Consider the following 1,142,916-nt stretch of genomic DNA (forward strand, 5'->3'; position numbering starts at 1 on the left):
GACACAACTGAGAGACTAAACTGAACTGAAATATCAGTAGATGTGACCCACCTAAACAAAAGCTCTTTGGAGTTTTTAGCAAATTTGAAGTGTTTTTAAAGGGGCCCTGGGGCTTCCCTGGTGGTTCAGATGGTAAAGAATCCACCTGCAATGCAGGAGACACAGGTTCAATCCCTGGATCAGGATGATCCCCTCGAGAGAAAAATGGCAACCCACTCCAGTATTCCTGTCTGGAGAATTCTATAGGCAGAGTAGCCTGGCAGAATACAGTCCATGGGGTTGCAAAGAATGGGACATGACTGAGCAACTCACACATACACACACAAAAGGGGCCCTGAGACCAAAAGGTTTGAGAACTTAGTACCTGTCAGAAGACAGGTCTGGGGGGTGGGGGGTGGGGGGCTGAGAAAGTGCAAAGGTGAGAGTGGGTGAAGGAAGAGTTAAGGAGGAGAGCATTGTGAGTCTTGTCTGGGAGATAGGATTCCTTGACTGGGAGGAAAAGGGCAGAGAGGCAGTACCATGCAGTCTCTTCATTTAGTTTGTGACCTGTTCTAAACACAGCGGTCTGCATCACAATTTCTGGAAGGAGATCTCAAGAATCAAGCCAGTAGCGTCTCCACTCCTAAAACTAGGAAAGACAATCGCTGGTTGTTAAATGAGGAACACTGAAGCTGCTCCTTTTTTCTCCAACAAGAGTGCGAGAAACATTTTTTGAGATCTAGATTGTGTTTGCTTTGCCAGATAATACAAGATTTGTTATTACTGGGTTTTGCATTGTTAATAAATTTTCTCACCGTTTGGAATACCATTTCCAGGAAAAAAAATCTAAAAGGGGTCAAAACGGTAGGGGACAGAAAGACTAAATATCCCTTCAAAGAAATTCATCTTAAATCTTAGTATTTACCTGCTATGCACTAAGCATTGTGCTACAGAGTACGTTGCAGTAGCGAGGAAGCAGCCTTGAATTAGGGATGAGAAATACTGTTTCAAAACATTCGTTTGTTACACTCTTTTGGATAATTTAACCTGAGTCGCGTTTTCTTATCTATAAAATATGTATAATAAAACTTATCTCACAAGGTTGTTAGGGATTAAAAAGAGATAATCAATGTCAATTGGACAGCACGGAGCATGGTAGGTCTTCCTTCAACAGCCTGGAGAGTGCGTGTAAAGGCCAGTGATAATCTACTAAGGGAGATAAGACGTGTAGATAAACACTTTAAAAATACAAGGCGGGAGGTCTGACGTGCCAGAGTCACAACAAATATATGTGGAAAGTGCTACGGTGATGGAGTCACACTTGTTGGGATGGGGGAAGATGCTCAGGGAAATGACGGATTGCCTAGTGAACCCCTCTCCCAGCAGCACTTGCCGGCCCCCAAGGTCGGCTCAGGCTGAGCATCCCAGGCCCAGCTCCAACTCCCCCGCGGGATGGTCACACCGCTTCCACACCAGTCTGGAAGTGCTGGGTACTCCAGCCTTGCCCAGCTTATTCCCGGGCACCTTGAGCGTGGGCGTCCGGCCCCAGGTCCCCGGCAGCATCCACAGCGACCCGGCGGCCCGGGTCCCCGCACTAACCTGCACCCACCTACTCCGGGCTCCGCGCCGGTATTAAGTGGAGGTAGGGAGGGGTAGGGAAGAGCAACTCGCAAGTTCCCAGCTTCTGGGACACCGACCCTCCTCGCTCAGGCGGCCACCCCCCGCCTCCCAGCTCGCCCTCACACCACCCCGCGTGAAGCTGCCCAGAGGCCTCAGGCGGCGGCGGAGCTCCGAAGCCGGCCCCCTCCAACCCCACCACCTCAGCCCCACTCCTTCCCCCCAGCCGGGGGAACCCGGCGGCTGGCGTTCTCGCGCTCACTCATCGATTGGCGCTGCCTTGCTCCTCCGGCTCCCGTCGCGGGGAACGCGGCCCCGGAGACGGAGAAAGTCCGGCGGGGGGAGAGGGGGCGGGGACCAAGGCAGGCGGGCCAGGGGATCGCCGATCGCACGGATGGGCGCGGGTGCCGGCTCGCGCTGTCTGGCGGGTGGCGGCGGGCGCGGGTCAGCCTGTGCGGCGTGAGGCGAGGCCGGAGTCGCGCGTCTGCCGCCCGCTCGCCTCGCCTCGCCTCGCCTCGCTCCGGTGCCGGCTACCCCTGCCCCCGGGAGGGGTGTCCCGCGGAGGCGGAGGGCTCTCGCGCGGACCCCGGGAGGGTGGGGCGGGGGGAGCCGGCGGGGGCTGAGGAGGGGGCCGGAGGGAGGGAGCGCGCGCGGGCGGCGGCGGCGGCGGCCCGGCCCCTCCCCCTCCCGCCGCCGCGGAGAGCGCAGGGAGCCGCCGGGGGCTCGGCGGCGGCGGCGGCTTCTGGCCCCGGCTCCTCCTCCTCCTCGCTCCCTCCATCTGCCGTGGTTATGGCCCGTCGCTGGAACACAAAAGAGTCTCCGCGGTGGAGGTCTGCGCTGGTCTTGCTTTTCCTCGCCGGGGTGTACGGTAAGTGTCCGCGTTTCCGCTTCCCCCTCAACCCCTCTGACAAAAAAAAAAAAAAAGCTGGGGCGACCCGGATCCCCGAGGCCTCCAGGACAGGGGCTCTCCGAGGAGTCGGCTAGAGAACCCGGCTGCCGACGGGACAAAAGACCCGGCGAGGGGTGGATGCAGCGGGAGAGGTGTCCCCCCCCGACACGGAGATGCTGTGGGTCTGCTCGTCCGCCTCCAGACCCTCGGGGGTGTTGCAGAGCGGCTTGCGCGTCCCGGAGCTGGGGGGAGCCCCCCAACCCCCCGAGAAGCTCGAGGGTGGCGGGCAGACTTCCGATCCGGGCTGGAGGGCCCCGGCTTCGGCTCCTTGGGAACTCGTCACCCCTTGCACACTCTACACACGACAAAGATGTACGGTGTGGGGTAGAGAGAAAGGGAGGTCGTCCCCCGCCGCCGGCCGGGACGGTCCAGCCCCCCTCGACCCTCCCGGGGCCAGGAAGTTCTGTCCGCAGTGCAATTCCCACCGCACTGACTCCCCGCCTTCCCCAGCTCGCTGGTGAAGCAGCCCGCTATTTTCTTTCCATCCCTGCACCTCGGGGGCCGAGGCTCTGCTGATCCCCGGGCATGCAAGATCCTGCCCCTTACTCTGGAGCAACGCGCGGGAGAGGGCCAGAAAATAGTTTCCATCCAGTTCTCCCTCAGTCTCTCCCTCTTGGGGCGTACATGTCTGTGCTGACTCCCGGTTCGTTTGTCGCCTCATCCATCGTTGTCCGCTAATGTCACTGTTGCTTTATTCCAGTCGGTGGGTTATTATTACGTATATATGCCTTTGAGGTTAAGAGAAGGCTGAGGCTATGAGCGAGGACCAAGCTTTATGTATTACACAAGGGTCAGAACAAGAGCTACATGGAATTCACTGGAAAGAACATTCATTGCTTAATAGACTTTGAGTTCCACTTCTGACTTGACTGTTCTTAGTTCCTTCAGTTAAAAAACACTGAATCGTTGTTTCAGAGAACACCGTTAACCTTTACTTTGGGCAGTTGTGGTTTGATTTCTTCAGAGGGAAATAATTGGAAGTTGCCATTCTTAGATAAATTTTACTTCTAAAAATTGCCACAAACGTTTAATTCCACCCATGTAATTTACAAGGGAGCATTATCTCTTTTGAAAGCACTTATCTATAGGATTGAATGTGACCGTAACTTTTAAAAACCTGAGAAATGACAGGAAATGAAGAATTTAGTGAACTGAAATGGACCTTTACTAACAACCAAGAAATTGTAGTTTTCCTGTACTGTTCACAATGCATCGCTGCTCCCTGAGCTGGTTAATATATTATTATTTTTGTTTGGGGGGAGTTGGTCCACATTTGATGTGGTCATTGCCAATGGTGTGCTTATTTGTGACCAGAAAACCCAGTGCAAAACTTTTGATTGTTAGTTGCATCAAGTGGCTGTGATCCCTACTTGCCTGGTGACTTGTGGGTTTGGGTCTACACCAGAGATCAATAAGCTATTTTGTGTTTCTTCTAGCCTGAAGGTGGGTGTAGTTCTGCACTGGGTTTGGTGTAATGGTCCAGGAGAGAGAAGAAAGAGAGAGGCATCGTCAGTGTGATTAAGAGTGTCCAGCTTTGTCCTCCACTGTAATCAGAATTGAGGCAGTGTTGTCTGATCAAAATGGATAAACAAACAGGTTCTTTTAGCTCTGCTTTCATTAAAAGCTATGCCATTAGTATTTGAACGAAAAGTCTTTTGGCCTTTAGGGATAAGAGGCTGTGAGCCCCATAATTTTGTCTTGGTGCACAAGAATGACTTTATAGTAGGTGCTTATCAGATATTTATGTTTGGGGAATTTGTGTTTAGTGAGAAATTGTTAGTAGACAAAGACTGAAGCTCCTTTTTCCAACAATGTGGCATCAGATTATAAAACTAGCGAGTGATTATGCGAAGGGTTGATATACCAAGCTACACAGCAAGTTTCAAAGTATAAAGAAAAAGGAGGTAGTGAGCCAGGCGGAACACTAAACTATAAGCAGAGATTAAAGGAGCCCTTCACGCCTTCATTGCAGTTGGGGAAAATCTCTTTATTGCTACACTTTTTGTCCTCTTCTGTCTCTTCAGTCCTCTGTGGATTTGTATTAGAGGAAAAAAGCTGAAACAGTAGCGTGGGAGGGGGTGTGCATTCATATAGTAGTGAGGTTTTACTTGTGTGTCCAGTCATTGTGACGAGTAGTGGATGCATCCTGAGAAGTACCTGTTCTGAGCCTATGGAACAAATACACCCTGTAGTTTATGGAGCTATCCCTTGTCTACATCAAAACATGTGTTTTCAAAAAAGTGGCTTCAAAAATAATGAGAAACCTCTGTTAATGCAACTGAATATTTGGAGTAACGCCTAACTTAGACCCAGTGTGTTGGGAGGGGCAGGGGTGGAATACAGGTGGATTGGCTATTGGGGCAGTTCCAATACTTGCTCTTCACAGAGTGACTCTTTCTTGTCTATTAAAATGTAGTCGTAAATGGCTCCAGGTTGTGCCATGAATCTTTGAAACATTTCAAATGCCTTAAAAAATTATCTGTGTTTTGGTGTTTAGTTTCTTCACATGACCAATTTCATGGACCCTGTAACTATTAAATGTGACTGTTTTAGTGGAATAGTATGACTGTTTCCCTTCCAAGTTACTTTTCTGAATGCCCACGCCTCATTTGAAACTCTTGATTATGATATGGAATACAGTTAATGTTTTATAGGAGTAGTTGTTCAAAGACCGATAATTATCTTCACGAGCTGCTGTATCTTAACTGCACTGAATGTCCCTGGCAGGAGAAGGTAAAGGTTGACCTCTGCCGTTGGAAGTTTGTAGGAATAAGAACAGTTAGTGAGGGCAGCTGTGAGCTTTGCTGGGCACTGTGTTGTTCAGTCGCTCAGTCGTGTCCAACTCTTTGCAGCCCCACGGACTGCAGCATCCCAGGCTTCCCTGTCCTTTACTGTCTCCCAGATTTGCTCAAACTCATGTGCATTGAATTGGTGATGCCATCCAACCGTCTAATCCTCTGTCTCCCTCTTCTTCTGCTTTCTATCTTTCCCAGCTTCAGAGTCTTTTCCAGTGAGTCGGCTTTTTACTCTGTTAGGCTGCCTGTGAGAAGGTATTTTCTCCATATCTCACATGGGGACATCTGACTGTTAGAATGCATGGAGGTTTCCCTGACTGTCTCCTGGTCAATACAATCTAGCCATAATTTGGTAACTGTGGCAGTTCCATTACTTTTCCTTTTCCACTTCTGTTTGTCTCCCAGATCAATGTTTTCTAATCTTTTTTTCCCCCTACTCAAACCTAAAATAAAAATAAAACCATAAAATACCTAAAATATTGCATTTTTTATTACTCCCAGAACAAAACAAAGTTCATGAAATAATACTTGTTGGTACCACCTGAGATTCTCGCTGATGTTTTCTAGTCTATTCCACCTCCCTTCTGTCCTGCTTCCTTTCTTCATTTACTGGCTTGGACCCACTTATAGAATACAATTCTTAGTTTGTAAAATTCTGCCCTGTGAGAAGCCTTAAAATGTAACTTAAAGTGTTTGTTGTATTTGTATATCATTTTACGGTAGCCTTGAAGAGTTGTAGGTGGTTAAGTCTTCAGTTACTTGCTCCTAGAACCTTTGAGAGCAGTGAGAACTCTTCCTAATGTATACTGACTGACTTGTGACAAAATGTTATCTTTAAACTGATTTTCAGCTCATTGTAGTCAAAAGTTCTTTCTGTACGCACTGCTGTTCTAGATGTTGTGGGAACATAACATATCTTGCAGTTTATGTCCAATGGGTGAGTCTTTCCCAGTGAATTTTATGAAACTTTCTGCAGCATTTTATAAATTTCCAGTTTAAGGATAGATGAGAAGTTCCAATTTTAGAAAGATTGTAGAAATAACTAGAACATAAGAAAAAAAATCTAAACTGGTTTCCAGTTACTTCTAAGAAAGTCAAGCTTGATTACATAAAATGTTGAATAAAACTAAATTAATTGCTTAATACTGTTTTTGTTTCTCTGAAGTGTTTTTATATTTGGGGTTTCTTTGTTGTTTATTCTTTTGTCATATCAGTGAATTTACAGTTAAAAGAATGAAAGGGAAAAAGGAAATGAAAGGCAAAGATACATTTAATATAGACAAGATTTATGTAGATTTAAATAGAAAATGTTTTATTTTAGAATGAGTTCTAATCCTGTTCCAGCTGCAAGTCTTTATAGGTAATTGAAGGTTGTTCTAAGCTTAGGAGTTGAGGTTGAATTAATGATTTCCAATTTCTCAGATTACTTTTCCTTCCAGTTTCTTAATTTCTCTTCATTTTCTCCTCACCCCACCCTGCCCTTTGTGACAGGGGTGAGTAAGATGTATCCAACTTAATCCTCATTTTCTGAGGTGCAAGACTAGATCCTACAAATACAGGTTACCGGTCTGTCTGTTCAAATGCATGTCATTAGTCTTTTTAAGTAGGTGCAACGGTAGATGTATATGTAGATAGATTGTCTGTCTGTCTCTTTAGTTTCAATACAGAATTAGCTTAGGGAGTTCTTATTCTCTAAACTATAGAAGGAAGGGAAGGAAACTAACGTCTACTAAATTAAGTTCAGATACTGTGCTTGGTCTTCATTCAATGCCCGTTAATCTTCCTTAGGTATCATTTAGAAATCCTACAAGGTATTATTTCTTTTTTTTTTAGTAGAGTCTCAGAGAGGTTGTGCCTTGTCTAAGCTCATACGACTAGGAAACAATAGAACCAAGAGTGAAGCTTAATCCTGTCTGTCTCTTCACTCACTCATTCATTTAGCAAATATTCGTGGAGTACTTACTTGCAGTAGGTAAGACACGACAACCTGGTGAACATGGTTTCTGTCCTCGTGGAGCTTATAGTCTAGTGAATAACTTGTGTGCTCTTCAACAAAAGCAAACAAGGGTCAGAGACAGTGAATAACAGACACAGAGTAGTTAGAGGAAGGCTTCATTGTAGAGACTAGGAGACATGAAGGATAGCTAACCATGTTATGATTGGGATAGGAGAGTTTTGCACAGGGAAACAACCCATGAAAGATCCAGACCTGGAAAAGAGCTGATGTGGAAGAGCTGTGCAAGAGCTGGTGTGTTTCAGGTAAAGAAACAAAATCAGTAGCTGGAACACGGTGGTCGTAAGAGTGATGAGGTGAGTCTAGATTCTCAGGCCGGAGCTCAGGGTGTTGGAAACCAACATAGAGAGTTTGGGCTTGTTTTAAGTGTAACTTACTGACACAGTTTAAGTGACATAATGTGATTTATGTTTTGAAGCAGTCGCTTTTGCCACTGTGTGAATTGTTGAGAAGTAGGCAAGGGCAGAGGAAGGATGATAGGTTTTGGCTGAGAGACGCAGGAGCTTGGACTGAGGTGGTAGCGGTGGATAGAAGGAAGAGTATGGATCGCCTTTCGATAAGGAAGAAAGGGGTACTTTCTCTCTTGCCGAAAGAGGGAAGGGGTCCATAGGTTTGGAGGTAGGATGATGGAGAATTAACAGAACATGAGATCATCTGGTGAGAGTGAAGAAAAGAGCTGAGAGGTTGAGGGTCATTTCTGTTTCCATAATTCAGTAAATCAGTGTAGACCCTAGGAAGTTATGTTTCTGTTTTTTAATCTAGAAAAGAGAAGGCTAAAAACATCCAGTGCAAGAAGGTATATTGTGAATAGTCGTGCAACACAGACCCTGGGAGTGGGCTTAGATTAAAGTTAAAAGGGGAGAAGCTTAAGAAGTCTTCTATGGAGAACTCAGTTCTAAGGAGTGTCACTTTTGTTGATGAAGTAAGTACAGAACAAAACTTCCTACAGTGTTTTAAAAGTGTTTCAGGCAGAAAATAAAGGGCAGAACAAATGTTAGATTTCAAGGTCTTTTTGCCCAAGTTTAATGCTTTCTACTAAGTGATCAATTAAAGATTGTTGTTTATCTTAGGAGAGTCAAGAATACATTGGTGGATCAGATAACTTAAGAGTTTTTGGAAAAATAAAATTACCTTTTACCTTCCCCTCCCTAGACTGAATAGTTTATTTACAGAAGATATAACTTTAGAAGGTTCTACAGCTTCAAAATAATTGAAACCTACTGAATAGTTTGTTAGTTCTTGAATATTTGATAACTGAGACCAAATAGTTTTCTTCTTCTTGAATATTTGATAACTCATTTCCCTGCTAGTATTACTTTGGTAAAGACATGAAATTGTTGTGCATTCGTGTTTTCACCACTGCGTAAAAGTAACTTGATACTTACCTTGAATACACTTCCATTTCAGTTTTTAGAGCTGGGACGTGGTGCTAATCTTTTCATGTTAAATGGAGCACAGTGGGATGTGTCATAGTTGGAATGTACCATTCAAATGTAATTAGCTGACTTAATTCATTGATTGTTAAGCTATCTTTTAGGTTTTAGTAAGTTGGAGAAGACATGAATCTTTTTGTCTGGCATATTCTGAAATAGAATTCAGATTCTTGGATTTATTATTGCCTGTTCCAATGACACCAAAACCTTTTAAAGAGAGTTAGAATACAGAAGTCCTTTGCAAAAAGATGCCTCGTTTAAATCCTCAAAATAACTCTGAGGTGGGTATGATTAGAAGAAACTGAAGCTTTGAGAACAGTGATTTTGCCTAAGGTTCACATCTCTTTACTGCTATTCTTTTTACATAGAGACCCGTTATCCTTTAATCTCCATTATTGTAACAGTCCTGGCTAGTCTTGAGTCTTATCCTGATTCACTCATATCACACAGAGCAGCCACAGAGGGACTCTTCTAAAGTGAGGATATGATTACATAACTTTCTTGCTTAAAACCTACTAGTAGTTCCCTTTTCTTAAAATAGGAGCATCACTAGGCCCTTCAGGACCCAGCAGATTCTCCCTTTGTTGTCTCCTGTTGCTTCCTTACTGAGCACTCACTGAACGCGGGTCTCTGTCTCCTGGCCTTTGCACACACTGCTCTTTGCCTGGTTTTATCCGCCTTCCTCCACCACTTTCTTCTCTACACGGACTACTGCTATCCTTCGGCTTGCTTTTTGGTGTTCTCTCCTTTAGGAGATCTCTCCTGGTTGCTCCAAACTAGGTGCCCGTTACCTAAGCTTCTCAGATTGTTCTTAATATATGCAAATTTGGTATTTTCCTGTTTTACTTCTCTGTATTTCCCCCTGGAGCAGCGCTGCCTAACAGATGTATCATGTGAGCTTCAAGTGTAAGTCATACACATGGTTTTAAACTTTCTACTATCAACATTAAAAAAAAAAAGGAGATCAATGTTAATGTATTTAATAGATCTAAAATATTTTGATGTGTAATTGATATAAAATTATTAATGAGATATTCTGCATTATGTTTTTCATACTAAGTCTTTACAATCTAGTGTAAATTTTATTCTTATAGCTCATCTCAATTAGATTAACCACATTCAAATGCTTAATAGCCACTTTGAAAACAGTATCTATTATAAACAAGCCCTGTGATCCAGCAGTTCTGCTCCTGATATAAACTCAATAGATTCAAGGATGTCACGTGCATCAGAAGACATGTTCGAGGATATTCATAGCATCCTTACTTGTTTTAATTCCAGACTAGAAACAGCCCATATGTCCATCAGCAATAGAATGGATGAATAAATTATGGTATGCAGTATATTCACATAAGGGAAAACTGTACACCAGCAGTTTAAACTTTTCAGACTTGGGGCTCCACAATTATTTTATTTTTTAACATGGGGTGGGCAGGGGAGATGTCCTTGCTGCTGCTGCTCTTGGCTCCCACTCCCACCTGTAAGTAAAGTCACTCAGTCGTGTCTGACTCTTTGCGACCCAATGGACTATAGCTCCCATCCATGGGATTTTCCAGGCAAGAATACTGGAGTAGATTGCCATTTCCTTCTCCAGAGTATCTTCCTGACCCAGGGATCGAACCCAGATCTCCCACATTGTAGGCAGACATTTTACCGTCTGCGCCACCAGGGAAGTTCTCCACTCCCACCTGAGGGCTCCACAATTACTGAGGACTCAAAGAATATTTTTTATATGACAGAAATAGATGTTTTTAAATAATATGATAAAGTTGAAAAAGAAACCCCATTACGTGTGACCTTAAGTGGCATACGATTTAAAAATATGTAAAATGACAACTAAAATTTCTCCTAAAAAAGTTAAATAAGAAGAATGGCGTTGCTATACATTTTTGCAAATCACTGTAATGTCTGGCTTAATAGAAGACAGCTGATTTCTCATGTCTGCCTCTGCAGTCAAGTCTGTTGTGACATGTTTTGCTTGAGGTATAGGAAGAATAGCTGGCTTCACATAGATAACTGTGTGAGAAGAATTTTAGTAGCTTTTTCAGATAAATGTGAATATTCTTTGATGCTGCACCAAGACTTGAGAAGTAGTAGCTTTTTAAAGTTTAGTTGCAGTGTGGAATCTGAAATCAAATTAGTGAACTCTCTGTGTTCTGTTAAACTCTGAAAGGGTCTTGAAAATTTCCAAGAGTCCACTGACTGCACTTTGAGAACAGCTTGCTCTCATTACAAGAACAAGTAGAAAAAAACAAAGTTTTAAAAAGAAGGAAAAGAACCAAATCACTGCTGCAGGTAGGGTGGGTTAATTTCACATGTTGATTAAAAGAAGGTAAACACACGATTATGGCTCCTGTATGATTGCAGTGGTAGAAGTTAGACTAATGTAGGAGAGTAGTTGCCTCTTGGAGTTGGGCAGAGGTGGGTAGTGATTGAGATGGGTACCAAGGAAGCTTCTGGGGTGCTGCCTAAATTTATTTCTTGACCTATATGGTGGTTTACACAGATGCAGGTTTTTTAGATCATAACTCATGGAACTATAAAGTTGCAGTTTATACTTTTTTTTATGTATATTTCAAATAAAAGTTATTCATATCTTAAAAAATAGAGTAATGCTATATAATAATATCCATAGAAGATTTTCTGGTAAGGTAGATTCTCTTTAGTGTTTGCATTTAGTTTTTGTTCTTTTTTGTTTGATTTTCCCCCCATGTGTTTGATAATTAAAAACAATTTTGAAACTCTGAAAAATTTCATATATATTCAAAAGTAGAGCACTAGTATAATTAACCTGATATACCCAACATCCAGCTTCAACAAATTATCATTATATGGCCAGTCTTGTTTTATGCCCTCCTCCACCTACTCCCTAAACCCAAATGATTTTGAAGCAGATCCCAAATATCTAGTCTTAATAATATTTCAGTATGTATCTAAGATGTGGAGGCTCCCAAATTCGGTAAAAATCTTAGGCCCAATACTACTAACTAATTAAAGAGTTCACAATTCCTGTCAGTACATGTCTAGCAATATGGTCTTCCCAGGTGGTGCTAGTGGTAAAGAACCTGCCTGACAGTTTAGGAGACATAAGAGACTTGGTTCGATCCCTGGGTTGGGAAGATCCCCTGGAGGAGGTGATAGCAACCCACTCCAGTATTCTTGCCTGGAGAATCCTCATGGACAGAGGAGCCTAGCAGGATATAATCCATAGCGTCACAAAGAGTCAGACATGACTGAAGCAATTGAGCATGCACACACATGTCTAGCCATATATGTAGATTGCTCTAGTTGTAATATCAACATAAAGTTTCAGAAACCGTTTGAATCAGGATGCAAAGAAGGTCCTTACTCTGTGGTTGAGATCTGTTCAGTCTTTAGTGTTAATGGTTCCCATCCCCCACCTTTTTTCCAAAACATTAAACGTGATGTTTGCTATAGGTTTTTTATAAACTCTTAATCAAATTGGAGCTACTACATGAGTTCCTATATAAAATAAGTTTCTGGGAATAGACATTTAATTTTGGCACTTAAGAGTTGTTATTTCTGAAATGATCTTAAGTTATTTATAAGGGCCAGAAATTATACCTAACAATACAGGACAGTACTTGAATAAATGAATTTGTTTATCCATGAATGGAGTAAATTACATTCATGTGAACTACTGAGGTTCAATAGTTTAATGTTGAACTCCTTTTGCATTTATGAGATAGACCAGGACAAGTTGGTAATGGTGTATTATCTTTTAATCTGCTGGAATACATTTACTAATTTTTTAAGGCTTTGTGTTTGTATCTATGAAGTCAGTTTATAGTTACTGCCAACTTTCTAACTCCCTCCACCCCTTTTCTTTCTCCTGTAAGCTGACTTTCTCTCTCCTCTGGCCATTTTTCATTTTTTCACATCTGTTAATCTATTCTTTTAGATCCACTTATAACAGATTACACCTTTTAAAATTGATTTCAGCTGTCAGGAACAGTGTGGTGTTTCAGTTGCAATTAGGGAGGAAGAATAAGAGTTTACGACCTGTATAGCTACAGTTACAATAAGAAAGCAAAAATGAACAACCGTGTTCTGCTGACAGGAGAAATGTTTTTATTCCTAGTGCAGATAGACTTTTGTTTTACTAAGCAATAGAGATGAGCCTGTGAGAGGTCAGCCTCTTCTTATGAATGAGCCTTATGACCAAAGAAGCAAGTAAGATACTTTGTTGGAGATGGACTGGTTCCACAAGAAGAAGAATTCCACCTGAAGGTGGGGGTCTGTGGAGTAAAATGGAGATGCTGAATGAAGACTGAGCTCAAATCCAGGGATAGGACCACTGTGTTCTGCCAGAGGGGCACTTCTAGTCTGTTGGGGATGATTATACTTTAAGACCAGACTTATTTGCTCAAAAGGTAACAGCCATAGAACTGTGTAAGCCATGACCTTGTGTCCCTCACGTGATTACTTGTACGTAAGAGTATCCACGCTGGTACCGAGGGTGGAAGATGGAATGAGAGCCTACTGTTTGTGCTGCTCTAGTAGAATCACCGCACAGACTTTAGGTTGTAATGTCAGTGAGTAAGTCTAAAGTGCAGGTCTTTTAAAACTCCCTGAAATCATCTTCAGGTATACTATACATGTTTTACAATATTGGGTGCTGAATAGCATACTTTCCTTAAGTGCAAAACATCCAGTTTTCTCTCTGGCACTGGTACAGAAGTTTTTTGAGCACCAGATGAAATGGTTGTATTTAGAGGCCGTGTGAAAAATGTGAGTGAATGTAGGTAAAATTGCATAAATTCAGTCTGAAGTGGATTCAGCTCCACATTACTTTTCCCACTACGTTACAACAAGGAACTGAGTGCTTGACTTGATTGAAGTATGTGGGTGTGTTACAGAGAATTCAAAATAAGATACATAATTTATTCCCACTTTTTATTTATTTTGTTTACTTTTTTAAAAAAATTATTCTTTTGTTTCCCTGACCTAAGTAGGGGGCTAGCTACAACAGAATTTTAAATAATAGAAGTTATTTTTTTTATAAGTTCTTTTTAGAACTGTACTCTGCAACTATAAGGGCATGGTACTTCTGGAGAATATATTTTTTCAGTTTCTACCTCTTTGAGTCAATTTTGTTAAAAATACTAGGTCATATTTTCCTAGAATATTATAATTTCAACTCTATTTCCATATTTGCCTTAAAGTTATAAGTAATGTGCTCTCAAAAATATTTTCTATGTGTGTCCTGGCTTTCTTTTTTGTCCTTTAGTTTTTTATCTTTGTCTTTTTATTCTAGAATTTAAAGATTCTTCAATTTAGTCTTCTCACTTGTAACTTTCTACAGTATAGTTGTTTATAATATAGAAATGTCTAATTCCTCAGCTTAGTCTTAAAAGTTAAACTTGTCTGGTCATACATATGTAAAATAGTTGCCTTTACAAATCATCTTTCCTGTTTACAATGTGATGGTTTTTTTTCAGTTAGCTGTGAAACTGATTTTTGTCTTTTCCACTCTCCCACAAAAGGTAGAGACTTTCTACTGTCTACCTTTCCCCTTCTCCTGCTTGCACCCCTGCTCCTGAGAAGATGGTAAGAACTGTATGTAGGTCCTTTTCTTAGAAACTAATCCACATATGCACATTCATAGAAAATGTCGTATGTGATATTATGTGATTCCAGAACTCCTTAAAGCTTGTTCATGACCCCCAATAGCATTGTTCTTGAACCAGCTGCATTGGTACCATCTAAGAGGCTTGTTATAAATGCAGAATCTCAGGCCCTGCCCTAGATACTGAATTAGACTCTCCATTTTAACAAGATCCCCAGGTAATTTCTTTTATATTCAGGTTTGAAAAGCACTGTTGCAGGAGATTAAAGACTTCTATAGTGTTGTGATATGGTCTATATTGATGGTTTTATTCTTGATATCTGTGAGCTTGGAAATACACACATGCACACACACACACATGTATCTAGATTCTACTTACGAGAGATATCATATGGTATTTGTCTTTGTCTGACCTCTTTCACTTAACATAATGCCGCCCATGTTTCATTAAAGGCAATATTTCATTTTTTCTTGCTGAATAATATTCTGTCATATATATCACAATTTCTTTATCCATTTATTTATTGATAGATATTTAGATGTTTCCATAGCTTGAATATTGTAGATACTGCAGTGAACATAGTAAGTAGTTCATATATATTTTAGAGTTAGTGTTTTCACTTTTTTCAGATAAATGCCCAGAAATGGAATTGAGTAGATCATATGGTAGTTCTAATTTTAACTTTTTGAGGAACCTCCATACTGTTTTCCATAGTGTGCACTAAATTACATTTCTACCAACACCACACTAGAGATTTCTTTCTCCACTTTCTCACCTACATGTGTTATTTCTAGTCTTTTTGATAATAATAATGCTGATGGGTATGCGGTGTATCTCAATGTGGTTTTTTATTTGCATTTCTCTGATGATTAATGAGGTTAAGTATCTTGTCATGTACCTCTTGGCCATCTGTATAAAATATCTACTCAAATTCTCTGCCCATTTTGTAATCTGAGTGTTTGGAGTTTTTGTTGTTGTTGTTGAGTTGTTTGAGCTTTTTATATATTTTGGATATTGGCACCTTATCAAATATGTCAGAGAAGGCAATGGCACCCCACTCCAGAACTCTTGCTTGAAAAATCCCATGGACGGAGGAGCCTATTAGGCTGCAATCCATGGGGTCGCTAAGAGTCGAACACAACTGAGCGACTTCACTTTCACTTTTCACTTTCATGCATTGGAGAAGGAAATGGCAGCCCACTCCAGAGTTCTTGCCTGGAGAATCCCAGGGACGGGGGATCCTGGTGGGCTGCCATCTATGGAGTCGCACAGAGTCGGAAACGACTGAAGTGACTTAGCATATCAAATATGTATTTGCAAATATTTTCTCCCATTCAGTAGGTTCCTTTTTCATTTTATTGATGATTTCCTTTGCTGTGCAGAAGCTTTTAATTTGATATAGTCCTACTTCTTTATTTTTGCTTTTGTTACTTTTCCTTTGGTGCAAGATTAAAAAAATTGTCACCAAGATGTGTCAAGGAGCTTAGTGCCTGTATTTTCTTCTAGAAGTTTTATGGTTTCAGGTCTTATCTTCAAATCTTTAATTCATTTTTGCATATAGTGTAGGGATAGAGGTCCATTTTCATTTTTTTGCATGTGGCTGTTCAGTTTTCCCAACACCTTGATTGAAGAGACTGTCCTTTTCCCATTGTATATTATTGGCTCTTTTGTTGCAAATTAATTGATTGTACACGCATGGGTTTATTTCTGGGCTCTATTTCATTCCATTGATCCATGTGTCTGTTTTAATTAATATATCTTTGTAATATAGTTTGAAATCAGGGAATGTGATGCCTCCAGCTTTGTTCTTCTTTCTGAATATTAGAGTTTTCTTTTAGATATTGTGTCTGGCATGTCATCAGAAGTATTTTAAAAAGAATTGTATCTTGATTAACTAAATTGTACATAGCTAGTTAAAGTAAGAGTATGTTGAAACAGTCACAAAACAATACAATATTTGAATAGCAAGCTCTGCTATATGAACTAGTAGGAGACAAGGAGGGAAAGATTTATAAAGTCGGTATATATTTGTAACAATAGCAAACATATAGCAGTTACTGCATACCAGGCAATATTCTAATCACTGTGTTTGTATATGTATGCACATACACTCACTCACTTCTCATAACAGCCCTGTCAGCTTAGATGCTATTATTTTTTGCATTTCACATATAAGGAACCAGAGACACAGAGAACTATTTCAGCAAGATCACATAATTAATAAGTAGAAGAGCTTGGATTTGAACCCAGGTAGTATAGCTCAAGAGTTGGTGCTCTTAACCTTTACACTATGCTGCTGCTTTGGAGTTCTACTCTGAGACTTCCCTAAATTCAATGCAGTTTGTATACAAACCGATTAATTCCTGATATATTTGCTTTTTTAAATTTATTACTAGAACTCATCTGTTTGTGATGCTTATAGATGAGCCACAGATGCCAGATCATTAGTGTTTTCTGAATTAATTTAAGTTTGCTATTAATTGAGATCACTAAATGGCAAGATGTTGGATTATTGGATTTTATGCCTATACCCTCAAGGTTTGTTGTGAGCATATTAAATAACTTATGCAAATACTTTCTATATACAATATTAATTTTATTTCTTCCTCAGTAGATGGACAAGAGATAATTTATAGAAATAGTAATTGGATGGCTATTAAAATTAGAAACAAAAATTAACTTCACAGAGAAGTACAAATAAATACCACATGCTAATTTAGTAAATATGTAAAATTCAGAGTGTTCTGTCAAGTGTTCAAAATGTTCAATACATAAGTGTTCAAATGTTCAAGACATAAAAATCAAAATGTGTTTAGGGTGCAAGGAAATCAGCATTCATACTTGACTGGCAGAAATGGTATCTTTGGCTGATGAGTTTATTGGTATTACTTGACATATATCATGGGCTTTTCCATATCACTTTTTCTTCATAGACTATTTCCCTAATGTTGAATGTTAGATTGTTTACAGTTTTGTTCACATTTATAAATACTGTAATTGACATGCTTTAAATTTATCTTAATTTTTAAATTATTTTCTTAATGGTTAAGCCATAAAAGTAGAATTATTGGGTCAAAGGTTGTAGTATTTTCAAAGTTCTCATTAAAAATAGTACCTGATTGTTACTGAGTTTTTACCATATGCTAACCATGGCTGAACCATGGCTGAGCACTGAAGAATTGATGCTTTTGAACTGTGCTGTTGGAGAAGACTCTTGAGAGACCCTTGGACTGCAAGGAGATCCAACCAGTCCATCCTAAAGGAAATCAGTCCTGAATATTCATTGGAAGGACTGATGTTGAAGCTGAAACTCCAATACTTTGGCCCCCTGATGCGAAGAGCTGACTCATTGAAAAGACCCTGATGCTGGGAAAGATCGAAGGCAGGAGGAGAAGGGGATGACAGAGGATGAGATGGTTGGATGGCATCACTGGCTCTATGGGCATGAGTTTGAGTAAACTCTGGGAGTTGGTGATGGACAGGGAGGCCTGGCGTCCTGCAGTCCACGGGGTCGCAAAGAATTAGACACGACTGAGAACTGAACTGACTGACTGAACCATGGCTTTTAATGCCATAGATGTAAAATTATTTAATCTTTATACTAATACTATAAGATGGACCCAATTTTAACTCCATTTTATAGAAAACTCAGCCATAGAGGAATTAAATAATTTCTTAAAGTCAACCAATTAGAGATAGGGTTTGTTTTCCCAGAAGGAGTATACTACTTTAAGCTTCTGCCCATGAATTTAAGATTATATTTTTTTATTATCAGTGAAACGTTGTAATACCAGCAGAGTAGCATTGGACCACGACTAGAATTCTATCATGGTAAATAATTCCTAACTGAAAGGATCCAGGGATTATGGAAGAGTGGCTGATTTCATCCTGGGGCAGAAAATGCCAAGAGATGAGCCTGGGACGTTCTGTATATCAAAAAAGCAAGAAAACTCTCAAAGACTAGTTAGTGGTTCATGCTAAAAGGACACAGGGACCAATGTAAAGACACTCCATTGACCAAAGATGAGCGAACTTAAGTATCAAAAAGAGTAATAAAGACAGCTGATTGAATATAGAAAACTCCTTGGTTCATAACAACAGACTCGTAATAAGACACACACCAGTACAAGTTACCAGATACCAGAGGTAATAAATAGGGCGTTAACTCCATACTCTGAAAATAAGCAATTATAAGCAAAGAATTAAGCGTTTGTCCTCCCTTTTTTTCTGTATGAACAGTTTCAGGGTAAGCGAATAGCATTCGTTGAGGGAAAGTTCTTTATAAAAATTGAGCTAATGAATGTGTAAAGAATGGCAGGATTAGAAAATCATTTTTCCACCCTAATGAAATAATATATTCAGGCTGTGATCATCAGTAAATGCAGCTATTAGACAAATGTCATGTGGGAACGTTACAGTGGAAGCATCAGGCTGCCCTACCTGGACCTGTTGATTAATCTCAGACTGATGAGAAGTCTGTAGGCAGACAGTGTGAGCAAATAGCACCCTCTCTGAAGGAGAATTCCAGCCAAAAATGTTGAACCTGCGTGAAATCAGGCTTCTGCAGCAGGGGTTAGCAAATTATGGCCTTTGAGCCAAATCCAGCCCACTGCATGTTTTTTGTTTTTGTTTTTTTCATAATGTTTTATTGAAATACAGCCACTCTGATGCGTTTAAGTCTTGTCTTCGGCTCCTTTCCTGCTGTAGTGACAGAGTTGAGTAGTTGTGACAAAGACTGTATGGCCACAGAGCCTAAAAATACTTATCTCGCCCTCCTTACAGAAAAAGTTGTCTGGCGCTTGAGGTAGATGAACAAAGTTAAGTGACACCAAAAGGAAGTGACACCACAGAATATGAGCCTGTAGCAGGACAACTGATCCGGTTTCTGTAACAAGTCAGTGGCATGGAAAGTAAGGGAGTATCACTGTGGGTTAAGAGACTGAAACACACTCACAAATGAAATGTGGAGATGTTTGGATCCTGCTCGAAATAAGCCAGCAGTAAGAATACATTAATGAGACAGCCAGGGAAACCGGATTATGACCTGGCTGTATTCAGTGATAACAAGAATTATTATTAATTTTGTTAAAATAAGAGCATGGTAGTTGGTAAGAGACTGTTTATATTTTTAGAAATGCATATTGATGTATCAGATCAGATCAGTCGCTCAGTCGTGTCCGACTCTTTGCGACCCCGTGAATCGCAGCACGTCAGGCCTCCCTGTCCATCACCAACTCCCAGAGTTCACTGAGACTCACGTCCATCGAGTCAGCGATGCCATCCAGCCATCTCATCCTCTGTCGTCCCTTTCTCCTCCTGCCCCCAATTCCTCCCAGCATCAGAGTCTTTTCCAATGAGTCAACTCTTCGCATGAGGTGGCCAGAGTACTGGAGTTTCAGCTTTAGCATCATTCCTTCCAAAGGAATCCTAGGGCTCATCTCCTTCAGAATGAACTGGTTGGATCTCCTTGCAGTCCAAGGGACTCTCAAGAGTCTTCTGCAACACCACAGTTCAAAAGCATCAATTCTTTGGCACTCAGCCTTCTTCACAGTAGAAGTGAAATGATATATGGAATATATTTCAACATACTTCCCAAAAAGAAGAAAGGAAGTACCAAAAGAAACTCAAACTCAAGACTCTTTCATATCAAGACTCATATACTTTCTACCATATCATCATGCTATAATATACTTTCTATAATAGATTTTAGTATATGGTCTTCTGGGTTGCTTTTAACGACTACTGACCTGTCTTTTTCTAAATTCCCTCATCTCTTGGAATCCTTATCAATATAAGTGCAACTTGATTTTCTCCTATTCCATTATATCTATAGACATCAGTAACCAAGGAACAAGAATAGATATATTTACATTGCATAATTGTTTAAAGATACGTAAAAAGAATAATCTTCCAATTCATATAGGATACGTCTATGGGAAAATGCCTAGTTGACAGGATAAACTGCAAGTTACTATTTTAAGATTCTGTGAAAGAATAGATAAGTTATGAGATGAGCTCTGGTAGATGTGGGTGAGAAGCTAGACACTTGCTCAGAGGAAAAAAGAGAATTCTTTAAATATATCTATTAGATTGATGGTCTCTGAGCTGTTAAGAACTCAGGAGTCATTGGAGATCAAAAATGGTAAAAGCATCATCATGCTTTTGACTTGATGTCCTCTCTTGCCGACCTGCAATTTGCTAATGCTAATAGAGTCCTTTACAATCTGAAGACAGAAGCTGCTCAAGAGCTTTGAGTAGTCATTTGCTAATATTTTCCATTTTGAAGTACAGTTATAAGAAATAGCTTTCTAAAGCCTGTTGTCCAAGTGGACAGTTACATCCAAAATCTCTCTTTCCTTTCATCTCTTTCTAACTTCATTCACAATGAAAAAAAAAATGCCTGTCTTCCGCAATATTTCTTTGTCCTTTTCCTTCTTTACTCTTACTCTCTGAGCAAACTACAACATGAAAACCAAATGGCTATTTGTACAAGGGGTGTTCCATGCTTAATTTCAAAATCTGGAATTTTGATTCTTTAGATGAATAGCTACTGAAATTTCACTCTGTCAGAAACTAAGAGATAGGTTTTGGGAAATAGGAAGCAGGGAGAAAGAGTGAAAAAGAAAGAAAAAGAAGAAAGAAAGGAGGGATAAGACTTTCTTCGCCTCAGGACACTCAAAATTTTGGGTGTAAGATGTGCTCATAGTTCAATATCAAGATATCCTGTGAAAACATCAAGAAGGACTCCTAACTCGCCTGAGATGGATGGAGTTCTGTTTGCAGAATGGAGTTGAAGGAGTCTATAATACCTTTGGAAAAGGCATATCTGATATGAATCTTCAGTGAAACTGTTGATATGTGCTGGTGGCAGTGTGCTGGACTGTTGGGCAGAGACTGCATCATGTTCAAAACTATCAGTTTCCGAAACTGTATATATTTAAGCTGTGTCGAAACCAGAATTTCTATGTATGAAGTAAAAGCAGACCAAGGGTATTAAAAGTTAAGGGTGAAGAGATACAGAAAAGCCAGATGATAGTGGGCCTCAGAGGCTGCGTAATACATACAAGGAGTTGAACCAGTTACAGATTTATAAGCTGAAGATTCATGTTAGATATGCCTTTTCCAAAGATCTCTAGTAGCACTATGAAGAATGGATCAGAGGCTGCAAGACCAGAAGTACAAAGCTTGCAAGCTAATTCATTTATTCATACATTCAGCAAATATTTATCAAATGTCTGCTGTGAGCCAGGCATTATCCTGCACTTCTGTTCTTGTGGAGCTTAGGTTTAATGCAGTGAAACTAGAAAGAAGTATCAGTGACAGAAAGGAAGGAATCATGAGAACTGACTATATAGTGCAAAGGGAAAGAAAGATTTGGTGAAGAAGAAATCCAGGTTTCTCTGGACAGTGGGAGATGTTATCATTCACCCAGGTAAGGAATACCAGAGAAGAAGATTGAAGGCAGATAAAAAAGAGTTCCATCTCAGACATAGTGAATTTGAGATAGCTAGGTAATATTAAGGTAGTACTGAATTCCTGTTTAGTGGGAAGTTAAAAGACAACTTTTAGGGTGAAAATAATAACAGCAGCTCCTTCATAGGGTGGTTATGAAGATTAAATGTGCTGAAGCGTGGAAATTGCTTAGACCATCATCTGGCACGTATTCCAAACTCATTAGTTGCTGCTGTTTTTATTTTAAGAGTAAGGCCTTTGAGCTAGACAAATCTGCCTAAATCCTGGCAGTGCTACTAACCAGTTGTGTGGCTTTGAGCAAGTCTTTTAACCTCTTTTGAATCTAAATTTCTCTGCATGTAACATGGCATAGTATCTATTTTACACTGATGCTGTAAAGATCAGTAATAGTATATGAAAAGCAACAACCGCAGTGACTGACAGTAAGTGTCCAGTGAATGTTGGGGGAGGTTGGTGTCAAGAATTTGCACCTCAAGAAAATGATTCTTATTATGGGTAAAATTTTGAGAGAGAGCAGTGTGGAGGACTCAAACCTTTAAACATACATGCTGAAGAGTTTCTAGAAAAGGAAAGGATACTATGTCAAAAGATCTCTGAGGGATTAGGGAGATAATTTACTAAGAGTATTTATTGGTCAAGGAAGTTCTTTGAAGGCTCAGAGAGAATAAAGGACTAATGTAGTTTTTGAGCGAATTAGAGATAGAGCTCAATGAAGCTTTTTTATAAAGTTATACTCCAGTAATAAATATCCAATTAAGATGAAACCATGACTATATTGTGACATAATTCCTTGTGATTACATGATTTTCTCCAATATCAGGAAACTGGGTCCAGTGCTGATGTTTTTGAGGATTGTGTTTAATTACAAAACGTAGATCTTTCGTAATCTTTGCCACATGAGTTTCAGACATGCACTGAGGGTAAAAACTAGCAGGTTCAGGAGCAAATGATGGGTATGGAAGCTCCATTAAAGTAGACTGTTTCAAAGAGTTTTTGACTGAGAAAGTAAAGACCAGGATAGGAAAGAAGAAACAAGAAGATGTACTGGCAAAAAAAGTTTTTCTTTTATGGATGAGAATAAATCAAGAGGAAACAAATGAACTAGCGAGCAGGATCTTAAGGGGAAGGAAAGAAATGGGGCTAATGAGATTGCAGGATCCACTATCTGCTTTTAGGCTAACTGTTCCTTTGGGTTCTTTGGATCCCATGATAGAGCCTCTGATAAACTTGAGAACAATCTTCCCTCCCAGTGAAATGTTCTCTGGCTTTAGACATTGCTAGGAGAAACAAATCACCTGCCATCTCATCCTTCATAGATAATTGTTCTTTAGTTGCCAAATCATGTCCGACTCTGCGACGCTATGGTTGTAGCCCACTAGGCTCCTGTGTCCGCGAGATTTCCCAGACAGGAATACTGGAGTAGGTTGCCATTTCCTTCTCCAGGGGATCTTCCTGACCCAGGGATTGAACCCATGTCTCCTGCATTGGCAGGCGGATTCTTTACCACTGAGCCACCAGGGAGGTCCCTCATAAATAATAAAGATAGGAAAAAGAACAGTGTGGTCATTTGATGTGGAAAAACAAAAAAACAGCTGGTGAATATCAAGAAAAACCTAAGTCTACAAATAGTATCCCCAATGATTTTAACAATTTAGTGATTTCTTTTAAATGTTGTTAAAAGTATACTTTAAAAATTTAGATGGTTACTGGTTTTAAAATTCTGCTTCCTGTATAATTTTCCTTTAAAAGGCTCTTTTCCTGCAATCTGATACAAATACATTAAGAATCATTTATCTTTGTTATCATTGCAGAAGCAACGCTGTTTCTATTTGTGTGCTTTAGTCTGTGCATAAATGCCATAGTGCTGTTAGTGACATCAGCAAGAATAAGAAAAGTTGCAGGCACATATCCATCTTCTAATTACTGAATCTCATATATAAGAACATTTTTCAAAGTGACCTGTTGCTATGGAAGAGAACAATGAATATATTTCAGGTAGTTCTTGTACTGTTTTGTCAATAATATTAAGAAAAAAGATACCATCTGTAATTGTTTTTAATTATTTTTATGAAGAAAAAACTTGAAACCATAACTGTAGAATTTTATGTTGTATTAATTTTTTTCAGAAGGTAACATTTTAGTTCATAGTATCAATACACATGAGTTAAAATACAAAAGTAATATATGCTTTAATAAGTCAAACATTATAGAAATGTATCAAGAATGAAAGCCAATTATCTCTGTCCCCCCTTCTTTCTACTTTGGGGCTGCGGTTAAGGGAGTAAAGTAATCACTGTTAGTAGGTTTTCTTTGTATCTTAACATACATTTTTCTCGGCATATAACTTGGACTCACAAAATGCACCAGAGGTCACAATTTCAAGTGTTGACAAAGACCAAGAAAGTAACACAAGTTAACTTAGACGGTGTAGGATCAATGCCAGATGGCAATAGAAAGTAATGGGGTTGTTGGGTATCTTAAAAAAAAAAAATGCATACTTCTACTGAAGGAAACAAGGTCAGTAGATTTGTATGCATGAATACTTGTAGACAGTTACAATTTTTTCTTCAAGGGAAGTCAATAAAATTCAGTATTTTTTAATTAAAACTCTATTTTTAACATTGGAATTAATGTAGTCCTGGCTGTGAGTCTCTTTCTACCATCTACTGGTTTAAAGAAACTTGCACAGTTTACCTGAGCTGAGTCAGTTTCCTCATCCTTAATATGGGGATAACAGTATCCTTAAAGTTTTAGGAGGAAGGTTACATAGTGTATTGGGTTCAGTGCAATGCCTAATACTTAGAAATGATGACCTTCTAAATGCCTGTGACCATACATTGTCTGGGTGTAGAGTGTAGAAAAGGGATTCACCAGAGAGCCTATTAGGGTAATGGAGATGTGATCCATTGATCGTGGTAGTGATTGCAGTACCATATATGCTTGTTAGAACTCATCGAACTATATACTTTGGAATTAGTGAATCTTTTATGTGTAAATTATGCTCAACAAAGTTGCTTTTAAAAATATAACTGCCTTTCCCTTCTGTCTATACTTCCAACTTCATCAACTATTAAAATAGAGTTGACATCAAAAATCCAACATTTTTATCAATATTTTATTTTATATTTGTCCCTTCCCAACTCCATTCATAGGCCATCCCCACATTGCAAAAGATTTTTCCTGTTGGAAAATCAGGAAGAAAGAAAGAAAAAACACCTTTATTTGTTGCACTTTACTCCTGTACTAAGGTGACCATGTACTGGATTTATCTGTCTGGGTACTGTGCTTGATATATCATTTGAGTAAAACAAACCACTAGGCACTTTGCAGAAGCATTATAATGTAATCAACAAACTACATAGTTCAGTAATAAAATATGAAGTTTAGTAAACCAAGAAGAAAAATTAGAAGCAAAAGCAATATACTTGTCTCCTTAAATGCGAGTAAAATACCTAAGTAGCAGCACACAGTGTGTATGTGAATGTATATATATCCTTTAAAAACTCATCCCAAGTCATTCTTTGAGGCCAGTACTTCCTTGATACCAGAAAAAGGAAACTACAGACCAACTTTCCTTACTTATGTAGATGCAAAAGTCTTCTTAACAAAGTGCTCGTGAACCAAATCCAGCAATGTATAAATAGAATTGTAAACTGTTACCAAATGAATTCTTCCCAGGAATGTGAGGTTCAACATAGGACGATCCATGTGATATACCATGTTGATAGAATAAAGGACAAAAATCACAGAGTCATCTCAGTAGACACAAGCAATTGACACTAACCATACCATTTTATAATAAAAATACTAAGAAAAATTAGAAATGAAAAGGAACTTCCTCAGCCTGAAAAACAGCATTTATGAAAAACCCACAGCTAACATCATACTTAACAGTAAAAGACTGAAATATTCTCTCTAAGACCAGGAGCAAGACAAAGATGTTCATCTGCTCTCACTACTTCTGTTCATCGTCATATTGGAGGTTCTAGGCAGGAGAAATAGGCAAGGGAAAAAGGCATCTTAATTAGAAGGGAAGAAGTAAAGCTATCTCTGTCTATAGATATGACATACTTGTGTATAAAAATCCTAAGGAATTCATAAATGCCCATGAGAGCTAATAAATTCAGCAAGATTGCAGAATATAAGAAAAATGATTCTTACACACTAGCAATGAACAGTTGAAAATCAACTTAAGAAAATTTGATTAGCAATAGCATGAAGAATAATAAAATACTTCAGAATAAATGTAACAAAATGTAAAACTAATACCCAGAAACTACCAAATATTGTGGGAAAAATTAAAGAATATCTAGTAAATGGAAAAGGTTACTTTTCATTCCAGTCCCAAGGAAGGGGAATGCCAGAGAATGTTCAAACTACTGCATAATTGGACTCATTTCACATGCTAGCAAAGTAATGCTCAAAATTCTCTAAGCTAGGCTTCAACAGTACGTGAACCAGGAACAGCCAGATGTTCAAGCTGGATTTAGAAAAGGCAGAGGAGCCAGAGATCAAAGTGCCAACATACTTTGGATCATAGAAAAAGCAAGAGAATTCCAGAAGAATATCTACTTCTGCTTCACTGACAATGTAAAGCCTTTGACTGTGTGGATCACAGCAAACTGGAAAATTCTTAAAGAGATGGGAATGCCACACCACCTTACCTGCCTCCTGAGAAATCTGTATGCAGATCAAGAAGCAACAGTTAGAAGTGGACATGGAACAATGGACTGGTTCAAAATGGGGAAAACAGTATGTAAAGGCTGTATATTGTCACCCTGCTTATTTAACTTATATACAGAGTTCATCATGTGAAATGCTGGGCTGGATAAAGCACAAGCTGGAACCAAGATTACTGGGAAAAATATCAATAACCTCAGATATGCAGATGACACCACCCTTATGGCAGAAAGCAAAGAGGAACTAAAGAGTCTTTTGATGAAAATTAAAGAGGAGAGTCAAAAAGCTGGCTTCCAATTCAACATTCAAAAGATGAAGGTCATGGCATCTGGTCCCATCACTTCATGGCAAATAGACGGGGAAACGATGGGAACACTGACAGACTTTATTTTCTTGGGCTCCAAAATCATGTGGACAGTGACTGTAGCTGTGAAATTAAAAGATGCTTGCTCCTTGGATGAAATGACAAACCTAGACAGCATACTAAAAAGCAGAAACATCAGTTTGCTGACCAAGGTCCGTATAGTCAAAGGTATGGTTTTTCCAGTAGTCATGTATGGATGTGAGAGTTGAACCATAAAGAAGGTTGAGTGCCCAAGAATTGATGCTTTTGAACTATGGTATTGAAGAAGACTCTTGAGAGCCCCTTGGACTGCAAGGAGATCCAGCCAGTCCATCCTAAAGGAAATCAATCCTGAGTATTCACTGGAAGGACTGATGCTGAAGCTGAAGCTCCAAAACCACCTGATGTGAAGAGCCAACTCATTGGAAATGACCCTTTTGCTGAGAAAGATTGAAGACAGGAGGAGAAGGGGATGACAGAGGATGAGATGGTTGCCTGGCATCCCCGACTCAATGACTTGAGTTTGAGCAAACTCCAGGGGATGATGAAGGACTGGGAAGCCTGGTATGTTGCAGTCCATGGGGTCACAAAGAATTGGATGCGACTGAGTGATTGAACAACAAGTACATGGAAAGACGTCCATCATATTTATGTATCTGAAGAATTAATCTTGTTAGGAATTAGTATTCTTTATACTCCCCAAGTTGATCTACAGATTCAACACAATCTATATTAAAATTTCAACTGTCTTTACAGAATTGACAAGCTGATTTTAAAATTCATTTAGAGGAAATTGTCTGTTGGTCCAGTGGTTTGGACTCTGCACTTTCATTGCTGAGGGCTGGGTTCAATCCCTGGTTGGGGAACTAAGATTCTACAAACTGTATGACATGGCCAAATAAATTAATTAAATTATTGATAAATTGATTTAGATATTCAAGTGATTCAGAATAGCCAAAATAATCTCAAAAAAGAACAAAATTGGAATACTCATACTTCCCAATTTCAGAAGCTACAGTATCAATACAGTGTCAAGCTACAGTAATGAAAAGTGTGTGGTACTAGCATAAGGATATATATTTTAGATATTTTAGATCAATGGTACAGAATTGAAAATCCAGCAGTAAATAATTTATAGCCAACTGACATTTAACACAAGTGCCAGGATAGTTCACTGGGGAAAAATAATATTTTCATCCAGTTGTGAGATAGCTGGTTATCCACATGCAAAAGAACGAATGTGACCCTTTTTTTACACTGTACACAACAGTTAACTCAAAATATACCAGAGACCAAATATAAGTGCTAAAACTGTGACATGCTTAGAAATAAACAGAAGTAAATCTATGTGATCTTGAATTACAAAATGGATTCTTGGATAGGACTCTAGAACACTAGCAACAACAACAAAAATAGACTAATTGGATTGTCTCAAAATCAGAAAATACCTATACTTCAAACACTTATTTCAACATCAAAAAACATCTTTACATCAGGAAAGTGGAAAATTAAACTACAGAATGGGAGAAAATATTTGTGAATCACATATCTGATAAGGGATTAATATGCACAATATGTAAAAACTCTCACAACTCAACAAAAACAAAAACACAATTCAGCTAATTAAGAAATGGGCAAAGGATTTGAATAGATGTTTTTCCAAAGAATATATTCACATCCCCAATAAACACATGAAAAGAACCTCAACATCATTACTCATTAGGGAAATGTAAGTGAAACCACAGTGAGATACCACTTCACACCCACCAGAATTAACTGTAATAAAAAGACAATAAAAAACTATTGTTGAGGATATGGGGAAATTGGGACCGTTACACATGGCTGTTGGGAATGTAAAATTGAACAGCCATTTGGAAAAAAGTTCAGCATTTGCTCAGAAAGATAAGCATAGAGTTTTCAAAAAGACCCAGCAATTCCACTCTATGAATATACTCAGGAGAATTGAAAACATTTCTGCACACAAGCTTGTATATATATCCATAGCAAAATTCACAAAAAGTAGATGTCTACCAGCTGATGAATGGATTAGCCCAATGTGATTTATCCATATAATGGAATACTATTGGGCCATAAAAAAGAATGAACTACTGATTTGTGGCACAACATGGATTACCCATGAAAACGTTATGCATGATGAAAGGAACCAGAGACATAAGATGACATATTATACGGTTCCATTTATATGAAATGTTTGGAATAGGAAAACCCCATAGAGACAAAAACTAGATTAGTTAATGAAGCGGCTGGAAGAAAACAAAAAGAGAAATAACTGTTAATAGGTACGCATTTTCTTTGAGGTTGATGGAAACATTCAGGTATGAGATAGTGATGGCTGCACAACTTTTTGAATATAATTTTAAAAACCACGGATGGTACACTTTAAACGATGAATTACATGTTGTGTGAACTATATGTCAGTAAATCTCATTGGAAATACAGGTTCTTGTTTTTCGTGGATTTCTGAATCCATTCAAACCTTCATATTTACTCTTGTGAAACAAAGTAGTCACAGGTAGAAGTCACAGGTAGGAACCTTTGAACCCATATAATCTTTAACTGAGTCCCTTTCTAGTTTGTTTTGTGAGTTCTTACATCAATGTTTGAAGCTGTTTTACAATAAAGATTATTTCCATCTGCATGAACATGGTCACTGAGGTACTCAGCAGTGGGATTCATAACTGTCTTGCATGTTCTTTCAGGGATATGAGTCATCCTCTGAATACAGGTAACTTGTTGTTCTTTGACTAATAGTTCATCATGCCCTTATTTGAAGATATTTCCAGCATAAAATCTTACTAACATAATATAGGAAGCCTAAACAATGAATTCCCAAATGTCTTTTAATGTGCTTTGAAAATTAGAATGTTTATTTCCATAAAAAATAATGTTGTAAATGATCATTATTATTATTTTAAGTAGCAGGTAGGTTCAGGCCAGTTCATAAAAGTCTATTAAATCCATAATGAATGCCTACAATTAAAAAGCTATAGAAATAATAGTTTTAGAATACCAGTAATTAAATAAAGCAGGAAAATAAGCTCTGTCTCCAAGGGATTTCTTAACCTTTTTTTGCACAAAACATCTCATTATAGATATTCGTTACACACTATGGAGCCTGTTTTCAAAAGAATGTTCTGAATTTTTTATACACTTTTAAGGCATTCACAAACATCTTTGTTTAGCCATGACCTGGGAAAAGTGTGTTTATTAGTCTGCTTGGACTGCCTTATCAAAATACCAGAGACTGGGTAGCTTAAACAACACAAATTTATTTTCTTACAGTTCTGGACACTAGAAGTCCAAGGTCAAAGTGCTGTCAGGGTTGGTTTCTGATGAGGTTCCTGTTCCTGGCTTGCAGTGTCCATCTCACTGTGTCCTCACATGGTCTGTTCTCTTTGCACAAATAAAGAGATATCTGATATCTCTTCTTAAAGAAACAGTCTTATCAGATTAGGTCCCCACCCTTGTGACTTCCTTTAACCTTAATTATCCCCTTCAAGGCCATATCTCCAAATATAGTCACATTGGGCATTTGGGCTTCAACATACTAATTTTGAGTGGCACATTTCAGTCTGTAACAGTGTACTTTCTCTACACCTTATTTGACCAGGTAGAAATGACTATTAAAATCACTTAAAAAAAAAATTGAGATTGGGAGACTTCCCTGGTGGTCCAATGGTTATGAATCCACCTGCCAGTGCAGGGGACATGGATTTAACCCCTAGTCTGGGAAGCTCTCGCATGCCATGAGGCAGCTAAAACCATGTACCACCACTGCTGAGCCTGCGCCCTAGAGCCCACACATCCTGGAGCCCATGCTCTGCAGTAAGAGAAGCCACCGTAGTGAGAAGCCCACACACCAGAACAAAGAGTAGCCCCCCACTCACCACTAGAGAAAGCCCACAGGCAGCAATGAAGGCCCAGGGCAGCCATAAATAAATAATATTTTAAAAAAATTAGATTAGGCAGAATCAGAGCTTAAGACCTAAATACTCTAAAGTAATTTAGACCAAAAAAAGTGCCTCCACAACATGAAAATCTGGAAAGAAAGTCTGGGGAGATTATTAAGATCTCAAAAATTTCTGGTTATTGAAGTCACAAACTCCCAAAAAGGAATGAATGGTAGAAAAAACAGGAAATTAAGTGATTCCTCAATGACTTGACTAATTAAGAACATGTTCCCAAGATAAAAAGGATATTTAATAACCAAAAGTAAAAGCATTATTAGTAATATAGAGAAAACACAGATTGAGTTCAGCAAAAATACCTAGGACAACAAAGCAGCCTTTTAAACATTTCTTTGTAGAATAAAGAATAACAGAATATAAGTCTGTTACTTTGACAGATGGTGTAATACTGGTGATGTTTATGTCCCCTCTGTCAAATATACTACTCTTCACACTGAAAGGGTAAGAGTAATTGTATGTGAGAGTCTTCTTGAAGGACACAGGTACAAAGATTATAGGAGTTCATCCAGAGACTCTAAATGACTTAATGAGTTCTGACTCAGGTGGTAAAATACTTACAGGGAATGAGAGAAGGAAAGAAAGATCTGATGATTGGAAAACAGAACTGCAGTTCTGATTTTCCAAAATGGGGTAAGAAGGATGAGAGTTCCCCAAACCAGCAGTTACTGATAATGGCTTTAGGGAAGATCATAGAAAATATAAGAATACCTGGGAAAAGAAATCTACAAGCCATATGAATTTGGTTAGAACAGTGTTACCAGAACCTTATTTTCTTTACAGATTGGTAGTAGAAATGTCAGAGGCAAGTGTTATTCACTTCTACAAGGGCATAACAAATTCTCCTATACCCTTTGCACAATTTAGAAAAATTGGATCTGGGTACGAGAACAACATCTAATACAATAATCATCCTAACTAGAAACAACTACTTCTTTTAAATTCTCATGGTTGGCTTTTTGCATCCTTTATGAATAACACACACAAAAAACGAATTTGAAAAGGAATGAAGATAGTTTAAGAGACTTATGGACAGCATCAAGCAGACTGATATATACATTATTAAATTGTGAAAAGAGAAAGAGAATCTTAAAAGCAGCAAGACAAAACTTGTTACATGCAAGCAAATCCTCATAAGACTATTAGCAGAAACTTTGCAGGCCAAAAGGGAGTAGCATGCTATATTCAGAGTGCTGAAAGAAAGAAAAAAAAAAGCAACTGCCAACCACGAATAGTTTACCTTGCAAAGTTGTTCTTCAGAATTAAAGGAGGGATAAAGAGTTTTCTAGAGAAACAAAAGCTGAAGGACTTCACCACTCTACCACCTCACAAGAAATGTTAAAAGGAACTTCTCCAAGTTGAAATGAAAGGATGCTAATTAGGAACAAGAAAAGATAATAGTATAAATCTCACTGGTAAAGGTAAATATATAGTTAAATTCAGAATACTCAAATGTTGTATTGGTGATTAGTAAATCACTTATAACTCCAGTATGAAGGTTTAAAAGCAAAAGTATTAAAAGTAACTGTGACTAAAATAATTTATCATGAATACTCAGGGTGAATAGATACAAATTGTGACATCAAAAATATAAAATGGGGAAGTAAAAATGTAGAGCTTTGATATGCATTGAAAGTTAACGGCTTAAAATAGACTGTTATAAGATAGGTAAGTCTCAAAAGAACCACAAAGCAAAAACCTATGGTAGCTACACAAAAGAAAACTTATCAGACCACCACGGAAGATCATCAGATCACAAAGAAGAAAGTAAGAGAAGAAAAAAGGAACAAAGAAATTATTGAAAAAACTAGAAAACAGTTATCAAAATGGTATTAGTAAGTCCACTTTGGATTTCTTTCTCTTTTTGTTGGTTAGAACTACCTATTGTCTCATGTCTGAACTTTTGTAATTTTCTTTCCAACTTTTTCAGAGATGGGACAGCAGGCAATATAAAACTGTGATCTCTGAGAAATAAAGATCTCTGGGAAACAAAAAGAGTTCTTGTATTGCATTAGCTTTCTACCTGGAGAAAGCTGGTCCATTATCCATTGCTTCATCAGGACCAGCAGCAGGAGTTCTGTGTTTGAGGTTTTAAAAATCTGTCTTTGTTGCTATTAAAAATTGTATCTTATCTATCTTCTGACTGGCTGTTGCTTGTTTCTATAAAGATGTTTTATTTTTGTATGCTTATTTTATATCTTCCTACTTTACTAATTTATCATATTTTTTTATAATTTTGCTCTTGACCTTCTTGGGTTTTTCAAGTACATATACAATCATATCAGATACAGATAGATGTCATTTTACCTCTTCTTTCCCAGTCCTTATGCCTGTAATTGTCTTTTTTTGTGTAATTGCACTGGGTTAATATGGCTAATATTGTGGGTACTCCTATCTTCCATTCCCATTTTTAGTAGAAAAGCCTCCAAAGCTTCCTACCTGAGTAAGAAGCTTGCTAATTTTATTTTGGTTTTATATTGTTTGCTTCTGTTTCATATATTTTAAATTATTTTCTCAGTAGATAATCAACTCTGGTGGCAAAGACTATGCCTTTTACTTACATATCATCAACCTACTGTTCATTCGTTTATTTGATTAGATTTGGACCAAGTATCTCCTATTGTGTGTTGGGTTCTGTGCTAGTCACTGGGTTATAAAACAGAACAAACCCAGCTATGTCCCAGCACCCACCCACCTTCCCCCACCTAGATTAAGGTCACACGTTAGACACTGCACAGATAATACAATGTGATAAGTTTTCAGAAAGTGACAGTACTATGCTGCTGCTGCTAAGTCGCTTCAGTCGTGTCTGACTGTGCAACCCCATAGACGCCAGCTCCCCTGTCCCTGGGATTCTCCAGGCAAGAACACTGGAGTGGGTTGCCATTTCCTTCTCCAGTGCATGAAAGGGAAAAGTGAAAGTGAAGTTGCTCAGTTGTGTCTGGCTCTTCGAGACCCCATGGAATGCAGCCTACCAGGCTCCTCCGTCCATGGGATTTTCCAGGCAACAGTACTGGAGTGGGGTGCCATTGCCTTCTCCGGACAGTACTATGGGAGCCTGTTAACAGAATGACCTAACCTAGTATGAGGGAATCAGGAGCTACCTTCCTAAAAAAATAATATGTTAAAGTCCAAAGGCAAAAGACACAACTGACTCTTTTCTAAGTGAAATCTAATATTTCTGGAAAGAAGAGATAGAGTGGAAAAGTGAATCATAAGAGAGGAAACTTTTGGAGTAGTTGGGAAGGCTCATACTTTGGAGAGTTTGGTAAGCCCTATTTACAATTTTGAAATTTTTCTTTAGGTAGAATAGAAATGATGTTTGCTTTGGATGTATACATATATATGTATGTACATATTTTCATGTTTGATACTTCTTCTCACTGCACAGTGAAAACAAGATTGTAGGATGCTGATCATATAAGTGACTTGTAACTGCTACTCATAAACTTTTAAACCAGTGATCTTCCATACAAATTGGAGTAGTTGTGGCAGGTGGGTTTTAATTCTGAAAGTTAAGAAATTAAGTACTGTTTCTTTTGCAAGTAGGTATATTCACGTCCACATTCTTTTTGTTTTTTAAGTAAGGAGCACAAACTTTTTAATGACTTTGAATTTGAATTTTTAATCCATCCAATTACTTGCTATAAGCTGGTTTTCTTGCCTTAAAGTGAAGTGCTTTTTTTAAGGATAAGTTGAGGGAAGCCTTGTGAGGTCCTTAAGGTGTGTCTGGCATGTATCTATCACATCTTAGCAGTATTTATTAGCTATTTTTTTAAAGAACTTTAGTTCTTAAAAGAATAAGAATAAACAGGAAGAAAGATACAAAGCAACAAGGATGGAGAGACCATAAATTAAGACATTCTCTAAATGATAATATTCTGTTTATGCAGGTGAGTAAATCTTAGGAGAAATTGTGTAATTAAGGTTCATGAATAAAATAAATAGTAAAACTAAGGTTTGATTCCACAGAGTCTGATTCCAGAGCTCAAATTCATCACCCTGTGGTCTTTTTTCCTAAAACAGTACGTGTCTCTTTTAGAAGATTCTCTCTCGTATTGCAGACATTACAGAACCATATTTTACCTTGGTAAGAAGAATTATAAGTGGGACCAATTGTCTTTGGAATTTGGTCAATCAGATCAGATCAGTCGCTCAGTCATGTCAGACTCTTTATGACCCCATGAATCGCAGCACGCCAGGCCTCCCTGTCCATCACCAACTCCCGGAGTTCACTCAGACTCATGTCCATCGAGTCAATGATGCCATCCAGCCATCTCATCCTCTGTCGTCCCCTTCTCCTCTTGCCCCCAATCCCTCCCAGCATCAGAGTCTTTTCCAGTGAGTCAACTCTTCTCATGAGGTGGCCAAAGTACTGGAGTTTCAGCTTCAGCATCATTCCTTCCAAAGAAATCCCAGGGCTGATCTCCTTCAGAATGAACTGGTTGGATCTTCTTGCAGTCCAAGGGACTCTCAACAGTCTTCTCCAACACCACAGTTCAAAAGTATCAATTCTTCGGCGCTCAGCCTTCTTCACAGTCCACCTCTCACATCCATACATGACCACAGGAAAAACCACAGCCTTGACTAGACGAACCTTTGTTGGCAAAGTAATGTCTCTGCTTTTGAATATGCTATCTAGGTTGGTCATAACTTTCTTTCCAAGGAGTAAGCGTCTTTTAATTTCATGGCTGCAGTCACCATCTGTAGTGATTTTGGAGCCCAGAAAAATAAAGTCTGACACTGTTTCCACTGTTTCCCCATCTATTTCCCATGAAGTGATGGGACCGGATGCCATGATCTTCGTTTTCTAAATGTTGAACTTTAAGCCAACTTTTTCACTCTCCACTTTCACTTTCATCAAAGTGAAAGGCTTTTTAGTTCCTCTTCACTTTCTGCCATATGGGTGATGTCATCTACATATCTGAGGTTATTGATATTTCTCCCAGCAATCTTGATTCCAGCTTGTGTTTCTTCCAGTCCAGCGTTTCTCATGATGTACTCGGCATATAAGTTAAATAAGCAGGGTGACAGTATACAGCCTTGACGAACTCCTTTTCCTATTTGGAACCAGTCTGTTGTTCCATGTCCAGTTCTAACTGTTGCTTCCTGACCTGCATACAAATTTCTCAAGAGGCAGATCGGGTGGTCTGGTATTCCCATCTCTTTCAGAATTTCCCACAGTTTATTGTGATCCACACAGTCAAAGGCTTTTGCATAGTCAATAAAGCAGAAATAGATGCCTTTCTGGAACTCTCTTGCTTTTTCCATGATCCAGCGGATGTTGGCAATTTGATGTCTGGTTCCTCTGCCTTTTCTAATACCAGCTTGAATATCAGGAAGTTCACGGTTCACATAGGAATGAAAAAAAATTAAGTCTTAAAAATTATTTCCTTAAGTGATGATAAAACTTTTTCTTGTTTTCTAGAAGTTCTAGCTAATTAGCTGGTCCACTAACTAATAATTAGTCAGTTGCTAGGTGGCCCAGTAATAAAGAATCCACCTGCCAATGCAGGAGGTGCAAGAGACACCAGTTCAATCGGTGGGTCAGGAATAGCCCCTGGAGGAGGAAATGGCAACCCACTCCAGTATTCTCTGGAAAATTCCATGGACAGAGGAGCCTGGCGGGCTACAGTCCATGGGATCGCACAGAGTTGGACATGACAGAGCATGTGCACACATACGTATACAATGTATGGCTATAGAAGTAATGGTTTACCAGACTGTGTATTATTGCAGTATATAGCAACTTTAAAGGGTGACTTACGTGAGAATATCTTGCATGGTCGCACTGTAGTTGCAATGAGGAGGTAGTGTGTGTACGACCTCAAATGTATGGGGTTTTCTTGTCTTGGGTATTGGGGGCTGGGCATTAGGGGAAATATAATGAACTTTGTACTAACAAAGCAATTTGGGGCAGTGCTCTCAGCTTATAAGGTGTGTTTTGTAAGTGGCATTTTTGTAAAAATGGCAAGTATACCTCAATTAAGCAGCCCACTTATTTCATGTGATCCTTAGAGTAGGAAATATCTAGTATAATGTAATCCTCAAAAAAGGGCTAGTTATTTGATGTTACCAGAAATTATAATCTTTTTTTAGCTTTTAAATAGGATTATTTTTAAATTAGAGTAAATTTATGGGAAGTTGGTAGTATCATGTTTTATGACTTAAAAGTATTGTTATGTTGGTTTTGAAAATCAATAATACTTCTGAAATTATAATATTTCATACAATATTTATAAGATTTGTTTATTTAGAATGATGGGAAATGAACTATATGTATTCTCTTCTATTTTTTTGATAATATTAATAAGTTTTTTTAAAAGGAATCTGTGCCTGTTGTAGTAAATTCGGTCAATGCTGAAGTATACAAAGCAGGTCTTCCTCTTTAATTTCAGTTTGTGTATACCCTTAGACACACACACATATATATGTATACGTGTATATATATATACACACACATGCATTCATGTATCTTATGCTTATATAAACATATGCATTAACTATATAAAAATTAAAATTAGATCATATTCTAATGTTATTCTGAAGCATATTTAACTTAGTGGGTGTATCGTTTCATGAGAGTACCTGTAGAATTAGGCTTCCGTTGTAGCTCAGTTGGTAAAGAATCTGCCTGCAATGCAGGAAACCCAGGTTTGATTTCTGGTTTGGAAGATCCCCTGGAGAAGGAAATGGCAACCCGCTTCAATATTCTTGCCTGGAGAATCCCATGGACAGAGGAGCCTGGCAGGCTACTGTCCATGGAGTCCCAAGAGTTGGACATGACTTAGCGACTAAACCACCACCACATACAGAGTTAATTTGGTTTATTGAATATTTTATTGTAAGGCTGTTTTTAATTTGTTCATTTACATGCTAATGGGGGTATAGATTAAATTCTCTTTTTTTCTACTAAAAGAATTCTCCTAAACCCTGTAAGATAGGTATTATCTGCTCTGTTTTAAAGATGAAATTAAGACACAAAGAGGTTACGTAACTTGCCCTAAATTGCACAGCAAGTAAATATTGGAGCTGGTGTTAGAATCCTGGCAATCTAGTCCAGAACCCACAGTCTTGAATACTACATTGTTACTGTTTTCCTTCTGCTTGTCTTTATTCTGTTTACTGAATTAGAATAAAAATTTAATGTATAAAATATATCTAATATTAAGACTCTCCTGAGGATAATTTAATATTCTACCTTAAGGGTATTTGAATCTTAGGGTCATAGATTACACAGCTTTAATTTGGAGTTGTAGCTACTTTAGAAGTAGAAGGTTTAAACCCTACTTCTCAAATATTAATGTGCATTCAAATCACTGGAGCAGGGGAATGATCTTGTTAAAATGTAAATTCTCATTCAGTAATCTGGGGTAGGGCCTGAGACTCTGCCTTTCTAATAATAAGTTCCCTGTAATGCCAGTATTGCTGATCTTCTTATACATAGCAAAGATTTAGGCAATTTATACTGACCTTTAGCAAATGTAGTTAGTTGTTTATTGAATCTCTTTCTTATTTACTGTTTTGTTTATGCTACCAATTTTCATAAGTTGTACACATTAAAGAAATAATGTAGGAGCTTTCTAGTAGTTTCATTTCTGTGTCTGTATCATTTAATATTGCTGGGAAAAATGTGGCTTCTGTGGTACTAATGTTCAATACTTATATAAATAACTGATCCGATTTATTTGTGTACTAAATACAACTTACACACCTATGCCACCATTTCCACTGGATCATTTTTAATGGAGGGAAATATAATATCTCTTTTCATTTTGAAGGCTGTAGTTGAACTAAGAAGGTTGTTTTATCACTATTCTTCTTCAGTAATAAAAATATATTATACATAGCTATAAAAATGAATTTCTGTTCAGTGCTGTGTGTCTGGCACTGTTGTTGTTCATTTGCTAGATCACGTCTCACTCTTTGCAGCCCCGTGGAGTGTAGCATAACAGGCTTCTCTGTCCTCACTATCTCCTGGAGTTTGCTCAAGCTCACATCCGTTGAGTTGGTGATGCCATTTAACCATCTAATTATCTGCTCCCCCTTCTCTTTTTGCCTTCAGTCTTTCCCAGCATCAGGGTCTTTTCCATTGAGTCAGCTCTTTGCATCAAATGGCCAAAGTATTGGGCCTTTAGCATCAGTCCTTCCAGTGAATATTCAGGGTTGATTTCCTTTAGAATTGACTGGTTTGATCTCCTTGCAGTCCACGGGACTCTCAAGAGTCTTCTCCAACACCACAGTTCAAAAGCATCAATTCTTTGGTGCTCAGCCTTCTTCACAGTCCAACTCTCACATCCATACATGACCACAGGAAAAACCATAGCCTTGACTAGACGAACCTTTGTTGGCAAAGTAATGTCTCTGCTTTTGAATATGCTATCTAGGTTGGTCATAACTTTCCTTCCAAGGAGTAAGCATCTTTTAATTTCATAGCTGCAATCACCATCTGCCGTGATTTTGGAGCCCAAAAAAATAAAGTCTCTCACTGTTTCCCCGTCTATTTGCCATGAAGTGACCAGACCAGATGCCATGATCTTGGTTTTCTGAATGCTGAGTTCTAAGCCAACTTTTTCACTTTCCTCTTTCACGTTCATCAAGAGACTCTTTAGTTCTTCTTCACTTTCTGCCAAAAGGGTGGTGTCATCTGCATATCTGAGGTTATTGATATTTCTCCCAGCAGTCTTGATTCCAGCTTGTGCTGCCTCCAGCCCAGCATTTCTCATGATGTACTCTGCATATAAGTTAAATAAGCAGGGTGATAATATACAGCCTTGACGTACTCCTATTCCTATTTGGAGCCAGTCTGTTGTTCCATGTCCAGTTCGAACTGTTGCTTCCTGACCTGCATATAGGTTTCTCAAGAGGCAGGTCAGGTGGTCTGGTATTCCCATCTCTTTCAGAATTGTCCACAGTTTGTTGTGATCCACATAGTCAAAGGCTTTGGCATAGTCAGTAAAGCAGAAGTAGATGTTTTTCTGGAACTATCTTGCTTTTTCGATGATCCAGCGGTTGTTGGCAATTTGATCTCTGGTTCCTCTGCCTTTTCTAAAACTAGCTTGAATATCTGGAAGTTCACAGTTCACGTATTGTTGAAGCCTGGTTTGGAGAATTTTGAGCATAGCTTGTGCAGTAGTTTAAGCATTCTTTGGCATTGCCTTTCTTTGGGATTGGAATGAAAACTGACCTTTTCCAGTCCTGTGGCCATTGCTGAGTTTTCTAAATTTGCTGGCATATTGAGTTTAGCACTTTCACAGCATCATCTTCCAGGATTTGAAATAACTCAACTGGAATTCCATCACATCCACTAGCTTTGTTCGTAGTGATGCTTTCTAAGGCCCACTTGACTTCACATTCCAGGATGTCTGGCTCTAGGTGAGTGATCACAACATCGTGATTATCTGGGTCGTGAAGATCCCCCTTAGTGCCTTGGGGGATGCTAAGCAGTAATCAAGCAACCACAGAAATGTGGTGGTTTAAAAGATAAACTATTAATTATAATATTTGCTATTATCTTCATTCTTTGAACCCGCAAAGAGAATTCTGCTTTTGCCATTGAAGTTTCTCCCACCTAGCTTCTTCTGAATGTGCCCTGCATTAGGGAGAATGCTTTATCAGCTGGAAATTGACCTAATGCATAGACAAAGACAAAACTTTGGAACTAAACATGAGCAACTTGTACAAGAAAAGTAGAGGTAGATGGAAATCTTTCATAATACTGCTAAATTAAATTTTTAAGAATAATACCTGAGGGACACTGTTTACTCATTTAAAGTAGTAAATAGTTTCTACTTTAAAAGGAGTCTTTTTTAAACACTGTTTTTCTAGCTGACACTTGGTAACTAATTTCAGTTATTTGAATGCTTCCATGTGCCCACTTTGTGGTAGGAGGTATAGAAAATCAGGGGCTACCAATATAGGATAATATTATGTCTCTACTCTAAAGACGATTGATTGATTGAAGGTTGCTCAGTCTTGTCCAACTCTTTGTGACCCCATGGATTATACAGTCCATGGAATTCTCCAGGCCAGAATATTGGAGTGGGTACCCTTTTTCTTGTCCAGGGGATCTTCCCAACCCAGGGATAGAACCCAGGTCTCCTGCATTGCAGGCGGATTCTTTACCATTTGAGCCACAGGGGAAGCCCCTAAAGACAGAGTTGTTGATAAGAAAATGTTGACAGATTTAGAAGACAGTGCAATGCAAGACCTTTTTTTTTTTAGGTACCAACATGTGTGACTATAGCAATGAGCACATTGTGAACTGATTAAGCATGATTTTAGAGAAATGCTGTTCTAAAAACTTTATGATTGTCCCTTTTCTAGTAATAGTACTAAGTTCTCTTTTGACTGTTCACTTGATAGAAAATTCTTTCTTGTATTAATCACATCTATATATTTGGCCTTTACATTACACTACCTTGTTGTGATTTCCAAAACATTTTGTTGTTATTACTAAGATTATGATTTGGGGCTTTATAGTATTGTTTTGAAGATTATTATGAGACTTTAATTTAGTTTCTGAATATTATAAGTAGCTCTAAGTACCTGTTTTTCTGTTAGAGGGAGAATCTGAAAAATTTTTTTAAATTTTATCTTGGAAATTAGTTTATTCATTATGTTTAATTTTAGGAAATCGTGCTCTTGCAGAACATTCTGAAAATGTGCATATTTCAGGAGTGTCAACTGGTAAGTCATTTTTTGTAATGTTTAAATTTCATGCATGACTTATATGGTAAATATTGAAGGCCACCTGGTATCTTATGAAGTGATATTTGGCTATAAAAATTATTACTGCTTTTTGCAGCATGTAATAAGGAAAGAACTGGAACATGGAGAAATTCTCACAAGATAAAATTGATACTTGCATGCCTGTGGATTGATTATATTTTTCCAGACGGACTGCATAATTATTTTTCTGTACAAACATTGAACCAAGAGAAAAGTTAGCTCAAGTTGAATTTGTGTTTTCTTTCCATACAAAGTTATATGAAATGAAATTTATTAAAATGTAATTTTGAATGCTGTTCATAGCATCGGAGCCTTAGAAATTAGCATTTTTGCCTGATGTTTTAGATGAAATGCTACTATACATGAAACTGTAGTACTTGAATGCACAATTTATATGTTACTAAGAAGCACCCCAACAACATTTTTGCATCTATGAGATTCAGAAACTTGCTAAGGTAAATGCATTTTCCCCACTCATTTAAATGCTTTTATTAATTAATAATTACTTAAGGGCCCATAACTATTAAACTGTTCATTCTTAAATATACAAATGAACAATAAGGGCAAAGAACTATATTCAATATCTTCTAATAAACTAATAGAAAGTAATCTATCACCTAAAATTAACACAGCATTGTAAATCAACTGTAATTCAGTTAATTTTTTTTTTCATTCTTAGGTGAGTTCTACAACTTTGATACCATTTTTACCTTATCAAGTACAGTTACTTGGAAAGCAAAATCTTTGATTTTCACATAAACTGAAATAGAGTTTACTATTATTCCCTATATTCTTAATGAGTTTTGTGTAGTTAAAAAAATTGCACTTGGTGTGTTTGTCAGTGTACTTCTTGATTTCTTCATGTTTTCTTACAATTCTGTGGTTTTTTGTTTCTCATTAAGCAAAACTGAAGGTTTCCTCTTTTGTTTTAGATCTGATTTTATATTTAAAAAGTTAATAGACTTAACAAGTAGTCAAGGAGTTAGCCTGTGCCAGGCCAAACAGATTGACAGGTCTGGTTTCCTGAAAGTGAAAATAGGTGCCTTTGCAGCCTATGTTAATTATTTTACAGTGTGTTTCCCCATTTTCATATGCTTTCAGATATTATACAGTTGTGTATATCAAGTTAAAAAAGGTTTATTTAGGGTTGACCTTAATTTTCTCCCTTTTTCTACTTTGGATATCTACTGAGAATTGTGATGACTTTTCCAAGTTGTCACTATGAAGTAAGAAATTGTTTACGAATGTTTAATTTACACAGCCAAATGATTATTATCTAATTCAGTGATTTTCAGATTTTTTGGTCTCAGGACCCCTTGTAAACTTTTAACAATATCAGGGATTATATGTATTAGTCTACTCAGGCAGCTACCATAACAAAATACCATAGGCTGAGTGGCTTAAATAATAGATACTTAGTTTCTCACAGTCTAGAGGCTAGAAGTCCAAGGTCAGGGGCTGGTGGTGTAGTTTTCTGATAAGACCTTTCTTCCTGACTTGCCGGTGGTGCCTTCTCACTGTGTCCTCACATGACATTTCCTGTGTGTGCTCTCGGAGAAAGTGAGGTACTCTGGTGTCTCCCTCTTCTTTATAAGGACCCTAGTCCTATGGGATTAGGGTCCCATCCTTATGAGTTACAGCCTGGCTTCCAAATACAGTCACATTTGAGGGTTAGGACTTCAGCAAATGAGTTTGGAAAGGATGCAATTCATCCCATAACAAGGACTTATGTTTATATAGGCTATAGCTACTGATATTTACTGTATTGGAAATTAAAACTGAGAAATTGTTTAAAAACTTCTTCATTTACTTGCATATGAAAGTAGTAAATCCATGGCATCTTTACATCAATAACATAATTTTACTAAAAATGCATTTTCCAAAACAAGAACATCAGTAAGAAGAATGGTATTGCTTTACAGTTTTGCAAACTTTTTAAAGATTGGCTTATAAAGGAGTACCTGGATTCTGACATCTGTGCACTCAGCCTTTTGTAACGTGTTGCTTTGTTTGACAATATGAAGACAATCCAGCAGTACACCAATGTGTAATTTGAAAAGAGAGGAGTATTTCCATAACTTTTTTCGGATAATTGTGAAGATTCTTCTTTGATATAATGCCAGAACTCAACAAGTGGTGGTTTCTTAAAGGTTAGTTGCAAATGGGATCTGAAACCGCATCAGTGAACTTTTGTTCCCTGTTTTACAAAAATCCAGTGACCATTCTTTCCCTTTAAAGGGGTTTTTTCCCACCATGCATGATTTTGTAATATGAAGTAGATACTTGAAAATATTGGTTGGCTGAGTTATGTGGATTTATAACATAGGTTTATTTTCTCTAAAAATCTAAAATTAAGGTGTTAGCAGAGTTGGTTTCTTCTGAGGCCCCTTTCTTTGGTTTGTAGATGGCTGTCTTCTATCTGTATCTTCTCATGGTCCTCACTCTGTGTATCTGTGTCCTGATCTCTCCTTATTGGGACACCCATCACATTAGATAGGGCCCACCCATGAGACTTCATTTTAATTTAGTTGCCTCTTTAAAGATCTTGTCTCAAAATTCAGCCACATTCTGAGGTACTGGCAGTTCAGACTTTAACATAGGAGTCTTAGGGGTGACACAGTTCAGTCTGTAACAAAATGAGTGTTTGAATTAAATGTATTTATATATCAATAAATTAATTTCAGAGTCCAGTGAAACCTTATTAATGGCTTATTGTTTTTCCTGAAAGTTTGTCTTATAAAGTCTTTCTTTTGTGGAAAGAGAAGATTAAGATGAAGTGTATCCCAATCATATCATTAAAAATATAAATGGATGCTCTCTTAAAACGTGATTTTGGATGTACAGATTCATTGCAGTTTTTCTTTAGTCAGTATGGAGCTATAGAAGGTGTAATGCTTGGTATAGTATAAGCCTTCTGAATTCCTTGTATACCTAGTTGAAATGAGAGCCCTTTTATTGCTCTTATAAATGGGAAATTAGCTTTTGGAAGAATCTCTAAATGTAGGACTTGCTCTTTCTTGGGATCAGCAAACAGCAAAAGTGATGAGGTGGCTCAGTGTTCTGTGGAGCTGCCTGCTTCTGCTCTTCACCTGCTCTTTTCACCTCTGCTGCTTTATTTGACAGTGCTTAGCACCTTAGCTCATTCATTCTTTACTTTCTGGAAATTTTAATGACATTTTTTTAAGAATTTTAACTTAATGTGCTCTAGTATTTTCAGGTAATTTATTACCCAGATCAGGACACTTTGAAAGCAAAAGGGTACACTGTTTTCAATATGCTGATACCACAAGCAAACCAGAACTATCCTAGACAATTTGGAATGTACAGTCACCCTAACTGTAATGAATTAAATTCATTCAGCTTGTATTAAACACCTGATATGTACCTTGTGCCAAGAAGGATGGGAGTAAATAAAAATATTCCTTCCCAACTGAGCAGGCTCATCTGCTGCTCAAGCCAAGGCCTCCTCTGTCTACTCTTGCAGGTTCCAGGATCCTGAGCACTGCCACCACCAAAGTCTCCTTTGACCACACTTGAGGCCCATGTGGCCCGTCCATGCCAAAGCCTCCTCCAGAATCTACCCTGGGCACCCCAGCATGAGAGCAGAAGCTGCCAATGCTGGTGGGGCCGAATGCTAAAACATGGGGTTAGGAAAGTGACTCTAGGGAGAGGACTGCTGTTGGCTATGCAGAGACAACATGAAGCGATGGGAAAATCTGGACAGACGAATCACAAGTAGGGGCTTCCCGGGTGATGATAATGGTAAAGAATCCGCCTGCCAATTCAAGAGACATAAGAGACCCGGATTCGATCCCTGGGTCAGGAAGATCCCCTGGAGGAGAAAATGGCAACCTGGTCCTGTATTCTTGCCTGAAAAATCCCATGGACAGAAGAGCCCTGTGGGCTACAGTCCATGGGGTCACAAAGGCTCTACATAACAGAGCACACACATAGGCATAAGCAGTCACAAGTAATGGAATTGAAACTGTGATTAAAAATCTTCCAGGAAACAAAAGTTCAGAACCAGATGGCTTTATAGGTGAATTCTGTCAAACATTTAGAGACGAGCTAACACCTATCCTTCTCAAACAATTCCAAAAAATTGCAGAGGGATAAATACTCCCAACCTCATTGTACGAGGCCACCATCACTCTGATACCAAAACCAGACAAAGATACCACAAAAAAAGAAAATTACAGGGCAATATCACTGATAAACATAGATGCAAAAATCCTTAACAAAATACTAGCAAACCAAACCTAACAACATGTTAAAAGGATCATAATAATGATCAAGTGGGATTTATCCCAGGAGTACAAGGATTATTCAGTGCCTGCAAACGAATCAATGTGATACACCATATTAACAAATTGAATAAAAAACATATATTCTTCTCAGTAGATGCAGAAAAAGCTTTTGACAGAATTCATCATCCATTTATGATAAAAAAAAAAAAAAAAAACTCTCCAGAAAGTGAGCATATAGGGAACCTATTTCAGTATAATAAAGGGCATATATGACAAAACCACAGCAGACATTCTCAGTGGTGAAAGCATTTCCTCTAAGATCAGGAACAAGACAAGTATATCCAGTCTCACTACTTTCATTCAACATAGTTGTGGAATTTGTAGCAACAGCAATCAGAGAAGAAAAATAAAAGGAATCCAGTTTGGAAAAGAAGAAGTAAAACTCTCACTTTTTGCAGATGGCCTGATACTATACATAAAAAGTCCTAAAGATGCCAATAGAAGACTGAGCGACTTCACTTTGACTTTTCACTTTCATACATTGGAGAAGGAAATGGCACCCTACTCCAGTGTTCTTGCCTGGAGAATCCCAGGGATGGGGGAGCCTGGTGGGCTGCCGTCTATGGGGTCGCACAGAGTCGGACACGACTGAAGCGACTTAGCAGCAGCAGCAGAGCTCATCAATGAATTTGGTAAAGTTGTAGGATACAAAATTAATACTCAGAAATCTCTTACATTCTTACACACTAACAATGAAAGATCGGAAAGAGAAATTAAGGAAACTATACCATTTACCATGCAACAACAAAAAAAGAATAAAATACCTAGGAGTAAACCTACCTAAGGAGGCAAAAGAGCTATCTTCAAAGAGTTGGACATGACTGAACAACTTTCACTTTCAAAAGACTAAGTTATTCATGAAAGAAATCAAAGATGACACAAGCAGATGGAGAAAAATACCATGTTCTTGGATTGGAAGAATTGGATTGTGAAATTGACTATACCACCCAAAGCAATCTGCAGATTCAGTGTAATGCCTGTCAAATCACCAAGGACGTTTTTCACAGAATTAGGACCAAAAATTTTTACAATTTGTATAGAAACACAAAAGACCTCAAATAGCCAATGCAGTCCTTTTTTTAAAAAAGATTTATTTTATATTTTGGCTGTGGTGGGTCCTTGCTGCTGCACTCGGACTTCTCTAGCTGCTTCCAGCGGGAACTGTCTGCGGCAGTGCTTGGGCTTCTCACTGTGGTGGCCTTGCTTGTTGTGGAGCGCAGGCTCTAGGCACACAGGTTCAGTAGTTGTGGCAGATGGGCTCAGTTGCACAGCAGCATGTGGGATCTTCCTGGATCAGGGACCAAACTGGTGATATTCGTTTCATTGCAAGGTGGATTCTTAACCACTGGACCATCAGGGAAGCCCGGCCGAGGCAGTCTTGAGAAAGTAAAGCAGAGCTGGAGCAATCAGGCTCCCTGACGTTACGCTATACTACAAAGCTACAGTAATCAAGGCTGCATGATACTAGCACAAAAACAGAAATATAGATGAATGGAACAAGATAGAAAGCTCAGAAATAACCCATGCATCTGTGGTCACCTAATCTGTGACAAAGGAGGCAAGAATATGCAATGGAGAAAAGACAGTCTCTTCAATAAGTGGTGCTGGGAAACTGGACAGGTACATGTAAAAGAATGCAATTAGAACATTCCCTAACACCATACACAAAAATAAGTTCAAAATGGATTAAATATCTATATGTAAGGCTAGATAACTAAAAAATTCTTAGAAGAAAACATAGGCAGAACAGGCTATGAGATAAATCACAGCAAGATCTTTTTTGACCCACCTCCTAGAGTAATGAAACAAAGAGAAACAATTCGGATTTAATGAAACTTAGAAGCCTTTGCACAGCAAGATAAACCATAAACAAAATGAAAAGACAACCCTCAGAACTGGAGAAAATATTTGCAGATGAAGCAACAAAGGATTAATCTAACAGCTCATGCAGCTTGATATCAAAAAAACAACCCAATCAAAAATGAGAAGACCTAAATAGATACTTCTTCAAAGAAGACATACAGATAGATGGCCAACAAACACATGAAAAGGTGTTCAGCATCACCAATTATTAGAGAAATGTAAATCAAAACTACAGTGAGGTATCACCTCACACCATTTAGAATGACCACCATCAAAAAATTCACAAACAGTAAATGCTGGAGATGGTGTAGAGGAAAGGGAACCCTCTTTCACTGTTGGTGGGAATGTAAATTGATACAGCCACTATGGAGAGAAGTATGGAGGGTCCTTAAACTAAAAAGTAGAACTACCATGTGACCCAGCAATCCCACTCCTAGGCATATACCTGGAGAAAACCATAATTCCAAAGGACACATGCACCTTAGTGTTCACTGTAGCACTGTTTACAACAGCCAAGACATGGAAACCACCTAAACGTCCATCCACAGAAGAATGTATAAAGATGAGGCACATATATACTACTGAATATTACCCAGCCATAAAAGGAATGAAATGATGCAGTTTACAGAGATGTGGAGAGACCTAGAGACTGTCGTATAGAGTGAAGTAAATTAGAACAGGAACAACAATTATCGTATAATACTATTTATATGTGGAATATAGAAAAACAATGCAGGTGAACTTATTTGTAAAGCAGAAATAGAGATGCAGAAGTAGAGAATGGATATATGGATACATATGGACATATGGACAGGAAAGGAGGGGTAGGGTAAATTAGGAAAATGGGATTGACACATACACTAAATATGTATAAATCAGGTAACTAATGAGAACCTACTGTATAGCACATGGAACTCTACTCAATGCTCTGTGGTAAATAGGAAGGAAATCCAAAAAAGAGGGGAGATACATGTATATATCGGCTATATATTTATGTATAGCTGATTCACTTTGCTATATAGCAGAAACTAACACAACACTGTACAACAACTATACTCTAATAAAATTAATTTTAAAAATATTCCTGTCTCAACTTACCATAGAATTGAGAAGATAGACATGTGATAAGTGCACCTGTAGTATGTTCTTAATGTAGTAAATCCTGTGGTAAATAATGACCACGTTAAGGTTGATCATGAATTTATAAAAAACCTAGTTACAATGTCTGGTGAGAGGTAAATGATTTAATATTTTTCTTTACTTAGTTGTGAGTAATACTAAGTACTTAGTTTTGTTTATTCATATGAATTTTTATGGAAATTAGTAATTTATGATTAATAATATAGCTTGGGTTCTTAGGCCTCAGATAATTTATTTCTATTTCTAGCATTCTGGTCATTTTCATCTTCCTTTTCCTCAAATCTTTGCTAAGAGATATGTTTTTATCCTTTTGCTGGTTCTTATGCTATAGGAAATGTCACGAGAAAATGGGAGTTAGCAAAAAGTATATATCTAATGGTTGTATAATGGAAAAGAATGATTGGATAAAGTGTTATTTTTTGTATGCTTGCTTTCTTTAGAATTTTTTACATGATTTCATACATAAATCATGAAATTTTATCACAGAAATTGTAAGTAATTTAATTGTATATAAGAAAGTAGGAAGGCTATTTTAATATTCTTTTTTTAAAATGCCTAAGTTAAATGCCTCCTGTTCTGTTTTGAATGTCTAAGTTTGTAAAATGGCTAATTTATTGTTCATCTCCTACATAGAATGAAACATTTTTTAGATCAGATTGACTTATACATATTAAATATATTTGATTTTTAATATGTATCTATTTTGAATTTTACTATATAATCTATATGTATTTGAATCAGAATAATTCTAGGTGCACTCACCTATAATGGAAAAGAATCTAGAAAAGAATATATATATATGTATATATCTATATATACACACACACATATATACATATATAACTGAATCATTTTGCTGGACACCTGAAACTTAACATCATAAATCAACTGTACTTCAATTTTTTTAAAAAAGAATATTTCTAGATGTAATTTGATTATGTCCTCATTGCTCTTAATTACTTCCAAATCATTTTTTTGTTTTCATAAATTCTGTTAATACATTATGTAAATTACATTAAATATTTATAAAAATTGGAAAAAGAGCAGATAGATTACAAAAATCACCCACTAACCTTGTATTCCTAGTAACTAATAATATTATAATTTATTTCATTTATACTCTGTGTATACCTTTAAAAATAATTGTATTTGCATTTGGATTATAAGTAACTGTGTGTCCTGCCTTTTCTATTTAACATTGTATAGAATACATTTTTTTCATAGTTATTATTTTAATACCTATATAGTAAAGTTTCCATCCTCTGGCTATATTGTAATGTTCTTAAACATACCATTGGGCTTTTTCCCAATGGGTTCTCCCTAGTCTGGATTATGTTGCAAGGAACAATTTAATATATATTTAGCCCTTTTTTAAATTTCTGAGATTATTTCTTTGGCATAGATTTCTAGAATTGGAATTACTCTATCAAAGGTCATAAAGAATTTAATGACTCTGAAAACTTTCTGACAGATTGCTTTCAGAAAGGATTGTACTAATTTACAGAGCTACCCCCAAGAAAGGAGAGCACTTAAACTGCATATAGTCATGCTTTTCCTGTTTAACTTGTTTCCTACCTTGTTTCTATTAAAGTCCCAACCTTTTATTTTCCCCAGACTGTTCAGAAATGTAACTGTTTACTTCTTTTCAGGTTCATGGCTCAGAGTTGTGACATTGCAAAGAATAAAAGAATGAGATTGGCTTTGTTTAATGGTTAAGCAGAAACTACCCTGAAATTTAAGACTTTCTGGTTGCTAATAGGTGCAGATGTTAGAACAAGTGCTTTCTGAGCTAGAAAGTTTTTATTTATGAAATTTAATAAGTTATTCCCAGTTCACCAATGATACAGCTGCTGAATGTTCCTACCTTATAACATCTGTAGCTAAAAGCTCTCAGGTTAGCCCAGTCTTGAATCTTCTTTATATTTGACTTCAAATCTTTGTCAGACAAGGCTGATGTTTCAGAAAGCAGAGAAAGAGAGTTATCTACTTAGGAAGTTTCTTTCCTAATACGTATTCATATTAATTGAATTACCAGAGTATAGAAAATAGTAGCTGTTACCTGTTATTCTTCCTATGTTCTGTCAGAATTTTTATTTTATTAAAATCATCACCCTTTCTTGTTTTTGTGTTTTTTCATTTTACAGTTCCTATTCTTGTCCTCAATGGCCCAGCATCCTATAAGTCTTTTAAAACTAATAATTTAGTTGTAGGCCTTTTAAAGTAGGAGATATTTTCCTTTTTTTTTTTAATTTTTTAAAAAAATTAAAATGTGGACCATTTTTAAAGTCTGTATTGAATTCGTTACATATTGCTTATGTTCTGATTTTTTGGTTGTGAGGCATTTGGGATCTTAGCTCTCTGACCAGGGGTTGAACCCATGCCCCCTGTCTTGGAAGGTGAAATCTTAATCACTGGACTGCCAGGAAAGTCCCTAGGAGATATTATTTCTAAGTTGCAATAATTTGCTTACAAATTATTGAGCAACATTTTACAATAGCATGAAGCACTGTAGTAAAATAGCTTTAGTTTTATCCAGTTTTAGGTTGAATACTACAATATGGTATATTGAAGTTTCCCTGGAAGAACATCTTGGTTTAGTAATACTTTTATTGTCCTAGAATTTTCAGATCTTACCCAAAAAAAGTCTGAAAGGAAATGAAGCTTAAACTATAATTTTTTTTAAATTTAATTTTATTTTTAAACTTTACAGTATTGTATTAGTTTTGCCAAATATCGAAATGAATCCGCCACAGGTATACCCGCGTTCCCCATCCTGAACCCTCCTCCCTCCTCCCTCCCCTACCCTCCCTCTGGGTCGTCCCAGTGCACCAGCCCCAAGCATCCAGTACCGTGCATTAAACTATAATTATTTGATAGCAGTTCACAGTTGTTTTTTAAATATAGAAAAGTTACACGAATAAAACAACAGGTACAAGTGGTTCTTTGTACCTTTCTTGTTATTTTAATGTTATTTTTAATTATTCAGTTAAATACCTGGACCTCTTGCTAAACTTATGAAAAAGAATTTCACCAGTTCTTTTGAGTAATACAGTATCTTTTATTCATGTTGCAAATGTCAGGGGGAAGGAAAGTTTATGAATTTTATAGTTTTTAGGATTTCAAAATATAAAAACACAACTTTGTGTGAACCCAAGGAACTGTCCTTCGAAGAAAGTGAGTGGAGAATACAAGACAGTATATTAAACAAAAAAAAAAATTAGTTCAGGAAACAACACCACATTAGTTTTTAGGATTTCAAAATATAAAAACAGAACTTAGTATGAACACAAGGAACTGTGCTTCAAATGAAGAAAGTGAGGTGAGTGGAGAATACAAAACAGAGTACATTTCAAAAACAAAAACATACCAGTTTCGTTTAGTTTATAAACAATGACTATACAAACATTGCCTGCCTTCAGAGAGTTTATTTTTGAAACACTTGAGCTTTTGGAGTAGAGCATTCCCTGTTAATTTTAGCAAAGATATAATGGTAGTATTATAATGTTTATATACTTTTATATGTAATATTATATGCTGCATAATTAAATCTACTATAACTTTTTATACAATAATATATTTTATGTGAAGCATTTACCTAATCATAACATTTCATGTGTTATAAATGTCAAATGTTTACTGAACAATTATGTTTATAGCAAGATTATTATATCTTATAATTGTATGTTCTTAATAAAGTCAACAGCAGAACATTAAATGTAGCAGTACCATAGACAGAACAGGGTGTAATGTGACAGAGTATGCAGTGTGTAGATGGCAGAAGTGATCATCTACTCAAGTGAGCAGGCAGGCCAGCTCTGCTGAAGGTAAAAAACAAGTTGCATTCAAACATTTGACATTTTCTTTTCTACTCTGTTAACTTTGAGAATAATTTTTTTTAAACTTTGACAGTAATTATTCAGTGTGTTGTTCATTAAGTCATGTCTGATTCTTTGTGACCTCTTGGACTGCTGCATTCCAGGCTTCCCTGTCCACTACTCTCTCCCAGAGTTTGCTCAGATTCATGTCCATTGAGTTAGTGTTGCTGTCTAACCATCACATCATTTGGCTCCTTCTCCTTCTGCCTTCAATCTTTCCCAGTATCAGGGTCTTTTCCAGTGAGTCAGCTCTTTGTATCAGGTGGCCAGAGTATTGGAGCTTCAGCATCAGTCCTTCCAATGAATATTCAGGGTTGATTTCCTATAAGATTGACTGATTTGATCTCCTGTGGTCCGAGGAACTCTCAAGAGTCTTCTTCAGCACCACAATTTGAAAGCATCAATTCTTTGGCTTTCAGCCTTCTTTATTGTCCAACTCTTGCATCCTTACTTGAATACTGGAAAAGCCATAGCTTTGACTGTACAAACCTTTGTCAGCAAAGTGATGTCTCTACTTTTTAATAAGCTCTCTAGGTTTGTCATGGCTTTCCTTCCAAAGAGCAAGCCTCTTTTAATTTTATGGGTGCAGTCACCATCCTCAGGGATTTTGGAGACCTGAGATCATGTTAATTATTTGTACTTTTGCTAAGGCATGGATTTGAAGATACTGTGCATCTGTTGTGCAAAAGCCAGTCACTTAGCAGATGAGCAGCGTTAATTAACAGACCCATATGGGACTTCCCTGATGGCACAGTGGTAAAGAATCCACTGCCAATAAAAGAGACACAGTTTTGATCCCTGGGTCGGGAAGAGAAAAAAATGGCAACCCACTCCAGTATTCCTGCCTGGGAAATCCATGGACAAAGGAGCCTGGCTGGCTGCAGTTCATGGGGTCGCAAGAGTCGGATATGACTTAGCAACTAAACAACAACAAACAGATTGAAACAAGTTGGGTGATTTAATCTTAAGCTGCAGTGATAGAAATATAATATCCAGAACATAGTCCGTCAAACTCTTTATTCCTCCCTTAAACATAGTCTGAATATTAGGTTTATTTCAGGATGTCACCCTTGACAGAGGACACCAAGACTGGAATACTCTCAGAAGATGTGTTATACTAAAAACTGAATCAAGGCTGATAGCAATGACTTATAAAATGGTGAACCTCAAGGCCAGTTTATCTTTGCTCTGGTGCTAATTCCTGCATTTCTTCTATGTTTCCAGCAAGAATCACAGTAAACTTCAAAAATTAGTAGTTTTTCCCATTCTGGAAATACAAGTAGTAGCTTGCTTAGCATTTTATTCATCTAGAGTGCTTAAATTTAGAAAATGTGAGTAACGTATCAATCGTTTTTATACCCTTCCAGGAAAAAATTGCCCTTTTATGGCCTTTTTAAAAAGGTATAAAAGGTTGAATCTTCTGTATTCATTTTATCTTATGCTTTGCCAGCAAAATTCAAAATTATTCTTGCCCTTAGAAATTTTAGGATAAAAATAGTTAGGTAGTTCCATTAAGAGTACTCTGCTGATCTTATACTCATATTGTGCTGTAACCCTCTTAGAACTAAGAAGACTGTATTTTTTTTTTTAATTTTCCTTCTGTATTTTCCCACATTTTGTACCTATTTTAACTCTTTAAAATGTATTTTACTGCCATGTAACCCCTGATTATTATTTGTTTGTTCTGGACATTGTTGTCACTGTTGTTTAGTCACTAAGTCTTTTGCGATGCCATGGACTATAGTCTCCCAGGCTCCTCTGTCCATGAGATTTCCCAGGCAAGAAGACTGGAGTGGGTTGCCATTCCCTTCAGGGGATCTTCCCAACCCAGGGATCAAACCTGGGTCTCCCATATTGCAGGCAGATTCTTTATCACTGAGTCACCTGGGAAGCCCTGGACAGTAGTGACCTTTAAGAAGCCAAGAAGTTAATGCCTTGAATAGAGCTAAAGACCAAGTGAATATTTTGGTCCTTGAAAAAATCATTAAGAATTACAGGAATAAGTTTATTGCTGTATCCATTCTTAAGTATCTGCTCTAATGTAGAGGAATGAATATCCAGTTATTATTCATTCTGGATATAGGATATCCTGGGTATAGGAGTTCCTGCTTTCAAAGATATGTGTGATTCCCAAGTCTAAGAGTAATGAGAGAGTATCCTAAGTGTGAGTGATAGATTAATATAAAGTTTTCTGCTTATACTGATTCTTACATTTTAAATAATTAAAAAGCTTTCCCATGTTAGACTACTAAACATTGCTATTAGAGTGCTAGTAATTATTTCCCTAAAGGGAAAAGGTTAATTTGCTGACCTCTCAAAAAAATTAGAATGAAATGCAAAGTAATTCTAAGGGGTACTACTTACATCCAACCTGTCTCCTTCCAGCTCAGTCCATCCTCAGAATGTTGACTCTTCTGAGTTTCGTTACGACAGAGCTCAGGTATTAAAGGAGTCTGGACAACAAAGGTCAAAAAAATCAAGACGCTAAGTGTGAGCAACAAACCCCGTCAAGTTGCAGAAGTGGACTTTCAAACTGAGTTTCTTCCTGACCAGGGTTTCTGTGTTCCCTATTGAGTTGCAAAGCTGAGCTGTGTCCTTCCAGGGGGCATCCTGCCAAAGGGCCATCTTGTGCTTACATGTCATTCATCTTGCAGATTCTGACACTCAATGGGTTACTTGCCCTGTGTTTTCAGCAATCCATGGTCTTCATGCTCGACATGCTTGCTTTCTAAACTCTGCCTATTTGTCCAATATGAAGAATCTATAAGAACACAACCACTTTCCATTAGTTGTCCAGCCTTCTCTGGTTTCCTCTTCTCTACTTCTCTTTCCTTTGAAATACCTCCCTCAGCATTCACTGCCTACCCTTACTGCTTCTATTCTGCCCCATATCCTAATCAGCTTACCTGGAGTTAATGTATATATGTACATACTATTATTAAAAGAACTTCTAGAATCCTATTTAATTCCAAAGAGACTAGGAAGCAGTTTTGTCCTGCCTGCAGTCCCTGTATAGATTTGTAGCCAATAGGAATCAGTCTTTAGAAACTTTAAGTATACCCTCTTTATCTGTGCTATCATAGATTCTGTACCTTTTTCTCCATGTAAATATAGGACCAAGACATATTTTTTTACCAAATGAGACCACTTTTATGTTTATTGAAATTCTATTGAGGCCTGTTCCCCCCCATCCCCTGGTAATATTTCCAGGTGGCATAGGGAGCTCCCTAGTGGGCAGTAGTGTGTCCTGGCAACCCAAAATTCCACATGCTGCTACTAATGTAATACCTGGTGCAGCAAAATAAATAAATATTTAAAAAGAAAAGAGTGCCACTCTATAGCCTACTACCTGGACATTTAATTTTTTGTGACTTTAGGAAAATTACTTAATTTCTCTGTACCTCCATTTTATAGTCATTGGTTAAATAGAGCTAATAATAGTAAAAATTAAATGTGAAAAGACATGAGAAGAAGAAGTACCTGATAGGAGTAACATTATCAGTAGCCAGGGGACCTACAGACCTGACCACACACTCCGCACTCTGAGTATATTCACAGATCTTGAATTTATGAACCATAAGCTTCTGATGAGTGACGAAAATCTCATTTTTAGCACTTTTCACCGTACTGTAACTTTTCAAACTGGTGCCCTTCTTTTAAATTAACAGTGGACCCGTTGGCATTTGGTTTCCAGGCTAAATCATCTAAGTATACACTTTAATTTTCCATGTCTGCCATGTTTTGCACGATTCACTTATTAAACCTCAGGATCATTCATAGGTTCATCACACATGACCATTCAACAGTCACCATTTGCTTGTGAATTTTTTTACTTTGGAGATGGTATTTTTTTAAGTTCATTTGTTTCCATTGGAATCAAACCCTTTTTATTTGTATTTTCAACATGTGGAATTGCTTTTGTATTCAACAGCCATAATGAAGTTAATATTTATGGAGCACTCTATGCACTGAAAAAATGAGATGGCCAAATGATAGTGAGCACCATTGACTATAACTACTTTGAAACAGAGTGAGCGTGCTTTTGTTTTATACTGAAACTTGATCAAGTAAAATTTTACAAGTAGAAGAGTTTCTGTACTTGCTTTTTAGCTGATCTCTTTGCTGCACCAGTTTGCCTTCCCACAGGTTGTATACAGCAAGGTAATGTTACCCAGTATTTGTATCATATCACTTCTTTTAGCAGTAGCATACCTTGCCTTAGCTAGTATCTATAGAATTGAGTCACTAAATTCTTTTAATTTGGAATGTGCTCTTTATTCTGATTGTTCTCACTTCTGTTCAGTGAAAGAAACCCTTTGTTAACAAACAAACTTGACTTACATAAGGCCCAAAAGTGGGCCTTTGTTTCTGTTTAATAATACCCTATGCCTTATGACACATTGTTTATAAATACACACTATGTCATGTGGGACTATATTGTCTTGTATGCAAGGTCTTCCCAGGTGGCTCAGTGGTAAAGAATCTGCCTGCCAATGCAGGAAAAGTGGGTTCGATCCCTGGGTCGAGAAGATCCCCTGGAGAAGGAAATGGCAGTGTACTCCAGTGTTCTTGCCTGGGAAATCCCATGGACAGAGGAGCCTGGCAGGCTGCAGTTCATGGGGGTCTCAAAGAGTTGAACAGGCTGAGCAACTGAACAGAAATACGTCTTGTATGCTCTCATAACTATTTATATGCTTCTTGAATTCAGTTAATAATCATAATTCATTTTTACAAAGCTTCAGTGTCCATGAGAACATTAATTTTCTTCATTTTCTTTTGTGTTTTTCGTATGTATCTCATGTACTTAAGGTGGCCAGTAAGCACAGCTGATTTTTACTTGAATTTCAGCTTTGTAATTTGTTAAAACAAAAGGCACAAAGATTTCATATCACCTTTAGTCACAAAGCGCCAAAACCCCTTGTCAGTTTTGAAAAGAAACCCCATTCTTCATCTGTGGAACAGGAAATTGTACTTTTTCCCTTACAAGTAGAACTGTAAATTTCTTTCCGTGTGTCTTTTTTTCAGGTCTTAAAAACCATAAAATATTTTGAAATCGTCCTCTTCTCTCCCATGTGGCCTCTAAAATAGTGGTTGTTTGCACAGTTTCTATTCTATAAATGGTTACTTTAAAGATAATAGGTATGGTGTACAAATCTAATTTTAAAATCATAGTTACCTGCTTTTTCTGTGGGATTATTGAACTAGTATCAGAATAAGCATGAAGAAGTCTTGAGTGTTTCTCAGTTAGTTTTGCCCTGTTTTCTCAATTCTACAGTGAGATCTTTGTATTTTAAAACTAGAAATTATCAAAATTTTATTAAGAATGCCATCAAAGAATCTCTACCTATTTACTTTTCAGTTAATTCTCCTTCTCTTAATTGAAAACATATGCAATCAATTAAAAAGTGTATTCTTTAATTTAGCCTTTAATGCCTTTTAACCACTAGCATTGTGATAATGCTATTTTCTTTTTTCATTCCAAATGTCCAAATGAAATAGGCTTTAGGGGAACTAATCAGATAACCAGAGGCTTCCCTGGCGGCTCAGACGATAAGAGTCTACCTGTGGTGCAGGACCTGGGTTCAATCCCTGGTGAAGAAAATGGCAACTCACTCCAGTATTCTTGCCTGGAAAATCCCATGAACAGGGGACCCTGGCGGGCTACAGTCCATGGGATCACAAAGAGTTGGACACGAATGAGTGACTAACACTTACTCTAATCACTGCATTCTATGAAGAAGACGCTCTGGGAGTTGAAAGTTGCTAACTTTTTGAATGAACATTTGGAAATCTTAATTTGGGAGCTTCTATTTTGAGTTATGGGAAATCTATCAAAACGAGAGATATATATTATCATCACCCAAAATACTTGAATACTTGTTTATATCTGAAGATACTGACTAGAGTAAATTAAATAGATTTTTTTTAAGGTATTTCTGTTCTGAGAACAAAAACTTGACACTGATTATTCAGTTCAGTTCAGTCTCGTCTGACTCTTTGCGACCCCATGAATCGCAGCAGGCCAGACCTCCCTGTCCATCACCAACTCCCAGAGTTCATTCAGACTCGTGTCTGTCGAGATGGTGATGCCATCCAGCCATCTCATCCTCTGTCGTCCCCTTCTCCTCCTGCCCACAATCCCTCCCAGCATCAGGGTCTTTTCAAATGAGTCAGCTTTACACATTAGGTGGCCAAAGTACTGGAGTTTCAGCTCCAGCATAAGTCCTTCCAATGAACACCCAGGACTGATTTCCTTTAGGATGGACAGGTTGGATCTCCTTACAGTCCAAGGGACTCTCAAGAGTCTTCTCCAGCACCCCAGTTCACAAGCATCAATTCTTCGGCTCTCAGCTTTCTTCACATCCAGTCTCACATCCATACATGACCACTGGAAAAACCATAGCCTTGACTAGACAGACCTTTGTTGGCAAAGTAATGTCTCTGCTTTTGAATATGCTATTTAGGTTGGTCATAACTTTCCTTCCAAGGAGCAAGCGTCTTTTAATTTCGTAGCTGCAGTCACCATATGCAGTGATTTTGGAGCCCCCCAAAATAAAGTCTCTCACTGTTTCCACTGTTTCCCCATCTATTTGCCATGAAGTGATGGGACCAGATGCCATGATCTTAGCTTTCTGAATGTTGAACTTTAAGCCAACTTTTTCACTCTCCTCTTTCACTTTCATCAAGAGGCTTTTGAGTTCCTCTTCACTTTCTGCCATAAGGGTGGTATCATCTGCATATCTGAGGTTATTGATATTTCTCCTGGCAATCTTGATTCCAGCTTGTGTTTCTTCTAGCCTGGCGTTTCTCATAATGTACTCTGGATATAAGTTAAATAAGCAGGGTGACAGTATACAGCCTTGACGTACTCCTTTTCCTATTTGGAACCAGTCTGTTGTTCCATGTCCAGTTCTAACTGTTGCTTCCTGACCTGCATACAGATTTCTCAAGAGGCAGGTCAGGTGGTCTGGTATTCCCATCTCTTTCAGAATTTTCCACAGTTTATTGTGATCCACACAGTCAAAGGCTTTGGCATAGTCAATAAAGCAGAAATAGATGTTTTTCTGGAATTCTCTTGCTTTTTCTATGATCCAACAGATGTTGGCAGTTTGATCTCTGGTTCCTCTGCCTTTTCTAAAACCAGCTTGAACATCTGGAAGTTCACGGTTCACTTATTGCTGAAGCCTGGCTTGGAGAATTTTCAGCATTACTTTACTAGCATGTGAGATGAGTGTAATTGTGCGGTAGTTTGAGCATTCTCTGGCATTACCTTTCTTTGGGATTGGAATGAAAACTGATGTTTTCCAGTCCCGTGGCCACTGCTGAGTTTTCCAAATTTGCTGGCATATTGAGTGCAGCACTTTCACAGCATCATCTTTCAGGATTTGAAACAGCTCAACTGGAATACCATCACCTCCACTAGCTTTGTACATAGTGATACTTTCTAAGGCCCACTTGACTTCACATTCCAGGATGTCTGGCTCTAGGTCAGTGATCACACCATCGTGATTATCTGGGTCATGAAGATTTTTTTGTACAGTTCTTCTGTGTATTCTTGCCATCTCTTCTTAATATCTTCTGCTTCTGTTAGGTCCATACCATTTCTGTCCTTTATCGAGCCCATCTTTGCATGAAATGTTCCCTTGGTATCTCTGATTTTCTTGAAGAGATCTCTAATCTTTCCCATTCTGTTGTTTGCCTCTACTTCTTTGCATTGATTGCTGAGGAAGCCTTTCTTATCTCTCCTTGCTATTCTTTGGAACTCTGCATTCAGATGCTTATATCTTTCCTTTCCTCCTTTGCTTTTCGCTTCTCTTCTTTTCACAGCTATTTGTAAGGCCTCCTCAGACAGTCATATCGCTTTTTTGCATTTCTTTTCCATGGGGATGGTCTTAATCCCTGTCTCCTGTACAATGTCACAAACCTCAGTCCATAGTTCATCAGGCACTCTATCAGATCTAGTCTCTTAAATCTATTTCTCACTTCCACTGTATAATCATAAGGGATTTGATTTAGGTCATACCTGAATGGTCTAGGGTTTTCCCTACTTTCTTCAATTTGTCTGAATTTGGCAGTAAGGAGTTCATGATCTGAGCCACAGTCAGCTCCTGGTCTTGTTTTTGCTGACTGTATAGAGCTTCTCCATCTTTGGCTGCAAAGAATATAATCTGATATCGGTGTTGACCATCTGGTGATGTCCATGTGTAGTCTTCTCTTGTGTTGTTGGAAGAGGGTGTTTGTTATGACCAGTGCGTTCTCTTGGCAAAACTCTATTAGCCTTTGCCCTGCTTCATTCTGTACTCCAAGGTCAAATTTGCCTGTTATTCCAGGTGTTTCTTGACTTCCTACTTTTGCATTCCAGTCCCCTATAATGAAAAGGACATCTTTTTGGGGTGTTAGTTCTAAAACATCTTGTAGGTCTTCATAGAACCGTTCAACTTCAGCTTCTTCAGCGTTACTGGTTGGGGCATAGGCTTGGAGTACCGTGATGTTGAATGGTTTGCCTTGGAAACAAACAGAGATCATTGTGTCATTTTTGAGATTGTATCCAGGTACTGCATTTTGGACTCTTCTGTTGTATTAAGAGACATATTAAGAAAGCAAAATGAACAAAGGCTAAAACATAGTCATTCTTGGCCCAAATGCCATGTGTGTGTTGCTGGAAAATCTCATATTCTGCAAAACTGAACACTAAACTAACAGGGCTTATGAGAAAGGTAGTTTTGGTACAGATTGCTTACAACTACATAACTCTGTAAGTACAGCCCTAACAAATAAAATGTTGCTCCAAATGCCAGGACAAATATCTCCTGACAGTTACACCTAGACTCGGTCCATACTTTGCAGCCACATACTCTGAAGTTCAGACTTCCTCCTTGAAGATACGTGCTTCTTCTAATGGAGACCAGTTTAATCAAAACTAAAAACATAATTCAGAGATACCCTTCATCAATTAAGGTGTTCTGTTTTATTTTGATAGTGGGGAAAGGTGTTCACATCTCCATCTATACTTGCTGCCTCCCAAGATGTCTTAATACAGAGGAAAGTCTAGCAGTTCTTTTTTTTTTTTTTTTTAATTGAAGGCTAATTACTTTACAGTATTGTATTGGTTTTGCCATACATCAACATGACTCTGCCACGGGTGTACATGTGTTCCCCATCCTGAACCCCCCTCCCACTTCCCTCCCCATACCATCCCTCTGGGTCATCCCAGTGCACCAGCCCCAAGCATCCTGTATCCTGCATCGAACCTGGACTGGTGATTCGTTTCTTATATGATATTATACATGTTTCAGTGCCATTCTCCCAAATCATCCCACCTTTCCCTCTCCCACAGAGTCTAAAAGACTGTTCTATACATTTGTGTCTTTTTTGCTGTCTCGCATACAGGGTTATCGTTACCATCTTTCTAAATTGCATATATATGCGTTAGTATACTGTATTGGTGTTTTTCTTTCTGGCTTACTTCACTCTGTATAGCAGTTCTTTAAAACAGTAAAAGTAAGCACTTCTTGCAATAAAAGAAGTTACTTGCTAGGGGTTTTCTCCTGCTCCTGGTTACTTGACATCATTCACATGCTGGGAATAAGATCTTTCACAACTTTGCATTATACTGATGAGATTTCTCTGTTTGCCAGTTATATATATACTAACTCTATTGAAGAAATAATCAGATATTAGCTAAAATAACTGTGTAAGCAATAGAGATGATATGGGTAGAAAAAAATGGAAGTAAAAGAAGATTAGGTTTGGTACATTGTAGATTGGAATATAGTCAAAAATCTAGAAAGACGTTTAAACTAGCAGAACTGTATACAAATTTTGTTTAAAACAAACAAACAAAAATTCATTCCCTAAAGCAACATTTTGTGAGTGTATATCCCAACTCATGTCAGATACCCAGTTAGTTATGGCATAATTTTACATTCTTTCCAGAACATGATAGTGCCCAGCATACATTAAATGAACAATCACTGCCCTCTTTCACATTTAGCCTGGCCACCGCCTTAATAATCATTTCAGTATGACATTCCAGGCATTACTGCCAACCAGTCTGCTTTGGTCGATCATGTGATGTTATGTATCAGCAGGTTGCTGTAATCCAAACAGTGGGCTAATCTCCTTACCAAAATAGTTGTATTTATTTCTTGCAGCACTGTTATGTGGTAGGTAGTGTTTTAATCCCCATTTACAAGTGAGGAAGTAGATGCTAAAGTACTATCAAATTGATTGTGATAGTAAGTCACCTCAAATCTTATATGTAAAAGGGTAAAATATAAAATGAACAATAGTATAAACATAGCAAAATAAGAAAACAATGAGATTACAGTTGATGGTAGATACTTAAACTGACGTGTTATGATAAGTTGGGAATGAGAAGTCATTATAAGATACTGAAAAATAATGGAAAAGTAGAAGACTCTGAAAGCCAGTTGGAAGATTGGGACAGACATATAGGAGACAGAGTAGGCCTTTTAAGAGGTGATGAAGGCAGCCTCAGGTTGTGACTTTGAGATTTCTAGTTTTAGTTGCTGTGAGTTTTATTTCCTACACTTAAGAAGTCAGTGAGATTGCCTGTGATATTCTTAAAGTAAGTCTACTTTTTACTTGAATTAGGTGAAATGACTATTGTTTTTCCCAAATATCTACGATATCTATGATAATAACAATTCAGAATTTAAAATCAAGAGAAGGATTTGAGAAACGCACAGTTCTGATGATATTGAATTTGTGATGTCCAGTGGACCTTTGATTATGCAGAGTCTCTGGGTTAGAGATTTTTTAACTTGTCAACTGTAGATCGTAAGTGGAGATGTAGGCATGAATGAGATCTCCCATAGAGAGAGAGAAGAGCATAAAACTTTGGAATGAACCATGACATCAGTATATCAGGAGCTGGCTGAGGAAGAAGGATCCAGTCTGAGAACAGTCCCAGAAGAGTCTGAATTAGGAGAACTAAAAGAGTGATGTCAGCAAAGTCAAGGAAGTACGGGACCAAGAGGAAAAAGATCACTGTCAGGTGGCCTAAAGAAATCAGGTACCATGGAGAGTGAGGGGACATTTGATTCGGTGGTGGCCTTTGCTTGCTAACACAGTTTTGATGGGGTTAAGGTAAGAATATGAAAATGTGATCTCAGTGGGTCAAAAAGACAGTGCAAAGTGATGCAGCAAAAAAATTTACCAATGCATCCTGATAAGTATCAGAAATACAGTAGAAATATGTTATGATGATGAAAGAGGGGCATGATTTAGGGCTGAAATAGGCCTTAGAGATTATTCAAATAGCAACTGCTTATTTTAACACATGAGGAAACCAAGTCTTTAAAAGGTTTAGTCGTTTATACCATGGCAGAGCCCATAGTGGCAGATAGAACGGATGGCACCTTAGTCTTCTGATTCCAAACCTACCGGTATATATAGGCAAACTCTAAGCTCAAAAGGGAGGGGGATTTTCTTTTGATTTCTAATGTTTGTCGTATTCTTTGAGCATTTAAATGTGTTCTTCCTCATACATAGAAAGGGATAAATTGTGGTTGTGCTAGAGTATATTAATCTGCATGTCCAGTGTATTATATGTATAAAGATGTTGGTAAAAAGCCACTGGCTGAATCTAAAACAAAATGCCAGACTCAGTCATGTTGCAAAATTTAATCAAAATATATATTCATAGCCAATTAAGAGAGAAAATTTAATTTGTGGTCAGGTAGAAATATTAAATAATGTTATAGAAGTATTAAGTGAATTAGAATGTTAAATACTGAATATTAAAATAACTGCTCTTATTTATGAATGTTGTGTCTATCCTTTGTCAGTTGTATGAAAATAAAATATTCACAACAGTATTTTTGAGCATCCATGCCAGATCATAATTTCTTTAGTTTTTGGTATAAGAGCACCACCTATGGGTTTCTCAGGTATTTGAGGGAAAACTTTTTAAGCGTAATCTGATAAAAATGTAATAAAATTCTTTCCTGTTTTGCTCTATAACTAGTCTCTCCAGCTCAGTTTATTTAAAGGTTAGGAGTTATTTGCTTTATCATAGGTTATTCCCACCTGGTTTTTGGATGTGTCCCAGAACTGTTAGATCAGCTGATAAGTATTTGAGTACTTACATGCCATTACAGTGTTAGTTTAACGTAAAATTGTATTATTCTCTTTAACGTAAATGAATCTTTTCATGAAAATGAACAGTTTACAATATCCTGGGGGAGACATGATAATAGTTTTTGCTAGTTTATTTGTATGTTTGTATCTTCATGAACTTAAGAATTTCTTCAATATACTGCTACAAAATGCTTTGGCAAGAGAGTGAAGAAAGGAAAAAGGGCTTATAAATGACTTAGAGCATCTTTTCATTAATTGCTGAGATGATAACTCATTAGAACAAGGATGGAAACAAAATTCTGGCACTTCAGTATTCAGTCAGTTCAGTTCAGTTGCTCAGTCGTGTCCAACTCTTTGTGACCCCATGGACTGCAGCACGCCAGTCTTTGCTGTCCATCACCAACTCCCAGAACTTGCTCAAACTCAACGTCCATTGAATTGGTGATTCATTCCAACCATATCTCATTCTCTGTAGTCCCCTTCTCCTACCGCCTTCAATCTTACCCAGCATCAGGGTCTTTTCCAAGGAGTCACTTCTTCACATCAAGTGGCCAAAGTATCGGAGTTTCAGCATCAGTCCTTCCAATGAATATTTTGGACTGATTTCCTTTAGGATGGACTGGTTGGATCTCCTTGCAGTCCAAGGGACTCTCAAGAGTCCTGTCCAACACCACAGTTAAAAAACATCAATTCTTGGGTGCTCAGCTTTCTTTATAGTCCAACTCTCACAATCCATTCATGACTACTGGAAAAACCATAACTTTGACTAGATGGACCTTTGTTGGCAAAGTAATATCTCTGCTTTTTAATGTGCCGTCTAGGTTGGTCATAACTTTCCTTCCAAGGAGTAAGCATCTTTTAATTTCATGGCTGCGGTCATCATCTGTGGTGATTTGGGAGCCCCCAAAAATAAAGTCTGTCACTGTTTCCATTTTTTCCCCATCTGTTTGCCATGAAGTGATTGGACCAGATGCCATGATCTTAGTTTTCTGAATGTTGAGTTTAAAGCCTGCTTTTTCACTCTCTTCTTTCACTTTCATCAAGAGGCTCTTTAGTTCTTCTTCACTTTCTGTCATTAGGGTGGTGTCATCTGCACGTCTGAGGTTATTGATATCTCTCCAGGCAAACTTGATTCCAGCTTGTGCTTCCTCCAGCCCAGCATTTCTCATGATGTACTCTGCATATAAGTTAAATAAGCAGGGTCACAATACACAGCCTTGACATACTCCTTTTCCTATTTGGAACCAGTCTGTTGTTCCATGTCCAGTTCTAACTGTTGCTTCTTGACCTGCACACAGATTTTTCAAGAGACAGGCAGGTGGTCTGGTATTGCCATCTCTTTCAGAATTTTCCACAGTTTATTGTGATCCACACAGTCAAAGGCTTTGGCATAGTCAATAAAGCAGAAGTAGATGTTTTTCTGGAACTCTCTTTCTTTTTTGATGATCCAGTGGATGTTGGCAGTTTGATCTCTGGTTCCTCTGGCTTTTCTAAAACCACCTTGAACATCTGGAAGTTCACGGTTCCCATACTGTTGAAGCCTGGCTTGGAGAATTTTCAGCATTACTTTGCTTGCGTGTGAGATGAGTGCAGTTGTGCAGTAGTTTGAACATTCTTTGGCATTGCCTTCTTTGGATTGGAATGAAAACTGACCTTTTCCAGTCCTGTGGCCACTGCTGAGTTTTCCAAATTTGCTGGCATATTGAGTGCAGCATTTTCACAGCATCATCTTTGAGGATTTGAAATAGCTCAACTGGAATTCCATCACCTCCACTAGCTTTGTTTGCAGTGATGCTTCCTAAAGCCCACTTGACTTCACATTCAAGGATGTCTGGCTCTAGATGAGTGATCACACCATCATGATTATCTAGGTCATGAAGATCTTTTCTGTATAGTTCTGACTATTCTTACCACCTCTTAATAGCTTCTGCTTCTGTTAGGTCCATACCATTTCTGTCGTTTATTGTGCCCATCTTTGCATTAAATGTTCCCTTCAGTTCAGTTCAGTCGCTCAGTCATGTCCGACTCTTTGCAACCCCATGAATTGCAGCACACCAGGCCTCCCTGTCCATCACCAACTCCTGGAGTTCACTCAAACTCACATCCATCGAGTCAGTGATGCCATCCAGCCATCTCATCCTCTGTCGTCCCCTTCTCCTCCTGCCCCCAATCCCTCCCAGCATCAGAGTCTTTTCCAGTGAGTCAACTCTTCGCATGAGGTGACCAAAGTACTGGAGTTTCAGCTTTAGCATCATTCCTTCCAAAGAAATCCCAGGGCTGATCTCTTTTAGAATGGACTGGTTGGATCTGCTTGCAGTCCAAGGGACTCTCAAGAGTCTTCTCTAGCACCACAGTTCAAAAGCATCAATTCTTTGGCGCTCAGCTTTCTTCACAGTCCAACTCTCATATCCATACATGACTACTGGAAAAACCATAGCCTTGACTAGACGAACCTTTGTTGGCAAAGTAATGTCTCTGCTTGGTATCTTTAATTTTCTTGAAAAGATCAGTAGTCTTTTCCATTCTGTTGTTTTTCTCTGTTTCATTGCACTGATCACTGAGGAAGACTTTCTTATCTTTCCTCGGTATTCTTTGGAACTCTGCATTCAAATGGGTATACCTTTCCTTTTTGCCTTTGCCTTTCACTTCTCTTCTTTTCTCAGCTGTTTGTAAGGCCTCCTCAGACAACCATTTTGCCTTTTTGCGTTTCTTTTTCTTGGGGATGATCTTGATCATTGCCTCCTATACAGTGTCACAAACCTCCGTCCATAGTTCTTCAGGCACTCTATCAAATCTAATCCTTTAAATCTATTTCTCACTTCCAGTGTATAATCATAAGGGATTTGATTTAGGTCATACCTGAATGGTCTAGTGGTTTTCCCTGCTGCTGCTGCTAAGTCACTTCAGTCGTGTCCGACTCTGTGTGACCCCATAGGCGACAGCCCACCAGGCTCCTCCATCCCTGGGATTCTCCAGGCAAGAATACTGGAGGGGGTTGCCATTTCCTCCTCCAATGCATGAAAGTGAAAAGTGAAAGTGAAGTCACTCAGTCGTGTCCGACTCAGAGCGACCCCAGGGACCTGCAGCCTACCAGGCTCCTCCGTCCATGGGATTTTCCAGGCAAGAGTACTGGAGTGGGGTGCCATTCAATTTAGTCTGAATTTGGCAATAAAGAGTTCATGATCTGAGCCAGAATCAGCTCCCAGTTTTGTTTTTGCCGGCTGTGTAGAGCTTCTCCATCTTTGGCTGCAAAGAATATAATCAGTCTGATTTTGGTATTGACCATCTTGTGATGTCCATGTTTAGAATCTTCTCTTGTTGTTGTTGGAAGGTGTTTGCTATGACCAGTGTGTTCTCTTGGCAAAACTCTGTTATAGCCTTTGCCCCGCTTCATTTTGTATTCCAAGGCCAAATTTGCCTGTTACTCCAGATATCTCTTGACTTCTTGATTTTGCATTCTAGTCCCCTGTAATGAAAAGGACATCTTTTTTGGGTGTTAGTTCTAGAAGGTCTTGTAGGTCTTCATAGAACCGTTCAGCTTCTTCAGCATTACTGGTTGGGGAAAAGACTTGGATTACTGTGATATTGAATGGTTTGCCTTGCTTTATTAATACTTCAGTGTTAATAAGCCCCAAATAGAATCGCATTTGGATAAACACAGTCTTTTTGTAAAATACCAAAGTATTTTTTTGGTAAGGGGAAAGCAAAAACAAGTGGAAACTGTGTGTGTGGGCAATAAGATGTATGCTAGATTATTATATATATATTATTATATATATATTAATTAATATATATATAATATATCAATGTATTGTATACCTGTATTTTCATGCCATGAATCTCTGTGTTCGAAAAGTGATTAAAAACAAGATCCCTTTGGCAGTGTACCCTAATTTCAAACTAGATGCATTTTAGGCATGAACCTGCAGAGGTTTAAAACCTTGATTGCATGTTTTCTGCAGGGAATGGCTAATTCTATTGAAATAAGTATTGACTCTCTGAGCAATATAGTTTGCCATATGTTGACCATTATGGATAAAAACTTTGTAAAATTACTCCTTAGCAAGCATACTTAACCTAAATTGAACAGACCATAACCTCTATTACATAGACACACCAAAAAAAATGGTCATTTTGGCAGCTACTTTCCCCACTTGTAATTTGCTCCTTTTTATCTGCTCTTACTTTAAAAATTAGATAGTCTGGTCTGTCAGAGTTGTATCAAATAAGAGATTCCAAGATTTTAAATTTTACTGAAGGTTTAAACATTGATTGCATTTTTCTTTTTTTTGGCCTGTGACTCTTGAGGGAGACTAAATTCTGGGATTATTAGCTGAATTCTGGATTGTTAAAATGTGAACTGTGAGCGTTCAAGATAATGAAGGGAGAATCAGTTCAGTTCAGTCGCTCAGTCGTGTCCAGTACTTTGCGACCCCGTAGACTGCAGCACGTCAGGCTTCCCTTGTCCATCATCGACTCCTGGAGCTTGCTCAAACTCATGTCCCTCACGTCAGTGATGCCATCCAACCATCTCATCCTCTGTCGTCCCCTTCTCTCCTGCCTTCAATCTTTCCCAGCATCAGGGTCTTTTCCAGGGAGTCAGTTCTTCACATCATGTGGCCAAAGTATTGGAGTTTCAACTTCAGCATCAGTCCTTCCAATGAATATTTGACTGATTTCCTTTAGGATAGACTGGTTGGATATCCTTGCAGTCCAAGGGACTCTCAAGAGTCTTCTCCAACACCACAGTTCAAAAGCGTCAATTCTTAGGTGCTCAGCTTTCTTTATAGTCCAACTCTCACAATCCATACATGGCTACTGGAAAAACCATAGCTTTGACTAGACGGACCTTTGTTGTCAAAGTAATGTCTCTGCTTTTTAATATGCTATCTAGGTTGGTCAAAACTTTTCTTCCCAGGAGGAAGCATCTTTCAATTTCACAGCTGCAGTCACCATCTGCAGTGATTTTGGAGCCCCCCAAAATAAAATCTATCACTGTTTCCATTGTTTCCCCATCTATTTGCCATGAAGTGATGGAACTTGATGCCATGATCTTCGTTTTCTGAATGTTGAGTTTTAAGCCAACTTTTTCACTCTCCTCTTTCACTTTCATCAAGAGGCTCTTTAGATCTTCTTCGTTTTCTTACGTAAGTGTGGTGTCATCTGCCTATCTGTGGTTATTGATATTTCTCCCAGCAATCTTGATTCCAGCTTGTTTTTCATCCAGCCAGGCATTTTGTATGATGTACTCTGTATATAAGTTAAATAAGCGGGGTGACAGTATCATGCAGGCAAAGTGCTGGTAGTAGTTTGAATTTATTCTCCGTTTCTTCTAAGATATTTAGATATCTAACCACATAATGATAACTTTAATCACTATTTCAAGCCTTTATTTTTAAAATAATTTAGGAATCATTTATGACTTTGTAATAAAGTTTGGAAGTATTCCTGGAATGAATTAAAGAACTACTTTGAAGTAATGTTTTGCTGCTTTTATCTAATCATCTACCCACTTTAACAACTCAGCATCTTACTGTTGTGTTTATATGTGCTTTCCTTTAATTATTTTGTTCAGAAGACTATATTTATATGATTTTTTTAAGTATCCAAAAAGTAGTTCAGTAAAGCTGATTTTTAGGTAGTTATAATAAATAAATTTAAAAGGTGAATCTTGGGAAAAAGATAGATGGATGGATGTACCAGTTGATCTCCATGGCTAAAGCTAGCAGTCTTGACTCTTAAATTGTGTGCAGAGATCCAAATTGAAAAGTTCACACCTCCGCAAGACTTTATACTTGATTAGGATAAGATAATTTGACTAAAAGGAAAGAAAACAATCTAATTAGAATAATGAAAGTTTTTAAGGTTGGCCATACCGTATTTATTGTATATGATTTGACATCTGATATGTTTCTTTTTAATAAATACTAATTTACTTAATGCTTTATTTAAAATACAACAGTTTTCTAAGATTGCTTTGATTATCTTCCAGCCTGTGGAGAAACTCCAGAACAGATTCGAGCACCGAGTGGAATAATCACGAGCCCAGGCTGGCCTTCTGAATATCCTGCCAGAATCAACTGTAGCTGGTTCATAAGGGCAAACCCAGGGGAAATCATTACTATAAGGTAATTTTGATACCTCCTTGTATTATTGTTTGATGTTTTATTACAAAATATAAATCCGCTTTCCAAATATCATCACTCAACATGCAGTATAAAAAGATGATTTTTAGAAAATAAATTGTATTTATCATTACCGTCTTGAGGGGAAGAATAACGGCCCATTCTTCCCCTTCTGTTAGGGCATGTGTTTTGAATATTTTCTAATGGTGATAATGAATTTGTGCTGAGCCATCCATATTCTTCTAGGCAATTTTTTAACAAAAGCTACATATCTGCAGAATAGTTTATTAGAGTCAAGAATAGAATCTTGGGCAATGAGACAAATAAACAGACTTACTATAATTCACTTGGATATCTAGCCCATAATCTTGGTCTTGAAAGTAGAGTCCTCTACCTTAGTGAATTAAAACATAGTTGTAGGCTATGCCTCTGTATATGTTACGTGTGTATAAAACTTGACGTAAGCTAATGATGGATAAATACTGTGTCTAGAAAAAGCTCATTTTTCATAACAGTGAGACAATAGATCATTTGTTAAGAATACAAAATGAAATATAATCCTAGGGAAAATAACCGTAAATTCTAAATCCTAAGAATAAATAAGATGTAAATAAGGAAGATTAAGAGTATTTTAAAGACATTTAAAATTGTAGAGAAAAACTGTGGGAATAAGATACTAAGGAGGAAATACCCAGTAGAACCAGTTATTGCTTGCTTAAGGAAATTATATTGGGGTTATTAGAGGAAAAAATTTGCCTGAAAGGGAGAAAAAAGTGCACCTAAACAGAGAACTATAACACAATTAAGAATGCCGTTTCGATCACAGAAGTATTACAAAGGCATCTTTGACAGTCTTTCATTATTTACATTTTTATGGATGAGAATCATGGAACATTAGATTTAAAAGAGACCTCGTAGATCATAGACACATATCCCTTCATTTTTACATTTTCAAAAAAGTGGGATTCTAAATTAAGCCTATGTTTGAACGTTTCCGTCTTCCTTTTTTATATTTATTAACTCATGAGGACCAGTCACGTGAGGAACACAGTTATTGTCTGTCCCCTTTTTTCTGTGGAAGCCATAAAACAGCAACATATGGTATGTTTTCCTTTGGTTCCTCTCTGCCCTGAGCCATAGCTTCTGGAACACTGAAGCTGAGCATCGGTGGAAGCAGTAACACTCCTCTGTGAGAAATACGATTCCCTTGCCTGATGCATGGGTGGGATGTGCCATGAAAGTTATCCTTCTGCAACTGTACCAACATTGGAATCTGAACAATATGTCTGTTTTCTGCTACTTACAGTATGACTTAAGTACAAATGTGTTTCCAAAGTAACATTTTACCATAGGGGTTCCAAATATTTTTTAAACATGAAACTAGCATTTTTAGAGATTTTTCTTCTTTTAACCTAAAATTTCAACCGCAAATTAAATTTGCAGCCTACCAGCTCAGTTCTGTAAAACTTGGCAATTCTTGCCAGCACAGAGGAGATGACATGGAGTACTGCCATCTGGTTCTGATCATGTGTTGGATCCTTGAGATGTCACAAAGCTACACTAAAAATCAAGCACAGTATTGAAATGCAGAGTATTAGAGGTGAGCCCAACACACCTAAAGGAAGATTTCCTAAATTCTGAACTGAGTTAACAAATTTGCATTTACACAGCCAGTCTCATAAAATAAGAAAGTAATTTTAGTAATTGTCCTAGTTCTTACTGAAACCATTATCATGATAATAACAAACTTTTAAAGATGACATATTGACATAATATGCAAAGAAAGTCAAGTTTCACTTGTGAATATTGGTGTAATATCTTAAAAAATAGTTCAAAAGAAATTTATACCATGATCAAATGAAGTTCATTTAAACACACAATTTAGTCAGTATTAGGAAACATTAAATTCATTTACCATATTAAGTCAGAGAAAAGGTATATGATTATCTAGACACAGGTTTTAAAACTTTTTGGTAAAATGAAAAACAACATGCATTCCTGAGTTTAAAATAATTAAAATATAGATAAAAGAAACTAAAATTACATGCTATAAACAAATAATACTTAGAACTCTCCTTGTAAAACTGGTTAAACTATTTAACCAGTTTATACGCATTTTTATCCTTTCCCTGGAAATCTGCTAGAATTCACAAAGGCCACCTTATCCTCTGTCTACCTTATCCACAGAGGATTGGATTCTGGTTCCCTGCTTGAAGCCAAGGACTAGGGTCAGGATATTTTGTTTAAGAAAGGAGACTGAAGAAGACTTCTACTAACCACTGCTTGAACTCTCATGGAGCTGAGAGCTTAGAAAGATAGGATGACATACCATAATAAATGAGAATTTAACTAAGTCCCTTACTGATTCTGTGACACGATTGTAATACTGCTCTGAACTGCCACGTTAGGGCTGGTTTTAGAAAGGAGACCTAAACAGAGGAAGTTACAGAGCAGATGCTGTGGGGGAATATAGGGGGAAAAAAATTAAAAACAGCACCAAAAATCCTCCTCAGAAGCTTGCAACCCCCAAATTTCTAGAATGTATGAAAAAATTTAATATTAATCAAAACAGCCAACAAAATCAAACTGTTAGTCACTCAATTGTGTCCAACTCTTTGTGACCCTATGGACTATAGCCCGTCAGGCTCCTCTGTCCATGGAATTCTCCAGGCAAGAATACTGGAGTGGGTAGCCATTCCCTTCTCACAGGGATCGAACCTGCATCTCCCGCATTGCCGGCAGATTCTTTGCCATCTCAGCCACCAGGGAAGCAACTTGGAACACAGATTTACTACAGACGTTTTACACTTTAATATACTGGAGTTTTTTTTCCTTAACCTTCTTTATGCCATGAGCACTTTGGTAGTTTGGTGAAACCTATAAATCCATTCCCAGAATATTTTTAAATGTATAGAATAAAACACATAGCATTACAAAAGAAACCAGTTATTCCTGAAACACAGCTATCAGATATTTTTACAAATACATATATGTTTATTAACAATTAGTGAGCAAGCCATGCTTTTAACAGTTACTATAATTTTAAAGTGGTTTTGAGTGTAAGTAGTTACTCTAGATATCTACTAAAACTGAAATGTAATATGAAATTTTCTATGATTTCTACTGGTGACAGTGTGAGAAGCATTATAAAAACTATTCATAGTATGTTTATTTTCTTTTTTTTTAATTTTATTTTATTTTTAAACTTTACAATATTGTATTAGTTTTGCCAAATATCGAAATGAATCCGCCACAGGTATACCTGTGTTCCCCATCCTGAACCCTCCTCCCTCCTCCCTCCCCATATCCTCCCTCTGGGTCGTCCCAGTGCACCAGCCCCAAGCATCCAGTATCGTGCATCGAACCTGGACTGGCGACTCGTTTCATACATGATTTTTTACATGTTTCAATGCCATTCTCCCAAATCTCCCCACCCTCTCCCTCTCCCACAGAGTCCATAAGACTGATCTATACACCAGTGTCTCTTTTGCTGTCTCGTACACAGGGTTATTGTTACCATCTTTCTAAATTCCATATATATGCGTTAGTATACTGTATTGGTGTTTTTCTTTCTGGCTTACTTCACTCTGTATAATAGGTTCCAGTTTCATCCATCTCATTAGAACTGATTCAAATGTATTCTTTTTAATGGCTGAGTAATACTCCATTGTGTATATGTACCGCAGCTTTCTTATCCATTCATTATGTTTATTTTCATAAGTAAAGCAATGTTAATGAAATGTTAAATTTCAGTTACAGATGGGTGAAAATAAAATTGTCGATTTTTCTACAGAATTTGAGAATTTGAAAGGGGATTAGAAACACTGAATACTTATAGTTGGACTTAATTAGACCAAAGCGTCCCTGGTGGCTCAGTGGTAAAGAATCCACCTACCAATGCAGGAGACGTGGGTTTCATCCCTGGATCAGAAAGATCCTCTGGAGAAGGGACTAGCAACCTGTTCCAGTATTCTTGCCTGGGAAATCCCATGGACAGAGAAGCCTGGCAGACTATAGTCCATGGAGTTGTAAAAGAATGGGACATGACATAGCAGCTAAACAACAACAACAAAGACCAAAGCAGAGGGAAAGAAACTTTTTTTAAAAACCTATTAATATAGGAGAATATAGGAAAAGAGGAAAATGAGAAAACCCTATCCCCACCCCAAATAGAATTTAAAAAAAAAACAAATCTCACTTAACATTTAGAAGATAGACTATCCAGTCAGGTTTATTGGTTGGTTAACTGGTATGATCCTTCTCTAATGGGCTTTAGGAACATACCTAAAAGAGTACCAATACAGAAAATCTAAATAATGAAGATAGGAAAAGATAAGCTACGAAATACTGATCAGAAGAGAGCTAGTGTAGGAGGGTTAATCAGTTGTAATTGACTTCAAAACAAAATATTAATAACAAATGGAAGATAGAATCATGGTTAGATGTTCTGTACCTAATAACGCAGCCTGAAACCAAGCAAAAGCAAACTGTAGGGAATTACCAAGCAGATAATCTGACCACGTTTTCCTAGTCCACAATTACAGTGGAAGTTTGTAAACATATTTATCTGAATTTAAACAGGAAAACTGTAAGTAAAAATAGAGAAAATTTGATACTGATCCAGTAGACACATATATCACATATGTGTGTGATTTTTATACCTATCTAAGTGGATAGAGAATGCACATTCCTTTTAATGACATGTGCAACATTTATTTAAAAATTGATTATACATTAAATAACAAAGGAATTCTCGATGTATTTCCAGACTACATCATTCAGATTGTGTTCTCTGACCATAACACAGTTATATTGGAAAACAACAATTAAAAAGCCCATATGTTCAGAAACATATTCCTAAATAACAACTGCACCAAAGATGGAAGGCACAATGGAACTCAAAATATTTTTAAATAGCTGTAATGAAAATATTAGATATTAAAACTGTTGAACTACGTTGAAACAGCAGTTAGTGAAAAATTTACAACTTTAGTGCATTGAATTAAAAATAAATGCATGGAGAGTAAAGTGGAAAATATATTAGCTCAGCATTTTCTCAAGAGTTTAGAATAAAAACTACAGGGTAATCTTTATTTACCAGAAAATAATTAAACAGAAAAAATGAATTAAAATTAAACAGAAAAAAATCTTTATTTATTAGAAGATAATTAAACAGAAAAAAAACAAAAAACTGGTTTTCTGAAAAACTGAGTAAAATAAACAAAGACAGATCTCAAGGAAAGAGATCTGTATCTTTTTTTTAAAAAAAGATACAAAAATGTCTATAGTTATAAATACAATAATAGAGATTTTAAGTCACAAAGGAATATCATGAATGGTTTATATTGATACTTTTATAAATTAGATGAAGTGAATCATTTCTGAAAGTGTGTTACCAAATTGATTCAAGAAGAATTAGAAAACTAACTAATGTAATAGTCATTAAAGAAATTAAATCAACAGTCAAAATAAGATTTTACACCCAGATAATTTTACAGGCAATACCAAATAAATAGAGAAAGAAATTTTCTTAACTTGCTAAAAGGTATCTGTTCAAAAATTTTAAAAATCAAACTTTTAATATTGAAGTTAAACACAAAGGACCAAAACAAGGTTACATACTTTCACTGCTTGTACTTGAACCCTCAATCAATACCACACTCCAACAAATAGAGATTCGTGATATAAAAAAATGAAAAGGAAGACGTAAAACTCTCATTTGCCAGTATTACACTTACCTACAAAGAAAATCCAAACAAATTTAAAGACCATAGATACCAAAATTTAAACAGTTGTTTGAAAGTACTATGTGAAGCTTTGCCATGATAAATTTTACTTTCAAGGGCAAATGACTTCTAAGAAAATTTAAATTATCAAAATTGACTAATTGAAAGTTTAGGAAAAGCTGATTAAACCAAAAAGCATGAAGAAATTGAAAATCTCTACCCTAAGTCATCTTTACTGTGAAGAAGCACAAGGCGCAGATTTGTAAACAATCTGTTACATAAACTATTACAAAGCATAAAAAAAGAAAAACTGAAAACTGTTTCTCCTTATAAATGTGTTTTAAGCACTCTAAATAAATATTGGAAAACAAAATCCTCATAGTGTATACATGAAGAGACAACTACTGATTATTTCTTTTGTTCTAGGTCAGGTCCCTGATTTCATGAATCTGAAACATTTTAGTTGATTAAAAGTTGGGAGTTCCCTGGTGGCTTAGTGGTTAGAATTCCAGGCTTTCCCTGCCATGACCCAGGTTCAATCCCTGGTCAAGGAACTGAGATTCCACAAGCCACCATAAACATTAGGGGTATATATATCTTTTCTAATTAATGTTTTGTTTTCTTCCATAAATATCTAGGAGTGACATTGCTAGGTCGTATGGTAGGTCTATTTTTAGTTTCTTGAGGAACCTCCATACTGTTTGCCGTGTGGTTCCACCTACAGTGCACAAAGGCGGTTCCCTTTTTCCCACATCCTGACCAACACGGCTTTGACAGTAACCACCTTGACAGATGTGAGGCGGTATCTTATTGTGGTTTTGTGTTGCATTTCCCTGATGATTAGAAATGTTGAGCATCTTTTCATAAGCCTGTTGGCCATCGGTGTATCTCCTTTGGAAAAATGTCTGTTCAAATCCTCTGCCCATACTTTAATTGGGTTGTTTTTTTGATATTGAGTTGTATGAGTTCTTTGTGTATTTTGGATAATTAACCCCTTATTGGACATGTCATTTGCAAATATCTTCTCCCATTCAGCACAGCCACTGTGGAAAACAGCACGTAAGTTCTTCAAAAAATGAAAAACAGAACTACCACACGACCCTGCAGTTCCACTCTTCTTACCCAAAGAAAATGAAAAAAATAATTTGAATAGATAAATGCATCCCAGTGTTCATAGCAACATTTATTTACAGTAGCCAAGACATGAAATACAGATAAATAGATAAAAATGATGTTGGGGTGTGTGTATGGTCGTGGAATATTTCTCAGCCATAAAAAATAATGAAATTTTGCCATTTCCAACAGTGTGGATAGACCTACAGGATATTATGCTTAGTGAAATAAGTCAGACAGAGAAAGACACATACTGTATAGGGTATAAGGTATTTTTTCACACACATTCAGTGGAATTGTGAGTTGGTATAAACATTTTCTCAATGCCACCATCAACTTTAAAGTGGAATTGTATGCTTGGATCTAACAATTCTACTTGTAGAAAAAGCTGTCCTACAGAAATACTTGCTTATGTGTGTATGGAGAGAACATGTATGAGAATTCCTTAAAGTATTGTTCATAATAGTGAAAAACTGGAAGCAGTCAAAGTGTCAGCCTTTGTTCTAGTTACTCAGAATATTTAAAGAGGAAATAGCCTGGTGTAATAATCCTTGGATAATTAACTTTATCATCACTTGGCTTAAGGCAGAGGCAAGGAATCTCATTTTTTGGCTAATTTTTTATGTGCTTCTTATTTGTTCTGTCCTCTGCGTACATGCTCGGTTCCTCAGCCATGTCTGACTTTTTGTGACCACGTGGATTATAGCCCATCAGGCTCCTCTGTCCGTTCTTACCAGCCAAGAATAGTGGAGTGGGTTGCCATTTCCTCCTCTAGGGGATCTTCCCAACCCAGGAATCAAACCCACGTCTCTAGCATCTCCAGCATTGACAGGTGGATTCTTTACCACAGAGCCACTTGGGAAGCCCCTTTCTGTCCTTTATTTGTGCCCGTGTTTTACAAACTATAAAATAACATTTGGCTATAAATCATTTATGTAGAAAAGTATTCCCAAACTCAGGGACTTGTCACTGAAGTTTTTTGTTTGTTCGTTTTTGACTTCTTTATTTGGCTCAGGTTGGTGCTATTTGCTCTCCTGAAAATGTAACCTATAAACTTTTTATTACGCAAGCAGATTAACCAGTCTAATCTAAGGGAAGGCTGACTTCCTCTGTGTCCTTCAGTTCATTGAATATGGAGTGGTGTTTCTGGTCCAAACAGAGAACAATTTAGAGTATTAGAAATTAGAAGTGGTCCTTCCTAAAGACGCACAGGGAGAAGAAAAAGGTGCCGTGCCAACTATCTCCTGTTTTTTTAGCATTATTTTGGAACTTTGTGTTACTTATGAAGAAGTATTATTCTGGAATCTGGGAAAGAGATATAAATATTAGGAACAGAGAAGTATTATTGTTATTATTTTTTGATGATACAGTTGTGTACTAAGAAGAGCCAGGAGAATCAGTGGATATTTAGAGGCTTATAATAAAGTTCTCGGTTATTTTGATTTTTTTTAATGAAATTTTTTTCCAAAATTTCCTTTCAACAGCCTTTTCTGACTTTTTATTTGTAGTTTTCAGGATTTTGATATTCAAGGCTCCAGAAGATGCAGTTTGGACTGGTTGACAATAGAAACATACAAGAATATTGAAAGCTACAGAGCCTGTGGTTCCACAATCCCACCACCGTACATTTCTTCCCAAGACCACGTCTGGATCAGGTTCCATTCCGATGACAGTATCTCTAGGAAGGGTTTCAGGCTGGCATACTTTTCAGGTGTGTTTTTATATAAGAAGAAAGGTTTGGAACAGAATTCTATCATATTAACTCCTCAATCACTTCAGGACTTGCCTTCTAAACAACGTCCATTTTACTGTGACTAAATACCAAGACAGCTGAGATTGCAGAATTCGAGGCAAAAGGTTCAGGTGCCCTAGAGTTAGGTCTCCAAAAGGCATTTTGTATAATCCTAATGGAATGGTTAATTTTACACACTAAAGTCAGTCTTTTTAAATATTTTGAATATATTTATTTTAAAAGAAACTTTTTTCCCCTCAAGTGTTCACCCGTATCCTGCATGTTATTTCAGAATGTATTTTTGTGTGTTACCATTATCTTTACACCTTCAAAGAAAAGACACAATCAATTTTACTTTCATAGTTTGTAGTATCAGAAGTCTTCTTTTGCTGGTTCTTAAACTTTATCTGAATAGTGTGACCAGATCATAAAAATATGAAGAACTCAGAGCATTAGAGTCCCGTAAATTTTTGCTGAAAATAACTTTATATTTTTCTGAAATTAACATGGTCACCTTTAGCAACATATGCTACTTTTTCTCTTTTTTATTAAAAGCACATCTTTGTAATAATTACTTTGATTCTGAAGCATTTTCTGTCACCTGTTTGCCAGAAAATAAGTTGTTGATGGAGAGGAAAGCCTTGGGCTGACATCATCAGTGTGGACTGTAGGATGCTAATGTTTAGTTTTCTTTCCCTGTCTCATTCTTGATATATATTTAGGATAGTCTACTAAACAATTAGAATTCTATGAACATTTCAGTTCTTTTCTCTCTCCTTCCCCCTACTCTTGAGTCTAGATAATGGACTTGCAAGATATTGCGTATATGTACATAAATATATATAAATAACTAAAAAAGAATATTAAAATGGATTTGAAAAGGTGATTATTATGGAGGAGTTTTTCTTAATTTCAAAACGTTTATTCAGTAGGGTATTTAAAATTCTTACGCATATATACTACTGGCGCATATATCTTACATCACTTTACTAAATGTTCTGTAGCAAAGCAGCTTCTGCAAAAACAGAATCAGTCCTTTATCTTTAGGTCAGCTGTAGAGATCTTCATGGAACAAATCATAAGTATTATTTAATTAAAAGTTTTAGTAATCAGTAAGCCAGTATTAATTAAATTTTTTGCTTAAGCCAGCTATCACCTGAGCTAATTAACCTTTACGATAAAAATACCACTTGCTGTTACATATCCTTTAAAGAATATGTTTTTTTTCCCTCCTTACCTCTCCATCTCCCTCCTCTCACTGACCTCCCAGGGAAATCTGAAGAACCAAACTGTGCTTGTGACCAGTTTCGCTGTGGAAATGGAAAGTGTATACCAGCAGCCTGGAAATGCAACAACATGGATGAATGTGGAGACAGTTCTGATGAAGAGATCTGTGCCAGAGAAGCGAATCCTCCAACATCTGCCTCCTTCCAGCCCTGTGCTTACAACCAGTTCCAGTGTCTGTCTCGGTTTACCAAAGTCTACACCTGCCTTCCCGAGTCTTTAAAATGCGATGGCAACATTGACTGCCTTGACCTCGGAGATGAGATCGACTGTGATGTGCCCACTTGTGGGCAGTGGTTAAAATATTTTTATGGTACTTTTAATTCTCCCAATTATCCAGACTTTTATCCTCCCGGAAGCAATTGCACCTGGTTAATAGACACTGGTGATCACCGCAAAGTCATCTTACGCTTCACAGACTTTAAACTTGATGGTACTGGTTATGGTGATTATGTCAAAATATACGATGGATTAGAGGAGAATCCGCACAAGCTTCTGCGTGTGTTGACTGCTTTTGATTCTCACGCGCCTCTCACTGTAGTGTCTTCTTCTGGACAGATAAGGGTCCATTTCTGCGCCGATAAAGTCAACGCGGCCAGGGGCTTTAATGCTACTTACCAGGTAGATGGCTTCTGTCTGCCGTGGGAGATCCCCTGCGGAGGGAACTGGGGCTGCTACACCGAGCAGCAGCGCTGTGATGGCTACTGGCATTGCCCAAACGGGCGGGACGAGATCAACTGTACCGTATGCCAGAAGGAGGAGTTCCCGTGTTCCCGGAACGGCGTCTGCTACCCTCGCTCCGATCGCTGCAACTACCAGAACCACTGCCCAAATGGCTCTGATGAAAAAAACTGCTTCTTTTGCCAGCCAGGAAATTTTCATTGTAAAAACAACCGATGTGTGTTTGAAAGCTGGGTGTGTGACTCTCAGGACGACTGCGGCGACGGCAGCGACGAGGAGAACTGCCCGGTAATCGTGCCAACCCGGGTCATCACCGCCGCCGTCATCGGGAGCCTCATCTGCGGCCTGCTGCTGGTCATTGCCTTGGGGTGCACCTGTAAGCTTTATTCTCTGAGAATGTTTGAACGAAGGTCAGTATCAAGACAGAGCTATGGTGTTGCATGCTCTGTACAGTAAAAACATGGCCCAGATATTTACAACACATTTTTTAAGGAGATGAGCAATATATTTTTGTTACACTATTGGAGACAGAGCTACCTATTGTCTGTGATTTATAAAATTACTATGAAAAGCATATGACTCAGAAGGTTAATAAGCACATTAAAAAAAACAAACACTTAAGAGTTAATGAGGTGAGAAAAGGCAGTCTGTAGTGTTTTCAGATTAACGTGTTTTATAGGAATTTTGCAAGCTGAAATTCTTGGTCATGGTGCTTTAACCTGAGTTTTTATAAATATTAATTCAACAATTCCAGACATTTGAGAGCCTTCTATGTTCAAAGCAGTATATGGGTGAATAGAGCGATGAGTAGGAGTAATCTCACAGGCAGTTTACAGTTAGAAGGAAGGAACTGGTGGGTAGGATTAAATGACAAAACATATAAATGCTGTAAGAGCTATAAAATAAAGTGGTATAAAAGTCAGAGAACCTCAGTTAAGTAAGAAATGGTTCAGCGTGAAAGGGTGGCCCTCAGGGAGAGCCGTCTTCCACGTGGCAGAGGAGAAACCTGGAGAAGTTGATGGCAGAGAGGTCTTCTAGAAAGCTCCTGTGGAGACCATGACCGTCAGCCCCAGAAGAGTTGCAAGTAATACATACAACAAAGAAGTCACATACCAGACAGCCAAGAACAGATGCACAGTATCAAAACAACCATATGCTTCTTACTTGGCATAAGTGGCCAGAAATGTTTTTCTACATTGCAACATGAAACCAAGTAAGCAACATAAAGAGTGATAAAGAACCCACCTGCAGTGCAGGACATGTAAGAGACCTGGGTTTGATCCCTGGGTAGGAAAATCCCCTGGAGGAGGGTGTGGCAGCCCACTCCAGTATTCTTGCCTGGAGAAGCCCCATGGACTGAGGAGCATGGAGGATTACAGTCCATAGAGTCGCAAAGAGTCGGACACGACTGAAGGGACTTAGCGCGTGCACACGCGCGCGCACACACACACACACACAGAAGACCAGAGGTCTTGAGTTTAAGAACAGGTTATTACACACACACACACACACACACACACACACACACACAGGTCTTGAGTTTAAGAACAGGTTATTCCAGAATGGGTTTTGGCAACTCATTTCACTGTTTTCCTTACCTAAAAGGTAAATGTGTTGGACTTGACGAATAAAGTATCTTCTAAGAATATTCACATACTTTCACCTCAAGCCCCTCTGATCTCAGAAGGGTAAAGATCTAGTAGTTTTATCTTTTACAGGGATATTTAATATATTAAAACTTAGTGATCCAGGCCCCTAGTGTAAAACCACATGAGGCTGGACTGTCCGCTTCATCTCTGTGTTCCCAGTGTAGGGTAGTATAAATACCAAATGTTGACTGATTCTGCTTTACAAATGAACAAATATATTAAAATTCAGATTGTTTTAATTGTTGATAATTAAAGAATTACTGTTTTGGCTTGCCCCCCCTTTTTTTTTTTTTTTAAACTCCTTTCATCCCTCTGTTTGTCTCAAAGATCATTTGAAACACAGTTGTCCAGAGTGGAAGCAGAATTGTTAAGAAGAGAAGCTCCTCCCTCTTATGGACAATTGATCGCTCAGGGTTTAATTCCACCAGTGGAAGATTTTCCTGTTTGTTCACCTAATCAGGTATGTTAAACTTTGTGATTTCTGTTTCAGTACCTCTTAAAATGAAGTCTATACTTATATGTAATGGTGAAGGACCCTCGATTGTGTCAGAATTTTTGCAGTTGAGTCAAGAATTAAATAAATGGAAGATTTGAAATTATATGGTTGACTCTGAACAGTGTGGGGGTTAGGGGCGTCAGTGCTCCATGCAGGTGAAAATTCACATGTAACTTTATAGTTGAGCTTCCCAGGTGGCCCAGTGGTAAAGAATCCACCTGCCAATGCAGGAGATGCAGTTCGATCCCTGGGTTGGGAAGATGCCCTGGAGAAGGAAATGGCAACCCACTCCAGCATTCTTGCCTGAGAAATCCCATGGACAGAGGAGCCTGGTGGGCTACAATCCATGGGGTCACAAAAGAACTGGACATAACTGAGCAACTAAACAACTCTATAGTCAGCCTTCTGTCTAGAGTTCAGTGTCCACAAATTCAACCAGCTATAGATGGTGTGGTGCTGTAGTATTTGCCATTGAAAAAAAATCCGTAAATAAGTGCACCTGGGCAAGCCCATGTTTTTCATGGGTTTACTCTAGTTGTTTCCTTATATTTTAACAAATTCAAAAGTATAGTTTTCATTCTTTACTTCTTATTTGGTTACGTGATTCTTAAGCATTTTAATGTTTGCTGCTGCTGCTAAGTCACTTCAGTCATGTCCGACTCTGTGCGACCCCATAGACGGCAGCCCACCAGGCTCCCCATCCCTGGGATTCTCCAGGCAAGAACACTGGAGTGGGTTGCCATTTCTTTCTCCAGTGCATGAAAGTGGAAAGTGAAAGTGAAGTCGCTCAGTCGTGCCTGACCCTCAGCGACCCCATGGACTGCAGCCTTCCAGGCTCCTCTGTCAGTGGGATTTTCCAGGCAAGAGTACTGGAGTGGGGTGCCATTGCCTTCTCCGATTTTAATGTTTAGGATGTGCTTAGTCACTCAGTCTTGTCTGACTCTTTTCGACCCCATAGACTGTAACCCACCAGGCTTCCCTGTCCATGGGGTTCTCCATGCAAGAATAGTGGAGAGGGTTGCCAGGAGATCTTCTCCAGGAGATCTTCCCTACCCAGGAATCGAACCCGTGTCTCTTATATTTCCTGTATTGGCAAGTGGGTTCTTTACCACTAGCGCCACCTGGGATGCCCTGATGTTTAGAATAATTTAGTACACTGAAATTCAAAAGTAAAGTCTGACAACTTATTTTTTACTTGAACTATTTCAAAGATTTAAGATAAATACTAAAGTTGATATGCTTAGAAATACGTTAGTAACATGCAAGATTAAAATAAGTCATTGAAATGAAGTTAATATTTCTACCTGCCTTGAGAGAAAACCTCTTCACAGCTGAATTTTACAGTGCTTAAAAATCCATATCATTTTCTTTAAATAGTGACTCATTCTTTGTTTTAATTTTTTTAGTTTATTTGGAGTATACCCAGTTAACAATGTTATGAAAGTTTCAGGTGGATGGCAAAGGGATTCAACCATATATATTTATGTATCCATTCTCCCCCAAACTCCCCTCCCATATAGTCATTCTTTATTAATGTTGCTGAATTCTTTAAATTTTTGTTAGCAATTTTTTATTGAAGTGTAGTTTATTTACAGTGTTGTCTTAGTTTCCAGTATACAGCAAAGTGATTCAGTTATATACATAGTTATATACATTCTTTTTCATATTTTTTTCTGTAATAGGTTATTACAAGATGTTGAATGTAGTTCCTGGCAATTGCTTTTTAAATTTCTTTTTCAATTCTTAAAGTTGTGCCAGGGTTCATAAGGCCATAAAGGTTTATACATTTAAAATGTAAATTCATCATGAAATAATTCTAAAAATTGTTCCCAGTATCAGAATTAAGAAAAATTGTTGGACATTGTTTTCCCAGTGATTGAAAGTGAAAGTCACTCAGTTGTGTCTTACTCTTTGCAGCTCCATGGGATAGTCCATGGAATTCTCCAGGCCAGAATACTTGAGTGGGTAGCTGTTTCCTTCTCCAGCGGATCTTCCCAACCTAGGGATCAAACCCAGGTCTCCTGCTTTGCAGGCGGCTTCTTTCCCAGCTGAGCCACCAGGGAAGCCCAGTGATTAATTCCATTCAAAATGAACGTCCATTTCCTTTTTGGTAAATGAGATTTCTGATTGCAATCTGTCACCTTATTTGAGTCTTTTTAGGAAATCTTTGTGAGAATTTATAGTTTTAAAACATTTCTCTGGATATAATTTGCTAAGTAAATAATTCAGAATTTCCACTGGTTAAAATTCTGTGTGCAACATAGGAAGAACCTACATTGTGGCTTTTTCATAATATATTGTTGGTCCTGCCATGGGGAAGGGTTCTTTTTAGGGAGGAATTCAGAGAATGGTTAATTCCATGCACGCCCGTCTACCATCTGTCACCCACCACCAGTATACCTTGAGGGTACCTTCAAGAGTTTGGTCAACTGTGAGTTACAAGGAGCATAGTCCACATATGATAGCCCTCACTTCTAACACCAATTATAATAATTGTAAGTTCAAGGGCTCCCAAAACCATCCTCAGGTTGATAATTCACTAGAAAGCCTCAGAGCTCATTGAAAGCTGTTACATACCATGGTGTAACTTTTATTGCTGGGAAAGGACCCAAATTAAATCAGCCTCAGGAGAATACCAAGCATTAACCCTTCCAATTGTCTTTTCCCCATAATGTCAGGACAGTGTAACTCTCTCAACACCAGTGAATGGCAATATGCATGAAACATTGCCATCCAGGGAAGCTCACCCAAACCTGGTGTCCAAGGATTTTATAGGAGCTCCATCACATAGGCACAGTTCATCGCACACGTGACTGATCCCGGTCTCTAGCCCTTCAGAGATTGACTGATTCTGCTGATTGAAAGCCCTCACCCTGCATCACGTTTGTGTGGCTCAGAGCCTCCACCTGAAACACACTGTTACTCTCTGGCTGGCCCAAGGCTCCACGCAATGACACTTCCATCAAGGGTGACATTCCAGGGATTGAGATCTCTTCCCAGAAGTAAAGGGCAAAGGTCAGACTTCACTTAGGGTAAAATTTCATTAACTCCCCATAACAGCTTTCCTCTTGGATTATAATTTACCCTGAGAATTTTGATTCAAAAAAGTTTTAAAATAAAACATGTTTGTAAACTAGATTTTATTCAGTTAATGAGATTAAATTCTCAAGTTTGAAACTTTTGTTAATAAAGTATCAAGTATCTATATTAGTTCTTAAAAAGAATTATTTTCTGAATTACCATCTCATTCAAAATAGCGATCCTTTCTGAGGCATGCTTTCTTTCTTCTTCTTCATAAACTGAAGAAGTATATGAAATTATTCCTAAAACAATCATGAGATCCCCTTGTAGAACTGAATGGGCAGTCATTTAATTAAACAGACTTTGAAATGAGTAGAGAACTTCATCTCACTGTGGCAGACTATATTGTTAAAGTTGGATTTGAAGTGTGCTGAAGGCGTTGTGGATCTCAGCTGCCTAAGAGGGGAGGATAGCTGAAGAGCCTGTATTCCTTGCTGGATTTAATGACAGTGCTCACACAAAGCCTTAGAACTTGAGCCAGATGAGGAGAACCAGATCTGTGGAGTTCATAGGGATGTGAACCACTTTTGGTTTATATTCATAATTGGTGAAAAATCTTACTGGCATACTAAATCTATATATGCTGATATTCAGATTTCTTATTGACAATCTGTTCTTTATTAAGGCAAGACTATGAGATATTCCTTTGATAGTAGCTTCTTAGCTTTCTGTGAATTATATTTCAGGAATTATGTTCAAAAAGTCTATATGGAAATCACAAATAAATGCAGTACCAGTCACAGAGAGAGATGGAGAACATACTATCACATTTTCTTACTCTCTTCCCTTCTTTTCTTCTGTGAGGAGGAGGGGCAAGAGTCATTCATTTTGGCAGATAGAAGCTGCCATTTGAAAGGGAGTATATCAACTTACCATTGTTTCTTGGATATACTATGTTTTAAAAATACTAAATGCCAGATTGATGAAAGCTGTGTTTGTTCCAAGTTTGATTACTCCTTTTTATAACCACTAGATGGAGCTTAAAGACTATTTTTATAACAGTAGCTTGTTGGGTTTTTGTGTTTTTTTAAGTAATTGATAGTCATTCATCTACAAAAAAAGTAAGTTTTTCTTTCAGTTGAACAATATGGTCACCTCCCAAATGCACTAGTTAAAAATCATCAGTTTTCAAAGAATAAGGTTATAATTTATGTTTAACATGACAATAAGACTTAAATCTTTTAAGACTGAGAAGAAACCTAAATGTATCAGATACCATTGACTAGTGCTATAAACAAATTATTTTCTTTGACTTTCTGTTTTCTGTGCTGCATTACAAATATAATAATTCCTCTGTTTATGGTAATATAAATAAATTCTCAGTATCTACTCATCCAACAAATCCTTGGTTTTGACCTTGTAAATCAAGTCTGATTTGTTCTCTTCTACACAGATAAACAGCCTGGTTTTCACACTCCTGTAAGTCATTTAGAGAATTATGGTAGAGATTTTTCTGTGCTCCTAGCTAAAGAAGTATCAAATAATTTCATTTTCATCTTTGGTACATTTCTAGGATTGGATTACTGTGTGAAGTTTTAAAACAAAATTGCTGTTGTGATTGACATTATCATTTTAAAGTTCATATATAAAGTATCAAGAAAATCTTAAACACAGTGAACAGTGGTTCCAGTTATAGGTTAGTTTCTGGAGTGGGATGAACCTGTATTAATGAGAGAATTTAATTTATCTTTCATAGACCCTAACAATGAGTAATAGAATTTTTACCCACAACACAGTTTTAATACCTTGTTTTCAGCTGTCTTAAGATTTTTTTTTTTTTTTTGCAGGCATCTGTTTTGGAAAACCTGAGACTGGCTGTACGGTCTCAGCTTGGATTTACTTCCATCAGACTCCCTATGGCAGGCAGATCCAGCAACATCTGGAATCGTATTTTTAATTTTGCAAGGTCACGCCATTCAGGGTCATTGGCTCTGGTCTCAGCAGATGGAGATGAGGTTGTCCCTAGCCAGAGTACCAGCAGAGAACCTGAAAGAAATCATACTCACAGAAGTCTGTTTTCCGTGGAGTCTGACGACACAGACACAGAAAATGAGAGAAGAGATACGGCAGGAGCATCGGGTGGGGTTACAGCTCCTTTGCCCCAAAAAGTCCCTCCCACGACAGCTGTAGAAGCAACGGTGGGAGCAAGTGGAAGTTCCTCCACTCAGAGCGCCCGAGGGGGTCACACAGAGACCGGACGGGATGTGACCAGCGTGGAACCCCCCAGTGTGAGTCCAGCACGGCACCAGCTCACAAGTGCGCTAAGTCGAATGACTCAGGGGCTACGCTGGGTACGTTTTACATTAGGGCGATCAAGCTCTTCGAATCAGAACCAGAGCCCTTTGAGACAGCTTGATAATGGGGTAAATGGAAGAGAAGAAGATGATGATGTCGAAATGCTAATTCCAGTTTCTGAAGGAGCTTCAGACTTTGATGTGAATGACTGCTCCAGACCGCTTCTTGATCTTGCCTCCGATCAAGGGCAAGGGTTCAGACAACCATATAGTGGAACAAATCCTGGAGTGAGGCCAAGTAGTCGTGATGGCCCTTGTGAGCGCTGTGGTATCGTCCACACTGCCCAGATCCCGGACTCTTGCTTAGAAGCAACGCTGAAAACTGAAACGAGTGATGATGAAGCTTTGTTACTTTGTTAGGTACGGATCCCATCAGGGAGCTTGGGTACAAGTTGGAGCAATATCCATTCATTGTTTTGTAACTTTACAATTAAACTAGTTTTCATTTAAAAAGAAAAAAAAAGATGCAGGGTGATTTCTTATTATCATATGTTAGCCTGCATGGTTAAATTAAACAACTGTAACTCTATGAACTTTAGAGTTTACTATTTTAGCAGCTAAAAATGCATTATGTATTCAGATTGTTCAGTAATGTTTTTCCATTTGTTTCTAATTGTTTTCATTCTGGTACTGTGGTTAGCAGTAGAGATATGGCTGCTGAAACTCATTTGACTGTCAGTTTATCTATCCTATGTTAAAATATTTCTTTGTTCAGAATAATACCTTCTTTTAATTAAACCCTTTATGCTTTTGCCAACACATCTCGTAAGTTAATATACTAGATGTTAAGATTGTTGATATAAAAAGTAAAAATTCCTTATCCTCATCTATTTTTATTTATATAACATTTGTCTAAGCATTATTGTATTTCATCATAACATGAGCTTGTCAAAGGGAAAAAAAAACTTTGTCTAAAATTTTTTCTCTCATGTTTGACATGCAATGATGTGAAATTTAGATAGTTAGATAAATTAATGGCAAAAAACAAAACTCTTTTATAGGTTTTCTAATGTTGACTTTAATATTCTAATATGGTACAGACCAAATGGTAAAAATCCCAAGTCATTTCTTTTTCATCTCTATTTAAGGACACATTAAGCAGATGAAGATATTCTACTATGCATTAAATCTTGAACTTGATGTGTACAAAAACTGTACAAGATAAGTTCCACCTGGTAATGTCTTTCCCTGATACAGGGTTACGCTTGTATTGGACCTAGGGATTTGCACTAAAAATCATATTAAGGTCTCAGATGAGTTTAGTGCAGAAGCACTATCACTTTAAATACTATTCTTTGCTATCATGATGACTATATTTCCATAGCTTTTTGGGGGGTTGAGGGGGCATTTTTATTACAACTTGAGGTTGCTTTGCTGGTTTCATATTTATTTGTTGTATTTAAAGACTGCATTCTTGTAAGAAAGTGATTTTTTTCAATATATTTTATTCATGAGGGGAGGATCATGCTACATGAAAAGCAAATTAAGAAGTCATTCAGATCACCTCCCTTTTTAAAGTAAAGTGAATTGCAAAACCCCGCATATTTTTTTATTGTCAGTTCCCATTTATTTATTTTTTAGCTGTCTGTTTTAGTAGCTTAATGATTGAGTATGAAAAATGTATTTGTGTGTGATTATTGCTATTTATTAAATTTTAAATACTTTGCTGAATGTCATTTTAAAGCATGTTTGCGGTCTTGTGTATTTGTCGTGTTATGCTGTCAGGAAGAACTGACTGAAATGTTTTAATATGTATCAAAAATTAAAATTACTTTTTTTGTATTGCCTTGAGGTACTTTTTAACTTGAAGTTGCTGTTTATTTTTATTTGGTGTGTATACAAATTCAGGCCATGAAATATGCAGTATGTCTAGAAGAAAAATTAAAGGGAGATAGTCTTTCTTAACTCTCTTATCATAAAGTAGTAGCTTATACCAGTTCTCAAGGGTAAAAATCCCTAAGGATCTGAATATTATTTTGCCCTTGAAAAAATTGATGTATCTTAGAAGATTCAGTAACTCTAGCAGTTCTCTTTTTATATTATTTTCAGACATTTTAAACTCCTATGCAATATTTTACTGTCAGAATTTGGGTTACCAAATTAACCTTGTTTGGGTCCTACTAATGATATACTATTATGTATAGGTTTTTTGTTTTTGTTTTCTGGCATGTGTTTTTAATTTCTTTGTTTAAATTAACTAATACATCTTCTTGGTTTAAACATTAAAAAAATCAAGTCTGTCTCCTACTCCTGACACTCATCTTTTAGTTCCCTTTCAAAGAAAAAGGTACAAACACTACATTCTTGTATACCCCCCAGAAATACCATAAACATACATAAATGTATCCATGTGTATAAATGCTATATGATATAATATAAATTGTAACATACTATGCATTCTCTTCTGCACTTATTTTCAAAGGCAAGGTATATCTACTACTGTTTGAAGGTTAAAAGTAAAGTTGGGTATTTCTGTTTTTTGACTTTTCACGTTTAAACACTTGATCTTGTCTTGAATTTAAGGCTCCACTTTTTTTTTCCTAGGTAACTACCTAATTACTGCAAGACTGTTTATTAAATCTGTCCTTTCCTCACTTTTGCAAATGACCCTTTTATCACATTGCAGATTTTCATATTGTGTGGATATGTTTCTAGACTCCCATTCCATTCTCTTCAACTGACCTGCCCTTTCTTTTTTTGTACCAGTCTTCCACTGTTTTAATAACTGTAATTTTTAAGTATTCCAATATTCTTGCTTATTCTTCCAGTTGAACTTTAGAACCAACTCTTGTGTTCCACCAAACAAACCCATAGGACTTTTTTTTTTTTTTTTTTTGACAGTTTTATAGATCAGCTTGGGGAAATTTGACATCATTATCATGTTAAAAATTCTGTCTAAACCATCCAAAAATGGCTCCCATTTGTTCAAGTCTTTTTGTTGTTTCCTTTGAAGATGCTTCACGTTTTACTTTACTGAGATCTTGTAATGTTCTTCAAGAGTTCTAAGAAATTTTATTATTTTTGTTACCATTATTAAGGAAGTCCTTTTGATTTATAATTTAGTCTTATTTTAGTATATACAAAAGGTAAAATGTTTTCTACTCAGCTACCAGACTCTGATTTTCTTATGGTTTCTAATAGTACTTCACTTAATATTTTTGTGTTTTCCATTTATACAGTCATGTCTTCCAGTTTGCATACCTCTTTTTATGTCTTGCTTGCATTGTCTAGTATTTCTAGAATAATGTTAAAATATATTGGCTACAATGAACTGGGTTGAGATATATACATTTAGTTAATCATATTAAGGAGTATCTGTTGACCCCTGTTTTTTAAAAAAATTAGTCAAGGTTGCATGTTGAATTTTATCACATGCCTTTTCATTTTCTATGGAGATGATATTATGATTTTTCTCCTTTGACCTTTTAATATGAATTTTATTAATATATTTTGTACCATCCTTAAATTCCTGAAATAAACTCTACTTGACCATATGTATTACTCTTTCAATGTATTTCCAGATTATTCCATATTTTATTTAGATTTGCATCTGTATTCATCAGTGCAATTAGTCATGTGTGTGTGTGTGCATGCACCTTTGAGCACTACCTTTAAGAAGCTTTGTTATTGATTTTATGCTGGTAAATTGGAAATATTTTTCTTTCTCCTGAGTTCTGGAACAGTTTGCATAACAATGGAATTTTCCTTAAGATTTCAGTGAAATTACCTGGTGCTGGTCAATGTTTGGCAAATAGCTCTTTAACAGCTCTTTTGGTATTTATGGTAACTGGTGTGTGTAGTTTCTGTGTCTTAGCTAGGACCATCAACCATCCATATTGTCCAGGTTTTCAAGTTCATTTCCCAGTGGTGAGCAGAGTTACCCCTTCCTCTTTTGTGTGTGTGGCTCTTTCCCCTGAGTATGTATTATGCTTGCTCCCTTATTTTCTTAATTAAGATAGCTAGTAGTTGGCCTAATTTGCTGTTTTTGTTTGCTTGTTTCACCCCAAGTGGTATGCTTTGAGTGTCTCTTTTATTATTTTTCTGTTTTCCAATTAATTGATTTCCTTAAATAAATGTCCTACTTTTTGCTTTCCTTATTTTGTTGTTGTTTTTTTAACTCCTTGTTAGCATTCAATTTAATCGTTTTTATATTTTCTTAATTATTAATATGAGATTTAATTCTGTTCAGTCACTCAGTGTGTCCAACTCTTTGCAACCCCATGAACTGCAGCACACCAGGCCTCCCTGTCCATCACGAACTACCAGAGTTTACCTAAACTCATGGCCATTAAGTCGATGATGCCATCCAGCCATCTCATCCTCTGTTGTCCCCTTTTCCTCCTGCCCTCAATCTTTCCCAGCATCAGGGTCTTTTCAGATGAGTCAGCTCTTCGCATGAGGTGGCCAAAGTATTGGAGTTTCAGCTTCAGCATCAGTCCTTCCAATGAACACCCAGGACTGATCTCCTTTAGGATGGACTGGTTGGATCTCCTTGCAATCCAAGGGACTCTCAAGGGTCTTCTCCAACACCACAGTTCAAAAGCATCAATTCTTCTGCACTCAGCCTTCTTTATAGTCCAACTCTCACATCCATACATGACTACTGGAAAATCCATAGCCCTGACTAGATGGACCTTTGTTGACAAAGTAATGTCTGCTTTTTAATGTGCTGTCTAGATTGGTCATAACTTAATTCTGAGCACTGCTTAAATAGGCCAAAACACTTAGGTGTATTAGTGTTGTCATTACTTTTATATTCCAGGTGTTCTGTTTTTATTTCCTCCTTAACCCACAAGTTGTATAAAAGAAGCCTTGTTTCCTTTTTTTGCTATGTATTGTTTTTTGTTTTACCAAATAATAGCAGATTCGGTGTGGGTATTGGTACTGTTTTCTGATTGCTTTATTCTCTTTTTTTTTTTTTTGGCATCAGAATCAGAGAATGTTATGTGTATTATATTTACTGTGGGGAGTTTATTATCTTTCCTTAACTTTTAATATCCAGGATCATTTTTTTTGACGTATATTCCCTGTTTACAGGATGTAGATTTTATTAGATATTACTCAGTATATCATGTACCATTTAGATCTTCTCCCCTGTACTCTGTCTTATCAGTCTGTCCGTCAGAGCTCCAGTGTTGGTATGAAGGAAGAGGGGCAACCACAGGGCTGTGTCACACAGGCTCAGAGGTCGCAGCCCCGCCTGAGCTCATGTCACTCACTAGGACTGAGAACATAAGCACGTGATGAGGGGAGTCTTCCAGCAAGACGTTGGGGTTTCAGCTGCTACTACTGCTTACCACTGTCATCCACTGTTAAGCTGGAAATAAGTGCATACGACGTTTAGAATAAAGGGAAAAAGAGCAGAGTGAATTCACTAGGTGTTCATTGAGTCTCTACCACAGACCCAGCGATGCTGCGGTGACCTGCCTGCTGCTCGCCACTCAAGTTGCTTGGCCATTCCCTCACCCTTCCTCCTGAGTTCCAGGGAGAAAAGGACTGCAGCCTGACCCATTTTACTCAAGTGGGCCCCTGTTTAAAAACTGATGGACATCTCTGCACAAGCTTCTTAGGACCTACTCTCAGAAGGGCCAAAATAACACTTCTACCGTATTCTGTTGGTCAAACAAACCACTAAAACCAACCCAGATTCCACAGAAAGACAAATAGACTCCACTCCATAGTAGACATAGCCAAGAATGTGTGACATCTGTAATCCATCTCAGGAGAGTACCTGATGTGTAAGAAACACCAAATTGCCAGAATTAATATCAAGCAGAAAAACAGTGCTACAGTCCCAGTAAGGGTCACTTGTGAACTTCCCTGGTGGTCTAGTGGTTGGGAGTCTGCCAGTGCCAGGGACACACTTCTGATCCCTGGTCCAGGAAGATCCCACATGCTGCAGGGCAACTAAGCCCACTCACCACAACTACTGAGCCCACACACCACCACTACTGAATCCAGTGCTCCAAAACAAGCCACTGCAGTGAGTGAGACGCCCACACTCCGAAACCCAGAGTAGCCTCCCCTCACTGCAACTAGAGAAAGCCCATGTGCAGCACAGAACACCCAGGGCATCCAAGAATAAATAATGTTTTAAAAAAACATTTGCTAAAAGGATATCACATTAACTCATCTCCTCTGTCATATGTCAAGTACATTAATTGTGCATATCTTGGTTATTAGAAATACAACAATTAGCCTTAGTATATTTGGATGAGAAATCACAGCACTGGTGCAAATTTAGATAAGCACATTTAGGCAGTATGAATGTTAATGTTATTAATATTTTTCAACTAAGTTTATATGTTATTGTAACCTATGGCTTCCTTCATAGCTCAGTCGGTAAAGATTCCACCTGCAATGCAGGAGACCTGGGTTCAGTTCCTGGGTTGGGAAGATCCCCTGGAGAAGGAAATTGCAACCCACCCCAGTATTCTTGCCTGGAGAATTCCATAAACAGAGGAGCCTGGCGGGCTACAGTCCATGGACTCGCAAGAGTCTATAACATATTTTTTTATTTTTAGAGGCAATGTTGTGGATAAAAACAGCCACATTGCCTGCCCTACTCCTTCCTATCATGCAATCTTCAGTAAGTCCCTTAATCGCTCTGCACTTTAGATCTTCATCTATCAATGGGGATGACGGGCCTCTTGGAATATTACTGTATGTAAAGCTCTTGAAGCAGTGCCTGGCTCATCGTAAGGACTACATCTTTGCTGTTACTGTCATTGAATGTTAAACAGAAAACATCTCTGAAGCTTGAATTAGATGAGATCTTGTATGTGAAAGGTCCAGAAATACTCATGGTTTCTGAAGATCATGAAGATGTGCTTCCTGGGTGCTTCTGAGGGCAACCACTTCCCCTGGGATCATGAACGTGAACCAGCAACCCAGAATAAACATCAGAATGGGAGCAAGAAAAGGGGAAAAGAAACCGTAGCAGCCCATTTGTGATGAGTTCAAGGGAGTTCCAAGACCCAAGAGACAGGACCTTGCTGAGCCTGGGATCTGAGGAAATTGCCATAGTGACTGAATCTGGAGAAGGGTCTTCAGGGGTCTCCTAGAACAGCAGTAATTTTAGATCACTTAGTCCCCTGTAGAAAGGATAATTAGTGGCTTCCCTGATGGCTCAGGTGGTAGAGAATCTGCAATGCAGGAGACCCAGGTTTGATCCCTGGGTCCCTCCTCCCTGGAGGAGGGCATGGCAACCCACTTCAGTATTCTTGCCTGGAGAATCCCATGGACAGAGGAGCATGGCAGGCTACAGTCCATGGGGGTCACAGAGAATCAGACACGACTGAGCAACTAACTCTTTCACTTCACTTTCAGTCCCCTCACTGGAGCAAATGTGTGTACTCAACATCCAGAAGGAGAGAAGCCTCCTTCTGAGGGTTTGGGGAAAGAATAAAACAGGCCACTTGTCTCTGAGCAACTGCACCAGCCTTGGCCTGACTCCTTTGACTTCCTGTTCCATGAAGCAAGTGTGGTAGGAGTCTCACTCACCCATGGAGAATGACATTCCTAACTCCCCGACAGGTTCTGAAGTTGAGAATAACAACAGTGGTTGGGAAGATTATGTGAGACAATGTATGTAAAAGCCAGTTAGAATAGTGACTGTGAAGTGCAGTGTGAGTGCTCCACAAACAATAAAGGAGGCTACATGATCATGTCTTCCAGCACCAGCTGTTTATATCTTGGACTTTCCTATAAGCTTTTGTTTGAAAAAAGTGGTTTGAGAATTAATAAACTTTGGAAACCAGTGCTAGAACATGACAAGAGTAATTTGCCCTAATTTAGGGCACGCATGGTTTGTTGTTATCGTTCAGTCACTAAGTCATGCCCAACTCTTTGCAACCCCGTGGACTACAGCACACCAGGCTTCCCTGTCCTTCACTGTCTCCCAGAGTTTGCTCAGATTCATGTCCACTGAGTCACTGAAATATCTAACACATCATCCTCTGCCACCCCCTTCTCCTTTTGCCTTCAACCTTTCCCAGCATCAGGGTCTTTTCCAGTGAGTTGGCTCTTTACATCAGGTGGCCAAAGTATTGGAACTTCAGCTTCAGCATCAATCCTTCCAATGAATATTCAGGGTTGATTTCCTTTAGGATTGTCTGGTTTGATCTGCTTGCTGTCCAAGGGAATCTCAAGAGTCTTCTCCAACATCACAATTTGAAAGCATCAGTTCTTTGGCACTCAGCCTTCTTTGTGGTCCAACTCTCACATCTGTACATGACTACTAGAAAAACCACAGTTTTGACTGTAAGGACCTTTGTCAGCAAAGTAATGTTTCTGCTTTTTAATACGCTGTCTAGGTTTGTCATTGGTTTTCTTCCAAGAAGCAAGTGTCTTTTAATTTCATGACTGCAGTCACCGTCCACAGTGATATTGGAGTCCAAGAAAAGAAAATCTGTCGCTGCTTCCAATTTTTCTCCATCTATTTGCCATGAATTGATAGGACCAGATGCCATGATCTTAGGTTTTGAATGCTGAGTTTCAAGCCAGCTTTTTCACTCTTCTCTTTCACTTTCATCAAGAGACTCTTTAGTTCCTCTTTGCTTTCTGCCATTAGGATGGTGTCATCTGCATATCTGAGGTTATTGATATTTCTCCCAGCAACCTTTATTCCAGCTTGTGCTTCATCCAGCCCAGCGTTTCTCATGATGTACTCTGCATATAAGTTGAATAAGCAGGGTGACAATATACAGCCTTGATGTACTCCTTTCCCAATTTTGAACCAGTCCATTGTTGTATGTTCAGTCCTGCCTATTGCCTCTTAACCTGCATATGTGCCTTGGAAGGAATACTCCCATGTGCTCACAAGAGGCTAAAACCCAAAGAAGCTTAATATCCTCCCAGAAAGGAACATGTAAGCTTTACTAAGGGAAAATAATAGAGTGTAATGGGAAAGCATGGGCTTTGGAGTCAGACGCATTACAGTTTGAATCCTGGTTCTGCTACTTTAGATGTTTTAGAACTGAATGAATCACTTGATCTCACTAAATCTTATTGTATCATCTGGAACGTGGGATAACATACATGCTTAAGGATTAAATGAAAGAAATAAGAGGTTGAAGTAAATTTTAATTGTCATTATTACAGATTCATTATCCAAATTAAAATGATCTTTTTTCCCAAACTCCCCTCCACTGAGTGTTATGCATTTTGTATATTAGTAGAGTTTTAAGAGCATATTTCATATAGTAAGAAATATGTCCTGTTTTTCTTGATTACATGGCTATATCTCAATGAAAGGTAGATTCACTAAACAAAAGAGTGACATTTTAGCATAGACTTCTTTATTATAAAAAAGGCCAAAATTATGAACTTCCATTGAACCCAGACCAAGCAATATATGGTTACATGCTGTGGACTTAGAACATGTGTTGAGCAAGTATAAATAAAAGAAATACAAAGAAGCTATTTCTATTCAAAAATTATGGTAACATATTAAGCAATTTTCAAAAACTTTTCTCCATTTCACTACAGTACCAAATTTTATTTGAATATTTATATTTCTCTCATAGGACCTCTATACCTAGGTCAGGAAGATCCCCTGGAGGAGGGCATGGCAACCCACTCCAGTATTCTTGCCAGGAGAATCCCATGGACAGAAGAGCCTGGCGGGCTACAGTCCATAGGGTCACAATGAGTCAGACTTAGCTGAAGCGACTTAGCACTCACAAGCTATTACTCTACGAATAATCTTACTTATTTTTCAGAAAAGTAGTTGTTTTATTAAATTAGAGACAAAATGTATCATCTTCATCTACTTAGCAGTATAATGAAGTGGTTGGGGGTACCATTGGCTTTGAGATCTGAGTAACTAACTATATTACTTTGGCAATGAATCTCTCTGAGCCATAGTTTTTACATCTGTAAGACAGCAGTAATATTCCTACCTCATGGAGTTCTGTAGAGATGAGATGTCGTATACAAGGGCCTTGCCTAGCCCAGCGCCCAGTGTATTAAAATTCAACAAATAGTCCATAAATATTTGTACACTCAGTAATCATGCTCAAGCTATATGCTCTTTAAATCATAATGTGAAAACTTGATTTAATGTGAAGACTATATTTGATAACTCTAGAAAGTCATCATTTCGTAATATGAAATTGTACATTACAGATGTCCACCAAGGATGCATTAGTCATATTCAAGAGAACAAGGTAACAAGCTGTTTGCCCTTCCAACTTTAAAGGATAACAGCTGTCCATAACAGAGATAAAAGCTCACCAGGAATGGCTTGAAAGAAGTGAAAGTGTTAGGCACTCAGTGGTGTCCGACTCCTTGTGACCCCCTGGACTGTAGCCCACCAGTCTCCTCTGTCCATGAATTCTCCAGGCAGGAATATGGGTTGCCATTCCCATCTCTAGGACATCTTCCCAACCCAGGGATTGAACACAGATCTCCCACATTGCAGCTGTATTCTTTCTCATCTGAGTCACCTGGGAAGGAGTGGCTTACTGTTTATTTGTAGCAAATTACTGAGCAGACCAAAGAAATAGTTGGGCTTTACAAGAAACCACCTTAGTGGTTTATTTCAGCATTACAGTTATTTATTTTTCAACAGATAATTGAATACTTGCTTTCATAACACTCAAATGAACTTTGAATTCTTATTGATACAAACCAAGTACTAAAAAGTCCTGCATAGAGTCTTGCATGTGATGTTGACAAGGTGAAATGAAGTTAGTGAACTCCTTATGCACCGCTGTGGTCTGTGATAGGTCTTGGAATACAAAGATAAATACCATGCGGTTTTCATTTTCTAGAAACTCACAGATTAGTGCCCTTAGGTACACAGTTATGCAAGAGATAGGTAGTTGGTATTATCCTTGACCTTAAACCACATTTTCACTGTTTGCCTTGGCTGATGCTCAATATCTCTCACTGAAAAACAGTAACTTTTCTCCTGAGATGTCTTTAAGATAAATAAAAGTTTTAATAGAAGGGAGATTTCACCATACAACATAATTTCCCTTCCAGTTACATCAGAGAAATAAAGTATAAAACAAGATGGCACAGACAGGACAGACACAGAAAGGTTCTATTTCAGAGGGCATGGGCCTGGGTGGGACTGCCGTTGTTGTTCAGTCACTAAGTCATGTCCGACTCTTTGCGACCCCATGGACTGCAGGACACCAGGCTCCCCTGTCCTTCACCATCTCCTGGAGTTGGCTCAAACCCATGTCCATTGAGTCAGTGATACCATCCACCCATCTCACCCTCTGTCGCCCCTTCTCCTGGGTGGAACATGTGCAGGTAAAAGGAGCTGCCCCTTGACTACTGTCTCTCTGTATCTCATGCTCTTCCTTGAACCCTGATTCCTTCAACATCCAGGGCATCAGTCCATCTACGTAACTGGAGACAGTGTCCTGAGGACTCCAGAACAGAACCTACTATCCCTGCTTCAGCCTCAACTGAGGTCACGCCCAGGACCCCCCAGGATTCCTCAGAAAGTTGAGGTAAATGCTAGTAAGGGTCGCCTTGAATTTCTTTAGCTTTAGACCTTGACAGCATCAAGAGCAGGGCATAGGAATAGTTTTATACTAAGTTGCAGAACCAAAGACCGTAAACTTTCCAGAAGATACCCTGCAGCTTACTTTGTTTTCAAGTCTCAAGTCAACAAAATACAAAGGACTGAAAGCAGATCCTTGTTGCCAGGGGCCAAGGCTGGTGAGAGGACTCACCAGCAAACAAGCCGCTGGAAACTTTTTGGGGTGATGGAAATATTTTCTATCTTGATTGTGGTGCATGGTCACATGAGTGCCTGTCTCTCTCAGAATTCATAGCACTGTACACTTTAAAAGATGGATTTTACTCTCTATGCTGTATTGTTTGTTAAGAAAATAAATATATGAAGTGCAACATTCAAACCCTATTTGGTCTATGTAGCAAAGTCCAAATACCTTTTAAAAATTATTTCCTCTTGCTTCTTAAAAAGACTTTGTCAAAATGAAATTTCAAAGACAGTGATTTCTACACCCTCGTGTTCATTGCAGCATTGTTTATAATAGTCAAGACACAGAAGTCAAGACATCAACACACGAATGGATAGAACAGTTTGGCATATACTTGTCATCGTTGTTCAGCTGCTAAGTCTGACTCTTTGTAACCCGTGTGTATGTGTGTGTGTGTCATATACTAAGTCTGACTCTTTGTGACCTCTTATGCGCGTGTGTGTGGCATATATATACTCAATGTATAAAAAATGAATAAGCAGTAACGTCAATCAAATAGAATTGGGAAACCAGAGAGGGAGCTCTCACATCCTGCGCTGATAGCAGAGCCTGGGGCAGTAAAGACTCCTCTCCTTTCAAGAACTCAGCCAGTGAAAAGCCATGGACTCTTGGTTTACTGAATCCAACTTCCTTTTCTTGTCTACAAAAGCATTCTCCTTCCCTTACCCTGCGAGACTTGCCTGTGGCTCACCATGGTTGGAGACTCAAATTGCAATCCTTTTTGATCCCAAATAAACCCGTCTCTGGTAGAGAAACATCTGACAGCCTATTTGTTACAGGACAACAAATGGAATTTTTTTTTTTTTTAAGTCTCTCAGTCATGTCCAACTCTTCTGTCCATGAAATTCTTCAGGCAAGAATACTGGCATGGGTTGCCATTCTCCTCTACAGGGGATCTTCCCAACCCAGAGCTTGAACTCAGGTCTCCCATATTGCAGGCTGATTCTTCACTGTCTGAGCCACCAGGGAAGTGGCAACAAATGGAACTGTATTCCATGACATGAAAAAGAAGGAAATCCTGCCATTTGCAACACAATGAATGGACTGTGAGGATATTATGCTAAGTAAAACAGGTCAGAGAAAGACAAACACTGCATGATATCATTCATAGGTAGAATCTAACGAAGCATCTCACAGAAACAGAAAACAGATGGGTGGCTGCCATGAGCAGGGCTGCAAATGCGGGAAGACAGTCAAAAGGTACAAACTTCCAGTTACAAGATGAATAAGTTCTGGGGACAATGTACATTAACTATAGCATGGTGACCACGGTTAACAATACTGTACTGTGCACTTGAAAGTTGCTAAGAGAGTTCATTTTAAATGTTCTCACCATATACACATACACAAAGCTGTAATGGGGAGGTGATTGCTGCGTTAACTCACTTTATTGTGGTAAACATTCTGCAACATGTACATACATCAAATCATTCTGTGTAGCCCTTAAACTTATACAATGGTTATATGTCAATTATATTTCAATAAAGCTGGAAAAAATTCTCCTCAAGATCAGTATTGTGGATCTCACATTTTAAAAAGCAAAGCTATGGGGCTTCTCTGGTGGTCTAGTGGTAAAGAATACACATCAAAATTCAGGGGACATGGGTTTGATCCCGGTCTGGGAAGACCCCACATGCCGAGGGGCTACTAAGCCCATGTGCCACAACGACTGAGCTCACGCCCCACAATTACTGAAGCCTGCACCCTGAGAGCCTGTGTTCTACAACAAAAGAAGCCACCGAAATGAGAAGCCCGAGCACCGCAAGGAACAGTAGCCCCCTCTCGCCGCAACCAGAGAACGCCAGAGCAGCAGTGGCCACCCAGCACAATCAAACATAAATAAATAAACCTTTTTTAAAGTGAAACTATTAATAAGAAGAAAATGCTAGAATAGAAATGAAACCTTTGGTTAAAAATAACATCTGATGAGCACAGTGCTACAGACTTTACATGACCTACGTAATTTAAAGTATACAGCCCTTATGGGTTGCTACCACTATTCCAAAAAAAAAATCAAGAGGCATAGAATTAAGAAGGTAACCAAGAATCCACAGATGACAGATGATAAAGCCAGAACTCAAATCTAGAGCAGTCTGGCTCCAAAGTACAAGGTTTTTAACCTTACTTTATTATATTCTTTCCTGGTGGCTCAGATGGTAAAGAATCTTCCTGCAATGCAGGAGACCCAGCTTTAATCCCTGGGTCAGGAAGATCCTCTGGAGAAGGAAATGGGAACCCACTCCAGTGTTCTTGCCTGGAGAATCCCATGGACAGAGGAGCCTGACGGGCTACAATCCATGGGGTCACAAAGAGTCAGACACGACTGAGCAACTAACACACACTCATATTCTTTCTAATCAAGGGGGCACTTCCTTTATTTCCTTAAGTATTATAATATTGCTGAAAAATATTTTGCTAAGAAAGCTCAAAATAACTGGGAAGCCATAGCACTGTATGAGTGAGGTCAAAGGGCAGGAGTTTCTGGATGTATATATTAGTGTTGCTGGCAAAAGGGCAGAAGAAACCTCTGAGCTGTGGCATCTTTTTGTTCAAGGGGGACAATGATAGACACTGACATTGGCTGAATTATGTGCCCCAGAGATACCTGGATGTCCTTCTAGTCCCTGGAATGTTGCTTTCTATGGTAAAAGGGACTTTACAGAGGTGGCCAAGTGAAGGATTTACTGAAATGGAAAGATTATCCTGGATTATCTCAGTGGCACGTCCTGCAAGTTTCCCCCCAGGGCAGGTCAATGTTGGTGTGTTGGACCTGGACCCCCCACATTTCTTACCTTGTTAGAGGAAGGAGCTTTTTATTCAAGCTCATGCTATTAGCTATCTGAGGAAAAACGGATGACTCCCCAATATTTAGCTAACAGTCTGAATGAGCTTTGTAGCCCGCAGTCAGAAGTGCTAGAGGTGTAAAGAGTGATGGATGTGGGAATTTTATGATGGTAGGAGTCAATGCTCCTCTGTTTGTGTAACCTGAAGCCCAAGTGTGGCCAGGATTTGAACTTGGCATTAGATTTGGTCTCACATGAGTAAATTGTGTGTGTGCTTGGTTGCTCAGTCGTGTCCAACTCTTTGTGACCCCCTGGACTGTACCCTGCCAGGGTCCTCTGTCTGTGGGATTCTGCAGATAAGATTACTGGAGTGGGTTGCCATATCCTTCTCCAGGGGATCTTCCTGACCCAGGGACTGAACCCGAGTCTCCCGTGTCTCCTGCATTGCAGGCATATTCTTTACCCGCTGAGCCATCGAGGAAACCCAGGTTCCAGAATGAGAGGTTTACCTCAAGCATTTACAGTTCAGTTCAGTTCAGTCATTTTACCTCAAAAACTCCATTTGTTAAAGGGGAAAATAGTACTTACCTCAAAGAGGTGTTGTGGAGGACAAAGTAAAATAATGCATGTGAAGCCTTTGGCCCAGGACTAACTTGATTCCAGTACTCAGGAAACCTCAGCTTCCTCTTCTGGTATTTCCTCCCTCTGCCCAGGAGGTTCAAGGAAGAGCTCCCTCTAGAGGTGAGCAGTGGTCAGCTCTCTTTCTCTGGCCCTGCAGAGTCAGGGGACCACACCAGCTGTCATGCCTGTTACTGCTGAACAGAGAAAGATGTTGTCCCTGCTTACCACCAAAAGTTCCCACCAATAACCTACATCTGGATTTACACTCTGTATGTGGAACTCTTTCCAAGAAGATCCCCGCTGCCTCAGTAGAGGCCCCAGAAATAAAGTGAAGTCGCTCAGTCGTGTCCGACTCTTTGAGACCCCATGGACTGTAGCCCACCAGGCTCCTCCAACCATGGGATTCTCCAGGCAAGAGTACTGGAGTGGGTTGCCATTTCCTTCTCCAGGGGGATGTTCCCAACCCAGGGATCGAACCCGGGTCTCCCGCATTGTAGGCAGACGCTTTACCGTCTGAGCCACCAAAATCCCACTAATTACCATTAAAAATTATGACTCTTCTTGAATGGAATGATCAACACTTGAATCACTATGCTAAATGGTAAAGGTGAACACTCCTCTCTGAATGAAAATCTTTTACAAAGCAATACCAAAAGCATAAGACAACTTCCAGTTACTACCAAGGGCTGAAAGAATAATTCACCACCTGATTAAAGTACACATGCTGAAGACACAAACACTATCGGTTAAGTATAGTCTTAAATATACATGCAAAAACCTGACTAATTTTCATACAGTGTTGAAAAAGGTCTTTCAACATCACCTTATTTTAAGACACGGGTTTTGTAAATATGGTTATTATTGAGGTCTCCGTCTCTTTGGGAAATAAAGGATCAACATATTTTTTAGAAAGAACAAATATGTAAATCACAATAATAAAACTATAATATTCATCTATAATATGGCTTCCTTGAACCTTTAAAACAATTTTTTCCTGAAAAAATTAATCTGAAACATGCTGAAGTACATGTTTTCAACATATACTGATCTTTATCATGAATTAAATCCTTCCATTGTAACTGTGATCCACAGAGTCAAAGGCTTTGGTATAGTCAATAAAGCAGAAATAGATGCTTTTCTGGAACTCTCTTGCTTTTTCTATGATCCAGCGGATGTTGGCAATTTGATCTCTGGTTCCTCTGCCTTTTCTAAAACCAGCTTGAACATCAGGAAGTTCATGGTTCACATATTGCTGAAGCCTGGCTTGGAGAATTTTGAGCATTACTTTACTAGCGTGTAAGATGAGTGCAATTGTGCGGTAGTCTGAGCATTCTTTGGCACTGCCTTTCTTTGGGATTGGAATGAAAACTGACCTTTTCCAGTCCTGTGGCCACTGCTGAGTTTTCCAAATTTGCTGGCATATTGAGTGCAGCACTTTCACAGCATCATCTTTGAGGATTTGAAATAGCTCAACTGGAATTCCATCACCTCCACTAGCTTTGTTCGTAGTGATGCTCTCTAAGGCCCACTTGACTTCACATTCCAGGATGTCTGGCTCTAGGTCAGTGATCACATCATCGTGATTATCTGGGTCATGAAGATCTTTTTTGTACAGTTCTTCTGTGTATTCTTGCCATCTCTTCTTAATATCTTCTGCTTCTGTTAGGTCCATACCATTTCTGTCCTTTATCGAGCCCATCTTTGCATGAAATGTTCCTTTGGTATCTCTGATTTTCTTGAAGAAAATTCTGAAAGAGATGGGAATACCAGACCACCTGATCTGCCTCTTGAGAAATTTGTATGCAGATCAGGAAGCAACAGTTAGAACTGGACATGGAACAACAGACTGCTTCCAAATAGGAAAAGGAGTTCGTCAAGGCTGTATATTGTCACCCTGTTTATTTAACTTACATGCAGAGTACATCATGAGAAACGCTGGACTGGAAGAAACACAAGCTGGAATCAAGATTGCTGGGAGAAATATCAATCACGTCAGATATGCAGATGACACCACCCTTATGGCAGAAAGTGAAGAGGAACTCAAAAGCCTCTTGATGAAAGTGAAAGTGGAGAGTGAAAAAGTTGGCTTATAGCTCAACATTCAGAAAACAAAGATCATGGCATCCGGTCCCATCACTGCATGGGAAATAGATGGGGAAACAGTGGAAACAGTGTCAGATTTTATTTTTCTGGGCTCCAAAATCACTACAGATGGTGACTGCAGCCATGAAATTAAAAGGCACTTACTTATTGGAAGGAAAGTTATGACCAACCTAGATAGCATATTCAAAAGCAGAGACATTACTTTGCCAACAAAGGTTCGTCTAGTCAAGGCTATGGTTTTTCCTGTGGTCTTGTATGGATGTGAGAGTTGGACTGTGAAGAAGGCTGAGCGCCGAAGAATTGATGCTTTTGAACTGTGGTGTTAGAGAAGACTCTTGAGAGTCCCTTGGACTGCAAGGAGATCCAACCAGTCCATTCTGAAGGAGATCAGCCCTGTGATTTGTTTGGAAGGAATGATGCTAAAGCTGAAACTCCAGTACTTTGGCCACCTCATGCGAAGAGTTGACTCGTTGGAAAAGACTCTGATGCTGGGAGGGATTGGGGGCAGGAGGAAAAGGGGACGACAGAAGATGAGATGGCTGGATGGCATCACTGACTCAATGGACGTGAGTCTGAGTGAACTCCGGGAGTTGGTGATGGACAGGGAGGTCTGGCGTGCTGCGATTCATGGGGTCACAAAGAGTTGGACACTACTGATCGACTGATCTGATCTGATTGTAACTATACTTCTAAGGCAGACATTTCAGGAATGGTATGCAACAAATTCTATTAGAAATAAAGATGATATTCAATGAATAATAAGCCATTATCCTTAAGATCTGATTAATTTTTAGTGCCTTTTTTATCCTGACACTTTTCACTGGGAGTTCAGTAGTAAATTCTAGAGCATACGGATGTCCATAAAGACTGAACTTGTTTGTTGATCTTGGTTAGCTATTCCATAAATTCCTACAGACTTTAAACATCATCAAATATTCTGCTGTGAGACATTGAGAGGTATCATCCACCAGGCTGGTATCTGAAAGGTGGATAAAGAAATGATCTTCCTGATTCAGATTCAAGAGGGTCATCAGTGAATGTTTCTGCATTAAAAATAAAGCAGCCCCAAATCTAGAAGGCAAGTGCTTCTTGGTCTGCTATTCACTTACCTAGACCTGAGAAGAGTTTAACTCAGACCTATCCCTGACACTCTCTGGATGGGTGACTTGTCCCTGTTCGCAGAATCACAGGACTGTAACAGTACATGTAGTAGTAGTAAAGTTGCTCAGTCATGTCCGATTCTTTGTGACCCCAGGGACTGTAACCCACCAGGCTGCTCTGTCCATGGGGTTTCTCAGGCAAGAATACTAGAGTGGGTAGCCATTCCCTTCTCCAGGGGATCTTCCCGACCCAGAGATTGAACCTGGGTCTCCTGCTTTGCAGGCAGATTCTTTACTGTCTGAGTCACCAGGGAAGCCTAACAAGCTCTTGTCAACCTAGCTCCTCATGTTTCATTTGAGGAGCCTGAGAGGGACTTGTCCAGACTCACACCAGAAGCTGGCATCAGAGCTGGACTAGACTCCTGATTCCCTTCCATGCCACCTACCTGCCTTTCTATCACTGATTCAGGTTTAACCTCATTCCCCTGCCAGGGACTTTGATACCAGTGAGGGCCAGGCGACCAGGGCTGCCCACAGCTCCCAGCAGGGGCATACTGGAGATGCCCAGCTCTGCCCCACTCTCTCCTTGTTCACTCTGGCTCACACACCCTCATCATCTCCTCTTTCTGCCCCATGGACAACTTTTCCTCGAGCTGGAAACAACTCCCTGAAACCCCCTCATAGCCACAAGGGCCTGGAGCAGGAGTGAAGATGGCTCAGAAGAACAGGGAAAGCAAACTCAGGTCCTCCAGGGTTGTGGAGGACTTAAATATGCCTGAACCTGGAAGGTTTGTTTCCCCCAAAACCTGAGCTGCTCAGAAAAGGAAGTCACTCTTTGCTGCTCGGCCTTTCTATCCCTTGAGACCATCAGTCAGAACTGGGAAAGCCTTCTGACTGCTCTCACCTACACACTGGAGAAGATCCTGATGTTGGAAAGACTGAAGGCAAGAGAAGAAGGAGAGAACAGAGGATGAGATGGCTAGATGGCATCACCGACTCAATGGACTTGAACTTGCACAAACTCTGGGCGATGCTGAGGGACAGGGAGGCCTGGCGTGCTGCCATCCATGGGGTCGCAAAGAGTCGGACATGACTGAGCGACTGAATAAGAACGTGTTTCTCTGGGTTAAGCATCCACAATCCTTGTAACCAACCCTCCTTTAAAGTGAGTCTTCTGAGGAGTAATGGTTCCTCAAACACACTTTAGTATATTAGCCAGTAAAACCGATTCTCTAGCAAGAAGAAGGCAAAACAGCAGGAATCTTGCTTCCTGCCGTCCTCCAGTGACAATGCCATCAAGTCTGGGGTTGCTGTTTCCTGTCCACTGCGGCCCACAGGTCTGGGTGTGGAGGTGGCTGAGTAGGGCAGAGAAAAGGGAGGTAAGGGGTCTCTGGACAAGCTTCCCTTCTGAGAACACTGGCTCAGACTCAGCCTCCACCAGGCAAGATGGCGGATACGGTCCGGCATCTGGACAGTGGTGAGCAGGAGGGGGCTGCAAGCTGGCTTTTCTCCTTAAACTCACCCTCCCTTCTGTGCAGTCAGTGGCTCTCTATGAGCTATTTCCCCCTGCTTCAGTGACATTCTACAAACCCTCTTTTCTGATACAAGTTTGAGTTAATTAAATGTGGAGAGTTTGCGTTGGGTTGTGTTACAGGGCGCTTTGTGGTATCAAGTGTCTGAGATAAAGAAACCTTTGAAGTCATTCATCTGAGTAGTTTCATAAAGGATGTCACAACCACCCTGACACCAACCAATCTTATCTTCCTAGATTGTTGTTATGTGGGTAGCTTGGTGGAGTTTCATTATATTTATAATCATTCTTTTCACCTTTCCACAATGGCCTTTTGATAAAAATTGCATTACCTTCTTGGATTTCTTGTTCCTGGCTTGACTGCCAAAATCTATGGCACTCTATTGATGTTTCCTAATTTTTAATCATTTTGAGGTGTGTGTAATCTGAGACTTGAGGTAATCTTGCATTCCATTATTAAAAATGCCATCTCCGAGGTCACATGTGACTACTTAGTGCCCAGACTCGAAGGGTCTTCCCTTTCTCTGTCAGCTGATGGTTGAAAATGACAAAAGATCCAAAGAAAACCCGCTGAAGCAAACACTGGAGAGTCTGAAAGAGGGGTCATCAGACATGGTTGGCTTCAGGAGTGCCAGCATGTCATGAGAACCGGCCCCTCTCCATCTCTCCTTCCTGTTGTCTGTGCTGGCTTTGTTCATGGGACTACTCCCTGTTGTAGTTGACTCCCTCCAGGATTCAAGTCCAGCAGGAAAGAAAAAGCTTCCCCTCTGCTCAGCAAAAACAAGTTAGGATCTGCTCTCACTGAGCAGATTAGTTAAGTTAATCTTCTTGGGACCCACGTCATCTCTGAGCACATCACTGTGGCTGCGATGACTTCCTGCCGTGATCGGGAGCACTGAGGTAAGTAGATCAGTCCCAGAGCCTGAGGCGCCATCAGTTCCACCAAGACAAGTGTTCTGAGAATGCACGTGGAGGATTTCCCGCCAAAGAAACTCCACTGACTACCGGCAGAAGGAGGATGAGAATAGACGGCAGAACAGCGCGCGTCCACCACTCTCCACCACTTCCTTTACGAGGGCACTTGATCTTGGTGCCCTTGAAAAATCCCACATTGCTGTCTTTCCTCACACAGGGCTCCTTGGACTCCCTTCTCTCTGACTGTCCCTCTTTGGTCCCCTCTTCCTGCTCCTCCCCTGAGAATAAAGGGCTGGTCCACGATTGTCCAACCCTAACCCCTCAGCTTAACCACATGGGGGTCAGACTCAGCTTGCCATCATCTCCTCTGTGCCTTTACCTAGCTTGTTCCTTCACCTAGAAAGCCACCCCTCTCCCCACTCCTCCTCTCTCCATTCATGTCCTCTATGCTAGAGTTCAGGCTTCCCTGGTAGCTCAGCTGGTAAAGAGTCTGCTTGCAATGTAGGGTCCCCAGTTCAATTTCTGGGTCAGGAAGATCCCCTAGAGAAGGAATAGGCTACCCACTGTAGTATTCTTGGGCTTCCCTGGAGGCTCAGATGGTAAAGAATCCGCCTGCAACACGGGAGACCTGGTTTTGATCCCTGGGTTGGGAAGAGCCCCTGGAGGAGGGCATGGCAACCCACTCTAGTATTCTTAACTGGAGAATCCCCATGAACAGAGGAACCTGGTGGGCTACAGCCCATGGGGTCACAAAGAGTCAGACACGACTGAGCGACTAAGCACAGCACAACACATGCCCGAAGTCAAATACTCTTTGTGAATCTTCCATCTCTAATTTTCAAGGCAGAAATAAACTCTCCCTTTCCTCTAAACTCATATATTTACCCTCTCTCAAAAGTAGAAACTTCTGGTTTATGTAGTTATAAATTGAAATATGTATGTGTGTTACTGTTGTCTCTTAGTTCCCTGAGGGTGAGGATGTCATTTATCGTTGTTCCTCACATAATTAAGAATATTTAAAATGAAATCCAGATCAAGTGGCTCTTCCGGGCATGGGTATTTTCACTGTTGCAGAGATGTCTGTCTATCTGTTTCCCTTCCTCCCTCCTTCTGCCTCTGTCTGTGTTTTGGTACACACACATTTTTCATAAAGAGAAGAGATGAGGTGAATTTCTTTCCCCAGAGTGCCTTTTCTTATAAAGGAAAACAAATATCCCTCACCTTTAAAACTACCTCTATGAAAAGGAAACCCTCCTACACTCCATGAAAAGGAAACTCTCCTTACATTCCTACACTCGGGAGGAATGTAAACTGGTACTGTCACTATGGGGAACAGTATGGAGGCTCCTTGAAAAACTAAAAATATAGCTACCATATGACCCGGCAATCCCACTCCTGGGCATACAGCCAGAGAAAACCATAATTCAAAAAGATAGATGTACCCCAATTCATTGCAACACTATTTACAACAGCCAGGGCATGGAAGCCACCTAAACGTCCACCACAGAAAAATGGATAAAGAAGATGTGGTATATACATATATACAGTGGAATATTACTCAGCCATAAAAAAGAATGCAGCAATATGGATGGATCTAGAGATTGTCATACTGAGTGAAGTCAGAGAAAGACAAACATATGGTATCACTAATATGTGGAATCTAAAAAAAATGATACAAATGAACTCATTCAGTTCAGTTCAGTCGCTCAGTTGTGTCCGACCCTTTGTGACCCCATGAATTGCAGCACGCCAGGCCTCCCTGTCCATCACCAACTCCCGGAGTTCACTCAAACTCATGTCCATCGAGTCAGTGATGCCATCCAGCCATCTCATCCTCTGTCATCCCCTTTTCCTCCTGCCCCCAATTCCTCCCAGCATCAGAGTCTTTTCCAGTGAGTCAACTCTTCACATGAGGTGGCCAAAGTACTGGAGTTTCAGCTTTAGCATCAGTCCTTCCAATGAACACCCAGGACTGATCTCCTTTAGAATGGGACTGGTTGGATCTCCTTGCGGTCCAAGGGACTCTCAAGAGTCTTCTCCAACACCACAGTTCAAAAGCATCAATTCTTTGGCGCTCAGCCTTCTTCACAGTCCAACTCTCACATCCATATATGACCACTGGAAAAACCATAGCCTTGACTAGACAGACCTTTGTTGGCAAAGTAATGTCTCTGCTTCTTAATATGCCATCTAGGTTGGTTATAACTTTCCTTCAAAGAAGTAAGTGTCTTTTAATTTCATGGCTGCAATCACCATCTGCAGTGATTTTGGAGCTCAGAAAAATAAAGTCTGACACTGTTTCCACTGTTTTCCCCATCTATTTCCTATGAAGTGATGGTGGGAATACTAGACCACCTGACCTGCCTCTTGAGAAACCTAAATGCAGGTCAGGAAGCAACAGTTAGAACTGGACATGGAACAACAGACTGGTTCCAAATAGGAAAAGGAGTTCGTCAAGGCTGTATATTGTTACCTTGCTTATTTAACTTATATGCAGAGTACATCATGAGAAATGCTGGGCTGGAAGAAGCACAGGCTGAAATCAAGATTGCTGGGAGAAATATCAATCACCTCAGATATGCAGATGACACCACCCTTATGGCAGAAAGTGAAGAGGAACTCAAAAGCCTCTTGATGAAAGTGAAAGTGGAGAGTGAAAAAGTTGGCTTAAAGCTCAACATTCAGAAAACGAAGATCATGGCATCTGGTCCCATCACTTCATGGGAAATAGATGGGGAAACAGTGGAAACAGTGTCAGACTTTATTTTTGGGGGCTCCAGAATCCCTGCAGATGGTGATTGCAGCCATGAACTTATTAACAAAACAGAAAGTGACTCACAGAAAATAACAGAGTTACCAAAGTGGGGAGGGAGGATCAGGAGACTGGGATTAACATATACACCTATTATATATAAAACAGACAACCAAGAAGAACCTATTGTACGGCACAGGGAACTCTACTCAGTACTGTGTAATAACCTATATGGGAACAGAATCTAAAAGTGTGGATACATGTATAACACTCACTTCAATGTAGACCAGAAACTAACACAATATTGTAAATATCTTATACTCCAATAAAAGTTCATATAAATATCAGTTCAGTTCAGTTCAGTTCAGTCCCTCAGTCGTGTCCGACTCTTTGCAACCCCATGAATTGCAGCACGCCAGGCCTCCTTGTCCATCACCAACTCCCGGAGTTCACTCAGACTCACGTCCATTGAGTCAGTGATGCCATCCAGCCATCTCATCCTCTGTCATCCCCTTCTCCTCCTGCCCCCAATCCCTCCCAGCATCAGAGTCTTTTCCAGTGAGTCAACTCTTTGCATGAGGTGGCCAAAGTACTGGAGTTTCAGCTTTAGCATCATTCCTTCCAAAGAACACCCAGGGCTGATCTCCTTCAGAATGGACTGGTTGGATCTCCTTGCAGTCAAGGGACTCTCAAGAGTCTTCTCCAACACCACAGTTCAAAAGCATCAATTCTTCGGCGCTCAGCCTTCTTCACAGTCCAACTCTCACATCCATGCATGACCACAGCAAAAACCATAGCCGAACTATGACTATGACTAGACGGACCTTTGTTGGCAAAGTAATGTTTATATGAGTTAATATAAATAACTTTTATATTAAAAGAAGTACCCAATAAAAGTTCACATGAATAAACTTTTAAAAATAAATTAATAAAACTACCTTCAAGGTGTTTCCCTTCTAATGACCAAGACCAACACATACACCAGGATTCAGAGCCCAGAGTCTGAGTTGCACTGACTTTTGGTTGCAACACCATCCTTTGGGCGCAGGCCCGGCCCCGGGTTGGCTGGCGGGACTGTGGTTGGAGATGGATACGCCCCTTCTCCCCGCCCCACCCCGCCCCGCGGCCGAGTTGATAAACCTGGACGCGGGGCCCTGGGGCTGTCCCCAGTCACCGAGGAGGAGCGCGCCCCTCGCCATGGCTGCGCGGTCGCTCCTCCTGATCCGCGGGGGGTGCGTCGTCAACGACGACTCCTCGCAGGAGGCCGACGTGCTGGTGGAGGACGGCGTGGTGCAGGCGGTGGGGCGCCACGTGCTGCCGCCCGGGGACGCGCCAGCCGGGCTGCGGGTCCTCGACGCCGCCGGCAAGCTGGTCCTGCCCGGCGGCATCGACACGCACACACACATGCAGTTCCCCTTCATGGGCTCGCGCTCCGTGGACGACTTCCATCTGGGCACCAAGGTACCCGGCCCCCGCGCGCCCTTACACCCTGGACGTCCGCCCAGCTCTCGGCTGCCTCTCCGGCGGTCCCCGGACCCCGAGGAGCGCGCCGGGGCGACCCCGCAGGATGTCGGCCCCCAAGCTGAGCTCCCTTCTGGGTGGTCCTCCTCGGGGTGGCGGGGTGGGGGGGGGGTGCATCAGCTCAGCTTCGGCCGAGCCAGACACCCTTCTGATCCTCTCTTTGGATAATCTGACTCGTTTAAAGCAACCTATTCCCTCACCCTTGTTTCTCTACTCCTCTCCCCCGAACCCCTCCTTTTCGCTGGGTGTTCTGTGAAACTCCGAAATTCCTCCTTAATATCTTAGACTCTTTGTAGTCGACGCTCTCAGCCAAAACCAAATGAAAAATCCATTCACCCAGTAGTTACCGCCTTGACTCAAAAGTTAGCAGCGCACGGCAGGTGATGGTGATGAGCCCACGACATTCACAATTTTTACTGCCACCCGCCAGCCAGCAGAAAAAGTATTCATGCAAGGCCGACGAGGGTTTCCAAGAACGCTGTTGTAGAAACGGTCTCCCAGCGCTAGCTCTCCACCTGACCCCATCCCTTCTCCGACCTGCTTGCCTGGGGACATCAAATTCAGACCCTGATTCTTGGTGATTGAGCGCCTGTGGCTTTCACAGCAGGGTCGAAGGATCAGATTATAGATCTCCCCAGGTGAGGGAGGCCTGGGTTTCTCTAGACACAAAGGCCTAAAGACTCAGCCTATGAAAATAACTTAAACGAAGGAAAAAAAAAAAAAATCAGAAGATGAACAGGGCAGCTTACAGGAACCTGAAGTTAAAACTGCACGCAGCTACTTTGGCTGGAGCCTGACCTGCACCCTTCTCGAGGCTCCCGTTGGGGCTGTGGTGGGAGAGCTGGCTCCTTGGAAAATTCAAGTAGCGGTGTCCTGAAGGTCTGAGCTCTCTGTAGGGGTTCTTTCTCGTTGACTGTGCTGTGATGTGTATGAAGCAAATCCGGCCGTTAGTCCAAATACAGGCTGTGCAGTTTCAAAGCAGTTATGAGGATTTATCCATTACCCTACCGATTTCTAACAGCTTTACTCTCTCTACACCTCTCTTCCTCCACGTTCCCAATCCTCTATGATTGACCAAAATGTTTAAGAAAAAAAGAACTATCTGACCCAGGTCTGGGGCAGGCTGCTGCCGCCAACATTTGCAAAGCTTCCTCCTAGTTACTAATTATCAGGACAATGGTCAAGGTCTTTTATAGGAAAGATCAGTATCTGTTAAAGAGTATTCACTTCTCTTTTGCCAAAATGTGAAATTTGCTAAACTTCAACAACTTTATGTTGACATGTAAAATACATTTTTTTCAGATATCCAAGCAATTCACGATTGTAGAAAGTTGGGGGAAAAAAATAGAAAAGTAGAAAGAGGAACAGTATTACCCAGAATCTCTCACTCAGTGACAATGTTTTGGTTTAATGTCTTTATGATTTTCATATGCTTTATTTTACATAACTGAGGTGGTGGTGTGCATGTGTGTATAAGTGCGTGTACCTGTATATAGAAATCATGCACCCTGTTGTATTAAGTTATCATACGTGCACTTTCTGTTGTCACGGACTCACCATTCACTCGGTGCATTGCTGATGGCAGGGCATTTCATTGACACCTCCATTTATCAAATAGGGAGCTGCTGTTGCTGATCATCAGTCAGTCACCAGGCCCACTAGCATCATTCCCCTTCGTTATTTCCCTTTCTCTCATCCTAGATGAAGCAGCCAAGAAGGGTTAGGATGCTGTGGGAAAGGGACGTTCCTTCTCTCTCAAGATGATTGGTGCATGCCCAAAGATCCAGGGAGGTGGTTCGCAGTTTTCTGCATGTTCTTGTCCATTCTGGGATTCCAGTTTGGAGAGGTTTACGATTCCATTACGGTAAAGAATCCGTACAATTCTGTACTGAAAACAGTACAAACTGTTTTTCAGACAAATATAAAGGTAGAGGTACATTCTGAAAAAATACAGGGATTAAATGAACACATACATACTGAACATATAAAGTTGAATTACAGATAAGTATGTGGGAAATAAATAAATGTCATTATCTCCAAGAAAAAAAAAAAAAGAATCCGCCTGCAATGTGGGAGACCTGGGTTCGAAAGATCCCTTGAAGAAGGGAAAGGCTACCCACTCCAGTATTCTGGCCCAGAGAATGCCATGGACTGTATAGTCCATGGGGTCGCAAAGAGTCGGACATGACTGAGCGACTTGCACTTTCACTTCACTTCACACTTCCATACTTAGAAGACAGCTTTTTGTAGCATACTATTTAAAGAACTTACTGGTTGATTCTTTAGGTGTTTCTCACTTATAGAGTATAGTGAAGTTGCTCAATCATGTCCGACTCTTTGCGACCCCATGGACTGTAGCCTACCAGGCTTCTCCGTCCATGGGATTCTCCAGGCAAGAATACTGGAGTGGGTTACCATTTCCTTCTTCAGGAGATCTTCCCGACCCAGGGATCAAACCCGGGTCTCCCACATTGGAGACAGACGCTTTAACCTCTGAGCCACCAGGGAAAAACATTAAAGGAAAACATGTTTTTCATGAGCTTAGAATTGCAGCAGAAAATGATATGGTCAGAGATAAGGTCAAAGACTGAGCAAAGACTAAATGCATGTTGAACATTAAACAGTACTCACAAAAGGGCAAAGTTGCAAAAGTTTACTTTGAAATCGGTTGGTTGGATCCCAGGAGATATTCACCCTCCCACCCCCACTCCCTAAACAGATGAGACTTCATAACAGGGAACCAGACAGGTAAATAGAGATAAACATGAGCATTAAAGTATTGGCCTGAGTTCTGAAAGAAGGCCATTATGAAGTTATTTTGTCCTCTTTTCTAGAGTCTTCACGATAATTCCCAACGCAGGGTTCGTGGTTTTGGGTTTGGGGAAATAGGGACAAAGAAGTCTTTTGTAAATGCTGGTCATATTTTATACTAAACTTGAAAGACATGAGTACTGTTGAGCAGCCTTTGCTTCATCAATCTGTGCTATGTTTTAGGCACCTTGCTAAGCTGTGCTTTGTCTTCCAACAATCCCAGGTGCCAGTGTCTACCCTTTGCAATTAACGAAGCTGAAATGTAAGTCACGTGGCCATGGTTGCACACCTAGTAAGTGGCAGAGTGGTTCTTCAAATTCAGGACCGCCTGCTTTCAATACTAGGTTCTCATCCTTTCTGAAATGATGACTTTAAAAAAAAAAATCTAAGGTTTAGATTCACCAAAGTGGCAGTAGGTAGATGAAAAACCTATATAAGTAAGGGGTATGTTACTGTGAGATGTCTTTTGTCAAAGACAGAGCAAAGTCAACCTTAAGATATACAGTAGCCTTTCACCTTCCCAGTGCTGCAGGCAGTTAAGGTTGTCAAAATAAATATACACTGCAGGGAGTGGGTTTGTGAGACATTTGTACCTGCATTTATAGCCACATCATCTCTAAGGGTACAGAAATGGGTACCTTAAGTACAGAAAGCCATAAAGTAAGAATGATATATCATGCTTTCAGGAGATGGGCCCCAAAAGGTTAGACCAAAGTGTGCTTCCTGCAAGCACCAGGCTGATCATTTATAATATCTGACAAACAGAAGGGATACTGTTTGTGGTGTTCTACGTATTGATCACTAGGTTGTGATGGAGCCAAATTTAAAAACTGAAATATAGGTCAACCAAAGGTTACATATGTTGGAAATCTAATTCATGTCAGAGGTAGGTTTAAAGCTTATAATTGATTTACTTAATTACAGGTAAAAGCCTTCCATCCGATATAACTAATGGTAATGGCATTCTGCTTTAAAGAAATCACATTTCATTTTGTTATTCTGTACTAGATATACAGTAGTCTTCCAATAATTTAATATTTGTTGTGAAAGACAATGGGATTCTTTATTCAAATGGGTATTGTAAATTAGATAAACTTGAAGGAATTATGACTGCTTTTACAACATCCTGTGATAAGAAAGTGAATTAAAAGAACTCAGTCAGTTTTCAAATATATATATATTTGTATTCAGACATAGACACAGCTTGGAGTGGGTGGACTCACATTAAAAACCTGGCAGCATCAGTGGCTGGCAAAAACATCATTTTTTTTTTAATTGAGAGAATGCAGAATACCTTTTATGTGAAGGACAAAAAGTCCTCAAAATGATCAAGAGAGAAAATTATACTTTGCTCTGGAACTTTTTGGTAAAATGCCATGATGGTGATTACTTATAATAAGGGAGTGGAAGGTATATGATTAAGCACACATTTATGGTTGTATTTATAGAGCTTCCTCACCTTGTAGAAGAGCTGTGATTCAGAGAGTTTGGTTGCAAACCAAACCTCTTTTCTGTTGCCTCTCTTTTGGAGCGCCAGGATGGGTTTCAGAAGCTGTGCGGGCAAGTCAGTTCCTCTCTTGGTGTTGTCAATCCTTCCTTATCTGTAAAACAAAGCAATAATAGTGAGAACATCTTTGATTAAAAAAAAATTTTAAGTAATGAAAAATATATATTCATCATTCAGGAAAAGGCTGGAAATTATAGTCGCTTAATATATATGAGTTGAATGAAGAAACTGCTCTTTTAAAAAAAAATAAAAGGAAAATACAGAAGAGTATAAAGAAAAATATAGCTAGATCGCCTACAGTTTCAACACTTTCCTTTCAGATTTTTCTTTTCTGGGAGGGACAGATGAACTTTTTGCCTTGTACTAAATTATGCCTTTGAAATCAGCCTTATTCATGAAACCTTTCCCCAGGATCTTCACTGTTGTCAGAGAATATGATTTCTGTGTCCTGTTGTCTTGTCCAAGACTGAGTCCCAGATCTTTCTCTCTGGTCTTATATGTCTTCTGCATCAGGCTTCCATTTCTGCCCGTCTGAATATGTCCCATAAGCGCCTCAGACTTCAAGTCCTCAAATTTATCCTTCTCTTCTAGTGCTTGCCCCATTTTTCTTCCTATCTTTCCCCTACTGTTAACAACTCCACTCTCACCTTGTTCGTGTTGGACATTTTGGTGGTATCCAGCTTTTTTTGGCTTGTGTATAACAATGTAACGTAATTCATTGCTCAGATGCTTGATAATTGACGTGGAAATCACCCCACAGGGTGAAATGCCTGGGCCAGCATTGGATCCATCTTAAAAGAGTCTAACACAGACATCCAGATTGCCTTTCAGTTTATGCCCCAGTCCCCACCCACCTCTGCAGCAGCCTCCTAATTCCCGTTTCACTGCATCCTAGCTAATTGTGGATGTTGACTTTTAAAAAATTGATGCTAATTTAATAGGAAAAGCATAGAATTTCTTACTGTTTTTAAACAAGCATTTCTTTAATTGCTGGTAGCAATGGCACCCCACTCCAGTACTCTTGCCTGGAAAATTCATGGACAGAGGAGCCTGGTAGGCTGCAGTCCATGGGGTTGCTAAGAGTTGGGAACGACTGAGCGACTTCACTTTCACTTTTCACTTTCATGCATTGGAGAAGGAAATGGCAACCCACTCCAGTGTTCTTGCCTGGAGAATCCCAGGGACGGCGAAGCCTGGTGGGCTGCCGTCTCTGGGGTCGCACAGAGTCGGACATGACTGAAGCGACTTAGCAGCAGCAGCAGCAAGGATGAGCTTTGAACATTCTTGTGTTAATAACTTCCATGTTCCAGCTGTAAAAGTGTGTAATTCTATGATTTCCATCAGTGGCTATTTACTGATTACACATTTAATCTTTGTACTAATCAGAAAACAAAAATAAAACCATCTCAAAGATTAATTTGAAGCCACTCAGTATGAAGTAGGGCTTTGGCTCTATTGAGGGTGTTGTGTGTTAGGAAGCCTTTCACTGAATTTTATAGACTCTGGGACTTGCCTTCTTTCAGTTTTCATATTTGTGTTTTGCATGCTTTTCACTTCCACTTGTTTTCTCCTTCATTTATCTGGACCTCATGTCTTCAGGCTCTGACAGAGGTAGTCAGGAATCATGGTTTCCTTGATACTGCTATCAGGAAGGAAAAGTTTTCCTCTAACCACTTATGTTTAGTTTGGTGGGTAGCTCAGTCAGTAAAGAATCTGCCAGCAGTACAGGAGACCCAAGTTTGATCCCTGGGTTGGAACGATCCCCTGGAGAAGGAAACCAAGGCAAACCACTCCAGTATTCCTGCCTGGAAAATCCCACGGACAGTGGAGCCTGGTGGGCTGCAGTCCATGGAATCGCAAGAGTCAGACATGACTTAGTGACTAAAACCACCCTCTCAAAATAAACTGACAAAAGATAGATTTGAAAGAGAAAAGATAGATTTTTAAAATTCATGTACATTCAGGCCAAGTTCACAGAAAAATGTGATTCAAGAAGGCAAGTTAGAATTAGGGGCTTCCATATCACTTTGGGGCTTCCCCATGGCTTAGTGGTAAAGAATCCGTCTGCCAGTGCAGGAGACACAGGAGATGCAGTTTCGATCCCTGGGTCGGAAAGACCACCGGGAGGAGGAAGTGGCAACCCACTCGTATTCCAGCCTGAAAACCTCCATGGACAGAGGAGCATGGCCCGCTAGAGTCCAAAAGGTCACAAAGAGTCAGAAATGACTGAGCACAGGCACGCCTATCACCTTAACATGGGAAGGGCACCTATGAGAAAACAAATGGCTTTTAGGAGAGACTGACAGGCTCTTAGGAGAATAGATGGAGATACGATATTTCACGACAAGATCTATTTAGTGTGGTGCAAGCTTCTAGTCTCAGGTAGTAAGAGTCATCTTCCTGGAAGGGGATTTATGACAATTCAATTCTTTTTTGAAAGGCTCTGCTTTCAGGCAGATAAAGGAGTTCAGGGAGAAAAAAAAGGCATCTATTCTCAGATGCCTTCAGCTCAAAATGATTTTTATGCCACAATGGCATATTCTGGACCTCATCACTGCCATTTAATATGGAATAACCTTAAGTGATGGATTTTTAAAGTTCATAATTAGGTTCCATGAATTCAGGCAACAAATAGTTCTTGGAAACCCCCTAAGTGCCAGGCATTATGGTTGGGGTTATAGAGATGAAACCGTGATCTTTGTTCTCAATGGCAGACAGACTGGAGGTATATGGAGCTCTAATTTTTCCTGGCTTTGGTAATAAATTATATGCAGTGAACTTTTGGATGTGTAGGCTTAACTTGAATTTTGTGTGACTGTTTTTGAGTGAACACTTGCAATCTGGCATTTTCCCTTGTGCTTAGTAACCAGTCATAATTGCTGACATCACTGGGCTACATTTCTGATAAGTGAGCTTCAGCACCTGCCCAGAGCCTTCCCCTCAACACTGCTTTGTCCTCTTCTTTTCAGTTGTCAAGTAGCAATCGAGGAAGGACACCTAACTTTTTCTGTTACATTTCATTGCCTCCAATAGAGAAATTGTGTTACAGTGATAGTAGTCATGAGTTCTGAGTCCTGAGGATCTGTTTACCCATAAATGCTTAAAATAAAATGAAGCAAATCATAATCTTAAAAAAAAACAAACAGGAAATTATTGGAGGCATAGATATAAAAATAGACTGTAATTCTGTTTCGTTAAAAGTCCTATTTAACACTGATTAAGTAACTCAGCAATGGCCACAGGACTGGAAAAGGTCAGTTTTCATTCCAATCCCAAAGAAAGGCAATGCCAAAGAATGCTCAAACTACCACTCATCTCACACGCTAGTAAAGTAATGCTCAAAAATCTCCGAGCCAGGCTTCAGCAATATGTGAACCATGAACTTCCTGATGTTCAAGCTGGATTTAGATAAGGCAGAGGAACCAGAGATCAAATTGCCAACATCTGCTGCATCATGGAAAAAGCAAGAGAGTTCCAGAAAAACATCTATTTCTGCTTTATTGACTATGCCAAAGCCTTTGACTGTGTGGATCACAATAAACTGTGGAAAATTCTGAAAGAGATGGGAATACCAGACCACCTGATCTGCCTCTTGAGAAATTTGTATGCAGGTCAGGAAGCAACAGTTAGAACTGGACATGGAACAACAGACTGTTTCCAAATAGGAAAAGGAGTTTGTTAAGGCTGTATATTGTCACCCTGTTTATTTAACTTATATGCAGAGTACATCATGAGAAATGCTGGACTGGAAGAAACACAAGCTGGAATCAAGATTGCCAGGAGAAATATCAATCACCTCAGATATGAAGATGACACCACCCTTATGGCAGAAAGTGAAGAGGAACTCAAAAGCCTCTTGATGAAAGTGAAAGTGGAGAGTGAAAAAGTTGGCTTAAAGCTCAACATTCAGAAAACGAAGATCATGGCATCTGGTCCGGTCACTTCATGGGAAATAGATGGGGAAACAGTGGAAACAGTGTCAGACTTTATTTTTCTGGGCTCCAAAATCACTACAGATGGTGACTGCAGCCATGAAATTAAAAGGCACTTACTTATTGGAAGGAAAGTTATGACCAACCTAGATAACATATTCAAAAGCAGAGACATTACTTTGCCAACAAAGGTCCGTCTAGTCAAGGCTATGGTTTTTCCTGTGGCCATGTATGGATGTGAGAGTTGGACTGTGAAGAAGGCTGAGCGCCGAAGAATTGATGCTTTTGAACTGTGGTGTTGGAGAAGACTCTTGAGAGTCCCTTGGACTGCAAGGAGATCCAACCAGTCCATTCTGAAGGAGATCAGCCCTGGGATTTCTTTGGAAGGAATGATGCTAAAGCTGAAACTCCAGTACTTTGGCCACCTCATGCGAAGAGTTGACTCATTGGACAAGACTCTGATGCTGGGAGGGATTGGGGGCAAGAGGAGAAGGGGACGACAGAGGATGAGATGGCTGGATGGCATCACTGACTCGATGGATGTGAGTCTGAGTGAACTCCAGGAGTTGGTGATGGACAGGGAGGCCTGGCGTGCTGCGATTCATGGGGTCGCAGAGTCGGACACGACTGAGCGACTGATCTGATCTGATCTGAAGTAATAGGCTTGGGACAAAACTGAGCATTCAGCTTTCAAATGTGCTTAGAGTCTACATTCCATGTTAACATTTCATAGAAGGATCTTGAAAACAACCCAGCCAGGGCTAGCAATTTTTTTGAGAAATGGAATTGTGCATGAATATGCAATCTGCACAGCTTTCCCACTTTGCTATTGGAGAAGTGAATCATCTTAATTATTCTACCTCATAATTTCTGGGAGAAATTCATTGGTCTCTCTTCCTTTCTCCCTTAAACATTTAAAGAATATTTATGTACTATAACAGGCATGAGGCATATGGTGATGAAACTACATCAACTAAATAAAAAAAATCTCTGGAGGATGGGATAAAAGTTCCCTAAAGCAGACCAGTAGGCAGCCAGGGCTAAGATCATGGAACTGGGGACTTCCCTGACAATCCAGTGGTTAAGACTTCATCTTTCAATGCAGGGGATGCAGGTTTGATCCCTAATCAGGGAGCTAAGATTCCACATGCCTCACAGTCAAAAACCCAAAACATAAAACAGAAGCAATATTGTAACAAATTCAGTAAAGACTTTAAAAATGGTCCACATTAAAAAAAAAAAATTCTTAAGAAAAAAAGTCACTGGATTAGAGAAGGGACAAGGAGAAAAGAATGTGGGTGACTTGACTCTCTGATATGGAAAGGAACTCAGATCATGCAGAGCTTTATGAAGCTGTGTGATAACTGTTTTCCTTCATCCTAACAGTACAGGGAAGTCAATAAAAGATGGAAAGTGGCTAGCGTGACTGGGGACAAGGTGACAGTACACAAACTAACTGCTCTGGTCTCGTCAAGAGATGCAGGTAGCACTCTGAGCAGGGCTGGAAGTATGGTGACTCAGGGTGTATGTTGGGGAGGGGATACGTTTGCTGACGGATTGGATTTGGTGATACCAGGGAAGAAGAGAGGTAGACATCAAGGGTGCCTCTTGAGTCTGTGGTTTGCCCAGTTGGATGGGTGATGGTGTGATTAATATTTCACACTTGGGGAGGCAAGGAGTATGGCAAGGTACTGTGGGACATTTCTTTTAAAGTATTTTTATTTATTTTAAATTTCATTTATTTATGTTTTATTTTTGGCCTTGGTAGATCTTCGTTGCTTCATTCGGGCTTTCTCTAGTTGTGGTGCGTGGGTTCTCACTATGGTGGCTTCTCTAATTGTGGAGCACCAGCTCTAGAGTGCATGGGCTCTGTTGCCCTTCAGCATGAGGGATCTTCCAGGACCAGGGATCAAACCCATGTAACCGGTACTGGCAGGTGGACTCCCACCCACTGGACCACCAGGGAAGTCCCTGTGGAGGACGTCTTTTTACAAAGCTGGTTATGCTTCTGAAGTTAGAATATAAACTGGAATCATGAAATTTGCTTTCCTAAGTCTTAGTGACTATGAGAAAGTTGAAAATTCAGCCAAGTGTTTTTCTCCCTAAGGCTCAAATGTCCTGTTGGATTTCTTTTTGATTCATTTGGGTTGAGCAAGTCCTGTAATAAATTTTAATGAAACAAAGTCACTTATTCCAAGATGAGCTTAGAAATGAAAATTCAGCAGGCCCATAAAAGAAAACACTTGAGATGCTTTCAATAATTATTTATACTCTAATACAGTCTTAAGTAAAATCTTGTGTTATGTAATATTATAACCCTACTGTTGGTTAGAGTTTATCCCAATTTATGTTCGGTCACAGAAAGGAGATCAAACCAGTCAATCCTAAAGGAAATCAACCCTGAATATTCATTGGAAGGACTGATGCTGAAGCTGAAGCTCCAATACTTTGGCTAGCTAATGTGAATAGCCAACTCTTTGGAAAAGACCCTGATGCTGGGAAAAACTGATTGCAAAAGGAGAAGAGAGAGGCAGAGGATGAGATAGGTAGTATTGCTAACTCAATGAGATAGTATCACTAACTCAATGGACATGAATCTGAGCAAACTCCGGGAGGTGGTGAAGGACAGAGGAATCTGGTGTGCTGCAGTCCATGGGGTCTCAAAGCGTCAGACACGACTTAGAGACTGAACAATAAGGTTTGCACATAAGACAGCAAGTGCATGCTCTTCTCTCCCTAAGAGAAGGTTTTAGACAAATTAGAAGGTTTTCAAGGGAGAACAGCCAAAGTAATGAGGCGCTGAAAGAACTGATTTATGAGCCAAGATTAGAAGAGGTAAATGCATTTTGTTTGGCTAACTGACAAATAAAGGTGAAGTCAATCATCAGTAAGTACAAAGGAAACAATTAGGTTTTGTATGAAAATATGAAAGGAATTTTCTCTTTCCTGGTTTTCCCTCCCCTAAACTCTCTTTATTCTTCAAATGTTGATTCTGGCGAACATGTTGTGAAATGAATGTAAAGCAACTGATGTTAAAAGTAATTCAGTGAATACTGACAATCTACAAAGTGAGCTAGGAATGCAATGTTCTGATGAGTTGATTTGCTGGATAAAGTTAATTATCCTGTGAATAGTAGCTGTGTGGAAGCAAAAAGCATCAAGATAGAGCTTTTCCTTGTAACTCTTTCAGGAGCACATTATTTCAGTGACATTTCTCAAAATGATGAACATGACATGAGCTTAATAAAATTTCATTTCCTTTGTGAATTTACAATTCATAGTTCAATAAGATTTGTTTTGTTTTGGTATGGTCTTGGGTTTCCTAAATGGTTGATTTATTTTACCAACCTGTGCATTTCTCCAAGTAGACTCACTGATGCACTGGGACAATAGGCTGGAAACCGTCACACTGAATTGAAGACTGGGTAAGGGGACAAGGCCTGCATGGGGTTGAGGCACAGAGTAGGCAGAAGGTAAGACCTCCTGGACAAAGCTGCAGCCTCCTCCGTGTTCCCAATGAGAATTGCCAACTGTGTGACCCTGGAGAGCCATTTGACATCTCTGAGCCTCAGTATCCTCAACTGTAAAATAAGAAAAGCAATTTCTATCTCTCAGGACTGTAGCAAGGCATCATTCAATGAGTTAATGTACATAAGATGCTTAACACACAGAGAACAAGATGGCGGAGGAGTAGGTGGACGTGGAGTACATCTCTCTCCACGGATACATCAGGGATACGCCTTCAGACACAGAAGTGCATGCAGAACACCAGCTGAGAGCAGGCAGGAGTACCTGACCAGCGGAAAAGAAGATATAGGACCACACAAAACTCAGTAGGATGAAGGAACTGGGGGGGAAACAGGAGTATTAGCAGGACTGGACCTGCCCTCGGCGGGTGGGGGAACTGAAGCAGGGGTCCTATCCCCACAGCAGGGCAACTGTCTGAGTCAGAGGAGAAACATTTAAGGCTGAGAGTGAAATAGCTGATCTGTGGCAGCCTAAATGGAATGAGAATCAGACGGCTCCTGCCACAGCCATACATACCCCAGACAGGAACACTGGTCTCCCAGAAGGTGCAGCAGCTAGGAGCTGGAGGGATTGTGGAGCAATCCCAGGGTGAGGGCTGCTGTGAACTGCAGAGAGACAGGTTGAGGAGATGTGAGGGAGGAGACTGTGGTGGAAATTGCCAGTGGAGGAAACCCAGGCAGCCATGGAAGCAAGGCGATACTGCTGAGTCATGCATCAGGGGTGGAGCCACCACCATAGCCTCTCTCTTCTCACAGGCCAGCATCAGCAGCTGAACAATAGGGAGGCTGGCCCATCACATGCCTGACACACTGAGCTACAGAGAAGGACCCCACCCAGGATGCCCCTTTAAGTGCCTTAAGAGCCGATCTACAGAGTAGGACCCCAGCCAGGGAGGGGCCCTGTATGTGCCTGATACGCCAAACAACAGAGAAGGACCCCAGACTAGTTCAATTCAGTTCAGTTGCTCAGTTGTGTCCAACTCTTTGCGACCCCATGAACTGCAGCACGCCAGGCTTCCCTGTCCATCACCAACTCCCAGAACTTGCTCAAACTCATGTCCATTGAGTGAGTGATGTCATCCAACCATCTCATCTTCTCTTGTCCCCTTCTACTCCCACCTTCAATCTTTCCCGGCATCAGGGTCTTTCCTAGTGAGTCAGTTCTTCGAATCAGGTGGCCAAAGTATTGGAGCTTCAGCTTCAGCATCAGTCCTTCCAATGAATATTCGGGGTTGATTTCCTTTAGGATAGACTGGTTGGATCTCCTTGCAGTCCAAGGGACTCTCAAGAGTCTTCTCCAACACCGCAGTTCACCAGCATCAATTCTTTGGCGCTCAGCCTTCTTTATAGTCCAACTCTCACATCCATACATGACTACTGGAAAAACCATAGCTTTGACTAGATGGACCTTTGTTGGCAAAGTCATGTCTCTGCTTTTTAATATGCTATCTAGGTTGATCATAGCTTTCCTTCCAAGGAGCAAGCATCTTTTAATTTCATGGCTGCAGTCACCACCTGCAGTGATTTTGGAGCCCCAAAAAATAAAGTCTTTCACGGTTTCCATTGATTTCCCCATCTATTTGCCATGAACTGATGGGACCAGATGCCATGATCTTAGTTTTCTAAATGTTGAGTTTTAAGCCAGCTTTATCACTTTCCTCTTTCACTTTCATCAAGAGGCTCTTTAGTTCTTCTTTGCTTTCTGCCGTAAGGGTGGTGTCATCTGCATATCTGAGGTTATTGATATTTCTCCTGGCAATTTTAATTCCAGCTTGTGCTTCATCCAGCATGGCATTTCTCATGATGTACTCTGCATATAAGTTAAATAAGCAAGGTGACAATATACAGCCTTGATGTACTCCTTTCCTGATTTGGAACCAGTCTGTTGTTCCATGTCTGGTTCTAACTATTGCTTCTTGACCTGCACACAGATTTCTCAAGAGGCAGATCAGGTGGTCTGGTATTCCCAACTCTTGAAGAATTTTCCGAAGTTTGTTTTGATCCACACAGTCAAAGGCTTTGGCATAGTCAATAAGGTGGAAGTAGGTGGTTTTCTGGAACTCTCTTGCTTTTTTGATAATCCAACAGATGCTGGCAATTTGATCTCTGGTTCCTCTGCCTTTTCTAAATCCAGCTTGAACATCTGTAAGTTCACGGTTCATGTACTGTTGAAGCGTGGCTTGGAGAATTTTGAGCATTACTTTACTAGCGTGTGAGATGAGTGCAATTGTGTGGTAGTTTGACCATTCTTTGGCATTGCCTTTCTTTGGGATTGGAATGAAAACTGACCTTTTCCAGTCCTGTGGCCAGTGCTGAGTTTTCCAAATTTGCTGGCATATTGAGTGCAGCACTTTCACAGCATCATCTTTTAGGATTTGAAATAGCTCAACTGGAATTCCATCACCTCCTCTAGCTTTGTTCGTGGTGAAGTTTCCTAAGGCCCACTTGACTTTGCGTTCCAGGATGTCTGGCTCTAGGTGGGTGATCACACCATCATGGTTATCTGGGTCATGCAGATCTTTTTTGTACAGTTCTTCTGTGTATTCTTGCCACCTCTTCTTAATATCTTCTGCTTTTGTTAGGTCCATACCATTTCTGTCCTTTATTGTGCCCATCTTTGCATGAAATGTTCCCTTGGAATCTCTAATTTTCTTGAAGAGATCTCTAGTCTTTCCCATTCTCTTGTTTTCCTCTATTTCTTTGCATTGATCACTGAGGAAGGCTTTCTTATCTCTCCTTGTTACTCTTTGAACTCTGCATTCAAATGGGTATATCTTTCCTTTTCTCCTTTGCCTTTAGCTTCTTTTCTTTTCTCAGTAAGACCTCTTCAGACCACCATTTTGCCTTTTTGCATTTCTTTTTATTGGAAACGGTCTTGATCACTGCCTCCTGTACAATGTCATGAACTTCCATTCATAGTTCTTCAGACACTATCTGTCAAATCTAACCCTTTGAATCTATTTCTCACTTCCATTGTATAATCATAAGGGATTTGATTTAAGTCATACCTGAGTAGTCTGGTAGTTTTCCCTACTTTTTTCAATTTAAGTCTGAATTTTGCAATAAGGAGTTCTTCATCTGAGCCACAGTCAGCTCCCGGTCTTGTTTTTGCTGACTGTATAGAGCTTCTCCATCTTTGGCTGCAAAGAATATAATCAATCTGATTTTGGTGTTGACCATCTGGTGATGTCCATGTGTATAGTGTTCTCGTTTTGTTGGAAGAAGGTGTTTGCTATGACCAGTGCATTCTCTGGCAAAACTGTGTTAGCCTTTGCCCTGCTTCATTTTGTACTCCAAGGCCAAATTTGCCTGTTACTCGAGGTATCTCTTGACTTTCTACTTTTGCATTCCAGTCCCCTATGATGAAAAAGACACCTTTATTGCGTGTTAATTCTAAAAAGTCTTGTAGGTCTTCATAGAACCATTTGATTTCAGCTTCTTCAGCACTCCCCAGGAAAGAGAGCCCTCTAAGTGCCCTCTAAGTGAACAGGTGGAGCTACAGAGAAAAACTGACCAAAGAGGCCTGATCGCCAACTACAAGAGGCTTGAAAAAAGACTCTGATAGGGCCATAACTCCTGCAGCAGAGGCAGTCTCTGTCCCTACACACTTGATGCCGCCAGGGTCCCTGCAAGCCAAGTAGCTGCACCATCTTAACACTCAACTGTCACTGGGGCAGAGCTGCCACTGGCAAAAAATAAGTCTTGCGTCTATGCTCACAGGGTCACTTCAGTCGTGTCTGACTCTGTGACCCTGTAGACTGTGGCCTGCCAGGATTCTCTGTCAGAGAGGGGGGTCTCCAGGCAAGAATACTGGAGCATATTGGCCAGTACTGGTTGCCATTCCCTTCTAGAGCACTATATTTCCTGCTGTGCTAGCCACCAACCCCCTCAGTGCCTGTTGCTGCCAGAACCCCTGTGACACAAGCAGCTGCACCACCTCCACACCTTGCCCTCATAGGGGCAAACCCAAGCCCTCCAGGGCAGCCTCAGGAGCTAAACCCCAGGGGACGACCCACATGTAGAGGTGGAAATAGAACCTCAATTGAAACCCAGAGGTAGAAATAAAACCACAATTGAAACCCAGGGGCCGTGTGTCTAAGGAAAAAGATCTAAAATCTTCCCACCAGCTATACAAGCTGCAAATTAAGTCCACATGATCAACTAAGCAGACTCTGTCTGTGGAATATATAAAAGGCCATTGAGAGCTCCCACAAAAGAAAATGCACTAACGCTGATAGCTGTGGACATTGGAGGCAAGAACACACAGGAGTAGAACCAGATTAGAATCTGTCCCACAGCAGATCCAGAGATCAGTGCAATGTTGGAGGACATCCTAGGGAGAGATCAAGCCCTGAGCATTTGGAGTTGGAACACTGACTCCCAAGACCCTAGACTAGCAAAAGACTACCCGTCGTGAATATCAAATAGTGGGAGCTGACACAAAGGAAACCACTTGAATACAAGACCTGGCATCACCCAACCATGAGTAGCACCCTGTGCAGGATGCCTCATCTAAACAACAAACAAAACAAAGATACAATCCCAATCATCAGCAGACAGGATTACCACCTCACTCAGCCTTGCCCATCAGAGGAAAAACAAACAAAAAAACAAAAACTCAGCACAAATCTTATCCTATACAAAGCTCACACAAACCACTGGACCAACCATAGGAGAGCAGAAACCAAAAGGAAGAAAGAACTCAACTTTCTTCAAGGAAAGAATTCAACTTTCCTTGAAGCCTCAGAAAAGAGGAGACCTCAAACACAATAGCTTAAAAAAAATAATGAAAAGACAGAGAAATACTGCACAAATGAAATAACAAACTAGAAACACAGAAGTCCAAATAAATGAAGAATAAATAGGCAAACTACCTGAAAAAGAATTCAGAATAATGATAGTAAAGATGATTGAAACCTTGAAAACAAAATGGAGAAAATGTAAGAATCAATTTAAAAAGACCTAGAAGAATTAAAGAATAAACATACAAAGACAAACTACACAATTACCGATATTAAAAATACTCTAGAAGGAATCAATAGCAGAATATCTGAAGCAGAAAAATGAATTAGTGAGATGGAAAATAAAATGTTGGAAATAACTTCTGAAGAGCAGAATAAAGTAAAAAGAATGAAAAGAGTTGAGGATAGTCTCAGAGACCTCTGGGACCATATCAAACACATCAACATTCAAATTATAGGGGTTGCAAAAGAAGAAGAGAAAAAGAAAGGGTATGAGAAAATTTTTGAAGAGATTATAGTTGAAAATTTTCCCACATGGAAAAGGAAATAGTCAATCAGATCCAAGGGACACAAAGAGTCCCATACAGGATAAACCCAAGGAGAAACATGCCAAGACACATACTAATCAAACTAACAAAGACTAAACACAAAGAAAGAATATTAAAAGCAGCAAGGGAGAAGCAACAAGTAACATACAAGGGAAACCTCATACACTTAACAGCTTATCTTTCAGCAAAAACTCTGCAGGCTAGAAGGGAATGGCAGGATATATTTACAGTACTGAAAGGGAAAAATCTACCACCAAGATTACTGTACCCGGCAAGAATCTCATTCAAAATTGATGGAGAAATAAAAAGCTTTTCAGACAAGCAAAAGCTAAGAGAATTCAGTACCACCAAACCAGCTTTACAACAAATGTTAAAGGGACTTATATAGTCAAGAAATTTTCTAGTAATGTGCTCTATGTTGGTTTTATACACTCAGTTCAATAAAATGAACAGCGAAAAATAAAAAAAAAAAAAAAAAAAGAAATACAACAGAAGGAAAAAAGATCTACAAAATCAAACCCAAACAATTAAGAAAGTGGCAATAGGAACATATATACCAATAGTTACTTTAAATGTAAATGGATTAAATGCTTCAACCAAAAGACACAGACTGGCTGCTGCTGCTGCTGCTGCTAAGTCGCTTCAGTCGTGTCTGACTCTGTGCGACCCCATGGACTGTAGCCCACCAGGCTTCTCCGTCCATGGGATTCTCCAGGCAAGAACACTGGAATGGGTTGCCATTTCCTTCTCCAGTGCATGAAAGTGGAAAGTGAAAGTGAAGTCGCTCAGTCGTGTCCGACTCTTCGAGACCCCATGGACTGCAGCCCACCAGACTCCCCCGTCCCTGGGATTTTCCAGGCAAGAACACTGGAGTGGGTTGCCATTTCCTTCTCCAACAGACTGGCTGAATGGATACAAAAACAAGACCCATATATATGCTGTCTACAAGAAACCCACTTCAGACCTCAAGACACATATAGACTGAAAGTGAGAGGATGGAAAAATATATTCTATGCAAATGGGAAGCAAAAGAAAGCTGGTCTAGCAATTCTCATATCAGACAAAATAGACCTTAAAACAAAAAAGATTACAAGAGATAAGGAAGGACACTACATAATGATCAAGGGATCAATCCAAGAGGAAGACATAACAATTGTAAATATCTATGCACCCAATGGGAGAAGGCAATGGTACTCCAGTACTCTTGCCTGGAAAATCCCATGGACAGCGGAGCCTGGTGGGCTGCAGTCCATGGGGTCACCAAGAGTCAGACATGACCTAGCGACTTCACTGTCACTTTCACACATTGGAGAAGGAAATTGCAACCCACTCCAGTGTTCTTGCCTGGAGAATCCCAGGGACGGGGGAGCCTGGTGGGCTGCCGTCTCTGGGGTCGCACAGAGTTGGACACGACTGAAGTGACTTAGCAGCAGCAGCATGCACCCAATGTAGGAACACCTCCGTACATAAGACAAACACTAACAGGCATAAAAGGAGAAACTGACAGTAACACAATAATAGTAGGAGACTTTAACACCCCACTCACACCAATGAACCGATCATCAAAACAGAAAATTAATACGGAAACACAAGCCTTAAATGATACCTTAGATGAACTGGATCTCATTGATATCTTCAGGACATTCCATCCAAATGCAGAAGAATACACCTTCTTCTCAAGTGCACATGCAAAATTCTCCAGAATAGACCATATCTTGGGTCACAAATCAAACCTCAGTAAATTTAAGAAAATTGAAATCGTATCAAGCATCTTCTTGACCAGAACACTATGAGACAATTACAAGAAAAAAACTGTAAGAAGCACAAACACATGGAGATTAAACAACACATTTCTAAATAACAAACAGATTACTGAGGAAATCAAAAGGGATATCAAAAAATTTCTAGAAACAATGACAATGAAAACACAACTCAAAACCTATGGGATGCAGCAAAAGCAGTTCTAAGAGGAAAGTTTATAGCAATACAATCCTACCTCAAGAAGCAAGAAAAGCACCAAATAGACAACCTAACTTTACACCTAAAACAACTGGAAAAAGGAGAAGAACAACAAAAACCCCAAAATTAGTAGAAGGAAAGAAATCATAAAGATCCAAGCAGAAATAAATGAAAAAGAAGTGAAAGAAACAATGGTAAAGATTAATAAAACTAAAAGTTGGTTCTTTGAGATGATAAACAAAATTGACAAACCTTTAGCCAGACTCAACAAGAAAAAAAGAGAGAAGAATCAAATCAACAAAATTAGAAATGAAAAAGGAGAGGTTACAACAGACAATGCAGAAATACAAAGGATTATAAGAGATTATTATGATCAACTATATGGCAATAAAATAGATAACCTGGAAGATATGGACAGATTCTTAGAAAAGTTCAATCTTCCAAGAGTGAACCAGGAAGAAATAGAAATTATGAACAACCCAATTACAAGCACTGAAATTGAAGCTGTGATCAAAAATCTCCCCAAAAACAAAAACCAGGACCAGATGGCTTCACAAGAGAATTCTATCAAACATTTAGAGAAGCGCTAATGCCTATCCTTCTAAAACTCTTTCAAAAAATTGCAGAGGAAGGAACACTTTCAAATTCATTCTATGAGGCCACCACCTGGTTTTGATACCAAAACAAGACAAAGACAACACACAAAAAGAAAACTACAGGCCAATATTACTGATGAACATAGATGCAAAAATCCTCAACAAAATTTTAGCAAACAGAATTCAGCAACACATCAAGAAGCTCGTACACCATGATCAAGTTGGGTTTATTCCAGGGATGCAAGAATTCTTCAATATACACAAATCAATCAGTGTGATACACCATATTAACAAATTGAAAGATAAAAGCCAAATGATAATCTCAATAGATGCATAAAAAGCCTTTGACAAAATTCAGCACTCATTTATGATTAAAACTCTTCAAAAAATGGGCATAGAAGGAACCTACCTCAACATAGTAAAGTCCATGTATGATAAGCCTACAGCAAACATTATTCTCAATGGTGAAAACTGAAAGAATCCCCCCTAACGTCAGGAACAAAACAAGGGTGTCCACTCTTGCCACTATTATTCAACATAGTTCTGGGAGTCCTAGCTGTAGCAATCAGAGAAGAAAAAGAAATAAAAGGAATCCAGATTGGAAAAGAAGAAATAAAGCTCTCACTGTTTGCAGATGACATGATCCTGTACATTGAAAACTCTAAAGATAGTATCAGAAAATTACTAGAGCTAACCAGTGAATTTAGCAAAGTTGCAGGATACAAAATCAATACAGAGAAATCACTTGCATTTCTATATATTAACAATGAAAAATCAGAAAGAGAAATTAAGAAATCAGTGCCATTCACCATTGCAACAAAAGAATTAAATATCTAGGAATAAACTTACCTAAGGAGACAAAAGAACTGTACTCAGAAAATTATAAGATAATGAAAGCAATCAAAGATGACATAAACAGATGGAGAGATATTCCATGTTCCTGGGTAGGAAGAATCAACATTGTGAAAATGAATGTACTACCAAACACAATCTACAGATTTAATGTGATCCCTATCAAATTACCAATGGCATTTTTCACAGAACTAGAACAAAAAATGTCACACTTCATATGGAAACACAAAAGACCCTGAGTAGCCAAGACAATCTTGAGAAAGAAGAATGGAGCTGGAGGAATCAACCTTCCTGACTTCAGATTATACTACAAAGCTACAGTCATCAAGACTGTATGGTACTGGCACAAAAACAGAAATATAGACCAATGGAACAAGTTGGAAAGCCCAGAAATAAGCCCATGCACCTATGGGTACCTTATTTTTGAGAAAAGAGGAAAGAATATACAATGGGGGAAAACAGCCTCTTCAATAAATGGTGCTGGGAAAACTGGATAGCTACATGTGAAAGAATGAAATTAGAACACTACCTAACACCATACACAAAGATAAACTCAAAATGGATTAAAGACCTAAATGTAAGATCAGAAACTATACAACTCTTAGAGGAAAACATAGGCAGAACACTCGATGACATAAATCAAAACAAGATAATCAAAGAAAATAATAGCAAATGAAACAACTGACAAAGGATTAATTTCAAAAATATACAAGTGGCTCATACAGCTCAATACCAGAAAAACAAACAACCCAATCAAAAAGTGGGAAAAGACCTAAACAGATATTTCTCTAAAGAAGACATACAGATGGCTAACAAACACATGAAAAGATGCTCAATATCACTCATTATTAGAGAATGCAAATCAAAACTCAATGAGATATTACCTCACACCGGTCAGAATGGCCTTCATCAAAAAGTCTACAAACAATAAATGCTGCAGAGGGTGTGAAGAAAAGGGAATGGTTTTGCATTGTTAGTGGGAATGTAAATTGATACAGTCACTATGGAAGATGGTATGAAGATTCCTTAAAAAACTAGGAATAAAACCACCATATGGCCCAGCAATCCCACTCCTAGGTATCTACCCTGAGGAAACCAAAATTGAAAGAGACATATGTATCCCATTGTTCATTGCAGCACCATTTACAATAGCTAGAACATGGAAGCAACCTGGACATCCATTGGCAAATGAATGGATAAAGAAGTTGTGGTACATATACACAATGGAATACTATTCATCCATAAAAAGGAATGCATTTGAGTCAGTTCTAATGAGGCGGATGAACCTAGAGCCTATTGTACAGAGTGAAGTGAGTCAGAAAATACCATATTCTAATGCATATACACGGAATCTATAAAAATGGTACTAAAGAATTTATTTACAGGGCAGCAATGGACAAACGGACATAGAGAATAGACTTATGGATGTGGGGAGAGGGAAGGAGAGGATGAGATGTATAGAAAGACTAACATGGAAACTTACATTACCATGTGTAAAATAGCCAATGGGAATTTGCTGTATGGCTCAAGAAACTCAAACAGGGGCTCTGTATCAACCTAGAGGGGTGGGATGGGGAGGGAGATGGGAAAGAGGTTCAAAAGGGAGGGGATATATGTATACCTATGGCTGATTCATGTCGAGGTTTAACAGAAAACAGCAAAATTCTGTAAAGCAATTATCCTTCAATAAAAAATAAATTAAAAATAAATAAATAAAAGGGATTTCAGTTCAGTTCAGTTCAGTCACTCAGTCGTGTCTGACTCTTTGCAACCCCATGAACCACAGCACGCCAGGCCTCCCTGTCCAACACCAACTCCCAGAGTCCACCCAAACCCATGTCCATCGAGTCGGTGATGCCATCCAACCATCTCATCCTCTGTCGTCCCCTTCTCCTCCTGCCCCCAATCCCTCCCAGCATCAGGGGCTTTTCCAATGAGTCAGCTCTTCGCATCAGCTGGCCAAAGTATTGGAGTTTCAGCTTCAGCATCAGTCCTTCCAGTGAACACCCAGGACTGATCTCCTTTAGAATGGACTGGTTGGATCTCCTTGCAGTGCAAGGGACTCTCAAGAGTCTTCTCCAACACCACAGTTCACAAGCATCAATTCTTCGGCGCTCAGCTTTCTTCACAGTCCAACTCTCACATCCATACGTGACCACAGGAAAAAACATAGCCTTGACTAGATGGACCTTTGTGGGCAAAGTAGTGTCTCTGCTTTTTAATATGCTGTCTAGGTTGGTAATAACTTTTCTTCCAAGGAGTAAGCGTCTTTTAATTTCATGGCTGCAATCACCATCTGCAGTGATCTTGGAGCCCCCAAAAATAAAGTCAGCCACTGTTTCCACTGTTTCTCCATCTATTTGCCATGAAGTGATGGGACCGGATTTCTAAAAGGGATTTAGAAGACAAAAAAAAAAAAAAGTTGCTTAACCAGGACTGAGTGTTTGAACAAGCTCTTCCTTGAGAGGCAAATACTTAGTGGGAGGTACAGGTCTCCTTCCTACGTCTGAGTGTCCCCTTTAATTGAGATTACAGAATTGCTGCTGTGACACATGGCTCCCTGGACCCAGTGGAAAGAAGGGAGTATTTCAGCTCTTGAAATCGTGTTCATGGATTTGAGATAACTTTGGGCTGCCAAAGGACTCTGGGTGACTAGAGAGACCAAAAGAGGCTCAAGGGACACAGGGAGGGATGCTGATGGTGCCCGACCACTGTTGGCCAGGTCCCAGGGTAGCAGCTAGGATCCTTGTGGCAGATGGATGGATGATGCCCTAGTGGTTTGGGAAAAGACAGATTCTGTTTTCCATCCATTGCCCACTCTGACCCGGGCTGTCCTCTTGCAGGCACTTTGTTCCCATTTTGAGATTTGAGGAAATGGAGGAAAGTGGGAAAGAGAAACAGAACAAGAAGAAATGAAAAAAGACAAATGTCTGCTCCTTTTCAGTTTATTAGGGATGTGAAGCATTTGTGATAAATATGTATTCATGATTAAATTATAGCTAGCCCCAGGAATTTTAATTTGCTGTAGTTTTAATAAAAGTGGCTGTTTGACCATCACATCTTCAGTTTCATAAGAGACTCATCATTAGTTTATATGGCATATATGCATATATGAGTTTGTATCATATTATGTAAAACCTATACTTAATATAATACACCAGGCTTCCCTGGTGGCTCAGATGGTAAAGAATCCTCCTGCAATGTGGGAGACCTGGGTTCATTCCCTGGGTTAGGAAGATCCCCTGCAGAAGGGAACAGCTACCCACTCCAGTATTCTGGCCTAGAGAATTCCATGGTCAGAGGAGCCTGGTGGGCTATAGTCCATGGAATCACAAAGAGTCGGACACGACTGAACACTTTGACTCACACTAAAACCATGTAAAATCTATTTTTTAATCTTTCAAAAGTTAGGCTTTTTTGTAGAAAATATAGCAACTATGGAAAATAAAAGTTAACTAGAGGGAAATGAAGACCCGTAAGCACGCCATCCAGAAACAGCCACTGAAAACGTTTCGTCCTGACTCCGTCCAATTTTGTTCTCTTGCTAAAGGCTGGTATGTTCTGGAGCGTGTTGCTGTGGCTTCTCTCTCTCTCTGGTTATTTCTGCCAACCTCAGGACCCCTCTAGCATCCTCTCCAAGGTCACTGCCACATCCTTCTCCTTTCTTCCTCATGAGTGTCGTTCAGTCTCAGGGCTGTGTCTTTCTCTGTCCACAAACAGAGTGGACATGTGCCCGAGCGCCTCACACGCAGGCTGCTCTCCACGGAACCCATGCTCTCTCCCAGGTGGGCTGCCCTCCTCTGTCCCTCATCCGCCGCGTCAGTCACCCCAGACCCCCATCACCCTTGCAGCCTCCACCGCCCTGCCTTCCTCTGGGAATCACTGCTTCACACATCTTGGTCATCTTTTCAAGTGTATTTATTTTTATCTGGAGGATAATTGCTTTACAATACTGTGTTTCTTTCTGTCATACATCAACACGAATCCGTCGTCCGTGTACATATGTTCCTTCCCTCCTGAACCTCCCTCCCACCTCCCCCTGCTTTTGAAGTACACTTAGTTGATTTACAATGTTATGTCAGTTACAGGTGTACAGCATAGTGAGTCAATGCTTCTGCAGATTACACTCCATTACAGGTTATCACAAGATAATGGCTGTAATTTTCCGTACTGTGCAGTAGATCCTTGTTGCTGCTCTATACATAGTGTTTGTATCTCTCAGCCCTAACCGTCCCTCCCTGGTTCCTGCTCTCCTTAGATAGCCACTAGTTTGTGATCTCTGTGAGTCAGTTTCTGTTTTGAGATACATTCTGCCCTTTACCACTTCTCTGCTGATTCTTCCTCGCAGACCCTTTTCTCAGAACTTCTGCCTGCTCTTGGCTGTTCCCGAGAGCACAGGCTCTGGAACCCAATGCCCTGGGTCCAGTCTAGCCTTTGTCATTCTCTAGCTGTGGGAACTAGGCAGTTATTTCATGGTGCTGGTCTCGGTTTCCTCAACTCTAAAACAGGGTTAATGATATGCCCTGCTGCAGAGCTGCTAAGTTGGTTTAAACACTTCGAACATCAGAATAGTTCCTGGAACATAATAAGTAGTCTCTACCAGTTAGATCTTATTACCATTAGTGGCAGCTTCGAGTGTATGTCCTGATACTAATTCAAATCCTCCTCTGATTGTTTCCCTTGGGATTTTCCAGCAGTCTTTTCCCTCTACCTCTTCTAGCATGCATACTAAGTCATTTCAGTTGTGTCTGACTCTTTGCGACCCTGTGGACTGTAGCCCACCAGGCTCCTCTGTCCATAGGATTCTCCAGACAAGACTAGTGGGTTGCCATGCCCTCCTCCAGGGAAATCTTCCCAAGCCAGGGGTTGAACCTGCATCTCTTATGTCTCTTACATTGGCAGGTGGGTTCTTTACCACTTAACACCACCTGGGAAGCCCATCTTTTCTAGGAGCTTAGCAACGTTAGCTTCCTTTTCACAATCCCTATACTGTGCTGGATCATGGAAAAAGCAAGAGAGTTCCAGAAAAGCATCTATTTCTGCTTTATTGACTATGCCAAAGCCTTTGACTGTGTGGATCACAATAAACTGTGGGAAATTCTGAAAGAGATGGGAATACTAGACCACCTGACCTGCCTCTTGAGAAATTTGTATGCAGGTTAGGAAGCAACAGTTAGAACTGGACATGGGACAACAGACTGGTTCCAAATAGGAAAAGGAGTTCGTCAAGGCTGTATATTGTCACCCTGTTTATTTAACTTATATGCAGAGTACATCATGAGAAACGCTGGACTGGAAGAAACACAAGCTGGAATCAAGATTGCTGGGAGAAATATCAATCACCTCAGATATGCAGATGACACCACCCTTATGGCAGAAAGTGAAGAGGAACTCAAAAGCCTCTTGATGAAAGTGAAAGAGGAGAGTGAAAAAGTTGGCTTAAAGCTCAACATTCAGAAAACGAAGATCATGGCATCCGGTCCCATCACTGCGTGGGAAATAGACGGGGAAACAGTGGAAACAGTGTCAGACTTTATTTTTCTGGGCTTCAAAATCACTGCAGATGGTGACTGCAGCCATGAAATTAAAAAACGCTTACTCCTTGGAAGAAAGGTTATGACCAACCTAGATAGCATATTCAAAAGCAGAGACATTACTTTGCCAACAAAGGTCCGTCTAGTCAAGGCTATGGTTTTTCCTGTGGTCGTGTATGGATGTGAGAGTTGGACTGTGAAGAAGGCTGATCGCCAAAGAATTGATGCTTTTGAACTGTGGTGTTGGAGAAGACTCTTGAGAGTCCCTTGGACTGCAAGGAGATCCAACCAGTCCATTCTGAAGGAGATCAGCCCTGGGATTTCTTTGGAAGGAATGATGTTAAAGCTGAAACTCCAGTACTTTGGCCACCTGATTCGAAGAGTTGACTCATTGGACAAGACTCTGATGCTGGGAGGGATTGGGGGCAAGAGGAGAAGGGGATGACAGAGGATGAGATGGCTGGATGGCATCACTGATTCGATGGATGTGAGTCTGAGTGAACTCTGGGAGTTGGTGATGGACAGGGAGGCCTGGTGTGCTGCAATTCATGGGATTGCAAAGAGTCGGACAGGACTGAGCGACTGATCTGATCTGATACTGTGCTTACTATGAAAGTGTACTTGCTACCTGTTATTACCATCTGATTATTTTATAATTGTTTGTTCATATTTCTGTCTCCCCCTCTAGACTGTTTGACTATTCGTGTGTCTGATCATTTGTGTATCACATAGGGGAGTGATCAGGTGAGCCACTAGGAGTCTAGTTTCTTCCATTCAGTTGCTTAGTCCTTGCTCTGTGTAAGATCAAGGAGTGAGCAATGTCTAAACACAAGAAACTGGTGATGTGCGTTGCTTCCTGGAAGTCAGAATTGGAAGGAAGATTTTTTCATTGCATTGTGCATAACCACCCCTTTCACTCCATGAAATAGCTTACATAGGGTAGACTTCTGGGGGGTAACAATTTTATTAAAATGTAATTCATATACAATGATATTTACTCATTTGGAATGTGCAGTTTAATGTTTTTAGTACATTGACAGAGCTGTGCAAACATCAGCACAATTTTAGAACATTTTTATCTCCCTCAAAAGAAGCCCAGTACCCTTTAGCTCTCCTCCCAACTTTCCCCAACCCCCTTAACCCCAACAAACCACTGGTCTTCCTACTGTCACTGTGATTTATCCCTTTTGGACATTTCATGTAAATGGGATCATAGGCTATGTAACCTTTTGTGACTGGCTTCTTTCACTTAGCATCATGTTTTCAAGGTTCATCCGAGCTGTAGCAGATGTATCAGAATCTTATTCCTTTTTATGGCCAGATAATATTTCATTGTATGAACACACCACCTTTTGTTTATTCATTCAATAGTAGATGGGCATTTGGATGGTTTCCACTTTTTGATTATCATGAATAATGCTGCTCTGATTATCTGCGTACAAGTTTTTGTGTGGACATGTTTTCATTTCTCTTGGGTATATACCTAGAAGTGGAATTGCTAAGTCGTATGTAAACTCTACGAGGAACTGCCAAACTATTGTCCAGAGTGGCTGCGGCATTTTATTTATATTCCCACCAGCACTGTATTTAGTTTCCCACATCCTGCATGTGATGAGACTTTTAATATGGAAAGAATTGTTCTTTAAGCTTGATTTTCTAGTTCAATAGACACGAAAAAGGTATTTTCTTTCAACACTTTAATTAACAGCACTTTCTATTAGAAAAATGCCCTTCATCCTCCAGGGATAACGGTGAGAAGACATTTTAGAAGGAAGAAGGTGAGAAGATTAATCTACATTCAAATAAAAATACAGAGCCTAAGGAATTTTTTCTGGTACTCTCATTATACCCATAGGGATTTCTTAAGAAATGCAAATATGTATTGTTTCACCATGCATAAAGCAATCGTTATCTAAAGATAGAGATAAAAGTACAGAATCCTGTATAAATAGTGAGATTTTTGAGAGCAGAAAGAGTTGGAGTGGGACCGAATGACTTAAGGAAAAAATAAAAATCCACTGAAGTAAGCACAAAAAAAGAGATGGAATACAGCTGGTGTACCTGCTGGAACGTGGGAGCACTCCTGGGAGCACTCTGTGTCTGGGGAGGAAGGCTGTGGGGTGGGGGGTAGGGGAAGGTGGCATGTGGGCATACCTGGGAGAGAAGCTGGTGGCACTCCCTTCTGTGTTGTAACATGACAACATGTAACATTGTTTCCTGGTGATGAGATCAACTAACATATGAAAAGTGGGAAAATGCCTAATTCACAAAGGCTCATTGTGAGTTGAAGCTTATGAAGCACTTACCATGAAGCAAACACCATACTAAGCACTTTATATACATCACCTCAATTTAATCTTCCCAGAGACTCTATGGTTTAGGTAAAATCCTCACTTCACAGGTTAGAAATCAGAGGCACCCGGAGGTTAAGAAGCTGCTGTCTACTTTCCCCTGTTCATTGCAGGATTATTCACAAGTCAAGATATAAATAAATTTACATGTCCATCTATGAATGAGTGGATAAAGGAAATCTGTGTATATACAATGGAATATCATTTAGAAGGAGGGAAATTCTGCCATTTGTGACAACAGAGACGGACCTTGAGGACATTGTGCTGAGTGAAATAATATGAACTCGCTTACATGTGGAATCTAAAAAAAACAAACTCAGAGAACCCAAGGGTAGAATGTGGTTGCCAGGGGCTGAGAAGAGGGTGCGGTGTGGGGAAAGGGGAGCTGTTGATCAAAAGACACAGACTTCAGTTACAAGATGTCTAAGTTCTGAGGACATGATACACAGGGCAATACCGTACAAGGAAGGAGGTACAAATAAACTAACAAAGGAAAGAGAATTTCCCTACTGGTCCAGTGGTAAAGACTCCACCTGCCGATACAGGGAATGCGGGTTTGATCCTTGGTCTGGGAAGAGGCCACATGCTGAGAGGCCACTAAGCCCACGAGCCACCAACTACTGAAGCCCACACACACCTAGAGCCTGGGCTCTGCAGGGAGAGAAGCCATCACAATGAGAAGCCTGTGCAGCGCAGCCAGAGAGCAGCTGCCTCTCTCCAAAACTAGAGGAAGCCCGCCTGCAGCAATGAAGCCCCAGAGCAGCCAAAAATAAATAATAAATAAATTTAATTTTAAAAAGGAAAGGAGGAAGGAGTGAGGGAGTGAAGGAATTACTCGGAGTGTAATGTTGAAGCTGAGCTGTACCCTGGAACCAGTAAACCTGTGTGGTCAGTGCCCTTAACCCACGCGCTAGTATGTCTCTGCCTGTGTGTTCTTCTTCACCTGCATCATTTGAACTGTGGTTGTTGTTCAGTTGCCCAGTCGTGTCTGACTCTTTGCAACCCCATGGACTGCAGCATGCCAGGTCTCCCTGTCCCTCACCATTTCCCGGAGTTTGCCCAGGTTCATGTTCATTGCATCGGTGATGCTGTCCAGCCGTCTCATCCTCTGATGCCTTCTTCTTCTTCTGCCCTTGATCTTTCCCAGCATCAGGGACTTTTCCAATGAGTCATCTGTTCGAATCAGATGACCAAAATACTGGAGCTTCAGCATCAGTCCTTCCAGTGAATATTCAGGGTTGATCTCCCTTAAGATTGACTGGTTTGATCTCCTTGCTGTCCAAGGGACTTTCAGGAGTCTTTTCCAGCACCACAGTTCGAAGGCATCATTTCTTTGGCATTCTGCCTTCCTTACAGTCCAGCTCGCACAACGGTATGTGAGTATTCAACCATTGTTTAAATACAACAGTTAAAAACATACTTAACCATCTTGTAATAAAATCAGTGTCAATAATTAGTCAAAAACATTTGATTTAATAACTTAATAGTTTTTAATCCAGTCATATTGTAACCTAGTATACACCAAAGAGACTATAAGTCTCAAGGCAGATGATTCAGGGCCTTGTAGACCACGTGAAGGTTAAAGGCTATCCCAGGGGCAGTGAGAAGCATTCAGTTTTAAGTCTTGGAGTCAAAAGGTCACACTTGTGCTTTGAAATTTCCTTCTAATTGCAATAAAGGGGTTTGTATTGGAGGACGTAATAGCAAAACTGGGGGCGTAAGGAGCAAGCCGAGGGCTGACACTAAGGCCAGAGCACTGGAGATGGATTAGAGGAGACAGCTGAGGATTAAGGAACGATTCAGGAGTTGCCCGAACAAAGACCAGCTGGGAATCACGTGAGTCTTCTGAGAGTCTGTGTGGAACCCAGTGTCGTTAGAGATACAGTTCTCGAGGCTGATTCTAATGAAGTGGATTTTACAGTGATGAATATAGTTCTCTTGAGAAGAAAAATGTTTGAATCGTCTCCGTTTTTCTATTTTGGCTTTTCTTTACAGCCTCCACTCTCTTTTTTTTGGATCAAAGCCATTTTCATTTCACCAGACATGTCATTCTTTTTGCAGAAGCCCTTCCAGCTCTTTTAATGCTTCAGACTTTAATTTATGGAACATCTATTCATGTCTCTCTAGATCTTTTACACAGGCAGCATCTTTGTGCAAATACCTGGACCCGTCAAATTTGCCCAAATGCTTATAAATGCATGCTGTTCAAGGAGATAAATGACTCAACTGGAAAACCGATGGCTAACCTGTTGAAACTCTCTTTGTCATTTCAGGCTGCCCTGGCAGGAGGCACCACCATGATCATGGATTTTGCTATTCCACACAAAGGCCACTCCCTCATTGAGGCCTTTGACACCTGGCGAAGCTGGGCTGACCCCAAAGTCTGCTGCGATTACAGCCTGCATGTGGCAGTGACGTGGTGGAGTGACCAGGTGAACCATGCAGGGGTCCAATTTCTTCTAGTTAGTCCTTTAATCATTGCTCCGTGCAAAGATCAAGGAACGGGCAACGTCAAAACATAAGAAACCAGTGATGTTGGTTGCTTCCGGGAACTCACAATTGGAGGAAAGACTTTTCATTGCATACTCTTTTTTACCATTTGAGTTTTGAATCCTGTGAAGTATTATCAATTGAGAAAACTAAAAAAAGGAAAAAAAAGCATATGAAGATAATAGGATAAATCCCTTATACTGATTCACAATAGTCTTTCATAGTATTTAAATCATGAATTGTAAATACTTTAAATGCAATTTTTAAAAGTACTTGACTTTTCAACTTCAACATCTCCGGGCACTTTTAAGCAGTCTTTTCCCACAGATTAGACTTCAGTTAGATAAATGTTTTTAATATCTGGAAAGAAACCAAGGAAGGGACAGACCAGGAATGTGTTCCAGGCCTTCTCCCAGCTGTGCACTAAGCTGGTACTCTGTTAATATCAACTCCTGGTCAGATCATTTCAAAATCGAATTTCCACAGTCTTCTGTATCTGCTCATTATTTAGACCATGGCAGAAATGATAACATGACTCAGATAGAAAAGAAAGTTTTGTGAGATGTTAAAATATGCTTATTTTCCCCATGAAAACATGGATGTGTACTTTGGAAGAAACCTTTATCTGTGATTTAAATCAATAGCATGTTTTCCACCTTGGACTTAATTCAGAAATCTTTTTGCTAGAAAGGGCTCATGGGGTGACTTTATTTGAAGTCACCATGTAACTTATGTCCCTGCTTTCTCCCAAAATTTGGGTTGTAGACACTAAGTTAGTATAAAACAAGTAATCAGATAGTTCAGCAAACATAGTAGCAAGGTTTAGAGTCCAGAGAAAAAGTTAATCTTTTTCCAGAAACTGCAAAATTCTGAGTGAGGCATCTGACCTCCGTTGTGCGTTTAAGGTCTTCCTGCCTGCCTTCTTCTCTCCGGCCCCTCCTTCTTTCCCTTCTCCCTTCCTCCTTTCCTCTCACTCTTGTTTTATAAGATAGCGCAAAGGTGAAGATGCTTGCTCGTACCAGCGTTTCTCACATTTTAATATGTACATAATTCACCTGGTGAATACTGGTAAAGTACAGATTATGCTCAATGAGTGTGTTAGTTGGCTAGGACTGCTTTAACCAAGAAAACAAACTGGGTGGGAACAGCTGTCTCACAGTTCAGGAGACGCACAGCCTGAGATCAAGGTGTTGGTGCGGCTGGTCCCTTCTGAGAGCTGTCAGGAATCATCTCTTTCAAGCCTCTCACCAACTTCTGGTGGTTTGCTGGCAATCTCTGGTATTCTTTGATTTGTAGGAACATCACCTGAATCTCTGCCTTTGTCTTCCCATGATGTTCTCTGTGTGTGTGTGTGTGTGTGTGTGGCTAAATTACCCCTTTTTATAAAGACACCAATCATACTGAATTATGGTCCACCCTAGTGACCTCATCTTAATTGATTACTTTGGTAAATGCCCTATTTCCAAATGTTGACCTGAAACAAGGAGACTGCCTGATATTTCTCCAGCAAAGATGGGCATATTTGAGATCAATAGAAGAATTGCAGTTCAGGGTCTACAAACATGTTGAGCCATGTGCAAGTCCCCACAGGGCAAGGGAAGGCGCAGGCTTTCCTAGAGGGGAGAGGGAAGCTGTGAGGCTCCAGTAAACAGAGTCCATGACTTTCATTGTTCTGGTCCTCGCCGAGAAAGAGAACCCTTTCTTCTGCATTGACATGCAGGTATCAGAGCTCCCCCTTCTGGTCTCTTGACTCTACTTAATTGAGTGAGTGAAAATCACTCAGCTGTGCCTGACTTTTTGCAACCCCATGGACTGCCAGAGTCCTTTGTCCAGGGAATTCTCCAGGCCAGAATACTGGAGTGGGTAGCCGTTCCCTTCTCCAGAGGCTCTTCCTAACCCAGAGATCAAACCCAGGTCTCCTGCACTGCAGGCAGATTCTTCACCATCTGAGCCACCTTCTACTTATTAATTTTTTATACAAGTCCAAGGTGGTCCTGGGCTTCCCACGTAGTACTAGTGGTAAAGAACTTGCCTGCCAAGGTAGGCGACAAAAGAGATCCCTGAGTCGGGAAGACTTGTCTGGAGAATCCCATGGACAGAGAAGTCCATAGGGTCCCAAAGAGTTGGATGTGACTGAAGTGACTTAGCATGCATGCACAAGGTCACATTTGGTACTGGGGGCTAGGATTTCAACCTATAAATGTAGGGGGACACAGTCAGCCCATAGCAGTAGGTCTGGGGCAGAGCCTGGGGTTCTGCATTTCTAGTAAGCTCCCAGGTGATGTTGCTGTGGCTGTTCAGGTACCACACTTTTGCAATAGCAAGGCTTAAACTGCTATGCTGGACCGTCGTGTAGTGGGACTCACCCCAGAATGTGGATGTGGGTGACAGCAATGTTTAACAAAGTCATCTGCAGAAAGGCTCTTCTACTCTGGGAGTCATGGGTATTTCACTTGAGCTATGTGAGTTGTAATTGGGAAGCCCGTAGTGTGAGTTTCCTAACAGTCTAAAGCGGTTTTTCCCCACTATAAAAATAATAGACTCACGGTAGAAAATTAGAACTTGTAAAAAAGTGTTTTAAAATGAGGCACATTATACCAAGTTCTACCCTTGCGGTTGTCACTTAATGCATCTTGAAACTCATTCCATCATTTCAGTGATGTTCACTCTCAACATTTGGGTGTTTTCTGCTCCTTTGCATTCATTATTCATCCAACAGGAAGTTTTTGAGTGGCCACTATGGACCAGGCACTGTTCCAGGATATAGCAACAGATAAACTATACAAGCTTAGCTTACATGCATGCTCAGTTGTATCTGACTCTTTGCAACCCCATGGACTGTAGCCTGCCAGGCTCCTCTGTCCACAGGATTTTCCAGGCAAGAGTACTGGAGTGGGTTGCCATTGCCTTCTCCAGGGGATCTTCCCCACCCTGGGATTGACAGATTCTTTACCCCAGAGCCGCCTGGGAAGCCCAAACTGTACAAAGCCGCTCCTCATATGGGGTGGAAATCCTAGAGGAGGAGGCAGGTCATCAACAAGTAAATATATTATATGCCAGCTGATAAAGTGCCATGGAGAAAAGTGAGGAAAATTAGTAAAAGAGTAAACAGTGATGGAAGTGAGTAACTTAACGTGTGATATTGTCATTTTTAAAACTTTGCTCATATAGAAGGAAAAGATTGCTTTGTTTTATTTTGCACTTTTTAATGAGTAGGAAGGTTAACATTTTTTCCATGTTTCTTAGTCATTTGAATTTACTTTTTGAACTGTAAATTTTTCATCTAGAATGTTAGGGTTTTTCAAGTAGAAGCAGCAATAACTCTTAACATTTTTATTAACTAAGCAATAATTCTATCCTTGTTACATATTTTTTATGTTTTATTATATATTTTTGTTCTATGTTATATTTATACGTGTATATTTTTTATGTGTATGTGTGTATTTTTCAACTTGTAGAAATTGAAGCAGTTTTATTTGGTCAAATCTTCTGACTTTTCCTTTGAAGTTATTCATCATTGTTGAGACTAGAAACGGACCTGCAAAGGCAATTACCAAACTAGTTTTGATCCTATCTTGTCTCTTATCATTGGTATGATATTATTGTTTATAAGAAGAAATTCACATCTGGTCTTTGTCCCCATTTCTGGCACAGAGCTCCTAAAACGCTTGGAATTTCCTACATGATGAGGGCAATGAAAAGGTCTAGTATGTTAAGTGAAGTGAAAGGCACTCAGTCGTGTCCAACTCTTTTCGACCCCATGGACTATACAGTCCATGGAATTCTCCAGGCCAGAATACTGGGGTGGGTAGCCTTTCCCTTCTCCAGGGGATCTTCCCAACTCAGGGATCGAACCCAGGTCTTCCGCACTGCAGGCGTATTCTTTACCATCTGAGCTACAAGGAATTAAAGAGGTGATTTTTAGACACCACCTAAGGACAGGGGCGGAGAAGGCAATGGCACCCCACTCCAGTACTCTTGCCTGGAAAATCCCATGGACAGAGGAGCCTGGTGGGCTGTAGTCCATGAGGTCGCTAAGAGTCGGACATGACTAAGTGACTTCCCTTTCACTTTTCACTTTCATGCATTGGAGAAGGAAATGGCAACCCACTCCAGTGTTCTTGTCTGGAGAATCCCAGGGACGGGGGAGTGTGGTAGGAGGCCGTCTATGGGGTCGCACGGAGTCGGACACGACTGAAGCGACTTAGCAGCAGCAGCAGCAAGGACAGGGGCTGATTGACCCAGAAGCCAACTGTGTGATTAGATGGTTGAAAATTTCAGTCCCCCCCAACTGACCTGTGAGGCGGGGAGAGGGGCTGGAGGTTGGGTTAGTTGCCTGTGGCTAATGCTTTAATCAGTCATGCCCGTGTAATGAAGCCTCCACGAAACCTAAAAGGATAGGATTTGGAGAGCTTCAAGGATGTGACCGAGTGGAGGTTTGGGAAGAGCGGTGCTCTCAGAGGACACACAAGCCTCGTGCCCTTCCCCCATTCCTTCACCTATGAAGGACCTCTTCCACCTGATGTTCGTCTGTATCCTTTATCATGTCCTTTTATAGTAAACTGGTGATCCAGTAAGTACAATGCTTCTCTGAGCTCTGTGAACCACTCCAGCAGATTAATTGAACCTGAGGAGGGTGCTGTGGGAAGCCCCGATTTATAGCTGGTTGGTCAGAAGTGCAGGTGACAACCTGGATACCCCGTAAGACTGAACTCTTAACCTGTGGACCATGAGGCAGTCTCCAGGTAGTGTTAAAATTGAGTTAAGTTGTAAGATACCTCCTGGCTGATGTCTGGAGAACTGCTTGGTGCTGTGAAGGAACCCCCAATCTCCCCACTCACACACTGGAATTGGTGATCAGAACGTTTGAGTTGGCAACCCAGAAGGCTCCTGGGGCTTCCCACTGGTTCAGAATCTTTCACCTCCAGGAGCTGCCAGTGGGTCAGTTCACATCTTCCACCACCTCCATCTTCTAACTCATCCTGTGGGGTTCAGATGTGACCCCAAACCTTACTTCACATTAGCTCTGATTCCTTCCAGAGACATGACTGCTTCTGTTGCTGCCAAATGGTTGTCTTTTCATGTTCTAGAATAATTTCTTCCCATCTCAGTACCTGTTTCTCTAGATACTGAGAATTTCATATCTAAGTGTAAAAGTGAGGTATTTGGGGGAGGGGGAGTACTATTAACTCTTTCATGATTTAAAAGCATCATAGCCACAGCAGTTCATCAGATGACGAAGTCTGAGACAAAGTCTGACTTAGGGGAACGATCGAGGCCTTAATTACATTTTTCTGGAGTTCAACTGATGTCCTCATTTTGCTTTGTTTTCTTCTGAATGCAGCACTTTGGAGAATGCTGGTATTGTCTTTAAAGGGTGACATTTTGCTGTGATTGTGGTGCCCTTTTAGGTTAAAGAAGAAATGAAAATCCTTACCCAGGATAAAGGTGTGAACTCCTTCAAGATGTTTATGGCTTATAAAGATGTGTACATGGTGAGGGATGTGGAGCTGTATGAGGCCTTCTCTCGGTGCAAGGAGATTGGAGCCATTGCTCAGGTTCATGCCGAAAACGGAGACCTAGTTGCAGAGGTAGGTAATTGCCGTTCAGAGCTTCCACAGAAGGGAAACTGCCCGTGATTTAAGGGGAAGATGACTGGCCGCAAGTAGGTAAATTCATTCAAAGGACTGGAAGAAAGGAAATCCAGGAACTAATTTTCTGTGACTTGGAAACACTTGACTCCATTTACTTGCTGTCCTTGCTGAGTTTTTTTGGGGTGGTATATGCGCTGGAATGAGGAGTTCCCTTTTTCAGAGCAGCCATTAGATCTCAAACAAGGTTTATTCTAAAAGCACAGATATTTTTCTTTGTGTCCCCAGCACTTTTTTTTTTTTTTTTTCATTTAAAGTATGCTCAAGCTGCTGGTTCAGAAAGCCAAAGTGTGGGCATCAGTGTAATCTGATGACTTAGGCAGAGCATTAGGTAGCTGTTTTAAGCCCCACTCTTTTCAGAAATTGGGTATTAAAATGTGCTCTGGAGGAATCTAGATGGTATTTATTTCTCATATTAACTCCATCATTAATGCCCGAAGGGTATACCATCTGTAAGATTTAAAGAGCTGTCTCTTACCCTTTCTATTGGTTGATCTTTCTCTCTCCCTGGGCTCAGTTCCCATTAAAGTCTGTGAGAAGGTGGCCACATGGCCAGAAGGTGGGGGAAATGATATGAGGAAAGCATGAGGTGTAAGCTCAAACAGACCAGGGTGTAAACTGGACTCTTCCATGTCCTAGCTGTATGACACCGGGCAAGTCAGTTTGACACTCTGTCTTGACTTCCTGACTTTCTTGTAAGGAAGAAATAACACTTTTGGAGAGGAGAAATACAGATCTAATATCATTCTGTGGGTTAGAGGAGAAGGCAGTGAAGAGTATGAATTGGTAAAGAATAGAACTAACTGCATAATAGCATGAGTCATTTCAAGAAGAATCGAATATGGGGGACTGGAATACTTTGTTTTGTTTGTTCTGAACCAAAGTCTTAAATACAGACACTACTTCTTTTCAAAGGGGCTTCCCTGGTAGTTCAGCTGGTAAAGAATCCACCTGGAATGCAGGAGACCCCTGTTTGATTCCTGGGTCTTTTCAAAGAATGTGATTAGAACAGACCTCATATCTTCTTCACCTTTCCAATCAAAATAATTTAATTGTGAAATATGTATATGAAAAGTTAACAACATGCTATCAGAGTACTGGGGTTCCCAGATGGCTCAGTAAAGAGCCCACTTGCCAAGCAGGAAACATGTGTTCTAACCCTTGGTCAGGAAGATCCCCTGGAGAAGGAAATGGCAACCCACTCTAGCATTCTTGCCTGGGAAATCTCATGAACAGAGGAGCCTGGCGGGCTACAGTCCGTGGGGTCACAAAGAGTCAGACACAACTTAGCGACTAAACAGTAACAAATCAGAGTAGTAGATTATTTTTTACCAAAAACACACACTGTATACCCACACGTTCACACACACTTATGCCAAACAGATCTCAAATAAAAAGCTGGCAGTGTATTTATTTCACATAACGATGGAATTTGTCATTAGCAAAGCTTTCTCCCATGTATGTTCCTGCTGCCTTTTCAGGGAGCAAAGAAGATGTTGGCATTGGGGATAACAGGTCCCGAGGGCCATGAGCTGAGCCGTCCAGAAGCGGTGGAGGCAGAAGCCACGCTGAGGGCCGTCACCATAGCCAGCGCCGTGAACTGCCCTCTCTACGTCGTGCACGTGATGAGCAAGTCTGCGGCAAAGGTGGTGGCGGATGCCCGGAGAGATGGTAATGCCTGAACTGTACCCTCCTTACGACTCAGTACTGTTAGCTGAAGAGTAAGGTGAAACAATGGCAACCCCTATGAGAAAGCTGTCCATGCATTTCCATAGTTTTTCTTCCTGCCTTTTTATTAGCATCCTTTCTGTTTTCTCCCAGTCTTGCACAGGTCTGTCTGTTTTTGCCCTCCTTCAGTCACAAGCTCCAACCTTCACACCACTAACTACCAGTTCTCTAGGGCTTTCCAGGTGGCGCTAGTGGTAAAGAACCCACCTGCCAATGCAGGAGACATAAGAGATGTGGGTGCCATCACTGGGCTGGGAAGATCCCCTGGAGGAGGACATGGCCACCCATTCCAGTATTCTTGCCTGGAGAATCCCATGGACAGAGGAGCCTGGTGGGCTACAGCCTATAGGGTTGCACAGAGTCAGAGCAGTTCTCTAGTGAACTTCAAAGAAGCTTTCCTGTCTCTTAGGCACCTCCATTAACACTTCCAATACCTGAATCAGGGTCATGCAAGGCACATAGTAGGTGCTCAACACATTTCTTTTGAACCAAATTAATCTGTCTCATAGCAACTTGGGCATTGGCACAATGGAAATAATCATCCAGATAGTGTTTTTATTATAATTATTTTAAGGTTTTTAATACAAAGGTATTTTTACTCCAAATTGTTTAATTGCCTCACTTCTATAATTTAATATGTGGTGGTGGTTTAGTTGTAATCGTGTCCGACTCTTGCAGTCTCGTGGACTGTAGCCGTTCAGGCTCCTCTGTCCATGGGATTCTCCAGGCAAGAATACTGGAGTGGGTAGCCATTTCCTTCTCCAGGGGATCTTCCCGACCCAGGAATCAAACCCAGGTCTTATGTAATCATTAATCTGCTTTTGGTAAGACTTAAGGAAGGAAATAATTTCATTCATTGGCCAGTACTGGGAAAGGAAGGATGAAAAACAAATAAGATATATTTTATTCAACACTTTAGACACTCCTGGGAGATGGTTGTGGTTTCTCTCACTTTTAGGAAACCAGATAACCAGAAAGAATTGTATAACTCATCCTGGCTGCATTTTTATAATATAGATTTTTAAAACCATGAAAATAGACTTGGCATGTCCATAATTGACACTAGGATAAATTTTGTCAACGTTACTTCTTGCTGCTTGAATTTCACTAAGAATTTTGGGCAAGCTAAATGCACTTTTAAATGCAGTACATCAAATTAAGAGTAACCTCAGTTTCACACAGGAGTTGATAAGATCTGACTACCATCTCTGTCTTCTCTGCACTGGGAGCAGCTCTCCTGAAACAGCCCTTCATTCCCTGAAAATGTACGCTTGTGCCAAGTTTGTCTCCACTCCCTCCCTGATCAGCTTCCCAGGTAGCACTAGTGGTAAAGAACCCACCTGCTAGTGCAGGAGACACAGGAGATGGGGGTTCAATCTCTGGGTCGGGAAGATTCCCTGGAGGAGGAAATGGCAACCCGCTCCAGGATTCTTACCTGGAGAATCCCGTGGATGTGGAGAGAGGAGCGTTGTGGCTACAGTCCATAAGCTTGCAAAGAGTCAGACACGACTAAAGCGACTTAGCACGCAGGCATGCCCTCCTTGATCAGGAGAACCTCTTCACTATTGAGCTGGTCACTGTCTGCAGGGGTACTAAAAAGACCGGCGACACTGACAGCTGAAGGCCACAGTAGCTCAGCAGCCCCATGTTCCCGGACCACTTCACTTATTCCTAGCCACAGTTCCAGACTGGTGCCATTTCAAGGGACATTGACACAGTGGTCAAGTTCATTGCAGCTGGGGCTGCCACAGTAGGGGTGGCTGGCTCCGGGACTGGAATTAGGACTGTGTTTGGGAGTCTCGGGCTTCCCTGGGGGGCTCAGATGGTAAAGAATCTGCTTGTAATGCAGGAGACCCAGGTTTGATCCCTAGGTCAGGAAGATCCCCTGGAGAAGGGAGTAGGAACCCACTCCAGTATTCTTGCCTGGAGAATTCTATGGATAGAAGAGCCCAGTGGGCTGCAGTCCATAGAGTTGCAAAGAGTCGGACACAACTGAGCAACTAACACTTTCTACTTTCCTTTGGGAGCCTCATCATTGGTTATGGGAGGAACCCTTCTCTAAAGCAGCAGCTCTTCTACGCCATTCTGGGCTTTGCCCTGAGGCCATGGGGCTCTTTTTGCCTGATGGGGCCTCTGTCATCCTCTTTGCCATGTGAAGGAGCCATTTCCACCTCCCATAGTTCTTTCTCCCGTGTCTCCTTTTCCTGTACTTCTCCAGGAAGCCAAGGGAAGATGGTTGGCTCAGGGCTTGAAAGAAGGAAGACAAAATAAATACTGTATTCATAAGAAAAGAAGATCTTAGTACCAGCCATTTCTGGTTGCTTTTTTCTGCCATACGTAATTTCAGTATTAAAGAACACAGCACTTCAAAAAGAACCTTTACTTCAATTTTATTAATCGTTATAGCTTTAGATTTTGCCACCAGGTGGCGCTGTTGCTAGCTCTATGAAATTGGTTTTCTCTATTTTCTGGTAAGTGATGTACCAGGTCCTATAGCTTGTCAGTGAGGTCTGTAATGTAAGAATATGATTTAAGAAACAGCAAAATCAGCAGAAATGGTCAATCTTAACCCACAAGCAATCTGTGATTTTGACCATTCTGTCAGGAAATAGTTTCTGGATCCTGAGTACTTTGATTTGGGATAGAATTCCATTAGCCGCAGAATAAGCCTAGGAAATATTTTAGAATGTAAATCATAGGTAGAAAATTATTAAAATTAATTATGAATATCTTAATATTACTTTAAATATAATTTTATATTTTGAACATGTAAAACATTTACCTAGTCCAAAAGTCAAAGTGATACATCAAAAGATGTGTTCTCAGAGATGTCTTGCTTCCTTCCTAGCTTCATCCCACATCCCATAGTTAATTATTTCATTAATTTATTTCTGGGCTACCTTTGCAGTGGTTTTTGTTTTTTTTTTAAAGAACATATGGTTCTTATTTTTCTTTCTCTTCTACTTGAAAGGTAAAATAACACAGTGTTCCCTAACATCCCATAGTTAATTATTTCATTAATTTATTTCTGAGCTACCCTTGCAGTGTTTTTTTTTTTTTTTTTAAAGAACATATGTGTCTTATTTTTCTTTCTCTCCTACTTGAAAGGTAAAATACACAGTGTTCTCGATCTTGTTTTTTCCTATTTGAAAATATGTCCTAAAGGTCAGCCCATGTTAGATATGGAGAGCTTCTTCATTCTTTTTTACAGGTGCAAAGCATGGCACTGTGTTTGTCAACTAGTCTCTAATGATGGATATTTGAGCTGTTTCTGACTTTTAGTTGTTACAGATAAAACCACAGTGATGGCCTTATGCACATGTTATTTCATATATGTGGAAGGTATAGTAGTCTTGTATTACTGCTGTAACACATGATAGCAAGTGTAATAGCTTACAACAGTATAAATTTATTGTCATATAGTTCTGGAGGGTGGAAGTCTGAAATAGGTAACACTGGGCTGAAACCAAGGTGTCAGAGGGCTGTGTTCCTTCTGAACACAGGGGGATACACAGGCTCCAGGGGGATACCCTTCCTTCTCTAGCTTCTAGAGACCACCTATATTTCTTGGTTCCTATCTCCCTTCCTCTTCTTCACAGCCAGCTGTGGTGGGTGGAGAACATTCCTTTGTTCTGATCTCTCTTTAAGGATTCTTGGATTATATTGAATCCACCTGTTTAATCCAGGATACTCTGCCTATCTGAAGATCTTTAAGATCTTTGAAGTCTCTCTGCCATGTACATAACATACTCACAGGTGGTAGAGATTAGGTCATGGACATCTTTGGGGCATCATTATTCTATCTTCCACAACAGGATAGCCTCACTAGAAACGGGACTGCTAGTTCAAATACTTTTTGGACATGGCTAAATCCCTTTGCAAGGTGGTTATAAGTATGAAATACTTAAAATCTCAACCCAAATGCTCTAGTTGAGTCAGACGTACTGTAATAACACTTGTGAAGGTATTCCAACGTGCAGTTGTTAGGGGCAGCAGAGGTCCAGAATAAACTAGCGTGAGAGATTATTCCATCGCTGGCATGTAACTTCTCACAGGTGACCAAGCAGTGTCACACCATTCACATGGTGACCGTGTCAGCCAATCCGAGGGCAGGTCCACGGGGAGTACAGAGTGACAAGAGCTGGTGGGCACAGTGGCCTTTTTCAGTGGATTTATTTACTCCATCCTTATTATCTCACATAATTTCTGAATGTAAAAGAGCAATACACATCTATTCATCATTGTCTTGCTTAAAAAAGGAATGATTCAGCCTTACAGATTTGTAATATGAAGATTTCCTATCAGTAAATCCTTTTGCCAGCCCATTCTGTCATCCAGGGCTTTGCCACTCAGCGTGTGGTCCCTGGAACACAGCATTGACATCCCCTGAGAGCTCGTTAGAGATGCAGATCCTTGGACCTTGTGCCAGATGCACTGAGTTGGAATGTGCCCTTATAACTAGAACCCCAGGTGATTCATATGCATATTAAATGTGAGAATCATTGCTCCCGGAGGCACAAAAGAGATCCAGTTATTAATCGTCTCTATTGTAGTTGCCTAGAAATACAACACTCTCATTATGTTGGATTTTATTGTTATGTTGCCAGCTATATGCCCAGAAGATAGCAACCTGAGGGTGAACGATTATAACAACCAACTTTGTTTGTTGAGTGCTTAATATGCACTTGGCACATATTTCAATATATCTTGTTTCAAGTTTTAGTATATGTTATCTCATTAATACACCCTAACATACGTTATCTTTTCAAATTGTCATAACAATGCTTCAGGCAAAATTTTTCACTGTTTTGTGATTGATGAAATTGAGGATTGGGAAAGTTTGGTAAATTAAGCCCAAGTTCACTTTACTAGTAAGTGCTAAAGCTGGGATTCAAGTCTGTTCAACCCTAAGTCCACATTTTTAATTACTCTTTACTCTGTTCAAGAAGAAATTGGGTTACAGTGTTGGGAAATGCAGATGTCAAGTTTATATTTGATTGGTTTTGCTTATTGGCCTTACATTTTTTAGAAACATATTTAAAATGTTACTATCATTCTGTTATTTATCATTGTTAAAAGAAAAAAAAATGCCAGAAATAGAAATGATGAAGACTGTATTAAGTAAGAAGTAAGCATTCTCTCTCTCAGCTCAGTCTTGGAACTAGAATTTTTTAACCATATCTATTTTTTGTTGGTGGTGGTCTCCTCCAAAATCCTAAGCCCTAAGTTTGTAAGCAGTGACTTATTTTTTGACAGTATAACTTGATTCTAAGTGGTGAAAAAAGAGCAATCTAACTTACATAAATCTAACCCTCCTGAGTTTTGTTAGTAGTAAATGTCACTTCAAATAATGTTACTTAAATTTATGTGTTTTGGCTAATTTTTTGTGTGGGATCTCCTTATCATCTACTAGGTTCAAAAGAAACCGAGAGTCCCAGTATTACCCTCTCTGTCTCCTCCTGACTTCTGTCGGTTCCGTTATTATCTTCACGTGGACGGGAGTTCCAGCGTTTGTAGTCGGCTCTATAACTGGGCTTCCCGGGTGGCGCTAGTGGTAAAGGAGCCACCTGCCAGGGCTGGAGACGTGAGAGACATGGGTTCGATCCCTGGGTCGGAAAGATCCCCTGGAGAAGGGCATGGCAACCCACTCCAGTATTCTTGCCTAGAGAATCCCATGGACAGAGGAGCCTGGCAGGCTACAGGTCATGGGGTCACTAAGAGCTGGACAAGACTGAGCACTTAACACTTTTTCCTGGATTATCTCTGTTTCTTACTGAGTCAATTTTTCAGTGTGTGTGTGTGGTATTTTTTTAAACATCTTGGCCCATCTTTTTATGTTGTTTGTTTTTTCAAGTGTCTGGTGATCCTGGGCTGTCCGTGTTATGACTGGACACTGCAGGTGGTTGAGCAGGGAGCTGGCGTGGACTTCCTCCACTGTTGAGCAAACTCTGCCCCTAGTTGAGAGCACCAGAAATGAGACTATGAGCTTAGTGAGTGTAAATGGGGCATGGTCACTGGTGAGCTTCAGTTTCAGGTGTTGGGGCTTCACTCTGTAGCATCAGCACCACCTTAGGAAGCTTAGTTCCCTGGGCAGAGGTGGGGACAGGGGCCAACTGCCCCATCTCATCCCCTTCCCCATGCTCACTGCCCTCCCTACCCCAGGAAAAATGTCCATCATGACCCTTCTACCCCTTTGAGCTCAGGCTGTTGCTGCCACTACTTCCTGTTATAAGCACTGCAATCCCGTCTGCTTTCTGTCTACCTACAGTCTGTCAGAACCTCTGGTGAGCCATGGTCCCTCTTTTGTTCTCAGCACAGCCCTGTATTTTGTTCATCTGTTGTACATCTTCACCAGCGTTTGATGTGAGCTGGAAAGGAAGAGAGGGGAATACATGTTCAGTGAATCAACTTTCATTCAAAGCCTGCCGTTTCCCTTTGTTCATACCTTGATATTTCCTTTTAGGGTTCAGCACCTGCAATAAAACGTGAAAAGCAGGTTATAGGAAAAAGAATACAGCTTCCCCGTGCACGCCATTGAAAGCTTGAGTTGCCTTTGACAGTTTGCAAGGAATTTCGATTTCGTGTGTATTTCAAGTCTCAGTAATCCAAGTTGAGCAACTAGATCTAGGCTAGTTCCCATCCACTCGTGCAAAAATGAGGCAAGGGGGTCAGAAGGCTGTCCCTAGAGTGTGTTTCTTCCAGAAGTAGAATTCCCCCTCCGTTGTTCCATACCTCCAGTAAAAAGTTGGGTGAACCAGCTGAAATCGTACCTTGCCTAGGAGTTCCCATCTGCCTACTCTCAGATCTCTTTCACTCACTGTTCACTCTTTGTCTAAATGGTACGGGCGTCTGTATATGTCATGTGCTTCAGTGACAGAGGTAAGGTTTGAGTAGCTTTGGTTATCCATGTTCCTTTTTTTTTTTTGCCACATATTGACACATGGGATTATTAATAGTGTTTAAAAATCATTGCTCACCTCTCCTTCCCACCTCCCAGTAGAACATGGATGCACATGAATTTAGTATTTTTCTGGTGCTTTGCTTAGAATGCTGGTGATTTCTCTCTGCAACTTACTTGATGCTCTCTTTGGTGTATATCTGTTATAATTTGTTTACCAATTAAATACTGAAATTTTTAATACTAATTTCTCTATATAACTTGTTTCAATTTGTCTTAATAAAGCATAATTCTGTTTTACATCCATATTCATGTCTTTCAGGTATAAATATGACTCTCACTTGAACTTTTTAATAAAATGTTTTGTTTATACTTCATAAAAAATGAAGTTATTGGATGCCTAATATATGCTTGACACTGCTCTTGGCATTGAATTTGCAAAGATGATTAAGATAATTTTGATTCTCAAGCAGCTTACAATGAACTGGGCTACATTATGGTTGAGTTTTTTTTGTTGTTCGTTTGATTTGATTTTGGTTTGACATTTGTAGAAAGCTTTATTCTTCAGGCTTATTGCTGTAAAACACAAACTTCTCTTCCAGGAAGGTTTAGATGTCTTATTTTCCATTTTATTTAAACTCTACCTTCCCTTCCTCACATATTCCTCTTGTGTTGGGGACTAAGGGGGAGAAAGGGCCACACAGAGGCCTCTCTCTGCCCATGTGTTCATGCTGCCCCCTGCTTTTTGGTGCTGAGTAGAGTGAACCAACAGAGAAGGCAATGGCAGCCCACTCCAGTACTCTTGCCTGGAAAAGCCCATGGGCGGAGGAGCCTGGTGGGCTGCAGTCCATGGGATCGCTAAGAGTCGGACACGACTGAGCAACTTCACTTTCACTTTTCACTTTCATGCTTTGGAGAAGGAAATGGCAACCCACTCCAGTGTTCTTGCCTGGAGAATCCCAGGGACAGGGGAGCGTGGTGGGCTGCCATCTATGGGGTCGCATAGAGTCGGACACGACTGAAGCGACTTAGCAGCAGCAGCAGAGTGAACCAAATCTCACTTCCACAAGTACAATGAGCTGATGCTTGGTAACCGGTGCTTTTCCTAAGAAAAGATGGGTGTATGCCTGAGTCAAGATGGATTTGAATCTCAGACTTCCTTTATTCTTTCCTGAGCATGAGCATCTGAACCCTCCTTGTCCTTTAAATTTAGAACATGGTGTCTAATTGCAAACCAATTCAAGACTGCCCAGTTTATTTTTTTTTTTATTTTTTTTTAAGACTGCCCAGTTTAAAACACTGAAAAATAAAAAAAAGGAGAGAGAGAGAATTGACCATAAGAAAACTAATGTTTGCTGCTGCAATAAAGTACCACAGACTGAGTGGCTTAAACAACAGAAATTAATTTCCTTACCATTCTGGGGGCTAGAAGTTTAAGATCTTCGGCTTGGCGATGTCAGTCCTTTCTGCGGCCACTGAAGGAAGGATGTTCCAGACCTCTCTCCTCAGCTTGTAATGCTTGCCTCTTCCCTGTGTCTTCACCTTGGGTTCCCTCAGTGTGTGTCTGTGTCCATATTTCCTGTTCTCACAAAAACCCCAGTCTTATTAAATGAGTGCTCGCTTCTAATGACCTCATTTTAACCTAATTAGCTCTTTAAAGCATCGTTATCTCCAAATATAGTCACATTCTGAGATACTGGGGGTTAGGACTTTAACATGTGGATTTTGACAAGGGACACAGTTCAGCTCATAACATGAAGTGATTCCAGGATCCCAGGAAGATGCCAAGTACTTTCATATATGTTAATTTATTTGATCCTCACCAAACTGCCACACTAGAGGGACACTACAATCCCATTTTGCAGATGAGCAAAACTGAGACCAAGAGCAATGACTCTTCTTGCACAAGGTCACCAACTAAAATGAACAAAATCAGAATTTGAATCTAGATCTGTGTGATCTACTTTATTATGCCCCTTCTATGTGTTATCCTTCTCAATTATTTTTTTTTTCTTTATAAGTGTAATGTTTTGAATCTGAAGTCCAGTAAGGTTCTACTCTGTCTTTCAAGCTGGGACAAATTTTTTTCATGAAAGTGTTTGGTCTTCTGTTTGGTAACCAATGCTTCCGCTCTTGGGCACCTATGCCAGCTTTTCTGCATCTTTCAACCTTTTCTAAAAGATGCCGTGACTTGATTAAATGCAGCTCCCAAACGTAGACAAGATGTTAACATCTGCTTTCTCACTTGCATTTAATAAACAGTGATTTTATTAGTGTTGTCTGGCCAGGGATGGGGGCAGTGTGGGTTGATCTGACATGTTTCATTATTTAGAAATCTTAAGAATCTCTCAGAGAGTAGAACTCCTTCAACTGGGAGATTGCATCATAAGTGCAGATTCTTTGTTGGTTTTGAGCCAAAGGATGGAGAAAGAAGGAGAGAACATGCATGGGGAGACAGAGTACAACATACTGTGAAGCTTGCTGAGGCAGTGGGAGGACATTAGTGATGGAGATGTACTATCTCCCAAGGGTTGTTGAAACCATCTGCTCTCGAATATAATCAAGAGAGAACAGATCTAAGACTTTTCATTACCAACCTGTTAAGTATAGTAAATCAAACCAGTAAGTGAAATTGGAAAATTGCTTAACCAAGTCCACAGATCTTATGGTTGACTTTTGAAAATATATATGCTTTTTACCAAGAAATGAAAAATAATACTTTTCCCTGCTAACATAGTGCCTACGTGTGGTATGTTATTAGTGTACTAGGGTTCTATAATTCTCATGTACCACTTACTCCTGTGTCATGGATGAATTAGTCTTATTGGGGGTCAATTTTTTTTCTTTCAATTTTTATGTGGTCTATTTTTAAAATCTTTATTAAATTTGTTACAATATTACTTCTGCTTTATGTTTTGGGTTTTTGGCCAATGACTCATATGGGATCTTAACTTCCTGACCAAGGATTGAACCTGTACCCCCTGCATTGGAAAGCAAAGCCTTAACCACTGGGCAGCCAGCGAAGTCCTGAATGTGCTTCTTTATCTGTCAAACCAGTGTTTGGGTTTCCATGAAGGTCAAATAAGATACATGATCTTCAGTCTACATCTGCAAACTCCAGAGAGCTATACATAAGTTATATTTTTTATTACTACTTTATTTTTGGCTCCCAAATAACAGAACCCACCATTATGCTGAATTATCTAGTTTAATTTTTCACTTTATAGATTACCTAGGCCCCTTGTTTTCTTTTCACTGCTTTCCTGCTGTTTAGCCTTTTGAAAGTGTCTTAGAACCATTGTGAAATACAGGGAAGAGTAATTAGGAATTTTTACTTTTTTTAAGTATTTAAAGATACTTAATGGGGAGTCAGTTGAAAATAGCCCTATTAATGGAGAGTTTGTTAAGTGGCATATCACATTTTAAAGGTGCTAAGCCCTTCCAAGGAAATGGCCTGTCATCTGGTTTCAAAACAACCCTGGCAGACTCCTGGTAGATGCTGACACTTTTAATTTTTCCAGAGAGCTATTAAAATTGTAGAACTTTTGGAACTATATTCCCATACCACCTTGATGGGCCAAATGATTGAACAGAACATGTGATAAGAATCTTTCCTCTGTGACGAAGCACCATGAAAAATCCTGAGTTGGCAACTTGTAAAGTTATTGCAGATCAAGTATCTGAGTTTCTCATTGTCTAAACTATCCGTTAAGAGTTCTCTTGGACTAGGAAGTTCTCTTTTACCTGCAAATAAAATACCCTGTCTGTCCTGTTATCTCTCCAATAAATAGTGCATTACCTCTTAGTTTAGGGCTTTCCCAGTGGCTCAGCAGTAAAGAATCTGCCTGCAGTGCAGTACAGGAGACACGGGAGATTTGGGTTTGATCCCTGGTTCAGGAAGATCCCCTGGAAAAGGGAATGGCAACCCACTCCAGTATTTTTGCTTGGAGACTTCCATGTACAGAGGAGCCTAGCAAGCTACAGTCCATGGGGTTGCAAGAGTCAGACACGACCTAGTGACTAAACAACAGAAAGTTCTCAGAGGATAAATTTCATTGACCATGGTTTGATACTGGGTTAGTTAAGAGGCAAAGTTGGTTAGGCTTCAAGCAGCTTTGTTTTCAGGGTTTTTCAAATTCCTAGGCTCACTGGAAGAAAATGGCTTGTTTGGGGGAGAAATGATCTGTGTGATAATAGTATGCTACGCTCCAATTCAGCACGACTCGGGCAGCTGGTGGCCATCCGCTGTCAGGACTCTCTGAGGACATCAGTGGATTTCAGTTGTATATCAGGATTTTAACTAAGGTCTGGCATCTGGTTAACCAGAGTGAAGTAACTGGGATGCCAGCTTCTCTCTTCTCTGTATTCTCCTTCAAGACAGCTTGGATGTGATCAGGTGGATGCCAGAGAATCTATTATAGTGCTGACAAATGCTAATCAGAGATAGGCTTCTGATTTTAAATTTAAATTCACTATGCGCTATTAACTTTTCTAATATTGTGTGCTTTTGATAGTCTCATTTGCATGATTTTATAAATATGCATTTCTGGCTACAATTTTATTATCTGAGTGTTCTTTTATTTAACGTTAAGCTTTTAGAGGAGGTTTTTTTACCTTTAGAGTGTGGAAAGATGATCAATCTATTTGTGGTTGGGCTCTATGTTGTCATTATCATCAGAGTAGTATAGTGCAGAGATTAGGATTGATGGAATGAAAACGCCTGGATTCAGATCCTACTTCCTCCCCCAACTTGTGTTGAGTTGTAGTTTAACTGTACAGAGGTTGTTTAACTCTACAAGCCTTAGCCTTGCCTTTTAAAATTTATTTATTTATTGAAATATAGTTGATTTACAATGTTGTGTTAGTTTCCAGTGTACAGCAAAGTAATTTAGTCATACATACATATATAGTATGTATGTATATTCTTTTTCAGATTCTTTTCCCTTCTAGGTTATTTTAAAATATTAAATATAGTTCCCTGTGTTATACAGTAGGTCCTTGGTGATTATGTATTTTTTATATATACTGGATTGGCCAAAAGGTTCATTCGGGTTTTTCCATAAGCTGTTAGGAAAAACCTGAATGAATCTTTTGGCTAACCCAATGGGAGTGTGCATTTGTTAATCCTAAACTCCTAATGTATCCCTCCTTTGGGAACCCCTAAGTTTTCTATGTCTGTGTATCTATTTCTGTTTTGTAAATAAGTTCATTTGTATCTTTTTTTCTTAAGAGTCCGCACAGAAGCAATATCATGTGGTATTTGTCTTTCTCTGTCTGGTTTACTTCACTTGGTATGATCATCTCTAGGTTCATCCGTGTTGCTACAAATGGTGTGATTTCATTCTTTTCTGTGGCTGAGTAACGCTCCATTGTATGTATGTACCACATCTTCTTCTTTCGTTTGTCAGTGGACACTTATACTGCTGCTATGCTTTGACTGTCGTTAATATCGCTGCAGCGAACATTGGGAATGCATATATCCTTCTGAATTATAGTTTTCTCTAAATATATGCCCAAGACTCTTCCTTTAATGGAGATAATAATAGCATTTTCCAGACAGGGTTTTTGAGAAGATTCCATTAAAATGGCATATATATCAGCCAGCTTTTGCTAGGTTATGCTCCAGTAACAAATTAACCTAAAATATCAATAGCTCAGAGCAGCAAAGATCTGTATTTCATTCATCCATCATCAGTTGGCTCTGCCTCTGCTCCATATTCTCTTCATTCTGAGACACACCTGAAGAAGCAGCTTCCACTGGTCTCATGACAAGACTCATTGTGGCTTTAATAGCTCCTGCCCAGAAGCAGCACGTGGCACTTCTGTTCATATTTAATTGGCCAAAGGAAGTCATGAGGCCAAGCCTAGTATCAGTGAGTGGGTGCAATCATCTACCACAAGCTGCAATGCACATTTACCATAGTAAAGGTTTTACTGACCATAGTAAAGGCTCAGTGAATAGGAGATTTTAGTTTTCAATCTAGAGCCACTGGAGAGGTGAAAGACAAAGGCACATGATGGTTTAGCTAGGACAGGGAGACTGATATTAGGTGTTTGTCAGTCAGATCTCTTAAGAGCAAATGGAGGTGCTGATCACTTCCTTTGAACTTTCCAGGGAAGGTGGTCTACGGAGAACCCATCGCAGCAGGTCTCGGCACGGATGGCACTCACCACTGGGATAGAGAATGGCTCCATGCCGCCCATCACGTTATGGGTCCACCCCTGCGACCAGACCCTTCAACGCCTGACTTCCTCATGAATCTATTGGCTAAGTAATCAATTAGCAGATGACTGTGAAGTGTTTTGCCAAATTAAGATGTTTTTCAAGTCTTAAAATGTGAAGGATTTGAGTATAGGAGGTTGTGTGATACCAACTTCTACTTGACCTGACAGGCCCTGGGAAGTCCTGCAGTTGGGGACCAAAAAGTATTGGCTTCATTACGTTATGATGTGGTGTCAAAATCTCTCCTGACCACAGTGAAATCAGATCATTTTTCCTGAAGTTTTCCTCTGCTTTGATTTTTTTGTTGTCTTTTCTATCTCTTGTTGCTTAGGGCCAGGTCTCTTCCGTATGCCCTATTTTTATCAGACAGAATATTCTTAAGTATTTTCCATGTTGATATAACCCAGGAATTGGATATGCCTGTGGTAGAGATACAAAAGATGATGATCTAGGGAAGAGCCACAGGTAAAAGACAAAATCCTGCCCTCAGAGCAGGTTATCCCCATGAAAGACCATTCAGACCATTTACAGATGCTTTTTGGCATGGGGGGGGGGTGCATTATGATCATTTTTGTTGATGAATACACCATTCGTGGATATTTTGACATTCCCCATTCACAGATACTCAGATCTGAGTTAACAGAGAGCTTTTCCCAATAGACTGTACAAGAGTTCACTTGCCACTTCCTTCCAGCCTTGAAAAGCTGCTCATTCTCCATTGCGGTTTTCTGAGTTTCAGTTGAGAATGGGGTCAGGGTACCAGAGAAAGGTATGGTAGTTTCCTCCTGACATTTTCTATCTCCTCACCCACCCCTGCTCTCATGTGTGTCTCTTTTACAGCGATGACCTAACCACCACAGGGTCTGACAACTGTACTTTCAACAGCTGCCAGAAAGCTCTTGGGAAGGATGATTTTACTAAGATTCCCAATGGAGTGAATGGTGTTGAGGACCGGATGTCGATAATATGGGAAAAAGGCGTGGTGAGTGTCACGGAATTCAGTTTGTTTTGGTGAATTCTTCAATGAGGATCTGGTCTATTTTAGGACCAAAGTTCCAGAAGACTTCATGAGAAGCTTCTTGATTGTTTTCACAGAAGTGGCCACTGGGAATACTGCCGCATCACCACCTCCATGCCATCTCCCCAGATAATAAGGAAAAATACTTTTCTTCTCTGCATAGTTTAGAGGATGCTTTGCACCATGGTGCAGACATCAGAGTATAAGTTTAGATTGGGTACCAAGAGGATTGTTTTTGAAGTCTTTGAAATCTAATAGCCCTTCTATCTGATTTCCATGTTTGTGAATCCCAGTTCCTCATGTGTCACTGATATAAACACTTGGAATGATTGAAAAGACATGAAGGGTTTTTATTACATTTGTACCCCTTTTTCATATAAAAACATAAATGTCCCTTTTAAAGAACTTTTGAATATTATGGTTAAAAAGCTACTGTATGAGGTCACATAAATCATAAATCCAAAGCACAGACATTTTCTTTTAATTTCACAGTTTAGAAATTTCTACCTGAGGATGAAGAATAATCAAATGGCTAAATGTTCATACATGAGCCTATCCAGGTGGCTGACGAGTGTAGTTGTAAAGATCAGCAGTGAAGACTTGCTGGGTAGGACCTGAGGTCCCCAATGTCATGCCATCCTCATCCATCTCTCAGAACCCCTCCCTTCAATGATGTAGTAATCACATCTCTGGACTTTTTTTTTGAGGCAAAGACCCTTTGATAATTAAACAGACCTTAAGGATGCTCTTGCCATATAAGTGTGTATAGGGATAAACTCTCAACATTAAAAAAAATCATTTTAGAAGGATCACATCCCACTGAAATGTGTCCATATTAAAATCTCTTGCAGCAGACTGTCCATGACTGTTGGTTCATGTAGATTTTAGTAGAGCAAAAACTGAACCTCTTGGCTGATTTTTCTTTTTTTAAAAGTCTTGTCACCTGATTTATAGGCCTATCTTATTTTAATTCTGTAGTATTCTATATAATATCTACATGATTATCTTATACATCTTATCTATAAATCTTAGGTCTGCAGTAAATAATCCAGATCGTAAATGTAGCAGGTAGTGGAAGTATAAAGAATTGGAAGTCCTGTTACCAATGTTTAGCTCTTTTCTCTGTGATTCTGGGAAGAATGGGAAAAATTTGTGCAGATGTTTTGTTAAGCTGATAGGTTTTTGAAAAGTTACTTTCAGGCTTCCAAATTTAACCCCATTCATCCCCATCATTATCACAATGATTGTTTAAGATTTATCAGTATTCACAGATGTGTTTGGCCTCACAGTATACAAAATTAGGTGTGGTTCTATTTGGTTCTAAGAGATACAAGTCTCCTGCTTTTATCGATAAGAGATTTTTAGTGTTTTATGATTTATCAGAAAAAGAAATGTATTTTCTTCCTTGAATTGTTTTCCAGCACAGTGGCAAAATGGATGAAAACCGGTTTGTGGCAGTTACCAGCACAAATGCAGCGAAAATCTTTAACCTCTATCCAAGAAAAGGAAGAATAGCTGTGGGCTCAGATGCTGACATTGTGATTTGGGACCCAAAAGCCACAAGGTAAGCCTAAGTTTTTGTATTACTTGGCCTCTCCATGGAGAAAAAGCACTAACTTGCAAAGAAATTATTCATTGGCCTTAATCAGCCATTTCTTCTTCGGTGATTTATTTAGGCAGGCTCAGGTATTATAAGCACAGGGTACAGATTTGACTGTACAAACATTCTTTTGTTCTCTTTGGCATAGAAGATGCAAAAGTTGTGTTGCTTACCTTCTGTGGAAATGCATATGTGTATAAAACCAATGTGAATTTCCCAGTTCAGTGCTGGGCAAGCGCCTGAGTTCACAGGGAGGAAAGGTACAGAGCAATGAAGAAAAGGAAAGGCTTAGTTTAAAAAGGGTTGCATTGAAAACTCGAAATAATTATAGCCTTTTTCAAGCTTTCAGATAGAAAAATTCCAGCACAAAGGATGTCACTTTTAGCCACATTTTCCAGCTCAGTTCATCTTGAGCCTGTCGTTCCCAGTAGACTCCGGCTTTTTTGTTTCCAATTTCCATAATTCTATGTTAGTATGGCAGGTTTGGCCAATTCTACCAACTCAGAAAAGCATTCGGTAGAGACTGAAGCTTTGTTAATTTCTCCTGATAAGATGTTGATGCAGACAACATCTGCATCCTGATCGTGTTTTTCATAAACTCTGCAGCTGTTAATAGAGAAAACCCCACATACTTTCACATTGCACATGTGTGTGCACAAGTGCGTGTCGATGCACATGTGTGTGTGTAAATGGGGATAGGTAAGACCGTCTACTATTACCAAGAGACATTTGTTTAAAGGGTTTATGTGGTGGTAAACAAAAGTCTATGCAAACAAACCCTGTTTTATTGGACTTCAGACACGTGTTTTTAACTAATTGAGGGATTGTGGCAAACCTGCTTGGAGCAAGTCTGTTGGCTCCATTTTCCCAACAGTATTTGCTCAGTTTGTGCCTCTGCATCGTATTTTGGTAATTCTTGCAATATTTCCAGCTCTTTCATTATTATTGTGTTGGTTATGGTGATCAGTGGTCTTTGATGTTACTGTTGTAATTGTTTGGAGATGAGCTGAGCCAGTGTAAGACAATGAATTTGATACATGCTGTGCATGCTCTCACTACTCTACTCGATGGTCATTCGCTTGTATCTCCCCTGCTTCTTGCGCCTCCCATTCCCTGTAACACAACGGCATTGAAATTACGCCAGTTAATAACCCTATCAGTTCAGTCAGTTCAGTTGCTCAGTCGTGTCTGACTCTTTGCGACCCCATGAATCGCAGCACGCCAGGCCTCCCTGTCCCTATAGCAGCCTCTAAGTTTTCAAGGAAAGGGAACAGTTTCATGTCTCTTACTTTAAATCAGAAGCTCAAAATGATTAAGCTTAGTGATGAAGGCACTCTGAAAGCTGAGATAGGCTGAAAGATAGGCCTCATGCATCAAACAGCTAGCCAAGTGGTGAATGCAAAGAAAAAGTTTCTGAAGGAAATTAAGAGTGCTCCTCCAGTGAATACATGAATGATGAGAAAGTGAAACAGCCTTGTTGTTGATATGAAGAAAGTTTTAGTGGTCTGGATAGATGATCAGACCAGCCATAACAGTCCCTTAAACCAAAGCCTAATCCAGAGCTTTGCTGCTGCTGCTAAGTTGCTTCAGTCGTGTCCGACTCTGTTCGACCCCATAGACGGCAGCCCACCAGGCTCCCCCATCCCTGGGATTCTCCAGGCAAGAACACTGGAGTGGGTTGCCATTTCCTTCTCCAATGCGTGAAAGTGAAAAGTGAAAGTGAAGTCGCTCAGTCGTGTCCAACTCTTAGCGACCCCATGGACTGCAGCGTACCAGGCTCCTTCGTCCATGGGATTTTCCGGGCAAGAGTACTGGAGTGGGGTGCCATTGCCTTCTCCAATCCAGAGCTTTACCTCTCTTCAATTCTGTGAAGTCTGAGAGGTGTGAGGAAACTGCAGAAGAATATTCATAGTTTGAAGTTAGCAACGATTTGTTCATGAGGTTTCAGGAAAGAAGTTGTCTCCATCACATAAAAGTGCAAGGTGAGGCAGCACGTGCTGACGTAGAAACCACAGCAAGTTATCCAGAGAATCTAGCAAAAATATTTCGTGAAGGTGGCTACACCCCACAACAGATGGTCAATGTAAATGAAAACACATTATATATTCCTGATATCAGAAGAAGATACCGCCTAGGACTTTCATAGCTAGTGAGAAGTCAATACCTGACTTCAAAGCTACAAAGGGCTAATGCAGCTGGTGACTTTAAGTAGAAGCCAGTGCTCGTTCACCTTCTGAAAATCCTAGGGCCCTTAAAAATTATGCTAAACCTACTCTGCTTCTACTCTATAAATGGACCAACAAAGTCTGGATGACAGTACATCTGTTTGCTGAGTATTTTAAGTCCACTCATGAGACCTGCTTCTCAGAAAAAAAAAAATTCCTTTTGAAATATGACTGCACCTGGTGACCCAAAAGCTCTGATGGAGACTCATGCTGTTTTCATGCCTGCTAATCCAACATCCATTCTGCAGCCCATGGATCAGGAATAATTCCAACTTTCAAGTCTTATTGTTTAAGCAATACATTTGGTGAGACTATAGTTGCCCTAGATAGTGATTCCTCTGATGGATCTGCAAAGTCAGTTGAAAACCTTTTGGAAAGGATTCACCATTCTAGATGCTGTTAAGAACATTTTGATTCATGGGCTGTGGTCAAAATATCAACATTCACAGGAGTTGGGAAGAAGTTGATTCCAACCCTCATGGATGACTTTGAGAGACTCAAGACTTCAGAGGAGAAAGTAACTGTACATGTGGTGGAAATAGCAAGAGAACTAGAATTAGAAGCCTAAGGTTATGAAGTAATTGCTGCAATCTCATGATAAAATTTCATGGATGGAAAGTAGTTTCTCATGAGCAAGCAAAGAGAGTGGTTTCTTGAGATGAAGTTACTACGAAGGTGTTGAAATGACAACAAAGGATTTAGAATATTCTGTAAGCTTAGTTGATAAAGCAGAGGCTGGGTTTGAGAGGATCAACTCCAATTTTGAAAAAAGTTCTGCTGTAAGTAAAATTCAATCAAACAGTCTTGCATGATGCTGCAGAGACATTTTTTTTTTAATGAAAGGAAGAGCCAATCATTGCAGCAAACTTTATTGTTGCCTTATTTGAAGACAATTTCCAGACTTCTCTTGTGGTCCAGTGGTTAAGAATCTAACGCAGGGGACACGGGCTCCGTACCTGGTCAGGGAAGATCCCACAAGCTGTGGGGCAGCTACTGAAGCCTGCACGCCCTGGAGCCCTTGTTGTGCAAGAAGAGAAGCCACCACAAGAAGAAGCTTGCTTGCCTAGAGAAAGTCCTCACAGAGCAGTGAAGATCCAACACAACCAGAAAGAAATAAATAATAACAAAAAAGAAGTTGCCACAGCCACCGAAGCCTTCAGCAACCACCATCCTAATCAGCCTGCAGCCATCCACATCCAAGCAAGACCCTCCATCAGCCAAAAGATTAGGACTTTGCTGAAGGCTCAGATGATGGTTAGGCCTTTTTTAACAATAAAATAATTTTTCATTAAGGTATGCATACTGTTTCTTTAGACATAATGCTATTGCACACTTAATAGACTACAATATGATCATGACTTTTATTTGCCCTGGGAAACCAAAAAAATTCATGTGACTTGCTTCATTGTGATAATCGCTTTATTCCAGTGCTCTGGAAGCAAACCTGCCCTCTCTCCAAGGTATGCCTGTATTCTTCCAGATTCATTATTCATGGAGTCTCCTCTTCAACCACCTATTCGACCCCATTTCTCACATTCTGCAGTTTTCACATTGAAAAAGATGAATAATGATAGTGCAAAAAATTCTGACTGTGGATTAGAGAAAATTCTTAAAGGGTTGGAGAAGTAAGATATAAGTCAAAGAAATCCAAAGAGAGCTAGATCATTTCAGTACATCCTGCCAAGTAAAGATAACATTTCTCTGTGTTTCAAAAGGACATTAAAATAAGAAAAGTTTGTTTGTTTTTTTAAGATTCTGAGAGTCAGAGAAATAGAACCCAGTAGTTCATCTGCCTCCCTGATCACCACAGGCAAAATAGCTGAGAACACCTAAAAATAAAAAAGTATTGCAAAGAATGACACCAGCCAAACTAGATAAATGTAAAATAACCATAGTAATACATATCTTATTTTGGTGTAACACTTTCTTAGGTTATAGAACGTTTTCGCATTTCTTATGTGATTCTAAAAAAAAAACCATCTGAAGTAGGCATAATAATTATTATCAATATCTCATTACAAATGAGAGAGTGGACATTCAGAGACCTTAAATGATATGCCTGGGTCCTGCAGCTTAGCATTGATGACCTAGGATCAGACCTACACAGCAGGCTCTCAGGCTGTGCTGGTTTTCATTATGCTTAGCCTTTAGTTATATACAATAAGCAGACATCAAGAGAGAAGACTCAGAACTAGTAATCAAAGGCCAATATATAACCTTTCCCCAAAAGACACATATATAAAAATGTAAATATTTAATTTTCTGTTATCATTACTGTTATAAAGTGAAGGACAGGTATTATATAAGAAATATTAGAGAACTGATAAAAAAAAAGTGGTAGAGAGAAACTTAAAAGCACAGAGGCTTTTTGGCTTGACCTTAAGTTAGTTATTTTAGGCTAGAAATTAGGGAAATTAAGCAAGTAATATATAGATCTTTAAAAAGAATAAGAACTTAACATCTGGATCATTATAGGCTATTACTCTGAAACAAGTGAATAGGAAAGGAAGGACAAAGAATGTTGTAGAAATCGGTAGCTAACGCTGGTGAGAGAGTGGTCTAAATTTATATAGTCCAAAAACATGACTCAAAGAGACATAATCACAGCCTATAAATATCTTCCAAGCAACAATATATGTGTAAGTAAAGGAAGCGAATTATTCACAACCTGGAGTTCAGGTCGTTTTTCTTTGTCCACTTGTCTAAGGAAGACAGTGCTTTACACCTGAGCTGGTGTCATTCTCAGACATTGTAAGAACCAAGGAGACTCCTAAGGCTGGTACCACGGGAGATAGATATCCCGGAGAAGGGTTAAAGAGAAGATCCACAGGGACTGGCCTGCATATGGCTGTCCACATGGCTAGGAATTAGGACAGTCAACACGCAGAGTGTTTCCATTTCTCTCTTGTCTTTGAGGGGCTTCCTTGGTGACTAGACGGTAAACAATCTGCCTGCAATTTAGGAGACCCAAATTGATCCCAGGGTTGGTGAGGAAAATGGGAAAGATTTTCTTCAGCAAAGATTAAATGAGAGGAAAAGTGAGGAGAACATTATTTCCTCACACTTTTAACTTACTGCAAGTTATCAATAAATAATTGTTGAAAGAATGAATGAACAGAGATGAATAAAGGATAAAGGATTTTCTGAGCAAAGGAGGAGGAACTGGATAACAGGTCTCCTTTTCCTTGTGTCCCCTTTAGTTTGAGGTTGGGAAGCAATTAGCTTTTTAAGCAACTCTTATAATAGGAAAAGAAAATGAAGTTAACAGAGAGCTATCTTCCTGGTTCATGCACGCATTCACTCAGCAAGGAGCGGCGCTGAGAGACAGGCATGAGGGTCAAAGTTATACAAGAGCCAGGCTCTGCCTTCGGGAAGCTGACAGTCTAGGAATGTGTTAAGAATACCGCATGCTAGGCAAAAACAAGGCACCACCGAAGTTCAGAGAAAGAAAGATCCTTCTTGTATTAGTGCAGTCATTGGCAAAAGACCTACAGGCCCACCATCAAGAGAGAGAAAACGAGACTTCTAATCCTGAGTGTGTGTCAGTCGCTCAGTCGTGTCCAACTCTTTGTGACCCCATGGACTGTAGCCTGCCAGACTCCTCTGTCCATGGAATTCTCCAGGCAAGACCCCTGACCTGAAAGTCGGATTAAACATGGAGGTCAGATAAACCGAGGCATGGATAGGAGGGTCTGTCTGGGTGGAGGCAGGTAAGGTTTGGGGTTACAAGGCAGAAAGAACAGGTTCAAGATGTGGAAGGGAGCAGAAGGATGAGGAGGCCGTGGGCTGCCTCTCTTCCAGTTTTAATTTTGTTTATTACAGTTTTAAATAGAGCTCATCTAGTGGGGAAACATTATTTAATTAAATGAACAAATAGATGTATCTATAGGTTTTTTCTTTTCAACATATCCCTTCTTATTTTACATGATTTTATTATTATCTGAAGGCTGGTGATGTGAAAGCTTTCTGTCTAACCACACCATTGGAGATTGGACAGAATTTTCCTTCCAAATTTCCTCAAAAGGTTTTAGCAAAAGCAATCGCCCCACTATGTCAAATGAGAGCAATGTGCATTTCTCCCAAGAGCCTGAAGGGGGAGCGCACAGCCCGCCCTGAGCTAGGGGCCCCAACGAGGCCAATCTAGCTGCTGGTTATGCAAGAACAAGCCAGCCCCTGGAGGATGGATGCACTTGCTAATGATTTTTGGCTTCATGGTACATAGATGTTTTCCTTTCTTTTTTTTTTTTTTTTTAATTCTCATTACTTTTTAATGGCATGTGAGGTAAGTATGCTTGCAACACAATCTGTAACCTTAAAAATGGGTTGCATTAAAGTGACTGAGGGAGATGAGAAAGAAAAGCAGTACACCAAGCTTTTTTTTTTTCTTTTAAACTTGTAAAAAGCCAGATGATTCCAGAGTGAGGAATCTGACATGTGATGATGGATGTTGAGACAGGACTGGCAGTGGGAGTCTGTAGAGACGGTTTGGACATCCTGATGAAAGATTACCTAAGACGTTGCTAGCCTGTAAAAATTTCTGCAAAAATCAAGTGCAATAGCTCTTCTGTGTCATTGCACAATCAAAACAAACTGCATTTCGTGCTTATGGAGCATTCACCTTTTTTGGAAGTAAAAAAGAGTCTGCTGTATGCAGCATGACAGCCCACGGAGCCGGGGTCTATTGCTTGTTACAGAGGTATGTGTCCTAACACGTCACAACTTGAGTCAGAGCTTCAAATTTTGGACACGTTGCCAATCTAAATGTTTGGCCCATTTCTGCAGGATATCTTGGAACTTAGAATCAGGAGCACGAGATCCAGAGTGTGATTTTCATGTGATGTCAAGACAAAATCTTTCAGTATTACGTGGTGAAGACAGAGACCAGTCAAATTGGCCAACTTGTTAAAAACCTTATTAGTGAAGATGGCATGTAAGTTACTTGCAAGCCCATAGCAGCAGCAGTAACTCAGGTTCTGACAATTTAAGACTATCCTATGAGCTTCTGTTCTTCTGTATTCATTAAATAGCACTTAGTTACTATGGCAACTGTCCCTTTTCAGTATTTATGAGCTGCAGGGTATCTCACAGAATCTCAAGCACACAAACACACAGCTAACCCATTGTGTACACTGGAACATTTCATGAAGACTCCTAGCCTGGACTGTGTTTTACAAAGCAGGCATACTTTGCTCACAGTTATTTGTGTGTATTATTTTTTAAATTCAATTATTGCAGGTTTTGACCTTGAATATGCCATTCTTGAAGGCATTGTGCTGTCTTTCCTGCTTAATTTCCTTCCCTTTCTCATTGAAGATAGAGATAAATGAATTTAACTATATTCAGAGAAGAGTAATGACTTGCAGCTTATGAAAGTGCCCTCCTAGATCTAGAGAGGGCCTTGTGTGTGAAAGAAAGCAGGATAAGAATGATGGTTTCATCCTTGGGCAGTGGGGATTGTGGGACTTGGGGAAAAACAAGAAATAGGGAGTAAGGTGCCCTTTGGTAAAGAGTGGTGACTGTGGTTGATTATTACAGCTGTGTCATCAGTGACTATTTCATGGAAGCTACCGGGCATTTCCCCTTGAGGTTGGACATTGTGTACCATTTAACTAATTTGTACACTATGCTTTTCCTTCTCAAAAGGAGTGTCAGCACGCCCACATACTAGCACACATTCACAGACACACAAACACAGCTACCGCGTCTCTGCTTGTAAATGCTGGTCAGCCTGAAGGCTCTGCTTTTAATGCCTGTTTCTAAGACTGTTTATAACTCACGCCTCCTCTAGTCCCCAAACCCACACTATTGCAGCACACATCCTGTGGGTGGAGGGAAGAGGGCCAAGCCTTGTACCAGATGGGCGATGGGAAACGAGGATGATTTACGCCATGATTGTTCACTGGGTTGCCTTGCAGACGTTCACGGGGGCAGCATGGCGTCCGGTGAAGGTCGTGCAGCCTCTGCTTTCGCACAGCTATCCAAGCACCCACAACGTAGTAGATCTACCATAGATTTATAGAGCAATTATGACAGTTCTCTGGCAAATGGTAGCAAAGTATCTTGAGGAATAAATGACTTTTGCTAGTCCACACAAAATCTAGCCTACCTGCTGCGGCAGGAGCAGAACCAGGTTGTAAAGAGAAAGCCTTGGCAGTTCGTTCCTTCTCTGTCTGCCACATACTGGGTATGACCTTGGGAATGTTATTTAGTTTTTCTGAATTTCAGTCTCTTTATTTGTAAAATAGGGATGATGATGATGTCTAATCTCATAGCATTGCTGTGTTTAAGATAGTGTACATAAAATGCTTGGTATAATAAACCAAATAAAAAACAAACTATTTGAAATGCTCTGTACATAATTAATGTTCATAATTAAATGCTGTGTACATAATTAATGTAGTGCCTGGCATGCAGGAGGTGCTCAGTAGTTGTAGGTAGTCAGTGGCAGTAGATGGTCAATTGATTAAATAAGTGGGAGCTAGTGTTAACTATAATTGTGATTCAAAAGCAGACTAAACAGTACTAAAATTATATGAGATCATATACCGTACAGTACTAATATTACATGAAATTATGCTAAAATCATGTGAAAGCTCAATCTCTTGTGTTTCTTACACACCTGCAACTCGCAGCAAAAAGGACTAAAATGAAGATGCTTAGATGGATTCTTTTGGCTAAGATAACCTGATTAAATCAGAACTCATGTGCCCCTAGAGCTGACTCCTTTAAGAGATTATTTGCAGTGAAACAGTTTCAACAAACCACTAAGATCCACTCTGTGACCTTCAGAAGATATTTGCTTTTAAAAAGTTTTGGACTACACGTGAGAAAAGCTAGCTTGCTGATTACATATGGATAAAATTTTCTCTACTATTTATTCCAGTTTGTTTATTTAAACATGTTCTTATGCAACTGAACCTTTCAAGTGAACTAGAAATGATTTCCAAGGACTTCACTACTAATAACTGCATTTTTTTCCAAATTATAAAATAAAAGCAGCTTAGAAACAGATCACAGTAACCCATCTATCACTGATGGTTTGCCTTTGCCAGAGTAAGCACAGTTTATTTTAAGCATTAGGATTTGGGCAAAAAATAAGCACCAAGGGGAGGTGGTTGTATGAAAGGCGTAGTCTTTTCTAACTAAGCACCTGCTATATTTTTCTTCCTACCACACATGTATCATACATTTTTCTGTCTTTGGCATTTGCCTGTCTTATTTACAGCTATATCCCTAGGTACCAAAACAGTGCCAGGAATACATAGCAGTTCAGTAGTTATTTGCTGAGTGACTAAACCAGATATTAATTGTCTTGGGCCAGTGAATAAATGTGACTTTAAATTTTTGGTTGGGCCTTGTTTATCTGTTCCTGAAACAAGTTCAAGATCCAGGTTTTACATTTTCCCATCTGAGTTGGAAAAAAAAGAAAGATCCTTGGCACTTCTGTCTTCTCCTTCCCCAAGGCAGTGCTCGACAAGGATACATTCCAGAGTCAGGGGCCAGTAGCATTGCCAGACCTAGCCTGGCCACGAATGTGGCTGAAGCCAGATTGGATTCTTTTATGGGTTAAATGATTCTGTGTTTTGGTCACAGACTCACCCCTGATTCTGGTTAGTTATCTTAAAAACATGGGCCCTTGGTTATGGAAGGGTCAGGAGACAGAGTGAAAATGGATGGGAGGAAATTTAATATCAGTACCTGCAAAGAATCCCAGGGGTCCTTGTGTTCTTAAAGCACAGCAAAGAGCCATAGCTTCCTACAAAAACCTTTAGAGAAAACATCAGTAACAATGCATTGTTCTCTGTGGAAGATGATCTCAGTGGAAGTCTATTTGGAGGCAGTGAGTCATTTAGGAAGGCAGTCTTTTTTAATGATCTGAGCAAAACTCAACCCCCCTCCCCGCCACACACACAAACCTTAATGTAAGCTGATTTACCTTTTTTTTTTTTTTTTTAAATCTGGGGTCCTCAAAGTGTGGTCCCTGGACCAGCAGCATCAGAATCATCTGGGAATTTACTAGAAATGCAGATTCTCAGGTACCTCCTGGGCCTACTGTCTCAGAAACTGTGTGTGGAGCCCAGCAACCTGTGTTTTCACAAGCCCTCCAGGGATTTCTGATGCTTAGGTTTGAGCAGCACAGGTTCTCATCGTGTATGAGAAGACTTTGGAACTCAAAATCCAGTTAACTCCCCAGAGTTCTTTATAGCCCCATTTGATTATTACTCATTTTAGGGAACTTACTACCTAACCAAACAGCTTAATCTTTCCTGGGAAGGTTTTAATTGTTAGGATGTACTTACTTTGGTTGCATTAAAAAGTACCTCCTTCCAGTTCCTAACATGTTTGGCCTCTGAAGCTACAAGGAATGTGTCTACACTCTCAGATAATAGTCCATTCATTCATTTATTTAATCAAACACTTGAAGAAAGACATTGGCTCCAATAAGTCATCCCATCACCAGCTAAGCATCCTCAGATCCCTCAGTGGATCCTGAGGACCATAATTAGCAGAATCCCAACATCCTGGGCACACCTCTGCTCACCCTTCTCTTGACAGACACCTCTCCATATCCTACAAAGATGCAAGTCCCAGAACTGGATCTGACTCTGCTTGTAATACCACCAGAGCAGGAACTTGTGAAGATGACTGGTTTTATAACTAAGTAAAGAACTCTTCTGGAGAAAGAAATGGCACCCCACTCCAGTACTCTTGCCTGGAAAATCCCATGGATGGAGGAGCCTGGTAGGCTGCAGTCCATGGGGTCGCTAGGAGTCAGACACGACTGAGCAACTTCACTTTCACTTTTCACTTTCATGCATTGGAGAAGGAAATGGCAACCCACTCCAGTGTGTTCTTGCCTGGAGAATCCCAGGGACAGGGGAGCCTGGTGGGCTGCCGTCTATGGGGTCGCACAGAGTTGGACACGACTGAAGCAACTTAGCAGCAAAGAACTCTTCATTACCTTCATGACATTTTTCTAGGATATATTGTGGTGGCCAAAGGTTCATTTGATTTTTTCCATAACATTCTACAGTAAAAGCCAAACTAATCTTTTGGCTGACCCAATACCTTATGAAATTGCCATTTGTAGATTAAGAATATGAAATATGAGCAATTGTATGGAGTTTTAATATCTTATCACATTTATTCAGTCAATAATATAGAAACTTGTGTAGGGCCTTCTCTGGTATTAATATTTATGTTAAGATGATAGGATTATACTGAATGGTTGTTTTTGGTATCACATTCTTAAGTCCACTTGAGCAGATAGTAATTTACAGTGTCCATAATCCTTCAAAGACACAATATTTAACATAAACAAAAGGTACAAAGAACAATGCAATGAACACTTGCATATTAACCTTCCCAAAGCCATCTCTCCCCTCCCCCAGTAAACACCTTGAATCCTGGATTTGATGTTTATTGCTTCCATGCATTTCTTTCTATTTGTGCAGTACATAAATGCATCCCCAAACACAGTATATACACAATATATGTATTCTGTGTACTTTTGGCTTTATATGAATTGTACCACATATGTACAGTGTATTATGTTTATGGTGCTCATCTGTGTTGAAATGTGTAGGTGCTTCACGCATTTCCACTGCTGTATCACATTCTATTTTATGAGTGTAGCGTGATTGATTATATATGTGCCAATGCTGGAGGATGTTTAGGTTGTTTCCAGTCTTTCACTATTTCAGACGCTGTATCCATCCTTGGTACCCTGGGAGAGTTTCTATAGGACATCCATTTGTTTTATATCAAATGCTGTCAGATTTTTGCCAGTAGAAATATATACAATTGCATGATTCTTTGTAAGTAAACACAGAACTTTCCATTTGTCTGTAGTGCATTTTATCTTGTCCCACATTCATTTACTCAGTCATTAAGAATGGCATATTGGACCCCTTTGTTGTTCAGTCGCCAAGTCCTGTCTGACTCCTTGCGACCCCATGGACTGCAGCACGCCAGGCTTCCCTGTCCTCACTGTTTCCCAGAGTTTGCTCAAACTCATGTCCACTGAGTTGGTGATGCCACCCAACCATCTCATCCTCTGCTGCTTCCTTCCCCTCCTGCCCTCAATCTTTCCCCAGCATCAGGGTCTTTTCCAGTGAGTCATGTGTCAAAGACCACAGTAGGCAGCTGAAGACAAAAGTAAGACACAATCCCACTCTTTACTCGGGGGTAGGGGGAGCAGGGCAAAGCTAGTGGAGAGGTGGTGGCTTTTGCTTTTTTTGCTGCAGTTATTGTTTCCTGAACTGCAAGTGTGACATTCCAGGATCAGCCCTCACTAGCAGAGCGGGACAGGATGTGGAGCTGGGGTGTGGGTGGGAGGAAGTGGAGTTAGACAACTTGCGCTCAGGATCATCTCCTGTCCCTTGAGATGACGCAGCAAATATCCACCTTTAGACCTGGCCCTGTACCTATTTTGTTATTCTAACTTCATCCCTCATCCTCTTAGCATTGACCCAGGACACATGCACACAGACATATAACTGTTTCCTATTCATCAGGGACTCTGGTTATAGCCTCACATGCTTTATGCAAACATACATGTTGGTCATGATTTCCCCACTCTCATCACGTATAAACTGAGATTAAATTTGTATTCATATATATACACACATGTATATGTATAGGTTCATGAAGAGCAGGCCGCCCCAGACTTCAAGATCACAGCTTCTTCGCTGGGCTGTAGAGAAGCAGACTGCATGTAATGTCCTCAGTGACAAGTGTGTGCTTGGCCAGCGAGTGACATAGGTCCCTGCAAATCTGCCAGTGCTCTGGGACCGCACTTCCCAGCACATCCTGGTGGCTGGGGGATTCTCTGAACACCAGAGGACAGTTGACGTTTTCCATTTAAAAGGTTTCCTGCGCCTGCAGAAACTCTGCGCCCTCCCAGAAGAGTGGCCAGTGCAAAGCAGAAGCGAGCTGGGGAAGGAGAGTCAGGGTGCATTAGGTTTATTTTGCAGCTGCAGTTGGAGTCACATTAAACCTACTGCCTAATTTCCTTTGTCTAACTTGATTTCTCTTTGGCTGGAAGGCAAATGGATCAATATTGTTTTTTATGCCGAGATTATGTTGCCTGAAGGAAATTTTCCATCAGTTCCCTGTGCCTGCCTTGGGTCCTGTAATTGGGGCTGCATGCTGACCAGGCATCTGGGCACCCCCGGGCATGGACACAAGTCCCATCATCTGCATGGTGCCCACAGAGGGCGGCCTTCTGGAGGGGGTCACAGGAGCGGTGCCTCCAGGCAGAGCTTGCTGTTTGTGCCAGGCCTCTCTGCACATTCTCTGGCCATACGCTAACACAAACAGCTAATTTTATTTTTTCTTTTCTGTGAAGCCCTTTTCCCCTCTACCTTTTCTCTCTTTTCCTATATTTAGAATCCTCTTCGCCTCTCCAAAATTTCTTAAAGGTTGTTTCTTTACATTTCTGTGGTAATATTTTCTTCCTGTCTCCCTTCCCAACCCCGCCTCCAATGTGATTCTGTCCTTTTTTTTGTTTTTGGTCACCAGGGAAGGAAATGTTTATACTACGCTCTGGGTTCTATTCTCCTACCCGGCATTTAAGAAAAACTAAGAGTCTGGAGGCAGAAAAATGAGAAGGCAGTTTAGCCTCACACACAAAATTGGAGCATTCATCTGTGTAGAAGGGTGGCTGAATTCTTTATGCAGTGGAGGTGGGAGAGAAAGATAGTATTGACCAGTTATCTATAAACATGCATGTATTATATGCTCACTCAGTATAAGAAATGGCATTTGTAAACACTGCGGGGGACATAAATATAAGGTGTAACACCTGCCATCTAAAGCTGCATTCTGGTTGGATAGACAAGATATAAACCTAGGAAAGGATAAGGGAGCTCTTGGAAGGGGAAAGTTATAACCTGTCAACACATCAGTTCCAGAAGAGGGCAGGGTCTCGTGCACTTGATTCCTACCAATGGATGGTTCAAATAACTGTCCTGAGTTGAGCACAGAAGATTGAGATGGGCTTGGGAAAGGCGTAGAACTAACTGAATCCTTGCGGGGAGGATCTGGACGAGTAGACAGGGGGCAGTAAAGCCCTCCAGATGAAGAAGTCTGGGCGAACTGAGGGAAAATGGAAATAATTCAATAGGCAATCAAGAGACAGAAGAGGCTGGGCAGAGAGGGGTCAAGAGGGCAAGCAGCTGGAGACAAGATTAGTCCTGAAAACTGCCAAGGGCTTTGAGTGGTGGTTTAAGTCCAGCAGATTTTCTCTTAGGCAGCACGAGCTATTGAATGTCTTTGTGTGAGGATCTGAATTGATCTAAATCTGTGCCTCCCTATTTTTACATGGCATAAGTAGAAAATGGTTATTTGTAGAGTGCGTGGCAGTAAAGAGAAGGGGATCTGGAGACTGGAAGGAGAATACAGCAAAGTCGACTTGTCCTGGTTTGCCCGGAACCGTGCCAGTTTTCCAGTAATGCTGAAAGTCTCACATCCAGACAAAATCCTCAGCCTGGGCCTATGCCAGGACTGCTTGGCACTTGCGAGGATGCTTTTGGTCAAAGGTGACTAGCTTAGGAGCTCTGCCCACACTTGGTCACCCTGGGATCTCAGAGTTTCAATCTTGAATCTGGGCTCATCAGTTGGCAAACCTTGATTAAAGAGCATTTTAGGGTCATGAGTGTACAGGTGAGGTTGGAGTCTGGGAGAACAGTCAGAAGGCTATTGGTGGAGTCTGGCTTGAGTGAATAAGGCCTCAAACAAGTAATGGCAAAGAAAAGGAATGGAGGAAAAGGAATTGATTTAAGATATTTTTCCCTGGGGGACATAAAAGTCTCCTGACAACTTGGAGAAAGACTGAAAATTGAATGAAGTAGAAATGACTTCAAAACAACCGCAGCTTTTTTCATTTATGACCCAAGCATTTATTGAGTGCCATCTGGGTGCAAGACATCATACTCAAAGCTGAGTGAGAAAATGTGTTCCCCTTATGAGCTTAGAGCCTAATTGGACAGATTGAAACAAATCTCTTCATATTTACTATAAAGTAAAAGGTAAGGGTGTGTGGCACAGTAGTTAAGGGTCATGAGATTCAGAGCAAAACTGGGTCACTAGATTCAAATCTCAGATACTAGCTACATGACCTTGGATGAGTTACTCACCTCTTCAGGTCTCAGTTTCCTCTCAAACACAATAATGTAGATATGCGAATCATAGTACCAAGCTCTGGGGCTTGTTGGAGGAGGAGATAATACCTTTCACATGATGTGTGGCATAGGTAAAACTTGAAGCACGTTAATAGCTTTATCGGGCTTCCTTGGTAGCACAGATGGTAAAGAATCTGCCTGCAATATAGGAGACCTGGATTCAGTCCCTGGGTTGGGGAGATCCCCTGGAGGAGGGCATGGCAATCCACTCCAGTATTCTTACCTAGAGAATCCTCAGGGACAGAGGAGCCTGGTGGCGACAGTCTATGGAGTCACAAAGAGTTGGACACGACTGAGAAACTTAAGCACAACACAGCAATAGCTTTATCATTATCACATACAAAGTGATAAGAGATTTCTCAACTAGCAAAGAAGTATCAAAGTAAATGACTTTTATGATTCGAAAACCTATGGGAAATTTAAAAAAAGCTTAGAAGAATCAACAACGGTTTCAGAATTCCAGTTTGTTTCATCAATCATAGTTTCCATCCTGTTTACGAATCCTCTTCTGCACACTTAGTTTGTGATTGGCATGTCACTGGGGTGCAGTTGTTCCTGTGGTTTTTACGAAAAAACCCCCTTAGATGTCACATTGCAAAGCGGTATTAAGCAGCGATGGCTGTCTGACCATGTGGGGTTAGTGTCTCCAGAGAAGGCTGTCTGGGTAATTTCTTTATGTTAGTTATAACTTGGAATACTTTTACAGTTTTTAAGTCTTTCTCTCCCTCTCTCTCTCTTTTTTTTTTTTTTTTTTTGGTTTTAAATCCAAATTTCTGATTATTTCTATTGGCTGAATTACTAACAGCAGAATCACTACATCAAAGAATATATGAATTTAAGGATTCTCTGCATATGTGGTTACCTCCTCACTGTTCCTGACCAACTCTGAGCACAATCTTTTATTTTCTTTGATTTTTGCTACTTTTTTGGGTAAAAATTCTTACCTTTCAGCTACAAATTGCCTATGTTTGAGCACTAAGGAAGTTGAATATTTTTTCATGTTTATTAGCCATTGGGCTTTTTTTTTTCCTTGTAAAGAAATATCCGTTCATGTGCTTTGTATATTTTTCATTGGTAACATATTGTTTGTCTCTTCATTTAAATGGTCTGTCTTATTTTTTGAAAACTCTCCAAGTTTTCTTTTGAGAAATAAAACCTATAGTTACATGAAAGTGCTTTGCATAAACTGTAAAGCCCTATATGCACTTTATTATTATTGAAAGATTGGCCTTGTTCATATGTTAGAGTCATACTTACAATAAAGAGGTCCTTGCAAATTCAGAAATAGGCTTGAGTAGAGTGTGAGCTTTATTCAGGTTGGAATTTTTGTCTGTTTTATTCGCTGCTGTATCCCCAGTGCCTAAAACAGTCCATGGCATGGAGTAGTGATCAATAAATATATGTTAAATGAATGAGTATGAGATAAACACATAGATGGATAGAGATTTTCTACAATGTTCCACCAAGATGACTTCATTTTCTTTTTCGCCTCAAGCTGGAAGCAAATGGAGTTGTGGATAGCTGGCAGGTCAGGACTGTGAAATAGTATTCTTATCATTCTGGACTTAGGAAACTCATTTCTTAGAACCTAACTTTCTTTTTGGTAACATTGTAAGCCTAATTAGTAATTCTACCTCATTTATTTAAGTGATAAACCAGAGACAAGAAGAATTTAATGACCCAAGCATGGCTTTCAGCAATATGATAAAAGACTCAAGTTGTTGCTTTGTTTTTATATAAGAGCATTTCTAATTCCTAAATATATGGCAAGCCTCCTAGTCTTCCCATGCCTCACTTGTTGTTTTCTGGCAATAATGAGAATAAACTGTTCACAAGGTCTAAAAGAAAACATGACAGAATGCCTTAGAATTGATTCATTCTTTGGTCACCTAGTTTGGGGGAAAGGTTTTGCATAGAAATTTATGCTAATGAGTTTAATCTCCTGTAGAGACCTAAATTCAACTACACACAGGTGCCTGGGGCCATCTTCTTTTCTAAAGTTTCTCTGTTCTGTTTTTATCTCTAATTATCCTACCTCAAATTCGTTTTCCTTTTAAGGTGCTTTAGTGTTTCTGGAAGAACATGGGGTAAAATGTGCATTTTGCTCCAGACTTGTTTCCTGGATGGATCACTTACAGTGGGAGGCAGCACATGGTGGTTAAGTGCTTTGTGTTTGAGGCACACAGACTCTTATTTATGATCTTAGATGAGTCACTCAGCTTCCCTGAGCCTCAGTTTATTCATTTACGAGATAAGTATTTTAAAAACCCTGCTCCTGTTGGATTGTGAGGATTAAATAAAATAGTGCATGTAAAGATGCTGGCATAGGGTCTGACAAATAAGCAAGCAGTAAATAGAAGCTGCATCGGAATGTTATTTATCATTGTCATGTTCATCATACATGGCTTGACCATGGCCCCTAAGCCACTGAGGTGCTATTAGTGACTATAAGAAAATCAAGTGAAAATGTCAAAGCAAAAGCCAAGAGAGAGAGATCCCTGTAAGAAAAGATCCCAGAAGTAGCCCATCTAGGATATATCAGTCAGGGTTCAAACAGAGAAATGGAACCACCTGGAAATATAGATATAGATACAGATGTATACACACATGCATGTATACATGTGTATGAGCAATAGATATATGCTCACATGTATATATACATACATGGACTTCCCTGGTGGCTCAGTGGTAAAGAAGCCGCCTGCAATGGAGGAGATATGCATGCGATCCCTGGGTTGGGAAGACTCCCTGGAAAGGGATGTGGCAACCCACTTGAGTATTCTTGCCTGGAAAATCTTGTGGACAGAGGAGCCTGGAGTCAGAGTAGCTGATGGAGGCTGATGAAGACAGAGCAGGAGAACACAGGGGGGCTTCTCACCCCTGGAGATGAGGTGGTAGATCATTTGACCCGCAAACTGGTTGCTGCTTCACTTCCACCCTCTAAAGCCTAGATGCCGTGATAAATTCGGGTGTCTGTTTTAAGATAAAAACACTGAGAGGTTCAGAGATGTTATTCATTAGCTTCAGACACACGGCTGAAAAGGGCAGAGCTGGGATTCAGAGCAGACCTGGTTGGCTTGTGTCTCATCTCTTTGACACTGCAAAGTGACAGCCTCCCTAGAGGGCAGGGAAGGAAGGTGCGCCTGCAGCATAGAAGTTAAGACGTGGTCTCTGGACTGAGACCTCCCTGCACTCAGACCTCTCAGGTTTATAATTTGGCTTCTCCACTTACAGATGGTGAAATCTGGGGTGCGTTACTTAACCTTGGTTTGCTTCAATTTCCTCGTCATCAAATGGGCCTGATTATAATCCCCTAGTCAAAGATTATATGTAGAGTCAGGGCATTAATACAGGTGCATTCTCTGCAACAGTGCCCAGGGCTGTAAGCACCCTGTTGGCAGTTGTTACCCCAGTTTGCTCAAGTCAGCAGGTTTCTGCCCGTCTCTCTGCAGTGGCAGAGCGCTTGTCCGGCCGCCGCTGCCTTCGCTGCTTCACTATGGGTGAGCTGCCCTGAGGCGGCTCGGTGGCGGGCTCAAGCGCTGTCAGTTTCTCCCACAGCATTTTGTGCAACTTTTCAGCATCACCACCTTGGATTCTGAGCCTCGCCTGCTCGAGGAGGACAGAGGTGATGCTGCCGTGACCACAATTAGCCCCAGCGCCTGCTCCTTTGACCCGACAGTGCTCCCTTGAAGCAGCTGCCTTTTAGGTCCGGTCAAGTGGAAACTAGACTACTGTATTGCTAATTGGGACTTTGGGGTTGTGCTCATTCCTCCAAAATGCTCTATTTTTGGAGGGTCAATGAAACGCTCTGGTGCACCCGGACGGAAATAGATGATTAGCTGTCACCAGCATTCTTGCCCAGATGGAAAGCAGATACTCACTGTTGAAAGTCCCAAGTGTTCTAGTAACTTTGTCAATGAGTGAAGATTGTGATGCTCTCATCCTTGGGGCAGGGGGTGCTCATGGATGGTGGGGTGTGATGAAGGAGGGTGGAGAGGGAGGGGGTCAGTCTGCCAGTGTTTATTTCCTGCCCTGCCATATGTACTTCCTGTGCAACTCAAGCAAGTTTCTCAACCTCTCTCAGTCTCGGTGTCCTCAACTGTTCAACAGAGATAATAATCTGGGCTGTTGCGAAATGAGATAAGGCAGTGCACATGGAGGAAACTGGAATATAGTTTAATGGACACTGATCACACCTGGAATTTGCTGGATGGTCACAGTTGAGTCCCCTTCTGCCCACAAGTATTTGGTCACCCTTTTTGTCCTCCTTTGCACTTTTAAAATTATTATTTTCTTTACCCCTTTTCTTTCCTCTCTCTCTTTCTCCCCTGTCCTTCCATTTTTTCTTTCTGCATCTCTATCCCTTGTCAAGATTTTAGGTCTTTTTTATTTGTTTGTTTGTTTGTTTCTTTTTGCTACAGGATGCATTTAGAGCTGGAGAAGGAAATGGCAACCCACTCCAGTACTCTTGCCTGGAAAATCCCAAAGACGGAGGAGCCTGGTAGGCTACCGTCCATGGGGTCGTGAAGAGTCCAACACGACTGAGCGACTTCACTTTCACTTTTCACTTTCATGCATTGGAGAAGGAAATGACAACCCACTCCAGTGTTCTTGCCTGGAGACTCCCAGGGACGGAGGAGCCTGGTGGGCTGCCATCTATGGGGTTGCACAGAGTCGGACACGACTGAAGCAACTTAGCGTCAGCAGCAGCAGCATTTAGAGCAGAGGTCAGTGAACTCTCCTTTTGTAAAGGGCCAGAGAAAAAATATTTTAGGTTTTATGGTTGCTACTATTGTTGCTACCTCTGTTGCTACCATTCAACTCTGCCATTGTGATACAAAAGCAGCCACAAGTAATGTATAACTGAGTGAACATGGCTATGTGCTGCTGCTGCCGCTAAGTCGCTTCAGTCATGTCCGACTCTGTGCGACCCCATAGATGGCAGCCCACCACGCGTCCCCGTCCCTGGGATTCTCCAGGCAAGAACACTGGAGTGGGTTGCCATTTCCTTCTCCAATGCAAGAAAGTGAAAAGTGAAAGTGAAGTCCCTCAGTTGTGTCCGACTCTTAGCAACTCCATGGACTGCAGCCTACCAGGCTGCTCCATCCATGGGATTTTCCAGGCTAGAGTACTGGAGTGGGGTGCCATCGCCTTCTCCAGGCTATGTGCTAGTAAACGTTATTTACAAACACAGGTTGTGGGCCTGATCTGACCTGCAACCTCTGATAGTTTTCCAAGCCCTGATTTAGGCTTTTGGGAGATTACAAACTCTTCTTAAACATCCAAGGTCAGCGCCTTCTCTGGACACCTGGGACTCTGGTTCACACCATGACACCGGGGAAGCCTCTGGTATCTGAGTGGCTCTTGTGGGGTATTATACCACAGCACAGCCTTTAGATAGAATCAAAAAAGTGATGGGGAAATGTTACTTTGTTATTCACAATTCATGTCTAAAAAATTTTAAGAAAATTCCCTTTAGATACTTGGATCATCAGTGACTCCATCCATTCAAAGCTGATTGATGGTGTTTGAGCAGTCAGCATGAGGGAAGACTTGCTAGCCATGGCAGAAATACATAAGCATAGCACTTTGCATAGTTAACGACCAATAGTCTCAGGCTACTTCTGAAAGAATGTGTAGAACCTGCATTGCCATTAAATCAAGCTGCTTTTCATCATTACGTGGAAGCCTTTTTACTTCACAGACTGAAGTTCAAGGTCTAGCTTTGCCACATGCTAGCTGTGTCCTGGAGAATTTAACCTCTTTTGACCTCAGTTTTCTCATCCGTAAAATGGGCGTAATGATAACACATCAATATCATAGACTTACTGCAAGGATTAAATGAGATAATGCTTTCAATGCCTATGACAGAGTAAATCCTAAGTATTTTGGTAATGGTTATTATAGCAGATGACAGTTTTGGAGTTTCTGAGGGCCCCTATTTGAAGGGACTTGGAAATGGAATCATGCGACATTCTATTTGCCTCAGGAATGCTGGCGGCCAGGGGTCCATTCTTAGGTTTGTGGAGTTGGAAATTCCCTCTGGCTTCTTTACACAGTTCACTGGCAGCCACGTCCATGGATCTCTTTCCTGGCTGTAGACTTTGCTCTTCTTCACTAACACATCTCACTCCTGGTTGTCAAGAAGTTATCTTCCAGTGTCATACCACATTCCATCTGCCAGCATTTCTGCTTACTACCTCTTTTTATTCGCTTCAGCAGGGATGGAGGGAAAATAGGTCATCTTTTTCCTTCCAAAAAAAAAGTTGTGAAGTCCCTCTGACATTTCTGTTATCCAGCGTTCTCTTTTTCCATCCCTTTATTAAGAACCCTACTGTCTTCCCTTTATATTCCAGTAAACCTTTTTTTATTCCTAAAATATGTTATTAGAGCTGAATAATTATGTTAATCTTAAGGACCTGGCCTATTCTGATTTTCAGGAAGGATATTATGTGAATTTAACCTAGAGTATTGCTGTGTGGAAAACCTACACAGCTTCCCCAATGACTCAGCTATAAAGAATCCACCCATAATGCAGGAGATGCAGGTTTGATCCCTGGGTGGGGACAATCCCCTGGAGGAGAGCATGACAACCTACTCCAGTACTCTTGCTTAGAGAATCCCATGGACTGAGGAGCCTGGAAGGCTATAGTCCATAGGGTCACAAACAGTCGGACATGGCTGTAGTGACTGAGAGAGCATGAATTGCTGTGTAGAAAAACCACGTCTTTTTCTGCCCAAGTTGCCCCCATAGTTAGGGTATCAGTGTCATCTTGCCAGGAGCAAGGCAGCTTCCCAGGAAGGGTAACAATGTAATTACAAGGCCAAGTCCACCCCTTCACCCCAGAAAGTTATTTCTGACTCAGAACCAATATGCTGAGCCCACAGACAAGCCTTCTGAAAGCTAACAATCAAACCTCAGCAATAAGCACTTACCTGTTTACCATTCATGGGACATGCATCCTAGAATCATGCTAAACTTTTGCTGATTCACATTCAGCTCCTGTTCCTTTGAGACACTAAATTATTTTTAGTTCCCCACTTTCTGAAAACTACTATATAAAACATGAAATATTTATGTTAAGTAGTAATGTCAAAATTAGCTAATAACTTATTTTCAGATAAACAAATATGTATGCAAAGTGCCTTCTGTTTGCTCAGTGCTGTGTGAGGCACAGGGGGTGAAAGATACAGTACCTCCTTCCAAGGTCAACTTGTTGTTGTATTTATTAGTCACTCAGTTGTGTCCGACTCTTTGCGACACCATGGACTGTAGCCCGCCAGGCTCCTCTGTCCATGGGATTCTCCAGGCAAGAATACTGGAGTGGGTTGCCATTTCCTTCTCCAGGGGATCTTCGCAGCCCAGTGATCAAACCCAGATCTCTCCCGAATTGTAGGCAGACTCTTTACCATTTGAGCCACCAGGGAAGCCCAAGGTCAACTTTATAGAGTCTAAATCCAGTGTATCTAACTGCAGTCTTTACCACTATCCATGACCTGTAGAATATAACTCCAAGGACAAAATAGCTGGCTTACCTGATCAGTTTATTTCTGTAAGTCAATGTTTGGGCAGCATTTTTATGATTCTGCATTGAATGTTTTGTCATCCATGGAGCACCAATAGAGTTCCAAGTGATTGTCCAATTTAGATTTAATAACGTGGCTGAAGCAATTCCCATTTTCTCTTCTGTGGGAGGCGGTGCAGAAGTCTGCAGAGAGGATGGAAGATTGATGGGTGCAGTGAGCAGCAACTTTGCTTAATAATGAGAATGCACTTGAAGCAGCACCATTTAGCATTTCCAGAGAAGTGACTGCTTTGCTCCCCATTTATATAACTTGTCACATCCAAGAAATTGACAGAGAAGTGGTTTGAAATGGACAGTTGGAACACACATTAAAAAAAAAAAAAAATCTTCCACTGTGATCAGCTGGAGAATGACCAATCTCAGTTTAAGGAATAGCATCCTAAACCTCTCGTGGCTAAACAGAAAACAGACTTAAGAAACACCAGAAAGTATGGGACAAGCTGCTTCCCATTTGTTTCCTGGTGGAGGAAGAATGTTTTCACTGATTGCATGCTTTGCAAGTAACTTCTCATAGAGCTTTCAAGGGGCTACATTGTCTAGTGGTTAAGAGTCCAACTTCTTATCTCATGTTAGCTACATGAACTTACAAGCTGTGTAACAGAGCATGAGTTACTCACCTTTTTGTGTCATCATCCTTGTCTATTGCACGGGAGAAAAAATAGTATCTACCTCATAGTGTTGTTCAGTCAGTCAGTTTAGTCGCTCAGTCGTGTCCGACTCTTTGCGACCCCATGGACTGCAGCATGCCAGGCTTCCCTGTCCTTCACCAACTCCCAGAGCTTACTCAAACTCATGTCCATTGCGTCGGTGATGCCATCCAACCATCTCATCCTTTGTCGTCCACTTCTCCTCCCACCTTCAATCTTTCCCAGCATCAGGGTCTTTTCAAATGAGTCAGCTCTTTGCATGAGGTGGCCAAAGTATTGGAGTTTCAGCTTCAACATCAGTCCTTCCAATGAATATTCAGAACTGATTTCCTTTAGGATGGACTCCTTGCAGTCCAAAGGACTCTCAAGAGTCTTCTCCAACACCACAGTTCACAAGCATCAATTCTTCGGCACTCAGCCTTCTTATAGTCCAACTCGCACATCCATACATGACTACTGGAAAAACCATAGCTTTGACTAGATAGATGGACCTTTGTTGGCAAAGTAATGTCTCTGCCTTTTAATATGCTGTCTAGGTTGGTCATAACTTTTCTTCCAAGGAGCAAGCATCGTTTAATTTCATGGCTACAGTCACCATCTGCAGTGATTTTGGAGCCCCCAAAAATAAAGTCTGCCACCGTTTCCACTGTTTCCCCATTTATTTGCCATGAAGTGATGGGGACAAGATGCCATAATCTTACTTTTCTGAATGTTGAGCTTTAAGCCAACTTTTTCACTCTCCTCTTTCACTTTCATCAAGAGGCTCTTTGGTTCTTCTTGGGAAGCTTTAAATGGTTAATATCCCTTCATGTTCAATATAGAAGGTGCCAGAACACAGTGTAGACAGATGAGGTGTATATATATATATTTTTTAAATTAATTTTTATTGGAGTATAGTTGATTACAATGTTGTGTTAGTTTCTACTGTACAGCAAAATGAATCAGCCGTACATGTACGAATATCATCTCCCTTTTGGACTTCCTTCCCATTCAGGTCACCACAGTACACTGAGTAGAGTTCCCTACACTATCCAGTACGTTCTCATTCGTTATCTATATTGTACATAGTGTCAATAGTATATAAGTGTCAATAGTATATATGTGTCAATCCCAAACTCCCAATTCTTCCCACCCCCTCCCTTTTTTTGAGATAAGATATTTTTGAAGAAGCCACTAATAGACCTGAGACGATTCTTTTAACTTACTTTTGGTTCTCATGGTAAGAATCTATTCATGCCATGGACGAAGTAGCTGAGTTGGAGAAACGATAAGAAAACACCTACACAAGTGACTTCTCTGGGGTCAGGAAGACCCGCAGTTATTCTCAGGAATTCTCGTCCTCTCTCCAGTGTCCTCTCTGAAAGCACACGGACAGTGTTGCCATCTCCCGCAGGCTTTGCTTCAGTGATTTTCTCATCTGTAGGAGCACGCAGCTCTCTGATAGGAAGCTATTTGCAAAGGGACAGAATGTTTTTCTGTGGCTGTGATGTCAGTGGTATCAAAGTTATTGACTCAGTTGAAAAACAGCTTAATGTTATCTTCAGGGCTTCTGCTTTCCTGTCAGCTCAAGCCTTGGAGATGTGTATAATTGGGACTCGCTAAGACAACCTTGACACCCCTCTGCAGAGAGATGTGCCTATTTGATACAGGCTCAAAGCTCGTTTGACAGAGAGCAGCTTTTCCCTTGGGGCAGGGTGACCACGGAGAATCTGCTAATGAAGAGTCAATGGTCCAGGAACCCAGCCTCACTTCCCAGATGGGAAGACTTTAATCATTCTTATCTTTCCTGTCACCACCGGGACAGACCAAGAGCCTAGCCATCCAATCGATAATCAAAAAGAAGGTATTTCTTATAATTATTCCTCTCCTGAGCTCGCTTGCATATCATTAAGTTGAAAAAATGTTTGATGATGAATTTCACAGCTCTTTGGTTTGACTTACGAATGGAATCAGAGCACCACCCCACATTCACATCTATTCTGTGGACAGATGTGGTGGAAAGTAGCTTCTGATTTCTTTTTGAGTAATAGACCTTTTGAACTGTTCCTCAGACATCTTGGGCTTTTCATTACAGGAATTACTCTCCAAAGGCCAAAGTCTTTATCAGTCAGGGTCTTTGGCTGCAAACCAGAGCAAGTAACTTACACTCAGGTGAGTAAAAATGGTCTGTGGGAAGGTCATGGGGAGCTCATAAATCAAAGGAATAGTCTATGGGCCAGGCTTTGAAAGAGCAGAGCCCAGAACAACCATGGACAGAAGAAGTTGATCTGTGTTCAGTGATGTACCCTCCAATCACTTTTATTTATTGGTTTATTTTGTCATCCTGCCAAAGATTCAAAGTCTTGGGAAACATTGAGTTTTCCCGTCTCTTAGCCAGGGAAGAACAGGGCACCATGTGTAGCCATCTTGCCAGATTAACTCCAGTGGGAGAGAGACATTTCTTTTTTTCTTTTTTTCTTTTTTCTTTGGCCACAGCATGCAGAATCTTAGTTCTCTGACCAGGGATTGAACCCACCACCCCTGCAGTGGACACACTCGGATTCCTAACCACTGAACCACCAGGGAATTCCTGAGAGGGTTTTCTTAAAGAAAAATCGGGGGTGGCTGAAACCACCGGAAGGAAGAGTGAATGTCAAGGGTTGAGACTACAGTGCTTGCTACACTGCATCTCTCGGAATAGGACCACGTGTGGCTGAAATACGCTGCAAAGCTCCCATTTGTCACCTGCTCCAGTTGGTCTCCCAGTGTTGCTGAACCTTAGGATGATGACATGTTCGTCCAATGACTGAATCCCTTTTAGTCAGAGCCCGGGCATGTTGTCCTTGCTTTCTTCTAAGATGGCTAAAAGAAAAAAGTGTATCAGGCAGGGTTCTTCAGCTGCAAGCAAAAGAACTCTAAGCTAGGTGGTTAAACAAAAGAGGAACGTGTTAAAAAAAACTGGTGGCTCAGAGAATCTCCACGAGGGCCAGAAGACCAGGCTGAGAGGATGCGTAGCTGGGACCCATGCCCCAGGTCTCCCACAGGATAGTGGAGAGCCCCAGGGCTGTCCCTGGGCTCAGTTACCATGGATGGTTTGACTGAAGCAGGGCTTGAACCCTAGTGCTAAACCTCTGTCACAGCTGGCCTGAAAAACAGGATTGATCCATCTCTACCTTCACCAACATGGATTCTGTGGCACCTGCTTCCTGAGCCAACAGCTTGCCATGCAAAGACTGGTGTGGGGGCACCATTTTGGAGGAGGCCAGGTCACGTGACGGGGTCAGCTGCAAAGGAGTCTGAGAAGTGTGTTGTGGCTTCTGCCTTAGAGCAGAAGGCCTCTGCCTTGGAGGAAGCATGTTCAAAGGGACAAGCGTCCTTACAAAAGCAATTGTGTGACTTTGAACTTATGCTTATTTCATCAGTGGACCACATCTTTCACGGTGGTAGTTTAGTTGCTAAGTTGTGTCCGACTCTTGTGACCCCATAAACTGTAGCCCGCCAGGCTCCTCTGTCCTTGGAATTCTCCAGTCAAGAATACTGGAGTGGGTTGTCAAGAATACTGGAGTGGGTTGCCATTTCCTTCTCCAAGGGATCTTTCCAACTCAGGAATTGAACCTGGATCTCCTGCACTGCAGGCAGATTCTTTACCAACTGAGCTATGAGGGAAGCATCTCCCATACTACACTGGTAATAAGTAGATTTTAAATACATTTTGTAATAATTTTATAAACCTTGTGATGATACTGTGTTGTATTTTTTTGTTTAAAACAAATATTGAAAATGTACCACAAGTTTTAAAATCTTCTTAAAATGGGGTTACAGATATACCAGTTTACTCAAAAAGAGGCAGTGATTACAACCTCTCAGAGGTTGCTTCAGTATCAAACTGGGCAAGCTCTTGCTGCTGCTGCTGCTAAGTTGCTTCAGTCGTGTCTGACTCTGTGTGACCCCATAGACGGCAGCCCACCAGGCTCCCCCTTCCCTGGGATTCTCAAGGCAAGAACACTGGAGTGGGTTGGGCAAGCTCTTACACAGCTGTATTTCAGTCTTGTTATCCAGGACATGAGGTGATAATACTTATCTATGGACTTGATCATGTTGACAATGTTGGTATTGCTAAGTATTGTTAGGTATTGATAAACAAATGTTTCGCATAACTGGATACAATACAACTAAGAATGATAATTGTAACAATGTTTATTTATTTATTACTAATGAGCTAGTACAGTTCAGAAATGTTAAGTACACAACAGAACTGTAGGACTGGATGTTTACATTCCATTTAAGTCAGCATTCTATTTCCAAAACATACAAAACATAGTAACTGATTTAGATAATGCTAAACCACAGAGGAAAATGCCAAGTTTCACCCTGGGTTATCAGGGTTAGCTTCTAGAGGGACCAGTATTCTTTTTTCTTTCCTTTCCTTTCCTTTTCTTTCCTTTCCTTTTGTTTCTTTTCATTTCATTTCTCTTCTTTTCTTTTTCAGCTTTATTGAGATATAACTGACATGGAACCAGGATTTTTGAGCAGAATCTAGTTAGTGGAAGGTAAAAGAAGTTGGCATGGCAGGGGCAGGGAGAGGGCAGATGTGAGCAGTGAGAAGAGCACCCAGGGAAAGAGAAGATTCAGAAGTGTGAAAGCACAGAAGGAACTGGAGACTCTCAGCTCAGCGGGAAGGAAAAGCTGGGTGAGGAATGACACCCTGTCAGACACCTTCCAATGTGAGAGTGGAAGCACAGAGTTTTGCTGCTGGTGATAATGCCAAGAATTTACATTTTGTGTTAATTGGACCTCATTTACATAATGCCTTATAGCGCATCACTTAGATGTTGCCTAATTGCCCTCTTTCTCTTGCTAACCCCAACACTGAGAAAGTCAAAACCATGACCTTTATTTTGGCTGAGGCAGAGAAATCTGATTTGGTATTTTGCTGCCACAGATCTTTTGCTCTCATATTTACTTGTTTTTTGTGTGTTTGTTTTTCCTAGGCACACAAGCACTTTGTCTTGTATATTTCCTTGGCATTTGTCCACATGATATGTGTTCACCCATGCTTTCTGGGAAGTTAGGAAAACCCAACTTTTTTCCATTTAAATCTTTCCCAGTGTATTCTTAATTCTAGTCTTTCATAGATATGCCATATTCCATTGAGTAATCATTGGAAAATTGTTATGCTTCAGTTTTTCAATAGTTTAGATATTGTAATGGCAATTTTTGTGTATAGAACTTATTTCTTCTGTTAGATTATTTTCCTAACAGCATCTGTAACTCTTAACTTTCTGCTTAGAGAAATAAAGTTTTATAACTTAGGGTTTTCTCTTTCTTGCCTCCCAATCTTGTACGTAAACAACCATTTCAGCATGAATTACTATGCATTTTATTTTCTCTCTACAGCAGCCTTACTAATGCATCAGTCTAGACATGCTTATGTAACATACAACAATATAAGCCCCAGAGCTTCTGCCATCAGTGTAACTGTGAAAAGCAGGAACCCAGTACCAGACTATGGCACTATCAGAGAGACTGTGTTGGTCATAAAAAAGTCACTGTAGCCTGAACGTCTACATCTCCTTTATATTGTTTCCTAGATTTATTTTCTTTAAGTCTGCATCTTTTATCACCAACTCATAACTTATTCATAACTCATTCTATATCTACTAACCCTTTGACTGTTTTATTCATTTCCTTACGTTAATGACATCACTTGCTATTTGATCAGTACTCTTCCCGCCTCCTTAGTGTTTGAAATTATTGTTGTTGTATTTGTACCCACCTGCCAATCATTAGTGATCTTTTAATGTTTCTCTATATGAGGACGTTGATTGCTAAGGACACTGAAAGCCGTTTTTTGGCAGTATACACTGGCCATATGACCCAGCAACGCCACTCATGGGAATATGTAGTAGAGAAGAGCTCACAACAAATATGTACGTGAATCTTTATGACATCTGTATTCATAATCATCAAAAGTTGGAAACAACCAAAATGACCTTCAGAAGGTGAATGGAAAAGCACTCGGTAGTGCATCTGTACAATGGAATGCGTGCATGCTTGTGTGCATGCTAAGTTGCTTCAGTCGTGTCTGACTCTTTGCTACCCTATGGACCATAGTCTGCCAGGCTCCTCTGTCCATGGGATTCTCCAGGCAAGAATACTGGAGTGGGTTGCCATGCTCTCTTCCAGGGAATCTTCCTGACCCAGGGATCAAGCCCACATTTCTTCAGTCTCCTGCATTGGGAGGGGTTTCTTTACCACTAGTGCCACCTGGGAAGCCCATGCAGAGGAATACTACATGGCAATTAAAAAGAAATGAACTCCTGATACACACAACAACTTGGGTGAATCTCAAAACAGTTATGCCAAATGAAAGAAGTCAGATTCAAAAGGTTACCTACTCAATGATTCCATTTATATGACATTCTTGAAAAGAGACAGCTACAGTAACAGGGAATAGATCAGGGTTTTCCAAGAGTTATGGGGGAGGGGAAGTTGTGACTACACAGGAATGGTGTGAGTTATGGGAGGTGATGGGACTGTTTTGTGTCCAAAGTGTTGGGAGGATAAAGCTTCTATCCAGGTGTCAAAATTCACAGAACTACCACTAAAAAAGTAAATTTATTGTAGTTAATTTTAAAAATATAAAAAGGTTGCAGTTTCATCAAAGTAGTCATAGGTATTTTGACAAGTTATATAATCTCTCGAAGTCGCAATTTATTTACTTGTCAAGTGTAGAAAATACTCTCTATCTTGAAGCAGTGCTATAAAGATGAAATAGGATGTCATAAAGTATCCACCTGGCATAAGGAAGCTCCTCTCTTTCTTTTCCATGCTGATATTTCTCATTGGGAGCAGATTCTTTTTTGTGGTTATCATCATCTGGGCTTTTTAAACAGTTATTTGGCTTTTGGGGAACAGACTGGAGCTAGTGAGGGTTTCAAGCAGAAATGTGACCTGATGTGATACTCATTAAAAAAAAAAAAATCATTTGAGCAGCTTTGTGGGGAGGGGTGAGGAGTGCAGAAAGGTAGGAGTTGAAACACGGAGGGAGCTCTCTGGTGGCCTAGTGGTTAGGATTTGGTGGTTTCACTGCAGATGCCCTGGATTCTATCCCTGGTCAGGGAACCATCCCACATGCAGCACAGTACAGACAAAATGCTAAAAAAAAAAAAAAAAATAGAGTGGAAACATGAAGAGGTGTTGAGGTTGTCCAGATGAGAGATGGTTGTGGTGTCACCGAGATGACTCAGTGGGACAACAGAGTGGGAGAAAAGTGGGCAGGTTTGAGATCTTTGGGGGAAGAGGTGGAATCAATAGGCTTGATGATGGTTAAGGATTGAGGAAACATAGTTGGAGGTAGCGTTTATTGAGATGAGAAATTCAAGAGAGGAGCAAATTCAAGTGTGTGGACTGTAGTCATCATGGAAAATCAAGAATTTGTTTGGACGTGTTAAGGAGTGGAAACCCAACAGGTAGTTGGGTACGGGGTTCTGGAACCCAAGACCAGGCCAGTGTGATCCCATTCATTTCCACTGGAAGTGGCTCTGTGAAGTTTCCCAGCTCTGACCCTCCAGATTAGGACTGCAGGGGAGCTGTTAGCTGCTATTCCTTCGACCTAACCTTGGGATTTTTTTTTACAAATCACTTTTGTTTAATCCATTCCTGAGAGCAAGCACTTGTAGAAACTTCAGGTTATGCTTGTATGGTCCAAATCCACTGCTGCCAGATTTTCTTTTTCATTTTCCATTTAATGTGATTTAGGGAAAGGAGACACCCAGCATTTCCAAATATCCAGCCTGGAAGTCATATTGTACATGATTGAGAAGTATTAATAAACTGCTGAGACAGCTGATGAATATGCAAACACGTGACAAAATATGCTAAGGGATTATATGCTAACATATTTTGTTATTTATATTGTGCTCAAATTTCCAGTTTTGCCACAGACAAGGGAAAGAAATTCAAGATATGATTTTCCTTGAAAGCTACCCTTTAACTATTACCTCTGGGAATGGAATGGAATTTGGGGAGAAGTATTGAGGAAGCCTCAACTGTGTCTGCAAAAAGTTAAAATTCTGTAGAGTTGGGTATTGGGTCAGTGTGTTCATCAGACTCATCTATTTGAAATATTTTATAATTAGTATTTTGTTCTTTAAACATATACATAAAAATAACTTAAAATCATAAACATGAGAGACAATGCCCTTCTTCCACCCACTCCACCTCTTTAATCACCATAAAGAGTGATCTACTGGGTTTTTCTCTCAGAAAATGTAATTACTTTGTAATGAAATGTTAATGCTATGTTCTATTCTTAAAGTCACTTGTTCCAGTAATAAAGCTATGGCTTAATAGAGTTGCTAAATTTTCTTCTAAGCCATTCTTTTAATACTTCATACTTGTCAAGTGAGCCAGGCATGATCAGGAGAATCTTTGTTTTTACATCAGGACCATTTCGGCAAAAACTCATCATCAGGCTGTCAACTTCAACATCTTCGAGGGCATGGTTTGCCATGGGGTGCCCGTGGTGACTATTTCAAGAGGCAAAGTGGTATACGAAGCTGGAGTTTTCAGTGTCTCTGCAGGAGATGGGAAGTTTATTCCTCGTAAACCGTTTGCTGAATATATTTACAAACGGATCAAGCAACGGGACCAGGTGAGTTTGGGCCTGCAGGGGCTGGACTGTCACGTGCTCCTGGATGTTGGTGCTGGTATTATCACATACAGTGGGGTAACATATTCCTGGGATGTGAGAAAAAGTTAGGGATACATAGAGCTTTCAAAGAAAAAATCATTACTGGATGGATGCATTTTCCTTTGCAGATTACTGCCTATTCAGGGTTTCCTAATGGACCAAGTCGTGTTTTCCTAGACAAGTTCAGGGCCGCTATGGGCCTTTTGGCAATTGCTGTTAGTCAGGCTCGTCTCACAAGTAGCCATCCAGAAAGATAAAAGTGCCACCGTTTTACACCTGAGAGAAAAATGGGAGGGAAAGTGGGAAAGACTGTGGAGAGCCATCAGACTGCAACTCAAGCCCAACCCCAAGGAATGAGAGAGGGAGAAAAAACAGCGTGAGGAGCATCCTAGAATACCATCTCATACAAACTAACAAAGGTTGAGCAACCTACAGACAGCCCATGAGCCCGTTCCTGCGTCCAGCTACGTGGCGTGCTGTCATTGGCTGGGAGCAGCAGTGGGAGGCGTGGCCTCCCCTATGAACAAAAACATGACATTCAAGCTCAACAACTGCCCCTTGAGAAACTACGCTCCCTGTAGTTGAAGGTCTGCAAGGTGCATCCTGGCTTCCCCGATAGCTCAGTTGGTAAAGAATCAGGCTGTGATGCAGGAGACCCCGGTTCGATTTCTGAGTCAGGAAGATCTGCTGGAGAGGGGATAGGCTACCCACTCCAGTATTCTTGGGCTTCCATGGTGGCTAAGCTGGTAAAGAATCCGCCTGCAATGCGGGAGACCTGGGTTTGATCCCTGGGTTGGGAAGATCCCCTGGAGAAGGGAAAGGCTACCCACCCCAGTATTCTGGCCTGGAGAATTCCATGGACTGTATAGTCCATGGGGTCACAAAGAGTCGCACACGACTGAGCGACTTTCACTTTCACGTTCAAGGTGCATTCACGGCAGGGTTTGGGGTCAAGTAAATATGAATTCTACCTTGACTTCACATTTCCTCGCTGTGTGGCCAAGCTTCTCTGTCGTCCCCGGGCTGCTTCCTCATCTCGAAATCGAGGATAGTGTTTTCTCCCCAGGAGATTGTAAGAGTCAAGTGAGATTGTAAAATATAAGGCACTAGTGGGAGGTCTATAAATATCAGTTCTGTCTCTTTGTTTTCCCCCTTTGATGACTGAATTTATAATAAAGTCTTTGTAATAATCCTGTTGTTACAAGAGAGGTATTAAAAGGTATGTTCTTTTACTATGTCTTGCATTTCCACGTTTGTTTATTTAGGTCATGCAGTGTTTTCAACAATTTTAAAAAGTCATTTCACTAAATACACTAACATATCAAAAATTTCAGATTAAAATCATCTAAACGGCTGGTTTGGAAGTGATGGAAGGCAACCAGTGCCTTCAATCTCACAGGGTAAGACTAGGCTAGAGCTGGGTGACAGAGCCCTGCAGAGGCAGCCTTTATGACTTTCATCTGCAGGCTTCACTCATTAATGTTCCCAACCTGACTACATAACCATTACAGTTTATAACCCTTGGATTAGTTCTAAGGCTTCCTTGTCTTTTTACATTTTAAAATACATTTCTCTTTTTCCAAAGTTCTCTAGCTGTTTTCTGATTCATTTCATTTGGATCTTGTAGTCTCTTTGATTTCTTCCCTAATGTCTTGTGAAATGTTTTTGCTTGTGGATTCTCAGACTTTGTTATAAATAAGATTCATCCTTTCTTCTTCTTTAAAAATCACTTCCTAAAGCTTTGATTTAGTAAACAAGTACTCTGGAATGCTGTAAATTCTCAGAATGTTACAATTCGTCATCTACTGTATTCCAGTCAAAATATTTAAGGTTGCCATTTATTTTGTTAATTTGTAAATGTTGACACTGACAGGTGACAGGTAGGTAGAAACTATAAGGTTTCCATGTATTTCTAAATATCATATGGTAAATTACAGCAATACTAACATTTACTGAGCTCTTACTGAGGCAAAGCACAGTGCTAGGGGGTCTTGTCACTGTAACAATCCTGTGAGTGAGGGAGTATTTATTATTTTCCCCACTTTAAATATTAGGAAACTGAAGCTTCAGGAAATAAAGTTCGTAATGTCATACAGGTCATATATGGCAGGACCAAAACATAAACTCTGGTTGTCTGACTCCAAAAGCTATATGCTTAAGCAATAAACCACATATTGTAAAACATAAAGGTTGACTTAAGTGAGTTAAGTAAGTAAGTGTTAGTCGCTCAGTCATGCCCGACTCTTTGCCACCCCATGGACTGTAGCCCATCAGGCTCCTCTGTCCCTGAGATTTTCCAGGCAAGGATACTAGAGTGGGTTGCCATTTCCTTCTCCAGGGGATCTTCCCAACCCAGGGATCAAACCTGGGTCTCCTGCACTGCAGGCAGATTCTTTACCTACTGAGCTACAAGGGAAGCCCTTAAAGTGAGTTCAGTTCAGTTCAGTTCAGTCGCTCAGTCGTGTCTGACTCTTTTCGACCCCATGAATGGCAGCACGCCAGGCCTCCCTGTCCATCACCAACTCCCGGAGTTCACTCAGACTCACGTCCATCGAGTTGGTGATGCCATCCAGCCATCTCATCCTCTGTCATCCCCTTCTCCTCCTGCCCCCAATCCCTCCCAGCATCAGAGTCTTTTCCAATGAGTCAACTCTTCACATGAGGTGGCCAAAGTTAATGGGAGGTAAATTATTCTGTACTAGGTTTGGGAAAAAATAATTAGAGACATTGATGGAAGCTAGTTCATTCATGACACTCGTAGTAGTAATACAAGGAATAAACAGAAACGTAGACTTAGAAGTGGTAGATCCAACAGAAAAAGTGAAAGGGTTAGTCTCTCAGTCATGTTGGACTCTTTGCGACCCCATGGACTGTAGCTCACCAGGCTCCTCTGTCTGTGGAATGTTCCAGGCAAGAATATTGGAGTGGGTTGCCATTTCCTTCTCCAGGGAATCTTCCTGACCCAGAGATTGAACCCAGGTTTCCTGATAGACTGTATTTAAAAGACTGACTTTGCCTAAGTCTTCCTCCTGTTGGGAAAATGTTTGAGGCAGCCAAGATCACCACATGATTGGCTTTATCAGTTCTCTATTTCAATTGTTGGGTGTTTTGTTGGCAAAATTAATGTCAGCGTCATTTTTTTCAGAGTTCACCATCAGTTTTGTGAGTTAGTTTCTTAATATTTTCTTCTGATCTCAATTTTGAAGGTATTTTAGTCCATGATTGCTTTTACAATAAGTAATAGTTGTCATTATAATATGTTGTTCTGAGTACTTATGATCTGTCAGGCACTGTACTTGGTATAATTAATAGTTTTTATTTTACTTAATCTGAACAGCAAGCCATGTGAGAGATAGCATCATCCCTGTTTTACAGAGTGGAAAATGACTCTCAGCAAAATTAGGTAAAATTTCCCTGGGCTAAGCAGTGAGGAATCATAAGAGCCAGGGTTTGTGATAATGCCTTCCAGATTCTCACTATACCATGGGATTTCAATAGAACAAGAAAAAAGAACATAATTGTGAAACCCAAATCATGGGGAATCCATTATTTTTAAAAGTGTTAATGTGGAGAAAGTATCAAATAAAGTGGATAAAAAGAGGTTTGAAGATTGTGTGGAGATGTTTCAGATCTTTTTTTTAAATCTCCATTAGGCAAAGATAATTTTATAGAAGAAACATATCACACTGAAGGTAAGAAAAAGAGCTGTTAAGAATCCTAGATTTTATGTTCACATGAAGTAATGAGAGCTTTTCCCTTGGTTTTCATTTAAAATGTTCAGACTTCTCCGTGAGTGAGGATAAGAGTTTGAAGGCAAGCAGGAACTGCGCACACCACTTCTCCTGCTCACCTGTTATCCTTCCCAAGAACATTAATCACTCGCCACTCTGGACTCCAAAGCACAGATTGTAGAGAAATGCCAGGGTTTCTCAGTCCCGGAACTCACCTGGTCTCCTGGCTAGAATGTTAGTTCTTTGAAGAACTTACTTTGTTTATGCCCAATACTTGCTATCTAGTAGGTGTTTGATAAATAGACGAATTGCAAATGGAAGGAACAAAGACTATAGTTTCAGAGGCCATGGACAGGAATTTAGATTAATTTGCACAGAAGATTGTCCAGTGCCTTGTCCCAAACAGTGGGGTTATCTGTAAACTTGATTTCTATCGATGATTTTATGACTTAATAAAAAACTTAGTATCATGCTGTGCAGCTGTCACTGTTAACAGATATTAAAAGGAAGTCCAAAGGAGAGAAATGACATTTTAATGTAGTTTGACAGCTTCAGGAAATTGTTACTTTAACATTTAAACAGCGGATCCTTAAGGGAAAAAAATTAGATCAGGAGATGAAATATCAAACTTTATTTGATAAACATAATAATAAAATATATATTTCAATTCAATATAAAAAGTCACGTATGGAAGAGTACTGGGGGATTCAGGGAAATAAAAATAAAAGAGGAAGAAAAAAAGTACATTGTCCCTGGTATCTGTAGGGGTTTTGTTCTCAGAATCGGCAGGTACCAAAATCCACAGATGTTCTAGTCCCTTAGACTGTTGTCCCTTTCTATCTGTGCATTCAACCAATGATGCATATGGGGGCCACTGTAACAGCAACTGAGATGTTCGAGAACATTTTGAAAGAACAAAATCAATTCACATGTGATTCATTCTTTACCCCCCTCCAAAAGCTAGCTCTTTAGACTCAAATGGTTTATTATTTCTAGACTTTTTGTGTGTTTAGAGTGTTACATTTTTTTACCAAAGCTTGGAAGTATAGACATTTTTCCGATCATCCCCTCTTTTCTCAGTAGTAAGCAACCCAATCTCTTTTGTAAAATAAGAGTCATGTGGCATTTTCTGAAGAAGCAGGAATAGCTGCATGGAGTCATGCATGGTTTCAGAATACTGCTGCCCAAGCTTTTAAACTGGCTGTACCTTTGCATCTATACACATAATTTGCCATTTAGATACGATAAAATTGAGTGAATGGCTGATCTAATCTTTGAAATGGGTGTCCTCCATTTCTTAAATGACAGTTTTTCAATGTCTTTCTCAATGTGGTAGCTCAAGGAAAATATTAATAATTGAAGTCATCATCAACTGCCATATAATTCTAATTTTCCCAGATGGATGGCTAGTAATGAATAAAGTAAGTAGATCTCTTCTTACTTACACTTACAAAAGGTGAGCTGTATATTGGAGCCACATGTATGTATCCCACCCCAGCTCCTTATTCAGTGATGTTAGTTTGGTAGCTTGAAATCAGCCATGGTGGGAGCATTTACAGGACAGAAAGAGGCACGTGCATTAAGTCAGGGCTTTAGGAGTGACGAGAGAAAGGGAAGGTGGGTTGTCAACATTTACCAGCAGATCACTGTGTACAGAGACTTTCTAAATGCTTTCTTTTCATATTTCATCTAACCATTTAACACTCAGTAAATATTTGCTGAAAACCAATTAGGTGTTCACGTTGTTCTGGAGAAATAGCTCACAGAGTATTTTGAACATTAAATAGAAACATTTGGTGGATTATAAAACATTATCAAAATGCGAATTTTCATTGTTATAGATCACCTCTATTGAGTCTAGTGATTCACCATCCCTTGGCAAGCTCAGTTCCATAAGGACCTCTGAGAGCCTCAGCGTTCATGAGGTACTGAGTACCTGTCTAAATTCACCAGCCAGGTGTGGATTTTATTCTCAGACAGTCGCTGTTCCAAAGGAACAAATGAACTGCTTGGTGTTAGGTCAGCGTCTGCTTTTGGTATTTGGAAGTTCTGTTGTCTTTATTACTATTTTAATATCTTAGCCTCCATGGTCAGCATTGTATTAGGAACTCCATGGAATTCAAGATTCTTTTCTATGGTCTTGCTCATCAGAAAATCTAGCATCTTGGCATTCCACTCTCTGCAGACAATACAGTTAAATTTTCTATCAACTTTAAGTTTCCTCTTTCCCCTGATCAGCTAACTAAAATGCAGTTATGCAGGTATAATGATTACAATTAATATTTATTCTAGCACTGCATATTGTGATATAATTCTTTTTTGTCTTTCTATTAACTCATCATAGTAACAATCATCATTAAATACTGTGAACTCAAACTGAACTCTCATCTATGTGAGTAAACCACCAGCACCCTGCTGGGTGAGGTGCCATCCGTGTTTCCTGTATTACTTAGGATAGCCTTTCAAACTGTTTTACTCTCAAGCCCTTCTATTTGGTTGTGAATACATCAAGACAGGAAGAACTGCTGGCCTGGGCTGATCATCTAATTTTGACCAGCCTGTAACAGGGCGGAAAGATGCCACCACCCAGGTCAGTCTCCCAAAGCTGTACATTCAGAACCCTAGTCTCTTGAGGTGCTCCTTGAGAAAGGTGTCAAGTGATCATAGATAATGCTACCCTCAGGTGATTCTATCGCCCGATATCATCTACAAAGTTTGAGAAAAAAAAAAGTCCCGCAGTCAAGAAATCTTTCACTTAACAAATGTTTATTAAGCCCCAGATGCTATTTCATCTTCCATGTGTTGGGTATGATACAGGTACAACTAAGACAGCAGTTCCTAGGCTCAAAGAACTGTAATCAGCTATAGTTTGTTGCTGCTTAAGTTCTCATTCTGTTTGAGATGCTAGTTACGCCTCCCTGTGAGGAGGTCATTAGCCATTTGGATAAAGGAGTCTGGGATTTGGGAGAGATTGGGGCTGGACACAAGATTCAGAAATCCTGGCATATATAAGATTTAAAACCACAAGTCTGAGGCCACCAGAGAAGAAAGCAACCTTGAGAAAGAGCTCTGGGGCTGTCAACCTTCAGAGGTTGAGGAGGGTAAGAGCCAGCAAGAGAGCTGAAGAAAGCTGATGGGTGAGGCTGGAAGACAGCCAAGAGAACACAAGAAGAGAAGAGACCTACTTCCTTTATTCAACCCAGAACCCTCTGATGCTTCATCCTGGCCTTTCTGTGAGCTTTATGCTGCATTAACATCCTCTAAGTAATAGGTGTGCCCTTAGTTGGGAGACTTGGGATGGAGTCCTGTCATTACTGTACTCCTCCTGGATACCCGGGAAAGAAACCCGCTTGATTTGGATTCCCACTCCTAGGACAGCCTCTGAAATTATGCCAGATGCTGGTGCCCCTTGGACAGTCTCCAGGACACCCCTAGGGCATGCCCTCTGAGGGCATGCCAGATGCCAGTGCCCATGTCCAGGCTGAGATGGAGACTTGCCGTTTGTCACCAGAGAGAAGCCACATGACTGCTTTTCCTGAGAGCTGCAGTGTCAGTCTACTTGGAAAACAAATGGGCAACTGAGCTCTGGAATAACGCAGGGACAGCTTCACATTCCGCAGCACCGGCACCGTCACCTTTCCATTTCATCAGAGTGAACATCACTGAGGTTCTAAAATGTACACAGAGTACAGTGCCCCGGGCGATAAACAGTACAAAGATGAACGAGACCTGGGTCTAGCATTAAAAGAGATTATGTAACCATGTCCGAGGATAAGAAAAGATGAAAAGGTTGAAAGGACTACAAGGCTTGAGATCAGAACTTTTCTTTGATCCCTGTCCGCTTGTCTATACAGGGGAAGGCTGTGACCTGTGGGGTGGCAGAAAACTCCCCAAAGAAGGTCAGTCTGTGCCGAAGTGGCCGTTGGCCATGGCCATTCTGGTGGGAAACCGGTCCCTGCCCATCCAGAGCCTCAGCGGCAGATGCAGAGGGAAGCTATGTGCAAGTGACACCTGGCCAGTCGGGTCAGAGCTGTTGGATGGGCAGTGTGACCACAGTGACCAGCCAGGCTGAGAGGGGCCTTGTGGCCTTGCTAGTACAGTGACTGAGCAGCTGGAAAGCAGTCTTAAGACAAGTGCAAAGGGCAAGTGCAACCTGGGGAGCAGCTCAGTGGTGAAGCAGAACAAAAGAAGATGAGGGAAACTGAGTCAGCTCTGGCCAGGACAACAGACGCAAAGAAGAGAGAAGCTCAGATGAGGGATCTCTTCCCACCAACACCCTCCACCCTCGGTAGGGACTTGTCAACTATTTACTGAATACTCGTTATGGAGAAACAGAGCAATACACTGTCCCTGAGTCTGCTGGAGGAGGCAGACTATTACACAAAACCAGAAAGTGGTAAGCAAGATACTCTGATGTGGCAGGCAGAGTTAAAGCTTCCTGGGCTGACGATTGTCTGGGCTGAGTTACTGAAGGTCCATTGCAGATATTTAGGTAAAAAAGAGGGTGGGCATGCCACAGTGGGAGAAGACATGTTCCTGGCAGAAAGATGTTAGGAAGGACCCTGATTCACCTGGTTTGAGTCATCCCTGAGCCTGCAATTAGGTCCAGGGAAAGGATCCTTCAAGGGACCAGCAGCCAGCTTGTGGAACAAGCCCTCTCCTGAATGAGGATGGTAGGGCCCAGACTTGACAGCCCCATTTAAATCACCAGTGTTGTCCCTAAGGAGTCCAGGAGAGACCAAAAAGTACAGATGAAAACCACAGACAGAAAGGTTTCAAAGGAACTGTTGTGGGAACCGGGAGGTGGGAAGGGGAGCTGATGAGGAATACACAGCACAAAGGCAGGTGACACGGATTATCTGCCCACCGATGTCATTTTCTCCAAGGGCTGTGAAAAAGCTGATGATTGAACTGAAATATGCCACGGGTTTTGCCAAGTGCAAATAACCACTAGAAAAGAGAAAGACGTGAGACTTTAGATTGTCGGTAAGAGAAAGGTTGAAGGAAGGTGGAAACAAATCCTGGTTTGCTTGGACGGTCCTGGATTATGCCTGTTCATTATGTTTAGTACCCTTTACGCACTCAGAATGTCCCAGTTTAGATGGTAAATTTATGATCACTTTAGTTTCAAGTGTGCTTCCCCAGTGACTCAGGGGTAAAGGACCTGCCTGCAATGCAGGAGACACGGGACACTCGAGTTCAATCCCTGGGTCGGGAAGATCCCCTGGCAAAGGAAATGGCAGCCCACTCCAGTACTCTTGCCTGGAAAATGCCATGCAGAGAGGAGCCAAGAATTGGACAGAACTGAGCACACTCATGTTGCAGGTTGTGCTGCATGTCTTAGGTTTTTATACATACCGCTGGGCTTGGAAAGAACCAGGAGAAGGAAAAGCCTGGAGACTTAAGACCTGAAAGGGAGATTGTGATCAGAGAGTGGGGAATTACGTGAGTGTAAAGTTTCAGGTGTTGATGGGCTCCAAGTAACCATGATGTCCAGGGGCTGGGTGGCAGCCATGAGAGGTTGGTGTTTCATTTCTCTCTGTCGATGTTCAAGGTGATGACAGGATCCAGGGTGAAGGAAGGGACTTAGCTGACAGTGAGCCGAAGTGGAGGTTCAGCAAAGCATTCCATTGGACACAGGAAATGGACAGAGGCATGGACTTGTGTGCAGAGGTCAGGGGTCTTCCTATTCACTGAGTGATCAGCTTGCTTCAAATTCTGCAGCTGTAGGGATGGTCTCCATCTTGTTCTCTGCTTTATCCTCTGTGCCTGGGGCTCGTGTGTACTCAATAAATATCTATTGAATGAATGAAGAAAATGCTTTGTATCTGGGAAATCTCATGTGCCTGGGATGTGGGTTTTATTCCCTCCATTTCATAGGTGAGTAAGTAGGCTCAGAGGGGCTTATTAACTTGCTAGTTTCCTGTAGCCAGTAAATGGCAAAGCTATTATTCAGACTTAGACCTGCCTTTCTCTAAAGCCCACACTGTTGATCACTATCAGATATTAGTTTTGATGGTAAAAATAAGACAAACATACACACATACATACACACATACATATTTATTTGTTAAGAGCTTATTATACACTCGGCATTATTCTAAATGCTTTATTTACATATATTTAATCCTCTCAACATGTAATTCTCATAACCAACTTATAAATTAAGTGCTGTTACCATCCTCAGTTTACAGCTGAAGCACAGTAACGTGCCCAGGCAAGCTGGCTCCAGAGCCCATGCCCTTAATGATGGTGGTTTACAATTCACCTGACCTGTCAGGGAATTTGTTTCCACACTGATGAAGAATATAATTTACTTCTTATGAATCCCTTTGTTTAGATAGTCCTGATTTCAAAACTCTGGTCAAACACTGAATTAACTCTGGCTGAATCCAGGGTCCCGCTACCCAGTTGGCCAGCAGAGAGGTGTAGATCCAGATGGGAAATTCTGTGGAAGGCCCGTTACAAGCAGAGACGATCAGGAAAATGAGGAGACGTACACACAGATTGCTAGAATCTGCTAGAATCTGCCGCAAAATGCTGGAAGTCTTAAGACATGTACAACAAAGAACCCTGGGGACACAGACACCTGGGATTGAAGCCACGAGAAAAGATAAAACATTTGATAAGCCTGTACGGTGGTTATAGAACCCAGTGTGGGAGGGTATGGTAGAGGTCCCAGAGAAAGTTGCGGTGGAAAGAATGGTGTTAGCATGTGTTCCCTGGGCCTTTGTCTGATGCAGTTTAATCCCAGCCAGAGAAAGTGGGCTGACACAGGTACCTGCAGTCGCTGGGAATTTCTGTGAAAGGGTAAAGAGTACGAGGCACATGATAAATTCACTGCCTCGTTTTTGATCTCACAGTTCATTTAGATAGCAGAACTTAGCTTTGAATTCAAAAAGTCAATAAACCACAAGAGAAAAATGAAATGCTCTCTTTCAGACTTGCATACCTACCCCCGTGAAGCGCGAACCCTATAAAGGAGAAGTCATCACATTGACATCCAAAGAAGACTCCACACACGGGACCAGGAAGCAGGCCCAGCCCTGAGCCACGTGCTGTGGGTAAGGGACGGTGGGCACAGCAAGGTTTCCTGCAGCACAACATATGACATTGCTGCTGCTAAGTCACTTCAGTTGTGTCCGACTCTGTGCAACCCCATAGACGGCAGCCCAACAGGCTCCCCTGTCCCTGGGATTCTCCAGGCAAGAACACTGGAGTGGGTTGCCATTTCCTTCTCCAATGCATGAAAGTGAAAAGTGAAAGTGAAGTCGCTCAGTCGTGTCCGACTCTTAGCGACCCCATGGACTGCAGCCTACCAGGCTCCTCCGTCCATGGGATTTTCCAGGCAAGAGTACTGGAGTGGGATGCCATTGCCTTCTCCAACATATGGCCTTAGCCTATCTCTTTTTTCCTGAACGGTTGAAGAGTCCAAGATCAAGGTCAAAGACTTCCAAGTGACTTAAGATTCAAGGATAGTTTGGCCAAAGGGCAGACTGATAAAAGACCTCTTGACGCAGAACACTTGGGTGAGCCTCCCAAGTTGAAGAAGGCCTTGAGCTAGCTGGAGATTTATTCTCTGAGATGTTAGGGAACATTGCACAGAGGCTTGCAAAACCAGATATAAGCAAGAGGCTGGTAACACAGAGGGCCCTGCTGTTGAGGAAGGTTGCTACTACTTAATACCAAGAGTGCAAGTTTATAGTCAAAATGTATAAACTGATTAGGACTTTATCTGGAAGTAATGAATCTTCCTATTGTAAAGGCAACCATTTCTAGAAGCTAGAATGAGTGAAAAATGAATCGAATGTTGCTTTAGGTGTAATTTTTCAGGAAAATTATTTGATAGTATATGATAAGCTTTATTTCACACTTAGTTTTAGAATAATATTACAGATATGGTCATTAAAAAAAAAAATTTGAGTGCTTCATCAGTTTTCTCTTTTTGCATTCAAATCTGTCCTCTTCAAGCACCTATGATCATCATCTTTGTCAATTTTCTTTTTCTTGTTTTTTTTTTTTTAATTATTATTATTTTTTCAGTTGTTTTCTGGTCCCGCTCTGCCAGGTACCTATTTGGTTGGGCTTTGCTGTGATTTAAACATTTCTCTAACATCATTTCTATTGACTTCATGAAATCTACATGTTTTGTTTTGCAACTTCACTAGCCTCCATGTTTTTTTTTCTTTTTATTGTGTAATATAGATTCAGATTTGCAACATGTCACATCAGCAAAAGATTACAGAAGAGGTTGACATGACGGACAGGGAGAGGTGTTTGTGTTAATTAGGGACACTGTCTGTCAAAGGATTCATTTTACATACAAATCCAGTTAGGCATTGCTGGTTTGCACATTATGCTAACCTGTGCTTCCTGACATAAACCCTGAGACTGTGATGGGGTGCTGTGTACTCCCAGCCGTGTTCTCTTTCATTTGAATGTTGTTAAGTCTTTAATAATGCTGTGAAGCCAACAGTTCCAGCTTTGTTGTCATTTCCTGATGATTGGAATTATTCTTCCAATCCAAGAAAATTGTGTTAAAAGTTCAGAGGAAGATTAGCAAGAGGAAGACATTCTGTTGAATGGCGTAACATGCTATTACCAGCATTTGTAGGAGCAAGATTGGTGTTTACTTTGATTATAACATTTCTTGGGGGTTAGGCTTCGGTTCTGCATCTCTTTGTGAGGGAGAATGTTACACTCATTTCCTTTTATTCTGTTCAAAGGTAAAATCAGAGAAAAGGATGCTGCTGTTCCCATCCCAGTTAAATGCTGTCAACCCGTGGAGAAGCAAGCCTTATTTCAACTCCCTAAGATCCTTTTGAAAAAATAATCTCTCTAGGCTTCTTTGATTTCCTTTCAGAAGCAATTGCTGTCTTTCTTACTGTGACTTTGTTGCTGTGTAAGATTGAAGATATAAATGAATATTATTGTGAGATAAAAAGTCAGTGTGAAAATTCATTGACGATACTTTAAAATGTCATCTTTGCTTGTACCAGATTTCTTACTTTGAATTTTTAAAAATCACTTTCCCATTTAAAGTTTTATAATGACTACATTTATTTTAAAATAGCTAACTCTGTGATTTTACATTCTATTGTAATTCACAAGCATTTAGATCTTTAGTATAATTAATAAACATTTAGATCTTCATTTTATATCCTGTTATCCAGTCATGTGTATCTTCTCCTAACTAATGGGATTGGGAGTCTGGGAGGTTGGTTTTGATTCAAAAGCATAATTTCTTGAGAGACATCTGCTTCCAAACTCTTGGAAATCAGATTTCTCAGCAAACCCCATGTAATCAAATAGAATACTCAACCTTAGAATACCTCCAACGCAAATTATCCAATCACACCAATGAACACAGGATTTGAGGGCATTAAATGGAATCGGTGTGGCTGAAAGATGCTACAATGAAACCTTCCCTCCCCATGCTTCCTGGCCTATGCTGTGATCCTTCATGTATGCAGAGAAGCTGAGCTTATATTTCTTCCCCTGGGTAAATAGGCCAAGAGGGATTTTAAAAACATGTCGTAAAATCCAGGCACTTATGTTCTCAAGGCAGGCAAATCTGCCCCAACTTACTCACTTAGATGTGGGATGTATTCACACTTTTGAGAAAGGGTGGTAGAAATCCAGTTTTGTGCTGTTGTTCAGTTGCTAAGTCATGTGCAATTCTTTGCAACCCCATGGACTGCAGCATACCAGGCTCCTCTGTCCTTCTCTATCTCCCAGAGTTTGCTCAAATTCGTGTCCATTGAGTCGGTGATGCTATCTAACCCAGAGAACCATCTCAACCTCTGCCGCCCCTTGTCCTTTTGCCTTCAATCTTCCCCAGCATCAGTTCAGTTCAGTCGCTCAGTCGTGTCCGACTCTTTGCGACCCCATGAATCGCAGCACGCCAGGCCTCCCTGTCCATCACCAACTCCTGGAGCTCACTCAGACTCACGTCCATTGAGTCAGTGATGCCATCCAGCCAACTCATCCTCTGTCGTCCCCTTCTCCTCCTGCCCCCAATCCCTCCCAGCATCAGAGTCTTTTCCAATGAGTCAACTCTTCACATCAGGTGGCCAAAGTACTGGAGTTTCAGCTTTAGCATCATTCCCTCCAAAGAAATCCCAGGGCTGATCTCCTTCAGAATGGACTGGTTGGATCTCCTTGCAGTCCAAGGGACTCTCAAGAGTCTTCTCCAACACCACAGTTCAAAAGCATCAATTCTTCGGCGCTCAGCCTTCTTCACAGTCCAACTCTCACATCCATACATGACCACTGGAAAAACCATAGCCTTGACTAGACGGACCTTTGTTAGCAAAGTAATGTCTCTGCTTTTGAATATGCTATCTAGGTTGGTCATAACTTTCCTTCCAAGGAGTAAGTGTCATTTAATTTCATGGCTGCAGTCACCATCTGCAGTGATTTTGGAGCCCCAAAATATAAAGTCTGGCACTGTTTCCACTGTTTCCCCATCTATTTCCCGTGAAGTGATGGGACCAGATGCCATGATCTTCGTTTTCTGAATGTTGAGTTTTAAGCCAACTTTTTCACTCTCCTCTTTCACCTTCATCAAGAGGCTTTTGAGTTCCTCTTCACTTTCTGCCATAAGGGTGGTGTCATCTGCATATCTGAGGTTATTGATATTTCTCCCGGCAATCTTGATTCCAGCTTGTGCTTCTTCCAGCCCAGCATTTCTCATGATGTACTCTGCATATAAGTTAAATAAGCTGGGTGACAATATACAGCCTTCTTTTCAAATGAGTCAGCTCTTTGCATCAGGTGGCCAAAGTGCTGGAGCTTCAGCTTCAGCATTAGTCCTTCCAATGAATATTCAGGATTGATTTCCTTTAAGATTGACTGGTTTGATCTTGCAGTCCAAGAGACTCTCAAGAGTCTTCTCCGGCACCACAATCCGAAAGCATCAATTCTTCAGCGCTCAGCCTTCTTTATGGTCCAACTATCACATCTGTACATGACTACTGGAAAAACACAGTAGTGTTTTTGATAATATGGATCTTTGTCGGCAAAGTAGTGCTTCTGCTTTTTAATATGTTGTCTAGGTTTGTCATAGCTTTTCTTCCAAGGAGCAAGAATCTTTTAATTTCATGGCTGCAGTCACCATCCACCAAAGAGATTTTGGAGTGCAAGTAAATAAAATCTGTGGCTGCTTCTACTTTTCCCCCTTCTATTTGCCATAGAGCGATGGGACTTCATGCCATGATCTTAGTGTTTTGAATGTTGGGTTTTAAGCCAGCTTTTTCACTCTTCTCTTTCACCCTCAAGAGGCTCTTTAGTTTCTCTTCACTTTCTGTCATTAAAGTGGTATCATCTGCATATCTGAGGTTTCTTGAGGTATCTTGATTTCACCTTGGGATTCATCCAGGCTCACATTTTGTATGATGTACTCTGCATGTAAATTAAATGTACAGCCTTGATGGACTCCTTTCCCAATTTTGAACCAAGCAGTTATTCCATGTAAGGTTCTGCTTGTTTTTGATCTGAGTACAGGTTTCTCAGGAGACAAGTAAGGTGGTCTGGTACTCCCAGCTCTTGAAGAGTTTTCCACAGTTTTTTGTGATCCATAGAGTCAAAGGCTTTAGCATAATCAGTGAAGCAGAAGTAGATGTTTTTCTGAAATTCCCTTTCTTTCTCCATGATCCAACAAACATTAGCAATTGATCTCTGGTTCCTTTGCCTTTTCAAAACCTAGCTCAGACATTTGCAAATTCTTGGCTCACTTACTGCTGAAGCCTATCTTGAAATTAGTAATCATTCTCTGCTCTCCCACAGCAGCATATTGGACACCTTCCAACCCAGGGGCTCATCTTCCAGCATCGTATCTTTTTGCCTTTCATACTGTCCATGGGGTTCTCCAGGCAAGAATACTAGAGTGTGTTGCTGTTTCCTTCTCCAGTGGCCCACGTTTTGTCAGAACTCTTCCCTATGACCTGTTCAGTCTTGGGTGGCCCTGCTTGGCATGGCTCATAGCCTCATTGAGTTATACAAGCCCCTTCACCACAGCAGGCTGTGATCCAGTTTACTCAAACTGTCATTTATCTTGACTGCAGAACAAAAAGGATGATGAACTATTGGGTTGGCCAAAAAGTTTGTTCAGGTTGTTAGTAAAACCGTACAGCTAAAGCTGAATGAACTTTTTGGCCAAACCAGTAAGAATGGATACTTTTGATTTGGGGTGCTGGAGAAGACTCTTGAGAGTCCCCTGGACTGCAAGGAGATCAAACTAGTCTATCCTAAAGGAAATCAACCCTGAACATTCATTGGAAGGACTGATGCTGAAGCTGAGGCTCCAATACTTTGGCCACTTGGTGCGAAGAATCTACTCATTGGAAAAAATCCTGATGCTGGGAAAGATTGAAGGCAAAAGAAGAAGGGGGTGGCAGAGGATGAAGTGGTTAGATAGCATCACTGACTCACTGGACATGAATTTGAGCAAACTTTGGGAGATGGTGGAGGACAGAGGAGCCTGGTGTGCTGCAATCCATGGGGCTGCAAATAGTCAGACACTACTTAGTGACTGAACAACAGCAACAATACATCTACAGAAGAATCACAGGGTTTTTTTTCCTTGGGTGAAAGATACCTTAAAATATCTTACCACTTTTCTTCTCCATGTTGGTTGACAATAAAAAACTGGATAATATGATAACCAAATTCTCTGAAAAGAAAATATTGTTACTTTCTCATCTAGAAGCCAATTTTCACTCATCCTTTAGAATTCAGGTTAAATATCACCCTCACTCAGAGGTTTCCCCAGACCCAACATGGTAGGGTTAGGTCCAATTTCTGACCCTCCATATCAGGGCCACCATGTACCTGATCCCATAGTACCATGAGTGAGTGAGTGAGTGAAGTCACTCAGTCGTGTCCGACTCTTTGCGACCCCGTGGACTGTAGCCCCCCAGGCTCCTCCATCCATGGGATTCTCTAGGCAAGAATACTGGAGTGGGTTGCCATTTCCTTCTCCAGTACCATAGTGCCATAGCTACCTGTTTTACTTGTCAGCCTCCTCCAGGAAACTGAAAACTTGTTCAGGGAAGGACCATCTGGTCCACTGTTACTTCCCCAGCATCTACTAGAGTGTTAACTGTTGGGCATCTGATGGATCATTATTGGAGGACATGAAGGAGTTCCTGCTAAGTTCCTAGATTGATACTGTTAAAGTTAGTGTGAACTTTCTGTTACTTCCCCAGCATCTACTAGAGTGTTAACTGTTGGGCATCTGATGGATCATTATTGGAGGACATGAAGGAGTTCCTGCTAAGTTCCTAGATTGATACTGATGAAGTTAGTGTGAACTTTCAACAAAATAAGGATAAATGTTATGGAGTATTTTAGTGTGGTGGTGGTGATTGATTTAGTCGCTGTTATGTCTGACTCTTGGCAACCCCATGGACTGTAGCCCTCCAAGCTCATCTGTCCATGCGATTTCCAGGCAAGAATAATGGAGTGGGTTTTGTTTCCTCCTCCAGGGGATCTTCCTGACCTAGAGATCGAACCCAAGTCTTTTGCATCTCCTGCAATGGCAGGCAGGTTCTTTACCACCTGAGGGACCAGGGAGGGCTTTAAATGAAGAATACTGATTCATTACTAGTATTTGATGGATTTCTTTGGGAGAATGAAATAACCATAGGATCTGCAACAACAAAATAATTTGAAATGAATGTCAGGATCCCTTTGTTGCTCTCATTAGGTTTTGTCATGATAATGTTTATAGAAACATAGTTCTAAATAATGACATAAGGTGATGGAAAAACATAATGCCATGTTTTTCAGGATTGCTTCTGGTACACAAAATAAGGGTCCCTTACTCACTAAACAGTTACATTCTCAAGTCTTGTCCGAAGACTAGACGGAATTAGTAGCTTTTTTTTTTTCAATATTCACTACTTCCTCTGATAAACAGCATGATATACTGGGATGCAAAAGTATGGGATCTAAACTTCTGTTTCCTAGTTTGAGGACTTAAGCGGTTTTTAAAATTAAAATACAAGATGAATTTATCAAAACATACAAAAGCAAAAAAAAATTGACATAATCACATTTATTTACCTATTATCTGTTTAAAAAATAAAAGTTTCCAGCTGAAGAGCCTGTGTACCTCTCTATTCATTTCCCCTTCCTCCCTGAAGGTAACCAATATCCTGAATCTGGTATTTTACTCCCATGTACAACTTTTGTATCTTTGCTATATATGTATGTATCTCTAAGCATTGTTTTGTATGTAGTTAAATTTCATAAAAGCATTATAGGGACTTCCCTGGTGGTCCAGTGGTGAAGGCTCTGTGCTGCCAATAGAGGGGGTATGAGTTCAATTCCTGATTGGGGAATAAGATCACACATGTTGCTCAGCCAAAAATTTTAAAAAAACATTATATAGGATATATAGGTCTTTTCTAGGCTTTTTTTTTTTTTTAGTATGTATTGTTTGGTTCACGTATTTGGAAGTTATTTGTTCTGATAGGTCTAGCGCTAGCTATTATCCATTTTATTGCTATCCAGTATTTCCTAGTATAACTGCACCCCACAGTCTACTTACCCACACTCCTACTGATAGATATTTAGGCTGTTTCCATTATCTTGCTACCACAAACAACACTGCTCTAAGCATTTTTGTACCGATTTCCTTGTGTTCACTGGACATTTCTCTAAGGTGAATGCCTTGAGCCAGACTGTTGGTTAGATACTGGCAAATTCTTCTTCAATGTGGAAACTTATGCCCTCCATAACAGGCTAAGGGTTTCTGTTCCTCCAGATTCTCACCAACATTAGATATTGTCCAACTTACCAGCTTTGCCAATCAAGAAAGTTATCTTATCCTGTCAAATTTATCTTATTGGAGATTTAATTTGCATTTTCTTGAGTGCTAATGAGGTTGAGTTCCTTTTCATCATGCAGTTTAATTGATCTTACTAAGCATCAGTTCCTTCATTTATAAGATGGAAATAATAGCATCTTCCTAATGCACATGGATGCTGTGAGAATCACAAAGCCCATACTGTGTGGTCAGCACAGGCTAGCTAGGACTACTGCTGATAGGAACATGATGAATTAATAAACAGCTCACTGCCCAGAGACTGCCAGAGTCTCGACTGTTCCCTTTCTGTGGGGAAGCTCACCAGGCTCAGGAGTGCCAGATCCTCTGACAGCTGGAGGAGCATGGAAGCCAAGACTGGAAGGGCGGAGTGAATGGGTACAGGGTGAGGGAATAGCATGGGGCTGGAGAGAACTCTGAGGTCAGCAGGCATGCGGGCCCTGAGGCCTGGACCAGCTGAGAAATCAGCAGAGCTACAAGAGGACACATGGAGGATGAGCAGGGCCTGGCTCTCAAGCGACGCCTGCAGGTCCAGCAGATCCCAGGGCCGGCATCTGCGGCTCCACCTGGGACCCGCTTCTCAGCGTTTTCTCTTCCCCTCTGCCTGTCCACCGTAGGGGAGGCAGCATCCTGTGGGGGAGGGATTGTGGGCCTGTCACAGGCTTTAAAGTCACAGAGCTGGGTTTGAACCAGACGATCTAGATACTTGACCTTCCTGAGGCTGTTTCCCCATTGGTAAAGAGGGAAGAGTTAATAATACTTCCTCACTTGGGGCGCCTTTGAAGGGACTAACTGAGATGATACGGAAGGTGACTTCTGTGCTCTTTGCCCCCCCCCCGTTTTTACTCTTTTATTTGCCTTGTTTCTCATTTACCTGCTGTTGAACCCCCCGAAAGCACAAATAGATTAATTAGATTTCTTTGTATCAAGCCCACTTTCTCCCTCTCCTTCTTTTTGGACAGTATCTATAGACATGTTAAAAGAAAGAAAAAGGCAGTGGGTCTATCATTTACCATTAAACACCTACTGCTTATAGAACACAAACCAAACCCCTCAGTTTTTTGTTTGTTGTTGTTTAATATTTATTATTTGGTCTTAGTTGCAGCCTGTGGGAACTTCAGGTGTAGCCTCTGTGGGTCTAGTTCACTGACCAGGGATCCAAGCTGGGCCCCCTGCATTGGGAACTCAGAGGCCTAGCTACTGAATCGCCAGGGAAGTCCCCCCAAGTCCCTCAGTTTTGGCTGCCACTGTCCCTCAAATGTACAGTGAGTAACACAAAGAAGTGCTCAATGAATTCGTCTCAGGAAAAGAAGACAAAGAAGATGATGGTGATGGAGGAAGAAAAGAGAAATAATTCACAAATGAAGATGAACAGTATAGCAAACCATTATTTGTGTTCAGGGGTCAGGAAGGCATTTATCTCAGGAGCTATCCATAGGATATCAGGGAAGTTTATAAAATTAAAAATGACCAGTTGTGAAATACATTTGCCCACTTTTTAATTTAGCCTATACAATAATCTAGCATGATAAAATAGCTATGTTATATTTACTTTTCAAAGTATTTGCAACTGCGTTGTAATTGTAAGTTCCTCAAGGGCAGGGACGGTTTCTTAACAGCTCGTGCCCCAAACAACACCAATACAATGTTTTACTCAAGGCAGACCTTCACAATGGGCTTGGTGAACAAAAATTAAAGTACTGTGGCTGAGACAATTTAAAGGAAAATGTCTGAGTTTGGAAAGATTTGCTGAAAGACAAGGATTTTAAATCCTGTTGATGAAGACAGTCACACTTGGCAGAGGAGAAAAAGAAGTATGTTCTAGGAAAAGGAACAGTATGGCAAGATCAGAGGTCAGCTCATCCAGGGCCATCCGCCATGGAGGTTCACTGGGGACAGGCCACTGTGGCTCTATGAGCCAACGGAGGTTTCCATAACAAGCTGTTGGAGTTAGGAAGCATTAACAGGGCTTTTTCAAGCATTGCTTTTCATCTTAGAATAGGATGTAATCTCCACAAGAACACAGAACCTTCGGCATTTTCTTTAATGATTTCTATAAACATGCTCAACTGACCATTAATGTAATATTTTTTAAGCCCCTATTGAAACCATGCAGGACCCTCTAGGGCTCCTGGGCGTAGAAGCCTTTCTGTGCTCCCTGTTTCTTGTTTATAGGGAATAGATTCCAGCCCCCATGACGTTTCTTGAGTTGCAAAGGGCAGATTGGAACTGTTGCTCATCAGGGAAGGGGGGGATGCAGAAACAAGGGAGGAGACCACCCGAGCCAGGTTAAAGGAGTATGGGCCCTGCACACACCCTGATCCTTATTAGCAACTCCACCCTTGAACCATTGCTATAAAACTCCGCACCACATCCTCCTGGGTCGGGACACACAGTTTTTGAGGCATGAGACCGTTGTGTTCCCCTCTGCCTGGCCAACAATAACGCTATTACTTTCTAAGATTTGATTTAGGAACAGGTTCACAGATGAAGAGTTTTCAGCATCACTGTTAGGTGTCTAGACCACCATTGGAACTCCCCCATACCTCGTGTTTATGCCCATCCCATTCTCACCTAGTGAGACTCTGATGGTCAAGTCTCCATCTTGACCAGGTACAGCCCCCACAGGGCTGAGTGAGTGCCCACTCCACCCCCTCCAGGGGCATTTCCTCCCATCAGCACCCTGGGAGCTGTCCAAGCTCCACTCACAGCTTTGCAGACAGACATTTGGGAATTATTTATTCTCCACTCCCCCTTCTCTCAGGGCCTGTGTTCTTTTCTTAAGTGGTTTACAATTCTCTGAGTTGCTTTACACCTTATGGCCAGCTTGCCGTCAACTTGCCATAAAGCATTCTCTCGTCTGGGGAATTTTAGTAACAAGACCGCTTGCTTTCTCTTTTCTAAAAGAACACGCTGCACCCCCTCCAATCAATATTTACTGGGTGTAGGTCTGCTGAGAGGGAGAGAGGTTTACAGTGCATTAAGAAGATGTAGACACAGCCCTCAGGGAGCTTATAATGAAACTGTTATGGGGAAAGGAGTCAAAAAGTTACTAAGATTCTTAGGAGTGGATACTATGCCAGTAGTGCTGGGATTTTGAGGGAGTTGTCAAAAAAAAGGAATTTTCTTGCTATGTTTTTTTATTTTTTTTCTTCTCCTCCTCCCTTTTCTCCTCCCCCTCCACCTTCTTATAGGCAACAAAAGAAAAATGAAGGTTTCTGAATCCTAGAATCTACCTTTATGTCACGGATCTAATTAAAGAGGAAAAATTGAAGATATTTCTCTTTATTGAAATTCGTTGGAGGACAATGGTTTAACACTAAGAAGGAAAGATTCTTAGAATAATTTGTGGGGGGATAGGGGTGGTGAAGGCAAAGATTCAGAGCCCCAAAGTTGTGCTTCATGCACCAGAGGGCACCTGACATGGACAAGGAGCCCAGGATTTGGGGTGAAAGGACAGCTTTCATCACAGTGTGCGGTCTGGGGCAAGTCTCTTTCAATCTCAATTTCTTGATCCATAAATGCAAATGGCAATATCTGCCCTGCTTACTTTATTGTGTTGAGCTGAGTGAAACTTGTGGACAATTAAACAGTATGAATGTAATGAGGATAATATGATTATAAACTCAATTTCAGGACCAAAAAGTCAGCTATTCTAGAAGTTGAAAAGTGAAAGTGTTAGTCCCTCAGTCATGTCCGATTCTTTGTGACCCCATGGACTTGTATCTGGCCAGGCTCCTCTGTCCATAGGGATTCTCTAGGCAAGAATACTGGAGTTGGTTGCCTTTTCCTTCTCCAGAGGATCTTCCCAACCAGGGATTGAACCCAGTATCCTGCATTACAGGCATATTCTTTACCATCTGAACTACAAACCAATTCTGAAAGTTGGTTTGTAGTAAAAAAAAAAAAAAAAGACTCAGAATGAGAGAGATTGTAAAGGCCATAGGACACTTAAAAATAAACTGGTGAGATCACTGTCATAACAGAAGGGCACTTTTGAGGGGAGGGTGCTAAGAAAAGGAGAAAATAACTGAGAACTGAACAAGTTTAACAGGGCACAGAGAAGGAGGAGGTGTTGCTGGGTCCCACTGGAGGAAGCTGGAGGTATAGTTCACTGATATGCAGAGCAATTGGGGTTAGGGAAGAGCTTATAATGTGAGCATTTACTATGAGTCATTGTACCGTCCCTATTGAGTGCCACATGCAAAAGCCAGATCCAAAAAGAGGCATGGCAAGTGGAGGCTAGGACGGCATTCAAGAACTCTTGGAGAAGATGCACTGAGCTGGGAGAATCAGGACAGTGAAATGAGGGGGACACTGCAGGCAAGTTCTGAGAAAGCTCAACAGGAGGCCATGGGAGGGAAGAGGTTAGGACAAGCTCGTGGATATCTGAGCCCAAAAGGCTGCCAGGAAGTACAAAGATCTGACGTAAGGATGGAGTTGGAAGCCAAGAAGATCAGTTCAGAAGGAGCTGGAATCCTAGGTGGGGTGACAAGGATGCTACTGGATCTGGAAGGAAGCTTGGCAGACACCCTGGGTTAGGACCAGAGCTGCCAGACACAGAGAGGCTGGATTCCCAGGAACAGGACATGAGGACAGTGGTTAGGTCTTGCTCATCCAGAGACCGCAGTCTCCTTGTGACCTGGAACCACTGCTTCCTCCCTGTAGCCTCACCCGCCCCGCATAGTGCCTGGCCTTCAGACTTGATCAATGTCTGTTGGAATGAACCAATGAATGAAAGACAAATGAGTAAAGTCAAGTTCAAAACACCCAACAAACCATGAATTTTATTCCCCTCTCTGGTGGCTTCGGGCAGCATCTGGCTCTCCTTCTAGTGCCACATAGTTCATGTGGAACCACCCTGTGATCCCTCCTGAGAACTCCTGACCATCTAGCATGTCTCCTTCCCTTCCCTTCACATGGTGTGTGCGCTCGAGATGGCCACGTTCCACTCAGTGGCTTGTCTCCATGGCAACTTGCTCCTTCATGATGCCACACTCGCCCTGCCTCTCATTACCAAGCATTGCCGTATCCTTTTCAGATGTCTAACCCTGGCAGTTCCCAGTGTGTTTACATCCTGTCCGGATATAGAATGTCTTACATTAACAGAACATTGTCTTCTCAGAAAATTAACTTTAAAAATTGCATTTAAACACATTATGGCATGATTTCTTTTTTCCCACTAGAAATAAAAATTTTCTCAACAACTTCTTTGCCAAGAAACAAGTTCCCTTGTCAGCCAGCCATGTTCATTGATTCCTTTCAAAACTTTTTTCTCCATGTGTATTGTAAAGCCCTGGAAAGAGTCTCCAGGAAAAGCATTTGGTTCCTGAAGTAACATATGGCTCTCAAACTCTCACCTACATCGGCAGACTCTTCCTCCTGCTGGTCATTGCCATGGGCAGACCGCAGCGACCTCAGCCTTGGCACTGATGAAAATCTGAACACCATTCCAAGAAAAAGGAGGTACAAAAGTCACAGTGCACGTAATGTTTTTCCCTTTTGTACCTGAGAAGGTCCATTTTTTAAAAAATTTATGTATATATATTTTTAATGTAAGACCACTTCTTCTACCTGTTTTTGGCCATGCTGGGTCTTTGTTGCTGTGTGCAGGCCTTCTCCAGTTGCGGTGCTCCAGCTTCTCGTTGCGGGCTCCAGCTTCTCGTTGCGGGCTCCAGCTTCTCGTTGCAGGTCTCCAGCTTCTCGTTGCGGGTCTCCAGCTTCTCGTTGCGGGTCTCCAGCTTCTCGTTGCGGGCTCCAGCTTCTCGTTGCATTGGCTCCTCTCATTGTGGAGCATGGGTGCTAGGTGTGTGAGCTTCAAGAGCTGAGGCTCAGGGGCTTAGTTCCCTCCCCACACCCACCCCAGCATGTGCAATCTTCCTGGACCAGGGATTGAACCCATGTCCTCTGCACTGGCAGGCGGATTCTTATCCACTCACAGTGCACATTTAATTTCATTTTATTGTGTCCTTTTTATTAGACTGGCCCATTTGTGTCTTAAGGCTCCCGACCTGCTTTCATCACTTTAATGAAGATGGATCTAGCCAATCTGTTCTTAGAATCCATCTCAGTCCCCTCGTAGCACGAGTCTCGACCTCAGTCTCTTTCTCAGCTGTCACCTATATTAAGAAACACTCAGAGGAGACCCACTAATGGTGGTTCAGGATCACATGATCTTTTCTTTTCCAAGGTGGATTTTTACATCTGCAAGGAGAACTGTCTACCACACACCTGCCACATGTTGCCAGTGTGGGTGGGCTTGTCCTTGGTGCAGCAGCTCGTCCTGTTCCTCGAGTGGGGCCTTTCACCACTCCTTGCCTTCCTGCAAGATAACAGATGGATCGCTACACTTGGTGTCTCTCGCTTATAAGGTCCCTCAGCTCAGTGGATTGCTGGGATCTTTCATCTAGAGCTTTTCCTCAACTCCCAGTGAGCCTCTATGTAGCAGACCATTTATTGTGGCTAAGATACAATTCCAAGTTCCATAGAGCAACTTTCCTCTGGCTGTACATCAAAAATTCAATTCTGAAGGACCTACTGTTAGGCACAAGGAACTCAATATTTTTCAATAACTGACATGGGAAAAGAATATATATATATATATATATATATATATATATATATATGAGAATCATTTTGCTTTATGCCCAAAATTAACACAGCATTATAAATCAGCTATACTTCAATAAAAAAAAAAAGAAAAAAATTTAAATTCTGATTTCTCCTAACTTCTTCGTATCTGAATTTAGCAGTAGAATGCATCAGAGGATAATGTAAAGTTTATCCTAAATGTGCACCTAAGCTATGACCCAGTAAGAGATATCTTTAAAAGTGTTGGTTCTGCATACTGTATATACCATACAAGGGGTAATTCCCTAAATGGGAAAGAGATTCTAAACAGAGCAAATGTATGTATATGTACAGTTGATTCATTTTACTGAACAGGAGAACTGAACACAACATTGTAAAGCAACTGTACTCCAATAAAAATTAATTTAAAAGTTTTTAAAGGCTTTAAAATAATAGTGAGCTTGCCTAAGCTCTGTGTGTCTAGCAGATCTGGGCAAGTCAGCTGACCTGGCAAAAGAAGGAAGAGCTGCCCTCTGTTTGGATGAGGTGGGCGTACATTGGTGTGCCCCTCCACCTGGTCAGCTTCCCTACAGATTCTCAACCTGGTCCCTGCCCGCCGTGGAGTCTGCCAGCCCTAGGAGGGGAGGAAAAGCAGGGGCCCTGAGCCCGAGCCCAAGTTCAAGGCCAGAGCTGGGATTGTTAATGGCAGGGGTGAAGGGAAGCCTACAAAGGAACCACAGGACAGGGAGGACCAGAGAACCTAGGTCACAGAAGCTAAGGTCTTGTCCAAAGATTCAGGGACAGAATTTTCATCTATTTTTAGATGAAGTAGCAGGATGTGGAAACCAAAAAAAAACAAAAAAAAATGGTCAGTTCTCCCATACTGCACAATGGTGATGACTTATGCAAAACATCCTCTTTTCCTATTTTTAACTAGATCACAGAAGCTGCGTCAAAGGACTGGCTGCTGACTAATCCTGTTGAGACACCTTTCTCTGAATTGCATAAATGCCATCTACGCTAGAGAACATTCGAGAAGGGGGAGAAAAACTGTTAAAGACTACTGCACACGGGGCATCCTTATAAATAGTCTTCTGAGTGGGATTGAAGTGTTCTGGGCCACAGCTTTCTGGGAGTTGTCTAGGATTTCATGGCTGAATGAGGCAGACATTCAAGGAGAAATCATTCATTTACTTAAGCTGAATTAATGGTCCCATGACTTTCTCACATTCCAAAGTACAGTGACGACTGTTTTTCAGTAGATTACCTGGAGAAGAATGCTGGTTTTTCAGAAAAACTATTATCTTGTGGTATAAATATCCCCACACCAGGAACAGATATTTTATTAGAGAAAAGGAGTCAGGAACGAAAGCAAAGGGTTCTCAGTGCTTTATGGATGAGAACCACGTCATGCCAATGGAGGCCCTTGAACATCAGCAGAGACCTGAGCCATCACGGAAGGCAGCCCTTCTCCACTGTACTGGAGGGGAGATGGCGCTGCTGGAGATGCTGTGGGGACCGGATTCCTCCTGCCTCCCCGGACTCACCACTTCCTCATGCTCAAGCAGACCCCCAGCGGCCAGTCTCTGCATCTCTTTGCCTGGGAGCTTTTTTCATAACTGAGGGAAGTCAGATGTGCCAGGGGATACACACCACCCAGAAGCAGCACCAGCCCACAATCAACAACTGGCAGGACTTGATGTATAAATACCCCAGGCCCTCACCCCTCAGTGGGGTAACCCCTAAGTATGGGGGCTCCAAGCTGCTAACACAAAGAGAAAGTGGGCTGCAGGCTGTGGTTGGTGGATGTTGGCTAGAAGTTAATGTAATAATGTTGGTTTGCTTTCAAGGTATGTATATGAGTCTCTGTGTATATCTGTATGGGGTGTGTGTGTGTATATATATATATGTATACACACACATATATGTATAGACATATTGAGTGTATTAATATATATGTAAGTGTATACATATATACATACAATAAATATTATATATGATGTTTATGTACGTTACCTTCTATTTACAGAAGGTGATACTGTTTTTCTGTTTGCAATGATATTACAAAGTTTCCCTTTAAAATAAACTTATTTAATAAAAAATGCTGGGTTGATTTAAAGCACATGTAAGTACATGATAGAACATGAATTATGCTAATATGATAAAAACTGGGGAAGGCTGTGCATGAATGACTAACGTTAGTCTGGTATCTCCTGCCTCAGATTCTGCTGGTGCTGCAGAAACTGTGGAGAGAAAGGAAAGCTGGCTTCAGGTCACCTGCCTCAGTTTCAAGCAGGGCAACTCTGTGTTTGTTGGGTTGGGAATCAGTAATTTAAAGATTGAATTAGGAATACAAGCTACTAGATATAAAACAGATAAACAACAACAGATAAACTGTGTAGCACAGAATTATAGAATTGTATGCAACATCTGAATTATATCCAACAACAGAATTATATTCAATATTCCATTATAATAACCTATAATGGAATATAACCTGAAAAAAACCTGAATCATTTTGTTGTATACATGAGACTAACACAATATCATAAATCAACTATACTTTAATTTAAAAAATCCAATGTTGGCATTGAATTGTACATCTAAAAACTGTTAAAATGGCAAGTTTTATGTTATGTATATCTTGCCACAATACAAAAATATAACTTTTTTTTAAAAAAGAATGAATTAGAGGAAGGGAGGTTTACTGCTTAAAGGAATATTAGTTGATACGTTTGCAAATTTCAGGAGTCCAGCATTCAGTTGATCAAGAAATTGGAGCCCAGAGAGATTAGATGACATTTCCTAGTTCCCACACAGAGGTTGTGAAGGGTGGGTTGCATTCTCATAACTCCCTCCCATGCTCTTCCCACTGTGCTCACTTCCTGAGGTAGTGGGACTTGAAGGATAGGAGGAAGTGAAAGAGGAGCAAAGACTGGAGAGCGCTTTACAGGTGGGGAGGTCCAAGAGCTCGAAGGTGTGAAGGCGGAATGCAGGTGACTCTTCCCAAGCCAGGTGGGAAGAGCTTTTTGACTGAAGGGAGGGTTGGGGCAGAGGAGGGGTGAGGAATAAGGTGAGGAAATAGGCTAGGATCAGACTGGAGGGGAGCTCAAATGCCTGGAGCTGACTCATTGGAAAAGACCCTGACGCTAGGGAATATTGAAGGCAAAAGAAGAGGGCCGCAGAGGATGAGATGGTTAAATGGTATCCCGGACTCAATGGACATGAAAAAATTTGAGCACACTCTGAGAGATAGCAAAGGACAGGGGAGCCCAGTGTGCCGCAGTCCATGGGGTCACAGAGAGTCGGACATGACTGAGCGACTGAAAAACCAACAAGAAATGCCTGGTGTGTGTAAGTCGCTTAGTTGTGTCTGACTCTTTGAGATCCCATGGACTGTAGCCTGGCAAGCTCCTCTGTCAATGGAATTCTCCAGGCAAGAATACTGGAGTGAGTAGCCATTCCCTTCTCCTGGGGATCTTCCCAATGCTTGGGGAGGAGAATGTTAACTCCCCAGGATTTGTGATCCAAATCTCTGATCTGGGAATTGACAGATCAAAACCAGGCTATAGAATGCAGCATGGTAAAAAGTAACTGTGATCAACTATCGCTTCATGAACATACAATTTACTTAGCCAGTCTATGCCTTAGCTTTTTCATCTATGAAACAGCAACAGCATCAGAAGTTCCCACTTGAGATTTTGGTAAGGATTACTGGAAATTATATACCCCAAACAATGTCTGGTATCTAGTAAGGGCTCAGAAAATAATAGCTACCATGATCTCCGACTATGCCAAAGCCTTTGACTGTGTGTATCACAATAAACTGTGGAAAATTCTGAAAGAGATGGGAATACCAGACCACCTGATCTGCCTCTTGAGAAATTTGTATGCAGATCAGGAAGCAACAGTTAGAACTGGACATGGAACAACAGACTGGTTCCAAATAGGAAAAGGAGTACGTCAAGGCTGTATATTGTCACCCTGTTTATTTAACTTATATGCAGAGTACATCATGAGAAACGCTGGACTGGAAGAAACACAAGCTGGAATCAAGATTGCCGGGAGAAATATCAATAACCTCAGATATGCAGATGACACCACCCTTATGGCAGAAAGTGAAGAGGAACTCAAAAGCCTCTTGATGAAAGTGAAAGAGGAGAGTGAAAAAGTTGGCTTAAAGCTCAACATTCAGAAAACAAAGATCATGGCATCCGGTCCCATCACTTCATGGGAAATAGATGGGGAAACAGTGGAAACAGTATCAGACTTTATTTTTCTGGGCTCCAAAATCACTGCAGATGGTGACTGCAGCCATGAAATTAAATGACACTTACTTCTTTGAAGGAAAGTTATGACCAACCTAGATAGCATATTCAAAAGCAGAGACATTACTTTGCCAACAAAGGTTCATCTAGTCAAGGCTATGGTTTTTCCTGTGGTCATGTATGGATGTGAGAGTTGGACTATGAAGAAGGCTGAGCGCCAAAGAACTGATGCTTTTGAACTGTGGTGTTGGAGAAGACTCTTGAGAGTCCCTTGGACTGCAAGGAGATCCAACCAGTCCATTCTGAAGGAGATCAGCCCTGGGATTTCTTTGGAAGGAATGATGCTAAAGCTGAAACTCCAGTACTTTGGCCACCTGATGTGAAGAGTTGACTCATTGGAAAAGACTCTGATGCTGGGAGGGATTGGGGGCAGGAGGAGAAGGGGACGACAGAGGATGAGATGGCTGGATGGCATCACTGACTCAATGGACGTGAGTCTGAGTGAGCTCCAGGAGTTGGTGATGGACAGGGAGGCCTGGCGTGCTGCAATTCATGGGGTCGCAAAGAATCGGACACGACTGAGCGACTGATCTGATCTGATGATCTCTGAGGGGCTTCCCAGGTGGGGCTGGTGGTAAAGAACCTGCCTGCCAACGCAGAGGACGTAAGAGAAATGGGTTTGATCCCTGGGTTGGGAAGATCCCTTGGAGGAGGGCATGGCAACCCACTCCAGTATTTTTGCCTGGAGAATCCCATGGACAGAGAAGCCTGGTGGGCTACAGTTCCTAGGGTCATTCAAAGTTGGACACAACTGAAGCAACTTAGCATGCACACATGATTTCTGAGGACTGAACTGACTCTAGAGATGGAAGTGCCTTGGCTGAGCTAGCTCATAGCGGAGCCAAAATTAGAAGTCAGATCCTATAATTTCTAATTCAACATTGTATCATATTTTAAAACAGTGGGTTATTTATTTTCTGATACGATTATTTATGTCTGATATGCATTAGCATTTCTACTTGCAAGGCATAGGGCTCTTATTCTTTGTGGGCAGTCACTACAATGGTTTCCTTTTAGAAAAAGAATTTTGATCAATATCTTTCATTCTCTAATTAATATATTACATTTAGAGTGAGTGCACTGTTTGCTTTGAAAAAGCCAGACTTTCCATTTTCAGCCAACTGATGTTGCAGCCTTACTTTAAACCTTATGAAATTATGACATTTAGAATATAATAACTATTCTGATTGTTTCTTTGTGTCTGTGGAGAAAACATTTATTTGACCAAATGCTATCTTTTCCCTCTTTCATCAAATGGATCATACTTACGATCCAAGTGCATCTGTTGTTCTTTATGATTCATTGATCAACCATGAAAGAACAAACAAATCAGATGCTGAAACTTGGGTGGTAGGTTATCAGTGATTCTCTCCAGGAGACTGCAGTCTCCTAAAGAATCATAGACCTGAAGAGATAGCTTCTCACTGAGGAACAAAAGGTTTAAACTTCACAGTGGGAAGCCTCCACTTTTAAGATCTGCATCTAAGAGATGGGCTACCAAGACATCTAACTTTGAAAACCAATAAGGCTCTGTTCACAAGCCCCATGAGGCTATAGGGAGGTGGGCTCTTAAAGGGTTCCTGTCCTGGGATGCACCAGCCTGAAAGCTCAGGGTATAGGGCAGAGACAGAGTGCTTGGACTTTGTGAGAGAGAAGCCCAAGTGCTGATCTTGGAGTTGGTCTGGGGGCAGGCATCTGATCTGACACACATTTGGGGGCCTGCTGGCACTCTGAGGGGGGAAGTTAGGGGTCTGGTGGCCACTGTCTTGGCTCTCACCACCTCTGGACCCTGGGATTCCCCCCGTGGAACTTTTATAGGCATCTGGCTCTCAGTCTTTGCAGCTGCTGTCCAGGGGCCACTCCTTGATTGCCTGGCTCTAATAGGCAGCCAGGCTTGCATGCCTGGATCCCAGGGCAATGTGGCAGTCTGCGAGATGGTTCTTGGTTGGTAGCCACCCGGGGCAGTGCACAGGTGGTGATCTGAGGTGCTCCCCCAAGTCCCACACGAGGCTCTCTGTCTGGGTGGCCTCTTGGCTGGTCCTGGAGCTTTGACCAGAAGGACAGGACCACCCGTAAGGCCCTGTGGATGCAGATGTGCTCTTGGGGCAGGTAGGCTATTGCAAAGCATCTCTGCAGCCTCCCACTGCCTCACTGTAGCTTGTGGATATCTCCCAGACGGAAGTGCATATGGTCATCTAGAGCCCCAGTTTGGGGGGTTGCTGCCCAGGGAACACCTCAAGATGATGGCCAGGGAGACATACCTTTGCAGTCCTGTAGCACTGGTATAGACTTACATGCTTTAAAGTTGCTGCCTGACAGTCTGGCTTCTTAATCACATACCACCACATGGCACGTTGATGCTGTTCAGTCACTAAGTTGTGTCCTACTCTTCATAACCCCATGAACTGCAGCACACCAGGCCTCCCTGTCCTTCATTATCTCCGAGTTTGCTCAAATTCATCTCCACTGAGTCAGTGATGCCATCCAGACTTCTCATCCTCTGTCACTCCTTTCTCCTCTTGCCCTCAATCTTTCCCAGCCTCAGGGTCTTTTCCAATGAATCAGCTCTTTGCATCAGTATTGGAGCTTCAGCTTTAGTGTCAGTCCTTCCAATGAATATTCAAGGTTGATTTCCTTTGGGATTGACTGGTTTGATCTCCTTGCTGTGCAAGGGCCATTCAAGAGTCTTCTCCAGCATGACAGTTGGAAATCATCAATTCTTCCGCCCTCAGCTTTCTTTATAGTCCAACTCTCACATCCATACATGACTACTGGAAAAACCATAGCTTTGACTATACAGACCTTTGTCAGCAAAGTGATGTCTCTGTTTTTTAATACACTGTCTATGTTTGTCATAGCTTTTCTTCCAACGAGCAGCATCTTTCAATTTCGTGGCTGCAATCACCAACTGCAGTGATTTTGGAGCCAAAGAAAGTGAAACCTGAGACTGTTTTCACTTTTTCCCCATCTATTTGCCATGAAGTAATGGGACTGGATGCCATGATCTTCATTTTTGAATGTTGAGTTTTAAGCCAGCTTTTTCACTCTCCTCTTTCACCGTCAAGAGGCCCTTTAGTTCCTCTTCACTTTCTGCCATCAAAGTGATATCATCTGCATATCTGAGGTTGTTGATATTTCTCCCAGCAATCTTGACTTCATTTTGTGAGTCATCCAGCCCAGCATTTCACATGAGATACTCTGCATACTAGTTAAATAAGCACAGTGACAATATACAGCCTTGACATACTTCTTTCCCACTTTTTAACCAGTCCATTGTTCCATGTCCAATTCTAACTATTGCTTCTTGTTCTGCATACAGGTTTCTCAGGAGGCAGGTAAAGTGGTCTGGTATTCCAATCTCTAAGAAATTTCCACAGTTTTCTGTGATCTACTCAGTCAAAGGCTTTACCTTAGTCAATGAAGCAGAAGTAGATGCTTTTATGGAATTCCCTTGCTTTTCCTATGATCCAGCGAATGTTGGCAATTCGATCTTCAGTTCCTCTGACTTTTCTAAATCCAGCTTCTTTATCTGGAAGTTCTTGGTTCTGCTGAAGCCTAGCTTGTAGACTTTTGAGCATAATTTTGCTAGCATGTGAAATGAGTACAATTGTATAGTAATTTGAACATTCTTTGGCATTGCCTTTCTTTGGGATTGGAATTAAAACTGACCTTTCCTGTCCAGTGGCCACTGCTGAGTTTTCCAAATTTGCTGGCATATTGAATGCAGCACTTTAACAGCATCATTTTTTGGGTTTGAAATAGCTCAGCTGGAATTCCATTGCCTCCACTACCTTCGTTTGTAGAATGCTTCCTACTGCCGACTTGACTTCACAGTCCAGGATGTCTGATTTTAGATGGGTGACCACTTCACCATGGTTATCCAGACTACTAAGACCTTTTTTACATAGTTCTTCTGTGTACTCTTGCCACTTCTTCTTAATCTCTTCTTCTGCTGTTAGATCCTTGCCATTTCTGTCTTTATTGTGCCCATCTTTGCATGAAATGAAAACTCTAAATATGAAAAATAATCTTCTACAATCTCACCAGAAATCACTGACTTTTTCATTCACGCCACTCTCTAATCTGTCCAGTTTATTTTCAGAATCTGTAATGACTTTCGTTTTCTTATATGGTGATTTAAAAATACTATATTTGTTCAGTCAAAAAAAAAACCACCTCTCTTAAAAAGTTATGCATGTGCTTACTAAACACAGCATTAGTTTCTAATGTGTATGTCAGTGATAAATTTACGAATATCCTGGATTACCCTCCTTATTTTTTTCTTGTGCTCTCTTGCAATAGTTCCTGGACTGACTTTGCTAACTGGTGCTTGTCAAAATAGATATTTTATATTCACCTCTTCAATTCAAGCTTACTAAACTTCACAGATATAGTGGTTCCAAACCATGATATAGTATAAAGAACAAGCAATTAGCTTGACATTTTATTTAAAAGTACAAAGTTCCAATTTCAAAAGTTTTGCATGCATTTTCCATAATTATATGAGAATCTTTTCAAAGCTGCTTTTTAATCTTTTGAGTTTCCCTGTCTAACTTTGCCAAATACATTGATAGTAGTAATAAATCTTTACAATAATTATTTTTAAACAAATTTGCTTAGATTTTAAGAAAAGTTTAATTTTTGTAAGCAATTTTATAAATATAGAAAGATACTGGGCATTCTTGAAAGCAATGATTTAAAAAGCTGATCTAATAAATTCTCTGGTGTATGAACTTTGATGAATTTATATATGGTGTATGAACTTATATAAATGCACACCACTATATCTTATGTTATCATAAGGCTTAATGATTATGGTCTTAGGGTAACATGAAAGGTTTCTTTTAAGTAGTACCCAACATCTTTAAGCAGAGAAGGCAATGGCAACCCACTCCAGTACTCTTGCCTGGAAAATCCCATGGATGGAGGAACCTGGTAGGCTGCAGTCCATGGGGTCACTAAGAGTCGGACACAACTGAGCAACTTCACTTTCACTTTTCACTGTCATGCATTGGAAAAGGAAATGGCAACCCACTCCATTGTTCTTGCCTGGAGAATCCCAGGGACGGGGGAACCTGTTGGGCTGCCGTCTATGGGGTCGCACAGAGTCGGACACGACTGAAGCGACTTAGTGGCAGCAGCAGCAACATCTTTAAGAGAACAATTAACTGTCTTTACTTGGAGGCAGTGTGAAGGATTGGTGACTAATCATTTTTATCAGAGTGATTAAAGTAAATGAGTTAACCATATCATTAAAACTTATTTTGCCTTAAATGCAACAATAATAATAATTGACCTCAGTGGTCTTTGTCAGTATTACTGACTGGGTGAAAAAGTTAGTGCTTACTTCCTTAGGCATTAGATATTTTTATTTCTTTCTCTTAAGTGAATTAAGACAAAAATGTATGATACGGGAAGATGTAAACATATCCCATATTATAATTTGGATTGACTAGGATCTAACAGAAAAAGCAGCAGATACAGAATCTAAGAGGAAAGACAATATTTAACATCCTCAGTATGACAGTAAAAGAAATGTATTAGTATGAAGATTTTTAGAATTTTTGTATCTTATTGTCAAAGAGAAACACAACTGACAACAAATATGGAGTCAATGAGGGCATCATAATGACACTTATAGCAAAATATGGCCACCAAGTGCAGATTCATGAGATGAGAAAGAGTGATTTAGAACATGTGATACAGTTTATAAGCCATTAAAATTAGAGGTGAAAGGAAGTTGTATTAAATTACTTAGGGCAATATCTTTCTGCCTCTACAAGATTAAGAGAGCGCACTTCACAATAGATGTCTTCAGAAATTTAACTGACCATTCATTTAAATCTAAAGTGGATAAGCTGAAATTTAATAAGCATTTTATGTCCTACATTAGATTGGCCCTAATAAGCAAGTCTGAATCTTGTTTTCAAGAGGAAAATTGCCTTTGATGACCAGCACCTCTTTGCCTGTCTGTCCTTCCAGTAGGGACGAGCTCTTCAGAATAAGGGCAAGCATGCCTAGCGGATAATAACAGCAGGACATTCTCCCCGTGTCTGGCGAACTGTTCAAAGTCATGGTCCATTAGAAACAACAAAGGTAATTTGGTTTCAAGGAAATTGAGACCCCTTTACCAACGCCTCTAGTGCCCTTCTCCTAGAGAAGAGGGGTAAACAGAGCATTCAGTTCAGAGCGTTCGGTGAGGGCAGAAACAGGCACTGTTCCCTGAAGGCACTGCCTGCTCCATGCCCTTGGGACTTAGCAAAAGCTACCACATATTATTGTTTATTGTCTAAGCATACGTCTGTCTTCCTGACTAGACTGAAAGCATCCCAGAGGCAGGGACAAAGGTGAGTTATCTGGGCATCCCCAGCACCTTCTATGTGCCCTGTGCAAATTTTTGCTGTGGATAAAGGTGATATTTTTAGGTAAATAAGTAAGCTAGTTAATTAATAGAATTTAGAAAAGATGAGGATCCAATTTTCTCTAAAAATTGAGTAGTAGTAGTAGTATTTTTAATTTTTCATTAAAGTATAATTGATTTATAATGTGTTCTTTTCTGCCATAGAGCAAAGTGATTCTGTGATATATACACATTCTTTTTAAAATATTCTTTCCCACTATGGTTCAGCTTAGAATACCGAATATACTTCTCTTTGCATACAGTGCGTGTGTGCTAAGTCTCTTCAGTCCTGTCCAACTCTGCGACCCTTTGGACTGCAGCCCGCCAGCCTCCTCTGTCCATGGGATTCTCCAGGCGAGAATACTGGAGTGGGTTGCCACATTCTCCTCCAGGGGATCTTCCTGACTCAGAGATCAAACCCGCGTCTCTACGTCTAAGCTGCAATGGCAGGAGGGTTCTTTAGCACTTGGCCGCCTGGGACGCCTGTGCTGTGCAGCAGGACCTTGCTTATCCATTCTATATAGAAGAGCTTACAGCTGTCACCCCCATCTCCCACTCCTCCCCTCCCCAACGCCCTCTCCCTTGGCAACCACAAATCTCTTCTATCTGTCCTTGAGTCTGCTTCTGTTTTATAGATAGGTTCATTTGAGTCATATTTTAGATTCTACGTAAGAGTGATATCATATTGTATTTGTCTTTCTCTTTCTGACTTACTTCACACAGTATGATAATCTCTAATTGCATCCACGTTACTGCAGATGGCATTATTTTGCTCTTTTTTATGGCTGAGTAGTATTCCATTGTGCTGATATATAGGCACCACATCTTCTTTATCCATTCCTCCGTGGATGGACATTTAGGTTGCTTCCATGTCCTGGCAACTGTAAGCAGTGCTGCTATGAACATAAGGGTGCATATGTCTTGAATTATAGTCTTGTCTGTGTATATGCCCGGGAGTGGGATTGCCAGATCGTGTGGTAATTCTATTTTTAGTTTTCTGAGGAGCCTCCATGCTATTTTCCATAGCAGCAGCATCAACTTTCATTTCCAGCAACAGCGCAGGAGGGTTACCTTTTCTCCACACCCTCTCCAGCATTTGTTATCTGTAGAGTTTTTAATGATGACTATTCTGAACTGTGTGAGGTGGTACCTTATTGTAGTTCTGATTTGCATTTCTCTAATCAACAATATTGAGCATCTTTTCATGTGTCTACTGGCCATCTGTATTTCTTCTTTGGAGAAATGTCTGTTCGGGTCTTCTGCCCATTTTTTGACTGTGTTGTTTGGTTTTTTGTTGTTTGTGTTGTTGAGTTGTATGAACTGTTTGGAAACGAAGTCCTTGTCATTTACAAATATTTTTTCTCATTCTGTAGGCTTTTTGTTTTGGTTATCGTTTCCTTTGCCATGCAAAAGCTTGAAAATTTGATTAGGTCTCATTCGTTTATTCTTGTTTTTATTTCTATTGCCTTGGGAGACTGACCTAAGAAAACATTGGTACAATTTATGTCAGAGAATACTTTGTCTATGATCTCTTCTAAGAATTTTATGGTATCATGTCTTATGTTTAGGCCATTTAGAGTTTATTGTGTGTATGAGTGTATTCTAACTTTAGCAGATGATTTTTTGCCTTAGTTAATGTGGGGCAGATCCCTTCTCTAGGAGAAATAAGTGCCAAATGAGTAAAAAAATCACATATCATATCAATGTATTAATATATATATTTGTTTAGAAAATACAGTAAAGCATAAAATCATTAGAATATTTATAAAATCCAAAACTACAAATTTATCTTCACCACAGGTCTTTTTTGGTCAAAAAGTTATGCTAATTAAATCAACACTTATCAGAGTTTGGGCTCTAGAGCTGGTCCTATGTGCTATTAATAGCTATTACAATTAAAATTGTACCAAAGTTTAATAATTTGAGAAAATTTGGGGTGAAACAAAATTATATGATATTCCTTTATTATAGGGTTTCTCAAAGATCTATTATTAAAGGGTTTCTTTTAATTCTTAAAAATTATGCCAACATGTTTTATGGATCTTCAAGGTTGGAAGGCAGCTGATACGGATTTATTAACATCATTTATCTCTTTTATGAAACAACTAAGGGATTAGTGGTTTGAGGAACACACTTTGGGAAATGCTGACTCAGACAGAATTCTAATGTAGGCTCCTTCTGCTAGAGAAATTTCACCATTGACGACCTGTATTTAAAGAACTGCAATGTAAAACTTCCTGGAATGATGGTTCTCAGCGCTGGCTGACCGTTAGAATCATCTGGGAACTTTAAACATGCGGAAGCCAAGACCCCATCCTAGGCAAGATAAGTCAGGGTTTCTGAGGGTAAGTTTCCCATCGAGAAGATAGAAATAATACTACCAACCTCACAGGATTATCATGAAACATAAATGAGATCATATGTGTAAAATGCCCACTCCAGTGCCCAAAACGAAAGTTGTCTTTGAAAAAAAAAAAAAGTTTCTTTCTAGGGATAATGTAGAATTTCAATTTAAAAATGTAGAAGATACTATGAAAATAGAAAATCACTATTTGGCTGGCACTGTTTTGCCTCCTTGAATGCAAAAACTAAAGGGTAAATGTATGATGAGAAACAGGATGTTTGCCTAGTCTCAAAGGATTTCCTCACGACATACTTATTCATTACAAAGGGAAAAGAGCGACTTCAACAGTGGAAGAATCTGCGGACCCCATCTTCATTAAGCAAAGAAAGGTTGCCTCACTAGTAAGGAGACATGTCAACATGACCTACCCCGATCTCGTGCATTGAGACGAGCATGTCAGCACTTCTGCAGTACCGTTGCCAAAAAATACGTCTCCAGGGTTTCCTTACTAGGAAACATCGGACAAACCCAAATCAAAGGACATTTCACAAAATAACTGGCAGCACTCTTCGGAAGTGTCAAGGTCATGAAATAAAAAGAAAGACACACTAAGGAACTGTCCCCGATCAGACGAGAGTGAGGAACTATGACAAACACGTACAATGCGTGAGGCTGGACTGGATCAAGGACCAGTCCTTGGGACATTAGTGGGATATTAGTGGGACAATTGGTGAAAATCCAATGAGTTTTGTAGAGTCTGCATTTTCCAAACGCTATTACCTGGTTACGACAATTGTGCTGCAGTTATATAAGATGGTAACTTTCGGAGATGAGGGGTGATAGGTAGGTGGAACGTGGTACTATTTTGCAACTTTTTTGTAAGTCTGAAAAATTTTCAAAATGAAAAGTTTTAATACATTTGATGTGTATTTCTTTCCTACTTGGACACTATATAGAAAACAGAATCAGTATTTTTTTTTCTTAGGTATTATAGAGGAAATATGTCTCTGTGCTCTACAGTGTATGTTGAGTATCGTGAAAAAGAGGCCCAAGGTGAACATTGTAACCAGTCTTTCATATGATGTTAATAAATGTGTTCTCTAAATAAATGTGGCTAGCGGATTTGGCAAAGAGGAAAAACCAAAGAGATCCAGGAAAGTAGAGGGTAGGAGAGAGGAGATGGTGGGAAGAAATTGGGAGCTGCTGGAACGGGTTTTGGAAACAGTTCTTGAGTAAGGCTGCAGGAGGCAGACAGACAGTTGTGAGAATAGGAAATAACCATGAAGGATATTAAGGAGGGCAGAGAAGGGACAGAAGCACTGAAAGATATTTTCCTGGCATCATACATGTATTTCTCCTTGATATTCGCTTGTGAGTCTATAGTAGAGATTTTTATTTTTTCTAATTTTTTCCTTTGAATATTAATCTGTGCTGAGACTCATCCTTGAAGGGCCTGGGTTATAGTCCTGTTACACTGACACACAGCCCAGACAGCGTGCCTGGTCTGTGAGACAGACAGCTTAACCGTTTACCTGGGAGCCCTTTATGGAAAAAGTAGCTTGACCCTGCAAACTTAAGCCGCTGAAGGATCCTGCTGGGCAGTTCTCTCTTGCTGGGGATGAGGAAGGGCTGCCATCTGTAGACTTGAGAAGGACTGCTGGCACAGGGTGGATGAAGAGCTGTGTGGGGTCTCTTCTGGGTTGTCTTCACTGGCAATGTCCATTTGTTTCTTCCCAATCATTTTCAAGACTGGAAGCCAGAAATGAATCTGAAAAGACACAAAGTTGGATGAATGAGCATTAGAATTATTTCAGCTGCCACTGACATAAACTTTTCAAAAGACTTTGAAAATGGCCAGAAAAACTTATCCTTAAGGATTGCCTTGGTCTTTCATTGTCTATGAAATATTTTCCGATTCTGTAAGTTGTAGATGGCTGATGGCAACAATGCAAATTATTCTTGTCCATAGGCATGCAAATGAATTTCACCCAGTAGGATACAACTCATCCTCCCATCCACCCTGTTGGAACAAGCCAGTTTTGCATCTATTAAGCAAATTAATTTTGGTCTTCTCAGTGGTTTGTATATATGTGTGTGATTTAAATTGTTCTTTGAATTGGTTGGAATTTCTTATTGTTCCCTTTTTAATTAATAAGCTGAATAAAGTCTTTGACAAGCGTTCATTTTATATGTGTGTGAAAGTCATTATGTCATCATACATATGTATAAATATACATATATCATATAAATATCATCATATATTTTTTAAAAACTTCAATGTTTATTTATGCGGCTGCACCAGGTCTTAATTGCAGCAGGTAAGATCTAGGTCCCTGGGAATCAAACTCGGGTCCCCAGCATTGGAAGCTTGGAGTCTTAGCCACTGGACTACAAGAACAGTCCCTATGTCTTTTAATGCTGGACAATGAGCAAATTCTTTGGAGTTTACCAAGCTGTAGCAGATACTTCCCTTCTGTTCTTTGCTTACTCTGGTAAAATAACTCTGGGCATTGTCCTTTAGCAGCCATTAGAGGAGGCATTCCCAGTAGCTTCTCTTCAATAAGACTGAAAAACTCACTTGGAATCAGCATTTTGAAGGATTATTCTTGCAGAATCTTCTGGAACGACCAGCATTATTGTATAATCTTCTGGACCTAGCCATGTGTGTCTGTTCCCCATCTTCACCCCCTCACCTCCAGGGTTTCCCCACCAGTTGCTGGGGATATAAGCCTTAACGTAAACTTGAAAGAGTGCTTTGAAATTCCATTTGCCCTTGAAGCTCAAAATTTCCCTAGTTACAGGTCACACCCCCATTTCAGCTTTACCTTTGTAAAGTACAGGCTCAGTTTCCCTTTTACTTCTCCCACTGGCCGCTTTGATCTTTTCTTCAGTATCTTTGCGTGGAGGTATCGCATGCGCTCCCTCTGCACGCTCGGGTAGAAGGATGCTGACACCAGGATTTTAAGCTGCATCAGGATGGAGGACAACAGTCCTAGCGTCACTAGTATCACGAGAATGATGCTGAGAGGAATCCAGGTCTTAGATAGAAGGAGCTTCGGTTTAGGGATGCAGGTCGGTTCAAACAGAGATATATTAAAGGAAGAAGCATGGATGATATCTTGAGTCCCTTGTTCCTAAAATGAAAGAATAAAAACATTAAGATCCATGCCATTTTCATACCCTGCCCTAGTCTTTTCTCTGTACTGCTCTGCAGCAGGTAGCATTTATCTTAAAACAGGCAGGGAGCTTTGGTGGAAGGAGCTATTCCAACTCCTTTTATGTGCAACGATTGGAGTAAAGAAGGGAGGAGTTTTCGTTGTAGCTACTGCAGTGTTTTGCAAAGTGGATTTGGGGAAATATCGATTTCTTTGAGAGAAGGATATCAGGTAAGTTTGTTTGCTCTGTCTCGTCTTTAGAGAGAAATGATGCCCACGAGACTGTTGAAGGCTCCGAGAAGAAAGCAGAGAAATTTGTTCACTTCAGCAAATCCTTCTCCTAATGATGTTTGAAAGGATTTTAAAATAATGTGTTATTTTCGTTTTGGCTGCACTGGGCTTTTATTGCTGCGCATGGTTTTCTCTAGTTGTGGCAAATCGGGGCTACTCTCTAGTTGCGATGCCTGGGCTTCTCATCGCAGTGGCTTCGCTTGTTGCAGAGAACAGGCTTTAGGCACTGAGGTTTCAGTAGTTGTGGCACACCTATGGGCTTAATTGCTCTGCAGCATGTGGGATCTTCCAGACCAGGGATCAAACTCATGTCCCCTGCACTGGCAGGCAGATTCTTAACCACTGGACCACCAGGGAAAAGAAAAAAGTGAAAGTCACTCAGTCATGTATGACTCTTTGTGTTCCTTGGACTATGTAGCCTGCCAGGCTCCTTTGTCCATGGAATTCTCCAGGCCAGAATACTGGAGTGGGTAGCCGTTCCCTTCTCCAGGGGATCTTAGCAAACCAGGGATCAAACCCGGGTCTCCTGCACTGCAGGCAGATTCTTCACCATCTGAGCCACCAAGGAAGCCCAGACCACCAGGCAAGTCCTCTTCTAATAATTTCGACCGCATAACCCACGTATGGAACACCTGTTTCTATACTTCAGAGGATGTGGGATTCATGAAAAAATGGTTTTAGCTCAACTGGAAGAGATTTTTTTGTAGCAGAGCCCATCAAGACCCAGTCATAGACTCTGCATCTTGACAAATACCCCGTCAGCAGACCACAAGGTCATAACGATGTGGAGGCATTGAATTATGTTCTCAGTCACCCTTCTAGAGCTTGAAGTGGCAGGGATGGGGTGGAATTATTCTTGATGCAAGGATACTAAAAAGAGTATATTTACTGAAAGTAGTTCTAAAATCCTATTTATAGAGGTCTCAAAATAGGACAATTTCTCATCTCTCTTGGATGCTAGGAGGGGTACATTCCTTCCTGCTTGAAGGCAACAGAATAAACCAGCTGCCCTCATCAAACTGACCCAGAGGGCAGATGACATTGGGCCACCCAGACAAGCCACCAGCAGGAGATGTGTGTGCTGATTCAGCTCTTACTTTTCCCTGACCTGAGAAAGTCACATCATCTCTCAGTGGATCTGTTTTCCAATTTGGTAAAACAGGAATTAATGGACCAGATCCTGCCCACGAATAAACTACTCCCAGTGTAAATTAAGCACCTTGGGGATGGAGCATTAACCTTATAGACTGGAATACTTAGTAAGTTATTATCACCCCAGAGCCCCAGAGCCCTGGGACCCTAAAGCCGGCAATGACTTCTGAAAAGAACCCAACCACACCCAGAGAACACTGTGCACCTTGGATTCACCCCAATACCAGTGAAAAATCTGGAAACCCCAATCCTGGGACTTTAACACAAATGTCAAGTCCAATCTGCAATTTCCCCAGCACTGTAGCTAGGTGGGAGAAAGCCTTCTTGTTGCCTCTCCTTTTCTCTTTTTTAAAAAAGACAGTTTGCCTGAGATTAAGTAGAGAGTTTTCGGTCCCCAGAGCAAAGGCATGCACTCTTTTTAATACCGTTGAAGAAACAAACACATCGATTGAGTCAGTGATGAGAAATCCTGCAATAAAAAAACAGCGGGTGTCCGGTCTGGAAAGAAGTTATTTAGTTTAGGAATCGAACCGAGGATTTTGCAGTTGGGAATCAGGATTGAGTCAACACTTTTGTAAGGGCTTAATAGACGGTAGTGTGGAAGACAAACTCTCAAAATACAGAGCAATGTATTAAATGGTATTCCAATGTTTTAAAATGCGTTTGCCTCTCCCAAGTAAACAATTTGCCAGAATGGCATCAAGTCACAAACAAAAAGATTCGCTCAGGTAGCAGACAGTCCTAAAAAGTTAATGCAGAATGGTGTTGGGCACACAGTATGTTCTCAATAAGTAGCGACCTAGTAGCTACTTTTTTCTTACAGTGCCCAGCCATCCAGCCAGGTCTAGTCACATCTTCTGCCATCTTTCTTCTTTAAATAAATCATATGAAAGTGGGAGGAACCTTGAGCCAGTGTTTCTCCTCTTGCTTGCTGCTGCTGCTGCTAAGTCGCTTCAGTCGTGTCCGACTCTGTGGAACCCCATAGATGGCAGCCCGCCAGGCTCCCCATCCCTGGGATTCTCCAGGCAAGAACACTGGAGTGGCTTGCCATTTCCTTCTCCAATGCGTGAAAGTGAAAAGTGAAAGTGAAGTCTCTCAGTCCTGTCCAATTCTTCACGACCCCATGGACTGCAGCCTACCAGGCTCCTTCGTCCATGCGATTTTCCAGGCAAGAGTACTGGAGTGGGTTGCCATTGCCCTCTCCTCTTGCTTGACTGCTTTGCAAATCTGCCCCACCTGAGGGACCAGAAATCTCCAAGGACATCCAGGAATAAGAGAGGCACTGCCAGTCACGTGGAAGCCAGCCACTGGAGGCACGGTCTCCCAGGCTCCACAGCAGAGTCTGAGAGGAGCCGGAACAGCAGTCTCATACTCACATCTGTCCCAGTGCCCACTGCCCTGTTGTCCTTGTGAGTGTCTGAGTCGGCCTCCCCCTGCCAGATCATGAGGTGCTTGACGGTAGCCCTCACGCTTGAGACATCTTTGCATCCCCAGGACCCCCGCAACAACACCCAAAAATGTATTTGTCAGGACATTGTCACTGGGAAGTTTCTGGGCCTTTTTCAAAAGGCATAGATCACTTCTGTCTCCCACCGTCTCCCCACCCAACCCCCGTCTAAAACAGTGAGAATTCACAAACCAGGCATGGGTTTTGGCTGAGAGAGAAACAGATGAGAGAGGAGCAAAAAGAGAAAGAAAGAGAGGAGCTGGTTAAAAAAGGGACTACGAAGGGGATGGGGTGTGGGGAGGGAGGGAGGGGTTCTTTTACCAGCTGCCCCCCAGGATCCAGCCAGCCTGAAAAATCTTATTTGGCTTCCATCTGAGATGCTGCTTCCATTATCCACTCTGCTCCAGATATCTTGAGCAATAGGGGGTTCTTGTAATTAACTGAAGTCTTCAGGGGAAGGGAATGCTCAGAGTAATCAACTCTGAGAAGCAGCCCAGGAGTGGGAGAGACAGGGGCCAGACAGCACCTGCTGACCAGGAGAAAATGGAGGGAGAGTGTGGACACTGCAGGAGGAAGTGGGGTTTCAGAGGAGGGTTTCCAGGTCCCCTTCTGCCCTTCCCCTCTGAGATTTCCCCCGGCAGAGGCACAACCTCCTGTAGCTCCATAAAGAGGAAAGAGTCGGACACATGGAAACAGTGGACGGTGTTTTCACCAGCCCAGGCTAGTACACACCACCCAGCGTGCATGACTTTCCTACACACGCGCATGTGCAAACACATACAGCCATACACATTGTGTGTGCACATGCACACAGACACATACACGAGACACACAAGTGCACATCCCACCTAGCTCAGCTCCACACTGACTGGGTTTAAAAACAAGTAAGACAAGTATCTGACAGCATGCAGATCCTCTGAAATGTCCAGAATGGGCTCAGTCATGTCTGACTCTTTGTGACCCCGTGGACTGTAGCCCTCCATGCTCCTCTGTCCATGGCAAATATTCCAACCAAGCATACTGGAGTGGGTTGCCATTTCCTACCTTAGGGAATCTTCCCAACCCAGGGATCTAACCCAAGTCTCTTGCATCTCTTGCATTGGTAGGTGGATTCTTTACCACTGTACCTGGAAAGTGGCAAGGGAAGCCCCCTGAAATGTCCACGTAATCATAAACTGCCACAGGGAAAAAATGGAAAAGAGGAAAGGTGGGATGAACAAAAACCATGGTCTTTTTCGTTGGGACACAGCTGCCCCAGGAAACTAACGCAGTGATCAAAGACGTTCAGAACGTTATCATATAACACTGGGGTTTCAACTCAGTTTAACCAACTCATTTGGGGCTCTTCCTACATTCCAGGCTCCATGCCAGGCCCTGAGGATCCAGAAAGGAAATAAAACACTGCCCTTCCTTGGGATGTTCACGATCTTTTGCAAAGAGACAGCGAACAGCGAGGATACCAGGTGAGATGGGCCTGTGAGCACCTACCTGTCTGTGCAGTTTCAAGCGTACCTCGAGCCCTGGCAGGCTTTGGAAATGTTTGCTCATGGAGAAAATGAGCGAGTACAGCAGATAATCTATGGCTGCAAACAGCAGCCAGATATAGAGGTGGGTAAGAACCGGGAGGAAAAACAGGCCCAGGTTCCTCCTGTCTTTAGGAGTCAGCCAGAAAGACGGGATGACGACATACTTCTTCCTTTCCTGCTTATTCAGCGGGAGGACACAAGGCCTCTGTTCACGCCTCTCCCTTTCGTCCAGCTGAACAAAGTGCCTGGTGAGGTAGATGTTCTCAAACTTCCAGCCACAAGGGTCCAAGAATCGCTTCATGAAGAGGCCAGTGCCAAGCAGCACCAGCAGCAGCCCCGTGAGGGCAAGGAGCTGCCGCCCCAGGGAGCACAGCACCTCTGTCGCCATCACCATCTGGTACAAGACACCCAGGGCTTTGTCCGTGGTGTCGTTTAGCTGAGCCTCCAGGGCTTGGCTGGGACTGAAAAGAGAGACCTCCAGGGTCTGGTTCCAGGACACAAGATCATCAAATAGACTCAGGTGAGTGACAAGGCCGTACACCCACCGAATTGCTTCGATATATTTTTTCAAAAGTGGGAAATGGATGGCAAAGCTCTTTGCCCTCAGGTTGCAAGTCATACTGTCCAGGAGCCCTTTAAAGTTGTGAAAGATATTTTCCACGTGTCCGAAGATGACCACCCCTGTGCCCGCAGCGATCAAAGCGTTCCTGCCTTCACGGAGGCCGCACGAGAGGAAGAACAGCAGAATGAAACACCGTGCATGCTTGGAGCAGCACAGCAGAACGCACGTGGCCATCCAGGAGGTGATGAAGACGGTGAGTGAGGACAGGAACCAGTAGAAGGCCCCAGAGAGGAGGCCCACGGAAATGAAAGAGACAAAACAGCAGACACCCGCGTGCTGGGCAAAGGCCATCCATCCAGGGCTTCTTGGAGACACATACGTCCCCCAGAGGCTTAAGAAGATGTTGCCGCCTGAGGTCCAGACACCCATGCTCCCTGTGTCCCTGGAAATGAAAAAGAAATCAGGGTCAGATGCTGCTTTTAAGTGTCCTCTTTCACTTTGCAAAGGGCACGGTGATAGACTGATTGCAAAAAGAATGGCCATAATTCTTTACCCTTCTCAGTCTCCACACTGTTTTCAAACTTAAATTGGGTCCACTCGCCTGAACGTAGTAAAGCTAACCTACTAGCACCAGACTGTGGGGAAGGGAAGTACAGACTTTATCCCAAGGTCCCCAGGGTGGGGCCAAGCAGGAGAATGGGCAGCTTGAGTTCAAAAGGCCCAAACTTGATATAAATGAGCTTATTTATGAACCAGAAATAGACTCACAGACACAGAAGACAAACATGGTTACCAAATAGGATCATGTGGTGAGGGGCGAAGGAGAGAGAAATTAATAGTTTATGATTAACATACACACACTTCATGTGTAAAAATAGATAAAAAATACAGACCTAATGTATAGCACAATTAACTGTATTCCATGTCTTTGTAATACCCTAGGGAAAAGAATCGGAAACTATATATATATATATATATATATATATATGTGCGTTTTCAGTTGTGTCTGACTCTTTGTGACCCCAAGGACCCATCCTACCAGGCTCCTCTGTCCATAGGATTTCCCAGGCAAGAATACTGGAGTGGGTTGCCATTAAATTATGTATATACATACATATATGTATATAACTTAACTTGTATATATATAACTTAATCACTTTGCTATATACCTGAAACTAACACAACATTATAAATTAACTGTCAGTCAGTCAGTTGGAGAAGACTCTTGAGAGTCCCTTGGACTGCAAGGAGATCCAACCAGTCCATCCTAAAGGAGATCAGTCCAGAATATTCACTGGAAGGACTGATGCTGAAGCTGAAACTCCAGTACTTTGGCCACCTGATTCAAAGAGCTGACTCATTTGAAAAGACCCTGATGATGGGAAAGACTGAAGGCAGGAGGAGAAGGGGATGACAGAGGATGAGATGGTTGGATGGCATCACTGACTCAACGGACATGAGTTTGGGTAAGTTGGTGATGGACAGGGAGGCCTGGCGTGCTACAGTCCATGGGGTCGCAAAGAATCAGACATGACTGAGTGACTGAACTGTCAGTCACTCAGTCGTGTCCAATGCTTTGCTGAACCTCAATAAAAAACGTGGTTTTAAAAAAAAGGCCACAACTCCCCAGTGGCTTTTGGGGAAAAGCTGTTAAAGGCAAGATGGGGGAGAGGCTTGCAGGTGCTTGATCAGCTCATGTAGCTCTTAATTGCTTGGTGGTGAGTGTGACATTCTGGGAATGAGCATCATCAACCTGGTTCCAACAACCATCAGGTGGTTCCTGAGGTCCACCTGATGTGGTCAGCCTGCAGTTAACTTCTTTCACCTGATGGAGGTTTTGATGTCTACAAAACAACTCAAGGATATGGTGCTGAATATTATCTATAGCCTGTGAGGAGGAACTAAAGAGCCCTGACTTTGTTTTATGGCTAAACTCATTATTTTGTTTTTCTTGACTGTTTTCCTTCGTTTCTGTAGTTTCTCACTTTTCTGATTAAATTTTCTCTTTGGACTTGGAGAAGGTCTACGAGGGTGAAGCTCTTCTACAGAGTTGGGGCACATGGGGTTGGTTCCTGGGAAGGCCCTGCAGAGTACTGCTCAGTTTCAACGCCTCCTTGCAAGGTGACTTTACTGCTTCTCCCATCAAGAGGTGAGAGAAATAGAATCCAGTGGTGGTGTTTATTTCTCTAGCCCTTGAGTTCTGGATAGCCTTGTGACAGCACTGGCCAGCAGAATGTGGCAGAAGTGACAGTGTGTCTCTTCTGAGTTTATGATTCCCTGCTGCTTCTCTTGGAACCCTGCTACGAACTTGTTGTTAACAAGTCCAAGTGTATTAGCCTCTATTACTGTTAAAGCAAATTTCCACAGCTAGTGGCTTATGAAAGTGTGAAAGTGTCAGTCGCTCAGTCATGTCTGATCCTTTGTGACTCCATGGACTATATATCCTTTGTGACTCCAGGCTCCTCTGTCCATGGAATTCTCCAGGCAAGAATACTGGAGTGGATGGGTTGCCATTCCCTTTTCCAAGGGATCTTCCCAATCCAAGGATTGAACCTGGGTCTCCTGCATTGCAGGCATATTCTTCACTGTCTGAGCCACCAGGGAAGCCCTTGTTAACAAGTCCAGGTGTTCAGTTCAGTTCAGTTCAGTTCAGTCGCTCAGTCGTGTCCGACTTTGCCTCTATTACTGCTATAGCAAATTTCCACAGACTTAATGGTTTATAGCAACACATATTTATTCTCATAACAGTTCTAAATTTCAGAATTCTAAAACTGGTCCAGAAGGCTGGAGTTTCCAGGGGAAAATTCATTCCATTGCCTTTTCCAGTGTATAATGCTGCCTATATTCCTTGGCTCTTGGACTCTCCTCCATCTCAGAGAGAGCAATGATTCATCCTCTTTTCTCTCTGACCTCTGCTTCCATCCTTGTCTTCTCTCAGGACTCTGATCCTCTTGCCTTCCTCTTGTAAGGACCCCTGTCACTATACTGGGGCCACCCAGATAATCCAGGATAATCCCTCCATCTCAAGATCGTTAACTCAAGCACACATGTAGAATCTCTTTTGCCACGAAAAGATAACATAGCCACAGGTTCTAGGTATTAGGACATGGACATCTTTGGTTGGGGCTTGGGGTAGGGGGTCATTCTGCCTGTTATACAGGTTGGACTGCTGAATGACAAGAGGCACATGACCAGTCTGTTACGTCAACTCAGCCGATAGCCAGTGCCTGATATGTGAAGCAGGGTATCACATATCACATACCCACATCACACATCACATAGCCAGTCCTCAGCCCCCAGCTGATCGCAGATACTTGAACAATAATAGGAAATGCTGGTTTACTCTCAGGCCCCAAATTCTGCAGTGCTTTGTTAGGCAGTGGCTGTTCACTGCTAAGAGCAGTGGGACTGTGCCGTGGGTCTTATTAATTGAAACCAACCTTAGGTTGATGGACAGGCTGAAGTTTCCACAAACTGAAGTAAGATCACTTTCAGATAATCATCTATTTTCTTGTGCTCTAATTTTACAAAAAAGAGCAAACTGAAGGCATCCAAATTCAAACGTGGCATTGGACTGAGATCGATGTAGTCATCTCTGTGACACTGTGCCTTCCCTCCCTAGCTCTCACCCTCCAAGTTCAGCTCTCTCCTGAGAATCTTATAAGGAAAATGAGAATAATTTGTCACTGAGTTAATCATCTTTTCTTTTTTCCCAGATCTGGCATAATAAAATGAAGATGCTAAGGGGTTGCTACTGCCCTGACAGTCATGCAGATTTAGGTCCATGAGGCACTCAGAGAGCCTTGGGTTCACTTGGAACAGTATAAAATAAGTTTGAGCTCTCTTGATTGACATGAAAATATCTAATGAGCATTATACCGTATGTATGGAATTTTAATGAAGACATTGATCAATTATTAAATCCTCTCAAATAAATCCCTTTTCACATCAACTATTGTGGGGCTGGATTTATGGAGTAGCTTAATATCATTCCAGCCAGTGAATTACACTTGCCATGTGAGAAAAGTGTCTGTGCATTGGCTGGAGGGCATGACCTGAAATGAGGAAATGACTTTCTTTCTGGGTTCAGGCAGAATGTGGTTAATGTAGGGCAGAAATGAGATGGGGAAATAGGCAGGTTAGGAACAAACCTGTGGAAATTGCTCTAGCAATAATATAGAGGCCTTGCAGCTCTTGGCAAGTAATCTGAACGGGAAAGTTCTGCGCAGAGAAGAGAAACAGGGAGACATTGTGTTGAAGAAGGGGCAGTACCATGTGGGACTGGCCTTCAGGGAGATTCAAGATCCTCCCCACGAGGGTGTTCTAACTCCATCTGAAGGAAAGCGGATGGGAGTAAATGATCATTAGAAGGGTAACCAGCAAAAGAACAGTTCTTTTTCCCCTAAGCTTGCTTCCTTTCAGAACTGGAGGTTGGTTTGGAGGCTGGCAGTGAAAAGTGGCACCCCACTCCACTACTCTTGCCTGGAAAATCCCATGGACGGAGGAGTCTGGTAGGCTGCAGTCCATGAGTTCGCCAAGAGTCGGACACGACTGAGCGACTTCACTTTCACTTTTCACTTTCATGCATTGAAGAAGGAAATGGGGACCCACTCCAGTGTTCTTGCCTGGAGAATCCCAGAGACGGGGAAGTCTGGTGGGCAGCTGTCTATGGGGTCACACAGAGTCAGACACGACTGAAGCAACTTAGCAGCAGCAACAGCAACAATGAACTTTCCCATTCAGATTACATGCCAAGAGCTGTAAGTCCTCTATATTACTGCTGGAGAAATTTCCACAGGCTTGTTCCTAACTTGCCTATTTCCCCATCTCATTTCTGCCCTACATTAACCCCATTCTGCCTGAACCCAGAAAGAGAGTAATTTTCTCATTTCAGGTTGCTCAGTTCATGCCAGTTTGGAGGCTGGAGGACTGATGCTGAAGCTGAAACTCCAATACTTTGGCCACCTGATGTGAAGAACCAACTCATTTGAAAGACCCTGATGCTGGGAAAGGTTGAAGGTGGGAGGAGAAGGGGACAACAGAAGATGAGATGGGTGGATCGCATCACCGACTCAATGGACATGAGTTTGAGTAAACTCTGGGAGCTGGTGATGGACAGGGAGGCCTGGCGTGCTGCAGTCCATGGGGTCTCAAAGAGTTGGACATGACTGAGTGACTGAACTGAACTGAACTGAGTGATCCCATGCTTCCCTGGTGGCTCAGATGGTAAAGAATCAATCTGCAATGCAGGAGACCTGGGTTTGATCCCTGGGTTGGGAAGATGACCTGGAGAAGGGAATGACAACCCACTCCAATATTCTTGCCTGGAGAATCCCATGGACTTCAGAAGAGCCTGGCAGGCGGCAGTCCATGGGATCACAGAGTCAGACATGACTGAACGACTAACACACACACTTTGAGTGCTCCCATGCACCGACTCCATACCCACGCCTCTCTGACCTTCAGAAATCTTGTAGGGCCCCTGTGCTCCTGAACCGTCCCCAGCCTTGCCAGTGTGAGTCAGCCCTGCTTCACTGCTGGGCAGGAGGACTTGATCAGCCAGCAGTAAGCAGGTGGGTAGTTCACACAACGCCCAGCCCCAGTGCCATTGGGAGGTGCCGCCCCTCCTCCTAGGCCTGGCCCCAGTGCCTTCTTTTTTTACGGCTTTGGATTTGACCTCAAACCATTATGTGAGTAATTGGTGCACTAATGGGTATTAATTGTCTTTTGTGCCCTAGGGGCACTTTACAAATAGCCTCTCTGCATCCTCTCTGAAGCTTCTGGGGACAGATGTTCTTTGCATTTCACATAATGGACGCTGAGGCCCAGAGTGCTTCCTGAAATGTGTCAGCGACCACACAGAGCAGGTGGCACAGCGGGATTCAGGCCAGATCTCCCTGTCCCCCTGAACCATGCCCAGATTCTAAGGCTCTGGGCTCTGTTGTGTGACAGGGTGCTCAGTTCACTCCATCTGCTGGAAACTCATCACACTTCCTGTCAGTGATTCTTTAAGACATTGTTTGTATATCACAAACCCATTTCTAACTGCTAATTTTTTTTTTTTTTGCATCAAAATAGTTGACCCTTTCGGCTTTCCTGGTGGCAGAGACAATAAAGAATCTGCCTGCAATGCAGGTGACCTGGGTTCCATCCCTGGGTTGGGAAGATCTGCTGGAGGAGGGTATAGCAACCTACTCAGTGTTCTTGCCTGGAGAATCCCCATGGACAGAGGAGCCTGGTGGGCTGCAGCCCATGGGGTGGCAAAGAGTCGGACACGACTGAGTGACTAAGCACAGCACAGCACAGTTGTCCCTGTAAGCATGTTTCCCAAATCAGCAGATTTTTCTCTACAGCAAATCACAAATCCCAGCTGTTTTATGTTTTCTAATATCCTTTACGAGGTACCCTGTTGCTTGCTTCCTAAAAAATTAATAATGCCTATTTTACATTTGTTTTCCCCTTCTCTTGCCTTTATCCTTGTACAGTTTGTTCTTAATAAAGAGATTTCTCTGCAAGTGAGAAACAGATTTATGGATCCATTAAAATTTTAACATTTGCCAATAAAATCTAATAACAATTATATAAGATATATGCCTGCAATTTTGTCTTGTAAGAGGCACATGTTTTCTTAACAAGCAACAGATCTAATATTATTCCCATTTGTTTTGGGGTTGAAAACAGCACGTCACCAAAAGACACCAAAACTTTCTGCAGCAAGAGACCATATGCCTTCCCTCCTATTTATATTAATATCTCAAGCCACAGGGGAGAGCTTTGGACCACGAGCCCAGGACTGGTCTTCCACTCTGCCCTTCCCATCACTGTTGAATGTGGCCTTGATTTCTTCACCAATCTCTCTTCCTCATTTTCCCTACTTGAATAGAAGACATGCCTGAGCTCCTTCCTGGTGAGGTTTGAGAGGAGCTTTCACAAGCAGGTTAAGATGCCCTGGAGATAAGGTACCCAGTAAATGCAATCCGTTTCTTCTTGTTTCTTTGCTGCCACAGAAAATTGAACCTCTGTTCTCTGAAGCTCTTTAGGCAAGGCTTGAACACCTTGGATGGGAGGCTCAGAGGCAGGAGCTGGACTGCCCCGCCTTCCCAGGACTGACATTTGACACGGTGCCTTTATTAATAGACGTCTGTTCATTTCTATCCTCTGGTCCTGCAGAGGTACAGTCATTCTGTTCATCTTTCTTCCAATGGCCCCAATCCTTTCTTTTTAGAAGAAAAAAAAAAACAGGGAATCAGGATTTGGACAAGCCGGTTGCTTATTTTTTCTCAAAGACTTTTTCAGGCAGATACCAGATTTTTCAACTTTATTTTTAGAGCTGGAAGAAATCTTATAGGTCAGAGTTTCTTAAACTTGAGTATGTTATTGCTGGGGGAGTCATGTCAAAACGCAGATTTTGATCCCAAATGTCTAGAATGGCACCTGAGCCCACATTCCTAACAAGTCTCAGGTGGTGCTGATGCTGCTGATCTGAGGACTGGACATTGGGTCGCGGTCTCTAGAATTCAGCACTGTCTGACAGCACCTTGAGTGACGATGAAATATTCCATACCTGAGCTGTCTGACGTGGTCAGCACTGGCCCTACGTGACGACTGAGCACTTGACCTAGAACTAGTGCAACTGAGAAGTTGCATTCCTAACTTTAGTTTTAATTCATTTAAATTTAAATAGTCTCATGTGGCTGGTGTCTGTGTACTGAACAACACAGCTCTAGATGACTAACACCTGGCCAGCTGGTTTCCACAGATGAGCAAATGAAAATCCAGAGAGGCTGCTGGACTTGCCAAGGCCATTCCAATTCTGGAGGCAGAGGTGGGAGGCAGACCCCAGTTTCCTGCCACAGGGTGACACATTTCCCATTCCATCAACATCTCATTTCTGACTCTTCATGAAGCCCATTTTAAAATCCCTACCAGAGTTCCTAAGCAACAGAGTATCACATTTCCCACATACCAAATTTGCCTTCAGCTGTTACTAAATAAATAATTAGAAAAGAGGAACAAGCAAAATAGTAATAATAATAGATAATATTAATAGTGATCAGGTTGTTACCAACAGTCTGGCCACTGTTATGGCATCTGAATTACATTATTCCCAATCTTCACAGCAGCTATGTATGATTATATTGATACGGTTTGGATGACACAACTCAGGCTCAGAGAGGCTGAATAACTTGCCCAAAGTCACACAGTGAACAAGCAGAAGAAACAGAATTCTATCTCATGTTTAAGTGGTACTGAGGATTCAGGATAGGCAAGCTTCTCAGATTCTCTTTCACATGATCCTTAAAGAGTAGTTTCTAAGTTGAATTGAACTTAAACCCCAAATCCCCAAAACCCCAATCACTCAAGCATCATGAAATGCATATTCAACAACGCGGGTGTACGCTCTCCTTGCCTTGTCATCTACATTGGGTGTCCTCCGCCCTTCTCTGCCAGCACAAACCAGCTGAATGCTCCAGAGCCGACAACGGCATAGTCTGACAATGCTTTTGGACACTGGTCATCAGTTTGCAATCCTTGGCCTTTGGGGAATCCGCACCTGACTTCCTCCTCCTCTCTCTGCTCTGCCTTTCTCCTCCTCTTATCCTGCTTGTTCTCCCGTCATCTGAATTGCCTTTCTCTCTTTTTATCCCCTGAGACATTTTTAAAAATCATGCTGTAGGCCAGATTCCAGTGTCATGCATAAAGGTTTTTCTTTACGCCTTGGGAATATTTATTTCTGCCCAAAGATCTCCAGCCCTATTTCATTCCCTTCTCTTATGCTACTGGATTGAGCACCCCCTCTCCATTGCTTCTTCAGCAGGACCTAAAAGTCTCACCCGATCCCTTTAACCTGTGGTTCCCCTGTATTATGCCTCTATTAGCAACAATGTTTATCTTCTGACTCAGTGTTTCCCCATGACCATGTTCCTGTTCTTTGCTTTTATCAACAGCAATATCCCAAAAATAATGACCATTTTTCTGCCTTTACCCCTAAACTCCAGTTTCACCACACCCTGGGGCCAGAAACCCACAGCTGTAGTCCACAGGAGACTATCACTGAGGACCCATCTCTCTTTCGAGGGATGAAAGTCATTTTTGTGTGGTTGGGTTGCTGTGCTTAGTCGTCGCTCAGTTGGGTCCAACTCTTTGCGACCTTATGGACTATATAGCCCACCAGGCTCCTCTGTCTATGGGGATTCTCCAGGCAAGAATACTGGAGTGAGTTACCATGCCCTCCTCCAGGGGATTTTTCCAACTCAGGGATGGAACCCAGGTCTCCCGCATTATAGGCAGATTCTTTACTGTCTGAGCCAGCAGGTAGGAGGGAACAAGTTAAGAAGCAGGGGCCGTGATGAGAAGCACTTGATCCAAGCAGGGAGCCATGCAGAATGTGCAGTCTGTGTACGCAGCCTGAGCCCACAATTACCTGCTTCCATGCAGAGCTGAACCGTTGCCATGGGAAACAGAAGCAGCCAGGCTCCTCCATCAACCTGCACACGCCAGCAACCACTAGCGCAGAGGTGCATTCTCAATGGATTCGATGGTCTTTCCCAGGGCGTATATGTCAGGAGTCACAGCAAAAGCCCTGGCATGGAGGGCATGGGCTCCCAGCTCCCAGCCCCTAGCCCCAGAGCTCTGTTTACCCACTTTGTTGGGGTGTCAGGGAGATGAACATTCCAGTGTTGTCCTGTGATTCTTTTGGGCCCAGATTAACTCGAGAGGTGCAAGGTATGCATCATTGTTTCAGATACGAGGCCCAATCAATGGCCATGACAAAAACCATTAGAGCCTCTGAAGTGGCCCACCCTGGGAGTCTTCTGGATGGAAGGGTATTGAAGATGTATACATGTCACCAGTGCCATTCTGGGGCTGACAGACAGAAACACACAGGCTCTCTGCTTTTGCAAGTGCCAGAGAAACCGATGCAGGCAATGAGCACCTCAGCGTTGTTCTGTTTCTCCCCTCCTTCCCTGCGTGGGGAGCACTCGCCTGGCCTGATATCACAAGATCTCCAGTAAGGGAGACCAGCTCCATTGGCGCCTGCCCACCAGGCCCACTGCTGACGCACTTTCTCTGCTCCTCTAGCCCGTTCTGCTAATCCCCTGCGGAAACCTAATCTGCACCCATCGGCCTCTCGCTGACTTCAGGGCTTGGTGGGAATCTCATTCTAGAGGCAATCTGGAGAAAGGGCAGAGGAGGCATAGAAAAAACGCGTGAGGCTGGGAGACAGCAGACCTGTGGCCTGGCCTGCTCCCCTGACCTCGCTGGGGACCGCAGAGGTGACGTGGGCTGGCTGAGAAGCTCAGTTCTAAGGCTCCTCTAGCCCACAGTCTCTGGAAGGAAGGCAAAGGAGAGTGGCCGAGCCCGCCCTGGGCGCTGGCATTCTGCAGCCGCCCAGGAGCCCCCAGAGGGGGACATGAGGAGAATGGAGCATTTCTTGTCCTTTCTTTTTTTCTTTTTTTTCAAACTCTTGCAAACTTCATAAATTGGTTGGGAACACACTGTTCTCTGAGCCTGCCAAAATAGCTCGAGCAGCGCCGAGAGGTGGAATGAGTTCCTCATCATTTTGTTTTCATCGCTCTTGCCTTGGGAAAGCCAGCGAACACCTTCCTCTCTGAAAGCAACCTTCACACAAGAAAGGAAAGATTAATGAAAGCTATCGGGATAAACCGAGCAGCGTCTACAGAACAATTCAGTCTGGCTCGGCATTGTCTGTGAGGCCTGGCAGCCCTTTCACAGCCAGTCCTGTTCCTCTCCTGGACCCGAGCCTTGGCTAACAGATCAATTCTTCAAAAGCCCGGGGTGGCGCAAGTCCATGCAGCTGTTCTGTTAAGAAGATGCTCAAGCTCCTGTCCTCCATGAGATGAGGGATTCAGATCCCTCAGACCATTGTTAACAAAAGCTTTCTTTCTGCCATTTCTGTTCATGGGTAAACTGTCAGGGATAGAAACAGGGACTTCAAGTTTCCTCTGGTCTCATCTGTTTATTCCAATTTTCTAATACTTAATTTTTTCTTAAAAAAAAAAAAAACAATTTCAAAGTCAAGATTATTCTGAAAGTTTACTTACAGGTTCCTCTCAGGTTCTCCTCTGGGTGCAGCAAGGCCCTTCCCAAGGGCTCTGAGTCTTGATATACAAGAGGGAAAAAGGAAGCAGAAGTAACAGGAGGGTCACATCGCCATGAATCAACCTCTTTAATTCCCCACAGAAGTGACTAAGTGATTTAATATTAACAAAGGGGTTAACTGATGCAAAGGAACTACTTATTTCTTTCTAGTGTTTTTCTCGGAATAGATGTTGCAGAAATCAGTTCTAGAAAATAATAAAATAGGGTATTTTCAAACACCAGGGAGTGAGTTATGAAAACTTGGATGGTCTCTTGCCTTTTTCCTCTTCTTTCATCACTCATACTCCCTACCTCCATCCCTACCCCAGAGAGGAGACCAAACATTCGCCATCCCCACTCCCATCCACAGATGAAGAGGCAAGAAGGAGCCGCCTCTGTTTTGAATGACCCAAGACACTGTAGAAATCTGTGTCATATGTCTCCATCTTGCTGGGACTTCCCAATGTAGACATTTAGATTCAATTCAAGAGAACCAGCTTGTGGGGTTGCAAGGAATTAGCAAAGCCCAAAACCCTTCCACAAAAGTGCTCTTCTCCTATTCACCAAAACCCGCAATATACCTGTAAGAACTTTTATCTTAAAAATGCACACATTCCAGTCAAAATGCAAGCATTTCTGAGAAGGGTCAATGCAAAGGAAAATCTAAAACAAGTAACTGTATAGCTGGGACATTGAAAACTCATGTCAAGTTCAGTGAAGATACACAAACATTTGATGTTTGGGAAACACAGCTGTCCATCAATAAGCAGTAGGGGATTCAGCAAATTTTGTGAGTAAATTAACATTACAAAAAGCCAGTGAGCCTCACTGGAGAGAGTTGGAGGGGAGTGAGTGAACGCAGGAACAGACAGCTGAATTAGGAGGTAGGACAGTGTATTAGTCAGGGTTCTCCAGAAAAACTGAACCGATAGGCTGTGCGTGTGTGGAAAGAGACAGGTTTATTTTGAGGATCTGACTCACATGATTATGGAGCTGGCACCTCTAAAGTCAGCAGGGTGGGCAAGCAGGCTGGAGACCCAAGGAAGAGTAATGTTGTAGCTGGGGTCCAAAGGTGGGTTGCAGGCTGAATTCTTTCTTCCTTGGAGGACCTCAGTCTTTTCTCTCCTAAGACCTTCAACTGATTGGACAAGGCCCACCCACATCCAAGAGGATAATCTGCTTTGCTCACAGTCTACTGACTTCATTGCCCATCTAGTCTTAAAAAACATCTTCAGAGTAATGTCTGGATTCATGTTTGACCCAATATCTGGGTACTGTGGCCTAGTCAAATTGAAACAGAAAATGAATCATCACAACCAGATTGAGTAATACTAAGGCAAGACAAAAACATAGGGCTCTGCTTGTTCACTTTAGATTGTAAAAGGTGAATGACAGAATTTGGTATCTGGGGGAGAGGGGAAAAAAGGAATCAGTGATGATCAGAGCTTCCCACCTGAGCCAGGTAGAGCATGGAAGCACTGGTTCCTAAGGAATGTGGCTGGAGAAACAAGGTCCCAGACAGATGACCAGATGGAAATATCCATCCTCTGAATGGGCAGGAATGTGGGCCTGGGCACAGGAGGGGACATGAGGCAGAAAGACAGAGCTGAGAGTTAGCCAGATGCCGGGAGCCAGTGTGAGGAACTCCGCCCATGGCAAAGGTCATAAGGAAGGAGGCTCAGCATACGCAAAGGCGGGATTGAGCCTCAGGAGTCCCCCTGGAAATTCTCGAGCATCTACCCCCAAAACCAGAGTCTGCCTACTTTACTGCTTTATGCTCTCACCTACACCTCTGACTTTATGGGGGGACTGTCCCCCACCACCTCCCTCTGAAAAAGAGTTTACTTATAGCTCCAGTTAATAAAGTTCCTGGGCGTGACAAGAGTGTTTCAATCTACAAACTCCTTTGGAAGTCCTCCAGCCTGCCTGAACAGGTTCTTCTAGCCACATGTGATTGTTCATAGCCTCCCAACCGTGAGAGGCATGAGATGTTCTAAACTGTCTAAATACAGATTCCTTTGAGCAGTTAAAAGATTGATTAGAAATTGTATTGGTGAAGGGTTTTTCACTTGTTGGGCCAATGTTTGCTACCAAGTTTCCATATCCCTTACCTACTGTGTCCCTGGGAATGTACTGATTAATATAATTGGTGTAAGTAGTAGCTTTAATGTTTGTAACCTTGGACCCTTGAGTTAATTCTTTTCTTGTTATAGCCCACCACACCTTTGCCCTATAGGAATGCAACTTTATCTAATGTTTTTGGAGTGTGGTGCCTGACTTTAGAATAATCACCTTTAGAGAAAAATAAGTTTTCTGGATAAAGGATCTTAAAATGTCGACAGACCCCCTGGCCAGAAGATGATGTAAATCACCTAAACTTTTGTATATGATAAGTTTGAAAGCCTGGCTTCGATAAGGATCAAGGACTGCTGACCTTCCCCCATTATCCTCTATGCATAACTTACGGTATAAAAACTACTTTGGAAAAATAAAGTGCGGGCCTTGTTCACTGAAACTTGGTCTCCCCATGTCGTTCTTTCTCTCACCTTCTGGCTGAATTCCCATCTGGAACGTGGAGGCTTGTCAAGCCTACTAATTATGCCTGGGCTTCTAAGATCTGACGGGGGAGGCCTTAGTGTCTCCTCTCCTTCCGGAGAATGGGAGGATGCCTGCGGCCTATGTAGGTGACACAAATTCCTTATTTTGGAATTTTATTAGCTTTCCACATAAACCAAGTTATTCAGCCTCTTTTCTCTGCTGAATTTTCCTGCTGAGCTATCCTTATTCTATTACTCTTTATATCTCTCAGATCAGATCAGATCAGATCAGTCACTCAGTCATGTCTGACTCTTTGCGATCCCACGAATTGCAGCACGCCAGGCCTCCCTGTCCATCACCAACTCCTGGAGTTCACTGAGACTCACGTCCATTGAGTCAGTGATGCCATCCAGCCATCTCATCCTCTGTCATCCCCTTCTCCTCCTGCCCCCAGTCCCTCCCAGCATCAGAGTCTTTTCCAATGAGTCAACTCTTCGCATGAGGTGGCCAAAGTATTGGAGTTTCAGCTTTAGCATCATTCCTTCCAAAGAAATCCCAGGGCTGATCTCCTTCAGAATGGACTGGTTGGATCTCCTTGCAGTCCAAGGGACTCTCAAGAGTCTTCTCCAACACCACAGTTCAAAAGCATCAATTCTTCGGCACTCAGCCTTCTTCACAGGCCAACTCTCACATCCATACATGACCACAGGAAAAACCATAGCCTTGACTAGATGAACCTTTGTTGGCAAAGTAATGTCTCTGCTTTTGAATATGCTATCTAGGTTGGTCATAACTTTCCTTCCATGGAGTAAGCGTCTTTTAATTTCATGGCTGCAGTCACCATCTGCAGTGATTTTGGAGCCCAGAAAAAGAAAGTCTGACACTGTTTCCACTGTTTCCCCATCTATTTCCCATGAAGTGATGGGACCGGATGCCATGATCTTTGTTTTCTGAATGTTGAGTTTTAAGCCAACTTCTTCACTCTCCACTTTCACTTTTATCAAGAGGCTTTTGAGTTCCTCTTCACTTTCTGCCATAAGGGTGGTGTCATCTGTATATCTGAGGTTATTGATATTTCTCCTGGCAATCTTGATTCCAGCTTGTGTTTCTTCCAGTCCAGCGTTTCTCATGATGTACTCTGCATATAAGTTAAATAAGCAGGGTGACAATATACAGCCTTGACGTACTCCTTTTCCTATTTGGAACCAGTCTGTTGTTCCATGTCCAGTTCTAACTGTTGCTTCCTGATCTGCATACAAATTTCTCAAGAGGCAGGTCAGGTGGTCTGGTATTCCCATCTCTTTCAGAATTTTCCACATTTTATTGTGATCCACACAGTCAAAGGCTTTGGCATAGTCAATAAAGCAGAAATAGAATCTCTAATTAATATTTAATTTAAGCTATTGTATCCAGTTCGCTGAGGCTGTCTCCACTTCGAATTTCCTGGATCCACCAGGGCTGGACCCCAGCAGCCAGACACAGGCTTGCAGGCTAGGTGGGCTTCTCAAGTGCCACAGTGACAAAGAATCCTCCTGCCAATGCAGGAGATGAAAGAGATGTGGGTTTGACCCCTGGGTTGGAAGGACCCCCTGGAGAAGGAAATGGCAACTCACTTCAGTATTCTTGCCTGGGAAATCCCATGGACAAAGGAGCCTGGTGAGCTACAGTCCATGGGGTCACAAAAATTGGACATGACTGAGCGACTGAGCAACTGAGCATGTGTGTGTGTGCATGCATGTGCGTGTGCGCACACACACGCACACACACACACAGGCTTTCAGGGTAGCACCCAAGCATATGGAAGCGGAGTGAGGATCTCTGTTTGTTGTGTGTTGGGTTACATGGTACCTTCCTGGTACTCAAGGGGCTGGGGCTGCTGCTGAGTCATTAAGCTCATAAAATACACTAGGGAAAGCTTTAGGAACGTGGCTGCCTGCCTCAAGGAGGAGAGGTGAGTGCAGTGGGAAGGGAGGCATTCCAGACAGAGGAGATGGCGCCTGCAAATGCAGGAGGACCAGTGAGAGGACTGCTGAAACTCTGGATGGGACTGAGGTGGAAGACGGTAGGGACAAGCGGCCACAAATGATGCAGGCGAGCCCACTAGGGCCACATCCTTGACAGCCCATCATGTCAGGGGGCCCACTTATTCCTGAAGGAAACGAGAGCCATCGAGGCAAGATGTTTTCATTCAAACAGGAAGGTCCAGACTGCAGCGCGAATGCCTGATTGGGTAATCCAGAAGCGATGTAGGGGCTCCAAGACAGGGATGCGTCAGGGAAGGGAGAATCGGAAGCTGGCTGGAGACTGTGAGGGCAGGAAGACCTTGAGGTCCCAGAAATGGCCCTTCAGTAGAAGGGGTGGGGGCAGGAGCCAGAGGTGAAGAGGGGAGGGGCAAGCCGAAGGTCATCACGTAGTGTTAAGAATGGAACCAGAGAGGTGAGGGCAGTAGTAGAGAGGCAATGATTTTGGTTTTTGGAAGAACAGAGAAAATTCAGCATATCAAGCTCACCAAGGAGATCAGATGTGGGGAAAAGGAAGAAAGCTGATGAGGGTGGTCTCAGCCCTCTTGGGGAAGGAGAAGAGGGGGCCTTCTGCTCAAGGAGGAGGGGAAGAAACAGAGGTTGCTGGCTTGAGCAGAGCAAATGTGGGAGCAGGTGCTGGAAAACGCCCTGGGAGGAGGGGGAGGGCCCCAGCCCCCAGGGGCATCACAGGGAGCCTGGGAGCATAGTTTGGAGAGCTGCCTGGCAATGCCCAAGCTAGGAGTGGGAGAAAACGGCCATCTGGGTTAGACCTTAGAGACTCCTAAAACTGGGTGCAACTTGAGGTTGGGGGCCTGGAATGCAGGTGGATAAGATTCAGCTGTTGCTGCAAAATTTCTTCCTAGTGCATCCATTGAACTTAGAGAATAGAAAAGCTATGCTTAGCTAGGTAGTTCAACCTGATTCGGCTCATATGTTCTTCAGTGGCTTTGAGTCTGCAGTTGGTGGGCTGGACTCTTCGAGAGTGTCTGTACTCCTCAGATAAATGGCTTCAGAACAGCAATGGTATTGATATGCAGAAACCATCTGATTTCAATGCTGGGGCCGACTGGCCACCAGCTAACTTAGACTAGGGCCTGAACTTCCAGGGCCTCTCTAGAATTCTGGTTGGGATGGAACAGTCAGTCACTGCTGAAATGACTGTACAGTCCTAGAGTCAGGATCATCTCCTGTTCTTTCTCCCGAATCAGGAATGTCTGCCCCACAGAGGTGGTTTTCTTTTGGATGAGCCATGAACTCATCAAGTGAACTCCAGGGTTCACTTGAGACTCATGTGAGTCATCCAGCCCCGGGATCCCTCTGCAGAAAGAGAATGTGTTGTGAGGCTGCAGGGTCTGGCATGGACAAGTGCAGTCAGTTTGTTCATTTAGTAGCTTTTAACCTCTTAAAAATTGTGGCAGTCTCTCCTGAACAACCTATTGAGGTAATAAGTTCCATATGTTGAATAAACAGAATTCTGTCCCATGAGGCCAGCTGCACTATCTCGGCTCTAAAACTCTCTCCTTTTCATTTCACAGTGATATTCCCAGGTCTATTTTTACTGCGCTTATCCCAATGATGTCCTTTCTAATTCCAGATCTCAATCATCTCTGCTGTTTCAATACTGGAGTCTTTCAGCATTTAGTACTCGCTTCTGTAAGGACGCTGTTCCTCGGCCTCCACTTCCCACCCCCACCTTTGCCTGATATGTCCTCTCTGGGACCTTTTCTGGCTCCATCTGCTTTTTCTTCTATTCAAGTTCACTTTTTCAAGGGTAACTGGGCTGGGACCTGGGACTCCCCTGATGAAAGAGGCATGATGCTAAAAGCTCACATCTGGCCATTAAGACAGATGCAGGCATAAGGCAGTCTAGACAGAAGGACAATGATGTTATATAGAAAGACCTGCGGGAACCTGGATGAGCAACACTCTCAGGGGTAGAGGGTGGAGTAAGAGAGAGCCAGCAAGAGGAGGATGAGGCTGAGTGCTGCAGTTGGAGAAGTGGGAAGGGAACCAGCAGAGCCACGGTGCCCTGGAGGTGCCAGCGGAGCCCAGATGGATGCCCATGGGGAAACACTCCCCCTTCCCTTTCCCTGACTCCACACAGTCAGACCCTGGATATGGGACCCCACCTCAGCCAACGGGACCCTAGGAGAAATCTGCGAGGAGCTCACAGGAGAGTTTTCCTCTCTCTTAAAAAGACGTATGAAAGAAGAAGTAAGTTCGTCTTTACTAGACCTGGCTGGGCCTGCACGTGACATCTTGAAAAGTTGCATCCATTTTCATAACATGAGGGGAGACAGAGCCAAAGATAGGAGGAATCTATGTCGTCAATATCATCTGCAGCCCCTGAACAAACCCTCGACCCCCTCTGCTCCCAGAGCCCTGATATGAGAGCCCAAACGTATCCCAGTTGTTCAAGCCAGTTTTTAAAAAGTAAACTTTACTTTTTAGGGCAGTTGTAGGTTTACAGCAAAGCTGAGAAGACAGTGCAGAGATTTCTCCTCTATACCTGGTCCCACATACCCCTGACCACCCCCACCGTCACCATCCCACCCCAGAATGGAAAATGTGTTACAACTGATGAATCTACACTGACACGTCACAACCACCCAGAGCCTGCAGGGTGAATTATGAATCACTCTTGGGTCCTGCATTCAATGGGTTTGGACACATGTGTCCACAATAACAGTGAACACTCAGTCAGACAGAACAGTTTCACTGCCCCCAAAATTCTCTGTGTTCTACCTGCTAAGCCCTCTCTCCCTGCAAACCTTTGGTGACCACAGTTCTTTCTATTGTCTCCATAACGTTTTGCCTTTCCACAACGTCATATAGCTATAATCACATAATAGGTCATTTTTCAGATTGGGTTTTTTCTTCACTTAGTATTATATACTTAAGTTTTTTCATCACTTTCCAAGGTCAGGTCACTTTTAACTACTACTTTATTGAGGTATAATGGACATACAACAAACTGCACATATTTAAACTGCATAATTTGGTTAGTTCTGATGTGTGGGGACACCTGTGAAACCATCATCACAGTCAAGATAGTGAACACACCCACTGCCTCCGAAGCTGCCTGGTGCAGCCTGTGAACCCTCCCGCCTTCCCCTCCCCACTCCAGCCCATTCCTAGGCCACCACGGATCTGCTTTCTATCACTATAGTTTGTATTTTCTATAATTTTATAGATGGAACTACACTGTATGTAGTCTTTATTTTTTTGTCTTTTTTCACGCAGTGTAATTATTCTGAGATTTCTCCATGTTGTTGCAGATACCAATAGTTCATTCCTTTTTATTGCTGAGTAGTATTCCACTGAATGGACACACTAGTTTGTTTATCCATAAACTGATTGATGGACACAGGCAGTTTCCACTTGGAGGCTATTAAAAATAAAACTGCTATGAACTTGGGAAAATAAGTCTTTGGATGGACACATGCTTTCATTTCTTTTGGGAAGATACCTAGGAGTGGTATGACTGGATCATATGGTAGGTGTGTGTCTATCTTCCAAGTTTTCTAAAGTGGTTGCACCATTTTACACCCTCTCCAGCAGAGCATGAGGGGTCCAGTGGCTTCATGTCCTCACAAGCATTTGGTAGGGTCAGTCTTTTTCACTCAACCCACTGGTTAAATGAAAAAGAAAACCCAGTGGTGTATCACTGTCGCTTTAATTTGCATTTGTCTAGTGACTCATGACGTGGAGCATCTTTTCATGAACTTGTTTGCCATTCCTATATCTATCTTTGGTGAAGTACCCGTGCCTGTTTCTAATTTATTTTTAATACAACTGCCACAATAACAATTTCTTTCTGTTAAAATACGAATCTTCTTTAAAAAATATGCACATTTATCATAGAAAATCACCCTTAACTTTACCATTCAAAGTAATTGTCTATTCATTTTATACATTTCAAATATTTTTCCAGTTTGCAATTTGCATCTTAATTTCATTTGCAGGTTTATTTTTTAATATATATAGATGTTTAAAATGCTACCACTCTTTGTCACTGAGGCCATAATTATAAAATTCTACTCTCCCCGCAATGTATGTTTGTATGGTTTGCCTATTTAAATATTTAATCTATCTAATACTATTTGACAAGTTATAAACTGGATACTCATACTAGTTTTCTACAGATGTAGCAAATGGCCACAAATCTAGTGGCTTAAAACAATAGAAATGTATTCCCTTATAGTCCTGGAGGTCAGAAGTCTGAAATGGGTTTTAGGGGATTAAAATCAAGGTGTCAGAAGTGCTGTTTTTCTTTCTAGAGGTCCCAGGGAAGAATCTGTTCTTGCTTTTCCAATCGTCTAGAGTCTGCCCTCATTCTTTGGCCAGTGTCTGGGTTGATCTGCAAAGCCAGGAATCACATCATGCCAAACTCTGCTCCCATCCTTACATTTGTTCTTTCATTTTGAGCCTTCTGCCTCCCTTTACAACCCTTGTGACTACACTGGCCCCTCCTGGATAAACCAGTATAATCCTCCAATTTCAAAACCCATGATTCAGTCATATCTGTTTGCCATTGTAAAGCAACACACGCACAACTTCCAGGAATTAGGACACACAACTCCAGGGCGGGAGGCATTATTCTATCGCAGGATCTAATATTGCTTTGTATCCAAATGGTTCACCAGTTAGCTCAATGTTCTTTACTAAATAATCAATCCATAATTCTCTACTGATTAGAAATGTCAGCTTCATCATAAAAGAAATTCATAGGAGAAAACATATATTTATTTCAGAGCTTTCTATTCTGTTCCTCTGGTCATTACAACACATTTTTTCTAACATGGGTATATGGTCCCTATTGGTACAGGTCACATTTCAAACTCCTCTCACAACTCTTGAGATCTCCAGAGCCCACTTCTGCCCCTCTTCTCAGCCTCATTGCTGACCTGGGCTCCAGCCACAGCCAGGGGAGCCTAGTAACATAGTGACCTGTCTATCCTGTAGGTGATACAACTGTATAAGAGTACCGCCTTGTAAAGGGACACCAAAGTGAAAATACAAGATTTACGAGATGTGTAATGATGGAATGCCACCTCACACTCTGTGAAAAATAATGAACTGTATTTTGATGTTTTGCACTTCCCTGGTGGTACAGTGGTAAAGAATCTGCCTGGCAATGCAGCAGACAGGGGCTTGATCCCTGGTCCCCAACTCTTTTGACACCAGGGACTGGTTTCATGGAAGACCTTCTTCCACAGATGGGAGGAGGGCATGGGTTTGGTGCCCCCCACCTTCCACCACTCTCCTCCTGTTACCTGGCCCAGTTCCTACCAGGCCACAGATTGGTCCATGGCCCTAGGGTTGGGGACCCCTGCTATAAAAGGAATAAGCTATCATCTTTGACTTCAAGGCATTCCCAATCTGATGGAAAGCTCAAACACATGAAATGAGAATTTTAGTACAGAGAGAGAGCTCTCGAGAGGAAAACAGCTCACCCACCAGGGTTGCGTACTTGTTTATCTTTTTCGATGTTTCCATTATGCTATCATTTATTAAGAACCACCACACTACTCATTTTGTCAAATAGCAGAATCTGTCAAAATCACAGAGGGTTTTTACTAACATTGGGCTGTAATGATGTCTTATAGTGGTCATTGGTAGAATTACTAATGAATGCCCTGAGCTTACATTGAGAAGCTGCCTGGTGTTTGCTTCCTCAGCCACAGAAGCTGCCTGGGGGCATAACGTCCAGCAGCCAGGATGAGAAATGCTAAGATCACTGTTCCAGTCATTGCAGATACCTCTGCCATTGACCGCCAAGCAAGACGCTCTGTGCTTCTGTTTTTCATTTGCAGTGTGGCAGGATAAAACCAGATGATCTCTAGTGTCATTTTCAGCTTTAAAATTCTATTCTACCAACTCTCACTTATTGCTGATGGGAGTGCAAAATGGTAAAGCTACATTGGAGAGCAGCTTGGCAGTTTCTTACAAAATTAGACATACTCCTACCATATAATCCAGCAAACACAATCCTTGGTATTTACCCAAAGATGTTAAAAACCTAAGTCCACACAAACACCTGCACAAGGATGTTTGCAGCAGCTTAATTCATAATTGCCAAAAACCTGGAGTCAACCAAGATGTCTTTCAGTAGGTGAACAGATAAAAAACCTGTGTTACATCTGGACAATAGAATATTTAGTGTTAAGAAGAAATAAACTATTTAGCCATAAAAAGGCATGCTGCTGCTGCTGCTGCTGCTAGTTAAGTTGCTTCAGTCGTGTTCGACTCTGTGCGACCCCATAGACGGCAACCCACCAGGCTACCCCATCCCTGGGATTCTCCAGGCAAGAACACTGGAGTGGATTGCCATTTCCTTCTCCAATGCATGAAAGTGAAAAGTGAAAGTGAAGTTGTTCAGTCATGTCCAACTCTTTGCGACCCCATGGACTGCAGCCTCCAGGCTGCTCCATCTATGGGATTTGCCAGGCAAGAGTACTGGAGTGGGGTGCCACTGCCTTCTCCGTGAAAAGGCATGAGAGAAGCTCAAATACACACTACTAAGTGAGAGAAGCCACTCTGAAAAGGCTACATACTGTATGATGCCAACTATATGGCATTCTGGAAAAGGCAAAACTATGGGGACAGTAAAAGATCAGTGACTGCCAGGGGTTAAAGAGGAGGGAGGCACGAGTAGGTGGAGCACAAAGAATTTTTAGAACAATGAAGCTATGTGATACTACAATGGTAGATACATGTCAATATGTTCAAACCCACTGAACGTACAACTCCAAGAGTAATTTATAATGGAAACTATGGACTTTGAGTGATCATGATGTATGAACGTAGGTTCATTATTGATTATAACAAATTTTCTCTTCTGGTGGAGAATGTTGTTAGTGGGGGAGGCTGTGCACATTTGAAGGCAGAGGGTATAGGGAAACTCTCTGTATTTTCCATTCAAAAAATGGAAAATAGTTTTGCTGTAAATCTAAAACCATTCTAAAAAAATAAACCCTATTTTTAAAAATTCTGTTATTTCATAATCCCTATTACTGAGAAATCATGAAATAAATGGCTCTGAGTGACATCGAACTTTATGTTTATTTCCCAATATCTTTTCCCTGAACTCATAAGACTTTCAGTCTTGAAGCTCACTGACTTCTGAAAACCTGGTTTCTGCATATAGCAGGATAATTCCCAGATGGAGACAGCAATGAACCCAGTCCCATGGGAGGAGCTGAGGAGCCTTCCCTGCAGAAGGTCAGGACTACAGTCTGTAGAGCAAGCCAGACTGAAGCTGGGCAGAGACTCTGCAAACAGCACTCACGCAGGGTCAACCCTGGCATCTATCACCTCACTGCTGGTTATTCTCCAGCAAGAACCAACCAGCTCTTCAGCACTGGAAATTTACCCTAGACCCAGAAGATCTGGGCTCAAAATGGAAAGTTCACTTAGACAGAAGAGGAACTTTTAGCATAAATACATAAAATAGCAGAGTGGAGAAGCATTTGCCTCTTGAGATTAAAACATAGTTGAATTTAATATGTCATCTTCATATCATGGATCCATAAATAGAAAATGTGCCACCTCTTTATGCACTGAAGTGGAATGATCTCCAAGAAATACTGATTGGAAAAAAAATGAGGAGCAGAATGATATGGTATGCACCATTTGTATAAACAGGGGTAAAAAGAATAGGCGTATTATTTTTATCTATCCCGCTGTCTCTGAAAAGATACACAAGGAACACATTAGCCATGATCGCTCCTGAAGTGAGAAGGACCCTGGGTGGCTGAGGGACAAAGACTGAGGTGTGGGGACTTTTTACTGCACTCCTTTCGTATATTTTGAATTTTGAGTCAAATTCACTACTATTTGAAAAACAAAGAACACAAAACCTCAACAATAATGAAAGTCATCAACCATAAAAGCATTTAATATCTTACACAATTTTACAAATAAAGCTCTGTTAATTATAGAAATATATTTACATAAGTATATGTCAATAACACTAAATACACTGTGAAAATAAGTAAACAATAAAGCAGATTGACTTGCATTTGAAGCCAGTTACTCCCTGGGTGCTCTTGGACAAGTCACTTACCCATTCTGAGCCTCTGTTTTGCTTTGAGCACAGTGATGTCTATTATTGTGCAAATTAGAGAATCTAGTGGACAGTTGGTGCAAGGGCTGGCACTGGGAACCCGCGGGGAGCTGGTGGCTGGGATGTGGATCAGCCCCGGGACCTACTTTCTGTGGGGTGATGGGCAGAGGACCAGAGGGCAACAGAACACAGCCCTCCTGGCATGAGGAAAGCATCTCTGACCAGTGTTCCTACTCTGGGAAGCACTCCTTCTGGTTTCAAAGGCAGCTCTGGCCCAAATGCCTCAGCATAGGTCCGACTGTAGGACCTTCTTAGTCCCTGGCCTTCTCTCAGTCTTGTTCCTGCCAGCCATCAAGGTGATAAACACTTGAAATTTACATGCCCTTAGGCACCTGTCCTGGAGAAGGCAATGGCACTCCCACTCCAGCACTCTTGCCTGGAAAATCCCATGGACGGAGGAGCCTAGTGGGCTGCAGTCCATGGGGTCGCTAGGAGTCGGACACGACTGAGCAACTTCACTTTCACTTTTCACTTTCATGCGTTGGAGAAGGAAATGGCAACCCACTCCAGTGTTCTTGCCTGGAGAATCCCAGGGACGGGGGAGCCTGGTGGGCTGCTGTCTATGGGGTCGCATAGAGTCGGACACAACTGAAGCGACTTAGCAGCAGCAGCAGGCACCTGTCCAATCCAGTCCTGACTGCTTCCTAGCTAGGGTGGGTGGGCAACTGAGAAGCCAGAAGGGTTGCTCAGACCCCCTCCCCATGGCCAAATTTCTCCTTCTTCCCACAGGAGTTGGGGCTCCTTCTTTTCCCAGTCGGACCCTCCCTAGGGCACAAGGCTGCCGGTGCCTTCCCAGCAGTTAGTTCTTCATTCTCCGGAAGGAGAGGGGTCATGAATCAACTCGTGGGTTGTGAGTTAGGGAAGTGGCTTCTTCTTTCTTTAGGTTTGGTCATGGATAAAACTGAGACACCCAAGTCTGAAAGCAGGACAGGAAGGCTAGGCTGCAGGAACTCCAGCCTACCTCGACCTGTGCTGTCCTTCTAGTCCCTAACGCATCTGAAAAAAATCAAACTGCTCACAGATAGAACAAACCAGAGGTTACCGGGTGAGGGGGGGGCAACACAGGGGTGCGCAGTGGGTATCAGATAGGCTCAAGGATGCACTGTACAACACCAAGAACACAGCCAATATTTTGTAATAACTGGAAGTGGAAAGTAACCTTTTAAAACTGAATTAAATTTTTAAAATTAAAAACGTACAAACAAAATTAAGTAAAAGGAAATAAAAGATGGCTTGTTCTCATCTGGTCTCTGTATCCTCCCCCAGGCCTCCCCCTCACAGCCTCTTCCCCAATATAGTTGTTCAATTGAAACCACCAAGCTATTTATCAATAAGCAGTAGGAAGATGGAAATGTCTTAATTTTTCCTTCTCTGTAGCATACCTGACTCACTCAGACTGGCCTCCCTTAGTGCCCTGAAGAGAGCTAGATTTAGAAGAAATATTACTTCAGCTCTCGGAATGGAAAAAAATCTAGCCAGGAGGCAGAGACTCTGGAAAATTGCTAATAAATTGTTATTGCCTGCTATTAAAAGGATCGATAAGATAAGGCCAGAAATAACTGATGGAAGGGACTTGTGCTCTGAGTACTAAGCGGGGAAGTGGTGCCTGGTGGCTCAGCACCTCTCTGGCCGGGCTCAATGCATGCCCCACCTTCTTCACCAGAGCCTTGGGCATCTTCATTTATTGCCTTGGAAATCAGTAGTTACTGATGGAGGTTATGAATAATTAAATCAAATATCACGGGGGGATGGAAGTTCAGGTTTCAGGGAAATTGCCTACTTTATGAGTGTAGCATGGGAAATGCACCAGCATCCTCTTCTGTGATTTGATTTGGGATGTTCTCATGGGACAGAACTGGGGTAGGCAGTGCTTGATCTTTGGGAGGCTTCCCCAGAACAGGAGGAGCCAGGGCATGCCACTGGCTCAGCGTCCCCTGAAGTCCTGCCTGCTGCTCTGCATGCCTGTCCATCTCATGTATCTTCTTCCTTGAGACTTCCCTGCCTTTCTGCAACCTTGGGAGAGGCACTATAGGCCCTACAACAGGACGGATGTGTGGTAGACCAGGCTTCTCTGTGGGACTAACCTCTCTTCCAGCCAGCACACCTCCTCCCAAGATCCAAGAGGATGAATCCATGCATTCAACAGCCCAATTTTTCAGTCACACACATCTTTGTTCATCTTCTCACTTTCTTTTCCCTGGTCACCAAGCGGGCCAGCAGAAAGGCCTGTGGTGGGATTCCAAGGTGCCCCAGGAGCCGTGTTTGCTGGAAGTCCTGCCTGCCCCTTCCCCAATTCTTCCATAGAATTCTCATTCTTTAGAAGCTTCAGAATGCCTTGAACAAACCACATCTTTCGGCAACCACCCTCCCAACACATGGAAGTGTTTGCAGTCTCAAGGATTAGCACAGGGAATCAGCTGTCCCTGCAAACAGCAAGGCCACGAAGTGCAAAGTGAGGGGCCAGGGCTACAGAAGGTGGGTGGTCAGGAGACTCCACAATCCAGAAGTTGCCTGAAGGTAAGCCATCTTTGGGCAAAAAAAAAAAAAAAAATCATTACGTTACGTGTGGCTCTCTTGCTATCTCCCCTTCACTTTCTTTGCCAATACTCTTCAATGTCTTGCTTTTCTGCTCCAGGGAGCTCTGGATAATTTTTTTTTCTTTGCTTTTTCAGGAGGTATCCAGGTTCATGGCCATTACCTTCCCTTTATCCCAAATTCAAACAAGTCCAGCATCCTTTCAGCAGAAGCCCAAGCTCACCAGTGGCCTGGGTGTCACAGGCATAATAGGAAATCATTTCACAGGCATCAGAGAAGCACTGAATGTATGCAGTGGCCTGGACTGGGGGCTCCTGGGTCATCACCTGCTCACATAGCTGTCACTCTCCTTACTGTGTGGGGAGCCTTCCGAGGGCTAGAATTATCCATTGCACAGGGCTGCTCAGCATCCCAGTTCTTGAGCCCAGATCAGGCCCCAAAGTCAGTCTCTGTCCTCTTACCTCACCCTTCCTCAGGGGCCTCAGGAAGATCAGTCTCTTAACAGGGGCAGAGAAGGCTCCAGAAGGGCAGGCTCATGACTTTGGGGCCCAGATCCTTGACCTTTGCTGATAATGGCAAGTAAGACTCACAGGAAAGCCAGGACCTGAGGAGGTTGTAGCTGGGAAGTGACCAACACCAAAGCCTCTGGCAATTCCTTAGATCAGTCTGGGGCTGCCTGGCCTGCCCGGAGCAGTGCTAGTAAACTCCTGATGGAGGGAAAGACAGCCTAAAACAGCCATTCTCCAGGCGATACAACCAGAGACTGACCAGGGAGAGACTCACAGGCAGACACAGGGCCTGGCCTCTCAGATGGAGGAGTCCAGGCCATGAGAGGCCCTATGTGGGGCTGGGAGTCAGGTTGCAGACGTGGATTTCGGATCACACCAAGGCTGAACACAGCCCTCAGGAGACCCACACTCCTGGGGTTCACCAGACCCACCTCAGCTTGCTAGAAGCCAAGTGCAGCCTGGAGCACTGACGTGCCCGCAGACTTCCAGTTGGCATTTCTACACTGTAGAGCAGCCAACTTGGGCAGCCGGCAAAGTGCCAAGAAAACGTTAGGAAAATGCCAGTGGGGATGGGGACAGGGGCTGACAGGGACAGCTGCACATCCTCCTGCCTGGGACCTCATGTGGTGGGGACAGAGGATTGATCCACACATGCCCACAAGCGAGGCCACTGGGCAGTCCCAGGGCACAGGCTCTGGGGTGAGGCTGGTGGCCCTGGCCATTGGGCAGGGGCACAGATCGGTGAGGCGTCTGGTTCCATAAGGGCGGAACTGGTGGCCAGGCATTTCAGGAAGAGGCTCTGTCCTCCATGCTTGGCCTGAAGGCAGCAGCTCATTCTGTGTCTGGAGCAGTTGGGTGCTTCCTTCTCTGAGACCTTTAAAGTAGGCCAGCTTCTCGCTCCTGGAGCGTCTCCAAACTCTGGAGGTTATGAAACAGCCTTACTTCTGTTTTCAGAGATTCGTTGGTGGAATTAACGGCATCACCCAACACTCCACAGCCTGGAATGGCACAGAGTAGCCCCCTGGTAAAAGGGTCATCACCCCAAAGGGCCTTGCAGTCAAGCGTGTCCCTGGGGAGTCGAGCCAATGTCCATGTGAGCCCCTGAAATGCCACTGGCTTGTGGAGTGGCCTTGTCCCAGCAACTGAAACCTTCTGAGGATGAGAAAATTCCTGTGATTTCCTCCCTGCCTGCCTGCCCTGCTCAAATAAGTCATATTCCAGGAGTCACCAGGCCAAGTAGTTTGGAGGGATAAGGCTGGAACCTGTGAAGGAATGGAATGGAATGGAAGCACCCATTGGTCCAAGAGAATCCAGTATGTGGGTACAAAGCACCCAGTGGACGCAGCAGCGATGGCTGCCCCCCTCACACGCTGTGCTGCTGAGATGCAGGGCACACCCTGCTGGGCATTGTGGGAACTGCAGCTACAGCCTATGCATCCAGACAAGCCCCAGGCGAGACTAGTAACAGTAGTAACTAGACACCACTGCTGACAGGCTCTGCACCCCACACTCCTGCAAGCAATTTGTATCTTTATAAACTCACTTTTGGAGAAGACTCTTGAGAGTCCCTTGGACAGCAAGGAGATCAAATCCATCAATCCTAAAGGACATCAACTCTGAATATTCGTTGGAAGGACTGATGCTGAAGCTCCAATATTTTGGTCACTTGATGTGAAGAGCCGACTCACTGGAAAAGACCCTGATGCTGGGAAAGATTGAGGGCAGGAGGAGAAGGGGACAGCAGGAGATAAGATGGTTGAATGGCATCACTGACTCAATGGACATGAGTTTGATCACACTCTGGGAGATAGTGAAGGACAGGGAAGCCTGGCATGCTGCAGGCAGTTCATGGGGCCGGCCCCAAGCAAAGAGGCAGACACAACTTAGCAACTGAACAACAACAAATTCATTTAATGTCAACAACAGGCTTGTACCATTGGTACTTGATCTATAGATGATGAAACTGAGAAGTTAACAGAGAAGTTAAAGAACTTGCCCAAGGTCACATAGCTGGTAAGTGGCAGTTCTGAGATTCAAACCCAAGCAATCCAGCTTGGTTTGAGAAGGTGCTTTTAAGGACTAAACCAAGGTGCCTCTTAAAGACGCAGTGAGCACCATGGTCAACAGAAGCCAAGTGCAGATTCATGGAGGAGCTCGTCTTGGGGACCCAAGTCTGTTCTGTGTACAGAGCACAGGGCTCTGCACCAGTGCAGAAAGACCGCTCCAGAGACCAGATGGCAGGCAGCAGAGCTAAAGGAAGCCTCCTTCTGGGGCTGGGAGGAAAGCGTCCATGGAGTGCAGCTTCCCCCGGATGTTGGGCCCCTCCTGTGCCCTTACATTGACCCTGAGCCCTGTTATTCTGCTCCATACCCCTCAATGGAGATGCACAGGCTCCTGACAAACCGCAAGGCCTGGGGAAGAATAGCAGCAGTTAGAATAATGGATGCCTCACTCCCAATTTGGAGCTACGTAAGCATTAGAATGGAAATTAAGTTGGAGAAGAGAAAGCTCTAATGGACTTCGGGAAATGTTGGTTTTCCTTTTTTTTTTTTCCATTCCAGATTGCCTTTCAGAGAGAAAATTAAACATAAAGCAAATGTACAAGGGAAACGGGACTCTGTTTTCTGATTGGTCGCCCGATGCTCGGGGCCGGGCCTGCCTACTGTCCCGGCCACTTTCTGCAGACAGCTGTGGGTGTTGGGGGGTGAGAAGGGCATAGCTCTACAGAACCAACCTTCAGTGAAGGGAGTGGGGGTGGGACGGCCATAACACATCAGCTGAAGCTATTAGAGCCACTAATGGCTGCCTGGATGAGCCGAGCTCTAAGTGGGGCTTTTATGAACCTGCGGCATCCCAGCGTCCTCCTGCGGAGAAGCGGAAGCCATTACACTAATCACCGCGTCCTCAGCTTGCGGCCCTCCCTGCCCCCGCCTCCGTGCAGTTCCCGGCCTCTTGCACCTGAATTATTCCTGGAGGTGGGAATGCAGAGGTTGGACTCTCATAATTATATTAAGGGCTTTTGACAGGACCAACCTTTCTGTCTTCTATTTCTGTCTTGTTGAAATTCTAGTGCACTGAAATAAATGTGAGGGGAAGGATCCATCAACTCTTTCTGGGCACAAGGACGACAGCCGAGTGTATTGCGTGCCCAGCACTCGCGTCCACGGGGAGATTTATGGCTTGTTCTCCTAACAGGAAGATTGCCCAGACTTAGGTCAGCTGGGGGTGGGAAACCACGTTGTCTCACTTAGACTTAAATTTATTGCATGCAGTTTTATGCCAATATCAAAATATAGTCTGAAAGGGACCCCCAAGGTGTCTCTGACCTAACCTCCTCATTCCTATTTCACGGGCTGGCTCTCTCCTTGCACCCCTGTTCTTGTCTTGACCTAATACTTGGTAGCTTGCCTTGTCAGGTATAAAAGAGTTAGTGCTGCCAAAGTCAAGGCCATTGGCCAGAACCTTCAACTGGCGAGTTGGCCAAGGTTCTGACTGCCTTCCATCCCCAACCACCTGCTTCTCTGATCTCAAGGGAAGTTAACAGCTAGGAGCCTAATGGCCGGCACTGCCAGACTCCTGAAGGGAGCAGTGGAGCTGGGAGGCACGATGCTGAAAGGTCAAGAAAAGCACCCTGGACAAATAGTCACCTGCTCTCGCTGAAGACTCAGATAATAGCAATTATATGCCCTATGCTAGGTGCTGAGTTAAACTCATGGGCATCTCATTTAAGCTTCGTCACAATGCCATGAATGAAGCATTATTAGCCCAGTTTAGAGATGAAGTAGAGGTTCAGAGGGTTTAAATAACTCATCCAGAGTCATATGGAGAGTAAGTTTCATGATTGGAATTGTATTCATAACTCAGTTGTGAACCCAGACTATCTGAAGGCTACACCCTTGGCCCCTGCGTTAAATTGCCAGTTATACACCCAACTGTTAAACAGAAGGGTGGAGGAGCAAGGAGGTGTGAGGCCCACCTTCCCACATCTCTTGGCACCCCCTGGCAAATATCTCTTGGGATCACAGCAAGGAATCACAGCCCCTGACAACTGTACTTCTTGGAGGTCCATCCATTTTAGTTCACATTCCGTGCTAGGTCCTTGATCTGCCCTTCACACATTTTAGTTTGGGAAATGAAACATCATATTTATCTGAGTCTATTAGTCATTTCCAAGAGTTTCATAGTCACATCTAAGAGCTTAATTCCTGGTAAATGCATGAATTCATATTTGGTACTTACTAATCTTTGCCCACAAAGGTCTGTCTAGTAAAGGCTATGGTTTTTCCTGTGGTCATGTATGGATGTGAGAGTTGGACTGTGAAGAAGGCTGAGCGCCGAAGAATTGATGCTTTTGAACTGTGATGTTGGAGAAGACTCTTGAGAGTCCCTTGGACTGCAAGGAGATCCAACCAGTCTATTCTGAAGGAGATCAGCCCTGGGATTTCTCTGGAAGGAATGATGCTAAAGCTGAAACTCCAGTACTTTGGCCACCTCATGCAAAAAGCTGACTCATTAGAAAAGACTCTGATGCTGGGAGGGATTGGGGGCAGGAGGAGAAGGGGACGACAGAGGATGAGATGGCTGGATGGCATCACTGACTCGATGGACGTGAGTCTGAGTGAACTCCAGGAGTTTGTGATGGACAGGGAAGCCTGGTGTGCTGCTATTCATGGGGTCGCAAAGAGTTGGACATGACTGAGCGACTGAACTGAACTGAACTGAACTGAATCAATAGATGCAACATGCCCAGGCCATCACAAGGTATGCTACTGCTCATTCTTGCCTATTAGGACCTGCATCAACCAAGAGTATGCTGGGCTGCAAGGGACAGAAAATTAGACTTACAGAGGTTTATACAAAGAAATATATATTTGTTGCAGACGCCAAGAAGTCTTTGGCAAGGTAGCTGATCAAGTTGATCCACTGATTCAATGATGTCAGGGTCAGCTGCTCTTGGCCTTTCTTACAAGGTTGCCGGATGGTTGATCAATCCCAGCCTTGACCTTGCTGATCTGGAACAAAGGTCAACAGAAAAGTAGGCGTGGGTTTGAATCCCAGCTCTGTCCACTTGGCCTGCCCTTTACCTCTTTGAGCCTGAAATTGTTTCTGGGCAAGGTAAGGATATCCTTTGGTTGCTGGCTACCTGGGGGAACAGGAGGGGGAACTTGAAAAGGACCGAACACAGAGCCAGGTGCAGAGGAAGTACTCAATACACTCAGTGTACTTTGTACCCCTGGCACATTCATCAGGGCTGCCAGGCTGTGATGTGCATGGCTTGAGGCACAGAGGTACTTAATATCTCTTCAGAAAGACAGCTGAGAGATTTCTTTGGAATTCTTTGACAAGGTGCATGCCTTATGAAATGGGACAGCACCACAGGCCCTGGGGCTCAGCCACGGTTGTGGGCCAGTTAAGCAGAGAGGAATGGACGTGGGTGGTCACTCCAGCCCTGCCCTCAGGGGTCCGTGCTGGGAAGTGAAGCTGAGAGTTTCAGGGGTCATTGGCAGCCACACTGGCTCTGAAGCTCCGGCATTACACTTTATAAATCTTCCCACCGTGATCTGGGCCCCCTGTCAGTAAGGGGGGCAGGCAAGCAAGATGGTTTCTCTCTGAATCTTTTTCTGCACACAGATGAATTTTGTTCTATGGGTCAGGTAGGTCTCACTGTCATTCCCTGTGATTTAAAGGAGGAAGCGATGGGGGAAAATAGAGCTTTGCACCATTTAGCCAGAAACAGCAGTTTTATTCCTGGGGCTCAGTGATTTCTGCTGAGAGTTCATGGGATGACTCTTGCTGCCAGGACAGGACATTGGAGGACCCAAGGAGCCACCAGTCCAAGGAACGAGATACAGGTTTTGTTTGCAGGATATAAAGGTTGAATCTGATGCTGTTTTATACCACCGCCTAGAAGCAGTGTTTCTCAACTCACCCATTGTTAGGCCTTGCTTCACCAGCAGTTAAAATGGACATCATTAGTGTCTGCAGTATTTGTATAAGCTAGGAGGAGTTAACAAAGGCCTTCCACCTCTATTTTCCATCCAACATGCCTGTGGACTGGTTGGTAGTATGAATACTGGAAGAAACGAAGAAAGTGGGGTACAAAGAATTATTATAGAATATTCCTAAAGTCAAGTGAGGAAATTGAAGAAAGAGCTCCGACCTAAGTCCTCAGACCAGGTCCTTTACTGTTTTGATTTATTCACTAGCAAGTTTTGCCCCCACGCATGAGTAAGTCACGACTTGTCACCTGTGCGTGCTTTGTCTTCTCCACCTGGGGCCTCACAAACACAGATTCCAGACTCAGCCCTGTGGTGGGCCTGCCACTACTTTGTGACCTTGGCGCCGCACAGCTGCTTTCTGTCATCCAAATAGGGACAGTACCTCCCAGAGGATAATGTCACCAAGCACATAATAGGTGCTCGATAAATGGTGTCATTTGCCATTATTGTGGGCTTCCCTGCTGGCTCAGTTGGTAAAGCCTCTGGACCCATGGACAGAGGAGTCTCATGGGCTACAGTCCATGGTGTCATAAGAGTCATATGCAACTTAGTGACTAAACCACCATCAATTACATGACAGAAATAATACATTATTATCAATAATATCTCTGGAAAGTGAAAGTCACTCAGTCATGTCCGACTATTTGCTACCCTGTGGACCATAGAGTCCATGGAATTCTCCAGGCCAAAATACTGGAGTGGGTATTTCCCTTCTTCAGGGGATCTTCCCAACCCAGGGATCGAACCCAGGTCTCCTGCATTGCAGGTGGATTCCTTACCAGCTGAGCCATAAGGGAAGCCCAAGAATACAGAATACTGGAGTGGGTAGCCTATCCCTTCTTCAGGGGATCCTCCCAACCCAGGGATCGAACCGAGGTCTCCTGCGTTGCAGGTGGATTCTTTACCAACTGAGCTATTGGGGAAGCCCAATAATAATATCTCTAATTCAGTCTTACTTAACTGGAATTAATAACTGTCAACAGGAATGACAGTGTTGTACTTTATGCATTTATTTAAATGAATCTATTTAAATATTAGATAATGACTTCATTTGAATGGAAGCCTCTGAAGTCAGAGATTCTCATAATTCTCTTTGAAGCCCACCCTCTCCCATTTCCTTATCTTCACAGCACCTGTCTTTTACATATTTATCAATTTGATCTAACTTAGGTCACAGACAGTTGAAACTGCTGAGAAGCATATGAATGAATGCAGTCAGTCCAAACAAATATCCACAAGAAAACCCACCAAAAGCTAGGTGAATTCATTCTAACCACTTCCGAGGAGAAAAAAAAAAAAGACCAGGTTGGAAAGCCTAGACCCAGTGGTTTTGATAAAGCCTTTTACTTTGGTCTGCAAGTTTTGCCCTCAGGCAAAGCCTGCAAACATTTCTGGCTGAATCTCTGTACTTCCTGGATTCTACAGCTGTGTCCTATGAAAAGGAAATGGTTTTTCCGACAACCCAATAACCCACCTCCCACTGTTCTGTCTATAGAGTATCAGGCAGGCATGCATTTAGGCAGGCAGGGAGACAGCAAGCAGAAGTGAAGGCATTCCTCTTTAAGGATGTATCTCCTGGAAAATCATAATCAGGTCTTTGGAAGAAACCTCATTGGCACAGATGGTTCTGCCTAAGCCCCGCCAGCCTTTGGAGTGAGAGGTGAGACACACCTAACGTAACAGGACCTTCCACCAAGGTGAATAGGAGGTTGTGTTTCAAGGGGAAAAGATGTTTTAACCCTGAATATTCATATTCAAACCACTGGACTTCCATTGTATTTTTTCCCCCTTCTTCTTCTATTGGATTCATTTTTCTAAGGTCTGCAGCAATTTTCTTGAAAGTGAATTTTTAAAACACTGCACCTTACTTGAGGTCATGGGGCAAGGACTTTTTTTTTTTTTTTTCTAAATTGGATCAACCATTTGGGATTATATTCGTCCATTATATTCATCCCTCTTGCCTCCAGACACCTCTCTCTCTCTCTCTCCCCACTAGCTCTGGGACAGGCCCAGAGACAACCACCCCCATAAGAAGCCATCTCTGGGTCAGCATCACTCCCTAGCACATCTCATTCTCATCTCTCCTTGTCAGTGATGGTGGAGAGATCTCAGGGCTGATACCCAAAGGATGGAAGGCACGGGGTGCATACCAATGCCGGGGTTTGTATCCTGGCTCCCCGCTTAGAGCTGTGTGAGCTTAGGCAAGTTACTTAACCTCTCTGGGCTTCAGCTGCCTAGTTGGTAAAATGAGGAATGAGAATTAGGACAATTAAGAAAAACAAAGCATGCTTCCAACAGTGGCCGGCATGTGGGAAGTACTCAGTGAGTGGTATCTATTATTAGTAGCCATTATTAGCCATAGATTCATAACAATCTCATAGATCTCCTTACATCATCCCAAACACAGATAGTGTGTTTGGGGATTATTACCTGTGGGCACAAGAACTGGGCATTGTACACTACACCATATGTACACACCATATCATGTATACACACTACACAGTGTGGGCATACCACACCATGAGATCTCAGAGAGGAGTTCCCTGAGGTCTAGAGGGACACCTTTGCTTGGCCAAGTGAGGCCAGAAGTGGAGATCAGGCAGCTTCATCCTCAGGCTGAAATTCATTAATTACCTTGAGATGTAAAAATTTTGGCCAGAGAAGAAGCACTCTCGAAATTCAAATCGCATGAAGCTGAGCCCGGGTATGTGTGTTGTGCTTAAATGAAGCAGCTTATGACGTGGGTATTCAATTTCTATAATCTGTTCTAAATTTAATCATGCAAAATGTCAAGTTATCTCACTATTTTGTTTCAGTTAAAAAAAAAGTATTTAGATTTATGGTTGGACGTTACAAGAACTGCTGCTTCATTTCAAATCTTGGCAGGGCCCTCCAAAGCAGCAGTTGACCAAGAAGCCACTTCCTGAGCTGAAGGTCAGTGTGTTGGCCCTGGAATGAATATCAACACATCAATGGTAGGAGCCAAACCCTCTTTCTTGCCATTTTGGGATGGGGGTTGGGTGAAGGCCTTGAGGCTCCAGCTGCTCCTGGCACCACCTAGGCTCCCCATGTGGATCCCTAGCTCTTCCCACAAAGTGCTGCCACAGAGCCCCATGGGGTACGCCTCCAAGACTTGGGATGCTCCATTCCCTTGCACTTGGTCCCTTGGCAAAGGTGTACCCATCTGAAAGGGTTCCCTGGACTCAGTGCTGGGGCCTAAGGGGCAGTACCTGGCTTGGGGATTCCAAGTGACTTTAAAAAAGTAATTAATTAGACCCAGGCCTCCTGCATTGGGAGCTCAGAATCTTAGCTACTGAACCACTAGAGAAGTACCCTGCAACCCAAGTCACTTTTAAATGTCCTTGCATGTCTTGGAATTCAAGAAGTTACCTATCAGGCTCCTCCATCCATGGGGTTTTCCAGGCAAGATTACTGGAGTGGGGTGCCATCGCCTTCTCCACAAGAAGTTACCAGCATAGGTTAAATATGTATCTCCTGGTTGATGTTCCTAGGTATCAAATCGCTTATGATTATACAGTAGAAGTAGGAAATAGATTTAAGGGACTAGATCTGATAGACAGAGTGCCTGATGAACTATGGACAGAGGTTCGTGACATTATACAGGAGACAAGGATCAAGATCATCCCCAAGAAAAAGAAATGCAAAAAAGCAAAATGGCTTTCTGAGGAAGTCTTGCAAATAGCTGTGAAAAGAAGAGAAGTGAAAAACAAAGGAGAAAAGGAAAGATATAATCATTTGAATGCAGAGTTCCAAAGAATAGCAAGGAGAGATAAGAAAGCCTCCTTCAATGATCAGTGCAAAGAAATAGAGGAAAACAATACAATAGGAAAGGCTAGAGATCTCTTCAAGAAAATCAGAGATACCAAGGGAACATTTCATGCAAAGATGGGCTCAATAAAGGACAGAAATTATATGGATCTAACAGAAGCAGAAGATGTTAAGAAGAGGTGGCAAGAATACACAGAAGAACTGTACAAAAAAGATTTTCATGATCCAGATGATCATGATGGTGTGATCATTCACCTAGAGCCAGACATCCTGGAATGTGAAGTCAAGAGGGCCTTAGGAAATATCACCAGCAACAAAGCCAGTGGAGGTGATGGAATTCCAGTTGAGTTATTTCAAATCCTAAAAGATGATGCTGTGAAAGTGCTCCACTCAATATACCAGCAAATTTGGAAAACTCAGCAGTGGCCACAGGACTGGAAAAGGTCAGTTTTCATTCCAATCCCAAAGAAAGGCGATGCCAAAGAATGCTCAGACTACCCCACAATTGCACTCATCTCACATGCTAGTAAAGTAATGCTCAAAATTCCCCAAGCCAAGCTTCAACAGTATATGAACCGTGAACTTCCAGATGTTCAAGCTGGTTTTAGAAAAGACAGAGGAACCTGAGATCAAATTGCCCACATCTGCTGGATCATCAAAAAATCAAGAGAGTTCCAGAAAAACATCTATTTTTGTTTTATTGACTATGCCAAAGCCTTTGACTGTGTGGATCACACATCTCTTCAAGAGATGGGAATATCAGATCATCTGATCTGCCTCCTGAGAAATCTGTATGCAAGTCAGGAAGCAACATTTAGAACTGGACATGGAACAACAGACTGGTTCCAAATAGGAAAAGGGGTACGTCAAGGCTGTATATTGTCACCCTGCTTATTTAACTTATATGCAGAGTACATCATGAGAAACACTGGGCTGGAAGAAGCACAAGCTGGAATCAAGATTGCTGGGAGAAATCAGTAACTTCAGATATGCAGATGACACCACCCTTATGGCAGAAAGTGAAGAAGAACTAAAGAGCCTCTTGATGAAAGTGAAAGAGGAGAGTGAAAAAGTTGGCTTAAAGCTCAACATTCAGAAAACTAAGATCATGGTATCCGGTTGCATCACTTCATGGCAAATACAAGGGAAACAGTGGAAACAGTGGCAGACTTTATTTTTTTTGGGGGGTTCCAAAATCACTGCAGATAGTGACTGCAGCCATGAAATTAAATGACGCTTACTCTTTGGAAGGAAAGTTATGACCAATCTAGACAGCATATTAAAAAGCAGAGACATTACTTTGTCAACAAAGGTCCGTCTAGCCAAGGCTGTGGTTTTTCCAGTGGTCATGTATGGATGTGAGAGTTGGGCTATAAAGAAAGCTGAGCACAGAAGAATTGATGCTTTTGAACTGTGGTGTTGGAGAAGACTCTTGAGAGTCCCTTGGACTGCAAGGAGATCTAACCAGTCCATCCTAAAGGAGATCAGTCCTAAGTGTTTATTGGAAGGACTGATGCTGAAGCTGAAACTCCAATACTCTGTCCACCTGATGCAAAGAGCTGACTCATTTGAAAAGACCCTATTGCTGAGAAAGATTGAAGGTGGGAGGAGAAGGGGACAACAGAGGATGAGATGGTTGGATGGCATCACTGACTCAATGGACATGGGTTTGGGTAAACTCCGGGAGTTGGTGATGGACAGGGAGGCCTGTTGTGATGCAGTCCGTGGTGTCTCAAAGAGTCCGACATGACTGAGCGACTGAACTGAACTCAACAGCCTTTTAGAATATCCCTTTTCCTTATCAAAGGTCTGATAAGAAAATTTCCCGATGGATAAAAATCCTCTTTACATAGACAAAGGAAATGGGACCAGGGAGAACTTTTTATTCATTTTTTAACCAGGTCTGGTTATACCTTCTGTCTGGTATAGATAAACAAACTTATTTACTTTTTTGTAACTTAGAGACAAGAGGGCAAAACTCTGTGGTGTATCTTGAACTTTCAGAGCCTAAGTAAAACTGTTGTCAATCACAAATTGTCAATTGCTCTTGAATCCCAAGAGTTGCACTCAAGGCCACCCTATCTAAAGCCATCCCTGATCAATTGCGGTCTCATTTTCCCATCTTATTTCTCAGCATGTAACTCCCTGATAGTTTTCTTGTTTGCTTATCTTCAGTCTCCAGAGCACAAGATGTCAACCTCAACTGCAGCTGTGTCCACAGATCTGTGTCCAGAGCCCAGAATGGTGAATTGTTCAACACTGAAGGCTCTTTGCTGCATTAACTCCTGTTATGAAAGAGAGACCAGGAAACAAGTGGAGAACCAGACGAGGAAGGAGAGCCCCATGGGGTATGGGAACATCTAGATATCTACAAAGTAAAGGAAGCTGCTTCCAGGAGAAATTCCAGGAGGGAAAGGTCCAGAGCCTGATGACCATGTGGAGGTAGAAGAGGCTAGGAGAGCTGGCTTCCTCCTTTCTCCATCGCTGGACCTACAAAAATAAACAGTAGTTTCAAGTCTCAATGGAACACTTCAATCAAGCTTTTCTTCTGTAAGCTGCTTGATGTTCATATGATCCTCTTTTGCATTCTTGGCTCCCATAGTCTCCGACCAGCTGCTGGAATTCATCTTCCCTTCTGTTCCCATCGCCCCACATCACAGCCACAGATCCTGTGGCTATGCTAGGCAGTGTTGGGAGCATAACAAACTTGATGGTTGCCCATCAGATTAGATCAGATCAGATCAGTCACTCAGTCGTGTCTGACTCTTTGCGACCACATGTATCGCAGCACGCCAGGCCTCCCTGTCCATCACCAACTCTGGGAGTTCACTCAGACTCATGTCCATCGAGTCAGTGATGCCATCCAGCCATCTCATCCTCTGTCGTCCCCTTCTCCTCTTGCCCCCAATCCCTCCCAGCATCAGAGTCTTTTCCAATGAGTCAACTCTTCGCATCAGGTGGCCAAAGTACTGGAGTTTCAGCTTTAGCATCATTCCTTCCAAAGAAATCCCAGGGCTGATCTCCTTCAGAATGGACTGGTTGGATCTCCTTGCAGTCCAAGGGACTCTCAAGAGTCTTCTCCAACACCACAGTTCAAAAGCATCAATTCTTCAGCGCTCAGCCTTCTTCACAGTCCAACTCTCACATCCATACATGACCACAGGAAAAACCATAGCCTTGACTAGATGAACCTTTGTTGGCAAAGTAATGTCTCTGCTTTTGAATATGTTATCTAGGTTGGTCATAATTTTCCTTCCAAGGAGTAAGCGTCATTTAATTTCATGGCTCCAGTCACCATCTGCAGTGATTTTGGAGCCCAGAAAAAGAAAGTCTGACACTGTTTCCACTGTTTCCCCATCTATTTCCCATGAAGTGATGGGACCGGATGCCATGATCTTCATTTTCTGAATGTTGAGCTTTAAGCCAACTTTTTCACTCTCCTCTTTCACCTTCATCAAGAGGCTTTTGAGCTCCTCTTCACTTTCTGCCATAAGGGTGGTGTCATCTGCATATCTGAGGTTATTGATATTTCTCCCGGCAATCTTGATTCCAGCTTGTGTTTCTTCCAGTCCAGCGTTTCTCATGATGTACTCTGCATATAAGTTAAATAAACAGGGTGACAATATACAGCCTTGACATACTCCTTTTCCTATTTGGAACCAGCCTGTTGTTCCATGGCCAGTTTTAACTATTGCTTCCTGACCTGCATACAAATTTCTCAAGAGGGCAGATCAGGTGGTCTGGTATTCCCATCTCTTTCAGAATTTCCCACAGTTTATTGTGATCCACACAGTCAAAGGCTTTGGCATAGTCAATAAAGCAGAAATAGATATTTTTCTGGAACTCTCTTGCTTTTTCCATGATGCAGCAGATGTTGGCAATTTGATCTCTGGTTCCTCTGCCTTTTCTAAAACCAGTTTGAACATCAGGAAGTTCACGGTTCACATATTGCTGAAGCCTGGCTTGGAGAATTTTAAGCATTACTTCACTAGCGTGTGAGATGAGTGCAATTGTGCAGTAGTTTGAGCATTCTTTGGCATTGCCTTTCTTTGGGATTGGAATGAAAACTGACTTTTTCCAGTCCTGTGGCCACTGCTGAGTTTTCCAAATTTGCTGGCATATTGAGTGCAGCACTTGCACAGCATCATCTTTCAGGATTTGGAATAGCTCAACTGGAATTCTGTCATCTCCACTAGCTTTGTTCATAGTGATGCTTTCTAAGGCCCACTTGACTTCACATTCCAGGATGTCTGGCTCTAGGTCAGTGATCACACCCATCGTGATTATCTGTGTCGTGAAGATCTTTTTTGTACAGTTCTTCTGTGTATTCTTGCCATCTCTTCTTAATATCTTCTGCTTCTGTTAGGTCCATACCATTTCTGTCCTTTATCGAGCTCATCTTTGCATGAAATATTCCTTTGGTATCTCTGATTTTCTTGAAGAGATCTCTAGTCTTTCCCATTCTGTTGTTTTCCTCTATTTCTTTGCATTGATCGCTGAAGAAGGCTTTCTTATCTCTTCTTGCTATTCTTTGGAACTCTGCATTCAGATGTTTATATCTTTCCTTTTCTCCTTTGCTTTTCGCTTCTCTTCTTTTCACAGCTATTTGTAAGGCCTCCCCAGACAGCCACTTTGCTTTTTTGCATTTCTTTTCCATGAGGATCGTCTTGATCCCTGTCTCCTGTACAATGTCACGAACCTCATTCCATAGCTCATCAGGCACTCCATCTATCAGATCTAGGCCCTTACATCTGTTTATCACTTCCACTGTATAATCATAAGGGATTTGATTGAGGTCATACCTGAATGGTCTAGTGGTTTTCCCTACTTTCTTCAATTTAAGTCTGAATTTGGCAATAAGGAGTTCATGTTCTGAGCCACAGTCAGCTCCTGGTCTTGTTTTTGCTGACTGTATAGAACTTCTCCATCTTTGGCTGCAAAGAATACAATCAATCTGATTTCGATGTTGACCATCTGGTGATGTCCCTGTATAGAGTCTTCTCTTGTGTTGACAGAATGTGGTCCACTGGAGAAGGAAATGGCAAACCACTTCAGTATTCTTGCCTTGAGAACCTCATGAACAGTATGAAAAGGCAAAATGATAGGATACTGAAAGAGAAACTCCCCAGGTCAGTAGGTGCCCAATATGCTACTGGAGATCAGTGGAGAAATAACTCCAGAAAGAATGAAGGGATGGAGCCAAAGCAAAAAGCTGTGGATGTGACTGGTGATAGAAGCAAGGTCCAAAGCTGTAACGAGCAATATTGCATAGGAACCTGGAATGTCAGGTCCATGAATCAAGGCAAATTGGAAGTGGTCAAACAAGAGATGGCAAGAGTGAATGTCGACATTCTAGGAATCAGCGAACTGAAATGGACTGGAATGGGTGAATTTAACTCAGGTGACCATTATATCTAGTACTGCGGGCAGGAATCCCTCAGAAGAAATGGAGTAGCCATCATGGTCAACAAAAGAGTCCAAAATGCAGTACTTGGATGCAATCTCAAAAACAACAGAATGATCTCTGTTCGTTTCCAAGGCAAACCATTCAATATCACAGTAATCCAAGTCTGTGCCCCAGTCAGTAACGCTGAAGAAGCTGAAGTTGAACGGTTCTATGAAGACCTACAAGACCTTTTAGAACTAACACCCAAAAAAGATGTCCAGGGGACTGGAATGCAAAAGTAGGAAGGCAAGAAACACCTGGAGTAACAGGCAAATTTGGCCTTGGAATACGGAATGAAGCAGGGCAAAGACTAATAGAGTTTTGCCAAGAAAATGCACTGGTCATAGCAAACACCCTCTTCCAACAACACAAGAGAAGACTGTATACATGGACATCACCAGATGGTTGCCCATGCCTGCTACCTAAACTGAGAAGACAGCAACATGGACTTCACATGATTTTTAGAGCTGTAAGTCAAGAAACAGCCCATAGAGGGCAGGAGGGGGTGAGGCCTGAGGACACTGCTCAGGGGCACTGCCAGATACAGACAGAAGGGGCTTTGAGCAGCGGATCGGTCAGCTCAGGCTGCATAACAATACACCACAGCTCCATGGGTTTAACAGCAGAAATTTATTTTTTCAGTTCAGGAGACCAGAAGCTGAGGATCAAGGTAGCACCAGGTTGGCTTCTTCTGAGGCCTCCGTCCTTGGCTCGCAGATGGCCACCTTCTCATGGTGTCCTTGCAAGGTCTTTCCTCTGTGTGTGCACCTCTCTGGTGTTTCTCTGTGTCTCCAAGCTCCCTCATTTCATAAAGACATCAGTCACATTGGATTATAACCCATCCTATTGAAATGGGAATCCGAGTTCTTGTTCTTGGAGCCGAAGAATGAACTTCAAGAACACACAAACACTCACAGTGGCAAATGAATAGGATTTATTAAAGAGAAGGAAAGTACAAACTTCTGAGCATAGAAACTGAAAGGGGGTAAACAGTCCCCCAAAAGGTGGGAATTACAGCAGCTCTATATCTTTACCATGATTAATCTATACAATTTTGGTTGGCTCCTGTCCTTAAAATATGTCATATTTAACCAATCAGTTTAAAGGTCAAGATGCTTAATATCCTTTTGGCTTCTTTTCCTCCTCAGATTAAGTCACCACTCTTTTCTTTGCCCCCTGGCCATGTTTCAGTGGACCAGAAGTATGGGTTTAAGATTAATGATCACCAGTTGTTTTTCCCTCAGGCATATGGAACAGAAGTTAATTACTGCCCTTCCCTGGATCTGAGTGCTAATTATTTATCAGATCAAGGGCACACTCCAGGAATTTGGGACAAAGGGTATACTTTTAGGCTAATTGAAAACAGATCAAGGTCTAAGAGTCCTACACTGACTGCCTAGCAATTCCTACCTCACTATTGACTTCATTTTAACTTAATCACCTGTCTAAAGGCTCTTCTGTCTCTAAATGCAGTCATCTTAAGGAGTATTGCTTGGAGAAGGAAATGGCAATCCACTCCAGTACTATTGCCTGGAAAATCCCATGGACAGAGGAGCCTGGTAGGCTACAGTCCATGGGGTCACAAAGAGTCGGACACGACTGAGTGACTTCACATTCAGGAGTATTGAGGGTTAGGATTCAACATGTGAATTTAGTAAGGACATACTTTAGACCATAATAAGCAGTGTAGGAACATGAAACCATGCTGGGCACCACTGGCCTGGGAGGTTTGTTTGAAAGGATGGGAGATGAAAAGGAAAGATACAGTAGCAATTAGAATCAAGGGTGAGGTCTGGAGTTTAAGACCACCAGTTAGAACTGGGATTATTTTATGGGTTGATTTGTTCCTACTGCCCCTGCCCCCACAACTAAATATCTTGAAATGCTATCCTCTACAACTCCAGAATGTGACCTTTTTTGGTAATCAAGTTAAAATGAGGTTATTAGGATGGGTCCTGTGAAGAAAGCTGAGAGCCGAAGAATTGATGCTTTTGAACTGTGGTGTTGGAGAAGACTCTTGAGAGTCCATTGGACTGCAAGGAGATCCAACCAGTCCATTCTAAAGGAGGTCAGTCCTGGGTGTTCTTTGGAAGGAATGATGCTAAAGCTGAAACTCCAGTACTTTGGCCACCTGATGCGAAGAGTTGACTCACTGGAAAAGACCCTGATGCTGGGAGGGATTGAGGGCAGGAAGAAAAGGGGACGACAGAGGATGAGATGGCTGGATGGCATCACCGACTCGATGGATGTGAGTTTGAGTGAACTCTGGGAGTTGGTGATGGACAGGGAGGCCTGGTGTGCTGTGATTCATGGGGTCGAAAAGAGTCGGACATGACTGAGTGACTGAACTACAACTACTAATCAAATTTGACTGGTGTCCTTATAAAAGGGGAAATTTGAACACAGAGACACACAGAGAAGGAAAACTATGGAAATATGGAGGATTAGAGGGAGTGATCTATGAGTGTACTCAGTCATGAGCGACTCTGTGACTCCATGGACTATAACCTGCCAGACTCCTCTGTAATGGGATTTTCAGGGCAAGAATACTGGAGTGGGTTGCATTTCCTCCTCCAGGGGATCTTCCTGACCCAGGGATTGAACCTGAGTCTCCTGCAGTGGCAGGCAGGTTCTATACCACTGTGCCACCTGGGAATCCAATCTATGAGCTGCTGCTGCTGCTAAGTTGCTTCAGTCATGTCCGACTCTGTGCAACCCCATAGACGGCAGCCCACCAGGCTCCACCACCCCTGGGATTCTCCAGGCAAGAACACTGGAGTGGGTTGCCATTTCCTTCTCCAACGCAAGAAAGTGAAAAGTGAAAGTGAAGTCGCTCAGTTGTGTCTGACTCTTAGCAACCCCATGGACTGCAGCCTACCAGGCTTCTCCATCCATGGGATTTTCCAGGCAGGAGTACTGGAGTGGGTTGCCATTGCCTTCTTCAAATCTATGAGCTAAGGAATGCCAAATATTGTCAGTAAACTACCAGAAGCTGGGAAGAACACAGAAGGATTCCCTTAAAGTTTTCAGAGGGAGCATTAGCTTGTTTTTTTGCCCTCACAATTTAGATATTATTTTTCATAACATCAAGGTTAGATTTTTCAAAATTTGGAATTAAAAAAAAATTTTACTTACCCTTTTTTCTTGTATCTCAGACCTATCGAGGATTCTTTCTCTCTCTCTTTATAGTATAGACTTTAGAATTTCAATTAGTAAGAGTTTGGAGGTCAACTTCCTCAGTGTTTATCTAAAAATGGCTTTATTTTGCCCTTGTTCTTGAGAAGTAGTTCTGTGAAGTATATCTATCTAGCCTGACAGCTGTCTTATTTTAGCATTTTGAAGATACTTTCTTACTATTTTCTAACTTCCATTGTTGCTGCTAAGTCAGCTGTCACTCTAATTATCACTTGTTTGTGGTTATCTTTCCTTTCTCACTGTGGCTGTCCTAAGGACATCATTGCCTCTGATTTCTGCAGTTTTGCTATGATGTGTCTAAGTGCCTTCTTTTGTCCTCCTTCTTTTTAGTTATTCTGTTTGGAGGTCATAGGAATTCCTGAATCTGAGGATTTGTGTCTTTCATAGTATTTGGAAAATGACTTTGTCTCTCTCTCTCTTTTTTATGGGGGAGGAAATGTGCTAATCTAAGCAAAAAACTAAGAACATGTCATCTGGCCCTATCACTTCATGGCAAATAGATGGAGAAGAAATGGAAGCAGTGACAGACTTTAGTTTCTTGGGCTCCAAAATCACTGCAGATGGTAACTGCAGCCATGAGATTAAAAGATTCTTGCTCCTTGGAAGAAAAGCTATGACAAACCTAGACCGCATATTTAAAAAGAGAGACATCACTTTGCCAGCAAAGCTCCATCTGCTCGAAGCTCTGGTTTTTCCAGAAGTCATATATGGATGTGAGAGCTAAACAGTAAGCAAGACTGAACACTGAAGAACTGATGCTTTTGAACTGTGGTGCTGGAGAAGACTCTTGAGAGTCCCTTGGACTGCAAGGAGATCCAACCAGTCAATCCTAAAGGAAATCAACCCTGAATATTCATTGGAAGGACTGATGCTGAAGCTGAAGCTCCAATACTTTGGCTACCTGATGTGAACAGCTGACTCTCTGGAAAAGACACTGATGCTGGGGAAGATTGAAGGCAGGAGAAGGGGACAACAGATAATGAAATGGTTGGATGGCATCATCACCTCAATACACATGAGTTTGCGCAAACTCTGGAAGATAGTAATGGACAGGGAAGTACCGGAGTCCAGCTCTAGCAGCCAGGGATTCAACCTGAAGAGATGGATGATGTCGGTGAGAGAAATGAGGCAGCCTCTCAGTTTTCTTGGACTGCCTATTTATTTCAAGTTTAAGATTCTCTTTTATACTTTTACAAAAACATTAGGTCAGAGGTTTGACATTTTCAGTTCCTCACCCAGATTTATTATCTCCATAAATCATTGTTTCTCTTCAGAGTTCCTGCTTCAGGGATTCTTTAGGAATCAGCTTTACCATCTATTATCTACCTCCTCTAATGTGTCCTATAGTTAACTTGTGATTACATTGTAACTCATGCTACATTCCTCAGTTTACTACTTATCTTCTTAAATCCTGTTTGCCCCTAACATCCTGAGCTCAGTTCAGTTCAGTTCAGTTCAGTCGCTCAGTCGTGTCCGACTCTTTTCGACCCCATGAATTGCAGCACGCCAGGCCTCCCTGTCCATCACAAACTCCCAGAGTTCACTCAGACTAACGTCCTTTGAGTCAGTGATGCCATCCAGCCATCTCATCCTCTGTCGTCCCCTTCTCCTCCTGCCCCCAATCCCTCCCAGCATCAGAGTCTTTTCCAAGGAGTCAACTCTTCACATGAGGTGGCCGAAGTACTGGAGTTTCAGCTTCAGAATCATTCCTTCCAAAGAAATCCCAGGGCTGATCTCCTGAGCTCACTATCTCTTAAAAAGGCTTCTAGCTATAGTGTCTCTAAAAATTCCTAACTTCTATAAGCTCTAGTAAAATACATTAACTTTACAACATTCCTTAAATCTTTAACTTCTAACTGTTTTAATTATTTCTAAGCCCTAAATTCAGTAAACTCCTTTGCCATAAACATTCTCCTCACAAATAGGCTTCAGATAGCAATCCCTCCCATGGCCTCAAGCTACGGCCTATGTGCCCATCCTGGAACACTCTTTTGTAAAATCCTTGAACAAATGTCGGTGATTAATTTTATAAATTATTTTCTGAGCACAGCTGCAGAAGGCTTTGTGCCTTCTCATGCTCCTGTCAAGAACAATAAGCACCTTAATATTCCTTTTCAGTCAACTTAGCCAAGGAGAGGAAAAGACAAGTCAGAATTACAAGGCCTAACTCCTTCATCCCGGGACCGTGCCTGCAGAATGAGGAGAGGGGTCTGGGGCCGTGCCTGCATTTTGTCAGTAATGCCTAATGTGGCTCCCGACAGGGAAGCCTGTCGTGCTGCAGTCCATGGAGTTGCAAAGAGTCGGACATAGCTGAGCAACTGAACCACAAAAACGTGCTATAAATTTTTTATTTTAAAACAGTTTTAGGTTTATAGAAGCACATAGATAGTGTAAAGATAGAAACTGGTACATCTACCCCACACCCAGTTTCCCCTATTAGCATTTTACATTGGTGAGGTACATGCTCAATTGCTTTAAAATCTGCTTCTCATCAGTTCTTTTTGTCCTCTTCTCCTATAACTCTCATGAGATGTACATTGGCATTTTACTCTATCTTAAATGCTCTTAACCATTATTTCATAGTGTCTGTCTCCTTTAATGCCTGTCCTATTGTGTAATTTACTTAGACCTATCTTCCAGCTCACCAATTCTCTCTTCAGCTATGTCCATACTGCTGTTTAGCCCATTGATTAGTATTTTATATTTCATTTATAGTAGTCTTTACTCCTGTAAGTTCTATTTGGATATTTTTCAAATTTTATCTGAATATTATCACTGATTGTTTGCTCTCTTTATTAGTATTTTTAAACCCTACTTGGTTTCTTTAAACATATTGTATTCTACATTTGATAATCCAAATACCTGAAGTCTTTGTCATTCTGGTCTTTATTTTTAATACTAATTTATTCATAAAATATTGTTTCATTTTCTGTTTTGTGATTTTTTTTTCCTTTGTGAAAATATGTATATGCTATAAGTCTATCAATGACAATTAAGGCCTGAGTTGAGACTGAGACTAATGTTCACTTATGCCAAATGGAGGGACTACAGACAAGAATCACCTTAAGTGACAATACTTGGGTTGGGAGAGGAGGTTACTTGTCTTGGTCTGAGATAGACAATTGTCCCTGTTGTCTTTCTCTGAGTGCCATGAAGGGTTTTGTTTTTCTAACTTCCTCTTCTTCAGTGGGTGTAACTCTTTTAAAAACCTATAAATACCTGTGATGGGTTTTGATCTGCCTCCTAGCTTTGAATTCCGTCCCTCTGAACACTGATGTTCTAGATCGGTGGTCCCCAACTTTTTGGCTCCAGGGACTGGTTCCATGGAAGACAGTTTTTCCACGGATTGGGGGAGGTGGGGCAGGGGATGGTTTCAGGATGATTCAAGTGCATTGCATTTACTGTGCACTTTATTTCTATTATTATTACATTGGCTCCACCTTAGATCATCAGGCATTAGATCCTAGAGGTTGGGGACCCCTGTTCTAGACCAGTGCCCCTGGGGTGTTCTTGCTTCTCTATTGTGCTGACTTACCTTCCTGAATTCCTGCAGTTTTGTACCTGGCCACCACCACAATACTCTCTAAACCATACATAATGTATATACCTTATATTTATTATAAAACAGCCCCTGCTGCTACTGCTAAGTCACTTCAGTCGTGTCCGACTCTGTGCGACCCCATAGACGGCAGCCCACCAGGCTCCTCCATCTATGGGATTTTCCAGGCAAGAATACTGGAGTGGGTTGCCATTGCCTTCTCCTAGAAAACAGCCCCTAAAGTATATTTATCATTTATATTATATGTACATATTTGAATAACATATAGCATATGTACATGTTTATGAATGAACACAATTGAGTGGTTATTAATGTTATGCTGAAGAGGATACGGAAGGAGAAGGAAAAAGATGGGTTTACTCATACTAGGGCAGCAATAGCAAAATAAGGGAAACAGTCATTTGTCCCATATATTTACACTCATGATGTAGGAACACCAGTGGGATATGTGTTTTAGCATTTGGCACGTTTTAAGGTAAATAAGAAGAAAAAACTTTCATTAAGAATTCCAAACATGCCAGCAATACTTTTTGGATGTCATGATTTTCACTCAAGGGAGGGGAGAGAAAGGCTGGGAGGATGGCAGGGCAGTTTCTCCCCCACCCCCTACCTCCCGCCCCTCACTGCTCCTGACTTTGCCAGCACTTGAGCCCTGACAGGAAAGTAAAAGAAAGGTGATGTTAGCAACCTCAGGCACGTGACTTCTTAACCCAACACTTCTTAATCCACTCCTTAGCTCTGTTTTCAATCACACTTAGGAAAAGGGGCACGTTTACCTTCGCGGCTCATTATCTGAGCTGCCATTGTTTCTGTTTCTCTCAAAGTTGGTCTCCAGTTCTCAGAATCTCTCTTCTCAACTCTCCTGACAGTCCTTTTCACAAATATATAGACATATTTCTCTAGTTCTTCCTTGGATCTGTGTGCCCAAGTGACCAAGGCAGCACATGACTGCAGAATTGGCTGTCCCTGGAATGGGGTCAGACGATGAGAAAGGAGTGTGCTAAGGCCTCCAGTGCCTGGGGATACAAGGGCATCTTTATGTGCGATCTGAAGTCAGCTTGCCTTTGAATGAGACAGGTCTGAGCCTTCGCTGGTGCTGAAATAAACTCTGTTTACTCCGAGCCCCAAAGGAACACACATTCAGCTCATCTCTGTTGAGAAGACCGCATCCCTGTGACAATCAAAGAGCCTTCACTGCTGGCAATGAATAGGAGGTTCTGTTATGGTGATGATGGTCCAGGACTTTTATCTTCCCTTTGTGGCATCTCAAAGCTGAAACCCTGGTGAACTTTTCCTTTCTTTTTCTAGGTCATAAAGAGGAAACCTGGATTCTAGATGACTGCAAAGAGGTAAAATACCTCAAAAAAATAAAATTCTTTCTGAAAGATTTTAATCAGAGAATGGTGCTATGTTTTGTGAAATCATGTTACAAAATGAATTTTACCAAGATGGAGACACAAATAGACTAACAGCAATAAAAGCACAGGCTTACCTTGAAAGACAAAAAGATAAACCTTACTGGCCAATTGTAAACCTCTATAAATTCTCTGTTTGTTTCATTTTTATCTTTTATTTTACTTTTTTAAAAAAGTTTGTTTATTTGGCTGTGCTGGGTCTTGGTTATCACACTTGGTTTATTTCTGGCCAAAATCTTGGCTTTCTCTGCTCACTGAAGCTGAATAAAAAGTACGGAGACAGAGTTTGGAGGAAGTAGAAAGGTGGCTTTAATTCTCAACCAGCGGAGAGGGGAACATAATAGACTCCTGCCTCAAGAACTGTGCCCCCTGCTTCCATGAGGAGTCTGCTGCTGCTGCTGCTAAGTCGCTCCAGTCGTGTCCGACTCTGTGCGACCCCATAGACGGCAGCCCACCAGGCTCCCCGGTCCCTGGGATTCTCCAGGCAAGAACACTGGAGTGGGTTGCCATTTCCCTCTCCAATGCATGAAAGTGAAAAGTGAAAGTGAAGTCGCTCAGTCGTGTCCAACTCCTAGGGACCCCATGGACTGCAGCCTACCAGGCGCCTCCGTCCATGGGATTTTCCAGGCAAGAGTACTGGAGTGGGGTGCCATGTTAGGAGCAGTTAAAAGTAAAAATAACAGAAATGTTCAGGCCTGCTTCTTGTTCTCTTTATCTTCTTTGTTCTCAGGAAAAGGAAAGAAAAACAAATTCATTCCTCTTTTTTTCCCTGTTCACTATTCAATCTTCCTGCAGTGTGGGGGATCTTTTTAGTTGTGGCTTATGGAATCTATTAGTAGTTCCCTGCTCAGGGACTGAACCCTGGCTCCCTGCATTGGGAACAGAGTCGTAGCCCCTGGGTCATGAGGGAAGTTCCTATGTCATTTTTAAATCTTTTTTTTTTTAGGTTCAGTTCAGTTCAGTTGCTTGGTCTTGTCCGAACCACCTCACTCCAGACCTCCCTGTCCATCACCAACTCCCAGAATCCACCCAAATCCATGTTAGGTTATCTTTTTTAAAATTCACCTCTCTTACTGATTTCCATCTATTTGGATAATATTCTCCAACTTGGTGACTTTTTTTTTTTTTTTAAGACCTTTTTATTTTTTTACCAGAGAGGTTTTTAATTTTGTAAGCTCAAATCTGTCCATCTTTTTCTTTATGCCTCCAGAGTTTTTTGGGTTTTGGTTTTTCTTGTTTAGAAAGGCCTTTCTTACCTCAGGATTACAAAGAGATACTCTAATTATCTAGGTTTTCTTTTTGCACCTTAATCTTTAATCTATCTGGAATTTATTTTTGTGGATGGTGTAAGGATCCAGCTTGACTTTTTTCCCTTTATGAATATCCCTCATTGCTCCTTACTGGCCTATTTGGCTGCCTTGAAAAGATAAGCCTGGGAATGATCAGCCTATTGTATAATCCTGAGGTCAGCGGCAAGAATCTGTTCTGTCCTCACTGCATAAGTGGTGGGGTTATTTTCAAGTAGAAAAAATGCAGGTGAAACCAACCATGGATGTTTAGTTGTAACAAACATGAGTAACTTGCTGTTTTTCTTCCAAAAGATACTCTGACTATAGGACTCTACTGCTTCAAATTCATTTCCTTTCAGTTTCTAAAGGAATTATTATACATTTGCTTTGTGAATTGTGAATGATCATACAAGATAACAGCCCCTCTGCTCAAAATGCTTCAGTTCAGTTCAGTCATTCAGTCGGGTCCAACTTTCAGTGACCCCATGAATCGCAGCACGCCAGGCCTCCCTGTCCATCACCAGCTCCCGGAGTTCACTCAGACTCACGTCCATCGAGTCAGTGATGCCATCCAGCCATCTCATCCTCTGTCGTCCCCTTCTCCTCCTGCCCCCAATCTCTCCCAGCGTCAGAGTCTTTTCCAATGAGTCAACCCTTCACATGAGGTGGCCAAAGTACTGGAGTTTCAACTTTAGCATCATTCCTTCCAAAGAAATCCCAGGGCTGATCTCCTTCAGAATGGACTGGTTGGATCTTAGTCTTATGGAAAAACCAACTGTATATCAATATCTGTATCTATGTAATATAAATATATACACATGCAGCTGAGTTGAATAAGCACTCTAAAGCAGTACATATTAATGCACTATGAGTGATCTAATGAATTCCTGTATCCCCTCCAAGTCCTCGAGAGGGTAGGATGGTGTCACTGTCATTTTCACTTGCCTGGAACAAAGTAGTAGGTAAGTAACTTTAGGTTGAATGGAATTGAAATAGTAGGTAGCATCAGATCTGAGACAAGAGAGAACTTCATGGTTTTAAAGGTCAGAAGATGCTTCCTAGAGGCAATGCTTTGCTAGCCTTATGGATCCAGGAAGATGGAAAAGAGGAAGGAGGGGCTGTCAAGGCCATCTGACCCTGAGTATTCCAGTGGTCATGTATGGATGTGAGAGTTGAACCATAAAGAAAGCTGAGCGCTGAAGAATTGATGCTTTGAACTGTGATGTTGGAGAAGACTCTTCAGAGTCCCTTGGACTGCAAGGAGATCCAACCAGTCCATCCTAAAGGAGATCAGTCCTAAATATTCATTGGAAGGACTGATGCTGAAGCTGAAGCTCCAATACTTTGGCCACCTGATGAGAAGAACTGACTCATTGGCAAGGACCCTGATGCTGGGAAAGATTGAAGGTAGGAGGAGAAGGGGATGACAGAAGATGAGATGGTTGGATGGCATCACCAACTCGATGGACATGAGATTGAGCAAGCTCTGGGAGTTGGTGATGGACAGGGAGGCCTGGCTTGCTGCAGTCTATGGGGTCACAAAGAGTCGGACACAACTGAGCAACTGAACTGAACTGAATTGTCTCCCTTGAAACCAATTTTCACTGTTCTCACATATTAGTTCAGGTTGTCTGGGAGGGAGCTGAAAAGCTGTGAACATGATGTTGATCTCCTTCAATCATCAAATGCTCCCAGAGCCCCATAGCTTTTCAGACCTGTGGAAATAAATTCTCTGGGAGCAACTTCCCCACTGACTCTTCTCTCTGCAGGAGTGACCAGCCAAGCGTGAGGCTCATGGAGGACTCCATCTGTCACAGGGCATTAGCGCTGTGAGTACACATCGTGCTCACTGAGCAGAAGATACAAAACACCCTCCGCCGTCTCGGCACAAGCCTGAGTCTGACCTCTCCTCTCAGAGCCAGATCTAGTGTCAGTCACCCAACAGCAGCAGGCTTTCTGCCCAAGCACAGGAGCAACACAGCTGGCCCTGAAGATGCTGACCCTGCATGTCAGCTCTGAGGGAAGCAAGAAAAAGATGCTGAACACAACAGAATGGACCTCATGCCCTAGGTCAGAGCCCCCTGAATTTGCCCGGGACATTTCCTGGGACAGCAGGACCCTGGGACAGGAGGAGCGTGGCTGTGGTCTAAGCTGGGAGGATACAGGCCCATGCAGACCAATAGGCATCTTTCTCTGCTAATGAGGACCCTGTGCCCAGCCTGTTGGAGCAGGAAGGTGGGAAATGGGACATCCTCCTTGTCTTAATTCAGATCATCATGGCCATGATGGCTGCTCTCCTAAGACCACTGGGGCTGGTCATATTGTTCAGCAGTATCGTTTAAGCTTCTCTTTAAAAAAAAACAAACAAAAAACACCCAGAGCAGGCCCAGGAAAGTCTGCCCTCTGCCCATGGTCACATACGAGAAAGATTGACTTTATACAAATATTTGACCTTCATTTGCTAGAGACACTTCCATGCAAACACGCACACACACGCGCACACATAGCCAGCTACTTAAAATGTTTCTTCTAATACCTGTTTGTTTTTTTTTATGAGAAATTGATCTCAGCTTCAGAGATTCTTTTTTTTATGTAAGTGGTTTTTTATTTATTTATTTGGTTGAGTCTGGTCTGAGTTGTGGCACACAGGATCTTCCTTGCATCATGTGGCATCTTTTGTTGTGTTGCGTGGACTCTCCGGTTGTGGCACATGGGCTTAGTTGCTCTGAGGCATGTGGATCTTAGTTCCCTGACCAGGGGTCGAACCCATGTCTCCTGAAAGATGGATTCTTAACCACTGGGCCACCAGGGAAGCCCCTCTTTCAGAGATTCTGCTTGCCACGGAGCACTCTGGCTCCAAATCTTTCCTTGGCTGATGCTTCTTGTCCTTTGCGGCTTCCCTGGTGGCTCAGATGGTAAAGAATATACCTGCAATGTGGGTGACTCGAGTTTGGTTCCTGGGTTAGGAAGATCCCCTGGAGAAAAATTCTTGCCTGGAAAATTCAGCTTATATGTCACCCCCTTCTGAGAGTCCTTTCCTGTCTAGTCTAGGACATACCCTTCAGCCCAGACTCCCCACCCACCCTGAGACTTCATTTTTGAAGGAAAGGAAGAACTAGATATAATTTATTTCATTTTATCAGAACTAAATATGATTGGAAGTTATCTCTTTCACTCATTCATTCCTCTGCTCACTTGTTTATCAGACGCCTGCCTCCACTCGAAGATAAGCTTCGTGAGAACAGAAAACTTATCTTACTCACTTTCTCCCCAGCTCCTAAAACAGTGTTTGGCAAGAGTAAATGTTCAATAAACATTTGCTGAATGAACAAATGAAAACCTGTCAGACTCCATTTAGCAAAGCAGCTTTGATTTTGCTGCTACCTCAAGCGAACATCTTATTTCCCTTCCTTTTTTTTTCCCCCACAGCTCAGTGCTTTGTCTCCACTTTTGATAACTCCTTCCTCAGTCCGGCTTCATATCTGGCCCCACTGCCTCTGTAAAGCAGATCTTTTGAAGGTCACCTATGTCTCCTTCATGGTCAGACTCAGCGGCCTTTCGATGGCCTCTGCTTATTTGACTAATCTTCAGATTTGGCAGTGAGGACATTTCTTGTGAGGGTTTCCCAGGTGGCTCAGTGGGTAAAGAATCTGCCTGTAACGCAGGAGATGCAGGCAGACTCAGGTTCGATCCCCTGGTCAGGAAGATCCCCTGGAGGAGGACATGGCAACCCACTCCAGTATTCTTGTCTGGAGAATCCCATGGACAGAGGAGCCTGGTGGGCTACAGTCCTTAGAGTCTCAAAGAGTCAGACACAAGTGACTGAGCATGCACGCATACCCCTTCTTGTGATGCTTCTCATGGTAGCCCTGGTAAACTGAGCCCTTGCTCTTCTCTGTGTTTTTATTTTGCCTGCTGTGTATCTGTTCTTCCTGAGTGCTCCTTTACCTTATGTCCTTATGGCTTTGTTTCCCAGTCTCTTTCTTTTTTACATCGTAGGTGGTATCTACTACTCTGTCTTCATCACAGGTCTCAGTTGCGGATAACACGTACAGGAGTCAGAATAGCAGTTCACAGATGGCATTTCTTTTACTCTAGCACATGGATGGTTGTCTTTCTGCATTCTCCTGAGCCCAAGGATGATCATGGGACTCACTTTTGCCAATGAAATGTGAAGGAAAGAAAGGCGCATGTCACTTCCAGGCAGCAGTGTTCTGAACTGGCTCCTGATTGTCCATGTTCCCCTTGCCCAGTCTCTGTGGCCACTGAGAACACCCTAAAATGAAGCCACCATGAAACCACATCCCTGAGTAATTAGAGTGAACAGAGACTCCCTGCTGAATTGCAGGGGCCATGGAGTGTGAGTTATAAATAAGCACTGTTGTTTCAAGTCACTGGGATTTTTAGTGCTGCTTCTTATAGCAACATAACCTGGCCTATCCTGACTAATACAACAACTCAGTCTGACTTTTTGCGGAAGCTCAGTGCCCACTTCTCCAACTGCCTTCAAGATTTCTATCTGCTTTACTTAGAGAAGTATACACCTAAAATATCTGTATTTATAGTCATCATTTTTTTCCCCATCTCTGAAACATCCTTCTTCCCTGATTTTTCTTTTTTGGCTAATGGCACCAATACACTTCTCAAAACTTAAACTTATACAGTCAGTTGCCACGTGTTGTCCATCTTTTATTTACACCCTGCTGTGTTGTTCCCATTGGGCCCTCCCGGGTCTTAACCTTGGCTAGTACACAGCAGGGTCCACGCTAGACAGGCATACTACTGGATCAGTCCATCTCACTGTTTCCATTCTCTTTATAATCAACTCTTTTCCCTTTATCATTGGCTATTCATGAATATAATGAAAGTAAATATCCAGATTGTATTCCTTTGTTCAAAAACTTCAACATGCCACCACTGTCTACTGAATCAACTCTCAGTTCTTGGTCTAGCATTTAGACCCCCTTTTTTCTCACCTCTAATCTGCTCTCTGACTACTCCTTTGCATGGATCTTACATTAGCAATAAAACACTTAACTCACTATAAATGAAATATACTCTGAAGTAGTTTGCCTCTGGTACACTTAGAATTAATTCCCTGCCCTTGCTTTTCTTTCCACATGTCTGTTGAAACCCAAATCCATCTTCAAAATTCTGCTGAGATGCCATTTTCTTCATAGAATCTTCTCTGATCCCTCCAACCAACAGTGACTCTACTCTCTTCTGAACCCTCAGGTACTAGCTTTGCTCAACTTCTTACTGTCACAGTAATTTCGGCAGGATTCTCAGCTCTCCTACAGTTACCTTTCCTCTTTGAACTCACCAAATCCTGAACACCTTTGACTTCCCCACAGAGCACAGTTCCTAACTTTTGTTGTTTTTCCATAAACACTAGTTGAGTGAAGAAGCTCCAGGACATGACCTCAATTCACAGAAAAGTTGTGTGACTAAGCGAAGTGAATGCATGTGGGACTTTCACAATTTGACAAAATGGAGAGCTGTATCAAGTCTAAGCAATAATCAGTGTTATTACTGTTGTCTTTTTGGGTCTGCATCTAATACAAAAATGGGCCATCGCTGGGCTATGAAATTTCATTTGATGTGAATTAGAGAAGTATTGCTGGTGGTAATGACCACCTAAATATTAGAAACATCTGTGGCTCACCATCATTAGCTGTTCCCAGTGTGGTTTATTAAAGAAATACTGTCAGATCCCAACTGTATACTTAAGGCTGTTTATTTATAGCACGGTAAGTACTGGAGAAGTAACTGGAAACCCTCAAATCTCCCTGCTGTCACTTGTTACAGGAAAAAAAAAAATCTTATTAGTGAAATGACTCCTTTATAACCTTCTCCTTGCTCTTGAATATCAGCTTTTCTCCAAACCCATCTGACCCTGGGAATATGGGTGGCATGTGTTGTAAAGTAATGAGTGACCACAGAGCTCGTGACTCTCCAAAGGTGAGAAATACAAATACAGACAACCATGAACATGAACTTGCTCTGCGAACTCTCCACATCAGTGGCTCTTTAAAGTGTAGTCTCCAGACCAGTAGCACCAGCAGCACATGGATCCTTGTTTGAAATTCAGATTCTTGAGCCCATTCTCAGACCTACCAAGTCAGGAACTCTGTCAGTAGGGTCTAGACATTTGTATTTTAACAAAGTCTTCCTGTTAGATGGACACTCAAGTTTGAGAAGCACTGCTCTATACCATGTGTTAAGATCTCAAGTCAAGAGAACTGAGTAAAGTTCATTACTAGCAGGGTAAAAGATGTCTCTGGGTTTTAGATTATCTGTTCTTAATATATTAGGCCTATTACTGCACTGACACAGTTTGTGTGTATGTGTGTGCTTAATGAAAGTATTCATATGAACATTTTTGTGTTTTTTTCATATGAACATTTTTGATGAAAATACTGACATCACAGCCTAACAGATAATCTGAATTGTACATTATGTCACAGTTTTAGCTTGTCTCTTGGGTTAAATAGAGACTTATTCAAAGCAGCTTAAATTGGAGGGAGGAAATTACTGTGAGAAATCAGGTGAAGTGAGTAGGAGGTCCTTTGGATAGTTCAGAAGAGGAGATCTGAAACAGGGTGGAGCCTCACGCAGTCTGTAGCTGGCTGATGGCTCTGAGTTTAAGTTTGGTCAAAGTATCCTGGAAGAGCTGCAATACCACACCATGACTGTGATGCAATTGCAGTCTCATATGTTTGCTTTTTAAAAATCCCACTATCAACTTCCTCTGTTTAATCATGTTTTTTGTGCTCCACAATTGTGGGTTGTAGGGTTAATTCTTTCAGTGTTTTTCTTTTGAGAGAAAGAGTATGACAGGATCAACTTGTCTTTTGGGTCCCAAATTATTCGTCATTTTTGGTGAGAGTCAAATACTTACTTGATAACTTATACTGTACAGACCTAAACCAATCAAAATGGAGAATCAACATATTAGAAAAGATGCCAACCAATTAGAATGAGCACTGACTGTAAACACCTGGCTTGGCCATACCACTGCATACCTGCTGAATGTCAGGCTGAAAAAGAGCTGTTTAGATCTGTCCCTTTCGAATGGACTTTGGTCAGAGCAAAAGGATCAATATAAGCAGAAATTATAGGGATTTTAATGCTCAATAGCATAACCACAGAGCTCAGCACAGTGCCTGGCACATAGTAGACACTCATTAAATGCTTATCAGGGCTTTTAATTTGGAAACTATGCTTCTAAATATTTAAATAATACCTGTACTTAAAATTCAAGCTCTGAGTTAAATATTTTGTTCCTTTCTTACAATTGGCCCTTGAGTCTGCTTATCTATTCCTCTTGCCCTAACCCCTGCCTCACCAACATCGCATGGACCATTTCAACAACCTTCTAGTTCATCTTCTTATCTCTAGAATCTTTCTCTCTGATACAACTTCTATATTCTCTCCAAAGCATCCCTCTGTTGCAACATTTAAGTATTCCAGTCACTTATTCATTCTTCTGTTTGAGGATATGGTAACGAATAGAAAAAGTATAAAGACATACATAAAGATGACAAACAGAAATACAGGATTGTAGTTGCTTCTTGAGGTATAAGAAAGAGTTAGAGAAAGGTTCAATCAGCTAATGTAATTCTTTATATGCTATCAATTTAAAATTAGTTTACATACTTATCCTTATAAAACACAAAAGCATTGATTTTTTTAATTTTATTTTTATTTTTTTATTTTTGGCTACACTGGATCTTGGTTGCTTTGCACAGACTTTCTCTAGTTGCAAAGAATGGAGGCTACTCTTTCTTGCGGTACATAGGCTTCTCAGTTGCAAAGGTTAGTTGCTCCATAGCATATGTACTCTTCCCGGACCAGGGATTGAACCTGTGTCCCCTGCATTGGCAGGCAACTTCTTATCCACTGTGCCACCAGGGAGTTCCAAAAGAGTTGATGTTATTGTGCTATTATTAGTAGTTCTACCATTAAAATCAATAAATAACATTTTAGCTGCAGATTTCTGCTTCTAGTCGTAGAAGTAATGCTGGACTTAACTTCCTTCTAAAAACAACTATAAAACTGAACAATATATATGAAGCAATGCTTTCCAGGTATGAAACAACGCTCAGTGTAGAACTGTGAGCTTGAGAGGAAGAAATTCATGGGCATTCTGGCTTTCTGTCTGGGGATACTTTCCTGGCTCAGCATAAGGAGGTGCAGACCAAGCACAGTTGTCATCCTGCTGAGCTAAGGAGTCAAGGAGCAGCATTCTGGGCTGCTGAAGCAGCTGGAATTTTTGGACAGGATACCTGAGAAAAGGAAGCTGTACAGAGAGGTGACCTTAGAAGTCAGCATGGTAATTCACCTCAGTTCCTTGGCTGAGGACACCACTGTGTACAGAAAGGCTAGACTTTAGAGATCAAATATTTTGAGGAGATTAGCTGAGACATGATGCTGGGAGATGTTGAATTGTAGATCAGCCAGAGTGGAGACTTCTCCTTGAGTAATTCGCACATTCAGTTGTTATTCTAGAAAAATCATGACTTAAGGAGAAGAGTCATGCTCTAAGACTAAACTCAAAACTGAAACAGACCCACCTACCATAGACTGAGACACATCTGATGTGACCCAAAGACTTTACCAGTGACTTAGCAGTAATTTAAATATAAAAAGAAGCACATCTAGGTAGAATGTAATCAAACCACTGAAAAACCAAAAATGAAGAGAAAAGCTTTAAAGCAGTCACATTTTTAAAAATGTGTTTAAAAATCAGGAAGAAGAGTACAAATAATGGCTGACTTCTCACCACAGATAATGGAGGCTGGAAGACAATGGAATGATATCTTAAAGTTCTACAAAACAAAACACAGAATTCCCACAATGTAGTTGTGATGGCAGAAGCTGTAGCTACCATTTTGTAACCAGGAAGTAACCTTGAAGAAAAAAATAGGCCTGTATTTTAAGGCTCCTTTTACTGGGGACTCTGTTACCTATGACAGAGCACAATATCTAATTAATATAGGAAGTAACTTTGGTTGAGCACTTATTATATACTGAGCTTTGTTGAATGTGGTCATTTCTTTTGTCATTTAAACCCCCAAAGCCCAGAAGTGGGCTTTCTATGCCTCTGTTTACAGATGAGTGCACTGAAACAGAAAAGTGAACAGTGAACAGAAAAGCTCGTCTCCTTTATGCAACCTTCCTAAAGAAAATTAACTAGTTCTTCCTCTGTATGCACCTGTCTAATATATATCTTATCTAGCAACTGACATACAGACATAGAAGAAGATATTTGGGGCATTTTAGAGTATCGCTTTGCAGCCTGGAATGGTATCTGATTCACCATGGCATTGCAGGTACCTGAACAGAATTTAATGTATATTTTTTAAAAAGTAAAATCAAGAGAATGCACTGTCTTGCAGTATATTCTCTAGAGTTGTCACTGTTAAGAAGACCCAGTTGTGTAGTGGAGACAAGAACCAGTGGCAATCAGGGGAAAGTTTTACTACTGGGAATCTAAGAACTCAGAAGTTTTTACAATCTTTAGTCTCCCACCAGGACCACTGCTTGCTGATGTCTCAGTGCTTCTTAGACCCTTGAGTTCTATTCTGTTTCTACCAGAGTAATTCATTATATTAACAGAATGTAGGAGAAAAAAAAGCACAGACCTATCTCAGTTGGAAGGAAAAAGGCATCTGACAAAATTTAACATCCATTCACGACAAAAACCCTCAGCAAATTAAGGATAAAAGGAAGCATCCTCAATATGATAAAGAGCACGTGCAACAATCCTACAGCTAACATAGCACTTAATGGGTAAATATTGAATACTCACCCCTGCCAAGACTGGAAGTCTTGGGCAGGCCTTCCAGGAAAGCTTTCAAAATAGAAGTTTCTGCCACCATCACAAAGTAAAGCATTCCTATGAAATCTTATAAGCTGTAAAATGACTTAAAGCAAAGAAGCGATTACCTTAGGACCTATCTTGCTAAGGGATGCACAGAATAAATGGAGGTAAAGCAAGGTGCTCACAGACACAGTTCAAAGCTGTGGCAGCTTGATGCTGAGATGGTGAGTGCAGTTCCTGGGGAAGGAGCTTGGCAGGGTCGCTCTTGCTGCTTGGTGTGCTTACTGACTCTAGAAGTGAAAGTGAAAGTCGCTCAGTTGTTTTCAACCCCATGACTGTACCAGGGAATTCTCAAGGCCAGAAAACTGGAGTGGGTAGCTTTTCCCTTCTGCACAGGATCTTCCCAACTCAGGAATTGAACCCAGATCTCCCACATTACAGGCGGATTCTTTACCAGCTGAGCCACAAGGGAAGCCCAAGAATACTGGAGTGGGTAGTCTATCCCTGCTGCAGTGGATCTTCCCAATCCAGGAATCAAACTAGCGTCTCCTGCATTGCAGGCAGATTCTTTACCAACCTGAGCTATCAGGGAAGCCCACTGACTGTATGAGGGCTGCTGCTGCTAAGTCGCCTCAGTCGTGTCCGACTCTGTGCGATCCCGTAGACAGCAGCCCACCAGGCTCCCCCGTCCCTGGGATTCTCCAGGCAAGAACACTGGAGTGGGTTGCCATTTCCTTCTCCAATGCAGGAAAGTGAAAAGTGAAAGTGAAGTCGCTCAGTCGTGCCCAACTCTTCGAGACCCCATGGACTGCAGCCTACCAGGCTCCTCCATCCATGGGCTTTTCCAGGCAAGAGTACTGGAGTGGGGTGCCATTGTATGAGGGCACTGCAATCAAATGCTGAACACTATTTTTGCTTTCACTAAAAGTGAAAAGAGTACTAATGTAGGTTTTTCCTAAAGGTGAAGTGGTACCAAGTGGAGGACGCCTGTATTTCCCCACCTGACTGTGCCCTTTACTCCTCCTGAAGAACTAGATCTTCGGTTTTGTGAGTTTGGAATTATTTCTCTAACAGTCTTGAGGCACCAAGTTTGTACCTAAAGGTTGACTGCATGGTCAACCTTGAGTGCTCAGCACCTCTCAGAACTCAGAACATTCAGGATCAACCAGTCCTTCCTCTGGCCCCCATGTCCCCACATCATTGGGGATTTGAGGGGCTGCTTTGATTTCTGTTTGGTTAGTTTTGTTTACTATGTTACAAGCAACTTACATAAGCTTCCTGGCTGTTATCATCAGGGCCCCACTGGAGTCTTCAGGGATCCTGATGTTCGTGAGTAGGCACTCAAGAAATCTTTAGTCCATGGCAGCCCATCAGCCAGACTTATGACAGAGGGGAGCCCAGACTCTGGAGGTGAGACCCAGAAAAGAGCCTGACCTACTTCTTGCTTAGGAAGCATCCAGAGAAGCTGCATGAGCAGGAAAGTGAGGATCTGCCCACAGGGATCCTGAGGTCGCCCTGCTCCGATCTAGAGTTATCTTCCAAGAGCCAGGACTTCGCCTCCCATTGCGGATGCTCCGGGACACACAGAGCCAGCCCATATGGAGTGAACTCTCCCAGGGTATTTTTAAAGTCCTAGCTTTTGGATGACTGCCCAGCTCTGCCTGGCCAGCTGCTCCCATCTGAGAAGGCCCTGAGCTACCTTCCTGCTTGAGATTTCTCACTGTTATCTTTCTTGTGTGCAGCCCTGACAGTGGGCTGCTGAATCCATTGGGAGAACCTTCATTTCCAGGAGGGGAATTGGACAAAGTCTGCTGTTAGCTCAGCAGAACTACCTCCAAATCCAGCAGTTAGTGCCCTGAATTTCCAAACAGACCTATTTGTCTCCTTAGGAGCACTTGTAACTTCAGTGAGACTGACCAGCTAAGAATGAAACACTTTTCAAGACATTTTAATTAATTGCTTACACTCACAACAGTTAAGTTGGTGATGGACAGGGAAGCCTGGCATGCTGCAGTCCATGGGGTCGCAAAGAGTTGCAACTGAGCAACTGAATTGAACTGATAATAGTTGAAATTTGCAAGCCCTTATTTTATACTTGCACGGTGCTGTGTGTTCTACATACGTACTCTCATTTAATCCTTATGACAAGCCAAAGCATTGGATAGTTTTACTATTTCTATTTTGCAGCAGTGGGAACTGAGACTCAGAATATAAATGATATTGTCAAGGATGAACACTAAGTGGCAGAACTGGGAACCAGCCAATAGAATGCAATTCTAAAACACAGAAACAAACAAAAACCCCAAAACTAGTTTGTTGAGTAGAAGCTAGTCATTTACACTCTTGGGAGTAAGTCACTATTTCCTTTCATAGTTATCACAGTGAGGAAGGAAGATACTGGTCATGATCAGACAGTGTCCTAGAGCTTTTAACTGATGTATTGAAAGATTCAGAGGATATAAGGATGGTTCCCTGGCAGGTGTGGTAATGGCCAAAGAAGCATGCAAAAACCAAGCAAAAACAAATCATCCTAATATCCCAACAAGAAAAAAGGGAAAGGCAGGTAAAACAGAAATATAAAAACCAAATATATAAGTGAAAAGTCTAATTACAGAGAGATGCCACTGATGAGCTCTGATGAGAAAAGGAAGAGGCAGGCGTCCATCAGTGAGGCAAGGGGCATCTGGGCGAGTATCTGTGGGAAGGGAGGCAGGGGCTGGAATATAGTGAACCGGGAAAAATGCTGATGGTAACAAAAATGGCTCTTTTAGTGCCGGGAGCCAGGGTGAGGAACTCCGCCCGTGGCAAAGGTCATGAGGAAGGAGGCTCGGCATACGCAAAGGCAGGATTGAGCCTCAGGAGTCCCCCTGGAAATTCTCGAGCATCTACCCCCAAAACCAGAGTCTTCCTACTTTCTGCTTTGTGCTCTCACCTACACCTCTGACTTTACGGGGGGCTGTCCCCCACTACCTCTCTCTGAAAAAAGAGTTAACTTACAGCTCCAGTTAATAAAGTTCCTGGGTGTGATAGTGTTTCAACCTACAAACTCCTTTGGAAGTCCTCTAGCCTGCCTGAATAGGTTTTTCCGGCCACATGTGATTGTTCAGAGCCTCCCAACTGTGAGAGGCATGAGATGTTCTAAACTGTCTAAATACAGATTCCTTTGAGCAGTTAAAAGATTGATTAGAAATTGTATTGGTGAAGGGTTTTTCACTTTTTGGGCCAATGTTTGCTGCTAAATTTCCATATCCCTTACCTACTGTGTCCCTGGCAGTGTATTGATTAATATAATTGGTGTAAGTAGTAGCTTTAATGTTTGTAACCTTGGACCCTTAGTTAGTTCTTTTTCTTGTTATAGACCACCACACCTTTGCCCTATAGGAATGCAACTTTATCTAATGCTTTTGGAGTGTGGTGCCTGACTTTAGAATAATCACCTTTAGAGAAAAATAAGTTTCTTAAAATGTTAACAGGCCTCCGGGCCAGAAGATGATGCAAATCACCTAAACTTTTGCATATGATAAGTTTGCAGGAAGAAAGCCTGGCTTACTGCATGACTCTACCCCTTCCCCCATTATCCTCTATGCATAACTTAAGGTATAAAAACTACTTTGGAAAATAAAGTGCGGGCCTTGTTCACCGAAGCTTGGTCTCCCCATGTCGTTCTTTCTCTCATCTTCTGGCTGAATTATTCAGCCTCTTTTCTCCACTAAATTTTCTCACTGAGCTATCCTTATTTGACCACTCTTAATATCTTTAATTACCATTTAAATAAGCTGTTGTTTCCTGATCGCCGATGCCATCTCCCCTTCGAATTCCCTGGATTCACAGGGGCTGGACCCCGGCATTTTAGGGCATTGGGGACAAGGAGTTTTCAAAGACCCACTGCTCAGAGGTAATGGTGGAAATATATGAAAGCATTTTCTAATTCTCTTTTGTTTCTTTTGTCTGAGACTGGGAGAAGAGTCTTTAATGGGAAATGGCAGGACAAAACAAAAACAAAAACAGCTGAAGAACAGGAGCCGATGCCCATGGTAAGGAAAAGAGCTGCCATTAGTGAGTACCTAGTTCACGCCAAGCCCGTATCTACGTTCTCATCAGACTCAAATAATAGCTCAGAGAAGTAGGTACTATAACCAGCAATCCGCTCCTCCTGCCCCATCTCCCCTCCCACCCCATCTCCCCTCCCACCCCTGCGCTTTGCTAGCACCTTGCAGTAGGAAGCACATATAATAAAAGTAGTAAATCTGTATTTCAGCAAGTCATTTGAGAATGGCTCTGTGGATTGCCTGAGGATAAAGGGGGAAGATGCATGGTGGATGACGGTAAGGTGACATGGTCTCATAATTGATTGAACAACTCTGCTGTTAGAGGACCCCAGAGGTTTGCATCTGGATATACCACAATGGCACCCCACTCCAGTCCTCTTGCCTGGAAAATCCCATGGATGGAGGAGCCTGGTAGGCTACAGTCCATGGGGTCGAGAAGAGTCGGACACGACTGAGCGATTTCCCTTTTACTTTTCACTTTCCTGCATTGGAGAAGGAAATGGCAACTCACTCCAGTGTTCTTGCCTGGAGAATCCCAGGGACGGGGGAGCCTGGTGGGCTGCCATCTATGGGGTCACACAGAGTTGGACACGACTGAAGTGACTTAGCAGCAGCAGCAGGGCTTTCCTGGTAGCTCATCTGGTAAAGAATCTACCTGTAATGCAGAAGACCCCGGTCTGATCCCTGGATCAGGAAGATCCCCTGGAAAAGGGATATTCCACCCCAGTATTCTTGCCTGGAAAATTCCATGGACAGAGTCTGGCAGGCTACAGTCCATGGGGTCCCAAAGAGTTGGACAAGACTGAGTGACTAAGCACAGCACAGCACAGCATACTCCTTATCAGATGGGAAACTTTGTTCACATTATTTAAACTCTCTGAGCTGCAGTTTTCTTATCTGCAAAATAAAGATAATAACACAATTTACTTCACAAGGATTGTTAGATTACATATATTAAAGACATCTTATGGCTCAGACAGTAAATAAAGAATCTGCCTGCAATGTGAGAGGCCCAGCTTCAATCCCTGGGTCAGGAAGATCCCCTGGAGAAGGGAATGGCAACTCATTCTAGTATTTTTGCCTGGAGAATCCTAAGGACAGAGGAGCTTGGTGGCTACAGTCCACAGTGTCACAAAGAACTGGACATGACTGAGTGACTAACACATTCGCTTTCTCAACTATAAGGTATTACATGTCAATAACTATTAATATCCAGCAATATTATCAGTAGAGGGTCAAAGCTTTGATCTTGACCCTATTTTAGTCAACATTTAATAATGGAAGAAAACAGAGGAAACACCTTTATCAAATTTTCAGGTAACCCGGAGCAGGCAGTGAAAGAAGATACATTTGATATTCTTAATAATTCAGAGTTTATGCTAAAGTTAGGCTGGAATATTCAACAAACCCAATAAGAGAAAATAACTTATCAGGAATGAACTTTTAGGGACTTCCTTGGTGGTCCAGTGGTTAAGAATCTGCCTGCCAATGCAGGTGACAGGGTTCAATCTCTGGTTAGGGAAGAAAGATTACAGCATCTGGTCCCATCACCTCCACTTACAGCAATTAGAGAAAGCTCGGGCACAGCAATGAAGACCCAGCAGGGTCTTAAATAAATAAAGAAGGTGGCTTCTGTGGTTGGCCAGAAACAAAATTCCACAAGGACAGAATGAGGAAGCTGTTCACTGAAGGAGGGCCTGGGGGAGTTGGTTGAACTCGAGTCCAGTCTGAAAGAGCTGTGTGAGGTGGCTGCATAGAAAAGCAAGAGAATTATAAGCTGTGTTTATACAAGTAGAGGCCATAGTATAGTATCCATACTGTTGAGCCAGTATCCATTTGGGATCCTCTGTTTAACTCTAGAGACCATTTTAAAGGACAAGCACTGATTTCTAGTCAATGAGAAATGGTTGAAAGGATTAGAAGTGCCTGGGAGAGAGGAGTAAATAGTGGTAGTGATAATTATAATCACCATCGCCACAGAATGGTTAATACTTACTGAGTACTTACTGTGTAGAATTAATATCTGTTATCTCATTTAATCCTCTCAAATACTTTGGGAGCTGGGTACCATTATCCTTGTTTCCCCATTTATTAGCTGATAAAGCAGACTTGAGAGGCTAGCAGCTCACCCGAGGTTATATAATTGGAAGTGAAGGAGAATATATTTGAATCCAAGCATTCTTATATAGAGTGGCTTCCCTAGTGGCTGAGTGGTAAAGAATCCACCTGCAATACAGGAGATATGGTCTGGAAAGATCCCCTGGAGAAGGACATGGCAACCCACCGCAGTATTCTTGCCTGAGAAATCCCATGGACAGAGGAGCCTGGTGGGTTACAGTCCATGGGGCTGCAAAAGAGTCAGACATGACTCAGCACGGAGAAGGCAATGGCACCCCACTCCAGTACTCTTGCCTGGAAAATCCCATGGACAGAGGAGCCTGGTGGGCTGCAGTCCATGGGGTTGCTATGAGTCGGACATGACTGAGCGACTTCACTTTCACTTTCATGCATTGGAGAAGGAAATGGCAACCCACTCCAGTATTCTTGCCTGGAGAATCCCAGGGATGGGGGAGCCTGGTGGGCTGCCGTCTATGGGGTCGCACAGAGTCGGACACAACTGAAGCGACTTAGCAGGAGCAGCAGCAGCATGACTCAGCAACTTAAGAACAACAAAATTCTTATCTAGAATGTGTACTTTTAGCCAACTTGTTATGCTGTTTTCTAAGAGCTTGGGAAAATTACAATAGCTAACTTAAAATATTCTGTCATGTGGAATAGAGGTCAGCCCTTGGTTATATAGTTCTAGCATGCATACATGCTGAGTCACTTCAGTTGTGTCTGACTCTTTGTGACCCCATAGACTATAGCCCGCTAGGCTCCTATGTCTGTGGGATTCTCCAGGCCAGAATACTGGAGTAGGTTGCATGCCCTCCTCTGGGGGATCTTCACGACCCAGAAATCTCCTGGGGCTCCTGCCTTGCAGGCAAATTCTTTACTGCTGAGCCACCAGGGAAGCCTGTAGTTCTGGAAGATAATGCTAATACAATAGGAAAGAAACTTTGTATTCTATCACAGGTTAATCACCAAAGGGATGTTGCCTATAAGCTTAAATTATACATAATGGCCCATGTCTGGGAACCCTGCCTCTCAGGTAATAAGCTTTAAGCTGAAAAGCTTTGTTTTGCTCACAAGAAACATCCCGACCAGGCCCACCTGTGAATGACTGCAGGGAGGAAGAAATTAACACATTCCCTGCAGAGGCTGATGGAAACTAGGAAGTGTTTGACTTTACATCCTCCCCTTTTAGTATGTGCCTGTGCTAAGTTGCTTTAGTTGTTTCCAACTCTTTGTGACCCTATGGACTCTAGCCCACCAGGCTTCTCTGTCCATGGGATTCTCCAGGCAAGAATACCAGAGTGGGTTGCTGTGTCCTCCTCCAGGGGATCTTTTAGACCCAGGTTTCAAACCCGAGTCTCTTTATGTCTGTCTTGGGAGGTGGGTTCTTAACCACTAGCCTCAATAAAAGAAGCCCAAGTTCTAACTCAGGCAAGATGGTTGTTGGGGGCATAGGTTCACCATCTTGCGGGTCTGCTGACTCTCTGAATCAAGTCACTATTCCTTGCCCCAACAGCTCGGTCTGTCATATGGCAGGCAGTATGAGCTTGGACTTGGTAACACTGAAGCCCAGCAGGTTTAAAATTCCAGAAGAGAGATTTAGGCTAGGTGTTAGGAAGGGGAGTCTAACTGTTAGAGACTACGTGATGGACTGCATTGCTGAGTTGCTCTCTCCAGTCACTTGTCAAGCAGAGGCTGAATGGCCAGCAGGGATTGGAAAATTTTCAGTTATGGCCCTAGCAGCTGCTGGGACCACTTGTCGTGAGGATCTTCACTCCAAAATTCCCCAAAGTAGCAGTGACTACTCCCATGTTGACACTTGGAGTGAGGAATCATTTGGTTGCTGACAAGCTCCGTTCAGCAGGGTAAGTCACTCCTGTGTGTACAGCTGGGAACTTTATGTTTGGGGTGTTTTTTTCGCTAGTATAAGCCAATTTGTTTTACATCTGAGTGGGGTGTCCTGTTGGAGAGAGGAAATAGTTGTCGGATTTCTACCCGATTTGTGAACCGGTTCGTTTCTCTCTTTGGAGGCTAGCATTTTACGTACGAGATTTGTGTTTTGTGTGTCTTGAATTTCCATCTTTAAAAATGGGGACTGTTTCGGCTGTACCTAAAGTCCTCTGGGGCACTTTTTGGATAAGTGATCTGATTTGCTGCTGTGAGCCCATGGGGAAGAGGGTCTCCACGAGGGGTTTAAGCAGGGTTATCTTGGCATCCTGTGCACCATGTGCTGCTGAGCTTGCTGTGTTAATTATGTAGTTTATGGTCTCCTGTGGTGTTGGTATGTGTAAAATCCCAAGACCAAACGAGGTTTTACTTAGGATTGTCTGTTTGTCCGTTATTGTTTCTCCACTTACAGCCAAATCAGTTGTAATATTTAAAACTTTTACTAATGTCAAATGGAGGAAAGGAACAGAAAAAAAAAAAAGAAACCTGGCGGCTCTTGTCGAAGAGTGGGACATTCCCAGGAAGAAGAAAAAGGTTCCACTTGGTTCCTAAAATCACCAAAAGCTACAAATATAAATAGAAGTATCTTTTCCATAGATATTACTAAAAAGGGTTTAGTCATTCAGAAAGGTGACTTTGATTTGTCCCATCTGTCAGAAACCCAATTTTAACCCCGCTTCTTTAGTAACTGATAGGTTTTTCATTGTTGTACTCAATTCAGAGTTAAACTTTGGAACGGAAACTATGATGTCCTGTGTTTTTTATTTGTTTGTTTGTTTTTATTGGTTACTTTATATATATTTAGGTCCCCTGGTGGCTCAGACGGTAAAGCGTCTGTCTGTGGGAGACCTGGGTTCGATCCCTGGGTCGGGCAGATTCCCTGGAGAAGGAAATGGCAACCCACTCCAGTACTCTTGCCTAGAGAATCCCATGGACGGAGGAGCCTGGTGCAGGCTACTGTCCATGGGGTCGCAAAGAGTTGGACACGACTGAGTGATTTCACTTCACTTCACTTATATATATTTATTTTAGTTTATAAAATGCAAACACAAAACTAGTTCATCTTCAAATATAGATTAATAAACATCTCAGCATCAGGGTATCATGCCTTGCATTTCCTTTGACATTCAATGTCAAATCATAAATGAACTTCTTTTAAGATGACTTTGCCCCTTTATATAACAAAATAGCTATTAAAATGTTTATGTTTTATGAAAATAACAACATATGTTAATGGCAAACAAAAAGATATAAAAATAAGACATGAATATATATTTATATGATATACAATATTTATATGATATATAATGTTTATATGGTATACAATATTATCTTCTATTTGGTATAAAGTTGTGTAAATTTTAAAAATGCTATTAATGTATATCAATCTTATATCTCACATTTTACAATCCAAACTTGGCTTGAACTCCAATTTTTTTTCCCAGTAGAAATGGGAAAAAGATTTTCCCTAGCTAATGGGAAATTCTTTAAAATATTGACATAATCTCTGTATGTTCTTCATTATGAAAATATATTTAGTATTTCCCCTTTGATCTCCACCCCAGCAATTTGATTAAAGCATCATCAGAATCCTAGTCTCCTGTGGTGCATTTTGTGTACTGGTATTGACCCAAGATGGAGAAGGCAATGGCACCCCACTCCAGTACTTTGCCTGGAAAATCCCATGGATGGAGGAGCCTGGTCGGCTACAGTCCATGGGGTCGCTAAGAGTCGGACACGACTGAACAACTTCACTTTCACTTTTCACTTTCATGCCTTGGAGAAGGAAATGGCAACCCACTCCGGTGTTCTTGCCTGGAGAATCCCAGGGATGGGGGAGCCTGGTGGCTGCCGTCTATGGGGTTGCATAGAGTCGGATACGACTGAAGTGACTTAGCAGCATTGACCCAAGAGATTGTGTTTCTGATAGCCTCATTTTAGGTTTCTCTTCACATCTAGAGGATACATAAATACATTTTTTCGATGTAAATATGTTTAAAATGAAAATAGTCAACACTAGCCCTTTCATAAAGTCCAGATCTGTTTGCTTTCATGTTCATACAAAAATATTATGAGAACTCTCCAATACACAGCTAACAAAAAGGGTAATCATAATATCAATGATTCTAGTGCATTAACATAGCAGAAAACCTGTATTTCAATTGGAGTCCTTATCTTTATTTTGTCATCTGTAAAATGAAAGGTTATAGATCTGTCTCTCTGCTCATCTTTCTTCCTCTCATTAATTCTCTCTGCAGCCAACATCTTTAGAGAAAGATGCTCATTAACCGATGAGCATGCCCAAAGAGGAGTCCATAAACTCATTCCAAACTCCCTTGCTGCTAGGAAAAGACATGTTTCATTGACTCTGTCAAGTACATGTGCTCAGTCGCCCAGTCATGTCCAACACTTCTGTGACCTCATGGACTGTGGCCTTCCAGGCTTCTCTGTCCGTGGGAATTCTCCTGACAAGAATATTGGAGTGGGTTGCCATTTCCTTCTCCAGGGGATCTTCTTGCCTTAGGGATCGAGCCTGTATTTCCTGCATTGCAGGTGGATTTTATACTGCTGAGGTACCTGGGAAACCCCTGTCAAGTACACATATGCATAAAAGAAAAATATGGGAAAGAACCTAATGCAGTTTATAAACTTATTTTGTATCAGAATGCTTAGGGCAATCAACTCATGTTTTTATATTTACTACTAGTTTATATCATACTTTCCAAATGCTCAAATTTTGGTACTTTGTGGGAGACAATCTTAAGGGCTTGGAATAAATGATCTGCATCAATAAAAATCTACAGTGACATTTTTTTCAAGAGTAAAAATATGTAGATTTGGAAAAGAAGGTGGAGAAGTATAAAGTATACCTCTATTAAAACGTCTGATCTATTCATCTATGAATAGATGAATTTTTTTGTTCTTCATTGCAGCATTTGTTCTTCATTTTGTTCTTCATTTGGACTCTACTCTTTGTATGGTTGGGGTGTTTTTGCTCGGTTGATTGCTTAGTTTTCACTGCCTTGGCAGTAATTGCAGTTAGCTTAAAAGTTTTTTTTTTTTTTTTTTTCAGTTTTATATTGGAATGGTGTTGATTTACAATGTTGTGTTTCAGATATACAGCAAAGTGATTCAGTTATACATGTATCTCTTCTTTTTCAGATTCTTGTCCCATTTAGGTTACTACAGAGTATTGAGTAGAGTTCCTTGTGGTATGCAATAAGTCCTTGTTGATTATCTATTTTATATACAGTAGTGTGAATATGTTAATCCCTAACTCCTAATTTATCCCTTTCCCCTTTGGTAACCAAAGTTTGTATTTAAAGTCTGAGTCTGTTTCTGTTTTATAAATAAGTTCATTTGTATCATTTTTAAGATTCCACATGTAAGTGGTGTATATGATATTTGTCTTTCTCTGTTGGATTTCGTATGATAATCTCTAGGTGCATGTTGCTGAAATGGCATTATTTCATTTTTTATGTCTGACTGGTATTTCATTGTATGTGTGTACCATATCGTCTCTATCCACTCCTCTGCCGATGGACACTGAGGTTGCTTCTGTGTCCTGGCTATTGTAAATTGTGCTGCAGTGAACACCGGGGTGCATGTATTCACTTTGAATTATGATTTTTTTTCTGGATATGTGCTCAGGAGTATGATTGCTGGATCATATGGTAGCTCTATTTTTAGTTTTTAAAGGAAACTTCATACTGTTCTCCTTAGTGGCTGCTCCAATTTACATTCCCACCAACAGTGTAGGAGGGTTCCCTTCTGTCCACACCGTCTCCAGCATTTATTGTTTGTAGACTTTTTGATGATGGCCATTCTGACTTGTGTGAGGTGATGCCTCATTGTAGTTTGGGTTTGCATTTCTCTAATACTTGACAATGTTGATCATTTTTTTAATGTGCTTTTGACCATCTGTTTGTGTCTTTGGAGAAATGTCTTTAGATTTTCTGCCTACTTTTTTTTAATTGGGTTTTTTTGGTTTATTTTATTTTATTTTTTTTTTTTGGCACTGAGTTGCATGAGCTGTTTGTATATTTTGAATATTAATTCCTTGTTTGCACCGTTTGAAAACATTTTTTCCCACTATGAGTTATCTTTTCCTCTTTTATGGTTTCTTTTGTGCAAAAAGTTTAATTAGGTCCTGTTTGTTTATTTTTGTGTTTATTTACTTTACTCTAGGAACTAGGTCCAAAGAAATATTGCTCCGATTTATGTCAAAGGGTGTTGTGCTTATGTTTTCTTCTTAAGAGTTTTATAGTATCCAGTTTTTTTAATCCATTTTGAGTTTATTTTTGTTTATGGTATTAGAGAAAGTTCTAGTTTAATTCATTTTGTGTAGCTGTTAAGTTTCCCCAGTATTACTTATTGAAGAGACTGTCTTTTCTCCATTGTGTATTCTTGCCTCTTTTGTCATAGATTAATTGATTATAGGTGTATGGGTTTATCTCAGGACTTTCTACCCTGTTCCATTGATCTAGATTTCTGTCTCTGTGCCAGTACCATACTGTTTTTATGGCTGAAGCTTTTAGTATATTCTTAAGTTAGGGAATCTGATTCCTCCTGCTTCATTTTTCTTCCTCAAGATTGCTTTGTTTATTAGGGGTCTTTTGTGTTTCCATACAAATTTTAAGGTTTTAAAAAATATATATACATTTTTTAAAAAACTTAAGTTCTTTTTGTTCTAGTTCTGTGAAAAATGCTATTGGTAATTTGGTACGGATTGCGTTGAATCTGTAGATTGCCTTGGGTAGTATAGTCATTTTGACAATATTAATTCTTCCAATCTAAGAACTTGATATATCTTTCTTTCCATTTATTTGTGTGTTCTTCAATTTTTTCATTAGCATCTTATAGTTTTTGGAGTATGGGTCTTTTGCCTATCTAGGTAGGTTTATTCCTAGGTATTTTATTATTTTTAATGCAATAGTAAGTGAGATTGTTCCCTTAATTTCTCTTTCTTTCATTATTAGCATATAAAAATGCAACAAATTTCTGTATATTAATTTTGCATCCTGCAACTTTACCAAATACATTGATGAGATCTAGTAGTTTTCTGGTACCTTCATTAGGATTTCTGAGTATATATTCATATCATCTACAGTGACAGTTTTACTTCTTTTCCAATTTGGATTTCTTTTATTTCTTTTTCTTTTCTGATTGCTGTGGCTAGGACTATGTTGAATCAAAATGGCAAGAGTGGGCACTTTTGTCCCTTTTCTGATTTTATTTATTTTTTGGCCTCCCCACATGGCTTGTGGAACTTCCTGACCAAAGATCAAACCCATGCCCCTTGCACTGGAAGCATGGAGTCTTAACCACTGGACCACCTGGAAAGTCCTTATTCCTGGTTTTAGAGGAAATGCTTTGAGTTTTTCACTGTTGAGTATGATGTTTGCTGTGAGTTTGCTATATATGGCCTTTATTATATTGAAGTATGGAAAAAGCAAGAGAGTTCCAGAAAAACATCTATTTCTGCTTTATTGACTATGCCAAAGCCTTTGACTGTGTGGATCACAATAAACTGTGGAAAATTCTGAAAGAGATGGGAATACCAGACCACCTGATCTGCCTCTTGAGAAATTTGTATGCAGGTCAGGAAGCAACAGTTAGAACTGGCCATGGAACAACAGGCTGGTTCCAAATAGGAAAAGGAGTACGTCAAGGCTGTATATTGTCACCCTGTTTATTTAACTTATATGCAGAGTACATCATGAGAAACGCTGGACTGGAAGAAACACAAGCTGGAATCAAGATTGCCGGGAGAAATATCAATCACCTCAGATATGCAGTTGACACCACCCTTATGGCAGAAAGTGAAGAGGAACTCAAAACCCTCTTGATGAAAGTGAAAGAGAAGAGAGAAAAAGTTGGCTTAAAGCTCAACATTCAGAAAACAAAGATCATGGCATCTGGTCCCATCACTTCATGGGAAATAGATGGGGAAACAGTGGAAACAGTGTCAGACTTTATTTTCCTGGGCTCCAAAATCACTGCAGATGGTGACTGCACCCATGAAATTAAAAGACACTTACTCCTTGGAAGGAAAGTTATGACCAACCTAGACAGCATATTGAAAAGCAGAGAGATTACTTTGCCAACAAAGGTTTGTCTAGTCAAGGCTTTGGTTTTTCCTGTGGTCATGTATGGATGTGAGAGTTGGCCTGTGAAGAAGGCTGAGCGCCGAAGAATTGATGCTTTTGAACTGTGGTGTTGGAGAAGACTCTTGAGAGTCCCTTGGACTGCAAGGAGATCCAACCAGTCCATTCTGAAGGAGATCAGCCCTGGGATTTCTTTGGAAGGAATGATGCTAAAGCTGAAACTCCAGTACTTTGGCCACCTCATTCGAGGAGTTGACTCATTGGAGAAGACTCTGATGCTGGGAGGGATTGGGGACAGGAGGAGAAGGGGACAACAGAGGATGAGATGGCTGGATGGCATCACTGACTCGATGGACGTGAGTCTGGGTGAACTCCGGGAGTTGGTGATGGACAGGGAGGCCTGGCGTGCTGCAATTCATGGGGTCGCAAAGAGTCGGACACGACTGAGTGACTGAACTGCACTGAACTGATGTTACCTCTATACTTGCTTTCTGGAGAATTTTTTTTTAAATCATAAATGGGTTTTGGATTTTGTCAAAAGTTTTTTCTGCATCTATTGAGATAACCATTTGGGTTTATTCTTCAATTTGTCAATATGGTGTGCTATACTGATTGATTTGTAGATACTGAAAAATCCTTGCATCCTTGGGATAAAGTCCACTTGATCATGGTGTATGATCCTTTTAATGGAATATTGAATTTGGTTTGCTATATTGTGTTGAGGATTTTTTGCATCTATGTTCATCAGTGATATTGGGCTGTAATTTTCTTTTTTGTGTGTTTTGTTTTGTTTTTTTTCCTGATTTTGGTATCAGAGTGATGGTGGCTTCATAGAATGAGTTTGGGAGTGTTCCTTCCTCTGCAAATTTATGAAATAGTTTGAAAAGTTTGGTTGTTAACTCTTCTCCAAATGTTTGATAGAATTTGCCTGTTAAGTCTTCTGGTCCTGGACTTTTGTTTGTTGGGAGTTTTAAAATCACAGTTTCAATTTCAGTACTTGTGCTTGATCTGTTCCTATTTTCTATTTCTTCTTGGTTCAGCCTTGGGAGATTGTAACTTTCTAAGAATTTGTCCCTTTCCTCAAGATTGTCCACTTTATTGACATACAGTTGCTTGCAGTAAGTAGTCTCTTGAGATTCATTTTTGAGTTGTGTTTCTGGGCTCTATAGTGATAGGCAGGTAGGAGTGGTGTGCTCCCACTGAGAAGGAAGCGCCTGAGTGGGCCTTTGCAGCTGCTCAGCAGTGGGTGTGCTCTGTTGTCACCTTTCATCACTGTATGGGCTCACAAAGATGCACTGCCTGCAGCCCTGCCTCCGCCTTAGGAGTGCCGGCATTGGCCCTGGTGTCCGTCAGGCATTGTTTTCATGAGGCCACCAGCACAGACGCACTGAAGTCCAGTTTCAGGACCACAGTAGTCGTGCACTTTGACCTTCTGTGGGAGCTATGGAGGCAGTTTAACCCAAGCCTGGCCCTGCCCCGATGTGGCCCACAGCAGCCAGATTCATCTCAGCTGTGGAAGCGCCTATTGTCCATTCGGATGTCCTGCAGACACTGAATTTACAAAGCCGGTGGCAAAAGCGTGAGATAACGGCTCATGCCGTCGTGAGGAGAGATTTCAGCCCTACTTCCTAAGTCACCTGGCCTTGGGGCTCAGGTGTGATTGCAGCCCCACCTCTGTGCATGGACAGCCTGCTAGCATCTGGGGCCGCCCGGGTGGTGGCTGGGGCAGGGGCACTGGCGCAGGCCTTGGCTGGGGTGCATCCTCCTGGAGGCCGTGGAGGCTGGCAGGTAGAGAAAGAGGCTGCTGGGGGGCTCCTGCCCCTCCCTTCACTTGCCACTTAACAATGGTGCTTTGCTTTTATCATGGGCCTGGCTTCTTCCACGAACACTCCCGGTTGTGACCGCACCATGCTCCAGCTCCTTCAGGCTGTCTCTGTGCCACCCACCCCAGTCCTCCCCACAGGTCTGTCCTGTAAACCATCAGTTCAGCCTCCGCTCACCCCAGCAAACATGTATCTCAGGCTGGGATGCCAAGGGCAGTGGCGTGACTGGCCGTCTATGCAGGTCACCCTCTGTTCTGCCTGCCACAAACCAATCACTGCACTCTCCTCTGAGCCTCTGAAGCCCCCTTCTCTGTCCCGACTGCTCTCCCTGCCAGTGAAGGGGCTTCCTGGGGGGCAGGGACATTTCCGCTTTTTCAGCTCCCTCCCAGGGGCACAGGTCCTATCTCACTTCCTCTTTTTTTTTCCCTTTTGTCCTACCCAGTTCTGTGGGAACTTTCTTGTCCTTTCGGGTATTTGAGGTGTTCTGCTAGTGTTCTGTAGGTGCTCTGGGAGAACTGTTCCATTTGTAGATTATTTCTGATGTATTTGTAGGAGGGAGGTAGCTTCCGTGTCCTTCTCTACCATTTTGATTAAAGCTCCTCCTGAATCTGATTCTCTAAGAGGACAAAGTCATCTTAAAATACTGAACTGCTTTTGGTAATTGTGTTTCATTGTTTAACTTATCTGCATTTGTCATTGAGATCTTTTATTATCATTGGTTAAAACTTTTGATATTTTGACAAACTTCCCCAAAATTAAATTATAAATAAAGTTTATTTGACCTGTAGCTAACTTTGAGGTTTTCCAAGGGGCCCTTGGAACATCTCAAATTATTTCCTTTCTCTCGAGAGGAACATTACTTAGGCTTTTTTAGTATGTTAAATTGAGTGGGAAGCATTGTCAAGTAAGTAGTGATAAAACTTCTTAGATTGTATCATATGGGTAAACATTATTAATGGACACATTCTAGAAATTATAACTCCTAAAATTCTGGTGTATCCTGGTAAATGGTATCCTTCAAAATTTTATTTTATTTTTTTAATTTAAATTTATTTATTTTAATTGGAGGCTAATAACTTTACAATATTGTATTGGTTTTGCCATACATCAACATGAATCCACCATGGGTGTACACATGTTCCCCATCCTGAACCCCCCTCCCTCAACCCTCCCCGTATCCTCCCTCTGGGTCATCCCAGTGCACCAGCCCCAAGCATCCTGTATCCTGCATCAAACCTGGACTGGCGATTCGTTTCTTATATTATACATGTTTCAATGCCATTCTCCCAAATCATCCCACCCTCTCCTTCTCCCACAGAGTCCAAAAGACTGTTCTATACATCTGTGTCTCTTTTGCTGTCTCGCATACAGGGTTATTGTTACCATCTTTCTAAATTCCATACATATGCATTAGTATACTGTATTGGTGTTTTTCTTTCTGGCTTACTTCACTCTGTGTAATAGGCTCCAGTTTCATCCACCTCATTAGAACTGATTCAAATGTATTCTTTTTAACGGCTGAGTAATACTCCATTGTGTATATGTACCACAGCTTTCTTATCCATTCATCTGATGATGGACATCTAGGTTGCTTCCATGTCCTGGCTATTGTAAATAGTGCTGCGATGAGCATTGGGGTACACGTGTCTCTTTCGATTCTGGTTTCCTCGGTGTGTATGCCCAGCAGTGGGATTGCTGTGTCATAAGGCAGTTCTATTTCCAGTTTTTTAAGGAATCTCCACACTGTTCTCCATAGTGGCTGTACTAGTTTGCATTCCCACCAACAGTGTAAGAGGGTTCCCTTTTCTCCACACCCTCTCCAGCATTTATTGCTTGTAGAGTTTTGGATAGCAGCCATTCTGACTGACGTGAAATGGTACCTCATTGTGGTTTTGATTTGCATTTCTCTGATAATGAGTGATGTTGAGCATCTTTTCATGTGTTTGTTAGCCATCTGTATTTCTTCTTTGGAGAAATGTCTATTTAGTTCTTTGGCCCATTTTTGGATTAGTAATTCTGTTGGATTTTGTACATCACAACAGTAACCAAATTTCTTTTCAATTGTACTGTAATATTGGTTGGGATGAAAAAAGCATTCTGCTAATGGTTAGAGATGATCAGTTACTCTTTATGGCTTTACAGTGGCTTTTGATGACTCTGTAGCTATTTTGTGAAGAAGTAGGGAAGAATGATAAAATCCTTTGTGTGCAAGCACTTGTGGGAAAATAAGTACTTCAGGGAAAATAAGAAAAGGGAGGGAATGAAGTGAAGATATGCTTCTTCAGACCTCAACTCCAGCTGAGTTACCCTGCCCAGCTGCTCTGGCCGTTAGGCCAATCTATACATCCCTTCTCCCGTTTTTCATTCTTTTCTAGGCCCAAATGCTGACACTGGAGCTCAGGACTTCCCCTCCTTCTGGGGACAAATTAGAAAATCCTGGGTTAGTTTCTGGGGTGCAGGGACTTATTCTGGTATGGCGATACCATCTAGGACAGGACACGGCACTCAATTTGAGTCAGGAGCCACTTCCAGAGCAGGGCAACTTTCACTGCTGTTGTCTCAAAGGGGGCTAAATGCAAATGACCAGACAGCTAGCTTTTTCAGACTTCTTTAACTGGAAAGATCACAACCTTCCTTTAGAGAGAGGATCTTTTTACACCTGAAGCCCATTGGGCAGTACTCACATCTGGAAGAAATTGGGACCTCAGTGAGGAAAGAATGCCCTTAAAAAGTGAAAGTGTTAGTCGTTCAGTTGTGTCAGATTCTTTGCGACCCCATGGACTGTAGTCTGCCTGGATCCTCTGTCGTTGGGGTTCTCCAGGCAAGAGTACTGGAGTAGGTTGCCACTCCCTTCTCCAGGGGATTTTCCTGACCCAGGGATCAAACCTGGGTGTCCTGCATTGCAGGCGGATTCTTCAGCATCTGCACCATCAGTAGTGCCCTCCTGGAGTACTACTTATTAGTGCATCTTGGCAAGGCAGGGGAAGGAAAGCAAAAGAGATTAAACAGAAGTCAAGAAATTTAGCCAAACAAATGAAGACTTCTCTGAATTTTTGTAAAGGATGTATCAGGCCTACAGACATCATACTAATGTGGATCCTGAAGCCCCTGAAAATATTATAATGATAAATTTGACTTTTTTTTTTCACTCGGGGAAATGTCCCAAATATCAGGAGAATGCTGCAAACATTAGATGATACATTTGGAATGAACAATTCTTAATTGGGAGATGTTGCCTTTAGTGTTCAATAGCGAACAACAACGGAAGAAAGATGATGCAAACAAAACACTTATTTTTGGCAGTGACATTGGAATTTCCTGAAGGAGAGTAACCTGAAGAGAGGTAAGCCATGATTGGGGAAGGAGCAATGTGCTTACTCTAAGGAGGAAGAACATTAGCAAACAAATTGCCCTAGGCTGAAACATAAGAAAGACAGTAAAAGACAGAGCCTCTCACCTCCTAGAAAGAGAGGAACACTTGATGAATGAAGAGGTCCAGGGCCTCCCTTGGACTTGGGCTATTTCCCCACACCCAGAGCCCCAGGTAAACGACAGTAGGGAATCAGCTGCAAGTTTGCTCGGCTGAAGTAGAAGATTGATCATCATCCTGGGAAAAAGCTGGAAGACGGCACCCAATTCTTGAGATCTGGTGATGCTGCCATCGTTGATATGGTTCCCAGCAAGCCCATGTGTGCTGAGAACTTCTCTGATTACCCTCTTCTTCTTGGACGACTTTGGTGGTGGTGACATGAGGAAGATGGTGGCTGTGGGTGTCATTTAAGCAGTGGACAGGAGTATGGGTAGAGCTGGCAAGGGCACCAAGTCTGCCCGGAAAGTTCAGAAGGCTAAATAAATACTATACCTGCCACCCCAGGCTTAATCAGTGCTGGAAGAACAGTCTCAGAACTGTTGGTCTCAATTGGTCATTTAAGTTTCATAGTAAAGGACTGGTTAATGACAACAATGGATTGTAAAACTGTCAGAAAAAGGAGAATGTTTTGTGGACTATTTGTGTGTGGCAGTTTTAAGTCATCAGTTTTAAAAATCAGTATCTTTTAATTAGTTGAAGGCCTTTTTAAGGCAATTCTCCCCTGATTTGGATTAAGGTATAGGAATTATATAAGGCTTCCCTGGTGGCTCAGACAGTAAAGCGTCTGCCTGCAATGTGGGAGACCTGGGATCGATTCCTGGGTTGGGAAGATCCCCTGGAGAAGGAAATGGCAATCCACTCCAGCACTCTTGCCTGGAAAATCCCATGGACGGAGGAGCCTGATAGGCTACAGTCCATGGGGTCGCAGAGTCGGACACAACTGAGCGACTTCACTTCACTAATGGCCCAATTCTAGGAAGCTTGCCTCTCAGGTAATGAACGTTAAGCTAAAAACCTTTGTTTAACTCTCAGGAAACATCCTCCTACCTGTGGACAACTGCATGCAGGAAGAAATCGACACATCCCCTTTGAAGGTTGATGGGAACTAGGAAGTGTTTGACTTTACTCTCTCCCCTTTTACTATAAAAGAAACCTGAGTTCTAACTCAGGAAGATGGTTCTTCAGAAAACAAGTTCACCACCTTCTCAGTCGACTGGTTTTTGAATAAATTTGCTAATCCTTGCCCCAACAACCTGTCTATTTATTGGCCTGTCGTGTGATGAACAGTAGGAGCTCGAACTTGCTAATAGTGAGCCCAGGAAGTATAAAATTCCAAACGGGAGATTTAGGCTAGGTATTTAGGAGGGAGAGTCTAACTGTCAGAGACTATGGAATGGGTTGCTTTGCCGAGTTTCTCTCTCCAGGCACTTGCCAAGCAGAGGTTGGATGGCCACCTCTTATATGAGATTGTTCTCGAAGACTCCTTCAAGATTCTATGATTCCATCAGCCTTGTCCTTGGCCAAATGTATTAATTAGGACTAATGACTTCGAATAGCAGACACCCAACTAATCAACAGCTAGAATGGATGGGCTTTCTTGGAAGAGCAAAGATGCAGCCAGTCTTCAACCATAATGGAACCAGGAACATGGAACCTGCAGGACTCTCTTCAATTCATACCTCCACTTAGCTTTGCTGACTTTCTTTTCTATCAATGCAATTTCCATCATATAACAGAAAACATAGCCACTGATAGCTCTTGGTCTTTTTTTCCATGAAATCTCTGTCACGGGAGATAAGCTGCCTCTTTGGTGTCAAGGCAAAACAAGACAAAAATAACAAATCTTCACAGGCAAGAGTATATACTGACCCCTTTTAGGAGTCTGCACCCTCTATACCACCATCAGTTGAAACCAGGAGAATGGGATTAGTTAGGAAATGGCAGATTTCTTGGGAACTCTGTGGATGGATCAGAAAAGGAGGCATACTGAACAAAATGACACCCTACTCCAAAAGCACAATTACAGGGAGCTGGTGCTCAGGCATTAAGAACATGACAGGTTTAGTCTTTCTGATTCAACCATATGCAAACTATTAACAGAAATTTAAGGACTCCGGAATTATTCATATTGATAACAGCAGTCTTTCCAACAGTATCGGAAAGGGATATTCACTGTTACGGCTGAGTATCTGAGACCTGTAATCGCTTAGTGCTGAGCTGGGTCCTATGCTGGGTACAGAACTATAGGCTATGGTTCCTATATTCAAAGTTTAACAACTGAATGGAATTAGGACCGTGCATTCTGAGAATTATTTTAAACACAATTAAATAGAGGATTCCTGGGTAGGAAATGGCAACCCACTCCAGTATTCTTGCCTGGAAAATTCCATGGACAGAGGAATCTGGCAGGCTACAGTCCATGGGATTGCAAAGAGTCGGACATGACTAAGCATGCTGCTGCTGCTGCTAAGTCGCTTCCGTCGTGTCCGACTCTTTGCAACCCCTAGACGGCAGCCCACCAGGCTTCCCCATCTCTGGGATTCTCCAGGCAAGAATACTGGAGTGGGTTGCCATTTCCTTTTGGAGAAGGAAAAGACTAAGCATGCATGCATGCAAATAGAGGATTAGCCCTTATAGATGATGTCATTTACAAATAGTTCTCACATCAAATTTAGGTTATTCTTCTCAACAAAACTCTCAGTGGTTCAGAAATAGCTTAGGCTGCAGGAATCTGCATTCACTCATTTATTCTTCTGTTCACTCGTATGCATGTCTTATGAACTCACCTTTGCTTTAGCCACACTGTGTAGAGTAAAGAAAATGGTAGAGCTGCAGTTCCTTCTCTCAAGTTCCTTAGCCGCTGTTCTCTGTCTGGAATATTCATCTAACTCCCACTCCCCAGGGCCACCATTACCTTGTGTTTAACTCCTGTCCGTTTTTATAGACAGGAGCCTTCCTTGTGGAGAAGGCAATGGCACCCCACTCCAGTACTCTTGCCTGGAAAATCCCATGGATGGAGGAGCCTGGTGGGCTGCAGTCCATGGGGTTGCTAGGAGTCGGACACAACTGAGCGACTTCACTTTCACTTTTCACTTTCATGCATTGGAGAAGGAAATGGCAACCCACTCCAGTGTTCTTGCCTGGAGAATCCCAGGGACGGGGGAGCCTGGTGGGCTGCCGTCTGTGGGGTCGCACAGAGTCGGACACGACTGAGGCGACTTAGCAGCAGCAGCAGCCTTCCTTGACTCTCTCAACTGGTTAAAACACTGCTGTATATTCCCATAGCTTTTTTGCCCTGGGAAAGGTATCTTATTTGTAATTTTTCACCCAATGTGTGTCTTCTTTATTAGAATGAAAGTTTCATGAGGACAGGGCCATGCTTTTTCTGTTTACTATAATGCCTAAAATTGTGTCTCAAAATAGCTGGACTAAATAGTCATTAACTTGGCAGATATTTATGAAGCACCTTTGTGTACAGCATTGTTTTTGGCATTGAGTATATAAAACAGGGGAGAAAATAGGTACGGTCTCTTTCTTGAAGGAGCTTATAAAATAGTCAAAGTGTAGATTTAATGATGGAATAATGCCTAACTCAAACTCCTTGTGAAAGTCACTCAGTCGTGTCCGACCAGGGACTGAATCCAGGTCTCCCACGTGGCAGGCGGATTCTTTACCATCTGAGGCATCAGGGAAGCCCATAAATATGGGAGTCAGTTGTCACGCCCTCCCCTTTCCCAGATAAAGAACCGATTGCCAGAGAGACTCAGTGACTTAAGTCACATCATACAAAGAATTTGAGTGTCACAAATTGTTTTTGTTCCCTCTTACACACTGCTTCTCAATACACATTTCACAAACCAAAGGTGGATGTGTGAACTTCTATTCATTCGTGCATGGATGTTAGAGACTGTGTGAGTGGAGACAAACATTCAGAGAATGTGTTTTTATGTCAAAGGTTAAGGCACAGGCGGACGGCTTGGTGATTTCTTGGCCAGTTCTCTTGCGCTGGTGATCATGAAGTACTTTATCACTGCTTTTGAACCCTTGGTGTCTAGAGTCGCTGGGAAAATGAAGGTGTTGGTGCCAAGAGCATCCATGTGTTTAGGGTTTAGTTTGGAACTGCTATAAACTCAGTCTTCAGCTGGGAATTGCAGGGAGGGACTAACATGGATCACTTTTGAGAAAGTAGAAGGGCTTTTCAGGAGAAGGCATATAAAAAAGGCAAGGAGAGTTTTAGAATAGGAGTGTATGAATAGCAAAGAAATAGCTCACTAGAGCAGAGAGTATATATTAATGAAAAGATACTTTGGGCTAGGTATGGGGGACTGGGGTTCCTTGGAAATGGAAGAAATGGCTGGTTCAGAGGATGGAGAGAGGACTAAGTTTGGATTGCAGTTGGATTTCTTATTTATCAAGTGAAAGCGTGAGCCTCTCAGTCATAGCTGACTCTTTGAGACCCCATGGACTGTAGCCCGCCAGGCTCCTACATCCATGGGATTCTCCAGGAAAGAATACTGGAGTGGATTACCATTTCCTTCTCCAAGGGATCTTCCCAACTCAGAGACTGAATCCAGGTCTCCTGCATTGCAGGCAGATTCTTTACCATCTGAGCCCCCACGAAAGCCCATTCTAATTAATCAAACTCATTTTGCAGTTTGATGAATCGGCCTAGAAGGTATGGAGAGACCCTCTTCCATTCATATGTGACAGAAGCCAGTCTCTGGACTGGTTGTTATGTCAGTCATAGCTCAGTTGGTAAAGAATCCACCTGCAATGCAGGAGACCTGGATTGATTTCAGGGTCTGGAAGATCCCCTGGAGAAGGAAATGGCAACCCACTCCAGTATTCTTGCCTGGGAAATCCCATGGACAGAGGAGGCTGGTGGGTAACAGTCCATGGGGTCACAAAAGTTGGACACAACTTAGGGACTAAACCACCATATGTCAGGTTACCACGTACAATTCCCCAACTGAAGATGCACCCCACCCTGGTCTCCCACGAAGCTGGACTGACACATCTGTGGAAACACAGCATAGAGCCAACTGTCACCTTGTCATCTCCTCCCAGGGAATGGCAGAGCTTGTACATGATTCTGACCCTGCTGTCAGTGGAGGCCACACTGACTCAGAAACCTCATTCATTTAAATTTGGGAGTTGCCAAGTCACTTCATCAGAAAGCACCTCAATGTGGAATGACCTTTTGAAAAGCAACAAGTTTAATGATGTGAGCTGAAATCCTTTGGCTTTTAAAAGAAGTGCTCTGCTGAGGGCTACATGCTAAGACCAGCGGTCTGCTTCTGTTACGGAGAGGCAGAAGATGATTTCAGTGTCTCTAAGTGATGTGTGGGTTCAGGAAAAGAGCTGCAGCAGGTTTGGGGATGCGTGGGGAGAAGAGAAGTCAGAAGGCCATGCATACAACGTCTGTAAAGAAAATGTTTTATTTAAAGTGTTAAATACCATCACCAGAATGAATTTGAGTTTTACATTAGTTGGTGTTCATCACAGGACTAATCTGCCCTTTTTAGTTTTTTCCAACTGGAATTCCCTTTACTTTTAAAACATATTATGTACAGGGCAGCAATGGTCACTGGCATAGTGCTATTTACATGACTAGGTCACAAGTTGAGGTGCAGACATGTGAAAATTAAAAAAAAAACAAACACCAACTTTAAAATAAATACTGCATAATGACAGGTATGTACAAATATTCCATACAGTCATGTCCTTCTTATTAAAATTAGAAATAATTTATATAGGAATATGCACAAAAGATTATGTGACTGCATCTTCGTATCAGGAAAATGTTAAACGTTTATTCTAAGGGATAGTATAGACGCCATAGGTCTATTAAATCAATTGTTGCTGGTACACAAGTGTCTAAATTATTTCAATAGTTTTATTCATTTATTTCACAACTTTACCTGGGTCCATCGTAGGTCTCAGAATGTCAAGACACAGTCTCGGTGTATTTCATATTGCACCACATAAAGAGAAGGCATTTTTAGTGATACTCATTTTTAACTTTTGCACCATATCAAGCATGATAGTTTTTAATGGTCAGCATTGAATTTAAAAGGAACACAAAAGAGCAATTTTTGTGCATGGCATTAACTTAAACAAATGGTATGTATGTAGATTTCAAAAGTTGTTGCTAGAAGTTAAAATCAATCTATAAGAACATGTTATCAAAGTGTACAGAAAGAAACAGAAACTATGGGTGGCTTATTACATTACTCGGTAACTTTTCCTCTAAATAGGGGAACTTAAGAGAAATTTGACCTTGCAGCACCACCCAATGGTAATAACTGTCTGTAAAACCAAAAGCAGGGGTTTGATTTTAGAGCATTTGTGTGTAGACTTTTGGTGATGGCATCAAAGAACTGTTAACAGGCAGATTGACTTTCTTCGAATTACCTAAAAATTGGAGCTTTAAAATTATCTGTTGCAAATTTATGTTTGCTGTGTTTCTTTAGAAATATAATTTGTGAAAAATTGAGTTTTACTACAGAAAAATGAATTAATAAACTGCCCTGTCTTTCAGGGCTCCAAATTTTTAGCAGTGCTTCTATTCACATAGTAAATGGAAATTGGCTAAAGAAATTGCTTTTAATTAATTAAAAACAAAATCTAAAACCTTCTAGAAATAATACTTTAACCCCTGTATGAATAATGCTGGTGCTAAAAACAAATTTATTAGACATTACAATGGCCACATGATTTTAGGATTTTCCTGTAAACTGAACTTGGAAGGTGAAAATAAAATTACCATGCACTGTACAATAAATTGCAAAAGTTCAAATATCTTCTTTATCAAACACATGCTGACTTACTTTAATGTACTCCCAAGTCATGTTGCAAAATCCTTTTCAACATGCTTGAAATAAAGAAAGCTCTTAAATAGTTTTTTCCCTCCTTGAGAAATTCAGATGTATCTACAGCTCTGAATTGAACATGGGGTATTAAGAGAGTATCAGGTCAAAAAACTTGTCATTTTGTTTTTTAGCATAATGTTCACTCTGGTAGGGAGAAAGAAAATAAAAAGATTAAAAGAGGGAGAAAAGGAAAAGTGAGAGAAAGGAAGAAAGATGTGAACAATTTGCACATGTTGAACTTTGTAAGATTTGTATATTTACCATGGAAATAAATTGAATATATTATACTTATTTGTCACATAAAGAGAATTTTAAGTATTTTCTAGAAAGTATTTTCTTCTGCAATGTCTGCCAAAACACAGACTGTGATTAAAGAATAAACATGGTGTGTCTTTGTATCACCCTGCTGCATTCTCTCCCTTTTTTAAAACCATGCACTAGTGAAATTTATTTTTAAAAATAATATAAATTGTCAAAAATGGCTGATTTTTTTTTTTGCAAGTTGCAGCCCCAAGAAAATAATTTAAATATTCAGCTAATCTGTCCATGCAAAAAAAAGTTTAATTTCATTCAGTACAGTGTAGCCACAGAATTTTGTTTTTCAGAGTCCAACACAACTTGGCATTAGTGAATGACATGCCTGCTGGAGCTCCGAGGTCTGCCACTGCTCACGTCGTCACTTTGGACCGGCTGCTCCTGTCCAGTCCGGGGGAGGGCTGACGTTCTGCCCTAGACCTCGTCTTTGGTCTCTTGCTTTTCACCTGATGCTTCCCAGGACGTCAGTCCTTCACTTATAACATGGCTTAATGGCTGGATAGCTCCATTTCTGTGGCATCACAGGATTTTGGGGGTCAGAGAAATGAAGAAAAAGGAACAATAAAAATATAAAGGTGCCATTGAAAAGGGCTTTTGTTGCATGAAACTGACTGATTCTTTGATATTAATCCATGGCTTCAGATTGGACCAAAACTCGAGTGTTACTGAACCCCAAACCTGATAGTTCTTCATAGCTCCGCTCCTTCACCTGAGGGCCTCCTTTAGGGCACAATGTGTGCAACTTCCTCTGAGAACACAGGATCGCTTTGTATCCCTAGGAACAGGCTCAGAAGACACAACATTAAGCATGCAGTGTTACCAGGGTTTGCGACCTGTGATTTTTTTTTTTTTTTTGTAACGCTGGTTGCTATGACAACAGTTTTACAGCTGCTATGAACGAGAGTAAGAAGGTCCAGTTGAACTTTCCAGAGATGATTGGGAAGCTCTTCTTGTCAGAGGGGCCAAGGTTGGATCTACTAGGGAGGAAGGGGGGAAGAGTTTGAACCAGCCGATCACCATGTTGGATAGCTCCAGTTCATCTAAAAGTATCTGGGCCACTCCCATAAAGGATTTGTGATCCATGCGGCCATAGTCTCCCCAGACAATGATCTGTTGGCAAAATTAAAAGAGCAATGTCAGTACAATCATGTATGTAAGAGCTTGTAAACCAAAATACAATCAATTAATGAAAGCTCAGTTGGCAAAAAATCCACCTGCAATGCAGAAGACCCCGGTTCAATTCCTGGGTCGGGAAGATCCTCTGGAGAAGGGATAGGCTACCCACTCCAGTATTCTTGGGCTTCCTGGTGGCTCAGCTGGTAAAGAATATGCCTGTAATGCAGGGAACCTGGATTTGATCCCTGAGTTGGGAAGATACCCTGGAGAAGGGAATGGCTACCCACTCCAGTATTCTGGCCTGGACAATTCCATACACTGTACAGTCAGTCCATGGGGTCGCAAAGAGTCGGATACGACTGAGCAACTTTCATACAATGTGTTGACATCAAACATCAAGTTATGTAGTTGTATTTAATTACTGGGATAGTTATCTTTACTGGAATTCAAAGGTATAGTCGGAAAACTCTACAGGAGTGTTAGGATCCTAAGCCGTTAAGGAAGATAAGAGCCAATGTGTGATGGGGGTTTACAAGTCTATAGTTCACTTTAAAGGAAACTGTGTTGGCTTTTTTTCATATTTTTTTTCCATTATGGTTTATTACATTCAGCATAGTTCCCTAGTGTGTACAGCTTTATAGCACTGGCCACTGCTTGGAAGTTCCCCAAGAATTTCAGCTGGGGAGAGGACTGGAAGAGAATGTTTGACTCCATGAAGACACCTTCTTAGGTAAGGAATATATAATTCAATAAATACCTGTAAAACCTTTCCTTGGGGACTTTCTTCAAAAGATAATAGTTGCTGGTAAAGGGGTTCCAGCGTTTTTCTTGCCACTTTTGTTTTCTTTTTGGCTATGCAGACTCCATTATCTAATAGATACACCTTTACGTATGGTGCTTGGGAAAGAAAACACACAGGAGAGTTAAGTGATGAGCTCTGGTTACAGAACACCCAACTTGTGGATGACACCTGCCACAGCTTAGTCACAGGTTAAAAGAGCCAGCAGTCAAAAATCACTGGCCTTTCCACATTATGTCAAAATTATTAGATAAACAATAGATAAATTAGATAACAATAGATTAGATATCAGTCATTCAGGTAGTTTTAGGCAGTTAACACAGCCTCTGAGTTGATTACTGTTTTGCCATCAACTGGTTTTATATACTGCTTTTAAAAGAGAAATCCTTCTGGTCCCAAACAATATCCAAGAAAGAGGTCTCACGCAGTTTTTCATGTGTCAATTCATAAATCTAGTTAAACGTTCTCAAAATCAAACTGTTTTACCCGTCCCCATGGAGCATTTATCACTCCAAAGGGCTTATTTATTGATGGTGTGGGTACAAGACAAGGGTGGGATTTGATGTAGTATGTTCAAATTAGCTGGAAAGAGGCAACTAATTATAAATACCATGCATTGATATTTTTCTGACAGACTCTTTATAAAAGCATTTTCATGCATGTACGAACTGCGGTATTCTTTCTAGCAATCAGGTGACTAACTCTGAGACCTTTATGAACACAACTGTCTTACTCAGCACTGCAAAGTTGTACAATAGGCAGCACCGGGTAAAAACGTGAACTTTTTAGGTTAGAGATTCAGAATTACAATTCGTTCAGTGGAGGTGCTGAGGTGAGAAACCAAGTTTCAGAACTGTTCTGTACATCAGGTCTGAAGTTGTCTACATCTCTGCACCAGGCATCTGGAATCTTTGGCATTCCCTATGGCTCTAAGCACCTTGGATTATAATATTTTGGTACAAAATGTGAGATTGCAATAAAAACTTATAATGGTGCCTCTCTATACACTCCAGGAAGTAAGAGTCTTCTAGCTAGAATGTCCTTCGTCTATGGGTTTATGCTATTTTGGGGACCTATATCTATCTATATTTATTCTAATTCCAGAATGCTAAGGATTTCTAAGGAGAATTCTGAAGCTCAGATAAACAGAATAACACAAAATACCAGCTAACAAGAACTTCTTAGGTAATTCATTTTGTGCGACATGTACATAAGTGTGATAGTTTTTATTTTGTAGGGTTTCTACCACATATGTACTTATTAGCTAATGACTTCTCCCCACCAGATCACCCTGACTGGGTGCTCACTCAGGAGAAATGCAAACTACTATAGATAACTGACTCATTTATCAGTACCCTTGGTTATCTAAAAACAAAGTTTTCAGCATCTCTTCAAAAACAAAGTCTCTGAATTGCAAAGTGTAGATGATGAACAGTAACAGAAGAAATCTCTTTTGTTCTTACCTGGCAGTGTCTTGGAACCTGGTTTTACAACAAGGCCACGGGCCCGAATTATTTCCACCTCCAGCTGTCCCTTTTTGTCCATCATTCCTACCTGAATGTCACCTAATAGGGAGTGAGGAAGAAACAAACAGGCCTTAACACACAAAAGCAAATGGAAAAATGCTTGTGTCAGATCTTGGTTTAACCTTGTTGGCTCATTTCCCATGTATTTTCCTACATTCAAATATATTTAAAAATGTATCAGTGATCTCTTACTTTAAAAAGCATATAAATTAAAATGGAAAAAGTTTAAGTTTATGTTGTTAAATATACTCATTCCAGATAATACTCCTAAAGATCTTATGAAATTGGGGAATGTGATTTTTCAATAAGCTAAAAGGGAAACAGCGAATCACATGACAGAAATTCTTACCCATGGCGGGTGTGGCCAGAGTTTGGCGCCCCACTAGCTGGGCAGGGCCAAGGCCATCCAGAAAATCACTGAATTGGCTATCCGAGGCCAAGCGGACACCAGGGAAGATCAGACTAAAAGCAAACAACACAGGATTATTTTGTGTTACCCTCCACTCCTGTTTCCATCTAACCCCTTGCCTGTGGCAGGAGAAGTTGGTATCGCCATTTTGTCACATATTAACTGGATCCCAAGCGCCCCCTGCACCCCCATGGCCCTCCTTCCTTCTCCTCCAGCAGCCCTCGTCCTGCACAGCGCGCACACTTCTGTCTGTGTGCCTTTCTCTTCCTTGTCTGGAGGGCACGAGCTGTGAGTTCTACGTACAGCACTCCTACACGCTGAGCACTTATTCTGTGACTGGCATGAGCATACTGCATCTCTCAGCTGCATTACGAGACAGTCTGTTATGTAATCCATTTTCATCAATGAAGAAAGCCTTCAGATTACTGCCATCAATACCCAAACACACTATTTCTTCCTCCTTAAAGAAATAAAAAATCCCTTTCCCAACACCCTTTCCTCTTCAGCTACAATCTCATTTCTCTCCCTGGAATTTCTTCAAAGAGATGTCTCTATGTACAATCTTTTCACTTTCTTTAACTTCTTTTTTTTTTTTTCCTGCTGCACTGCACAGGCATGTGGGATCTTAGTTCCCGACCAGAGATCAAACCCGTGCCCCCTGCTTTGGAAACTCGATGTCAACCACCGGGCTGCCAGGGAAGTCCCTATCTTCAATTTCTTTCCTCTTATTCTCTAGTGAAACTGTACTCAGTTTTCCCTTGCTCTCTTCCAAGCTTTGTTTTTCTCTACTCCACCAAAACTTCTCTGATCAAGGTTACCTAATAACCAGAGTGGTAAATTTGATTGTTAATACTCTGTACTCGTCTAATTGAACATATTGGTCTCATTTGATCCAAATGATCACTCCCTCTCACTTGAAACACTTTGCTTCCTGAACTCTGTAGTCTTCTGGTTTTCTTCTGTAGCTATTTCACTGTTTCTTTTGCTAGTTCTACCACTAAATATAGCCACTCAATCCTTTGACCTCTTCCCTGTATGGCCCAATTCCCTTGGCAATCTCATCCCATCTCAAGGTTTTAAACATTGTCTGTAGTGACATTACCTTGACTGACATCTCCAGCTTGGGCTTCTCCCTTGGGTCCCAGACCTGTATTCTAACTGCTCTACTTACCTGCTTGAATGTCTAACAGGCAATCAAAACTCAACTTGTCCCACACTGACTCTCAACCCCCAAAACAAACAGAAAACCAAACTCTGTTCTTCTCAAGAGGATTCCTAGCTTAAATGGTAACTTCATTCTTTCAATTGCTCAGCCTTGCAATTGTCTTTCCTTTGGACAGACTGCTAAAGCTGTAATTCCCAGTTATGACTGTATTAGGAGGTAGAAACTTTAAAGGGATGGTTAAGGTTTTCTGGCCTCCAAAATCACTACACATGGTGACTGCAGCCATGAAATTAAAAGACCCTTACTCCTTGGAAGGAAAGTTATGACCAACCTAGATAGCATATTCAAAAGCAGAGACATTACTTTGCCAACAAAGGTCCGTCTAGTCAAAGCTATGGTTTTTCCTGTGGTCATGTATGGATGTGAGAGTTGGACTGTGAAGAAGGCTGAGCGTCAAAGAATTGATGCCTTTGAACTGTGGTGTTGGAGAAGACTCTTGAGAGTCCCTTGGACTGCAAGGAGATCCAACCAGTCCATTCTGAAGGAGATCAGCCCTGGGATTTCTTTGGAAGGAATGATGCTGAAGCTGAAACTCCAGTTCTTTGGCCACCTCATGTGAAGAGTTGACTCATTGGAAAAGACTCTGATGCTGGGAGGGATTAGGGGCAAGAGGAGAAGAGGACGACAGAGGATGAGATGGCTGGATGGCATCACTGACTCGATGGATGTGAGTCTGAGTGAACTCCGGGAGTTGGTGATGGACAGGGAGGCCTGGTGTGCTGCGATTCATGGGGTCACAAAGAGTCCGACACGACTGAGCGACTGATCTGATCTGATGGTTAAATGAGGAGAAGGCAATGGCACCCCACTCCAGTACTCTTGCCTGGAAAATCCCATGGACGGAGGAGCCTGGTAGGCTGCAGTCTATGGGGTCACTCAGAGTTGGACACGACTGAGCGACTTCACTTTCACTTTTCACTTTCATGCATTGGAGAAGGAAATGGCAACCCACTCCAGTATTCTTGCCTGGAGAATCCCAGGGACGGGGGAGCCTGGTGGCTGCCGTCTCAGGGGTCGCACAGAGTCAGACATGACTGAAGTGACTTAGCAGAAGGTTAAATGAGGTCTTAACGGTGGGGCCCTAAGCTAATATGATGGTATCCTTAGAAGAAACGCCAGGGCTACATATGCAGAGGGGAAATACCATGTGAGGACCTTGTGAAAAGGTGGCCATTTAGGGGCCAAGAAGACGAGAGGTCTCAGGAGAAGCTAAACTTGTTGACATCTTGATCTTAAGACTTTCATCCTCCAAAACTATGAGAAAATAAATTTCTGTTGTTTAAGTGGTATTATTTCTGTGTTTTGTTTCTTTTCGTTTTTTTTAACAGTAGCCCTAACAAACTTCCCAGATAGCTCAGTGGGTAAAGAATCTGCCTGCAATGGAGGAGTCTCAAGAGACACAGGTTCGATCCTTGGGTCAGAAGATCCCCTGGAGGAGGGCATGGCAACTCACTCGAGTATTCTTGCCTGGAGAATCCCGTGGACAGAGGAGCCTAGCGCGCTACAGTCCATGGGGTTGCAAAGAGTCAGACACGACTGAGCTCAGCACAACAAACCAATACACAGTCTTTCTCTCACATTCGCATCAAATGCATTATTGAATCTTATTGGTTCTCCTGTCAATACCTCCAGAATTGACCTCGCTAATGCTACCATTCAGGTCCCAGCCATCATTTTCTCCTTCTGTGTTGCCGCGACAGCCTTCTGAACGATCCCCCTGTTGCCACTTCTACTCTCCACTCCCACAGCAACCAGACTGATCTGTTAGAGCTGAAGTCAGATAATGTCAGGTGTCTGCTCACTGTCCTGCATTGGTTTCTCACCCCAATCTGAGTAAAGCAAAGTCCTTGCAATGATATGTAAAGACAACACCAGCCATCCACCGCTGCCCACCATCTCTCTAATTTCTTACCACTTCTGCCTCATTCCCCAGGATGCCCCCCCATTGTGGTTGCCAGGCAAGCTCCTGCCTCAGCACTGCTTCAGCCTGAAATGTTCTTCATATACCCACAAGCTCACTAACTTCCTTCAGATTTTTACTCAGATGTGCCCCTTTCCCTGTCTGTCCTTCATAAAACCCTATCCTTAACCTACCATCTCTCTTCCTACCTTTATCTCCTTAGCACTCACACCACCCAGTCTATTATATATTTTACTAGATTTTCTTACATATGCACTTAAATACATTTTCTAGTTTATTGTCCATCTTATCTGTTAGACTGTGAGTTTGATAAGGGTAGGGTTTTTTTTCTTCTGTGTTTACTACTATATCTCCAGCACTAGAACCATGCCTGCAATACTGTATGTACTTATTAAACTCAATTAATGAATAAAATGAATGATTAAAAAATCAAATAAATAAGTGAATCTTAAAAAATTACATAACTTGCCCAAATTTGTATAGCACCGAAAACAGATAAGCATTTAAGCCTATATGATTCTAAAGCCTATGTCAAACCAGCAACTGAGTTTTGCTCCCTTGTGTGATTTATATCCCCAACTCATGGTGAAGCGCCTAGAACATTAGAAGGTATGGAAATACCTGTTGAGTGAATTTATGTGTATTAACCCCATTTCTCCAATAAGACAATAAGCACCTGGAGTGCAGGGGTCATAGTTCAAACGTTTAAAATCCCTAACAGTATCTAACACAGCACTTTGCAGTGATGAGTGCTCATGCACGTTTCTTTTTTACTTGATTCTCCATCTCTTTTAAAACTTCCTTTATTAATGTCAAATCTGTTTCTTCCCCCAAGCTTAATTCCCAAATATATAATCTGAACATTTTTAATGCTTCCATAAATTATCACACATAACCTTATTTATAGATGTATGAAAACCATATACGTCTCTTGTATTTACATAACTATGCTACGCAAATGATTCCTAAGGCAAAATCATCAACACTCTGCCAGCCGCTCCCATGGCCACACATTTGTGAACTTGACTACACACTACGTTCCCTAAGCATCTGCTGCTCCATAGTGATGACAGATGAGGTCACTAAACCCTCCTTTCCTCTATTAACGTCCTTTACATATCCATCTACAGCTCTGCTGTTGCTAATTACTGTTAATTCGTGGGTGACAGGGCTGTACAATCATTACGAATGCCTTAAAAATACCTCAGACACAGTGGAGTCAAGGGAAAGCTACATGATAATTACATAAAGGAAAGGCTCAGCAAAGTTTGTGGCGTTTCTTTTTTGTTGTTACATTTATCCAAACTGTTACTGGATGGAACTAAGCATGTATCAGTTTTCTATATTTTTTAGTGATAACTGTTAGAGCAAAGATTTTCAAAATTAGCATTGTACATGTGGGCATGGGCACTGGAACTTAAAGTGTTGCTGTGTTTTTATGTGTCATTTCAAGGTAGGGCAAACTTCCATTTGTGACAGCTATATTTTAGTATCTTGCCTTTAAAGTGAAACACTTTATCCCCAAACCTATGTCCACTGATATAAAAAGCCAGGCATGTCACATTTCTCAGTGGCAGGTAAGCAAAAGTTTTCTTCACAGCAAATCAGCCAGTGAAGGTTAAAGCAGTGCCCCGGAGCATGCGAGTTAGCGTCTGTGAAAGCAGAGAGAGGGGGAGAGAAGGAAGACTGCAGCGAGGCGTGGAGGAGACCACTGCTCGGCCAGCATCACTCACTTTCCTTCTGAGCTGTAGCTGTTCATGCTGCCGTCGGTAGATTCTCGGCTCGCTTGTCGAGTCATCCAGTTCCTCATTTCCACAGCCAAGCCTGTTTCTGTACTTCTCTGGACAGTGCTCCGTAGCTTTTTACCTCCGGTTTCTGCAAAGACAGAAAACCAAAGAGGTGATAGTTGTGTCATCACCATCAGGTAACAAATGTAGCAGCCAATGCACTGAGGTTCTCAGATGAAAGAAAAAAAACTGCGTAAATCTAAAGTGCTTTTATGAAGGAGACAGAAAAGGTATTTCAAATCTTGTCTTGTTGAGTGGGATGAAAATTTTCTAAAAAATTGTCAAGAAACACAAAATACCATTGTTTTATTTCCATTTAAAACAGTGTTCAAATAGGTAACAAAAGGAACAAAAAGGTTCAAACTATGTAAAATAAAATAAGCTTTGTTTTCACTGTAATATTTAAATCAAGATTTAATTTATGCCTGTCTTTTTCTTTTTTCTTTCTTTTTGTCATAGTCAAAGAAGTAGGCCTTCACATTATTTCCAAAGAATAGGTGGTGAGTAATCCTCAATTCTACCTTCAACTTTCATAGAAAAACTTGTTTTTGTAGAGTGATGAGTATTAGAAAGTATAGAGTATAAAGAAAGCTACACTAAGGAGACAGCCCTGCCTGAAAACACTTTTCACGTCTGTTGGCAGTTTTCAGAGAGATTCTCATAGGGAATGCAAAACCCAGCATTCCCAAGTGAAAAAAGAGCTTTTAAGCTTTTGGTCATGGATAGTCATGTTCTTAGGGCTTCCCAGGTGGCTCAGTTGGTAAAGAATTCACAGAGACCCAGGTTTGATCCCTGGGTTGGGAAGATGCCCTGGGGAAGGAAATGGCTACCCACTCCAGTATTCTGGCCTGGAGAATCCCATGGACAGAGGAGCCCGGTGGGCTACAGTTCAAGGCATCACAAAAGAGCCAGACACAACCTAGCAACTAAAGTACAATCACCACCAAGTCATGTTCTTAAGGATCTTTAACAGTCTGACTAGGAGCTTTGCTTATGGAAGCCCACTAGGAGGCCAAATAGGAAAGAAGCAGAGTCAAGACCGCAGATGTGACAGATGTGCAAACTGCCATCTGCAGAGGACAGGAGGAAGGAGCTCCTGCTCACAGACGGGGTGGGATTTGAGATGGGCTTAAAAATTGGGCAGATTATGATCCAAGAAACAGCCCCAATTGTCAGAGACCTTACAGGTTAGAATGTGGAGCTGAGAGACAGCTAAAGCTGCAGCAACAGGGGGATGGCTCAAAATACTTAGATTAATTTACTCCCTGTCAGGCCTCACTATTTATCCACATTGACCATACATATCATCAGTATTTTGGGAGATGGTAAGTTCTTTTATTGCCCGGTATTAATAACTTCCTTTTAGATCAATAAATACTTGGTGATATTGCCAGTGACTTGTGGAAATCCTTTCCATCAAACCTCTTGAAATATATGCTCACCATTTTGAAACACTGCTTTAAATTTCATCTGTTCTCCACTTCCAACTTTAATGTACATCAAAATGCTTTAATAAGTACATATAAAACATGTAATGACTGATCTACAACTCAGTTCCATAGATCAGTAGATATGTAGAGTGATCTACAACTGAGGCTGATATTTTAGATAATTGATAGTTAAAACATGTTGTACTGATATGAACTATTAAGAGGAGATACATCACCGTCCATAGATGAGGGAAAGCACATCCTTCCAGAGAAATGATTAGTTAATATGTGTACAAAATGATAAAATGTTAAAATTACTCATTTGCAACCTCCAATGGAATAATTCAAATAAGACATATCAACGGATGCTAATGCCATTAAATAAAAGAATATTAACATAAGCCAAAAAAATCATCCTACAAATTAGTTCTAATCACTAAAGGAGAATACGTATTTTAACACGGGGAAACCTGGCTATCGCCATCTTAATCACGGGAGCCAACTTAGTAGCACTGATAGTGTGGCGATCGCTGTAGCACCTATCAGGTTGATCTGGACAAAAATATACAACCTATTTCTAATCAGGTCTTGGTAACAATCTTCTAAGTTTTCAGAAATAGGAGAGAATAACAAGATAAATGATACACACACACAAAACCAGATAAACCCAGAACATGGGATTTTGTTCAAGAATCACTTAAAATTAATATCATGAAAACTAACAAGGTGGGAAAATTGTCCCAGATTTAAAAATATCACAGGATGTAACCATTAAATGCTATGAGTATACTTTGGTTTCTTAAAAAAAAAAAAAAAAAAAAAGAAAGAAACCCTAAAAGCAATATACTAAAAGGAATTTTAGGACCAGTAGGGGAAATCTGAATATGAATTGGGTATTAGATAGGATAATAAAATCGTTAATTTTCCTAGGTAGATAATGGCATATATTATATAAAATGTCCTTATCATTAGGAGATACATGCTGAAGTATTTAGATCTCAAGTCTTACATTGTTTGCAACTTACTTTCAAACAGTATAGCAAAAAATATGCATATTCATAAAACCAAGAATGAAATGTTAACAACAACAAAAAAAAGGATGGGGATGAAGAGTAGATCTTGACAGTCATACACTCAATATTTATGATTTTATTTGAGAGTGATTCTCAGAATGGCCACATTAAATTGAAGTTAAGTCAAAGACAAATATCATATCACTTATATGTGGAATCTAAAAAAATGGTACAAATGAACTTATTTACAAACAGAAATAGAGTCATTACCAAGGAGGAAGAGGGGGAGGGATAAGTTGGGAGACTGGGATTGCCATATACACACTATTATATATAAAACATAATTAATAAGGACCTACTGTATAGCACAGGGAACTCTACTCAGTACTCTGTAATGACCTATGACAGGGAAAAGAATCTAAAAAAGAGTGGATATATGTACAGTATATATAACTGATTCACTTTGCTATACAGCAGAAATCAACACAACTTAAATTAATCAAAAGAGTAGGAAAACTTTGTACAGGTATGAGGAATCATGAAAGGTGCTGAGCTGGTGTGAGGGAGTCCAGGCCCCTCTGTGGCAGCTGCACTATTCGCTTCCGGTGAAGAATGCCTGAATGAAAAATCACCACCAACTAAGACATACAACTTCAGTGACATCTGAAAATTCAGAATGAGGGTATGCACAGAAAACATGACTTCCTAAAGGCCTCAGAACAAAGCCTTTGCAGTGTCAAAAATCTACTATTTTTCATTTAATGCCTGACTCATCACAGCAAAAGTGACTTGAAAACCTGCTATTATAGGGTAAAGAGAACTAGCCACCATTTGACAAAAAATAACAGTACAATAAGCATGTAATCCTCTTGTTTACAGATTGCTTTTAACGTGTCCTCTTTAGAATTTTCACAATCCCCATTTTACAGATACAGTATCCCAGGGTCCCAGCTGTGACAAAATTCCATGAAGCCATACAGAAAATAACCAACCGAACCAGAGTTTATACACAGTCTCCTGACTCCCAGTTCTCTGCTATTCCCTGATTTGTTGTCAGAATATAACTGATGAGTGGCCTGTAGCGCTGTTCAGGGAGAGGATACTGAGCTGTAAGAATATACGGAAGGCCCTACTAGAAGCAACTGCTGGGATGGAAAGAGCAGAGCACAGTGAAGAGGTTGGGCCCCGGTACACAACTGCTTCTCTGAATCCCTTAGAATCCTTACATTATCATGTACCAGCCGGCTGACATGAAGCAAGCTACTTTTTCTGTGACTCAGCTTTCTTAAACTGTAAATGGCAATGATAATAATAATGCCTACCTCCAGAATTTGCAAGGGTTAAGAAAAATACATTTAAAATGCTTAGGATAGTGCCTGCTATATAGAAAATCTTCAATTAATGATACTTAGTGGCCACAGGACTGGAAAAGGTCAGTTTTCATTCCAGTCCCAAAGAAGGGCAATGCCAAATAATGCTCAAACTACCGCACAATTGCACTCATCTCACACACCAGTAAAGTAATGCTCAGAATTCTCCAAGCTAGTCTTCAGCAAAATGTGAACTGTGAACTTTCAGATGTTCAAGCTGGTTTTAGAAAAGGCAGAGGAACCAGAGATCAAATTGCCAACATCCGCTGGATCATCGAAAAAGCAAGAGAGTTCCAGAAAAACATCTATTTCTGCTTTATTGACTATGCCAAAGCCTTTGACTGTGTGGATCACAATAAACTGTGGAAAATTCTGAAAGAGATGGGAATACCAGAGCACCTGACCTGTCTCTTGAGAAACCTATATGCAGGTCAGGAAGCAACAGTTAGAACTGGACATGGAACAACAGACTGGTTCCAAATAGGAAAAGGAGTTCATCAAGGCTGTACATTGTCACCCTGCTTATTTAACTTCTATGCAGAGTACATCATGAGAAATGCTGGGCTGGAAGAAGCACAAGCTGAAATCAAGATTGCTAGGAGAAATATCAATAACCTCAGATATGCAGATGACACCACCCTTTTATGGCAGAAAGTGAAGAGGAACTTAAAAAGCTTCCTGAAAGTGAAAGAGGAGAGTAAAAAAGTTGGCTTAAAGCTCAACATTCAGAAAACTAATAAGATCAGGGCATCTGGTCCCATCACTTCATGGGAAATAGATGGGGAAACAGTGGAAACAGTATCAGACTTTATTTTTTTTGGCTCCAAAATCACTGCAGATGGTGACTGCAGCCATGAAATTAAAAGACACTTACTCCTTGGAAGGAAAGTTATGACCAACCTAGACAGCACATTAAAAGGCAGAGACATTACTTTGTCAACAAAGATTCGTCTAGTCAAGGCTATGGTTTTTCCAGTGGTCATGTATGGATGTGAGAGTTGGACTGTGAAGAAAGCTGAGCACCGAAGAATTGATGCTTTTGAACTGCAGTGTTGGAGAAGACTCTTGAAAATGCCTTGGACTGCAAGGAGATCCAACCAGTCCATCCTAAATGAGATCAGTCCTGGGTATTCATTGTAAGGACTGATGTTGAAGCTGAAATTCCAATACTTTGGCCACCTGATGCAAAGAGCTGACTCATTTGAAAAGACCCTGATGCTGGGAAAGATGGAGGGCAGGAGAAGAAGGGGAGGACAGAGGATGAGATGATTGGATGGCATCACCGACTCAATGGACATAGGTTTGGGTGGACTCCGGGAATTGGTGATGGACTGGGAGGCCTGGCATGCTGTGGTTCACGGGGTCGCAAAGAGTCAGACACGACTGAGTGACTGAACTGAATGATACTGTCATTAATACTGAGGCTTCCCTGGTGGCTCAGAGGGTAAAGAATCTGCCTGCAATGCAGGAAACCCAGGTTCGATCCCTGGGTCGGTAAGATCCCCTGTAGTAGGGAGTGGCTACCCACTCCAGTATTCTTGCCTGGGGAGTTCCATGGACAGAGGAGCTTGGCAGGCTACAGTCCACGGGATCACAAAGAGTTGGACACAACTGAGCAACTAACACTTTAACTTTTCATAAGTATATATATGGGCTTCTAGACAGGAAATTAGAAAACATGTTTTCCAGGCCAATCTCTACCACGGACTAGCTGGCTCTATGGTCTTCTCTGAGTCATTATCCCCGTTCTGAGTCTCAGATTCCTCATTTATGAAAAAAAGAGGAGGGGGAGGGTGACAGATCATCTCTGATCTCTTAGCTCTGAAGTCTGAGTTTCTATCATTCATTTATGACCATGACCATGATTAACAGCATACACTGAAGAGAAGGCTACTCACTGTCATTTGATGGAATCAAAGAACTCTAGGCATATGCTATGCATTTATAATAGCTTTTTAAAATACGTCTTCCAAATGTACTTTTATCTGATACATTCATAGGCTTATTTTAAAAATAAATGTATTTTTCAATACTGCAAATCCTTTACATCACATTCACAACAAAATTTAACCTAAACCAATTCATTATGATGAATCACATTTAATGTTTCAAATGCTTCATCATGTTATTCATGATGTAGATATAGATATAAAAATCTATATAACAGAGAATGCCTATATAAAATATATTAGGCAGAATTCTAAGATGACTCCTGTGATTGTGCTACCTTACATGGCAAAGGGATTTTGCAAAAGGAAGTAAGGTTACTAGCCAGTTGACCTAAAGATAAGGAGCTTATCTCAGTGGGCCTAACATATCCACATGAACATTTTGAAAGCAGAGTGCCATCTCTGGCTGGTTCCAGAAGAGCCAACCAGGGAGACTTGAAACACAAGAAGGATTCAGTGTTCCTTTGTGTCTCGAAGATGGAGGGGACCATGTGGGAAGGACCTGAGAGTAGCCTTTAGCAGTGCCTAGCTGAAAGGCAAAAAGAAAATGGAGACCTCAGGCCAACACCTGCAGGAGTCTGTTCTCTGCCAGTACTCAGCCCAGCCAACATCCTAACATCAGCCATGTGATGTCCTGGGCAGGAACCCAGCCAGGCCAGACGTGTCCTACAGAACAGTGAACTAGCAAATGGGTACTGTTTTAAGCTGCTAAATGTGTAGTAGTTGTTAATTACAAAATGTAATTCTTTAGATCATTTTTTTAATGGGATATGTATAAAAATAACCTGTTGTGACCACAGGAGTAGACCAATGGAAATTATTTGTAAGAACTCAACAGCCATAATAAGGAAAAATATATATTTTAAAACATATGTAAAAATATATACGAATGTGTACTTTGTCATGTCCGTCTCTTTGCAACCCCGTGGACCGTAGCCCGCCTGACCCCTCTGACCCTGGAATTCTCCAGGCAAGATACTGGAGTGGGTAGCCATTCCCTTCTCTAGGGGATCTTCCTGACCTTGGGATTGAACCCTGGTCTCCTGCATTGCAGGCAGATTCTTTGCCCTCTGAGCCACCAGGGAAGCCCCAGTATTAATAACATTATCCTCTGGAGAAGGGAATGGCTCCCCACTCTGGTATTCTTGCCTGGAGAATTCCAGGGACAGAGGGGCCTGGTGTTACAGTCCACTGGGTGGCAAAGATTTGGACATGATTAAGCACGCATTTGTATGTATATATACATATATACACTGCACAACTGTCGTATACATGTATATGATATGTGTGTGGGAGTTAAAAGATGTTTAAAAATACTCAGGTAGAAAACTATAAAACTAAGGTCCAGATTATGTTGCTGTAGAGCTCTTAAACCATTCACTCTAGTGTTGGGTATTTTAAGACAGTGTATTTGGAGAAGGTACCTGCAGGTAAAAATCATATTCTTGAAGTAAAAAACATCACAAGCAGAAAGCAACACAGGAGATGTCCCTGTTATTCTTCTTCGTGTAGTCTGATGACTCAATTGCTTGGTACCCTCTGAATTCAAAGAAAACCATTTGATTAAATAAACAAACAAAGTTTCAGTTTCCCCTAATAATAGCTGAAAACCAGGAAACCCTTTTCTGGTGACTTGACAACAAAAATCAAAAAGTCCTTTCTGCTGCAGATTTTTAAACTCTTCCAAGCCCCAAAAGGAGGCTCACAGTCAAATGCCTAACAATCTCAGAGTGACTTTCCAAATCCTGTGTCCACAGAACCCATTCCTGCTTCCTCCTATCTGGAAAATCTCACCCCTTTTGGCAGACAGACTTATTTTAGAGTCAGGATTTTCCTGATGTTAATATGGAAAATGATTTATGGAAACAGGTTGAAGACAGATTGATAGATCCTGAAAAATGACTTTAATTTTTGGTTTTGACCACAAGAGTTAATAAGCCTATTTACATATTTTATTGAAATATTTTGCAAGTATAATTTAGAGAATCCATTTGCATTTCATCTAGAGATTTAAAAAATGCATTAAAACATGAGAATTTCTAAAATTACTGATTTATAGAATTTCAAAAGCTATTATAGGGATCCAGTGTATCTTTGTAATTTTATGTACTCCCTTTCTATAAGCAATGAGCAAGTTGAGGTTCAGAGTAGCTACTTTCTCTTTAATAAAAGATTTTTATCTTTAAAAACCAGCAATGATTTCAAATTGCACTTTAGCTGTCTTTTATTAATAACTTCTCTAATTTCTCAAAATTTCAAGTTGCCTCCAGCACTCTGGCTGGCTACTGTTTAGTAACTTCACATTGGTAGATATACCAGGATGTGAAAGAGGCTGGTTTATTTACGCACTTTGCCCAGCAAGACCTCAATATATGGATATTCCTAAGTAGATTACTATACGGTGTATAAAAGCTTGTGCACTCATATTTATGTTTGTTAGGGCTTCTTACTATAATAAACATAATTCAAGTCTCTGAAAGTCTAAGCAAAATAGGGACAAATATCTGACAATTTCTTTTGGGCTAATCCAGGATTTGCATTAACAACTAAAATAAATAGAAATTAATAGAAATTAACCATTGATTTTCAAAATTGTTTCAGAGTTTAACACAAATTCATTCATTTCATCAGCTTTGTCACAACTATTATGAAAGTTAAATATTAATAGCTTCAATACAGTAAGCTACAAGTAGAGGTCACAGTTATGGTAGACATTAGGGCTGTTAAAATATATTCACATTTCTCCCACTTATGAAGTTCAGTGTGGTCATGTGACTTTCTTGGCCAATGAAATGTGAGCAAAACTGGCCCATGTAACTTTAGGGCCAACAGAAGCTTCAAATACAACGATTTGTGAAAAAATGTACACCACGATGAAGAGGGATTTATGTCAATTATGCAATGCTGGTTCAATTTTCAAAAATCAGTTAAGGTAATCCATCATATCAACAGGTTAGAATAAAAATCACATGATATCAATAGGTATTGAAAAAGGATTCAACAAAATCCAGCACCTATTCATCATAAAAAACTCTCAATGATAAGGAGTATCTACAAAAAGCTTACAACTAACATCTTACTTAATAGTGATAAACTTGAGCTTTCAAGATCAGATACAAAGCAAGAATTTTCCTTCTTACTACTCCTTTCAGCATCATACTGGAAGTTCTAGCTAATACTGTAAAAGAATAAAAGGAAATAAAAGGTATATAGATAGAGAAGGAAGAAATAAAACTGTTCTTGTTCACAGATGGCATGATTGTCTATGTAGAAAATCTGAAAAGAATTGACATTAAAAACTCCTGGAACTAGTAAGTGACTGTAGCAAGGGTGCCAAATAAAAGTTTAATATTTAAGTCAACTGCCTTCCTATATACCAGCAATGAACAAGTGGAATTTGAAATTAAAAATATAATACCATTTACATTAGCATCCAAAAAATGGAATACTTAGGTATAATAGCTAACAAAATATGTACACGATCTATATGAGGAAAACTACAAAACACTGATGGGTAACATCAAAGAACAACTAAATAAATGGAGGGATATTTCATATTCCTGGATAGGAAGACGTAATATTGTTGAAATGTCAGGTCTTCGCAACTCGATCGGCAGACTGAATGCAATCCCAATCAAAATCCTAGCAAGTTATTTTGAGATCCTGACAAACTGACTATAAAGTTTACATGGAGAGGCAAAAGACTCAAAGAATAAAGTTGGAGGACTGACACTATCCAACTTCAAGACTTACTATGGTGTTCCAGTAATGGATCAATAAAACAGAATATACAGCCCCCAAATAGACCCACATAAATATAGTCATCTGATATTTGACAAAGGAGCAAAGGATTCGAATACAATGGGGCAGAGACAGTCTCTTCAACGGTGCAGCCAGAAGTACAACTGGATGTCCACATGCAAAAAAACAAAACTAGACACAGACCTTAAACCCTTTACAAAAATTAACTGAATCACAAGCCTAGATGTAAAATGCGAAACTATAAATCTCCTAGAAGATAACATGGGAGAAAGCCTAGATAACTTTGGGTATGGCGATGACTTTTTAGATACAACAATAGCATGATCCATGAAATAAAGAATTGATAAGTTGGATTTCATTAAAATTAAAAAGTTTTGCCTTGCAAAACACTCTGCCAGGAGAATGAGAAGTTAAGCCACAGGCTGAAAGAAATAGTTGCAAAAGACATATCTAATAATAGACTATAGAGAACTCTTAAAACACAACAATAAGAAACCATACAACCTGATTATAAGATGGGCCAAACAGCCTGACATCTCACCAAAGAAGACAAGATACAGATGGCAAATAATCATATGAAAATGTGTTCTAGATCATGTCATCAGGGAAATGCACATTAAAACAACGAGATACCAGGACACACCTACTGTGTGTGTGTTAATTGCTCAGTTGTGTCTGACTCTTTGCAACCCCTTGGACTGTAGCCTGCCAAGCTCCTCTGTCTATGGGATTTTCCAGGCATGAATGTTGGAGTGGGTACCCATTCCCTTCTTCAGAGGATCTTCCTGACCCAAGGATTGAACCTGGATCTCATGCATTGCAGGTGGGTTCTTTACCATCCGAGACACTAGGATTAGAATGGCCAGAATTTAGAACACTGACACCACCAAATGCTGCTGAGGAAATGGAGCAACAGGAACTCTCATTCACTGCAAAATGGAACAGACACTTTGGAAGACAGTTTATGCTTTCTTACAAAACGAAGCGATTACCTCAGAGAATCAGAACACTCAGCTCCCACTTGTTAATGTTGTTAATAATCATTAATCCTGATTTTAGCAAGAAATAAAACAAAGCTTATGACTTTTGCAGTAAGATCATTCTATTTTTTTCCCATAAAAGCGGAGGCTTACCACTTTGGTATTCCTAACACATTGAAGAAATTATAGCTCTCACTCTTACTCTTTTGGGAATTGTCATTTCTATGGTACCTTCTCGTTCCCACTATCTGATGTTGCTATTATGACAAATGAAATTTATTTAGAAAATTGCTCCCCTTGCTTTTTTTAGCTGACAGGTCTGTCCTTGGTCACACATCAGTCCACTGATATTTTTGTGCCTGTTTCTCTCTGAAGAATGGACATGAAATATCATCAACCTCGTCTTAACTCTCAAGTCAGCTATTCTGAGGCAGCATTTTGTGGTGAGAAGAGCATGCCATTTTAGAATCAGATGATATGTGTTCAAGTTTTTATTTGATCATATGCAAACTTGAAATCAGATTTAGCCTATGTCACAGAATAAATGAAATGCAGTGGTATTTAATGAATAGTGATAAATAAGGATTGGATACTGTAATCTATGTGAAAGCGTTTTGAAAGCTGTAAAATGTTATACAAATCCTTCTTTGAAAAATGACTGGAATAATGTGAAATTATCCTAAACTTAAAGGGAGAAAAATATATATAAGTAAGTGGAGTCCTGCCATAGGAAGGAGAGCCTGCTGGCCAAACTGGATTTAGGGGTTGCTTTCTGGACGGGGGAGCCTGGTGGGCTGCCGTCTATGGGGTCACACAGAGTCGGACACGACTGAAGTGACTTAGCAGTAGCAGTTCTCCATGCAAATCCACTGTTTTCAAATGATACCAAGGCAGTTGCCATTAAGTTGAGAACAAAAGAAGTGGGCAGGGCACAGAGGCTGGAAACTATAACAGGATCTTGAGGCTAAAATCTTTGTCCAATGAGGTGTTTGGTTAGAGTCACTTACACTTGAAACTGACTGGAATCAAACAGCCTTCTGAATTTCTGAAGGATCTGTATAGAAAAAAATAATAACCAGTCCATTTATAATACAAAAGGTAACTACTTTTTTTCCTAATCTGTACTAGAGACAAGTGGGCTATGAAGTGGGCTATACCTTCTCTCTAATGCAAACCTTTGTGGCCATAGAGAATAAAGGACAAAGAAACACTTTCTGAAAACAGAAACCAGGGTCCCAGATATGTAAACCAAGAAATGTATTCTACTCTCAATCTTGACCATTCCCTCCAAATGGGATTTGAAAATTCCTGTGGATGACTGATTGCTTTGTGTTTCTTATTCTCTCCTTTAGAAATGAAAATGTTTACTTTGGCTATCCTGTTGCTACCATTTAAACAGGATGTACTGGAGGCAGATAATATGTCTTACAGTTTACAGGTCACTATAACATGAAAAGCCATATGTGTTTATGAGGGAGAGGACTATACATCACTCAAAGATCCTAGACTTCAACCTTCAGGTAAGTGGATTACAGTTTAAGGTTGTCTTTCTTAGAGATTATCTATGTTCTATATGTAAAATTAGAATGTCCACAGATATCTGGTGGCTCACTCTGCTGGAAAAGTTAAAAGCCATACACTTCACCTTAGGTTTCTTCCATAGATTCTTTTACCATTCCTGTCTGTTTATCTTATTGAACAAAGAGGGAAATTACCAAATAACAAGCTAGTATTTTAAAAAACGACCCAGAGGGAGGGTATGGGGAGGGAAGAGGGAGGAGGGTTCAGGATGAGGAGCACAGGTATACCTGTGGCGGATTCATTTCGATGTTTGGCAAAACTAATACAATATTGTAAAGTTTAAAAATAAAATAAAATTAAAAAAAAATAGGTAATTAGGCTGAGCTTAATAGTTTTTGTCCCCCACTGGTAATCATATCACTAGGTGGATATTTGTTAGTGTTTTGGGCTCACCAGCATTTGAATCTTCTTCCTGTGTCTGAGAAGCAACCCATCCTTTAACTGTAGCAGCTAATACTTTCACCTGTCATTTTCTCAACCTGCCTGTCAATGAGGACATGAGCAAATGGCCAAGGTTCTGCTGATCAGACATCATTGCTCCAGACTTACTGAATTTGGAGAGGAAGAACCAAAAAACTTAGTTTTACCGAATCACTGGGCTACTACAGGGCTTTGGAAGGTAGGGGAGCTAAACTGTAGGTAAGAACCAGATTGTGAAAGATTTTGAATGTCAGGCTAAAGGTTTTATTTAGTAGGAGATAGGAATCTACTAAAGTTTTTGTAGAAGGAGTAATGCAAGATTAAGATGATGCTTAAGACAACTGATCTGGGAACAATGAAGTTAGATTTGAGTGGGGAGATCAAGAAATGGAAGAGAGTAGGTTGGGAGATTCAGATGATTTCAAAGATGGACCAATACAGTCCTAAACTATCAAGGTAACAATGAAAATGGGGAGGAAGAAAAGACTGAGGAGCGCTGAGAAGGCAGCATCTCCTTTGTAGAAGGTGCCAGCTGGTGGCACACAGTTAAGCTACGCGTGGGCAACGTTGGCTCAATTATTGTTTAAATGTTTTCACTTAGGCACCAACATTTTAAAATGTAAAGGATTTAAGTAAACTGTCAGATTTATAGCTTCTCTTTGGGAAGAGAAGAATAAATTGCCAACCCTGGGCTGATATTCAACTTGGCATCAATTAGCTAGAACTGAGTATTCACCATTCGTTTTTGGATGGATAAACTTTCTCCAGCTTTTCAGAGTCCCTGCATTTTCCCTTTTGTATAGTATCTGGCCTACTTCACTGATGTATGTTACCTTCCTGGCCTTTGACTTACAGGAATAATAAGAGAACAAGCGATCACTGGAAGAGCTAAAATAAATGTCCCTTTCATTTTAGTCTAATTAGGCATAATCTAAACCTTAAATGATTCTTCAAAACTAGAACTGATATAATCACTTTTGTGTTAGCTTTTTCAACTGGTCAAATAGTATTATACACACTATATATATATATATATATATATATATATATATCACCTTGATATGTGTGTGTGTGTGTGTGTGTGTGTGTGTGTGTGTGTGTATAGCATTAGGTAAATCCCTTCCTCCCCAAATAAACATCATTGCCATATCTGATAGATTATACAGAATGATCTTAGATCAATAATATGGCCTATGAAGACCAGCAGAGAGCACTTGACCATCGTTCTTGGCAGCACTGGGAAGCTGCCACTATGACTTTCTCGTGGGTTTCTTTTATAAGTCATTACACACAACATGTCTCAATAGGGAAGCTTGTCCCCATTTTCTAGCTTTGAATTTAGTGAACCTGCTCAAGGATCATAGCAAATTGAGGTTTAACTTCACTTTTGTATTAAATTTAAACTACTTTAAGGGTATTATTTGGACACTTGGCAGTGAAAGATTTTTAATTTTTGATTAAAATGCAATATTGATAAGCATTGTGAGGGAACTGTTCTTTGATTTACCTTTTTAAATTCCAAAGTCTTTTGCCTCACTTTAGTCCATGGGGTCACAAAGAGTCAGACACAACTTAGTGTGACCTTAGCCGGACACAACTCAGTAACAATAAGCCAAAACATAAATCTAATATAAAAACTGTGCTATTGTTGAATATGATGTGGACTCATGTAAGAAGTGATTTACTATATAGAACCAATCACAATCCAGGGGACATTATATGTATAGTATCCTCTAAGAAAAGATATGTATTAGGACTAGTACTGTCTATTCATGTCCTGTCCCCAACACTGGCATTGTGAAAATACACAAAAGCTATGAACAGTGAATTTTAATAAGTCTAGATCACACATCATAATTTTAAAACAGTGTAAATATAGTGGCTAGCAGTCAGTTACACTGATATTCAGCTTGAAAAGAATGGTAGAACTATATACTGTTGTTATTAATAGTGGAATACCTACAGTGCTAAACATGATGTTTGTATTTAGGAGGATTGTATTTAAGTGTATGAATAATTTTTTGTTCCAATGGAGCTTGAGTAAAGTGCTAAGCTCCATTTTAATCAAATGGGACTGCTTACTAAGAATTAGTACACAGGGAACTATATTCAACATCCTGTGATTAAACCATAATAGAAAAGAATATTAAAGAGAATGTATATATGTGTAACTGAATCACTTTGCTGTACAGCAGAAATTAACACAACGCTGTAAGTCAACTATACTTTAATAAAAAATAAAATTAAAAAATAAATATATCACTTAAGGATTAGAATAAGATAATGTCTTTTACCGATTGTACAGCCTCTTTAAGAGTGGAGGATAATTAAACAGGTCTTCCGAATATAGTCTATTTAGTTCCTTTTATATTAATTCCTCATAGCTTCACTGTCACATGCAAAGACACTTTCCTCAGTTCTTCTGGTGATTTTTAAACTATTCTTATTTCTTGGATGGTTTTCCTGTAACTTAACTTTCAAAACAGTGGCATGTAAAATAAATTTAATAAATTAATTTATTCTGTTAAATAATATTAAGTTGATAGGATCTCTCCTTCTGTAGGATTGCCAAATCAAATTTTAAACAAAGAAGGAAGAAGGCCACAAAATCAAGCAAATCAAATTCGTCACATACTATATGTATGTAATTGAACAAAAATCACTAGCCCAGAAACAAGTAACTTTAAGATATCTTGCAAAACCAGATCTAAAAATATTAGGATATATGCCATTTCCCTACATTACATGACCATAACCATTGCCCCTGGATCTATGGGTGGGAGACTTGCTTCTCCTACATGGAATGGTAACCATTTCAATGGTTTCTTCTTTCTCATAATTATTATAATGTTTAAAAATTCTACAAACAGTAATATCCTATATTGAATTGGTAGACTCAATGTTGGGGCCAAGGGGCTTACATAATGATGCTAATACTTAACTCAGAGAGTTCAAGGATAAATAAACATAATTTAGAAATAGTTAAATAACAAGTAGATGCTATTGTATTACTTTTATTTAAAATAAAACTATTCAGAGATTTGGAGAATAGTTATCTGGAATATATCCAGGGACAAAGAAGCAAAAAAAAAAAAAAAAAAGAAAAGAAAAAAGGAAAGCATACAAAAAAAGTAGTTACAAAGACCAGTTGACAATCTTATTTTATTTTGCTTATACTAATGACCCTTTCCTCCTCACTCAAGTCAGCCCTATTGAGATTTATAATCTGTGGCTAAGTTCCTTAAATATTCAGTCTCAGTTTTCACATGTATAAGTTAATAATAAGTTCCTTGAAGAATTATCATGAAATCAAAGGAATGTGGCAAAGGAGAAGGTGCTCAATAAATGGTAACCACCATAATTGTTGTACTTGATTTTCAAAATATAGCACGTTGCAAGGAAATGCAGTAAAATAATGAAGAAACAATACACAGAATAGTTGGGATTATAAACTTCAGAGCCAGATTATGGGTTTTGATCCCAGCTCCACTTACTGGCTGTGGACTCTGGGCAAACTGCTCTCAAAGGTATGTAAGAGGCACTGAGAGCTATCACTGACACCTGAACCGACGTTTAACCCTCATTTCTCAGGATACCCTTTCTGTGAGTCCTCAGTTAGGCTTTCTTATCATCTTCTTATTGCACTCTGTACTTCACCTTCCTAAGCCCTGTCACAGTTTTAATTACATAGCTATTTCCTATTAATATCTCTCTCCATTAGACTGTGAGTTCTAAGAAGATAGGAAGCATATTCAGCTAATTAAGGACTACCACAGTGACTAACACATCTCAGAGCCTCAGGAAATATTTCTGAATGAATGAATGAGTAAATAGAATATAGTCTCTCCCTAAACATCTCAGCACTTCTTGTGTAAAATAATGCCTGGATGTGCTGTCCAAGAGAGAAATGAGAATATGGAATTGGAAGGCAGAGTACATTTGAGATTAGTTAGCTGTTGCACTATTTCTGAAAAGACCAAAAAAAAAAAAAGAAGAGACTAGCTTTAAAATCAGACTGACTACTGAACTGATCAACTGAAAGAAGTGAAAATGTTAGTCACTCAGTCGTATCTGACTCTTTGTGATCCCAAGGACTGTAGCCTGCCAGGCTCCTCTGCCCATGGAATTCTCCAGGTAATAATACAAGAGTGGGTAGCCATTCCCTTCTCCAGGGGATCTTTCCAACCCAGGGATGATTACTTTAGTTAAATCACACTGGCTGGCAGACCACTGCTCTCTTTTGAAAATCATCTGTTGTGATGGATTTTCTTTATAAATTAGTTTGGTTTCACAGTTATGACTATAATAACTTGGTCCTGAGTAAGCTTATGAGAGTATGTTATCCACATGAATTTTATGTGTCCTGTTGGGGTGTCTCAAGAGAAAAAAATTGCAGAGAAGCACCACTCCAGGCCAGTGATTTCTAACTTTTATAACTCTTCAGGGCATACTGAAAAACCCTCAACAATCTCAGCACTTTCAAGAGTGGAGTAGAGCAGAATCAAAGAAGAAAGTTAGGATTTCTTCTCTTGGCGGTAAAATGACTATAACCCAGTGGAAAGACCTCTAATTTATGGGGAGTGCCTCCTCTCTGGTTACTTGTACAGAACTATATGTTTCATTTTAAAAATGCTGGCTTCCTTATGGAACATTTTGTCTTGGCAACTCAAGAAACCATATTATAGGACAGAAATCTATTCCAATTTCCCATGTGTAGATGTAAGAATTTCCTTTGGGATTAGTCTGTAAGAGTCAAGGTTAAGTCAATGTACTTAAAATTTAGAAAAATTTTCATTTACGTAAGTTTATTTTTTGTCTCAAAAAGGCTTTAGGATGGTATTTTGTTAATCCAATAATTGTAGCTACTACTTAAGAATGATGATAGCTTACCTGAAGCAAAGTCAAGACTGAAGACTTGGTGTAAAAATTCAAATTGAGAAATGAGTTTATAACAATGTGTCTTATTTAAATATGTATCTTTACATACACCTAGATTTGAGTTCTAGTTTCAACACTTACTAGGTATGTGATTGTGGCCAAGTGTATGCAAATAATAAACTCGTATAGCTTAATTTGGGTAAACAGGTTGTGTGATTGACTGGGCTTATATGCTGACTATTACCTACTATCTGGGTAACCTTGGGTAAGTTTCTGAATCTCTCTGCCTAGGTTTCCTCATTTGTTAACTGGGGATTATAAAAGCTCTGTCTCATAAGACTGCTGTGGGCCTAAAAGAGTACGTGAATGTCAGGTTTCTAGAATAGTGCCTGGCTAATAACAAATACTGAAAGTTTTAGCTACAATTATGATCATTCCTTTTACCCAATTTGATTTTCTAATTTCTTGACTTGTTTATATCTCCTGAAATGTTAATCATTTAATAACAGAAAACAAGTAAAACATAAATGTACAAGAACAGTAAAAGATTAGTATGAAAATTAAAAGTTACATTTATATAGAGACGTAGTACCATACCATTAAACCTGTATTAATCTAATGAAAACGGATACTGCAACAATAAGCTAGAAGAAACCTAGACAGCAATAATAGCAAGTTGTTCTGAAAAACACTTTTCAGATGTATTTTTAATCACCATTTTCCACCTCCTGTCCTCCACTGGGAAAAATGGAAAATAATTATTTCTACCTGTTCTCAGAGCAGGTAATTTCTTTCAAATTAGGGCTCACTGCAGATTTACAAATAAGAAGTCATTGATTGTCACAGAATAAAAGCAAAGTAAATCCTAAAATAGAGGTAATATGATGATGATAATAGATCTACCCTGGTATGTGTGCAAAGATGGACAGTTTACAACTAGCTTATTAATAAACTGATAAACAGCATTTCAAATGTTGGGACACTATTATTTAGCAGCCAATTCTTACTTTGATTTACAAATTATGTTTCTAGTATTAGTTGTTAAATCTTATAGGAACGTTTTTCACAAAGAAAACCTATGTTGTGTTATTGAAAACTTTATGAAGGACTTCACATCACTTGGTGAAAAGTTTAAAAGTTGAGTCCCCTTCAGCTGTTTTTCTCATTAGCTCAATTAAAATGGCATCACTCAAACACCAGAGATTGACAACCAATTGTCATAGTATTGTGCCTGCCAACAAAGTTCAAGGGCCCACAGCACAAACCAGCCTTTTGTACCATCAACTTTGACCCGTCCATTATATTACCCCCTTTCCTCATTCGGATCGTGTTTCAAAGCTCTGCTACTGCTTTTTCCTTTACTTTTTGATTATTTCTGTCCTTGAAATCAAATGCTAATACCAAGACGGCGGGAGGAAACGGAAACAAGACCAAGTGGGGTGCACCCAGTAGCGCCACCCTGCCACCCACCCCATCCTCATCCAACTCTCAGGCACTGTTGAAGTCAACTTCACTAGGAAAACCAAGTCAGCGCCTGTGGAGCTCTCCAAACCACCAATCAACAGAACTTCTCGGCCAGCCGGCGCTCTGGGGGTCTCTGGCCCCAGTCACGGACCGAGAGGAGAGGGTAGGAACACTGCTACCTGGAGTTCTCCAAACCCTGCCAACCCTCCAACCACCGACTTCTCGAGACGGGAGATGTACAGGCTGAAACCCCAACTACAGCCTCACCTTCTTCCTCCAGGGAGTTCATACAGGGAAAGTAGCCGGCCAGTGCCTCGAAGGAGGCGGAGAGGCTGCTCCGGCTCTGCGAGCGCTGCATGGAGCGCCCCGCGGCGCCGGCGCCCCCTAAGCCCTGCCGGCCCATCTTGGACGAAGACCCGCTCTTCCCGCGGTACAAGATACGAGGCGTCTTGGCGGCTGGGGCGCGGCGACCGCAGCGCTTCTAGGGCCGCGATGGTGCCGCGGGACCCCAGGGAACTGACCCCTGCCTCCCTGACCTGGTCTGGACCAGACGTGGCTTTCTTGGCTACCGAGGGTCTCCACTCTTTGGGGAGGCGGGGGTCGGGTAAAAGGAAGGGATCCAGGCAGTGGCGAGCGGGGACGCGGTTGCTCGATGGGAAAGTCTGAAGTCTCGCCAGGAGGGAGCTGAGGTTCCCGGAGGCTGTGGCTGCGAGTCAGTCTTGGCGCCCTCCCCTCTCCGGGAGATGCTGCTGATGCTGAGGTCCCCGCCAATCAGCAGCCGGAGGGGGAGGCGGCGGCGGCGGCTGCAGCACCTCGGAGGGCTGGCGGCTTGGAGCGCGCACCTCAGGTTCAGGACAACTGCGACCTCCAGTAGCTCCAGCTGTTTCCGCTTCTCTCCCCACTCCCCGCCCCCAACCGCGTGATGAAGGCCAGAGAAGGGTCGTTAATTAAAACAATAGGTTAGGCATCGCAGATGGGTATTATCTCAAATTTTTGGTAGTCATTTTCCCTCTCCTCGGTCTCACTTAAAATTTATTAACGCTCCTCAAGAATAGACAGGGAATACTGAAATTTTCTCCAAATCATAAAACAAAGGCTCCCCAATTTTCAACATGTTCCATAAAAGCCTACAATTAGCTTTCTCCTTTATCTGCTTTATTAAAAAGATAAAAAGTCAACAGAAGGTAAAAAAGGTTTTTAAAAAAAATCAAAAGCCTGAAAAAGCATCAACACAAAAAAATGGACTGTGATGTTTACCAATTTTGCTTTAATTTTAAGAATTTTTAATGCTTTCCCCCCCTAAATTAATGTGTTACCTATTGTTGCTAAGAATGATAATGAGCACTGTTAGGCTTTCAAAGGTAACATCCTCTTAACATAAACCTGGAAGCAACACAGACATACAGAAACACAACAGTTTGTAAGTGAAATAACATCCCATTCTGCAAATCGCAGATCTCTATTCCAGAACATAGAGCAACCGTAATTCCATTTTGCTGCTGCTGCTGCTGTTAAGTCACTTCAGTTGTGTCTGACCCTGTGCAACCCCACAGACGGCAGCCCACCAGGCTCCCCTTTCCCCGGGATTCTCCAGGCAAGAATACTGGAGTGGGTTGCCATTTCCTTCTCCAAAGCATGAAAGGGAAAAGTGAAAGTGAAGTCACTCAGTGGGAGAAGGCAAAAGACTGTCCTCCTTTTTGTAACCTTAGACAAGCCCCTTGACCTCTCAGTTTCCCCATCTAGGCAGGTGGGAAGACAGGGAACAATGGTGATTCCAGACCTAACCATGTCACAGCTTGATTGCTGGCTGTGTGTTTTAGGGGATTTCAAAAGTGTTTGTAAAATGTAAATTATGCAATCTAAAATGGTTCTTTCATACCATAAGTATTTCCTGATTACTACATATGTACAAGTTCTTTGCTTGATATACTGGGAAATACAAGGAAAGTCACTCAGTCATGTCTGACTCTTTGCGACCCCATGGGCTGTAGCCTACCAGGCTCCTCTGTCCATGGGATTTTCTAGGCAATAGTCCTGGAGTGGATAGCCATTTCCTTCTCCAGGGGATCTTCCCAACCCAGGGATCGAACCTGGGTCTCCCGCATTGTAGACAGACGCTTTACAGTCTGAGCCGCCAGGTAAATACAAATACTCATTCAATTAATAGTAATTGAGCTCCTAGTGTATGTCAGGTACCTTTGTAAATACTGAGGGCATATGGTGATCCAAGCAGATAGAAATCCTTGCTCTCATAGAGCTTATAATCGCGTAGGGGGGAAAAGACGCACACACACAAATCAGTAAATTATATAGTGTTTATATAAGGGGTATAGGACAGCAATTCAAACAATAGTTGTCTGGGTGGATATCATTGACAAAGTGACATCTGAATAGAGGTATAAAGAAGCTGAGAAAGTAAGCCATTTGTATATGCAAGAGAGAGGGTTAGTTTGAGGCAAAGAGAGCCTCCAGGACAAGCTCCCTAAGATATGATGTCCTCATGTGTCCACAGAATAGCAAAGAGGCCAGGGTGGCTGGAGTGGAGTGAGTAGGAAGGAATGGAGGTCAGAGAGATGAGACAGAGAAGGGACAGGTTACACAGGGGTATGCGAACAACTTTGGCTATAGCACATCACAATTTAGACAGTACAAAACAATGCACTCATATAAGAACCCTCTCAAACCTTTCTAAGAATTAGGAAGCTTCCAGGACAACTAAGAGTGCTATCACATGACAACTTTTTGTTGCTTAGACTTAGGATCGGGCTTCCCTGGTGGCTCAGACGGTAAAGAACCCACCTGCAATGCGGGAGACCTGGGTCGATCCCTGGGTTGGGAAGATCCCCTGGAGGAGGGCATGGCAACCCACTCCAGCATTCTTGACTGGAGATTCCCCATGGACAGAAGAGCTTAGTGAGCTACAGTCCATAGGGTTGCAGAGTCAGACACGACTGAGCAACTAAGCACAGCACACAGACTTAGGATCATCCAGGTTTCTTGCTTCTGTTTTTCTGATAGACTTTTTTTGTCCTTCCTGCTACTCTCTTAGTTCAATTTCCTATTCATTATTCACCTTCCTAAAATACCAGTGTTTCAACAGAACACTGATAGAACTAGGAACTCTATGAGTATTTTCTCACACCATATTGCTTTTATTCAGAGATAGAAATGTTTTTAATAAATGAAATTTTCATTAGAAGAATAAAGAGAGTCATAGCATTTTGAAAACTGAAAGGACTATTGGAAGTCATCTAATGCGTTTTTTAAAACTGGGGGTCACAAATTTTTGGTGAATCACAAAAATAACTTACTATTAGAATGAGCCCCATTCTAAAAAATAAAATCAGAGCGCAGTAACTGATACAATGCAGTTTTTGTAACAACAGGAGTATTAGGTCATGAATATGTGTGCATTTCTGTGTGTTTGTGTGTTTACATGTGTGTACTAAGTTGTGATCAAGAGAAATGTTTCAAGGAAGAGGGACTAAGTAGGAAAATCCTAGGAAAATAAATTGGCCAAGGGTGGAAAAGCTTTATTTTGGTATCCAGGACATCATAATGAGAGTTGAAAGTCATTTAGGAAGGGGGTTATCTTGGGTTCCTACCAGTGACACCATAGTGATAGGAAATCTAAGACCTGGATCAGTGGTCACACCAGAGTTGCTTGGGTCCTGCCTTCTCTACATTAATAACCTGGCTCTATGCTCCAAGATGCTGAAGCTGAAGCTCCAATATTTAGGCCACCTGATGCAAAGAGCTGACTCATTGGAACAGACCCTGATGCTAGGAAAGATAGAAAGTAGGAGGAGAAGGGGACCACAGAGGAAGAGATGGCTGGATGGAATCACCAACTTGATGCACATGAGTCTGAGGAAACTCCGGAAGATAGTGAAGGATGGGAAAGCCTGGTGTAACAGTCCATGGGATTGCAAAGAGTCAGACAAGACTGAGCGACTGAACAACGAATGGGCCAAGAAGAGTTTAGTCTGGAATAGCCCAGATGCATCTGTTTTTCCATGAGCATCACTTCTCTCTTGCAGATTCAGAACAAAGTTGTCCTGGGAAGCTTTTTGGTAATTTTTCCTATAGTTGGGATTTGAGAGATATAAGTAAGTCATAGAAGACTGACACAAGGAGAAACAGGAAGTATAAAGAAGAAAGAAGGAAAGCACCTTATTTCAGGGAAGGAAGCATCAAGGAGAAAGAAGACCATCAGCACACAAGTATCAGAGAGAGACAATAACGGCCAGGGACCTCTAGTCTTGAATGATAACATGTGGAATATATGGAACTTATTGAGAACATTCACAATTCTGCTTTTCTGGTCCTATGCTTAAATGTTTTTGTATATAATAAATATATAAATAATATTTCTGGTTTATATGTTTTTAAAAGTTGATTTACTATTCCTTATTCCATTCTGATAATATGTACTACCAACATACCAAAGGAATTTAAAATTTACATAAAAAGTAAACTATTGATAAAAGATTGGAAATGTCATTTCCTCCATACCAGAAAGGACATTCAAATGGCTTTGGATGTAGTTTTCAAATGATGGGCTACTATATTGTTTCATTATGTAAACTAAACCTAATTTCAGAATCATTATAATCTCGGAGAAGGCAATGGCACCCCACTCCAGTACTCTTGCTTGGGAAATCCCATGGATGGAGGAGCAACTTCACTTTCACTTTTCACTTTCATGCATTGGAGAAGGAAATGGCAACCCACTCCAGTGTTCTTGCCTGGAGAATCCCAGGGACGGGGGAGCCTGGTGGGCTGCCGTCTGTGGGGTCGCACAGAGTCGGACACGACTGAAGTGATTTAGCATACTTATAACTTTCTTACTCATCCAAAGATAATCAGAGAAAAAGTGAGTCACAAATTTATATACTAATCACTTTCTAAAAGCAAATTCTGGCCTTGAAAAAAATACCACCAATACATATGAAAATTATATTTTTGAAGAAAAGATATATAGATTGATACAGCTTGCATGTGATATCATAACATTCTATTTGATGAATATGAAACATCACACCAATTATGCCATTTAATTCTTACATTAATCCAGAGTGTCATTATTTCTTTATAGATGAGTTAATGCTCAATAATATTGAGGTTCAATGCCCTATATACTGTATCACAGGTGTCTCACATATACATAAACACAGATGAAACATATGAAACAGAGATGATAGATACAATATGAACTATGTAGTAAATTATTTGGTTCAAAATAAATACTTAAAAATATATTTAAAACTATAATGTTTCTTCTAACAATATACTAATATTAAATCCATATTTGCTCTTTTAATCAAAACATTAATATCACATAGCCATATCAACCCTGAATATTCATTAAAAGAACCGTTGCTGAAATGGGAGCTCCAATACTTTGGTTACCTGATGCAAAGAGCCAACTCAATGGAAAAGACCCCGATGCTCGGAAAGACTGAAGGCAACAAAAAAGGGCAGCAGAGAATGAAATGGTTGTATAGTGTCACCAACTCAATGGACATGAATTTGAGCAAACTCCAGGAGATAGTGGAGGACAGAGGACCCTGGTGTGCTACACTGCATGGGGTTGCAAAGAGTTGGACACCACTTAGCTACGAAGACAACAACAACAACATATGTATTTCCTCTCAATTCTAACGGGACCAGAAAGTTACATGTCATTTATTTTATATATTTATTATTGTATACATTTATTATATGTATCATTTTTTATAATAGTTTCTCCAAAAAAAAAAATCACCAAAATTTTAAAGAGTGTTAAATTAGCTTATTCCTGAAATAGAAGCTTGGTCACTGAAGTGAATGCATAAAGAGGTTATTATGCGAAGTAGTTACATAGTGTCTAGACCAAGGATTAGTTCAACTGGGAACACAGTTGTGCGGTTGGCAGCCTTGCTCTTTTCTATGCTAGAAATGATGTAGGCAATGATGATGAGAATGCAAACTACTAATAAAGGATAGGAAAGAGCAAGTAAGTCATTCTGGAAAGTAGGGAAAAAAACAAGTACTAAGGCCCAGAAATGCATATGCTGAAAAGACACAGAAATAGAATTCTTATTGTTGCTCCGTCACTATTTGGTGTATTCAGTCATCCCAGGAACTGCTGGTTGTTAAAAGAGATAGGAATTACTCAGAATAGGTATAAAGCCACATTGCAGACTGAACTAACCTATTTCTTCTTGATACACCTTTGCTCTTGATAATATAGGACTTCATCTCTACCTCAGTCTTCACGATAGATTTCAATTACCTTTGCCAATGTGGACCATTCCTCTCTGTGACCGCAAAGAATCCTATACCAAATAGGAATATTTGTGCATATATTTTGGTTTGTTTTATTCAAAACTAACTCTCAAAATATTTGCAAACAATGTGACCGACAAGGGATTAATCTCCAAAATATACAAACAGCTCATGCACTTCCAGTATCAAGAAAACAAACAATCCAATAAAAAAAATAGGCAGAAGATCTAAGTAGACATTTCTCCAAACAAGACATACAGATGGCCAAAAAGCACATGAAAAGATGTTCAACATCACTAAGTATTAGAGAAATGCAAATCAGAACTACAGTGAGGCATCACCTCATACCGGTCAGAACGCTGCTGCTGCTGCTGCTGCTGCTGCTGCTGCTTAGTAGCTTCAGTTGTGCCCAACTCTGTGCGACCCTATGGACAGCAGCCCACCAGGCCCCTCTGTCCACGGGATTCTTTAGGCAAGAATACTGGAGTGGGCTGCCATTTTCTTCTCCAACTAGTCAGAATGGCCATCATCAAAAAGTCTACAAACAACAAATGCCGGAGAGGGTGTGGAGAGAAGGGAACCCAATGACACTATTGAAGAGAACGCGAATCAGTGCAGCCACTATGGAGAATACAGAGGTTCCTTAAAAAACTAACATGTGAACCATCAATCCTACTCTTGGGCATGTATTTGGAGAAAACCATAATTCAAAAAGATACGTGTACCTCAGTGTCCACTGCAGCACTGTTTACAATAACCAAGACATGGAAACAACCTGAATGTCCATTGACGGAGAATGGGTAGTAGTATATACATACAAAGGAATAACTCTCAGACAGAAAAGAATGAAATGATGCCACTTGAAGCAACATAGGTAAACCTAGAAATCAATATACTGAGCGAATTAAGTCAAAGAGAGTAAGACAATATCATCTGATATCACTTACATGTGAAATCTAAAAAATTATATAAATGAACTTATTTACAAAACAGAAACAGACTCATAGACTTAGAAAACAAACAGTATTACCAAAGGGAAAGGATGAGGGAGTTTCCCAAAATTAGGAGTTTGGGATTAACATAGACACACTACTATTTATAAAATAGATAACCAACAAGGACCAACTCTACAGCACAGGGAACTCTACTCAGTACTATGTACTAACCTATATGGGACAAGAATCTGAAAAATAATAGATACAGGTATACCTGAATCACTTTGCTGTATACCTGAAACCAATACAACATTGCAAATCAACCCAGGAATCGAACCCGGGCCTCCCACATTGCAGGCAGACGTTTTACCATCTGAGCCACCGGGGAGCCCCTGTAAATCAACTACCTTCCAATATAAAATAAAAATTAAATTAAAAAACCCCAGTTCTCAGAGTCCATACATATATGTGTGCGTGTGTGTACATAGTCCTTTAAGACAATGGTTTCCAAGTTTGAGAAACTTCCTGTGCCAGTATTCTCTTCATTATTCCAACCAATGCTCTGGCTTTGTGATAAATTTAAACAGTCTTCATAGTAACATTCTCAAACATTTGAGAGAAAACAAGAAATATTTCTTACAAATCCCTTGAAATTCTAGATGAACATCATTTAGCTACTTCTCATATCATTATGAGATCAACAGCATCGAGATTTTGTGGGTATAAACATTCTGCACAAATACACAGCAAAATTTAAGAATTTTATGTACATTTCAGGTCCAATGCCAATAACTATACAATATTTATAAACTGTGTGCATTTCAGCAGCTTTATTCATTTATTATTCATTCATTCACTATTCACTTACTCATTACTCATTTATTTCTTAACCACAGTGTGATGAGAACAAATTAGGCATGCATGGAAAATAGAGGGAGTCTCTTAATCACAATGAAGTCTAATTCCTATTTGTTCATGTTTCTTCTTTTTCTTTATTGGCTAAAGCTTCACTTATTTATTTCAACATACATACGAGAAAAGGCTTCTGATTACCATTCAGTTTAACTGAATTGTACATTGATTGTACATCAGCAGTTATACACTGCTTAAACTGGTGATACCATGCTGACATAAAAATGGAAAATGGAACATCTTTCATAGAAATTTGGCTTAACTGTCTGGTTGACTTTTAAATAGGCATTTGGTTTTTCATTACATATTAAGGCATAAAATTTATAACAAAGTTACTTAAAGTTGTTAAAAATCAAAGGCAGTAAAGAAGATGAAGATTATCTTAAAGCAATAAAAATTGCAGGATTTTAAATAGTATATTGCAAAAAAAAAAAAAAGCCCGTGAAAAACATTCATGGTATACAGATCCAGGTCAAACATCACCTAGATTGGGCATAAGTGAATTGCTGCCTGAAGGAAGTTCTATTTGGAGCTCTAGTACATTAGGTAAACAGTTCAGGCTGTGTGCAAAGTGGCGGACGTGGGTACCAAACTAAGCAACTCATCATCAGCTGACTCCCGTTTAAGGCACTCAGTGTTACAGACACCTTGAACGTAACAGTTTGTCTGTCTTGTTGATATGAAATTTCATAATAGGAAGTAACAATACAGATGAAACATGTTTTCCTCCTAAAATCCAATTCAAAATGGTTCCATCTAATATGCTTTAGTTATACTCCCCAAATAAGGTGAGAAGCTCAGATCTAACAAGACAGAGGCCTCAGGAAGAGGTCAATTTGTGGTGTCATACAGAAATTCTCTGAGATACAAGTAATTATAAAGAGGCAAATCAGTATGTGTTCTAGTTACAGGAATATTCTGTGATTCCTTGACCACTGCTTTATAACTTGGATTCTTCTGCTTGGCAACTCTTTCTGTAACTCAACCTAACAGAGTACTGTTTCAGATCTCAACCTCCTTTCCCATACTTGACACCAAATTGAGAAAAGACTTCCAGAGAGGACCCAAAAAGTCTCGATTAACAGCCTAAACAACAATTAAATATGCATATATTTACACACACATATGGGGCTTCCCAGGTGGCACCAGTTGTAAAGAACCCAACTGCCAATGCAGGAGAAGTAAGAGATGTGGGTTCGATCCCTGGGTTGGGAAGATCCCCTGGAGGAGGGCATGGCAACCCACTCCAGTATCCTTGCCTGGAGAATCCCAAGGACAGAGGCACCCAGCGGGCTATGGTCCATAGGGTCACAAAGAGTTGGACACCACAGAAGCTACTTAGCATGCATGCATGCATATATACACATATATATTTAAATTGGCAACACCATTCAAAAAGCCTTTCCAGAAATGTTTATTTGTAGTCCAGCCACCATTTATCAGCATTTGAACATAGAAAAAGTGGTGTAGAATTTCTGAGTTCCTTTATTTTCTGTTCTGCATTACTTTTTGTGTGTGATTATCTGTCATTTGATCTAACATCTAGAAAAAAGGCATTGCTTCATAATTCACTGTTATAAACTATTAATTTCATTTCAAGCAATACTGTATTTCACACTATGAAGGCAGCATTTTATGGGTTCTCTGGATGAGGCAAAAATACAAACTTTATGTCTTAATAAACCTTGTACTGCATCTGAATAAAGACCAAAAGATACATTTTCAAGGACAGTGATCTTAAAAAATGTAATTATTACATATTTTATCACAATTCAAGATAACTGCAATTTTAAACACATATAACATTTTGAGTACTATTTCTAATTTCATTTATTAAAAATGATTCATTTTTGTCCTCAATTTCAGATTATAGGTTAAGATCAGCTGACAAAGGGCACGTTTTCTGGCTTCTGTAACCACTTAGAAGGTGCTTGTCTTCTGGAGACCAGAGTTCTACTAGAAGAACTCTAGCACTGGGAAGTAAATAGAAAGTCACAGCATGAGTGAACAGTCCTCTGTCGACATTGTAAGCCACAGTGTGCTCCTGTACCCTGCAGAACCAGAGCTCCAATCACCCCCTTACTCTTAGGTCTGAGGCCCACCTCCATCCATAGTCTTAGCCCAGCTTTACTCTCAACCTCTCTCATTATTACTCTGACCCTGTGATTACCCCAGACTTACCACACTGTGTCTCCTTTGCTTACGCCTCTCTGCGGACGAACTTCTGACATAAATGACAGGAAGGTAATGTCCCCCTATGAATGAAGGTTCTTTTGGCCTCGATACATTACAGTACTCCTTTTGATATGAGGTCTCATGACAGAGAAAGATCAATTTTTTTTTCCTAATTTTTTTCCATAGTGGAGTATGTTGAGAAAAGTGTAAAACAACATTGGAGACTAAACAGCTCTATGAGACTATTATCAACATGTATTTCTCACTATAATGATCACAATAATTATAAGAGAAATTCTCTACATTATGTTTTCTGTAATGTTCTGAGTGTGCGCCAGTTTAAGAAATTAACAACAATGAAACAATTGTTGATGGTGTATCAAAACTACTATAAGAATCTCTATAAAAACTTTTCCTGTAAATGTCTTGCTTGTACTGGCCTCCATTCATTGTTTGTGTTCCATTTGCAGACTACTGCTTAGGATTTTAATAAGTTTCATGTTAAACACTTATTAGAACTCATTCTTTCAGAGTCATTTTAGAGGGAGCAAGCCCCTATATACTCCTTGAGGTTACTAACATCATCTAGTATAAAAGAAAATAACTTGTTCCAGTTTTTAAGGGACAATCCAAGAAACGGAATAACTACTTTAGTTTACTGAAAACTCCATATGCAGTTCCAAATGCTCAGCTTCTGACATTAATTCCCCATGGTATAGTTTGCCCCAAGTTCTCCATATTACGTTTGTCTAATGCATAATACTTTTCTTTCATACAGTGACTTTCTCTCAAGTATTGCTTTCCAAAACCTATACATTCACGTCTAAAACATATCTGTGTAACTTGTCAGTGCTAGTCCCTATTTCATATGTGCTAAAGCATAAGGAAGATAAAAGGTTACAAATCCCTTAGTGATAGGATCTGGTGACTCCTGGGCAGTTCAACTATAGGTTTAAAACTCTGTTTACATTTCTGCACATGAATAATTGGTCACAAAAATATATGTCAAGGGTTAATGAATATGTTCCTATTAAAAGATAATCTATAGAAAACAGCCTAGTAGAACTAATTGACCACTCAACCATTTGATATTAAACAGTATTAAACAGATATCTATTGCCCGCCACCACACGCATGCACAGTGCTAAGCATGTAAAGTAGTAACAGTATCATTTACTAACTACTGATTACAGCTACTCATCCACTCATGTATTATTTTTCAACTGATAAATATAGAAACGCTAAGGAAATAGGTCAAGTAATGCTATGCAATTAAAAATAAAGACTGACATCATAGACTAGCATGTATTTGGAACATGTGTATGCAGCTCAAAAGCTTTTAACATATGAGCACCAAAGCAAAACAAAGACAGCTTAAGTACTCCTGTTTTGACTAGAGTAATGCTACACTTTCAAGATCATAAGACATTAAGTTTAAAAATTATAGTACTACCACATTCTAAAATACAAGTTTGGAAAAGCACAGTATTCAACAAGATCATGGGCTTCCCTGGTGGGTCAGATAGTAAAGAATCTGCCTGCAGTGTGGGAGACCTGGGTTTGATCCCTGAGTTGGGAAGATCCCCTGAAGGAGGGCATGGCAACCCACTCCAGTATTCTTGCCTGGAGAATCCCATGGACAGAGGAGCCTGGCGGGCTACAGTCCATGGGGTCACAAAGAGTCAGACACAACTGAGCAACAAAGCATAGCACACAGCACAACAAGAACACAGAACCAAAGGGGAAGTCTGGGAATAAATTACTTTGATTATTACACACACATATGCACACACATACACACATACACAAGCATTAAACTGTGGAGACACAAGTGACTCAGAAAGAATAAACTAACAAAAATATAATGAATTGAAAAAAAAATCTAAGAGCAGCGTTCTACCACTCTTACGTCTGAAAGCATTATCTTCTCTTGAATTCCATTATATTCTTAGAGTTTTACTCTCATTTCCCTTGCATCTCCTCATTAACCCTCATGGCTGACTATCAAATTTCTACCTTTAACATCTTTAACACATCCTGGGCCACCTTCTCTCATTATACTTGCTTCTTTTCTTATCGTCCCTCTCTAAATAAATTGACATCAGCCAAATGGCTGCTCAATCAGAAATTTGGACATCCTGTTTTATTCCTTACTTTCCCATACTGTATGTCTCTCTCATCCAATCATCACCAAATTCTATTGATTCTATCTTTAAAATAGACCTCATATCCACCCATTTCGCTAATCCTACTGCAAGCCACTTTCACTCTTACCATCCAGATATTATTCATAAAGCAGCCAGGATTATCTTTTTAAAATTATGTTGGGTCATGTCACTACCCTTCTAAAAACACATCAATGTCTTTTCACTGCAATTACATAAAACACAAACATATAGACTGACCTCCCTCAAGAATTCTATTAACTTCTTCATATCAAATGGTTTTATTTATTACCCAGTAAGACATCCATGTGGTGCCTGGTTTCTGTTATTTACTCCAAAAATCACTGAGTATCTTTCCCTACAGTGATTTTTCTTGTTTCTTTATAGTGATATCCACTACAGAAAGTATTCTGCAATTTAAAATAGACCTTTTCCTCCTTGTTTCTTATACTTCAGTTTAAAGGGAGCTATGTAAAGGTTAGTCAATTCCTACCAAACATTTCCCCAGGTCTCATGAAATGCACTGTATCTCTGGCCAGGAATTCTTCACAGCTGTATCTCAGCTTGGTGATTATTTAACACAACAATAACTTGTTGGAAGAGGATTTTGAAATTTGCACCTGCCTCCCTGAAGAACATGTGACTCATTTATGCAGTGAACTGCTATTACTGATGAGAAAGTACCCCATTCTTAAATAAAAAGCAGTGGCAGTAGGCTCAGAACCTCAGGACCATGATATAGGCCATCAAATATTGCATATTAATATTTAATATTAATATTTAACATTTCATGATTTAATAATATAATTATATTATTTGATCCTATCTACATAGCTATTAGGAATTCATTAGAATGAATTTTAACATTACAAATTTTTAAATTTCATCTCTCTTGTCCCCTCCAATGAAACTTGCCAGTCCCTCTGGGCTAGCTCTGCAGTTGGATGAAGAGGATGGTTATCCACGAGGGAAAGATGATTTGGTCTAGCACTAATGGTCACGCAGGCCCAGCTCTTGAAACTCTACAATGTAGAGTCGTCACCCCTTCTTTTAGGCGCTTGGCAGACATTTCAAGTCTCATGTCAAAACGAAGCCTGATTTTTATTCTGAAACTACAATTAAGTATCTCCTTAAGAAATGTGTAATTTTAGGCAAGTCACTGAATCTCTCTGTCCCTTAATTTCTTTCCTAAAAAGAGGTTAGATAATGTTTATATACTTTTATATACTTCTTTACACTGTTTAATAGAGATGGTCACAGAGCCCCCCCGCCTCCAGCTTTAATAATTTGAAATTTTACTTTCTGCTTTGTTCCATAGAGCACTGAGTCTCCACCCTCCTTCCCTCTTTGCACACTACATCCACTCCTTACTCAGAAGACATGAGGGCACAGTGGTTAATGGTGTGAACTCTGCAATTAGACAGGTTTGGGTATATAACCTAGCTCTTCCAGTTCTTAGCTGTATGACCATGGAGAATCACTTAAACTCTCTATGCTTCGGTCTTCTCATCTGTAAATGAGATATAATAAGAATGTCCTTGTAGGTTGTGAGAATCATCTCAACTAACAGGGAGCAGGAAGCAGAGGATGGGATGGTTAGATAGCATCACCGACTCCATGGACGTGAATTTGAGCACACTCTGGGAAACACTGAAGGGCAGGGAAGCCTGGCGTGCTGCAGTCCATGGGGCTGCAAAGAGTTGGACGCAACTTAGCGACTGAACAACAACAACGAAGCTCATAAATTCCAAATCATCAGCTCCATATTTCTGCTCTTCCAATTAAGACTTCTATTCCTGAAGCACTGCAACCTTTAGGCTGGTTTTAAGATTAAAAGGAACTGGTGAAATATATTTGTCTTTCAGAGATATTTTCATTTTCAAACAAATGCTAAACTAATTCGTGAAACTTCAGGCAGTGCTACAAGGGATTTTTAAAAATACCTAGGCAAACCCAGGAAAGAACTGGTATGTTTTCTCACAGATAAACAAGCCTCTCCTGAGATCTTTCTCTGGGCACAGTTCTATTGAGTATCAGCTTTGTTACAGCTTTTCTCTTCCCCCTAAAAGTGAACCAAGGTCAAATAATTTTTAAAAAAACATCAGGTGTTCTAGAAGCGTTCTACCAGTGGAGGTTGAGGCTTGTTTTTCAGACAGGCATTCTGTATGTTAAAGAACTATCTGTACATATATTTTTCAATATATTCAAATTTCATTAATACTACCTAAGAAATTTACCAGCAACCTCTGTGACGCACTCCTCTGAGGCAGAGGGAGAATGGCACACAGAAATATAACACATCAACCTAACAGCATTGTGTCAGACAAGATGGGCTTTTGATTCAACCGAGCCTGACAAAGCAGTCATCTCAAGGTGACTCATTCCACTTTCAGGATATAAGTGTATCATGTAGTTTGCATTTCCACATGACTGTGATGTGAACATCACAAAGATTATTAAAGTGTCACAAGCATTTACAGAAATTCAGAATTTCACCCTCACATTGTGTACATACAGAGACAGGTCCACAATACAGAACACGGTACAGTACATTTATTTATATTTTAATGTAAGTCCATACGTGAAAACTGCTCAGATTTTATTTTATTCAAGTGGCCAGATGGATTCAGGATAAATTTATGTCCCCAAATGATTCTGCTATGTTTTATCCAGCACTTTCTTGTGGGTGGAGTGAAAGGCAGAGGGTCTTACGCATCAACTACTCCTGCTGTACTGACTATGGAAGAACCTCAAAGACGTGGGAAGTGGCAATTCAAAAGATTCAAACTATTGGTTTTGTGTCTTCCCTTACTCAGTGAGAAGCAGTGATAGCTATTCTCTATTATAAATCACCAAACCAAAAAGGCGAAGTCTGAACTGAATGCTTCAGAAGTAGTTCCGAACAGGTGAATTCTTTCAATCATTTATTTACTGTAATTAAAAGTATAGCTCCTAGTTGCATGAAAAAAACTTGTACAACTTGTACTGAAAATTCAATTGCTATTGCATGGTTGAAAGTTGCTCTATTAACTTAGAACCCATCTGATCATTTAAATAGGTTTCTGCCTTTGGGTCACAATATATTTACAAGACATGATAACAGTTTAAGAAATTTACTATTTAAAAACCCTCTCACACACCTTTTCTAATATAATTGTTTTGAATATAACAGATATACATTACATAATGAAATTTTGTGCTATTAAAACTGTGTAAACTTCCATTCTCAAAATTAATTTGTTTCTGGCAAAAGAACTGGATAATAATATTGTGTGTTACTATCACAATTTTTTTATAGTGTCTAGACCTGATAAATAATTTTGTATTTAGGGGACTGGGAAGAATGATAGTTAACTTTAAGATCTGAAAATATCTTCAGAAGGTTCTTGTATAATTTCTGTCTGCAAGTACAACTTGACATGAAGCAATCAATTATTTTGTTGCTGTTGTTCATTTGTTTAAGTTGTGTCCCACTCTTTGCCACCCCATGGACTGCAGCATGCCAGGCTTCCCTGTCCATCACCAACTCCAGGAGCTTGCTCAAACTCATGTTCATTGAATCAGTGATGCCATCCATCTCATCCTCTGCTGCCCCCTTCTCCTCCTGCCCTCAGTCTTTCCCAGCATCATGGTCTTTTCTAATGAGTTGGCTCTTTGCATCAGTTGATTGGAGCTTCAGCATTAGCCCTTCCAATGAATATTCAGTACTGATTTCCTTTAGGATGGACTGATTTGATCTCCTTGCTTGTTCAAGGGACTCTCAAGAGTCTTCTCCAGACCACAGTTCAAAAGCATCAATTCTTTGGCACTCAGCCTTCTTTACAGTCCAACTCTCACATCCATATATGACTACTGGAAAAACCATAGCTTTGACTATACAGACCTTTGTCAGCAAAGTGATGTCTCTGCTTTTTAATACACTGTCTAGGTTTGTCATAGTTTTTCTTCCAAGGAGCAAGCATCTTTTTATTTCACTACACCAGTTATACTTCTAAATATTTGAAAAGATGCTTCCCAATCTCCTGTACCTCCAGGGTTATGGAAGTCTTAAGAGACACTATCCCTTACATTTCACACCAACCTTGGTCCTAGTAAATTGAAGAAAAAGTATTGTGATTCATATCTCTTATACATAATAGCACTACACAGGTGTTACAGCTGAACTGTGTTCCTGAAAAATTCATGTGTTGACATCCTGCCCCTAGTAGGTCAGCATGTAATTGCATTTGGAGATAAGGTCTTTAGAGAGGTGATTATGTTAAAATGAGGCTGTAATGAAGCAGTTAAACCTAATCCAGTATGAATGGTGTTCTTACAAGAAGAAATTTGGACACACACATTGACACAGGGATGTGTGTGCACTGAGAAAGGACCATGTGAATAGGCAGCAAGAGGCTGCCCTCTACAAGTCAAGAAGAAAGTACTTCCAGTCTTCAGAATTATGAGAAAATAAAAGTCTGTTGTTTAAGTCATGTCATCTGTAGTCTTTTATTATGGCAGTCCTAGGAAAGTAATATACTATCCCTTGAGATAAATTAAGTCCCCTATAATCTTTAGCTTTGCAGTGTTTTCAAAAGCTTTCATTTGTTTTCTAAAAAGTTAAGTTTTACTTAACATTATTTAGATCTATTCTAAATTTTTTAAACCCTTTGTACAATTTTGATGTCCCAATGAGCCAGGTCTCTTAGTATCTTAAAAGTTTAACTGTAAAGTGAATTTCCATAAATCAAATGGTATTTTCTAATTACTCCTGCTGTTTTAACAATTGTATATTTCACGCGATTTAAACAAAGGTATATTATTTACACAGTCTCTTAAAAAAACACACTTGCCAAAAAACTCACACACTCGTCACTACAATTTTTATATACATAAGACTTTTAAGTTTGTTAAGGGCAGAAATTATACTTTATTGATGATATTATTTGAATTCCTACCACAACGATCAAGGCCCAGCACACTGATTTGCTTCTAAGGACACTATTTATATAAATTCTGATAAAGGAGTTGTTCATTACTAACAGACATGCTCTAATTCTTATTTCATTATGTTAAAGAAAAGGGTTAAAATTAAAACTGCTAATACCAGCTCCTGTGGTGAATGTGAATGAATCATCTGACTACTATTACTGTGGATGTGGCTCTTGAAATTGATGTTTTTTCATTAGCATTCCAAATCATTACTTACAAATTAAATTTTTTTTAATATTTAAAATGCTCTACCAAATGCAATTATAACTTATTCAATCCACCAAAGTAAATGGATGCCCTGAAAACATCTTTTATTAGGAAGCAAATAAAAAGTAACATACATTTCTTACTTTCATCATCTGAGGTATTCAGTACTAGAAGCCAAGCTAATTTTTTAAGCACTGAATACATTAAAAATTAACTGTGTCATTTTCTACCTAGTTAATTAAGTATAATAGAAATGTAAAATCTTGCATTTCTACAATGTCTTAATTCAGTATCATCACTTACATGCGTGATGTTGAATTCTTTATACCCCTCCGTTGTTCACTTGCTTTCACAGCCATCTCTTTCTCCTAGATGTCATTAATGACATATATCAAATCGAAGTGAGTTAAAGTTTATTTTGAGACTATTTTGAAAATTTTGTGATAGTTCTAAAAGAATACAGAAACCCTGAGTGTTATTACTAAATTAGAGTTGGAATGCACTGATCTATCCATCTGTTTTGAAATTCTCATAAATTTAAGTATATATTTATGATCTTAAATCTATATCATGAATATATCTATATCTATATATATGGGCAAAAAATATATCTAATTATGTTCTTGAAATCATTTAAAAAATCAATTCTTATGCTAGGATTAAAACTTTGTTTCAGTGTGCATTGGCTAAGATAAATCAACTATAAATGCTGGTACCAACTCAGATTTAAAAGCAGGTACAATAAGCGTTTCTTCTTTTCAGCTTTCTGTTCCTATGCCCTGGCCCCAGCCCTTCTTACTTGTGTCTGGATCTTTCATAATCCATTCATTGGCATTCCTGCTTCCAGTCCCTCTCTTTTAATCCATTCTAAACATTTTTGCCAGGTTGATTTTCCTAAAAATATATTTATTAACAAGTATCTTATTAAGAAAAATAACGAACCAACCCTCAGTGAGTTGATAGGACAAAATGTATTCTACCAATCTTGAAATTCAGGGCTTCCAACCAAAAGAACATTCTAATTTTACTCATTTTCCAGATACATACAGTTTATCAAACTTTGCTATTCTATTTAGTGAGCCCCCAGCATACCTCTGCTTCTCATTTCTTATTTCCTTTCCTGTGGGACTGATGGTAGTGTGTGGAATTCATCTGCTTATCCAAAACCTCCTGTATGCTGTGCCAGAGCTAGATGGTCCTCTGACTATTCCTTTATCTCAGACCTGGAAGCTACTAGATTCCTTGTTCCCTTAGCCTCTAGATGCTCAGCATCATGACAGAGCTTCTAAGCCAACTCTGACTGTTGCAATCTCCAGGTAATTTCTCCTGTCATGCCCCTCTCTCCTTCCTTTTGCCAAGTGGGTCCCAGGTTCACTTCCCTCTTTTAGCAAGCACTTTTTGGACTGTGAGTCAGGGTGCTCAGGAAGAGGATCCAGCTCTTCAGCATCTCCAGGACCAGCCAGTTCAAGTCTCTTTCCTCCCAGGTTCCAGCAGCCTTGTAAAGTCAGAGCCTGTTAAAGCCACTACTGTGTGCTGGTCAGAATGCTCTCTTGCCTCTCTGTTTATATACACTGCCAATCTGTCAGGATTCAGTTTTATTCCACCAGCTCTCTGAATCCCTTGGTCCATAGTAATGCCTTCCTACTCTGAAATCCCTTTATCTCATTCACTCTTTGGGTTCTTATCACAGTCTACCTGCATTGTTGAATTTTTTCTTTTTCAACCACCTACTGCATATCTTTACTTGAAAGTTCTAGAGATATAACAGAACATCCCCAAACACCTCTCCTCCGTCTAACTTTCTAATTCTGTGTTCCTTCTCTTAGCTGGTGACAGGACCATTCATTCACTCAGTCTCTCAGGCAGAAGAGTGGGATCAACTTTGACTTTTCCCTTTTCTTCAAACCCCCATCCATCTCCAATCAATCATCAAGTCCTATTTCAGACCTAAATATCTATAATATGAAACAGATTCTTCTTCATCCCAAGTGAAGAGAAGTGGCTCAGTCGTGTCCAACTCTTTGTGACCCCATGGACTGTAGCCTACCAGGCTCCTCGGTCCATGGAATTTTCCAGGCAAGAGTACTAGAGTGGGTTGCCATTTCCTTCTCCAGGGAATCTTCCCAACCCAGGGATCGAACCAGGGTCTCCCACATTGCAGGCAGATGCTTTATCGTCTGAGCCACCAGGGAAGACCTGTTATATAAAAGACTCCTAATTTGTTGTTCTGGACTTGCCAGGTATCTCAGTGGTAAAAGAGTCTGCCTGCCAGTTCAAGAGCCACAGGAGATGTGGGTTTGACCCCTGGGTCAGGAAGATCCCCTGGAGAAGGAAATGGCTACCAACTCCAGTATTCTTGCGTGGAGAATCCCATGGACAGAGGACCCTGGCGGGCTACAGTCCCTGGGGTCACAAAGAGTTGGACTTGACTGAGCATGCATGCCCACAATTTGCTGTTCTCTCTTCACTCTAAGTACTTTTCAATCTATTTTTTCATGAAGCCAGATGATCTTATTTAAACAGCAAGTTAGTCCATGTCAACGCTCAGCTGAAAACTTTTCAGTGCTTTCCCTTCCCTTGGCCTCTATGGCAGACCTACTCTCCTTTATCTCTTGCTTCCTCCTGCCTCTCACTCCCAGCCCCAGCAGTACTGGACTGGGTGAGCTGCCCTGCACACTCCAGGCTACTTCGTACCTCCCCCGTGTATATGAAGGTAGGATCCCTGGAATTCTTCCTCCTACCTTTTCTCTTTACCTAGACATTTTCTGGGAAGCTACTTATATGTTCAGGTATTTCCTAGGGAACAAGTTCTAATCTTTTGAGGAAGCAAATGCTCCTCTGAGATTCCACAGTATCTGGAATCTACCTCTGCTACACAATATTAAAAGCAATAATTATGTTCATTCACTCATTCAAGTACTTACTGAATACCTATGATGGGTCAGACATCTTTTTGTGCTATGTAATAGGTATTCAATAAATGATTTTTGCTAATGAATGAGTGAATTTGCCCAGCTGAACTTTAAGAGCAACACTGTTATGTTTTATGTATTTGAATTTATTTCCACTTACCCTCATGTCCTTACTCTATGTCTATCATAGTATTTTATATATAGCAGTAGCTTAAGAAACACTTTTTTACATTTATTTTTACATTCAGTCTTAACATAAACATGTTTTTGAGAAAAAATTATCATTGATTACAAAACACCATGAAGATTTTGAAAAAGTATATAATCATACAAGTATAAATAACACACAATAACGTTTGTGAAATATTAACTGCTCATAATTTTGGTAAACTATGGCAAATTTTTGCAGAAAGCTTGCTTGCTCCAAAATGTGAATTTTGGAACCACAGTATCTGAAGATTACAGGGAATCATCTGTAACAAATAAATACAAAAGTAGAATACAGGAGCATTTTGGTAATATGAAAAAAGAAAGCTCTTAAAATATTGCTATCTGTTATGGGAATTTAATCTAAGCAGTCTGGGAAATACTGTAGCTATTGAAAAAGACAATTTAAACATCCTCATAGGCTTTAGGCCCTATGCCTATACTACCTCATGGTTAAGAGTCTAGATTTGAGGGGTTCTAGAGTCTTCCAGATTTTACCCCATCATATTCATAATGAAAAAAATCTTCCAGATGATAGATTGGGAGAACATTTGTGTAATATCTTACACTAAAAATGGAATTAATATCAGATACTCTTGAAAACCAAAATGATAAAGATTACAATCCCAACCAAAAAAAACAGCATAAGTTAGAAACAGACAATTCACGTAAGAGCAAACAAAAAGACTGATGTGCATAACGAGATGTGCAAACTCATTAGTTACGAGAGAAAAGCAATACAACAATGAGAAATCACTCATTGTTAATATCACTAATGCTAATCATCACTCACAGTGATATCAGAAATACTTGTATTAGCATATTAAAGATCAGGAAGTAATGCCAATTCTTGGCATGAATGTTGGGATATAGAGACTTTTATTCACTACTGTTTGGAAAGTAGACTAGGGCAGGAGATCTGGTGAAAAAGTTGGCAGAACCTGGCCAAGTTAATTAAACACACACTGAATAATTTGATAAATCTAGTTCTGGGTATATATAGATATATGTAAAAGAAGTTCTCACCCAGGCTCATAAGGAGACATATATGAGGATATTCATCTCATGTTATTTGTGGTGGCAGGAGTTGGAGTCTATCTGGATGTCCAGCATTGGAAGAACAGAGAGGAAAAATGTGGTAAATGCATACCATGAAGTACTACACGGCAACTAGAAATATAGGAATAAATGTACACACAGGTGCTCTGAAAACCACAATGCTCAATGAGAAAAGTAAAGAGGGAATGCAAATTGAAAATGCACAAACACATATATGTGTCTATAAAACAATAATGCACATTTTATAAGAGCACATACATACATTGAAGGTACACATTAAAACAGCCATTCTAACAGACGGAGGAAGGAGAATAGGATCAGAGGGCATTCAGTAAAGAGAGAGAGGGGAGAGGGAAACCCTTCTCTCAGCGTGGACGTGTATGACCCTTCTCCACCCTGTTTCTCAGTGTTTCCTTGCGTTGCCTCCTTTCAACTAGTCCACAGCATGAGAATAGGTTACATGTCTTTATAGCCAGGTCTTAATCCACATGCTGCTTGGTGCCATGTGTGTGTCTCATTCCTGCTCAGTACCCAGTACTATGCTTGCACACAGTAGGTATTCAAGGAATATTTGTTGAAAGAATGAATGAATGCACAATTTTATGTTGGCTGACCCATGTTACAATAAGAGAAAGAAAGCCAAAAGCTGAACTCACGATCTTGAAAAAAAAATTCACACAGATCTTTTCAGTGTTAAATTCCAGGCTTCATGTCAAGAAAGAAAAGTTCTTAGATTTCGTTCAAGTGAAGTGGATAGAGCAGCAGTTTTATTTTCAATGATACTCATATGTGGCACTGGCTGAACCACTTTCATATTAGGTAATACATTTAAAATGGAGAGAATAAAGATTTTTATCTTCAGCTTTTTTTTAATGTCAGCAAGGTAAAGAGATACTACTGTTCAAATGGCAAGAAATGCCTTTCTCTTTTAAAATTTAAAGCATGCATGTTATAATTTTCCTATCAACACAGGATTTTTATGTTCTTTTATATTGGAATTTCTCAGTGAGTTTTCCTTGAGCATGTAATATAACATTACAACCTGATTCAGAATCACACTTGACATACAAGTATGTGTGTACAATGTATTTTACTTATAACCAAATAATGTATTGCCAAAGAGATACTATAAAGGGCAGAACAAATGACCCTATCCTTTCAGTGCGGGTATTGTTGATCCTTGATTCTTCCACCGGAATTCATAAATGCCCATTCACCACTACCTGCAATTGAAGGAAGTCTTATCTATGAATAAACTTTCCAAACAATCTTTTAACAGCTTCAATACCCTAGCTTCTCTTTTATAGTAAAACTGTATTTTTTTGGCTCATACATATTATAGTGAAAATTTTCATTAGGCTTAATTCTTCTGGGAACAAACATTTTTCTAGGATAACTACTCTTATTGGGAAATGAACACATTTTCCATTTCTAAGATGTAAGATAATTTACTTAAATGGAAGTCTCTCATAGGGCTATGCTGATCAGCTCTAAAGTAACAAGACTGCAATGCACCATTTGATTGCTCATAAACCGATTAAAAAGAGTCAAATATTATAGGTTAAATACTAATTAATGCAAGATAATTTGTACTTAGATAATAGTTTCTTTGGAACTGCTAAAGCATCTAAATAATCTCTTTTGGCTTTTAAGTCATGTGTTATGTTAATACGCTTCCTTCCAAATCTCTCTATATTGTGGTCTTAAGCTCAATTCTTTCTTGGAAAAGCACAGAACTCACTCTAGTATGCATAGTGCCTCACTTAACTAGATCAGCTCTTTACTGATCTGAAAAGCCAGGGTCCTGAGATTGATATATGGGATTCCCAGGTGGCTCAGTGGTAAAGAATCCACCTGCGAATGTAGGAGATGTGGGTTCGATACCTGGGTTGGGAAGATCCCCTGGAGGAGGAAATAGCAACCCACTCCAGTATTCTTGCCTGGAAAATCCCATGGACAGAAGAGTCTGTCTTAGGCTGCAAGGAGTAGCAGCACAGGTTGGCAAAGAGTCAGACATGACTCCGAGACTGAGCAGCACACATGAGACTTATACACATGAAATAGGTAATTAGAAGAGGACTTGCTGCTGTTGCTGCTGCTAAGTCACCCCAGTCGTGTCTGACTCTGTGCGACCCCACGGACTGCAGCCCACCAGGCTCCCCCGTCCCTGGGATTCTCCAGGCAAGAACACTGGAGTGGGTTGCCATTTCCTTCTCCAAGAAGAGGACTTATTTCACTACAAAAAATATCTGTTAGGTAGAGTGTGCTGATTCATAATAATGGAAATTTACAAACAGGTATATTCTGTGCAGAAGCCTAGTCATTGCAAAGGCAGAAGCCAAGTCTTACAAAAGTAAGACTTCAAATGATAGGATTGATTGCCACTGTCTTGAGAAGGCCACCACAAATCCTACAGGAATACAGACTACACTTCACTTTACAGGTTAATTTGTTTAGTATCAAATAATGAAAATTAGATCCTGCTAAAAGAGAGACTCCAAAAAAAGCAGAATGTTTGTAACAAACTCTTTGTCTACTCCGGTTTTTAGAAGTCATAATTAAGAATTGATTGCATATCTTCTGCTTGATTCTATATACTACCACTTTTCCTACTCTTTCCCACCCCAGAAAAGAGAATAAAACATGCTCACAAGCAGGAAAAAGAAAGATTAAATGTAACATTTCTCAAATACTTGAGAAAGTGAGATACCTGAGGTATAGGCTTCTAAAATCACTGCAACTCTCTAGAATAACACAAAATCTGATAACAGCAACTGCTTCTTTCTTGATACTTCTTTGGTGGTTTGAAATAATCTATGAGATGGTAGGACTGTTAACTAGATGCCCCAAAAGTCAGTGTGCTATTAGGCTGCCAAAATATCTGCATAGTCTCAAACCTATAGAGAAGATGATGACATCATTGTCACTGTGCATCAGTGTAGTCACTGCACACTCAGAAACTTACTCACTTTTCAGTGCTAAACTTGAGAAATATAGGCAAACTTGAAATTCACTTGAAGGAGTAGAATCAAAGTACTTGGAGACTTGAATAGTAAAGGCAAAAAGGAGAAAGACTGAAAAGGAAACAGGCAGGATATCAGAACTGTCTTTGAAAATATGGAAAACCATCATATTAGAGTTACATGAGTCTGACGAGTAGAACTAGACCAATGGTTGGAAGCCACGGCAAGTAAAAAACAAGTCACAAAGCTCTCGGAAAGACGAAGTATGTATCCTTAACTTTTAAGTAGTGAATTCCCTGTCCCTGGATGTGGTTAGCATAGTACAATGACCCAGGAAACTGATAAGAGAAGATTCAAGCAACAAATGGGTAGTTGGATTAGATGGTACCTTCCAGTTCTGGCATTGTATGATCTCTAAAGCAAAGTGATGAATGAGTCTTTTATTTGTCTTCAAAGGGAGATTCATATTAAAAACTGGCTTGTTATGAAGCAGGGACCCAAAGCCGCTGCTCTGGGACAACCCAGAGGGACAGGGTGGGGAGGGGAGTTCAGGATGGGGGACACACATGTATACCTGTGGCCGATTCATGTTGATATATGGCAAAAAACATCATAATATTGCAAAACAATTATTCTCCAATTAAAATAAATTACTTTTAAATGGTTTGTTTCATAATTTAATAATTAATAAAAATATACTACCTTGAATTATAATTTTGCACCTATTATTTAGTATTACTTATATATGTGGATATATATACATGTAGAGCATACATTTCTTGCTTTTCATGTTGACATTTAGCCAGGACTTTCCAGAGTTTATGCTAGAAATCAAAGAATGTTATGATTTCATTCTTTTGGACCACTAGGGAAATAATAGGTCCAGTTCAACAATAAGGGGGTACCAGAGGTAACGGGAACACCCTTAGGGAGTACACAATACTGCCATCCCCAGGCCAGGAAGATGGACCAATGACCTTGTGACAAAAGCCCAACAATTTATCCCCCATCAAGACCTAAGCATGTACATGCTGGAATGTTTCTCTAATGCCAAAAGTTTTAAGAGGGAAGATGTTCTTTTCCAGTTCCTTTCTCCCATTTCTACTTCTGAAAACACACTGGAGGCTTCCTTTCCTTTCTTCGATTTTCATAGAAATAGCTATCCTGTAGAATAACTTATAAAAATTCTGGTTGTTTACTGTTCTTAAAATAATTATAAAAAAGCTGATTCACAGTTAACCTTTTGAAAGACAAAAATATAATTTAATTTAGAAAGCAACTAAAGTTAAGGAAGACTGAGCAATTTGTAGACATGGGCAAACCAAAAGAGGAATACTTAGGAAAGGCCAATATTTGTAATTCCCAAGACTAATTATGCTCACTAGCAATCCTATACAACTGTTCTTTTTCTTTTTCCTTTAAGACTGTAAAAGAATGCTTAATTTTAAAATATGATTTGTTTATTGTAGAAAACCTGGAAAATACTGAAAAGCCTAATGAAAAATAACCTTCATACTTTCACTACCTGAATGAAGGAAACTATATTTTGGTATATTATTATTGTTATCTATAATTAAATTTAATGAAAACTGAATCATGCTGTATAATTTTATGCCCTTTTAAAAAATTTACACATTGTGAGCCTTTTCTCAGGCAAACATTGCAAATTCTCATTTGGATATGATATTTCTCCACAATATCCACTGAGATTTTAATTATTTCACACCTCTCAGATTGGGCACATAATATATCTCACTTGATAGATTTTGAGTGTTTCATGCATGGGAAATATATAAATTTTATTTACATTTTGCAACCTAGGACTTCTATAATGCCTGGTACATAATGGATACTAGATATGTTTATTATTTACTCTTTATGAATTGAATACAAAAATCAACCTGAAATGAATACCGAGAATATTGAAGAGTTTTTAGCTCAGGATAGCTCCAGATTAAAAAAAAAAAAAAAAGATAACTACATACTTAGATGACTATACACACATGGAGACACATACCCTCTCTAAACAACTCAAAGTCCTGTATCTTTCATAAAACTTTCCCTGACAAATGGCACCCAAGTTGAAGTCCCCTTTCCGTAACTTTCATTAGCAACCAGTAAGCATTGTTCTATTGAACAGATGTGTTGCTGCTGCTGCGTTTTTCCATTGGTCATGTATGGATGCGAGAGTTGGGCTATGAAGAAAGCTGAGTGCCAAAGAATTGATGCTTTTGAACTGTGGTGTTGGAGAAGACTCCTGAGAGTCTCCTGGACTGCAAGGAGATCCAACCAGTCCATTCTAAAGGAGATCAGCCCTGGGTGTTCTTTGGAAGGAATGATGCTAAAGCTGAAACTCCAGTACTTTGACCACCTCACGCGAAGAGATGACTCATTGGAAAAGACTCTGATGCTGGGAAGGGTTGGGGGCAGAAAGAAAAGGGGACGACAGAAGATGAGATGGCTGGATGGCATTACTGACTCGATGGATGTGAGTTTGAGTGAACTCTGGGAGATGGTGACGGACAGGGAAGCCTGGTGTGCTGCGATTCATGGGGTTGCAGAGAGTCGGACACAACTGAGCGACTGAACTGAACTGAAATAACTGAAGCATTGTTCTATTTAACAGATGTGTTGCTGCTGCTGCAGCTAAGTTGCTTCAGTTGTGTCCAACTCTGTGCGACCCCATAGACGGCAGCCCACCAGGCTCCCCCATCCCTGGGACTCTCCAGGCAAGAACACTGGAGTGGGTTGCCATTTCCTTCTCCAATGCATGAAAGTGAAAAGTGAAAGTGAAGTCACTCAGTCGTGTCCGACTCTTCAAGACCCCATGGACTGCAGCCCACCAGGCTCCTCTGTCCATGGGATTTTCCAGGCAAGAGTACTGGAGTGGGGTGCCATTGCCTTCTCCGAACAGATGTGTTGGCTCTGCCAATACCCATCCTATAAATGATCATTTTTGATGACTCCTAAATCCTTCATACTATATATGCAACCCAACCCAATTCCCTAACTGGGGTATCAACTGCCTCCTAGGTTTTTCCATAGGAATTTCAAAACTCATCATTCCCAAGATGTAAATGGTATTTCTCTTCTTGCCCTCATTCCCTATTTTGATAAATGCTTCTACTATGCTATAGACTAAATTGTGTCCCTCCCTTAGATTCATATGTTGAAGCACCAACCCTCCAGTGTGAAAATACGGAGAGATGGGGCCTTTGGGAGGTAATTAGGTTTAGATGAGAGTGGAGCCCTCACGATGGAGTTAATGCCCTTATAAGAAGGGACAACAGAAAGTGCTTTTTCTCTCTCTCCCAAGCATTGGAGGACATAGTGGGTAGGTAGCAGTCTGCAAGCCAGGCAGTGAGCTCTTGGAGAATCAAATCAGCTGGCACCTTGATCTTGGGACTTCTCCGCCTCCAAAACTGCGAGAAACAAATTTCTCTTGTTTAAGCCACCCAGCCTAGGGTATTTGCTACAGCAGCCTGAGTAGACTACAACAGCTACTAAAGCATTCAGACATCTCAGATATGGAAAACTTTCTAGATTCTCCCTCACATTCACTTATCACATCTAATGTCTGAAGTTTAATGCTATTGTACCAATTTAGATTTCCTAATTTTGATATTATACTACATTTATTGAAGATATTACCACCAGGGGAAGCTGGATGAAGGATATATGAGACACTATACATTATTTTTCAATTTCCATAATTATTTCACAATAAAAAAGTTTTTAAAAAAACCCTTCTGTATCATTTAAACCCCTACTAAGAATTTCTGACAAAGAAGTGTGTGTGATATTGAAAGGTATTCACTGTTAAGGGAAGTGTGTTGGATTCAAGACTGATAAATGTTATCAAAGTGAAGACTTAAAGAATATGTCTGGCCTTACCTTTCACAGAATATCATAATTTCTAAGTAGTAAAAAATACACCTGAAATCTGATTACACTTCACTTCCTTAATTCCTCATAAAATCATTTAAAATAATTCAATCAAAATACAAGAAGGAAAGGAAAACCTTCAGCCAAACCAAATGGATTTCATGCCCCCACATAAAACTTTACGAAGTACACAGTGTTTTTCTTTTAATGTTGAAAGCAAAAGATTCAGTTTTCAAGTAGGTACGTATCTAAATAAAAATAAAGTTAATTCTCTATGCTAGGTTTGAACATAGTGATAGAACAAAAGACTCTAGCTTTGAAAAGTTTCAGTTTCACATACAGCTTTATTTTCTAAGGCTATTTTAACTCTGCATTGATATTTCACTAGCAGCAGGAAACTATTTTCCTGTCACATCACTGTGTTCTTTGAGATTTATTCTTAAACACACTATAGATTATCATCATTATTTTGTTCATATTATAAGCAATGAATAGAAATTCTTACAGTGGAGAGGAATAACAAACCACAGTACCATGTGTCTACATTTTGAATTCTTTTGGAATTTACAAGAACATATATTTTCTACACTTAAATTTCTGCAGAGGTGGCCTGCAGAATTCTGCATAGAGTTGGCCTCATGAAATCTATGAAATTTGAAAAGGCAAGAGTCATATAATGACTTTTGCATGGATTATCCTTTCTCCAAAGGCAAACATTTGACTTCTTGTAAGAGAAAGCATGTTAAAATCCTATAACTTAAGACCTGAGACTAATTATGGCTTTGTTCTATTTCTCAGTCTGTCACTACTGTCTTCTCATCCTTTCTTTTTCTCAAACCTTTTGTGAAAATAGTTCTTCCCTCTATTTTCCTTCAAGATATATTTTCCTTTTAATCATATTCTTTCCTGTACTTTGGAAAAACTAGTTGATTGCTGGAGTCATGCTAGGAGTATGGCCTTCTGAGGCTACAAGACCTTTCTTTTTTGACTCTGACTTGATCCTATAATAAGTAAAAGGACAAGGAGATGGAGTATCATATATTCTGTAATATAGATAATGAAAACTATCTGGCCTTATGTGGAGAAGCTTCCTGCACTACAACTCAGCAAACTGTGAGTAGGTGAGGCCTAAAAAACAAACATGTAGCTGATGGAAAGTATTAAAACAGAGGACCAGAGGTTTGACCATTAACATGAAGGGCCACAAAGAGCCCTTAGAGTTCTGAGACTAGAGTAACGTTGGTAGTCAGTGCTATAGACAAAGAGAATTATTACCACCCCAGCTTTTTCTTCCTCTTCTACTTTCAACCCTGGAAATGCTAGAAATTAGATCCCTGAGAGCAAAGAGTAGTAGAAATATAACTAAGGAGATCTTTAGTAAGGGAGAAAACCACGTCCTTATGTTTAACTTTTAGATGTTGATTACATTTAGGGTTTTAATGATAAATCGCTTTAATGTCTATTTATATCTCATAGCTGAAGGCTCTCTATAAGTATAATGTATAATAATGCAAATAATGCACTATTTGCATTAGTGCATTTGGTTAGGATTTGGGGCTACAGATAACACTGATCTAAGCAAACATAGAAAGAAAGACGACCTTAGGACCTCTGGAAATAACACCTATATATTATTTAGACATTCTAATTCTAATCAGAAAATTTAAAAAACTTAAAATGACAGCCTTGAAAGGTTACAGAGATCAGGGATACTAAAAAATTTATGTATAACCCATTACTAGCAGGAAGGAAAAACATAAAAGTTTAATGAATTATTTTTGTTTACAATAAATATAATTAATTACCAGCTTAAGCAAGATTTTATGCTTTATTCTCAGGGGTTACTGAGTTGAAATTAAGTTCCTGGTGTGAAATGTAAATGTTAACTGGAGAAATTTAAACATATTTTCATTTATTAATATGCATTAAAGAAATAAATATTCATTTTAATATGCATAAAATAAATTTTCATTTATTCATATGCATACATAAGGTAATTAGACTTTACACAAACCAGGGTTAAAGCTAAAAATACTTTACAACTCATCACTCAGAACAGATGCTAACCAGTACTTTTGGTGCACACAAAATGGCAGAAGTAAAACAAAAAACTATTTGACCACAGCTCATGAATTTTCTTTTTTTCTTCTCCACTATGAACTTCTGTGAGAATCTGACTTCTTATCATGCTACGTATGTACATGCCTCTCAACTAAAAAGTCTCTTAAACACAGTACTTTACAGAAGAGGTAGATGAGCCTCGACTGACTTGTTTTTGATTACTTCCAAAATCTATCTTTGATTTGGTAAAAATTTCTAGGAAGTATAGCACTTTATCTTAATTTTTACTGAATCTTTTAGGATTAACCAAAATAAAATAAAATAAAAAGTCATTCAGTAGCAACTACAAGAACATTGAAAATCTGGAAACAGTTCCCAACCTAGATATTGAAGAGAAATCCTAGAGGCTTAGGCCCACAGTCAGTGTGTACTTTCATTCTGATACTATCAGAAATAGCATTTATGACTAATCAAGTAAGACATATCTGTCATACTATCAAAAAAAAATACCAGCTTAGATATGAAATAGGTAAAAAATTATAATAAATCATATTTTATTTCTGGCAGTTTTCTTGCTGGGTGACGAGTAACTCAAATTATATAAAAAATAATTACAAACAAGGTTGAGTATAGATGCTTTAAGAATAATAGTTTCTAAAGACGATAAAATCTTTGCACATGAGAAGCATATAATCTAATTCAGTACAAGCAATCTAAGGATAGTGTAGACGTGATAACCTTGAGAAAACACAGGCCATCAGAAATACTGTCTATCTAAATTTCATGTCATAGCACTGTTATCTTTTTTGTCCATGGTACAGAGAGAACCTGTTTTTAAAAAATCACATTATATACTGTTATCTACATAGTGAGGTAGAATACAGGTTATGACATAAACAGCACATTTTAAAAGTTTCTCTCTTTCCCCTTTCCTTCCTTCCTTCCTTCCATCCCTCCCTTTGGGAAACTTTCTACGTTTTCATAATCTTAGATGAGCCCATACCAAAAGCAAGATACTTCAATCCTAACTAAACCCTGAGGAGACCAAAATTGAAAAAGACACATGTACCCCAATGTTCGTTGCAGTACTATTTACAATAGCTAGAACATGTAAGCAACCTAGATGTCCATCAATAGATGAATGGATAAAGAAGCTGTGGTACATATACACAATGGAATATTACTAAGCCATAAAAGGAATGCATTTGAGACAGTTCTAATGAGGTGGATGAACCTGGAGTCTATTATGCAGAGTGAAGTCAGAAAGAGAAAGATAAATATCGTATATAACGCATATATATGGAATCCAGGGAGATGGTACCGAAGAATCTATTTGCAGGGCAACTATGGAGAAACAGACATAGAGAACAGATTTATGGACATGGGGAGAGGGGAGGAGAGGGTGAGATGTATGAAGAGAGTAACATGGAAACATACATTATGCAAAACAGACAATGGGAATTTGCTGTATGTCTCATGGAACCCAAACAGGGGCCCTGGATCAACCTAGAGGGGTGGGATCAGGAGGGAGGTGGGAGAGAGGTTCAAGAGGGAGGTGACTTATGTATACCTATGGCTGATTCATGTTGACGTTTGACAGAAAACAACAAAATTCTGTAAAGCAATTATCCTTCAACTAAAAAATAAATAAAAAAATAAAAAACAAAAATAGAAATAAAAAAGTAACAATATTTTTCTCCTTAAAGATTCCCATAATGTAAGACTTCTATTGAGTGTTATAGGAAGCTTTACCAAAAAAAAAAAAAAAATGCTGTTTTCATAGTTTTTAGCTCTACTCTAGACTTCAGGAGATATCTGTACTGTCAGAACTTTGACTGCTTACTGCTTTCCCCGAAAGTCCTCCAGTGGTAAAAATACATATAATTAATGAGACTATCAGATATAGACTGTAGATTTAACTCTCTTACACATCATTAACTTGGTTATTGTAAGAGTGGTGGTGTTTGCATGCATGCTTCATTGCTTCAGTCGTGTCCAACTCTTTGTGACCCTATGGACCATAGTCTGCCAATCTCCACTGTCTGTGGGATTCTCCAGGCAAGAATACAGGAATGGGTTGCCATGCCCTCCTCTAGTGGATCCTTCCAACCCAGGGATTGAACCTGTGTCTCTTACGTCTCCTGCTTTGGCAGGAGGGTTCTTTACACTAGTACCACCTGGGAAGCCCATTAGATTAGGTGCCACTTTAGACCAAATCATTCCCAGTTAGATCACTGTACCTGTACTTCATACAAGTCTTTTTCTCTATCATTCATCGCACCTTTCTTCCTCTTACTACACCTCTCATCTCACTTATCAATGCAGCTAGTTCTGTGGTCTCTTCATGGTTCCGTGAAAAGAATGGAGAGACACATAAAACAGCTGAGAAGACTGTTATAGTCCTCAGTCATCAACTTAATGAAAAAATGTAACCAGAGATCTACAACTAGATAATCAAAGAAAAGTTTGTCCTCTGTTTCTTCCATCTCTATGTTTTCTTAGAAACATATGTTGCAATTTAAATTTGGGGATGTTCAGGTATTTTCCACAGTATTCCAAGGAATTAACTCCAAGATATGCTTCATAGACAAAGGGTTGGTCAAAGTGAGTCAGAAAGAAGTTACATATCCTTTCTTTATAAAAGTCACAAAGTATATAAACATAGCCAAGGGAAAAAACATATTAAAACTGTTTAACCCACATTTTCTAAACTTATTTGACCACAAAGCCCTATTTTTCTGCTTAACATCTCTTGGCATCCAGAGACGACTGTTCTGTGGTATACAATTCAGGAAATGCTACTTTGGGTGAAAACATTTTCCATTTTCATACCTGATATTGTCCATTTTTAACCAGTAACACATTTAAATAAACAAAGTTAGAATGCCACAGGCATAGAAACCTTTATTAAATATGCTTCTGATTACTTTTTCCCTTGTTCCTGTCACTTTGTTAATTCACTATTAAAACTTACTTTTTCATGTCTCTGAAAATACTAATAGCTGGAAATAGATCTTATATTGGCAAAAGACCCAATGTCATATCAATACATTAAACAGTGCAATGACCTTAAAAAGCAGTGAATCATAGATAAAAGTTTATGCTTCAAAGAGTTACACCGGATACAGTACAAAGGAAAACTGAATTTTGCTTTTTTTTTTGACAACATGAGTTATGTAAGCTTGGGGTTGGGAAGGAAAAAGTACAGCTTTTTCTATTCCCTCCTCTTTTAAAAAAAGCAGAGAGTCATATTGGTCTATTTTCTAGAGTAGCAGGGAACAAATGCAAAACAATTTCTGAACATATCTTAAGTCAATGCTCCAATTAATCTGTGATAGACCTAAGCAGATGTACCTTGAAAGTGCACCTGGAGGAGATGATTATTTTCAGAAGATGTGAGGTTATATTTAGGAAACCTGAAGAAAAAACTAGTAGGATTAAGCATTAACTAAGAATTAAGTATATGAGAAAAAAGTATTAAAATAAAGCAGAGTTCATTAGGTGGCATGATACAAGATTTAAATCACTATTTAAACCAATAATTTTAACAGAAGAATACCAAAAATAACCAGTTAGGAAATGTAATAGAAAAAAGCCATGGTATTTACAACAGTAATATAAGCTACAAAATGCCTATGAATAATATTAACAAGTTATGTCCAGAAGCTAAATGATGAAAATTATGTAATGTTACTGAAAGACTTAAAAAGAAGCCCTGAATCAATGGAAGGACATCTTATGAGTCTAAATAGGAAGACTCAACATTATAAATATGTCAGTTTGCCCCAAATTAGCCTAAATTTTGAGGCAACTTTAACTTGACAGTTTACCAAGTACAGAAAACAAGGGAGTTTAGATAAGAGAATATTGAAAATGAATAATAATTGTAGTCTTGCCTACAAGTTAGTAAAATGAATTAAAAAGCTAGAATAGTATTGAAAACTACTAGTATTTTAACTACCAACACTGATAGAACAGAGTAGAAAATAATCCAGGAAAAATAAAAAAGGACAATTTGATACATATAAAGGAAAAAAAGGGGGGGAAGGATTTAACAGAAATAAAGTTTGGATTATTCAATGAATTACCTAGGTCCAGCTATTTGGGAAAAAAAAAATGTAGATTTCTAATTTTTTACTGTCTACAAAAGAAATTCCAGATGTATCAAAGATTTGAACTCATAAAAACTTTATACAAACATCTGAGAATAAAAATATAATGATATTTTTACAGTATTGGAGAGGAAAAGGGTTTACTAAATATGATGGCACAAAACTAGGAAAATGGGGAAAAAAACTATGAACAAATATTTCATAGGAAAAAAGAAATAAAAATGGTAAATAAACCAATAAGTGCACTGAAATATTTATCACCAATAGTCAAAGAATACATTCAGTGTTTATCAAATACTGAATAAAATAAAAATGAAAATTTATGCTAAAGTAGCAAAGATAAAAAAACAAACCCTAGTATGACCAAGAATGGGCAAAAATGAGCTCTCTCATACTCTCTTGGACAGGATATAAATAGTGAAATTCTATGGCAAGCAATTTCCAAAATTAATGAGCACACCCCTTTAGCAAGTTATTCTACTTGCAGGAATCACCCTACAGATAAGTTAGACAGCATATTAAAAAGCAGAGACATTACTTCGTCAACAAAGGTCCGTCTAATCAAGGCTATGGTTTTTCTAGTGGTCATGTATGGATGTGAGAGTTCGACTGTGAAGAAAGCCAAACACTGAAGAATTGATGCTTTTGAACTGTGGTGTTGGAGAAGACTCTTGAGAGTCCCTTGGACTGCAAGGAGATCCAACCAGTCCATTCTGAAGGAGATTAGTCCTGGGTGTTCATTGGAAGGACTGATGTTAAAGCTCAAACTCCAATACTCTGTCCACCTGATGCAAAGAGCTGACTCATTTGAAAAGACCCTGATGCTGGGAAAGATTGAGGGGACGACAGAGGATGAGATGGTTGGATGGCACCACTGACTCAATGGACATGGGTTTGGGTAGACTCCAAGAGCTGATGATGGACAGGGAGGCCTGGCGTGCTGCAGTTCATGGGGTCGCAAAGAGTCGGACATGACTGAGCGACTGAACTGAACTGAACTGAAGTTAGACATAGGTTGGATCTGTATAAGGATGTTCACTGTAGCACAGTATAGAAAAAGCCTAAATGTCCCTCAGTAGGTCATGATGTTAAATCTTTGAGGTAAAAGAGTATTTAATAGAACTCCCTGAAAGATAAGAGAAATCTATACACAATGATGTGTGACGATTCCAAAATACATTTTTAAGTGAATAACCCAAAGCAAATTGCAATAGAACCTGGAGAATCCATACTGAAGTATGAACAGATGAAAGTTCAGATGATTAGATTATGCAACAAATTATTAACAGTGTTTGTCTTTTGAGATCAAAGGGAAGGATGTGGTTAAGTGAGGAAGCAACTTTTACTTTCTGTTATAGGTGTTTGTATTATTTTGTTTCTTAAAAAGGAAAAGCATTTTTTAAAAAGATAACACAGAAAAGCAAATATCTTTGATGCATGTTTTCCTGGACAGACAAGGTGATGATTATACTTGGTAGATGTATATTCATCAAAGATTTATAATTTGAAGATAATTTTCTATTATTTTATTATTATTATAAATAATATTATTTATTACATTTTCCTAGCCTATCCACTTACTTCAATGGCTCGGTTTACTTAACAACAAAATAGAAAGTTTTGTGTAATAAGTAATTACTGGTTACAAAAAATTCTGAATAAAATACTATATTTTATTTTATGAGGTGAAAATTGACTCTCCTTTACATTATTATTAATAAAGGCTAGTCAGATTATAGGAGAAATTTATCAGTACAAATCCAGAAAACATCTTCTTAGAATCCACTTCAATAAATATTAAGCACAAGCATGAACTGAGTAATTGCCAGAAGCTTACCATTATATAATAAAAATCCAATTATCTCATCACATTGAGGTCGCATATACACTCAGTATTACCAAACTATTAAAATGTAGGTCTGTTGTCTTTGAAATAAAAAGATAACCAAGAATATTCTGATTCTTAATTAGTAGGAGACATCTACTTTGCTTTTTGTATAGATTAACCTGAGCTGTTTTTATTGTTACGCGCAGCCTCCCCAGATCTCATGACACAACAGCAAAAATAGGAAGGCCATTAGTCACATCAGGACTATGGCTCAACAACCAAGAAAGCCTATTCAGGTAAGTGTCTAATAATTATCACACCATTTATCATGGTATTCCCTGCAAAGACACTAATGCCCTTAATAAAATAAAACCCCAGTTTCCCCAAACCAGCAATATTGTAAGAATTTCCACAGGGAGAGGCACATTTTGAGCACAGTTTCTCTTAGTACCGAAGAGCGTCTTTGAGATTTTCCTGCTAACTGCTATTGCTCGCCACCACACTGAACCTCTGCCAACTCTGTTTAAAGTATGTATGATTGAGTGTCCAGATTTTTCTTAACTCTGAGACATAGTAGAGAGATGACTGGAACAGTTAAATATGACTTCATAAATGCTTGTAATATCAACAACTAAATGTAGATTTTAACATAAAACTAGATAATCGCCTTTATAAAATATGACTCTGTTTCCAGGGTTCTGTGGTAAGCAGAATTTTAAAGATGTCCCACTAAAATTCCTACCCTGTGGTTTTTTAATCAAATATTAGCCTAGGTGCTGATGTTAAAACTAGGAGATTGTCCTGGATCGCCCACATGAACCCAGTGGAATTAAGTGAGCTCTTAAAAGAAGAGAAAGGCAGAAGAGTCATTTATAGAATTATATCAAAGGAGGGACGTGAAGGAGCGATGGGGCAGAAGGTGAGGTCAGAGAGACTCGGAACCTGATACGAACCGGACCAGCTGCTGCTGGCTTTGACAGTGGAAGCAGCTCTTCGCTAACCGAGGAATGCAGACGGCCTCCAAAGTTGAGCATGACCCCATCTGACAGCCAGCAAAGAAATGGGGACTTTGGTCCCACAGCTGCTTGGAATGAAATTTTGCCAACAATTAAAGAACCATGAAAGAAATGAGGCTGAAAGAGCATTCACGCCCAGAGCCAGCAGAAAGAAACAGTCCTGTGAACACCTTGATTTCGGGCTTGTCAGACTCTAAAGCAGGTAACCAGCTGAGCCACACTGTACCTGGACCCTAACGAAAGATCACATTTGAGAATAAATTTGTGCTGTTTTAAGCCTCTAAATTGATGGTAATTTGTTACGGTAGCAACATAAAACTAATATAATCTTCCAGGCTCTAGACCATCTCAGTTTCTTGCCTGCTTCCATGCGGGAGATCCCATCCATCGCTAGAGTTCCTATCTGTAGTTTTTATATCTTCCTTTAAGTCTGGAACCAAGAAAGCAAGGCCCAGAGAGAAACGCATCATGGAGACACAATTACCAAACACTGCCTTGCCTCAGTCTGTTACAACTTTATATGTGTATTCAGTGTGTGGTTCTTCCTTCTTTGCCTGGTAACTAATTTGAAGAGATCTCCTTTAAGCATTATTAGTTTACCTTTACAATCATTTATGTTAGGAAACGTTTTCAGAAGCACTTCATCTTGATTGACATGTAAAAGCTATAAATTGAGCATAAACTTGTGATATTAAACAAAGTTTCAATTTAGTTCTGAAAGAGGATTCACTCCCAGAGCCAGCAGAAAGAAACAGTCCTGTGAACACCTTGACTTCGGTCTTGTCAGACTCTAAAGCAGGTAACCAGCTGAGCCACGTTGTACCTGGACCCTAACGAAAGAACACATTTGAGAATAAATTTGTGCTGTTTCCAGCCTCTAAATTCATGGTAATTTGCCATTTCGATGTACTCCTTCTGAAAACAGCTACTATATAGACAATAGCTATGGATTTAAACAGAAATTTTCCTAGTAAGAAAGGCAACATGATCACATTATTAAACAACTAGTTTTGATCTTTTTGTTATTAATATCATTATGTGACCTTGAGAAAGTCACTTTTTTTTTAGCTTTAGTTTCATAATCACGAAAGGATCTCACGAATAAACATATTATAGTTGACTAACTCATACAATTTTTCTATGCACATGTGGATATTGGCCTTTCATATATCAATATAAATTCACTTGTTGAATTTGTGACATTTCTTACATACACTAAATAACCGTACTGCTTGTAGTTAAGCAAATATGTGTAAAGGTTACTAATGATAAAATAAGAGGAACACATAAAACCACATGCTTTCTGTCCTTTAGTTATTAGTTGAAAAGTATATATAACTTCTATATGGTTCAGAAATATTGAGAAAGTATGGTGCATGTAATATGACTATCACTTAATAATTTGATAAATTTATTTGTTTAAAAATAAAATTATCATCTAATGCTTATGTATCTCTTCATTATGCCTTACCTTGCCTCTCCACAGCTATGGTGAAACTTTACTTTCACTACGGAAATAGTTTCTAAACTTTTACATCAAAGAGGAGAGAATAAATAAACCAATAGCTTGAAGCAGCAGAATTAAAGCCAGAGTTAAGTTCCCATTATGTTACAAAGCCAGGCCAGGACTGGTATAATGGAATACATGGCAAATATGACGATGGTGGTGGTGGTAGGTGTTTAGTGTTATAGTTCAATCAGAGAAAATTTCAAAATTGTCCTTGATTTGGCATGTTATTACAATCAGAAGAAAAATGCTTAAGGAATCTACCTACTACCTTAGTTCTTTGGAAGAGTTTAGAATGCAAGACAGGAAAAGAAGCCAGAGCTGGAGATACAGGTAAGGACATGAATCAACCAGCCAAGAAGCCAGCAGGGAGGGAGCACACGCAGACAGCACAGCTGTAAGCAAGTTAGAGTAACAGATGTGACACTGTGGGGCCCAGGACTCGTGATACTGGTACATTTCCTGTCTCAGAACAAGATGAGAGTGAGAATGAATTTGTCATCCTGAGAAGCTGAACTGGTTTTGGAACACAGCTATGGATTTTATGCCTGTCCCACGACAAAGAGGAATATGCAGCTTGGCTGAGTTCTATTTCCCTTTCAGGGAAAGAAGAGAACATACATTAGTGACTGGCTGCCTCTAGAAACTGTGTCAGAACCTGGATGTATAGAAATTACCGGGTCTACTCAGTGATGCTTCAGATGCTGCTATTTCTTCAAGCTTTACGGAAAGGCTTCCCGGTGTGAAAGCTTTACATGACTAACGATGGCACACTATTCTCTACCTGTTCTTTTTCCTCATATCTCTGTTCTTCAATACCCATACTGAGATACAGTAAGTTTATTGTACCTTAGAGAGATTCAATTTCTGATAATGTGGATAGAGAAGTCTCTGTGTTTGTTACTGCAACTTAAAAGTTACTGAAAAGTTGCTATGGTAAAACCATAATATTTTAGCAGATAACATATCTCCTGCTTAACAACAATGGCAGTTCTTCAAAGGTGAACTTGGGTATGGAACAGAAAGGAGGTTGTATAATCATCTTAGGGGTGATTTTGGAGATAAAGGGTGACTCTGCCTCCTCAAACTTTTCTCTCTGCTTGTTGATGCCTGAACTCTCACCATCACATTTTCACTATTTTGGTTTAAGACTTTCTAATTCTGAATATACAAATACTTGTAAAGGGCTTTTAAGCATTCTGAACTATTATTTTATATCCTAATTAGAATGAGTAGTCAATTATTTCCATTAAAAAAAGAAAAAAGTGAAAGAACCTGGAAATAATTAAGGGGGGGGGGATCAGCTAGAGAAAAGAAGGGAGTCCATTCAAAGAGAATAGAAAGTAGAGACCATTAGTGAAAATTCTCCTGCTTCACAATTTTGAATATGACTTGGACAAGGCATTGTTCCTCTCCTTCCCCTACTATCTCCCTCACCATTGTTTTTATTGCCTCTTTCAGTTTCCTCATATAAAAAAATGAGAGGTAGGGATTATAATCCCCACTTCAAAAAGTAACTATGGGGATCAAAAGAGTTAATGTTAGGAAATGGTTGGTATTCCAGTAAATGTCTGTTACTTTCTTGCTGCTTCTCCTAGCTCTGTTTCACTTGGCTTAAGAAGAAAAGCATTTTCTCTTCAATGAATTTGACAGTAAACAAACAGATATCAAAAGGATGATATATTAACATTATTCCTAAACTTTTTTTTCTAGCCCTATGTGCCTTTTTAAGCCCAGACTCTTTCAACTTGCCATTCAACCTTCATCCCCACAGAGAGATTTCAGGAACTTATTATCAACCATCACAAGGCCTGCTTTAAATTTCACATAGTCAATTCCTTTTTGTCAAACATTTTTGTAATGGCTGAAATATTCCTTTGATGTTACCCATTATCTGTAATAGACAACGCATAATTTAAGAGCCCTAGAATCAGATTCAATTTTTAAAAATTCACAGAAGCTATAGCAGTAAAGATTTTAGGAAAGCAAGAGCTTGTACTTATTTTCTCATTAAAACAATTTTGTTTCACAACAATATATAAACTCATGATCAAATTCATACTAAAACATACTATTACTTCATTTTCATAATCTGATGTTCATTAAGGTAAACAATAGTGGTCAACATTAACCTACAATTATCCACAAAGAACAGAACTTCCCAAACTGCACATATCTGGAAAAGGCATAGTTAACTGCTATGATCATGTCATTTTTCTCAAATGCTGCCAAAATCCAGAGGGAATAATTCTAGGTTACAGGGTAAGAAACAAGATCTTCCAAACAGCATTCTGGACAAAGTGGAGAAATGATAACAAAGGATTTTTGTTATCCACTGCAAAGGATTTTTCTTTTAACATGTGAGTACTGAATTTGTTATATTTGTTTTACAATATTAAATGCATATGCTGTATTAGTCCAAAAAACAAAACGAGAAGATCAGAAGTTAAAGAAAGCACTGTTCAGTGAACCAGAGGCAGAGGTGGTAAGCAGCACAGTTGTTGATTTATGCAGTTGTTGCCAAGTTCCCAAGTTGCTAAGTCACTTCAGTTATGTCTGACTCCTTGTGACCCTATGGACTGTAGACTGCCAGGCCTCTCTGTCCACAGGATTTTCCAGGCAAGAATACTGGAGTGGTGGGTTGCCATTTCCTACTCCATGGGATCTTCCCGACCCAGGGATTGAACCAGCATCTCTTATGTGTCCTGCATTGGCAGCCAGATTCTTTACCCCTAGCGCCACCTGGGAAGCCCAATATGCAGGGCACACGACATGCAGAGCACCCGATAAATATGCTGGGTGGTAAATGTATGGACAATGACAATATTTTGAGGCTATTTTAGCGGAAAACCCCTTTCTCTCACAACAATGGAGCACTGTTTCTTGACTGGATAATCCTGGAGTGATCAGCTTTGCTAGAGTAGAGAACTCTTTTTGGAGTTCAAAAGAACTAAAAATTAAGCAGGAAAAAGAAAATTGGCTCGACTGTTATTTTTAAAGTCTTTTTATATTTGAGATTTTAAAATTATCCAATAAAAATGTTGGGGAGTCTCCTTCTACACTTAGTCATTTCCTCTCTTGTCTTCAGTTACTCCCTTCCCCTTATGTTTTGGGTGTGTGTGTGCAGTCATGTCTGATCTTTGCAACCTATAGCCCATCAGGCTCCTCTGTCCATGGAATTTCCCAGGCAAGAATACTGGAGTGGGTTGCCATTTCCTTCTCCAGCCTTCCCTTTATGTCCAAATATAAAGACTTTTCTCATCTTGGAGGGTAAAATTATACTTGGATTCCCACCTGTAACAAAACTAGAAAAGGGCTTGGTCAACTTTCCCAGTAAAGGACCAAATGGCTTTTTGGATCATATGATTTTCTCTGGCAACCACTCAGCTGAGCGGCTATAGCACAAAGTAACATGGATAATACATAAACAAGTGAACTTGGCTGTATTCCAAAAAAACTTTATATTGAATGAAAAAAGTTATTTATCAAGAAAAAAGCAGCATGGCCAACTTGACCTGTGGTCTATAGTTTGCCAGCCTCTGAACTAGAACTTTTCCCCCTTTGCTTCTTTATAGCTGGTACCTCCAGATTTTACCACTCACTTCCTCTTTAAAGTCCTGATGATCTGGCTTTCTTTAAAAGCTAATATTTATTGAGGATTAAATTAGGTAATGTATTAAAGATGATTAATAGATAACGCATTGAAGATAGTGTGAATGAAGCTCTTAGCATGTGCATGCATGCCTTCTTAGTTGTTCAGTCATGTCTGACTCTTTGCAGCACAATGGACTGTACCCCACCAGACTCTTTTGTCCATGGGATTCTCCAGGCAAGAATACTGGAGTGGGTTGCCATTCTCTTCTCCAAAGGATCTTCCCAACCTAGGGATCGAATCCTGGTCTCCTGCATTGCAGGTGGATTCTTTACCATCTGCATCACCAGGGAAGCCCATGAAGCTCTTAGCACAGTGCCTGGCAAATAGTAAGTACTATTACAGAATTATATTTGTCAAAGTAACCTCATGGTTCTCATTGTCTGTCTCAATAAATAGCAAAACAGCTGTCTATCCAGTTGCTCAAGTCAGATTTTCAGATATTCGCTTTGATTATTCTTACATCTTCACCTCTAACTACCATCTAGTCCTACTGTTCAGTCACTAAAGTCATGTCCATCTCTTTGCAACTCTATGAAATGCAACACCTCAGGCTTCCCTGTCCTTCACTATCTCCTCGAGTTAACTAAACTCATGGCCATCGAGTTAGTGATGCCATCCAACCATCTCATCCTCTGTCTCCCCCTTCTCCTCCTGTCCTCAATCTTTTCCAGCATCAAAGTCTTTTCCAATGAGTCTGCTCTTTGTATCATGTGGCCAAAGTATTGGAGCTCTAGTCACATCCATTCACATCCTCCCTCCCCATTACTCCCTGGTGGTCCAGGCCATTACCTGCCCTGAAAAGTCACTGTAAAGTTCTCCAGCAGCTTCTCCCCACCTCTAGTCTCCCTTTAGCAAAACTGTCAATAGGTTTAGGATAAAATTCAATTTCCTGAACATGACTTTTAAGATATTCCATGATCTGTCCTCTGCTCAACTCTCCATCCTCACATCTCAACTCTATCTCTTTTACTCTATGCTTCAGGCACCCTGATCATAGCTTAGTTCCTTGAGAATGTCATATTCATCTCTGAACACCCTTATGGATTACATTGCCTGACTCTTGCAAATATTAAAGGGCTCCAACTGCTTAGAAAAAAAGTTTAAAAACCAATGCTTGTGTCAAATTAGATCACTGATGTTTCTCTGATGCATACTCTGTTTTCCTGAACTTATACTACTAAATGTTTCTAGGCTTGATATGCACTCCTATATCATTTCATTCATCTTTAAATTCTGGCTCAAATTATAAATCTTTCAAGAAGTCATCCAAAATTTCACTCCAGTCAGAAGTGATCTTTCTGAAATCTTACAGTATTTTTTGCTACTGAAATGTTATATAACATATCTTCCCTAATAGATCTAAAGCTTTTTGAGGATATAGCTGTGATTTATATAATTTTTATACTTTCTGTAATATTTAGTTGTTCATAATACCTGCACAACACTCTTATTTTATCAGAAACACAGTTAATTATATTGACTGAATATTTTAAACATGTAACACTTTTAAAAAGTCAAAGTTTAGCTCTAGTTTAATAGTCTATTTAAAATTTTAGGCAATAGATAAATGCAATGGAATTTTAACTGACCTTAGGATACTAAAATGTCTCACTGGAAACAGAATGAAACTTAATGGGGACTCTGATAAGAACAAAAATCAAATTATACCAAGAACAGATAAAGAAAGGATTAGCAATCATAAAAGACCAAAAAGATACAGCAGATTAAAATTAAATGAACTCTGACAATTCTCTTATTCAAAGTGAATAGTCATGATAGATTTTAGAGTCACACAAATATTCCATAATAAAACCAAAAAAAGCAGTATTTTTATATAACATCTGTATAACTTTTTCCAGCTTGTTTCTAGTCATTAAGATAAATGCAGAATAAATACACCTCCAGGTATATTATTCAAGCATACTAAATATGCTTGAAAGGATTAAAAAGACAAATAGTCCATTACTCAGAGTCAGCGAAGAAATTTTACTGAAGTTAAAAGAGTTTATAACTGAGAATAAGAAGGTTAAATCATATCTAATATAGAAAATGTGAAGCACTTGGTCTTCATCACTATAAAATATAGAATAAAACAAAAAAGATTTGATTGTAAATGGGTTTAAATTCCAGAACATGATTCAAAGAGAGAGCCCTAAGTAGGCTTAAAATTGTACACTGTACTGTATGATTTGGAAGAAATATTATAATTCCTTGATGAAGGAAATAAACCTCAGCTTTCCATTTCAGTTGGAAATAAGAAATGGACTTTTAAATAAGAGTTATAGCTACTTAGTTATACGGTATGCCATCTCTCTCACTGTTCAGAACATCTATCATTTTGTTTCTAAAACGCAGATATTTTCATCTGTGCAAAAGGATTTCACTGTCCTTATTTTGGGGGGAGGAATTTTCAAATGAACACAGCTTCTTACATACTGTTTGTATTTTTTTTAGGGAATCTATTTCAGCATATTGAAGTGAAACTAGCAAATTGTCATTTCCTATAAGATAATTTTACAACTGACCAGTTAGGTGAAGAAGTCAGCCTGGTTGACAGCAAGTCAGAAACCTCTGGTCACACATCTTCCCTTTGACACAGATAGCTCTAGTTTCAGGAGAAATGACCACTGGCAGAGGAAGGAGGAAGGCACCGGGGAGGCTTGTGGTGCTGTTCTACCGTTCGCTCCCACCTTTCCCTTGGAAAGGAGCGTTTGGATGAAAAGTGCTGAAGTAGAACGACTCAGTGATGAGCACATCCACTGCAGGTTTTCTATGGTTTTCTGCGATTATTTCCGTGTCTCCACATATCTCTACTTTTTCTTACTTTCTTGCTGCCTCACCATCAATTTCCTCATCAGTATATTTCCTCCCTCATCCAGACTCCATTATTAGTTATTGTCCCAATCTCATTTTGTAAGCCATCAAGCTTGAAGTAAAAAGCAACGAGTTTCTCACATATTAGAAAAAAATAAAAACTCAAACCCCAAACAAATCACTCTTTGGACTAAAAAATACAGAATTTACATTCTTATGTCAGTACCAAACTTTAATGCATAAGAGATTTATACTGGATCCATTTATCCACTGTTTTGAGTCCAAGCATATATCTAGGTTAAACTGGGATCTACTGCCTCTGTCCCTCAGAATATACACAGATACAAATTCGGATCTTATACAGTTGAAATCATATCACTTTTCAATTTGGCTTTGGTCATTTGGCTTTCAATTTAAAAAATTAATTAATTTATTTTCACTGGAGACTAATTACTTCACAGTATCATGGTGGTTTCTGCCACACATTGACATGAATCAGTCACGGGTGTATATGTGCCTCTCCGTCCCAAACCCACCCTCCCACCACCCTCCCCATCTCATCCCCCTGGGTCATCCCAGTGCACCAGCTTTGAGTGCCCTGTTTCATGCATCAAACTTGGACTGGTCCTCTATTTCACATATGGTAATATACATGTTTCAGTGCTGTTCTCTCTAATCATCCCACCCTCGCCTTCTTTGCCATATGGAGATTATTTGTGGACCATATTTATAGATGCAGAGATGGCTGAATAAACCATACACAAAGGCAGAAGGGCCCTGTACATAAGTGCGTATCATTCAATAGGCATTTGTTGAAGCCCTACTATGTGCGAGAGACAGGGTGGAGGTAAAGATGAGCGAGACTAAGTTAGCATCTCCCATGATACACTTTCATGTTGCATGGTACTTTTCCATCAATAAAACTTTGTAATTTTGACTATTATTTTGTTAAGTCTTGTCTTTCCCACTGGAACATGAAAACCATGCGAGGAGGATCCCAGTTATTCATATAAACTCTGCTGTCTGCCATAGAGAAGAATTTTAATGCATATTTATTAAATAACAATATAAGATACTATAAGACAGTGAAATAGGAGTGTCCGTTTTAAAGAAAGTCATACAATAAAAAGTTAGAAGGACCTGTCTTAGAGCAGCATCAGAGAGGAAATATGGATTCTGTCTTCGTGTTTTTCATTCTATAATGTCTGTTACAGCAAAGAACTTTAAAAGTCCAAGGGGACAGTGAGTCAGCACTCCTACCTTCTTTCACATGTTGCAAAAACAAATGATCCTTACGCCTAGTAGAATTTTACACTGCTTAGCTTAGGGCTGTATTACATTTCTAACAAATACCTGCAACTGTCTCTTTGGAAGTCTTCCAGGTGGGTAATAGGAACAGGACCCACTGAAGGAAAGGCATACTGTAGCTCCACAGATCTATTCAGGGTGTGTGGGAATTTCATTAAAAATGGGCTTTACTTTAAATTACATTTTAATACTGTTTATACTCTGTGTTCAAAAACTATAAAGCACTTAATTTTAATAAAATTAAAAGATTTCTCTTCCTTAATATGTGCTGCTCAGCTTACAATTAGACTCATTATGGTTTAGCTGTTTACTAGGCCTTTACTGATTACTAGGATGTACAATCTAATTATTTGGCTATTTACATCTTCAAATTATGTCCAATTACATTAAATAAAACCTATATTAAATTAAAGTAGTTCCTTGAGAAACCTTTATTGTGAAGAGAACTTTTCCCTCCCCCTAATGAAATGGAGAAGGCAATGGCACCCTATTCCAGTACTCTTGACTGGAAAATCCCATGGACAGAGGAGCCTGGTAGGCTGCAATCCATGGGGTTGCTAAGAGTCGGACACGACTGAGCGACTTCACTTTCACTTTTCACTTTCATGCATTGGAGAAGGAAATGGCAACCCACTCCAGTGCTCTTGCCTGGAGAATCCCAGGGACGGGGGAGCCTGGTGGGCTGCCGTCTATGGGGTCGCACAGAGTCGGACACGACTGAAGCGACTTAGCAGCAGCAGCAGCAGCAATAATATGAAAAGAACTACTTATAAAAACATTATGTTAGCAGTGGGGCCACATAAGAGTGCCGGCTTTGGACTATATCTGTTCTCCATGCAAATTGTAAGTCTCAGTTTTCTAGTATGTGAAATGAGATGATAAATTATACATCTCAGGTTGTGAAAATTAACATGATCAAACTACGCTATTGCTAATTACATTTTTTAAATGATAGACAGACTTTTCTTAATTTTCTATTGGGAAAAAGGCTGACATCTTTAATAACTGGTATGTGTTCTTTGGTCAGATACTATAAATTGTGAAAATTAACTTTTATTTCCCTTTTGCATCAACTCTCAGGAAGCACATAGGATGTAAATAATCATTTAAAAATATTTGCAGTATTTCTTGAATCTCCCCACTTATCTGTCTCCATCCACTATCATCATAGGAAAAATCACCCCTAAAGATGTCCATGCACTGTCCTCTGGAACCTAGAAACACGTCACATTATATTGCAAAAGGCACCCCGAGGATGTAATTAAGGTTAAGGAGCTTAAAACAGAGAGATGTCCTGGATCATCCAAATAGGCTCAGTCTAATTACATGAGCTTTTAAAAGCAGAGAACTTCATCTGGCAGCACATGCAGCTGAATGGGTATGCAGAGAGATAAGAGGCACAGGAAAGATTCAGTGTATGTTGCTGTCTCGACAAGGAAGGGGGTCAAGTGCCAAAGAAAATGGAAACCTTAATCTTACAATGGAAAGGAACTGAATTCTGCCAACAACCTGAATGAACTTAGAAAAACAATCTTCTCCTGAGCCTTTAAATGAAAGCCCAATATTGGTGATACCTTGATTTTGGTCTTGTAAGACACACAGCAAAGAAACCAGCCCAGCTAACCTAGCCTTCTGATAGAATGGTAAATTTCCACTGTTTTAGGTAGCTATGTTCATTTGTGGTAATTTCTTAAGGTAGCAACAGAAACTAATACACCACTAATTAGGCCTGCATCATCTCTGTTCTAAACTAATAAAACTGTCTCTTATTTTTGATCTCAAGTCTTTACTGACAAAATCTTTTCAGCTGATTGTCATGCTATGCTGTGCTTAGTTGCTCAGTCTTGTCTGACTCTGTGATCCCATGGACTGTAGCCCGCCAGGCATCTCTGTCCATGGGGATTCTCTAGGCAAGAACATACAGAGTTGTCATGCCCTCCTCCATGTGATCTTCCCAACCCAGGGATCAAACCCAGGTCTCCCTCAGTGCAGGCGGATTCTTTACCATCTGAGCTGCCAGGGAAGCCTGAGAATACTGGAGTGGGTAGCCTATCCCTTCTCCAGGGGATCTTCCTACCCAGGAATTGAACAGGGGTCTCCTACATTGCAGGCAGATTCTTTACCAGCTGAGCTACCAGGGAAGCCCCTGATTGTCATGACCATGCTTCAAACCCTGCAATAGCTCCCTACTGCCAACTGTATGGTTTAAACTCTTTCGCTTGGCTTTAAGTTTTTTGTAATCTTGCCCCAATCTATATCGCTCATGTAATCTCCCACTATATCAACTACTATTTGCTCTGCTCATACAAAAACTGCATTTTCATAGCTCTGGGTCTAATATTGACCATGTCTGAAATGTACCTGTTTATTTCAGCATCTTCATGAGTTTAAACAACATTAAAAATTCAAGGCTTAGGTCAACTGTTATTTAGCATCAATGTTGAAAGTAATTTTCCATGGCTACACTAATGATTACATGATAATATTAATAATAACAGCTAAACTAATGTTAATAATATTAACAGTTGCAGCCTCCACTTATTGAGAACTTGTTGGACAATATTTTAAGTGCTTTCATAAGTGCTTATAACAACTTCATGAGGTAGGAAGATAGATTCCACTATCTATACAGCTGAGGAAGTAGAGGTTTAAAGAGGGTAAGTGACATGCCCAAGTAGCAGAGATGGGATCCAGTATGTAAAACTTTAAAATCTTTTTCTCCATTCTGCTACATGCCGTTATAGAATATTCTTTGTACCTCTTGCTTGTCTTTATCATGTTCCAACTTGTTTTATATTTATTCAGGCTTACAACTCATTTTTTTTCAACAGATTTTAAGAACAAATAAAAAAGCTATGAGAGAATAGGGACTCCACTTTGTGAAGTTTTATCTTTCACAGTGCCCACTAAGATGCCTTCCTTGCAAAGAGTGATAAAAATGTTTACTTAATGGGAACAGTAAGTAGCATAATAAATGTACAGTAATGTCTGTGGTTTAAGGAAATTATTAAAATACCATAGAATTCATTAGCAAATTTTTAATAATTTGATTAAGAGTATAATATTTATGCTTGGAAAGGGATAATGCAAGATAATTTTCATTTATAGATGTAAATGGATAGTTCCCTAATATCTTTCACAAATTCTGCTATTCTTTCCATAAATAATAACAAAACACTAGAATGTGAGATGAGAAATAAGAAATATTTCACATATATTTAATGATTATTTGTAGCTTTAAAAACTTCACTGCAATAGTTTAACATCTGGAGCAACATAGTTTTAAGTTATTTTATTAATATCTATAACAAAGATGTACTAAATCATTCATTCATTCATTCAAACATGTACTGAGTAGTTACTAGATATCAACTGTTATCTTAGGTACCATAGATATAAAAATGAATGAGATGAGTACCTACCATCAAGGATTTACAATCCAATGGGATTCAGAGAAATTTAAATAAGTTATATACAAAATGTTATTAATACACAAGTGACTTAAGAATCTAAAAACAGGCTTATATTTTTCTGCCATTAAAACAAAATAGTCCAATTAGAGATTGGGTTCCCTGTGTCATACAGCAAATTCCCCCTGCCTGGCTATATATGTTAATGTATAGGTTTCTATGCTACTCTCTTAAATCATCCCACCTCTCTTTTGGACTGTAACCAAAAGTCTGTTCTCTCTGTCTGCATCTCTATTGCTGCCCTATAGATAGGTTCAACACCAGACTGTATCCAAAAGCCTGTTCTCTCTGTCTGCATCTCTATCTCTGCCCTATAGATAGGTTCATCAACACCATCTTTCTAGATTCCATATATATGCATTAATATATGATATTTGTCTTTCTCTTTCTGACTTACTTCACTTTGTATAATAGGTTCTAGGTTAGACCACCTCATTAGAACTGACTCAAATGCATTCCTTTTTATAGGGGAGAATTATCCCACTGTGGATATGTACCATACCTTCTTTATCCATTCATCTGTCAATGGACATCTAGGTTGCTTCCATGTCCTAGCTGCAATGAACATTAGGGTACATGTGTCTTTTTCAGTTATGGTTTCCTCAGGGTATAGGCTCAGTAGTGGGATTGTGGGCCATATGGTAGTTTTATTCCTAGCTTTTTAAGGAATTTCCATACTGTTCTCCATAGTGAATTGTATCAATTTGCATTCCCACCAACAGTGCAAGAGGGTTCCCTTTTCTGCAGACCCTCTCCAGCATTTATTGTTTGTGAACTTTTTGATGATGGCCATTCTGACTGGTATGAAATGATACATCATTGTAGCTTTGATCTGCATTTCTCTAATAATGAGTGATCAGAGCAGAAATAAATGAAAAAGGAATGAAGGAGACAATAGCAAAGATCAATAAAACTAAAAGCTGATTCTTTGAGAAGATAAACAAAATTGACAAACTGTTAACTAGACTCATCAAGAAAAAAGGGAGAAGATTCAAATCAATAAAATAAGAAATGAGGAAGAAGTTACAACAGACAACACAGAAATACAAAGGATCATAAGGACTCCTATGAGCAACTATATGGCAATAAAATGGACAATCTGGAAGAAATGGACAAATTCTTACAAAAGTATAACCTTCCAAAATGGAACCAGGAAGAAACAGAAAACATGAACAGACCAATCACAAACATGGAAATTGAAACGGTAATCAAAAATCTTCCAACAAACAAAATTCCAGGGCCAGATGGCTTCACAAGCAAATTCTACCAAAAGTTTAGAGAAGAGTTAACATATATCCTGCTCAAACTCTTTCAGTAACTTGCAAAGGAAGGAAAACTCCCAAATCCATTCTATGAGGCCACCATTACCCTGATGTCAAAAGCGGACAAGGATACCACAAAATAAGAAAATTACACACCAATGTCACTATCACTGATGAACACGGATGCAAAAATCCTCAACAAAATTCTAGCAAACAGAATCCAACAACAAATTAAAAGGATCATATATCATGATCAAATGGGCTTTATCCCAGGGATGCAAGGATTCTTCAACATATGCAATCAATCGATGTGATACACCATATTAACAAACTGAAAGATAAAAACCATATGATCATCTCAAGAGATACAGAGAAAACTTTTGACAAAATTCAACACCCATTTATGATAAAAACTCTTCAGAAAGTAGGCATAGAAGGACTATACACCAATATAATAAAAGCCATATAGAACAAACCCATAGAAAACATTGTTAATGGTGAAAAACTGAAAGCATTTCCTCTAAAATCAGGAACAAGAAAAGGGTGCCCACTCTCACCACTATTATTTAACATAGTTTTGGAAGAGATTAACTCTTAAAAATTCTCACTCCAGGAAAAAAATTCTGTAACTATATAAGGTGATAGATGTTAACTAGACTTACTGTAGTGATAATCTCACAACATATAAAAAGACTGAATTTCATGTTGTGCACTTGAAACTAATATAATGTTATATGTCAATTATTCTTTGATTTAAAAAAAAATGGGCAAAGGACGCAAATGGACATTTCTACAAAGAAGATATACAAGTAGCCAATAATCTCATGAAAAGATGCTCAATATCACTAATCATTAGGGAAATAGAAATCTAAACTACGGTAGAGACTACTTCACACCCATTACAATGGCTATTATCAAAAAATAACAAGTGTTAATAAGGATGTAGAGAAAATGGAACCCTTGTGTATCAATGGTGGTGATATAAAAGGTGTAGTTGCTATGGAAAACAATATGATGGCTCCTTAAAAAATTAAAAATAGATTTAGCATCAGATCAGATCAGATCAGTCGCTCAGTCGTGTCCGACTCTCTGCAACCCCATGAATCGCAGCACGCCAGGCCTCCCTGTCCATCACCAACTCCCGGAGTTCACCCAGACTCACGTCCATCGAGTCAGTGATGCCATCCAGCCATCTCATCCTCTGTCGTCCCCTTCTCCTCTTGCCCCAATCCCTCCCAGCATCAGAGTCTTTTCCAATGAGTCAACTCTTCACATGAGGTGGCCAAAGTACTGGAGTTTCAGCTTTAGCATCATTCCTTCCAAAGAAATCCCAGGGCTGATCTCCTTCAGAATGGACTGGTTGGATCTCTTTGCAGTCCAAGGGACTCTCAAGACTCTTCTCCAACACCACAGTTCAAAACCATCAATTCTTCGGCACTCAGCCTTCTTCACAGTCCAACTCTCACATCCATACATGACCACAAGAAAAACCATAGCCTTGACTAGACGAATCTTTGTTTGCAAAGTAATGTCTCTGCTTTTGAATATGTTATCTAGGTTGGTCATAATTTTCCTTCCAAGGAGTAAGCGCCTTTTAATTTCATGGCTGCAGTCACCATCTGCAGTGATTTTGGAGCCCAGAAAAATAAAGTCTGACACTGTTTCCACTGTTTCCCCATCTATTTCCACTGTTTCCCCATCTATTTCCCATGAAGTGATGGGTTTGGACCGGATGCCATGATCTTTGTTTTCTGAATGTTGAGCTTTAAGCCAACTTTTTCACTCTCCTCTTTCACTTTCATCAAGAGGCTTTTGAGTTCCTCTTCACTTTCTGCCATAAAAGGGTGGTGTCATCTGCATATCTAAGGTTATTGATATTTCTCCTGGCAATCTTGATTCCAGCTTGTGCTTCTTCCAGTCCAGCGTTTCTCATGATGTTAAATAAACAGGGTGACAATATACAGCCTTGACGTACTCCTTTTCCTATTTGGAACCAGTCTGTTGTTCCATGTCCAGTTCTAACTGTTGCTTCCTGACCTGCATACAAATTTTTCAAGAGGCAGATCAGGTGGTCTGGTCTTCCCATCTCTTGAAGAATTTCCCACAGTTTATTGTGATCCACACAGTCAAAGGCTTTGGCATAGTCAATAAAGCAGAAATAGATGCTTTTCTGGAACTCTTGCTTTTTCCATGATCCAGCGGATGTTGGCAATTTGATCTCTGGTTCCTCTGCCTTTTCTAAAACCAGCTTGAACATCTGGAAGTTCACGGTTCACATATTGCTGAAGCCTGGCTTGGAGAATTTTGAGCATTACTTTACTAGCGTGTGAGATGAGTGCAATTGTGCAGTATTTGAGCATTCTTTGGCATTGCCTTTCTTTGGGATTGGAATGAAAACTGACCTTTGCCAGTCCTGTGGCCACTGCTGAGTTTTCCAAATTTGCTGGCATATTGAGTGCAGCACTTTCACAGCATCATCTTTCAGGATTTGCAATAGCTCAACTGGAATTCCATCATCTCCACTAGCTTTGTTCGTCGTGATGCTTTCTAAGGCCCACTTGACTTCACATTCCAGGATGTCTGGCTCTAGATCAGTGACCACACCATCGTGATTATCTGGGTCGTGAAGGTCTTTTTTGTACAGTTCTTCTGTGTATTCTTGCCATCTCTTCTTAATATCTTCTGCTTCTGTTAGGTCCATACCATTTCTGTCCTTTATTGAGCCCATCTTTGCATGAAATGTTCCTTTGATGTCTTTGATTTTCTTGAAGAGATCTCTAGTCTTTCCCATTCTGTTGTTTTCCTCTATTTCTTTGCATTGATTGCTGAAGAAGGCTTTCTTATCTCTTCTTGCTATTCTTTGGAACTCTGCATTCAGATGTTTATATCTTTCCTTTTCTCCTTTGCTTTTTGCTTCTCTTCTTTTCACAGCTATTTGTAAGGCCTCCCCAGACAGCCATTTTGCTGTTTTGCATTTCTTTTCCATGGGGATGGTCTTGATCCCTGTCTCCTGTACAATGTCACGAACCTCATTCCATAGTTTATCAGGCACTCTATCTATCAGATCTAGGCCCTTAAATCTATTTCTCACTTCCACTGTATAATCATAAGGGATTTGATTGAGGTCATACCTGAATGGTCTAGTGGTTTTCCCTACTTTCTTCAATTTAAGTCTGTATTTGGCTATAAGGAGTTCATGGTCTGAGCCACAGTCAGCTCCTGGTTTTGTTTTTGCTGACTGTATAGAGCTTCTCCATTTTTGGCTGCAAAGAATACAATCAATCTGATTTTGGTGTTGACCATCTGGTGATGTCCATGTATAGAGTCTTCTCTTGTGTTGTTGGAAGAGGGTGTTTGTTATGACCACTGCATTTTCTTGGCAAAACTCTATTAGTCTTTGCCCTGCTTCATTCCATATTCCAAGGCCAAATTTGCCTGTTACTCCAGGTGTTTCTTGACTTCCTACTTTTGCATTCCAGTCCCCTATAATGAAAAGGACATCTTTTTTGGGTGTTAGTTCTAAAAGGTCTTGTGGGTCTTCATAGAACCATTCAACTTCAGCTTCTTCAGTGTTACTGGTTGGGGCATAGACTTGGATTACTGTGATACTGAATGGTTTGCCTTGGAAACGAACAGAGATCATTCTGTCGTTTTTCAGATTGCATCCAAGTACTGCATTTCGGACTCTTTTGTTGACCATGATGACTACTCCATTTCTTCTGAGGGATTCCTGCCCACGGTAGTAGATATAGCGGTCATCTGAGTTAAATTCACCCGTTCCAGTCCATTTCAGTTCACTGATTCCTAGAATGTCGACATTCACTCTTGCCATCTCCTGTTTGACCACTTCCAATTTGCCTTGATTCATGGACCTGACATTCCAGGTTCCTATGCAATATTGCTGTTTATAGCATCGGACCTTGCTTCTATCACCAGTCACATCCACAGCTGGGTATTGTGTTTGCTTTGGCTCCATCCCTTCATTCTTTCTGGAGTTATTTCTCCACTGATCTCCAGTAGCATATTGGGCACCTACTGACCTGGGGAGTTTCTCTTTCAGTATCCTATCATTTTGCCTTTTCATACTGTTCATGGGGTTCTCAAGGCAAGAATACTGAAGTGGTTTGCCATTCCCTTCTCCAGTGGACCACATTCTATCAGATCTCTGCACCGTGACCCGCCCATCTTGGGTTGCCCCACGGGCATGGCTTAGTTTCATTGAGTTAGACAAGGCTGTGGTCCCAGTGTGATTAGATTGACTAGTTTTCTGTGAAAAAAAAAAAAAAAATACAATGGAATATTATCCAGCCTTAAAAAGGAAGGAAATTCTGACATATGCTACAACATTGGCGAACTTGAAGGACATTATGCAAAGTGAAATAAGCCAGTCACAAAAGGACAATCACTATACCATTCCACTTATATTATGTACCTAAAGTCATCAAATTCACAGAGACAGAAAATAGAATGGTGATTGTCAGAAGCTGGGGGAAAAAGCAAATAGGGAATTATTTCAGTTTTACAAGATTAAAAGAGTTCTGGAGATAGATGGTGATAATGGTAGCAAAGCAGTATGAAGGTATTAATGTCACTGAATTTAATGCCATTTAAAAATGGTTAAGTGGTCAATGGTAAATTCTATGTTATGTATATTTTACCACCATTGGGCTTCCCTGGTAGCTCAGCTGGTAAAGAATCCTCCTGCAATGCGGGAGACCCTGGTTCGATTCCTGGGTCAGGAAGATCTCCTGGAGAAGGAACAGGCTACCCACTCCCAGTTTTCTTGGGCTTCCCTGGTGGCTCAGATGGTAAAGAACCCACCTGCAATGTGGGAGACCTGGGTTTGATACCTGGGTTTGGAAGATCCCCTGGCGGAAGGCAAAGCAACCCACTCCAGAATTCTTGCCTGGAGAAGCCCCACCGACAGAGAAGCCTTGTAGGCTACAGTCCATGGAGTCTCAAAGAGTAAGATATGACTGAGCGATTGCTCAGGCAAAAAAATTGAAAGTTAAATTTTGTAGAACAAATGGTACTGCTGAACCTATCTGCAGGGCAGGGATAGAGACACAGACATAGAGAACAGGTTGTGGACACAGTGAGGGGAGATGGTGGGCCGTATTGGGAGAGTAGCGTTTAAACATAAACATTACCATATGTCAAACAGATAGCTAGTGGGAAGCTGCTGTCTAACAGAGAGCTCAACCCTGTGCTCTCTGACAACCTAGAAGGATGGGATGGGTGTGGGGTGGGAGGGAGGCTCAAGAGGGAGGGGACATATATATACTTGTGGCTGATTCACGATGTTGTATGGCAGAAACCAACACAATGTTGTAAAGCAAATATGCTTCAATTAAAAACAAATTTTAAAAAGATATGAAATTCAGTTTAAATTTAAGATATGTTAAATTAATTTCAGTAACAATAAAATTGCTCTTCCGCAGCCACTTGTTGATCCTAGTTTGCTACAGAAGTACTTTAACATAACTTATGCTAATAACAGCTTTCACTTATAAGAAATACTTTGTTTGCCTCATCTGTAACATTTGAACCACTTAAGCTTATTAGCAAATGACAAATAGTGACATGACTTTTAATTAATAATGGCTCGTAGAATTATAAGTGCTAAAGCATTATTATAATTTCAGTGGTGAGAAATATGCCTAAATTTAGTGTTAAAGTCACATTTTTTGTTAGCTTAACATGTTATGTATCCTTTAGTGTTAGTTTGGGATTTCTAATGGCATAAGGAGACAGTACTACTATTTAACATCTACATTATTCTTCATTATTACAAAGTTATCTCTTAATACACTTGTGAATTTAGCAAACATTCACTTAGAATTATTATATACTAGAACAGAGTACATCATGAGAAACGCTGGGCTGGAGGAACAAGCTGGAATCAAGATTGCCGGGAGAGATATCAATAACCTCAAATATGCAGATGACACCACCCTTATGGCAGAAAGTAAAGAAGAACTAAAGAGCCTCTTGATGAAAGTGAAAGAGGAGAGTGAAAAAGTTGGCTTAAAGCTCAACATTCAGAAAACTAATATCATGGAATCTGGTCCCATCACTTCATGGCAAATAGATGGAGAAACAGTGGACACAGTGGCTGACTTAATTTTTCTGGGCTCCAAAATCACTGCAGATGGTGAGTGCAGCCATGAAATTAAAAGACACTTACTCCTTGGAAGGAAAGTTATGACCAACCTAGACAGCATATTAAAAAGCAGAGACATTACTTTGCCAACAAAGATCCGTTTAGTCAAGTCTATGGTTTTTCCAGTGGTCATGTATGGATGTGAGAGTTGGACTATAAAGAAGACTGAGCACTGAAGAATTAATGCTTTTGAACTGTAGTGTTGGAGAAGACTCTTGAGAGTCCCTTGGACTGCAAGGAGATCCAACCAGTCCATCCTAAAGGAGATCAGTTGTGGGTGTCCATTGGAAGGACTGATATTGAAGCTGAAACTGCAATACTTTGGCCACCTGATGTGAAGAGCTGACTCACTGGAAAAGACCCTGATGCTGGGAAAGATTGAGGGCAGGAGGAGAAGGGAATGACAGAGGATGAGATGGTTGGATGGCATCACCGACTCGATGGATATGGGTTTGGGTGGACTCTGGGAGTTGGTGATGGACAGGGAGGCCTGGTGTGCTGTGGTTCATGGGGTCACAAGGAGTTGGACATGACTGAGCGACTGAACTGAACTGAGAACAGAAGTTTTAAGCCTTTTGGAATTACACACTAGACAAGTTGTTTAAAATCTTTAAAATACTACATCCATTTCAGTAAAAAAATTAAAAACAAATATATTTACTTTTTGAATACGTAAAATAATATACAAATATTTTAAAATACTACAATGCAATAAATATTTGTAAGTCATTATTCAAATGGCAAATTAATACTTTATCCTGTCAAGAAAAATGTTTGAAGTAATATTCATTTTAGTTTTTAAAAATACTGGTTTGCTTACAAAACCGTTTCTTCTCTTTCCTGAGCACTCCCTGGACTACATTTCCTAACCTCCCATTTTCCAATATCTTGTGACTGAGTTGCAGCCAATGAAATACAAGCAGAAGTGAGCTCACTATTTCCAGTTCTTGCTCATAAACACTTTCCCACGTGCTGGCTGAATACACAGGGCTCCAAGGCCCTACAAGAGGGTAGAGCCACGAGACGAAAAGAGCCTCCAACTCCGAACGACCACAGGGCAGGCCACTGCCCACTGGGAATAACTGATATTTGGACTGGTATCTGCTCAATGAATAAACTTCTTTTGTATTAAATTTTCACAGTTTATATTTTAAAGCAGCTGGCATTATGTTAGCTAATAAACAGAGCAATTCGAGGGTCTGGTTCCGAATTCAGGTTTCTCATACTTAGTTTTAATAATGTCATAGTTGAAAAAGAAACTTCATAAAGAAACACCGTAGATCATATAAAGTATAAATGTAAAGTTCATCATTAATAATAGTGGCTATAAATCTGTATTTTATTAATTTTCCTGAGAACTTACAATTTTTAGGGACTTGTCAGATCTTAGAGTGTCACTGCATTTGCTTCATCCGCACCTAATGAAAAGCTTGACATAAGGTTAGAATTTTCAGGTCTACCTTTTTCGTGTAGTCGCAGCATTGGTATTATACTCAATTCAGTTTCTTTGCAAGCCTCTTGCAATCTCTGTAAGCCTCTCGCCCACTTTCTCAGGGATAACGGAACTAACACCTCCAAAAAGGCATATGACACCTGACTTACACTCAGACCAACTGAGAAAACTAGGGTAAAGCCATATATTAAGTATGGTAGTGCTTAATTTCTTTTTCTGTCTTTTAGGCTAAAAGACAAAAATTAGTTCCACCATTTTCAGAGAACTTCATCATGAACTCCAAAGAAGTATATGGGCCTTTCATTGGAGATCAGTTTATTTGATATGAGCAGACACTGAGAAGGAGGTACAAAATAAGGAAAAAAAAAACAGTCTAGCCAAGAGATAAACCAATATACAAATGATTACAATTACTAAATGTTACAATTAGAGGAAATAAAAAGTACTACATGAGCTTAGAAATTACTACAAGGTGAAAAGAGTCGAGATCCCTGAGTGGCCACAGGTGATAACAGCTGATCTTTGCTTCAGCTCTGGATCTGAAACCCTCTCACCTACTCAGTATTCCCCAGAAGTATCCCCTCTGTTATTAAAAAGGCAAAAACTCTTCTTTGACTCTATTTCTTCCAAGCTATAGTCCTATTTTTTTATTTTCTTTTTTAAACCAAAATTCTAGAAATTGTTTTTATTTGCACCAACACAGTAGTCATCAGTCATATGTGCCTACTTAAATTAAAATTATACAAATTTAAAATGTATTAGTTAGTCACAGAAGCCACATAGAAAGTGATCAAGAGCCACATGTTGTATTGGATAAAGCAGATGCAGAACTTGCCAAAAAGCTAACAGTTCTATTTAACGGTGCTAGTCTAGACTATAACAGAATAATTAAGAATGAAGAATGAATATACTGCCTGCATTTCAATCCCAACTTTGACCCTCACCAGTTGAGTAAACTTGGGGAACTTACTCTTTTTGCCTACATTAGTTTCCTCATCTGTAAAATGAGGGTAATAGTAATTAATTCTTTCTTCATAACATTGTTGTGTGACTTACATGTAAAGTGCCCCCCAAAACTGCCTAGCACGTGAAAGTGCTCCATAAGTATTAGGTGTTAAAAATTGCTTTAAAGGATCAGTCGCATTTGTTTATTTTTAATTGATTCTATTCACTCATTTTATTTTTGGCTGCACCAGGTCTCTGCTGCTGTGTGCAGGCATCCTCTCATTGCTGAGAACAGGGTCTACTGTGTCGAGGTGTGTGGGCTTCCCACTGAGGTGGTTTCTCTTGCTGTGAAGCAAGGGCTCAGCAGTTGCTGCACACAGGCTCAGGTGCCTGGCGGCATGTGGAATCCTCCTGAACCCACTGGCAGGTCAGGGAAGTCCATGTGTTATAACTTTTATTCTGGAAGTTATTCTCACAGTCTCTACCTCCTCTCTCATTTTTGTTAACCTGCTTAAATCAAGCTTTGTCCTCCACTGCAAGGTTTGTCAAGGTTTGCCAAATTCCTCCATCATGTGAAATCCAATGGTCAACTCCCAGTCTTCACCTTATCTGAATTACCAGAAGCACTTGACAGAGGTGATCATCTTCCTTAAAATAGTTCCTTCCTTTGGTTTCTAAGATACCATATTCTTCTTTTTCATTTTCTTTAATGGCTGCTCTCTCTTTAGTTTCCTTTAATGGACTCTCTTCCTGACTTCTAAATGTTGGTATATAACATGGCTCTGTTTTTATTATAGTTTTCTTCTTGATTCAAATTACACTAAGCAATATTATCTAGTGCCACAGCTTTAAATATTACCTGCTGATTACTCCCAAATTACATGTTTAGCTTGACCTACTAGACTACAGTTGCATATCTAATTAAACATATAACTGTACTTAGATGTTTAATGGGCATCTCAAAATCAACATGTCTAAAATAGAATTCCTGATTCCCCATATGAGGCTGAATTTGCTACTGATAGCTTACATCTGCAAAGTGATTTTTAAGTGCTGAAAGCACTTTCTTATACATTTAAAGTATGATCTTATAAAAACCCTGTTAGGACAGCAGGTGTTAATTCCATATGTCAGATGAACATTCTATGACTCAGATATGTTGGGTAGGTTTTTTTAAGAGGCCATATTTGATATCTTATATAACCCAGGGTAAGCAATAGCAACCAAGTCTCCTTATTCACTCCATGCACTTTCTACAAGGTTGTGATGTTTAGCAAGATATATTTAAGCTTTAAAAATGGCGAGTTTCCATTTAGCAGTCAAAGGATACAAAATAGCACGGGGATAAAAGAGAGATATGAGTTATCTACTATGTGTATGAACCAACATATCTCTATAAATGGTTTCCCCTTCACCAATTATTATTTATGTATGATTACTGATATAATTCAGAATAATTTCAACATTCTTTAGAAAGATACTATTTTGCTGAGCTTTCTACTCTTCAGAAGTCAAGCAAGCAGTCTTTATCTCATCTTGAAAATTCATGCTGGTAAAATGATATTTAATTTTATGATGATAAATATCATTTTAAGAAGCTGAAGGCATTATGTATGATATATCATTCATTAAGTGATAACTCTACAACTTAAGTACATGCAGATTTCCACGAAGAGGCCAGGAAAATCAAAACAAAGGATCTAATGTAAGATCCAGCATCACAAATCCATTCATTGTTTTAGATAATGCTATCATATGATCAAAGTTTAGGTAATAAATTTGAAGATTTCAGTTTTAAACACTGTTAGAGCTTATTACTGTATTTTTAAAGAAAAGACAACATAAAAATCTTACTTGAAACATATACACATAAATACAGAATTTAGAAACCCAATGAAAGTTTGGAGTTCAATAATTACCAAACTATCTCTGTTGGCTATTCTACAGTTAAACTTGGGCTTTAAAGTGAGAGATACTCTGAATTCTATTGTCAATACAGGTCAAAGCTATACAGTGCGCAGATAGGAATAATTACACATTTTAAGATGATAAAAATTTTAACCATTACAATGTCACTGAATATCAATGAAGACCATAACAAAAAGAAACACGTTATTTTCTGCTATGCTATATATGTAAAAAGGGGCTATAGGATATAACAAGGAAAAACTACATTTTTAAAATCTGCCAGTATCACAGTGTTTCTGAAGATAAAAACCAAATCAGTGTATGGTCAACAGAGCTCTATCATTAAATAAAACACTGTCAAGGAAAGATATATGGGATATTAATGCCCAAACTACAAAGAATGAAATTGATCATTGAGAAATACTGACCATTTTCTCTTCAAATCTACATTCTTAGTTTCTGTGACACAGCTCTCTTCTAGTATTTGTTCTTTCTTCATGGTAATATCTCCTTGGTCTTCACCGGCTCCTCTTTCTCTGTCCAGTTCTAAAAAGTTAATCTTGCACAAAGTATTTTCTTCATCTACTGCTCTTTTATCTGTCGTGTTCTTTTTGGGCAATCTCACCCATGTTCATGGTTTCAAGCAACCTCTAAACTTTATGATTCTCACATTTATATCTCTGGTTCTGACATGAGCTTTAGAAGTATGTATTTAAATATGTTCTAGACATTTCTACTTGGATATTACATAGATATCTCAGATTCAAAGTGTCCTAAATTGAAGGACTCACCCTTCTTATCCCAACCTACTCCTTCTTTTATGCTTCCAATATCCATTAATAGCACTATAACCATCCATCCGTGGATGAAAGCCAGAAACATGAGAATCACCTTAGAATCTTCTCTCCTTCACCTCCCCACATCAAACCCATCACTAAATTGTGTGACTGACTGGCCTCAAGGTATGTGGGATCTTAGTTCCTTGGCCAGGGATCAACACTGCACATTCAGTATGGGAAGACAGTCTTAACCACTGGGCCACAGGGAAGTCCCTGACACAGGATTTTGAAGTAATCTGTTTAAGTATATATCTTCTACTAGAGTATAAGCAATTCAGGTTATAAATGATTTCTGAATCATCTGTGTTCTCAATTTGCCTGGCACACAATAAGTGTTCAATATTTATCCAAAACCCTCAAATGAACAGAATTAATTATTTAGTTTAACACCACATATTCTCTAGCTTGTAGTCTTATTAGAGTCTATTTTAGGTTCTTCATTTAAAACAATTAATAGACTTTATTTTTAGAGCAGTTTTAGGTTTACAAATGTAAGTTTTAAATAGAAAAATGCAATAAAGTTCTAACTGCTAGAGAAAGAAACCTCTCAACTTCAAAAGGCCAACATCTATCATTTTAGCACAACACAGTTAATTATGTATGTATAAATATTAGCAATTAAAAAAGTCATTTAGATATGATCTCTCTGTCCATACATTAAATCCCTAATTCTATATTAAAACGCAAAATAACATTTTAAAACACTACGTAAAAAATTAAACTCTAAATTAACATTAAACATAAATTAAAAATTAAACATTAAATAATAATTCTAACATAATCACAGTAAATATAGTAAGTTACAATCAGGATACAGGGAAGCCATCAAAATCTTATTTCAATATAATATTATTATATAAGGCTCAAAATCCAGAGTCACTGGTATAGTTTGTAAAAACAAGATTAGGCGGGTCCAGGAACTAACGTACCCTTAAATTCTTCTGTGTTGCAGATTTATGTCCTGACTTCTCTGTACCAGAACCATAGTATTCAGACATAAATGAGATTTAATCCATTTGCCTATAATTTATTTGCTGTAAAAGAAACACCATATTACATGCTTTTGTTTGTGTGTTAAGTAGAAGATATGCTATTATTTCCCAGATACCAGGGACTGAATGTTTAATTATCAACACCCATTTGAAAAAAGACATTGCTTTGACTCACAAATAAATTCTTAATTGCTAACAGTGGCTTTTCTGAGTTAGGAGGGTGGTATCTAATTTATTTTTGCAGATGTGATTTAGAGACTGAATTTTCGAATAGCAAAGCTTTGAATATCTTCCCCATCAGCAGAAAATTCCTCCACCCCTGCAGCTGGAGAATATTGCTGCTTGAAATGTTAACCGGGAAAGTAAAAACTGCAGTGAGGAAATTGATACAACTGGTAAATGCTGCTTACAAACTGAAAAAGAAGTTAGGTTGTCAGCAATAAAAGAAGTATATTATTCACACAAAATATGTGGTGTCATCTTCATCGTGGTAACTTGCTGGGAGTGGAAATTAACTTGGTGGGTTCCAACTTGAGGAACCTAAAGAAAAGCAAATATTTCACAGATCAGAGCACCTTTGCAAAAGACCAGAAACAAATCAGGGGGACCACAGCTGAGCTCCTCCTTGAGGAGAAAAGATGTGAAGCGCATGTCAAGAACAGTAACCAAGGTTCACTTCCAAGCAGGTTCGCTCATCACTGAAAAACAAAGTCATGGTTATATTTTCAGAAAGGTCCACTAGCTTAAAACGCCCCTTTCCTTCTGGTACTTGTCATCATCCACACATTACTGAGGCCGAATGAGTAAGAGAAAAGATTATGTGTTTTAATTACAACTCAATTAGGAAGTCAACAGTAACATAAAAATGCCTACCCGTTTGGCTGAGCTGAGAAGCACTGCGGCTCTTCCGGGAAAGACCAACGATAGCTACCATTTTGGCCCCAATGCTAGAGCGTCGCTTCTTGCTGCTGGTGCCCAAGGCACCCACTGCGGTGTCCGACTGGCTGCCATCATTCTTCTCCAGCGAGCACATGTCTCCGCTGATGCTGGTGCTCTTGGTCATGTTCTTCCCTGAGATGCCCATTTGTCTGCTTTGCATTTTGGATGTAAAGACACTGTAGGCCCATGGATCATTAAAAGTGATGGCAAGAGCAAAAAGGAAAAGACATAAAAAGGTATTTTAGATGAAATAGCTGGAGTATAATTCAATTATAACATTAATGGGACATGTTTTTAGGATTTAAAATTTTTCAAACACCATGGTCTTGAATGGGTTTTACTATTCAGGGCCAACCTTAACATAAGTATCCAAAATCAGATATGTTTTCATTTCTGCTTTCAAAGAAGACACTGGTATGCATGGCCACAGTGGGGAGAAAAAAAGATCTGTGAAAAATAAGTGGGCTCATTTAAGAGAATACACTGTCTTACAAGTGCAATATGCTTTAAGGCAGTCATATAACAAAAAACAACAACAAAAAGAAGTTTCCAAACCATTCTTCTCTAATTTGCTTTACTACAGCCATCAAAGAGAAATTTGATGACTGGGGAAATTTTACAAAAAGATGGCAAAAATGTCAGCATCTACTGCTGAGTAGCTGTTTAATTTTCTCATTTTATTAATAAGATTTTTCTAAACCTTGTTAAATTTTCTAACAAGGATTGATGTTTTCATTAGTTTTGAATTAAAAATAATTTATTTCACTTTACATTTTCATATTTATTGATATGCCTATATTCCAAAAATGAAGGAAAGATTTTCCTCTTGTATTCATTTGAAAGAAAGAAAAGTCATTCGCAGTTTTCTATACAATATGGTCCAGAGAAGGCAATGGAGAAGTACCCCACTCCAGTGCTCTTGCCTGGAAAATCCCATGGATGGAGGAGCCTAGTGGGCTGCAGTCCATGGGGTCGCTAAGAGTTGGACACGACTGAGCAACTTCACTTTCACTTTTCACTTTCATGCACTGGAGAAGGAAATGGCAACCCACTCCAGTGTTCTTGCCTGGACAATCCCAGGGATGGCGGAGCCTGGTGGGCTGCCGTCTATGGGGTCGCACAGAATCAGACACGACTGAAGCGACTAAGCAGCTTACAATATGGTCAGAAGGCAATAATTTTTAAACAGTTTTTTTCCTCTATCTAGAGTAATATTTACTGAAAAGTAAGGACTAGGAATCAAACCTGGGCACCCCTGGCATGGAGTCCTAACCACTGGACTGCCAGGGAATACCTAACACGTTAGTTTAGGTATTAACCTATGTTCATTTTCTCCAAGTATTTAAGAGGGAAAAGACTCAGTGTGAATTTCTTAAAAAGACAGTAGAGTGTACTATTTTATCATTCATATTAGTTTCAAGAAGAAATGAGGCACAAACAGACCAAGAGATAGCAAGAGAGGAGACAGTGTATACATTTCTATGGTGACACAAACTAATCATCTTCAAGTTCGTTTGATTTTGCTATTTTTCAATAAGCAACTATAGAATAAAGTAGAAAGAGTTTGGAGGTAACAGATGGGCGCTACAATTCCAGCTTTATTGCTACTTAACTGACTTCCTTCAGAAAGTTTATTGCTTCTACTTGATCCTCAGGGTCCTCATTTATAAGAGAATATTTCACTGTAGCTTCTTATTTTAAAGAATAGACATAATAAGATTAAAATAAAAATTCAATAAATAGAAATGACAGCAATTAGGGAATATAGACAATACATAAAATAAGGCTAAAGCCCTTCAACATATATATGTAAATACTTAAAAACATCAAAAAATAATCTTTATGATTATAAATTTTAAGACTTTGGAGAGTCAAATGTCTAAAATGGTTTTCATATAGCCAGCGTTAGGTGGCTATATGCAGGGTGGACTACACTGAGAGTCAGGAAATCTGGATTTGAATTTTGGCTTTACTGACTAATCTTAGGAGAGTTGTTTCCCTTTCTGGAACTTAACTTCCTCATTTAATAAATGAGAAAACTTAAGCACTAAGCAGAGTAGGAGACACATAAGAGCTCCAAAAATTATTCTCTTCCTCCTTCTTATTATCTCCACCACCGCTACCACCATCATCATCCATTAAGCATCAATTAAACATGTTGAACTGCAGTATCTATAAGGTCCCCTTTAATGATGAAACACTTTGCTCCCAGAGTATATCTTGTTTCATGGATTCTGGGCAAATGAACATAGAAATACAACATGATTTTAAGGTATGCCATCATCAGAAAAGGCATGGCATAGTCTAGAAAAGTCAAAGTTCAGTCAACATTAAGGCTTTCAAAATAATATATGTTCCATAGTCACAATAACTAGTACTCTCGTTTTGTAGCAACTTTTATCCCAAGCATACTTTTCTAAAAGAACCACCTACTACTACCTACCAAGGAAGTTAAAGATACACTCTCAAAATATTATACCTTGTGACTTTTGCATTTTAATTCTCATGGTTGGATATTAGGGCATAAAGAACTTAGCCAAAACCAATCAGGATATAAAATACTAACTGAAAAGATAAACAAGTTTATAGATAAATGTTTTACTGATTATTTGGTTTTAAAGAAATGTACTTCTCTTCAATCTAACACCTTTGATAATGCATTATCTACAAGAAGGGTTATTAATAGTTTTGTAAGATGGATCTACTTCTCATCCCCTTAAAACAGAGATCATCAGGATGAGTTTGCGTAGTTGCTCTTCAGTGCCAGGTTTTGAAGGGAGGGTGACTGAGTCTAGGGTATCTCTATTGCTTTCTTCTACTTTCCTCACTTGGCCATCACCTTAAACTATATGCAAACAATACTGCAAGCAAACAAGCTATCAACCAACATATTAAAACTCCTGTGACTCTTTACTTATAAAATATTTCATAGTAAAGAATCTGTAAACATGGGTGATCATTTGGAATACTTAGTGGTTAAGAAAACACAGACCCTATCATTATATTATTACTTTAAAAGAGAACATCTGTAAGGGTCTGGTAACAAGGTAAATTACCAATGTTGCTGGTGGGAGTATCAGTGATGTATCTCTGAAAGGCACCATGACAAAATGTATCAAAAGCGTTTAAAAAACATGCCTATCCTTTAACCTGTCACTTTTACTTTCAGGATTTACCCTAAGGGAAAACAGCAATGATCATAGATTTAGCAAGAATACTATTTACTGCAGAATTGATTGTAATAGTAAAACACATACACACACAAAGGCAAAACCCCCAGAAATGCCCAATGGTAGAGGACGTTTAAATAAGTCACGTTCATCAATAAAATAGAATATACCTTTGAAAATGCTGTTGTAAATAAATATTTATTAACATAAAATATGTTCTTGATATGGGAGAAAGGGTGAGAAAGCAGATATCTGCAGTTTAGGTTTGGCTGGCACACATACCAAATATGGATTCACTCTACCACTAGGGCACACAAGCAAATTCAAATCCCAGAGTGACACAGAGTCACAAAACAGAAAAGAAAAGAAATTCATATAAATAGAAATAAACATATCTTGCTAAACTGGGTAGTTCAGGAAACCTAGATTCACAGATGACTCACTAGCTACCTGCACTAAAGGAATAAAGGGAATGTAAAGAAAAATAAAATATGTTTCAGATGTTTATGTTCTCGGGAAAAGAAGTACAAGTGTATACAGAAAGAAATCTAAAGGATGTACTGTGAACAGTGTAAAGTGGTTTTAATTTTCTCTGGTTGGTATTATGCTTTTTAAAAATGTTTTTTTTTTCTATTTTGTTTTTTCCAAAATGAACATAAAAGTTATCGGTAACCAGAAAAAAAAATTAAAACAATCAGACAAATGAAAAAAGCAAAGCAGGACTAAAACAACTCAATTTGCATAGTTCATTCCATAGGCTAAAGGTACAGCATGGCTTTCAAGCTAATTCCATGAGATTACTACACACTAATACTGGGCACTGATATAGGATGCTCAATTCCAGAAAGAAACAGTGTTTTCACATTCTGAATATGGTTTTATGCATGTTTCTGATTTTTGGCATTGGAAAATAATGAAAAAGTTTATATATGTAGTAGTCTTGAAATATGAAAAATTGTCAGTACAAGCAATTAACTGTAGTTGTTTAAAGTTGTATCCTGAAAGATTTTTTAAAGGGCAAATCTCATATCACCTATAATTAGGAGAAAGGATTTCTTTGGAAGGAATGATGCTAAAGCTGAAACTTCAGTACTTTGGCCACCTGATGCGAAGAGTTGACTCATTGGAAAAGACTCTGATGCTGGGAGGGATTGGGGGCAGGAGGAGAAGGGGACGACAGAGGGTGAGATGGCTGGATGGTGTCACTGACTCGATGGACGTGAGTCTGAGTGAACTCTGGGAGTTGGTGATGGACAGGGAGACCTGGTGTGCTGGGATTCATGGGGTCGCAAAGAGTCGGACACGACTGAGCGACTGAACTGAACTGAATGAAAGGCGATGAAATACTTATAGTCTCCAAAGACTTAATTAGCATATTTAAGGGATTATAGCAGTTACTGATTAAACAAAATGTTTATAGATAAAAACTATTCATTAACAGGTTTAAATGAGTACAACTAAGTAGTTCGGCTGTTAAGATAACAAGCAAACACAGGACAAAGATAAACTCTTGAGTTTGTGAGAGTACAAACATAAGAGTAACATTGTAAATAAAATACACAGTCATGAAAAAAATATTTCATCATATTGAGAGGTGGGAAGGTGATCAGGAGAGAACCTGCCCAAGGAATTAGAGACTGGAGTGACTCAGAATTGTTATGAATGAAGTAGAGAGGGCCTACCAGCTCCCAGAATGGAGTATGAGAACTGCAGCACAGGGGCAGAAAAGACACTGGAATGGGACTATTTATAACATCTTAGGCTAGTAAGTGGTGCTAGAGAAGACTGCTGCTGCTGCTGCTGCTAAGTCACGTTAGTCATGTCCGACTCTGTGTGACCCCATAGATGGCAGCCCACCAGGCTCCCCCGTCCCTGGGATTCTCCAGGCAAGAACACTGGAGTGGGTTGCCATTTCCTTCTCCAGTTCATGAAAGTGAAAGGTGAAAGTGAAGTCGCTCAGTCGTGTCCAACTCTTAGCGACCCCATGGACTGCAGCCTACCAGACTCCTCCGTCCATGGATTTTCCAGGCAAGAGTACTGGAGTGGGTGCCATTGCCTTCTCCGCTAGAGAAGGCTGGGAGGATGTAAAAGTTAGAAGACAACAGGAATAATGATAGAGTAGGAAAAAAACCCCACAGAGATGAGCCAAAATCCCAACCATTATGCAACCTTGAAAGCCTTAATTCTCTTTCTTGTATTCTTGGAGGCATGTGCCAAGAGCTAACTGAATACCCATCACTACAACTCAGACTCGACTGCACCCATTGTGAGTCACTGAGTGGATATCTGGCTTTGGAGTGCCATTTCTTGATTCTGGCATATACCTTGTGGGGAGGGGGAAAGGAGGATAACAAACTCTGCTAAAACCCTGCTCTTCACCTCATCAAGTATTTTTTCTGTATTAAATATTATTTCCTTCCTAAAATGTGGAATTCAAAATGATTATGATCCTACATTATAATTTAATAGACAATATTTCATTTACTCAAATGACCATCTACAATTTTAGGCTAGTGAAATAGTAACCATTTATTCAAATGTTTATTGCATATATATTCCCACAAATGCAGGGATACAAGAATGGTATGACATAGGCTCTTTTAATTAATGTACGCATAGATATATCAGCATGTAAAATGCAAAGATGGCTGCATGAGAATGTTTAGAATTAAGAGTCCAATGACCAGTTCTAATGTCATTAAACCTTAATTAAGTTAGATGATCAAGAAAAGATCTCTCTCTGAGGAGTATAAAAAAACTGAGTTCCTCATGCTAATTCGTTGATTCCTGGAGATGACCAGAATTTGAACATTTGGTATTTTTAACAATAATTCAGGTACTGTATATAAATACATTCTATCAATGCACTATAATGTATCAGTATATTATCTAAGTGTACTTGAGTGTGTGTATTTGTCTATGCTACAAAGTTGATGTCTAGAGTTAGGGAGGAATATTTAGCTAATCAACAGATTGTTTTTTAGTCAAAACATCTTCCTTGACTATATCATTAGTAATGAAACTGTGTTTAATGTTCCTAAGTCTTGGATCTCAGGATAGGAAGCAGTGCCTTGCTGATTAAAGAGCTGATCCTTGCTTATTTGGAACGAGTGGAAATGAGTCCTATCACTTTTGGGCAGAAGCATTTGATTGGTTGTGTTCAACTCCAACTTCCCTTTCCCTCTGCTGCTGGGACTGTGAAAGGCAGAGCCTCTATCGGACTGAGCCCCTGAGTGACTATAATTTTTGTTGATTATGCAACTAAGAATTCAGGTTGTTTATAACAGCAGCACAATTTAATATGTCTTGAATAGCAAAGTCAGGAGAGACTGCCTATGAAAAAATCAATTAGGAGTTTATAGCCTAGCAAATCCCATGGATGGACGAGCCTAGTAGGCTGCAGTCCACAGGGTTGCTGGGAGTCAGACATGACTGAGCAACTTCACTTTCACTTTTCACTTTCATGCATTGGAGAAGGAAATGACAACCCACTCCAGTGTTCTTGCCTGGAGAATCTCAGGGATGGGGGAGCCTGGTGGGCTGCCGTCTATGGGGTCACACAGAGTTGGACACGACTGAAGCAATTTAGCAGCAGAGCAGCAATAGTTCTGGGAAAGGAAATAGGAACTTAGGCTCCATTGCTACTACTAATGGAAAACAAAGCTAATGTAAAAGTTATCTAGAAGGAACCATCTATACAGCTTAGTATCTGGACCTAAGAATAAGATATAATCATAGCTCAAATTGATAAGCATTTATTATATTCCAAATGCTTGTCCAAGTGCTTTCTATGAATTAACTCATGTAATTGTCTTAAAGAGGACTTTCATAGTGGCTCAGGAGGTAAAGAATCTGCCAGCAATGCAGGAGATCCAGGTTTGGTCCCTGGGTCGGGAAGATCCTCTGGAGAAAGCAATGGCAACCCATTCCAGTATTCTTGCCTGGGAAATTCCATAGACAGAGGTACAGTCCATGGGGTTGCAAAGACTCAGGCATAACTGAGAGACTAACATTTTCACTTTCAATTCTCTTAAAGAAGAGAAAATGGAGGCCCTTAGAGAGTATAGTGTTTGCCAAGTGGTACTGATTTAGGAAACAATAATCAACACTGGACCAGTGGAATTTCCTGATGGAGAGGTTCAGTGGAAGAACTAAAGAGCCTCTTGATGAAAGTGAAAGAGGAGAGTGAAAAAGTTGGCTTAAAGCTCAACATTCAGAAAACTAAGATCATGACATCTGGTCCCATCACTTCATGGCAAATAGATGGAGAAACAGTGGAAACAGTGGCTGACTTTATTTTTTGGGCTCCAAAATCACTGCAGATGGTGATTGCAGCCATGAAATTAAAAGACGCTTACTCCTTGGAAGGAAAGTTATGACCAAACGGGACAGCATATTAAAAAGCAGAGATATGACTTTGCCAACAAAGGTCCATCTAGTCAAGGCTATGGTTTTTCCAGTAGTCATATATGGATGTGAGCGTTGGACTATAAAGAAGGCTGAGTCCCAAAGAATTGATGGTTTTGAACTGTGGTGTTGGAGAAGACTCTTGAGAGTCCCTTGGACTGCAAGGAGATCCAACCAGTCCATTCTAAAGGAGATCAGTCCTGGGTGTTCATTGGAAGGACTGATGTTGAAGCTGAAACTCCAATACTCTGTCCATCTGATGCGAAGAGCTGACTCATTTGAAAAGAGCCTGATGCTGGGAAAGACGGAAGGCAGGAGGAGAAGGGGAGGACAGAGGATGAGGTGGTTGGATGGCATCACTGACCTAATGAACATGAGTTTGAGTGGACTCTGGGAATTGGTGATGGACAGGGAGGCCTGGCGTGCTGCAGTCCATGGGGTCGCAAAGAGTCGGACACAACTGAGCGAATGAACTGAACTGAACTGAACTGAGGTTCAGTAGGAGCAGGCGGTACACTCAGGCCAAGTGCTCAAGGGAACAGTCAGGGCTAAACAGAGAGAACCAACAAGTATTTGAACAGGAGAGGACAGATGAAATTAGGATGGCCTAAAAATTAGGATGGAAATGGTCTTTCCATTCTTGAAAGTGAAAGTGAAGTCGCTCAGTCGAGTCGACTTTCCACCCTTCTTGGAGGAGGAAATGGAAACCCACTCCAGTATTCTTGGCTGGAAAATTCCATGGACAGAGCAGCCTGGTAGGCTGCAATCCATGGGGTTACAAAGAGTCAGACATGACTGAACAACTGAGACACGCAAGAACAAAGGCAGGCTAAGAGGGTAGAGAGAGAGAAATGAAAAAGATTGAAATGATAGTCCAAGGATTACTTATATTTAAAGATCAGGAAAAGAAGAGTGACTGAGGTGAATAGAGATGCATTTTTAGAAATAAGAATAATAGTATAGAGTCAAATTCCACAGAAGACAAGAATGAGGTTCAGGAAAGTTGTAGTGGTCAAATGATACAGAGTTAATTACCAGGAACATTTAAGAAAAGCTACAGATTTAGAGGTGTGGAGGACACAAACGACCCTTAAGAAAGCAGCTATTGAAATTCCTTCAAGATGGAGAAATACATGACTTTAAAAACATGAATGTTTGATTTAGAACATTAAATTTTTATGCTGTGAGGAATTCTACTAAAGGGGAATAACAGGAATTCATCTGTGTATCTGTTAAATAAAACTGTCTTACCACAATTTCTAGAGGGTTACCAGAAATGTTTCTTTTACTCATTGGTCCTCTTTTTCCTAACTTAGCAAATGAGGTTAAAGATCATTGTTAAGGTACTTTTAAACTCTGGATTTTTATGACCATAATACCTCCGTTGAAGTGGTTTTTTAAATTAATCTCTTTCAAATTTTCATGGTTCTTTTTTTTTTTTTAATTCAGCTTTGCCTATTGTTCCCCACAATTTTCCTTGATATATATATTTTAAGCAAAAACATGTCTCACTTCACAAGTTTTTAGAATAAATTTCATAATTCTAATCCATCAACTCACCATATATATAAAATCTCCTTTAATTTTTCTATTGGGCTTCCCTCATAGCTCAGTTGGTAAAGAAGTTTTCTATTATTTCATCTGAACTTTTCAGCTAATCTCATTATTTCTATATATAAATCTTTTAGGCAGAAGTATACTTCCCTCTGGCTTATTTTCATGTTAATTTGTTGTTGTTGTTGTTAACCACATGATTACATGGTACTTCTCAATAACAGGAAAAAGAAAAGCTCCATGATAAATTATCAGAAGGGACACTCACTGACCTATTACTTCAAGGATAAATTTACATTTTTTACCATTCTTACTAATGTCAAAGGAACACTAAGAGTTAAAATTTTGTGAAAAAAAGTGAGAACTTGATTTATTCTTGCTAATCATGCAGCTCTATAATCAGTGTATCAAGTTTTGTATTTAACAAATGATGAATATGCTGCACTATTGAAATGATTACAGTACATAAAAATTCACATTATGCTGCTAAAAATAGCACTGAAAGCTAAACTATAATATGAAAGCATTCTTGGACTATAACTAACCTATATAAAATCACTAAATATTGAGTTTCAAAATGTATAAAAATGTATAAAGTGAAGTGAAAGTCGCTCAGTTGTGTCTGACTATTTGCGACCACATGGACTATATAGTCCATAGAATTCTCTAGGCCAGAATGTATAAATGGTTATAAATTAAGAATATTAATTCCTCAGACTTTAAAGTACAAAAGATATTAGTTCCATATTTTGAAAAATAGTGGATACTCTTGAGTTTTTTCTTTTGAAAACTTGATTGCAAATCAAATTCAAGTTAAAAAAAACCTACTTTGTATAATCACATTGCAACATTTCAGAGACTGAGAACATACTTTAAACCTACATCTTGATGAAATTTAATTACTATCTATAAATTCTTATATCTAATTAAAATTAATGTTTCAAGAAAAATCTACCAGATTTTCTAGTAGAAGAATAGAAGAATCTACCAGAATTTCTGGAGTCCTAAAGGATTAAAAAAAAAAGAAAGAAATTCATTCTAGAATTATTTTCAAGAGGCCATATATACATCGTGTTTAGTTGCTCAGTCATGTCCAACTCTTTGTGACCTCATGGACTACAGCCAGCCCACCAGGCTCCTCTGTCCATGGGGATTCTCCAGATAAGAATACTGGAGTGGGTTGCCATGGCCTCCTCTAAGGGATCTTCCCAATCCAGGAATCAAATCCAGGTCTCCTGCATTGCAGGTGGATTCTTTACTTCTGAGCCACCAGGGAAGCCCAAAATATACATTACCTATACATTATACCTTTATATTTTGAAACAAGGATGCCTTGTTGGAAATTGTCTACATTTTCCTTATACTTGTCTGACAATAACTGAGACAAAGAAGTTGTTTCTTGCCCTTTTATCTTTCTGAGCATGTGTGGGAGTCAGGTAAAAAGATTTGTAAAGAACCGGAAATAACTTCCATGTTCCAAGTTCTTGGGATCTGTGGCATTATATATATATATATATATATATACACACACACACACACACACATTTATATATATGTGTGTGTAAATATATATATACACACATTATATAATATATATACATTTGTACAACTTAACACCAACCACAGCAACATATATTACATTATTCTCCTGGTGAGCTTTGCCTTGTTGCAGTAGTAAGGGCTTTCTTCTCAGAAAAGTTAGCCTTTTTCACAGAGAGCAGGGCTCAGGAGACTGGGCTATTGGACGTGGAAATGTCAGTAAAGAGGAGGAGCACATTGTGCTTCCTGAGACAGTGCTCTCGTTAGTTATCAGGTTTGCTTGCTTGCAACAAAATTAGGGTTCTGGTGCGAGCCTGTTCAGTCGCTTCAGTTGTGTCTGATTCTTTGCAACCCTATGGACTGTTCTATAGCCTGCCAGCCTCTTCTGTCCATGGGATTCTTCAGGCAATAATAAAGTGGGTTACCTCCAGAGGATCTTCCCAACCCAGGAATTGAACCCAGGTCTCCTGCATTACAGGTGGATTCTTTTAACACTAAGCCACCAGGGAAGCCCTAGGGTTCTGGGCTTAGAGGTCAAAAAAACAAGGAGCTTGTTCATCAACAGAATGTACCAAAAGGCCAATGATTACAGATATTTAAAAATATCTAAACAGCAAAGCTCCAGGTGAAATTTTTTTGTATTTCTTAGTTCAGTTTTAGTGGATATTAAACAATTAAGGTCTAAACAGAGCGTGTATGTGCATATGTGTATCGATTATGTTCAGTTCAGTTCAGTCGCTCAGTCGTGTCCGACTCTTTGCGACCCCATGAACCGCAGCACGCCAGGCCTTCCTGTCCATCACCAACTCCCAGAGTCCACCCAAACCCATGTCCATTGAGTCGGTGATGCCATCCAACCATCTTATCCTCTGTCGTCCCCTTCTCCTCCTGCCTTCAATCTTTCTCAGCATCAGGGTCTTTTCCAATGAGTTAGCTCTTCTCATAAGGTGGACAAAGTATTGGAGTTTCAGCTTCAGCATCAATCCTTCAATGAATATTTAGGGTTGATTTCCTTTAGGATGGCCTGGTTGGATCTTGCTGTCTAAGGGACTCTCGAGAGTCTTTTCTAGCACCACAGTTCGAAAGCATCAATTCTTTGGCACTGAGCCTTCTTTATGGTCCAACTCTCACATCCAGACATGACTACTGGAAAAAACCATAGCTTTGACTAGACAGACCTTTGTCAACAAAGTAATGTCTCTGCTTTTTAATATGCTGTCTAGGTTTGTCATAGTTTTCCTTCCAAGGAGCAAGCATCTTTTAATTTCATGGCTGCAGTCACCATCTGCTGTGATTTAGGAGCCAAGAAAATAGTCTTTGTTTCCATTGTTCCCCATCTATTTGCCATGAAGTGATGGGACCAGATTCCATGGTCTTAGTTTTTTGAATGTTGAGCTTTAAGACGACAGCTTTTTCATTCTCTCCACCTTCATCAAGAGGCTCTTTGCCCCGAACCATCCTATGGCCTGTACCAGGCAACTAGAGACCACCCCTATAACCCAAAGCCCAGCTTGCAGAAATTATTCAGATTAGCCAATCTTAAACTTTATTCTGCCCTTTCTTATCTTTCTTGCCCCAATAAAGGTTCTGGCCTTGATTTTTCTCTCACTCCTGCCCCTTCTGCCTCCTGACCTTCCCTGTTGCTCTGCATGGTGTAGTATGCCTGCCTTCTTTTTCACGGGACAAAGTTTATTACAAACTTTGTTTTCCTGAGTCCCTCCTGTGTCCCCTCTTGTGGCCATACCTGACTGACCACCACACAGAACAAAGAACAATATGTATGTGTATGTATATAAAATAACCACACTTCTTGTCAAGGACCATGACTTATAGCCCTATTTAATAAATTTAGAAAAACTAATAGAGGGGATATGAAGCAAAACTCTCAGAAGCTTTAATGTGTAAATTACTTTGTAAGTATAGCATGGAATTAGGTTAAGACTTAACTTGCATATTTTAAATCGAATTTAGGCATTTCATGTGGAAAACAAAATACTTTCTATAATAAGTAATTCTTTGTCATTAAAATATAACTTTTGTTGTCTCATTAAATGAATACTGGTAATTTCCCTTTGAAAAAATGCAGTGTTGATACATCTAATGTCTTGAAATGTCCGAGATTATCCCTTTATTCATCCTACAGAAAATTTTCATGTAAAAATGTGCAAATACATGATTTAGTTTAGTATATTTGCTTAGCTTGTGTTTGTGCATGTAGACAATGTTCATCATTACCCAAGTATAAGCTTGCTTTTTACATGTCACTCAGAACTCATGAAGAACAGAAAGACTGTAGTCTGTTTCAGTGATTATAATGACAGTAATATTTTGACAAAATGCCCTGGGTCATATATACTGAATCTTCCTTGGAGCCATTTAGAGGAAAGCCTTCAGATTGTTAGAAATCTAAACTTATCTTTTCTTCTCAGATTTCAAGTCAGTCAGTTCTACAAAGATTGTGAATTTCTGTTCTGGAATGATGTCTTGGTACACACAACGCTAGTCTTTTAAGGCTGTTAGCATTTTTTAGTCTAGTGCGTGGTTTTTAAAGTTTCCCTTCTATTATGAGCAATTTGAAAGACAAAGACTAACATGATTAAACCATGAAGTATTATTTTTAAAAAGAAGCTAAATTTTTCTGAGCTAAAGTATGCTTTAATATTTAGGATATCTAATATAAATGTGAGGCATTAAGTATTGCATCTTTGGCCCCAATGAACAAATTAAAATATACAGTGCGAGTGTCAAAAATAAATCTATGGTTCTCTGAGTATCAGTATTTTATAAATTTCCTTTAGTTGGACTAATCAACAAAATGATTTTTTAGGTTTTTCTACATTTTGTTTGCCAAAAATAAGTTATTTTAAAGAGTTACTGTTCAACAAGCTTCAAAGAAAAACAAATTATATTTAAAATAGGCCTAATTCTTCATACTGGGGTGATGAGGGAGTTCTACTTCTCAGATTCTCTTAAGCTTAGGTCATGGTCTCTCACAGGAAAAGTTTTATACTTGATTCTTAGGTACTTGTACTTCAACAATATTAGTGATTTATTCAAGGCAACAAAATCTGATAAAAATCTGGTAAAATTAAAGAGGTGAAACATACATTTAGGTTCAAAGTCAGACACAGATTTCTATCCTATTTCTGTCATTTAATAGTTCATGACCTTGAGTTTACTTCTTAACTTGTTCTGAGCTGTTTCTCTTCTTTTTATTATATACCCTTCCACTTGAAGCTACATGGGGCAAGAACTTTATTTCTTTTGTTCACTGCTAAAGCTCAGGTTTCAAAATAATGTCCAAGAATCTACACTATAACCTGGGCACATTTGTGCCAAAAGTCCTCACATGAAACATTAGACTATTATCTTCTAAGGTTTGTGTTGAAAACTGACAACAAAAATTAATTTAAGGATATTATGACTTCCACTGTGGTTAGCTACTTTATGAAACTAATACAGTCCCATTTTCTATTGATTTTGAGAAGCCAAAGGCTAGAAAATAACTTACATAATAAATATCTATTCACTATAATGAAATAATAAATGAGAATAGAATTTAAGCAGGTTGTAAATGTTGTCTCAAACATACTTCTCCTGCAGTGTATTTATAGGCTGCTTCTGCTTTCGTGGCTATTTATCTACTATAAGTTTTCTTTAATGAACATAACCTGCCACTTCTCTCAAAATCACAATGGTGATTTTAGATGGTGAATTTGGATGGTGAATAATGAATTGCACATACAAACGCAAATACAAAGTATTTTTTCACCTTAACATTTCTTATAGTATTCAATTAGAAGCATATAAAAAGCTTGATGTATTTTATGTTGCACTGAATATTTATAATATGATTTTGATTTTAAATGTTGAAACCAATAATGTTGTTAATTGCCATTAAGTGGAAACTCTAAATTTTAAATGTAAAAATGTAAATTTAAAATGCATCATTTATTCCATTCTATAGAATTAAAGGCTTTCTTGGTGGTTCAGATAGTAAAGAATCTGCCTGCAATGCAGGAGAGCCGGGTTCGATCCCTGGGTTGGGAAGATCCCCTGGAGAAGGGAACAGCAACCCACTCTAGTATTATTGCCTGGCGAATCCCATGGACAGAGGAGCCTGGAGGGCTACAGTCCATGGTGTTGCAGAGTTGGACATGGCTGAGCGACTTTCACTACTACTATAGGATTAAATCCTTACATTTAAAAATTCTTTTTTTTTTTTTTAATTTTACTTTATTTTTAAACTTTACAATATTGTATTGGTTTTGCCAAATATCGAAATGAATCCACCACAGGTATACATGTGTTCCCCATCCTGAACCCTTCTCCCTCCTCCCTCCCCATACCATCCCTCTGGGTCTTCCCAGTGCACCAGCCCCAAGCATCCAGTATCGTGCATCGAACCTGGACTGGCGACTCGTTTCATATATGATATTATACATGTTTCAATGCCATTCTCCCAACTCATCCCACCCTCTCCCTCTCCCACAGAGTCCAAAAGACTGTTCCACAAATAGAAACTATAAATCTTCAGAATTTTTGCATGATTATGCTATAGAGTAATATACAATGAAACTATTAAATTGCCCAAGATTTATCATTAGTCTTTTAAAGTCAAATTTATATAAATCAACACAATTATGCCATATGTATGTGTGTGTGTGTGTGTATGTGTGTATATATATATATATATATATTTACAAATAGGCACATGTAAAAAGTTTAATGAAAAAAATTATGGTAAATATGACTATGGTAAAAGGATTGTTGATACTAAAAGAGACCAGAACTTTGTAGCAGTTTGAGCTTATTTACTTTTTAAAAAACTATTTTTCTAACAAGTAAGTATTTTTCCTTACCAGGATTTCTTAAGCTGCTCTCTTAGGAGAAACCCAGAGCTTAACTTTGTGTTATTTTGTTGAACTATACTTCCTGAAGTCTCTGGATCTGCACTGCCCAGTACTACTGGCACCAGCACATGTAGCTCATGAACACTTGAAATGTGCCTCCTCCAGATTGTGATGCACTGTGTCATACACACACTGGATACACTGCACACTGTAATATACACAAGGTTTAGAAGCCTTAGTACACTCCCCAAAATAATAAAATATGCATTAATCTTTTTGTGTGTGCTCAGTCGCTCAGTCGTGTTTGTCTCTTTGCCACCCCATGCACTGTAGCTCGCTGGGCTCCTCTGTCCATGGGGATTCTCCAGGCAAGAATATTGGAGTGCGTTGCCATGCCCTCCTCCAGGGGATCTTCCTGACCCAGGTTTCCTGCATTGCAGGTAGATTCTTTAAAGACTGAGCCACCAGGGAAGCCCATTAATCTTTTTCTATAGGTTAAAATTCGATATAAGAATATTTTGGATATACTGGATTAAACAAAATATATGATTAATTTTACCTGCTCCTTTTAATTTTTTAATGTCTATGCAAATATTTAAACTTAGAAATTTGGGCTTACATTATATTTTTCTTAGATGCTGCTGCTCTAGATGACTGATTTAAATGGCATATACAGATTCCAGCAAAATATTTGAAATAAGATGTATTTTCCTATGTAAAGCATTATTTCCTTTTGATATTAATTACTGTTGTGCTGTGAATAGAGTGAACTAATGAAAAACTTTATAAAGGTAATTAAATGCTATCATATACAAAATATTAAGCTTAATACTAAAATTAACAACTATAATATCTGTGCATACTAAATGGTTTCAAGTTGTGTCCAACTCTTTGCGACCCTATGGACCGCAGCCTGCCAGACTCCTCTGTCCATGGGATTCTCCAGGTAAGAATACTGGAGTGGGTTGCCATGCTGTCCTCCAGGGAATCTTCCAAACCCAGGGATCAAACCTGCATCTCTTATATCTCCTGCACTGGAGCCACTTGGGAAGCCCCAACTATATAATGACACTCAAAACAAAATTCATTTGAAAGTGAAAATATAAAGCAGTAAATGAATATTTAACAAGTAAAATTAAAAAGATGAAGCAGACACATGCCCTAAAAATGAACAATCTATTTTTCTATTTTGATACTTATTTGGACATATGTATTTCAACTCTGTTAAGTATAATGATACCTTTCCTTGAACAAAGAATATCTATGATCTGCATATCTAGTAAGAAAAATAACTATCTACTGGGAAGTCAATTTAGTTTACTAGGAGACTCATATTCAAGATGCAGTGCATGACTCATGCTATAACTGAGCTGTCAAAATAGTTTGTGCCTTAGTTGCCCTCTTATGTAAAATGGGGAAAATAATACCCCAACCATATTCAGAAAGTTGCAAAGAGGTTTTTCTATCTACTTTTTTTCTAGCTCATTTCATCAGCTATCCTTATTTTTAAATAATGTAAGACCTTTGATTTCTTCATTTTTTTCTCCAATTATCAACCCCCTCATCTTTACTTACATTTAACTTGACACTATAGCCCATCATTTCAATCACTCTTTTGCAAATACTCTCAACTTTTTTAGTATCCCTCCTCATGTAGCATCCAACTGGCAGAACCTTTTGATGAGTCCTACCATTTGTTTCTTCTGTGCCTACCTCTCAACGCTGCTGCTGCTGCTAAGTCGCTTCAGTCGTGTCCAACTCTGTGCGACCCCATAGACGGCAGCCCAACGGGCTCCCCCGTCCCTGGGATTCTCCAGGCAAGAACACTGGAGTGGGTTGCCATTTCCTTCTCCAATGCATGAAAGTGAAAAGTGAAAGTGAAGTCGCTCAGTCGTGTCCGACTCCTAGCGACCCCGTGGACTGCAGCCTACCAGGCTCCTCCGTCCATGGGATTTGCCAGGCAAGAGTACTGGAGTGGGTTACCATTGCCTTCTCCCTAAACAGCTGAGCACTGTTGAAAAAAAAGCAAAATTCAGTAGGACATATTGGTTCTATAATCCACTGTCACCAGCCTCAAGTTACTCTACACCCCTGCTCCCCACTCTCCACAATAGCCACATTTTTATTAGATGCTGCTGCTCTAGATGACTGGTTTAAAACGGCGTAGACAGATTCCAGCAAAATCTTATAGCGTTTTCTCAGACTTTTATGTCTCCATTATATAAATTATATCACTATTGTTTGCTTTCTTCTAGTGGAACTCAGTCTATTTTTCAGTGTATTTCAGCAGCCCCGGACCTGCTACTTGGCACGAAACAGCTCTAAAAAATAGAATTACCTGAATAAGTGAATTCAATAAATTCATGATATGAATGAATGCTCCTAGTAATGTAGGGATAATTAAATACTAATGTTTAAGCTGCATCTAGTAATTTTCATAAGTCATTTTGGTGCTCAATAAATATTTGCTCATGATAAAGAAAACAAAACTTCATAATAAATGTTTTAGAAATAGAAGTTAACTAATTTGTATATACACTATGTACAAAACACTGGAGTCGATACTATGGCAATTATAAAGAAAAATAAGACACAATATTTGTTCTAAAATCCAGTGTGCTAAGTGAAGCATAGAGACAACATATACCCTAGGCAACAGGGCTTCCCTGGTGGCTCAGACGGTAAAAAATCTGACTGCAGTGCAGGAGATCCAGGTTTGATCATTAGGTTGGGAAGATCCTCTGGAGAAGGAAATGACAACCCACTCGTGTTCTTGCTTGGAGAATTCCATGGACAGAGGAGCCTGGTGGGTACAGTCCATGGGGTCACAAAGAGTAGGACACGACTGAGTGACTAACACTTTCACTCTCATACCCTAGGCAAGTAGGGTATATCAAGTCTGTATCAAGTAAATCCTAAAGACACTAAATAATAAAGAATTTCAGATAATAAGTTAAGCAATGTTACTGATCTCCTCTGTCCATCTGTAAACTTCACAATAGTGCCCCGTCCCACGTCCCATGCAGTTACTGGATGCTGCACCCATTTATGCTTCTATGCTCATACTGAAAGCATTGCACTAATTTGGAGAAGCTTCCTTCTTTCTCCCACTTAAAATAATCCTTGTGCCTTCCATTATATTTAGGTTACATCTTCCACAATGTGTGGATATTCAAAGCATTAAAAGAATCTAGTCTACACTGTTTTGCTTTGCTACTCGGTTGCTTTTTAAAGTAGGGATGTAAGGCATAATCTAAGGAAGAAATTGTATTTGGATCTAGAATGGAATAACACTCAGAATTGCTACATCAGATTACATTTTAGCCCATGGAGCCCAAAACTTTAAAAACAACAAATACATTTTTTCCTTTACAAACTGAAGACGTTTAGCTAGGCTATTTAAAACAGGTGAAAACACTCTAATAAGACATTTAGCCACTCTGCTAAAATGCTACTTAGCCTAGTATTATCAAATAAACAATTTTAATGAAAGAGGGCACAGTTGACTAAATAGTACCACTGTTATGTCAGAGAAAGCTTATTTTTATATCTTAATTCCTCAAAGATTAGAAAATAAAATGACTTATACTTGAGTATTTCAAATGTAACCTTTTGGTAACATTTTGAAAAGCCAATTACTCTTAGAAATGTCCCTGGAAATTGATACTCCAATATCCAACTCACCATCACAGAGGAACTTCTAAATATTCTCCACAAAACAGAATAAACACATTCTTGCCTGTGTTAGCTGCATGATCCTTCTGATCAGATGGTAAGTGTAGAGACAGTAAATTCGGTGCTAGACCATTCCCACTCCTAAAACTGCCACAGCTGGGGATATTCCCAGGTACAACCAATGAGTTGTCATGTCATTAGACTCAGAAGACCTTCCCTGTTTCACTTGTTTTAAACAGAGTGGCTAAATACCTTTTCAATTTATGAATATTTTCTGTGGCTTATAGACTCTTGGGCTAGGTGGACTAAGATGTGTCCTGATGTAGCAATGTGTTAGAGTACTGTAGACTGGATTCAGAGACTCTCCCCTCTTTTCCAACCTGTGAAAGAAAGGCCTGCATATGATAGATATGGGCAGAGTCTGTATCAGTTGGCTACAACTGAATTATCAAGCTAGTCTTTATTCCTAGAAATTTTAAATTAGTAGTACACGACTTTAAATATTGGCATTTCACATATAAGTTTTACCTTTAAAGTTATAGTTAATATTTCTTTTTTATTCTAGCATTTTAGGAAATAATTATCAGTTCTTAGTATGTGTCTCTGCTATACATGATTTGTTAATTTTCATTTACTTGATCTTCAAACAATCCAATGAGGAAACTGTTATTATTACAATTTTATAGATGAGAAAACCGGGCACTGAGAGGCTAAGTAAGTTGTCCAAGGTCTACGCACAGGCAAGATAGTAAGTAGTGGAGCCAGGATTCCCATCCAACTGTCTGATTCCACAACCTTCACTCTTACACATTATACTGTATCCCACACACAGTATTCTTTCCACTCACTTATCCATTCTTTCTAACATTCAGTGAGAACTTACAAGCACTGGGCACTGAGTAGGATACTCAGAAGATCTGTGTTGAATTAACGGTTTTACCTCAAGTTTATTCTACTCTTAGAAATCCTTAGGTGACTTCTGAAGTAACTATAATTTAAATGAAAACAAGTACAACTTTAATTGTACTTTAAGGCAATATTTTGGCAATATTAGCCAAGAACAGACATATTTATAGAAAAAATTAATCTGAAAGAAGTGAATGTTACAAAGAGATAACACAACTAAAATTTTATATATATATACGTATATATGATATTATATGGGGCCTCCCAAGTGGCTCATGGGTAAAGAATCTGCAATGCAGGAGATGCGGGTTCAATTCCTGGGTTGAAAAGATTTCCTGGGTCGGAAAGATTCCCTGGAGAAAGAAATGGCAACCCATTCCAGTATTCTTGCTTGGAGAATCCCATGGACAGAGGAGCTTGGTGGGCTACAATCCATGAGGTCACAAAATAGTTGGACATGACTTAGGACTAACCATATTTTCCTACCTTTTACAAAAGCCACTGAAATAATTTAACTTGTTCTTGATGACTGGGATAATAATTATAAATATCAGTTATTATTCTATGTTTCAGATAATTTGGAATTTAGGGCTGAAGAGGCACTAGCTTCACAGTGATGAAAACAGATTTGAAAATTTGTACTTTTTCTTTGATCCCTTATCTCTGGAGGAAGTGTTGGTATATAAAATCAAAGATGAAAGCAACTTTATCACAGGATGTTTACTGCTTTAAAAAATCATATTTTCACTAATGTCATCAAAGTGCTTTGGATTTTTAGTTCCATTCCAAATATCCTTCTCATACTACTTCAAAAACAACAGCTTCTAACATCTAATATATTGAATGCTTACTCCATGCTAGCCATTGTGTTAAGCACCTCATGTATATTTTATCTCATTTTATATTCATATTGAACTTTAAGGTAGGAAATTACCCCCATGTTGCTGATAAAGAAACTTGATTATTTGGGAAGTAACTTGCTCATGCTGACAAGTTGATGAGTAGTTTTAATTAAAACCCAGGTTTACCTGGTTCTAGAGACCATTTGCTTCAGAACTGTCTTCTATTGCAGGTCTGATGTACCCACCAATAAAGCCTCAGAGCTTCTTCTAAGATCAGTTTATACCCATCACTTGACTTGATTGATTAGCACAATTTCTAGCCATCAAAGAGTGGAAACACACAAGTGAGTTTGGAAATTATGTTTCACTGAAGTTGCAAAAATGTAGAAGAACCAAACATTATTTTCCATTTATGCATTAACTTATTTATTTATTTATTGGTTTGGTCAGTCTTTTATTTTACATTCTGACAGTAATTTCTCAGCTTCCATACTTCTATTATTTTTCAGTAAGTAAAAGTTAGAATGGACTTGCATTTTACCACTTACAGTTAAGATATAAGGAAAATTGACCAAAGAAAATTCCAATTTCTCCCTACTAGAGAGAAAGGAATTTCTGGATCTGCAGGGGTCAAGAGAATACAAAAGTTGGCTTTTTTTTTTGTGGCTGTGACACACAGCCTGTGGGATCTTAGTTCCCTGACCAGGGATTGGAACTAGGCCACACATTGAATGTGACAAGTCCCAACCACTGGACCAGCAGGGAACTCCCTAGAAGTTGGTTTTTATTAGGAAAATACTAGTTTTACTAGTATTTTACTAGTATTTAATACTGAAATAATTTCACTAGTCTACTTCCTAATTTCAAGCACAGAAACACTAAACTGTGCTTCTGAGGAAAATAAATTTTTAATACAAAGAGGGCCAGCAAAGATGAGTCTATTAAAATTTCACTTCTCACAAAGTTGGAAGAGACCCTCAAGATCAACAGCCATTCATTTATTCATCAAATATTTTGGAGCTGTGAATGCTTTTCCTCACAGATATGAAAGATTTTCATTTTTCAATGGTTAAATCTGTGACATTTTGGAAGGTCTAGGATTATAATTTTCTGACACTGGGATTGATGTACATTAAAAAAAAGATAATAAATTCTTATTTGTTTTCAAACTGGAGACACTTGGTTTACTGTCATGGTGGAAGTTGGCCATACTTATACATTATAATAATATCTTTATTCTCTAAGATTGTTCAGGAGATTTCCTGTGTTAATAGAAGCATTATTTGCAATGCCACAACATCCTTTGAAAGCTTTGACTGCTGACATTTTACTCAATTTACATAATTCTGTCTCTTAGTTTGAATAATAATAATGATAACAACAACCACTTATGCACTGTTTTATACATATCAAGTAATTTAAACCTCTTAAAGGATCTATGATGTAAGTACTATTATTATCCCAATTAAAGAAGAGAAGACTGCAAAGTCATAAACCTTGAGGAAGATGAGGAATCACAGCTCAAACAAAGGCAGTATAACCCTAGAGCTTGTGCTGCCTCTCTTGAAGAGATGGAGCTCACCTTCTTAAAATACACATCGCTCAGTCAATTGGCATTTAAAAGTGTTTAGACTTTCTACTTGACCAGAAGTAGAGACACTTTGTTTTCAACTCAATCACTCAGAGGTGATTGGTCTCCTTGTCTTGATTTATATATGTGCATAACCGGTCCTTTATCCAGGGGAGTACAAACTAATTTTAAGGAATGTTTGAATTTCAGTCTTTCCTTTGCTGCCAATTCTCCCCTCTGGGTGTCTGCTGCTGACCGGCTTCCACTGCCTCTGCACTGCGCCTGCAGCTACTCACCACTATCTTTAATTCAATCTCTGCTCCTGTCACTTCTTGGTTTTCATATTCAGTGACAAAGCATTTATAGACATGACCAGTCAGTCAGTGTTCCTTGTTGTCCATGGGTCAAGCTGACAAATCACAGAATGCTGACTGTAATCTTTGTAATCTTTTCAATTTCTTTTCCTGCAGCTTGGACAATCTGCTTCTCTTTTGGCAAGGCTTTTGGGGATAATTCCAGAAACTTGAAGATCCTTCAAGTGAGCCAAACAACAAGGCGAGCAGTAAATTTTGTTCTTGAATGATACTGTTCAATGGAAAAAGCATATGAAGTACACAATTTCCAGATGAATTAGATGAGTAGTTCTTATATTTTAGTTTTTTGCCAGAACCACCTGAAAGAGCTTTTCAGGAATACAATCTGCAGCCTAGTCCTGGAGATTTTAATATATTATTTCTAGCAAGAGAACCAGAACTCGCATTTTAAAGTTTCTCTGGTGATCTAATGCAGTGACCGTACAAACACCACAAAGAAACTCTGGTGTAGGCTAACAAAAAGTAATCTTATAAAATATCTTATTTAGGTAGTTTTGCCCTTTAGATTAGATAGAATTTTATGGTTAAATTCCCAAGTCTATCAGCAAGCAGACTGGATTACTGGATTTCTCCAGCTCAAGTTACTCACATTTTTGGAGCCATCTAACTAAAAGACTTCCTTGGTGGCTCAGATGGTAAAGCATCTGCCTGCAATACAGGAGACCCAAGTTTGATCCCTGGGTTGGGAAGATCTCCTAGAAAAGGAAATGGCAACCCACTCAAGTATTCCTGCCTGGAGAATCCCAGGGACAGAGGAGCCTGGTAGGCTACAGTCCATGGGATCGCCAAGACACGACTGAGAGACTTCACTTCACTTCTCTTCAACTAAAGGACATCTGCCTTATCTTTAATCAGTTCTTCGTATGCCTGGAGTCATGTTAGATGCCTCTTTGTGTTAAATTAGCATACACTTAAGAATCATTTTGGTTTGAAATGCTTGTTTTTCTTTCATGTATGGATATGATTGTATATCATTAAATATTTTTACTCTGGTTGATTTTAAATTTTGAGAAAAATAAAACAGTATTTTTGGTTCACCAGTTGGTATGATTGTACAAGCTTCATTTGGCTGACGGTGGTGGTTTAATCACTAAGTCATGTCTGACTCTTTGCCACCCCATGGACTGTAGCCCGCTAGGCACCTCTCCCCATGGGATTTCTCAGGCATGAATACTGGAGTGGTTTGCCATTTCCTTCCTCAGGGGATCTTCCTGACCCAGGGATCAAACCCTGGTCTCCTGCATAGTAGGCGGTCTTCTACATTGCAGGCGAATTCTTCACTGACTGAGCCACCAAGGAAGCCCAATTTGGTTGATAATTCCACACAAAAGGAGAAATCAACTTTGGAATTTTTTTTCATGTATTTATGTATAAATACTTTATTTGAAAATTAGCTAATTTTACTTTATATATTCTGTGTCTTATTAAATTTTTGACCTTACTATTTTCTTATGTTCCTGGAGTTAAAATAATTTTAACCACAGAAAGCTTTTAATATTTGACCATTTATATTTTGAGCTTTGAAAATAATTTTAAGTTACTATGAAGAAACTTTAGACCTATATATTAAAACTGGTTTAAAAAAAAGTTAACCATCCTATGCAATTTTTTTTTTTCCCCCCATGGAACTGACTTTTATAGTCCAGTTTTTTTTTTTTTGAATTTTTTTTTGAATTTTATTTTATTTTTAAACTTTACATAATTGTATTAGTTTTGCCAAATATCAAAATGAATCCATCACAGGTATATATGTGCTCCCCATCCTGAACCCTCCTCCCTCCTCCCTCCCTGTACCATCCCTCTGGGTCGTCCCAGTGCACTAGCCCCAAGCATCCAGTATCGTGCATTGAACCTGGATTGGCATCTCCTTTCATACATGATATTTTACATGTTTCAATGCCATTCTCCCATTAAAAAGAATACATTTGAATCAGTTCTAATGAGGTGGATGAAACTGGAGCCTATTATACAGAGTGAAGTAAGCCAGAAGGAAAAACACCAATACAGTATACTAACGCATATATATGGAATTTAGAAAGATGATAACAATAACCCTGTGTATGAGACAGCAAAAGTGACGCTGATGTATGCAATTTTTTTTGGTAATCTACCAGTGTTTTACATTTGGCTATATCCTATTCCTATATGAAATGTATTTAAGAAGTAACAGAAAGGTCTAGTTTGCATATCAAATGTTATTTTTTTAAATTAGCTACTATTATGTCTCAGTTTACGGTCCTCTTTCATTTCTATAATAAGAAATTTAGTGTAAATAATACCTGTCATACTCTTCAATTCTAAAGCACTACTTTAAAACTAGAGTAAATTTTTATTTCTAGAGGTTTTTATTTTTTAAATAGGAGAAATGTTGCCCAAGTAGAATGATCTGGGTGGCATTCCTCACTAATCTGTAGGACAGAGATGATTTTTTTGTGACTTAGATTTTTCAAAATTATTGCTTATAATAATTAGAATAAAAACTTTTTAGAGTTATTGAAACATCACAAGGCCCCTTCATTTCCTATGATCCTACATTAAGTAAAATCAAGAAATACACAGGCGCTTCCCTGGTGGTCCAGTGGTTAAGAATCACCTGCCAGTGCAGGAGACATGTGTTCGATCCCTGGTCTGAGAAGATCCCATGTGCCACGGGGCAACTAAGCCCGTGCATCACAACTACCGAGCCCGTGTGCTGCTGAAACCCATGCACCGAGAGCCCGCGCTCCGCAAGAGAAGCCACCGCAATGAGGAGCCCGCACGCCGCAACCAAGAGCAGCCACTGCTCACCACAACTAGAGAAAGCCTCCATGCAGCAACGAAGACCCAGCACAGCCAAAAATAAATACATAAACATAAATAAAATTTTTATAAAAGAAATACACAGTGGAATGAAGGTTAGCATTATAAAATAAACATTTTATAAAAGGTAATTAAATGTATTTTTTCAGATGGCAAAAATCTAGCCACTCCTATATTCAAAATACAATATTTTCTTTGCTTAAAAATGTCATTCTAATTCACTCTAATTTATTGAACAGTTTCGTGAGATAACATTATATAAAAATAATGTGACAACAATGCAAAGGCCTTAACAAATTGAAAATTAAGATATCAAAATATAGTGTCATTTGGTAAATAATATTTTCTTTTCTTTACTCAGCAGTACAAGAAACTTTCTTTAGATTCATGTTTCTTGGCATCCTGAAAGGAAAAGAGTAATTTTTTGATCATTAACTACACTATTCATGAATTATATAGGGTAATAGGAAATTTACTGTCTGAGACCACAGGAAATTTAAATGTCTGCAGAGGAAATAGTTTAAAATAATCTGAAAGTGGTATACTTAATGCCTTATTTTTTATTACTATAGCTTTAAAAACTAAAGTTAAACATGAAGTTAATATTTATTTCAATGACAATAAGTGGATTGTTTCTTGTTTTCTTTTGACAGACTATACGTGTGAATCCAAACAGAAATATGCAAATCCACTCTCCAATTAGCTTCAAGCCAATTTCATGCCTTACTTTTAATAATTCAAAGTTTTACTCTCCATCTGTTAAAAAATACTAACCCTTTAAACTTCCCAACTTTGCTTTCAACAGTCATAGTTACTACATATGTGAACACTGAGGTTTCTGCATTTTCCTTTCCCTTTGCTCCCTATACTGGGGTGTAAGATCACCACTCCATCACCACAAGCTTCAGGGAACTGGACCCTGGAACTCCGTGTGCTCCTGGTTAGAAACCCCAACCGCAGCAAACAGTCTCGCCCCCACTATCAAGATTAATCTCACTAACTCTACTTGTCACAATGTGCTTCCCATTTGTTAAAAATAGAAGTGCTTTACTATGGTTAAATAAAAATGAGTCCCAAACTAGTCTTTTATTAAACATGACAGAATATCAGTCTCAATCAAAATATCTGTCCATATATGCACTGGCTTTTGCTGTTTAAGCAAAAGATACCAGTATGCCACTTTAGCGGACTCTAAGTCACTGTAATTTTTCAGTCACCAACTGTTTTATTTTGAGAAAGACTGAAACAATATGACAGGCAAGAATGGTTAAATTGCCCTTACTCAGCTTCAAACTGGGAGCACTTGATGCAGACATTAATCACGTAGAAACTGATTGCCAGAATAGACATGCTTTATTTGTATTATAAATTCTGTTCCAGAGAGAACACTGAGAAATCAAATTTAGAAGAAAATAAAAATGAATAACGTACCATAATTTTTAACTTAAAAATAGTTTTTTACAATTAACATTTAGACAATCTTACTCTAGTGAATAAGTGAACACTGGGGCATTTAGAACTTATTTGAAAATTTTACTCTTCAAACTTATAGGTAAAGTGCATTTTGCCAAGTGGTTTAACTTCCCTGGTGGCTCAGCCAGTAAAGCGTCTGCCTACAATGTCGGAGACCTGGGTTCAATCCCTGGGTCGGGAAGATCTTCTGGAGAAGGAAATGGCAATCCACTCCAGTATTCTTGCCTGGAAAATCCCATGGCTAGAGGAACCTGGTAGGCTACAGTCCATGGGGTCACACAGAGCTGGACACGACTTCACTTTCACTTCCCTTTTAACTGATACATATATATATACTGATATATATACATACTGTTGCTGCTGCTGCTGCTGCTAAGTTACTTCAGTCGTGTCTGACTCTATGCGACCCCATAGACGGCAGCCTACCAGCCTCCCCCATCCCTGGAATTCTCCAGGCAAGAATAGCATATTCTGTACAGAACTGCAATCCACTTCTACTGTGCTCTTGATATGATTCTAAACAATCTGTAGTCATAATACAAATGTCCCAGTAGAAAATTAATTCAATAATGCAAGAATTCCCTTAAATTAAATATTTAGATATTTAAATGTATATAGACATTAGACAGCCTGCATGGAGCCAGAAATTTGATAACACTATATAGAAATTTCAGATTTCAGTATAAAAGAGGAGACAATATTCCACGTAACCAATTAATAGAAAATTTTAAATATTATTTTGCTCATAGTTACTCTCTGGAAGTTCTGAGATAAATTTTCTTTCAAAAGTGTATATTCCTAGAAAAAATTAAAATTCCATTACCCTAAAACTGTAAACTTGTTTGAAGGTATTATGAAATAGAGAAAATATGCCAATTTACACACTGTATGCTCACATATATCATTTGTATAATTTAAACATTAATATTACAGTGTGATGAACTTTGAATGAAGCTGAATTAAACTTGTGTAAATAAATAGCTGAGTTACTAGCTTAAAAAAAAAAGAAAAAGGAAGAAAGAAGGCAAAGCTGCGAACAGATTACCAAAGCATAGTTATTGATGTTACTCAGTTATTAAATTAACTAAGTTAATTCCAAGTTCATACAATACTTTATTATACTTAGAGTGATTAAGAAAAGGTCTTTATCATTTAAAAAGTAAATCTGAAATGTATATTATGATCCCTGTTTTTATCTGTTAGACCAGGTAGACCAGGTTTATACCTGTTAGAAAGATTAGTCTTTTTTTTTTTAAAGAAATCTTATCTATCTATATAAATAATAATAAATATGATATGCACATTTTGTTTTAGACACACATTTGATCAGAGTTAAAATCAAAATTGACTAAGTCACTTAGTCATGTCTGATTCTTTGAGACTCCATGACCTGTAGCCCACCAGGCTCCTCTGTCCATGAATTTCTCCAGGCAAGAATACTAGAGTGGGTTCCCATGCCCTCTTCCAGGGGATCCCCTCCAGGGATAGAACTAGAATCTCTGTCTCCTGCATTGGCAGGCAGGTTCTTTACCACTAGCGCCACCTGGGTAGCCAGGTAAATTAAACAGTATCTCCTAAATTCCAAAAATTACTACAAGTATCAAATTCAGCCTATCTCACTGTATTCCACATGAACCCTACAGCAATCAAGAATACTTACTTAATTCTGCATTTTAAAGAGCTGCTTTTATTAAAATCATTTTTAGAATTTAACTCTTCAATTTCTAGCAATTGCAATGAAGCTTGATTTACTTTCCCCTTAATCTAGTCATTTATTCATGTATTTTTTTAAATTACAAAACTCAAGTCCCTTTATTCACTTTCTAAAAAAAACACAAACATGAGAATAAAATAAACACACCCCACTTACTAGCCCTTGCAGGATAGGAAGCAGCCCTGGACAGACAGCCTGCAAATGTCTTTCCTTACACTTCAGTCTGCATCTCCTCAGGCATTCCAGGGGCCCGTGTTTTGACCCCTCTTGCAGGGGAAAGGAAGTGGAAACTAAAAAGAGTCACCTACAAGAGGGTCACAGTGACCTTACAGCTATTTGACGATGCTGCTGCCAAGTCACTTCAGTCGTGTCCGACTCTGTGCGACCCCATAGATGGCAGTCCACCAGGCTCCCCCAACCCTGGGATTCTCCAGGCAAGAACACTGGAGTGGGTTGCCATTTCCTTCTCCAATCTAGTCATTTATAAAATAACAAAATACAGTTTTTCACATTGCCAACATCATTTATTTATACTTATTTAGCATTCTATAATTAGCTCCACTCTTGCACACCTAAAATCTTTTACAGAACTTCCTTTTGTATCTGTTATAGGCTTTATAGTATTATAGACAACAAGTCCACATAACTTGCTGTTATTTTGCTTATTAACTAGATGTCCATCGACAGATGAATAGATAGGGAAATTGTGGTACATATATACAATGGGATGTTCAGTTCAGTTCAGTAGCTTTAAAAAAGAACGCATTTAAAAAAAAAAAAACGCATTTTTTTTTATTAGTCAGTTCTAATAAGGTGTATGAGCCTAGAGCCTATTATACAGAGTGAAGTAAGACAAAGAGAAAGACAAATATTGTATACGAACGCATGTGTATGGCATCTAGAAAGATGGTTCTGATGAACCTATTAGCAGGGCAGCAACCGAGACGCAGTCAGAGAGAACAGACCTGTGGACACAGCGCGGGAGGGATAGGTGGGATGAACTGAGAGAGTAGCATGGAAACGTATGCATTATCGTATGTAAAATAGATAGCCAAGGGAATTTGCTGAGTGACACAGGGAGCTCAACCCAGTGCTCTGTGAAAACCTACAGAGGTGGGATGGGGTGGGGAGGAAATGGAAGGGAGGTTCAAAATGAGGGGGACATATGTATACCTATGGCTGGCTCATGTTGATGTATGCCAGAAACCAGCACAGTATTGTAAAGCAATTATCTTCCAAAAAAGATTAAAAATAAAATAAAAATTAATTAATTAGTTTAAAAAAAAAACTGGATTTTCTTCTGAGACTGTTTCCTTATCTTGGATAATGCTGAAAAGAGTCACTTGTCACTTCCTGCCTCAGTTCACTTATTCTAAATGTTTTACTAAAGGGAAATATTATCAAACCACATATTAAAACCACTTTTTTACACTTTTACTGTATATTGTAATCATTTATTTATTTGTCTATCTCTTTGAGGGAAGGAATCAGGTCTTGTTATTCAGTATTTTAGCACAGAATCCAAGATAGAGATGCAGATGATACCATTCTAAGGGCAGAAAATGAAGAGGAACTAAAGAGCCTCTTGATGAGGGTGAAAAAGGAGAGTGAAAAAGCTGGTGTGATTCTCAACATGAAAAAAAATTAAGATCATGGCACCCAGTCCCTTCACTTCATGGAAAACAGAAGGGGGAAAAGTAGAAGCAGTGACAGATTTTCTTTTACTGGGCTCCAAAATCACCGCAGAAGGTGACTGCCGTCACGAAATTAAAAAAATGCTTACTTGAAAGCTATGACAAACCTAGACAGCATATTAAAAAGCAGAGACATCATTTTGCTGACAAAAATCTGTATAGTCAAAGCTATGGTTTTTCCAGTAGTCATGCATGGATATGAGAGTTAGATCATAAAGAAAGCTGAGTGCCAAAGAATTGATGCTTTTGAATTGTGGTGCTGGAGAAGACTCTTTAGTGTCTTGGACAGCAAGGAGATCAAACTCCAGTCAATCTTAAAGGAAATCAACCCAGAATATTCATTGGAAGGACTGATACTGAAGCTAAAGCTCCAATACTTTGGCCACTTGATGTAAAGACTCATTGGAAAAGACCCTGATGGTGGGAAAGATTGAAGGCAAAAAGAGAAGGGGGCAGCAGAGGATGAGATGGTGAGATAGCATCACTGACTCAATGGATATGAATTTGAGCAAACTCTGGGAGATGATGAAGGACAGGGGAGCCTGGTGTGTTGCAGTCCATGGGGTCACAAAGAGTCAGACACGACCTAGGGACTGAACAACAACCGGCATATAGAAGGTGTTCAAAAATATGTGCTGAATAAATGAAGACAATCTAAGGAATAAAATAATTTAAATTCCAAGACCATTAAAGGTCAAACTATGAAACATATCTCATAAAAATTTTCTAGAATCTCTACTACATTACTTTGTGAAATAAAATCTTTTCTATATTTCAGAAATTATTTTCTCCTGTACAAAGCATAAGAACAGTCTACCTTATTTTGAATTGTCATCTGGCAAAGTGTTATAGAAAAGTTGCTATGAAATATGCAGGTCTAAAAGCTAAAAAAAAGTGAGATTTTATAAACTTACTTTTCATCTCCTATCCTTTTCTTTTTCAACCCCTATTATATAACACCTTCTTGTCATGTGCCGGGAATGGTGTCAAAAGCTTTAAGGACATAATTCCATTGAACTTTGATGGCAACCCTGCAAAATTATTATTATTATTACCCCCAGTATATGGGTGATGAAAGTGTTTTTTTTCTTGCCCAAGTTTACATTATTAGGAACTGGCAGAACTAGGATTCAATACAGTTTTGTCTGAATAAAGAGCTAAGTTTTAACCATCATTCTATATTATCTCTCATGTATATTTTTGGAGGACTTTATTATTGCTTATTATAATACCAAAAATAAATTCTGGATGACGATAAGTGATATTATGCTTACTGTGAGTCAGTGTAACATGGCACCAAGTTCTTATTCACAACTTTGGAAAGCAAGCCATCTGAATCCCCAGTGTGCCAGACTGGAAGGCTAAGTCTCTGCACACGACAGGTGCACCATGAAATGTGCACTCATACTCCATGATAAACAGAAATAGTAAAATTAAGTTGGTTAACTTAATTTGAAAAAGTTGGCTTAAAGCTCAACATTCAGAAAACTAAGATAATGGAATCTGGTCTCATCACTTCATGGCAAATAGATGGGGAAACAGTGGAAACAGTGGCTGACTTTATTTTTCTGGGCTCCAAAATCACTGCAGATGGTGACTGAAGCCATGAAATTAAAAGATGCTTACTCCTTGGAAGGAAAGTTATGACCAACCTAGATCGCATATTCAAAAGCAGAGACATTACTTTGTCAACAAAGGTCCGTCTAGCCAAGGCTATGGTTTTTCCAGTGGTTATGTATGGATGTAAGAATTGGACTGTGAAGAAAGCTGAGTGCTGAAGAATTGATGCTTTTGAACTGTGGTGTTGGAGAAGACTCTTGAGAGTCCCTTGGACTCCAAGGATATCTAACCAGTCCCATCCTAAAGGAGATTAGTCTTCGGTGTTCATTAGTAGGACTGATGTTGAAGCTGAAACTCCAACCCTTTGGCCACCTGATGCAAAGAGCTGACTCATTTGAAAAGATTCTGATGCTGGGAAAGATTGAGGGCAGGAAGAGAAGGGGACGACAGAGGATGAGATGGTTGGATGGCATCACCGACTCAATGGACGTGGGTTTGGGTGGACTCGGGAGTTGGTAATGGACAGGGAGTCCTGGTGTGTGTGCTGCGGTTCATGGGGTCGCAGAGAGTTGGACACGACTGAGTAACTGAACTGAAGTTGGTTAACTCTTAGTGTCCTGAAATATGTAGTTGCCTTTAAATAACTTCAGTATTAAGTGCTACATCTCATTCATTCCAATTATTTTGATAGAAAGTCTCAGAAGACTAATTTACAAGTTTCTTATTCTTGAGATCCCCAGATGATAGTCATTTCTCTCATCTTTGCACCTTTCAATAGGATTTTAGAATTTACTTTACACTATTTTTTGGGACACATTAAATTGGTATAAGTTTTTCTAATCTTTAAATACTATCTAATGAATGCTTTTATTTTCTTTTCATGTCTGTCTTCCCCCATTCTTGTTAGACTTTATGCAGGATTTGTATATATAAAAGGGCTTCCCTGGTGGCTCAGCTGGTAAAGGATCTGCCTGCAATGCGGGAGACCTGAGTTTGAGTCCTGGGTTGGGAAGATCCCCTGGAGAAGGGAAAGGCTACCCAGGCTGGAAGAAGCACAAGCTGGAATCAAGATTGCCCAGAGAAATATCAATAACTTCAGATATGCAGGTGACACCACCCTTATGGCAGAAAGCGAAGAAGAACTAAAGAGCCTCTTGATGAAAGTGAAAGAGGAGGGTGAAAAATCTGGCTTAAAACTCAAAATACAGAAAACTAAGATCATGGCATCCAGTCCCATCACTTCATGGCAAATAGATGGGGAAACAATGGAAACAGTGAGAGACTCTATTTTCTTGGGCTCCAAAGTAACTTCAGATGGTGAATGCAGTCCTGAAATTAAAAGACGCCAGCTCCATGGAAGAAAACCTAGACAGCATATTAAAAAGCAGAGACATTACTTTGCTGACAAAGGTCCATCTGGTCAAAGTTATGTTACTGGTCAAAGTTACGTGACAGTAGTCACGTATGGATGTGAGAGTTGGACTATTAAGAAAGCTGAGTGCCAAAGAACTGATGCTTTTGAACTGTGGTGTTGGAGAAGACTCTTGAGAGTCCCTTGGACTGCAAGGAGATCCAACCAGTCCATCCTAAAGGAAATCAGTCCTGAATATTCATTGGAAGGACTGATTCTGAAGCTGAAACTCCAATATTTCGGCCACCTGATGTGAAGAACTGACTCATTGGAAAAGACCCTGATGCTGGGAAAAATTGAAGGTGGGAGGAGAAAGGGATGACAGAAGATGAGATGGTTGGATGGCATCACCGACTCTATGGGCATGAGTTTGAGTAAGCTCTGGGAGCTGGTAAGCCTGGCGTGCTGCAGTCTGTGGGGTTGCAAAGAGTCGGATAAGACTAAGCGACTGAACTGAACTGAACCATATATATAAAATAATGATTCTCATTCATCATATATCAAATCAGTAAACCAACCCACCAACTAAATCTTTTCACACTAGAATACACATGTGTCATAAAACAAATTCCTCTGAGGTAAAAAACTCCACTGATTTCTGAAAGAAGTAAGTTTCTTTCCACTGAAGAAAAAAAGTGACTTCTTGGTCATTTTTGTCAAAGAGAGAGAGGAGCATGTTGGATACTGAACATGCCAGAAGCACTGTGATAGCAGCTCTTCACACCTCAAAACTGTCACTGCTTTATTACAATCTCATTTATTCATACATTCATCCTAAAACTTTTTTGAGTGCATACTATGTGTGAGGGATTGTAGATTTTGAGAAGTAAGACAGCAAAGAGATAAAAATAATAAATACATATCCTTAAGTGGTAACTAATGGTCAACAATCGTAGATTAAGTGGATACATAATTAACTATTTCACAGGGCAGGAAAATGAGCACCCAAGAGAAACTGTTACTGTAAAAGAATATTAGATAAATCATGAAGGAAGAGGAGAGATGGTGTCTCTTGGGTGAATCTGTACTTGACTTCGGAGAAGGCAATGGCACCCCACTCCAGTACTCTTGCCTGGAAAATCCCATGGATGGAGGAGCCTGGTGGGCTGCAGTCCATGGGGTCGCTAAGAGTCAGACATGACTAAGCGACTTCACTTTCACTTTTCACTTGCATGCATTGGAGAAGGAAATGGCAACCCACTCCAGTGTTCTTGCCTGGAGAATCCCAGGGACGGGGGAGCCTGGTGGGCTGCCGTCTATGGGGTCACGCAGAGTAGGACACGACTGAAGCGACTTAGCAGCAGCAGCAGTACTTGACTTGGGTGTTAAAGGATGAGCAGGTACTTTACTCAGAAAGAGAAAGAAACTGCGCTTCAGACATTAGAAGCAATGTGAATTAAAGGAATTATTTGTGAAACAAAGGAATTAAAGCAAGAGCCTTTAAAGAGAAGGGTAAGAGTAAGAGTGAAAAGCTGAAGTCAAGATAACACAAAACATTAAAGATTCCGATTTTGTCATTAAGGTTCTAAGGTCTCAGGCCAGGTGTTTGTGGATTTTCTTTTTTTTGAATTTTGCTTCCTTAAGATTAGATTCATCCTTTCTATATGGAAAATCAGAATCTGAAATGAAGTCTTACTATACTGTTCCACCCCATACTGATAAACTAGCATCTAACAGTGACACTCAACATGGGAATCCTTCGACTTCAAACTTGATCTTCTTTTTGTTATTTCTATAAAAATGTAACTTCTATATGTTAAAATTGTTCATCCTGAGGTATATCTGTGGTTCTATTAGGAGTCATTGGTTAGAATGCTGCATTTAATTTAGAATAACAGTTGTGGATTAATTGTCCTTTTGGCTTGTAAAAATAAATATTGAATATGACAGAAACTACTGCAGCAGTCTTTTCTAATGCTATTATTTTGTATGCTAGAAATCATTTCAATTTAATTATTTCTCTACTTTCACACTAAATTTATTTTACTAACATACAGCCTGTGTGGGTAATATTTTAGAAATAAAGTTAAAAATGGTAGAAATAAAAATGAGTTGAATCCATTACAGGAGACAAGTCTATATAAACATTACTTACCTATAATCAATAGTGGTGATGTCAGAAAACAAAAGTTTAATATGTAAATGAATGTCAATGATTATTTTAAATGTATAGAACCCTAAATTGTTACACTAACCAGAATGAAATTAATTCATCAGTAAAAATGAATCCAGGTAAGAATCTCAGGATAAGATTTCCCATGTTATAATAGGATAGAGTAACCAGTCACCACAGAAATACAAATTAACAGAAATTGCTAAAAATGATTATATAGTACAAAGTCGATTAAATTGTGTGCCTCTTAAAATTTATGTAAGATGTGGGAGTAAATTTTAATTAACACAGATCTCCAATTTCATACCCAAGTACTGAGATGTGGTATTGAATATAACTCTTTATGAGTCAGCTGTGAAGACCACTTGGAAAATATGGTGACAGCAGCAAAAGCAAAAGCCAGGTGGTACTGTTACAAAGCTATGCCCTTACCACCTGTTCCCGGCCCTTTTCATTACCATCTGAACGGAAACCTGGTGCTTTCTTGAGCACTCTGCTTCTGCTGAAATCTTCTCTAGTGAGAAATACTTACCCTTCTTCATAGGTTGTCATATTTCTATCTACTGGCTACTTAAAAAATATATTTCTCTTCTACTTTAAAGTTAAACTTTCTTTGTTAAACTTTCTTTTCTTTTGACTTCTGGCCATGCTGACATATACTAACCGTTTTTTTCCCTTTCTTTCTGTCATCTGATGACCTCGTGGTCACTGACTCATTCACTGAAGTTTTAGAGCTGGCTTAGTTTTCTTTTCAATTCCCCAATTCTCATAGCCATATCAAATATAAGTGTTCATCAAGAAGACCTATCAAATGGCTTTGTAATTCCAAAACTCACATATCTTGTTACCTTCACTTTTATTCTTTTCACCCACTCTCCTACTCACCCCAAATGCTTATGTCTTAGAGTTTGTCAGTTAGTGAAAATAGCTCCACAAGATCTTAAGTTTCAACAGCATGCTCTGCCTGCCCAACACCCTAAACTTCCTTTTTGACTACAAGGCCTAGCGTTCTAATTCTTGGATTTTCTCTGTATTTTCCTAGTCTCTAAGTTCCCATATGGACTTTTCCTCCTCCTTGTCTAACACTGACATTTACACAAGCACCCTCAGTTGCTTTCCACTGCTATTCTCCCAGCAACTCCATCCATCAAAACTCCCACTCCTCCACAAATGCTACAATCTGAATTGTGTTTCCACACTTGGATGGGCTCAGTGCTGCTAGGAATGATCACACTACTCTCCCACGCTGGTGTGTCTTGCAATTGCTGGTCTCCAACTTCTAGATCTGCAGAACTATTCATCAACTTTTAAATTTGTCTTTGGTAAGCTACTTTCTCCTATTTTCTTCAGTGATTATTCCAAATCTTCAAATTAAATCTCAAATTCAACTTCCAAACCCTTATATTCTCGCTTCTTATGTGTTTGAGAACATTAGGGCCAACAGGCAGTGACAACCAACTTCCCAACTCCCTGTCTAATAACTGATCTATTTTATTATCTGTCTTTTTTTCTGGTTTGAGCCAACCCAAAGTCCACCTTTGCTTCTGAACCAAGCCCCTCCTCCACCTCCAGGTTCTTACTCTAGAACCAGTGCCTTTCCTATCTTCAAATGCCCTTTCTCTTCAGACCACATACATGTTCAAATCTCAGATTTCTCCCTTTTGGTGACCCAAAACAGAGACTGGGAAGTCACAGCATGCTCAGATTCCCACACAAAGAAATTTTCCTAAATTTTTATGAAAATAGCTTATTTATGTATTAACTGAGGAATCTATCTATGTATCTATCTAGAGATAGATACAGAGACAGAGAGAGACAGACACAGAGAGGAGAGAATTATTTCAGAGTTTTAGGCTAACAACTAAATTTATGTGAAAAGGATAAATTTGAGGCTGCAAAAAAAAAGGAAAAAGAAAATTATCACCTTTTCTTGAGAACAAACCTGTATTTCATTCAACTTCAGTATTCTGGTGATATTAAAAATGTATACAAGAATTTAAAAAAGAGAGAGATGAAGATTTTATTGAAAAGTAGCTTTTAAGGAGTATTGGAATAGAAAACAAGACATGCTCAACAAACTTAACCCTAAACGAAGTATCACCTGCATTTTATCACCACTATACTCATAATATTTACTGAAGAAGAAACACAGATCTCTCTTTTTTTTTTTTCAGAAGCCAAATGACCATTTTTAAAGTATATTCACATATCATAAAATTCATCCTTTAAGGGTATACAATTCACAAATAAACAACTTCAAAGAATTTGACTACTCATTTTTTATGCTATTAGCATAAGGAGCTCAGATTTAAAGGCTATCATTTTTAAAAGATAAGATTTTCCTGTTAAACTAATCTACTGAACTAATCTCCATAAGAGATAGTAGTGTAGATAATGGAAGTAGATATAGAGTTAGGGAGAAATGGAATACTTCAGAGATAATTAAGTTTTAGGATCAATAAGACATGGTGACTGGAGGGAGGGAATTGTGCTCAGGGAAAGAACTAGTAAAGGGTGATGCTTAGGTTTCTGGTTGAGGCACGTGTGAGGATGCTGCTGCCACATATCGAGAGTACAAATGGGGAGTGGGTTACTAAATGTGGTCACCTGTTCTGTGAGAGGTATGATGAATTCAATTATACATGCTGACTTTGGTACATCCCCAGGACAGATAAGAAGATGGCCAGAAGAGGACTGAAAAGATCTGACAGATAAATAAGAATGGGACCTGGGTTGGAAATACAGATTTGGAAGCCATCAATCCAACCAGTCCATTCTAAAGGAGATCAGCTCTCGGATTTCTTTGGAAGGAATGAGGCTAAAGCTGAAACTCCAGTACTTTGGCCACCTCATGTGAAGAGTTGACTCATTGGAAAAGACTCTGATGCTGGGAGGGATTGGGGGAAGGAGGAGAAGGGGACAACAGAGGATGAGATGGCTGGATGGCATCACTGACTCGATGGACGTGAGTCTGAATGAACTCTGGGAGTTGGTGATGGACAGGGAGGCCTGGCGTGCTGCGATTCATAGGGTCACAAAGAGTCGGACACGACTGAGAGACTGAACTGAACTGCACTGAATACATAGATGCTACTGAAAGTCACAGAATAGAAAGCACCATCAAGATAGAACACGCAAAGGAAAGACAGCCTACTATGGGAGTCTGGAAATTATCAAGGGGCAAAGAGAACGCTCCCAAAGAAGACAGAAATGATCAGAATGATGGATAGAAACCTAAAGGAGTGTACAATCACAAGAGTGCAGAGGAAAAAACATTTCAAGAAGAGAATGTAATAGGGCTGAATTCTAAAGGTGGAAAGGCTAGATGCAATATGAAAGCTCTTATGATTTAGCAGCATATACAATTTGAGACAGTTTTTTAGAACAAAGTTATATAACACAATTGTAATAAAACAGGTATAAGGAAGCAGAGTCTCAAAAAAGAGGAAAAGTAAAAATGTCAGTTATAGGTAATGATTTTAATACAATGTAGTTCAAGAAACTGATTAGAATTATCATGTCTTTGGCCATGAACTTGAACTTCCTGATAGACTAGATAAAGAAAACATACAATGGGCTACATTCTTTTTCAGTGACACAGACACATCTGTTCTTAAAGACAGCTACTCACAATTTTAAAATAAAGTTTTACACAGATTTTTTTTAAATGGATGATGACACAGGAGACAATGCCCTCAGAAATGCTTTTAGAGCTAATGTGTAATTCTATGTGGCTCTTTCTTTTCAAAACATTCCATGAGCATTTCTATTTAATATTGCAGTGATGGTTTCAGCCAGGTCAATTTGACAAGACAAAGAAACAAAAGGCATTCAGATCAGAAAGGAAGACATAAAATTATCTTTAGTCATAGATGACATGACCTCATATAGAACATCCTAAGGTATTAACTAAAAACTTTTAGAGCTAATAAGTGAATATAGCATGGTTGTAGGTTTCAAGATCAAGTTATAAAAATAAATTGTGTTTCTATATACTAGCAATGATTAGGCACAAATGAATTTAATAACAATTTCACTTCAAAAATAAAATATTTGGAATAAATTTAACAAAAGTAGTACAAGGTATGTATCCTGAAAATGATGAAACATCACTGAAAGAAAGTAACATAAGGGAACATCTTTGTGCTCATGGATGAGAAGACAACATTTTCTAAGATGGCAATAATCCCTAAATTGCTCTAATTAAACAATCCCAGTCAAAATCCTAGCTGCTTTTTTTCCCTTCGAAACTGACAAGCTTATCTCAGCATTCATGAGGAAATGTAAGCAACCCAAAAGAGAGGAAGGATACATCATAATCACGTGGTGGGGAGGGATTGTTTTTAAAATGCAAATTCCTGGGCCTTTACAGGATCAAAATTCTAAAAGTTGTAATCAAGCGTTTTTTGTTGTTTTTTTGTTTTAAGTTCCCTTTTCATCACAATCATAAAACAGGATAGATGTTGCTTGGGTGTATAAGATTTTCAGTGGTATTAACTAGAAGATAGCTTCAATGAGAAGAGGAAAACACAAGCCATCAATAATCCATCAGCTGAACAGCATAATCCATCAGTATGCCCTCTGGGAGAGTTAGCACTGAGACATACTTCCAGAAAACAACAAAAACTCAACCTGATCAATGAAGTATTACAAAAGTCACCTAAATTTTGGAATCATCTGCTAGGTGAGAGAAACATATGTTGAGCTGTTTGTTTTACTGGTGGTTAGCCACAGACCCAGTTATTCCTTGAATTCATGATGAAGACAAATCATTAGTATAACAGAAGATGCTTACTTTCCCTTTGCTGTGTATTACACTCATCTAAACGAGGAGTGTGAATCATTCATTCATTTATTTGACAAGTGAAAAAAGCCAGGCAAAGTGGCTAGGGACACGTAACAGAATCAGAATGAGAAAACAAGTATTTTAGATTCCTAATCCATAATTATTTTCATAAAACATACTGTTTGCCCTTTAAAGGTCTATAATATGAGTAAATACGTGGTAACATCAAGTTATATCACATAGTCAGGAAAATGTGTTATCACATTTTAACTCTGATCTATAAGTTAGCAGTAGTAAATATTTCATTAACAATTATTCTGCTTGCCCTTTTAAAGACTATAAGAACTTTTTTTGCTAGATAATTGAGATGGTTTCAGTTCGGTTCGGTTCAGTCACTCAGTCGTGTTCGACTTTTTGCGACCCCATGAATTGCAGCACGCCAGGCCTCCCTGTCCATCACCAACTCCCGGAGTTCACTAAAACTCATATAGAGTTAAGTTAAGTCTTAAGCTCATGGTTTAAGACTCTTAAAAACAGTTATTCATGAATATTTTGAACTGATGCCATCTTTTTCCTTTGAAAACTTTTCCTACCTCAAGAACATTTTCTTCAGAAAGAGAAAATATACATACCACTTATAGACATGCCTGAGAACTCATTTTCTTTTATTTTTGAAACTTTTAATTTATATTTTGGTCTTACAAATGATCATTTAAAATGACTCTTCTGTAAGAATGTAAAGCATAAAAATTTGCTAAATATCAGATAAATACAAATTTTCAAGGTTTTCTGTATAGTCTTCATTAAAACATGAATCTTTGTGTGAATGTTTCACTTTTACCTAAGACCTTGAATCCATTTTACAATAATGAAGCCATAAAGTTTTTACACAACTATAAACTATATCATTTGTATTAAAAGAAAGCTGAGTAATACAAAAATATGAGATCTGAGGAGCAGGCAATCTGTTGAGGTTCAGGATATCTTATTTAGCTATCTACACAAATTTGTAGATAAACGAGTTTCTTGAATTATTTTTTCTTTGGTCTTATATGCCCAGAACAGAATCGGGAGGGATGGATGAGTAATTTGATCACAAAGTTATCAGTGTTGTTAGTTTTGACAATACTGTACTTTTCAATATTTATTTTTCTATCTTCCACTGCAGATTTACTTAAGATCTCCACTTCTTATGCCAAATTCTTTCACCAAATATCCTTGTGAATATATTTATGCTTCTTGATGAAATTTTTTTGGATATGGAGCTATCCTTAAATATCCATCCACACAAGGCTAAGAAATTACTTGACCTTCAGACTTAGAAATTTAGAACTGCTTGATTTCACTTTTATCCCCAGTTCAAAGTACTCTGCCTGAGAAATTTTGTAAATAAACATTGGTTCATTGAATGATTTTTCATTACCTCTGAAAACTTTTTTCTGGGATAGCCTACCACATATATATATGGTACATAATCAGCAAATGTAGATAGCTATAAAATTTAAAGCATATCCAGGTACACAGATGGGAGGAAAAATATTTTAAATGGTAAATCAGATTTTCTAGAAATGATTACTAGACAATCATTAATGATATATGGATATTTAACCAGACCAATCTACCTGTGTGGAAATACAAATAGCTAAATACAAATGTATTATTTATAAGCTACTTTGAAAAATATTATATTCAAATATTTAATGAACTTTTAAAAAATTTACTTTTTGCTATTCATTTTCTACTTGTACATTCAAAAGACTTTAATATGGTAACTATAACACAAACAATATAATTTTGTATCACACAATGAGATCCAATCACTATAATGAAAATAGCAACTACAATGGATTTGGTTCATTGCAGTTATTATGTTAATTTTAAATATACCAGCATTGCTATAGATATTAAACTCTGAATTCAGAAAATAATTTTTCTTTTACAAAACTTGGATTACAAGTAAACATCAATGGTGTACTATAGAATAAGAGTACTTTCAATAATGTTGCAAAAGCATATTAAATTGTTTTTGTCATTTAAATAATCCATGATTATGTTCATCAACTACCAAAACAAAATGTTACTAGCAGTACTCAGACATATTTTCTCTCGGAATAAAGATTGCTCATTTTATTCTGAGATGTGAAAGCTAATTCAGGACCTTAGGCTGCAAAAATTAATTAGTGGCACCAAAATTTTCTCACAAATAACTGCAGTTGATACTTTTTGCCATCTTATAGAATATATGTTCCCTAAAGACATCAGCTGGGAGGGACTGGGGGCAGGAGGAGAAAGGAACGACAGAGGATGAGATGGCTGGATGGCATCACTGACTTGATGGACGTGAGTCTGAGTGAACTCCGGGAGGTGGTGATGGGCAGGGAGGCCTGGCGTGCTGCGATTCATGGGGTCGCAAAGAGTCGGACACGACTGAGCGACTGAACTGAACTGAACTGAACTGAAAGACATCAGCCTGGCCCTGTGTAGTTTCCAGTTCCGCAAGTATTACATAGTTATATTTAAGCAGAGTACAGTGCCTTAAAAGACTCATTGCTAGGACTATACCATCCTTTTCTTTCCTGAATAAAATAATGTGCTTTTATCAAGAAGAAAATGGTGCAGAAATTATTAAAAATCAAGAACTTAAAAATATAACCTCCAAACTTCTACCCACCAAGCCAGATATGCTAACAGAGACTTTGGCAACAGGCACACAGCAAGGGGCTCATATGTTCTGCTTTACACAATTTAAAGAAAGTAAAACACATTAGAGGCCCACATTTTGCTCTGCTTTTTAAAGAAAGGAAACTCTATGTCTCTTTCTAAGGAAATTTTCAAAAACTATTCTCTGTGAATTAATGATGAAATGACCCTATGCCAAATAAGTCAGAAAAATAGTCTTCATTAATAAAGCAATGTAAACAAAGAAAATAGACTTGAAATTACTAGTTCAGATTGGACTCACAAAATATGCCTAACTTAAAACTAACTTTTAGGTTTTGTGTCTGTTACATAGAAACCTTCATAGACCACAGATAGTTAAATATAGCAAACTGAGACAAAAATTGAAGTGTCATAGAATTAGACCACTGAATTGTATACCAAGGGGGTAAACATTTATGATGATTATCTTCTCATTAATTTTGAGTAAAGCATAAATTGAGATTGAATTTATATATAATAAAGCAAAATTTGGCTTGTAATTGGGTGTGCTTATTATGCCAACTTCATAAGAATACAAAATCAAATTCTGAATTGGCCACTAGAAACCCAAATTCCTCCAAACCATACATGCTTTGCCACTCTTAGTCTCAGAGAATTGTAGCTAGGGAAAGCTCATCTCCTCAGGCAGAGAGATGAAGTCTATGTGTGCTTGGGCTGATGCGACTTTCAGTACAGCACTGTGAAGATGGCTTCATACTTATTAATGCATCACGTCATGAAAATGAAAACACACTTGGCTTTATGCCTTGCTGTTATGTTTTTTTCCATTTATCCTCTGTTCAAAGTTCCTTCTCTGGCAGTTTTCCAGCTGAATGAATTTCTAACCCAATATGTTTGCCTTCTAACAAGCCCTGAAGCCTCTATCCTTTCTTTTTAAAGGATCAAAGAACACTGTTCTTCACAATCTTTCTCAGGAATTAAAACTACACTAGAACCCACCAGAAAACTATAAGACAAAGGACTTGCTTTTTTATTCGAGGACAGAATAAAGCTTACATTTTGCTACCTATTTTGCCACTCGTTTTAAAAGTTCATTTCTAGTGCATAATATTTCTTGTAGAGCAGGCCACACTTTCCCAGCCCCTTCAGAACCTCATTTTAAAGATTTTTGACTCTACAAATTGGGAAGATATACAGTATTTCACGCTAAAAAAAATGGAAAGGGAAATTTACTTTAGATTTACCTAGTCAAAAAGGATTAAAAAACCCAATTAAATCATACTGAGAGCTAGTGTATACAAATTGAAGACTGGTTAATAAATCAATCTGTTTGATAGTAACTTGTCAACACATTAATTGGTTGTATTAGAAGCTAAATAGATAAAATGCAAGAAAATAAACCCAATGCAAATGGCAAAATAGGATTAAGAGAAAGGACATAACTAATGGGAAATGTCTATAAAAATAAGCAAATTTTACCTGTCATCATCTTGTGAGAATTGCTTTTGCAAATCCTCTTTATTCCACTGTTCTTTTTCTTTCCCTTGCTCAGGTATATCTGGTGTTTTTTCCTCATCTCCTGATTCTCTGTTTTTCTCCTTATTACACATGTTTGTAATGTCTTTCCCTTTCTCATTCTCATTAGTTCTTTCTTCCTTTACCTCTTCCTCCGCATGAACTATCTCTTCATGCTTATCCCCGTCTTTCCCTCCCTCTTCTAGTCCCTTTGGCCTTTTGAAAGCAACACAAATTGAAGGCATGCAAATAAACACAAAAAAGAAAGAAAATGTTAAGAAAAAAAATACATACAAAATTAAATAGAAAAGTAATGAAAATTACTAAAACATAGGTAAAAATTACATCTTTTAAGCATCGAAAACGTTTTTTCCAGTGTATAACAGAGAAGCACTATGTAAGCAACAGTTAAACCAAAATTGCTTTTTTAAGTTGTGTTTTCCTGTTACAAAGTTGCCTGGAAAAAAGTTGTGGTCTCCCCATTACTGATTTTTGTTTTGTTTTGATCCAATAGGAGTTAAAAAAAAAAAAAAAAACTAATTTAGCTTAGATGCCCATAAAGTCTATAGATGAGGTGATAAATGAAAATTATACTAACATACATTTATAAATTTTTTGGAGAAACTCCCATACATTTATAAAAGTTTCAGGAGGACAAGAGAGCATCCTCCACAAAAAGTAATGTTGTGTTTTCTTAATCATTGAAATGTATTCATCACCTTCCAATATGATTTTTCATATTCCTTAGAATATTAAAAACATTCAAGTCTTCATTTGACCATCCCTTTAATCTCAGTAAAAATACAACAACAGAATTACTTTTTCAATAATAAACATGAAAAATAGCTAATGATACTATTTCAAATAATCTAGCAAGAAAATTATTATAAGTTCTACAAAACTTTTCTGTGTGAAAAAAGTATGAAATGTAGACCAAAATATTAAAAAAAGTAATCACAGAAGTTGTTTGTCTTCATGATATATATTAACCATTTAGAAGGAAAGGATTTTACATTTATCCAAAGAAAAATAAAGATATTCTAAAACATGTTTAGAATTTCCTTCTTAAAGCCCCCTACTCACCTGATTTTCTTGTTTCCTCTTGGCCGTTCTGATTGGACAGACATGTAGCTTGTGCTGCTGAAACGAGAAGCACTACTAGTCCTGGAAACCGCAGATATATCACTTACGTCACTGTCCGAAGATTTAGTGGAAATATTATCTGCCCCTCTATGAGGATCCCATCCCGATCGATACTGTTAACACAGATTGACAAACACGCAGAAGTTGTCAGTATTACCACACAAAGCAATTACTCGCTTCTCCTATTTCAGCACTTTAATTGTCCACAGAGGATACTGCAAAACCCCACTCAGTTGCATATAAAACAAAAGTGAATGGCAATTATCCTAAAAGAAAAATTCAATTTATATGAAACCCTTGTTTTCAGTAAAGTCAATTAGAGCTTTTTCACCACACCCCAATGAAGGCCATTAAAACAGTTTCACAAGAGCAATGGCCTCAGGGAAGAACATTTGGCCAAAATCTGGGAAATAAATATTTGGCTTAATATTAGGAAGCAAATTTTTTTAAATTTTTGAATAAAATTTTTTTAAAAGCATGATGAAGTTGCCACTGTAACTTATGAAAACCAATTTTAATAGCATAAATTTTCTCTTAAATCCATTATGCTTCAGTGAAAACCTAGAGGTAATACAAAATCTAATTATTAAAACACTAACTTTTTAAAGAAAGGCCAAGAGAAAAGAGAAAGTTTAATTTCTGAGTGGTTGCTGGAATTTTGATGAATCCTAGAAATACTAGAAAAAGTCATTATTATTTATGATAATTCAAACTTCCTGGAATTGAAATAATCAGATGATTATCTGGCACAGCCAGGGTACAGGGTGTTCAAATATTCTGGTAGACTGAAAACCAGCATAGAGGCTTTATGTTAATGACATATGGAATGTAAAAAAAGGATAGATTTTGAAGTCTTGAAAACCTGGAGTAAGGAAAACTATTACTAGCTGGGTAAACTTGAGCAATTATTTCACCTTTAAAATCCTGTTTATAAAATAATAGGGAAAATAATGTCTTCCTTGCAGCATTGTTTTGTTCCTTGCGGCACTGTTTTGAAAATCAGAAATAATACATGCCTGGTATATGGCATAATACAAAATAATGCAGCCAGTACCTGATGGCTATTATTGGGCTAAGAGACTATCTGCTAATGGATTTTTCTTTGTTAATATCCACTTAAATATAATGGTAAAAATTCTTACCTGGTGAATTTCTTAATGGAGATTTTTTAAACCACAGATACTGGCAATATTAACAAATCATTACAATGATGCTTATCTTATGCAAACCATTACTGTGACTTGAATAATCATTACCTAATAAATAATCCTATATGGGTAATAATTCACTGAAAATATTAGCTAGATAAAAATATTTTGGTAAAGCAAGTTGAATGGCAATAGTATATAGCATAAATAAATTAATTTAAATTTAAATCTAAATTAATTAGATCAATTCAACTGATCTGTTTCTCCCCCTCAACCCCCCCATCTCTCCCAGTATTCTGTTATATATTTTTGAGTTAATAACTGATCCATTTCTAAATGTAAAATATAAGAATTATTTTGAAGGTCCATAAAATGTTATAATCAAATCCTTTATCTGAAATATATAAATTAGGTAAAATATGGCCTTTCTAAATCCACTCTAACTTTTGACTTTGTTGGAATTCTTGATTATAAAAAAATACAGTAAAATTATTTAAAAAATCATTGTCTTTTTCCCAGGAAATATCTATGTAAATAGAACTATTATATTTGATTTTAAAAGAAAGTCTATTTATTTACAATGCATTTATTTAGAGAACATTCAGTCCATGATATTCTTTTTTCAAACTAAAGTCATTTTAAAATAATGAAAACAATTTACTTTAAATGACAATGTTTTCATCATTGCCCAGAATAACATTTCAATGGATGGATCCAACATTATCTATGTAAGCCAGTGTATTAAACATAAATAAATAAATATATATACACACACATCCACACACAAATAACTAGTATATACTGGCTAGCATAGATAATGCTGGATACACACATATATGGATTTTTTTCCATGAAATTTATTAAAAGTAAATTTGACCTCAAATGGAAGAATTTCATTTTATTTATATGTTTTTGGGATACTTCATATATATTAAAAATGGACAAAGAAACTTTTCAATATTATTAAATTGTTCAATAGATACTATATTATATTGGTGGAACTTTACTTTCTCATTCTTTTAATTTATAATAAAAAAAGAGGAACATACTGCTATTTATATGTTTAAAAATAATTTATCATTGAATAGAAAAGCAATTTTTTTTGTTTTTACTTATGGGATTATTTATTATCAAAGTTCAAATGATAAGCCATAACTTTTAACTCAGGAACTATTAAGGTATAACCATTAAAAGCACATGCTCTGCAATGACATTGAATCACTGGTATGAATCCTGGTTACATAAATTATTAGGTTTGTGATCTTGGGCCAATTGCATCTATGAGTTCCAGCTTTTTATCTGTTAAAATATGGAGAACAATCACACCCAATTCCCAGGTTCCCCGCAAGGATGAAGTAAGATAATGCACATAAAGCACTTAGCGCAACACTGAACACCTAGAAGTGCTTAATAAGTGACAGATGATGACATGGATGATGATGATGGTTACAGAGCAGCTAAACACTGGCTTAGTACCAATTCCAGGAATATATTTACCAAAAGAGTTATCAGGTAAAATACCCAACAGGAAGTTTATTATCTTAAAACTGCTCTAAGCTACAACAAAAATATAACTATTTCTATGTATAAGAGATTCATTTCAGAAAACATATTTATACAGCAGATGAAATATTAAATCAAACGTTCTGACTGACTCTTGGTATGTCCTCAGGCCTCATCTTTCACATTTGGCTGGGTTCACTTATATTCCACCACCTCACAGGGAACTACTGATTCTCAACTTATTTGACTTTTGTATTTTAGTAGTTAGGATTCTGACTTTGCAGCTTCTAGCCTTTGTCTCTTTAGGTCATCAAGGGTTTTGATCCTGATGTTATGATTCATAGGTGCAGACGGGCCAGCCAAAGGCTTGAAAAAAAATTTTTTAAACACATAGGGTATACACAGCACATATCTTTGGCTAAGACCTCTCAGATAATCTAGTTTGCTGAGCTAAAATTTTGGATAAGCAAAATTTAAAGAAAGATAAGATTCCACACACTATAGTTTTATGCCTTTATATAATTCATCACAAGCTACCTTTTGTTATAGGTATGTGTGTCTATTCATATTTAATTTTCAAACCTTCTATTAGAATATGAGCTCTGAAAAGCCAGAATAATATCCTCCTTATCTTTGTAACTCTCTTAGCACCTAAGAGTCAAAGATTTCATTTAAAATCTAAGGTTTAGTTTTTTTAACCAGTAAAATAAGGATAAATCTCATTTTTGGAGTTCTTCTGAGGGGTAAGAGAAATAACATAATCAAAATACCCAACAGCATGCTTAGCACAAAGCAGTTGTTCACTTCCAGCACCTAAAGCAGCAGGTCTAAATAAAAAAACACTGAATGGATTAGTTTAAGTAAAGAAAGACTACAAATTAGCTAAGAGGTCAAGTTTGATGATGACTTTGCTGCCTCAATGAGGCCTGCACCAAATGCATTTCTCTATTCTAGTAACTGAGCATGTTTACCTTTGGGATATAGCTCAGGTTTCTATTACAAATAGACACATGATAAACAGAATAAGAAATTTGGAAAGTAAGAAACAATAGAAAAAAATTTATAAGTAAAACTTCAGAAGGACATATTTTTAATACATTTAGAATATAACATCTTCATGTATACAATTCCCCAAAACACCCAAATCATCAATTATTTGACCTACCACGGGAGTTTACTTTTAAAGTCATCCAATCTTTTTGCTTTTCCAAAAGTATGATAAATGAAAGTTATTTAATTTATATAATTTAAAAGTGAGACAGAAGCAGCCAAATTATTACACCAAGGTAATGAGTTATGAATGTGAATAAGTTCCTTTAGGAAATGGTTGATATTGCTTTGGCACTATACAATAAATAATGTCTTAAATGACTAGCATGTATTAGTTTACAGCTGACAGATGAAAAATAGATGACGTGCTCATCATTATCTTTAATGGAACAAAAACAAAGAAGGTTTCCTGCATAGGATTACAGGATCTCAGCTGAAAACTGTGCTGACTGGAGATCATTAAAGTCTTGGACTACAGTGAAGAAGCTTTTCCTGACAACATTTTGATGTTTTGTACAGTACTATTAAGCAGATCATAAACTAGAAAAATTTACAGGAAATTATTCTCCAGGATGTTCCAGACTCTAGAGTTCTTAAGTGGCCTGGAAAAGTTAATGTTCTCCCTATTTATCTAAATCAGTGGAAAGAAACAGAATATCAGCAGAGCTCTACTGCACGGAAAGTTATTATCAAATTTTTATAATAATATTCCTGAGGAAAAAACCCTCAAATTTCTAAGATGAAATTTTCATTTTCTCCAGTATATTCAAGTTCTTAAATTAGTAATTTCCTTGTTTGTTTTCTCTGCAGCATCTCAGCAACTCATGTCATTTGAGCTTTGTATATGAACTTCTATGAGATTCCTGAAGCATTGCTTGTCTTCAGTTTATTGAATCTCACTGTAAAACTATAATCTCTTGTCTAAAACGCTAGCCTGAGAATTGGTTATGGCAAAATACTGGGAAGCAATAAAGTCCAAGCTTGAAGAAAAATGTTTTAGATCATCAAGAAATATTTGGAGGAATATTCATATCATATTCAGAGATAAAACATGAATAGGTCAAATGGTAGGGAAAAATCGGGGCAAACAAAATCTGTGAAAGAGAAGAGGGAAGCTGAAGTTGTAGGCAGGGCTCTTGATACTGGTCGGGGGATCTAGAGGACACAGGAACAGAGTAGAGGAAATCTTGGCACTGTGGTAAATTAAGCAATCACAAGAGCAAGAAGATGCTCTTATTTGCATCACCTTATTTTCATTTCATGTAATAATTCAGAGTGGATGCTTTTGTTAGTACCACACCTGTAGGTACTCTCTTTTTAAGGAACTATTTCTAGATGTTCTTTTTTCTGTCCAAAGTTCTCATCATTGTCTGATTTGAATGTTGCACTGTGCAAAAATCAGTCAATAGATCATTTTGTTTAGATAGGACTCCTAAAGAAGTTTGTGTGATAAATCCTCTGCTTTGGAGGGAGAAGACAATGAGGAAGGGCCAGAGAAAACTGAGCAATAATTTAAGATTTAACTTTGTAAACAGTACCCTGTAAATGAAATCCCAGCTAGAAAACTCTTAATTTCTTTCAAGAGAATTGGTCATTGCGTTGAGTGCTCCTAAACTACTTTATTCATGCCTTTCTTACACTTTTATCACGTTTCTGTTTCTCCATGTCTCTGTCTCTTTCCTATCTATCTATCTACCTTCTACCTATCATTTTTTCTTGCTAGATTATAAATTCCTTGAGGAGAATTATTGTCATATTGATTTTAGTATTCCCATTATCTAGATCAGTAATGCCTAACTAGAAACTCAATGAATTTTTAATGAATAGAAGTGAATGGAATGGTTATTTTATCTGGGCTATATCCTGAGGTACTGTCTCCAATATAAAGTATCAAATTGGAGTATAAAGTGAAAAAGTCAAAGTGTTAGTTGCTCAGTCACGTCCGACTCTTTGCATCCCTGTGTACTGTAGCCCACCAGGCTCCTTTGTCCATGGGATTCTCCAGGCAATAATCCTGGAGTGGGTTGCCATGTCCTCCTCCAGGGAATCTTCCTGACCCAGGGATCAAACCTGGGTCTTCTGCATTGCAGGCAGATTCTTTACTATCTGAGCCACCAGGGAAGCCCAAGTCAGAGTATAAACTACTGTAATGAGAGCTGAATAGAGTTTAGGCAGTTAATCCTTTCATTCTCTGTAATGGGTATGGATAGGAAGTGGTGTGCTGATACATGTTTAACAATCAGCTATCCAAAAGGGAAAAATTCTGATTTACAGAGTTGGCTGACTTCTGAGAACAAATACTCCCACTATGGCTGATTTCCCCAGGTGGCGCTAGTGGTTAAGAACCTGCCTGACGATGCAGGAGACTTAACCCTGTGTTTGATCCCTGTGTCGGGAAGACCCCCTGGAGAAGGGACTGGCAACCCACTTCAGTATTCTTGCCTGGAGAATCTTATGGGCAGAGGGGCCTGGAGGGTACAGTCCATGGGGTCACAGAGTCAGACACGACTGAAGTGACGTAGCAGGCATGACTGATCTCAAGTTACCAACCAAGTGGTCACTGAATGAGAGGTTGGTGCATACCACCAGGGGTGGGGGTCTAGAAATAAATGCACTTTGTAGGACTCCCAAAGACATGATAGGAGACAAGAAGTTAAGGACAATAAGATATCGTATCTGCAAAGTACTCGTCTTGTGAAAGATGGAATAAGAATAGCTTAAGGTAAAGAAACGCAGTTGTGGACAGAGTAGCCATTAGCTTGGAGGCCAAGACTTACTAAAGAGCCACTACTCTTGGTCTGAAAGAAACTGATAAGTTTCTTGGAGAATTTGTAGAGGAAGAATTAATACTAGTAGTCATGATGACTTTCCCAAAGACTTGGTTCTGTGAGAATTCTGTATCTGTTAGGAATCAGTGTTTCCTTGAGAAACCTCATCCTGTATTTACTTTCGCTGATTCCTCACAATTTTCAGAGATGGAAATGCTAGTTCTGCGATGAAATCCAGGTGTAGAAATCTTATGTGGCTGTACAGCTTGTGCTTTTGCCTTTAACAAATGCATTTACCATTTTCTTTCTCAGGATCCGTAACTCTTCCCCCATTCTAACCTATTATTTATTAGAACTGTTCTCAAAAACAGACATCAAAAATATCCTAATTACCAGCCAGTAGTGTCTCTTTAGTTTTCTTTGTTTTTGATTTTGTTATTACATCTAATGCTATTGAAGTCCAGTCCTCTCTCTTCCTGAAGCTTTTCCATAACGGTTTCTCAAATAATGTCACTCATGGCTTCTCCCCTATCTCTCTATTCATTCTTAATCTCTTTTGCTGGCTTTACTTTTTCTTACTTGATTTTAAATTACACTTTTCAAAAAACGTCAATCTTTAGCCTTCTTTTCTTTTCACTATATATATTCCCACAGAATGATATAATCTATTATCTACTCAGGTAATGATTAAAAATCTTTATCTTTTACCTTTCACTTCTCTCCCAGGCTTCAGACTTGTATTTCCAGATGCTAACAGGACATTTCCCATATGTTGTTTTGTAGGTATATCAAATTTAATGTGGCCAAAACCAAATTTATTCCCTTTCACCCCTAACCAGCTTTTCTTGTATCTTTTATATTCCCTCTATTATTTAATAGGCTCAATAACCAACTAAAACCTAGAAATCTAGTGAGTTATCTTTGACTTCTCTTTGTCCAAAATTCCCCATTCTAATAAATCAGAATGTCTTGATATTTAGGTACTTGGGGCTTATGAATGGATCCTTGTCTTTTTTAAAAAGTTTGTTTATTTTTAATTGGAGGATAATTGCTTTATAATGTTGAATTGGTTTCTGCCACATGAATCAGCCATAGGTATACATATGTCTCCTCCCACACCTTGAACCTCCCTCTCCACCTTCAACTCCTCTAGGTTGTCATAGCACCAGGTTTGAGCTCCCTGCATCATACAGCAAATTCCCACTGGCTATCTATTTTACATATGGTAATGTATCTGACTCAATGCTTCTCCAAGTCCTCAGATTAGAAGCTTGTAAGATCTAGCTAGAATTAATAAATAATCATAAGGAAACTCTTCTTAGCCATCAGAATTTCTGATATCTGTCCTTTGTACATATCTTTAAATATTACATGACTCATTATATAATTTTTTGCAGAATATTTATGTATTTTATTAGGACACAGGATATAGATATTACAGATACTGTAATCTGTAACATCCCAAAAGTTGTAACAGAAATAAGACATGAGAATTTAGCAGTAGGATAATGATCCTGGGAATCGGTAGCAGGAAGAAAAAATTTTTTTAAAGTAATGGATTGGAGATATGAAGCAGGGCTCCCTTTCAAATATTAATTAGGTCCTATCAGGGAGGGAAGTGGGAGGCATAAATTGGGAAACTGGGATACACATATAAACACAACTATATAGAATATATAATTAATAGCCTATTGAATAATACAAGAAACTCTATTTAATACTCTGTAATGATCTATATGGGAACAGAATCTTTAAAAAAGTGTATATATGTGTATATATAACTCACCCACTTTGCTACACAGCGGAAACTAACATAACACTGTAAATCAACTATAAAAGAAAAAAAAGTAAGTAATAAAGTAATTCAAGGTATTTGCCTTTTAAGAGAATCAGACTAAGTAATAGACTGAATAGTACTGAAAAAGCTAAAAGGGCTTGATAATTGCCTTGACTCATCAAATTTAGGCATGAGTGTGTGAGTGAGTGAAGTCGCTCAGTGGTGTCCGACTCTTTGCGACCCCATTGACTGTAGCCCCCCAGGCTCCTCCGTCCATGGGATTCTCCAGGCAAGAATACTGGAGTGGGTTGCCATTTCCTTCTCCAGGGGCTCATCAAATTTAGGCATAGGGCAGATATAATTGCATTCTGTTGAAAATCTGGAAGAGGCCCACTACACGTATTTTTTTCTGTGAGAAGATAGTGAAGGATCACTTGGGTTTGGATGAAGATCATTTTAGATGGAGGCAACAATCAAACACGGGAAGGAATAACAATTATGTCTAGCTTGGACTATACCAATAGCCTCTGGCTGGGACTCCTTAACAAGGACTTAAATGGATCCTTTTCAAATCTGTTGTAATTATACCATCAGAGTTATATGCAAAAAACACAAATTTGTTTGTATTTGTGACTTTTTCAAAAATCTTCAAAGACCATAATTGTAAAGGAGAACATTCTAGATTTTTAACTGAGAGATTTAAAGCTCTCCACAATCTGGTCCCAAGCAATTTTTCCATTCTTACCTTCTAATATGTATCCCATTTTGTTTAATATTACTATTCTAAAGAACTATTAGCTGTTCCTTAAACATAGCTTGTGTTCATATGCTTTTTTTTTAATTAATTTTTTTTTTTTTACTTTACAATATTGTATTGGTTTTGCCGTACATCAACATGAATCTGCTATGGATGTACACGTGTTCCCCATCCTGGACCCCCCTCCCACCTCCCTCCCCGTACCATCCCTCTGGGTCAATGTTCATAGGCTTTTATGTTATAACTTTGCATAAGGACATGTCTGTCCTTCACCTCATATATTATTCTGTAATGTATTCCCAGATTTCTTTAAGCCAAATTAATATTTCTCTTTTTATTCTTCTTTTGCATGGTTTACTTTTATTATATTACTTAATATAACCTATTTTCTATGAGTAATACTTATGTCCATGTGATTCCCTGATTTGATTATGAACTCTTAGATGGGAAGGACTACCCCTGCCTGCCTTTGCCTTTGGAGAAGAAAATGGCAACCCACTCTAGTATTCTTGCCTGGAAAATCCCAGGGACAGAGGAGCTTGGAGGCTATAGTCCATGGGGTCACAGAGGGTCAGACACGACTGAGTGACTGAGCACGCACACATGCCTCTGCCTCTTCTCCCACCCTCTATTTGTGTCATCCTCTCTCTTCTGTTTTTCATTTTTTCCTTCCTTTTTCCCCTCCTTCCATTATTCCTGCCTCCTTCACTTGGTCCTTGATTTTTTAAAAAATTATTATTTACTTGTTTCTCTGATAATTTTTTCTTTTAATGTTGCAAAACCAGAATTCACTTATAGCTGACCAGCTTTAGAAACACCCCAGGTATGCAGTTCAGTAACAGGAAAGAGAAAGTTTCTAAATGTCCCTTGAGATCACAAGATACGTTCAGACATAAAAAAGAGGACTCACACAACCACACTTTAAAAAAATAAAAGCCCAAGAAAGGTATTTGATATTAAAAGCATACTTTTAGTTATTCACACATCACTGATTCATTCAAAAAAAATAACAATATTTTAAAGCTGGAAGTGACCTCAGAGAAGATGTAATATACTTTCCTTATTTTATAGATGAGAAAATTTAGAGACCAAGAAGTCAAATGAATTGACTAAGCTCATAAAACTTGTTAGTATTAGACTTTCTATTTTCATTAAAAAAAAATTTGCGAGCTACAATTTCACATTTAATAGGATACAAGGCAAGCATATTCAGAATCGAACCACTTAAAAAAATTCACATACTGTTTTCTTCTTTAAGTATATACTTTAAAATAAAGATTTTCTTTTCTGAAATTTTGAAAACTATATAAAATGACATGTAAAATCAGAATACAAAGCCAGCATGGAAATACTACAACACTTATAATTTATGTACTTATAACTATACTTCGATGAATTTTAAACAAGTAAAACTTTTAAATAATAAAAAATCACACAAACATATTTTATATCATATTGAAATAACACCTTCACATTCCATTGAAAATTCAAATAATTTTGTTTTTTTTTGGGCAAAAACTGAAAATGGGCTTAAGAAATAACTTGTTCTGTGATGGATTCATTTTGATATTTGGCAAAACTAATACAATTATGTAAAGTTTAAAAATAAAATAAAATTAAAAAAAAAAAAAACCCCAAGAAACTTTTTAGGCAAAAAAAAAAAAGAAATAACTTGTTCTAATGTGACTGAACCCTGAAGACTGTTAACCTTGGGGGGTGAATATGCCTAGTCATGAAAATGACCTGAAAAGGGCCAATCATAAAATCACAGACATTTTCTTTATTAGTACAAAAGTTATATTAAACTGGCGGGTAATGTTTTATCCATCAGAATGGAGTTCAACTGTCAGGTTTTTGTTATTACTCCCATCTCATTTGTTATAATAAATAACAAGAATAGCTACCATTATGGGCATTCCCACATGCCAGGGTGAATTCTGTATACTTTTACATATAACATTTCTACCTCATAAAATTATCACCAGCTAAAAGTTCCTTTTCTTGTATCAGTTACATTCTGAGGTTAGCTACATTATTTTTAGACTGGAGTATTATTTTATTATCTTCAAAAGTGATGAAATAGAAATTATCAAAATTCTATGCTTAGGAAAACATTAGTAAATTAATTTTGCTAATAAATAATATCTGTAATCCTCACAACTGATGAAAAATTATAAATTTTTGTGCTCATGAAGAAAGTTTTTACATAATAAAATTATAGATATGTTCAAATTATAATTAGCCAAATTAAACTGATATTAGAGATATGGAGGATTGCATGCTGCCCTAGCTAACTGAGTGCCTTAATTGAGTAAATGTTTTAAGTCTCACTTCAAACTTAGTTATAATTTATTTCATGTGAAATATGAGATAAAAACATTACACACATAAATTTATTCTCTAAATCATAATTATTACACAATAAGTTAGTTAAAAATTTCAATCATTTGTGAGAATACATTAAGTAAAGAGTCTGACACTGATCAGAGATTACTGAATCAATAAAGGAGACAACAGTAGATAAAGAAAATGAAATATAAAAAAAATCTAGTCCAAATCTAATTTTGAAGATTAGGCTATGAGATTAAATGATTTGCTTAGTTAGTGAGGAAGTTGCCTAAAACCCATGTGTTAATACCTAATGATTTTTTTTCTATGCAGCCTCCAAAGTACATTTACAGATAACAAGGTTCCCTCAATTTGTACAGAGGAAAAAGCTGGGTTGTGAAGAACTCTTGGGCAATTTACCCAATGTCTTAGCGCATAACTGGTAGAATCAAAATTAGAACCCTAGTCTTCCAAATTTTTCTGAGTATTCTTTTTCTATGATTAACTCCAGACAGAAACCAATAATCATATATCCATTAGAAAATTTGTTTTTAACTCTTAGGTAATAACCTATCCACACTCTCTCCAGAAATGTGTTTCTTGTCCCTGCTTTTCCGTGGAGAGTCTACAAAGATGAGTAAACTACATATCCATTCTTAAGAAGTGTATAGTTTAATAAAAAGGTGTGAAAAAAGCATCATATAAGACAGGATATATGTATTTTAAGAAGTGATAAGTGCCATGGTTGGTTCATAAGGTTTATATGTTTTCATATCTCTGTTGTTTTGAATATTCTTCTACTTGTAATTTTTATATGACTATACGTAACCCTTTTAAATTATATGAAATTTGAGTTGGAAAGAATGTTTTTGCCCTATTTGTCACATTTCCTTTTTTCCTTATTTCCCGTATCCTCCTTGATTCTATAGAGCAAGATCTCTCACCCCTTGGTGACCCGTATCTTTCATCCCTTGTATCCCCTGTAGGGCGTCCCGAGTTGTTCACAAGCCAGCAAGCCCGCAGGTCTTATGAAAGCAAAGGCATACATTTCTGTTTTTGCTGAAGGTAAAAGAAAAATGTTTCCCTCTTGTGTTCTTTGGAAATATACTGAAAGAAATTATGCTCTTAGCAATAGCAGCTATTGTCCACAGGTTGACCCTTTTACCAGCAAGTAGCCAGATGCAATTTATTTAAAATTCTTTCTATATTTACTAAAAAAGGGAGAAATAAATGACAGTTCCTTCTGTAATCCTGTAGTGTTCTTTAATACATAAGTTGGTTCTACTCATCTCAAATGACTTCTTCATAATTTAAAAAAAAAATCTATTTTATACTTCCTGAACTGACATGTGGTTTTCCTGGCCTGACATGTGATTAAGCAATAGGGGGTAGCAATTCACAAATAAAATGCAAAGAAAGAGGACACATGTTTAAATGTCTGCCTCAGAAAACATCTAAAATTTAAATGTGGTCTTATAACCAAAGGAAAATATTTTTAAAATGAACGTGCAAACAGAATATTTCATATCCTAGGATGTGAGAAGGTAGTTGGAAAAACAGAGAACAGTGAACACAATTTTAAGAAATCAAAAAGTCTGAAACAAAATAGCTATAGTTTGTTGCCTAAAAACCCATATTTACATTACAATAAAATATGCTTTCATAATGCATTAAGGTAATAAACTAAATATTATTAACTACTTTGTAGAGATATATTGTAACTAAACTGCATATCCTCAAAGTTCATATGTTGTAGTGCTAACTTCTAGTATCTCAGAATGTGACTGTTTTGGAGATAAAGCCTTTAAAGAAGTGATTAAGGTAAAATGAGGTCACACTGGTAGGCCTTAATCCAATATGACTGGAACACAGACACAACAGAAGGATGACCCTATGAGGACATAGCAAGAGGATGGCCATCCCCAACCCAAAGAGAAATAACTTGAAAGAAATCAAACCTGCCAATACTTTAATCTTGGACTTCTAGTCTCCAGACTGTAAGAAATTTAATTTCTGTTGTTTAAACAACCTAGTCTTGACATTTTGTTATGGCAGCCCTATCAAATTAACATAAGATGTAAAGAAAAAAGAAACTTTTACATTCAAAGATTATTCACAGATAAAAATATAAAATTTCTAAATTTCTACTATTAAGTTTTTAACTGTAGGTCTGTTAGATAAAGTGAGGTATATTGGTACCTATAAGATGAGGAAGAAATAAACAGTTGTTACTTCCATCAGTTAAAATATGGAGGAGAGAAATTTTCCTTTGGCTCAGAGCTTTAAGGATGTGTGTGTATGTATAGACATATACACAGAATTAAATTATCTACAAATGTAATTTTATCTCTCTGTTTTTAAAGTTGAAGTACATTCCAGCTGGCTAAAGAGTAGACATGACAAGAATAATAATTTGAGGCAGATCAAAAGTTAACTAACCTGATAAGAATGAGAGAACCCAAATCACTTTTTATGCTTTTTAGATTATCATTAATTTTTACACTTTTCCTTCCTTCCTACTCCCATATTTTTTGGGATTATTTTAGAGATATACTAATCTATATCTAGTATATTGTTGATGGCAACAAATATAGACCTGGGTAAGAGCAAGGTCTCTGTTGAAAATGATTTCTCTTTTTCTCTTTCTTCCCTATCACCATCATCATCATCATCCCACCATCATCATACTATAGCTAACATTTCCTTTTTCCTTAGGGCTTCCCTTGTGGCTCAGCTGGTAAAGAATCTGCCTATAATACAGGAGACCTGGGGTTTGATCCCTGGGTTGGGAAGATCCCCTGGAGAAGGGAAAGGCTTAAGAGTTATACATACAGATTCAATCTTGAAAACAACCCTTTGAGGTAGGTATTATTATTAGCACCCTGTGGTAATTTTGCTAAAGAGTGTGAAGCTAACTTATTGCAAGGTTATGCAGAAATGAGCACAACTAGAGAAAATTGAAAGTAGAATAGACATTTAGAGAAACAGTATATTTTAGTGAAGAAATCCAGGTGCAGCCACTAGCATTCTCCCTGACATCTTCATCAGTAAGTGATAAGATTTCTTGACCTAGTTTGGGATGGAAACTTTAAGTAGGTGATCTTAATTCTGATTTTAAAAAAAATGAAACCATTTTCCTGGACATCTGGCTAGACTAAGCCTAGCAGTTTTTTTTTTTTTTTTTTAATGTGAATCCTACTTCCGTTTATAAAACGGTTGTACAGCTTATTCCAAGAAAGGATACTTCATTACTTCCTGTAAGACACCTTCACTTATTCCTTGAGGACCTCACAGAGTAGAGATTGGGTTACTAAAATCACTCTTAATTAGAATTCTCTTGCTCTATGTATCAGATGATTCCATCTAATGCTGGTACAATGGTGTCTGTTTCATACAAATATCAGGTTCTCTGTGTAGCTTAAGAATCAGTGATGCAGCAACTCTTCCAGTGGGCACCCAGCCCACATCAATTATACTATTGTTGGCCGGTGTCGTGTGCTACCAGAAACTCAACTTTTCCATTTATCTATAAAGAAAAGTTCCCTGTGATTTTATTTTAATCGCTGCTATAAAATTATATCTTTCATTTCTTCACCTTCAATAAATATATGTATTTTCATATATCATCTTAGGGATTTGTATAAGGCTACCTAATCTACATTTTAAAATTTACTTTTTATAAATTTGGCTTTTCAGTTTTCAGATCCATTTATGTCACTGCTGTTACAGAGTATTTCTTTTAAAATACCTATAGCCATATTTCACCCATTAATCAACTTTCCAAGAACCAGTCAGGCTCATTCAAAGTCAACCTTGATAACATCATTTCTGAATTTCAGTAATTTAGTCTGTAATTTCTCATCATATGTTCTGTGCTCTTGTTGTCTATATATCCTTTGAAGATTCATAAATTATTTCTCCTTAAATTTTATTTTTTGGGGGGATCTCTGCTGCTTTAATCTATTTGAGAATAAAGGGAACATTCAATGATATGAGTTACACTAAAATCCTTTTCATTAGTTCAATTATTTCTTTACCATTTCCTTTTGACATTATCATATTCACACCTGGTGTCTATGAAACATTTGTTGTTATTATAAAATAATAATAACAAATATCTTTACCATTTATTAAGCAGTTTACTAAAAGCTAAACCATATATATACATTATCTTATTTCCTCCTAATCATCAACATATAAAATAGATATGAAATAGATCTCAAAGCTTATTTAATAAAGAAACTGAGAAGAGGAGGTTAAACTACCCAAAGTCACCCAGGTGGAGTTTGCTTAACTCCAGGCTGGGTTCTCATCTTGGACACTGACCTCATTTTGATATTAGAGTCTTGAAGTACTCCTGACTCACAAACAACAAACATACAAGAATCACATATATGCCTCTCCTTACCAGCTCCTACCTATCTCCCCTCTTCTGGAGTCCCAACTGTTTGTGTGTTGAAAGTCAAATTAAAACATTTAAGGCTGGCCTTGAATGTGTATTTTCAGTGTTGAGAAGAGAATAAGGTCTAATAAAGGGAACAGCTTAGTTAACAACAACAATTTATTTGCCAAAAATATTTTGCCTTGAACTGTCTGAATTTTTTATATTGATACTGCCTACAACTTCATCTTGTGAGGTTTATTTGTATTTATAGATCTTTTCTTTTTTTTTTAAAGAAACTATCTCTGTGCTATGTAGTTCATATTGTAATGTAAATTACTTTCGTGGGCTTGCTTTCTTCCTAATATGCCTCTTTGAAACCAGTGAAAAGTGTTAGTCACTCAGTTGTGTCCGACTCTTTGTGACCCCATGGACTGTAGCCCACAAGGCTCCTCTCTCCATGGAATTCTCCAGGTGAGAATACTGGAGTGGATAGCTATTCCCTTCTCCAGGGGATCTTTCCGACCTAGGGATTGAACCCAGGTCTCCCACACTGCAGGCAGACTCTTTACTGACTGAGCCACCAGGGAAGACCTGAAATTAGTGCACGTATCTTTAAAAGACAAGAAGCCTGGGAGAAGAGGTGTCAAGTGCCCCATTAGGTACATACAAAGAAGGATAAAAACTCTTTTCCTTTCTTTGCTCCATTGTACCCTGATCCCAGAACACTAAATGGATTAATATGAACTTCTGGTTCGCATCTGAAAAATTCTGGGAAATTTATTGACTATAATACTTGATTTTAGAGAGATAAACACCAAAAAAGAAAATTTTAGTTGCTAAAATAGGGATAAGATACTTTTGTGATAATTTTGTGAGAACATTAGCTCCAAAAGAAAGCATTTTTTCCTACAGGAAAATAAAATTTGATTTCCAAATAAACACAGTATCAATAAACTATAGTTTCCCTGTTGAAATCTTATGGACTACCCTTTAAAAAAAATCCTCTGAGTTCACTTAAAAACACTAAATATGGCTAATTTAAAAAGCAAACATCATATACTTAAATAAGTATATGATGTTTGCTTTTTAAATTAGCCATATTCAAAAGCAGAGACATTACTTTGCCAACAAAGGTTTGTCTGGTCAAGGCTATGGTTTTTCCTGTGGTCATGTATGGATGTGAGAGTTGGACTGTGAAGAAGGCTGAGTGCCGAAGAATTGATGCTTTTGAACTGTGGTGTTGGAGAAGACTCTTGAGAGTCCCTTGGACTGCAAGGAGATCCAACCAGTCCATTCTGAAGGAGATCAGCTCTGGGATTTCTTTGGAAGGAATGATGCTAAAGCTGAAACTCCAGTATTTTGGCCACCTGATGCGAAGAGTTGACTCATTGGAAAAGACTCTGATACTGGGAGGGATTGGGGCCAAGAGGAGAAGGGGACGACAGAGGATGAGATGGCTGGATGGCATCACTGACTCGATGGACATGAGTCTGAGTGAACTCCGGGAGTTGGTGATGGACAGGGAGGCCTGGCGTGCTGCGATTCATGGGGTCGCAAAGAGTCAGACACCACTGAGTGACTGATCTGATCTGATCTGATACACACTGTTTATCAATTATTGCTAATTATTATAATCATATTACTCATGGAAAGGTAGTTGGCTTATGCTGAAGTATAACTCACATTGTTAAATGTAATAAATCACATTCTTCTAAACCAATGGGGAGCAGAGAATGTTGGTTTTAAGTTGATCCTTAAATTTATCTGAGAGTAGAATAGGTGAATCACATTTAAGCTGGGATAAAGAGAATGTAATAGGCATGAAAGGGTGCACAGGCTGGCTGCATAGTTAAATTCTGTTTTGAGGGGGAAAGCCCTGAGAATTCATCCACTGATGAAACAGGAATCATGTCTGCACCTGGATTTGATTAAATATTTAATTAATTAATTAGCTCTTATTAAATATAGGATGTCTACTTACAAATTTCCTAGTATATTTAAAATATACTTAGAAAGACAGTAACTTTAAAGGCACTGTTCTACAGGTACTTTCAAAGTGAATTACTAAGGAGATATTTTATAAATTAGTAATACTTGTTTACAACTATCAGTGCAGAACACTTGAGAAATTCAGGAAGGCAATGCCATTTAAAATATATAGTTTTTTAAAAAACTTCGTTAACAATTATATCTCATCAAAACTTCTTCATAGCTTCACTAGAATTTCAGGAATATAGCTCAGAGGTACAGCACATGCTCCATGGCTTTTGAACTTAATCTGTTATCTCAAAATTGAAAACGAGGTTAGCTACAAATAATACTTTCCATGATTTAATGTGAATTGGTGTAGATTACTTAATCTTTCTATCTATGGCTTAGTTCCCTTCCTTATTACATGATTTTTTCAAGAATGAGTTGTTATATTGAAAAGAATACTGGAGTGGGTAGCCTATCCCTTCTCCAGGGGATCTTCCCAACCTAGGAATTGAACTAGGGTCTCCTGCATTGCAGGTGGATTCCTTACCAGCTGAGCTATCAGGGAATCCCAATATATTGAAGCACATAGGTCAGCAGCAAATATTTAGCTGGTACTTGCTAATCAAACAAGGAAGAAAAGAATGGTAATATAGGGTAAATATCCCTAGTTAAAAAGAGAGGGATGTTGTTGAAAATTTTACTATAAAGAATTGTTAGTATGGAAATGAATAATAACTAAGTCTATACATGCACTTGACTGAAAAAGAATCCTCTGCAATTTTCTCTTTCATCCATGAGGGAGGTAGTCCAAAGTAGGGGTGATAGGCAGACAGATGATCCAGCAAAGACAGTTCCACATCAGGAAATTCAGAGTGGAACAAAATAGAGTCGTGTTTTGGATTCTTTTAAAATCTTAATGATTTGATTGCCTTTTTGGTTAGGCTGAATGCATAACTCCAGCAATTGAAAACAGATTTCTAAGTATTTGACATTCAATAGGTAGGATTCGTTAGAAACTGGAAGAGGGCTTGTAAAGATCAGATCACTTATTCTCAAAGGAAGTCTCCATTTTTAAGTGACTTCATTCCTCATTGTCTTCTGAATAAAACCCTAAAAGAGGAAGTCAGTTACCTAGAAGTAAATTCTATAAGCAGCCTGTCTTAGAGCAGTGATGCTCAAACTATAGTCCACATCAGAATCACTTGGCAGGTTTGCTAAAAGACAAGAACCTCACTCCCAGAGTTTTGTTTAAGCTGTCTATGGGGTCGCACAGAGTCGGACACGACTGAAGCGACTTAGCAGCAGCAGCAGCAGCAGCAGTTCTGGAGCAGGCCAGACAACTGATTTCCAAAAATTCTGAAGTGACGTTGATGCTATTGGTCTGGAGCTACAGTTTGAAAACCACTGCCTTAGCAAATACATAGGAAATTATGTTGCTTAGGATAATTAGTCTTTGCCAAGACTTAAATCTTCTCTAACCTAAAATAATTGGTGTCAAAGTTATAAAACTTTGAGGTCTCAAGCATTAATTTATGAACTGGAATGTAATCAAAACTTGGTTTTCTAAAAATAAATTTTGAGCCACACTTACAGTATTCCTTTGGTTCACTCTCTTGTAATAAATTTGTCAGGTATCCATAACAAGAATCATTGGCATTGCTTCTCAGGACTTATTGTATGAACAATGTAAATCCTATGAGTGATCCAGTTTCTCTTTCTGCCTTTGAGGCTTGTGAGGAAGCTCACAGTCAGAATATAAGCCCCACATGTAGCAGGCATAAAGCATCTTACACTATGCATTTTGTTTACAAGCTTTACTTCTGGTATTACCTTGTTGTGTCTTGACTTCATTTTCCCTTGATACTCATTTCTTCATTGACAATAGTATTATATGTATTTTAAAAATCACCTACATTCCTTCCTGAAGTACAGTGGGATATAAACAAACAAATGAAACAAATGTGTTATGCTATGTTTATGGAAGCTTCAATATCCTATTTTATCAGGACTTCATGCCTGATTTTTAGATTATACAAGATGAATAAATGAGAGATTAGGCATAGCAGATGCCACAAGAGATTATGCCTATTTAGCCCTGCTGCTGCTGCTGCTGCTGCTAAGTCACTTCAGTCATGTTTGACTCTGTGCGACCCCATAGACGGCAGCCCACCAGGCTCCCCCGTCCCTGGGATTCTCCAGGCAAGAACACTGGAGTGGGTTGCCATTTCCTTCTCCAATGCATGAAAGTGAAAAGTGAAAGTGAAGTCGCTCAGTCGTGTCCGACTCTTAGCGACCCCATGGACTGCAGCCTACCAGGCTCCTCCGTCCATGGGATTTTCCAGGCAAGACTGCTGGAGTGGGTTGCCATTGCCTTCTCCGATTTAGCCCTAGACAGATATATTTTTTAAAGTACCTGGAAAGCATAGAAATCAGTTCTGATATCAAGCTCAAAAGGTTAGAGATGTATCTGAAATGTTGTATCATTACAAATCTATTTTCTATGAAATTTACCGAACCTATTTGAAGTTATTCATATTTTCATTTTAGAGGAAAATTTTTAGAAGTTTAGGGCCTGCAAAGCAAAGGCAAGGCTATTTTTTGTTGGTCTTAAATTTACCTTTCTCTTGGCTTTAGGCCTGTGCCATTTCCAGGACGACAGAACGCTGTGATGAATAATCCTGTATTCACCACATGGGTCAATATTCATGTAATTTGGAAAAGAGATTGCTGGTTTGGAACATGATGCTGATGTAAGAATATCTGTCTCCTCTGGGTCATATAATAGAGAAACTAAAAATGTGTGCTGCCTACCATATACACATATCCAGCATAGTCAGTTATGCTTTACTTAATAAATATTATTTTTACTGAAGAATGGGGTATAATTGAGAGAAACTGAACTTTCAGAAGGTAAGGATAAAACAGACCCAAGTACAGAAAAATCCAAACTGCTTTTCCCTAGTACACAGATAAATAGACCACAAATATTACATGACTATAATTATGAGAGTACATAATAACTAAATGTTATGAATAAGCTTTGCTAGTTTCATCTTTTTGTTAAATCTTAAATAGGTACATTAGAGTAAAGTCTTTTCATGACTTTGGGAATGAATAATATGATAAACCTAAAAATGTTTTGAAAATATAAAGGCAATGAAGAACACGAACAATAAAAAGAATACTTTTTTTCCTATCTTGGAAGATTTCATACCTTAATTTATTACCAAAAAGTGGTTCAAAAAGATTCTCACTAAAAAACTTGTTGAATTCCTTACAACATCCCATGAGTATGTATTTTGTTTCAAAAACTTATTAAAAATCAGATCGAATTAAAATACTATAAATAATAACCTCTATATGTAGGAAAACCATAAGATGAAAATAGAAGTTCTTCCTATACATTTTAGAGGGTGTTAGGGCCTTTGTAGGTTTTATAAAATGAAAATTTCTAAAAGATTTGTCCTTTAGATCATTTAAGAGTTCCATTTCCTTAACCTCCTATATTATACAATGATTTTTTTCAAAAATTAAGGCAAATCTTTACCTAAAAGTTGGTATACAAACACATTATAAATTTTAGCATTTAATAATATCATGGGGCCATTGCACTATATGTTCGTTTCTGACTGATCTGCCTTCAGCAGTTTGAGAATCTAACGGTTTCATATGATTGATTATTTCACAACTTTTAAAAAGAAAAATGTCTTGCCTTTGCATGGTAATCTTGTTCCAGTCTGGGATCTGATCCGGCTACCTGTTTGTATTTGTTAATTTTCATTTGGCGATTTCTCTCCTCTATATCCATAGCACCTATCGAGTAGAAAAAAACCCATAAAATTAATGTTCAGTTCTTATTTCTGAGCCCTACTTACAGGATGTACCAAAAAAAAAAAATGGTAGGCTGATATACCACTTTCACTCAAGGTAGTAGTACAAATTAAATGTATTATTTTTAAGATTTATTTAAGTATGCAATTTGGTGAATAAAAGCAGGATTATTAAATATGTAAAATAATTAAATCTGAATAAAGAGTAAAAACTTTTAAACAGAAGAGAACATATCTTCATTAGATAGATAATACTTTCTGGTAAATGTATGTCCAGGAGAATATATTTGACAGCACATAAACATGATAACAGTAATTTTATAAGATTTTTGGTCTGTAATTAATGCATCAAGATTGAAATTATTTACTGGAAATAGGCTGCAAGTCTAATAGTTTCAAACACGATTGTACAATTGCATTTTAAGTTATCAAAAAACCAGCTGATGTATCAAAGCAGGTTGTTCCAGCATCTACGTGAATGTAGCTATCAAGATCTTTGGAACATGGATTTTCTAGAGCTAGAATGAAGAAAGAAGCACTTGGAGTAATACTCTTGAAAACAAACCATGCCAATATAGGCACAAAGTATTACTGAAATCATTTCAGGGGAAAAAAGAATGTGAGGAGAAAATTTGAGATGGTAAGCTTATTACAAGATGAGACTAATGCTGTCTGTAAAAGGTGCTTCCTCAAAACACATCAACTATAGATATCAAGAGGGTTTTTAAAAACTTTGGTTAGAATAAGAACTAAATTCAGTGAACAAATCTTAGCAAACGTGAAAAAGCAAACATGAGAAATGAAAAAACATTTCTCATTAATATGCATAATGGAAAAACAAAATCTCAGTTGTATGCTACAAATCTACAAACTGGGAAAAATAATCATAGTTTAGTAGGTTCAAGTGGTTTTCTCCAATAAAATGTTGCTAGGTAAATTCACAAACACTGAGTCTAGGTAAGACTGTAAACATACACACACTCCTTGCTTAAGATCATAATTGTAAAACTGTACTAAAGACATATGGACCATATTGTGACTATTCAAAAATAGGCATTTTAATACTCATCCTGGAAAAAACCTCACTGTATATTTGATAATTGCAAGCAAAATTTGTAAGTAAAAACTGATAACTAAACTAACATACAAAGGGAAGAAAATGTTTCAAAAAGGATTAAGAAAATCTTGACTAAAAGAATGTACAGAGTTTAGATTACATGACCTCTAAGTAAAAGCGCAAATTGAAGTCATCTAATCAGTGTGAGTCAAATTTTAATAATGATCTGAGTTATTCTGTACCAAATTATAAAATGGGGAATAAAAATATATTAATATAAATTGAGTGATACACAAAATGAAGTGAGTGCTTCCATGATATGTGTTAAATATGGTCAGGTATAAATGTCTATTATTTATTAAAATACAATATTGGAATTGTTTGTACCTCAAGAGATAGTCTCAGATAAATTTGTTTATTTCTCCAAAGTCAAGGGAATGAAAAAGCCATCCGAGCTTCAAAAAATTGTGTGCTAAAAAAATACTAGCTGTAAGTATTTGGGAAGGTTCTTTGAAGTTTTTTGACATTATAGTGGCAAAATAGTATTTTAAATATAAATAGCAACAATAGGCAAAGTTTAAACACATTTTATACACATATATAGAAATACATATACACACATATATATACACATACACATATACATATATGCATTTTCTAATATCAAGACTACTTTCTGGACATCAACCTCCTATGACACGACAGTAAATCCTTCCTGATTACTGGATAATTATGGGATATATACTGACAGGTGTTGGGAAGCTTTTTCTGTAAAGAGCTCAACAGTAAACATCTTAGACTTTGCAGACCATGTGGTCTCTGCTGCACCTCTGACATTGTAATATGAATGCAGATGTAGACAACATATATATTTTATATACACAAAATGTATGTGTATATTCCAATAAAACTTCATTTACAAAATAGGCAATGGGCTGAATTTGGTCCATGGCCACAGCTTGCTGAACCCTGCATTGAAGCATTTTGGTAATTTTGCGATGAAGAGCTTTTTTCCTTAGTAATGGTTTGAAGATTTTGTAGAATCAGGTTTATGGAATATCATATACATTTAACAGATCACTGAGGGAATCTAAGAAGGATATTAATCTGTTTTCACTAAAAGAAAACAAAGATGCAAATAGAGAGAGTAATACAAACATTTAAATATATCAACTAAATTCTAATCTCAAACAAATCTTTCCAATCATCATCTGTATAGTCCTTAAATTGGAAAAATTCGTTAGAGTCTCTTTCCTTTTATTCCTTTTTTTCTGGCTAGGCTCTGGTATTTATTTATTTACATAATTTGTTTATTTTTACTTTGTTAGAGTCTTAACCAACGAAATCTCAAGGGACCATCTTAGTGAATATGCAGTAAACAAACTTGGGTAAGTATACTTTTAACTTAAAATTCTCCCAGGAACCTAGTCTGTAAGAAAAACAGTGTCTCTCTCCAATAGTATTTGAAGTCTTCCACTTCTTTTCTACATTTTTATCAAGCTATTTTCTTAAAGAAAACACTCCACAGATAATAATATCCTTAGAGAAGAAAGTATCCTGAGTAAAGAGAACTACTATAAGGGATTCTTCATCAACAAGATAATTTTTTGTTGTTCATTTTCGCTATGGGAAATAATTCAGAAATCATTGTTTTAAATACCAGTATTTTTTCAATCAAACTCAGTATTTTTTCTTTTTCCCATAAATGAAAAACCATATGGAGGAATCTATGCAAGTAGAGGAATTCTCAGCTGGTGCTAGTGGTAAAGAATCCATTTGCCAATGCAGGAGACATAAGAGACACTGGTTTGATCTTTGGGTTGAGAAGATCCCCTGGAGAGGGCATGGCAACCCACTCCAGTATTCTTGCCTGGAGAATCCCACATACAGAGGAACCTGGCAGGCTACAGTCCATGGGACTGCAAAGAGTCAGACGTGACTGAAGCGACTTAGCACACATGCACGCATGCAAATAGAAGAGTCGCTTACTATCTGGTTAGGGAATAGAATATGTAATTTCTCAACTTTAATGTCCAAGGCTGTACTCTCCAAAGTACATTAAAATTAAATTAACGTGATAAGGCAGATTTCTCTCCATTTCCTTTCTCTCCTTCAAATCTACCCTAAAATTTGAATATACAAGGTCCTGAATATTCTGTAATAATGACTAATCATTTGATTGCAGATATCTCACTTTCCCACCTATTATCAAGAAATATCTTGCTGAAATAGTCTCAAAAATACATTTTGGGAAAGGCTGGTTCATAAGTTTAGAAGGTAAATTTATCTAGTAATCATTGAGTCATATTCTTATATGTGATGACACTATGCTTATTTGCAGAAGACATCTTAGTGGTTTGATATGATTTTGTAATTTAAGTACACTAAAAAACTTAGTCATTATAATGTTCAATATCAAATCAAATACCAATATATTTTCAAATTATAACAAAAGTAGATTAAAAGGTTAATAAGACTATCAGTCTTCCTGGACAAACCCAATTCAACAAAAGTTTGCATATGTTTCTATTTATTAAAAATTATTAAAGATATTACACAGTAATATTCAAATTATCTCAAATTCTTGGTTATAAATTATTAAGTACACTGAGAAAATACTTCTTGTTTCAATGTCTTAATAATATAAGCCATCTAAGAAGTGTACTTATTCTTAAACCAGTAAACTAATTGTTGTGGTTACTTTTAACTTAAAAAGATTGTATTTTCCCAAAAAGTTAAAAAGTCATATTTATAATATTGGTATGGCAATTAAGTTTAAAAAGTTAAAGTTATAGGTGGATTTTGTAATCAGTGATGTATTGAATATGACCAGATTAACCAGCAGCAAGACAGTGGTTGCTTAGGTTTCTATATCTACAGTACCTCTTCAGTGATTTCTATAAGTTAAGTGTTAGTTGCTCAGTCGTGCCTGACTCTTTGCGACCCCATGGACTGCACCCCACCAGGCGCCTCTGTCCATGAGATTTTCCAGGCAAGGATACTGGAGTGGGTTGCCATTTCCTTCTCCAGGGGATCTTCCCAATCCAGGGATTGAACCTGGGTCTCCTGCACTGCAGGCAAATTCTTTACCAACTGACCTACAAGGGAAGCCCAGTGATTTCTGCAGTGCAGTGCAAACAATAGTTTTAAATTTGCTTTTCCAAGTGTGCAGGCACACACACACAGCTGTTGGTGTCCCAAAGCAGCCTCACACATCATACTTCTTTGAAGTAAGGACGTAAGTCTGGCAATACAGCAATCCATAATTAAGCTAAGTAGTGGTCAGAATATTGCAGGACTGCTGACTCAGGGACCCATCATGTATTCTTAAATAAAATACTTAAATCTGGGGATCTTAAGAGGGGAAACTCTTTTAAGTCCAACAGCAAAGCTCAAAGAAAGAAAAATCAAGAAAATAAATTAGAGAACCTATGATTACAACATCAAGGAAGTCTGTGCTGTGCTGTGCTAAGTCACTTTAGTGACGTCTGACTCTTTGTGACCCTATGAACTATAGCCTGCCAAGCTCCTCTGTCCATGGGGATTCTCTAGGCAAGAATACTGGAGTGGGTTGCCATGTCCTCCTCCAGGGGATCTTCTGACCCAGGGATTGAACGCGCATCTCTTATGTCTCCTGCATTGGCAGGCAGGTTCTTTTTTTTTTTTTCAATTTTCAATTCATATTTTATTATGAGGCATTAAAATCTGGTTAGGAATAAATGAAATCAACAAGGAAGAAGGGAAGCAAAAAATGAAATACAAACAGAAACAAAGAAGGGCAGGCAGGTTCTTTACCACTAGCTCCACCTGGAAAACCCCATGGGAGTCAAAGACCATTTAAATACCAACAGTGTGGAAGAGGAACAGCCAAACAAAAGTAGCTTACAGACAACAATGATGACAGTGATAGAAACAACATATTTCAGATGAACAAAGTTAAAAAGGCCAAATTCATGGACTCTCTAAATGCTGCAATTACCATTTAGGCATGTACCAAATTAAGAACAATAAAAAAAGATATAATCAGTGCATGCAGCTGTTTTCTCACTCTGAGGTAACAATGACACAAGAAAAAGCACAGCTATTGGCGTATTTATTTTCTAGATTCAGTAGGCAGACTATAAAACAACTTAATGATGTTTTTCAAAAGTCAGAGGAGTAAGAATAGAAATTGTTAAAATGACTCATGAGATAAATAAGAATATGTAATATTTTGTCATGTTATAATTTTATTTTCAAAGGAGGTGCAATTCAAAAAGAAAGTATTCTCTTTAATTTTATTGAATATTTTAAGTACTTTTTCAATAATCTAGTAACAGAAAAAAATACATTTTAGATTGATAGTAATAAACTAGCTGTTGACAAAAAAATTCATGGTCATTTATATGAGTGTTTTCCAAAGTACCTTATGTATAATATTAAAAGCAAGCTCCTTAAATTTTTGAACCTGAAATTTCACTTCCCAGGATCTTTCTTAAAGAAATAAATCAATGTACAAAGATATACATACATCTTCATTGCACTATTGTTTGGTAATTTTAAAGACTGGGGAAAATAAACTCCAAATGTTCAAAACAGGGGAATAAGTACATGCATTTATGGCATGTCTACAGAATATTATACATTCACAAAAAATTATGTGAATAGTGCATACATCCCTTCACCTATATAAATTATATAAAAGATATTATGAAATCTTAAATGATGGATATTGTACTATAGTTAGTAATTTTAAAAAACATACACTCATGAAAATATATATGCACATAACTGACACAAAAGACAAAGAGATGGAGTGAAAAAGATTTAAGATTTACACATCAGAGTACTTATCAGTTATCATTGGTTACCAGAAGTTAGTATAAGTGCTTTTGGCTTATTTGTGTTAATATATAGTTTATAAAGTATCCACAATGATCATACAAATACAGAAAAAAATATTATTTAAAAACACACAAAATATAATATTTATGTGAACAAAGACAAATTATTCAGTTTGAAAATATTTTGTCATGATTTGATAAAGTGTTTTGGAAATAAATATTAAGTAATTTTTAAAATGCAAATGTGCAATCATTAATTATTTATCTTAGGGACATACACTTCTGTTAAATAAAAGTATGTGGGTGTACTGATTAAAAGTGGTACAAAATAAGATATACTTCCAAATGTAATCAAGTGCACATCCTTCCAACTTTTATGTATATTAATACAAAAAGTGATTTGGCATGTTCTTAAATTTTCCATGTTTTTTTCAAGTGTAGGACCAAGAAACTGTTCAACAAAAACTTAAGTTCACTTTAAAATGATTTCTTCATAATCACTTGTCTGTAATGAATTTTCTCATTTTTTAAATTAAAACATTTATATTAGAGCCTCATAAAAAGTACACTTTTATTAGCCAAATTATTTACTAAAATAAATGTAATGCAGAGAATTAAGAAATATTGGAACAAGTTAAACTGAGAAAAGATTTGGAAATAAATACTGTGAAAAAATTATAAATTACGTACCTAATTATTCTGTACTAGTACTGGGGCAAATGGAAGCATTCTATTTTGAAGTGTAAACAAACATAATCTTAACATGAGTTTTGAGAAACAGTTATTTCCAAGTCAATCAATTTTGAGGATTTCTCCACTGTTGTCACTAGAAGTAACACATTTGCAATGAAAGAAAGTATGATTTGGTTTTGCTTATATTGCATTTACTTATAAAATGATCTTGGCTCCTAGAAATGAAGGAAAACTGAACTTCATAAGTGCCTAAAAGTAACATATGGAATTAAATGAAACATAAGAATCCTAGAAACTTATATAATCGTTGTTCTACTGTGAGGTTCACAGTTATGGGCTATCGTCTCTTGAATTATGTTCTCAACTTTAAAGATCTGTGTTAGATATTTAGGTTACCTGTTACTGTGTATCTGTATGCTGTTTCTCTATTAACTGTCTACCATATTCATTAAATGATACTTCAGAGGAGATGCTCTAGACAAATTTCAAAGACTCCTTTCACTGTAGTCACAAGAAACTGATATTCAAACCACTTTAGGACATATGTGATAAGGAGTGGTTTAGTGAGCTCAGGAAATACAGTATGTCTATTTTCAACATCTAAATTCAGTGAACAGACTTACTGAGATTTTATTATTCAGAGGACTTGGATTTTAGCACCATTTTATGCTTCAACGTGTAAAATCAGGATGTGCATGGAATCAGGGTAGATCAGGGTTTTGACCATGGAGAGTTCAGTGGAGGTAATCACCACAGTGTTGATAAGGCTTGTAACGACCCAGATTTAGGGTAACGAGTTTGTTTGTGTTATATGGGATTGAAGAAAATCTTAAAAACAGCACTAGTTTAAAAGCTAAGAGCCAAGGCTAGGGTTCAAGACTTAATTTCTCAAGCCTTATAACTGTCAGCACTTCATTTCACCTTTCTGGGCATAAAGTTCACCATCTATAAAATAAATAATTTTGGATCAGATAGTCTTTACGATCCTTTCAGCTATATAGCTCTCTGACTGGTTAATTCTGAAGTCAAATAATATTTAAGTGCTTGTTCTTTTATATTGTAATACCTATTTCATCAACGTAGAAAATGTAAAGTGTTCTAAAAATTCTTGCTCTCTTTGCCCTGGCATTGCATTCATTAAAATTTCCTTTACTGAATCTGTGTGTGTGTTTGTGTGTGTGTGTGTGTTTGTGTGTGTGTGTGTGTGTGTGTGTGTGTGTGTATAGTAGCAGGGAGAGGAATGAGATGAAGGAATAAAGGGGGGAAGGAGAAAGGCAAAAAAGGGGGAGGGAGGGAGGCTGGGAAAGAGAGAGAGAATTGAAAAGCTCATTAAACCAAAAATTTTGTACAGAAAATAAAAAGATCATAAGGGCAATCTAATCTAGAAGCATCTTTCAGACTAGCTAAAATGTAACATTTTCTACAGTGTACATTGACATGTTTAGGGGGAAATGTTAGTAATCTAATAACTTAGTTACTTTAAACTTGTTAGTCAATTCCTTTATCTTTGAAAACACAAGATATATTTTAGAGGATAAACTAAATTTTAAAATGTAAGTCCCTCAAAGAAGGAATGTAATGATTATCATTACAATTGCTTTTAACAAAAAGTATAATAACCACTGATAAATGATAAAAACACGAGTCAGATTCATTAGGCTAATAAGGTATACCTTATACGTGTTAAGCACTTTGGAATGTTCTGACTTTTCATTATAGCTAAAATCTACATTATAGATGAGATAACCCACAGGGTAGTAAAGTCATAACACTACCATGAGTATGTCTTGTCCCCATCTTACTGTGTTTTGGTATGACATAATTATCATAGACCACACTGTATCTGACATCTGGAGCCTAATTAACATATCCTTAAAATATACTTCAACTACATCCATTCACATATATCGAAGGATAGCACAGAAGGCTTGAAAGGAGTATAATAAAGAAATTTAAATACTTCTTTACATTTGTTTGCTTAGAAACATATAGAAATTTAAATATACTTAGAAATATTGTGTTAATTTAAGAATCATAAACATATAAAAGTGTCCATCATATAAAAACTGGGATAAGACCTATGCTGGAAAAGAGACCTATGTAATTTTTCTTATGTATATTAGTTTGGAAATTACTAACACCTAAATCTATATGCCCTTGATTGAAATATTTAGATATGTAGATTTTAAATAGTACCCATGCTTGGACATCAAGCTGTATTCTTTCTCCAAAGGTGCTAATAATGATTATTATTGGTCAATGGTGCAAGAATGACTATACAGAGTAATGTCACACAGTATTCAAAGAAATGTATCTTAAATGCCTTCATGAATAGGGACATTTTACGAAATATTCCTGTTTAGTACTGAGAAGAAAGACAATTAAAGTTAGATGAGATCACTCTCAGAAAGAATGAAGAGGCACCAGAAGAGATTAACCTATGTTAATCTCTATGTTAGAGACTAAACTGAATTTCATTCAACTTTCCAAATTACACATGGGAATATCAGTTGCACTGAGGATCCTAAATCAACCCTGAATATTCATTGGAAGGACTGATGCTGAAGCTGAAGCTCCAATACTTTGGCCACCTGATGTGAATAGCCGACTCACTGGAAAAGACCCTGATGCTGGGGAAGACTGAAGGCAGGAGGAGAAGGGGGTGATAAGAGGGTGAGATGGTTGGATGGCATCACCGACTCAATGGGCGTGAGTTTGAGCGAGCTCCGGGAGATGGTGAAGGGCAGGGAGGCCTGGTGTGCTGCACTTCACACTGTCTCAGAGTTGGACACGACCTAGCAACTAAACAACAATCAGCACAGCAGTTTGTGGTAGGACTTTTTTTTTTTTTTTTAATTAGAAAATTTGTAAGATGACTGATTTGGTCTGTTTTCTAAAACTTATAATCTGCAATATTTAGTCATGAAATGACTCTCTCTTTCAACACACCACTCTCAGCTCGTTTAATTCTTTTCTCTTTTCCCAATGTTCTCCCTTTAAAAACGTCTCCTTTTTCTTTTCTAGCTACATCTCCTCTTGGCTAATTTCCTTTTTTGGCAATGCTTCTTCAGGCTATTTCCCTACAAGCCAACCTTAGATTGCAATATGGTAATTTTTAATCTGTAATCTTCTTTTTAGAGATTCCTTCTGGTTCTCTTTGCTATACTTTGAATTGGCCTATCAACCTCCTTTACATTCAGCACAACCTTATAACCTACGAGTAGGTTCTTCCTGTCAGTTGTGTCACATAATTGATTAATCCAATTGTTGTTGCTGTTCAGTTAAGTCACGTCTGACTCTTTGAGACCCCTTGGACTGCAGCACACCAGGCTTCCCTGTCCATCACCAACTCCTGGAGTGTGCTCAAATTCAGGTCCATTGAGTTGGTGATGCTATCTAACCATCTCCAATATTTCTATTTATTGTCATTTTGCTGTCCATTAAACTTTGGCTTTCCCATTATCAGTTCCCTTCTTCATCCCTCCCCTCATTTCCCATACCCCAGCCCTCAACATTTCAAGCAGACTGATAAAAGAAACTATTATCTGTCAAGTAACATTCTTCTCTCCAGTTAAACTATAACCTAATTTACATTCCCTTGGAAATTATCTCTTAATATATTCATGCTAACTTATTCTCTTTTATATGAAACCTATTTACTGCTCATACCAATCCATTTATACTACAATATTTTTTATAGATATTAAACATACAACTTTAAATAAGCAAAGAGGAAGAAAGTTATCTGAATATATGCCTTTTTTCTGAATCTATTTCTGCCAGGTAAAAATCTATGAAAATCTTAAGGCTCTTGGTTTATACTGAAAAAAACTGCCTTTTAGGAAGATTACATTAAACTATGCTACCACTCTTTTACCACACTCTCCCTCGTGGTTATGAAAGAAATAAAATATTTTTATATATTTATTGATCAATGAATTTCCTGTTTAGTAAAATTTCTGTATATGTCTTTTGCCCATTTTTCTATTAGAGCTTTTTGGAATATACAATTTATATTACAATTGATACTATTTGTTTCAAAGTGATTCAGATGTTAAGGCTCTTTATACTGAGTTGCTGCAAATATGTTTCACAATTTGTTGTCTGCCTTTTAATTGGTTTATGCTGATTTTGATATTTTGAAGTTAATACCTGACACATTTTAGTCAGATCTCTCTTTTTAAATTTTTTCATTGCTTTTATTCTTAGAAAGGCATTCTCCCTCCAGAGAGAAACTCTTTATGCTTTCATCAAACATAATTAAGTCCTTAATCACATGCAGTTCATTTTGCTTAATAGGAAGTATAAGCAAGCAGCCCGAAGTCACATCGCTAGTGAGTGACAGACTTGGGTTAGAATTCAGAGATATGTGGGTTCAATGTTCTTGCTGTTTCAATCCAACTCTCTTGCCTCAGAAATGATAAAATTCATTTCTGGTACAGCAGTCCTGATGTGCAAGTCTGTATGACAACAAGCTCCTAAACTGGTAGCCACAAACTAGTAAAAAGACTTTTGCAATGAATACAACAAAAAGAATTAATGCTATCATTCTATCATATCATAGAAAGAATGTCTACACATCAAAATGCATGGGCTTCAATATAGTTGATCTAAAATAAAAATTGCTTTTTAATATGTTATATAATAATAAAATAACAGTTTCACTTACATAGTACTTACTATGTAACAGACAGTTTCTAGGTGCTTTACATAGTGTATATTAACTAATTTCATCATTATGAAAGCACTTTGACATAGTAATGTTATTATCTCCGTTTTATAGGTGAGGTATCTAATAGCAACTTTCTCAGGATCACATATCAAATAAGTAGTGAAACTGATCAGGCAGTCTAGTACTTTGCTCTAATACTTCTTCTCAGACTATTTCTTACAGGAACACTATTCCCCCAATATCAATACTTTTATGAAAGAGAATTAAAGTGACCAACTGGTCTAGGCAAAATTGAATATCATAGTATTAACAGTGCATGAAAACTATTTTGAAAATTTAGCAGTAACATCTTACAATCAGGATTAAGTTTTAAATTTAAAAACAATGCATTCTAACCCCCATTTTAAATATGAAACAGCTGAAACCCAAAGACATTAAATTATGTCTGTAATCACAGCTTACTAGCAAGAATAGGACTAAAACTAAATCTCTTGACTTCTATCTAATAATCTTTCCAGTTTCTTCAACACTACCCACACAAGGAAGAAATGCTCAAGACCACGTTTATCCCATGTTTGGGTATTTTTGTTTCAAGCTCCAAGAACTTTCCTAACTCTATTACTTTATAGTTGAATATTTCTAGGCTTTAAAGAACTAAGTCTAAGTATTATACTCTATCTGTAGTAGTTTTCATACATGATGTGATGTTTTTATACATGTCCATATACATATATTTCATTCGAGACTTTTTGGTTAAAAATCACAATATTACTTAACAAAATGTTAAGCTTAAACTTACATAAAGTATTTCTCAAAGTTACCGTGTCTCTCATAACATCTGTGCTGTCTAACACAGTACTGAAACAGAGTCGACATCATGTGCCTCATTATGAACTGAGTGATTTACATTTTCTGTAAAATTTCACTGTAGTAACTAGAGTTACGTTTTCCCATGACTAATCAATCTTGTAAAATATTTTTTTTTCCCCACGCCTCATGGCTTTCATGATCTTAGGTCCTCCACTAGGGACTGAAATTGTGCCCTTATCAGTCAAAGGGCAGAGTCTTAACTACTGGACTGCCAGGGAACTCCCCAGGATTGAGCAATCTTGAGTGCCTGTGTCTTAGATTTTTGTTAATAATATTATGTCCATTAAAAACAGGATAGGTAGAAACTATCTACAAAATGGATAAAATATGTAAATAAAATGATTGGTAATAAATTGAAAACTTGGGGAAATTTCAAAAACAGTTTATATGTACACTTAGATGTAAACACATATACACGTATGTCAAACTTCCCCTACAATGAATGTTACTTCTCTTACCATTTTAGGATACCACACAAGTAGAACAAAATGTCAAATGTAAGCTCATAGCACTGAAAATATGGTACATATGCCAAGCAAACATCATAAGAATTGAAGAGCAAATTTGAAATAATACATACCAATGAACAATATTCAGAATAACCAGATAAACAAAATGAAAAAGGAACCATTTTCATGCTTAGAATACTATAATTGAAATAATTTAGCTCAGACTTCTCTCCAGAGCTCCAGACCCATATATCCAAACACAGATATTAGATGAATATTCCAGAGAAACCTCAAACTAACCCATCCCCAAACTGAACTCTTTATTTTGCACCCTAAATTTTTGTTCAATTCATATTCCCTGTAAGATAAACTATACCATCACCTATCCAAACATTTCAGTCACCCAAGATTATTATCTTACTTTTTTCTTTTCCTTACAACAATAATGTCCAATTGGTAACTAAGTCTTATAGATTCTACATCTTTAAATAACTTCTCAGGAATCAACTGCCTCTACTGGTACCTTAATTCAGCCAATTTTGATCTCTCAATTGATTTACGCAGTATCCTCATAAATGGTATTTCTGCTTATATAGTTCCAGTCCATTTTTTACCAAGCCTCCAGGTAGTCTTTCTAGAAGCAAATATCTGATTGTGTCCCTCTCTTGCTTTATATGCTTCAGTAACTTACACAAAACTTCAGAAACCCTCCTCTGCCTACTTTTGTCTAAACAAATCTGAAGCCATTCCACCATATTGTTTCCTTTGCCTGATATATTCTGTACACATAAGGTCAACATATTCCTAGCTTTCAGTATTCAACTCAAGGATCACTGCTTCCATGAAGCCTTTCTTGAACTAATACCCACACTTCTCAGGGGGAAATGATAACACTATCCTTTGTGATTCCACTGTAGTCTACATATACATATAAATTATATGTATATATTTCTCATAGCACCTATAATACTATTATGCTTATTTGTTAGACTCATACTAGAAAAAGTCCACAAGGAAAGGGGCTATTTTGTGTGCCCTGTGATTTCCAGCACCTAGAACAGTACCACACAGCAAGTACTCAATAAATGAGTGTTGAATAAATGTTCACTTTTTTCACGAAACTTTGTCTGGCCATCTATTCGAATCAGATTTTATTTGACTTTATACCTTTGTAGAACATATTGTTGAGTCATCCATTTTAGCACATCAACATAGCATGTTACCCACATATTTTAACTCCTCTGTGATACTGACAGCTTGTTTAGGGCATGTATTAGGTCTTTAATGATTTTCCATGTTCTAACACACTGCTGAACTCAAGATAGAAATAAAATACTTTTAGAATTATGTATTAAAAAGTTAAAAATAAGTTTTAAGCCTAAAACAAATTGATGTATGATTAATTTGTTAATTTAACCTACCTGACTATACATAAACATACATATATTTGAATCTGGAGTTAGTTACCCAGTTATGGAAAAAATGTATATATATACTTCTATGACATAAAATCAATAATTTAATTTTATTCATCTAATTGGAGCAGTTGCTGCTAAAAGATGAATATACAACTACCTAAAATAAAAATGCCTGCAGATTTAACATTTTGTTAATATAGGAAAAGAATGAAAAATTAGAAAATAAGTAAAATATAGTAAAAAAAAATTTCTAAGACAAGTTAGATAAATGAAAAATAGCAAAGAAAACAGTAGAAGAGACAGACCTGCATGTCTTCTCCTTGTGGCGTCCACGTCTTCTGTGATCACACCGTGTAATGGACAGACATAGACAAAGGAGACGGGTGTGAGTGGATGTACTCAAAGGTAAAAGTGACACTGAAGGAAAGGGCCTCAAACCATTTTGAGAAAGAATCCTGTGCACAGTTGTAGGGAAGATATAATCAAATACATACCATATTAAAAGAAAAAAAATACGGAAGAACTGATGGTGAACTGGTTAAGCTACTATGGATTAGCAGAATCAGAAAAGTAAAGTTAGTATAGAAATAAAGAGGATTCAAATGTTGACAGTTATTTATGGACAGCCAATCCTGAACAGTGATGCTGAAGAAAGATATCATTAGTAAAAACAACAGTACTTGTAAGGCCATATTGTTTAAGACATTACTAAATCCATTTCAGATCTGTGAAAACGCTTTTAGAATTTTTAGTTATCATTGAAAGGAAATGATTTAATTGAATAATCTTCAAAAAGAGCAATAAAAATAATTTATTTCTATGCCCTTCAAGTTTCCTAAATTTGTCAGTACATATATGAAAATAAAGTATGACCATTAGGGCAATAATTCACAATACTTCAGTACAACATATTATGATAAAAATATCCTGCAGTAACAAATATAATAAAACTCATTATAACAGACTAGCTGAAATAAAAGGCTTTATTTAAATATTATAATTCAAGTTAATATTCAATTACAATAAATTTTCTTTGATCATATTCCCTTATAAGGCTTATTTATTCAGAAAATTCTTACAGACATCACAGAACAGATCATTGATGTTCGCATAGAAATTTGCCCATCCAAATCCAACACCTCCTATAGCAAATATGGCATGTATTTAGGAAACACTTCTTTATCCATTGATAGTGGAAAAGTTCAGAAGACATTTTATACAGTGTTGAAGCAGGAAATGTACGGTAAACTGAGCATTCTAAGAAAATTTTTTTTCAAAGATATTAAAGAGTTAGTATGACTGATACAGATAAACATTATAACACAAAATCAAAATGGCCTATTTTAATTACTTTCTTAGCTTCAAATCAGGTGATACAAATTCTTAAATCAAAACACCACACTCATTTCTGCAATACTTGTATCATGGTTTTTGAGTGATTTATAGAAAAACGTGTTTTATCAAAATATGTTTGGAATATTGATATACTGAAATTATAACTCTTGAGAGAAAGCATTCCTATAACAAATTTATCTTTTTGAATATTGGAAAATGAAAATTTTCCACTAGGAAAGAAGTACTGAGGTAACCAAAGCTTTATGTTTTAAGAGAGAAGAGAAATCCTGGTATGAATTCTAGAGATCTGAAAAAAAAATACACATTTTGAAACAATGTCATTTTGATTACTATGCAAGTACACTTTTGATCCAATCAAAAGTAGACAGTAAATCTCATCACAATTATAATACAAACTAGAGTTTGCAAATAGGATCGACCAATAGAAAAGTATTATCCTCTGAAATACACTCATAAATTATCATGCTATATACCATAGTTTCTTCTGCATCCCAGTCCACCCATTTCTCAAAGTAGATAAAATAGGAAAATATGAGCTATAGTAATACAATGGGTTAATGCTGAGATATATTAATATCATATTTGCATCATTTCCTACAGTAAAAACTTCCCTACATACATATTTACCACACTACTAAAGCAGCTTACACACACGTTAAAATGAAATTAGTATGAATTGGACAAAATAACCGCCTAAGTATATTCCACCTCTAAGAAAATATTTTATTTTTTTGCAGAAAACATAAAAGCAACATAAATAAGTAGAGCTTCTTTTGCTATCTAGCATTTTCCTGTATTTTGAGTATTTTATAATGGCATTAAAGCAATATTTCTCATGTGGTATGGATTCAAAACATTCAAAATTCTTTCTAACCCACTGAAGCATACAGACTTTGAGTGACTTACCCAAAGTCATAAAATAAGCTCAAGGCCAGAACCAGAAATAGAACACAGGTCTCCAACTACAGATCAATTTTCTTTCTACTAGATGCTATATGACCCAATAAAAACATGTGAAATAAAAAGTCAATTAAGAAAAAACTAATTTTTTTCATGGTAACACCTGAACTGGATATTTTATTATATTGTATTAACTAGATGCTTTTAAAAAGAGGTACATGGTACAACTAACTATGCAAGTAATTCACCAATGCTTTTTACTCTTGTGAAGAATATGGTAATACTTAGCACCAACAATTTCATTGTTTTGAGAAAATACTACAAAATTTATACTATAGAAAAGGATGAAATTGAAAGATTTTAACAATGACCTCACTATGAACTGAAAGTGCCTAATAATTCATTTTTCCATTACTTATGTCAACATGATCACTTAATAAATAGATCTTAATCTTACATAAATATCACTTAACTTTAATTAGAAGACCGAATATTAATGTAAATCATAAAATTTCAATGAATAGCTTTCATTTATACCAAATATATTTTTTAAATGTTTGGCTTTCCTGTCTTCTTTGTGGATATAGCTTTAATTATATACTGTTTGTATTAGAATATCCACTTTTGCAAAGAGATGCTTATACTCTATATCCTTTAAACAGCTGTGTCATATTTCAATGGCAATAGCTATAAAAACTTATTTCACATATATTATTATAATAAATTACAGGCTTTTGTGAACCCTGAAGAAGCTAAAAGTACTCCCTTCACTTTTCCTTTAATCCTTACTTTGTGACAAACATTCTACCTTCAGTGCTGTTAATGGCAAGTCTAATCAGAAATCTTTCTAACACTTCATTTAACCAATAACCAGTTAGAGAGATTAAAGACAGTAAAAGTACACCCTCTCTTAGGGATCTATTACTGTCACACCATAGCTGGTTGTGATTAAGTAGATAGATCTATACAGATATAGATAAAATATACACTTACAGCCTTAAGACTTCAAGTGTATATTAGAACTTGCATGTAATTAAAAGTTAATAATAAGTATGAGGGCTTTTTTCTGGAGGAGGAAATGGCAACCCACTCTATGAATTCTATGAATAGCAGAGCCTGGGGGGCTATAGTCCATGGGGTTGCAAAGAGTCAGAAGTGACAAAGCATGCACGCATGAGGGTTTTTTAAAGGTCATAGGAGCCTTAGAATGTTTCCTTTGAGGGAAGGAGAGATATTTTTCAAAATAAAGCCTAAGCAAAGCATCTACTTAGTAGGTATCTCAACAATATAAAGATCAGGAAAGACCTAGAATAAAAAATCAAAATGTTTATCAAAGTTTACAGATTTCAAATTAAAATTTCCCTACTGTGACAAAAATATTGTTGAAAAACTCCTCAATCTAAGTGATTCAAATTTATTTTCTAAACTAGTTATTACTTTCCACAATTTTGCAACAACCTTCAGATTATTGAATATTTACAAAAGTTTCTACCTACCTATTGGAATAAGTGAAGCATGATCTTTTGAAATATTAACATTTTTAAAGTTAACAAAAATATTTATCTTGTTTCTTATTCCTAGCTGTGCCAGTTTTTTTCTGATTCTATCCTTAGAGTCTTACTTGTAATGCAATTTTAAATGCAGAAGAAAAACATGCTTAGAGTACTTTTGAAGGAGTTTAAAATAATTGATTTCCAAACTATAGCATACTACTTATCATAAAAAAGAAAGTCACTTAAGTACAGGCTTGGCCTTATAATTTATCTGTATGTTTAATGAAAATGGAACCAACTTTAAATGAGCAAGTAAACTCATAAGTCATGAAATCTCACATTATTCCAGGAGAATATCCTTGTTAACAATGCTATATTTACATCTGAAGGTATCAGCAGTACTTAATTCTAAAATTCCCATCAGTTGATTTGCATTCTATAAAATATCTACTTAGTTTGTTTTATATCATGTTCTCCTGCCAAAATATATTCATTCTAAAACAATCCAGAAATAATTAGAAATTACCAGCCTGTTAATACTAACCAAGAATACAACCTTGATTCTTTTTCCCAGATAAGATGGATTAGACTAGCATTTAATTAAAGACTAAATTAAAACATTGATTTAGTCTGAAATATATTGTTTCTACTTTTAAGAAAGGTTAGAGTATTCAAGAATGAAAGAAAACAAAAGCACAAATATCAAAATAATCAAGGAAAAATTTTAAGTATGAAATTCACTAACATAACACACTTTTGAATATTTAGTTTGCCTCATGATAAATTTTATAAAGCATAACTCCAAAGGTTGAACTGAGTAAAAAAAAATCCCTGCCTTCACCATAGTTGCAGATCCATAAAAAATACAATATGGAAACTCTATTTTGGAAAAAATTAAAGGTTAATACATTAAATCATATAATGCTAAAACCAGGGGCTTATGAACAGAAAATGTTATAGCAAGTAGTAAAACATAACTTGTTACTTTGAATATTCTCAATTTCCAAAAAATTGTATCATCATACAGTCACCCAGGAAAGTGCTTCATTGCCCTCACTTTTCCAGAAAATCGTAAGCACTTATTTCCAGATAAGATACAGCAAGGTAAGTAGCACTGTCACGTTTCACGGTAATTATACAAAAAGTAGCTAAGTCAATTGTAGGTTTTCCTAGCTACAGCATACCTTCCACTTAGAAAAAGACAAATCAAGGTGGACAATCTTTTTTTATAGTTATCAATTAATCATCACATGTATCAGAAATCATTTATAATTACATCTCAAAGTATTGTAGATTCTGAACTATTTAAGTCCAAGAGTTTTTTATTCTGGAGAAAGAGAAATTTTATCAGTCTAAAACATTCATTAGTATAACTGAAGTTAGCTTTTGCAGCAAACTACTTTTGAATTTAAGTAAAATATGAGATAAAATATTTTATGTAAAACTATGCTCTTTTGCCATATATTATGCTAATTACTAGAAGAACAGATAACTCACAAAGTGAAAATAATAAATTTCAACAGATTAACTTTGTTTTCATCATTTAAAAACAGTATGTTATTGTAGGCATAGTATTCTAGTCTAGAATTGGATTGTTTATTGAGAAAATAAACAACAGATTTTACATGCTCGCGTGTCCTTGATTAGCATTAAGAATGGTTTGTTAACTTTATGGCCTACCCCAAATCTACGACACATTCTACATGAAGAAGATATTTAATGATTTACTCTGAAGATTAAACATAAAACCTAGGTTTTAAAATCATTTATAAAATTCTTGAATTTCATGATCACATCAAAGATACTAATTCAATAAACATCATTATCTTTCCCGGGGATTTTCATCTATATTGCTGTTAGTTAAGGTAGATATACTGAAAATAAATCACACATTTGCTGATATTTCTCTCAGAACAACCTAGTTCAGAGATGTATTTTTATTTAAAGAAGCAGATACTAACCCATATTACTTAAAGTTCATCTAAGTTTTGTTAACCCATTTTCTAGTCTATATCATGCCATTTAGCACTCCAGATCCATAGTCATATTTAAAATAAAAATTTCAAGCAGTGTTTTAATTGTTAGTATACATCCTTAAAATGCAAAATTCCTAGTGTTGTTCTTGTATAAATTTTCGTAAGACAGCAAAAGAAAAAAATAACAATAAATGTGATTGATACATAGCCAACAATGCATCTCAGGTTTGGGTTCAAGCCTTTACAAATTTTTTCTAATGCCACAAGTTTACTACAATAATCCTTTGATGCAAAGTTTTTTAATCAAAGGATTATTGTAGTAAACTTGTGGCATTAGAAAAAATTTGTAAAGGCTTGAACCCAAACCTGAGATGCATTGTTGGCTATGTATCAATCACATTTATTGTTATTTTTTTCTTTTGCTGTCTTACATTTTGCTGTCTTAATGGAAGATGATCTCTTAGATTTTAATGAATAAAAATTATATAGTAAACACTGATCATAATTACTGAAAATTAATATGGTAGATATATTTAAATATAAAGAGTGAATCCAAAGAGGTCTTCTGTGAAGTCCAACTCATAAACAGGCTATTGAAATGCAATTAGGCCCACCTGATAATCAGCCCACTGTTTTCTACCCATCCTATCATTCCAAAGTTTCAATCATTAAAAATATTCTCAACATATTCTACCTTTCTTTCAGAAACAAAAATATTTATGAACAATAGAATTTAACATAGTATTTAATGCCTTAGCATATTGCATACTTACTCATGACATTTAGGGTTTGAATTCCCAGGAATTTCCCAGTATATAGGAAAATGCACAATTACCAAGGTAGGAAAATCTATAAACATTTTAAACCATGACATTAAGGCACTCTAACTGCATTAATTTTTCTCTACTGCATACATAGCTTATACTTAATTAAAGACTTAAGTAATAAAAATATATGCAATATATGAGAATATACAAATTAAAAATATCTAAAGGAAATTTAAGAAATTTCATTTGTGAGGCTTAAAAATATATTTGGCCAAATACTGTATCTTTTCATGATTTTAATATGAAATTAATCATGAAATTTTCATGATTTTTATGTAATTTATTTACATAAATAATATATGGCGACAAAGGTATTCATGATGGCAAGCAAGAGAAATAAATAATAGTTTATGACCAAGGATAATCATATCACACAACACAACAAGAAGATATTTTTACACTAATAATGTTTGTTAAAAAATCATAACAAAATTATAACATAAATCATAATATAAATCATAACATAAAACCAATTTTATACTTTATTTTTTAAAGTCTTCTGAAATATATTAAGCTACTTGTTATTTTCCAAATAAATTGATTATTTACATATTTATTTTAAATTGAAAGATAATGATTTACAATACTGTGATTGGTCTCTGCCATATATCAATATTTTGGTGATTCTTAGATGAAACAAGTGATTCTTAATTGAAGATTTGAAAAAAAGTGTAAGATATTTTTCTTACAACTTTATGAATATATTTAAATTCTCAATATGATTTCAGTTTTGTTTTTTTTTTAATTTTTAGAATTTAATTGTTTCACTAACAGAGAATTCACAGATTAAGCCTTTTGCACAAAGGCATTTTTTCCTTATGGGCTTTCCGGGTGGCTCAGTGGTAAAGTACCTGCCTGCCAATGCAGAAATGCAGGAGACAAGGATTCTGTCCCTGGGTTGGGAAGATCCCCTGGAGGAGGAAATGGCAACTCACTTTGTATTCTTACCTAAAAAATTCCATGGACAGAGGAGCTTGGTGGGCTACAGTCTATGCAGTCACAAAGAGTCGGACACAACACAGCACACATTTTTATCCTTGCCTGCCAGACTTATGTGACACAACACTTCTCAAAACATCCTATTCTCTTTAATAGCACTATCACAATTATAACTAAATCCTTAGTATAATTATTTTTAACTTATGTATTATTGCCAGAATGTAAGCTCTATGAGGGCAATTGCTGCATCTCTCTTGTCTACCCCAGGAACTGAGTGCTTACCATAATGTCAGGTGTACAACAACACAGCAATGAATACTTATTAATAAATTAGTTTTATTTATATATTGATATTTTATTTTAAGCCACATCTGTGGCTTGCAGGATCTTAGTTCCCTAACAGGGATGGAACCCAGACCCTCTGTGGAGTGAGTGAAAGTGAAAGTGAACGGGCGGAGTCCTAAACACTGGGCCGCAGGGAAGTTCCTATATTGACATATTTTAAACTACAGGTTTCAGAGATTTAACACGAACTGAACTTCTGTGTAAAAATACATTAACCTTGTTACTATAAACATAATTTTTAAAGATGATAGTATTATAAAACACCATTAGCATTCTTAAATTTTGAATGAAATTTTCATTGTACTCTCATCCAATTACTGATTAAAAGTAGTGTTGATTATTCAGTTGACTTGTCTCTGCACTTTGCAACTCTTTCTTTTGCTTCTGGTTCAAGTTTTTGTCCTCTCCTACTTAATCATATCTCCCCAGAAAAAGAGAAGAAAGAAAGAAGAAAATAAAATCACTTCATTTCAATTTACTGGTAGAATTAATGGCTTGAAGAGACTATTGAATTCACATATTATGCCATCATTCTGTCTTGTTTGGGTTGCAATAATTTTAGCTTCAGAAGTTGTAAGTAAATCATTACCAATTGATATAATACCTTGATAGCATTTGCAATTAAATATAAGGAATGGCCTACAAAGACAAACTTAAAATATATATATACTGAGCTTTCTAGAGAACTTGTAAAGGGATGTAAGCACTTTTCATTTCATTTGGGTCTGAACAACCAAATATATGTTATTTTTGTGCTTAAGTTAGTCACCGTTTCCCTAAAGAAATAATCTTAATAATAAAATTATTGCTTTTTCCAAAACATGTATAACTAGTTTTCTAAATAAATCTTGAATTGTTTTCACCATTCTAATCTAAACAAGCTCTACACTCTCTAACGTTCACACCAAAGTGAGAAAAACGAGGCACAACAGCACACACATGTTCAAAAAGCATGAAATGCAATGCTTATAGCCTCATGCTTTCAGCTGTTTTCCAAATCCTGACAAACCTGGCTCAGACTGGTGTTTCTTTGTCGGCAATGGTTTGTCATCACTTATTGTACCATTCACCTTTTTCTGCTGGTCTTCCCATGTAACTTCTAATACAAATCAAAAAATATAATCAGAGTTGCCAGACACGTTAGATAATTTGTGTTCTAAAAACCTAAAAATACTTCAGGGATCTAATTTTAAAAAATTAATTTTCCTGTAAATTCTTCCATAAACTCTCAGTAGTATGCAGTTAATGTTTTAAATATAGACATATGACATTTAAAATTGTTTTATAGATTTCAAAATCCAAAGCACTTAAGTTTACTTTCAGGAAATTCTAAATTTTATTTTCAATAAAAGATTATTGAATGTATAAAGAAAATGATTTCAGTGATATATCAAATAAAGTTTTTTAAATACATATTGAATAATATTAATTTGTATTATAAATAAACATTTTGCTAAACATTAGTGTGGTAAACGAAATGTTTATATGGAACTAAAATACAGAGATTTTCATACAAATCAAGAGAAAATCTGTTACATTTAATATACAATAAGATAAAATGGTGATTTATTTACTACCATATTTAGTACTTTCATTAAACAACAGAAAAATACATGTGCTATGGAATATTATCTTAATAAAAATTAGTATCTTAATAAAAAATGAATATTAGGTTGGTATCATTGAATATGCATTATCTGGCTTACCTAAAATCATTTGGAATTATTTGTAGTATAATATAACATTCATTCATTCAAAAAATATTTATTCAGCGCCTACTATAATCCAGGCATGTTTAGCCATTGGTGATATAACAACAACAACAAAAGACAAAAATCCATGGCTTCATGAAATTTATATTCTAGTGGGAGAAATGAATTATAAACAAGATAAATGAGTAAAATATGTTGTGACTTAGATACTGCTAAGTGCTAAGAAGACAAACATGAAGTAGGTAAGAAATAAGGGAACTGTGCAAGGTGTGATGCAAATTTGAATAGTTAGTCAAGGAAATTCTGATTAAGAAGGAAGGTTTTGAGTGAGGAACTTAAGGAAGTAAGGGAGTTATGCCTATGATTATTAAGGGAGGGCACTACAGGTAGAAGAACAGCACACGCAAATGTCCTGAGGTGGAAGAATGTCTGATATGTTCTAGGAAAGCACAGAGGTCTCCTGGCTGGAGTACAGTGAAGAGAAAATGGAAAATCACAGAAGGTGAGGTTAAAGAGGTAGTGAAAAAGGAAGTGGAGGGAGTACGGATCACGTTGGGCCTTGTAGATCATGTTTCAAAAGATTCACTGGTCACTCTTCGATCTTAATCTCATAGTAGCATTCACACTTAAGTATACACACTTGCTTTTCTTTTTACTCACGTTTCTAAAGCTATAAGTCAAGTAGACAGTTACCATCTAAGGACATTTTAACCCCCAGGAGGTTTCACGATGCCATAAATGATCCTCTGGTACTTATTCACCTTTGGCCATAAATAATGGAATACTGGAATGAAATACTAACCTATTTTATAATATTAAGCTAAGGAGATCAGCCCTGGGATTTCTTTGGAAGGAATGATGCTAAAGCTGAAACTCCAGTACTTTGGCCACCTCATGCGAAGAGTTGACTCACTGGAAAAGACTCTGATGCTGGGAGGGATTGGGGGCAGGAGGAGAAGGGGACGACAGAGGATGAGATGGCTGGATGGCATCACTGACTCAATGGACGTGAGTCTGAGTGAACGCCGGGAGTTGGTGATGGACAGGGAGGCCTGGCATGCTGCGATTCATGGGGTCGCAAAGAATCGGACACGACTGAGCGACTGAACTGAACTGAACTGAAGCAAAATATAATCAGGAAGATAAAAAACACTATCAAAAATGAAAAAAAAAATGCTATATTGCAACATCAAATATGGATGATTTTGAGTACACTACTATCTTCATTTACTTATATTGCTAGAATTGACTGCATTAAACATAAGGGTTTTTCAGTTCCTAGACCTGAAATATGTAAATGCTATTTAGTAAAGGCATTTTACTCTGGTCCAGCATAAATCAGCAGGAAATAAACTTCTTGCTTTGAGAGTATTTAATTTGTACTTTGGCATGTAGTTTACCCCCTTGATTTTCTAATTGATAATAATCTGATAAAGATGCAAAATAGCATTCCCAAATAGTAAACAATCTGGATAAAGACGCCATGTTTGAATCAACTGTTAGTGGAAAGAGAAATCTTAAAAGCCTTTTTTAAAGAATAAATTTTCTGATAAATTTCAAGACTAGTTAAATCCTCTTTAGTTAAAAGAACAAAGAAATGATGTCTTCTTAGTCAAAATTAATCTGTGGTTAACACAAAAACAACAGACTAATTTCCCTATGTTGGGGAAAATAATAAACTCATTTATAATACAATATTTCTTGATTTTGAATGACCAGCACTTTTGGTAATCTATCAATATATAAGATTTCACAAGCAATAAAGAGTTGGTTCTAAAATCAAATTTTCTAAAATCCTATACATTTGTCATTTAAAAAGCTATTTCAAATTTCACCATTTGGTAGAGTTTGTGATGTTCCAAAAAAGAATGATATGCTACCTTCTGAAGTAAGACAGTGTGTAGAAGTAGAAATAGCTTGTTTTGAAAATGGTTCAACTTTTCTATATATTGGTAGAAAGCATATTCTGAAGTGTGAAGGAAAATATCCTAACACAAAACAGAGTTAGTTTTTAAACACTTTTTTGAGTTGACAAACATTTTAGTTGAAGAAAATCTATTACATGGAAGTAACAAAAAAAAAATCTCATAACCATCCATTTATAAATACCAGACAATACAACAATGAAAGAAGACTTAGATCAAGGCTATCAATGATTGATAAAGGAGGTACCAGATATGTAACTGGACTAAGGTGGCTTTTCGGAACATTTCTGCCATTAACTAGGTGTATAACCTTAGACAAATTTTATAGCCCCTCTGCCTCTAATGTGTTACCTTCACAGTAAGGAAGTTCAAAGGTTAATGCCAGCTCTAAATTTATAGAGTTGCTCTGTCTTCTTACTACTGATTAGTCAAGATTTTGTGCGAGAGTACTTACACCAGAGACGATAAAATTAAGACACTGAATCTAGAAGATTTTCTAGAAGTTCTAAATGTGACTATTATCAAACCCTATGTTGAAACTCAAATGTCTATTTAAAACAGAACTAGTCATAAAAAGCACTGAACTGACTACCAAATAATTAATTCATCACTCCAGAAACAATGCGAAGTATTAGCCATACCTAGCCCTCTTTGAATTTATTGGTCATATAATTAAAATGAAATACTTAATGTCATTACGAATAAACTATAGAAAATTTCAGGAAAATGTTCAAATTGTTTGAAAAGTGTTTTAGTTACATTAAAGAAAAATAGCAAAAAAGTGCTAAGCATGCAGCCCCTTAAAGATAGTCTTTTCTTTTGAAGGATTATTGAAGTATTGATTATTGAAGTATTGAAGGATTATTGTGGTAATTTAAAAAATAGTCTTCTTAATGTTAAATAATAAAGACCTTAAGATTTAAGTACAAAGTAGTAACCCATGATATTGTACACCTACTACCAAAGAGTAGAGGTGAAAAATCAGAGATGCATAGCAACTTAGTTGATAAGTATGAGTTTGAAAGAATGTCCCATTGCTCAGCTGCAAACTAGAAACCCAATCAAGTAGAGAAAACATTTTTTTCTAGGGGGATAATTGCATCAAGTAAACATTCAGTTATGAATTTAATTTGTAGATGGGGAAGCCTAAAGACTGACTTAATAACTATTAGATGATTTGAAGAAACAACTTACTCATGAAAATTAAACTGTGAGATATTTTTAAGTGATATTTTAAAAACCTACATGTCTACAGAATACCTATATTCCAGCTAGTACAATCCTATATCAAGACAACAATTTAAAGAGCACAAATCCCCATGTTAAAAGACTGTATTTGTATGATACTATGCGTTTCAATGTACTTTCACATTCAGCATCATATCTGATCCTATAAACCACAGAAAGGACATTTTATCAGGTGTTCTCTACAGGTAAGAAAATAAAGAACTGATTAATAAGGATCAGAACTAAATAGTTGCCCAGGTTCACAAACAATTTCACAGGATTTACCTCATTTGATTTTCACAACAGCATATTGGGGATAAAAGATTATTCTCCAAATAGCATATTGGGATATGCTAAGATTTGCTTTTCTCAGATGAACTAACTTGACATAAGGACCTAGAGTCACAAGTTCGGCCCACTATAAAGGCAGGCCCTGAACCAAGGTTCCAAAACTTGTGGTCTTTATGTAGCACTGTCACCTTCCTAAGATTATGCTATTTTCACAAACAAACAGAAGATGGCTATTTGTATTTAGGAAGCCAAAAATGGTGTGTTGTGAAAAATGGCTGAAGTTTGCAGAAAGGTGTGAGGTAGGAGGGGTTCTCTCCCATATTAGATTAATTGAGGCTTTGGTAATCTAAAAGAAATAAAATGAGCAAAAGGGGAAGCAAACAAAAATAAGGAAGAATGGCTACCGTGAAGGAAAGGGAAGATTAGGAAAAGAAATTAGAACATATTTGTTTACAAGTTAAGTAATAGAGGTCACCATATAGTTGCCTACTGAAATACCCTAAACAGTCACAAGTCCTCAGTCTTTCAAATCCATCTTGTTCACTGTCACCAAGCTATTATTCTATAAAACAGATGTAATTGAGTGAAATATATGATAAATTCCTTGCTATTTTAATGTATCCCTCAGTCTCTCCCATTTTATTTTTTGTCAAAGCGTTATTCATCTAAGTTAGCAGGGAATGCTGTCTTTAGGAAATATCTACCAATGCCATTATAAAATCTATTCCTATCTAGATATTATGCAAATTTGGAAATTAAGACATGGGTATTGGTACTCTCTTTACTCTAGAAGCATTTGTGAGAATACAGAGAGCCAGCAAAACGAAGCCTGTCCACACCATCACCCTAAATGCTATCTGATTCCTTGAATACTTATAGAAGCAAGTATCCATTATGAAGACTGTAAAAGTTATTTTATTATTTTTGATTCCTTTGAAACCTGTATTTTTCCCCTCTTCTTCCCATCCTTCCTTCCTGTCTTCCTTTCTTATTTATATGGTTCTCTCTATATGAAATGATGTAGGCAACTATACATTGAGACTCAAAGGAACAAAATATTTTTCCTTACGTCTCATTGTGTATCTTTAGGAACTTGACTGTGAAGGCAGTGTGGTAGAGTTTAGTTGATAATCCCACAGTGAATGGCTCACTAATGGACAATAGTAGGATAGGGCCATTAAGTTTCCCAAAACAGACACAGTTAACAAAACACTAATAACATCATAAACTATAAATTAGGTAAAAACTATTTGAGACTAACAATTTTTTACCCACATCTCCAAAACATTTAGTCTCTGTTAAAGATCCTTACAGGTTAGTTTATTTACAGAAGAGGGAACTGAGGTTCAGAGAAATTACAACAAAAGCCTTGTCAGAGGTCATACGCGTAAGAGTAGAAATGAGTTTAAAACCTGATATATTGACTTCCAGTGGAGATCTCTAAACATTATGAAACTGGAAAAGTCCAAACGGTTTAAGCAATTTTAACTTAGAGAAAAGTATTCTAGACATTTGCATGTTGAGCTTTACATGTGGACTGAACCACGTACAAATGCTGCACAACGTGCACCGATTCATACTGCAATTCAGGGAGTTTCTCTCCTCCTTGTACTGTTGCTTATGCAAATTACGTGACCAAGAACAGCATCAGGGCTACTATTTTCCTCAAAACCACTAAATAATACATATGAAATAATTGGTTCAGATTGATGATCATAATCAGGTTTAGTTTCACCTGAAATCCAAATTTTCAGATTCTTGCTGAAAACACAAGATTATAGCAAGAAATAATAGTACTTACTTTGTGACAAGTATTACTGTAAGCAATTTAAATAAACTAAATTGAGAAGTTAATTTATAGCATATTTACATAGCAAGGAATGTTATTTAGAGTAGAAAGTGAAAGGGAAAGTCGCTCAGTCATGTCTGACTCTTTTCAACCCCATGGACTGTGTATAGTCCATGAAATTCTCCAGGCCAGAATACTGGAGTGGGTAGCCTTTCCCTTCTCCAGGGGGTCTTCCCAACCCAGGGATTAAACCCAGGTCTCCTGCATCGTGGGCAGATTCTTTACCAGCTGAGCCACAAGGGAAACCCAAGAATACTGGAGTGGGTAGCCTATCTCTTCTCCAGCGGACCTTCCCGACCCAGGAATCGAACCGGGGTCTCCTGCATTGCAGGTAGATTCTTTATCAACTGAGCTGTGAGGGAAGCCCATTCACAAGGGGCTACTTCAGGGCAGAGTTTATCATGATCACCCTCCCAAGGTACCAAATACTCATCCACATTTTCCAGCAGCTCTGTCCCCATACTTGACTTTCTCCATTCACAGGCTCTAACTTGTTTCCTTTGAAATTTCTATGTAATAATAACTCAGATCAGTCCCCTCAGGAAAATTTACATTTCAGTGTTCTGGAAATTCTGTTTTATAGTATTAAAATAATCAAGCCATTAAAGAATATCAGAATATGAAGTACTATCACAAGCAGTGGGAAAATATTTTGGCATGAAAACACGCCCAGAACACTTCACAACTTACTTCCTCTGTATGTATCACAATCTTAAGAGACTCTATGTAAGTAATATGTTATAAATTTACCAACTATATTTTATTTGTTTTTATCATCAAATTATTATTGGGAGCTCCCCAAAGCAGGAAATGTATCTTATTGATCATTGCATTCTCAATGACTGCCTAGTACAACAAATTGGAAATAGCAGCTATTGGCTGAGGTGAACTTGACTAATATCTAAAACACACATACACACATGGTTGAAACACGTGCAAGGAAAATGCCATTCATCTGAAAAGGCATGGTATGTGCATGTATAACACAGGGAGTCATGACTAGAAATCTGCTCCTACGTGCACTGAAGAAAGCTAATCCTCTAGATTATGCTCTTTTATCAGTGAAGCAAAGCTGTTTTATCAGATTTATAAGGCTCCTTCCAAATCTAAGCCTTGATTCTAGATCTAGGAACAAAGCTACAGAACACGATACATATCTTGGCAAACTATAGGCAGATGACTCTAGAGAACAAATTAGCTGATCTAGATTTACAAGTCAAAGAATGAGCACAAAGTTTCCCACATATCTTTCATGTATTCTTGCTTGCTCCCCTGACTTTTCCCTTTAGTCCAGATTTTTATTTCCTTTCTTCCCTTTATAGCCAAAGGTGTCTATGTGGTGGTGGTTTAGTTGCAAAATCGGGTCTGACTCTTGCAACCCCATAGACTGTAGCCCACCAGGCTCCCCTGTCCATGGGATTTCTCAGGCAAAAAACCTCCATTTCTTTCTTTTAATCCACTCTAATCATCCTTTTGGCTCAGAGGTAAAGATTCCACCTGCCAATGCGGGGAGCTTCCCAGGTGGTACTAATGGTAAAGAACCTGGCTGCCAATGCAGGAGACATTAGAGAGGCGGGTTTGATCCCTGGGTTGGCAAGATCCCCTGGAGGAGGACACGGCAACCTACTCCACTATTCTTGCCTGGAGAATCCTATGGATAGAGGTGGGGTGGGCTACAGACCATGGGATCGCAAAAGGGTTGGACATGACCTAGCAACTAAACAACGATTGGCCGTTTACCCCTTACAACTCCACCAAAACTTCTCTAAAAAAAGGTTAACACAATGGTCTCCTATTTGCTAAATTGAGTGATTTTACCTTCTTGATAATTCTCTTTGCTTCAAGTACTTTATTTGCACTTAGGACGCTAGAATCCATGGCTTCCCCTCTACCTCTCCTCCTACTCTTTCTAAGTTTCTTGTTTCTTCATCCTTTCAACTTCTAAATAAGAATAGCTCAGTTCATAGTCCTCAGACTTCTTTTAGCTGTCTACACTTGTGATCTCTTGTGATTTCAATGGGCATCATGGTTTTAAGTCTCTCTTTATAAGGATAACTCATAAATCTAAAACTATAGTCTGAATCTCTAAAGTAAAATCCAGAACACATTTCAAACTGCCTATTTGACATCATATCTTACATGTCTAATAACATATCTATCTTATATCTAAAATTGAGCACCTGATATTCCCACCAACTGTACTTTTATCAAGTTTTTCCCTCTACCATTTAATAGAAACTCCATATCCTTCCAACTACTCCGGGCCAATACCTGGATGTTATCACTGCATCTCTCTTACCCCATCAGGTTACTCTGTTGGTTCTATCTTTGCACATCTATCCAGAATGGAACAACTCCTATTACTCTGGTATAAGTTAGCTACCATTACCTCTTTCCTGGGTTATTAGGAATGCCTCCTAGTAGCTCTCCTTTTTTCTAATCTTCATTCTTTCGGGTTATTTTCAACCTAACAATCAAACTGATTTTTTTTTTTTTAAAGAAACAGTTTTTGTGTCACTTTAATAAAAATCTTTCTTTTTCATTCTGTGAAAAGCAAAGTCCTAACAGTGATCAATAGGTCATATATGGGTCACCTCCCCAGCCTTTCTGACCATACCTACCATCATTCTCCACCTTTCTCACTCTGTAGTACTCAGCTGACCTCTTTACTGTTCCTCGAACAAGTCAAACTTGCTCCCATATAGACCCTTCATGCTTGCTGTTCCCTCTGCCAGATACCCTTTTCTTACCTAGACCTTCACAATGGTAATTCAAGTCTCTGCTCAAATATGACATACTTCTCAGAAAAAATTATCAGGAATCATTTACCCTACTCTCTAGAACACTACCTATTCCATTATCCTGATTTATTTTTTCTTTGTAAATGTCAGTATCTGAAATTATATGATACATTATTTATCACTTGCTTCCCCTAATAAATATAAGGACAATGAGGCAAGTACCTTGTTTTATGTGTACACTAGTATATCTCCAGTACTCCCAAAAGGAGACTGGAATATAATAGTTTTATTTGTAGAAAGAATGCATAAATTCTTTGTAGGAAGAATGAATAATGAAAAAAACTAGAAACTCGCCTCTGATTTTGTTCTTTGAGTTTTGTAGTATGATGCTACGGAGAAGGCAATGGCACCCCACTACAGTACTCTTGCCTGGAAAATCCCATGTATGGAGGAGCCTGGTGGGCTGCAGTCCATGGGGTCGCTAAGAGTCAGACACGACTAAGCGACCTCACTTTCACTTTTCACTTTCATGCATTGGAGAAGGAAATGGCAACCCACTCCAGTATTCTTGCCTGGAGAATCCCGGGGACGGGGGAGCCTGGTGGGCTGCCGTCTATGGGGTCGCACAGAGTCAGACACGACTGAAGCGACTTAGCAGTATGATGCTATGGAATAAGCTGTCTCATTTTAACTCACTGGAGGTATGAAAAGCAATGTATCAAAAAGGATTGCCTTTAGGTAAATAATTATTTGAGAAAATTGAAACTAATTTCATGAACCAAAGAATTTGATTTTAATATAGGGTTAATGGAGAAGTTCTGGCTGATCATATATCTCGATAATCTGCAACATACACTACATCTATTCCAAAATGATATGTGGGCCCTTCACACCAAGAGACAGAATAAAGTTAGCTTCATTATTTCTTCCCTTTCCATACTAAATCAGAAGAGAGGATGGTGAAAGTCCATCAATGAGGAACTCAATGCTTGAGCATTTCTAACACACAGTTACAGCTGGAATTCACTATACCTGGAATCAACTATACTCCAACATAAAATAAAAATTAATATATAAAAACAAACAATATTCACAGTCAATTAGAGGTCAGGAAACAAACAAAAAAGTCTGGTGAAAGTATTTCATTAGTTAAAATTCACTGTTTTCTCTTTCTATATAAGTAAAAGAACAAAGTAACAACACTTTAATTTCTATAAATTTCACTGATCCACAAACATGCTTTAGGCAATTAAAAAAACAACCTCCTACCTTGATCTTACTCGTGAACTTTAATATGAGATTCAAAATAAATACTAAATTTGTCTCTCCCAAAAGAAATGCCAATAAGAAATATTAGACACCTAGACCTTAATTATAAGTAGAAGATGAAAAGATTAAACTAAATAAAAATAAGAGTTAGTCTTAAGTAAAATATACAGAGTTTTCATTTTTCAACTTTTCATCAATAACTCTTTCTAGGTCCAACTATATCATGAGTAGGATTGGTCTACATCACAACGGTGAGGTTTTGCAGTCAAGAGGCGTTTTATATAAATGATAAAATAAATAATGAACGTAAGTGACTGAGGTCCCAATAACCATTGTCACTAGAACCTTTACATGTAAGATTGAAAAGCTACAAATTTTAGTTTTAAACCTGTGAAAAATCTACAAATATTATAAATTTGTTTAATATTATTGAACTTATGATTAAGTTCATTTTTACTTTAAAATAGTTTTAAATAGTTCAATTTAAAAAATATTTCTGGATTGAAAACTATGTATGCTGTTTTTCTAAATGCATAATAATACAACCATCACTATTTCCCTCAGAATCTCCTTATTATTGGTCATAATTCCTTATTATGACCAATAAAGTAAAACTTTTTAATGCCATAAATTCAATAAAATAAGATTATACTAGGATCCAATAATAAGGTAGGTACTTCAAAAAAATTTTTGTATTCAGAAATATATTTTTAAAAGAGCAGAAAACGTTGGATAACTTAAGCTGGGACTACACTTGTATTTATACTTATTTAAGTAAAAAAAGCACATTCATGCACATCACAAATGTCAATACAGGATATTTAACATATATTAATGCACTATTAACTTCATATTAGACTTGCCTTTTTTTCCATTATTAGGTGGATTTGGTGTTTCTCCCTCATTGTCTTTATAACATTGAAAACAGACAACAGTGAATAATTAAGGTCATTAACAACCCAAATAAAATCAAGCACACCACAAAAGATGATATCACACACTAGAGAAACAAACCCATGCACTAAATATGACACCTTGCAGTACTGAGCTAAAGAGTAAAGTATACCCTTCTTAGCCTATAATAAAAATAAAATGAAGAATAACAAGTCATTTGATGTTAGGAAGATTACAGTTATGGTTTATTCTAATTTAAGAATGAATATAATTTACTAATTAAGTTGATTTTGAGAATCAAGCATAGGTGACAAACTGGCTCAATGAATGGGTTTCCTTATAATTAAGTTGAAAATAAATAAAAGTAAAATGAACTACTGCTGATGTCTCCAAACTAATGATATCCCAAACAATGACTTTACTGCAAATGCCAATTCTTGAACGGTATTGAAAGACCTTCAGTATTTGTATGGACTAGTTTCAGAAATATAGCAATGGGCAAGCAGGGAAACTTTAACTATACAGCTGAATTAAAATGAAGCTCATTCTTACAGTATTCTCTTAAAAAAGTTATTCCTAAAGCACTTCAGGAAAATGGAAGATGTGTTACATTCTAGTAGTTAGTATCTGATATGTTCAGAACAGACATATTTACACTTTTCTATATCTAGGAATCTAAACTTGCCTTTGTTTTCATGACCAGATTTACACTGATAATTTTTCTCATCTTTATAACATTAAAAATCATTACTAAAAATTAGCAGTTGCAGCTTAAGGGGTTTTCTGCCTTAGACTACAATCACTACTGTAAGAATGCACCCATGAAAACGTATCTTATGCACAATATACGGAGTGGCACTGCTTTCACACAAGATAAAGGAGAGAACAAAAGGCACGTAGAGTCCACACTACTATTCATGAACACAATATACTGCTGAGTTAAATCCTTTCATAAACATTTTGATAAAGCAAAAATTAAGATATGTAAACATAATTGGGGCTTAAAAATACCAAAATGAAGTGTCTTCATTCCATGTAGAAGGAGGACTCTTTGAAGAGAAATTAGGATTGTCAATAAATATTAGAGCAATACTGAGCTGGGATGAAGAGGAACCTACGGTTAATTGTTCATTTTTTTTTTCATTTGGCTTAGTTGCCCCATGGCATGTGGGATCTTAGTTCCCCAAGCAGGCATCAAACCCACATGCCCTACATTGCAAGGCAGATTCTTAATGACTGGATCACCAGGGGAGTCCCTGACCTTATTGTAGAGAAAATTTTATGGATAAATTATGATGGTTTCTAAAAGTTTCAAGAACTAAAATTTTAAAATTTATATTCTTCCCAAATTTACTTGTAATTTACCTCTAAAAAATCAAACTTGTTGAGAGGAGAATCTAGGACTTTAGTGTATCTGCACTCAATGAAACACGTGGCAAAATACAGTGTTTCAGTAGGTACTGCACGAACTGAATGTAAAGCTGGGGTAAAGGATAGGTATAAACCTTGGTCAGATGCATTGTCTATAATTTCACTTTGATTTAAACAACACGGAGAATGTTCAAACAGGTCAATTAAATATTCTGATAAGTTACTTAGCTCATGTAATATCTCTCCATCAATAAAATTAAGTAAGTATTTTAAAATTAGGACTGAACAATCTGTTCTCTATTCCAGATTATAAATCTAGAGCCTAACGTCTTCATGAAATAGAAAAGTCATACTTCTAAAACATTCGATTATTTATTTTAAACACACAGACAGACCTGCTTTGACCTCTTCACCCTGCTTTTCTCCCCCCTGCTCTTCCACATGTCTAGTTTCTTCATTAACTTCTGTATATGCACAAGTAAAGGAAAGGATAAGACCAGACACGTACATTTGTTACTCCTCAATAAAATAAAACAAAAACTTTCAAATTATTCATGATACAATGAGTGATTATAAGGAATTGAATAGATTATTTTTTAACAAGTTTCTGACATGTTAGGGAAACAAGTAAGTATACTGTGGATAAGTTATCATACTGTCTCCTTTTATGATAACTTCGATTTGTAAAAGAAATTGTGGCCCATAAACATCTGTAATACATAACAACTGTAAGAAAGACAAAATACTTCATCTGTAAACGATATATTCTTAGAAAAATAATATAACTTTTCTTCTAGAGAAACAAAAAAATAACATTATAAACTCGTTCTTATTTTTATAAATTGCAGTACATCAAAGTTGGGGGAAATTAAAAATAATAATGTCTTACAGGATTTAGTACATTGTACTTTCTTTATATTGTTTCCATTTTCTCTCTCAGATTTTAACTAATATTGTACCACTGTCAAGACCAACACATATAAGGCTTTTAATTAATTTAATAGATAAATATATTCCAAGTCAAAAGGAATTAAACTAGGACATTCTCATTTTTCAGCTATTGAACAGAATCAGAAGATAAACATGCCATTACTTTGATTCTAAAACAGTCACTGAATTATAATGTCTGACAACTTTTAAAGAGATAATCCAAACATAATTTAATTTAGACCATTAATCAATAGTCAATTTTGCATTATACCTTTACCTTCAGTTAGAAAAGTAGAATATATATAGCCATTAAAGCTAAACTAAATGATACAATCATGTATTTGCTGGAATCTTCATATTAATATTTATGAAAACACTGCTACAATCATCCACACTCTTAAGCAAAAAAAAAAAACCAAACCCTCTCCAAAGCATTTTAATTTATACTGGAAAGAATAAAAGAAGTTTTTTTGCTCTCTTTCATTTATAAAAATGGAAAAGTCACAATTATGGACATTAAAGGAAAACTGTAGTTTTAACACATTCTATACGGCAAAAATCAGACAGTAAACAGAATGTTTGTTGACAAGCTCATTAAAAATGTCAAGTATCAGCTCTAATGTTAGTTTTCTGGTATATTTATTATTACAAAGCATGGAGCACTCATATTTCAAGAGAATATTGCTACTGAAGATATCAAAATTGAATTTAGAAAAAATTATGACATAAACTGTGTTTCTGACTTCATATGATAACAGATGATGCCAAAACTCTATCTTTAAAATTTGTGGGGAGAGGAGACAAATATTCCATATGTATTACAGAACTTCCCTTATGGAAAGTACTTTTAAAACTATATACTCCCATTTTTATGTAAATAATAGAGACTGCAGTAATGCTGCTAAAATATTTTCATCAGGCTGTATAACCATCACAATAGTGCTGAGTTGTTTAAAATTATAGTTCATAGTACATAGCAAATAAAAAGGACCACAAAATAGGAGTTGATAAATCATTCAACTGCAACTAACAAGAATACAGCCTGTTTTGAGTTCTGTAAGGCAATAAAAGTACTGCTGCCCAAATGCAATACACTTAAAAAAGTGTTACCAATAGGTTATAGAAATGTGAGTTTTACTACAAACATATATCGAATGACAAGTTTATTTTAATGGTACTTTCTATACTATTTGAAGTAGCTTTTCAATTTGTAAATAAATATTACATGCATTCATTCAACAAATATTTATTGAGCGCCTATAATGTGCCAGGCATTATTCTACGTGCTGGAGATTCACCAGTAAATAAAATAGCTGACAGTTCTTCAAAGTTACAACATCATCGGCAGAATTCTATAATCAGCAGAGGAATTTTTATTGTCTTGGTAAATGTATGACATTCCATATAGCAAGACTCAATATTTTTCCTCTTGAGTCATAATGTAGCATTGATAACAAAACGGTACATATTTAACTTTATTATACTATAAACAGTCTTGCTATAACATAAAAAAATGATGCAGGAAATATGAAGCACAATCACTATCTAATTAAAAAAACTTCCTTTTCTAGAAAGCCAAATTGAATAATTAAAAAATCATCATAAACACAAAATAAAATATATGATGATAATTATAACTAGACTAGGTGTATATCCTCAATGACATAAACACAGACTGCAATTGACATCTTTGGTTAAAGTCTTCCACAAAATATAAAATTTTATGTCAAAGCAAATTTAAAAAAAAAGCAAAATTTACCTTGTGATTGAAAAGAAGCTAAATTCTTTGTATTCTTACTTGACTGAATCAAAGCAATTTAACTCCTTTGTTTATTTTTGAAGTAAAACAAAAATTGAACACTTTATCAGAATCATAAAACAAAATAATTTTACTGTAATAAAAGTCTATACAGTGAAGGAACATCAATTGCAGTTGGGTTTATTTTTGCTCACATAGCCCCCCAAAAAGGCTATCAGCACAAAACAAACCCTCCTTTATGTACAGACCTTCATAAGGTTCTATCTCCTTGACTCCATTGTCTAGGAAAAACAAAATAAAAACAAAACAAAAAAAGGGAACCAAAGCACAGGGGTTAAAAACAACAGAAATTTCCAAAGGCACAGAATGTATCATCTATTAAAGAGAAGTTAAATGGTGACTTAAATATGCTTGTTGGTTTGTTGGTTTTGGCAATGCACATCCCATTACCAAATAAAGGGACCATTTAAAAAAATGACATTAAAAATCATTATATTCTATCGGCCATGCTTTTAGAGGTCCTTTATCCAAGACTTTATAGACCTTTGGGGGAGTATGTTTATCTGTGTATAAGCAAATAGGGTTTTCTTATGCAAAAATTTGAAAGTATTAAAAATATCAGTACAACATGCATCTTTCTTTGTATATTCATGATTACCTTTTTCTGGCACTCCAGTTTTGAGAAGGATCACCACTGTTGTGCATCAGCTAACCAGTCCTTTGCAGTGTGTGAAAATTGATTTGGCTAGTTACTAATAAACTTTATGTAACTATCAACAATTACATAAACTTAGTTGTAGCAAAGAAATATCATCCAACTGCTTATTTAAGATCATTAAATTTACTTCTTAAAACGCATTTATTAAAATTTGAAAAATGTGCAAGAGCAATGATGATAGGTTGCCTCCAAATATTATAGATTTTAAATGCAAAATATAGAATATTTATACATGTATTTGCAAATATAACTACTAAAAATGCAGCTAAGGTATTCAATTAACAAAAGAAGAAAGCTAATACAAAGGTAGTAAAAAAAAAAATCTTGATTCACCTTAGCTTCCATGTGTATATCCTATATGACACAATTAGAAATAAAACTTACTTCTCTCCAATGTTCCCTTTGGTGGAAGCTGTGGGAGTTGTCGGCCCCTTCGTCCTGCCACTGGAGTACTTGATGGGCTTGTTTGGACAGACCCAGTACGAGGATGAGACCTACAAGATACATCATTAATACTCATTTTCAATAGAATTAGTTAAATATATTTAATATATTTGGTTCATATGATAGCTGTATGGTGCAATTTTAAAGGAGGTTTAGCTGCTGATTAAAAGGTTAGGAAAAGTAGGACAAAATATGGATATTTGAATGATTATCTAAATAGCAGAAGATGTTTATACTGTTATGTAATATGCATACATACACAGATACATGCACACAAAGTCTTACAGTAAAATCCATGGAATTATTAATGTAAACTGAAATTCTATCCATATGAAAGCAAGGAGAGAAGCCTACAGCTCAAAAAATAAAAGATAATGCTTCATATTTCTTTCTACCAGATTTCAAACTCTTTAACACTAACCTCCCTCCCTTGATCCTAAGAGATTTTTACTCAGGCTTATATTAGTTATCCCTTTATTAGAAATTATCTCATGAAACTACAAGCAAAACCCTGAATAATTCAAAATTCAGCTAAAGAAGATACTGGTCAATACATATTAATAGTGATAGAAAGAAACTAAAAATCTAGTTTTAACTACTGTCATTAGGATGATTATCCAAAAGTGATGTCTAATGGACACAAACAATTTCTCATTCTGTAGGAGAAGAACATGATAGCCATGAGGTGTGTTATGTAGGGAATACCCAGGACTCCTGATAAATGAGAAATCACAAAACAAATGTGGTCAGGACAGTTAATAAACAAATTACAATGGTAGCCACACACTATTATATCCACGGAATATAAATAGTGTGCTTACACTGAAAAGGTTAGTGTCGATTGTTATTAGTGATCAGCCAAGGATGACAGAAGAGACCATTTAGCTGCTGGGAAAATAAAATGTGCTGGTGGGGCAAAGGGGAAGTTAGTCTGATTGATTTATCTTTCACCTCGATAAGGCAGGTGAAGGAGGGGCAGATCTTCCAGTCATTAATGAAGGCATCGACCTCATGAGGTTTGTATCAGGACGTTCAGTGGATCTGGAGCGGGTGGTGGTCCGCTCTAGGAGAGGCCGCTGTTCTGTTGATCTGGATCTGTGATATGGCTGTCTATCTGCTGCTTCACAATCCCTGAAACGTTAGTCAAAAAGCAGCTCAGTTGATCTTTAGTGCCTTACTGCTATTTTGTTATGATGCATCAAACTGATTTTGAAAAAGGTAATTGTTTAAGATTATTGAGTATGGAAAAAAAAGTTCTCTTCCCCAACATATGCTGCGTTAATTCTCACTAAACTCCGTAAGAATTCCTAAGGAACCAACATCTGCCTTTAATAGCAATTCCCAGTGAAGATAATAGGATTTGCTCTGTTATAATCAAAACAAAATTATCTGTTTTCCAAAATGAATTCCCTAAATGGAACATGTGAAATATGTGAAGTATTCTATTCAGAAAGAATTCAATGACTTCCCAACATTTGTAAAAGAGTAAAGAAAACCATAAAGGCACTAATTCTCAAGCTGCTAAGGCTGTTTATACTAATAAACAGTATACCAAGTAAAATTTAAAAAGGCTTTCAGCACAATTGTAGTATACTGATACATCTGAACGTTCAAATGACTGAATCCAAATGTTATGAGAAAACAGTGCAACTTTGCAGTCTGTAGCCATATTCAAACATAGTCCACAAGAAAAATCATTCTTCAGGAAACGGGTACACCAACCATTCTACATCGTTTATCTCATCACACTTTAACAATGCCAACCAATGCAATTCAGAATGAGCATTAATTGACTGAAATAATAACAGTCTGAAACAATGTGATTTCTTTGATGAGAAATAAATCCAACATCAAAATTTAAGCCTTCTTTAAAGAAGTATACTTAAGCAAGCTATCAGCACTAGTTTTTGTATCCCTGGAGTCTAGCATAATGCTTTTACATCCAACATGCAATTTGTAAATGTTTCCTAAGATCACCCCACGATCTGCAGAATAGCCCCCAAAACAGTAGTTTTGATTCTAGAACTCCGAAGTATACCTCAAAAAAACTATTACCTCCCCATATAGTTGTAACAACAGTACCGGAAGTGCTTATATATTATAAACACCAAAGAAAGCTTTAGTATCCCTCAAGACTAATGTACTAACGACTTCCACTTTACCTACAAATTCTCTCGATCTTATTTTTGATAATGAAAACTGCAAGTGCTTAAAGAAAAATAATATAAAGGACACAATTTTCCAAATGTAATTCATTACATGGCATACAATTTTGGACCAGCAGATATTAGATTAGGCTTCCCTGACAGCTCAATTGGTAAAGAATCTGCCTGCAATGCAGGAGACCCCAGTTTGATTCCTGGGTTGGGAAGATCTGCTGGAGAAGGGATAGGCTACCCACTCCAGTATTCTTGGGCTTCCCTTGTGGTTCAGCTGGTAAAGAATCCACCTGCAATGCAGGAGACCTAGGTTCAATCCCTGGGTTGGGAAGATCTCCTGGAGAAGGGAAAGGTTACCCACTCCAGTATTCTGGCTTGGAGAATTCCATGGACTATATAGTCCATAGGGTCGCAAAGAGTCGGACATGACTGAGCAACTTTCACTTAGATATTTAGACTTATGACTTTAGGAACTGAATAATAGATTTACTCTATAACATATTTTGTGATTATCTTACACTTTATATTCATATGGTAACATGAAGGCAAAAGATTTTTAAACTAGTTTTATGTTCATGTACTATAATATGATTGATTTCTTAAGATAAGTTTAGTATTTTTATATGTATATCCAAATATGTCAAAAAAGCTGTGTAAATACATACACAATATTCAATTACTTATCAAAGAGAGAAATGAAAAGGCAATTTGACAGGGTAAGAAATCATAATTCTATTTTTTCTTCCTGAAAGACTATTTTAGAGAGAACACTTCTCTTTAGAAATAAAAATGCTCAATGTCTATCAAATGTTGTTAGTATACATATCTTTGTATATCTTCAACACAATATATTTATATACTGCATGCGTGCTAATCCGCTTCAGTCATGTCCGACTCTTTGTGACCCTTGGACTGTAGCCTGCCAGGCTTCTCTGTCCATGGGATTCTCCAGGCAAGAGTACTGGAGTGGGTTGCCATGCCCTCCGCTAGGGGACCTTCCTGATCCAGGGATCGAACTCATGGTTCTATGCCTTCTGCACTGGCAGGCGGGTTCTTTACCATTAGTGCCACCTTGGAAGCCTAAATATATATTAATATGTATCTTAGATTCCTTAAACCTAGTTTTGAAAATACCAATCTTTACATTATTTTCATATTTATTATCTGAAAATAACAATAATTTATTTCATTAAATAACATGTATTATGCAAAATCTAATTTATTCTGATTTCATTAGGCAATTTTTCCAAGTGGAAACTGAAATATTAGAATATACAATTTCACATCTTTGACACTATATTTTAATGATTGAAATATATAATTGTGAGTGAAATCTAGAGAATTATTTCAAATGTGTTGCTACATTCCATGTCCTTAAAAGAATACTATTATCTTTAAAATATTAATAAAGAAGTCACTCTTTAGGAAATATGCCTTAAAAAAAACTCTTTAGTAAAAAGTTGTTTGAAGCTATAATCAGTGTTTTAAATTTTGCTTATATTTTTCTCACCATATTCATCAAAAGTATGAATTATGATTTCCATAAAAAATAAAAATGTTTAATAAGTGAAACATGAAAAGAACCATGGTAGAAGTTAGAAATGTATTGACATGCTCCACCACAATTAAGAAAGGGGAAAATCATCATATTTTAAACTTTGATAACACAGTAGAAGGTCAAGATAAGACTTCTATTTCCACAAATGGCTAAAAATACGTCTTACTAGGTGAGAACTAAGATTATTGCTGAGAAAACTGAAAGCAGCAATGGTTAAGTCTCATATATAATACCCACTTTCATGGTAGGTTTTCTAAGGGATTGAGATATAAAACTCGACAGATCAGATCAGATCAGTCGCTCAGTCGTGTCCGACTCTTTGCGGCCCCATGAATCGCAGCACGCCAGGCCTCCCCGTCCATCACCAACTCCCAAAGTTCACTCAGACTCACGTCCATCGAGTCAGTGATGCCATCCAGCCATCTCATCCTCTGTCGTCCCCTTCTCCTCCTACCCCCAACCCCTCCCAGCATCAGAGTCTTCTCCAATGAGTCAACTCTTCGCATGAGGTGGCCAAAGTACTGGAGCTTCAGCTTTAGCATCATTTCTTCCAAAGAAATCCCAGGGCTGATCTCCTTCAGAATGGACTGGTTGGATCTCCTTGCAGTCCAAGGGTCTCTCAAGAGTCTTCTCCAACACCACAGTTCAAAAGCATCAATTCTTCGGTGCTCAGCCTTCTTCACAGTCCAACTCTCACATCCATACATGACCACTAGAAAAACCATAGACTTGACTAGATGAACCTTTGTTGGCAAGGTAATGTCTCTGCTTTTGAATATGCTATCTAGGTTGGTCATAACTTTCCCTTCAAGGAGTAAGCGTCTTTTAATTTCATGGCTGCAGTCACCATCTGCAGTGATTTAGGAGCCCAGAAAAATAAAGTCTGACACTGTTTCCACTGTTTCCCCATCTATTTCCCATGAAGTGGTGGGACCAGATGCCATGATCTTCGTTTTCTGAATGTTGAGCTTTAAGCCACTTTCACTTTCATCAAGAGGCTTTTGAGTTCCTCTTCACTTTCTGCCATAAGGGTGGTGTCATCTGCATATCTGAGGTTATTGATATTTCTCCCAGTAATCTTGATTCCAGTTTGTGTTTCTTCCAGTCCAGCATTTCTCATGATGTACTCTGTGTATAAGTTAAATAAGCAGGGTGACAATATACAGCCTTGACAAACTCCTTTTCCTATTTGGAACCAGTCTGTTGTTCCATGTCCAGTTCTAACTGTTGCTTCCTGACCTGCATACAAATTTCTCAAGAGGCAGATCAGGTGGTCTGGTATTCCCATTTCTTTCAGAATTTTCCACAGTTTATTGTGATCCACACAGTCAAAGGCTTTGGCATAGTCAATAAAGCAGAAATAGATGTTTTTCTGGAACTCTCTTGCTTTTTCTATGATCCAGCGGATGTTGGCAATTTGATCTCTGATTCCTCTGCCTTTTCTAAAACCAGTTTGAACATCAGGAAGTTCACGGGTCACATATTGCTGAAGCCTGGCTTGGAGAATTTTGAGCATTACTTTACTAGCATGTGAGGTGAGTGCAATAGTGAGTTTTCATTTTATGGTGAAAGTGAAAGTGAAGTCACTCAGTCATGTCCGACTCTTTGCGACTCCACGGAATGCAGCCCACCAGGCTCCTCTGTCCACAGGATTCTCCAGGCAACAGTACCAGAGTGGGTTGCCATTTCCTTCTCCAGAGGATCTTCCTGACTCAGGGATCAAACCCAGGTCTCCTGCATTGTAGGTAGATGATTTACCATCATGTTGAATGACCATTTGCAAGGCATAAAGTATTTTAGTGCCTACCTGGGTTTCTGAATTTGGGGTCTGTATTTCAATATAAATAGTTTCCTTTGTAACCCTACCTATTTATTTTACTTTCTGCATTTCAAAATATTATTTGAAAAAGGGTAGACACAGATTTTACAAGATTGCCCGAAAGCAAGCCATATAAAACACCAGGAAACTCTCACCTGTAAATTTAAATTTTTGTTAGGTTAATAATTTGATTATCTTATAAAAGTGATTTAATATCTGTCATAACTCTATTTTTAGTTTACATTTTCTGGTATATATGCTTAAAATAGTTTAGAGTTTCTTAGAGTTTCTATGTGCCATTTACCTGGATAGATATGGATATAGTTCTGCTTATTTAGTGACTACTATTCTAAACTGCAAGCATTTGCACAGGATCCTCCACAGCTGAAGCTAATTCATGTTGACTGACAGTATTGTAACAAGACCTTGTATTGTATCAAGTCAGCTTTAAAATCATTTAATAGTATGTGCAGATTTTGATTTCTAAGGGGAAAATAATTTTATAATTATCTAGCAAAGTTGTCCATTTTCAATCATTTTCCCACTCATATAGTTGCTCTTAAAATTTTTTTTTAATTTTCAAGTATTTGGCACAGCTGTCTACTTATTTCACCATCCTTGTCACTTATTTCTCCCAGTCTCCAAGTACATGGAGTTATGCAGTGTCACAGAGAAGCATAGGCCAGTGAGCATTTTCTTTCATTTATATTCAACCATTGCAATAATGCAATTCCAGATCAACATAAACTCGATGTAGACTATCTCTTAAGTATGATAAAAAAAAATACCAAGATTACTAAAACAATGAAAAACAAACTGCACAATGCTTCAAAGTATTGTTCAGATATCAATGAAAATTGTCCTAGGACATAACTCAGGCCTTAGAATCTATGTTAAATCAGACAGATTTATTTTATATTTATATTGTAAAGATGTGGTAAGTAAATGTAATAGGGTTTCTTTCTCATAGGCTTACACAAAGTAAAGCTATTTAGGAATTATTTTTCTTCTTTATAAGGAAATAATTTCCTTGTAAGGTCGAAATCCTAATAGTAAAAAAAAAAAAAATTTGGAGATATCTCTGAAGGACAAAAAGTATAATCTCAGATTTGGAGCAAGACATGACTTTCATAAATCTGTATTACATAATATAGCAAGCTGATTAACAGCAGCAGCATTATACTTTTCATTAAACACCTTCAATGTGTAGAGATTTTCTAAGCATTAACTACATAATTGAAGGAAGAAACAAGCACATTGTAGAATTTAAAAATGAGATATAGGGTAATTAATATGTTACATGCTGTATAATATATCAAGTAATTTAAAGCAATTATATAATTAAACTCTATAATTTTCTGGTACATCATATTGTGCGATGTATAAGTTTAACCTTTTAAAACCCAGTTTATATATTTTAGCATTGCTCCCAGAGTTAAGAGAATTGGAAGACCCAAAATACCATGGTAATAAATGAATATTTCTGAATATTTGTATCATGTGTATAAATAGAAATATTTTATTATTTTGGTGGAAGATAGATTAATTTTCCTTGGACATGATAGATTTTTTATATCAGAACATTTCTGTTCAATTAAACATTAAATATGTATGTTAGTTAAAAGTAGATGAGGTTATAAAAAATAACAGTAATATCTAGAGTCAGCCAACTTAATAACAATCTAACATGTAAAAATGGTAATAATACACATATTGATGGGGAAAAAAACAAGACACTTTAATGTAGAAAAACATGTTACTATTACTCATAAACTTATTTTTATCATAAAAATAAAATGGTCCTTTATCTACAGAAGTATTATCATAAAACAGTCATTATTGTAAATAGCAAGAAGAAAAGATTATCACAATTTTCTTAAGAAAACTAGGGACAAATACAATACTGAACAATAAAGATATATTAGTAAACATGCACACGCAAAAACATATAAAATATAAATGTTTGAGGATGTTTTGAGTATTTAAATAAGTATTCATAGTTATAATTCTCACTGTCACTTAATTTTTACTTTAAAAAACAACAGAAACAAAACCACAAACAAGCAAGGTTATTTACTCAGGAACAATTAAACATACAGTGAATTAATACATCTTTAAAATATGTATTTTTAAAGTCTTGAGAGATTATCACGTTCCATCTACAATATTCTTATTGTACTAAATAATTTTATTTTCAGTGGATGGTGAAGTATTAAAAGTGTTTTGTCAACTGTAAGAAATTCAAGCTATTTTGTCAAGGTATTAGCCCTATGGTTTCCTTTCTTAGGTCCTCAAAGAGTCCATAAAATAACAAACTTTTTAAAGATGCATAATGGTCATCTGAGTTAAATTCACCCATTCCAGTCCATTTTAGTTCACTGATTCCTAAAATGTTGATGTTCACTCTTGCCATCTCCCATTTGATTACTTCCAATTCGCTTTGATTCATGGACCTATCATTCCATGTTCCTAAGCAATATTGTTTTTTATAGCATTGGACTTTACTTCCATCACCGGTCACATCCACAACTGGGTGCTGTTTTTGCTTTGGCTCCATCTCTTCTTTCTTTCTGGAGTTATTTCTCCACTGATTTCCAGTAGCATACTGGGCACCTACTGACCTGGGGAGTTCATCTTTCAGTGTCCTATATTTTTCAGTTTTCATATTGTTCATGGGGTTTTCAAAGCAAGAATACTGAAGTGGTTTACCATTCCTTTCTCCAGTGGCCATGTTTTGTCAGAACTCTCCATGACCTGTCCGTCTTGGGTGGCCCTACATGGCATGGCTCATAGCTTCACTGAGTTAGACAAGGCTGTGGTCCACGTGATAAGATTGGTTAGTTTTCTGTGATTGTGGTTTTCAGTCTGTTTGCCCTCTGATGGAGAAGGATAAGAGGCTTATAGAAGCTTCCTGATGGCAGAGACTGACTGAGGGGGAAAGTGGGTCTTGAAAGTTGGACTATAAAGAAAGCTGAGCGCTGAAGAATTGATGCTTTTGAACTGTGGTGTTGGAGAAGACTCCCTTGGACTGCAAGGATATCCAATCAGTCCATCCTAAAGGAAATCAGTCCTGAATTCACTGGAAGGACTGACGCTAAAGCTGAAACTCCAATACTTTGACCACCTGATATGAAGAACTGACTCATTTGAAAAGATCCTGATGTTGGGAAAGATTGAAGGCGGGAGGAGAAGGGGACGGCAGAGGATCAGACGGTTGGATGGCATCACCGACTCAATGGACAGGAGCTTGAATAGGCTCCAGGAGTTGGTGATGGACGGGAGGCCTGGTGTGCTGCAGTCCATGGGGGTCACAAGGAGTCAGACACGAGGTGTGCTGCAGTCCACAGGGGTCACAAAGAGTCCGACACAACTGAGCAACTGAACTGAACTAAAGTTGTATCTCTGAAGAACCAAATTATGAATTGATATTGTTTGATAGGAGTAAATGTGATAAGGCATAGTCCTTACTCGAGAATATCTGAGTGTCGTGTTCAACAGATTCATAGGTCAGCTTTGAACAATTCACTAGCATTCCTTTTGTTTTGCTAGTTTTACATGGATAGTGGAAGTTCCTCATATACACTGGTGCTTGCTGCCCTTCACTGCTACTTCATAATGTTAGTTCAAATCACATAGAATAGTGATTAGAAGACTGATTCATCCCCTCCCAAATACACAGACACACACACAGAACAAGAGGTGTGCACATTTTCAAGCATAATCCTCTTTGTCAGTCATGATATGATGTCTAACAGTCAAAAAAAAAAAAATTACTGGAGACACCAACAAGCAAGAAAAACAAGGCCCACTGTCAAGAAACAAAGCCATCAACAGAGTCAAACTCAGATATCCACAGATGTTGGGACTATCAGGCAGGGAATTTAAAATATTGTATGACTGGTGTGTTAAAGACTATCTTAGAAAAGATGGAGAATATCTCTTGCATGAAAAGCTAGAGAAATATCAGCAGATAGATGAAGACTGTAAGAAATCAAATGGTAGACCTGTGGTGAAGAAGGATGTGATGTGCTGTGGGGTCCTGGGCCTGGCAGACCGTGGGCAGTTGGAGGTGACTTTGGAGTAGCACTTGAAGGGCACAGTGAAGGATCCATCCATTGATGGAGTCCTGCTCACAGATTCACAAAGATTTAACCTGGCTTGCTGTGAGACCTAGTCAGATAAGCAGCCTAGCCCAGCAAGCAGCTAAGCTCACCTCTGACCCCACTGGTATTCCTGTGGTGTGTCTAGAATCAGACAATGGGAGTATCATTATCCAGAAAACATCAGCATCACAATGCTGTTGCACAAAATGACCTCCTGATATTTTGTATCAATCAGTTCTCCAGCAGCCTATCATAGGACTACAGACTGCCTTTGTTAATTATCTTAAAGAGTTTTTAAAGTTCAGTAGTTAGGCCTTTCATTTAATATGCATTGAACATTTTTCTATTAGCTTTAGAGTAAGCACCTTTCAACATTTTATGGGATGACCTATCAAAATATTAATACAAAAAAGATTTTGCTTTGAAGCAACAGGTCTAGATTACTTTGTATATAGAATTTTCTTATGGTCAATAAATCTGGTTGGACAGGAAACACTAATCAAATGGAAATGTCAGAAATTATAGAAATTAGAATATGGCAAAATGTTGGAAAGTTTGAAGTTAGTTTATACAGATCTTAAATGTCTAGTTAAAAGGTTAAGATATGGTTTAATTTTCAATGACTGACCAAAAAGTTCTGAACAAAGGTAATATTTAAGTAATGAATTAAGAAGATGTCTTCAGGGGTAACATATGGAATAAATTAGAGTAGGAAGAAGCTGACTTGTAGAAAAAGGTTGGAAACAGAAGAAGGCATGGATGAGAAAAATAAACCACAATGTACAATATATGGAATTATACAAACATAATTTTAGGGCTAGAAGGAATCTCAGAAATTATTATTTTAAATTCCCTGCCTTATATTCCCAACATCTGTGCATCTCTGAGTTTGACTCTGTTGATTGCTTTGTTTCTTGCTGCTGCTGCTGCTGCTTGACAGTGGGTCAATCTCTCACATTTTTGAAATAAGCAAACTAAAGCTCACAGAAACTTGATAAAAGTCACACAATTTGTTATTTTTTGAGATGGAATTTGAATTGCTCTTTCTTGGTTCTAAAGCCTGTTAACTTCTTTGAAAGCAAGGATAGAGTTTTCCCTACATATAATGCTTGGCAAATCGCCATATGAATTAAGTGAAAGAAATGAATAAAGAAAGAAGCTGACATTCCCAGCTTCTAAAATGAAATGATGATATATTAACAGAAATAGAAGAATTCTTGAGAAGAAGGAGCCTAACTTTAGGTTTGGACCTAAATTTGTGAAGTGTTGCAACGATACTCTTCTATAGATATGTCAGATAAAGAAATCTGATAGTTTGAGAAGTCACTGTATTATATTAATACTCCACTGTTCATTGATTCACTAATTCTTTTAAAGGTATTTATTGTATGCATGTCATGTGTCAGGCATTATACTAGGTATTAGAAGTTCTGGACAAAGTCATAAAGATGACAGAATGTAGGATAACATACGGTCAAGAAGTTGAGAACGTGAGAAGTAGGAATAAAGTGAAGGAAACAGAAGAGCAGTCAAGGGGTAGAACGAGAATCAGGAGAGTTACTGTATTAGACAGGCTAAAAAGATTAATAATGGCAGACACAAGGACATAACAAGGATAAAAGTGTAAAAAGATACAGCAAATGATAACCATGGAAAAAATCATTTAAAACAAATTGCTGGAAATAGATGTCAAACTGTAGAGGGTTAAAGCTTGGTAGCTGATGAAGCGGAGAAGGTGAAGGCACCCCACTCCAGTACTCTTGCCTGGAAAATCCCATGGACGGAGGAGCCTGGTGGGCTGCAGTCCATGGGGTCACAAAGAGTCGGACATGACTGAGAGACTTCCTTTTCACTTTTCACTGTCATGCATTGGAGAAGGAAATGGCAACCCACTCCAGTGTTCTTGCCTGGAGAATCCCAGGGACAGGGGAGCCTGGTGGGCTGCTGTCTATGGGGTCCCACAGAGTCGGACACAACTGAAGCTACTTAGCAGCAGCAGCTGATGAAGAAGCGGGGAAAGCATATGTGAAAATACATAGTCAAGAAACATGACCTAAGTAAGAGAGAGAAATCAACCATTCTATAGGGAGCTTGAAGGTGTGGCAGATTAGAAAGAAGATATACTATTAAGGAGATATCAACATGTCTCTTTAACAACAATTTGAGGAAAAACAAAATGAGTAAAATAAGAAAGACTGAAATGTAAGAGAAATAAGACATAATTAACAGAAGTAAATTTCAGAGAAATTAAGAATAGTTATAGTCAGAAACACAAATAGATTACTTGTAATGTAATAGAAGATCACTTTCCTCTTAGACAGGCTTCTAAGAGGAAAGGAGAAAGTTGGTAACAATGCAAAGAAATTATGGCAAAAAGATGAGGAGGTAGATCAGGAAGTGTGAATTACTTGGATTTGATCAAATTCATTAAGGGTTCTCAGTACTACTTCTCAGGGCATCTACGGGAAAACACTCTGTATTTCACACAAGAATCTCATCCTCCTGTGACTCCACTAGTTTTGTGAGAAAAAAGTGTGAAAGTGTTACTCGTTCAGTCATGTTTGACTCTCTGTGACCCCATGGACTATAGCCCACCAAGCTCCTCTGTTCATGTAATTCTCCAGCCAAAAAAACTGGAGTGGGTAGCCATTCTCTTCTCCAGGGGATCTTCCCAATCTAGGGATTCAACGTGGGTCTCTTGCACTGCAGGCAGATTCTTTACTTTCTGAGTCACCAGGGAAGCCCTTTTTTGAGTTTTGTGAGAATGCTTTCTCTGACTTGGGTCCTCATCATGACCCCAAATACCTTAAGATAAGACCACTCGCTGCCTCTCTCCAAACGTGATGGCATTTCACAGTACTACTCTAGCCCCAAGTCAGACCCTTCCCAGAACCTTACTCCATTCTGGCACCAAAACAACTTAGGATACATTTAGATGTCTCAGGTACATCACTTCTATTTAAGCATCTTATTTGTATAATTCTTAGTATCAAGTACAGAGAAAGCCCAGTTGTCCCTTGACAGCTTCTTCTAAATTCTTCATTTCCTCTATTATCTTCCGTACCATTTTAATTTTCTTTATTCTCTTAGCTGTATTTTCAAGAATCTTCATCTATTGTTAACTAACTTCCTTATGTCATCAGCTTTTCTGCAGAATAGTTTCTGCATATCCCTATCTCAAATAGCACTTAGCTCAACCCTGCAGATTCTCCTTCCAGGGTAACTCTCACCTGCAGAAGTTACTTATTCTTTCACATTTCATAGTCCATGGATTCAGGAGAGACTGGCTCCCTGGAGACACTCTGGCCATGTTCTTCCACTGTAATATACATGTCCTTATTTCTATCAAGGATGCCACTTGGCTGTAAGATCCATTATTAACTCAGGTCGCTAATAACTATCAACTTCCTGTCAATATCCCTTAGTCATTGATTATTTGGGGAATTTTTATCAGCCATTTTCTTTAGATAAATTCTATGGTGATTCCAGGAGATTTCAATGTACATGCAGGAAATCGTTCAATAATCTTGAACCATAATTCTTTGAAATGTCAATAAGCCTCACTTTTCCCCTGCATCAGCACTCCTTTCTGGGGAAATACGGTGAATCTTAGAATCCAGTGAAACTAGTCAAACCCTAAAATACTAAACTCTAATATCAAACTGATGACAATCATTAATTATTTCAGGTGTTTTATAATCTCACTTCCACTTTTCTTGATCTCCATTTGACACTTCATTCCATGAACCTACCAATTTCTGTCAGAATATAGTACCTCTTTACTTTTCTTCCTTCCTTACCCATCTTAGACTCTATGATTGATCATCTGAACCATTTCTATAACAACAGATTCCCTTCTATCCCAAATCTTCCAAACAGTCATCAAAACCCTAAAATTGGTTCAATGCCATAATGATTTTTCTATATTTAGGCAACTGGATATTTCTTAAGCAAAGCATGCATTCATACAGGTTCAGTTCAGTTCAGTTCAGTCGTGTCCGACTCTTTGCAACCCCATGAATCGCAGCACGCCAGGCCTCCCTGTCTATCACCAGCTCCTGGAGTTTACTCAGACTCACATCCATCGAGTCAGTGATGCCATCCAGCCATCTCATCCTCCGTCGTCCCTTTCTCCTCCTGCCCCCAATCCCTCCCAGCATCAGAGTCTTTTCCAATGAGTCAACTCTTCGCATGAGGTGGCCAAAGTACTGGAGTTTCAGCTTTAGCATCATTCCTTCCAAAGAACACCCAGGGTTGATCTCCTTTAGAATGGACTGGTTGGATCTCCTTGCCGTCCAAGGGACTCTCAAGAGTCTTCTCCAACACCACAGTTCAAAAGCATCAATTCCTCGGTGCTCAGCTTTCTTCACAGTCCAACTCTCACATCCATACATGACCACTGGAAAAACCATAGCCTTGACTAGATGGACCTTTGTTGGCAAAGTAATGTCTCTGCTTTTCAATATGCTATCTAGGTTGGTCACAACTTTTCTTCCAAGGAGTAAGTGTCTTTTAATTTCATGGCTGCAGTCACCATCTGCAGTGATTTTGGAGCCCCAAAAGATAAAGTCTGACACTGTTTCCACATCTATTTTTCATGAAGTGATGGGACCAGATGCCATGATCTTTGTTTTCTGAATGTTGAGCTTTAAGCCAACTTTTTCACTCTCCACTTTCACTTTCATCAAGAGGCTTTTCAGTTCCTCTTCACTTTCTGCCATAAGGGTGGTGTCATCTGCATATCTGAGGTGATTGATATTTCTCCCGGCAATCTTGATTCCAGCTTGTGCTTCTTCCAGACCAGCGTTTCTCATGATGTACTCTGTGTATAAGTTAAATAAGCAGGGTGACAATATACAGCCTTGACATACTCCTTTTCCTATTTGGAACCAGTCTGTTGTTCCATGTCCAGTTCTAACTGTTGCTTGCTGACCTGCATACAGGTTTCTCAAGAGACAGGTCAGGTGGTCTGGTATTCCCATCTCTTTCAGAATTTTCCACAGTTTATTGTGATCCTAGGCTTTGGCATAGTCAATAAAGCAGAAGTAGATGTTCTCCTGGAACTCTCTTGCTTTTTCGATGATCCACAGATGTTGGCAATTTGATCTCTGGTTCCTCTGCCTCTTTTAAAACCAGCTTGAACATCTGGAAGTTCACGGTTCACGTATTGCTGAAGCCTGGCTTGGAGAATTTTGAGCATTACTTTACTAGCGTGTGAGATGAGTGCAATTGTGGGGTAGTTTGAGCATTAGCACTTTGCAAATTCATAGTTTCTAACATCTGCTGTGGTGGTATCATTAGCAATTTTTCTACTTATATTTAATCAGTTCCCATCAGTTTTTATACAATGAATATTAAAACTTTCTCATTTTCAATTAAACATCATATTCAACCTTCGGGAATTTGTCTCAAAAATAACCATATAATCTCAATTATAGCAGCAACAAAATTGAGGTTATCAAATATAATTACCTTCGATTAACATCCTTTAAAAATTTACTTAGTTCCAACTCTGTCATCTATTTCCCTCCTGTCTCAATGGTAAATAAGAACTTTTTATATTTAGAAACTCCATCTGTGTGGTTAGCCCCACACACTGCTCTAAGACTTTTCTTCTAGTCATCCTTTCTTTTTCCCTTTTTTCAACCTATTCTTTTTTCCCCAAAGGATTTTTTCCTCCAAGCCTATAACATAAGATGTATTTCTTACTCTGAAAGAAAGAAACCTAGTCTGACATCATATGCCCCTACCCAATATTTCTCCACACTCCTTTGATGTATTTATTATCTTCCAATCACATGATGTATTTATTATCCCCCAATCATGCCTCAGGCCCTGCAATCTGCTTTTCTCCTCTCATCATCTTTCCAAAATCACCTGAGTTGGAATCATCAATGACTTCTTCCTTGACAAATCTAATGGTATTTTTCATATACCTTTACTTTCATTTATTTTTACTGTTGATATTATCTCTTCCTTCTTCAAATTATTTTTTTAAGCTCTGTTCTTCTTACTTTTCTATTCTTCCATCACTATGTCCTTCAGAAGCTTCTCTTTCTCTGTCAATTTTCCATGGCAGAGGAAAACTCCTGGGCCTTCATTTGATGGGTAGTATCTCTGGCTGATTTCACTTTCATTTTTGTAGCTACTTTCCACGAGTAGTAAATTTACTCCTAAATGATTATACATAGCCTAAACTTGTTTAAGCTTTAAAATTATTTAATTTACTTCTTGCTAGAAGCTTCCCCCACCCTTCTCAATAATTCTAAAACCGAACTTGTCTCTCAACTAAACTGATTCCTCTCTGAACAATTCCCCCATCTCTGTTAAGGTACCACATGTACCCAGTTACTCAGCCAATAAAACTGGAATGTTTCTTGACTCTTGGCTTCCCCTCAACATCCAAATCTGATTATTTACCAGGTAATATTGAATTTAATTGATTGGCTCTCATCATTTATCTCTCCAGCCACTACCTTACTTAGTTCAGACTCTCAAAGAGCTTTTGTTGTCCTGCTGCTGCTGCTGCTGCTGCTAAGTCGCTTCAGTCGTGTCTGACTCTGTGCGACCCCATAGATGGCAGCCCACCAGGCTTCCCCGTCCCTGGGATTCTCCAGGCAAGAACACTGGAGTGGGTTGCCATTTCCTAGACCAAGGCAAATACCTCAGTATGTGTTTTTCTTTTTCATACACTTTTCTCTCATCAACCATCCCCATAGTCTCTAGAGTGAATAAATGTACTACAGCCATCCTGAAACTAAAACTCTTCAAAGCGCTTCTATCACAGTCTTAGATCTAAGTTCCTTAACAGAGGATACAAGATTATCCATAATCGGGACTATCTTTATCATTACAGATTCATCCCTTGCTATCCCCTGCCTTGTAGTGAATGCTCCAACAGCACTAAAACACAGTGTTTATTACTCCAGTAATTTTGCTTATGCATACATGCATGCTAAATTGCTTCAGTCGTGTCCGACCCTTTGCAACTCTATGGACTGTAGCCCGCCAGGCTCCTCTGTCCATGGGATTCTCCAGGCAAGAATACTGGAGTGGGTTTCCATGCCCTCCTCCAGGGGATCTTCCCAACCCAGGGATCGAATCTATGTCTCTTTTGTCTCCTGCACTGGCAGGCAGGTTGGGAAGCCCAACTTTGCTCATATATTTCTTTAAAATTTCACCAAGATCCTACCTTACTCTACCTAAATATTTCTAATTCTTCTTTAAGATATAGCCCCCCTATCATCTCCTCCATCACATCTTTATGCAAAATGCCATGTCCACCATCAATGTTAGTAATTCCTTAATATGCTATGTAGCTTTGCATGTGTGCATGCTAAATCACTTCAGTCGTGTCTGATTCTGACTCTTTGTGATTCCATGGACCGTAGCCCACCAGGTTCTTCTGTCCATGGGAGTCTCTAGGCAAGAATACTGGAGTGCACTGCCATGCCCTCCTCCAGGGAATCTTCCCAGTCCAGGGGTTGAACTTGCATCTCTTACATCTCCTGCATTGGTAGGTGGGTTCTTTACCACTTGCACCACCTGGGAAACCCCATGTATAGCTTTAAGTAAAGATAAATACTTGGGGGGAAAGTAAGATATGAGGATAGATTTTAAAATATAAAAGATATATTTATTGAAATAAAGGATATATCTTAGAGGGATATCAGTAAAAGGTAACATGATATCCATTCCAAATATGTTTGTTTAAATTTTGAATGTGTTTTAAAATATGCAATGATCAAAGATAATTTTGCCCTGGTCAGTGTAACTTGTCCAGAGGAAAAAAGTCTTGATCCCTAATATTAGTTAAATATTTGTTCCCTGAAGTGATATAAAAGAAGTTTAGCAAACATTAAGCTTCTATTCATCTGTTCCAAAGAGACAGCATGCTGCTGCTGCTGCTGCTAAGTCGCTTCAGTCGTGTCCGACTCTGTGAGACCTCATAGACGAAAGCCCACCAGGCTCCCCCGTCCCTGGGATTCTCCAGGCAAGAACACTGGAGTGGGTTGCCATTTCCTTCTCCAATGCATGAATGAAAGTGAAAAGTGAAAGTGAAATCGCTCAGTCGTGTCTGACTCTTTGAGACCCCATGGGCTGCAGCCTACCAGGCTCCTCCGTCCATGGGATTTTCCAGGCAAGAGTACTGGAGTGGGGTGCCATTGCCTTCTCCGAAGAGACAGCATACATAATATCTTATTTTACAAATGTGAAGTAGAGAGGCCAGTGGTTCTGATTCTTCACATATTGAGGATGCCATGTTGAGTTAACTATTATACATTTATTCCATTCAGAAAATTCCAGATTTTATATAGCCAAACAGTGGTCCACTTGGAACTATTAACACATATTTATTCACAGAAGGGGAATTCCCAGACCATGACAGTAAATGCCACCTTGAAATACAGACTGGGAAACTGAATGCTTAGAAAGTTGGTGCCAATTTCTTTTTATTCTTTTCACAATCCTCAATAAAGAGGTCACTTTTCCTTTGGATGTTCAGTCATTTTTTTCTTCAGTAGGTAATTAGAGAGAACTTGGATAATTTAGATCAAAACCATCTGTCAAGAGAAAGAGATTACTCCAGACTTGGACTTCGTCAAAAATGTAAAAGAAGAACAATGAAGCAAGGCAACTGAACTGAGGATGTTTCCAAGAAAGGATTCAACCTCCAAATATGTAAGTAAAGTGGAGGCAAATTGGGAAAGGTAAAGGGTGGATAAAAACAGAGTGGATAAAAGAATCAGCGAGTTAAAAGTAACTCAGTGAAAGAATAAGAAAGAACCATGTGTAGTTATTGTCCAAGAGTGAAGCATTTGCAATAACTATAAATGGAAAGTAATCTTTAAAAGTTATATAAAAAATTAATTTAAAAAAAATTTCACAGGTAGAACAGTTTCAAGTGATGATAATATTCAGAGCATGGCCATGGGAGTGAGTAACTAAAGCAGAACTGAGAGTAAAGCTCACTAACTCCAATTTGAGATACTCCAGGAAGTGAGTGGGTGTTAAATAGATCATTCAGGTGAATGCTAACATTGCCAGGAGAAGGAAATGGAAAACTACTCCAGGATTCTTGCCTGAAGAATCCCAAGGACAGAGAAGCCTGGCGGATTACAGTCCATGGGGTTGAGAAGTGTTGGACATGACTGAGTGCACACACACACAACATCATTCAGGTACATGGCAGGAATTATGATAAAGAGGGAGACTAAAGCCACATGCTAAAATCTTCAGTAAATAAAATAGTATAATCAAGAAATCAACAGATGATATCAACATGTAAGGGAAATGCATGGCTGTGTTCAGCTGCAATATGTACAAAAGTACAGGGGTTAAACAAGATGCATTAAACATTATGGTAATAAATCAAGGAGAAGGGATAGCTGACTAGATGAGTTTTTGTATCTTCAATAATCCCCAGAATCTCATAGTGGACTAAAATGGGAATCAGAAGAACTAAGTAACTCAGAAAGTTAGGAGAGAGAAATCAATGATCAAAGTCACTTAAAAAAAAACAAAAAACAAATGAAGGAAATGTTAAGCTGAAAATTCAATACAGTTTTTACTATTTCTGTGGAATACAATAGGAATGCAATAGGCAAGAAGCCTAGAGGTAGATGAAGGAATATTAACTATATATTCTGGTTCTTGGTATGGGTAGTAGATTCCTAAATGTTTATTTTACTACTATGCTTTGAAACATGCAGACATGCTTTTGTATGAATCAAACTAATAATAATAAAAGATAATATTATTGAAAGCAACTAAAGAACTGCATTCTTACAATGTCTATCCAATTTTTCCAGAGTAAGTATACACTAGACTCACAAATTTGAATCATTTAAGTGACAACAAATCTTAGAGTAAGTTATTTGACAATTTGTTTTCTAAAACTGATTTTCCTGTGTTTTCCTTTAATATAAACATCAGTGATATTGTGGGCCCTGACCACAAACTAAATTGTGGTACAAAAGACAATTCAGAAATCTCTCTTTCAAAATAGCCCAGCTAGGCTGAGGTTGAGAAAATGAGTAAGAATATGAAATTGATAATCAACCTAGAGCTGTTCAAGGACTGGCTCTATCTATGTCGGTTCACTGAAAGAATAAATAATATGAAGCAATCTACTTATTGATAACTAAGGAAAACATAGGGCATAAAAAAACTAATGTGATGCATGATTTTAATTTATGTTTAAGTGGAAGGATACCGGCATAAGAATTCCATAGTCAATAATATCTCATTCATGCCACCCACCTTCAAAAAGGTCTTACCCAATTATAAGGATAGGTATATAACTATTTTTCACACTTTTGTAAGATAAATGTATAACCATTGCAGCCAAAAAAGAGTTTGAAAGTAATATACAGCAATAAGAAAGATGACAAACACTAACAATAAAAAAACAAAAGCTATTTAGTATTGAAGCAAAATAATAGAAAAAGAGACTAAGAAATGTAAAGAAAACATAGCAATAACCACTACCGTATAGTAACCTTGAAGGCACTAAATTTCAGATACATGTACAGAAAGACATCACAAAACTTGAATTATTAGGAATTTACTGTTGATACTATCTCTTATGTTTCCTTCCATATTTGTCTAAATGAATTCAATCTTAGTTATTTACCCACTAGTTTCAATTATTTTTTCTAAGCTCTTTCATTATCAACTCTCAATTAACTAAACTAATAGGATAAAAGTGGCCACAAAGAACCCAAATCACTCTGAAACTATAGTGAGAGTGAGTACAGCACATTAATTCCCTATCTGTATAGCTGAACCCACAACCACATTATCATTGCTGTTCTTTTCTCTGCCTACAGGGCCTCAAAATGTTGTCACTGAACTGGCTCAAATCCCTACAGCTATGTTTAGCCTTGAGAAATTGCAAGCTTTAGAGACCTTCTTTCCCTCCTAGATTTCCTTCTGGGAACAACTAGAGAGGTAATCCTCCTTTCTGTTAAATGCCAGGCAATTTATATTTTTCTTCAATACAAGGAGAATGGTGGGAGAGTAGAAAAGAACAAGGATGTTCTCACAAACCCAGTATTCTCCAGGGATCCAGATTCATCTACTATAACCAATGAGTAGATCACAGAAACCCTTGATAAAGTAACTGTAAACCTGAGTTCAGCCTCATAAACCTCTGTTCAATCTAAGCACTTTTCAAAGGCTGATTTGGAGAAAGGTAGAAGTGGGTTGTTATCAACTAGTGCTGTCTGGATATCTGATTATGAACTCTCCAGAGGAAGATGAGCTGTCAACTGTATTAATCTTTAAAAATATTGTTATTCTACTTTTCCGTGTAATGATTCAAAAGTAATTTCTGGTGAATTACATTTTTAGAATCATCACAGAGATGACCCCAGCCCAATACAATTAAATTGTTTATATATGCTTTATTTTCTACTTTTTACAAGGATAATATTTCATCAATAACTACAAACATATATATATATAAAATAGAAGTGAGTTAATATCAATAGACAGGCACATGCAATTCTACAAACAGACTCAATTGTAAGAAAAAAATACCTGCCATCCCTGTGATGATGTTCAACGCTCTGACTGTATCTGGAGCGAGGTAGAGTAAGAAAATGACTGCAAGCATGGCAGAAACAAGAATATAAATGAGACTCAGGAAAGAAATGAAGATGGTATCGTTTAATTTTTAAAAGTGAGATTCAAAAAAGATAAGCAGAGAGCAAGCAAAGCAAATGAAAGTCGTTACTGGAAAGTTTGCTCCTTCTTCCCAATGTCCATTGTAATACGGCAGTGCTAAAGGTTAAAATGGTCTAAATATTCTAAAACAAAACACAACAGAATGTAACGAATTGAGATTTAAACAAATAATATTTAAAAATAAAACCTTATTGATTACCACAAACATCTTCAGCATCATCTATAAAATGTATTATAATATAGATGCTTCCTCATTTTGGGGGAGGAAAGTCAGGGAAAGAAAAATAATAAAATAACCAGAAAGCTTGAGAAGAAAATATTAAAAGAGATAATTTCTAATAGTTATCACACTTAGGGGATTTCATAAGGCAATGATTTCTTTTACAATCATTACTAATTAAAAGTAACTAAAAGAGTTTATAAAAGTTCATTTAGTAGGGAACAAACTGAATACTTCATTTGAATATTGCTTTATTTTAATATTACTTTATTTTGAATACTAATTATTTGAAATTAGTTTATTTGAATATTAATTTTATTTTTTAAATGTACTGGATGCTATTCCATTTTCCAGTCACTGTTCATTACATGCTAGTGATTCTGCTGCACTTCATGCCTCATGACTTACTATAAGCCATCAAAGCAGTACATTTTCATTTTTACCCCTCTGTAGCTGATTCTCTTATTTCCATAGCACTAATATAATTAAAAAAAAATTTTAACCTTTCATGTCAAAACACTTAATTTTGGCAGATTATCATTACGCTTCAGTAAAAAATGGAAACTCACCTTGATCTCTCTCAACATCTCTAAAGAGGACATATACATTTGTATCTTCACTTGTCCTATTCTTCTCCAAAAAAGGAAGAAAATTCCTCTACTTGTAATCCTACTTCCCATATGGCCTTGCTTCATTCATTTTTGTCTCATGCCTTCCCTTCCACAATCACATTTAATTCTCAAAATAAAAACTTCAACAACTTTGCCTTCCTCTCTCTTTTTTCATCAAAAAACATCTTTTAGATGTATCTACAATTCTTGCTATCACATTCTCACTTTTCAGTCATGCTTAAAGTTTACTGTAATTTGACTTCTGCCTCTACTATTCTCTTCAAGGTATTCTGTGAGTTTTATCTGTGAAATTCTAAAAAATCCTTTAATTTCTTCTTGATCTTCATTATGCTCCATTTATCTATGGCTTTAGACACTGATTTTCAACCTCTATTTCTTGACACTCCTCTTGGTTTTTGAAACACTATTCTCTCAGGCTATTACAAATTTGTGTGTGAGCTCAGTCCTGTCTGACTCTTTGCTACCCTATGGAGTGTAGCCCGCCAGGCTGCTCTGTCCATGGAAATTTCCAGGCAAGAATACCGGAGTGGGTTGCATTTCGTCTTCCAGGGGATCTTCCCAACCCAGGGATTGAACCCTTGACTCTTGAGTCTCTTCCATTGGCAGGCGGATTCTTTAATAGTGTCTATTAACACTTAACTATGTGCCACATACTCCATTTAAGTTTTGTCTATGTCTCACTACTCATAACAACCCTTCGAGATAGGGTCTCATATTCCCACAGTCAGAGAAAACTGGTTGTGAGTGCTTGCACACAACTGTAAAGTAAGGAGCACAACTGGCTTTTAAACTCAGGGCTTCCTTTAGCCAAAACACAGGCTCTTAACATGTACACATTGGCCTGGTCTCCTGCCTACTAACTGTTTCCTTATCCATTTCACTTATTGATTCCCTTTCTTTTATTCCTCAGAGGCAGTGGTTTCCCAAGATTTTTCCTTGACTTTCTTCATACTCAAACACATTCTTTCTGGATAATACTATTTGTTTTTATAGTGTAAATTCTCACTTTGGTTTAACCTTGATTTTTCTTTGGGTTTCACATTTCCAGCAGCTTCCTGAGATCTCCACATGGCTGCTTGAGTGTCATGTAAGCATTTCAGAAAAACACATGCTAATTGTGAGATGTGTAAGACATTGGCCAATTTGAACATCTGGAGCTGCAACTGTAAGTAAGACAGCTGGAGAAGTAGCTTTCCAACGTTCTTTTTAAGCAGAAGACCATTTGTTTTTTCATACAAAATTCATGTCAAACCAATATTTAGGAATCCAATAAAATCAGAATGGCACTGTCTACAGAGGGAGGACGAAGCCTAGATCCTGCCCATTTGGCCTCATCCTTACCTCCAAGAGCAGTCCTTCACATATCTTTAGAATCTAGAACCCTATCATTTTAAAGGGCCTCCTAGTAGTTAACTATAATTCTTTAATCCTCTTTGGAATTTAATATAACACTTCAGCTATTTGTTTTCTTGTAATCTCAGTTTCAACTGAGAATTTAAATATTTAATAAACCAAGCTATAAAGTCTCAAAATTTAACTTATCCATTTTCCCTATTTTCTACATTCAACTGATTTATAACCATTGCTCATTCTAATGCCTAAATAACTCAGGTTTATCCCTTGTTTTCCTTTTTTACTGCCACTATCAGTTCAGTTCAGTCACTCAGTCGTGTCCGACTCTTTGCGACCCCATGAATCGCAGCACGCCAGGCCTCCCTGTCCATCACCAACTCCCAGAGTTCACTCAGACTCACGTCCATCAAGTCAGTGATGCCATCCAGCCATCTCATCCTCTGTCGTCCCCTTCTCCTCCTACCCCCAACCCCTCCCAGCATCAGAGTCTTCTCCAATGAGTCAACTCTTCGCATGAGGTGGCCAAAGTACTGGAGCTTCAGCTTTAGCATCAGTCCTTCCAAAGAACACCTAGGGCTGATCTCCTTCAGAATGGACTGGTTGGATCTCCTTGCAGTCCAAGGGACTCTCAGGAGTCTTCTCCAACACCACAGTTCAAAAGCATCAATTCTTCGGCACTCAGCCTTCTTCACAGTCCAACTCTCACATCCATACATGACCACTGGAAAAACCATAGCCTTGACTAGACGGACCTTTGTTGGCAAAGTAATGTCTCTGCTTTTCAATATGCTATCTAGGTTGGCCATAACTTTTCTTCCAAGCAGTAAGCGTCTTTTAATTTCATGGCTGCAGTCACCATCTGCAGTAATTTTGGAGCCCAAAAAGATAAAGTCTGACACCGTTTCCACTGTTTCCCCATCTATTTCCCATGAAGTGATGGGACCAGATGCCATGATCTAGTTTTCTGAATGTTGAGCTTTAAGCCAACTTTTTCACTCTCCACTTTCACTTTCATCATTTCTAAGCTACATTCAATCTTCATCTTCTATTACTTCTCTTTTCCCATACCATGACTTTTTATCTAGGTTCAGCAGACTAAGATTGTCTAAATATATTCCATATTTTCCTGACTTTCAGACTAAGTTCATGCTCAACACTCATGCTCCACACTCTGCCAAGAATGTCCTGTCCATCATTCCCTCTCTGTCTCCACTTCATTGCCTTTCAAAATTCTACTAATTTTTGAAGTCCAACTTCTCTTGGAAGCTCTTTCCAATAAATTCAAGCAGGCCATTTCCTCTCCAATCTGTTCTAATACTATTATGCTTAGGCCTCGTGGTCTTTTACGTTTTATAACTAGTTACTATATTGTATAATTACTTGGTATAATCAATTGGATCACATGCTTATCTAGACCAACATAATGCCTACTCTAAATCTTTGTGCAGAATGCCTAACCCACTCAATAAATATATTTTGAGTTGAACTCAAAGGTAAAGCAGAATTATGATCTTTTCATGTGGAACCTACTGTTTAAAGACAGCAGTCATTCATATAATCCCAGAAACACTCTAGAGCTGTAAACAAAAGATTAAAAACCTATGCAGTATAAGAAATAAGGAAAACAGTATCAAAAAGATTTTTCTGGCTTTACAAAGAGTAGAAAGAATACCCAACAGTAGTGATGTTGGGATTTACTGCATTAAAAAGGAATAGACTGTCTCTGAAAATTACTTAAGGGTAACAAAAATGTGTAAAATTCAAAGCTGTTAAAATTTTCATATTCATAGAGCACATATATATATAATCACCCAACTTTTAATATTTTCCTTGAGAAGCTTATAATTAATTTCATCTCTGTAAAGCCAAAGAAAACACTATACAGGAATCATCATCATCACGCAACAGTGTGTTTTATTTCCCTTTTTGTGATGGTCAATTTTATGTATCAACTTAACTGGCCAAGGGGTGCTCACCTTAAACATTATTTCTGGGAATGTATGTAAAGGTGTCTCAGGATGAGATTCTCATTTGATTCAGTGGAATCAGTACATTGCCCACTCCAGTGTGGGTGGACATCAGGCATGAGCTTGACGTCTCATAGCTCTCTGGCCCTCTGACTGAGATTGATTAATGCACCACTGGCTCACCCGGTTCTCAGGCCTTGTACTCTGACTGAATTATACTACCATTTCACAAGTCTCCAGCATGCAAAAAGCAGACGGTAGATCTTTTCAGGTTGTATAATCATGTGAGCCAATTCCTCATAATAAATCTATCTATCACCTATCTATATATTTATCTATCTATCTATTATCAATCTCTCTCTATCCAGCCTAACAATTCTGTTTCTCTGGAGAACAGTGACTATATGCTTTTCCATAGACATGTTATACCTCTTAACATAATCTGGTCATGATTCCCCTTGGAGTAATAGTATAAAAATGCATCTGTGAATATTACAGTAATTAACCATACTATTTTAGTAAGTCCCCTAAAATTCACCTAAGATACAGAATCATTTGCTGCATCCACTTACAGAAATTTAAAAACATTTTATTTATACTTATCCATTAAAGCATGCTTACTTTTCTCCCCAAATTAATGGACAGTATAAAACCTATGCAATAAATAATGTCCTAAATGTAAATAAGGAGTTAAAGTAAGTTATTTTAAATATTGCATTTAATCCAATTTGTTTGAAAATTTAAAAAAATTGAGCAGAACTTTAACTCATTGTAAAAGAATAAAACAGGAAACCAAAACATGACTCAATTTTTTTTTTTTTTTGGTCTAATCCCCTTCACTTCTTTAAAAAAATTACATTTATTTATTTTTAATTGAAGGATAATTGCTCTACAATATTGTGTTGGTTTTTGCCACAGTTCAACATGAATCAACCATAGGTATACCTATGTTCCCTCCCTTTTGAACCTCCCTCCCACCCCTCTAGGTTGTTACAGAACCCCAGTTTGAGTTACCTGAGTCACAGCAAATTTCCATTGGCTATAAATTTTACATATGGTAATGTACGTATTTCCATGTTATGCTCTTCATACATTCCACCCTCTCCTTCCTCCCACCACATCCGTGTCCATAAGTCTGTTCTCTATGTCTGTGTCTCCATTGCTGCTCTGCAAATAGGTTAAACAGTACTGTCTTTCTAGACTCAATATCTATGCATTGATACACAATATTTGTTTTTATCTTTCTGACTTACTTCACTCTGTATAATAGGCTTAGAACTAACTGAACTGTGTTCCTTTTTATGGCTGAGTAATATACCACTGTATATATGTACCACTGCTTCTTTATCCATTCATCTGTCTATGGACATCTAGGTTGCTTCCATGTTCTAGCTACTGTAAACAGTGCTGCAATGAATATTGGGGTACATGTGTCTTTTTCAATTTTGGTTTCCTCAGGGTATATGCCTAGGAGGGGGATTAGTGGGTCAATGCAGCAATTTCATTGCTTTTATTCCTAGTTTTTTAAGGAATCTCCATACTGTTTTCCATAGTGGCTGCATCAGTTTACATTACCCCCCAACAGTGCAAGAAGGTTCCCTTTTCTCCACACCCTTTCTAGCATTTATTGTTTGTAGATTTTTTTGATGATGGCCATTCTGACTGGTGTGAGGTGATATCTCATTGTAGTTTTGATTTGCATTTCTCTAGTCTGAGCGATGTTGAGCATCTTTTCATGTGTTTACCAGCCATCTGTCTGTCGTCTTTGGAGAAATGTCTGTTTAGGTTTTTGCCCACTTTTTGATTGGGCTGTTTGTTTTTCTGGTATTAAGTTGTATGAGCTGCTTGTATATTTTGGAAATTAATCCATTGCCACAAAATGTGACTAAATTTTAAAAAAAGATTAATAAAGGAACTTATAGATTCTCAAATCCTGATAAAAAATTTGACTATCCAAAGAACTAAAAAAGATTATTGATCTAATTTCCTTACACACTTTGATTCTTACTAAGAAATTTAATTTTTGAAGATAAAACAAAACTATATTTATAATGAATTATCCTTCCATTGTATTTCATTAGCCTGAATATTCCCTTTTCATTTCAGTTCAGTTCAGTCGCTCAGTCATGTCCAATGCTTTGCAACCCCATGTTCCCTTTTAGGAACTACCAGCTACACAAAAAGGACTGTAAAAAAAAGGGAGATAAAAATCTCACTCTTAAGTAATCTGCGGATTTTAAAAGCTAAATTTCCAACAATCTCAATTTAATACCAAACTGTCTTTAACATTGTCATTATTTTGAAACTTTATAGTTCCTAAAATATACTATGATTTAAAAAGTAAAACTTTAATCCTGAAATATAATAAATAAAAAGTTGCATTAATTTGTAGGATGAGTTTTCTTTTTCATTTACTTTCTCTATGTTTTCAAACTTTCAGAGATATATTTCTCTCAAAGCTGATAACTGAAATGGTTTGGTAATTTCTGGTAGCTGACAGCCTGTTAAAGAATAGTGAAACAGCATGTATTTGAAGTATTTCAGAAATTCATATAATAGGGCAAATATGCCCTGTTTTATAAAATATTATAGAATATAAATGCATTAATTGAATGAACAGAAAAAAAAAGTTTATGAAGTAATATATCTTCTGCCAGTATTATTTTTATTCCTTATTAGGCTGAAAGTATACTCTATGGAATTAAATGCAACTAATATATTTCAGTCTCTATGATAGACATAAAAAATGTGTACTGTAAGATACCTATGACATATTATAGAAATAGCATCTAGTACTCTATACTTATTCTAGTAGTAAATTAACTCCTATAATAAATAAGCTCTTGAAATGATTTCTAATACTAAAGTCACATAGTTTGCTCCAGAAAATGATGTTCTTAGTTGTAGTAGTTATCAGGATTTCCCAGAGAAATAATGATACAAAAAAGTAGGAGGAATGAAGATGAAGATGACTATTATATTAATAATTTTTATTTAATATCACTGTATGGAAGTTTCTGAATTACTTGTAATAAACCTTCTTTCTTTTCAAAAGAGAAAAGGAATTTGACTAGTACTAATAAAATGAGATGTGCAGAGAAATGAAGATCCAATCAAAATTCTATGTATAATTCTTCGTATATAATCTATAAGAAAAGGATATCTCTTTCTTACACCATGTAAGTTTAAACAAGTGTGTGTATGCATGTTTAAATCGCTTCAGTCGTGTCTGATTCTTTGTGATGCTAGGGACTGTAGTTCAACAGGCTCCTCTGTCCATGGGGTTCTCCAGGCAAGAATACAGGAGTGGGTTGCCATATCCTCCTTCAGGGGATCTTCCTAACGCAGGGATCAAACATGTCTCTTATGCCTCCTGTGTTGGAAGACGGGTTTTCTACTACTAGCACCACCTGGGAAGCCCAACCAGGTATACAAATTAATGTCATACAGTATCATTTATTGGGGCTTCCCTGGTGGCTCAGACAATAAAGAATTCACCCACAATGTGGGAGACTGGGGTTCCATCCTTGGGTCAGAATATCCCATGGAGAAGGGAATGGCTACCCATACCATATTCTAGCCTGGAGAATTTCATGCACAGAGGAGCCTGGCAAGCCACAGTCCATGGGGTTGTATCATTTATCACCCAACGTGGCCGATGTAAAAGCCATCATCTTTTTTTTTTTTAAGCTATTATCTTTATTCACAATTTTCTAGTATGCCCCTAGTCTTTCATCCTTCTTACTGGGTCTTTCTGATAATATATGTATATTCTGGCTCTGTATCTTTTGTTGTTGCCTAAATAAACATGCTCATTTTTCAAGGTCCAACACATATCCTACATCCTCTACAAGCCACTTTAAAAAAACAACTGAATTGACTGACTTCTCTTTTCTCTGCTTAATTGATGAGCACATTAAAATGTAAATTATTTATAAGCTAAAAGATCCTTTTCAAATGTTAAGAGGTACTTTTTCTGAGTACATACCATTCAATTGGTGGCACTGTTTCACTTAATCTATCCAACAACCCTATAAAGTTGGTATTAATATTCTAATTTTATAGATAAGAAATCAAGTAGATAAGGAAATCAAATCAAAGATATACAGGGATCAAGTAGTAAAAAAATTCTAAATTCAAGCCCAATGCCATTTGGTTCCAAATCCCATGAAAAAGAATACATTTCATGAAATATTCTAGTCCAGTGTGTCAATTCTTACTGACAAGCAAGATTAATGCACTACTCAAAATAACTATATTTTACTTATTATCTCAAAGGAAATTATTTTTTAGGCTTTTAAATCAACAGTATTATTTATCAATTCTATAAAATATAGTTCATGAAAATTCACTGTAGGAGGTTTAGAGTATTCTTACCATCTATTATAAATAGTACATAAAAATAACAATGCCTTCATATGCATTCTATTATGTAAAATCTTTTAGAATATTAGGATAAAACAGAAATTAAGAACCCATTGTTTAATAATGTGATAGACTATTTTCATGGATAATACCATGCTTTTCATTTTTGATTCCTCATGTTAATGAATAATGATTGCAAAAATACTCAAAATTTATATAGAAATGGTTTTATAGGCCTATTTAAATGAAATTCCATTTTATTTATTTCTAAAAGGATTTAAAACAGCTCACAATGAAGAGTAATTATGATCTGGTAATGTACAAGACTCAAAAACAGAAATGAAATCATGTGGATCAATTTCCCCACAAAATCTCTGAATTACTTGAACGTTTTTGCCAAATTAAAAGATTCATAATGTTATAAAGTAAACAATAAAATATGACATTTCAATTATGACTAATTCAAATATTAACTAATACCAAGGATTGAATAGCACTTTTCAGGTCATTAATCTTAGGGCTCTTTGTCTCAAAATATCAATAAAATATTATGTGCTTGTCATGACAGTAACTATTTTTGTTTATAATTCTGGAGGTCAATTTTATTCTGTTCTTCCCTGCAAGATTTAGCCCAGACCATACTGCCTTCAGAGAACATATCTAGTTCATTTTACATAAACTTGGAGGATTTAAAGTCATTTCAGACTTTCCTCCCTGATCATATGCTTAACATGCCTTCAATGTGAACAAGGAGTTTATGAGTCACTACATGAAAAATTTCAAGATATTATCAATTTTTAAAAATTCTACTAGGTAATGAAAAACTCATTCATCCATCCTAATATGATGCATTCCTAATCATTCTAATAGAGTTACCTTTTTCACAATTATTGTACTTGATAAGTATCCATTTTTGTAGGTAACATGCCTATAATTACTTTAAAGATACAAACCCCTATGAAAAAGCCAAATAAATTAAAAATAAATAAAACACTACACTTTTATTTGACACTAAGATATTAATTTATTCACTTCCTATTTCTTCTTAGATCTCAGACACAAAAGCCAATAGCTGATTGACACTATTGAAGACTAAGATATTCCCTATATTTCTTTTGAAAAAGTGTACTCCAACACAATGTTATAAGCATGAACTGAGTTAGAGTTAGACTATATTTGGACAAAACAATTTATAAGTATTGACAAAAAAATTTCATATCAATTGATTGAATCTCCACCCTTCCCCCCAGTGTTTTTACTAAAATCAGTTTAGGATGCATATAAAGAAATTTCTGAGTTCCCTGGCTATTTCATCATAATATTCTCTGAACAGCAAATTAAGCTTTCTATTCTAATCCTTATCTTAAACCCACTTGGTAGTTTTGGGGAAATACCATAGCATTTTTCATTTCATATGTAATCAAATAATGTACTAGAGGATTAATCAATTAGCTTGTTAAAAAAATTATTAGTAATTAATGTATGTACTGAAACATGCCTAAGTATATCACATTTAATAGAGAAAATTCAGAGAAGTCTTCCAAGCACAGCAGTCAACAAGTATAATTCTTTAAGCTGTTTAAAAGGTTTACTGAAAGCCATGAGGAAAAACCTCTTCATGAATCAGTTTTTCTGTCTGTTTAAACAAACCAGACTTGTCTCAACATGACTATATATAAAAAGTCACACTGATTTACCAGATGAATGTAAAAGACTTTAAATCTACAGTCTCATGAAAGTATTTTTCAATATACTAATTGGTTATGATAAAGTAAAAATAACAAAACATCCTGTTTTCCTTATGATTGTCATTATAATTTCATGTGCAAGTTCACTAACTTAACTGGCTTGATTTAACAAAGTACCAAAACTGCAAGAGCAAAATGAATTTTTTTTCTTAGCAAACAAAAGGTTGTTTTTTGTTTCTTTAATTTTTTAAAATGATGTGATAGTCATAAGAATTAATGTAGATGTTGTAAACGAAGCACATGGTTTCAAAAACTAAGAAATACCCAAGTTCAGGATGAAAACATTTTATGGTAATCTTTCTTCCTGTAGGCAGCAATTATAATATGGTCTCACAGTATTTGATTAAATTTACCTGTCTCTGTCTGGAGAATAATGGTCATCCATGACACGGTGTCTATCCATTCGGCTAATTGTATTATAATGTCCTATAGCAGAGCGTGTCCCTCGAAGTCCCTGCTCCACATTTCGACTGAAATAGCAAGATCCATTAAATATCTTAATAAACCATAATCATATATTATACTAAAAAATAAAGTTTTTTAATAAAGACAGTATAAAAAGACAAAAGATCACTGTAATGTCAGCCTCAAGATTTTTGCTTTGTTTTAACTAATTGCACTTCTGGCTAAATCTATAAATTTCACATGGAGATTGACAATAAAATTAGGAGATTGCTGCTGTAACAGGTGTGTGCCTGCTAATTGCTTCATTCCTGTCCAACTCTTTGTGACTTGCATGGACTGTAGCCCTCCAGGCTCCTCTGTCCATGGGATTTTCCAAGCAAAAATACTGGAATGGGTTGCCATTTCTTCCTCCAGGGGATCTTCCTGAGCCAGAGATGGAAGCCGGATCTCTTACCCCTCCTACATCTCCTACATCGGTAGGCAGTACCCACTAGTGCTGCACAGGAAGCCATAAGAGGTCCGGCATAAAATTAAGGCAATATCAATGGGAATGAAGATAGGGATTATGAAAACTATTAATGGATGACTCCCAGGTGTATGGGAGAAGGCAATGGCAACCCTCTCCAGTACTCTTGCCTAGAAAATCCCATGGACAGAGGAGCCTGGTAGGCTGCCGTCTATGGGGTCACGCAGAGCTGGACACGACTGAAGTGACTTAGCAGCAGAAGCAGCAGCCCAGGTGTATAGTAGTGATAATAAAATATGAAATATAGGAGGAAGTATAGATTTGTGTGGAGAAAATGAGTTCAGCATGTTGCTTATAGACAATATATTTGCCATCTTATTTTAGGGATAATAATTGTTTATTTTTTTAATCTAAACTGATATTTTTATAACCGATCAATGACTATTTTTTTAAGCTACCATTCTTGGCCTGGGTTGTTTACTAATCTTACGGGCTTCCCTTGTAGCTCAGTCGGTAAAGAGTCTGCCTGCAATGAAGGAGACCTGGGTTCAGTTCCTGGGTTGGGAAGATCCCCTGGAGGAGAGAATGGCAACCCATTCCAGTATTCTTGCTTGGAGTATCCCATGGACAGAGGAGCCTGGCAGACTACAGTCTATGCAGTCCCAAGAGTTGGACATGACTGAGTGACTAAGCACATTCTTTTCCATACAGGCTTTCTGTTAAGTGCAGGTGAATCTAATCTAAAATCCATGTCTATTTTCTACTGGTGTGTTCAAATATTCATTCTTTGATAAGTCAAGAATTCCTTTTTTTTTTAATGAGAAACGGTTTAATTTACTAAAACTACAAATTTAAAATCTTATTCTCTCTTGCACTTTAAATGTCAGATTACAAATCTTATTATTCTACTGATAAGTCTACCACATTTAAAGTTACTTTTCAGAAGACTTTTAATAATTTTAGTCCCATTTACAATCTTACCTAAATCTTCAAATGTTTTTTTTCAAATATTTTAAACTATGTTTATAAATTTAATGTTAAATTTTCTCTTTAATTAATTGTCTAAATAAACATTTAAGTACTTAATATCCTTCTAATTAAGTTAAATTTATAAATATAGTAAATCTTGTTCTCTTAGACAGTCTAATGCCACGTATAAAATTAAGATGACAACCTAAAATTCTAAGTTTAAATGTCTAAAAATAACTCCATTACTCATTTAAAATAAGTGTTTTAAGATTGTCATTCTAAAGGTTCAAATTGCCTTAAACATTGCAAGTATATAAAATGTGAAATTATGCACATATTTCCTGTTCAGAAACATTATTTCCTTGGTTCTTACTCTAGTAAGCCTTTCTATAACTTAATTGGATTGATTCGGAAACATTTCCATGGTTCTTACTCCATTAAGCATTTCTATAACTTAACTGGATTGATTAGAGTTTTCCTCTAAATATAAGTCCTGGAATTGTAGATTTCCAAACAATTCTTCCCACTGCTCATGCATTTCCTTTTAGTCTTCTCATGATTGTTCTTAACTGTATTGCTCCAACAAATGTTTATTCTTTCCTATTTCTTAAAATGTCAATATCATTCATGAGTACAATTAGTTGGGTCTAACTAGATCTGCTCAATATATATATGAGACTGGAATTTGTATCTTCTTTATGACTATGAACTTAAAATAAAATCATATTTAGGTCATCCAAAGTTACAAAATAGCCCATATTTTGTATTACTCTCATTATATAGGCTATTGACTAGCACATATGTTTTCCCCTAAATAACTTTTTTCTGTAAGAACCTATCTTTATAAATTTCTAATAATATTTTAAGATAAATAGGCTTATAATATCATCCTATAAAATGTTATGCTGTCTTACCTCTGTGGAGGAGGGACACTGGGTGACCAAGATCTAGTCCTTCCTATAACATCTACTCGGTGTGGAGACCCTGACGGCGAACAGTGGTTGGATGACATTACTTGTTCTGGCACTGACAATGTTGAGCTTTGAAGATCCCGACCATTGTGTCGATAATCTAAGGTGGAAATATTAAGATTACAGTTATCCATACACTAAGATTTTTAGTATTTTGTAATTTACTGAAAAACATAAAATGTTAGTGAAAGGCTTTAAATATAGTAAATGTAAAGCATAATGAATAAAGCACAATGCTAACATAAAATAATATTTTATAAACACTTAAACTGAGGAGTGACAAATATTCAAATATTTAGACAGCTACTATGCTCACTTTTTTACACAGTTAGTAATCTTCATTAAAAGAATTAAGCTTATTCTAAAAACATTTTCATCTCTTCATTGACCAGAAGAGCTTCAAATAGTTCTCAACAACTATAAATATTTAGAATAATTAACCTGACAAAAAGTTCCTACTTTGTATAGTGCATGCATGTTCAGTTGCTTAACTCGTGTCCAACTCTTTGCAACCCCATGTACTGTAGCCCACCAGGCTCCTCTGTCTATGGGATTTTCCAGGCAAGAATGGTAAAGTTGGCTCAGTTGGTAAAGAATCTGCCTGTAATGCAGGAGACCCAGGTTCAATCCCTGGTTCGGGAAGATAGCCTGGAGAAGGAAATGGCAACCCACTCCAGTATTCTTGCCTGGAGAATTCCATGGACAGAGGAGCCGGGCAGGCTACAGTCCATGGGACTGCAAAGAGTCGGACATGACTGTGTGACTAACTTTCACTTTCAGGCAAGAATACTGGAGTGGGTGGCCATGCCTTCCTTCAGGTGATCTTCCCAAACCAGGGATCAAACCTGAGTCTCCCGTGCCTTCTGCGTGGGCAAGTTGGTTCTTTACCCACTGAGCAACCTGGGAAGCCCAATTTTTATAGTCTATATAGATACTTCTTTAAGAAATAAACAATATTAGAAAGCATTCTGAATATCACTTGAAATAAACATTTAAACTTTGATTCCAAGTATTTGAAGTTATCTCAAAAATTACACTTGATTTCAAAATAGTAACACAGAGGATATTATACAGCAGTATTTTTTTTCCCTCAATGGATTATTGAATGAATCACCATATAGCAAAAAAAGTTAATAATACTGAGATAAGAAACAATGATGTTTTATGGCGGTAAACAATAATGAGTCCAGGATAAACACTTTGTATTGTGTAGGCTTGCTAAATAATATTCTGCAATAGCAAAGATTATTCCAGAAAGTAGTAACCCAAATAATGAATGATTCCTGAAAAATTTTTTTCAAAAGATATATTCTTTAATAAAATGGAAAAAAAATAACAATCTTTTTTTGTCATTCTGGAAGTAGAAAATAAAAGAACTGAGATATGCCCCAAATGACATCAAGACAAAGAGCTTTAATGACCTGAAGAAAAATATTTGGGTTAAAAAATCTGATGTGGCTAGATATTTAATAAAGAGAAGTTGAAAAGTCAATTAATAAATGAATAGAATACAAGTAGGGGAAAATGCTAACAATCTCCAAGCAAGGTATCATGAGAAATATGACTTTATTAAGATTCAATTCACAAATGATAAAACATGAAAAATATTTTTGTAGTCTTAGTGAATTAATATATTATTCACCTTAGTGCAAAAAATAAAGGCTAAAAGGATTGTATTGAGTTTTTTAAATGCAGTACACTGAAAGCAAGCAAACTGACTCATACTGTATCAAAATTTGTCCAACAAAAATTATCAGTCACTGATGCAATTGTAGCACATCTTACATACAATAGAACATAAATATTTTGTTCATGATAAAATTGGCCATGCTTATGAAATTTGCTAGGCTAATTAACCTTTAAGCAGAAGAGAATCAAACATTTTTATAATAGAGTATATTATATTTAAAAACATTTCCAAAATTTATAAAAAATAGCTACTTAGCTAAATTATTAAATCATCAGACAAATTTCTAGCCATAAGTGAGGCAATATTTTAAAACTACAATATCACAATTTCAAAATGCAGCTGTACCTGATACTTAACATAACAACAGTGTACAAAATTTTTAAAAAGTGCATTCAAATATTTGATACATGTGGCTGTTTGTGATTGTAAAAACTTTTTTACACATTGTTAGTGAAATATAAAGAAGCTTTAGTTATACAGTAACTTATAATGAAATCCTTATTATTTAGTAATTTAAAAATGGAAAATTGGTAAGTACTTATGAGACATCTTTCAGTAAGAATATTCAACCTAACAATCCATACAGATATTCCAGCAACTGGAATCATTCAGTTTAAACTGCCGTAAGGCTGTTTTGGGGCTGGGGGATAAACAGGATAGTTCTTTTGTAACTCATTATATTTATCTGTCTATCTATTTACATGTTCATTGGTAAATAACTTTACAAATGGAAGTGATTATACTTCCTTCTTATTACTATAAAATTCTTACCTGATACTACACCAATTCCATCATCACAGTCATAATCAGAGACCTCACTATCACTTATTCTCTTTGATCCTATGAAGCAAACAATAGCAATAATTAAAATCACTGATCATTTAAGGAGAAGAAAAATCTTCACCAACCTAAAAAGCGAATGAAAGGATTTTGAGGGGAACACTTGAAAATAAAAAACAAGAAGAAAAGTCATCATAAACTCACAAACACTCATTTTCACGTATATTTCATTATGTGAGGATATTATTTTTAAAAGTGTAAGATAAAGTTCCTAAAAGGATTAAAGTTTGAAATACTATTAAACATTAAATAATATGTTAGTGATTTCATGCTAATTGATAAAAATCTATTGAATAAAAAGCCAAGTCAAAAATAGCTCAATCAGTTTTAGATGCTTTTAGACAAATGTACTTAAATCTAGGCAAATTTCTAAGTACAAACAATGTTATAGTCAAGGACGTTCATGTGTCTTTTTCTAATATGCACATGACTAATGAATTAAATACACCCAATTATTTATTTTTCACGTTTATGGAGAGGAAGAATAATTTAAGACATCTTAAACATCCTTCCTTTACTATTACTTTAGTTGTTTCTCTGTTGCTTTAAGAAAGATATGAGAAATAAATCATCCACAAACTAACTTATGCATTGTGAACTGTGTTATATTTTCTAGGAAACAACCTAAGATAGAATAATAATAATTATTATAAATCAATAGTCCTGTGTCTGTTTTCCTGACAAATCTGTAACAAAACTTTAAAAGTTAATCATGCTATGGCAAAAATCACATTAAACTGAATTAAGGAGAGTTTGATTGACTAAATGGCTAAAGCAGATTGCCCTTGCACTTAACTATGACATATATCACATATACAAATAAAAACATTATAATTTTGTAATCTTTTCTGAGAATCTTTTACTAAAGCACTTCTTTTTTTTTCTTGGTATCAGAAAATATTTAACGACAAATGAAGACAGTGTTTCTATTTCAAGAGGATTTGTTTTGTCTGTCTACTTACACAACACATTACTCATTACATAGACGAAACTCTTGAACACATGTATACCTATGGTGGATTCATTTTGATATTTGGCAAAACTAATACAATTATTTAAAGTTTAAAAATAAAATAAAATTAAAAAAAATAAAATAAATGCTTTCCTGTAAGGTTTATAAAACACTGAAAGCTCATGTTGTGTAAAATAGCAATAATTAAACTGTTCAGTCACTGATGCAATTCCTTTCAAGGAATGTCTTCCAACATCTGCAACCGCTCCCTAGAAATACGCTCTCTCTATATTTTGCTTGTTTGTTGTCCTGCCCTCTTGGGAGAGGAAGAGTCTTTTTTTTTTTTTTTTTTGATAGGAACGGCAGTTCTTGTTTTTCTCCTTTTAATGGTTAGGTAGAAAATACCTATCTTTTTTGGTCATGTGGTCCCACTGAATTAACTCACCACTATTTTCCTTACAAATCCATATGTCATAACGTTTTAGACCCAATTGAATCTGAGGCTCTTATTGTTGCTTTGTCGCTAAGTCATGTCCGATTCTTTTGTGACCCCATGGACTGTAGCCCGCTAGGCTCCTCTTTCCATGGGACTTCCCAGGCAAGAACACTGGAGTGGGTTGCCATGTCCTTCTACAGAGGGTCTTATAGCACTGGTTAATATGGAAACCACAGTTATTGACAACATCTCAACAGAATGGTCACAAAAGGAGTTATAGAATCAGGACAGACATTGTAAATAAACTTATGAGAGAGGAAGGATAACACAGATGAGGCTCTGGAGGAGAGAGTTAAGAACTGCTCTGCTGGTAGTAAGATTTCACCTTGTAAATGATCAAGGAAAAAGCAATGATTATTTTAATGCTACTGGTTCAGCATAGAGCATAAAGATTACATAATTTTTGTCTTGGTCAAGGATCAGATCTGCCTCTAATGTAAGATAAGAACGACACCAACATAAGAATGAAGCTCATTTTATTAGCCTTTGTGTGTTGTCCTGTGTGTGTGAGACAGTAGGGGTTGGAGTCGGAGGTAGGGCATACACGTGGCTTGTAAATGCTACTTCCTTTCAACTCTTGATCACTTTCCTGAAGGAAGTCTTGATTTATTTTGATATTAGTCCTACAGAAGTTAAATATATTGCAGTTATGTTCTATGTGGATCTTGTCTTTTCATATTCTGATGAATTCAAGTACTTAAGTTTAATGGCACTGAATATATCAATCTTTTCTTCTAAAACTGTTTTCAGGGTCTCCTTTAAGAAATTTTCTGAGCTTATATACAAGTACAGAGATACTCTTATTTCCTTCTGAAAGTTTAAAAATGTTGCTTTGTGCATTTATATCCTTGTCCATCTTGAAATGAGTTTGTGAATGACAGGAGATATGGATGCAAATTCACTTTTTCAATATGGATAACACATATCTCAGCATTGTTTATTTAATCATCCTCTTTCCACAATGATCTGCAATGTCACTTCTTCTGTTATAAATAAATGTATTCTATCTGCTAGGACTTGTTTGGTTCTCTACTTGTTTTCCTTGTACAAGCTGATTATCTATAAACCAATAACTCACTGTCTTTGTTATTACAATGTTATATATTGAAATGCAAATAATTCACCTAATTATTCATATCTTTGATCTTTCCCCTTCACTCTTTGCTCTTCCATTTAAATTTGAGATTCAGGTTATCAAACTGCACAACAAACATTCTATTGGGATTTTGACTTGATAAATACATTAAATTGAAACATCAATCAGGGAGAAATGACACATTTTACAGCATTGTTTTACAAGCTATGAATATGGCATTCTCTTCATTCAAGTTGCCTTTAGGATCTCTCTTAAATTTTTTAACTTTGGTCATTCAAATTTTCCTTTTTTGTTGGATTTATCCTTTGTATCTTATCATTTCTATTGATTTTAGAAATACTGTTAAAATGATGTTTTCTAACCTAATTGCTCATAAACAGAAATGCAGTTTTATTGTAAAACAATGATAATCAGCCAATTTGTTAAAGTCTCTTTTTCCCTTGTAGTGGTAGTGCACTAACCATGCGTGCATGCTCAGTGGCTAAGTCATGTCCGACTCTGTGACCACATGGACTGTAGCCCACCAGGCTCCTCTGTCCATGAGGTTTTTCCAGCAAGAATACTGGAGTAGGTTGCCATTTCCTCCTCCAGGGGATCTTTCCAACCCATGGGTCGAACATGCATCTCCTGCATGGGCAGGCAGATTCTTTATCACTGAGCCACCTCGGATATCCCTCCCCCCTTATTTTCAATGGTTTTGTTAGTATTTTCTTATGGAGACAATCTTTCTTTCCAGTCCTAAAGCCTTTTCCCTTTTTCTTGTCTTTCTATGCTAGTAAGTTCAATACTGGAAAGAAAAAGAACTTTTACATTTCTTTCTAATTCTGATTTTAAATAGAATTTTTCTAATATTTCTCCATTAAAAGTGATATCTGCTGAATTTACATCCTATCAGATTGAGGAAAATCTTGAAAGTTCAGTGATATTTCATAAATGATTTTCAATTTTTATTTACAATTGATTCTGGCCCATTTCCTTCCTTGTACTAACCTTTCGGCTTAAAATCAAAGTTACACTAGCCCAACTAAATATAGAAAACTAGTCCTATTTTAATCTCTGGGAGATTAATCTGTAGATTAAAAAATTCTGTTCTTTGAAATTTTGATAGAACTTATCTATAAAATTACCATTCCTTTGTGGGAATATTTTAAATTACTAATTCCATTTTGTAGTAGATGTAGAATGATGTATTAATTCAAGGTGTAGTAAATCATATATTTTAAAAGAATTTCTTCACTTTAAGTTTTCAAACTGTTTGCTACAACATTTCTAATTTTATTTTTTAATGTATTTTCTGATATATCAATCATATTATCATTTGAATACTAACTGTACCTTCTTTTTAATCTGCCATAAATTTCATCAGAGGTTTATTTTGTAATTCACTTAAAGGATTAAATTTTGGGCTTCATAATCCTAACTAGAAATTTGTTTCTTGTTTTATTGATTTTTGCTCTTACTTTAAGGCCTTCTTTCCTTGGATTTTTATGACAGAGGACAAGATGGTTGGATGGCATCACTGACTTGATGAACATGAGTTTGAGCAAGCTCCAGAAGTTGGTGATGGACAGGGAAGCCTGACGTGCTGCAGTCCATGCGGTTGCAAAGAGTCGGACAAGACTGAGCAACTGAACTGAACTGATTCTTTTTCCTAAAAAACTGGATGAGTACATTATAATTATCAAGCTTTGAACACTTTGTTAATGTAAGCATTCCCCTGAGTACTTCTTTGCATCACACAAATATTTGTATGTAAATATGCATTAAATTTTCTTCATGGGTCTAGAAGATATTTCCGTATTTGATTAAATTTAAGACACTATTGACTGATTTATCCATGGCAGATGCAGATATAACAGATTTTGAAAAAAATGTTCTTTATAGTATGTGTCTATTTTTAAAATTTATCAAGGGTATGGGTATAATATATCTCTTTCTTTAAAAATTGACATAGTTGATTAGCCTAAATCATATCAATTCTTTGAAATCTGTCAAAAAATGAATTATTGAATAGTATATTAATAATTCTTTAAAATGTTTCTTGTATATAAGAGAGGAATATGAATTCGTTAAATGTTAGGTTCAGAGTTCTTTAACCATGAGATAAATTTGTTAATTCCGTGGTTTATTTTGTATTGTCCCTAAATTTTTGTTTCCTTGACCAATAAATGGTTGAGAGAGAATTATACTGCACTTTCTTTTAATGCTTGTAAATTTGTTGATTTTTCTCTCTAGCTCTAATTAATGGTTACTGAAGCTGTTTCATTTATATATGCAAGTTTTAATTATTTTAATAGACATAAATAATCATTTAAAAAAGTTTAACCTCCATTATGACAAAATGTCTCAGGAAACTAGTAAGAAGGAAACTTCTTAAAACTGGTAAGAGGTGTTTACAAAAAACCTGCAGCTAACATACCCTTAATTATTAAATACTGAATGCATTCCCCCTACAAGGAAGAACAAGCCAGTGATGTCCACTACAATCCCCTTTGATTCAATATTGTACTAGTAAAATACAAGGGAAATAAATGAAAGGCATACAGACTAGAAAGCAAGATGTAACATGGTCATGTAAATTAAAAATCTTAAGGAAACTATAAAAAAGTTATTAAGACTGATTAATCAATGAATTTAGCAAAACTCTAGGATACAAAGTCAACATACAAAAATGATCGATGAAAAATTAAGTAACTTGTTTTCAAAACCACTATCATTCACAAAAATATCCAAACACATGAAATATTTAGGAATACATTTAACATGAAATGTATAAAGCATGTATGGCCCACACCACAGCACACCGCTGAATTAGTTTCATATTGCTGCTGTAACACAGTACCGAACACTGTGAAGTTCCAAACAACAGAAATTTACTGTCTCACAGTTCTGGAGAGTAGAAGTCCAAAATCAGGGTGTCAGCAGGGCCGTGCTCATTCTGATGTTGTGCTCAGTCTCTTCCTAGGGAGGAATACTTCCTGTTTCTTCTGGCTTCTCGTGTTCACCCAAGCTTTGGCATTCTTTCGCTTGGAGCTCCATCACTCCAGTCACACGGTCATTTTCTCCCTGAATGTCTTCAGATTGTCTTCCTCTGTGCATGTCTGTCTCCATGTCCAAATTTCCCCTTTTTATAGGGTCACCAGCTGTATTTGATTAGGGTTTGCCCTTGTGGCCTCAGGAAAACTTGATTACCTCTGTAAAGACTCTATTTCCCCATAAAGTCACAGCTGAAGGTACTGGTTAGGACTTTTAAGAACATATTTGGGGAACACAATTCAGCTCATAACAACTGCTGAAAATTAAAGAAAATTTAAATAAATGAAGAGATTTTTCTGCAAAGTTGGAAACCAGAAGTTGTTAGAGTAACATTCTAAGGGGGCTAAGAGAAAACAAAAATCATTCTTGAATTTTATATAAAGCGAATCTTTCCACCAGGAATGAATAAACAAAAATACATGCAGAGAATCAAAGCCTGTTTCCAGTTCTTCATTGAAAGAACTTCTTAAAACATGTGTACCTAAAAATAGAGAAATTAATCCCAGAAGAAAGGGATGAAAAAAAGGAGAGCAGAGAGAGTTTTAAACAATAAATAGAAATAAACTCTGAATTAACAAAATGTCAGTAATTATAATAATTTCTAATGTACAAGCAGAGGTAAAATCCTGGCAGTAATGTTTTAAATGGTAGGAGTGTGGCTGTGAATCAGACTGATTTTTAAAAAGTTTTGATTTGGTTAGGAAAAAAGGTAGCAATGTTAGTATTACTTTGTTAAGGGCCCATGTTAGGATTTCAATAGTAATACTAAAAGAATAAAGATTAAAAGTAAAAAAGCAAAGTGCACAGAATATGTTAGAAAAAATAATTACCTATATATGTATTTGTTTGTGTATGCATAGAACATCTCTGCAAAAATATAGATACTGGTAACAATGGTTCATTCAGGAAAAGAGAACTAGATATTTGAAAAAATAAGGGCAATAAATTTTTTTTTTACTATACACACTTTTGAATTTATACCCTATGAATATATTAATTAAAATCAGTAGCAAAATTTTACATGTTTAATCTGTAGATGAAAAGCATTTATGTTCTCTATTTGTTGAGAATATGTTCTATTAACTCAAGTTGGTTAACTGTGTAGTTCAAATTTCTGGGAGGTTGTTACTATAACTTTGTTTTTTTAACTTCTCATTTCAATTTTTTCTGATTTTTATAACAGGTGTGACAACCAAGTCAGCTCCTTAGGCTCCTACGGCTTCTTTGGCTCATTTGGCTTCTGCCGCTTTCTGAAGGCCTGTGTCAAGCTCAGTTGCACACAAAAGACACCCGCTTCTTCAGTCAGTCACCCACAAGATCACTGTTAGAGACAGACACTGCTTCTAATTTGCCCTCATAGGTTCTAGTTTTCTTTGATTAACCTGGTTTTCATGCATGCTTTCTTTCCAACCTGACCTATGACCCACCGTAAACTTTGGGACCCCCTACTGGGTGAACTCTACTTTTCGCTAGCTCCACTTTGTGGTCTCTGGCAAATGATTCTACTCAGATTCTTCAATGATATGATTTGCAAATACATCATTATCTTAACAGTGTCCTTTAAAGAAAAAAGACAAAAACTTTTTTTTTTCTTTGAGGAAATCCAATTCATTAGTTTCTTACTTAATGGAACACGATTTTGGGGGTCCTAAGATATCTCTGACTCACCAAAGGTGACAAAGGTTTTTCCTAGGAGTTTTATACTTTTAAGGTTTGTGTGTGTGTGTATGCTCAGTCGTGTCTGACTCTTTCTGACCCCATAGACTGTAGCCCACCAGGCTCCTCTGCCCATGGAATTTTCCAGGCAAGAATACTGGAGTGGGTCACCATTTCCTTCTCCAGGGGATCTTTGTGACCCAGAGATCCTGCATTGGCAAGCAGATTCTTTACCACTGCACCCCCTGGGAGTTCCATAATTCTAAGGTTTACATTGATCTATTCTGAGTAAACCTTATAATGGTGTGAAATGTGGATAGAGGTTCATTTTTAAAATCACTTGACCTTTTGTACCTGGCACTTGATTCAGCACAATTGTTTTTTAAATTCAACCACATTGTTGTATGTATTGTACTTTCCCCCCTGTTATTAATAGTAATCTGCTGTATGAATACTACTTTTTGTCCATTATGAATAATGCTATACACTCATGTACAAGTCTTTGAGTGGATATTCATGTCACCTGCCTGTCAGTGAGTTGCTAGGTTATATGGTAAATTTATTTTTTTTTAATAAACCATCAAACTCTTTTCCAAAGAACTGTACCATTTCATATTTCTAGCAGTAAATATATTAGGGTTTCAACTTCTCAATATCCTTGCCAAATTTGTATTATTCTTCTTTTGTATTTTATTGATTCTAGTTGGTATGAATTTATAATTTCATGTGGTTAAAAACTATATTTCACTAGCAAATAATGATTTGGGGCATCTTTTCATGTGCTTATTTGTCATCTGTACATCTTCTTCCATGAAAACACAATACATATTTTTTTGCCCACTTTTTGATTGCATTATTTGTCTTGTTATTGAATTTTAAGTTTTGTTTATATATTGTGGGTGCAAGTCCTTTGTCAGATATATGATTTGCAAGTGTTTTCTCCAAAATACTTCGGAGTGGCTCATCTTTTTTACCTTCTTAATGGTGTCTTGAAACAAAACATTTTAAAATTTTATGAAGTCAAATTTATTTCTCATTCTTTTATTGATTTTGTTTTTGGTATTGTATTAAAGACATCTCTGCCTAGCCTAAGGTAATATAGATCTCTCCTATGTTTTTTATTAAGAGTTTTATAGTCTTAGCTTATAGTCAGGTCTTTGATACATTTTTAAGTTGATTTTTGTGGATGGTGTGAGATAAGTTCTAAAATAATCTTTTAACATATGGATATTTGATTGTTCCTGCACTATTAGTTATAAAGACAATACTTTTCTCACTGGGCTTCCTTTGCACTCTGTTGAAAATCAGTTGACCATAAATATAAGGGCTTATTTTTAAATTCTAAATTAGATCACATTTATTTGTAGTTTATCATTGGGCCAGCACCATACTATTATTATTACTGAAGCTTTATATAAGATTTCCAAATTTATATTTGTTTTGGCTGTTCAGGATCTTTTGAGTGTCTATATAAATTTTAAGATCATTATACAGAGTGAAGTAAGCCAGAAAGAAAAACACCAATACAGTATACTAATGCATATATATGGAATTTAGAAAGATGGTAACAATAACCCCGTATACGAGACGGCAAAAGAGATGTATAGAACAGTCTTTTGGACTCTGTGGGAGAGGGAGAGGGTGGGATGATTTGGGAGAATGGCATTGAAATGTGTATAATATCATATATGAAACGAGTCACCAGTCCAGGTTTGATGCAGGATACAGGATGCTTGGGGCTGGTGCACTGGGATGACCCAGAGGGATGGTATGGGGAGGGAGGAGGGAGGAGGGTTCAGGATGAGGAACACATGTATACCTGTGGCAGATTCATTTTGATATATGGCAAAACCAATATAATTTTGTAAAATTAAATAAAATAAAATTAAAAAAAAATTTATTCCTAAGGAAAAAAAAAATCAGCTTGATAATTTAAGCAAAAAATATCCTGCTTAGATTTTGATATGGGTTACATTGAATCTAAAACTCAAACTCAGGAAAACTGCCATCTTAATAATACTGAGTCTTACAATCCATGAATGTGAAATATCTCTCAATTTATGTAAATTATCCATTAATTTTTCAACAATTTCTGTGACTTCTTTAGTATGCAAGTTTGCACTTATTTTTGAAATATATTCACAAGTATTTTAATTTATTTATTTTAAAATGAATAAAAATATGCTAAATTTCCTTTACAAAATGTTAATGGCTAGTATAAAAGATCAATTGAATTAAGATATTGTCCAATTATCTAGGAACCTTGCTGACATTGTTTATTAGCTTCCGTAGCTTTCTATGGATTCTTTACAATTTTCTATATACAGCATCATGTTGTTTGTGAATAAAAACAATTTCACTTCTTCCATTGCATTTTGAATGTTTTTTATTTATTTTTCTTGCTTCACTACTATTAACTAGAGTCTCCAATCCATTGCTGAATAGAAATGCTAAGATGAGACATCCTTGCTTTGTTAGGGGAAAAGCATTCAGTCTTTTTCAATTAAAAATGGTGTCAGCTGTAAGTTTTTGTAGGTTCTCTATATCAAATTGAGGACGTTCTCCTCTATTCCAACTTCACTGATAGCTTTTTTCATGAGTTGGTGTTGGATTTTGTCATAGCTACTTCATCTTTTCATAAGATTATATGGTTTTTGTCCTTTTTTCTATTTATATGGTGAATTGATTTTTAGTTAGTAAACCAACTTCACATTACTAGGATAAATCCTTCTCAGTTATAGTGTATAACATTGCTGGATTTGATTTACTAATATTTTGTTGAGGATTTCTTGTTAAGTTCATGGATCTTGACTTCTAGATTTCCTGTGACATATTTGTCTGACTTTGGTATCAGGATAATATTGACCGAATGGAATTAATTGGAAAATAATTCCTTTTCTATTTTTCTCAAAGGGTTTGAGTTGTATTGGTATTTATTTTTACACGTACCATAGAATTCATCATGCTTATCACTGGTAAAGCCACGAAGCCTAGGCGTTTATTTGTGGGGATATCTTCATTACTGATTCAACTTCTTTATATGTTATACATTTATTCAGATTTTTTAATCTGTTTCTGTAATTCATGAATCTACAAATTTTCCCATTTCATCTAGGTTGTTTAATTTCATAGCATAAAAGTGTTCATTATATTCCTATGTGATTCTCCAGAGTATTCCCTTAAAATTCGGTTAAATTAGTAGTGATTCCCAAAGCATTTCAGTAATCTGTGTCATTTTTCTTGGTCAATTTTGTTGAGCTATTCAAAAACCATAGTTAATTCCTTTTTTGTTTTTTAAAAATTAATCTAGTCTAACAATCTCTATAAATTTTCTCTAAGTAACTTGAAGATTTATTATTACATGTTTAAATGTTGAGAATTAGTATTATCTCTTGATCAATTTACCCTTTTATTATTATAAAATAAACATTGTCCCTGGTAATATATTTGCTCTAAAATCAAATTTGTCTAATATAATATAGATAATTCATATTTCTTTTAATTTATATTAGCATGCTATCTTTCCTATCCTTTTCATTAAAACCCCTTGTGTTTTATATTTATAATGGGTTTCTTGTAGGCAGCATATGGCTGGGTCTTAAAATCCAATCTCTGCCTTTTTATTGGGGTATTTTTACTATTTACACTTAATGTGATCATTGACTTTCTTGGCTTATATTGTCAACTTACTATTCATTTTCTATTTGCCCCTTTGTTCCATTTTCCCTCTTTTTCTGTATTCTTTTGGATGAAATGGTTAATTTTCTGGCTTCATTTTCTCTTTTCTCCTGGCTTATTAGCACTAACACTTTATTTTGTGGTTTGAGGGCTTACAGTGAAAGTGAAAGTGAAGTCGCTCAGTCGTGTCCGACTCTTAACGACCCCATGGACTACGGCCCACCAGGGCCCTCTGTCCATGGGATTTTCTAGGCAGGAGTACTGGAGTGGGGTGCCATTGCGTTCTCCAAAATTATTGCAATCTACATTTAATACATACACTCAGTAATCCATAAATACACTACAGTCATACACTTCTATTTCTCCTCTCTTTACCTTTCTGCTGCTATTGTCATATATTTCATATGTACTGCAAACCCTATACTGTATTGCTATTTGTTTAAATAGTCAATTAAACATATTTAAACAAGAAAAAAATCTTATATATTTATCCATGAAGTTACCATTTCTGATATTCCTCTTTGTTTTAAATACATTCATAGTCTGTATCTCTGGTATCATTCTTCTTCTTTTTGATTGTAGAAGGATTAAAGGGCTTTCTTTAACATTTGTTATGGTGCAAGTCTTCTGGTGATGAGCTCTTTCAGCAGTTGTGCGTTTGAAAAGATTTTATTTTGCTTTCATTTTTGTAGGAAATATGAATGGGCATGAATTCTAGATTGACATTTTTTGAGTATTCACACTGTTTCCTATGAAAAATCTGCAGTCATCTTTACCTTTATTTCTCAGTTATGTGTTGAGTTTATTTTCTCTCAATGCTATACGATTTTCTATTTGTGATTAGTTTTAAAGAACATAATTTTAAGGTGCCTTGATATATTATTTATGTTTCTTGTGTTTGGAGTTCAGTGACATTCCTGGATATGTTGGATTATGGGTTTCCATCAAATTGGGCAATTGATCAGCCATTATTTCTTCAAATATCTTTGTGCTTCCCCCTCTCCTCTCCTGTAGGGACTTAGGGACTTAAATTACCTGTGTATTAGATAGCTTCAAAGGTCCATATTGTCAAAGCTATGGTGTTTCCAGTAGTCATGTACAGATGTGAGAGTTGGACCATAAAGGCTGAGTGCCGAAGAATTGATGCTTTTGAACTGTGGTGCTGGGGAAGACTCTTGAGAGTCCCTTGGACTGCAAGGAGATCCAACCAGTCCATCCTAAAGGAGATCAGCCCTGGGTGTTCTTTGGAAGGACTGATGCTGAAGCTGAAACTCCAATACTTTGGCCATCTGATGCAAAGAACTGACTCATTTGAAAAGACCTTGATGCTGGTAAAGACCTTGATGCTCGTAAAGACTGAAGGCAGGAGGAAAAGGGGCTGACAGAGGATGAGATGGTCAGATGGCATCACTGATTCAATGGATATGAGTTTGAGTAAGCTCCAGGAGTTGGTGATGGACAGGGAAGCTTGGTGTGCTGCAGTTCATGGGGTTGCAAAGAGTCGGACACAACTGAGCGACTGAACTGAATTGTTATACCTCTTATTTAATTTTGGTTCATTTATGTCCTTTTAATGATTCTTTTTTTCCTTTTCTACATGCCTGGTAATTTTTAATTGGATGCCAGCCACTGTGAATTTTACATTGTGTGTTGGATGCTTTTATATTCCTTTAAATATTCTTAAGCTTTCTTCTACATGAAGTTTTCATAGAAACACTTCGTTCCTTTCAGTTCGTGCTTTAAAATTTTTTTTAACGTTATACCGTGTTCTATAGCTAACTATTCTTCACTACTGAGGTCAGACATTTCTGCATACTCAACACAATGTCCTGTGAAACTTGATGTTTCCAGACTTACTGGAAAGAAAAAAAAAAAGACCCTATTCTCAGGTATTGTTACCTCTAATCGTTTTGGGTGGTTCTTTCCCCAGCATTGGGTAGATTCCTCCATTCATTCATTCATCAAACTCGTCTGAACACTTGAGAGGGATCTTCTGTGGATCTTTGCGTTACCTCTCTGCATAGTTCTCTCCTTTCCAGTAGTCTGTCTCCCTGAATTCAGCTCCATCGCCCTAACTCAGGGAATCTGTTGGTTCCATCTGGGCCCCTCACCATATGGTGTGTGCAGGAAATTCTCTCAAAGAGAATCAGGCAAGAGCAATTATAGGGTTCAGCTCATCTGAGTTCTCTTAGCAGTAGCCTGATGCCCAGTGTCAAACAGTTGTTTCTTGTACTCGTTCATTTTTGTTGTTTTAAGGTGGGAAGGAAAGTCCAGCCCCTTTTACTCGATTCTGGTTGTAAACAGTAAGTCCTTCTTCATTTACCTCGTTTTCATTTAGGGACTGAAAATTCAGTCCACTATTCCTGTGGTTTTAAATAACTTTTTTTCTAATCTTACTTAAGAAGTTAATTTTTTAAATATAAAAGTTCATTAGACTAAATTTAAAATGTTAACCTTATTAAAATTGTTAAAAACCAAGAAAGAGCTCAGTAACCAGTTAAAAAACTTACCATTAGTTTAAATAGCTTGGCATACACTCTGTGCATGTATGAATTTAAAAGTCATAAAAACCTAAATCTATTAAGTTTTCCTTAAAAGATATGAAAAAGGAGCTAAAATGATGGAAACTACAGCAAACATTTCAGTTTTAATTATATTTTAACATACTTAGAACATTTAACACTATTCCTTCATAAGTCAAAAATATAGCAAATTGCATCCATATATATTCAAAAGTTCTGAAATAGTGCACATGATAACACAATAATACACTAAAACATACTTCATTGATGAAATAATACCATACTAAATGAGACAAGAGCAGACACACTAAAATCACAAATCACTATATTTCCACAAAAGGTTTTTAATACCAAATAATAAAGATGTCAACATGGGAGATACTGGAAAAGCTCTATAGGTAGAAAAAGAAAGCTAGTGACATTTTGTTTAGTAATTTTACATATGCACAATAGCCAGACAAAGCACAAAACAACAAACCAATTAAACTGTGCATATGAATTCATGCATTAAACACTGTGCATGCTAAAATTTACCTGAATTATATGAACATAAGGCTTTATCTGGAAAAAAAATTAAAATGTCAAAATAAATTTAAAACTCTTTATATGCAAAAGGGATATTAAAATCTAATTTCTGCTTCACACTACAGACTCTCATTTAACATTTTCATTTAAAAATTTAAAAGGCCATACTAATCAGAATAAAATAATGAAGGAAGACACATCATATCTAAATTAGTAAAAATTTGAATTATAAATTTTAGTAGGAACTTTGAACACATAAACTATTAGAGGCTAAGAGAGAAGCACAAATTAGAGAAGGTACATAAAATAAAAAAATTAATAATAGGCCTGCTCTGCATACTAATGATTATCAATTCTATTTTATATTATATGGCCATATAACATACCATTAAATGTAAGACATAACTGTTACACACAGAAATTTGGCACACAAGAAGAACTAATAAACTTAAATTGAAGAGATAATAGAGAAACATTATTAATTTTGGAATTTCTGATTTTGGAAAAAATATATCTTAAAACTGATTTCTTTTGTACAAATAAAACTGAAAATTTGTAAACAACAAGCTATTTTGACATTCTCATTCAATAAAAAATATAATTCGTAGAAATCATCACAGTTAAGCTGCTGCTGCTGCTGCTGCTAAGTCGCTTCAGTTGTGTCTGACTCTGTGCGACCCCATAGACAGCAGCCCACCAGGCTCCCCCGTCCCTGAGATTCTCCAGGCAAGAACACTGGAGTGGGTTGCCATTTCCTTCTCCAATGCATGAAAGTGAAAAGTGAACGTGAAGTCGCTCAGTCGTGCCCGACTCTTAGCGACCCCATGGACTGCAGCCTACCAGGCTCCTCCGTCCATGGGATTTTCCAGGCAAAAGTACTGGAGTGGGTTGCCATTGCCTTCTCACAGTTAAGTTAGCAGAATACAAATTTAGTTAGATTCATCTATTTCTAAATATTTACCAAGTTTCAAAAGGTAGCATAATATTAACAAATTGTTTTTACATTTAAAAGAAGAGTAATTTATCATCTGAATATTAAAGGAGTCTATGAACTAACATGCCCCCAAAATACTAATTAGTGAAAAAATGCCATATTATCTGGAAAAAAGTAAATATTTATCCTAACACATCTACGTTGTTAGCTGAAAGTCAATGAATCACAGGAGGACAAAATAATAGGTTCTCTAGTTGTTATGGAATTAGTTTCTAATGTTTAATTAAAATTTTAATGTGAATGACAATTCTAAACTTTACTTAACAGATAGAGAAGTAGTACACTATCCAGTACCATCCATGATTAATCTGTCTCATTGGTAATCTATACATTGCTGGAATTATATATAGTATTTTGAGAAAAAAAACTTTATTCTGGACACTATAAAGGAATTTCATAAAACATAAATATAAAATTGTGGAAATCAGAAAATAGTAGTTAAATAATTTAAGTGTATTAGTTAAATAGTTAAATAATTTAAGTGTATTAACATTTTGTCAAGGGCATATTTTCATAAATGAACAAAAAACTGAATCAAGTAGATTAGGATTTTAAAAAAAATCAACACAAACTCTAATTCATTTTAGAAACACCATTAATCTATCTGGTTTCAAACTTACCTTACAATATTTTCAAAAAAGAAAGACTATATTCGCCATAAATTTTTGTAAGTTTGAAACCAGATGAATTAATAGTGTTTCTCATATGAATTAAAATTTGTGTTGGGTTTTTTTAAAAATCCTAGTTTATGATAATCTTCTCTCAGTTTCTTTCTATTACTTTCATATATCAGCTTGGTTAAATATTTATGTTTCCCAGTCCCTTAACATTTCAAATTTTTTTAATTCTGAAATTAATTGTAGTATACCATATAAGGCCGTGGTGCGCTGGTAAAGGTTAGACAACTATCTCTCTGGTAGAAAAAAAGCCTCGTAACACATGCCTATTTCCATAATGTAAAAACTCCCATACAGCCAGTTTCAAGCTACCAAAGTCACTGCATGTGAAGGGAAGAGATGAATATACAATTGGCTCTATCTCCAGCATACTACTGGAAAAGAATTGTTGACCATACTGAAATTAAAATATAATTGGAAGAAATAATCCCAGAGGACATTACTATGGTAAACAAAGTAAAAAGGCTTATAAAAGATTCTTCAAGATGTTTAAAATTCTTATTATACCACAAAGGAAAAAGACAACTCTGAGAGTAACAGCAATTTTTATCCAAAAAAGAAAGACAAAGAAAATAAGAAGAGATAAAATTCCAACAATTTTCTAAACAAGAAAAAAGGCAGAAGAAAAAGCAGTATTTTAAAAACTGTACAAAAACATATCACAAGTAAATAGCTGATATTTCAAAATTGTCATATAAAGAGGTAATCACAAAGCATGCAGCAAAAAATTGCAGGAAAATCATAAGAGTTAATAAATAAAAATAACATGTTACTTTATAAAAGATTTAATTGCTACAGTGTATGCCTAGCGTTCTGCAGTCCATGGGATTGCAGAGTTGGACACGATTTAGCGAATGAATAACAACAACAAATAAAATTTTAAATTGTAATATGAACTGTTATATAATATTTCCTTAAAACATTGAACATAATTGTAAATCTAACTAAATATCTATATCAAAAAACTATTTCACATGCTGATACAATTAACATTTTCACTGGTTTTAAAATTCTCTGTAGATATCAGTATCACATCAAATACTGTTTATCAGATATTTAGAATGATGATATTTATAACCATACTTATTTGCCATATGCAAAATCATATTAATATATCCAAACCCTAGTATTTATAATGGATATATATTTACTAAAAAATATTTTTGAAATGTTTAGTAAAAAATAAAAATATATTTTTGGAATGTTTTCCCTTCTTCATGTCATTCTGCTGTCTGTGTTCTTCAAAGGTAACTTTGAATCTGAAAATTTTGTTCTTGGGAACAATATCCAGATGTAACAATGAGTCCTTGATAAAACTGAGAGTACCTGCACTGATAATATATAATGCCTTTTTTCTCAAGAACATGATGATGAAAGTATAATTTCATATCCTTTCTCCATCTTGAATCATCTGGACATTATGGGTTAATGACAGATTGAACTGATCTAAGTTTACTAAAGTGAAAGTGAAAATTGCTCAGTCTTGTCAAACTCTTTGCAACCTGGTGGACTGTAGCCTACCAGGCTCCTCTGTCCATGGAATTCTACAGGCAAGAATACTGGGGTGGGTTGCCATTCCCTTCTCCAGGGGATCTTCCAGACCCAGGGATTGAACCTGGCTCACCTGCTTTGCAGGCAAATTCTTTACAGTCTGAGCCACCAGGTGTACTGTGCCCTTCTTTCTTTCAAAGGTATTTGAGAATTGTCTGTGACGCACTCTGCTGTTAAGAGGACCCCTCATAGTTTGTTAAGTCATTTATATCATTATTTCAATTATATACCACTCAGAGATGGTCTTATGTGATTTTCTCTTTTTATTACAATTGGTCTAATAAATATGCCCTTGGGAAGAAAGGAACAATGAAATAATCAGTCCAACTACCAAGAAGTATAAGGCTTAATTCATTTTTAGTTTATAGAAATGCAAGTGATTTCTGTGTATTGATTTTGTATCCTGCAACTTTGCTAAATTTACTGATTAGCTCTAGTAATTTTCTGATACTATCTTTATGGTTTTCTGTGTATAGTATCACGTCATCTGCAAACAGTGAGAGCTTTACTTCTTCTTTCCTGATCTGGATTCCTTTTATTTCTTTTACTTCTCTGATTCCTGTAGCTAGGACTTTCAGAACTACATTAAATAACAGTGGTTAAAGTAGACACCCTTGTCTTGTTCCTAATCTTAGGGGGAATGCTTTCAGTTTTTCACCATTGAGAATAAAGTTTGCTGTAGACTTATCACATAGGGCCTTTACTATGTTGAGGTAGGTTCTTTCTATGCCCATTTTTTGAAGAGTTTTAATCAAAAATGGGTGCTGAATTTTGTCAAAGGCTTTTTCTGCATCTATTGAGATCATCATATGGTTTTTATCTTTCAATTTGTTAATATGGTATATCACATTGATTTGCATATATTGAAGAATCCTTGCACCCTGGAATAAACCCAACTGGGTCATGGTGTATGAACTTTTTGACGTGCTGCTGAATTCTGTTTGCTAAAATTTTGTTGAGGATTTTTGCATCTACGTTCATCGGTGATATTGGCCTGTAGTTTTCTTGTTTTGTGTTGTCTTTGTCTGGTTTTGGTATCAGGGTGATAGTGGCCTCATAGAAAGAGTTTGGAAGTATTCAATGTAAGTTTTCACTGTTAGTATTTAGAATGAAGCATTTTACAAGTTTAAGACAAATAATCAAAGGATTATACTATTTCTTAAAACTGTATAAAGGGCATTACTATAGTCAATACAGAACAAAAGACACTAAAGTTTTCAAACTCCAGCTCTTTCTTCACAAATATTGTAAAATACCTAATATTTTAAATGATTTCAGAGAGTGAATATGAGTGTTTTCTGTCAAGGATATAGCTCCTCTTTTTAAAATTAAAATTTATGTTCATTATTTTAAGAATCACAATTTATAAAAAAGTTTTCAAATAAGGAAAACAGATTAGATGTAAAAATATTGCAAGATACTAATTAAAGCTTACATTTTTATTGCAGATATTTTCATAATAAATAGACAAATAGAGAAAAGCCATTTCCCCCTAATTTTTTCACTGTAATTTACTGCTTTCTCTAATATTTACTACATTTAACTTCCTCCAATTCCAAAATACACATCTACATTTATAAGCAAGATAGACATTTGTTTATACAATACAATGAAGAGAATCCCCTCCCCTCAAAGCACATTTTCCCCTTGTTGTAGCACATCAGGAGAAGTAATAAATCATGTTAAGATGCTATTCCTTTCATTCTTCTACCCTCAGGTTCTATTTAAAAATTAAAATCTCCTAATCCTTAGCCTGGTACACAATGCTTTCTGCAGTAAGTCTCATCATAATAAATTCCCTTATGTCTCTACTTTCCCAAACTTACAGTTCACTTCCCTTACCTCCAGTTATTAAAATTCGACTTAGTCTTTCATATATAGCTAAAATGCTCATCACAACTTACACTATTCTCATATTCCTAAATTACTACACCACTCCACAAAAGCTTACAGTTTTAATTTTATAACCCTCCTTCTTATATATGATTTTAAAAATTATACAAAGTTAGAAATTAATTATTGCAAGACCACATACAGGGATAGAAATTATGTTTTATTATAGACTTTTGTGTTTCTTTGAATTAGGGACATATATCTTTCAGGATGGAAAGCTATGAGAGATGAAGATACTACAGGCTTACTAATGAGATTATGCTAAAAGACAGAAACAAAGAGGAGTGTAGATGGCTAAAAAGAAGGCAAATGCCGCTAAAGGACATGATTTGGCAGAATCTGTAAGGAGACAATGGTTAAAGAGCCTTGTAAATAATAGGAACCCAGGCTCTAAGACTTCTCCAGAGTCCAGTGATATTTTAGGATTCCAGGATAGTAGCTACATGAAGTACCTCAGAAGTTGGATGCTAAGCACCATAGCAACCAGCATTAGTAACAATTTCTATGTGTAGACCTGGTTTCAGAAACCAGTGCACACTGGGACATACCAGTGAACTCAAAGGAATAAAAATTAGTAGGTTTTTCCTGAATGTTGTCCTTTTTTAGGGTTTTCTAGAACCTCGGTTGAGAGTTGACAGTAGGTAAGAAGAAGGAATGACTGCTATTTGACTACAAAAATGGGAACCTAAGAGTCAGATTAAATAAATTTTTTTAAAAAGTGTATTTCACAGACAAGTTTGTAAATAATGGTTTTGCTTGCTACTTAGGTATTATGTATCTTTGGATCAATCACAATGTCAAGCACCATAAGCATAGCAGGTGACTATTTGTTGATGTCATTAAAATAATGTGGATCTTGAAAGAAAGTAAGAAGGGAGAAAAAAGACAAATCAAAATTAAATGATGTATAAAATATTAAGCAAAATTTATAAGAAATTACATGTTAATTTATAAATTATCCCAATAAAAGATAAACTTTTCCAGATGGATTTTAGAAAATAAAGTTTACATTGTTTTCAATAGACAAATCTTAAATACAAGTATACAGAGAGCTGAAAATAAAAGGATTGAGAAAGTTATACCGTACCAAAAAAAAAAAAAAAGCAGCTGCAGCAAGAGTAACATCAAAGCATATCTTAAGGAAAAAGTGTTCCTAAGAGAGGCATTATGTAATGATACAATTATCAATCTATTAGGAAAAAAATATAACAATTCTAGTTTTGTAGGCACCTAATAACATATCCTGAAAATATACATAACAAATAGTGACAAATCACGGGTGGGGATTTTAATATACCTCTCTTAATCACTGATGAAGTAATCAGATGAAAAATCAAGGAAAAAAACCCAGAATATTTGAAAAATGAAGTTAATAAACCCAATAAACAACATATGTTGAACACATACCAAACTATGACAAGATAAACATTCTTTTAAAGAACAATTACCAAAATTGACTACATACTACACCATAAAGCAAACAGTTAATGTTAAAGACTGAAATTATTCAAAGTGAATACTCCTACAAGACGGTTATTATGCTCAATTTCAATGTTTTACAAAATCCTAGAAAATCCCTAAAGTTTGAAAATTTAACAATATATTCCTAAAAAATCCACAGGTAAATGAAAGTACAATAATATATTATCACACCACATTAAAAATTATCTATGTATCCTTCTGAAGAGATGACGAGAAACAAATGAAACTTAAAGGAAAAGTTTCCTATTAAGGAGAACTTAAGTAGGAAAATGGAGAAGGCAGTGGCACCCCACTCCAGTACTCTTGCCTGGAAAATCCCATGGACGGAGGAGCCTGGTAGGCTGCGGTCCATGGGGTCGCTAAGAGTCGGATACTACTGAGCAACTTCACTTTCACTTTTCACTTTCATGCATTGGAGAAGGAAATGGCAACCCACTCCAGTGTTCTTGCCTGGAGAATCCCAGGGATGGGGGAGCCTGGTGGGCTGCCGTCTATGGGATCACACAGGGTCGGACACGACTGAAGTGACTTAGCAGCAGTAAGTAGGAAAAAAAAATAATGGAAAAGAAAAGAAATATACAGCCTAAAAAGTAAACAAACAAAAAGTTTACTGTTTGAAAGACTAGTAGATTGATAGCACATCAGCAAATCTGACCAAGAACAATAAAAGGAAAAGGAACAAATTACCAATATAAGGGAAAAGAGGACATGACTACACACTCAATAGACATTAAATAGACAATAAGATGCTATTATGAACAAATTTAGTGCAAATTTTTTTTCAAAACTGGAGAAATATTCAAATTCCAAGAAGAATCCAACCTAACAAACCTGACACAAGAAAACATAAAATTTTGAATAGTTTTAAATGTAGTACAGAAACTGAAAATGTAATTCAGCACCTACAAAGAAATTGCCAACCCTGGTAACATAAATGGTGAATACTTCTAAACATGTACAGGAAAAAAATACCAATAATATACACATTCTTTCAAGCAACAGAAAATGAGGAAGAATTTATGAAGCCAGAGAAGCGCTGAAATAAAAGCTCAACAAGGATATTACAAAAAAGGAAAATAAAAGACATCAAATAAAGAAAGAAGTAAAATTTCCTAATATTTTGTATGAACCCAGCAGCAGAATATGGATAACAAAAGCAAATAAGTTGTTACAAAAAGAAAGAAACCTCTTCTCCCTTCTCTCTCTCTCAGGAATACAGATGCAAAAATTCTACATATATTAACAAACTGAATCCAGAGACAGATAAAATGATAATGCATCATGAGATACTTGGGTTTATTAAAGGAATGCAAGATAACTTTAACATTTAAAATCAATACAATTTACCAATTAGAACAAGACTATATATCATATATTTATATCCACATACACAGAAAAAAACTGATATAATTCAAATCCATTCATGATTAAAACTTTTCATTCAACCAGGAATTAAATAGAACTTTCGGAATCTCCAAAAGTAGCATAAAAATCTTATGAAAATATCAAGAAATATAAATGTAATATAAATATAAATAATCCAAAAGAAAAATGAGCAGGAAATCTGACTATATTCTCCATAAAAGAAGATATCTAAATAGTCAATTAACCTAAGAAAAGGCTATTAGAGAAATGTAAATTAAAGCCACAGTGAGGTAATACTACACACCCACCTGAATGAGTGAGTGAAAAGAACTAAAAATACCAAATATAAAGTAAGCATATAGGAAAACTCAAACCCTCATTCACTGCTATAAGAAGTATACACTTGGATAGTTTGGGGAAACTGTAACACAATGTCTATAGCAATTGAATATATGTACAGCCTCTTACCTACCTACTCTATTATTAGGTATATCCAGAGCAAAAATGAACACATGTGATTACCAAAAGGCATGTTCAATAAGCACTCTCGGGAACAGTCAAAATCTGAAAGCAAACTGTCAATCAATTGTAGGCTTTTTTAACTAAATAAACAATTTAATTCCCCAAACTAGTGATTTTAACTAAATACCTTCACATTATAACCTTCTTAGAAGGCTGCTAATAAACAATAGAGTATCAAAATTTGTAAATAGTTTAAATCACACTTTAAAGCCAAGATAAGCAATTCCTTTGTATAGTTATTACCTCTGACCAAAGCATAAAACTCACTTAGACAAATAGCTTTCATAACCAACCTAAAAATAAGATATATTGGTGTATATTTATAGAAATAAATTGCATATGGCAATGAAAATGATAAACAACTTCAATTATATGCAACAATATTTATGAGTCATACAACATAGTGGTAAGGGAAAAAGTCACATATTATATATGTGATACAATATATAAATATGTTGTGTAATCTCGTTTCTACAAAATTCATATATGTGTGAGTATTCCATTTATATGAAATTAAAAATAAGTGAAAGTATTCAGTCATATGTTATCTTGACAGTGGGAATAATTACGGGAAGAGAGCAGAAGAGAGGCTGGAAAGATGCAGATGATATTTTATTTCTTGATGTGGATGTTAGGTACATGCTGTGGTTTCTTACTCAAAATTGATCCATGAGTATATTTAAAATTTACACGTTTCTATATGAATTCTATACATCAGTAAAAAGTCTATATAAAGATGTAGAGTTCTAGATTTATGGACACAGCGGAGGAAGGGGAAGGTAGGATGAATTGAGAGAGTAGCACTGAAATATATATATTACCATGTGTAAAACAGATAGCTAACAGGAAGTTGCTATACAATGCAGGGAGTTTAGCCGGGAGCTCTGTGACAACCTAGAGGGGTGGGATGGGGTAGGAGATGGGAGGGAGATTCAGGAAGGAGGGGACATATGTATACCTGTTGCTGATTCATGTTTATGTATGGCAGAAACCGACACAACATTTTAAAGCAATTATCCTCAAATTAAAAATAATAATGTAGAGTTTTGCTTCTTAGAATAATTGGGTAGCTTATATCAAACTAACTCTCCTGTCAGTAATAATTCTAAATTCTGGAAAAATATTTTAATACAAAACTATTCAAAGATACCAGAGAACAAACTCAGGCAGAAATTCGCAATATGAGCCTTGAAATAAAAGAAAGAAAGTGAAAGTCACTCAGCCGTGTCCAACTCTTTGTGACCCCATGGAGTATAGTTCATGGAATTCTCCAGGCCAGAATACTTGAGTGGGTAGCCTATCCCTTCTCCAGGGGATCTTCCCAACCCAGGGATCGAACTGGGGTCTTCTGCGTTGCAGGAGGATTCTTTACCAGCTGAGCTACAGGGAAGCCCAAGAAAAGGATCTATTTAACCAGTTTTCTCTTAAAAGATGGCCTTCCCCATAAGGTTCACTGCAGAGAAATTACAGATCAGCAAAATACCTCAGTCTTACAAGGCTGAGAAGCCAGAGATCAGAATTCAGAATTGTGAGAGCAGCTGTGATTGCACAGAAATCCTGGAATGGAGGGAACCAGAGAAGGAGGAGACGAAAAACTTACACTTAATGGTCCCCAAAATTCTTGCCTAAAATTATAAACTGCAGAGAGAAAAACAAGAAGAAACCTAGCAGAAAGCCACAGTCGAAAGGCTAAACGGTCTGCAAGATTTCAGCAACGCCCTGATGTATAGGAAACGGAGTTTGGAGTTTAAATCTTATTAGTTATAGGTTTTGGCCAAATTTTGAACTCTGTCTAGAGTTCAGAACTTAGACATAAGAACCACAAATTAGACTAAGGATTATAACTTAGAACTATGCAAAGGATCAAAATAGAACAAAAATAAAAATGAAACACATCTTCCATTGATATTAAGTAATACTTTAGTAATTTCACTGTCTGCTAAAATAAAACACAATATTCTTCAAAATTCAGTCTCTAAAGTATATTAAACACAATGTCCAGTAATCTACTACTACAAAACATTAGTAGATATATAAAACATACAGAATGTGATCCCTAAGCAAAGAAAGAAAAAAATATTAATAAGCCCACATAAGACTAAGATGTTGCAATTAGTATACTTTAAAATAAATACTATATAGAGCTTGATGGCTGGATGGCATCACTGACTCAATGGACATGAGTTTGGGTAAACTCTGGGAGTTGGTGATGGACAGGGAGGCCTGGTGTGCTGTGATTCATGGGGTCGCAAAGAGTCAGACACGACTAAGCGACTGAACTGATAGATAGCTTAAAGAATTTATAGTATTATACATATAGATATAAATTATATATTATGTGACATATGTATTTATATCCACATATGTGTATATATAATATAGTCCTATAAATTCTTTAATATATCGACATACACCTACACATGGGCTTCACAGGTGGCTCAGTGGTAAAGAATCTGCCTGCCAATGCAGAAGATGCAGGTTCCATCCCTGGGTGGGGAAGATCCCCTGGAGAAGGAAAGGGCAACCTGCTCCAGTATCTTTGCCTGGGAAATCCCATGGACAGAGGAGCCTGGTGGGCTACAGTCCAAGGGGCTGCAAAGAGTCTGACATGACTTAGAGACTAAGCAAGCACACATCTGCCCACACACATTTGTTTGTACATATATACACACATATAATAAAACAAGGGGAACAGGAAAGATACAGTAACTTCTAAGAAAACCAAATATAAAACTTAAAATGAAAAATGTAATGTATTTAATAAGATAATTCACAGAATTTTTTTTTCTGGAAAATTGAACACTGTAGAATGAAATATCAGTTAACTTGAAGATAGATAAATAAAAATAATCAAAACTGAGGAAGAGAGGAAAAAATTATAAAACAACAACATAGACTCAGTAACCTATGAAAAACCGTCAGAAGATTTTATATATGTAATCCCCATCCAGAAAGGAGAGCAGGGAGGCAACTGGGTACAGAACTGAAAGAAATATTGACCCCACTGCCCCCAAATAGTTGGAATCCTGAAAGACTTTAATTATAAGGTCATGTCTCTTTTCTCTTATACCTTTCAACAATATCGTTTTAGTTCTAGCTCTATGATTTGTTTGCATTCACTTTTCCATGAAGACTTGTGGTCATGAAGGTGAATAAAACTATAGTAGATATAATGCTTTCTTCTTTAAAGAGTAAAAGAGGTTTAACATTTGAGACATCAAAGAGAAGAATCTGGTTATTATGAGAGAAAAATAAGAATGAAGTACCAAATTAAAGAAAACTCTGATTGGATCTTTATGGTTCAAATTGTGATGAGAATAAGATGTTAATAATGTTAATAATGTTATTTGTTAAAAGATATTATTTCTCAAGAACTAAGTAAGTAAAGGAAGATTTTTACCTTAAGATACTATAAAACTTTAAATAAATAAGAGTAAAGAATATAACAATAAAATGTAAATATCAAAATATATTTTCCAATCTCTTTATGTTTCAAGAAAGTTATGAATAGTTTCTCATCAATGAATCAAAAATAAAATGATGTGAATATGTGAGCTATTTTGCCAACCTCATTTCTCTATTGATGCATTTTAATTATTTGAGCTTGTAACTTCAGTCTTGCTGACATATTTTTAAAGATGCTTAGTTAATCACTCTTTGAAATATCTACTGCTCTCTTCCCCCTTCTTTGGTGTTATCAAAATAACAATGTCTGTGAAGGGAGTGGGCAACAGTAGCCCGAAGAAAAAGTGTTGTAAGAAATGTTAATTCCTCATCATTAAAGTTTTGACTCCTGACAGCCTGATTTCATTAGACTTTTGAACAACAAGCATGTAACCATTGCTATAAATTTTCTAAAACACAACATTCTTATTTTGCAACATGCAGGGATACCGGTATAAAAGGTCATCTATTTCAAATACTTTCACCAATCATTTGTGAAATCACTTAAAGCTTACAATCAAAGTTGTCTGGACAGCATCTCAAAAACATTTTTTCAGACTATTTAAACTAACTACAAATGCACGACACAATTATTTTTAGAAGAGCTTTCAGATTTTTAAAAATATATTATTAAATGATAAATTACTAATATCTTCTTAATGAGATACTGCTTTGAATAATCTGAATCTACAAATTTAAAATAGAAAATCATCAGAGGAAAGAACAGAATCCCAACATTACCATTTATTCACTTTAAAGAACAACAAATGTCCAGGTATATTTAATAAATTAATAGCTTCAGAATGCTATTCATAAGCTTCAGAGATTGAATTACCAAAACTTTTATTATGTGGATGTAGGGAATAAATAAGGGGTTATTATACATTTTTGATGGCTAGTTATTCATACATATGTGCATGCGTGCTCAGTCACTTTAGTTGTGTCAGATTCCATGTGACCCTATGGACTATAGCCTGCCAGGCTCCTCTGTCCATATGATTCTCCAGGCAAGAACACTGGAGCAAGTTGCCATGCCCTCCTCCAGAGCATCTTCCCAACCCAAGAATCGAACCCATCTCTCCTGTGTCTCCTGCATTACAGGCAGATTCTTTATCCACTGAGCCACCTGGGAAGCCCATTCATACATGTATGTTCCCTCAAATAAGTTAATCATATGATCCTTGACAATTTAAACATACTTGTAAATAATTTCCATATAAACCTTTCCATGGAGAAAAAAACCTAAAGGAGGTTCTATTCATCAATAAAATCTTAAAATAATTAATATACTTACTTACTAACACCCTAACTTGAACCTGTCATTGATGAGCAACATATACTTAGCCAATGGTAATATCTTTAACTTTCTGACTACCCCTGAGTATTATCTCCTAATCTTCCTTTAACACACCATTTTTACCAATCTTTATGCCTACACATTGCTAATAAATTATAATAAAATTTTAATGTAAAACACCAAATTCAGTCATATATTCAAATATTGAAAATTAATTTTATTAGAAGTTAATTGATAGTGGCGAGACTCATACAGTACAACATGGAGTTATTATTTCACCCAGGGGTTAATTTAATATTATTAATGATTACTTAACAGAAGAGCCATTGTAAGGATGGAAAATATTAATATCTGCAAAATTGATTAAATTAATTTCAAGAATATCCATGATTTATACAGATAACTAGAAAGTCCTCTATTATCATACCTCACATACACTATTCTTAGCTAGGGAGGGAAAAAATGAAAATTATTCATAGATTTAAGAGTTTCAGATACTAAGAGTCATCAAACCTACTCTTTATTACAATAACAACTAGAGTAAATAGAGAAGGGGCCAGTGCTGCAAGAAAGGGCAATAGAAGCTAGCATTAATAGCCTATAAACCTAATCTACAGGAATTAGTACAAAATGAATTATACTAGCAACCTTCATGCAGTAACTCATCAACATACATTGTGATTTAGAGACAATGTACTGAGTAGATTATAGGGTTAGAAAGAGCAGACACTCTAAATTTAGTCAACATAAATTTCATGATAATGTAGTTACAACAAACAATGTTGTGATGACAACTGCAAATAAAGATGTGTCGGTGTTCACTCTGGGGGGAATTGAAAAAAGTGAGTGCTGTAAAATTAGTGTTAAATTAATCCCCTCCAAGGGTAAGAGGTTGTATCTAATGGAAATAAAATTCCAGTAATTAGATTATTTTAAAAAGAAGTTAATACACATCTCTATGCTTTCCTATGACTAATTATTCCATAAAGTCAATGCTTTGCTCTAATTCTCTATTCAACAAACAACCTTCTGATATGTAATTTAGCCCTCTATTCATCAAAAAGGCTGTGATTCATTTATACAAGTTATTTGTTATATGGTCAAGTATCTTTACCATGATTGATGTCATGATGACATAGCATTTATGCTTATAAATTTGTACTTCTGAAATTTAGTTAATCTCAATCAGTTCTCCATTACTTGACAAAAAAGTTGCTAAACGTGAAACTCGATGGCTCCATGAATACTATCCAAAGCCAAAAGCATCCACTTCACCTATCACAAAGATTCATCAGAAAAAAGCAAATAAACCTGAGCTGCAAGATCAACAAACCAACAATGCCATTTTCCATCTTCAATGTGGAAAATATTTCTAAGTTTCCTTTAAGATTCTCTGAATAATCTATTTTATAGTTTGGACTATGCAAAATTCAGGATAAAATGCAAACGCTGATAACAACAACAATAATATCAGTTTATACTCCTGACATTAACTCTTAGAACTGTCCTGTGACGTATTATTTCCATTTTCTAAGTGAAGAAAGTGAAACAGAGAGAGATGACCTACCTCAAGTCATACAATAGTTAAACGAGAGAATTAAAACTTAAAGTTTATCTGAGTAATGTTCATAGACGTGGTTTCAACCACTATGCTATACTTTTATCCTACATATTCCTAAAAAATTTGGCTTAATGAAGGTAGAAATCATAATTTCAGATATCTACAGCTACATGACCAAATTCTACTACATTAACTATTTCATTTCAATATTTTAGATTCTAAGAGGCAAAGTTAAAACACTGTGAAGTTTTAACCCAGTGAAGCAGTGTGTCATACTGCGATACGTGAATACGACATGCATTCAGTTAAGTGTATCAGTTTAAAAGCTTTAAGAACAGCCGTGAAAACACTAATAGATACCTGCTAATACCCATAATGGTATCCTTAAATTCTCTGTCATATATATCATTCAAGATGTTTCAATAAATTTATGAAAAATTTTACTGAAAACTTACTTTGCAACCTCCGTGTTGGGCTCTCTCCATGGAGTTGTCGTCGTGGCATATATGGTGAAGGATGGGGAAGTGGCAATGAAGAAACATCGTGAGTCTGAAGTTTGTACCAATGTGGCTCATCATCTAATAATGCTGTTTCTAATTCAATTAAAATCTACAAAGCCAAGAGACAAAGAATTGTCATATGACAATAATATAGAATTTCTCTTAAATGATTTCATTATAATAGTAATATTGTTAGGTCAAAAGCAAGGTTATGCAATAGAATTGCCCATATGCTTGACACTAGTTAAATATATAAATATTTATAACTTATTGATGTAATAGCTTTATATACCTAAGACATTTATTTTGTAGATTTTCGAACTACTGGAAGCTGTAGGCAGACTCACTACTGCTGCTGCTAAGTCACATCAGTCGTGTCCGACTCTGTGCGACCTTGTAGACGGCAGCCCACCAGGCACCCCCGTCCCTGGGATTCTCCAGGCAAGAACACTGGAGTGGGTTGCCAGTGCCTTCTCCAAGACCCTCTACTAGAGGCTGTTAAATATGACATTGATGAGATGTTTGGATGGCATCACCGACTCAATGGACATGAGTTTGGGTAAACTCCAGGGGTTGGTGATGGACAGGGAGGCCTGACATGCTGCAGTCCATGGGGTTGCAAAGAGTAGGTTGACTAAGCGACTGAACTGAACTGAAAGAGAACTTATTACTAAATGTCGGTAATTATAACTAATATATGTATACTGTTTTACAGTTTAAAAAGCATTTCACTTACATTCATTAGCTTAACCTTTACAAATTCTGAAATGGGGATATAAAAACAAATTAGAAATGCTTACTGTGTGTTAAGAACCATGTCATACATTATCTTAATTCTTGGGTAAAATCTACCAGGTTTGTCTTATTAGTCAACTTTTTACAGATAAGCATACGAAGGTTGAAAAAGATTAAAAAACTTGTTTAAGTCTGCATTGCTGGTAAGTGAAAGATATGCAATATAAATCAAAGACTGTCTTACTTAGAACTTTGTTTAATGTATCATGATACTAAGGATTCAAACAGGAAAGAAAAAAAGAATGGATTTTTAAGTGGCTCAGCAGTAAAGAATCTGCCTGCAATGCAGGAGATGCATGAGACATGGGTTCAATGCCTTGGTTGGGAAGATTCCCTTGGAATAGGAAATGGAACCTGCTCCAGAATTCTTGCCTGGAAAATTCCATGGACAGAGGAGCCTGGCAGGCTACCAGTCTATGGAGTTGCAAAGAGTCGGACACAACTAAGCACCCAACCACATCACATCATCACATATTATAACATGAATATGTAATACATTTGAAAAGGAAATCAGTCCATAGAAATAAATGATTCTTTTTATTATCTTTCAAAGTCATGCAAATACAACAAGGTCTGTGTCTAAGGATATGAGAACTGTTAAATAATAATAAATCGCTATATAGCTATGGGAGGTAAAAACGTTAAACAACTAAGGTATTCTTCATTCTTCCTAAACTGTCCCTAGTCATTTTCAAAATTATAGGCATGTGTTTTAAATGGTTACACACACACACACACACACACATTTAATCCTCACTCTAGCCCTTCTCACTCTACTGAAGAGGAAACTAAAGCGCAAATATATTAAATAACTCGCTCAAGTACCAAAGTCAGGAAGTAGCAGTGTCAGGAATGCACAACCAGGGAGCAGAAGCTAGTCTCTGATTCTAGCAATTATGTTCCCCTTCTTTCCAACTCTTTGATTCCTTAGCTAACAACATTCAGTTGAATATTTCTATGGATTGTTGTTTTACCCATGATATTACCATTTAATTCACTCAGGAAAATCAACCATGCTGAAAAAAGCTGAAAGCAGTTATCTTGGTATGTTAATGGTGGGAGAATTGCCTCTCATCTGTTCCCTTCAATTCATCCTTTACCTTTCAGATAGAAATATTTTCTCAAGTATAAAGGAAATCAGGTCATGCTCTTTCCAACCTGTCATTTGTTCCCATTATCTACAGGATAAAATCCAGCCTCTTAATATGATACATGAATGGATACAATCAGACGTCAGTTTAGCTTTCAAGTCTAATTTCTTACCACGTTCCTTTCAAATTTCAATGCAGTTGTCCAAGAACCCCATAACTCTAGTATCCTGTATTCCCTCTGACTTTGCTAAATTCTAGTTTCTTTGTGGAGCCTTCCCTGGACCACCTACTTCCCCTTCCCTGCACAGCAATTTTGTACTCCTACTGCACTTTCCCATAGCACATCTGTCATGCTACGTTATAATTGTTCATTCTCTTATATGTATTCTAGTGGATTATAAATTCTTTAAAGAGAGGAATATACCTTGTCTGCCTTTGAAACCTCAGTCCCTAAATTTATCCATGGATAAATGATTGAATTACTATTGGTACAACTGGTTTAGTAAACTAAAACGATATACAAATACTATAAAAGCATCAATAAGTTTTTTTCTTAAAACAGCAGCTAAATTCGTTCTGTTAAATTATGTTTACTTTCTCAGGTATTCAAAATATAATATTTTACTGATAGTCATATAAGCAAAAGTATTCCGGATAACATGAATAGTCTAAGCTTTAAAATAGTTCCAGATACCTCTCCTAAAAATTCACTTTCTTCCTCTCGAACTCGAGCTTGATCCCAAAGGGTAATCTCCAGCATCCGTTCCCGAAACTCTCTTCGGTGGACTGGAGAATAAATGAATGTTTGGTTCCATTTGGGTTCCAAAGTTTTCTTCACTGTTTTAGTTCTTCTCTTGTTTTTGTCACTAAGAAGAAAACAAGAATATATGAACTTACATAAACCTTCATTTTAACTTTTTCCCTAAAATGTATTAATTTAAAATTTCGCAGGAAAGAAGTGAAGTTTTCCCATAAATTTGTCATATATTAAAAATATTGTAATCTTCAAAATTACTATTGAAATGTATAAGGCACATCATTATGTAACTTTGATTTAATAACAGACTATTACAATAAATATGAAAATTTTCCATGATAGATAATTAAAAACAGTCTTTCACAAATTCTAAATAAAACCAGACTAAAGAATCTTTAGCTCTCATTTTTTTTTTAACACAGTGCCCTACTAGAAACCTTTAAAATGGAAATCAACCTATTGGCTACATACACTATTACTTTTAATATTTATACATATGCAAATTCTATATACAGTATTTGCAACCAATATACTATTCACTTAAACTACAGAAATTCTTTGTATAATAAATCTAATAAATTGTTATGCTCATGTCTTTATATCCATGCAGTTAAGCAATGAGCAATTGTAATTACATATTCTCAAATTATTTTCTTATATATACACACTTGCTCATTTGACATTTATAGGTCTTTATAAACATAGTAAAATTATTTCTGTGTGAGGTAGCCGCTATAGTCTGGGCTGGAAATGCAAGTTGGCCATCCTGATGGACAGAACTTCCAGTTCAGAGGCTTTCGTACTTTTTTCTGCTGCATATTTCCATCAAATTAATGTTTTTGATTATGCATTCCATTATACACACATATATTTATAAATTATATGCATGTATTACTATACTGTTATACTAATATATTGCATTCATTGGTAAATATACAAAAATAGGAATAAAAAATAGATGAAAATAAAAATACAAACATTTCTTTCTGAACTCCAATAGATTGTTTGATACATTCCCTGGGTACATCCATTCTTTTTGGAGATCACTACTCTAGCTTATTAGGGAGGATCAATGGCTGAATAGGAACAAAGAAAATCATCAAAGAAAGTAATGTTAAGCTATCAGAAGAGGCTATTTGAAGTGAGAAGTGGCAATGAACAGAAAGTAGAACTGTATTAACTTCTTCAAATTCTCTCAGCACAGCACACTTATAAGAGTTTTGGGAAACAGGAAGCAGTTTGAACTAAGAAGGGATAGACTGCCTCTAAATGAGGGAGTCTTTGTGACTCCTCCTAGCTGAAAGCAGAGCTTGCTGTTTAATACAAGGGCTTCCCATGGTGTGAGTGGTAAAGAATCCTCCTGCCAATGAAGGAGATGCAAGAGATTTGACTTAATGAATCAAAAGCATGTATTTAATGTGGCCATTTAAAAGCAATGTGTCTTTATTAATTTCTATGGTTTCCCTAGGAAAATAACTTTGGAAACCCATGTAGGAAATCTTATCTCCATTCAAATTTATGAAAAAGAAGTGGCACTGTAAATTAGAACAACTAAATAATAGAGAAATAATGACAAGGACTATGATTTATGACTGTTACTTCCTCCTTCCAAAACTTTAACAAATATTTGTAAAGCATCTACTTTATATTCTATCCATAAAAGAATGAATTATGATACCCTGTCAGAGATAAAAATTCCTTCCACCAACATCAGAAAGAAAATATTTAGATGGAACCTTGCCATCTAATCCAAGAATGGTTTATAGTGCTTCCTATGACCTGTGGCTTTTCTTCCAAAAAAACAAATAATTCGAACTAAAAGCACAGTCCTTTATTCATGTGTAAAAACTTACGTCAACAGAATAAAGAAGGTTGAGATGATAAAGTAGCTATGTGAGTTAACCAGAGAATTCTGTTTTCCACTATGGATAAAATCCTGACACAATTCTATTAATAAAGTGAGCAGCAAACTTGCCTAAATATTCTTCAAATTCCTGATATCTGACAAGAAAACTCAGCTGAGAGATAATCTGAGAAAAAATTTCAAAACTTTCTCAATTTTTTGCTGTTGAGAAAAGATAAAAATTCTATATTGGGGAATACAAAGGAGTCTTTAAAAGAACTTTCTCATCCATCTGAGCTCTGTCTGCTCAGAAAGTGGGGAGAGGCATGAAAAATAAACTAAAACTAAACAGTCAACAAAAAAACAAATAATCTGAGAGACTTTTATCATCTTCAAAAACAAGAATTTTTCTTCAGAGCTCTGAATAAACAGAAACTTGTTGAAGTGAAGTGAAAGTCGTGTCTGACTCTTGCAACCTCATGGACTATGTCCATGGAATTCTCCAGGCCAGAATACTGGAGTGGGTGGCCTTTCCTTTCTTCAGGGGATCTTCCCAACCCAGGGATTGAACCCAGGTTTCCCACATCGCAGGCAGATTCTTTACCAGCTGAGCCACAAGGGAAGGTGAAGAATATTGGATTGGGTAGCCTATCCCTTCTCCAGTGGATCTTCCCGACCCAGGAATAGAACCGGGTTCTCCTGCATTGCAGGCGGATTCTTTACCAACTGAGCTATGACTTGTTATGTGCTTGCTTAAAATTGTGCATATGTGGGAATGCACAATTTTCTGCAAGTTTTTATGATGGCAATCTAAGGATGCTTAGACTAGTAAACTCACTGCACTCTTAGAAGCAAAGTAACGTGGCCTCCCTGTGAGATGGTAGATAATATGGCTGTGACATCTGTCATCCAACTGAAGTTTTAAGTTGGATTTACCATTTTAGCTATTGCATATCCTCATCTTCCCTTGCAGTTCAAAGTGTATCCCTCCCCAAAAGACAATCTAAGTTGTTACAGAACAATCTTCTCTAAGTAAACTTTATAAGATAAAATCATACAGCAGACAGTTTCTAATAGTTTAGGAGGCTGTGGCAACCTCACATATTTTCTGAATAATTTGTTTTACTAATTTTTTTTCCAAAATATGTATCAAAGTGTAAGGCCTTTGTTAACTGCCTACTTGTTATTTTCTTTGTTGCGGCTATTCTTCAGATGATACTGTGGCATCAATACTGATGACTTTAAGTTAAACCAAATAAGAGAGTGTGCAGAAGTATACAAATACGTTTAAAATCACATCTGTACCTGGCCACTTCCATCCTGAGAAAAATGATCAGACCAGCCCTAGAAACCAGGGATGCAGAACAGCTAGGGAAGGGAAATTAGTGTACTACTTTTTTCCTTTTTCATGATGTTTATTGAATAATTTCTTTCACTTGGCATGTGCTTGAAATTAAGAATGATTAGATGATTTTTGACAAGCTATTTCTCTATCCTGATTTCTCTATTTAAATCAGGGTAGATTAATAACATGCATACTGATCAGCATGGACACAAAGTAAATGACACTTTAGGGAGCTAAATCTTGGCCCAATGGTAGAGATTCCTTGATGATATGGGTAATTAAATATAAAGCATGTTCATTAATTTTACAGAATGTAGAGAAATAATATATTAGTAAGAGAAAGTAGAAATTGTAGAGGAACGTGATGAATATCCTTTAGTACCATTTCCAGCATTTTCTCTCTGTGGTTTATGTTTAAAATGTATTTGATTTAAAGGTGCACAATTTTTAATGAATTTTATAAGTAAAAACATACTTTATTTAAGAAGCAATCCACACAATATAAAATTGATATAGAATAAAATCATCTATATTATAAACATTTGAAATGGGTTTAAAAACAATAGCAAAGCATTTACTGTCACTGTTTTGATTCCTAGGAATCATTATGCCTATGTTAAACTTTATAAGTATCTAACTGGTATGATATTTAAAAATAAATGACACAAAATCAAAACACGCCCTGCTATTAACATTTCTCATCTGTTTTCAAGAATATTTACTTTTGTTTCATATCCTTACCTTCTGTCTGGAAGAAAGTAAATTTTAACATAAGGATTCCTTGGCCTCCCATCTTCCCTGGAAGGGAGGTCTTTTGCTCCCAAAATTGTAACTATTAATTGGTGACCAACCTTGTCAAACCACAGTTTTATCTGAAAAGCAAAAATATTTATTTATCAGCTTAACCATTTACTAATATAACAGAATGCTTACATTCCCAACCTTTGGCCCATTCTCTTATCCTGATATTAGCACAGAATATAAACTTCACTTAGTAAATTGCAGTTAACTTAAAAGGATATGCTATAATAACTTCAATGAATGGAGAGTTTAATTCAGATATTTTACTTTGACAAATCTCTTGAAATTTTTATGATCTAATTTGATAGTTTATTAACATGCACATAATAATTACATTGCTATAATAAGGACTTTATATAGGATTGTTCTCTGTCTACATTTATGCAGGAATAACTGTAGTTCATTTTGGTTCCCCTACAATACTGAATTCAGAATAAGTGCTCAAAATGAACTGAACAGATAAGTTGCTCATACGGCATTCATGGGAATATTTTCAGCAAATGTTTTATGTTATATCACAGCAAAGATCTTTCGAAGATTATAAGTAACTAGGAATTACTAGAAGACTTGTAAACAGACTGCTTAAATTTGTATTTAAAACTATAATAAATTCATCTTTTAAAGTTTTTTATACATAGTCTCTTTTTCATTTGTGAAGTAAATGTATTCATCCTTAGAATAAAAGGGTATATTTTATAATTCAAGATGAGAAAATTAGAATAATTTGCCTATGTCATAATTAAGGATTAGATCTTCACATCCAGCTGTTGAATTCATTAGACTTAACAACTGTCACCTCCCACACACATCTCACACTCCCACACCTAGTTATGATGACTATGATTCTGATTCACATTTGGTTCAGAATTTAGCACATCCCTGGCCACTATCTTCAAATTGAAATTGAATTGGAAATTTGGAGCTTGGGGAAAAGTTTTGTTTACGTAATATGCATATTTTATTTTCAATGGTTTGATTTTTTTCTTTTAATTTGGATGCACAATGTTTGCAGCAGCTTGGAAGACTTAAATATATATCTCATGTCAGTCCTTTCCTCTCCGCTCCAAAGCAGACAGTCAGGGCTGGGCCAAGCTCTAGGATATATACATAAGACCATCCACATAAAAAAATATACAGATAAATATATATATGATATGTTAGCAGTTCAGTTCCAATTTTAACATGGTGTTCTTGAGTCCCTCACTTCATATCCTAAGAGGATGAGAGGCCAAGCAAGAATTTTGAGTCAGAAGACTAATGGCCCAGAAAAGTATATAAAATTATTTATACACTTTTTTTTTGGTTAAATGAAATTAGTCCTCTTATAAGAATAATTATTAGAAATGTTTAAATTTTACAAATGGTACTACTACTCTTTATATTAAGTCCTTATATTTAATGCAGGTATTATTATCTTGAGGCTCTACAACAAAAAGTTTTTTGAATTGACTTGCTAAGTACAGACCCTAGTCAGGTGGTTTTCAAACTGTGGTTCATAAAACTCCTGCCACAGTATCATCTGACTCATCTGTTTAAAAGTTACAAATTCCTGTGGCCCACCTTTCAGCTACAGAACCAGAATGGGGCCCAGAAAATTTGCATTTTAACAAATCCTCAGGTGATTCTCATTTCCATTAAAGCTTGAGAACCACTGCTTTAGACTAGGGAAGCAACAACCTGGAAAAAAGCACCTGATATTTAAGTAAAAAAAAAAAAGAGTTCAGCACCTGAAATTAACTGGAACATTCTAAACTATACTCCAATATAAAATGTTTAGAAATTACTATTAAAAAAAGAAAAAATTCAAGTATTTCTTGCCCGACAATACTAAAACAAAGATATAGATGAGAATAGATGGAAAAAAGAGACATTCAGGCAAAAGATATGAGCGGGAAGAAAAAAGTAGGAAATACAAGTGTTTCATACATGAGATGAAACAGATGTCAGAAAGATTCGAAGTTCCTCTAAGTTTGTGACCAAATCACACTACTTTCTGTATTCTTTATTTTCTATAGCAATAAGAGCTATGGCTTTATTTTCCATGAGGTTAAAAATCCTTCTCGGAGCATCATGACATCAATATTAGACACTTCAAAAAAGAAAAAAACTTCTGAAAGGCTACAAAATTGTTTTCCAATAAACAGTGCATTTAAATAACAAAGAAAAATAATAAGTAGTGTTAGACTAAGTTCATAATTAATTATTGGAGCAAATTACTGATTTCTGTGAGTACTTTTTTAGGGATTAACACTAAACCTTTGTTGTCATCTCCACAGGCAGTATTTTTGCTCTTTTAAAATCATTACAGCTAAATCTCCTCAAGATATATATTTCAAATGCTTGCTAAATAGTATTATTTTTAGATTTTCTTATGCCATGGAAAACCAAAAATATCATTTATTAATAATATTCATTCTTCACACAAACAGATATTAGGTACTAGCTTTCATATTTTCACATTAATACTTTACAGTTTATTAAATTATACTTAACAAATATATACATATTAAAATAATATAGATATGAAACAGGCACACTTTGTACTGATTTTTTGATGAAAATTATATGTTTTAATAAGCTGTCAAACTGGGCATTTGATCAATAGTCCTAATTTTCATTTTATATTATGGGACTTGCATTGAAGTTTTTAATAGATATCCAGCTCACAGTATCAAAACAAAATTATTTTATTTGCTAGATTATTAGTCACATTCCTAAATGTGCTTTTTAAATGAATGGTTGGAATATATCTGTTGATTTCTCAAAATAAAACAAATATATTTCCACAGTTCTAAATATGATATATTTATTTTACGTCATTTTCATTAATAAAAATACTGATATCATTTTACTTGCTTTAATACAATTTTCATGTGCCACTTTTAAGTTTCCCAAGCAGACTCTGAGCAGTCTAAGTAAATATTTTACACTAGATAGTGTTAACTAGAACAACTTCAATTTTTTTTAATTTAAATTAAATTAGCATTATTGAAAACTGATAACAATAACAACAACAACAAAAAAAAAACCCATGCAGCAAAGCAAGGAAAGCATAATACTACTTTTTTAAAAAACACTATATTAACATTACCTTTCCATATAGGGATTTCCTAATGAAAAGTGGCAAAGAACTTGTACCCAAGTATTGCAGTAAAAGCAAATAGAATTATAATTACATAATGTAAACAAAATAAACCCAACACATTTTACTTGGATTGTGATTTTGTTCTATCAAAGTCCTATAGTTTTCGAAAGTTGAACTTTATATATAATATGCAGAAAATTCATATTTTAGATAAGGTACAAATTTATTTGCCAGTCTCCTCAAGGAGTAATTGCTTGGAAAATGCAAGAGAATGTAGATGTTAAGTGATATAATGAATGATTTAAAGAGACAGTAACCTTAGTGTAATAAAAATGTCAACAGTATAAAATCAGCTATTTGTGTCAATATTACAGATATAAGTGGAATCTACATTAAATGCCAACCTGAAACTTCTGAGTTTTAGTATTCAGTCCATATAAAATCACTAACAAAGATTGTCTCTTTAAATTTTTATTGTATTTTAATCCCCATGCAGAATTTTACAAGCTGGCTCATAAAATGATTTGGAAGTCAATAATATGGTTTGGAGCAACATACCAAATAAAGTTTTCCTACTATGCATTTTCCAAAAACATACAAATAAGGGTTAAAACACAATTTTAGATTCTATCAGGCAGACAAGGCCTTTACCTGAACCCTAGGAACAAAAGGCGTTGTTCTTCTACTAAGGCTTTGGCTCTGGTAAGCAAAATTAAAGAAAAAAGCAATAAAACAAAACCAAAAAGGACAACACGCTGGAACTAAAAGACCAAAAGTAAAAAACACATACAACTATCCCTTAAATCCATTTTTCCATGACAATATATACCTAAATTAAGTACTTCAACATAATGAATAATTTTCCCAAAATTATAAAACAGATTAAGAACCATATAAAATCTGAGAAGTTTTAAACCAAATTTTTTAATGTATCAACATAACAGGAATTAAGACTGAATGTAAAACAATATAATCGGGCTCATATATTCTGAAAGAATGAATGTAAACATAAAATACGAGAGTCAAGATATTTCAGATATCATCCTTAAACATGCTACATAGAAAAAAACATGGTCCAGGAAGAAGTTAGATAAAAATACATTAAAGAATTATTAGTGAAAAGTCATCTATAGAAGTAATTATATAACTTTCCAAAGGAATATGGCTGAAAAAAAGTCTAAAAAATATTAGCCAAGTCAGCTTTATCATTTCTTAAAAGAATAAACACAGAAAGATAAAAGTGTGCTGGAACACACTGGATTAATCCGTTGCTTCATACTTTAAGAATCTATACGAGGAACTAGTATTTAACCATCATTTTCAGACATTTACTATGTGCCACCTGAGATAACACTATTTAGAGCTAATCACACTTATTAATGACAATAATAGTTTTCTTTTTATTTATACAATTCTTTATATATTTTCAAGTTTCAATAACAGTTTATTGCAAGTTTATTGCTTAAAACAATGCTAGAAGTAGTTGATGTTATCTCCAGTATGTAGAGGAGGAAACAGAGACATTAAAAAAAAAGCCTAGATGGACTTGTCCAATCTCAAAAAGTAAGACAGTTTTAAAGGTAAATAATAAAGCTCAATTCTGGTTAAAACACTCTTCCAAATTCGTAGAATAAAATCAAATTTCTTTTCTCTTCTAACTTTTTTTTTTTTTTTTTTTCATTTTGAAACAGCTTCCCAAAGATACCACAGCCACTGGGACATTGTGCCTCTATTAAGATGTGCCAACAGTTACAAGAGGAACAAAATCGGATTCAAGTTTCTGGGTTTGGAAATGGGTATCAGGGCATTTACTTTTTGTTCTTTCACCAAGATTCCATCCCATCTCTCACATTTTTCATGCATGTCTCTCGTTTAATTAACAGTTGTGAACAGTTAAATGTTTCAGACGTTTCCACTGCTATACGGAAACAGATAATAAGTACTAGGAAGACTGCTGTCCAGTGTAGCCATCATCAGACAAAAACCTGATGATAGTTTAAGACATAATCTAAAACCCAAAGGAAAGTGAATCTTTAAAGCAGACTTTCATTCAGCCATATGAGTCATCTTTATCTCCGAAAACCAAGACAGTCTCAAATCTCAGTTGTCTTCTCTTTCATGAGGGACGTTTAGATATGGAGTATGTTCCTGGTATCTGTCTGCATAACCCTAAATGGATAATTCTCCAGCCAAAGGGTAAGGGATGTGTGAAATTCACAGAGATTAGCTAGGCATGCTGAAGAAAAGGGCTAACAATACACTCAATTTAGAAATATATCTTACTTTTCTTGCCTTCCCAACTGTCCTACCTGTTGTTGACCAAAAATATCAAGGTAATGAAAGATTTTTGCAAGTAAATATTACTTCAAAACTAAAACATTTACTTTCAAAGAAATAGTCCTTTGAAATAAAGTAATCCTTTAAGGTCAACATTTTTCCATCTTTCAAAATGACCTCAAATGAGCAACTCATAGATTTTTTAAAGCAACTGTCTAAAATCTATGCCAGTTTAAACTTAACCTTTACCCGTAAGCTTATACATTAAACTTGGCTATGTAAATGTATTTTGTTTTGTCAGATTATTTTAAATTCAGATGAGATTAAAATAACATGCATTAACCATTTTAAAGTGTTGATGTATAGCAAAACCAATACAATATTGTAAAGTAATTAGCCTCCAATTAAAATAAATAAGTTTAAATTTAAAAAATAAATAAAGTGAACAATTCAGTGGCATTTAGAGAATCCACAATACTGTGTCACCACCACCTCCTTCAGGTTTCAAAACTTTTTCATCACATCAGAAGAGTCATGTTTCATCACATTCTGTATCTATTAAGTAATCGCTCACCATTTCCCCATTGCCCCAGTTTCTGGCAACCACTAAGCTGCTTTCTATCTCTATAGATTCTGGATATTTCATCAAAAAATGGTGAAGTATTATGCATCTCATTGCAATTTGTGATTAATACGAATTCATTTATTTTAAGCATGAAATGTCTGATAATATCTGTAACAATTCAGATTCATACAAATTAAGAATTTGACTTTGCACACTATGATTTATTTTGCATTTTTAATGTCCCTTCATACTTCATTCTGCACTACCAACTTCAGGACATTCTTCTTACATAATACTTCTAAAATAACAAGGTTGTAACAAAGAAATAGAAAAGATAAAAGCTCAAAGAAAAAATTTTCATTTATAGAAAATTTGAAAACAGCTATTGAATTTCTAAGTAGATATAAAGAATACATACCTATTCTTCAGCTAGTTAGTCCCTTCAAATGGGCATAAAATGGATATGTACAATATTTACAAGCTCATCACTAAAAATGGAGTCAGAAAAATATTAAAACAAAGTAACTTAGGGAAAAACATTGCAGCTATTAGTTAGCCACAGACTCTGAAGTAAAATAATGATTGTCAATAAGAATTAGTGTGTTCCTAGAGATAAAATTCTGAGTCACTTCTCACTTTTGAAATAGTTAAAGGCTATATCTTAATTTAACACTCTATCAAAAAACTAGTCAAAGGCTGAAATTAATTTTAAAATATTGAGACAATTACAGAAGCAATCCTTCAAATAAGGAAACTGCTAAATTACGGAAGACCAAAAATTTAAAAAAGAATCAAAATAAGGGATTGCTGACACTGAAAAGACTAACATAACAGTCCAGGTGTCATAAACCTAAGCTCATACAGATTTTCTCACCAAACACATTAATGGCACTTTCATAGTTATGCTTGAGAATAATAACAAGCTAACAGTACAATTTAAGCATGAAGAAATAAATGGAATAATAGTTTTAAATTCATCAACAATAGCCTTGTGCATGAAAGTTTAAATAATGTGTTTTATATATATATATATAAAAAATATATTTGAGAAAATACCAGTCCATGAACAGACATAAATATATTAGGAAGGAAAGCTCACATAATATACAAATTATCTTGTCAGATATTATATTAGCAGACATTAACAATGTCATAATTTTATAAGTGAGTTATGGACCCAGGTAAAATCTCATCGAAAATCAAAAATACCCAAAGGTAGAACAGAAAGATACAGGAAACATAATGTTGCCTTATGACTTCCTCGGTGTTTCCCTGAAGGATGATATAAGTGGACAAATGTTTTCCCAACCTCTGCATCATTACAGCAAACCAAAAATTGTCTCCAGTTGGCAGAAATGGGGTTAAATATAAAGGAAAATACTATATCCAAAAGGGTATCTTGCTTAGTTTTGCTGCATGAATAGAATGAAGGCAAAATTAAGTTTCATGAAGGTAAAATCCTCTGCTGTATTCTCTCAGCTACTAGTATTATAACTGACAAGGGGATAGAGCTTCACATATATTACTTGAATTGATAACTGTAGTTTAATTTGGCAAAAATATGTTGGAGGAAAGTTTTGGCAAAAGATTTCAAGAATCTTAAACTTTTTTTCTTTCACATTGTAATTTTATATCCAGACAAAAGTTATCCCGACAAAAGAATTTTGTCCTAACAAAATATGCAAGATTTATATTCAAGGATTTCCATGGCATCATTATTTAAAATACTATAAATTAGAAACAAGCAAGATATCCTATAATAGCAAATTAAGTTTAAATGGGGTATTAAATAGTAATTAAAATCATTTTAGGATGTTTTTTTTAATTAAAAGAAAATGTATATGATACATTAAGTAAAAAAAAGCAAGTTTTAAAATAGTATACACAGATTTATTATAGTTCTGTTTAAAATTTTATATGTATGTGAATGATTATGCTTTGGTGGCAAGAATATAGGTGATTTTAATTTTTTATTTATCTGTGCTTTCTTGATTTACTAAAAGAAATATATATCTTATTTATAAACATTATCTTGCTGGAACACACTTCTTCTAGGTCATAAAAAAATGATAAAATGGAACACGTGTTAAATTACAATTATATAGATTTAAACCATCACTTACAAACACAAGTACTATATACATTTGTTTATGTTTTCCCCAAATATTTAACAGTCTTACCTTTCTACCAAATTCACTTTGAACCATGAAGAAAAGTAGTTGAATTTGAAATCTGTCTAAATGCCCACACTATGAACCCTTCGTTCCTAGTTCAATTTCTAACATAAACTTGAGATTTCAAAAGAGGCAGCAACAAAGTGGTACTTACTTATTATGGGAGTCTAACTTTCACTCCCTCATTCTCCAACTGAAGCTAACTAAATACACACACACACTCACACACACACTCACACACACAGATTTAATATATACTGGCATCATCAGCCACCCAGTGCTTTACTTATACATGAAGCTATCTAAGGGAAGCCATGATTAAAAATTAAAAGCTAACATTTACTAACACTTTCTAAAATGGTGGGAAAAAATACACATACACTTGTAACCATAAATGTCAACATTTGTGCTGTCAATGTATGTAAGAGAGTAAGTAGAAAGATGCTACTTATTGTGGAAAATGGAAAAAACACCACTGTCCTCAAATGAAAAAGTTCACTCTGTTTATGAAAGAGAAAGGAAAAGAAAACAATAAGGAGAAGAAATCCATTTTAGTAAGACATTTACAATCTCCTAATAGTATATCGTATTCTGTTATTCTCATATTTGTGATCAAAGTAGTCTCAGAACAGATGTGCCTAATGACTTTTACTGTTATTTCTGCTTATATTTCCTGTATCTTCATCTAATTAATGGAAACTCTTAAGAAAAATAAAATACTTCTCCTTCCCCCAGAAAATAAAAGGACAAAATCGGTACCTAATTTAATAAAGCTAGAAATTGCTTTTAAATTAGACCAAGAATAGTTTTGTTTTAACTATAACAGTAACAATTATCCAAAATTCAATGTCTGAATTTTGAGAATTAAAGAGTTCTTAATAGTCATAAAATTTCAGGTTAGGAACTCATCAGAACTAGTATCAATATTAATCTGTTTGTTTCTAAAATATAAGTGGATAAATTTTAATATTTTTAAATGGTTTAAAACAGAATGACAACTTTAGAAATTAATAAAATGTGAGGGCCTGAATTTGCAACGCTCTTCTAATATGGGTATATGAGGGATAACTTAATTTTTAACTTTTATTATAAAATGTTCAAATTAGGGGTCACTTAATATGAAATCCACATGATATACTCAGTAATCTATTATATATTTCCCAATTTTCTTAGCTGAGTGAAAATCATGACCTTGAATTTTGGAATAATATTACTTACTGAAAAAGGTTTTAGATAGCATTACAAATTCTAATTCTCACCAAATTCCAGAAAAATGTAGCTCTAATAAAGAAAGTATTCTGTTAGATAATTATAATTGAATTTAAATTAATTAAAATTACTAAGAATGACAAAGTTGATGGTAAAAAGCACAATTATATTCTAAATAGGACTTGGTTCACAAAAAAATGGCATCATCTAGTAGAAATACTACTTGCTATCCCAAAAACAGAAATTAATCTAGTGAATACATACTGAAAGTTGTCCAGATAAGAACTGTGGAACATCCCTCAACATGCCAGGACTCATGGGAGATGTAACAGAAATAGAAGGACGATCCATTTTTTGAGATTCGAATGAGCTAGAACCTGAAATGGCAATTATACATAAAGAATAACAACAATGACTCTTCATTAGTATTTAATAATCTTTACCATATATCTTAAGTTATTTTTAATACCTACAAAATTCCATTATATAGACCTTTTTCTTAGCCACAATGTTCTAAATATACTTAAAGGGTTTCTTTAAAAGTGTAAGTGCAGCTTAGGGATTCTTGAAAGACCAAGGGTGAACCATTTTCTGTGCCAATTATAGTAGAGACAGACCTCAGAACCTAGTTACTTCATCTGTTCTGTGTTCTAAACTCATATCTTACAATAATATACTATGGGCTTCCTAGTGGCTCAGACGGTAAAGCGTCTGTCTGCAATGCAGGAGACCTGGGTTCAACCCCTGGGTTGGGAAGATCCCCTGGAGAAGGAAATGGCAGCCCACTTCAGTATTCTTGCCTGGAAAATCCCATGGACCTGGAGCCTGGTAGGCTACCGTCCATGGGGTCGCAAAAAGTCAGACACGACTGAGCGATATTATACAATAATATACTAGGAAATTTTAAAAATAGAAACTTAAGAAGGAAAAACCCAAGCCAAAACTTAAATCAATAAAGCAACTCAAACATGGTCTAAACTTGTAATGCTAAAAACGTAATTACTAGAATGTTAACTGTGAAAAGTTTTCAGCAGTGGTTTCTAACCATATCTGGAAGAATATAATAAATTATATGGGTAAAAAGAAAGTGAGGAGCTATGAGAAAAAGATATAGGAGATCAGGAAAAGCAGAACTTCAATACCTAGAAGTTATATGTATGAGTTTATTTGTATGGAGAGGAATGAACAAATTGCAAAGTGAATAAAATGGAGCTAATGAGATACTGACAGAATTAAATGCCTGGAATTCTGGGCTGCAAATTTTGGCACTAATAAAATATCCATGCTAAATTTTTATGAGTTAGGTAATAAAAACTGCATTTGAGAAAGATGTCTTTACCATTCATTTAAAGTTTCTGAATTGAGCGAGATGAAAAATAGTTAAGAATAAGTGGAATTCAATAAAATATAAAAGAAGAGGAATGACTGGAAAATGGACTGAAAAAGAATTGAGGCAATGTCACAAAATTAGAAAATGAGGACTCAAATTAATTAGATAAGGAAATTTCCAGATTAAGGAAAAGGGGGGAACGTTAAGATTTCAAGGGTTATAACCAGATATGGTCCCCTATGTCTTGTTCTCTGCACAGGACAGAGCAGATATTCCCTGGATGCAGAACTCTGGAGAAGTTCTGTGTGTAAAGGAATGGTTGGAGAAGTTAATTTGGAACCTGTCACAGTGACCCTGCGACACCACAAAGACATCCAAGGGGAAATGTAAAGCAGGTAACAGATGTGCAGATGGGGCCAAATGTCGAGTAGATATTAGTGTTAGAAATTAAAATGCAAACTGTCACCCTAATTGGGGTCCTAAGTGGATAGTATTCACTTCCAGAGAGAATACAGTGTAAAATGAAGGGGGAAACGGTAAGCCTTGGGATCAGAAGTAATGGTGATACCTTCATAGCATTTAGAAGTGGAAAGAATACTGCCTTTATATTAAGAAATAAGCTAAGCTTCAAGTAACAGGAAGACAGACACTTAGAACATATTCTTCAATATTCTTTAAATATCCAGGGCTGTAGGGACAATGATAGATCATTTTGATAATGTAACTTAGGAGTCATGTGGCAATTAAAATTATATGAAGAGAAAAACTTGCTGAGGAACTAAAAATAGAGGTTAAGAAACAGGCCTTGGAGAAAGCTACTCTTCCACTTCTAAAGCAAACAGGATTCAATCTTATTTGAGAAAGGACCCCTGCCCTAACAGAAACAATTTCGGAATTGTAGCCTAGGGGTTTTTCAAATAGCTACAATAATATAAAGGATTCCATACTGCTTATATAATATCTGGGTGATGTAAGTGAATAAAAGTTTTACCTACATCATAGACTGCTGTGAAAATTAGTATAAGTAACAATATCAAGCACAGTTCCAGGCATCCAAAATAGGAGTGATGATGATGATGACATTATATATAATGATAATTATTATCATTATGCTAGCACTTATAATTTTATGTGATCATAATATTATTTTGGATAAAATAATTTAGCAACCAGCCAAAGGTACTAAAGCAAATCTATCATATAATCAAATTTTAAAATTTAGAGCTAAGGCATTCCAAAATGACTTGACCTCTCTGGTAAAGTTTTTCTTTTTTTTTTTTAATTTATACTCATAATTATAATATAAATGTAAAAAAAACCATCTATTTTAATAGTATTCTGTTAATTGACATGTGTATAAAGAATCCAGTCACTTCTCACGACCTTCATTGCAACCACCATGGTCTAAGTTACCGTTGGCTCACCACTCAAATACTGAAATAGCCTTCTCACTCTCTCTCTGCTTTCACTCTGTTTAGTCTATTTTCAACATAGCACCCAGATTGGAAAACATGTTTCTCCCCAAAAACATCCTATGTAGCTCCTGATTTCCCTTAGAGTGAAAGCCAAATTCTTTACAGCGCCTCGTAAAGTCTCTGCAGTTTGGCTGCCCGTGACCTCCCTGTCCTCCCTCCTGCCGTTCTTCCCTTTGCTCACTCTTGCAGCCACAAGTCTTTTTGCTTTTTCTTAAATGCATCTTAGGCTTTCCTGGCTTAGCACCACTGAACCTCTGCCCACTGTACCCGAAAAGCTTTTTCCTCAGATTGCCACTCTGTCCAATCTTGCTCCAATTCTTCCATCTCAATGTGTCTATCCTGATCAACATATTTCAGACTGCAACCCTCCTCTCTTCCTTCACAACATGCCTTTCTATTAATCAGTCAATGAATTGGAAAAAATTTGTTTGCTTAATATCTGAAAGTAGCACTCAAACACAAGTAATTTAAAATGTCTATGTAATTTTTAAATGTCTATATAATATATAAAATTGTAATAATTTTAACTTATATTTGCCTAAGATATTTAATATCTGAAGTAGCACTCAAACACAAGTAATTTAAAATGTCTATATATTTAATGTTATTTCAACTTAAATGTCTATTGTTCCATTACTACTTTGTTAAATCAGAACTATTACCCATTTTCTGAAAATATAAATAAGATATATATGTAATTATTCACTAGATTGTCCTCAAGATTCCCCACACTTACTGAGGATTAGGTTACAAAGCAGTAAATTTTAAAATTAGGTGAAATTTGGGGAGAGGGTGAAATTTTGAGTAGTGAACTTACCTAACTGTGCATTTGAAATATCTTCAGTTTATAGTAATATACCTTACTACAGCTATCTAAAAAATACATGGTAGTTAAGACAGTGTAGTTTAAAAAAATCATCTTAAGATATAGACTCTTGTACTTTTTCCCACAATAACATGAAATAATACTAAATCTTCCATCTTTATACAACTGCAGACTTGACAACAGTACTATTATATGTCTTACTTTGTATTAATAAAGAGTTCATTTGACTCAGATGATGAACGACTTTATTAGTGACATTTTCTACTAAAATAAATGAAACTTACTGGACTCCAGCTGTGTGTGTGTGCTGTCAGGTATTCTAGGTATATCTCTGAAACGACAGAAAAAGAAAAAAAAAAAAACAAGAAATTGTTTAAAAAGTATTAGGAACTACTATTATGACAATTATCAATCTATATTATAACAGGACAATGCAAAATGAACAAAACTGTGTATGAGAGAAGCATTATATAAATAAGGAGAAAAAAGTCATAGCACTCGTAGAACACAATCAAAGTTCGCAGGGCTGACTCCTACTACTTAAAAAAATGAAAAATTACATGCATTTGGAGCAGATTTATGAAAATATACAATTCATTTCCTACGTGTTTTACTATACAATTTTCCATTCAAAAAATTTCTATACTCAAAACAAGGTAAGTTTTAGAAATATATTTTAATTATACTCTACTCTTTACATTGTACCTGCTGTTGTTCAAATCATAACATTGAAATTCAAATAAAAATATCACCAAAATGAAAATTAAAATATTTGGATTGTGACTGAAATTTTTTTAAACATAATAATTCTACTAAGAAAAAAGTAAACATGTTTTTATTGGACTTAACATAATTGCTCTGTATTGCATTTACACCTAAAGTATGTACATTTTTGTTTGAGGTTTGCCAAGGAGAAGGCAATGGCACCCCACTCCAGTACTCCTGCCTGGAAAATCCCATGGACGGAGGAGCCTGGTAGGCTGCAGTCCATGGGGTCGCTAAGAGTCGGACACAACTGCGCGACTTCACTTTCACTTTTCATTTTCATGCATTGGAGAAGGAAATGGCAACCCACTACAGTGTTCTTGCCTGGACAATCACAGGGATGGGTGGGCTGCCGTCTCTGGGGTCGCACAGAGTCAGACACGACTGAAGCAACTTAGCAGCAGCAGCAGCAGCAGCAAGGATGATATACATTAATGGCTAAGCTCATTCAAAAAGTTGCATCAATAATACTTAAATATTAAAAAAAAAAATGTGATTGGAGAATTCCTTAATACCAAGAAACAGATTTGATTAATACCTTAAGGTAATAGTTTAACCATATAGCAAAACTATGAAAAGACAAAATAAAAAATAGATACAATTTCATGTGGTAGATTCATTACTTTTGAAAGGAACATTTCAAAAATTAAGTTACCAATTGAAGTAATTTCCTTCATGAAAATTTCCTTCATGAAGCAATTTCATCATGAAAAACTCATATAAATGACTTAAAAACTAGGCATTAGTATTCTATAAGAAGGAAAAATTTCCAGTTTCTACCCTGGAATACTTTTACACCAGACATTCATTTAATAATTCACTGCCAGTTTATATATTTTTCTATTGCTTTTTTAAGTTATAGGTTTCTCTTTTACATTGGCTTAGAACACAAGCTTCTGTAAAGGAAATACTCCTGTGGTATTTCATGAGTATTTTTAACATAATTAAAAAGTAAACATAATTATTCACTAGATTAAAAAGGATTATATTTAAAATAATAATAAAAATAATAAAATGGTTAATAATAAAATAATTATTTAAAAGCATTATATTTATTGCCAATTTAAAAAAAGTCAAAGAGTAATTGATGTTTGCTTACTTTTTATCTGTTAACTTAAAGATGTTCATTTTTCCTTAAGTGGTTGCCTCCATCTAGAAACAGTGTGCCCTTAACCTATCTCTTATTTTTACATTAAATCTCCGTTTTGGAAAAAACATAAAATGCATAGAATATAGCTGATTCTTGTGCAATGTACAGAACCACAGATTATGAAACTTCTTTTGAGAATAACTGTTACTATAGTCCCCTTCTGCTAATCCTTTAGCTATCTACTGAGTTACTAAGATAATAAAAATTATCTTAAATATTTAAAAAAAAATACAGTCCATGGAATTCTCTAGGCTAGAATACTGGAATGAGTAGTCTTTCCCTTCTCCGGGATCTTCCCAACCTAGGAATTGAACCCAGGTCTCCCACAGTGCAGGCAGATTTTTTTTACCAGCTGAGCAAGAAGGGAAGCCCAAGAATACTGGAGTGGGTAGCCTATCCCCTCTCCAGGGGATCGTCCCAACCCAGGAATCGAACTGGCGTCTCCTACATTGCAGGCGGACTCTTTACCAACTGAGCTATCAGGGAAGCCCTAAGAAAAATTATAAACACCTAAATTTTCTTCCTTTGTAATTAACTATATATTCTAGCATGATCAGATAAAAAGATGTCATTTTTGATAAGGTGTTTTTAGTAAAGGAGAAAAAAGCACTGTCCTCAAAAAATTTAGTTTTATAAAGTAATCAGATATTATTGAATTGCATATTACAAATTGTTTAATAGTAGTCAATTTTATGACTTCCCAGTTGGTGCAGTAGTAAAGAATTCACCTGCCAGCACAGGAGATAGGAGTTTGATCTCTGGGTAGAGAAGATACCCTAGAGGAGGAAATGGCAACCTACTCTAGTATTCTTGCCTGGAAAATCCCATGGACAGAGGAGCCTGGTGAGCTACAGTTCTTAGGGTCACAAGAGTCAGACACAACTGAATGACTGAGCATGCACACACAGTCAAATTTACACATGTGTAAAGTGTTCAGCAAGGAGATGCAACCAGTCCATTCTAAAGGAGATCAGTCCTGGGTGTTCTTTGGAAGGAATGATGCTAAAGCTGAAACTCCAGTACTTTGGCCACCTCATGCGAAGAGCTGACTCATTGGAAAAGACTCTGATGCTGGGCGGGATTGGGGACAGGAGGAAAAGGGAACGACAGAGGTTGAGATGGCTGGATGGCATCACCGACTCGATGGACATGGGTTTGGGTGAACTCTGGGAGTTGGTGATGGACAGGGAGGCCTGGCGTGCTGCAATTCACGAGGTCGCAAAGAGTCAGACACGACTGAGCGACTGAACGGAACTGAACTGAACTGAAAGTACTCAGATTAACTCACCCAATAGGCCTTGAAACAACAAGCTCCACCTGTGGTTCAGGTTTGGATTCCAGGATGATGTTATATACTTCTTCAAATGTGGCTCCTTGTAATAGTCTTCCATTCCACTCTAGTACTTCATCACCTGTGGTGTGTGTCAGCAATGATAATCTTAGAAAGAAAACCTAACTTCACAAAATGCACTCGAAACAAATGCAATCTCAAACTGCAATCAATTTTGTAGAACACAAGCACCGTTATGGAATAAGAAACATACTGAGAACAGCTCCAATGGCATAAAATATGATGACTGGGATGATTAGTAAATTTCACACAAAAGGACAAGGAAAGGCCAGAGGAAAAAATAACGTAAAAGTCATCTCTGTGATTTCTGGAATTGTTTTCAATAGTGTCCTGTCCCTGAATAGTTGTTAGTTGTTCCTGCAAGGGGAAGCAAGTTGGGAACAACCTACGTCTCCAACTTGGTGACATCACTCTTGTCTGTGATTTCTTAATAGAAATTACAATTCTAGAAACTATCATGATCCGTTGCCTCTTTGAAAAATGTATAACTCTGTATTCTATGATCCTCAATATATATGTAGTTGAGCACTTGTCTAATCTCTTTTACGAAAAGTTTAATACTGACCATTCACTGGATCTTCTCCAAGGCATTCAAGGATCTCTTCAATAGTAACCATTATCATAGACATAAGGAGTGACACATTTCAGGAAAAACATATTTATCCATGAAATTTGCTTTCTAAACTATACTGGAAGTGCTTCAAAAGAAATAAGGCTTATGGGAAACAAATTATGCTAATCTGAGATACAGACTAGGAATATCCATCAACAAAAAAATAAGATCAGTAAATATAAAAATCTTTTATCTACTGTGACTCAAGAACTAATAGTTACAACTTTACATTGATGAATAAAAATTAATATATAAGTTAAATGAACTTTTGGTTACAAGTGAAGTCACTTCCAAATGAGACAACTTTTTCATAACAAAGGTCTGTCTAGTCAAGGCTATGGTTTTTCCAGTAGTCATGTATGGATGTGAGAGTTGGACTGTGAAGAAAGCTGAGCACCGAAGAATTGATGCTTTTGAACTGTTTGTGTTGGAAAAGACTCTTGAGAGTCCCTTGGACTGCAAGGAGATCCAACCAGTCCATTCTAAAGGAGATCAGTCCTAGGTGTTCTTTGGAAGGAATGATGCTAAAGCTGAAACTCCAGTACTTTGGCCACCTCATGCGAAGAGTTGACTCATTGGAAAAGACTCTGATGCTGGGAGGGATTGGGGGCAGGAGGAGAAGGGGACGACGGAGGATGAGATGGCTGGATGGCATCACTGACTCGATGGACGTGAGTCTGAGTAAACTCCAGGAGCTGGTGATGGACAGGGAGGCCTGGCGTGCTGCGATTCATGGGGTTGCAGAGAGTTGGACACGACTGAGCGACGGAACTGAACTGAACTGAAGTTTAACAGTTTAAGTGTAAATAACCAAAAATTGAAACCTACCTGGTCTAAGATGTCCTACAGTATCAGCTAAACTTCCTCTTTTAACTTTGGTTATAAATGCGCAGAGCCGACCTGATTCAGTCATCTTTCCTCCTACAACCTGTTTAAAAGAAGAAAATGTTAAAACAGGCATATTGTTCAATTGAACACAGTTGAAGATTCAAGTAAAAAATAACTAGATAATTTGCAAGTTTTGAAACTATAATTTAATATGTTAAAATAATTTTAAAATAATATAGTGTTATTATTAGGAACTGTGTATATGTCAAGGACAGACTCTTTACATACTCCAAATATTTTACAATTTAAGCAATTATTTGTTGAAAATGTTGCATACCTTAGAAACAATTTATAATTTCTGCCTTTATTACAGAATTCTTACTTTTGCCATTTCTAAAAATATGTTACTACACAATACTACATAATTACATATAATTACATTAACATTTCTAACTACAAATTTCTAGTTATAGATGTCAAGTATCATACTACATATTTTGTTACTTTTACTATAATTATGATATCTTCTAAAATTTTTATTAGTTGGTAATCTTTGGGGCACATTGATAACATGCATGATGATGATGGATTTTTCCTGAGAAAATTACAAAATTTACTTAATCTCATCCAAATTAATGTAAACTTTAGACCATCTGCCTCCCAATTTTTCTGTTTCTATTAACACATGTTTCAGAAAAAGAAAAAAACAAAGGTTATCATTAATGCAGTGGAATCATATGTGAAGCTATAAGACTAGTCTCCTAAATTAATGCTTTGATTCTCAGAACTGCCAATCAATCAATATATCAACTTTGTAGCAAGTTATGCAAAAACTAGTAACTAATTTCATTGACTAGATTTTTTTCCCTCTTCTCAATTGACTGAATGACACAGAATTTAAAAATTATTGATTTATCTTACTCCATTTATTTATTCCCCAATTGCAGTGAATAACAGTCAGAGGCAGTTCAGTTAACATTAACTAATTATTCAAATGTTTGGTTCTGAAAATTACATGTATAGATAATATGGGCTGAAATCCCTATGTTAAGATATTAAAACTTTCTTGACTTAATAAATTTTAATAATAATTATACTGACTATAATTATTATTATTGAAATCTCAGAGTGCCAGGCACAATACTAAATGTTTGTATATTGCTTTATTTAATCTTACTAGATAATAATTCTCAGTATTATTATCTCCACTGTACAGATGAAGGATCTGAGGCTAAGAGAAGTTTAGTTGCCTAATGTCACATAGCTAGTAAGTGCTATAAACAGAAGTCAAGCCAAGGCATCCCGACCTCTATACTAAACTGCAGTTCCAACTCTACACTGGGCAGATCTGGATTTAATTCTCACCTTCATCACCATCTTTGAGACTATGAGCAAGTTACAAGACCTTGCTAAGCTTATTTCTTATCTGAGAGTCAGTAAAATGATAAAGTGTTCAGATGAGTACCAGCCACACGGCAACCACCCAATAAATGATGCACAATTTTATTTACAATCAAAATTTTCAAATATCTCTTCCTGGATTCTATACAACTACTTCTGTAGCAATGATTCAATTCTAAAACTCTCTTCGCATTTCAGTTTTTAATTCACTTTACGGATACACAAAAAATCAACAGAGCCTTCTTTGGTGTACTTAAATAATTGTCTGGTATTTTACAGTAAAATACAAATCAGCATTTACATTAAATCTCCTAACATAAGTATTTCTGAGTTTTTAGACTTCAAACTTTATTCTCTTTCTCTCTCTCTCTCTCACACACACACAAAAAAAACACATACATATTTTGCTACGCTAATACAAATTATATTCCTATGTAATACATGTTATATTTCCCACATTTGCACATTTAATAATTGAACAAAGCTATCATTTTAATAGAATATAAACACATACATAGACTTGAAGGACAACTACAGGTAAAATAAGCTTGAGCACTGTATTTAGAATTCAAGTATATAATTCAAGTTCTATTTTCCAAAATTAAATAAATATGTATTATTGTAAAATAATGGCAACTTCTTAAATAACACTTGGAAATGAAAAGTTTTCGAAAAATGAGTGCAAATATTTAGGAATTCTTGAAAATGGAAAAAAAAACACTAAGTTGGTATAGAGTTATTATATCTTTTGCTTTTCTGATAAATCTATAAGGAATATAGAACATCTCACATATTTCATCACATACCTTCAAGCCAAGCATTGCTCCTGAATCTCGAGGTACACTTCCATCTTTTAAACGCTTATTTAATAAAATGCGACCAATTAAACGATCTCCATCTTTAGATGGCTGCCACGTCACAGGGTGCTGATATATTGCATCAATAAACACAAAAATTAATGTTCTTTTATGACAAATGACCCTTTATTGTACAATCTAGCCAAACTTGCGATTTCCAAAGTGTTATGATTACACAAATCAGCTTTCAGTCAAAATATTGATCAAAAATTTAATAAGATGATAAGATTATGCTTATAATCTTATTTTAATATCTCAAGTTTTTTTAAAAAATCAGTTACTTCAAATTCTAACATGCTCTAACACAACACTGAAGTTATACAGTTCTAAAAAAACTGATAAACCTTAAAAATATATGCACACTCTAGTTTAATTATCTACATACTACAGATTAAAAAACCATAGGCAGAAAAGAGACTCTAATTCTATGCAATTGGATTCATTTAAAAATGAGAATTTAATCTTCAAACACTTCTAGAAGACTTTGAAAGACTTTATTACAGTAAAAGTTAAAAGGTCAAGCTAAATTAAAATAGAAAACTGAAGAGGGTTTTCTTGAAATAGGTTTCTAGATAAAAATTATTAAAAATACACAGGGCTAGGTAACTTTCCAAATGAATGCACATGGGAGAAACAGGTCCAATTCAAACATGAGGACAGATTACATTGCTCATTTTTTGGAGATTTCTTGACTCTTTCAGGTTTCTGAACTATTTGATAATTCAATGGTACTGTTAAACACTGTTCAACAACCTTGAAAATATTAGTTTTTCTCAAGCCTTTTCTAAATCATGACACAATTCCATTACATGTTATATGTCAAATAACAAAGTAAATGATTTGTGTAATCACAGTTCCACAGTTATCTAAAAGTTAACATGCACATCTTCATGCAAAATTTAGCAGGCAAAAGACAAGTTCCAGTAAATCACATCTATATGATAAAAAGATTTCAAAAGTTTCACTATACTAAAAGCAAACAATAAATACCAAAGCAGATGGCAATGGCTCTAATACTAATTGACACTACATTAAAATGCTATGACAATAAAACAAAAGAGCAAAATGACAGTGAAAGGGAAAAAAGAAAAACAACTTTTTCTGTGCAAACAGACCCAATTATCTCCCTTTTACCTGGGATTCAAACTGTTAATAATTTAATTTTCATCCCAAGGAAAATATATGCAAGCAGTCAAATAAGCCAATCCAAAAAAAAATTCTTTATATTTGTGGTTTATAATAACATTACCAAGTTCTTTCAAGCGACCATAAACAAAACATTCTATTGTTCCTAATTTTTATTTTCATTTACTTATTTTTTGGTATGCCGTCAAACAACAAAAACAGCAAAGCAAGCAAGAAGTACTTTGGTTGATCGATTTGTTTTGGTTTTGTTTTTCTTTTCTGCACCTTAAGAAATGCTATATTGACCCCTGAAATGCCCTGTCCTTTTATTATGTTCTGTTTGAATGAGTGACAGAGAGCAAACGAAGACCAAATGAGCAGGTTAAAAGGCAGGCTCCACAATCTCAGTACCTTATCACTATGGCTATGCTCCTCATTAAGGGTTGTGCTACTACACGTATCTACCCCAGAGTCCTTAATCTGAGGCTCAGACCATTCCAAATCCTCTTCCAAAGAGTGGCCTCCAAAGTACATCATTTTCTTTTGTCTCTCAGACCTGGTGTTAGAGTCCGACAAAACTGCCTGCTCACTAGTTTTTCTTTTTCCCTTTTGACTGTCCCCTACAGGTGTGGGATAAAAAAAAAAGATACAAAAAGAAAACATGCAAAGGTGTAAATCCAAAAGGAAAAGTGAAATGATAACAGAAATTAGATAGTAAGGCCCCACATGTCTCACCAAAGACATTGGGGATGCCTCACTGCTATGCCAAGACGTATGGTCCAACCAGTTGTGATCCACGTCTCCTGTGAGAGTCAGACAGACAAAAGAGGGAAGTAAAGGAGACGGCGAAAGAAAGGGCAGACAAAGACATAATCAACATTTTAAACTGTGTGATCCCCTCTAGTTTGAAGTACTTTATCTGTAAGCACTCACTATATATACCAAGAGAAAGCTAAGATTTCAAGTGAGTAAACTTATAGAATGCAGAATACTTATGTACTCCAGACAAATCCTACAGAACAAAACTGCTGAAAGAAGAGAAACAGCTACTAATAAACAGGAATATAAAGGAAAAAAATTATATATTCTGAAAAAAAGAAAAAGACTTTCAGCAATGTCTGTTACTCATGCTATTTTTTTGATGCTGGCCTACAGACATGAGTATGTCCTCCAAAGATTAAGATGCATTTTAAAAATTAAACAGTGGATTGCTAATAACCACTATAATGAAAAATTAAGTAATTAAATGTTTCTGGAATATAGTATGATATTCTTTAATGCTGAAACCTCCTAAAAATTTTGATTAAAAAAAAGAATTGGTTACACAAAAGATTAAATCTATATGAAAATGACAAAAGAGGTTCACTCAACTTCTGTTAGTAAATATAAACTTCCCTTAAATATCATGAATTACTTGATATTATTTTGAAGCAATTTTTCAAGTTTTTTTTTCAGAAATCGCATTCGTCTAAAAATAAATTTTCTACTCAAATAATTTTTCAGATAATTTATGTAATTGGCAACTCACAATAAATATCCATTTCTCAAACTTATGTGCTCCTTATTTGTCTTACCTTTGGAAAAGAACTTTTTCAACTATATGTGCACATCTTGTTAAGCTCTATTCATATTTTCATTTATTTAAAAATATTTACTAAACACCTTCATATTGCTGTGCATTGTGCTAAACCTTAAGGTAAGGGGTAAAACAATGAGACATTCAGCAGAATGGAGATAAACATAAATAAATAATCAGTGTCATATAGGATGTGCAAAACACTGTAAGAGTATAATAACAGTTAATTTAGATTTTGGGGTCAGCAAACACCTCTAAAGAAGTGATGTTTGAGAACAGAAATATGCAATCTATAAAGGACAGATAAAGATACAGGCAGATGGAAAGCGGAGGAAAGCATTCCAGGAAGAAGTAACAAGATGGCACTGCACAAAACACCAGTGGAACACCAGTGTGTCTGAACCAAAAAGAATGAGGGCAAATGCGGTGCTGAGACTGCAGAGGCAACACAAATCAGCTTAGAGAGCCCTTCTCACACCACATTAAAGATTATGAATTTCAGTCACTGAAGGATTTTAAGCAAGATGGTGACATGATCTGATTTACATTTTAAAAAGATGAATCTAAGTACTAAAGAGAGATTGGGTTGGAAGACACCATGAGTTAAAAGACAGTTGTAATAACTCACAACGGGCGATTATGACTTGAACATAGGTGATGGTATCAGACATGGTAAGTAAAGAGGAAACTGAGAGATGCTTTAGGGGTATAAATGAGAGTGTTAAGCAAGACAAGCATCAAGGATAACCCTCAGGTTTCTGACATTAATAACTAAATGGAAGTAAAGACCATTTATGAGAAGGAGAAGCATTTTTTAGTGAAGGGAGAGAAAAGAGTTATTTTATTTCATGGAATCTGTAAGATTCAAACACATTAAAATGATAAAATATGCATCTTAGGTATTATTCCAAACACCTATAAGTTATTCAGGAACTCAGTTAAATTATAATAAAGCTTAAAGGGAAAATCTGAGCTGGAGACATAAATTGGGAATTATTAGATCATTTGATCTAGGAATAACTAGATCATTTAGGAAGAGAGGGTAAAATAAGATATGAAGAGGACCCAGAATGAATTCTAATAGAGTTTGATTCGAGATAAAGGAATGAGAGAGACTGAGAAAGACCATGCAAAGATAGAAAAAAGGAGGGAGGCAGAGACAGAGGTCTCCAGACCAAATAAAAACTGAGTTTCTTAAACAGGAGGAGAAAACAGCAATAAAATGATTTCTACATGTCAGGTAAGATAAGGAACTGAAAATTATGCATTTGATTTGGCAACATTAATACCAGGAAGGATGTTAGAAAAAGCACTCTGGATAGAAGGATGAAATTGAAACCAAACTGAAGTAACTGAAGAATCAAAGAAAGATGAAGTAGAAAAATTCTGTGTAGATGACTGGTTCACAAAATCCTTAAAATAACATAATCAACATTGCCCAGGGACTTGTTAAAAATGCAAATTCTTGGGTACCACCTAGATTTAATCAGAAATTCTGTAGGTGTTTTAATAAGAAATTCTGTAGCCTTTGTTTTAACAGTCCACCGGGTGATTATGATCTCACTGTTGGAGAACAACAGGAGACAATTTTTTTGAGAAGTTTATTTGTAAAGAATGATAAAGCTGTACTTTCTAACATGCCCAAAGTTCCACTGGTACAGAAAAAGAACCCATTCTTCAACCTGTAAACTAGAGAAGTGCTTCCCAATCTTTTTCATGGCACAAATAGACAAAGAGTTTACAGCTACCCAAAACCCTGAGCATATCTGAATCTCAGAAAACTTATCACTCTTTCAAAATACATTATTGTTCCACAATAAAGCACTGATAAATCTCTGAATTGGAATAAAGATGGACATCATAAATAATCATTTTTGACCGCTTTATGTGAAGATGTGAGAATTCAGCTTGCAGTCTCACTTCTTCCCCTGTGCCTGCAAACTACCGAAACTGCAGAGAGAGTTTTTCCAAGAAATCAGCCATGTAACCATTTGAAGCTAAACTGAAAATATGTGACTAAAAAAAAACCAAAATTGTCACAAATGGTAAGCCATCAGTAAACATTTCTTACATGAGTAAATATTGGTGTTACTTTAAGAATTAAATAAGGTTATCAGTGCAAAACATATAGAAAATAATCCTCAGGACTGCTAGCATTTAGATAATAATACTTATCACTTACTATTCTTATTTTATTTAGCTTCAAAGGGCACAACTAAGATAATAAAATGTCCTTCCTTTAGTAGCAGTACAAAAATGTACTGTTTAACTTTCTAGCTCTAGAACAAGACATGGAAGACAAGAGGACCAAGTGGAAATTTTAGAATGTTTTGAAAAATGACTGAAATTTAAAAATCAAACGGATGGATTCAACAGCAGAATGGAAAGGACAGAGGAACAACAGTGAACTTGAAAATAGAACAGAAATTACACAATCTGAAAAACAGAGAGAAAATAGTAGAGTAAAAAATAAAATAAACAGAGCCTCAGGGACTTCAGGGTTTATAATCACATAATTAAAATAATGAAAGATTCATGCCATCATAGTTCCACGGGAGGAGAAAGATGGAGTTGGAAAGTATTTGAAGAAACAATGAATGAAAATTTCCCAAATTTGCAAAACATGTAAACCTACTAATTCAAGAAACTCCATAAGCCTCCAAACAAGAAATATGCAAAGAAATTTGTGCAGAGATACATCATAAACAAACTAGAAATTAAAAACAAACTGTTTCGGTTTTTTTTTTTTTTGGAAACCAGCAAGAAAGAAACAACACCTTATATAAAGGGGAAAACCAATTCCAAAGACAGTGATAAATTTTCTCATCAGAAACCTTGAAGGCCGGAAAGAAATGCCACAGCGTTTTTCAATTGTTTAAATAAAAGAATTGTCGACTCTGAACACAAAACATGGTGAAAATATCTTTCAGAAATGAATGAGAAATAAAGACATCCTCAGACAAAAGAAAACGAAGAGAATGTGTCACCAGCAAACTTACCCTAAAAGAATGGCTAAAGGAAGCTGTGGAAACTAAAACAAAACAAAAAGAAGGAACCTGACAATATCAAGAAGGAATAAAAAACACGGTAAGTAAAACTATGGGTAAATACAATAGGCTACCCTCCTCTTTAGTTTTCCAAATCATGTCGATGTTTGAAACAAGAAGTATATATCATCTGATATGCGTTTCAACACACATAGAAGAAATAGGTAAGATAATTACATTATAAGAAGGGAAAGGTAAAAGAAATTAAAGTATGTAAGGCTTCCACTTTTCTCTCTGACTAGTAAAATGTCAACAGCAGCAGGATGTAAGTTACACATATGTAATATGCAGATTCTTTACCAGCTGAGCCACCACGGAAGCCGCATAGTACCTACAGCAACAACTAAATAAAATTCTTTGCAAAGAAATACACTGAAAAACACTACAGATGAATTAAAATGCAATTTTTAAAAAAAGTTTAAATAACCTATAGATAGCAAGAAAAAGAAAATAAAAAACAGACGAAACAGAAAAAAAAAAAGGCAAACAAGAAAAATGCAGACCAATCCCCTCATGAATACAGATAAATCCTTAGCAGAATATTAGCAAATGTAATTCAGCAATATATAAAAAAAAAAAAAATATATATATATATATATATATAAACACTCTGACCAAATGGGACTTTTTGCTGGCATGCAAGGCCGGGTGAATATTAAAAATCAGTGTGAGCTGTCATATAAGTTAAAAAAAAAAATCGTGATCCTATTAATTGATGAAGGAAAAAAAATCAGAATAAGAAAAACAGAAAACAAGAAATGAGGAGAACTTGCTCAAATAAATAAAGGACATCAACCAAAAACTTACAGCTAAAATCATATAGTACTCAAAGGCAAAAGGCAAAGTGCTTTATATGAAGAGAAATTTCATGAAAAAGAATATCTCTATTTGTAATAGTGAAAAAGTGGAAACAAGCAAAATGTCCTTTAATAGGCAAATGGCCATGTCAATGTATGGTGGAACCACTACAATATTGTGAAGTAATTAGCCTCCAGTTAAAATAAATAAATTTATATTTTAAAAAATAATTGTGGTATAACTATACCATGGAATTTTACTTAGTAATAAAGATGAAAAAACTATTGATACATACAACACAGATGCACCTCAAGAGCAATATGCTGAGTGAAAAACAATCACATGCCACATGATTTCATTTATATAATATAAATAATAAAACTGGAGAATGAACTAGTGGTCAGCACAGGGTAGGGCTGGAGGGGGAGGGAGGAAGGTGTTACTGTAAAGGGGCAGCATGAGGAAGATCTCTCTGATGGTATAGTAGCTCTGTAACTTTATAACAGTAGTGCTTACATGAATCCACGTATGTGATAAGATGTCACAAGCCTATACAAATACATTGTTCCAACGTCACTTTCCTGCTTTTGATATTCTATGCACAGTATCATTATAGAAAATGTAACCTTTGGGGAAAACTAGGTAAAGGGCACATGGGATCTCTATGCACTACCTTTGCAACTTTCTGCATACCTATAATTATTTCAAAATTAAAAGTTAAAAATAATGTGTTGCTGCCTTCATAGGTATTGATAATTCCATCACCGGCAGAATTTAAAGAAAAGCTGGAGTACCACATGTCAGCATGATGTAGAAGAGGAATCAGGGTTTTAGAAAGTTACATTAAAAGAGCACTAGGACTTTCCCGGTGGTGCAGCGGATAAGAATTCACCCGCCAATGCAGGGAACACGGGCTCGATCCAGGAGGATTACACACGCCCCAGAGCCACAAGGCACAAGTGCCAGGACTGCTGGGCCTGCACTTCAGAGCCCACGGGCGGCAACTACTGAAGGCCACGCCCCCTAGAGCCAGCGCTCCGCAACGAGAGAAGCCACGCGATGAGCGGCCCGCACACAACAACTACAGCACCCCCCAGCGGCCTTAACTAGAGAAAGACCACGGGTAGCAACAAGGACCCAGTGCAATAAAAAAATAAATAAAAATTTAAAAAGAGAACCAAGTCTTACTGAACTGTAATATTCAATGATTCAGAGTATATCATGAGAAACGCTGGGCTGGAAGAAGCACAAGCTGGAATCAAGATTGCCGGGAGAAACCAAATCATCCCCCCACCCCCCTCCCACAGAGTCCAAAAGACTGTTCTATACATCTGTGTCTCTTTTGCTGTCTCGCATACAGGGTTATCATTACCATCTTTCTAAATTCCATATATATGTGTTAGTATACTGTATTGGTGGTTTTCTTTCTGGCTTACGTCACTCTGTATAATCGGCTCCAGTTTCATCCACCTCATTAGAACTGATTGAAATGTATTCTTTTTAATGGCTGAGTAATACTCCATTGTGTATATGTACCACAGCTTTCTTATCCATTCATCTGCTAATGGACATCTAGGTTGCTTCCATGTCCTGGCTATTATAAACAGTGCTGCTATGAGCATCGGGGTACACGTGTCTCTTTCATTTCTGGTTTCCTCGGTGTGTATGCCCAGCAGTGGGATTGCTGGGTCATAAGGCAGTTCTATTTCCAGTTTTTTAAAGAATCTTCACACTGTTCTCCATAGTGGCTGTACTAGTTTGCATTCCCACCAACAGTGTAAGAGGGTTCTTTGGAAGGATTGATGCTAAAGCTGAAATTCCAATACTTTCGCCACCTCATGCAAAGAGTTGACTCAAATGACTCTGATGCTGGGGGCAGGAGGAGAAGGGGATGACAGAGGATGAGATGGCTGGCATCACCAACTCCATGGACATGAGTTTGGGTGAACTCCGGGTGATGGACAGGGAGGCCTGGCATGCTGCAATTCATGGGGTCGCAAAGAGTCAGACACGACTGAGCGACTGAACTGAACCGAAATATATTTAAATATAAAACCTGATGAAAACTAATCAAAAGATTCACATTGCATGTAAGATTTTCTCCTTCAAATATCTCTACTGCAAAACATAAACTAACCCAATAGTACATGTTTGTGTTGTGTGTGTTTGATGCACAGAGGAAAACAGTTCAGATATCCTATCTGTAATATTTTTCCTACAGTCATTAAATGAATACAAGAGTTTATAAACTGTTTTATGTCACAGTTTTTCATTTGCTTAAGTTAATAAATGTTTTCAATTAAATCACATACTATACAAAGGTAGTCTTCAACATCTTCATTTTAACTTAATCATGTTTATAAAATCACAGCATGTTGTAACATAAAGAGTTTTATAGCTGGAGCCACAAAACCTACATTAAACTATTGGCTCCACTCCTTATTAATTTTATGACTTGGGCAAGTCACACAATACATTAGGCCTCATTTACTCATTTGTATAAAAAGAGATTAATTGTGACATCTTACAGATTGTTGAGAGGCTTAAGTAAGATAATGACTGTGAAAATGCTTGGCAAATTATAGAGTCATCCCAGTGTTGATGATATCATAACCATCTTTATCATTATGAAAGTAAAATAACCATAACTTTCATTCTAAATAGAAAGGGAAATTTATCTATGGCCCTTTTATTTTTCCTCTCATTTTTCTTCTTGTTATTTTACTTTCTTCCTCAGCTTGTCAGGCTATCTGTGTTGGCATTTTCCAACAAGAAACACTGCTTCTGTAAATGTTAATAGGCTTGAGTGATATACAGGTCCTTTAGTCAAATAAGCTTAGAAAACTCTGGATCAAATGTAATTAAATAGATGTTTTGAGTGCAGAATTTTCCCTATAATAATGACAATATACTTCTTTACAAGAATTATGTTAACACACAGCTTCTGCAGACTTAATTGGAACACTAACTTTTCTCACAGGACAAGTGTTACAAGAACTATATTTTGATCCATAATGCTGAAACCATCCGGCAGGGTCATTTTTCCCAAGATAGCCATTAAAATTGGTAAGACTGAAGTTCTTCAAGTCAAGCAAAATTGTCCTTATTAAGGGAGACTAATAGCCCAAGTTATTACAAGGTTATATATATTACAAGGCCGTATATTTTCACCCTGTTTATTTAACTCATATGCAGAATATATCATATGAAATTTTGCTGGGCTGGATGAAGCACAAGCTGGAATCAAGGTTTCCAGGAGAAATATCAATAACCTCAGATATGCAGATAACACCACCCTTATGGCAGAAAGTGAAGAGGAACTAAAGAGCCTCTTGAAGAAGGTGAAATGGGAGAGTGAAAAAACTGGCTTAAAACTCAACATTCAAAAAACGAAGATAATGGCATCTGGTCCCATCACTTCATGGCAAATAGATGGGAAACAATGGAAACAATGAAAGACTTTACTTTCTCGGGCTCCAAAATCACTGAAGATGGTGACTGCAGCCACGAAATTAAAACGACACTTGCTCCTTGGAAGAAAAGCTTTGACAAACCTAGACAGCGTATTAAAAGTAAGAGACATACTTTGCTAACAAAGGTCCATCCAGTCAAAGCTATGGTTTTTCCAGTAGTTACGTACGGGTTTGAGAGTTGGACCATAAAGGCTGATGTCGAAGAACGGATGCTTTTGAACTGTGGTGTTGGAGAAGACTCTCGAGAGTCCCTTGGACTGCAAGATCAAGCCTAAAGGAAATCAATCCTGAACATTCATTAGGACTGATGCTGAAGCTGAAGCTTGAAAATTTTGACCTCCTGATGCGAAGAACCAACTCATTAGAAAAGACCCTGATGCTGGGCAAGATTGAAGGCAGGAGGAGAAGGGGACGACAGAGGATGAAATGGTTGGATGGCATCACCGACTCAATGGACATGAGTTTGAGCAAGCTCTGGGAGATGGTGAAGCACAGGGAATCCTGGTGTGTCACAGTCCATGGGGTCACAAAGAGTCAGACAATGACTGAGCGACTGAACAACAATAGCCCAAGTTAAAAAAAAAAAAAGTTATACACAGAGGATATTATTGAAGGCAATGGTTTTCATGCTGCATGGAGTTACCTCAGAGACAACTATGGGGTGAGTGTGGAGAACTGAGTCTAAGGTGGTGCCCATAACCCCCACCTCATGTCTTTGTACAGGATCTGTGACTTGCTCCTCATCAAGGTGGTGGAATGGCTAAGTGGTGGTATTTCACTCTTATGATATTAGTAAAATATCTGCCTAAAGAGTCAACTTGCTCTAAGACTCCCTTTGCCTATTCAGTGAAGTAAGCAGTCATGATGAAAAACCCACATGGCAAGGAATAGGAGGCAACCTTTAGTAACCACGGGCACCATCTGGGAACTTCAAGCGGCATCCAGTCACAAAGAAATGAATTTTGCCAATGAGTCTCATTGAATCTGAAGTTAGATTCTCCCCTCATCAAGCCTCTAGGAACACAGCCCAGCCAGCAACCTGATTGGAGCTTGAGACCCTAAGAAAAATACTTAGTGAAGCTATGCTGAGACCCCTGAACAACAGAAATTGTAAAGTGGTAAATATGAACTTGAAAGCCACTAATTTTCTGATAGAGTAAATTTTAAATTAGAATAATTTTAACTTGCATCTTATTAATGCAAATCTCATTTAATGTGTTAAATGAGAAGGAAAGGAGAGCAATATAGCTACCAAAAGAAAGCATTATGACCCGACCCAGGGATTGAACCCGGTTTGGTCTGCATTGTAGGTGGATTCTTTACCAGCTGAGCCACCAGGAAAGCCCATCATACATACACTGATGATCTCCAAATCAATGTACCCCAAATCTAACTCCAGATTAGAATATATACTAGGTTATCACCATCTCCATTAGATACATAATAGGAAAATCAAATTTAATATGTATGAAACTGGACAGCTGATCCTCCCTGCCCATCCCCCCAAAACTGTCTGCTGTAATTTCCTTATGTTAATTAATGGCAACTCTTTCCTTCAACTTACTTAGGCAAAGATCTCTGAAGTAATCGTAACTTACTCCTTTCTTACTGTCACACCCACCTGTAAACTACCAGAAAACTCTGGTGGCTGTACTTCCAAAATACATCCAAAATCTGACTACCTCTCTTCACTTCCACTACTACCACATTGGTATGAACAGCCATCACCTCTCATGAGCAATTGGATTAACCACCTACTGCTACTGCTAAGTCACTTCAGTCATGTCTGACTCTGTGCGACCCCACAGACGGCAGCCCACCAGGCTCCCCGGTCCCTGGGATTCTCCAGGCAAGAACACTGGAGTGGGTTGCACTTCCTTCTCCAATGCATGAAAGTGAAAAGTGAAAGCGAAGTCACTCAGTCGTATCCGACTCTTAGCAACCCCATGGACTACGGCCTACCAGGCTCCTCCGTCCATGGGATTTTCCAGGCAAGAGTACTGGAGTGGGGTGCCATTGCCTTCTCCGTAACCACCTAACTGGTCTCCTTAAATTCATCTTTGCTCTTCTCAACTCTGTTTCCAATACAGCATCAAGAGTAATCCTCAAAAGGTAAATCAGATCAAGTCATCTGGCTTCTCAGCTCAGTTAGAATGAAAGCCAAGGTTCTTGAAATGATATACAAAGCCCTACATGATCTGGCCTCTTACTATTTTCAACCTCAGGTAATCTGCCTATTTTTTTGTTTAACTGTTGTAGCCTCTGGTATATGTAGAAGTGCCCGGAGCATAAAAATCAGTTGAATAAATTAGTTGATGAACTGAAATATCAGGTCATCATTTTCACACTTCTTTATGCAGTAGAGTCTCTTTCTAACAGAACTGCCAAATACAAAAGTGACTAAGAGCATAATCTGGTGGAAACAAACTCAGAGATCCCAGATGCTCACCCATGTGCAAGTGCCCTCTGATCCTCTTTAGCAGTTCCAGAAACACTACCACACAAATCTGGTGCTCTATTTGGCATAGTTTTTAAAACACTGAGTCTATTTTCTTTATTTTTAAGAGGAAATAAAAGACCAGAAAATCAAATAACCTTTCTATGATTACAATGGGATCACTGGAAAAGCCTGGAAAAGAAATGGGTGTGTGTATTTTCAACTCATTGTTCCACTATACCACATTGCTTCTCTATTTAAAAAAAAAAAAGGATAATTAATAAATCCATCAACCACACTAGCTCTTGAAAGTCTTATGAATTTCTTAAGGGAAGGAAATGGCTTTTTTCATCTTTGCCCCCCTCCAATGTCAAGTAATGTCTGCTGCTGCTGCTGCTAAGTCGCTTCAGTCGTGTCCGACTCTGTGCGACCCCACAGACGGCAGCCCACCAGGCTCCCCCGTCCCTGGGATTCTCCAGGCAAGAACATTGGAGTGGGTTGCCATTTCCTTCTCCAATGCATGAAAGTGAAAAGTGAAAGTGAAGTCACTCAGTTGTGTCCGACTCTAGCCACCCCATGGACTGCAGCCCACCAGGCTCCTCCATCCATGGGAGTTTCTAGGCAAAAGTACTGGAGTGGGGTGCCATTGCCTTCTCCGTAAGTAATGTCTAGCAAATAGTAAGTGATCCATAAAAACTGTTTTTACTGACATAATGGGTGAAGTCGAATGTGTAGAATGACCACCTGTCCCCATCCAATACCTTCTTTGTTCTGCGGGAAAATTCTATTCAACTTTCTAAACTCAATGCACATAGCAACTCCTTTGTAAAGCCCTTCCTAATAAGTCAAGTTAGAATTATCTCTTCCTTCTCCAAATTATATCAATATCTCATATTTAATTATTTCATATATATCATACAATATTCCTCATTTGCTTACATGCTTATCTCTTGAGCAGAGTCCTACTGTATTATCTTATACATAGCACTTAGCACAGCAACAGGCACACAACAGGCATGAAATACATTTTTTTCATATTGAAGCGTATTTCATATGAAGAGTCCCTTGGACAGCAAGGAGATCATGGGGTCACAAAGAGTCGGACATGACCTCAGCGAATGAACAACAAAAACAATTTACTAAGCATACCTAAAAAGCATTATTATTTTATATATTTATAAATATTTGAATCAGATTTTAATCCATTATTATTATTAAAATTCTACATTAATTTTTTTTTACAAACTATTCCCCCAAACTTTTAATTTACCCTTTTTTCTTTCTAGTTCTACATGCATATGTCATTTTAACATAGCAGACATAACTTTCAATTCAGCTTCTGTTTACAGAAGTTTACATTATTGCCTGGATAGTATTCTTTGTGACCACAGTCTCCATAATTATCCAAATTTCAAATAGATTTCCGTGATATGGTACTTAAATTTAACAACCTGCTTCCCAGGGTGAAAACAAGACTTGTTTTGTAACGTCTGTCTATTTCCATAAACCAAATACTTTCACTTAAGCCAATTTTGACCTACCAATACTAAGTCATTGAATGTGGGAAGAGATGCAAACAATTGGCTTTCACAAGTTGGTACCAAACAACTCCAGCACTTTATTTCTGGACAGGTGGCTTTTTTTTTTTTTTTTCCCAGTTTTGCACTATTATAACCCTTACAATAAATACTTTTGGCAGGCATAATTGGCTCTCTATCCAACAATCACTTTCTGTCCCCTTAGAACTGGGAACTTAAGCCAATCTTGATAATTTCAGCACTACTGTCAATGATTAACTGGGAACTGCGTGAGTAACAATTATGGCCCCAAAACATATGAAGTATACAGAGAAGGCTTCTAGAAAAATTTCCCTCAGTTTCCAAAGGTTATTTGAGTACAGAATGCTTAAAATTGTTATACCCCTCTCATAAAAACAAGGGGACAATACTCAGAACAAAATCTTATTGGATGTTTTTGAATATCATCCATATGAACCTCTCAGAACTGCACTCACTCCTCAAACTGCCCCAAGTGTTGCATATTCAGTGCTCATGGCAGAGTCCTTTATGTAAGAAGTTATGGTCCCTCCCCAGGGGGCAGCTATGTGGAGCCCTCCTGGCTCCTGCCTCAACTAGGTCATCCTTACAGATCTACACCCGCTTCAAACTCCAGTGGGTTTGGAGAAGGTTTACCTGCTCAGAGTTTAATTTCTCTTCCATTATCTTCCTGCCCTTATATCCTCACAGGTATTGTTACTAATTTATCAAGTTCTAACAGTGGTACCGACTGCCAGTGCAGGAGACATGGGTTCAATCTGTGTGTTGGGAAGATTCCTTGAAGCAGGACATGGTGTAGTATTCTTGCCTGGGAAATCCCACGGACAGAGGAACCTGGTGGGCTACAGCCCATGGGATCACAATGAGTCGGACACGACTTAGCAACCAAACAACAACGACAGTGGTCACTATAGCAGTCCCCAGTGGACAGATCTGGCCTCTGGAAGAACTAAGATTCCTTGGCCTGTGGGATTAAGAACTGTCATTATAAGCCTACTGGAAGTCTCTGAAAACACCCTCCCTAACTGGTAAAGATTAAATAAAAAATAAGGATGTAAGATGATTCACCCTTATTTTTTAACACATTAAGTTCCAATTTTATTTCATTTTGTATTTTATTAAAGTATAATTGACTTGCAATACTGTATGAATTTTAGGTGTACAACTTAGGGATTCAATATTTTTATACATTACAAAATGATCAACACAGTAAGTCTAGTTACCATCTGTTGCCATACAAAAAATTATTACAGCTTTTTTTACTTTATTCCACATAGCACTCTATGAAGAAGAAAATTATGTAGTTGAACCCTGCCTGAATTCCAGATTCACAAAATCATGAAAACAGGCAGGGAGGAACTTCTGGCTTAGTGGCTTGAAGTGTCAACTAGTTCCCTCACAAAAGTTCAAGTAGAAGCCAGGATGAAATTGTCAAAAACAACAAATGCATGGCTATGGAAATCAAAGGCTCGTTAAAAAATTGAAAAAAATGCTACAGTTCCAGATAATAACAGAAGCCTTCTCGCCTAGGGCTGCCCCCACAGCCCCCTTCCGGTATAGTATATTTGCCCAGGTGGTCCAGTCGTAAAGAATCCGCAGGTCAATGCAGGAGACGCAAGAGACAGTGTTACGACCTCTGGGTCAGGAAGATCCACTGGCAACCCACTTCAGTATTTGTGCCTGGAGAATCCCATGGACAGAGGAGTCTGGAAGGCTACAGTCCATGGAGTCTCAGAGTCAAACCCAAATGAGCACGCATACACACAAAGGATCAGTAGCTTTAGCAGTGTAAGGCTGGCTGGGAAAGTCAGCAGCTTTGTTACCAGCAGCTTTGCACCTTGATTTGGGGTGGGATAAAAAGTCGTGGCTCTGTCTGCTAAAAGTAGTAAACCCAATAGGAAACAACAAGAGAACCAGCAGCTTTATTAGGTTAAGACTGCAGTCGTATATAATGTGAATGGCAGATAGGGAGACCCTGGAAATAAGACAATCACAGAAAAAAGCTTGATAAAATTCACACATATCACACTGATAAGGAAATTATACCATGTTCTGGGTAGATCTGGAGAGATTCTAGTAGAAAGCAAAATTCAAGCAAGTGACTTGAAAACTGGCTGAACTCTGAATATGTCCCCATACACACACACACAGATTGATTAGCAGAGAGTGAAAGCCTTAAAAGCTGACTATATTGAGCAAAATTTCTGTTCAAATCTCTAGCTGACAATTAGACTATGCAGACACAGGAGTGACCAAAAAGAAGGTAAAACTATTATCACCAGAAAAAAATTCAATGACATACAAAGCACTCAAAGAGGGGGAGAGATTTTGTCAACCAGGAATTCTATATCCAAAGAAATTATTCTGCAAAAATAAAGGTGAAATTTTAAAAATTTCCCAGATTAAAACAAAAGCAAAATAGTCATATGCCTTTTATGCCACAGGATCCAAGTACCTAGCTTAGTGGCTGGAAGTGGTTCCTTAAATTTGCTGAATCAAGCAAATAAAAAGATAATTTGTGGAATTTAGAAAGAGGGTAACAATAACCCTGTGTACGAGACAGCAAAAGAGACACTGATGTATAGAACAGTCTTATGGACTCTGTGGGAGAGGGAGAGGGTGGGAAGATTTGGGAGAATGGCATTGAAACATGTAAAATATCATGTATGAAACAAGATGCCAGTCCAGGTTCGATGCACGATACTGGATGCTTGGGGCTAGTGCACTGGGACGACCCAGAGGGAGGGTATGGGGAGGGAGGAGGGAGGAGGGTTCAGGATGGGGAACACAGGTATACCTGTGGTGGATTCATTTTGATATTTGGCAAAACTAATACAATTATGTAAAGTTTAAAAATAAAATTAAATTAAAATTAAAAAAAAAAAAAAAAAGATGTTCACAACCCAGATAATCACGATGGTGTGATCACTGACCTAGAGCCAGACATCCAGGAATGTGAAGTCAAGTGGGCCTTAGGAAGCATCATTATGAACAAAGCTAATGGAAGTGATGGAATTCCAGCGGAGCTATTTCAAATCCTAAAAGATGATGCTGTGAAAGTGCTGCACTCAATATGTCAGCAAATTTGGAAAACTCAGCAGTGGCCACAGGACTGGAAAAGGTCAGTTTTCATTCCAATCCCAAAGAAAGGCAATGCCAAAGAATGCTCAAACTACTGCACAATTGCACTCATTCCACACGCGAATAAAATAATGCTCAAAATTCTCCAAGCCAGGCTTCAGCAATACGTGAACTGTGAATTTCCAGATGTTCAAGCTGGTTTTTTAAAAGGCAGAGGAACCAGAGATCAAATTGGCAACATCTACTGGATCATGGAAAAAGCAAGAGAGTTCCAGAAAAACATCTATTTCTGCTTTATTGACTATGCCAAAGCCTTTGACTGTGTGGATCACAATAAACTGTGGAAAATTCTGAAAGAGATGGGAATACCAGACCACCTGACCTGCCTCTTGAGAAATCTGTATGCAGGTCAGGAAGTAAAAGTTAGAACTGGACATGGAACAACAGACTGGTTCCAAATAGGAAAAGGAGTATGTCAAGGCTGTATACTGTCACCCTGCTTATTTAACTTATATGCAGAGTACATCATGAGAAACCCTGGGCTGGAAGAAGCACAAGCTGGAATCAAGATTGCCAGGAGAAATATCAAAAACCTCAGATATGCAAATAACACCACCCTTTTGGCAGAAAGTGAAGAGGAACTAAAGAGCCTCTTGATAAAAATGAAAGTGGAGAGTGAAAAAGTTGGCTTAAAGCTCAACATTCAGAAAACTAAGGTCATGGCATCTGGTCCCATCACTTCATGGCAAATAGATGGGGAAACAGTGGAAACAGTGGATGGTTTTATTTTGGGGGGCTCCAAAATCACTGCAGATGGTGATTGCAGCCATGAAATTAAAAGATGCTTACTCCTTGGAAGGAAAGTTGTGACCAACCTAGACAGCATATTAAGAAGCAGAGACATTACTTTGTCAATAAAGATCCATCCAGTCAAGGCTATGGTTTTTCCAGTAGTCATGTGTGGATGTTAGAGCTGGACTATAAAGAAAGCTGAGTGCCAAAGAACTTATGCTTTTGAACTGTGGTACTGGAGAAGACTCTGGAGAGTCCCTTGGACTGCAAGAAGATCCAACCAGTCCATCCTAAAGATCAGTCTTGGGTGTTCATTGGAAGGACTGATGCTGAAGCTGAAACTCCAATACTTTGGTCACCTGATGCGAAGAACTGACTCATTGGAAAAGACCCTGATGCTGGGAAAGATTGAGGGCAGGAGGAGAAGGAGATGACAGAGGATGAGATAATTGGATGGCATCACCAACTCAATGGACATGAGTTTGAGTAAACTCCAGGAGTTGGTGATGTACAGGGAGGCCTGGCATGCTGCGGTTCACAGGGTCGCTAAGAGTCGGACATGACTGAGTGACTGGACTGAACTGAACTGAACTGAATAACATTACTCCTTTGAGAAAATACATAAAGTTTACAATTAGAAACACTTATTTCCTGTTTCCTCAGTAAAATTTAGAGACTCAGGCCCCTTTCATTATCTCAAAGAATAAGATACAAGGCACAAATTTCAGGTCAAAACCTAGATATCCTTAATAAAAAAGCAAAGCGAAATGGTCCCACGGAAAATTACTTTTTTCTTTAAAAAACTCTCAACATATATAGAATAGGATATGCTGAAATAAAGTGGCTTTTACAATCATCTGTAAGAAACTCGACTGAACTGCTGACTCTTTCGACACTGTGTGCACATTCACACATGCACACACATATTTCTGAATATGTTTATTTTGTAAAATATAATCATATCTAAAATGCATTTGGTTTGAAGAGACTGAAATATATTCCATTCATATTCATTTATTCTAAACTTAGAGTTTTAGCAGCCTTGTATTCTCTGTTTTCTTTTTTGATGCTTTTCATCTTACATATCATAACATACATATCACCGTATATATCACAACTTGTTCTTATCATTTTGGTCATTCATTAACGTTCACAATTTTCATACATCTTACTATTTAATTCAACAATCTATTCCATGAATTAATTAAGATAAATATATATTTCAAGATTTGAACAAAAGTATCAGGAGCATCTTAGATTCCTATGTAATGAAACTTTTCCTTATATTTCATTAGATCCTCTGCTGAAAAAAACAACAGTCTTGTACTCTAGGATTCCATGCTGATTGTGTCAGGCTCACTTTATTTGCTCCTGAAAGAGATCTTAATCACACTAAGCTTTACAAAAAGAGACAGAGAATCAGTACAAGGAAGAATGGGGTTAAGAATGGCAATAATTTGAGCTGTCATTTTGCTCTGAAACACAGCTACCCATATCCCAAATAATTTCTCAAGAAGCCCTTCTTATAGATAAATCCTCCAAAGGAAAACAGACAGCTTCAAGCACACACTAACAAAAACAGAAGCCAATCCAATGTACAATTTTCTTAGATGAGTCAGTTAGCATAAATGCAGTCATTTGGATCACAAGTTCTTACACCTGTTCCACAAAGCTGCAATTCTAGGGTGATAAAACAACGCTTTCATAGTTCATGTTTCATACTCTAATACTCTAAATCATTGCTATTTAATATATTTTGGTTTAATGATATAAAGAATGAATGAATGAATCTACTGTATACTTCTTAAAATACTGAAATAGATGCAACTTTTCTGCTATTTCAACCCTTTGTAAGTCAAGCAAAATTGGTTTGTACAGCATTTGTAACACCATTAGGGTATTTGCTCTGATATCTTCTTACCAGTTAAGAGCAATGTCTTTTCCAAAATTGTGTATTTTTCTGTCCATTGAATGAATTTCATTATTAAAATTTTAAAGCCATACTAAATAGAAATATCTAGGCACTATCTACTATATTCTAGTTCAATTTAACAGAGACTTCATTATAAATTAAATGTTACCCTTTACTATTTACCAAACTAATTTCAACAACTAGTCAATAATTTAATTTGCTGTTAATTTTTCATTCAACTAGCTAAACACCCTCTCAAATATCCCACAAACTGAAATTTGAAGAAAATTTTCCCTTAATATATATACCTGACATATTTCTTGGATACTAAGTTTTCCATTAAACATAATCCTTTTTTTTAGGCAAATGTTCAATACACTGTTTTATCCAAAATTAACAAGAAAATATTTTTACAACTAGAAGGAATTACTATCTTAAACATTTTACATGTTGCAATTTATCAAGAAACAAAAACTCTCCTTTATCCTAGTTGTAAATCTACCTTCTGTCTAGTCACTTCACAAATTAACTTTGAGTCAGTTTAGCCTCTTAAACAGCTTATATTTATGTTACATAATTTCAAGTCAGAAATCACCTTCATAATATGTATTTGCAACTTGATTTATCAGCTCATAAAAAGTATACTTTTAGAAAAGACAATGAAACAATTGTGCAATGCTGCACAATATAACAGAATAATTATATACCTATATCTTTGATGTGATTGATTTTTTAAAATTCTGTAGTGAAGTTCTAAGACTCATGTTACAATTGGAATAATTACTTAGCATAAAATTATTTTACCAGTAGATTGAGTGAATATAAAACAAAGTAATAAATCTAAAAAATTTTACTTGTGAAAGTGTTAGTAATAAACACCTAACTGAAGATTTTTAAATCTCCCCATTACTAGACCTTATTAAAAAGAAAAATTTAGTTCACATAGTTAACAATTCCCTTCATGTTTAATTAGTCTCAAATACCATAAGTCAAGATTTTCCTCAAGTTTCTAATGTATATTGCCTATCATTTCAATAGTCTCTTTTCTTTATAAAGACATACAGTAAATTAATTACTTAAAAATTGCAAGAAACTTGAGATGATATAGGGGGATAAATTTCACAATGGATACTGACATCTAAACTCAGATATAAATACATAAAGTTGGTATCTTTGGGGGTTTGCCTTTAATATTTTAAAACACCTATTTCTATCTGGAGGTTTGCAGTCTGTCTTCCCTTCCTCCTATTCTGGTCTGTTCTGTAAATTACCCCACCTTCATATCTACATACACTCTCTCCCAAAAATAAATAAAAGGAAGCAGTTGTGTCACCTTAAAGATTCTAACGACATCAGATATTTCACAATTTATTGCTCAGGAAACTGCCATACGCATTTTTCTTGCATTTACTAACCCAGTCTCTCAAGAATTTACACAGAAGCAAGAGACCTACAACAGTCAAACAAAATCAGTCAGATCAGGACCTGGAAGACAGAGGAAACTAAAACTCTCCACAATTGATCTTAGATAAAAGATCAAACTGCACGTCTTCTCTGCAACTGGACAAATGGTTGACAACATGTAATTTAAAAAAAAGCAAATCCCATACCCACCAAGTGGCTGACCCATAAACTGGAGAACAATAATACCAAAGAAGTTCTCCTACTGTTGTGAAGGTTTGGAAAACCACTTCAGGCTTCCCACCTGGGGACCCGACAAAGGGACTGGGAATCTTCAGGGAATCTGACCTTGAAGCCCAGAGGGATTTGATTACAACACTTCCACAGGACTGGGGGATACAGGGACTCCAGTCGTGGAGGGCACAAACAAAAGCTTGTGCACACCAAGTCTTAGAGAAAAGGAGCAGTGACTCCACAGGAAACTGAGCCAAAACTACCTGCTAGTGTGGGAGGGTCGCCTGTGGTGGCGTGGGCCAGCAGGGGATTGCTGCAGGGATGAGAGGACTGCCAGCAACTGTCTAGAAAGGTCCCTTTTGGTGTAAACACCCTTGGAGATTGCCATTAACCTGACCATAGAGCCCAGGGCTGGCTTGCCTCAGGACATAAAACTACCAAGGAGGGAGCACAACTCCACCCATCAGCAGGTAATTAGATTAAAGCTTTACTGAGCAAGGCCCTGCCCACCAGAGTAGAACCCAGTTTTCCCCACCACCAGTCCCTCCCATCAGGAAGCTTACACAAGCCTCTTAGACTCCTTCATCAGAGGGCAGACAGAAGAAGCAAAAAGAACCACAATCCCACAGTGAATAAAATGAAACCACATTACAGAAAGTTAATTGGGATGAAAGCAGAAAGTTATGACCCAAATGAAGGGACAAGATAAAACCCCAGAAAAACAACTAAATGAAATGGAGACAGGCAACCTTCCAAGACATTACTTTAGCGACAAAGATCTATACAGTCAAAGCTATGGTTTTTCCAGTAGTCATGTATGGATGTTAGAGTTGGACCATAAAGAAAGCTGAGCACAAAGAAGTGATACTTTTGAGCTGTGGTACTGGAGAAGACTCTGGAGAGTCCCTTGGACTGCAAGAAGATCCAACCAGTCCATCCTAAAGGAGATCAGTCCTGGGTGTTCATTGGAAGGACTGATGCTGAAGCTGAAACTCCAATACTTTGGCCACCTGATGCGAAGAACTGACTCATTAGTAAAAAATCCTGATGCTGGGAAAGACTGAAAACAGTAGGAGAAGGTGACAGAGATAGTTGGATGGCATGACCAACTCAATGGACATGAGTTTAAGCAAGCTCCAGGAGTTCGTGATGGACAGGAAAGCTTGGCGTGCTACAGTCCATGGAATCGCAAAGAGTCAGACACAACTGAGTGACTAAACTGAATTGAGTCAACCTTCCAGAAAAAGAATTCAGAATAATGATAGTGAACATGATTCAGGATCTTGGAAAAAGAATGGAGGCAAAGATTGAGAAGATACAAGAAATGTTTACCAAAGATCTACAAGAACTAAAGAAGAAACAGTGATGAATACTACACTAGAAGGAATCCACAGCAGAATAACCAAGGGAGAAGCACAGATAAATGACCTGGGAGACAGAATGGTAGAAATCACTGCCTCAGAACAGAATATAGAAAAAAGAATGAAAAGACATGGAGACAGCCTGAGAGACCTCTGGAACAGCATTAAATGCATGAATATTTGAATTATAGGAGTCCCAGAAGGAGAAGAGAGAGAGAAAGGACCTGAGAAAACATTTGAAGAGTTAGCTGAAAACTTTAGTAAAATAGGAAAGGAAATAATCAACCAAGTCCAGGAAGCACAGATTCCCAGGTAGGATAAACCCAAGGAAGAGTCTACCAAGACACACAGTAATCAAACTGATAAAAATTAAAGACAGAGATAAAATATTAAAAGCAACAAGGGAAAAAAGACAAATAACATACAAGGGAACTCCCATCAGGCTATCAGCTGATTTCTCAACAGAAACTCTATAAGCCAGAAGGGAATGGCATGACATATGTAAAGTGATGAAAGAGAAAAACCTATAACCAAGAATATTCTACCCAGTAAGACTCTCTTTCAGATCTGATGGTGAAATCAAAAGCTTTCCAGACAAGCAAAAGCTAAAGGAAATCAGCATCACCAAACCAGCTTTACAATAAATGCTAAAGGAACTTCTCTAGGCAGAAAAGAAGAGAAGGAAAAGCTCTACCTACAGAAAATAAACCCAAAACAATTAAGAGAACAGTAACAGGATCACATATATTGATAATTACCTTAAAGGCAAATAGGTTCGATGCACCAATCAAAAGACATAGACTGGCTGAGGAAATAAAAAAGTGTGCATCTATGCACTTCCACTTATCACAGCACTCTGCTTGACCCCTCAAATTGTATGTAATTATTTTGTTTGTTTTGTTAGGTTAATCACATTTCCATTATGGCTTGCAATTGTAATTATATTTTTGTCTTGTTACTGATTATGAAAACTGATAAACGTCCTTTATTATTAAACATTTTAATATTATATTATAACATTAAGATTAAAATATATCAAATAAGAAAATGTATTATGCCCACAATACATCAATTAGCCACTGAACACTATTCTTAGACCTTTTTCCAGGTAAGTCTGGTAGAAGAGATGGGAGAGGCAGGAAATACTATGATAAGTGAGTCACAAAATCCTAATAAAAAAGTAGCTTTAAAACATTCTTGGCCATGATCCACAGTAAAAATATATATTTTACACTGTGAGCCTAAAGAACACATGCAACACTAAAATAATACTTTACAGATGTGCAATTCACTTTGATATTTTCTACTCTGTCTTATTCTGGTTTCCCCTTTTTTTTTTAATACCAGTCATGACTCTCTCAATGGATTCTGAAAGGAAGAAGGGAAGGAGAATAACAGGAAGGCCTAGGGATGGAGGATATCCCACAAGGAATAACTAGCAATGTCTGGAGATACTTTGGGTTGTCACATTTGGGTATGGGAATGCTGCTAGCCTCATTGACACTTTTTCCAAAAATAATAAAAAAAGGCTAATGAAGAAAAGTCAAGATACAACACAGTTCAGTCTTTCCCATATTATTCTAGTTTCTCAACAGCTACAATTTCTCCTCATATTGGAGATAATGTCAAATGGGAAAAGGTTATTTTATTTAATTTCCTCCTCCAAAGCTGAATTAAATTATGATTGCCCACTGGAAGAACATGTTGGCAGAAATCATACTCTGAAACAAATTATTAAGATGAGAAAGACTATCTAAAAGTGGTCTACTACTTCAAGTTAGGAGAAAAAAGTGATGTGAATGAGTATAGTTTCTTCTCATGCTTAAGCAGTATTACATAGGATTTTAGTTTAACTCATACATAGCTTTATATTTATGTGAGATATTTATAAGTGTATACTTCAAAATCCTGAAACAAAGCATAAGCCCTTAGAAGAATATTACATATAAAAAGCTTTCAAGAATTGGACCGGTGCATTTGTTTTGCTTTTTCCATCTATGTGGTAAAAGTAAAGGCACTGAGTTAGCAAAAAATAATATAAATAAATAACAAAATCTAAACCAAACTACTATAGATAACAAAACTTATTTTTCTTAGGTATTGTGATACATTCAGGCAAATATGGAATGTGACCAAAATAATGATAATTAGATATACCTTAGGAAGTAATATATTTTCTGGGAAATAAATTTTCTATATGATCTATGATAAAATTAAGATCTACAACTTCTCTATATAGACTTTCATATTTTCATAAACACAATTTTCCTATCATTTATCACTTAAATGCAACTTCTATGAAATAAGGCTTTAACTTGATTTTTTTCACTGTATATTCATTTTCCCCAAGAGATAACATACCTTCACCTTCAGTTTGTAATGCATTCTGCATCTCTCATTTGTTTTTTTATTTTGTTTGTTTCTTTTTTTTTTAATTGGAGGCTAATTACTTTACAATATTGTGGTGGTTTTTGCCATACATTCACATGCCAACCCTGGCATAAGGATTATTTTGAGCTGAAGATAATTGAGAAGAAGCAGATATAAGGAAAGTTCCCTGTCCTCCCCACATAGGCCTAAAAGCAGGACATAAATTCGTAAAGCTGTTCCCCTCTGCCCTCTATACCAGAAAGGACATTATTTCATTACTCTGTATCAGCCCAGAGATGGCTCCAGAAGAATATGCGTAATAAAGTTTACTAGCTAGCCCTTATCTTCCACTGGATTCCCCCTCCAAATTTACCTTCCCACAATTGGCAGCTCTAGAAACTCAAGAAGTCTCTTGCCTTTCTTCTGTCATCTCTTTAAAAACTGTATTGTTCTTTGTTAAGATGCTATATGAACCTAAATTCTAAACACTTCTTTGAGTTTCTTATAGCTGAGTGAGCATATGTATGCAAAATGCGCATGATGATTAATAAACTTGTTTTTCTCTTATTAATCTTTTATCAGCCTAATTCACACAAGAAACTAAAACACACAGATGGAAACAAAATGAGCTGTTTTTTTTCTCCTCTACAACTTTCAGATTGACTTTAGAAATAGGATACTCCAGGCAACCAACTGGGTTATGACTAGAATGTTACTACCCCCAACAATTGTTTGGAAAGAACATGCATCTTTATAGTATTTAGACTTCCCAATAAGGAACATAAAATGAATCTCTACTCACATCTTCTTTTATGGTGCTCAGTGAAGTTGAATAGCTTCCTTCATGTAGGCCTCTCATATTTCTTATTAGTTATTTTAAAATCACATTTTCTGTTTTCAGATCAGATTGGAAACCACCTTTCATTTATATTTCTAAGTAACTATTTTAAGTAATTGTAAGTAATTATGTTAAGCAATTTAAGTAATTATTTTACCATCTAAGTGGCTCAGATGGTAAAGAATCTGCCTGCAAAGCAGGAGACCTGGGTTCGATTCCTGGGTCGGGAAGATCACCTACAGAAGGGCATGGCAACCCACTCCAGTATTCTTGCCTGGAAATTTGCATGGACAGAGCAGCCTGGTGGGCTGCAGTCCATGGAATCACAAAGAGTCGGACCCGACTGAGTAGCTAACACTTTCTTTCACTTTCTTTAGAACAAATTTCAGAAAGATTGAAAAGTCAAAATTTTTTAAAAAATGAAATAATAAAAATATGAGGAGTATACAGTTAAATATTTAACTGATTTGGTGATAAATAAAGAGTTTCTAGGGATAAAAGGACGGAAAAAAATCATGAAATATGCAGTTAGCTATACTAAATTCAGTATTTCCAAATGACCAAAGAAAATTACTAGCTCAACATCAAAATGGGAAATATATTTGGAATATATGACAGCTAAATGAGTAAAATTCTAACCATTTAAAAATATCTCATCAATCAACAAGAGCAAAACCAATTAACATGCAATAGGATCTCGGGCAGAAGCAATAAAAGGAAAGAACAGACAATTCATAGAACAATATAGCAAAACATTCATCTTCACAATCAAAATAAAATGACAAAAAGATAGTATTTTTTGAGGTCTATTCAAATGGCAAAAATTTGGAGCATTAAGACTGAAAACTCAAGCACATCTGACGGAACAGAGTGTTATAATCTTTCTGCAGAGCAGGCTGCTAATCTGAATTAAAAGCTTAAAAGATTCAAAGCACAAATAGGTATCCGTGAAATACTCAGAAAACAGGCAAAAAATTATGTACAAAGGTAGCCATTATAATATCATTTACACTAGCAATTGGAAGCAGCTGCAACGACATCAAGTAGATGAATAATTAGTTTGTGGTTCTTCCTTATGATAGAACACTAATGCAGTCATTTAAAGCATTTCTGAAGAACATCTGAAGGCTTAGAGAAAAGCTAATGATACACGATCAACTGAAAAAAATCAGAATAGAAAATTATATAGTATGATACCAATTTTGTAAATATGCAAAATATATATGAACTGGAAGAGGGAATACAACAAAATGTTAGCAACAGCTATATCTGGCAGAAAGGACTAAGGATAGCTTGTATTTAATTCTTTATACTGAGCAATTTTTCAGATGTTCTGTAATAAACATACTGTTCCTTTTAAAAGGAAACACAAAAGATGTTATTTTTACAACTATAGCTAACAGGCATTTTAAAATTTGCCATCAAGTGATGCAAGAACATTTTCAGAAACAAAAACTAATTTCAAAAAATCAGTAGACTTTTCTTCTATGAAAATTAATTACCAAAGAAATTCACTTTTTATAACTTCAAATTTTATTCACATAATTAGCACCATTAAAGAACTTAAAAACAAAGGTTGTAATACCTATTAAGGGACTACTCAGAAATACAGCCTAAAAGAAAAACTCTTATTAATTACAGGCAAATGTATGATTAGAATATAGTGCTTACCTTTTTCACTCACACTCTCACTTTCAATCTCAACATCATCGCAACTGGTATATTCAGGTGTAGAAGCTAATTCCTCCTCTGAACTGCTCAATGAAACCTGGCGCATTTTACCTCCTTTCTTTGATTTATGAGGCTTTGGTGGTGGAGGTCTCACTGACTCTGACTGGTCAGAACTGAGAGAATCATTCCTTAACATTGTTTCCATTTTTTCCCGTTTCGTTTTCCTTACAGCAGAACTAGGATCTAGGTGGTGTTGTTTCCTTAGTGAGTCAGTACGTCTCACGTCTGGTCTATCAATGGGTATTGGACTCCTCCGGGGGGTAGGAGGACTATGGTTTGTGGTCCTTTGTGGATAAGAACTTGGTCCCTGAGCCTCTCGAGTTCTTTCCATTGAATAAGATCGCTGATTTTCCATGGCAGCTCTACGTTCAGATATAGACCTTTGCCTTGATGGTCGTTCCATCCTTAGCATAGAAATCCTGGAGTCTTCCAATTCAGCATTTGCCAAAGAAACATCACTGTGCCTTCTCTCATGCCTGGCTCGTGACACTTCAGCATGGATACGCATTTGTTCTTCATAGGGCTGTGGCTTGACTGGATAACGGGCCAAATTCGGATCACTTCGATAGCGCGCCTGGTATTCCTCCTCTCTCCTCTGTCTTTCATATTCATCTCTACTCTCCACATCCTCGTCATCTACAATATATTCTTTGGAATGTCTATGACTTCTCCTGTTGGAGTCCCTATAATTTATATGATCAGACTCTTCATAAAACTGAGGTTCAGGTTGAGACCTCCTATCAGCATAATCTGATGGAGATCTAGGCATTGCGCTGTCCGAAGTAGCATACTGTGAATATTCTTCTCTTTCTTCCCTTTGGTCGTATCTTCTGTTCTGATCTCTGGACACTGATGGACTTCTTTTCCTAAATAACCAAAGAAAAAGAATGATAAGAAGAGCAGAATTTAAGCAATTTCACATTTTACTGATTCACTGGAAGGTTGGATGGATAAATTCAAATAGTTCTTTTGCTTCTTTTTTTTTTTTTTTTAATTTTGAAGTCATGCCATAACAAAAGTTTTACTGATACTCATTTTATTCAGTTCAAATAGGAAATTTAAAAGGTACTTTTAATATGCTTCTTCAATGGCATACCCTGTATGGAATATATATATGCCCACAAATCAAATAATCAACATTTCATCTTGCTGCTACAAAATAGCCTTTATTCTAACTTTTTTGCTTGGCTCAATACCCTTATGCTATCTCCCAATTGTTATTCAGAAGCTTAGAAAAATTTCATCTTCTTTTCTCTCTATTCCTGATACTTTGATTTCATAGTTACTTGGAAACATGATGAAGCTAAACTGATTGATCTTTAGTTGTTTGGTCAATAGTCTAGTCAACATTTTTTTACTAAAAAGTTGACTCTTAAAAGTCATTTTTCACTCATTATCTGCCTAGATCATGCTAGTACTGGTTCATCTAAATCTTCATCTTATCATTATATTTCCAACCCTTTACTGCCTTAACTTGAGATAAGCAGTGTAAATAAATACCAACTATGATAATTTATTCATTTCAAAAAGAAATCAGAAAGATTTGCTACGTTCATTCCATCTTCATTAAATTAAGGCTGGCTCCATGACACTTCTGTCTTCTGTATCTATATGTCCTTAGAGCCTCAGAGAAACAGTTGTTCATTCAGTTTTCAACCTGCCCCTCTAACGCCATTCAAGCTGGTAGACCTTGCAATCACACAAATAACTCTTTGTCAACAAAATGTTCATACTGTCCTCTTCTCTGGCACAAACTCAAATAACAGCAATCACTAGACATGAGAAGCAACGGAACTGGAATCGTGAAGATGTCAGGAAAGGTTTAGAATAACTGTTATAGAGATTTTGCCAGGACGCATGAAAGGGTGGGGTCAGTTGCAGTTAAAGACGACAAAGATTAGAGAGCTCAGTTGAGAATTTCTTAGATAATATTTTTTGATCCAAAAGAAAGAGCAGAGAAAGGATACATGTGGAATGACTCAACGTAACAAAATTATCATTCTCGTCTAAAAATCTCTTTTCTATCACCAACCCCCCATATCAGGAATGCAGTCTGTCAATGTATCAGTTAGAGTCTGTTAATAAAAACAAAAGTCACTCTAGGTTTTCCAGAGAGTCAGGGTTTCAATATAGAAATCAAAACTACACAATTGCTGATCCTGCTAACTAATGAAGGTCAGAGACATTAATGTTGTTCTCAGCCTGGAGAACCAAGGACAGGAAACGGCTCTTAGGAAACTTCAGTGAATTCCAAAAGTCTTCAGGAATTTGCCACCAATTATCTCAGCTGATTACCACATTAGGGTAGTCAACTAACAGAAGCTTAATCCAGGAGCCACTAAAACTTTCACATCTGGCCATCTGCCTGCCAGCAACTCTGCTTGACAATAATGGTTTCTATCATCTCTTCTACCTTTCAAACCTCATACATGTGCATTGCTAGGGTTGACTCTAACCTAGAACCATAAAGGGAAAAGTACTATAGTAAATGAAGGAGCTGGCCTGTTGCCTTAAATGTTTTATGGTTAAGCAAGTGTATGTACTTAAAAAAAAAAAAAAAAAAGGACATTCGCTTACATATTTACATATAAAACATTTAGGACTTAATCACAAATCTTTTAGGTTTGTGATTTACATAACACCAGACTCCAATAGTTTAAAATATACAATCAAAACAGAGCACTCAAATTATACAGCATTAACTTACGTAATATCCTATTTATGTGTCTATTCTGCATAATTCATTTTCTTTTTGTCATTATTTTTATACATATGAATAAAGAAAAAATATTCTAGAATGGGAGCAATGTATCATGAAAAGAACACTGGAGTTAAGGGATCTGGGTTTCTTAGTCCTATTTTACTATTAACCAGTTACTCGAACCTTTACAGACATTTAATCTTTGAGCATGTACTTTAAAGTGAGAGATACAGATTATACACATTAACTCAAATATTATTTTAACAAGTATGTATTAGATAAAAACTTAATGCCATGTAGTATAATATAAATTAGGAATACAGAAATGATTAGATGACCCTTTGTTACAAGAAGCTGAGTGATTCTAAAATCCTCTTCCATTTCTTAAGATTATGATCTTATATCAGTACCACAACTTCATCAAGTTAATATGCCTAAATGAAAGTTTAAAGCATTGCAAAAAATAATGATAGTCTTATCAAGATGTAATTAACTTACTAGTGCCAATTTTTAAAATATTCACATCTCATTATCTAGCTACTTATCTACTTACTACACTACAAATATATATACTGAGATAAATGAAAATTTCTCTAGGGAACTCTAAAGAATAAGCAATTAAATAAGCTCTTTCTCAAACTGACCATCTGACCTCCATTAAATGCAGACTTTATGGAATTCAAATACATTTCAGTGTTTAAATAACAAATTGTTCCAACCTAAGTTAATAAATATATCTGTCTCTAAAAATAAGAAAGAATTTTTAAAGTTTCATTTAAAGAGTGCTTAACTAAGTTTTAATTTTATTACAATTAAATGTGTATTGAATAGAAATTTATGTTTCCCCAGCACAAAATACTATTCATTCCATTCATAATTACTTAATTAGCATTCAGTACTGATCATATTTCCCCAGCATACTACTCATTCTACTTTAAATTACCTAATTTTAAGTACTATCCACTAAACCTTAAATTTTAACATACTTTTATATCTCCATTATTTGTTCAATCACTCAATAAATATTTATTTAGTGCTGACTATGGGCCAGTTATGATGCTGGTTGCTGGAAATACAACAGAGAAAAGGCACATAATGTGTCTGCCCTCAAGAAGTTCTTTCTAAGTGGGGAAGACAGTCAGCACACAAACACATTAAGCTAAATTCATATAGTAAGAAGACCTATGGAAGAAAATTGGAACAAGGTAAAATTACAAAAGTGACTGAGGGAAGCGTTCAAGAAAGACAGTCTTTCTAAAAAAGTACATTTGAACTAAGACCTGAATAACATAGTTACACTATGTCTAGCCCGTTCATGTAAAACATAGCTTTGCTGGAAATGTCTTGGGGATTCATTTAGTTGCTACTCTTTCCCGTTGTTTTTTTTTAACTCAAAGCTGTTTTATGAAATATAAATGTACTGAATTCTTCACTGTTATTTTATTAAATCAAGGATTTTCCAGGATAGTTCATCTCTAGATTCCATCTAAAATCAGGCCACTAAGCCTTTTTCACATGCTCCTCCCTTTCAAAAAATTTCAGGCTTCCAAACTGAGTAAATTGGAATTTATTATACTTGGTAAATACCTCATTATATTTTGTCTCATCTCAGTTGAAAGTCAAAAGAAAAAGAAGCAGACTAAATCAGAATGAATGGACATTGGTTTTACAATATTATCAAAATACTTTCATGCCTAAGATTACTAATACAAATTAATCTCTCAAATGTGGGATTTAAGACTATAAGTAAATGAAGTAAAAAGTTGCAGAAAATGTTCACAGAAAATTGGATATTCTGAAGGAAAATAAACTTAGTGATGGTCTTTATCCTTACTGCACTCCTCTAGGTAATCTTACCCATTTCTATCCAGAAATATCTATAATACTGCTTAAATGTTATATTTCAAGAAGACAGGCTCCGTGGATCTAAGGAGGGTGGCACATAATAGGTGCTCAATCTGCTGAATGAAAGAACTGATTGAATACTTGTCTCTTAGGTTATCTCTGCTTTTCATGGCTTGCTCTCTTCTTCAGTACACAAACCCACTGATATGCTAAAACAGTCTAGTTCTTCTCTTTCCCCTACTACTCCCAAGGCAGTAATTATATGTTAATTATTGTATGTTCATTTTGCTTTTGTTGTTGGACTTCAGACTATTGTCTATAAAATGACTTCTTTGGCAAAAATGTATTTTGAGTGCCAATCCCTTTAGAATTAAACATTTAGAACAAGATCTCTTTGGAAATGAGGAATTTCTAGTAATATATTTAACATCATTATGGTTATTATGGGACAGAGACAGGAAGGGAAAAGGAATACTTTATTCCCTTGAGGAGTTAACTTAAATTTCTGAAAGTAAGAAGGGTATAAAGTGAATACAGTGAAACTTTATAATCCAGGAAATATAGATTCTGTTTATTGATAAGAATACTTATTCATTACAGAATTCAATTCTAAAAGAAAGTATATTATTAAGTAGACCTTGCTGCTGCTGCTGCTAAGTCACTTAGCCAGCTATTTAAGTGCTTTTTAAAAATCATACCTTAGGAAAACTAAATTCAATATTAAAGCCAACAATTACTTTGTTCTAGAGATTATGAAATTTGCCTGAAGCATGTGAATCACACTGTGGATGTTGATTTTTCATACTATTTAAGTAAAACTTGAACATTGGTCATGATTTCTGAAATTGGGCTGACTATTGTCAGTTACTTAACATGGAATTGGGTTGTTAAAAATATGCTTTGAGGTAGAGTACCTGAGAGTATTAAAGCCATGCTAGAAGCAGGGCAAGATACTCTAAGAATATTCTTACCAAACAATGAATCTGCTATCAGATATTCCAAAATATTCAAATACTCTGTCAAACAATTTTTACCAATTATATCATTAGAATTATTTCATATATACTTTCTTTAAATTAAAATTGCTGTATTTCTCAGACACTATATTTTTTCAGGGACTGAAGAAAATCCATGAAAATGTAACTACTGTACCTCTAAACTCTGCCTTCACTACTGGCCTTTGTAAGCCGGCCTTAGCATTTATTATTATCAGGTGGCAAACACTGAATAGGAAAAAGAATATAGTGGTAACTTGTACACTTCTCTAGACAATCATAAAGCATTTAACAGTATTTAACCCATAAATTTTAATTCAGAAGAAAGCAACAATTCATCTAAGATGTTATATTTCACTTATTCCTTCAAAGGCCCTGAGAAATTAAAAGGCACAATCCAGTATTATGACTTTTTTAGAATAAAATGTATTTGTGACATCATGCAGTGTTTTAATTTTTACTACTATGCATCAATCTCTATTTTTAATATATAACAATATCAATATCTATTTATATTACTCTGTATTTACCTAATATCTGTTCATCTTACTTCTCTTAACTGAAACTTAAGTTGATACAATTACTTTCTCTTTCACCATATTATAGTGGTCTTAATTAGAACTTGGAGAAGGAAATGGTAACCCACTCCAGTATTCTTACAGAAAATTCCATGGATAGACGAGCCTGGTGGGCTACAGTCCACAGAGTGGCAAAGAGCCAGACATGACCGAGCACACAAGCAATTTAACTGTAACTAGTTTATAGAAAATCATGTGCAGAAATACCTTAAATCTACTTTAATCAGCAGCATTCTTTGTCAACTGCTTTTAATTTTTGTCATCTGAACTAACGAGTCAATCTATCTCTAAATATTCGAGCTATACATTCACACCTGATACTTCATTATAAATGTTAGGCATAATAGTTTGAGCAAGAAACTCTAATTAGTCTCTTTAAAATTCCATGTCTAAAAATCATATTGACTAATAGTAAAACTCCAAATAAAAAGATTTTTCCTCAAATAAAGCCACTTTTAAGAATATCCCAAAGGTAGCTCAATTTATATACTGTATATTAATTCATGATGCTTTTAACATTAGTTTCTATTTTAATATTTATACCCTTTAGCATCCTATGTGGTTTGTGTTACTATACTACCTACAATACTTACTATATATAAATCATGAAGTGGCTGAAAATGTAATCCAGTAAACATTTGAAAACATTTATAAGAACAGTGAAAGATTATACAAAAAACTTAACCTTTAATATTTATAAATTTTTAATTCTGAAAACCTATGGAATTTTTAAGAATCATAGTGACATTGAGAGAAGAATGAAGAACTTGAAGTTACTAATTTCTCTAAATGTAAATCTGTATTATTACAATTAATACTACCTATATGAAAATCTCTTACCCATGTTTTTAGTAGAGATTACTGAATAATTATCACTATATTAGCATAAGAATAGAAATTATATTTGAAGAGTCAATAATCTGAAAAAGTCTCCAACTTTAGAAGCTAAATACAGCATGATAATGCTAAAATAAATTGAAATGATACTTCCTTAATTGAACTACACAATGCTAACCATATAGTTTAAACATAACACTGTAATAAAATTCCAAAATTTGAAGCTGGTAAGGCACATTAAATCAAGGATTTAACAGATGCATACAATCCTGTAAAACATAAAATATGTAGGTTCTATCCCTATAATTCCTACAAAAAAGGAATTTTAACAAATCAAACAATTTATATTCATCATAAAACAAGAAAAAAATCAATCTTTTTTTAGGGTTCACAGTATACAACACATTTTTTATAGTTTTACCTTTCGCTCAACCAATGCACATCTGTCGAGCATGAAGCATCATGTTGACAAAAATACATCAACACTGTTCCAGGGAGTGCTTTCATTTAATCCTTCTAGCTCGGGCAAAATCATTGGAGCCATCCTTAATCAGATGATTTGAAAGTCTCTATTTGCTTACAATCATTATATTTCAAAACTCAATTACTAAAAAGTTACACATAAAACAAAACTCATTTGCGGATGGAGTCATAAAATCCTCTAGTGATAGGCCTGTTAAGAAAAAGGTTATTCTTTAATGTCGTTACTATGTGGCTGTATATAGCTCAGGTCAAGTAAGAATGTACTCTGTAAGAAGGATTATGGTACTTAGCTGATTAGTGCCTCACAATACTGAAAACTAAATGCATCCTACATCCAAGGCATTTCTGGGCACTATACTGAAAACAGACAGATTCAAAAATCATAAACCATGTTCTCCTATATGAGTTACAGTATTTCTAAAATAACAGGATTCACTGTGTTTGCCATTGATGTCTACCACACTGCTGTCACGATAAAATGTAGAGGGGTAGTAAAAGATGGTGATGGTTTAACAGGACTACTCTGTCATTTCTTTTCAATTATTCAGTAAGAAGTTTCTTAATCTTCATGAAAAGAGAGTGCTCCCCTAAAGGCGTAATGAAAGAGGAAGTAGCAGTTTCTATAAAAAATTAATTTAAAAAATGTGCTCCATGAGCTAAGAATTTGGTTAGACACTCAGTTTAAATCAAGCTTTGCTCACTTTTATCACTTCAGTGCCTCTATTTAGTCATTCAAAAAACTAAAAAAAAAAAAAAAGATAACACCATGGATTTCTTTCTACCAAAAGCCAAATACCTAGATGTTAATATTATCCTTTTGAGAATTATATTTAAGTGATTCCAAATAAACATATAAAACTGAGAAAAAGTCAGCATTTGTAGAGTAGGGAGTGTGTTGTGTTTTCGTCTCCAGTATTTTAAGTTTAAATGAGGGTTTAGGAATATGTCATAACACTGCAGGGGAGGGGAGGAGTAGAGACAGACAAAGTCATTTTTACCCCCAAGATTCCTAATGAAGATTTGTAGGTTATCAAACAGAAAGGAAATAAAAATTCAAGTTAATTCATTTTCACAGGAATATAAACCAATAATAAAATTCAACCACTTAGACCCCACAGTTCATATCAAACTGAAAAACAATTCCACACAATACTTGATTCTTCCAAGCAGTTAATTCCAGAAGATTTCAGAAACAACATCACAGCTGATGGATATAGCAAACTCTCTTCTTTCCTTTTCCTTCCATTCACTTTTAACCCCTCAGTGATCTCTTGGCAGTATTTTCCCAACTGCAACGCACAGTCTGCTGCCCTTCTTCTCTCTCCTATCAACCCTGCTTCTCTCGTTTGTCCATCTCAGACTGTCATTTGTATCATTTCTAACATCACTGCTGCTTTCCTTTACTCTCTAAAGAATGTTCCAGGTCTCCAATTTCTTCTTCCCCACCCTTTGACAGTGATACTGTCTTTTTTAACTCTTTACTTCGACTGTTTTTTCTCAGTTATTCCCTAGGTAAGTACCTATACATTCAAATTTATGAAAGTCCAATTTGGGGTTTAAACAGTTTTCATGGGACTATTACAATTTTAGTATCCATTGACCACTTCAGAAGTACAAAATAAGAAGACGACTCTATGAATTAGATACCAGCTTAATTTTATTTTATCCATAACAATATTTTCAACTTATATTTGAGAAATGAAGACCTTGTATGTAAATCTCTAGAAAATGATGCACAAATGATGCTACCTAATAGTTACATATTTGGGCCATGCCCCACTCCAGCTATCTTTCCATATTACCATATCAAAAATACATGATGACTAAGCACCATTCTATACTAGAAGATAATTTAAACCAGTAGTAATTTTCTCTTCAAGAAAATTAGAGATACCAAGGGAACATTTCATGCAAAGATGGGCTCAATAAAGGAGAGAAATGGTAGGGACCTAACAGAAGCAAAAGATACTAAGAAGAGGTGGCAAGAATACACAGAAGAACTATACAAAAAAGATCTTCATGACCCAGATAATCACGATGGTGTGTGATCACTCACCTAGAGCCAGATATCCTGGAATGTGAAGTCAAGAGGGCCTTAGGAAGCATCACTATGAACAAAGCTACTGGAAGTGATGGAACTCCAGTTGAGCTATTTCAAATCCTAAAAGATGATGCTGTGAAAGTGATCCACTCAATATGCCAGGAAATCTGGAAAACTCAGCAGTGGCCACAGGACTGGAAAAGGTCAGTTTTCATTCCAATCCCAAAGAAAGGCAATGCCAAAGAATGCTCAAACTACTGCACAATTGCACTCATCCCACACACGAGAAAAGTAATGACCAAAATTCTCCAAGCCAGGATTCAACAGTACATGAACTGTGCAATTCCAGATGTTCAAGCTGGATTAAGAAAAGGCAGAGGAACCAGAGATCACATTGCCAACATCCGCTGGATCGTCAAAAAAGCAAGAGAGTTCCAGAAAAAAATCTACTTTTGCTTTATTGACTACAACAAAGCCTTTGACTGTGTGGATCACAATAAACTGTGGAAAATTCTTAAAGAGATGGGAATACCAGACCACCTGACCTGCCTCTTAAGAAATCTGTATGCAGGTCAAGAAGCAACAGTTAGACATGGAATAATGGACTGGTTCCAAAATGGGAAAGGAGTACGTCAAGGCTGTATACTGTCACCCTGCCTATTTAACTTATATGCAGAGTACATCATGTGAAATGTTGGGCTGGATGAAGCACAAGCTGGAATCAAGATTGCTGGGAGAAATATCAATAGCCTCAGATACGCAAATGACACCCCCCTTATGGCAGAAAGTGAAGAAGAACTAAAGAGCCTCTTGATGAAAGTGAAAGAGGAGAGTGAAAAAGTTGGCTTAAAACTCAACATTCAGAAAACTATGGCATCCAGTCCCATCACTGCATGGCAAATAGATGGGGAAACAGTGGAAACAGTGACAGACTTTATTTTCTTGGGCTCCAAAATCACTGCAGATGGTGACTGCAGCCATGAAATTATAGATGCTTCCTCCTTGGAAGAAAAGCTATGACCAACCTAGACAGCATATTAAAAAGCAGAGACATTACTTTGCCAACAAAGGTCTGTCTAGTCAAAGTTATGGTTTTTCCAGTAGTCATGTATGGATGTGAGAGTTGGACTATAAAGAAAGCTGAGCACCGAAGAATTGATACTTTTGAACCGTGGTGTTGGAGGAGACGCTTGAGAGTCCCTTGGACTGCAAGGAGATCCAACCAGTTGATCCTAAAGGAAATCAGTCCTGAATATTCATTGGAAGGACTGATGCTGAAGCTGAAACTCCAATACTGAACTGAACTGAAGATGCTCTATCTACGTCTATGGCAGCCTTAAAACAATCTGACAATAAATAAAGATTCATTGGAATCAATATAAAGAAGTACAATGAGCAAGATAGGAAAAATAGAAAATTTTAAAAAGAATAAATAAGTTAACCCACCAACTACCTTCCATAATCACAGAAAGTCTCTAGAGTTACTTCATTTTATTTTTTACTGATATTTATATTCTTTTAATGCTACTGTCCCTTTATTGAACTTCAACTATTGGTTTTATATACTTGTTCTCTCCCCCTATTTCTATTTGCTCCAAAGGGACAAAAGATTTTTGGTTAGGGCCTGTAATTACACCTAGACAAAAAAGAGAAATATCTTCCTATAAAATGAAACAAACATATCTAGAAGTATACATCAAATTCAAAAAGAAATGCTGTTTATCTGCAAATCAATCATATGTATAATTGATTTTCATCTTAAATGCTTAATTCCTTACTGAGAAAAAAACCATACAGTGTTTTAAAATATGGAAAATTCAGATAAGTGGAAGAACGGCATTTTCTGTTTCCATTAAGGGTAATTCTTTCCTTCCAGCTGTTCACCCAATCCATGAGGAAATTCTGCTAGATCTACTTTCTGAATATATTCAGAATCCAAACACTTCTCACCAGCTCCACGAGTACAAGCCTGGTTTCACCAGTATTTCTCATGTGAATTACTGGAAAACTTCCTGAGTGGTCTCCCTACTTCTACAATATCCCTTCAGCTCTCTCTTAGCACAGCAGCAATAATGTACCTCATATCATATCATTAACATGCTTAAAACCCTTCAACAACTTCCCATTTTGCTTACCATGCCTAGAGGATCCAGCACCCATTGCTCCTTGTCCTCCTCCCCAGCTGCTTGCCCCGGCTCACTCAGATCCAGCCATGCTGGCTTCCCTGTACATTTTCACTTAAGATCATTGCTCTGCCTAAAATGCTGTTTCTCCAGAAATCAGCGGAGACATCTAGTCTTCTAGTCAGTAAAAAGCTTCTTTTAATTCTTCTCTCATATCTCACTTTCTCAGAGTGAAACCTGGTCTCAAGAAGGCTTCCCCTGGTCACCCTGTTGAATACTTCAATCTCCATCTCTACCCCTCACCTTCCAAATCCCAATCCCTTTAACCTGCTTTACTTTTTAACCTTTTTCATAACATATCTCACCTTCTTATTATGATATTTTAAAATATTTTTATTGGAGTCTAGCTGATTTACAATGTTGTGTTAGTTTCAGGTGTATATCTCAAAGGGAATCAATTATACATATATCTACTCTTTAGATTCTTTTCCCTTATAGGCCATTATAGTGTATTGACCTATACAGTGTTATACAGTAGGTTATACAGTGTTATACAGTAGGTTCTAATTATTAATAGCTATCTATTCTATATATAGTAATGTATATACATCAATCACAATCTTCCAATTTATCCCTCCTGCCCTCTTATCCCCAGTAACCATAAATTTGTCCTTGATATATTTTTTGTTTATCATGTTTACTGTTTGTTTCCTCTTGCGTAAGTTTCACAGGCATGGAGCACCATTTTGGTTACTTTGTTGTCGTTGTTGTTCAGTAATTTAGTTGTGTCCAACTCTTTGCAACCCCATGTATTGCAGGCCAGGCTTCCCTGTCTTTCACTATCTCCTGGACTTTGCTCAAACCCATGTCCATTGAGTCAATGGACATCCAAAGGATGCCATCCAACCATCTCATCCTCTGAGGCCCACTTCTCCTTTTACCTTCAATCTTGCCCAGCATCAGGGCTTTTTCCAATGAGTGAGCTCTTCACAACAGGTGGCCAAAGTATTGCAGCTTCAGCTTTAGCAACAGTCCTTCCAATGAATATTCAGGGTTGATTTCCTCTAGGATTCACTAGTTTGATCTCCCTGCTGTCCAAGAGACTCTCAAGAGTCTTCTCCAGCACCACAAGTCGAAAGCATCAATTCTTTGGCACTCAGCCTTCTTTATGGTCCAACTCTCACATCTGTACATGACTACTGGAAAAACATAGCTTTAACTATATGGACCTTTGTCAGCAAAGTGATGTCTCTGCTTTTTAATATGTTATCTAGATTTATCACAGCTTTTCTTCCAAGGAAGAAGCATCTTTTAATTTCATGACTGCAGTCACCATCTGCAGTGATTTTGGAGCCCAAGAAAATAAAGTCTGTCATTGTTTCCACTGTTTCCCCATCTATTTGCCATGAAGTGATGGGACCAGATGTCATGATCTTAGTTTTTTCAATGTTGAGTTTTAAGCCAGCTTTTTCTACTCTCCTCTTTCACCTTCGTCAAGAGGTCTCTTCACTTTCTGCCATTATGGTGGTGTTATCTGCATATCTGAGGTTATAGATAATTCTTCTGGCAACCTTGATTCCAGCTTGTGCTTCATCCAGCCCAGCATTTCACATGATGTACTTGCATATAAATCAAATAAGCAGGGTGACAAAATACAGCCTTGACGTACTCCTTTCCCAATTTTGAACCAGTCCATTGTTCCATGTCCAGTTCTAACTGTTGCTTCTTGAACTGCATAGAGGTTTCTCAGAAGGCAGGTAAGGTGGTCTAATATACCCATCTCTTTAAGAATTTTCCAGTTTTTTGTTATTTGGTCACTTTATTCCCAAATAACTGGCCTACTGTTACTGCTACTAAGTCGCTCAGTCGTGTCTGACTCTGTGCGACCCCAGAGACAGCAGCCCGCCAGGCTCCCCCGTCCCTGGGATTCTCCAGGCAAGAACACTGGAGTGGGTTGCCATTTCCTTCTCCAATGCATGAAAGTGAAAAGTGAAAGTGAAGTCGCTCAGTCGTGTTCGACTCTTAGTGACCCCATGGACTGCAGCGCACCAGGCTCCTCCATCCATGGGATTTTCCAGGCAAGAGTACTGGAATGGGGTGCCATTGCCAGTATGTGCTCAATAAATTGGAGAAGGCAATGGCACCCCACTCCAGTACTCTTGCTTGGAAAATCCCATGGACGGAGGAGCCTGGTGGGCTGCAGACCATGGGGTCGCTAGGAGTTGTACACGACTGAGTGACTTCACTTTGACTTTTCACTTTCATGCATTGGAGGAGGAAATGGCAACCCACTTCAGTGTTCTTGCCTGGAGAATCCCATGGACAGAGGAGCCTGGTGGGCTGCTGTCTATGGGGTCGCACAGAGTCGGACACGACTGAAGTGACTTAGCAGCAGTAGCAGCAGCAGCTCAATAAATATTTATTGAATAAGTAAAGAAAGCTACAGAAGCAAAGTATTTTTTACACTATGATTAAACATAAATGTCATTCACCCAACTTGCCCAACTTAGCTACAATAAAAACTTAATAGAATTAGAAAAAACTCACATCATTTGTTTTCCTTTTTGTATTTTAACTTGAAAAATACACTGACAAAGTACTCAAAACATTACTTTCAGGTGAACAAGCAAATATGTGCCTTGATTGAAGGAGTTTTGAGAATACTGACCTCTTCACTCTCCCAACTACTGGATGTTTTTGTCCAATTTTGTTGACTTTTTAAGAGTGATTTAAGAATTTAAGTGATCTTTCAGAGATATAGAGAAAACTGCATTGGTGAAATAGGGAAAGGCGAGGAGTTAAAGAAAATCTGTTTCTTGATAGTAGAAGAAAAAGAATATTTGAAAATAGAGAAACAGAGCTAGTTCTGTCAATTAGCCTGCCACTAATCTGCATGAGAATACCACTCACTTATATTATTTTAGAATATTGCAGGTACAAAGAAAGCACTTTCTGAACAAGATTTTTCTTGGAAGAGAATTCCTGACAACCAAATCAATACAGTACTGTTTGGAGCAACTGCCATGACAAATCAAAACCAAATAAACAAAATATACTGTATCTAAATGTGGGAAACTTCATTACACAGCATTTGTGATAACAGAATTTTTCCTATATGATTCCTGTGATTTTATGTGCCAAATAAATACCCTTATAGCATGTTGTATATCTTGATAGAAAGCTGAAAAAACTTACACAAAATACTTCTACATGATCTGCACTTTCAGATCTGACTCAATTAGATTTATTAAAGAAACTGGATTTATCATCCAGTTAAAGAATGCTCTTTCTCAAACAGAGAAAACAACACCTAACATCTGCATCTAGCATGATACTTTGGGATCCTTAGTTATCTATATTAAATATTACACTGCTTCAAATCATGCTTCAATCAGCACCACTGTTTACATATGCAATGTATTCTCTGGAATATACATACTGTTGATTTCTTAATTCTTCAAGATGAATAAAAGACTGTCAAGTGGAATCTTTAGCAGATTGTCTTCAAAAGAGGTTGAAAGTAAAATATAATTTTTCTTGGGGCACCATTCTTTTCACTCCATTCCCAGTCTCAGAAAGTCTACCCCAAACCCATATATTTACATGAGTTTAATATTAAAATATGATGTAAAATATAAGGAAATTTTACAAAGGAGGTAAAGAAGATCTTCTTTTTAATAATTCTGTTCTTTACTTGAAGTAATTTTCCCTTCGGTAAATCTCTCTTAGCCTCTTATCAGCTGTCCCCTCCCCCACACTCTTCTACAAATTCCCTATCAGTGATATAATACAGACAGGAGAAAAAAAAGTCTGATGTTTGCTGATGCCAGGCCCCAGAGAAGATGAGACAGAGTGTGATGGATGCCACTGGTGGGACTGAGTTATGAAGGAAGGCTGTCAAATGTTAACAAGTGTTGTTCTGTGGTTTTATAATATTTAAAACATGATATCCTCTTTTAAATACCACATTAATAGAGAGATAAACCATGCGAATGATGAGTCACCAGAGTAGACACTGGAGTTAGGCCTTCCTTTTGAATGCAGGAATCCAGATAAATCATGTATTTTACCACTTTCATAGCAAAGTTTCTTTAGCAATGTTAAAAGTAACTGGTAGAAAATAATACCACACACAGTGAAATTAGTTGCATAACCTTTTATTTATGCTTTGTCTCTAAAAATGTGTTAGGTAACAAGTTAAAAATAGGTGAATTTTTAGGTCACTTAAATTCTTCTGAATGAATAGAAAATGCACTCTGCTAACAACTGTGATGATAACTGTCGCTAGCCCTCTGTCATCTACTTCTCTTCTCTCTTGGGAAAGGAAGAAATGTCTCTTCCATTCTCAGCTTTGTAGTCTGGTTTGAACTGAACCGGCCTCACATGTCCTAGGGATGAGCCATGGTTAGCAAAGACCATCCCTGCATGCACTATTCCTGTTACTATGATCAGCACAATGACCTAAGCTGGACCAATTGCCATTATTCTTAAGGATATTTCACTGTCAGTGGTGACACAGATTTCCTGTTTTGTGATTGAGAAGTCACATAACTCTCAGAGCTACTGAAGTCAACTTGGGGTTATGAGTTGGGAAAGTCTCCCAAAATGGGGTCAATATCCACCTAGTGACAATTAAAAATAGAAAGAACGAACTAACACAATGTTGTAGACCAATTATACTTCAAAAACAAAACAATAAACTCAGAGAAAAAAAGATGAGATGTGTGGTTACCAGAAATGAGGGATGTGAAATTGGAAGAAGGCAAGTCAAAAATTAAAAACTTCAATGATTAAAGAAAATGTCAGACAATTATTTAAAATGTGCTAGTTTTTCTGGATTTTACCATGATTATGGTATTTGTCAGCCTTTCAAATTTGTGATTTCTATGATTTATTTTCCCTTTCTAAGTAAATATTGACGTTTGCACCTAATTTTGAATTTGTGATTTTGATTTCTTTTCTTCAAGAGGGTCACACAAATTTGGTAAGCTTCAGGCCCACAAGTCTGGACCTGATTCTGGTAGAAGATGAAAGATCATAGAGATTTGAAGATGTATTCAAGCCTTGCATTGGTACTTAAAAATTTTTTTAATAATAAAAATGAGTTACATGCCTTCAAAAAAGTTATAAACATAGAGTTGTAAGATAAATAAGTACTAGGGATGTAATGAACAAAATGATAATTAACACTGCTGTATATGTTAAAGTTGTTAAGAGAGTACATCCTAAGAGTTCTCACACAGGAAAAATATTTTTTATACTTCTTTAATTTTGTATTTATGAGATGAATGGTCACTAAATTTACTGTGATAATCATTTCATGATGTATGTAAGTGAAATCACTATTGTTGTACAGCTTAAACTGTATGTCAATTATATATTAACAAAACTAGAAGAAAAAAATTAAAAACGAAAAGAAGGAAATTACAACCTAAGTCACATTCTATGATATTCAGGATCAATCCTCACCTGAAGCAACATGGACCTCTGGAGCTTTGATTCTGGTAAACCAATAAACTCTTATTTTTTAAGCCAGTCACAGTTGAGTTTTCTATTACTTGCAACTGAAATCTTCTTGGTTGGCACACAATCTCTAATACAGACTCTGCTGCTGCTGCTGCTGCTGCTAACTCGCTTCAGTCGTGTCCGACACTGTGTGACCCCATAGACGGCAGCCCACCAGGCTCCCCTGTCTCTGGGATTCTCAAGGCGAGAACACTGGAGTGGGTTGCCATTTCCTTCTCCAATGCATGAAAGTGAAAAGTGAAAGTGAAGTTGCTCAGTGGTGTCCAACTCTTAGCGACCCCATGGACTGCAGCCCACCAGGCTCCTCCGTCCATGGGATTTTCCAGGCGAGAGTACTGGAATGGGTTGCCATTGCCTTCTCTGAATACAGACTCTAAAATCTGTTTACTACTTTTTCATCAGCTGTCATGATATTTATGAACTCTGTTTCTATGGAAATTGGTTTTTCCTTTTTGAAAAGCAAGCACACTGGGACTTGTATTCTATAGTCATGTTGTTTCTTTAAAGTAGCTTTACACTAAAAACAGCCATCTAATGAGATCAAAATCTTTACTGGGATCAAAAACCACAAGACTGGATGTTTGGTATTAAATTTCATTTGATAATTATGACAGTCGACTGATTCTATTTAAGGCTAGAAAGCAATAAAAACAAATTACATTCCACATGGAAGTAATTCGCATGAAACTATCTCCCACCCAACTTTAAAGCTAATTCAGAAATACATAAAAGAGGTAGTAGACAGCAAATGGCCTCTTATTTCTATTACTGATAAAGCTGAAATTGGAAAATTGACCTACACAAACCCTAGAACATTAAGTCTAGAACTGTGTTACCTTAAAGCAGCTCTATTAAACATAGGACTTCATGATGTAGGGTTCAAAAGACACTTTGCTTAAACTGTAAGTCAATGAGACAGCAGTAGAGATTTAGCTTTACAGAGTTCATAGAGGTGAACCAGGACTAAAGGCAAAAGAGAATATGGCAGACAAAGTTGGTTGTGTCTTTTCTTTCCTACAAATAGAATCAAAGTTTTATTCAGATCAACAGTGTGCTTAGGATAAAAAAATTATTTTTCAGGGGCTTTTATGGCTAGAGGTGGTTATATGACATAATTCAGGCAAATAATATTTAGAGAGAAGTTTACTAAGTACAGCTTCTATCAAAGCTATTTATTCCTAAGTAAGAGATAGACCCAACTGTCATGCACCTTTCATATTAATACTTTGTCCTTCCTCCGTTATGACTGGAATGTGGTCGTACTTCCTATAATTCAACAGTCCTCTTTAATCATAAGTTTGAGAGCCACACACTGTAGGTAGTAGAGCAATGAGCAAGAAAAGGGAAATGAACAGAAAAAATAAATGCTTAGGTCTCTTTTGATTTCCTTCAGCAGTCTATTTCCAGATTTGTTTTTACATGAGAAAAACATAAACTCGTTTATTTAAATGTTGTAGTTATAAGTGTTACATATAGCTAAATACAATGCTGAGGTCAGAGAAAGATTTGCTTCCAGCGAGAAGTCTAAGATAACTGGTCATTAGCAACCTGGCTGCTATTTAAGTAGAAAATAAAGTAAATCAGAGGCTCCCAGAGATGAGAAGGTCTAGGGAAAAAAAAATAGGTGCAGGTTATGTAGTGCATATAAGCCAAGGGGAAGGTGATTTCAAATGAAAGAAGCAGACTAGTACAGTGCAGATGTTAATTCATTATCCAGCACGGCCCTGGAGCCAAGAGCCCACTGTAAACATCTCCTCCCCACTCCGTTGAGTGATGTCACACTGGCAATTTAAAATCAGCCATGTTGGCAGTGTTTACATCATGAAAATTAGCAAATGCTGCAAATCAGGATTTCTTTATTTTTTCCTTTGGAAAGCTGATTGTCCAATATTTACCAGCACATCACTGGTTATACCCCACTGCTCAGCTAAACAAGAACCTAAAAAAAAGTGCAATGGTTAGCCAAAGAGCTATCATGATTCATATGAGACTTCATTAGTGCAAAGAATACCTAATAGAGAGCCTGACATTTAGCAGGAGTTCAGTCACTGTTTGGGAAAGTAAGAGAAGAAAGGAGAATAAAACAATTCTCTCTCGGTTATAGATTATTATAGAGTTAATTTTAGATTTCAAAAGAACTGAAAATAGGGTAACAAATTCCTCAGGTTTTAACTTAATGATACCTGAAATCTTTGCAATTCTTTGAAAGTGCATTCCTCTCCTGATCCTACACTATTCTCTTTGAGTTGCATGTTGTGACAGAGTTTAAGTGTATTTATAAAGTCAGAACATGTTGGAGCTTTAAAAAACCTTAGCAAGCATGATTCCAAAGATCCAATCGTCAGTATAATGACAGAGACAGGGAAAGAGGGTGTCAAGGAGCATTTAAAGTTCCCTGAGTTATTGATCCCTGAATTGGGAAGATCCTCTGAAGGAGGGCATGGTAACCTAGTCCAGGATTCTTGCCTGGAGAATCCCGTGAACAGAGGAGCCTTGTGGGCTGCAGTCCATGGGGTGACAAAGAATCAGACATGACTGAGCAACTTTCGATTCACGAGTTATACAGAGAAAACTGAAAGTGGTTATCATTAGACGGCACTATATTATAGAACAGAATCTACATCTTGAGATACCCAAAATAAAGAAGTATGCTTGTTTTTTTCATTATTCTAGATTTGAATAGTATATAAAATCCCTTTACATCATTTTATTTATTGGAATTATTTATCGTAATTCTTGGCACTAATAATTTTAGATGGCACAAAAACTAAAATACAGAAAAGAATTACATAGAAACATAAGGCTGGAATCAAACTGGGCAGTGACACAGGGGGCCAGAAATAAAAGCTGGTGAAGATTTAGAAGGCTCATGTACCATAGGCAAAGAAGAGGTCATCAGATGTTTTCTGTTAGTGAGTTAACTCAACCAGTAATCTGGTTAAACCAAGGGATAGGAGTAAGTCTAGTGGTAGGGAGATCAACTGCATTATTCCACTGATTCTGGTAGGAAATTATGGGGCCCTTAATAAAGTAGTGGAAGGAAATGAAAAAATATATTTAGGAGGTTAAATTGTGAAAGTTTTTGACAGATTCTATGCAGGAGGTAAAAAAAAAAAAGAGAGAGAGAAACAAAAGCTGACTATCAGTTTTATTCCTTTGCTGCTACTGCTACTGCTAAGTTGCTTCAGTCAGGTCAGACTCTGTGCAACCCCATGGACTGCAGCCTACCAGGTTCCTCAGTCCATGGGATTTTCCAGGCAGGAGTACTGGAGTGGGTTGCCATTGCCTTCTCTTATTCCTTTAGGGATTGAATAAATAAGATTTAGAGCACAGGAAAAGGAAAATGTTTGTAAGAAAATATATATTCTATTGTCCAATGAATAAATGTGTTTCATAAATGAATCTGGCAGTGTTCCTCCATCACTAAACAAAAGAGAAGATATCCTAACTATCCAACATGAGTATTTTTGTCTACTGGTAGACTCTATTTTTATAGTGCATATATGAGTGCTTGAATATGTTATGCCATAACTTAATGTGTGTGGTGAAGAGTATTATGTGCTTAGTCTTTGCAACATCATAGACTGTAGCCAGCCAGGCTCCTCTGTTCCATAGGGATTCTCCAAGCAAGAATACTGGAGTGGGTTGCCATGCCCTCCTCCAGGGGATTTTCCCAACCCAGGGATCGAACCCAGGTCGCCTGCATTGCAGGTGGATTCTTTACCATCTGAACCACCAGGGAAGCCTGGAGGGTATTATAAATTACTGATTTTATCATTATGTGGTGGTGGTGGCTGCTTAGGTAAACTGAGCATTGACTGTACCAGATAATTTTACATGTATCCACTTTCAAAACAATCCTGTGAAGGAAGCACTCTTATCATTACCCCATTTTTCTGATATGTTAACTAATAATCACAAAGTAATTTAACTTTGCCTAAAATCACACAGCTAGGAAAGGGTACAGGAAGAATTTAAAACCAGTAAAAGAAAAGGCTGCCCTTATAGCTATCAGCTTGTAGCTGGCCTAGTTGCTATTGGTTAGGCTCTTATATGCTCCCAGTAAATGAAAAAAATTTCATAGAACATTACCATCAGATAAGCGCTTTCTGTTACTATTATGGAACAAAGCAAAAACAATATCACTCCATAATCAAGCCTGAACACAGATAAAAGCAAACGCACTGTGTAATGAAAATGGGCAAACATTCTCTTCCCCTAAATGCAAAATGACTCTGTTTCTTCTCCAGTAGCAGTGCTAAGTAAGGTTCTGTTCATTCCACCTCCTCTCCCAAACCACCTAATACAAGTGCAAATCCTGTAACAAGCTTCCCTTAACCACTTCTGGCAAACACAGCCCACAGTTTCACAAGGCATGTGGTTTTCCCTGCTGCAGCAAATAATAACAACCAACTTCGCTTGACTAAAGATGTGTTCTTGGTTGGGTTTGGTTAATGGATAACAATTCAGGCTCCAGGGTTTCTGCCTAAACACTATGCTGTATGTGAACACCCCTCATACATGAAAGGTATGAGGGAAATTGTCAGTCTTAAAGTCAACTAAATAGCTGGGAAAAGTAACAAATAAAACTAAAAACTAGTGGATTTGATTTAAAAATTTATGCACTTGCCGTTAAATGTTTAATATATAGGACTAATTAATAATGATGATGCATGAAATGTTATATGCTAGATTTTTTAATGTCTTATTCCACATTAGAACTATATACTACATTCATAACTACTTACAAAGAATGAAAATCTGATCACATGTTAACAAAATAACAGGCAATATCTGTTTTAAACCTAGCTCTGTATTAGCAGTTTCCTGATCTACTGATGGGAATAAGAAATACAAAAAAGACTAAATGAGACAAAATGTACTCAGTCACAATAGTTGGCACACAGTATACGAAAGGCATTATTTTGGGATGTTTCTGGTTACTGGGAATGCAGAGATCACACAGTATAAAAAACAAACTTTTTATCTCTACTTGAACCTAAAAGAAATGTTGAATCTTTTAGAATTTGTGAAACATATTTTCTGACATCTTTTACTCTATACCTAATCTACACTTAGTTACCCTTTCCTTTAGCCCCTAAAGATCTAACCACCATGACAGCCATTAACATTTATTGAATACTTAAATACTAAATGGTACAGGAATTTACTATACCCTCTCATTTACTGATAACAACTCTATGAATAAAGTTCTATTACAATAACCTGGTGAAAATAAGGAAAGTGAAACTCAGAGAGATTAAGTAAAAGAAAACAATAAAGGATCAATAAAGCCTGAATTTGAACCCAGTTTATTTCACTCTAGAACCCGTACTTTTAAGACAGTCCATTTCCTCACATGTGCAATTTAGTGAGCTGTCTCAGCTTCCCAGGGTATACATATGAAAATGTTAATATTTTTCTCCAATCTCTGCATTCAACCCTGTTCTGTTGAATTTTTCTTCCTCATTCCATAATGACATCTAGAATAGCTCAAGGAAAGTCACCTTTAATGATGTTGATTTGACCTATGGGAAATTCGTTGTGGTACATACTACCAGAGTCCTGTGATACCAAAGTATCCTTCCCTTCTGACTACACAGAAGACTTCTCATGTCCTTTATCCAATGGGAGTGGCCAAGTGATTGATCCCATCCAGTGAGCACTGAGAGAATGTGTTCCACTTCTGGGTTGAGGTGGTTTAAAAAAAAGTTCATGCACAATTCTCCAGCATCTCTCCCTCTGCCCACAGATACTAGATAATACAGCTTCAGGATTACAGAACTGGTATGGCTGAATCACATGTGAAGAAACTCCTCTGGAAAATTACCCTTAGCCATAGTACCACACTGCACCATACTACACTAAAACCAGACCAAAGTCAACATTCAAAAACAAAGATCATGGCATCCAGTCCCATCACTTCATGGCAAATAGATGGGGAAACAGTGGAAACAGTGTCTGACTTTATTTTGGGGGACTCCAAAATCACTGCAGATGGTGACTGCAGCCTTGAAATTAAAAGACATCGGAGAAGGCAGTGGCACCCCACTCCAATACTCTTGCCTGGAAAATCCCATGGACAGAGGAGCCTGGTGGGCTGCAGTCCATGGGTCACTAAAGAGTCAGACATGACTGAGCAACTTCACTTTCACTTTTCACTTTCATGCATTGGAGAAGGAAATGGCAACCCACTCCAGCATTCTTGCCTGGAGAATCCCAGGGACAGGGGAGCCTGGTGGGCTGCGTCTACAGGGTCGCACAGAGTCGGACATGACTGAAGTGACTTAGCAGCAGCAGCAGCAGCAGCTCCTTGGAAGTAAAGCTAAGACCAAACTAGACAGCATATTAAAAAGCAGAGACATTACTTTGCCAACAAAGGTCTGGCTAGTCAAAGCTATGGTTTTTCCAGTGGTCATGTATGGATGTGAGAGTGGACTATAATGAAAGCTGAGCACCAAAGAATTGATGCTTTCAACTGTGGTATTTCAGAAGACTCTTGAGAGTCCCTTGGACTGCAAGGGGATCCAACCAGTCCATCCTAAAGGAGATCAGTCCTGAATATTCATTCAAAGGACTGATGCCGAAGCTGAAACTCCAATACTTTGGCCACCTGATGCAAAGAACTGACTCATTTGAAAAGACCCTGATGCTGGGAAAGATTGAAGGCTGGAAGAGAAGACAACAGAGGATGAGATGGTTGCATAGCATCACCGACTCAACGGACATGAGTTTGAGCAAGCTCTGAGAGTTGGTGATGGATAGGGAAGCCTAGCGTGCTGCTTGGGGTCACAAAGAGTCAGACACAATTGAGTGACTGAACTGAACTTACAGACACCATACTATACAAGACCAAGAAGTAAACATTTTTACATTAAACATTGAGATTTTAAGAGTTGTTCATTACTGCTATATAACCTTGCCAATCATGAATAAATACACTTACATATTCCCTTCTAGGGAAATACAGGCTGTTCTCTGACTACAAATCCCCTACTTCCACTCTCTTTCCAATTCCCTTTTCCTCTGTTGAAACAGACACAGGTTAGTTAAATCAATAACTCTACTACCTAAATACTTAGCTAACCAGAGAATAGAATGTTACCATCCCCCTCCTGATGAGAACCTCTAATCGCTACAAGTAATTCAGAGATTCCCTTCACTTGGTTTTTGGTAGAGAAGGATACTACACGTGTCTGCCAAGTTGCTTCAGTGGTGTCCGACTCTTTGCGATCCTATGGACTGTAGCCCGCCAGGCTCCTCAGTCCATAGGATTCTCCAAGAATACTGGGGTGAACTGCCATGCCTTCCTCCAGGGTATATTCGACCCAGGGATCAAACCCGTGTCTCTTATGTCTTCTGCCCTGGCATGCAGGTTCTTTACCACTAGCGCCACCTAGGAAGCACAAAGGATAGTATATTCCTTCCCAAAGTAGTAGGAAGGGAAGGAGAAGGTCTCTGCACTCCTCTCTAGGCTCCAGACTGATTATTTGCATTAGTTTCTTCCTCCTTCCTTCTCCCTAGTCTCTTATCACAGAACGTGAAGATTCCCCTGGGGGTGATGACTGAAGGTAGCTGCCAGTTTATCTACTATTGAAAACTCTGAGAGAAGAATTGGGTCCCAATTATAGGCAAGATTGTTGTTTAAAGATGGGGTATTTAATACTTTGTGTTCACACATTAGGTTCAGTCTCTAATTCCAAAGCAAGATTCATGGGGTCTCAAAGAGTCGGACACAACCGAGCAACTGAACTGAACTGATACACATATAATGTACAAATGTTATTTTCCTAATACAAATCTTTATTTAAAGGATTTTAACAGAACTAACAACTGAATATGGGCTTCCCAGGTGGTGCTAGTGGTAAAGAAGCCATGGTGCCAATTCAGGAGACCTAACCGACACAAGTTCGATCACTGGGTCAGGAAGATCCCCTGGAGGAGGGAGAGGCAAGCCACTCTAGTATTCTTGCCTGCAGAATCCCGTGGACAGAGGAGCCTGATGGGCTACAGTCCATGGGGTCACAAAGAGTCAGACATGACTGAAGCAACTTAGAACCTGCGTCCGCATCCAATAGGGCTTCCCTCGTGGCTCAGCTGGTTAAGAATCCACCTGTAAGGGAGAGGGTGGGAAGATTTGGGAGAATGGCAATGAAACATGTAAAATATCATGTAGGAAACGAGTTGCCAGTCCAGGTTCGATGCACGATGCTGGATGCTTGGGGCTGGTGCACTGGGACGGCCCAGAGGGATGGTATGGGGAGGGAGGAGGGAGGAGGGTTCGGGATGGGGAACACATGTATACCTGTGGCGGATTCATTTTGATATTTGGCAAAACTAATACAATTATGTAAAGTTTAAAAATAAAATAAAATTAGAAAAAAAAAAAAAAAAGAATCCACCTGCAGTGCAGGAGACCTGAGTTCGATCCCTGGGTTGGGAAGATCCCCTGGAGATGGGAACAGCTACCGACTCCAGCATTTTGGCCTGAAGAATTCCTTGGAATGTATAGTCCATGGGGTCGCAAAGAATCAGACACGACTGAGTGACTTTCACTTCACTTCACTTCACACATGCGATAACTGAACATAATATACAATTTTGTGATTCTTCAAATTTTAAGACTAGATTTAACCCCTCCTAATAAATCCTCAGAAAATTTCCTTCTTAGTTTTTCTGCATTGACTCAATTCTGTTCAGTCATTCACTAGTGGCTGACTCTTTGCAACCCCATGAACTGCAGAACTCCAGGCTTCCCTATCCATCACCAACTCCTGGAGCCTACCCAAACTCATGCCCAATGAGTCAGTGATGCCATCCAACCATCTCTTCCTCTTTTGTCCCCTTCTCCTCCTGCCTTCAATTGTTCCCAGCATTAGGGTCTTTTCAAATGAGTCAGTTCTTCGCATGAGGTGGCCAAAGTATTGGAGTTTCAGCTTCAGCATCAGTCCTTCCACTGAATACTCAGGATTGATTTCCTTTAGGATGGACAGGTTGGATCTCCTTGCTGTCCAAGAGACTCTCAAGATTTCCTGAAATCTAAATGAAATACTCTTTGAGAATTTTCCACAGTTTGATGTGATCCACACAGTCAAAGGCTTTGGCATTGTCAATAAAAGAGAAGTAGATGTTTTTCTGGAAATTTCTTGCTTTTTTGATGATCCAGCAGATGTTGGCGATTTGATCTCTGGTTCCTCTGCCTTTTCAAAAACCAGCCTGAACATCTGGAAGTTCACAGTTCACATACTGTTGAAACCTGGCTTGGAGAATTTTGAGCATATTGCTAGTGTGTGGGATGAGTGCAATTGTGCAGTAGTTTGAGCATTCTTTGGCATTGCCTTTCTTTCTTATTGGAATGAAAACTGGCCTTTTCCAGTCCTGTGGCCACTGCTGAGTCTTCCAAATTTGCTGGCATATTGAGTGCAGCACTTTTACAGCATCATCTTTTAGTACATGAAATAGCTCAGCTGGAATTCCATCACCTCCATCCACTAGCTTTGTTCATAGTGATGCTTCCTAAGGCCCACTTGACTTCACATTCCAGGATGTCTGACTCTAGGTGAATGATCACACCATCGTGGTCATCTGGGTCATGAAGATCTTTTTTGTATTTTTCTGTGTGTTCTTGCCACCTTTTCTTAATATCTTCTGCTTCTGTTAGGTCCATACCATTTCTGTCTTTTATTGTGCTCATCTTTGCATAAGATGTTCCCTTGGTATCTCTAATTTTCTTGAAGAAATCTCTAGTCTTTCCCATTGTATTGTTTTCCTCTATTTCTTTGCATTGATCGCAGAGGAAGGCTTTCTTATCTCTCCTTTACTAATCTTTGGAACTCTGCGTTCAAATGGGTATATCTTTCTTTTTCTCCTTTCCTTTTCACTTCTCTTCTTTTCACAGCTATTTGTAAGGCCTCCTCAGACAGCCATTTTGTTTTTTGTCATTTTTTTTCTTGGGGATGTTCTTGATCCTTGTCTCCTGTACAATGCCACAAACCTCCATCCATAGTTCATCAGGTACTTCAGATCTAATCCCTTGAATCTATTTCTCACTTCCACTGTATAATTGTAAGGGATTTGATTTAGGTCATACCTGAATGGTCTAGTGGTCTTCCCTACTGTCTTAAATTTAAGTCTGAATTTGGCAATAAGGAGTTCATGATCTGAGCCACAGTCAGCTCCCAGTCTTGTTTTTGCTGACTGTATAAAGCTTCTCCATCTTTGGCTGCTGCAAAGAATATAATCAATCTGATTTTGGTGTTGACCATCTGGTGATGTCCATGTGTAGAGTCTTCTCTTGTGTTGTTGGAAGTGGGTGTTTGCTATGACCAGTGTGTTCTCTTGGCAAAACTCTGTTAGACTTTGCTCTGCTTCATTTTGTACTCCAAGGTCAAATTTGCCTGTTACTCCAGATACCTCTTGACTTCCTACTTTTGCATTCCAGTCCCCTATAATGAAAAGGACATCTTTTTTGGGCGTTAGTTCTATAAAGTCTCGTAGGTCGTCATGAACCGTTCAACTTTAGCTTCTTCAGCATTAGTGGTTTGGGCATAGACTTGGATTACTATGATATTGAATGGTTTGCCTTGGAAATGAACAGAGATTATTCTGTCATTTTTGAGATTGCACCCAAGTACTACATTTCACAGTCTTTTTTTGAAATTGGTAGAGTTCAACAAAAGACTCTTTTGTAGAAATTGGTAGATTTTGTGATGGTAACAGATTCTTAATCATTCAACAGGGCCTTCTTTTTCTCAATACAGACCATCAACTTTCAATTTTCAGCTTTCAACCATCAATTTTCTCAATACAGACCAAAAATTAAAAATTTTCAGCTGTAATTCTTCTGATAAAATACCAGTGCAATAAAATAAGCTGTGTATCTTAAAGCATAAGTATTTTAGTAATTTCATTAGCAAGTCCGTAAAGTCACTTTCTTAACACTAGTTTTTTAGTGTATAAAATAATTTCATTCAATAAATTAGTGTAGAGTCTAATCTGTATAAAAGCTTTTAAGGCAAATATATTCTTAATGTTAAAATCAGAAATAACATATTAATAAAATTTATTGTAGGCAATACCCAATTTATATATTGTTTCACTCAAAATTTTATTCCTTTATACATATCTTAATTAATTACTGCCACCAAGCATTGTACTAGACATGACTGGAATTAAAGATGTTAATAAAATAGTGTTCACTGTATCACAATGTTTTCTGAGGTTATACATAAAAAGGTTACACAGGTCTAGCCCATGACAATGTCTCATGCCTTTTTCAGCAGCAACATACATTTTTTGAAGCTCACCTCTAAAAGCTAATCTAATAATCAGTTAAGATTACATTTGGCTACAAATTCCCAAAAATCCATTAAGCAGCATTTTTAACAGGAGAGGTATTTATCTTTCTGGCACAAGAAGAAGCTAGTCCAGGGCTGGTGCAGCACTAAATGATGCTGCCAAAGCACCAAACTCTCCATAACATGTTGCTCTACAATCCTGGACTTTGGATCCTGCACCTCAGGTACTTTTTTCATATGCCAGGAACAAAAAAGGGAGAAGCCAGAGTGGCTGCAACAGTAGACTAGGCTCTCTTTGTCTAGAACTGAGTCAAGGCTGTCGAAAGCTACAACGAAAAGATGAGCTTTTCATTCTGTAGGTTCCACAGTAGAAAAGAATATATAGCAGAGGAACAGAGTAACTAAAGAGCTACAGTGGACACTTAGTAAGATCACAAAGAGTATCTTTATGCTCATGATCTGTTGACTATTACTTTGATTTCCCAAATAAATGTAATTCTAAAAATAATAAACTGAATAGAATACAACAATAATCATAGTAAAAATTGAAATAGTAAATATTCATATCTAGGTGGGAAACTGATGATCATGAAACACTGTGAGATGAAACTAAAAATTAAAATACACAACCTCATATAAACATACATTTAAAAATAAAACCAAAATATCCCAAACCATATATCCCTTCATAGCTCAAAAAACTGTTAAATGAAGACCTTTAAAATAAGCATGATATTAAATACTGAGTTAAATGTTGAAAAAAGGATTTTATTATAATACATATGAGCAAGAAGTTGCTTAAGAGTAATCACAAATATGAAGAGAGTGAGCATGGTTATACATCACTGATTGGAAGAAGCATTTCAACAAGCCAGAAGTGTACAGTTCCATTTTAAAATAAGAAAATGGCTCAGTGAAAGACACTGAGGCACTAGACATGTCCTCAGAGTCTTCATTAAATGCAGCATATATTTGAAAACTTGAATTTGGCTATTAATAACTCGATTTCTTTTCTATTCAAGTTTGGTAACAGAATCATGAATTTCCCTGAGCAAAATTTTATATAAAAGTATAAAGTAGTCTGTGACCTATTATCAAATTTTCTAAGAAAAGATTCTGCAGATTTGGAAAGGAAAAACCTCAAAGTTTACTGTAGCAATACTGAATGTCTCTACCTATTACATGAATATCTAAAGGGGAAAAAAACCTCAGCTCACACTTCTTTAGAAGTTTTTTACAGATACCTGTGTGACCTATAGTTTGCCACCAACTTAAAGCTGGTAACTCAGTTAATGGAAATACTTAATTGATGTTTATTGTAGCTAGTATTAGATATAAGCTATATTTACCATGAGAACAATTGGTGTTTTGGTCATTTAAAAATGAGTATTTCACTACTATATATAAGGTAAACAACTAACAAGGACCTACTGTATAGCACAGGAAACTCTACTCAATATTGTGATAACCTGTATGAGAAAAAAGTCTTAAAAGGAACGAATATATGTATATGTATAACTGAATCACTTTGCTGTACACCTGAAACTAAGATAACACTGCAAATCAAATATATTCCAATAAAATTAAAATATTTTAAAAAATAAAAATGAATGTTTTTAGATACATCCTGAAAACTATAAAAGGTCTTCAACTTTCTCCTTTCTTGTGTCCAGTTTCATCCCTTCTTTTCAAATTGCCAGGCAAACTTGTTCCCAGTAAATTCAGACAAAGAAAAACTTTTTCTGTGTTTATTTCATTGATAACTAAACTGCTAAAATTGGTCCAGTTCTCTATGAGCCCGGGGCTATTACATCCATACTGTGTTCTGTTTGTCACTAGCCGTGTTTCTTAATTCTATTGGTGCTGATTCCGCTCATGCAAACTAGCTGCTATGTCATAAGAAAAAGTATACAAAAACAGATCCTGGTCTTGCTGCCAGTTGCAACCACAGTCTTAACTGTCAAAGTAGCCTCTTCACTCTCCAGTAATTCAGGGGGAAACAGTCATTAGTATCTATCCTATCTTAGAGTAAGGATATAGAAACTGCAGTGGAAGATTGCTCTAAATATCCATCTGCCTGAATATCACTCGCAGCATCTATACAGGAAAAGATAGGGAGCTACAATACAACCCAGATGTCTCTGACCTTTCATTGGCTCTTTGCAGTGCTGAATAATAAAATATTTAATTATTTTTCTAAAAGTATAATTACATTCATGTGTTATTTACCCTTGCTGCTAAGTCGCTTCAGTCATGTCCGACTCTGTGCAACCCCAGAGATGACAGCCCACCAGGCTCCCCCTCCCTGGGATTCTCCAGGCAAGAACACTGGAGTGGGTTGCCATTTCCTTCTCCAATGCATGAAAGTGAAAAGTGAAAGTGAAGTCACTCAGTCATGTCCGACTCTTAGCGACCCCATGAACTGCAGCCCACCAGGCTCCTCCGTCCATGGGATTTTCCAGGCAAGAGTACTGGAGTGGGGTGCCATTGCCTTCTCCATATTTACCCTTATAATACAATCAATAATACAAACAGAAAATGAAATCATAACATATATTCAATCCCATTTTTGACATCAATATAAATAATCTCTTTGGCTTTATTTATTTAAGATCAAGCTATGCCATCTTTTTAATCTTCAGCGTTTGGGCTGGACATGTGCGTGTGTGTGTTACATGTATCACATACACACATATACATATACAATTGGCCTGCAGGTAGCAACTGTAAGAAGAGTGAAGTTAAACTATTTTCCGAATATGAAGAAAAAGAAAAAATACATACACAATGGTTAGTCACATATTTGAAAGCTCAATGTTTTATCTACGTAGAAAACAACTTTTTTTTTACATTCTTTTTCTTTGATTTTTTTAATTCCACTCATTTCAAGGATTCTTTCTCATAACATTATCAGACTTTTCAGATGTTATGGATATTACAAATATTTTTAAATTATCAAAATTACAGGGAAACTTTACAGATAACTAGAAAAACATAATAACAAATAGCCCATAATTTTTACCAAGAATATACCAATAGAAAATTCACAAGCTTTTTAACAACTTCCCTGGTTCAAAAAATAATAAGAAAATTGATATGGAACTATTTGACTGTGACTGCACTTTTTATCTTCCTTTTGATCTACCATATTGCTTCATAAAGAAGAAAACTTTAAATGATATAAAAAGTTACTCACTAAGCACTGTGCCCTTCAGGTCTGAATGTAAAAACTCATATCAGGTGTGACAATAGACAATTTAGAATGTGAAACTATAAAGTACAATGAGAGTTTAAAATTGATTTTCCAAAACTCTGACAAAGCGAATAAATACCTAGGATGTCTTTAATGTTTATCTAAAAGTTGCCAGTACCTTGCCCCACTCAAAGACATCACGTATTTAATATAGAAAATTATATAGTTGATATACTTTATACTCAAGAATTAGTTATCTTATCCAGTAGTAGATACTGAGTAAGAAAAAAATACAGGATTCTAAATATACTTCCAGATAAGAAGATCATGTGCAACAGGGCAGATCCAATATATTTCAATCATTCATATTAAAAATACATGACTTACCTACTAAACCCCAAGCCTACTTTTCTTAGCTCTGCTCCCTTTAGAGCCGTTAACAGGAGATACAAGTGCAAAGTAAAATTAGTACGTCATAGTCATGCAGAAAGAATATGTGGCTATTAAATATAAAAAGATCACAATGAGGGTACCTCCAGTTTCTTAACCCTCAACCAAAATCCAGAGCATTTGGTCTCTGCCATTCACTGGAGAACTAAAGAGACACCAGGGAGCAACCCAGGAAGATGATCCTTCCTCCAAGATAGCAGCCTCTGTAACAGGACTCCAAACGGCACACGCACCAGAGGAAATTACTGAGCTGTCAAAGACTTAGGGACTTCAGAGTGTCAGGGAAGGAGAAGTTGGTTGTCAACTTATTATCAATGCCAAGTTTATATCACATTTAAAAAATAAATACCAATACCAAGTTCATTAAAATGCTTTATTAAAACGGGATAGTATTTTATTCTCTTCCTCTACAAATAAGTTACAATGTACATCTTGGAGATTTTTCATATGTAGTGATGTGATAAAATAACTACACTTAAATAGTGAGTATCCCATCACTAATGGTATCTTCAAGTATAAGAAAAATTTCTGGAAAAGTTAGTGAAAAGAAAAAAAAAAATGTTAGCAACTTACTAGTTAAGATTTTGAAAAATTTCCCAATTTTAAAATATTGCTATCCTTGCAGTACGAAATCCATTCAATATTTGACTTTTTCTACATTCATTCTCTTTACTCAAGTTATATGTAAACACATATTTAGATAATTTTTTGTTTTCAACACTTTTTGTCACTCACTACTCTATGCTATATACATATAAAATAACCAAAACAGCCAATTCTATGTAAAAGGATAAAACACTAACATCAGTCCTTAAGTCTCTTTATTCCAAGAAGTGCATGTAATTTTTCTTTTTCCTTACGGCAGACACTGACTGTTACTGTCCTTCCCAGCTCCCCTTCCCCAGGCTGATGAAGCCTTTCCCCAGAGCTGTGTGTGCTGGCTGCTATAAAGACATGCATTCCCCACCTCAGCAAACTGTCCTCCTTAACTAACAGGAGTCGCCTTCTCTGGAACATAGTGCTGACATTTCCATCCCAGTATGGCCCAGAGCCAATGCCCTACTGAGATGGGGATGCCAAAGTCTACCACTCTTGCCTCAAAGGAGAAAACACTGTCTTATGATTAACTCAAGATTTAAGCCTCCAAACATACACCTTCCCATACATACACATACCCAGACTAGGCTACACTCAGCCAAGGCGAGGCTTTGCTAGAGACCACTTCAGCTGACCATCCCTCTTCAGCTGTTTCCCCTTCCTTAGCCTGCTTCTATCACTTCCTTAAAGGTTGTTTCTGAAGAACAGATCTTCAACAAATCATGTTGAAATTTGTTGCCAGACAGAGAAATCCCTGTCTCAGGCTCTGCTTCTAATGAACTTGACCTAAATAATAAATGGGCTTTCCTGGTGACTCAAACAGTAAAGAATCTGCCTGCAATGCGGGAGACCCAGGTTTGATCCCTGGGTCAGAAAGATCCCCTAGAGAAGAAAATGGCAACCCACTGCAGTATTCTTCCCTGGATAATTCCATGGACAGAGGATCCTGGCAGGCTACCATATATGGAGTTGCAAAGAGTCAGACATGACTGAGCAACTAACATACATGGGACAATAAACACCATGGGTCAGTCTAGGAGACAGACTCTAAGAAAGATCTGGAGTTGACTCACTCACTAGCTAACTGGAAATGAGTAACCTCTTACTGGTGTAAGTGGAACACTGGTGGTCCTTGACATGCAGTGGTGATGAAGTTGTAAAGATTTTCATCTGCAGTAAACTGCATTGGATTATAGGTGGAAAGGGATACATTCAATTGTGTAATATCTCAGTCATTTAAAGAATATGAGAAAAACTAACTATAAAGACTGAAATTGGATGGCTGTTACTGAATGCCAGACAGATGCATTGAAAATTTGAAAATGACAAGCTCAGGGCAGCCAGTCACCAATATAAAGCAAAGTGTGAGAGTCAAAGGGCCTCCCTAGCCTCATTTAAAGGGTCCTCTTCCCTTAAAGCCAGATGAAAGAGCCAAAGACTAGTTCAGAATTTAATTATAAGAGTGAAAGAATTTCAGAAAAAGCTAAAATCTCAGCCTTTTTCATGTCAAAGTGAGGAGCAACAGAAACATGAGACTTGAGATGGGACTCCCTTAAGGAGATAAACAAGAGATCACTGAAACTCATTCCCTGAATCCTTTAGAGCTATGGAAGTGACCCACTGTCCCCACCTCAACTTATTCAAAGACAGATGACCCCCTTGACTGAAGACTATGAAGAAGGCTCAAGGGATATACAGGCCTCCCAACACTGCGCTGGTTTCCCTCAGGATCTGCCACCTGATCAAAAAGGGTCAAATCTTAATAAAACCCAATTGAGATAGTACTGGCTTTGTGAAGGATAAAAAGAGATTATACCCCCAAACAGAACCTAGCCAACACATACCAATAGGAACTGGGAGAGTATGACTGGCAGTGAATCCTAAAAGTGCTAGGTCAAAGAGGGTAAAAAATATAAAGCTAGATAAGAGAATTTAGATAAGACAGGATTTTTAACTCTGGCAACGGCCACAGCAGATGCTATTAATATGCAACTAGATTGCTCCTGAAAGCTTAAAAGTGATGATCCGCATTAAATGAAATAGAGATGCCAGCACTGCCCTAGAAAATTGTTGAAGGAGGTATCAAAAAACTTAGTGAAGTGTGTATGATGGAAGAGTTTAGCTACAGAAGACTGAAAAATGTACTGGCTATGTTCCTCAGGAGAACTCAGAGGACTCACCAAGTTGGTACAAAAATACACTGGTGAGGCAACTGTTGTCTGCAGCCGCAGGCTAAAAGCAGAAGGTGCTGTTGGAAACTGGGCTCCCTAGTATCAGCGGAAAGCATGGGAATGATCCATGTGGATGCTGACATCCAGGATCTAAAGCACCATCGTAACCCCACCACCACCAGTTAGAGAAGGGGTGAGTAGTGTCAATAATACATGGAGTCCCAGCCCATGTCTATCTCACAGTGGACCCATGGGTTATCTACCTGATTTCCAAATGTATAAAAATCAGAATAGATGACATACTCAGCAGTTGGCAGAAGCATAACATTGATATTTTTAACCTGGAGAGCTCCTGTTACCTCACAGCCACCGTCAAGATGGTAAATGAGAACCAATTTGCATTTTGAGGGAAATGTCAGTGACTAGGACCATTCTCAAAGACTTAAATGGTGGCATATTATGACTCCTATAACACGCCCACTTAATTCACCAGTCTGGCCTTTGCCAATCCAAATAGACCATGGGAGATGATGATATACTACTATAAACAGTATACTAGATTCAACTGCTGTGCCAACCATGGTGTTTTTTTACTAGAATTGATTAACACTGTATTGAGTAAGTGATGTGTTGTTATTCATTTGGTTAAAATAATTTTCCACCATCAGAAAGGAAGATTTGAAGCAATTTACATTCACATCGGCCAAACCACTGTATACATTCAGACTTACCCTAAATAAATGTTAATTTTCCTGTTCTCTGATATATATAGTCAGAAGGAAACTTACTAACTAAATACATGTTTCACAGAATCACTTTGGCCAACTATTTTGATAACAGCCTGTTAAGTGCACCAGAACAGCAACTTGATAGTAATTCACATGCATTCCAGAAGAGGAAGTAAGAGAGAAACCTCAAAAGCTTAAGTTTTTAGGATTTCAGGGTTATGGAACACTCCAGAACATCTCTAACATAAAGGAATGTTGATTGCACCTTAGACCTCTGAACACTAAGAAAAAAATATCTAAAATTTGTTAGACAAATTTTATCAGTTTTGAAGGTAGCATATTCTGTACTTGAGAATACTGCTCTTCCCCTGAGAAAAAAGGGGGCTGCGTATTGTGAGTAGGTCGAGAGCAAAAAAAAAGAGACTTGCAGTGCATCCAGGCTGCTATACCACCCCATAGAGCGCATGGTAGAGAGATATCTGTGGTAGAAAAAGAAGCCATGTGGAGTCTGGAAAGTCCCAACAGGAGAACTCCAACACAAACCCACAGGATTCTAGAACAAGCCCAGCCTATCAAAGCAGAGTTAAAAAGACGGCTTCTGTCATACTACCGGGTCCTGGAGCAGACAGAACATCTGATCTTGAGATATCAAATGACCATACATCCAAAAAAGCCCACTAAGAGACTAGCAAACCATAAGGTCAGACAGGCGTAGCAGCATCCCACAATAAAATGAAAGCAATTCCCCTAGGATTAGGGTTGAGCAGGTGCAGAGGGCATGAGTAAGTGGCCCAGAGAGGTGGCCCAGGCTACCAAGTCACTTAACGCTCTTACATCAGTGCTTCCTCTGAAGTTCATGCTCACTTACAATCAGCTGAAGAGGAAAGAATAAGGCTGGCACTGGATAATGAATGGGTCAGCTCAGTATGTGAGTATAAGCTAAAAATGGAGTGCTGCTGGGCCTCAGATTCAAGGTTGGCCCTGAAAGGCATTGATAAGGGGAAATCCTCTCAACAGACAGACCTTATCCACTTTGTGTGATGAGGAAAAAACATATGGACTGATGGATAGTGGTGAATAGCTTAGCTGATAGGTTAGGGGCCAGAATAGAAGCAAGACTGAAACATGTAAGACAAGAAGTTCCAATAAAGAAACGTGTGGATAGAACTACCAGAGTGCATTAAAGGTATCTTTACATCTGCTACAAAAGAGGCATTAAGTAACCAAGGAGAGGGCTTCCCTGGTGGCTCAGAGGTAAAAAGAAATCATCTATCAATGCAGGACACAGGGTTTGATCCCAGACCCAGGAAGATACCACATGACACAGAGCAACTAAGCCCACGCACCACAACTGTGGTTCTGTGCTCTAGAGTTCGGGAGCCACCATTACTGAGGCCACGCATTGCAACTACTGAAGCCCACACACCCTAGAGCCCGTGCTCTGCCACAAGAGAAGCCACCGCAATGAGAAGCCCATGCACTGCAACTAGAGGGTACCCCCCACTCGGCACAACTAGAGAAAAGCCATGCAGCAAGGAATACCCAGCACAACCAAAACTAAAGTAAAAAAAATTTTTTTAAGTAGACCAATGAATTGGCCCAGGCTGTATTCTCACCAACCCCACCTACCTCCAAAAGTGAAATAAAACCATGGTGGCAGATTTGTAAGCTATACATGCGTTCTATTTTTACCATGGTTGATAAAACCACTCCACCTGCTGAATGTCTGACCTGTCAAGGACAGAACACCTGCGATATGATTCCATTCTTCAAAGAGAACGACTGGACATTTGGTAATAAATTGGCTGCACTGGATACTTTACTCCCTATGCTGCTGCTGCTAAGTTGCTTCAGTCGTGTCCGACTCCATGCAACCCCATAGACGGCAGCCCACCAGGTTCCCCCGTCCCTGGGATTCTCCAGGCAAGAACATTGGAGTGGGTTGCCATTTCCTTCTCCAATGCATGAAAGTGAAAAGTGAAAGTGAAGTCGCTCAGTTGTGTCTGACTCTTAGCAACCCCATGGACTGCAGCCCACCAGGCTCCTCCATCCATGGGATTTTCTAGGCAAGAGTGCTGGAGTGGGGTGCCATTGCCTTCTCTTACACCTTATAAGGGCCTATAATTTGTTGAAAAAGGCATAGACAGGCATTCAGGTATGGGTTTGCCTTTCCTTGTCCAAGTGCCACAGCAAGTACCACTATACTATGAGGGTCAGTCTACATACCAAGCAGGTCACTTAGACTCAAAGAAAGGGGGCAGGGGTGGTGGGAAGGGGAGGTGGGAAGTATCAATTATGGTCACAGAGTCAACTGCAGTGGTAGGAGAGAGAGTGAGTCCTCCTATAAATTGTTACCGAAATTGTGAACACAGAACCCTGGTGGACCTGTACCTGAATGGAGTAAACTTAATCATCAGAGGCAACTGTTTCCAGATGGTGCAAGGGTTACACATCGTTGGTGGCCTGCCCAAATGCCCTTTGTCAGGCCAGTACACCCATCTTCCAGCTGCCTTGAGTGTTGACTGCTAATTGCTCACAGCTACCTTTTTTCACGAAAGAAATGTCCCCAAATGATGACAGCCATCTCACCCAGGAGGGTATCCTCATCCAATAGATAGCACTAAACCAGTGAGGGACTGGGAGACGAGTACACAGACTGGAGGAACAATGCTGAGGAATGACTCATGCTCAAGGGACTCCCACCCCAGTGGACAGACTTAACCTGAAACCACATCCTTGATTAGCTCTGCCCCACCCTGCTTCACTTATTCCCCTATAGTTCTCTCCTAAAAAGCGCTCACTCAGAAAAGTGTGTATAACCTGCATTCTTGTCAGGCTCTGTTCCTAGACAACTTGCACCAAGATAATTTCTCTTTTTCTAACTCGTAGCATAAATTCTAACTCATAGCATAAATGACTATCAAATATCCTTGCAAAGGCTATGAATTCCTTTCTGACTATCACCTCTCCTGCTCTTTCTTGCATTTGTTTTATGTTGCAGTCTGTATATTCAGATCCAAATATCTACTTACTTCTCTTTTAGTTAACCAACCATTATGTTTCCTTCTGCTACCAACAAGCTAGCAGCAATGGGTGCATGCCATAGAACAAACATCTGAATCAGGAATAGTATCCTAATCTAATCTGGCTGGAGTTCTTTTCAAAGAAATCTGAACACACCAAGAGACACTAGGGATGCATGCTCACAGAGGAAAGACCATATGAGCTCACAGAGGAAAGACCATATGAGCTCACAGAAGGAAAGTGACACATCTGCAAGCCAAGCACGGAGGCCTCAGAAGAAACCAAACCTATAGACACCTTGATCTTGGACTTCTAGCCTCCAGAAGTATGAGAAAAAAATTGTCTGTTGTTTAAGCCACTCGGTACCATCTGCAGTACTTTGTTATGGCTACCCTAGGAAACTAATACAATACAGATTGTACATGAGGTGGTATTTCTTTTTTTTTAAGTATTTCAAAATTTAATAACTAATGAAGTTAAAAATAAGATAATATGAAAGCAGCCAATGCCAATTATGAAAAGCAATTTTATGTGTTCATTGTGGAAATGTAGTTAGTTTAACCTTTTTTAGGAAAGCAATTTGGCAATAATAGGAGTCTTAGAAAAGATGATAGAGTTTGACCTCGTAATTGGACTTCAGGGAATCTTTCAGAGTGAAATCCTGCATACAGAAAAAGGTGTAATTAATAGCAATTAATTACCATTATTATTATTGGGCTTTCCAGGTGGTGCTAGTGATAACTCATCTGCCAATGCAGGAGACCTAAGAGACCAGGTTTGATGCCTGGGTTGCAAAGATCCCTAGAAAAGGAAATGGCAACTCATTTCAGTACAGAGGAGCCTGGTGGGCTACAGTCCATAGAGTGGCAAAGAGTCGGACATAACTGAAGCAACTTAGCAGGCAGGCACCATTATTGTTATTATTTATGTAGTGTTTATTATTTGCCAGGCCATGTTCTAAATGTTTTCATATTTTAGCTCATTCAATTTTCATAAAATTCATTGTAACCTTGATTATTTTTAAGTTAAAATTTAAATTATAAAACCCAAAGCATTTGCTGTTAATATTTTGGTATCTTTTCCTCATTTGTTTTTTCTATGATTTTTTCTTATTTGTATAACAAAAACAAAAAGCACATAAATGTTCTTTTTTCACTTGACATGGGTGAAGGAAGTCACAAAGTATTATTGTATTAATAAGTCACTGAAAGTATAGAGGAAATCAATAGAAAAATAGGATTTTGCTTTATGTGCAAGATTTTATGAACCCACACAAAATGAAGTTAAGCTCTTTCTTTGAATACTCTAATCTCATACATTTTTATGTTTGTTTTTATTTATTTTTCAGTTCAATTATAGCTACACTAGAAGTAATATAAGTATTGGATAAGACAAAGTTATTTCTTAATGCCAATCCTCAAATGTCTACAGATGTATAATCAAGTGTAACCACAAATAGGATTCAAACAAATTTGGAGAAAGCATTTTGAGAATTTTAAACAGATGCTAAGAAACATTCAAACCATCTGTAAGATTGGATGGAGGAAGATGGCTTAACAAGTCTCACCTGCATTTCTACATGAGAGGCAATGAGACCGTGTACCACCAGGCTGGGAGGACTGAAAATCCTCCACTGACTCACTTGCTTACATCTTACTGCTAATAATGGAGATGCACACTGACCGAAAACTAACAAGTCTAGCTTTTTCAGTGCTTCACAATAAACATCCAAATAAAAAAGATAATTCTAAAGTAACATCAGGTATAAGAGAGAAAAAAGGGGGAAAAAAAACATTTTCCAGAGGTAATAATAAAATAACAATTTCAAATGTGGAAACAAGCTTTATAGATTTCTCATTTATTGTTTCATATAAAAATAAGATAAAAATCAAGATGAAATTAATTTTCCGACAGACATGTGTAGAGAGAGGGAAATTGCGAGAACTAATTAACTGAGAATAAACGAATAATTCCCAGATGATAGCATTAAAGACCTAGGTATGCCCCCGATAGCCTAGTTTAATATCAGTATTGACAACACAGTTTTTCTCAGCAATCTGGAAACTTTTCTCTATAAAAATGCTAGACCTGGTGTCAAGGCCTGCTCTACACCCACTACTCCTGCCTATTTCAAATGTCCTACCTCACTGAGGAAGTCTTATACCTTGCTTTGGTGGGAAAAAAGAAAGAAGAAAGGGGAAAGAAGAAAGAAGAGAGGGGGATAGGAAGGATGGATTAGAGAAAGGGAGGAAGAAAACTTCTGGTATGAGCACTCATTTGAAATATATTAATTCTATGATTATTTTCCTCTAATTACCAAGCACACCTCCTGGAGACAGCTATGTTTAAAAAGTGTTCAGCTTTTTCTATTAAGGTTTTACTCTTGAATTGTTTCATTTCCACTTATGAATTCATTGAACTATTACTGCCTAAAAAACTTGTTAGAAAACACTTTGGTATTATGTCTTAAAGTTGAACATAAAAATAGAATACATCTAAGAGAAATTCCTACATACATAAAACAAGAGAAGGTCACAGCATCATTTTTCACAATAGTAAAAATTTAGAAATAATCCAAATACACATTAGTGTAAGAGTGAATTAAAAAGTGTGATATAGTAATACTATGGACTATCACACAGTAGGCAAAGTAAATGAACTACCACAACACATAGAATTATGATGAAATGTAAAATTACATGAAAAAAAACAGAAGAATTTTATATAAAGGACACTAGTGCTGTTTAAGAACAGGTACGTATTTATCTATCTATGGATATTTATGAAACCTATATAAAAAAGAAACCTAAGGAATGATGAACGTGAGTTCAGAATAATAACTGCCTCAAACTGAAGGAGTCAAGGAAATGGGATGAGATAAAGAAATAATTCTATTTAAATTACTGCCAAGGTTCCATATCTTGTTTGACATGGAAGGTTCACAGGTGCTTATTAAATTATTATAAAGTAATTAAAAGATTCCCAAGTAGCAAGTATAAAGTTTTCCCTTCTTGCCATAAACTGCAAAACTGAGCAGAAGGGATGACACAATCACTTTAGGGCATGACACAGATTGAAATTCTTAAGAAACAACCACAATTTAACATCAGCTTCACTCTAGATTTCTGCCTGGAAACAATTTCATAACTATAGCATGAAGAATTGGAAGCCCAGGCAGAGAGCACAATATTTACTAGGCATATGAAACAATCTGGTGTTAAAAGTAGGGAACTCAAGCTTGCTAATGCAGTGGCAACTTGTGATGTAGGTTACTACAGAGAAGAGAGCTAAGAGCAAAAACTCCAGAAATATAGTTTTTACTCAGGTTCCTACCCAAATTGGGAAAGGAGTACGTCAAGGCTGTATATTGTCACCCTGTTTATTTAACTTATATGCAGAGTATATCAGGCGAAATGCCGGGCTGGATGAAGTACATGCTGGAATCAAGATTGCCAGAAGAAATATCAATAACCTCAGATACACAGATGACACCACCCTTATGGTAGAAAGTGAAGAGGAACTAAAGAGCCTCTTGATGAAAGTGAAAGAGGAGAATGAAATAGTGTGCTTAAAACTCAACATTCACAAAACTAAGATCATGGCGTCCAGTCCCATCACTTCATGGCAAATAGATGGAGAAACAATGGAAACAGTGACAGACTTTCTTTTCTTGGACTCCAAAATCACTGCAGATGATGACTGCAGCCATGAAATTAAAAAATGCTTGCTCCTTGGAAGAAAAGCTATGACCAACCTAGATAGCATATTAAAAAGCAGAGACATTACTTTACCAACAAAGGTCTGTCTAGTCAAAGCTATGGTTTTTCCAGTGGTCATGTATGGATGTGAGAGTTGGACCATAAAGAAAGCTGGGTGCTGAAGAACTGAAGTTTTTGAACTGTAGTGTTAGAGAAGACTCTTGAGAGTCCCTTAGGCTGCAAAGAAATAAAACTAGTCCATCCTAAAGGAAACCAGTCCTGAATATTCATTGGAAGGACTCATGCTGAAGCTGAAGCTCTAATACTTTGGCCACCTGATGTTAAGAACTGACTCATTGGAAAAGCCCCTGATGCTGGGAAAGACTGAAGGCAGGAGGAGAAGGGGATGACAGAGGATGAGATGGTTGGATTGACTCGATGGACATGAGTTTGAGCAAGCTCCAGGAGTTAGTGACGGACACAGAGGCCTGGCATGCTGCAGTCCATGGAGTCACAAAGAGTCAGACATGACTGAGTGGCTGAACTGACTGACCCACCCAAATCCTAACTGGACTTACTTTAAGCAGGAACTCTGTAGCACCTATTGAAGGCTAAGAGATCAAGAGAAATTTCAAAAGCCACTGATTAAGTAGGCTTAGAGAGATGTTTGCAAAAACTCCAAGGTTTTCAGTTGAGACACCAGAAAATTCAGGCATCAAGAGTAACAAACCATGCCCTAGAAGTAAGAGTGGTGACGTGAAGTGAAAGTCACTCAGTCGTGTCCGATTCTTTGTGACCCCATAGACTATACAGTCCATGGAATTCTCCAGGTTAGAATACTGGAGTGGGTAGCCTTTCCCTTCTCCAGGGGATCTTCCCAAACCAGGGATCAAACCCAGGTCTCCTGCATTGCAGGCAGATTCTTTACCAGATGAGCCACAAGGGAAGTCCAAGAATACTGGAGTGGGTAGCCTATCCCTTCTCCAGGGGATCTTCCCAACCCAGGAATCGAACTGGGGTCTCGTGCATTGCAGGCGGATTCTTTACCAACTGAGCTGTCAGAGAAGAAGTAAGAGCAGTACCCCATGACAAAAAAGGAATGAGTACAAACAAGGTTTACCTGATGGCTCAGCGGTAACAAATCCATTTACAATGCAGGAGACCCAGGTTCAATCCCTGGGTTGAGAAGATCCCCTGGAGGAGGGCACAGCAAGCCACTCCAGTATTTTTTCCCAGAGAATCCCACTGATGAGAAGCCTGGCAGGCTACAATCCACAGGGTCACAAAGAGTCAGACACAACTGAAGGAACTGAGCACGCATGTGCTGTCCAAACAAACCTCAAAACCAACCTTGGTGACCCACTTTGATTTACCTGCCTGACGAGATTTTTTTTAAAGTAAATTCTTTAATGAAAACATAATATAGAATCTCTGCAATGAATAATTTACAATGTTCAGCATACAATGAAGTATTAATCAATGTGAAAAGAGGGAATAAAATGAATCCATAATAAAGGGAACAGAAAGTCAAGAGAAGGAGTTCTAAAGATGGACAAGAAGCTCAAAATACCTACAGTGAATATGTCAAAAAGAATTTAGTGGGGAGGTGAATACAGTAGGTAAACAGAGAGGGAATTTCAGCAGATTGATTAAAGCTTGGGGGAAAAAAAGTGTCAATTCTAGAACTGAAACTGTAATAAAAGAAGTATAGAGTACATTACACATGCTCAACAGTAGAGTGGATAAAAACAGCAAAGAGTAAACAGATTAAAGTAAAGACACAGAAAGAGAAAAAAGAAAACAGAAAAGCATGCAAGGTTGGTGGGGCAGTATCAAACATTCAAACACATATATTTTTGGAATCATAGAGGAAAAAGGGGAACAGATGGAGAAGAGGAAATATTAAAAGAGATAATGACCAAATTTTGTTTAAATTGGTGACAAATCATTTCATACAGCCAAGCAACTCAGTGAACCATGAGAATATAAAGAAAAACACATCTAAATACGTCAAACTACTAAAAACAAAAGGCAAAGAGCTATCTTAAAAGCAACCGGAGAAAAAGGACACAATACCCATAAGGGAAAAAAAAAAAAATGAAATCACAGCTGACTTCTTTCCATGAACATTGAAAGCCAGAAGACAACTGAATGACAAGTCCAAAGATATGCCCTATGAAGCCTAAGAATGACATATGTTAAGAACGATGTCTCTTAAGAGAGAAAGAAAAAGTTCACCTAAATCTATATCTAATCTGTAATTAAGCACCCTTCCAACAAATGAAGGCAAGAATAAAGACTTTTTTAAACTACAAGGCTGAAAGAAGATCAACCATACAACATGCATACTAACAGAAGCTGGAACAGAAATGATAACAGAAAGAGGCCCAAATATGGAGAGAAGAATGAAGATAACCAAAAACAGCAAATATGTGAGTAATTATAAAAAAAATTCTTTTTAAAAACCAAAAATGTTGATAACTGGATGAAAATTTAGAATGTACGGTAATGTTTCTAATTCTTGTGTATGGTAAGATATATAACGACAACAGCAAAAGTACAATGGAGGTAAAAATGAAATTAATTATAAGATTCTAATATTAATTCATGGTAGAATTATAAATTAAGAATGCACAGTATAATTCCAAGAGTAACACTTCTAAAAAGTTATAGTTTAAAACGTATTAAAGGAGATACGATGGAATACCAAAAATTAATTAATAAATCAAACAAAAGGATTTTTAAAAATGGAAGAAATAGAAAATAGCTAGCTGATAGATTAAGTCTAACTACATAAGTAATTATATGAAATGTAAATGGAAAGCATTCCAATTTAAAAAAAAAAAAAGGGACTGGAGAAAAATCATATGCTGTTGCTCTGCCTCTCTGTTTCTCTCTCTGTCTCTCTATCTCACACACATACACTCTAAATATAAGGAATCCAATAGGTTAAGAGAATGGGAAAGGATATTCCACACACATACTCACCATAAAAAAGTCAATGAGTATACCTATGGCTGATTCATGCTGAGGTTTGACAGAAAATAACAAAATCCTGTAAAGCAATTATCCTTCAATAAAAAAATTAATTAATTTTAAAAAGTCAATGCAGCTACAATAATAGCAGATAAAATATAATGCAAGGAAAATATTACCTGAGTTAAAGAGGAAGATTTCACAGCAATAGATATATTCTTTAAAAAATGATAACTCTAAGTGCTAATATATCCAATAACAGAAAAATAAAATACATAAAGCAAAAAAATGACATAGGACTATAAGAAACAGACAAATATCCAATCATGTTTGGAAGTTTTAACACTCAGTGTTAAAAGAAAGACAATTAGTAAGGATATAGAAAATGTAAGACAATAAGAAAAATAAATAACAGGTCATATACCTGCTGAACAAACCTGCAAATATCCTCAAAAAAATTAGCGAATGACTTCAACAATATATTAAAAAAAAAAAAAAAACATATACCATGATCAAAGTGATACACCATTCAACAAAACTGATGGTACAACAATTAACAAAATGAAGGATAAAATTTGATCATTCTAATAGACACAGAAAATGCATTTGACAAAATACAACACTTATTCATGAAAAAACTCTCAACAAAGTTCAAAGAAAACATACATCAATATAATAAAGGCTATGTATGACAAGCCGACAGCTAATATTATACTCAAAGATCAGGAAGAAGACAACGTGCTCCTCCTTACCACTCTTATTCAATGTAGCACTATAAGTTCAACATAGTACTATAAGTCCTAGTCAGAGTCAGGAAAAAGATATGGAAGGAACACAAAGCAGAAAGAAAGAAGTACAACTGTCTTTATTTGTAGATGACATGATATCATATATATGTATGTGTATGTGTGTGTGTGTGTGTGTGTATATACATACAGGAACTCCCTTAGCTCATATGGTAAAGAATCTGCTTGCAATGCCGGAGACCCAGGTTTAGTCCCTGGATTAGGAAGATCCTCTGGAGAAGGGAAGGGCAACCTACTCCAGTATTCTTGCCTGGAGAATCCCATGGACAAAGGAGCCTGGTGGGCTACAACTGGTTCCAAATAGGAAAAGGAGTTTGTCAAGGCTGTATATTGTCACCCTGTTTATTTAACTTATATGCAGAGTACATCATGAGAAACGCTGGACTGGAAGAAACGCAAGCTGGAATCAAGATTGGCGGGAGAATATCAATAACCTCAGATATGCAGATGACACCATCCTTATGGCAGAAAGTGAAGAGGAACTCAAAAGCCTCTTGATGAAAGTGAAAGTGGAGAGTGAAAAAGTTGGCTTAAAGCTCAACATTCAGAAAACGAAGATCATGGCATCCGGTCCCATCACTTCATGGGAAATAGATGGGGAAACAGTGGAAACAGTGTCAAACTTTATTTTTCTGGGTTCCAAAATCACTACAGATGGTGACTACAGCCATGAAATTAAAAGACGCTTACTCCTTGGAAGAAAAGTTATGACCAACCTATGCATGTTCAAAAGCATAGACATTACTTTGCCAACAAAGGTCCGTCTAGTCAGGGCTATGGTTTTTCCTGTGGTCATGTATGGATGTGAGAGCTGGACTGTGAAGAAAGCTGAGCGCCGAATAATTGATGCTTTTGAACTGTGGTGTTGGAAAAGACTCTTGAGAGTCCCTTGGACTGCAAGGAGATCCAACCAGTCCATTCTGAAGGAGATCAGCCCTGGGTGTTCTTTGGAAGGAATGATGCTAAAACTGAAACTCCAGTACTTTGGCCACCTGATGTGAAGAGTTGACTCATTGGAAAAGACTCTGATGCTGGGAGGGATTGGGGGCAAGAGGAGAAGGGGACGACAGAGGATGAGATGGCTGGATGGCATCACCGACTCGATGGAAGTGAGTCTGAGTGAACTCTGGGAGTTGGTGACAGACAGGGAGGCCTGGCGTGCTGCGATTCATGGGGTTGCAAAGAGTCAGACACAACTGAGTGACTGATCTGATCTGATATATATATATATATAAAGCTCTATCAAAAATAGTGTTAGAACTAAAAAACAAATTCAGTAAAGTTGCAGGAAAGAAAATCAATATACAAAAATCAGCAACACTTGTATACACAAACAACAGACTATTAATATAAGGAAGAGAAATTAAGAGAACAACCCCATTAACAACTGCATCCAAAAACAAAATACCTAGGAAAAAAATCTGATCAAGAAGATGAAAGGCCTATACGCTGAAAACTATAAAACAATGATGAACACATGCAAACCCATGGCTGATTCATGTCAGTGTATGGCAAAAACCACTACAATATTGTAAGTAATTAGCCTCCAATTAAAATAAATTAATTTTTTTAAAAAACAGAAATAATGAGGGACTTCCCTGCTGGTCCAGTGGTTAAGAATCTGCCTTCCAATACAGGGGATGTGGTTCGATCCTTGGTAGGGAACTAAGAGCCCACAGGCCACTGGGCAACCAAGCTGGCACACTGTAACTACTGAGCCTAGGATCTAGAGCCCATGCACTACACAGAAAGACCTCAGATGCCACAAGGCACTTGTGTGCTGCAACTGAGACCCACTGTAGCCAAATAAATACAATGTAAAAATTAAAAGAAATAAAAGAAATAATGGTATAAGTATATTCTCTAGAAGCATGGAGGTAAGGGCCAGAAGAAACAGCTAAATAGAAGTTTAAAAGTGACTGACCTCTGAAGAATGGGGCTGGGGTACAGAGAAGGTGACCAAGGGATCTATTATTTTTATCTTGAGACTATTGGTTCTGTTTAATACTTTTAATCACAAGTATGTTTTACATTAATAAATATTTATTCATTTCAATACATAAATATTCTTAATGATGAAAAATAAATTAATAAAAATAAAACAATGATGAAAGAAACTGAATAACAAAGAAAAAAATTGAAGTATACACAAATAAATGGAAAAACAGTTGATGCTTATGGGATAGAAGCATTAATATAGCTAAAATTTCCATGTTACCTATAGCAATCTACAGATTCAATGCAATTTATATAAAAATTCCAATGGCATTTCTCACAGAAGAAGAAACATTCCTAAAATTAGTATGGAACAACGAAAGACCTCAAACAGCCAAAGCAAACTTGAGGAGGAGTAAAGCAGGATGCATCACACTTCAATTTCAAACTATATTATAAAGCTACGGTAACCCAAACAGTATAATACTGGCATGAACTAGACATTTAATTCAAAGGAACCGAATAGAAAGCCCAGAAATAAACCCACACATAAGTGGTCAATTAATTTATGGCAAAGGAGTCTGCTATACAATGGAAAAATGATAGTCTCTTCAATAAATGGTGCTAGAAAGACTAGACAGCCACACACAAAAGAATGAAACTCGACTACTCTCTTACATGATACACAGAAACCAACTCCAAATGGACTGATGACATGAATGTAGGACATGAAGCCATAAAACTAATAGAAAAAAATCACAGGGAATAAGCTCCTTGACATCGATTTTGACAATGATTTATTTGAATTTGACAATAAAAGCAAAGGAGAAAAAAGCAAAAGTAAACAAGTGGGATTACATAAAGCTAAAAACCTTCTGTACAGCAAAGGAAATTATCAGGAAAAACGAGAAGGTAGTGAAAGAAAATACTTGCAAGTCATATGTCTGAAAAGAGGTCAATATGCAAAGTATACAAAGAACTCATACTATTCAATGGGAAAAAAATCCAATTAAAAAAATGGACAGAAGATCTAAATAGACATTTTTCAAAGATGACAACAAATGACCAACAGGTCCATAAAAAGGTGCCCAACATCACCAGTCATCAGGATATGCAAATTGAAACCACAATGAGATATTACCTCACAACCTATTAGAATACCTATTATCCAAAAGACAGGAAATAACAAGTGATGACATAAATTTGGAAAAGAAGGAATCTTTTTCTGCATTGTTCGTGGGAATGTAAATTATTTCAGCCACTGTGGAAAACAACATAAAGGAGCCTCAAAAAACTAAAAACAGAACTACTATATGAATCAGCAATTCCACTTCCAAGTACTTATGCAAAGTAAATGAAAATACCAACTTAAAAGGATATATATGCAACCCACATTCACTGCAGCGTTATTTACAACAGCCATGACACAGAAACAACCTAAGTATCCATGGATGGATAGATAAAGAAAATGTCCAATATATACACAATGGAATATTATTTAGCCTTTATTTTTTTGTTTTGTTTTGTTTTTATTTTATTTTTAAACTTTACAATATTTTATTAGTTTTGCCAAATATCGAAATGAATCCACCACAGGTATACATGTGTTCCCCATCCTGAACCCTCCTCCCTCCTCCCTCCCCATACCATCCCTCTGGGTCATCCCAGTGTTATTTAGTCTTTAAAGAAGGAAATTCTGCCATTGACAACAACAGGGATGGACCTTGTGGGCATTATGCTAAATGAAATATTCAGATAGAGAAATACAAATGCTGTGTATCTCATGTGTAGAATCTAAAATTCATAGATATGAAAGGAAATGGGTCGGTGCCAGTTGAGGTCTGTAGGAACAGGGGAGAGAAAGCAAGGGATTCAAAAGATATCAAGCTCCTGTTACAAAATAAATAAGTCCTGAGAATGTAATATACAGCATGGAAACTATAGTTAGCAAAACTGTATTTTATATTTAAGAGTTGCTAAGAAAGTAAGTCTCATCACACAATTTAAAAAATTGCAACTGTTGTGGTGATGGATGTTAACAAAACTTATTTGGTAATCATTTTGCAATACATAAATATATGCAATCATTGTATTGTGTATCTACAACTAATACAATATTTTTTCAATTATATCTCAATTTTTGAAGATTATTAAATAACAAAAATTTCAAAATAGAAATCGACAAAACTACTAACTAAGGAACATAAAAAGCCTCTACAGGCTGACAGTAGCTCCCAGCTGACAGCCAGCAAGGAAATAATGATCTCAAGTCCACAACACAAAGAACTGGGTTCTGCCAACAAACTTAATGAACTTGGAAGTAGATTCTTCCCATGATCTTCCAGATAAGAGCCCAGGCTAGCCAATATCTTCAGTCAACCTTGTGAAATCCTAAGTAGAGAAGCCAGAACTCACCTAGATTTCCAACATACAGAGCTGCAGTTAATAAGTGGGTATTGTTTTAACTTACTAAGCTTGTGGTAATATAAAATTAATACTGATATTAAGTGTTTTATATAGTAATGAACTTTCTTTACATAAGCCAACATGAATAAAAATAACTAATAACTAATGTGAGAAATAGCTCGACTGGAATTCCATCACCTTCACTAGCTTTGTATATTTCACCCTGCTTATTTAACTTATACACAGAGTACATCATGAGAAACGCTGGGCTGGAAGAAGCACAAGCTGGAATCAAGACTGCCGGGAGAAATATCAGTAACCTCAGGTATCCAGATGACACCACCCTTACGGCAGAAAGTGAAAAGGAAATAAAAAGCCTCTTGATGAAAGTGAAAGAGGAGAGTGAAAAAGTTGGCTTAAAGCTCAACATTCAGAAAACAAAGATCATGGCATCCAGTCCCATCACTTCATGAGAAATAGATGGGGAAACAGTGGAAACAGTGTCAGACTTTATTTTGGGGGGCTCCAAAATCACTGCAGATGGTGACTGCAGCCATGAAATTAAAAGATGCTAACTCCTTGGAAGAAAAGTTATGACCAACCTAGATAGCATATTCAAAAGCAGAGACATTACTTTGCCAACAAACGTCCATCTAGTCAAGGCTATGGTTTTTCCAGTGGTCATGTATGGATGTGAGAGTTGGACTGTGAAGAAGGCTGAGTGCCAAAGAATTGATGTTTTTGAACTGTGGTGTTGGAGAAGACTCTTGAGAGTCCCTTGGACTGCAAGGAGATCCTACCAGTCCATCCTAAAGGAGATCAGCCCTGGGATTTCTTTGGAAGGAATGATGCTAAAGCTGAAACTCCAGTACTTTGGCCACCTCATGTGAAGAGTTGACTCATTGGAGAAGACTCTGATGCTGGGAGGGATTGTGGGCAGGAGGTAAAGGGGATGACAGAGGATGAGATGGCTGGATGGCATCACCGACTCAATGGACGTGAGTTTGAGTGAACTCCGGGGGTTGGTAATGGACAGGGAGCCCTGGAGTGCTGCGATTCATGGGGTCGCAAAGAGTTGGACATGACTGAGCAACTGAAGTGACTGAATGAGAGAAAAAAAGATTCATATACTCATGCAAGTGAAGAATTCCATATAATCTTTGGATAGTATAATCAAATTGTGGTAGCCTTTTTCATTAAAATTGCTCATCTACATGCTTGTTGCAATGGTAAAGGATATAATGAATATTTTCAAGCTCTGTGAACTTCATGGAAAATATGGTAATTGCCTTTGAAATACATATTGCTCTAAGCATATTTCATTATCAGATTTATATTTTTTGCAAATAGTTTAATTAAAAAAAAAGAAAACTGTTCAATTTCTTCAGAAAAGGCAATGTATGCCACTTCTATGTTCACCAAGTTGTTTCAAAGTTAAGCTATAACTCAGCAGATCCAAAGAAGTAATGTTCACAAAAATGTTCATGCAAAAAATGCACTGTGACACTGGGAAAATTATCAATTTAAAAAATAGGCCATAATTACAAATCATTATCAAATTTTAATCACATATTTTTTATTTTTTATATTGTGATTGACACCAGTTGAAGAATCAATTGGTGACTACTCTCACAAAGATGAACTTCATCTTTAGCCTACTTATTGTCATCACAAACATTATCAAATTTCCTTTAAAAATTCCCTATGGAAAATATCTTTGAAATGGATGCTCATCCAACTAAAAGATAAAGAATAAATATGATGATTTTTGTGTCATCCAATCAGACAATTTCTCAATTTCTCTTTCTGGTCTGTTAGACCAGTTATATCAATCTTATGTTTTCTACCAAGAAAGCCTATGCATACACTGCTCTTATGGATCAAGTACAGTTGTAAAGAAGGGCTTCCCTGTTGGCTCAGACAGTGAGGAATCTGCCTGCAATGAAGGAGACTCAGGTGTATTCCCTGGGTCAGAAAGACCTCCTGGAGAAGGGACTGGCTACCCACTCCAGTAATCTTGCCTGGAGAATTCCATGGAGAGAGGGGCCTGATGGGCTACAGTCCACGGGGTCACAAAGAGAGGGATACAATTGAGCAAATAATACTTTCACTTTCACAGCAGTAAAGTGGGCTTCCCAGGTGACGCAGTGGTAAAGAATCTGCCTGCCAATGCAGGAGCTGCAGGAGTTGTAGGTTGGATCCCTGGGTCGGGAAGATCCTGTGGAGGAGAAAATGGCAATCCACTCCAATATTCTTGTGGGGATAATTCCATGGACAGAGGAGCCTGGCAGGCTGCAGTCCATGGGGTCACAAAGATTCAGACAGGACTGAGCACACATGCCTGGACAGTAGTAGAAAAAGACTAAGCCACCAGTCATAGCTGCCAAGCTCTGAAACATAGCTGGTATAAATCAAGCTGCTCTGCAAGTATGAAATACACACCAGATTTTGAAGACCTTTTACCAAAAAAGCCATAATCTAAAATAGTTCATTTATTGTTTTACATCCATTATGTGTTGAAATGGCAATACTTTGGATCGTTGTTGTTCAGTTGCTAAGTTGTGTCCAGCTCTCTGTGAGCTCATGGACTGCAGCATGCCAGGCTCCTCTGTCCTCCACTATCTCCTAGAGTTTACTCAAATTCATGTCCATTGAGTCTGTGATGCTGTCTAACCATCTCACCCTCTGATGTCCCCTTCTCCTTTTGTTTCTGGATAGACTGAGTTAAATAAAATACATTATTAAAATTAATTTCCAGGGAACTCCACTCAATACTCTATAATGACCTATATGGGAACAGAACCTAAAGAAGAGTGGATGTATGTATATGCATAATTGATTCACTTTGCAGTACAGCAGAAACTAACATAACACTATAAATCAACTATACTCCAATAAAAATAATTTAAAAAAAATAAAATTAATTTTGAAAAATTTTAAAGTTACATATTCTCTATATATTCCTATGATAATTTAATTAATATATGAGATTCCTAATCAGTCACTAGCCAATGATATTTGGAAAAGCACAACAAATTATAGAGCATGAAGATGAATTTATGGAAGAATCTATAGATATAATTTCTGCCAAGATAGCACTTAACAAATACAATTAAAAATACTAAAGAACAGATACCTCTTTTGATAATGGCCAAACAGCTGCCATCAAATGAACCATCCCACAGATAATGTGTTCTGGGCAAAATGTGAACAAAAGCTACTTGAAGGCCCTAGATAGTAACAAAAAGAAGACAGGCACTGGGGTGCAACTGACATTTGGAAGGAGAGAATGACACTGGATGAGTTTCCCATTTTTATGGCTTTTAGTCAAATCTAATCAATACCTAAAGGCTAAATCTATATTAGAAAACTCAGTTTTAGCTTGAAAATGAGAAGAGTTTGAGCAAATAGAGCATTTAGAAAGTGAGGACAGAATGACAAAAGAAAGCTACAAAAAGAAAAAATTAAATTCCATGAATAATAAACACTGTCCAAATCTCATGTATGCACAGGAAGAATTCAAACAGTTCAGTTAAAATTAAAATAATTAAACCAAAATTCAGCTGTTGTACCTTAGGGGAAATAAAGTCTGTAGCTCAAGTTCTGCCAAGTTAACTTGCTTTAAAAATAATCAGCACTCAGAACAGATTTCAGAGTCTCAATCTAGAAAGTATTGTTAAACATGTCCAAGATACAACTAAAAATTATTCAATAAATTAAGGAATAGAAAATCATGATTCTTACTCAAGACAAAAAAAAATATAAAGAGAGACCGAGAGCTAACCTAGATGCTACAGTTAGCGGAAAAGGGTCTGAAAGCTACCACAATAACTGTAGTAAAGAAAGTAACGATAATATGCTCATAATAGTGAAAAGATAGGAGATCTCAACAGAGAAATGATGACTATTCAAAACAACCAAATGGAAGTTTTAGAATGAAAAATAAAATTTCTGAAATTAAAAATCCACTAGATGAGCATGTAATCAGATAGAGATTATAAAAGATAGATCCCATGAACTCGATAATTACATAATCTGAAAAAGAGAAAAGTTTTAATTACACAATATCTGGGATAATTTCTAAATAGTTTAAAATACAAATAATTGAAAAGAAAGTTAAGATAAAAACATCACTTACAGAATGGGAGAAAATAATAGCAAATGAAGCAACTGACAAACAACTAATCTCAAAAATATACAAGCAACTCCTACAGTTCAATTCCAGAAAAATAAATGACCCAATCAAAAAATGGGCCAAAGAACTAAATAGACATTTCTCCAAAGAAGACATACAGATGGCTAACAAACACATGAAAACATGCTCAACATCACTCATTATCAGAGAAATGCAAATCAAAACCAGTATGAGGTACCATTTCACGCCAGTCAGAATGGCTGCGACCCAAAAGTCTACAAGCAATAAATGCTGGAGAGGGTGTGGAGAAAAGGGAACCCTCTTACACTGTTGGTGGGAATGCAAACTAGTACAGCCACTATGGAGAACAGTGTGGAGATTCCTTAAAAAACTGGGAATAGAACTGCCTTATGATCCAGCAATCCCACTGCTGGGCATACACACTGAGGAAACCAGAATTGAAAGAGACACGTGTACCCCAATGTTCATCGCAGCACTGTTTATAATAGCCAGGACATGGAAGCAACCTAGATGTCCATCAGCAGATGAATGGATAAGAAAGCTGTGGTACATATACACAATGGAGTATTACTCAGCCATTAAAAAGAATGCATTTGAGTCAGTTCTAATGAGGTGGATGAAACTGGAGCCGATTATACAAGTGAAGTAAGCCAGAAAGAAAACCACCAATACAGTATACTAACGCATATATATGGAATTTAGAAAGATGGTAACAATAACCCTGTATACGAGACAGCAAAAGAGGCACTGACGTATAGAACAGTCTTTTGGACTCTGTGGGAGAGGGAGAGGGTAGGATGATTTGGGAGAATGGCACTGAAACATGTATAATATTATATATGAAAGGAGTCGCCAGTCCAGGTTCGATGCACGATACTGGATGCTTGGGGCTGGTGCATTGGAACGACCCAGAGGGATGGTATGGGGAGGGAAGAGGGAGGAGGGTTCAGGATGGGGAACACATGTATACCTGTGGCAGATTCATTTTGATATATGGCAAAACCAATACAATATTGTAAAGTTAAAAAATTAAATTAAATTAAAAAAAAAAAAGAAAGAAAGTTTAGCAGAGTTGAGTAGCCTTGTGTGCTTTGTGGCCATTAATGTAAAAAGCTTTGTGTAAAAACCAATGCAATATTGCAAAGTTAAAAAATAAAATAAAATTAAATTAAAAAAAAAAAAGAAAGTTTAGCAGAGTTGAGTAGCCTTGTGTGCTTTGTGGCCATTAATGTAAAAAGCTTTGTGTAAAAACCAATGCAATATTGCAAAGTTAAAAAATAAAATTAAATTAAATTAAAAAAAAAAAAGAAAGTTTAGCAGAGTTGAGTAGCCTTGTGTGCTTTGTGGCCATTAATGTAAAAAGCTTTGTGTAAAAACCAATGCAATATTGTAAAACAATTATCCTTCAATTAAATAAATAAAAACTTTTGTCAGTACACACACACACACAAAAATCACTTAGTAAAACAATTGACACAAACAGGAGAGAAAATGAACAGAGCTTAAAATTTAAAAATAAACCAATCAAGCAAACAAGAGGAAGTTCATGAATTAAAAAATATCAATATCAAAAATAAAAGAAAGGTTATCAGTATCAATTCCATAGATATTAAAAACAATAAAGGAAAATTATGAAATTTATACCTTTCTAAAAACTGTTAATAAACAAATGGGCTATCACAACTTCTATTTACCACTGTACTATCTGTCCTATAAAAGAAGAAAAAGAAACAAAAAGCATAAATACTGGATATGAAGTAGAACTATATCTATCTACAGATGACATGAATGTTTACATAGCATATTGTAATGAACCTAAAATAATTATCACAACTAATAAGTAAATTTGGCAAGGTCAAAAGATACAAGGTTAACACTGAAAATAAATTTACATAGAAGTTGAAAACAACTAGAAACTGAAATTTTAAAAATAATTCTATTTATAGTATGATCAAATACTTTACATGCTTATGAAAAAAATAGTCATTCAAGATCTCTAAGCTTAAAACTACAAAACATTCTTAGATGATCTAAATAAATGAAGAAACATCCAACAGGAAAAATTAATGTTTTTAGATGTTAATTCTCCCTAATCAATGCACAGAAATACAATGCAATCCCAGACTCAATCCTAGCAAACTTTTAAATCAAAATTAACAAATTGATTGTAAAATATATATGAAAATGCAAAGGGCCTAGATATCCAATATCTACAAAGGTGACAAAGCAATCCAACAGAGAGTATAAAATCTTTAAGTATTTTTAGCAAATTGTGGTAAAACACTGAATAACAACCAGGAAAATTACGAATCTTGACCCCTACCTCCCACCAGTCACACAAAAAATAATGTGCAATGGATTGATACCTAAACTGAAAAGCTAAAACTAAACCTTCTCAAAGATATACAGGAGGATAGTCTGACAACTTAGGGACTGGCGAAACGTTAGCACAAAGAAAAGAAAAACCATAAATAAAAAAATCGGTAAATTCAATTTTTATCAAAATTAAAACTTCTGCTCATCTAAAGGGAATATTAAGAAAATAAACAGGCAAACCACAGACTGGGAAATATATTCACAAAGCATATATCTGACAAATGACTGATCCCTAGAATAGATAAAGAATTTTTGCAACTCATTAATAAAAATAAAAACAACCTAATTTTTAAAAATTGAACAGACACTTCACAAAGGAAGATATACAAATGACCAATCTGTATATGAAAAAGTGACACTGTTGGTCACCAGGCAAATACTACCAAAGGAGTTGCTTTATAAATTCATTACAATGACAAACAATTAAAAGACATATATCAACAAATGTCAGAAAGTGTGAGAAACCACCAAAACTCTCAAACATATTTGGTGAGAGTTTAGTTATTTTTAAAAAATGATCTGGCATAATAAAACTAAATACACACCTCTCCAAAGACCCAAGAATTTCTCTTCTAGATATTTATCCAACAGAAATTAAAATGTATGTCCACAAGATTAACATGAGTATAAAATATTCATAAAATAGGGAACTACTCATAAGGAAAGGGAAAACTAATCATATATGCACATGAGTGAATTTTTTAAATTATGTTAATCAAAAGTCTTTCATAAAACTGTATCACCTACATGGTTTCAATTACATGAAGTTCTAGAACAGACAAAACAATCTATACTAAAAAAATAAATAAATAATCAGAACAATACTTGGTTCTGGAGGCTGAAAAGAGTCAGTGTTGACTGTAATGAATCATGGGAGATGTAACTGTGGGAATTCAGAGGTTAAAAAATATATAGCCTCTAATTCAATTTCAGATCAGATCAGATCAGTCGCTCAGTTGTGTCCGACTCTTTGCGACCCCGTGAATCACAGCACGCCAGGCCTCCCTGTCCATCACCAGCTCCCGGAGTTCACTCAGACTCATGTCCATCGAGTCAGTGATGCCATCCAGCCATCTCATCCTCTGTCGTCCCCTTTTCCTCCTGCCCCCAATCCTTCCCAGCATCAGAGTCTTTTCCAATGAGTCAACTCTTCGCATCAGGTGGCCAAAGTACCGGAGTTTCAGCTTTAGCAACATTCCTTCCAAAGAACACCCAGGGCTGGTTTGGTCTCCAGAAACTCAAAAGGCTTTTAAGGTTCTTCAGACTGCTCTCCTGCAAGCTCCAGCTCTGAGCTTGCCCACAGGGTCAGAATTTAATTTGTTTGTCACTGAAAGAAAAGGTGTGGCATTGGGAGTTTTGACACAACCCCGAGGGCCTCACCAGCAACCTATTGCTTATCTAAGCAGAGAATTAGATGTAGTTTCACGTGGGTGGCCCCACTGCCTAAGAGTAATTGGGGCAGCGGCTTTATTAGCACCTGAAGCTTTAAAAATAATTAATGGACGAAACCTTACTGTACTGACTTCTCATGATGTGAGTGGAATCTTAAATTCTAAGGTTAATATTTGGATGACAGACAGTAGGCTTCTTAAGTATCAGTCATTGTTGTTAGAAGGACCAGTAACTAAGCTTAAAGTTTGTGGAAATTTAAATCCTGCCACTTTCCTTCCTGAGAAGGAAAATGAAACACCTGATTACGATTGTTCTCAATTCCTAACTTTATGTAGCTCGGGAGGATCTAAAAGATACCCCATTAGACAATCCTGACATGGAAATATTTACAGATGGCAGTTCTTTTGTTCAGGATGGAAAGCATAAAGCAGGTTACGCCGTGGTGACTGCTGAACAGGTTTTGAAAGCAAAATCTCTCCCCTAGGGAACCAGTGCTCTGTTAGCGGAGCTTGTGGCTCTGACCCAAGCTCTAGAGTTAAACAAAGGGCAGCGGATGGGCCTGATAATCTATGTGAGTCTACTTCTGCTGACTCCAAAAATCCTGAGTCTGCAGTTTGATCCTCAAGACAATGTCTTCCTGTCCTGGGCTCACTCCTATGCTGCATTCCACAATCGGTCTAACTGCTGGGTCTGCGGAGCGCTCCCCTCTTCGTCAGTGGAAGGCTTCCCGTGGTGGACATCCCCACTTCAAGGAAAAGACTTTCTCCAAGTCTGTGAATACCTTCGACAACAATCACATGCGATGCCTCTTCGTCATCTGATGACATCTACCAACCCTAAAATGGACTGGTGCAACACTTTGCACATTAACTATGGACATAATGTGACTTTTAATTTTGATTCTGATTGTTTTGTTCTTGCTGTCTGCACCCTGCATCTGTAACTGTATAACTGGATTTGTTTCTAGCCGCATGAAAGCTTTTAAGTTACAAATGGTTGCTCAAATTTCTGCTACTGCTGTAGCTTCCTCCAGCTACTATTTGGGGCCCCTGGATCAGATATCCTCAATATGAGGATTAGGAGAATATGTTGCCTCACCAATTTAGGGACAACGCCCCTTGTTAGCTTGGAAGTAGTTATGGAATAAGAACGTCGCCCCTTTCCCCTAGGCAACATAATTCTCCTAAAAGAAAAGGGGGGAATGAGAGAGTCATTTCCTAGGCAGGTTGATAGGGAGTCTAGGGGTCCCCAAGGAGAGAGGGGTCTGGAATTCTCAAGGAGGAAAAAAAGACAAACTTTTTTTTCTTTCTCCACATTCCTTAGGATTATATACCAATAATGTATCCTGCCTAAGGACAGTCTTTGGATTCAACCTTCTGTTATTTTAAAATGTTAATTATGGGAGTATACCTGGTCTTTACAAGGATGTATCTTGCCTGAGGACAGTGTTATCTTAAAATGTAAATTATGGGAGTAGGTCGGAGGAGGTCTTTACAACCTCCAGACATTCTTTGGATTATATAACCTCATTGTTAACACTAGCAAGCGGGTACTCTTTCTACCCCCTTCTGATGCCTATGTCAGAAGCTTTCTCTATCTCCTTTATACTTTAATAAAACTTTACTACACACACAAAAAAAAAAAGAACACCCAGGGCTGATCTCCTTTAGGAGGGACTGGTTGGATCTCCTTGCAGTCCAAGGGTCTCTCAAGAGTCTTCTCCAACACCACACTTCAAAAGCATCAATTCTTTGGCGCTCAGCCTTCTTCACGGTCCAACTCTCACATCTATACATGACCACAGGAAAAGCCATAGCCTTGACTAGATGGACGTTTGTTGGCAAAGTAATGTCTCTGCTTTTGAATATGCTGTCTAGGTTGGTCATAACTTTCCTTCCAAGGAGTAAGCGTCTTCTAATTTCATGGCTGCAGTCATCATCTGCAGTGATTTTGGAGCCCAGAAAAATAAAGTCTGACACTGTTTCCACTGTTTCCCCATCTATTTCCCATGAAGTGATGGGACCGGATGCCATGATCTTCGTTTTCTGAATGTTGAGCTTTAAGCCAACTTTTTCACTCTCCACTTTCACCTTCATCAAGAGGCTTTTTATTTCCTCTTCACTTTCTGCCATAAGGGTGGTGTCATCTGCATATCTGAGGTTACTGATATTTCTCCCGGCAGTCTTGATTCCAACTTGTGTTTCTTCCAGTCCAGCGTTTCTCATGATGTACTCTGCATAGAAGTTAAATAAACGGGGTGACAATGTACAGCCTTGACGTACTCCTTTTCCTATTGGAACCAGTCTGTTGTTCCATGGCCAGTTCTAACTGTTGCTTCCTGACCTGCATACAAATTTCTCAAGAGGCAGATCAGGTGGTCTGGTATTCCCATCTCTTGAAGAATTTCCCACAGTTTATTGTGATTCACACAGTCAAAGGCTTTGGCATAGTCAATAAAGCAGAAATAGATGTTTTTCTGGAACTCTCTTGCTTTTTCCATGATCCAGCGGATGTTGGCAATTTGATCTCTGGTTCCCCTGCCTTTTCTAAAACCAACTTGAACATCAGGAAGTTCATGGTTCACATATTGCTGAAGCCTGGCTTGGAGAATTTTGAGCATTACTTTACTAGCGTGTGAGATGAGTGCAATTGTGCAGTAGTTTGAGCATTCTTTGGCATTGCCTTTCTTTGGGATTCGAATGAAAACTGACCTTTGCCAGTCCTGTGGCCACTGCTGAGTTTTCCAAATTTGCTGGCATACTGAGTGCAGCACTTTCACAGCATCATCTTTCAGGATTTGGAATAGCTCAACTGGAATTCCATCATCTCCACTAGCTTTGTTCGTAGTGATGCTTTCTAAGGCCCACTTGACTTCACATTTCAGGATGTCTGGCTCTAGGTCAGTGATCACACTATCGTGATTATCTGGGTTGTGAAGATCTTTTTTGTACAGTTCTGTGTATTCTTGCCATCTCTTCTTAACATCTTCTGCTTCTGTTAGGTCCATACTTTTTCTGTCCTTTATCGAGCCCATCTTTGCATGAAATGTTCCTTTGGTATCTTCTGATTTTCTTGAAGGGATCTCTAGTCTTTCCATTCTGTTGTTTTCCTCTATTTCTTTGCATTGATCGCTAAAGAAGGCTTTCTTATCTCTTCTTGCTATTCTTTGGAAGTCTGCATTCAGATGTTTATATCTTTCCTTTCCTCCTTTGCTTTTCGCTTCTCTTCTTTTCACAGCTATTTGTAAGGCCTCCCCAGACAGCCATTTTGCTTTTTTACATTTCTTTTCCATGGGGATGGTCTTGATCCCTGTCTCCTGTACAATGTCACCAACCTCATTCCATAGTTCATCAGGCACTCATCTATCAGATCTAGGCCCTTAAATCTATTTCTCACTTCCACTGTATAATCATAAGGGATTTGATTTAGGTCATAGCTGAATGGTCTAGTGGTTTTCCCTACTTTCTTCAATTTAAGTCTGAATTTGGCAACAAGGTGTTCATGGTCTGAGCCACAGTCAGCTCCTGGTCTTGTTTTTGCTGACTGTATAGAGCTTCTCCATCTTTGGCTGCAAAGAATATAATCAATCTGATTTCGGTGTTAACCAGATGGGCGCGCTAAAGCGCAGGCGGCTGCGACGGGTGCGCAAAAGCGTGGCTGAGAGGAGCTATGCCACGTCCGAGGTCAGGGGCAGAAGCCGGGAGGACCCCATGCCCGAAGGGCAGCGGCCAAGACGAGTTACCCCGCGTCCGAGGTCAGGGGCAGAGGCCGAGAGTGCCAGACTGCGACGGCACAGGAACAGCCGAGAGGACCTACCCCATGTCTGAGGTCAGGGGGGGCCACCGAGAGGAGATACCCAGCGTCCGAGGTCAGGGGCCATGGCCGGGAGGAGATACCCCACGCCCCTAAGCCCAAGGCCAGGGGCGGCGGCCGGGAGGAGCAACCCCACACCGTGGCTGTGCGGGCACAGGAGGGCCTAGAGGAGCTATCCCACGTTGAAGGTCAGGAAGGGCGGCGGTGAGGAGATACCCCTCGTCCAAGGTAAGGAGCATTGGCTGTGCTTTGCTGGAGCAGCCGTGAAGAGATACCCCACGCCCAAGGTAAGAGAAACCCAAGTAAGACAGTAGGTATTGCAAGAGGGCATCAGAGGGCAGACACACTGAAACCATACTCACAGAAAACTAGTCAATCTAAGCACACTAGGACCACAGCCTTGTCTAACTCAATGAAACTAAGCCATGCCCGTAGGGCAACCCAAGATGGGCGGGTCATGGTGGAGAGATCTCACAGAATGTGGTCCACTGGAGAAGGGAATGGCAAACCACTTCAGTGTTCTTGCCTTGAGAACCCCATGAACAGTATGAAAAGGCAAAATGATAGGATACTGAAAGAGAAAGTCCCCAGGTCAGTAGGTGCCCGATATGCTACTGGAGATCAGTGGAGAAATAACTCCAGAAAGAATGAAGGGATGGAGCCAAAGCAAAAACAATACCCAGCTGTGGATGTGACTGGTGATAGAAGCAAGGTCCAATGCTGTAAAGAGCAGTATTGCATAGGAACCTGGAATGTCCATGAATCAAGGCAAATTGGAAGTCGTCAAACAAGAGATGGCAAGAGTGAATGTCGACATTCTAGCAATCAGCGAACTGAAATGGACTGGAATGGGTGAATTTAACTCAGATGACCATTATATCTACTACTGCGGGCAGGAATCCCTCAGAAGAAATGGAGTAGCCATCATGGTCAACGAAAGAGTCCGAAATGCAGTACTTGGATGCAATCTCAAAAACAACAGAATGATCTCTGTTCGTTTCCAAGGCAAACCATTCAGTATCACAGTAATCCAAGTCTATGCCCCAACCAGTAATGCTGAAGAAGCTGAAGTTGAACAGTTCTATGAAGACCTACAAGACCTTTTAGAACTAACACCCAAAAAAGATGTCTAATTCAAGAGGCTCACCCTATAGTGATTACTCCAATATCACATGGTCAGTAAGTAGCAGACCCAAGATATGAACACAATCCCTGTGTTCAACACTACACAACATAAAGCTACCCCAATATATGTAGAACAGTCAGGCACAAATCACCTGCTGACTAGACACGGCAGCTCTCCTTGCCAATTTCCTTTATCTCTATATCTGACATGTCAAAGGTCATGCAATGAAATGGAAAGTTTAAAGGAACTTAACTGAGAAGTCCTGAGTTTAAGTAAGCAGCTGAAAACTGTTATTTCCTAGAGCCTAATTTGGGTCCCATGTCCCAATTTCTAAACCAGAGCTGCTCTACTTTTAACTATTTTACATACCGAGATTTTAAAGGAAATGTTCTCAGCTAAAATCAAAAGACAGACAAAAATCATGACTTGAAAAACACTAGACAAAGAGCCCTCATAGTTGAAGATACCACAATTTTAACTTGTAATGGTTTTTTAAATTTTGCCCCAAAAGAACTGCTCACAAAGATTTCAACTCGGATGGATCCCAGGCCTCCCACGTTGCAGGCAGATTCTTTATCAACTGAGCCACAAGGAAGCCCTCTGAGATCCTTAAAACTTCTCAAACGCAGAAGCTAAATTCCTAGATCAGCCTTAGGAATTATTTTCTTGGGGACATGAATCTTTGTCAGTAATTCATAAATGGATGTGAAGGGTCCATAGCATATACGAAATGAATTCATTTTTCTAGTCAGTGAATTAAACAAAATGAGTTTACAAGTAATTAGCTTCTTCGAGTTTTCTAAGATTCCTTACAATCATATAAAAGGTGACAATAAAAAAGTATAGCTAACTTTTACTTGTCAGTCATCAACAAAAGCAGTAACGTTATAAATACAAGTTCTTTGAATAGAGAAAATAGTACTTAGTGACTGTATATCAGTATCAGAGCAAGTATCTATACTCATAATTTTGGCATATGGCTACGATTCACAGTAAATATTCCAGTAAAAGTATTAATCATACATATCTAGAAATCAAAAGACATTCTGATTTGAAATACAGAGAGTTGTTAAGATAAGCTTTTATTTCTGTAATATAACTATTAGCATTATAATATAATGCTATATATTATAATAATTCTATTATAATTATATTAATTATTTATTATAATAAATAATTATAATAATTATTATATATTTAACAAGGTTTATAGATACACTCTGGAGCTTCCCTGGTGGCTCAGCAGTAAAGAATCTATCTGCAAAGCAGGAGAGATGCTTTGGGTCAGGAATATACCCTGGAGAAGGAAATGGCAACCTATTACAGTATTCTTGCCCAGGAAATCCCATGGACAAAGGAGCCCGGTGGCCTACAGTCCATGGGGTCACAAAAGAGTTGGACACGACTTAGCAACTAAGTAGCATAAATATAGATATGTGTGTATGTTTGTGTATGCACATGTGTACATTCGTATTCACCTCCTGGGTGCTTTATCTTTCAGAATATAGACTGTTCATGAAACACTCTTCCTGTCATGAAAAACTGATGTGCTGTGATCATACCAACTAAAAACAATGCACACTGAGCACACTGTGCTCCCAGAACTATGAAAACTAAGAATGCTGTTCTTTCTATGTCAAAGTAGTGGTTAACGTGCCAAGATGAAAAACAGGTGTCCATGCCAAAAATTCTGAGCACAAATTGATGGCTTCATTACAAACCAAAGCAATAGTAAAAAGCTATATAAAGGTCTAAACACTTCTAACCAAAAATACTACTAGATGAAACAATTAAATATTTACATTGTGAAATCAAATTTTATTTAAGATAATATTAATGTTTTAGAGGGCTTCCCAAGTGGTGCTAGTGGTAAAGAACTCACCTGCCAGTGCAGGAGACCTAAGAGACTCAGGTCCGATCCCTGAGTTGGGAAGATCCTCTGGAAGAGGGCATGGCAATCCACTTCAGTATTCTTGCCTGGGGAATCACCATGGACCGGGCAGCGTGGCGGGCTACATGCAGAGTACATCATGCAAAAATGCCAGGATGGATGAAGCACAAGCTGGAATCAAGATTGCCAGGTGAAATATCAATAACCTCAGATACACAGATGACACCACTCTTATGGCAGAAAGCGAAGAACTCAAGAGCCTCTTGATGAAAGTGAAAGAGGAGAGTGAAAAAGTTGGCTTAAAACTCAACATTCGGAAAACTAAGATCATGGCATCCAGTCCCATCAGTTCAAGGCAAATAGATGGAGAAACAATGGAAACAGTGAGAAACTTTATTTTGGGGGACTCTGGAGAAGACTCTTGAGAGTCCCTTGAACTCTAAGGAGATCCAACCAGTCCATCCTAAAGGAAATCAGTCCTGAATATTCATTGGAAGGACTGATGTTGAAGCTGAAACTCCAATACTTTGGCCACCTGATGCAAAGAACTGACTCACTGGAAAAGACCCTGATGCTGGGAAGGATTGAAGGCAGGAGGAGAAGGGGACAACAGAGGATGAGATGGTTGGATGGCATCACCAACTTGATGGACGTGAGTTTGAGCAAGCTTTGGGGGTTGGTGATGGACAGGGAAGCCTGGGGTGCTGCAGTCCATGGGGCTGCAGAGTCGGACATGACTGAGCAGCTGAACTGAAATGAACTGAATGTTTTGGAGGAAAAGAGCCCATTTACACTAGGTGAATTCAAGCTTTACATTTCAGTTTTATAATTAGAGTGGATCTGTAATTTATTGTCAAATGACAACACTTTTGAGAGGAAAAGCAGTAGCGACAATAATCAGTGGGAGACAGCAGGCATAAATGGAGGCCAGCCCAGCCAAATCTGATCACATGGGAACCTTACTTGTGATTGAAAATGTCAACAAATCCGAATCTTCTTTGATCTACTAGGTTTTTTTAATTTTACTTTTAAATATTAAAGCCTGTGCATAGCTCATTATATACAGATGGAAAGGAGAGAGAGAGTGTGTGTCTTTAATATCCATTCTGAATAAATTACAGCCCTATTATGCCCCTGTGTGGCCAGCCGGCACAGCAAACTCACTGACATACATTAAGTGACAGAGAAATAATTACAAGGTTTGGAGGAAAAGAACAAGAAATATTACTAAAAATCAGAAAAAGCAAAACTTAGAAAATATTAAGTACATTTTCTCCACAAATTGTATTACAAAAGATAATCATCATTATCATGTTATTTAAATACTGCTTAAAGCAAATGATTACTCAAGGCACTGAACACTGTTAAAAATATACCTTCTAGCATCCCAACATTTTTGTTTGCTTCCAAAGATAAGATCACAAATTTAGATTCCATAATGAACTTAGTACTTCAGAATTTTGTTGCTGGTAACAAAAGGAATTATCTTTGTATCCTGATCAAGTCATTTAATTTGGGGGAAAATGAGTTTAGGGTAAGAAATTTTGATAAGAATATAAATGAAAGTGTCATTTCATCAAAACCTATCAAGTCGATTTACATCAGATGCAGACACAGATTTTTATTTTTCTTGTTGGAACTTTGGTTTTGTTATTTTAATTATAAAAGAAGATGGTACTCTGCCACCTCTTTTACGTACAAAAATGGTACTTAAGAAGCACAAGATAGGAGAGTCACATAAGAAGTTTCAGTTTAAAATGTAAGAGCTATATTATATCGTTTCCAATAAAAAGTCCATCTAAAATATTTTGATTATTTTCAAACAAAAGAAATTTCAAATATTCATTAGATAATACAGTATTTTATCAATCTATACATATCTCTGGTTTAGTGACTTATGATACATCAAATATTATTCTGTATTGAAAATCTTCACTTCTTTGACAAGCTGAACCTAAAAATGCTTTTGGAGTAATTATTATGGAAGATTTTAATTTTTTAACTTTTTATTGCTTATATGTCATAGAAGTAATCTGCCCTAGCACCTGAAAATCTGATGAAAGTTAAGCTGCAGATTTAGGGACAAGATTAGTTACCTAGAAAAAGCCTCAAGAAAACTATTTGAAAGAGTCCTCTTTCAATAATAGATTGTCTACAATTGACGTGTTGTACTATTCTAGTAATTTCTCCTGGAAAGTAATTCAGAATAAAATATAATGTGATTGTTCATACCTATCATGTTATGTTTCTGTCACTTTAAAGATCATACTTAATGTCACAATACAATAACTGAATATTCCATTTCAATTAATACCTTTAAACAATAATTATTCATGTAATAACAACCAACACTATTCTTTCCAGAGTGATACTTATAGAATTGATGCTTCAACTTTAAGATCATTATTATGTCCAGTCCACAAAGCTGAAAGGCCTATTATTTAGATACATTTTTAAAGTTGTTGTAAGAGTACGTCTGATGACATACTCAGATCATCTTTGTTCTATAAATTTTTCTTCAAGGATGATTTTTTATTCTACATCTTACTTTCTGATTTAATGTTTAAGCAAAGTAGGAATTTTAAGACTACTGTATCTGATTCAAACACAAAGAAACCAAAACATTAAAATATGTGGAGATACTAATTACAAGCTCATATAAACTCATTTTCATCTATCATATTTCTTAAATAATAACTATTTGCATAACTGGTTTTGCTTACTAAAAGTAAATCAAGTAGTTTATGAAGATCAATAGATTGACAGGTAAAAAAATGTCATGTTTTCTTAAGACTAACAAGTTAAAGATATATAAGGACAGGGGATTTATTCCTCCTAAGACAGAATAAATTCTTCATTTACTAACTGGTAGTTTCAGATACTTTTAGATGAAATATTTTTAAAGTTAAATAAGGCTGATCTCACAGAAGCATTAGAAACTTCACAATTTGATGTTTAACTGCAGCAACCTAAAACTCCAGGTTTTTAATAATTTCATGGCAATTATGAACATGCCCATTACAATAGAAACTTGAAGCCAAGCAAAAGAATCTTAGTAAGGATACACAAAATTCCCTCAAGAAATAGATTTTTTTCAAATTTTAAAACTACTAACATTTATTTTAAAACAAATTCCATACCATGCTGTTAAGAGCACAACTTCTAAAGTGAAGTGTACTCAGTCCTATCATTAATAAACACATAAGTTTTTGGCATTACAAAAAAAGAAACCGAAATCAAACAAGGAAAAGATGTATAAAGGATAAGCACCCATCCTAAAAGTCTGATAGCTTCAGATCATGGAAATTTTAAGAAAGCCATGCTGCCTCTTTTACATAAATGTAAAATGCAATACAGATTATTTTTATCATTACAGAAACTCAAGCAATGTATTTCTAAACTAAAAAAAAAAGTATCTTAAAATATAGACAGCCTCTTTTAGAATATCACAGAATTTCATAACTCATATATTTTTAATTAGTCCAAAAACTAAATGTAAAAAAAAAAATCAAATTAGTTAATTTAACAGAACAGTAGGAGGAAAGAAGTGAAATTTTATAAAAAACGGATGTTATTCCATATTTCATGAAAAGGTCATAGATAAATTTATCATCAGTAAACATTTTAATTTTCAATAAATTCTAAAAGCTTCCTTTCACCTGCTAAGTTAATACAAATACTGGGTAATAGGTATTTTTTTAATCCTAAAATAGCCTGCCTCACACTGTTCAGAGATCCTAGAGAGACCAGCAAAAATCATTCAATATTCTATGCACTCTTAGTTCCCCCTCAATTTCCAGAAGGTTTCAGTACATTATCATGTTCACAGTATTTCTTTCTCAGTCTTTCTCTACACATATTTAGTTAAAATGGGGTCTTTCTTAAACAAGGTATATAACATCAGAAATACTCAAAAGGCAAACAACATTTTTATATGAGGGAAAAACTGCGTGATAAACCTGCATTTCAAAAGCATTCTTTAATAAGCTAACTGTTACAGTGAAAGCCAGAGAAACCATCTAAAACATATGTCCGTGATTTAACAACCTTCACCATACACACATATACACACACCGAAAAAGAGCAAGTTGAAAAAGCAATAGGGATTTATAACAAAGCATCCTTCCAAACTAGCCGATCTCATACAAAGCATTATTAGCAGTTCCATAACATAGCTTGTTTTAAAGTGATTATTGATCTACCCTGCATAGAGAAATGTCTTGAACCTAGAAAACGTCTTCTGCATGTTTTACAAAAAGCATGCATGACTGCTAATTCACATTTTCCAACAAATCACATATGATTATATAGCCCCATCCTTACATATGCAATGCAATCACTGCCGTGATCACAAAGGAATAAAACCTATCAGACATTTTAAATTAATCATTTTATTTATTAGAAAATGAAATCATGAAACAGCCTGTATTATATTTCAGAGGTCAAGCTAGTTAAATTTAAGATGTTTTTGTGCTTTGAAGTAAGCTTATTTTCCTTTTAAAAATCAGTTAAGAACTACATAAAATTTTATGTTTAAGATTAAAAAGACGACACCCTTATAATACTAATATTTCAATACAGAACAATTTTACAGTCTTAAGATTCTTACTCTGAAAATATCAATTCTAAAAGAATATATAGTTTAGCTTTACTCACCTTGCATTGTTCAGCGTTTGTCCAAAAAGCTCATTTTGTAAAATATTTGGTGGGGATGAAAAAACCCCATGAAAATGAGATAAAACAGAATTGCAGACCTGGCGCAATGTCTCAAATTGCATTTTCCTTCCTTTTTTTTTTTTTCTCCTTCTCTTATTTTTCCTTACCACCTGTCTTTAAAGTCATCTATTTGCAGACACCATCAAATAAAAACATGCCAATCAAGTTCCATATTTCTCCTGAGCTCTGTAAAAACTGTGCTTAAATGAGCAGAGGTTGATAGTTAATTGTACAGTCATTATTCTTCTAATTCAGTCGTAGAAGATTCAGTACCCGTGCGGCTTTCGGCTTTCTCCTGACTGTAGCAAGAATTCTAAACAGCAGTAAGCTTTTTGGGCATTCCCAGCTGAAGTGTGAAGCTGAGCTGCTTTCATGTACTCTACTCATATTTCTCTAAGCCTATTAAAAACACGCAATGAATAGATGCTGTCGTCAGGAGTTTCAGCACATCTGGCTGCCAGCAATAAAATCTCAGAAGTAATAAAAATGGGCCAAGGTATCTTCCCAATGTTACTACTGGGTAAGAGGGGAAGAAATTATACATTCCCCAACCCTTTTCTCTTTCCCTGAAAAATGAATAACTCCAGCAACTGAGTATATAGGTCTCATTAGTGTATAGGCTACCACATAGGGCCAAAACATTCAAAAAATAAGCAGCTGATCCTTCTTTTGATATCACGAAATAAAAATATAACAGACAATAGGGGTTTTATTGCCTGCATTTGTAATGCCATACTTCGAAAGAGACATTTGGAAAACATGTACTTAGCTGTCTTAATTTCCTATTTAATTTTAAAATGTCTTCAGCTACTTATTTTTAAAGGAAAGTGAATAATGTTCAGCTGGGCCCTTTTTAAAGGCCATACATAGTATGAAAGTGTTAGTCACTCAGTCATTTCCAATTCTTTGCAACCCCATGGACTGTATAGCCCACCAGGTTCCTCTGTCCATGGGGATTCTCCAGGCAATAAAAACTGGAGTGGGTTACCATTCCCTTCTCCAGGGGATCTTACCAATCCAAAGGTTAAACCTGGATCTCTCTCATTGCAGGCAGATTCTTTACCATCTGAGCCACCAGGGAAGCCCATACATAGTATGATCTACATGCTTAATCAAGTAATGCTAGAAAAAAATTGTACCTTATCAATTAAAACTGAAACAGCACACATAAAATATGAACTTGCCCACAAATCAAAAAAATACAGCTAAGGCTAGAGAGACTTTATCAACTATTATTTATTCCAATAATGGCGGTCACAGTATTTTTTAGGATATTTCCTGAAGGCACCAATGGTCTTAGAGTACCACAGATCACCATCCATTCTAAATGAGTAACTCTGGTTTAACTAAAATCTTAAGTTACTCTACATCCAGGATCATTCATCTTTCTACAAAAGATGCTCTATAAGTAGTGTGTAAACCAAATTTTAAAAATCAACTCACTTATAGGATGACCAATATATTTAATTGATCTTTAACTGCTCCTAAATCAAGACATTTCTTTAACAAATACATCTTTTTTAGCCCCTTTTCTCTCAACTTTTAGCCTTAACTTCTTCTATCCCCTTCCATACACATACCACTATCAATAAATAAGCACTTACATGCCTACTTAAATACAGCAAAACTTTTTTATAAACTAGTGAATTCTTTTTGATGCGAATAAACACGTCACAAAATAACAACATAAAAGAAACAATACTAAAATTTTAAAAGATAAAAAGTAAACATGTAACAATATAAATTTTTAAACAACTAATTTACTTTTTTAATAAATTAAAATCTTCAATAATGGGTTTGTCCTCAACTAAGAGAGGTCTGGTATAAGGACTTCTCTGGTGGCTCACACGGTAAAGTGTCTGCCTACAATGCGGAAGACCTGGGTTCAGTCCCTGGGTCGGGAAGATCTCCTGGAGAAGGAAATGGCAACCCACTCCAGTATTCTTGCCTGGAAAATCTCATGGATGAAGGAGCCTGGTAGGCTACTGTCCATGGGGTCACAAGGAGTTGGACACAACTGAGCGACTTCACTTTCTTTAAGAGTGCTCCTATTTTGCTTATTATTTTAGATTTTAATAGGTATACACTAATATGTTTATGAAATACATACACACATAATAATCATAAACTATTTTTGGCTTATTAAGTATTAATACTTCTAAATTTTTTAATGTTTAGAAAACATTATGAACAAGTGATCGTTGCTACTATTTGACGGATGAAAAGAAACTAAGGTATTAAGGGATTAAAGATCACACAGCTTGTAAAAGAGTATTTGAATGAAGGTCTTTACTTTGGGCTCCATTTCATATGCTTCTTGCCTACTATTCTATCTTCCATACATGTGCACACATGGGTACCCACACATACACACACATACACACTTGTATTTGTAAATAAAAAATAAGTGAAAGTGTTAGTCATTCAGTCAACTATGACTCTTTGCGACCCCAAAGACTGTAGCCCACCAGGCTCCTCTGTCCATGGGGATTCTCCAGGCAAGAATACTAGAGTGGGTAGCCATGCCTTCCTCCAGGAATCTTCCTGACCCAGGGATCAAACTCAAGTTTCCTGCATTGCAGGCAGATTCTTTACCATCTGAGCCACCAGGGAAGCCCATTTGTAAATAAATCAGCCTCAATACATGAATAAGAAACCTATTTCCCAGTGATGCAATCAAGTATATTTCAAAGTAAACAATGCAAATTTTTAAAATTCACAAATAATTTTAAGTGGGTTTCTTCTATTTAACTCAGACAGAAGCAACCTGATATGCTTCAAATTGTTAAGCCTTTGACTACAAGTTGATTTTTACATCTATGAAAGGTCAATTTCTATAAGTGGAAATATACATTTTTAAGTTCTTAATTTCTGAAACTTACAGTATCTGTGATATATCCATCCATACACACACACATATATATATGTGTGTATATATATATATATATACACACACACATATATATACCCAACGCCTTGTGGGTAGACTCAATTTTTATAAACAGGAGACTTCCCTGGTGGTACAGTGGATGAGAATCCACCTACCAATTTAGGGTACACAGGTTCATTCCCTCTTCCGGGAATATTCCACATGCCATGGAACAACTAAGCCCAGGCACCACAGCTACCGAGCCCGTCTGCTGCAAATACTGAAGCCCAGGGGCCTAGAGCCAAAGAAGCCCCAGCAATGAGAAGCTTGCTCACCACAACTATAGAAAGCCCATGTGCAAAAATGAAGACCTAGCGTAAGCAAAAGTAAATTAAATATTTTTCTAAATTCTTATAAATAATCCAAAGCCATTTTAAAGCAAGTCTATTAAATAAGGTGACTAAACTGCAAAATAATCTGTTGTCAAAAAAATTTTTCTTTTGTATTTCAAAATTAAATCTTAAGGCAAGCTCACAGAAAGTTTCAAAAATGGTCTAAGCAATAGAAAGACTACTGGAATGAGCCTCAAAATGGCTTCTTCGAAGTAAATAATATAGCAGCTGCCTTCCTCGGAGCCTTATTTTCCAGCTGTCACCATATTCCGCACAGTACTGGTCGGCTTCCTCACAGTTTCTTCAGCATTCCAGAAGAGATTTCTCCCACTTCCCTACCTCACTATCACCTTTCACCTTCTCACACTCATCCTGAGGGGCTCAAATGTCACTTTCTCAAGAAGACTTTCTTTAACCTAGATTAGGTCCCCCCTTATCCACTATCACGGTACCGTATACTTTTTCTTCACAGCATTTGATAAAAGCATAACTATATATTTACTTGAAAAAAGTCTGTCTTTCACTCTCAGTTCCATGAGATTAAGATGCACGTTTGTTTTATCTGTCTACCACAATGCCTAGTAGAGAGTAGATGTTTAATAAATAAGAAGCCTAAGTTTTACGAAATTTTATAAATTTTATGTTTTAGTCACATCACAAATTAGTACAGGAAGCTGCTCAGGGCTTAATTTGGTTGTCAGTTTCTGTGTTTGTTTTTTTGTTGTGGCCTGCCCTGTCATGTTACAAGGTTCATAAATACAAGAACAACCAATATTCGCAACCAAAAACCTTGTGCATTGGATGGACCTTGTAATTTGTTATAAATATCCTAAATATTATAAAGAGTGTTTATAGCTAATATTTGTTTTAAATTTTCTATATACTGAAGGCTCACAAGTAATATAAAATATCAGAGGCTTCCATAAGGACAGAAGAACATAACACTTGAAGTCAAATGGCCTGGATTTAACTACTGACTTCAACCCTACCTAGCCATAAAACCTCAGGATGTTGTTCACTTTATATATCTGAGCTATGTTTCTTCAAATGTAAAATAAACTACATCACTTACTTAGGGTATTATTATATCAAAACAAATGTATTTTATAAACTGTAAAGTATGTTGTATGTGGGAGTATCCTCACTGTGAACTAAGGAATCAAATTATTGGAACCAAGATTCTAACAATGACGTTCCTACTGCTGCTGCTTAGTCATTTCAGTCGTGTCTGACTCTGTGCGACTCTATGGACTGTAGCCCGCCAGGTTCTTCTGTCCACGCAATTCTCCAGGTGAAGAGTACTGGAGTGGATTGCCATGCCCACCTTCAGGGGATCATCCCAGCTCAGGGATCAAACCAGCTCAGGGTCTCCTGCACTGCAGGCAGATTCTTTACCACTGAGCCACCAGGGAAGCCCAACAATAGCATTAGGTATCTTTTATTCATCATATTTATTTATGAAACAAATATTTATAGGATTTCTTTGTGCAAAGTTCTGTATCTCTGTTCATTAGATGTTGAAGGGATAAAATGCTTATGCTTACCCTTTTCTGCAAAAATGAGATAAATTCACAATGTCCTTCAAGTAAGGTCAGTTCCATACTTACATCTAGTCCTGCAGAGGCATTAACAGTCACAAATGGTGTAGCTGGTAGCAATTGTTTTCTCTGTGGCCCTTCTATTAAAAAATTTAGCTCCTCAATGGAAATAACAGTGTTAGCTAGAGTTCCCACAGAAGATGTTAAGAAACTTTAAGCAGCACAGGCAATTTCATTAAAGATGACAGGAAAAAAGTCCATCAACACTAAAAAGTTAAACCTTTTTAAAGCAATCTCAAATTTTCAAATAAAAATGATAACATAATTTATTTTGCCCATTAAATTGGCAAAGTATTGGCTAGAAAGTCATAGAATGGCCATGTAAATAAACTGCATTTATTGTCAGGACTGTATACTGATAGAACCTTTTGAGAAATATTAAGTAGTATTTGGCAAAAACTTTTAAAATGCTCAAACTCAGAGAGCACTAGGAGAATAAACAATGAAATGTTGATATTGACTATTCTGGGTGAAAATATCACAAATTGTTTTCCATTATTCTGTAGCTTTTGGTACGCTATCCACAAGAAAGACTAAAATGTAAACTATGTAACGTGGAGAATTCTACAATTACAGTGAAATCTTTAACCATAATATACTATGATGCTGTGTTCCTGCCTGGAGAATCCCAGGGGCGGCAGAGCCTGGTAGGCTGCCGTCTATGGGGTTGTACAGAGTTGGACTCAACTGAAGCGACTTAGCAGCAGCAGCAGCAGCAGCCCATAAACTTTTGCTTAGCAGTGCTCAAGTAAATCAAATACTAGATTATTAGTTTTCACATGATTGGCTATCATATTCACATGATTGGCTATATCCATCTCTGGGTCAGGAAGATCCCCTGGAGAAAGAAATGGCAACCCACTCCATTAGTCTGCCTGGGAAATCCTATGGATAGAGGAGCCTGGGAGGCTACAGTCCATGAGTTCCCAGAGTCAGACACAACTTAGTGATTAAACAATAACAAATTAGCAGTGGTATCTGTTTTCTTCTTTATCAATAAGTTATTAAAATTCTGTAATCAGTAAAACTGCTTAATTAGTACTAAGAAAATCCAAATGAATGAGAAAACAAAATTTAGCACTAACTTATTTACATATCTTCAAAAATATTTGACGTATAAGTCTTAAGATTATTAATATTTAAGAATCTTGGTTTACAAATTTCTAGTGTCAATAAGTGAGACATCTTAAGAAGTTTAATGCAAACTCAAAAATTAGGTGAATGAGTAAAAATTAGGGAATTATACTCTTCTTAACAGTGCATGTGTCTAAGGCACAAACACTTATGGCATATTTAAATTTCATGTTCTAAAGATGTCTAGTTCCAAACATGTCTGGATTTATTTCTAATGTTTAAGAGTACCAAAGTATTTCTATTAAAATGCTACACACATGAAAACATCTAAATATTACTAATCAATTAGTGAAATTGTTATATAGTATGTATAATCCATAAGAAAAATCCCTGAAACATTAAAAGAATCTTTCATTTTCTTAAAATATAGATCTGTAGTTCTATCTATATAATTATAACAACTGCACTATCTCTTCTATTGTAATATTCTTGGTCCATTGACTTTCTGAAGCATCTGATAAAAATCTAAGGCTTATAAGAAAGATGGTCCAGAGAACAAGGTGTCTTTATATGCTTTGCAAATAAAAGTCCTGCATTGTAAATATGTCCCTGAGGCAAGACCATGAAACCATTTACCTAAGGGATAACAAATAAGCAAATAAATAGGAAGAAGATGAAATTTCTAACAAAAAAAAAGGAAAGAAAAGACGTTCAATAAATGTAAACCGGCCTCTGCTTCAACTTAGGGTGGGCCATATAGTACATCCAGGAAAGAAACCGAGGAAGAGTAGCCCGGATCTAAGTAAGTACAAAAGTCTAAAGATTTCACACAAAAATCAGAAAGGAGTTTAGTTCAAAATACCTACCGCAGTTTTCATAATCAGCTTTTTAAAATGTGTTGATAGTGTTGTTTTCAGTTGTTTTCTGACATACGAAAAAAAAAATTCTGTAACACTTCCCGGAGCTTAAACTCTGTATCCAATCTCCCTAGTTTTGATCACTGCAGCAGAACAGACTCAACAGTTTCTACCATCTAATTCAGAAAGGAAAGGAAAAACAGTGAAAGCATCCACAAATGTATGAAGTCCCACCATCATTCTTATCTCCCTGATCCCTCTGTCTAGACCAAATCTATAAGGGCTAACACCACTGTGCTGTAACCAAGTTGCAGAGTTAGAAGGACTTCAGGGCTGCTTCAACAGTTCAAAGCAGCGCTTACCAGAGCAGTCTCCACACTTACAAGCTGGCAACAACAGGAATACGTTTCCTATCAGATCCAAGAATTAGGCTACAGGGTAACCAATTCTAGATTTAAACTCCAGGATGAAAACATCCAGAGTGATTGTCTGCTCTGACACCCAAAAGGTCTATCTGTTAGAGGAAAGAGAACCAAGATCTCAGAAAATACAATCTGGTAAGTCCCTCCAGTATTAGGACTGCTCATTCTGAGTAAATATTCCCTTGATAACCATCAAGAGAATAACTGGAAGCAACACTACAACTTCAGGGAGCAAGATCCATATGAATAAGGTCCAACCTCACTTCTAATAACTCCACTGTCTGGGAACCTCAGTACAGAAATGATGATAGCCTTGGGACTCCAAGCACTCAGCCTAATCTTGCAAACTGCCTGCATAAGGCACTCTACTACCTAGTAAGTTCCAAGTGTCCATAGATTCTTCATGAAAGAAATGCTGACTGCATATTGTCATCATATGAAAATGAAAAATGACAATCATTGGCACAACTATAAATGTGTTTTAGCAAAATAAGGGCGACAATGAAATACTGTGCAATAATACTGGCCTCCAAGAGTTCCCATCCACAATTCTTTTCTTTCTTTTTTTATTCTTTTCCATCATGATGGAAGATAACATATTGATATTGAATGTACACACTTCATTTCTTTCATACAGTTTCCTTCTACTCATTATTTCATGAAATAAAGGAGGAGTTGGAGATACCATAAATACACCAAAAAATTATCTCACCACATGTGGATGCAAGAACATCAACTAGAAAGCTAATAAAGTAGCCAAAGCAAGATAATAGTTGGCTTGAATTAAATATAGCAGTAAAATGGAGACACAGGAAGACAAAAAGTAGATGTTAAATCAACAAGACACAATGACAATTTGCCACAGGAGTGGGAGGGGGTGTATGAAGGTCAAGAGAGGCATCAAAAATGACTCTCAGATGTCTTTCTTAAGTAATCAAGCAGAGAGTCTTAACATTTCCTAAGGCAGAGAATGCTAAAGGAGAAGCAGATTGAGGGAAAGGAAAGGGGAAAATGATGAGTTGCTGAATTTAAGGAGCATGTAAGATAGCTAGAAAGACAAATAAGTAAGCAATTGGATATGTCACTCCAGAGTTCAGAAAAGAGTTCTCAGCCAAAGATATAAATTCAGGAAGCATCAGCATGTTAGTAATGATTTCAACCAAGCAAGCAGATGAGATCACCCAGAGAAAGTTCAAAATGGTTTAAAAAAAAAGCATAAGACAGTGCACCAGGAAACTAAGTTCCACACTGTCATCAGATACAGAAGAGGCATAAAGGGTAAAGATGAAGAGAAGCCACAGAGGTGGGGGGAAATCAGGAAAGCGTGGTGGCCTCTAAGTCAAGAAAAGACAACATTGTAAGAAGAATGATATGACTGACTCTGTATTATATGTTCTGTCACCTGGAATTAGAAGAGTCACCCCTTGTAATGCTGTGCTTCATTACAAGGGGTGACATTGTAAAAACAGACATTACAAAACAGCTCTTTTACCTGAAATCACTTGCTCTATAGCACCCAGACCTAGCTATGAAAATGGACTGTGAGCAGACATCCCTAAGCTTCCTTCGTAAGTCCTCTTTCCTCCCTTGGAAGCAGGTAAGCAAACGAAATGTTTAGTCTTTGTTCAGCCAAAGCAGGAGACTCTGTGCAAATAAATGCAAATCTACATGTATTTTAATCCAATTCTACCAACTAAAAAATCTAGTTAGATATGCATGGTCCTTAGAAATGGACAGAAATCAATACTAATCAGAGAAACTAGAGCTACTTATGAGTGAATCTGTTTAAGCACCAAATTTGAACGTAGAAAAGAAACTAAAATATAACAAAGAGCTATTCTAGCAATTTTCCACCTAGCTTCCTTTTTTCTTACTAACTCCTTCCTAAAATATCTAGCTTACTTATTATTAACTCTATTTTAGAACCCTCTTGCTCTAGTAATTTTTGTTGTTTTTGTTCAGCAGCTAAGTTGTATCGACCCTTTGCAACCCCATGCAACATGCCAATCTCCTCTGTCCTCCACTATATCCCGGAGTTTGCTCAAATTCATGTCCATTGAGTTGGTGAGTAGGTAACGCTATCTAACCATCTCATACTCTTACACTCCCTTCTCCTTTTGCCTTCAATCTTTCCCAGCATCCGGGTCTTTTCCAATGAGTCGGCTCTTGGCATCAGGTAGCCAAAGTATTGGAGCTTCAGCTGAATATCCAATGAATATTCAAAGTTGATTTCTTTTAGGATTGACTGGTTTGATCTCCTTGTAGTGCAAGACACTCAAGAGTCTTCTCTAGCACCACAATTTGAAGGCATCAGTTCTTAGGTGCTCAACCTTCTTTATGGTCCAACTCTCACATTCATACATGACTACTTGAAAAATCATAGCTTTCACTATACAGACTTTTGTCAGCAAAGTGATGTCTCTACTTTTTAATATGCTCTTGAGGTTTGTCATAGCTTTCCTTCCAAGGAGCAAGTGTCTTTCAATTTCATGGCTGCAGTCACAGTCTGCAGTGATTTTGGAGCCCAAGGGGGGAGAAAAAAAATCTTTTACTGCTTCCACTTTTTCCCCTTCTATTTGCCCTGAAATGATGGAACTGGATGCTGTGTTTTTTTAATGTTGAGTTTCAAACCAGTTTTTTCACTCTCTTTGAATAATATTTGTAATGACAATAAATAATATTTACTTTATGTGTGAAGTAAGTCACCAGGGGTTGGATTAATATATTACTCCCTATCTTGAAAGGACCTCCCTTGATGTCATATTCTGTTCTAGCCACTGCCCCATTTTTATGCTCCTCTTCTCAGCAAAATGTTTTGAAAAAGTTGTCAACAGTTGCTGTCTACCTCCTCATTTCACATTCTCTTCTCAATCTATAACAACAGAGTTTCCATCACTAATACGCCACTGAGATGGCTCTCATTGGTGACTTCCATGTTGCCGTATTCCAAAACAATTCTGTTCTTTTCTTAACACAGCTTCACTCTAGCATTTGACATTGATGCTATGCCATCCGTAGTTCTTAAACTATCTTCACTCTTTGCTCCTGAGACATATTCTCCTTATTTTCCTCTTCTTGGTGGCATTTTTTTTTTTCTCAGCCTATTTTGCTGACTCTTACTACGCTCCTTCAATCTCTAAATATTGGAACTGTCCAAGGCTCTATTGTGAAATACGTTGTAGGTTGCTTCTGTTCTTTAATCTAATTGCTCTTCCTAAGTGACTTAGATCCCATGACTTTAAATATCTTATACACGTTATACCTTGCCCTTACCTTTACTGAGAACTTTAAACTCATGTGTCCTAAAACTCCAAACTCCAAATTCATGTGTCCATCAACTTGACATCAACAAATGGAAGTCAGAAAGTCATCTCAAACATAACATGGCCAAACAGAATTCCTCAGGTTTTCCCTTCTTGGAACAACACTACTAGGAGTTTTCCTTCATCTTTTCCTTTCACATTCCACCACATATATTCAGTCTATCAGTAGTAGATTGTGTCAACTTCATCTTCAAAATGGAACACAAGTCCAGCAACATCCATCTTGTTGCTACAATTCTAGCTCAAGTCACCAACATCTCTCTCCTAGACTACCTCGATAGCCTAATTTCTCTCTGTATTAATACTTGTCTCCTACAAACTATTCTTACATAACAAAATGACCCTATGAAAATATAAATAATATCACACCACTCCCGTATTTAAAGCCTGCAATGGTATCCTATTACATTTACAACAAGATCTAAACTTCCTCACTTGACAGAAAGGGAGATGCTCTTTTTTTTGTCCTAGTGTTGGTAAGAGTTAGAGTGGGCAATCACCTCTTACTCCTTACACAGTACCACCATGTCACTGTTATTCAGAAACTCCTATGGATGCTCTCGTTTAAAATGTAAGCTACTTTTACAATTTATAAGTGTTCCCAGAATGCAAAAAAGAAAAGGTAATATGAAAATACAAGTAAAAGACCACTTTAGGCCTTAGACATAAACATAACCACCAAACCTCATATTTGTTTTTGAGAGAACAAAACGCTAAGGTGCACTTAAGCACTGGATCAAAATATATTTAGGCAGAGGGGGAAACACCACAATGAAAAAAAATCAAATTTTCCTAAGTCTCCCTATTCACATGACTCTAATTCTTATTAAGCAAAGTCAACCAGAAGAAATGGGAGTCTTAGCACTTTCCAGACAAAAATAATAAATCAATCTCAAAACTTTCAACCATGTCAAATAATTTATACAAATGAATTTCAGATCTATACCACTAAAGTGAAAAAGTTATTTTACATCACAACAATCTTGAGTTCATATATTCTGCACCCTTGCAGTCTTGGTTGTATGAAAAAATATTACACTTTTCCAGATGGATGTAACTAAAATTTGTCAATCCTGCTCTATAGACACAAACCAACTCTCACACAGAGAAAAGGAAGACTAAAATAGTTTTAAAGATTAGATAAATAGAAAACTCAATAAGAATTTGAAAATATTACTGAGAAAAAACAAGTTAAGAACTAACATCTAAGAAACAGACAAACAAACAAAAATGCTCGGGTGGAAACATAATAAAAGAAAGAAGTGGATGAGGGCCGCATCACTAGAGAGGGGAGGTCACCCTTAAGTTTAATTTTCCAGTTCAAGCACTGTGTAATTAGGCAAGCACAGTGAGAACTGTTCCACCAATAACCTTCAAACCAACCTTGAAAGACCTTTCCAGACAAAGAGCTCCAAATCATACCACAAGACTTCCAACTGTGTCACATAATATATACAAGCATCTCTTGGGTATATATCACAGAAACAGAAATAGCTGGTTATAGGTAATAACAATTTTGATTCTCTACATTATCTATTTTTGTTGCATCATTAGTTTAAAAAAAAACTAGAATAGCCACAGATTACTAAAGAAGAAATCCACGCGATTCTATATTAATGCTCCTAACAGCAAACTGTATTTCAAATCTTAGGACAACAGCAATTTATCATGTGTTGAGCTATCTTGAGATGCATGAGACTAATTCATTCTTTGGATAAAAGAGATTGCACAAAATTAAAACAAAAACACTTAAGAGAAATACACACTAGTGCCATTATTAAATACAGCATGCCTACAAAAATGAATATGCATAAAGATTAAAATTTCTATAAATTTCTTACAAATTAAAAAATACATTTTGAAAACTGTTCCTGAGTTTTAAACCAAATTTCTCAATGGCTGCAGCAACTCTGCAAATAAAGGCTATGGTCAAAAGATGCCAGAATTATTTCAAGAAAAACCTCTATCCCAACTCACTGTATATTAAACTTAGCCCCCCACCATTCCTCTTAGAAAGTAAACTCAGCAAAGATCTTTTGCATTTGCTTATCATGACAATCAGAGCATAGACAAACTCAAGGACAAAAACAGAAATCAAACAAAAAATAGGCAAGGTAACTGAGAGTTTGAGTTATCTTCTACAATCCTGTCAATACACAAACACTCTGTTGGTGATAAGGTGGGAGACTACCTTTAGTCTAGCAGTTATAGTCTAGCAATTTTCAAAATTGCAGTGCTCTAGTGACCCCAGGGGGTGTACCCAAGACTTCTTCAGAGAATCTGCAGAGCCAAACTATATTCATAACAATACCAAAATATTATTTGCCTTTTGGACTTTCATTCTCTCATGGGTGTACAGTGGGGTTTTCCAGAGGCTACATTATATGTGATATCTAAAGATAATGAATACACAAGGAGACAAAAGTCTCCAGCTGTCTTCCACTAAATCAGACACTAAAGGGGTATGAAAAAATGCAAAATAACACCAATTTTCTCACTAAATTTTTCTTTTCTTTTTGCAATACTTGAAACACTAGCTTTTATTTATACTTTCATTTAAAATATTGAAATAGTTATTGCATATTGCTGCAAAACACATCATCACAATCTTGGTGGTGGCTTATTAACAAAACACGTATTTATTATCTCACACTTTGTTTTAGGCCAGGAATTCCAGCATGATTTAAGTGAAAGTGAAAGTCGCTCAGTCGTATCCGACTCTTTGCAACCCCATGGACTATACAGTCCATGGAATTCTCTAGGCTAGAATACTGGAGTGGGTAGCCTTTCCCTTCTCCAAGGGATCTTCCCACCCCAGGGATTGAACCCAGGTCTCCCAAATTGCAGGCAGATTCTTTACTAACTGAGCCACCAGGGAAGCCCAGCCCATGATTTAAAGGGTGTACTCAAAGTGATGGCCAGGCCACGTTTCTTTCTGAAGCTCAGGGTCCCTTTCCAGGTTCATATGATTGTTGGCAGAGTTAAGTTCTTTGTGGCTCTAAGAATGAGGCCCCATTTTCCTGCTGGCTATCAGATAGGAGGACTTCCCTGGTGGCTTATCGGTAAAGAATTTGCCTGCAGTGCAGGAGATGTGGGTTCAATCCCTGGATTGGGAAGACCCCCTGGAGAAGGAAATGGCTACGCTCTCCAGAATTCTTGCCAGGAAAATCCCATGGACAGAGAAGCCTGGCAGGCTACAGTCCATAGGGTCACAAATAGTCAGACACAACTGAGCGACTGAACACACGCATGCATTAGACAGAGGATGCTCTCAGCTCCTAGAGACTCCCCCACAGATCCCTGCCATGTGATCCTCTCACGGCCCTTTCACAACACGGTACCTTACTTTTTAAAGCAAGCAGAAGAATCTCTGACTTCAGTCTAAGACAGAGTCTCACACAATGTAATGTAACACAGAAGTGACTATCTCATCATTCTTGTCATACTCTACCAGATAGAAACAAGTCACAAGTTCCATACATACCCAAAGGAAGGGTAAAACTCACGACAGCTCAACTTAGAATTCTATCTACTCGATATGGTCAGTCAACATGCAGTGGGCTTATTGTTATTTTTAAATTATTTAATAAAGGTATATTCTCGGAGAAGGCAACAGCACCCCACTCCAGTACTCGCCTGGAAAATCCCATGACAGAGGAGGCTGGTGGGCTGCAGTCCATGGGATCGCTAGGAGTCGGACATGACTGAGCGACTTCACTTTTCACTTTCACGCAATGGAGAAGGAAATGGCAACCCACTCCAGTGTTCTTGCCTGGAGAATCCCAGGGATGGCTGCCATCTATGGGGTCGCACGGAGTCGGACACAACTGAAGCGACTTAGCAGCAGCAGCAGCAAAGGTATATTCGAATTTTTTGCTTTTATTTCCAATATGACAAATATCAATAAATATAATCCATATAAACAAGCTCTCTGAGGTCCTCAACCATGTTTAAGATTATAACGAGATCTCAATATCAAAATGTTTGAGAACCATTGCTTTAATCTAAGTTGCCTCTTGTATTTGCTGCCTCTTATATTCAACACACAGATAAGAAAACTTACTCTCTGCAAGCAGTGTTTTAATTTTAAAACAAACAGGCAGTACCTATGATCCCAATATAAAATGAAATATTTGAGTAAATTTTTGAGTAAATAATTGAGTAAATGATTCAAGATATTTAGCTTCCCATATCATTTAGCTTGAAAATTTGAACAATAATCATTTATTTTTACAAATGTTTAAATATTCCCCATCCAATCTCATACTTTGACATTTCAGGGAACTGTTGGAGCAACCTTCATGAGTAGATAAAAATAGGGGGTCCTATGTATAACTGGAACCGGGACCATTTGTCTATAGTAAAATGCAGGATGGTAAACAATATGAGCACATATATTTCAATGTAAATGAGTATAAAAAAATTCAAAGGCCCCACCATGAGGCTGACTATTATTATTTATGTTATTAAGGACTGATGAATTTAGATGCCCGTATCCTTGAACAAATAAATATATCAAATAGGAAGATGTATCTTTATCTTCATTTAAAGCTTGGACTCCAAATCCCTATTTTTTAACTCTAGTGAGATGCTAGACTTTATATGAGCCTTAAAAAGACTGCTCTTGCTCCTGAAGCTTCAGTACTAGATAAGACAAACCTAGTGACCGGCTCCTTATTCTCACCCTTTTCTTCTCCTTTGATCTAGCAAAGGGTACTTCCCAATTGTTTCATCTCAGGCCTGTCTTATCACATCAGCTATAAGAGATGAAAATACTGAAAAAAAATTAAAGTGGGCGCTTATTAACACCTCAAGGCACTTTCATTGATTATCACTTTACTCACTTTACTAAAAGATCTAAGAGACACTTTCACGTTTACCAATCCCACCTCAATATCGCAGTTCAATTTTGTAGCCCATATCTATCACATCCTTGACCAACATCAGAACAGCTTCACTTGTATGTATCAGGAGAGCCAAAGGCAAGGGGGGATATGGTGAGCCCCTAGAAGTAAATAAGTACATGACATTAATATTGCCTTAAAAGTCAGACTAGAAGCAATATACCCCCACAGTTGACCGTGGAGACTACACATACACGACTACTGCCAATTTATCTGTAAAAATGTTATATGAACACTTATGCTGATAATAATTAAAACTTTATTAAAATTTATTAAATTTTATATGTGTAATGCATAAGTAACCTAAGTATTCAAGATACATATTATTGTTGGAATTTTTAAAAAGTCTCAAGAATTGTCATTTTGGTTTTAACTGATTGTTTTCTCAGCAAGAGCATAAAAAAAAGTGCTGCTGGCTAACAAAACTACCACCAATAGCTAAGAAATAACCCCCATCTTAATGTCCTCTTAGCTTTCCTCTCCTTCTAATTTTACTACTAAAGCATTTTCCTTGATATTATAAAAACCAAAACAGAACTATATTTTACAAATGAATAAAAGGCACTCAAAAGAAACTTGTTAAAAAATAAATTTATCGACACTTTCAAGAAATAGTAAGTAATAAGTACAGAGTCTCAGTTAATTAAATGCCACTGATAAGGAGAATGGATATTCATTTATAATATTTGAAGTATGACTGAAGAGTAACTATTTCAGAAGTGACAAATATAGTCAAGTCATACTCTAAAGGAAGTGGATAACAACCTCCCTAGACTTGGAATAAGAAGAATGAAACAAGTACACAGTAGACTGAAAAGCAAAACTTTTATAAGGCAAAGTAATTATGATCGAATGTCACTACACAAAAATGTAAAAAGCCACCAAATCCATCCAGAGACACAGAGGAATGAATGGTGACCAAAATTATCCCAAAGATACCAGCAGATATAAAAGTGAGTTGAAATTGGAATAAAATAAAATTCTAAGGCATAGATCAGTACAGAGCATGGAAAAGGTTAAAGTGGAAAGAAGTATCGTATCAAAATGCCTTATTCTGTAGACAGAATTCTATCTTCTAAAAGGAAGACACAATGATTTTCAAATGATTAGTGAGACATTCCCGTAATGAATACAGCTGCTATGGCTTATAAAACTATATGGTAAAAATATCCATATGCTCAAGAATAAGAAACCTGAATAGTTCTATAGCTATTGAAGATACTGCTTTCATAGGTTAAAAATCTAGCCACACAAAAGCCTCTAGCCCCTGCATCAAAGACAGATTCTACCAAACATTTAGAGAAAAAATAATGAGAGTTCTACACAAAGTTCTTTCTATACAAATTTGCAGAAGATTGAAGACAGAAAAGCACATTGTAACTCATCTTCTGAGACCAACATTCCCCTGATTTTAAATCAATGATGTTTTAGGAAAGAACACTAAATACCAATATCCTTCATAAATAAAAAATTATCTAATAAAATATTAGTAAGTCACGTTCAGCAATAAATAAATACAGTAACACCATCGTGAGGAAGAGCAGTATACCCAGGAATGCAAGGTTGGTACATTTTAAAACAATCAATGTCATTTCATTCTACAAACAAACCAAAAAAGAAAAATCATATTATCATCTCAATAGAGGCAGAAAAAAAGTAAATGACAAAATTCCACAGCTATTCATAATAAAAAAGAAAATTCTCAGCAAACTAATAGTAGAATAGAATTTCCTCAATTTCATAAAGGACATCTATGGAAAAACCTAAAATTAACATCATTTGATTGTGAAAGACTCAAAGGATTCACCCTGAGACTGGAAATGAGACAAAGATGTTACTCTGACCATATCTATTTAACACTGTCGTGGAGGCACTAACCAAACACTATAAAAGATGGAAATAAACAGCTTACAAGTTGAAAAGTAAGAAATAAAGATGTCTTTTTAACAAGTGACATAATCATCTATTAAAAAAAAAAAAGTCAAAGCATGTTTATAAGAGCGTGGTACTATCACAAGATAGACAATTAGACCGATAGTTCAGAACAGGGAACTCAGAAATGGCCAAACTATAGTCAGGCACTCGCTATAAACAGAAGTACTGAACACCAGCGGTGTGCAAACGAACTGCTTAACAGCAGCTGCTGGTAACACCGACTCACTATCTGGGAAAAATAAACTTGAATTCATACTTTACCACATCTGCAAGTGAACTCCAGGTTGATTAAAGACATGTATGAAAAGGTAGAACTCAAGGCCAACAGTACAAACTGTAAAAGTATATTTTTAGGCTGTTGAGTGAGGTCTGACTTGTTAATCATGACTAAAAACCTCAAACTGCAAAGTAAAAAAGCAATAGACTTTACTACATCAAATAAGAATGTCTCTTCTACAAAGAGACTGTAGACAAAAATGATAGGGAGCTATTTTTTTGTTTTTCAAATGGGCTAATGAAATAAAAAAACAGTTCAGAGTAATATGAATCCAATAGCTAGCAAGTGAAAAAATGAAGAAATGCTTCGCTCTATGAAACTAGTAAATGCAAATAAAAACCAAAGTATCCTTTAATATCCACCAAACTGGCAAAAAGCCGAAGTCTGAATAATATTAAGTATTAGTAATGATAGGGGAATAACAAACTTTCCAGCACTGCAGGTAGAAGTATGGACAGAGTCATTACTGACAACAGAAGCAGTGACATAAATTTACACACACTGCACGCGTGCTAAGCTGCTTCAATCATGTTCAACTCTGTGGGACCCGACGGACTGTAGCCTGCTAGGCTCCTAGTCCATGGGATTCTTCAGGCAAAACTACTGGAGTGGGGGTTGCCATGCCATCCTCCAGGGGATCTTCCTGACCCAGGGATCAAATCTGGGTCTCTGGCATCTCCTACCTTGGCAGGCAGGTTCTTTACCCCTAGGTGCCACCTGGAAAGCCCCTACACATACCCTATGTCACGTTAACTCCATATTTAGTTATACAGACTACAGAGAAAGTCTTGCATAGGTCTACAAGGAGACATGTTACAAGGATTTTCATTGGTTCACTGTTTGTAGTAATAAGGAGTTTTCACATAGCCCACATTGCCCATCACTAACATAATTTCACAAATACGGCTATTGCCGCCCTAACAAGCTACCACAAATTTAGCAGTTTAAAACATTAGTTTATCATCTTACACTTCTATAGATCAGAAGTCTCCTAGAGACCTCAATGGATTAAACTTCAAGGTGCTAGCTGAGTTCCTTTTTTGAGGCTCTAGAAAAAAAATCTATTTTTCACTCAACAATGTTGTTGGCAGATTTCAGTTCCTTGGGTTGTAGAAATAAGGTCACCTTTTCTCCCTGGCTGTAAACTGAAGGTGGTTCCCACCTTCTAGAGGTGGCTGAATTAACTCATGGTCCTTCTGTTCCATCTCCAAACCCAACAATGGCCAGTCAATCTGTCTTCTGCTTTGAATCTCTTTCCCTACTTCCATCATTTCTCTTTGACCTGGTAAGGAGAGGTTCTCCACATGTAGACTAATGTATTCACAGGCTCCCAGGTCTCAGAAGGTGAATGTATTTGGAGATCACCATTCTGTCTACCACAGAGTATGGTGCAGCATTCCTACATGAATCAATCTTTTAAAATGCAAGATCTAAAGCACCATTTCATTTACGGAATTTAAAATACATACATACACAATGAAACAATTTTTTTATTACTCAAAGATACATATTTAGGTAAAAGCACACAATAGAAGCCTTACACAGATGACTGAAGTGCCATAAACTGATAAAAATGATTAACAAAACTCACTACATCTGAGGACCAAATAAAACAAAGAGTGGCAGAAGAGACACTGATGACCTAGGAACACATACATTACACAAAATTGTTTTCCCACTATTTTTACATCATGCTGTTATCTTCTGTCTTTAAAATTCCTTCATTAAAATTCTGTTGAAGCTCTAACAAATCTACAAAACCTCCCCTAAGCTGCCATATTTGGTTCCATCATTTAGATTTATTCACTTAATTCTCTATTTCCATATATTTCTAAGTAATATTTTGTTTTTACCAGTTTCAGATAGTTACGATTATCTAATGTACATCATGAATTCTAATGTACTTATTAGATAATAAATTCTTATGGCACAGCATCTTCTACGATCTTTGTATTTCTCCATATAAACTAGTGCTGTGAATAAAGTATATACTCAATAAATAGTGAGGCTAAGCTCTCGAAGTAGTGTTTGCTGCAATATAGCTCCATGGGGAACTTTCCATAAGTCTAAGTACTACACAGCGTTTTCAGCAGTTACCACACAGAAATCCTCCAAGAATAGGACATCGTGTAATTTATCCTCCACACAAGGATACTTTTGAGAGTGAAACAGATATTCTTAATAATTATGCTGGAATAAAAGGTATAAGCCAGGATAGGCCCTGATAAACTGGGACATAGGTCACCCTACTCAAAAATATGTTGAAGAACATGGAAAACAGCAATATATTAAATCAAATTCTCCAAAGTGAAGCTAAAATGTGACAGGTCAAAGCAAACAGACATAGAACTTCTTTTAAAATATATTAAAGCACTTAAAATTCCCCATCACCACTGCAGGTATCTAGAAAACAATAAAATTCTGGAAATCAATATTACGTATCAAACCAAGAGTTAGTTCTCTTATACAGATTAACATGCTTTTACAGAAACATTACCATAAACAGGGGGATCTAAGAGACAGAGGAAAATACAGTATTGGATTCTGTGAGTAAATTTAATTTTGTAAACACAGGTTAATTGCAGCATATAAAAGTTATGGAAAAGATAACTATTTGCTTGTCTTTTTAGTGATTCAATTTATTTTACTTCATTCCTATTCAACTAATATTCAATGAATGCCTATGATTTCTAGAACCTAAGCTAGGCATGTATGGACACAAAGATATAAAAGAAAATATGCCCTCAAATTGTTCAAAGTTAGGTAAGAGGGAAGGAAACGCTGACAAGTACACTGAAGATGAGACAGTGGCAAGAGCTCAAGTATACAAAGAATAGATGTATATATGTGTATACATATATGTGTCTAGGTATGCACACACATATAAAGGTACCAAACATACAACGTATATATAAAGGTACAAGAAAAAATATAATTCTTACTGGGAAAAAAAAAATAAGAGAAGGCTTCATGTAAGTAGGGTCTCCCAGCTGGCTCAATGGTAAAGAACCCACCTGCCAAGTAGAAGACGCAGGAAAACCGAGTTGGATCCCTGGGTGGGGAAGATTCCCTGTGGGAGGAAATGGCAACCCACTCCACTATTCTTGCCTGGAAAATCCCATGTCCTGGGGAGCCTGGCAGGCTACAGTCCATGGGGTCGCGAAGAGTTGGACATGACTAAGCAGCTGAGCACACATGCAGGCTCATGTAAGTAGAGACAGGGATTGAACTTTGAAGAAAAAGTAACATTTAGGCAGTTACACCAAGAGAACACCCTTACTTAAATTAACCATTTTGAAAGTGAAAGTCGCTCAGTTGTGTCTAACTCTTTGTGACCCCATGGACTCCATGGGATTTTCTAGGCCAGGGTACTGGAGTGGGTAGCCTTTCCCTTCTCCAGGGGATCTTCCCGACCCAGGAATCAAACCGTGATTTCCTGCATTGCAAGAGGATTCTTTACCACTGAGCTATCTTGCTGCTGCTGCTGCTAAGTCGCTTCAGTCGTGTCTGACTCTATGTGACCCCATAGACGGCAGCCCACCAGACTTCCCCGCCCCTGGGATTCTCCAGGCAAAAACACTGGAGTGGATTGCCATTTCCTTCTCCAACTGAGCTATCTTGGCCCTTGCTATTTTTCTGCCTGGAGTCTTCTTCCCCCAGATGACTTAACTTAGTCATCTCCTCCAAGTCTTAACTCAATATAGGGCATTCCCTCACTTCTAATTAAAAATTGTTAACCTTCTCCCCACCCACCTCCCCCTCTCCTCGCAAAAAAATCCCCTTCCTTCCTCCCCAGTATTAATTTTCTCCATTGCACTTGTCGTCCTGGCCTGGGAGGTGCCAGCTACAGGTTGTGCCACTCACAAATAAGTGAATGGCGCCCTCTAGTGTTCTTCTCCGCACAGCCCATGAAGTCGAATGAACAGGCCTCACGCTATATTGCTATCCAATGTATTGATATTAGTTATTCTTATTCCTTTCCCCAGCTGAAAAGCAATCTCCACGACAGATCTTATTTTGTTCATTGCTATACCCTCAGTACCTAGAAATCTATATCTCACATAATTAACATTCCAATAAATATCTGTTGAATTACTGTAAACCCAATAGGAACAGAATTCTAGGTAAAGAGGAATAGCATGAGCAAATACTTAGAATTTTAATAATGAAGGATTTTTAAAAATTCATTAGTTATCTACTGCAGCTGTAGGTTGTGGGGGGAGAGAAAAAAGTGATGAGAGATGAGGTTTAAAAAGACAGATGATAGTGAGCCTCAGAAATTAGAATGATAGGGTTTTTAGTCAGAAAAAAAAAATTGTTTCAATTTAAATTTTACTTCTAATTTTGTAATCTTGAGAAATCATTGCAGTAAAAAAAGGGATCTCTTAAACCCCACCTTACAACATCATCATGGAAATTAGAATTCAACGTCTTAAATTTTTTCACACAGCATAGAACAGAGTAGGTATTCAATAAATGCTGGTTTCCTTTAGAAAACTAAGGATTGAAGCTCTAAGTACAAAATGGAAGGCATCAACAGTGAGCAAATGAATGACTTTATCACAGCTATATTTCAAAAACACGATTCTGAAAATAAAGTAGAATATGTAAAAAAAAGGCAAATAAACTGAGAAACAGGAAGTCAGAAAGCAAGACACAGGTAATACCTAAACAGAGTAGTAACAAAGGTGGAACTGACCAAAACCTTTATAAATAGTCATTGAATATGAAAATCAACAGGGAGAGGATTAGGAAGTAGTATCTAAGTATCTTAACTTGGACAGAGGATGCCTGGTGGTAAAACCAGCAGGATAAGGGAATGACAAAGAAGCTGCTACTTTGGGAGGGAATAGACACAGATTGAAAATACATTGTGAAAGTATCTGTGGAACAAAAGCTCAGACTGTACAACCTGCAGATGAAAATACAAGTCTGGTAGATGAAGACCTCAGAACAGAAGATAAACATTTTGGAAATAAACATCATATTCGAATATGAAAGGCAATGATAGGCAAGAAGTCCTATATCTCACAATATCAAATGCCAACTTAATCCTCATATTAGTCTATCAGAAGTTCAAAGTGTCCAAAGTGAAAGTTGCTCAGTCCTAGGCGACTCTTTGTGACCACATGGACTGTAGCCCCCAGGCTCCTCTGTCCATGGGGATTCTCCAGGTAAGTATACTGGAGTGGGTTGCCACCCCCTCCTCCAGAATCATCCCAACCCAGGGATCGAACCCACATCTCCCGCATTACAGACAGATTCTTTACCAACGGAGCCACCAGGGAAGCCCAGAATTAGTCTATAACCAGCTATTTATCTAGTTCAGGTGGAGTGATCATAGAATTAGATTTGCTTTTGAGAAGTACCTGCGCCATCTGGTGGCAAAAATAATAAAAACAGATTAATTTGTAATCATTCAAATTACTTGTCATGTGGTTTATCAATAGCATTTCCAGCAATAGCATTTCGAAGGAAAGGATCTTTCATTATTCATTTCTATCATAACTACTATTTCTCTCCTCATGTTTTAGTATGGCCACTAATGCATTCAAATTATATAACTGGAAGAAGTATTATTGGCAAAAACATAAGCTTCCAATTCTCCAGGACTTCACCACTTCATAATTCAGTCACTCCATAGTCTAAATACTCCATAAGACAGTTAAGTAACTATGAAATTAATAGTATTACTAAAGTTCATGTTGCTTTCAACAACTAATAGTGTGGATTGTTTAAGGAATAAAATGGCTTTTTAAAACTAGATATATGCTTTGAACAGACTTATCAATAGAACAGTATAGAATATCTACACTGTAAGATATAATTAAATATATGGTAAAATGACATCTCAAATCAGTGGAAAGGACCAATTATTTAAAATAAATATAGAAGTCAAAGGAGTAATCGTGAAAAAAAGCCAGGTTGGATCTGCATTTCACATCATACTTCAATACATTTCAGACAGGTCACTATTTCACAGTTTAAAAATAAAATCATAATAGCTTTATAGGAAATCATACTGATAATTTTTTTTTTTTGAACAAGAGAAAATCACACAAAATTTAATAGCATGTATACATGGATGTGCTCAGTCGTGTTCAACTCTTTGTGACCCCATGGACTATAGCCCGCCAGGCTCCTATGTCCATGGAATTTTCCAGACAAAGAATACTGGAGTGGATTGCCATTTCCTTGTCCAGGGGATCATCTCAACCCAGGGTTCACACCCACATTTCTTAATCTTAGAGAGATGAGGGCCACAACAAAGGATTAGACACTTCTCCATTAAAAATATATAAATAGCCAATAAGCACAAGGAAAGATGATCAACATCATGAATCGGGAAATGCAAATCAAAACCACAGTGAGACCAAAGTTCACACTCACTAGGATGACTAAATCAAAAAGACAAACACAAGAACTGAAACGTATGTCCACACAAAAACTTGCGTTACAGTATTTTTCATAATAGACAAAAAAGTGGAAATAATTCAAAAGTCCATCAACTGATGAAGGGAAAAGCAAAATATTGTATATCCACACTCAGTCATAAAATGAACAAACCACCAATGCATGCTTCAACATGCATCTTGAAAACATCACGCTAAGTAGAAGAAGCCACACACGAAAGGCCACATATTGATTCTTCTTATGAAATGTCCAGAACAGGCAAAACCACAGAGATCTAAAGTAGATCAGTGGTGTTAGGGAGCTGATGGCAGGGGAGGATGGGATTGACTGTTCATGAGTTCAGAGTTTCTTTTGAGGATGATGGAAATGTTCTGGAATTAGACAGCATTAAAGGTTGCACAAATTCATTAATACATTAAAATCCACTGAGTTTTATACTCTGAAGGGGTGAATTTTTTACAAGTGAATTATATCTGTTTGTTTAAATATAGAGACTCATATAAGAAAAATACTCCAGTATAAGATGCATTTATGTTTATATGAAAAAGAGAAACATAGGCATAATCATAAGATAACAAACTGGGAAAAAATACTAGCAATCTAAGGAAAACAGAATTCCAAAATAACCCCTGAGATTCCCACGACCCAGTGTACATACCTTGTTATCCCCTGCCCTTGAGAGCAGACAGAACCTGTGAATATGATGGGATTTTACTCCAGTGATCAGGCTACATCATATGACAAAAGGAAGGTGATTCTTTGTATATGAAGTACCTACTCAGCCTAGTCTAAGTTAATCAAAAGGAAAATTATGGAAGGTGGGCCTGAGAGTTTACAGAGGTCAGAGAGAGAAGTCAGAGAGATTCAGAGCAGCATAGGCTTTCTGTTGGTGTAAAGAAAAACTGTCACGCTACAGGGAAGGACAAATGGCAGGGAATAGTCAAAGTGTTAGTCACTCAGTCATGTCAGCCTCCTTGCAAATCCATGGACTACAGCCTGCCAGGCTCCTCTGTCCTGAGATTCTCCAGGCCAGAATACTGGAGTAGGTAGCCATTCCCTTCTCCAGGGGCTCTTCCCAATCCAGGGATCGAACCTGAGTCTCCCACATTGCGGGCAGATTCTTAACCGTCTGAGTCATCAAGGGGAACAATGGGTAGCCTTTAAGAGTTGAGGGCCTCAGTCTAACACCTAACTGCAAGCACTGAATTCTGCCAACAGTTAGTGAGGCTGGAAAAGGTCCCTGAGCAGCAGAGGACCTACAATCCCAGTCAGCACTTTACCTGCAGCCTAGTGAGACTCTGAGCCAAAGATCCAGAATAACCTATACCCGGATCCAGTTGAGCACTTCTGCACATGTTTATTATAATGCACTATAATTTTACATAAGTCAGACTGGTAAAGGTCAAAGTTTTATAACATTGTACCGGCTAAAGAATTAGAAAATAAGATTCCTAATAATTGTGATCCAAGTCTATGCCCCAACCAGTAACACTGAAGAAGCTGAAGTTGAACGGTTCTATGAAGACCTACAAGACCTTTTAGAACTAACACCCCAAAAAGATGTCCTTTTCATTATAGGGGACTGGAATGCAAAAGTAGGAAGTAAAGAAACACCTGGAGTAACAGGCAAATTTGGCCTTGGAATACGGAATGAAGCAGGGCAAAGACTAATAGAGATTTGCCAAGAAAATGCACTGGTCATAACAAACACCCTCTTCCAACAACACAAGAGAAGACTCTACACATGGACATCACCAGATGGTCAACACCGAAATCAGACTGATTATATTCTTTGCAGCCAAAGATGGAGAAGCTCTATACAGTCAGCAAAAAACAAGACCAGGAGCTGACTGTGGCTCAGATCATGAACTCCTTATTGCCAAATTCAGACTTAAATTGAAGAAAGTAGGGAAAACCACTAGACCATTCAGGTATGACCTAAACCAAATCCCTTATGATTATACAGTGGAAGTGAGAAATAGATTTAAGGGCCTAGATCTGATAGAGTGCCTGATGAGCTATGGACTGAGGTTCGTGACATTGTACAGGAGACAGGGATCAAGACCATCCCCATGGAAAAGAAATGTAAAAAGCAAAATGGCTGTCTGGGGAGGCCTTACAAATAGCTGTGAAAAGAAGAGAAGCGAAAAGCAAAGGAGAAAAGGAAAGATATACCCATTTGAATGCAGACTTCCAAAAAATAGCAAGAAGAGATAAGAAAGCCTTCTTTAGCGATCAATGCAAAGAAATAGAGGAAAACAACAGAATGGGAAAGACTAGAGATCGCTTCAAGAAAATCAGAGATACCAAAGGAACATTTCATGCAAAGATGGGCTCGACAAAAGACAGAAATGGAATGGATAACAGAAGCAGAAGATATTAGGAAGAGGTGGCAAGAATACACAGAAGAACTGTATAAAAAAGATCTTCACGACCCAGATAATCACAATGGTGTGATCACTGACCTAGAGCCAGACATCCTGGAATGTGAAGTCAAGTGGGCCTTAGAAAGCATCACTACGAACAAAGCTAGTGGAGGTGATGGAATTCCAGTTGAGCTATTCCAAATCCTGAAAGATGATGCTGTGAAAGTGCTGCACTCAATATGCCAGAAAATTTGGAAAACTCAGCAGTGGCCACAGGACTAAAAGGTCAGTTTTCATTCCAATCCCAAAGAAAGGCAATGTCAAAGAATGCTCAAACTACCGCACAATTGCACTCATCTCACATGCTAGCAAAGTAATGCTCAAAATTCTCCAAGCCAGGCTTCAGCAATACATGAACCGTGAACTTCCAGATGTTCAAGCTGGTTTTAGAAAAGGCAGAGAAACCAGAGATCAAATTGCCAACATCCGCTGGATCATGGAAAAAGGAAGAGAGTTCCAGAAAAACATCTATTTCTGCTTTATTGACTATGCCAAAGCCTTTGACTGTGTGGATCACAATAAACTGTGGAAAATTCTGAAAGAGATGGGAATATCACACCACCTGACCTGCCTTTTGAGAAATTTGTATGCAGGTCAGGAAGCAACAGTTAGAACTGGACATGGAACAACAGACTGGTTCCAAATAAGAAAAGGAGGACATCAAGGCTGTATATTGTCACCCTGCTTATTTAACTTATATGCAGGGTACATCATGAGAAATGCTGGGCTGGAAGAAGCACAAGATTGCCAGGAGAAATATCAATAACCTCAGATATGCAGATGACACCACCCTATGGCAGAAAGTGAAGAGGAACTAAAAAGCCTCTTGATAACAGTGAAAGTGGAGTGAAAAAGTTGGCTTAAAGCTCAACATTCAGAAAATGACAATCATGGCATCTGGTCCCATCACTTCATGGGAAATAGATGGGGAAAGAGTAGAAACAGGGTCAGACTTTATTTTGGGTGGCTCTAAAATCACTGCAGGTGGTGACTGAAGCCATGAAATTAAAAGATGCTTAGTCCTTGGAAGAAAAGTTATGACCAACCTAGACAGCATATTGAAAAGCAGAGACGTTACTTTGCCAACAAAGGTCCATCTAGTCGAGGCTGAGGGTTTTCCAGTGGTCATGTATGGATGTGAGAGTTGGACTGTGAAGAAGGCTGAGCGCCGAAGAATTGATGCTTTTGAACTGTGGTGTTGGAGAAGACTCTTGAGAGTCCCTTGGACTGCAAGGAGATCCAACCAGTCCATTCTGAAGGAGCTCAGCCCTGGGATTTCTTTGGAAGGAATGATGCTAAAGCTGAAACTCCAGTACTTCAGCCACCTCATGCAAAGAGTTGACTCATTGGAAAAGACTCTGATGCTGGGAGGGATTGGGGGCAGGAGGAGAAGGGGACGACAGAGGATGAGATGGCTGGATGGCATCACTGACTCGATGGACATGAGTCTGAGTGAACTCCGGGAGTTAGTGATGGACAGGCAGGCCTGGCGTGCTGCGATTCATGGGGTCGCAAAGAGTCGGACACAACTAAGCGACTGAACTGAACTGAATAATTGTGAACCGAAGTATAAATTGGTACATTCTCTATAGTAAACAATTTGCCAATGCCAAAAAAAAAAGTTTAAACTGCACGTATTTTTTGCCCAAGTTATTCCACTTGGGAATTTACCTTACAGATTTACTCTTGTACAAGATTTTATATATACACATATATGTGTATCCACATATTTATAAGATTATTTATTACAACAGTGTTTGTAAACTAAAAAATTTTGGCAATAACCTAAGTTTCCATCATTAGGAACTAAATAATTTTGACACATCCATTAAAAATAATGGTGAAATGGGAGTTCCCTGGCAGTCCAGCGGTTAGGACTCCATGCTTCCAATGCTGGGGTCCAGGTTCAGTCCCTGGTTGGGGAACTAAGACCCTGCAAGCCATGAGGCAAAGCCAAAAAGTAATAATGAAGCACAGTCATTTATGTATTGGTAAACATATGTTATTAAATGAAAAAAGAGACATAGAATACTATATATATGCTATCATTTTAAAGGAAAAAACATATATTGTCGTTGTTGTTTAGTGTATCCAACTCTTTTGTGACCCTGTGGACTGTAGCCAACCAGGTTACTCTGTCCATGGGATTTCCCAGGCAAGAATACTGGAGTGGGTCACAATTTCCTTCTCCAGGAGATCTTCCTGAATCAGGGATTGAAGCCATATCTCCTGCATTGGTAGGCGGATTCTTTACCACTGAGCCACCAGGGAATCCCATAAATATATACACATATATAATATATATACATATATTTTATATGTAAAATAATGTATGTATGTATTTATATACGAAGAATATATTATTGTATTTGCAGAGAATAAGTATAGAAATGCATACAAAAATAGCACCAGTGTTTGTAGAAGAAAAAGAAACTGAGTGGCTAGGATATGGAGTAGGTATATAGAACTGGGACATAACACACAGAAGAAATACACTTTGAAGCATAAGACAGTCTTTCCCTGTGACCTCAGAAGTTTTCAGATTTACTCAAAAATCAAGAGTCCAAAACAAGATTCAAATAAAAAGCGTGGCTGATTATAAACTGTATTTTAATTAGCACATAAACTGTATTTTAATTAGCATACATATTTTTCTAATAGCTATCAAAGCTATCTCTATAGAATAATTCAATGAATCTAGAATAATACTAGGTCATTGAGGAGAAAATAATTTCTAACACTTGCTGATAAATTAAAAATAAATTTAATCTAACTTCACTAACAAGTATACGCTATGAATGAGTTCAGAAGTTGCTGATTTTGCAGCCAGTTTAAGAGATCTGAAACATAAAATGCTATTTATATCCTTTTAGACCAGGTAATATTTTTATGGGCCACTGGCAAGATCAATTTTGATACTGAATGTCAGAACAAAATGCACACAGCCCCTCCTACAATACTCTTATATATGTACCATTATATAGTTAAATGTTGAGGCATTTTAATAGGTTTCAAATGGCAAGAATTTATACTTCATGCTCTATCTCAACCCTAAGTAGCATAAATCCCAGTTCAACTATGCGTTATCTTAGACTTTGTAACTGCATTTTCCTAGCAAAGTTTTGTTTCCTAACTACTCAATCACTCTACATCACTTTTCTTTAAGTTAACTTACCATATAAATCCCCAAGCATTATGTAAAATTATGATAATATACTGGTTTTCAATATGAAGGCTACTACAATATTCCTTTCATTCATTTGTTCAACAAATTTCTATTGATGGTCGTCTTTCCTACCACACAGAACAGCTGAATAGTAAAAACCATTTTGGAAAGACACAAGAAAGAACAGTTAGGATGAGAAATAGAGAAAAGACAGTGAGATAAGAGTTTGTAGAATTTGAATCCATAACTCCAATTGTTCATAAAGTTTATCCTCATTCTTTTCCTGGGGTTCTGTCAGACATCCCCATGCCCTTATAGATCAGCCTTCTTTTTCCTTAAGCTATTTTACTATTCCATTCATTCAGGTTTTCAGTAACTGTTCCCTGAGCACATTGATACTGATTGTTCAGTCGCTAAGTCGTGTACAACTCTCTGCAACCCCACTGACTGTAGCTCACCAGGCTTCTCTGTTCGTGGGGATTTCCAGGCAAGTATACTGGAGTGGGTTACCATTTCTTTCTCCAGGGGATCTTCCCATCCCAAGGATCAAACTTCCATCTTGGGGCAAGACAGGTGGATTCTTCACCACTGAGCCACCAGAGAAGCCCTTCACTAAGCAACTGTATCAATTACTGTGTAAGGCACTAGTATTACATTGATGAGGAAGATACCTGACTCTTACATCATGAAATCTGTTTAATTTGTTCATTTCCTCCCTTACTTTTTGTAGGGAAAATTTTCAGTGTCTTATAGTTGATAACCACCACTTTCCAAATTCTTTTTAAAAGGTCAACACTTACCAGTGCAATGGCGTTCTTATGTTAATGAAGCCAGTAATTTACTTTTTGAGCACAAAGAAACTTGGAATTCAAAATAAATAAAATTAATCTTAAAGCAGTCATTTCATGTAAAATAAATGTTTCTCAAAATGACATGTAAACTATACCATCTATATATGTATTATTCTGTGATTTTCGGTTCTTCTTAAAATAACTATACTAATTTTTGAAATAGATGCTTTTCCACCAGATATTTTGTTTTCTGCAGTGATATATTCAGTGACTATGAGCCCCCTAGTGGATGGCAAGTGAAACAAAAATTTTGTGCGGGTTATACACAGTCAAACACATTTTCAATTTTTAGCACCTTGCTGATGAAGTACTCATTGCAAAAGCTTTTTAAATTACCAAATAATAAAGTATATAAACATTTACACATTTAAAGTCTACAATAAATGACAATACCACTATATAAAAAACATCCAAACTGTAATCTAAATTTTCCAAAGACTATGCAAACTTTGATTTCTGCATCTCAAATGCCAAAGAATGAGCCATGACAAAGTTGGTTTATAACCACAGGGTAAGTGGGACAGTGATATTAAATACTTCTCCCACCACCACCTTTCAACCACACTTCATTTTGTCCACAAGCGCTTACATCCTGTCCTTGAAAGAGGAATGTTAACTATCTTATGTCTGAAAAGTTGGGGAAAAGATAGACTGTTGCTGGCTATATTTCAGATCAGAACTTTGTTAACTGCACATATGTTCCACACAGAATTAAATCATGTCAGAAGCTAAAAGTATAAGGTGGAGACCTATCAAACTCAAGCCAGTTTATAAGGCAACTCAATGAAATATTTCATATAAAAAAATCCAGGATAAAAGCCAACCTGTGCAGGCTGCCAGGACAGCAGGTGCAAACTGGATTGTCCTGGGCAAACTGGCATATATTGCAATTCCATTTATGTCTCTTAAATGAAAGAAACTTGACAATGGTTCAAGTTTAATTCAACTGAAAACAGAAAGCATTTACTCTCACCAGCAGAGTAAATGAAGTAGAGGAAGTATACTCTCACCAGCAAAGTATTTGAGATCAGATTAGATCAGATCAGATCAGTCGCTCAGTCATGTCCGACTCTCTGCGACCCCATGAATCACAGCACGCCAGGCCTCCCTGTCCATCAGGGTTCTCCCTCTGAACTCACCAGTCTCAGAGTTCACCCAGACTCATGTCCATCGAGTCAGTGATGCCATCCAGCCATCTCATCCTCTGTCGTCCCCTTCTCCTCCTGCCCCCAATCCCTCCCAGCATCAGACTCCTTTCCAATGAGTCAACTCTTCGCATGAGGTGGCCAAAGTACTGGAGTTTCAGCTTTAGCATCATCCCTTCCAAAGAAATCCCAGGGCTGATCTCCTTCAGAATGGACTGGTTGGATCCAATTGCTCCAAATCCTCACAGATGTTAAATGATATCATGGTTTTCATTTTTGTTTTACAATTGTAGCTTTTCCAAGTGAGTGCATCTAAAGTGTCTCATTGTTGTCTTGCTTTGCATCTTTCAAATGAATAAAGACAGGACATTCTCCTTGTAGTTTTATCAGGTTAGCAGCCATTTGTGCATTTCTGTCGTGAAGAAAATACTTTTTGCACTTTTAGGGCTTTTGTTTTGTTTTTCAATTGGGCTGTGCCTGGCCTCTCAGTTGTAGCATGTGACTCTTAATTGCAGCATGTGGGATCTGCAACCCAACCTGGGATTGAACTCAGATCACCTGCATTGGGAGATTGGCGTCTCAGCCTCTGGACTAGCAAGGAAGTCCCTTATTTATATTATTTAAAGGTGAGTGTTCTTTATATTTCTTTTTAAGCTACATGTATTGCAAATATTTTCTCTGGAAATTTCTTAAAGTTTAATTTGGTTATACATTTTCTTAGTATCTTTTAATGAACAAAGTTTTTATTTTGATGATGTCTAGTTTGTCATTGTTTTGCCTTTTATGGTTAGCACTTTCTGTGTTTATCTATGGAATCTTTGCCTATATCATGAAGATAGCCTCCTCTGGTTCTTCCTAGAAGCTTTATAGTTTTAGCCCAAAGCAAGGTCACAATGATTTTCTTCTACATTTTCTTTGATAAGTTTTATACTTCTAATTTTTATTATTATAGCTATGATCCATTTTTGGTTATTTTTATGGTAAAAAAGCAAGCTTCAAATTTCATTTTTAAATGGATATTCACTGTTTCAGCACAATGAGACTTGTTTAAAGGACAGAATACAGTCTATCTTCTTACCATTCTTTGTACCACTAATAAGAATGAATATGCTATTGTTGTTTGCTGGATTGTTCTGTAAATATCAGTTAGGTCAGGTTGATTGATACTGTTTTTCAAGTCTACTGTATCTTTGATGATTTTCTGCCTACTGGTTCTATCAGTTATTGAGAGAAGGGTATTTATAACTCCAGTCACTCCAATCACAACTGTCAGTCAGTCAGTTCAGTCGCTCAGTCGTGTCCGACTCTTTGTGACCCCATGAATTGCAGTATGCCAGGCCTCCCTGTCCATCACCAACTCCCGGAGTTCACCCAAACTCATGTGCATCGAGTTGGTGATGCCATCCAGCCATCTCATCCTCTGTTGTCCCCTTCTCCTCCTGCTCCCAATTCCTGCCAGCATCACAGTCTTTTCCAATGAGTCAACTCTTCTCATGAGGTGGCCAAAGTATTGGAATTTCAGCCTCAGCATTAGTCCTTCCAATGAATACCCAGGACTGGTCTCCTTTAGGATGGACTGGTTGGATCTCCTTGCAGTCCAAAGGACTCTCAAGAGTCTTCTCCAACACCACAGTTCAAAAGCATTAATTCTTCAGCACTCAGCTTTCTTCACAGTCCAGCTCTCACATCCATACATGACCACTGGAAAAACCACAGCCTTGACTAGATGGACCTTTGTTGGCAAAGTAATATCTCTGCTTTTTAATATGCTATCAAGGTTGGTCATAACTTTCCTTCCAAGGAGTAAGCGTCTTTTAATTTCATGGCTGCAATCACCATCTGCAGTGATTTTGGAGCCCCAAAAATAAAGTCATCCACTCTTTCCCCATCTATTTCCCATGAAGTGATGGGACTAGATGCCATGATCTTAGTTTTCTGAATGTTCAGCTTTCAACATTCATAATTCTGAATTATGCTTCCCCATAATGTGTCAGAATTCTACTGTTCATTTGGGCTAGTCCTTTGTCAGTGAAAGAAGCATCAAGGGATAATATTGAAAGAAATATATTTGGTTTTACCACCTTCTTCAAAGATTAGAGATATGCTTCTAATTTCCCTACAATGGTGAAGTAATTACTCATAAATTTGTTGGGTTTATTTTTAACGTCCATAACCTCTTAACAATATGCACTCCAAAGCTTAATAATCTATTATGTGATCCAGGCTTCTAATATTTCCTTTTTTCTTCCTAAACCTAACTTTCTAGAGTCCAAAGGAAACTATCTCATTCAGCTATCGAGTTTTTGAAGGAGTCTGCTTCCATTATCCATTTTATTACCGTTTATTCATTTAAAATCCTAGCTCCATTGGTTATCATCTATTTTTTTCATCAAAGTGCATATACTTTGATCATTATACTTGCCATTTCACAATTTTTCCTGATTCATGAAGTCCTTGTGTAGCAGACACTGCTGCTGTCTCAACCCACATTGCCTTATTCCTTCACTGTTCCCTACATAGTGATGCTTTCTTACTGTATTTGTAATATTCTGCCTGACTGTTTTCTCTGGCACAGGAATATGCTTGAGCAATGAGTTCCAGAGAGTTAATACCCACCAGAAATAGTCTTAATCCAACAACAAAGGAAAGTTATGGATAAATACCCACAACCTCCTTACCCATTGCATGGGATAACTCTGTGAAATGATACTTTGTCTCCCAAAAGTACCAGTAAGATTGAGACACAATTGCTAAGAGGTTAAGGTCTTGAATGCATCCAATATTGTATTGCTTCCTTAACTGGATCATTTCCCACATCCCTACAGGCAATACCTTGGATTGCCTTACGTATAAAAAACTACCTGCTCTTAAATTTTTGTGTCCTCAATCTAAGATGGTCCTCTAAGCTTAAAAGTCCTGAGTTCCTGAGATTTTGCACTGAGACGTGTTCACAACATACCAGCCATGAAATCACCACTGTTTTGCCCAAGATAGGATTTACACTGTCTGTTTCACTTTTGCTAGTTTTCAAACAACCAGCACAGCCATCATTTCATTATTTTCCTAAGATGTAGCTTCACCAGGGTGATGGCTTCAGGCATCTTCTAAAGTGACTCCCCCTGGAAAAGGAAACGGCAGCCCATTCCAGTATTCCTGCCTAGGAAATCCCATGGACAGAGGAGCCTGGTGGGCTATAGTCCATGAGTTCACAAAGAGTTAGACACGACTTAGCGACTGAACACCAACAACAAAGTGACTCATAGTTACCTTACCTGTCATAATTGAGTGCTCATGGAATAGAGGCAGGCGTGCCTCAGCTAAGCTGGACACAGAAGGGGCGTGGGTGATGGGGCTGAGGGCACGCCTCCAGGGGCATGTCTGCTAGAGGCAGGCAAGGCTCTGAGAGCCAGCAGAGGAGTCGAGATGGCCAGACTCCAAACAGCCATGAGCCTAGAGGGTCATAGACACCAGGGGACAGGTCTTGCTGGTAGCCAGCCTAGCTTGGGTTCTTCCGCCTCAGCTGAGCACCTTCCCCACCCCACAGACATGGAGGATCACAGCCCTCCAGTTCTCAGCCAACACTCCCCTCTTTTGGATTTCGAGTCTGAGCTTTTCCATTCCTGGCACCTGGCAGGGTGTCTAGCCAGAGAAGACTGACGGGGTGGCAGACAGAGGTTAGAGGGCATCACTATCCTACATAGGGTCAGACCTCAGGCCAGCGGCCAAAGTCCAGGCTCTGCAGAAAGATAATTAAGAGCTGTCACTGTGAAAATGGGCGGGGGTCAGCTGTCCAATCCTTGGGTCAGAAAGATCCCCTGGAGACGGAAATGACAACCCACTCCAGTATCCTTGCCTTGAGAATCCCGTGGATAGAGAAGCCTGGTGGGCTACAGTCCATTGGGTCACACAGAGTCAGACACAACTGAAGTGACTAAACAGAGGCAGCAGGTGTCCTCAAGTTGGAGGGGGATCTACATCACAAAACGTAAGTCAAATTCTGTTACTAAGAAACTCCTACTGAGCAGAATCTGATGTTAACTTTAAAGGAGAGATTTGTTCCTTGCCTTCAAATTGTAATGGGGGCAGTGTGGGCAGGCAGCCCTTAGCACACCACTCTTACCTGGCCAGCGTGTGACCATTAGCACAAGACCCTTAGAGCAGTGGCTAGAGGTCCCCTCTGCCAACAGTCAGACTCCAGTGATCCTCCAGGCAGAAAGGGCAGTGAGAGGTGGGTTGTGCCCTTTGCCCCAGGTCCTCCTGGGCCTCTGGTCTGGGGACCAGCAGATGAGCTGGGGTGGCTTGGGAAAGGCTAAGGGCTGTGCCCTGCCAAGTTCCAGAGCCCCTGCCAAGTCTGCCCAGTGGCTGGGCCCAGGCCTTTACCAAATGGCGGGGGCAGTCTCCATGAGTCACAGTCCATGGAGGCCTCAGCACCTGAGTATGTGGATACTGTCATTAAGGTAACAGCTTCAGTCTGTCCATTCAAGTTTCAAAAACTGGTACAGCTTGATCAGTTGTCTACCCCTAGGAGGTGGCCAGAGGTCGGGTTATAAGTTATAAGAACACTGTACACCATTACTTCAGGTCCACCTCTGTGGTTGGGGCTCTTCTCAAAGAAGGGCAATTGTTGTGAGCTGGGAATTAATCTGACTGGTATTTGCCACAAATGATTCTCTCCAGTTTAAATGAAAAGCCTGCAGTCCTGGGCACCGGGTTCCCTCAGTGATGACGGCCACACAGGGTCTGGGGACCCAGTCCTGAGAGCACTGCCAGCCTCATCTGCCAGGCCTGGACCCTGGTAAGAGGACCTAGACCGGGTGCTGGATGTGAACACTCCTGGGCAGGGTAACCAGCCCCCTTCTCTTAGCCAGGGCCTGGACCTCACAGAGCAGAAGTTGAGACTCGGGACCTTGCCTTTTCTTGTCAGAACAGAGAATATCATTTGTTTTGGTGGAGGTTTGCGGGAATATTCTTACCCAACCATGATCTGACCTCAAGAACAAGGGATCTGACGCTAACTACACCCCTCCCTCACCTTTCCTACGAAGGGCTTTGGTGAAAGCTTTTGGGGTTCTGAGGATGTGAGCCATCTGTCTCCTCTCATGGCATCGCAATGTATCTTTCTCTGTTCCAGACTCCAAAGCTTTGGTACCATTTGGCCTCACTGTGCATGGGGCACACAGACTTGCATTTTAGTAACACTCAGAACCGACCATCCTGTAAGCACAACTTAGATTTGTGTTTCAACAAATGCATGACTTTATAGTTGTTCACATGTAAATGCATCTGCCACTTCCAGATAACAAACATAGTGTGAACTAGATTTTTTTAAATTGTCAGTTCAAACAGAGGAATATGGTATAGAAAAATAATCTTCCCAACAAAACTTTCCATTCTCCCCCTTCCAAAATTAGGAAATCTAAGACTCATAAACTATTTTTAAAAGTCTAACACTTTGAACATAGAGAAGCCCATTGAACTGAGCCAAAGAGTTAATAACAGAGTTAGTCAATGGAAAAATCAAACTATGAAACCCTTTCATCAGCTGGAAAACCATTTCATGCTTCAACCTGAGGTAGAACCTTTGGAAACGTGATTAATCTTCCCTGTTCTCTCAATTCCTCTTCCAGTTGGTCCCATCAATCCAACCTCTCCAAAGTGTCTTAAAAACCATCTCCTTCATTCCCATTGCTCTTATGCCCATTTGTCTTTCCTGGGATCATGACCTCCTACCAAGGCTCCCTGTTTCATTTCACTTCTTTATTCTGGAACAATCTGACACTCCTTCATCAAATCTACGACTGTTCAAACATATAAGAGCTCAAGTCCTAACATCACTTTCAGCATTGCTATAAAACATATGGACATTTACATTATATTTAGACAACTCATTTGTTGCCTAAACATGTCGTGTATTTGTATTTCTGTTTGGAATGAAGTTTAAAAATAATATTTACCTAAAGATTAAGCAAAATGTTTACCTGTCTGAAGCTACGTCACTGGCAATTTGGTGCTTCACTCCTGACCCATTTTTAATAGAATCCTGTCTTGTGAGCCCATGAGATCGACTTTTCTCCACTGCAGGTACAGATAAGTCACCTGAGGGTCCTTGGAACTGGGCCTGCTCATGCAGTTTTGCTTTCTTCTCCTGAGGCGCCTCCTCATTCCGAAGTCCTCGGAGAACCTTTTGATCAGGTTGCTGTGGTGTATTAGATCCACTATTATAAAACCATGCTCCGGATTTAGTGAGGATTTCTTGTTGTTTTCGGCACAAATTACATACCCACATAACCTGCATGTGAATATACAGGGAAAAGAAATTAGTGTTTCCAAAGTTAAAAGCAAGTAAAAAGAGAGACAACAACTCAAGCTAATATATATATATATATATATATATATATATGTATGTATGGTCATTCTTTCTAAAGTTAAAACACAATCCAGATTAACTACTATTGTTAATTAAATTACGTATCTTTTAACTCTGTCAAAATAACTATAATGAAATAGACAATATTTACTGGCAGTAGAAATACCAAACTAGAATGTATAATTACTATTTGTTTCTTTGTATTCTTTAATTGCTTTTTATTTAAATTAGAGGCATAATAAAATACACAGAAAATGGATTTTGAGGCTAGAAAAAATTGGATCTAATACCAACTCCAAGGAACCTTGGCAATCATTTTTATTTTGTTCTGTCTTCAAATTGGATATACATTACTCTTCATTTTTCTCCAACTAAATTCAAAGTTCAACAAGGTACTGAACCTTCATGTTTATAGAACTTAGTTCCCTTAATGATAAAATAAGAAATAGGGATATTAATATTCATTTTCCTGTTGTTGTTTTGAGGATTGAAATAATTTGGAGGAATCAACCTTCCTGATTTCAGATTATACTACAAAGCTACAGTCATCAAGACAGTATGCTCCTAGCACAGAAACAGAATAAAGACCAATGCAACAAAACAGAAAACCAAGAGAGAAAACCACACGCTTATGGGTACTGTTTTTGACAAAGGAGGCAAGAATATACAATGGGGCAAAGACAGACTCTTCGATAAGAGGTGTTGGGAAAACTGGACAGCTACATGGAAAAGAATGAAATTAGAACACTTTCTAACACCACAGACATAAACTCAAAATGGAATAAAGCCCTAAATGTAAGACCAGAAACTATAAAACTCTTAGAGGAAAGCATAGGCAGAACACTTGAACTTAAAAGCTTTTGCACAGCAAAGGAAACTACAAACAAGGTGAAAAGACAGCCCTCAGAATGGGAGAAAATAATAGCAAATGAAACTGACACTTTCCAAAATATACAAGCAGCTCATACAACTCAATACCAGAAAAAAGCCCAATCAAAAAATGGGGAAGTGACCTAAAAAGGCATTTCTCCAGACATACAGATGGCTAACAAGCACATGAAGAGATGCTCAACATCACTCATTATTAGAGAAATGCAAATCAAATCTATAATGAGATACCATCTCACACCAGTGAGAATGGCCATTATTAAAAAGTACAAACAATAAATGCTGGAGAGGGTGTGGAGAAAACAGAACCCTCTTGCATTGCTGGTAGGAATGTAAACTTATACAGCCACTATGGAAGATGGTATGGAGGTTCCTTAAAAAGTTAGGAATAAAACCACCACATGACCCAGCAATCCCACTCCTAGGCATATACCCTGAGAAAATAAAAATTGAAACAGACACATGTACCCCCCAAAAAAATAAAATAAAATGTCTGGCACCATGGCACAATGCCTGGTTTATGTTGGACTTTCAGTAGGTTACCTACTAATAATAGGTTAATCTTTTATCACCAAATATATTACAGCTTCTTGAGGGGCTTTTATTTCTTTTGAGTAGCTCTTAATGGCTAAAATAAAGCTTAGGAATATTGCTGATTAATAGAAACCTAACACTTTCATAATTTTACTAGGACACTTCACATAAAATGCACAATTTAACCATTTTTAACTGCACAGTTCAGTAGTATTAGGTATATTTATATTGGTGTGAAACAGATCTCCAAAATTTGTGTGTCTTGTAAAATTCAAAGTCTATATCCATTAAACAGCAAATTCCCTTTTCTCCCTCCCATCCCCTGGTAACCATCATCCTACTCTTGATTTTTTAATAGATGCGTTTTTCAGACTCCAGGAATCAAAGAATTTTAAAACTAACATCTGTATGGGCAGATAAACTTTTATCTTCTTCCAAAAAATGTTTTTCAATTAATCAAAAAAAATCGAGTGATTTTAATGTCATATTTATGTCAAATACTGAATCTTAAGGCTCTCCAGATGGCTAAACATTTCTCCTTGGTTTGAATCAATTATAATAATATAGATAATCACAGTAAAAGAAAAATTCAACATGCTATTTTCAACCGATACAAGGATGCTTTTGTAAAATGCAATTTAAAATTTTTGCTTCATTGCCCATTATTTCAGTTCACATTGTTTGTACAGTCTATATCAAACAACACTGTACTTGATCATTTTTATTTTGTTCTCTCTTCAAACTGGATATACATTTCTCTTCATGTTTCTCCAACTACATTCAAAGCTCACTGGGGGCAACATCTATATCTTCTATTTGCATAATGTGCATGCCTGCATGCTCAGTTGCTCAGTTCAGTTCAGTCACTCAGTCGTGTCTGACTCTATGTGACCCCATGGACTGCAGCACACCAGACCCCCTGTCAGTGACTGAGTCAGTGATGCCATCCAACCATCTCATCTCTGTCTTCCCCTTCTCCTCCTGCCTTCAATCTTTCCCAGAATCAGGGTCTTTTCAAATGAGTCAGCTCTTTGCATCAGGTGGCCAAAGTATTGGAATTTCAGCTTCAGCATCAGTCTTTCCAATGAATATTCAGGACTGATTTCTTTTCAGATCAACTGGTTGGATCTCCTTGCAGTCCAACGGACTCTCAAGAGTCTTTTCCAACACCACAGTTCAAAAGCATCAATTCTTCGGTGCACAGCTTTCTTTATAGTCCAACTCTTACATCCATGCATGACTACTGGAAAAACCATAGCTTTGACTAGACGGACATTTGTTGGCAAACTAAAGTCTCTACTTTTTAACATGCTGTCTAGGTTGGTCATAACTTTTCTCCCAAAGAGTAAGCGTCTTTTAACTTCATGGCTGCAGTCACCATCTGCAGTGATTTTGGAGCTAAGAAAGTAAAGTCTGCCACTGTTTCCACTGTCTCCCTATCAATTTGCCATGAAGTGATGGGACTGGATGCCATGATCTTAGTTTTCTGAATGTTGAGTTTTAAGCCAACTTTTTCACTCTCCTCTTTCACCTTCATCAAGAGGCTCTTTAGTTCTTCTTTGCTTTCAGCCATAAGGGTGGTATCATCTGTATATCTGAGGTTATTGATATTTCTCCCAGCAATCTTGATTCCAGCTTGTGCTTCATCCAGCTCAGTGTTTGTCATGATGTACTCTGCTTATAAGTTAAATAAGCAGGGTGACAACATACAGCCTTGACGTACTCCTCTCCCTATTTGGAGCCAGACTGTTGTTCCATGTCCAATTCTAACTGTTGTTTCCTGACCTGCATACAGATTTCTCAAGAGGTCAGGTGGTCTGGTAGTCCCATCTCTTTAAGAATTTTCCAGAGTTTGTTGTGGTCCACACAGTCAAAGGCTTTGGCATTGTCAATAGAGCAGATGTTTTTCTGGAACTCTCTTGATTTTTCGATGATCCAGCGGATGTTGGCAATTTGGTCTCTGGTTCCTCTGCCTTTTCTAAAACCAGCTTGAACATCTGGTAGTTCACAGTTCACATACTGTTGAAGTCTGGCTTGGAGAATTTTGAGCATTACTTTACTAGTGTGTGAGATGAGTGCAATTGTGCAGTAGTTTGCGCATTCTTTGGCATAGCCTTTCTTTGGGACTGGAATGAAAACTGGCCTTTTCCAGTCCTGTGGCCACTGCTGAGTTTTCCAAATTTGCTGGTATATTGAGTGCAGCACTTTCACAGCATCATCTCTGAGGATTTGAAATAGCTCAACTGGAATTCCATCACCTCCACTAGCTTTGTTTGAGTGATGCTTCCTAGGGCCCACTTGACTTCATATTCCAGGATTTGGCTCTAGGTGAGTGATCACACCATCATGATTATCTGGGTCATGAGGATCTTTTTGTATAGTTCTTCTGTGTATTCTTGCCACCTCTTCTTAATATCTTCTGCTTCTGTTAGGTGCCGGGAGCCGGCATATTGCATATTGAGTGCATATTGCATATTGCATATTGAGTGCAGCACTTTCACAGCATAATCTTTCAGGGTCTGGAATAGCTCAACTGGAAGTCTATCACTGCCAGGAGCCAGCGTGAGGAACTCCACCCATGGCAAAGGTCATGAGGAAGGAGGCTCAGCATACGCAAAGGCGGGATCGAGCCTCAGGAGTACCCCCTGGAAATTCTCGAGCATCTACCCCCAAAACCAGAGTCTGCCTACTTTCTGCTTTGTGCTCTCACCTACACCTCTGACTTTACAGAGGGTTGTCCCCCACTACCTCTCTCTGAAAAGAAGAGTTAACTTACAGCTCCAGTTAATAAAGTTCCTGGGTGTGATAGTGTTTCAACCTACAAACTCCTTTGGAAGTCCTCTAGCCTGCCTGAATAGGTTTTTCCGGCCACATGTGATTGCTCAGATCCTCCCAACTGTGAGAGGCATGAGATGTTCTAAACTGTCTAAATACAGATTCCTTTGAGCAGTTAAAAGATTGATTAGAAATTGTATTGGTGAAGGGATTTTCACTTGTTGGGCCAATGTTTGCTGCTAAGTTTCCATATCCCTTACCTGCTGTGTCCCTGGCAGTGTATTGATTAATATAATTGGTTTAAGTATTGAGTGCATAGCTTTAATGTTTGTAACCTGGGACCCTTGAGCTAATTCTTTTTCTTGTTATAGCCCACCACACCTTTGCTGTGTAGGAATGCAACTTTATCTAATGCTTTTGGAGGGTGGCTCCTGACCAATCACCTTTAGAGAAAAATAAGTTTTCTGAAGAAAGGGTCTTAAAATGTTAACAGGCCTCCGGGCCAGAAGATGATGCAAATCACCTAAGCTTTTGCATATGATAAGTTTGCAGGAAGAAAGCCTGGCTTGCTGCATGACTCTACCCCTTCCCCGATTATCCTCTATGCATAACTTAAGGTATAAAAACTACTTTGGAAAATAAAGTGCAGGCCTTGTTCACCAAAACTTGGTCTCCCCATGTCATTCTCTCGCTCACCTTCTGGCTGAATTATTCAGCCTCTTTTCTCCACTGAATTTCCTCACTGAGCTATCCTTATTCTATTACTCTTTATATCCTTAATTAACGTTTAATTAAGCAGTTGTTTCCTGATCCTCACCTACGCCGTCCCCGCTTTGAATTCCCTGGATCCACCAGGGCTGGACCCCGGCAGTTAGGTCCATACCATTTCTGTCCTTTATTGTGCCCATCTTTGCATGAGATGTTCCTTGGTATCTAATTTTCTTGAAGTGATCTCTAGTCTTTCCCATTGTATTGTTTTCCTCTATTTCTTTGCATTGATCGCTGAGGAAGGCTTTCTTATCTCTCCTTCCTATTCTTTGGAACTCTGCATTCGAATGGATATATCTTTCCTTTTCTCCTTTGCCTTTCGCTTCTCTTCTATTAACAGCTGTTTGTGAGGCCTTCTCAGACAACCATTTTGCCTTTTTGCATTTCTTTTCCTTGGGGATGGTCTTGATCCCTGCCTCCTGTACAGTGTCACGAACCTCCGTCCATAGTTCATCAGGCACTCTGTCTATCAGATCTAATCCCTTGAATCTATTTGCTCAGTCAGTTGCTCAGTCGTGCCCAATTCTTTTGACCCTGTGGACTGTAGCCCACCAGGTTCCTCTGTCCATGAAATTTTCCAGGCAAAAATACTGGAGTGGGTTGCCATTTCCTACTCCAGGGGATCTTTCCAACCCAGGAATCAAACCAGTTCTCCTGTGTTCCTTGCATTGGCAGAAGGAGTACCACTGAGCCACCTGGGAAACTCTATTTGCATAATAAGACATTATACATTATAGAACAGTAAGACCTAAATTTTTGCTAACTTGAAATCATTTGAAATCTTTCTGGGGGATGTAATGTAATAAAATTTTTATGCTATTACACTAAGATTCATGTTTTGTCTGTTTCCAAAAGAATTAATCATCAATAACATTAATTTTTGTTACTATCTAATTTTTATAATAAGAAAGCATTTTTTATATTAAAATATCAAAATCTCACTCAAATTTTAAAAAATACATCATAGTTCAAATTTCTTTTGGTTTGAATACATATGAAACATTATACATTTAACTCATCAATAGTCTCAAAAATCAAATTTCAACCAAAATCTTCAGCCTTTAAATGCCATCTTGTGACAAATGTAGGTACTGCAGATCTCTTTTAAAAGTGAAAGCAACTAAATATAGAACCAGAAAATAACATTAAAAATTAAATTTGAATTTTTCTGGTTTTTTAAAAAAAATTATGATTCATGTTAACAGTGATAATACATCTATATGATTTTATGATATGAAGTTATCTGGACTAAGTCACACTCAGAATATTGAAGAATAACATCCTTTTGTACCTGATAATTGATAATGAAACAGAAATGAGAGTTTGTGAGACAGACAACTATCTAATCATGATCATTTGCAGAAACAACTTACTGCTGCTTCATTATTTGTCACAAGGTAAGCAGGTTACTTAAGCTCTTCCAGAGAGTTTCAAGAGTATCCCTAGAACAGCAGCCTAAGTATCACCTGGAAACTTTAGAAGTGTACCTTTTCAGGCTACACCCCAGACCTACTGAATCAGAAACTGGGAAAGAATGCAGAAATATGTTATTTTCTTTTATTTATTTGCCAAATCCTACAGGTGATTCTGATGTTTGGTAAAGTTAAGAGAGCCATCAGGGCAGCAATTCCCAACTCAGTGTGTTCAATGAGTTACAAGTGTGTTCCTCAGAATGACTAGGGTAGGTTAGAGGAGGCTATAACCAGCCCTACCCAGTGCAAACTAGATAAATGTCTGATACTATGTGTACAAATTTATAAATTTAAGTTAACTCATTGTACAAGCAGTATCATTTCCAAGCAGCACAAAATGAAAAAAAAAAAAAAAAGAAGAACTAGAAGCACTATGAGCTTAGTTTTCCTTATCTGTTAACACTCAGTGGATATTAATACATAAAATAAATGACTGCAAGGTGTGAAGGATGCTGTCTGACTTCTATTAAAGACACTATGTATTAATACTTTCCCATCCTCTCTGGGCTATCCACATTGTACTGTGCTTAATCACTTAGTCGTGTCTGACTCTTTGCAACTCCATAGACTCTAGCCCACCAGGCTCCTCTGTCCACGGATTCTCCAGGCAAGAACATTGGAGTGGGGTGCCATGTCCTCCCCAGGGAATCTTCCGAACCCAGGGATCAAACCCAGGTTTCCCTCCTTACCGTCTGAGCCACCAGGGAATTCTGACTAGATCTTATGTTCCTTCCTAAACTGCTGGCCTCTAGTAATCCTCATATCCTAATACCCAGTTACCCTTCTCTCACTATCTCCTCCTACTTTTGGATTAAGAATCTATTAATCTTTAAGGATCAGAAAGCCTAAATCCACTCATTTAAATTAATACAGAAACTGACAATTTCACTTAAAGCCCTTTACATACACTGCAACTCATCAATTGCTGATACTGAACAACATCTTACAAATACATAGATGTGCTGTGAAGTGAATTTTCACTAACTGTCTGTGAAACAATTGATGTCTATTAGAGCTGAATTCTGTGTCTGTGGAAAAAAATTAACTAATTTGGGATAAAATAGCAGGACTTTTGTTAATGGAATCCTTTAGCCAGTTAAGTTAACCAGCAAATGTACCTTATGATAAATGCTTTTAAAACATCTTAGAAATATATATGCTCATAAATCACCAAGGTTAAAGCTTATTAGTTTGGCTGGTCATCATTTATCAAAACAAAAAATCTAGGCCCTGAGAATACAAAGACACAGAGGATTCAAAATTATAAGGTATTATTACTTTCAGTTCTAAATATGCCAATATTTTCAAAGTAATATAGCAATATAAGAGGTGAAATACTAGTGACCCAAATTTGTCCTTATTACCATATGTTCCATTCCACAAACATCCTTGTTGGGGTTAAAAAGGGGAAAAAACTAAGGAAAATAGAAATATCTCTTCAAAACCATAAAAATGGTAAATGTAATAGCTAAACTTCATAGTCACAAACCAAACTATGTTAACTGCACACAACAACTTAAAGGAATGTAAACCTCTGAAAACTCTGATTTTCATCTAAATAGGGATAATAAATAATAGAGTATTTCAGAGAAATGAAGGATTACTGCTTAGAGACTGATGCTAATGAGACCAAGGCAAAGTTGATAAAACCAGCTAACTTTGCACAGAATAAAAGAATTTACTAGGCTCTACCACTAATCTATAATGCTTATCAATGTGTGCATTTGTCAGAAATAAAGTGTTAAATTGATTGGTTTGACCCTATCACATGACTAGAAAACTGTGGAAGACGCTGCTGCTGCTGCTGCTGCTAAGTCGCTTCAGTCGTGTCCAACTCTGTGCGACCCCATAGACGGCAGCCTACCAGGCTTCCCCATCCCTGGGATTCTCCAGGCAAGAACACTGGAGTGGGTTGCCATTTCCTTCTCCAATGCATGAAAGTGAAAAGTGAAAGTGAAGTCGCTCAGTCGTATCTAGCTAGCTATTAAATTTATTTCCTTTGTCTCTTAGAAAATTACATTTCCCAATCTCCCTTGTAGAGATGGCCATTATTATGTTCTGGCCAATGGATTACAAGCAAAATGATGTGTGCCATTTCATGACCATTCAAAACTCTCATATGCTGTGATCAAGCTCTTCATTCAAGACCCTGGGGGATAAAGGATCCATTAAAAAATAGAAGGAGGCTGGGAATCTGAACGACTACTTGGAAGGGAGTCTCTGATGATCAGCCACAGACAGTAGTGTGGACTTCACACTGTGAGAAATAAAATTCTATTATGTTGAGCTACAGAAACTTTCTAAGTTTATCATTTGCAGTTGACTAATTCAAAATCTTTCTAAAGCACATGTTCTACTGAATGCGTCACCAGCATACTCTTTATATGAACAATGCATTACTAAAAAGGCATAAAAATGTGCTTCAACGTTGATCTGGAGCCAACTTTCACTGAGTCTTAAGAACAGCTTGCGCACATTTCTTCTCAATTCTGCAATCGATGAAGTAATCTGAGTTACTTGAAAGCAGCCATTGTGGACGTTTTTATAGACTATGAAAATTGGAAAATACCACCAACCAGGACATTTTCTTACAGAGAGCCTGTGGTTAACATGTATCAGTACATCACTGAATATATTGTATCTAATATAATCTCCTAAAAGATTATACATTTAGCATTAAAAGATAAGCTTGGATGAAGCTGTAATTTACCATAAAATTAATTCAGACCATAAAATTCTAATTTATTTATAGATGTGCAAGTAACTACTAACACTAACTCATTCATTATTTATTCATTCACTCAGTATTCACTAAATGGCTAGTGTATGCCAGACACTACCTAAGAGCTGGCAAATACAGCTCAGCAGACATAGATTTTGCTGTGGAGTTTAAAGTATAGTAAGGAAGACAAATATTTGCAAATGACCATACAAATATTCTTTAGATTACTATTATGAGAAATGCTACAAAAGGAATACAATCACACCAAAAATCCCTAATGCTTCCTCTCCCCAGGCCCAGGCTGCATATGGGAAAAAAAAGAACGCAGAGATCTGCAAGAGGCCTGGAAATCCAGAAAAGTCAATTATAGCATGACCCTACTGTTCCCATGATTAGATCTGTGGTGTTTCTGTCCCTCAGAAGGTAGAGTTCAGTGGCACTGCAGGCTACTAACCTACATGTCCCTTCCCTAGCGCTGTCATGGTACAACTGGCAAGGGAGTACCAGACCATATTTTAAGAGGATTAAAGTTTTTCAAACATGTTCCTTAACGAATTAAGAGATCAATGTAATTTCAATGTAATGGGCTTATAGATTATAAAACAAGTATCAGAAAATTTCTTCCATCTGATAACCCCAAGACAAGCAGCCAGACTTTGCCAAATTCCCCATGAACCACAAGCATGGCATCTCTAGCTAATATACAATCATATTTGTCAGCTGATACAGGAGAGTTCAGTGGTGTCTTCATTAAGTCCCTCAGGAGACAGCAGCAGTACAGAAGAAATTTTTACTTGGAACATCTCCAAGTCTTAGTTGGCTATTGATAATGGCTTTGAAAAATTACTCACAAAGAAACATAACTTGTTTCTTCTCTAATTATTTATCTGATTTTCCTCAACAGCAGATTAGCCAGATTTCTTTTAAAACTACGTACTCAATTTTAGCCTGATAAATAGTTCCTTTGGCTAAATTCTTTATGCTTTACATTTCTACCCCTTCCCCTGCTGTTTTCCAAGAAAGCATCTGGGTGTCCCATGGAGCTTCTGCTGCTAAAATCTGCAGCTCATCTAACTCATAGTCTGGTTCTTCCACTCTATTCAGACAGGACTGCACTCCATTGTTGACTTGATCTCACTTTAGCTCCCAAGGCTCTGTTGACTCCTCCTAGTCTCTGAACAATTCTCCATTCAGTCATGGCCCAAGGTAACTATACTGCAGTCTCTACTGAAAAGTGGCCACATCCCTCATCCCTCACCATTGGGGGAGTATCACAGCAGGGACATGCAGCTACTTCTGTGTCCTCCATGCCCCCCTGGAACTGAAGATAGTTTTGGAAAGCTAATGCTGGAAGGACATCCAGAAAGATATCTCTTCCAAGAACCTCAAATACTAGTAAGGGTAAAAGTTGCCCTTTGACTTAACTAATAAGCATCCCCATCCTGAGTCAAAGACTAGAAAGAACAGACTAGAACATTACTCTGATCATTTGTGCCTTCCTACTGTTGTTCTTCTTCCTCATCATGTACAGGGATAGAAGCGGCAGACTTCCTTGACTGTGTACCTTTTCTGTGTACCTTTTCTGTGTACCTGACACTCTCCCCAAGAACCCTCAGGCTTGGACTTAGGACTGTGGCACCCCCATTCACCATTCCAAAGCTTCCCAAAAGAAGCCAGCTTACTGATAAAATAATCTAAACCAAGAGGCACTTCGAATATACTATACCTATTTCTCTGTGATCTGAATACTGTCAGTTATGGTCAAAGATTAATATTTGCCAAAGTGCAAAGTATGAACCAGAACCACACCTAGAAAAAGAAGAACTGGGAACTTCTAGTTTCTGATAAAATGGCTGGTTCCTCTGCTCTGGGCAGGGTGGGAGGCTGCAGAGCACAGAAAAGGAACCTACTCTTTTAAAACACAGGAAATGAAGTGAAAATGAAAGACAATTAAGTTGAAAATACAGTCATTTATTGTATTGCCATGCAGTCAATATTACTAAACATTTTAGGTATCTGTACTTTTATCAATACAAAACACACAACTGCTGAAAAAATGAAATTTTAACTTATCCCTAAAACCCTAGGGAAATTATTATAGAGAACTAAAAACTATAGTAACCTCGACCACTCTGCCTAAACTTAAACTTTTAAGCCTCTTTCTACTTTCCTTAAACTCTCATTTTTATATATTACTTTGTTTCATGGCATGATATAAATCTTAACTTTTAACATTTTTCTGCTAAAATAGATATTGCTTGTATAGAAAGATTTTTGTTTCTGCACCCAGAATTTTAGCTTATAAAAAGTAGAAATAAACTAAAATTAAAACAAAATGAAGGTAGGAGCAGAGCTAAAGACTTAGGGCCACTGTGCCCCCAGCCAAAAAGCAGGCACCAATGGCTGAGAACGGAGCTCTTTAGGATGAATGAACTAAATATGCTCCTTGTAAAATGAAAACTTGGAGTCAAGATTCACTTCTTGATGCCTAGAGAATTCATTAATAAAAGAAGCTGGAAAACACTATAGAAAACTGCCTCAACCTACAGATCACACACAGCTGTGAGCTCAGACTTGTAACAAGACCCTGAACAAAGCCAACCATGACCTTCGTTTCTATATAAGAATTTGCAAGATCATTAATTAAAAATACCACTAATATGTTAATTTGCAGTATCACTAAATATCAAGATGGAAACAAGATCCCAGCTCACTTCTAAAGACCTGGTTCTGCATTGGAACGACCAGACACTGCATGAAGGCAATCACAAAATTGTTAATAAGGAAAACATAAGCTCAGGGGAAAGGCAAAAGGGAGGGAAAGAGGAGGAGAGAGAGAAAAGGAAAAAACTACAGTGAAAACTTAAAAAAAAATCATCTCACCAAAAAAGAAATGGGATCTAGATGGTTTTAACATTTGATGCCCACCAAACACTGAAAAAGTGATCACAGACTTTTTTGAACTATTATAGAAAGGAGAAAAAAGGTAACTTCCCCAGTGCAATTTATAAGACTAAAAAGATTTTAATGGCAAAAATCAGAAAAGAGCAGTAAATTAGCCTCATATGGCTGCTGTCACAAATTAACACAAACTAGAAATACATTCTCTCAGAGTTCTGAAGAACCAGAAGTCTGAATTCAAATTCAGCATCAATGGACCAACATCAAGGTATCAACAGGGCCTTGCTCATTCAAGAGACTCTAGGGAAAATCAATGCTTTGCCTTTTCTGGCATTCAGCTTCTGATGGCTATCAGCATTCTTTGGCTTGTGGTCACATCAATCCATTCTGTAAGGACAGCATCTTCACATCTCTCTCTGCTACATCCTCACATCACCTTCTCTCTATGTGTGTAATCCTCCTCTTATAAGGATGTGTGCAAATGCTCAGTCACTTAGTCATTTCTGACTGACCCCATGTACTGTAGCCCACCAGGCTCCTCTGTCCATGGAATTTTCCGGGCAAGAATACTTGAGCAGGTTGACATTTCCTACTCCAGGGGATCTTCCCAATCCAGGGATTGAACCCACATCTAGCATATTCATGCAGAAGAATTATATTCAACAATCAAAATGAATGAATTAGAAGATGTAGGTGGATCTAAATCTCAAAGTAGATAAAGTTTCAGAAAAATATATACAGTATGATCCATAATATAAAGTTTAAAATCTTGTAAAACAATGCTTTATATGGTTTAGCAGTGTTTAGGTATAAGCAGTGTTTATAAACTATACAAATAAAAACTTATGGAATAATAATTATGATAATTATGATAATAATAATAACTCAAGATAATTATGCTCTCTCAGAAAAAAAATACAAAACATGGGAACATTTTAAGATTTGTATAACTTGCTTGGTAGTCTCTAAACTTCTTGACATATTTGAAATATTTCAAAATGAAAAAAGAGAGAAAAGAGAAAAGTGGTAGGAGATAGAGGAGTATGTAACCAGGTGTCAGACTAGAAACCAATTAAGGTTAAAATAAATATATTAGTTAACTGAGAACTAATCATTGAGTTTTCATACAAATACAGTTTTTAAAATACAGTACAGCTTACTTTCAGGGTTTTGTTTTGTTTTTTATGGAATGATGTGAATAAAGAAGTCAGGTTTATGTAAAAATGTACCAATTAGCCAAATATATAAACAAAATTACATATTTTGTAGTGTTGCTTTTATTTTCTTTCCATCAAAGCACCTGATTCACTTTATAAACTCTCTGTTCTAAATTAAAATTTATCAAAAAACTAGAAAAGTGGTTTCAAAGTAAACTAGTCATTGAGGAGAATTTAATTGTATATTGCTTATTATCAGAATAGGTAGCTATTGCCTTCATAATTGGAGACTGAAATGGCAACCCACTCCAGTGTTCTTGCCTGGAGAATCCCAGGGACTGGGGAGCCTGGTAGGCTGCCCTCTGTGGGGTCGCACAGAGTCGGACACGACTGAAGCAACTTAGCAGCAGCAGCCTTCATAATAAATATTTGACCTTTAAATATTACCTTAATTCAGAATCGCATTTTAAGTTTGAATTTCTCTAAGTGTGTGTGTGTGTGTGTGTTTAAAGACAAGACAACTCTTAAAACAGCAGGCACATCTAGCAAGTTTAAGGGAAGTGAACATTTCTGCAATTATTAAGTTTACCCACTAGTCTGCGCTATAGCACTTTGTTCAATCTGAACTGCTAGTTTTATATTATCACTACACTGTTAATGTAATTTTTCCTTAAAAATAAAATGTTTCAGTTAAAAATATAGTAACTTTCATAAAATTAAAAATAAGTTGAAAGAGTATCATTTCCATTACATTATAAAATGTAATGGTATTAATTAGAATCATTATTTTCCACTGCATCTTTATTTACTCAAAAATTCAAGAGAATAAATATAAACATCAGTTGACAGTTTTCTTTTCCAACATGTAGAACTTAAAAGTTATGCTGTATAAATTATAGAACTATAAAGTCATTTCAATAAATTTAAAGTAAATGACTTGATGTGAGCTCAGTCACTTCAGTTGTGTCCAACTCTTTGCAAACATGGAACCTGCCAGGCTCCTCTGTCCATGGGATTCTCCAGGCAAGAACACTGGAGTGGGTTACCATGCCCTCCTCCAGTGGATCTTCTCCACCCAAGGATTGAACCCGAGTATTCTGAATCTCCTTCATCGCAGGCAGACTCTTACCCACTGAGCTACTTGGAAAGCCCCAAATTATGGCTTAAATTGATGGAAAGCAAGCTTAATGTTTCTTAAAATAGAAAGCATAGGTTTCACTTAAAATGGAGAATAGAACATAGTTTCACGTAAGTTTCACTTAAAATGGAGACCAGAACATACTTTCTGAAGAGAACATCTTATAAAAGGGAGAGGTCAGAACATAATTATATGAAGATTACACAATGATGCTTTATCTAAACTGAAAAGAATTGGAGGTCTAAAACTAGAGGCTGCTGCTGCTGCTAAGTCGCTTCAGTCGTGTCTGACTCTGTGTGACCTCATAGACGGCAGCCCACCAGGTTCCCCCTGTCCCTGGGATTCTCCAGGCAAGAACACTGGAGTGGGTTGCCATTTCCTTCTCCAATGTATGAAAGTGAAAAGTGAAAGTGAAGTCGCTCAGTCGTGTCCGACTCTTAGCGACCCCATGGACTGCAGCCTACCAGGCTCCTCCGTCCATGGGATTTTCCAGGCAAGAGTGCTGGAGTGGGGTGCCACTGCCTTCTCTTCTAATTCTTGCTATTACCTCATTTAATCTTTAGTAATGGATGAAGAAACTGAAAATTGCAAAAGTTAAGTCATATAGACAAGGTCTTATAGCCAATAAGTAATACAACCAGAATTCAAACCCCGGGTCTCTTATGACCTAGGACACTATATTTTTTTGTATGAAGTCCATCCTAAGTCTACGTTGCAGATGGTTTTGATACTCCTTGGCTCACATCTGATTTCAGCCACATCTACAGTGGACAGTGGTGGCAGCAGATCAACTCAAAAGAACTGTACACTCCCTAGGATAGATACAATGTTTTTTAAAAAAAGAAAATAATAAGTGCCGGTGAAGAGACAGACATATTTTAACCTCTGTACATTCATGGTACAAATATAAAGTGTCATATAAAGTCACTGTGGAAAACAGTTTGGCAGTTGTTTAAAAATTAAAAAATAGAATTACCATATGACCTAGCAATTCCATTACTAAGCAATACCCAAGATAATTGGAAATATATGTTCACGTAACTTGAAAGCATACGGTCTAATGACATTATTTACAATAGTCAAAAAGTATGAACAACGTAGATGTCCTTCAGTTGGTGAGCAAATATGCAACATGTGATATAGCCACACAATGGAATGTTATTAAGCAGTAAGAGGAATGAAGTACTGATTCTTGCTATAGCAAAGACACCTTAAAAGCAGTATACTAAGTGAAAGAAGCCAGACACAGAGGGCCACATATTGTCTAAATCCATTTATACACAATGTCCAGAATAGGCAAATTTCTAGAGGGAAGAAAGAGTGGATTACTGGGTGCCTGGGTGTACAGTAAATGGGAATGATTGCTAATGGACACAAGGTTTCTTTTCAGGGTGATGAAAATGTTCTGGAATTAGGCAATGGTGATAGGTGCACAACACTGTGGATATACTAAAAGCCACTTGAAAGTGGTGAATGTTATATGAATTAATCTCAATTAAAAAATGGTTAATACCTCCTCTACAGAAAATCTCAGGCTAAGATGGTATTTCCTGTTTGGGGTTTCTCCACAATCAGATCCCAAGCCAAAGATTTGAATGCAAAGTAGTTTGTTGACTTGAAAAATGATACCAGGAAGTACAGTGACAGAGAAGGGAAGTGCAACATGGAAAAATAGCCAATAAACAGTCAATTAAAGAGTAGGTTATTTCTGGAGGCAAATGGAGCTTGGTCCTGATGGAACACTCTTAAAATCATCCCACTAAGGACAAGGAGCCTGGGGTATTTATCAGTCAGCTCACTGGCACTTCTCTGCCTCTCCCTCATGTTAAGCCTATTTCTTTGGTCATGAAACGCCCTGAGGCAGAGAGATGCAGGAAGCTTTTGGTTTGCTCAGGTACCATTTGTAGGTGTCATCTGGGGTGGCTGAAGGCTTCTGAGTAGGGTACCTAGAGCAACTGCTACAATTTCACAGGCGAGTTCCACCAAACATTTAAAGGACCATTAATTCTACAATTTATGACATAAATTATTTCATAAAATTAATTTTAGAAAAGAACAAAAGTCATATAGCTCATTTTCTGAAGCAAAAGTAATTATGACAAAAAGCAAGAAAACCACAGGTGAACTTCATTCACATATATACAGGGTGAAAACATAAACTAAAACTTAAATAACAAAATCTAAGACAAAAACATGTTTTATCACTATCAACCACAATTTAAACCCAAGGATATAAGGATAGTACAATACCAGAAAATCTAGTTATGCAATCAATAAAAAAGAGTAAAGAAGAAAAATCATACCTCAATCAATGAAGAAAAGCATTTAATAATTCAAAACCTGTTTATGGTTTAAAGTAACTTGGAAAATCAGGAATATTAAATTAACTCCTTGAAAAACTAGTATTCCTTTAACTTGATAGTCAAAGTAGGAATAAAAGGGCATTTCCCTAAGTTGGTAACAGTTATATATCAAAAACCCTCAGCAAAAATTATACTTAATGGAAAAGTTTTAGATACCTCTGACCAAATAGAACTGTGCTTTCTTTCTCCAATACTTCCTTAGGGTATAAAGTAGTATACCTTTGCAATATAAAAGTATGCAGAAGACTCTGCAATATCAACAGAACCAAAAGACAAATAATCCAGAAATATAGATCCTGACTGTTCACAGAAGATGAAAGAAATGAGACTCAGTTCAGTCATGTCATACTGTTACTGATCTTGTTAAGTGAGTAAGTTGTAAATAAACTATATGTAATGTGATTTTTTTTTGTCATGCCAATAATCTGGAGTTACCAATTTTAAGAGAAAATTTTCACATCAACACTAGCATCACCTCGATGGAATAAAAACTTCAGATGAGCAAATCTTTTTCTTCATGAAATCATGATTTTCTTAATCTAGTTTCTCAATAAATCTGTAAAGTATTTACTGTAGATAATTGACAAATAGCTTGAGAAGAAAGAAATATGTGGCTACTTCCTGTAATAAATGCATGATACAAGTAATATACTTGCAGAAGAGATATTGATATAAACGGAGATGTGTCAACAGCTAATGCCAATACTAGCTGACATGTGCAGAGTTTTCTTCTATGTTCAGAGAACATTAGGGACACTACAAGTATACAACTATGACTAAAGAAGGTACTGGCTGAACTTCGAAAAAAGCCATAGAGAGAATCTTATTGCAATAATACTAAAAAATATAATTTAAGGGTAAGAGGCAACTAAATGATCATTTTTAAATAGCAATGTTCTTTATAAAAATATTTTAATTGCTAATAAAGCAGACCATTCCTTATAAAGCCTGTTAGTGATAAACCACCCAACAATAAACTAATGCCATTTAATAACTTGCAATTTGTTAAAATCCATACCGAGCTAAGAAAGGAGGTATGGGAATATATAAAAAAGATGCTCTCGGATATATTAATATACCCCTTCTGGGAAACTGACTCCAAAATGTAAAAGAATGCATACTCCAGAAAGACAAAGAAAGACTCTGCTCTTGAGACATTACTATAAAGCAATAGCATGAAACCATCACTCTTGCTACACATCCTTTTTACTCGCAAAACATTCAAACCTTAAAGAAATCTATTAATATTAGAAGAATACTCAAGGTATTAGCAATTTACAAGCAGAAATCAAGACTGACTTTGGAAAACTTTTACAAATTAATATGGCTCACAGAAGCAATAGTATTAAAACTAGAAGATCCTATATGACAAAAGAAGTTGCTATTTTGCTCTACAAGTAAATGGCTAAAAAGATGATAGCTGGTAAGTCCATCAGCACAATTTCATTAGACCTTTACAGATACCACCATACTTTGTAGATGTCATAAAATTGCAGGTGGCATTGTTCAGCAGACTGTGACAATAACTGTGGTAGAGAGAAGATATTACTTACATGCTGATTAATTTATAGATGTCTCCAATCATTCACAGTTTTACTGAAAACAACATAAATGAAGAAATTATAACACACAGCAACTTGCCCAGGAATCAGCTGGTGAAGAGATTTCAAAACTGTGAGTACCAACATTCAGATTGTTTGGATTGTAGGATCAAAACAACTTTGTTGGCATTGTAGGATCTCTATGAATAGAGTTGATTCAGTGAGCAACCCCAAGAAATAGCTTTATGGATAAATCCTATACTTTAAACTCTTTATTGAGAACAATCTATTCATAAAGAAACTGTTCCCAAAAGCTGAGTCTTTGTGTATCAGATGCTATCATTAAAATGGGAAATATTATTACCATAATATTAATATGTAATATTCACATCTTTTTAAAGTGGCACAAATAAATGTGTCTCAGACCTGAATTTGAGCAAACTCTGGGAGATAGTGGGAGGACAGAGGAGTCTGGCGTGCTGCCGTCCATCAGGTCACAAAGAGTCAGACATGACTTAGCAACTGAACAGCAACATAAACAGCTTTTGTCACATTTAAGAGATCACATTAGAATTTTTAACTGAAAAATAATGTGAGACTTTTTCAGAAATTTTCATTTTCCTAATTGATTTGATGACAAGGACTAGCTCCACCTATTAGTTCACATGTTCCATATTTTCTATAAACTAAGCTAAACTCGATGGATATGAGTTTGAGCAAGCTCCAGGAGTTGGTGATGGACAGGAAGGCCTGGCATGCTGCAGTCCATGGGGTCACAAAGAGTCGGACATGACTACGTGACTGAACTGAAGTGAAGCTAAATATGCAGTTCTAAGATATTTATAAAAATAATTTAAAACACATGGAAAGGCAAAATGACTTTATCACTATAAATTAAAATTGGCAGGTACTAAAGTTAATATTTTCCAAATTATTTTTAGTATACTGGTTTAAACAAGACATCTCTAAGTTAAAAAGTAATAAATAGTCAATTACTTATTGAATATTCAATAAATTCAAGAATATTAAAATATTTAATAAATATTATTAAAATAGCTTAATAATAGACTAAGTGGTCACCTGATATATAATTTAAAATCATTTTATAAGTTTATTATATTTCTATTAATAATTATCATAATTAAACTCTATCAAAAATTTTTCAAAATTTTAAGCCTTATGGTCACTGAAGTATTTTAAACATATATTTAATATATATTTTTTATTGGAACAAAGTATAAAAGGTGATTTTTTTTAAGGATTTCTAGTGAAAAATATATTACATGAGGATAAACTATTATAAGTGAAGTGGAATATAAATACATTTTCAAGGATAAACAAGAAAGAAACTTTCTATTGTTGAAAATGAGTTTATTCATTGTTTGATTTTTAAGAATAATGGAAGTTGTCAAACATGCACTATTTTAAAAGTATTACATGTATTTTTTAAGAAGCTATAACAGCTTTACTATAAAGTGTAGGTATTAGTATCAATAACATGCTAGAAAACTATACTCTGCAACCATTTAAACACACAATGAAAATGTTAGATGTCATCTTAAAATATATGTGATGAGGTAAAAAGTTTTTAAAAATTAAGTTGGAGACTTGAAATAAACACATTTCAAGATCAATGTCTGAACTACAATTTCAGCTACTGCTTGTAATATTCAACCTCCTCCACTCCCAAATTTCAGACTAATCAGTTCTCCAATCCATAGTGATCATAGTCATTTTATATTGAGCTAAAGTGCACAATATTTTCTGAGCAGAGTCCTGTAGGCTACAGGTGATCATCCTCTACAACAAACCCTTATGAGCCAGGCCTTGCCAGTTGAGGCCTTTTTACTCTTCCCCACCAGCTGACTGCCAAGAAGCCAACAGGCATCTAGGTTAAGTCAGTATGATTTATGCAGTAATGCCCAGTAAGATTCTATTTAATCACCACTTATAAAATTGCTTCTTCAGCAAAATATATTTTGAGTTCCAACTTGGCATGTAAAGAATATATATTCTTCCCCTCCTTCCCTTCACTGGCCCCAAATCTGAGTAGTGATTATTATGACAAGAAATGAAAAGCTGCATAATCCTGAACACCAACAGAATGCAAACTTGACATTTTTAACAACAACAACAATAACAAAAAACTAATTCAATCATTTCCCAACCATTCTGAATTAAGGTACAAAGAGCATACAGGCTCTCTGAGCCAGAAACAAGGTTCATATTTATAAATCATCCTTGCTTAAAGGTTTAATCAATCCACAGGCTATCTGTACACAATTTTATTCTTCACATATATTCTATCTTTGAAAATCTAGAATTCGTGACATACTGATTTCTGAGTACATTAACACTGACAGGAAGGCAGTGCTTCAAGTTTTAAAAGGAATGATGTTTGTTGTTGTTTGGCTGCTGAGTCACATCCAACTCTTGGTGACCACCATGGACTGTAGCATACCAGGCTCCTTAATACTCCACTATCTCCTGGAGTTTGTTCAAGTTCATGTCCGTTGAATCGGTGATGCTATCTAATCATCTCATCCTTTGAAACCCCTTCTCTACTTGCCTTCAATCTTTTCCAGCATCATGGTCTTTTCCAATGAGTCAGCTCCTCACATCAGGTGGCCAAAGTATTGGAGCTTTGGCTTTAGCAACAGTCTTTCCAATGAATATTCAGGGTTGATTTCCTTTAGGATTGACTGGTTTGATTTCCTTGCAGTCCAAGGGACTCTCAAAAGTCTTCTCCAGCACCACCTTTCTAAAGCATCAGTTCTTTGGCACTCAGTCTTCTTTATGATCCAACTCTCACATCCATACATGACTACTAGAAAAAGCATAGCTTTGACCTTTGTTGGCAGAGTGACGTTCTCTGCTTTTTAATACTCTGTCTAGGTTTGACATAGTTTTACTTCCAAGGAGCAAATGTCTTTTAATTTCATGGCTGCAGTCACCATCCATAGTGATTTGGGAGCCCAAGAAAATAAAATCTGTTAGTGCTTCCATTTTTTCCCCTTGTATTTGCCATGAAGTGATGGGACTACCTGCCATGATCTTAGTTTCTTTAAAGTTGAGTTTCAAATCAGCTTTTTCACTTTCCTCTTTCACTCTCATCAAGAGGCTCTTTAGTTCCTCTTCACTTTCTGACATTAGTGAAGCATCATCTGCATATCTGAGGTCATTTAGAGTCTCATAAATTAGTGGTGTCTGGGAGGGATTAGGGGCAGGAGGAGAAGGGGACGACAGAGGATGAGATGGCTGGATGGCATCACCGACTCAATGGACATGAGTTTGGGTAAACTCCGGGAGTTGGTGATGGACAAGGAGGCCTGGCATGCTGCAATTCATGAGGTCACAAAGAGTCAGACATGACTGAGCAACTAAACTGAACTGAACTGAATCTTGATCATGCATTAGAATCATCTGAGTAATATTATAAAAATAAATATTCTGGGGATTACTCAGATATTCTGATTCGGTCAGTCCAGTGTGCATAGACATGTGTAATTTTATTTTAAAGCTTCCCCAGATAATTCTGAGAGAGCCAATAAAAGGATAAGCATTAGGGAACTCCTGAGTCTGGTCCTTATCTTGGTAGGGGGATTCTGGGCACATTACTATTTGAAGCTCTGTTTTCTATATTTGAAAACATATATAGATATAGATACACACAGATAATTGAGCTCATGAGGAAGAAAGACTGAGTCTTACCCAACTGTATAATCCTGAGCACAGAACCTGGTCATTAGTAGCTTCTAAATAAGTATTGTTGATATACTGCATATTTAGGTATCCTTAAATACAAGTAAATTCAGTCTACTCTTTCTATTAAGGAATACCTGCATACTGTTTGGGAATTTTAAATTCTGGAGTATGTTTTAAATGCACAGCAAAAAATTCTCAATTAAAGAAAAACTGTTTCTCTAATGCTCTCACCTACCAATGCTTATCAACTGGTACATGTATGTATTAATAAAGGCATAATGGCTGTGCTAGTATAGATTATAACAGCTATAATATTTAGGAACTCTAAGAATGGACATACATCTTTCATTTTTAATGAAAACCACTGGAAAATGATTCAATACATATAATTATCTTTAGAGACAGTTTTTCAAGACCATATTCTTTTTTTATCTTTTAAGATGTACACATGGTGTGCAATTTGAAAAAACAGACTTGGTATTAACACCATTTTTAATATAATACAGAATACACTTAAATGAATGTTCATCTTTATTAATAACTCTGACACTAGAAAGGAAGAATTTGTTACTATAAAAATATATAAGAAATCAAACTGAATCCATATAAAATGAATTTTGGTGGTAATATGTAGTGCAGAGACAAAATAACAAGTTTATGTATAAATCAGAAAATAACTTAGCTTTCTAAAATTACCTTTCATTTCTGACATCTCCCAGTTCTTAGAAAAGTCTCAGGCTCAAGTGAGGCCATTCTTTCACCCACAGAGTTGGCTATCCATTAGGCTTGATGAGGCAATTATATATTTATTCTGTTTCTTAATTGTGTAAGAAGACCTTAATCATGTTTGAGTTAAAATAATGATGGAAACATTAAAACTCTTTCCCTCACAGCTCCTATGATCCTACTGGTATTTAGTTGCCAAGTCGTGTTCACAGCTACTATAGAGCACAATAATTAAAAAAATAAATACATACAAAGAAAAATAAGAAATTGAGAGATTATAATGTTTTCCACAGAAGTAAAGAAAATTATTTATCTTAGCTTCTTTCTTCTATTAATTTTAAAGCAGTATTAGGGAAGATTAGCAATGTCATTTAATAGTACAGGAGGAACAACAATCATACAGAATGAGTACATAAAAGGGGAGGAAAAGGAAAAAAGGTTTTGCCCATTCATCATTCATTCACTCTGTGGGCACTGACTAAGCACCCAGAATGAATACACAGCCAGTATATGAAAATATGGAATAAATGTCATTATCTATTTGGATTAGTCAGTTATATATTCTGACTCATTCATGTCAAAAGGCCTGCTAATTGTAAAATAATTTGACTATCAACTGTGTAAGATTTCCTCTTAGTAATAAGATAGTAAGATTTTTTCTTATTAAATGCTTATGATAAAGAAATTAACAAAATGTAATCTTTGCCCTCAGGAAACCAACAAGCAAGAGATACAGATAAATGAATAAATTATAGTAAAACCTGATAAGGACAGTAATAATAACATTCAGAAGATACTGAACAAGAACTTTTAAAAAACCCTATTGTTGTTGTTCAGTCACTAAGCTGTGTCCAACTCTTTGCGACCCCATGGACTGCAGCACACCAGGCTTCCCTGTCCTTCACTATCTCCCTAAGTTTGCTCGAACTTATGCCTAGTGAGTCAGTGATGCCATCCAATCATCTCGTCCTCTGTCGCCCCCTTCTCCTCTTGCCCTCAATCTTTCCCAGCATCTGGATCTTTCCCAATGAAAGAAGAAACATCTAGGCTGGATTTGGAAGAAACTAGGTGAATTTCTTAAATGGACAAAATAGAGAAGGGGACACTAGACAGAGAAAATAATGTGTAAAATAGACACATTAAAGAGTATCTCTTTAAAAAGAGAGAGGTCTCAAATTATTAAAATCATAAATGAAAGTAGGGACATTACTACTGATTCTACAGAAATAAAAATGATTGAGAGAGTAATATGAACAAGTGTATGCCAACAAATTGGACAACACAGATAAAATAGTCAAGTCCCTAAAAATACATCTAACAAAATGAAGGATCAAGAAAAAACAGACAATCTTAATAGACCTATAATGAGTAAGGAGATTTAATCAGTAGTCAAAAATATCACAACAAATAAAAGGCCTGGAGCAGATGGCTTCAATACTGAATTCTATCAAATACTTTAAAAATTAATGCCAATTCTTTTCAAACTTTTCCAAAAAATTTAAAAGGAGGGAACACTTTCTCACTCACTTAACTTAAAGCCATCATTACCCTGACAACAAAGACATAATAAGAAAAAAACCTATAAAGCAATATCTCTTATGAACATTGATGAAAAAATCCTCTGCAAAATATTATACTAGCAAACTGAATTCCACAGCATTTTAAAAGGATTATACACGATAATTAAGCAGAGTTCATTCCTGGAATATAACAATGATTCAACATGTGAAAAACAATCAATGCAATACACACATTGACAGAATGAGGGGGGAAAACATATGATTATCCAAAATGATGCAGAAAAAAGCATTTGACAAAATGATGAGATACTTTCATGATTAAAAAAAAAAAAAAAACAGTGAACAAGGAATAGAAAGAAATTACCTCAACATAATAAAAGTCCTACGTGAAAAAATCACAGTGAACATTATACTCAATGGTGAAAGACTGAAAGCTTTTTTCCTAAGATCAGGAACAAGGCAATAATGTTCACTCTCATCACTTCTATTCAACATAGTACTGAAGGTTCTATCCAGAGCAATTAAGCAAGAAAGAGAAATAAAAGGCAATCAAATTGGAAAGAAAAAAGTAATACTATCTCTGTTCACAGGTAATGTAATCTTTTATGTGGAAAATGCTAAAGATTTCACACACACACACAAAACCTCTTAGAACTAATAAATGATTTCAGCAAAGTAGCAGGATACAAAGTCAACACGCAAAAATCAGTTCCATTCCCATGCATTAACAATGAATGGTTGAAAAAAAAATTACAAAAATAATTCCAATATGATGATTTTATCCAAAAAATATTTTTATTATTAGGAACTAACCCATGGTGTGAACGTCTTACACAATGAAAACTACAGAATATTGTTGACAGAAATTAAATAAGACATAAATAAATGGAACACATCCCATGTTTATGGATTAGAAGACTTAATATTATTAAGATGTCAAACTTCCCTGAGGAAGAAAGAACATATCCTGACTCGTTCTTTAAGGCCACCAATACCATGATACTGGGCTTCCCTGGTGCCTCGGTGGTAAATAATCCACCTGTGATGCAGAAGACCCAGGAAACCCAGGTTTGATCCTTGGGTTGGAAAGTTCCTTGGAGGAAGGCATGGCAACCCACTCCAGTATTCTTGCCTGGAGACTCCCATGGACAGAGGAGCCTGGCGAGCTACAGTCCATAGGATCACAAAGAGTCAGACATGACTGAAGCAACTGAGCACTCATGCACCATGATGCCAAAGTCAGACAAAGAAAAGAAAAATACAGATAAATATCCCAACACTCCCCAAAGAGGCCTACAGAGTCAATGCAATTTCTAACAAAATCCTGATAACATTTTTTGCAGAAACACAAGAGCCCTTCTTAAAAGTCTTATAGAATCTCAAGGGTCTCTGAATAGCCAGAACAATCTTGAAAAAGAACTAAACTGGAGGACTCATACTTTCTGATTACAAACATTACTACAAACTACATTAGTCTAATAGTGCAATACTGGCAATAAAGACAGCCATAGACCAATGAATAGACAAGAGAGCCCAGAAATAAACTCTTACATATATAGTCGAATGGTTTTTGACAAGAATGCCAAGACCCTGCCACAAGAATAGTACATTCTTTTCAACAAACAGTGCTAAGAAAATTGGACATCCATATGCAAAAGAATGATGTTGGACCCTTAGTTAATGCCACATGCAAAAATTAAATAAAATCGACCAAAAACCTGAATATAAGATCTAAAATTGTAAACTTCTTAGACTACAACATAGGGCAAACCTGCACAGCATTGGATCTGACAATGATTTTTGGATATGACATCAAAAAACAAGCTATGAAAGAAAAGAAAGACAAATAGGACTTCATTAAAATTTAAGATTTTGTCCATCAAAAAACAGAGTAAAAAGGGAATCCCAGAACGGGAGAAAACATTTGCAAATCATTTATCTGATAAGTGATTAATATACAGAATCTACAGAGGACTCCTGAAACTCAACAACAAAAAACCAATTCAAAGTAGGGAAAGGACTTGAATAGACATTTCTCCAAAGAAGATATACAAATGTCCAAGAAGCACAGGAAAACATGCTCAGCGTCATTAATCACTAGAGAAATGCAAATCAAAACTCTTGTATGATACCCCTCAAACCCATTAGAAACAGAAAATGGCAACAGTCGATACGGATGTGGAGAAACTGGAACGTCTGTGCACTGTTGGTTGAGATATAAAATGGTACAGACCATATGAAAAACAGTATGCCGGCTCCTACAAAAATTACAGATAGAATCATCAGATGATCAGCAATTCCACTTGTGGGGATCTGCCCATAAGAATGGGAAGCAAGGCCTGAGGAGGTATTTGTACATTCAGGTTCATAGAAGCTTTACTCACAATAGCTAAAATGTGAGACAACTCAAGGGTCCATTAACAAATGAGCGGATAAGCAAAATGTGATGTCTACAAGGGAATATTATATAGCCTCAAAAAGGAAGAAAATTCTGACATATGCTATAATACAGTTGAACTTTGATGACATTATGCTAAATGAAATAAGCCAATCACAAAATGACAAATACTATATGATTCCACTTACATGAGGTACTTAAGTGTGCTCAAAATTCACAGAGACAGAAAGCAGAATTGTGATTTCCAAGGGTTGTAGGGTGAGAGGAGTTATTGTTCAATACATACAGAATTATTGTTTTAAAAAGTAAAAAGAGTTGAATGATGTCTATGATTGTACAACATTATGAGTATATTTAATACCACTAAACTGTACATTTTGAAATGGTTTAAGATGGTAAATTTTGTTTGTGTGTTTTACCACAGTTTAAAAAAAAATGTTTTTTAAAAGAGAGGGACAGAACCAGAAAAAAAATTCTATTTATGAAAGGTCTTATTCACCATTGCAGATAAATCCCAGTAGCAATTACTAGCTTTCTCTTGACCTCGTCCTCTCCTCAAACTAAATATATTTAATCAAATCAGTAGTCCTTAGGTTTTCATAAGCTCTGTTTGGCTCTTGTATGGGTTACTTTTGGTGCATTCCTAGTGAAATTATCTAACTTTTGGCTGGCCATTTCCCTGCCTTTTCAACATCACAATAAATTCTAATTCAACACTATTAGACTAACACTAGCCTCACCTGGTGCCATCTTCAACTAAATACACATACCCCCAAGAGTCGAGCACTTCTGAGCGACTTCACTTCCACTTTCACTGTCATGCATTGGAGAAGGAAATGGCAACCCACTCCAGTGTTCTTGCCTGGAGAATCCCAGGGACGGGGGAGCCTGGTGGGCTGCTGTCTATGGGGTCGCACAGAGTCAGACACAACTGAAGTGACTTAGCAGCAACTCCCAGAAGCAAAATGTGCTGGCATTTTTAAAAGGCACACACACAAACAACTCAGCAAATTCTTTTATGGTAAATAACTAAAAATAACCCAATGCACATCCCCAGACACAAGTCCCTGAGGAATCACTACCTATTCTCTCAAAGCCCAGTTCAGTTAGTCTGTGGCTGCCTAGAGTGAACGCAGAGCTATTCTTAGAGATCCAATTTGGTCAGCTCCCAGGTTGATTATACTCTGGTGGGCTAGACGGCTCCAGACCAGAACAAACCTTTCTCATTGATGACTATTTTAATCCAGTGTCTCCACGCAATATACAAAGAGCAACCCTCAAAAACTGAACAGACCCTAAGATACATGACAATGGAACTTAGAGACCTAATCTATGAGCAGACTTGAGGAAAGGAAAGCACTGTATTTTGTTGCTGGAGACTACCAGTCCCCAAGACACAGATTTTAAAAATCCCTTAGAACGATGCTGAGGAGTGAGATAAACACAATAAAGAGCTCATAGTCACAATATCTAATTGAACTGTTCACTTTTATTGTCTCATTTCTCTTAATAGCAAATGACTGAACCAAAAATTGAAAAACTGATGTTAACAGAAGAGTCGTCACTGGGCCTGATGCAGCCAGTAGTCTCCTCTGGGCTCACTCGATATGCCTGATCCACTTTTTAAAATGTGAAATAATACTGGAGCTTAAATCAAAGTAATTGAAATTTAAAAATCTGTCCACTTCAACTGGCTTTATGATGCTGTTATTTCTTTAAAATAATAGAATAATTATCTCATTTAAGTCTTTTTTTTATTATTTCATCTGCTCATTTTGGGTTGAGGGAAGAGAAAATTTAGTGGTATCAGAAAATATCTATTTCATTCAATCATTTGGTTATTCACAGATTCACAAAGTTATTGAATACCTCCTACTATGTGCCACATCCTATTCTGCTTACTAGAGAAAAAGTGATAAAGAAGTCAGAGAAGTTCTTTTCTTATGGGGCTTACAGTCTACTGGGGAAGAAAACAATAAACAACTAAACAAACATATAAACAAGGTAACTATACACCTCTACTTTGGAGAATCGATTACTGATATGATAGAGAGAAAGTGGTCTTGAATGGGAGTAAAACCCTCCAAAGGGTAGGTCAGAGAAGGCCTCTCTGAAGTGATGACAGTGAACTGATACCAAGGATAAGGTGAGCCTTTCATGTGAAAAGCTGGTGAAATGCATTCCAGGTGGAAGAAACAGCATATGTAAATGTCTACAGGTGGGAAAAAGCTTTGTGATTTCAGGGACAGAAATACCTGGGATAAAAAGCAATGAGGGAAGAAACAGTATGCTAAGATATTAAAGCCAGATCCTGAATTACCGTCCCTGTGTGCCCCAGAAAGAAATTGTGAGAAAGCACTTAAGGGATTTAAGCAGAAGAATGACATAATCTGGTTGCATTTTTTGAAAAAGATCACCCTAGCACATATATGGAGACTGGGTTGGAGAAAGGAAGAAGAGAGAGAGAGTTGTTAAATAGAGTTGGATATATGATTCAAGAGTCCAGCTCAGGACTAGACTATATACATTCAGAAAAAATTAATTGCTATGGACTGAATATCTGTGTTTCCTCAGAATTTGTCAGTTGAAATCCTCACCCCCAAGGTGATGGCATTAAGACATGAGGCCTTTGGAAGGTCACCAAGTCTTAACGGCAGAGCCCTTGGGATGGGATTTGTGCTCTTAAAAGAGGTCCCAGAGGATTGGTCATTTCTCCCATCACATGGTATACAGAGAAAAGACACTATCTAACAACCAGAAAGTGGGTCCTCACCAGACACAGAATCTGCTAGCACGTTGATCTCGGACTTTCCAGCCTCCAGAACTGTGAAAAACAAACTCCTGTTGCTTATAAACAGCCTAATCTATAATATTTTGTCATAGCAGCCAGGCTAGGCTAAGATATTAGAATACAGATGATATTTAAAACCACTGGAGTGTCCCATAGTCCACTCTCTTATCATTAGAGTTTGGTTTACATTCAGCTAATCCTAGAGGTAAAATGGAGTAGTAATCTAACGAAAACAAACCTGGTAATTCGTTATACACTCCTGTTCACAAAGGCTTATAAGATTCTGTTCTAGTTAAATATCACCCTGAGTACAACACAAAGGAAAAGAAAAAAACCTTCAGAGAAGTCAGTTTTAGTGATAAAACTCAAATTTAGGCCATTGTATTATGCATCAAAGAGTCTGCTAAGTTCTCCCAAAAGTATACCAAAATGTTGTTTCCATACAAAAACCAATTCTCAAATTAAAATCAGTCAAGAACGAAAACTGAGCCAAACCTTGAGCAACACTAAAGAAAAAGAGGTTTCTTAAATTTATTCCCATCAATCCATAACTGCTCATCATAAGTCAAAATGAATCCAAAAGTGAACAGTTAAAGTGAAAGTCACGCAGTCTTGTCGGACTCTTCGCAATTCCGTGGACTATACAATCTAAGGAATTCTCCAGGTCAGAATACTGGAGTGGGTAGCCGTTACATTCTACAGGGGATCTTCCCAACCCAGGGATCGAATCCAGGTCTCCTGCATTGCAGGAGGATACATTACCAGCTGAGCCACCAGGGAAGCCCCAATTAATCCAAGGTAAAGGCTAAAAGAGATCAAAGCCATAGTCTCCCCAATACCAGAATAGACTTTTGTGTTTCTGTGCTTTGCTAAAGAACTTGAATATATCGCTTTTCTCAATGAATAGACTCGCAACAAGGGTATTTTCAAAGCTAGGTCTGTTCTGGCCAGATCTTTCAACACCAGTGACAAAATGGAATAAGCTATTTGGTTCTCGCCTGTCTCTTCTTTTACTTTTTTAATTTATTTTTTAATAGGAGGAAAACAGCTTTACAATGTTGTGTTGGTTTCTGCCATACAACAACATGAGTCAGCCATAATTATACATGTATCGCCTCCCTCAGAGCCTCCCTCCCCTCCTCATATCCTACCCCTCTAGTTTCTCACAGAACACCAGACTGGGCTCCCTGAGTTCTATAGCAACTTCTCAGCAGCTATCTATTTAACACATGATATATATGGAATCTAGAAACACGTTCTCTTCTTTTAAATGTGTTTTATGAGTAACAAGTCTTTGATGTAAAAAAAAAACAAAAAAACTAGATTATCAAAACAAAATAGATATTAAGACTCTAAAAATAGTCTAACCACCACAAGGAACTCAAGTCAAAATTCATACTTAAAACAAGCACAATGGACATAAAAATATGAAAATGATTCAGAAAAAAATCTGAAAATAATATACAACAAAAACACAAATTATTTTAACCAGAAAGGTAAGCTGGGTTTCCTGGTGGCTCAGTGGGTAAAGCATCTGCCTGCCATGTGGGAGACCTGGGTTCGATCCCCTGGTTGGGAAGTTCTCCTGGAGAAGGAAATGACAACCCAATCCAGTACTCTTGCCTGGAAAGTTCCATGGACAGAGGAACCTGGTAAGCTACAGTCCATGGGATTGTAAAGAGTTACAAACGGTCGATAGGAAAGCGTGGGCTTCTCAGGTGGCACTAGCGGTAAAGAAAAGACCTGCCAGTGCTGGAGACATAAAGACTCAGGTTCAGACCCTGAGTCAGGACGATCGCCTGGAGGAGGATGTGGCAATCCGCTCCAGTATTCTTGCCTGGAGAATTCCATGGACAGAGGAGCCTGGCGGGCTACAGTCCACAGAGTCTCAGAGTCAGACACAAGTGAAGCAACTTAGCACACAAAGGTAGGATCACAAAATAGGAAAAGCCAATATTCCAAAAAAGACAATGGGTTTACAAACCAGAGTGGTATGCTTAAAACTGACATTTTGTAGTTTAAAATGTTAAGGCCTATGCATGGAAAACATAAGGATTTAAAAAAAATGAATAAAAACCTGGGCATATAAGGGCCAAATAATTGAATTTATGATGATGTATAATCCAAAATACTGAAAACTGTATCTTCAGTGAAAGAGTAAACTACAAATATTTCATCTACTAACAAGGGAAAACACAAGGAAGTATGAAGTCTCTGCTTATACAATGGACAAACAAAAAAAGTCTCCCCTAAGAATTCAAAAAAATTGCCTGCACCTCACATAGGTTTGTAATCTGCAGCATGATCCAGGAACCGACAAACCAAGAAATTATCATGAAAACTGATGCCAGGACAGAAATTTTACAAAAAAATTCCAATCTTACAAATTGGAAGAAAAACAAATTAACTGCTTGAGAGAGATACACCACCAACAATGGCTGCAAAAGATACCCATAGACTGAGGTCCTCTGAAATCACTTGCTTCTCCAGTAAACATGGAACATTCACCCAAAAAGACACACATTGTCTCAGTAAATCCTAAAGGGTCAAAAATTCACAGAGCTGTTCTCTCACTACAATGGCACTAAATTAGAACTCCATTAGGTATCTAAAAATTACTCAAATACTTGAAAATAAAGCAACATGTTTTAAAATAACCCCAGCAATACGTGAACCGTGAACTTCCAGATGTTCAAGCTGGTTTTAGAAAAGGCAGAGGAACCAGAGATCAAATTGCCAACATCCGCTGGGTCATCGAAAAAGCAAGAGAGTTGCAGAAAAACATCTATTTCTGCTTTATTGACTATGCCAAAGCCTTTGGCTGTGTGGATCACAATAAACTGTGGAAAATTCTGAAAGAGATGGGAATACCAGAACATCTGATCTGCCTCTTGAGAAATTTGTATGCAGGTCAGGAAGCAACAGTTAGAACTGGACATGGAACAACAGACTGGTTCCAAATAGGAAAAGGAGTACGTCAAGGCTGTATATTGTCACCCTGCTTATTTAATTTATATGCAGAGTACATCATGAGAAATGCTGGGCTGGAGGAAGCACAAGCTGGAATCAAGATTGTCAGGAGAAATATCAATAACCTCCGATATGCAGATGACACCACCCTTATGGCAGAAAGTGAAGAACTACAGAGCCTCTTGATGAAAGTGAAACAGGATAGTGAAAAAGTTGACTTAAAGCTCAATATTCAGAAAACGAAGATCATGGCATCTGGTCCCTTCACTTCATGGGAAATAGATGGGGAAACAGGGGAAACAGTGGAAACGGTGTCAGACTTTATTTTTCTGGTCTCCAAAATCACTGCAGATGGTGATTGCAGCCATGAAATTAAGACGCCTACTCCTTGGAAGGAAAATTATGACCAACCTAATATTCAAAAGCAGAGACATTACTTTGCCAACAAAGGTCCATCTAGTCAAGGCTATGATTTTTCCAGTGGTCATGTATGGATGTGAGAGTTGGACTATAAAGAAAGCTGAGCGCCAAAGAATTGATGCTTTTGAACTGTGGTGTTGGAGAAGACTCTTGAGAGTCCCTTGGACTGCAAGGAGATCCAACCAGTCCATCCTAAAGATCAGTCCTGGGTATTCATTGGAAGGACTGATGTTGAAGCTGAAACTCCAATACTTTGGCCACCTGATGCAAAGAGCTGACTCATTTGAAAAGACCCTGATGCTGGGAAAGATTGAGGACAGAAGGAGAAAGGGATGACAGAGGATGAGATGGTTGGATGGCATCACCGACTCAGAGTCTGAGTGAACTCCGGGAGTTGGTGATGGACAGGGAGGCCTGGCGTGCTGCAGTTCATGGGGTCACAAAGAGTTAGACATGACTGAGCGACTGAACTGAACTGAAAGATCCAATTAAAAATTAATAAGGAAAAAATATTTAATATTTTATCTGATGACAAAATGTAAGCATGCATATCAAAACGTGGTGCTAAAGCAGTTTTTAGTAAGAGACTTATGGTTTTAAATGCCTGTGTTAGAAGAGAACAGTATAAAATTAATAAGGTATGCTTCTACTTTAAGATGCTAGAAAAGGAAACAAAACAAACCCAAAGCAAGTAGAAGAAAGGAAATGAAGATAAAAATAGGAAACTGAATGAATAGTAAACAAAACAAAAAATAAGTAAAACCAAAATTGATTCATCACTACATGGCTGATTGTGGAAACAAACAGAAACAGACAGAGAGAAAATGCAAATTATCACTATCAAGCATGAAGAGTGATATCTCTAAAGATCATGTCAACATTAATGGATAACAAGTACATATAACAGCTTGCTAGGCTTAGGTGCTCAGTGGTGTCTGACTCTTTTTGACCCTTTGGACTGTAGCCCATCACGTTACTCTGTCTGTGGGAATTTTCAAGCAAGAATATTGGAGTGGGTTGCTGTTTCCTTCTCCAGGGGATCTACCTGACACAGGAATTGAACCCATGTCTCCTGTGTCTCCTACATTGCATGTGGATTCTTTACCCACTGAGCCATTGAGGAAGCCCAACAAATAGCTTAGTGGCAATAAATTCAACAAGTTTGATAAGATGGACAAATTCCATCAGAAACAAAACACACAATAAGAAATAATCTGAATAGCTCTATATATCTTTTAAAAATAGAACACATAATTTTAGAACTTCTGCAGAGAACTCTACACTTAGTCAACCTCATTGGTGAATTTTATCATGTGCTCAGGAAAGAAATAATACAAACTCTTTTGGAAAAATAAGGGAGAAATAAAACCATTTTATGAGGTCATCATAACCTTAAAACCAAAACCAGAAAAGAACATAGAAGAACAGAAAATTATACACCAATATTCTCAACAAACATAGGAGAAATCCTTAACAAACTACTAGCAAATAAAATCCAAATGCAGATATATAATTTTTGTAATATATCATAATCAAGTGAATTTTGTCCTAAGGATGCAAAGCTCTTATGAAAATCAAGAATTTTGGTTTACTATGTAACAGATTAGGGCTTCCCAAGTGGTGCTAGTGGTAAAGAATCCACCTGCCAATGCAGGAGACTAAAGGATGCAGGTTTGATCCCTGGGTCGGGAAAATCCCCTGGAGGAGGAAATGGCAACCCACTCCAGTCTTCTTGCCTGGGGAACCCCATGAACACAGAAGCCTGGCAGGCAGTGCATAGAGTCGCAAAGAGTAGCACACTGAAGTAACTTAGCACATAACAGGTTAAAGGAGAAAATCATGGGACAATATCAATAGATGAAGAAAACAAATCCTAAATAGAAACAAAATCAATATGAAAATATTTTATGACTTCTTTTCAATGTCCCCTTTGGTCTTTGTATAAATTTTACATCAGGTTAAAAATATCCATTTTTTTATCCTCATACATCAAACCCTATCTTAACCAATTCCTCATTAAGTGGCCAAAAAATCTTATAACCAGCATGTCTCAATGACTATTCTTAGAACTGACTCTAGCCAAAAGGTAGCAAAAGATAAGAAAGAGTTAGATGGTTTATAACCCTTAAAGACCATGAAGTAGTCTTTAAGAAACCTCCAAACAAAACTGGAAAAACTCTCCACCAGAAATGGAAAACATGCAGTGGGGGCAGGAGGATAATTTGAAAGTAGTTATACAATTTTAAAAAACAACAAATGACAAGTTATATATATTATTATAAATGTGAATATATTTTTATTTAAGACTGTTTTGAAGGTTCTGGTTAATACAGTTATAAAAAGAGAAATAAATGAGAAAAGAGTTAAGTTATTATTATTTTCAGGTCATATAGTTTTAGAATGTTAAAACTCAAAAGAAACAACTAAAAATTCTAATAAAAAATATAATTTAGAAAGGTGAGTGCATACATACAAAGATCAATATATTACTGGGTAAAAGTAAGTTTTAAAAGGACTAAAATATTTCATTTATAATTCTAAAATAAATTACTGAGAAATATCAAAATTAATATAAGTAATGCTACCGAAAGATATATGAGAAGACAAATCAAAAATCATATTCTAATTTTGAATATGAAGACAATACCATAAAAATTACAATTTTTTCCTAGTTTTTCCATAATTAAATGTGGTCTCAGTAAAAAAAAAAAAAAAAGCCCTATATGATTTATTTAAGATTAAACAAATTAATTCTAACATGTAGACAGAAAAATAAATAAGCAAATATAGCCAAGGGCATACCTTTGCAACTCTGGGATAGGCAAAGATACCTTAGACTGCAAAAATCACTAATCATGAAAAAAAGGTTAGCAACTTCAACTTCATAAAAATTAAAATTTCCTATTCTCTGAAATAATGTCATTTGTAGCAACATGAATGGACCTAGAAATAATAATACTAAGAGAAGTTAAGTCAGACAGAGATAGACATATTATCATGATATATCAGCTATTCTTGAGATCTTAAAAAATGATGCAAATGAACGTAATTACAAAATAGAAAGAGACTAGCAGACATAGAAAACAAACTTACAGTTACAAAAAGGGGTAAAGGGGAGGGGAGGGATTAAGAGTTTGGGATTGATAGATATATACTACTATATAAAAAAGAGATAAACAATAAGAACCTACTATATGGCAGAGGGAATTATATTCAAAATAATAACCTAGAATGGAACAGAATCTGAAAAAGTATAAAAACTGAAATCACTTTGCTGTATACCTGACACTAACACAGCACTGTTAATCACCTATGTGTATGCTTAGTCACTCGGTCGTGTCCGACTATCTGCAGCCCAACTGACTAAGCCTGACAGGCTCCTCTGTCCATGGAATTTTCCAGGCAAGAATTCTGGAATGGTATTGCCATTTCCTACTGAAGGGGATCTTCCCATCCCAGGGATCAAACTCCATCTCTTGCATCTCCTGCATTGGCAGGCATATTCTTTACCACTAGCGCCACCTGGGAAGCCCCAATCCACTATACTTCGATTTAAAAATTTTGCGTTCTCAAAAATACACCATTATGAAATGAAAAGGCAAGCCACAGACTGCAGAAATTCTCAACACATATATATATATATATGATACTTATATTCAGAACATATATAAGGAAAATGTCTGCAAATAATGAAAAGACAAAAAAGAACTTTTCAAACAGGCAGTTAAGCAAACATTTCACAAGGGAAGTAGTATGAATGGCCAATAGACACTAATGATGCTCAACCATTAGACACTAGGGAAATGGAAATAAAAGCCAAACCATTTCATACTCACTAGAATAACTTAAATGAAATGACAGCAAACGCTGGTAAGGTTGTAGAGAAACTAGAACTTTCTTATATTGCTGATAGAAGTGTAAAATTGCACATTAACTCTGGAAAGCTGTCTGTAATAAAATTTAAACAAATATCTAACATTCTATCCCAGAAATTTTACTTCAAGGTGTTTAACAAAGAGAAATAAAAAATAAATGCCCAGAAAAAGACCCATAACACAAATATTTATAGCAGCTTTATTTATTATAGCCAAGAAAAAGAGAAAATCCACATGTCCTCAACAGGAGAGTGGATAGATATATTATGGTGTATCTACACAATTCACACAATTAAAACAAACAATTGCTACAGGCAATGACATGCATTAATCTCTAGACTCTGAGTTGAGAAAAAGAAGAGAGTACATGCTATAAGATTCTATTTATATGAAGTTCAAGAACAAGCCAGGCTACCTATGGTAATAGATATGGTCAGGAAGGCGATTGCCTATTGTGGGACAGAGGGGGTAAACTTCCCAAGAGAATAGAAACAATATGTATCTTTGTGAGTGCAATGGTTACATGGGAATATACATCTTGAAATTCATCAAACTATACTTAAATCCTGTGCATATGATTGCAAGTTACACTTACTTTCTTTAAAAAAAAAATAGAGATAATAGAGAATAGCCAATAAATTTTTAAAAAGAAAAGAAGAGCAAAGTGAGGAAACCAGCTCCAGTGGAAGGGAGTTAGGAAGGTGATGTAATCTGCTCCAAAGGGAAAGAGTATTTTATTATCAAGTGGTTTAGAATTGCCTGAATACGGAGATTAATCATAAGCAGGCCAATTGTTGTTAGTTTTATCACTTTTTTAATATTCTCTGCAGACACTCCCCCACCTCATATTGTCTGTAGCCAGGGTGGTCCACGCCCACCGCTCACTAATACGCCACTGGACCAGCACTACAAGCTGTGAGTAACATATTTTTAAAAAGGTACAGTCCTTAAACTATGTTATACTTGGTCCTGGCTCAAGAATAGAAAAATCAATATGTAAATTAAAGAGACCAGAAATGGACCATAATGTTTATGGGAATTCCATATGTGAAAAAGGTAGCTATGCATATTAGTGAATAAAAAATGAATCATGCAATAAATATCATTACGACAAATAAGTCACAATAAGAAATAAAGTTGATCCATACCATATAACCTACACCAAAATGAATTCTGAGTAAAGCCAAAGTCCTCAATATTAAAAAAAAAAAAAAACTGAATACCTCTCCCCAACAAGAAAAGCCATGATAGAATATGGGAAAATTTGCTTTTGGAATTTTGGATTTAAACTGTAACTATGATGTACGATATAAAACATATATTCTAAAAAACAAGATATAGTTAACTACAAGGTAATTAAACATTAAAGAAAAAGCAACAACTGAGATGTACAGCATGTCATAAACAATTACATTATTTAACATAAAAAGGACTCATTAAAAATATATATATATATTACAAATGAGCAAAGAAACAGTAAAGAATAAGAACAATACAAGCTGCAACATGATTAGAAAAAATATGAAATCAGAACTAAAGTCTCCCTTTACTAAAGGAATAGGATTTTTATTAAAGGGACTTAGTAAATGCCTTAGTAGTTATAAATACCCATTATTTGAACTAATTAGACTAAAATCAAATGTGTTGATTCAAGTGAGATTTTCCTATATACTATTTCCCATCATGAGTTTCACCCTCCCTTATTTTTCCTGACAATTAGTATCAAAGAAGAAAAGAGCTTTCAGATGTACTACTGAATGTGTCTTTAATCTTTAAAAATATAAATCCCATCTTGTATACATTGTATACACTTTTAAGTTTTTAGAAATATTTGAAACAATTTAAAAATAAAGGCAGGAAGTCATAAAACAGCTAAAATAGCTAACAGTAACGGTCCATAAATTGCACTTATTTAAGAGATACTTTTGCAAAGAGCTTGCTAGACAAATTATTTTTAAATACTCATGAGGAAAAATAAACATGGAAAGTTATCATAGAATTTTTTTAAAACAGAGAGGAATTGTCTTTTTTTCTCTTATTCTAGCCCCCTTGGTCTTCAACCTTATATTTAAAAAGAGTGAAACATCCAGTGTTTTTATAAAGAAACTTGCTTCAATATGAATACATAATAATAATAAAAGTACTTTAGGTGATTTCAGAAGCTAAACACATTGCAGAGCCTTGCTCTTCTTTGAAAGCATGAACAGACAGTAAAAAGAAAACACAAATGTTTTCTAAACATGAAAAGATGCTCAACATCACTCATAGTAAATGTAAATTAAAATTATAATAAAATTGGGAAGATTAAAAAGCTGGATACACTGTATTGTCAAGGATGTGGGAATGAGCATTCTCACAGGCTGTTAGTGGAAACAGAAATTAATACCACTTTAGAGAGGGCAGTGTGGAATACAGAACAAAATTTGAAATGCTCTACAATTCCACGTGAAGGAACTTATCCTATAGTACACTTGCACATAGGCAATGTGACATGTACAAAAATATGTTTATAACAGCAAAAGAGTAGCTATAATTTGGTTAAATAAATTATGACATAACCAAAGTAATAATGAGCTTGTTAATATAAATGTAATAATTCTATATACACCAATGTAGAAAAATCCAAAATATACAGTAAGAGATAAAATTAAGGTACAGAACAGGTGTGTGAAAACCGTATGTCTACATAGTATCTGTTAGAACATACAGAAAAAGTGGTAACCGACTGTCTATGGGGAAAGAACTGAGGGACTAGGAAACTGGGAGCTTGACGACCAGAGTGGTATGCTTAAAACTGACATTCTGTAGTTTAAAATGTTAAGGCCTATGCATGGAAAACACAAGGATTAAAAGAAAATGAATAAAAACCTCGGCATATATAGGCCAAATAATTGAATTTATGATGACATATAATCCAAAATACTGAAAACTGTATCTTCAGTGAAAAAGTAAACTACAAATATTTCATCTACTAACAAGGGAAAACACAAGGAAGTATGAAGTCTCTGCTTACACAATGGACAAACAAAAAAAGTCTCCCCTAAGAATTCAAAAAAATTGCCTGCACCTCACATAGGTTTGTAATCTGCAGCATGATCCAGGAACCGACAAACCAAGAAATTATCACAAAAACTGATGCCAGGACAGAAATTTTACAAAAAAATTCCAATCTTACAAATTGGAAGAAAAACAAATTAACTGCTTGAGAGAATACCACCAACAATGGCTGCAAAAGACACCCATAGATTGAGGTCCTCTGAAATCACATGCTTCTCGAGTAAACATGGGAACATTCACCCAAAAAGACACACATTGTCTCAGTAAATCCTAAAGGGTCAAAAATTCACAGAGCTGTTCTCTCACTACAATGGCACTAAATTAGAACTCCATTAGGTATCTAAAAATTACTCAAATACCTAAAAATAAAGCAACATGTTTTAAAATAACCCCAGCAATACGTGAACCGTGAACTTCCAGATGTTCAAGCTGGTTTTAGAAAAGGCAGAGGAACCAGAGATCAAATTGCCAACATCCGCTGGATCATCGAAAAAGCAAGAGAGTTCCAGAAAAACATTTATTTCTGCTTTATTGACTATACCAAAGCCTTTGTGTGGATCACAATAAACTGTGGAAAATTCTGAAAGAGATGGGAATACCAGACCACCTGACCTGCCTCTTGAGAAACCTGTATGCAGGTCAGGAAGCAACAGTTAGAACTGGACATGGAACAACAGACTGATTCCAAATAGGAAAAGGAGTACGTCAAGGCTGTATATTGTCACCCTGCTTATTTAATTTATATGCAGAGTACATGATGAGAAACTCTGGGCTGGAAGAAGCATAAGCTGGAATCAAGATTGTCGGGAGAAATATCAATAACCTCAGATATGCAGATGACACCTCATGTATGGATGTGAGAGTTGGACTGTGAAGAAGGCTGAGTGCCGAAGAATTGATGCTTTTGAACTGTGGTGTTGGAGAAGACTCTTGAAAGTCCCTTGGACTGCAAGGAGATCCAACCAGTCCATTCTGAAGGAGATCAGCCCTGGGATTTCTTTGGAAGGAATGATGCTAAAGCTGAAACTCCAGTACTTTGGCCACCTCATGCGAAGAGTTGACTCATTGGAAAAGACTAATGCTGGGAGGGATTGGGGGCAGGAGGAGAAGGGGACAACAGAGGATGAGATGGCTGGATGGCATCACTGACTTGATGGATGTGAGTCTGGGTGAACTCCGGGAGTTGGTGATGGACAGGGAGGCCTGGCATGCTGCGATTCACGGGGTCACAAAGAGTCGGACACGACTGAGTGACTGATCTATGGCAGAAAGTGAAGAGGAACTCAAAAGCCTCTTGATGAAAGTGAAAGAGGAGAGTGAAAAAGTTGACTTAAAGCTCAACATTCAGAAAACGAAGATCATGGCATCTGGTCCCATCACTTCATGGCAAATAGATGGGGAAACAATGGAAACAGTGACTGACTTTATTTTTCTGCAGATGGTGATTGCAGCCATGAAATTAAAAGGTATTTTTTAAAATGTCTGTTCGGATAGTGATTAAACAGGGTCTAGAACAGTCTGCTTTCAACTACTCACAATTTCCATGCATATATTTTACATGTAACATATCCCCCACCCAAGGGAGAGAATTCCCAACTCTCACTTAGTTATAAAACCTAGCTCTGAACGTAGGATCTGTGAAGCAGAACAAATCTTTGTATACAGTCAAGTGCAGATTATTATAAACAACTGATAATTGTAAATCACTGTATACAATGAGAAAGCAATGGCACCCCACTCCAGTACTCTTGCCTGGAAAATCCCATGGACAGAGGAGCCTGGTAGGCTGCAGTTCATGGGGTCGCTAAGAGTTGGACACGACTGAGCAACTTCACTTTCACTTTTCACTTTCATGCATTGGAGAAGGAAATGGCAACCCACTCCAGTGTTCTTGCCTGGAGAATCCCAGGGACAGAGGAGCCTGGTAGAAGGCCGTCTATGGTGTCACACAGAGTCGGACATGACTGAAGTGACTTAGCAGTAGCAGCAGCAGTATACAATGAAAGCCAAGTTATCTGTTCTCAGTACATCCAATACAAAATGATATAACTGCAACAAAAACTCTCATTCAAAAGCAGGAAGAATGAGAAATATACCCATGGCTGATTGTCTGCGGAACACAGTAATCCCTACAAAAACAATACCTTAATTTCCTTGGTTTTTCTACCTGGTATCTAGGTTCTCCATTGACTATTACACTTATTATCATCATATGCCCTGGTTCTACCCTTTGGGAGGATGTCCCTTGTCCATTATCCTTCTTGGCTATATATGAGGTTGGCAATGACACTTACCCTTCTGTGTTCTGTCCAGTTACATCTCCACTGACAGTACACACATCATACTGCTACTCTGAGTGCAGGGAACTGCCTTAGAGGTTTAATAGTCAGACAGTGCTTGCTATCCAGACTTGGGCTCTCTTTAGCCACTAGCCGCATACAACTATTCAAATTTGATTAAAATTAAATTGAAAATTCAATTCCTCAGTCACACTGGCCACAAATCAAGTGTTCAATGGCTGCATGTGACTAGCGCCTATAGTATTACAGTAAAGACATAAAATATTTTCATCACTGGTGAAAGTTCTATTGAACACTAGTGCAAAAAGAATATCACAGAAAGACTTGTTAAATTTTAACCGCAATGCTCCAAATCCACATAAAATTAGTATTGTTTTATCTGTTAATCAATCCATGGCTTAAAATATAGACTGCTACATTATGAAATTGTGTCAGTACATGAAAATAATTTCTATAGCTGAACTACTACTATATGTCTCATTACTGGGATAGGTGTCAGAATTCATTGTGAAAACTACAGACAATAATCAAACCATTATGTACCCTGTGTTAACTCTAGACACAAAAGTTGCAGCAGAGACTCTAAACGGCTTTGAATTTCCTGAATTGTACTATGTGAGAGTCAAATAATACAGCTGACTGGTAGAAAGCTGGCAAGTTTTTCAGAGGACCTGCTCTGGGTTAAAGACTATACCATCTGGGTAGTCACGGTATCTTTTCTTTTGCTCAGAGGGTTCATATTCTAAACTCACATCAGTATTTGCCAATGTCTACATTATCTCCAACCTAGTAACTGAAGACCAAAGAGAATGAAGAGGCTCCAAATGACAAGAAGGCACTATTTAGAAGACCTCAGCTAAAGGATATTCCCTTTGGGTTTTATGCCAATTTGAATTTGGAAAACTTGAAAAGACTTCAAGTTTTAGTCTGATTCATCATAAAGAATCAGAACAGAAAGATCTATCTGTGTTTGCAGGAAGTCACCAGGCTCCAGAGCAGATCCAAATTCAAATCAGACTTCTAACAGATATCAGCAGATTATTATAATCTATTATCAAATTTTATATTTCTAAGAATTTGTAAATTATAGTTATATATAATATTCAACATGAGGATAAAAAGCATTTTACCAATCTCTAAAACATATTTTGAGAAAAATTAAAATATATTAAATACTTAACTATGATTATATACTTCGGAAAACCCATGTTCAACGTTATTGTGACTCATTATTACAAAAACTGAATGTTTATACTAACTCAGAAACTTATTTTAAAAATTCTGACCAGTACAATGATCAGTTTAGGGGACATAATAAGATTAAAGGAATTCTTATCACAATGAGAAATATTATAAATATTATAAAAACACATTTCCTTTAAAAAATACTAAATTCTAAAAAGGCAAGCTTCTTTAAGAATCAAGTAAAATAAACAAATTGTCACTATAATATAATAAACTAAATGTCTCTGTAAACTCAGCATGCTTAAAATATATCTTACTGTTTAGCAATTATCATGCACTACAACTGTAACAAAACACTTGAGTAAATAAATTAAATATAACTATAAAATTAAATTAGCATTAATAACAATAAGAAAAAAATAATATTAGACAGAAAAAAGACTCTAACCACTTTGTCCTCCTGGTGTGAATATCCACGAAAGCAAGTTAGAAAGGACAGAAAAGACAAAACAAAAAATAAATAATTAATTCCATTCTTAAAACAAACTTTTTAAGACAATGAAATTAAAATTCTGGAAAATTTTAAACTACATTTTGACCAAAATATAAACATTAAGAGGAAAAACTTTTCCATACATTTCAAGCAAGAGCACGCTATATACTAGAATATATTAAGACATATAAAGAGAACAATTTCTACAAAAGCAAGTAAATATCCAAACATCAGAAAAAGGAGAATGTTCTTTCCACAAATAAAATCTTAATTGAGCACTCAATTAACTCAAAGGAAAAAACTAAAAAACGTTAAAGAAAAAAGCTTTTATGTACAAAGATAATAAAACACAGTATCAATGTTTAATTTCATCATATACAATCAAAAACTGACAAAATATAATTCTACATGAATTATTCATATTACTTCTAAAAGTTATTTGTCCCATTAATTTAAGCCTTCTAAACTTTATAACTTAAAAGAAAAAATAAGTAGAAATAGTCATTAAAGACAAAATATTATTGATCACAATTGGTAATTTGGGGTTATAGTTTCCTAACATTATAAATGTAAAAAATAAAATAATATGTAAGATAACTGAGTTTTAAGGAAAGAATATAAAAAAGAATGACTACATGTATAACTGAACCCCTTAGCTATACACCTGAAACTAATACCACATTATAAATAAGCTATACTCCAATAAAATAAAAATTTAAAAAGATGTGGTACATATATACAATGAAATACTACTCAGTCATTAAAAAAAAGCAATAACGCCATTTGTAGGAACATGCATGGACCTAGAGATTATCATACTAAGTAAAGGAAGCCAGAAAGAGACAAATACCATATGATATCACTTGTATGTAGAATCTAAAATATGACAAAATGAACTTATCTACAATACAAAAAACAGACTCTGACACAGAGAACAGATTTGTGGTTTCCAAGGGGTAGGGGAGATGAAGGAGGGATGGACTGGGAGTTTGGGATTGGCAGATGAAAACTTATATAGAATGGGTAAACAACAAGGTCCTAGTGTATAGCACGTGGGACTATACCCAATATCCTATAATAAACCACAATAGAAATGAATATTAAATAAATAAATAAGATGCATGATTTGGTCAAGAGAACATATTTAAATAGGGTAAAGTTTAAAATTATTACATTCATCTCTAATTAAACATAAATAATGATCATAATACTTCATAATGTAATAATAATGACCTGATATATTATAAGTTATATAAATTAAAAATTAAAATCATGTCTTTTTAGGCATCATTGTTTCTCTGAAACATTTCTAGTTGTATACCTTATGCAATTTTCTTAAGCTCTCTAGACCTTTACTTCCTTATCTGCAAAATAGGAAATTAATATTTACTTTATACAGTTTCCTGAGAATTAAACAATATGAAAAGCTCTCCATATAGAGTGCCTGACACACAGTTCTATATCTGATACTCTAGCTGATTAAAACACAGGATATTGTGTAGAAGGGATAAGATGCATCCTCTGTATTATGATCTTGACTGATTCATTTGTTACAAATGTTAAAACTACAGGTCATATAAAAGCTATTGTAAAAAAGAAAAGCAATTGTATGCAGTCAAAGAAAACTACTGGTGACCATTTAGTTTAACAAAAATCATTTATGGAGCACTCACATATATGTATCAGGTACTATATTAGATTTATGAAACATAAAAAGTGAGTAAGACAGTTCTTGCCATCAAGGAACTACATGTATTGAGAGGGAACTGAACAAATCACTGCAGAACAGAAAGCTGCCTGAAAGCAAGTGAAGAATAAGACACTATGGAAACACAAATGACTGATGAGATAACAGAACTTGGAAAAAAAATTGAAAGCTTCTGAGATGTAAGTAGGCCTCTAAAGAATGTTGGCAAGACCAGTGAGGGAGAACATTTTATGCAAAGAACATGGAATATGTAAAAAGTACAAAAGCTCAAACGTGCCTGGCATATTTGGATACAAGTTAGCTGGGAATGACCCCTGGGTTAGGAAGACCCCTCAAGGAGGGCATGGCAACCCACTCCAGTATTCTTACCTGGAGAATCCTCAGGGACAGAGAAGCCTGCAGGGGGCTACAGCCCATGGGGTCACAAAGAGTCAGACATGACTGGGCAACTAAGCACAGCACGGCTGGGAATGACTAAATTATATCTGACATGTATGAACTAAAGTCTTCACAGTTAACTATGTTAGTAATCTGGCAAAAGCTTAGAAGCATAATACTTTCATAAAGTAACTCACATTGCAGAAATTGTTCTTAAAAAGAAAAAAAAACATGAAGTCTAACTAATGAATTTGCTAATAGTTAATCCCTCTTAGGGCTTCCCAGGTAGCACTAGTAGTAAAGAACCCACCTGCCAATGCAAGAGACATAAGAGATGCAAGTTTAATCTCTGGGTCAGGAAGATCCCCTGGAGGAGGGCATGGCAACCCCCTCCAGTATTCTTGCCTGGAGAATTCCATGGACAGAGTAGCGTGGGGGGCTACAGTCCACAGGGCCACAAAGAGTTGGACACGACTAAAGCAAACTGGCACACACTCAATCCCTCTTAACAGATAATACAGGTTAAATTTTAGCTATAACATATACGTGGAAAATTTAGCTATAATACACATATGAAATATTACTCTACCATTGTATCTTTACTATCTTCCAGTAAGGATAAAAAGTCAACACAAAATCTAGTACATAATTTATAAATAAGGCACAACATTGCTACTATTTTATAAAGTGTTTACTTTGCTAAAATGTGCAGACAGACTGGAAGAAGAAAAGTCCAGAAGCAGAAAGAACAGTTAGGAAGCTATTGCAATACTTCAGGTAAGAAACATATGTGATAGTGGTATGAACCATAATAGTAGCAAGAGAAGAAGTAAACTGATTTAGGAGATATGGAGAAGTATGGCCCCTCAAGACCTGATTGAGGAAGAAAGAGAATCATTCCCAGAGCTTGGTTTGAGCAACCAGGTGAATAAGAAGGCAATTCCTTGAGAGAAAAAAACACATGAGAAGCAGATTTGGTGGAAAATAATGAATGCAAGTATAGATAAGGTGAATATGAGGTGACTATTAATTCATCTAAGCCTAGATTTTCAGCAGGAAGCTACATAGATAGACTTGTAGCGCAAAAGAATAATCCGGCTAGTGAAATCACATCTGTAAATCATCAGCATATAACAGAATCTGAAGCTATGAAAATGAATAAAATCTCCCAAGGAAATTGTTAAAGGAAAAAGGAAAAGTAAGGATAATGACCCAATATCAACAAAATACCTCTTCTCTTTGAACTGGCAAGCCTCCAAGGGAAAAAAGTTCAAAAAAAAAGGACGAGCAATCTCTTCTAATCAAATTTTAGTAACACAATTTAAAGTTTCACTGTATTTGTCCAAAGTGATTTTAATCAAACTAGAATTGAGTTGCTTGAAAAACAAAGGTAATGTATAAATATGAAATATTATCAAGGTCCTTAAGACATTAAAATCTCATGTGAAAAATAAAAACCAGCTGTGGAGTAGTAGTTTAATTTTAAACAAATGGAAAATCTGGATATTTTAAAATGACTACAAATGAATCTTCAATTGAATCATTTGAATATTTATTTCAGTTTTACACTTAGTCTGTGTTTAAAAAAAAAGACTAAATGGTCATTTCAAAGATTAAAGATTAGAATTACCTTATATATTTTACATATATATTCATAATGACGGAATCAGTTTAGGTGTGCAACAAGGAACACACTAACCCAATATAAAATATGATCATTTAATTGAATAAGAAAACATATGTGAAAGGTTCTTTCATGGGACCCTACATCCCTGTTAGGTAAGAAGCAATACTATAGAAATTACTGCAAAACACTTTAAAAGCATTCAGTGAGTATGCCAGGTATATGCCTAAGTGTTGCACAAATATTAACTCATTTTGTCCTCACAATAGCCTTGTAAGATAGGTACTATTATTACTTCTAGTTACAGGTGAAGAAGCTGAGGCAGAGAGACTAAGCATCTTATACTAGGTCACAGAACTAGTAAATAACAAAACTGGGATTTAAGTTTAGTCTCACTTGGGCAAGAAGAAAAAACATAAACAATGTTACTACTACCCATAGAAAGTTGGAATGGTTATAGTAAGATCAGATAAAATACAATATTTCAGAGCCAAGAATATTTCCAAGAATAAAGAAAGTCATTTCACAATTATGCTATGCTATGCACCACCCTTATGGCAGAAAGTGAAGAGGAACTAAGAAGCTTCCTGATGAAAGTGAAAGTGGAGAGTGAAAAAGTTGGCTTAAAGCTCAACATTCAGAAAACGAAGATCATGGCATCCGGTCCCATCACTTCATGGGAAATAGATGGGGAAACAGTGGAAACAGTGTCAGACTTTATTTTTTTGGGGCTCCAAAATCACTGCAGATGCTGACTGCAGCCATAAAATTAAAAGATGCTTACTCCTTAGAAGGAAAGTTATGACCAACCTAGATAGCATATTCAAAAGCAGAGACATTACTTTGCCAACAAAGGTTCGTCTAATCAAGGCTATGGTTTTTCCAGTGGTCATGTATGGATGTGAGAGTTGGACTGTGAAGGAGGCTGAGCGCCGAAGAATTGATACTTTTGAACTGTGGTGTTGGAGAAGACTCTTGAAAGTCCCTTGGACTGCAAGGAGATCCAACCAGTCCATTCTGAAGGAGATCAGCCCTGGGCTTTCTTTGGAAGGAATGATGCTAAAGCTGAAACTCCAGTAGTTTGGCCACCTCATGTGAAGAGTTGACTCATTGGAAAAGACTATGATGCTGGGAGGGTTTGGGGACAGGAGGAGAAGGGGATGACAGAGGATGAGATGGCTGGATGGCATCACTGACTCGATGGACATGAGTCTGGGTGAACTCCGGGAGATGGTGATGGACAGGGAGGCCTGGTGTGCTGCTATTCATGGCATCGCAAAGAGTCAGACATGACTGAGCGACTGAACTGAACTGAACTGAACTGATGCTATGCTAAGTCACTTCAGTCGTGTCCGACTCTGTGTGACTCCATAGATGGCAGCCCACCAGGCTCCCCCGTCCCTGGGATTCTCCAGGCAAGAACACTGGAGTGGGTTGCCATTTCCTTCTCCAATGTATGAAAGTGCAAAGTGAAAGGGCAGTCGCTCAGTCATGTCCGACTCTTAGTGACCCCATGGACTGCAGCCTAACAGGCTCCTCCATCCATGGGATTTTCCAAGCAAGAGTACTGGAGTAGGTTGCCATTGCCTTCTCCATTAACAATTATAAAGGGGCCAATTATTTGATAGGATGTAATGATCCCAACTGCTTATGCAACTAAAAACAGAACTTTAAAATATATAAAGTCAAAGTTGATAAAACTGAGAGTTACTATTTGAATACCCATCTTTTAATAATTGGTAGAAAAAAACAATGTGGAAAATAAACAAGGATTTAGTAGAATTGAACAACTCTATTAAACAATTTGACCTACTGAACATTTAAAACCACTGTCAAAAAATAACAGAATATACACTCTTTTCAAGAACACACAGAACATTTGTCAAAATAAAGCACAGTCTGGGCCATAAAATAAGTACCAGTACATTTCAAAGGACTCAAGGCATACGAAGTATATTTGGGACCACAACAGAATGAAATTAAAAATCATGAACAGAAAGATCTCTAGAAACTTTCACCTCAAATATTTAAAAAATAAATAACATACTTCTAAGTTATTCATAAGTTAAAAAAAAAGTAAAATTAGAAAATGTTTCAACTGAGTGAAAATGAAAAGACAACATATGAGAATTTGAGAGATGCTACTGAAGCAGTACTTAGGGGAAATTAATAGCACATAAGGCCTGTATTAGAAAAGAAGGAACATCTCAAAGCAATAACCTCAGCTTCCACCTTATGAAACCAGAAGAAAGAAGAGACAATTAAACCCATAGTGAGCAGCAGAAAACAAATAATAAAGATGAAATAAGAAGTCAACAATTTAAAAATCAATAAAACAAAAAACTGGTTCTTTGATAATATCAATAAAATAGGTCAGTATCTGTCAGTCTGAAGAGGGAAAAAGAGAGAAGATACAAATTGCCAATATCAGGAATGAAAGAGGCAGCATCACTACAAATTATACAGACATTAAAAGAATGATAATGGAATATATGATACTAATAAAGTCAACAACATACGAGGAACTAAACAAATTCTTTGAAAGATACAAATTACCAAAGCTCATTCAAGAAAAAAAAAAAAAACAGATAACCTGAATAATCCTATATCTACTAAATTGAAACTGTATGTAAAAACTTTCCCCCCAAAATATAACCATTTGCCCAGATGGCTTCACTGGTAAAATCTATAAAACATTAAAGGATAAATGATACCAACTCTACAGAAACTCTACTAAAATACTGAAGAGAAAGAAATACTGCCCAATTCATTTTATCCAGCCAGCATTACTCTAATACCAAACTCAAAGACAGACATCACAAGAAAAGAAAGCTACAGATATTAACCTTCATAAACACAAAAGCAAAAACTGTAAACATAATTTTATCTAATCCAACTAATTAACATGTAAAAGATATAATCCATCATAACCAAATGGATTTATTCCAGGAATACAGAGTTGGTTTAACACTTCAAAATCAATCAAAGTAGTTCACCATATTAACAAAGAAAGCAAAAACATATAATCAATCACAATAGACGGAGAAAGAGTATTTGACAAAATTCAACATCTATTCTTAAGGTAAACAAACAAACAAAAACTTTTAGCAACATTTATGAAGAGCTGACAGCTAACATAATACTTAATAGTGAATGCTTTCTCCACAAGATGAGAACAAAATAGGAATGTCTCTTCTCATCACTTCCACTCAAAATTCTACTAAAGTTTCTAGCCAACACAACTAGTCAAGGAGAAGAAAAATAATCAGGTAACCAGGGAGAAAGATAAAGAAAAGTTACTAGTTCTGGGTAAAACAAAAGAATGAGAAAAGGGAAGCAATGAGAAAATGGAGAAATTAAATCACAAAGGGTAACAAATTCCCATTATGCCTAAGTAATGTATGTAAAGACATCAGCTTCATATTTTTAAGCTCCCTAAGAACTGGGTGATAAATATCTCCTACTAAGAAGGAGATAAATGCAAATTATAAAGAACTAATTGAGACCATTTAAAACACTTCTTTTGCTAATTTCAGCATAGCATTCTTTGGGAAATATTAATATATTCCCTAAAGTGGATGGATAAACTACAAAAATCTAGAACAGGTGTGAAACCCAGCCTGAACATTTCTTCTTTAAATTCCATATTCTAATGTTTTTTTCATTAATGTTAAAACAAAAATAAAGGGTATTGTAGCCTCAAAAGCTATAAAATTATGAAACATAGAATCTCAAAGCCGGAAAGAGCCTCCTTCAGAAAGAAAGGAAATACAGGCCAAAGAAGAGCAGATCTACCAAGTTGATAAAATTATGTGAGGTAATCGAAAAAGCTGTGACACAACTCAAACATTAACCAGCTGTGTGACTTTAAGAATGAACTCTAGTGTTTCTGGATCTGAGTTATCTACATCTATAAAATAAGGAATTAGGCCAACTGATCTCTAAATTCTCTTCATCTTTGAAAGTCTAAGATCCTATGAGCCTAAAAGATCATAAGCTAAAGAACAAAAACAATGAGATAAATACCTTTTTAATTCAGAGGAAAGTTTTTTTAATTCTTTTATCTGACCTGAAGACACTAGGGAAGGTTTCTGTTCATTGATTAACCTGAATGCTAATTTCAGTTGTCTATTTTATTCACGATGAGCTTAAGTATGAGAGAATTACGAAGTTCAGCTTTCATCCTGTACCTTGTTTGAGCGTAACGACACGCGACCTCCACAGCGAGCACAGAACTTGGTTTGGCAATATGAACAGTTATGGCCACATCCGTCAGCAAACTTGGTTTTGTGGCAGATGCCACAGGTTGGAGCATCACCCTTCTGTTCTTGTTGCTGCTGTGATTCTTCACCCATCTTCTTTACCTGCTCCTTATACATTTCAAACTGCTGATGAAGTTTTCTGCAGAGAACACAGACAAGAAAAATTTGGTTTCCTGATGGTCTCAAAAAATAGTAATAATTACCACAATCTGTGGACACAATTTTATACCTGAAAAATCCATGTGAGAATAAAGAATAAAAATTTAACTTTCTGTTGACAATAACATCTTTTATGGCACACAACATCGTAAAAGTGTAACTAGTTCTAACTTCTGATATACATGCTAATTTGATAAACAGTACAATTAACATACTTCTTTGAAAGGTAATTGTAAAATGTCTACCAACTATCTGCAATATGTTTTCAATCATATACCATGAAATATTTATAATGTTACTTTTTCAAGAGTTTAGCTTCAGAAATAGACTGAGCGATATGACTTGCACAGGGAAACCAAAACCTATCAACTTCAAATCACTGAGACAGAATCTCAACTGGAATGCAATTAAGAATCAAAACAGAGAGGAAAACATTGGATGAGTGGTCTCATTAACTATCCAAATCTATTCAACAACCTGGACATTAGTTGGCTGCAAAGACACTTGAAATATTAGGAGTCTACCAAATAAGACAGTACAAATAAAAGTAAGGCCGTTACAGATTCTAGTTAAAAATAAATAGTGATAAAACTTTTATTATTATCTCTATAAAAGATGGTTTTAAATGATTAAAACTATAATTTTGATTTACAAATCAAAGTTCCTAGTCAGAACTAATGCATAAGATTTACAAAGCTGCAAATAATGTCACTCTCATCCTAAAAAGGACAAAAGGCTAAATAATCTACAAAAGCATAACTTCTCTTGATCCCATCAGAGAGTTGAGGGTTATAAGATAAGCAAATAATCTGAACTCCAAGACAAACCCTTCCAAAGAACAATGGGACACACTATTTCACCTTTGGCAGAGCATAGGAGAAAGAGGTGGCCACCAGACAGTTATGAGGAAATTCACTAAAATTTTATTTAACAAATTGTAAAAGTCAAGTGTGGGCTAACATGACAATTTGGAATAGCTATGGGCCCAGGATCACAAGCACTCTTCCACATACCTGTACTGGTTATTCATGAGGAACAATGAGAGCAGGACATAAGAACAAAAAGAACCTTTTGGGGGTGCATATGTACAAATATAACAGAAGTGACTGACTAGTGGCTACTACAACACAGGAATTCCCCAGACTATTTCTCCTAAAAAAGCCAAAGCTGTAAGCCACAGGAAAAGGGAGTAAACTCTGTCATCCCCAGGACAAAGGCAAAGATCTACTACAGCTAGGGAAAAGCTTGGGAGGGGAAAACCCCTCTTTTCATGAAGGAGAGACAGGAAATCATCTTCAGCCAAGAGCTTGCCCACAGATCAAAGGCTTTTATCACAAAGGGGGAGGTAGAAACTCCTGCCCTAAACCATTCAGAGACGCCAAGCCAACTTCCTTACTTGGGAAAAAGAGAATAAGAACTCTGAGCAGGCCTCATCCCTGAGGCCCTCGTAGACAGAGCCTGTCAAAGATGGAAGATGGAAAACACACAACAGAACACCCCAACCCTATCACAAGCCCAGTATCAAGAAATAAGCACCAGTATTCTGCTGCCAGGGAATGGGCAAGAACATGGAGAGAGGCCCTCTCCCTCTGTGATGTAAGTGGGTAAGAACAGCTGAAGGGGTACCAAAACATAAAAAAAACAAACAAAACCAAACAAACTTACAGTACTCCTGCATTCACCCCAAGCAAAAAGCAGCAGGAGCTCTCTGTTAGAGAAATCTGAAAACAGTAGTGCCCTAAAGATACCGACACCATCCAGACCTATCTGAGCCCCTGACCTGACTAGTGATTTCACACCCAGTGGCTCAGCGGTAAAACATTCGCCTGCAATGCAGGAGACCCAGGTTTGATCCCTGGGTCAGGAAGATTCTCTGAAGGAAATGGCAACCCACTCCAGTATTCTTGCCTGGGAACTCCCATATTCTTGCCTGGGAAATCCCATCCCGCCAGAGGAGCCTGGCGGGTCACAGTTCAAAGGGTTGCAAAGAGTCGGACATGACTTAGCAACTAACAACAACAAAGGGAAAGAACATATGATTATGTCAAAATATGCCGAGAAAGTGCCTAAATCAGCAAACTAGGAATAGACAGAAACTTCCTTAACTCAATAACAGCATCCACAAAAGGGTTGTATTTGAAATACTGAGTGCTTTCCCCCTAAAATCAAGAACAAAGCAAGGTGGTGTCTCTCACTACTCCTAATCAACACTGGATTAGAAATCCTAGCTAATGCATTAAAGGAAGAAAAACAATAAAAATTAAACCATAGAGGTTGGAAAGGAATATTTTTAAACTGAGCAGATGGCATAATTGTCTATGTATAAAGTCCCAAAGAAACTATTAAAAAAAACTCCTATAATAGATGAGTCTAGCAAGGTCACACAGAGAAGGCAATGGCAACCCACTCCAGTACTCTTGCCTGGAAAATCCCATGGACGGAGGAGCCTGGTAGGCTGCAGTCCATGGGGTCGCTGAGCGACTTCACTTCTACTTTTCACTTTCATGCATTGGAGAAGGTAATGGCAACCCACTCCAGTGTTCTCGCCTGGAGAATCCCAGGGATAGGGGAGCCTGGTGGGCTGCCGTCTATGAAGTTACACAGAGTCAGACACGACTGAAGTGACTTAGCAGCAGCAGCAGCAGCAAAGTCACAAGATACATGCTCGATATACAAAAAACAATTGCATTTTTGTATACTAGCAATAGACAGTTGGAAATCAAAATTTTTTAAAGTAGTATGCAATAGGCATCAAAAATAAAAGAAAGAAAAGTCTAAGGTATTAATCTAGCAAAACATAAGCAGACTTTCTTTGGTAAGAACTATAAAATACTAAGAATTAAAAGAGATCTAATTAATAGGAGAAATATTCTATATTCATCATGAGAAGTTTCAGTACTGTTAAGATATCAATTCTCTATAAATTGATTCAATGTCATCTCAAATCACAATCTCAGCAAGAATTCTTTAAACAAATTGACAAGCTAAATCTAAAATTTGTATGGAAAAGCAAAACTCTCCAATTAGGCAACACATTTTGAAAAAGAAAATAACTGAAGAACTCACACTACCTAATTTCAAGACTTACCATAAAAACTACAGAAGTAATCAAATATTGGTAAAGCCTAAACACACATACAATAAAACAGAGTCCAGAACAGTCCAATACTTAAATGGTCACTACTTTTTTAAAAAGATGCCTACGTAACTCAACAATAAAGTATAGTCCTTTAAAACAATGGAAAATCCATGTGTAAAAATAGTAATTGGAAATCCATTGTGTAAAAAAATAAACCTTAACCCATACTTCATACCTATATGAAAATTAACTCAATGTATTACAAAACTGTAAACAATAGATTACAGAACTAAATAAAATGACTAAAAGTATAAAGCTTGTAGATGAAAACATTGAAGAAAAGTGTGGCCTTGGGTTCAACAAAGACTTCTTAGCTAGGTTAGGCAAGATATAGGCTCTAGACCTTCAACACAATTTAAAAAGCATGAACCAGAAACCTGCCAACAACAATATGTAAATGAATGGATATAGCTATGCTCCAATAAAATATTATTTATGGATGCTGAATCTTGAATTTCATGTCATTTTTATAATCTCAAAATATTATTAAAAAAACAATTTTTTTCAACATTTTTTAAATGTAAAAGCCATTCTTAATTCACTGGTTATACAAAAACAAGTAGTGGGCCAGATGTGGCCTGTGGATCACAGATTGTCCAATCTTATATGGTATGATTTAATTTATGTAACAGAAAAAGACAAAATTATAAGGACAGACATCAGATCAGTGGTTGCTAGGGAGTGGAGTAGAACAAGGGGACTGACTACAAAGGGATGCAAAGAACGTTTGGGGTGAGGAAAATAACCTGTGTCTTGATTATGGTGGTAGATATTACTGTGTATGTTTTCTAGAACTTACTGAAGTGTATGCCTCAAAGGAGTGAATTTTACTGGTAATAAATACAACCTTAAATAAGTTTGACTTTTAAAAAACAGTCAGTTTCAAAGTGCTAACCTATAATCAGTGTGTGCGCTCAGTAGCTCAGTCATGTCCAACTCTGCAACCCCACGGACTGTAGCCTGCCAGGCTTCTCTGTCCATGGAATTGCCAGGCAAGAATACAGTAGCAGGTTGCCATTTCCTAATCCAGGGTATCTTCCTGACCCAGGGATTGGACCCACATCTCTTGCACCTCTTGCATTGGCGGGTGGATTCTTTACCACTGCATAAGATGGGAAGCCCCCAACCTAAAGTCAGTAGGTAAATTAAAAATAGAGCCATATAAGTCCTTTTATCTCTGCAACCACAAAAGCATATTTCCATTTTCATATCAAATATTAATAAATTCAAACAGCTATGCTGGTTTTTTTTCCCCTATAACTTCAGGTAACATACTATTTTTCCCTGATGGTCTTTCACCAGGTTTAAGTGAATCTCTAGTAACACAAAATAAGCATCACTACAAGAGACCTAAGTTCATAAAACATGTACAAGAACAAGCATGATTTTAAGTGGACCATGAATGAGCTCTGCATCAGAGCTTCTCCCACCATTTGGAAGAACCATCTTTCTATGTGTGAGGTGACTATACATTTCTACTATATACCTGTTTATACACTTATGATCTCTGGCATGATCGCTCAGTATATGGCTGAACCTCTCTGGGAGAAAGAGAAAGAAGAAGAAAATTAGAGCAAATGCTTTGTTTTAGTTCTAGAGGCACTGGAGTACTAGGCAAGTTACCAAGTCAAGTTACACTGGAACAAAAGTAGAAATCTTTTCCTAGAAGCAAAAAGTAGAAGCAAACTGTGCTACATAGGGCCTCCAGGGAAATAGAAACCCCAGTTTTCACACATAGGGAGAAGGCCAGTAACATAAGTACAGAAATCAGTAATTATGTATCCCAAAGTGCTAGATTAGAGCTATTGAAACCACTCTCACAATAAGAACTGTAGCAGTCCCTGAGACTGTAGCCTTATTGGGGCTGTGGGATGGGATCAAATCTTTCCTGCTGTAGGGAGCAGAGAGAGAGAGAAGTGAAAAGTTCAGATAGGACTAATCTATAATAGTTTGAGGAGGTAAGAGAGGACTTTTAGAGAGATTTTTTTTTTGTAGTCATCCTTCCAGTCCTATAAAATGAGAAACTATCATATGTAGAAGTGATGGTGTACAAGCAGATTCAAGAGCTCAATCATGTTCCTTGCCAAAGAGATCATTTTTCCCCTTCCCATTTATACATAGACCAAATTCTATCTCTGCTTCCTCATCCCAGTCATCTTCAACCAACCTAATCTGGTTTCTAGTCTACTTCTTAATCCTCACAAAGTTTACCAACAGCCTCCCTGTACCTAAAACTAACAGACAATTTTTTTTAGTCTCCATCTTACTGGGTTCTCGACAGTACTTGAAATTATGTTCACTGCCCACTTGGCCTTCATTATATTTTTCTGGTTTTCTCCTTGTTTCTCTAGCCTTTCATGCTCTTTTTCCTTTGAAGGTCAAGATTCAAGCCTCTCTTCTCTTTTCATTCTGTGTCTGCTTAGGCAGTGTTACCCATGCCTGACTTCACTTTCCTCCTACATATAAATGTAAATCCTCAGCTCAGACTTTTCCTCTGAGCTTCAATATTCAATTGCCTACTTCCCATCTGTATTGGGAAGTCTCGACGCCACTTGAATTTCAGTGCATATCAAAGTGAACTTGTAATTTTCCTATTAAGCCAAATTCCCTCCCAGTTTTTCCTATTCCAATAAATTGTGACACCATTTAATCATGCAGGCCTGAAATATAGAATTATTCTAGAAATACCTTTCTCCTTCAAATGCATAATTAATCTATCATGAAGTCCTTTCAATTTTACTTCTTAAATGTGTCCTAAATCCTTCCACTTGTCTCTATATCCATGCTCAATACCATAGGCCTTGTTATCATCAATGCCCACCTAGCCTCCCAGCTAGGCTACTCACATTCATACTTCTCCCCTTCTGCATACTACAGAAAAATTATCTTGTCATCTCACTGCTTAAAATACTCTAATGGCTTATGATTGCTTTCAAGAAAAAGAAAAAACTTCTTATGAAGTCTGTTACAAAGTCTTGAATGTTCGCCCACACATTCACCTCTTCAACCTCATTTTTTGCACTGTTTCTTTCCCTTCTTTCTGCTAAAGCTACTCATCCTTTAGACTCACTATGGTGCATCTCATTACAGGATGCATTTTATACATCCTCCTGCCTCCTCCCAGAATAGACTGCAACACATGCCTTTTTTTTCTTTCTCTCTTTTTAAACTTTAGGTATCCAAAATAGAGTTGATCATGAGGTTGCTTCGCTGATTCATGCTTGGCTCCCATTTTAATTAATTGTTTTCCCCTTCCCCAATGTGACTTCCTTTCCCTCAGGAACCAGTCTTCAAATTTTTCTAGTAAAATCTAAATAGACTATAGCCAATGTGTCTGTGGCTTATTTTGTATCAGATAGATAGGTATTATTATAAATATTCTATTATTCCTATTCTACAGAGAGGCTATTTTTGCTTACAGTCACACTGCTAGTAAGTAAAGCCAGATCCAAATTCAGCTGCAGAATCAGAGTGCTAACCACTAGAAGTTCACACTTGAATGGATATATAATTTTCCTTATTTACATTTTATTCATCCCTTGTTTTTTAAAAGTTAGCACTTTATTCTGGAAAATAATAGACTTGACATGTATAACTGAATCACTGTGCTGTACACCTGAAACAAACATGAATTTACAGCGCTCCCCATCGGTCACATTACTGTCTGAACTGCACCTCCTATCAGATCAGAGGTGGCATTAGACTCGCATAGGAGCATGAACTGGAACCCAACAGTCAAGGTTGAAAATCATGAGTGAAGTGAAGTTGCTCAGGTGTGTCCGACTCTTTGAGACCCCGTGGGCTGTAGCCTGCCAGGCTCCTCCATCCACGGGATTTTCCAGGCAAGAAGACTGGAGTGGATTGCCATTTCCTTCTCCAGGGAGAATATCATGAGACTGCCACAAAATACGGAGAAGGCAATGGCACCCCACTCCAGTACTCTTGCCTGGAAAATCCCATGGACAGAGGAGCCTGGTAGGATGCCGTCCATGGGGTCACTAAGAGTTGGGCACGACTGAGCGACTTCACTTTCAACTTTTCACTTTCATGCATTGGAGAAGGAAATGGCAACCCACTCCAGTATTCTTGCCTGGAGAATCCCAGGGACGGGGGATCCTAGTGGGCTGCCGTCTATGGGGTCGCACAGAGTCGGACACGACTGAAGCGACGTAGTAGCAGCAGCAGCAGCAGCAGCAGCCACCACAAAATAGAAACAAAGTGCACAATAAATGTGATGTGCTTGAATCTCGCAAAACCATCCCCCTACCTCCCAGTCCCCGGAAAAACTGTCTTCCCCAAAACCGGTCCCTAGTACCAAAAAAGACGGGGACCGCTGCTCTGTAACGTGTGTCAGCCAAAAAGTTCGTTTGGATTTTTCCATAACATCTCACAGATGAATGAACTTTTTGGCCAACCCAGTATTTCCAATAAGTTATAATATTTCTGTAATGACATATTTACAAACACATACATGTTTTTCTCTGAGGAATGTATGCAGGAATATAATAGATATACTCAAGTTCAGTAAATACTTCTAAACTTCCTTCTCAAATGGCTTAACTCGGCACACCTGCAAGCAGGGTATGACGGTTCCAGTTTCCTCTTATCCTTGCCGATACGTGATATTATTCAACTTAACAAAATTTTACAGCTTCGGTATATGAAACGTTTCATTTTTTTAAGTTCACGTTTTTCTGACTCCTAATGAAGTTCAGCCAGTTGGACTGTCCCACCTATAAACTACCTACTCATGACATCCTTTACCAAAACTCTATTGGATTTCCTGGGGGCCTTTTTTGTTTGTTTTGCTTATTTGTAGAAGAACTTTGTATAGCCTGTATGCTAATTCTTTATAAATTGAGCATAGCAAAAGTTCTAGTCTGACAAATAACTGCTAATTCTTTGTTAAGCAGAATTCTTTAATTTTGATGCATTCCAATACATCAGTTTATCCCTGTATGGTTTGTGGTTTTGGTGGCCGGCTATAAAAAAAATTCTTACTTACCCCTAAGTCAGTCACAAAAAAATTCTATAATTTCTTCTAGGAGCTTTATAATTTTGCCTCTCACATTTAGGCTTTTAATCGATCTGAAGTTTATTTTTATATGTAATGTGATGCAAGAATTTAATTTCAATCTTTTTCACATAGAGAGTCTATTTTCCCAGTACCATTAAATAGCCCATCCTTTCTTCCACTGATTTGTAATAGCAGTCTATCATATATTTAGTTCCTACATGTGCAACGGTCTATTTATAGAGTCTGTATTTTGTTTCATTGGTTTTTGGTTTGTTCCTACTCCAAAACAACATTGTTAGAATCCAAACTCCAAATATAATGAAAGGTATAAAAGATCTTAAGAATATAAACATATATTTAAGCTTATAAATATAAATATAATGGTAAATATGTAATTCCCAGATAGTAGATATTGTAGGCCTTGTGGATCTGTCACAGCTACTCAACTTTGCCAAACAGATGTGAGAATAGTCACAAAAAAGCAAACAAAGAAATGAGCTTGACTGCGTTCCAATAAAAGTTTATTTACAGAAACAGGCAATGGGCAGGATTTGACGTAGAGGTCATATTTTGTAGATCCCTGATATAAAGAGTAAGATAATTCTCATATTTAATTTAAAACTTTTCTTACAAATATTTAAAGACATATGCAATAATATATCAACTTAGAAATAGTTTTTTCCACTTTGTCAATTCAAAAAGCTATTTCATCCAAATTTTTCATGTCTATTTTCTCCATCCTCACCAAAGCAGCTCATTGAATTCACTGTTTTCAAAAGTAATTTCTTCATTCTGAGTTCTTTAAGAAACAGACATTATTCAGTATGTTAGTTCCCAGTAATCCTGCTGTTCCCTGGTAATTTTATGCCCAGTCACATAGTTTTTTGTTGCTGTTGTTGTTTTCCCATTCATCTTTTTGGGGGGTGGAGTTCATGATTTGTGTAACACTGACTTTCATCAGATGATGAGTTTTAAGTTGTGCTTTCTATAAGCTCATGGCATACAGATATAGAATGTAACCATTAAATGCAGTCACACACATTACAGAGTGTTTTTCAAACAGCAGAGTGCAACCCAATACAAGGACATAAAATAAATTTAGCAAGCCAGGACTCACAGTTTAATGAACTATATCAAAACATTGGAAAGAGTATAAGATTTCTTATAAATCTTATTTCTATTACATATATATGTATGTAGGTATGTATATACTGGGTTATAGTGCAAAATATATTTTTTATGAATGGAAGCTTTTTAAAAAAAGTATGAAAGTTACTGCTTTAATAATCAGCTGAGAGTAATAATAATAATAAAATAATAATAATAATTATTATTATAAAAGAATAAAAACATATGTCATACAGCTGGCCATCCCAGTCACATACCAAGTCTCTCCTCTGAATTTCTAAATAGCTGCCTAAGCGACTATTACAAATGTAATGTGTTTCTAAAATACGGATCTGATCATACCATCCTGTTCCTCTGCCTGGAATGTCTCTCTCTCTCTCTTGGTCAGATGCAGAGGCACTGAAACATCAAACACTAGGGCACGGACAGAAACAGTACCTACAGTATTATCAAATAAATAAGTGGGAAACTAGAGATACGGACATAGTAACTAGATTTAATGTTTGAAAATATTTTTAAATAGCTGAAGTACTTCACTGTTCCAAATAACTGAAAATTTTTCCAAATAATATGAGAAATACTGGCATCAGAATGTATATCACAGCACTGCTGCTGCTTCTGCTAAGTCGCTTCAGTCGTGTCCGACTCTGTGTGACCCCAGAGACGGCAGCCCACCAGGTTCCTCCATCCCTGGGATTCTCCAGGCAAGAACACTGGAGTGGGCTGCCATTTCCTTCTCCAATGCATGAAAGTGAAAAGTTAAAGTGAAGTCGCTCAGTCATGTCCAACTCTTAGCGACCCCATGGACTGCAGCCTACCAGGCTCCTCCGTCCATGGGATTTTCCAGGCAAGAGTACTGGAGCGGGGTGCCATTGCCTTCTCCGATATCACAGCACTATTCACAGCCAAAAATTGGAAACAACCCCACTGCACAGAAATAGTAAAACATAAATAAATTGCAGTATATCCAAATACTAGAGTGCCATACAGTCATGAGAATGAATGAAATGCAACTAGATGCAATCATATGAATGGATCTCACAAACACATTAAACAAAATATTATAGACACAATATACCATATGATTCTATTTGTTTGAAGTCTAAATATAAATATGCAAAATATCACGTGGTGTTAAAAAAAATTCAAGTTAAAAAGTCACTCCCAGGGGTGAGGGAGAGTCCTCCATGGAAGAGAGCATGAGAAAGAGATCCTGGAAGTATGGCAATGTTCTGCTTTTTGCATTCAGTGATGGTTTCCAGATATATTCACTGTCTGGCAATTCAGTGAGCTATATATTTTCAAACTATGCACTTATCACTACATATACTATGTTTTAATAAAAACTTTACTTGGCAATAAGCACTTTGGTACTTTTATCAATTTTTCTAAATGCACTGTGTGAACAAGTGATCATCACCATTTTTCTTTATTTATTGACTTCTTTTTTTTTTGCTTTGAGCCAAAAGGAATTTAAGGTGGTTCTAACCTAAGGTACATGACAGATGTAGTCAATTTTAGACCACTCAGGTTGAAGAATATCTATGCTGGACCTGGAAACATATTTATGTGGAGAAACTGCTTTCACTATGTCACAAGTTCGGTCAACTGCTTTGATTAGTCAAGTATCAATAGCTTACAAGAAAACATCTTTGTCCATATCATCCTCAATCTTTAAAAAAATACAAGTAGAATTTTTTTAATTAAGTGAAAGTGAAGTCACTCAGTTGTGTCCGACTCTTTAGGACCCCATGGACCAGACCGTAGCTCACCGGGCTCCCCGTCCATGAGATTCTCCAGGCAAGAGTACTAGAGTGGGTTGCCATTGCCTTCTCCAGGTTTTTAAGTAAAATTAACAATACTTTCAATGACCCTTCAATTTCCATTGTCATTAGCCTTCCAAAGAATAAAATCAATTTTGAGGCAGGTCCATCAGCTTTCTTATATAACTTAATAGTAAGCTGCCCACACATTAAGAAATTTCACTTTTGACCCTAAAATCAGCCCTACTGCAAGTTAACATGATTAAGCAAAGGGATCAGGTTATACACTTAGTCTTATCAACAACAGGTATAAGCAGGATTTCCAAAACATCCTTCTACTGCTAAGTCACTTCAGTCGTGTCCGACTCTTTGTGACCCCATAGACAGAAGCCCACCAGGCTCCTCTGTCCCTGGGATTCCCCAGGCAAGAACATTGGAGTGGGTTGCCATTTCCTTCTCCAATGCATGAAAGTGAAAAGTGAAAGTGAAGTCGTTCAGTCGTGTCTGACTCCTAGCGACCCCATGGACTGCAGCCTACCAGGCTCCTCCGTCCATGGGATTTGCCAGGCAAGAGTACTGGAGTGGGTTGCCATTGCCTTCTCCTTCTAAGGGACACTCTATGACATGAAATCTACAGATTTCGCCTTCTAAAGAGAAAGGAGAGAAAAACTACCTCAGGGTTATGATGGAAAAGACTGTAATAAGTCACATTAACAATTAGCACTTGAGCAAAAGCCTCAAAAATGTTGATCCTTAGACTCACGTTTCACAACTAAAAAGACACAAACAATTTTGCATGAACTGTTGGAAATCTGCTCTGTCAGGAGACCTTAAATAAGAGTCTTAAGAATCTCCCAGAAATAGTCTTTGAAGAGAAAGAGCTAACCAACTCTTGGATCAAGCAGATAACACACCAAAGTAGACAGCTTCCATCCAAGAACAGAAGAATGATTTTCTAGTATCTCTGTTCCTCCTTTAAAAATTACTTTGTTAACTATCTTCTTTATTATTGTTCCTTGGAATCTCTAATGTCCTCAGTATGCTTTCATATACTTTCACTGTTAACCCATTTTTAATCTCCTTTCACTGCCACCTGCATGTGTGCAGCCTCAGTTGTGTCTGACTCTTTGCGACCCTGGGGGCTGTAGCCCGCCAGGCTCCTGCCGCCTAGGAGAATGCAAAAAAAATCTCCTTGTAATCCCACTGACAAAATTGTAGGGGTACTCCTTGAAACACTACATACCATTAATTTCCTTTCTGTGAGAGGATACTTCTGTATTTGAATTTTCTTCACATTATTAACCTTAACTTTCAGTACTGTACAAATCAGACCTTGATCTCGAGTCATTACAGCAGTTTCAGAAGAACCAAGAGAACTAAGAGTGGGGACTGGAGTTATCTTTGCTACAGCAGCATTCTTTTGGCAAGTTTTTATCTTTTGGCATGCAGAAATTAACACCTCATTGCAATAAATGAGAATCAAACAAAACCTAACTGCAGTTGATATTACTGTGTGGGTTCAATCACTTTAATTGTAGCTGACTCTTTTGCAACCGCATGGACTATAGCCCCCCAGGCTCCTCTGTCCATGGGATTCTCCAGGCAAGAATACTGGAGTAGGTTGGCATTTCTTTCTCCAGGGGATCTTCCTGACCCAGGTATCAAACCTGTGTTTCTGCATCTCCTGCATTGCAGGTGGATTCTTTACCCACTTAGTCACCTGGGAAGCAGTCGATGTTACTAGTGCTCACTATAAACAGAGTTGCCTCTCTTCATGAGGACATGGACCTTCTAGATTTCCTTGCAGTTAGTTAAGAGCCTTGTAACAAGCTTTGGGCAATGAACTGTGAGTAAAGGTAACCTACCACACTTCCTGTTTTACATAATTAAGAATGAATGTGAGTTCTCCCTTCTCTCTCTCTTGCTCAGATGCAGCAAACCTAATAGCTATGAGTTCTAATTGGCTTGCCAACAAGACGGAAGCAGCCTGGATTGCTAAACTGCCACGGGGAAGAGAAGAATTCTAGAATCCCATAAGTAAGTCTTAAATTTTTTCAGGGGCTACTGCCCCTGGTCTATGACTGTCACAAATGCTTCTCAGCTTTTTTTCCCCTTTTGGAGAAACAGGAAGGTTAGAGAGGACTGTAATTAGGTTATTTCTCTACTCTCATGTTGGTTGGGCTCTGGTTAAGTAGTTTCCTTTCAGAATGAAAATCTCTTGGAATATGTCAAAAATGGTTGCTTATCCCATCCATTGCTGGAAGTAAGAGAGAATTTTTCACTGAGCTTGAGAATTTGGTAGAGCTCATGGACGGCTTCCCTGGTGGCTCAGCTGGTAAAGAATCCACCTGCAATGCAGGAGAACTGGGTTCGATCCCTGGGTTGGGAAGATTCCCTGGAGAAGGAACAGCTACCCACTCCAGTATTCTGGCCTGGAGAATCCCATGGACTATATAGTCCACGGACTCACAAAGAATGGGACACAACTGAGCAACTTTCACTTTCTTGGGCTTCCCTGGTAGCTCAGCTGGTAAGGAATCCACCTGCAATGCAGGAGACCCAAGTTCAACTCCTGGGAAGGGAAGATCCACTGGTGAAGGGATAGGCTACCCACTCCAATATTCTTGGGCTTCCCTGGTGGCTCAGCTGGTAAAGAATCTGCCTGCAATGCAATGGGTTCCATTCCTAGGTTGGGAAGATCCCCTGAAGAAAGAGTGGCTACCCATTCAAGTATTCTGGCCTGGAGAACTCCAGGGACTGTATAGTCCATGGACTCACAAAGAGTCAGACACAACTGAGCAACTTTCACTTTTACTTTCTTGGAAGTAAAACTCATAAATCTAGGGTGGGGGCTCCCTGAAGGCTGGACTTCCAGGAATCTTTAACTCCTAAGTTAGTCTACACTCAGCTTTCCGTATTTCAACAACTTCCTACCAGTTCTTGGCCCCAGTGGGTTCTACTCCTAGAAATTCTCTCTATTTACCTCTCCTTTCAGTTGTCAGGGCACTCATTTGTCCCGTGACCTCACTTTTCTGATGGATCAAAGAAGAGTTGATTTTCAGTTTGTTCGGTTTATCCAGCTCTTTTCTTGTAAGGATAGGAATGACAGCTTCCAAATTCTTTGTATATCAGGGAGGAAACCAGAAGTCTCCACAATATTGTTTTTCATTACTTATCAGCATGTTTGAAGGTCAAACCTTTGAGAGCAGGAACCATAGTCCTTTTACCCCTGGACTCCTAGTAACCTGAGTTGTTCTGGGCTCATCAGTCTTGGACATTCTTATCTGCTCTTCATCACACACTCTCTCACTGGGTCAGCTTCTCTACTCTTCAAGCTTTATACACCATACCGACAACTCCAGAAGTTTTATCTCCAGTTAATCCATATCGTTCCTTTAAAGTTGGTTGACTTATTAGCATCTTAGACTTTTAAAATTTAAAACTTCAGCTTTAATTTCTACTTCTAACCAGTTCACCCTTTCTGCTTGTTGATCATAGTAAATGGTATCACCACCCAATAAATTCTTCCAGTCAGAAATCTGGCAGTCCTCTTTGGTTCTTTAATCTTCCTTACTAACTTCCTCTAAATCTACTCCACTAACAAATTACATCATTTCAACCCCCAAATATACCTCTAATCCACTTCCCTCCCTCTTCAGTGTAATCAACCTGGTCCAAGCCATCATAATCTCTAGCCAAGTCCTCCACAAAAGCCTCCTCGCTACTCTCTCAACCTCCATCCTCACGCACGCTATCCATAGAACAGCCAGATTGATTTTTATACATAAATTAAATCATATCACTCTGATGTCTAAAATTGTTCAGTATGTTCCCTTTATACTGAGATTCAGATCTAAACTCCTTCTCACTCTCCGGAAGAACACTGCCCTGTCTGAGTTCTACACCTGGTCTCGCATTCCCTCTTGTCCACTATATTCCAGCCACACTAGTCTTCTTTGTGTCTCTCAAACCCTTCGCTACTAAAACTTTCACCTGTCATGTTCCCTAAGCTTAAAAAATTCTTCCCCTTACCATTTTTTTTCCTACTATTTCAAAAGTACATTTATTATTTACCATGTCACAACCTGAATAAAACACGATGGTTCAAAGTCAAACTAATCCAATTGGTTAGTTTATTTGTATCTTTGATACTAAGTTACATATTGGGAGCACCAAGTTAAAATAACAGTTGCATTAAAAATCATTTATATTTTTTCTGAGTATACCCTTTATAATTATTCAAAGACTTGTTTTACACTCTACATATAATGTATATTACATTGCCTTACAGATAATTACATTTTGATGTTAAACCAAAAAAGTAGTGAAAGAAAGAATTTAAAATTACTTAATTTGTATATTAGGCAATTTCTGCAAAGGCTGAATGAACTGACAACTGAAAATCAGCTCAATCCAATTTCTATACTTTAATATTTATGGAAAGTCAAAGTTGGATACATTATTATACTTATACCTACATTTTCACATGAAATACCCAAATCAAAATTATATTACATTCAAAATCCAAAATTACATTCCTGTTACATTTTTTAAAAACATCTATGAAATAAACAAGCTTCAAAATTATGGACTTCAAAGAACCTACATCATTAAACTTTTAAATAATCACAACATGGGATTTACAGGAATTCATTAAAATGAAATTACTATTCAGGAAATATTAGATTTTCAATACTGAGAGAATACTTACTTATTCTACTGTGAAATGTTTATACAAAATATGAAAAGCATAAGTTGTACTTTCTGACATTTATAAATTAAAATGAATACCTAGAATACAATGCTCCAAAATAATTTAATAGATAAGTGAACAAGCAGATTGGATGCTATCCCACTCAAATGGTAGTCAAAGAGAGAAACCTTGAGATGATTTGGAAATAAGAAATCCTAGACTCTGATTGAAAAGAAGATGAATTAAAGAAGATTCAGAAGAAACCCTCATCTGTAGATCAGAAAGATAAAAGGAAAGCTACTAAAAACTTATGTATCAGAAATCTTTAGCACAATAAGACTGTAAGATGAAGAGATGTAAGAGAACCTATTAGTTCTGATTTTTTAAAACTGTATAGGTCACAGAACAAGGAAAATGAATTAGTTGTCCAAAAAACTTTAATGGAAATAATATTTATTAATATAAAATTAATTTTTAAAACATCACAAAGTACTAGTCTCTTCTCCTAAAATATTCCTAGCCAAAAATCAAAGCAAATTGTATTATTTTTATTTTGAAATAAAGCTATTTCATTTCAAATATGCCTTGATCTCTTTGCTTATGCCAATCAAATGTTATTTTGTTTCAGTAATTAGAAATCACTTCTTAAGTTTACTAACAAAATATCTATTTTATTTAATATCTACTGTAATCTACTAAATAATGTAATTTAATCTTGATTATTTTCTAAAACATACAAAGAAGATACATAACTGACATCATTTTAAATTGAGACAAAGTTGCATCTAATTATACTTTGCTATTGATTTTACTCTGTTACCATGTTTCAGTGCCTTAGAGAAAAATGAGCAAAACAATAATATTTTGTGCAATTTTAACACTATTTTTGCTGATTAAAGATATTATTTCTATCCCTTGGAACACATTATTCTTGTAAGAGAATAAAACATATAAAATCAGTTGTGAAGACACATTTATTGAGTTCTTACTGTGGGTCAGGCATTCTGCTAGATGTCAAAGATAAAATGTAGACAAGACAAACACAGGTCTTGATTTCAACTGGCTTAAATATAGCAACAGTCTCAACTATACATCTACATTATCAACTATTAGGAGGAGCATATCACAATACAGTTATCTACTTCAACTGAAACTGAAACACTGACAAAATTTAAAATAAAATGCATACAAGAGAACACAAAATGGATGAGGGAGTACCCTCAACAATAGCAAAACAAAAAGACATTACCTTCTAGTTTGGATTAAAGGCAAAAATACTAATGTTTTTCTGAATGTTTCATCTTAAGGTTCCTGGTAGCTATTCTCCTAAAGCTCGTGTCACTTTTCAACCTGCCCATTCCTACAGCCAAACCATCTTCTCCACAAACATAATTCCTACTTTTGGAAAGCACAGAGGCTGACTGGTAACAGCATTTCTGAGTAAGATGGCAATTATCATGGGGAGAGTGGAACTTATATCTACACAATCTTTCTCACATTCTCCGAGTAACTTCCACTTTACAACATAAATAATATTTCTTGCACAAAGTTAAAAAGATACAAGTATGAACAACTTTTTAAAGAATGTGTTTCAATCTAGAAATAACTGAAATAAATGGAATTGACATATTTTAATGTTTCAGACCGATGTGAGAATAAATTGCTGCATTTCCCAAATTATGTTTCATAATCTAATGAAATGTTCAGTGAAAACAGGACTTAGTGGTCACAGAAATTTAATTAAGATTATATATTCTAACTAACACCTTTGTAGCATATTTAGACACTCAGAAGTATTACAATAAAGAAATTCTCCTAGCCTTTAAAAAAAAACACCTGTATAAACTTGAACAAAGATTGAATCAGGGGCTGTGGGCAGGGGTAGGGGAGCGGGGAGGTGGTGGTAAATACATCTTATGTCTTCAGGAATTATTTTTGAATGAAACATGCTTTGGAATATATTGCATTATTGGAGATAATATTTTACTGGATAAATACAGATAATGTAATTTATATTAAAGTTGGGGAGAGAATTACCTCTTTATTCTTACTACCCTATAAATTACCCTGTTTTCTTTTAATATTTCCATGGAATATGAAGCATAAAAGGTGAAAATATCATCTTCATAATCTAACAATGTTCACTTCTGAGGAATGCTATTTCGAGGGCTGTATTTTAATACCTACTCTTCAGTATGTTATGCTATCAGAGATAATATTTAGTCTGTACAGATCAGCTTACTTACGTCTGGGGCTCCTTTTCATTTTGTTGTTTTTGCTGGGGCTGAAGAACGTTATTTACCAGTTCAGTGATCCCACTAAAGGGAAACCACCTGTTTAAATAAGCAAATAATGTGACTGAATAACCAAATGAATAAAACAACTGTAGGAATATGTTTTCTTATCCATACTAATAAAAATACACAGGCACAGAAGCTACAGCCAATGGAAATATGAGCTTCAGTTATCATCCAGGCAGTCAGAATATAGGGAAATTAAGTTTGAACACTTAATCAGTCCACAAGCAGGCAGCAAAAAACTACATCTAGTCAGTGTAAGGATGAAGTAAGAAGCTGCAGGCAGCTCTCTTACAAGCCAGAGGGTCAGAAAGCAGACACACTAGCTGCAGCCTATCCAGTATTAGTGTGAGCTAATACCATCCAAGGCGCAGAAAGCAGAATGTGGCAAAGGTACAGAAGTCAAGCCTACTGAACTCTTAAATACGTTTACTTACTGTGTCGTCTGTGGTTTGTGTTCTTCTTTGACCCTAAAAAGATAAGTTTGCACAACTGAGTGCACTGTACTAGGAAGAAATTTCTATCTACAGATCTGTGGTCAGATAAAAATGAAAAATGAGGTCTGTTACATAGAAAAGCTTAATGCTTTGCCATATATTTGAATTATACCATATATTTGAATTATGCCATATATTTGAATTTGAATTAATATGACACAAAAGGAAAAGTTGAATCGTTTGTTTTATTAGAGGGCTAATATTAAAATTCTTCTGCTGTCTTAATGATTCCATGATTTGTCCTCAAATTTTCTGCATACTTGTATTAATATTGAAACTGAAGCATTTAAAGTATTATATTAAATAGTTACATTTGGTCTACTGAAGATGAACAGATTTCCTCTTTATTTTAAAATTTCTTCCTTAATATAATTGAAGTAAAGGTATAAATGTTTTAAATAAAATGTAAAGTTTTATAAATGTATTTTTAAAGCCTTCCAAATGGATTTATTTACTTCACAAAGGAGCAGATAAAGAAGTTGGGGAGTTATGCATCCAATATACCTAAAAATAGTTACTAAGATAATTATGTGTATTAAATTTAAAATATTCATAAGCTAAAGTAAATTATTCATAAAACTATAAAAGACTGAAAATGCATTTACCCTGTAATCAACTCAATGCTTCACTGTTTAGCTGGACATTTAAAAGTAGAGAAAGCTAAAACACAAGGATAGAGATGCCTCTGAAATGTGGTTCCCACACTTTGCCTGGGACTGGTCCTGAGAGGTAAACCTGTGATAAGTGATCAGTTGATTAGTTTTACTTTCCCAAAGAAAGACTAAGGATTGGTAACTAAAATGGATCCCCAGAATCTAGGACTTTCATTAGGAAACTATATTAACACTGTAAATTAAATTCTTTTTTAAAATTAAACTGATTTTTTCCAGAGTGTTTTTATTTTAAATGATCTAATGATTTAATGAAAGGGTATACCCTTATACATTTTTGTGTCTCAATGAATATAATTGGTATTTATATATCTCTATTAACTAAAAAGAATATCTTCTGTTCTCTGCATAAACTTCAAAAAGTACAACAGTTTTAGCCTAGATCTAAGGCGACATCATTTAGTATTTAAACAGAGATATAATGGAATATTAATAAAGGATTATATTTAGCACCAAATATATAAGCAAACAAATACAAGCAAACTATAGTGACAATCTATCTAGAAAACTTATCATTGTATTTCTTTGAGAATAAGACATAAAAATCTCTTAATGTTTTAGAACAAAATAGGTCCTATATAAAAAATTTACCAAACCAGCTTATCAAAATGGAGAACAATTCAAGATTATCCTTCATCAAATAATATGTATGTTAAAAACAAAAACATTAAAATAAGTTCATGAAAGAGAAGAAGATATCTGAAGACATCCTAGGTGATTCTCTATAAGAAATCATATTTGCTCTTAATTAGTGATAAATGTTTTTATCATAAATTTACATTAATTATAAATCAGTTTCTAATTTTAAAATGTAAGTTGAAATAATTAACAGACACAAAAATGTAAATTACCAATTCAGAAATTGTTTATGGGCTTTGTAAAATATACGTGAAATATATAAACATTTGCATCAGCTTCCGAAATAAAATACGTATCACAAGCATAGCAGTATAAATATTTATCATCTTTAAATACAATCAAGAATATAAAATTATCCTTCTTTTGTCCAATATATTAGATGAAATCAAACCTCAAGAGTATCTGACCACACTTAAAATTCATGCTGAGATAATAGTTTAAGCACTGGTAATATGGAAAAGTAATTATATATGTCTTGGACAGTACCTTAACATTATTAACAATAAACTCCCACATTCCTGCATTCCAGAAACTATATGAGGGGCTTCCAGTTTCCAATAAAATATATAAATAGCTTGGAAATCATCACTCCCATCCTTGCAAGTAAAAATGCTGAACAGATTGAAAATCAACAACTCTTCTTAACTCAAACAATTTTGGAGTGGGCAAACTGAAAACTAGAAAAACTGACAAATGGGGACAGGCTATTTAGTGTTTACCAATAGTACAAGCCCAGGAGCAGAGGCCCACACACGGGGCCAGTGTCTTTTGGAAGACTTTTAACATAATTGACCAACCGTTAGAGACTCTCCTTGGACTAGATAAAAAGTTTAAAATTCCAAGGAGTCCAAGTTTTAGGCATACCACCATACTTCCACAAAGCCCTACCAGCTGCTCACTGTGAAGATCAGAGAAAAATTTCCTCCAGCATCCAGCAGCAGGAGCGGGGGAAAAAATATTTTTTTGAAATACTCCCAGAGCTCTCTACTCTCTTTAACAATCCTTACAGAGTGAAGTAAGTCAGAAAGAAAAACACCAATACAGTATACTAACGCATATATATGGAATTTAGAAAGATGATAACAATAACCCTGTATACAAGACAGCAAAAGAGACACTGATGTATAGAACAGTCTTTTGGACTCTGTGGGAGAGGGAGAGGGTGGGATGATTTGGGAGAATGGCATTGAAATACGTATAATATCATATATGGAACGAGTCGCCAGTCCAGGTTCGATGCACGATACTGGATGCTTGGGGCTGGTGCACTGGGATGACCCAGAGGGATGGTATGGGGAGGGAGGAGGGTTCAGGATGGGGAACACATGTATACCTGTGGCGGATTCATTTCAATGTTTGGCAAAACCAATACAATATTGTAAAGTTTAAAAATAAAATTAAATTTAAAAAAAATAAAAAAATAAAGGACCAGTGCATTTTCCCCACAACTTTCATTTTTCAATTCCTCCCTGCTTTGGGAGCCAGACTTTAAAGAAACTTAAAGTAACTGCATACATGAGAAAAAACAGAAAGTCACTACACTTGTCCAGTGAAAGGGGCAAATTCAGAAAAGACTGAGAAGATCTCAAGTTTATAACACAAGCCTGATCCTCAGAAAGACACAGCCTACAACAAAAAGGAATAAAATTAAATAAAAACAATAACAGAAAGTAACAAAAATTAGTGAAGGGGGAAATATGATTTCCAGACTTACCACATATTTATATTAATACGACCAGTTTCCTGACTGAGAGCAGGCTGCCCCAAGATATGCACAATGGCATATAGATTATTTTGAATTAAAGCTACTTGACAAACAATGAGAAAAAAGTGATACTGAGAGAAAAATAATACTCTGATCATTCTCTTTCCCCCGAAAGTAAGAAAGAAATCTCCAGTATGAAGGTATTCCCCCATACCCAAAGTACAGAAAACATACTCACCAACAGAATTAGGACATTCAAGGCAAAAGAAAGTTGTATGAAAAAATCTGTGTGACTTCTTCATTGGTCTGCCACTACAAGTAAAGCCCTTATGTTAACTTGTCAAAAATAACTGTCTTTGTGTAAAATGAATATATAAACAGCCTGATTTGGTCACTTTAAGGGTTTCATTTCTATGTGACCTCTGTGCAAACAAATTTTTTTTCTCCTGTCAATCTGCCTTGTATCAAATTTTAGACCAGACAAATTTCCCCCTTCCCAAAAAAAGTACAAAAAGTGACATGAAAAATTCACTAGAAGAATGCAAAGGCAGATTTCAAGAGGGAACAGAAATAATCAGCAAACTTGAAAATGTAACAATAAAATGCACTGAATCTGAAGAACAGAAAGAAAACAGATTGAAGAAAAGAGAGTCTAAGGGAACTATGGGACACCATTAAGTAGACCAACATAGGTTTGTTGCAGGAATTCCAGAAGAAGAGAGAGAGAATATTTGCTGAAATAACGGCTAAAAGTTTCCCATATTTGATAAAATACATCAATATAAACATTCAAGAAGATCAACATATTCCATATAAGATGAAGTCAAAGAGACCCACACCAAGACACAATAAACCAACTAAATCAAACAAACATATATAGACTATTACACCCAAAAAGAAAATCACACACATTCTTCTCAAGTGGAAATGGGGCATTTTCCAGAAAAGACCACGTCAGGCCACTAATTAAGTCTCAGTAGACTTTAAAATAGAGAAATCATATAAAGTATCTTCTAAAATATAAGAAATATCCTCAGATATGCAGATGGCACCACCCTTACAGCAGAAAGTGAAGAACTAAAGTGCCTCTTGATGAAAGTGAAAGAGGAGAGTGAAAAACTTGGTTTAAAACTCAACATTCAGAAAACTAAGATCATGGTGTCCAATCCCATCACTTCATGGCAAATAGATGGGGAAACAATGGAAATAGTGATAGACTTTATTTTATTGGGCTTCAAAATCAATGCAGATGGTGATTGCAGCCATGAAATTAAAAGACGCTTGCTCCTTGGAAGAAAAGTTATGACCAACCTAGACAGCATACTAAAAAAGAGACATTACTTTGCCAACAAAGGTCCATCTAGTCAAAGCTATGATTTTTCCAGTAGTCATGTATGGATGTGAGAGTTGGACTATAAAGAAAGCTGAGCACCAAAGAATTGATGCTTTTGAACTGTGGTGTTGGAGAAGACTCTTGTGAGTCCCTTGGACAGCAAGGAGATCCAACTAGTCCATTCTGAAGGAAATCAGCCCTGAATATTCTTTGGAAGGACTGATGCTGACGCTGAAACTCCAATACTTTGGCCACCTGATGGGAAGAACTCACTCACTGGAAAAGACCCTGATGCTGGGAAAGATTGAAGGCAGGAGGAGAAGGGGACGACAGAGGAAGGGATGGTTGGATGGCATCACCGACTCAATGGACATGAGTTTAAGTAAGCTCCGGGAGTTGGTGATGGACAGGGAAGCCTGGTGTGCTGCAGTCCATGGGGTCACAAAGAGTCGGACACGACTGAGCAATTGAACTGAACTGCGTGAAAATTCAAGAGGATAAAGTGAGAAATTGAAAACAAAAGGAAACCTAGAGAAATCATAAATTTTTAGAAATTAATGAACATACACTTTAAAACAATGAGTAAAAGAAAATACAAGGAAAATTAGAAAATACTCAGAGACAAATGAAAACAAAACAAATGTACCAAATTTTATTAGATGCAGCTAAAGCAGCGCTAAGCAAGAAATTTCTAGATATAAACAATTACATTAAAAAACAAAAAACAAGAAAGACCTCTCCAGATATATGCCCAGGCATGGGATTGCTGGGTTGTTGGTAGTTCTATTTTTTAAGGACCCTCCATAATGTTCCATGGGATTCTCCAGGCAAGAAGACAACCTACTTAAGCTTGTTCTCTACATCTGTGTGTCAATTTCTTCTTTGCAAATAAGTTCATCTGTATCATTTACCTAGATTCCAATACAAGCAACATATAATATTTTTCTCTTTCTGACTTCACTCTGTATGATCTAGGTCCATCCACATCTCTGCAGATGGCACAATTTCATTCCTTTTTATGCCTGAGTAATATTCCATTGTATATAGGTATCACAACTTCATCCATTCATCTGTTGGTGAACAGCAGGTTGCTTCCATGTTCTGGCTTTTGGAAATAGTGCTTCAGTGAACACTGGGGTGCATGTGTCTCTTCAAATTATGGTTTTCTCAAGATAAGGGGCTTCTCTGGTGGCTCAGATGGTAAAGAATCCACCTGCAATGCAGGAGACCCAGGTTCGATCCCTGGGTTGGTAAGATTTCCTATGGTAAAGCACTCCAGTATTCTTGCCTGGAGAATCCCATGGACAGAGGAGCCTGGCAGGCTACAGTCAGTGGGGTCGCAAGGACTCAGACATGACTGAGTGACTAACACTTTCACTTTCACTTTCTCCAGATATATGCCCAGGCACAGGATTTTTGGGTCATATGGTAGTTCTATTTTTTAAGGACCCTCCATAATGTTCTCCACAGGGGCTGTATGTCTTCAGATTCCTACCAATAGTGTAAGAAGTTTCCCTTTTCTCCACACCCTCTCCAGCATTTATTGTTTGCAGATTTTTTGATGATGCTCATTCTGACTGATTTGAGGTGGAAGGTCATTATAGTTTTGATTTGCATTTCTCTAATAATGAGCAATGTTGAGCATATTTTCATGTATTTGTCAGCCATCTGTATGTCTTCTTTGGAGAAATGTCTATTTTGATCTTCCACCCATCTTTTGATGGGGTTGTTTCTGAAATTGAGCTACATGAGCTGTTTGTATATTTTAGAGATTAATACCTCTTCAATTGCTTCATTTGCAAATATATCCTCAACATGGTACTGTATGACAACCAAGAGGGGTAGGATGGGGTGAGGGTGGGAGAGAGGTTCAAGAGGGAGGGACATGTGTATCCTTATGCCTGATTAATGCAGAAGCCAATACAATATTGTAAAGCAATTATTCTCTAATTAAAAATAAATAAATAAGAAGTTTAAAAAAAGAACAGATGAGTAGTGTGAGCAAAGAAATAAACTGCTTAAGAAAGAATGAAAAGGAATTTCTAGAAATTAGTGACACTGTAACAGGAATGAAGAATGTTTGTGATAGACTCATCAGTAGACTACACTCAGCTGAAAAAGAATAAATGAGCTTGAAAATATGCCAATAAAAACTTCTAAAACTGAAAGACAAAGAAAAAAAGATGGAATAGAATGTCCACGAACTATGGGATAATTAAAAAAAAGATATAATATACATGCAATGGGAATGTCAGAAGGAGAAGAAAGAAAGGGACAGAAGAAATACTTGAAGTAACAAAGACCGAGAGTTTTCCAAAATTAATGACAGGTTCCAAGCCATAGACCTAGGAAGCATGAGGAATACTAAGCATGATCAATAGTAAAAAAAAAAATATATATATATATAGATACACCTAGGCAAATGCTACTCAAACTGCAGAAAACCAAAGACAAAGAGGAAATTCTGAGAAGCTGGAAGGAAAATAAACATCTTATCTACAGAGAAATAAACGTAAGAATTACTTTGGACTTCTCTTTAAAAACCAAGCAAGAAAGAAGAAAGTGGAATAAAATATTTGAAGAGTTGAAAGAAAAAATGACCCACTAACCTCGAATTCTGTGTGCAATGAAATTATTCTTCCAAACTAATCGAAAAATATACCTACTCAGACAAGGAAAAAATTAGGTAATTTGTCATTAGTTCACCTGCCTTTCAAAGAATGTAAAAAGGGGAGAAGAAAATGATATAAGTTGGAAACTAACATCTATATAAAATATAGGAAGAGCATTAGTGAAGGAATGCTGCTGCTTCTGGTAAGTCGCTTCAGTCGTGTCCGACTCTGTGCGACCCCATAGACAGCAGCCCACCAGGCTCCTCCGTCCCCGGGATTCTCCAGGCAAGAACACTGGAATGGGTTGCCAAAGGAATAAATGAGAGTAAAAAAAAAATATTTTATTTTTCTTATTCTTAATTGATCTAACAGAAGTTTGTTCAAAATAATAGTAGTAACACAGTTTTTAATGATTATAGCTTAAGGATAAGTGAAATGACTAATACCAATTTTTAAGGTACAAGAGGGAAAAATCAGGAATACACTTTTATAAAGTATTTGTACTACCCCTGAGGTGGTATGGTGTTATCTGAAAGTAGGCTTGGATTAGTTGTTCATTTATGAATCAGTAGCAAGCTCTCCAACAACCATTAAAAAACATTATTTTTTAAAAAATACGTTAAGTGAGGAAAGAAAATGGAATCAAATCATATAAGATGCTGAACTCAAACCAGAGAGAAACAGTGGAAGACCAAAAAAGTAAACAAAAGAACAAAGGCAATGATTGGAACTATTACAAATATGATAGCTATTAACTCAATTATATCAATAATAATTTTAAATGAGGATGATCTAAATTCACCAATTAAAAAATAGAAATTGTCAAAGTAGTGTGTATATGTGCGTGCACGTGCTCAGTCATGCCCAACTCTTTGCAACCCCATGGACTGTAGCCTGCCAGGCTCCTCTGTCCATGGGATTTCCTAGGCAAGAATACTGGAGTGGGTTGACATGTCAATTTTAAATGTGGATGATCTAAATTCACCAATTAAAAGAAACTGTCAAAGTAGATTAACCAAAAACAAAAACAAAAAAGAGTGTCAACAATGTGTTTTCTATAAGAAACCACTTGAAGTAGACACAGTAAGGAATGAAGAAAGATAAATCATTCTAACAGTAATAAAAAGAAAGCTGGAGAATCTACATTAGTTTCAGACAAAGTCACCATCAGAGCAATGAAAATTGTCAGAGATAAAGAGGGGCACTCCATAATGATAAAGAAGTGAGTTTCCCAAGAACACAAAATAACCCTTAATTTGCAGAACCTAACCACAGAATGTCAAAATACAAGAGGCACAAGAAATATACAAATCCACTATTATAGTTAAAGATGTTACACTTCAATCAGTAATTGACAGATCCAGTAGGCAGAAAATGAGCAAGGATATAGCAGAACTGAAGAGCATCATCAGTAGAATAGATATAATTGACATTCTATAATACTTCATCCAATAGCAGAATACATACTGTTCTCAAGCTCAGTGGGATGTTCGCCAAGACAGACCACATACTAAACCATAATACACTAGTCAACAAACTTAAAAGAACATAAGTCATATATAGTATGCTCTGAGTTCACAATCAAATTAAACTAGAAATAAATAACAGAACTGTAGTGGGAAATCAAAATGTCTAGAAACTAACACACTTTTAAATAATGCAAAGGTCAATGAATTATCAAGAGAAATTTGAAATTTTATGAACTAAAGTGAAAATGAAAATGTATCAAGATTTGCAAGATGCAGTTAAATATGTGCTTAGATGAAAATTCCTAGTACTAAATGCATATGCTAGGGGAAAAATAAAGATCTAAATCCATAAAACTAACTTCCACCCTAGGAAAGCAGGGTGGGGAAGCAAATTAAGTCTAACACAAGAAGAAAAGAAATAATAAAAATTAGCAGAGTCATCAGTGAAATTTAAAATAGGAAAGCAACAGACAAAAATCAACAAAACCAAAATTTGCCTGTTTATAAAGAACAATAAAATTATAGACTCCTAGAGCTCGACTAGTCAAGAAAAAGAAGACACAAATTACTAATATCAGAAATGAAAAGCAGTCTATCATTACTGATCTAAAAATATTAAGAACAATTATATGCCCAGAAATTTAATAACTTTCTGAACTGGACCATTTTCTTAGAAAATATAATCTACAAAAGTTCACAGAAGGAGAAACAGATAATCTGAATAGGTATACATCTATTAAAGAAATCGAATCAGTAGTTAATAACCATACAAAACAGAAATCATCAAGGTCTAGACAGTTCTGTCAGTGAATTCTACCAAACATTTAAAGAGGAAATGGTACCAATCCTCTACATTCTCCCAGAAAAGGAAGCCCAGGGAACACTTCTAAACTCATCCTCTATAGCAGCATCACCTTCTTATGAAAACCAGGCAAAGACATTAAAAGAAATGAAATTTATGATGAACATCTCTCATGAACACCAATGAATGTATGTTCAACTACATACTAGCAAATTGAATCCAACAGTGTACAAAAACAATTGTATAGCATAACCAGGCTGGATTTAACCCAGGTATGCTAGCTCAGCGAAGAAGGCAATGGCACCCCACTCCAGTACTCTTGCCTGGAAAATCCCATGGACGGAGGAGCCTGGTAGGCTGCAGTCCATGGGGTCGCTAAGAGTCGGACACGACTGAGCGACTTCGCTTTCACTTTTCACTTTCATGCATTGGAGAAGGAAATGGCAACCCACTCCAGTGTTCTTGCCTGGAGAATCCCAGGGACGGGGGAGCCTGGTGGGCTGCCGTCTATGGGGTCGCACAGAGTTGGACACGACTGAAGTGACTTAGCATAGCATAGCATAGCATGCTAGCTCAGTATTTGAAAATCAGTCCATGTAATCAATCACATCATCAGGCTAAAGAAGAAAAATCACATGACTACATCAAGAGGTACAGAAAAGGCATCTGACAAAATTCAAGAACCATCCATGATAAAACTCTCAACGCAAGAAATTGAGGAAATGTCCTCAATTTGGTAACAACAACAACAAAACTTACAGCTAACTTCAGACTGAATGATGAGAAATTAAAAGCTTTTCCCTTAAGATCCAGGAGGAGTTAGCAACAAAGAGGTCATACAAGGGAATTTTTAGGATAACTGTTGAAACTGTTCGGTATAATACTGTGTGGCTGGATACATGACAATATATAGTTGTCAAAACTCACAGGGGAAAAATACACAAAACCAACAAAAACATGACAAAGAGTAAATCTTAATGTATGCAAAATTTTAAAAAGTCAACCAGGACAGGAGAATCCTAGGATGGAATGAAGAACATGACAAATGAATCTTTGCATGGAAAATGTATAACACAACCTCACTGACAAGGATGGGTGGGGAAAGTTGCTAACCTAATTAACATTAGGAGAGAAAAGTTTAGAAAACTGTAACACTAAAGCCTAAAAAGAACTATACATAAATACTGTAGTCTAACTGGCAAATTTGTTTCACACTGCACAGGTTAGCAATTCTGATTCTATTGTACATGTAAGCCAGGGTTGAACAATAAGTAAACAAATCGTTGCTAATGAGTACCAGATTTTTCACCATCAGGGAAAAAAGTTACAAATAAGCAAAGAAAGGAGGCTAGAATGGACCCTGCCCGCCCTGCTGGGTTTAGAGTCAGCCCTGCTGGGTTAGAGTCAAAGATATTATGCTTAAGTAGCTCTAGAGTCGGACACGACTTAGCGACTTCACTTTCACTTTTCACTTTCATGTATTGGAGAAGGAAATGGCAACCCACTCCAGTGTTCTTGCCTGGAGAATCTCAGGGATGGGGAAGCCTGGTGGGCTGCCGTCTATGGGGTTGCAGAGAGTTGGACACGACTGAAACGACTTAGCAGCAGCAGCATCATATCTAAAAAAACAATGTACATACCTTAATTTAAAAATACTTGATTTCCAAACAATGCTAACCATCATCCGAGCTTTCAGCAAGTCATAGTCATAATCTTTTTGCTAGTGAAGAGTTTGTAATAGTGCATGAATTATCAAAATGTGACACAGAGACATGAAGTGAGCACATGTAGTTGGCAAACCTGGCATCAATAGACTTCCTCAAGGTAGAGCTGCCACAAACCTTCAGTTTGTAAAAAACTCACTATCTGCAAACACAGTAAAGTGAAGCAGAATAAAATGATGTATGCCAATGGACAGACATATCTTCATTTGATCTTCATTTGTATTAGGTTGGTACAAACGTGATTGTGGTTTCGGATCATGAATTTCAAATCATTATAAGTAGGCTCAAACACATCTTTATTAGTCAAAATAGGAACCTTCGTAGCCCAACTTTTGAAGCACTGGTTGTGTGATGTGCAGTCGAGCGTTGTCGTGGAAGAGAACTGGGCTCTCCCTGTTGACCAATACTGCTGCAGCTGTTGCAGTCTTCACAGCATCTCATCGACTTGCTGAACCAAATTCTCAGATGTAACGGTTTCGCCAGGATTCAGAGAACTGTAGTGGATCAGAGGGGCAGCAGACCACCAGACAGTGACCATGACCCTTTTTTTGGGTGCAATTTTGGCTTTAGGAAGTGCTCTGGAGCTTCTTCTTGGTCCAATCACCGAGCTGGTCATTGTTGGTTGTCATATAAAATCCACTTTTCATCACAGGTCACAATCCAATCAAGAAATGGTTTGTTGTTGCACAGAATGAGAAGACAACACTTCAAAATGACAATTATTTTGATTTGCCGTCAGCTCATGAGGCACCCACTTATCAAGCTTTTTCACCTTTCCAATTTGCTTCAAATGCCAGCTGACCATAGAATGGTTGACCCTGAGTTCTTGGGTAACTTCTTGTGTAGTTGTATGAGGATCAGCTTCAGTGATCCTCTCAAATGGTTGTTGTCAACTTCCAATGGCCAGCCACTGCATCCCTCATCTTTAAGGCTCTCATCTCCTTTGCAAAACTTCTTGAGCCAACACTGTGCCATACATTCATCAGCAATTCCTGGGCCAAATGCACTGCTGATGCTCCAAGTTGTCTACACTGCTTTAAGACCCATTTTGAACTCAAATAAGAAAATCACTCAAATTGGCTTTTTGTTTAACATCATTTCCCTAGTCTACAATAAACATAAAATACACAGCAAGTAATAAGTCATTAGCAAAAAACATAGAGCAAGAAATGTGCATTAAAATGATGTATAACATAACCACATTTATTTAAGAATGCATTCCAGTATCAAATAGCAAAGTTCAACAATGCAAAACTTCAATTACTTTTGCACCAACCTAATACATGCTATCTTCCAACCAAAGAAACCAAGACCACTTCAAGAAATGGCTAATGTGGTGTTACAGAGGAAAAATACGGGTGAACGTAGACTGTCTTGTAATGCCAGAATGAAAGAAAAAGAAAATGGAGCACATTAATAACACATAGAAGTCAACTGGAAAGAGCTCCCAACTGGCCAAAGCTGTAACAATTTGAGAACAAAATAAATAATAATATTGATTATTATTGTTGTTATTTAGTTCCTAAGTCATGTCCAACTCTTCACAACCCCATGGACTGTAGGTTTCTGTACCCATGGGACGTCCTGGGCAAGAATACTGCAATGGGTTGCTATTTCCTCCTCTAGGGATCTTCCCGACCCAGGGATGGAACCCGCATCTACAGCAACCCTTGCATTGGCAGGCAGATTCTTTACCAACAGTACCACCTGGGAAGACCATAACCCCTCAAAAATAAATATCCATGAATACATATGGGCTTCCGCAACAGCTCACTGGGTAAAGAATCCGCCTAGCAATGCAAGAGACATAAGAGACATGGGTTTGATCCCTGAGTCAGGAAGATCCCCTGGAGGAAGAAATGGCAACCCACTCCGATATTCTTGCTGGGATAATCCCATGAACAGAGGAGCCCGGCCAGCTACAGTCCAAAGGGTCACAGAGTTAGACACAACTGAGCAACCAGGCATGCACATAAACACACATTGATAAGAGAAGGGACATATCTTCCTTACAGAAGAATTCCAAATAATAAATGTAAAAGGTATGAGGCAAACAGAAAATCACCATTTGGATATTGTAGTAATAACTGCTGCAAATAATATAGTGGTCAAAACTTAAAGTAGAAAGAAAATGTTTGCATAGCCTCAAAATATCCCCAAAATATTTATTACCATGGTTGTAATATATGTCCACAAACTCTTATGATATTCCTCTATCAAAAATGGTGGAGCAACCCCTCTCCCACCAAATGGGGACTAGAATTACTGACTTACTTCTAACAAAGAAAATGGAAAGGGAAAAAATAGTAACTTTATAGTGGAGAAACTTGACAGACATCACTCTAACTATGGGGTCAAAATTAACCCTCAATATAATGTAAAACCACTGTGGAATTCTTCCCAAAATTCATAATCCCAGTCTAATATAAGAAAACATTAAAAAAAATTGAATGACAGTCTATAAAATATCTAGTCAGTACTCTTTGAAAAGTGAAAATCATGAAAACAAAAACTGACTGAGAAATTGTCAGAAATTGGAAGAGCCCTTAAGAGACATAACAACTGAATGGAAATCTGTATTCTAGATTGGATCCTGGAATAAAGCCATTAACAGGAAAAATGGTAAAATTCTAGTAAAGCCTATTGTTTAGTTACCAGTACTTTTTTCTTTGCTTTGATAAATACATCAAGGTTATATAAACTGTTAACACTGCAGAAAGTTAGGTGAAAGGGATACAAGAATTCTCTATACCATTTTTGCAACTTTTCTGTAAAATCAAAAATTACTTCAAAATGAAAATTTGGAGGGAGGGTGGAAATATCCTCCAACAAAGAAAACTCCAAGCCTATATGGCTTCGATGTTGAATTCTCTTAAAAATTTAAGGAATAAATATTTTTCACAAATATTCATCTTTCATAAAATCATACATCTCTCAAAACAGAAGAGAACACTTTTCATCTCGTATTGTAAAGCCAGCATTATCACTCTGAAACAGTCAATTCAAGAAAAGAAAACTACGATGGCCTACAATCTAAAAAGCAGAACAGACTAGAGAACATGTACCATCTGATCAGAGTTCTGAAACAGATAAGATGTGCCACTCACTGAGTTATTTCCCAGCTCCAAACCTACCCTCTGCACTTGACTCTGATCCTGCTGCTGGGCTATCTGCCACCACCCACTTGTGCTTTGTCAGCTGGCCTCACGTTAGGCTCTGCCACTAGGAAGTGCTGGTTGGAGATTACAAGACTGGAAGAGAAAGAACTTGAACCTTCCTGGTTTTTCAAAATGTGTGCTTTCTGTTGCCTTTCCTCCTGCTTCATGTTCTTGTTAGCAACATTTTCTTCTGCATATTGTGACAGTTATTATATATAGACATAGGGTTTTACACAAATGGTCTGTACCTTAATTTTATCTCTTCCTTGTATATCTTGGATTTTTTTCTATATTGATGCATATAGAATCACCACATTTATATTATTAAATTCACTATTACTTTGTAGAGATATGCCATAGTTTATTTAACTAGATTATAACTGATCTTTTGCTATTACAAATATTCTTTTGTACATGTCGCATTCCACATGTGCAAAATACCTGTAAGACTGGGCTTCCCTGGTGGCTCATCTGGTAAAGAACCGCCTGCAATGTGGGAGACCTGGGTTCAATCCCTGGGTTGGGAAGATCACCTGGAGAAGGGAATGGCTACCCACTCCAGTATTCTGGCTTGGAGAATTCCATGGACTGAGTAGTCCATGGGGTCACAAAGAGTCAGACATGACTGAGCAACTTTCACTTTCACCTGTAAGATAAGTCCTTTGAGGTGGAATTGAAGAACACTTCAAATTTTGTTCAGTATTCCAAACTGCCGGCCCTAAAGCTGTATTAATTTGTATTTCCACTAACAGCACATGAGAATGCTCATTCCCACATCCTCAACAAGACAATGTATACAACTTTTTAATTTTTACCAATTTTATTGTAATTTTAACTTGCACTTATTTTACTGTGTTTCCTTTTCTTTCCACTGTCTGTTTATGCTCTCAAAGAATAGCAAAGTTCTGCAATGTGTTTGGATGTGTAAGCAAGCATGACTATGGGTCTCAAGATAACAGCAAACACGCTAAGAACAAAACTAGCAGTCAGCACATTAAACAGGCAGTTTCTCAATAAGATCCATAGGAACCCCAGCTGGCTTCTCAGTGGTGAGTTCAGCAGAAACCCCAAGAAAAGATATCCAGTGAGTTCTGAGGGTGTTTATTCAGTTTTCCATAAGATTCAATAGCACATTCCACAAGGGACTTCCTTGCAGCTCTCCAGGAAGTCAGCCAGTACCCCAGCCCCCTTTCCAGAAAGTGCAACAGTACTTCCTGTAAAAGAGATTTTTGGTGAATTTCATCAATACTCCAGCATGCAGTTTCGCTCCTAATAGCCTCCAATGGAGGGTTTCCTCCCTACAACTGTGCTGGCCCGTGGTAGCCTGCCCACCCCTCTCATCCTGCCCACACCTCAGTGGAAAGCTTTCAACCCACCAACCCTGGACTGTGGTTCTCCTCCCACCATTCTCCCTACTGACAGTGGGCCAGCTCTGGCCTAGGGCAATCTAATAAATCCCCTCCACTAACCAACGCACTACAACTCCACCCTCTCCAACAAGCTCTGGATCCCAGCCTTGAGGAGAGACCCTGGCTTCCAACTTTATTCTTTCCTTGAGCACTCCTTCAATCCTAGGCTGTTCTCTTTTATCCCTGTTTATGGTTTTTCCAGCAGTCATGTATGGATGTGAGAGTTGGACTGTGAAGAAGGCTGAGCGCCAAAGAATTGATGCTTTTGAACTGTGGTGTTGGAGAAGACTCTTGAGAGTCCCTTGGACTGCAAGGAGATCCAACCAGTCCATTCTGAAGGAGATCAGCCCTGGGATTTCTTTGGAAGGAATGATGCTAAAGCTGAAACTCCAGTACTTTGGCCACCTGATGCGAAGAGTTGACTCATTGGAAAAGACTCTGATGCTGGGAGGGATTGGGGGCAAGAGGAGAAGGGGACGACAGAGGATGAGATGGCTTGATGGCATCACTGACTCGATGGACATGAGTCTGAGTGAACTCCGGGAGTTGGTGATGGACAGGGAGGCCTGACATGCTGTGATTCATGGGGTCACAAAGAGTCTGACATGACTGAGTGACTGAACTGAACTGAACAGAACACTTTTCCCTATATATAGTTCACTTGTTATATGAAAACTTCCCTTTTGAAACATCTGTTATCTCCTGACTGGACCCTGACTGATAGCTGACCAAACAGTTAAGGGGACAAAAAACTACTTAATCTACATAAGAAACAACAAAAGAAGACATAGGCATCTTACTCATATATGTATCCATCCAAATACATCAAAGAATAAACAGAAAAATCAGCAATTATAACTGAAAACGTAAGCAGTCATCTCAGAAACTGCTAAAACAAGTAGACAAAAACACACAATAGAAAAAAAAAAACACAATAGAGAGAACGAAAAAGGAGGGAGAGAGGAATACAGATGATGATGATAGATAGATAGATAGATAGATAGAATGTAACTAATAAGCCAGAGCTATCCCATGGATGGAGGAACCTTGTTAGGCTACAGTCCATAGAGTCAGACACAACTGAGCGACTTCATTCACTCACTCATTATGCTCAAGTTACTAGATTAACCAAGAATGAAGTTATGAACAAACGCATTTCATTTTATTCTGTTCCAAAAACTACCCCAAAGAAAAAATAATAGTGTTTGTTTGCTTGTTTATCAGTGGAATGGGTTCAGATCTTTCACGGAGGAGGAAATTTCCCCAGTACACCCTTTAAGTTCTTTGGGCTACTCTAATAATTAAATATAAGACAGATTAATAGGAGGAAAAAACTAATGCCTATGCATGAAAGTCCCATAGAAATGGTTGCTCTGAAGTAACAAAAGCAAGCTATTTATCATTCTTAAACAAAGAAACAATTATTTGTGAAGGTTTAATAAAACAAAATGACTTGTGTTTGGAGTTGCAGGCTCATGAAGATGTAAACAAATTTGTTTATACAGCTCTCTTAGCCTTTTCCCTAACCACTGATAATAAAGATGCTTTCTAGTCTATAAGAAAGTCTATGCTTTCCTGCTATAGGAAAGACACCTTCTCAAGGGAGGTTATTTCCTCCTTTGAGCCAGAAAGAGAAGCTCAGAGGATTTTTTTAATATCATTTTTTTTTTACCTGCTGTTTCTCAAGTCACTTTATAATAATCAATATGCCTGGAGGCATATTTTGGGGCAGCCAGCCCTAGGCCCCAGCAGATCCAATGGTAGCAAAACTCACTGAGTTGCAAAGCAGGCAGACAACTGGTAACCGACTTCAGCAGGCCCCAAAAGCTGAAACTTAAGGCAGCAGTGAAGAAAGCAAAGGAGCAAATTAACATCATGGAACCCGTTTAGGCACAAAAATTGCCTGCACCGGGTATCTCTAGAAGTAGAGAGTTAAAACTGGGACCAAAATGAAGTCTCTTAAGAACAAGATCAGGACCCAGATTCCCTCACTCAACCCATGCCTCTCCCCAACCTCAGCAGAAGTTTAGCAGCGTCTTCTCTGGAGAGGGTAAAACAGAGAGTGATTAATCTAGTGGATACCAAGCAGAGATGAGGGCAAGAACAAACACTGACACTGAGAAGGTCAGTATAATCTTATAAAACGAATGTTAAAACTCTAGCTTACCAACATGGCACTAGCAGCCAAGCATATGTCCTCTAGCATTAAGTCTGGAAGATCCTACTCTGGGAAATCTAGATCAAGGAAGCAGCCCAGCTATTTCCCAAATCTTAGAAGGGAACCAACGCCTAAAGAAAGAGGGGGCTAAGGATCTTATGACAAGATAGTGAAATAAAATTAATCCACCAAGTATTTATAATATCAGAATTACAAAAAAGGGAGAAGGATCAAAGAAAAGAAACCAAATAACAAAAGACTTCTACTCTCTAACATAAATGTAAACAAAATGAAGTAAGACAGAACAGAGACCAAAAACGTAGCAGTTGCCTCTGCCTCTGCCTCTCCCATCAGTATTTAAAGCTGCCACACCACCTGCCCACATCTGTTCTGGATCCCATTGAATTCATACTTCAGTCACTTTGGCTTTCTTTCAGTTCCCAAAACAGGTCAGGCACCTTTCTGCCATAAGATCTATGTAAATACTCAGACTTATTCAGGGGGAAAATATGAATATTTCCATTAATAACCACATAACTTTCCATATAATGCCAAATATTTTAATATTTGTATACTTCTATAAATGGACCATTTTTTTTTTTCTTTTGCATGTTACAGCAAGCAGATCAGTGTTTTAGAAATGATGGTTCCAGAACCTTGGCTGTTACTACCTCTGTCTGTAAGAATGAGCCACTCTGCTTATGAATAATGGAAGGGAACATTTGTCAAGCTGTTAGTCAAAAGAGTGATCGTAAATGAATGCTGAAGTCCTTTCCATACTAAGTTTAGTGGAGAAACGTTTACACAATCAGTCTGGATTATATATGTGACCACTTTTCAATGCCAAATTGTTCTTCCCTGACACCAAAAGATGTTCCCTCACGGCCACATAGTATTTGCTCAAGGAGTGCAAACTTAAAATTTTTTTAAATTTAAATATGTAGACAACAATGAATCCATAATAGAATGTAAATTTAAGATAAGATGATTTTTATTTCCTCTTTTATATTAACATGAACAATGAAATATTGGGTCATTTAAAAACTATGATCTTTTTTTCATACATCTTTTCCCAAATTTCTTTCACTAGTTACTCGTTTATCACTATCAGTTTAGGGTAAAAATCTATTTCTTAACTGTTTCTGAGGGAAAAACAATGATAATCTTTTAATGTAAATGCAATTGAAATTCCAAAGCATTAATTTGTGTAAGATAACTGATGAACAAAGAGAATGAGTCAAGAGAATTTAGATGAAAGTAGTTCCTATTTCTTGGAGAAGGCCACTCTAGTACTTTTGCCTGAAAAATCCCATGGACGGAGGAGCCTGGTAGGCTGCAGTCCATGGGGTCGCGAAGAGTCGGACACGACTGAAGCGACTTAGCAGCAGCAGCAGCAGTTCCTATTTCTTAGCTATATTACCTGGTATTCATGAGATCATGATCAATTTATTTTATTTCATTGACCCTCCATTTTTAATTAAAATTGTGACAAGACTAGATAAAGGATTAAATAAGATATTTGGAAAGTGTCTGGCACACAGTGGTAATGTAATAAACAAAAGTACATTTTTTTAAACTGAACTTCCTTTTCAAAACTAAAGTCAAAATTTTAAAACTATCTCTGCCTTTAAAATATTTACATTTCATTTCTATGAATATATTCTCTTAGGAGAGAACAACAGATAAGCGAGAAAAAGTTTTGGAAAAGAAACTTTTCATGGTATATTTTTATAACTTTTGTACTATATTGCATTTTATTATATTATATATATGTATTAAAAATAAATCAATTAAATAGTAAACCAATATATTCAAAACTATTGAATAAATGTAGCATATAAAATCCTAATAATTTTATGTGAGACACTTGCAGAAATTATGTTTTATTCATCTTTGGAACCCAAGAGTTTTAAACAATTCTAAGTACATAATAAATATTCAAAAATATCAGGATTAATAGATGCATAGTTGAGACTTCTATGTGTATTATGGTCATATTTATATGGTAGCAAAAATGAAACTGAAAATGGCTCTCTAGCTACCTAAATTACATAACAGAATATGAGGACAACGTAATTAGCAGTGCTATCAGGGAAACCAAAAATAATTGATCCCCTAATGATATAATTTAACAGCTGTATACAGAGAAACAATATAAAATATATGGTAAAAAAATCAAACTTTTTTTTTAAACTACCATTAATTTTTAGAGATTTATAGAGAAAAATACACTTCTCAAAACTCTAAAAATTGCTCACAAGTAATGTCATTACTTCCATAACTGAGAAAAGCAAGTAATTCATAAAAAATGAAAACTGTTTTTCCACAGCAAATTACAAGAATTAATAATTCAGACTGGACAAGGCAATAAATTAGTCCATGACACAAACATACACGTTTTGAAAATCCTTGGCATTGTCATGATAAGTCATATATCCTTGGGTCTAAAAGAGATGTTAAGATATTATCTGGAAGATTTGCTCTAAGTTTTTTGGCTTTTAATGCATAAGATTTTTTTTTAAAGAAAAGCACAAAATATTAATATTCTTATTAGATGGCAAGATTGTGGGTGATTTTACTCTTCCTGCTTCTATTTCCCAAATTTTCTCTAATGTATTAATAATTTTCTTGTAATTTTCTCATAATAATATATATATGGTATTTTTAAGATATTACCTGGTTTAAAAAAGAAAGCATCCAGTGTACCCTGTGTTTATAGGTTGTTTAAAGATTAAACAATCTTACACATAGATACATAATCCAGTTTGAAAGTCCCCAAGAAAAGGGATGTACAGTTAGCACCACCTGTTCAGCAAGGGCACTTGTAAAATAAGCTCTTCCTGCCTTCATCACAGTGACTTAGATTGCTCAAAGAACATAAATAAATTATATGTATTTGTGCTCTGACCCCCTGAAACCTTCTGTAAATGCTCCGTGGAGATGGTTAGAGGAGAAATGGTGATAGGATTCAGTACACCAGTCCCATTAGAGAATCCTAATTTGTTCTCCTGCCCTCTCTGCTATCAAATGAAACACTGTCCACGGGCAGGTAGCCAAGCAGCCAGGTGACCTGCTCTAGTCACTCAGGCATCTGCACACGTCTAAAACACTTTATATCCTTTTATGATAAAATTACCCAAAACATAAAGAAAGGAAGCAGGAGCAATAAATCATGTTGGCATAGCACAGTTTATTTATTCTGAACAGGATGGCTGACAAAGGAACCTGCTGTTACAACATATGAGAGGATTTAAAATAATGAAACTTAAAAAAAAAACTTAAAAGGAATAAATAAAGACACTAAGTGTCTGATCCCATTCACAATATGCTCTCAAAGACAATGAGATGATAAACATATTGATTTGACATTCTGGAGGTTAATAACATGATATCTCAATTTACTTTTTCAGTTTTTATATGGAACAGTATGGCCTTTCAAGTCAAGCACACTGAAGTCTGAATAGCAGCTCCAATGTTCACTACCTGGAAGTTACTTAACCATTTTATAATCTACTTGTAGAAAAAAGTGAAAGTCGCTCCTTCATGTGCAACTCTTTGCGACTCCATGGACTATACAGTTCATGGAATTCTCCAGGCCAGAATACTGGAGTGGGTAGCCTTTCCCTTCTCCAGGGGATCTTCCCAACCCAGGGATCGAACCCAGGTCTCCCACATTGCAGGTGGATTCTTTACCAGCTGAGCCACAAGGGAAGCCCACTTGTAGAAATGGGAACTAAAATAGCTAGCTACCTTAAGAATATTCCAACTACTGTACAGCTATGCTCATTTCACATGCTAGCAAGGTTATGCTCAAAATCAAGCTAGGCTTCAAGCTCAGCAGTATGTGAACCAAGAACTTTCAGATGTACAAGCTGGGTTTAGAAAAAGAAGAGGAACCAGAGATCAAATTGCCAACATTCACTGGATCATGGAGAAAGCAAGGGAGTTCCAGAAAAACATCTCCTGCTGCTTCACTGGCTACACTAAAGCCTTTGATTGCGTGGATCACAACAAACTGTGGTAAATTCCTGAAGGGATGGGAGTAGCAGACTCCCTTACCTGTCTCCTGAGAAACCTGTATGCAGGTCAAGAAGCAACAGAACAGGACATGGAGCAACTGACTGGTTCAAAATTGGGAAAGGAGTAAGACAGCTATATATAGTCACTATATATTTAACTTACATGCAAAATACATCCTGCAAAATGCTGAGCTGGATGAAACACAAGCTGGAATCAAGATTGCCAGGAGGAATATCAACAACCTCAGGTATGTAGATGACAACACCCTAATGACAGAAAGTGATGAGGATCTAAAAAGCCTCTTGATGAGGGTGAAAGAGGAGAGTGAAAAAGCTGGCTTAAAGCTCAACATTCAGAAAACGAAGATCATGGCATCCAGTCTCATCACTTCATAGTAAATAGATAGGAAAAAGTAGAAACAGTGACAGATTTTATTTTCTTGGGTTCCCAAATTACTGAGGACAGTGATTGCAATCATGAAATTAAGACACTTGGAAGGAAAGCTATGACAAACCTAGATAGCATACTAAAAAGCACTTTGCTGATAAAGGTCTGTATAGTCAGAGCTATGGTTTTCCATTAGTCATGTGAGAGTTGGACCATAAAGAAGGCTAAGCTCCAAAGAATTTCTGCTTTTGAATTGTGGTACTGAAGAAGACTCTTGAGAGCCTCTTGGACTGCAAGGAGATCAAACCAGTCAATCCTAAAGGAAATCAACCATGAATATTCATTGGAAGGGTTGACGATGGAACTGAAACTCCAATACTTTGGCCACCTGATGCAAAGAGCCAACTCTGGAGAAGACCCTGATGCTGAGAAAGATTGAAGGCAAAGGAAAAGGGGACAACAGAGGATGAGATGGTTGGATGGCATAACCAACTCAATGGATATGAATCTGAGCAAACTCCAGGAGATAGTGGAGGACAGAGGAGCCTGGTGTGCTAAATAAAGCCCATGGGGTTGCAAAGAATTAGATACGTCTTGGTGACTGAATAGCAAACAACCTCACAGAGTGGTAGTTAGGATTAAGTAAAACAATGGGCAAAATTGCATGTTTATTATTCTCTAAATGTTTCTATATATTTGGGATATTATAAAAACATGCATTACATTGAGTGCCACAATGGACTCTCAATAAATGTTGGCTCCCTTCCTTGATATACACCTAAGAATTTTTATTTAAAAAAGAAAAAAGGAAGGGACAGAAGAAGGTCACTAAGTTCAGACCTCTAGGCTGATTTATCACATTAAATAAACATCATCTGATGACTTTCAGCACAGGGTATAAGAGGAACTTTTCTCAGTGCCTAAGAAAAAAAGATCACAAATAGGAAAATATTGATCAGTTAAATCTATTTAACTTACCAATTTAATAGACACAGTTGATGCCGATTGTAAAAAAGGAGCCTGCTTTTAAGGACTCCTGCAGTTTAAATGGCTAAAACTTAACAAAAGCCATACTGGTTAAAACAAACAAAATCCATAGAATAGGAAGTATCACAAATGAATAGGAGAAAAACATGTAACGTTTTCATTGATGATATCACAGAAACTAACTCACTGTAAGAGGAAAAGCGAAATTATGTGTATCTTTACGCCAGGGGTGGGCAAATTATTCTACAGGGCCAGAGAGTCAACGTTTTATGTTCTGCAGGTTATACAGTCCCTGCTGCAACCACCCAATGCTGCCATTTCAGCAGCCACAGACAATACATAGACGAAAGAACAAGGGCTGTGTTCCAACAAAGCTTTACTTCTGAAATAGTGAAAACTGAATTTCATATAATTTTCACATATCTCAAAGTATTATTATTCTTTGATTTTTTTTAAACATTTAAAAATAGAAAGCCAGTCTTTATCTGTGGGCTGTACAAGAATTCAGTCAGATTTGAGCCAGCGGACTGTAACTTGACAAGTCCTGCTTCACACTAAAAAGAAAAAAAAAAATTAAAATTGGTTATAAAGTACTAAATGAGAGAGAGAAAACTATAAAACTAACATAAGAAAGTAAAGAAAAATATCTCATTAACATCTTGCAGTGAATAAGGATTTCTTAATACAACAGCAAAGTAAAAAATTATTTATTTGACGTTATAAAAATTAAAGATATCTGTCAAATGAAGGATATCATGGAACACCTTCTATAATAGGAAGGTAACATACTGAGGGAAAGTATCTGCAACATTAAAAAGGCATTAATGTCTAGAATATTCAAAGAACTCATAAATCAATTAACAAAAGAAGGGAAACCCAATTGTTTTTGAAAACTGATTGATGCCATGTACTCTCAGAATAACAAGGGGAAGAATATTTTTATGCTTTATTATTTAACAAAGTTCATTATTAGAAATTCTTAAAGGAATAATCTAGCCTCTGGTGTATATGTGTATGTAATATAATAGAGGAAGTAATCTGAATAGAGGAAGTCATCCACTTGTAGGATTTTATTCTATTTTAGTACACAAACAACTACATAGTGATTCATATGTACCAGGCACTGTTCTAAGTAATTTACAAACACTAATTCATTTACTCTCTTAATTCTAAAAGAGGTACTATTATTATCCTCATTTTGAAGATGAGTCTTATGAGCAGTTTTTGTCTTTATACTTATTTTTATTTTCGAACTTTTAAGCAATATACATTTATACCTACATATCCACACAGAAATAAATAAAATAGTATATAGAAAAACACTGTGTCCTCTTAGGGGGAGGAATGTGAAGGGGCCAAGGGAAGTACAGGATTTTAACGCAACACCTATAGGACTTGAGTTTATGCTTCATCACACCTTTGTATATAATTGTTTTCTGTTTCCAACTTGGCTACTTTTCCTGTTCCTTCTGCTATAAACATATATAAATGTTTTGAGGGATAAGGTGATGAGTATGTAAAGGGCTGAGTGATTTTGTTTGTTTCAGAGCATAATGAAACCTTCTAACTACAAAACAAAGCTGTCAATCAACAAATATTTTTCAAGCACCTGTTATATCAAGCATAGTTCTACGCAGTAAGGATAGAGTAGTAAGCATGACAGATAATGATGTATTCTGTCTTCATCTGTTTTGATTACTACTCTATCCTTGGTGCCTAAGAGATGACTTACTGTCTAGAACTACTTACTGTCTAGAACTAAAATAGATGCTACTCAAAGAACTCAAATTCTAGTTTAACAGTTATAATCTAGATCAGAGTACTGCAAAAGCAGAAACTGAGAAAACGGATTTAAAATAGGACACTTTGCTTTTCTGCCTTTGTATTCATATACAAGGTAAAGGATAGGATTCTTTATATTAACTAACATAGTACCTTAAAGTTTATTAAAATGTTCTCCCATGCTTTAATTCTTTCTAACAAAGCCCAATCTATATTGAAAACTAATGATCATATACTTTAAGTGGTATCTTCAAGATCACAGTTTTGCTAATGGGTATAATGACTTTTAACAAAAGGAAAAATAACTAAATATTATCTATGCTAATTCAGTTAACACTTGAAGTATTTATTGTGTGTACACAGGTCTGACATTAATATTTATAGGTGTCATATGTATAGGTGTACATTGATAAAATATATAGATATATTGTATATATCTGCTGGCCTTGTTTAATAATTCTATTCATACACATTTATGTATGTACATACATACATTTTATATGTTATATATTAATACTATTTTATAAATATATATATATACATTTTTCATCATTTCCACTGTATAATCATAACGGTGATGAATAAAGAAGGCTTAGTGCCAAAGAAATGATGCTTTCAAACTGTTGTGCTGGAGAAGACTCTTCCAAGTCCCTTGGACAGCAAGGAGATCAAACCAGTCAATCCTGAAGGAAATCAACCCTGAACATTCATTGGAAGGATTGATGATGAAGGTGAAGTTCCAAAACTTTGGCCACCTGATATGAAGAGAGGACTCATTGGAAAAGACTCTGATGACTGGAAAGATTGAAGGCAAGAGGAGAAGGGGGTGACAGAGGATGAGATGGTTGGATGCCATCACTGATTCAATGGATATGCATTTAAGCAAACTCCAGGAGATGGTGAAGGACAGGGAAGCCTGGAGTACTGCAGTTCATGGGGTCACAAAGAGTGGGACACGACTTAGCAACTGAACAACAACAATATATATACATATGGATACACATTACTAGAGCTTCTTGTTGAAATATTTATATTCCTCAATAGGGTATGAACTCATTTCAGCAGTTAAGAATCCACCTTCCAATGCAAGGAACACAGGTTCGACCTTTGGTGGTAGAACTAAGAGCTCACATGCCACAGGGCAACTAAGCCCATGCTCCACAAGAACAGAAGCCTGTGAGACGCAGTGAAGAGCCTGTGTGCTGCAGAAAAGACCCAGCACAGCCAAAATAAAAAATACTTTTTTTTTTAAAAGAAAAAGAATAGGGACCATGTCCTAGTCATTTTGTGACTCTAAAACCTAACACAATGTCTAGCATATAATAAGTGTTAAATAAAGATTAAAGGAATGAGTGAAATATTAATTTCCCTATATTTTAATACTTTTAGTAGTACATTATCAGAAAGGGGATAGATTTAAATGTATGGGTTAACCCCTAAGAGGTATCTCTTTCAGATATTTTTATTAAGATAATTTTTAAAGTATAATACTTGAATTTTGATTCATAGACTGAGAATAATCAATTCATAATAAAGCATGATTATAAAGCTGTCACCCTTTTCTGTTACCAACTGATTACAGTCATTTACTCCTGCCCATTTTTCTTTGATCTGTATAGAAACTTAATAGGGTAGTCATTGAAGAATACACTAGCAGAAGACAAGAAAGAAAATAATAATAACAAAGTAGTCTATTAATAAAAGCAAATAAAGGAGTGCAACTGCAAAAATCTGAACATCGGCTAAAAATTATTACAATTATGTGGTATGCACACAATATACAAAACTACAAACAAGTTTAAAAACATTCAAAATAGCTGTTTCAAATAAAGACAATACAGCTGAATAATATTCAAGAAAGTATATATCACTATAATATAAAAAATATTGATGTTTTTCAGCAGTACATCAAAAAAAAAAAAAGTTCTCAATTTTACAATGATGAACAACTGACTTCTCGTTTACTGTAAGACAAAGACAGTCAAATCAAAATAGAAAACAGTACTGAGGTAAGGCCATTTTATTCAGAGTAGAAAGTAATTATACTTTTTATGCTTTAAGTTTAGATAAAACTTTAAATGTATGCTAATCTAGTGCCTTTGAATGGAGAAGGCAATGGCACCCACTCCAGTACTCTTGCCTAGAGAATCCCATGGACGGAGGAGCCTGGTGGGCTGCCGTCTAGGGGGTCGCACAGAGTCAGACATGACTGAAGTGACTTAGCAGCAGCAGCAGCAGCAGTGCCTTTGAAAAACCTAAATGCACCTGCTTTTTTTATATAACTGGGTACTCAATTTGCAACTCTTTTCATGGGTACTGGCTCTCCAAAGTTAGAGAGATTGAATATATATTAACTAGATCCATTTAACAATTTCACAATCCAGTATTATCTGTGACTTCTTTGTAATGAATCCAATATTATTGCAAATTACATAGCGAATGGAAATGCACTAGGGAAAACAAATATGGTCAGAAAACAAAAGATAAAAAGAACAAAAAGACAGTATGGAGAACAGTATGGAAGTTCCTTTAAAAACTAAAAATAGAGTTAACATATGACCCTGTGATCCCACTTCTGGGCATAAACCCAGAGAAAAACATGGTCCAAAAGGATACATCCATTGCAATGCTCATTGCAGCACTGTTTACAATAGCCAGGACAGGGAAGCAACCTAAACGTCCATCAACAGAGGAATGGAAAAAGAAGATGTGATACATATATACAAAGGACTATTACTCAGCCATGAGAAAGAATGAAATAATGCCACTTGCAGCAACATAAATGGACCTAGATTGTCATACTGAGTGAGTTAAGTCAGACAAAGAAGGAGAAATATTCCTGACATGCGGAATCTAAAAAGAAGATACAAATGAACTTGTTTACAAACCAGAAACAGACTCACAGGCTTAGAGAACACACTTATGGTTGCCAGGAGGGAAGCACGGGGGGAAGGGTGAGGGAAACAGACAGCTGGGAGGCTGGGACCTACATGTACACACCACTGTATCTAAAATGGGTAACCAACGAGGTCCTGCATGTAGTGCCCGGAACCCTGCTCAATCATATGTGGCAGCCTGGACGGGAGGGGAGTTTTGGAGAGAATGGATTCATATTTATGTGTGGCTGGGCATCCAGTCCCATCACTTCATGGGAAATAGATGGGGAAACAGTGGAAACAGTGTCAGACTTTATTTTTCTGGGCTCCAAAATCACTGCAGATGGTGACTGCAGCCATGAAATTAAAAGACACTTACTCTTTGGAAGGAAAGTTATGACCAACCTAAATAGCATATTCAAAAGCAGAGACATTACTTTGCCAACAAAGGTTCGTCTAGTCAGGGCTATGGTTTTTCCTGTGGTCACGTATGGATGTGAGAGTTGGACTGTGAAGAAGGCTGAGTGCCGAAGAATTGATGCTTTTGAACTGTAATGTTGGAGAAGACTCTTGAGAGTCCCTTGGACTGCAAGGAGATCCAACCAGTCCATTCTAAAGGAGATCAGCCCTGGGATTTCTTTGGAAGGAATGATGCTAATGATCCAGTACTTTGGCCACCTCATGCGAAGAGTTGACTCATTGGAAAAGACTCTGATGCTGGGAGGGATTGGGGGCAAGAGGAGAAGGGGACGACAGAGGATGAGATAGCTGGATGGCATCACTGACTCGATGGACGTGAGTCTCAGTGAACTCTGGGAGTTGGTGATGGACAGGGAGGCCTGGCGTGCTGCGATTCATGGGGTCGTAAAGAGTCGGACACAACTGAGTGGCTGATCTGATCTGATCTGATCTGGGTCCCCTTGCTGTTCACCTGAAACTATCATAACATTGTTAATGAGCTATACTCCATTATAAAATAAAGCTTTAAAAAAAGAACAAAAAAGAAACTATGCCTAACTCCAGACAAAATGGAATAAACACATGCCATACTATTTCTCCTACTAATTACAATTTGTGAACTCCCAATAAAATTCAAAAAGCAACTGAAGAAGACCCTAGTAGACAAAGAAAAGAACATGGACTGGATAAGGACCTTGAGATTCAAGGAAAACTCTCGAGGAATAAGATACCCGAGGCCTTTCCCCCGGGATTTGTGTCCTGTATATCCTAACATGAGCACTAAAGAGACTCACAACCCGAAACACCAGCAGGCACAACAGTAACAACAAAAAGTCCCAAGAAAGTCTGATACCTCTAGTCAAAGGATCAGGGGAAAAGCAGTCCCGCAGAACAAACATTTACAGTACCTGCCCTACTCCAGGCAAGTAGCACCAAAAAAAAAAAAAAACCACAGACTACATCTCTCCACTCTCTACTAAGCACTACCGTGGCAGAGATCACGTCTGGTATCTCCACGGTACCCCTCCCCAGTTGGGATTGTGAGAAGAGTCCAGTCTTTTAGCCTCATCCTATAATAATGAAACAGTACCTCTCCCAGCTACAGGCTCTGACTTGTCTTGTATCCTTGCTTTGCAACAATGAAACAGTACACGTTTCTTCCTGCTCTGGCTGTGGCAGAGAGGTAAGAGCCCTCTCCTCTATATCTTTGATGTAATGAGGAGGCAGAACACCATTCCCTCCCAAGTGGAGACTGGAGGAAAGACTGTCAAGAGGAAGGGATTAGAGGAAGGGATTTTCTAAATCAGCATAGGAAGCCCTGGCCAGATCTATGTACAGCCACTGCATAAAGTTAACCAAAATTAACACAGCAAACACTTTTGAGAACCACCCAAGTTCCACACTGACCTCTGGATAACACATGAGTAAGGCAAACCAGAAGAACACTGGAAAGGTTTCAGAAACTAAATTGACATTTTAACCATAACCCAAAAAAAAAGTGGGCCAGGAGGCACATATACTGAACCTAAACAGGTTAAATACATGCTAAAATAAGCAAACAAACAACAACAACATGGAAGAAGGGGCAGAATAGGGTTGGAAGGCCTTCAAAGCTTCCTTTCCAGAGACATGTCATTATTTGACCCGTCGGTGGTACCATCGAAGACCCCATTTACAAGGCTGTCTTTATTGTACCTGACTTGGAGCTGGCCCCATACAAAAAAAAAAAAAGCCTTTTCCCTGGAGGATTCTGTCAAAATCAATTAGAAGCAATGTATGACAACTGGAGCAAATAATAGGCTAACCAGAAAGTTCAAAAGGAATGACATGTTCACAGGGGCTTCAAAAGATCTAACATATTCCAGGGACTCTAGAAGGCCATACATGTGCATAGGCCTGTGCTTGAGCTCAGGAAAGACTGGAGAAGGCTCTAAGCTCTCACTTTTGGCTGATCTTTGGGACAATGCAAGCAGAAAGTGCAGGCAAAGGCAGAGTTGCCAACCTGCTCGGCTCAATGTTAATGGCACGCCTCAACATTCACACAGAGACCCTTAGCAAACACTGGGGATTTTTCTGTCACAAATCTCTGTCCAGTCATTAGCTGACCACCAAGCTAACCAAGTGGCTTCACAAGTGACACAATGGTAAAGAATCCACCTGACAATGCAGGAGATGAAAGAGACATGGGTTCGATCCCTGGGTCTGGAAGATCCCCTGGAGAAGGAAATGGCAATCCACTCCAGTATTCTTGCCTGGGAAAGCCCATGGACAGAGGAGCCTGGTGGGCTACAGTCCATGGGGTTGCAAAGCGTAAGACACCACTGAGTACAGCACACACAAGTTAATCAAGTAGGGACGTCAGTAATCATCCATAACACAGAAAACAGACTTTACAGAATTAGTTCAGAAAAGTCATCAAACAAACAAACAACAGTAAACAGGAAAAAACAAACCCTGAGGAAGGGGGAGAATCTGATTTCTGAATCTGCCGCAATATATTATGGTCAGTTTTCATCAAAAACTTGTGAAGTAGTGATGAAGAAGTAGAGAATGGACATCAGCACACAGGGGAGTAAGGGGAGGGTGGGACAAATTAGGAGATTAGGATTGACATATATATATTACCATTTGTAAAACAGATAGCTGGTGGGAACTTGCTATAAAGTACAGGAAACTCACCTCAGTGCTCTGTGATGACCTAGAGAGGTAGGGTAAGGGGTGGGGGGTGGGGTGGGAGGTCCAAGAGGGAGGGCGTCTATGTATACATATAGCTGATTCACTTGGTTGTACAGCAGAAACTAACACAACATTGTAAAGCAATTATACTCTAATTAAAAAAATATGAGATATGCAAAGAAATAAGAAAGTATGGCCCACACACAAAAATCACTCAACTGAAATACTATATTCATTTATTGTTGTTGCTGCTTAGTCACTGAATTGTTTCCAACTCTTGCAACCCTGTTAGACTCCACTATCTAAGGGATTTCCCAGGCACGAATACTGGAGTGGGTTGCCATTTCCTTCTCCAGGGAATCTTCCCGACCCAGGGGATTGAACCCACATCTCTAGCACTGGCAGGCAAATTCTTTACCAATGAGCCACTAGGGAAGTCCATATTGATTATTACATGTACATATAACTACAATATGTGAGGTTATACTAGATAAATTACTTTAAATCTTTCCACATCTAAGAGTTCCATCTTGGATATCCTATTTCAGTATAAAAGCAGGCCACAGAACTACCTGTGGTCAGCGTTAGGACTGTTTTCTTTTTTTAAAAGAAGCTCTATCTTAAGGTTTTAAGCAAGTATTTAGCTGAAACTCCAGATTTCTGTACCTTAAACTATGGAAGAAATGCTCTTGATTTGAAATATTTTGAAAATAGGACTTGCAGCTGAAAATCACGTTCCTGTGATAGTGTAAGGGTCAAAGAACACTCCCTTTTCAGGCAGGTGACAAATTACATCCTGGTCCAGGACAGAGCATGGGGATAAGGTTTTGTTTCTGACACTATTTGTTCTTATTTGTTGGAAATTTGCTGCCATTTGAGTCAGCCAAATTTCTGGTCCTAACACAGGACACAATCCTCTACCGCATATTTTTCTGACAAAAAAATCATTACCTCAATGAATCTAATTTTGTAAGGCTATGAATAGGAAGGTGAATAGGACTTCAATATCTGCACATCTTTCAGCATACTTTTCTTAACCTAGTCACTTCCAAATGTAGCACAAGATCAAAGGAGCTGCAAGAGAGTTTCAAATACCCACATGCTGCTAAATTACTTTGGAATCCCAGCTTCCATAGTGGTGTCACCAAATTAAATGCTGAATCAGGCATCTCAGAGACGGTAATGTTGTTCTGGGGCTCAAGCAAAAGTTTGTGATAGAATTCAAGGGCTTCTACTGTAAAACTAATTTAGTTCAAATCCACTCTTTCAAGTCTTTTTATATATATTCTTGTAAAGTTGATCACAACTATATGGATTGACCTCTTTGAATAAGTATAATCAGAAAGCAGCCAGACCAAAGTAAATTGTCTACTCAATGGCATTCAAAAAACTTTTAACATGACAGTAAGAAATACATTTTGCATATAGTATACACATTTATGGGGCTTCCCTGATAGCTCAGATGGTAAAGAATCCGCCTTCAATGCAGGCGACCCCTGTTCAATTCCTGGGTCAGGAAGATCCCTTGGAGAATGGATAGGCTACCCACTCCAGTATTCTTGGGCTTTTCTGGTAGTTCAGATGGTAAAGAATCCACCTGCAATGCAGAAGACCTGGGTTTGATCCCTGGGTTGAGAAGATCCCCTGAAAAAGGGCATGACAACTTGCTCCAGTATTCTTGCCTGGAGAATGCCCATTGACAGAGGAACCTGGCGGGCTACAGTCCATGAGGTCACAAAGAGTTGGACACAACTGAGCAACTAAGCACAGCAAAGCATATACAGTTATATAAGTGCACATAATTCCTTAACACAATATTTCCTAAGTGTAATACATAATTATATTGTCTATTTTTTTCAATTTACTATTTGTTTTATTATTTTATTTATTTTTATTTTTGGCTGCACTGGGTCTTCGTTGCTGTGCATGGGCTTTCTCAAGTTGCAGTGAGCGAGTTTCTCAAGGCAGTTGCTTCTCTTGTTGCAGAACACAGACTCTAGGGCACACAGGCTTTAGCAGTTGCTGCTCATGGGCTCTAGGATGCAGGTTCAGTAGTCATGGCACACGGGCTTAGCTGCCCCACAGCGCGTGGAACCCTCCCAGCCATGGATGGAACCCATGTCCCCTGCATTGGGCAGGCAGATTCTTAACCCCTGGACCACCAGGGAAGTCCTATTTAATTGCTAGTCGTACTTCCAATAAATTGATTTTATGACCCACAGTTTGAAAAACACTCTTCTAGCTACCCTGGTGGCTCAGTGGTAAAGAATCTGCCTGCCAGTGCAGGAGATGCCAATTTGACCCCTGGGTCAGGAAGATCCCCTGGAGAAGGAAATGGCAACCCACTCCAGAATTCTTGCCTGGGAAATCCCATGGACAGAGGAGCCTGGCGGGCAACAGTCCATGGGGTCGCAGAGTCAGACACAACCTAGCAACTAAACAACAAGAGCAACTACAGTTGATTATATCTTATAACTTCAGGCCAAATCCATTTCTTCTGAGTTCCTCATGACCTTCAGAATATCCCCAGAGTTTATTTAGGAGAGCAGATTAAGATTCAAAAACAGCCAAATAACATGAGGGTGCCTTTATAATCACCTAACATACATGCAGATATGATAGGTTGTTGGGTCCTCCTACAGGTTGAAATCATTGCAATTCTATGTGTGCAGGAGTGCAAAGGAGGGTAAGTCACAAGAGGAGGCCTTACTAGGGCCATAAGGTAGACATAAGCTTTAAGCAGACCAAAAGGAAATAAACATTAAGTAGGCTGAGAGGCAGGAGGTGTGGGACCCACTGGGCAGACAAAGGAAGCAAAGAATAGAAGATAAACACAGCCAGAGCCAGGAAAACAAGTAGAACCTGAAGCAGGAGGCTAAATGGAGCCAGAGCCAGAAGGGAAAGCAAAAACAGGCACACAAGTGGAAACAAGGCCAACAGAAAATAATGTGTTATGCCAGGAAGGAAAAAAGGCTGATGGCATTTGGCTGCCTCATGCATGAGAGCAGAAAAGCATGGAATGTGCTACTATGTGTGTTCTCTCAGGCTATCAGAGAACTAGAACTTTCCATGCAGCTAAAATTCAGTGTAGTCAAAAAATATGGTCTTGGTTTATTATGCTCTATTAATTAGCATTTCTTTCCTACCAATAATTTTGACCTATTTTAATTAAAATGCTTACTCGAGTAAATAAGCATATGTTCTTTATCTACTTGATAAGTTTCAACTGCCAGAATTTAGAATCAAATTTAATTTCTGCCACATTGTTTTATAATTCCTTACAAATCCAGTTTCCTGGTTTCTTTAATACTTCATGCATACAACTATGCTATGAAAATACCTATTCTGTTTTGCTGGAAAAATACATTAAGATTCATATGCTGCTGCTGCTTAGTCACTTCAGTCGTGGCCGACACTGTGCCACCCTATAGACACCACCCTACAGACAATAGACACCAGGCTCCTTTGTCCATGGAATTCTCTAGGCAAGAGTCCTGGAGTAGGTTGCCATGCCCATCTCCAGGGGATCTTCCCAACCTGGGATCGAACCCTGGTCTCCTGCACTGCAGGCAGATTCTTTACCACTGAGCCAACAGGGAAGGTCTAAGATTCATATGACAAGGAGCTAATTTTTATTTATTTTATTCTTAGTCTTTACTAATAAAAAAACTATTTGCAAGATAATTCAATAAATTGGTGATGCAATTGCTACACTTATCACTATTTGCCAATACTTAAGTTGTATCTTTGATAAATAACTGGATTTTTTTTTATTTTTTTAGAAAAGAATAAGAATCAGTAACTGTAACAAATTAAGGGAAAGTTTAAATTGAGGTCAGATTTAACTTAAACAGAATCAATCAGACATTTATACTTATGAGAAAAACTAAATCACCACCTAGTACAATTCACCAAAATCTATTCATTCAGGTTTATCATTAGGCAAATGTTCCAAAAACAAATTTTATAAAAGGCCTAAGTGGTATTAGCTATCATATTAACTGATGAACAACTAAAGGAAATCCCTCAGACAGTAAAAAATCTACCTGCAATGCAAAGATCCAGGTTCGATCCCTGGCTCAGGAAGATCACCTGGAGAAGGGAATGGCTACCTACTCCAGTATTCTTGCCTAGAGAATTCCATGGGTAGAGAAGCCTGGTAGGCTATAGTCCATGAGGTTACAAAGAGTCAGACACAGACGCGACTGAACGACTAACACTTTCACTTGAATTAACTGGCAAAGAATTAATTCACAGTCAAATTACATTAACACGCTAACAGAATAAAAACAAATACCAAATTTAGATAATTAAGACAAAATAAAATTCATATAGCACTAATAATATTAACAATTTTAAAATGTAGAAACTGTCCCTAATCAACTGACATTATTTAAACAGAAAGGTATAGAGGGGACTCCCCAGATGGATCTATTGGTAAAGAATCCGCCTGCCAATGCAGGAGTCACAAGAGATGCAGGACTAATCCCTGGGTCGGGAAGACCCCCGGAGTAGGAAATGGCACCGCACTCCAGTATTCTTGCCTGGAAAATTCCAAGGACAGAGGAGACCAGCAGGCTACAGTCTATGGGGCCACAGAGTCAGACACGACTGAGCACACACACACATATAAGAAGTCACAAAAACTTTTATAAGTAAAAAGTTTTTATCAAAGAAAGAAAGACATAAAAATAAATTCAATTTAAAAAAAGTCAGAAGAGCAATTTAGAAAAACTTAAAGGAGGAAAAGTTGCAAATACCCTACAATCAAAGAATGTACGAGCACTGCCACAGGTTTATAAGAAAGATATATTAAAAATAATCTGTAGTAGGAAATAGGTTACCAAAAAATAACCACGTCACCATTTTTATTTGTATATTTGTTTGGTTTGGGTTCTTTATTGAAATACATTTGATATATAACATTGTGAAAGTTTAAGAAATAAAACATGTTGATTTGATACATTTATATACTGCATTTGTGTACTGAGCACAAACTTAACATCAGCTAACACCTTTACCACATCACATAATTATCTTTCATGTGTATGTGTGATGAGAACAATTGAGATCCAGTCTCTTAGCAACTTTGAACCATATGATATGCACTCTTGACCATAACCACTATGTTGTGCATTGGATCTCCAGAACTTACTCATCTTTTTTTATAATTTATTTTTATAAATATAATTTATATATAAAACATGATAAATATAATTTATTTTATGATTTATTTATTTAATTGAAAGATAATTGCTTTACAGAGTTTTGTTGTTTTCTGTCAAACATCAACATGAATCAGCCATAGGTACACATATGTCCTCTCCCTTTTGAACCTCCTTCCTATCTCCCTCACCAACCACCTGCCCCCCACCCCCCCACTGCCTAGGTTGATACAGAGCCCTGTTTGAGTTCCCTGAGACATATAGCAAATTCCCATTGGCTATCTATTTTACATATGGCAATGTAAGTTTCCATGTTACTCTCTCCATACATCTCACCCTCTCCCAATGTCCATTTTCTATGGACATTCTCTGTTTATCTGTTCTCTATGTCTGTTTCTCCATTCAGTTCAGTTCAATTCAGTCACTCAGTCGTGCCCAACTCTTTGTGAGCCCAGGAATCACAGCACGCCAGGCCACCCTGTCCATCATCAACTCCCGGAATTCACCCAAACTCATGTCCATCGAGTCGGTGATGCCATCCAGCCATCTCATCCTCTGTCGTCCCCTTCTCCTCCTGCCCCAAATCCTTCCTAGCTTCAGGGTCTTTTCCAATGAGTCAACTCTTCACATGAGGTGGCCAAAGTACTGGAGTTTCAGCTTTAGCATCATTCCTCCCAATGAACACCCAGGACTAATCTCCTTTAGAATGGACTGGTTGGATCTCCTTGCAGTCCAAAGGACTCTCAAGAGTCTTCTCCAATACCAGAGTTCAAAAGCATCAATTAATTCTTCGGCGCTCAGCCTTCTTCACAGTCCAACTCTCACATCCATACATGACCACTGGAAAAACCACAGCCTTGACTAGACGAACCTTTGTTGGCAAGGTAATGTCTCTGCTTTTGAATATACTATCTAGGTTGGTCATAACTTTCCTTCCAAGGAGTAAGCATCTTTTAATTTCATGGCTGCAGTCACCATCTGCAGTGATTTTGGAGCCCAGAAAAATAAAGTCTGACACTGTTTCCACTGTTTCCCCATCTATTTTCCATGAAGTGATGGGACTGGATGCCATGATCTTAGTTTTCTGAATGTTGAGCTTTAAGCCAACTTTTTCACTCTCCTCTTTCACCTTCATCAAGAGGCTTTTGAGTTCCTCTTCACTTTCTGCCACAAGGGTGGTGTCATCTGCATATCTGAGGTTATTGAAATTTCTCCTAGCAATCTTGATTCCAGCTTGTGCTTCTTCCAGCCCAGCGTTTCTCATGAAGTACTCTGCATATGAGTTAAATAAGCAGGGTGACAATATACAGCCTTGACGTACTGCTTTTCCTATTTGGAACCAGTCTGTTGTTCCATGTCCAGTTCTAACTGTTGCTTCCTGACCTGCATATGGGTTTCTGCAATAGATTTCTCCATTACTGCCCTGCAAATAAATTTATCAGTACCATTTCTAGATTTCATATACGTGTGTTAATATATGATATTTATCTCTGTCTTTCTGACTTATTTCACTCTGTATAATAGGCTCTAGGTTCATCCACCTCATTAGAACTGACTCAAATGTGTTCCTTTTTATGGCTGAATAATAAATATTCCATTGTGTATATGTACCACAATTTCTTTACCCATTCATCTGTCAATGGACCTTTAGTTGTGAGTTTGTACTCTTGAACATTTCCCCAATATGTATACCCCCAGGTAATGACCATTCTACTTGAGCTTGACTTTTTAGATTTCATATGTAAGTGATAGCATACAATGACTGCCTTATCTGTATGACTTATTTCACTTACATACTGCCCACAAGGTCCATTCATGTCATCACAAAAGGCAGGGTTTCCCACTCCACTACGTGTGTGTCTGTGTGTATGAATAAAGTCGATCTTCTTTATCCATCCATCCACTGATGGACACATAGGTTGTGTCCATATCTTGGTCACTGTAAATAATCGTGCAATGAAATTGGGAATGCAGACTTCAATGTTTATTGCAACACTATTTACTATAGCCAAGGCATGGAAGCAACCTAAATACCCATCAACAGAGGAATGGATAAAGATGTGGTACATATATACATTGGAATGTTACTCAGCCATAGAAAAGAAAGATTATTTCATTCTTAAGGGAATACCCAAAGAATTTGCTGCTGATGTCACCTCCCCTCTCCTCTAATCACAACACCCCTGGCCTGCATTTACTTCATTAAATCCATTTACATTAACCACAGTGATGTAGTTAAACATGAACAATATTACCCTTAAATGAGTTGGCCTCCATCAAAGATCTGAAGACAGCATTCCCACAGTAGAGTAAAATTTCCCTCACTTGTGAACATCCACTCTGTTCAGGATCTTTGATACACTGGAGTACAAAAAAATAACAGCACAATAATACAAGGACTACCAAAGGAAAAATTTTCATCAAAAGAAGTAAAAGTTCATCTCCATGGCCTGGACCTCCCCTCTGCCCTGTGGGCTTTGAGGTTTCACCGTCCTTGTGATCACTGGCTACGGCTTCTTCACAACTTGAGCCCAGTTGCTGCTGGAGTCATCTACACTGGTCATCCACGATGAAGGGAAAGGAAGGAGGGAGAGAGGAAGGAGAGGAAGGGGTGTGGTGCTGGCTCAAACTGTGGAAAATTCTTCAAGAGATTAAGAATACTTGAAGGAGTACTAGACCACCTTACCTGTCTCTTGGGAAACCTGTATGCAGCTCAAGAAGCAACAGTTGGAATGGGACATGGAAAAACTGACTGGTTCAAAATTGGGCTGCATATTGTCACCCTGCTTATTTAACTTATATGCAAAGTACATCATGCTAAATGCTGGGCTGCAGGAGTCACAAGCTGGAATCAAGATTGCCAGGAGAAATATCAACAACCTCAGATATGCACATGATACCTACTATTCTGATGGCAGAGAGTGAAGAGGAACTAAGAGCCTCTTGGTGAGGGTAAAAGAGGAGAGTGAAAAAACTGGCTTGAAACTCAACATTCAAAAAACTAAGATCATGGCATCCGGTCCCATCACTTCACGGCAAATAGATGGGAAAACAATGGAAAAAGTGACAGACTTTAATTTTCTTGGGCTCCAGAATCACTATAGATGGTGCCTGCAGCCATGAAATTAAAAGATGCTTGTTCCTTAGAAAAAGAGCTATGACAAACCTGGACAGCATATTAAAAAGCAGAGACATTACTTTGCCAACAAAGGTCCATCTAGTCAAGGCTATGGTTTTTCCAGTAGTCATGTATGGATGTGAGAGTTGGATTATAAAGAAAGCTGAGTGCCGAAGAACTGATGCTTTTGAACTGTGGTGTTAGAGAAGACTCTTGAGAATCCCTTGGACTGCAAGGAGATCCAACCAGTCCATCCTAAAGGAAATCAGTCGTGAATATTCAGACTGATGCTGAAGCTAAAACTCCAATATTTTGGCCACCTGATGCGAAGAACTGGCTCACTGGAAAAGATCTGATGCTGGGAAAGATTGAAGGCAGGAGGAGAAGGAGACGCAGAGGATGAGATGGTTAGATACCATGATTGACTCAATGGACATGAATTTGAGCAAACTCCAAGAGATAGTGGAGGACAGAGGAGCCTAGCATGCTGCAGTTGAGGGGGTCGCAAAGAGTAAGACATGATTTAGCAGCTGAATAACAATAACAACAATTAACCAAAAAAAAAAAGAATGAAATACTGCCATTGGCAGCAACACGGGTGGACCTACAGATTATCATATTAAGTGAAGTAAGTCAGACAGACAAAGAGAAGTATCATATGCTATCACTCCTATGTGGAATCTAACTTAAAAAAAAAAGAAATGAACTTATTTACAAAACAAAATCAGATTTATAGATCAGAAACAAACTTATGGTTATCAAAGGGGAAGCAATAGGGTGGAGAAATAAGTCAGGAGATTTGGATGGACATACACACACTACTATATATAAGATAGACAACCAGCAATGACTTACTTTAAAACACAGGAAACTCTACTTAATATTCTAGAATAACCTATATGAGAAATGAATCTAAAAAAGAATAAATATATGTATTTGTATAACTGAATCACTCTGCTGTACACCTGAAACTAACACAACACTGTAAACCAACGATGCTCTAATAAAACTAAACTTTTTTAAATTGTGAGTGCAGATATCTCACTGATACCCTGTTTTCATGTCCTTTGCCTATATATCCAGGAGTGGAACTGCTGAATCATAAATGGTTCTAGTTTTAGTTTTTGAAGTTTTTGAAGAACCCCCATGCTGTTTTCTAGAGTGGCTGTACCAAATTACATTCCCACTAACAGTGCCAAGAGTTCCCTTTCCTACACATTCATGTCAATGTCTGTTATCTCTTGTCTTTTGGATGATAGCTGTTTTAACAGATAATCAGTTGATATCCCATTATGGTTTTCATTTATTACTTCCCTGATGATTAGCAACGTTGAACATCTTTTCATGGACCTGTAGGTCATTCGTATACCTTCTCGGGAAAAATGTCTATTCAATTCTTCTGCCCATTATTAAACTGGATTGTTTGTATTTTTGCTATTGAGTTGTATGAGTTCTTTAATATTTTGGATATTAACACTTAATCCATTATATCATTTCAAATATTTTCTTCTGTTTCATAGGTTGCCTTTCCATCTTGTTAACTGTTTTCTTTTGCTGTGCAGAAGCTTTTTAGTTTGACATAGTCCCAACTTGTTTATTTTTGCATTTGTCATTATGTTTTTGGTTGCATATCCAAACAAAAAATCATTGTCAAGACCAACATCAAGGAGCTTACCTCCTATGTTTTCTTCTTGGAGTTTTATGGCTTCATATTTTACATTTAAGTATTTAAGCCATTTTGAGTTGCTGTAAACAGTAGGAGAGAGATGACTAATTTCATTCTTTTGCATGTGGCTGTCCTTTTCTCCAACATCATCTACTTAACAGACTATCATTTCCCCATCACACATTTTTGGCTCCTTTGTCATAAATTAATTGACAATATATATGCATGGGTTTATTCTTGGCTCTCTCTTCTGTTTCATTGATTTATGTGTCTGTTTTTATGCCAATACCATACTCTTTTGATTACTACAGCTTTGTAATATAGTTTGAAATCAGGACATGTGATGCACCCAACTTTGTTCTTTCTCAGTATCGCTTTGGCTGATTTTATGGTTCCATACAAATGTTAGAATTGTTTTATTTCTGAGGAAAATGTCATTTGATATTTGATGTGAATCTATAGATGGCTCTGGGTAGTACAGACATTTAACATTATTGAGCACAGAATATCCTCCTATTTATATGTGTTTGTATTCAACTTCTTTCAGCAATATCTTATCGTTTTCAGTATACAGATATTTCACGTTTGGTTAAATGTAATCCAATTTTATTCTTTTTGAGGTAATTGTAAGTGGGGTTGTTTTCTTAATTTCTTTTCCTATTTCATTATTAGTGTATAGAAACACAACTGATTTTTGTGTATTGATAATGTATCCAGCAATTTCACTGATTAATTCTAACAGCTTTTTGGTGGATTTTCATGGTTTTCTATATAGAGTATCATGTCATATTCAAATAGTAACAATTTCACTTCTTTCTTACTTTCTGATGTGGATACCTTTTGTTTGTCAAATTGCTCTGGCTAGGACTTCTAGTACTATGTTAAATAAATGTGTGAGAGCTAGCACCCATGCTTTTTTTTTTTAAGATTTATTTTATTCTGTTTTGCTTTAGCTGCACTGGGTCCTCATTGCTACACATGGGCTTTCTCTAGTTGTGGTGAGCAGGGGCTACCCTTCATTGTGGTGCAAGGATTTCTCACTGTGGTGGCTTCTCTTGTTTCAGAGCACAGGCTCTAGATGTGTGAGCTAAGTAGTTGCAGCATGTGGGTCTAGTTGCTCCATGGCATGTGGGGTCCTCTCAGATCAGGGATCGAACCCATGTCCCCCATATTGGCAAGAAGATTTCCAACCACTAGACCACTAGAGAAGCCCAGCATCCATGTCTTATTCCTGATCATAAAGGAAAAGCTTTTAGCTTTTCACCAACAGTATGATGTTAGCTGTAGGCTTGTCAAATATGACCTTGATTATATTAAGATATGCTCCCTCTCTACATAGTTTGTAGATAGTTTTTATTATAAATGGATGTTAAATGTCATCAAATGCTTTTCTTACATACAATGAGATGATAATATGATTTTTATTCTTCATTTTGTTAATGTGGTGAATCACATTTATTTGGCTTCCATGTGTTGAACCATCCTCCCATTCCATGAATAAATCCCACTTCATCATGGTGTATGACACTTGTAATATACTGTTTAATTTGGTATGCTACTACTGTTGAGGATTTTTGCATCTATGTTCATCACTCATAATGGCCTGTGTTTCCTGTAGTGTCCTTGTCTGGTTTTGGTACTAGGGTAATAACGCGGGTCACATATAATGAGATTCGAAGCACTTTCAATTTGGAAGTTTCTTCAATTTTTAAAAGAATTTGAGAAGGATTAGTAGTACTTTTGCCTGGAAAATTACATGGACAGAGGAGCCTGGTAGGCTGCAGTCCATGGGGTTGCTAAGAATCGGACACAACTGAGCAACTCCACTTTCACTCGTTGGAGAAGGAAATGGCAACCCACTCCAGTGTTCTTGCTAAGAGTCGAACACAACTGAGCTACTTCACTTTCACTTTTCACTTTTGTGCACTGGAGAAGGAAATGGCAACCCACTCCAGTGTTCTTGCCTGGAGAATCCCAGGGACGGGGGAGCCTGGTGGGCTACCGACTATGGGGTCGCACAGAGTCGGACACGACTGAAGTGACTTAGCAGCAGTATTAATTCTTTAAATTTTGGTATAATTCATCAGTGAAGACATCCGGTCCTAGATTTTTGTTTGCTGGGAGATGTTTGACCACTGACTCAATCTCCTCCCTAGTAATAAGTCTATTCAAATTTTCTGTCTTCATGATTCAGTCTCAGAAAGTTGTACTTTCTAAAAATTTTTTCATTTCTTGTAGGTTGTCTAATATAACTGCTCATAGCAGTCTCTTATGATACACTGTATTTCTGTGGTATCAGCTGTAACATCTTTTCTAATTTTATTTATTCGAGTCTTTTCTCTTTTTTAATTGGTGAATCCAGCTAAAGATTTGTCGTTTTTAATCTTAAGCAACAGCCCAGTTTTATTGATCTTCTCTATTGTCTCTCAGTCTCTATTTTAGCTCTTCTCTGATCTTTGTTATTTCCTTCCTTCTACGAACTTTGGTCTATATTTGCTCTCCTTCTTCTAAAATTCCTGGAGGTGTAATGTTAAGTTGTTTGAGACTTGTTTCTTGAGATAGGCATTTATTACAATGAACTTCCCTCTTAGAAATGCTTTTGCTATATTCTTTAAGTTTTTATATGTCATATTTCTACTTTTGTTCAAGATATTTCTCAATTTTCCTTTTCTTTTTTGACCCATTTGTTGTTCAATAACATATTGTTTAATCACCACATTTCTTAAGTTTTGCAGTTTTCTTCTGATAACTGATTTTAGTCTCACACTATTGTGGTTGGAAAAGATGCTCAATATGATTTTAATCTTCTTAAATTTATTAAGACTTGTTTTGTGGCCTAACATACGATCTATCCTGGAGACCATCTCATGAAAAGACTGTGTATTCTGCTGCCATTGGATAGAATGTTCTGTAAATGTCTGTTAGGTTCATCTGGTCTAATGTGTAATTTAAGTCCAAAGTTTCATTATTTATTTTTCTGTCTGGATGATCTATTATTAAAACTAAAGTCCCCTACTATTACTGTATTGATGTCTATTTCTCTCTTCAGGTCTTTTTACATTTGCTTTAGATACTTAGGTGCTCCTTTTACAATTTTAGGATTCAAATTTTCCCTTCACTATCCAAATCACAATAGAAGATACCAACACATGCCCATTTCTTCACTATACTTGACTTTTGAAATTTAGTCAATTCCAGGTCTATTTTCATTACATAATTTCTCTTGTTCCCTCTTATTGTTATTTGGCTTTTTTAATGCTTATATTTCATGAGTACTGTCAAACATGCCTTTAATCAAGCAGATTCTGTACCTCTTTGTAGTTGATGCTGTGGTGCACTACTATTCAGATGCCTCCTCAGCAGGCAACACGCTAATACATTCAAGAGTATTGTCTGTTGACAGCTTACAATGAAAGGCTTCCCCAGAAACTTCCCTCAGTTGAAGGGAACTTCCTCACCCAAGTTAACCAAGAGCAACTCACATCCAAAGACACATGGATAAGGACATACAAACATCCAGCAACTTTGCCTCAAGTCAGGGCAACTCTGAAGGGCCATTTCACCTCCAGAACAACCCTTGGACTCAGTTAAGGACCTTGTTACAACGGCATCACATTTCAAATTCTTCCTCTACTTAGTTCTGCTTCTTTCATTCCCTCTCCAGGATTACCAAGAGCACTCTCCAGTAAACTCCTGCAGACAAATCTCTGACTCAGAATCTATTTCCTCAGTAATCCAACCCAAGATTCCTTCTCTAGTTATTCTGCCACAATGCCACCAAAATTGGTTTTTCTACTTGTATCATAACTATGTTCTCTTCCTAAACATCATTTCAACTAATTTCATTTCCCTACTCTCTATAACTCACTTCTCTTGCCCCCTCATCAGTGACATTTAACTCCATAAAGTTGACTGAAAAAGAATCGGTAATTCCCCTAAACAAACACTTATAAAGTGTAGTCATAGCAGAGTTCCTTTACTGGAATATAATATGAAAGTGCACAAATCATATATGTACAAGTCAATTAAGTTTTGCACAGTGATTACACCCATGTGATCAGAATGAAAATCATGAAGTAGATTATTACCAGCACTCCAAAGGGTCTCTTTGTGCTCTGTGTCATTAACACTTTCCAAAGTTAACCACTTTGCTGACTTCAATAGCTATAGGTTCTTTCTGCCTTCCTTTGAATTTTATATAAAGAGAACCACAAAATATATATATATGTATTTTTATATCTGGATTCTTTTATAAACACTATGTTTGTGAAAGATTTAGCCACATTTTGGGCTTTAGTATTAGTTCTTTCATCTGCATTACTGTTTGCCATATAATTTTACGAATATCCTACTGTGCATTTATCCATTCTATTCTCAATGAACATTTAAGTGTTTCCAGTTTGGGAACTGCAGTAGGCCAAATAATGACCTTTCAAGATGTCCACATTCTAATTCTCAGACTCTGTGAATATATAATCTTATGTGGAAAAGGAACTTTCCTGGTTTGTTTAAGTTAAGGATCTTGAGATGAGAACATATTCCTAGACTATCTGTGTGGGCTAAATGTAATCAGCAGGGTATTTATAAGAAAGATGCAAAACAGTCAGAGAAGATGATGTGACAACAAGAGCAAAAGGAGAAAAGGCAACACAATATGAGATTACAAACCAAGGAATGAGGATGGCCTGTAAAAGCTAGAAAGGGAATGGAAAGGGATTCTTCTCTAGAAGCTCCAAAAAGAAGAAACCTGACAACACCTTGAGTTTAGCTCAGTGAGACCCATTCTGAACTTCTGGCATCAAGAACTCTAAAATAAAATTGTGTTGCTTTAAAAAGCCACTAAGTTGGTGGTAATTTGTTACAGCTGCAATAGGAAACTAACATAGGAACATTACATACAATGCTGCTATGGATGCTCTTGCCTTTTCTTTTAGTATAGTTATACACTCATTTCTGTTCTATATATACCTAGGTCATGGGATACCACATGTCCATGTTTAGCACATATTTTCTATATTTTTCCAAAGCAGTTGAACTCATTTAAATTTCTAAAATTTGTATCTGAACTGCTGTTATTTGATATCCTTGCAACACTTGGTATTGTCACATTTTTTATTATTATTATTATCCTTCCTTATAAAAAGCTTTAAAAGCTACAATACTGACATGATTTGCTATCATAAGCATTCACTGTAAAATGGCTAAAAGCCTAGATTAAAAAGTACTTTGGAGCAGGGACTAAAAATTTCTCCTATCTCCTTTGTTTCCTCTGAAGATCCTAAACACTAAGTGTACATTTAGTGCACACTGAGTATACATACAGGCTTCCCTGGTGGCTCAGGGGTAAAGAATCCACTGGCCAGTGCAGGAGATAGAGGTTCAATCCCTGGGTCAGAAGATTCCCTGGAGAAGGAAATGACAACCCATTCTAGTATTATTCCCTGGGAAATTCCATGGACAAAGCAGCCTGGTGGGTCACAGTCCATGGGGTCACAAAAGGTTTGGACTCGACTGAGCAACTAAACAGCAACAACAAAGTGTGCATAAAAATAAGTCTCCGAAGGTAAATAATTCATTTATATTCCAAAGTAAGGACCTCCTGGTAACCAGCTAAGTACTGAAACTCAAGTAAATGTATACACCAGGCCAAGTACCAGGAAATCCCAGGAACCAGGCAGGACAAAAAAACATATTTTTACAGGGTAATCAAAGACATCTTATAAAAAGAGAATAAAATTGCAGTGAATATAAACATTAACGATGTTATCAAAGTAGTTTACACATCAGAGGAGTAAAGTAAGGAAATAAAAAAGAAAATGAATCTCTTGAAATAGGAACAATTCAATCATAATAAACTAGGCCAAGGAATTCAGGATAAGGCTATGAACAACATCACAGCTAAGTGATACCTGTTTTTATGAGACAAGTTTCAATGAAAAATATATAAGGAAAGACTGGTGTAGGGATGCATGGTCTAAAGATTGACTCCTGTAAGAATAATAAAAGCATTCCACACCAGAATTATTATGGTTTTTAGAAATACCTTTGGTTCAAGTATCTCTATACTTAATAAACAGGGGAAGCGTAGGACAAATATGCAATTTTTCCTTGAATAGCATCCAAAGGTGCTATCTCTTCAATAGTTCCAAATAGATTACAATAAAAGTGAACGGCTGACTTCACAAAAGAATGAAGTCTACATATACTAGCCAGAGGAAAGTCTTTTTCATAAGGAAGGAAAAAAAAAAAAACAGCTTACTGGAATCAATGACCAATTGAGGAAATTCATGGAAAAGATACAGAATCCTGAAACACAAAAACACAATATTGACATACTAGTTGAAAATAATACAAATATCTAAGAAAAGTTCTGTGTAAAGGCAAAAGACAAATCTTATCTCAATTTTCTTATTCTAGTCACTTGCTTAAACAAGCTTGATCTTATCTAGACTGAATTTCAATATTTTTTAAAGTATAAATAAGATTTTGAAAACTACCTTTTGTCCAAATTTTATCTGCTTCATTTTCCTTTTCTCCATCCAAAACAAAGTTATTATAAATCAAATTTATTTTAAAATACAGATTTTAAAGCTGTACAAAATACAAAATAAAGTATTTTGAAACTGTGAAGAGATTCATTTTAAAATTTTCACTAGTCTAAGATTTTCATAATTTAACAGTGTAAATAACCTACCACTAGCAAATAGTCTCAAAAAAACACAACACATTTAAGAAGTCTGTAATCAAAACTGACAATACTGTTGGCCTCTGACAGTTGCAGTTGCAACTTTCAATGTTTAATATGGAACTCTCTGTTGCTAAGCAGCACGGTTAATAAAATATTTGTTTAGTGGACACGTGTTTTTTAATACGTCCCAGATCCCTTTCCTTAGGGAATCACCCTCCCCTACCCTGTGTGGTTCTAATAAGGCTGTCAATGGGCTAGGAAGATAACTCAGTTCTGAGTAAACATGGGATCATTATTTCTTTACACAGAGTGATTGGTCTGAGAATGGGCACATTACAAACGCAAAGACAATGAGTTTTTCCATGAGTTGATACTGGGCAGACAGTATAGCATAGTAGTAAGCACATACAGTCTGCCTGGATTTCACTTGACTAGCTGAATGATTAAACAAGTTACTACACTGGTCTGTCTCTTAATTTCCTCATATTTATAAATAATACTTTCCTCACAGAGTTATTGGACTTCCCTGGTGACTCAGTGGTATAGAATCAGCCTGCCAATGAAGAAGATGCAAGTTTGATCCCTGGGTAGGGAAGGGAAGGGAAGAGAGAAAAAAATGGCAACCCCCTCCAGTATTCTTGCCTAGGAAACCCCATGGACAGAGGAGCCTGGTGGGCTACAGTCCATGGTGAGTCACAAGAGTTCAAACACAACTTAGTAACTAAACAACAACAACAACACAAAGCTATTATGAAGACTAAATACTGTGAAACACATAAAGAACTTAGTATAGTAATTGGCATACAAAAAGAATTCAATAAATGTTAATATTAACTACTAATGACATTATTATTACTATTGTTAGTACTTTTGTTATCAGTGTTATAAACAAATTGTAAGATTGCTAAGTTTAGACAATATGCCTTATATATACCAGAAATCAGTCTCTGCCAGTTGTGGAACAGATAGAAAAAAAAAATTTGAAGCCAACTAAAAAAAGGAAGCAGAACCAAGAGAATACAGAAGAGAAAACACATTTCTTTGAAGCCATGGGTCCAACCACTTCCTAGACTCGCAATAATTTTTCTCCCTTAAACTAACAATTTTTCTAATTCAAAGGAAAAAGTACTATTAAAACATTTTATGTCTAGAAATCACCAAGTGAATGAAAATGTACACAAACATACACATCAAATACTTGGGTTTTAATTATTTGTTGCTACAGTGTATATATACAAACACACATAGGAACAAACACACAAAAGGAAAGCATCATTATTCCACATACCCAGATGGTAAAAAGCTGAATGTACCTGGGTGGTAATATTTGTTATCTTATGTTGTTGTTGTTGTTGTTGTTCAGTCTCAAAGTCGTGCCCTACTCTTTGTGATCTCATGGACTGAAGCATGTCAGGCTTCCCAATCCTTCCCGATCTCCTGGAGTTTGCTCAAATTCATGTCCATTGGGTCAATGATGTCATCCAATCATCTCATCCTGTTACCCCCTTCTCTTCCAGCCTTTAATCTTTCCCAGCATCAGGGTCTTTTCCAGTGAGTTGGCTCCTCACATCAGGTGGCCACAATACTGGAGCTTCACCTTCAGCATCAGTCCTTTCAATGAATATTCAGGGTTGATTTCATTTAGGATTGACTGGTTTGACTCTCCAAAAGGCTCTCCAAAAGGCTCTCGAGAGTCTTCACCAGCACAGTTCAAAAGCATCTTCTTCATTGCTATGTTTAGCCTTTGTTATGGTCCAACTCTCACATCCATACATGACTACTGGAAAAACCATAGCTTTGACTAGACAGACCTTTGTCAGCAAAGTGATGCCTCTGCTTTTTAATACGCTGTCTAGGTTTGTCATCGCTTTTCTTCCAAGGAGCAAGCGTCTTTTAATTTCATGGCTGAGGTCACCGTACACATTGATTTTGGAGCCCAAATGAAATTTGACACTGTTTCCACTTTATCCCCATGGAGTACAAATGGTGCTGGAAAAACTGTATATCCACATGCAGAGGAAGATACCTACCTCGCATGATAAAATTAACTCAAAATGGATAAAAAGACCTAAATGTTAGAGCTAAAACAATAAAACTCAGAAAGAAAAAAAAAGACACACAAATTTTCATGACCCTAGGTTAGGCAGCATTTCATGGATATTTCACTAAAAGTAAAGGTTTAAAAAAAAAAAAGATAAATTGAACTACATCAATATTAAAGACTTCTGTGTATCAGTGGGACAGCATCAAGGAAGTAGATAAACAATCCACAGACTGTGAAAAAATGTTTGCAAATAACAAATCTACTAAGGTACTTGTATGCAAAATATACAACCATTTTTTAATTAATAAAACCTGATAATAAAAAGATAACTTGATTTAAAACTGAGCAAAGATTTTGAATAAGTATTTTTATGAAAAAGATTATTTTATTTTTTTTTTCCCCAAGAACGTTTTTCTTTTTTTTTTTCTTTTTTTTTTGCTGTTTCATTATTATGAAAAAAGTGAAAGTTGCTCAGTTGTGTCCAACTCTTTGCAACCCCATGGACTATACAGTCCATGGAATTCTCCAGGCCAGAATACTGGAGTAGGTAGCTATTTCCTTCTCCAGGGGATCTTCCCAACCCAGGGATCGAACCCAGGTCTCCCATTGCAGGTGGATTCTTTACCAGCTGAGCCACAAGGGAAGCGCAAGAATCCTGAAGTGGGTAGCCTATTGCTTCTCTAGCGGATCTTCCCCACCCAGGGATAGAACCGGGGTCTCCTGCATTGCAGGTGGATTCTTTACCAACTGAATTATATAGGGAGGTTGTACATAAAAGCTGAGTAGCCAAAGGGGCAAACTGTGCCAGTTACTGATCAGGTGCCTCTCAGAACCACATCTGTTGCTTTGTCCTGCCTAGGATGCTGGAGACAGACCCTGTAAACATTTCTATCTTGCCAGCTGGCAGAGTGCTAGGCGGTCAGTCACGGGCACTAGAGGGTCACTGTAAGACACGGTAGAGGACAGGACGCCCCTTCCTCTGCACTGTGATTCCCGCCCCAGTGGCTGCAGTCGCCAGCAGTGTATGGGACACCCGATGTCACTCACCCTCAAGTGCACTACTGGCACATCAGTGGCCCAGCTTCAACCTGCCAGCTCCCCAGCAGGTGGCTTCTTTTTTTTTTTTTTTTTTTCAGGTTAGGGGTAAGTTTCTTTTTCTTTTCTTTTTTTTTTAATTTTACTGTGCTTTGCTTTAGTGAACTTTATAGATACATGTTTTTTTTTTTTTTTCCCTTGTTAATTTTTCTGTTTAGTTGATCTATCCATAGGTGTGAGTGGGGTATTAAAGTCTCCCACTATTATTGTGTTATTGTTAATTTCTCCTTTCATACTTGTTAGCATTTGTCTTACATACTGCGGTGCTCCCATGTTGGGTGGATATATATTTATAATTGTTATATCTTCTTCTTGGATTGATCCTTTGATCATTATGTAGTGACCTTCTTTGTCTCTTTTCACAGCCTTTGTTTTAAAGTCTAATTTATCTGATACGAGTATTGTGACTCCTGCTTTCTTTTGGTCCCTATTTGCATGGAAAATCTTTTTCCAGCCCTTCACTTTCAGTCTGTATGTGTCCCCTGTTTTGAGGTGGGTCTCTTGTAGACAACATATGTAGGGGTCTTGTTTTTGTATCCATTCAGCCAGTCTTTGTCTTTTGGTTGGGGCATTCAACCCATTTACGTTTAAGGTAATTACTGATAAGTATGATCCCGTTGCCATTTACTTTATTGTTTTGGGTTCAAGTTTATACACCATTTTTGTGTTTCCTGTCTAGAGAATATCCTTTAGTATTTGTTGGAGAGCTGGTTTGGTGGTGCAGAATTCTCTCAGCTTTTGCTTGTCTGAAAAGCTTTTGATTTCTCCTTCATACTTGAATGAGATCCTTGCTGGGTACAATAAATGGCCAATGAGTACATGAAAAGATACTCATCATCATTAGTCACTAAAATGACAACAAGTACATGCACGCGTGCATGCTAAGTCACTCCAGTCATGTCCAACTCTTTGAGACCCTATGACAGTAGCCAGCTACGTTCCTCTGTTCATGGGATTCTCCAGGCAAGAATACTGGAGTGGATTGCCATTTCAGGGGTAAATTGCCACTTCCCAACCCTGGGATCAAACTGGTGTCTCCAGCACCTCCTTCATTGGCAGGCAGGTTCTTTACCACTAGCGCCACCTGGGAAGCCTCCAGTAAGTACATACCTACCAATAATTACATTAAACGGACTAAACACACCAATTAAAAGACCAATAATGGCTGAATGGATTTTTAAAAGCAGGGAGGAAAGAATTTGAAAAAGAATAGAGTACTTCCCTAGGGGTTCCCAGGTGGTGCTAGTGGGAAAGCACCTGCCTGCAATGCAGGACGGACACACAGGTTCGATCTCTGGGTCGGAAACATCCCCTTAAGGAGGAAATGGCAACGCGTTTCAGTATTCTTGCCTTCAGTATTCTCCCATGGACAGAGGCCCCTGGTGGGCTACAGACCATGAGGTCGCAAAGAGTTGGACACAACTGAGTACAGAGCACAGAGACTTCCCTGGTGGTGCAGTGAATATGAATGTGCCTGCCAAAGCAGGGGATACAGGTTGGATCCCTGCTCTGGGAAGATCCCACAAGCAGTGCAGCAACTAAACCCATGCAAAATAACCACTGAACCCACGCTCTAGAGACTTCGAGCCACAACTACCACGCCCGCACGCTGCAACTGCTGAAGCCCACACATCTCGGGCACGTGCTGCCACTACTGGGCCCATGGAGCCCACACACCTGCAGCAGCCCCCGCTCTGTGCAACTGGAGAGATCCTGCTCAAAGCAATGAAGATCTACCACAGCCAAAAATAAATAAGTAATTTTTTTAAAGAAAGAAAAACAATAGAAAAAATTTTAATAATTGTTTGAAAAATAAAAAAATTCAAACTTAAAAAAAAATAGAAAAGTGCTGCCTACAGAAAATGAGATCAAACTTGCAGTTGCCAGGGGCAGGGGGGCGGCGGGGGGTGAGGTAGGGGAGTGGGAAGAGATGGATGAAATAGGTAAGGGAGGTTAAGAGGTACAAACTTCTAGTTATTAAACAAATAAGTCACATAGATGTATTATACAGCGTAATGAATATAGTCAATAACATTGTAACAATTTTGTATGGTAACAGATAGTAATTAGACTTATCATGGTGATCATTTTGTGAAGTATAAAAATACTAATCACCATGTTATATATCTGAAACTAATATATAATATTTTAAGTCAAATATACTTGAACTTTTTAAATGTTAATAAAAAAATGAAATGGATAAATAAAATTCAGTATACCGATTAACTGGACTATTCTCCAGGCATGTAAAGAAAATAAAATATAAATGTTATGACATGGGTGCATTTTGAAAACATTATTTAAAAAATAATTAATTAATAAACATTATTATTTTATGTAGCTTAAAAATATTAAGCTAAATAAAAGAAGCCAGACATATTTTGTACAGCAAAGGGAACCATAAAAAAAATGAGAAGACAACCTATGCACTAGAATATTTGTAGATGATGTCACCAACAAGGGCTTAACTTCCAAAATACACAAATAGCTCATACAACTCAATAACAAAAAAACAAACAACTTGATTTAAAAATGGGCGAATCTAAATAAACATTTCTCTAGAGAAGACATACATATAGTCAGCAGGCACATGAAAAGACGCTTACTGGTAATTATTAGAGAAGTGCAAATCAAAACTACAATAAGGTACCAGCTCATATACACAGAACAGTCATCACTAAAAAGTCAATCAATAAATGTTGGAGAGGATGTGGAGACAAGGGAACCCTCCTACACTGTTGTTGGGAATGTAAGCTGGTGCAGCCACTGTGGAAAAGAACATGAAGGATTCTCAAAAAAGTAAAATGAACTGCCATATGACCCTGAAATTCCAATCCTGGGCACATATCCACAGAAAACTGTAATTTGAAAAGATATAAGCATCCCAATGTTTACTGCAGCACAATTTACATTAGCCACAACATGAAAACAATCTAAATGTCCATCAGCAGATGAATGGATAAAGCAGATGTGGTGTGTGTGCATGTGTGGTGTGTGTGCATGTGTGGTGTACGTGAATGGATAAAGAAGATGTGGTGTGTGTGCACAATGGAACACTGTTGTTGTTCAGCGGCTAAGTCACGTCTGACTCTTTGTGACCCCGGGGACTGCAGCACACCAGGCCTCCATGTCCTTCACTACCTCTCAGAGTTTGCTGCAATTCATGTGCAGTGCGTCAGTGATGCTATCTAACCAACGCACCCTCTGCCGCCTCTTCTCCTTTTGCCTTCAATCTTTCCCAGCACCAGGGTCTTTTCCAATGGAACACGACTCAGCCATAAAGAAGAATGAAATAATGTCATTTGCAGCAACATGGATAGACCTAAAGAGGATCATACTAATCATGTATACCTGTGGCGGATTCATTTTGATATATGGCAAAACCAATACAATATTGTAAAGTTAAAAAATAAAATAAAATAAAAATAAATAAATAAAATCTCCACAGATAAAAAAATAATAATAAAGTAAATCATAAAGAGAAGGACAAATACCATATGATATCACTTGTATGTGGAATTAAAATATGCCACAAATGAACTTATCTATGCAACACAGACTCACAGACATGCAGAACAGACTTGTGGTTGCCAAGGCAGGAGGAATGGATAGGGAGTTTTGGGTTAGCAGATGTAAACTATTACATATAGAATGGATAAACAGCAAGCTACTACTGAACTATCAGGGAACTATATTCAATATCCTGTGATAAGCCATAATGGAAAAGGATATGAAGAAGAATATATATATTATATATATATACATGAATCACTTGGCTGTACAGCAGAAATTGACACATTGTAATTCAACTGTACTTCAATAAAATTAATTTTACAAAAAGAAATCAAACACAAAAGACTTCATCTTATATGATTCAATTTATATGAAATACCCAGAACAGGCAAATCCAAAGAGCAGTTTGCTGCTGCTGCTAAGTCACTTCAGTCGTGTCCAACTCTGTGCGACCCCATAGACGGCAGCCCACCAGGCTCCCCCGTCCCTGGGATTCTCCAGGCAAGAACACTGGAGTGGGTTGCCATTGCCTTCTCCAGCAGTTTAGTGGTTGTCAAACTAGTGGCTGGGGGAGGGGGTGATAGGGTGAGGCTTTAACAGATACAGGGCTTTCTTTTTATGTGATGAAAATGTTCTGGAACTAGATAGTTGTGACAGTTACACAACATCATAATTGTACTACATGCCAGTGAATTGTATACTTTAAAATTATTAAAATGGTAGATTTTGCTATGTGTGTTTCACCCCAATATGGGAGAAAGAGAAATGATGTATTGATACATGTTACAGCATGGATGACCCTTGAAAAAGTTACACTAAGTGAAAGAAACCAGTCACAAAAACAACATATTGTATAATTCTATTTATACAAAATGTCCAAACAGGCAAATCCATGAACAGCAAGTGCCCCCTTAGGAAGGGGCAAGTGCTGAATGAGGGCCAGTAGGTACAGGGATTCCATTAGGAGAACAAAAATGCTCTATAATTAGACCATGGTGATGGCTCAACTGTGAATATACTAAAAAATACTGAATTGTACACTTTGAAAGAATGGTTTGTATACGTGCGTTATATTGCAATAAAGCTGGAGAGAGGCAGACAGACAGAACTAAGAATTAGCCCCCAAAATGAAGGGTTAGTATAAAATAGGAATAATCAAAACATACAGAACAAGGATATAGAACAAGATCACCACTGCTCTTGAACATTCCCTAAATTTTATCCCAGAGTAATCAAATCCTCAACTGTAAGATTAGGAAACATAGGATGGTTAGGAGAAATAGGAATATATCCTGGGGGAAACAACAAACAAATGTTCACCACAAAATATAAATATAGGTAAATATATACAAGCAAACATTTAATAGAATTATAAAAATGAGAGAGTTCATGTGTTATGAACTCCATTTTCCCAATGAAGTACGAAGTCAGGTCCCAATTAAGAGTGAAGAGTATGGGAAGGGAGGTGAAAATTTAAAGAGAATGATAAAAGTTTGTTTGTCCCTGAAAGACTTGGAAAGGAGAGCCCTCTTCTTGCTTTCTGACACTCTAAAAGATTATAGCACCAATCTTGATGTTTTTTCACCCTTAGTAAAATCTACATTTTAGTCTTCTCAATTTTCTATTTTTTAGAGTTAAGTAAAGTGGAATTCCCAGGTGGTGCTAATGGTAAAGAATCCACCTACTGATGCAAGAGATGCAAGAGACACAGGTTCAATCCCTTGGTCGGGAAGATCCACCGGAGAAGAAAATGTCAACCCACTCCAGTATTCTTGCCTGGAAAATCCCATAGACAGAAGAGCCTGTGGGACTATACAGTCCATAGGGCAGCAAAGAGTGGGCACGACTGAGCACATGCAAGGTGGCACTAGCAGCAAAGGACCCGCCTGCCAATGCAGCAGACATAAGACACACAGGTTCCACCCCTGGTCGGGAAGATCCCCTGGAGGAGAGCATGGCAACCCACTCCAGTATCCTTGCCTGGAGATGCCCATGGACAGAGGAGCCCGGCAGGCTGCAGTCAATAGAGTCGCAAAGAGTCGGACACAACAGAAGCAACTTACCATGCCATCTTACTAATACAATTGTAAAGTGTCAAAATATTTTGCTGAAAAACTAAATAATGTCACAAAATCAGAATCAAGATTTCCTTCTCTTTCCCTCTTTCACTTTAGCACGCTACTCCTAACAAAAACCACTGGAACTAAAGAGAGTTGCTGGAAGACAACTTTGTGAAAATGTATCTAGACTAGTCTGTCCCTAATCAGTGCACTGATGCTATGTATTCCTATCGGTTCAGTTGCTCACCAGGCTTCCCTGTCCATCACCAACTCCCAGAGCTTACTCAAACTCATGTCCATCAAGTCAGTGATGTCTGACCATTTGAGACCCAATGGACTGCAACACACCAGGCTTCCCTATCCTTCACCATCTCCCGGAGTTTGCTCAAACTCATGTCCGTCGAGTCGATGATGCCATCCAACCAACTCATCCTCTGTCATTCCCCTTCTCCTCCTGCCTTCAATCTTTCCCAGCATCAGGGTCTTTTCTAAGGAGGAAGTTCTTCACATCAGGTGGCCAAAGTATTGGAGCTTCAGCATCAGTACTTCCAATGAATATTCAGAATTTATTTCCTTTAAGATTGACTGGTTTGATCTCCTTGGAGTCCAAGGGACTCTCAAGAGTCTTCTCCAACACCACAGTTCAAAAGCATCAATTCTCCAGCGCTCAGCTTTCTTTATGCTCCAACTCTCACACCCATGCAGACTACTGGAAAAACCATAGCTTTGACTAGACGGACCTTTGTCAGCAAAGTAGTATTTCTTCTTTTTAATATGCTGTCTAAGCATTCCTATGCTAAGTATAAATCTTGATCAGATATAATCAACTTCTGTACACATACATGTCTTTAGTCCATATGTCCATCAAGTCTCAGTTGAGAGTCCAAACAGGACCCAGTCAGCATGCCCAGTACAAAGCTTCTCTAAAAGTTTGGCTGAAAACAGGAAGATGGTACTTCATCACCCAACAGTGGAGCTCTCTTGCTTCACTCTTACTCTTTCTGTTCTTTCACTCCGTCTTTCTTGGTTTCACTCTTACAAAAGAGGCCCAGGTCTAATCCTTTACAAATGTGAACAGTAATGACAGAATAGTTGGAATAAACCTATAGTCTCCCAAGATGGTCACTTTAAAGGAATACATATTCGTTCAAAGGTATAGGTTCTGATATTTATTTAAAAACCAGTTCATTTTCCCTATAATCATATTTCAAATAAATATACATGAGCTAAGAGTTGAACAGAGAGATTAACTTTAATGCATGTATTACAAATGCTATGTTCCTTCTCCATACAGCAGAATTAGGACCAAGAATGGGCAACAGACATAAACACTGCTTTGAGGACACAAAAACAGTGCCAGGGAAGACACGAAGATCTGCCTACATAAAGATCCTGAGTAACCAGTCAGGTCACGGCTAATTCATTTTTATGGCTGTCAAATAGCTAATATTTATTAAGTCAAGATATATTAGGGGCATACCTTTTTGTTTGGTTGCTGTGCTTGTATTTCTGTTGCTGATAATGTGAGTAAGGAAGTACATTGTTTGGGATTTTTTTTTTAAGGGAAATGTTTCTTACTGGATCAGGACTTTGTTTATGTACTTATTGACTTCCATAACAGTAATATATTACAAAAGTAATAAATCAGATGTCAAGATGTAGTGACTGCCAGTCAGAATGGCCATCCTCAAAAAGTCCACAAATAATAAATGCTGGAGAGGGTGTGGAGAAAAGGGAACCCTCTTGCACTATTGGTGGGAATGTAAATTGATACAGCCACTATGGAAGACAGTATGGAAACTCTTTAAAAATCTAGGAATAAAACCACCATATGATCCAGCAATCCCACACCTAGGCATATACCCTGAGGAAACCAAAATTGAAAGAGACACATGTACCCCAATGTTCATTGCAGCACTATTTACAATAGCTAGAACATGGAAGCAACTTAGATGCCCATCGACAGATGAATGGATAAAGAAGTTGTGGTACATATACACAATGGAATATTACTCAGCCATGAAGGAATGCATTTAAGTCAGTTCTAATGAGGTGGATGAACGCAGAGCATATTATACAGAGTGATGTAAGTCAGAAAGACAAAGATAAATATTATAAACTAATGAATATATATGGAATCTAGAAAGATGGTATTGATGAATTTATTTGCAGGGCAGCAATGGAGAAACAGACATAGAGAACAGACTTATGGACACGGGGGCAGGGGAGCGGGGAGGAGAAGGTGAGATGTATGGAGAGAGTAACATGGAAACTTACATTACCATACGTAAAACAGTCAATGGGAATTTGCTGTATGACTCAGGAAACTCAAACAGGGACTCTGTAACAACCTAGAGGGGTGGGATTGGGAGGGAGATGGGAGGGAGGTTCAAGAAGGAAGGAACATACGTATACCTATGGCTGATTCGTGTTGGTGTTTGACAGAAAACAACAAAATTCTGTAAAGCAATTAACCTTCAATTAAAAAATAACTTAGGCACTTGCCTGGTGGACCAGTGGCTAAGACTCCAAGCTCCCAATGCAGGGTGGGCCAGGTTCGATTCCTGGTCAGGGAACTAGATCTCACATGCTGCAACTAAGACCTTGCACAGCCAAAAAAATAAAATAAATAACTTAATTTTAAAAAAGAAAAAATTTTTAAAAGAAATGTAGTGATTGGGTCATATACCAAATGTTGAAGTAGCTGTCGGTAAGTGTAAGCATTACTTCTTTTATGCCTAACTTTTCGAAATTGACACAATGAGCACAGGTTTCTTATTCTAAAAATATACTGGAATTCCTATATTCTATCTATCTAGATGAAAGTATCTAAAATTAAAAGTGCATAAAAACTGCTCTTCATAAAGCCTATTCTAGATTGTTATTCTTAAATATGAACAATTGACATAATGCCTTAAAATGTGTATATTTCAGATTCTGGATCACAGAGAAGAAAAAAACGGCAGGAAGCTGTGCTCTGTTAAATTAAGCTACATAGTATAAAAAGCTCATGACCAATTATTTGGAACAGCTGCAACTGAGTCACTGTGCTAAATTTTAAAACCAACCTAACTTTGTCAAACAAATTCCAAAACACATTTAAGAATTTAAAGATACAGACAGTAATTTTGGTTGCTGGTTTATTTTCATTGGTCTTTGATATGCAGAGTTTTGTTGTTGTTGTTGTTTTTATTGGTTTGTTTGCAAGCAATACTAGTCAAGCTGCTAACCAATGCCAATGTTTCACAGGGTTATATCTATATTCATTAACAGAACCTCAAAAGAACATAAACATAGCATCTGGGGTATCATTTCATTGAGGTATTTGAAAAAGTGAATGAAAGTCTTGAATAAGTTTTTTAATTTAAAACATCTTAAATTTCATGATTGTATGATATGTTCAGCTTGTGTTTTTGAACACTCTCTAAATCCCCAGTGATATGCAATCTCATTACTTTATATGTAAATCACTTGAATTATTATATAAGCTACCTTTCCACCTCCCTTGATTCAAAATGTAAATATAATCAAATGTTTGATATGTGCATTCAACAACATTGAAGAACTTACTTAAATACTAATTTCAGAGTGTACTCTTTTCTGTAGATTTTTATATAAAGGTCACATGTTTATCAGTTTCTAGTATTTCAGTGAATAGAGATAGATGAAATCTGAATATATAAATATATTATATATAATCCTTTTATTTATTTTGATTTATTTATTTATATATGAATATATAAATCCTTTTATATAACAATAATTCTAGTATAGAATTTATGCTGACAGACAGTTCTCCATGAGTCCCTCTTTTCAGCCTGTCTCATGAGCAGAGGCACTGACTTCTCATTCTCTTGCACTAGCTTCTCAAGGATGTCTGTACAGAAAACGGAACTGGAAGATAAGATCTGCCTCGAAAGACAAGGGCAGATACGGTTACAGCCTGAGAAGAAAAGAACGTCTTCTTCCAGAGCAAAGGAAAAGCGTGCTTACTCCACAGAATAAAAAACTGGAGGTTCCAAGGCTCAGAGTTCCTCTCCTATAATTCCCATATTATCTGGCCCTCTTTATACCACCTTGTGAGAACAGGAGTTCAGAAACCGGCACAAATGATCACAGTCTAGCTACTGCCATTGCTATAAGTAATAACTGTCCTTCCTCTCTGACCCAGAGTGTCATATTTTCTACCAGCATCCGTGAAACTGTAGCAGGCTAACTTGTAACTAGAGGAAAATCTCAGACAGTTCATAGACAATCCACTGACTCAATATCAGTAAGTACTTATCGAATATCTATTATGCACTTAGTACTATGCTAGGTAATATGGGGTTGGTTTTTTAAAATTTCTATTCACACACACCTATTCTTGAAAACATGCAATAATGGACAGCAACAGAGAAAGGGATTTCTTTAAACCTAAAAGCTAAAGAATGTAGCATCATTTTAAAATCGTGCTTCTCTACCAAACCTTTTTTTGCTCTGTATGCTTTTACCAAATTTATTTAACCAATATTGAGGTTCTTGGGTATTTATCATAAAAGATAATGTTCCATGATTATATCTTTGGTTAAATCCTTACCTATAACCAGGATGGAAAAATTGTAAGTAGAGATGCTGAAGTATACAAACTTCAAAGATATAAGGATTTTGGTTTATCAATAGCCTTTTTACTTAGTCTCTTTGATTCTCATTCAGTATAGCTGGTGTAGTTGATACAATTTTAACTTACAAAGAGTAAGATTGAATCCTGGATCCTCAATGAGATGATAGTATCATTAGAACAATAACACATTCCAAAGAGAAGCTATTCTTTATACATACCTTTATTAAAATTTTAGAATCACAGAAATTTTTTAGAGCTGAAGGAATCTTAGAGACAATCCAATTTTACACTTGGTTGGAGGAGTTGATATAACCTGCCCAAGCTGTACATTTAGTCAGAAGAGAGAACTAGAGCACAGATTACCCACTTCCAGTACTCCTTCTACAATACCTAAATATACTATACATGCAAATACAAACTATGTTGTTATGCTTGACTTATATATACTTTTAAAAATTGTGGCCTGTTAGGTCTGAATTATAACTGAGTGTTGAAAAAAGCAAAAATGTATAGTCAGAAAATTGGTACCATCATTACTTAAGGAAATAATATTGGTATAGAATATTAAGTCCACAAAGGGAGAAATTATTGAAGGGTTTATTTGATGGCTTCGTCCACTACAGTGTCCCATAGTTCCAGAACAATACCTAGAATATAAATATTTGCTAAGTTATATACAAACCTTGATGCTTTAAAATATCACATTTAACACCAATATATTACTATGTTTACTATTTTTATTTTGCCTAAAGTTGGGGAAGAATAAGAAAATCAGAAGGAATACTTACAGACATTTTTCTCAAGAAAGACAAATAAGGAAATGGTCAAAACAAATGGACCATTAGATGCTGGCAGTTAAGAAGAGCCTTGAAAAGCTTTTGACAACACACTGTCAAGCAGCCTGGTGTTAAGATAAGGTTGTTCTCTGTGCTATATGCTGCTGCTGCTGCTAAGTAGCTTCAGTTGTGTCCGACTCTGTGCAGCCCACCAGGCTCCCCCGTCCCTGGGATTCTCCAGGTAAGAACACTGGAGTGGGTTGCCATTGCCTTCTCTGTGCTATATAGGAGGTCCTTATCAGTTATCTACACCTGAAACACAACACTGCAAATCAACTTTACTCCAATAAAAATTTTTTAAAAGAAAAAATAAAACATATAAATAAATAATAAAACATATTATATAAATAAAAAGATAAGGTTATTCTGTCCTAGTCAGGAGACATAATGGAGATTATATAAAAGTTGTGGAGGTAATCATTAAGGATCAGAATTATGGGTAAAAAGAAGAAAGCTGTTATCATTTTTTAAGAATCTACAAGCAATGACAGAGGAAAGCACTATGTTAGGTACTTTACGTATATTATCTCATTTTATTCTCACCAGGGAAAGGTAAGGCTTCTATCTTAATTTGTAGTTTCTGTATCACTGATCCAAACTCTATCTGTACAAACAGTCTCCAGTCTTCAAATGGATTATACTCCAAAATTGTCTTTCTTAAACTGTTTGTAACCTAGAATTCATATCCCCATAGAAGTATCTTTTGGTCCCTAGACCTACCCACAAAAACTAAACTACTGCTAAATACTATAAGGTTATGATGAATGAGAGCAGGAAATCCTGCTTAGAAGTCTCACTGTTTATTGGGCAAGTTTTTTGTTGTTGTTGTTCACCTAACTTTTATCAATAACATCCTTTTCCTTCAGAAATACAAATATGGTGTATGAAGGAAACAAACACAGAAATATTGAGAACATGTCTAATTGCTGGATAATGAACTGTCAACAACATAAAGGAAATAAGATAATATGCAGAATATTGAGTTTTATAAGTAACTTGATCTGGACATAGCATGTGCTGGCTGAGCTAATACATAAATTTCCCATGAAGGAGAAGCATATATAAACTCAAAAAAACTTTGATCAAGTCCTGGCTCTCCCAGAATGACACTGGATGTCACCCAGCTAATTTAAGTCTGTTTCTTCATCTATTTTTCCTGCTTTAAAGAAATACAATAAGGCTAATTTCACATGTTCTCTGTAAAAGAGAAACTGACTTCATTGGCCATAAATTTCTACAGTTATCTTTCTTTTTTGGCAAATAACCAAAATATAACACCAGACTGCCACAGGGTTACTTCTGTACAGCTAAACATCTCCCATCCCCACCATTTGATGGAAAAAAATATGCCACAGGAGACTAACACTTGAATGTCACCATTAGTTGAAAAGTTAAAGAAAGAGACCAGGGGAAAGACTATAATCAAGCAGAAATTGGGGACCATTAGGCTACTACCACGGAGAAGGCAATGGCACCCCACTCCAGTACTCTTCCTGGAAAATCCCATGGACGGAGGAGCCTGGTAGGCTGCAGTCCATGGGGTCGCTAAGAGTCGGACACGACTGAGCGACTTCACTTTCACTTTTCACTTTCATGCATTGGAGAAGGAAACGGCAAACCACTCTAGTGTTCTTGCCTGGAGAATCCCAGGGACGGGGGAGCCTGGTGGGCTGCCGTCTATGGGGTCGCACAGAGTCGGACACGACTGAAGCGACTTAGCAGCAGCAGCAGCAGCAGGCTACTACCAAGTATCGATACTAAGGTACTAAAAATTACAATTAGACAGCCCCTTTATTGTCTACCAGATCAGGCATGTTAAATACTACCCTATTAAGTTAAGTACTATCAGCCCCATTTCATATGAGAAGAAATTATGTAATTTGAAGGTAACTGGAATTTGGTAATTGGATCCAAATCCAAGAGATTAAATCAATACATATTATAATTAGAATCACTGTTGACTTCTTGGTCTCCTTTGCTAGAACTATGTTATTAATTGACTATTATGTGACCAAGTGCTTTATAAGAATTTTAATATATTATCTTATGCAAAACTCACACAAAAATCTTTTAAAGTTAAGTATTATAAACTAATTTCAAGAATGAGAAAACCATGAGTAAGATTATGACAAAGGCTATGTCTTGTTCATTTTTGTGTTCCCCAGCACCTGGCAAAGATGCTGTTGCATGGTGGAGATAAAAGATGAATAGATCAGTGAGTTAATTAATCAACTGTTTTTGTTTTACCGCCTATTAACATATGAGACTTTCCTTTGGTTGATTTCCTTTTATCTTTTCTAACCTTTACAATTCAAAAATAGACGTTACACAGTCAGTCTGACCAGTGCATATCTTGAGATTATTCCACAATTTATACGTACTATATTAATACTATCTCATTAATTCTTTCTTATTGCTTTTCCTTAGATGCCTGGAGACTGCTTAAACCTCACACATATAGCACGTCTACAAAAACACATAAACAAACTTTAAATTTTTTCTTATGTAAAAGCTCTCTTCAATCCCATACCCACATAAGTGCCCTTATATGTTTCTACTAAGGCAAAGTCAAAAGACTGTCCTCCTAGAGTTTAACAACCGAAATAGAGTCAAAATATTCTCTGCAGTTCCATTTCCAGGAAAAAAGTTTGGATCAAACACAACTGGACTTCCCAGTGAAACAATATGTGATGAAGCTGAAGTCAGAGATGTACCAAACTGCTGTTTGATTTCTGGCTATTTCTCCTGCTATAGTATCTACTTGTCACAACTGTATCATAAGAGTCAAGTACTTAAGACAGATGGACTAAGTTCTAATCTACTATTAATAGTTACTGCTTTAAATTACTTGATCTCTGAGTTTCATCTATAAAATTTGCATGGTAGTATCTCACTCCCAGATTTTTTGCTGTAATTTCATAAAATGATACATGTAAAGCACCAGCACAGTGTCTGCCACTTTATAAATTTCAGTCCTTCCTTAACTTTGCTTCTTAAGCCTTTTCATATTCTCTCTTTCACTCTAAGATTAGAGCATGCAGAAGACTGTCAAAGTTCTCATAGACTTAGAGAATGAACTTATGGTTGCCAGGGGGAAGAATGGGGAAAAGGGATAGTTAGGGAGTCAGGGATGGACATGTACACACTACTATATTTAAAATGGATAATCAACAAGGACCTACTGTATAGCACATGGAAGTCTGCTCAATGTTATGTGGCAGCCTGGATGGGAGGGAAGTTTAGGGGAGAATGGATACATCTATACATATGGCTGAGTCTCTTTGCTGTTCACCATAAACGATCACAACACTGTTAATAAGCTATATACCCTGACACAAAATAAAAAGTTAAAAAAAGGGAAAAAAAAAAAAAAAAAGATTGTCAAAGTTGAACCCTAGTCATCCTGTCACATTTAACTACTGAAAAGCCTAACTCATCACCCCTTGCTAACCCTATCACCCATCAAAATGCACCAAATTTTTGCCTCACCTTTTGGCAAGAACTGAAAGTGCAGAAGCAGACCAGATGGCCAAGGTTCACCACTGGCTCCTGGAAACTAGTCAAAAGCTAATATAGAATTCTGGCAAAGCTCTGCAGGCATTCAAAGCAGTTCTTTTGGCTGTGATCACCTCAATGATGGTGTTAAACATAATATTGAAATGCTGGAGATATATCTGAGCCTGATACGCCATTTATGGAATGATAACACATTTATGAACAGGGCTGTTGGTAGTTTCTAATATCAGAGTCAAAACTTAGAATATGGTGTAGATAAAGCTTTTCTAGCAGTGCAGCTCATTGCTAAACCATTTATATGTAATTAAAGGTGAACTGATTGGTTGTGTAACAAGGGAGGAAAAAGTACTTATACTACTCCTCCACACCTGCTCTACTCCTACTGGCCTAATCTCTACTAGAGCTAATTCTCACAATGAGAGGATAAAATGTCATCGGGAGAAAGGAGGTCTGACTTTCAGAACTGATGATGAAGACAGTTGTCCTAGTTCTGTCCATAGTTTACAGTTGTTTCTGGTTAGTCCACACTTTATAAAGGACACAAATAAGGATGTGATAACGTTGAAACCAACCATATATAATTATATTCTGTAGTTGTAAATAACAATTTACATTCAAAGTTACCTCAAGAAAATTCTTTTAGCCAGAAAGAGGCAACAGTAAACTGGGTATTTCAAACTTAAAATTCCTCTTGATTACTCAAAGAAGAAAACCAACAGAATGTACAGATTTCATATTAGTATCTACTGATATTTATCAGTCTAAATCAAAGGTCAGCAAACTTTTTCTTTAAAGGGCCAGACAGTAAATATTTTAGGCTCTGGGGTCAAAAGACAAAATTGGGGATCATACATACTACAAACATAACAAAAGAATAAACACATTTCCAAGTATCCTTATTGACAAAATTCAAACAGTTGAGTGCAATAATACAGGTCTATTAACGAGAATATATGGAATTCTTCTAGGGGAGAATAACACTTTAATTTGAGCTCCCCTGGTGGCTCAGTGGTAAAGAATTCACCTGCCAATGCAGGAGATGCAGGTTCAATCTCTGGGTTGGGAAGATCCCCTAGAGAAGGAAATGGCAGCTCACTCCAGTATTCTTGCCCGGAAAATCCCTTGGACAGAGGAGCACAGTCCATGGAGTCACAAAAGATTCCAGCACAACTCGAAACTAAACAACAGCACTTTAGTTGGGATTCAGAGTTAGTACTCCAAACATCCAAATCAATAGAAAATGTTCTTCTGCTAATGCTGATCTGTAATATGTGTGTGTTAGATCTGTAACACAATTTTAAGTATTTCATGTTAAAAATGTCTTTCACAGAGATAAGAAATATCAAGTACTGACATCAATCCATGAAAATATGACTTAATTGACTACATTCATCACTAAAAGGACACAGGAAAGTGAATTAGCTTCTTCTCTTGACATTTGCCATTTAGCATGTCATTACATTGCAGATTAAGGTTGAGTGATAGCTCTTCAATTGTATAGTTAAATGAAGTTTTCCAGTAGTCCTGTATGGATGGGAGAGTTAGAACGTAAAGAAGGCTGGGCACTGAAGAATTGATGCTTTTGAAATATGGTGTTGGAGAAGACTATTGAGAATCCCTTGGACTGCAAGAGCAAACCAGTCCATTCTAAAGGAAATCAATCCTGAATATTCACTGGAGGCACTGATGCTGAGGCTGAAGCTCCAATACTCTGGCCATCTGATGCGAAGAGCCTACTCATTGGAAAAGACCCTGATGCTGGGAAAGATTGAGGTCAGGAGGAGAAGGGGACGATAGAGGATGAGATGGTTGGATGACATCACCAACTCAATGGACATGAGTTTGACCAAGCTCTGGGAGATGGTGAAGGACAGGGAAGCCTGGCTTGCTACAGTCCATGGGGTTGCAAAGAATCGGACAGGACTGAATGACTGAACAACAACAACAACAAAAAGAAGCTTTAAATATGTAAATTTTTTGCATTTGCATCAAAGCCAGAAAAGTACTGTTGGCACCAAAGTTTGACCTGAGAAAACAGATCCACCAAAAAACTTGTATGGGAATGAAGAGTTTGCTACTTGCTTTGACTTTTGACAACATATTTGTTTTAACTTTGGAAACATATAAAGCAACTAAAACTATTTGTGATAAATATTAGTTGTCATTGAAATGACTTTACCACAGTATAAGTTCCACATATAAGCACAGTTCTGCCTTGTAATTATAGATTGAACTCAGAAACTTCATCAATTCTGCAGCAAAAGCAAATTTCCAAAGCCATTCAGTGTTCAATAATAGTGGTTAAGGGTGTTATCTCATGCAGACACATGTAAGCATTTGTACACAGTTCAAATGTAAGCCCTAGTTCAAAAAATCATAATAAAATGTTAGCACTTCTGGGCCATTAAACTTCTGTGTGATGGAGTAAGTCATGATAGTCAGTTTCTATTGCTGACAAAAATGCACAGAACTAATGCTTACATCCACAAGACAGAATGAAGTTTACTGTTGACACTACTGATTCAATAATCCATGAATTTAATTTAAATATTTAATATTTAAATATTTTCTGCCAAGTACTCACTCACAAATAATACAGTAAATAACCATGGGCTTTAAACATCTTCTATTTTCAGTCTTTGTAAATGTGTCCAACTTAGCCTTTTTCTATCTATATATATTTTTATCATCATCATTTTTAACACATCTTAGCAGATTTCACTTCAGATCATACAGAATTCATGTTTTGTCATTTTTTTTTTAACTGTTGTCTCTTGCTGTTCACCACATTGACTGTTCATATAGGTTTATTCTTCAGTCACTTCAAACATTAAACACTAACTAGAACCGCCCATCCTGGCCAGGCAGGACAGTAGCCACTTGCATGACAGGACGTCCTAGAAAGGAATTTGGAACTAATAAGCTGCCACCAACTGGAAGAACTCATGAAAGGTCAAAAGGAGAGAGGAGACACCAATCGATATGATCCTACAAACCTCCCAGAATCTTTTTCATTGAAATTCACTTTGGCTGCGAGATGCACAGGACACCAGGAAAGATCCCGAGTCAGAATGATTAGCCCAGTTGTTGTTGTTCAGTCACTCAGTCGTGTCCAACTCTTTGCAACTCCATGGACTGCAGCACACCAGGTTTCCCCATCCATCACTACCTCCTGGAGTTTACTCAAACTCATGTCCATTGAGTCATTCATGCCATCCAACCATATCATCCTCTGTTGTCCCCTTCTCCTCATACCCTCAAACTTTCCCAGCATCAGGGTCTTTTCCAATGAGACGGCTCTACACATCAGGTGGCCAAAGTTTTGGAATTTCAGCTTCAGCATCACTCCTTCCAATGCATATTCAGAGTTCAATTCCTTTAGGACTGACTGGTTTAACCTCCTTGCAGTCCAAGGGACTCTCAGAGTCTTTTCCAGAACCACAGTTCAAAACCATCAATTCTTTGGTGCTCAGCCTTCTTTATGGTCCAACTCTCACATCCATGCATGACTACTAGAAAAACCATAACTTTGATTATACAGATTTTGTCAGCAAAGTAATGTCTCTGCTTTTTAGGCTGTCTAGGTTTATCATAGCTTTTCTTCCAAGGAGCAAGCATCTTTCAATTTTGTGGCTGCAGTCACCACCTGCAGTGATTTTGGAGCCCAAGAAAATTAAAGTCTATCACTATTTCCCCATCTATTTGCCATGAAGTGATGGGACCAGATGCCATGATCTTAAATTTTTTGAATGTTATTGAGTTTTAAGCCAGCTTTTTCACTTCCTCTTTCACCCTCATCAAGAGGCCCTTTAGTTCCTCTTCCCTTTCTGCCATTAGTGGTATCATCTGAATATCTGAGGTTGCTGATATTTCTCTCAGCAAATCTTGATTCCAGCTTGTGATTCATCCAGCCCTGCATTTCTCATGATGTACTCTGAATATAAGTTAAATAAGCAGGGTGACAATATACAGCCTTGTCATACTCCTTTCCCAATTTTGAACCAGTCCATTTGTTGTTCCATGCCCATTTCTAACAGTTGCTTCTTGACCTGCATACAGGTCCCTTAGACAGCAGGTAAAGTGGTGTGGTATTTCCATCTCTAAGATTTTTCCACAGTTTGCTGTGATCCACACAATCACAGGCTTTAGCATAGTCAATGAAGCAAAAATAGATTTTTTTTTTTAATTCCCTTGCTTTTTCTACAATCCAATGGATGTTGGCAATTGAATCTCTCATTCTTCTGCCTTTTCTAAATCCAGCTTGTACATCTGAAAGTTCTTGGTTCATGTACTGCTAACGTCTAGCTTGAAACATTTTGACCATTACTTTGCTAGCATGTGAAGACAACCCAGAAACTAACCCTATTACCTTAAACCCAAGGCTGGGAGCCCCGTGGCAGAGCAGTCCTCCTGGGTTCCTTACCCTGCTGCTCTCCGCTCGGGTGCACCTTCCCAAGTCCCTTGCTTTGTCAGCACATGCCTCCCTGGACAATTCATTTCCAAGTTAGACACGAGCCCCTCTTGGGCCCTAGAAGCAGTCCCTCTTCCTGCAGCACAAACAGTACTGACTTCTCAAATAAACAGCAGAGCAGTACCAGTAACACCTGTCAACTTCGAACGGGCCAAGAAAAACAATTCAAAATTGTTTGCCTTGTTTTTCAATTGACCATAAGATGTTGCTGCTAATGCACTCAACTCTGACAATCTGTTCTCATCGAAAGGGTTAACAGTCTTAAACAAGTTTATTTTCTCTGGGTACATTTTTTTCAGTTGCTGCAATCAAATGTTACTTAATTAAATCACCATGGTAAATGGATTGGCTAACGAATTAGTCATTCAGAAACTTTTTGATTCAAGACTCATTTTCATTTTTAAAATTTTCTAATTTTCTCTAGCTAGCATGATTGTGATAGGTGCTTAGTAAGGTAATATCTATTATACATTGTATTCTTTTAGCATACATATATTCAATACATAATAAACACAATGTTTTGTCATCTAACTTGATAACAAAATAATCCACACTCTGCTAGGCTTTAAGAGTACAACAGTTGAAGTCTACATTTCTCATCTCTTCTTGTTTTGACAAGATGCTTATGCACTGGTTAAGTAAAAAATAAATACAACTAAACATCAAAATGGCACTCCACTCCAGGACTCTTGCCTGGAAAATCGCATGGACAGAGGAGCCTGGTGGGCTGCAGTCCATGGGATCGCTAAGGCTCGGACACGACTGAGAGACTTCACTTTCACTTTTCACTTTCATGCACTGGAGAAGGAAATGGCAACCCACTCCAGTGTTCTTGCCTGGAGAATCCCAGGGACAGGGGAGCCTCATGGGCTGCCGTCTATGGGGTCGCACAGAGTCCGACACAACTGAAGCGACTTAGCAGCAGCAGCAAACATCAAAATATAGCAGGACACATAGCACTCATTTAATCACTGTCCCAACTACTTAACTTTGGCGTTACAGTGCAAAACGTCCATAAACAAGACAAACAGATGAGCATGCTTGTGTTCCAAAGGAACTTTAATCATAAAGACTGGAATCTGAATTCCATACACGGTTTTCCATGAGCCATAAAATATTCTTCTTTTAAGTTTTTTTAAACACTGAAAAATGTAAAAAGCATTCTTAACTCATAGGTCATACAAGATGAGTGAAGCAGATTTAGCTTATGGCAGTACTTTGCTAACCCCTAGCCAAAACCCATCTATGGAATGAGAGATTGAAAAATCAGAAAGTCCTAGAGAACTTTTTCCTTCACTCCTAGGACCACATTTTAGACATAATGAATCATTAAGTTTGTGGTATAATTTGAACGAAACAGAGGATCATATTTCTGGACAATAAAGAGCCAAAATATGAAAGAAGACAATCTGACTGGCACCATAATAAAGCAATTTCCTTCAGCCACACCTGGCTGAGCACTTCTCCGTAACTCAATGAAGAATAATCACAAATTAACACTAAGAGCACACAATAGTTTTATCTGTGCATTATTGTGCTTGACCATATATATATATATATATATATATATATATATACACCTAAATTAACCTTATTGAACATTGCATAGTGTGTCATTTCTAAATATTTCTCGTCTTTATGTAACCTCAGGTAGAGAGCCCCTGGGGCATTGCGGAGAGAACAGAAGACAAAATAAATAATGATTAACTGTAAATACTGTGGCTACACACTGTATTTGGCAGTTTATACAGTTTATCACTTAATTCTTCCAGCCCTGGGTAGACACTTTTACTTTAAATTACAGTCCCTCAGGGTAAATAACTTATTAAAGGCCAAACTAATAGATGGCAGAAGAAATATTCCATACCAGCTTTGTCTGCTTCTAAAACCGGGGGCTTCCCTGGTGGCTCACTGGTAAAAAATCCACCTGCCAATGCAGGGGACACAGGTTCGATCCTATGTCCAGGAAGATTCCACATGCTGTGGGATAACTAAGCCCGCAGTCCACCGCTACTGAAGCCCATGCCCTAGAGCCCATATTCTGCAACAAGAGAAACCACTGCAAGAGATACTTGTGCACTGCAACTAGAAAGTAGCCCCAGCTCATAGCAACCGTAGAAGGCCCAGCACAGCCAAATACATAATATTTTTTAAAAATAAATAAATAAAACCAGTGTTGTTTATCTGAATCCAATAAAGCAAATCAACATTATAGTAAATGTCCTGCTGTTTAATGCATGATCATTTTTTTTCTTACAGTTTTTAAATAATTTAAATGACAGGAAGTAGTGATACTAAAGTATCTTCTGTAGCAGATACAATTTTTAAAGTCATAACCATAGAACACAGAATGCTCCAATAATTAACAGAAATTGGACATGTACTCCTAAAAGTTACATTTCAATCATCAAAAAAATCTAAAGTAAAATTCATTGGCTTCATAATGCAAGAAGCAGGTAAAAACTAAACAAGTTTATACTAATAGAATTATAGCACATTAGAAGTGAAGAAAACATCATAGAGATAATCTAACCCAGCCTCTTAAATTTACAAATGAAGGTGTAAAGGGCCACAGAACTAATAGATGGAAGAGGTGGGACTAGAGCCCAGATGACCCGATTCCTAAAGCACAAGCGTCATTTGTATTCTTTATTTACAACTACAATTCTCAAAGGAGACTGTGTAAACTCTTTACTATTTTCTAAATAAAGGTATAAAAGCTGTCTTTCCAGTATGCAAGTAAATTGAGTTTGGCTAACCAGAAATGTAACATCACAATAATCACGCTTACAGTTTGCCCCTAGTGGTATCATTGCCAGTCTAAGTCGGTATTATTCATTTATCTATCAAACAATAATGAGTTCAAACTACATAATAAATAAAACAGAAAACTACATCATAAACGAAGTGAAGTGAAGTGAAAGTCGCTCAGTCATATCCGACTCTTTGCAACCCTATGGACTACACAGTCCATGGAATTCTCCAGGCCACAATACTGGAATGGGTAGCCTTTCCTTTCTCTAGGGTATCTCCTCCACCCAGGGATCGAACCCAGGTCTTCCGCATGGCAGGTGGATTCTTCACCAGCTTAGCCACAAGGGAAGCCCATGTAATAAACAAATCAGAGCAAATATCTTAAGTATCTGAGACTCATTATAGTAACATAAGTAGAAATGTAAAAATGCACAATCCCTTTGGATTAAATATATTATTATTCAATAGAATACTTAAATAAAGTAGGTGCTTTACCAGAATAAAAGAACTTCTTAAGATCCCATTTGAGCAACTGTACTAATGAATGTAAAAAATAGGTCATTAGATAAAGTATCTGATATAATGCATATCATACAGTAATCTATGCTAAATTGCTTCAGTCGTGTCTGATTCTTTGCAACGCCATGGACCCCAGAGGGCTCCATCAGGCTCCTCTGTCCCTGGAATTCTCCAGGCAAGAATACTGGAGTGGGTTGCCATGCCCTTCTCCTGGGGATCTTCCCAACCCAGGGATCAAACCCATATCTCTTATGTCTCCTGCACTGGCAGGTGGGTTCTTTACCACTAGCACTGTGTGTGTGTGTGTGTGTGTGTGTGTTAGTCACTCAATCGTGTCCAACTCTTCGATCCCATGGACTGTAGCTTGCCCAGATCCTCTGTCCATTGAATTTTCCAGGCAAGAATACTGGAGTGGGTTATCATTACTTTCTCCAGGGGATCTTGCCAAACCAGGGATCAAACCCAGTTCACTTTCATTGCAGAAAGACTCTTTACCATCTGAGCTATCAGAGAAGCCCATAAATCATCATATTTTAGATTTATTTTCTGGTGCTGTTTTTACATAGAAATATACTTGATTCCTATCTATTAACTTTGTATCCAGAAATCTTACTAAAATCCTTATTAATTCTAAAAGTATATTTTTAGTTGTTTTTTTAATTCTCTCCATACTAACAACTCCAGGGTTGTTGTTGTTTTTTCCTTCCCCATCCCTATACAATGTATTTCTTTTTCTTATCTTACTGTACTAGTTAGGACTCAACAGAAGTGGTGAGAGTGGGCATCCTTTTTCCATTCCCTATCTCAAAGAGAATGTTGCAGCATATTAACATAAGTAGGATATCTGCTTCAGAATCTTTGTAATATTTTTATCAGATTAATAATGTTCCTATCAATTACTAATTTTCTAAGACTTTTTATCAAAAATGGATAATGTATCTTATTAAATATATTTTCTACATCTAGTGACATTATCAGTATTTTTCTTCTTTATTCTGCTAAAGCTGTGAATCACTTTGATTTTCAACCTTATATTCCCAGAACATACACAATCTAATCATGTTCCATTATCTTTTTTATTTCTTGATAGATTTCATTTTTATATAATTTATGGACTTACATTCCTAAGAGAAGTTTAAACTATAATATTTTATAATACTCCTTTATAGTAAAGAGATGGGAATACCAGACCACCTGATCTGCCTCTTGAGAAATTTATATGCAGGTCAGGAAGCAACAGTCAGAACTGGACATGGAACAACAGACTGGTTCCAAATAGGAAAAGGAGTTCGTCAAGGCTGTATATTGTCACCCTGTTTATTTAACTTATATGCAGAGTACATCATGAGAAACGCTGGACTGGAAGAAACACAAGCTGGAATCAAGATTGCCGGGAGAAATATCAATAACCTCAGATATGCAGATGACACCACCCTTATGGCAGAAAGTGAAGAGGAACTCAAAAGCCTCTTGATGAAAGTGAAAGTGGAGAGTGAAAAAGTTGGCTTAAAGCTCAACATTCAGAAAACGAAGATCATGGCATCCGGTCCCACCACTTCATGGGAAATAGATGGGGAAACAGTGTCAGACTTTATTTCTCTGGGCTCCAAAATCACTACAGATGGTGACTGCAGCCATGAAATTAAAAGACGCTTACTCCTTGGAAGGAAAGTTATGACCAACCTAGATACCATATTCAAAAGCAAAGATATTACCTTGCCAACAAAGGTTCGTCTAGTCAAGGCTATGGTTTTTCCTGTGGTCATGTATGGATGTGAGAGTTGGACTGTGAAGAAGGCTGAGTGCCGAAGAATTGATGCTTTTGAAGTGTGGTGTTGGAGAAGACTCTTGAGAGTCCCTTGGACTGCAAGGAGATCCAACCAGTCCATTCTGAAGGAGCTCAGCCCTGGGATTTCTTTGGAAGGAATAATGCTGAAGCTGAAACTCCAGTACTTTGGCCACCTCATGCGAAGAGTTGACTCATTGGAAAAGACTGATGCTGGGAGAGATTGGGGGCAGGAGGAGAAGGGGACGACAGAGGATGAGATGGCTGGATGGCATCACTGACTCAATGGACGTGAGTCTGAGTGAACTCCGGGAGTTGGTGATGAACAGGGAGGCCTGGCGTGCTGCGATTCATGGGGTCACAGAGTCGGACACAACTGAGCGACTGATCTGATCTGACAGTAATGTCAGGCTTGAGTATCAAAGTTTTGCTTACCTCATAAAATGAATTTTTAAATTATTCTCATTTTTTCTATTTACTGAGTTTTAAGTATTATTTCCTTTTTAAATGTCTAGTAAGTCATCTCATTTTGAAGTTTTCCTCGTGAGAAAGTCCTTCAATTACATATTCAATTTCATTAAAAATTATAGGATAGTTCAAGTTTTCTGTTTCTTCTTTTAGTAATTTCAGTAAGCTTTTAGTAAATTGTTTTTAATCTAAGAATTTGACCATACGAATTAATTTTAACTGTACTGTCATAAGGTTGATCATAATATCCTTTAATTACTTAATGTCCATAGCGTCTATAGTGATGCACTCTTTTGCATTTCTGATATTGGTTAGTTCTGCCTTCTCTTTCTTTCCTTTTTTTTAACAGTGATATCCATGATACTGTCTTTAAAAGTTTTATTAACTTTTTATTTGTGGATCTTCTCTATTTTAGGTTTCCTTTTCCTTTCAATGATTTCTAATCTTTATTATTTACTTCATTTTGCTTTCTTTGGGTTTACTTTGTTGGGGATTCTGTTTTCTTGAGATAAATGCTTAAATGATAAATGTTCAAACATTCTTATTTCATAATATATGCCCTTAAAGCTATTAATTACCTTCAAAGTACCCTCACTGCATCATACAAATTTTGACAAGTTGTGTTTTCATTATAATTCAGGTAAAATATCTTTAAATGTTTATTTTTATTTTTCTTTAATCCTTGAATTTTCTGAAAGTGGATTTTTTTATTTCTAATATAAGGGATTTTTCTAATTATCTTTTTGTTATTGATTTCCAGCACTGTAATCAGAGAACATACCTTGTATATTTAAACTGTCTGATTTTGGGGGGAATTGCTTTATGATCCAGTGAAAGTAGAGTGAAAGTTGCTCAGTCATGTCCAACTCTTTGCAACGCTATGGACTATACAGTCCATGGAATTCTCCAGGCCAGAATACTGGAGTAGGTAGCTGTTCCTTTCTCCAGGAGATCTTCCCAACCCAGGGATCGAACCCAGGTCTCCCACACTGCAGGAAGATTCTTTACCAGCTGATCCACAAGGGAAGCCCAAGAATACTACAGTGGGTAGCCTATCCCTTCTCCAGATCTTCCAGACCCAGGAATCAAACCAGGGTCTCCTGCATGACAGGTGGATTCTTTCCCACTGAGCCACCAAGGAAGCCCTTATGATCCAGCATATAGCCAATTTTGGTATTCCATGTGCATTTGAATGGAGAAGGCAATGGCACCCCACTCCAGTACTGTTGCCTGGAAAATCCCATGGATGGAAGAGCCTGGTAGGGGCTCCTCCTTCAGTCCATGGGGTCACTGAGTTGGACATGACTGAGCAACTTCACTTTCACTTTTCACTTTCATGCATTAGAGAAGGAAATGGCAACCCACTCCAGTGTTCTTGCCTGGAGAATCCCAGGGACAGCGGAGCCTGGTCAGCTGCCATGTATGGGGTCGCACAGAGTCGGACACGACTGACACGACTTAGCAGCAGCAGCAGTGCATTTGAAAAGAGTATGCACCCTACAGCTGTTGGGTGCAGTGTTCTAATATGTCAAAAGGTATAGCACATTAATCATTTTGTTCACATGTTCTAGGTTACTATTAATTTTTTGTCTGCTTGATCTATTGCCTGAGAACTCCATTATCTGAATCCCTGTGAGTCTGTTGCTATGATCTTTGTTTCTCTGACTTGCAGTCATATGATCCTTTCTCCTGTATGACCAGTTATTTTTTGTATGCATGCCAAGATATTTTATGCAAGTTACAGAAATTATTTGAGGCTTAGGATGATGTTATCTTCCTTCAGAGAAGATTCATTTTTCTTATAACAAATGGCTACAATCACTTATAATCCTGGAAATATTTAATCTAATCAATGACATGGATGGTTCTAAATTAGATTTTATTTTATCAGTAGATCATTCTACTTCTGACTCACCCTTACTCCTAAGGCATGGCCCTTCAGGGTCCCAAACCAAAGCATGGATGATTTAGCAGGAAATCTCCCCTCTTGGTGGACCCTGGACTCAAACTCTTGCTCCCTTAGTCCACCCTATGAGCATGTTGAAAACTCTTCTCAGCTTCTCAGATGTTCAGCCACCTCTGCCTGAAACATAAGTTTCTCCTAAGGGGAAAAAGTCTCACATGCCTCGCTCACCTCTTTGGACTTCCTTCTTCTCCAGGATCTTGTCCCCACAGTCTTCACTGATGTGTTAGCTCTCTGATACCTTCAAACAGATGATTTTTTATATTTGATCCAGCTTTTCTAGTTGTTCTCAGTGGGAGAGTTAGTCCAAATTGCCTAATCCACCATCACCAGAAGTGCACCTCTCAATTTCTCTCATCTGTAAAATGAGGATAATAATGACAACGTCCTCAAATATATCATCAAAGGAGATCAGCGTGCCTATCGTATATTAAGTGCTCAAGAACCTTGACTATTGTCTCAAGCTACCTATGACTAATGCAAACAAGCCCCAGTTAATAGTTATCTTGTGGTTTTACCTGCTGAGTATTCATTCTCCTCTAACAGCTCAGAATTCCTTTAATAAACTACCCTTCAACAATCAAATAATCCTGATGTAGCTGTCAGTCAAAGTATCATGTCATCCTCTGACCAATGGTGGGTAACCAACCAAAGGTAGGCCAGTCTGCTTCTCTACTGGTAATGTGAACCATACACAAAAAAGCCAGTCCATACAAAAAGCAAGTAACACCTTGAAGAGGCATCCATTAGCTTCTATCCAGATCCATAGCTACCCCAATTTCTATCTTTTCCAGGAACTTCTTAAGTTAACCAGGATCCATTTTTTTGTTCTTGATATTAAAATACTCTAATTGAAATCTCAATGGAAAACTCTCTTACTTTCAAAGGTTTTCTACCATCCCTATAACTTCTTTCAACTAGAAAAAAAGGATCTTGACATTACTCAGAAAAGTTGCAAAAAGGATTCTTTTCTCTTATGACTGAAGAATCAATATCCTATAACTTCTCTCTATGCCAGTTCTTTGTTGGTTCTCAGCTTCATTCCTGCTTTTCCATTCCCTTCTGTACTTCTAGGGGCTAGAAGACTGCAGACTACATTTCCTTAATAGCTGGTTTCCAATCAAGTTCTACCACTGGGAAACACTGGTAAAAAGCAGATGGCAGGAGAAAACAAACCATTTTACTTTCTTCCTTCTGTTTCTAGTTCCTGCAGAGGCATCAGCAGTAGTCTCGGATCCTCAGCAAAAGTTTGATCATGGGCTCCAGCTCCAGCAGCAGTAGCAGCACCAGATAACTATCATGCAAATGCTGGCTACTACAACAGAAATGCAGTTCTGGTAAGGGTAGTAGTGGGTGACTGCAGGCTCCAGCATCCTCTTTGGTGAGTCCTGCATCATCAACAGACTTTACAGGTTTTCAAACATCATTAGAAGCACAAGTTCCTGGGCTTCCTGCAAAGCAGCAGCAGCTCCCAAGGGTAGCAATAGTACTTCAACAATCTCAGCACTACAGTACATGTGAGCTCTACATAACATCATTTTCTTTTTTTCTCTCCTAGCCCTAGGAATGGTATTGACTTCTTGCAGTTGCTGATTTTTTGGTAAAATCATTATTCATTTTTTGTTTCTTCAACCTTGCCAATACTTTGGTAATTAATTCTCTATATTAAATTCCTTTCATTTGAAATATTTACAGCAGGTTTGTTTTCCTAGTTGCACAATTTCCAGTGGCATGGGCCTCTTTTTCTATTTCTCCATTTTTTAGTCTTTTTTGTCCATGCTTTCTCTTTCTCATTCATTCATTCCATTTCTCTATCCTCTCTCTATTCATTTTTTTTTCTTTCTTCTGGACCTATTCCTTAAGTATATCAATAATATTTATGTCATTAATATAATGACACTCAGGGCAAAAAAAAGGTGGAACATTTTCAATTTAAATAACAGTACAAGGACAAACACAATAACTTTCTAGAAACCATAACTCTTTATTAGAATCCAATTTGTATTATAATTACAATTGTCAATACCTAAAAAATATTTTCTATAAACACTACAACAACTCACCACTTGAATAAGTAACATCATCTTAGCCCAAAAAACTTAAGCAAGTAACAACTGTAATTCAAATAGAAATTATGATTCATAGCTTTAGGTTCATGTTTCATTTCAAATGCATCATCATTATCACATAATAAACCAGAAAAACTCAGTATATGTTTTAGAAGATAGTGATAAGGCAATGTTAATATTTTAACTCATCTGAAAAGTTGAAAAAAAAATCAGTTGAGATCACAATCAAACTTTACATTTGTTCCAAACAGAACTCCTGCTTGGGAGAGAAGTATGCTACTTCTCTTGTTGTTGTCGTTCAATCACTCAGTCATGTCTGACTCTTTGCGACCCCATGGACTGCAGCACGCCAGGCTTCCCTATCCTTCACCATCTCCTGGAGTTTGCTCAAACTCATGTCCATTAAGTCAGTGATGCCATTCCAACCATCCCATCCTCTGTCGTCCCCTTCTCCTGCCTTTAACCTTTCCCAGCATCAGGGTCTTTTCGGCTACTTCTCTTACGCAGCTCTGAAACACTCTCCACCACCACTTCCCCCACATCATACCACTCAACTCTATCCACTTAAATTGTCATTCTATTTAGAATACAACTGAACTCTTTGTCATGTCTTATCTCTGCCTGGCTCCTGCATACTGGTCCATCCTCAACTTATCCACTTAACTTATTCAGTACAGAGATAAGGAAAATAACCAACACTCACAGAATGACTCAATCCTAACTCATCACACCCACATACACATGCACGCACAAAATCCCTTCCAGTCCTCGGGCAAGACCCTCCTATGCACTCTAAGTTCCCCTCATCCAGAAAAGTGGATAGAAATCAAGGTCAATCACATCTTTTCTAGACAAACAATAGGTGAGAAGTAAGTTAATGCTCAATCCAAAATTGATGGTGGAACCTGTATAGTTCAGCAGGAAATCCATTAACATAGAATGGATACTGAAGATTCATGAGATTCATACTTACTCCTCTATGGTGAAGAGTAAACCATTTCTCATGAGCTTCCCCCATATGTATCCATGCATGTATGTTTGTCTCTCTGTCTCTCCCATACACACACACACACACACACACACCTTCATTTCTGGCTACACCAAAATGATTAATTCTGGTTTACCTTCAGGGTCAGCTTTTAGAGTATTCTAATACTACTATAAAATTCCCTGTCACTGTACCCCTTCATACATTCTATCAGTACCTTGAAAACCCAAACTAAACAAAGCATCTTTAGCTCCTTCATTACCTTATTACTGAACACCTACTATGTGCTAGGTACTATGCTAACTAACCTCAAAAAGGAATAGAGTTATCTATCATACAAATTCTTGCCCTCAGTCTTCTCATACTTATAACTATAACTGGCTTAACCTATAAATACGTATCTGCTTAAGATTATAACTTTATTATTAGCCATTTGGAATTTTTAAGGTTCTTTTTTATTATTTGCCATATGAGAAAATATAATTGATTACTCTTTTTCTACATAATAGAGATGAAGAAGGTTAAAGAATAGGACAGCAGTAAATGCTCAAAGAAGTCATTCCCAAGTGGAGAAACATTTATGATACCCTATTAAGTAAAAAACATTTATAAGCAAGTACTAATTAGAATATAAAATTACACATGCAGGACATCCCTGGTGGCACAGTGGGTAGGAATCTGCCTGCCAATACAAGGGACATGAGTTCCATCCCTCGTCTGGGAAGATTTCACATGCCTCAGAGCAACTAAGCCCCTGCACCACAGCTACTGAAGCCCACGCCACACCCTAGAGCAACACACCACAACTACTGGGCCCACATGCCACAGTTACTAAAACCCACGCACCTAGAGCCTGTGCTCTGCAATAAGAGAAGCTACTGCAACGAGGAGTCCACGCACCACAACAAAGAATAACCCCGGCTCTCTGCAACTAGAGAAGGCCCGTGCACAGCAGCGAAGACCCAGTGAAACCAAAAATAAAAATTTAAAGGAATTGCACATTCACCATAACTGCATATATGTAAAACATATTATGCATATAAATGAAAACGATGATAAAAGAATATCTAAAAAATGAACAATTGTGGAGGGCAGTGAGAATATACAGAACTTTGCCTTTTTTCAAAAATGTTTATTATTATTATGCTTTATAATCAAAACTGAGATAAAACAGTCTCTAAAGTTTTAAAATATTTATTTACTTATTTGGCTTCACCAGGTCTTGGTTACATCATGTAAGATCTTAGTTGCAGCCTGTGGGATCTAGTTTCTCTGAGCAGAAATTGAACCTAGGCCCCTTGCATTGGGAGTGCAGAGTTTTAGTCACTGGACCACCAGGGAAGTCCCTAAATTTTTATTTGTATAGAACATAATCAGTGATCTAGGTGAATATATTTAAAAGATAGTGATTTCAGCACCTAGGATGGTCAAATAGAATTAATATAAATTTAGGAATACTACTATTTTGATCAATTTGAAAAAGTTATTAACAGCTTCGAAATACATACTTGTCAAACCACAAATTAATTCCATAGAGGGCTTAGATTTGGATGAACTGCAGAATTTAAAAAGCAATTGTTTACATTCTATTACTTTTTAGTTATAAAAAGATTTTAAGATACAAATACTGGGTTACTAATGGCGAGTAGAGAAAAGCTAAGGATTCTGATTAACTATTTTCAGCATGTTACTTATTTGTAAAAGATGCTCAACATCACTCATTATCAGAGAAATGCAAATCAAAACCACAATGAGGTACCATTTCACGCCGGTCAGAATGGCTGCTATCAAAAAGTCTACAAGCAATAAATTCTGGAGAGGGTGTGCAGAAAAGGGAACCCTCTTAAACTGTTGGTGGGAATGCAAACTAGTACAGCCACTATGGAGAACAGTGTGGAGATTACTTAAAAAACTGGAAATAGAACTGCCATAAGACCCAGCAATCCCACTGCTGGGCATACACACCAAGGAAACCAGAATTGAAAGAGACACGTGTACCCCAATGTTCATCGCAGCACTGTTTACAATAGCCAGGACATGGAAGCAACCTAGATGTCCATCAGCAGATGAATGGATAAGAAAGCTGTGGTACATATACACAATGGAGTATTACTCAGCCATTAAAAAGAATACATTTGAATCAGTTCTAATGAGGTGGATGAAACTGGAGCCTATTATACAGAGTGAAGTAAGCCAGAAGGAAAAATACCAATACAGTATACTAACGCATATATATGGAATTTAGAAAGATGGTAACGATAACCCCGTATGCGAGACAGCAAAAGAGACACCGATGTATAGAACAGTCTTTTGGACTCTGTGGGAGAGGGTGAGGGTGGGATGATTTGGGAGAATGGCATTGAAACATGTATAATATCATATGTGAAATGAATTGCCAGTCCAGGTTCGATGGCATGATACAGGATGCTCGGGGCTGGTGCACTGGGACGACCCAGAGGGATGGTATGGGGAGGGAGGTGGGAGGGGGTTCAGGATGGGGAACACATGTACACCCATGGTGGATTCATGTCAATGTATGGCAAAACCAATACATTATTGTAAAGTAATTAGCCTCCAATTAAAATAAATAAATTTATATTAAAAAAAATTTTTAAACCACCTTTCAGACTCATAAAGGTAATTTGTTATACTCAAACAATCTAAAAATTCCTTTAGTGAAGAAAATGTTCAAGGACAAATACCCAGATGAATTTCACCTATGTCCTTCTCACTTCCTCTCACCCTAGTCTCATCTTCTAACCTCAAAACTGACCTTCATATAAACAAATATAATTTCATACAGGAATGGCAAGCACAAGATTGGTAGCAGAAAAAGTAATCTAAAGAGCATGGTGCCTATTTTTCCCTATTAATGTTTATCATAAATTTTCAGTGTACCAGGTACATTAAACTTGCATCTCACTACAACCCTATGAAACAGGCATTATTGTCCTCAATTTACAGTTAAAGCAACAGAGAGGCGAGGAGATTAAGTGAATTGCCTAAGGTCACACTGTATGCAGGTCAAGAAGCAATAGTTTGAATCCTGTAAGGAACAATTGACTGGTTCAGGATTGAGAAAGGAGTATAACAAGGTTATCTGTTGTCACCCTGTTTATTTAACTTACACACTGAGCACATCATGAGAAACGCCAGGCTGGATGAGTTACAAGCTGGAATCAAGACTAGCAGGAGAAACATCAACAACCTCAGATATGCGGATAATACCACTCTAATGACAGAAAGTGAAGAGGAACTAAAGAGCCTCTTGATGAGGGTGAGGGAGGAGAATGAAAAACCAGCTTAAAACTAAATATTTAAAAAAACTAAGATCATGGCATCCAGCCACATCATCACTTCATGGCAAATAGAAGGGGAAAAGGTGGAAGCAGTGACAGATTTCTTCTTCTTGGGCTCTAAAATCACTGCAGATGGTGACTGCAGCCATGAAATTAGGAGACGATTGCTTCTTGGCAGGAAAGCCATGACTAACCTAGACTGTGTTGAAAAGCGAAAGACGTCACTTTGCCGACAAAGGCCCATACAGTCAAAGCTATGGTCTGTCCAGCAGTCACGTATGGTTGTGAGAGCTGAACCATAAAGAAGGCAGACTGCGGAAGAATTGATACCTTCAAACTGTGGTGTTGGAGAAGACTCTTGAGAGTCCCCTGGACAGCAACAAGATCAAACCAGTCAACCTTCAGGGAAGTCAACCCTGAATACTCTCACTGGAAGGACTGATACTGAAGCTGAAGGTCCAGTATTTTGGTCACCTGATGCGAACAGCCAACTCACTGGAAAAGACCCTGATGCTGGGAAGGACTGAGGGCAGAAGGAGAAGAGGGTGTCAGACGATGAGATGACTAGATGGCATCACTGACGCAATGGACATGAATTTGGGCAAACTCAAATTCCCAAAATTTTGGGAGATGGTGAGGGACGGGAGACCTGGCATGCTTCAGTCCATGGAGTTGTGAAGAGTCGGACACAACTGTGCAACTGAACCACAACTAGTAACTGGCAAACTAGGATATGACCCAGAGCTGACTAATGCCAAAGCCTCCTCTTTACACTGCTGACATACAGTGCTGCCTTAACTCCTTGAAACCAGCTAAGGGAACACAGAATTAAAATAAGCAGAAAAATCAATATTTTCAGTCATAAAAATCCAGCTACTTATATAAGCTATCTGAATTGACTTAGGCTACACAAATTCCCCTAAATTCTAGCCAGATAAAAACAGGATCCGTAAGAGAAATTTTTACTAGAATTCCATCCTATATTATTAAAGGAACCAGCTCAGCTCTAAATCATAATGTTTCTGACTCTGATTACTTTCAACAGAAGTAAAAGACAAGTGGCAAGCTCTGAAGAACTGAGATTAGACTGCTGAACATAGATCAGGAATCAAGAGTTCTGAGGATAAAGCATGGCTTATGTTAATAGCCTAGAAAAGGGTCCAGGAAACAAGGAACAATAGAGAATTGACTCTAAACTGGAAGGCTATAAAACAAAGATTTTTCATGAATCACAGAAATGAATGAGAATTACAGGGTAAAGCTGGGACAGAGCTGAGAAATGTGAACTAGAAAGGGTGGGAAAGAGGAGAGTGTTTGAAAACATTGGAAATATTGAAACATATGGTAAATTGTGAGACAGTTTGAGCTATGGCATGGTTATATAAATTCCTCCTGCAAAATCTGGTGGCAGATTGGAAGCATGTGTTCCAAAATAATTCCATAAGATTTCTATTGAAGTTGAAGAAAATGAGTAATGAGAGTTTTACATACTTAGCGGTATCTGAGTGGTCCCTTCAAAAGATGGTTTTAGCAAAACTTTTTAAATGAAGGCACCACTGAATCATCCCCAATTTCAAATATTTAATATACACAGTATGTATATTAACTTACTAAATTATATATTTCATACATATATAATAGAGTCCCTTATAATAGAGTCCCCCTTTCCCTACTTCAGTGTTCCAGGAAGAGTGAAAATTTTGTAGCTAAAAGAAAGATCTATGAAAGGGAAAGGCGGACAGTGAGCTGGAAAGAAGGCTTAGGCAGAGACTGTGAAGGAACTTGTATACAAAAGGAAGGAGTCTAGATTTTATCCAAAGCAGGAGGAAGCCTAAAGAATTCATCCTAGTTTAGACTAGGAGATGAATGATTTAAATTTTATTTTTAAGACGGTACTCTGGAACTATATAGAGGAGAAATCCAGGATAGAACCATAAGATCAAAAAAAAAAGAACCATAAGATCCCAGAATACAAGACAACAGCAATACCAGTGTAAATACACTAGTGAAAATTCTCACACTAGCTAGATCTTCTGACAGTAAACCAATACAATGTACAGACATACAAGCACTACCGTGCTCTTATTTCCAAATCTTAAACTGCAATCAAATGCTGCTGCTAAGTCACTTCAGTTGTGTCCGACTCTGTGCAGCCCCAGAGACGGCAGCCCACCAGGCTCCCCTATCCCTGGGATTCTCCAGGCAAGAACACTGGAGTGGGTTGCCATTTCCTTCTCCAGTGCATGAAAGTGAAAAGTGAAAGTGAAGTCACTCAGTCGTGTCTGACTCTTAGCGACCCCATGGACTGCAGCCTACCAGGCTCCTCCGTCCATGGGATTTTCCAGCCAAGAGTACTGGAGTGGGGTGCCATTGCCTTCTCCGCAATCAAATGCACCAGTGAGACAAATTCAAATTTCTTAACAAACCATAACGTATGCTGCTGCTGCTGCTGCTAAGTCATGTCAATCGTGTACAACTCTGTGCGAGCCCATAGACGGCAGCCAACCAGGCTCCCCCGTCCCTAGGATTCTCCAGGCAAGAACACTGGGCAAGAACACTGGAGTGGGTTGCCATTTCCTTCTCCAATGCAGCAAAGTGAAAAGTGAAAGCGAAATCGCTCAATCATGTCCGACTTTTAGCGACCCCATGGACTGCAGCCTACCAGGCTCCTCCGTCCGTGGGATTTTCCAGGCAAGAGTACTGGAGTGGGGTGCCGTTGCCTTCTCCGAGCATAACGTATAGATGGTTCTAAATATTTAACAACTGACACAACCATATAAAATATGTGTCAATATATAAATTAACATTAAAAATAAATTTCTTTTTTCCAAATAAACTGTATAGAATTCTGCTGTGTTATAGTAGTCCCTCCTTATCTGCAGTTTCGCTTACTGCAGTTTCAGTGATACACAGTCAACAGCAGTCCAAAAATATTAAATGGAAAATGTTTATTTCAAAACAAACAATTCACAATTTTAAACTGTGCACTGTTCTGAACTGCATGATGAAATCTCAAACTGTCCTGCTCTGTCCCATCCAGGATGTGAATCATCCCTTTGCCAAGCTCACTCTGCCAATTTGTCACTTGGTAGCCTGCATGGTTATCAGATCAACTCTCACAGTGCTTCTGTTCAAAATAACCCTAATTTTACTTAATAATGTCCCCAGAGCACAAGAGTAGTGATACTGGTAATTTGTAAGTGCCAAAGAGAAGCCATAAAGGGTTTCTTTATGTGAAATGGTGAAAGTTCTTAACTTAATAATAAAAGAAAAAACAGTAGGTTGAAGTTGCTAAGATCTACTGTGAGATCAAATTCTCTGTAAAATTGTGAAGAAGGAGAAAGAAATTTGCGCTAGTTTTGCTGTCGTACCTCAAACTTCAAAAGTTTCGGCCATATGCATGATAAGATGGAAAGAGTGTTAAATTTATACAGAACTTTGACAGAGCACATTCACATAACCTTTATTACAGTATAATGTTGTATGTTCTATTTTATTATTAGTTATTGTTAATCTCTTATTGTGCCTAATTTATAAATTCAACTTTATAATATAGAAACTATATAAAACAGGAAAAAAACATAGTATATATAGGGTTTAGCACTATCCACAGTTTCAGACTTTCACTGGGGGCTGGGGAACATATCCACAGCGGATTAAAGGGGACTAGTGTAATAAGAGCTATAGCAACATTATACACTAGTCATTTTAACAGTTTCCAAATCATTTGTTAAATTTTAAAAGTTGATTTAACCTGTCTAAAGGGGCCATGATTTGATATTGGGAACCATACCAAGCTTTTCCCAACATCTTTCTCATTAAAACGATTGTCACTAGTCGCTGCTACTGCACTTTGCTGAAGCTGTAAGGAAGCTGGGCCTGCTGCCTGTATGTCACTGTCACACAGCCTACAGAGGCTAGTGCTTCCCATAGTGCATGAAATCCGTGTCACAGGACCCCTCCCCCAAAAAATGGTGCCACAGAAACGACCTGCACTGCAGCCTGCCCCATGACCTCCAGCAACAGGGAACACACTAGGCAGGCTCCAAAGTTCCAGCTCCAGTCACTATGGGCCTTCCAAGGACCGTGTTAATCCACACCATGCTCACAGACTGCACTGCACAACGTAACATTCTCTCAATAAAAGTCACCAATATGCACGAAAGTGATTCAATATTTTAATAACTCGGGTCTCTGTTACCAGTACATAACAGCTGAATACCAGTCCTTCATACAAGGTCCTTTACAACTGACCCCTGCCAACTAGCTTCCATGCACCTATCAATATAGGAATATTCTAAATGGCTGGCGACAATGAGCGCATCAGTTGGCCACTGTAGTTATGGCAATTAACATGTTATAGCAATTTATGGCTCGTGGGCACTTTCATTTACAGTGTCATCGTAACCCTGTCAGAAAGATACCACAAACCCTAATTCCTTACCCATGATTCCAAAACCCAAAAGCTCTGAAAACAGAACTTTTTTTGCAAGTTTGGGCCAAAATTCTTGATCTAAATGAATTATTAATAGCATGAGGCTTTATGTAATCTCTATTTAACCTACTTATAAATATTCACATGTTTCACTAGAGAAACATAAATGCACTTGCTTAGGGGCTGCTGTCCTGATCCACTGAGAGTTACATACTTCTGTGGTTGCACCTTTATGTTTCTAAAACCAAAAAAAGGGTTGTTGTTGTTATTATTTAGTTGCTCAGTTGTGCCCGACTTCTGTGCAACCCCAGGGACTATAGCCCACCAGGTTCCTCTGTCCATGGAGTTTCCCAGGCAAGAATACTGAAGTAGGTTGCCATTTCCTTCTCTAGGGACTCTTTCGGACCCACGAATCAAACCTGCATTTCCTGCATTGCACACAGATTCTTTACCGCTGAGCCATAGTGGAAGCCCCAAAATAGAATTCAAAATACCTGAATTCTAAACCACATCTGGCACCACGGAATTCAGTTAAGGAATGTGGGATGTGTGTTTTCAATCTCCATTTCCAGAGTTTAAGGAGCTGAAGTGACTTTGTCAAGATAACACAGCTTGTAAATGGTGGACCCAGGACACTAATCCAGACACCTAAGTCTTGTTTTATCCCCTATGCAAGACAGACCATAAATGAAAAAAGAAACCTTTCTCTGCATAAAAAGACACATCTCACATTTCACATAATATCATGTAAGCATAAGTTAATATAAAAATTGTAATGCAAAAATTAAAAAACAAAGTCTGTATCTAATCTTCAAAAAATATATTTCCTGCTGCTTAAATATTAATGTTTCACCTTATTTTACACAAAGGAGTAAAGTCATTGTCAGATTTGGAGTCACTCTTCCAGAAGTTAAGAGCACCATCAATTTTAATGTTGATATTATTTTTCACTAAAATTCCTAAACACTACATAACAAATTAAACAATTTTAAAAGAGAATTATAATTATCCTAGGAATTGACAAACTTTCTAATACCAATCCTGTCAATTCTGTGGTAGTTATATTTTCAACAAATACTCAGATTCTCCTTCTAACCATGGTAGGACTACACTTTTCTACCGAGTTAGGCATGATCATGTAACTTACTATGGCCAGTGAAATGTGAACAGCAGGTATATATATATTTCTGAGAGGAAACTTTAAGAGACAATCTGCAATTCACTAGTTTCTCTCTTCATCTGCTCTCAATGTTCCATACATCTTCTCCATCATCAGCCTGTGTTCCAGAATGAGAATGACACGGGGTAAAGACCCCAAGCAACCCAGATAAAAATATACAACATGAAAAAGAAACTTGTATTGTTTTAAGCTACTGAAATTTGAGGACAGCAAAGCCTACTGCTAATTTATCAATGCATTGCCTCTTAGCTCCTAATCCATCTTTCTTCTTCCTACTTAGTAATACTGAATCTGGACTCTACAACCGTTTCTCCTTTACCAGTCGGCGCAATTTTAAGCTTCGTCAGTAGAGGGAGCTGGAGCAAAAGGAAGAAGGGGCTTCTCTTTCTGGATTTGGGAATTCTGTTGTTTTCCCTATGATGCTTGGCTGTCAGGAGCTTACAGGATACCCAGCGGCACTCACTCTGGGCACTCACTCTCACCAGCATGCAACACGTTTCACCAGCACCCAGCAGGAACTGATCCAGAAATTTCAATAGCATCTCAGCAGGCAATATCCCAATAAGTCTCACAGACACCCTATAGGTGGTTTCCCAGTGACTTTGGCTAAGCACATTAGCCAACCTCTCAGCAGCCCCACCGACACCCCCACAGATGATTTCCTGCCTGTCCCAGCTGGTGGCAGCTCAATGGGACATTGTCACACCTTCCAACAAGGGCTGAATTTCAGCCTTAGCCATGGGGGAAAGGGCCTCTTCCAAGTTTGTTCTTTCCTTGAGCATTCAGCCTCAGCCCTAAAGAAGGTGGCTGCTCTCTGCTACAAGTTAATAATCCTTTATATTAAAATTTCCCTATTCAAAATTATTACTGCAGTTTCTGTCTTCCGATTGGACTGTGATATCTAGTCTACTCCAACATATAAAACTCATGCTGTAACATGAATTTGTATTAGTAGTTTTGAAGGATAACTTTGGTTATTTTCTTTTTCTAGCTATTTCATAGCTCTTTTTAATATTTTATGTATCAAAGTTAAAGCAATTAATGATATTTTGACCACTGACATAGAATTTAAATCATACTAAATACTAAATATTTCCCTTGTGACTCAGCTAATAAAGAATCCACCTGCAATTCAGGAGACCTGGGTTCGATCCCTGGGTTGGGAAGATCCCCTGGAGGAGGGAAAGGCTACCCACTCCAGTATTCTGACCTGGAGAATTCCATGGACTCTGTATAGTCCATGGGGTTGCAAAGAGTTGGACAGGACTAAGCTACTTTCACTTTCACTTTCAAATACTACATGCTTTCATTAAATCAGACTTATGGCTAAAAATTATAAGAAATAAAAATAATATATGAAAGCACATTTATTGTGGGGTAAGAAATAGTTCTTCAACCAAACATGTCAAGGAAAATTATATTCTTGTCAAAAGATTAAATTCAAATCTTTATTTATTCATACTACAATAAAAAGTTTATACTGAGTCTTTTTAAATCAGTTTATACTGAGTCTTTTAAAATCAGATAATGAAAATATTGCATTTGGAAAGGTTTCAATACTCTTCACTATGTTAGTCATATGGCAAAATTAAATATTCCTCAATCTATAAAAATAAATCCAATTATTAACTAAAAAGACTACTCAGGAAGAGTACTTAAGTGTTTCTTATGTACAGAGCCAAAAACAATTCTCACTGCTTGCCCCCGACCCCACTTCCCATTAGACCAGTAATTTAATTCAGGAGGAAACAAATGAAAAGTGAAGAGCACATTGGCAGTAATTTGAGGGCAATAAAGTATTATAAACCTATGGAAAAGTAAAACTATAAAATATTATTTCAGAGATATTCTAGAATGTATGTCTCTAATACAAAATACATTTTTTTAAATGAGTAGCTCAATGTCTCCTTTATAAAAGACATATATCCAAACTTATATCTAGTGGCACTTACTAAAGAAGTATAAAGAGAATAATGACCACCAAAGAAGTTCATTTTCTAATCCCAGGAAGGTGAATATATGTATCCTTGCATGGTAAGAGATTTTCGAGATGTGACTAAGATAGGAAGATTATTCTGGACTATCTGGGTGAGCCCAATCTAATCATAGGAATTCTTAAAAGAGAAAAATCTCTCCCAGCTGTGGACAGAGAGAGAGGCAGTGACAGAAGAAGGGTCAGAAAGATGGCATCATGACAAGAATTCAATGCTCCATTGCTGGTTCTGAGATGTAGGAAGCTATGAGCAAGACTAGAGAAGAGGTCTCTAGGAGGTCAAAACAGCATTCGGCTCATAGCTGAAGGAAATGGGACTCTCAGTCATTTAACTTCAAGGAACTGAATTCTTTCAACAGCCCAGAGGAGCAAGAAAACATCCCCTCCCACCCCAGCCCCCAACCGCCACCACCCCCCCACCCTCACCCCCACCCTAGGTAGCTTCCAGAAAGAAATACAGCCAGTTCTTTTGATTCTATGCAGTAAGACCTATGTCAGACTTCTGACTTACAGAACTGTATGATAATAAACTTGTGTTGTTTTAAGCCAGTAAGTTTGTTAGTAGCAGAAAACTAATAGAAGGGACACTATTTATAACTTTGGAAGATCTAGGTCACACTTTATTAAAGAAAGTAGCAATGTCTTTTCAACAGGTATTAAAATATTGGGCGTTCATAAAAGTATTTACTGAAAATAAGGTAGGTTGATTCCCAGGCAAGAATACTGGAGTGGGTAGCCATTCCCTTCTCCAAGGGATCTTCCCGATCCAGGGATGGAACCCAGGTCTCCTGTATTACAGGAGATTCTTTACCTTCTGGGCCACCAGGGAAGCCCCTTTCATAAAAGTATTCATTGAAGATAAAGTAGATTGATAGTCTCTATAGTTACCAATGCTTCCTTCTTTCAGCTAAATTATTTATTTAACAAACACTTGATGTTTACTATGTGCTAAGAGCTCTTCCAAGGGCTTTACAAATGTAAACTCAATCCTCATAACAGCTTATGAAGTAGGTATTATCCCCATTTTACAGATAAAGACAGTAAGGTACACCACTATCAATCCCAGTTTGAGCTGGGATTCAAACTTAAGCTTGACTGACTCCAGAATTCAAGTGCTTCTGCACTGGCTAACTATTTTCCATACGAGACGCAACAGCAATGTGATAGAAAGAGATTGGGTTTTGTAGTTAAAAAGATCTAGGCATAGATCCGTATTCTGCTACTCATAAGCTTTGTAACCTGGATCCTAGCACATAATGGACACTAAAGAAATGTTCATTCCCTCCTTCAACTCCTGCTTCCAGTGTAGAGATACATTCAAATTCAAAGAAAACCCTATATGGAATAGGCTTAAGAAAAAAACTGAACACTAATCTTAACTCCCAAATTTGCACTTCTCTTTCCTCAGGTTTACACATTACTTTTCAGATCTCAGCTAAGACAACCAATGGTGTAACAACACATTTCTAGGGGTACTCTAGGCTCTCACTACCATACCAACAAAAATATATTGGAATTTTACCATAAAAACAAACTTACAAAAAAAGGGGGGAATTTTTTTAAGATTTAAACATGAGGTAAAGGTAAAGTTTTTTCGATTGAAGGTAATCTTAGCCATAGAATGAAATTAAACAGCTATCACACGCACCTTCTGGTTCACTTTTTGTCTCAAATGGGGTTGCAAAGAGTCGGACACAACTGAGTGACTTCACTTTCACTTTACCTTGTTCTTGTTAACATGTTTGAAGAGTGGTCACTGGCCATATATTAATACTCTTTATGCTAATATTCTTTATATTCGTTATCACCTAGAAATCAACTTTACCATCTCATATTCTAGACAGTGAACCTGGTCTTAACAAAGACACTTTGTCCCCAAGGCTGTCTACCCCTGCAATACCACCACTATTATTGCCCAGAGAAATCTTTTTTGAGGGAGGTAGAATTTTCTAAAATGCTAACTACTATTTCAAATAAAGACATACTTGACACTATAGCAAAAAAAGTATCTACTGGAACATCAGCAAAAGGTAGCTTAATCTATCATGCTGTGCTGTGCTTAGTCACTCGGTTGTGTCCGACTCTTTGTGACCAACCCCATGGACTGTAGCCTGCCAGGCTTCTCAGTCATTGGGTTTCGCAGGCAAGAATACTGGAGTGGGGAGCCATTCCCTCATCCAGGAGGTCTTCCCGACCCAGGGATCGAACCCAAGTCTCCTGTATTGCAGGTGGATTCTAAGTACAAATTCTGGTGGAACATGTCTGCTTGGGCTTACATCTTAGCTCCCTACTGAAAACTCTGAGCATCCAACTTAAGTCTTCATTTTTTTTCATCTGTAAAACTGGGAAAGTAATAACTATCTCATAAGATGGTTGTAGTGGTTGAATCAGATAACGAATACATAAAATAGCACAGTAAGCATTCAACAAATGTTGGCTGTTGAGTATTAAGGTAGTAAGAGTATAATAAAAGTATATAATAAGAGTTATATGAGCACAAAGAATCATCTAACCCAGTTTCCAAAAGTTGGAAACCTGAGATGAATCTCAGTTAATCAACAGGACTTAGCCAGAGAAAAGCGGTTAGGGCTTTCTAGTCAAAGAGAACAGTATATGCCAAACTACAACAGAAGATGAAAAAAAAGAACAGGGAACTCACTTCAATACAATTAAAACAGATAGGGCTCATGAAAGATCACCAGGATTTAACACTGATAAAGCACTACAAAGGGACTTCCATGATATACCTAGAAGTTTGGACAATATCATAAGTGCAATGGGAAAGACTAAAGAATACTAAGGATATTAAAGTTAAACTGTGTCAGAGTGTAGTACTATCACAGAGAGGCTGGACTAGAGGAAGCGAGCCTCAACTAAAGATCCTTGTTTAGAAATGATTAAGGAAAAGACAATAAAGGCATGAAACAATGCAGTGACAATGAAGATGAAGAGAAACAGATTTCAAAGATATTTCAGAGAAAATAAAGATAGGATTTGGTAACTGATTATATTTGAGGGCTGAGGAAGAGTGAGGAAGTTAGAATGACTACCATGACCACCATGTTTTATTAACAAATGTTTATTGACTGACAACTATGCCCCTGGTACTACACTAGGCATAAAAAGATGATTAAAACTTGGTCCCTGACATCAAAGAAACCAGTTATACTAAGAAAAACATAGAGATTAGTAACTAATATTGAATATCAGAAACATTATAAAAATTGTTTACAGAATGATACAAAAATTGAAAGGAGAGACACCCAACTAGTGGAAATACATCAAAGAGATGTATGTCTTCACAGCAATGGAGCTGGACACAAAACAGCACATCGGGAAAAGAGCAAGAGGATGTGCATAATCAAAGAACATGATACAGAGAAGGATTTGTAAAAAGATTACTATGATTATATAGAAGGAGGTGGGTTGTGAACGCCTAAAGTTACGATTCATTCACATTCATAATCCAAATAAATTTTTACTGATCTACAGTGTATCAGTCTGGGTCCTGGCAGGAAACAGATGGCATAAACTGAGTAACTAAGGAGAGCTTAATAAAGGTACCGTTTTACAAAGATGTGAGCAGGATTTAAGGAAACCAACAAGAGATGGTGCAGTATGACGGCTAGCAACACAGGAAAGCAATTTCCAGAAATGGAAGAAAATAGCTGTATAAGAGGGCCACCAGATTAGCATGGAGGAAACTTGGGAACAAACAACCTGACGTCATTCTCCTTCCATACAATCTGCCAGTGTCTCACATCAACAGAAACCAACTGGAGGTCTAAGAACAAGGAGACCTGCGGGTGCAATCCATAGAGGTCAGCTCCTATAGTATTCAGCAAAGTGGGGGAAAGTGAGTAGATCTGGAATGGTGAATGGGGAAATATGTAACATGCAATGATAAAATTCAACAACATTCAACTGTATAAAAATTCACCTCCCAGTTCTATAACTCTTCCTACACTTCAGTTTGGAGACAGAGTTTATTAGCCTTCAACCTGCAAACCTTTTAACATGAAGCTTCAATTTGTTCTAAAATGGATCCTTAGCATTGTGAATTCTTCTGTCTCATCATAAGTCTATATGCTATTTTAACTCCCTGAGCAACTATCTCTGTTAAGGTACAGTGTAAGCATTTTCTCAAACCTTCAACAACAAATCCTCAGTTGGGGTACAGCCAGCAACTTGTCACCAAGAGGATGGAAAAGACATGTCCTGATAAATTCTGCATTCAAGAATCAGTGGCTGCGTTAAGACTTTGGTTAGCTTAGACCAGACAATCGTTGAAGAGAGGTCAATTTGTGATAATAAAATTCAGTACCCAGGTGGCACTACTGGTAAAGAATCTGGCTACCAATGCAGGAGATGCAAGAGATGCAAGTTCAATCCCTGAGTTGGGAAGATCCCCTGGAGAAGGGCATGGCAACCCACTCCAGTATTCGTGCCAGGAGAATCCCCATGGACAGAGGAGCCTGGCAGGCTACAGCCCATAGTGTCACAAAGAGTCATCAGCCAGAACTTAATTACATGAACTCATCTAGATACAAGGGGAGATGGAAAAGGTAGGACTAGACAGCTACTGCACAGAAGCTCTATGAAAAAGGAATATAAATCTTTGAGAAACACCTAGCTACCTCCACAACAAAATTCACTTTGACAGAAAAAAAAAAATGTGTTAATAAAAGCATTAACTATTTCAGCTTTTGGTCAAAAGGAATTATGTGTGAGTGATATGTGATGAAACAGATTTTTCATGTATGTGCCCGAGAAGCAAACCACTACAGCAATTACTATAATAGACACCTCATATGCCAACAAAACAAGAGGATTGTTAGCATCATCTCCACCTGTCAACTGAACAATACCAAAGTACTAAGTATCAATAAACACCATTGTGATTATATTGCTACCTAGCTACATTATTTAGTGTATCCTTTTTTCCTAGTGTTAGCATCCCAGAAGCCTAGTTGCAGGATATGTGAAACTGTTATTTCTCCCTCCAGATGAACATAAGTTTTCTTGGAAGAAAAAACACTAAAAGGCATAGAGAATTCCATCCTCTTTCTGTGCGTAAAGGAGCATTTATCCAGCATCTCTGTTTAGCAGAACCTATATGTGTGTTACATAAAAATATTAAATGTTTATAATATATAAACCCTATAAAATTCTCAATTCTAAATGCCTTAAAAAAGCATTTAGCGAGCATTATGTTGTTTGGAAAATATAAGTTAGAGCTTTTGAGATGCATGTATATGAAAGTCACTCATTCTTAGACTAATTTATACTATCTAGTTGTCCACCAGTTTTTTGGTAACAATTTTAGACAGAAAGTAGGTGAAACAATATTATATCACTCCTGGGTCAAAACCCATTCTCAACTTTTCCCTTTCTAATAACCCTACCTCCAATCATATTTCTAGAATTTCCTATCACAAAATCCAACAAAAATTATCTCCCTTTCATAATAAAACACTTTTTGAAATTCTGCAGTAATTCAGTAAGCTCATATAAAGAGAAAGAGAATCTTCAACTGTAACATATCATTTCCAAGGCTAATCTCCTTTCTATATTTTCCTAAAATACATTCACATATCCAAAAGTTCATTGGAAGTGATGTAAGAAGATATATAAAAAAGAAAATATGTTCTAGTTAAATCCAACATATATAATAAAGATTGTGTAATAGTTAAAAAGAAAAAAAGTTATGACCAACCTAGATAGCATATTAAAAAGCAGAGACATTACTTTGCCAACAAAGGTCCGTCTAGTCAAAGCTATGGTTTTTCCAGTAGTCATGTATGGATGTGAGAATTGGACCATAAAGAACACTGAGCACTGAAGAATTGATGCTTTTGAACTGTGGTGTTGGAAAAGACTCTTGAGAGTCCCTTGGACTACAAGGAGATCAAACCAGTCCATACTAAAGGAAATCAATCCTGAATATTCATTGGAAAGACTGATGCTGAAGCTGAAGCTCCAATATTGTGGCCACCTGATATGAAGAAGAGTCAACTCATTAGAAAATACCTTGATGCTGGAAAAGATTGAAGGCAGGAGGAGAAGGGGACGACAGAGGATGAGATGGTGGATGGCATCATCGACTCGACGGACATGAGTTTGAGCAAACTCCGGGAGATGGTGAAGGACAGGGAAGCCTGGTGTGCTGCAGTCCACTGGGTCTCAAATAATCAGACACAACTGAGTGACTGAACACCACCACCACCTTAGTTATCAGTCTCTTTAATAATGGTTTCTGTTAGAGAAACTGCTTCCAATTCACCTTCCCTCTCCTTGTCCCTAGCTTTCTAAACAAAGAATGTGTGTACTTAGTCTCTCAGTTATGTCCAACTCTTTGGACTCGATGGACTGTAGCCCACCAGGCTTCTCTGTCCATGGGGATTCTCCAGGCAAGAATACCGGAGTGGGTTGCCATGCCTTCCTCCAGGGGATCTTCCCAACCAGGGATTGAATCCTGCAGGCAGATTCTTTACCATCTGAGCCACCAGGGAAGCCCATGAATACCGCAATGGGTTGCCTATCCCTTCTCCAAGGGATCTTCCCAACCCAGAAATCAAACCAAGGTCTCCAGCACTGCAGGCGGATTCTTTACCAACTGAGCTACCAGGGAAGCCCTTGACAAAGAATGAAGTCAGCTAAAAGTCCTCCAGGCATATTTTGACTTCCTAGTAGGCAGAAAAAAGCAACTCTCAAAAGAAAGGGCAGGGGGACAGATTTCGTCCAAGAGTGCTATAGAATTACGGTTTAGAGACCCCTATCTATAGTCAGTTAGTAGCAATGATTTATTGCATACCTACTTGTGCCAGGACACCTGGTATATATTGATTACAACAATCCTTCAGGACAGGTGTTATTACTCAGATAATACAGATGAGGAAACATGGCCTCAGAGAGCTTATTAGCGTAAGCAAGACCTTACAGTTATTAATTAGTAAAGTAAGGTTTCAAGTCAAAATTCATCTGGCCTATCACACTTGCCTCCACTACCTCCCTCTTCATCATATTGTACAATCAATTTTTATCAATATATATTGTCAACAAGAAGATACTATTTAATTGTCCTAATTAAATTATAGAATATATATGAAAAATTTATCAGGTATTTTCTCATAAAATGGCAATGTTTTAAAATGCATTTTGAATCCTTAGAAACTACAGAGTTTCAATTTTTGGCAATGACCATGATTACTGCATGTACAATAATGATTTTTATTTAAGTCTTCATGATTAAATTACATAATTTAGATGACATGCCACACTTAAAATTTCATTTAGCTGTAAGAAAAAATATGGTATTTTAAATATCAGAAAGAGGAAGATCATTCTAAGCATATCACAAAACCCAAAGGCAATCATAATAATAATAAATTTAAATACATTTTAAAAAATCTTGACTGGTAAAAAAAAAAGGCATAAACAAGGTCATAAAACAAATGATAAATAAAGAGCTTCCACAAATCACTGAAAATGACCAACAGAAAAAGAAATACAAAAGGCTCTAAACAAATGTAAACGGCTCTCAACCTCACTGATAATAAGAAAACTGCAATTAAATTTTAGAATGGCATATTTTCCACCAAAACTATTGGCAAGACTACCACATACTGAGTTAGCAAGGATATATGAAAATCTCCCTAGCATTTGTCACTTATGCATACTTCCTTTATGAAAGTAAATGTGACAATAATAAAATTTAAATTTTTTATTGTATACATTATAAAAATATAAAGGTTACACTTTATGACCTTTTGAACAATCTCATTCTAGGAATTTATTCCAGAGACAAATTCATGCATATGGAAAATGATATATGTACAAATGCAAGAGATGTAAGAGACTCAGGTTTGATCCCTTGGTTGGGAAGATCCCCTGGAGAAGGGAGGGCATGGCAACCCACTCCACTACTCTTGCCTGAAGAATCCCATGGACAGAAGAGTGTGGCGGGCTACATCTATAGGGTTGCAAAGAGTGGGACATGACTGAAGCGACTTAGCATGTACGCACATGCACACATACAGCCATTAAAATGAATTCAGTTCAGTCGCTCAGTCGCGTCCGACTCTTTGCAACCCCATGAATCACAGCACGCCAGGCCTCCCTGTCCATCACCAACTCCCAGAGTTCACTCAAACTCATGTCCATCGAGTTGGTGATGCCATCCAGCCATCTCATCCTCTGTTGTCCCCTTCTTCTCCTGCCCTCAATCTCTTTTCCAATGAGTCAACTCTTCACATGAAGTGGCCAAAGTATTAGAGTTTCAACTTCAGCATCAGTCCTTCCAATGAACACCCAGGACTGATCTCCTTTAGGATGGACTAGTTGGATCTCCTTGCAGTCCAAGGGACTCTCAAGAGTCTTCTCCAACACCACAGCTCAAAAACATCAGCTTTCTTCACAGTCGAACTCTCACATCCATACACGACCACTGGAAATACCATAGCCTTGACTAGATGGACCTTTGTTGGCAAAGTAATATCTCTGCTTTTCAATATACTATCTAGGTTGGTCATAACTTTCCTTCCAAGGAGTAAACGTCTTTTAATTTCATGGCTGCAATCACCATCTGCAGTGATTTTGGAGCCCAAAAAAATATAGTCAGCCACTGTGTCCACTGTTTCCCCATCTATTTCCCATGAAGTGACGGGACCAGATGCCACGATCTTCGTTTTCTGAATGTTGAGCTTTAAGCCAATTTTTTCACTCTCCTCTTTCACTTTCATCAAGAGGCTTTTTAGTTCCTCTTCACTTTCTGCCATAAGGGTGGTGTCATCTACATATCTGAGCTTAATATCCCTAACATATCCCTAAAATGAATTAGGGAGTTATATATTCATGGGTATGGAATTGATCTCCTAAAAATTAAACTGCAAGACGTATTTGTACCTTTTATGCTTACACACATAAGTCCATACATGTGTATACACGTATATATATACATATATAGACACACAATATTTGATATACACACATATCTACTCTTAAGCATAGAATATTTCTGAAAGAGTATAAAACAAGCTGGCAATAGGAGTTGCCTCTAGAAAGGGAAAATAGATAGCTAAAAATTTTGTACCATATGTATATATTACCTATTAAGTAAAGAAGTTTATAAACTGACTTTAGATAGTACTTTAAAATTGAAATATTAAAAAATATAAAACTTCTTACCTATGTTTTAAATATAATCTATATCATTACCTTGATCTATCATGCAAATTTTTATTTATCATTTTCTTTTATTAGGGGAGCAAATTATCCCTTTGACATTAACAGAAAATCTAAACTGTGGATGAAAAGATAATTTACATGGCAAGAAACACATAATTTCTAATTTGTTTCAAAAACATCTCATCTAAAAGACTATGATACAAGGATAGCAGAAAGCTCAATAAATATTTACTGAAAATACTTTTCTATTGATTTCAGTGGGTTTACTTTACTCATCGATTTTTTTCACATCACACCCAAAACAAACAAAAAATAGTAACAAGAACAAAAACTCACTGGAAAATATAAATTTTAAATAAATTACTCACTTTGTCCAAAAATTTCATTTTTCCAACAAGTTTGGTAAGCTACTTGTTAATGAACATTACTCGAAGTTAAAGCAACATTGCTTACTAGATACCTACCATGTGCAGGTGTTAAGGATACTACAAAACAGAGACTCCAAAGAGGAGTACATTTTTATTCCTGCCCTCAAGAAGTTTACAGTCTTGAAAGACAAGGCTTTAAAACTTTAATCAACAAAAGAATATTATAGATTTTACTGATACACTGAGTTATCCAAACTAAAACTGTTAAAGGCATTCACGTAAGGATTAAAAAAAAAGTAATTGTTGATCCACTGAAGGATCTATTGGATATAAAAATGCTTCCAAAGTCCTAATATCTCACTCATATGTAAAACTGTAACATTTGATGATGACCAAAGACTTCCAGAATATGTGAATATTCACCTAGGCCATGAAGAAACTGCTAATGATTAAATATAAATATTTTAATAATCCACGCTCCTTAGAAGAGAATTTACTGCAATGGTCTCAATCAGTTTTGATCGCTCACCTTTTTCACTAAAAATATGTCAAGCATTAACTTCTTAAAATATGTATATTTACTTATATGCATCTTCACATTGTCAATCTATATATTAAGTATCAATAAAACTTAATTTCTGTCTTTTTCAAACAGACAAAAATTTAAATATAAGTTTTATTTTCTTCTTGTAATCTAGTACATCATCTTATGATGCCCTTGGGTATCCACATTCTGCTCTGTATGAATACTTAATATGAATATTTAAACTCACAGATCATGCAAAAATATTTTCATCTAATGGTTTCAATTTTTCACACAGCAAACTCATTTTTTAGCATAGCTGTTAAAAGGCAGCAGACATTAATTTCAATTTCAGTTTATTTCTCTCTGCCCATGACCTTCTCTCAGAATAAATGTTAACATGCAATTAAACAGACATCACTAAAGAGAAACAAAGTATAGTCATGACCAAGCAAATGGCCCCTAAAATTTAATGGCAAATAGCAATCATTGAAGAATATTAGTACTATTTTTTTCTTTTAAATAGCATTTGTAACTTAATAGTCAATATTGAAAATATTAGTAAATTGTCAAAATCTTCAAAACAATCTGTCTCATTTTTATCATTCTATTATAAAGTCTATTCTTTTCCTAATCTTCCTTGTCTAATCTTATTTTATTATGAAAGCCAAAAGTAGTTTTTATTTACTTTTAATAGAAGGGTAATTGCTTTACAATATTATGTTGGTTTCTGCAAAAGTATTTTTAAAGAACATTAAAAATTAAAGTTTCAAATATATTATAATTTAACCTCCAAAAAGTTTCTTGTTAAAATGAATACAAAAATAATTCTGAAACCATGTATATCATTTTGAGGTATGACTCCTTCCAAGTCTAAGTTAGGTAAAGATGCAAATAGATATTTTACATAAACACAAACAGATTTTTCATCAATATAATTTCATAGACTATATGACTATGTTCTTAGAGAATGCTTGTTTCTACCTAAACTATGCAAATATGAATGCACAAACTTTATATGCATTTGCACAGTATGTAGGTTTACACAGGAAAGTAAAATACTCACACGTACCTATCTGAAAAAACCCTTTCACGTTCTCCTAATATAACATATAGTTCACCTTAAGAAATTCTTTATTTAGTACTCAAAAGTTCATTTACGTTTCTATGTATTGGAACAATAAATAGATTTGGAACTACAGTGAACTAGCCAATAAATACCATAATTCCACACACCATAAATAAATAAAAACACTTCCTACAGTTAAATATGAGTCCAACAAATAAAACCACATTTAATTTGAGCATCATATTGGCAATACTTATAACAATTATAAGAAAATACAGATTAATATATCCAAATATCAAACTCTAAGTCATCAAAAGCTTGACATTGTAGTAAAGTTAAGCAAAAGTTAGAAGTATGCTCAAAAAGCTCTTTAAAATAATTTTATTTTTTACTAGTTTAAACAAGCTACTTAAATCTCTTACTATTTTTTCATTACCCAAGCGTACTAGTAAGTCACATTGCCAAACAACTATTGAAACCCAGAAATTAGTTTTGAAGAAGCAATTCTTTATTTCAGTTTGTATGTTAGAAGCACATTTGCTCTTAGTCCTTCAGTATTTTTTGAGAACTAGTATTTTTCTTGGACATGTAAAGATATTTGATAAGTTTGTTATATAATTTAAAGTAGTATTTTTCATTAAAATATGTAAATATATATGTGTAGAGAGAATTGTTTCTTTGTTAAGTGCTAAAGAATACTGAATTCAACAACCTGTTTTTTGGAATTTACATGATTAGAGGTCAGTGTGTTAGTTCCGTCCCAGAGGAACTCTACACTTTCAACTATGTGTTTCTGTGGAGAATATGGGAAAAGCATAATTTAGAAATAGGCGACACGAAAGAATTGTCGCATATTTGGTATATCAACTGTACAAATTAATCTTAATGAATAATGCATTTCTAGCAAAAAATGAAAGAATTGAGCTGGAAAAATATTTTTAAAAAAAGGTTGCACATGCTCTGCACAATCTCCTTCACGTAGTAACCGAGAAGTCAAAGAACCGTAAAACATTTAAAAGCAAACCTGCTGAAACACATCTCTTTGCTAGACTGACAAGAAAAGGAATCTCAAACGCCTACAGATCTCTCGCTCTCTCTCTGGACAGTTCCCTGGTGCTGAAGTTACACCGTCACTAAACTGTGTTGGGTGCCTGGGTGCTGCTTTCACTGTCCCACCCTCCGCAAGATCCCGCTGCCTAGACTACGAGCACGAGGAGCAGAACTTCACAAGGTAGGGAGCATCCCAAGCTGCAGTGACGGGAGGAACTGGAGTCCTTTCGGAGCCTCTTCGAGATTAAGCAGATTTACTAGTTGCAAATAGGAAGAGTGGCAAGAGAGCAGGGTGTTACACACCCGCCGAGGGGGAGGGGCTGGAAGATGGCGGCGACCGCACACCCACCCGAGACACGACAGCGCTTATTACAGGCCCCCCTCGCCCGCACCGCCGCCCTCCTGCCCGGGGCGACAGTGGGCAGCGCTGCTCTTCCCGCAGTGGAGGAGGTTGGGGGGGGCAGAAGCGCCCCGCGGAGGCGGGGCCCAGGGGCCCCCCGGCGGCGCCCTCCTCCCCGGCCGGCGCGCCTCCGCCCGGGTCCCGGCCCGGGGAGCACCTGTGCACGGCCATATTGGATTCCTCGCCCCAGTCACTGCCTCCGCGCGGGGGCGGCGGGAAGCGACCAGGGACGCGCGGAGAGAGCGTTCAGCCCAGAGCCCCGCCGGGGCCCGCAGCCGAACTGGCCCGGCGGGCAAGCCGGAAGGACGCCGGGGGGGAATTACAACGCCCACAGGCTCGCCGCGGCCGGCCTCGGCGCTCTCCCTCCCCGATACACACACCCCTGCGCTCTGACAGCCCCAACAAGCTAGCCCCGGCGGCCGGCGGTGGTCGCAACCCTCGTGGCTCAGGCGCCGCCGGCGGGAAGGGAGGGCGGCGATCCCCGGGCGCGCCGGCGGCCACAGGGCAGCGACCGAGGTGGGGGGGACGGCGGAGGGCAGGGAGGGAGGGAGGCGGGAAGATGGAGTCAGATCCTTACTTCAGCACCGACTGCTCTTTCTCCTCTTCTTTCTTCTGCCGATCCATGACGGCCAGGATGATTTTCCTCTCCTCCTCCGTGAGGTGGCTGAGGTCGGGCATCTCGGGCTGCAGAGGCGGCTGAGAGCCCGCCGGGGTGGGAGCCGGGCGGCCCCGCGGCCCGACAGGAGCCGACATGTTTGGTGGAGTCCAACCACCCTAGGGAAGCCGGGAGGCAACTCCACCGGCGGCGGCGGCGGCACCCGCGCGGGCGGCTGGGGCAGCCTCCGGCGCCGGGACAAATACATACAAATCAATGGCCTTCAATCCCAGGCGACGGCCCCCCTCCCCCAAGATGGAAAAGGGAGGGGGGAAGGGGAGGGGAGGGCGAGCGCGGCGGGATGGGGGGAAGGCAGGGCTGACGAGTGCGCTCTGAGAAATGTTTCTTTTTCCCCGGGGGGCGAAGGGCTGGCAAGTGAGCTGTTGGGGCCAGAAGAGGAGCGGGAGGCCGGGCCGGGCCGCGGAGGGCGCGGAGCGGCGCGGGGAGGGTGGTGGAGTAAGGTGGCGGGGACGGCGATAAGGGTGGGGTGACTGGAAGGAGCGGACGGGAGGGCGGCGCGCCGGCCCGGGGCGCAAGGGTGTCCGGCTGCGGCGGAGGCGGGGGGCCCCGCGCGCGCCGCTCGGGAGCGGAGACAGGGGTGGCTGCGACCCAGCCCCCTGGGGGGAGTCCCGGGAACTCGCTCCGAGTGCCGGGGAGGCAGCGTCCCGCGAGCCAAGAGGGGCGCCGAGGCGGGAGCGCAGAGGAGAGTGAGGAAGCAGGGGCGAATTTCCCAGAGAAGCTGCCGAGCCGTCCCACCGGCCGACGCGTCACTGGGCTCCCGAGGACCCCCCTCCAGAAACGACGAGGAGAGGGCCAGGGGGCGGGGCGGGTAGCCTTGAAGACCACCCCTCTGGGCTAGAGCGGGGAAGCGAAAGCGGAGTAGGGATGACAAGGGCTAGTGGCGGACAATCCGGAGGCCGGGGCTTCGCGGCTGCCAGCGCCCGGATCCCAGCGACCTCCGACGCGCAGCAGGGTCGGGCGCGAGTCCTTCCCCATCAACGCGCCCGTCTGGAGTCCCTCAAGCTGCCACCGCCCCTGTGGTCCGTGGAGTGGGTGCAGAGGGCCCGCTCCCTACGCCGCCGCTGCTGCTGCCGCCGCCGCTCGGTGCCGCCGCCCGCGCCTCCTCCGCCTCCCCAGCTCCTCCCGCGGGGCCCGCGTCACCTCTTGGCCGTGGAGGCCCGAGCACCGCGGACGCCCGGCGGGCGGCGCCCACCCTCCCGAAGGCGATCAGTGGACTGGGGCAGGGCGGGGAGAGGTTGGGGAGGGTGGGAGGGAGGGAAGGAAGGGAAGAGAGTGAGCTGGGCGGAGGAGGAGAGCGGGAGTTTCAAGGGCGGGGGTGTGGAGAGGGGAGCTTGAGAGCCGGCGTCGGGAGAGAGGGAAGAGTTAAGAATCGAGGTGGATGGAGAGCCCTGTGGGTCAGCTGGAGAGGTAGAGAACCAGGAGCGCAGGGACCGGCGACGGGCGTGTCGGGTCCGGAGACTGAGTGAGATCCGGGAGTGAGGGCTCGCAGGGGTTTTGAACCCGGAATGGGGCGGGAGCGGGGGGCGGGGGGAGGGGGCGGGAGGCGGGCGGCGCGCAAGGTGTCAGGCTGGAGGGGGAAAAAGTATGAGCGCTTGGAGGGGCTCTTGAGCTGCCAAGGGCGGAGTCCTGGAAGGAGGGAGACTGTAAGTGTCGGGACGGATTGGTTCCTCGGGGGATCCTTATGGCGAAGAAAGCGCAGGAGAGGCTGGAGAAGTGGGAGGTGACACTGGGAGAGTTAGGGTTTGTCTGGGAAAGGTGTGCGGATGAGGAGGAGACCGGAGGCTGTAAATGTGAAGGCGAAGAACTAAGGATCGGTCGGAGAATGGGGATCAGCCGGTGCTTGGGCCAAGGGCTTCGTTCTGTTTGGCCCTCTTTGGCGGGCCTTATCTAGAGAGTTAGTGGCAGGGAAGCCAGGGGATAGGGTTAGTGGGAGAGTCTGGTTTTCCAAGCACAGGGACGGGTAAGATGAAAGAGGTTGAGAGTGAACAGAAAACCAGCTCCTGGAGAATGGCAGTGGCCGCCGCTGCCCTGTGTTTTGGGTAGGGCTGAGCCCCGCCCTGACAACCCTCTGGGTATGGTGGAGTGGGGCGGGACTGGGAGCTAGTGGAGAGGGGTAGAGTTGAGGCCAGCGGGACTGGTTGCCAGGGATCACCCCTTCTGCCTGCTCTTGGCAAGCGCAGTGGACGACTGGGGTGGGGTGGGTGTACGTGTGTGTGTATCTACGTATACGTACACACCCCTACCCCATCTTCCACGCTAGCTTTGTTTAGTACCAGGCCAGATTATCGTCTGATGAGTAGTGTAAGGCCTTGGGGACTTGTATTTATCTTCTTGGTGTGTAGCAAACTCTCTCCTCCTGCCGCTCCCCTTTCCCCGGGTAGCATCTGACTAGCTCCCAATTTAAGAGACCTGGGAATACACAAAGCTGCCTTGGAAGTCTCTTGTGGTTTCTAAGCATCAATGTCTTCTGTTTCTTTTCTCCCACCCCTTGTAACAAGGGAAAAGTTTACTTAAGTGCTTTTATTTATTTACTCATTTATTTACATTACTCACCTACTTCAAATCAAGCTCTCACAGCCCCAAGTAATTCAGTTTTCATCTCTTTGGAGTTAGTTTGATGAGATCATATGAATCCAAATTTATGTGATTTTGTTGTAGAATTAGGGGATTATTATATATCTCTAATCCAGCCTCATCATTTTATGGGAACTAGAGGACTAAGGTCAGCCAGCTAGTAAATGGCAGCACTGCAACTAGAACCTAGATACTTTTACTCCTGCTTGAAACCATTGCAATTTTAAACCCTAGCTGCACCTTTTTAAAATATCACCTGAGTCTAACCCTAGATCAAATGAATCAGTCTCTGGCATAAGGACTCTGGTCAAGAGTATATTTTGAAAATTCCTAAGTACATAGCAAAGGTTGGAAACTATACTAAGTGCATTACAATAAAAGATAATGGAGGAGAAACTGGGAAGTGGAAAACAAAAAGAACACTTCTAGTGAGACTGATTTTTTTACCTAAAATTGGAATATTGAGTTTTTAAATAACATCCACACTTTCCTTTTCACTAATATGCAACGACAGGTAACAGTAAATACACATATCTATGACCTTTACCTCACTGCCACTAAAATACACTAAAAGCTCCTTTAAAAGAAAGGAGAATAGAGCTAAAAACAAAAAGGATGGGTGGAACACTCTACCTTATTCACCTATTTCTGAGCCAGATTTTAAGCACCACCACGTCCATTCCCCAGCCAGCTATCAACCCAAGTAGAAACAGACGGCTAAGTTGCTAAGTTGCTTCAGTCGTGTCTGACTCTGTGCGACCCCATAGACGGCAGCCCACCAGGCTCCCCCGTCCCTGGGATTCTCCAGGCAAGAACACTGAGAGTGGGTTGCCACCTCCTTCTCCACTGCATGAAAGTGAAAAGTGAAAGTGAAGTCGCTCAGTCGTGTCTGACTCTTAGCGACCCCATGGACTGCAGCCTACCAGGCTCCTCCATCCATGGGATTTTCCAGGCAAGAGTACTGGGGTGGGGTGCCATTGCCTTCTCCAAGAAACAGACTACCCGGAGTACATAAAATGTGAACTTAGAAGAGGTTGTCCAAACTGAACAATTTTGGCTTATTTTATAGCAGAGTCACACCCTGGGCCACGCACTGTTTTCTACCAGTCACAAAGTATGCTGAGTGCCTGCAGTTGTGTCTCCCAGAACCCCTCCTACCTCTCACCTGCCTAGAGATAATGCCAGCATATAAAATTCAATGTGCATAAGCTGGTATCACAGGGACACCTGATTTCTTATAGGATTGGATAAAGCAGAAGTGTATTTCCTTTTTACATTTCTTTACTACAAACAACTACATGTGTTTTTCCTATTAAAGGGAATGCTTAGCAGTGGAGGTATCTTAAAATCATCTTCCACTCTGATTCATACACCTTTTGAAAATAAAAATTTGTCACAGTATTTATATAACATACAGAATCCCATAGAATTTGAAATGGGCTACTTTTCAAAGCAATAGACCCAAGTTAAAGTAAGATTGGTATGCTGAGAACTAAAATGCTTTCCAAAGATCTCTTGTCTTTTGATCTCTGTTTTGTTTTGTTTGTTCTGATTTAGTATTTAACCTAAAATGTTTATCTCATCTCATTATATCTTGTAAGGCATTATGGTTTACTTAAGCATGTCCCTCAAATATATGAACACATTTGAAGTTGAGTTGAAAGTGAATTGTTCTTACTTACCTTTAGGAGTAACTCTCCATGTTCATCTTTGTTCTTCATTGAGTTCTCAAGGTCTTCTTGACAGGCCACAAACTAACTCAGAAATGCAATCCTTTCTTTAGTTCCTATAGGAGCATAAGTTTGTGAAGCCTGTAAGCCTGTGGACTTTGAGTTTTGCATAAGGGTACGGATTCAGAAAATGAAGATCATGGCATCCGGTCCCATCACTTCATGGGAAATAGATGGGGAAACGGTGGAAACAATGTCAGACTTTATTTTTCTGGGCTCCAAAATCACTGCAGATGGTGACTGCAGCCATGAAATTAAAAGACGCTTACTCCTTGGAAGGAAAGTTATGTCCAACCTAGATAACATTCAAAAGCAGAGACATTACTTTGCCAACAAAGGTCTGTCTAGTCAAGGCTATGGTTTTTCCTGTGGTCATGTATGGATGTGAGAGTTGGCCTGTGAAGAAGGCTGAGTGCCGAAGAATTGATGCTTTTGAACTGTGGTGTTGGAGAAGACTCTTGGGAGTCCCTTGGACTGCAAGGAGATCCAACCAGTCCATTCTGAAGGAGATCAGCCCTGGGATTTCTTTGGAAGGAATGATGCTAAAGCTGAAACTCCAGTACTTTGGCCACCTCATGCAAAGAGCTGACTCATTGGAAAAGACTCTGATGCTGGAGGGATTGTGGGCAGGAGGAGAAGGGGACAACAGAGGATGAGATGACTGGATGGCATCACTGACTCGATGGACATGAGTCTGAGTGAACTCCGGGAGTTGGTGATGGACAGGGAGGCCTGGCGTGCTGTGATTCATGGGGTCGCAAAGAGACGGACATGACTGAGAGACTGAACTGAACTGAAGGGCTAATTAGGGCTTCCATGGTGGCTCAGTGGTTAAGAATCTGCCTGCCAATGCAGGAGACATGAGTTTGATCGCTGGGTAAGGAAGATTCCCTGGAGAAGGAAATGGCAACCCAGTCCACTATTCTTGCCCGAAAAATCCCATGGACGGAGGAGCCTGACGAACTATGGTTCACTAAGGCAGACATAACTTAGTGACTAAACAACAACAATGAGGGCTAATTACTTGTAATCTACTAAATAAGTTGTAGGGGGCATATCTAAACTAAAATCAAAACTGTAATAATCAGTAAAATTTACTGAGGACTCAGTACTCTGCTGGAGAAGGCAATGGCACCCAACTCCAGTACTCTTGCCTGAAAAATCCCATGGACAGAGGAGCCTGGTAGGCTGCAGTCCAGGGGTTGCTAAGAGTCAGACACGACTGAGCGACTTCACTTTCACTTTTCACTTTCATGCATTGGAGAAGGAAATGGCAACCCACTCCAGTATTCTTGCCTGGAGAATCCCCGGGATAGGGGAGCCTGGTGGGCTGCCGTCTATGGGGTCCCACAGAGTCGGACACGACTGAAGCGACTTAGCAGCTGCAGCAGTACTCTCCTAACAGATCTGGCTGCCTCACAATGCTTAGAATCATTGCAGCCCTCAGTTTCTCCTAACAGATCTCCCTGCTTCTGTCCTTGCGGCTTTCAGTCTTTTCTCAACACAGCATAAAGACAAATCTTCCTAAAATATTAGTCAGATCATATCACTCTACTGGTCAAAATCCTGTGGTGGCACCCTAGTTGACTCAGTCAGAATTTAACCCCTTAAATGTCCTGCAAGTCCCATATAACCTCTCTGACCTCATCTACTACTCTCTTGTTAGACTTTCCTCTAGCTGTTCCTTCTGCCCAAAATACTGTTCACCCCGATATTCACATGGCCTACTCTCCTTCTGCACATTTCTGCTTAGTTTTCCATCCTGTTTAATGTTCCAGCCTGCTTCACCTGCTCCCTGGTCACTCTAGTCTCCTTTACCTTACCCTGATTTTTCCATGACATTTGCCACTCTCCAACTTTTACTCCAAGTTGAATAATAACCCGGCTTTTTATGTTTATCATTAACCTTTAACTTCCCGCACAAGAATATTTAAGCACATGAACAAAGTAAGATTTTTACTAATGTAGCATATGGACCTAGAACAGTACATCACATGTAGTAGGTATTCCAACAAAAATAAATACTCGTTGAGTTAATTTCTGGGAAGAGAATCTTGTCATGATTGGTTTAAGTTGGGTGGGAGAAAAGGAAATGAGTGCATGCTCAGCCATGTCTGACTTTTCTGTGATCACATGAACTGTAGCACACCAGCCTTCTCTGCCCACGGAATTCTCCAGGCAAGCATACTGATTTTGGGTTATCCATTTCCTACTCAAGGGAATCTTCCCGACCCAGGAATCGAACCCATGTCTCCTGTGTCTCCTGCATTGGCTGGTGGACTCTTCACCCCTGGGTCACCTGGGAAGTCCAAGAAAAGGAAAAAGCAGCTTCGAAAGGAAGAAACATAGGTGGAAAGAAATAAGATCTAAAGTCTTTGTCTGAGGTTCCTTTAGGATTCCACTACTGCCTACCTCCGTAGCCTTATCTGCAACTCAGCCTACCAACACACACCCCTCTTCAGCCATGACAAATGACTTGTACTTTATTGAACATATAAAGTTTCTCATCTTTAGGACTTTCTTTTATATTCCCCCAACTTGAACCACCCTTTCTGCTCCATCTGCCATAACCTTCCTCTCTGTCAGTAACTTGTCTTCTCTACCGTGTGCTCATCCCTTCCTTTTTTGTGCTTCCTCCTGTTTGCCCCAGGCTCTCTTAGCACTGTACTGCCTTACTCACAGATAGCACATGTCACACAGGGCTGGACCCGTTTATCTCCGTCTGGCTCCTCAACCAGGCCATGAATGCTTAAGGGCAAGGAATATGCCTTTCACTCCAGTTTCCCCAGGGCCTATCAGACTGTCTCATGTATTACAAACTCTTGATAAATATATGCACAATTACATGAGCAGTCACAAAATAATGAGAAAAATCACTGTTGCTGGAGAATGAGGCAGGGAGTTGCAGCAAGAGATAAAGCTGGGAAAATAGGCAGTGGCAACATTATGCTATAACCTTATGTGCTCTGCTGAAGAATTTGAACTTATCCTATAGTCATCAGATAGGCAGTGGAGGTTTCTTTATTCAGAGAACTGACATGATCAGCTTTGATTTTCAGAATATCCTGCCTTCACTTCTTCATGCATATCCAAAACACCTGCTAATAGAATTACTGAAAGGACACAGATGTGCGGTGATTTAGGCATGGAGACACAAATAGCAGAATTTTTTACTTCCTGCCTTCAGAATTTATTTTTCTGGCTATGTTACTCAGTAGATTATAACAGCATGATAATGAGGCCAAGGTCGTGGTTTAAATCCCTGGGTGAGTCAGTCAGTGCAGTGGCCACAGCTGACTGTTAATCTTTGCCAGTTGTCAGATGACAACATGTTATTTCTTGACCAGGAACTGGGTGGTAGGATATGACTGGTTCATCAAAAGTTAATCAGCATTATTGGAAAAATAACTCAAAGTGCTTAGCTATGACTGTAGGACCATACTGTCATTTTAAATCAAAATAACAGTATTATATTAGTGATAACAAAAGAGCATGGCATCAGGGAAAGAATATATTGTTTGTTGCTAGAAAATAAGCTAGAGATTAGAACAGTTTAATTATTAGGATTTGAAGCCAAGAAGTAATGAAAAACTTAGAGGATGTTGGTGTAGATAAGCTTATTAATTACTTTTTTGTGCATCTAGCAATATAGGAAGTTATTTCTTAATTATTATGTCATAAAACCCATAGAGCCATTTATATTAAAAAGGGGAAATCATATTCTAATCATCTTTCATTTATAGCATTATAAAGTTATTTCTATTTTTATTCCCTCCTAGCAATCAATAAGCACATCTTTAAAGTGATATAGGATAGTATTCGAGGTTGGGCCATATAGACATAATTAATGTAAATATTTTCTTAATTACATCTTCATCTTAATTACAACTCTGACCACTTTCAGAAGTGAAAAAACAAGTGAATTTTATGAGATCAGAAATAAACACAAAACCCTTAATGAACAAATATAGCTAAGCATTAAATATCAATTAAATAGCAACAGCTGCTAACGTCATAAAAGATAATCAACTAGGCATTATGTGCTTCCTGATAGAAAAATTATACAACTATATGTAGAAGTTGTTTTCCCCCCCCACCAAAAAAAAAAATCAAACCTAAATTTACAACACCTTCTAAATACATCAACCAATTTATAGGAAATAGAACAGAGGAACATATTAAACTATACCAAGGTCCCCTACTAACTGGTGACCTGGAGCAAGACTGATCTCCTGGAGCCTCGGTCTTCTCACACATGACCTTGTAAGAAGTGCCTCCTCACAGTGTAGTTATGAGGACTGAACAAGTGTGCTGAGAGCATTATGCAGAATAGCAGACATAGAATAAAAGTGAATGAATCCCTTCTCAAAGCTATTTCTCCATCAAGTTCCATATCTCAGTTTCCATGATCCCTTTGACTATATTTATTTATACCTGTTTAGGTTTTTGTATCCCTTGACTATATTTATTTATACCTATTTAGGTCTTTGTATCTGTCTCATCTCCCCAACTTCATTTTAAATTCAAGGCCAAATTTTACTTTCCTCATTGTAAACAATATTAATAGTACTTAAGAGCCATCCCGTGTGTCAGATAGCATGCTAAGCTCTTCACTTACCTAATCCTAACAATGATTCAGATATTAACCCCATTTTAGAAACCTACAAAGGGAGGTGTATTTCAGATAACTACTGAGTGATGGAACCAGAATTGACAATGAAGTATCTCAATTCTAATCTCTGCTCTCATAAGCATGGTACTTCTATCCCACTCAGGCACATTGTAGGAATGCCATGGGAGTCTTTGAAAATTGCAAGTAGACCCAATGTATGAGTTACCATATAAGACATACAAATGTGCATCTTAATGACAAAACTTACTTAAATAAGACTTGTATTAGAGTCAAATAAAATTTATTCTGCGAGTAAACTGCACCATGGGATTTCACTCTGTAGAATACTCTACAGAATATTTTACAGGGCAAAACCCAGATTTGGGTTTTGTTTTGTTTTGTTTTGTTTTTGGCCACATCTAGTCAAGTCTATGGTTTTTCCAGTGGTCATGTATGGATGTGAGAGTTGGACTGTGAAGAAGGCTGAGTGCCGAAGAATTGATGCTTTTGAACTGTGGTGTTGGAGAAGACTCTTGAGAGTCCCTTGGACTGCAAGGAGATCCAACCAGTCCATTCTGAAGGAGATCAGCCCTGGGATTTCTTTGGAGAGAATGATGCTGAAGCTGAAACTCCAGTACTTTGGCCACCTCATGCAAAGAGTTGACTCATTGGAAAAGACTCTGATGCTGGAGGGATTGTGGGCAGGAGGAGAAGGGGACGACAGAGGATGAGATGGCTGGATGGCATCACTGACTCGATGGACATGAGTCTGAGTGAACTCCGGGAGTTGGTGATGGACAGGGAGGCCTGGCGTGCTGGGATTCATGGGGTCGCACAGAGTCGGACACGACTGAGGGACTGAACTGAACTGAACTGAACTGAGAGACTTGCAGAATCCTAGTTCCTAGACCAGGAATCAAACCCAGTCCCCAGTAGTGGAAACGTGGAGTCCAAACCATTGGACCACCAAGGAATTCCCCAAAACCAAGTTTTTTTTACAGCAAATAAATTTCAAGGAAAAAAATTAAAAAGAGGTGAAGAGGGGATCTATACTTTAAATGAAACTTAAAAAACATCAACCAAGTGCAAGGATTCATGGACCTCATCTTTTAAAAAATGAGTGGAAAACTTTTATAAGAGACCAGGCAATTTGGACAGTAACGAGGCACCTGATAATAATAGAGAATCATTGTTGCTTTATTTGGTTAATAATGATAATGTGATGATGTTAGAAAAGTAAAGAATCCTTAGTGACACATACTAAAATACCTATAGATGAAACTATTTGATATCTGAGATTTGCTTCAAAATAATATGGATGGAGGTGCGAATGGGGCAAAACTGGCCATGAAATATAGTAAAAAATAAAATCTTTAAAATAAATGTTTTTAGAAATATTTTCTTTCCAAAGAAGTCTCTATCTTCCACTCTAGCTGCCTTCATTAAACTAGAAAATCAACAAAATCAGATAATCCTTTATCAAGCATTTGTTATTTGATGAATAGATACTATGTTAGTGCTTTCACATTTTTTACCACCTTCTTCTACCAACATAAGAAGAATAAGTATCATTACATTTTATAGGTAAGGAAACAGCCTGAGAGGTTTAGGGATTCAATCAAAGGAAGAGATTGAATTTTAAGGCAAATTTTCAGTCTGACTTTCAATCCGGTATTTATGCCTCTATACACAATTGTTTATTATAGCGGTATGTATATATTCCGTTTCCCTGACTAAAATTTGTGTGTGTATATGTGTGCGCGTGCATACGTGCATGTGCAAGTGAACGCTAAGTTGTGTCTGACTCTGTGACTCAATGGACTGTAGCCCGCCAGGCTCCTCTGTCCATGGAATTCTCCAAGCATGAATACTGGAGTGAGTTGCCATTTCCAGGAAGATTTCCAGGGGATCTTCCTGGCCCAAGGATCGAACCAGCGTCTTATGTCTCCTGCATTGACAGATGGGTTTTTTTTTTACTGCTGTACCACCAGGGAAAGCCCAAAATCTCAATACACTTTACTATAGTGTCTAACATACAATAGGCATAGTTATATTTAACCCAAGCTAGTCCCCAGTAGGAGAAAGCAATGGCACCCCACTCCAGTACTCTTGCCTGGAAAATCCCATGGATGGAGGAGCCTGGTAGGCTGCAATCCATGGGGTCGCTAAGAGTCAGATATGACAGAGCAACTTCACTTTCACTTTTCACTTTCATGCATTGGAGAAGGAAATGGCAACCCACTCCAGTGTTCTTGCCTGGAGAGTCCCAGGGACGGGGGAGCCTGGTGGGCTGCCGTCTATGGGGTCGCACAGAATCAGACACGACTGAAGTAACTTAGCAGCAGCAGCAGTCCCTAGTAACTGTAATATTTAAAATGCCAAAAAAATTTACAAGAGAAACTAATGTTTTCTTAATGTTCCAGTTTGCCCAGGATGCTGCTGTTGCTGCTAAGTCGCTTCAGTCCTGTCCGACTCTGTGCGACCCCATAGACGGCAGCCCACCAGGCTCCCCTGTCCCTGGGACTCTCCAGGCAAGAACACTGGAGTGGGTTGCCATTTCCTTCTCCAAAGCATGAAAGTGAAAAGTGAAAGTGAAGTCGCTCAGTCGTGTCCGACCCTAAGCGACCCCATGGACTGCAGCCCTCCAGGCTCCTCCATCCATGAGATTCTCCAGGCAAGAGTACTGTAGTGGGGTGCCACTGTGGTCCTTGTTTAATCTGTTGATCAGATGTAGGTATTAGTTGTTGCTCAGTTCAGTTCAGTTCAGTCGCTCAGTCATGTTTGACTCTTTGCGACCCCATGAATCGCAGCACGCCAGGTCTCCCTGTCTATCACCAACTCCCGGAGTTTACCCAACTCATGTCCGTCAAGTCGGTGATGCCATCCAGCCATCTCATCCTCTGTCATCCCCTTTTCCTCCTGCCCACAATCCCTGGCAGCATCAGGGTCTTTTCCAATAAGTCAGCTCTTCGCATGAGGTCGCCAAAGTATTGGAGTTTCAGCTTCAGCATCAGTCCTTCCAATGAACACCCAGGACTGATCTCCTTTAGGATGGACTGGTTGGATCTCCTTGCAGTCCAAGGGACTCTCAAGAGTCTTCTCCAACACCACACTTCAAAAGCATCAGTTCTTTGGCGCTCAGCTTTCTTCACAGCACAACTCTCACATCCATACATGACCACTGGAAAAACATAGCCTTGACTAGATGGACCTTTGTTGGCAAAGTAATGTCTCTGCTTTTGAATATGTTATCTAGGTTGGTCATAGCTTACCTTCCAAGGAGTAAGCGTCTTTTAATTTCATGGCTGCAATCACCATCTGCAGTGATTTTGGAGCCCAAAAAAAGAAAGTCTGACACTGTTTCCTCATCTATTTGCCATGAAGTGATGGTTTTCGTTTTCTGAATGTTGAGCTTTAAGCCAACTTTTTCACTCTCCTCTTTCACTTTCATCAAGAGGCTCTTTAGTTCCTCTTCACTTTCTGCCATAAGGGTAGTGTCATCTAAATATCTGAGGTTATTGATATTTCTCCCAGCAATCTTGATTCCAGCTTGTGCTTCTTCCAGCCCAGCATTTCTCATTATGTATTCTGCATAGAAGTTAAATAAGCAGGGTGACAATATACAGCCTTGACGTAGTACTTTTCCTATTTGGAACCAGTCTTGTTCCATGTCCAGTTCTAGCTGTTGCTTCCTGACCTGCATATAGATTTCTCAAGAGGCAGGTCAGATAGTCTGGTATTCCCATCTCTTTCAGAATTTTCCACAGTTTATTGTGATCCACATAGTCAAAGGCTTTGGCATAGTCAATAAAGCAGAAATAGATGTTTTTCTGGAACGCCCTTGCTTTTTCGATGATCCAGCAGATGTTGGCAATTTGATCTCGGGTTCCTCTGCCTTTTCTAAATCCAGCTTGAACATCTGGAAGTTCACCATTCATGTATTGCTGAAGCCTGGCTTGGAGAATTTTGAGCATTACTTTACTAGCATGTGAGATGAGTGCAATTGTGCGGTAGTTTGAGCATTCTTTGGCATTGCCTTTCTTTGGGATTGGAATGAAAACTGACCTTTTCCAGTCCTGTGGCCACTGCTGAGCTGTCCAAATTTGCTGGCATATTGAGTGCAGCACTTTCACAGCATCATCTTTCAGGATTTGAAATAGCTCCACTGGAATTCCATCACCTCCACTAGCTTTGTTTGTAGTGATGCTTTCTAGGGCCCACTTGACTTCACATTCCAGGATGTCTGGCTCTAGGTGAGTGATCACACCATCATGATTATCTTGATCCTGAAGATCGTTTTTGTACAGTTCTTCTGTGTATTCTTGCCACCTCTTCTTAATACCTTCTGTTTCTGTTAGGTCCATACCATTTCTGTCCTTTATTGAGCCCATCTTTGCATGAGATGTTCCCTTGGTATCTCTAATTTTCTTGAAGAGATCTCTAGTCTTTCTCATTCTGTTGTTTTCCTCTATTTCTTTGCATTGATCGCTGAGGAAGGCTTTCTTATCTCTCCCTGCTATTCTTCGGAACTCTGCATTCAGATGCTTATATCTTTCCTTTTCTCCTTTGCTTTTCACTTCTCTTCTTTTCACAGCTATTTGTAAGGCCTCCACAGACAGCCATTTTGCTTTTTTGCATTTCTTTTCCATGTTGTTTAGTTGTTGCTACTCATTTCAAAGTATCCCAGTTTTCACCCCAAATTTTATGATCAGGCTATATTAGTGTAATATCTCAGTTGGACAATATATAAATAAAATTCAAACAGTATTCCCCAGGTCTATGTCATAACCATCCTGTGATACCATAGTATATGCTAGACATTTAATAAATTTGGTTGGAGTTCCTGTGTTCTCCATTACAAAGGAGTAAATTTTTTTTTAAAGTAAATCACTTTGGTTAATACTAATATTAATGTTCTCCCCTCGGACAAGATTTTTGTTTTTGTTTTTTTTTAACCCTAGCTGGAATCCAGAAATAGCTAAAAGGAATACCAAGAAAATGGAGCCCTTCTTTTAACAAAGAATCATGACTAAACGAATGAAGCTGCCTAGGATTTGTAAGACAAGCATAATAAATTGATACAGAACTCATCAATATAGGCTGAAATACTGTACAAGAAGATAAGTTTTAAGAATCTTCCCAACTAGGAAAAAAGATAACCGTTTTTATTTGAGAGCAGGTTAAGAAGGGACTCTAGAAGTCTGGCCAAAATCTAATGAGGTAGAAATAGCCTGTAATCCAAGATTTCCTACAGTATTGTGGCTCTCAAAGACAAAGGGTCGGTTTATCTTTTGCAACATGAACTGACTACTGTATACTTCAAATGTCTCCCTCTGCCTACGAGAATTGCTTTGGTCTTATCTAGATGGTACCTGGTCCAACTGCTTTCGTCCAAGTCCTTTACTCCACCAGACACTGAAATTCAAGAAACCTCATCTTAGATCTGATGAAAGGAGATGCAAAGCTTACTATCAGCTGTGTACTAATGATACTGCATCCCTAATTACTTCACTATCTTCCTGATTAGCGTCATATAACACTAAACTGAAAGAGAGATAGAAAAGAGTCCTGTCATTTCCCACAAGGGAAAGGTGAGGAAAAGATTAGCAGAAGAGATACAGAATAATCCAAGTTTGTTAAAGTCTTTACCTTTAGTCAAGGGAAATTTAGTTCATCCAAAACCCAGAGAGAGAAAAATCAGTTTATCATGTTTATTGGCTGGATATTTTATGAGGTGCCTACTATTTATATATGGGTTTCCCAAGTGGCACCAGTGGTAAAGAACCTGCCTGCCGATGCAAGAGACATAAGAGACACGGGTTCTATCCCTGGGTCAGGAAGATTCCCTAGCGGAGGGCATGGCAACCCACTCCAGTATTCTTGCCTGGAGAATCCCATGGACAGAGGAGCCTAGCAGGCTATAGTCCATAGGGTCACAAAGAGTCAGACAGGACTGAATCGACTTAGCATGTACACACACGTGCTATTAATATTTACAGAGAAAAATGTCACCGTGCTAATAACTTGGAGAAAGTCATTCAACTTTGGGGCCTCAGTTTCCCTCTTGTAAAATAAAATTTCTCTACAAGGAATCTTTTCTACCTTTTAAATGTAGTCATTCTATGAAATATTGCAATTATCTAATGCTCACTTCTGGAACATCATTCAAACAGCAAGCATGGATCAGGAACTATTGAGAATAGCATAACTATATGAAAAATAAAATGTCTACCTCAAGAAGTTCACAGTGTAGTATGAGAGACATGCAAATATTTATAACCCATTTGATACATGCTGTAAGAAAGGTATCTATAAAATTATGCAGAGTACAGATATACCTAACTCTTATGAGAAACCATGGAAAGAAAACTTTTAATGGGTATTGAAGACCAGAAAGAAAGTTTGTTATGCAGCAGAGAAAAGATGAATACCCAGAATTGCAAATCATTTTGTACAAGATTGAATATGGGTTTTAAGAGATTGGGAAGGGGCAGTTGCTGGAGATGATACTGGAAACTGAGCTAGACCAGAACCTCTAAGATATGTTAAAGAGTTTGGACTTCATCCTGCAACAGTGCTTCTCAAACTTGAATGTGCATATAAATCATCTCTATATATTTCATTAAAATGCAGATTCTAATTCAGTTAGTTTGGGTGTAGATAGATTCTGCATTTCCAATGAGCTCCGAGCAATGCCTCCTATACTGCTGATCTATTTTGAGCATGAAGGGTATTCTAAAGCAGAGATGTGATGTGGTGAGGTTGTTTTTAAAAACTGTTACTCTATAAAGGTCTTCCCTGGTGGCTCAGCAATAAAAAATCTGCCTACAATGCAGGAGATGCGGGATCTATCCCTGGGTCGGGAAGATCCCCAGGGGGAACTGAGAAGGACGCACCCTGTAAAAATGTAGGAAATGAAGAAAAACAAGTATGGTAGTCAACAGAAAAATTGGGAAGCTATTAACTCTCCTCAATTAATTTATTTAAATGAATAAAATCTCATTAGATCAATGTTGAACTGCATCTCAAAGATAAGAAAACACTGTAAAAGTACACTCGATTTGAGAATCCCCTAGCGGTCCAGTGGTTAGGACTCGGATTCCATTGTAGGGGGCATGGGTTTGATTCCTGGTCAGGGAACTAAGGTCCCGCATGCCATGTGGAATCACCCCCTCCAAAAAAAGTATACTTGTTTGGCTACAACAATCTTTTGCCATTTTCCTGTTTAACTCTTTAATAGTCTAAGGTTGATCTAGAGCTATGTTGTCCAATGTGGTAGTTACCAGCCGTAACTACACACAGATGGCTATTTAAATTTTTATTAATTTATTGTTATATTACTTAAAATTAAGTAACATGAAAAATTCAGTTCTTGGGGACTTCCCTGACAATCCAGTGGTTAAGACCCCAAGCTCCCAATGCAGGGGGTGAAGGCTGGATCCCTGGTCGAACTAAGATCCCACATGCAGCATGACACAGCCAAAAAAAAAAATTAAATTCCTCATATGATCCAGTGATCCCACTCCTAGGCATAGCTGGAGAAAAGTATAATTCAGAAAGATATATGCACCCCAGTGTTCACAGCACCACTATTTATAATAGCTAAGACATGGAAGCAACCTACATGTCCATCAACAGATGAAGGAATAAAGAAGATGTGGTATATATACACAATGGAATGTTACTCAGCCATTTCCAACAACATGGATGGACCTAGAGATTATCATACTAAGTGAAGTAAGTCAGCCAGAGAAAGGCAAATGTATCTGCTTATAGATGGAACCTAAAAAATGATACAAATGAACTGATTTATAAAACAGAAACAGATTCACAGACAAAACAAACTTATGGTTACCAAAGGGGAAAGGCAAGAAGGGATAAATTAGAAATTTGGAATTAAAATATATAACTACTATATATAAAATAGATAAATAACAAGGACCTACTATATAGCACAGGGAACTATACTCTTTATCTTGTAATAACCTATAATGGAAAAGAATCTTTAAAAGGATATATATATATATATATACATACACACACACACACACATATATATATATAACTAAATAACTTTGCTGTACACTTGAAAGAAACACGTTGTAAATCATCTAAATTTCAATAAAACTTTTTTAAAAATTCATTTCTTTAATTACACTAAACACATTTCAAGTGCTGTACATAGCTAATGGCTACCATTTTGCACAGCATCAATATAGAACATTTTCAACTCAGAAGAAATTTCTATTGCACAGCACTAACAGAGGCTCAGCTAGGCATCTGTAGTCTAAGGAGTCAACATTATGAAAAACATCTCATTATCTCTATTCTTTGTTTATTTCTTTTAGAATGTATCCTCTCCTTCTTGAAAGATTATTCAGTACTTTTTAAATGTGACAATGAATTAAGAAAGGGGAACATTTAAAAACCATATTGAAGGTGAGGACATCTTGGCAGACTCAACAACATCGTTTTCCTTTGAGAAACAACACCAAGATTTGGAACTCCCAGAAGATGTCTCAAGATCATAGCACCCTTGAGAAAATGAGCTAATTTGTAAGTAAGTCTGTGAGAATGATAATAAATACATTATTCCCCATATGTAAACAGTAAATAAGTTTAAGACTAAGTTTCAAAACCTTATGCAATTGCCATGATTAATTTAGTCAAGAATAAAAAACTGAGTATTGATGTTTAAAGATAGAGTCTGTGCTTAACATATCGTCATATCCAACTCTTTGTGACCCTTTGAACTGTAGCCCACCAGACTCCTCTGTCCATGGGATTTCCCAGTCAAAAACTTGGAGTGAGTTGTCGTTTTCCTCTTCCAAAGGATCTGTCCAACCCAGGGATCAAACCCAAGTTTCCTGTGTCTCTTTCATTGCAGGTGGATTTTTTACCCGATGAGCCACTGGGAAAGTTCCAGGACTTTTCCCCATAACAACTATAAGCTTATCAATGGAGAAAGAATGCTTTACCTCAAGAGATGCTTTCTGTTATGTATACAAACAAATTCAACACAAACTGATAAATAAAGAAACTTATTGGCTCATTTAACCAGAAAAGCCAGAAGTGTATGTGATTTCAGAATTGATGGATCTAACAGTCTAGCTATTTTTTTTTATCAAGGACTCAATTTCATTCTGAATCTATCCGTGGTGTTGACTTAATTTTAACAATGATTACTTTCACTGACATAGCTGACAAAAATAATCAGGGCCTTTTTATATCTAAGCTGGGGCTTCCCTGGTGACTCAGACAGTAAAGAACCTGCCTGTAATGAGGGAGCCCCGGTTCGATCCTTTGGTGGGAAGATCCCCTGAAGAAGGGAATGGCAACCCACTCCAGTATTCTTGCCTGAAGAATTCCATGAACAGAAGAGTCTGGAGGGCTACAATCCATGGGGTTGCAAAAAGTCGGACACGGCTGAGCGACTAACACTCTCACTTTTTCACTTTCATATCTAAGCTAGTCTGCTCCCATATTCTTTCAATAGAGTTCTAAATTGTGCACTGATTAGAGCAATTCTCATTCATCCCTGTGGCCAGGGCAGTCCATGACTGCTCTGATGACTTAAGTCTGACTAATCTGAATTCATCATTGTAGCAAGAAGCTTGGTCCACTCAAACCACATGGCTGCCATATAAAAGAGGAAGACAGAAATAAATGTTGGGGAAAGAAACAATGTTTACCATGTCACCAGAAAAAGAAGATTAGTTTTTGGTTCTCATTTATATCAACTTATTTTTTAAATCCTTACATTCCAAGTCATTTTTTTCTTGATAAGAAAAAACTTTGAAAGTGGGCAAATGAGGTTTCAGATTCACAGGGGGAGAAAAAATCACATTAGAGAAAGCATAAGGAAGAAAATAATGGCATGAAGGTCAATTTAATTTTTACTGCAGCCACAAAAAGTGGGGGAAATAGAATCAGAAAGAATTGATGGCATAAGGATTATTGGGATATATTCTGATTTTATTCCTGTTGTTTGTGGAAGAGAGAAATTCTTCCCAGCATTACAAATAAGAGTCCTAAAATTCAACCAGACTGGTTCATAGTCTCTTCTTACCCCACCACACTCAGCCCCAACAGAACAATAATATGACCAGGAAAAATGGAATGTGCCAACCATTAGCTTAAACCACCATAGATCTTCCTAAAGCTTGAGATGGGATCAGGTTCCCCCCAAATACTAGAGTTTATGGTAAAAGCTATTATCCAAGCTCAAGTCTGAATTCTCTTAATAGTGAGAAAGCAAGTAATGAAGATTGGTATGAAGCCAAGAATGTCCACTCCACCATCCCTAAGGCCCAATTAAAGACTGTCTCTTGTATTAATTCACAGTGTTGCCCTAGACACAGGCATTGGCTTCTCTGTGATTCAGTGTCCTGGTTTCTAAACTAGAAGTAATAGTTCTTCCTTCACAAAATTTTTGACAGGCTGCGATGCCATGATTTCAGTAAAATTTATCTTGTAAACTGAAAAAAAAAATACTATCTCTTTGAAAATGTTAGTTTTTATAAACGCTGCTTTGACTTGCTTTATACTATGTATATGTCTTGCCTCCCTCAGTGGATTATTAGTTCCTTGAAATCAGGGACATTATATCTCTACTCAAGCACTGAGCACATACAGAGAGCACTGACTAAAGGATAAAATAGTTGAATGGTGGGGAATCAGTGCTATATATTTGGAAAGTGGAACTAGGTCATTGAAAGAAGTGGAGTGGGTAAAAAAGAATATCACAGCTCTTAGAACTGTTCTAGGGGAGAGGCACAACTTAGGTAACGGATCCTGGGGTAAAATAACTCAGGCGGTTTCACTCCCCAAGACAGGAGCCCACAGAATCCCATTTCTACTTGCAGATTTTCTAATAGCTGTGTTTGATGATCATATTTAATCATCAAATAAATTTGTGCCTCTACAAGTGCTTTATGGATTTATGCCTCCACAAATGCTTTCTTAGTCTTGACAATCTCAATTTAAGTTTCTTATTCCTTTTGGATCTTGTGAAGTGTTTCTCCTCACATAGCATCTGAGAAAACATATTCTATTCATTTACTTCATAACGGCTCCCTTGAACTCTTTGTTGCTTCCCTAACCATTAGAACCTAAGATGTGCTTGCAAACAGGACTTATTATTGACAATCTTCATCTTTTGCAGATGGAAGTGATGACAGACCCACTGCTTTGTATAAAAATATTTTGCTATTTCTATACAAAATATTTTATTAATGGAAACCACACATTATGTTATATTGAAATATTATGACTTGAAATTTGAGTACCTAATGTTGCTTGTAGATCTGCAGCTGGCTGGTATTTTAATTTTTAATTTAAATATGACTGATCTGAAATATTAAGAAAAATTCTCCTTGGATCATTGCATTTCAAAAGAAGAAAGCAAATCCAGTTGTTTAATGATGATGCAATCTTTTATTTATAAATTGAGATCATTAGCACTCACCTAATGCTTTCTTTCTACTAAGTATATTCCTAATAATGCTAAATAAAATAAAGGCTCTTTATAATGTTAAATTCACCAGAGCAACATAGCAAAGTATGGAGGTAAGAATTATTAATAACATGTTAAAGGAAAAAACTCATTTCTAAAAACAGTTTCAATGAGCGATAATTATGCAAATAAGTACTGATTTTTAGGTAATAGTTCCAAAGTTGTTCTGTCTTCCCCACTGAATTTTGAATGCCTGCAGGTATGTGAAATGCCTTATTCTTATTATTCACCAAATTCTCTAGCATAGTGCCTTCTACACCATTGACTGCTTATTGAATCTAATTAAAAATCAATAAGCTCTGCTAATAAACCAACAGTAGATAGGCAGTGTTTTGACTTAAAATATTGACACTTGAAAGAAAAATATCTAAGCATAAGAATGTGATTTTCCTCAATTAAAATGTTGAGATTTTTAGACTTCCCTGAAGGTCCAGTGGTTAAGACTCTGAGCTTCCACTGCAGCAGGTGAGGGTTCTACTCCTGAGCAGAAAACTAAGATCCCCGCTGGCCAACAAAAGATCCTCAGTGTGGCCAAAAGTTGAAAAAAAAAAAAGCTGAATTTTTTTTCCTTTTACTTTTAATCTTTATTGTCAACATAAATATTGGGGGAACAAAGTGTGTCAATATATCTGGTTAGTGAAAACCACAGTATCAAATTCTAACTCACCTTCATTTAGTTTTAATGTACTTTTTCATTTAATTTTATTTTTTTAGAAAAAGAAAAAAATGATTAAATTCTTTTCTAACACTGAATATAGAAGGTCTTAATTTTCTGCTACAGGATTGCTGATATTTATTTTCATTCTTCATCCCTGTGTGTTTCTATGAAAGGACTATTCTTTTGTTAGTGTGTATATGTTATAGTGATATGATTAAAGTCATATTGTGATGATGATAACCCTTTAGATCACTCCTCACAGAATGTTCTAGAAGTTGGCAGATCTGTTAACCTCAGCCAGAAAGGTTTAGATATTGTATGAATTCCAAGAATCCCCTACAGATAAGGTATACACCTCAGGCTAAAAACTTGAGCTGTGTGAGAAGACCTTAATTAGTCTGAGACATTTAAACCAGTCTCCTAAACCTTACTCCAAGAATGAGTCAGTATGTCATGAGAAGAGCTCTCTTGTGAGGGTAAATGAGTTGCCTTGTCATATGGAGGCAGGGAGATGAAAGAGAAGGGAACTGTGCTTGCAAAATTGATCTAATCCTTTAAGCTTGCTGTATGGTTATAATTACCTATACAGTCCATGGAATTCTCTAGGCCAGAAAACTGGAGTGGGTAGCCTTTCCCTTCTCCAGGGGATCTTCCCAACCCAGGGATTGAACCCAGGTCTCCTGCATTGCAGGCAGATTCTTTACCAGATGAGCCACAAGGGAAGCCCAAGAATACTGGAGTGGGTAGCCTATCCCTTCTCCAGGGGATCTTTCCCACCCAGGACTCGAACCGGGCTCTCCTGCATTGCAGGTGGGTTCTTTACCGACTGAGCTATGAGGGAAGCCCGTGGTTATAATTACTTCATAATAAAAAACATCTTTTACACTTGAAGTGGTTTTTTTTTTGCTTTTTCCCCCAATTTTTTGTTCTATCTTAATATTTAGTGAAGTTTTCAACATGACCACTTATTTCTTCTGTCCTGTGGAGAACCAAGGAAGGAAATATTGTTCACATTTGGACTCGAGTTAGGTACCCAGCATAATTCAAAGTGGGACAGCACAAATCTTCCCAAGGGAAGATGAAAATGGAGGTGAAATAATTAGAGTCATTTACTTGGCTTCTCCTAGAGATTTTCCTTCCAGAATTTTCACTGAAAGAACTTCAGGTTTTGTGTTTTAGCTTTTATAAGAAAACGGTTGTGACATGACATACAATATTTTTATAATATTTTATAAGATAATTCTTAAGCATGAGTTAAGTACTCTTAACTCATGACATTTCTCTAAGAGGAGGAAGTAGCAAAAATTGTGAAGAAAATCTCAGCAAAACAAGACTAGTACCATCACCATCATTTAATTATAGATCCCCATCGTGCCTGATGATTGCTTTCTACTCCGCATGATGCTATGCTAGGCTGGTACAAAAATAAGTCCCCAGTGGCTTCAAATATGTAGTAATGATTGGGAGTATGAGATTTTACAGAGTTGAAATAATATTGAGAGATAGAAAAAGAAGATATAACATTCAGTTAGAGGAAAGTTAAGAGGAGTAAAAAGAAGTAATGCTGAGAGCAAGAGAAATTGTGGGTCGGGTCTTTACAAATATAACTGAGGGGGAAATGACATAAGAAATGTCTGGGGAAAAAAATGTTTATATATTCCTGAATTTGAAGGGAACAAATTATACTCAAGAGGTACAAAAAGGATGGAGAAATATGATCCTCATTAGTTTCAATACATCAGTTGACAGTGTCATCTAGAGCATTTTAATAAATTTTTCTAGGCTTGCAAGCCTACACTTTTACAGACTAGAAATGAAAACTACCTTTGATTCCTCCACTGGGTCCTTTATGTCTGTACTATCACTAAATCCTTCTTCTTTAACCATTTTCTCTACTTTTACTTTTTTCTTTCTTTCTCCACTGCCACTTCACCCTACTTCAGTCTGTCTTAGAAAAGGCCAGCAGATTAATATTCCTAATTATTTTCATCATGTTGCTACTCATCGTCTCAAGAATCTACGTTGCCTAGGATATCAGGGCCATGTTCCTCTTTCTGAGAAATAAGAGCCCTCCAAAATCCAAATTTACCCTGCTTGCATAAATTTTACTTCCCAGTACTGCCTAAAACATATACTCATTTCAGACAGGGACCTTTATCTAAGCACTTCCCACACAACGCCAAGCCCATTCCTGCGTTAATGCCTGTGCAGGTGCCAGGGTGTTGCTGAAATGACCATTTATCTAAGCACTTCCCACACAACGCCAAGCCCATTCCTGCGTTAATGCCTGTGCAAGTGCCAGGGTGTTGCTGAAATGACCTTGTTACTACCCTCTTCACTAAATTGTCTCCTTTTGAAGTTCAGTTCAAATCCCACTGCCAGAATGAGGCCTTTTTCAGGTACTCTGGCTCTTACAACACAGATTCATCCTTTTCCTGAAACCATCCTATCCTTAGAGTTAGTGAAAATAAATATTTCTTTTTTTTTTTTTTTAATGCTTTACTAGGAATGGCAAGCCACTCCAGTACTCTTGCCTAGAAAATCCCATGGATGGAGGAGCCTGGTAGGCTGCAGTCCATGGGGTCGCTACAAGTCGACGCGACTGAGTGACTTCACTTTCACTTTTCACTTTCACACAATGGAGAAGGCAATGGCAACCCACTCCAGTGTTCTTACCTGGAGAATCCCAGGGATGGCAGAGCCTGGTGGGCTGCCGTCTATGGGGTTGCACAGAGTCGGACACGACTGAAGCGACTTAGCAGCAGCAACAGCAGCAGGAAGATTGTAAGCTAATTAAAGCCATGTTTTTAATTCCTTTTTTCTCCAATAGTGTATAAAATGAGTTGGGCCTTTGTTTCTTCCTAATGCTTTGACTCACAGAAAAGTTGAAATTGAAGTTTGAAGATTATAATTTAGGAAAAATTTTTTTAGGAATTTGTACCAGTTTAGAAACGTATTTCGGAGAAGGCAATGGCAACCCACTCCAGTACTCTTGCCTGGAAAATCCCATGGGCGGAGGAGCCTGGTAGGCTGCAGTCCATGGGTTCGCTAGGAGTCAGACATGACTGAGCGACTTCACTTTCACTTTTCACTCTCATGCATTGAAGAAGGAAATGGCAACCCACTCCAGTGTTCTTGCCTGGAGAATCCCAGGGACGGGGGAGCCTGGTGGGCTGCCGTCTATGGGGTCATACAGAGTCGGACACGACTGAAGCGACTTAGCAGCAGCAGCAGCAGAAATGTATTCAGTATTTGTGTGGTATAAGTTTTTACTATTTACATTAAATAACTTTTTCAGTTCAGTTCAGTCACTCAGTCATGTCCGACTCTTTGTGATCCCATGGACTGCAGCACGCCAGGCTTCCCTATCCATCACCAACTCCCGGAGCTTGCTCAAATTCATGTCCATCCAACCATCTCATCCTCTCTCATTCCCTTCTCCTGCCTTCAATCTTTCCCAGCATCAGGGTCTTTTCCAAAGAGTCAGTTCTTCACATCAGTGGCCAAAGTATTGGAGTTTCAGCTTCAGCATCAGTTCTTCCAATGACTATTCAGGACTGATTTCCTTTAGGATGGATTGGTTTGATCTCTTTGCAACCCAAGGGATTCTCAAGAGCCTTCTCCAACACCACAGTTCAAAAGCATCAGTTCTTTGGCACTCAACTCTCTTTATAGTCCAATTCTCACATCCATACATGACTACTGGAAAAACCATAACTTTGACTAGATGGACTTTTGTCAGTAAAGTAATGTCTCTGCTTTTTAATATGCTGTCTGGGTTGGTCATAGCTTTTCTTCCAAGGAGCAAGGTTTCTTAAAAGTTTATTAAAAGCTATTTTGCTATAGTCATAGCAAAAAGAAAATTCAAGTTTTCCTTTTTATCACCAGGCATCCTGTCCCCAGTTTCATTTTACATAGGTAGCCATTATTAACAGTTTCTTCCAAAATCATTCAGAATATATCTATGCATGTACAATATGTACTTAAGGCAAATGAGATCATAATTTACATACTGTTCTGCCAATTTACATTTTTATTTAAAAGTATATCTTGGAACTCTTTCCATATTAGTACTGTACATTTCCATCATTCTTAATATTTTTCAGTTTTCCATTTATATCAAAGCTCCATAATTTATTGAACCAATGCCCTACTGATGGGTATTAAAGTTATTTCCAGTTTTCTTGCTATTATAAATAGTGCTACTATTTAAACCTTGTTATAATAATGTTATAGTTTAAAGAATGTTATAAACATTCTTTTTGCACATTTTTGTGTACTCATGCAGGAATACCTTAGAAAGCAAGTTTCTAGGTGAAATGGTAAACATATGTTACTTTCTCTTTTTTGGCTGCACCACACAGCTCACAGGATCTTAGTTCCCTAACCAGGAATCAAACTCAGGCCCAGGCAGTTAAAGCACAGAGTCCTAACCACTGGACCACCAGAGAATTCCTTGCTACCTTTTTTTAATAATTGCCAACGCTGTCTTCTAAAAAAGATCACACAAACTTATGCTCCCACCAACTGTGCAGGAGTGTTTATTTCCTACACTCTTGGCAGTACTGGGCACTGTAATCGTTGCCACTCCAGTATTTGAAAAGTAATGTCCACCTGCTTGTCTTTAATTATGACTAACAAGTGTTTATAGGTCATTTGTGGAGAGTTACTGCAAAATGTCTTTGCCACTCCCTTTTTGTCTTTTTCTTACTGATTTTTCAACATTCTTGCATATGATGGAAACTGGTCTTTTTCTGTCTTATGTGTTGCAAATGTGTTTTCCAGTTTGCCTTTTTTCTTTTAAATATATTTATGGTATTTTTCTCATATTACCATTTCAATTTTTTATGTTGTCAACTACATCAGCATTCTTGAGCTATGTAGTCTGTACTTTGTACCATAGTAAATGCCTTCTCATTTTTAAAAGTATTTTCAAGAATTTATCCATTTTCTCATTGGACTTATCATGGTTTCAATTCTTTCTCTTTTCTTTGGTTAACTATTTTATCTGTATGAATTGGGCAAGGGGGCACTGTATGAAATGAAATATACATTTTTTTGTAAAGAGCCAATTGTTCAAAAATGATTTATTAGATAATCCATCTTTCCTGACATATTTATGATGTGTGTGTGTATATATATATATATACACACACATACATATATATATACAGGTTAGCAAACTGTGTTATTAGCTATTTTATTACTGTCGAGTACAAAACAAGATCTGACTAACCAGCCAGGAAAGAAACAATAAGCCTTTTTATTAGATTCAGACCATATATGACTTACATAGACTGCAAAAGAAGGAGTATATAAAGGTGCCAGCTCCCCATGGACCTTGTTCATGGCAACACCAAAACATAAAAGGCCAGATGACTGCCACACAAATGATGGGACACCGTGTTGCTGAGAAGCCAATGCTACCTTGCAACTAAGCAGTTTTACAGGCTGTGGCTGTGCCCTAAGTAAGGGGTGGGGGTTGGGATAAGGCAGAAAGCCTCATACCTCATCAGAACCAGGAAATGGTTTCATGACACTCTCCCTGGAGATAGGGGATGAATAGGAAATGGCCATATAGAAACAATTCACAAACCTCCCATGCTCCTGTGTTCTGGGAAAATCACAAGACCTCTGCCAGGATCGCTGACGTTCAGTCTTCTTCAGTCTTGTGTGGCCGATGTGGGTAAAGGCAAGGTTGCCAGGATCCAGCACGGGACTGAGTCCCCTCAGCAGCCAGTCTGTCCTTGCTGTGGTCTTATGGAACCTGGAGCCCCAATACATAGGGTTCAGTTCAGTTCAGTTCAGTCCTCAGTCATGTCCGACTCTTTGCGACCCCATGAATCGCAGCACGCCAGGCCTCCCTGTCCATCACCAACTGCTGGAGACTACCCAAACTCACATCCATCGAGTCGGTGATGCCATCCAACCATCTCATCCTCTGTTTTCCCCTTCTCCTCCTGCCCTCAATCTTTCCCAACATCAGGCTCTTTTCAAATGAGTCAGCTCTTCGCAGCAGGTGGCCAAAGTATTGGAGTTTCAGCTTCAACATCAGTCCTTCCAATGAACACCCAGGACTGATCTCCTTTAGGATGGACTGGTTGGATCTCCTTGCAGTTCAAGGGACTCTCAAGAGTCTTCTCCAACACCACATTTCAAAAGCATCAATTCTTTGGTGCTCAGCTTTCTTTATAGTCCAACTCTCACATCCATACATGACTACTAGAAAAACCATAGCCTTGACTAGACAGACCTTTGTGGACAAAGTAATGTCTCTGTGTTTTAATATGCTGTCTAGGTTGGTCGTAACTTTCCTTCCAAGGAGTATTCATCTTTTAATTTCATGGCTGCAATCACCATCTGCAGTGATTTTGGAGCCCAAAAAAATATAGTCAGCCACTGTGTCCACTGTTTCCCCATCTATTTCCCATGAAGTGATGGGACCAGATGCCTTGATCTTCATTTTCTGAATGTTGAGCTTTAAGCCAACTTTTTCACTCTCCTCTTTCACTTTCATCAAGAGGCTCTTTAGTTCCTCTTTACTTTCTGCCATAAGGGTGGTGTCATCTGCATATCTGAGGTTATTGATATTTCTCCCAGCAATCTTGATTCCAGCTTGTGCTTCATCCAGCCCAGCATTTCTCATGATATACTCTGCATAGAAGTTAAATAAGCAGGGTGACAATATACAGCCCTGATGTACTCCTTTTCCTATTTGGAACCAGTCTGTTGTTCCATGTCCAGTTCTGTTTCTTCCTGACATGCATACAAATTTCTCAAGGGGCAGATCAGGTGGTCTGGTATTCCCATCTCTTTTAGAATTTTCCACAGTTTATTGTGATCCACACAGTCAAAGGCTTTGGCGTAGTCAATAACAGAAATAGATGTTTTTCTGGAACTCCCTTGCTTTTTTGATGATCCAGCAGATGTTGGCAATTTGATCTCATGTTCCTCTGCTTTTTTAAAAACCAGCTTGAACATCTGGAAGTTCACCATTCATGTATTGCTGAAGCCTGGCTTGGAGAATTTTGAGCATTACTTTACTAGTGTGTAAGATGAGTGCAATTGTGCAGTAGTTTGAGCATTCTTCGGCATTGCCTTTCTTTGGGATTGGAATAAAAACTGACCTTTTCCAGTCCTGTGGCTGTGGCTGAGTTTTCCAAATTTGCTGGCATATTGAGTGCAGCACTTTCATAGCATCATCTTTCAGGATTTGAAATAGCTACACTGGAATTCCATCACCTCCACTAGCTTTGTTCATAGTGATGCTTTCTAAGGCCCACTTGACTTCACATTCCAGGATGTCTGGCTCTAGGTGAGTGGGAGTGATCACACTATCATGATTATCTGGGTCGTGAACATCTTTTTTGTACAGTTCTTCTGTGTATTCTTGCCACCTCTTCTTAATATCTTCTGCTTCTGTTAGGTCCATACCATTTCTGTCCTTTATCATGCCCATCTTTGCATGAAAAGTTCCCTTGGTATCTCTAATTTTCTTGAAGACATCTCTAGTCTTTCCCATTCTGTTGTTTTCCTCTATTCCTTTTCATTGATCACTGAGGAAGGCTTTTTTTAATCTCTCCTTGCTATTCTTTGGAACTCTGCATTCAAATAGGTATATCTTTCCTTTTCTCCTTTACTTTTTGCTTCTCTTCTTTTCACAGCTATTTGTAAGGCCTTCTCAGACAGCCATTTTACTTTTTTGCATTTCTTTTCCATGAGGATGATCTTGATCCCTGTCTCCTGTACAATGTCACGAACCTCCATCCATAGTTCATCAGGCACCCTGTTTATCAGATCTAATCCCTTAAATCTATTTCTCACTTCCACTGTATAATCATAAGGGATTTGATTTAGGTCATACCTGAATGGTCTAGTGATTAACAAACCCATAATCACTCAGACTTTTTTGAGATTTATATCATATGGTTGAATGACAGTATTCTCTGGCCTAATTAGGGGGAAGCAGTGGGAATGAGATGAATACACTCCCCAAGTTAAATGATTTGCTATTAGACTTTTCTTTAAAGAAAAGATGTGAATAGAAATGTTGAATTGTGTACAAAAGAGGAAAACAAAGTATCTAAGTACTAAGTATTTTCCTAATTAAAGGCTAAATTGACTTGTAATTTATATGAGTAACTTTTTTTTCTTTAATAACATATCAGTGTATTATCATAAGTAAAACTGAGAATTTGATGGAAAAGTTTCAAATGACTACACTAATTACTATTAATATCTTTCTTTCCTAACTAGCATATTCTGAGATTTTAATTAATTTATTTTAAAAGTTTTAAAGTAGTATCGTCTTCTAAATATTAGTACATTTGTATAACCACATTAACTAGAATTATAAATCTGTTGATTCCTTAAGAATCTTAAATATACTGAACAACTTTTTAGTGCTAAGACTTCCCTGGTGGCTCACTCGATAAAGAATCTGCCTGCAATTCACGGGACCTGGGTTTGATCACTGGGTTGGGATGATCCCCCAGAGAATGAAATAGCAACCCACTCCAGTATTCTTGCTTAGAAAATCCCATGGACAGAGGAGCCTGGCAGTCTACAGTCCATGGGGTCACAAGAGTCAGACATGACTTAATGACTAGACCAACACTCCCTTGCATATGAAAATTTTCAGGCAATGTATTTTTCCAATGTTATAGTTATCAAATGTCATATTAAAAGTATCATTCATTTAAAAACAAATTAATATTATAAAATTTATCTGGCCCTATTATTCTAAATTAAAGATTCCTTAAAACATATTTATACATTTTTATGAGAATATTTCTAAATGAAAGAGGAAAACTTTAAAATATTAGCCTGCTTGATACAAATTCAACATATGAACATCTATATTTACAGAAAAGATAATTAAGACATGATAATTTGCTCTGCAAACATCCCTTTTGTAAGAAATACAGATTCAAGTAATATCTTTCAAATTCTTTCTGTATGACAATCATATGCCTAGTGTTTTCAGACAAAATATCTCATGTGATTCTCATGAGCCCACACAAACTCAACCTTTCTTTTATCTTTTAATATAATTTGAACATCTGCCTAACCATGGGGAAGAAACAAGAAGTGTCAATAGACTTTGCAGTGTGGATTAGGCCAAAACCTAAGTGCTTGCTGGGGGTGAAGTTGGTGGAGGAAGAGCTTCAGGAAGGGAAGGTATTAAAGAGAATGCAGGAAACTCAACCCTAGAACCATGGAAAGGCTTCTCCTTGATTGTCCAAGATATAACAAATGGCAGAGTAAAGTTTGGGGCTGTAAGGAGGATTGGTTGAAAAATCTGGACAGAAAATGATTAGACTTCCTAGGTTCCCTTTTCAAGCCCATGTAATTTATGACTCCACATCCACTACCCCCCATCCTCCACCCATACCATATTCCCAAACACTTCCATCAAGATACCACCACTATATGGGGACCCCGAACCAAAGAGGCCCTGACTTTTGTCCAGGCTTAGGGGTGAAGTAGGAAAACAAAGGGCTAACAGAAGAGACTAAGCAAATCTAATGGACCCCCTTGCCCTCCCCTAGTTCCAGGAAAATAGGCACCAATACCTATTATAGTTGATTGAAATGTGTCCTCAAAAAAATTTATGTACACCCAAAACCTTAAAATATGACCTTATTTAGAAACAGGGTCTTTGCAGATGTGATTAAGACGATGTCATACTATATTAGGGTGGGCTCTAAATTCAGTGATTGGTGTCCTTATAAGAGGAGAGGACACACAGGGACACATGCACAGAAGACCAAGTGAAGGGGCTTCCCTGGTGGTCCAGTGGTTAAGAATCTGCCTTGCAATGCAGTGAACTTGAGTTTGATCCCTAGTCAGGGAAGTAAGGTCCCACATACCGTAGAGCAACTAAGCCCACGCACCACTAGAGAGTCCATGGGCCACAACAAAAGATCCCACATGCCACGACTAAGACCTGACATGGTTGAAGAAATAAGTAAATAATTTTTAAAAAGAAGACCAAGTGAAGATGGAGGCAGAGACTGAAGTGATACAGTTACAAATCAAGGAATTCCAAAGATTGCCAGGAGCCATCAATCAAAGATTGCTGGGAGCCATCAAGTCAGTTCAGTTCAGTCACTCAGTTGTGTCCAACTCTTTGCAGCCCCATGGACTGCAGCACACCAGGCTTCCCTGTCCATCACCAACTCCTGGAGTTTACTCAAACTCATGTCCATAGAGTCAGCGATGCCATCCAACCATCTCATCCTCTGTTGCCCCCTTCTCCTCCTGCCTTCAATCTTTACCAGCTTCAGGGTATTTTCCAAGGAGTCAGTTCTTCACATCAGGTGGCCAAAGCATTGGAGTTTCAGCTTCAACATCAGTCCTTCCAATCAGTCAGTTCAGTCGCTCAGTCGTGTCAGACTCTTTGCAATCCCATTCACTACAGCATGCCAGGCTTCCCTATCCATCACCAACTCCCGGAGCTTGCTCAAACTCGTGTCCATTGAGTTGGTGATGCCATCCAGCCATCTCAACCTCTGTCGTCCCCTTCTCCTCCTGCCTTCAATCTTTCCCAGCATGAGGGTCCTTTCCAGTAAGTCAGTTCTTTGCATTAGGTGGCCAAAGTATTGGAGTTTCAGCTGCAACATCAGTCCTTCCAATGAATATTCAGGACTGATTTCCTTTAGGATGGACTGGTTGGATCTCCTTGCAGTTCAAGGGACTCTCAAGAGTCTTCTCCAACACCACAGTTCAAAAGCATCAATTCTTCGGCTCTCAGCTTTCTTTGTAGTCCAACTCTCACATCCATGCATGATTACTGGAAAAACCATAACCTTGACTGGATGGACCTTTGTTGGCAAAGTAATGTTTCTGTTTTTTAATATGCTGTCTTGTTGGTCATAACTTTTCTTCCAAGGAGTAAGCATCTTTTAATTTCATGGCCACAGTCACCATCTGCAGTGATTTTGGAGCCCCCCAAAATAAAGTCCTTCCAGTGGGGGCCATCAAACACAATGGCTAATCCTTAAGCCTTGTATTGGGGGATATCTGTTAAAATAACTTAGCCTCTCACCTACTAATTCAGTACTATTTAGTACTTTAAATTACTTTGATAGAGGAAAAAAGTTTATTTGGAAAGCAAGAAGAGGTAAGGAAGGAGTCTTCCCTAGAGCCTTCAGAGCATGGCCCTGACAGCACCTTGAATTTTTTTTTTTGACTGCACAGCAGGGCACGCAGAACTTTCCCAACCAGGGTTTGAACTTGTGCCCCCTGCAGTAGAAGCATGGAGTCTTAACCACTGGATCACCAGGAAGTCTGACACTGGAATTCTGACTTTCAGTTTCCAGAACTGTGAGAGAACGGATTTCCACAGTTTTAAGCCACCCACTTTGTGGTAATTTGTTACTATAGCCCTAAGGAAACCAATACATCAGTCCTTAGGCAGAACTGGAAGACTATTTTCTGGAAAAACTGATCAGCCCCAGAGAAAAGCCTTACAAATATTGACATTTAGAAGTTTAACACATACAAGGAAAAAGCTGTCAAGTGAACAAACAGTGAAGCTTAAATCTGCCCACGTACTGCTCACTACCACAGCTCAGTCTTCCAGAGGCCCCAGTGCCTCATTCTTAGAAATGGATAGCTGAGAGCCAGCAGGCATTGCAGGAAGGCCTCAGGCACCTGGGACAGGGCCGACGATCGTTGCTAATATTCATTCTTCTCCTTTTTCTTGTGTAATAGAACCTCCTGAATTTTTGCTGGACACATGAATATTTAGTTAAACACTGTTTCCCAGCTCCCCTTTCAGATAACGTGGCCAGTGGATATGAAAAGAGAGAGGAGGCTCCTTCGAATTTATGTCCTTAAAAGGAAGCTGCTCGGTGTTCCTCCCTTCCTCTTCCTTCAGACTTGGTGGTGAGCTAGTTTCAACCATGCAGAAAAGAAAAATACTTCAGGAGGATTTGGGAGTAACATGGTAGAAGGGTCCCTGGATGACTCTGAAACAGAGCTACCCACCCTCTTGAACTGTTAAATGACAGAAAAATAAATTTCTATTTTACTTGAGCCTTTGTATTCAGCATTATCTTTGTTACAATAATTTAACCTCTCACCCAAGAATTCATTATTATTTAACTCTTTAAAATTACATTGAGAGAAGTAAAATTTCATTTTTAAAAACAAATTTAGTTAGTCTCTGAAGTACCTGGATAACAGTATCTAATGCACATTTCTTGAGTTGTTTTACAGGCTGAAAACTCACACCAAATGGAAGATATTAACTACCTGATGACCTCCTAGAGCCTAAGGACTGATAATGTTAACCCCTGTGACATTACTTTATTACCTCACCAATAACTGATCAGAGCATTGTGCACAATCTGATCACACACTCTGCAAACCTCCTTCCTCACTTGGGCTTTAAAAATGCTTTCCTGAACCTTATTGGGGAGTTTGGGCTTTCTGAGCACAGGTTGTCCTGAACTCCTTGCTTGGCGCCCTGCAGGAAGCACTGTACTTTCCTTCCTCACAACCCCAGGTCAGTAGATTGACTTCACCATGCTCAGGCAAGTGGACCCAAGTTTGGTTTGGTAACAGGAGAAATTGTTAATTGAACCCCATATCCATTTTCCTTGCTTACTTGGTATTAGAACATTTAGCTAGGCATACATAAAGATGACATTTTCCAGCCCTGTTTATAGTTCATGTGGCTTGTGTGGCTAAGCTCTGGCTAATGGAATGTAAGTGGGAATCTCTTTGTTGGCAGTTTCTGGGAACCTCTCAAGAGAAACCTGGAGCTTGCTCTTGGCTCTTCCTACAGGCCCTTCTGCATGCTGCTGCTGAAATATAGATGCCACCTTGGACCTGAGTATGAGGGTGTGTATCAGTTAGAGCTCTCCAGAGAAGCAGAAGCAAGAGGATCTATCTATCTATCTGTATTTATATTTATTTAATCACCACGTGTCCAACAAATATAAATGAAGTACCTAGTACATCCAAATTATTATATTAGGCTCACTATGGGCTACAAAATGAAAACCTTACCTTCAGAGAATTTACCATTAGCATCAGACGTAGTATTAACAAATTGACATTAGTAAATAACCACAACTATTCAAAGAGAAAGTTTTGGCATTATACTGTCCTTAATTTTTCAAGTCCTTCATGAATATCTCTTAAAATTCTACAAAATAGTATACACTTATATTTATAGTTTGTATTATAAAATCTGATCTATAGAAATATTCTGAACTGGCAATGAGTTTGAAAAATGGATTAATCTCTGTGTTACATTTCAGCCTAGATTGTTCAATCCAGTACCACTGAGCAGTCAACAGGCACAACATGTGGTTACATAAAACCCTCAGGAAAACCTCCTACAGGAGTGGGCAAATTCCTCACAGATCTTTGTTCTTCTCACGAGAAGCAGATGGGATCAGTAGACCATGACGATTGTCTACTGCTATTTAGCAACATAAATTTTTCTGTGTTGCTTCCAAAAAAAGAATAAGCTGTATATCTGCACCAAGGAAGAGAAACATGTGAGCCCTACAATATATAATATACAGTATATATTATATTATATATATTTCTTCATAAATAGGAGAAATTGATCTCTTAGGATTCCAAATAAGGGAAAATGAGGTTGTCATTGTTTGCTAGTATGTGCCAACAATTTCTACCCTAGGAAAAGTAATAAAAGGCCGAGGTAGGGGAATTGCCTGGCAGTCCACTGGTTAGCACTCACTGCTTTTACTGCCATGGCCCAGGTTCAGTTCCTGGTCAAGGAACTAAGATCCCAAAAGCCGTGCAGCTTGGGAAAAAAAAAAAAAAAGCAGGACAATACCCAAGCACTTCATAACCAAGCAAACCCTCCCAAAGGGATCCAGAACATTTTATCAAGAGTTTCACCTTTGGTGAAGGGTTGAAAGCCTTCGAGGTAAAAGAATTAGAATGTAATTAATGGAAAAAGATGGAAAGCATCCTTAATTTGGGAGGACTCCAAAACTTCATAAAAAATGCCCTCTTTGTATTTTAAATTATATATTTAACCTTTCATTTCCACTTTGTTAGCAATGTGGAAAGAATGTTAAATCTAGTACTGATGTGAAAGGAACAAAAGAGCTTGGATTCTAGACCCAAACTGGATTCAAATTTCAGCTCTATCACTTACTGACTGTGTGGTCTTGGGAAGTGGGCCTCAGTTTCCTTATCTACAAAATGGACAGAATAATAGCAGTCACCTCATAAGGCTCTTCTAAGGAATATGTAAATTAACACATATTCACTTAGAAAAGTAGTTGGCACAGAGTAAAGATTATACAAAACCTCTTAGTGTTATAAATACTTTGGCATCATTTGGGAAGGGGGACATGGTATTCTGTTACCTTGCCGAATATTAAGATTGATTGGAATTCTATCAAATTTTTAAACGCCCAGCAGAATATTTATGGGCCTTCCCCTTTTCCTGCAGTTTTTCTGGCATCAGGTTACCTGTTCTGTTATGGTTAGGCCTTGGAGGAAAAGGAAAAGGGATACAAAGATTGTCCAGAAAAGGCCCTCTTCTTATGCAGTGAGACCAAGAGTGCAAGGGTATCATATCAGATACGATTCTATACATTCCTGCTATTCCTACCTCACTGCAATTTTTCCTTGTGCTGCTGCTGCTGCTGCTGCTAAGTTGCTTCAGTCATGTCTGACTCTGTGCGACCCCATAGACGGCTGCCCACCAGGCTCCCCCATCCCTGGGATTCTCCAGGCAAGAACACTGGCGTGGGTTGCCATTTCCTTCTCCAATGCATGAAAGTGAAAAGTGAAAGTGAAGTTGCTCAGTCGTGTCCGACTCCCAGCGACCCCATGGACTGCAGCCTACCAGGCTCCTCCGTCCATGGGATTTTCCAGGCAAGAGTACAAGCCATCAGAGGACAACCAGTAAATAGGACTGGTAGTAGGAACATCATCTTACTGTGTACCATGCAGTGGGCTAGGTGCTTTAAATATTGTATACCATTTAATTCTCACAAAAATGCTCTAATGTAGGTGCTGTTGCGAGAGGGGATGTTGCATGATGATTTGACTGAGGGCTTTAGAGGCAGGCTTGCCTGGGATTGTACCCTGGCCCTGTCATTGACTGGCTGTGTCTTGTGTGCATGCTCAGTTGCTTAGTCATGTCCAACACATTACAACCCCATGGACTGTAGCCCACCCAGCTCCTCTGTCCATGGGATTTTCCCAGCAAGAATACTGGAGTGGGTTGCCATGCCCTCCTCCAGGGGATCCTCCCAACCCAGGGACAGAATCTGTGTCTCCCACATCTGCTGCACTTCAGGGAGATTCTTTACTGCTGAGCCACTGGGGAAGCCCAGCTGGCTGTGTCATCATGGGCAAATTACCTAAACTTTCTCACCCACAGAATTAGGATAATGATAGGACTTATCTCACAGGGTTTTTGGGTGAGCATTTCATGAATTAATACATATAATGTCCTCCAATTTGGACTGGTTTCGAATGTGGACTCTTGACGCCAGGCTACTTGAGTTTACATCTCAGCTCCATTACTTAGGAGCTAAGTGGCCCTGGACAAGGTTTCCTCCTCTGTAAAATGAATGTGGCCGGAAGAGTACCTAACTTAAACAGCTTTTATGAGGATTTAATTAGTTACATCTGTAAAGTACTTTGAGCAGGGACTGGCAATAATAAACTCTCTCTCTTATCTCTTAGGACTCCAGCTACGCAAGTTAAACCTATTCTCTGTGTTCCATTTATCTTTTTCTCTCTTTTTCATCCCTTTTGGCGCTTAAGTCAGAGTACTTTCTTCTGATCTTTCTTCCAATTCGTTAAAACAAAAAATAAATATTTATAGGTACTTTGTTGTCTAAATACATAACTCTGTGCACTCTCAAAATAAAAAATAACTGAATAAATGAGTAAATACTCTGTACATAGCAAGTATTTGACACGCATTTGTTGTACTTATTAACTGCTATATAATATGAGAGGAAACTGAAACTTGAGGAGATCAAATAACTTTTCAAGGTTATATAGCTGGCGAGTGATGCAGCCAGTATTTAGACTCAGAGTCCAGACCTGAGTCTGGATTAAAGTAATTATTTTAATTTTCATACTATGTTACTATTGCTGGAAAACTAGTAGGGCACTGCAGATATTTGGTGATTTACCTTCTTTTCGAGGGTGGATACTGGCTTTGTTACCTAGTGTGTGTGTATATGTGTGTATATTTTAAGGGCTTTGTTGGGGTAGGGGGTGTCATTTCAACCTAATCCACCCTACCTACATCATCCTTAATTTTGCCCCAAATACCTAATTCCCAATTAGAAAGTTTAATTCTTACCTATCATTCTGCATATGCGAACAGTGGGAGTTCCCCACTCAGAAGAGCAGAGCAGTGAAACTAACCATTCTTGGGCAAGCAGCCTGTGTTTCCAGAATTAACCTCATGCTGCTGCCATCATGAGCCCTTGGGCTGAGATGTGACTCTGGTGGAGGAAATTAATGAATCACCACTAAGTTTTCTTGTTAGTCTTTAGCTATTTGGAGCGGCACCACTTTAAATAATTAATGAAATTTGAATGAAAAAAATAAAAGAATTAGTGAGTTCTTTTTTTTGCTGATAAAGCCAGGATGCATCAATATAAACTAGCTAAGAAGGAAGAGAGGAAAAACTTGGAGATGATTTTCTAGGAATAGTTCTACTTAACTAAAAGGCTCAGATAGCAGGAAACAAATATAAAACTGGAATGGTAGTAGTCTATAAAGAAAGCATAATTATTATTTTGTTCAACCATCCACTTCCTGTCAAATACACACAGATACACAAACATTCTTTTTACAGTAAGTTCAATTATTTCATTTTGTCCCCATTAGCTTTTTTTTTTTTTTACCAGTTTATTCTTCCCCTAAAATATCATCTATTCTATCCGTTTTGATGACCACATCTACAGGTGACATCTGAATTTTCATGTTGTGTGTCTAACATTTGTAACTACTTTTTAGGAATATCTGCATATTATCCTGCCATCAGCCCAAATAAACTATATTTAAAAGTAAACATAATTCCACTTCTATCTAGGACAGAGAGCTGAAAAGAATATTATTTCCACCTTAATAAAAAGAAAAGAGAAAACAAGGTAATAAACATAATCATTCCTTTTCTTCAGCCCATCAAACGACTGATATCACAGGGCAAAAAAAAGTACACTGAAATCAAAAGAAAGACAGAAACCTCCAAGGATAGAGAAGCTGAGAACATTGTCTCACTTGTAGCAGAGCACAAAAGGAAGTAACTCCAGGTGCAGCACAAGCAGGTAAGAAGGCTACAGATAATTTGGTTTTTTTTTGGGAATTGCTAAAGTCTAGTGTGGGCTAGTGAAAGAATTTAGAACCCCTGGAAGCTGCAGACACCAAGGGAGATCACAGCCACCTGCAGGTTCTTCTCCATGAATACCCACTGATTGTATCAGTATACATAGTGGAGAATACATGGTGTCTGAATGGGGCCATTCTGTAGGGACAGGAAACATTTACAGATGAGCATCAGTGACCCCATGGTGGGGGAAAAAAGAAGTCACAGAGGACTAAATAGCTTGAACATCATGTACACACATGTGTTCGTGTTTGGGAAGGAAATTGGAGGAGGCAGGAGAGGGACATGAATTTTCAGTTTGCCTTGGAGATGAAAGTTTTAGGTATCAGCTATACTGTGACTCTTTTTTTTCTTCAATAATGCTCTATAATGAAAGTTGGTGGTTGTTAAAACCATGATGGGAAGAAGCAGTGTGAAATCAAGACTGAGAAGCAGTTGAGACCAAAGTGTGGCAGCTTTTCTATGTAGCTGTTTCCTTCTCAGCAAAAGCCTTATCCATCACCCCTACCCACTCCACTTGCTCCCTTAGACTTACATGTCAATTTCTACCTACACTTCTTGTGCCAAGTGTAGTTTATGAAATTCTTGTCTTATTACCTGCAATGTGAACCATCTCTTCCTCCCTTGTCTGACTGCCCCCTGGGTTTTCATCCCACCACAGTGCATGGGGGCAGGGCACCAAATAAAAGTGTGGGAGTGTTCTCAGGTTTGCTTTATCTGGTTGATGGCTGTCTCTGGACCAGACGCCATCTTTTACTGACACTTGACACAGATACCAGTCTCCCATTTCTGAGATAGCACAGTGTCATATGCCCTGTTTTCTTTTGTTCGCTTAGAGAGCAGTTTCTACCACCCAAGTCACTGGGTCATAATAAAGTTCCAAATCTTTTCTACATTCTAAAATCAAAACTTTGTGCCTATGTTAACCACTGGCTTCAATTAACAGCTTTGTTTTAAAAACAAACAAAACCTGTATTTTAAAATAGAATTGGTCTTGGGGGAAGATGAACTCAAAGAAAAATGTATTTGGAGTTTAACCATACAACTGACAAAACAGTTTAAAAGTCACATGAAGACTGTAGAGAACCCACTTGTGGACACAGACAGGGAAAGAGAGAGTGGGATGAATTGAGAGAATAGCACTGAAACATACGCATTGCCGTGTGTAAGACAGAGAGCTAGTGGGAAGTTACTGTGTAACACATGGAGCTCAACCCAGTGCCCTGGGACAGCCTAGAGAGGTGGTTGCAACTCAAGCGGGAAGGCATATACGTATACCTATGACTGACTCATATTGTTGTATGGCAGAAACCAACACAACATTGTAAAGCAATTTTCCTCCAATTAAAGATAATTAAAAAAAAAAAGTCACTTGAAGTATAAGCAATCAAAAACATACCATTGCTCACCAAACCTAAATGGCTACATGAACCTCTACCTGTAGGGAAGAACAGAAAAATTATGGTAGAAAGAAAGAGAATAAAGAATGGGGACCTATGTTTCTTTGGTTTAACCTCAGATGTGGGGAAAATTTGATTTGAAGGAAAATATATTTAAAACTTTTCACTTATGCTGCAGTTACACATTGGATTTTGGTGTGCGTTGGGGGAAAAAGATGCATTTTGATCCATTCAGTTCATTCTCAAGACTAGACACAGCATGATTTGAAGGTAACTAGAAAGATCTCATATTTCCAAATAATCCTTTTTATTCTTGGGACAAAAATATATCAGAATAACCCCTAGAAAGTATTTTCCTAGAATTCCCTGACAGGTAAGTTTCAGCATCACCACCTGTCATATGGACTGTGGCTGTTCCTTTAATTGATTAATTAAGTCTCTAATTTCCCCTCTTTTCTGGGTCTTGTTAGCTCAGGGCAGTCAGTCACTTAGATTTCAGCATGGCTTGGTTCTGCAGTGAAATTTCAGTATATAAATTATCCAGAGTGATCGGAGTACAGTCTGGCTACTTAAACCAGTTTGATACTTCTTAACTCATTAAATCCAGTTTTAACTGTTATTCAAAATTCATTGCCAGGTCAGTTGGTGATTCAGCTCTGTTCTGGCCACTAGGCACTGCCCTTGGTCACAACTGAAAACAGCTTTCCCTCTGCAACTTCAGGATATGACTTGAACAGTTCTCTTTAGAGTCTATCCTAAATCTCTTTATCAAATTTCTCATCTCAAGAGCCCTAGGCCTATTCAGGTGACATGACTGAAGCTGCTTCTTCATTTTTCTAAGCCTTATCTAGATAATGTATCTGTATTGCCGGGAGCCGGCATATTGCATATTGAGTGCATATTGCATATTGAGTGCAGCACTTTTCAGGATCTGGAATAGCTCAACTGGAAATTCTATCACTGCCGGTAGCCAGCGTGAGGAACTCCGCCCATGACAAAGGTCATGAGGAAGGAGGCTCGGCATACGCAAAGGCGGGATCGAGCTTCAGGAGTCCCCCTGGAAATTCTCGAGCATATACCCCCAAAACCAGAGTCTGCCTACTTTCTGCTTTGTGCTTTCACCTACACCTCTGACTTTACGGGGGGCTGTCCCCCACTACCTCTCTGAAAAAAGAGTTAGCTTATAGCTCCAGTTAATAATTCCTGGGTGTGACAGTGTTTCAACCTACAAACTCCCCTGGAAGTCCTCTAGCCTGCCTGAATAGGTTTTTCCGGCCACATGTGATTGCTCAGAGCCTCCAAACTGTGAGAGGCATGAGATGTTCTAAACTGTCTAAATACGGATTCCTTTGAGCAGTCTAAAGATTGATTAGAAATTGTATTGGTGAAGGGATTTTCACTTGTTGGGCCAATGTTTGCTGCTAAGTCTCCATATCCCTTACCTGCTGTGTCCCTGGCAGTGTATTGATTAATATAATTGGTGTAAATAGTAGCTTTAATGTTTGTAACCTGGGACCCTTGAGTTAATTCTTTTTCTTGTTATAGCCCACCACACCTTTGCTCTGTAGGAATGCAACTTTATCTAATGCTTTTTGGAGGCTGGCGCCTGACTTGAGAATAATCACCTTTAGAGAAAAAGGCTTCCGGGCCAGAAGATGATGCAAATCACCTAAACTTTTGCATATGATAAGTTTGCAGGAAGAAAGCCTGGCTTACTGCATGACTCTACCCCTTCCCCCATTATCCTCTATGCATAACTTAAGGTATAAAAACTACTTTGGAAAATAAAGTGTGGGCCTTGTTCACCGAAACTTGGTCTCACCATGTCGTTCTTTCTCTTACCTTCTGGCTGAATTATTCAGCCTCTTTTCTCCACTGAATTTCTTCACTGAGCTATCCTCATTCTATTACTCTTTATATCCTTAATTAACGTTTAATTAAGCAGTTGTTTCCTGATCCTCGCCGACGCCGTCCCCGCTTCGAATACCCTGGATCAGCCGGGGCTGGTCCCCGGCACTGTATAAAGCTAATATATTTCTCCCCGTGGACTCTCCTGGCAGCCTTATAACCTACTATTTCCACTTTGGTTTCCCATGCTTCTTTCCCCAAGTGAGAACTTTCCCCAAGTGTGTCTAAGTAACTTCTACCTTGCATTTTTCCATCTTTTCCTCTTATAGTTATAACAGAATCTTCATCCTATCCTTCTTGATAAAACATAAAACCCATTTACATTTCAATTATTCTTTCTCCCATATGGATAAGAGTGCCATATTCTTTTCATACTGTTCATGGAGTTCTCAAGGCAAGAATACTGAAGTGGTCTTCCATTCCCTTCTCTAGTTCCATAAAAACATCTCCATCTGCTTTATTGAGTACGCCAAAGCCTTTTGACTGTGTGGATCACAACAAACTGGAAAAATCTTCAAGAGATGGGAATACCAGACCACCTTACCTACCTCCTGAGAAATCTATACGCAGGTCAGGAAGCAACAGTTAGAACTGGACATGGGACAACAGACTGTTTCCAAATTGGGAAAGGAGTGCATCAAGGCTGTATATTGTCACCCTGCTTATTTAACTTATCATGCTAAATGCCAGGCTGGATGAAGCACAAGCTGGAATCAAGATTCACAGGAAAAATATCAATAATCTCAGATACGCAGATGACACCACCCTTATGGTAGAAAATGAAGAGGAATTGAAAAGCCCCTTGATGAAAGTGAAAGAGGAGAATGAAAAAGTTGGCTTGAAACTCAACATTCAAAAAACTAAGATCATGGCATCCAGTCCCATCACTTCTTGGCAAATAGATGCGGAAACATGGAAACAGTGACAGAGTCTCTTTTCTTGGGCTCCAAAATCACTGCAGATGGTGACTGTGGCCATGAAATTAAAAGACGCTTACTCCTTGGAAGGAAAGTTATGACCAACAAGACAGCATATTAAAAAAACAGAAACATTACTTTGCCAACAAAGGTCCATCCAGTCAAGGCTATGGTTTTTCCAGTAATCATGTATGGATGTGAGAGTTGGACTATAAAGAAAGCTGAGAGCCGAAGAATTGATACTTTTGAAGTGTGGTGTTGGAGAAGACTCTTGAGAGTCCCTCGGACTGCAAGGAGATCCAACCAGTCCATCCTAAAGGAAATCAGTCCTGAATATTCATTGGAAGGACTGATGTTGAAGCTGAAACTCCAATACTTTGGCCACTTAATGCAAAGAACTGACTTATTGGAAAGGATCCTGATGCTGGGAAAGATTGAAGGCAGGAGGAGAAGGGGAAAACAGAGGATGAAATGGTTGGATGGCATCACCAACTCAATGGACATGCGTTTGAGCAAGCTCCGGGAGTTGGTGATGGACAGGGAAGCCTGGCATGCTGCAGTAAATGGGGTTGCAAAGAGTCAGACATGATTGAGCAACTGAACTGAACTGAACCATATCCTTAAATCTACACATTCAGTGGGGAAGGGTTATGTTTTTTTAGTCACAACTTTAATTATAAAAAACCTGTTAAGTCAAGATTGCTTTACATTTGGGCATCTGATTAAGAAGGGAAGACTCTATCATCGGGCATGGACTAGGATCATGATGCAGAGATGCTTAGGAACCACAAGGGAGAGTATAGTAATTCATTAAGTCCCATATAAAATACAGCTCCAGAATTTGGGGATGTGATCACGGGAAGGTTAGCTTCTGATAAACAGAAAAAAAGTTGGATAGGACTGCATCTGCAGAAATGACACACTTTCACTGATTTAATACGATGTCCCAGATGGAGCCATTGTTTCTTAGCTCAATTAAGAAATTCTTTGGATTTCTCAAAAAAAAAAAAAAAAAAAACTGTAGTCCACCCAGTGATATTGTCAAATGCCTCAGATTTCTGTTGTGCTGTCATAACAGGAGGATTGGAAGTCTGCCTTAGACCTTAGGAAAGGAAAGCCAGAGAGCAAACTGATATTAGTTTTACCCAGGATCCCCTGATGGCAGGACACTTGACTTCAGGGGACCAATGTCAAATATTTAGTTAGAATATACCTAGAATAGAGCAGGGGCAAGCTACACTTAATTTTATAAAAATAGCAGTAATTACACCTAACTATTTTTGTTGTTATTATTTTCACCATGTGTTGCAGGAGGCAGAGAGAACTAGGAAGAGGAGTGGATAAGAATGTCATGAATGGGGAGACTAATGTACATTTAGCACCAGATAGGAAAATAAATTGCTAAATGGAAGTTTTAAGGGACAGGCAGCTCAGGAGTGGATGAAAAGAAAGACTAGGAAAAAGGCAAGGTTGACCTACTGATAAGAGAAAGTAAGGATGAGGCATAATCACAAGGGAGTGCATTTGTAGATAACAGCTGAATCTAAATGCCTGAATGAAGAGGAAAATTGGAAGAAGACATCCCGTGTAGAACTTGCCATAGTAAGCATTTTTTCCCCATGAAGTTGATACTTTGTGATGTCAAGCAATTGAGGGGTGAGTATTTAGAACCAACATATAAGATAGGGAATAGCATGTGATTAGTTGGAAGTATTAAATAAGATATCAAGACATTACATAAATGCTGCAAAAACTTTGTTACTTAATACAATCAATATGTTCAGGGTCTCAAAATTTTAGCCTTTGGGCCCTACCTTTATCATCTTTGCCATATCCTCATACCATTTGTATGTTGTTTCATGTAATTCTTAAAACAATTTTTTCTCACTTTAGCTTCATCCTAAGCAATAGTATCTGTAGCCCCATGAGTTTGATAAGCTAGTTGTATCATTTTCTAACATACATTAGCATAAATGTATAACCTTAAAAATAAAAATTCTTCATCCATGCAACAGCTGAAATCAACTGGTGTACAACTGGTGATCACAGATCCTATTCTGAGAAATCCTAAGACATATGTATTTTGCTTGTCTACAGTGATGTTGTGGTTTAGTGTGTAAGAAAGGAAGTACTAAATGCAGTTTATGAGTCACTTTTTCTTCAAGTTCGTTGCCTTTTGAGAGGGAAAAAAATGGAGGAAAAATATAATATCTTTAATTTCCTCCAGTTAACGAGTGGCTCGGGGGTTTATTTTTAAATTATTGAAACCACCAGATTGCTCAAAGTGTAAGGCATGGGGTAGCCATTTGTAAGAGGGCTTTAAGTTGATAGAAGAGAAATCTCTCCCCTGGTATGGAAGGGACTGTACCTCAGCTGAGAGGCAGATAGAGCTGTTGCTCTTCGATACACTAAGTATGCTTTTATTCAAGCTACAACCCACGAAAAAGAAAAGCTATGGATGGGAATGAACAGTGTACCTGTTGAGAGACAGACTCTCTTTGGAGAAAACATTTATATTCAAGTATCCTGGTGGGCTTCCAGGTGGCACTAGTGGTAGGAACCCTCCTGTCAAAGCAGGAGATGCAAGAGATGCGGGTTCCATCCCTGGGTGGGGAAGATCCTCTGGAGGAGGCATGGCAACCCACCCCAGTATTCTTGCCTGGAGAATCCCCGTGGACAGAGGAGCCTGGAGGGCTACAGTCCATAGGGTCTCAAGGAGTTGGACATGACTGAAGTGACTTAGCAGGCACTCATGCACCCTCGTACTATGAGGAACAGGTAAAGATCCTTCCTACCTGGACCCACAACACACATCATTACTTTATTTCTGCCAAGATGTCACACCAACATTTTGTCTCCCAATTGGATTTACCACTAAGAGAAAGAAGTTGGAGCAAATAGCCAATGCTGACATCTGGGTAGATATAAATTCTATAAATTCTGAAATTGGCAGCTGCTGTGGAAAATCATGTGGTAGCTCCTCAAAAAGCTAAACATAAAATTACCATATGCCCAGGTAGGGTACCATATGCCAGCAGGTCAACTCCAACGTATGTAGTCAAAAGGATTTAATGCAGGTACCCAAATAGATGCTCTTACTTAAATGTCTACGGTAGTACTATTCACAATAGCCCGAGAGTGGCATTGAAAGTGAAAGTCGCTCAGTCGTGGCCGACTCTTTGCAATCCCGTGGACTGTACAGTCCATGGAATTCTCCAGGCCAGAATATTGGAGTGGGTAGCCTTTCCCTTCTCCAAGGGATCTTCCCAAACAAGGGATCGAACCCAGGTCTCCCACATTGCAGGCAGATTCTTGACCAGCTGAGCCACAAGGGAAGTTATTGATGAATAAATGGATAAACAAAATGTAGTACATGAATACAGTGAAATACTATTCAGCCATAAGAGAAATAAAGCACTGGTGTGTGCTATGATGTAGATAAACCTCAGAAACATGTTGCTAGGTGAAAGAAGCCAGACACACAAGGTCATATATTGTATGATTCCATTTATATTAAATACCCAGAATAGGAAAATTCATAAAGACAAAAAGCATATTGGTGCTTACCTCAGGCTGAAGAGAGGTAGTGGTAAATGACTATTAATGAGCATGGGTTTTCTTTCTTTTTAATAGGATTTTTTAAATTTAAATTAACTTATTTTTGTTTAAGTTTATGTCTGCACTGGGTCTTCATTGCTGTGCTCGGGCTTTCACGAGTTGGCGTGAGCAGGGGCTACTCCCTAGTCGCACAGCACAGGCTCTAGGGCTCACAGGCTTCAGTAGTTGTGGTACATGGGCTTAGTTGTCCCACAGCATGTGGAATCTCCCCAGATGAAGCACCAAACCCACATCCCCTGCACTGGCAGGCAGATTCTTAACCACTGGACCACCAGGAAAGTCCCTTTTTCTTTTGGGGTGATGAAAACCTTTTGGAACTTGATAGAGGTAGTGACTGCGCAACATTGTGAACATACTAACTGCCAGAACTGTACACTTCAAACTGGTTGTTTTGATGTTATGTGGATTTAACCTCAGTTTAAAACAAAAGCCATTGATGATTATTACTTAATGATCTGACATGCAAATTTGAAGCCAGAATCAACAGAATGCAGCATTCTTATTTCCATAATTTCTGATGACATATACAGTTCATTGAATTGAAATAATTTTTCAAAGTATAAAAATCTATCTTTTCAGGGGAATCCTTTTTATGAGTGTGTATGCTCAAAGTTTAGCTGATATCTGTTAAATAGCAGTTTAAATTATTTAGTGTTGTTTCCCCATAACTGATAAAGAATTGATTCAGAACAAGTGACATCAATTTGAACATGACTGGCTGACCGAAGTGACTAGGAGATCCTGGGGAAATTGATAGTGTTAGGTGATGAAGCTGATAGATCTGTGGCCATGCAGCTGACAGCTTAGAAACTATAGAAGTGTATCTACTATTCTGAGGAGTGCTAATTAGAGCCAAGGAGAATCAAGAGGAGTGCTTTAGAAGAGTTATATACATCACTCTACCGAAAACAGGTGAATCTGCCAAGAGAGCAGGTTCTATTCCCAGGGATACAGAATTGGGGTAGAAAAGCTAATAATCCTAACAGGGAAGATGTGCTTTCTAGTCTATGAAGTCAGTCTCATTAACTTACACACAAAGGAATGCCTTAAATGAGCCAACTGAACCTCTGATTTAAAGGGATTAACTTTAAATTTGCTCTTTTCTGTACCTGACCTCATTTCCCAAACTAGTTAAAAGTTATTATCACCCTAAGAATGATTTTTGAGCTGTGTTACATGCACATCTTGATAACGTGCTAATGTTTCCATCAGTCAGTTCAGTCGCTCAGTCATATCTGACCCTTTGTGATCCCATGGACTGCAGCACGCCCAGGCTTCCCTGTCCATCACCAGCTCCCGGAGCTTACTCAAACTCATGTTCATCGAGTCGGTGATATCCAACCGTCTCATCCTCTGTCATCCCCTTCTCTTCCCACCTTCAATCTTTCCCAGCATCAGGGTCTTTTCAAATGAGTCAGTTCTTTGCATCAGGTGGCCAAAGTATTGGAGTTTCAGCTTCAGCATCAGTCCTTCCAATGAATATTCAGGACTGATTTCCTTTAGGATGGACTGGTTGGATCTCCTTGCAGTCCAAGGGACTCTCAAGAGTCTTCTCCAGCACCACGGTTCAAAAGCATCACTTCTTCAGTGCTCAGCTTTCTTTATAGTCCAACTCTCACATCCATACATGACTACTGGAAAAACCACAGCCTTGACGAGACCGACCTTTGTTGTTAAAGTAATGTCTCTGCTTTTTAATATGCTGTCTTAGTTGGTCATACCTTTCTTCCAAGGAGCAAGCGTCTTTTAATTTCATGACTGCAGTGATTTTGGAGCCCAAAAATAAAGTCACTCACCGTTTGCATTGTTTCCGCATCTATTTGCCATGAAGTGATGGGACTAGATGCCATGACTTAATTTTTTGAATATTGAGTTTCAAGCCAACTTTTTCATTCCCCTCTTTCACTTTCATCAAGAGGCTCTTTAGCTCCTCTTCACTTTCTGCCATAAGGGTGGTGTCATCTGTAAATCTAAGGTTATTGACATTTCTCCCGGAAAACTTGATTCCAGCTTGTGCTTCATCCAGCCTGGCATTTCACATGATGTACTCTGCATATAAGTTAAATAAGCAGGGTGTCAATATACAGCCTTGACGGCACTCCTTTCCCAATTTGGAACCAGTCTGTTGTTCCATGTCCGGCTCTAACTGTTACTTCTTGACCTGCATACAGATTTCTCAGGAGGCAAGTAAGGTGGCCTGGTATTTCCATCTCTTGAAGAATTTTCCAGTTTGTTGTGATCCACACAGTCAAAGGCTTTGGCATAACAGAAGTAGATGTTTTTCTGGAACTCTCTTGTTTTTTCAATGATCCAAGAAATGTTGGCAATTTGATCTCTGGTTCCTCTGCCTTTTCTAAATCCAGCTTGAATATCTGGAAGTTCATGGTTCATGTACTGTTGAAGCCTGGCTTTGAGATTTTTGAGCATTACTTTGCTAGCATGTGAGATGAGTGCAATTGTGCAGTAGTTTGAGCATTCTTTGGCATTGTCTTTCTTTGGGATTGCAATGAAAACTGACCTTTTCCAATCCTATGGCCACTGCTGAGTTTTCCAAATTTGCTGGCATATTGAGTGCAGCACTTTCACAGCATCATCTTTTAGGATTTTAAATAGCTCAACTGGAATTCCATCACCTCCACTAGCTTTGTTCATAGTGATGCTTCCTAAGGCCAACTTGACTTCGCATTCCAGGATATCTTACTCTAGGTGAGTGATCACACCATTGTGATTATCTTGGTCATGAAGATCTTTTTTGTATAGTTCTGTGTATTCTTGCCACCTCTTCTTAATACCTTCTGCTTCTGTTAGGTCCATACCATTTCTGTCCTTTATTGTGCCCATCTTTGCATGAAATGTTCCCTTGGTATCTCTAATTTTCTTGAAGAGATCTCTAGTCTTTCCCATTCTGCTGTTTTCCTCAATTCCCTTCCATTGATCACTGAAGAAGGCTTTCTTATCTCTCCTTGCTATTCTTTGGAACTCTGCATTCAAATGGGTATATCTTTCCTTTTCTCCTTTACTTTTTGCTTCTCTTCTTTTCACAGCTATTTGTAAGCCCTCCTCAGACAGCCATTTTGCTTTTTTGCATTTCTTTTCCATGGGGATGGTCCTGATCCCTGTCTCCTGTACAATGTCATGAACCTCTGTCCATAGTTTTATTACTTCAGGCACTCTGTCTATCAGATCTAATCCCTTGAATCTATTTGTCACTTCCACTATAATTTTAAGGTATTTGATTTAGGTCATACCTGAAAGGTCTAGTGGTTTTCCCTACTATATTCAATGTAAGTCTGAATTTGGCAATAAGGGGTTCATGATCTGAGCTATAGTCAGCTCCTGGTCTTGTTTTTATTGACTGTATAGAGCTTCTCCACCTTCAGCTACAAAGAATATAATCAATCTGATTTCAGTATTGACCATCTGGTGATGTCCATGTGTAGAGTCTTCTCTTGTATTGTTGGAAGAGTGTGTTTTCTATGACCAATGCATTTTCTTGGCAAAATTCTGTTAGCCTTTGCCCTGCTTCATTTTGTACTCCGAGGCCAAATTTGGCCATTACTCCAGCTATCTCTTGACTTCCTACTTTTGCATTCCAGTCCCCTATAATGGAAAGGACATCTTTTTCTGGTGTTAGTTCTAGAAGGTCTTGTAGGTCTTCATAGAACCATTGAACTTCAGCTTCTTCAGCATTACTGGTCGGGGCATAGACTTGGATTACTGTGATATTGAATGGTTTGCCTTGGAAATGAACAGAGATCATTCTGTCATTTTTGAGATTGCATCCAAGTACTGCATTTCAGACTTTTAGAAGAAATGAGGGCTACCCCATTTCTTCTAAGGGATTCTTGCCTACAGCAGTAGATGTAATGGTCATCTGAGTTAAATTCACCCACTCCAGTCCATTTTAGTTCACTGATTCCTAAAATGTCAATGTTCACTCTTGCCATCTCCTACTTGACCACTTTCAATTTACCTTGATTCATGGACCTGACATTTCAGGTTTGTATGTAGTATTGCTCTTTACAGCATTCGACTTTACTTCCATCACGAATCACATCCACAACTGAGTATTGTTTTTGCTTTGACTCTGTCTCTTCATTCTTTCTGGAGTTATTTCTCCACTGTTCTCCAGTAGCATATTGGGCACCTATCAACCTGGGGAGTTCATCTTTCAGTGTCCTATCTTTTTGTCATAACGTAAAATAATTTTTCCATAACATAACATAATGTTTCCTTATGTTTAGGCAATAGCACTAATTTGTAAGAGTCTAGTTTACTTACCAAAAAAAAAAAAAAGAGCTTATAATGATGATTACTACAGATGGAACAATATCACCCAAAATAGCCAGGTAATAAATATATTAGTTTATCCTTTGGTGTGGGGTAGGGGATGCTTAGATTGAAACTCAAACCAAGTCTTGCATCAGTTAGTATGTTTTTTTGGCTGTAAGTATTCAGAAAATCAAATTAACAGTGGCTTTAACCAGTAGGGATTTATTTGTCTCTAGAATTAGAAGACAGGAGGTCAGATCTCCTGCTGAATGATGTCATCAGATACCTTGGCCTTTTCTATCTTTCTGTTCCCTCATACTTAGCCTCACACTTTGAACCTCACACTTTGGACTCACATATCATGGTCATAATATGTCTACCACAGTAACAGATACCACAGTCACATTTAAAACATAAAAGAAAGATGGGTGAGGGTGGGAAGGAACAAGGTGGCATCAACGAAATTTCTCTGTTTTTAGGAAAGAAAAGCTTTCCTGGAAGCCTCATAGTAGATCCTTGTTTAGGCCATGTTGGCCAGAATGGGTCACATGGCCAGCTGCAAGTGTAAGGCCAGTAGAAAGAAAATATTTTGCATTTCTAACCTCTCCAGTAGAGAGTTGGGAATGAAGAAGAGGAGGGGAGTGGGATTTAGGCTGGTTGTATTTTACTGTTTGCCAAACTTTTTCTTGTACAAACATTAAAAAGATTCTTAGGTGAGGAAATAAAATAACTGATTTTATGGGTAATAAACAAGAATGTGGACACTGTACAGCTCCTCTTCCAACTGTCTTAATCTAGGAAGGTGTGAGGTTGCTTAAATTTCCACTTCATTTCAGAAAAAAAGAAAACATATTCTAACTTAAGTAGTTTGTGGCCTTCCTTTTCAGGTCATAAAAGATCTTCATGCGTATTGACTCATTTGGTTTTCCTATACTTAAGAGAAAGACAGTGGAGACTGGGGATGATGGGGAGATGAGAAACAATTTACTCACCAAATTCAGAAATTTAACAGGTCCTGATCTGGAATTCAGGGTATTTTAGCAAAGTATTTTGTCACTACTATTTTTCCTCCCTGTAAATGCCCAATTAAACATATACACTCACACACACACACACACACACACACACACACACATACAGATTATAAATAATCACCACCAGCATAGGGGAAAGAAGAAGCAATTACCTAAACCTTGGCCTGGGTAAAAGAAGGTCGTGACTGAATACCCAATGCCAGGAAAAGAGGGAAATTATTATTGCCCTAGGGAATACAAATCTCTTTTAAGTTATCACACTTGAAAAATGGATTTATGCAGCAATATTTCAGGGAACAGTGGTCAGATTTACGATGACATAAAATTCATTGAATTTACAAAAAAATTCAGCTTCCTCTTTGTTATCCACAGAACCTATCTTACCCAACCAGGCAAAATAAGCTTAACCTTGACAAATTGTCTCCCTGAAGCAAATGCTTGCATCAACTGGCAGATTTTCCCAGCTATGGATTGTAATTACTTTCTTAATTTTGAAGAACAGATTAAATGGCTGCATAAGGATCTGAATATTACCATCCACAAATTTTTCTGCTAACTGATTACTATGAGTTATCACTAAGTGGGCTTTCCATGTTTCATAAGCATTTCCTGTGCGGGTGCATCCTTTGTGATACTACACATTGCCTCTGACAAATGATTCAAAAATAAAATATGAGCCTCAAAGAAAATGAAGCCAACTGTGTGGTAGAATAGATTTCAAGGAAGAGTTTAATACCATCTTAGGGTGAGGAACTTTAAAAAATACATTTTCTGAGGCAAAAAGATAGTAGCTTTAAGGTTTGAATGTAAGTGTTAAAATAAGTTTTAGCAAAAGAACAAAAGTCTTCATAAAGTGCAATGTTTATATGTTTTGCATTTGAGCTTTAATAACTTGGGTGGCAACTATGATAGAAATAATCTGTGAATGTCACTCAAAGGCAAAATACATTCTCTTCTCCTAGGCTCAAATGCACTTCTAATCTGCTAGCCAAAGGGCATACTCTAACTATCTCTGTGGCAACCTTTTTTTTCTTCATTTATCTCAGTGTCTGAAGAAAGAACACACTGCGTACAGCTGGGTAATGCAGTTGTCTCAGACTTCAATAAATTCGCTTTTACATGCTATTTACAGATTTCTATCATATCTACAATCTCAGATATTAAGGTTAGAGATACACAGGGTCTTCATAAAGTTCTTCTCCAGATATCTGGTTATATTAATTCCCTTTGACAAACTCTTATAGTCCAATGCTTTATATTTGGAAAGAACATCCTAATCATCCCCATTTATCTTTCCAATATCCGTAAGAATGGAGTAAGCTCCAGACAGGGGAAGCATTGGCTACTATTGAAGGCACAAGAGTCTGCTGACCTTTTTTTACAACAATTGGAAGAAGACAGAAAATCATCTTGTGGCAAATTCCATAATAAAGAAGGACAGCCAAAGATGCAGAAGGGAGACTCAAATACTGGAAACAAGAGAAAAAAAGAGTCAGACCCACTAGCTTCCAGACTTGGAGACTAATAATAGCTAGCCCGTAAATGGTGAGCTAAGAGTGCTGGGCACTGGGATAAATATTTTTCATGCTTTGTTGTTGTCGTTTAGTCATTCAGTCATGCCCCTCTTTTGTGACCCCATGGACTGTAGCCCACCAGGCTCCTCTGTCCATGGAGTTTCCCAGGCAAGAATACTGGAGTGATTTGCCATTTCCTTCTCCAGGAGATCTTCCTGACTCAGGGATCAAACCACATGCCCTGCATTTCCTAAACTGGCAGGCGTATTCTTTACTACTGTGCCACCTGGGAAGCCCATGATTGTCTAACAAATTACGATCATTCATTCAGTCATTCTTGATTTCATGCTGTAAGTATTAATGGACGACTGCTTAGTGCTAGGTATTGTGCTAGTGATTGGGAAAACCAAAGTAAACAAGACCACGGGTTCCCCTTGTGGTCCAGTGGTTAAGAATCTGCCTGCCAATGCAGGGGACACAGGTTCAGTCCCTGGTCAGGGAAGATCCCACATATCTCAAGGCAGCTAAGCCGGTGCGCCAAAACAACTTAGCCAAAAATAAATAAATAAATAAATCTTAAAAAAAAAAAAAAAAAAGACCAATATAAACCCTACCTTCAAAGGGTTAACTTTGTTAATCTAATGTAGTACAGAGTCCATGTTTAAGAAGTGATAATAGCTAATACATGCACAGCAGTATGTGTTACATACTAGGCACTTTTTTGACAGATGTTATTTAATTTAATTCTCCCAGCATCCCTACCACTTTACAGATGAAGAAACTCAGTCAGAGCTAGAGGTTGAGTAATTTACCCAAGGTTATAATCCTTGTGATTGGCAAAGTCAGGAATTTGAACCCAAGTATTCACTTTCACTTTTCACTTTCATGCATTGGAGAAGGAAATGGCAACCCACTCCAGTGTTCTCGCCTGGAGAATCCCAGGGACGGGGGAGCCTGGTGGGCTGCCGTCTATGGGGTCACACAGAGTCGGACACAACTGAAGTGACTTAGCAGTAGCAGCAGCATTCTAACTTGAGGGACCATGATCTTAATACTTGTTGAAATAGGTTGATTAGAGACCTCTCTCATTGACTCTCAGAACTGTTGGATAACTTTTGGATACATTTTGCTTAGAGAAAGTCCTAATGAGAAAAGAATGGAAGCGATAACATCTACTTGGGATATAGGGAAGATGGGGGTTTTGAAGGATGCAACAAAGTAGAGAAGCCAGGGAGCTGAGAATACAGCTGAGGATAAAACAAACATGGTCTACACCACTCTTGAGCACTCAGAGAAGCTCTCAGAGATTTCATAATGAGAGGCCTTCCTGACTTGTGGCGTCCAGAAAGTTTTCTCTGAGGAAATGGTGCTTGAGAAAATCTGAAGAATTTGGGACAAGCCCTTAGGATAGAAGAAAAAGTTTGTGGACATTTTGAGGCAGGATAAAGCTCAATGTGATCAAAGAACTGAGAGAAGATCAGTTGTCTGAACACAGAGATGGAGGAGTTTGGCATGAGATGGTGATGTGATGTTGGTTGAGAGAGCAGACCATGCTGAGAACGTTGGACTTTCTTTTAATGGCAATAGTCAGCTACAGAAAGGTTTTTAAATGTAGGAGAATCGTGGTGAAATCTGCTTTTTGAAAAGATTACTTTGGCGAAACAGTAGAGAACAAGTTAAAAGAAGGAGAAATTTATGTAAAAAGGCCTATTAGGGAGCCACTGCTTCCTAATTGTACTTTGAGTGAAGTTTGGTGGTAGGCTAGATTGGGATGTTGACAGTGGAGATGCAGAGAAGAGGAAAGACTCAAATATAATTAGAAGATATTTAGGACTTAATCACTAATGAAAAAAGATGGAAGAGCCAGAGACATCCAAAGGTAGAAATCTAACATTTGGGTAATAGTGAGCAATGCTAGCAAGTTGCAGAGCAGACGGAAGAAGCCGGAGGTTGCATGTAGATGATGGTATGACAGGTGGGGGAGAAGGCAAGGACTGATGCCTAGGATGACAACAGGAAGAGAAGTGTGGGTGGGGAGGTTCCTAAAGCTTCTTGGCCATTTTCAAAAATACTTCTAAATATTTTACTAAAATTCACTTGAGCTCCCTGGTGCAGATATACTGATAAAGGTAGAATTTGAGCAGATATTTTTAAATGGAGAGAAGTCATTAACCAATTCATATATTCAGTTCAGTTCAGTTCAGTTGCTCAGTTGTGTCCAACTCTGTGACCCCATGAATCGCAGCACGCCAGGCCTCCCTGTTCATCACCAACTCCCAGAGTTCACTCAGACTCACGTCAGACTCAGAGTCAGTGATGCCATCCAGCCATCTCATCCTCTGTCGTCCCCTTCTCCTCCTGCCCCCAATCCTTCCCAGCATCAGAGTCTTTTCCAATGAGTCAACTCTTCGCATGAGGTGGCCAAAGTACTGGAGTTTCAGCTTCAGCATCATTCCTTCCAAAGAAATCCCAGGGCTAATCTCCTTCAGAATGGACTTGTTGAATCTCCTTGCAGTCCAAGGGACTCTCAAGAGTCTTCTCCAACACCACAGTTCAAAAGCATCAATTCTTCAGTGCTCAGCTTTCTTCACAGTCCAACTCTCACATCCATACATGACCACTGGAAAAACCATAGCCTTGACTAGATGGATCTTTGTTGGCAAAGTAATGTCTCTGCTTTTGAATATGCTATCTAGGTTGGTCATAACTTTTCTTCCAAGGAGTAAGCGTCTTTTAATTTCATGGCTGCAGTCACCATCTGCAGTGATTTTGGAGTCCCAAAAAAATAAAGTCTGACACTGTTTCCCCATCTATTTCCCATGAAGTGATGGGACCAGATGCCATGATCTTCATTTTCTGAATGTTAGGTTTTAAGCCAACTTTTTCACTCTCTTCTTTCACCTTCATCAAGAGGCTTTTTAGTTCCTCTTCACTTTCTGCCATAAGGGTGGTGTCATCTGCATATCTGAGGTTATTGATATTTCTCCCAGCAATCTTGATTCCAGCTTGTGCTTCTTCCAGCCCAGCGTTTCTCATGATGTACTCTGCATATAAGTTAAATGAGCAGGATGACAATATACAGCCTTGACGTACTACTTTTCCTATTTGGAACCAGTCTGTTGTTCCATGTCCAGTTCTAACTGTTGCTTCCTGACCTGCATACAGATTTCTCAAGAGGCAGGTCAGGTAGTCTGGTATTCCCATCTCCTTCAGAATTTTCCACAGTTTATTGTGAAACACACAGTCAAAGGCTTTGTCATTGTCAATAAAGCAGAAATAGATGTTTTTCTGGAATGCCCTTGCTTTTTCGATGATCCAGCAGATGTTGGCAATTTGGTCTCTGGTTCCTCTGCCTTTTCTAAAACCAGCTTGAACATCTGGAAGTTTACGGTTCACAAGATCCTGTTAATATTTTATTTGAGCCCCTTTTTCTGGTGAATGGGGCAAGAATACTGGAGTGGGTTGCCATTCCCTTCTCCAGGAGATCTTCCCAACCCAGGGATAAACTTTGAGCTGAAATCTCTTTTACTTACTAGATCATCACTGCCAACATGGGCACTGAAAGAGCAGTGTCTATTTTACCTGAAATTCCCATACAAAAGTTTATTTATAAGACTACTATTTGAACCTTGGAAAACAATTTCTAATAGAACAAGTTATAAATCGTGAGTGAGTTCCCAAACCAGCTTGTAAAAAGTTATTTTAAGCCTTAATACAGCTAGAATAGAATATCAGGGCTTCCCTGGTAGCTCAGTTGGTAAAGAATCTGTCTGCATTGCAGGAGACCATGATTTGATTCCTGGGTTGGGAAGATCCACTGGAGAAGGGATAGCTACCCACTCCAGTATTCTTGGGCTTCACTTGTGGCTCAGTGGGTAAAGAATCCACCTGCAATGAGGGAGATCTGGATTCAATCCCTAAGTTGGGAAGATCCCCTGGAGAAGGGAAAGGCTACCCACTCCAGTATTCTGGCCTGGAGAATTCCATGGATTGTATAGTCCAGATCAGTTCAGTCACTCAGTCGTGTCTGACTCTTTGTATAATCCATGGGGTCACAAAGAGTTGGATACAACTGAGCGACTTTCACTTGCTACTTGCTTGCTACAGCTAGAATAAGAATCTATATAAATCATGTCCAAGAGATCCATCACATTTATTCAACAAGCTCCATCAAGCATCTGTTAGATTTTATTTATGTGCTGAGAAATCAATAATGAACAATACAAGGGTCTTCGCAGTCTAGTTGGAAATAAAGGGCTGAGAATAGGAGTGATGACAACAAGAAGGTTTTCTTTACTCTTCTACGTTTACCCCTTTCTCATTTCCCTACCCCAAGAGTGAAAAGCAGGAACTGCCCAGGGAATATAAGAGAGTGAAATTTAGTAAAGGTAAATGTGATAGACTTTCCTTCCTGCCCCTCCTCCCCTTCCCAGATGCTGCCAGAAATTCCTTTATGCTCATTCTCTCTATGGAATCTCTTTTCCTGGACTATGTGGGGTAAATCTGTGGATCACTGGCAGGAATGCGGAGTAGGGCAGTGATTGAGCAATGAGAAAAAATAGTCTTGAGAAAAGCAAGTTGTTGTTCAATTGCTCAGTAATGTCTGACTCTTTGTGACCCCATGGACTGCAGCACGCCAGGCTTCTCTGTCCTTCACCATCTCCTGGAGTTTGCTTAAACTCATGTCCATTGAGTCGTTGATGCCATCCAACCATCTCATTCTCTGTCATCCCCTTCTGCTCCTGCCTTCAATCTTTCAGTCTTTTCCAATGAGTCGGCTCTTCCCATCAGGTGGCCAGAGTATTGGAACTTCAGCTTCAGCATCAGTCCTTCCAATGAATATTCAGGATTGATTTCCTTTAGGATCAGCTGGTTTGATCTCCTTGCTGCCAAGGGACTCTCAAGAGTCTTCTCCAGCACCACCATTCAAAGGCATCAAAAGCAAGAGGTGCTGTGCTTAGTCGCTCAGTCATGTTTGGAAAGCTCACTACCCTTCCCATATACCTCACTCTATATATTGTATTGATTCATGAGGCCGCTCATCTGAATCCTTTATGATAATATAAATTATTATATTAATATTATTGTTTAGTCACTAACTCATGTCCAACTCTTTTGCAACCCCATGGACTGTAGCCCAGCATTCTCCTCTGTCCATGGGGATTCTCCAGGCAAGAATACTGGGGTGGGTTGCAAAGTCCTCCTCTAGGGGTTCTTCCCAACCCAGGGATCAAACCCAGGTATCCTGCATTGCAGGTGAATTCTTTACCATCTGAGCCACTAGGGAAGCAGAGTTACAAATGAAAAGAGAAAGGGAAAAATACATCCCCAATAGGGGGAAAAAAAATCCCCATTGAAATCAGAAGAGGAGGGCTTCTCTGGTGGCTCAGTGGTGAAGAATCCGCCTGCCGATGCAGGAGACATGGGTTCATTCCTTGGTCTGGGAAGGATCCCACATGTCTCAGAGCAACTAAGCCCTTGCACCACAACTGTTGAGCCTGGGAAAAGCAACTACTGAGCCCGCGAACTCTAGAGCCCGTGCTCTTGAACAAGAGCAGCTACCACAATGAGAAGCTTGCACACCACAACTAGAGTAGACCCTGATTTCTGCAACTAGAGAAAAGCCTGATCAGCAATGAAGATCCAGTACAATTAAAAAAAACGTCAGAAGAGGAGGCTGTTCATATGCAACATACCCCCAAATCAATACAGGGCTTCCCATTCTTTGTAGGGTTCTCACTCAACTGTTTCGTTGTTGTCATTGTTGTTTTTTTAAGAAAATTAATTCTCCAAAAGGCAAGATTTACTTAATGAAAACTAATAAATTAGAATCATTCCTAATGTAACAACCAAAAGGCAATCTCCTATTAAATTAATTAGCCAAAAGCTATATGCTTGTTCTTGAAAACAAACAGAAACTGACTATTGCTAACTTCAGCAGAAAAGGAATTTGTTGGAAAGATAGAGGATAGGTTACAGATTGGATGGGAGGGCTAGACTCCAAGCTTGGAAATTTGAGAGGAGCCGGAAAAAGTCAGGGAGCAGGAACCAGGCCAAAATCCCACTGCAAGAAAGGTCTATTTGTGATATCTCAGTGGACATGACTGCCATTTTTGCCCTAGGCTGCTGCTAGATGCACCTCCACGTGTGAATTCAAAACTGCCCCTGTATAATAGCTTCACTAGCCTCAAATTGAAAGCACTGATCAGGAGCATCCAATTGGCTTTTCCCATAAGGGAATGGGGAGAGGAAATGCCTGGCTCCATCACTTTCAATAATCACACAGTGTGGATTTCATCAGAGTAGATACTAGGCAGCCACAAACAGGACACACTGTACTCTGCTTCTGGTAATTTACTAAAGTGTTATTTTAATGAAAATGTCGAATTTCAGCCAAGGATTTCAAAAGTGTTTGTAAGAGCAGCAAAGAAGTATTGCCTAAGGGTCAGCCACTGGCTGACTCAAATAACAAACACCACCCATGTTTACCTTTGATTCTTAGATCTTGAAACACAATTCTTTGTCAAGATTGCCATTGCCTCCATAGGTATATCATTTTATATACCCATTTTACATATGATATGACAGAATCTCAGGGAGGATAAAGCATTTTGCCTATAATCACAAACTATAGGCCTAATTGGTATTATGCAATATAAACAGATTTGTGTAATTAATTCTTCTACTCTATATACTCTAAGTAAAACATGATTAATAAAATTACTTTCAAATATATATTTCATCTATAGGGAACATTTCACATTTTTTCTTCATAAAATGAATAGTAGTGATTTGAAAATCCTTGATGGATGAATAGGAAATTTCTTCTCTACAATAGAAATTGAGCCCATTAATTATAAATCAGAATGGATAATGCTATTCAAAGCTTCACATTTCACCTGGAAGGAATCTAATTAACAAGAGTGCTTTTTATAAATTAATTTCTGACCTAGTTCCTTATAGAATTGAAATGACTCAAATGTGTTTGCTCTAGTTAGTTGTTATATTTGAGCTTGAAACTTTCATATTTGGGATTCTATGTACAGTGATAACACATGTAAGTCCAGATGAATTTTTTAATTAAAATTACAAATGATGAGAAAAATAGCTGAGGAATGTATATTACCATCCTGCCAAACTCAATATTTCAGCTTAAATTCTCTACCAATTCTAATTGTTGAAGGGAACTTTTTCACAAAACTAATGTGATTTTTGATTAAGAATCCTTAGGGAACTGTTTCTTCATAAGGAAATTCAAGGTGTTAAAGCCAACAAAAAGCTTCAGAAATCATGCAAAGCAAGGTTTCCCGAATGTGTTAGCAGGACAACAACACCTCTGTACAGAGTTTCTATTTTATCCCAGTTAAGGTGAAGATAAAATCTCCTTTGAGGTAATTCTGAAGTTGGGAAAGTTTGTTCTCTGGTGCAAGACCTGCTGGGACCTGAGCAGTGAGAAGGTCTGACCTGACAACACAGGGGCTCTAGGTGCTGGTAATGCTGTAGTGCTCTCAGAGATGCTGTGGTTTAGCAAGCTTGAGAAGAATTCAGGGGCTCGTAGTTGGTCAGAGCACAGAGGGAGGGTTTCCAAATGGTGTTCAATGTAGGAGCCAGAGAGGACACCTATCAATGTCTATTTTGCCGGTGAGTGGGGCCCAGCTTGCAGGATTCAGCCGTGTGGGAGGCCAATTTAATAGGAACTAGTTAGAGTTCCATGGCAGTACTCACTACTGGGACTCAGGGTGAAGCCACAAGGAGAAAGGAGGACTGGGGTCTACACCCAAACCCAGGGAGACATTAGGGTCTTAGAGAGTCTAACTGACTTTGAAGCCTTCCTTGTATTTCCTACCTCAGTTAGAAGCGGCAAATGCAAGACTGGGATGTGTTAGGGGGAGCACCAGGAGACCTGGAGTCAAGGGGCTAAGAAAGCAGAGGCAGTCAAAGTCAATTGAGGCAGACATCAATCTCCTCTTTCTGTGCCCTTATATCAACTCAGGAATGACCTGCCCACACTGTACACTCCCAAGTCCTTCTTCTTTTCTTCACCTCCTATTTTTTTCACCTCCTCACCCATATCGAAATACTGATATGGCTTATTTTGATATGATTGCTGATATGATTGCAAAATACTGATTGCTATTTGTTTCAGTAAGTAAGTAAGTGAATGGTCTTAAGCATCTGAGGGACTTGCCTCCCCAGAGCTCATTCTGAAGCTGTCCCACCTCTAATCCATGCTGCGAGAGTGGTCAAGGGCAAGGTCTGCTGACCAGGGTCTCTGATGTGACTCTGCCACAAAGGACTCCGCCCCCAAGTAAGTGATTCCAACTAAGGCGTTTTCCTCTCTTGAGAACTGAAGTTGAGAGACTTGGGTAAGGAGCCAATTGATGGGTCACTGAAAAGCCATGTTGGATCAGGCCAGGGAAGCCATTTGTGGACTTAAAGAGTTGAAGTTACAAAAGAGCAGAAATTACAAGCAATGAGAAGGCAGCTGGTAGAGAACAGATGGTGCAGACGCTGAAGGAGTCCCACTTCCTCGTGGCTCTCTAGCGCCCAGCTCCAGAGCCCTGGCCTCTGACTCAGCTGTACTGGGGTCTTATCCTTGGGTTTCTGCAAGATTCCTTCCCACGAATTTCTTGAACTGCCTTGGGGAAAATACTGTTTCTTGTAACAACATTACCCTCAATCTACAACAAAACTACAGTGTGTTTAAATCAATGTATAAGCCAATCCCTGTATTTTCAGTCTTTGTGTTTAATTACAATAAAGAGGTTTTTTTGTTTTTGTTTTTGTTTTTTAAGTGGGGCAGAGGAGGGGAACCACAAAATCATTTAGGCCTATTTTTAAAGCTGACCCTAAAAGTAAAACTGCCCCCCTCCTTGTTTGGATGAATTATGGGTATAAAGATCAGAAGACGTCTTCCCTTTTCCCTGCAGCCAGCCTGCTTCCTCATCCTTTGAGCACGCAGCTGCGTGTGCAGGCATTTGCCATTGGCTGAGCTTGCCTGGGCCATCCACCCAGACCTGCAGAGCACCCTGTTCTGGCTGCTGAGCTTGCCTGGGCCATCCACCCAGACCTGCAGAGCACCCTGTTCTGGCTCAGCACCTCCACTGCTCACACCCACCTTTATCTTTCCCTACCACTTGCCTTTTCTGTCCTGTGTCCTAAGACCCTCCCCCCGCAACCAATATGCTTTTGTGCTTTCTGATCCTTAATCCTTAGTGCCTAGTCAAATGCCTATCCCTAACTCTCTTATCTTCCTGGAGAATATTAGCCCAAACCTTATATGTTATTAGCCCTAGGTAATAAGTTGTTGGTAACATAGCAGTGCTGTAACAGTTGCTTTCCTTCATAGTGATATATCTGAATGAGGAACGACAGATTTATTTTGAAAACAGCCCTGCTGTGTTCCTACTCGCTAGGCAACATGCCAGAACCACCAGCGTTGGATGGTCCTTGTTCACCTCTGGAGGCTTCTTCATCTCCAGCAGGAAATTAGGCCCTTCCTCTTGGGAGCTGCCATAGTATCCTACAGGCATCAAAATGTACTGCAGTGATTTGTTTTCATGTACATGTCCTTTAAGATTGCGCTCCTCCTTATGGCCTTCTTCTGGGGGGTTCTTAGGAGAATTGAAAGTAAATTAATTTAAAAGCATGCAAGGCATTTGCAATGTTGTGAGTGTTCCATAAACATGAGCAGCTATTGTTACTATTCCAATTATTATTAATTACAAAGTTTGCTTCCTTCCACCTAGGTTTCTGTCTGGGTATCTCTGTGGGTGATGTGCTATTCAAAAATAAGGAATTAAAAAGGAGGTGAAATTTGAGAGTTGGAGTAAAATAATGAGTTCATTTGGGGACATTAGCTTCAGTGCTTGTGAAGAGACCCAAGTGTGAAGCAACTTAAAAACACACACTTCCTTTGCTGGAATAAATGCTGACTCTGAGAGAATGGTCATTCATTCATTCATTTGTTCAATGAATGAGTTCTTGGCCCTGATTTAACTCTAGCTGTTCAGTAACTTTATGGGATAGGATCAAAGTAAATGTAACATTTATTTTTAAATGTATATACCATTAGCACTACTATGAATATTATAATACCAAAAAACTGAACAACACTGGTCAATTAAACATTTTCAAATTCTTTTCTCCAAATAATTAAATTTTTATTTAGTACCTTCTAACAAGTAGGCTGCGGCCATGAAATTAAAATACGCTTACTCCTTGGAAGGAAAGTTATGACCAACCTAGATAGCATATTCAAAAGCAGAGACATTACTTTCCCAACAAAGGTTGGTCTAGTCAAGGCTATGGTTTTTCCTGTGGTCATGTATGGATGTGAGAGTTGGACTGTGAAGAAGGCTGAGCGCCTAAGAATTGATGCTTTTGAACTGTGGTGTTGGAGAAGACTTTTGAGAGTCCCTTGGACTGCAAGGAGATCCAACCAGTCCATTCTGAAGGAGCTCAGCCCTGGGATTTCTTTGGAAGGAATGATGCCGAAGCTGAAACTCCAGTACTTTGGCCACCTCATGCGAAGAGTCGACTCATTGGAAAAGACTCTGATGCTGGGAGGGATTGGGGGCAGGAGGAGAAGGGGACGACAGAGGATGAGATGGCTGGATGGCATCACCGACTCGATGGACGTGAGTCTGAGTGAACTCTGGGAGTTGGTGATGGACAGGGAGGCCTGGCCTGCTGCGATTCATGGGGTTGCAAAGAGTCGGACACGACTGAGCGACTGATCTGAACTGAACTGAACATGGGGCTTTAAGGTCCTGTATAAATCATCAGTGTTCACTGGGTAGCAATCAGTTTTAGATTCATTACTCAAACATCCAAACTGACCATGAATGTTCTCTAAAGGCTTAAGATGCCTGATTTCTTGATTATCCCTTGACCATAACCAGTCCTCAAGTCTCCTTAGTACGTTGATGTCACACTAGTTATAAAAAAATCTCCCTAATCTGTTCCATAATTGTAAAACTGTAGAAGCAAATGAAGGAGAAGGAGGAAATGGGGGAGGTGGAAGAGAGAAAGAAAGGAGGGAGGAGGAAAGAAAGGAAAAGACAGAAAGACTGTTCTATGTTCACATTTTTAAGTGGGTGGCAAGGAAGGGAAATTGTTCTTTTCCCTTTCTTTTTTCTGAAAATAAGATAATGAGTGGAGATTATTTAAAAAAAAAAATACATTCAAGAACAATCTCAGTCCTCTGGCTCTATCAGAGAAAATTGTCCTGCCAGTGACTAAGCGGTAAGAATTAATAACAAGGCATTTGATGCAACCTTTCTTTCCTGATGGGCTACTGTAAATCCTTTGCATTTACTAACATTTCTCTATCTTCTTAAGCAACACTTTCGTATCACCACCATTCTTATTTTCTCTCTTAGTGTTCTATCCTGATAACCTCACTTTTCAAACATCTCTGTGCATTTTAGTCCCAAAGATTTTGACTGGAAAAGTTATTATGGTCAAAATCATGCTCCCGTTTCTAGATTAGTAAAAAGCTCAAATTAAAGGAAATCGCTCATGTCTCTAACCAGTCAGGTTCTCTTAAGAGCTATTCCCTGAGATGTCACTATGGAAACCACGGGTTGTATCAGGAGGTCGTGCCAGTGACTCAGCAGGTGGTGCTTGCCTTCAAGTCAACAGTACCTCGTGCCCTGACAAGGTGCCAGACAAACAGCACACTATGGGTGTTGCATTCTTTAGGTGGTATATACTCTGATGTTCACTGGGCTCAGATGCAACCAGATTTTAGACCAGCCCAAACTCAAGCAGGACAAAAACCGACAAAGAGAAAGACCCAATCAAGAAGGAAAAAGAGTTAAGCAAGCTACCGTTCTACTCAGTTTTGTAAATCACTTAAAAGTTGGCCTCAGTGATGGAAACTGGTTACTCCGGGGAGGCAGTAAGGGGAGGATGTGCTTTCATGTTAGGCTCTTTCCTGCCTGGAGTCTTTTTTTTTTTCTTAATGAATTATAAACTGTTAAACATTTGCAGTTTTGAATTCTGATTAAAAAAAAGAAGAATCTGGGCTTTCCTGGTGAAGAATCTGCCTGCCAATGCAGGAGACACAGGTTCAGTTCCTGATTCTAGAAGATCCCACATGTCTCAGAGCAACTAAGCCTGTGCCACAACTACTGAGCTCATTCTCTAGAGCCAGGGAACCACACCTACTGAAGCCTTCACACCTAGAGGCTGTGCTGCACACCTAGAGGCTGTGCTCCGCAACAAGAGAAGCCACGGCAATGAGAAGCCCAAGCACCACCACCAGGGGCTGGAGAGCAGCCCCAGTTCACCACAACTAGAGAAAAGCCTACGCAGCAACGAAGACCCAGTACAGCCATAGGTAAATAAATAAAATTATATAAAGTAAGGATCTCCATTGGAATTTCTGTAGCAGCTTGGTTAAATATGAAGCAGTCTCTTGACAGTGGCACCATTGACATTTTGGACAAGATAATTCTTCCTCATGGTGATGCTGCTTTACGCATTGTAGGATATTAGCAATTCTCTCTCAGGCTTCTACTCACCAGACGCCAGTGACAATGTTACCAAGCCCAAGCTCCCTCTGCTCGCCACATGACAGGCCAGTAAAGTGGGAGATGAGTTGTTGGAGTAAGGAATAACAACTTTAATCGGAAAATTAGCAGATGGAGAAGATGACACTCTAGTATTTCAAAAAACTGTCTTTGCTCAAGTCTGAATTTCTCAGTTACTTTTATACAGATGAAGGGGAGGAGGAGGGGCCCACTGCCGTTCCAACCAATGGCTGAACAGGACCACTAACCGTTGCTGGTTGACAGTTGCTCCCAACGGTCACTTACTTGGGGGAGAGGCCCACTGTGACACAGACCAATGGTTGAGGGAGACTGCTTCCCTCTGCCCCGGGCACCTGCTACTATTACAACCTTCTACCCCTACCCAGTTGGTTGTAACAGTAAAAAGTGTTTCTGCTGCTGCTGCTGCTGCTAAGTCGCTTCAGTCGTGTCCGACTCTGTGTGACCCCATAGACGGCAGCCCAGCAGGCTCCCTCGTCCCTGGGATTCTCCAGGCAAGAACACTGGAGTGGGTTGCCATCTCCTTCTCCAATGCATGAAAGTGAAAATTGAAAGTGAAGTCGCTCAGTTGTGTCCGACTCTTAGCGACCCCATGGACTTCAGCCCACAAGGCTCCTCTGTCCATGGGATTTTTCAGGCAAGAGTACTGGAGTGGGGTGCCATTGCCTTCTCCCAAAATTGTTTCTAGACATTCTCAAATGTCCCCAGGAAACACAACTGCTCCCAGTTGAGAAGCACAGGACAAGATGTAAAAAGTCTTGCTCCCAGCTGATTGGGAGCTGTGAATCCAGATTCTCCTTTAACATTTTTGAGGAAAAAAAGTAATTTTTGTAGATCTGATAGAGTGCCTGATGAACTATGGACGGAGGTTCGTGACATTGTACAGGAGACAGGGATCAAGACTATCCCCACGGAAAAGAAATGCAAAAAAACAAAATGGCTGTCTGGGGAGGCCTCACAAATAGCTGTGAAAAGAAGAGAAATGAAAAGGAAAGATATAAGCATCTGAATGCAGAGTTCCAAAGAATAGCAAGGAGAGATAAGAAAGCCTTCCTCAGCAATCAGTGCAAAGAAATAGAGGAAAACAACAGAATGGGGAAGACTAGAGATCTCTTCAAGAAAATCAGAGATACCATGGGAACATTTCATACAAAGATGGGCTCAATAAAGGACAGAAATGGTATGGACCTAAGAGAAGCAGAAGATATTAAGAAGAGTGGGCAAGAATACACAGAACTGTACAAAAAAGAGCTTCATGACCCAGATAATCACAATGGTGTGATCACTGACCTAGAGCCGGACATCCTGGAATGTGAAGTCAAGTGGGCCTTAGAAAGCATCACTACGAACAAAGCTAGTGGAGGTGATTAAATTCCAGTGGAGCTACTTCAAATCCTGAAAGATGATGCTGTGAAAGTGCTGCACTCAATATGCCAGCAAATCTGCAAAACTCAGCAGTGGCCACAGGACTGGAATAGGTCCGTTTTCATTCCAATCCCAAAGAAAGGCAATGCCAAAGAATGCTCAAACTACTGCACAATTGCACTCATCTCACATGCTAGTAAAGTAATGCTCAAAATTCTCCAAGCCAGGCTTCAGCAATACGTGGACCGTGAACTTCCAGATGTTCAAGCTGGTTTTAGAAAAGGCAGAGGAACCAGAGATCAAATTGCCAACATCCGCTGGAACATCAAAAAAGCAAGAGAGTTCCAGAAAAACATCTGTTTCTGTTATTGACTATGCCAAAGCCTTTGACTGTGTGGATCACAATAAACTGTGGAAAATTCTAAAAGAGATGGGAATACCAGACCACCTGACCTGCCTCTTGAGAAACCTATTTGCAGGTCAGGAAGCAACAGTTAAAACTGGACATGGAACAACAGACTGGTTCCAAATAGGAAAAGCTATATTGTCACCCTGCTTATTTAACTTATATGCAGAGTACATCATGAGAAACAATGGGCTGGATGAAGCACAAGCTGGAATCAAGATTGCCAGGAGAAATATCAGTAACCTTAGATATGCAGATGACACCACCCTTATGGCAGAAAGTGAAGAGGAACTACAGAGCCTCTTGATGAAAATGAAAGAGGAGACTGAAAAAGTTGGCTTAAAGCTCAACATTCAGAAAACGAAGATCATGGTATCTGGTCCCATCACTTCATGGGAAATAGATGGGGAAACGGTGGAAACTGTCAGACCTTATTTTTCTGGGTTCCAAAATCACTGCAGATGGTGACTGCAGCCATGAAATTAAAAGACGCTTACTCCTTAGAAGGAAAGTTATGACCAACCTAGACAGCATATTAAAAAGCAGAGATATTAGTTTGCCAACAAAGGTCCATCTAGTCAAGGCTATGGTTTTTCCAGTGGTCATGTATGGACATGAGAGTTGGACTGTGAAGAAAGCTGAATGCCAAAGAATTGATGCTTTTGAACTGTGTTGTTGGAAAAGACTCTTGAGAGTCCCTTGGACTGGGAGGAGGTCCAACCAGTCCATCCTAAAGGAGATCAGTCCTGGGTGTTCTTTGGAAGGACTGATGCTGAAGCTGAAACTCCAATACTTTGGCCACCTCATGCGAAGAGTTGACTCATTGGAAAAGACCCTGATGCTGGGAGGGATTGGGGGCAGGAGGAGAAGGGGACGACAGAGGATGAGATGGCTGGATGGCATCACTGACTCGATGGACGTGAGTCTGGGTGAACTCCGGGAGTTGGTGATGGACAGAGAGGCCTGGTGTGCTGCAATTCATGGGGTTGCAAAGAGTTGGACACGACTGAGCGACTGAACTGAACTGAACTGAATTTGTTTCAGTGCCAGAGGAAGAAGACTCATAAATTTTCTCCCTTCCTAGGTACTTGCAATATATGTACCAAGTATAATATATGTATAATATTTATAATAACTGTATACTACTTTAAAAAAAAATGCTTCTCCTGTTCATTTTATCAACATCTCTCTTTCACTTTAAGTTGAGAACTCTATCATCATACTTGACAATAAGCTCTGTGATCATTCACGCTCCATTTTTCCTCTTTACACTCCCCCAAAGTAAAAATGAGAGAGAATGATGGCAAATATGGAAACTCCAAAGTGGTCAAATGGCTTGTTGATAGGACAGAAACTTGCACCAGTAGTTTTCCACTATTGAAGACCCTTGCACATCCAAAAAGAAAAAAAAAATCTGTGGTCCTTTTTTTTTTTTTTTTTTTGCAAAATTTAAGAAAAAATATATTGTGGTTAAAAAGAAATCAAACAGAAGGGAAAACTAGGACTTTGTTTCTTAACTATGTGGCCTGATATAAACACTCTCATCCCCTTTCCCTTAAGAATCATGATGTTGGTGGTTTAGTCACTAAGTCATGGACTGTAACTTGCCAGGCTCCTCTGTCCATGGGATTTTCCAGGTAAGAATACTGGAGTGGGTTGCCATTTCCTTCTCCAGTAGGAATCATGGCTGGGTTCTGTTTCAGTTATAGTGATTACTCTTTCACAGAACAATGACATCAGAAAGGTACTTTTTAAACATCTATTTGGGCTAACTTTAAATATTTGACTCCATTTTTGTACATGGATATATTTTCAATTATTTGAATCAATTATTTCATTCAAATTGAGGTGTGATATGGGTGAAAAGATAGCTTGAATATTTTCGTTAAAATGAATTTAACCAGTTATAATGCATAGTTGTGGAGAATGGCTTCCCACTCCAGGATTCTTGCCTGGAGAATTCCATGGACAGAGGAGCCAAGCGGCTACAGTTTAAGGGGTCAAGAAGAATCAGACACAACTGAGTTACTAACACTGCCACAACGCATAGTTCGGTGGCTTGAATTTAATTAACTTTTTGTTTTATCAAATATATTTTTTGATATTAAAACCATCAAAAAATTGAGCCATATATTTTTTATTCATGCTTGTGAACAATACTTTTTAACATTTTAGGACAAAATATATTTTAGGGCAGCATTCTTCTTAAATAGGGACATTCTGCATTCCCAGGCTTATGGAGGACAAAGGCATTAAGGAAAAAGAGTTAAGTCATGAAAATATATAACTAAAATCATCAGCAAATATTCTACCAGGAACACAAGTCTGGGTTTCTGTCATGACCACAGCACTTACTGAGCACCCACTATGTGCCAAGTGCTAAGTGTTGAGCTTGGCTCCTTTCTCTACACTCATTTCCAATCCCATAACAGTTAATATCACTTAAGGTCAATATTAATTTAATATCACTTAAGTGAATACCACTTAAGAACAATATTTAAATAGCATTTTGCAAATGAATTGCACTTTTACTTAATTTCAGGATAAGTAAAAATATTAAATATGCACTTAGCAATGATCTGATATCTCCTATATAGCAATACAAGTCGATAGTAAATCATGACAACGAAAATGAAAGTGGGTGGCTGTGGCAGCCATGGAAATGTACCACTCGGATTTCCTTCAAGAGGATTGGCAGGGGGGAGCATCGTTTTCTAAGAACTCCAGCTGCAACCCCCTGGATCCACCACCAGGCTTCTGTCAAGCTATACTTTCCTGAGCTGTTTCAGTGACTGAGTATAGCAGGGGTCTTAGCCTGTCCTCTCCGACTCAGGGCTTCTCTGAAGACAACTTTGGCTAAAGGACTCTCCTTTGGCTTGGCTAAAGCCTTCCTAAAGCTGCCTTGCAGTCCGAGGTGCTTCCTACCCAGACCTTCTTTCTGTCTCCTGTCCCATGTGTCAAGTCTTCCATGCAGGTAGAAGGCTCTCACTGCCTACTGCTCCTTCGCCTTCACACACAGTTCCCTCCCATAGATCTCTTGCTTGTTTAACCTTGACTGGCACCTGTTTCTCAGAGAACTTGAACAGAACCAGGTGATACTGGGAGCCATTCAAGAAAATACATAGGCAATAAGATGGAGTTTGGAAGTAGGCTCACTGCCTGGCTGATAAAAACTATCCTGAGTGGCCCAATTGTTGAAGATTTCAGTGGTGATGACCTAGAAAAATATCCTGATAGAAGAAACTACCATTGCAAGTGTGATGAGTCAAGCCATCTGAAAGATATGAGGGGCATAAAGTCTGTAAGAATAGCAGACTCACCAGCTATTAAATTGTATTGGTGCCCTGCAGGGCAATAATGAGGACCATTGACGATTATATGTAAATATGAGAGCCAGAGACCCGAGTCTTTGCTAGCTTCCAAAGAGGCCCTCAGCTTCTGCAGTGAAAGTGTAGACAAAGCAAATAAGCAGACAAAGGATTTGATAATGAGAGTTGTAGAGCCCCTGGGACATTTAAATGCTCCACCAATGTAGGTCTGTTATGCTGAGGACAAGACTCAGGTAGGGAAAAAAAAACAACAGGACCTTGAAATATGGGGTGCTTTAATGATGTCCCAAGGATTTGGGCACTGCAAACCTCCCTGATCCTTTTGAACTGTGGTGTTGGAGAAGACTCTTGAGAGTCCTTTGGACTGCAAGGAGATCAAACCAGTCAATCCTAAAGGAAATCAACTCTGAATATTCATTGGAAGAACTGATGCTGAAGCTGAAACTCCAATACTTTGGCCACCTGATGCAAAGAACTCACTTACTGTAAAAGACCCTGATACTGGGAAAGATTGAAGGCAGGAGAAGGGGACAACAGAGGATGAGATGGTTGGATGGCATCACTGACTCAATGGACATGAGTTTGAGCAAGCTCCGGGAGTTGGTGAAGGATAGGGAAGCCTGGCATGCTGCATTGAATGGGGTTGCAAAGAGTCGGACATGACTGAACGACTGAACTGAACCTCCTTGAATCCCTAGAGGCTGGAGTGGTGGTCCACTCTAGCAGGAGCTAGCACTTCCCCATATGGGAAGATACTGCACAAGCTTCTCCCCTGCCACGCAGCAGGTATGGAGATCTATCCATCTACACTGCATGCTGCCAGCCCAATAACTAGAGTTACATTCCAGCATTTCTTTTCTGGGGATTCCATGACAAAGGAGCTGTGAGAATTAGCTAGTGTACACTGGCAGGAGCAAGGCAAGTGCTGCTGGGATTGGATTCTGAGGATACTTGATTAAGGGGACAGGAACGTAACACTGAAAAAGGAATAATGCATTTATAATAATAAATATGCATTTATAAAAATAAATAATAATGCATTTAACTGAGGGCACTTTCTTTTGTCATGGGATTTAGCAGCCTGGCAAGGATGCAAGAGATGGAGCCAACAGGTTTGACTCTTAGAAGCCTAGAGAAAGTGATCACCGATGTTGAGCAAAGTGGAAACACTTGTGTTGTTTTGGTAGCCTATAAAGGAAGAAACAGAGAGCTGAAGGAACTTGGCATGCTGGATGGATATGTTAGGCTAAAAGATGACCTGATGTACCATGGGAAAGCCTAGAAGACACACCATTCACCAAGGTCAACAGGAATGTGCTGGTGAGAGGAGTACTAAATCACCAAAATGCTCCTCTTCAGGCCAGAACTGGGCTCATTAAAATCTTTGGTGTTGGAACTTCCTTGGTGGTCCAGTGGTTAAGAACCTGCCTGCCAATGCAGGGGACACAGGTTCAGCCCCTAGTCCAGGAAGATTTCACTTGCCATGGGGGAAACTGGGCCTGTGAGCCACAGCTACTGACCTTGCACTCTAGAGCCCATGAGCCACAGCTACTGAGCCCGTGCTCCGCAACAAGAGCAGCCACCGCAGTGAGAAGCCCAAACACTGCAACTAGAGAGTAGTCCCTACCAGCCGCAACTAGAGGAAGTCCACGAGGAGCAATGAGGACCCAGTGCAGCGAAACATAAGTGAAGAAATACAATTTTAAAAATCTATGGTATCCAAACCCTTGCCCTCAAATATTTACCAATAATAGAGGTCAGGGGGTGGTGCTTCACCATTAGAAGCCAGGTGACTATACTGATCAGCAAGGCTGAGGGACAGGCAAAGAGTCTTAATCTGCAGGGAATTGTGAAAACAAAGCATGATGTCCTTTAGGCAAAACAGATGAGCATCCAATGAGGGTACTCCTTGACATCCACAACCAGAAAAGGGCAAGACTGGAGGAGTAGGGTGGAGTAGGGGCCCAGGAGGAGTCACAATAAGAAATGCAATCTCTTGCTGTTGCCAGACCTGAGCTAATTTTCATATCTGGAATCAGAGACTGGAGAGGTGGCTGAGTCCCTCAGAGGAAAGACCTTGCAAAACCACTGCAAGTGTATGCAGCAATGGTTCCTCCAAAGGACCTCTGACCATTTATTCAGGGAACTGTGAGAAAGGGGGAATACTGAGATATTGCAAGGACTATGGGATCCAGAGTTTGATTCCTGAAGACCTAGAGTCATCATTGTCCTGTTAGCATGGCAGCTCGTGAGGGCCACTTAATAAATAGAGATCTATCTAAAATCTGGGTAAGTTATAAGTCTGGGTATACGTTATAAGACTGGGTAAGTTTTAAGTCCATGGACTTACCCAGTTGTCATTTCCTCAGTTCTCAAATTCATAAATGGGAATGATATAGCTGGAGTAAGCACCATATTGAATCTTGTCCTATAGGTAAGAGCTAAGACAGTAAGGAAAAACAAGTAAAAACTTCTGACTCTGCAACCCCATGGACTGCACCATGCCAGGCTTCCCTGTCCTTCACCGTCTCCCAGAGTCCACTCAAACCCATTCTGTTGAGTTGGTGATGACATCCAACCATTTTGTCCTCTGTCACCCCTTCTCCTCCTGCCTTCAGTCTTTCCCAGCATCACGGTCTTTTCTAATGGGTCACCCCTTCACATCAGGTGGCCCAAGTATTAGAGCTTCAGTGTCAGTCCTTCCAATGAATATTCAGGGTTGATTTCCTTTAGGATTGACTGGTTTGATCTCCTTGCAGTCCAAGGGATTCTCAAGAATCTTCTCCAGCACCACAGCTTGAAAGCATCAATTCTTCAGTGCTTGGCCTTCATTATGGTCTATCTTTCACATGTGTACACAACTACTGAAAAAAACCAGAGCTTTGACTGTATGGGTCTTTGTTGGTGAAGGTAGCTGCGTTAGAGACATATAAAGGGGTGGGCCTTGAAAGAGAGTAGTGAGGGAAAAATCTTCCCAATGGGCAGATCTAGGAACAAGCACTTGGTTGTAGTTTTATGTAGAAGTGGACTTAGGGGAGATTCCTGGGCAGTGATCTATGGCTGGCCATTTGGTGAGGGTGTAGAAGAGTAACAGCTTGAATATCAGAGACATGGTTTGAGGTACAAGTATGTGGATGGATGAGGATGTGGGCATAAAGAATAAATGTTTGTATAACCTGTTAATGTCCACAAGAAAGCATCCACCATAGAGGCGGCACAAAAACCACCAAGTAGATAAAATGATTCCATCACTTGACAATGGCCAGCCTAGAAGAGGCACGATGGGCATGTGGATGGAATGGCCTGTGGCAAAGACAGAGGCTCTGAATGAGCCCAACAGATAAACTCCCCCTTACCAAAGCTGATCTAGCTATTGTGTTTCTATCCAATCTGTCAGCAAGAGATGCGACGCCCCCAATATGGCACTATTCCTTTAGGAGAACAACAGGCCACTTGGCGTCAACTTTACTACACTGGATCCTTTTGATTCTAGAAGGGCTAGCAACTCAACTTCACAGGGACATCTGTTTTGATATCCCAGATACCAGGGCTACATGTCTCAGCCAGCACCTCTATTTGGATATTAATGAAATGCCTAATTCTCAGGCATCAATCCCACCCCAATACAATTTTTCTTAATTTTTTATATATTTATTTTTGGCTGTGCTGGGTCTTTATTGCTGCACAAGGGCTTTTCTCTAGTTGCTGAGTGAGGGCTACTCTCTAGCTGCAGTGTGTGGGATTCTTACTGCGGTGGCTTCTCTTGTGGTACACAGGCTCTCTAGGTGTGCAGGCTTCAGGAATTGCAGCTTGTGGGATCCAGAACACAGGCTCAGTAGTTGTGGCACACAGGCTTAGTTGCCTCGTGGCATGTGGGACCTTCCTGGACCAGGGATTGCACCCATATCCTCTGCATTGAGAGATGGATTCTTAACCACTGGACCACCAGAGAAGTCCGCCACCCCCCAATAGTTTTTATCAGGGGATCTATTTCAGTAAAGAAGTGAGAGTGGGCCCAACCACAGTACCCATTGATCGTATCACATAAAGGCAATCCAGAAATATGCCATCTCACAGATCACTGGAGTGGCCTGCTAAAGACACAGCACCAGCTCAGAGGCAACATGCGCAAAGGACAGGGTGCCATCCTTCAGGATGCAGTATATGCAATAACTCACAAGATGAGAGGATACATGTGATGGCTCCAATTACCATCACTTCCAGTGACTCACTGGAGGATCTGGTTACCATTCCTGAAACTGGGCTCTTCAGGGTCAGAAGTACTGGTCACCAAAAGGGGGCACACTCTTAGTAGGGTACACAGCAAAAGTCCTACTGAATTACATGCCATTGTCACCAAAGTACTTTGTACTTATGTCCAGGGACCAACAAGCTAGAAAAGCAGTCATCCTCCTGGCAGAGGTCACTGGCTTTATCAGCAGGAGGTGGTGGGGGTGGGGAATGGGAGAACTTGTGCAGAACACAGGTGACCCATTTTGTGCCTACTGGTATTCCCTTGCTCCACGGCAACTGTAAACAGATATGTGTAACAACCCCAGCCTGATAAGGGTACGATCAACAAAGGTTAGACCCCTCGGGAATGAAGGTTTGGGTCACAAGATTAGGTAAGTCACCAAAATCTGCTAAAGTAATACCTGTGGATGAGAAGTATTTAAAATGGATGATGGAAGACAAGGTGAATACCAGTCATTGCCCTTCAGTGACAGGGAACATTGATGATCCTCTTCAATTCCTCATTACGTACATGGAAGTCATGGAGTTGCTGCCCAATCCTGCAAGAAGTGGGTCTGTGTGGTGCAAGAGGTACAGCTACAGAAATGTTGTTTGCAATTCCTTTGAGAGAACTGGTTGCAGGAAGCACAGCTAACTGAGTCCCAGCTGAGGAGTCCTCGCTGCCACCCCTCTGGACTCACCACTGCATTTGCTGCATGGCCAGGCTCCCCTGGGGCTGCTCCCTGCCACTGGCTGGGCCCAGAGAGGGCAGCAGCACTGAACCAGTCTCACACAATGTGGGACTCGTCTGACAAGCAATTTGCGCTCAAGAACACCCCAACAACCTGGTCCAACCTTTGTAGTCTGAGGCTCCACGTCAGGGAAGGGTCCTCCTGCCTTCCTGCTCTCCTGCCCCAGAGGTCAAGCCTACAGTACAGATGGAAGTCTCTACCTGCCTCTTCCCGCTTCTCCTCTTTATCCTTCAAAGACAGTCCCCTCCAGGAAATCTCTCACATGTCTTCCATAGGCACCTGCTTCTTGATGGATTCAAATTGACACAGAAGCTCATGTTTATGGATCAGTATATTTTCTTTGAAACCACACCCAAACAGCAGTGGAAGATGTACAAGAGAACTTGGTTCACCTTATAAATCAAGCATTTTGAGTCCTACAATACTTCCAAAGGATTAAAAGATAGATGGTTGATGTCTTTATCAGCTTTGAGAAAAACATGATGAAATATAAACACGAAGAAAGCATAAAAAATAATAGAATGTACACACAGCTGAAGAAAGAAACCTTATCAAGAGTTAAAATCTCCCGTGTATCCCACCCTGATTGAATCCTGCTCTCACTTTCCAGATTTTGATATTTATCATCACTTCTGTATTTTAAATATTTTTACTACAAGTATTCTTAACATATTTTTTCCTTTGGATTTTTAATTTCTTTTAAACATAATTTACTAAAAATTAGTTTTGTATGTATTTATAATACTAAGCTGATGATGGGTTTTTAAAAAAAAACCCAATCTATGTCACACAGAGCTATTTATGATTACTGAGATTAAAAATAGATGATTTAGCAGAAATGGAACAAAGTTATAATGCTGAGAAAAAGGATATTTTATAATCTTGTTTGTAAGTTAATTATTTATAAAAGTTATATAAATGTAGGCTAATCATCTATACAGTCTCAAAAAGCCCAATGTAAATAAAACACAGAAAATAAGTTCAACTGAGACAAGTTCAGACAAAATTCTTCTATGTGTCATATGGAATCCTAGGAAGAATCACTGCAATAATTATCCAAAGTAACATTAAAGGTAACACAAGAGATGTTTGGTCTTAGATGTAAATTCAAATGTAGAGTGTCTAAAATAACAGGTCAAAGTGAAAGTACATCTGTAATTTCTACCAGCAAAAAATAAGTTTGTAAATTCTATATTCTTCAATGAAGAAAGAAGATCAAGGATAACATGTTGGATAGTCTTATCAACCAGGTCACCTTTAAAGATAAGTTTTCAAGACAGCAAAAATGTGCAACAATTAAGCTTTACACATATAACTAAAACACTGGCTGTTATAAGAGGGGCAGCACTTTTCTTTATAGAGTTCACAAATCAACATGTAACAATCAATCACACGTTAGCCTTGGTAAGAACACCAAACATTGGCTGTTATAAGAGGGGCAGCGCTTTTATCTATACAGTCCACAAATCGACATGTAACAAACAATCACACGTTAGCCTCGGGAAGAACAGCAAACGTTATTTCACAACCGCCACTACGTGCTTTTTCTTCTCTGACACCATCTGCACAGATCCAGGCTTGCTATGTTTGATACGATTCAGTTCCCTAGAAATTAAACAAAATACACAAATTTTAAGTTTATGACAAGTCACTTTAACCAAAGAAAACTTTCTCAGAAAAATTACACGGCATTTTCTTTCACCACAAAACTACCCACTGAAAAAAAGTTTTCACCAGAGTAGGTAAGAAGTAGCTCTGAAGAACAGAATGGCTACCCACTCCAAAATTCTGGCCTGGAGAATTCCATGGACTGTATGGTCCATGGGGTCGCAAACAGTCAGACACGACTGAGCAATTTTCACTTAGAAATCAACTTTTGTTAACTTACTGGCTTCTTCTCTTACTACATCAGTGTCCTTTACTAAGTTTAAAAACCTGCTGCTGCTGCTAAGTCGCTTCAGTTGTGTCTGACTCTGTGCGACCCCATGGACTGCAGCCCACCAGGCTCCCCCGTCCCTGGGATTCTCCAGGCAAAAACACTGGAGTGGGTTGCCATTTCCTTCTCCAATGCATGAAAATGGAAAGTGAAAGTGAAGTTGCTCAGTCGTGTCTGACTCTTAGCGACCCCATGGACTGCAGCCTACCAGGCTCCTCCGTCCATGGGATTTTCCGGGCAACAGTACCTGCTGCAAGTTATTAAAATGTTTAAAACTGACTCAACTCCAACATCTATCCAACATAACAAAATAACAATTTGCATTGCCTAACTAAAAAAAACAACTCTTTCTTAGAATTTCTATAATACATTACATGAATTCAAGGATTGCACAGAGAAGAATATTCTACAGGGGAAATGATGGTGATGGTGGAAACTTTTTCTTCAGAGGCAAAATGCTAGATTCCAAATGCTATGATGAAGCAAGCATATTAGATAAATCCTTTTTTTTTTTTGATAAATTCTTATCTAACAAATATTCTTGCCAGTCTTTAAGCTAGAAAATACACATTACCTCAATTCCAGCTACGTTGGAAATCATTTTTTTACACTATTTACAATAGTTTCTTTAGTGTGAGTAGAGCCTTTTCTAATTTTGATATGTATGTTTTTGACATTGTTTGCCCTTTAAACATATTCCCAAAGATAGGTAATGAAAATTCTCATCATGTTAGATAATCATAGCTTCCCCTTTTATCAGGAAAAAGCCCAGAGGAGTATTCAAAACCACCTCTGATGTATAACAGCACATAAACTATTCCTTTGACGGGCACATTTTTTGTTTGGTTTTGGTGGGATGTGAGGGGACAGCTAGAAAACGGTACTGAGAGAGACACAAATGCTCCAAAACATACTTTCGTCGACGAGCTTCTTTCATGATGCGCTGTTCCTGAATCTGGCTGTAGATAGATTTTGGTAGATGTCGGTGACGAGAGATACGTTTTATATGAGGATGATGTTGAAATTTCTCCTTTAACTTCTGGTTATAATCTGTGGCTGCTCTTTCTCGTGATGTAAGCTGAAAAAAAATACATTTTGATGTTTTCGCGAATGATGTGTCTTTTTGCTTCAGTACAACAGAGTTAGGAAGAAACGTTTCCCCAAAAAACTATCAACATTTATGACATGCAACCAAAATTACTAACGTAACTGTACAGTTACATTAAACTGTACCCATTATAAGGCTATGTTACCGATACCAGCTCTGCTATGTCCTTTTAGTCAGGGCGCCTACAACGTATTGACGGATGGGTGCCACCAAGTGCAAACGAGCAGTGCCTAGGGAGTCAGGTTCTGTGGCCCTCTGAGTTGGCCCACGTAACACAGAAAAAGCACTTGATGAATCACTCAAAATTTTTTCTGTAAAAATTATTGAAACAGAAACAAAAGTGATGACATAATAACCAGCCTTTGTCTAACAGCTGTTAAGGATGGTATGATTTAGAGGAATATTTAATGATGAAGATAAACCTAGGCATAGTGTAGTACTTTAATAATCATTAAACCTAAAATAAATTTATCTTTAATTACTTATTTTCGTATCTTGCTTTTCCTTCCAGGGCTAAGTAGAAAATAAACCACACTTAACCTTTCCTTATTAAACTTACTATTTGCTTCAGATATAAACACCCTGTATATTTCTTACAGAAAACATGAGACATTTAGAAAAACATTAAGAACAGAAATCAACCTTAACTCACAACCCAGAGGTTGCTAGTCAACAGTAATATTTGTTATATTTTCATCAAATCTTTCTTAAGTCTGAAGCTGTTAATTTTTTTAAGTGTTTCACTGTGTCTTTGATATTAAAATATTAATACCCCCCAGAGGCTTGGAGCCTTTGATTTGCCTGATTACTATTCCTTTGACAGAATACGTATTCCAAGTTCTAAGCCTCTAGTCCCTACATCTTCTCTCCCTACCTCAAGGAAAATACAAAGAAACAAGAAGGCTCAAATGCGATCAAACATTTGAATTAACAAAGCCCTCTGGGGGAGTTCTCTGGTGGTCCAGTGTTAGGATGTAGCATTTGCACTGCTAGGGGGTCCAGGTTCAACCCCTGGTCGGGGAACTAAGAGCCCACAAGTCATGCAGTGTGGCCAACAGCAAAAACAAAAACAAAGAACTCTGAACGTGCCTTTGACATGAAAAACGTAAACCTCGATACACCCTTGTCTGTTTCCTTTCATCACAACTAAAGCACTTGAAATAAATTCTCTTTATAATATAATGATATTCAATAACACTATAAACAAGTTGCGTGATAATGAAAGAAAATAGGATCTCTTACCACACCCAACTTTTCAGAAGCATTAGCTTTCCATAGACGAATGTTCATTTCATCAGATCCACACATAATGTACTTGCTGTCAGCAGTCCATTTTACACAGATAACATGCTGCATTCTCTTTGTGTGATAGACTTCCCTACAGAAGAGGAACTAAGTTAAAACATTTAGGAATCTGGTACAGATTTTCTTTAACCAACTACCTATCAAGAATCAGGGTAACATTTTTTGAGTCCTAAAAGAGTATAAAAGAGAAATTAAAATACACTTAAATGTATTTTTTTGGAGAAGGAAATGGCAACCCACTCCAGTGTTCTTGCCTGGAGAACCCCAGGGATGGGGGAGCCTGGTGGGCTGCCGTCTATGGGGTCGCACAGAGTCAGACACAACTGAAGTGACTTAGCAGCAAATGTATTTTTATTAAACCATACTGCTAAGATTCTATGCTAAGAGCTGTGGAACATATTAAAAAGTCCTGCCCCCAGAGAAGTTATAATCCAGTAAGAAAAGTAAGTATAAACAAACCAAGCAAAACTAGATATCCAGAAAAGATCACAAAATAACTGTGGGCATATAACACAAATAAAATACACTGAAGCTGGAATAACTATAAGATCAACCACCACACTTCTTTGGGTTTCATTTCACTGGGAAAAAAATTCAACGGCATTCAAAGAACATATCCTGATAAGCTGATCCTAATGTCTGATTTCTGTTTTGGTCAAATTGTTGAAAAAGTGTAATTAATTAAAGTGAGAGTGGATGACTTACATATGTGACAAGAAAGAGAGGGCTACAGAAGTGATGAGTTGAGGTAAGGATCATTTAGTAAATGGAGATGTCAAATATCATACCTATCTGGAAAGGTGTGAAACATGCTAAGTGAATTCACAGAAGATACTATATTAGGAAGTGTTAAGCAAAGCATTAAAAAGCAAGTAAAAGACAAGGTCAGAAAAAATTAAAACATGAGACTCCTGGAAAAGTAAAACTTCCTTATCTGGATTAAGTGATTCAGAATGCAGACTACAAAGGAAACACACTCAGCCAGTTCTGCACAGTAAAAGAAAACTCACGTAGGATGATGAAATCAATAGATTTTGTGTAAAGACATTTCTGAAGTACACTCAGAAAAGTGGTCTATTATGCTATTTCTAACGGATACATTTTGAGCTCTTGAATGAATATGTAGAGAAACCATATGACACAATTCTAAAAGAGAGGATGGTTAGAACGAACATACTATTGAAAGAAAAAGTGGATCAGACAGACTGCTTTTTCTTCTCTCAATGCTCTGCTTCTACAAGACTCAATTCTTACAACCTCTACCTATTTAAGATCCCCATTTCCCCATAGCAATATACTGAATTTAAATATCAGGAAATTCAATTAGGCTTTGGTAACCACTAAAAATAACCTGCATATATTACATCAGTTCATGTACTGATATTAGACCAGACAAATCCAGTGGACAGTTACTTGGCCAACTGAGAATCCTCCTTAATGGTAAACTACAGAGTTTAATATCTAGATATGTTTATGCTTGTACATAGAACAGATACATAAAGTTCATTATAAATTATGCTATTTGTGGAGATAAATAATTTAAAAACTTAAATTCTTTACAACATAGTCAAGCTAAAAGAACTGTTCCATGTGAATGCAACTGAATTTACTTGTTTGCTAAGTAAATACTGAATAAAATCCATAGAAGTTACCTTTGAATATTGATTTAACTGTAGTTTTTGAAAACCTACTCAAAATTTATTTTTTAAAAAAAGATTTATTTTTATTTTTTGGCTGTGGTGAAAATTTACTTTAAAAATATATTTCAGTGACTTTAAGTTCTTTGAAAGGAAAATATTTTTAAAAATACAGATTATTCAAAGCACTGCCTGTATTATTTGATGTTTTTGTAATGATAGGAAACTAGAGCAGACCATGGAAACAAACCAGAAGCAGCTTTCCAGCAGATGACAGTAATGGTCAGAGAGAGTATTGTTTATATGGTTTATAACTAAACCCAACAGGAAGTAACACGTATTAAATTGTGATTACAAAATCTTCAAAAAACATCAGGAGACAATTCCTAGAAATGGGATATAAGAACTCACTTCATACAATTTTGGAATAATCTGAGCTTTTAACTAGACTTGCATTTAATTGCCCATGCTGGTTTTAGAATAATCAGTTTGAACTCAGCGATGGGGCTCTTGGCATCACGGGTGCCTAAACTTCCCATTTCCTGTATTCCTCCTTTGATCCTTATGTCTGCTTATGCATCATGTTAGAATTGTCCTACTCAATACCTCTGGAGGTCCTGGTGTCAAAATGATGGAGGGCCACAATCTCTTGATTTTTTTCCAGAGAAGTGAAAAGAATAGAAACTATCAGCCTTGCCTTGGGCCTAACTGAACAATTACCATTACCAACAAGAGTATCATGAATTACCATTCATGACAAGAGTATCAAGTTAGTTTCAACAGTCACATAGGAACCAACCCCAGAGTCCAGGATCAAAGTCACCAGAACACCCACTCAGTATACTTTTGATTCAAATACCTTTTTAATCATACACATGATGATGATGACGACAGTTATCTATCTGCTAGCAATTCATGATGATATGAAAAAGTTTAGGAATTAATATGGCTTCCTCAAGTCAGAGAAGAGAAAGATACAACTATCACACGAAAAAACACCAAAGAGTTAGACAAGCAGATTGGCTATTACCAAAAAACGTATGGAGCTGTGTGACCCTGAAGAGGCTCTGTGGGCAAGATCTTTTGGTTGTGAACACAAGGCTGGGACAAGGGTGAGGCAAATGAGGTGCCTACAGTGTAAACTCTAAGGAGGCTGTCACTTTCAGGGTGATGCAGATACAGGCTAGGCACCTGCAAGAGTCCTGAGTCAGGAGGATGTGCCTGTGAAAACAAGCATCACTTGCTCAGGAAGATCAGACCCCTTCAACACTGTACACGCTAGGTTAGTTATCATTAAGAGTAATGATCAGAATTCTCATCACTGCACTTAAATGGTGAAATTTATCCACCTGTTATAGTTACACCACCAAACTGAATGCTCTTTCTCTAGCTTTAAGTGAAGGAAGGGTCCCATAAAGACTTTATCAAGCTGGGGAAACAGTTTCACCAGCTCCACGCTACCGTTCTCTAGCACAGATCATCACCTTCCAGCCTCAGCATACAGATTCTCTGGTCTTTCTTTTCCCTGATTCTGCTTAGTTTTCTCCTTTCCTTTTCTATGGCTTCCAATCATTCTGTTATCTTTCACCATGTGCATTTTCTCCAACACTGAATCAAGACAAGGTCATCCAAGCAAGTATACATATAAATGTATATCACACGTCTTGCGTATGTTGGGTGGTTGCTCTCCCAAACTTGCTTCCCTAGTGGCTCAGCAGTAAAGAGTTCACCTGTAATGCAAGAGACGCAGGAGATGTGGGTTTGATTCCTGGGTTGGGAAGATCCCCTGGAGAAGGAAATGGCAACCCACTCCAGTATTCTTGCCTGGGAAATTCCACGGACAGAAAAGCCTGGCGGGCTACAGTCCATGGGGTCGCAAAATAGATGGACATGACATATGTGTATATACGACATATATATGTCACATATCATGACATGACATATGTGTATATATGTATAGTATTTTAGAGAGAATATATGTTCTTTTTAAATTCTAATGTTCCTACTTTTACTGAATCAAAATGGAGGTGGTTGTATCTTCAAGAGTGACACCACCATAATCCTTTATCATTTTTATGGGAAGATATCTTCTAGTTTACTTGGATTTGCCTTGAATACGCATAAAATGCTCTGTAAATCACAGCATACTAATATAAGGGGCTGTATCTTACAGGAGTTAATTTTTAAAGTTGGCAAAAACTCAAATGCAGTCAAAAAGTATTCCTGAAAACCTTTAAATGCCAGTTTACTATAAACTACCTCAATACAATAACACGTGAAATAATATAACACGGTGGTACAAGTATATACACTACACTCAGTAATGTGTGTAGCAGAGGGCCAAGCTGTACGAAACAAAACACCTTAAACACTAGTTACATTCACTGTACACAAACAATGACACACACACACAGCACAGGACAGCTGAGTATTTCGATCTCCCGTCTCCTGGTCATTCCAGAGCATGTGTCTACTAGATGAGGATGGAGGGATACCTGTCCTGACCATTTAAACCGTAATTTTTCTCTTTTTCATTTTTGCCTTAGTGTATGAGAGTTGAATTTAAATAAGCACAAAACAACAAATATAAGGTATTATTAACTGCTCTTAAACTGTATTAGGGGAAACTTTAAGTTCTTCCTTATCAAATTAAAATCTTTTTTCAAGTTTACTCTATCTCATGGCAGTGAAAATACTCTGCATATTATCATGATGGATATATGTCATTATACATTTATCCAAACCCATAGAATGTGTGATCCGAAGAGTGAATTCTAAGGTAAACTATGGATTTGGGGTGATTACGATGGGTCAGTGTAGGTTCATCCTACATTTTGGTGAGGTAACAAAAGTACCACCCTATGTGGAATGTTGACAATGAACAGGCTCTGCATGCGTAGGAGCTGGGAATATATGGGAACTCTACTTTCCTCTCCATTTTATTGTAAACCTAAAATTCCCCTAAAAAAAAAAAGCCTTTATTTTAAAAAATTAGTATAAAACACTCAAAAAGGTTTTGCCCTAAGGCAAAGATTTCACATCAATAAATTATATAAAGCTAAAAAGACTCTGATGCTGGGAGGGACTGAAGGCAGGAGGAGAAGGGGACGAGAGGATGAGATGGCTGGATGGCATCACTGACTCAATGGACATGAGTCTGAGTAAACTCCGGGAGTTGGTGATGGACAGGGAGGCCTGGCATGCTGCAATTCATGGGGTCGCTAAGAGTTGGACACGACTGAGCGACTGAACTGAACTGACTATCCTGTTCAATGAAGAATCTGCCCTGTAGGCCGATGTTTTTGCTCACAGATGCAGAAGGTGGCAGCCCACATCACAACACCTGAGTGTGAGTCCCATCATATACACAAAACCAGCGTGTGTTAAGTCACTCAGTCATGTCAGACTCTTTGCGACCCCATGTACTGGAGTCCACTGGCTTCTCTGTCCACCAAATAACCTTTAGAAAAAGATACATGATGATCTAGGCAGGGAAAAAAAGTCAAACAGAAACAAATGTTTACTGGTAGTAACATACCTGCTTCTACTTTTGTCCACAGGAAAGATTCGAATAGATTTATCAAAACTAGCTGACACAAACTCTCTCCCAGTGGGAGAGTAATCCACATCAAGCACCGCAGATACATGATCCATATGCACCATTACAGGAGTGTCCAGGGCTCGCATATCGAAAGTATACAAGCTGTAAAAGAGTTTTTAATTATTTGATACAAGTTTCTATTAAAAAATGCACATGCAGTATTAAGAGACATTACTGAACTTAAGAGGGCTAGCTAATAAATAAAGCACATCTAAATACATAGCTCAATTCTTCACATGGCAGATAAGGGATAGGGAAAAATATCAACAGTTTTATTATTCCTTAAGATTATATACTTACACACTTTAATCCTTACAAACAGAAATCTCATTGTAGAAAATGTGCAAACACCAAGACCATGAAGAGTACAAAACTTGCATTTAATTTCACTACCCAGAGAAAGTCAGCACAGTGTAAATGTTTCTTTTAACCATGCTATTTAATTATATGCCTCTTAATACAATTAAGATATTACTGTATAAAGCTCTATATTGATATTTCATGTAGCATATTATGAGCATTTATTAATATCTGAACATATTTTAATGTTTTCATATGTAAATGAGTTAAAATAATTAATAATCTGTTTAAATTTATATTTAAATCTATTTGTTAGTAAAGTTTCCCATGTTTTATTTTAACTTTTGATATTTAATGGGACAGATTCCTACAATTAGAATTATTAAGTTCAAAGGCATAAGCATTTTTAAGGTTTTTGAGTTGATAAATCACTTCCAATGAAATCACACTAATTTTTACTCTATCAGTGATACATGAGAGCAAGCACAGCTTTTCAAAGGGTGTACTAAAATTAGAAAACTATACTTCATGCACAATTGGCAAGAACAATGACTTCGTGATTTTCGAGGTTTAAAATTTTTTAATTGACAGCTAGAAGAACAGTGCTTAAAATGAACCAACATAAATGATGGAGAGTAGTAATACAGAATTACTGTAACCAAGTTCCTAACATCAAAATACTTACAGATGCAAATATTAGCAAGGGGAAAAGTTTAAGGAGAAACAAGATATCCACAAAATTTTAAACTATCTCCCCACAGATATGTATTAATTACAGAAGAAAATAGTAACTTTAGTAGGGAAAGCTGGTAGACACCACCTTAACTAAGTGATGAAGGTCAACATTACTAGTAATAAGATGTACCAACGTTATGTATTCCTGGTTTGATGCACCAAGGAGGGGATATCAATTTTGTGGTATTCTTGCCAAAGATGCATAATCTCAATGAAATAATGAGAAAACACCAGTTAACCCAAGTTAAAGGCAGTCTACAATATAACTGACAAGGAAGTCCTTCTCAAAAGTACTAAGGTCATAACAGAAAAGGGAAGACTGAGAAAGTCAGTGAGCAGACATGGTAATCAAATGCAAATACAATGTAGGATCCTGCAACAGTAAAAGAACACTAGTGGAAAGACAGGTGATGGAATAAAGTCTACAGTTTACAATATTGTACCAATGTTAATTTCTTGGTTTTGCTAACTGGACTATGGTGACCTAAGATATTAACATTTGGGGAAATTGTCTTACAGGTACCTTTTTTGTAACTTTTCAGTAAGCCTTTCCAGTGGTCATGTATGGATGTGAGAGTTGGACTGTGAAGAAAGCTGAGTGCCGAAGAATTGATGCTTTTGAATTGTGGTGTTGGAGAAGACTCTTGAGAGTCCCTTGGACTGTAAGGAGATCCAACCAGTCCATTCTGAAGGAGATCAGCCCTGGGTGTTCTTTGGAAGGAATGATGCTAAGGCTGAAACTGCAGTACTTTGGCCACCTCTTTCGAAGAGTTGACTCATCGGAAAAGACTCTGATGCTGGGAGGGATTGGGGGCAGGAGGAGAAGGGGACGACAGAGGATGAGATGGCTGGATGGCATCACCGACTTGATGGACGTGAGTTTGAGTGAACTCCGGGAGATGGTGATGGACAGGGAGGCCTGGCATGCTACAATTCATGGGGTCACAAACAGTCGGACACGACTGAGCAACTGGACTGAACTGAACTGAACTGAAGATTACTTAAAAACAAAAATTCAAAAAAAAACTTCATAAAGATTATTTTCTAATACCATTATTAGAAAAAGTCATGGATGCTAAAGGTAACAATTTTCAAATAACCATGAAATTCTCATCAAGAGATGAGTCATTGCTTTCTTTTATGATCTTCAAACATAACACAGGATTGTCAATCAAGGTCATACTGATCACTGAAGTTAAATTTCTGAGCTGACAACTGCTGTATATTCCCTATCTAGAGCAGTGGTTTTCAACCAGGCTTGTTTTTAGCAAATTTTTGTGTTTTTTTCTTTTCTTTTCTTTTTTAGTAAATTGTTTTAATTTTAAGAACTTATTAGAATTCCAAGCAAATCAACCCATCTAGATGCAAAATGTTTTTGTAAATAAAGTTTCAAGTCACAGTATTCTTCAGGAACAACACAGTTCAACCCTATTACCTGATGAAATTATGGTATAGACTAGTTTACATGCCTTGTCTAAATTCTTACAATAGTTACTGGTTGGGTCTACACTTGAACTTGGATTTCTAAATCACAACAGGATTATTTAAAGGGCAATAAAAGAAATAAAATGTTAAAAGATATTTTACACAGCAAAATCACATTCAAGTAAGAGCAATTACGGTACTCTAACAGTCACTTCTTACAAGTGATGTACTCTTTGTTTCAGCTTCCATATATAATTATTTCCAAGGCAAAAATTGAGAAATTCTAAAGATACTCTGAAAAAAAGATTATTTTCCCCAAATAACTAATTACAGCAAACTTTAGAAATGTTAGTAAGATTGGTCAGCAGGACTTTTTTTTATTGCTTTTAACTGGAACAAGGGCATTTAATTTCAAATACTAATAAAGGCTAAAAGAACTTCAATTAAGTGGTTTGAGTTGATGAGAGCTTCGTTTTAGTACAGAAAAGTCATAATTGGTGCTTTTAGTTTAATACCACTAAAGCATCATGTAATAAATCCTATTTCTGAGCTCATTTATGCTTTCTTAACTAACAGTAGTGGAAAGAACAAAGAATTTAAATACAGAAGATCTAAAGTTCAATCCAATGACAAATTTCCACCTTCCGCAAAAAAACACGTATTAAGAATCCATCATATACACAGCACTACAATAAATGCTTGGATAAAAAAATATGAATAAGATATTCTTTCCTCATTAGGAGATTAAACTCCCTGCATCAATACCCTCATCTATAAGAAGGGGATAACATACATGTCTTATTCACCTTATGCTGCTGCTGCTGCTGCTAAGTCGCTTCAGTCGTGTCCGACTCTGTGGGACCCCATAGACGGCAGCCCACCAGGCTCTGCCGTCCCTGGGATTCTCCAGGCAAGAATACTGGAGTGGGTTGCCATTTCCTTCTCCAATGCACGAAAGTGAAAAGTGAAAGTGAAGTTGCTCAGTCGTGTCTGACTCTTTGCGACCCCACGGACTGCAGCCTACCAGGCTCCTTGGCCCATGGGATTTTCCAGGCAAGAGTACTGGAGTGGGGTGCCATTGCCTTCTCCATTCACCTTATAGGGATATTGAAAAGATAAAGTGAGCTAATGTCAAATGCTTCAGCAAGTTTTAAAGCAGTATATAAGAAATCACAAAATTCCATCCAGGTCAAGAACATAAGGCTGCTAAGTTACTCCTTTACAAAGAGTCACAAATAAACATATCTGTAAATATTAAGGTAAAGACTGGAACTTCAGGTTTTCCTTTCGTCTTACTGAAGTAACAGTGGTGGCGGGTAGCATGACAACATGAGTAACCACCACCTGCGTCCACATTTTGCAGGCAGACATTTCTAGGTTCTTAAAACATGTATGATTCAGTCATTATTTACTGATATATGGTTAATGTCAGGGATTAGCCAACTTTTTCTGTAAAGGGCCGAATAATCAACATTTTTGGCTTTGTGGGTCATACGGGCTCTGTTCCAACTACTCAACTCAGGCATTATAGCACAAAAGCAGCCATATTCCATACATAAATAAATGTGTCTACGGATGACCTAGAGATTGTCATACTGAGTGACGTGAGTCAGAAAAAGAGAAATGTACTAATGTATAGCTTATGGAAGTCTGCTCACTGTTATGTGGCAGCCTGGATGGGAGGGGAGCTTGGGGGAGAATGGATGCATCAAGATGTATGGCCGAGTCCCTTTGCTGCTCACCTGAAACTATCACAACACTGTCAATCAGCTATGCGCCAATACAAAATAAAAAGTTTAAAAAGTGAAAAATAAATAAATGTGACTATATTGCAATAAAACTTTACAGAGACAGGTAGCAGACAGCACTGAGTCCATAGATCAAAGTTTTATTGTCCCTGATCCATATCATTTTGAAAACTAAGAATACTTTTTAAGAAGCACTTCTCTATTTTGGGAAATCTTTTTTTTTAATTTTAAGCAAAACAAATGGTAATTTTTCTAATGTGTATGAAAGAATACTACCTAGGAAAATATATTTCATTAATAAGACATATACAGTTGAGTCACTTCTGATAGAAATTAAGTTATAAGAAAAGGGAAACTTACTTGTAATCCTCGTTTGCTGCAGTAAAAATGAATGCTTCCATAGGGTTCCAGCAAATTGTATTTGTTCTCATATCTAAGATGACCTGAGAAACATACACTAACCCATTACTATGAAATTAAGTCCCTCTAAAATGAATAAATTCCTACTTCATTTCCTTTTCTTCATTTTTCACTGATTTAAGCAAATACTTCAGTAAACACCTATCATTTGCACAGAATTTGGCTCAGTGCAATAGGAAAAGAAAATCAATAATTAGTTTCCTGAACACACAGGCAGTGCTAAATATTGAAAAATATAAAAATGCTTAATAAATGGTCCCTTGACCTCAAAGAGCTTATAGTGTAGTTGGGAAAATGAGACATATGTAAGAAAAGTTCAACCCCAAAGTAGTAAAGTACAATATATTATTAACAACTGAGAAGGTAGGGTTGAAAGTGGCAGAAACTGCTATTTATTAAACTGGTCCTTTGGTGCAGGGGTGGAATCAAGTAGGAGATGGAGACTGACGTACACGCACTACCATGTGTAAGACAGACAGCTAGTGGGAACGCCTGCTGCACAGAGCAGGGAGCTCAGCTTGGTGCTCTGTGATGACCTGGGTGGGTGGGATGAAAGGAATTCGGACGGAGGTCCAAGACGGAGGGGATGTATGTATACACTCAGCTGATTCACTTGTATAGCAGAAACCATCACAACATTGTAAAGCAACTATACCCCAATAAAAAAGACAAAAACCAAATAAACGAAAAACTAGCACTTCCATGGTAACATTCTGCTAAATGCTTAATGTTTTATTCTTACCACTGGGCTGTGAGGCAGTTATTAATATCACCATTTCACAGAAGAAACACAGATTAAGTTACCTGCTTAAAGTCTTAACACCAAAGTTCATGCGTGTTATTCCCACCATATGACATGGGTGAGTGAAATTTGGAAAGATTATTCTACTTATTTAGCTCAAATGTCAATCAATATATTCTACTTCTAATATTTCTGAATTTAGTACATGTTATAAAAATGATTTGATAACAACAAAAATATTAAAAGCATCTCTGTTAGGTATGGCACAGAGATGTCTATGATAACAGACCTGAAGTCCATTAACAAGGCATAGCTCTTCTGGTACTCTCTCAATTCCAGCACTTGCAATCAACTGTATACTCGTTTACTTATAATGGCACTCGTCTCTTTACTAATAGTATTCCCTCCCTCTTTATAATCAGCTTAAGGTTTCATTAACTCTGATATCTAAGTCCTGGAATGACTGCTTCAGAACTGCTGGGAAATCTGACACCTTGAACAGGATAGTGCCTGTCTAAATAAAACGTCAAACTGGTACCCACTGGTGTGTAACTAAACAAATAAAGGTGATTATGTGAATTAGTTATAAAACTTTCTGGAATAAAATACCATGTGTGTCACTATGATAATCACAGGGCCTGACTAATAGGATGCAATACTGAAGAACTTTCAATTCACTGAGTACAAACTAGATGTCTACAATATTCTGGCAGTATGGCAAACGGAAGACTGGAAGAGAGTAACTCATGGAAATTGACAGGTCTCTAAAAAGCAACAGGGAACTGAGGGAATGCCATTATGACCACTTGGGTTCTAAGAACATCTCTATTAAAAAGAATTTTTTTTTAATTCTGAAAAAACATTTGCTCTGTATTTTCAGTCACTCGATTCACAAAAGGATGCATTAACAACTATATAAAGTAAAAGACAAATTGAAACTCACCTTTTTCAGAGGAGTAGCTTGTCTCATATCATATAGTACTATATTCCTGTCAGAAGCACAACTTCCCAAGAGAAATGTCTAAAAATAAGTGTAACAATTATCAGTTAAAAGCCAGGTTTGGCAGCAAACCATGTCCATTCCTGAACAAATGATTTAATTACCTTTAAGATACAAAGTTGTAACACTAAAGTCCATTGTAAGAGGGTACAACAAATCACTCATAATCTTGGCAACCAAAGCCAAAGATCTTCATGATTAAATCCCCATGCCTGTATTTTAGATGTCTGAGATGTAGGTATTCTGCATTCTATTTTATAACAATACATTTTACTTACCCCTTCTTCACTTAGACCTGTTTCCTGTTCTTCCATATTATAAATAACACTTCAGTAAACATTTGAATACATTTAGATCTTCTTTTCCTAAGGGTAAGGTTTTAGTAGTGGCATCACCCTAATCAAAAAGTATGAATAATTTTATAGCTTATGCTATTTAGAGGTAATGGTTTTTCCAGAGTTATAGCAGTAAGCGTTGCAATGTGGAAATATATTAATTTTACTACACTGGGCGGCAATATTAAGTATCATATAAAAATGCCTTCTGTAACCACAGATGCAGAACCCATGGATTTGGAGGGTCAACTGTATAAATTATTGCTTTATTAACAATTAGACATTTCCTCATGGTTATTAACTCTGTATAAACTAGGCCTGTCCTTTGTCCAACTGTGGTTTCAAGATGTTTCATATATTTATTTGTAAGTCAATTATAAATGTGTCAAGTGGTTACATGATTCTTGGTATTAAGTGAAAATAAGCTCTCCACCTTCCAATGGAATCCCAAATCCCACCCCTTGTAGCACCGTTCCTCCTCACCCATCGTTCCTGATCTAACTCCTGTCTTCTGCTTATATTATTCCCACTGCAAGCGTAAGAGGAACCAGAAGAGTTACTTACTACACTGCTATATAGCCACATTTGTGTATACTCTTTTTAAACTGCTTCCTCTGAGCTTTTCCCCTACTGAATGACTCCTCTCAACCTTTCTTAGTTTCTCATTATTTCACTCTAAGGTCTGACCAGGTACTGTTTTCAAAAAGTAAAGACCTGAATTTGAGCAAAGCAAAAAATTCTACCAAGAAGGAAAGCTGATTTTCATGCTGTAAAATGTAGCAATTCTCAGAATAAACTTTTGGCTTTATCAGAACCCTCAGCTTCAATATTTTTACAGAAAATTAATTAGTGATGATTAGAGGAGACAAATACACTCCATTTGTTCACAGCAACATGCCCTCCCCATTAAGTTTAATAAAGGGTCAGGGTAAGAGACATCCACACCATTTGCTTTTACCACCAAGTCAAGGTCATATGGTTAATAAAACACACATACACACCTAGCTGAACAAATAAGAGTTTTTATACATGCTAATTTGAGAAACATGGTTGCTAGGTCATCACTAATCATTAATTATGATTTTAGGATTGGCCATCAGCTCTACTGACACAGGTGTTCACCAAAACAGAGAAACAAAAGATCTCCTTTACCCATTAGGGAAGAAATCAGTATCTGTTCCGTTTTTGTTTTTTTTTTTTAACAGCATAACACCACCATCTTAAACTTGGGTAGCACCTTTTAAAAATATTCACATATATTATCACATTTGACACTTGCAACAAACCTAAGAAGTACACTGGAAGACATAATTAATCTCATTTTAAAAATAGACAAATACAGAGAAAAATTATGACTTGTGAAAGGTCAACACAAAGGCGTACTGGCAGGAAATATAGTTCGAGCCTAGGTCTGCAGCAAGGTAAGACATTAAATTTTCTCACAGGTCACCTGTGTTTGTAGTCTGCTTCTGCCCAGTGGCACTGTGGCCTGGTCTACAAGGCTCACTTCGCCAATCAAGGGCAACTGAGGGAAGGGAGATGGAGGGTGGCGTGAGGAAGGTACAGACAAAACAGACAGATATTCTGTCCCAGCGATCGGCAAACTTTTTCTGTAAAGGGTGATAGAGGACATAGTTTAGGCTTTGTGGGGGCATATGGTTTCTGCAGTTTATTAAACTCTACTTTGTAGTGCAAACTCAGTTACAAACAATACATGAGCTAAAGGGCACAGCTGTGTTCCAGAAAAAACTTAAAAACAAGGAACAGGCAGTGGCCTCACAGACTATATCTTGCCAACCCCTGCTCTAACCCTGCAGCTTCTCCCAGAAGTGTGTTTACCAGTGTGGGCTGAAGGAAGGGGTATCCTTTGACTGATTTCTCAGCAGGACTTCAAAGCCAAGTTCACATCATACTACAGCATCTCACTCTTTTTTAAAAATACTTTTATTTTTATAATTTCATTTGTTTATTTTTGGCTGCGCTGGGTCTTCTTTGTTCTGCAGGGTTTTCTCTAGTTGTGGTGAGCAGGGGCTCTTCATTGCGGCGGCTTCTCTTGTTGTGAGCACAGGCTCTAGGGCACATGGGCTTCAGTAGTTGAGGCTCCCAGCCTCTAGAGCACAGACTCAATAGTTACTTTCTGGCATATGGGATCTTCCTGGATCAGGGATTGAACCCATGTCTCCTGCACTGGCAGGTGGACTCTTTACCACTGAGCCACCAAGGAAGCCTTATACCCTGCTACTTTGACTCAACCTTTTATTCCTCCTTTTGTCAATTAGAGTCTCTTAAATGCAAAACTTGCAGATGAGAATTTCCTCTGCGACCACCTAACAAGATAATCTCCTGATAACTTCTAAAACCAGCTCATACACAGTGATTTCCTTTTCTTCCTTCAGGAAAAGGCATGTCGACTGAGTCTTCTGGACACTGAGTTTATCAGTTACTATGCATTCAGAAAAAGCTCAGGGAAAGGCCTGGAGTCCAGGAGCTGGCTTAGCCTTCAGGGCAGCCTCCGTTACCAAGTTTGGACCTAAATAAACAATAAGTAGGCTAACCTCTAACTCTTCCCTTAGATCTGGAAAGAATTAGGAATCACAATTTAGTCTTCTGAGCAAAGAAAAATAGAATTATAACGAATTATCATGTAGTAGAAAAATAACCACGCATATTATTTGGAAGCACCGATGTCCTTGTAATGTACAAATAATTAAAGAAAACAATGCTCAACACTTCTTCTTCTGACCTCTAACAGAGTTAAGAAGAATTAACTTTTTTTTTTAAAGGTAATCTGTGGAACATGGGGCTTCCCTTGTGGTTCAGCTGGTAAAAAATCCGCCTTCAATGCGGGAGACCTGGGTTCGATTCCTGGGTTGGGAAGATCCCCTGGAGAAGGGCAAGGCTACCTACTCCAGTATTCTGGCCTGGAGAATTCTGTTGACTGTATATAGTCATGTATAGTCATGGGGTGGCAAAGAGTCGGACATGACTGAGCGACTTTCACTTTGTGGAACATGAGTGCTGAGGGTACAAATAAAACTGAAAGTTTCTTAGGACCATGTGTGCTTGAGTTCTACCCCCACAACCACACGCCTCTCACAATGCTGAACACCAGTGTCCGGGGCTAAACTGTGGTCAAGCATGTCGAGACCTGACCAAAGAAAGTGGAACTCAGACCAAATGGGAGAACACCACTAAAATTCAGAAAATTCTTGGATCACATATTCAAGTTCTTCCTGAATAGAGTTGAAATTATATGATAATAAAGAAACAATAAGCAGAACATATTTCAAAAAGGAGCATTACCTCAATTGGGTTAAATTTAACACTGCTTATACTGTCAAATCCCCAAGTCATTGAACATATAGGACTGGTTCTTTGTTCATCCCAAATGTCTACTTGCTGTCCACATGTGGCAAAAACAGCTTCTCTCCAGTGATGATCAATTCCTGTATACACTGTCTTTAGAAGCAGAGAGGTTGTTACAGATGAGTCTTTTCATTGGTACTTCAACTCTACAGAATAATATCTTAAAATATATTTCTCTACACTCTCATGTGCTTAAGAAAATCCCTGTTCACTAAGAAATTTCTTTAAAGCCTTTACTTAAAGAAGAAAATTCTACCATAAGAAGTGATGTTCCTTATCATACATTCTGGGAATAAAGAAAAATGTTAACATGGGATGTATTTAATTAAGTTTGAACACATAGCACTGAAGTAATTTTTAAATCTTACTGGGTATTGAAGGATCTTGGAATCAACTAATGAAACACAAAAGGTAATTTCTAAAAAACTTAATTCCACATTTAACATATAAAATACTGAGTCCCAGGAAAGAAACACAGATACAAACAACCGTATCAAAATTTGGAGAGAGAAACAAAATTAGCAAGTGTGGATGCTAAGGTTGTTAAAAGCAATAAAATCTCATAAATTTGGTATTATTTACTTAAAATATGTGACTCATCTATTCAGGGTCAGATTAAAGTCTACCTTTGTACTAGACAGTAAAAAATGTTTGGAAAGCAAATTAAAGGCCACTATTTAGCCAATACTTTAAGCTTTTAAGAACTCTTATCAGCATCTGCAGATTTAGAATTATTTCTATTCAAGTCTCTACAAACTTCTGCACAGTAAGAATTAACCCCCAGTACCACAGCGAAGGGGTAACACTAAATATTTCAAAAATCTTTGGAACTCCTAGCGAATGGACATTTTACAACAATGAAACAAATTTTCTTTCAGGAATTACTAATTTTTTACCATCTGCAAACTATTTCCATTTCACACTAATATACCACCTCCACATCCCTCAAGAACATTTAGATCGACCATTAGAATTCAGCAAAGTCCTGATCATGGGCCAAACCTCTCATTAAAAAAAAAAAAAAAAATTTAGAACTTCTTGAAGCCTAAAGAGCAGAATCTAAATATACACTAAATACTAAAATGACAAAAAAATTTTAAAGATGAAATATTTAAAGATTAATTCTAATTTTAGAATTTCCCTTAGTATCAAAACATAAGGATTAAAAAACATAGGTAGAGCAAATGATCCAAATTATTAAGCTATAACTTAAAGTTATAACTAAACTATATCAAGTGATTTGCAGAATGCTGTTAAGAAATGTAAATAAGATTTATATAGAAAGCACACTATTAAATTTATTAATTTCCTAAAGAATACTTTCAAGTAAATGCTGAGCTCTGGGAAAGATCCATGATATAAATGAGAAGCTGAAGCACTGTTTTTTTCTGACCTTTTATTTTATAGATTTCCCCCCATGTTCTCGCTATAGGAAATGCTCCACTGCCTCCTCTTAACTAAAAATAGAAACAGAACCCTATTGCAACGAACACCAAAGAACTGTTCAAATTCTTTAACTGCAAAGACCCTTTGATTGCATTAACTATTGCTTAAAACAGGTAAAGTATTGCAGCCTAAACTGTCTGATTTCTTACACCTTTTTATGAAATTGAAACTATGAAATAATTGTAGGTAAAAGAGAAGAATGTTAGTAGCCCAAGTATGGGTCAATTTATTTTTGTACCTTTCCTAATATTGTATGCAATGGCTCCTCCTCCTCTCCACAGCTTGGTCCGTCCATTTTCCATTGCTTCACAGTTTTGTCATCACCCACCTAGAAATATTTACAATGATAATGAAGAACAGTTATAAACGGTAAGCTTGCCAACACATACATCAAATTATAAACATCTTTAGTTTAAAAAATAACATATACCACATTCTTCCAGTAAAGTATTTATTGATTCATTTATGTCCCACCTTGTTAAAGATTTGTGATAAACATATAAAACGCATAAAATTGAAAATAAAATACGATGAATATAGCAAAACAAGAGTTAAGGGTAGAAATAATATTACATCATAAAGATGGTAAAAGCTGCATGTTGTAATAAGGATGACATTTCAAATTAGGAAGAAAAATGAATTACAATAAAATGGTATTGTGAGATCAGGTTAGTCATTTAAAAAGTATGAACCAATGTGACACCTGATAAAAAAATATAATTCCAGATAACTTTAAATGTAAAACATGCAACAAAATCCATAAAGATACTAGAGACAAGGCATTTTTATAATCTTGGCACGAGAAACGTGTTTCTTTGTATGACTCAAAACTCTAGAAACTATCAATATTAAGGCAGAGGTTTTCAAACTGTAAAATGTAGACTTCTGAAGGATCCTGAGAATTTTTCAGGAGTCCATTAGGATAATATTATTTTCATAATGTTAGTATAGGCATTGCTTGCCTTTTCACTGGCCCTGACGATTACAGAGATGGTGAAAGAAATGGTGGGCAGAACTGCTGGCACCTTAGCCCAAATGAAAGCTAAGGAAACAAACTTCGGTAATTCAGACTTTGGGACATGGCAGATATGTTCAAGATGTCACGTAAACGTGGATTTTACTAAATTTTTTTGAATATGTTTCCTCAAGCAAGGAAAACAAACGGGATTCCATCAAACTAAAAAGCCTTTGCACAGCATAAAAAAACTATCAACAAAGTAAAAAAACAAGATATCTGCAAACAATATATACAATAACGGATTAATATCCAAGTATACAAAGAACTCATACAACTTGACATCAAAAAAACTCAAAAAATAGGCAGAGGCTCTGAATAAACATTTTTTTCAATGATACATAGATGCCAAATAGGTACATGAAAAGATGCCCAACATTACTGCTCATCAGGGAAATGCAAATCAAAACCACAATGAGGTATCACCTTATACCTGTCAGAATAGAGAATGGTTATTATTGAGAGAGTCAATTCCTAGGTAGGTTGATAAGAAGTACAGGGTCCCCAAGGAGAAGGAAGGAGTCCAGAGTCCTTTAGGAGGAGAAAGGGGTCTGGGGATCTCAAGAAGGAGAAAAGGACAAATGTTTTTTTCCTACATTGCTTTGTCTTAGTCAATATAACAATATATCTTGCTCCAGGATATGTTTCTCCTTCTTAAGAATCTTCTGACTAATCCTGTCATCTTCAAATCTATGGGAGTGGGTCTGGTAACATCTTTCTATCAGTTAGTTCTAATCTTGTTAATTTAAGATGTATGTTGTGGGAGGGGGTCTGGTAAAAGCATATAAGGCCTTGCATAGACTAGTGAGCGAGGGTGCTCTCTGGCCCCCTTCTGTGTCCGTGTCAGAAGCTTTCTCTGTCCCTTTTTCACTTTAGTAAAACTCTGCTATACAAAGTGATCAAGGCTTGAGTGATCAAGCCTGGTCCCTGGTCCTGAAGCTAAATCTTCTTCGGAGATCACGAATCTGACATTATTCACGGTAAGCTATCATTATCAAAGCCAACAAGTAACAAGTGTTGGTGAGGATGTGGAGATAGGGAACCTTTGTGCACTGCTGGTGGATGTAAACTGGTAGAGACACCATGGAAAACAGTATGGAGGTTCCTCAAAACATTAAAAATAGAACTATCATATGATCCAGCAATTCAACTCCTATGTATTAATTGGAAGAAAACAAAAGCACTAATTAGAAAAGATATAAAGATATGTGCACCCCTATACTCACTGCAGCATTAGTAACAATAGCCAAGATAGGGAAGCAACCTAAGTGCTTAACAACAAATGAATGGATAAAAAAAATGTGTTCTATAAACATAATGGAATATTACTCAGCCTTAAAAAAAAGAATGAAATCTTACCATTTGAAAGAACACTGATGGACCTAGAGGGTATAACGCTAAGTGAAATAAGTCAGAAAAAGATAAACACTGTATGATTTCACTTACATGTGGACTCTAAAAAACAAATGAATAAACATTACAAAATACAAACAGAATTGTCAATATAGAGAACAAATAGGTGGTTTCCAGCAGGGAGAGTAGTGGGGAGATGAGAGAAGTAAGTGAGGGAGATTAGAAGGTATGAACTTCTAGCTGCAAAGTATGTGTACAGAGTGGAGTATATAGTCAAAAACTACGGATATCTATGTATAGTGACATATTGCAACTAGACTTATTGTGGTGATCACTGTGAAATGCACAGAAATATTATCACTATGTTGTACACAAAGAACCAACCTAGTATTGTAGGTCAATTATACTTCTAAAACAACAGAACAAACTTACAGAAGAAAAGATGGTATTTGCGATTACCACAGGCGTGGGGTTGGGGCAGTGGGTATTGGAAGAAGGCAGTCAAAGGTGCAGACGTCTAGTTATGAGACAAAAAAGTGCTAGGGATGTAATGTACAATGTGACAAATATAATTAACATGATTTATGTAACATAGGAAAACCGTTGAGACTAAATCCTAAGAGTTCCTATCACAAGAAAAAAACTTTTTCTCTATTTCTTTAGTTTTGTATCTATATGAGATGATGAATGTTCAGGAAGCTCACTGTGGTGATCACTTCAGGATGCATATAACCACTGTGCTGTACACTTTCAACTTACGTGGTGCCAGCTACACTGCAATAAAACAGTTCCTAATTCTAAAAATAAAAATGTTGTTAAACCTAACAACTACTTTCAATTATTTTCACTCTCCAGAGTTGACTCTATTATTGCTTATGCAGACTATTAAAACTGCCTCCAAACTGATCACTCACAGCTGTCAAATTAATCCTCTCAAAGCTCAACTCAGACTCCGTCATTTTCCTATTAAAAGCTTTCAATGAACTTTCAATATCTGCACACCACAGTAGATTATTTGCAAAGGCCAAAGGTAGAAATAACCAAAACATCATTAATGGATGAGTGAATAGACAAAATGTGGTATACACATACAATGGAGCATTAGTCTTAAAAAGGAAAGAAATTCTGACACGTGGTACAAAAAGGGTAAGCCTTAAGGACATTATATTAAGTGAAATTATCAGACACATAGGGACATACAGGGACATAAAGCACAACAGTAATTACCAGGTAAATTACTCAAGGGTAGGAGGTAAGGGTGAGAGATGTGGAGTTACAGTGTTTAACAGTTACACCTATCAGTTTGGAAGGTGAAACAGTCCTGGAGATGGATAGTGGTGATGGATTTACAATGATGTGAATGTACTTAATGCCACTGAAATGTACACTTAAAAATGGCTAGAATGGTAAATTTTAGGTATATTTTATCATACACAAAAATCCTTCAATGACTTATTGCTAACCGACAAAGGAAGTACAAAGGACTCATCTTGCTTTAATCCCACTTCTAACTGTTCTATAGGATATTAGTTCAGTAATATGTATTTGGGCTTCCCTGGTGACACTAGTGGTGAAGAGCCCGCCTGCCGATGCAGGAGACCTAAGAGACGTGAGTCCAATCCCTGGGTCGGGAAGGTCCCCTGGAGGAGGGAATAGCAACCCACTCTACTACTGCTGCCTGGAGAATTCCATGGACAGAGGAACCTGGCTGGCTACAGTCCACTGGGTCACAAACAGTCAGAAATGACTGAAACGACTTAGCACACACACATGTAATATGTAATTAGGTATAAAAAATTTTAAAGTATGGGAAAGGGTGGATTACATAAAGAAAACCAAAACTTATCTGAGTTTTAATGTTATTTTGCATTGTGAAAATCAGAAAGGGCCTTGGATCACATAAATGAACTCAGAAAATATTCAATTAGATTAGTTCTACACATGTTGAAAAGAGTTAATGACCTAACTGTATTATACTTACAGTAAAAAAAGATGTCCCACAAAAGCGGGTACATATTCCTCGTACAAAACCTTCATGTGCTTGTATCGTACGAATACATTTTCGTTTGGTCAAGTTCCAAATTTTAACCTATAATAAAACATACTAGGAAATTTCAGTGAAGTATAAATAAAAAATGTTCAGGCACAGAAGTATTACATTCCAAGAAAAATAAGTTCAACACTGAAAAGGCTGTAAATCACTCTACCAGATGGCTATAAACAAAATCCTCTAGATCAAAATAATGCAATGCTGAACCTTCCTGGTAGTCCAATGGTTGGGGTTCTACCTACCAATGCAGAGGACACGGATTCAATCCTAGTCAGGGAGGATCCCACATGGCACAGAGCAACTACAGAAGCCCGTGCACCCTACAGCCTCTGCAACAGGAGCCACTGCAGTAAGAAGCCCCAGCACCACAATAAACAGTAGCCCCCTTCCCCACCCATGGCAACTAGAGAAAGCCCACACACAGCAACAAAGACCCAGTATAGCCAAAGATAGAATAAATAAATAAATAAAATAATTTTTTTTTTTAATTTCACAGAAGAATGTCTGTTGCGCACATTGGAAAAAAAAAAGCAATGTCTATGGATACGAACATCAACAAGCAGAAAACTGAATCTCTTAAATACTCTGTTGATTCTAGTGTAAAAGTGCTTTAAAGCTTTTCTTTCCTTGGCAGAGTGGGAAATAATTGTGTTGAATTGTTAATAACATACTCTGAAAAAACTCACAGCTAAATATCTGTATTGTAAACATGCCTTATTACTTACTGTCAAACAGCCGAAAGCGACTACATTTTTAATTTCTTAGGTTTAGATAAGAAACTACTGAAGTTACTGATTCAAAGAAAATTTAGTCTTGAAAATTAAAAGAAAACAGGACATAGAAAAATGAAATCAAACCAATTAAAACCCACAGTAACTCACAATTAAAGGAAGAATATTTGCAACATAACTATTTTCAGTTTAAAATGTCAGTGTTTAGAGATACTTGCCTCTCCATCACATGCCCCAGAAAGGACAGTAGCCAGGCTCTTTGGATTCTTTGCCAAGCAATTGACTCCATCTCGGTGACCATCCAGGGAGGCAAGGAATGGTTTTGCAAATACCCGTTCCAGTTTGGTAGCATTTAAAGCTCTTATATATTCTCGTGGGACCTCAAAAGGATGTAAGGTAGGATCATAGTTTCTTGGAACTGAAATAAGAATGATTTCTCTTAATAAAATAATTCACATTTAATACCTCCTGTGGTATTCCTTGGCTAATCATTCAATATATTATTCAATAAGCCTTTATTAGGGACACTGACTATGCAGAGGACTAAAACTAAAAACATTGAAGACCTTTTGTCCAGAACCTTTCCAAAATGACCAGAAAGTGATACAACACATACATCTTGCAAAATAACTAGACTCTATACACATACACACACAACTTTTCCTTTTCTATGTCCTACTACGCTCTTCAACTGGGTTATAAGCCTTCACCTGCAGGGCTTCCACTACATTCTTCATTACATTTCTTATACCGAGCACAAAACAAGTGCATCATGAACATTTGCTCAACTGACCTCTTAAGCTCCTTACTGGGTGTGTGTATGCATGCTAAGTTGCTTGAGTCATGTCTGACTCTGTGCAATCCATTGAACATAGCCCACCAGGCTCCTCTGTCCATGGGAATCTCTAGGCAGGGGATCCTCTTGATCCAGGGATCAAACCCGTGTATCTTGCATTTCCTGCACTGGCAGATGGGTTCTTTATCACTAACGCCATCTAGGAAGCCCCCTTACTGGGCAGGGAACACTAATAATCTCCAGTGCTGATCACTGTACTGATAAGTATACAATGTAGTGATGATGATTATACTATTTATTGAGCACTTTCAGTGTCTGATTTTGTGTGTGCGTGTTAGTCGCTCAGTTGGGTCCGACTCTTTGCGACTCCATGGACTCTAGCCTGTCAGGCTCCTCTGCTCGTGGAATTCTCCAGGCAAGAATGCTGCACTGAGTTGCCTTTCCCTTCTCCAGGGGACCTTCCTGGCCCAGGAATTGAACATGGGTCTCCGCAGATTCTTTACCCTCCAAACCACCTGGGAAACCCATGTGAACCCTACACATCCTTTAAAAAAATTCAGCTTAAATCTTGTATCTTCTATAAATTTTTCCAAATACCCATAATTATGCCCACCTCTAAATTCAATGTGGTCAACAATAAACATTCAACAAAGATACACAGAACACCTCCCATATACCACAAGCACTCAGGACATCAGAGCAAACAAACTCACGGTACATATTTATGTACGTTGTTCTTATACATTTGTATGTTATCAGCTATATTACCAACAGAGTTTTACAGATTCCCTGATGCCCACACCCCAGATCTATGAGTCAGAATACTCAAATAAGTATTTGAATACTGCACAAAATTTACAAAGACCACTTAAACAAAAAAATCTATAACCAACCAGTTACCCATTCCTTCATTCAGACATTAATAACGCAACTACTAGGTGCCAGGTGCTGTCTAAACACAGGGGCCATAGAAACAAACACGACTGGGCCACTCTCTGCAAGCTCAATCTGATCAAAAAAAAAAGACTGATAGTCACAATAATAATGAGACAATGTAATAAACACTCTGATATTAGTATAAAAATATGAAACAGAAGCATAGGAGGGTGCCTACATGTGTACAGGATGGGGGGAAATCTGCAAGGGACAGTGACTGGGTAGAGGTGTGTGCCATCGCATGCCTGAAATGCACACAGACTAACAAGAGCACATGTACACTAGCTGTGGGAAAAGTAGTCATCCATGAAAGGAGAGAGGAAGCTGGGACCAAGTTCAAGGAGTAGGGATGATGTCAAGTCCGAGTGACATAATCTACTCTGCATTTTAAGAACACTGTTGTTTTGATACTTAACCCGTAAACATCTTGTGAGCAGAGACCATTTAGTTAGCATTGCTCACAATATATACTGATAAGCTATATGACTCAATCATACGGAAATATTGTTCCAGCCTCCCCTTCTATGGCTCACCCCTACCTCAAACTCCAAAGATATGGCCCTTCTCTTATGCCTTAAGTTTATTCCTGCCTTAAGGCCTTTGCACTTGTTATTCGCTTCACTTAGAATAGTCTATTCACACATGCTTGGTCACTTACCTATAATTCATTAAGTAGTCAGCAGGTTAATGGGGGAACAGACCAGCAGGTTAATGGGGGAACAGACCAGTACAGATAAAATCCATTAATTTCATTTTAGTCATTCCCCCACTAAAGTTCTCCACAAGAGTTTTTAAGAGAAAACTGACGGCTTTAAGTGTCACCTTTGTCCGTTCCCACATCCCGAAGTACGTAACTTTAAGTAGCAAAGTTATCGAAAGTTAGAGTAACAAGGAGAGGTTTAAAGATGTTTGCTTAATTGTTAATTCCTTCACAATCCACGAGTTTGGCTCATTCAAGTCCACGTTCCCCCCAACAGGACCCTGAGAACATTCAGAGAGCAGCAGCTGAAAGCGGTGTAGACGGAATCATTTCCCCATGTAACTAACTTGCCACTGACCACTAGACAAAAGTTATGAGGAAAGGGATTTGAAGAGCCAGAAGCGCTTTATAAACCAAGAGCCTTAGGGAAAGCAAACAGGTAAACAACGAGAGTGGAACACCAGCCTCCCCTCCCCGACCAGCTTTACTCGGTGGAGCCCAGGCCGGATCCAAGGCTGTCTAACTTGTCTCACCTCGCTGTAAGTCCAGTTTGGTTTCGCGGACATAGTGGTCGGGGTTCCGACTCAGCATCTTCACCTTCATCTTGCTGCCAGTTCTCCAGGGATCTCACAACCCTTTCTCTCCCGGCCCCAGTTACCGCCACCACAGCCGCCTTCTCACATGCCACTTCCGCTTCTTCCCGACTACTTCCTGTCATGTGACTTCCGCGGAGCGGAAACCGGCTTCAGGTGGGCTCTGCGGCGCTCCGTAGTCGTGCGGACAAAGGTTGGCCGGGGGCGGTGCTTCATCTGTGTTCTCAGATCCGCGCAGTTCAGCCTAAGCCCAGCCGCGGAGGTGGGCGAGGCGGGGCGGGGCCTTGACCGAGGCGCCCCGCCCCGCTGCCCACTTTCCCTTGTCCGCTTGACGTGCGGCGGCGCCTCTCTAGTCAGTCACTCGTGCGCCTAGGTCTCTCGGCTTCACCCTCGCCTCCACGAGTGTGACTCCACGCGCGGGTGCCGGAAGTGGGTTCGTGCCCTGCGGTTTCTGCTCCAGCGCGGCGACCGTCGCCACGGTGGCGGCCACTGCATCTCGTCCCACGCCCGCGGTATCAGCGGACCCTGAGCCCATGACAGGCCAGGGCCAGTCGGCGTCCGGCTTGTCGGCGTGGAGCAGCACAATATTCCGCCACGTCCGCTACGAGAATCTGGTGGCGGGCGTGAGCGGAGGGGTCCTTTCCAACCTCGCGCTGCACCCGCTTGACCTCGTGAAGATCCGCTTCGCCGGTAAGAGACCAGTCAGACCCTGGGCTTCTTGCGATCACCCGGAACCGAGTGATAAAGACGCAGAGGGAGGGCTTCGTCCTCACCTGCCTCTTGCGTACTGCAGGCGAGGCGAGAGCTAAAGAATACTGTTTGCCCGGGCTCCTGTGGGGCCAGATTTGAGGAAAGGGAGTCTGGTTTAAGTGGTCTGGCTGCCGGCGTCCCCTTTCCCCCGGTACTGAGGGATGAGGAGAATGGATATAAAAGTCTGAGAAAGGTCCTCATTGGTATAGAACGTGGAACTCAAAGGCATGCTTTATAAAATAAGAAAGGATTGATCACATTTCAGGGCTTAAAACCTCACACGTGCAAATTGTTCACCCTTGGAGATACAAGAACCCGCCACCCCCCACCCCCCACCCCCACCCCCAGCCTTTCGAAAGTTCGCTTCACACCACCTAGCTTTTAGGAAAGGCTTTCATTAGTAAGCCTTTTCCCGCTCACCCTCAAATCGCAAAGAATGGAAAAGGATTTTCGCCATTACAAAAAGAAGGCGAAAATGGAGAATAGCAAGTTCAGCGTTTGTTTTGCACCAAGCCCTAGAGAGGCAGCGTGCACCGCCAGCAGCACGAATGGCACCGCCAGCTCCTTTCCCGAAAACCACACTCAGCATCTCAGCGTCAATCAATCATAGCTTTGAACTGTTTCTGTGAGCATCTGTGCTTTATCTGGATTTATTTTGTGCATCCTTTAGCAAAGTGCGTGTTAAGGTAATTGCTCCTTCACATTATGCACTTTTGGCCTATATTAACTCTTTCATGCTTTACTTTAGCATAGCCGGGAAACCTGTACTTGGAAATCTTAGAATAGACACGTGTTTGCCCTGTGGGCTGTGAGGGAAATCCTGGAGTAGGGAGGAATCACATTGCTAGGAATGGGGTTGGTACAGAATTCTCTTGAAACTTTGTTGTTGTCGTGTGTAGTATGGTATGGGTCCTTGTGAAGGAATAAGTAGCTAGAATCCAAATAGTACAGGCTTTTGTTTAGCTTTATTGAATTAAGTGCACTAAGTGAATTAACTGTATGGAAATTAAGAAAATAATTTAAAAGTTAAACTCAACATAAAATTCTGAAAAAGATAGCTTCAAAAAATGTTTTTCATAACTTTATTTGCAAACTATTTTCTGGTATTTCAGTTCTCTTACTGAAAGTGGGGTCCAGCTACTCTCATCTCAAAAGCAAATAAAGAGGCAAAGTTGATAGAAAGGAAACTTTGCTTTATTTTGGAGGTTTGAACTGGGGGCAGGGGCAGACTCATGTCCCAAGGCTGAATTCCCTCCCTGCAATTGACAATCAGTGGGAAAGGACGTTTATAGGTGGAGGAAGTGGGTTACATGTAAAAACAGCACAGGCAGCCGGACAGTCTTGTTGAAATTGGTCATGCAGCATAATCTTGATTGTTTTAAGTACAGCAAGTCTTCAGTTCAAGGGTCCATTTGTTCTCATTTCTTTGAGGCCAGTTGTGGCAGCTAATGTCATGGCTACAATTTTGGTCATCATGTAATTATCTTCTGCCACCAGCTGGGTGTTTCAGTATCTATCAGTTCAGTTCGGTTCGGTCCAGTCGCTCAGTTGTGTCCAACTCTTTGCGACCCCAGAATCGCAGCACGCCAGGTCTCCCTGTCCATCACCAACTCCCGGAGTTCACCCAGACTCACGTCCATCCAGTCAGTGATGCCATCCAGCCATCTCATCCTTTGTCATCCCCTTCTCCTCCTGCCCCCAATCCCTCCCAGCATCAGAGTCTTTTCCAATGAATCAACTCTTCACATGAGGTGGCCAAAGTATTGGAGTTTCAGCTTTAGAATCATTCCTTCCAAAGAAATCCCAGGGCTGAGCTCCTTCAGAATGGACTGATTGGATCTCCTTGCAGTCCAAGGGACTCTCAAGAGTCTTCTCCAACACCACACTTCAAAAGCATCAATTCTTTGGCGCTCAGCCTTCCTCACAGTCCAACTCTCACATCCATACACGACTACTGGAAAAACCATAGCCTTGACTAGATGAACCTTTGTTGGCAAAGTAATGTCTCTGCTTTTGAATATGCTATCTAGGTTGGTCATAACTTTCCTTCCAAGGAGTAAGCGTCTTTTAATTTCATGGCTGTAGTCACCATCTACAGTGATTTTGGAGCCCAAAAAAATAAAGTCTGACGCTGTTTCCACTATTTCCCCATCTATTTCCCATGAAGTGATGGGACCGGATGCCATGATCTTCGTTTTCTGAATGTTGAGCTTTAAGCCAACTTTTTCACTCTCCACTTTCACTTTCATCAAGAGGCTTTTGAGTTCCTCTTCACTTTCTGCCATAAGGGTGGTGTCATCTGCATATCTGAGGTTATTGATATTTCTCCCGACAATCTTGATTCCAGCTTGTGTTTCTTCCAATCCAGCGTTTCTCGTGAAATATTCTGCATATAAGTTAAATAAACAGGGTGACAATATACAGCCTTGACGTACTCCTTTTCCTATTTGGAACCAGTCTATTGTTCTATGTCCAGTTCTAACTGTTGCTTCCTGACCTGCATACAGATTTCTCAATAGGCAGATCAGGTGGTCTGGTATTCCCATCTCTTTCAGAATTTTCCACAGTTTATTGTGATCCACACAGTCAAAGGCTTTGGCATAGTCAATAAAGCAGAAATAGATGTTTTTCTGAAACTCTCTTGCTTTGTCCATGATCCAGCGGATGTTGGCAATTTGATCTCTGGTTCCTCTGCCTTTTCTAAAGCCAGCTTGAACATCAGGAAGTTCACTGTTCACATATTGCTGAAGCCTGGCTTGGAGAATTTTGAGCATTACTTTACTAGCGTGTGAGATGAGTGCAATTGTGCGGTAGTTTGAGCATTCTTTGGCATTGCCTTTCTTTGGGATTGGAATGAAAACGGACCTTTTCCAGTCCTGTGGCCACTGCTGAGTTTTCCAAATTTGCTGGCATATTGAGTGCAGCACTTTCACAGCATCATCTTTCAGGATTCGAAAGAGCTCAACTGGAATTCCATCACCTCCACTAGCTTTGTTCGTAGTGATGCTTTCTAAGGCCCACTTGACTTCACATTCCAGGATGTCTGGCTCTAGGTCAGTGATCACACCATCGTGATTATCTGGGTTGTGAAGATCTTTTTTGTACAGTTCTTCTGTGTATTCTTGCCATCTCTTCTTGATATCTTCTGCTTCTGTTAGGTCCATACCATTTCTGTCCTTTATCGAGCCCATCTTTGCATGAAATACTCCCTTGGTATCTCTATTTTTCTTGAAGACATCTCTAGTCTTTCCCATTCTGTTGTTTTCCTCTATTTCTTTGCATTGATCGCTGAAGAAGGCTTTCTTATCTCTTCTTGCTATTCTTTGGAACTCTGCATTCAGATGCTTATATCTTTCCTTTGCTCCTTTGCTTTTCGCTTCTCTTCTTTTCACAGCTATTTGTAAGGCCTCCCCAGACAGCCATTTTGCTTTTTTGCATTTCTTTTCCATGGGGTGGTCTTGATCCCTGTCTCCTGTACAATGTCACGAACCTCATTCCATAGTTCATCAGGCACTCTATGTATCAGATCTAGTCCCTTAAATCTATTTCTCACTTCCACTGTATAATCATAAGGGATTTGATTTAGGTTAGATAATACTGCTTAAAGGATATAGCTCAGAATATTATCTATAGCCCTTGAAGAGAAATGAAAGGTCCTTGACTTTGCTTAGTGATACACTATTAGTATTTGGTCCTGTTATCCTTTGCTTCTTTATTTTCTCACTTTTTCGATTAAACTTATTTGACTAAAGTTTTTCTACAGATAGAAGGCTGGTGGAGGATGGAGTTGGAGGAAGGGAAGGACTAGACAGTCCTGCTCTATTTAATTACTACAAGTTAAGGTCTACCTTGAGAATTAGATCTGCAGAAGTGGTTTATCTCATAGAGTTAGGAGATTGTCTTCTGTTCACTTATATCTTAGCCTTTTAACATTTGTATAGGTTTTAGAAGCACCTACATAAAGTTCTTGCCCTCAGGAAACTTACATTGTAATTTTAGGCTTGCTGCTGCTAAATCGCTTCAGTCTTGTTTGACTGTGCGATCCCATAGATGGCAGCCCACCAGGCTCCGCCGTCCCTGGGATTCTCCAGGCAAGAACACTGGAGTGGGTTGCCATTTCCTTCTCCAGTGCGTGAAAGTGAAAAGTGAACGTGAAGTCGCTCAGTCGTGTCCGACTCTTGGCGACCCCATGGACTGCAGCCTACCAGGCTCCTCCATTCATGGGATTTTCCAGGCAAAAGTACTGAAGTGGGTTTCCCTTGCCTTCTCTGAATTTTAGTCTTGAGACTCATTCAAATAAAAAGTAACTGTAGACAACATAAAATTAAGGTCAAAATGGAATAAATCCAATTACCAAAACAGGAGTAGTCGTAGACTGTTAAGAAAGTTATAGATTGATGATGGCCATATTCTTCTGTATCTGTAAAAGTCTGATTAGTCTTGAGGTTCACCAGAGAAGGACTAAAATTTTGACAGCTGGAGAGGAGATAAGAAGCCATTGAAAATTAGTGAAAATTATGGAGGGTTCTCCCTAGAAGAGAACCCACAAAGATATGTAATTTCCATGGAGTTCCATACATGCACAAATAAGAATTACGACAACAAGGAACATTCATTGAGTGTTTACTTGCAATAAGAGCAATGAACTAAGAACTTTTCTTGCATTAGATCATTTACTACTCTGAACAACACTGTGAATTTATTATTCCCGATACACAGATGAGGATAATTGGAGTTGACTAACGTGTCCAAGTCGTAAATTATCTGAGATTTGCATCTACATCTGAATTAGGTCTAACTCAAAACCCTCTGGCCCTTAAGCCTTACCCCAGGAATTCCTGGTAGACTGTGACTTGAACATGAAGGCAGGAATTCTGGATTTGGCTGCAGGTGCAGACCTATATGACTTGGTATTTCTCAATTTTATGTAAGAGCAAAAGAGGTGATGGTTGAGATGATCATTTTAGAGTGCTTGGCCTGGTGAGTTTAAGACAGTCTGCTGTGGTGCAGACTATGCCTGAGAAAAGGGGATTCTTGTACCTGAGAATATTGGTAATATTAATTAAATGGAGAGCATATTAGGAGACCAGTAGGACTGAAGTGATAGTTAAGATAATCAAGATAGGAGGACAAAATTAAAGATCTAGGAGTTGAAGCAGGACTGTGTAACAAGAAACCCCCAGTGTGGCTGTGACCGGCACAAGTGTGGCTGTGAAATGGTGATAGAAAAGAAAACTTAGGAAGATGGATAACTGAAATAAAAATATTATATAGTTGACCGACCACCTGCATTAATGCTAGGATTTTTAATGCTTTCATTAAAGTAAGCCCTTTTAATAAAATTATAGTACCTAGTGATAGGGATGTTAGTCTTGACCATTAAACCAAACCTGCAATATTTCAATGAGTTCAGGTGCAAATTGGAATTCAGAGGTGTCCACAATAGTCGAAGGAGTAGAAATCATTTTCTTTGAGAAATAACTAAAGGAACTAGTTTAACTTAGGACATGGAAGGGACTTAAGGTATTTAGAGAACTGCCATGTGAGAAAGGGTGCCTTATTGCAGGTAATCTGAAAGGCAGAGGTTGGGTGGAAATTACAGGGAAGCAGTTTTGGCTTGGCAAAGTGGGTGGTGCTCAGAAGTGAAACTGGCAGTGAATACTAGTGGTTCAGCAGTTGGATGACAACGGCTAGAAAACATTCTTGTGTTGGGTGGAAAGGTCACTTGAGGTGATTATTGAGGCCCCTTATTACTTCAAGATGCCATTTTAAGCCATCAAGAATGTTGAGTGGGCGCCTCAACAAAGAATGTGAAGTAAAAATAGTAATTTTCTAAATTAACCTGAAATCCTAATAATGTGTAGATTAATCTAAGGAACCTAAGTGTAGAGCGCCCTTAACGAGAATAGCATACAGTCAAGTTTTGTATGTATATGGTATTGCAGGACCTGATAGCATAAATAATAACTTACTGACTGCTTGCTATGTGCCAGGCATGCTTTTAAGACTTGCTTTATATGTATTAACTCACTTAATTCTCTCTTTTATGAGAGTTTGTTTCTGTTATTTTTCTCCATTTTGTGCATGAGAAAACTCAGGCACAGAGTAATCTAGTAACTTACTTGGGGTTACAAAGTGTTGAAATAGGGATTCAAACTCAGGAAGTCTGATTCCATAGCTTTTGCTGTTAGACTGAAACCCTAAATGGGTAGTTTGGTATATCTAAAGGGTAAAATGCTAGAGGTTGAAATGAAATGATTCCAGAAAGTTAAGCTTCCAGATTGACACATCTTTTATGCCATGTAAAAATGGATGTTAGGAATGAGATCAGGACTGTTGTTCAGTTGCTAGGTCATGACTGACTCTTTGACCCCATGAATTGCAGCACACCAGGTTTCCCTGTCCTTCACCATCTCCCAGAGTTTGCTCAAACTCATGTCCATCAAGTTAGTGATGCCATCCAACCATCTCGTCCTCTGTCAACCCCTTCTCCTCCTGCTTTCAATCTTTCCCAGCATCAGGGTCTTTCTTTTCCAATGAGTCAGTTCTTCTTATTAGGTGGCCAAAGTATTGGAGCTTCAGCTTCAGCATTAGTCCTTCCAATGAATATTCAGGACTGATTTCCTTTAGGATTAACTGGTTTAATCTCCTTGCTCTCCAAGGGACTCTCAAGAGTATTCAGCACCACAGTTCAAAAACAGTTTGAGATCATAACTGGAGTTGTAGAAACCAAAGCATGAGGGTAGAAATTGAAACTACTTAGTGATTGAGAGACTACCCCTGTTGAGTGGAAAGAGTGCCTAAAAACCAGCTTTTAAAGGATGGGTAGGAGAGAAGGAAACTGCAAGAAAATTTAACGGCCAAAGAAGTAAGAGAAAAATCAGAAGAGAGTGGAACTAGCCCAAAGACGTATGTTTTAGGAAACTATGTCAGATGCTGGTCAAGGGATAAAAAGAGAGAAATTCCAAAGTGCACATGGAGGTCTTTAAACTGCAGTAGCAGGTGGAGGCCAAACCAGCCTCCAGTGGATTGAGAAGCAACGGAGGTGAGAAAGTCCAAGCTGAGATTGTAGTTTTCTCTTCCAGAAGCTTGACTGACAGGGAGACACTGGGATCTGAAAGGAGACACTCAGGAGATGAGATATTTGAGTTTTTATTTTGTTGGGAAAAAACTAAAAATGAAGAAGAGATTCGAGATGGAGGCAAGAAGATAATTAGTGAGATTTCGAAGGGGTTCTAAGCAAAGAGAATCTAGAGCAGTCTCTCTCAAACTTTTCTGGCCACAACCCTCAGTAGGAACTTTTTTTTTCTTTTTTTTCCCCAAAACTTTTTCTTTTCTTTTGGGGTATAGCTGATGAACAATGTTGTGGTAGTTCAGGTGAACAGTCAAGGGACTCAGCCATACTTATCCATTCTCCTCTAAATGCCTCTCCCATCCAGGCTGGCACATAACATTGAGCAGAGTTCCATGTGCTATACAGTAGGTCCTTGTTGGTTATCCATTTGAAATATAGCAGTGTGTACGTGACCTTCACAAAGTCCCTAACTATCCCTTCCCCCCGGCAACCATAAGTTCATTTTCTAAATCTGTGAGTCTCTGGGAAATAAATTTTTATCTTTGCTATCTGATGCGAGCACACACATATTACTGAAACAAGTTTCATAAAGCAATACTTACTCTTACTGCTTGTGATATCATTTATATTGTCTTCTACTCCAGTCTGTTGGTGGTGGTGATTTTTGTTTTGTTCTTTTTTTTTTTTTTTAATAATCTGCTCAATCAGTTTCTGGACCCATCTGCAGCTTTCAAAATGCTGAGATAGAGTACAAGTAGAGGGGATTGGTTTTATTTATTAAGAGGGACCAGCTCTTCAGTGTGACAGAGGAAAGGAGGGATAAAACTAGCATGCAACAACTGAAACAGGTTGTAATAGGGTAGTTAAAATTAGTGTCCCCTGTCTGGGCTCCCTCTTGCTCAGCAAACTTTTCTGTCTTCCAGTTACGTCTGCTGGGCTTCCCTTGTGACACAGTTGGTAAAGAATCCCCCTGCAATGCAGGAGACCTGGGTTTGACTCTTGGGTCAGAAAGATCCCCTAGAGTAGGACATGGCAACCCACTCCAGTATTTCTTGCCTGGAAAATTCCGTGGACAGAGGAGCCTGGTGGACTACAGTCCATGGGGTCGCAAAAAATCACACACGACTGAGTGCACATGCACACGATTGTGTCTGTTGGCATCTTTTAGTACTTTCATAGGCCACTGTAACAGTTATGCAGGAAGTATTTAGATATAACTACAAAATTCTCAGTGGCAAGTGTTTTTGAGACAATTACGAGGCCATTTAGGCCAAAATATTCACTATATTTTATTTATATAGCAATTGTAATTCGACTTTAGAGAGGCCCAAATTCAGACCCTCTTCATCTCAGTAACTGTGCAGTCGTCTCTTGTTTTCTTGCTTCCAGGTTTTCCACCTTCAAATGCATTCCCCCCGGGGTACCAGGGTCTCCTTTCTAAACACATATTTGATTATCTTAGGTACATCTGAACCCAAGTTTGAGAAATATGGGACTTTGATCATAGGTTTGATCATAGGCAAATGTTCTTTTGTGATTTTCAGGAATGTTTGCAATTATCCTGTCTTAGTCTGCTAGGGCTACCATAACAAAATACCACAGGCAGGGTGGCTTAAACCACAGAAACTGATTTTCTCCTAGTTCTTGGGGCTTGAAGTCCAAGATCAAGGGACCAGCAGGGGTGGTTTCCAGGTGGAGCCTTTCTCCTGGGCTTGCAAATGACTGCCTTTTAACTGTGTCCTCACAGGACCTTTTCTTGTGCATATGCATTCCTTCTGTGTCCTCCTCTTTATAAGGACACCAGTGCTACTGAATTAGGGTCCCGCCCTTAAGATCCCATTTAATCTTAATTACCTCCCTATAGGCCCTATCCTTATAGGGCCACAGCCTTGTCTAACTCAATGAAACTAAGCCATGCCTGTGGGGCAACCCAAGATGGGCGGGTCATGGTGGAGAGATCTGACAGAATGTGGTCCACTGGAGAAGGCAATGGCAAACCACTTCAGTATTCTTGGCTTGAGAACCCCATGAACAGTACGAAAAGGCAAAATGATAGGATACTGAAGGAGGAACTCCCCAGGTCAGTAGGTGCCCAATATGCTACTGGAGATCAGTGGAGAAGTAACTCCAGAAAGAAAGAAGGGATGGAGCCAAAGCAAAAAGAATACCCAGCTGTGGATGTGACTGGTGATAGAAGCAAGGTCCGATGCTGTAAAGAGCAATATTGCATAAGAACCTGGAATGTCAGGTCCATGAATCAAGGCAAATTGGAAGTGGTCAAACAAGAGATGGCAAGAGTGAATGTCGACATTCTAGGAATCAGTGAACTAAAATGGACTGGAATGGGTGAATTTAACTCAGATGACCGTTATATCTACTACTGCAGGCAGGAATCCCTCAGAAGAAATGGAGTGGCCATCATGGTCAACAAAAAAGTCCGAAATGCAGTACTTGGATGCAATCTCAAAAACGACAGAATGATCTCTGTTTGTTTCCAAGGCAAACCATTCAGTATCACAGTAATCCAAGTCTTTGCCCCAACCAGTAATGCTAAAAAAGCTGAAGTTGAATGATTCTATGAAGACTTACAAGACCTTTTAGAACTAACACCCAAAAAAGATGTCCTTTTCATTATAGGGGACTGGAATGCAAAAGTAGGAAGTCAAGAAACACCTGGAGTAACAGGCAAATTTGGCCTTGGAATACGGAATGAAGCAGGGCAAAGACTAATAAAGTTTTGCCAAGAAAATGCACTGATCATAACAAACACTGTCTTCCAGCAACACAAGAGAAGACTCTACACATGGACATCACCAGATGGTCAACACCGAAATCAGACTGATTATATTCTTTGCAGCCAAAGATGGAGAAGCTCTATACAGTCAGCAAAAACAAGACCAGGAGCTGACTGTGGCTCAGATCATGAACTCCTTATTGCCAAATTCACACTGAAATAGAAGAAAGTAGGGAAAACCACTAGACCATACAGGTATGACCTAAATCAAATCCCTTATGATTATACAGTGGAAGTGAGAAATAGATTTAAGGGCCTAGATCTGATAGATAGAGTGCCTGATGAACTATGGAATGAGGTTCATGACATTGTACAGGAGACAGGGATCAAGACCATCCCCATGGAAAAGAAATGCAAAAAAGCAAAATGGCTGTCTGGGGAGGCCTTACAAATAGCTGTGAAAAGAAGAGAAGTGAAAAGCAAAGGAGCAAAGGAAAGATATAAGCATCTGAATGCAGAGTTCCAAAGAATAGCAAGAAGAGATAAGAAAGCCTTCTTCAGCGATCAATGCAAAGAAATAGAGGAAAACAACAGAATGGGAAAGACTAGAGATGTCTTCAAGAAAATTAGAGATACCAAAGGAACATTTCATGCAAAGATGGGCTCGATAAAGGACAGAAATGGTATGGACCTAACAGAAGCAGAAGATGTTAAGAAGAGGTGGCAAGAATACACAGAAGAACTGTACAAAAAAGATCTTCACAACCCAGATAATCACGATGGTGTAATCACTGACCTAGAGCCAGACATCCTGGAATGTGAAGTCAAGTGGGCCTTAGAAAGCATCACTACGAACAAAGCTAGAAGAGGTGATGTGCCGGGGACCAGCCCCGGCTGATCCAGGGTATTCGAAGGAGAGACGGCATAGGCGAGGATCAGGATACAATAGCTTCAATTAGATATTAATTAAAGATATAAAGAGTAATAGAATAAGGATAGCTCAGTAGGAAAATTCAGTGGAGAAAAGAGGCTGAGTAGCTTGGTTTACGCGGGAGACCAATAAAACTTCAAGACAAGAAGTTTGCACCACTTACGTAGGCCGCAGGCGTCCTTCCGTTCTCCCGAAGGAGAGGAGACACTGAGGCCTCCCCGGTCGGATCTTAGAAGCCCAGGCATAATTAGTAAGCATGATGGGTTCCGCGCTCCAGATGGAGACTCAGCCAGAGTGAGAGAGAGAGCGACATGGGGAGACCAGTATTTCGAGAAACTGATCCCAATTCTTTATTTTCCAGAGTCTGTTTTTGTACACTGAGATGTTATACAAAAGTCACGTGGGGACAGCAGTCCTGACTTTTATTAAAGTCAGGTGCTTCACACAAATGTATACAGAGGTCTTAGGGGTGTTACATCATCTTCTGGCCAGGGGGGCCTGCTGACAATTTACGACCCTCTCCTTGTGACAGCGGTCAGTCAATCAGGACACTTATTTCTCCAGGGCTGATTATTCTCAAAACAGACGCCACCCAAATAAAGTTACATTCCTACAGGGTGAGGGTGTAGTGGGTTTTAGTTAAGGAAAGAATTTACTTAGCCTAAGGTCTAACGTGATTAATATTAAAGGTTAATTCTATATATTCATTAATGTGTGTAAGGGCAGGGGATGTGGAGACTTAGCAACAAACATTGGCTCAACAAATGAAAAACCCTTCACCAACACAATTTCTAATCAGCCCATTATACTTATACTAATAGTTTTCTAACTTCTCTAAAGAACCTGTTTTTAGAGGGTTTAAAGCATCTTGTGCCTCTCACGGTTGGGAGGCTGTGAGCAATCACATGTGGCTGGACGAGCCTGTCAGGCAGGCTAGAGAACCTTCAGAGGAGTTTGTAGGTTAAAACACTCTTATCACGCCCAGGAATTATTATTAACTGGAGCTCTAGGTTAACTCCTTCTCCGAAAGAGGTGGTGGGGGACAGCCCCCCGTAAAGTCAGAGGTGTAGGTAAGAGCACAAAGTAGTAAAGTAGGTAGGCTCTGGTTATGGGGGTAGACGCTTGGGGATTTCCAGGGGGACTCCTGAGGCTCGATCCCGCCTTTGCGTATGTCGAGCCTCCTTCCTCATGACCTTTGCCATGGGCGGAGTACCTCACTCTGGCCCCCAACAGTGATGGAATTCCAGTTGAGCTCTTTCGAATCCTGAAAGATGATGCTGTGAAAGTGCTGCACTCAATATGCCAGCAAATTTGGAAAACTCAGCAGTGGCCACAGGACTGGAAAAGGTCCGTTTTCATTCCAATCCCAAAGAAAGGCAATGCCAAAGAATGCTCAAACTACCGCACAATTGCACTCATCTCACACGTTAGTAAAGTAATGCTCAAAATTCTCCAAGCCAGGCTTCAGCAATATGTGAACCGTGAACTTCCTGATGTTCAAGCTGGCTTTAGAAAAGGCAAAGGAACCAGAGATCAAATTGCCAACATCTGCTGGATCATGGACAAAGCAAGAGAGTTTCAGAAAAACATCTATTTCTGCTTTATTGACTATGCCAAAGCCTTTGACTGTGTGGATCACAATAAACTGTGGAAAATTCTGAGAGAGATGGGAATACCAGACCACCTGATCTGCCTTTTGAGAAATCTATATGCGGGTCAGGAAGCAACAGTTAGAACTGGACATAGAACAACAGACTGGTTCCAAATTGGAAAAGGAGTATGTCAAGGCTGTATATTGTCACCCTGCTTATTTAACTTCTATGCAGAGTACATCATGAGAAACGCTGGACTGGAAGAAACACAAGCTGGAATCAAGATTGCCGGGAGAAATATCAATAACCTCAGATATGCAGATGACACCACCCTTATGGCAGAAAGTGAAGAGGAACTCAAAAGCCTCTTGATGAAAGTGAAAGTGGAGAGTGAAAAAGTTGGCTTAAAGCTCAACATTCAGAAAACGAAGATCAAGGCATGTGGTCCCATCACTTCATGGGAAATAGATGGGGAAACAGTGGAAACAGTGTCAGACTTTATCTTTTTGGGCTCCAAAATCACTGTAGATGGTGACTGCAGCCATGAAAGTAAAAGACGCTTACTCCTTGGAAGGAAAATTATGACCAACCTAGATAGCATATTCAAAAGCAGAGACATTACTTTGCCAACAAAGGTTCGTCTAGTCAAGGCTATGGTTTTTCCTGTGGTCATGTATGGATGTGAGAGTTGGACTGTGAAGAAAGCTGAGTGCCGAAGAATTGATGCTTTTGAACTGTGGTGTTGGAGAAGACTCTTGAGAGTCCCTTGGACCACAAGGAGATCCAACCAGTCCATTCTGAAGGAGATCAGCCCTGGGATTTCTTTGGAAGGAATGATGCCGAAGCTGAAACTCCAGTACTTTGGCCACCTCATGCGAAGAGTTGACTCATCGGAAAAGACTCTGATGCTGGGAGGGATTGGGGGCAGGAGGAGAAGGGGACGACAGAGGATGAGATGTCCGGATGGTATCACTGACTGGATGGACGAGAGTCTGGGTGAACTCTGGGAGTTGGTGATGGACAGGGAGGCCTGGCGTGCTGCGATTCATGGGGTTGCAAAGAGTCGGACACGACTGAGTGACTGAACTGAACTGAGACCCTATCCCAAGTACACTCACATTAGGGGTTAGGGCTTCAATATATGAACTAGAGGAAGGATGCAGTTCTGTCCTTAAAGAGTCCCTTGTCCTTCTTCATAAGCTCATTTCCTACCATCCTTTCCCTCTAAGAGCTGTGTGCTTCAGCTGTACTATGTCCCCAGGATTCTCCCCCACAGCGCCAGGTGCTGTGATGCTTCATATATTTGTATGAGCTGTCTACTTGTCTAGAGAGAAATTTTCTTTCCATTTCCCAAAGAGAAGTTTCTAATCATCTTCAGGACTCTCCCCTTTATCTGCTCCCTCTCTTTCCCTGTCACCCTCCTGCCTCTCTCCAGGTGCTCCTATATACAGTGGTGAGCATGTTTCTTCCTTATTCCCATAGCTCTTCATAGGTGTACCACAGTGCTTATGACTTTGTCATGAGACTGTTTGTCCATTTTGCCTTGAGAATTTTATCTTCCTCAGAGTCAGAGTTGTGTCATACTTAGGCTTATATTCCTTCTTTGCCTGGCAATGATAAGGAATCAATATTGTTTTCTTAAATGTTTTTTTTTTACAAAAAATTATCTGTGAATAAATGAATATTTTTCAAAATTAAAGATTTGATCCTAAATATATGATAAAGTAGATAAGGTTACAGTATTAATGAAGTATAGGGTACAGAATGATGTTGCCTATTATTGAGATACTTCATACTCTATTTCTAGGATTAAATGACTTCTCAAAACAAAGGAATCATTGGTTCATATATGAATCAATGATTTTGTGTGATTTCTTTTTGTTTTGTTTTTTTTAATCTCAAAAGAAAAATTGTGTTGTGAGCTTATTGAAAGGAAAACTTACTTAGAAGGCATTTAATACAGGAAAATGAGAGCCATGAAATCCAAGGGAACCACCAGAAAGATTATAAAGTACACAGCAAAACATTTCTTGAGAACCAGTTACTCAGCTACATCCCTTTAAACTTATCTTTTATAAAACTCACAACAACCTGTGAGGTAGGGAATATTTATTCCCACTTTTTTATAAAAGAGGATGCTAAAGTTCAGTCGCTCAGTCATGTCCAACTCTGAGACCCCATGAATCACAGCACGCCAGGCCTCCCTGCCCATCACCAACTCCCAGAGTTCACCCAGACTCACGTCCATCGAGTCAGTGATGCCATCCGGCCATCTCATCCTCTGTCGTCCCCTTCTCCTCCTGCCCCCAATCCCTCCCAGCATCAGAGTCTTTTCCAATGAGTCAACTCTTCACATGAGGTGGCCAAAGTACTGGAGTTTCAGCTTCAGCATCATTTCTTCCAAAGAAATCCCAGGGCTGATCTCCTTCAGAATGGACTGGTTGGATCTCCTTGCAGTCCAAGGGACTCTCAAGAGTCTTCTCCAACACCACAGTTCAAAAGCATCAATTCTTCGGCACTCAGCTTTCTTCACAGTCCAACTCTCACATCCATACATGACCACAGGAAAAACCATAGCCTTGACTAGACGAACCTTTGTTGGCAAAGTAATGTCTCTGCTTTTGAATATGCTATCTAGGTTGATCATAATTTTCCTTCCAAGGAGTAAGCGTCTTTTACTTTCATGGCTGCAGTCACCATCTACAGTGATTTTGGAGCCCAAAAAAATAAAGTCTGACACTGTTTCCACTGTTTCCCCATCTATTTCCCATGAAGTGATGGAACCGGATGCCATGATCTTCGTTTTCTGAATGTTGAGCTTTAAGCCAACTTTTTCACTCTCCACTTTCACTTTCATCAAGAGGCTTTTGAGTTCCTCTTCACTTTCTGCCATAAGGGTGGTGTCATCTGCATATCTGAGGTTATTGATATTTCTCCCGGCAATCTTGATTCCAGCTTGTGTTTCTTCCAGTCCAGCGTTTCTCATGATGTACTCTGCATAGAAGTTAAATAAGCAGGGTGACAATATACAGCCTTGACATACTCCTTTTCCTATTTGGAACCAGTCTATTGTTCTATGTCCAGTTCTAACTGTTGCTTCCTGACCTGCATACAGATTTCTCAAAAGGCAGATCAGGTGGTCTGGTATTCCCATCTCTTTCAGAATTTTCCACAGTTTATTGTGATCCACACAGTCAAAGGCTTTGGCATAGTCAATAAAGCAGAAATAGATGTTTTTCTGAAACTCTCTTGCTTTGTCCATGATCCAGCGGATGTTGGCAATTTGATCTCTGGTTCCTTTGCCTTTTCTAAAGCCAGCTTGAGCATCAGGAAGTTCACGGTTCACGTATTACTGAAGCTTGGCTTGGAGAATTTTGAGCATTACTTTACTAGTGTGTGAGATGAGTGCAATTGTGCGGTAGTTTGAGCATTCTTTGGCATTGCCTTTCTTTGGGATTGGAATGAAAACGGACCTTTTCCAGTCCTGTGGCCTAAGAATGCTAAAGCTTTAGCTGAGGATTCTAAAGCTCAGGAAGAAAACACCAGGTAGCTAATGAGGGAAGTTAAATATCAAAACCTGGGTCTTCTAATGAAAGGTTGTTGTTGAATCACGCGAATACACCAGGATTCTTGGCCCCCGGAGGAGAAGAATTCAATCCGGGGCCAGAGACGAGGCTTGATCGCTCAGAGCTTTTGTTTAATAAAGTTTTATTGAAGTATAAAGGAGATAGAGAAAGCTTCTGACATAGGCATCAGAAGGGGGCAGAAAGAGTACCCCCCTGCTAGTCTTTAGCTGGATGTTATATAGTCACTAGCAGTCTGTTAATGAAAGAAAGGAATGTCTTAAAATTCAGAATGGAACCAGGCCCCTCACCCATTATAAGATGCATTTTGGGATAATCTTGGCACCAAATGGTTTATCCTGGGCCATAAAATGATTAACTTGAATCTTGAAGAAGGGCAGACCACCATACAAATAGTTTCATTTACATAGATTAGGGGAACAATGTCCATAGTGGTTTGTCAAGTAGGTTCTGGGCCAAGAGGCAGAACCGACTTGGAGACAGAGTTTGGGATAAAGGCATAGTACATTAGCATAGCTTAAGACAAACATTTCCATAAGAAAAAGGTATTGGTTATCTCTAGGCTCGGGAATAGCTAACTTCAGGTGAAGCTGGGTGTCATTATGGCAACACAATATTTTAAGAGAAACCTCCATTTAAATTTGTATAGAGAAGGAAAAAATATTGCTAGTTTGTTTCCTCCTGCCGCTTAAGAGAGATAAAAATGTCTGACACTTGCAGGCTATTTCCTCTATTTGGAGACCCCTGGCCTTCCTGCCTGTTACCCTCTCACTAACAAAGCCTAGTGTACTTTATCTCACTTCATGGTGTAACATTGTTAGGTTAATGATGAAAGAAACTGGCTTTCCCCCTTCGCCTGGCATTGGTATATAGTGTCTCTTTGCCAGGGTGCAGTATGCACAAAAGTAGTGGCAAGGGCACACTGAATTAGGCATGCCTGGATATGACTAGTGGACTGTAATTTGTATAAATTTTCGGGGGGGACAGTTTTCAGTGTGAAATTTGTAACCTTAAATTTATACCCTTTAACCCCTTCTAATTCCCCTTCTAAGTATATAAGGATTTGTGCAAATTGTTGACAAGAATATTCTTTAGAGACCTTTCGATAATAGCAAAGAGAAAAAAACAATTCACATGTCAGCCAGAGGGCTGTTTGTACGAATGATGGGATATCTGTGAGAGGCAGCACCATCATATCGTTGTTCAGATCTTAGTTTTGAAAGGCTTTAGAAATCTTTTTTGGGGGGAACAGGGGGATCTTTTGGAAATCCTATTTTACCATATATTTATTTTATAAAAACATAATCAGTATTATAAATCTGGAATTCTCTTTCATTCCATTTCCCTGTAGGAAACAGAAGACACATTCAAAATAGGATAGCTGTTGGAGCATTGTTGTTCAGTGGCTAAGTTATATCTGACTCTTTGCGACCCCATGGACTGTAGCACTGCAGGCTTCCCTGTCCTTCACTGTTTCCGGAAGTTTGCTCAATTTCATGTCCATTGAGTCAGTGATCCTATAACTATCCCATCTTTTGCAACCCTCTTCTCCTTTTTCTTTCAATCTTTCCCAACATCAGGGTCTTTTCCAGTGAACCTGCTATTCACATCAGGTGGCCAAAGTGTCGGAGTCCTTCGGATGAATATTCAAAGTTGATTTCCTTTAGGATTGACTGGTTGATCTCCTTGCAGTCCAAGGGACTCTCAAGAGTCTTCTCCAACATTACAATTCAAATGCATCAATTCTTCAGTGTTCAGCTTTCTTTATGGTCCAACTCTCACATCCATACATGACTGCTGGGAAAACCATAGGTTTGATTATATGGACCTTTGTTGGACAAGTGCTGTCTCTACTTTTTAATATGCTGTCTAGGTTTGTCACAGCTTTCCTTCCAAGAAGCAAGCATCTTCCAATTTCATGGCTATAGTCACCATCCACAGTGACTTTGGAGCCCTAGAAAAGAAAATCTGTCACTGCTTCTACCTTTTCCTCTTCTATTTGCCTTGAAGTGATGGGACCAGATGCCATAATCTTACTTTTTTGAATGTTGAGTTTTAAGCCAGCCTTTCACTCTCCTCTTTCACTCTCATCAAGAGGTTCTTTAGTTCCTCTTCGTTTTCTGCCATTAGAGTGGTATCATCTGTATGTCTAAGGTTGTTGATATTTCTCCCAGCAATCTTGATTCCAGCTTGTGCTTCATCCAGCCCATCATTACACATGATGTACTCTGCATATAAGTTAAATAAATATACAGCCTTGTTGACTGTATATATATTGACTGTGACAATATACAGCCTTGTTGTACTCATTTCCCAGTTTTGAACCAGTCAGTTGTTCTATGTAAGGTTCTAATTGTTGCTTCTTGACCCAAATACAGGTTTCTCAGGAGACAGGTAAGGTGGTCTGGTATTCCTATCTCTCGATAAATTTTCCAGTTTGTTGTGATCCACACAGTCAAAGGCTTTAGCGTAGTCAGTGAAGCAGAAATTGATATTTTTCTGAAATTCCTTTGCTTTCTTTATGACCCAGTGAATGTTGGCAGTTTGATCTTTGATTCCTCTGCCTTTTCTAAATCCAGCTGTACATCTGGAAGTTCTTGATACACATACTGCTAAAGCCTAGCTTGAAGAATTTTGAGCATAACCTTACTAACATGGGAAATGAGTGCAATTGCCCAGTAGTTTGAAAATTCTTCAGCATTGCCCTTCTTTAGGATTGGAATGAAAACTGAGCTTTTCCAGTCCTGTGGCTACTGCTGAGTTTCCACATTTGCTGGCATACTGAGTGCAGCAAAAAGATGTAAGTGCAGCAAAGATGTAAGCAGGTTAGTAGCACAAGGCTGTATGTTCTCACCCTGTTTATTTAACTTATATGGAAAGAACATCATGCAAAATGCCAGACTGGATGAATCACAAGCTGGAATCAAGACTGCAGGGAGAAATATCAATAACCTCAGATATGCAGACACCACCACCCTAACGGCAGAAAACAAAAAGGAATGACAGAGGCTCTTGATGAAGGTGAAAGAGGAAAGTGAAGAGGCTGGCTTAACACTCAGCGTTCAAAAAACTAAAATCATGGCATCTGGTCCCATCATTTCATGGCAAAATCACTGTGGATAGTGTCTGCAACCATGAAATTAAAAGATTCTGCTTGGAAGAAAAACTATGACAAACCTAGACAGTGTATTACAAAGCAGAGACATCACTTGGCTGACAAAGGTCTGTATAGTCAAACCTATGGTCTTTCCAGTAGACATGTACAAATGTGAAATTTGAACCATAAAGAAGAGAGCATCAAAGAATTGATGCCTTCAAATTGTGGTGCTGGAGAAGACTCTTGAGAGTCCCTTGGACTGCAAGGAGATCAAACAAGTCAATCCTAAAGGAATCAACCCTGAATATTCATTGGGAGGACTGATGCTGAAGTTCCAATACTTTGGCCACCTGATGGGAAGAGCTGACTCACTGGAAAAGACCCTGATGCTGAAAAAGATTGAAGGCAAAAGGAGAAGAGGGTGGCAGAGGATGAGATGGTTGGATTGTATCACCAACTCAATGAACATAAATTTGAGCAAACTCCAGGAGATAGTGGAGGACAGGGAAACCTTGCAACCATGGGATCGCAAAGAGAATGACTTAAGGCACTGAACAAAAACAATGCATTTTATAGGAAAACCGCAAGGAATAATGCAGTATTTTGGGACTAGAAACAGTTTGGGCTGTTGTCACTTGAAGGGCCCCAGGACAGGGAGAGTCATTGAGAGAGGGCCACCTTGAGAGGAACTGTGACCTTCAGTAGAAGAATGCAGCCTACCAAAGGCAACCTCTGCAAGAATAAATATTAATATCTGCATCTGCTCTCTTCTGTCCCTTTCATCTGCCTGGGCTCACCACCAACCCAACTCAACTAGAAGCTAGAGGCAACATCAGACTTCTAGGGCAGAACATGGTAGAGAAGAGTGGACTCTGGTTCTGGAAAGGAAATGGAAGACATTTAGGCTATATCAATTGAGCACATATATTTTGAGAGCCTACAATGCACAAAGCACTATGATTGGAGTGTCCATATTGCTATGAAAAAGTAGTCTCTGCTCTCAGAGAGCAATGAGAAGCCAGGATAATTGAACAAAACAAACAATCCCACAAATTATTGCAACAAAGAGTGTTTTATTATGGTAGGGAATGTATGGTATGCCATGGGAAACCACATCTAGAGGGAATGAAGGGATCCCCAAAGGAAGCGATTGTTAAACTGAGACCTGAAAGAGGAATCAAAGTTACCTGTGTGAAGGAATAGGTAGGAAGAGAGTTTTTGTAGCAGACCATCAATAGCCTGTGCCAAAGTTTTAAGGTCAGAGGCTGTGTACGTACTGAAAACTGTTGAACATTCTAGCAATTTTCATCAAATATTTTTGAAGTGTAGGTTTCAGTGAGCCAAGTACTATGCAGTAAGTTCCCTAAGGCAGCTTTGTTGAACAGAGAGAGAGAATGAAGAGGAGACTGGGGCTTGTGGCAGAAGAGTAATGGAGGGTCTTATGTAATGTGTTAATGAATAATGTTCTTTATTGTTTGGGGTGTAGAATAGTTTTAAATATAATAAGTGACTTATTGAAATGCACATTTCTAGAAAGCTTTCTCAACCTGCAGTGCAACTAGTGGGACGAGGCAGCAAAACTGAGATAAGAAAGCTAATTTAATTTCTGTTGCTAGTGATGGTGTTCTAAATGGGCAACAGCAGTGTGGACTGAGACACATGGACGGGTCCAGGAAAGACTTGGGGTGTAGAATCAACAGGGTGTCTTAATTGGTAAGAGGTTGTGAAAGGAGGAGTCTCAAGGCTTCTGTCTTGAGCATCTGTATAGATGATGTGTTAGTTGCTAAGCCGGGTCCAACTCTTGAGACCCCATGGACTGTAGCCTGCCAAGCTCCTCTGTCCATGGATTCTCCAGGCAAGAATACTGGAGTGGAGAATACCATTCTCTTCTCCAAGGGATCTTCCCGACTCAGGGATCAAACCAGGGTCTCCTGCATTGCAGGCAGATTCTTTACTGTTTGAGCTACCAGAGAATCCCTGTTTATTGACCAACACAGAGTAGTGAATAAGAGCATCTTCAAAAGGGGTGGAGAAAACTAGTTCAGTTGTGGATTTGTTCAAGCTGCAGTGTTTGTTAGTTGCATCATTTATGTAGATTTGAAGATCAACAAAAGGGTCTGGTCTAGAGGTAGAGGACTGGCATTTATATCCACAGACAAAAGAAAGGGAGGAAATATAGTACAATAAGGGCAGTCATCTTGGAGTGGTGGCATTGTGCGTGGTTTTTATTTTCCTTATGCCTTCCTGTTGGAGAAGAAAATGGCAACCCGCTCCAGTATTCTTGCCTGGAAAATTCCATGGACAGAGAAGCCTGGCAGGCTACAGTCTATGGGGTCGCGAAGAGTTGACCACGACCTAGTGACTGAGCACGTGCCTTCCTATATTTTTTAAATGTTCTGCAGCATACATGTTTTGCTTTTTTAAACACCATTTTTAATGATTGTATGCTGAAAGTGAAAGTGAAGTTACTCAGTCGTGTCTGACTCTTTGCAACCCCATGGACTGTAGCCCATCCGGCCCCTCTGTTCATAGAATTCTCCAGGCAAGGATACTGGAGTGGATTGCCATTTCCTTCTCCAGGGGATCTTCCCAACCCAGTTATCGAACCTAGATCGCCCACATTGCAGGCAGATGCTTTACCATCTGAGCCACCAGGGAAGCTTTTCCTTCTCCAGGGGAATCTTCCCAACCCAGGGATCAAACCCAGGTCTCCCACACTGCAGGCAGATTCCTTACCAGCTGAGCCACAAGGGAGGCCCAAGAATACTGGAGTGGGTAACCTATCCCTTCTCCAGTGGTTCTTCCCAACCCAGGAATCGAACCAGGGTCTCCTGCATTGCAGGCGGATTCTTTACCAACTGAGCTATCAGGGAAGCCCAATTGTATGCTAGTTTAATATTTATTACATGAAGAAGGTTTTAAAAAGTACTTCTATTGGAGATGTGAAGCATCTGAAAATGTTCTTGGGTGAAGGGTAACAGAAATAAAAGTTAAAAAGTTTTCCCTAGACCTGCTTCGTTTTATTTTATTACAAAAGGTACGTCATCATTGTTTACTTTACATCGTCGAATTTGTATTGTTGAATTGTCGTTATCATTCTTCCCCTGTAACTACTCATAACCAGTCTCATTCTCTGCAGATAGCTACTATTAACCACATGCAGTGTTTCAGTCTATTCCTTTTATAGCTGTCAATCTTTCTGAATACTTAGAGTAGTCCACAGTATAAATATATCATAATTTATCTAAACATTTCCCTGTTTTTGGATATTGAAATTACTTTCACTTTTGCCATCACAGAAGATGCTTCAGTGAACCTCGTTGTATGTTTATCTTTGTAAATTTGGGGCCATATTTAAATAGGATATATTTGTAATGGAACTTCTAAGTCAAAGAATAATTGCATTTGAATTTTTATTCAGTCAGTTCAGTTTAGTTGCTCAGTAGTGTCCGACTCTTTGCGACCTCATGAACCACAAAATGCCAGGCCTTCCTGTCCATCACCAACTCCCGCAGTTTACCCAAACCCATGTCCATTGAGTCAGTGATGCCATCCAACCATCTCATCCTGTCGTCCCCTTCTCCTTCTGCCCTCAATCTTTCCCAGCATCATGGTCTTTTCAAATTAGTCAGCTCTTCGCATCAGGTGGCCAAAGTATTGGAGTTTCAGCTTCAGCATCAGTCCTTCCAATGAACACCCAGGACTGATCTCCTTTAGGATGGACTGGTTGGATCTCATTGCAGTCCAAGGAACTCAAGAGTCTTCTCCAACACCACAGTTCAAAAGCATCAATTCTTCTGCGCTCAGCTTCTTTATAGTCCAACTCTCACATCCATACATGACTACTGGAAAAACCATAGCCTTAAAGTAATGTCTTTGCTTTTTAATATGCTATCTAGGTTGGTCATAACTTTCCTTCCAAGGAGTAAGCATCTTATTAGATAGTGTAAAACTTCTCTCCAAAAGGCCATGGAAATTTCCCTATAACAGATCATAAAGCTCTTTTAATTCTGAAGGTAAGAAAAGAGAAAAATCTACCTTGTCTAATTTGTATTTTATTGGTGAGGTTGAAAACTCAGTGCTTTTTTATTGAATACAACATTATATATTACAGGTGTACAATATAGTAATTCACAGTTTTTAGAGGTTATACTCCATTTATAAAATATTTGCTTAATTTCTCATGTTGTATGTGTGATATCCTTTTTTAATTTTTTTATTTTATATTGAATATAGTTCACTTACAACATTGTGTTAGTTTCAGGTGTACAGTAAAGTGATTCAGTTACATACGTATGCATGTATCTATTCTTTTTCTATATAGGTTATTAAAGAGTATTGAGTAGAGTTCCCTGTGCTCCACCCTTAGGTCCTTGTTGATTATTTTATATACAGTAGTATGTGTATGTTAATCCTAGCCTTCTAATTTACCCCTTACCCTCACCTTTCCCCTTTGGTAACCACAAGTTTGTTTTCTAAGTCTGAGTCTATTTCTGTTTTGTAAATAAGTTGGTTTGTATCATTTTTCTAGTTTCCACATGTGAGCAATATCATATGATGTTTGTCTTTGACTTCAGTTAGTATGATACGTCCCTCCATATTGCTGCAAGTGGCATCATTTCGTTCTTTTGTATTATTCCATTGTGTGTGTGTATATCTGTGTGTGTGTGTGCTCGGTTGCACAGTCATGTCTGACTCTTTGCGTGTATATATATATCATTATCTTTATCCATTCATCTGTCGTTGGACATTTAAGTTGCTTCTGTGTCTTGGCTCTTGTAAACCATGCTGCAATGAACATTGAGGTGCATTTATCTTTTTGAATGAGAGTTTTCTCCAGATACTTGCCAAGGAATGGGGTTACCGGATCCAAAAGCTTTCAAGTATAATTAGGTCCTCTTTGTTTATTTTTGTTTTTATTTTTATTACTGTAGGAGGTGGATCCAAAAAGATTTTGCTGCAATTTATGTCAAAGAGTGTTCTGCCTATGTTTCCCTCTTAAAGAGTTTTATGGTATCCATTCTTAAATTTAGGTCTTTAATCCATTTTCAGTTTCTTTCGTGCATGGTGTTAGCGAATGTTCTAATTCCATTCTTTTGCACATAGCTATCCAGTTTTCCCAGCACACTTATGAGGGGACTGTCTTCTCCATTGTACATTCTTGCCTCCTTTGTCACAAATTAACTGGCTGTAAGTGGGTGGGTTTATTTCTGGCCTGTCCATTCTATTCCATTTGACCGTGTGTAATTTTCTGTGAATCAGCAGTTTATGTAATTTGCCCATAAAAGTTTAGGGACTGTTTGTCATTTTCTTATTTGTGAATCCTTTTTTGTAAATTAGATATATTACATCTGTATTACTCTTTTCAATCTCTTCTTGGTTTGTGGAATCTTTCATAAAACAGAAGTTACTTAAAATAAGTGTTATCTTTTAAACTTGCAAAACATTCTTATGGAATTCTTATTTAAAAAACATAGAATGTGTATTGTATCACTTAGTTTTTGTTTTACCCTATCATGTTTTATTAATTTAGAACTTTTGAGAGAAAAGAATGGATGAGATTTTCTACTTTCTCTTCTGTTGATGTGTGTGTTGGTAGGGATGGTGGCAAGAGAATTTCCAGAAACATTTATTCCATTCTCTATATTTTCTTTATCACTGCTCATATTTTTATCCAAGTTTTTATTGAGAGCATACTAAGCACTTAAAACTTGGATAAATATATGAATGTATTAGTTTTAAAATGTCAAATCCTGGAAAATAATTTTATCAACAAAAAATGATTTTCTTTTGAATTTACCTCCTTTATATGACTGGTTGTGTGACATATGTTTATAATTCAGAGCTAGAACTTTGCTTCCACCTAACTCTGTGTATCCTTTACTGCAGTGAGTGACGGATTGGAATTGAGACCAAAATATAAAGGAATTTTGCATTGCTTGACCACCATTTGGAAACTTGATGGACTACGGGGACTTTACCAAGGAGTAACCCCAAATGTGTGGGGTGCAGGTTTATCCTGGGGACTCTACTTTTTTTTGTGAGTAGCTCTGGGAGATTTTACAGTTGTAAATAAAAAGGAATTTTTGTTTTTAATTATTTTTAAAAAAATCAGTTGGTGAAGCAAAATGATCATTTAAGCAGTTTCTCTGACTTCAAGTGTTAAGAAGCATAGAATGCCTTATTAGTCTCATTTTCTGTAAGCTTCAATCATTTATCAGAGGCATTTGGTTTGGGAAAAAGTTCTTAATAGGAAGAAGGTAAAAGGATGAGATGGACACTCTTGCAGAAACCATTTCTGTGAGATGAATCAGGAAGGTGGCTTCCCAAAATACATGTGATTCATACTGAAGTTGAAAGAGCAGAAGTGGACAGATCTTGCAGCCCTCATCAGAACATGTATCACAGGACAGCACTTTGGGAAAAGAAAGTCAAAACCAGTGCATGACTGAAAGAGTCTTGAGGCATGTTTCTTCTTATCTCCTGTTTGACCTGCTCCTTCATCTTCAAAGCTCATTCATTTCCTCACTCCTTTACTGGCATCACGATTTGTTATACCCGCCAGTGGATGCTTACTGAAGAAGCCACAGGCAGTGCCTGTGGCAGCCACATTCAAGTTACTGAGTGTTCAAGGGTGAGGAAACAAAGCGTTATAACCCTGAGGTGGAGGAGCGTGTGCTGCCCTGAGCTTGCCTCTGATGCTTGAAACTGAATCCATGAATGGGGAGGCTTTTGTTTAATACATGGCATTTTAGGGAAACTTCAGTTCAGTTCAGTTCAGTCACTCAGTTGTGTCCAACTCTTTGTGACCCCGTGAACTGCAGCATGCCAGGCCTCCCTGTCCATCACCAACTCCCGGAGTTCACTCAAACTCATGTCCATTTAGTCAGTGATGCCATCCAACCATCTCAGCCTCTGTCATCCCCTTCTCCTCTCGCCTTCAATCTTTCCCAGCATCAGGGTCTTTTCAAATGAGTCAACTCTTCGTTTCAGGTGGCCAAAGCATTAGAGTTTCAGCTTCAACATCAGTCCTTCCAATGAGCATTCAGGACTGATTTCCTTTAGGATGGACTGGTTGGATCTCCTTGCAGTCCAAGGGACTCTCAGGAGACTTCTCCAGCACCACAGTTCAAAAGCATCAATTCTTTGGTGCTCAGCTTTCTCACAGCCATACATGACCACTGGAAAAACCATAGCCTTGACTAGACGGACCTTTGTTGGCAAAGTAATGTCTCTGGTTTTTAACATGCTGTCTAGGTTGGTCATAACTTTTCTTCCAAAGAGCAAGTGTATTTTTGTCTCATGGCTGCAGTCACCATCTGCGGTGATTTTGGAGCCCCAGAAAATAAAGTTAGCCACTGTTCCCACTGTTTCTCCTGGTATATTTGCCTTTTCCTCTTTTGTGTCCTGTAGTTTACCTTATCTCTTATAATCTTATGGCAGTATCCAAACCAACCTTAAAATGTTTTGTAAGTAAACGCAAAATAAAAACCAGCCTTAATATTGTTTAAATATTTTTCTTATTTTCAGTTGTAAGGAATGCTTAGATGGGTGAAACCGTATGTATAGAATTTATTGTGTTAATAACTTTAGAGTTGTGTGGATTCTTTAAACAGTTTGTAAGGGCAAGCCATGTAAGGTTTAATGTGTTGAAATCATCATATAATAAAACAATATACTTGTTTTATGATGAAATGGATTGGTCAAGTTTGGAAAGATTTATTTAGTTGAAGTCGTCTTCCTGGAAGAAGATAGAAATTGGAGTTAGAGAAAAAAGGAGATTGATAACTCCCTTAACTCAGAAGTATTTTGTGGCTGTTTTCTGCCAAGTAAAGCAGAAATGTCAGTGTTTCATTCAAGTGTGGCTAAACTAACCAGGTCTTCCCATCCACTTCCCATCACTTTACTCATGCTCCTGTTTCCCCATACCGGTTTCTCCATACTTGGCTGCACCTGTTTCTCCATACCTGGCTCAGTGCTGCCTCCTCCACAGAGCCTTCTCTGATCAGTAGTAATTTCTGAATCTCTCATGATATCATCTGTGTTTTCTTTTGTTATGATTAACAGTTGAGTGTGTGGTGAAAATATTTTACATATGTATCACCAGCCTTCCATATTTGGGGGGAGAGATGGTGTTGTCTTCCAGTAAACCCATTATTTGAGAAAGGTCTAATTTTGTAGTTGGATTATGCATTGACTTCTACTTTTTGGATATTGTTAAATTACCCACAGTTGAAAATGGTATTTCCTGCTTTGTGACTCCCATTCAAATATTTATCCAGGTGTTTTTGTTTTATTCTTCCAGTTACAATGCCATCAAGTCATATAAGACAGAAGGCAGAGCTGAACGGTTAGAGGCAACAGAATATCTCATCTCAGCTGCTGAAGCTGGTAAGGCGGTGTGTGAAATATAAAACATCAGCTTCCAACTTGGTGTTCACTTTTGTTCTTTATTTGCCTTTTTCCCTGTGAACATCTGAGTTTAAATATGCTCCTCTAACTATGCTAATCAGTTATCATGTGAAATTTCTTAGAAGGCAAGTATACTCATGGATTACCCTGAGTAGATTTCAAGAATTTTACTTAGCACAAAGGATATAACATTTAGAGTGCTTATGACTCTGATTTAAGATGATTTGATTGAGTGTTCTTCAATTAAAGTATGATTTCAATCTTCAAATTAAACAATTTAGTAGCCTTGTTTAATTGCCTCATGTATGTATAATATTCAGACTTATGGGGGTGCTCAGGGGTTGTACCTACACCTGTAAGATGTGGTCCCTTAGGCACAGGGTTAATGAATGGGACTTATGAGTCCTGCTTTGACACCTTGATATCTTGGTGGTTTGGGGGTTGGCGGGGGGAGTAGGAACATCATGTCACGCCACGCAGTCTGTGAGCACTTAGTTCCCCCACCAGGTGTAAAAGCGCTGAGTCCTAATCACTGGACCACCAGGAAATTTCCCCACCCTGGTTTCTTAATGTTTACTGAATGTTTACTAAAATTTTTAAATTTTAGATTTATTTTTTAATTGAAGGGTAATTGCTCTACAGAATTTTGTTGGTTTCTGCCAAACCTCAACTTGAATCAGCCATAGGTATACATAGGTCCCCTCCCTCTTGAACCTCCCTTCCTTGTTTACTGATTGATTTTTTATGGCAAGAATTATCTTGCTCATTTTTGAATACCTAACTGCTGTCAGAGACCTAAGTCACATAGGACTCAATATTTGTTGAATAAAGAACTACTTAGGAAATGCAGCAAATGAGAAACTAAACCAGATTATTTATTTATTTATAAACTTGTCACTTTCTGTAAAGAATGTAAATATTACTTTTGTCTTGATGTAGTTGGGTTTGAGGAAGATTGTGGTGCAGTTGAGGTGGGTATATGTGTACACATGCACAGATGGCTGAGATGCTGGTTTCCTGGTCCTTTTCCCCAGGCTTCAGTCCCTCTGGCTTGTACTGTGTCCTCCTCTTAAGCGTCTGTATCTCTTCATCAGCGTCTGCTTCCCAGGACCTCCATCCATTCTCCACACCCGGTTTAGGAGCCAGGACATCTTTGTTGTCCTCACACCTCTCAAAGGGAGTGTTTTACATTTTATCTCCTTTTAAATTTACTTCTAACTACATGGAGGACTTTTTAAGACCACCAAAAACTATGTCTATCCATTTGTTAACCCTAGGTCTGTGCCTCAGAAACCACATCTTACACTTGTAGGCACCACCCCCAAGCACCCCCCATTCTTTATATAAACAGACTGTTCTTAATTCAGATTGTCAGAAGTGAGAAAGTATCTGTATGCTGAGTAATAATAGTATTTAAATCTGATTTCAGGAGCCATGACCCTCTGCATCACCAACCCACTATGGGTAACAAAAACTCGCCTTATGTTACAGTACGATAGTGTTGTTAATGCTTCACAGCGGCAATATAAAGGAATGTTTGATACGCTTGTGAAAATATATAAGTATGAAGGTGTGCGTGGATTGTATAAGGTAATAAATTATCATCAACATATTTCTAAATAGCTGACAATTGTAATTTCCCTTGGCTCTGTTGTCTGAGTTCTGAATGACCTGTCAGTCAGTTCAGTCACTCAGTCGCGTCCGACTCTTTGTGACCCCATAAATCGGAGCACGCCAGGCCTCCCTGTCCATCACCAACTTCCGGAGTTTACCCAAACTCATGTCCATCAAGTCGGTGATGCATCCAGCCGTCTCATCCTCTGTTATCCCCTTCTCCTCCTCCCCCAATCCCTCCCAGCATCAGGGTCTTTTCCAGTGAGTCAGCTCTTCACATCAGGTGGCCAAAGTATTGGAGTTTCAGCTTTAGCATCAGTCCTTTCAATGAACACTCAGGACTGATCTCCTTTAGGATGGACTGGTTGGATCTCCTTGCAGTCCAAGGGACTCTCAAGAGTCTTCTCCAACACCACAGTTCAAAAGCATCAATTCTTCGGCGCTCAGCTTTCTTCACAGTCCAATTCTCACATCCATACATGACCAATGGAAAAACCAAAGCCTTGACTACACGGACCTTTGTTGGCAAAGTAATGTCTCTGCTTTTGAATATGCTATCTAGGTTGGTCATAATGACCTGTAATCAGTCCTGAGAAGAAGCCAAATTTGGGCAAAGAACAATTTATGAAAACTGAAGTCTGCATTGAAATTGTACTTTAAACCATTGTCCTCATTACCAAAAGTAGTATCATGACACTGGTGGGTGAGAAGCACTGTCTAAAACTTTGAATAACCATTTCTCTAAGTCACACGTTGAGGTCACCCGTTCCTTACTCCCCTCCCCGTAAGCTGTGGTCCTTTGGAAACTTGGTTAGTTTAGCCTTTTCTTCTTTATCTTTTTTAGGGGTTTATTCCTGGGTTGTTTGGAACATCACATGGTGCCCTTCAGTTTATGGCATATGAATTATTGAAGTTGAAATACAACCAACATATCAATAGATTACCAGAAGCACAATTGGTAAGATGAATTTGAAAAAAAAAAAAATTGGTATTTACTTTTATGGGCATTTAATAGATGGAAATTTTATCATGCTTAGTAGTATTGCTATGATAATGAGTACCAACTCGGCCACTAATTTAATTTATAGCTAAATACTTTATAGGCTAATGACACATAAATGTTAAAAATAGAGCTGATAAATGTTAAAAACAGAGTTTGTGTTAAGAGAGGAAACCAGTTTTCACTTATGGATCCACTTCAGTGTTTTCCCATTTTATTTTTAAAGAAATTCCATCTAAAAAAAAAAATGTCTTATATTGTCATTTTAGAGCACAGTAGAATATATATCGGTTGCAGCACTATCCAAAATATTTGCTGTGGCAGCAACATACCCTTACCAGGTTATAAGAGCTCGTCTGCAAGATCAGCACATGTTTTACAATGGTGTATTGGATGTTATGACAAAGACATGGAGGTAAGAGCACGTGTATGTTAGAATGGCTCTTAGGAGGTACCTTATAAATCTTAAACTATCCAACTGACGTTAGTTTTATAGCAAAGACCATGTCTGTGGTGAAGACATGGCTGATGGCTCCTTCCTGAACATATCCCATTTACTACGTGAGACTTGACTTCATTTGTAAAATTTGAATTTCTGTGTTAACAGAGTTGTTTATAAAAATCAAATAAGATATGTGAAAGTGCTTTGACAAATTAAATTTTAGGTGTTGTAAACTATTTGGATGGCATTGAGCATAGGGAGTCATAAAAAAACCTAATTTAATATAATTAAGAAGGCTCCACATCTCTACTGGTATCAGGACTTTTGCAAGTAACTTGTTTCTGTATGTGGAAGAGATGCTTGGTCTTCAGTATGGGAATCCTTAAACTGTTATAGGTAGACATCCCCATGTTTCTTTTTAATTCTGAAAGGTCAGAACAGAATATTCAGCATTTCAATTCAGTTCACTTCAGTAAATCTGTATTGAGAACCTAAGTGAAAAGTTTCAAGGCCGTATTCCAACCATAGGCATGAAGGAAATAAAGTTTTATTTTTGTGTGTGCTGTTTTTAGTATTGTCTAGATACCCCACATCCAAGGTAAGAGAAACCCAAGTAAGATGGTAGGTGTTGCAAGAGGGCATCAGAGGGCAGACATACTGAAACCATAATCACAGAAAACTAGTCAATCTAATCACACTAGGACCACAGCCTTGTCTAACTCAATGAAATTAAGCCATGCCCTGTGGGGCCACCCAAGACAGGTGGGCATGGTGGAGAGGTCTGACAGAATGTGGTCTACTGGAGAAGGGAATGGCAAACCACTTCAGTATTCTTGCCTTGAGAACCCCATGAACAGTATGAAAAGGCAAAATGATAGGATACTGAAAGAGGAGCTCCCCAGGTTGGTAGGTGCCCAATATGCTACTGGAGATTGGTGGAGAAATAACTCCAGAAAGAATGAAGGGATGGAGCCAAAGCTGGGAGGAATTGGGGGCAGGAGGAAAAGGGGGCAACAGAGGATGAGGTGGCTGGATGGCATCACCAACTCGATGGACGTGAGTTTGAGTGAACTCCGGGAGTTGGTGATATACAGGGAGGCCTGGCATGCTACGATTCATAGGGTCGCAAGGAGTCGGACACGACTGAGCAACTGAACTGAACTGAGCATTTATTTATGAAATGTTTAATGCTTGTGTTAGATCAGTTAATACTCCTATATGTTCATATACTTAAAGGCATCTGGAAGATGGTTATGATTAAAGCGCTTTTTAGTTCATCTTGAGGTGTCCCTGCCCTCTCTTCCTCATTCCCACAAAAGGCATGTAAGCCCTACGAATGGTTCATAAACTGTTACTTCAGGACATTGAAAACATGAACTCAAATCCCAGAGGTTTGAATGCTGGCTCTGCGCCCTGTCTGCTAAACTTCTGTGTCTTCAGACTAGTTCTGTAGGAAATTAAGTGTGTATGTGTGTGTGTATATATATATATATATATTTTTTTTTTTTTTTTCTTTTTCCCTCTCGCTCTAAAGGAAAGAAGGCATCAGTGGATTTTACAAAGGGATTGCCCCCAATTTGATTCGAGTGACTCCAGCCTGCTGTATTACCTTTGTGGTATATGAAAATGTCTCACATTTTTTACTTGGCCTTAGAAAAGACGACATAAACTAAGAGAAGATAATTACATCTGCCCAAGGCAGCAACATGCTCCTTTGTATTTGAGACATAAAACTCAGAAGATTACTGCACAGCAACATGGCTCATAATCAGACTTGGTGTATAATCATTAGAAGTCACAGAACAGCTCAGTCTTCACTATGTTTTTCTGCTTTTGCCTTCCCCATGGGTATGGGACTTGGCTACCTCTCCCTGAAATGGCTGCCAGCAACATAACAGTAAAATTGACACCAAGTGGAGAATTTCGCAAATTTTCTCCGTTTCATTGTCCAAGTAGAAGCTGATTTGCAGCATTTGCTGGATGGATTTGAAGAATGCACTGCTTTTTCTGAACTCATTTGCCTGGATTGGCTTTAAAAATCAACCTCTGTGCAATAGCAAGAAAATGGCCTCTTAAAAGATGTCATTGATATTTGAAGAGTAAATTAAACGTTAAAGATTTACTGTGAAAGATATTCCCCAAATCCTGACCATTTTTGAATTGGGAAAGTTTGGTGGGGGGAAAATAAATCCTCCATAAATGTGCTTTAGTTTTAATTCAGCTGGAATGCATTTGAAGTTTGAAAAATTCAAGAAGTTATATACTTCTTTTACTTTGAGAAATACCTGACTTGTGTTGTCATTCCATCACTACTTTTTTCCCAGAGGCTGGTTTCATAATTTAAAATGTAATTCTGGATCCCACTATTATTTTTTGGCATAGATACTTACTGTCTTTTTATTTATAAAATCAGAACAAAATCGGGCAATATCAGCCGTTATTTAGCCTTCCTGACCATAAATCAGTAGCTAATAGATAAACTTATATAGATACTAGATGATTGGGGGTGTATTTGTTGACAAACTGAAAATGAAAAGTTTTAACTTTCACTTCAGATTTCAGATGTGTGGTTTCAGATCCCAAATAATTGATCAATCTACATTGGTTGCTCAAAGTCAGGTTTAATACAGATTACTCTAAAGGCCATTCTTGATTTTGAGTTATTGTAATTGTCTATAAATATAAAGGCCTCTGCCCCAAAAGGATGCCAGAATGATCCAAATGTCAACAAATATACCCTCAATCATCTAGTATCTATATAAGGGGACCTATTAGCTACTCCAGTAAGTAATTTTTATTTACATATGAATGCTTTTTTGCACTACCATCTATTTGTTGTAAATAAAATATTGTGGTTTTCAAAGCCATATTTAAATGGTTCTTGGAAAAGAGGTCTATTTTTTATATTTTTAAAATGGCTTTGTTTTAAAAATAAAGATGAAATGATCAGTACTTAGTTGTATTTACTTTGTTATATGCAGAGAAATGCATTATAAATGTGATGTATTTTCCTACTTTTGAATTAAACTATAATTCATATAAAATCCTGATAGTAGTCCCTGTATGGAAAGACAAGTTGGGTTGGCATTTGGGATTTTAGAGGTAGTGTCATTTGAATGCCTCCTGTGTACCCCTAAATTAATAAGGCATAATTCCTGTTCTCTAAGGGCATACAGACTTGCAGGATGAATCAGCATTAAACAACTACAGTTCTAGATTAAGAACATGGAAGATTTCTACAAACCCTGCAAGAGTTCCGAGCATTCATTCCCCTCGAACAATGGTTACAGCACCCCTTGCTGCTCTGTGCCATCCATGTATGCTGCCGCACATGAGGATGGAGCATTGAGTGAGCTGCACAACATTCCTGCCTTTAGGGAACGCTCATTTTTGTGAGTGATCAAAATATGCATACTACAACTTCAGATATTAAATGCTAGAAGTAACTAAGGAATAGTGGGAATAGCATTGCTATGTCACGTAGGCCGGTTGAGGTCGGGAAAGGTCTCTTTGAGGAGGTAGTATTTGAAACATTGACATAAGTGAGGAAGCAAGTCACTATGATATGTCAGTGTATGAAAACGAGTCAATCTAAGAAACGGAAACTTTTATTTGAGTCAAATTTGAGGATTAAACCCAGGAGGAGCATATCAGAAAGCTCTCACAGTGAAGTAAAGGCACAGTTTTGGAAACTTGTTGAGACAGAGCTGTTCCTTAAGTGATGTATTATTGACAGTTTATACAATCCAGATCTAAGCATCATCATGGCCCCTTATAAGATCAAGAAGGAATGTTATCTTTTAAGGAGCTGTCTTGGTGATGCTAAGAGAATGTTTCTCTTTATGGTTGAGCAGGTATTTCTGCTGATGAGAAAGTTTGGTGGATGCATAATGCAGATACACAATGCACAGTAGAGGGGACAGAGGCTACCAAAGGGCAGAGAAAAAATTGTTTAAATTTTTCTTGTCTTGCCATAAAACAGGAAATTTAATGATCAATGGGGGGAAAGTGCGAAGTAATCTTTCACTAGAAAGTATTAGGTGATCAACCATTTGGTCACTCAAAACCAGGGTCACTGCTTGCCGGTCCTAGGGTCTATCACGTCCCTCCATGTCAAGTTCTAATTGTCCGATTCTCTCCTTTCCCGGGAACTGTACTAGCAGGATGTTTGGCAAGGACTGACATTCAATTCTAAGTTGTCCCATAAACCTTTTAAGCCCACTTTCCTCACGTGTGTTGTATATATCCGTGATTTTATAGAGAACTGCAGACGTGATGATTTTATAGAGAACTGCCGACGTGGTCTAGAATTTCAAGTCATTTAGACATTATCTTAGTATAAGTAGGTGACACAGCTTGAAAGGCAGGAAAATATCAACTTACAAGTTCCAGAAGCTAAATTGATAGTGGTGGCAATATCATCAGCAAAGATTTAAGCCAAAATCCTCCTGAATCAAATCATTTTCCTTGTATTTTCCCTAAACTTGAAGTAAGAAGATGGTTCAGAACAAAAATTTGACACTTCATGGGTCATAAGATGAGTTAACAAATAAGACGGTATCACTTAGTGGTATTGGTGGTAACTTTATATTGCACAGTGCTAGAATTAATTTTAAAATGTTTAGGGACCATTTTGGAGAAGAGAAATCCTTCAAGGCAACCTGGGAATACTGGATGTAGTTAATTGTCCACAGATTGGATCAATTGTCCACTTGAATTGATATTTGAAACTTGCATGTGGTTGAGCCCAAGAAATACAGTTGGCTCATTAGCAAAATTGTGAGCAGTTGTCAGAGTAGTCAGTATACAGGCCTTCTCTGACATTTTGGGTTAGCTGTCTACTTCAGATATTATCTTCTCAAACTGGTCTGGTAGTGCTGGTCTTATCTAAGTCAAGTGTTGGAAACAGGAGTTGCAGTTCATTCAGCAGAGACCTGATAAGGTCCCTTCAAAAGTGGCCAAGTCCTTTGTCTTTTCCAGTATGCATAATCTGGTTGCAGGTCATGGTGCATTGTTGATTTCTTCCAAAGTTAGATTACTGTGATAAACTTTGGAAACAGAGGGTCTTTTTAATGACTAAACTTTATAAGGCATTATCTGGAAGGTGAGTCTTAGTCTCCTTAGTAAATACAGACCTCAATTAACAAAACTAGAATTCAGTGTTCACTGAAACAATATTTTTTTCTAAAGGTACCCTCACTTCTACCAAATATAGCCAAATTGAAACTTACTTGTTCATAAAATAAGTCTGGCTAATTGACTATGGAGACTTCTAAATTGGCTATGCTGGAACCTGTCGTGAAGGCTCAGATTGAGCTTTAAAAACCTCAAGGTTAGGAAAGCCATTCCAAAGGTGTGTCAGCAGTAATATTTCAGACAAAAATTATAACCATACTCAGTTCACCCAGTCCTATATGACTAATCCTTGACCTTTATTTTCTGTTAACAGTTATATGAAGCCATCCAGTTTTCATTAGAATTCTTTCTTACCCAGTTCAGCAGTATGATATGAATATTAATCAGAAATTTGTACTTGTCAAGAAGTACTTTGTGAATTTTCTTTAAGGATGAAACTTTTTGCAAAAAGCAAAGTACAATGATAACTGTCTATAAATGACAAAAGACTTTAAAAGTCAAGGTTAAACATACGATTATAATGCAACTGAAAAACTTGGTTACTGCTGTGACATACAACAACTTAAGATAATTACTAAAATGACTGACAGTCATTTACTAGGACCTATCAGAATTTTAGGAATTCCATATGATTTCTAGAGTATGTGTATTAATGTTGCTGCTGCTGCTACTAAGTCGCTTCAGTCGTGTCCAACTCTGTGCGACCCCATAGACGGCAGCCCACCAGGCTCCCCCGTCCTGGGATTCTGCAGGCAAGAACACTGGAGTGGGTTGCCATTTCCTTCTCCAATGCATGAAAGCGAAGAGTGAAAGTGAAGTCGCTCAGTCGTGTCCGACTCTTAGTGACCCCATGGACTGCAGCCTACCAGGCTCCTCCATCCATGGGATTTTCCAGGCAAGAGTACTGGAGTGGGGTGCCATTGCCTTCTCCAGTGTATTAATGTTAGGTAGGTAGAATAGGAAAAAGGAATCCAGAATGGTGGTGGCTAAAAGACAAAGGGAAAAGCCTGTGAAAATAAAACAAATGAAGGTCCAAGGGCCAGAGCATGGACCTCAGGTGAAACAAACAGCCCTCCTGGCTAGCCCAATTTACATAGGGCAGGCTCAGGGGGAGGAGAAAAAACATATAAAAAGAGGAGCCAAAATTGGGGGGTGGGGGTTGCTTCTCTTCTCTTCGCATCTTTTGGGTTGGCCCGCCCTCACGCCTCAAAGATACATTTTCCTTTGTTTGCCAAGTAAAATTGAGCTGTAACACTGGTCCGTCCATCACTTCAGATCTTTGCTGCGGTGAGACAGAACCAAGGAAATTGCACACTCCACCGATATAGTGCTGTGACTGGGATTTAACCTGGCTGAAACAACCTCAGCTCTGTCCCCACAAGACGGAGACCAAGCACAGCAGAAGCCCAACTCGAAAGCTCCTGTGGTGGAAGCTGGATGTGAAGAAAACCCAGCACGGGGGAAGTGACAAGAAGCCCAGCGTGCAAGAAACCAGGACAGCAAAAACAAACTCAGCAGAACGCTCACACGGCTGTCTCAGGTTCCAGGAGACCTCCGGTTGGGGTAGGAAGTTCTTGCCCCTGTGGCTGGAAAGACACGTGGCTAACAAAATCTTAATTCCTTTACAATATCTCATTCCTTGTTTCCTCGAACCCCCTGTGAACAGATGAGTGGCAGCAGGTGCCACAAGGTGTCCCAAAGCCTCTACTATCTGCCGTGCCTTAGTAACTGTTGCCCATGAGGGTGGGGGTTCTTCTGTCCTTAATCTTCTTTGTGCCAAGGATCAGGCCAGTGAAAACTGTGAGCACAGGTCAGGTATTTAGCAGATTTTCCAGCAGGTTATGATGGAGAAGACAATGGCAACCCACTCCAGTACTTTTGCCTGGAAAATCCCATGGACGAAGGAGCCTGGTGGGCTACAGTCCACGGGGTCGAGAAGAGTCGGACGTGACTGAGCGACTTCACTTTCACTTTTCATTTTCATGCATTGGAGAAGGAAATGGCAACCCACTCCAGTGTTCTTGCCTTGGGAATCACAGGGATGGGGGAGCCTGGTGGGCTGCTGTCTATGGGGTCACACAGAGTCAGACACGACTGAAGCGACTTAGCAGCAGCAGCCAGCAGGTTATGAAGGGGATTCCTCAGTACATTTTCCCACTGCTTTTTTCTCCTGTCCTTCAGCTCCTCTCTACTGGGACTTGAGCCTGGCCAAAACCCAAAGTGCCTGGTTTTAGGACCTAATGAATCTCAAACTCTTGATGTCTCATTGCAAAAAATTCAGTGAGAGAGACAGCAATAGGTAAGAGGTGGATTTGTTCAAATTCAGAGAGAAGCACATGCCAAGAGTGTAGGCCATCACAGAGGAGAGGCCATGGAATATGATGTTAGTTTTTGAGGGCTGGGTGATTTCATATGCTATTAGTGGGAAGATTATTCCATTGGGGAACCACCCACTCCTCCATCTTTTGACAGTGACTTGGAACTGTCCTGGCACCTCTGGGTGTATCATTTAGCTTGCAGATTGAGGATCAAGGTTTAGTTGAATTTGACTTGTCATCTTGGACCCATTTGATTTTAATCAGTTTATGTTATGCCCTTGGGCTATGTCATTCTTTCAAAAGTTGTGCCCTGCCCCCTTCCCTCCTGTTTGATGATCTTTTCCTGAGTCCCCTCCAGGCCCACAATGTTGCTGTACAATCTTCTGGAGGGACAACCAGAAAATAGCTGGCCCTTGGGTGAGAAATGCTATGTAATATCTAATCTCTCCAGATATTCAGGCCTTCATCTTCCATGTTTCCTACAACATGTGGGACAACAGCACCTCTCAGTGGACCCAATAGTGTGGGTGACAGGCACACAATGCCTGCTAGAAGTCATCTGTTGGTGGCATCCCTTCCAAGGGCAGTTGGGCTTCTGGGGATAATGTTTGCCACTTTGGGAGTAGCCCTGCAGGCCGTTTGGGCCCAAACGGTTACCACCCTTCTCCTAAAGTTACAAACATACCCCCAGATCAAATCTCCACCCCACATTTGTGAACATCTGGTTTGCTGCCTCTTATCAATTTGTTCTTAAGCCACTTACTAACTCCTCCAACCAGCGCCCTGCCCCCTTGTCGGCAACATCGTTCCACCCTGCTTATTAAAATACCCCTAATGCCCCAAACAGGACCAGATAACCCGCTCCTTTGTCATTCCTTCTGTTAGTACCTAGACTGGGTCTGTGACAATGAAATGTTTACCACTGGAGACACCCTAAACTGCCCTTATGAAAGACTAGGGGAGGAAATCAGTGACTTACATTCCCTTAGAGCAATAAGGGGATAAGTCTTATGGCTGTTTCACCAGGTTCCCAGTCTCAAGGCACAGACTTGCATTGCTTTACATGATGATATCTATTCCTATCCCTGGTGGACAAGCCAGCAATGAGTTAAGATTACAACCCCTTAATCCTACGCAGCACTGGTCACACTGAAGACCTTGGGGATGCCCAACTCCAATCCAGGGGTCCCAGGAGGTTGACCTGCCTCGACCTGCTTAGGGGTCTAGTCCTTGGGAGGTTGTTACACCTCAGCCTGCTCAGGGATCCGACAGTCCAAGGGTGCCAGGAGGTCGACATGCCTCAACTTGCCCAGGGACCCAATTCTCAGGAGGCCGACATGCCTCCACCTGCCCAGGGATTCAATCTCCAGGAGGTTGTCATGCCTCGACCCGCATGGGGATCTGCATCCTGAGCCAGGGATGCCTGGCTCTCAGGTTGCAACAATACTGGATAGGATAAGCTTCGGAAAGACTCACCCCTAAGGAAGTGCACCCATGGAAATAGAAGCTTATTAGTTGTGGGACTATGCCTGGTCTCAGCAATAACTTAGGAGTGCAAGGAGAACCCTATTGCCTTTCTGGAAAGTCTAAAAGAGGCCATCCAAAAGTTAACCAATCTGGACTTAGACTCCTATAAGGGACAAGTGATTTTAAAGGACAAATTCATGTCCCAATGTGCATTATCCATCACGATAAAGTTACAACAGCTACGGCAGCAGGACCCTGCGGCCTCTTTAGATGAAATGGTCCAGATAGCCACCAATACCTTTTATAACAGAGAACAGGAGAGGAAAGCCAACGCCCAGGAAAAGGAGAAAAGGAAAGAGACAAGCCATGCCCAGATGCTGGCCACCCTCCAGAGAAGCTCTATGGCAAACCCCGAGTCCTTGAAGGACAAGGCACGAGGCAAATGCCTAATCTGTAGACAGGTGGGACATTGGGCCAAAGAGTGTCCAAACCATGGCAAGTCTCTTAAAACAGCTTCCTACAAATGCCAATGGTTGGGACATTGGGCGGCACTCTGCCCTAGGGACCCAAGAGCCTCAAGGTCAAGCGCCAAGCCTTCCCTCATGATGATTCAACAGGACTGAAGCAGCCCACTCCAGCAGCCCGCCTGTCACAGATAACCATTACAGGGCTGGAGCCAAGGATGCAACTGGATGTGGCAGGTAAGTCCGAGAATTTCTTGGTTGACACCTACTCTGTCCTGACCTCCTGCTCCAGGGCCTTCTCCCCCCAAACCTGTACCATTCTGAGTGCTACAGGAAAAACAATTACGAAAAGATTCACCTGATCACTTCTTTGTTGCTGCAATGGACAAATATTTTCCCATCAGTTTCTAGTGGTTCCTGAGTGTCCTACGTGCTTATTGGGAAGGGATCTCTCTCTGCCTTTGAAATCTTGCAGCTATTACAGTCCTGATAAAAGATGCTTTAAAACTCTCTCTTGGGGGCAAACTATTTTTACCAGCCATCAAGTAAAACAACTCCTGAATGGGAGAGGCCATTTATGGATGTCTGATCAAAGAATCCTCAGATATCAAGTAGTGCTGATGGAAAATCCAGGCCTGACTATATCTCCCCTTGTGAGGTTCTTAACCCAGCTACCCTCCTGCCTACCCCTGAGGGCTCTCTCTCCTTTCACTCTTGCCTAGAAACCTTGGACCATGGACAAAACCCTGAAAGCGATTGTCAGAAGATCCTCTGACCAATCCTGAGGAAATTTGGTACATTGATGGAAGCAGGTTTGTCTTGGGTGGAAAAAGAAGAGCTGGATATGCAATAGTCTCCAATTTTGAGACCATAAAGGCTAAACCTTTGCCACCAGTTACTTCAGCCCAATTAGCTGAGCTTTTAGCCCTGGCTGGAGCTTTAGAGCTGGGAAAAGGAAAAAAAGTAGCCATTTACACTGACTCCAAATGTGCCTTTCTGGTGCTACATTCACATGCTGCTGTTTGGAAAGAAAGAGGCCACTTGACCACCTGAGGGTCCCCAGTCAAATATGGTAATCAAACCCTTAGGCTCTTGGAGGCAGTCCATCTGCTCGCTGAGGTTTCAGTCTCCCACTATAAAGGACACCAAAAAGGAAGCATGGAAGTGGCGCAAGGGAACCAAGCAGCTGATCAGGCAGCTAAGAGAGCAGAATTACAGAACAATGCCCTAAAAGGGGTTGCCACCTTAGTTCCACAGACTAATTTGCCCAAAACTCCTTCATATACTGAAGGTGAGACTCTTAAAGCTAAGAGTGAGGGCTTTCAAGATCATATGGGGTGGTTGCAAGAGGAGGGACTCCTTTTTCTTCCTGGAACCTCCAATGGAATTTGGTTAACTCCTTACATGCCACCACTTATTTAGGGGAGAAGGCCCTCCAAAGATTACCAGAAAGGTCCTTCAGAGAACAGGCCTCCAAATGACTATAAGGCAAGTGGTCTCCTCTTGTCGCACTTGCCAATTAACCCCTAAGGAGCTCGAAGACCCCATCTGGCCCAGGCCATCCAATGATATGGGGCCTACCCAGAAGAGGTCTGGCAGATGGACTTCACCCTGATGCCAGTTTCTCAAGGGTATAAATACCTATTAGTCATGATAGATACATTCACAGGATGGATTAAAGGCTTTCCCACCCAGACTGAGAAAGCTGAGGAGGTGCTAAAAAAAACTGTTCCATGAAATCATTCTGAGATTTGGTCTGCCCCGGTCATTACAAAGTGACAATGGGACATCATTTACTTCTAAGGTCACCCAAGGGGTCTCTAAAGCATTGGGCATTACTTATTATCTCCATTGTGCCTGGAGGCCTCAGTCTTCAGGAAAAGTGGAAAGAGCCAACCAATTCTTAAAATCAGTGATAAAAAAGATAACCCCAGAGACCTCCCTGGGATGAAAGGAGGTTTTACCAATAGCTCTCCTCCACACCCATATTGCCTCTAAGGAACAGGTTGGTCTTAGTCCTTATGAGATGCTGTATGGGAGACCTTTGTTTATGTCAATGACCTCTTCCTAGATCCAGAGCTTCAGATCCTCTGGTCTTATACCCTGCTCATTGGGCAATTCCAACAAGGTATACGCTTGTGGGGTGTCAACTGGACCCCAAATATTCTAAAGAGCCACCACTGTATGCTCCAGGGACTCAAGTCCTAATTAGAGTCTGGAAAGATGGGTCGAAATGCTCAACTCCAGCCCACATGGAAGAGCCCCTACCCTGTAATACACTCTACCCCCACAGCAGTGAAGGTTCCAGGACACAACTCCTGGATTCTCTACTCATGAGTCAAGCCATGGAAGAAAACAGAAGAGGACACTCAATACACCTGGGAGCCCCTGGGAGATCTCGGGTACCTATTCAGGACTACAAATGAGTGCCATTCTAATGAACACCCTCAAAATTAAGTTTCTGGGCATAAGATTTCTCAGGACAGCTCTAAAGAGGCAACACTTGGCAGGGGTTATACTCCAAAATAGCCAGGAGATAGACCTCCTAATCCCTGAACAAGGGGGGACTTGAGCCATCCTGAATGAGACATGTTGTTTCAGGGTAAATACCTCCAACCAAGTTAAAGAAAGTCTCACAGTCCTCAAGAAAAACATTCAGATCCTACAGGATTTCAAAGAACGAGCTGGAGAGTTCTCGGGGTGGCTACAATCTCTCTTTGGGGAAATCCTTCTTCTGGTGAGAGGGAATTTGGAGTTGGTTAATGCCCCTACTAATCCCTGTCATCACCATATTGATGCTGCTTATGATTGCTCTGTGTATTATCAATTGTCTAACCTGTTTTGTCTCTGCCCAGGTCAACAAGCTACAACATGCCATGTCAGTCCAAAAAGGATATATAAAACTACACCCAACCATGGAAAATATCACTCACCCTTAGATGGACACCGCTGTAAGGACTCTGAGGCTTGAGACTAGCAAGAGAGGGAGGCCCAATACCCCCTCGCCGTCCCAGTTCAGCAGGAAGTAGCCAGAGAGACCTCAACGGCCCTATTCCGAAAGAATTGGGCCTCCCATCTCTAATGGAGGAATGTTAGGTAGTTAGAATAGGAAAAAGGAGTCCAGAATGGTGGTGGCTAAAAGACAAAGGAAAAGCCCATGAAAATGGAACAAAAGAAAATCCGAGGAGCAGAGTGAGAGCCTCAGGTAAAACAAACAGCCCTCCTGGCTAGCCCAATTTGCATAGGGCAGGCTCAGGGGTAGGAGAAAAAAACATATTAAGAAGAGGAGCCGAAATTGAGCGGTGGCGGGGGAGGTGCTTCTCTTCTCTTTGCGTATTTTGGTTTGGCCCACCCTCACACCTCGAGGATATATTTTCTTTTGTTTGCCAAGTAAAACAAAGCTGTAACACTGGTCTGTTCATCGCTTCAAATTTTTGCTGTGGCAAGAGAGAACCAAGGAAATTATACACTCTCTTGACATTAATAACGTTTACCCATAGAATACAGTCTAAGAAGTTTTATCACTACTTATTTGACAATGCTTTCCATGTAATTTGGCATACCAAATAAGCCTAATTAGTTTAATATTCCTCTCTGAGATGGAGAGAAAACAAATTTTGAGGTGTTCCAGGAACCCTTTGTAAAACTTCAAAGTTAGCTGGAGGTCACATGAGCCTCATTTAGGATTTTATCTTTGGGAATTCTGTCAAAAATACCAAGAAGTTTTAAAACACTTGGTCAAATAGAAACACAGGTCACTAAATAAAATGAATACGTATTCACAACCAAGGTGACAATAAAAGATTTCACTGGCAAATACAGATCATTTAAATACGAAGAAACTCACAATCTATTACCAAAAACAATCCAAAATCTTAAGAAAACTTTATCCTCTTAGATAATCAAATTCAGGTTTTGTACCACTTTAAAGATTTTTTTTAATGAAGTTCAATATTACCTAAGCCAGTCCTGACCATGTACAAACCTCTTAGTGTTCGTTTCCACAAATCTTTGACAACTTGATGTATCCATTTAGAAACAACCAGCTCTGTAACAAAAGCACTTTTTTTTTTTAAACAAAATGTATTTCTGTTCCTCTTACCTTCTTTGCTGAAAACACAGGTCCTACTTTCCTTGCATACTGAAATGTTTCCCTTATAATTCTTAACCTTAAACCTTAATCTCTAGCAAAAACCAAGAAGCAAGTAATTATAAACTGTCATACCAGCACTCCCTGATTGGCATTTATGACTATTTTATAACCTCTAGAAACATACATCTTCCTTAGAATTTCTTTCCACAATGTGGTACAAAACATGTATCTAATAAGCCCAAACAACTTTAGTTTCTCATAAGACAAAAGTAGGTGAACTTAGACCTGCCCAGCAATTAATGTCACAGTACTTTATCCTACTTATAATGACCCAGACAGTGAAGGAATTTTCACGGTTTAACTTAGTTTTGTTTCAGGTTACCAAAATCTGGAGATACTATCTTTAGAGTAGACATTCCTAAATCAGATATTCCTTAAGAGTTTACGTAAAGTTCTTGTCTCACTTACCTCTATTTACTTAAAAGTTATTATTTTTCTTGCTGACAAATTTTGTAACTAATAAGGTTTTATTTGATTTCTAGTAAACCAAGGTACAGTAAAAGTATATTTAATATTGATGACTCTAAAGACATGTCTTTATTAATCAAACCAACAAGCTTAAGCTAACTTAATCAAATATTAATTCAGTACTGAATATTTTCCAGATCATATGAACCTGAAGTTCATTCTGACCAGTTTCATTTATTTTTCCAAGTATTTATATAAGCATTTAATTTCCTTTAAGTCAATTAAATAGAGCTCTTTTAAAAATTAATTTTGACAATAGCATGTATCTACAACACAGAGAGATACTTACAGAGACTATTACAGGGAGAAAGCCAATTCTGACTCCCTGTTGCAAACTGTTACTTTGACTTGCTTTTCATTGCTTTTGTCATTGTAATTATACTCAATGGCTTGTCTGGAGGACCCTGCCCTTCTGCTTGACTGTAAACTAAAGTGCCTTTGTTCAGCTCCTGGAAAGATAATTTGTCCCTGCCCACCTGTGAATAGTAATGTAATGTCTCTGCTTTTGAATATGCTATCTAGGTTGGTCATAACTTTCCTTCCAAGGAGTAAGCATCTTTTAATTTCATGGCTGCAGTCACCATCTGCAGTGGTTTTGGAGCCCAAAAAAATAAAGTCTGACACTGTTTCCACTGTTTCCCCACCTATTTCCCATGAAGTGGTGGGACTGGATGCCATGATCTTCGTTTTCTGAATGTTGAGCTTTAAGCCAACTTTTTCATTCTCCACTTTCACTTTCACTTTTCATCCTCTTCACTTTCTGCCATAAGGGTGGTGTCATCTGCATATCTGTGGTGATTGTTATTTCTCCTGGCAATCTTGATTCCAGCTTGTGTTTCTTCCAGTCCAGCGTTTCTCATGATATACTCTGCATAGAAGTTAAATAAGCAGGGTGACAATATACAGCCTTGACGTACTCCTTTTCCTATTTGGAACCAGTCTGTTGTTCCATGTCCAGTTCTAACTTGCTTCCTGACCTGCATACAGATTTCTCAAGAGGCAGGTCAGGTGGTCTGGTATTCCCATCTCTTTCAGAATTTTCCACAGTTTATTGTGATCCACACAGTCAAAGGCTTTGGCATAGTCAATAAAGCAGAAATAGATGTTTTTCTGAAACTCTCTTGCTTTGTCCATGATCCAGCAGATGTTGGTAATTTGATCTCTGGTTCCTCTGCCTTTTCTAAAGCCAGCTTGAACATCAGGAAGTTCACGGTTCATGTATTGCTGACGCCTGGCTTGGAGAATTTTGAGCATTACTTTACTAGCATGTGAGATGAGTGCAATTGTGCAGTAGTTTGAGCATTCTTTGGCATTGCCTTTCTTTGGGATTGGAATGAAAACTGACTTTTTCCAGTCCTGTGGCCACTGCTGAGTTTTCCAAATTTGCTTGCATATTGAGTGTAGCACTTTCACAGCATCATCTTTCAGGATTTGAAATAGCTCAACTGGAATTCCATCACTTCCACTAGCTTTGTTCGTAGTGATGCTTTCTAAGGCCCACTTGACTTCACATTCCAGGATGTCTGGCTCTAGGTCAGTGATCACACCATCGAAAAGCAGAGACATTACTTTGCCAACAAAGGTCCATCTAATCAAGGCTATGGTTTTTCCAGTGGTCATGTATGGATGTGAGAGTTGGACTGAAGAAGGCTGAGCACCGAAGAATTGATGCTTTTGAAGTGTGGTATTGGAGAAGACTCTTGAGAGTCCCTTGGACTGCAAGGAGATCCAACAAGTCCATTCTGAAGGAGATCAGCCCTGGGATTTCTTTGGAAGGAAAGATGCTAAAGCTGAAACTCCAGTACTTTGGCCACCTCATACGAAGAACTGACTCATTGGAAAAGACTCTGATGCTGGGAGGGATTGGGGGCAGGAGGAGAAAGGGACCACAGAGGATGAGATGGCTGGATGGCATCACTGACTCGATGGGCATGAGTCTGAGTGAACTCTGGGAGTTGGTGATGGACAGGGAGGCCTGGCGTGCTGCGATTCATGGGGTCGCAAAGAGTCGGACATGACTGAGCGACTGAACTGAACTGAACCTGTGAATAGAAGAGATTAACACACCCCTTCCAAAGGCTGACCATTCTCTTGGAGATGTTTTGCAAGACTGAAGACCCTTTCACTTTACTTCCCCACTGCCTCTCCCTCCTATTCTGCCTTTTGACTTTAGTTCCTCATTGCTTCTTTCTCTCTGATCTATAAAAGAACCTGGCATCCACACCCCAGTTAAATGGTTATTTTGAGGCACTAGCCTGCCATCTTCTAGGTCTGCCAGCTCCCCAATTAAAGTCTCTTCCTTGCCTCAACACCTCAAGTCTTGGGTGCATTGGCCTGTTGTGTAGCAAGCAGAGTGAGCTTGGACTCAGTAAAAAGACCCCACATTCCCATTCCAAAATTTCAGAATCAGGTACAACAGTATAATAAAAGAGGTTAGACTCCAATTGGGTTTCTGACAAATGGAACGAATCAATGTCACCTGGGTGTATGGCTAACTCCTTTCTGTCATGGTCCGTGCACGGGTTGGAAAAGAATTTCCAGACAAGAGACAGGATGAGAGGGAAGTAAAGTTTTTTTAGAACAGGAGACGCTATTAGAATAGCAGGCCAGCTCAGGGGAGAACTGACGTTGAACAGGGGTCCTTAGCCCACTTTTATACCCAGGGTACAAGGAGTGGGATAGGGGTCTTGCGGGTCATTTGCTGATTGGATGAGGCACGAATACTGGGTGGGGGGGGAGAGTAAGGCAAATACCTTCTCCCTATGGCGTAGGAGGGGAGAAAGTTATACTGCTCAGGAGGACCTTACAACATGGGGGAGGGAAGGACAATAAGGGTCTGGTTTTCCTGTTCCTGCATTCCAAGACCCTCCTTGGTTTTATCTGCTCTTTTGTCCTTCGGTCACCACAGTTTTTACTAATATTTATGGAAAAGACACTTAACATATCCATTTGTCCTTGACAAGTTCCAAGCTTGGAAGCTCTCTGGCATTCATACCTCTGATGGAATCAAATTTAAAGGCAGGACAAAAAACATTAAACCCAAAATCCTGTTCAGGCCTTCATTACACATTAACCAGACCTGCTCAAAGACAGGAGTGTCTGCTCGACCCTAAAGATCAATTTTTTCTTCTTCTTTCTTCTGACACTAACAATGTAACTTAAAAAAAAAAAAAAAAAAACCATTGGCTGTGTCACACAGCATGTAGAATCTTAGTTCCTTATCCAATGATTGAAACAGTGCCCCTTGCACCGGAAGCACAAAGTCGAAACCACTGGACTGCCAGGGAAGTCCCGAGCAAGGTAACTTCTCCAAAGAATAATGTTCTTTTCCAGCTCTGCTGGGGGTTGTGGTGACTTGCTGCTCGCTTCGTTTGTGCTTACCCAGACTATATGTCCTTCATGAATTTTATGTAAAATATCAGCATGTCATTTTGATGTACAATTCTTTGTCTCAAAAATGTGTATCTATGCCTTCAACTTCTAACCAGTGGGACAGTTCTCAGAGGTTTCTAAGAATTTGCTTTCTGGGTTAGACTCCTCAGTTTGGCTCAAACAGAATTCCTTTTTAAACTTGATCATTAGTTGACTTTTTTTCATTGCAAAATGTGCATTTGCAGATGACACTGGGTGGTGAGAGTTTGCCAGGTTGCCTGTGTCAGAACTTGTTTAGAATTATCTGATAAACAGTGATCACCGAGGGCACAGGCAAGCCAAGGAATGTGAACTGGTTGCTGAGGAAGCCAAGATGTTTCTGCAGGTGGTAAGCCAGAGCAGGCATTGTCCGCCTTGGAAAGGTCTCAGGAACAACCCTGCAGTGGGCAAGAAAGTCAGGAGTCATGCTTGGGAGTGTGTGTGATGGGAGACAGAAGGTTGCTACAGCCTGAGGCCAGAAGCATGTGGTGTGCCTCTTACAAGACTCTTAGCAAGATGATCACCAGGCCTCCTGGGCTGGGGCTGCAAGATAGCTGAAGGACTGCACATTCTGGGTGTGCAACTGGAGAAAGAATTTAGAGCTAGGAAGCATAAGCTTATGACCAGTTCAGTCGACCCCTTTGACTCTTCAACTTTCATATGCACCATTCTACACCTGTTTCAATACCTGCACAACAATTAACTACATTTTTAGCAAGAAACAGTTAACCCTGTAATAAGTGAAATTCTTGCCCTCCCTGCCCTTCACCCAATTAAGACCCAAAACCCCAATGGTCAGTGAATTCACTGCTGCCTATATTAATTATGCTTCAATCTCAGTCTTGGTTCCACTAAAGGCTATATTTTAAAGTTGACCTCCACCTAGTTTTATATAAAATTAAAATGGGAAGTAGAAGAGGGTTAGAATGTACAAGCACATACAAATAACAGAAAATATGCAGTTACCCTTTCTGGTTTCTGTAATTGTTCATGGCATCAGAGTTGATGTCTATAGCTTCCACTTCACCTGCTTATTCCCTGTTTTTCTTGCCCCCAGCCAGAACCCACAGCCCTAGATTCTTTACCAGGGAGAATGACTCTATCCTTCCCTTCTGAAGGGTCTGACTCCTCAATTACCCTGCCTTTCTTTTTTTCAGTTCCTGTAGCTTTTCATTGACCTTTACTGTGAGCGTGGAAGTACTGAGAGGAACCTCAGAAAATCTCCTGGGTTCCAGACAAAGTCCTCCTTGCTTCCATTATAGTAGCAACCAATTTCCTTTGATAATTGGGATCATTACAGTTAAATTAGTCTTTTTCACCTTTTGGTTCGTGGTATAAGGTGTGTAAGAGGGTCAGGTGGCCATATGTGGTATGCAAAATTCTAAGAGGGACCCCACAATTCCTGACCCCAGGGTAAACACCAGTATAATTTCCTTTTGAACGTTGTGGGGACCTGTAAATACGGTTGGATATCATCTCCATGATTATATAACAATATAGCAAAGAGAATTTTGCAGGTGTAATTAGGGTCCCTAATCAGTCAACTATAATCCAAAGGGATATTACCATGGGTGGATCCAACCTATCTAACCAGGCAAGTTTTCCAAAAACAAAAGTTCTATCCTCCAGGATATATCACATGCTAGACCACAAAACAAGTCCCACTAAATTGAAGATTTAAATCATACATTGGGTTGTACCCTGCAGGCCTGCAAGTCTTGCAGTTGCCCAGCCTCAGGACTGAAGAAAGAGCCTCAGGATAGCAACAGAGTCATCAATGTCTTATTTGATAGAAGATCTTACACATCTGAAGCAAGGTCCTGGAGCAGCACCTCACTGTGTGTGGCAGACAGCAGACAGGATGTGGCAGCAGTCGTTGCTACTCGGGGAAGAAGGAGACTACCATTTATAGGGGGAATTAATGTCAGACTGGCTCATCAATTACCAGGGAAACCAGCAGCTGGGACAGGGAGCAAGCAAGTAGGCAATTACTATTAAGCCCTATAATTAAGAGGGTTGGATAGTCATGTGAGTGAAGCAGGGCCTGTTTGAGGAGGAGATGTACAGACAGCAAACAGCCATCCTGAATTGCCTAGTCATACATTCCACCCATACATGTGTGACCCTTATAATCTCAGCCCATCCCGCTTGTGCAATATCCCTGAGGATAGGTAGATAGAGGTGCATTGCAACCAAATACCACAAATGCCATACAGACCATCCAAGAGGCAGGCAAGCTTTGGAGTCAGGTGCTTAGCAAGTCAATTTTTCGGGGAACTTCAGAGGTCGACAATAGCTCCTTTTGCTGTAGACTCACCGATCACCTCATTTTGTGGTGAGGCCATCATTGTCACCCAGTTCACAAACAGATTCCCTTCACTCAGAGCAGGATGAGTTGCAAGATGTTTAACAGGCCCAATACAGGAAGATCACAACTACTAACTACTAAGCAAATACAAACAGTAACATCGTTCTGAGATAACGGCACCCCTGCCTAACGGTTTTGTCTTGACCTGCAATACTGTACCACCTGCCTATATTTAGTGCCCATCAGTTCAGTTCAGTCACTCAGTCATGTCCGACTCTTTGTGACCCCATGAATTGCAGCACGCCAGGCCTCCCTGTCCATCACCAACTCCTGGAGTTCACCCAAACTCATGTCCATTGAGTCGGTGATGCCATCCAGCCATCTCATCCTATGTCGTCCCCTTCTCCTCCTGCCCCCAATCCCTCCCAGCATCAGAGTCTTTTCCAATGAGTCAACTCTTTGCATGAGGTGGCCAAAGTACTGGAGTTTCAGCTTTAGCATCAGTCCTTCCAAAGGACACCCAGGACTAACCTCCTTTAGAATGGACTGGTTGGATCTCCTTGCAGTCCAAGGGACTCTCAAGAGTCTTCTCCAACACCACAGTTCAAAAGCATCAATTCTTCGGTGCTCAGCTTTCTTCAAAGTCCAACTCTCACATCCGTACATGACCACTGGAAAAACCATAGCCTTGACTAGACGAACCTTTGTTGGCAAAGTAATGTCTCTGCTTTTGAATATGCTATCTAGGTTGGTCATAACTCTCCTTCCAAGGAGTAAGCGTCTTTTAATTTCATGGCTGCAATCGCCATCTGCAGTGATTTTGGAGCCCAAAAATAAAGTCTGACACTGTTTCCACTAACCAGTGTCAAATACTGAAGAGGTAGTGTAACAGACCAGACCACAGAGTTAGTATAACAGTGCCTTTTTCCAGGTGGGACCAGGTAGAGGACAGGTATAAGTCCCTTTCTGACTCCAACAAGGTTGTAAACCCAAATCACCGGGAACTTATCTGCCAGTCGCACGGGCTATTTATAATCTGTTCCTCTGGGGGTAGATCCTGTGGCAAAGGCAAAACTGAGTTATTGCCCTGACCTATAGTTGTCAACAGTTCTTCAGTGGTCGACAGTTGAACCTGAGTGGTATTGACTGTTTGTCCCTGGGTTAACATGGCCTTGGCACTGAGATGATTGCTCCTGGGATGTGCCCACATGCTGAGAGTGAGTTTCCCATCTCAACTCTTGTTTAAGTAGTCTATTCATAGCCCAGCAGCAGTGGAGTTGAAAGGCAGGTGCAAATGCCCATGTATGTCATTTATAATGGCCCATTCCTGAACTTCTTGCCTAGAGAATCTCAGTATTCTTGCCTGGAGAATCCCATGGATGGAGGAGCCTGGTGGGCTACAGTCCACAGGGTCGCAAAGAGTCGGACAGGACTGAGCACCTTCACTTTCACTTTCACTCCTGAACTTCACAAGAATTAAGTAGATTCCTTGGTCACTATTGATGTCCATGGGGACCCTATATGTCGCACATAAATGAATAGTGGTTTTTTGTGTAGCTCAAAGAATCAGGTATTTTTTTTGGTAATGTCTCCCGTCTGTTGTAATACATCATAGACTGCATATGGCTGTTGTTCCATCACGCTCTACCTGGAACCAGAGGCCCAAGGGCACTCTTGCTATTTTGCGGTTGCTATAGGCTCCAACCAAACCTTTCTGGGTAACTGGCCATGTTCAACTCACAGATCTGTCTCTGAATTAAAAGCCCTAAAGCCTGTGTCTGTAATTGTTTAGGGGTGGTAGGTAGGGAGTGTCCTTGAATTTCGTAGATAATCCGGGCCCTTGCATTTTGTCTGTATTCACCAGCCACCCCTGGGCAGTCAGATGAACCAAGAGCACAGGGCTGCTACTTTCAAATTGGAAAAAGACTGAGGTTAACAGGATATAATCAACATGATAGAAGAAAAAGATACCTCTCGTGGTACACAGCTGCCACAGGGCCCCGCCTGCTACTGGATGGCCTCCTCGGAATCGCCCCCACAGCCTTCTTTTCCCCCATCCTTGTGTTCTAATCTCAGCTCCTGGGGGTTTCCTCATCCTAAGAGGGCAGCAGAGACATCAGTGACTTACTGGACAGAGCAACTTACAGTCTGAAGGAAGGTCCTAGACCACCACTGTGTATGGCAGATGGCAGACAGGACTGCTAGCTGGCAGCCATCCTCACTACTCCAGGGAGAAAGAGGCTACTAGTTATAGGGGGAAATGACGTCAGATTGGCTCATCAATTACCAAGGAAACCAGCAGATAGGGCAGAGAGCAAGCACCTGGGCAGTTACTAATTAAGCCCTATAATTAAGAGGATTGAAGAGTCATGCAAGTAAAGCAGGGACCGGTTGAGCAGAGAATGTACAGAGAGCCAGAGAACAACCATCTTGAGTGGCCTGACCATACTCTATAGCAAGCATCTTTTCTGACCCCAAGGCTATGAGCCTGGAAATCAACTACAAGGAAAAAAAACAACCCCAAACACAAACACCTGGAAGCTAAGCAGTATGCTAACCAATAGGTCATTGAAGACATCAAAGAGGAAATAATACCTGGAGACAAATGCAAACACAACAATCCAAAAAATGTAGAACATCGCAAGGCCCTGAGAGTGACTTCAGGTGCTGAGAGTTGTCCTCAGGCAGCAGCAAGAACACAGGGACATTAATCACTCAGCTGCAAGGCCCTGAATTCTGCTAACAACCACGTGAGCTGTGAAGAGGACGCTGAGCCCCAGATGAGACTGCAGCCTAAGTCAACAATTTGATTTCAGAGTGGTGACACCCTGAGCAGAGGACTCAGCTAACCTGTACCTAGGTCCTTGATCAATAGAAGCCATGGGATAAACACATTTTCTGTTATTTTAAATACACAGTCTCATCTTCCCTGATGGCTCGGAGGGTAAAGAATCTGTCTGCAATGCAGGAGACCTGGATTTGATCCCTGGGTCCAGAAGATCCCCTGGAGAAGGGAATGGCAACCCATTCCAGTATTCTTTCCTGGAGAGCTCCATGGACAGAGGAGCCCGGCAGGCTATACAGTTCATGGGGTCTTAAGAGAGTCGGACAAGACTGAGTGACTAACACTTTCTCATCTTCTAATTCAGCGGAACTCTTATTGTGTCCCCTGTGGAAGCTTACCCTTATTGGATACTAAGATCTCCAGACCAGCAGAGCTCAAAGTTATCAGGACAGGAAGCAAAAAGCCTGCAAATGGGTTATTAGATGTAACAGTGAGAGAAGCCACTCCAACTACTGCTGCTTGTATTCTGGCTGTAGGAGCGAGAACACCTTTCTGATCCAAGAATACACTGTACCTATAAGACAGAACCCTATTCTTGCAGGATGCTGTCTACCAACTGGTACCATAATGAGACCTCAGTAAGCCATTCCTCCTTTTGTTTAGGCCAGTCACTTCCAGGTGGTGGGGGGATGTGGTAAGACCAGTTAATTCCATGGGGCAAGCCCCATTGCTGCACTTCTTTGCTGTGATATGAAGTTTCTTGATCAGAAACAATGCTGTGCAGAAGGTAAGATGGTAGATAAGGCATTCTTGTGAGTCCACGGATGGTAGTGCTAGTGGGGAAGGTCAGTCCGTATCCAGAATATATATTTCCATGAGAATGAATCTCTGCCCCTCCATGATGGAAGTCCAGTGTAATCTGCCTGCACTTAGGTAACTGGCTTGTCCCCTCTGGGAATGATGCCATATTAGGGGCTTATTTTGGACTCTGCTGTTGCCCCATTAGGCACCCAGCACTGACACTAACCAGGCCAGCCTCAATATGGGAAATTCCATGTTGTCGAATCCATACATCACCTCCATCCTTACCACCACAGCCTCTCTGTTTGTGGTCTATTGAACTAGCACTGGAGCGCTGGGGAAAGAAGCTGACTCACATCCACAGCGAGTTATTTTGTCCACCTTGTCATTAAGAGCCTCCTCTGCAGTGGGTGACCTTTGGTGGGCATTCACATGGGATACGAATGTCTTCACAATCTGTGCCAATTTGAAGAGATCTTAACTAATGTTCTGGTCTCCACTCAAAATGTCCTTAATCCCAGTCTCCATCTGTCACAATTTTTACCCACCTTGGTCAACTTCTACCTATCTTCAACGTTATTTCATCTAGACCTCCTGTCGCCCACTCTTCCTTTCAAGGTCGTTCTGAAGCAAATTCCAGACATCATATCCCTTTATCTTGAATACTTCAGTATCTCTAAATGATAAACGCTATTTTAAAATAAACACAATACTATTTTACACCATGAAATGACTATCCCAAGTAGCCAAATAAAGTCCAAACATTGAAATGAGTTAGTATCTCTCAAATCTCTTTCAATCCATGTTTTCCTTTTTCTCTTTTGTTGCAATATATTGAAGAAACCCAGCTGTCTTTCAAGTTTTCCATAGGCCTGATTGGCTGACATGTCAATTAACATATTCTTCTATCCCCTGTATTTCCTAAAATTTAGTGGTTATATCTGGAGGTTAAATCAGGTCCAGGCTTGATTTTTTCTTTGCAAAACAACTTCCTGGGTGGTGCTACGTGCATTCCTTAGGGGGCACATAGCCTTTCTCTTATTTTGGAATGTTACCGGTCATTGATGGTCATCACCAGAGCCCTTTACTCTTTGTTAAATAAAGATTTCTAAGGTGCTAATATTAACATATTTCCTGGCACATAAATGCTTCTTTCTCTTTGAATCTCTTAAAATATGGAACAGTACTATACATGTACTAAATTGAAAATAAGATTGTTAATTGGATAAATAAAACTTTCCAGATATAAAGTACCAGAAACCCTCCTTTTAGTAGCAATTACATTAAAGATAGCAAGGTTGTTTGAAATAAGTTTTATTTCACAGATATAAAACAATTCTGAACATTTACAACTTGTACAAAGACTGGTAGCTTTTATATTTTAAAAAGTGCTATAGTAAGAGAACAGGAAAGAAATGAAGACCATAATAACATTTCAAATTACAGGTTCAGGGAATGGGAAAATGAAGAAAGTATTTTAATCAACTACAAAATCTCAAAACTATAATTTTGATTGAAGGAAAACGAATAATACTGGATCTAAAAACAGTGTGAAATCACACTTTGGTCTGTAAACACACTTAGTCATGTTCCTTCACTCAGAAGTGCAGGCAAAAGGAAAAGTACAGGCAGAGGATGAGATGGTTAGGCAGCATCACCGACTCAATGGACATGACGCTGAGCAAACTCCGGGAGATAATAAAGGACAGGGAAGTCTGGAGTGCTGCAGTCCAGGGGGTGGCAAAGAGTTGGACATGACTTAGCCACTGAACAACAACAATGTACACATAAAAATTATATAAGCTGTCACTAAAACGAACCATTCAAAGGTATAATAAAAAAGAGGTAGGGAACAAAAATGAAAGGATTTATTTTGGGAGCTCTTCAATAATGATACGAGACACCGAATTCCACCCTGTGGAGGCATCACCTTTCGGGTAATCTGAGCAAGTACCAACCCAGATAGCAATGTCCACCAGGCCAGCACCAATGCCTTCACAGAGTCCTTCCACTGCAAAACAGAGATGAGAGTTACAAACCTCTTTGGAATATAAAGGCAAAAACTTTCAGCTCAATTTTATCATTTTAGCATGCCAGTGATTAAAGCAAGTTAAGGTACAGTAAATTTAAAATGCTAATATTTAATAAGGGTCTTATAAAGATAAGTTCTCATTTTCCTAGCTCATAAGTATTTAAATATATATCCAGGGCTTTCCTGAGAGCTCAGTGGTGAAGAATCTGCCTGCCAATGCAGGAGACACGGGTTCGATCCCTCGTCTGGGAAGATCCCATGTGTCACAGAGCACCTAAGCTCACAAGCTGCAACCAGTGAGCCCATGTGCTGCAACTGAGGCCCATGTCCTGAGAGCCTGTGTTCTGTAACAAGAGAAGCCTCCACAATGAGAAGCCCATGCACCATTACTAGAGAAAAGCCCACACAGCAACGAAGATCCAGCATAGCCAAAATAATAAGTAATCTTTAAAAAAAAAAAAAAAAAAAAAAAGACATATACATATCCATTCTATGGTATAAGCTCACAGGAAATTGTCTTTGAGGTTTCAGCCATAAAGGTAGAATTTGTTTACTTATGGAGATGACCTAAAACAAAAAAAGTAATTTATTTATGACTAAATAAAGGAAGCCTACATTTATTTCTTTTCTTTTGGCCACACCATGTGGCTTGCGGGATCTTAGCCCTAGCCACTAGGAGTGAAAGGGAACTTCCCTGGTGGTCCAATGGTTAAGAGTCCATCTTGCAATGCAGGGGATGAGGATTCGATCCTTCACTAAGGAACTAAGATCCCACACGCCCCAGGGTAAGTAAACTGCTGCACCGCAGCTACTGAAGCCTGCGTGCTCTGGAGCCCATGCCGTGACTAGAGAGTCTGTGCACCTCAACAAAAGATCTCACATGACACAAAGGAAGATCCTGTGTGCCACAACCAAGACTCAATTCAGCACCCCCCAAAAAATATATATATATAAAAAATTATATAAAGTTGTATTTTCTTTAAAAAAAAGATGTTGATGCGATATGTAAGCTTTTTTTTTTTTTTAAAGAAAGACCTTTCCATCTGAAGAAAAGAGCACTGGAAGATGAAAATACAATTCTGATTATAAGCTGAATCAGTAATTTATGTAGCCATTTGGGACAAGTTGTTACACGTGAAGCCTCCATATTGTAATTTTCTATCAGCAGACCAAACTGAAAACACCTTATAAAAGATCAAATTTTAAGTAATTAAAATAATGTCTCATTTTAAGAGTTAAAAAAATAAAGAGAGCCCTTTCCTATATATACTTGATAGTACTAAGTAGAAGAAACGACTTCCATAATGTCAAAAGAAATCCTAGCATTTTATAGTCCCATCATTATACTAGTCCTTCAACCTGGAATCCCGTTTTACATAGAAATTCCTCCACAGTGAAAAAACAAGCTAACTAAATCCTGTTTTTCCTCTGTGTTTTGTTTTTTGCTTTATAAACATGTGCCTTTTCACAAGTCCTCCAGACTTTCACATACTAATATATATATAACCTGCATTCCATCTTATCAAGCCTCTTCTCCAACATTAAAAAAATATTCCCCCTACTGTTCATTTTAATAGGCAAAAGTTATACCCCTCTGATGTCTGTGTCAGGGGAAAAAGGAACCACAGGTTGGCAGATTCTTTAAGAAAACAGGTATTGCCACATAAGTAGGGTGGGGATGATCGCATGTGACTGGATTGTCTTCCTATCTGGTTGAGGTTAGTATATTCAAGCTGAGCCCAGGGATGTAGGCCTGAAACAATCTGCTTCTACCAGCTGTGACATCAGTGAATTGAAGGCAAGTCCCACTGAATCCAGATACCTGTCTCTGGTTCAAGACCCTTTCCAAGTTGGGAGAACTAAGCTGTGCGTGCCCGCAATACCCATGGCCTAGAAATGTGTTCACTTCCCTCCACAGGTCAGACAAGGTTGGGTCTGGCATCATCCTCACACAGGGAGAGTCAAATGGTCACTTTATGGTCTTTAACAAGTAAAATAATGTTTTTTGAACAAACGAACATTTTTTGCTGTAATAAGGTAGTAATAGCTTATTAAGCACCTAAAAGATGTTGAATTAAAGGTTCTTAACCTGTTTTCTGCCTAGATCCAGGTAAGATGATATCCTAAACTCTGATGGGCATATTTAAGGCTTAATGTCATCCTCTGATGTGCAAATATAAGTGTATCCCTTTTCTTTCTCTCAAGAGAGTATCGGTGTGCAAGAAAAGTGAATCACTACTGAGGCAACATTTAATTCATCTTAAGACAAAATCTGTTACGAATAACAAATTACTTCTGACATTTTACCCAGTGATCATACCAAATGAGTTTCTACAACGTGGTTGGTAAATGCTATGTTAAATAATTTATGAAGTGTGTGTAGGTATAGGTGACAGTTCCTGGGCCTGAGGGCTTACATTATAGAAAGATATTAACATAAAAACTTTAAAGATAATATAATAGAAAGTAAGTTACTTATATAAAGTGTTTTTTATTTATTTTTATGGATTTCATTTTTTATTAACCTTTTTGGAGCATAGTTGCTTTACAACATATCTTTTGAAGTTTATAATTTAATCTTTAAAATTTAAGTATAGTTAAATTACAGTGCTGGGCCAGTCTCTGCAGTACAGCAAGTGACTCAGTTACACACATTCTTTTTTTCACATTCTTTTCCATTATGGTTTATCATAAGATACCGAATATAGTTTCCTGTGCTATCCACTAGGAGCTTGTTGTTTGTCCATCCTATATATAATAGTTTACATCTGCTAATCCCACACTCCCAGTCCTTTCCTCCCCCTTGGCAACCAAAAGTCAGTCCTCTATGTTGGCGAGTCGCTTTCTGTTTTGTAGATACAGTCATTTGTGCCATGTTTTAGAGTCCACATATTAGAGATATCTGATGGTATTTGTCTTCACTGAGTCTGATAATCTCTAGATGCATTCAACTACTATTTAAACACATACCAACTTTCTAATCAAATTTTAGATTTTATACCACAATTTTAAAAATTTTAGTGACTGCTTCTCAGATGGAAAGCACGTCTTCCTTTACAGCACAGAACTTAGTGAAGAGGCTTTTCATTCTGATCAAACCTTGTCTTGGGAGATGAGAGCACGGCTTGGTTTCCATTCACCAGGACACTGATTCTCCTACTCAGGGTACTTTCTTTCCCTGGGCCTTCTCTATGTACAAAGAGAAGAGGTTAAAATATCTTCTTTATGTCTTGAGGATATTGTGTGGATTTGAAGAAGAAAATGGAAGGAATGCCCTTGATTCCTTAGCAATAAATGTGCTATATTAATTTTGGGGACCATCTGGCTTGGGTCCCTAAGAATGCTGAAATATTTCTTCTGATTAGCAGTGAGGGTATCTCTTCTCTTCCCTCTCCATTCTAAAGTATAAGATCAGAGAGAAATTTTTTCAAGAAATCTGGGAAATGAAGCTAGTGATATATACACCTTGTGATTCCCCTAGTACGTGCTGTTAAGGTAGGTCACTCCCACACCTCACCTGCCACACACACACACACACACACACACACCACATACACACAACAACTCAAGAAAGCAAAAGAGCTGGCAGCCAAATACTGATAGTGGTGTATCTGAGTGATGACATTAATATTAGGTTGATGCAAAAGTAGTTGTGGTTTTGCATTGTTGAACTTTGCCATTAGATATTGGAATACATTCTTAAATAAATGTGGTTATGTTAGACATCATTTTAATGTGCATTTCTCACTTTATGCGCTTTTGCTAATGACATTCTTCAATTCAGTCACTTAATCATATCCAACTCTTTGCGACCCCATGGACTGCAGCATGCCAGGCTTTCCTGTTCATCACCAGCTCCTGGAGCTTACTCAAAATTCATGTCCATTGAGCTGGTGATGCCATCCAACCATCTCAACCTTTGTCATCCCCTTCTCCTCCTTCCTTCAAACCTTCCCAGCATCACGGTCTTTTCCAATGAGTCACTTTGCATCAGGTGGCCAAAGTACTGGAGTTTCAGCTTCAGCATCAGTCCTTGTAGTGAATATTCAGGACTGATTTCCTTTAGGATGGACTAGTTGGATCTCCTTGCTGTCCAAGGGATTCTCAAGAGCTTTCTCCAACACCACAGTTCAAAAGCATAAATTATTTAGCACTCAGCTTTCTTTATAGTCCAACTCTCATATCCATAGATGACTACTGAAAAAACCATAGCTTGACTAGATGGAATTTTGTTGGCAAAGTAATGTCTCTGCTTTTTAATATGCTGTCTTAGTTGGTCATAGTTTTTCTTCCAAGGAGCAAGCGTCTTTTAATTTCATGGTTGCAGTCACCATCTGCAGTGATTTTGGAGCCTCCAAAAATAAAGCCTCTCACTGTTTCCCTTGTTTCCTCATCTATTTGCTATGAGGTGATGGGACTGGATGCCATGATCTTAATTTTCTGAATGTAGAGTAATCACTTATTGCTGCCTGCTGCCAAGTCACTTCAGTCGTGTCCGACTCTGTGCGACCCCATGGACTGCAGCCTACCAGGCTTCTCTGTCCATGGGATTCTCCAGGCAAGAACACTGGAGTGGGCTGCCATTTCCTTCTCCAATGCATGAAAGTGGAAAGTGAAAGTGAAGTCACTCAGTCGTGTCTGACTCTTAGCGACCCCATGGACTGCAGCCCACCAGGCTCCTCCATCCATGGGATTTTCCAGGCAACAGTACTGGAGTGGAGTGCCATTGCCTTCTCCAGTCACTTATTACTTGTAGTGTATTCTACGTATTTTAGATTATGGAAATGATGTTAGACAAAAATCAAGTTCGAGTGATTTTCTTATTCAAGTTCAAAATGGGTCATAAAAGAGCAGTGACAGCTTGCAATATCAACAATGCATTTGCCCAGGAACTGCTAATGATCATACAGTGCAGTGGTGGTTTAAGAAGTTTTGCAAAGGAGATGAGAGCCTTGAAGATGAGGAGTGCAGTGGCCAGCCATCGGAAGTTGACCATGACCAGCTTTGATGACCCTCTTACAGCTTCCCAAGAAGTTGCCAAGCTCAACTCAATGTCGACCGCTCTACGGTCGTTCGGCATTTGAAGCAAATTGGAAGGGTGAAAAAGGTTGATAAGTGGGTGCCTCATGAACTAACCAAAAATTTAAAACATTGTCACTTTTGAAGTGTCATCTTCTCTTATTCTACGCAACAACAACGAACCATTTCTCAATCAGATTGTGATGTGGGAGGAAAAGTGAATTGTATATGACAACTGGCAATGGCCAGCTCAGTGGTTGGACGGAGAAAAAGCTCCAAAACACTTCACAAAGCCAAACTTGCACTACAGAAAAGGTCATGGTCACTATTTGGTAGTTTGCTGCTGGTCTGACCCACTACAGCTTTCTGAATCCTGGGGAAACCATTACCTCTGAGAAGTATGCTTGATGAAAGTGAAAGTGTTAGTCGCTCAGTCATGTCTGACTCTTTGTGACCCCGTGGACTGTAGCCCATCTGGCCCCTCTGTCCATGGAATTCTCCCGGCAAGAATACTGGAGTGGGTTGCCATGCCTTTCTCCAGGGGATATTCCCAACCCAGGGATCAAACCTAGGTCTCCTGCATTGCAGACAGATTCTTTACCATTTGAGCCACCTGGGAAGCCCGAGAATTGATGAGATGCACTTAAAACTACAATGCCTGCAGCTGGCACTGGTCAACAGAATGGGCACGGTTCTTCTCCACGACAATGCCTGATTGCACATTGCACAACCGCCACTGCAAAAGTTGAATGAATTGGGCTGCAAAGTTTTGCATCATCTGCCATATTTACCTGACCTCTTGCCAATCTACTACCACTTCTTCAAGCATCTAGAATTTTTGCAGAGTAAACACTTCCACAACCAGAAAGAGGCAAAAAAAAAAAATGCTTTCCAAGAGTTCATCAAATCTCAAAGCACAGATTTTTACACTGAAGGAATAAATAAATTTGTTTCTCATTGGCAAAAATGTGTTGATTATAATGGTCCCTATTTTGATTAATAAAGATGTGTTTGAGCCTAGTTATAATGATGTAAAATTCACGATCCAAAACTGCAATTACGTGTGCACCAACCTAACAGGTAGTTTTTTTCCCCTTCTACTTTTTCCTGGCTTCTAAACTCTATCAATGAACCTTAAAATACAATGAAACAAATCAACCCTCCCCCCCAAAAAAACATAAAAACCCCAACAGTTTTACATTTTTTTTGTTTGTCTGTTTGGTTTTTTTGGTTGTGCCGAGAGGCATATGGGATCTTCCCGACCAAGGATGGAACCTGTGCCCTCTGCATAGGAAGCATGGCATTTTAACCACTGGACCACCAGCGAAGTGCAAGGTTTTTTTTTTTTTTTTTTAACAAAACAGCAGTTCAAGTGAATTTCTTATTCAAGTTCAAAATGGGTCATAAAGCAGCAGTGACAACTTGCAATATCAACAATGCATTTGCCCAGGAACTGCTAATGATCATACAGTGCAGTGGTGGTTTAAGAAGTTTTGCAAAGGAGATGAGAGCCTTGAAGATGAGGAGTGCAGTGGCCAGCCATCGGAAGTTGACCATGACCAGCTTTGATGATCCTCTTACAGCTTCCCAAGAAGTTGCCGAGCTCAACTCAATGTCACCCACTCTATGGTCGTTCGGCATTTGAAGCAAATTGGAAGGGTGAAAAAGGTTGTAAGAAACTAAGTAAAGCCTAAGTAACCACTGGTTTAATTGAATGTCCCTTCTCTCATACCAGTAGAAGCAAGCAGAGAATACAGAAACAATATAGAAAAGTTCTCTCTTACAAATGCAGCAGACTGTACCTACTATTTTAAAGAACAAGGCAGAGAAATCAGCCTCTTTATCAATCTATGCCAGTGGTTCTCAACCTTGGAGGACATTAGGATAACCAGGAGAGACTTGGGAAGTCCCGCCACCTAGGATGCAACCAGACCTATTAAGTCAGACTCTATAGAAGAGTGGTACCCAGGCACGGTGATTTTTCAAAGTTCCCCAACTGAACACAAGGTAGAGACAAGGTTGAAAACCACTGCTCTATGGCAATACTGGCTATTTTACCATTTCATCTAATTCAGTGATTTTCCACCTTGTGATCTTTTTAGAAAAAATACAGCGGCTGGGTTCTAACCATGAGATTCTGATGCAGTTGATCAGAGATGGGATTCAGGTATCCACGTATTTTTTAAAAAGAGCTACAGGAAATTCTGAAGTGCAACCAGGGTGGAGAACTATACACAGAAAACCTGTGATGACCTACCATTACAGTGGACTCAAAACTAATCTTTGCTCTCTAAAGATCTCAGGCACGTTGTGCAACGCCACTATTCTACGTACCAGAAGAAGTGCGATGAATATTAATTGTTGAATTCAATTCAGGGCTTCCTTGGTCCAAATAAATTATGGCTTCAATAGGAAGAGGTCCTGAACACTCAGCTCCATTGAACGTGAAATACCAACGCTGACAGCATGCACTTCTGCATTTTAACCGAAGTGAGCCGCTGAACAAAACTCTTAGGGCACTGTTTGAACGCATCTTTGTGAATGTACATTCCTATCACAAACACAGAAATAGGGTTTAATTAGCATTTTCATTTTTAATTGAAAGATGCTTTCAAACTGTATCGTGAATTTTATTCAACTATTCTTTTCCCCAAAGTACATTTAAAAAGCTCAGCTTTTACAGAGGGAAACCAGTTCTCTGCAAGATGGTAAGAGACACTGATATTAGAAACTCTAAGAAAATTGAATTATGGCTTTCTTAGAATTATTCACTCCATTGAGGGTATCTCTCAGTTTTACAAAAACAGCCACCTTTCAGAATTTTAGACTAAACCAATCTATATATTTACTTTTCTTTTTCTTCCAAAATTATTTCCTATATTTTGGATGCTTTCAGATTACAGCAGTAAACCAAATGGAATCCGTGCCATCATGGAACTTACATTCTAGACTGCTGCTGCTGCTAAGTTGCTTCAGTCGTGTCCGACTCTGTGTGACCCCATAGACAGCAGCCCACCAGGGTCCCCCGTCCCTGGGATTCTCCAGGCAAGAACACTGGAGTGGGTTGCCATTTCCTTCTCCAAGGCATGAAAGTGAAAAGTGAAAGTGAAGTCACTCAGTTGTGTCTGATTCTTCGAGACCCCATGGACTGCACCCTACCAGGCTCCTCCTTCCATGGGATTTTCCAGGCAAGAATACTGGAGTGGGGTGCCATTGCCTTCTCCCTTACATTCTAGACTAGCACTGCCCAAATATATTACTCTGACCTGTTTCTTTTCAAGCACCAGAAAACAGTATCAGGAGTAAAGTGCAGGCGGGGTTTTTAGTCTTTAACTCTGTGACACAAAGATAAGACCCAGGGTTTTTTCCTCTAATTGGTCTTTGCAAAATTTGCCTACTGACTCTTGGTGCTACTCACTTTTACTTGCAAAAGGCTCCCAAACCCATTCTGACCACCAAAAGGAAACTGGAAACATATTAATAATTCAGAGTCGATAGGGAAAGTTTTTAATTTTGATGAACTATAAAAAAGCAACCAATCTATAATGTCAAGTGTTTAAAGAAGTAGGCAACACTAACAAAATGCTTTCTAAGAAATCATATATGAAAGTATAACTGGTCATAGTCCCCAAACTATGAAAGCTAAATGGATATTCCATCACACAGAAATCCAATCGAGATCATTTCAAACATTTTTATAAGTAACAGAGCAGATATTAAAGAGCTGAGATGAGGAGCAAGGATAATATACAGGTTGCTACTTAGAACCTGAGCATTTTTGGGAAATAAAACTTCTTCTATTTGCCTGGTGGTAGTAGTGGTTAATCGGAGAAGGCAATGGCACCCCACTCCAGTACTCTTGCCTGGAAAATCCCATGGACGGAGGAGCCTGGTAGGCTGCAGTCCATGGGGTTGCTAAGAGTAGGGCACGACAGAACGACTTCACTTTCACTTTTCACTTTCATGCCTTGGAGAAAGAAATGGCAACCCACTCCAGTGTTCTTGCCTGGAGAATCCCAGGGACGGGGGAGCCTGGTGGGCTGCCATCTATCGGGTGGCACAGAGTCCGACACGAGTGAAGCGACTTAGCAGCAGCAGCAGCAGTAGTGGTTAATATCAAGGAATAATATATTGTGGATATGGAACCATGTATAGAGTTGGTCAGCAAAAGAAGAAAGAGGCTTGAAATGGCACCAGCTTCAACTCTATGCCATCCAAGGGACTTGCCAGTTACTTTGGAAGCAAACACTGAACAAAGTAATTATTCTCCCTAAATATTGCTGAATAATTTTAAATGATCATTGTAGTACATCTCTGGTCCATTCTACTCCCATTAGGCCAAAGAATTTTAAGCCGAATCTGCTATCCAGATTAAGGACAAATACCACTGGATTTCCCACCTCTAGATAATTCCAATCATGCAGGAATTTCTTGGAGATTTCTTTCCACCTTTATGTCTGGAACCATAGCAGAATTTCTTGAATTAATTTAAATTCACTTTAGGACAAGATTGGAAAGTTACTTACTGTCCAACACAGACAGTTTCCATTAAAAAAAAAAAAAAGAGTAAGTTATTTTAAGTGTTCTTAGGGTTGAAATAATTCAGTGACATATTTGTCTTAGAAATACTTTTATACAATTAATTCTGAAGTTATCAATTTTTTCATTAATTCTAAGTTGAAAGTGACATGGTACCCATTCCTTAATATTTTTTGTCTTTTAGGAAAAATAAAATAAAATATCACCTAAAATGATCACTCAACTATGAAAACCTTTAAGTTTTATTTCAACTTTAAAATAATTCAGACTAGACTTACAGCAATTTTTCCAAGATCTATGCCATAATTCAGGGAACTCCATGAACACTGCTTGTAGTTAGGCGTCCAGGACTCCTCGAAGACTTCCCTCAGGCATTCGCCCTTCTCTCCTTTGAATCCATCTCGACCTGGGATCCCAGGGGTACCAGGGATGCCATTGGCCCCGGGGCTCCCGTCTCGCCCAGGCACCCCCGCAGGCCCTTGTAAGCACACGCCATTGTACTGCAGCAGAAAAGAGAAAGGGGGAAAATCTCTCACCACCTAAGATTCAAAGACTCAGTCTGATTAGAACCGCACTTATTTTGAGCCCTAGGAGTCAAGAATCCCTTCAATGGGAACCAGTTGCCGGTGTTCCAGATAAGTCAATGTGTGTGTGTGTGTGTGTGTGTGTGTGTGTGTGTATGTGGTTTTAGTTCCCTGACCAGGGATCAAACCTGCACCTGTAGCATTGGAAGCTCAGAGTCTTAACCATAGGACCACCAGGGAAGTCCCATATACATAAAGAACTGATTTTTAAAGGTATTCCTAAAATAATGGAATTTCTTTCCTATTCTTTTTTTTTTTTTGCACAGACTTTACACACACACACACACACACAATCAAACAAAAAAGAAGAGAAAATGTTTTCATTTGTCTGCTTTGCCCTACTGCTCATTGTCATTGTTGTTTTAGTCGCTAAGTCGTGGCCAACTGTTTTGTGACCCCATGGACTGTACCCCACCAGGCCATGGGATTTCCCAGGCAAGAATACTGGATCGGGTTACCATTTCCTTCTCCAACTGCTCATAAAAAGTATACATAATTTTTAAATGGCTGTATTCCAAAGTGAGCATAATTTGATATAACGCTTATTCTTCTAACCCTATATATTGTAAAGGGACTTAGATTTCAGAACTACAGTTTTATGTAAACATTGCACTAGTTTGGGGTTGCTATTTCTATTTGTTCTATCATAATGAAAATCTTTATCTACATAGCTTTATTCTTTTTTGGAATTATTTCCCTAAGATAAATTCTTAGAGATATAATTATAAAATAATATCTTAACTCAATATTTATTTCATACTGGCAATGTCTCTAAGCTGGATAAGCAAACCTTTTCCTCCTCTTATTTTCATGTGGAGGAAGTGTCACTAGGGGAACACTTCTGGCCTCCAAATCCACCTAGCCCACCCTGCCAAGGAGTAGGGGTAAATGACTTCATTGCAAGTGTCCATTAGTCTTTAGAGGGGAACAGTAATCTATCAAAAAAATTTTTTGGTAACTTGATTTATTTATGTAGGTTGTGTTGGGATCTTCATTGCTGTGCAAGCTCTTCTCTAGTTGCAGCGAGTGGGGACTACTCTTTAGTTAAGGCGCCCAGGTTTCTCGTTGCAGTGGCTTCTCTTGTTGCGGAGCACCGGCTCTAGGTGCACAGGCTTCAGTATGTGTGGCTCATAGGCTCAGTAGTTGTGGTTTCCAGGCTCTGGAGCACAGACTCAACAGTTGTGCACAGGCTTAGTTGCTCTGCGGCATATGGGATCTTCTCTGATCAGGGAACGAACCTGTGTCTCCTGCATTGGCAGGCGGATTCTTTACCACTGAGCCACCAGGGAAGCCCCTATCAAACTCTTCAGTGCTATGATTCTCTCTCTTTCTCTTGGGGAGTGGTGCAGTAATATGATGTAGAGGTTAAGCGATGGATTCTAGAGTCATATTCTCTGGATTTTAATCTTGGCTCTACCACTTATAAGCTATATGAGATAGGACAAATCATTCAACACTTTAATGCCTGTTTCCTTATCTAAAATGCAGGGGAAAACAATAAAGACTCTTACCTTGTAGGAGATTTAAGTGAGATGATACATAAAATGTGCTAGAGCAGTGCCTGGCACACACTAAATATTGTATTTTGCAGCCATGATTTTTCTTATTATTCCCCCAAGACTGTGTGAGGCAGTTGCCCAGGGCACCAGACCTGGGGAAGAGAGCATTAGCAAACTTGCCAGCTAACACACATAAGCCATAAGCCACACACAGCAAAACAGTTGCATCAGTGGTAAAACTGCATCTCCATCTGCCTAATTCCCATACCTATCCCTGACTTGGTCCATTTATTAGACCCTTCAAGCCCCAAACCCAATTTATTTAAAATTTTACTTTAACAATCCCTATTTGTATAAATGATCTGATACTATCATTCTGTATAAATCTATTGTCCAGTAAGAACAACAACAAAAAAATCAATATTCCTTACATATTAAAATAACTTCAAATCTTATTTTTGAATTTTAGCATCCAGGATTAGATATGGTCATATTATAAAATTCAGGCACTTCCCTGGTGGTCCAGTGGCTAAGACTCCGAGCTTGCAATGCAGGGGACCTGGGTTTGATTCCTGGTCAGAGAATTAGATCCCATATGCCGAAACGAAAGATCTCATATGCCAAAACAAAGATGGAAGATCCCGTACGTGGCAACTAAGACCCAGTGCAGCCAAATAAATAAACATGTTTTTAAAAAGTCAGTAATGATACTACCTGGAAAAGGTCCTTATTATCTAATGTTTGCTGGTCAATCTCCTCACGTCACCAATTTGAATTTTACTTTGCTAAATGATTTTTGTGACTTCAACTACTGATATTTTCCTGACTTTAGGCAAAAAAAAAAAAAAGGAGACACTCCTATGTATTTACTGCCAGAGAAATAAGAAATGTATTTAACAAAATTGCAAAAGTATCTGAAGACATGCCAAAGTACAAAACATTATAGTTTGGTTTATTTTATGCTTAATTTTCATTTTTTTCATAGATATACATTAATCTTATTTTGTAGATATGCTTAAATTTTCATTTAGTAGACATGTTACTTTCAGTAGCAGATATATGCAATATTCAGACACAGATTTCAGGTGGGAAGGGAGAAATAATAACATTTCTGGTATTTAAAAAAAATTTTTTTCACTATTATTTCCCTGAGAGGAAGATGTTACACATCTTATTTTTCTATATATAAATTCTCAACGGGGAACAAAATTGGATACCTGGATAACAGAGGCTACCTGGCAATGTCTGAAGACGTTTTTGGTTGTCAGGACTTGGGAAGGAGGGATTGCCTGGCACTTGGTAGATGGTAGTGAAAGTCGCGCAGTTGTGTCAGACTCTTTTCGACCCCATGAACTATACAGTCCATGGAATTCTCCAGGCCAGAATACTTGAGTGGGTGGCCTTTCCCTTCGCCAAGGGATCTTCCCAACCCAGGGATCGAACCTAGGTCTCCTGCAATGCAGGAGGATTCTTTACCAGCTGAGCCACCAGGGAAGCTCAAGAATAGTGGTGTGGGTAGCCTATCCCTTCTCCGGGGGATCTTCCTGACCCAGGAATCGAACCGGGTTCTCCTGCATTGCAGGCGGATTCTTTACCAACTGAGCTTTCAGGGAAGCCCCAGATGGTAGGGATGTTGCTAAGCATGCCAGATGCACAGCACTGTCCCCACAACAAAGAATCACCTGATTCCAAAAGTCAACTGTGCTATGGTTGAGAATTTTTATTCACCTTTTTTATCTAAAAAACTGCATTGAGAGGCCGCATAATTTTACTGAATTCGGTTCCACAGGTATTAATCTGTCTTCTTTCATTTTGAAATGCTAACCCAGCACATGATCGGTACCAGGCAGGGCTTCCGCTAAGGTCTGCGGAATGAACCCCTGTTTCTTTCACTGGCCACCAGGGGGCAGAGCTTGCTGGACGCTTGAAAGGAAGGCTTTGAAAGACCCTGTACAAAGAAGCTGCTTTATAGAATCTGTTGAAACCTTAATGACTGCGAGGATTCTTTTCCCCCAGCAAAACCAAATCCAATCTACAGGATGCACCTGAGCCTGGCTGCACAATAAACTTTTCCAAGTCGGGCTAGAGTTGTGGGAAACCTCAGGTTCTGTAAATCCTTGGAGGGAAAGGAAAAAAAATTGCTGGCTTTATGGGGAAAAAGGGTATTTTGTGTATCATAACTACAGACTCGTAAAATGCAGACTGCACATGAACCACATTCATTTGGTACAGTTTAAAACAATTTAGACACTCAAAATAGAACTATAGCCCTGAACACATAGTCTGCTTTGTGGAGGAAAATTACATAGTACATCACCAAAAAGTGCAGTGTGGAAGGGCAGGAATTTTTTTCCTGAGCTTTTGAATCTGGCATAGAACTAGCTGCCAGGGAGCTTGGTTTATTAGCTCAGTTTACAATGGCAACTTAAAAAATTCAAAACAGTTTGTTTTTATTTTAAAATTAAAAAAAAAATGCCCCTTTTATGTCCTGCAATGATTGTATAACCCATATTGGCTCAATGACTGAAGTTTATTATATGCCAAGGAATGTGATCGTTTTGAAAGGATCCTTCTTGCTACAAGGGCAGAAAACCACTCTGCCCTCCAATGGGTTTGCTGACTTTTAGAAGGAAAGAGCTTTAAGCAAACAGACCTGCCCATAGATTAGCCCCTCAGAAATCACTTGGGTGACTTCCCTGGCAGTCCAGTGGTTAAGATTCCCCACTTCCAGTGCAGGGCACATGAGTTCATCTTTGGTCAGGGAACTAGGATACTGCATGCCATGGGGGCCACCAAAGAAAGAAAGAACTTGGGCTATTTATTGCTCTCCTGGAAACTGTCTGATCCCTCCGTTCAGTTGTCATGCTCCTACCTGTGGGCACCTGAAGACCCAGCTTGTCTGGAAAGACTGACTGACCATCTGCCTAAATACAACAACGAAATGGGTCCTTGGAGGGCTAGTGCTGGGCCCCTTCATTTTCTCTTCTGATCAGAAACCCTCTGAGCTATTTCTGGCCCAGCTGTGACAAAGTAAACTGCAGCACATACTCCCTAGGAAGTTGACCGAACATGACTCACTATCATCAAGTTACAAAGAGTTGGACCGATACTGGGTGAGGGTTGTTATTCTATCCCGCTGGCAGACGTGGCCACCAGCCCCAACAAAGGACACGTTGCAAGTCCCTGGCCCAGGCCCACCCAGGGGATTAGCGAGTCCAAGGTCTCGCTGACAGCTCCTTGGCCTACGTTCTAACCTCCCAGCTCCTTATTCTACTCTCATTGTAGCCCAAACCCTCTCTCCCTAGGGGCGGGGGCCGAGGGGGGGCGGCGCAGAGGTCAGAAATTATTGGGCGACTCCTTGTACTCCCGGCGTCCCACCCAACCCACGGCGCATCCGAGGTCCACGATGGCCCTCTCAGATCAGTCTCCCTTGCGAGTTCCAGGACTCCACCATCCGCAGAGCCCAGGTCCTTTCTTACCCGCAGACTCAGACAAAGCGGGACCCCCCCAGGGGCACGCAAGACCCCCACCCCCTTCCCTGGCCCTGCTCCGCGGCTCTGTCCCCTACACCCGACTCACCAGGTCCACCACCTCCCTCTGCCGGAGCAGAGCCTTTTGCTTCCCTTTGGGGGTGTCGGAGGCGCTCGACGGCGCCCGCAGCTGCAGCAGCAGGAGCAGCAGGAGGCCGAGGAGCCGCCGCGGGGAGGCGGCGGGGCCCTGGGGGCGCATGGCGCACGGCGGCCCCGGGACGCTCGGAGCTGGAGAGGAGAGACCCGGGAGCCCGGACGACGTGATCACAGCCTGGCCCCGCCGCGCTCCGAGGCCACCACCGCCGGTTGCATGAATGCGCCTTTCACTCGCACGCTTCCCTCTTTTCCCCCTCTCCCTCCCGCCCCTCCGGACACCAGAGTTTCCATCCAGTAATAGGTCGGAGCCCCCACCCCGATCCCGAAGTGGGGCGGGCCGACAGCCGAGCCCGCCCAGTCCTGCGGCCGCCCAGCCCGCCGGGACCCTCGCGGGGCTGTGCAGACCGCGTGGATCGGTGGCCGGCGGAGCCGGGGGAGGTGGGGCGGGGGGGTGGGGAGGGCGGTGTTGCCGAGGTCAGCGAACCACACAGGTGGAGGCTTTGAGGACAGCGTGGAGATGGCACGGCTTAACTGAACACTGTAGAGACATTGGGTCCAGGAACACCTGGATCAAACCCCGGCACCATGGACAAGTTCTTTTTTAGGAGATGACATTTGGGGGCGGGGTGGAGGGGATAAGGGAGATGAGAAGGAATCATAGGTATCATCGGATTCAAAGCATTGATCCTACTACCTCTGAATACATCATCCCAGGGACCCATGACTCAAAACTTAAGAACCCCTGCTTCATAATGAGTGATAAAACTTGCAAAACTCCAGGAACCAAATAGTCTTTCACACACACACTCTGTCCTCTTGGCAAGCCTGTGGAAATGGAAAGACTCTGATGCTGGGAAAGATTGAAGGCAGGAGAAGAGGGTGACAGGAGATGAGATGGTCAGATGGCATCACTGATTCAACGGACATGAACTTGGGCAAGCTCAGGGAAATGGTGAGGGACAGAGAAGCCTGGCGTGCTGCAGTCCTTGAGGTCACGAAGAGTTGGACACAACTTGGCAACAGAACAACAACTGCTTGCCCCATTCACAGATGAGAAAACTGAGGTTCAGGAGGCTAAGCAACATTCAGTGGTAGAAGTCACTCTTGACTTCGCATTGATAATTATCTTTTTCTAACCTCTTCTGTCCTCTGTGCATTCTGGAAGAAAGCATCCTCAGATACCCTGGTCACCCACCAGCTAGGGTCAGGCTGGAGTATGAGCAACTTTCCTCACCTCTGGCTGGAGTTAGGCAGGACAGAAGTGTTGCTATACCAATAATCGCAATGTGGAAGTTTCCAACAGAATGGTGATGCTACTGAGGTCAGATTCAGCAGCAGGTTCTCTTTACATACCCAGCCAGATTCTGGGAACTTACGGTGGGCTCAACAGATGGATATTAATGAGAAGGAACAGTCTAGCAGAGGAGCAGTTCAGGGCAGTTCTAGGATTGCTCATCGGGCCAGTGACTAATCTCAGGTAAGTTCCATTCCTGTTTGTCAGAAGAAGCAAACATCCAAATGGGTTCTAAAGCCAGGACTGGCTGCCTGTGTGGGGCCCAGTACAAACTGAAAATGCAGGGCCCTTTGTTAAAAAATTATTAAGAATTTCAAGATAGTGGTAACAGAGCAATCCACTAGGCATGGGATCCTTCTCAGTGCAGCCACATGGGTTGTTTACCCATGAAACCAGCCCTGTGTAAAGGTGATGCCCTTATGTAGCCAAACCAGGGTGGTGGCAGCAGTCCACAGGCTGCAGAGGAGAGGTGGGCAACACCAGAGAATCTATCTTCTATTCAAGCACAGTTCTTGCTGCTGTTACTACCACCCAGTGACTTCAGATGGCCCCTCTCTGTGTAAATTTGAGGTCAAGATTGGGGTTTCAGCAATTAGCTAATACTGTATTAACATCCATGCATTTTTTTTCTAAAGATTTTTTTGGGATGTGAATCATTTTTAAAGTCTTTATTGAACTTCTTACAATATTGCTTCTATTTTATGTTTTGGTTTTTTTGGCCATGAGGCATGTGGATCTTAGCTTCTTGACTAGGGACCAAACCCACACCCCTTGCATTGGAAGGCGAAGTTGTAACCGCTGGACCACCAGGGAAGTCCCAACATCTATGCTTTTTTAATCTACACATAGCTAATTAAGTTACACTGTAAGACAAGTAAACCAGATATCATTGTCTATTTTTCAAAGATAATCTATAATAATGTGTAAGTGCTTTACAGCTCTCACATATCTGATCTCCCAGACCCTATAACTCCATGGGTTTGCAAAGTCTTTTATCTTGCTACCTCTGAAATTTGAGTTTTCTTGGTTTAAAACTTAGGCCCATTCTAACTAAATAGGTTTTAGCTACAGTTGGGGATTCTGGATTAGTTCAGAGTCCTAGGTGCTATTTCCAGAGTGATCCTTCCCAAAGATTTCCAAATGTCTACATATTTTCTGTTCAGATATTTTTCTTTTGAACTATTAATGCATTTCTTATCTGTCATAAAAACTCCTTTAAGAGTGACATCTTTAAAATGTTTAATCTTCCCATTTAGAGACATAATATAGCTCCCTGTTTTTCCAAATCCTCATTTATGCATAGGTAAAATTTTTCTTTATATAGGTCTTATGTATTCCTCATTCTGGCTGTTATGTATTTTGCTGCTGTTGCAAAGGGAATCTACACCTCCTTACTGATTATATTATTGTTACATTACCGTGTAACAAATTGCCACAATCTTAGTGACTTAACATGAATTTTATTACCTCCCATTTTTGTGGGTCAGGAGTCCAGCACAAGTTAGCATCGTGCAAAGCTGAAGTCATCATGCAAAGCTGAAGTCATCATACAAAGCTGAAGTCAAGGTGTCAGCTGAGTGAGTCCTTATCTGGAAGCTTGGCTGGGGAGAGATACACATCCAAGCTTCCTTAAGTTGTTGGCAGAATTTATTTCCTTGTGGTTATAGGACTGAGGTCCCTGCTTCCTTGTTGTCTGCCATCTGGGGATCATTCGCAGCTTCTAGAGACCACTGTCAGGTCTATGCCATATGGCCCCTTTCACAGATCCTCTCTCACACTTTGAATCTCTGACTTCAGGAAGGGTACAGTCTTTTTTAAGGGCTCACACAATTAAGTCATACTTGCCTAGGATACTCTCCCTTTTGAGTAAGTCAAAGTAAAATGATTAGAGAATTTAATTCCACCTGCAAAATTCCTTCTGCCATATAATGTAACAAGGGAGTGAAATCCATCATATTCCCAGTTTAGCTCATACTCAAGGAGAGGGGATTATATACCATAGGACAGAAATCTTAGTGGTCATTTCAGATTTCTCTCTACCACGTGTATCAACTGGCTATAGCTGGCAGCTTTTGATTTTTATCACTTGCCTCCTTATGCTACCAAAAGCAAGTTCTTGTGCCTGATGCACAGTGAGGCCAGACAATACTGAAATGTGGAGTTTGGAGAGAAGAAAGGTTTATTGTAGGGCTAAGCAAGGAGAAGGCAATGGCAACCCACTCCAGTACTCTTGCCTGGAAACTCCCATGGACGGAGGAGCCTGGTAGGCTGCAGTCCATGGGGTCGCTAAGAGTCGGACACGACTGAGCGACTTCACTTTCAATTTTCACTTTCATGAATTGGAGAAGGAAATGGCAACCCACTCCAGTGTTCTTGCCTGGAGAATCCCAGGGACGGGGGACCCTGGTGGGCTGCCGTCTATGGGATCACACAGAGTCGGACACGACTGATGCGGCTTAGCAGCAGCAGCAGCAGCAGCAGCAGCAGCAGCAGCAGCAGCAGCAGCAGCAGCAAGCGAGGAGAAAGGTAGCTCATACCCCCAACCTCCCTGAACTCCCTGAAGGGTTTCAGCAAAGCCTTTATAAAGGCCAGGTGAGGAGGGGCTTTCCAGGATATGTGGTCAGCTCATGCACAATTCTCTGATTGGTTGATGTTTAGGTAACAGAGTGGTTTACAAACATTATCAGTTCTTAGGGGCCAGTAGGTCTGGGGCTATGTACTTGTAATCATCAAGTAGTTAATTTCTTCTATTTGGTGGTGGTTTTTAGCATCTGAAAAACTCTGGAAATATGCATCAGATATTATTATCTGGGTACTTCAGAGAGGAGCTACAGCAGAGGATATGGGGGAAGGGCCCACCTAGGGAAAGCCCAATAGGGTCCTGTTCAGTTGCACTTATAGAAAGCAACCAGCCTGGTGGATGGCAAGGTCAGAAAGTGTGGGGAGCGAGCTCCGCCCGTGGCAAAGGTCATGAGGAAGGAGGCTTGACATACGCAAAGGCGGGATCAAGCCTCAGGAGTCTCCCTGGAAATTCTCGAGCAATCTACCCCCCAAAACCAGAGTCTGCCTACTTTCTGCTTTGTGCTTTCACCTACACCTCTGACTTTACGGGGGCTGTCCCCCACTACCTCTCTGAAAAAAGAGTTAGCTTACAGCTCCAGTTAATAATTCCTGGGTGTGACAGTGTTTAACCTACAAACTCCTTTGGAAATCCTCTAGCCTGCCTGAATAGGTTTTTCCGGCCACACGTGATTGTTCAGAGCCTCCCAACTGTGAGAGGCAGGAGATGTTCTAAACTGTCTAAACACAGATTCTTTTGAGTAGTTAAAAGATTGATTAGAAATTGTATTGGTGAAGGGATTTTCACTTGTTGGGCCAATGTTTGCTGCTAAGTTTCCATATCCCTTACCTGCTGTGTCCCTGGCAGTGTATTGATTAATATAATTGGTGTAAGTAGTAGCTTTAATGTTTGTAACCTGGGACCCTTGAGTTAATTCTTTTTCTTGTTATAGCCCACCACACCTTTGCTCTGTAGGAATGCAACTTTATCTAATGCTTTTGGAGGGTGGCTCCTGACCAATCACCTTTAGAGAAAAATAAGTTTTCTGAAGAAAAGGTCTTAAAATGTTAACAGGCCTCCGGGCCAGAAGATGATGCAAATCACCTAAGCTTTTGCATATGATAAGTTTGCAGGAAGAAAGCCTGGTTTGCTGCAAGACTCTACCCCTTCCCCCATTATCCTCTATGCATAACTTAAGGTATAAAAACTACTTTGAAAAATAAAGTGCGGGCCTTGTTCACCGAAACTTGGTCTCACCATGTCGTTCTTTCTCTTACCTTCTGGCTGAATTATTCAGCCTCTTTTCTCCACTGAATTTCCTCACTGAGCTATCCTTATTTCAGCCTCTTTTCTCCACTGAATTTCTTCACTGAGCTATCCTCATTCTATTACTCTTTATATCCTTAATTAACGTTTAATTAAGCAGTTGTTTCCTGATCCTCGCCGACGCCATCCCCGCTTCGAATACCCTGGATCAGCCGGGGCTGGTCCCCGGCAAGAAAGGCCAGTGAAAGTATTCCAGGGACTTCGCTGCTCCACCAGTGGCTGGGACTTTCCTTCCAATGCAGGGGTGAGGGTTCAGTCCCTGGTCAGGGGAACTGGTATCCCACATGCCTCATGGCCAAAAAACCAAAACAAAAAACAGAAGCAATGTCACAACAATGTCAAAAAAGACTTTAAAAATGGTCCACATCAAAAAAATCTTAAAAAAAAAAATTAGTCTAATTACATTAGAGGTTGGAGTCAGCCAACAGAGTTCTGTATTTCTTTTGTAGGAAAACAAATACAGGCAATTCTCAGCTTGTAAACTGGTTAAGCATTCACATATCTCTCCATCACCCTTTGCATGCCAGGTGTATCTTTGACGCATCAGTTGATGATAAGCATTTCAAAGTATCACATGATCACTCCCTGCCAGTCAAATTTTTCATTTCAGCAGCATTTCTATCTTTGTAACATTATTTGTGCAATTATTTTACTTTTTTGTTTTTGTATTTTCTTCTAAAGAGCAGAAAAAAAGAAAAGTAGTGATATTAATAAAGTGCTCATAAACAGTATAGTCGAAATAAATATAGAAATAAATGGTCTAAACGTGCCAATTTTTTAGAATCAATGGGACATTTACTGGAATTGAGGTAGAAGAACTTAGTTATCAGTCAAGGTCTAGACAAGATAGCATAAACCATACCAGATATTTCAACCAGAGGAGGTTTAATACAGGAGATTGGTCACCTACATGTTGGAAAGCCAGGCCTTGGAGGTAAACCAGACTGAAGGAAGCAGCTACCACCCCTAGGGCTGGAATGCAAAACAGGAGTCTCTGGGGGAGGTCCTAGAAGCTAGAGCTTGGGGGAAGTGGCAACCCTATCTCAGGGGTACGTCACTGGTTCTTAGACTTCTGGTTGGATAGTATTTGGACCACCAAGGAGGTCATGGGTAACTAACTGGTGCTTGTACCTCTGAGGGAGTGTAGCATGGTCAAGGGAAGCTGGAGGCAGAACTGTAACTATCCTCTGCTGAGTTCCTTACTAGGTACTTTTACCTGGTACTTACAAGGTGCTCAATACACTTTAGCTATTATCTTTCTTTAAACATTCGCCTGCAGTTTATTTTGGTTTTTCTAAATAGACAATCACATCTGTAAACAGTAGGATTTTTGTTTCAGCCCCAATCCCCAATTCCTTACAACTTTTTGTTCCTACATATTGACCAGAACTGCCATTGTTGTTGTTTAGCTGTTAAGTCGTGTCCAACCCCTGCCAGTCTTCTGTGTCCATGGGATTTCCCAGGCAAGAATACTGGAGCGGGTTGCCATTTCCTTCTCCCGCATTAGCTGTTATTATCTTATTATAAAAGTAGGAGATTTGGGGGCTTCCCTGGTAGTTGAGTGGTTAAGAATCTGCCTTGCAGTTCAAGAGACACGGGTTCAGTCTCTGGTCTGGGAGGATCCCATGTGCTGCAGAGCAACTAAGCCAGCGTGCCACAACCACTGAGCCAGTGCTTTAGGGCTCGTGAGCCGCACCTACTGAAGCCTGCGGGCTCAACAGCTGAAGCTAGCGTGCCTAGAGCCCATGCTGCCCAACAAGAGAAGCCACCGCCGTAAGAAGCCCACGCACTCACACCAGAGAAAGCCTGAATGCAGCAAGGAAGACCCAGCGCAACCCAAAAATAAATAAATACCTAAATCTTTTTTTAAAAAGGAGATTCTGTATAAAATTAAAGGAAACCATGATTTAATAGATTACACAACCCACAAAACAGTTCTACCACTCAGGATCCAATTAGGAAACAGAAACCACTCTCGGTATTTGAAAGAAAAGGAATTTAATGTAGGAAACTGACCACAAAGTCTAGAAGCTCAACAGGGGACAGTGAAGCAAGCCCAAACTGGCCATAGCTGTAAGCTGCTACCACCCCTAAGCTGGAGAGACGTAGGTGCCCGGTCAAAGCTGGAATTATACTGGGCTTGTCCATTGGAAGCTCGAGCCAAGAAAGAGACAAAGCCAGTACCAGAGAGGAAAGATGATCAGTACCTGGCTTCTCCCCTCTTGCCATCCTCCAGTCTCTGATGGACTAAATGCAGCTAGAGGGGAAAAGAAAGGAAGGAAGGAAGAAAAAGAGAGAAAGGTAGGGAAGGAAGGAAGGGATAAGGAAGGAAGAAAGAGAAATTTATCGATAAGCAGTGATATCAATGCTATCTGGGAAGCAGAGAGGAGCCTGGAAACATCCTGCAGAGGCCACCTTCCTGGGATACAGATCAGGGCAGGGGAAGGTGGTACAGAGGGCAAACAGTAGTGATGTCTTGAAACAGGGGCTAAATTCCTCCCTCCACTGGCTCAAGTTCGCATGTGCAAACACAGCAAAAAATCCAGCAGTGCAGTGGCTTCATCTGCATTCCTAAATCCCTCGATTACCAAACTGTTCAGATCAGTATTAAATGGTTAATCTACCCACATCTTGCACTGATAGACATTAAATACACACTTCCTTTACCAGCTCATGAGTGACTGGAATTTTTATAGTTTTAAAAGAATAAAAGTTGATGGAAAATTATAGAACCTAAAAGTCACTGATGAAAGAGGAGTAAGAGTCCCTTGCCTGCGATCATGGCAAGTACATTTTACATGCATCCTGTTTTATTTGTGCAAATGTGTGTAACGAGTTGACTCATTGGAAAAGACTCTGATGCTGGGAGGGATTGTGGGCAGGAGGAGAAGGGGATGACAGAGGATGAGATGGCTGGATGGCATCACTGACTCAATGGACGTGAGTCTGAGTGAACTCTGGGAGTTGGTGATGGACAGGGAAGCCTGGCGTGCTGCGATTCATGGGGTCGCAGAGTCGGACACGACTGAGTGACTGAACTGAAATGAACTGAACTGATATAACTAGAAGCTGGCATCCTTTGCACTGCTTGAGGGCAAGCACTGCTCTGTGTTAGACCAGACGAGGTTAAATTACGTTTCGAGTTAACATTTCATTTATTCTGAGTCAGAGCCTGCCACATGCTTTCTACTTGGGTAGTCTTTCATTCCCGTCCAATTTTCTTCCTTTTTCTTAAGTTACCGGAAGTTATGTGTTTTCTTTTCCTCTTCGTTATGCCCTGTGTACAGAGGTTTTGAAATCAGCATCCTCCGAACAGACTCTGCATTGTACGAATTCCTCAGAAAATTCTCCACCATGGAAATCTGTGTTTGAAAATGGTCAAGATTAAAGACATTTCTGGGCAGTTCAGATGACTCTTTGCAGCCTGTGTCTCTTTCAAGGCACAAAGAACTGCCTGTTTTATGATAAAAGAAAGCCAAAGTAAGCAGGATATTTGGAATTATATCTTAAACATTTAGGTTTACAAAATACATCCAGGTCTCCTGTCTCCCTCCATAGATCTCAAACTCCATCAGCTAAAATGTGGTTTCTGCTTGTTTTGTTTTTTTTCCTCCAGGTCTCCTGACAACTACAGATATAATTGCTTTGTTGATATAAAGTCAGACCATAGCCGGTAATTAAATTGAAATAAGCCATTAATATTTATCTCTTTCCTTAACTATCAGAGCTTTTACCAAATGACAAAGCAAGCTGAATACAGTTTGACCTGTCCCCAGAGTTGCCAATAGAGGATGCTAAACAGTGATAAAATGGAAATTGACTGGTGACAGGAGAGAAAAAGAGATCAAGAAGTTTGGATACAAAACACAAATGTCCAAAGAAAAAACAAAAGTTGGAATAATTTATTGTCAGTTATAACATATTTAATAGAAGTTAGTTGTTACAAGACTTGCAACCCACTGTGTAGAATTTTAAAATTAAATCTAGGCAAACTTTCTTCCCAGGCTTCCTATCATGATTTGAAAATAACCCTTTGGCAACATTGATTATCTTTGGCAGTATTAGCAGAATCACCACAACTACAGAATTCTTACTATTGTCAATAATATCCTCTTAACCACGTTTCCTTTTAACTCTTAGGTAGATTAATGATTCCTATTTTTATGGACACTGCCCTCCCCATTTATTCATGGATTCTGTTTGAAATGTGTAGATGACCCAAAGCTAGAAAAGATAGCTGAATCTGCTTGCACTAAAGCCAGATGGGAAAGATCTGACTTGTAGCAGTTTCTGAGAAAAAGGACAGAGAAGTTAGGCCTAGGGGTGAGGGAGCAGGGTAGATGCTGTACCTGCCGTGTGGGTCACACAGTAAAGAAGAATTACATGGACAGAGGAGTCTGTCCCAGATTTGATCCCAGGGTCGGGAAGATCCCCTGGAAAAGGGAATGGCTACCCACTCCAGGATTCTTACTCAGAGACTTCCATGGACAGAGGAGCCTGGCAGGCTACAGTCCATGTGTTGCAAATAGTCAGACATGACTGAGCAACACTAAGGGAAAACCAAAAAACTGTACAGAAGAACTGTACATCTGATACTGAATAATAAGAGAAAATAAAAAGTCTCACTTAGGGACTTTTCTAATGGTCCAGTGGTTAAGACTCTGTGCTTCTACTGCAGGGGATGAGGGTTCGATCCCTGGTTGGGGAAGTAAGAGCCTGCATGCCATGTGGCATGGCCAAAGAGAAAAGTCTCACTTACTCACTAAACAGAAACGTCTATTGATCCCTTCTTTTGGATTAAATCCACCAATTAGTTGCTGCCGCTAGCTGTGTGTGACCCCCATACCAGGAGTGATAAGAAATGCCTGCAAGCTTGACCCCTCTCAGGGTTTCTTTGTGAAATCTCTTCATTAGGTAACTGGGGTCTTTGGCATGGACCTTAATTTTTAAGTGATTGCTCCCTTGAGTATCTCAGGAAATTTGTACTAGTACACTAGTCCTTTCTACTCCTTTTGTTTAGGTAGACTTCTTCTGAGAGCCAGGCCACATCTCTGCATCTACTTCTTGGTAATCCTTTATTAAGGGTCTGATGACATGTCAAAGTTGTGTTTGGAATATCAGACTCCTGGTGATCTGCTAGTTACCTTGCTTCCCCAGCTCGTATTCATGCATGCAGGCAAAGGGGATGTCCTGAATTTCTGTTCTGATTACAACTATATGGCTTCATATCTCACAATTATCCAAGGCCAGAATGATATGGCTACTATGGTGGTGGTTTAGTTGCTAAGTCATGTCCAACACTTGTGACACCATAGACTATAGCCTGCCAGGCTCCTCCGTCCATGGGATTTTTCCAGGCAAGAATACTGGAGTGTGTTGCCATTCCCTTCTCCAGGGGATCTTCCCAATCCAGGGGTTGAACATGGATCTCCTGCAGGGCAGGCAGGTTCTTTACCAACTGAACTACCAAGGTAACCTTGAAAGTGAAAGTAAAAGTCACTCAGTTGTGTCCGACTCTTTGCAACTCCATGGCAGTAGCCTGCCAGACTCCTCTGTCCATGTAATTCTCCAGGCCAAAATACTAGAGTGGGTAGTTGTTCCTTTCTCCAGGGGATCTTCCCAACCCAGGGATTGAACCCAGGTCTCCCTCATTATAGGCAGATTCTTTACCAGCTGAGCCCAAGAATACTGTAATCAGTAGCCTATCCCTTCTCCAGGGGATCTTCACAACCCAGGAATCGAACTGGGGTCTCCTACATTGCAGGCAGATTCTTTACCAGGTGAGCTAAATTTAGTGTCATTATAACCACTATAAGAAACAAAGTCATTGACAGATATACATGTCCTACATGGTGAAAGACTTGCTGGAGCACTGTATTCTCTTCTAGGCAACATATTGGGTTGGCCAAAAGGTTCGTTCAGTATTTCCTAAGATGTTACACAAAAACGCAAACGAACTTTTAGACCAACCCAGTATTTTTAGAGGAATATTGGCAAATACAGCACAGGAATGTTTCTATATAGTGTGAGCATGATTGTAAGGGGATTTAGGAACCACCTCAAAGAAGGAACACTTGAAAATCAGAGCTTTGTGGCTAAGAGCAGACAAGATGCAAAAATACGAAGCGCTGTCACAAAAGGGAGAGAAGAACCTTGGTCTGTTGTACTAAGAGGCTGGTGTAAACTTCCTTGAGAGTAAGTTCCAGGAAATGCTAAGAGTGGAAGTGATCACTGAGGATGATGCTTGCATTGCAAGAGACATCAGGGTCTCCTGGCTGTAAGTAGGCAGGAGCAGAGGTGCTGATAGAAGGTGCAGTGGTACCTCTGTGAAACCTTCTTTCTGGGGTTGGTTCACATAGGGCAATTGCAGTTGATATGGAAGACCAAGACTACATTCCAGAAATAGAAATTCCCCTGCCTCCAACCTCTCCACAGAACTAGGCTTTCAGAACTGTCTAACTGGAGATCCAGCCCTTACTCTGGTCTGCTATTTCCTTTACATTCCCACTCTATTTCTAAAGTACATGACTTTATTAGATTGTGTTTTTGAAACTCACCTACATTTTAAAAGCTGGTCCCTTCCAGTTCAAGGACAGATAGACTTTAGACTTCAGGACACATGCTGGGCAATGAAGATGTATCAGTTGAATAACCAAATATAGATTAGCATTCTTCCAGAGGCAAAAATGTGGAATGACCATTATGCATTCCCTTTCAAGGGTAACAACATGCTTTCTGGACTCCTCCCTGTAGACTTCCTTCCAGTCTCATTGGCCAGGATTGTCTCACATGCGTGTTATCTAAAACAAGTCTCTTTGGCAAGAGACATTAACTCCTTGGGGCTAGAAAGAGATTGTGCCCCCCCTAAATAATATGGCTTCTTGGAGGACAGGGAACAATATTTGGGTTCTATCAGTAAGGAAGAAGGGTGAGTGGCAGGCATAGTTGGTTGACTGTTGGATAGACCTGAGAGTATCTGCCACAAAATAAGATAAAATGAAATCCTCACAGTTACCATTTCCCGCTTCCTGTCAACCTTTGGAAAGTCCTTAGTTTACTTATCCAACCTACAATCAGTCATTTCATTTCTGGATGTCTTTTGGAAACGGGAGATTCCTGGATTACAGGTTTTTTTGCTTGTTTGTTTTTATCTTGTCTTTTTTGTCACGGCATAGCATGTGGGATCTTAGTTCCCTGGCCAGGGATCAAATCTGTGCCCCTTGCAGTGCAAGTGCGTAGTCTTAGGACAAAACACCAGAGTAAGTAAACCCTTAAGTTCAAAGGATGTATCACCAAGTTCCATTCATAGATATTAATTCATGGTACCTACTCTTTTCTTGAACTGGTAATGTTTCTAGTACACAAAGGCTAATCAGAAAACCAGCTCAATTTTTAGGGAAATAGCACCTAACTCAATGTGGTTGCAGTGGAAATTTCGTGAGAAGATCCATTTTTATGAGTGTTTTATGCAAAGTCCAAGAAGCTTGCTCTGCTTATTCAACATCTTGTCTGTAATATTTGCTTTCCGCCTCCGCAGCAATTCTAATCTCAATGGAATGTGCCTTTTCTTCCTAGGGTGAGCATTGGCAGGGCGGGGGGCGGGGAGGGGGGCACTTTCCAAAGAGCCTGTATAAATCTGGTAAATGTCACCAACGAGTGAGAATTTTTTGGTCAATTCTTCTTCCACAGGGATTTTGCTGTCTCTTGATAAAGCCTCAGATGAAACTTAGGCCCTTTCCTGATGCTTGTATTCTTTCTTTGGCTCATTACAGTCTCTATGTTCCGGAAGGGCTGGTCCATTGGTAGAAACTCAGTTATGAGGCATTGGTTTCCAAATTGCTATCAAAGATGGTTATCATGCTTCTGCTATAATAATTATCATTGTACTGTGGTTCTCTGGTTGATTGTTTCCACACTAGTCTTTTTTTCCCCCCACTGATGACGTGGTTTTTATTTCCAAACCCAATAAGAAACTATGAATCCTTGTGATGTTTTTTCCACTTTATATAATTTCTCCACCAATTTGTCTTTCTGAAAGAGGTATCAGATGATTGCTTCATTCCTTCTTCTATTCTGTTTTCTTGTAGTTCAGTACACCAGTAAAAATGATATGTATATGCAGTTTATAAGTTTATAGAGTAATAGTTCTCAGTAAAGTACCATCTCAATTGATCATCACCTTTCATAAAATGTATTTTAAATGTATATAGGTAGAAAATTTAATTTTTAATCAGATAAAAAAAGTCCACAGTAAGTACTTGGGATAACATACATTTGGCAATTAATCTTTTATACCCTTCAGTGTTGTCTAGTTATTTTAGTTTCCATATTTTTGGTTTCCCTGAAGATTGCCAAGATGGCAAGGACTGTATCTGACATGTATTTGTTATCTTCCACAGTGCTTAAAACAATGTATGTGGGCACATAGTAGATGTTAAATAATGTATATTATATCAAACTGAAATTCTAACTTTGCCTTCCTATGAGTTGCAGAGTAAGCAAAATAGATGGATGAGGATCAGTTTGTTTTGAAATCTGTCACCAAAGTAACGCTTAAAATTTGGCCCAACAATGAGAAAACAAATATCCCAATTTTAAATTGGGGAAAAGATTTTAAATGGGCAAAAGATTCTCACCAAAGCTGTATAGATAACAAATAAGTATATGAAAAGATGCTCACATCTTACGTCATCAGAGAACTGCAGACTAAAACAACAGAAAGAGACCACTACATACTTATTAAAATGGTCAAGATCCAGAACGCTGACAATACCAAGTGTTTATGAGGATGTGGAGCCTTAGGACCCTCATGCATTACTGATGGAAATGCGAAATAGTTCAGTCATTTTGGAAGATAATGTTTTTTCTTAGAAAACTAAACAGAGTCTTAGCATATGATCAAGCAATCATGCTCCTTGGTATTTATACAAATTTAAATGAGTTGAAGCTTGATGTCCATACAAAATCCTGCACATAGATACTTATAGCAGCTTTATTCATAATTTCCAAAACTTGGAAGCACCAGTGATGCTCTTCAGTGGGTTATTCCAAGTAAATAACAGTCCAGAAAAGGCAAAACTATGGAAACAGTAAAAAGATCTGTGGTTTCCAGGAATGGTAGGGTTAGAGGAGGAGGGAAGGGTGAACAGGCCGAGCACAGAGGATTGAGCAGGGCAGTGAAACTGTTCTGTATAATACTAAAATGGTGGATACACGACATTATTTGTTAAAACCCATAAAATGTACAACACCAAGAATGAACCCTAAATTGAAGTATGGGTTTTGAGTGACAATGCTGCAACCATGTAGGTTCACTAGTTGTAACAAATGTACCATTCTGGTGAGTGGCGGTGACAACGGGAAAACCTATACACGTGTGGGGCAGGTGGTATGCAGGAAACCTCTGTACCTTCTGTTCAACTTTGCTGTGAACTTAAAACTGTTCTTTTATAAGTCTGCTTTTTTTTTAATTGGGTATGATTGGGTAGACTAGCACAGTGTTGATTAAGGTCCCCATGAAATTATGGCTCTAGGTCACTGTTTGAACAAAGGCTTCCTAGACTTGCCATTTCCTCCACTGCAAAAATCACTTTGGCTACAGCAATAGGCAAAGCAGATCTGTATGGAGTGGCACTGCTCTAAGAATGTAGAAAAGAGCACAGGAATGTAGGGCAGAGCCAACAGCTTTAAATCTCTCATCTAAGGCTCTGTATCCATTCTGTGTGTTCTCACCAGACCTCAGACTAGGATAAGCTTTCAGCTTATCACTAACTATTCTGCTCTGCCATCATTTCACCATGTTTATAGCAGACTTTCCCAGGATTTCATACTGAAGGCTGAAGTCCCTGTAGACGTAAACCACATCCCCCCAGACAGCTGGTTACTGCTGCCTTCCCCGCTGACTCCTGATCGTCACTGATGCCCCGATGAGCTCACTCCACATAAACCCTGCTATGTCCTCTTACTTTGCAACTCATTCTGCAGTATAAACAAGCTCAAACTGAGTCATATTGGGTGGAATGACATTACTCCAGTGGAGATCATCAGAGGTCTGACATATATATTCTTATACTGTTTCAATAAACATTTATTGAATGTCTTTAGTGTGACAAGCACTCTATGTTGGGGGCTATGTATCACCCCCCAAGGAGTTGACTCTTACATCAGTCAAGATGCTTTTAGCAGCAAGTAACAGAAAATTGTGTGGCTTAATAAGGAAATTTCTTTTGCAAGGGCTGTTTCATGTGACTCAACTACATCATCAAGGGTTCAGTTTTTTTTCCATCTTTCTGTTCTTCTACTCAGGGTTTTGGCTTTGTTCTCATGTCATTACTCACTGAGGGGAGACAGCTGGTCCAAGCGTCCCTGCTGGATGCAACGATGTCAAGAGGAAGAAAAGGACATACTCTTGTGATATCCCCTTTTTAGGAGGAAGAGAATATTTTCCAGGAGCTTCCAGCCCTTTTACATCTCATTGAGCAGAAGACTGGGATGGTTACATACTCAACCTTAAAATAATCTTTAACAAGGGGAAGTTGATAACCACAGACTTCAGCACTTCAAGAAGAATCTCCAAGTAGAATAGAATTGCTATGTGAGTAAGGAGGGGCAGTTGGTAATGAAAATGGGTGGAGGAATGAATGCTGGGTTGGTGGCCAACAGCATGTGGTTGAAGATGCAAGTATGTATGTGGTTGTGATTTAGTTGTTAAGTCGTGTCCAACTCTTTTCGACCTGATGGACTGTAGCCCACCCGGCTCCTCTGTCCATGGGATTTCCCAGGCAAGAATACTGGAGTGGATTGCCGTTCTCTTCTCCAGGGGATCTTCCCAACCCGGGATGGCACCCAGGTCTCCTGCATTGCAGGCAGATTCTCTACCATCTAAGCCACCAGGGAAGTCTACAGCTATGTAAAACAGGATGGTAAAGATGACTCTTCCTTCCCTTTTCCTCAGAACTTCGGATAAAGCCTGAGTAGAGGGCACACCCCCACACGTCTACAGGGAGAGGCTAGAAATGCCTGTAGCACAGCACTTGACTCCTTAGCAGGCCTAGCCTCATAGGCACCCCCTTCAGACAGTGTGCTTTTTGTAAACTCATGGCTCTGGCTGCCTTTGCTGAGCATATTTTTGAGATCCACCTATTATTATAAAATCAGTAGTTTGCTTCTTCTTATCACTGAGCAAAATTGCATGGTTTGTTTATCCATTTATCAGAGATTACTCCCCATTAACATTTATAATTTAGGCTGAATGAGTATGGGGCTTCCCTGGTGGCTCAGCTGTAAAGAATCTGCCAGCAATGCAGGAGACCTGGGTTTGATCCCCGGGTCAGGAAGATCCCCTGGAGAAGGAAATGGCAACCCACTCCAGTATTCTTGCCTGGAGAATACCATGGACAGAGGAGCCAGGTGGGCTACAGTCCACAGGGTCGCAGAGTCAGAGACGGCTTAGTGACTAAACAACAATAACGAGTGAGTGTATCAGCGCTTTTCCAGAGAGCAGGATTTGGCCCTGGAGGCTGGAACTCTGGGGTGTTCCCACTGCAGAGGGATGACCCCCAAGGCCAGGAATGTGCTGAGAGCAGATGACAGTGTGCCAGCAGACGAGTGTGCCAGTGAGCTGCCTCTACCAGTGAAGGGGGCCCAGACACACACCCTGGGGGACTCCAGGGGATTCCCCAACATGGTGAAAAAGTAAAAGATTTCCCTCTCCTTATAATTTGTCACCAGGGCTCCTTTTGTTCTGAGGTTTTTGGACTTTGCATGAGGAGCAAGAATCCAAGTTATACCATGGGCTGCTGCAAAGAACTTTTCCCCCTTCTGCCTGACAGAATCCTGGGAAACAGAAGGCAGAGGGAGACAGGGAGGCTCCCCTCCAGGGTCAGCCCAACAGGGTGCATTATTAGCAAACTCTTGGCCTTGAAGTTAGGAGTCAAGTCCAGTGTATCTATTTCAATTCCAATTTTCTGTTGGAGTTACAGTAATTCTAGACCTCAGCACAAGCTGAACTATGAGCTAAACATTTAATTCCTCAATATATTTAACTCATGTGGTTATGAGTCATGGTTAATACATTCAACAGATACTCTGGTCTCCAAACTGAATATCCAAAGTCAGGGTTTTAATTGTTTTTCTTAGTGATTTGCTCATGTCTGCATACCAGCCATCAGGCTTGGCTGACCAAAGCCATCTTGAAATATTTAACTTTGAATTCAGGATAGGACTAAAACATGCCAATTATTTCTAATAATCTCTATCCAGAGACATGGATCACTCAAGTCAAGTTCTAAAACAAGTTACGGTAGGAAGTAAAACCAACCAACTGTATATTTTATACAGTAATATTACACATGGAATGCATTAAAATTTACACACTATTGGGAATTTTTATGCATGTAGAAACAAGCATATTGTGTCTTTTACAAAATCAGAAAAAAATAAATATATATGCTGCTGCTGCTAAGTCGCTTCAGTCGTGTCTGACTCTGTGCGACCCCATAGACGGCAGCCCACTAGGCTCCTCTGTCCCTGGGATTCTCCAGGCAAGAATACTGGAGTGGGTGGCCATTTCCTTCTCCAAAATATATATATGGTGAGTAGTAATTTGGAAAGTGCTAGAATAATATTGAAGATAATGAAATTCATAAAGCTGCTTATTTTCGTATTCATGTACATCTTAAAATACAATATACCTTTATTTACCTGAAATGCCAAAATAGTTGAGCAGGTAATATAAGTTAGCAAAACTAGCTATTGTTTCTTACCAACTGGAGTGCCCCCTCACCAATCTTGCAGGTGCGTGGGAGATAGCATATGCTCATTTTGAAATCAGACAATACAGTGTCTGAAGCAGAAAGTCAAAGTTTATTATTAACCCTCACCAAAATCTCACTCCTTTAAAATAACTTTTTTTTTTTCCCTGTAACCACAAGGCAACAACTGCTGGTGTCTGGGTGGTGAGGGATGGTCTGCCATCCCAATTGCCTTGGAGATCTCATCCTGGCTCTGGCCTGGTCCTTGCCCTGTGGTGGGTAGCTTGGGTAGGTACAGGGTGGGGGCCACATGTGTGAGATGGACAGAGGTACAGTGGTGACCTCGAGATGCTCAGTCTAGGTGTGGAACGGAGAACAGGGTTGCTCCCCAGTGGAGGGAGGGGTCAGGGAGCCAAAGGTGGGGCGTTTCACTGGGGCCGCCCTACCAGCCAGCAGCCTCGCATGGCCAGCACTGCCCTGGAGACTTGAACCTTCAGCCCTGATGCCGCTGGGAGCCAGTAAGTTTGGAAACTTTTTGACCTGGCTGAGTCATCAGAGACACCGTCTTCCCTCAGGGGTGTCCACCTGTTGCCCTAGTTCCATTAGTCGTTAAACACACACGACAGATGTGAATATATTGATGTATGGCAAAACCAATACAATATTGTAAAGTAATTAACCTCCAATTAAAATAAATAAATTTATATTTTAAAAAATAATAAAAAATAAACTAAATAGGATAATTGTATACATATGATATTGTGACTTTTACTAAGAAGTGTATATTTGGTATTTGTCCCCATTTTGGACCCAGGACCCCTAAAGCCCTAGGATTTCCCAAAGTGATAAGAGCAATAAAGGTGTCTTAATGTTTATAACAAACTCCTTTCAACCACATCTGAGTTTATGCTAAAGAGGGGACTTTTAGAAAGTACCTAAGTGTAGGGGCCGATTGCCAAGGGAACCAACCACAAGATTAGCGGGCTGGATGTTTTAGTCCCATCCCCGACCTCCGCTGGAGGTCACTGGTGACCAGTGATTTAATCAGTCCTGACTACATAATAAAGCCTTCATAAAATCACAAAAGGATGGGATTTGGAGAACTTACAGGTTGGTGAACAGGCAGATGCTGGAAGAATGGTTGCTCAGAGAGTCTGGAAGCCTCACTACCCTTTCCCACATACCTCACTCTATATATTGTATTGTTCCCTGTGGCCACTTTTCTGAATCCTTTATAATATGAATTATTATATTATCATTGTTTAGTTGCTAACTCATGTCCAACTCTTTTGCAACCCCATGGACTGTAGCTCGCCAGGCTCCTCTGTCCATGGGATTTCCCAGGCAAGAATATTGGAGTAGGTTGCCGTTTCCTTCCCCAGAGGACATTTTTTTTTTTTTCCCAGAGGACATTTTAAATGTAAGTAAATGTTTATTGGAGTTCTTGAGGTACTTCAGCAAATCAGTTGAGCCCGAGGAGGGATCAGGGGAACCTCCAACCTATAGCTGGTGTGTTGGAAGTGACCACCTGGACTTCTGACTAGCAGCTGAAGGTGGGAGGCAGTAGTCTGGGATTGAACCCCTAACCTGTTTCCATCTCCTAATAGAGGGTGTCAGAATTAAATTAGTTGCTTAGTGGTGTTGAAAATACACACACATATTTCCTATCATCTGTTTTCTTCACCTGTGATATTTCCTGGACTTCTTTTCCTATGAATACTTAGAGTTCCACTTTGTTCTCTATAATATTTTCACATAGTCCATTGAGTGGAATGAATTATATAACCAGTTGCATATTTGTAGACACCTGTTTCTGTTATAAGTGAAGTGAAAGTGAAAGTTGCTGAGTCGTGTCTGACTCTTTGTGACCCCGTGGACTATACAGTCCATGGAATTCTCCAGGCCAGAATACTGGGGTGAGTAGCCTTTCCCTACTCCAGGGGATCTTCCCTACCCAAGGATCGAACCCAGGTCTCCTGCATTGCAGGTGGATTCTTTACCAGCTGAGCCACAAGGGAAGCCCAGGAATACTAGAGTGGGAAGCCTTTCCCTTCTCCAGTGGATATTCCCAACCCAGGAATCGAACTGGGGTCTCCTGCATTGCAGGTGGATTCTTTACCGACTGAGCTATGAGGGAAGCCTTCTGTTATAAAATGTACTTCAATTAACACCATTGACTAATATTCTAGTATAAAGCTTACTTATCACTGTCTGAATTTACCTTGTTTGTTTATTCGGTTACTTGCATGTAGCCTTACACGCCCCTGGGATATGGAGCAGGGGTTTGTCTCTTGTTTCTCATTATAACACTAGCACCCAGGACAGTGAATATTATCTGCTGTTATTACTAGGAACTCTTGACATTTCCAGATCCCTTCCAGGAGGCAACAGAGCCTAGGGGAATGTAGGGGAAGTGGCCACCTCTGGCCCTCTCCCTGCCTCTTTCCCTCGCTTGGCCGCTTAGAACACTTTTCTGCCTCAGGAGCCTGGGCCGACTGCGTGGCTCTGTGTTGTTGTTATTCAGTTGCTAAATCACGTCTGACTCTTTGCGACCCCATGGACTGCAGCACGCCAGGCTTTAAGGGGTGGGTGAACACACGGGGCAAAGTCGCTAGAGAAAAGCAGGGGTCCACCTTCATCAGAAAATCACATACACTTCAGATTCACCCGGACCTTCAGATCCCAGACTTTAGCTTTCACTATTGACCCGCTTTTCAACCTGAAATTCATGAACACAGAAACAAATGGTATGTGGAACTACCCTCTGCTGGGGCACTCGAGGCAGGGTGTCTGTGTACGGGGGTGAGGGGTGGGGCGGTGGAGAGAAAGGATTTGCCATTGTGCTCGTTCAGCTGAATCCAGCCTATGGCAGCCTCTCCTCCTCTGCTCGTGTCCCCCGTACCACATCCTGGGTGGCTAGTCCTTGGACATCCTCCATCTCCCAGTGCTGGGTTAAGTCAGCAGGCCCAAGCTTTATTTGTGGGGATGCAAGCAGGGTTTGGAGAAGGGACTGAAGCATGGACACTCTCAAAGCCCCTGTACTGATTGCCAGCCAAAGAGAAGACTGTTTCGGGGACACAGAGAAGCACAGGAGGGAGGAAGCAAACAGAGTCTAAACCAGATGAGCTGGTGGCCGTTCCAGGTCTCAGTGGTGTGGGCTGCCCCTCCCCTGCCCCCGGGCATGCACATCGGTGACACGAAGACCCTTGCAGCCAGATGTGGCTGAACCCACTGTGTCATCATTAGCTAGACACGTGCTTGGTAGATCTTCTATTAAAAAATTAATGCTTATACCAGGTGATCTATTAATAGATATTCCTTATAAAAATGTAAGCATTACACATGTGCTAAGTCACTTCAGTCACATCCTTGTGTTCCTATGGACCGTTGCCCCCAGGCTCCTCTGTCCATGGGATTCTCTAGGCAATAATACTGGGGTGGGTTGCTTTTGCCTTCTCCAGGGGAATCTTCCCAACCGAGGTATCGAACCCAGGTCTCTTATATCTCCTGCATTGGCAAGTGGGTTCTTCTTACCACTAGCACCACCTGGGAAGCCCTTAAACATTATAGATCAGGTTCAAGTCTGCTTTGATCATCACCTATGATGCTGATCCCCTCCACAGAAAATATTATCACATTTTCCAGAGTCCCTGATTATGTAACTGTAGAAAACATAGAGCATCATCCTGTGCGGTGAGGGTTGTTCACATGCGTGGTACCCTTATGCATTTAGATACATGTTAGTATAACAAGAGGAAATATATAGACTGTCCTGTGGGGTGACAGTTGTTTACATACATGGTGATATCCTGGGAGTATAGTTTTGCCACTTGCTTTTTTGTGTTGAGCAATATATTGGAAGACTTCCATGTCAATGTATTTAGATTTCACGCCTTGTAACTAACTGCTAATTCTTCAAATGTTCTTACCTCTTGCCTGTGCAGAGTCAGCCTCTTCCGCCAGGCTGTATACTTGCTGAATCAGAGGACAGGAGCTTGCTTCATCTTCAGTCTCTTCAGGGCATCCAGGGTAGCCAGGCTGGGCCCTGCCTCCACAGTCCCTAAGGTACCCTCCCCCTGAGACAGGGAAACCCAGGACCCTTTGCTGCAATGCTTGCACCGGAAGGAATGTCTCCTTGAGCAATGGATTACGAAGAAGCTATGCCTGTGTGCACAGTCACTTCAGTCGTCTCCAACTCCTTGCACCCGCATGAGCTGTAGCCCGCCAGGCTCCTCTGTCCATGTGATTCTTCAGGCAAGAATACTGGAGCGGGTTGCTGTGCCCTCCTCCAGGGGATCTTCCCCACCTAGGAATCGAACCCATATCTCCTGTGTCTCCTGCACTGCAGGCAAGTTCTTTATCAACTGAGCCACCTGGGAAGCCCCACAAAGAAGCTATAATGGACTACAAATGACCACGTGATGCACATGGTGGTCAGTCGCTAAGTTGTGTCCAGCTCCTTGGGACCTGGATAGACTGCCGCTCCCAGTTACCTGGAGGCTCCTCTGTCCATGGGGTTTTCCAGGCAAGAATACCAGAGTGGGTTGCCATTTCCTTCTTCAGGGGATCTTCCCGACCCAAGGACTGAACCCACATCTCCTGCATTGCAGGCAGATTCTTTACCACTGAGCCTCCAGGGAAGCCCGGTACATGCGCAGATGGGGCAAATAGTGAACAATAAAATACAAAGCGTCAAAACTCAGCTGCTGCATCTGAGCTGTTGGGAGCAAAAGCAGAGGACTGCACTGTGATCTCTGCACACAGCACCACCCAGACCACTTAAGCCACTCCAGGCCAACTGGCCAATCCGCCCCCACTCTCACCTGACTCAGGGAGCAAGCAGGAGCACCTGTTGCTTGTTTTCCCCTCGCTGGTGCTGCAGGGTGTGTCTTGATAAAGGCTTGTCTGAACTTCTCGTCTTGCCTCTTAGCCATTTCTATTGATTAAGGACTCCAAGAACCCTGACTAGTAACTCCTCCGTTTGGGATGTGCTGCACGTACCTCTCGGAGTAGGCAATGGCACCCCACTCCAGTACTCTTGCCTGGAAAATCCCATGGACGGAGGAGCCTGGTAGGGTGCAGTCCATGGGGTCGTGAAGAGTCAGACACGACTGAACCGACTTCACTTTGACTTTTCACTTTCATGCATTGGAGAAGGAAATGGCAACCCACTCCAGTGTTCTTTCCTGGAGAATCCCAGGGACGGGGGAACCTGGTGTGCTGCCGTCTATGGAGTCGCACAGAGTCGAACACAACTAAAGTGACTTAGCAGCAGCAGCAACAGCACGCACCTCTCCTGGTCTGGGCTTTCCTGAAGAAAACCTGTGGACTTTTTCAGCGTCTACAAGGCCAGCCTGGAAAGCCCTACCTGGAGTCTCAGAACTAGTGACAAAGAGGCAGTGATGACTGTCAGTCGAGGAAACACAGTCCTCCTGTTTTGTTTTACTGTAATTTTTATTTGCTCACAGCCTGCCAACAAGGTCAGCTCTAGAAACACAGCATGCTATTCTTTTTCACTTGGACTCTGCACTGACAGAGGTGGCAGCTGAGAGGCTAGAAATGCCAGCAAGGGGTTTTGCCAATGGTCAGCTTGGTTTACAGGCTCTGGAGCTTCCAGTTTTACGAAAGTTTTCATTCAGGCAGTAGACCGGCTGTTCAGAAAGACTGGAACCACCAGGGGAGCTAGTACTTTGTCGGTGACTTTTCCTACATAAAGTCTGGAGTCTCTATATATTCAGATTCATACATTTCCTGACAGTGAAACTAATTCGATCCTAGAATAGGCCCCCAAGGAAATAATTCAGCTTCATCCCCCTCTCACCTCCTCCTTTTGTGGTGGAGAATTAGAAAATGTATTCTTAGAACATTTTCCTAATTTTCCCTTTTTTTCTTCTTGAGATGGAAAAGAAAAACCTCAGATTTGGCTGCTAAATGTATTCATCTAGCAATTACTTTTTCTTTTATTTTAATTTCTAACTGGTGTTTACCAGTTCCAGTTCTGCCTTCTTTTTGTATCTTCTTTAAAAATATATTTTTTATGTCTCTATTGAATTTGTCACAGTATTGTTTTCGTTTTATGCTTTGGTTTTTTGGCCCAAGTCATATGGGATCTTAGTTCCCTGATCAGGGATAAAACCTGAACCCCCTGCATTGGAAGGCGAAGACTTACTTAACTACTGGACTGCCAGGAAAGTTCCTCTGCCTTCCTTTTCTTTTACCATCTTTCTTTCATATTGTTTCGGTTGGTTTCTGCTCCTCTGGTTATGTTCATGACAAACTTACTATGCCATTTTCATTAGTGTTTAGCTCTGGGTCCCAGTGTCTTCTGAACTTTGGGATTAGCCCTTTAATCTTTTCTTTTTAATTTATTTTAATTGGAGGATAATTGTTTTACAATGTAGTGTTGGTTTCTGCCATACATCAGCATGAATCAGCCGTAGGTATACATATGTTTCCTCCCTCCTGAACTTCCCTCCCACCTCCCACCCCATCATCCCCGCCACCCCCGTGTTGTCACAGAGCACCAGATTTGAGCTCCCTGTGTCATACAGCAAATTCCCACTGGCTAATTATTTTACATATGGTAGTGTATACATTTCAAAGCTACTCTTCTGTATGTCTTCTTTGGAGAAATGTCTAAGTCTTCTGCCCATTTTTTGATTGGGCTGTTTGTTTTCCTGATGCTGAGCTGTATGAGCTGTTTATTGTTGTTCTAAGTCATGTCTGACTCTGCAACCCCAGGGACTGCAGCACACCAGACTCCCCTGTCCTTCACCATCTCCTGGAGTTTACTCAAACTCATGTCCATTGAATCAGTGATGCCATCCAACCATCACATCCTCTGTCACCCCCTTCTCCTCCTGCCCTCAGTCTTTCCCAGCATCAGGGTCTTTCCCAATAAATCGGCTCTTCACATCAGATGGCCAAAGAATTGGAGTTTCAGCTTCAGCATCAGTTCTCCCGATACATTTTCAGGGTTGATTTCCTTTAGGATGGACTGGTTTGATATCCTCGCTGTGCAAGGGACTTTGAGGAATCTTTCCTTATATTAGCCCTTTAATCTTTTCTTCTCTTTCCTCTTTGTTGATTCATTGCCATTGTGAGTTAATGAAAATGTGATTCTTCTGCACGTGGTAAGTCCCAGTGGTCACTGTTAAAACCTTTATCATCTGGAATTTTAAGCCTCTGACACGTGAGCAGTAAGGTATTAAAGATGATAATATTCAGGCAGAAAAGTAACAGCAGAACTCCTGCGGTTGTTAAAAAATTACATCTTTCATTTCCTGAGTACTGGTATTTAACTGCCTTGGCAATGTTTAAACTTTCCAGCAGTACTGGTGGAAACACCCACCAGTGGTACACTTCTGAGAAGTAAAGAGGCACTAAAACTGTGATTTTGATGATGGGTGGCAATTACAAGCTGGTTTTCGTCTAGTTTTTCGAGGAAAGTCTAGGGAAGATTCTTTCACTACCGCGAATAGCCACGATGGATCCCAACGGGGTCTGTCTTTTAGAAAGATGGCATTCCACCAAGTTCTGTTCAGGATTTGTGCCTGATTTTCATAGTGACAAATGCTGCTTTATCATATCTTGACTGCAGTTGAATTTAGCTGCACATGGCTCACGCCAACTTCATTATTGTAAATGTAAATATAGTATGTAATTTAGGTCAACTTTCTTGTTTAAAAAAGGTTATGTAAATTCTTATAAAAATTAACACCACTGGGACTGCCCTGGTGGTCCAATGGTTAAGACTTCGCCTTCCAAGGCAGGGGGTGCGAGTTTGATCCCTGGGTTGGGGAGCTAAGATCCCATATGACTCATGGCCAAAAAATCCAAAACATAAAACAGAAGCAATATTATAATAAATTCAATAAAGATTAAAAAAAATTTACATCACTTACTCTGAAATAGCAGGCTCTTTTTACATCGGAGATGCTGGTCCCATGAAAAAGAGAAACTGCTTTTTTCTTTTGAATTAAGAAGATGGTTTTAAAGTTTGTTATTAAAAATGAATACTTAAAAAAATTCAAGCTTACTGATTACAAACATTATGCCCATGGTTCAGACATCATTTAGAACATAGGTGGATATAGAAAGTGTTTAAGAGCAATTAGTTATTCAAAGCATGAAAGGAAATCTTATATTAGGAAAAGTGCTGACTGTATCACAATTGTAGACTAAAACATTGCTGTTGAGTTGCTCACTGAGGCTGTTTCTTCACCCTCTCAGATGCACACCTGGACCACATTTCTCAGCCTCCTTTGGAGTTAGGTATGGATCTGTGCCTGAGTTCTGTCAAAGGGAATGTAGCTGAAAGCGAAGCAAGCCAACTCCCCGCTCAAGCCATATTTTCCTGTGTGCAGGTGGTTGCTCTTTCTCGCTCTGCCTCCACCTGCTGGCAGGGTGCAGAGAAATCTGGAGGAGAATCTGAAGCCCTAACAGACAGCAGAGAAACCAGACAGAAATGATGGGGGCTTGAGGACTCACTTGGCAGACTAACTCAAGAACATCTGCATTTGTCATGTGAGTGGTAATGAAGTAATGAAGTCGCTCAGTCTTGTCCAATTCTTTGTGACCCCATGGACTGTAGCCTACCAGGCTCCTCCATTCAGGGGATTTTTCCAGGCAAGAATACTGGAGTGGGTTGCCATCTCCTTCTCCAGGGCAGCTTCCCAACCCAGGAGTCGAATCCAGGTCTCCTGCATTGCAGGCAGACACTTTACCATCTGAGCCACCAGGGAAGCATGGTAACAGATTTTAGAATACTAAATTTAAAATAAAAATCATTGCAGTATAGTTGATTTGCAGTGTTGTGTTAATTTCAGGTGTACAGCCACGTGAATCATTTATACATGTATCCATCCCCACGGACAGAGGAGCCTGGCGGGCTACAGTCCATAGGGTCACAAAGAGTCAGACACGACTGAAGTGGCTCAGCACTCACTTTTTAGATTCTTTTCCCATCTAGGCCATTACAGAGTACTGAGTAAGAGTTCCCTGTGCTGTAAGTAGGTCCTTATTATTACCTATTTTCTATGTATGAGCTACTAAAATTCTGAGGATTGTTTGTGACAGCAGTTAGCCCCCTTAACCAACACTGGTAGCAAAAGGCATTTGATAAAATTCAACACCTACTGCCAATTAAAAAAACTGTCAAATGGAACAGGATTTTTTTTATTGTTAAAAATACCTACCTTATATCAAATGCCAACATTGTTATCTATAGGCATTTTCATTAAAATAAACAAGAATACCTGCTACTATTCACTATTAATGATTACTGGCTTCAAGATCAAGTTAGTTAAAAGGTGAGAAATGAAATTATCATTATTTGTTACAAAAAGCTCACTTACCTAGAAAATCCAGGGAAAAATCAACTACAAAATTATTAGGGCCTAAAGGACTTTAATAAGTCATCTGTTACAAAATAAAAATTCAACATTAATATATTTTCTATGACCTTTAAAAAGCAAATTATGTATCTTTCAATGTAGGAAGATTGCATACATAATTTCAAAAATGGCATACATAATTTCAAAAAGAGTCATGAAAACAGGAAGGTACTACAAAATGCTCTGTGAAATTAAAAAATGATAGCCAAAATAAAAATTCAACAGGAATTTAGACGATAAGCTCGAAATGTTTTCTTAGAGAACAAAAACTCAGACACGAACAAAAGGAGAGGAAAAACAAGAAAACTGGAGCATCCATCTATAATGTCCAGCAACTGATGAAAAGGAATGCCATTGACATAGAGCCAGGAGAGGGGAGGAACTTATTGCATATATAATTAATGAGTATTCCACTGAACTGAATGACTAAAGCCCATGCTTTATTCGGATTTTGTTAGTTTTTATCTAATGTAGCTTTTCTTTTCGAGGATACTACATTACGTCATGTCTCCTTGGCTCTTCTTGGTTGTGACTGTTTTTCAGACTGTTTTTGATGACCTTGAGAGTTCTGAGGAGTACTGTTGGTCAGGTATTTTGTAAAAACTCCATCTGCCTAGATTTGTGTGACTGGAGAAGTCATGACTAGAGTGAAGTTAGAAATTTGGGGGAGGAAGATCACAGAGGTCAAGTGCCGTTTTCAGCACATCATATGAAGGGTACGTACTTTCAATATGACTTATCATTGCTGACACCGACTTTCACCTGGTGGAGGTAGAGTGTGTCAAGGGAGGAAGTCAGTATGTGCTGATGAGACTGAAGGAGTGGAGGGTTATATACTGCATGTCAAGGGTAGTGTATCCTTATAAATCAGTTAAACACCTAGGAGTGTGATTGCTGGATCATATGGTAAGACCACATTCAGCTGTGTGAGAAACTGCCCAAATGTTTTTAAAGTGCCTACACCATTTTGCATCCCATCAGCAACAAATGAGAGCATCCTCAGCAGGAATTGATGTCAATTTCTTGGATTGTAACCATTCTAATAAGTGTGCAGTGGTATCTCACTATTGTTTTCTTTTTCTTTTCTTTTTAAATTTTACTAGTTTAATGAACCTATGCCTGGCAATTTAGGAGTATCTCTCAATATTTTTCTCTTGTCTGATGTTTGTACCAATTCTTGTTCATGTATTGTTTTTGCATATCTGAGTATGTCTGAGTATATGATGGACATTGTATTTGAAAAAGTATCCACAGAGTAGGTAAAATGACATTTTCTTTCTCCAGAGAAAATTTTCACTTGCTTCTGCCTGGTGCCTGATGGTCAGTTATCCAAAACCACGTTATTCTAATTCCAGGGTTAGAGACTTTTCTAGTCCACCCAGATAACAAAGCAGAGTTGCTTTCCTTATAGTTCATCCTACCCTAGGATGCATCCCTTTGAGGTCACAACTCTGACTGTTCTCCTTGTCCTCGTCCTCCAGAATTTGAGGCTGATAACGGCACCGTTCAATGTCTCTGCCAGGTGTTCTGAATTGTCAAATGCTTCCTAAGCAAAATAAGCTCCAAATGTTGGGCTTGGCAGTGTGAATTTCTCTTCTCCCAAATCTTAACCTGGCAATTTCACATGATCTTCTTAGGTTTTTCTAATGTTTTCAGGATGATCTTGTTTTATTTCCCATTGTCAGGAGTGAAAGCAGGGTCCTGGGTTCCCTTTGCTTTATCCCATATCCCAGTTGGCTTTTAAAAGTTATGACAAAAACAGTTCTATAATTATACTGCTGCTGCTGCTAAGTCGCTTCAGTCGTGTCCAGCTCTGTGTGACCCCATAGACGGCAGCCCACCAGGCTCCCCTGTCCCTGGGATTCTCCAGGCAAGAACACTGGAGCAGGTTGCCATTTCCTTCTCCAATGCATGAAAGTGATAAGTGAAAGGGAAGTCACTCAGTCGTGTCCGACTCTTCGCGACCCCATGGACTGCAGCCTACCAGGCTCCTCCGTCCATGGGATTTTCCAGGCAAGAGTACTGGAGTGGGTTGCCATTGCCTTCTCCGATAATTACACTATACATCACCAACTCAACAGACGTGAACTTGAGCAAACTCCAGGAGATGGTGGAGACC

General features: G+C 38.7%; 7 protein-coding genes and 1 long non-coding RNA gene across 52 annotated transcripts; 4 read left to right on the top strand and 4 right to left on the bottom strand.

Annotated features, from left to right (window-relative positions):
- Positions 1-2,230: 2,230 nt before the first annotated feature.
- LRP12 (LDL receptor related protein 12) lies at positions 2,231-93,159 on the top strand. Of its 2 annotated transcripts, XM_027561338.1 has the most exons (7): positions 2,231-2,464; positions 41,493-41,549; positions 70,874-71,009; positions 79,354-79,556; positions 80,848-81,952; positions 83,519-83,651; positions 88,556-93,159. In XM_027561338.1, exons 1-7 carry the CDS (start codon positions 2,386-2,388, stop codon positions 89,420-89,422), a joined length of 2,580 nt encoding a protein of 859 aa, XP_027417139.1. In that variant the 5' UTR covers positions 2,231-2,385; the 3' UTR covers positions 89,423-93,159. The 2 variants fall into 2 exon arrangements, with proteins under 2 accessions (XP_027417139.1, XP_027417140.1); XM_027561339.1 differs by lacking the exon at positions 41,493-41,549 and having other exon boundaries at positions 2,269-2,464.
- Positions 93,160-113,767: 20,608 nt separating this feature from the next.
- On the top strand, positions 113,768-213,304 carry DPYS (dihydropyrimidinase). Its single transcript, XM_027561340.1, has 10 exons — positions 113,768-114,072; positions 144,765-144,923; positions 150,393-150,572; positions 152,114-152,303; positions 165,374-165,530; positions 166,322-166,463; positions 167,921-168,063; positions 200,169-200,376; positions 211,089-211,210; positions 212,873-213,304. The coding sequence occupies exons 1-9, from the start codon at positions 113,809-113,811 to the stop codon at positions 211,194-211,196; spliced, it is 1,551 nt and encodes a 516-aa protein (XP_027417141.1). The 5' UTR covers positions 113,768-113,808; the 3' UTR covers positions 211,197-211,210; positions 212,873-213,304.
- A 24,670-nt stretch (positions 213,305-237,974) lies between these two features.
- On the bottom strand, positions 237,975-247,572 carry DCSTAMP (dendrocyte expressed seven transmembrane protein). The gene is made up of 3 exons (XM_027561343.1): positions 246,152-247,572; positions 241,444-241,752; positions 237,975-240,386 (listed from the first exon to the last, which is right to left on the bottom strand). The coding sequence occupies exons 1-3, from the start codon at positions 247,292-247,294 to the stop codon at positions 240,192-240,194; spliced, it is 1,647 nt and encodes a 548-aa protein (XP_027417144.1). The 5' UTR covers positions 247,295-247,572; the 3' UTR covers positions 237,975-240,191.
- Positions 247,573-332,934: 85,362 nt separating this feature from the next.
- RIMS2 (regulating synaptic membrane exocytosis 2) lies at positions 332,935-936,708 on the bottom strand. 44 transcript variants are annotated; one of them, XM_027561344.1, is made up of 34 exons: positions 936,500-936,708; positions 832,171-832,203; positions 831,683-831,769; positions 813,466-813,676; positions 805,521-805,532; positions 761,478-761,788; positions 653,907-654,832; positions 627,771-627,979; positions 626,184-626,303; positions 623,977-624,076; positions 622,473-622,596; positions 619,554-619,600; positions 615,903-616,015; positions 610,065-610,112; positions 606,269-606,399; positions 602,277-602,448; positions 599,652-599,805; positions 584,420-584,446; positions 570,381-570,449; positions 567,863-568,019; positions 565,462-565,578; positions 554,677-554,742; positions 534,445-534,624; positions 533,434-533,543; positions 532,580-532,612; positions 494,428-494,528; positions 472,964-473,136; positions 471,845-472,096; positions 427,199-427,440; positions 343,431-343,572; positions 338,492-338,604; positions 338,080-338,181; positions 336,575-336,714; positions 332,935-335,811 (listed from the first exon to the last, which is right to left on the bottom strand). In XM_027561344.1, the coding sequence occupies exons 1-34, from the start codon at positions 936,673-936,675 to the stop codon at positions 335,593-335,595; spliced, it is 5,217 nt and encodes a 1,738-aa protein (XP_027417145.1). In that variant the 5' UTR covers positions 936,676-936,708; the 3' UTR covers positions 332,935-335,592. The 44 variants fall into 44 exon arrangements, with proteins under 44 accessions (XP_027417145.1, XP_027417146.1, XP_027417147.1 ...); XM_027561345.1 differs by lacking the exons at positions 831,683-831,769; positions 832,171-832,203; XM_027561346.1 differs by lacking the exons at positions 805,521-805,532; positions 831,683-831,769; positions 832,171-832,203.
- Positions 936,709-937,882: 1,174 nt separating this feature from the next.
- Positions 937,883-954,571, top strand: LOC113904350. Its single transcript, XR_003514492.1, has 3 exons — positions 937,883-938,060; positions 953,863-954,070; positions 954,402-954,571. It is a non-coding gene; the product is annotated as an uncharacterized LOC113904350 (long non-coding RNA).
- Positions 954,572-1,012,664: 58,093 nt separating this feature from the next.
- DCAF13 (DDB1 and CUL4 associated factor 13) lies at positions 1,012,665-1,041,735 on the bottom strand. The gene is made up of 11 exons (XM_027561391.1): positions 1,041,570-1,041,735; positions 1,038,823-1,039,022; positions 1,037,805-1,037,912; positions 1,033,694-1,033,783; positions 1,031,947-1,032,102; positions 1,028,252-1,028,329; positions 1,026,507-1,026,589; positions 1,021,876-1,022,040; positions 1,016,638-1,016,773; positions 1,015,202-1,015,365; positions 1,012,665-1,013,956 (listed from the first exon to the last, which is right to left on the bottom strand). Exons 1-11 carry the CDS (start codon positions 1,041,637-1,041,639, stop codon positions 1,013,869-1,013,871), a joined length of 1,338 nt encoding a protein of 445 aa, XP_027417192.1. The 5' UTR covers positions 1,041,640-1,041,735; the 3' UTR covers positions 1,012,665-1,013,868.
- A 105-nt stretch (positions 1,041,736-1,041,840) lies between these two features.
- On the top strand, positions 1,041,841-1,075,812 carry SLC25A32 (solute carrier family 25 member 32). Its single transcript, XM_027561392.1, has 7 exons — positions 1,041,841-1,042,319; positions 1,067,282-1,067,432; positions 1,069,698-1,069,783; positions 1,071,234-1,071,394; positions 1,072,263-1,072,376; positions 1,072,688-1,072,833; positions 1,074,395-1,075,812. Exons 1-7 carry the CDS (start codon positions 1,042,163-1,042,165, stop codon positions 1,074,531-1,074,533), a joined length of 954 nt encoding a protein of 317 aa, XP_027417193.1. The 5' UTR covers positions 1,041,841-1,042,162; the 3' UTR covers positions 1,074,534-1,075,812.
- A 21,656-nt stretch (positions 1,075,813-1,097,468) lies between these two features.
- CTHRC1 (collagen triple helix repeat containing 1) lies at positions 1,097,469-1,113,889 on the bottom strand. Its single transcript, XM_027561393.1, has 4 exons — positions 1,113,424-1,113,889; positions 1,108,040-1,108,261; positions 1,105,557-1,105,773; positions 1,097,469-1,098,182 (listed from the first exon to the last, which is right to left on the bottom strand). The coding sequence occupies exons 1-4, from the start codon at positions 1,113,571-1,113,573 to the stop codon at positions 1,098,040-1,098,042; spliced, it is 732 nt and encodes a 243-aa protein (XP_027417194.1). The 5' UTR covers positions 1,113,574-1,113,889; the 3' UTR covers positions 1,097,469-1,098,039.
- Between the last annotated feature and the right edge of the window lie 29,027 nt (positions 1,113,890-1,142,916).

The sequence above is a fragment of the Bos indicus x Bos taurus genome, chromosome 14, assembly GCF_003369695.1.
Source record: "Bos indicus x Bos taurus breed Angus x Brahman F1 hybrid chromosome 14, Bos_hybrid_MaternalHap_v2.0, whole genome shotgun sequence".
NCBI lineage: Eukaryota > Metazoa > Chordata > Mammalia > Artiodactyla > Bovidae > Bos > Bos indicus x Bos taurus.

Excerpts from the sequence above, each read along its gene's own strand:
- DCSTAMP (XM_027561343.1), bottom strand. The coding sequence starts at position 247,294 with ATGGCCATTCTTTTTGCAATCAGTCTATCACCGTGCCCTTTGCAAAGT. Across the intron at positions 241,753-246,151 it reads GCTTGAAACTGCACAGACAG|GAACAAGGGACTCAAGATAT; the intron begins GTAGGTGCTCAC and ends CTTTCATTTTAG. Across the intron at positions 240,387-241,443 it reads TGAGCCTGTACTTTACAAAG|ATTCATTTCTGGCTTCCAGT; the intron begins GTAAAGCTGAAA and ends GTGTCTTTTCAG.
- DPYS (XM_027561340.1), top strand. The coding sequence starts at position 113,809 with ATGGCTGCGCGGTCGCTCCTCCTGATCCGCGGGGGGTGCGTCGTCAAC. Across the intron at positions 152,304-165,373 it reads GGCGGATGCCCGGAGAGATG|GGAAGGTGGTCTACGGAGAA; the intron begins GTAATGCCTGAA and ends TGAACTTTCCAG. Across the intron at positions 200,377-211,088 it reads GGATCAAGCAACGGGACCAG|ACTTGCATACCTACCCCCGT; the intron begins GTGAGTTTGGGC and ends GCTCTCTTTCAG.
- RIMS2 (XM_027561344.1), bottom strand. The coding sequence starts at position 936,675 with ATGTCGGCTCCTGTCGGGCCGCGGGGCCGCCCGGCTCCCACCCCGGCG. Across the intron at positions 624,077-626,183 it reads GAGCAATGCTTGGCTTGAAG|GTTGTAGGAGGAAAGATGAC; the intron begins GTATGTGATGAA and ends TCTTTTAAACAG. Across the intron at positions 616,016-619,553 it reads ACACACACAGCTGGAGTCCA|GTTCTAGCTCATTCGAATCT; the intron begins GTAAGTTTCATT and ends TTGCCATTTCAG.
- LRP12 (XM_027561338.1), top strand. The coding sequence starts at position 2,386 with ATGGCCCGTCGCTGGAACACAAAAGAGTCTCCGCGGTGGAGGTCTGCG. Across the intron at positions 41,550-70,873 it reads TATTTCAGGAGTGTCAACTG|CCTGTGGAGAAACTCCAGAA; the intron begins GTAAGTCATTTT and ends ATTATCTTCCAG. Across the intron at positions 83,652-88,555 it reads CTGTTTGTTCACCTAATCAG|GCATCTGTTTTGGAAAACCT; the intron begins GTATGTTAAACT and ends TTTTTTTTGCAG.
- SLC25A32 (XM_027561392.1), top strand. The coding sequence starts at position 1,042,163 with ATGACAGGCCAGGGCCAGTCGGCGTCCGGCTTGTCGGCGTGGAGCAGC. Across the intron at positions 1,067,433-1,069,697 it reads TGGGGACTCTACTTTTTTTT|TTACAATGCCATCAAGTCAT; the intron begins GTGAGTAGCTCT and ends TTATTCTTCCAG. Across the intron at positions 1,072,377-1,072,687 it reads GATTACCAGAAGCACAATTG|AGCACAGTAGAATATATATC; the intron begins GTAAGATGAATT and ends TTGTCATTTTAG.
- CTHRC1 (XM_027561393.1), bottom strand. The coding sequence starts at position 1,113,573 with ATGCGCCCCCAGGGCCCCGCCGCCTCCCCGCGGCGGCTCCTCGGCCTC. Across the intron at positions 1,108,262-1,113,423 it reads AGAGGGAGGTGGTGGACCTG|TACAATGGCGTGTGCTTACA; the intron begins GTGAGTCGGGTG and ends TTTCTGCTGCAG. Across the intron at positions 1,105,774-1,108,039 it reads TAGATCTTGGAAAAATTGCT|GAATGTACATTCACAAAGAT; the intron begins GTAAGTCTAGTC and ends TGTTTGTGATAG.
- DCAF13 (XM_027561391.1), bottom strand. The coding sequence starts at position 1,041,639 with ATGAAGGTGAAGATGCTGAGTCGGAACCCCGACCACTATGTCCGCGAA. Across the intron at positions 1,039,023-1,041,569 it reads CAAACTGGACTTACAGCGAG|TTCCAAGAAACTATGATCCT; the intron begins GTGAGACAAGTT and ends TTCTTATTTCAG. Across the intron at positions 1,032,103-1,033,693 it reads TGCATACAATATTAGGAAAG|ACAGTGTATACAGGAATTGA; the intron begins GTACAAAAATAA and ends CTGCTTCTAAAG.